Source organism: Bombus flavifrons, chromosome 17, assembly GCF_040668555.2.
Source record: "Bombus flavifrons isolate JBK064 chromosome 17, iyBomFlav1_principal, whole genome shotgun sequence".
Lineage (NCBI taxonomy): Eukaryota > Metazoa > Arthropoda > Insecta > Hymenoptera > Apidae > Bombus > Bombus flavifrons.
In genome coordinates, this window is record NC_138458.1 from 781,383 (window position 1) to 1,934,815 (window position 1,153,433).

Sequence of the window (1,153,433 nt, forward strand, 5' to 3'; positions counted from 1 at the left end):
AGCATTTGACAAAATAAACCACGAAAGCCTACTTCAATCAATCAGAAAACAATTCCCGGAGCAGATATACCGTTTAATAAAATCTTACTGAAGCAGCAGAACCTTCGTAGTAAAAATTAAGGACACATACTCTGAAGTTAAACACATCAAGGCAGGGGTTCCGCAAGGAAGCGTCTTAGGACCAATACTATACACACTATACACGGCCAACATACCAACAACTAGCAATAGCAAAATACTGGCATTCGCGGACGACACAACTGTACTAGTGAGGCACACTAACCCTTTAACAGCAGTCACATTACTATAAGAATATATCACAAAAATAGAAAAGTGGCTACAAGTTAAACAAATTATAGCAAACTCTAGTAAATGCAACCATATTACATTCACACTGCGAAAGCAGATACCACCAAACATCTTTCTTAACGGCACGCACATAATACAAACAAGGCAAGTCAAATACCTAGGGCTCCACTTAGATACACGATTCACGTGAAAACAGCGTATTAAATCAATAATAGACAAAATACAGACAGCAAGGAGACAAATGCATTGGTTAACAAGTCGAAAATCCAAACTAAGCATAGAAAACAAATTAAAAATATATAAAACGATCATAAAACCAATCTGGACGTACGGAATACCACTATAGGGAACAGCAGCAATGAGCCATATAAGCAAAATAGAGACAATCCAAGCTAAAATTCTCAGAACAATAGTAAACGCCCCATGGTACGTTAGAAACGAGGACATACGGAAAGACCTTGGAATACCAACGGTCAAGGAGGAGATTAGCAGATGCGCAAGAAGGTATAGAGAAAGAATAGGAACGCAGCCGAACCGGCTGGCAGCGGAAACGATCAACACATCAAGCATAGAAAGAAGACTAAAAAGGAAACACCCAGCAGATCTCATAAAGGATATAACTTAAACATGAAGATAGTACCCCGCTGGGAGTACCCACATGATAATCAAACAGCAAATTGTGAATGTGAAATATTAAATAAAAAAAAAAGTATTCTTTAAGTATGCCGCCTTTACCTTGTAAATGTATTAAGTTTCCTGACCTTCTCACTTCATTGTCTGCATAATACACATCTCCTATCATTTCCTTTGTCCCTTGCCAATAAAATATTTTTCTCAGTTATGAAGCATTACGTCTTGTATTGAGTCCAACAATAGTATGTATACATCTTTCCTTTCATTATTCCTGTTATCTTAATCTTCAGCATCATAAATGTTGTTGTCGTAGAATTTGTTAGTTTTGAATCCTGCTTGATCCTGTGGTAGTATATTGTTATACACTTCTAGAATGTTATACCACTATACTTGGTTAATAGCTTAAGAGTATCTCTTCCTTCTGTAGAACTTTATTCAAGAGTCGCAAGATTGCTCTCTTCATATTTTGCATTAAAGACTTAAGTGATCGTTAAGTAAATCCATAATTCAAGCTTAACAGTGTTAAAAGTTATTTTGAAACGTCCACATATTTAGAAGAACCAGAAACAGAAAGAGGTTATATTTGGACTATTTATATTTGACGGCGAATATAACACAATAACGATATTGGTTTCGGTATCTACAGGATACTATCCTACGTAAAATTGGTTATTGAAACCTTGGACGCTTAAGGTTTTAGATTTTACTTCCGTATTATACAGATTTGCACTTGGTAGCGTGCAGAGTAATATTGGTTTCAGAGCATCGCCTTCTTAAAAACATTTTTTGCATTTTTTGATAGTACTCGATGGATAGAGACGAAATATAACGATTTTGTGTTTAGGAATCCATTGGTTCAATAGCTTGCATTGGTTGTGCGTTTTTAAAGTTTGACATAACTTACATGTTAAGCTTAGTTTAACGTGATAACGATTTAAACGGTACACTTTTTTGTTTATTTAAATACATACTATGTTTAACGTAGCATAATATTGCTTTAAGACGATTATATTAGTAACGTCTATATAGACACTAAGTTCAATGTGCATTATCGAAGGTATTTTTATTAATATTTCGGAAATTACTTTCAAAGATTTTCACTTCACCGATTTCGATAATTTTTTAATATGTTATAGAAATTATCTTTTTGTATAACATTTGCCTACATATATAATTGCCGTTCGGCCATTGTTTCCCAGATATTTGGGAAGGTTGTCGATACCACTACAGTGAATTCTTCCTATAATTGTGCGTATGTGACAATACGCGTATGTGTATGCGCCCGTATTGATTACCGGCAGCCTTATGGCGGCATGTAATGACCCAAATAAAATCTAATTCTTATCATTTCTTGCGCGCGCGCGCGCGCACACACACACACACACACACACACACACACACACACACACACACACAAAAGTAATTTATAACATACCAAACCGTTTAAGGGAAATAATTAAAAATAAAGAGTATCTAATGAAATATTAAAGAATTATACTGGAGGCATTATTTTTACTTTATAACGAAGTAATAAAATGTCTCAACTTTTTGTGATATAAAATTTTGCTGATGTTTCTTGTCACAAATGTAAAAAAATCAGTCGTTTTGGCATTCATAAAATCTCTATATTATACTCTAACATACTTCAACACATTTTTCTCTATAATTGCACACTTACTCAAAATATAGAGCTCAAAGACAAAATTATACTGATGACCCAACATTTTTATAACCGCCTGTATATATGTCATTTTCACATAAAATTAAGAGGAAAGAGAGATATTCAATAGACACCTCAGTTCAAACAGAAAAAGATAGATCCAACAGAAAATCCTCACATTTATGCCCTTCACATAGAGGGGACGATATTTTCTTCTCACTTTTTAATTATATTATCAATTATTTTGATTTTTGTAAGTGAGAACTCTTACGCATCCTTGCGCATGCAAACCTTCCCTTATTCCTGTTTCTTTTAGTATAAGTTTTCTTCAGGCTTCTACTTCGACAATTACTTCATTTTTCTAATTGGCTATCAATTTTTAGGAAATTATTTGAAGAATCTACATTGCCAGAAATATATGGTAAACGCATTTTATGATATGCAAGGATTCTGATTTTTGAACGTCAAGACTTCATAAATTCTTTGCTATACTGCCACGGTAGGTCCGTTTCTTTTATCCGCTCTTAATTGTAGGATGCGCTCTATTCCATTTTAAAAAGAAGTGTTGAATTCCATTTATTCATTATCTTTCCTAATCATTATTTCCAAATTATGAATAAAAAAGATAAGTTTCATTTTCGTTTAGTTTTATATATATTTACTTCAGCATTTATGTTAATTAACTAGATCTTTTTGTGTTCAGCATGGGGCATGATGTTAATACTATGCCAAGTCTCATAAGATCAAAATTATGTAAAATCTCACAATTTTTTTTATATTGCTACATATTTCTATATGTCAAAGTGATATGTAACAAGGTATACCATGTTTGAAACCATATTAAGAGACAGTTTATCCTTTCATCTTCAAAAAGAATAAATGATATTCATTATAGAAAAGAAAAGCAGTAGAAAACCAGTTTATTCTTATTTCCTATAGTAACGTAGCAATATTTTATTATACACATAGATGTTTAACTCACGATGGAATAAAGTGAAATTGTAACGCCAACTTTTAGAATAATAATTATAACAAATTAAATAGACTGCGGAAGTTTATGCAGTGAATGTTGTGCATGTGAAGTTGCGCCGATCGGGCTTCAATAAGGATTTAGGGATATCTTTGCGTAGGGAAGCGCTCAAAGAATTGTTACAAATTGTTACTACGATGATTTTACAATAAACATCTCCTTGAGATGTATAATGTTGTATAATTAAGTGTATATCTTGGCATAAGTCATTCCTCTCTTGGACTGAGCACTACAGTTTCCCAACGTAATCTAGTTAATGTTTACTTCCCTTCTTTTCCTTCTTCTTTTTGCTTATATATTGTTAGGTCGCGTGAAATGGTCCGTGCGACGTCCTTCAGTGTCTGACCGTCAAGGCCCAAGCCCCATTCGACAGACCCTCAATAAACCTAAGGCTCCACCATAAACCGAATCTTATTAGCTTGCAGTAACCTTTAATCCTGCAACATTTATAACAGCCCTTAGGTTTATTGCACGTTCTGACAAATTACGGAGAAAGCGAATGGGTGTCTAACGAAAAAGCCGGTTTTTCCCATGCACAAGGTCACCCCCGAGCCACGTCGGTAGGAGGCTTCCTCCTCCAATCTTCACTTATTCATATTGGCTATAACCAATGGGCATCGCGGATCGTTACCCTCACTATCCTAACGAAAATTATGAACAACGAATCCACGTCCTTAGTTCAAGAGACACACCCACTCCGATTCTTCCTCCGTAATCTCATAAGAACGAACTTTACTTATTCTTCATCGTTAGAATAATCAACTAGTCTTACTCACGTCATCTCTCTAAACTTGTTCTCGGGACTACAGAACAGTCACTTCATATACTTAGTCTCCTCTATTGCCACGCCACTTAAAACAACAAACTCAACTGTAAGAGCCTTGCTCTATTGTGCATATATATCGCATCTTCATACGCGTTCTTCATACGCCGTGTTGTGAAGTACCTAGGGGTAGAGTTGGATAGTGCTAGGTGATTCTCCCCCCACTTCAAAGCAGTTTGTGATAAAGCGGAACGTTTCTTGGGTGCCATACGGAGCCTACTCCCAAACGTCGGCGGGCCCAACGATTTAGTCAGGAGACTGTATTATGACGTCTGGGAGTCGGTGGTTCTATATGGCGCACCGATATGGGCCTCCTCCCTGGGAAGAGAAACAAATAGGACGATCATGAGAAGGGCGCAAAGGATGCCTACCGTACGGTGTCACATGGGGCTCTGTGTGTGCTTACCGGTAGCATGCCGATTTACATCAAGGCATAGTTGCGGTGGAGGTAGTATGGGGTGAAGAGGTGGATCAACGAGAGCCCTGAAGAAATGGCACATGTTGGGCAAGAAGAAATGAAGGATTTGGAAACGGAAGCAGAGGACAGGTGGAGATTGGAGTGGGCGTTCCACAACCCCTACAATTGGACTAGCTCCACGTGATGCAAACTAATGTGCTTGTCAAGGTCTCCCAACGTCATAAATATCGAAAATATCGTTACACAAGATCTATACATGATCCTCGTAAATAAAGCGTCACTGATATTCCTAGTGTCGACTTCCTCCTGTCTCCTCGGTTTTTTTGCGCGATTTTCTTTTCTCTCCTCCAAAGGGGATATCGCCTTCTGTTTCGACGATAGACTCGTCTCCATCTGACTGGTCATCGATATCCCATCATGCTTAGTCTCTCGCTGGTCCCCCGGGATCATTTGAGTAGCGACCGACTTCTTATCGCGACGTCCACTGTTTACTTCCGCGTTGGAATCAATCCACTCCCTTACTCTTTTGATTTCTAGTACGCTTTCATTGTTTAGCATTTCCAACATGGAATCTTCCTTGCTCGAGACAGAGATTCTCCTCGTCATTCTCTCCATGTTGAGTGATGATGAAATTTCTAAGCTCAGCATGTTACATTCTTCCTCGCAGTGCTCTTCTCCGCCTCTTTCCGTCTCTTTCTCCTCCCTCACCATATTTTGTAAGACTGCCCTATCTATAATGAGGATAGATAGAAGCTGCGGAACGCCATAGAAGAACTTGCAACCGGGTGCGCAAACAAGCCAGACCCCGAACCGAAGTCTCAGGCTAGCACAACGTGAATCTGAACGGAGCAGAGGGAAACCGACTCCACCTGACAGTAGCAGAAATAGTAATAATTAGCGGACGAATCACAGTGAGGAAATAAAGAAAACAAACGAATGCAAACAAACAATACGACGGATTAAAAAAACAGGACAATAGACAGGAAAGAACAAAGAAGACGATAACAACAACGGAACCACGACGCGGAACAAAACACAAAGCGTGTGAGCCGGAGAGATAACCTGCGACCGTCAGTGCAGACGGTACTCATTCAAACGGATACCGAGACAGCGCATGGATAATCGGCTGGCGAGCCAACCTGCTGGGACCGAGTTATATCCTGACAGTTCCGTCTCCTCGTGGCCTCCGCTTGTAACGGCGCCGCAGCGCGATCCATGCACCTCCGGCCCAGTCCGGAGCATCCAGAACTCTGTATGGTTCGGTCACCACCGCTAGCACGACCGTGCTCTTCCGGATGGTTTGGAAGAGCAGGTCTTGCGCCTGTCTTGACCGTCCCAAGTTGGTCTGGAGGATGCGCATCTTTTAACCCCTTAACCTACAACTACGGGCATAGCCCGTAGTGTGATAATCGGACCAATCGTAAATATTACGGGTATAGCCCGTAGTGTGATAATCGGACCAATCGTAAATATTACGGGTATAGCCCGGACTAGATGATCGGAGCAGACGTAAATGTTACGGGCATAGCCCGTAGTACGATGGTAGAGCCAAATATAAATATTATATACAATATATTATATACGATATATAATATATTATATACGATATATAATATATTATATACGAGCCAAATACAAATATGAATATTTGATAAGTAATTACAACCTGATGCAGTAATTGTGGTAGATGCAAGTACTACAAAAAGTTTATTTGTATAAAAATCAGACTAATGGGGTACGGTATCTTTTGCTAGGGTTCCTCGGGGTCGCATACCCGTACTGCGACACGCCGGTGAATCCGCAGTCCCCGAGGGATTGGAACTTGAAGGGTAAGGGAGAGGAGAAGTGGGAGAAAGAAGGGAGAGCCGTGACCTCCAGGCTCCTTGGTAAGACGCTCCCTCCCGACCTCGCGGCCGGGACTGCAAACTCCTCTCTATGAAACTACGTAGTTAGTTAATTTAAAAAAATTAAAAATTTTTCTTACAAACATTCAACAAACTCGAAAGATTCATATAATAACACGTTTTTAGACTGATTTGTGAAAAGCTATAATGATTGCAATTGTTCCATAGCGGTGTTTACATATTAGTAAATTTTTTGAAGAAAATGTACGAATCAAAATATTCCCAACGAATCAATTCTGAGAAAAGATTACTTAGAAGATTCGTATATAACAATTATTTAAAGTATACGAAATGATATTGGTGAAAACAATGTGCATTTCAATTCATAAAACGACAGATAAAATTGGCCATTATATAGCAAACATGGCACATTATGTATAAGGACCTTCAATGCTTCAGTTACTTGCCTGTAAAGAATGGAAAAAATAGATCGCGCTATTGTCGCATGACTAGTGAATACATTATGGAAAATAATATCGCAGCGCAATCGCGACTCTGTGTCAGGTGGAAGATGTACTCCATTCATAACAGCTTGCTTAGTCTAAATGCATCGTCACTCTAAACCAGAGTTGCTGTGAGTCTACGCAGCAAATAGTGATAAAAAATATTGAAACTGAATCGTACGATTAATCTTATTTAATTTTCCGCCATAGGTAGTGACGCTTGCACACAAAATATGTAAATTTTCGCCAATATTGTACCTCAATCCTTGAATATTGACCACATACGATCGATAATATTGTCGACACTTGGCGTTTAGTATCATCGTCAGTGAGGATGAAAAATAAAATAAGTATATCGGGTACATAAACAAAAATCTGTATCGAAATTATTTGTTTCTCATAGCCCGATGCAACAACGTCTGTCATCTATTATGCGTGGCTAATCTTAAAGATGAAAGATATATCAAATAATACACATACATACATATATGTTTAATAGGTATATCAGGTAGGGTAGGACAACCGAGTAGGGGATGATTCTATACGCAAATATAACTTTGTCGTATGAAGTTTTTTCGTATAACAATAACGAAGAAGTTTAGGTGATTCCACTTAGTTGTATCCATTGCTAGTATGTAAGAATTGACAAAAAATATTGTCTAGCAACAAATTATGCGATAAAATTGTTCAGAAATGAACAAAATATAGAAATAATTTTGTAAGATTGTTTGCATTTTGGAAATTTGTACGCATCATGAAAGCAGTAATGAAAAGAAGTCGCAAATATCAACCTCCGTTTTCCTTTTCTTGATTCTTTTTCCTTGCATGGTCGTGAATCAGGGTTACATCACATACATATACACCGTCAGTTTATTCTTTAGTTAAGAAAAGTTTTTTTCACAATGAATATTTGCATTCACCATCATATATTTTTGCAATTAGACATTTCCATGTCCTACATATTGCTGAACAATTCTATCAGGATATCTCTTAAGTCAAATCTTCCATATGGTCATCTATTATCGACTATACATGTTACTAAATATTAAATTATTTGTCATTAAAACATTTTGCATGATAAAAATAAATTTATGACACAGTTGAATTCGGCAAACAAAAATACAACTAAAATCACATATCGATACTTACATTACAAAGAATTCTTTTTAAAATTTTTTAAATCCTTTTCTCTTACTAGCATATTCCCAAAAAATATTTCAAAGATACGCGTAACGAAATTTCACTCCTGATTTTCCATTTACTCTCACTTCTTCCCAAACAACTTTTTTTAAAACCTCCATATCCCATACCTTATCATCAAAAACACTAAATGTTTTACGAATAATAAATATCTTATCACTTGCATTATGTCACAACCAATTTCTATCGTTTTGAACTGATACAGACTTCTAAAACACGTTATAAGTGTTTTCACGAGATGTTATCAGAAAGTATTTATAGAAAAAGATTTCAAAATATATATATGTCGGAGATGAAAGAACAGCGGGATTTCCCGTCCGGAATGTTGGGAAAAACCCCAATACCCTAGTCCAGACTTTTACTATAGCTACACTTAAGTAAAAAAATAAGAATTAGTTCTAATGTTCCAATCTGGCTTTATGACGATGGGTTCGGGCTCGAAGTGACATAGCGGGTCACTGGACATAGCCACGGTCACGGGAGGGATGACGGGGGGGACACCTGACAGAGGTATGGAATGATTATATATATGGCTCTCCTTAAAAATAAAGATTGACCCGAGAAGTGGGGACAGGAATATATAAGGGCAGTTTTATTTGGATTAGGCAAGCAGTTAGTTAGTTAGTTAGTCGTTGGACGAATTGCTGATTGTGTTATCGAGAAAGTTACCCGAATCGTGTATTACGTTGGTACTCGTCATCCCGTGGACCGTGCATTCGTTATCGAATTCGTTGTCACCATCATCTCGACCATCCTATCTCCGCTATTACTCATAGCCTCTTGTAGTGTCCACATTTGTACCGATAAACATTAGCTACATCCGCGATGGTAAAGTAAGTAAAGGTTCATCGAACGCCCCCAAAATTCATTTTCAATTTCAAATTTATTAGTTTAGGATAGGTCTTCTTGCACAGCGCGATTATAATAATTAGTTTTTTAATAATTAAGTTAAACATATACACTTGAGAATATATTCGTGTTATTTGTATGTCGGAGATGAAAGGACATCGGAGCCTTCCCTTTGGAACTTCGGGAAAATCCCTTAACACCGTAATCTAGATTCCATTATAGGTGTAATTAAATAATTGTCGTCATTCGATCCGATTGTATTTGTTCGAGATTTGTGATAATGAGCTTGGGCTCGAGGCGACAACCAGTCGCCGAACGTAGCCACGGTCACGGGATGGACGTTTGCCTAACGGTGATCTGGAGTGGTTGTATGGGTTTTCAGAGAAATGTGGTTGTGGCGGCATACGACCTCGGGAGCGGGCCTAGCTACGTGTGATGTTGCCTCGGAGGTGCCGATACAATGGGACATACATTGTATTAATAATCAAACTCCAGGCAGAAACTGCCTAGCAACCTTCTCGATGCTTCCAAACGAGTATAGAAAACAAATGCAAGCGTACAGCGAGAAAGATCTCCACGAGGCTGGCATTCTTACGATTACCTTGGAGAGTGACACATCGAGCATTTTCAACAATCGTATTTCTGTGCCTAAGATCAGTTTACGCTTAGTAAAGAGTTATCCCGTTGACCGTGGATTCGTTTGAACCCAAAAACATTGTTAATAGCGTTCATTAAACTTATTATTCGTAAATCATACTATTCATTAAACTTACTATTCGTTAAACTTATTATTCATTAGACTTATTACTTGTTAGACTTATTATTCGTTCAACTTATTATTCACTAACTTTATTATTCGCTAAGCTTATTATTCACTAGACTTATTATTTGTTAAACTTTGTAGTAGACTTGTATATACGTGTAAATATAATCTCGGCTGTGTAAAACAATGGCTAATTCACGTGAAGAGTTGTTACGCGCCCAAAATTCTAACCATAACCCGACATATATGTCTAGTGTAATCGATCGGCGCAAACATGGAGAACATATCTTTAATGTTTTTAAAAAATTAATTTTACAGGAGAAGTTGATAAAACATAGCTAACAGTACTCGCTTGTGACGCGTCACTGTATCATCACTATCAAAGGATCAGCGACCACCTCGTGTATGAACGCTGCGCGATAACTTTTCTCTTCCACTATTTATCATTTTAACGGTGGTAGAAGGGGTGGGTACAGAGCGAACAGCGACATACAAGCGCTGGAAATCAAGCTGAAATAACAAGAATAGTTTTTCGTGCTCCACCACATAGAAACAGCTCTGTAACTAGAAACAATTATGTGTATCGTTATGATGTCTAACAATTATATGTATCGGTGTTATGTATCGTTGTCATATATGATGTCTAACAATAAATATTGTCTGAATTAAATTCCAGATGGAAGATGTTCCATGAAATGAATTGACAATCGCTCTGGATATTGTAAATGTGAAAGTGCGATGAAATATTCGCACGTAGCATTTATTGTATTAACTAAAGTAGTATCGTAACTTAAAACCGTCATCAATCATAAAATATCAGAAATAACTGATAACGCATAATTTTGCTTCATACTCATGCACCAATGAGTCGCACAAATCACAATTATCATGTTCTTCTTTTAACAGCAAGCTGGGTAAGTTAACTGCCATTTCTGGGACGTTATTCTTCAAAAAAACAGGCGTACAAAAGTTCGGCGGCCCAACTCTGTTTCTTCGAAATGCACACGGTCCTGTATCGTGTTCGAAATGGCGGTAATGTTTCTCATACATATTCTTGATGTTGACATTTCCATTTATATAGGGACATTTTTACTCGGATGGAAAATCAAATAAAATTGGAAGAAAGGATATTTCGATGTTGTGTTCACGACAAAAAATATTTTTGCAATGTAAAATCAAAGTATTACCATATTTCTTTGCTTTTTAAAATGCCTGTACGAATGTTCAAAAAAATAATTTGTCATTTGCATTTTACGCGCTAGATAACCAAGACATAATATCCTTACATTAAAAACATTGCTGGGTCATCGGCAACCTCGAAAGACCATGGTATTCAGAGACGTATACTGCGATTGTCCCGTCCGCGAGTTTACCAGATGAGTTCCTTTCTCTCGTTTCAAGTTAGATAAATGTGTCTATGGTGTAGCCAGGGCTACGTATTATTGTACGATGTTTGTAAATATCGACGTAGGAAACGATTCGTGCCGCGTAATCCGAAAGGAAGTACTTCATAGAAGATGAATGTACTTGTTAATGTATACATTTCTTTGTCTAGATCGTTAATCTGTAACTACGTAGAATCGTTAGCTGCGTAGCTGCTTGTTCCATCGGATCGTGTATCCCCCCCCTTTTCCCCGCCACTTTGTAAGCTACTCGGCGAAACTAAGGTACAAGGAGTCATTTAGTCGTCTTATTTCGTACCGATAACATGGATCGCGTTGCGTCAGGTTTGCAACGTATTGTAACGTATTGGCGGCGTCGGTCTTTTATTACTCCAATAATTTAATCCAATTAAATAATCACACGCGAAAGTAATAAAATTTTATCAAATAATTTTGTACGCGACGTTAGAGTTTCTGTTCGCCGATTATAATTTTAACGGTCGCGGTAATGTGATCCTATTTCATATTCTTTTGAATATTGTTTTTCGGTATTAGAGTCAGTGCATCTCTCAAGAGGACAAAGCTTCTGCAGGAGCTCAAGAATGTAAGTAGTTTTACATATTGTATTTCAATTTGTTCTCTTTAATATATTTTGTTTGAATTACTGTTAATTATACAATAAAAATGATTGATAATTTAGAAAACTTAAATGCCCTCTTTAATTGAAATAAAGTCTTAAAGTCTTAACATTAAAGTACAATAAAACTGTCTGATGCGCATGAAAAATCACTGAATATTTTGTTCTCAAACTTTTACATTAGAGTTCCAATTTACATATTTATTAGAGTTTAGTCTTTATTGTTGCTAAAATTTCAAGTTTGTTATTATGTATTACCGATTTTAATATCTTATGTTTTGTTATAGATATATCACTGCTTCAACTTCTTCATCTTCTTCAGAAGTGTTCTAACAGTGGCTCAAAAGCCAAGTATGTAAGTATTTTTACATGTCATACTTCAATTATGTCTATTCTGTATATTTTTCTTTGATCACTGTCAATAAAGAAATACGATTTGATTGAAAATTTGGGAGGATAGCATTTTCTGAGGTTATTCTTTCATTAATATAAAATAAGTGTTAAAAGTTTCATTAATATAAAATAAGTGTTAAAGTCTTAATACCGAATTATAAAACAAATGACTAACATACTACAGATTATTTTAGATTTTACACTTTCATATTAGCGTTTCAGTTTTTATACTTATCAAATTTTATTAGAATTTCAATCTTTATTATTGCTAAAGTTAATAAACCTTCGTTTCTCATTATCTCCAACTTTTCAAATAGTCAGCGATCATTCATCGTTTTCAATTCATCATTTGTTTTGTAACAGATTTTTCGCAACCTCCATTTTTACCATTGGCCTTTCAACGGTTCCTGACTGATGTTAATCTTCCTGACGACATTCGCTGGGATAGCGCAGTATCGATGGTAACGTCCTCTGTTTCTCCGCTTCGAACAGTGAGTCGCATGCATTTCTGTTCTTCTCAATTCACTCAATTATGTCGTAGGATAAAAGGTCCGAATCGGCACAGGTGTCTGCTCGTATTACGTAGAATTCGTTGCGAGCGTAGTGAACGCGGGTATCTTTTATACCCGTGAGTAGTAACGCTCTTTTTTTCAAATTTATTAGTTTAGGATAGGTCTTCTTGCACAGCGCGATTATAATAATTAGTTTTTTAATAATTAAGTTAAACATATACACTTGAGAATATATTCGTGTTATTTGTATGTCGGAGATGAAAGGACATCGGAGCCTTCTCTTTGGAACTTCGGGAAAATCCCTTAACACCGTAATCTAGATTCCATTATAGGTGTAATTAAACAATTGTCGCCATTCTATCCGATTGTATTTGTACGAGATTTGTGATAATGAGCTTAGGCTCGAGGCAACAACCAGTCGCTGAACGTAACCGCGGTCACGGGATGAACGCTTTGCCTAACAAAGGTATGAAGTAATTCTATAGCTCTCCTTAAAAGAAATATCTCTGGCGACACGCGACAGTAAACATTCCAACGGTCTCTGTCCCGTGGCTCGCCACACGCAGTCCCTATTCTTCGAGTAAGATGATTGCCAGATGTCGATGTGTCTCCACAGTACGTGATCAGCTAGCCCGAGGGCCGTTATAAACACTAAGATCTAGTTACCTAAAGTCCTTCAAACAGATAAACAGTCTTTGTCCCAACTACGGGAAGATAAGGGAGATCTATTTCTTTCAACGAACGGCGTCTCCCACTAGCAACTTTCCTTCGAGGGCGGCTAGCATCTTTTTCTAACCACCGATATGGAGATTGACCAATTAGCAGCAACGCCAATTTCCCTCACCTTCTAAACGAAAGCTATCCTCGACGAATCCAAGGATCTCGTGACCTTAGACACACCCCATCATAGTTTTCCTCTGCAGCATCATCGCGACGGAAAGTCATTCTCTCGTGAGGTCGTATTAGCGAGTTACTTAGCGTCTGTATGCTCGGCGGATATTCCACGTTTTAACAAAGTGTCCGACTTAGATTTTGTGAGCATGTTCATCCATCATCCCGTTGACCGCGGATTCGTTATTGAACCTAGGATCATTGTCATTAGTTTCTCGAATATCTAATTACCACGGTTACTTGTCCAATCCTATAATAATCGTATTTGCACTAGTCAATGTCTTCTCTATTGCATAACGACATTGTGTAATCCAAACGAAGATTCGTTTCACGCCCTTAATTCTAAATTGCAACCTTCTCCGACATATAAATATGCATGTTAATATTTCGTATGAATATTTGCAAATGGCAAATATCTACACGAATATTCCTGTATAACATAAATATACTTGATCTTTAGCAATGAATTGATCGTGACAACATTAACCCCTTAACCTACAGCTACGGGCATAGCCCATAGTACGATGATCGAACCATAACGTAAATATTACGGACACAGCCCGTAGTACGATGATCGGACCAAACGTAAATATTACGGGCATTCTCGAACGTAAATCGTAGGTTAAGGGGATAAGTCACATTCGTTTATTTCACTTCTCCTAGAATTTAAAATATCAGTTAATCAAAGCAATAATTTTGAACACTGCTTCTGCATTTTCGATTATGTGCTTTGATAAAGAGATTGTCTGAGATTATTTCTTTCTTAGTAACATATTTAGAGTCAGTTATTCCATTTGATTGAGTCTCAGTCTTTTTCGCTACCTTCTTTGCAATATTAAAATTTTGTTCTGGTTTATTAAATTAATAAAGTAGAGTTACTTAGTTACTATTAAATTAATAAAGTAGAGTTAATCAGAATTGAAGTAGTAAAATATAAAATCAAAGAACGTTAGTCCGTTAAATAAAAATTACACAAACTAATCATCGTTTCAGATCAGGATTTTCAAGTTTAATGCTTTCCGTGCCCATTGTCAGGACCTGATTCACTAGCCCAGGTGTCACCTGAAGTGGAGAAAGACATTGGGCACAATGATCACATTTAATGTAATAATTTCTCAGCCACTTATTATGTGTTAGTGTATCGTCCACGACGTATTTCCACATTGTATCTGTGTGTGTTGTTAGGCCGTGGAATTGCGTCGCTTTTTCTCATTCGTTACAACTTCAAATATTAAAAATGTCGAGACATATATCGATTCAATTTACGTCTCGATACAATCACAATTTCTGATAATATCATCCACACGATTAAGTGTAACAACGCTTTTAATATTGCCGTCAATTACAATTATAATTCCAAGTTTACTTACATTTAATTTAACGATATCATTTCCTCAGACGTGTTTTATCACGTTTTACGCAATGGTCAGTAGCATTCGCTAGTCGATTTCAGGAAAAAGGTACGTACCTTAGAGTGTGCATGTTGTGTGTTAAGCTCGGGTGTCAGAGGCATCCCGGGACGTTCTCTGTAGTGTAGGCTCTTGCGCGCGAGTGTTATGTGCGAGAACCGTGGAGGTGGACCTGTGGTCGGGTAGATGCGTTTTCGAGTGACTAATCTGTTTCAGAGAATTTCATTCGAATAATCGTTGGTAAAACTGGCACGAATGAAACATATCATCGTCCCTGGCCTTGCTCGTCGACTTTTTGAATTTCGCGGTCGTGATCGCGAGTGGTTTTCGAAACGAACGTTAATATTGCTCGAGCATGCACGTGCGAACAGACAGCGATCGCTATATGATCGTTGTTCATCCATGTGTACTTGGATCAGCTTCCGCGATTTATGTGTTTATTTCACCTTTCTACTTTATTTTTTGGTTTGCTATTTAGAAAGTCTCGAGCTTAGATGTAAGTTACAGCGGGCATTGCGCCCGAAGAAAGAAGAGGCTATGAGCCGAAGAGAACAGCTACCAATGACTCCTCATCCTCTGGATCATCCAGGGCATGGGAAGTCATACTTGTTACTACTTTGTCACTATGCTCGCTTTTAGTATTTGTAGTAGTAGTAGTAGTAATAGTAGTAGTAGTAGTTCTTTTTTTGGCCGATGAAAGGGATGGACGTAACGGGTTAAAACACAAATTAACCGGTCGAGAATGGGTGGAGACAGCTCGGAGAAACGCCGCGTCGTTTTTCGTTAATAGAAGCGAGCATACGCAATCGCAGTTACTTGGGCGATCACCCCAGTTGAAGTACATAATAGTTATATCGACAGTGAAACTATGTCGTTACCGTAATTTTAAAAAAGTTATTTTGTTTTAAAGCGTGACGGAATATTAATGAGAGTAACCGTACGTAATTACTTTCATTGCTGTAATCATTATAATATAATGGGGAAACCCAATATTTGGAAAAAGAGCGTCCAATATCACTTTTTTAAAGCATTGTCCGCTTTTAATGGAAATAAAATAATCGTTTTTTTCAATGTTATTTTATTCTATATTAAAAATGAAGTTTGTGTAGCATCGGTTTTTACAGTATTTTCATGAATATCGCGATTCTATAAACAAAAAATAATATAAATAAAAAATATAAATAAAAATAATAACTTTGAATATCTCAAAACGGCATTGCAAATAACTGTTCTATTGTCGAAAAAAATTATTCTGAATGGCAAGATCTTGGCTTAAAATTGGCCTCTTGTCTTTGGACGTGCGTGTCATAAAACGACCTAGGAAAATTCTCACAATTTTTATTCTTCCCGGTGAAACAGTATTGATGTAAAAGAAACTTATTTGGCTTATATTGGCTATTATATATTTATCCTTAAAAGAATCCCACAATTAGTAGTACAAATTTTGCAATATCTGTGAAATGTTTAAATATTGAAATTTTTATGAAATTATCTTATTGTTAGCGCAAAGTTTGCATCGAATTGAGTTTGCATTTTGAGATTTCAATACAAATATTAAACAAGCTTCTTTCTTTAATCCGTTCCATTATTCGAAACAACATCAGTCACTTACAATTGTTAATTTGGCAAATAAGAACCAGGCAACGTTCTCAATTGTGATAAGCTTAGTTAAGCTGATAAAGCTTCATTGTTTTTGACATATTATAGCATGACTGTTTTATTCTCACGTTTCCTTCAATTTTATCATCGAAATAGAAGAACGATGTTGCGGATAGTCTTTCATCAAATTGACTATCGAATTTGTTAGCAGAAGATATCGATTTCGGCGATACGCTTATATGTTTTTTTATCGATTCCACCTTCGTTTCGTAAACGTTGTTATCGGTCCCTTAAACAGACCCTAACGAGCTGAATTGCGATATTTGCTATACGTTTGCAGAAACTAGACGTAAAATGGAAACTGTGTCCGAATGCTAATACTAGTATAGTTATACCGATATAGGTACTGACAGTTGAATTTTCGATTATCGATATTATCAATATGTACGTTCTGGTATTAATCATATTTCTGATATTCTTGCTTATATTTCGAATTTTCTTGAATTATATTTTATTTCTAGTACTTATTAATTATTTTTTGTTTATAATTTACATATTATTTCCCTAAATGTTGGTATTAAATACTTTATGTTACGCCACGAAGCCATCCATAGGCCGTATTTTTAACCGTCGCTCGCTGTCCTACAGAGTCGCAGGCAGATCGTCTTATCTGCCCGGCGGATCATATACAATGTATCGACAAGCGCATAGTTGTCGCCAAGCAGCGAGCTCTGGAATCGTCGAATTTTGTCCGTTACGTTTCCACACAAAAAGGTGACACGCGTGAACATGGCATGATCAGTGGCGTGACCCGAGCATAGTGGGGGTCATATTCCAAACAAAACAAAGGAATGATCGAAAGCCAGTCAGTCCTTTCTGACGAGTCGAACGATACATATCGAGAGATCTGACGAGCAAAATAAAAATCATAAAGTCTAACAATTCATTGAAAGCTATTGTACAGTCGAATCAACTTTCTATAGTATATTACCTTATTCAGTGTAAAACAGTTTGTGGCTTGTTCATTATATTACTGTTAAATATATTAATTTATGTTAACCTGTGAATACAGTGTTACATTCATTAAACCACCTCTGTTATCCTAATCGAAACAGAGGAACGACTATTTCGCGACGTCGATTAACAGAATCGTAGCGAGAATTTACGCCTCTCGCTGACGCGTTTTCCTAGCGATCGCGTCTCTCCGCGAACGGTCGTAACACTTTATTTTCATTAATATTATTTAACCATCAAAGTAACCCACGCGGAATACTTCATAATTTGAGATTAATTACGTAACTTTGATCTCTACCACTCGAAATCGCCTACCAAGGTTCACGATACATCTTTGAATCTCTTACGCTGCGAAGAGAACAAGGTCATACCTCAGAAGTTCGATCCGAGTCAATCTAAATCGAGCAACTGGAGCAACGAATTTATATTCCGGAAACCGTATTATCGACTTCTGATCACGATCCTCGATCGCGGAGCTGTTAACAACCTCGATGAACTCGAGAACAAAAGTTACGTCTGTCTTCCTCTCTCTAAGATTTCGAGCAAGCGGAGCTCATATAAATGAATAACATCGAACTGAAGGATCGCACGACGATCCACGTACACTAGCGTGTGCGCATTGTTCATGAGAGCCGGGCCAGGGATCAGGAATGAAACGATCAAACGAACGTTGGTTTCACTTCGATATTCATACGATAATAATTTCCCCTCGTATCGACGACTGTCGCCATTGTTGATTCTCTGGATCGACCCTGCCGATTTAATGAAATTTCAGTAAAAGCACGCAATTCTTGTTTATCAATATCGCCGATCTTAAGTATTTGGATACGTTACTACGTTAATTTGAATCGAATACTCTGCACTGTTTCTGTTTTTTTAATTATTTTATTATAAACTAGTTAACTCACTCGTATCATATGTGTCTTGCATGTAAAATACTAAATATAAAGTAAAATTTATTAAAGATTTGTGATAATGGTAATGAGAAGTGGCCCAATTTGGTCAACCTACTTAGCAAAGAAGCGATTGCAGAACGGGTTAAGTAATCGTTTACAAGCCGAAATCGTTCTGTGAATATGATAACCGAGATTGTTGCCAGGTGATTGAGACGAGCTAAAACGCTGATTTCGGTACATTAAGGCGTTCGTTGGGTATACGCGAGCTCCGTGCCAGCAGCTTTCAAATCTGAATAATTTTTTATTTCTTGTTGTATCGGTAGTAAACGGTTTCGTGATATATGTGGCGTTAAGATCGTTGGCATATCGTGCAAAAGTGTATGTAGCGTCGGTGATATTTAATTTATCCGTGGTATTTAATCAGTTTACACGCGTATATAAGCGGTTGATCGCTGCAACTTCTCTCGTTCCGCTCCAGCCTTCCTGAATCCTATTTGGTGCGAGAAGAACGTGACGAGGGGCAACACGGCGTACAGCCATCTTCCACGACGATCCTTCATACTGTCGATTTTTCTTTCTTTCCTGTCTCTGCGCTGATCCTTCCTCGCCCCTCGAACAACAGCTACGACGAACGTGAACACACTTCGAACTCTTTAACAGTTACTCACAGAGATCGTGGTGTCATTCGATGTAATCAGGACTGGGATACACCCATCTCACTTTCATCCTTTTGTCCCAGCTTATCTGCGTTGCGTGTGCAAGCCAGCATCCAGAATCATAACTGATTTCCAATCAGTTTGTCTTCCACTCTTTGGATTCACTGGTCACGCGAACGGATAGTCCCGAAATACGCGTCTATCACCGATTCGCTATTAGACGCGACGTCGTTGCAAAAATCAACATCGCATCAGCATCTACAGCATCGGTAGATAAGGATTTTACGAATCTATCTGGTGTCTCTTGGTGTATCTTTTCCCTTGGTGATCGAGAAGACGTGGATTCGAGGAGGGATCGTATTATTCGTCGTGCATTATCGATTCTTTCGAATCTATTTGTAAGCTTTTATCGACAGTGGCTGTAATTTCGATTCCCCGAAGTTTTAATATCGCGCGACGATCGTCCTCCCGGGGACACACACGTATATATCTGCGATATAGACTGGTGTAGATTATTTTAGTCATTGACCTTTATGGATACAAGCTGCGATATCTTCTGTTGGAACATGTAAGCAGCTATGTATCGTGTAAAAGATACGCTATAAATATATATTCGTTATTAGTTGTTTTATCATATGAATATTTAACTCACTTTTACCACTAAAAAACAATTTGTATATACTTGCCAATATTATCCATGTTTTCAATATTCCCTCTGGTTACGGTAAATATTCGTAATTTACTTATGACCACTCGCGTAATACTCTGCTCCACGTTTAATGGAATATTTATGGTATCGTCCAACGATAGTCTCCGCTATTGTTACGATACTTGTTACGATACGCGATACCGATTCCAATTCGCTGTTCAACGAAGCAAACCGTGATTTACGCGTTCGTGCGTTTCCACCGACGTCGAGTCAAACTGTTAATTAAATTATATTTTTACGTGTATTTCGTAACTTTGTAAAAGGCACCGCTTCGCGCTTTGCCTGTGTCGGAAAGTACCCACTATTCATCGTTAAGTTTCATAATGCTAATTAAACCTAATCAACGGCAGTGTATCGTATTTCTATAACATATTCTAAAGATGGAAACAGAGTCGGTGAACCATAACGCGGAGGTCTTTCGAAGGAACAGACATAGGGGAAAGGGAGCTGAAAGGGATTCGTGGGCGAAAGTAAATTTACAATATGTAATGATTTATTCAAATCTTACTCGATTTCGATATTGACAATTGACTGACAGACAGACGGATATAAAATTCTTCGGTTGACAAAATGATGATTCTTCGATTGACAAGATGATAATTCTTCGGTTGACAGGATGATGATTCTTCGGTTGACAAAATGGTAACTAACTCTTTGAATGGTAATTATTCGGTCAACGAACGGTACATATTCTTGCTTAATTAAATTGTCTTAATATCGCTGTAGAAACATAATTAGGTAAATATAAAGACATAGTTAAGTTTTGGCAAGATTTAGCTTTTAGCAGCCTTAACCGCCTTTCACTTCAAATACCGTAAACACGGTTTCAAATAAACGTTTTAAATTACCTTGATTTGAAAGAAATTATCAATTTTACTTTCGCGCTACGGATCGTGCGGGACGTGACACCCGCCCCCCTCTTGGGGTTAAAATTTCCAGTGAAAATTTGGTTAATCGTCTCTCTCCGTTCACTTAGAGCGGATTTTTCGACGTTTGGTTGTTGGTCCATCTGTTCACTGATAGGCTATTGTCTGTTTCGATTGTGCGCTGGTTTTAGCTTGTTCAAATGTACGGTTCGCGGGGCACCTCGCACTTATATTGTAACGTTTTGATTTTCCAAAATATCTAATACTTTATACGGTCCTGTATAGTGGTCGTTAAATTTTCCGATATTTGGTTCATTCAAGAGGTACACCAGATCTCCTGTTTTAAAATTTTGTGGATTGATTCGTTTGTCGTAGTACTCCTTGGATTTTAGTTTGGACTTTATTAGATTTTCCCACGCCTTTTGCTGTACCGGATTAATTTTGTCGAGTAGGTCTTTCAGGTATTCTGCGTAAGTAGGTTCCATGTTTTCTTCGATAATCGCCTCACTCGTGGGCTCTCTGGCCAAGCGTCCGAAGACTAGCTCGTGCGGAGAGAACCTTGTTGCTTCATGTACAGAGATGTTGTAGGTAAACATGGCCAGTTCCACCCATTCATCCCTGTTTCTGATGTTTTCTAGGTATAGTTTCAAATATTCGGTCAATACATGGTGAGATCTTTTGATCCAACCATTGCTTTGTGGATGGTATGCCGACGTGATCTATTGCTTGATGCGAAATCTCTTCGCCACTTTCTTCATCAACGAAGATGTAAAGTTCGCTTCCTGGTCGGTAAGAATGGCTCTCGGTGACGCGGGAAATTAAAATTATATATTTGCCTTGTAATTATAATTACGGCAAATTCAATAAATAAATAGACATCACATTGTATATAATAAATAATTTCAATAAGTTCATATTTACAATTTATTAATAAATAAATAACACATATACTTTAAGTTTAAAAGTCTGGGTCATAATTTATTCATCCAAAAATATGTTGCACAACTCTATGGAGTTCCTCAATACATTCATTATCAATGTTTTAATGGTTTGGTCACTGATACCCATAAGCTTCAGACTTCTCTCCGTAAAGGGTGTAATTGCACCACGACTGCCCAAGACCACAGGTACCACTTCCCCCCTGCTGACATTAAATTTCGCCTTTAACTGTTCCAGGCAAGGCTTATATTTATTGATTTTCTCTTTTTCTGCTCTGGAGAAGTAATCTTTATTCTCATAGCGGACGGTGACGTCGACTATGAGAACCCTCCCCTCGTTTTTAACTACGAGGTCAGGCTTATATAGGTTATCCCCCAGTCTGAGCGAAGGTTCAACAAAAACTTCGTATTTCCTTTTCAAACTGTCAGAAAGGGTCATCTTAGCTTCGTCATGCCGCTTAATCCTCAGGCCCTTGGTGTATTGGCACAGCCCGAGTATATGTACAAGGGTCTCGGGCTGGGTTCGACATTTTTTACAGGCAACATCTATGTTTTTGTCGGCCCGTGCCAATACCGATCTAGTTCCAAAGGTATTGGTCCTGAGTTTTAGGGCATCAATATACCTTGATGGCTTGAGCAGCTTGTAGTCTGCAAGCCACACGTTGCCAGTCTTGTTCCTTGAGAAGTCAAGAACACCTTGTCCCTGACTCCTCAGTTCAGCCCATTGCTTGATATGTGCCGCTTTAAGTATTTTTCGGGCTTCCTCTATATCTTCTATAGAGGCTGGCCAATTTATTCGCAGGGAATTAGCAATTTTCTTTAATTTCGATTCGCTATGCTCATCGACCAGGCTGGAGACCGCTGGATCAACTGAATTTTTGATCTTTATTGCACTTTTAAGGGTGCCGAGTTCAATAATATGCTCGAATCTCGGCAACCCTAGCCCCCCCCCCAACTTTTAGGGGCATAGAAAAAGCCAGTGGCAGTAGAAGGCATCAGATGGAAAATGGCTCTTCCTTCCTGCCTGATTTCGCTGTCCAGCAATCTAAGGACACAGTCGCCCGGCGAATTCACGAATAGGTGATATATATATCGGGGGAATATGTATTTGGTGATCAATTCTAGCTTCTGGCACGGCTTGAGCGAGAGTTTTCTAACTCTCCTCACCGTGCTCAGAAGCTCGGGCACTATTATGCCACAATGGACGCCCTTCCAAGGCCCCATCTTGGCGCCTAAGTATCTGAAGGCCTCGCCGGGATCCACAGTTGGGATGGTGTCCTCCCCAAGTTTAATTTCTGGTTCCTGGATGAACCAGGTGTCCCTCTTGGAGACAATTTGAAATGTTTGGCTTTTCTCCCGCGAGATTGTCATACCAAGGCCATTCAAATACTCTTTGAGCATATCCATTTGGCACTACGCTTCCCCCTCGTAAGTGCCGAGCAGCACCACGTCATCAGCGAAAGCCAGGACAGGAATTTTTCTATTATCATTTATATTAATGCCACTGGTCTTCTTTTCGACCAATTCCAGCAGCGGCTCCAAACACAGGTTAAAGAGCAACGGCGACAGGGGGTCACCCTGCTTGACACCCCTGAGAAACGTGATCTCAACCCCAATATTGTTTCTTGGTTTTTTTTTGTATAAATACCATTGTACATGTTTTTGACTAACTCAATAATGGGGGCTGGCACTCACTTCCTCGCCAGGCAAGGTTCAATTGCCGTGTGGGGCACTGTATCGAAGGCTTTGGAGATATCCACAATGGTGAATATCCCGCCTCCCTTCTCTTTCTTACTGTAATCCAACGCAGCGCTCAAGAGGTCTATATTTATTTTGCAGCCGCTCTCGGCGGTGAATCCTTTCTGCCTTGGATTTAATACAATGCCCCTTCTTATCCTCCCGTCAATAATGGAGGAGAAAATACGGCCGAGAATGGGACCTATTGTTATAGGCCTCCAATTCTCGACCAGGCTGCTAGGCTTATTTGCTTTTGGGATAAAAGTTGGAATTAAATTCCATGCGGAAGGAAAATAAGGAATATAGCATAGTATATTGTATAGTTTAGCCAAGATGGTAGGCAGGCCAGGAATCAGAAGGTGTTCTTTTTGAAAGTCATCTGGTCCTGCCGCAGCTTTCTTCCTTATTTTTTTTATTTTCTTCGCCACATCCACTTCAGCAATTGGTGGGAAGATCTCACATAAGGACAGTTGGGAGGCTCTATCTCCTGAGACCAGGGCATTGGTAGGTCCTGTTGGCCCCATAAATCCTCATAGAGCCTCCTTATTTCCGCGGCTTCAGGTGCATCCCTGGCCGGCTGGAGGAAGGCCTGATCATTGTTTATTACTGCATCAGCCAACCTCCTAGGATTTTCTAGGAACAACTCCTGGCAACGCGCGTATGAGTATCTCTTCTTAGCGTTTCTTTTCTTCTTTTTATTTTGGTGACCAATCCTTATCTTTTTGACATCGTGTACACTTTTTTTCCTTGTCTTTGTTTATACTTTCGATAGCTCCATAAAGCGTCTTTATAAATTCATTAATACCACTCTCAAGGGCTTCCCTATTTCCCTTGAGGGCGACCCAAATGTTCGTCAACCGAATGTGGATCCATCTTAAAACAGATGGCACCTCTGTTTGTGTCTCAATAGCTTGCTCCAATTGGAGCTTCCACTCGTCAAAATCCCCACTGACTCGAGGCTCTTCGAAATGCGCATGCCTGGATCAACGGGATCGCACCCTCCCTCTGTCACCTGGGTGGCCTCCTGAGAGCTCATGTCCTCACCAAGTAATCACAATTTCCTCCTTTGGTATTTTATTTGGTCTATTGTTTTAGTGGTGAGGACCTCACTGATCTTTTTGTTTGGGTATCTGTGATCCTTATAAGTCTCACAGAGCTCCCTCAGGAGGGCCAACTCCTGAAACGTCCATTTTTTATCTGGGGGGTCCGCTCCCCTTTTTTTGACGTTTCTAACGGCAGGGTGCGCATGCCGCTCGTGAGTAGATAGCCCTCTTTGCGTCCCAAAGCTCCTGGGGCAGGCCTCACATTTATAAGGGCCTTCAGGTCTTTCGCTTGGGCCACTGCAATGCGGCAGATGGCATCTAGCCCCATGAAGCTTCGAGAAGCCTTTTCCACACTCACGGCATCTCCATTGGATGCGGGCTGTCACATGATGCTGCTCGAGGTGCCTACCCAGGTCCGTCAATGATTCCGTCCGGTTTGTGATATCTTATTTTCGAATCCCGAACCATTTTTCAATTCATGGCCATTCGCAAGCCAGGTCGTACCATTGTAGCCAAAGGAACGAATTTCTTGCTAGGGAATTGCTCCCTCTTTCACGGTGACAAGCCACCGTTGGGTCGGCAAGCTGATTGATGGTATTCGTCTTTCGCTCCTTCAGCGCCGCACTCCGTTTAGCCATACTCATCGCATCCGGGGGGATTATACACTTCACGCTGACGCGAGCGGAGTATGTTACCGGCGGTACCACGAGGAGGTAGGAGTGCGACTTGAGCAGGCGGGACCGAAGTCCTCCTGCCCTCGAGCAACCACAATCCATTCCGGGGCTCACGACACACCGTTATTAAGCGGCATGCCGATACGCTCTGTGGGACCTCATTATTAAAACAAGGCCCATACTTCCGAGGTACCCCCTCGTAAGGAATTCGTAAAATAGAATATTTGCTATGTAATCATAAAATTACAGCAAATTTAATAAATTATAGACGGCACTCTTTGTATATAAATATAATCTCAGAATAAGTTCATATGTACAATTTTAATAAATGAATAAATAAATAACACGTATATAATAATATAAAATATCTGGGTCTCTATTCATCTAAGAACAAATTGCACAGCTCTATGGAGCTTCTTAAAACGTTCATTACTAAAGTTTTGATAACTTGGTCACCGATACTCATAAGCTTTAGACTCCTCTCCGTAAATGGAGTTATCGCACCACGGCTGCCCAACACTACTGGCACAACTTCTCCCTTGCCAACATTAAATTTTGCCTTCAGGTGTTCGAGGTAAGGCTTGTACTTCTCTATTTTTTCCTTCTCTGCTTTGGAGAGGTAATCCTTATTCTCATAGCGGACGGTGACATCGACTATGAGAACCCTTTCCTTGTTTTTTACTACAAGGTCAGGCTTGTAAAGGTTACCTCCCAGTCTGAGCGAAGGTTCAATAAATACTTCATAATTCTTTAGATTATCCGCAAGGGTCATTTTTGCTTCGTCGTGCCGCTTAATCCTCAGGCCCTTTGTGTATTGGCACAGCCCTAGTATATGTCCAAGGGTCTCGGGCTGGGTCCGACATTTTCTACAGGCTACATCTATGTTCTTGTCGGCCCGTGCCAATACAGATCTCGTTCCAAATGTATTGGTCCTGAGTTTAAGGGCACTGATGTACCTACATGGCTTGAGCAGCTTGTAGTCCGTGAGCCATACGTTGCCAGTCTTGTTCCTTGAGAAGTCAAGAACACCTTGTCCCTGACTTCTCAGTTCGGCCCATTGTTTGATGTGGATCGCTTTTAGTCTCTTTCATGCTTTTTCGATATCCTCCAGAGAGGCTGGCCAATTAATTCGCAGGGAATTTGCGATCTTTTTCAATTTAATTTCACCATGCTCGTCAACCAGGCCAGAGACTGCTGGATCGGCCGAATTTTTGATTTTAATAGCACTCTTGAGGGTGCCGAGTTTAATGATGTGTTCGAATCTCGGCAACCCTAGCCCCCCCCCCCAACTTTTAGGGGCATAGAAAAATCCAGTGGCAGTGGATGGCGTTAAATGAAATATTGCTTTTACTTCCTGCCTGATCTCGCTGTCCAGCAATCTAAGGACGCTGTCACCCGGCGGATTCACGAGTAAATGGTATATATATCGAGGGAGTATATATTTAACTATGAGTTCTAACTTCTGGCACGGCTTGAGCGAGAGTTTTCTAACTCTTCTCAACGTGCTCAGAAGCTCAGGCACGATTATGCCACAATGAACACCCTTCCAAGGCCCCATTTTGGCGCCTAAGTATTTGAAGACCTCGCCGGGATCAACCGATGGGATGATGTCCTCCACAAGCTTAATTTTAGGTTCCTGTATGAACCAGGTATCCCTTTTGGAGACAATTTGAAAAGTTTGGCTTTTGTCTCCCGAAACTTTCATGCCAAAGCCTTTCAAATACTCATAGAGTATGTCCATTTGGCTCTGTGCCTCTCCCTCGTTAGCGACGAGCAACACCACGTCGTCAGCGAAAGCCAGGACAGGAATTTTTCTATTGACATTTACGTTTATGCCACTGGTTCTTTGTTCAACCAATTCCAACAGCGACTCCAAGCACAGGTTAAAGAGCAATGGCGACAGGGGTCACCCTGCTTGACACCCCTGAGAATCTTGATCTTGACCCCCATATTATTTTTGGATTTGATGCTTGTATGAATACCATCATACATGTTATTAATCAGTTCGATTATGGGGGCCGGCACTCCCTTCCTCGCCAGGCAAGGTTCAATAGCCGAGTGGGGCACCGTATTGAAGGCTTTGGAGATATCCACGATAGTGAATATCCCCCCCCTTCTCTTTCTTACTATGGTCCAAGGTAGCGCTCAACAGTTCGATATTTATTTTAACCGCTCTCAGCGGTGAATCCCTTCTGCCTTGGATTTAATACTATGCCCCTCCTCAACCTCCCGTCAATTATTGAGGAGAAAATACGGTCGAGAATGGGACCTATTGTTATAGGCCTCCAATTCTCGACCAGGCTGCTAGGCTTATTAGCTTTTGGATTTTCCTTCCATGCGGAAGGAAAATACGAAATATAGCACAATATATTAAATAATTTAGCCAAAATGGTAGGCAGGCCAGGCATCAGGAGGTGCTCTTTTTGTAAACCATCTGGTCCTGCCGCAGCTTTCTTCCTTATTTTTTTTATTTTCTCCGCCACATCCACTTCAGCAATCGGTGGGAAAATCTCACATAAGGACAGTTGGGAGGCTCTATCTGCTGAGACCAGGGCATTGGTAGGTCCCGTTTGGCCCCATAAATCCTCATAGAGCCTCCTTATTTCCGCGGCTTCAGGTGCATCCCTGGCCGGCTGGAGGAAGGCCTGATCATTGTTAACTATTGCTTCTGCCAACCTCCTAGGATTTTCCAGGAACAATTCCTGGCAACGTGCGTATGAGTATCGCTTTTTAGCGTTTCTCCTTTTTTTCTTGCTTTGGTGACCAATCCTTTTAGACTTTTTAATATCGTGTACAATATTTTTGTTTTTATTAAAATTATTATAGCTTCATAGAGCGTTGGAATAAATTCGTTTATACCACTCTCAAGGGCTTCCCTATTTCCCTTGAGAGCGACCCAGACGTTCATCAACCGAATGTAAACCCACCTTATAACAAGTGGTACCCCGGTTTGTGTCATTATGGCCTGCTCCAGTTGGAGCTTCCATTCGTCAAAATCTCCGCTGATTCCAGGCTCTTCGAAATGCGCATTGCCTGGATCAACGGGATCACACCCTCCCTCTGTCGCCTGAGTGGCCTCCTGAGAACTGTCCTCACCAATTAATCTCAATTTCTTTCTTTGATATTTTATCTGCTCGATAGTTTTGGTGGTGAGGACCTCACTGATCATTTTGTTTGGATGCCTGTGATCCTTACAGGTTTCACAGAGCTCCCTCAGGAGGGCCAACTCCTGAAACGTCCATTTTTTATCAGGGGATTCCGTTCCTCTTCTTTTGACGTTTCAACGGCAGGGTGCGCATGCCGCTCGTGGGTAGACAGCCCTCTTTGCGTCCCAAAGCTCATGAGGCAGGCCTCACATTTGTAAGGGCCTTCAGGTCTTTCGCTCCTACCACTGCAATGAGGCAGATAGCATCTAACCCCATGAAGCTTCGAGAAGCTTTTCCCACATTCACTGCACATCCATTGTATACGGGCTGTCACGTGATTGCTGCTCGAGGTGCCTGCTCAAGTCCGTCGGTGATAGAAAGAAGAGGTGAATGGTATCGGTATTACAAAATTCATGTCCGTGCACATAGCCAGGTCGTCAACAGTAGTCCCCTCCAGAGCGGAAGAATCCGCCACGGCGCCTCCGGGACCGAGAGACGCCGCGTCCGAGGCTATATTTTCATTATCGAAAATTGCTTCAATTGTGTGTGAAATCTTATAGTTATCCCAATCATTTGCCAATCATGACCATATTAACAAGCCAGTCGTACCATTGATCACAAAGGAACGAATTCCTTGTTGAGGAATCGCTTCCCGCTTTCACGGCGACGAATCGCCGTTAGGTCGGCAAGCCGACTGATGGTAGTTGTCTTTCGCTCCTTCTGCGCCACACTCCGTTTAGCCATACTCATCGTGCCCGGGGGGATTATACACCCCACGCTGACACGAGCGGAGTATGTTACCGGCGGTACCACGAGGAGGTAGAAGTGTGACTTGAGCTGGCGAGACCGAAGTCCCCCTGCCCCTGAGCAGCTATAACCAATCCCCGGGCTCACGACACACCGTTATTAGGCAGCATGCCGCTACCCAAGAGAGAGAGTCATTGTTACTCCCGCAGATGGTGATAGTTATGGTTTTTTCCATAAATACTTCCTTCAATTTCCTGATTGTGTATCGCAGGGTATCTCTTCCAAATTTCCTTTGCTATTGCTAAGGGACGTCAATTGTTTTCCATTTACTACGTCCAGTAGCGATCTCAACGAATTTAGTAGATTTTCTGGCGTTATTCGAATATTTCGTTCTTCCTTTACGAGTAGGGATACGATGTACTTACCGGAGTCTTGATTCAATCTCGCTCTTTCCAACATGAGTCTTTCGTAACGCGGTAGCCTTCCTATTTTCTTCGTCTTCAAGGCTCCTTTATCTATCGGAGCGCCCTGTATATCGACGAATATCACTTTATGATCATTCACTCTTGTAACTGAGTCTCGCGTTTCCGAAATTTTTAATTCCGCAAGTACCGTAGGTCTTGCGTCTTGTCCTCATTGCCGGGTTGTGTCAGAGTCCTCGGTCGAGGCATCCAATTGAAATCTTTTTAGAGGTGGATATCGATCTGGCGAATCTCCTTTCCTCTTTTCGAAACAATGCATCTGCGTTTGCATTTGTTCGTCCTTCCTTGTATCGAATATCAAACTCAGTCTGATAATTTCAATTTCTATTTCCAAATTCTCGATGTGAGATCCTTAATGGAATTCATTCATACTGGTGGTTTGTGGTCAATTGCTATAGTAAATTTCCTACCATACAGGTGTGGTTTGAAATGCATCGCGCAGTAGACGATTGCCAGACATTCCTTTTCTATGGTAGAATAGTTTTATTCTGCGGGATTTAGTAGTCTAGAGGCATACGCGATTGGGAAATCCTTTCCAATCGGTCCCTGACTCGATACTCCGTCTATTGCGTATCCCGATGCGTCTGTCGTAATCCGGGTATCATAGAATAGATTTTGTCTGTTTTAAAATTATTGATTGCATTTTCTTGATTTATGTCGTCCAGATAGATCAATAGTTTTACTCCTTGCAATCCTGATAGCTCTGAGTTCATCAAGCGTTGAAATGTTTTGGGGCGTTTTTTAATCCAAGGGACATTCTTTTGAATTGAAAGTGTCCGTACGGTGTTGAAAATGCCGTTTTGTGGGCATCCTCCTGGGCCATTCGGATTTGATGGAAACCTGATGCCAAGTCAAACGTGGAAAAATATTTCGCACTTCCTAATTGATCCGATATTCCTGTGACGTTGGGGAGCGGATAAGCATCGCCGATCGTTTTATCATTAAGCTTTCTATAATTAATAACTAATCTCCAACGTTTGTTTCCTCGCGGGTCTGGTTTCTTCGGCACAATCCATAACGGAGAATTGTACGGAGATATCGGTGGTTCTACGACATCAGTGTCCAGTAATTCTTGAACTTGACGATTTATCTCCTCTCGATGTGCAGGTGAGTGACGATACTGTTTGATATTAATTGGTATATCATGCATTGTAATTATTCGATGCTCTAGAACTTCAGTTCCTTTCTTCTCTTTGTTCTTTCAGTTTCTTCTCTTCTCTTTGTTCGAGTGTTCGAGTCGTAATAATTCAATTATTTTGTCAACTCTACTTTCTTTTGATTTTGAAATCGCATTGCATGTCATGCTAGGAAGCGAGGTGGGATTTTCAGATTCTTTAATTACCATTGTAAGTGTGGTATTTATTATTCTCATATAACTTCGTCTCTTATGGTTCCTCACAACTGCAATATCAAAATAGACACCCCTAATTGGCTCGATTTTTGGAATAAATTCCTCGTTTATCTCCGGAATTGCAATGTTGATAGTACACGGCACCGAACTTCGTTTTGGCACGATTGCCTTTTCTCTTGTGTCGAAGGGAATATAAATATTTCCCCACTTGATATGCTTTCGCTCGTAATCCAAACGAGCCTTACATCCTGTGAAAAATTCGGATCCTAAGATCCCGTCTTGATCAATCAGCAATGAGTTATCAACTACATGAAAAATAACTGGATGGCCCGCAACCTGTATTACTGTCTGCCCTAGGGTGACCAGGCTCGTTGCCGTAATTCCTCGAACTTCGATTGATTCTTGCTCGTTGATGATCGCTGAATCAGGTAAGGCAGGTTTTTTAATGATATTTATTTCTGATCCGGAGTCTAATAGCAAATTAGTTTTAGTTTTCAAGGCTGGGAAGACTATTTTTGCGGTTGGAGTGCTCGGGGTTTCGTTTATCTTTATCGAAACGATTCGTAGAGGTCTTCTTCCGAAACAGAATCCGATTCTTGCGCGTTCTTGGTTGTTTTCCGTGCCTTGGAGGGGACCACAGACGACGAACCGGCAACATCCCTGGACATGAGTTACTTCAAAATTTTAGTTCCATCAATGGGGGATAAAGTTGCCTGTCCGGTATGTGAAAAGAGGGAAATACACCTAATTTTTGTGACGCTGCAAGATCTGGACTGGCATCTTAATGTACAACAGACCCCAATTCAATGGGGCTGTATCAAATGTGATAAAAGTTTCCCTAAGCTCCATGGTGCACAGTCTCATATTCCTAACTGTAGGGGCCCCACGGAACATCGCGAGGGTCAATTCAAATGTGACGCTTGCCCCAGGAGATTCGGATCCCAAAAAGGTCTTTCGACCGATGAACGACACGCGCACCCTGCCGTGAGAAATATAAAAAGAAGGGGAACGGACCCCCTATTAATGAGGCAAGTGGTAGAGTGTGGAAAGCAGATGAGGTTGCCATCCTGAAGGAGTTGAATGTAATTTATAGAAATCACAAATACCCCAATGTTGAAATTAGCAAAATTTTAACAACTAAAACAGCGGAACAAATTAGAAATAAGAGGAAAACGCTAAATATTGCGAATGTTGAAGGGTACCTTCAGGAGGAAGCCTCTGCGACAGAGGGCGGGTGCGATCTCGTTGAACCGTCCATGGCGTCTACGCGCCAAGAAAGAAGCGTTAATAGCGAAGAAACGTTTCACGAGTGGAGGCAATGCCTCGCCAAAGAAATCGAAAGACAAGCCGAGGTGCCCCCTATTTTAAGGGATGCTTATACTCGGCTGAGAGAGATTTGCGACAAGGGGAGAGACAATAAGTCGGAATTGATTAAGCAAGTCAATAGATACATTTATACAATTTTATATGGAACTCTTAAAAATAAGAGTAGTAAAAAGAACAAGCCCTTAGAGAAACAAAAGAAGAAGAACCATAGACAGGATGGTGGAAAAAGGACTAATAAAAATAGAAGAAAAAGGTATTCCTACTCATGTTGCCAGGAGATCTTTTATGAGTGCCCCAGAAAGTTGGCTGATGCCATAATTAACGATGATTTGCCTTATCTGGAATGTAAAACAGTTATATGAAGCTCTGTGGGGAAGAACTGGGCCCATAAAATTGGAACTGCCTTCAGAACTGCAGAGAGCTTCAGAACTGTCCTTGAACAACTATTTTATGCCCGTTACCATCGAAGAGATTGAGGGTAAAATAAAAAGAATGAGAAGTAAAACAGCGGCAGGGCCAGACGGACTGTTGAAAGAAAATTTGTTAATGCCCGGCCTGCTTGTGATATTGGCTAAATTATTTAATATGTTATGGTATAGTTCTTATTTTCCGACCGCATGGAAGGAAAATAGGACAACTTTAATACCTAAACCCAATAAAGATGGAAATATGGTCGAGAACTGGCGACCAGTTACGATCGGCCCAAGTTTGGGCCGAATTTTCTCATCAATCCTCGATAGACGGCTAAGACGGGGTGTAGACCAGAGCTCGAGACAAAAAGAATATACATCCGAGAGTGGATGTAAGATAAATATTGAACTGCTTAATGCGGCTCTGAGTTATAGCAAAAGAAATCGAGGGGGAGTGTACACAATAGTGGATATTACGAAAGGCTTCGATACTATACCCCATTCTGCAATAAAACCGTCTCTGGCTAGAAAAGGCGTTCCGACTCCTATAATGGAATTAATAAACGAAATGTACAATGGATGTAAGATTACTACAAAAACTAATAATAATATAGGGGTCGAGGTAGAAATTCTCAGAGGAGTTAAGCAGGGCGATCCTTTGTCGCCACTGCTTTTTAATCTATGTCTTGAGCCGCTGCTTGAAACAGTCGAGAAAAATACCGGTGGCATCAACATCAATGAAACAAACAAAAGTCTCGGTACTGGCTTTCGCAGATGAGATCGTCTTGCTTGGGGAAGATGAAAGGGAGGCACAAAGCCAGGTGGACGAGCTTCACAGATACCTGGAGAGACTTGACATGAATATATCACCCCATAAAAGTTAAACATTCCAGGTGATAACCAAGAAGGATACCTCGTTTATTAAAGATCAGGCAATTAAAGTCGACAATGGTATAGATCCACCGGGTATAGATCCAGACCAAGCCTTGAGGTATTTGGGCGCTATGGTAGAGCCTTGGAAAGGCGTCCATTGTGGCATTATAATGCCCAAGATTCTGAGCATGATGAGGAGAGTAAGGGAGCTCTCCTTAAATCCACGCCAGAAGATAGAATTATTGACCAAATATATCTTCCCTCGATATGTATATTATCTGCTGATAAATCCCCCGAGTGAAGGCGTTTTAATGCTTATGGATAGCGAGGTCAGGCAAGAAATAAAAACGATACTGCACCTGTTACCATCTACTGCCACCGGATTTTTCTACGCTCCAAAGAACTGTGGTGGATTGGGGCTACCCAGATTCGAACATATTGTGAAGCTCGGTACCCTAAGGAGCGCTTTAAAAATCAAAAGCTCAATAGATCAAGCAGTGGCAAGTTTAATCGGAGACGACGAGGAGACAAAATTGAAGAAAATTGCTAACTCCCTGAGAATAAATTGACTAGCCAGCTTGGAAGATGTGGAGAAGGCAAAGAGAAGGTTAAAAGGAGAGCACATTACGGAGTGGGCAGGATTATAAAGTAAGGGCCAGGGTGTCGCTGACTTTGCGAAAGAGAAAGTGAGCAACGTGTGGTTTAGGGAGTACCATTTGCCACAGTCATCCCGCTTGATCGATGCCTTGCGTTTGAGAACGATCACCTTTGGCACCAGAACCACCTTAGCACGGGCAAACAAAAATATCGATGTAACGTGTAGAAGGTGCCATGCCCAACCGGAAACCTTGGGGTATGTGCTAGGGTTATGCCAGTTCACAAAGGGCCTTCGCATTAAAAGGCACGACGAAGTTAAAAACTTTCTAGCCAATAAACTAAGAGAGCGAAATGAGGTATTTGTTGAGCCAACAATAATGGTGAGGGGTAATCGTTACAAGTCGGATCTCGTAGTCAAAAACGAGCAACGGCTTTACGTGGTCGACGTTACAGACCGCTACGGGAATAGAGATTACCTCTTCAAAGCGTGCAAAGAAAAGGTTATCACTGCAAACAAGGGGAAGACACGGCGCTACACACGCTGGTGTCTTGCCCGGTGTGGGAAGAGCCTAGAAGAGCGCTACAAACGGAGATGGGAGCGGACATAGCCCCAGAAGCATTGGTGAAGGCAATCCTCGGGGCCCGTCATAGTCACTCGGCCGTTCGTGCCTTCTGCGAGCAGGTAATGCTGGTAAAGGAGCGGGCGGAAAGGGAAAGGGTGAGGACTGCCGACCCGGCGACGGTGGACAGAACGGAGGGAAGAACACGAAGGGGGGGACCAGCGACCCCTTTCGTAGGAGCAGTCAACGGAGAATAACGACACCAGGGGAGTGGTCCCCCTGGTGACACAACTTCAAGGATGTTTCCGCTAAAAGGAATACGTGGAATGTCGATCGATAAAAATTCGAAAGAGAACTCGGGGCATCCCCATAAACGTCAGGAGACCACCGTGGAGTTTTAGTCGGTAAGAGTCCGACTACTCGCTACTGTCTTACAGCGTGGGTATCCATGAGGATTTCTCCACGATAATAAAAAAAAAAAGGCTGTGCCAATACACCAAAGACCTAAGGATGAAGAGGCACGATGTGGTGAAGCTAATCTTCGCCAACAATTTGAGAAAATACAACGAGATATTTGTCGAACCTACTTTAAGAGTGGGGGGTAATCTGGTTAAACCTGACCTTGTAGTTAAAAACGGGGAAAGGGTTCTCGTAATCGACGTAACTGTCCGTTACGAGAATTAGGATTAACTCTCGAAAGCAAAAAAGGAAAAGGTCGACAAATACCCATCCTGTCTAAATTACCTTAAACAAAAGTTCAATGTTGGCGGGGGTGAAGTTTTACACGTGTTCTTGGGCAGTAGAGGCGCAATAACGCCCAATACGGGAAGAACCCTCAAGCGAATGGGTATCAATAATCGGAATATCAAAACAATAATTATAAATGTTTTGCGTAGCGCGTGCCAATTACCTCCCGCCGATCTTTAGCAGGAACTCCCCGAACGCTCCGTGCCCGGTGAGCACCTGCGTTATCCTATATATCAGCGGGAACCCACCACGATCTCTCCAGGCCACCCAGTTCAGTAAGACCGCTCTAACTGCTCAATGAGGCCGCACCGAATCCTCGGCGGCAAGCTGAATGCACCACCGTTCTCAGGTCTCGAGCCTTGCCTCCTCCCAGACGTCGCGGACCGACTGGCCGGCGGAGGTCGTATCCCCGCCCGAGCACAGGCCCCGCAGGTGATGGTATACCCGTCGGAGCGCTAGGGCCTGCAGCTTGAACGGAGGAGACGCTGCCACTGTCACAGATGAAATTCGAGCAGCCATATGATAAACCAAAATTCCGAGCGCCATATCACGTGTGACCGTCCGGTCACCATCCGTTCTCAGCCGCCTGGGTGGCATTCGGTCACTCTAGCCGTTCTCCGAAATATATGATAAGTACGAGCAAAGCCTTCTCCCACTCCAACCAATAAAAGAATATAAATGCTCCCTTCAAAATCATCCAGTCAGTCTGAAAAAAATTCTCAACTAGCCCAAGTATCAAATGTGTATCATCGCGAACCGAAAATAATATTGTACAAATTGAGTAAAAATAAAAGAACTCAATCTCCTGTTCGGAAATTGGCAAGTTTCTTGTTTTATCTTAATTTTTACGCGACAACGGCGTAGTTATCAGTTCTACGAAATGCGAATTCGGCGCGAGCGAAATTACATTCCTCGGATACACGGTAAACTCCGACGGAATCAAGCCGCCGACCGAACGTGTCGAAGCGATCGTCAAAATTCCGAAGCCCGCGAACGTTTCATACCGGGGGCCGCAAAAAATCTGCAGCCACTTAATGACCTGCTAAAAGACGCGAAAAAGGGCAACGCGCCCTTGTCGAGTGGTCGAAACACGCGGAAGACAGTTTCAACGAATCGAAACGTGCTCTCGCGGACGGCACGACGCCTAGCGCATCCGATACCTGGTGCGCCCATCAGCCTTACAATAGAAGCGTCCGACTGCGCAGTAGGAGCCGTTTTTCAACAACGTGCGAACGACGAATGGCAGCCGCTAGGGTTTGCCACGAAATCTTTAACTCCCGCGCAACGAAAATATAGCGCATATGATCGCGAACTACTCGCAATGTACACCGCCGTAAAATGCTTCCGACACGCCGTTGAAGGTAGAAACTTTGTGATCTACACCGACCACAAACCTCTTATTTACTCGTTTCGGCAAAAATTAAAAAAATGTTCGTCACGTCAATTCTGTTATTTGGACTACATCGTGCAATTCACGACGGATATCCGGTGTCACGTCCCGCGACCCGTGCGTCCCGTGGCGCGAAAGCGGAATCGATGGATTCCTTCAGATCGAGACGGCTGAAACGTCAATTTGAAAGTATTTGAGCAGTATTTGAGGTGAAAGGCAGTTAAAGTCGCTAAAAGCTATATCTTGCGAAAACCCATGTTTTTATATTTGCCTAATTATGTTTCTGTAGCGATGTTGGGTCAATTTAAATTGTAAACAAAGTCGGCAGTTGAACTAACGTTGGGGATCTTCCCAAACATTTTCAAAAGAAAGACCCCGATGTTTTTCATCTCCGACAAATATAAATAAGTGTAGCGACTCAGAGAAGTCAGTAATAATAATTACCGAATAATGATAATTACCGTTCGTCTATCGAGTAATAATAGTTATTATCGTTAGTCTATCGAATTATTATCATTTTGTTTATCGGAGAGTTAATCATCATCTTGTCAACCGAAGAATCATTATTTGTCAGCCAATTATCAATATTGAAATCGAGTAAGATTTGAATAAACCACTACATATTTTAAACTTGTTTACGAGCAACTTTAATCGTCTCCCGTGCCAGTATTCCTGCACATAGCAGGTTAGCCGAAAGTGGAGCTTATTACCAGTTGAATTTAACGTCAGTTAACGCTATCTTCTCGTTCGGCAACCAAATAGAACGTAACACCCGGCACGTGAAAGGCATAGAAAACGATGTAGCCAACGCGCTATCCCGTATCGAAGCAATTGGAAACTCGGTAGATCACCGAACGTTAGCAGCAACGCAAGAAAACGATAGCGAACTACGCGAAATTCTTAACTCTGACCTTGATGTCTTTGACTTGTATGTGTCCTTGATTTTTATTACGAAGGTTCTGCTGCTTAAGTAGGATTTTACTAATTGGTATATTTGCTCCGGGAATTGTTTCCTGATTGTTTGTAGTAGGCTTTCGTGGTTTATTTTGTCAAATGCTTTCTCTATGTCCATAAAGAGAGCTGTACAGTATTGTTTGTTTTCTAATGCTAGTATTATTTCGTTGACCAGTCTGTGCATTTGCTCTATAGTGGAGTGTTTGTTTCTGAATCCGAATTGGTGATCCGGTATTAATTTTTCCTTCTCTATTATTGGTTTTATGCGATCGTAAATTACTTTCTCTAGTATTTTAGAGAACAGAGGAAGTAATGACATTGGTCAGTATGATGTAGTTCGATGTGGGTCTTTTCCTGGTTTAGGTAACATTATGATCTATGCCAGTTTCCAAAGTTTAGGAAAGTATTGAATTCCTAGTATTGCGTTAAATATTATTGTGATTTGTCTTATCGCTTTTGGCGTAAGGTTTTTCAGGATTTTGGCATCGATTAGGTCGATTCCTGGTGCTTTATTATTTTCTGTTTTCTCAGTGGAAGGTGAGGTGGACCGGTTCGGTTGTTCTGGAGGGTTCCACGTTTCTTCGTAGTATGATTCCGAAACATCAGACCCTTGGCAGTATTGCGCGTTCTTTTGACCTTCTCGTTCTCATCCTCGTCTCGCCTGTGGTTGGTGAAGGGAAGATCAGCGTCGTGGATTCCGTGATTGGGACTTATTTTGGCAATGGAGAAGGTCCCGGCGTTGTTGGAGCCAAGGGTGACTCCAGGGAGAAGGTGGTGGTCTGAGACTTGTCCGATGTAGCGATCTGTGAGATCAGTGGACAAGTGCTGAGATCCGTTGTGGTGGCGTGAAATGCGCGTGATGTCGGTTGAGCTGTTGGACTGTCCCCGATGATCCAACTGAGTCGAGTTTTTTGCAGACGCAAGTCGGTATCGTTTGATCGATTGATCTTGATTTGTCGCATTGTGATGCTAGTGTTGGTTCCGCGCTCAATAATATTTCGATCGAGCCAGGCCTATAGAATCTCGGATAGGCTAGTTGGAGATTCCTGGGTATTTGAATCATTGAGTGATCTACGGGTTTATCTGGGACCAATGTCGTTGTTGTCGGTATGACCAAAAAAGTCAATGTACGTTTGTACGTGCCTTCCACGGAGGCTATCGTGGCCGCAATAAAGTGCTTCGAAGTCGTCGTTAGGGTATCAAGGGATCCGAATGGAACCGAATATCTCCCCTGCTTTATGCCGAGTGATTTTTCCAACTTTTCGGTTATAAAGTTCATGCTAGAGCTGGTGTCTAGCAGAGCTCTACATCAGATTGGTTGTGCCTTGTGATTAAAAATGTTCAGTTGGGCTATGACTAACAGGTCGTGGTGCAGTAGAGCAGGTAGAGACGTAATTGGTGATTCGGTCTCTTTTGAAGTCACCGTCTTATATAGTCATTTCTTCCCTAGTCGTTGAGGGTTGGACGATGAATTTGATCCGGTGGATCTGATTCGTGATGACCGAGATTCGTGTTTAGGAGAATATTTTCGACTACTTGGAGATGACGGGGATGCTGGTCGCTTGCCCTCCATGAGATGTTTCATCCGTATTAATGTATCGAAATACTGGTTCTTGATCTCGGGGAAGCGCGCGTGTCCCTCCTCGTCTAAATCTTCAAGCTCGCGTTGGATGGCTTCGAATTCAGGCCAAGCTTCGTTCAGACGTTTCTCGAGGAATAATAAATCTGACTCTGTCTGACGACCGGATTGTTCGTGCTCATCCAGTCATTTCGATACGAGCGTGAATCGACCTTTATAATAGCCTTTATAATACAAGGATGTGAGTTAGTTTGCGGTGGCCATTGTTACACACACTGGCACGTTGTGTGGGCATGCTTCGTGATGAGGGTACTTCGTTAAAAAAGGTAATACTTATGATGTGCGATCGGTGATTCCCGATGCGGAGTTGTTCCGGCTGCAGTTGTCGCTCGTTACTGTGCAGCGGAGTACTGTGTGAGTGTACTTCGCGAAAAAGGCGTTCCTTTCTGAAGGCTACACTTGTGTTGCCGTGCGATCGGTGAGTTCCGATGCAGAGTGTTCCACTTGCAAGTTGTCGCTTGTCACTGTGCAGCGGAATGCGCTTCGCAAGGAAGGTGATCCTTCCCGAAGGTAAAACGTGTTGCTGTACAATCGAAGTTGTTGGAAATCGTTATTTTGACGATTGTCCAGCTGCGGCGCTTCAAGTTGCAAGTGATCCCTTGAAATTCCTACTGTAGCAGCATGCGACAGCAAACTTTCCAACGGTTTCGACCGGACGCCGGCAGAGCTGTGGTTAGCGTAGTTGGTTACGAACGTTCCAGATCAGGTTCGAATCCCGGCACGCGTAGTTCGATTTTTTTCCACAATTCCTAACTGAGAAGAAGACAACCCGGATGAAGACAAAAATCTTATACGCCAGCAGTACCTATCATCGCCGACCTATCCACCTCAGTCGGATACCTCAGATTATATGCAGAGAAAGCAAGGAATTAGAATGAGTGGCAGGAGTTAGCCATGATCTCCTATAACACTTGTGTACACGAAGGAACGAAGTTATCTCTTAATGAATTAACTTTCGAACGTCTAGCCAAACCAGAGAACCGTCCGGTAAAATAATAATCGAAGAAAATATGGAACCGACCTATGTATGTCGATTTTTAAGGAATCTATCAAGATCAACACGACACAATTCGCAGCAAAGGAAAATCTAATGTAGCGGCTTAAGGTCATAAAGAACATCCCAGAATTTAGGCGTATGTGTTGGCCACATGGCCTGTGAAACGAAAACCATGGCCAGAAGGTCGTAAAAGAATGAACTCTGGCGCAGGGCCTTCGACAAAGAAAACCGTTTCCCTACCCCGGAAGAAAAGTTTCTCTTCCGGGGACCTCGGTACCCTATGTAAGGGTAAAGGAGAAGAAGCGCGACACACAGTTACACAGAGTTACAGAGAGACAGAGCGTCGCGAGAGATCAGTAAAGTGGAGTCGACGGTGAGTACGCGAAGAACAATACGAGTACAACCCAGGCAACGCGCGCTGTTAAAACTGTCCTCGTATAATTAATAAACTCATTGTTAAATCAATCCGCGTGGTATTTCTTTGGCACCCTGCCACTTCACTGATAAAATCGAAAATAAAATCTAAGAAATATTACGACAGACGGATTAATAAAGAAAATTTCAAAATGGTAGATTTGTTACATTTAATGAAAGAATTCAGTAGAGAGATATCTCAAACGAATATACAGGACCTCGTAAAGTTCCCAATATTTTCAAGTACCATAACATTAAAATCGAAGTGAAGGGAATGCCACGATGAGTACATATAAATAAATTAAAATTAACGCGCAGTCGCAATAGATAATGACGAGCCGACAAACGGACGGCTCAAAGACAACAAACAAGAGGAACACGTTATTAATGAAAATTTTTCCTATTATATACAGAATGGGCGTCGTTTTTTATGAACAAGAACAAGGAAAGGAATTCCAGGGTCCTTGGGATGCAGAACTTCGTACCTATCACCCGGAGATATATTCACTTACTGTTACGTCCAATTACTTCAACTCACTTATGGAGGAGTATTCACTTACTGTTACGTCCATTTACTTCAACCCGCTTATCGAAACATCTTTGACCGTATCATTTGTCAAAACTGTTACAAAAAATTACAATGTAGATGAAATGCCAAAAGCAAGAAGGATATTTTATTATCGAACCCACGATAAGAATAAATATAATGTCCGGGCTCTTCTCGCGGGGGCATTCGATTGTTGCATATTCACTACCATAATCCCCAGGTCGCAATATACATTGACGAATTTTGAACAGATGTTACGATAATAAAAGGAGCCGTGACACTTTTATAATTTGTGATTTTACAATCCGCGGGAAAATAACATACTCACTATTCTGATTTGTGACTCAACATAAATAAAAAAACAAATTTATACGTCCTCTGTACTGCGTATCTCGTTGAACATGTGGAAAATCGCTAGTAGGACATAGATTATGAAGATACATTTTACTTGTTATGATATATTAATTTTAGTTTTTCAGCTACTGTATCATATTTGGATCTAGGCTTGAGCACTTTTTCTCTACTAGTGTTACTGTTTTTAAGATGTGTTTCTCGCAGTAGGCCTATAGCATCGTGCTATATATTCAACATTACTTCATGAATATATTATAAAAATTATGTAAGAAAATTTAAATAAAAGACAAATTTGAGGTAACAAACTGATAGAACATGTTATGTAAAATATGTTCTATAACGAATAAACGATTCACTTTTTATAACATTTCATGCTTCATTCTGTTTTAAAATGTTTCGAAGTACTTATTTTTGTATTATTTTTATCCAAAATTATGTTATTCTCCCAGAACTTTATAATTTAATTCTCTCAAGTTAACTTACTGTTCGAAATTGACTTCCTTCTGCGGAAACATTTTTCACATATTTTCTGTATCAAACACTCAGATCCGATGAATATGCGGAGCAGTTTAAGGCCTGAATTTCGAAAGAGGTCCCGGTGTACTCCTGTTAGGCGTCAAGTAAGCCCTAATCGTGGGGTCTTAGTCGATATGTCCGACACTATCTCGACACTGTCCATGAGGATTTTCCCATGATAAAAGGTTCAAGGCTTGAATATTTTTAGAAAACTAATAATTTCACTGATCTTAGTTTGAATTTCAGTAATTTCAGTAAAAATAAAAGTAATTTTCAGTATTACTAACAATTCTATTCGCTGATAAAATTAACATGTTCTTCCGAAAATTGCACTTTGTTTTATTATTATAATTGTCCTCTTCTTACCACATTTTGAAATACAAAATTTTTCAATCTACATTTCAATCCAACAACGAAGGTCATCATCCAGGTTGATATCTGTTCCCGTTTCGAATATACATCAAAAGAAGTGTCTCATTTCTTAAGTTGAGATCACAATAAGCATCTTCAGTTTATACTTCTGCCTTGATGGTGGAAACAAGCGATCGAAGAGGTAGTATGCATCAAAATATAGTACAATATGCTCATATATACTACAACCTGCTACAATATACTGCAAGAGCGATATAAGCAATTGTGACCGAACACAGAAGACCAGGAACGATAGCATCGTAAGCAGCTTGTTCCTTTTTGTTCCTTATTTGGAGTTTTAGCTTTCCTCCCTTACATTAATCAGCTCTTTGTGTTCCATCTGTTTCCTCTTCTTTTTCCACCTACTAAGGGGCTTATTTCTTGGAATCCGCGGACACAGTACGTAATTGATCTTCATCGAGTAACCTTGTCAATACGCATCGTCATTTGCCACTCGCTCGTTTGAAGAGATTAGAGAGGCAACGATTCTGATTTATTTTCCTTTAAACATCATCATCTCGAAGGTATCCCTATTACAGTATGTATATATTTCATGATATGGAGTAATATCATATGATGGTAATAAAAACATACATCGAGTTCAGCAGACGTTCGTATAAATCAAATCTTTGATATCCGAATTTACTACAGTGCGACATATGATTAAGTAATTTCACAAAACGACCCGAGTTAAAAATTTGCCAGAAGTCCCATTTCAGGAATGGGTTATGCAGAACAATAAACTCCATACATTTTAGGGCAGATCATATGAGATGGTTGTCCCAATAGACCCAAATGCCAATAAGAACATCTTAAAGGATTTTCAAATTCAAGTCGAAAATACATTCATAAGCAGTTGCCATTTTCGTACAGCGATGATTGATTTTAGTCTCGTGTGCAAGCACTAAATATGTTTTCACTTGAAACCTTTTTGACTTCAAATGTCTTTAGGATTTTCTCTGCATATTATCTATCGACAGTCTTGAGTGCAGTGACGTTGGTTTGAAAATTTTGGGTGGGCTCGACACCTGTGCTTTGATGAGAAACGTAATTGTTGACAATACATTTGTTCCGTTGCAATGTACTACTGCACTGATACATTGTATCGATTGTATTTCCACCTACACCGTGACTATAGCCAGTTTTCAATGGTACGAGGAGTATTTTAACTCGTACAAGGATGACTGCAACGACATAAAAGAGGAAATTACGGAGTGCGTTGCAGCCAAAGCAGTCAAACTTTGTGCTCCTGTTTAGCAACTGGAGGTCAAATTACGCGAATTGCATTTTTCTGTACAAGAAAATGGAAATACGTGTGTAGTAAGTGTCGCATATTTATCGAAAAGTAGGTTGTTCATAAGATTTCCGATTTTTAAATATTTTTGAGGTGTTCATTAACTTTCTTCAAGAAGCTTTTGCATCTTACAACCTTTTCCACCGATTGCGATCTCACTGCGTATACTTTTGTTTGTAAGTATTACATAAGCAAATGTTTCACTTGTTCGTTTATCCAAATTGAAACTTGATATTATTTTATATTACTGTTGCTATATTACATTGCACAATCCTTGTATTAAGAGAAACATGTTAAAATTCTGGATATAGTTTCCTTACAGATAAAGCATGATTCTACATTCCAAGTATACAAATGTATTCGTTTGTGAAATAATGAAAATCTCGTCTTCACGATTAGAAAATTGATGTGCTGCATTGCATATCTGATGAAAATAATTAGGTCCATTTCCCTGAGTAACGTTGTTACAAAACTGCGTACTATTCACGCGATCATGTGATTTGAGTGCACAAACGAAAGATTGGAATCTTTTTCGAATTCTTCTTTTTATATATGTATCTGTATATAATTTTGCACGTTTTAAGCGAATCACGTGCTTCATCTTTTCCCCGTCACTATGTCAAACTTCAAAACGCAAATTTTTTTCTTTTATTTTTTGCTAATAATTACTTACGAGTCTGCCAAATTATTCAAATTCCCCATCACATAAACAAATATCACAAGTTCAAAACGTTACTGTGTTATTGTCCAATCTGCATAGAGTTTTCGACGATATGATGACCAATATCTATATATTTAGATTTGTTATAGATATCTCCAACATATGTTGATATACGAAAAATTACATTATAGTAGATTGTTGGCTGGGAACTTCTTGGATATTCTACAATTCCGTTCATCCGGGCGGATTGCATTGGAGTCGGATTCTTTTTCATCGCTAAATACAACTTGTCTTTAATGTCTTCCACATTGTATACTGTACACGTATCTTTATGAATTCTATACGTTTTTCTTTACGTTAAGATGTGAATGATATCTAACGTCGCAGTGTTGCATGTTACAAATGCTTATATCGTTGCAAAATACATTGTACGATGTATCGCAAGACCTACTATTTTAGCAAATCTTTTTTTGCCAATGCGACTGTTCTCTACTCTTTCTTGTTTTATATTTTGTAGTACTTCTAAGCAATTATGTTTCTATCTTTCCATTTCTACTAATAAATTTTGTAACTTCTATGACGGTATAAATAATTGTTTACTGTAATAGCAGAATTCTGTTGATTTCATTATTATTTAAAATTTTCCCTTGAAGAGACACTTACTTACTTCAAAAATTTAGTGAGAAATAAAAGAATGAAATGTTGGATAGACTTGTACTCTATTAGTTTGCTTTCAAAATACCTCAACAGTAATTAATAACAGATGTAATAAGATTCGTTCTATAACTTTAAATTTTCTTCCATAACTTTCATAATTTATTACAGCGATTTTCCGTATGCTTTCCGTGGCATGCATAACTTATAGAATATAAAATTTAGAAAATATAAACTTGTAAAATTTGTATAAATATTAAGTATATTCTCATTTCTCCTTGAATTCTGTATGAAATGTAGACACTGTGTGGCGTGCACTTTTCACTTGGCACGTGATCCGGCTCGAAGGACCATCCATAAATCGAAAACAGTTACAGGATTAGAGATTCCTTCAAGTTAATAAGATTAAGTTATATAGATCAAGTTAAAAATATTAAGTTAAAAAGCTTAAGCTTATAGTGAGTCCTTAGGTCTATTGGGGGTATGAATAACGGTACGCGGACCCTTGACGGCCAGACAACGAGGGACGTCGCACGGACCATCTCACGCGACGTAACAGTTCGTTTGTTCTGCAATATCCTCAAACAATTCATTACAGTTTATAAGAATTCTCTACCGTTGCACATGACTCTACATTCAAATGTGCAACCCTTCTTTTTTTTTATTGGAGATGAGGAGAAGAGAATGCAACTACGTATACGATCCCCCCGTCCTCGCCTAATCAAACACCACCTTCGTCTCCGTGGAGAGGTCGGAAATTTACACCAAGTCCCACATCAAACACACAACGACTAGGGAAGAAATAACTACATAAGACGATGACTTCGAAAGGGATCGAATCACCGGTTACGTCTCCATCTGCCCTACTGCATCACGACCTGTTAATCACAGCCCAAATCAGTATTTTTAATCATAAGGCACAACCAATCCAATGTAGAGCTCTGCTAAACACCAGCTCTAGCATGAACTTCATAACCAAAAAGTTGGCAAAATTACTCGGCATAAAGCAGGGGAGGTGTTCGGTCCTATTCGGATCCCTTGATACCCTAACGACGACTTCGAAGCACTTTATTACGACCACGATAACCTCAATGGAAGGCACGTACAAACGTACATTGACTTTCTTGGTCATACCGACAACAACGACATTGGTCCCAGATCAACTCGTAGATCGCTCAATGATCCAAATACCCAGGAATCTCCAGTTAGCCGATCCAAGATTCCATAGACCTGGCCCGATCGAAATCTTATTAAGCGCGGGACCAACACTATGCGTCACTATGCGTCGGACAAATCAAGATCAATCGATCAAACGATACCGACTTGCGTCTTTAAACTTTCAGCCACTGAATCGACATCGCGCGCATTCCACTCAACTACAACGGATTTACAAGCGGATCTCGCCCGCTTCTGGGAAATTGACGAGGGACCGCCCACCACACACCTTTCAGAAGCTGAACGACAATGTGAAGAGCACTTCCGATACCTTGTCCAACACACCAGAGAAGGATGATACATCGTCCACACATTCGTCACCCAATTCTCTGCCTCGTAGGAGTACGCACCTATTAGAGATAAGTACATCATTCCTAATACATGTATTTAAATAGACAAAATAAAATATAAAGCATAAAGCGTAACATAACAGTCACCTAGTCCAAATGAAACAAGAGAATGTAATAATCCTCTTAACAAAACTAACTCGATGCCTGCTTACAGGCATCAAAACCTCCTTCGCTTGACACATGCCATCATCACTTTATCACTATCACTCAAAGTAAGTACCTCATATACATAATACATAAAATATAAATTTATTGTCATTATATAGTAAGTAGAATCAAACATATAAAAACTAGATATAAACTAACTCTCAAGCAACAATGGTCCATTATTAAAACGGACATAGGTATCCTAACGAGATCCACTTCATAAATAATAATTCAAAGTCAATTTTTAGATATCGAAAACCTCGTTCCCTAAACACTACGCAAGCCAAGGCTTAACTCTCAAGTAAATACAAGTAAGTGAAAGCAAGTAAGTGCATCCTTCATATATGCTTACAACCAAGTAATAATTAATAAAACACATAAACATTGATAGTTACATGGAGAATTAAAAACCTCCTTCTCTAGTCGATATTAATAAACAATTACTCGTACAAACTCTATAGTCAATTACAATAAACTATCTGCTGTTAAATAGGTAAAAATACTAAACTCCATCGTACCTGCGCAATGTTTATTGCCATAATAATAATATTACTATTATAAAATTAATATAAATTTAATATAAATTAATATAAAACTCCACTTCTCAGGATATCCTGTTCTACCTCCTAAAATCGAAACCTTCTTCGCACATTACCGCACTTCGCCCAAGCCTTACCACGTAGGGCTACACGCCTATTAAGAGTAAGTACATCCTTTCCTATATGCATATAATAAATAAATAAGCAATATATACAGCGTAAATGTCTATTAGTCAAAATAGAGCAAAGATATATTATATCCTCTACATAGAAAACTAACTCGATACCTATTTACAGGCATCAAGACCTCCTTCGCATGACACAAGGCCATCATCGATTTATCATTATCTCTAAAAGTAAGTACCTCATATATCCATACTGCATACAATATAATAATTCATTATCATTATGTAATAAATAGGCAAATCAAAATAATACTAACTCGTCTTACATATCAAGTAACGATGATCCACTATTATAATAGAAATAGATATCATAATGAGATCCACTTCATAAATAGTAATCCAATCTACTTTACAGATATCAGGCCTCGTTCCCCTAACACTACCAAGCAAGAACTTAGCTCTCAAGAAAATGCAAGTAAAGCAAGTAAGTGCATCCTTCATGTATACTTTCAACTAAATAATAATTAATAATAACACATAAACATTGGCAGGTAAATGGAGAGTTAGAAAACCTCCTTCTCTAGTCAATATTAGTAAAACAGTTAATCGTATAAACTCAATAGTCAATTTCTATAAACAATATACTGATAAATAGGTAAAAATACACTAAACTCCATAGTACCTACACAATGCTTATTGCCATAATCATATAGTTAATAAATTTAATATTAAACTCCACTTCTCAGGATTATCCTTCATTCTACCTCTCAAAAACGAAACTTTCTTTACTCATCAAACGCACATTCTTCGCACAAATCTTTACCTCGTAAGGGTACGTACACCTTTCTATATACTATACTAACTAAATGGAGAAAAATAATCATCTAGAAAAGCATTATAACTAATCTTCGACTTTCGAGCACAACATAACCTAAAATTTTTCGAACTATTTGCACACCTTAATCAAAAACTTTTATAATTTTATCGCACTACTCCGCCCTACAGGCTTACACCCTATGCAAACAACTCCGCTGTCTGTCCACCTACGCAAAAATATCCTCCATCACTCAATTTAAACACTAAACACCTACGATTCCCCGAAGGGTATTAATTATAAATCTGCGGGAATTTAGCAAAAAACACACATCCCTCATGTAAAAATTGTAAATTCACACGCACTCTATATTATTACAATCATTCGCGCAGCCACGGAAAGCTCAACTTCTCCATCGTTTTAAATTATATTGTACACATCATCGACATAACCGCCTGTAACCTCAACTACCAATTTTTTAATTTTCGCCGAATATTAGTAGTTACAGGCAGCTAAATCACTCCACTAAGCGATAATCACGCATAGCTGTTCCCTTAGTGTCCACTAAAAGGGCCAAATTCTCATCGTCCGTTACTACCAAACACTATCATTTATTTACTATAACTCCACACTCGCCTATTTCTCTTGCAAAATTTACATTCCATCACGAATATTTCCCTTTATTATATTATTACTAACACACACGTCACACATTTATACCATAAGAATTCACAAATAAATGTTCGTTTGGTGACGAACTCCCGAGCCGAACTTCAAAATTCCGATACCTTGTCCAACGCACCAGAGAGGGCGATACATCGTCGCCCTGCCATTCAACGAGAAGCCTCTTTCACTTGGATCGTCGAAGTCCGTTGCAACAAACAGACTCGCCTCTCTTCATCGCCGATTCCAACGCGACGAACAATTCGAAACCGCGTATAGTACGGTGATTCAAGAATATTTGGACTTGGGTCACATGACGAAGATCACGACTGATCACCCTTCAAGCAACTGGTATTATTTACCACATCACAGAGTGATCAAGGAATCGAGCGACACCACCAAACTTGCGGTTGTGTTCGACGGATCGGCATCCAACACCACCGGAGTTTCTCTAAACGACACTCTTCATACAGGATCGAAGTTACAAAAGGATCTATTCGTCATTCTACCGAGATTCCGCTCGTACCAATATGTCCTAACGGCGATATTGAGAAGATGTATCGACAAATCCTAGTACGCCCAGGAGACAGGAAATATCAACTAATTCTATGGCGCAATTCCAACGGCGTGGTCGAAACATGCCAACTCAACACCGTGACGTTCGGGTTATCAGCAGCCCCATACCTAGTTTTACGGTGCCTAAAACAGTTGGCAGACGACGAGGGACATCGATTCCCGCGAGCATCATCGGTTTTACAGAGTGATTTCTATGTCGACGACGCTCTCACCGGGGCCGATACGAAGGAAGAAGTATTATCGGTTAAACACGAACTCACGGACCTTCTCAGATCGGCCGGCTTAAACATCCGCGAATGGGCATCCAACGACAAGAACATACTGCAAGCACTATCCGAAAAAGATACAAATCGAAGACTACAATTGGGTGAGTCATAAACTTTAAAAACATTAGGCATTTTTTGGGATTCCCATGACGATGCAATCTTTTACTCAGTCGAGACCACAGCTACCACCTCCCGTGTTACTAAACGATCAATTAGTTCTGTGATTGCCAGAATCTATGATCCACTAGAATCGCTCGCGCCAGTGATTGTTAGAGCAAAGATCTTACTTCAACGAGTCTGGGCATTGAATATCGACTGGGATGAGTCCCTTCCATCAGATTTGAATTCAGAATGGGACCGATATTGCATCCAATTACCTTACTCAATGATATTCGGTTCCCTCGTAAAACAAAAATTAAGGCAGCTATTAACATTGAATTACACGGCTTTTGTGACGCCATTGAGAGAGTGTACGGAGCATGTATGTACCTGCGTAGTACCGAATCTGACGGACATACCCAGACTATACTACTTACGGCGCAATCAACGATAGCGCCGCTAAAATCACTGACCATCCCAAGACTCGAACTAAGCAGAGCATTGCTTCTCACCTCTCTAATCTCCGGTATAAAGAAATCCCTAACGATAAATGTCTCTCGAGTCGTGTATTGGACTGATTCCACCATCGTGCTCTAGTGGATTAAGTCCTCGCCACACACGTTAAAAACCTTTGTGGCGAATCGTGTATCTGAAATACAAACCAAAACCAACATCGCCGACTGATGCCACGTGCCCACCTTCGACAACCCAGCGGATCTAATCTCCCGAGGTCGGACGCCCAAGGAATTCCTGCGCCCGACTATTTGGAAAAACGGACCCGAGTGGCTTAAGCAGAAAGAAGAAAATTGGTCGATCTGGGTCCCAACACCGCTGGGCGAAATTCCGGAACAAAAAAAGACGATTTGCCTAGTCACGAACACCATCGACCATACTCTATTAGAAAGATATTCTTTCTGGACAAAATTAATGAGAGTCGTCGCACGGTGTCTTCAATGGAGACACAAACAAAACCGAGCTGCCCATTTAACCGTAGACGAATTAACTACGGCACACAACCAATTAATAAGGATAAAACAATCCATTCACTTCTCGACTGAAATTCGGGCATCCATTTCTCGAATGAGATTCGTACGCTCCAGAAGGATCGGGTCAAGGAAGTTGGAGGGAAACTCCAACCCCTAAATCCCTTCATCGACAAGGAGGGAATATTACGAGTCGAGGGACGACTCAGTAACTCGCCGATATCTTTCCAGCAAAAACACCCTATTATTTTGCCGAAGTCGTCAGTAACGGAAATCATCATAGACCAGGAACACCGGAATAACCACCATTCAGGAACACAAGCCACATTATACGCGGTCAGACAACGTTACTGGCCTGTCGACGGTCGTAGCCGAGTATGGCGCACTATCAAAAAGTGCGTGCGATGTTGTCGAGCCAATCCACCCCCAGTAGAATACCTGATGGGAGATCATCCACAGGCACGTATTATCGAGTCGCGTCCCTTCGCTAACGTTGGGATCGATTATTGCGACCTATTCTATATCAAGGAAAGAAGGGATCACAGCAGACGAAAGGTCAAGGTTTACGTCGCCATATTCATATGTCTGGCAACCAGAGCTGCTCATATCGAGTTGGTGAGTGACCTCGCAGCCGACGCATTCCTTGCCGCTCCACGCCGATTCATCTCTCGGTGAGGACATTGCGCGACAATTCTTTCGGACAACGGCACCAACTTCGTCGGGGCTAACAAAGAATTGAAAGAACTCCGGATCCTCTTGCAGTCCGACGACCACAAGGAAAGGGTGCAGATCTTTCTAGCTGATCGGCAAATACAATGGCGTTTTAATCCTCCTAGTTCACCACACTTTGGTGGCTTATGGAAAGCCGCGGTGAAATCGTTTAAACGCCATCTCACCCGCGTCGTCGGCACGGAGCTCTTAACATTTCAACATCTCAACACTCTTGTTATTAAGATAGAAGCCATACTCAACTTCGGCCTACTTACTCCAATATCATCAGATTCTAATGATCTCCCTGTCCTCACTCCCGGCCACTTCCTAACAAGCGACACCTTAACTAATTTACGAGAACGAGATTTCAGGGCTACTCCACCAAGTCGGTTATCCAGCTGGCAGCGTATCAACCAACTCAAACAACATTTCTGGAGCCGTTGGTACTGAGAGTATCTCACCGAGTTAACCAGCCGTAATAAATGGAACAAGGGCAGTCATAACATTCGCGAAGATACCATCGTCATTCTCAGGGAGGACAACATTTCATCAATGCAGTGGCTCATAGGCCGCGTAATCAAGTCGGAGCCGATGGAATAATACGGACAGCTTCCGTGCAGACGGCAGCGAGTATCTTGGATCGCGGCGTCAAACGACTGGTCCTCCTACCCTGTCAACCCGATTCAGGCGAGTCCGCACAGCTCCGAAGAGCGAAGGATGTGGAGAAGATATGCACCTGACCCCTCACACAGAATTTTGATCGGTGCCCTCTCAACGGGGGGAGAATGTTATGTCGCGTGAGACATCTGCACTCCATCCCTCGTTGCCTGGCAGCCAACGGTCCACGTACCGTCATCCCGACCCTCAATAAACCTAAGGACCCACCATTAAACTTTAACTTCATTGTTTCAACGCATATTTTTCAGTTAATCTGTTTGTCCTGAAGGATTTTCTAATCCTAGAAATGTTTTCGGCGTATGGCTGGTCCTTAGTAGAGTCCTTAGGTTTATTATGCGCTCTTAAAAATTACGGAGAAAGCGGGTAGTGACCTAACGGAAAAAGCGGATATTTATCTAACGGAAAATCCGGTTTTTCCCTTAAACAATGACATCCACTAGCAACGTTGGTAGGAGGTATCGTTCCCCTCTCATCACTCATTAACATTGACTAGAACCAATGGATATCGCAGATCGTTACCCTCACCTTACTAACGAAAATTGTGAGCAACAAATCCGCTTTTTTCGTTCAAAAAAACACACCCACACCGAGCTTTCTTCCGTAATTGCATGAGAGCGGAACATCAGTCTACTCAACTGCTACTTCTTCTACATCAAGAAAGTCAAATTCTTCCTCTATTACATTCAACTGTAAGGGCCTTGCTCCACTACGAAAGAACATTCAATGTATATCTATCGGATCTTCATACGTCAACGAATCGTTTACGACATTTATATCATACGTAACGGCGTAAGTTCATTGTATTAAGTTGTTGGAAATATAAAATTTATAACCTATTAATCGCAGTGTTATACCACATCAATCACCCCTATTATCCCAAAAGAAATAAGGGGACGCGCTTCTTCGCGATCGCGTCTCCCTGCGACTGGTCGAAAGTACAAGGATATAATTTTTTAGTTGTATACCGTCAGTCAACAGTGACTAACACGGCCTGAACGAAAAATTCTGAAAGTATTCATAGAAATGGAAAGACACGGGGAAAATCTTCTATAAATATCAATAGAAGTAGCAAGATATCCAATTATTTACATGTAGTTATTTGTACCGTTATTTGCATTAAGACCGGTTACCAGACACAAGTATAATAAATCCAGCGCAACAACTTAGCCAGAAAGTTATCTATAACTTCGAATATATAAATTTTTTGACCCGCGTTAATTTAAGCTTTTTTCTTTCGTTTCACGAGTATTGTGTCCTAAAAGTTGTAACGATTTTGTCCTAGCACCCGACATTCTCAATAAATTTAGTTTTTATATTCCAGTGCATCGTATAAGAATACACGTTCTCTTCGTAGCCGAAACCTACCGCACACTTTATGGCTAATATAACAGCTTGGATCATCTAGTTGTAAAAGCCAACAATTTCGACAATAAACTGCTCTTTTTTTGTCACTCTATCTACTCTTGAGTACTCCGCTCACATCGCCGCATGTGTCTACTAAAATCAATTGCGCGATCTCGTACAACCAGTCTTTTCTTTTTTTGTTCTTGTTTCGTCATCTTGTATATTACATTATTCTTTATGATGTTACGTTTATGTTGTGCCATCTCAAGTCATTTGCATTATCTGGAAATAAGAGTTTATCCCATAGATACAAAAGATAACTATTACTATATTATTAGCTATACTAAAGATGTTTAAACTTTACTTTTTCACGCTCCATTGCACTGCATTGTCACGTAAATTTCCCGCTACATACAATTCGGAAATACGTACTTTATAATTTGTCCAGCTGGACATTCGGTAGTTTCTTCTAACTTTATTGCTAGTTAACATGTGGATAGCTAGCCCAAGCAGGATACTATCTTCCAGTTGCTCTATTTTATTTCTTTAGTGAGGTCAGTGCGGTGTTTTCTCTTTAGTCTTCTTTTTATGAGAGTTTTGCTCGCTTCAGCAGCCAGCTGGTTTGGATTTGTTGCCGTTCTTTCCTTGTATTTTTTTGCGTATCTGCCGATTTCTTCTTTGACCGTCGGTATTTTTAGGTCCTTGCGTATATCCTTGTTTCGGACATACCTTGGGGCGTTGACTATTGTTCTGAGTATTGTAGAGGACTGCGTAGAAGTGGTAGAATTGCTAATTAATACTCAGTAAATGCTCGCTAGATAATCGTCGATTACTCGGTAGATAGCTCGTCGATACAGAAAGATACTCGTAGATACTGATAGATACCGATAGATACTCGGATAATCTCTCGGACAATAACTCGGATAATAACTCGGGCAATAATTGCTCGCTCACGATCGCGTCCATTTATTTATACTGGTCGGGGGAGAATCGGAAAATTCGAATTCGTCTTTATTCGACGATTGTATGTAGCGGCGACATTATTTTGCCATCATTAGTTTATTTATCAAATTCGAGCAATTTCTACCTTGAAGCTGAAGCAGGCTCGATATTTGGGGAGTACGAGATGGGTATGGATTCTCGCGGTGTAGTATCATGCCTAGGGAAAGCTCAATGGATTTGATATTTTTCTTATGAAGAACTTCGGAGAAGTTGGCGGGCCCATACAGCGCAGTGGCCGAGGGTAGCCGAATTCGACTGGCTGGCTGGTACGCCAGGCTCCCGGGCGTGTTTCTGCGTCTGACGAGGAGGAGGTGAAAACCGGAGTGGAAAAGAGGATGTGGGTAGAATGTGGGCGGTCCATATGGCCAGAAGAATTAGATTCTTCGTTCGTCGCAATCGAAACTTAACTTCAATTTAATATCCTTTTTGAAATGTCATGTTTTCTGAGTCGACACGTAGATGCAATTATTATTACACCAAACTGTCATAAGTCGTAAGTAATAACGTATACAGTATGTCCATTTTAAGTGTATACGCGCTATTATTTCTATACGTATAAAAAAAATAGGGAAAAAAGTTTTATATAGAAATTGAATGATATCAAAGGGGATTCGTACTCCTGTTATTAAGTGCTCCAACCTATAAGCGGCTATCGGAATTTAAAATAGATGTATCGCTAGAAAGGTAACAACAAATACAAAGAAATTGGTTTCGACAGCTTTCTGTAGCGTTTTATTTTTTCGCCAGTAGTATACTATGTTATTTCCTAACATTTGAGATCGTATTTCAACTAAAGTATATAATTCTAAAATTTAGTTTTGGTAGAGATTAGTTTTCGTGCACATTGCTTCTATTTTCATATTCAAAACTGGCAATCCTGTTGTCTCACTTCTTGAACTCTCACGCTCAGAAAATGGTTTCCTGTCTAATTTCATACCCCGACAAAGATACGCAGGAAAGTAATCAGGAAAGTGTTTATCGGAAAGAAATTCGACATAGAGTCATCGAGTGAAGTTATCAAACCTGTGAGCTGTTTTATATATGATAATAAGTTTTTAAATAACGCGGGGGAAGGAAAGTGAGTTAGGCGCACCCCGTGTTTCGGATAGTACTATGAGCTGTGGACATCTATATCAGAAATTAAAACAGTGATTTTTGTAAAGATACAAGACCTGTATAAGTTCTATAATATAACATATTTCATGTAATATCATATGATATAACATGTGATATAACATATATATAACATATGATATTATATCATATTATATAACATGACCTGTTTGATGAGATATTCGGAGGTAAACGAAAGGTTCGTCCTTCCGAATCGGTTCTTTGTTGCTATTATTATTCTTTTTTATCTACCAATCAGTCGAAACTCGTGCTTTGTAAACAACAGTGGTGTAACCGATATCGTAACGTTCCATATCATATAAAAAAGTATTAACCTATTTATGTCGAGAAACTATTAATTTAGATTATATCCTGCGTTTAATTTGTCGTATGAAAGATAAGCATAGGACACGAAGCGGTATTGTGTTTACGTTGAAACAAACGAAAGACAAGGACGATGTAAACACAAGAGCACCGTTTCGCGTCCTTACCTGTTTTTCATACGACGAATTCAGGTTAAGATATCTGGTGAAGTAACAGTTATTTTTAATTTTTTCATAGGGAATACAAAGATAGATCGATAAATGTATTAAAAAATATATGGTTCCATTTGCAAAAATGAAGTTGAAATGGGACCCTACTACTGGATCTACAAAAAAGTAATTTGCACCGTACGTAATGTCTTTTTTCGAACTAAACAATTTTTGTTAAAACTTTTTCTAATAACATCAATATTACGTGAGATATTCTAACGATTATTGTTTCGCCATTGGTTAAATATTGAGGTTATGTTTCTATGTATAATAAATTTCTATGTATAATAAAATATCTACATATAAAATACATATAAAAATTGGAAGTATTAGACGATTTTGTAGATATCAGACTCGGTATATTATTTAAATCATATCTAGTTGTAATGACTTTTAACAGAATCTGAGAACTGAGATTTATTTTTTGTCATTCATAATTTTTGGTTAATAAATAGAAAAGATAACGAACGAATATACTGTATCACTTTTCTTAAATGAAACAATTTTGCTATTAAAATGCAGACATTATAGCAAATAATACAGTAATAGTAGATAATCAAAAAGAAGTAGGGAAAAAACTTACCATAACAGCATGGAAAAGAATTTATGAAGAATTGCATTACTGGAATAAGCTTCTTTGTGCATCACGAAGTGCATCAGTGGAGGATTCTTAAACAAATTTCGTTAAAAAATTGCTATCTATCAGATAACTACAATACGAGATTCGAAGAATAATTAATATTAACAAAAACATAATTATTTTATAAGAACATAATATTCAATTATAGAGATAGTTATACGTTAAGTTCTATTATTAGTAACCATTATCGATGACCGACTTTATTTTTGGTTCTGAATAAGCATTATCTTTGATGAAAACATTTTTTAGCGGAAGAAAATAAAATAGGAAGAACGACCTAACTTTAATATGTTTAATTAAAACCCAAACATAAATATGTGTATCATCACTCTTGCGTTAATATAAATGTATAAATGCAAGTAGTACATTAGAGACGAAAAATGTAATAAAAATAAGAAAAAAGAAAAATAAATAAGGAAACTGTGGAATAATCTATCTGGTTGCTGTATGACCCATCCTAGAGACAGAACAAAGTTATTAGATTAAAATAATTTACAGAAACTTTTTAATTCATAAAATTTGCAAGTATAAAGTATTTATCCTGAATAAATCCTTTACATAGAAAATTGCAAGTCAACCTTCGAATAATCGTATTTTATATTTTACTTAGCAACTGGCACTTCTTACCAATTGCTCAAACACTTGCTAAACACAAAAATTGTAACGTTTAAATAGGTAACTATTTCGTAGCACTTCCACACTACCGCATTTCGAATATGAAAGACTGCTGAACAATACCGTCCCTAGCAATGACAAATTCGTACTGCTTATTCATTACTGCTGTTATGCTTCTGGATTATAAGCGAATCCTGTACGCTGCGCAAATGTCTCTGCGCCGATTATACAAGGTTGTCCAAAAAGTGTCTTTCTTTTACAGACACGTTTTTTACAACAACGCATGTTTACATAAACATGGAACCTAATGTCTCAAACGTTGTGATTTTTATCGTGATAAAACAAAATGGATCATACATAATTGGATGAAATAATATAAAACGAAAGATGTGCATCCATTATTTCCTTATAAAACGAAATAAATTTTTCGGACGACCTAATATTTCAATTTTACTACAATACAATAACGACTTTACATCTTGAAAATTGTCAGTATTACGCTGCTGATTTTTATATAGATATTATATATCAAAATATATAAAATATATAAATGCAAAATATATTCAACCTATGTAATAATTGTACAATATTTTTTTGTACATTGTGTAAAGGAGAGAATTTAACGATTGTTCTCCTCTGAGGCATAAGTAATGCTAGAGATATTTGACAAAAATGGAGGATATATCTGCAATCGCCACTGAAAATTGTGTAACTGCTTCGCACATACGTTAGTATAATACATTTTTTTTTTCTTATTTAATATTTCACATTCACAATTTGCTGTTTGATTATCATGTGGGTGGCTACTCCCAGCGCGGTACTATCTTCATGTTTGTTAAGTTATATCCTTTATGAGATCTGCTGGGTGTTTCCTTTTTAGTCTTCTTTCTATGCTTGATGTGTTGATCGTTTCCGCTGCCAGCCGGTTCGGCTGCGTTGCTATTCTTTCTCTGTACCTTCTTGCGCATCTGCTAATCTCCTCCTTGACCGTTGGTATTCCAAGGTCTTTCCGTATGTCCTCGTTTCTAACGTACCATGGGGCGTTTACTATTGTTCTAAGAATTTTTGCTTGGATTGTCTCTATTTTGGTTATATGGCTCATTGCTGCTGTTCCCCATAGTGGTATTGCGTATGTCCAGATTGGTTTTATGATCGTTTTGTAAGTTTTTAATTTGTTTTCTATGCTAAGTTTGGATTTTCGACTTGTTAACCAGTGCATTTGTCTTCTTGCTGCCTGTATTTTGTATATTATTGATTTAATATGCTGTTTCCATGTGAATCGTGTATCTAGATGGAGTTAGTATAATACATGGCATAAACCGCTACAATGCTTATAGCTATATCGAAGAAGATACTCTATGCGTAACAATTCTCTAACCTCTACATGATCAAACCATGACCCTGAGATATAGTGTATACAAAGCCGTATTATACATGTACGATGTATATGTACATATCTTGCTCACTGTTAACAATACACAAGAAGGGTACTTTCACGTATCCCCACAACAATATTTTAAAAGCAATTTTTGTATCTCAATATTTCAGATAGAGGAGATAATATCAGAATTCTACAGGAAATGTTGTACGTAACGAATATAGCAGGAACAGATTTAGCAAACAAGAAAAGTTTATATAAATATACATATACGCGATGTGATCTTATTTTCGAGTTATTTATGGTTTATTTTTTATTTATTTGGTTTATTAAAGACGAATAAAAAGTTGTATATATCTGTCTATAATGTATCGAACATAATTGTTTAGAAAAAAACGGACGAATAAATGTCCTTTTTAAAGAAAAAATTAATGAATAATGAATAAGAATAAAAATAAAATTTTAGATAATTATTTATTTAAGAAGTTGCTGACAGCTTGAAGTTACATGATACGCTGTAGAAATCAACATTTTCAACACTTCTTCCTTGGCATTTTACCGTCGCTCGGTCTTAGTTTCCGAGATATTCGCAAGAAACTGTCGGTAACACTACATATATATATCTCTAACAGAGTCGCAAGCATAGCTGACACGTTCGCCGCTTTGTTCGTCGTATTGCTTGGCGATTTGTTTATTTACATTCATTAGACATTGATGTTTTTGTCTTAGGAACTCTACTTTCCGAATCCAACAATATTTAATTATTTACAACTGCGTATTCGAGACTGTAAAAATGATTGCTGATATTGGCTGAAATGTATTTAAGTTGAAATAAGAACAATAAAATATAAAGCTCGATATAAGCTGTAATTTAAAAGACTTAGATTATTCTAAACCTAACTTATACCATTAATAATAATAATTTTTATTACGCAGTTCTGCAAGCGGCTATAATTCGAAGGATCTGTGGAATACCCAAATTCGTCCAGTCTTCTTCTATATGTCGGATGAGCCATTGATGCGGCACAACACAGGTATAGTTTACAGTTTAATTTAGTTTAGTTTAGGTTTAGTTACAGTTTTGACAATTAATCACGGCGATTAGGCACTCGCGACACCAGTGACAATGGCCTCAGGTTCGATAACGAATCCGCGGTCAACGGGATGATAGATGAACGTTCTCACAAAATCTAAGTCTGACTCTTTTTGTTAGCAAAACGTGAAGTAATCGCTGATCGTAAAGACGTTACTCTTTAGTCGATGAGATCGCGAGAGAGAATGACTTTCCGTCGCAATGATGCTGCAGAGGAAAACTAGATGGGGTGTGTCTAAGGACACGAGATCATCGGATTCGTCGAGGATAGTCTTCGTTCAGAGAGTGAGGGAAATTGACGTTGCTGCTAACTGGTCAATCTCCATATCGGTGGTTAGGAAAAGATGCTAGCCGCCCTTGAGGGAAAATTGCTAGTGGGAGACGTCGTTCCTTGAAAAAATAGATCTCCCCTATCTTCCCCTAGTTGGGGCAAAGACTGTTTGTCTGTTTGAAGGACTTTAGGTAACTAGATCTTAGTGTTTATAACGGTGTTGGGCTAGCTGATCACGTACTGTGGAGACGCGTCGGTATCTGGTAACCATCATACCCGAAGAATAGGGTCTGCGTATGGCGAGCCACGGGACAGAAACCGTTGGAATGTTTACTGTCGCATCATGCACTTAGGTAGGGATAAAACGCTTGAGAAACTGTACGAGTATCACTGGTTCGAAGGAATGGCGAAATATGTTCGTAAATTCGTAGAGAACTGTCATGCTTGTCAAGTTTCAAAGGCAAATTCAGGTAAAATACAAGCTGAATTACATCCTATACCTAAGACCAGCATACCTTGGCATACAGTTCACGTGGACATAACGTGCAAACTAAGTAGTAAAAGTGATTCGAAAGAATATGTCATTGTTTCGGTCGACGTCTTCACTAAATTCGCTTATCTGCATCGTACTCGTAAAATAGATCCCCTTAGTACCGTTAAAGCACTTAAGTATGCTATATTTTTATTCGGCAGTCTTTGCCGGATAATAGCGAATCAAGAGGGGTGTCCTACGGGTAAAGAATTCCAAGATTTCTGTCAAGGTAAACACTAAACTCTACTTAATCTCAACCGGTGCGAGTAGGGCCAACGGACAGGTAGAGCGTATTATGGGTACGTTGAAAATTATGTTCACAATCTTCCGGGACGGAAAGTCATTCTCTCGTGAGGTCGTATTAGCGAATTACTTAATGTCTGTACGCTCGGTGGATATTCCACGTTTTAACAAAGAGTCCGACTTAGATTTTGTGAGCATGTTCATCCATCATCCCGTTGACCGCGGATTCGTTATTGAACCTAGGATCATTGTCATTAGTTTCTCGAGTATCTAATTACCACGGTTACTTGTCCAATCCTATAATAATCGTATTTCCACTAGTCAATGTCTTCTCTATCGCATAACGACAATGTGTAATCCAAACGAAGATTCGTTTCACGCCCCTAACCCTAATTCTAATGGAAACTCGACATATATATCTATTATAAATTTATCCACGCGTTCCTCTATCAGATAAGCTCAAAAGTCCAGAAGCACTTTTTCGGATGACAATATTATGATATCCACGTTAAACAGAAGATTTCATTACATTATCAGTCATCCCTAATAATTTCATAACTAATAATTCTCTAAATTTTCTGATATCTGTATCCTTCTTTGTTGTAATCTTGTAAACTGTTAGAGCGTTTACAATTGTAATTCCCAGAAGAAACTGAATGCCAAGTTTCCGGTACCGTTTGAATCCTTTTCTAATTGTAATGACATAAGAAAACATTTGATCCGAATATATTATAGTATACTACATTTTATTGTATGCAAGAACAACTAGTGGTTTCAATTTTCCAGATGACTGTTGGCTTGTAAAAACAGCATGAATGTTACTGTTAATGAATGTTAGGGAAAATCCACTAAATATTAAATGAAAGGATAACAAAATTAACATTCAATTTATATTGTTTCACAGCCAAAAACACAATTTTAAGAGAAAATTTAATTTTTTCCAGAGTTCGCAAGAAGACAATTTTTGTTTGTTCTATCTTCAATTTTGTTTTATATTATAATATGAAGTTATACAAACGATTCTTTCAATGTTTATTTTAATATCATGAAGAATCTGAAAATAGGGTTGAGTTTATAATTATTCGCAGCAGTATATATGGTAACTAATACAGCTGTAAAAAGATGTATAAAGGGGAGAAAAATATAACTAGCAGAAGAGTTTGGAAACGTGTCAACAAGTATCTAAGAATCAGAGTTATTTTGTTATGAAACATATGGGGACACGATAACTCAATACTAAATAAATAACACAATAATTTTTATTGAACAAAACTTGAAATATTTAAAAACTAATAGTACACATATATAATAATATAGATGTAATTCATAAAGTAACAAATATGACGAACGCTATTGGACCGCTTGTTTCTCTTCGCAATAGATTAAGACAAACGGTATAGCGCTATTCGGGATTTTTCGACTCTGTTTTTTCAATAACCCCTGGGACTCAAACGGTTATACTAGATTTCGATATATATACGACATCTCCAATTGATAAGAGCACAGTATTGGTTCGTAAATAGGTTCGTCGGCTCTTTATGTTCTTTGTTAGGGAGTGTAAAGCTAAACTTTAAAATGGAAATAGAATGTTTAATCCCAAATTCCTCCGAAACTATGGGTCTGACAACGTCTCCGGCGTTAGTTCGGATTCCACAATCATGGCACAAGTATTATAGTTTAGAAACCCTAAAATAATGGTTTTCGCAAATGAAATTAGCTGAAATGAAGATGAACTTCATTCTAAACTGTTGAGAAATAAGATTAATTATATACTAGAATGCATCTTGGTGAATGCTTTATAAATTATCATACACAAAAATACTTTGGTAACTTCTTGCTATATTTTAATAACATTAAACTGTGGTAACTGTTTTAGAATGTAAAGTTAATTTGCATATAAAATCATTTTAAGCTACCTATAGCGTCACATATACGCTAAATCGTATATGTTTCTCGATGTTTTTTTTTTTTTGTTTCAATTTGGAGTTGCTGCTACGCCTGACCGAAGAAGTCCTCGAATGCAAAGGGTTAAACTACCTACAATGTAACACGTATCCTAACTTACAAAACAACGCTGCATATACATGCAAATTTATAGTATATATAAACAAAGATTGAGCGAGCTCGGATAAAGTTTCGTACACAATCCTATGTACGAAAGTGTAAGAAATGTTTATCAGTTATAAGAAGGATTGCCGGAAGGATCGGCTAAGCGAGGAAAAGTTATCCATACTCCCATTTACTGCCACTCTCAATGCAATCATAATAATAAGCTTGCGTCACGTATATAGATATTATAAGATCATATTGCTATGGACAGCAACAGTGGCAGAGTGAGGATATAATTAAGGGAATCGTCCGCTGACTCTGGTTATAATTGTTACGTTCTATTTAGTTGCCGACGAGAAGGTAGCGTTAACTGACGTTTAATGCAACTGACAATAAGCTCCACTAACCTGCTATGTGCGGGAATACTAGCACGGGAGAGGATTAAAGTTGTTCAAAAGTAAATTAACAATATGTAATGATTTATTCAAGTCTTACTTGATTTCGATGTTGACAATTGACTGACAGACTGACGGATATAAAATTCTTCGGTTGACAAAATGATGATTCTTCGGTTGACAAGATGATAACTAAATCTTCGATAGACAAGATGATAACTAAATCTTCGATAGACAAAATAATAACTAACTCTTCGATAGACAAAACGATAACTAGCTTTTCGATAGACAATGATAATTATTCGGTTGACGAACGATTATTGTATGCTATTCGACAAACGAACGGTAATTATTGTTGTTACTGACTTCTTTGAGTTGCTACATTTATATCCGTCGCAGATGAAAAAACGTCGGGGTCTTTCTTTTGAAAATGTTTGGGAAGATCCCCAACGTTTGTTCAACTGCCGACTTTGTTTACAATTTAAATTGTCTTAATATCGTTATAGAAACATAATTAGGTGAATATAAAGACATAGTTAGATAAGTTTTCGCAAGATATAGCTTTTAGCGGCTCTAACTGCCTTTCACTTCAAATACTGTAAACACGGTTTCAAATGAACGTTTTAAATTACCTTGATTTGAAAGAAATTATCAATTTTACTTTCGCGCTACGGATCGTGCGGGTCGCGGGACGTGACAATAATTCAATTAAAAATGAGTATCATCAACGTATTGGGCTTAGGTTGTTGCAAAAGATTTTCAATACTCCATTGAAAAAATTCAGCGGAAAATTCGCAATTAAGAAACCGGTTAAAGTATATATAATAGTGTAAATAAAATCAAATAGACATGTTACTTAGATATTCAAATTGCGGATATCAAAAGAATTGAAAAGATGTAAATCGTTTGCGGCAAAAACGCAATCCAGTCATATACAGAGGTATCGGTGACTATTGTGAGTAAAAAGGAATGCCAATTATACGTGTTTATATTACCGTGATACTTTACCATATAATGTCATAAAATATTCTTCAACTTGGTCCCTTACGTCCCTTTAAAAATATGCCTGATTACCTTGGTTTCCGCGATTCAATAGAAAGAAGACATTTTCAGAAATGTTTTCGCCTCGCCAAAAGTCCGATATTACTTCGTGAAAATATTCGTCTCGTGCACTTCGGTATATGAAATAAATTTTGAAGACTACTAATCTTTCAAAACGATATGTAGCTTTATCTTACTTTTGCATTTGGTTATTTAATTGCCAATCGAATCTAAATATAAAAAGCGTAATGTCACATTTTCGGTTTGTATCTCTTCTGGCAATTGTTATTCCAATTATTTTTATTATAAATTGAACTTTTACCATAAATTGAAATTGCTGGCCATCGTCAATGTGAAATTTCTTTGTCAGGATCGAATATGTAGCTACTTTATCTCTACACCCAATCGTATGCAATTGTACGCAATAATAAGATCACAAAGCCTTTCGTTCAGTCGCTATCTCAGCTCACTTGTATCTCGAAACAAACTGCAGAACAGACGAACAAACGCACGACCGAATCTCGAATGAACGATTCTGAGACTGCTGTGTGATAGCAAGCTTTTAAGCTGCTCTCAAAAATTTTTTATTTTTTTAATATTTAATTTGTATTTAAACTCTCAAATGGATGCACAATTTCAGAGCACTTTCGAGAGCAAATGTCACAAGAAACCGTCAAACTGGCTTAATGATGCTCTAGAAAAAACCAACCACGAAGCAGAGAAGACGATGAACCTTCTGCTAAAAGGACTATGATTCTCAGTACTTAGCTCAGAACTGTCAGAAAACTACGAGTGTCGTGACAAATTATTATTTACAAGTATATGATTCACAAATTATTATTTGTGAAATTTCAAAGCGTCGGAGAGATTCGAATGCAGAGCTCGAAAAAGGGAATTTTTAAATGAATGAGAAAGAAGAGTTTGAAAATAAACTTCCAAAATTGACGGAATATTTTTCAGTAAATATTTTTCAATCGGCGAAGCAGAAACAGAAAGATATTGAAAGCGTATATCGCTGCTTGACATTGATAGTGGTGCAATTCGCAAAAAGGTAAATTTTAGAGGAGAGGCTTTTTAAAATTTACGAAGAAAATTTCAACGAGTCATTTCAATAACATTATAAGGCTGACTAAACACAAGATATACCATTATTCGCGAAAGCAGTATGACCTTCCACTTATAGTGTCGCAAACAACTGAAGATATGAAAATATTATCGTAAAACTAAGGTCAGGGCGATACGTAATAATTTTGTCCTGTGGCGCAAAACTGACGGAATTTTAAATTTACCGTTTTATGTGATAGAAAGAAAAGCATAATGTAGATTTTCTATTCAATAAAAGCAAATTCAAAAAAATCTTGATAATGTTAATACTTTCGATGAAAGTAGAACTGCGTGCGTTTAGCGGTTCCGTTCTACCGAATGGCGGACAAGACATCGTGAGTTGTGCTTCTATATCGCAAATGAAATACGGTAGATGATGCTTGCCTTAGCAGAAATGTTTGTTATATCGCGTATTGTAGTTACATTTTCTCCTAGACCTTTAGTTTTTTCAATAAACTGAGAAATGTAAGAAGAAATGTTGCGTTTGAGATGCTTTTTCGCTCTAATCATTATTTAAACATGTTTAAATGTTCATAATGCAATAACAATACATATCATTTTAATCGGGAGAGTCCACAGAATTTGTTTGTCTCAGCCGTAACTCAATAGCTGCTGCTATAAGAACATAAAATATTTCCAAATTTGAAAATTTCTAATTTCCTTCAAAATTGACTTTTTCGAAAATTGTGTTATAGGAAAAAAAAACAGTTTGCAAATTCGAGTGTAGCTCGCAAAAGTCTACAAGAATCGCCTATTGAAGGTTGCAAAATTAAATACGTGTCGAACAGTGCTATCAACCGAGCACGAAGAAATTCGATTTTCTTGAAAATGAAGCTTTATACGGAAAGATTTTATTCCACATTTATCTCTTATTCTTGCAGGTAGAATAACTTCCGTCTGCTTAATCGGTGACTAACCAAATTTATATGTTTCAAACAGATTTCCAAGATCAATTTTCTAGGAAACAAAGTCTGTTATTCTTTATGTCTTTCTTGTTTTTCTTCGTATAAAACTGTTCTTCGTTTGTTGATGTTATTTGACCGGACCTTATGTTTCACATATTCTAACATACTGTATTCATATAAAAATTCGCAGTATAATAATCGTTATTTTCGATGTTAAAATCATTATTAAATATTCGTTTAATTAATCTTAAAATTGTGATACAATTATGAAAAGCTAACAAAAGAATCATGTCTAGATTTTACAAGGATGTCATCCTTTTATATATATTATTATATATATATATATATACAGGGTGGTTGGTAATTGATGGTACAAGCGGAAGGGGGGTGATTCTACGCGAAAAAAGAAGTCGAAAATATAGAATAACAACTTTTTTTAACTTTTTCTTTTTTTTTAATTTTTCCATCGAGACAACGATCTACAGTGAGATCCGTTATAACGAGACGTGATAAAATGCATGCGTACCGAGCGAAAATTCAAAGTCGATTTTCTCGAAAACAAAGCCTCAAACGAAAAATTTTTATTCTATATTCTCGACTTCTTTTTTCGCGTACAATAACCCTCTTTCCGCTTGTACCACCAGTTACCAACCACCCTGTATATATGTATATATAATGTTGTAATATTTTTGGAAATCAGGCGATCGACTTGTGAAAACTCAAGAATCGATTGTCTAAGTCTTCCCTTTCTCCTTCTGACTCTTAACTTGCTTTTTTCTTTGTTCAATCTTCGCTTCTCCAAGTCCTGGTTTATTTTCTATCCCAAGTCCCCGTCCTCCTCTATTCATATCGTTCGACCGACTGCCAGTAAACACAGGGAAAGTCAAACCGTCGGTTGGTATTCTAAATTCTATAGAATTTACATATATATAATGTTTATTGTCTAAGAAAAATATAAATTACATATGTGTATTCACAATAAACAACGAATTTCTGTTTGAAAGTGGTTTTTGTAAAAGTGCCGTTACGCGACGGCACGACGTAGCCATACCATATTTTGTGTTGGGTTTACATTTATAATATTACAGTTTGTAATTTAATTTAAGCCGTTTAAAAGCCGTACTTTTATACGATATTGTCTTTTCTTTCTTTTTCTGTTCTGAAAACTTGGTCGCAAAACAGGACAGATCGGTGGCCTATTTTTAGTTTCCGCGGGGCTGAGTGAGCGGTGGGCGAAGGAGGGGGAGGGGCGGAGCATGCACGAAATGATCCTTGCGCAGTAATCGCGTACAGCTACCGCCTATAGGCTCGAAGCGTAGCCAATCACTGAGCAATATTAATCCGTCGTCGTCACTATCTAAGCGGTCGCCGTAGAGTTCGATAACGTTCACTTGTCATTCGTATCCGGTACGCAGTAGAGTGCGCGTTGTACAAGAATTTACTGAAAGCTTTAATTTTTCTATCTAGAAAATTAACTTATTAAGTTTCTATAAAAAGAAATTGATTTAACGTAGATGGATATTTTATACATAACCGTTTATAAACGTATTCTACATATAAAGGTAAGTCATGAAAACAAATATATTTAATCTTCTTATTTTGGGTGGCTTTTCATTTTTATTACATTTTTAGTTTCTACATACATAACATGTAGAAAACCTGTAGAAATCTTGTCGTATTGAACTACATAACTTTTGTATTTTCTCCGGTAACAGTTTCGTCCTAATGTCCATAACTATAGAACCGATAGACCCGAAGTTAGACTGTTCGCTCGTGCTAATACAGTGCCAAACGGAAATATTGGTACAGCCCGGATCATCGTGCAAAATTTTTTTTAATCTGTAAAGGAAGTAATTCTCTATTTAATCCTTTTGTAAAATATAGCCTTCAACTCTAAAGTTTAAATATACCATGAACCATGAAGTTTAAAAATGGTTATAATAAAGAAAAAACATAAAATACACGCTCCTATACAATGAGTTTTGAAAAACATTGATGGATGAACCGTTGATCTCGTAAAGTGGAAAATCATCCAGCAGAGTTTTCTTGTAACAGTTTTCTTTTTTAAATTTTCCTGGAAATACGTGTATTTTCATATTTTTTTTTTTTTTTTTTTGCTTAATTCAGTTAAGCAGCGTACAATTATTTTTTACATAATAAACGATAATGCTTAGACCTGTCACGACTTCGAAATGATTCTCATTGTTCATGCTTATGCTCGGAATAATTGGGCTTAGTAATTTCGTGGTCGATACCGTAATCTACTATATATGTATGAAAGTAGCAACTTAATTGATTTATCGATTGAAACTTTTAACAATGAATTATTTTTGGTGCTACGTAACTCCTTTTCAGGGAAGTTGGGCTTACACTAATTGGCTTCTCAATCCTCCATAGATATATATAAGGTTCAATTCTAGGATAATTCAGGGATCGATTCTGAAAATCTGAAAATCGAGTTTATTGTGAAAATACTTAAATGAAATACAGAAGTAAACAACAATTAATAGTTAACAACAATTAATAACAATAATAATTAAATAAACAACAACCAATTAATAATAGTAAACAATAAAGAACAAGTTCTGTGTAATGTCTACCTGAAAATCAAGTTTTAAATAATTATTCTTTCTTCTGTTATCTAGTCCATCTCCGATGTTGATCTCTGTCAGTACGTTTGGGAAATGCGTGTCTCTCAAAATGGCTCTCCGTAAAACAAAGAAAGCTGCTCTGTCCGTGAAACAAAAGAAGTCGTGCGTCGAGAGACGGTCGTACAAACGTATTCGCATTTGAACTTTTAGAGAGTTTACATATATATGTCGGAGATGAAAGGAAAGCCGAAGCCGTTCCTTGGAAATTTTGGGAACATCTTCTAGTAGTCTAGCCTGGATTTTATCATAGCTGTAATTGTTCGAGATTTGTGATATCAAGATTGGGTTCGAGGCGACAATTGGTCGCCGAACGTAGCCACGGTCACGGGATGTACGTTTTGCTTAACGGAGGTCTGGAGTGGTTGTATGGGTTCTCCGAGAAATGTGGTTGTAGCGGCATGTGGCCTCGGGAGCGGGCCTAGCCACTTGTGAAACAGTGGGTCATACATTGTATTATTAATCGAACTTCAGGCAGAAACTGCCTAACAACGGCGTTTGGAATTTTCTCGATGCTTCCAACGAGTCTGCCTAACAACGGCGTTTCGAACTTTCTCGATGCTTCCAACGAGTCTGCCTAACAACGACGTTTCGAACTTTCTCGATGCTTCCAACGAGTCTGCCTAACAACGGCGTTTGGAACCTTCTCGATGCTTCCAAACGGGTATAGAAAAACAAATGCAATTGTACAGCGAGAAAAATTTCGACGAGGCTGGCATTCGTCTTGCGACTGCTTTGGAGAGTGACACGTCGTGTTTCTGTGCTTAAGATCAGTCTACGCTTAGTAAGGAGTCATCCCGTTGATCGTGGATTCGTTTGAACTCAAAATTATTGTTTATAACGATTATTAACTTATTGTTTGTAAATCATATTATTCATTGAACTTACTATCCGTTAAACGTATTATTCATTAGTTTTATTATTTGTTAGACTTATTAATCGTTCAACTTATTATCCACTAACTTTATTATTTGTTAAACTTATTATTCGTTCAATTTATTTTCCACTAACTTTATTATTTGTTAAGCTTATTATTCACTAGACTTATTATTTGTTAATCTTTGTAGTAGACTCGTGTATACGTGAAAATATAATCTCAGTTGTGTTAAACAATGGATAACTCACGTGAAGAGTTGTTACGCGCCCAAAATTCCAACCCTACCCCGACATATATAATATAAATAAATAAAATTTATTACTAAATAAATAGTATACAATTTTCGGGCGATATTTTCTTCTCGCGTTTTAATTATATTTTCAATTATTTTGATTTTTCTAAGTACACTCTTACGCATCCTTGTATATGCAATCCTTCCCTTATTTCCATTTCTATTAATATTAGTTGTTTTTCAAAGCTTTTGTTTCATTCATTATATTAACTATCATTTTGTACCAAACTCAAGAATTTTCGTTGCCAGAAATTTAAGGTAAATGCATTTTATGATATTCAAGGAAACTTATTTTTGTTATTATTATTATTAACAAATCCCATTTATTCGTTATCTTTCCTATTCATTATTTACTGTTACTATCCGTTCTTGATCTTCGGTATTCGTAACCGTTACTTATTATTCTCGATTTCGGGTCCTAGCTTCCTCAAATTGACGCTTGAATCAAAACGGTAGTTGCTGCTACCAGAAATAGTCATTAAGCTATTTCAATTAGTTCGACTCTCGTTCGTTATTTTCGAAACAAGACGAACGACTGAATGGAATAGATTCAAAACTTGTCGCACCTTTCTAAAGCGCAACACTATTTTGAATTTTCAAACTGTCATATTCTTGATATTCTAATTGGTTGATATGACTGTAGGAGTAGCATTAACGATTGTATTAATGCGACTGGTAAATAAACTCCACTTTTCAGCTTAGCTGCTATGGGTAGGAGAGTACTAGCGCGGGAAGGATTAAAGTTGGAATAAATAAATCATTTCAATGTTTCGTAACTGGTAATTTATTCGATTTTATTTAGTTATATATTTATAAACAAAATTCTGATCTTAGTTCTCTATGTAGTTTATAAAACGAGGATAATTATCGTTATCGTAAACTGTTGGCGATGCAGCCCTAGATCGGTATGGCTATAGGTGAGTTTGACGAAGAAAACTAATTTCTGTTTGTTTTGTGGTTATTCCCAATTTCTTTCCAATTTTTTCTTCTTTTCTTCTAATTTCGGCAAACGTTTAAACGTTCTGCACGTTTCCTGCCGTTATAGCTACTACCTCTACGAAGGAAGACGAAAGAAAAGATAAGGAACGTAGAAACATGTTTATTATTTGGATACAGGACTATAATACGAAGAATCTCTATTTTGCGTTTCCAAGAAAGTAGAAAAGGAGAAAGAAATAAAATTCAAAACAAAATATGTCACAAGAATTGAAAACGTTGCTAAAATATTACAATCGTGTACAACACGTATCCTATTCTTTCACCTAACTCTCAATTCTCTTTCGTCAATGGTATGAATTTAAATATATTAAAACCAAGATTTCCGTCTTGGACAATTTTTCAAATCTAAAATGATTCGAAGCTTTCTTATCACGATTCGATCAAAACGATTTGCCAGCTCTTTCGACATTGTATATGTACTATATATTTCCCATTTCTTCCTATTTTTCTCGAAGATATCGTTTCTCTTATAGCAGTGCCAAGAATATGCGATTCAACAGATTATAGAGATTCACAATTTAACGTAAAATAACTAGATTTCCTCGTGCCCCTATTTTGTGCATCCAACTCGAATCACTTTTATTTCTTCTTGGATCAGTCTTCGAGACTGTTACTCGTTTTTTTTTTTTTTTTTTTTGTCGTCGTTTCCTTTTGATCGACCGTGTAACTTTCCCATACGTTTGACTTTTATCAACGTACCATGCTTTTAGAATATTACGCAATCGATGGTCGTACGGAACGAGTTTTAGACGTTTTAAGAGTTTAGAATGCATCGGTGTACAAGTGAAAAAATTATTTTTACAAGTACGAAATTTAAATGGCGCTCCTGACATCTATAGTTGTCTCGGGAAAAGATCAATCTTGTAAATATACGGATAAATATAAAAGAAAGATTTTAAAAAAATTCGAACGGCTAATATAGGCGAAGAAGTCTAGTGGAGTGAATAGAAATGACGTTTTATTTCGGACCAAAGGATTACGATATTACGATAAGTTTCTTTATATACGAGATAATGGAATTAAATCGCATCGAGACGAAGTTATTTTTGAGTTTATAATTACCGTTCGATGCCTAGATGGAATGACCTAGTATCGTATAGTTAACAAATATCATTGACATCTTTTAAAAAGGAAAATGTAATCGTGTTTGATCCTCCGTAAGAGACCGGGTTTTCTACCAGATGCATCTGATTGCAGCGCGAGGAGTCAATGAAGCGACTGCTGGAATGGAAGCAGTGAATGCTGCAATCGCCGTTGACCCGGAAGCCATCGGCCTCGGTAAGCAGAGGAGGTGCTGCTCGAGCTCGCTGCTCACGAAGCTTCTGTCGCAGAAGATCGTCACTCACGGCGAAGAGAGGACGGTCATCGGCCACATGTCCACAGTAAGAGCACCGACGGCCGCCGGATTGTTGCCAACAGTAACAGCTACTCCAGCGACGACGAAGGTAGGTAACTTGTTATCTGAGTTGTGGCTTCTCCGACACGGGCCGTTCCTGGGACCATTTTCCTTTCAGTGCGCGTATAAGCTTCTTTAGAATGTTCGATTTTACTCTGTACGTTGACTTTGTATAATTCCGTAAATTACTTTGGGACCAAGTTTTACGATTAACCAGAAAATTGTTCGACCTGTTTCATTACGAAAATTAGGTCGTATACCTGTTGAAAGATCGTTTTAACGCTTAGTTTGCTAATTGTATCGGAAAGAATATATCGAGTTAAGAATTTTTGGAAGATTTATATACAATTTTGCACAAATATGCCCAAAACGTGCCGCGTCTACTGACTGAAAGATTCTAAGTAGATAGTTGGACTGTACCAAGTACGATAGCAAACTCTAACCAGTATAACTGCCCTAACACGGTCGACGCACTTACGTGTATGTTCTGCGAAATAAACCTTAAAACGAATAAAACGCTTCTGTATTGTGTTGCACGAGTCGATAGAGTCGCGTTAGAGATATGTTAGCGAAGAACGAGCGGAGGCGCTGATTGCGCATGAAATCAACGATTTATAACTTTTCGACGTACCAGTTTTCGGATAAAGTGCCTCGAATCAATTTGAGAGTCGAATTAATATGTGTGTATCACGAATCCTGTTACACTTTCATTAAAATTACTTTAATCATCTTCTTGAAACTAACAAAAGTACGAACGCACGAACTAATCGAAATAAAAGGAGAAAAAGAGGCGCATATGTTTTAGCGACATTTCGTGATCGAGACCGAGCGGACATCGCTACTGCAACGTTCGGAATTTCTTCGTCTGAGCTCTCTTATCTTTCTCTAGCTATTCTTCTCTCTATCGCCGAGTTATCCCTCGTCAAGGAGTAGATCAAATTTGTAGATAGAGAGGAGCTTTAAGAAAGGTGAAAGGAAACCGAAAAATAGACACAAAAAGATAGAAAAAAAAGGCGTAAGAAAAGAGCGGAGTCCGCAAACATTTCTTCCGTGGGGCTCCTTCTCTTTGCTACTGTTGGGTCTGGGCTGACTGGTGAATGGAAATTTAACTAGCGAAACCGGCAGTTACGACTTAACGCTCGTACTATAGCCGCACTACTTTGCAAAATGTGGGTCAGCATGACGAGAATTATATCGCTAACACTATCGTAGAGGCGTTCGATTGTGGCCGCCGTCTAACTTCCAGCTCGTAATGCGCGTTTTTGTTGTCGAGCGATCGAGAACAAGATAGCAACAAATCCGTGAAGGATCTGCTGGCGGATTTCGAGAGGAAGTCTCGACAGATTCAAAGACAGGAATACGGTAGGCACCAGTGGAGTGTTCAGCGACTCGGCTTTGCTGTACGATATGGGCAACGATCTAGATCAGCGCGAGAAAAACGGAGACGCGCAGAACGAGAGGATCCTACAGATCGATCAAGCTGTACCTGAGCCTATCAACGACCATAGAATGTACACCGACACGACACGACGAAGAAGAAGGGGGACGTCTCCTTTAGACGCACCGAGGAATTTCTCCACTGAGGAATTCACCGGCGATTCGATCGGACAACCAATCGCGAGACAATTCGCACGGTCTTCAGAGAGGACCTCAAAATAATCTGCTTAGGGCTTCTCATAGCAGAGACTCTAGCTACTCTGTGACCTCTGGAGCTACTTCGATCTCGACTTCTATGGCTTGTCAGAGAGTTGCCAGCGCCCAGTCTTCCATGCACTCTCCTATTGGTTCGATGTCCTTAGGAAACCATGGAAATAGTTTGGTCGGCAACATACTGCAAAACGCGAGTCCGATCTACGGTTTCAAAGTCATTCGAGGTCGGCCAGTCAGGACTCCGCTAGATACTCCATGATATCGAACCACAGGTCGTCGTCCAGTCAGGATTCCAATCACTATCAAACTTCGACGTCTACGGTTAAGGTAAATCTCGTGCCTCAATCGTATCTGCCAGGTGAGCCACATCTACAGAACGAGCAGTCAGGTGCTCCTTACCACTACTCCGATCTCCAAGGTAGCTTAAACGCCGTAGACACCGCCGAGTCGATGAAGCCGATCGGTCATTCTTCCAGATTGCCTCAACTAAACAATCAAAGAGACAACGCTTCCGTATTAAACAAGAGGAACGATATAGGACGTATCGTGAATCCAATTTCCAGGCCAATGCCCAGACATATTCAAGTGGATGACATAGACGAGGCTAGGCGAATAGCAGCCGAACTCAGGAAAACCACTTGTCAGCTGTTGAGCGACAACAAAGTCGATCTCGTGGACAAGAAGAACTTTTACGAAGCCGATACTCTGAGGAGGGTAAAATCTACCGATCCTTTGCCTGATATCTCGTCGGCAGAGATTAGCACTATGAATCTGTATCCGCATGGCCTTCGCGATAAGTCAAACACTCAGTCGAGCAGCCGAGACACGTTCGAGTTGGTGCTTGGAATGCAGACGTCCCATCGAAGGTCCAGGTCTTTGGAGGGTCTTTTGGACGACGTCGGGCTTCAGAATCTAGTAGAACAGAGGAACAGAAACAACCGAGTAGCAACTGTTCCGCCCATTCAGGTTGAGGAAGAAGCGCCGCAGAACATGGGTGGCATCGATAGCGGTTCTACGTCGAACAGCTTCAACGTCGATGACCCCTGGGAGCAGGACTCCTTATGTAGGAAAAGTCTCCGGCGAGTGAGTTTAAGAAATGCCAGGTCCCTGGAGAATTTGGGCAGTCCACCAAGACCGGCCATATCTAGCTCGGACTCGAACGGACGGAACAAAAGGACTCGTGGTGCCATATACGTAAACGACAGCGTGATCTTGCGACGAGAGAACTGCTCGGAGGATACTTCGAATAGGTCACGCGTGAAACGTCGAGGCAGCAAGTAACAGAAGAGGGACGAGATGGTCGACGATCTGACGTACGAGAGTCTGCGGATGGACGCGCAGAACGAGGCTTACCGGAAAGCAACCGCCGAGGATATGGATCACTTTTTACAAGAAGGCAACCTTCCCCCGGTTCGCTCGATCTCCCTCGGTCTCGATTTCGTTGTACGTTGCACTTTGTCGCGAGTTCAATAGCACGAACAATAGATGAACGTAATAACCAAGTATCTTTCTCCCTTATCCGAGCGATAAGCATATCTTGTTAAATCAAGTAAATCGACGTTGACACAAATTCGATCGTAGCACGTCGGATATCTATTATCGATGACTAGAAACGTTTTGAAATATCGACGAGTGCCTGGGCTGAGGCTATTTAATCCATCCATTCGGTTTTTAACTGTCCATTCGCGGTAAAATGTTTCAGTTTCACCTATTTCGGCGTATTAGGCGTATTTCGAGCGACGGTACTTCTCGATACGTTACACAATACTTTATTAACGTGCTGCACGTCTGCGTCAACGTCAGCTTCTCCGTGTTTGCAACGAGAGATGAAACGGTTTGATCCTTGCATCGCCAACACTTCGATCGCTCCATTCGTTTCGCATTATCCTTCGTATGCGTTGTACCTTTTTTTTTCTTTTTTACCTGAAATATCCATTAATTTCCCGACATTTTAAACGACATTGTCCACCTTGAATATCTTATATAGTTTTCTTCTATATTACGTTAAATTTATTTTTTATTGCTTTCTATTGTTTCTTCCGATTGAACAATCGATTTAAGAACAGATTCATAGCGAATAAATAAACTATCAACTATCACGTTGAGGTTCTTGTTTAAATGGTCCTCTCTCTTAGTAGATGAGTAAAAGACATGACTTTGACAGATCCACTCATATCTCCAAGTACAATATACGAGTCCTCTTTGATATTTTTATTGAAATAATAATCCATACAAATGACAGCTTACTAATTTACATTCTCTCCTACGTCACGTCGTGATCTTTTGATATCTTTAAATACAATTCGTATAAAACGCGTAAACACGTTTCTTGGACACGAAATAATTGATTTTTACTAAATTCAACATCGTCTTTACGTGGAGTTGAATTCTTGTATAATAGTTTGGTGTCCACGACTTGGAAATCGTTTATTCTTAGTAACGCATGCACACAGTAGATTCTTATGGTATATGGTAAATTTCATGACATTGAAGTTAGTGCTGCTTGTTTCGATGAATCCGGACAATTGCTAGTAACAGGCGCTCGTGATGGTACATTGAAAGTTTGGAATTTTAATACTGGTACTTGTTTACTTGTTATCTTCTATCACATATCAAGATTAAAAACAACATTTTTAATAATTGTTAAATTCTATTGATAATATTCGCAAATATATTTCCTATAAATTTGTTTGGTTACGTAGAGTAAAATAACCAGTTTAGTTAGGCTGGAAAATCGAATTTTATGTAGTAGTTGAAATCGTCGAGTCGTAGAATTTGCATCTTCTGGCGCATATGTATATAAAAAGAATTGGAGAACAATACACACCGATGATATTCTTTGTTCAGCCATGTGGTATCCTCAGGTATTGGCCACGGCAACTTTTAATAGAGAAATAATACTTTGGAGATTAGAAACGGGTCAACCGTATCGAAAATATAAAGTTGACGAACCAATGTCAAGATAAGATCTAGAATAATACGAGCAATGTAAAAATAATATAAAAATTACACTTCTAGAAATAACGTGCTGTAATAAACAATGTTAATTAATCGATGTTATATAGATTTAGGATAAGATATCACAAAGATGAAATAACGCATAAAATAAAAAAACCTGAACAAGTTACGAAAGAATTTATTTCGAAACATGGTATTGCAATTGTACTTTTCTAAAACAGATCTGAATTATAATGATAAATGTTTATGAGCTATAATATTTTTAAATTTTCGGACGGTTAGGCCTGATGTTGGAACATTGATGTTAATGTCTCTTGATTCAGGATATGTACAAGTGTGGACTCATCACCCTGATGGTGGATTTTTACAAGCTTTCTCAGTTATTCATTCTATACGTGATTGTGCATTAGCATTGGCAAATCATCCTGAAAATCATTTTCTTGTAACAGGTAAAAAAGGAATGCATTTATTTATTTATTTATTTATTTATTACAAGATTACTTTTTGTACGTAACATGATACTTCATTGTGACAAAATATTTAATATGAAAGGAAAGATAAAGCCAGAAAATATGATTGGAAAGTAAGTCCATTTAACAAAATTTAGGACGCAATGCTGGATACATTAAAGTTTGGTATCTCGCGAATTATTATACAATAGTGATAATAAATCAAATCTAATAAAATTTACTTTTCATTAAAAAGTCGTACCAGAACAATTACTTATTAATTCTTAAGAAGATACGTATAAATAAGAAAAAATGGTAAAATTTGATTAATATAATAAAAATAATATATGCCTATGATCATTCTAAAATATAAAAAGTGAAATAGTCTTACGTTCATTGATATATTTTAAGAACACATACATATTTTAATGATAGTTGCAATGCAACATCATTTCTATATCACACGCAAGGTATGACAAGTATTCTTGCTCTAAGGCACAATATGATTTCATATCAACAACATTCAGTTTAACAAATTATACCTTTTGTTCGGTTCTCATAATGGAACAACGTAGTGGCGTCTTCCAAATTGCACTGGACGTGCGTTCTTTTTTTTTTTTTTTTTATTAACGTGGAGGAAATCCGCACGGACACCAGGTCGCTTCTGGGGAAAAGCGGCGTGGTAGTGCCGGACTCCAACCGACTAAAACCTTCACGATGACCGTCCCGGCTGCGATCGAGAGGGGCCCGGGAACCGGTGTAAGCGATACACCGCCCCCCCCCCCGCGCTCAATACGTCACCTAATGGAGCGGTGTGCGGCCACGTCACACCGCGCCTCGTCGCCGGGGCCGCCGTGCCAGGCAGTCCGGTTCCCCTACCAGGCTGCTCTGCGGCCCCGGGGGCGCTGAGCTGCCAGCGCCTAAGTTTGTACCCCACTTCGACGTCGGGCCCGCCCAGCCGAGGCAGCAGACGTCCTAAGGCGTTCACCGTCGCCTCGACAGACGGCGTCAGGCGCTCGAAGTGAACGCCGAAGGTCCAGTGGCTGTCGAGGGTCAGGCCCAGATACTTTATGCTGGTTCCGACCCCGATCTCAGTCCCTTCCAACCTCAGTCGGTAACCCGCTGGAGGCGTCCCGTGATCGGCCTTGCGGCAAAACCACATTGCCTCGGACTTCTCAGGGGACACCCTCAGTCCCAATCGCTTGATTTCGGCGACCACGCAGGCCACCGCCAGGCGGACGGTTCTACCCCATGCCGTGCCCCAGACCAGCACCAACGTGTCGTCGGCGTAGCACGCCAGTGCCGAGTTCGGCGGCATCGGCGTCCGAAGCACCGCGTCGTACGCGATGTTCCACAGCAACGGGCCCAACACCGAACCTTGCGGGACCCCGCGGTGTACAGCCCTCCCGGTCACCCCTCCGCCCCGGACGGTGTAGACGATACTCCGGTCCCGGAGGAAAGCCCGGACCACATCCCGCAGATACGCGGGTACCCGATGAAATTCGAGGGCCCGGCATATTCTGTCCCACGGGATGCTGTTGAAGGCGTTGACCACGACTGGACGTGCGTTCTAATCTACTGCTATCTATATCTGGAAACATTTTAGTTAGATCTGGTGTGCACTTTGTGATATCAAAGAATTTGTGGACTGTTTCCTCCGGTATGTATCGTTGCATTGCGAGTTGATTTTCACGTATGTGCGCTAAAATTGATAAAAATTCGAGTACTCTATGCGTTCTAATGTTTATTGACTCATTAAGTAAAACAATACTTACATTGTGCCCAATGTGGAATTGTATGCTTTGGCCTCGATTCATCATCTGATTCATCGTCGTCAGATTTACTATGCAAAACGGAAGTGGTTGGACCTTGCTGTTTAGAGCCATATTTTGGCTAAAATATTGAATGAATAATAGCTTGTGTTTTTATAACAGAAGAATACTTTGATATTGTTTGTAATGTTACCTTCGATGTCATCATCTGATCCTCCTTCTACTGTTTCGCTAGTAAAATTTTTTTCGCCTTTCCAACCGATCTTCGTGCTAACTTTTTAACAATTGCTTTCTCTGTGATCTTTCCTTTTTCCGCAAATTCAGTTTTTCTTTGCGATTTTCGAGCTGCCCGTTCAAAGGCCTCAATTCTCCTTTTTACAGACACTTTGGCCTCTGGATCGAATAAAAAATTCGATTTATACGTATTTTTTTTCATTTCATTTTTCATTTCCTGTTTCGTAACATTTACATTAGACATTTCCCCTTCAGGGGATGGCTCATCTTCTGTGAATAATTGATCAAAATCTGTGATTCTCATCGCTTCTTTCAGCTGCTGAATCATCTTCTGCAATGTTATTGACGACCGTGATGTAAATTTATATGGTTTTGTTGAAACGTCGAGTGTTGCATCTTTACTCGATCGCTTTTGTCGTTTTTTAATTTCCTGTTTCTTCTGTGAGTCTGTGTCTTCTGTGAGTAATTCATCAAACTCTTTGTTTCTCGTCGCTTCTTTCAGCTGCTGAATCTTTTCCTGCAGAGTTATTGGCGACCGTGATGTAAATTACTACAGTTTCGTTTAATTTTATTGGTGATAAAGGTTCTACAGTTGCGTAAGGTACTTCTGCGTATAAGTAGAATTAATGTCCATCGTGGAATTCATAAGAGGAGTAAATTTCTCAAGTGCATCCTTGCACATTGAAAGTTCTTCAATATCATTTCCTGTTGGTGCAATTACTGTATCAGCAATTTTCGTTTTTTTAGGTCGGCTTCCACGTTTCCTCTACAAATTTAGAATATATTTAGCAACGTTATAATAGTTAATATTATATATTATATATAATTATATTATAATAATAGTTAATATTATAATTGTAATATAATTTATATACACAATGTACATACAATTGCACAAGCAATTAAATTTTGACATATTAATTAACCGATATCAAACATTATTAGGTACTACATATAAGGGTTAGTATTGATTAGTAACATAAGATATGGAGTAAGATTAAAAGTATTAAATTTCATCATAATATGATACAAACATTTACATTACTGTCATCATCAAGAGTTAGCCTTCGTAATTTTGTAACAAGTGACATTGACTGTTGCTTTTTAATATTAATTGCAGCTTTTATTGAAGCCTTTCTTTTTGTTCGGTCAATTGTTGTTTCTACCACATCCCCAGTTTTTACATCTTTATTTACTGTTTTATCATGTACTGCTGAATCTGTTGCTGTATTATCAATATTGATAATATCATTTTCTGGGATAGTCTCTTTACGGTGATAACCTTTTTTCTTCAAAACTTTCGGCGTCTTTGTAGTTGAAGGGCCAGGGACTGATTGTGGTATTGCAGCAGTTAAACTATGTAAATAATCCAGAGTGTCTTTAAGCTGGTCGTTAATAAATTTTTCAATATCCAAGCAATAATTATGTATATTCGACATATCTTTGGTGATCATTGTTTTAATCTCCTTCTTTGATCTAGTATCCATATTTAAAATCTACGAATAAATTATATGTATTTAATATATACATTAAACTATACTTTTTAATAATACATAGCATAATTTAATATTATGTTTGAAATTATGACATATATAGCAATTAATACATACACATTGTGTTTAGTTCTATTAACTTAGAAGCACATGTAAATTAAAAAAAAAATATTTATATGAAACAATAATAAAATAATGAAGTAACGTTGAGAATAGAATCTAGTTTAATTACACATATATACCCTTTTAATAATTCTGTTCGTATCAATTTTATTAAATTTACAGTGAAGCTTACAATTACACCAATGTCAATGAATATTAACGTACATGTTTATTATTACACTGAATAAAAATGAAAGTACTGTAATGAAAAATACAATATACTTTAATGGAAGTAAAATAAGTAAATAGCAAAGTTATTAATATTATTATATAGCATTTTATTATGTTATTATTATATTTATTAATATTTACTTACTTTTTACGTTTGCATAAAAACTAAAAAATTTTAAATATAAACTTTTATAACAGAGATAAAACAAGTCACAGAAATTAGTATCTTTTAATGGCAAAATGCGTTCAAGGAAGTGTCACAAAGCGGGATTGTGCCAGTTTTCCTCCTTGAAAGTACATGTAGCGGCACATGAGTTAGAGGACAATTCAAATCATGTTGTTGTTTTTTAACTCGGAGTATCAATATCGTTAGGATACACAGAATGTAATAATTTGAATTTTCCGACTCTCCCCCGACCAGTTTATACTATACCAGTTTAAACGAACGCAATCGTAAAGAGTTCAGTTATCGATTAGTATCTGCGAGTATCTACCGAGTATCGATCAGTTACTAACGAGTTAGTATACAGCGAGCGATTATAAACTGTCTTAGCGAATCCGTTAGTACAAGCGTCTTTGCGAACATTATCTGTACTTATTTATTTAATCATTTTAAAATATACTTGACGGTTTCTACAACGGGCAATCTATACACACAAGTCCTCTAAATACATAACGACTTTTCAGTTCAATTTGAATCATTGCGTTTAGCGCCATCTATTCTCCCGGGCGCGCCATTTTTCTCTAGAATTTAAATCGCATCTGATATAATTTGATTAGTCGAACAATTATCAATTTCTATAATTGTATCTTCGTATCGTTATCACATTAAAGCATGTGTTTTTGTAGATCATATTATAATAATGTTTCCATATATGAATAAAAGCCTCACTAAAACTTTCTTATAGAGTCACGTACATTTCTCTTAATTACGCTTATATTCCTAAAAGTAAACTTTTGAAAAAAACAGCAATTTCTTTAATATTAAAATTCAAAATTTTATTATTTATTATTATTATCATTATTAACGTTGTTGTTGTTGTTGTTGTTGTTGTTGAGTCCGTGCCTTTCGGCTTTGGACGAACTTTCGGTTTTGCATCTCTTGTGTGTATTTCTCTTCTTATATGTCTACCTCCCCTCTTTTCCACTCTATTCTGTTGCACTACCTTGCTTATTCTACCTCTAAAAACGGAAAATTAGGAACTATAAATTAGCAACTAATGTCTTTAGCCTCCTTGCTGTGCCTCCTTCTTGTCGTTTGCCTTTCTCTTCTCTATTATTGCTTCCAGTTCTGCTAAACATTCTCCAGTCTCGTTTAGCGTTTTTCCTATGTCCTTTGCTCCCCCGTTATTTCACATTCCTCTATTACATGTCTTAGGTCTTCTTCTTTCCTTCTGCATAGTCCGTATCTTTTCTCCCACTCATCTTTCCAGTATTTCCTTCCTTTGATCTCGTTCCCGCATCTGAATCTTGCCAGTATTCTTCTGTCCTTCCACTTCATCCTCCCTTCTAAGTACTTTGGTAATTTTTCTTTGGCTATGTTTCTGTAGTGTATATTATACTTGGATTCCCTTATCCTTTTCCCCCTCTCCTCTGGTTCTCTCTTCCTTCTTTCTTCTATAATTTGGTCCGCTGTCATCCTTTCTTGCTGCTCTCCTGTTTCTATCTGTGTCCCTCCTTTTCTCACCTCTTCTAGTCCCTTCTTTCTCTTTCTTGCTCTTTTCCCTTCCTGACCATTCCTCCATTCTCTCTCTCTTTCCTTTATATATTCCTTTACTAATTCCTTTTTTGATGCTAGGACTTTCTCTTCGTACTTTGCTGCTCTTTTTAATGTTTTTTCTTTCATTTCTATTAATTTGCATTCTTCTATCAATTTTATTGTTATTATGAATTAATATTTGTATAATTTACATTATTATTTATAATATAAGTCTACAAGCCACTATAAAAGTCTATTAAGTTAATGTTTCTAAATCTTTGTGGAACTTGTAATAGGTTGTAATGTAATAGGTTAAAAAGAATTAGTGCAATTTGTACATTATATAACTTTAAATATTGAAGAAAATAGAGATGACAAAATGGAAAATACAAATTTAGAAATGTACACTAAATGTATAGCTCAGTTTATGAACTATTATTAATAAAAACATTTACATTTTAAGAAATTATTATACTACAGTCATATAAAATATACGATTTTGTGAATTGCCGGTACCAACAGGACGCCGACAGATCGAGGCATCAACGCGGCGCAACACCTCCCGGGTGATTCGCGGGTACCAACCGCCAACACCAGAGGTCATCGACGAGTCTGTCTATCTCGCTAGTGGTCGAATATATGGGCGCACGATACAAATACCGCACCTAGCGAGACTCCCTCTACGTTAAAGGCAGGCACTACCGGGCATAGCCTTACTGACGAGTCCACCGGTAGTCTCGGGATGAAACGCAAACTCTCTATTCATCTGGCAGCGACAACACTTCCACCACATTGGTGACCACCGACGACGAACACGCACCTTTGGAGAAAAGGAGTCAGAGAAGGAGCCAACCACCTCGTCCCCACGACGACCAGCCTTCCATCATCGATGACGAGCCAATTCCCTCTAGCTTGTATCGCGCTATACGGCTTGTCCCTACCCGACAATATTGAAAAAGGAGAAATAGATATCTCCAATGTAAGACAGCAGGCAATAAAGAATATAAATGCTAGCCCCAGATACGATAAAGATAGGTTCGACAAAATTAGAGCTAAAAGTAGTTCAGGTTTAACCTCGATGATTTGGTATTACGGAAAATCGAAGAAAGAAACTGTGGAGGATTGGTCTATTCAAAGTATAATGAAATAACAGAATCGCGTTATTTCCGTCAATATATATATTTGTGATAAATATTTCGTTATAGGGTATAACACAGTCCACAGGTACAATATATAAATTCGAATATATATTCGATGATATCTCAGAGAAACTTCGTGTTACGTCGGGCGACACTTTGCCTAGACCAGGCCACACACCGCGGGCAAGATGGTAACCAGATGTCCGCTCGTCCTCACTGCCTACCCTCAATAGTCTCAAGGACCCATCATAAATCTCAGTAATTTACTAGCTAAGGTCCTTCAGACCAAACAAATATCCCTTCTCTAAATCGCCTTCTAAAGAGTATTGTCTATTACGGTTTGACACGGGAAAGTTAGTTTCTTCTCACGCATGATGCTTCCCACCAGCAACTTTCTATCGAGGGCGGCTAAGGCCCTTCCTAGTCCACCAACCTTCTTTTGCCCAATCAGAAGCAATGTCTACTGCCCTCACTTTCCTAACCAAAATTGTCATCAACAAATCCAATGATCCCTTGCGTTAGACACACCCACGACTAGTTTTCCTAGCATCGTCACTTTACCTCACTTCTCCTACGACATTAGGAAAGTCAAGTCAACTACTTACTTAACTTGTACATACGCATCAGTGTAATCATTTCTCTACAAAGTTGTTGGAAAAAATATTAAGTTATACCTGTTGAATCAGTGTAACTACTCAATTAAACCACCTCTATTATCCTAACCGAAGTAAGGGATCGATCATTTCGTGGCGTCGATTATCTAATCGTAACGGGAATTTACGACTTCCGTTGACGTGCTTTCTCGCGATCGCGTCTCTCCGCGAGCGATCGAACACTTCGTATGTTCGCTTTTGTCCGTAATCCTTTATTGCGTATGGTAAACTCTGTCTGTCGTGACTGCGTCTGTTTATCATCCCACATCATGCTAGTTGCTTCGAAAAGACCGAAAGGAGTGGTAATTGCCGTTTTCGGTACGTCCTCCGGCGCGATCGGAATTTGATGGTAAGTGCGTACAAGATCGATCTTAGAAAAGATGCGCTTATCGTAGAGGTTCTGTGCAAAGTGTTCTATGTACGGCGGTGTGTACCTATCCGGAATGGTGCGGGCGTTCAATGCCGCACGGTCGTATTCCTCCGTCCTTCTTAGGTACGAGGGTGACTCCCACGGGCTTCGCGATGGTCGCATCACGCCTTGGTCAATCATGACTTCGATTTCCGCCTTCGCCTGCTTTAGTCGATCGGGGGCTAGGCGGCGTGGTTTTGCGTGGACGGGAGTTCCAGGAGTCGTGCAGATGTGATGCTGCAGGCCGTGCTTTACAGAGCTTCGCCGGAAGACGGGTGGTCGCGTTAGCGCAGGGAATTCCGCTAACAATTTATGATACGGGGATTCCTTGTCGATGGTTTTAATGGATGCTTCGTTAGTCGCAGCTGCGAATCCCCTCGTAGACAGCTGCGTATTCTTATCCAACAGTCGTCTATTTCGCGGGTCGACGAGTAACCCATAGTGGCTCAAAAAGTCGACGCCGATAATGGGCGTTTTAACGTCGGCAATCACAAAACGCCACTTAAAATCTCGAGGGACAAGGTGATAGTCCCATAGGTCGCGATACGGGTTCCATTCGCCACGAAGAGTCCTGCTAGCGTTCCGCTACAAAACCAAAGGAAACTAGATCCGAAATTTAAAGGTCCATTTGGAATAGCAGAGGTTTTAGAGGGAGATAGATATATTCTAAAAACGTTAGACGGCAAACGCTCTTATAAATACAGTCACGACAGGTTGAGAAAAATGCCAGATAGTCGCATTCCTGAAGATTTGGATGTTGGTAGTAGTGGCGAGGACAGTGACCCGAGCGATATGAGTACCCCGACCCCTGAGGGTCATTAGCTCTATTCTATCTAGTCGTGTACTCACACGCACTGCCAGCGGCAACGTTGCGAATCTGTAGCGGTCGTGTATTCGCACGCACTACCAGTGACAATGTAATAAAACTCTGTGCGGTCGTGCAATCTAGAAAATCAAGATTCATCTGGGTACAAAATCGCAAATAGTCCATCATGCCATTACGATCCGACTGATAAACCACAGAATGCAACTAGCACTTTGAATACAAATTATAATGCTACAAATTCTTGTTCTCTTTTATTTTTTCTGTTGTCAAACCTCAGAACGAAATTTTGTTGTTGCGCTGGACCCTTGACTTATTTGGAACATTTGGTTGAACGGTAAATAATATCAGTTACGTCGAGTTTAATGTTGGAAAAACGCAATATTTTAGTTACACCCGAGGACGTGTGATTGTCAGGATGACCGTGTCGGAGATGAAAGGATATCGGAGCCTCCCCTTTGGAATTTCGGGAAAATCCCCTAACACCGTAATCTACATTCTATCATAAGCGTAATTAAACAATTGTCGTCTTTCGATCCGATTGTATTTGTTCTAGATTTGTGATAATGAGATTGGGCTCGAGGCGACAGCCAGTCGCCGAACGTAGCCGCGGTCACGGGATGAACGCTTTGTCTAACGAAGGTATGGAGTAATTCTATAGCTCTCCTTAAAAGAAATATTTCTGGCGACAAGCGACAGTAAACATTCCAACGGTCTCTCTCCCGTGGCACGCCACACGCAAACCCTGTTCTTCGAGTAAGATGATTGCCAGATGTCGATGCGTCTCCGCAGTACATGTTCAGCTAGTCTGAGGGCCCGTTATAAATCTTAAGATTTAGCTAACTAAAGTCCTTCAAACAGACACAATCTTTGTCCCAATTACGAGAAGATAGAGGAGACCTGTTTTTCAACGAACGACGTCTCCCACCAGCAACTCTCCCTCGAGGGTGGCTAGCATCTTTTTCTAACCACCGATGATCTCGTGCCCTTAGACACACCCCAATATAGTTTTCCTCCGTGGCATCATCGACACGGAAATTCATTCTTTCTTGCGATCTCATCGACGAAAAGAGTAACGCCTTACGATCAGTGAATATCAACAAAGAATCCGACTTAGATTTCGTGAGCACGTACATCTATCATCCTGTTGACCGCGGATTCGTTACTGAACCTAGGATCATTGTCATTAGTTTCTCGAGTATCTAATTACCACGGTTACTTGTCCAATTCTATAATAATCGTATTTGCACTAGTCAATGTCTTCTCTATTGGATAACGACAATGTGTAATCCAAACGAAGGTTCGTTTCACGCCCCTAACCCTAATTCTAATGTAAATCCGACATATATGTATAGCTGTTGTGTGTAAAATAAAGTAAACTTTTTGTATTTTCCGAATCTTCTCTATACCTTAACAGATACAGTTAAATATCTGGGCATGATTCTGGACAGAAGAATGACATGGAAACAGCACATCGTAGATAAGTCTAAACAACTGAAATAAAAACTAAAAAAATTCTACTGGCTCATTGGCAGACGCTCCAACTTAAACGTGCAGAGTAAGATAATGCTATATAAAGCCATATTAAAACTGTTTGGCCCTATGGGATCCAACTATGGAGAAGAGCGCGTGATTCCAACATAGAAATTCTCCAACGATTCCAATCAAAAACTCTAAGATCCTTTATAGATGCACCTTGATATGTTAACAACGAAACAATACATCGCGACCTTAAGATACCCACAGTTAAAGAAGAAATATCCAAATTCAGTAACAGATATAGTATAAAAGTTAACAACCACCAAAACCTATTAGTTACCCAATTACTTGACACGGCGGATCAGATCCGCAGACTAAAAAGACAATACCCTTTAGATTGAAGCATTAGGATTCAACTAGAATCAAACATACTATAAACTCTTATAATCCAAGTTACAGTACCACGCCAAAATAATTTACTTATAATTCTCAATGACAATTCATTGTAAAAAGTCTACAAAAAAAAAAGAAAATTTATTTCGTAATTTTTCAATAAACAAGTGGTTAAAAACCTATAATTATCAACCTATAATCAACCAAATCTGCTACTCAGAAATACAAATATAAACAAAACCAAATACATATGTATTTACAGACATCGAAATCTTTTTTTAATAATATAAAATTCGATATCTCTGTTACGTCCCGTCTTTGGATTTTGGCGGCAGCTTCTTATCACTCACAGAGTGATCGTGAGCGCGATTGCTCGTTGATGATTTCGGAGACTTACGGAGACTTAGTAACAAAACTGCGTGGCAATTTCCGTCCCACATAGAATCAGAGCGCTTTTCTGCACGTGTGCCTCGGGTGGCGTGATGGATAGGCAAAAGCTACGATCACACCGCTGTCCGATCCGTTCCCGGTGTGCTCGACCAGGAATACGCAAATTTGGCAACCACAAGTGTCGCAATACTGTTACGGGGCGAGTTTGGTAGATTTTAAAAAGGGGTTCTTCCGATATGTCTGGTAAAATGGAGGCCGGAAAATAAGGAGGATAAAACATAGAATACCGAACGGATAGAGCACTGAAAACGAGAGATATTTAATTAAAATAGCGTCCCGATGTTCATCATCATTAATTGATCACTATAGATTTTCGGTCTGCTTTGATTTCCTTGAACTGTGGCGGATCGGTACCAACAGGACGCCGACAGATCGAGGCATCAACGCGGCGCAACACCTCCCGGGCGATCCGCGGGTACCAACCGTCAACACCAGAGGGCTACGACGACGACGAGTCCGTCCATCTCGCTAGTGGTCGAAATACGGTGTCACGATACAAATACCGCACCTAGCGAGACTCCCTCTACGTCTAAGGCAGGGACTACCGGGCATAGCCTTACTGACGAGTCCACCGGTAGTCCCGGGACGAAACGTAAAACTCTCTCTCTTTTCATCTGGCAGCGACAACACTTCCACCACATTGGTGACCCCGACGTGATCTTCAGTGAAAGAGGTGACCGTGATAGTGCTCGTGAAAAGTAAACACTGCGAATTTAAGACAGTTTGAAATGATCAATAACGCCTACTCCGGACGCACGACGATCGGCGGGGACAACGTGGACACGATAAATGCATTTCTCCGCGTGCCACCGTTCTGGCCGGACGATGTTGATTTGTGGTTCACGATGCTGGAAGTGCAGTTCGAAGCTGCCCGGATCACGGGCGATCAGGAAAAATACCAGGCCGCGGTTGCACATCTCGACAAGTCGCACGTGAGATTAATTCGCGATGTATTGAACGCCCCACCGGCGATCGGGCGTTACGAGTACGTCAAAAGGGAGCTCATCAAGAGATTGGGAGAGTCGGACGCCAAGAGACTTCGACAAGTAATCGAAAAGGAGCAAATGGGGGACAGGAAGCCGTCCCAGTTCTACCGGGACCTAAGAAGCTTAGCCACCAACTCGTTAGCAGACGATGTCATCCTTACCGGCTGGAAAGGTAGACTTCCGCCGCGCGTGCAGAGCATCCTAGCCACCGTACAGAGCAAAGACCCAGAAACACGCATCCAAATCGCTGATAGCATCTTCGAAGCCTCTCGGGAACCAGGACAGATCGTCGCGGCCAGCGCAGTCCGACTACCTACAGTAACCCACCCACCTGGCCAGAACAGCGGAATAGGCGACGCTGTGGTAGCCGCCCTCAATGCGATGAACGAGCGGCTAGCGCGGATGGATGCCCGAATAAACCGCATTCAAGCGCAAGTAGCCGAGCTAAGTAGCAATGAACATCGTCGACCACGATCACAATCGCGACAAAAATGTTTCTATAATATATTAAATATCTTTTCCATTTCTTCGATGAAATATCATAAATGCTTTCTTCGCTATCATTTCTTACTTCAATTTCAAGTTCGTTTTTTCGATGAATTCACTCGCACAGTTTATAGTGAAATCTTCGACCGAACATTTTACACGAAACTTCGACACTCAAAAGGGATACCTCACCGGAGGGTCTTCGTTTCCGCATAAATTACATTTCTCTTTTAGAAAGAGTAAATCGAAGATCCGTTATTTTTGAAAGTAATCCCATATAGCTGTCTAAATAGTAAAATATGTTAAGGACCATCATATTCTTCTATCTCCATTTTGTACAGAAATATTCATTTATCTGTCACTCGTATTCTATAATCAACAGACTTACGAGTATATATATGTCGGGTTAACACTAGAATTTAGGGCGCGTAACGATTCTTCGTTTGGATTAGCCATCGTTTTACGAAGCAGAGATTATATTTACACGTATATACAAGACTTTTACAAAGTATAATGGATATTGAGTTTAACGAATAGTAAGTTTGACGAATAATAAGTTTAACGAATAATAAGATTAACGAATAATAAGTTTAACGAATAATGAGTTTAATGAACGCTATTAACAATGTTCTTGGGTTCAAACGAATCCACGGTCAACGGGATAACTCTTTACTATGCGTAGAATAATTTTAAGCACAAAATACGATTGCTGAGACGCTCGGTATAAACTGCTCGATGTGTCACTCTACAAGGCGATCACACGAATCATAATCTGATGGAAATTTTTCTCACTGTACGATTGCATTTGTTTGTTATGTGCTTGTTGGAAGCATCGAGAAGGTTCCAATCGCCGTTGCTAGGCAGATTCTGCTTAAAGTTTGATATGTACTCGTTGGAAGCATCGAGAAAGTTTCAAACGCCGTTGCTAGGCAGTTTCTGTCTGGAGTTTAATTGTTAATACAACGTGTGTCCCATTATATTGACATCTCCCAGATGCAATCCCATGTGGCCAGGCCCGTTCTTGAGGCCGTATGCAGCCACAACCACATTTCTAGAGAGAACCATACAACCACTCCACACCTCCGTCAGGCAAAACGTTCATCCCGTGACCGTTGCTACGTTCGGCGACCAGTTGTCACCTCGAACCCAATTTCGCTATCACAAATCTCGAACAATTACAATCAAATCGAATGACAACAATTGCTTAATTACAGCTATGACAAAATCTAGGCTAAAGCATTAGAGGACTTTCCCAAAATTGCAAAGGGAAGGCTCCGGTTTTCCTTTCATTTCCGACATATACACTTTACAATTAAAAACTCATTAAGTTAGATATTGTATAAACAAAGTAGATAAATTACTCGAATATATCAACACATGGTTCAATCTTCAAATTGGATCTCTGAGAGTACTATCGTCAAAGGAATCAAAACGACTACCATTCACGCTCGTCGCCTATCATCCTCTCAAGAATTCAGCAGCAGTCAATGGCGAGCTTGCGGTTTATCGTCATGGAAAATGATCAGGAATGGGTTTTTCAATTAACAAAGCAGAAGTTTGACAAGCGAATTAAAGTGAATATAACAGCTGTGCCGATGTATTGAGTCACACTAGTGCACCGGCTTGAATTACCACATAACGGGTGGTCATGTAATACAACTCGAAAGTGGCGAACTGGATGACGGAACGACTGACTAAAACGACGGGTGTGTCACGTAAACTTGAGGGTTGGATGACAAAACAAAATAGCTGAGTCGTAACACAACTATCAATGTTGCTTTTATTAAACTTTGTTATGAATGCGGCAATCACAATGGAATACACACTGAATTAACACACATAAATCACAATTCGCTCCAACAACTTTATGTAAAACCTACTTACACTGATACATTAAGTACGCGACTGGTCTAAGGGTAGATAGGATAAACCGGTAAAGATATGTTAACTATTCTAAGGATACAGAATAAGTAAGTTTTACTGACGATACTGTGTCTGAGGAAAACTACGGGTGGGTGTGTCTAAGGACACGGGACACCGCTTCCGATTGGATAATAAGAAGGTTGGTGGACCAGGAAGGGTTTCAGCCGCCCTCGAGAGAAAGTTGCTAACGGAAGATACCAAACGTGAGGAAAACTAACTTTCCCGTGTCAACCCGTGGCAAATAACAAATGTGAAGGAAACCTGAAACAAAAGATACTTGATTGGTCTGAAGGACCTTAACTATGAAAATGCCAAGACCCACGGCAAGTCCTTAAGACTATTGAGGATACGCGCCAAGGATGCGCAGACATCTGGCTGCCACCTTGCCCGCGGTGTGTGGCCTGGTCTCTCATGTGGATTGATGTTACAGGTGAGTCGAGCATCTTTCTTTCGGAATATTTTCCATAGTACTTAGCTACATGATGTTCAATCTTTAATCGTACACAGATCTTTTCTGGGATTCTCTTTGATTCTGGTCTTTCGTTAAGAAACTCATAGAAAATTTTGTACGAGATATCTCCGATTTCCGTGTACTTAAAATTATTCGCTTCTCAACGTTATATCATTTCCACGTTTTTATAGTTTCCAATTCCACGGCTAGTAAGTTTCGATTCCAATATTTGTATATCCTTTTAATTGCGCTATCTCGTGTTTTCCCAGTTCCCAATTTTTCCATTGCTCTTATTCTTGTTATTATTTCTTCAATCACGAAGGCATTAGTTTGTAATATGAATTCGTCTCGCCTTCTTCGTTTATATGGTAAATACAAAAATAGGACGAATGTACGTTACAATCTAATAATTTCTACCATTTACACATTTTTCAACGATTCAATTTGTATACCGAATACCCAGTTTCGTCGCCCAATAATTACACAGCCATACGATGCAAATCCTCCCGATTCTCCCTCAAATTCTCATTCCCCCCAGTCTTTCTCTGTCCCGAAATTCCTGCCTACTTCTACTGTCATCCTTCCAAGGCAAGGGTACTTCAAAGAGATGGTATGCAAGGCCGCTGTAAGTAGACGCAAATATACATGCGCGCGCGCAATTACTACAATGACAATAACAATCTAGCAAAGAGGAAAAAATAACGCGACAAACGGTTCTTCTCGCCACGAACAAGATGACGATAATGAGAATAAGAAAGAACTTGACCCACGGCACAACCGAGAATATTTTAGTCTAAATAAAAGTAGCTAGGAAGTACTTTCGAAAAATAATTTATTGGTTTGGTTAACGACGCCTCCAAATCGTATTGTTAAATCGTAGATGGACAAATTTTATTCCTGTAAACTCAATTCGAAGAAAAGATAAATTGCGCGAGTAAAAGCTAAATTATTCAAATAATCATTTGCTAAATATTTTATCTAAATGATCCGTATAAAATGCCTACGATCTTATTAGTGGCAGAAAGAAACACACATAACAGCAAGTATAATCTATCCTTCTTTCATAGGGCTCCTATAGCGACAAATTTTATTCACTCTTATTCAATTCTCACTTATTCAATTCATTCAGAAGTCAAATTACTCAACAAAAGTTAATAACTTACTAAGGTTTAGGTTTCGTAAATATTTTATTAAAAAATTACGTTATAATATATTACGTCATATACTATTACGTTATATTATATTACGTTATCATGTATTACGTTATATAGTATTACGTTTGAATCTATTATGGTATATAGTATTACGCTATATATTATGTTATATATTACGTTATATTGTATTATATTATACAGTATTGCGTTATATAGTATTACGTCATATTATATTACGTTATATTGTATTACGTTTTATTGTATTACGTTGTATTGTATAACGTTTTGCTCTCCCTTCATACAGTGGGCAGAAGGCATACGTTACCATGGTCGCGGACGGATATGAACACGGGCATAGTGAGGATATCTAAAGGTGACAAAGGGAAGCAAGTGGATCAACACTGCAGTTGTCACTAACCAATCGTCAATAGCAGCGACGAGTCGAGAGTTCCGAAGAAGCAGCTAGTCACGACAGTAATCAAACTGTTGAACGAAGCGCCGCGTATTCAGCTGATAGCTTTTATGTACCACACCTCAGTTATGTTGTATTACGTCATATTATATATTACATTATAATACATTACGTTGTAAAGTATTACGATATATATTATTACGTTATAATGTATTACATCCTATACTATTACCTTATAATGTATTACGTAGTATAATAGTACGTGATATTATATTACGTTATACTGTATCACGACATATAATATTACGTTATAATTATATTACGTCAAATACCATAACGTTACAATGTATTATATTATGTAGTATTACATTATATTATACTTCACCAAATTATCTTACGTTATGTAGTATCACGTTACATAGTATTGCGTTTTAATGTATTACGCCATATAATATTACGTTATATTATATTACGTTATATTGTATTACGTTATGATGTATTACGTTATATAGTATTATGTTATATAGTATATCGTTATAATATATTACGCTATAATGTGTTACGTAATATATTATTACAGTATATGGTATTAGGTTATAATATATTACGTTATATAGAATTACGTCAAAATGTATTACGTTATATTAAATTACGTTATATTATATTTTGTCACAGTACATCATAACACGTTATATTATATTATATTATGTTATAATGTATTATGTGTTATACTATTACACTATATAATATTACATTATAATGTATTATGTCATATCTTATTACGTTATATTATATTATGTTATCATGTATTACGTTATAATGTGTTACGTTATATAGTATTTCGTTATATGCTATAATGTATTATGTTATATAGTATTACGTTATATTATATTATGTCATATCATATTGCGTAATATTATTTTATGTTATATCATTTTATTACTTATACAATGACATAATATAAGGTAATATATTATAACAATATATTATACAATATAATGTGATATAATATAACGCAATATAATATATCGTAATACAATATATATTGTAATATATTATGACGTGTTATGATATAATATAAAGCAATATAATATAGCGTAATATTACATCGTTATGTGTTATATGTTATCATGTAATATATTATTGCATTATTTGCTGATGTCGTTAATGTGGTTTTTACATGTCATAAATTAATAGCTTAAGTGTCGTAAATTAGCGTTTTAAATGTTCGAAATTAATAGCTTTAATATCGTATATTAATGATTTAAATGTTTTAAATTAGTGGCTCAAATACTACAAATTAATAGTCTAAATGTTAGAAATTAATAATTAATTGTTTGTATTCATCCACGGCGACCCGTCGTCACACAGGGGCGACGCAGTGAATTTTCACATAGTTTTTGTTACACGTAGTTAATCTTTTGTACACGAAGAACTTAGAACAGGATCTAAGGAAGCTTCTACAATTTGCCAGGGGTTCTACCTTTATCGTACGATCCTAAAAGTTCACGAATTTTGCCAAGGGAAAGAGTAATTAACGAATAATCGTAAAATTAGGGGGAGAAGTATGTCTGTCCTTGTCGCATACTATCGCGCTCCTTGTCTACGAGCGATGCTGCCATCTATCGAAGCCGGCTGGAACTGCAGGAAAGTACCAGGAGTATAGTCGCAGAGTTTCGTCGCAAACTACGAACGCAGACGGTCTACCGCACGCGTCAGACGCTCATAGCGAATCACGTCTTATCCTTTATTATCATATATCTTATCTCATTATCCCATCGTAATGTTTTGAATAAATCTTTTAGCATTTTATACAAATTCCGAACTATATTCCTCTGTAATTTACGAATTTTAGAATATTGTTAAAAAATAACCTAGATCCTACGATGTCTTCTTCGTACTTTGATTTTCGAATGATTGAAATCCCTTGCAAGTGGCAGTCGAATTACGATTATCATTATCAGTGCGTTGAATTTTTCCAACAAAATTCAGGATACAACTAGATGCAGCTATAGATGATAAACAAAATTCCTATGAATTTTATTTGGACGTTTGCACTAGCATTTATTTAAAAATGTCAGTTAAGAAAAATTGATTTTACGCGAATGGAGAATTTCTGGCAAGCTGCTCGTAAAATTTTGAATCGGTTCGACTAGTGTTCCATTATACTTGAGAATACTTGTTTTATTTAAAAAAAAAATAATTGTGCAGTATTCGTGGAAGGCAAATTCCATGCTCGATATACTTGAACGGGAATAGCCCTCAAATACATCGATAAATTGAGCTACCGATACTGATATTAAGCTTAGCATCTTAATTATATAAATGGTTCCGAAAAAAAATGTAACAATTATAAACATACGTTATTAGCATACTTCTGTAATTTCATTTCCGAAACAGACAACTTTTTTCGATTTGCTGTTTTAATTCCAGTTATTATTAGTGTTGCAATGCCACTTTATGTCATATCGATTTTACGTCGATAACAGTGAAATTTACATGAAAATAGCAAGAAAAAGCATTATATAAATCGTGAAAGTTCCATATTCACATAGGTCTTCGATAATGCGCATTTAAAACATACATCTCTATTTCGTAATTAAATCCAATAGTCCTGTGTAATACCGACGTAACTTTTCCAGCGATATATTATTCCATAAGCAATCTGATTCTTCGTCCGAAGGGATCACACGTTTCATGTGTCTTACGTACTTCTCGTACGGACATATTTCACCACAATTAGGAATCTTATAAGTGAACAATTTTTCTTCAACGCCACTCCAGTGTAACATCTATCGACAAAAATTTATAACGTTAGATCTTATATATATATATATATATATATATATATATATATATATATATATATATATAATATATAATATATATATATATATATATATATGTTACAGAAAATGTTGAATAATTTGAATAATTAATTTCATCAGTCTTGAAGGAAATCTTCGTATTGCATAATTTAATAAAACGTACTCTAACAAATTGCTTGCCGGCACGATTTCGCAATTTTTCGACTATAATTGCCGATCCAAAGAAAGGCATTTCAGGTTTAGTTAAATCGTGTGCTTTGGCAAAAGCTGCAACATTCACTTCATGCCCACTATATACGTAAAGTTTTGGAGAACTTCTAGTTTTCTTGGCATCCATGTTTTTTATAAATTCCTTTACAAGGAAACCTCCATTGAGTCGTTTCATTACTGTGTTATGAGATTGAATATCGTACTCTAATTTAACAAGTGAGTCCATTTTGCGTTGCACATCTTTAGTTGCCCATTCTGGGAGAGTAATGTTCATACTTTCCTGTAATATTAAAATTCTGCTTTTCATCGTTATTACAACAGTCGAATTATAATTACAAATGAATTTCATTGTATAATATTATTCTACGTATTTATCATTTTGCACGAAATGAAGTGAATTTATTTATTTAATCGTTTATTTACCTTTAATGAATTTTATATGAAATATATCATACGAAATTAATTGCCACTCCGTAAAAACGTAAAACATATTATGCAGTAAAATTGGATGTTTTTTTATTTTGAAATCTATTTCGCTACACAAAACGAAATGAATTTTCCAAACTACTTTTAATGTTTAATAGATGAGATTTGATAGGCTGTTAATGGACCATGACAAAGGTTGCAATTTCGAAGCACAGGCTGCCGTGGTAACGAAAAAAAAAATAAAATTGGTTGGAATTCGATTGGATTTTTTATACAGACACCTTGTATGGCTCGATACAATAGACTCCCTCCGTGTGACCATGGACTAGGTAGGAAAGCGGTTCTTGGAAAAAGTGTGCGATCACTGATCAATCGATACAACTGTATGTATTACCGACGTGCCAATTACCGTGACATGTCGGTATAATTAGCACGTCGATAATAGTTCAAGAGCGACCGCGCTTAGCAATCGCCCAAGTGCTTGCCATCTAATATCGACAGACGATTCCCAAGCAGTTTAATTTACGATTCTTCTTGCAATATGCAAGATCTTTTACAGTCTACGACATCGAATGTTATAGTTTTCTTGTCTTGGTTCGTTGGATTTCAGAATCACAATTGATTTTTTTTTTTTTGTTAGTAAGTATTAAACAGAATGCGAAAGATGAACTTCTTTTACTCTTCAGTTTTGATATATTTCTAAACATTTTGTATTTTTCACTCTCGGTTAAGCTTGAAGTGCTCGGTAGGTACTTCGCTAATATCGATTTTGTAAATATCAACGTTTTACCGATTAACAAGGCCATTATTGTAATAACTATTTACTTTCCTCTACATATTTAAAATATTCGATTCTTCAACGCTTTTCACACTTTCTAATTATTAACAAACTAGATTTAATGTTGAGAAACGTTAAGTTGGTATGATCGCTAGTTCCTACAAGCTAAGTTGGTACGACTTCTAACGACGCTCTTTTGCCTTAGGAGTCGACCACATGTTAATTATCTAAGTGTATCCGATGTGTTCAGATGGCTGTATATGGTGGTGAAATATAGAACGTAAAAATTGAATCTGTGTGAATCAATTAAATATCAACCTCAAACTCATATTTAATAACATTTAATACGTTAAATAACATCGTTGCATCGCAGTTTGCTTCAAAATCGCACTGTTTGCTAGACCAACAAAACTTTTGCTCTCAAGGCTATATTACTGGTATCATTCCGACAACTGGAGTAGGGTGGTATGCACGTATCGCGTACGCACCAGAGAGACAGATTCGCGATGTCGCAAGGATAGCGGCCGAAGATTCGCATTCCTACACCCCTCAAACATCAGCAGAGTTTTTATTTAATTATTTCCGGTTTAGCGATATTTTTTTTATGCAATGCTTTCAAAAGTTGGACCTGCATTTCTCAAATGATAAAGTTGAGAGTCTCGAAGCTTTTACGGTGTGGATTGTCACTACATATTTACGCTTAACAATGCTTCGTGTAACATGAAACAAGAATCCTAACGTTTCGCCGGTATTGCAGTTGATGATACTATACATGTATACGTGGTATGAGTGCGACAGCCTGGTGAAGCCAGCTGTGACACTAGTGAAATTGCTCGGATCTCTTTTCCTTCTCGACAAAACTCTTTTTCGGAAGGCTCAAACAGTGTTAGTATCAGTACTAAGTGTAACAATGTGAATAACAAAGCGATCAAGTTATTAGGAAAAGCGAAACGCCGAAACTAAAAGTAAAATAAAAGGATTTAAGACAAACCTGTGTTGACAAGAAATGGTGCAGCTTGTAAGTCGAAAAGATTGGATCCAAGACCATGTCTGATCCGGTGTAATTTCCAAGATACTGGAAAAGTTTTTTGTTTTTCGATATTGTTGCACGAACCGAAGATGAAACTTTAGCCTTGATATATTCCTTTAGGTAACTAAAAAAAACACAGTTTTACCTATTGTAATTAGAACTAAATAAAAGGTGCAAAAAGACATCTAGAATACGTAGCAATAGCTTCATAAAGATTGAAAACGTACCAGGAAACTAAACTATCGAATGATTTATTATTTGTTTTACGTACAAGTTACATTTCTTATTCTTACTAAAATAATAGATTAAAAAATGACTTGGCAAGTTTCAACGACCATGTAATCCGTCTATAAATAAAAGAGAAAAATTGTCCCTTTTCATCGATGCGATACTATAACCATTGAATTGAATTAAATTCCTGAATTTTTGCTTATTTATTACGATTTCCGTTTTGATTATAGCAGACTATACATGATTAGCTTGTTAGAAAAATGACACATCTAAAAATTAGTCAGATCTGAGATGTTTGTAGAAAACTTTTACAAAGAAGATACCGTTATAGAGATGTTATAATTTTTCGATAAATTATTTCCAATAATTATTTAGCAAGAATAAAAAGAATATTTTATTAGAATCCTCCAGAACGCCAAAACTATTATCTAAGTTATAAAAGAATTATTATTAAACAGCTGAGTTATTAATAATTTCGTACTTGAAAATTTCTGTTGTAAATTGATTTCCTGAAAAAATTACCTTTCCCGATAATGCCAGTTTTCTAGTAAATCGATTATGCATACACGATATATATATATATATATATATATATATAGGTAACTGCCGGCCATAAGTTTTAGAGCACATGCCGATATTTAATACAAATTGTACGCTTTACACTGCTTTTATGAAATATTTTATTATAAATCTGTTATTTCATTCGCACTGTACGTATTTTATGATGTATGATAATACATAAAGTAAAATTTATTAGAGTTTTTCAGTGAATAATTAACTAATAATTAAATAATTAATTGAACAAATAATTGAATAAATAAATAAACGTAGGAAGTAAGTGACTCGATATTGTTGGCCAGCAGTGCACGTATACAGCGTGTATGTACATATATATACGAACATATGTTTGCGAACGTATATTTATAGTGCTTTATTTTTGGTTGAACAATTGATATGATTTCGTCGACTTTATATGTCGTAAACGTTAATAGTGGTATTTTTCATAAATATTATAACAGTCAAATGCATAATCCTGTATTGTGGCAAATATAATGAATAACGATATAATAAATATTTAAATTGATTTATACACTTACGCTGGACAAAGCATTGGAAACATTAGATTGTCTAGAATCAGTGGTACGTAATGCGTTGCTATTGGAGATAACTGTAAGTGGCCCTCTTCGTTCAACGTTGGTGGATATACACCACCCAGAACTAATTGCAGAGACATTTTTGTTCGATCAATATCCGAACTGTAGGCATAAACGCTACCATATTTATGATGATCACCAAGAAATGCACGATACCGTTTTCTCAATGTCGCACCAAGACGAAATTCTCTTATTTTCCCAGCCTAAACGAGAACAAACATATATTATATCGTAGACCTTTATGCTAGGGCTAATTTTATTTCCGTCTTGTATTGGATAAGGTTTGTTTTGTATCGTGGATAATCTTTACCATTTACCCTGCGGGGGCATTCGATAAATCATTATAACAGAGTTTCACAGGTACAACACGTTGATGCTTCTGCGATAGAAAGTATCTTTGCAAGAGTTTTAAGTTTAATATAAGCTTTTAAAAATTTTAAGTTTGATATGTATTTATATATATATGTCTTAAAACTGTATATATATATGTGTGTGTATATAGTTAATATAATTATACCTTTATAATAAGGTGATAAGTGATAAGGAAGTACATAATGTATATAATATATACGACATAGGAATAAATCGCGAGACTCTTAAGAGAAGATTCCACTCGTTGAAATGATTTTCCGCAAGAAACAGAAATACTTTTTCAGTACTTTGCTGTACATTACATACGGCTGAAGTTGAATCGAAATTACAGTATCTAAATTAGTTTGCAGAAATCGTACCTTACGTAGATAAAGAAAAAACATAAAAATTAAAAATCGATTACTATATTACTATATTTCATCGAAAAAGTCACTTTATGAATTATTAGAATATAATATGTACTTACCTCGGTTAACTGACCGTAGCCAAGCGAGTCGTAAATAGGATTATAGACTAACTTTTTATATAATTCTGATTTAGTTGGTGTTCGATCGCCATGTCTAAACACCTGCAAATTTTGTAAAAAAGATTATTGAAACGAATACTAAATGTGTTAATGTAAAACATCTGTATATATCAATTTGTTTGTATATCCAAATATTTTTTTATGAAAATTATAATTCCTAATGTATTATAAGTCTTCAATCACTTTTGAAGCGCATTTCGAATCAGCCAGTATTTTGTCAACTTTCTTATTGCATATTACAGATATATTCCATATTTCTATTCACAACATTAATTAATTAAGCTACTTTCACAACACTTGGCAAGAAGTTATCGATCAGGCACTTCATGCATATAAAGTGATGAGAAAATAAGAGAGACTTCGTATAAAGTAAATAATAATAAAATAGCACAAACTTATTATGCAAGAAAAGCAAGAGGAAAAACATAATATCACACGGAAATCCTAGAAAGAAATTCCAATCAGATTCGTTAATTCTAATTTCCGAAGAAATTATTTTAGTTATTCCTAATTTTTTCCATGATTTCTACAAGTAACATCCACTTCTTCGCGTAACATTTTGTTTCTTCTCTTGCTTCTCTTTCATAATAAATGGAATTTTCTGTTATTTTGTTGTTATTTACTTTACATTAATTTAATTTAATTTGTTACTGTACGACATCTAATGCAATCGAGACATTTTGAAGTGTAAGAACGGTCCGGAAAAAGCTAGGATAGGCGTGTAGGCTTATAGAAGAAATTTGTTTACTTATTGAAGTTCTATTACAGACTAATGGTAGAGGAAATGTTTGAAGTTGGACAAATTACTGGAGGATTAGACAAAATTGCTTCCGAATTTTGCTCGAATTTTCTGACTTGCCATTTTTTCGAGAAGAAGAGGGGTGGAGAGAATAAGTAGAAGAGGTGAGTACATGTTTCGGAGAAGGAGAATGTTCTCTACGTATAGGTCTCATCGGATAGCGACAGGTTTTGAGGTGACTGCGCTTGACTTTCGAGTGTCCGACTAACGATTCGCAGGCATAATGAAGCGCGCTGACTTTTAAAGAAAGGGGAAAAAAGGCATGCTGATTTCAAACAATTTCGCGTCATTTCCTTTTTGCTTGTTTCTAAACTGTTGTCGATCACTTAAACTATTTTTAAAAACTCGATGTTATTATAATTGTATTGTTGCGCTACATCATTAACTATACACGATAATATTCCATAATTTTAAGACATGAATGTGTGGAACAAATTTTATATTACTGTGTCTGGTCGGAAACTTTTTGTCAGGGATTGTATAGTGGATCACACAATTTTTTACCGATTATACTATACGTACATTGCACACGTACGAGAAAAGACATATGCAATATTCTTTGTTGTTTCGACAAAGATATCTCCTTTCCCATTCTTTTTCTTTTTTTCTTTTTCTTTTTTTTTTTTTTTTTTAATTCAAAGTTCAGTGATTTGTATAGTTCGAACTGAGTAAGGAAGTTTCAACTTTTTGCGTTACTTTACCATAGTTATTCTCCCATTTCTCGACTTTAAACATCTTACTCCCTTTTTCAATAAAACCCCTTTTCAAGTCAATGACAATGTTCTCCTTGCCTAATATCTATTTTTGACCATGTATTTGACGAAGCACACAGATATTCTTGAACTGTTTGAAACTTTTCCGAAATTTTTACGAAGCTGATAGAGCTCACAAATTTGTTTAATCATTTCAGTTGAACACATTTTTACTGCCAAAAGGAAACTATAACATGTGTATATTTTAATAGAGCGATAAGATACGATTATTCTGAAAACATATTTTCATAATTTACGCAAAGTTGATTAGCTTATCGGCAAGATGTGTCGTTTTGAATCGTCATTTGTTTACTGATTCTTAAATTTCAGACGATATGTCATCTTTTGTTGATCAACGGCCTATAATTTACAATTAAATTGTAACAAATACTATCTATATGACAGATGTTACACTGTTTACTTTACATATTTTCCGCCAATTTTTCACGTGATCGACCGACGAGAAACAGTGTCGGCCATTATAAGTATTATACATATTTGAATTACACGCATTTTGAACGTATTGAACACGTATTTTCTTTTAATTTCGGACGATTTGTTAGGAAATACCTATTTATACAGATACATGAGAATTGTATGAAAATTGTAAGAAAACATGTAAAGAATTTACAAGAAATCTGTTTTATTGTAACATGGTAGTATAGGTTTTGCGATTGATTCTTTACCAATTGCGTTTATTCGTGACGGCTTGAATCGAATTTTATAAAATAGACGGTTCTACATTATTTTGTTGAGAAATGTTAAGTTGGTATGATCGCTGGTTGCTACAAGCTAAGTTGGTACGACTTCTAACGACGCTCTTTTGTCTTAGAAGTCGACCACGTTGTTCTATTGACTTGGAGATTCCTGTGTGGTAAGACGTGTTATAAGACTGAATTATTAGACTGAAATATATTGGAGAAAACGAATCTAAGTGAATCGTTATTTTATAAACCCAAAACCTTATTAAATAACATATTTTACTTGTAGCAATAAAAAATTATTTATTTATTACTTTTCTTTTAGTATTATCATTGATTAAGTACGCGATAGACCACACATTCGATGCTTTGGTTTGGGAGTCACCTGATTTCCTTATCATTTTCGATACTCGTGTGATGTTACTGATTCGTTACAGCGGTGATTTGCGTTGAGACTATGGAATAACAAATAACATATCGCGTATCGATAATTGCTTCAACCGTGTTATGATACAAGTGATTGGAACGGTGGTTTCCTGCATTATCCATTGCTGTATTATATTATGAACTGCATAAATCATTCTTTATCTGTAACGCTATTAACTAAATGAATATGATATTTTCCGCTCTTATTCACGAAATTTTAAACCTTTTAATTATAATTTCTTAAATGCAAAGGGCTACTTTTAATGTTCGAAACAACATAGAAATCAACTTTTCGTTTCACAATTTTCTAACGAAAACATGTCTGAAAATTTGAAACAATATTATTCTCTTATTTGAATATTATTTTCATTTTCAATATTATCTTAATTTTGTGACGTATCAAGCTGTTTTCTTTATCGAAACAACAAAAAATATTGCATATGTCTTTTCTCGGGCATTGATCAATTTATTCAATACATCAATGTACCTATAGTATAATCGGTAAGAAATTGTGTCGAACGTTATATATAAAATCTCATGTCTTTTAACGTTTATCACAAACTACATGTTGTTACATGTATATTTTGTAAATAGCACTACTTTGCGACTGATATCTTGTTACACTTAAGTAATAAATGGTATAACGTATAAATGGCACGCTATAAACTATGCAATCTATGTAAATACTCCCTTCAATTGTTGCGAATCCTATTTATGAAACAGAACTTTTTTCTATCTATTTATTATGATAAAAATTAATTATGTGTAAACATGGCGCGCATATTTAACGTCCATTCTTATTGGAGCTATTGAATTTGTTTCGTATTAAATTCAATTCTGAGAAACAAATTTAGTACGTTGACACGAAACAAATTTCGTTAGAAGATACAGCACTATAAAAGAATATCGTTTAGAAGTATATTAAACAAAATTGGACATTTTTGTATATTACCGTGTAAACTACATATATATCGATGAGTTACATTAGAAATTGGAATTTTCAGAATTTAATATTTTAAGAGTAAAATTAAAACATGCTAAAACAAATATATACACACATATGTTTCATGATTACACATTATTGGATTACAGTTATTTTATAAAACATCTCGCAACTGAATTTTAATTAATTATAAAATGTTTAGCTACTTACAACTTGCACCAACTCCACTTCATAATCTTCTTTCTTCGACTTTGTTGACTGCAGGATCAAAAAGAACCAAAATAATTGTACGCATACTTTTATACGACTCATTTTTTCTATGATACAGAGATAACTCGTAAAATGATGTTGATAACAATTAAGGAAGAATATTAGTTTGTTTTTATATAAAAAGAAAAATAGGATGGGACAGAATGCTGAGCGGAAGATACTATCTATTTGCCACGAACGCAATCAAATTTATAGTCTATTGCTCCAGGCAACCAATTGTTCAAATAAATGGAAGAGGGAGATAAATCGTCGCAATCTGATAAATTAACATGACATACTTAACCAATTATGAGAGCAAAATTACTTCCGTATCTCAAGTGGAGGCATTTCTGATTGCACTTGAAGGGAAACGTTTGAAAAATTTGATGATTACATAGATAAATGAACACATCATACATCGCAATATTAATTACGAAATCTGATCAAACAGTTTGGTAAATAGATGAACAGATATTCGTCTTTGCTCATAACACTCATACAATTAGTTTACAGGATGTCCATTAATACCGAAACTAATTTTTTGTTGATAATATAACTAATCCTACAAAATGTATTTGCTGATTCTAAAATCCCACGTTGAAACATAAATATATTTCAAATAAATAAATAATTATCGTAGAATTTATAGTTTTTAGAATTTATTGAGTTGAATATTCTGCAGAACTTTTTTCGAAACATATTTCTTGGAATTTTTCCTATATAATTTGCTTGCTAATGATATTAATGGTTTGTTAATCCAGATGTCTGTCTTTATCCGCATACAATGTGGTGTGACTCATTACTGTCTCGATGTTTCACTTAATATCGAATAATGAAATATTACCGCTAGTTTTTATGAAAACAGAAACGATTGACCAATATCTTGTCGTACCTGTCTCTTTCAAATACATTATCCTTATCGGTAAGAGAAAGAATCTATTATCATTAATATCTATCTATGACAATAATACCTATCTATAACTATTTATCACATACAGTATCGTGCATTAAATTAACGGTAAGTCAATGTGAATTTATAGACAGATAGAATACATTGTATCATGAAACCCGCGATATATTATACATAGTAGCGGTTATAAATTTATAAATTTTGTTTGGATTATGTACATGCAATATAAGCGCCATCTTTTCATTCGGTTTGTTGTCTTAAAATAATAAAAATATGTATGTTTGGCCTTCTTAATCTCGAGGTTTCGGTCGCCGAATATAAATAAAACACAAATTTTCCAATATTTCTTTCTTCTGAGCCCCTATGGTCAGTGATCGTTAGTTTAAGACGATCGGTCTAACAAATAAACAAATTAGTTCTGACGTTACTTCGACGCTGTGGTGCAAAATATCAAGATCAATGTATAGTGTGTCTTTCGTTATCTTAAATTCATTTAAATTTTCAGTGTTATCGAATGGAAGGGGGGCAAGTTGTAATATCGCGGAAGCAATGTAAGACATTTGCTAAGATAGGAATATTTATTAATAGATCGGAAACGATTTGCACGTCGATCAGGTGCGGCGTCTTGTGCATCTCGTTGCACGATATGGCTTAATCTAGTACGACAAAGCTCGTGAAAGCTCGTAAGATCATAGATGAAAATAAATAGTATACATTAACAGAACATTATGTTATATGATGTATGACACATACAATAAAGTATGAACTGTAGTTGTGTAGCGCAATACGATATAACCTTTCGCACAATCATTGAAAGAAATTTAATTACTTATTATTGCTAAATAAATAAACACAAAATAATAAGAAAGAGGAGAGGGGGAAAAAGAGAGGATATAAATAAACTATATATAAACTATAAATATAATTACTTGTAACCTAACTGGATTATATATACATAAAACATAGTAAATTAATTGCTTTTAACAACAGTAATAAGATAACAGAAATATGTATGAGTATCAACTTCTTTCCTCCTTTTTTCTTTGTCAACGCTTCGGCTAGCCAGGATTACCCAGCCACCAATATTTGTGCAGAACGGAGACTAGACCAATAATTATTTTTACTACAAGTAATTTCTTTACCATAGGATTTTCTAAATACGTGATAAATAATTGGTAAATTATCTTTATCTTGAATCAAACTTATTGAATCAATGTAGATTGTAAATAGTAAACAGTAAATAGTAAAAGATGTCACGCGATATATATCCAGGCAAGCCATCAGACATTTACGTTAAAAAAGCCTGATGCGTTGCATTACACTTACGAAGATGTTATACTAGATATTGGCTTGTAACAAAGTAATTTGGTTCCAAGTAGCAGGCGTGGAATAAACAGTTATTTCGGTAAATGTCTTTTCAAGTTGGAATTTCGAAATTCAAAACATATTTTTATATTTTAGGTAGATTCATGGATTCAATTGTCCTGCGTAATACAGACGTAACGTTTCCTTTGATATACTATTCCATAAGCAATCTGATTCTTCTTTCGAAGGGATAACATGTTGCATAAGTCTTACGTACTGCTCATATGGACATATTTCACCACATTTAGGAATCGTATAAGTGATCAACTCTTCCGTAACGCCACTCCAGTGTAATATCTGTCAACGAAATTTACGAGATTAGATTTTACATGAACCGTACACGACAAACATTATTTAAGAACAAACACTGGAACTCGAACAGCGCATGACGTTGTATAGAGGGTGACAAGGAGTAAGTGGCCAAATTTTGGTACGGTATTCCACTGTTTCTACGAATAAGAAAAGCTTGTATAAACAATAGTTGAGAAACTCTTCCTTTCCGAGATATACACACTATAGAGTAATTGTCAGAGGTAGAATTTCAAATATTGTCATCATTTCTTTCGCTAGAAGTAAATGTGTTAGGGCAAGCTTTTTTACGTTGATATTGAAGGCAGCGTGTTTTATGGTAGATCAGTGGGTATCTAAGCATGTCATAATGTCATAGTGAAGAGACAAGTACTATCAGAATGATTTATCCTGCTATCGAGTGGGCAGATATTCAGTTTGCATATGGACGAGCTAACGGGAATGCCAGAGAATTTCAGCATCTCCATCAGCAGATTTCTTCTTAGAGACGATGTTCGGTTACAAATACTTTTGCTTTGGCGCATCGTAGGCATCTTTTTCGCCTGCTACAATTAACCGAAGGCGAAATAGACATGTTCGAACAACTAAAGTTGGAGATCAGATACTTAAACGCGTCGAAGTGAATCCAAAACTCAGTAGAAAACAAAGTTTTCGTTTAACAAAGTTTACTTTTTCGTGACACAATACGGCAAATTTTGTGAGAGAATATCACAATATCCTTATCAGATTCAGCAATAATTATAATGTGAACGGTCTTTAAATGTGTTGTTAAGGTGAACATTCTGAAGATTCTTTCCTCATACGTGTTACATTCGCTTGGTTTTAGTTTCGAAGATGTTAGCAAAAGCTTCTGTTTCGGCGACGGTATTGATTGAAGTGTTTCCAATTTCGAATAACGGTAATATAACATGAAGCTTAATATGAGTTGTATCTGTCTTATTGTTTAATACCTTAACTTATTTCACAGTAGCTTCACAGCGCGACGGATGAATAATTATCTAACCCATTGATTCTTCTCTCTTGCGTGAGTTGAAAAGAATTATTGAAAATGAGACGAGTTCGTTTATAGAAAAATGAGGAGACCCTGAAGCGTCTGTCTATGACAGAATAAGCAGTAATCGTAACATAAATTGAACTAAAGCGTTTTGCGAATATCTCGGAAACTGAAACTGAACGACTGTAACACGTATAGGGAGAAACTGTTCGGTATGTTGAGCTTGACAAAATATTTTACGGTCACTGAGGTCGGTAAAGTCATCCACTTTGTAAATATTTACCTATGCATGCGAGGACAAGAACTTCTGCCACCGGATTATCAACTACGAGTGATATTTTGTCGATGATATGTACCTGTAAAAATGAATTCGTATCCCGTATTTCGAAGTACACTGTTCGCAGACACGGTCAAGACGCTACTGTCAATTTTCATAACCAACATCTATATGGATGAATGCAAATGCACACGCCATTACCAAAAGTGTTTATATCCCGGAAAGTAAGAGTTTTCAGAATTATATTTACGTGATCTTCTCTTATCCTTAGGAACGGTAGAATACGGTACCAAAGTTTCACCATCTATTTCTTTGTCACCATGTACAGTTAATTTCAACACATTTCAAGTAAACTTTTATTTTATATAGTTTAACAAAACGTACCTTAACAAATTTTTGACCAATGTTGTTTCGTAATGTTTCAACCATAATTGCAGATCCAAATCTGGGGATTTCAGGTTTACTTAAATTGTGTGCTCTGGCAAAGGCTGCGATGTTTATTTCATGCCCACTATATACGTAAATCTTCGGAGACCTTATATCTTTCTTCGTATTCATGTTTTTAATAAATTCCTTTAGAAGAAAACCTCCATTTAGTCGCTTCAGTAACGTGTTATAAGATTGAATATCATACTCCAATTTTACAAGTGGCACCATTTTCCTTTGTACATCTTTGGTTGCCCATTTGGGGAGGGTAATGTTCATACTTTTCTGTAATTCAAGAATTTTCAGCAATCCGAACCTGTTCGTTACCATTCATACGACAATAAAATTATAATTGTAAAAATGCAATGAATTCTATTGTATATTTATACTGCGTGATTAATTATTTTATACAAAATTGAATGAAATATGCCATACGAAGACAATTAACAGATTGTAAAAACGTAAAATATATTATGCAGTAAAATTGTATGTGTTGTTATGGTAAAATGTAATTTTCTACGAGAACAGCTAAGTTTAATACTTAATCTGCGAATTTTGTTACAATATGTAAGATCATTTACGATATCGAACATTATAGTCTTCATTTCTGGCTGGATGACGGAATCACTGCATAATCCCTCCCTCGAACTTTTGCATTCCTGCCTCTAGAAAATTTCGTCGAACGTTACAGACAAAGAAAGACTGAAACGCAATTCTTTTTTCCTTTCGGTTTCGTCATATTTTGATTCGTAGAAGCAGCTCTTAAATCTTTTACCATCTGTTGCCGGACGTCTTTATTTTTCACTCCAAATTGAGTATTCGAGGTACTTCAAAATTTGCTTTAAAAGTATTCAAAGTTTCTATTCCTAACGTACTCAGTTTTCTAATGTTTTTCATATTATCTAGTTATTAATAAGCTAGAATTAATATGCCGAATGGCATCGTTACATTTCGATTTACTTCAGAATCAAAGTGTTTTGTGAACTATCAAAGCTTTTGTTCTAAAAATATCAGTATATTGTTTAGGATAGAAGATATTAGTAAACTAATTCCCCGCTTGGAAATATAAATTCATTGAACTTTTATTTATCGGACTAATCAAGACCGTTGATTTATTATTATTATTATTATTATTATTATTAATGCGGAAATACTAGAAAATTAAATTGTATTCTGTAAGGGCATCTAAAATTCACCAAACCATCAAGGTAACACCAATATTACTGCAGAATAAAATGTGGAAAAACGTTTTTATGTGAGAATTACGCATTGCTGTAGTTTTCCATTATAAAGAAAAAAATAGTTTTTGTAATTAGAAAATGGAACTTTCGAATTTCCAGATATTATAATTTATTACGATTAATATTAACGTAGGATTAATATATTATTGCTAATGTATTAATATACTATAATAATTTTATAGTTCATATATAATAACATAGCCTATAGGATGAACGTTACACGGTTTTAGTTGCCTATTTTATTTACGCTTTTTATGTGTATTGTCATATCGGTGAAATTATGAATGCGTATAATTTTTGCGTCATGGTGTAAAAATATTGTGATCGTACTTTTCAGGCGATAAAATAATTAGGAAAAATGTTCATATAAACATTTATGTGACTAATAAGGCATGTGACTAAGTCATACCTGTGTCGTGAAGAAGATGTGTAGTGCATAAATTGAGTGAATCGGATCTGATGTCATGTTTAAACCAGTGTGCATTGCAAGATACTCAAAAAGTCGTTTGTTCTGCGATATTTTCTTCTGAATCAAAGGTGAATTTTTCGTTTTACGATATTCATCGCGGAACCTGAAACAAATATTTTTTATACTATAATTATAATCAAATGAAAAATTCAAGAAAACGTCTTCGATACATAATAAATAATAGCTGCATCTGAAATCTGAAAGTCACATTACAATTTGTTATTTGTTCCCCATACAAAATATCCAAATAAAACAAAAAATATATATATTCATATGATATTCATTCTAAGACTGATACAAGATGTCTAAGATGTTTAAGACTGGGTATATAAGACATAGATTACGTATGGATATATAAGAAGGGAACTTAGTTATTAAGAAGTTAAATAACAAGTAAATACGTATTGTCTATTTATTTTGTATTTAATTTCTATCGTTTGTTTAATAACATTAGATATAAATTTTAATTACAAAATATACGCACTATTAAATTTTACAACTTCCTGAATAATTTCAATTATTTTATAATTACCTAGTTTTATAAAATCAAAATTAAGTGCCAGTTTTTGGCAATAAAAGAAAATATTATAAATAAAACCAATTGGTTACTGGCATTTCAATTATCGTTTTTATGAGAAACGACTTCTTTCATAATACCTACGTTTTAAAGAATATAATATAACATTAATAATGTTAATTTTAGAAAGAAAATCATACATGAAATCTATCCCCTGCTAACAAAATTTCTTTATGGCTAATGTAGGCAAAAATTTGATATACAGCAAAGATGTAATTAAACATGAGACTTCAATTTTATTAAAAACACACATCTGTCACATTCGATGACTTTCTATTTAGAAAGATAGAAATGACCTTGCAATTTCCTCCATCCCTTCACCAACCAAAGAGTCATAATATGCATCCTTTTATGTCAGTTATATGTATAACATTTTGTCACATTGTTTTTCTGTTCGTTGTAATATTATTTCTCCATAGGTATTACAATAAATCAATGTATAATCCTACATTGCGATAGGCACAAGAACGAGGATAACGATATGTTTAAATTGATTTATATACTTACGCTGGACACCTCATTGGGAACAGTAGATTGTCTAGAATCGTCGGCAAGTAATTCGCTGCTATTGGAGATAACAGTATTCGGCCTTCCTCGCTCAGTGTAGGAGGATACAGACCGGCCAACACTAGCTGCAGAGACATTTTTGTTCGCTCAACGTCCGAACTGTAAGCGAAAACGCTACCATATTTATGACTACCACCCAGAAATGTACTATACCGTCTTCTCAACATTGCGCCAAGACGAAATTCTCTTATTTTCCCAACCTAGATGAAAACAAACAGAATAAAAGTATATTACATCGTAGGGCTTTATACTAAGGCTAATTTTACTTCGAATCCTTGCAATTTATTTAAAGAAATGCGAAGTAATGTGAGTTAATAAAAAACATAACGATTAAAGGATTTTCTGTTCTTGATCGGAGACTCTAAGTTGTATAAATATCAATAAAAAAAGCCGCCTGTTTTCGTTACGTTTAATAATATTTTGTAATCCTTTGAATCTTATCACAAATCTCTTCGATATCTAAGCTTTGCTTTAGATTAGATATGCAAGGCAAAAGAAAATAATACAGGGGAATATTAATTTTGCATTTTCTTCAAAGTATTCGTGTTCATTTCGATAGTACGATAAAAATGTGCAGGGGAATGAATTGTTCGGCAGGATTGTACGTGAAAAGTCCATTACTGTTACTATACTTTATTTTAAAGTCATTTTACATATCATTAAGATATAACGTGTACTTACCTCAGTTAATTGACCATAACCAAGCGATTCGTAAATAGGATTATAGGCTAATGTAGGATATAATTCTTCTTCATTTGGTGTTCGATCGCCATGTCTAAATACCTAAAAATTGTTAAAAAGGATTATTGAGACGAGTACTAAATGTATTAGCATGAAGTATTTTTATATGTTAATTTTCACTTTTATTAAAAACATGTAACTGTTCTCTGTATTGTGTCTGATAACAAAGAGAGAGGCAGGGGGGAGAGGACACGGAAACGCATTGGATGTAAGTGAAAGGATTGAACTGCACGAATTAAAACATTTATATTTCCTAAGGACAATACTTGTTTATACGTATCAAGCATATTTCATCCGACATAGCAAATGTTGATTCACAATATTAATTGATAATTGTAACAGGTTCAACGGGAGAATATATCCTACAAGGTGCAAGAGGAATCATCTCGGCTCGTTAATTTGTTTCGGATATAATACACATAAAAAAGCTATAAAAGATAATACCCATCGAATTGAGATACCTTCCTACTTTCCCCGAAGTCGATATAAAAATTACAATTATATTATATTGTATAGCGCAATTATTTAAACAATTTAAGATTAACATGATGTAGGTGTTTCAATAGAAACACGAGCGCAATAAATGCAAACGAGTTTCTTTGGAAGCTCATCAGAAAGAAATCGTAACGCAAAGGAAAATCATTTCAAAGTATATCAAACAGTTCAAGATTTCCTTATATTACTATGTAAATCACGTATATGTACAGTATGTCCGTTTTAAATGTGTACTTTTTATAAGTATCGGAAATGTAAAGAAACGAAAAAATGTTTCAGATGAAAGGTGAAAGACGAAACTTGTTTGACTTCATAGGGAAAACGTAATAGAATATTTTGATCTTTTTTGTGTTCTTATTTCCAAAGTAACTTTTTAAGATGAAACTACATATTTTTGTACACACCATTCGATTCACTTTTTAATTCTCTAGAAAAAAGCTATTAAAATTGTTGGGCCGAAAAGTAGGCAGTTTGAGAGCTATTTTATTTTAACTTTGATCTTATAAAACTTGTTGTATAAAAAACGAGGAAGGACAACGCAGTTGCTTTTATCTTTAAACGTTTAAATCTTTTAAACCAATCATTTTTCCACTTTAAGTACCTAAATACATTTTTGTAGGAGTTAGAAATTCATCGAATGAAGTATAAAAAATGTATAGTTCCACTTGAAAAAATGATTAAGCTTTATACTTACAAAAATAAAGCATGTGTAGACATTTAGAACAGATACACTACATGTATAATGTAAATGCATGGTTGATAAGTCACATTGAAATTGGAATTCTTAGAGTAAAAAATTTGTAAGTAAAATTTAACAGTGTTAGATTAGATATTATTTATTTTACTAAAACTTCCCGTAGTTCAATTTTATCCAAAAAATGTGTTTAAGTACTCACAATTTGAAGCGACTCCAACTCATAATTTGCTTTTGTTGACTGCACGATCAGAGTTAGGAGGAAAAATATTTCTACGTATACTTTTATACAAATCATTTTTTATATGATATAGAACCAATTCTTAAAATGATGCGTAAGGAAAATTATTAGTCTGTTTTTCTGTAATAGTTGAAGAGCAGTGGTAAACTCGCTTGAGCGAAAGATACTGCCAATTTACCACAGACGCAATAAAATTTATAACTTATAACTGCAGACAATCGACGGTCCAAATAAGTGGAAGAGAAGGGATAAGTCATCGCAATCTGACAACTTAATATCTACATGCTTAACAATCTGGAGATTAAAAATGCTTCCGTATCTCAAGTGAAGCAACGTATAATTACGCTTCGAGGGAAGAATTGGATAGTTGCAGAGGTAAATGTACATGAAATGATACTAATTGTCCACATGTGAGTATAACTTTCGGGAGCCTGTTAAATTGTTAGAATTTTCTTAGCATCACTGAGAATCAGTAGAATATAGAATCTTGTTATAAATAGAACTATACATTTGACTTTTATTTTTCCAAATGTGAATGTATTATAATCCATACAATCATATTATAATTTTCATTATTAAAAGAAATATTCATCTCGAAAGAATTAAAACTGTCGTTCGATTAACAATACGGTAGATCAATAACGATCTGTACGGATGCACATGTTACTTGCACAATAAAGATATCGAATCGATATCGATATGAAATTAGCAACGTACGTATTATAAGAAGATAATATTGGAGAAATGTTTATGTATAGTAATATAAAATGTATAGTAATGTATAGTAATATAATAATATGCATAATAATAGAAAATTTCTTCGTAGTAACGAACACAATACAAACAGAGAAGGACATTGGGTACGTAGGTGCATACAAATCAAAGAAGGTACGAGTGAACTCCACGTAGAAAAATAATTTAAAAAATAAAAAAAGCATCACGTAGCAAAATAGCTTATACCGAATAAAAATGTTATGGATATGATTATATAGGAAGTCGCCGTACTCATGGTACAAATGATGTGGAGGTGATTTTACACGAAAGAAACAAGTTGCAAACATAAAATGAATTAATTTTGCTTGAGGCTCGTCGTCGAGAAAATCAAATTTGAAAATTTGTTCGGTACATGTGAACACGGCCAATTACCGATTGGATGCGAATATACAACCAACAGAAGGTTGAAAAATAAAGAATATAAGTGAAAAATATAGAATACAATTTTTCCGTTTAAGGGCTTATTTTAAAAGTCATTATCAATTTTCGAATTTCACATCTCTTCAGAGGCAATTTCGACTTATTGTTACACGCAGAATAATCTCTCATCGATTATTCGCTCCTATCCAGTCTGGAACCAGCTAAGTTTAAGTATACTTGAAGAATCTTCAAACTCGATTGTCTCAGAAACGAAACTTGGGACGAAAAAGATTTATTCTGCATTTTCGACTTATCGTTTTATATAGAAGCGCTTACCTTATTTGTACCGCCAATACTGGGATACCCTGCGTAAAAGTGCGAACCACGCAAAGGGCTCAGCCGAATAAGCATAATAAAAGTGCTGCTATACCAAATTTAACTTGTAATACATCGATCGAAAGAGCTTCCTAGGAAAAGCGTTTCGACAAAGTTTTAACCGCTTACCTCTATATTATTTAAGTAGTTATTGACTTAAACATAGTTTACAGCTTTACTGCTCGATGTCTCATATTATATCTTATATCTATAAAAAATTTGATGAAAAATCTGAGATAGTATAGCCATGGCGTTACGCCGTTGATACAATTTATTCTTTATCGTGTGCTTGACATATCGCCTGCTAAGATACTCGGCAAAATCTTCGGTGTTCAGCGAGTAAATTCTACGATCAACGATGACAGCTATACAGATTAGTAGGAGCTAAAAAGATAAAGATTAGCCAAGACATTTAAAAATTCACCATTTAATGAAGATAAAACTATTTACAGTTGCACGTAATATTCTCATATGATATGCCCATTATAGCAATTATATAAATATAGATAGGTCAATCTTTTTTTAACTAGGAAGCACCGTCTTGAAAAAACTAAACAGATTGTGAGATGATAAATATAACAGGTAGCTTCTACTGTAAAATATAAATATCGTCTAATTAAATCTAAATTTAATAACTTCAATAAAAATGTGGCATTTTGAAAGCTGGCTAATTTTTTAAAAACAGGTTCTACAATTAAAAAGCCAGAAACGTGACACTATGGCTACAGTGTCTCAGGTTATTTTCGTAATATCTCTTTTCATCTGGATCTTTCAAATACGTTATTCTTATCAATGAGTATAATTGATTATGACAGGTATTTATGGCAATCTATCAAATACCGTGCCATAGAACACGTTAGTATCAAATGATCGTGTATTATTTATAGACTAAATATGTTATGTATCATGAAATTCGTGATATATTGCAATTACGACCACATTAAAAAAATAATCAAATCTGAAAACGCAACGATTTCAATATCTGCAAATATCAGTAGATTGCAAATCAGCAATACTACAGCTAATGAGTACACAAAACAGTATTATAAAATGATTAAATTCCATTAATTTATTACTATCTTACAAATCTTGATACGATCAGAAATTCTCAGTAACAATTATAACAATTATTAGTGACAATTATCTGTGGTTTGATTTCAAAATTTTGTGAATCTGTTTTCTACAATTATAGCTTCAGTTCGGGGCAAAAGTATATTAAATTTAATATTTTCGTTTATTTCTGAATATATTTATGTTATACATAATATGTGTGTGTGTGTGTGAAATGCGGTTTATAAAAGTTTTACAGGGAAAGTTACAAATAAAAGCTATACTCTATTTCGTGAGAAGAGTCAATTAAGGTAAACAGAGGTAAGTGACTAGGAGAAACGGAATTGTTGAAATTGGTATGATTGATACAAAAGAGTTTGTGTTAATTGTTTATATATATATATATATATATATATATATTGTCCTCGAGCCAGAGGATACACGGATAATTAGCTGCACATTCTTAGCTGGAAAATTGAGAAGACCGGTGAAGAATAGTTATTGTATGCATTTTAGTATGTATTTCTTTATTATAAAATATATTTCCGCCATTATAGCTTTACCGTTAAACTGTTGCAGTGAATTATCACACCCGACAACATAAAAAATAGAGAAAAATAACCTACGTCATACTCCGACATTACTGACATGAGATAAAACGGAATACATTGTGGCCGGGACTGCCGCGCCACGTAACATGGCAGTGATGTCTTTAAGAATGTCATCGAATTAATCTAATGAAGGACTTCAGATTATATGGGTTGGTAATTGTTCGTACTATGTAATTAACAGCTTATTTTTCTGGTTAAGTCTCGCATTAGAAACCTAACAATTATTATTGAGCTTTCATTGTACCTAATAACTATACAAGTTCGTCAAGACTGATTGCGATAAATACAATATCAATCTTGTTTAATCTAGCTTAATTCTTCAGCATATATTAACAGTAGATAAAACAACGAAGTACATTTATAATAAATTTTTGTATTTAGATCCATAGATTTATATTGAACTTAAAATCTTTCTCGAAATCTAAGTGAAATATTTAAGAAAATAATTAACGAAGAAAGTTATATTTCATAATTACATGAATTGTAGAAACATAGATAAAAATGTCATACGTTGGCAATAAGAAAAGTATATTTAATTTACATAAACATGAAAAAATCCAATTACATTTCCTTCTATCCATTAGATACAACTATATTATATCAAATTGCAGTAAGTTTCGTAATTGAATACAGGGTATGAATATTTATGTAGTTGTAACAACTTCAGATTTCTTATTTATGGAATTAAAGTAATATTATAAAATAACGCTTGCACGTACGTTAGATTTGATAGCAAGTAAAAGATTTCTCGTTTATTTAAATATATTTTAATTAGGCAAAATAAAAGGTCTAGTTACGTATCTTTTGATTATTTTTCATTTCCTTAATACATACTTACTTACTTGATTATAGAAAAAGCTGGACATGTTCGTTCATTTGTTCATGATAAACATAACCAGACTGATAACCTTCTCAAGAATTATATTAAGGTATAAAATGTAAAATTTTCCTTCAATTACGGCAAACGATAAACAATTCGGGATGGTGGTGAGTAACAAGAAAATGTCGGAAACTCAGGCCATGTTTTACCCACCTTCGCTAATGCCTGCTTTTATGGGTGCTTATCCTCCGACAAAGTTGGGTCTTTCCTTGTACGAAGGTGGAAGCATTGGTTATTTCCAGAATTACAGAAACGAAACGTTATCGAAATTCTCGGTAAGTTTGTTTCCAACCTATTTAGTTAAAGCGCATGAAACGAGCGCTATTTTGCATCTCTGACTTATTAATCTCTGCGAGACGATACCTAGTGTCATTTCTAAATGTCTAACTGTCTGTTACCGTTTTATTAGTTTAACGAATGTTTATTATAACGTGATTATATGCAATATGAACGGCGATTTATTATGTTCAGAAAGAGAAAAACTTAAAAGTGGTATGTAATAATTGCAATAAAGAATTACATTTTCAAAAGTAGAATATCTTAAGCTTCGCTTTCTTTCCCTCGTTTGTAAATATAACAATGAAAGAAATTATTCTATGTTGATATAGCAAATTCCTCTCATACATTTTATCAACCCTTAACGCTCCAAGAGTGCCTTTCAAGCACCACCGATATGCGGCGCTCTACTCCAAATGTATTTTTCGATCGTTATCGGTAATCTTTTACAAATAAAAAATAATACTCCTCAGTCAGTTATAAGCGATCGGTGAAGGCAATCAGATCTGAACCTGTTTTATTTTAAACCCATCTATTTTAATTATGTCGAGAAGAAAAATGAATCATCTTTGCGAGGAAAATATAGATAGTGACGATGACAATTTTGATTTTTGCATCTATAATGATGTAGCTGTTGACTTAGAAAGCAGTTATAGTGACAGCAGTGATAGTGATATTCTTGCTCCTGGAAGAAGAAGAAGAAAAATAAGAAAACTTTCATCGAGTGACGAAAGTGCAGACGATGGAGAACCACAGGAAGAGAATCTAACTAAGAGTATTTGTAACGTAAGATCTTCTGATTGGCAGGCAATTTTTAACAAAGATATCATTTCACAACAATTTTATTACGCCACGAGGCTTATCATAGGCCATGTCCCTAACCGTCGCTCGTGGTACTGCAGTGTCGCAGACGGATCGTCTTATAGGACCGGCGAAATATATACAATGTAGCGACAAGCGCATAGTTGTCATCAAGCAGCGAGTTCTAGAAACGTCGATTCGCCTTCGGTCCGTTATTTCATCTACACAAAGAAGGTGGTATTCGTGATCATAGGCGCGAACGGTGACGTGACCCGAGCGTAGTGGGGATAGTCTCCCAGAGAAGATAAAGAAAAAATCGAAGGGGCACTCAGTATCATTTGAGGATTGAAACGGAATGCGTCGAGAGGTTCAAACGAATAAAATACAGGTCGCTTAATCTAACCAATACATCGAGAAATATGATAAAGTCGGGTCGAATTATTGTAACAAACTAATTGTATTCATCATCAAATAATTTGTGACGTGCTCGTTATAATATTAAATATTGTCAAATGTACAAGTTTATATTAATCCTGTTAATTCAGTGTGAAATTCATTTGAGCTACCTCTGTTATCTTAATCGAAAAGATTAAGATTAATTCGCGGCGTCGATTATCGGAATCGTAGCGAGAATTTACGCCTCTCGCTGACGCGTTTTCCTCGCGAACGCGTCTCTCCGGGAACGGTTGTAACAAATTGAATTTTCGACTGGTACAAAAACTCCTGGTCCGCAGATACACAATATTATATGTACCCATTCAGTACTTTCAATTATGTTTTACTAATGCCGAAAGAGGAAAAGAAAAAGCGTCTTGTTTGTTCACGAAAATGAAGTAATGCGGCAAAAAAACAAACAGTTTTACTGTGAGACCTGTGAACGCAAACCCGGTTTGCATCCCAATGAATGTTTTAAAAAATTCCATACATTACTCAATTATAATTAATATAAACATTGTAATCAAAATTATATTACTTCTGAGATGAATAAAGATTGTTTTGAATGACTTTAATATTGTTATTTACACGTAATTGTAGCATTTAAAATCTGACACTTAAAAACTTGCAAGTCGAAGTATGATGAGAATAAGTTAGAGCTGCCGGTCGATATTCGCAATTAAAAGTCGCAGCGTTAAGGGTTAAAACGCTACATTCTATATTCTATACGTTTGATATTGTTTAAGGTATAAGTGTTATACGTATTTACGTGTATATCATTTGTAGATGCTACCATACGAGTGGGGAATGCAAAAGACTCCGTATAGTCCACGACCTGATATTGTCGCAGATACAGTGCGACGCAAAATAAATCGTGAGTTAACCGTACTTTCAAATGATATTTCAACAATCGACAATACGCGTATGAAGGAAGTTGATGACCTATTTAAAGTAATACTCTAAATTTCCTTTTTTCACTTTATTCGCATTTCATTTTCTCGAAGAAGACATTTCGCAATTAATTATATTTTCTTTTTAACCAGCTTGGTGCTTTTTTTTTATCTTCTTTATAATGTTTTTCACAATCTGTTTAACTCCTTGTTTATTTTATCATAGTTACATTTAAAAGCCAGAAATACAGTAAGATGATAGAACTTGATCGATAATGTCGTCGGTATCGTTCCTTTAATGTTTTCCGATCGAGGAAGAATTTCGAATACGGTAAAATTGCGTCTATACGAAAGTGACAGGAAACAAGCAGTTCATATAACTGAAACGCATATACTAGAAATTAATTCGTTTTCTCTACTACTTAAATAAATGAATAAATTTAAATAAATAGAGTATATAGATATAAACGGAGTTCTACCACAATTCTTCATTACAGTCTTTAATCACAGTACTTAATTCCTGACGTATTTATGAAATTGTGCGAGTCCAAAGTGTTTACTTGCAGTACTACTTACTAGTGATTTTAACTGATTGCCTTTCTATTGATTTATTTTTAATTTTAGTAATAATGACGTAAAATTATCTACAACAATGAACTCAACTGTGCTATAATCCGACATATATTCTCCAGTGTAGAGGACAAGTCTAAGTTTAGGAAAAACTTGTTTAGTTTAAATAAGATTTAGGAAAAAAGGATGAAATTAAAAATAGACAAAGATAAAAGCGAGCGAAGTAAAATCTGAAAGGAGACAGAATCCATTTGCATTTACGTGAAATTACAGGACGTGTGCGTATTTCTAAGTATACGCGAAAGCAAAGAAGAAATCTTTGAAAATAGAATAAAAGGAAAAGGACATGAAACTGGATAGAGAAAGTTTGAGAACGATTATTTTTTTTTTTTTTTTGGACTGAATGCTATTCGGAGTAATTAGTTAGAGTTTGCCGCGGGGGGGGGGGGGATTTTTTTTAGTTTTAATTTTTATAGTTTCGAAGAAATTTTGTCAATTTTTCCGTTACTTTGTTCATCCTACGCTAACTTCAAACTCTTTACTGCTTTGCCATATTCTTTTAAGCTTACGTGTTTCTATGTTTTCCGCTTTATGAAATGCGGGTACTGGTGTTTGCTCCTGGACTCCTGATTCGGTAGAACGGATCGCATTCATTATGTTGTTATTTAAGCGTTCCACAGCTGCATAAATGTCTTTTGACATTTGAGAGACATTTGACATTGATAGGTTGAAGGCAATTTATAACTTTGTTGCGAACAATTTGGTCGGTCTTCGATAACCGTTGAATGAATTGTTGCTACAACAGATGGGTGATCTGCAAAGAGTTCTAGAGAAGAGCCAACTTGGGTATATCTTCGTATATAGATGTCCTTGATTATAAAATAGTATAATAGATCAGGCACTTTACTCGTATCGGTTGGCCAGTATATTGGTTCGTTTGTATTGAGATAATTCAGTCTGTTTGATTTGACGCTTTTAAACATACTCTTGCCACTTGTGATGATTCTGCTGCCCCATTGGGCACGCTTAGCATTGAACTCCCCTCTCACGATGAATTTATTATCGAAGCTAACGAAGAAATTATCAGAATCTTCTTTGGAGATAGTATACTTGGATGGACGGTAGACTGCTGACACAGTAATTGGGCTATGCGATCTTCTATCACCACGTTCGTTGGTTGAAGATAGTTCGTTTTGTATAATACGATGGAAGTTTATACTGAATCACGGTGGATTTGATAATAATTGCAGTGCCAGCATGATCCTTGCTACTCGAATGTTGTGTGTGACATATTTTATACTCATTTATTTTCAAGTGTTCTTTTCTGGTAATACGCGTTTCAGACATCAGCATTACCTTTATTCCTTGATTATCTAAGAAGAATTCCAGCTCGTTTTTATACTCAACCGGACTGTTGCCGTTCCAATGAGCTATGCGTAAGGGTTCCATTTTGGTACGTTGTTTCTTAACTTATCTACAACCATTTTTAATACTGGCAACAAGATGCTAATTTCATATAATTTATCGTTTTTTTGGGTTATACATGCTACTTTGTATAGTGCTATCATACACTTTACTAATATAGTGCTTCACTTTGTTTTAATGTTCCTGAGCATAGGAGATTGTGACGGATTAGTTACTTTACATTATGTGTTAGGTTGGTTGTGTTCTTAATTTCAGATTTAAGAAACCTATTCTTCTACAGCTTGCAGGGTGCTCTTTTTCACAATGAGTGCGTTTTGCGGGAACATTTACTGATTTCGTGCACTGTGCCGTAGGATGAGAGTTTGCACATTGAACGAAGCGATAATTATAATCGCAATATCTCTGTACGTGCCCATATCTTTGACATCTTTTACACCGAACCACCTGCCTTTCCTTCTGAAGTAGCTCGATTTTTACTGCAGAATTCATTAATCGGTCGATGTTGTATACAGCTTGATCGTTAGGTGTTTGTTTCGAGTCGATAAAAAAATAAGGATAGTGAATTTTTTGTTGTACCGTGGCCCATGTTGCTAATATTAATTACTCCGTTACCATATTTCCGGAGTTCAAGTTTTATTTCATTTAGGTTCATTTAGGTTAGGAAAAAATCTTTCTTGCTTAAGCTGATACTTATGAAAGTTCGCTTCTAGGTCTTCAATTAACTTTGTTAAGCGGTAAAATTCTTACATCGTTGTTGTTAACTTCTAGTTTATATTTCTGTTTATCTACAACACTTGAGAGAGTATTCATTATTGCTTGTATATCGATAACATCGTCAAGTAAGATTGGTAAAGAAGAGGATCTTTTTGCGGGTCTTGTCTTGTTGACGTCTCCGACAAAATATAATAATGCGAATCTATTTGAAGTAGTAATATTCTTTTTGTTCGTTTATGATTGCGTTTATGTTACTCTATGCTTCTATCTTACGTTTCTTAGCAATGTTGATATTGTTAGTCAGTTGGGTCGAGCTATCTCTCTGCCATAGCGATGGTAAATTGTTATGATGCAGCTTCGATCAAGAATACTCGATTGATTTCCTTGAGCCATTTGCGAAGCAGCTATTTTCGAATTCGGAATAACTAGTCGAGAGGCGTTAAGTAGCTTGTGATTCAGTAATTCTACACTCTTACAATTTAACTCAATAAAATGTAAGAGAAATTTCGTCTGTATTTCTTTTCGCGTAACAAGTTGTCAGTGCGAAAACGTACACTCACAGTGATTGTAAACTTTACGGAACACGATCATACTGTCTATATGTTTCAACAGCAGAATACGAACTCCTCTTCAATAGTATATGTTCCGAACTTGTATGAGCGTACGACACTATACGAAAATCTACGTTTCTGACGCAGTTAACGATTCTGCAATGATAGAATTAAAGAGTATTTGATAAATTCTTTGAATAAACATCTGATCAAACGAAAAATAAAACGAGAAATTGTTTCATTTGAAATCCAAGTAACGAAATAATCTAAAGAAAAGGCATTTGTCCGATCAAATAAACTAATTGCATGATTTTTTCAAATAACATGTAGCCAGATGAGATAATTTATTATATTAACAGTTATCTCTAATCAAAGGATCTTGGTTTAGCATCGCTTGTAGCTACTATATCTACCTAATAATAAACATATTACTTACAGGGAGTACAGATTCATCGCAGTCAGTATAAAGATCGCACCGGTAGCTTTCATCCTTTAACTTTCTTTAAATCCGACACCTACATGTATCAGTGTGCACCAGGAATGACGACGTCATATTTCTTGAAATATCCAACGAATTATGTCAAACACAAAATGCCAATAGTTTTACCTCTCACTTATGAGAGGAGGATGCAGACACCATACATTCCAGATTTATCTCTGTCTGGGATATATAATAAATCAACTTGTATTGCTTACAAACGATAGCTTATTATACGTGTTAATGCTGCTATAAACTGCTGCAAGGTATTACTCAAAAAATAATCTAAAAGTAAATTAAAAATTGTATAAAATTAAAAGAAATGAGATATTTAGGTAAATTATTTGAAATGTAACAAAATTTGTTATTTAGGATTTTAGAAATTTTAAAATTTGTAGTACTTAGAATATATGTATATCTAGCTTAATATACCTACTATATATATTTAAAATATACGAACTTTATTTCATTTAAATATATATATATATATTTGGAACTTCGGGAAAATCCCTTAACACCTTAATCTAGATTCCATTATAGATGTAATTAAACAATTGTCGTCATTCGATCCGATTGTATTTGTTCGAGATTTGTGATAATGAGCATGGGCTCGAGGCGACAACCATTCGCCGAACGTAGCCGCGGTCACGGGATGGACGCTTTGTCTAACAAAGGTATGGAGTAATTTTATAGCTCTCCTTAAAAGAAATATTTGTGACGGCACGCGACAGTAAACATTCCAACGGTTTCTGTCCCGTGGCTCGCCACACGCAGACCCTATTCTTCGAGTAAGATGATTGCCAGATGTCGATGCGTCTTCAAAGTACATGTTCGGCTAGCCTGAGGGCCCGTTATAAATCTTAAGATTTAGTTGGCTGAAGTCCTTCGGACAGACAAACAATCTTTGTCCCAGCTACGGGAAGATAGGAGAGACCTATTTTTCAACGAACGGCGTCTCCCACTGGCAACTTTCCCTCGAGGGCGGCTAGCATCTTTTTCTAACCACCGATATGGAGATTGACCAATTAGCAGCAACGCCAATTTCCCTCACCTTCTAAACGAAGGCTATCCTCGACGAATCCAAGGATCTCGTGTAGACACACTCCATCATAGTTTTCCTCTGCAGCACCATCGCGACGGAAAGTCCTTCTCTCGTGAGGTCGTATTAGCGAGTTACTTAGCGTCTGCACGCTCGGTGGATATTCCACGTTTTAACAAAGAGTCCGACTTGGATTTTGTGAGCATGTTCATCCATCATCCCGTTGACCGCGGATTCGTTATTGAACCTAGGATCGTTGTCATTAGTTTTCGAGTATCTAATTAACACGATTACTTGTCCAATCCTATAATAATCGCATTTGCACTAGTCAATGTCTTCTCTATTGCATAACGACGCTGTGTAATCCAAACGAAGATTCGTTTCACGCCCCTAACTCTAAATTCCAACCTTCTCCGACATATATATATATACAGGGTGGTTGGTAACTGGTGGTACAAGCGGAAAGGGGATGATTCTACGCGAGAAAAGAAGTCGAAAATATAGAATAAAAATTTTTCGTTTGAGGCTTTGTTTTCGAGAAAATCGACTTTGAATGTTCGCTCGGTACGCGTGCAGTACGTTATAACGGATCTCACTGTAGATCGTTGTCTCGATGGAAAAATTAAAAAAAAAAATAAAAAAAAAATTTTTTTTCTATATTTTCGACTTCTTTTTTCGCGTAGAATCATCCCCTTTCCGCTTGTACCACCAGTTACCAACCATACATATATTCATTTTACATATATTCAGTTGCAGAACGTTATTGGTTAAACGTTGTTTTCAAATATACTCTGGTCGTGATTCTACTGCTTTAAAACAGATTTCCTTGACGATGAAATTTTTTTTACCGCCGATGAGAGTGTGTGTGACTTAACTTGATCATGAATCATTTCTTGCGAGTATTATTATTTATCAAGTATGAATTTTGAAGGACAGTTAGGTAAACCACGAGCGAAACGATAGAATGAATTAGAAGAAATGTCAAATAAATTTTTTTTAGAAGAATAATTCTTTTGGCGAAAAATAAAATAAATTTTTTAATGAGATATAGTATTGTTAACAAAAAAGAGGGTAGAATTTACCCAATATTTAAAGGAGAGTGGAAAATATTTTAATTTTAATATAAAATGATTATTTCTTGTATATATATTTGGAAAAAATATATTTTTGTAATATAAAATAGGTATGTTTTATATCCTCGAGAAAAATATCTTTTTCTAATATTAAGCAACTTCGTTGGTTTCATATGTCTAAAAAAATAATTTCTACATAATATAAAACAGGTATTCCTTGTACAGTCAGAAAATATTTTTGTAAAATGTGAAATAAGTATTTATTTCATACTTGGAAAAAATATTCTTTTGCTAAATATTGTATGTATATTTAATTATTAGAAAAAGATTGGTTCTCTTTTTGTAGCAGTTTTATTTACTGATTCCCCTATGAGGTTACAAGACAACCAAATCTACAAATTTCTACAATACTTGCCTGCTCTGTTCCGTAACAAATTCTCTCTCTCTCTCTCTCTCTCTCTCTCTCCCTCTCTCATCCTTATACATACATACCATAAATTCCTTTACAATATTATATCTATTGATAATGTGTGACATTTTTGTTATATTGTATTGGTGGGAAATAAATCGCTATTTAGAACGTGCGGTTATAATGTCGATTGTCTATCATTTCTAATTATCTTTATTAGTTAGTTGTATATACGTGCATGTATATCGCTGTAAATGCTATAAAGTATAAATTTGTTTATGTATGTCTACCTCGTCTGTTGTTATATTTTGGAGAAAATTAAATAATTTCATAAGGTAAAACGCTCCGATAAATTGATAGATATTTAAAAAAAAAGCAAATGTTAAGGTAGTCTCATAAATAGTTGATAACCGTGATTATTTACTAAAAAATTAATAATAAGTAAGATTATATATTTTGGTAATGAATTAAAAATGTAAATACCGATAGGCCATTTATTTTCCACCAATCTAATGTAATCGATACCATTATTATTCTACATATCCTTCTAAGAAATGAACTCTTCTTATCAAATAAATGACAATAAGTGTATCGACCTGTATATAATAAAATTTTCGTTTAGGATATCGAAAATTTCTATGTACGAGATACGATCTAATAATTGAAACATTAATTATATCGCTAAGGTTACAAAATCGATAATTATGCGTATTTAAAAGCGTACCCCCGACAGTGCTATAAATTTGTATTACCATGTACAATAATATAATAGTAACCATGAATAATAACATTTTTCAGTTGTAAAGCAACATGCAATTGAATATATTATGTGAAATTCATTGCAAAGCACATCTATGCGTGTCTTTTTCCTTACGAAATGGTCGATCATTCCATTCCAATGGAATTAATTTGTGAAAATGCCTTTTTGAGAAAATTATATAATTATTACTTAATTATGTAATGATATGCATGCACATGAATTTGGAGTACATTTCATTTGTCGTCGTACATTTGTTCCAATATGCATATCAAAGTTACAGAAATAATTACCATAACATGAGCATAATTAAACATTAAAATGAAAGGAGAATGTTGACGAGAATTCTGCAATTCTCGAAGCGAAACGTATAAATTCTTCGAAGGAAATGCTTCCTTGTTGAGTAAACACCATCTCTTGAAGTATCTAATGAAGTTGAAAAAGGAACGTTAGTAAGCAAGCTTGTATTATACATAGAATTTTTGCATACAAAATATTCTTTTATCGTAATAGATTTTAAAGAGAACCTATATGTACATTCATATTTCTATTTCAAGAAACATTACTTGTAACCTTAAAGTAACTTTTAGAATTATTTTATTTTCGGTTGTGTAATTGGATCAAATCGGATTTCAAGTTTACATATGTTTACAGTTCGATACATGTAGTTAAGTATAATAAACGTTTTTCGAATTTAATGTTATGTTATTCTCGGGAAAAATAGTGTAGAAAATAAAAAATTTTATATTACGATTTTGAATCTGACTATTACTTTATTTACTTAATCATTGTCTTGCGTTAGCGGCAGTAAGATTTCCTTTTTACAGAAAATAATTCCGGTATAATTTGTAACAACGAAACATTAATCATAGTGTAGATTTCAATATTAGAAATAACTTGATTCGTTTACAACTAAATTAAATATGAGAAAAAAATATGTGGCTTAGCGCGCGACAATGTTTTAAAAGAAAAGTCTAAGGCTGTTAAAGTATTACATGCAGCAATAAAGTAGTAAAATAAAAAAAAAACTCATAAATGGAATTTCCTTGCTATACTTTAGAAGAGAAATAAACTTCATATCGGTCGGAGAGAATACCATATACTTTATATTAGTATACAAAGTATACTTCTACTTTCTATGTTTCAGAAAGAAGTTAAAAAACATATTGCGCATAATGAATATAAACGTGCGATATATGATACGATAATTAGTACATAATTCAACTCTTTCAAAGGACATATTTAAGAAATTAATCAAATGTTTTTTATTGCTGTAATACTCTACGTTGTTGGTTTTACGAAATAATGCAAATCACCGATCGCTTCAAACTGGAAATTAGTAATTTATTACAATTTTCTTATTTTCCGTTAAGTAGAATAGTGTATTGACAAATTTTATTTAAAAAGAGGTACGGTTTAATGGATTTCCGCTCAATCAATGCCACGTACGTTTAAAATCAATCTTTATCAACCTGACAAATTAATAGAGACCTGTATTTTGAATAGATAGCGAAGTTTATTTGAAAGGCAAGATTATGAAATTGATCTCATAAATTATCTAAATAGATTATTAGGATTTCATATTTTACGTTCAAAAATTACTATACGAAGCAATTGCATAATTTATTGTCATATTTAAAAATAATCATGTCGATATTAATAGCATCAATGAATTTTTTGTAGTTTATTTTTTATGACTAGAATTTTGAATTAATGACTTTTATCGCTAGAATTTCTATTTGTAAGATTTTCTCAAATAGCATTTGTGTTTGCTGCTCCCTTTTCCTTCCAAAAAAGAAATTGCGATATCAAAACTAATAAATTTTACACGATTTGACTTTCGAACGGTTCAAGTACATACCAGTGCAAGTGTTATTCGATCACTTCGGCATATCTTCGACATACGTACCGTGTGGGAGAAGTTGCTTGATCAGGAAGCTATAGAACTAAGCTTCGCTCAGATAACGTAAAAGCTGACCAACAAATGAAAAGTTACGGTACATCGTATATTACAATATTCCCAAGCAGAGAACGCATATGGACCTCCACCCATGTTGAGAAACTGTTATTTATGCGTGCAACGAAAGGGACAGGTCTTCTGAACAGGGTATGATTTCTGATACGCATCTTACCTGTGAAGCTACAGCTTTAGAGATAGTGGCGCGAATTCGCCGCACGCGACTTGCAGAAGGCACGGCATCGCCTACTTCCAGCGCAAAGATATCGAAGGACGTCACAAAGCGGACAGAATTTTGGCTAAAAACGCGCGTGACAACGTATAATCAACGGATAATGAAAAATATAGTCGCTAGATGAAAGAGCATCATATGGGCAGGTGTGTGGGCAGCTATAAAGGTTGAAACAAAAGTTGACATGGCATTGAAAGTCGATGGAAATGGGGAAAATGCGAAACGCAGTGACATAGCCCCGTTGCTGCTTTCCAGCGTTATCAGCCGTAGGAGCGCTGATCGGCGGTGCAGCCGTAGTGGCGAAGGCTGTAAATGATGCGTAGACGGCACAAAAACAGCTGAAAGAAGCGTAACGTCGTAATCGTGCGATGGAATCTATTACCTTACAAGCGCGAAAGCGGTTTGAAAAGGAAGAAAGAACCAAATGCTAAAATTGAAAAAGAATATCGGGAAATAGGAACGATAAATCGTGACTATACTTCGTATAGTTGGTTCAACTGAAGAAGTGGTGTAAGGAATCGCGGTACTTTCGCCGAGTGTTTATGCGCGATGATTTACCGAGGAAATCTCGACCAAGCAAATGTAACATCGTGAATTTCGATAAAGACAACAGTCCGAGCACGCATTGAGTGGCATATGCAAAGCGAGGATCCACGGCTAAATATTCTGACAACATTGCGGAGTCCGGCCACCGGGAAAACTCATCGATTGTTTCGGGAATAACACGAGAATCACGTACAACTGTACACAATTTCAAATTGTCAAATTTCAGTGAGAGCTTATGTGGACAATTGTGCGTAAAATTTCTTCATGAATATCTGACATAAATCTAAACTACGCTCGCAACGTATCTCATTTTTCGCCAGACATTCGTGATAGCACGACGACGAACATGTCATTCACCTTTGCTTTAACGGGCAGGAGTAACGTGCTCTCGGCGAAATATTTTCCACCGATCGATCTGACGGATGGCGAGTACGAGCTTGGTCTTGTATATTTCGAGACGTGTAACACGTCGAGCGTAGCAACGATAAATTTTATTTTCGCGATAAAGACGATGAGATCGCGGTTCAGTTCGTCGGATGGTTCGCACGAATTAGAAGCGGTAAATAAATATCTGAGGCGGAGGATAACAAACATGTATCCTTGGAAGACCAGATCAATGATCAAGGACGACGACGATGAATATCCTATCGTTTTGCGAACAAATAACAACAGCATGCAAAGCTAAACTCTCAGTTCGTACAGAGTTAACTTCACGAAAGCGAACAACGTGGGATCTCGTTAGGATTTTCTGCGGATCCTATCCTATCGCCTAATACGTCGCGCGTGTCAGATAAGCCTGCAAATATCATAAATGTAAACGTGATTCAAATAGAATGCAACGTAATCACCGGTTCGTACAGTAACTACAAGTTTGTACTCGGAGGGTGCCTCCAGGACATAGGATATCGGAAACACTGCGACGAATCATTTACCACTAGCGATCGTCGTGCGAGAAACGGATGATTCGATTGTTCGAATCTCCATCCGATTAGAGTCCGATCAGAGTGCGTAAGACTTTCGGGGTGAAGAGATAACGGTGCGAATACACATACGTTGACTTAGAATACGCTTCGCTTGCGATCGATAAGAACGAAATAGTATTCTTATCTGCAGCAGCAGCAGCAGCAACAACAACAACAACAACAACACTGGCAGTAACGCAACGCAAATACCCATCTCATCGACTACCTGTAAACCTTTCGACCCCTTGATTAGAGAAAAGAAAAGGGTAAAGAACGTGCGAAACGTGAAATCCGCACAGTTGCTGGGACTAGCGGTGATCTGGCGGTAGAAAAGAAGAAGAACTAGAAATTGTATAACGAAGATAGAAGTACACGCTATAATCCGCACGCTAACGCCACGTTGAAAAACATATAGCCGGACCTCTGTGTACTAAAACGTAAAAGTTTTCTGTACGTCAAGGGGAAACTGAGTTTATTGGAAGAGGAGTTGAAGGATACCATTGGAGATGCAATTTTGGATACTAACAGCGTCGCGTTTACATTTCATGAAATTCGTTACGAATTGAACGGTGTTGAGATCCCCTCGGAAGTCTCGATATAACAATTGCACTGAAGAATTACTCGAGTCTATCCAGAGAGGGAAATAGGGCACCGAAGAACGCAGCTTGGAAGTATGTAAATTATACAAAAAGTGTTCACAAAGCAACGACAGATTTCAATTTCTGTGTACCGCTCGACGCGTTGTTGGGCTTCTGCGAAGATTACAAACGTGTCCTGATAAACGCATGCCACAAACTCGTTTTAATTCGCGCACGCGATGATACGAACGCGTTGTACTCAGCCACTGCTTTGAAATCTAAATTGAAATTACATAAAGTTCAATGGAGCGTACCGCATGTTACGTTGAAGCAAAAGTTGGCGTGTTGCGTATTCTCTACAGCAGCGAATCGATCGGCATGGGTTTTCGATTCTGGAATCTCCACGAATATCCGTTATCGCAAACAACTACGAAACATATTTGGCTGATAAAAGCAGCGGCGCAATTAGAAAAGCCGAGATACGTAATATTTGCTATGTAAACGTCCCGAAAGGACGCTGCTTCTTTTAACTTTTGTACGTCGACGAACGTTTGATTTTATTTAAATTTTGCAACGTATCCATACGACGATCCGAATCTCGACTTTGATCGACGCAAATATGCCGTACTTTACGATATGTACGCAAAGTTTCACGAATCTTATTACGGATACGAAAGACTGCTGCTCGATATCACGGACTTTCTACTTTGTCGTCCGTTCTCGGCAAACCGAATCTCTAAAGACCGTAAAGCAGCGGTTGACGCGAGAATCGATTTTAAATGTTGAGATAACGTGTCTCCAAACATCACCGCGTACTGTTTAAAATAGTCCACGATCGCATCGTCGAGTACAGTCCTTCGACGAACGTCCCTGAAGAAACCTTTTTGAGAGAAAAAGGAAACAATGAAGATGGCTATCATGATAAAAGTCATACTTGACCATAACGAACGATTAGTACGCTATATCTTCGAACCGCCGTTTCCATGGCTGTGAACTTGGACGACAAGGACAGACGTCCATAGCTCGGCTGGTATAACAGCTGGGACATCAGCAACGTTCCACATAAGAAAACCAAAACGTTATTTGTAAAACGTATAGCGCGCTAAACACGTTCATCCGAAACGCTATACAACACTTGCAACATTGTTAGAAACAAAATGCATAACGCGCAAAGACGTTTCTCTGAAAAGTTACGCGGCAGACGCTACATTCTTCGATGTTCAGACTATTTCGCTCTTCTGACTGAGATGAGGGGCGGGGGAGGACCCAGTTCTATAGTGTTTATTCCATAAAAAGTTTTCATTGCAACAATGTTCTTTATTCACCATTATATTATAGATATGTGTAAGGATCGAGACGCGTTATGTTACGTTAACTATTACTATTAAACCTCCTATTTCTGCTGCAAAAAGGAAATTCCAGGAAGAACCCACTACGTTGGAGCCGAAACGATCGTTGAATCCTCATACGGTACCTACTCTTGTAATTGTAATATTAATTCTTTAACATAGTACACAATTTTGCTGGATATTCATTTACTCGAAAACTCAGTATCATCGGTTGCATGCAAAATTGAGTCGGTTAAAGATGCAAAGAGAATAAATAAAAACATGCTGAGATAATCGATTCATTTTGACGTATTATACGTATTTCATGAAAACATGGAATTCTTGCCCAGTTACCATATATTGAATTTTCTCGTTGCTGACAGAAGCATGTGGACGAGCATAATGGAGTTCTTCGTAAATCAACTGGCTTTGGTGATCGATTACTACTGGCGACAGCTGACCTAATTAATAACGTTTCTGCGTTATCGTAACGAGTGGAGCAGAGAAGCGGTTTTATAATATGTTATGTTGGGACGGTTTAAAAGCAACTCCTCTCGTATTTACGCTGTACAATTTACATTTTTCTATTTCGACGGAATTAAATGATATGTAATAATAATAATAATCGAACTAAAATTTCGTTTATATAAATGGAGTTTGTATAAACGGAGCTCCACCGTAGCCACCTCTAACTAATTGTAGGTATAAATGAATCGATCGGACTAGGAAATGCAGAGCAACAAACTATTGCAACGTATGTTATAATCAATTCGAAAATAAGAGTAGAAATAAGCGGTCAAAGACCCGATGATTCCAATATTTGATTAGTAATACAAACATACATCGCTTCGCACACTTTTTATTATGAAGCTACACACTTTTTCTACTGTTCATTGTGAAAATATTTATTATTCTACGAAAAATAGAAACGCACAGCGTTTTATGGAAAAAGTGAGAAGGTAGCTATATGTAGATGACCCCAAAATCTTTAAAAGTCCTAATAAGAAAAAAGAAATTTGGCAATTATTTACAAAGCGGACGTCTCGCCGCTTTTCCTTACAACTTTTCCTTACGCATGTTACTTTAGTTTCCAAGATATTCGCAAAAGTTTCCATTTCTCATAATTTTCTTTTTCAATATCCTGGTTGAAGTATCTTCAGTTTCGAATAACAATAATATAATATAAAGCTTAATACGAATTGTATCTGTCTTATTAACCCATACCTTGGCTTATTGCACAGTTGGCGTTATAGTTATGTAACCCAAACTTAACCCATTGATTTTTCATGTCGGTTGAAAATGATTATCAAAATTTAGTTTGGTTGGATTATAGAAAAGTATGGACGCTATGAGCAACATATTTCAAGGTTATTCGAATCAATGAGGTTATCGGCTTTGCAAGTAATTGCCAAAAATTTATCAATACATTATGGTCCGCATTGTAGCATGCAAATTATGTAAATACAGTTCTCGTATCTTTAAATGATTTCTGATTTAACATAACTACATTGCAAATTTTAATTAATCGTTAAATTTTAGGTGGCAAATGTGAAAATAGAGGTAGAAACTCTACTATTATGTAATAAAATTTTGTTATTATAGAGATAGATAAGAGTTATTATTGCAAGATTTAAGACAACAGATCTGTTTCTATTCTTCGGAATATGTTCATTGTATTGGTGAAATAAAAGTAACGATTATACCGATAATACGTAGCGGTAATATATTTATCTATCATTGTTAATTGAATGAAACGTTTGCTGCGCCACGTTGTTCGTCTATCTACAAAATCAACTCATAGAAGTAAATATTATCAAAACTTGCCATTCGCGCGACGTGTTCCGCTGTCGCCGGATCAATGGTTTCATGTTCGTCCTGGTCGCACCGTGTCAATCTGTGCACAGTTTCGATCAAATCGTCCACTGAGATTTGATTGTCGCCGTCGAAGTCTGGAAATGAAGGTATTAACGGTGCCGTTGTTCGTATAGAGTTGTCTGACTCTATTCTACGTATCGTTCGAACAGTTCAGTAACCTAATATACATTTCTCTATACAAGACGCGGAAACGGAATGAAACGGAAATACGTTGAATTTACCTAAATCGAGTCGTCATTGCGTTATCCAATGTAGATTAACGCAACAACACCCTCTTTAGTTCTGTTTTATTCCGATGCATGGTTCGTTTCAGGCTTTTGATCCTCGTGATGAGTAGATTATGACGCAATAGAAAATAAATTTATATTGATCTTGACCTTGCACATATTTTAATTAATTTTAATTAAGTTAACGATTCTACGAGTCAATTTATAAATATTTTCTTGCTATTCGTATATATCTAATTTGAACGATTATAAAATTCTTTTGGTTTCTTTACATTTAGTAATTTAATAAATATGCAATTAACCGTTTATTCATTTTCAATCAGATTTTCATCACACGATAATTAAGTATTTGAATAATTATTTGTATCAACATTCGAAACACTTAGAACCTTAGAAATCTTAAAACATTAAAATTTTAAACATGTTTTAATTTACTTATCCACTGACATTTTTATTACGTATTTGCTCCTGCGTGTTTCTCAACTCTAAACTTAATAAATGCCCATTAGTTTTTCTTATTGCTTCTTTATTCGTCTTTCTACCTTCTTTTCCAATTCGGCTGACTTTGTTCTTCCTCTTGTCCGCCTGTATTCTCATTCCTTTCACGTAGCTACGTATGCAGCTATTCTCGACTCTCGCTCGCCCCTATTATTTCTCTGCTTTCACGAGCATTGACGCGATATCGTGTGCACCGTGAAATTAAACGATCCCGATTAACGAAATCGAGCGAACTCCTGATGCGCCTGTAATATCGGATAGGCATTTGCGATCGAAGAGGATTATAAGTCGTTTCTGTCTTCCCCTTGTTTAACTTCATGTTTTAATACGTTCTGTTTCAAATCAATTTCGTCCTCAAACTTCAAAGAAAGGAAGTTAGATATTTCACAATTTAATCCATAGCGATCAACACCTTTACCTTTCTATATGAATTCTACTGTTTACGATTCGATCAAAAATAGTTACCTACTTCGGGATGCACTTAGATTCTCGACTAACGTGGGAACAACGCATACGCAAAGGGATTGATCAAATCACAGAAAATAATAAAATATATATAAGTGAAAAATAAAATAAAGAAAATAATTTCTATTCAAAAGTGTACTAAAAAGAAGAAAATAATTTTTCGTAACCCGGCGTCATTAAGTAATTCCATGTAATAATGATACACGGGGTAACCTGTATATGTTGAGCGCACGCGGTAATCGTACACACGATAGAATATCGCTCGATTCTTGAATACGTATTATTAAAAATAAAAACCTGGTGGACTGGTTGTATTAACCTTGCAATGTATCCTCCAACATTTCTTCTGTCTTCTTGGATGAAGCTAATGACGGCAACAAAGGCGATTTTCTAATGATTACGAGGTGAAAATGCAAGAATATTTGATTCAAATCACGAGCCCGAGATTTATTTAATCAAATAGAGAGTCTTTGTAAGTGTTGAAATACTGGAAACTTTGGAACTAAACTAATACAAGTTCGCCAGTCTTTTATTTTTGACAATATTTGTTCAATGATGTGATTATTAGTGCATTCAATTATTTTCTTCTCTTTTTATATTGTATTATTATTGACATGTTACGTTGTATGGTTATGCTGTATTTGATTGAAATCTCGCTTGCAAGATTACAGCCAGGCAGACAAACAAACAGGAAAGTAAGCTAAACAAGAACCATTAAAATATTAACTCATCAGCACACTGGCAAAATTAAGTGTACATAATAAACTTGTCGTCTACAAAACAATCGTCAAACTCATTCGAGCTGCTAAAAGGCAGATCGCTAAATTAGAAGCTTTACTACGATCTATTGTGCTCAGGACCACAGTAAACGCACCGTGGTATGTGCGAAATGACGAACTCCGTGAAGATCTGAGAATCAGTTCAGTCGCGGAGGAAATTATACACTCGAGTGGCAAATACAAAACCAGATTAGACAATCATCCTAACGACCTAACTACCAAACTCTACACAGTGAATCTACCTAGAAGACTGCACAGAAGACATACTAATCATCGTCTGTCGCAGAAATAAAACGATACTTTTGCTCACAAATTTACTACGCTTGAAATTGTTGTACATATGGATGCCCTGTCAAACAAGGAAACATCTATACGTGTTACATTTACAATTACCGTTAATAAAATTTACCAAATGCCCCTATATGTTAATATACTTTCGGTTCGTCTTAACAAGCGATAATAAGTAATAACTTTCTAAACGTAACAAAGAATTGTTTAAAATTTATGCGATTCATTACCAATTAATATTTAATTTCCCTGGCAAAGTGGGGTTGCGAATAGGAAAAGTTTAAAAAGCGCTGGTACAAAGAAATACAAGATTCTATCAAACGTACATTAAGTTGTTAAATTAACGTTTTATCTTAAAAAGAATTTGAATTTTAAGTTATAAATAGTGTCTTACCAAAAATGTAGAATGCCCAAGCAGCGCGAATTTTCGAAGGACAATGTTTAGAGAAGGCAGAACATAAATCCAATATGTCTTCCAAACTTAAATGATTGTCTTTTTGTGAAGAAAATACTCGATATATCGAATCACGAAATGGGCTGCACTAAAATAAATTAGTATTACAAATTGAAAATTAAACAGTATCGAACGATATAATTTATCTGCACTACATTATTAACTATGTATTATTATTTATTATTATTAACTATACAGAAAGAGGAAATATCAATTTTACTATCTAACAGGTGGCATTCGCTTACAAGTTCTAAGAATGTCATTCATATGTCATGAAATAAATGATGTAAAACTTCAACTCTCTTCGACATAATTAGGAAATTTGCTATGTGTAACATATTTCGTTCCTAATTAATAAATTTCGAAAATTTGTTTTCTATGCACAAACTACCAATGAAACGTTATGTAAAATTGCGTACAATTATCGCGGATTAATGTTCTATCAATCCTAGTTGGCTAATTTCAGTGCGACAAAATGAAACATTGTATTTCATCAACGAGCAGGATGTGTATATTATATACACGTATACGTTGTTCTTATCGAAATGATAGGTGAAAGATGATTCATTATTATAAAAGTTTTCATAAACTGTCATTACTTCAGTCAGATCTTAAATACTAAATGTTAACACTAATATATTATAAATACAAACATTTACAGTTTTTTATTTACTACTATAGTTAGCCGAAATATGAAGTAATAGTTGACTTACTCGAATTTGTGGCAATATGGTTTCGACTTCGTCAATAGTGAAACGATGCTGAATATTTTCACAAAGTTTTCCTGGATTTACATTGTCAAGTATTTTAACAATGCTGAAAATACGAATTTAGAATTTTAGTCACGAACTACGATAAAAAGACTTTGCAGAATAATGAAACTTTGTTCTCCTTTGTTGATATCTTGTATTTACAATTAAATTTACAAATTATGTGTTCCCTTAGTTATAATTATGACAGTGAAAGCTTAGATTTTGTTTAAGGCATTAACGTAACTTTAATACATAGTACTTGGTATGTATGTAACATTATTATATATTGAAATGATATTATCGAGAAAGAGTATTGAAAAAATTATGAATCTTCACTTTCGCATTTGGTTCCATTCTGTTACTAATTTTAAATGAAATTCCTTTATGATAATGTTATGCTTTTAACTTTTCAATGCACTATGCAATAACAAAACTTATGTACTTTATACGTAATTCGAACAATATTTTTTCTTTTTTTTTTTTTTGTTACTCACTACTGTATTTCGTTCCTTTTTAAGTATGTTAATTCCACATAAGTGACAAGTGTTTCTTCAGGAAGAATATACTTGGTTGACAGATAATTCCCCATAGTAATACACGGATGTGGAAGAATTCAAACAAACTGACGCCCTGTTAATCAAACAATGTGCTGTTTGGTTATCAATGCATCGATAACGTGTTATCTCTTTCCGAGGATTTCTCTGGATACGTCACAGACGATGTTAACAATCGACTTCAAATACCGATAATACGATCCATGAACATGAAAGCAATTTTGAAAGTTCCAGACAATACATTGTTAAACAGAATTTTCTATTTGTAAGAGTGATCGTAAATTAATGATTGGAGGAATGAATCTAGTGGTTTTGGCGAATCTGAAGCGAGTGGACTTAGCCGTTCGTGAATGTGGTTGCGAGGGGAAAAAATACCTGAAGGGAGTAAAATTTCACCGAAATCGGTGGATGCGGAAACAAGTGACAGGCATGGAAAGACATAACGATCTCGATATTAGGCCGAGTCGCGAAAAAATGCGTTTTTCGTCATTTTTAACACCATTTGCAGCCCATAACAACTACCATTTTCACAGATTTCCATAAAGTTTTCAGCATGTGCGTAGTGACATAAATGTACAAAACCTAATTCATTAAGTTCGAATAACAAGATTGTAAAAAGTGATCTTTGCTATCATCTTCGCAATTCCAACCAATTGCGATTTTCTCGAAATTTACTTCGCGCATCGTCTATTTAGTAAACTAATCTTTTTAACTTCTCAAAAGAGCTGAAATCACTTGGTACGGGTTTAGAAACAAGTTATTCTGTTTCAAAGAACGTACCAATATTAATGTAAATACCTTATCCTTACACTAATAATATCTTTCTAATTGTTGATAATATCAATTTTATATTAATCATAAACTGAATGTTTCAGAACAACGAATGAAATAATTATATCGGACAATGTAAAAAAGTTGGTTAATATATGTATAGCTTGCCTTATGTAAGACGTTGAGGCCCGAAGATCTCCGCATTTTATTATTCTCCTTTCGATTAAATTTGCACGTTTGAAATGTTTCATTGTATCATAAATTTGAAGACATAAAAACAAACATTTAATATTTAGTCCTTTATGTTGTTAATCTTCAAGCTTCGAGATTGAAATTTGATTTGAAGGAAAACATTGAATGCGATGTTTAGTACGCGTCTTGTCAAAGAATTGAAAATGGATAATAATAAAATCGGAGTTAAATTCAAGTGGCGTGGTCAATATTTTTTCAATCGATGCTTTAATCGATGTTTAGCCTGTATAACTACCGTTGCGTGCTTTTCTATATCGTGACAAGCCATTAGCCTGTCTTAAAAGAAATGCATATTCATGAAATAATAAATAAGTGTAACAGATTTATATTCAACGAGCGTACGCACCGGGTACATAGAGCTTCAAGGATTCGCTTAGAATTAAGCAGCGTATACTGCAGCACGTAAATGATTAAACCGATTACACCTGGAATGCAGAGAATTTCGATAGATGGGGAAGAGGTTTAATTAGACCGTCAATGAGTGAGCTTACTGATTGGAAAACGGTCGTATCGCGCGATTTGTACGTTCGTCGAGAATGATGTACTTCAGCTCGAGGATTGGCTGCTATCGATTCGGTTAAACTTGTAAGGTACATTCAAATTGCAATAAATTCGTTTCGTGATTATCGATTCAATGGTATCACTGTATGAAACTTATGTCCGTTGATATCTTTGCGAACAACTTTAAGCTGTATTTGAAAATAATTCGAAAACGAAGAATAATCGATCGATCGACAGGATGCAAGGTCCGAAAGAATCGGAAACAAGGAAAACCGTACAAAAATCGTCATCACGCTCTTTCTCCCACACATCGAAGATACTATCGACCGCATTATCAAAATCTTAAAAAGGAGCGATATTAGAATATAGTTTTCAAACTAGACGGTGAAATCGTTCAAATGCTTATCTTCTCCAAGGTTCTATTGCCGCCTTTATCAACTCCAGGGGTATATAAGGTACCGTGTATTTGTGGCAAAGTCTACATCGGAGAAACCGGGAGGAGCGTAAACACACGTCTTAAAGAACACGAGAGGCGAACCAGATTGAAATACGGTACAGCCAGTTATAGCCGAGCATCGTTAAACTATTATTGGACACCGCATCAATTTCGACGAAACCACAATGCTGGCTAAATATTACAATATATACCAATAGTCAGTTCCAATACGTTTTTAGACCTTGGAGAATCTAGCTGCGATCCTGGCGAGACTTTGCGCCCGTAAGAAATTTCTTTTAGACACGACTTTTACCCGAACCCCACAGATCTGTTGTTTGATATCGTTAAGAAAATGTTTTCAACTCTTTCGCTACCACACACGCTAATGTGTCACACGTATGTGACGCATTAGTTACTTTCCATAGTCCAGTGTCACGTGTGTGACACATCTTATTTATTTTCATTGGAGATGATATATCGATGTTCTTCTGTATATTATAGACAACGACAAATCATTACTGGTCCGGCATTGTCGGACATTGTGTTATAGCAGTGTCATATGACCTACATATATACGACGAATTGTCAAAGCCGTTTGGAATGTTTACTTGATATTTTTTATTGTTATATATGTGTAAAAATACACGTCATATTATGTAAAATAATATTGAGTTGAAAATGTGTAACTTGGGTTGAAAACAGTGATTTTTTTCTGAAACTGCGGTAGCAAAGGGGTTAAAGATAGGAAGGATGGGAACATTGTTGTATAAGTAGTAAAGTTTGATTAGATTTTCTTATTCCTTTTTTATTACAGTTCTCCACATCGTTTCCATATATCTTTTCTGTCTTATCTACATCACACAATTGTATCCTTAAAAGCTATTCTTGCCAACATGAAAATTTACTTGAAATGACAATTTATACTTTCTTGTCATAAATTTTCTACAAATTCTTTACGAGCCTCCTTTCAAGAATTGTAAATCTCTAAAAGAAAGAAAATAACAACTCGGAAGGATATAGTCGCTAAAGAGTACAGTTAAAGGGTGCTAATATTGTCGAAGTACGTTATGGTTTAATTTTTTGTGCATTCTATTAATGTCATCATATAATAAATCTCAAATAAATGAGGACAATATTGTTACTTTACTGTTCATGTTGGCTGTCATCCAGCTGTTTCGTGCTTCATGTAATTTTCAGACAGTTTATGCACGTATATTTCATTGCGTCATACGAGTCACGTTTTATTGTTAATTATCCTCGCGTTATCTTTTCACTGAAATCCTACAAATTTCGAATTTAATTAAGTAATTATATTTTACAGAAAATATCCCATTTCGTTTCATCACTTGATTTTCCGCTTTATCATTATTCCATATATCATATCGATATATCGTAGCTTTATTTCTGAAAACGTTACGCATTCTATTTCAGTATCTATAGGCAATTGCATACAGCCTATACAGGAGCAAGCGTACCTTGTTTATCAACTTGTAAAATAGAAAAGAGTTGCATATTTTCGAAAGAGCAGTTAGCGATAATGGTATTGTTTATTTTAAATCGTTGTCAAACGTTGATAACGTCGATAAGACTGATAATGAATCATCGAGGATAATGACTTTGTTTGAATAAGAATGATGAAATTGCTGACGCCAAAGCTTTACGTGACAGTTAAGCTTAATTATAAGCTTAAAACGAAAAGTATTGAAACGGCTGAAATTAAACTTGTAAATTTAACTAATTATATTCATTTAGTTGTAAGATTTGTTTCGTCTCTTTGTGGTTTCATTCTATACTTATAATTCTCGTCGATTATATTTGTATTTCTGCTATAAATATATTACATCCTTTGTACGAAGCTGTTCACTAAACGTAATATTCAGCAATCGTAATTGCCCGGTCATTTAACGGCTTGAGGTTGCCGCTTATTTAACAGCAGAGCATAAGCTCAACCAAGCTCAGTTATCCACGATGCTATTTGTCGCATACCTAACATATCGACGTTCATAATATCACATCGGCACTACATTAGCAATATACTGGCACACTCTACGAAGAGAATAGGAGAGCAGAATCAGAATTTGGTATCGAAGAAACGAGTGTACGTTTGTTTATATTTACGAAAATGAAGATGACGATAAAACCAAGTTATTTGGTGAAATAAAAGAGATATTGAATATACATAAAAATCTGCAATGGAGAGCGATTGAATGTGAATTTCACACGTCATACATAAAGTCAATCATATCACGATGAACAAAAGTTTTATCGATATCATTATATAAAAATAAATATTGACGGATAAACTCCATTAATTTTTTCATTATTTATCATGCGGGAGACAAACAGTTATCGATTATCTGCGAATAACCATCTCTTTGCCGTCGTACGAGTATCGTACAACCGACATGTGATCGTCACATGTGATTGGCAAAATATTCATGACGAAAATGTCGCTTCTGTCGAGGGGACGCGGTATAAGACAAGGCGGCAATTGTGTCATAGTATCAAACATAAGATTCGAGCCATCGAAATATGTCAGTGACACGAAAGAGAATTTTTTAAACGGCTGATGTCGAATTACATGTTAAATTGCAGTTCTTGCACAAAAGAATCAAGAGAATCGAAGAAAATCATAGTTTTCGAAAGGGCACGTGTAAAATTTCATCGCACAAAGCAAACAAGTGTGCAAAGTTCATTGAGATTGTGAGTTTCTTCGCAATAAACGCGAAATACGAAAGTTTCTTAATCAATTCGGATATTGTTTCCAATACATGTATACATACATGCAATTATTTCCTCCCCTTTTTCGTTGTAATCTGTACTTTTACAGCTCTGTATTTTATGATTCCTCGGAGCAATGAAAAATATAGATAATTATTTATTTCGACTAAATTTAGAATGGCTTCTTTCAATATACGAAAGTAGGATGTAGATAGTATGATAGTATAATAGTATCGATATTTACTACGTAAAATCACAGGTGATGGCCAAAATGCACAGCTATTCCTTGCGATGACTATCTATACATATTGCTGTTCCAAATAATTATTAGGCAGTGATTGTGACAAAATGCTGGCGCTGATAACTAAAGGGGGTAAAAGGGTGAACCCGAAAACCGGCCAATAATTATTACACGACTCTACGAAGCGGTTATTGTCCTAAATTGGGGGTCGCTTTGCGGATAATGGCTGTGCTCGAGAGGTCATGTGAGCCTGACATTCCAGCATGTCAACAGCAACTATGCATCATCGGATGTCTGGCGCACGTAAACGCCTGTTCCCTTCCTACCTTGTTTCTCTCTCCTTCCTTTTCTCCAGCTTCTCTCTCGCCAACGGTTATGCTTTATCTTCCACCATCTATCTATTTCCCTCACTAGCTTTGCATCCCATTTTATTTCATCTTCGATCTTCTAGCCCCATTGCGGGAATCCTAAACCGAATCTCTTCTTTTCCCATCATTATCTTTCTTGCTTTCTCTCGTTCCTAACAACTCCTTCTCCGTTACTCGTCCTTCTTTGTCTCTCACTGCTTTACCTCTCTATTTTCCTTTTTTCCTTTTGGTCCTTCTTTCCACGTTATCCGTGCAATTCTATTTTTTTTTTCTTTTTTTGATATAAATAGTAAATCTTACGGATCCTGATAACGACCTGTGGTGACATTTTATAGTACCTCGTATTCATCTCCGCTACTTTCTGGTGCGATTTGACACCTTTTCAATAGCAAAGAAAAAGTTTTAAGTGGATAATAAATTCACGGAGAAAGTGGTTTGTTACAAGTTGCGCAATTAGTTTTAAATTACCTAATAACAAATAAATAATACTGGACAATAATAAATTGTATATCGTAGATATGTATACTCTCTCTAGTTACAGATCGCAGATGTATGTTTATTAGCTTTTTGTAATGCAAATACAACGCGGAATTTGCAAATTTGTTGAATTCTTTTCGAACTAATTTCGAATGCAAATATTCTTCATACGTTATAAAGACAAGTATATTATCGTAGCTAAAGGATATTCTATAGTAAACGATATCAAGGATTTCAATTTAGAATGTAACTCTGTGCAGTTACTTATGTTGGAAAAATTATGTGACCTGGCAAAAAAATATGAGACCCATAAATGTTTCAAGAATCTGTCTGCCTGCACGTTTATAATTTTATACCTCTAAATCGTTTTCTGCGGAGAAAACAGAAAAATATTAAAGAACGCGTTTGAATCGTATCTGTTGATATTGGCCAATAAATTATAAACAAGGCTACAATATTGTTCTACAATAAATGTAATTAAATTAATTACAATTAAATTTTATCATTTGTTCATTCTATTAAAAAATGTTAAGTATTGCCTTTAACGATTAGTTGTACACTAATGTATACATTTTACTAACTACGCTGTTACAAATCAGCTAAAGTGTTCCGATATTTATGTGTGTATGCGTGACTTTCTGAAGTGCAATCTTGTAAGAAAACGTTTTGGCACTTATCCTTTCTATTTTAATGATAGCTGATATTAATAATCACGAAATAATATCAAAAGTGCAACTGTATGTAACATAATCATGAATATAAACTTCAGGTCACAAAACTTTAATTTTAAAAAATTATAACGAAATTCAATAGGAAAGTTTAATATCAGATTGTTTAATATTGTACCCATATTAATGCTGTATATAAATGTTATGAATGTTATTAACCAGAAAATTCACTATCATTTCTATGAATATACCATCACTTAATCCAAGAAATTTTAGGATACCGTGCACAGTATACAGTTTAGTCACGTGCTGACACGGAAGGAAATCACGTCATGAATGAAAATGCATTAGTATTCAGCGACAACGTAATATCTATCTAAAGTAAATGTCTATACAGACAAGTGTCACAATCCTGTATTTTAAATAAATCGAGTAAACAACAACTAGTCTGAACTGCAATGACATCCGACGGAATTTGGTAATCCTTCCCAACACGATGTTTACGAAATTGGTTATTCTACTAAATTTAATATGTAACAGATAATGTAAGAGCGAATAAAGATAGAGAATTGATTGAACTTTGATTTTGTTTGGAAATGATATAAAATTTATTTTAGTACTAGAATTTTACTGATTATTCACGTGGCTTATGGGGTATTAAATAAATTGAACGTGTAAATGTGTGTTTGTAAATTAAATTTTGAAGTTCTAAAAGTTCTGGAATTTTCTGGTTCTGTTATCGATTAAACGCGTATTTGTAGGAGCCTCGCCTGATATCGTATGTAAAGATTGCGTAAGAAAGATATTTAATTTTTTTTTATCTATCTTTAATCTAAGAATAGAACTCTATTGAATGAAGAAATGTAAGTAAAACACTTCGTACACATTGCATAACATAAACAAACATGTATAGCTCCATATATTTATATCGGCGGTTTTATAAATTATGTCAAAGACACGAATTAGCATGTCAGCGAACGGTAAATAGTTTCTTTATTTTCTATCGATACAACGTACAACCACTAATTTTACAATCACTAAATGCGTACAGGATGTACATAAAAGTTGTTGGGAAACTTCGGGAACGTATAGTAATCATCGAAACAAGCAAAAAACGTCTTGATAAATATGGATTAAAAAGCATTAGTTTCTGAGTCACGAGGTCAGTTTGTTGTCAGTAAGACACATTGTCTTTACAGCATGTGCGCAATATGTCCTCCGTTCATTTAAACACACGCTTTGCCACATTTTCTCATAGAAGCACGCGCACGTTGAAACATTCCCGGCGTTTCTGTTATCTCTTGGCAACAATTTTCGATTCTTTGTATCTTTATACAGTGTTATGCACTAAACGTCTCGTAACCCCGAAAGTGGCTTTTTAATGATGTTTGCACGCTTGTTTATGAAGACATTTTTGTTCGATTCGACGATATTTTTACTAAATGCTGCCAAAGTTCGGTTATACCCAGGGTTGCCGGAAGAATTCCTCAACCTGTCAACTGCGGAGTTTGGTTTCAAAAATCCCTTACGGGGTGCGTAATTGCAATCAAGCAATGACGAGTATACACGTCGGACGCAGCGCAATTTATTATAAATTTTACGAAAAAGATAAAGCAAAACGAGGAAGGATTACTATTTTTCAATAAAAATTAACAATTCACTGTTGAGAAAGGTATTGCTATTAAAAACTCAAAAATTGCCAAGAAATAACAAAGTAATATACACGAAACAATTCGTAAAATAGTTGATATACGCGGGAAAGTTCACAAATAGGGAGCATTACAAATATAAATCACATACAAATTATACGGAGCATAACCGATAGATCAAAGATAATAATCAAATGATCAGACTATTTTTTATAAAATACATAATAGGTTTACTGGAAGTATAAGGGAAATAATACCAGTAAATGTCATTTATATTACCTTTTACTAAATTTTTGGGTTTTTATAGTAAATGGTAATTTTTTACTTCGTACGACGAGTATACGCGTCAAACGCACCGAAATATAGTTTTGGATTGACGTGTATACAGGTCGAACGCAGTTAACTGGTTGTGAGGAGAGGTTACTCCTATTGCCAGTGTCACTCTCGACGCAGTCATAAAGATAAGCTGGCGTATTGACCGAAAAGTCACATATGCAAATAAGATAATATTATATATATATATATATATGATATGACCCTAGTTATATTCATATAGTTATATATATATATTCGTTTTGTCTGTACCTATTCCTTTTCGTACTATCATACTAGTTATAGGTATAATCATCTACTTACCAGTACACTACAGATTGGTAGTGTTAGCTTTAAGGAAGCTATTTCTGTGCAGTCGATGAATTCGAATTATAAAACATGTCATTTGCCAGGCTACAATGTCAAATAATCTCTTCATTCGTTCCACTTTGAACTCATTCGTATCCTTGCGGAAGTCGTACTATAGACACACTGGTAGGTATGTGTAACGTTCCAATAGATGTATGCAGCGTGCGCAGCAAGTGCAGGATCGAGCTAGCTGCATATCTCCAGCCTAGGAATTGGAGTGGATGGCGAACGTGGGTACAATAGTTCGCATTGTATTGGATCTCTCCGAGTGATAGGCACTGCCCCTCTGTGTTCCCCGGCGTCTATCTATTTCTGTCTGTCCCGTTCACTCTGTTTCACTCTTCCACGTGGTTCCCTGCCGTCTCCTTCCCGCGCCTCGTTGCCTACTGTCGTATCTCATTTTACGAAGGCCTGGAGCGCGCGTTATTATGCGCGTTATGCCAGAGCCTCACTATTCTATCGCCATTGCGGCCAACTGCATCGCATCTGCCCGTTTTGTGCTCTTCCGGTTTCAGCTACGGCATCTGGCCCGCGCACTCTACGACCCACCAACTTTCGAAACCGTACAAACTCGTCGAACGAATCGATCTTTCCTATCCATTTCGATTATTATACGATGAAACTTCATCGTAAAACTTTCTTTGTTTCGTTCGTCGATAACTGCCTGTGAAAGAACTAAACATATTTCTCTGTCTATACATCTCCCGATAGAGAGGTTTGCGATCAGTATGAAATCTCCGATTCTCCAACAAATACTATGTTTCCTGCACAAGCGTGTAAACATTTTTGAAACATAAATGTGTCGATATTTCTGAAGCAGTTGATAAATTTGAAGTAACCTTATATTTTTAAAAATATTGAAATTTTAGTTTTAGTTTATTTCACCCATGAAATTATTTCCCAAACTATTCGTTACTCGAGAAAACATGTTCGGGTGAGACGTGTCACGGTAAGCACAAATTTTATTCAAGTAAAGATGGTTTCGAGATACGAAGGTGATCTTCGTTTCTTTTTAAATTGAACTACATGTTTCCGTTTAGCCAGATATATAGTCCATTTCGAAGCAACTTTGTTCGCATATGTCGAAGTTCATTCGTAAAACGTTCTTGAAATTGTCCCTCATCTCCTGTATTTCGTACGTAATGGGGGGATGACCTTGGGCATCTCTAAACGCGATAGTTGCTCAAATTATTTGCTGAGAAGCATCGCTAATGCAAGCTTTCGTATTGTCGCATAAGAAGAAGAAGAAAGAATTTCCTTGACCAAGATCACCGGACTCCACATCTTTACACTTTTCCTCGTGGGACTTTATAAAAGAGAAAGTTTATCGGGAAGAGATGTTTATTGTGTATTTTTGATCAACTCATTTCAATTCTTGTTTGTAGGTGAGTATGATATATGTAAGCAAAGTATGTATGTATCTTAAAAATCTGCAAATTAAGAAAGATAGAAAATATACATAGTCGTAGGATTCGTTAGTAATCCTAGAGGCACATTGACGCATCGTAGTTTAAATTCAGGGTAGGATGCTTCGCATTACAAAACACAGTTGGTGTGTTTCAGTTTCTCGTAGTTTTCAGCCTCGGAAGGTATATAAAGTAGATAGTTCTGCTCCAGTAACGATGCTTCTCAACGTTTAACGAAATACTGTGTCATAATAGATATTTTGATTCGGAAAGAAAATCAAAATTAAGGTGTGAAACTGAATCGGCTGTATTAAGAACAATTTGACTAATTGTAAGTGGTATTAGCTGGAAACTAGGTGGTATTCTATTTCATCTGTTGCTATTCACCATGTACAACTTAGCAATCTGTGTGCAGCGCGGGAGTGCTTAGTCTAGAAGTTTAATGCATTCCCACGACATATTATTCTGTAGTGCGTACTATACGTAACACGCTCTAATTTAATAAAAGATTTTAATAAGAGGCCTGCAATGTGTAATCGTTGCGCATGTAAAACTCGCGTCGGCGATGTCCGAAACCAGATATTGAATTATACGTAAGAAGAAGGTGTGCTTGAATTCTTTTACCAAGTATTGCTACAGTTGATATTATTTTGCTTCGGATTAAATCATTTGTCATCGTAAATCATCATAAATTTTTGTCTTAATTCTGAATGACGATAGATAGAAAATACGTACTATTTTATAATATAAGATAGAAACGTGTGATCAGAAACATAAGTTAGATCATTGTGAATATTATGAGTATTAGATATCGTGTAATTATGATCTTTGACTTCTAATTCCACGTGTGATAATGTAAGGACGGTTCAAGGAAGGATTTGTATCTGCGTGAAAAATCTTCAGACGTATCTCTTGGCATTTATTGCTTCCTTCTCAGGGAGATGTCTGTTGGTCGCGTGCCTCGTTGCTACAATAATAGCCGTAACGCTATGCACGCGAGTCAAAGACCAATTGGTAGAAACCAAACCTATAGGTTCTGCTGGTCTCGAGTAAACGGTTTCGAGAGCGATCGGCACATCTCGGGTTTTGTTTCGACAATTGAACCACTATCGTAGAACCTGGATGAGCTTCATGAGCACACATATACACACATATACGAGATGTGTAGGTACAAATATACATATACAGGGTGTCCCATGTAACACTTACCGCGATTTTTCAAACACTTCCGGTGATCTAACGAAAAAGTGCTTTGAACAAAAAAGTTGGTCGATACTTAGTTGGCTATAAATTGCAATATAATAGAATAGTTTCCAAAAATTGTTTTCCCGTAACTAGTTCATCTTCTTTTTCTTTCAGTGGCATTACATATTTTTGATTTTATAGCGTGGTAGCTCGTCCCGAGAAGAGTTCGATTACTTGGTGGACTGTGGGAAAATTTAAACGTGTAACAATGTTATTTAAAATATATCGAAATAGCTCATACATATACGCGCAAACGAAGAGCAGCCGTTTTCCGAGTCAGCCGAGACCAATAAAATAGACAGAACGAATGACAAAGAGCAAGAGAACAAAGCTTCACTCGAAGCTGAGTCATCTAAACATTCGAAAACGATGAGTCGTACAACTAGCAGAAATTGGAATCTTTATATTTTGAAAAGGATGAAAGTATCGCTTTACAACGCGATACTGTTATTATAACAAACGGAAGAGCTCATTTACCAATGGAAAAATTAGCGATTATGTCGAGTAAATTTCAACTTAAATACTCTTCATCAGTCTTAGGAATAACGAGATGAAATTCCTCGGCTGATCTGCTGTGACCGTTATTATTTAACATAAAGTAGACCGATGGAGTCCGCGGTTGAATCCATCAGTGGATGAAATCAAAAAGATTTCAGCGCTGTGTCGCATTTCTCCTTATTAGAAAAAGGTAAACGGAGTGTAATTTAATTTCTTGTCAACCAATCATTCATCGGCACCCAGCAATGGCTTTAGTCTCGTGCTCATTCGTACTCGTTACTTATTTTACCAATTCGAGTTGAATTCGGGAAAATTCAATTAGAACTTGTCACGAATTCGTTAATATCGATTTCACGGACTTGAAAGGTTCGATATTAACGGGACTTCACCGTACTAACTTTCTGATTTAAACATAAATTTCATTTTCTATTAAAGCGTTCACTATTACGTATTTTATACAAACTACGATAGCACGCGTTAAATTAACGTTGCATGGCCGATACTGGCTTGGCTTCTAGTCCTTCTATGTGAAATCATGTCGACAGAAATACCGAATCTTATTTGACTTGTACCATGGTGAGAGTTCGACAACAATTTAAGTGACTCGTACGACTTATACAGCGGCTTTCGATGGATTCTTCCGCCTATCTATTAGTTGTAAAGGAAAGTTAATTAGTAACGATGAAAAATATATGGTCCCTTTGTAGAAAGAAAAATCTTCCGAGGTATGAGAACTTTTATCATAGTTCGTTGGTTGCGCATTAAATGTAATTTTCTCATTAATTACTTTTTTAATCTAGGAGGAGTTAGTACAGAGAAAAGATGGAGAAAAGTTTGTCAATACTTTCTTAATTCTCTCACGAAGCTTTACTGAAGATGTTTACAATTTACTGTAAATTCATGGCTCTATTATTCGAAAGGATGTTCCTAGGTAATACGATATCTAAGATTGGAAAAAAGAAAAAATGTCAGACAAATGTTGTCAGTTAAATAAATGGAACTAACGAAACTTTAATATAAATAGATTCTAGCTGCCAGAGAATTCGGAAATATGTAGCGCTATATTGTTTTATAGGCAGTTTTTTATGTTTAGAGTATAAAATTTGTAGAGTATAAAATTGACGTAAAATTTCTGTTAAAAAACACGTACATCGTGTCAGTATAATTAAAAAGGACATATTTTTTCGAAACATCTCTGATATGATACCATAAATGTAATTGGAACAGGAGGATCAATTAATTCTTCCTCTATATCTCTTTCATGACTTTTAAAGTATGGTAACTTGTCAGATTTTTGTTCTCGTAAAGCTAGTACATGCTTTGAATATATTAAAACAGTTTAATTAAAATTATTAAAACAGTAAGAATTTATAAAAATTAATGACAGAAAATTGTCCTTACTTTATCGTAATAACTTCCTTTGCATGATATTTTTTATGATTTTAATCGAAGAAACTACTTCTAGATACTTTTATATAAAAATAAAGATTTTGATCGATAATGATCATGAATAGTATATATTTTACACATTTTTTACTCTTCTAAATATACTTTCTGACAAACGCTGCAGGTTTTATTACAATATCTGTTTTCGAACTTACGTATTTTTACGTCCACGATAAATTCGAAATTAAGAATAAAATGCAAGATAAAATTTGAATTTTAAAGAGAGTTATTATACTAGAAAATAATAAAAACTACAAAATGTGTAATTATTGGATATGTTCGTTGTAGACATTTGTATTTGTAGATATTAATATCGATAAGTGTAGTTTTTACTGGTGGCCTCGTGCGAACTATCAGTTCACTTGGGAATTAGAAAGCATGACCGACATAACTCCATGATAGTGAAATTCTATCGGTAGAAGGTATCGTGAAAAATGGAATTATCCGGAAACCATGCTAGCTGGCAAATGGAAAGGGAGTTAAGCGGCCTTCGTCCAGCAAATAATTGATGCACGTCAATTAGATTTGTCAGGGTGATCGTTGCAATGAAATTAACAGGAACACCAGCCATAGACACGTACATGTACAATGTACATACTGGTGATAGATATATACATGCAGACTGTTTTACGTACAAGGTGTATTTCGAATCAGTTGATACTGAATTCGATATGTTTGTTAGGCAAGCTTCTAATAAGCTTTTAGGATATACAATATACTTATTTCAATGTGAAGTAATACGCCACCCATTTTTTCCATATATTTTCAATATATTGAAAAGGGCCACATAATAAGTAAACTATCGCAAGGAAAGTGTCGCAAATAATTCCAAGTATTTTTAATTCTGCCTTAAAACCACCAAAATCTAACGTTAATCTAGCATAAACTGCATGAAATTATTAGCGAGTAATAGAAATTAAACTAGAAATAAATCTAACCCTGAACCAAACATCACGATGAATTCTTTTTTCTTTGTTATTTGATTATTTTATCAATAAACCTTAAATTAAATTTCTCTATTTACTTGTCACTACGTACCTTCTACTTAATTTACGTCTATATAGTTATTTTTAGGCTTGGTTTAGGTTTAGCATTAATAATATGGAAATTGAATTAAATAGTCCTTATCTATACTTCTATACCAACTTGTAAATCTTACACTAAATTTGAAGTTTTGGCACGGTTAACTATTAGAGGTAAGTATCAAATTTCATCAAACGAGTCATATGTTTCGATTGTGGAGTTAAAAAGAAAAGAACTAGTCGGTTGTCTTGATACTTATGAGAAAAAATTGTAAATATTATACGATAACTGTAATGTAAAATATACATATAATAATATAATGAATAAAATACAAATATAGATTATACGTTTTTATTTCTTAAAAAACAATTTCACTTTTTCGTTTTATAAACCAACAAGTAATAGCGATCTTTATTTTACGAGTTCGTATTCAGTGCAGAAATTTTACATATTTTTCTGTTTCGGGAATATTTCGTATTCATTCGTGCCTCCATACTCCTACATACAATTAGTAATTAAAACCTGCATCGTGTTTCGTACTATGTATATATTTAACATTGGAAATTGAAACGGCTAGATATATGTTTGTTTTCCTATTAATAATACAGTTTGGAAATTTCTTGACACGACATAGGATCCATCTCAATTACAAATAAATAAATTAGGATAGTAGTATTATAGAACCGAATACGTGATAATACAAAAATAAATATGCGTCCATTACAGAGCTATATAGGGTTGACGATAAAATGGAACGAAGACATTGAAATTCATACGTTTAGCGAGAGAACTCGTAAAAATTGTTGAGTTATTTAAATAGGTCAACGAAAATTTATGGAACACCCTGTGTAGACGTACACACATAGCCATGTAGATAGGTGGTCTCGCCGTAGAGTCGGTGGCGTGAAATTTAAATTTTTCCAATACCGGATACCACTAATTCCGTTGATCCGGTAAAACTGCTAGAAATTCCTATCGCACTTTCTCGTTAACGAAGATAACGCGATCGTTCTGACTGCTCCGCTAAGAGAACGGCCAATTATCGGTCTACTTATCGATGATAGCCTTCACATCGCGTTAATCCTCTTCTTCTTTTTACTTCTCAATCTCTTTCATTCATCAAAGAATCGAAAGACTTTGTTCTGTTACTGTTCGTTGAAAGTATAGTGCAAAGAAACCAAAAGTACTTTTGTGAAGTTGAACTCGCGTGAAATATCATCGAAGCAGGTTATTTTTTTACTTCACTTTAAAGCGCAAAGATTCGTTAAATGATACACGAATGAGCTACAGGAGGAGTCTGAATAATCAAGAGTTACGTTACAAAATATCATCTATATACATGCTATCAGAACAATTTCATCGGTTAAACAGTCTCTGATTTAGCAGTAGGAATTAGTAAAGTAATGTCATTCGTTGCTTAGTGACAAAATGAAAAAGCGTGTCACGTTCTATCCTTTTCTGTACAATAATATTAATGTTTCGCTTTATTTCGCTTTGTATTCCTGTAATTTGGAAGCGACACTTTAATATCCAAATTAGGATAAGAGTGGCGAATAGCGCGTTACAGATAAGAAATATCTTTCTCCGCCTCCGTTCTTGAAACTTCTCCAGAAAACACTGAGGAAACAGAAGAGTCTCTTAGTTTAAATACCCCTTGCCAAAAACGATGTAGAAGACGCAGCTGCGATCGAGTCGACCGTCATGAGGACCGGAGAGCGCCGTTCGCCAGAAATTTTCAAGGAATTCACTTTCTTCTATATGTAAACGCATGTGGTAAAAAATAAACTCCTGATTTAGGCCGTCATAATATTTTCGGACCTTCATGGTGGAATAGGCAACCGAGGAATCGTCACCCTCGGACACAACGTCACGAGAAGTGACTATATGTAACTTGGTCGCATTTGTTAAGAAACGGTATAGTGAGGTCGGGTTGAAGTTTCCCTCCTAGTCAATAATTAACTTTACGGGATAATCCGCGATCGGCTTCAATTCTGTTCGGCATTGCTTCCACACTGGTCTTAGCCCCGGCCCATTGACAGAGCGTCAAAATCGAGCAACCAAACTATAAGCCAACACATTGATACACTCATTTATTCGCGTCAAACACACCTCTAACAACCTACCTTTTCATCACAATATATTGCTTTATATAAATTCGAGTTGAATTATTTAAACGCTAACATTCAAGCCTATTATGCTCGTTCCGCGTCTCAGCATCCAAAAGAAATCTTCGCAACCAAGTGGCTGCCCGATTTTGTATCTGGTTCATCCATGGAAACTAAACGCCTCCTGCGGCTCTCTGATTTCGCGTCAGCTTCGTTTCTTTCTGCTTTAAACTCCTGACAGCTTGCCGACTTCGCTTCGAGTCCGTTCATGAAGTTTTAACCTCCTGTGGCTTCCTGACCTAACGCCAGGTTCACCCGCATGAGTATCTATCCTAGAGGTTATCTGACTTCGTATCAGGTTCGTTCTCGTAAACAATAATCCCCGCCCTCCTCTCACGCTGCTCCCCTCACAAACGTATGCTTGTAACGACACTACTAAAGTGCACACGTACGTCTGATGTATCCGGATTGGTAAGCAAAATATGGTCTACAATTTATTCACGGATTATGTTGGACAGGTACATTTTATATATTTAAATAGCCGATTAAATAAAACACTTCTACAAAGTATATTTATAGATAGTTGAATGTGCCTGTGTATACAGAAGTTGTGTATTTAGTACGTATTTTTCGAGTAATTAAACAAATTGATTCATAATTTAGTTGATATATTAATCAATTCTCTTCGTAAAATTTTTCCCGATGGTGTTTTGGGTATATGATCGACAAATGTTACACCGCCTCTCAGCCATTTTTGTGGTGACAGATTTTCTGCAAGGTTCATAACAAAAAAAAAAAAATTAATTTAAATACATAATTAATCGATAAATGAAAGAAACTACAACTAATATATACATAATTAATTTGATAGCTTCAGCAGTTTGTCAGATATTTATAAAACATATGTACACTGAATTTTTCTCCTTTGTATTTTATCTGTTTTACATTATTCTGTTTAAAGCTCATAGTGGTTATTTCACAAAAAAGAAAAGAACAATCTGCAAAGGTGCGTTCTATAATATTATTTGGATCATGTCACTGTCACTGTTTACAAATAGCAAGTTAGATAGAAACCACCCTTAGCAATTATCGTCGACAAACATAACGTTAATACGATCAAATCGTATTCGAAGCTTGGTGTCTTTTACGTATGTGACTAATTTCAAAATTGATTCCCTCGAAACGGCAGTCTCGGAGGAAAAAGTTGTATTGCAAAATTTATCCTACTTTTTCGCATAAAATTAGCTTAAGTGCCTAATTCAAATTGTTATCTATTAACTTATTTTATATGTATTATTTATTAGTTAATTCATTTAATTGTTACATATATAAGCATGACGATAAAACTTTAATGTAAATATGAGAATACGTTATGAAACTTGAAAATTTCATTATACAAAAATTATTACGTCCAGAATAATTGTTTTCGGTTAACTAGTTGACCGACTTTTGATCGTTATATTTTTTAAGTAATATCATTGCGTATGGATCGTAATACAACGTTTTGAAAATGCTATCGAGATTCTATTGACAAAACTATTTATCTCGTTAAAAATTTCTTTTAACGAGAAGCGGTTCTCTTAAATTGCACGTGGAACCGTAAAACCGGTAGAATTCACGGTTGTTGTTTACGGGATGTCCTTTGTGCGCTTAATGATAACGACGAATCTGTACATAAACAGTAAGAAGAAAAGCAATCTTACCATTAGCGAAATCCACGATTTCTTTCGCCGATATAGTTTTATCAGGTTGTTTGACTACCAGAGCCATTGGTATCTCTCCGCTGAGTTTGTCCGGTTTACCCACGACTGCTACATCCTTGACACTTGGATGCGACAATATTACTGCTTCGATCTCAGACGGTGAAACTTGAAAACCTTTATATTTAATAACGTCTTTTAGACGTCCTGTAATGTATAGCGATCCTTGTTCGTCAAAATATCCTAGATCGCCAGTGTGTAGCCAATTCTCCTTATCGATTGTTTCCGCAGTGGTTTTAGGGTTTTTAAAATATCCCAACATTACTTGATCACCTGCGAGACAAACTTCCCCAATTTGTCTTGCGACCAGCGTCTCGCCCGTTTCTACATTTACCACTTTGCACTTAAAGCCAGGCAGTATTGGACCTATGGAGTTATCATTGCTCGTCCTATCGCTCATGTTTGATACTATTGATAATTCCGTCATACCGTAACCATTTCGAATAGCTTTCAGTTTTGTACGTTGCTTCACTTCGTTTGCTACCTGAAAGAGATACGTATCGAATATATTTTCCTCTATGAAGGGTGCTTCTATTGAAACTTGTTGACACATTTGTCGTTAACTATCACGTTAGATTAAATTAATATATTGTCGTGAGGAGTCCAATATCCTTTCAAATTTTGTTAGTAACCGATATCTCATCCACCTCACGACCGACTTTCACGATTTTTGAATAAGCTGTGGAAATTAACGTTTCAAGCCGCTTAGTTTTCGAGATATTAGCAAAGAGCTGTCGACAAAACGTACATATATAACAAATTCTGCCTGTAATTGTGCGTCCGTAACGACGTATGTGTCAAGGTTGATTGCTCAAAGCAACCCTAATTCTTAGATTTTTTTTTTAATATATAATTTACACGCAGATAAGAATTTGATCTGGGTTTGGCGTCGTTTAAGTCCGATCGCCGCGCTGTAGATCGATCGGTAAGCAAAACTGACGAATATTCTGCCACGGACGCACAACTGACATAGACGGAATTCAATGGGTCGGTAGATTTTCGCGAATATCTCGGGAACAAGGCGAGACCGGCAGTTATATGTAGAGGAAAAACGGCGAATTATTATTATTAAAATCGGCGATGGGGTAACACGTCGATTGTTTCGCCAATTATAAATAGGAATGTCGATCTGTGTCGTTAATGTTTTTGGTTAATTCTGCACATCGAGAGAAGGAAGATGTACAAAGGGGAATTTACTTTTGTACTTTAATATCGAGCGCACAGGCTTCTGCATGTTGCGAATAATCTTCTCAATTTTAATAAGTTTGGACGAAAAACTTACATCCGGCGGAAGCGGTGCCGCACCGGAAACGATCTCTCTCACGCTGCTGAAATCGCAATTTGGCACCATTGGATGTTTCGCAAGACCAACTAAAACTGGAGGGACCAATGGTATATGCGTAATTCTGTATTTTTCTACGGAACTGAGTAACGTTTCTAACTCGAAATTTCGCATTATGTACACAGCTGCACCGCAACTTATTGCCGCATTCATCATTCCGAACGCATAACCGTGAAATAATGGCAAGAAAACTAGTATTCGGTCTCCACGTCGAATATCCATTGATGCTGGGGCACTTCGATTAAGAACAAAATGCAATTGAATCGAATATTTATTATTTCAAATAGAATGATAAGAGTTAAGAAGCACAACAATAGAGAAAATATTATATAGTTGATTTGAATAAAGAATGGTTTGTTAATCATATAAAACGAATAATATATATTTAAATTTAGCATAAATAAAAAATAAATCACGAAATATATGTGCGGTCCGAGATCAACCGGATACATTGTGTATATTAATTTAATATCTTTACCTTAGAGTTTGGATGAAAAGTAACAAATTTCGATGGGACAACATTACTCCTTTTGGAAAGCCTGTTGTACCGCTAGAGCATAAAATAGCTGCCATTCTTTCCCTGTTATTATCTATCTGCACCGGTGAAGACGTATAGAGATCCGTGATACTTTGATATTTTTCCAAAACCTTGTCCAAGGTTATTATATTTCCATCAAGAGGCTTATCATCCAATTCGATTAATTTCATATTCCAGCTTACAGTAGATGCAATTTTCGCCAAAATGTTTTCAGTGCGTTGCGATACAAACACCACCCGTGGCTGATAAATTTCCAGCATATGCCTAAATTCTCCTACGTTAAAAATTGCATTAGATATGATTAAATAACGCATATGCTGCATCGCGTAACTTAACCACTCCGAGTAACAAAGTGACAGTTTTACAAAAGATCTAGAAATATTCGAAAAGCCTTGCAAAAGCTTTTTCCGATATCCGTCCGATAACCGCAAGGAGAGGCTGAAACAACTTTCTTTGAAATAATATATTTTTCGTAGAATGTTTACTCTCAGAAGATATTCGGAGTAGTTAAATACAATTTAATCGTATACGATTAAAAATTAGTATTGTTTATATCTGTAAAAGGTGACGGAGTAACGAATATTGGGAATATAAGTGATTAGTAATTTCCGCATCTATATACACAATATTTAACAATTTAATATTAACAATTATTGTTTACACTACAGTATAAAAATTAGTGTTAGAGTAAGTACTGTTTCTAGACTTTTATTGTTAATTCTGCAAATGTAATGTAAATAAATTTAGTCTTTAATTAAAGTATCTAATTTATGATTTCTGTTTCTAGTAGTTGTAAAATTCTATAATAAACTCGAGGTAAATAATAAAGTCGAGGCTCGATTTCATTAACATATATATGGCATAATCAGTGGAGTTATCAGAAACATGCAAGTTTCTACTTTTTCTACTTTTTGCGTTCTGCCTTCGTTAAACTTTTATAATATTAAACACGCACATACTTTTAATTAAATTAATTTCTTTGTTATTATAAAATAATTCGTAAAAGCTGCTTGGAGAATATCTTACTTTCTGTATATGCTGGATTCAACGGTGCAAACGTAGCTCCGACAAATAACGCGCTACACATCGGTACCAAGTAATGTGGGTGGTTTTCAGCTGCAACGGAGATTCTGTCTTCCACGTTGATTCCATAATTTCTCAAAGCAACAGATAATATTGTGCTTTTTTCAAGAATATCCTTGCATGTGTAGTGTTTACCAGTTTGAATATCTACCTGATATAGTAACATTCAAGTATTACAATATAAAACATAGTAATCAAAATGAATCGTCGTTAAATGTATTGTCGTTTCTTGCTCTGTTTATATAAAAAAATCTATCTCGTTTAAATTGAGACTGTTGATTATTCTGACAATGTACATGCTAATACAGCCATCTGTAATCGCAATATGCGGGTCGCTTATCTAGAACGAAGCGTACCAGGTCGTTAATTGTACGTTGCAACGTCAGTGTCAAGTATTCCAGCCGTAAGAAAAGCTTATTTTCTCACGAAAATCACAAGGACTGTAATGTCTAATTCAAAATCAGTACAATCACGAGTCTACCTCAGCTTTTAATTTTGAATAAAATCTCTAATATGGACGTCAGGAAATGGTAAAACGAATGACCTGCTACTGATTTGCTTCGCTGCGTCTTATAACAATTTATATTTTGTCTCGTTTATATTCTGCGGCAATTGTTCTTGTTTCTCACAGCTCAGTCATTCTGTAACAATGAACCGTTCTAACATTCGCAGTGTTTCAGTGTAAACTGTTTGATTGTTCCGATTTAAAATGATGGACCTGTAAAGGAGCATATCCGGCATTGCTTCCTCTTTGCTTTTAATTTCGAAGGAGATGGCAGTAAAAACTAAACGGTTTGTTGAAGCTCATGGTGAGGGTGTTGTATCGAATACCCGGATGGAATATAATTAAACGATATACCCGATAAATTTCAGAGTCAAAATGAAATATACCTTTTAAGCGGCACTATAGGTTATACGCTTGGACGGTTTATAGCTTATTGTCGTAATACAGCAGGAATGTGGACGATACACGACGATGTTAGCCGAAAATTGCGTGTAATTAAAAATCCCTAGGCGGTTAAAGTACATTCAACCACAATAACATTTATAGAAATGTTAGGTAGATGATACATTTACACTGTACATGTGAATGTGTGTGTAAGCGTTAGAGGGCGTCCTGATCTGAGTTGAGAAGATTCTGGAAGAGTCGGTTGACAACAGGCGTGCGTGCAAGAGGGTTATCGAGGTCTTCAGAGTGTAATATATATGTATAGCTGTTGTGTGTGAAATAAAGTAAACTATTTGTATTTCCGAATCCTCTCTTTACCTTAACAAGAAATATAAAAATTGTATTGAAAATACAATTAGATGGCGTATTTATGAGATAATAATAATAAGGTAGCACATATATCGAGCAGTATGTGTTATGCATTTTATGTTACATGTCCCTGTTTTTATGTTTGTTGTAAAGGAACGAATATTATTATTTTTTATCGTGTGTTCGCTGAATCAAACTCTGCAACGATTGTTCGCAAGAATTTCCAAGTTTTTCTGTATTATTCCGTTTATATTTCTTTAGCTTGATCAACGTGACGTTGTTCGACCTTCTTGTAACTAAATATGTAGTGTAATACGCTGTACTGAAATTATCACATTATTGAACATTTGGCGATAATATTTCTTGAAGGATAGACAAATGAAAATTGTGGCTGGGCAAACGCGGACAACATGCGAATAAACGGATGCAGTTTAGTCTTTGTAAAAATTCCCCGTTTCTCTCCTAATCGAGGTTCTACTGTATACGTACAATTTAGCGTATTATTGCCGCGATCATATTTTATTTTTTTATTTCAAAGCTTGCGATTCCGAACATGTTTTCTCCGTAACCGTTTCAAGCGTGATAGCTAACTGACGTATACAGGTTGTGTAAAAAGGTGTCCGATACTCAAAGGGCTTATAGTACCGATCGGGAGAAATAAATATCGACATAGTTCTAAAAGTAGCCCTTTCGATGTAAAGTCAATTTTTTAGCGTTCGATATCTTGAGCGAGCCTCCTCGCAATATATCGAGTACCGTCGGTGGGAGCGAAATAACGTAATCGCGAATTTTTTAGTCAAGGACGAAGAAAATGCGTTTCGTAGGTCAAATTCGAAGGGTGCTGTATATTTGTTATTTCCATTTTAGAATAGTAAAGGGACATTGTTGGCCACACAAATAATCTTTGTTGATATTAGTAATAACTTTGCCGAGTGGAGGATAGTTCACCCAGGCTTTAGAGATAAGCTTGTAATAATAAACATACATCGTTATCGTACAAGGATCGTGCATGTCATTTCTCGCATCATCCCCACCTCCCATTCGCACTCAACAACTGGCGCTAACTGGATTTAATCCACGGATTCCAACGAAACTCTAGGAGAAAGGGAAAATACGCGCGAAAACATGACCAACGCTAGTTAGAAAATCAACACGACCCTCGCTAAAACCATCAACGCGCTTCTGATATGCAGGCGCTGGAAAACCGACCTTTGGTCCTTCAACTGCTAAGACTGCTTCGCATTCTGATTTTTCTTCATTCAACTGTGAGCATGCACGATAGTTTGGTCAACCCCAAAAAAATAATTGGAAAAAGTTTCACAGGTATCGGTTGGTCGTCGGAATGGACAAGACGACCTTAACCAAGCTTGCTGGTGCCCGAATAGTAAAAAGAACTAAATTCTCATTTTCAAGTATTACAATCGTTTTTGGTGTATCGTGTATGTGTCTCGTACATATTCCCTAATATAATGTACCTCGAGAATTTTCAACGATAATTCGTTAGAATTATGGATGAGCTCTAGTTATTGGTATTAATAGCATAATTAGTATTATAAAGTATTCGTTGCTTTTAATATATTCTATGTTCTACGACTCTTCGCTAGTAACGAGACACGTGTCTTTCTTTCGTCTTGAAGTCAAATCATCATCTAAATCAACAAGGAGACTGAATTTTAGTAGGTAAATGCGTAGTTGTAAACATTTCTCTTCTTCTAAACACTCGCATCTAAATTGAAGTGGATTTTGCAGTAAAATTATAATCAACTCAACGTTTTCATTGGCTTATTTATTACAATACATTCTTTATAATTCAAGTTGACAGTAAACAAAGTCCTGAATACAGAGATTCAGAATGTCGAAGAGCGAAAACGGGAGAAACAGAAACGTAAATGTACGTGTTCATGATATAAATTTGGAGGCTCTGAACGTTAACCCATCAGAACGCATTTATTGTTTACAGCAATGTGAAACAAGGGACATTTCAACTGGCGATCAACGTTTTCTAACATTATTTTGATCCCTGCGCCTATTATCGGCAGATGATCCTCGATCGATTCGGAACTCGATAAAGTAACCGGCAGGTGGGCGAGAAGGATCGCAAAGAGAACACTGCTGACAAATGTTGCACTTATCAACCGGTTCTTCATGATGCTTTTTGAAGGTTGATTTATCTGTTGGAAGTAATTCTTTGTTTTCTTTAGCATTAACTATATTCGAATCGATAATTACAACAGTTTTTATCCTACTAGAATGTATCTATAAAATTAGGAAGTAATATAAACAAGTTAATTTCAATTAGATTTTAGTCCTTAGAAATCTAAGTGTAATAAAATAGGAGTTCTATAAATAAAGAAAGTAGAGATTTCACAATGACTCGACTATTGAGCAAGAATAAATTCTGTGCATCTGTTCGAATTTATTTGAATAATGACAGAGTTAAAACCAATGATATTAATGACCAAATTTATACCTACCGATTGCTGAGAGAAGCGGATATTTCGCGTATACTCATATTCGTATCAACTGAAACTTGCAATTTGGAGTAACTGCGCGACTGTACACGAATCTCTATATATAGGCGGCTTTCGAACACGTTAAATCCAAACTACGCGATACAATAGCTGATAAACAATTTTTCAATTACGAACGAGAGTTATGAATTCGCGATGACCTTAATCGTTTTCTTGCAGTAAGCAGCTGCTCGCACGTTAATATTCGCACTTGCTTTAAAACGGAACAGCTTTTCGTCAACGGTTAACAGCGCTAACAGAGCTACAAATTATTGAAAACGGTAAAAATTGTAGTTTTTCACAACTTTTCTAAAACTCTAATAAATCTAAAAGATCGTTGCATCTTTCGATGCCTGTCTTTTCCTTCCGCATCGAACCAATCTCGATTAAATTTTTAGCACGCATACGTGTAACTGACATAAACCTACAGAGCGCATTGTTCAAACTTTCATTACAGAGTCGGATAAAAATTATAAAGTGCGACCTTCGCTATACTTTTTGCGATTCCAACCAATTGCAATTTGTCCACGCGTGTTTTTACACGTCATCAAGTAAATTAATTTGTCTTACTTCTCAAAGAAACTCAAGTAGCTTAGTTTCATTTTCGAAAAGTTATTCCGCTGTAAAGAGTATCCGAATATTAATGCGAGCCATTGTATGTTTGCGCAACTTGTCACATTTCCTCCGGATGAAGAAGTCGTAAATTCTGAAAATTCATGGCACTTTCTGGGATTTGATTTAACTGCAAATCTGTGTATCATTATGCGTGTAGTGAAAAATTATTCACTGACCCTGACAACATCTTTCAAGCTCGTTAAAATCGGTCGAGTGTCCCCTATTCTAAATGGTTATCAAAGAAGCTATTGCAGATATTGAGATTTATCTATAACATAAGATAAAGGGATAACATCAACATTCCTTCGACATAATATGTACTATATAGCATTCGCTATAATTGTAATTTTATCAAAGTTGGATGAAAAAATTAAAGAACGCACTTTTTTATTTGAGCTATGCTTCTACAAACGGCGGCAATGGTTTCTGAATATTTGCGCTTGAAGGGTTTGCAAAAGCACGCATGAACGCAAACACTCGTACAATTAAACGGTGTTCTGTAGAAACAATTTTTATCTTACTTGCACAATCTGATCAGCATTAGAATGTAGACAATTGAACAAATGTTGTCCCAGAGATACGTTTGGTACTTCTGGTATTGGCGGACCATGAACTATATTATTTCGTATCTCCATTCTTTTTTCAGATGAAGCTACCTGTAACGATAAAAATGCAAATGAATAACGGCAATTACTAAATTCCAGTTCCTGCTAAATGGAATTTAGATATTAGTTATTTCATTATGAAGTGATTTTATTTTAATTGCGTACTTTTACTTTTACTAGGGAGAAAAAGCCTACAATATTTTAGTTAGTTTAGCAAGAAAAAGGTAAATTGCATTATTAAGACATATTATTTATTGCACGATATATAATGTTTATACATCGCCTCAAACGATAGATGAGATTTTTCTTTAAAATTTTCCACAGCAGTTTTAAGTGCACATCTTGTTATAGATTTGACTAAGGCACGTATATACGTACATATACATGTGTATACAGGAATGGTCGACACAATTGTTTCAGATTATAACTCCATTACCGGTGCGGTTAGAGAAAAATATCAAAGGAGACAGATGAATGGTTCAAAGCGTACTACGTCCGTAAAGCCATGTTTCCTCGCAAGTGTAATGACGTATGTGCTATCAACAACTGCATTATTTTTTGAAATCTAAGTGCATACCTTTTCACATCGATAGATTCCTCTCGCCGTTCTACGTAAAAGAGTATTGGTATAATGGTAAAAAGTATCGTAAGTAAAAAAGTATTTAAAATAATCGTAGAAGCAAACGTAAAAAAGTGATTAGTTATCGGGATATTTGAAACAAATATCTTTATCGAAGACGATGCTCAAAAATTTCGTAATTGTCGTATCGATGCGTTCAAAAGATAGGATTTCGATAAATCCTCTAAATTCTGGAGAGAATCTGAAAGAACGGATAATACTGCAAGGCATTAGGTGCAACAGGTCGGAGATCGTCTTGACTCATTGTTCATTTTGACAAGAACTGACATAATTTTTCGAAACGTTTATACATTGTAATAGAGAAGCGTTTAAGCATCTTCTTCGATAAAAATATTTTTTCTTTAATATCTCGAAAACTAATAACTTTTTCATCATTATATCCTCGATACTTTTCGCAAGAAAAGCATGTATTACTATTTCAGAAAATAATGCACTTGTTGATTGCGCATGCATCATTCCACTTCTAAAAAAAGTACCTTAATTTTACAAATGTAGTACTTTTCAAATCATTCATCTTTCTCGTTTGACATTTTTTCTGTAACTGTACAGGTAACGGATTTATGGAACAATTATGTGAACCATTCTATATATTTCTTACTGTGATCATCGTTACTATCATCTTTTTGAGTCTGAATAGAGAAAACGATTTATTACGGTCGTGTTGGTATGTCTTCGACTAGGATTTTCGGAAATGTAAGGAGCATGTATATGAACATAGTTTGAAATTATCTCATATAAGTTTGAGACTACTTATTCACGAGACATTTGAATTTACAATATAATTGATTATTGAGTCAATACCAAGTGACGAAATGAAATTTTACATTACATAAATAGTGGACTACGATACCGCTTATCATTTTCCATTTTTTTCATTAACATTCATGCTTTTAGCACCAACCTAATACGAACTAAGTTTAGTCTCTCCTATTTCAAATAGAAAATAAGCGATTTAAATCTCAAATAACTTTATCGAAGATTGGAGAAGTTTGAATTGCGTTAGGAGAGAATTTATTAAAATTTGATTGCTAAAGACTTATTAACAACATGGAAGCAAGTATTTCAATAAATTAACCCTGATAAAGTAGTAACTGAACGTTGCATATTATACGCATTGTAATTACGTATTAAATAAATTAGTTCTTTAAATTGATTTATACCTTAAACAAATAGCAATTCCTAGAAAGAGTATAATCGTTGAGATTAACTGCTATTTTACTTTATTTTATTTTATTATTGGTTGTGCATCGAATCATTTCTTTTTTTTTTTTCTTCGTTTCGCGTCAGTCTCGGAAGATAGTTCTTAGATGAACTTGAAAATTCAAGATTACTCTCAAATCACGAAGAAAACTAATTTGAAGTAGAAAAAAATCTATCGTGTAAGACATAGTTGTAGAGAAATTGTTGATAAAAGATGCACTTTAACACTGTGAAGTATGGCGGATCCGAAAAAAGAAGGATTTAGTTTTATTTTTCCTTCTGAAATAGGAATTTATTAATTTTTGTAAAATTATCCACGTAGTTTTTTCTACTTGACTAATGAAAAAATAGATTTACGTGCAAATTTTCAGCAGCTACGCAGACCAACAGACGTAACAACGTCACGCAATAAGTACGTTACGACATTTCAACGGGAATGATTCATTGAAATACAGCCGTTTCTTTAATTAAAGCTAAGCTTGTTACGAAAAATATAATGTATAATTGTTCCAAATTCAGAGTATTAAATTCAAGTCGTACTAATTATCCGAAAGATATTGAAGATAAGATATCAAATAATATAATAATATTAAATAATAATAATCTCGTGTATGTCACCGTTGCCCACTGTAATAATCGATCTGCTAAATTACAGTAATCGTTTCCATCATCGAAGACAGAGAACTTCACCAAGACGGCTGATTGGTTCGACGACGGTATTAACTTGAACTTCCACAACTGATTGCACGATAGTACGATAGAACCCAACGTATATTGGAACTACGGGAGGATTTGTGAATTTTGGATAGTAATGATCGCATTTCCTAAAATCGATTATTCCAGAAGATAGTTGACAGGTTGGTCGGTTAAATATAATTCATCGTTCACTCAAACACATTCACACAAAGGATCGATATCACTAAAGAATAGTTATGTTTTGATCCTTATTTTCAACGAATTACAGGATATTTTATTTATCCCTGTGACGAAATTATTTCTACTTTATTTATTCGTGACAACTATTATCATTCCATATGATTAGATCCTAAATTTATATGTGTTGTTTATAACAGCAAATTAACAACAAATTTAAGACTTATTGAACTTTTCGCAATATATAATAGCGAACAGATTTCAAATTATGTATCGAAGGGATTATATCCGTTAAGTAAATAAGATACATCAATTGTCCATTATATAAATAAAAATTGTTTAAAGAAATACTGAAACTATCAAGCGTTGTAAGGTGAATTACTACGTATTTTACAAAACGTTGGAAATGTCGATTTCTTCATAATGTCATAAATATATATCCAGCACACGCTGTTGCAGCGAATGTTATTCAGCTAAGAGTAAAATACAAAAATGCGGCGCTTATAATATTAAGTTATCACGCAGCTGAGCAACGGCGAAAAGTCGGATAAATTGGATGGAAAGCTCGATATCACGACGGAAACGTCTCATTGACAAATTGTTTTCCTTCGGTATCGACTTGGCGTAGCCTATAGGGAACACGAGCGAAAGGCGGAAAAATATTTTTGTTTTCACGTCGTAGAAATGGAACGATACGATTTTACTTTGACACAAGCGGCAGAATCGATTCACTCTACGGAACAGAGACTAATAGAACTTAATTACTTTCATGATTAACGGTTATGAACGATTTATGATTGGGTCAAGTTATGCAGAAATCCACCAACCTTTAAAATCACAAAAAATTAGTTCAACTTAAGTATAAATTAAAAATATAATAATTAAGTATAATTAAAAATATAATAGCTAACTAAATAAAGGATAACTTAAACTCAAACGTAGTACGAATACCACCACAATTGTGATCGTTATTTAAATAGTCTCGAGACTCAAGGTCAAACTCTTTTTATCGCATATTCTACTCATCACGAGGATCAAAAGTCTCCAATCTCGATGTAACTTTTCTACATATATATGAAACTGATTTTATTTATAATACATTTACACCTCGCAGTTAGATGCAGGATAAATATTTAGTATCGATCGTCGTCCGTAGACACCACGGATACATACATATTCCAACTTCATATTGTTATGCCGCGGCAAGAGGAAAGGTCTAAGATTCCGGCGAAAAGTAAGCGCTCGAGTTATTTTTCACAAGATCATAAAGGCGTTTACCGATCAGCAGCACGGGGATAACAGCCCCGAGGCACCGCGATATAGCATTTTTTATCGCATCGCAAAAGGAACCGGTTGAATCAGCTCCTCGAACCCTTATCGATCTGTCAGTGCTAGCCGTCAATTCGAAGAATCGTCAGTTCAACAAGCGGATGTACTTAAAACACTGTGTTTTGGCTCCGCCGATGTATCGCCCTTTAGCGTAACAATACTATTTTATTAATTATAATTTTATAATTATAATATTATAATTACTTTAGGCGAAAGAAATTTAACTGTTCAGTGAAGATAATCCGTCCACCCGAATCCGACGAATAAGATGAATTGTTTAAAATAAGTATTTCAAATAAATATTACTAATCGCAAGCTCGATGATAATTGCAATGAAAATCAATGTCCTAATGATAACAGCTATTTAAATAACAAGAAATTCAAAAGTTGCATCTAACCTCTATTCTAAAGCCATGTTGATATACAGGATCCGGCTGAATAACGTGTAAAAGCAGCTACAATATGATACATTGTGGAAAAATATAGAATCAATATGTGAAATATAATATAAAAAATGTAATACAGGGCAAACTGTAAAGTAAAACTTGTTCATTCTCGGCTTAGTTTTCGAGAATATCGAGTTTAAAGATTTATCAAGTATACTTGAACGTTAATTCCAGTCTGGATAGGGCTAAATAACAGATACGAGATCAAACTACATGTGAGAATAAATAGAAATTGCGTGAAAGGAATAAAATCTTGCGTCTTGTGAACAAATTTTAGTCTACATCTTCGATTTATTTGCGCGAGTAGATCGACCTTCTGTCGCTTATTTAATCCTGTCCAGGCCAGAATTATCACTGTTCAAGCGTATTTGATAAATTTGCAAACTCGATTTTCTCGAAGATCGAGGGAGCAATGACAAAACATTATTCTGTATTTTTTTATCTTTACATGTTATTATACAATATGCATCGAAGAGTTTATAAACTATTCTGTCCGACAATGACTAGTAAGGAGTACAGAAAACTCTAAAGTAATATAAGAATTTGATACGGCCAGATTATCTCACGATGACCTTTTAATTCTTAATCATTCTTGAGACATTCCAATTCATTCGCATAGAGTATATCGCATAGAGCGTCGTTAATAACAAAATTTACGTTTCTTCAATTCCGATACCTATTATTCAGCTTCATACTGATTAACGAAATGCTGTCAGACTGAATACATAAGGTTTGACCCCCGTTAACGGTTAAGAATGTTTTAATATACATTTAATTTAACAAGGAGCTCGCACGTCAACCTTTCTCGACCTCGCCTCTTATAACTTTGCGAATCTTTATAATATCGTATAATATGAACAGGCTATCGATTATTTCTCTCCCGAATAAAGCATGAACAATCTGTAGAAAATATTAATTATACTTGCTTACAGCTAACTAATGTCAATGCTGATTTACTATGTTACAGAATCAATTTCTGCAACAGCAGTTAATCTTTAAATCGACATCTTCAGATTCAGCGAATTCCAATTTACATGATCGGTACAGGATCTACAATTCAAATTGCAGAGTTTCGATTTAAAACAAGAATGGAGGAGGAACTTGTGAATATTGATAGAAAGTGACGAAACATCTGCGTAATTAGTTAATTATCAAGATAATAGCAATTGATGATGGATACGATCAAATAACCATAAAAACATTGCTTATCTGTATTCTCACTTTCCATTATCATTCATGCGATCCGTAATCAATCCGTAAGCGATCCGTTTTCAAAGAAATTCCATAGCTTATTTGAAGTAAGGAGAACTTTTAGACTATGTTCAATACCGTAAATTGTTGTTACCTGTGTCAAAGGAATAAGTATAACGTTCGTTATTCGATATTAATTGGTAAAGTGTAAATTAATTTACTAAAATTATCAAAGTATTTTAGGAATAACCGTGTGTTAAAATTACTGAACAATTTCAAAACAGTCGCTACCATGTGGCGCAGCAGAGTGCTCCTTATCCGAACACCCATCAGCCGAATACTCGGATAGTTCAATGTTCTATTATCCGAACGTAATATTTCCTAGCAACGGATACCTTTTTCCGTTTCAAATATGTACAGGGTGTCTAGAATTTATACGACCCGACTACCATAGCCTGATTCTCCGCACTCTCGGTTTGGTGAAGGTCGACCTAGACCTTGAAAATCTGAATCAGAAGGTCAAGGTATTTTATCCTTTTATATGTTTATTTTATAAGTTAATTTGCTTGTTAATATTTGCATTATATTTGCAAGAAAAGCCACAGCAGTTGAACCTTTCTCTCGGAGAATGATATTAATGTTCCATTGGTTGCGGAATGTTTTTGTTCAGGTGTATGCTAATGATACAGTTAAATCATTCGGGCGTTATTTCGTGCCAGTTAAACATATTAGTATTCCTTGACAACATACAGGATGCTGCATTTCTCTCTGATATCCTATTGAAAATCCTTCAAATATTCCATCAGTAAAATGATGAAACGCGAGGTAGGAATCCGTTCTTGGAAGTCGGAATGCTGAGAAATCGCTGTTTAGGTTCAGTCGGAGTGGATGCGAGATTGGATTGAAGATCTGTGCACGATATATAGGAAACGCGATTCCCAAATAGTGTGGTCAGAACGGCGTGCAAATTGTTTAGCAAAAATTTGCTTATTGTCGAGTTCAACGATAAATATCTGAGGTGGTAGTCGTGATAGGTGTGTTAGAAATACTCAGCCGTTTAACGAACAATAGTTTATTAAAAACAATTTAACAGAAGAGTCGACAAATAACAATTAACAGATACGATCAACAAATAATTATTAACGGATTAACAACTAACAATTGACACCGAAAGTTCAATCGACGCGTTTGCTACGGAATGGCACTGAAGACTTTATTATTTAACGGCTCAAGACCGACTGCTCGTCCTTTTGTTCCGGATCGAACGAATTCTTCCCTTCGTTGCCCATCGATATCCCCCACTAGCGTGCGTTCATTAGATGTGCCATCGTGGTTGGCACGTGTATGCTCTTTCGAGAATTCGGCGGAAAGAGCGTGAAGATATCGATGGCACATTGGGCACGTCGGTGTTGCGCTTTGACGGCGTAGCGCTTTGTATCCGGAGCCGTCGGAAAGTTCCGTGGCCCGTGCCGCCACATATCAATGATTATGCGTAAGGCGCATGTAAAATTATTTTCTGATTTTGTACATTTATAGCCCTATCCAGATGTCACGGGAATTAGTTTTTAAGATGCGAGGAGTAAAGATAAGAGATATTGCCCGTTTTTTCTTCTTCTTCTTCTTCTTTTAATAGACAAGGACTAAAATTCTGAATGAATGAAAATATAAAAATTGTTTATTCCTTTAAATGACAGAGATATATTCACTTTTGAGAAATAAATAAATTATACATTCTACTGTGATTATTACATTTGCGTGGTTTTAAAGTCTTCGCATTGTCCTGTCTATTGCTGCTACTTTGAGTATCGCAACTTTTTGATGTTTGAATAAATATGTATATTTATATCTATGGTTTTAAGGTAGTTGGAAAATTTTGTTGTTGTGATATCTGTGACGTATATGACTATGAGTACTATTATTATTCTTTTTTATTGGATAGAATGCATTTTGTTCTTCTTGCGTGATGTTTGCGTCGTTTGGTATTACAACGTCGATTAGGTGGGTTTTCTTCTCCCTTTTATTTACAAATATGGTGTCTGGCCTGTTACATGCAATTGTTTTAACATTGTTTTACACGTAACTGACGTGTATTGTTTTGTCACGGCATAATTTGTAGCTTTCGCTTTCAAATAAGCTTTTAGGTTTTTATTTATACTTATACGCAGTGTATGTGTGTGTTAAGTTCTATTAATATTACTATTACGCGTTACATTGTCATTAGCTTGAAATTTAAAATTACATTATCTTTTCTCACAGTTTTTATTACTTCACTTATAATTACCTTTCAAACATTTCTAACAAAAGCAAACAATATTTCTATCAACGAATTACTGTAATTCTCTTTTAATATAAATTTATCGTAAAGTAGATAGCAAGTATTTAATTCCAGAGACAAACAATTTTCTGAGCAAGAAAGTGATAAAACGTAAACGGTTTCAACTATAATATTTCATTCATATTTATAATTTCTCCATTATCGTTAAATAATTTATGTATCTTTTTTGCTCCCTATCAGGCATCTACTGCACAGTCTATTCTTTCATGGAGTTTCAGCATTGGCCATTGCAGAAAATCTAATGTCCTTTGCTATGCAAAACATCTGTTTAACAGTCACTAACTTTTCCTGTAAATTACGAGCAAAGGGAGTCAAGTTTTATAGACATAGTAATCAAATCAGAACTTGAAAGCTGATTAATTTAACTCTAAAACTTTCTTTATCCAATTATGACTAGCTTAAGCTAAGAATGTTGGACTAAGTGCCACTAATATGTTAGTATCAAACGATCCATACCGTGTCCGACAAAGATGATGTCTGTTAATGGAAACTCGACTCCTTTTCATTATGAAGAGCGTAACGCAATCTTTTTTTTCTCCATTTTTGTGCCATTTGCGGCCATGTAACGAAAAATGTTTTGAAAACAGTAGTGGAAATAATAATATTTCACTCTTTCATACAGAAAGAGAGAATTGCTACGGCATGTAGAATCATATATTCAGGTACTCTAATAAGTAAGTGATTCAAACTTCTACAAGAAATAGGCAGAATGTTGTATTGCGAAAGGCGGTGTGCAATTTGAACAAGTGTTAAGATAATACACTTTTTGAATTTGTCGTAAAATCTTCCGCAATTTTATATAAAAAAAACATATGGACTATTTATGTTACTCGAGCAGTGCTTGGTTTCGCTATGAGAATAAAGTGTATTCAGAATCTTTTCATCATCGTTCGCAGTACACTCGACACACTCTTTTTATTACATGGCTCCAAATGGTAGAAAAATTGTGAATCGCGTTACGCGAAGCAGCCTGTATTTCTTACATATAATTAATTTAAATGTAAATGTACAGACTGTATTTTGATCAAAACAGAGTTTGATTTAATTTTTATAAAGTTACTCTGCTTTAAAGAGCGTTCGAATATGAATGTGATCGACCGTATATAATCCGATTATTAAACCGATAATAAGGATATATTGTGTAAGTTGGTGCTTGCTTAAATCAAATTTGTTGAATATTTATAACATATTTATAAATACGAGGGTTTTCAAAATATTTATAACATACTCGTAAACAGAAAACAAAATTTAAACTGTCGTTAACAATCTTTATATTCTATTTATTCTAAAGAGAAACGGTACGTCTAGTAACCAGGTAGAAATTGAGGTAACACGATGTGATTTGTCTGTTATTGGTGGACATAAATACTAATATACATAACCAACAGCAAAAATAACGTGTATATTAAAATTAATACCAAGCGAAGAGATAGATGCGAGATTCCTCGTCATGCAACGCGATGTGATTGGGGCTGCAGGTACATGTTATCGAGTAATTAAAGCGTGTGTCACGATAATCTTACTAGCAATGTTTCGAATATTCACGCACGGTAACAGTGACCAGAGGAATAGGTGAGAATGTGTTCTCGGAAATCACTGAACTGCCTGACTAGGAGTCGGTGTTCGGGGTTAGTTGCCGGAGGTAGGTTCGCTGCTAGGAGTAGATGGACCGGGGTATGAGAGCGCGTGCCACTCTGATTGTGGCGGCCATACTGGGACACACGAGCCACATACCGACGATTCTTGGTTTCATGCGGCGTGCCTAGACACCCTGAGAATACTTATGACTTGCTGAAGCGGTGCGGCTTCCCGTCTAACTAAGGACGCCGTTTAAAAAACCGCTTACTTTTACGTAAAAAGGTATTTACTAGCTTTAAACCCAACAATTAACGAATAATCTCGCTTTGTTCGTGAAAAGTTTGCTTCACGTAATATGCAATATCAAGTTGAAGATTCAATATCGTCAAAGATTTATATGCTGTCCTGCAGATTACATATACGTAGCAAGGAAAATGCAAGACAGGCAATTTCCCAAACGATGGATTGATCGCGGTGGAGAATTTCTATGGCCATCACGCTCATCAGATCTAAAGCTGCTAGGCTTCTTTCCGTGGTAGACGTTAAAGAACATAGTGTACCGAGGACAACACCGGAGAATACGGAACAACGAATTCATGAAGTATTACTGGTTCGTTAATAAATTGCATCTTTGTAGCAATGTCAATGGATAATGACAGCGATGCGAATGGAGACGACAGAGTGCGATAAAATGAAAAATATCGAGTATAGCAGTAGGGATATCTGTCATTTCTTCGGTGGAGTAATTTCGACGAACACCGCGAGCAAAAGGCTCAGATCGAATAATATTAAGCATCAACTTTTCGTGTGCCGAGATACGAGCACAAAGAAATATTTTCTATGCGTGCATTACAGCGGAAAAATTCAATTTTACTTTTAAAAATTCATCTCGAGACTTCTGTTCGATGCCAGGTTTTTAAAATCTGGCGCGAGTGCGCGGTTCGTGTGCATTAATTTACGCAACAAAGAGCTTTTATAACATGTTGGGGTGAGTTTAAAGGTTGGAAGAGATCGCATGCAAAAAGCTTCCGTTCTTGTTACATAAGCCGGTTTTAACTAACTTCTCGGTACACTAACTATGCCCTATGTATAAATTTCAGTTCAATCAGAGAGGCGCACACTTCTTCGCGTAGCAAACTTTCATTTCAGAAAATGTTTACAGGCGGTTAAATATAAATTTAAATACAAGAAAATCTCGCAGAGCTTCAGCCTGAATGAAATTTGCACAGACAGAAAGCAGGACTCGCAGTTCCGTTTGCTCGAAATTTTTAATTTTCTTTGCGCTAACGATTGCAGTGAATCGCGTGAAATTTACTAAATATAACTTGCCTACTTGGACACATTTTACCTTCTTTTGCGTGGAAAAATCCTGAGTATATTTCTATGTAAAATTCTACATAAAATCAAAATTCTTTCTCGTGTGACAAGAAATGCTGAATAAATATTGATCAAAGAATCATTTGTTCCAAAGTTACAGGCGGACGAGCATTATTCGCTTCTACCACAAATGTTTCAAATTGCTATCATATATTTCAATACGATACAACGTATTCGAATACTATAATATGGGTTCCTTGGAGACCGCCGTATACGTACATTCGTAAAATTCACGATTGTATTCTACTTCTCGACGGAGAAAATTTTCTATTTATTGCTTCAATCTGTGTATCGTGTACCGGTAAATTGTAAATCAGCAAATGTATAGACAAAATAAATACTCGTGTAAATATAAGCAAAAATTTAGAAATAAGTTTGAAAACTTGCAATGGAAACAAGGGATTTGTTTACTTGGTTTATGTCCGTAGAACATAAACTTTCCGTTTATTCGAGTAATTACGATACTTGTCTTTAGAACGTGATACAATCTTTTCTGAGCACTATATTTTCAACAATGTAATTTCTTCTGCTTGTAATAAATTATATACGACTATATTGTTTTCCACTCCAATACCCTGTTAACGTCGAAATCGCCACGTTCGCGGAATCGACATTATCGAATTAACGGGAAGATAATTTATAAAGATTTATAAGTTATAAATCGTTACATGAATTTACGAGAAGAGAAATTGTTCCAATCATCGTCTTTTCTTAATAAAGATTTAACTGTTGTCGGGATCTTCTTTAACGCGAAAGTTAAATTATTTTTAATGAAACGAAAATGTGTGTCGTTTCCAAGTTATTATTTGCTTATTCTATCTTACACAGTCGCTATTAACGATCTTTTCAGTCGGTATTATTCCATCATAAGCTAAAATGAGAAGAAAATTTGTCAATAAATATGATTAAAAATTTGACAATATTACAGTCGTATAATATCGTTAAATACCGTGTGTACTATGCTTTAGTTTTGGAAACAATTTAATAATGATAAAATAACATGGAAGGTACCACTAGTTCTCTTGCTGACACATTTTCAAGATTTTGCACGCTTCCTGTATCTTGAGGTAAAACGATCCATGAAAGAGAATTATATAGGACTAAGAGTCGTTAGAAATAAATTATATAGAATGTAACGTAATACGTAATAACGTAAACAGATCATAAAGTGTGTATATGTTTGTATGTAAACAACTGAGAAAATGATTAGAAATAGATAGACGGATACGTTCGTGAATACAAGTAGAAAAGTGAAAGTACATGACTCGAATATTGTTTATCTCGAGTACTTGTTCCAAATGATTTCGTGTCTTTCGTTTATGGCCTAATAAAATTAACGAAGGGTGACATCCTTCCCCAAACAACGTTTTCATGGAAGTCGCGAGGGGTGCGACAGAAGACAAGGGAATTACGATACGATAGTAATAGCATCTGACATTCACGGATGCGAAATTTGATTCTCAGAATAGCGGTATTTAGCTTGTTCTTGACGACTTCACGAGGGTTAAACTGGTAAGGAAAGCGACTTACATAGCATGTTACTGGCAAACTCTGTAATTTGCCTATCCAGGCAAACTGTGCAATTTCGTCGAGAATAATGGCTTATCTGTTGTGCTGCTTTTGCGTATGCGACGATACACTACTTAATTTGCTTCTCCGTAAAGATGACGCGTGCGATGCGATATGCGTCAGATCAATAACGTACAGTTACATTTCAATGTACTAAAAAATATTAATTAATAGTTAAGTGATATCAGTACATGCTGGAAAGAGGAGAAAGAAAGAAGTGATTTATGTGCGGATAGATTTGGGAACCTAGAACACTTAACAAGGGGCTGCAGGGAAACCGAAAGAGGTGTCAGGTTGGAAGATGTAGTGAGCGGAAGACAGGATAGAGGGATTGCGGGATAGCTGAAGAGGCTGCAAAAGGAAAGAAAAGGAGAAGGCAGAATATAAGCAGACCAAGGGGAGTCTTCGTGAGCATAAAAGGATGCAATAAGTAGGATAATTATTAGTCGGAGTAAGTCGGAGTGTGCGAGAAAGGGAGAGTGAATGATTCGAAATGCGCGGACAAGATCGCTTTGTAAATATAGATATTTGCAAACCAAGTTCAGCCGTTGGTTGCAAGGCCAAATAAATATATAAAGGACATTTGCTAAATGACGCATTAGCAATTTATCGTAATTTGAACTTCCAGCGTATAATATGATCGCGATTTCTTGTTTTGATATAATCTGTATTTTATATGCGCTGAAAAAATGTACCTATATATATCAAAATATATGCTAGTTTGATCAATAATCTCAAACAGTTTGTAATAAAAAAAAATGGAACGTTGAAATAACAGAATAATCGGGTAAAAAGATGATAAATTTTTACATACCCATCGAATGTCTAATTATACTGCCTAAATCTAAACTTTACTTTTTAGGAGAAAACCACGGCATACTGATAAGATAACCGTCCCTGTTTAGAAAACTAAATCTTGTCCTCAGCTTCGACAGCACATCTTGAATGTTTCTTAGGGACAATCGGTATTTTGATCTTACAATCGCCAGTGACGAGGAGGTCGTTTTGCGATAGATATGCCATTTTAGAAATTGCTGGAAATTCTGTCCTAAATCGAATCGTGTTTTACAAGTAAGTTGATTAATAACTCGATGAATTGTTCTTGGTCCTTTGACGACTGACATTTTTCATTTCACTGGTGTACGAGTTGGGGAAATTTGCAATTTTGTCGGGCGATCCATAGTTTGAGAAACCCTGCTGTAAGCGCACAGAGCTGCCATTACGGCCGATGTTATACGCGTACTTCTGGGACAGTATGTTTCCGGGATGAAAAATTACCGGCGACATTGAAACGTCTCTGGAAATCGGGCTCAATTGTTCCATCTTCCGGTTCGTATTAACGTAAGGCCGCGACTTAACGGAATTAACGAGATCGTGTCTAGCTCGTAAAGGGCGGCAGAACGGGGCAGAACGCGGCAGAACGCGGCAGAACGCGGCAGAACGCGGCAGAACGCGGCAGAACGCGGGGCGAAAGTGGCGGCGGTACGATGCAAACGCAGCGGCCCGCTCGAAGCACCGTCAGGATTTTGATAACATGTGACTTTATCTGGAATTCCCGGGCGCACAGGTAGCCTGTTTACTTAAGATAATAGCAAAGCGGAGTGGCTGGCTGAACGTAGATGGAAGGCTGGCGAGGGGAAGGCGAAAGGAAATTTCAGCAGGCAATGTCGAGTCTCTGGGAGGAGGGCAGACGAAGAGAAACGAGGAAAGAACGCGGCGAGTCGAATGCTCGGGGAGGGATAGGATCTCGGGCGAGCGGCGATAGAGGAGCAGAGCAGCCGAAGAAGGGAATCCCGAAGAGGAGAGGAACAGTATAGCTGGAGGGTTGCTTTGCCGCAGAGACGGAAGCGGCTAAGGATAAAAGCGGAAGAGTGAAATAGAGGGGGTGAGATTCTCTCTCAGCCGGGCTACAAGAACTTCATTTTCCGAGCCATTACGCCCCGTCCCACTGCGCTACCTTGCAAACCCCTTTACCCCCTTAAATTAATTTATATCGAAATTTTAAATGACATTCATCGGGTCGAACAATAAATAACACTACCAGCCGAGGAAACGTAGTAACGTGGAGCCACCTTCTCCAACCAGCCTTTTTCACACTTTCCACTCTCTCTTTTCCAAAAGTTCTTGGAAAAATTTTCTCAGCCATTTTTTCCGTACAGTCCGCGAGCGGATGATAAACTCTACGACTGTAATTGATGTAAACGCGATCTGACGATACAGCGAGCTATATGTAATATGCAATTATGTAATATGCTGCTATCGATATGAATATTAAATGTGAATATAACACGTGATATATCTCTGCTCGTGTTTTCTTTTCCTTTTTATTTACCTCCTTCCTCAGTTGCATTTTGCCATACTTATTCACAGTAACAACTATTTATAGCTTCTTGCACTATGCACACGCTTTCATTTATTCGCTCATTTAGCTTTCCATTGGAGTTAGCTATCCGATTTTTATTGGTTTGTCGTTGTAACGAGGATATCCACCGCATGTTTTCTTTTTAAGCTTCTTGGTCCTGTTCTGTATCTTCTTTGTAATGTTTTAGCGTGTTATTTGAATAAGAGTCTATCGTCAACTTTTGTTGATAATTGAGAAAGTGGGATCTCTAAGTATGAGTTCTGTGAAGTGTAACGTACGATTAATCGATTGAAATGTTTATAACGTAAAATAAGAGAAACAGGTAATTAACATTTATCTAGAATTATATCCTTGAAATTGAATCCTTTAGAAATCATTTGGAAAATGAACGATATTTTTCATGGCATGAAATATTATTAAGTTGTACGTTTTAGCTATAACGTTAAGTAAAATAATGGAAAGAAACGTCTGTGTTCATTCGGTCAGAAGATCGGTAACAGAAACGTATTGCAAATGCAGATACGGTTGAGTAAAATTTTAACAACCTGGCACGGTAATGGTCGCTTTTATAATAATCATCGCGATATTCCACGGAATTGGTCCTTTTCCTCGTGGATGTCGGTTTCCACTTTTAGCTTGAATGAATTCCATCTCTTTCTCTATACCGTGTTCTTCTATGTTTCAGTCAAGCAAATTTGCACGATTTGCTGTTTCAATAAACTCGAAATGGAGACCAGTAAAGTTGCACGCGATAGAAATCTTCAATGTTTCTCTCCCGGTTACTTTAAATATGTTATTTCAGATATTAATTAAAAGAGTACTTTTGCTTATTAGCCAGAAAATGTGGACGTAATTATGCGTTTATTTAAAGGCAAATCGTTGTTTCAAGCAAAGTCTGCCATTTCTATCATAATCATAATCTATCATATCATAATCGTAAATTTATACATATTTATATAGGATGTGTCATTTTGATCGATTCGCGCAAATATCTTCCAAACTGTGGCTTATTCCAAAATTCTAATCAAGATGCATTGACACCATTCAATGCACTTTTTAATTCTCTACAAAAAAAGTATTAAAGTACTTGTGTCGAAGAATGATTAGTTTCAAAGATATTTTAACTTTAATCTTGTAAAACTTATCGGACGAAAGACAAGAAAAGACCGTGTCTCGTATCCATTGAATTTTAATGAAATTCATATTGAAATACCTTTGAAATTAAGCAGCTTCAGATACAAGTCCTTAATATCCTTTTGCCGAAAATTAAGAGAACCGCACCTTAAAATTAGGTTGGCTTTGAGATCAGTTAGACTTTTGGTTTTCGAACAGAACATGTTTCTTCCCATTTTGGAGGAAACCTAATCGATCACTTTCTAAGGATCGCCCTGTATATATGTAAGCATCTTACACCATAAAGGCGGATTTCACGCGACGATACGTGTCGTATATCGCAATACGCTTTATAATAGATACCGAATATACATGTGTAGTAACGCATACCAATGGAAGCGTTCGCACGACGATTCTCGACAGATATAGTACCGCGATACTGATTTCCTGTATCCCGAGATCCTCGGCCGCTAGCTATACTCTTCCTATGAAATCGGCAGACGAAACATTGGAACAAATCGTGTCATTCACACGGCAAAGACATGGTACGGTAAAACTCGGTTTATATGAACCGGTTATGTTGATCGGTGTTAGGTTGATCCGTATAACCGGGTCGTTCACTTAATACGAGTCCGCCTATGATTTTGCGTTCGGTTAGTAGGAGTCCATGTTCGTGCAAGGGGAATCCAGGAGACATTTGCATTCAAATACATAACGTTGCAAATTTCTATCGACTGCGAAGATGAGAGTGCGTCACATAACGCGTGCCAGTACTGTTCACATCTTGCTGCGAGACATTCGTACAAGTGGATCGACGCTCAGCGGCAGTTCAGATAATAGAAACTCGGCTAAAGTTCAGTTAATCAAGCTACTAAACTACGAAAATTTCGTTTGTTCAAACAGAGTTCATATAAATGGAGTTTCATTGTATCGTATCCATCCTTCGGTATCGTTTGTTCCATAAATTCCATGATTTTACAATTTTTACAATGTGCATCTAATTTTGATAGGTGATAAGTTTTGGTGCATAGTTGAATCTGTTATTATAAAAAATTGAACAACAAAAATAGCAAACTATCGAATGCCAGCAAGAAATTACGATATATGTATGTAAAGTAATGACTCTTAATATTTTAGGCTTCCTTCTTTGCTCTGCATAATTGTCAACGTACGATTCGAAGAAGACATATTTTGCGTCTTAATATATCTTCAACGAAATTTTACCTACTTTTCTTACGCACATACGATTTTATGACCCTGCGACACTTTCAAATTGTCTTTATTCCTTCCATAAACACCTTTTACATATTCTCCCGAATTATTTTCAATTATAATGACATTCGGTGATCTCTTTAGCAATTCTAAAGTACTTATTCCTTTGCCAATCTAGTCTCTTACATGTTTTGTTGCATAAACCTGTTGCGTTATCCTGTTGAAACGTTAAATCTTCACGCGTGATTCTAGGTCTGTATCCGCTCGTAATAATGTTCTCTTTTCACTCGTTTTTCCTTTTAGCTCTTTAACGTCCGTATAACGTCCAAATAGACAAAACTTTAAACTTGTCCATTCCTCAAAGAATAGATTTTCATCCAAAACGGATGCTCGAGAGGAGAAGTTACTCTCAACTGAAAAATGATCGGAACAAATGATCGATACAAGAACAAATGAGATTATATTTCATTCTCAGATGTATCTCATACGCGTATCTTTCACTGTTTCACACGGCGATACACGTATTGTCTCGTGGGACCGTTATATGTTGTACATTAAACCAGTTACTATATGTTCGTATGTAATAGAAGGAATAATTGCTGAATTATGCGAATGGATAATCGATGTCGTGCTATATCTGTCAGAATGTACATTTTAACCTTACATTTACTGAAAAACAATATTTTCTTCTTATAATGTTGGACTTGTTGCAGATATGGATAAAATGGCAGTCACTTTAATAGCTCCGTTATTTTGGAGCTATGAGAAACCTTTATTATTAGAAAATGTTCGGTATAGAAAGGTTCTTGATATGGCGGTAATAATTGTTTTTAAATGCACCTACATCTATTTAAATTGTTGAAAATGACAACGTGAGTTCGTGCTCGCCACCCATATGCAGATGTGTTAGTTATAAGAAATAGTAACTAGAAGATAACCCAGTTACAATCGATAGATTTAATCGATAGGCTTAAGATACTTTTTTGTTTTTATCCCTAGTTTTTGTAAGCGCGTGCAATAAAGGTTTTTTTTGACTTAGAACGGTGTGATAGATTTATCCATTCAATAAAATAATAACTATTGTGATCCTATCTCTGAGTATAGAAATAACAACATAAATGCAATCATATATCATAGAGAATTGAGACCTAGTGTATTAAAAAATATATAATAAATGTTATTACTGTCACATTATAAACCTCCTTATACTAAACAATTTTTGCTAACAAAGTTTCTTTATAGCTCCAGGAACAACGGAGCTGTTCAAGTGCTAACTCTTATTGGATATTTCTTTTCTGCAAAGTACTCATTTGATATTGAAATCTTAGTTTATAATCATAGTCATAGTTCCTCGTAGCGAAACATGTTTCAAGCAAAGGTTGAATGATTACATGTTTCTCGTTGGTGAATGCGTAAAGAGTTATAGAAAGCGTACGTTTTTCGATTGAAATATTGTAATTTAAACAATTAAATGTTAAGAAATCGAAATTTTCTTATACAAATGTTGACTACGTTTAGTAGAATTGGCGCTTAAAACGATTGTGTTCTACGGTTCCATGAAATGTAAACAGTTGAGAAGTATTCAACCATCGACCTAATGTCAATATTTAGCTGCTGCAGATATTTGTCCGCGTCATTTTTACAGTATTATACATATTTAGTTAGTGTACAGTATCGCTCCGATATTAAGCACACAAGAGAAGAAAAAGTAGATGTGTTATCAGTTTATTCTGAAGTTAGAGTAATTGCAGCACGCGTCAAACGATGATGGTACACGGTGAGATTTCCTCATAAAATCTAACCGTCTGGTAATACTTTCAATAATGTTGTTAAACAATTTCGACAAATTGGAAACTTTTCATGTAAAAAACCGATTCGAAGTAAAACAGTGACGAACAATGGAAACGACATTACACTTTTGATCGCAGCTACATTGATCCGTCAGTATGCTATCGCGAAATTGAAAGGCAATATGGAATTAGTCGGGCAAGCATCGTATAGTCGAGCATACTCCAAAGGCACAAAATTCATCCACACCGTTGGTCAAAAGTTTTAAAGTTCACTGACAATGCTTTTTATCGTCATTTAAAATTTTGTGAATGTTGATTCAGATAAATCGATCGTCAACATCGACAAAGCAAAGTGTTAACGTACGGTTTGGTATACTCGGAAATTGTATTATTGGGCCATATTTTACGAATGTAACACTGGCCGGATCAAAGTATACACGTTTTCTAAGAGAAATTTTATGCGCATTATTGGAAGACTTGCCTGTTAAATATTCCTCGAAAAACGCGCATCCAACAAGATGAATGTCCTGCGCATTGTACATTAATGGGAGAAAATACATCGAATGGATTATTTCCAAATCATTGGATAGGAAGAGGCGATCCTACTAATTTTCCAGCTGAAGGACAAAGTCTGCGCATAAATGCTAAATATTGCAAAATGTAACCCGGAATATTATACAAGATTATAGGTAAAAAGATTGCATTATTCTACTATCTTTCGATATTAATTGGTTCCTCGTATCGTTCTTAACAAGGAAGTACTCGATACTTTTCGACAACTCTATTTTTGAACGTTTACAACAAATACTCAGACATTTGACCGCTACGTTCTAAGCATTTTTTCATTCGTTTTCTTAAATTTCCCATTACACTGTTCATTTATTCAGCACTCATACTCAAACAGCTCCATTCAATTCGTTCTTTCGTGTCATCTGCTAGAATACAAGTTTCTATTCACAGTCCATTTTTGAAAAAAGCCCGTAGGAAAATGTGAAAGAGGTTTAAGTCAGGTTTTAAAACCCTAACCCATTTTTCTTCACAAGTTGATGTTAAATATGTGTATCTCCGTATGGCGCGTGCATTGCAAGCCGGTGCTCCATCCTGCTGATAGTACTCGTATTTCAGATGGTTTCGCGTCTCTGATGGAACATCACGTAGCAAATCGGGTAATGTGAATTCCAGGAAATACGGATATCGTTTAGCATTTAAAGTATTGTGGGGAAAGAAATACGGATCCATAAGGCACGTATTAAGAATTCCACACCACACGTTGATGCATCTTACTTGATTGTTCGTATTTCTTGTAGGACGTGGATTTTCTGTAGCGCGTCTACTTTAGGGCAGACGTGCTCGTTGTGTCGATTAAAAATCCCACTACTAGCAAAAGTATTGATAAAGGTACATTCGTTTGTCCATGGACAAAATGTTCGCAAAATGTTTGCACAAAATGTTCACTTCGCCACTGTCTTGAGAAAAATCGGCACAACTATATTCTACGAAACTCATCTCCCGCATATAAAGTATCCTTCATGGAGCAATGATATTGGTCACGAAAGTCTTATAGTAGATACCTACGTATTCCATTCTTGCTGCAATGTGTCGATAAACATTTTTATTAAAATACCTATGCAAGCACCCTAAATTAAACAGTGAACAGCTGAAAATTTCATTCGGATGACTTTATATTTTGAGTGCAAACAAATTCATTATCGTGAAATATTTCGTAATATTGCCAATTGGTACATTATTTTCATGCGTAGAGCAATTGTCATATCCTGTATTACCAATAGACTTCGGTCGCTATATCGTATCCAAGCGCATCTTTTTTAATTTACCGACAGTACTTTGTTTCGTGACTTACTTAGATTAGACTCCAACTAGCAAAACACAATGTCGAACAAGTAACGACATTTCGCGACAATATCATTATGATAGTTGATAATTCATTTCACTCTACATATTTAGCTTATTTTCCATCGTTCTATTATATTTTATGTATTTCATATGTATCTTTTCAGTCGCTTAAGTAAATTTATTTGCATTTCCACGTTAAAACACTTTTCAATTCCTCTACTAACCTTTTTTTTTTTTTTTTTTTTTTGTTTTATCAACGTGTTCAAAGCACCTAATTTGTTTTCTTATTGTTTGAACTTTCACCTTTAATTTAGTAAAAAAAAATTGTATCGATTCGTTATTTGGTTTCATTTTTATCCCAATTTAAAAATGGAAGACATATTTTATTGTATTATTTCCGAAAAGGCAGGAACGCATCGCCGCAAGCACACAAGCAATTATGTGCCGTATATGGGAATAAAGCCTTGAAAGAAAGGCAGTGTCAAAATTGGTTTGCCAAATTTCGTTTTGGTAATTTTTCGCTGCAAAATGCTCAACGATCTGGCTGTCCAGTTGAAGTTGATGAAACCTATATCAAGGCCATTACCGATTCAAATCGTCATAACACAACGCGTGAGATTGCAGAGAAGCTCAATGTATCTCATACATGCATTAAAAAAAATTTAAGACAGCTTGGCTATGTCAAGAAACTCGATTTATGGGTCCCTCGTCGGCTTAAGGAAATTAATATGACACAACGCATCAGCATCTACGATTCGCTTCTGAAACGCAATGAAATTGATGCAAGATGAATCAGTCCAGACAACGCCAAAAGTTGAGATTCACCAAAAAAGATTATGCCGTCAGTTTGGTGGGATTATACAGGAATTCTGTACTTTGAAACCAGGAAACCAAATGATTAATTCAAACGTGTAAGTTCAACAACTCGCCAAACTGAGCGACGCAGTTCAAGAAAAACGGCCAGAATTAGCAAATCGTAAAGGTATTGTTTTCCGTTTATTTCGTTCCATACAGAACTCCTTAAATGGTAAAATTTTTAATGACGCTGATAATGTGAAATCACATTTAATTCAGTTTTTTATTAGCCAAAATCGGGAGTTTTATGAACATGGAATTATGACACTGCCTGAAAGATAGCAAAAGGTCATCGAAAAAAAACGGACAATACCTAATTGAATAAAATTATATTTTTCCTTCTTATTTAAAATACGCAAGCACTTAGTTGCCAAGCCAATATTTCCATATTATTACATCTTTTAATCATCAACTTCGCCATAAAACATAGGTTTGAAATGCACAGAATAACTCTGCTCACACAGTGGAACACGACATCTGCAATCCTTATTACTAATTGTGCAAAAACAGTATGACACAAAACATTACACATTTGCATCGTGTACTTGAATACGAGTGAAACTATAAAATAATGGATATAGATAATATATAATAATATTATAAGAACGTGTATAGCCTATTTATTGAAGTCCGTATACTAAACGGGTATATTTTATTAAATGCTCTTAAACTACAAAAAATAAGCATGTAGTATAGCTAATCTAATCGAAACACGATATGCTTAAAAGTGTTAAAGATGATGCTTGCTGTTTCAAGAAACGCAAATAAAAAATGTCATTACTTCTTGCGTAATTGCTTCATAATATATATATATGTATGTAGGAATGTTATATTATTAGTTTGAAGGTAACAGTATGATTAATACAATATCGTTTGCACTCACACGTAATCAAATGTAAAACCCCATTTCACGTATTCGTTACTCACCACTTCTACGACACAACGATCTTCACACGACGATGATAAATTCAACTCTGACTCTCTCAACTCTCGCTACAATCTTTTACACGCTCACTTTTTTCCAAACATACCTTGGCAACGCTCACAACGCTCTTTAACAACGTCACATATCTGGACAACGCTAATAAACAATCACCCCTCACGCCACGTCCCTCTCTGACGTCACATCATCCCACATATATATGTATAATCTATAAGAATGCTGGCAACATATAATACATGAGAAATAACTATTTAGGCAAATATAACTTCTCAACGATATTGGGAATAGATTTACTTCGCTGTTTATTACAACGTAATGCTAAATACAAGAATGTAAAGGTAAAGACAAACGCGAGTATGCTAGAATGTAATAGTTAATAATATAGTTAAACATCAGTATATAAATATCGTTCTCTGTATTCAGAAACGTAGAACACATTTTTCTAATATCTTGAATATAAGAACTTTTTAGTAATTATGTAGATATAGGAGATGTTGCATTATGTCTTATCTGTCTGTATGCCACATACATACTAGTAATTAAAATTAGGAGATATATATATATGTCGGGTTTACATTGGAATTAGGATTAGGGGCGTGAAACGAATCGTCGTTTGGTTTACGCATTGTCGATAAGCAATACAGAAGACATTGACTAGTGCAGATACGATTATTATAGAATTGGACAAGCAACCGTGGCAATTAGACACTCGAGAAACTAATGACAATGATCCTAGGTTCAATAACGAATCCGCGGTCGACGGGGTGATGGATGAACGTGCCCGCAAAATCTAAGTCGGACTCTTTGTTAAAACGGGGAATATCCACCGAGCGTACAGACGCTAAGTAAGTCGCTAATACGATCTCGCGAGAGAATGACTTTTCGTCGCGATGATGCTGCAGAGGAAAACTATGATGGGGTGTGTCTAAGGACACGAGATCATCGGATTTGTCGAGGATAGTCTTCGTTCAGAAAGTAAGGGAAATTAACGTTGCTGCTAATTGGTCAATCTCCATATCGGTGGTTAGAAAAGATGCTAGCCGCCCTGGAGGGAAAATTGCTAGTGGGAGACGTCGTTCCTTGAAAAAATAGATCTCCCCTATCTTCCCCTAGTTGGGGCAAAGACTGTTTGTCTGTTTGAAGGACTTTAGCCAACTAAATCTTAAGATTTATAAGGGGCCCTCAGGCTAGCCGAACATGTACTTTGAAGACGCATCGACATCTGGCAATCATCTTACTCGAAGAATAGGGTCTGCGTGTGGCGAGCCACGGGACAGAAACCGTTGGAATGTTTACTGTCGCGTGCCGTCACAAATATTTCTTTTAAGGAGAGCTATAAAATTACTCCATACCTTCGTTAGACAAAGCGTTCATCCCGTGACCGCGGCTACGTTCGGCGACTGGCTATCGCCTCGAGCCCAAGCTCATTATCACAAATCTTGAACAAATACAATCGGATCGAAAGACGACAATTGTTTAATTACGCCTATGATAGAATCTAGATTACGGTGTTAAGGGATTTTCCCGGGGTTCCAAAGGGAAGACTCCGATGTCCTTTCATCTCCGACATATATATATGGCTTTGCCATGTAACCTAATGATAATCACGCACCATCTTAGTTTTTCAGCTACAGACAAAAGTACATTTGACAGTATATGCGCAATGTTCATGATATACGGGGCCATCGTTTCTCTTGCAAATGGTAAGCTTTTGAATGTAAGATGTTTTATAGTGAACACGATTGCAGTTACATGTATGAGAAAAATTGTTCAAAGTGTTGACCTTGGCAACAAATTTCAAGCTCATTGAAATCGGGGAGGTGTACTTTCTCCTCTATAATTACCGTAGTTTGCATTATTGCGAAATTTTAATTTATTCTGTCAATTATGCCTGGTAACATAACTGCTAAGAGATGTGATAAAAAACTCGTATAGAAGGTTCTTTGTTACTGATCATTGTTGCGAAGCAGGTCAAAGCTCATTGATATATGAATTTGTTGTGAACATTATCGCTTTTTGATAATATTTCCTTTTAAATAATTGTACAAAATCGTTAAAATTAATATAATATGAGCTACAAATGTTTGGACATTGTAATATTATCTCAAACTTATTATCAGTTCAAATAAATTTCATGTCACTTAACCGGTATTTTGAAAATTGAACAATTAATTAACCGACTAGTTAAATATATTTTACACGGACAAAATAACATATTTAGTATAGGATAATGTATCTGCTTTTGAAAGTTTAAGGTTATGAAGTAGTAATATGTACTACGAAGTGTACTATATTATATTAATTTATAGCTTATGAGAATTAATAAAGTAATAGTGTACTAGTTGTATATATTTAATTATATTCTTTGTTCATTACAAAATCACTAATGATAACTGATAAGTTTGTAAAGATTTGATTTTCTGACACACATTGTTATTTTATTTTTACAATATTAAATTCTAACAACACATTCTACATCTTATTTTAATTAAATGTCATTTATATTGAAACCAGAATAATTATAATTAACGATATCGCAGTTAAAATTGATCGTTACTTGATCACGGAATCTAAGATTTCTGTTTCGCTAGCATTTAATATGTGGCACAGCTAATTCTGTTATAATTTACACAAAGTTATAAAAATTTATTAAAAACATAATTACCACAAATATTTTGTAACAGACGCACTTAATTTTGTTCTTATTCTTCTTATTATTATGTAAAACGTATGACACCCGTTAACTTGGATATAATTTGATGAATGAAAAGCTTGGAAATGTATCCACTGAGTTTACAACGAGAACTAAACAGTTCGCTCAACGAAAGACAAAGATAAGTTGACCTTCTATCTCGTTGACTCGTTACGACCACAAAACTTTTTTTTTCCGTTGTAAATATACAATGCTTTCAGCCTAAACCAAATACCTAAATGCGTATATCTTTTGTTTCGAACGATGTTGAATAGTGCTTTAGACGTAATTCTCGATGGTTTCGAGAGAATACAGTAGAAGGAAGGTAATAAATTATTTTAGATATTAATTTTTATTCACTCGTTGTTCGAGTTTCGATAAATTATACAACCAGTCACGGAAGTGTATATACCCCTTAAATATAAAATATTGTATAAATGTATCCAAAAATATAAAATACAACGTTACAATGTTACACACACCTGTTATATCTGCATAAAATCATAAAAGATAATAGGATTAATGTTATAACTCCCACACATTAATTATTAAATATTAATAATGTCTTGCTACTTACTTGCAGTTGAAAAAAATCACAGTTACAATGGAGTCTCCCTTATCCGAATTAATAGAAAGATTTTTGGCGGTGTTATGGGCCTGCCGTGTGAAAAGAGAATGGGCGTTTCGTCTCGGAACTACCGGTGGACTCGTCGGTAAGGCTATGCCCGGTAGTCTCTGCCTTAAACGAAGAGGGAGTCTCGCTAGATGCGGTATTTGTATAGTGACACCGTATATTCGACCGCTAGCGAGACAGACTGACTCGTTGTCGTCGTAGTAGCTCTCTGGTGTTGACGGTTGGTACCTCGGTTGATGCCTCGACCTGTCGGCGTCCTGCTGGTACCGATCCGCCACAGATTTACCTTAAAAAAAGTTTATAACCCATTTAAATCCCATATCTTTTTGCCTGCCAAGTCACATAACTTTTTCAACGTAAGTAACTGCATAACAGTTGCGTCTTTTTTGTACTTGGAAACACGAAACCCTTTCTTTTTTTTTTTTCTATTTTAAAGCCTTCAGCATAAGGAAGTACCTCTCGGTTATTACTTTCGTTTGCTGTTTCCATTTGTATAAAATTATCATTATTATCGGCTTTATTGCGATTAAACCGTTTCATTACAGCAGCATATTTAAGATTTTTCTACTCTTGCAGCAACTAAAGAATCTGCGAGCTTTAGATAATTTAGATAATTTTCAGTATCACATCTTCATTTTTTAATGTTTGGGACTGTGGCTTCGCCAACGTCATGTACGTTTGCTAATTCTGTTGCACTTGCACTACGTTCCAACTTTTTAATCGTGTCGTATCTTGTTCCGACAGTCAAAACTCTATTAGTTTCATACCAAATTCTCGTTATAATCAAAATTCATTTAGTCGAGTGAAAAAAAATACATTGTATATGAATACTAATAAAATATGTTGAATTCTTCGATTGAAATCTCCGACGCAGATTTCACCGATATCAGACTTGACCGACAACAGGCTTGACTGGCTAATATTATCGCGCGGAAGTAAGAGAGGTGTAATAAGTAAGATTATGTAGGTTTAATGCTATAAATAATTGATGGGCGGTCGCGGTACGGCAAGGATTAAGACTAATCCAAGGCCAATACCGAACAGGGGCTGATTAGCAATTAAATAAGTTTCGATTTGATTTCAACTAATTTACTATAGGTTTGAGCGTAATTTTAACGCAAATCGGTATCAAATTCATGAGCTGTGCTAGGTTTAGGGCAATAATTTCATCCGGTGATCGTAAAACGGCCGACCATCGATCATCGACGCCAATGAACTAAATAAAAAATAAATAAAAAACCTATCTTATTTTTCTGTACTAATACTACTAGTCAGTTAAAGCTGTTGTTGGTTCGGGAGTCGGTGGTCTGGTGTCGGTGATGTCTGTGATTCCAATGGGACCCTGCATAAACCTGTTTTTCTTTGTACCATGAGCGTAATATATTAGGTTATGGTCTTAATGTATAATAAAAATGAAGCTACTGCATTCGTATAAAATTTCATATTCATTTGTCACTATTTTCCTAATGATGATTTTTAACCATAAAGTTTCTTCCAATTAACATTCAGCGCTAATCTAATTGTTATAAGAGGATTAATTCTTGTCTGTATGCTGCACCCATAAGACAAAATCACTTTGCATTTCAGTGATTTCGGAAGAGAAAATATTATTCAGCTTCTGTGTTGTGCTATGCTGTGCTGTGCTGTACTGTAGCTGCGCTTCGTTTATTTGAAATATGTACAACGACAAAGTGTAGCGACTTACAATAATTTTGTAACCGTGTTACGCAGTTCTCGGACTTCATACTTTAGTTAACTTTGAATTAACGAACGAATATATCGAGATTCTACGAAACGAATATAACGAATCCTACGGGAAAGAGATGAAAATTTATGGAATATAATCTTGCAAAAGATATTCGACATAATCTACCTTCATATGAATTTCTACATATAAATTACGGAAAAGTGTACAGAGGGTATGGATAAATTTAAATTTTTGCTTTTAATATTGTAACAGAAATTATAATACCCTCAAGTTTATATTCGACGCGAGATCTGATATGATCTAATATGAAACATGTTCGTGGCCATAAAATGATAAAAGGCGCAACAATTTATAATGTTTTATGCAATTGAAATGTACTACGTTACGTATTCCTCAGCCGCCAAATTTATATTACAACGTTGAATGTCGGCAATGTGCGGAAAATTTAAAAGTACTGACGCCGTCCGTTTCACATAGTTGGATTATTATCGTAAAAATCGCTTTAAGTTGTATGAGAATTTCCATTCTAGCCATTTAATTCCAGCTGGTGTCTATGGCGTAAATAATACTTGGACTCTAATCTGTGCCGCGTTACGCAATATCGTCGATTAATTCATAATTATCATATGTATAGTCTATCTGATTTTCGTTCCAAAGTGCATATTATGGCGCATACCTTATCTCTCGAACATCAAATTTCTTTCACGACACCTTCAATGAAACACGAAGCCTAAATCTTTTCTTTCGCTACGTTTTCATAATTTTGCCGATATCCGCTACATTTCGTTAAATCTAGTCGAAACTTTAAGGCTCGCTGAATGTTTGCACTTTTAGGGAAATATACTTACGTTGTTATGTATGTAATGCTATAATTATGTTATAATTTTCATGATAAATTTAATTTTTATGCAATGAAATATCGTAAACAGTTTTAATGCTTGCGACGCGAAAGATAATGTAAAAGAACGATTGACTGATATTTATCGAATATCGTATTCGCGTAAAAATGTGTAAAAGTTCATGAATAAAATCTTGACATAGCTGTACAAATAATCTGCCACGGTGTATTACTAGCTCGTCGGAGGAGAAATAAAATTTCATGGTGTACCCGTGTTCCAATTCCTCGAACGCAAATAGCCGTTTATGAGGAAGTTTTCAGGAGTCCTGCAGCATTCAGGCTGTCGTCGTCGTTTGGCGGTAAATGCCAGGGCTGTATGTACATTCGGTGCCCGGAGGGCCTGCTTTGTTACAGCCCACAAACCTCTGATACCATGGCATACTTCATCCTGGACCGCGGAGTATTTCAAATACTCTTGGCATGAAGTAGTTGCACACTGGTCCGGGTGTGCAGGAAGATCGCATTCCCAGTTCCGGTCGAGCTTAGTTCCAGACGGCCGACGAGTTTCAAAACGTTCGAGGCGCTGAACGTGACATGTCGCAACCTTTACTACGCAATTTTGCTTCGAAGGACACTGTTTCTTTTTTTCTTTCTTTTTTCTTTTTTCTTTTTAATAGCTACTATATCAACATTCCGCAAGCCGTATCACGCCCATCAAACGAGATACTAAACAGAGGTATTTCTAATTTATCGCACGATGAAGCGTTTGCTTTACTTCCTACGTGAATATCGATTGCTACATACCTGTATCGGAAACCGATCGTGAGCTATCACGAATGGTGTATTCCTATATATTGATTTGTAAAACATTCAATAAAAATTTATATTGATGTACATCCTATTGATTTTAGTTAAGTTTTATGATTAGTAGTAAGTTAACGGTGGAATGATAACTAATAACCTTTAATAGAAGGAATTCGGCGTATTTTGAGAAGACATAAGTCATAGTCCACTTAATAAAAATAATATTAAATTCGTAACATATTTATGTTTCTATTTGTACTTGCGTAATAGTAAATGTTGTATAGTAAACATTGATTATGTAATGAACATTTGAGTAGTAACATTTTGAGTTTACAACAGTGAATAATTAGGAGAGAGAGAGAGAGAGAGAGAGAGAGAGAGAGAGAGCGAGAGACAGGGAGAAAGAGAGAAGTTGCATATTTTGAAACGCTCGATCTGTGCCCAAACTTTCCAACGAAATTTTTCGAGACCGAATAAATTAAGATCTCGATAGACAATGAATATCAGGTTTGAAGAGTTGAAAATACAAATCTTCTCTTCAAAAAGATTTTCTCAGCTTAGACTTGTAAAACGACATATAATTACTAAAATGTTAAAAGAAAACATACGTTACATAGTAATATGATTGGTCTAGTAGTAGTATTTTAAAGCACTTTCTTTGTATCGTAGACGGTAAGAACGTAATTACAATCGATTTAGCTTCCAGCGAAACAACAAAAGACGCGCCGTATCTTCCAATGTCCACACGTTATATCCGAGATAACTTATTTCGATCAAAGTTATTTAAGAGTTATGAATGTCTCGTTGCTAATAATTTCAGAAATATGACAGGCTCGCCTGAAAGAAATTGTAACATCTTTGAGAACAAGGATGGGAACTCTCTAAATATGACGAAGGATACAAATAGGCCTAAACATATGTACATAAACGATGGTGCTATGACCTCATCCCTTTATCCCTAAAGCGTCTTCTAAACTAAAGCAACAACGAGAAACTTTTTATCGTTGTCCCATGTTTCTTGTAAAAGCCGCCGCTCGTTATTGACTTTTTCTCCGAGTTTCTTCGTGTTTCTGTCGCCTCCAACAGATATCGCCGGTTGTTACTTGTTTAATCCTGTCTCCAGTGAAGTAACAACGAGGAATATCTTATTGTTGTTCCATGTTCCTTGAAAAAAATTGTCGCCTGTTGAGAAATGCTTCTTCGAGTTTCTTAACGACTCTTGTACTGCCCTTCGACCTCGCAACACTCGATACTTTGCCACTAATGGACACCACGTGCTACGAGGACGAAGGGCTGTACAGGAGAGTGAAGTACACTGATCGAAAGATAGCGGCGCTAGATACCAGAGCCACGATATGTCAAACTTCGATCGAGTAGCTTCACGCGGCTTCACGGCATCTCGTACTCCGAGTACACGTATCAACGTCACAGACCACAGGCAACAAGGCGCACGATGAACAGCGTAGTCATCTTAAGAAAGAAGGGTAGATATAGATACCAACTTGGTACTGTCAATGGGTATGACAGTGGAGCCTTATTTGAACGGGAAATACAATGACACTATATATACAGTCTATTATTAATTTGAAGTGTCTTTGTCACTTTTGTCACAAAATTGTTAATTTTTGACGATTACGCTGCTAAAAATCCCATCGATATAGAAATCGAACAGATTTTATTTCTCGTATCAATTTTACGTACATACTCTGGCAGGTAAGCTACTTCGCAGCTAATTTTTTCGTGATCTTTTGCGGGATATGCATATTTTCACCAAATATTATGAAGTAGTTTTGAGCAGTACTTTTTAAAACCTTAATTAAAGTCACCAAAACCTAGGTTACTAATTTCACTTCTAAAAGGTGGAAAAGAAAAAAAGAAACAAAAAGCTATCGAAATAAAGAGCACTTGTCTTTTAATAACAGATTACACTGAAAATAATTAAAAAAAAATGCAGGTACACTAACTCAGTCGAAAGTGAAGATGAACTTTGACTGAAAGTTCTGATTCACAAACGATGTATCTAGACATGGTGGGCGCTCGTTTGTTTGTTTAAAAAACACTTTTAATCTTACTAATACACACCCAGAAATGCTCCTATGAGGCTTTTAACTGGCGACGTAAAAGTTGATTTTTTGATTTTTGTCCAATGGTCAACGCACTGTGAATCACTGGAAATCCGACGCAAAGTCGGGAAGCTGTTGGTAGGAGGTTGGAGAAAATGCAGACAAACCTGAGGCAAAATTAGTCGACCACAGGATACGAACAAACCTAATAGGGAATCCGAAGGGGTTTAATTTTCGTGGACCAATGCGAAATCGGGGAACTACTGAGTAGAGTAGATTGAAACGTGCGAATGAGTCTGATACGAAATCAGGGAGCTGCGGGAAATCTTAATGAAGGTCTCGTAACTCGATTGATAAAAATCGACACAACTAGAGCGGTGAAGTCGCATTGGTAGCTCAACTGTGTTACACAGGATTATGGGCTTGAATATTATGTTTGAAGCAGGGATCGACAGTTATCCCAAAAATTTTTAAGAAGAAAATCAGTAACATTTGTTTATTATTTCAGCTGAGAATATTAACCACAAAATACAAAGCCAAGTTTTCAAAAAATCGTGATTACAAGATTTCAGTTCTTAAACGTTCTGATTAGAAATAATGATTATAAGTGACCGAGAATTTTCCTCCTTTTCCATAGCCGTTATTGACGAGGGGAATTATATTTCGATCGGATATACAATAGTATAATAGTTGGCGAAGAGGGAAATTTATTTCGATTGCTCAAAACAGTTACCGGCCAGAGAAATTGTATTTCTGTTACTCATAATTGTGTAAAGCATTGTTTTGTACTCGACCAAAACAATTCCCTGCTTCCGAACGAAAACAGTTTTCTTGTCACTTTGAAAGAAAGAGACGCGAACAGGAACCTCTGCAAAACTTGGAGAGTCTTATGTTTGTTACATTGAATTTTAATTTATAATTTTAGTAATAAATTAAAAAATCAATAAAAATAATTTTCTACCGAGGGAAAAGTTTTTTTAAAAACTTGCGTTATTGTAATTTATTAATTTGAATTTGAAATTAATTGTTGGCCATTCGAACCGAACGTGCGCTATTCATAGCGGTGAAACATAAACTTCGAAACCGAAAACCTGTTCCAAGCCAAGATAATATTTTCCTCGTTCATAACTACCATGATGGAAATACGATTTCTTCGATCGATAAATATCATGTGCAATCCGAAACAAACTTCCATTATCTACGATTATTATGAGCGACCGAAATAGATTTTCCATCACCGATAGCTATTACGTGCTATCGAAATAAATTTCCTTCGTCGATCATTGTTATCGGGAAAGAAGAAACATTTTTCGATCACCTATAATTACATAATTGTAACGAAAACCATTTTAATCGAAAGAACAATTGTCATTCTATGAGCCTTTTTCACTTTGGTCGTAACAGTTGTGATTCCGAGTTTGAATAATTATACTCGAATTTATGTGTGTGTGTGTGTGTGTGAGAGAGAGAGAGAGAGAGAGAGAGAGAGTTGGTCGAAAAGGAACTTTAGCTGGATCTCGTTATACTCACTTTTAACGGACGCAACGCAAATTGACACTGTTCGTAACGTTCTGTCTAACGAAATTTTTTGTTAATATTGAATTACCAAGTAGATATTACGCAAAGTATATTTTCGCACAAGGGACGATGTCAAATTACTCGTTAATTATTAGGTTTGAGCTAATACAGATCAATTTTCTTCTTACTCAGAGTTCAACGATCTCCGATATTTTGGCATAAAAGATATAGCATTCCATTTCTGACAATGAAGCAATAATAATATATTTCTCAAATATTATTCAAAGCCAAACATTTTTTCTATTATCAAAAAAAAAAAAAAACTAAGAGAGAAATATTTAAGATGCTCGAATCAATCGTGACTTTGTATAAATCGCTTCGAAAGCGATGACAGTTTTTCAGAAGAGACGAGGATAGGTATCTAACATATTAAAAATGATTTCATATATCTATATGTCTGTAAATTACATATCTATAATTTATATTATTATGCATAATATATAAATAATACATTTTACATAATTATATTTAAATCGCATATTTTTTAAAATTGTGTTAGAATCAATAAGGTTAAACAGCCAAAAGCGAACCAACAGCCACATTAAGTTGGACGATAAAGTTGATTTTTTATATACTAATACTAATACTAATATAGAGTTGCTGGTCTTTTATAATTAACTGCGGGTACTTTTAGCTTAGGCGGAAACTGATCTCGACTGATCGGATCGGGATCTTAGAAGTTTCTTGTCACATAGGATTATTTGGATATTCCAAGTTAAGTTCGAGAGAGGTATTAGAATTCTGAGAAGTTAGTTGAACATACATATAATCGCAAGAGTATGACTTTGTAAGGGAAGATGGTTACATATCACTTCAAAATTGTCTTACATAGCACCTACAGTAATGTATTTAGGATTACAGAAATTAAATTATACTTTATTTTAAAAGCGAAAGAAGATATAATACAATTGTATTATACACTCGAGGATACTAAACTTTTCGTTTAAGAAAGAAGCGAGGGATTGGAAGCTTGTTTGTTACGTACGTCAATGAACACGAATATTTGTTTTTCTTTTTTTTTTTGTTTCGTTGAACCAATAGAAAGGTATTTAAATAGCGATATAACTGGCGCGCAAAATTTAAGGATCGCTTTTCGATGAAAAATTATCGACATTTAAATTGTTATAACATCTACGAAATATCTACAGTTAACTCATAATTACATAAATAAATGTCTAATTTTCAAATTTCTTAATCCTGTGGGAGTCACTCTGCGTGTGTAATTAATGTGTTTGGAAGCGGGCATTATCCTCTCGTTGCCTTATCTCAAAACGTTTGATAAGTCGATGAAATATAGCGATGAAACTAAATTGGAATTCACCAAACCGTCAGACAGTGTTCCATTGAAATTATCTAAAAAAGATGTTTGCCCGAATCTCGGGAAATGACCGAATCCTGATACCTGATTTGCACGATGCACACAACATAATATTCGAAGAATTGTAATTATAATTCTTAATTTAATGCATACCGAAATAAGAGTTTATCGAATAGTCTTTTAACGATAGCGTTTGTTTGGAGGTACGGAGTTTATGATCCTTGAAACTGTTTCCAATATTGGTATTATCGATAGCGATATTCACGTAGTGACGTGTGCACACTGTGAAGGCATTGCCGCGTTTCTGTCCAACTAGTTTTAGACTTTGAACCGGAAAGCTGTTTAAATGCAAGTGCTGCTGCACTCTACCATACCTGTTGGTTCGAGTACGACAAATTGACGTTACGGCGCTGCACACCGAGAAATCAATTCCAAGTTGCAAAGTAGATCTGAGAGGAAAGTGCCTCTATATCAGTCAACAAAAATCACGATTAAGCGTTGACGATTTTGTCCAACAAAGTGTTAATATGTATCGAAACGTGGAATTTATAATTTTATGAAGTCACTATCGGCTTTAATTGAAATGTCATTGCTAGTTACACGAGTTATTCACATAAATGGCAATTATGCGTAGATCGAACGTAATAACGCTGATTAGTCTTCGATATATAAAGGTACAGAGATGAGTTGTGCGGTATCGACTGGCATACCGTATCGATCAAAAATTAGTTCTGTTCTTTTCTTTTTTCAATAATTTTATATAACATATTTTGACGTCATATTATTTATTCCAAGGTTTTCGCGTGTTAAACGTATACGTTGATATTGCCAGTGTAGAAAGTTATTTTTTTAGATATATATATATATATAACATATTTAGACGTCATATTATTTATTCCAAGGTTTTCGCGCGTTAAACGTATACGTTGATATTGCCAGTGTAGAAAGTTATTTTTTTAGAGCTGCCGCTTTGTTTTTCAAGTAAGTAAATGATCTCTTTTCGTTCTATACACTATATCTAGTTTATTAAGAGTAATTACCAGGCCGAATTTTGCATCTTTTCTTATGTTCTATGCACATTATCAATCGTCTAAAATGTTTCCACGTATTTGTCTCGTCCATTGTCGATAAATGAGCCGTCCACCAATGCAGACCACATTTCTTTCGTCTGTAAGTTGAATCTGAATGGCATTTATGCCAGTCTGAATTTAAATTTAAAAATGTTCGTTTCACCATAAATTGTAAAAAGAATATTTTTCGAACTTCGGTATAATAACTTGACATAACGTCGGTATTTTGTTTTCCTAGCAATATGTCGAAATTTTTGTTTTCGATATTCAAAAATTAAAATGTATAAATATCCCTTTTTAAATAAATTGGAGAGATCGGTCTAATGTTGTATTGCAACGGGATAATTATTTCGATACAGATAATGTCATAATCATTGTACTCTTTAAACCACTGATCTTAATAATTAATAATTTCTTGAGTTTAATCTTCCTAATATGTTTGTTATTAAATGTCCAATTGTATTTTAATATGTATATATGTATAAATCTAATTGTGTTTGAAGAAATAGACAAATCGGTAGAATTTCGTTCATTGAGTAAACACAAAGTAAATTACATCTGAGTATCTCTGAAACTCAGTTACACTATATCCTTCGAACAAATCTTTGTTGCGAAAGCAATTGCTCGCGTGTGCGCTGGTTTCGTCTTAAAGTATGTACGTCTCCCTTTTACTACTAATTGTTATTACACTGGTTTCGTTAACATCCACGAGGCATGTAACTGAAGAAGCTGCATTTCAGCTGTGGGGATAACGTATTTGCCATTAGAAGGCTTTCTAGGATATTCTCGTCAAGTAACTGATTTCTATACCTAAATTCTACGTTCCCGCGTTAAGTGTCTCCGCGTTTCATGAAACGTTTGAACGTGAATTTTCTTTCTTGGCTACGCCATTCTGTGTATTTGCGCTGTATTTTGAGATATACTATACGGTATACGAGATAATTTTATAGAGATGTGAAACGACGAGCAAGAAATTATTTCTAATAAAAGTAATTTATAGTATGATTTGTAAGAAACACTATTATAACGTTATACATGAAATTATATACGAAGGAGCCTTGCCAAACCTGCCTACATGTAGAAATCTTTGGATAAACGTATTTTACGGTATACCAGGTATATAAATATGAAACCGGAATTTTTGTATAGAAAATAGACGTTTATTGTATGAAAATGATTAAAAATATTTTATTCGAAGTATTGCCCATCGTTAGCTATACATTTTTCCCACCTGTCTGGCAATTGGTGGATGCCACGCCAAAAAGAACTGTCGCTCTTTTCAGGCAAACCAGTCATCGAGCCATTTTCGTACATTTTCGTAAGAAGTGAAGTGCTGGTCAGAAAGTGCGTGTCCCATCGACGCAAATAAATAGTAATCGGACAGAGCCAAGTCTGGTGAGTAAGCCGCGTGCGAAAGTATTTCCCAACTGAACGCTTCGGTCGTTTCCTTCACCGGTTTTGCTGTATGCGATGGTGCATTATCACGAAGCAAAATTACTTTGTGTTGCCTTTTTTGATATTCTGGTCGTTTTTCCCGCAAAGCTTGATTCAAATCGATCATTTGTTGTCGGTAGCGCTCGGTATTAACGGTCTTCCACGTTCTTCGTTCCTCGCGTCAAAATTGACACTTCTGAATTTTTTAAACCACTCAAACAAAGCACTGTGATTTACCAAGAGCATGCTCACCGTAAGCTTCGACAAGCATTCGATGCGATTCTGCAGCAGTTTTCTTCAAATGGTAAGAGAAAATCAATGCTGTCCGCAAATCGTAGTTTCCAGGCACAACATTTGACATGTTTGACGCTATTACAAACTATGCTGTTGTATGAAACTTGTATTGTTCCGAGTCGAAAATGTTTGTGAGATGTCAACAAAGACTTTTGGCATCAATGACGCAGTTTAGAGATAACTACATTATCAGCTAGGGCCGTCTATAGGCAAATTCCGGTTTCATACTTACAGACCTGATATACTCTAGGATTAACCGTTTGAAACGTTAATATAACGAAATATGAACTAAATTTTAGTTATTTATTTACCATAGATGTAAGGAGTAGACGAAAAATACCGCAAGGAGGATAGGCGCGTTTAAAGTTTAAAGGTGACAATGCGCGTGGCTATACTCTTGCGCATACATACATACATTCGTACATACATACATACATACATATATACATATATATATATCTTAAAGGGAGGTGGAATTCTTTCAGTGGTGGCGTTCGCGGAGGTCGCAGTTGTACTGTAAATCTCGAAGTTCGTCGTCGGCGCTAATTCGAAGTTTGGCGCAGTTGCTGCAGAGCTGTTCTATGGCCTCGCGAACGTATACATGCACGGCTTTCTAATATATACGCGACTATCGAATACATAGAAACGAAAGTACGAGTCGTGCATCGCACGTACCGACCCTGTGTTCCCCATAGAAGCCTGCTGGATGTAAAGCGAGCCCTAGGAGGGGGCCAGCAATATCTTTGAACAGAGTTCGGCAGAGATCGGCATACGCGTTTCCCTTCGGCTGCGAATAATTGCTCAGAATGATGGCGACGAAGGGGAAACGGTGATCTCGAGAGGGTGAGTCCAGCTATAAACACAGCTAACCTCCTCTGTAACGTTGAATTTTCCGATCAACCGCAATGACGAAGCACTTTCCTCGCATTATATATTCATCGAGTGTTTGGCTATTGATCTTGTTTACATTTTTCCTATAGTTCTCTTTATAAACGTATTATCTGTACAGTCATGGACAAAATTACGCGGATAAGTTGCACAACTGGCTGTCGTTATCTTTAATTACAAAAATGTTTTTAGTTAATTTAAACTGCTTGATTTAAATACATATTTAACTCGGTAATATGTTATCTATGAATTTTCTAATGTCGTCTTTGCTAACATTTTCACATACCATTTGTAAATTGCTACAAACTTTTGTTATATTATATCGCTTATCTTTATATCTATTAATAAATTAATAAATTGGATCTACAGGATGGCGACACCCAAGGCGAGCCACGTTAGCAGTTTTTTCAATTTTGAAGTTATGGAGAAATAAATTTCGTTTCGAACAAAAGATGTTTGGTTCCTAGATGACCGTTACATGGTGATGAATATCTTCCATCAAATGAAGATTTGAAGGTCACCTTCGTCTTTTTAACGATTAACGAAGATTTACCATCTCATTTCGAGGCATTTACGGGTGTGAAAACAGAACTTATATAGTTTGAAGACCAAAAGGAACGGGATTTAGCTGCCAACAAAATTTTACGTTTCATTTCTTTATTTCTTTGATTTCGTTAAAAAGAAGTCAAATTTAAGTATAAGTCAAATTGAGTGCTAACCGTTTGTCCTTCTGTAATGCGAGAATTCTCCTATGCGAACACTTTTGTCTCCCAATTAGTTCATATTACGGAGGTTCTACTGTAATTTGAGCAACTGAAGATTAACTTAACGAACCGATTGCCATCTAAAGTAATTGATTAATTCTTTAGCTCTGGGAAGAATAGAAACACATTTGGATAGTCTTGCAAAGAAGACAAAATTTCACCGAGTTTAAGTTTCACCGAGAGTGAGTAAATTTATGTTTAGTTAATTAACGACCTATGGAAGTACAGCCTTGCATATTTGTCTCGTTTGTGTGCTTCGTTTACAGTGAACTAATAAGCTTCTGGAGAACCTCTGTTTAGTAGGATAATCTACTTACGCTTGGTATTTCTTTGCAATCTGTAGTTTTCCATGCTAGGGTGTTACTCGAGTGTTTACGTGATTTTATTCTGTTTTAACAATTTTCATCGTTAAACACAGCTTACCAGTACTGTAATTTTTGGTTAAACAGTCTCAAGCACAAATTATCAAAAATATATCTATATTGTAGGGACGAAACGGATTGATGGTAACTTTTTTTTACAAATTTCCAGAGGTGTAGAGTCACGCTACGATGGTTTTTACACTTACTTTTTATACGCGCTGTGTATAAATTTGAACAAAGGAGTGAAAAAAGTCTGGTTGAAACATAACCTAATAAAGAAATGATTATCAGAATATGTAATGAAATTTTTTAACAGAATATTATGAAATGAGCGAATAGAATTTAATAATCGCTATTTCTAGACCTTATCTCACACGCCGTTATAGTACAGAACTAGGGGAAGCAGATTTACCACTCTATTAACTGAAAGACCGATCACCATTTTCCCTGGCATCGCTTTAGGTACTTTTATGTACGTAGAACGCTATATGTATAGCAATCTGATGGCTCAGGTTGAACATATGTGGCTCGATATATTCACGATTCATTTGGGCAATATGATTCTGTCGATAACGCGCCGCCCGTAATTCCTATTTCAAACATACATATAATTAGATAAGAATTATTTATATAACACATGGATGTCCCGATATTTTATTCGAATAACGATAATTAATCCTTTAAAGGGATTAATTACAAAATACAATTTATAATATATATATATATATATATATTAATACCGTATTTATAATATCATTCCTATTTTCAAGTGTGTTTCTTGAGATAAAGGAAAAATAATTACTACAATCGTAATAGACATTTAATACTCCACTTTACTTTATTAATCACAGTTTATTACAACGCGCGAAAATTTCTTCCTTTTTATTTTCCTCGAGATAATTTACGATTTGTTCGTGAGAACATTCGATAAATTGGTATAACGAGTTGGAATAACAGGTTGTACGCAAGGGCCCTAGACATACAAATGAATATAGTGACAAAATCACAATTTTTGGAATTGTGTTAATTTATATTGTCAGCTTGAGATTTAAAAAGATACAAAGTGAAAATAAACGACCAACGTAAAATTATTTTATGCAATTACAAAGTTTTCTTTCCCAATTTTAACATCTGTAAGCTTATTAATAATATCCTCGTAACAGAGTTTTTAGAGTATCCATTTTTATGTACGCTATTAGCAGTGCGTTAAGCTTTTATTCCGGAAGAGTACTGCGTAAATAATGTTTTCATTGCGGATTTTTAAAATTCGATTATAAAATTCAATTTTTCGGAAGCGACGACTATATTCTCAAGCTTCCTTCGCTATAATCATGCATGTGTACATAGATTTAAATTTATCGCTTATATCTTTATATATCAGCTCTTCTACACGAACAAGTAACTATTCTATCACAAACGGTTTAAAATATTCTGTCTAGGAGCTTCACCTCCTTTTAATCGTACGTTGTTCTCATTGCTATCATCGAAAAATACTTTTTTTTTTGTAATTCATCACCTTTTTATATTTAATTGGAGTAATATCCCCAAATTTCTCGAAATCGTTAGGCGTATTTTTAATGAAATTGTTTATGCTACTGTAGATATTGGATATGCGGACGATTTGCTAACAGCAATTATTTTATCTAAAATCTTTCCCCAAACACACGTTAATGAAATACCAGTTTATTAAATAATGTAGCCGCTCCTACTCGAGCAACTGGCTTTTCAGTTTCATTTATGGATAGTTTGTTTAATGCTATTTAATGTTAACGTAATTCTCTTTTAAGCCACTTGTTACATCAGCTTGCGCGGACCAACTTGTATCTGGCAAAGGTTTCGCAATAAGTATTATTACCTGTATGTATGTAAATATATTACCTGTATGTAAATATAGAAGTTAAAGTAAATGGATTTGTTTATTTCATGCAATGATGGCAAATATCCTAATACCTAATATCTAATTTGCCTACTGGTAAACGCAACTTTGCAGGCATATTCGCCTTAGAGGTAAATACATTTGATCGTACGTTATTAAGTGTCCTAGCTAATCGGATCATTGGGATGCTCCTTGCTCAGTCTTGTTTGCTAGTAAATTTAGGCGGTCTTTTAATAACTTTTTATATCTCGCAGCAAGACACGTTATTGTATTGTCAACTAATTCCATCTCGAGATTTATTCCGACATCTTCGTTTCTAACGTACTACGGAGCATTAACTGCTGTACTTGAAGCTGTACCTGAAACAGTTCGATAGGTAGATTCAATAATAGTTTCGAATAATACAATTTTATTCGTTGGATTCAGTTTTGAGCTTCTTCGCTCTACATAGCCCGTGTTTCTTCTTTTTATTTGAATCTTATTTTAATCTTTATCTCAATCCATTTTTGTCTGCGTGTGACGGTAAAGCGTCTGGATTCTTCCTTGTTCGCTTTTATTTTCCATTTAAAAAACCAAGCTTGTGGAGTTAGTAGGCATTGCCGCAGAAGCTAAGAAGCAATGTCAGCGTCATCGTGCATTGTTAAAATAGCGGTGTCATCGGCAAGAGTTGAAGGAGAAGTGGTACACTGCGATATACACGGGGAAATGAACGTAACTCGTGCATTTGCTTTTAATTGGCCAAAATAAAATAATCTCTCTTTTCTCTCTTTCTTAATTGCCTGTTACGATTATGAATATAATTTCTATGGAATTTATAAAGTAGTATCATTTATAATAATAAATAAATATAATAGTATTAAGAAAAATATAAGGTTTAGTCGATGTACAAATGACGGAATACGATTGCAAAAGGATAGGAAAACAAGAAACGGTAAAGAAGTTTAAATGGATTTCGATTAGCTACTCAAATTGACCTTGAGTTAATCGAACGTACAGCGATACATCGTTGGAAGTTGTCCGAAACAGGGACACGAGATGTAACGTTAGAGAAACGAACGGCGGACGGAAAGGCAAACAACAACAGAGACGGAAAACGAAAATGAGAAAAAGAAAAAAAACTTTCTTGCAAGACACTGTGTAGATGGCTGGGGTTAACAGGGGGACGGAAAGGAGGGATAATTGAATACAACTTGATCGAGCCGCGCGTTTCCACCCCATTAAATCGGGCTTAAGTTCGTAAGAGAGAGAAAAGGAGTTAGGGGCGGAATTGAGCAGGAAGCAAGAGGTCAGAGAAGGACGAGAGGGAAGAGAGCGCAGACGGTGGCAGGAGGAGGTAAGAAGAAAATGGAAGCAGGAGAGCGAGAAGTGGAAAGAGAGAGAGAGAGAGAGAGAGAGAGAGAGAGCGAGCGAAGAGGACTAGAGGAAAGGGGCTAGTGGTGGGCTCTGGTAGCACGACGGAAAGGCGAGAGAATGTTTACTGCTACCCCAGCTGGGGGCCAATCAGTATAGCCCCTTACACCCTTCCAGGCGAAGACTCTTAACCCCTGCCTCTCTCGCCACGGCAGTCTTCCAGGACGTTGTACAGTCGTACAATAGAAACGCGCCGGCAATAGCTAAGCCGATGTCGTTATACAGCCGGATTATTCCTCAGCCCAGTAAAGCTCCGTTATGGCGATAATCAAATTAACTCGCTTCGAATTTTAAAGACGGCGCGCGCCACCGCCCCTTTGCCGGTAGAGCCACTGCCAATTTGGCGCAGCTGGCCTCACATCGGATTACTCGGTCACCCAGTTACTGATACCCGTCTTTGTCTTTCAACCCCGCTGACAGCGGCCCATAAATTTGGACAACCTAATCTAACGTATCGAAAGACATTGGTCATTTCAAGGAAGATGGAGTGGAGGACATGTACCCCGTTTTATCGATACAGCTTATCCAAGGTGCCCAAAACGATCGATTATCTTATCGCTTGTCAGCGGCAGTTTTTAATAAACCGACCAAAACTAATTGCAAACCAAAGTTTCTAATAAACAATATTGATGGAAAACATAATGCAAGTTTACGTTACTATGTTACGTTGAATCGAATCCGTACAAATGGTGCTGGATGTTGCGCTATTTAACAAAGCTTTAAAATAGCTATTGAAACGGAGTAGCATTTTTTAAGTAAAAGTCATGTACCAATAAAACGTTTTATAATTGTTAAGAAGGATACTGTAAGAGAGTCCCATTGCATACATTTAGTTAAGTATGGATCAGTTATTTTAAAGGCGACGTAATTCCATTTTTTGAAAAAGTTGACAAAACGACAAATTCAGATACACTCTGGTGTGATTTTATTTACAAACAATTTATAGTTTACGTCTCAAAATATGTTTTAATAAGTCATTTACTTTGAAAGCGATGCAAGTCTGTATAACCCGTAGCCTGCTCAAACAGTCGACATAATATTAGCAATGAAACAAAAAGAAAATGATTGCGAATGTTTATATCTCTATATCTGATATAATATTGCACGCATCTTTAAATGCGACTCAGTAATATATTCGTAAATTGTTGTTACATTTAGAGTATCATTAAATGAATAATAGCTTTACGTTTATTTATATTCAGAAACGTGAAACTTTGTAATAAAGTTCGATGAAACCTCTGGATATTTCGAATGTCTTTCTCTAGCTCATTATTTACAGAAGGAATTACGTTGATAACAAATTACAGAATAAAAATTACAAATTACAACGAACATAAATATATATATGGAATATGGTAAAATATAAAGATATGATGCAATTATTGCCTTACATCACGAGTATTTTAAAACGCTACGCTTCCACATAAGGATCCGAAATGAAAAATAGAATGTATTCGATATTAACCTTGCAAGCACGCTGTTACAGTAGATAAATAAATACTGAAATGAAACAATAGTACGTTGTTTTTTCTGCTCTTAGATAGATAGATAGATAGATAAATTTGATGAATTGTGCAATGCGCTAATTTCGAAAGCGACGTAAGTCCATCGATGACCCCGAAAAAAAGGCGTCGGTCTAGTTAATTTGGAAAAAAATTATTTATATAATTGCCAATAACAATAACCGAGTAGACCGCGTCAGGATTTTTCAATCGATAGAAATACAAACTTGAATAACTCGAAGCGAAGGAAAATGAATTTAGACCACTTTCGAAATATACGTTCCAACATGTACAAACAAAATACGTGGTGGAAAACTGTTTGATGTTTGTACGATCATTCATATAACATAAAAACATTTATATTCGTTAGTTTTGCATGTTCGTGTATTGAAATGAAATACGGAACATTCAATAATTGGTTGTAACTGCTAATTCAATTAGGCTCCATCCAAACCATGCATTATTCCATACGACTGTGTTTAATTTCAACTTTGCATAGTTGACTTTCTAAATTAATAACAAGGATTACTTTACAAGCTGCATAGCGCACTTATATTGTTCGTACTTATGTAATATATCGTAGTGTGCGTGTGTTTGTATATTCATGATATTTGTGGTACGCGGTTTACCCAAATCTAGGTTTTACCTTCAAATACGTTGTAACTTGATTTATAACGTAACAGTGCATCAGCAAAACGTTTTATTAACAAAGACCAGATACACATACGCATGTAATATAATTTACGCGCATTCGCTTTTCTGCTGATCGGTATTGTTGTATTCTCTGCTTATACTTATTTGTATCGTTTCGTCGAGAATGGTTGAAAATCGGACGAATTTAAACTAGTTTAAAGGAGATAGCTTTGATTTTCATTGAATATTGTCAATTCCGATTTCATAGAAAACCATTACATGGTAGGAAAAACGAAGAAATCTCGTGCCTTATAATATCTAACGTTGGGCAAAGTCTGTCCCGATTCTTTTCAAAGTTAAATCCGCCCAAAGTTCTTGCCCTGTGCTCTTCCGTATAATGCTCCAAAGTGCAACGGCTTGCGTTTAGAAGCATTGTTCCCAACAACTAAAATTCGCCAGACGTGCATAGCATTACAAAATGATCGGATAGCTGGTGAAAAGTAATTGGGTCGCGATGAGTGTCTGCATCTTGAGGTAGTCGTCATATTTGAAAGAGATTCGTCGCGTAATCCGCCTAGAATCGAGTGTAATGACTTTTCCACGACAAGAAAGCCAGAACTCATGTCAAATCGATGTATTTGCCTGCCTAGACGATCCTTCCACGAAATGCATCATGAAATGTATGCTAAAAAGACTGCAACCACTCGTAATAATAGACTGCTGAATGAGATTACCAATTCTGAGCCATTACGGATAAGAGTATCGCGTTCTCTCTGTCACCTGTTTAACGTCGCGCTTCTTTTCTTTCCATATACGCTCAATTTGATTTATCGAATTGTTTCGTTTTTTGAATAGTACACGCGGAACATTAGAGGAAATGAAAATTTGTAAATTTTACTTCTTTCACATTATATCTACACACGGTGAAATAAAATATGGTCAAACTATCGATCTTTCACAAAAAGTAATTCCAAAATTTATCGCTTTGTTAAAACAAATTGATATTTCAACTGACACCGTATTATTGAATTACGAGCTTTCAGCAATTACGATATTCACTTTGAAATTTTCCTTACAATTTTAAATATTCGTTATTATCCTAATGACACTGTCCAATCGTCGGCAAAAGCACAGCATCTGATAGTTCCGTTAAAAAGATTCTGTTAAACGATACTTTACGCGAACGTGTATTCGGATATAACTGAAAAGCACAAATATCAAAATATAGCGAATTTAGAAGAATTTAATTTATTTCTATGACATTTTCTCGCATGTCGAATCGTTTCAAAGCTATAATCTAATCTATTGGCGCGGACTGCGGATCACTTTAACTAATCCCTAATTGAAATACATTCGATACCATAAGCTGCATATTATCGTAACAATACGTTAATAATATACAACCATTACGATATGTATTCCGCGCCTAGTCTTCTCTAACGAATTTCAACAAAAGTTGTATTGTTCTCGTAATATGAAACGATGGATATAAAAATATGAGCAAAATATTAGCTTTCGGTATCTGTTACTTTAGCGTGAGAGATATACTTTTGCACTTTCGCATAATAATTTGATACGAGGTGTGCAATATTAGGATACATATTGCACATCATTTAATTGAAATAATCTGATTGCATCGATCAATCGGCTCGTATCTCTTAAATACCTACGTTCCATCTGCAGCTAACAACATTGCCAAATGCGTAACATCCGGTGCGGATGTGATTATAGAACATTAATGCGGTTATTAGATAACCATATACGAACCGTAATATCGATTTGCTCATTATTCGGCTAGTATTTTGAGGAAGGGAGAACGAAGGCGAAGAAAGTTGCTGGTAATAGAAATAGCTGATCTGAAATCTGTCGTTTGCTGCAGAAGCTAGTCAGAAGCGGCACGACAATCAGTGCAAGAACGCAACTTGCATGCAAGGGAATCTGCGATTTCACGGAGATTCTATTTTGCAAGGTAGCGATCCGTATCACCAATCAAGTTCTTTCAATCCTCGACGATCCAATCGAAGCGCTCTTGTCTCTGTTCTCTCCTTTCTACCACCATCTTTCCTTCTTCCACGTGTACCGCGCTTTCTCCGATTTACCTTCGAATCACGATATCTATATCCTTCTCAATAAACGCCCTTACGCATACGTTTCAGAACGAAAGCCGTAACTTTCCTGCGAGATTAAAAGAATATTTTTACCATTTGCCCTCATTTTCCAACAGAGCGTAGCCGTTTAGCTTGTTTCAGAATCGCCACGTTTCCGTAGGAACTGGAAAGGCGTTTCGGCAACAGTTGAAGAGAAGGAAAGATAATCGATATCAAAATATTGAACCTGCTAGCAAAAATTCAGCATACGAGATACAAGTTTGTCTTCCGGAAGTAAGTAAAATTGTATATAGCGACGTTTAGAAGAAGGAAAAATACAGGGAATCTCGTTAGCTCTGGCTGGATAATGGTGAAAATTGCGAATTATTCTTATGTTTATCGGTTGAGAAGACTCGACGAGGGTAGACGGTCTTGTCGCACGAAAAAATCAGAACGACAAAATTGGTAGTAAAAATGGTCTTCCTCTAACTCGGGCGAGAGGATCGAGGACTTTGCCTTGGCCGATCTTCTAGCCAACCGAGGTGGAAGCTATGTATATCCAGAAGGGACTCGAGGTAAGGATTCGAGTATATATAAGCTCGAGGGAGTGGATTAGAAGAGGTCTGGAGGCTTTGGCGGATCGGTCGGACTCGTGTTTAAGTAGCCCACGTTGTGGGATAGTCCGACTTCTTGGTTGGGATTAGCTCAGTTACAGATAACTAAGTCGAGATTTGGAGAAGCTGAAGATACAGATGGAAGAAAGTAGGCAGAGAGATGAAGAAAACGGCGGAGGACAAAGGAAACGCAGATGGGACGATAGAAGGAGAAAATCAGGGAGAATCCTCGGAAGCCGAGAAAAGCGACAGTCCTGAAATCGGTTTACCTCTACAGAGAATTACCGGCATGTATGCGTACACGACTACAAATAACCGTAAATTGTCGGTGAGGAGTTTGATTATCTTTCCGGCCTCTCTAGCACGCGAAGTGACATCAGCCGGATATTTCTGAAGCGGATAGAAGGATATTGTGATCCCTACGGTGAAACAGCCGCTGGCTGAGCAGCCCTTTGCGCAGACCAATGTCTCGCGATATTACACGGCTCCAGTCGCTATACAGCGAGAGAAAGAGAGAGAGAGAGAGAGGGAGAGACTAGCTCGGCGAGCAGAGACAACCAAACAAGATCTCTATTCTTGCTCGGAGTTAATTGTCTTGCCAATGTAGGATTAGCAGACTGAAGAGCAGGACTTACTGGCCTTCTGTGCGATCGCTTACTCCCTTAACCGACATTACGAACTTCACCTCGATCTTCCCCTTGACCTTGTCATTTCAAACTTTCTTTCGTTCTTCTCGTCGTAACGTATCGTTATTCCTATCCACGTTATCGTTTCTTGCCCGGTATATCTTTATCTTTATTTTTATCGTTGCTTGCCTTTTTCTTCTTTCTTGCATCGTCCTCCAACGGGTCGGTTCTTCGTTTTCCACCGTCCTGATTTTTCCTTTACCAGGCAGCAATTTCGCTGTCGATCTCGATCTCTATGGATCTTTTTGATTCTGTTACGATTCTAACCACGTCAAAATCTTGATTTCGGCCATCTCGGTTACTGTTGCCTGTGATGAATGACGTCCCTAGCTCGTGCAGTATACCCTACATGGTATACCAACTATTGTACGAACAATGGAATACAACTATACCAATGACAGTCGAGTTACAAACCTACCGGATACCGTAGCTGAGAAATTCTAATTAGAATTTTAATTATTAATACGTTGTTTACACATTATCAAAGATACAATCAAGTTTACTCTTTCTTCGTCATTTGTAGTTTCCTATACAATTCGATTGAAATACTTTTTATTATGCGTATAATTCGTCTCTTTCTAATTGGATGATTTGCTATCTTATCGCGCTAAATTCAATTAAATGAGTGGAACTATTTGTAGTGATTCCTACTTTCAAACTTAATCAATTGAAAAGTTAATTAGAAAATTGATTTTGTGCAATTTAATGATCTACGAATAATGTCTACATTTATTGTATTCGTGTATTGAATTAAATAAAAGACAACAGGTATAATGCTGATCATTGTTGCCTTTCAACAGCTTTTGCACTTCAATCTGTTGGTTTTCCTTCTGCAGTGTAAGACATATGCACTTTAATATCATACGAATGTTGCAGTATGGTTACATTTAAGGCTAAAGGCTCTTTGTGGTTGACATTTGGATATCGACATTGAAACTCAGCTGGCTTATTTCAAGAACGAAGATTAACGTAGTTCGATAAGCCCCTTATCATCCAAGCGCATAACTTTCTCTATTTAAATGCTAATAGATTTGAAACGGGTCACTTTAGTTTCTAACTTGTAACAAATACTTTATCCAAAATATATAACATTCGTTCCCTTGATTTAATCCGTTGTTTCGTGTTGTACATAGCGTATATTTCAATTTAAAAATAAGGTACATATACAAAATAATGTGAATAAAAATGACAAAGTAGTACAAGTATCGGAAATTACGATAAGCCTGAATCATCGATATCAAGCTATTTAGTTAATTTAAAAATGGGGATTATATATAATAACATATAGACGGGCTTGGACGTTGTTCTTTATTTTAAATGTTTAAAACGAGCAACGAGAAACTTTAATCTTCGAGCTATCGGCAAAGTCAATTAATCATATCGAAACAAGCTGCGGTTAATCAGACGGAAATAGCAGATCGATTAGAGAACCACATAAACTGTGTATCTATTGTTCATCTTTAAGAGCAATATCGAGAATCTAGGGATCAGCTTTACTTAGCCCTGTTGCAATCTCCAGTGTGTTGTTTCGCGTACCAGCTTTAGTTAAAGCAGATTGAAGGGAAGGGCAAGAGAATGGTCGAGAGTAGGCTGTGTTGACGTTGAAAGATGGTGGTGCTCCTTCTCTCTGGCCGCTACTTTCAGCATGATATAGCACCATCCAAATGCGCTGATAGATCCAATTTACAGAACGCCTTTAACACACCATACCGACTCATACCCAAAACTTCCACCACAAATTCGTTCACAGTGTTAAAGACAATTTTTAACTTTTTAAATCTCCCGCCTGGCTTAACCCTTTGAGCAACAGCGAATGATGTAGCTATTTCTTTGTTTTGTTCAATTCAATCAAGACTACTTCTTCAGGAAGAATTAAATAACATATTTTCCACGAGGTAAAAGAAACACTTTGAACAATTTCTCTGAAACTGTTAGCTAAAATAGTACGAATAATACATCGGTAATTAAAGTTACACATATTGAATGACATTAAGGTATAATAGTTCTTAACCAACAGTGTTACACAAAATGGAACGCGTTAATCAACGACAAATATAACCATAGTACGATACTATGAAAATAATAATAATAATTTCTAACATCAGTCATATTTATTTTAAAACGTTAAATGTTAATATAAATAACTGCAATACGAAAATAAAGTATTACATTGATTAGGACGGTTAAGTGAAACAGCAGACCTGACAACCTCGCTGCCATTCGTGTTTGTTGGTAGAATTTGTTTAATGTAATTTTATTATAATATTAGTAAAAACGAAATGGACATTATGTTCGTTAGAAATGTCGTTGAAAAATTTAGTAAAATTGCTACAGACTGATTATAACGATAACGTTGTCTTGACGGAGATACCATCGTCGTGCTATTTTACCACATTTGCAACAATTTGCTTAGTGTCTACTGACAAATTGCAGAGTATATTGAAGATATACATAAAAAAAAAATTCTTTTTCTCTGCAGCCGACTATAAAAGGTAAGCAGATTACGAAATAAGTTTGAAAACTAATGCAAGTTTAGCATTTTTTCCCCAAAAGTACGATCGAGTTGCTAACCGCACTTTCTTTGGATCTTTGGACCGTAACGATGAGTACAATATAACGGAATTAAAAAGTGTGACAAGGAAGTTGAAACGGAGCGTAGAATAACGCTACGATGCTGGCGACAAATCATTTTCGAACACCCTGTACATAACATCAGCTATGCATATAAGATCCAAGCGATTAATCCGCGTAGAGCAATTAGTAGTGCAGAGGATCCGACAATCGGGCTATAGGTCTCGATTTCAGTCTCTGGAGGGCTGAACCAAACACCTCGTCAGGATGGACGTGCCTGTAGCCCGTGTGAGCCCAGCTGACCCTCGACGATTAATAGTAAACTTAATTATTGGATCTCACGCCACACCAACGCGTCGCACTTCTCCTACGCACTTGTGCTCCGCATCTATCGTCTATGCTCGTATTCCGCATGTGCGTGAAAATACGCACTGCGAGCGTCACTTAAAAGAACCTTGTAAAAATTGAACCAATCGACTTGAGTTTTCTTTACAAGTTGGAAAGATTGGTTTCCTAGATGTTGTATAGAGAGAGTACTGACAAAAATTACAATTGGTCGGAATTGGAAAAAAAATAACAAAGGTTGCTTCTTGAAACTTTTTATCCTGTAAATTAAACTGTGACTAAAGTCTAGAAAATATATTTTCTAGATTTATGGCAGTTATATGCATACTGAAAATTTCCTTTAAATCGGCCGATGCAGAAGCATTCCATACGCATATAACTGACATTTCACAAAACGTATCTCTCAAATTTTCTTCGCGCTTCCGACCAACTGCAATTTCCCAATATTTTTTTTACACGACGTCTAGTAAACTAATCCTTTTAACTGTTAAAAGAACCTCAAGCCGTTTTATTCCAAATTCTATTGTAAGTTCTATTCCAAAGGGTGTTTAATAACTCCTCTAATCGGCCAACGCTTCCAAAAGGCGTCGTTTCACGATAGATATATAGCACAAAATGTCACAGATGCGTTAGGTACCAGCAAAAGTCCACTTAAACGATCGTTTAAGAAGCTGGTGTTGTACATCTGTGTCGATTAATAGTCCCGTGTGAATTTCTCATAATCTTAATAACAGATGGTTGACATTTTTTATTTCACTGGCGTGTGGCGGTTGCAAAGATTTTCACGAGCTGACAATTTTGTACCGCGACCCATAGTTTAGAAGCCTTGCTGTAGATTATTTTTGTCGAGTATTCTACGCTTGTCCGTTGCTAATCCTCTCACAGTGTCTTTTTTAATCCTTCTTTCGTATGTATGTAAAACAAGATATCATCAACGAAGACCAATCTTCCAACTTCAGCGATTGAAATGCGGCGCCAGACGAGCACATTTTCGCCATTCTATTTAAAAACAACTTGCAAATCTTTTTACGTTCAGTTTCGTTTAGTGTTTGGCTTTCGCTATATTTCAATCAGAAATAAATTTGTCTCGTCGTGCAAACGAAAGTTACGTCTTTCTTCCAAGTCTGTTCGAATAATAAAACAATCACTTTTCTAATGTGAAATTTCATTTATTCGCGCACAGATTGTGATTAATTGGTGGATTCTTTAAATATTTATGTACTTCGTATCTTTTTCACTTCCAAGTCATACAACTTTTTCAATACAAGCAACTGCATAGAGCAGCATCCAAGGAATCTACACGCTTTAGATCATTCTCAATATCGTGTTTTTGCTTTTCAATCTTTTATTTTTAATTCTTGCTAATTTTGTCGCATTTACAACTTTTGACCACTTACGAGTTTGTTAGTTATGTCGTAGTCTGTTTCGATGATTAGAAATGCTATTAGTCTCGTAGTAAATTCTTCTAATTACAATTTACTCGATCGAATCAAGGAAAGAATAGGTACGTTGTATATCAACATTAGTGAAATGTAAGTGTTGGAATTTATTGAATCTGCTTATTCAAATCTGATTACGGTGACTGATACAGCAACAGAACCTGATTGTCGACGACCGAAGTAAAACTAAAGGAATTACGGAAGAAGGGTGTTGTTAAAGCAACGGAGTAAAAAGCTTTTATCGGTCAGATGGTTGAATCGACACTAGTAAGATACAGGGTGAGTCGCAAATCGTGTTATAAAACAAAGTCGAAAATATGGGATAAAAAGTCTCTACATGTCGCATTGTCTTCGAGGAAATCGAGTTTGGAAATATGTCAAGCATACTTAGACCTGGCCAAGTATTGACTAGGTATGAATAAGCAACCAACGCGAAGTTATTATACATGTTAAAATATGTAAAAAATGTAAAATAATATTTTTCCGTTTAAGGTCTCATTTCGAAGAAAATAAAGTTGGAACGATCTGTTACGAAAATTACGAAATGGTCTGATACACGCGCATGATATATTTTCAAATTTACTTTTGTCGGAAAAACGAGGCACCCTATGAAAAAATTTTACCACATATTTTTCTGACTTATTTCCACATGTAGTTTGAGCTGCTGCCGATTATTTGCTCTTCTTTGATCCAGCAATCAGTCAAATTTAAATATACATGTCAAATTTTCAAACTCGATTTTCTCGGAAACGAAGTCTCGGATGAAAAAATGTTATAGCATATTTTTCTTATTTTTTCACGTAGAATCACTGCAATTTCCTATATATATTTGAAACAAGGAAAGGTATCCATCGCTGAAAAATACCACGTTCGGATAATAGAAGGTCGGATATTAGGATATTCGAAGAATGGATGTTCGGAGCTTCTACCGTGCTTTTTTTCATAAAACGCTTTATTTGAAAAGTTCTTCGTAAAACTTGAATAGCTATACGATATGTACATGTGCTAGTCGCTAGCTACGAAAAGTTGTGGGTAATTCGAAACGAAGGAATTGGTTTGGGAATATTTGCAGGTTGGTGTTGTTCGTATCGGTTTGAAGGTGACCTATCAGACTGGTTGTAGGAAGCGAAGCCTCGTTTGCCTGAATGAAGCAACATTTTGCATGAAAAGTAGAATGGTATCGAGTGGAATCGTGGACAGACCGGATGAAACGATCGTGGTCGCGTATCGTGAAAGAGCGCGCGTGGGATGTACTTGACGTATTGCTCGAGTGATCGGATATCGATTAGTCTGCCGCACGGCTAGTCCACAACACCCTCCATGAGTCGTAACTTGCACTCGAATGCTATTCCACTAATTACCAAGGCGACAGGGACCACTGTGGTTGGCACTTCTGACGGTGGATCTTGACGGTTCCACGCATATGGGCCGGGGTGAACTGGCCAGATTATCGGCTAGGCGTATGCGGTTAATCACTGACCGATCGTTAAGGTACATTATCCTCCTTCATTATGCAGCGGCATTATCATTATAATCTTCCTGAATTTTCAGTTAATTTTATACTTGCGGTTCAAGCTCGAACCTCCCCTTATCCGCCACTCTCGATTATGCTACGACCAAGCCGAATCGTTTGTCCTTTATAGTTTGCGCATCGTTATCATGGATTATATGAATTATTATCACTTTATAACTAGGTCTCGCGCAAGCTTAAGAGGTTATGCCACCTTGATAGTATCGAAACTAAGGTTACCTCTATAAACTCATTATTACAAAATAATCCATCTACTTGAAATTAGTATTTCATCGTAAATGAAACACGCGATATACTTTGACAAGTTTCTGATTGTAAAAATACTGTTTATTCCCATCGAAATGACAAAAGCTGTCTTTTACGCTATTTAACACGTAAGTAAATATCCTTTGTATAAAAAACATATTTCTTACTCGAACGCTGTAAGTAAAGGTACACAAGGTGTGCATTTATTCTTGCAATCTTTTTAAAATGATTCAGTATAGTTAATATAAACAATCCCGATAAACCTTAACTCTAAGAGGCCAAATTGACAATTCCGCTATTTTTAGATTTTATGTTACAACTCACAAACTGTAAAAGAGTTACTTCTTTTAACGAGGACGATCGTTTGGTGAAAGTCTTACCGTTTGTGTATACAATTAGAGAAAAGTAATAAACAGAAATGCGTAGTAATAAAAATATTCATAATAGATTCTTATAATCAGAATTCAGTCAATAGAATAAACGTTAATAAAGTATGTACACATCTGAAACAGAAAAGGGTATCCGTTACTAAGAAATATTATGTTCGGATAACACAACATTCGCACGTAGGGTATTCGGATAATGGGTGTTCCGATAAGGAGGGCTCTACTGTAAACATTCTCATCATACAGAGACCGCATTTCGTTCTCTGTCTATTTATACTGTTAAGTGTTGCAGCCAGATAGTGATCGCGTACGTAGACTTATTGCTATTCCAAATATGATGCTGACAAGTTGTCAGCAAGACATAAACAGTAGTATTCGTTTTACGTGCATCACACTGTTGTGTTGAGTCTTATTTATAATTACATTTCAGTATTTAGGGCAAATACTTCTATCTTGTCTTTTTTCTATTTGAATGCATCTTTATTATCTTTATTTTCATATTTCAAAATGGTAATCTCATTCTACTATTTATTAGTTACAGTCGGCAAATTTATTGGAAAATGACTGCGTTTAATGCGTCTGCGAGACGAACCAGTTGTTCGAGTGTGTTCAATTGACGCCATAAACTGTGTATACGTATCTATGGTTTAAGAAAGAAATTTTGGTGTGATTTTTGCTTGTGATTTTTGCTTGTGATTATACTTTATTTTTATATTTTTATAAGCAAAATGTTTTCTAAATACGCAAACGCTGTAAACTATGGAATATTTATAAAAAATAAAAGCTATGAAATATATTTCAACCTACTAAATATTTCTGCTATTACAACTAAGAAGATTCTTGAAATATTTATTTCATTTAATCTTTTTTAGTTAAGGCGAACATGCGGTATAGTTGGGTTATTGCTGCTTTGTTAAGATAAATTTACTAGTTTGATTTCGGCATGCACAAGTCGAAGAAATTCGTTGGAAATGAGGAATTGTATTGTTGAACTCCGATAATAAGAATATACATAAGTTGTCTCTTGCGTCACATGTTTAGGCTGCGTTGCACAATTATCTTGTGAGTGCAATGCCACTTCTAATCTTTAACTTTTTCATCCGTTATAATAAAGCCAACTATAACGAAGAAGTGGGAGAACTTAATTCAAAGTTACGAAAGGTCTTGGATTAAAATATCTGCTTTATTCGTTCACGATTTGATAAATCAATTTCACAATGTTTAGATTAACTTTCCGCTTCTACACTTGGTTGGGCTTTGCAGATTTATTGGCTTCTTAGTTCCAGTTTCGCCATTCCTGTATAAAATTGTAATTACGCTCCTGTGTTTCAATTCCTTTCCGTTTCACAGAATTGTTAAACTTCTGATAAACTTTGAGAAACTTGTTCCTAATAGTATATAATAATTCTGTTCCATTGAAAAGTAATAAAGGCTAATCAACAATCGCCGACTTTAATGCACTTGAAATCGATTTCATTCAAGTCAAGGTCCACATTTTGAACAACTTTCTCCTATACATGAAACCTTCGTTTTCGAGATATCCTAACGCTAGCATGACTTAATGTTTATTTCATCCAATCTTCTAAATGTATCGTAAATTCGATTGCTACCATTTATCATTATTTTTATACAGGTCGTTTCCCTTTTGATATCTTCGTTATTTTTGCGGATGAGGAAACATATACGGGGAAAAAGTTATTTAGTTTAGAACGGCGAATATCGTGTTTCGTGTTTCGTGTTTTTTTCCTTCAAAGATATCTTGTTTCCACGTTTCAAGTTCATCGACGGCTTGTTTCATAATAACGGGATATTTCTAGCTGACAAGAAATGAATTTTAAACACGTAAATATGTTGATCTCGAAACAACATTGAGTAGACATTTCATGATAATTGCGAGGGAAATAGGAAATTTCCTTATTTTTGCCTAAAATTGTTATTATTTTACAAGAAATTCCCGATATAACCTCCGTTATTTTCAAGACATTTTCCTATACGACACACGAATGATTGATCATTTCGTTGCACGTTCGATCATAGTTGCAGAAATGATGTAGTCGCTGTGCATCTACAGAATTCTTGACGGCTTCTCCATACATTAGCACCATTTCTATTTTTTCTTATTGACCGTACACGTCGACGTGAATGAAACGAACAAGACGAAAGAGTTTTCCACTGCTTCAATTAACACGTTGACTCAATTGTGATTGCATTTCGATTCGTAGGATATTTATAATCGTTAGAAGTGTCATCAAACAAGGTTGATGATACTTAACAATACGATTTACAGGAATCTCGAAAGCAAGGTCAGTCGAATCCAACATCTCGTGTAAAATAATAAAATCTTGGTCAAAGGTAAGAAAATGTTCAATTTCTTACTTTTTAAATTACCACAAAGTCTCAAGGCAGCATGTTTGAAGTCCATTGTTCATCAACTAAAATAATACGATGATAAAAATATGCAAAGAACTATTTTCTCATACACTTTTTTGTATCTGCACAAGTAACGAAGATACACGTATGCTGATAAACAAAAACTAGGAACTATATGTGATTATAATTAGACTATCTATGGAGGACATGCATACGTATCTATGATACGTTATCTTATCTGAAACCTCTTTTCATTAAAAGCTTTATTTCTGCATTGATCTAAGTGGTTACATTTACGTACCGCATCCTATAGATATAATATATTTGGTATATGTACGTAGCGGCACATGAGTCACAGAACGATTCGAATCGAATTTTGCCTCGGACTATCAACGCGGTTTTCGATGTGCAAGATTTAAAAGTAAACAAACTCTGGACAAAACAATACCGCCGCTACGAGCAACCGTCAACCGGCATCGAATTCAAACTTTCCGCTACTTCCCCGACCACTATAAATAGACGAACCTGCTCTCTAGGAGGATAATTATCCAGTAATATTATAGCGAGTAGACGACTACGACTAATCACAAGTATTCACTTGTCTCGTCATTAAATAAATCAACACGTTTAATATCCAGCACATGTACATACATATGGAGTTCGTATTGATGATTGCGGAAGGGATGCTAGTGTCATGGATGAAGAAATGAAGCAGACAACGAACCTCCGTAGATTAAATTATAAGCAAACGAAAATTACGTCCTGATTATTAAACGGTAAATTATTTAATCGCGCACTTGTACTGGCCGTTGCATGTACTTTTATTGACACGATGAAGTATCAGGTTTTAATGAGCACCGAGCCAACGCTTCGACTTCCTAGACATTTAACTTGCACAATTTCTGGAAATTTTAACTATCGGAAAAACAGTGAAACTTTGTCGCGCTTCCTACCTTCGGTAATAAAAACGAAACTTTACGTTTAGAATTTGCACGGCGTTAACGGAACGTTTGTTCTTGAGTTCTTGTAAAAGTTTTATGCCCATTCCAGTGCAAAGTGTATATTTCCTTCTCCAATAGTTTAAACGGATTCAAACGTAATAAAGTTGTTATCCTAGTTATATGCCGCTATATATTGATTTATTAATTTATTCGCGCATTCAACTTTTAATTATCGAAAAGAAATAAATTTGGTTTGCAAAGGTGTGCCGATCGAGAGAATGGAAATTACCGCGTTCACGTAAATACGTATGCGTTAGAATATGCTGAATGAGAAGAGAAAAAATCGCAGAATCTTAAATGTTACAATAATATATAAGGCGTCTCAGCTAATTTTAATATGTGGGCACAATTCGGAGATTTCAATGTCAACGTCAGCTGTAGTATTTTGTATACAACGCTATATTTTTTGTATCAAAGCATGGGAAGATGTTGAACTCCGAGTAAAACAGTATTGTGCTTCATTAGTCCCAATACGTTAATGTCGCTACTGATTCGTTACTTAGGGAGATTTTCCAAGTGTCGATAACCAATTTTCATGAAATTCATTAGCTTTCGAAGACATTTGTTCCATATTTTATTATATCGGTGATAATTTCAGCCCTGCAAGTATGGCTGAAATTATTTTTAATATCTCGGAAACTCCTTGAAGTACAAACAAATGTTGTATATAAAAATTATTTGTTTTTTTAGTGGCAAATTTAATTAGGTAAATTGTTTTTTAAAATGACTACTTTATATAAGCATTACACCAAAAATTAATATTTTTTGCTTTTTTCTTTGCTTGATAGTAGAGGACATTTCAAGATACAACATTTCACCTATATCGTTGCAAGATATTGTATAAACTTAAGAATTTTCAAATTTGAAAAAGCTTAAAAGAAAGCTAAAGTTTAAGCTCCAAGTTTTGAATTTTCTCCTTGACGAAAGGCCTTTGATCTTATAAGACGGATACACTGTATAGAAATATCTAATCCGAACGATGAAAAGTGTTAATCGCGAGTATTGAAAATTCCTAAAAGGACGAGTATTTTATGAAGTGCTCGGTTTCATAAAGCTACCCAACGTAGCACAACCTCTTAAATCATCCTGTCGACGATGGTAGTAATTATATTTGGATCACTGGCCCGTAACAACGATTTTCCGGCAAGAGGTTTCTAATGAGAGTAGCAAGTAAGTTGGAATTTATATTGCCCAAGTAATCGGAGAAATCTTTGCTTAAATCATTTTCTGGTCAAACACATGAAAGTGTTTGATACCTTATATATCTTACATTTTGACAATTCGAGTAGTATAGTTAAAATTTAAGGTGAGATCAAAGAAATAAATGCAGTAGAATTTAAAAGCTACTATTCAAGTATAATACTTGTATCTGATCCTCGCATTCATCTCTCACTTTTCTGTTTTCACGTGTTCCATCAATGATTACGAGTAGTAGAAATTTATGCCTATTCTTTCTTATTGACATTACTCATCCTTACATTTCTCAAAAGTATCTCGCACATTTATTTATTGCAGATTTTTTGCATAAAATACATCGTCAAGTTAGTGAAATCCAAGTATCGATTATGGAATTTATTTAGTACTTAAATTACAATGTCCGGCAGTTGAAAAAATTTATTTAAACCATTCTAACAGGTTGGGGTTAGGACATAATGTCACTTTCAAGCTTTTAGTTCTTTCTTAGTCTTCTTTCTAATTCATAGTCTTAGTCTCTGTGTGACTTATCTCACTGACTTGCTACAATCTCGTGTCTTCCTGATGGTGAAAATTTAAATACTGGTCTCGATCAGTCGAAAATCACTGATCTCGATCTAAAAACCTAATTTTTAAACGTATCTTCTGCGACATACAGTTTACCCATCGGTACAACTATCCACGACTTATACATACAGAATGCCCCAGCTAAGTTTATCACTTGGAATATCTCGCTTGTCCTTGATAATATTACAGAAATGTTTCAGGAGCAAGACGAATGGTTTCGAGATGGGCATAACTTAACGTGATTAGTTTTTGCGTAAGAAAACGCGTAGAGGACATACAAACGTCTTCGACGTTACTTCAAATGGAATCGTATATTTTTTAATACATCGATCCATTCAACAGGACATTCTGTACAAAAAATGCATTAACTTGTTTACGTCGAGAAACTATTAGTTTAACAGATACGTTAACTTTACTTTGTCAAATTCAACGCATGAAGGACAAAGATAACGTAAACGTAACTATACCGTCTTGCGTATTTTCCTATCTTCCGTACATTAAAGTAATAAATAATGCGATTAAAGTGTTTATTTGTTTCTATAATCCATTTTCCGTAAGCTTCCACTTCAATCATTCAGTTGCGAAATTTTCGGCCCAAGTCATTTTAACACATTGCTTATCGACAGCCTATTAATGGTCTTTAAAACGCCAGCGTTTATCGACCGATAGTTTATAAATCGGCATTTTGTTGACTTCGGTTACGGACCGATAGACTATTAATCCGCTTTTTCTTAAATCTGCCAGAGGCAGTAATAGAAAAATTGTTAAACACATGCTCGCTCGCGTTGCCAGCAATGATGTTGCTCTACTTGTTTCTTCAAAGTTGTTACAATAATTTTGACTCTCCAAAATGAATGCCAACAACGAAAGTGAGGTACTTTTGGGTCATTAGTCAAAGCATTCGTTCAATCGTCAAGTGCTCGTTGGGCATTCGCTTAAATTACCTTTACGATATACTGATTTGGAAAGCTATAACGATACGGATATCCACATGTTCCAAAACGTGGATTTTCGTAGGCCACCCAATTTTTAGCAAAGGTTTCTGCGATGTTTTGAGAAGCGCGAAACGACGAGGTAAAGTTTATAGAACATCGTAATCTACGCCTTAAACGAGTGTCGTTTTACGTACTTCTATATCGAGAGATCGAAGCTGTACGGGAGGAGGGAGAATTGAATCTGATTGATAGCGCAACGAACTTACCTTTTGCCAAAGACAGATGCTCGTTAGCTGGAAATCGGCGTCGTGCAGTACTGTTGCGTCGATGCCTTCGTTGGTTCCTTCTCCTTTTGAAGCAGCGTTGCTGTTATCGGTCGACGTGGAATACGGTTCGAAGGAGCAAAAATTATGTGCGTGTGCGCCCGTTTCTAATATTCACTCAAAGCACTTATCACTTATGCACTTATCACTCGGCAAACGAATATTATATGTATGTGACTTGGTTGATTGTGTTTTGATCTCACCTTCTTTAATGGTAAAAAATACAGATTATTCAAAAGAATGTATTAGCAAAATCGAAAGAAATATGACTCTAAGATGATAGTCTAATTTGTAGCCTAATTTCATCCCTCGAATACAGAAGTTTTACTTGCTATATATCCCAATAGTACACAGTCTATTTAGTCAATGATTGAAATTAATATTTATATTTTTGTCTGAACAAGCCGTATTTAACGAGAGTTCATCGATGCCGATCTTCACTGTTTTATTAGCTAGTATAACTCATCATTCTTTAGTTCTGAACATCAACCACCGACTTTGATCTCTGGTTCATTCGCATGTATTTATCGTGTATGTATCGTGTTTATTTTTATTAATCTTACTTGGGCTGCTTCAAAGAACTGGCGAAAGTAACGGAATTGATATTAATGGGACATTAAAGTATGACATTTATTGTATAATTAAGAATGGATAGTAAATAAAGCACTTGAGAATATTCATGCACGTTTCCCTTCAACTGTCTCCAAATTCGTGGTACAGTCGGGCGGGTGATGACGCTAAATGCAAAATTTAATGCTTAATTTCTGAAAAAAAAGGAGAAAAAGTGAATTTAAAAATCCGTCAGGTACCCGTGTATTAATTGCAAGTTTCGGGACGTGAAACTTCTGTTTTTGCTCGGCTTTGTATTATTAAATCCAAGATGTACTCCATGAGTAGTAATGGCGTAGACGAATTAAAAAGAAACATCGGTTTAGCGTTGGAATATTTACACAACGCGCATAATTTACTACAAGAAACGCATAATAATTTAGTTTAAAGAGCAGACAACATTTCGAACGCTTGTTGCATTAATAAAACGATTCTTAAAAAGTACTAACTTACCCTTATTTATGAAACTATTCCAATGAAATAGAGAATAAAGGAAATTAAGAGAACAGACCTATGTGACGGAAGTCAGGTTATAACGCATATACAGGGTGGTTGGTAACTGGTGATACAAGCGGAAAGGGGATGATTCTACGCGAAAAAAGAAGTCGAAAATATAGAATAAAAATTTTTCGTTTAAGGCTTTGTTTTCGAGAAAGTCGACTTTGAATTTTCGCTCGGTACGCGTGCACTTTATCACGTCTCATTATAACGGATTTCACTGTAGATCGTTGTCTCGATGGAAAAATAAAAAACAAAAAAAATTAAAAAACAATTTTTTATTCTATATTTTCGACTTCTTTTTTAGCGTAGAATCACCTCCTTTCCGCTTGTACCACCAGTTACCAACCACCCTGTATAATAGCAATAATAGAAAGCAAATCATGGCATTGCCTATGTTTAATAATACAAACGTGAACAAAAACAAAAGTTTGATACCTCGGAAGCTGATGAATTTCCAAACTTACCTTTTTCCAAAGCGGAGTTTTAAATGAATAAACGTTATTCTTTTCACTCGGTCGATTGTAGCATGATTTTATTCTATCTTATTCACGATATTAGACGAATTTATGGATTATTTAATGAAAATTCAGCGGTGAATGTCGACTATGAAACGTGATAATATGCAATATGGTGAATACTGTAAATGAAAGAAGAAAGCTAAACATACATAGCTTATTTTCCGAACTAATTTCCTAGCTCGATCTAAGGATTATCGCGAACCGTGTTGAACACGTATGTAGCTACTTTCCTGAGATTAAAATCCATTTGCATCACGAAGCGGGATATTTCGCGAATAATGCCTGGCCTGTATTACGAACTTACATATTACGAATCGCGGAATAATCCGCGGGGACTGACCGATCTCTTAAAACAGAAGCAGTTTCTGAATGGGACGTTTGCTATTGTTAGGCCCGCAGACGACGAGCCTGGAAACCCCCCTTGTTCTCGGGGAAAGCAACGAAAACCTGTCAACAGCTACACTCTAGACACTCTGCAGACATGGCCAGGTATTTTCTAACCGGTGTAACAACGCCCACCGGGGTCTGGTGCAATAAATCAGCTACGAGTCGGACGCGCCGCTTGAAAATGCAGGAAACCTCCAGAGCCCGATCCTCGAGGGTTCTTAGGCGTTGAAGTGTCGCGCCTCGTTTACATTTCCGATGCCTTCCCACGCCGCTGCAATTGCTTGCATTGATGTCTCGATTGTCTAGATTTGGCCAAACTCGTGACACTGTATGAAAAAACAGTTTCTCTTTTCCACACTTCATGACACTTGTCATTTCGGAGACGGCAGAGGAGACTTCCTTTAAAAGAGACGCGCGTTCCAACCGAAAATTTATCGCAAATTTCAAACTCTTACGTAAATCTAATTGTCATCTAAGTCTGACTTTAAATTTCATTTTTGTCAAATTTGAAATGAAGAAATGCAACCTTGGTTTCCTACTCCATATTGCAACAAAAACGGATCTTTGAAATAATTAGGTTCAAAGTTGTGAAGAAACGAGCCCAGGTAGACCACTTTTTACAAAGTTACAGCAGTTCACATACTGACGATTTTCGGGTCACGATTTAATTTTATGACATCGTGTATATGTTAAATGATAAATAGTATAGTATTAAACATATTGGTTTTTAACTTGAAGGCTAAAGCCATGCAGTGGTTATACAGACAGTCGATAGCTTTTTTTTAAATTGCACCAAACGACTTGAGCTTTTTTTAGAAGCTAGAAGGATTAGTTCGTTAAATAATGCGTAAAAGAAATGTTGAGCAAATTGAAACATCTAGGAATGGCGATTACAGTAGTAAAAGTCTTTTTATCCGAGCCTGTAGTGAAAATTTAAAAAGCACGTTTTGTAGATTTATGCCAGTTGTGACAAGTGACAAGCATCGAAAGATGTAGGGATCTTAACTTTAATTTGTTTAAAAATTAATTTTTAAGCATCTTGGATTTATTACCGTTATAGGGTGGGAGACGCGAGAACCATTAGCTCATAGCAACGTTATTCGATGAAATTTTCAGCGTGTATATATTTTGATACAAGTGTTCAACATTTGTTACTTCAATTTCTATTACAAGCCCAAATAAACAAGTTGTGCAAGATGACCTTTACTATTTTATTTTCCATATTTCAAAATTTCTATTAGATATTATCTCGTAAGCTAATCCTTCCAGATTCTCAAAAAGGCTGAGGTCGTTTGGTTCGATTTTAAGAAAGTTATTCTATTCTAAATGGTGTACGAATACTTGTCTAACTATGTATAGGAATAAGTTATTCAGAGTGTTGACTTTCGCAGTATATTTCAGGGTCGTTGAGGTTGGCGAGGTCAGCCCTATTCGAATTTATACTAAATAATTACTGAATTGAGGAATTCATATATATATATATACACACACACACACACACACATATATATATATATATATATATATATATATATATATATATATATATACTGGCGGAAGCAGCAACGGAACAGTTTGCTGTTTCAGGGTTGTTTGAGCGCTCGATAACGAAAACTAAACAGAAAGGGAAGGAAGAAGGCTGTTCGGTGGCGACGTAACGCGAGAAAACTGAAGAAAGCGTCGGGCGACACGACTCACCGGAACGGGAGCGGCTGTGTTTGCAGAGTTAAGTGACACTAATTGAAAGTTCAATGTCGGCATATTGGTTATAGGCATCGAACACACAATGTCGGGTAAACAGGCGCAGGTAATTCAATCTCGGTCCAACGAGGATCTAATTCGTCCGACGCCTGACTACACAGACCAAATCCTACCTTACATTTCCTCGCGTCGTTAATCGCCTGCGATCCAAAATCATTTTTCTTTTCTTCATACAGGACAGTGAGTATAATTTTTACAGTGATTCGTTGCTTTAATTATATTGAAAATGAATATAGCGTACAAGGTGTTTGAAAAAGTCGGGACCAGATTTATACTACGTATTCGTGAACTCAAGTGGGTAACAAGAGTTGACGTTTTCTGACATGTAATTGGAGTAACACGTTTATACGAAGATGTTAATACGTTTTCAAATTTGGCCTCCCCTGTTTTATACAAAATTGAACTTGCATCACTTTCAAAATAATTAATTATGCCATTTTATTTATCAATGAAATTTCAATTGATTAAAAGAAACGAACATTTTAAGATTTCAATTATAAACTGTTTATAAATGAACAGTTCGCGTTAAAGCGTATGTAAATTTGTCGTTTTCCCCATTTTTCTGTATTTGATTCTGTATAACGAGTCTTAAAAACAACTTTCCTCGAAATCTTTGAACATTTATAATTCTTCGATAAAGCATTTTCGGACGTAATATTACACGTACTTCTTTTATCTACTTGACCTCATTAATACATAAGTTTGTCCCGATCTATCCAGACGCGTTGTACATACAATCCTCGTCAAAAAGATAACCCAGGTGTGCTATCTTTAATTTCTCAATGACGCATGTAATGTTTCTCGTCTGTAACGTATAATATCAAAACATTATGAGCTCGGAATATGCGGTTCGTTGAAAATAATTAAGTATATTATGAAGTTTAGTTAGTGTAACAAAGAACTATTCCATACTAAGGTCGATATGATAACACACTCTGCTAATATGTTTAGAAATTGCTCAGTAGTTCATGATCTATCAATGAGTAAAGATTAATGTACAATATTATATAAATTTGTAAGTATGTGGGACGCTGAAAAAGATTAAACGAGTCTGAAAAAAGCTAATTCTTGAACTAAAACAGCAACAGTTATCAGTAGCAAAAATATCGAAAGTAATAAGATGAAGATTATGGCAAAAAGAAAAGTACTGGTCGAGCGTCATCGTTATTCGATCGTAATAAGCGAGCAATTTTGCGTGTAGTTTCCAACTCGCAGTGTAACAACGAAACAGATAATGGAAAAATCTAGTGTTAGCGCCAGTATTTCAAGTGTCCGTTGAGTTCTACTATCCTGCGAAGATATTAAGAGGCTAAAATTGAAAAAGAAACGTTCGTTAACAAAGAAAAACAAAGTAGAACGTTTACGCTTTGTAAAAGAAAGAATGCATTGGAAAAAGAAACGGACAAGGGTACTATTTTCAGATGAAAAAGATTCAACTTGGATGTTCCTGATGGGTTAAAATATTATTTTCATGGCATAAAAATTTTTCGTTTGAGGCTTTGTTTTCGAGAAAATCGTCTTTGAATTTTCGCTCGGTACGCGTGCGGTACGTTATAACGGATCTCACTGTAGATCGTTGTCTCCATGGAAAAATTTGAAAAAAAAAATTAAGAAAAGAAATGTTATTCTATATTTTCGACTTCTTTTTTCGCGTAGAATCACCCCCTTTCCGCTTGTACCACCAGTTACCAACCACCCTGTATATGTTTGATAAGTAATTACTGTTAGTTACAATTTATGTTGATTATTATTTTCTTATTGTACATGTGTTATCATTTCGTTCTTAAAATAATACAATTTTTCTTGTTACACTCTAAACCTCATAAGATTTTTAATTATTTTCAACGAACCGCTAATGTTTTCACGTTAAACGTCACAGACGAAAAACTTTGCACGCGTCATTGAGAAATTAAAGATAGCATACTTGAGTTATTTTTTTGGCGAAGAATGTATAAACGGAATATGTATATCATGTAAATCGAAGGGGAAATGAGATATTTATAAAGAATTATCGCAAGCGTGTACCATATAATAACTTTGCTGTTTGATAGTCGAAACAGCTTAATAGAAGTATAAATTTTTATAAAACTAATATAATTGTACTAAACTAATATAATTGTGCTCTTGGGGATCTTTTCTATTATTTATTATAACTCTCACAAAAACCGCATTACTTATGGGATAACCCTATTTTATTCGCAGGTTTATATTCGCCATTTAAAGAGTCATCGTTTCTCGGAGTTATTAATGGAGAACAGTTAATTAAGATGCTAATTCCATTAAATTACTTCTTAGATACAGCTGTAGGGCAAATTCTCAGTGCTAATCTTAATTTTCATCTATGTGTGGAACAAGTTGTCGTGTACTCTAGCTACATTTCTGAAAACAGGCATATTCAGGAATTTTCTTGTTTCCACGGACACAATAATTTAGCTGCTACATCTTTACGCTTCTTTCTGAGTACTGCTACACCTTCGTACCTTCTTTACATTACTATTTCATTTACACTGCTTAATTTCGCAACAGTTTCAACTACTCTAAAAGTATAAATTAACACGTTTTTTTCATGTATCCTTGCAATAATCGAAGAAAAAATTGATATACAGAATACAAGACAATGTACATACAGGGTGTTTCAGTAAACGTAATACAATCGGCAACAGGGTGATTCTATGTAAAAAAATAAATTGAAACTAGCTAGACTTTGAAACTGTACCAAATATACTTAAACTTGGTTAAATATCAACTAGGTATGAGTAAACAATCATCTGGAGGTTATTAAATAAGTCAAAAATGTAAAATAATCTTTTTTTCCGTTTAAGGCTTCATTTTCAAGCAAATAAATTTCGAATATGTTTAATTAAGAACTGCTCTGATACAATTTCAAATTTATTTCTCTCGAAAGCAAAATATCTCGTAAAAACATTTTATTCTACGTTATTTACTTATTTTCGCGCGTTGTTGAACCTTCTGTCTATTATTTACTCCTGTTCAGTTCGGAATTAGCCACGTTTATATATATACTTGTCAAAGAATAAGAGATGTCAGAGAATAAGGTAAGAAATGGCCATATTTGGACCTCCTTACGAACGAAAAAATATTATTAACATTCACTTGAAATGTGATGGGAAAGTCGAAAACAACGAATGCAAAGATGAGAAGGTGACACCAGTTAAACTTACCCATATTCTACACTTAATTCTCATTTTCTCAAAATTTTGATTCAGCTACGGAATAATGCATTCATCTATAACGAGATAATAATTCTTGAGAAATTCTGCTGATAAATCAATTGAAGTTTGAAATGGAGCAAATCTAAACTACCACCAGATTGTTGCTACGTGAGAACAATAGCCAACAACTGCTCGATTTCAAACTTTAATCGATTTACCAGCGGAATTTATAAATTATTTCGCAAATAGATCAGTATCTGAAGAAAATGAAGATTATCTTTCCTATGTTCACACTCATTTTTTCAATTTTTCCATCACGTTTCGCATAAATATTAATAACATTTTTTCTTTCTTGAGCGGTGCTCTTAAATGTACTATGAGAACTTTTAATTCGCAAGAAAGTCCAACAATGGCCTCTTTTTAACATCCTCCTTTCCAAACTCGATTTTCTCGGAAACGAAGCGTCACATGAAAACTTTTATTCTATTTTCGTCTTATATTTCGTCGTAGAAACCCTCCGTACCCAATTGTACCGCAAGTTACGTATCACCCTATATATGTGAAAAAAACGGCCATTTCTTCTTCAATCATGGCAATTTTTCGTCCTTTCTGACAAACCGCTCATTTACTGCATCAATGACGTAACTGAAAAATCACGATTTTAGAGGAAACGAGTTTGAACTATCATCGTTTAAAGTTCATTTACAAAACAGTTCTAATAGGAAGTTTTTTTCCTTACCAATATAAAAGCGACAAATTTTGAGATCGTTACTATAGCAAATTGGTTAATAGCTTATAGACTAATAATTAGTAAGAGATTATTCTAGATGCGAAAATAAGTGAAAAATGTAACATTATTTTCAAAAGATGGTGTTTGAATGTGTTTAATTCAGAATAACCCTGCTGCTATTTTAAATATCATTCTCGGAAACGAAGCGTTTTGCGCAGAAATTTTGTTTTACACTTTCCATTTTCCATTTCCTGCCCAGATCGGAATTAGCCTACTTCAGATATGTTTGGCAAATTTTCGAACTCGATTTTCACGAAATTTTCTCCATGTTTTAAATAAAAAAAAATTTACTTTATATTTCTGATTTCCATTTTTATGCAGAATCACCCTTTCCTCATTTGTACCATTAATATCGAGATCCCCTATATATATTATATATATATATATATATATATATATATATATATATATATACGGACATTGATTAATGTAAATACTTAAAAGGACAAGAAAAGGTTTAAAAAATTGTAAAAGAATTACAAAAGATGTTTTAAACTTGTTTGGAATTTTAAGGATATCATTATTACGTAATACGTTATAAATATATCGCTACTTGTCCAAACTGTTATTAATAGCTCGTGCATTTATATATTTTAAACATTCTTTGTGTTGGCGTAATTCTTATATTTTAATTTATGCTTTAACATTTCAATATTCGTTGTCAATAATATTATGTTACTGATAATAATACTTTTAACTCAACGTTTTGATATCTTACTGTTCTCAACATCTGTGTTAGATCGACTTAAAAATCAAAGTGTGTATAAGCGAATCGCGAATGATAAGATCCACTTAGCTTGTCCACGTCTCTACGTGTACAGATAAATGTAAATTCATTGTACAAATAATCCACAATTCGTTAAATTCCAATTATTTAAAATTTGTCTTATGCTTTAATTCACCTTTGTTTATAAACATCTATACGCTAAGTAAATTAAAATTGTTGTAATATTATTACGTTAAACGGCAACAAATATACCTGTATCGCTATCAGACCCTGTTGTTATTATTTAATATGTGAATAGTTCGCGAAGCGTGAATAAAGGAAGACATTTTGTTGAATGCAACACATGATTCCGCTATGGCGTAATAATATTCTATCGTTCCTTATTTTGTTACTTTTACAGTCCAAGTTAATCTATTATAAATAAGTAAAGAATTATAATGCACAGAAAGACGATTAGTTGCATTTTATATGCAGTTCAACTCTCGACTTACTTTCCACTTTTCACTTGCTTCACTCTTCACAGACCGGCAAGACGTGCTCGAACGAGTCGACCAACGTTCGTTTACGTAACGACTCGAAATACGTTCATAAACGCATCGCACTTAAAAGTTGCACTGTGCCGACCAATCGGACGACGTGAAATAATTAATCTCAACAGATTCCAATGTTAATACGAGGTTATCCATTTAGAAGAGGAAACAAGATAACAACAATATGTAATATTTCCGTCAATTTTAAGTTTGCACATGGATACGACCTAATATAAATGTAGTTAATAATACTTTAAATGTAATGATAATTACATTTAATTATAACAATTTCATTTAATAATAATAATAACGACAATTTAATAAATGTAATAATAATTTACGAGTATGTTACCCAATCGCAGTTAAACAATCTGCTCATAATCGTACATGTAATATTATGTTAGATACCAATATGATTAACTATTTCACATCGCCTGATTGGTCGGCACAGCGCAGTCATTTGAAAACACGCGTTTAGGGACGTTAACCGTCAAACAAAGGAAAAGAGTTGCGTGTATCTGTCTGTTCATGTGTGCACGAACAGTAGAAAAAGAACGAGACTGAGAGTGAATCGAGAGTTAAATTGTGTATAAAATGTTTCAAACTGTCGTTTTATCTAATATAATTATCTAGTTGTATGTATTAGGCTAAGCTAGCCGTATTTAAGAATAGTTCGTGATAATAGTCAGTGAAGGGATAGTGGAATATTATTGCATCATGGCGTGATTACGTGTTACTGCCAAGAGGATTTTTTGCTTATTATTATTTGAAAACAGATGCACAGATTACAGTTACGTTCGCTATTATTTGTGTCTGAATATTGGTGTATCGAACTGTTTGGGCAGGATACGGATTACAGAAACTGACTTGAAAATCCATTTATTAACAAAGTTTCGATCGATTAAAACAAACCGATATCTTAAGATTTAAATTATTAATTGTTTATAAACGAAAACACGTTGAAGTAAATTTCTCGTTTCTTAAATTAACCAAAAAATGGATTCATCCCATTTTTTTAAATAAATTGTCCATTGACAAGAGCTGTAGGTGATATACACAACAATGGCGACCAATTTCCTTTGGATATATTTCATCTGACTTAGTATTCAAATCATTATATCTAATTTTAGCGAATCACTTTACAATATATTTAACGATGAATGCGTTTGTGGAATCTACGTAGCACTGTGATAGAAAGGATAGAATGTGTATATTGCGCTTATGCAAGTAGAAAATTAGCAAATAATTATTCTGTAACAGTAATATCACAGTATATGTAAAATGGATATATATATAGTTGTATAAAACGATTAATTGTCGGCTTCTTCTAAACCTTATTTATTTGAAACGAGATTTCTAAAAATAACTGAATTTCAATTAATTTATGAACTACGTTGTTTCCAAGTATGTTATTCGCACGCGTACAATCTTTCTTTAGTTTGCAGTGCTGCGATGTATAGAAATGGGTTTCGTATAGATACAATAGCAACTCTAAAAAAAATGGCTTGACAATTTCACCTCTAAATGGGACAGTTCGTTACAAAAACGACACGCGCGTATAGATTGGCGCACGAACGAAGGTTTTAGCCCAGTCCAGTAATTTTCTGGTCGGCTTAATCGTACCTGAAACCACTTTGGCAACGTTACTCGCACATGCGTATACAAGCGTAACGTTGGAAAGAGATGTGGGTAGTCGGAAGCCACCGTGATATAGTGGAAGAACGGAGGGAGATCCGATCAACAACAATAAGAGAATAAGAGTAGAGTGGAAGAAATATCGAAAGAGCTACGAAAATAGAGCATGCGAGAAAGAGAAAGAGCGGTTCACGTGCGTATGAGAGAGAAAGAGAGTGCAGGAAGAAATAGAAAGGGGGGAATAAAATTCCACGAGTGAAACACAGAAGCACGAGGTCAGGAAGAGGTGAAGAAAGAGAGAGGGAAATAGACCAATATAAGCTGTTAGCTTGCAGCTGTTTGTGCAAACATTATCCAGAACCACGTTCTACGTTTCGTCCCTTTGACAACAGGACTACAAACAGAGGCTAGGTATCACGTGGTTGCGGGTCATGGAGATATGTTTCCCAGTCTCTGTCCCTTTCCCTTCAATGCGAATTTACACGTGCAACTGAGTATCTTCTGAAGTGCTCAATTCGACCATATTGAAATCAGTGATTTCGGAATGACGAATATTTTCAAAAAAAAAAAAAAAAAGCTACAGCAAATTATGTAATTCTTCGATGACTCTTATTTTACATTCATCTTTCTCCCACTTTTCAACTTTGTTTCTCGACCGCTACGATATTGTCAAATTTTATAACGAGAACTATCTGGTTGCAATATTTAAAATCTTCAGAATATTTATACTTTCTGCGCGCTCGGCTGCCTAGTTTCTGGCAATGTGAAATTTGATATTGATCAGCATAGTTAGGTAATAGTTTCCTCCCTCGCTAGGAAGTAACTTCTCAATCGAGCAATAACTGTTTATCGAAGGTATTTTCTATTGAAGAGATATTAGCGCGAAGGAAAGAAAAGCAAACTGACCTTTACAATTCGTGGTTAATAAAATTTCGACCTTAATTACTTTAAGTGAAGAAAAAGACACCGAAAGAAAATATACAAGTATAGGACCACATTGAGTAGGCGGGGGACGAAAATAAATCTAAAGTTTTTACATTTTTTACCATTATGTAACGTTAATTTTTTAACGAAACGAGATAAAGGAATACTTGAGGAATACAAGGGTTTTATAAAAATTTTAACCGAAAAACGCAGAGAAGCAATCATTTTATACAAAAAATTTATTATCTTTGCAATGTTATGTTTGTATGATATATATTTTCGCAAAAAAATTTATCAGTGTTTTCGAGAAGAAAAAAAAATATAAAATGAATATAATCTTTTAGCTGTGGAATTAAAAAGACAATGATATATGTATAACGAATATTGCTATTAACGGATTGCGATGATCTTGTTTTTTTATTTGCTCCACAGTATGGGAACTATTTAAGACTTTTCTGTCGTTGCATAAATATTCATAGAATGCACGAACATATTCTGTAATCTTGAACGTAACATATTTATAGGAAATGCAAATACCCTTCATTAATTAAGGAACAGTGTGGAAATGATTTTAAATATGGAATCGCTTTGTGCATTGATCGAATCAACAGATTATATTCTACAAATCAACTACTTTAATTCTTTGTCCTTTTGGTTCGAAAAATTTGGAAGAAGAGTAGTTGAGAGGAATCAAAAACAGAATATAGAGAAGTAAATGAGTTGTGCAAATTATAATATTATAGTAAAATATGTAATAAAAAATAGCAATTATACTGTATAAATTGACAAAAGTTACTTGGAAACAAAATAGATTTCAAATCGTTTCGGTCATTCTTTAAATCAATTTTCCTATTCAATGTAAATAAATGGTTGTTAGATATTCTTTTACTGTCTCGTTATTTAATTTCTTAGAAATTAATTCTAAAATAGGTTAAATCCGAATTAATAAATTAAATCTAAACTAGATTATTATGGCAGCGAGTGAAAATTACAATAAAATTTCTCTACTAGACCGAGCTCGTATTATTAAAAAATAAATGGAAAAATCGTTCGATGTTTAGGGAGGGTTGTACAGTGTGTCACGTAAACTCTGTGCATCTGTAATATCTTTGTTATTTCAAACAATATGCGAAAACATTACGAATGAAAGTCGTAGAATTTAAAGAAATATGTAATATGATCGTGCTGGTTTCTTGACAGGTGGATGCGTACAATTGTTTATAACTGATTTCGATATAACAGCAACACTCTTCTCGGAATAAAAGCACCAAGGTATATTTATTCTAAAACTTACCGTTTCTGAGATATTTGACTTTGTTCGTTCCATTACTTTCGTTATGAAACATGTTCGAAGTGTCGACCATGTGGATCGACAAAATCGATGGCTTCCTGGCCAACTACATCACCAGACTTGACACCACTAGATTTTTTCTTCTAGGGAATACTGAAAAATATCGTATATCGCGATATTCCAACTTCGCAACATATGATGCAACGGATTATTGGCGCATGATTCTGTAATAGACTCTGCGACGATACGAGAAGTAAGGAACGAAACGGTTCAAATATTACAACGTTATATCGGCGCATATGGTCGACGCTTTGAACATGTTTCTTTCAAATTCAAATTTCTTAGAAATAGTAAGTCTCTACGTCGTACAAAACGCAATGTCTCTCTGTCTGTCTGTTTGTTAGCTTATAACTCGAGGACCAATGAGTAGATTCTTGTGCGGTTTTCTTCTCTACGTAGGTACATTCTGATCAGGTTTTAGTCTATGTTTGCTTAAAATTGGTTTTTACGGAGCAGGCCAGTGAACACAATGTAGGGGAAAAAGACTGGAAACGCAGATACAACTAAAGTATGTATGAGAGATGTGTATCTCTTGAATAATTCTATAAAAATGTCCGCATACATGTTTATTGCGGAAACCTGTAAATCTATATGTAAGAAAGACTCTGATATTGTCTTGTATAGGTACGGGGACAAAAACTGGCGCCAACGTAGTTCATATACATAAGCATTTCAAACGTGTTAGAATAGATTGTATTATCGCGAGAATATGCTTCTCTCATAACTAATATTTCGCTGATACATTGCGGGTTCGCAACAGCTCTTATCGTGGTACCTTTAATATAATAGAACGAGTACGTACAGTCCCAAAATATCCCGTACTTTATCACTCTAGAAATATCTATGTGAAAACTTGAAAACAGTCGGCGCTTTCGACTATATTAAACGTTGTCCTCAACTGAAAATCATAATGCCAATAATGTGAATTTAATTTTAGAATTAAATTTCCAGTCATATAACTTTCACGCTGCGAAAATAATCCTGCCCACAGGTGACCATAAATAATGTCCCAATTCCAAACGAAGATACAGTCAGATACCTGGGCGTGACTCTGGACAGAAGAATGTCATGGAAACGGCACATCGTAGATAAATCCGAACAACTGAAATCAAAACTAAAAAAATTCTACTGGCTCATTGGCAGACGCTCCAACTTAAACGTGCAGAGTAAAATAATGCTACATAAAGCCATATCAAGACCTGTTTGGATCTATGGGATCCAACTATGGGGGCGATAAACCAAGAAACAAAGTCTTTTAGAGATTTGCTCATTTTTCTTCATTTTATTTATTCACATATTTATTCATGTTATTATCTAGTTAATGAAGATGAGATAGGGTTGCAGCTGTACTGCATCAAATATCACCGGAGCAACGTCTGGCTGCAATTAGAGCGGTCATTGTTAGATGTAACGCTTGCATCGCTGCAAGAGGCCAGCGTTTTGAACAGTATCTTCATTAAATAGACGGTAACACGAATAAATAAGTGTAAAAACGAAGACATTTTTCTTTTCCCTTCCTCGATTTTCTCCAAAATGGAGCAAAAACGAGGAAATCTCGAACTTAGGTTTTTTTCACTTATTTGTCTACAATTACTTATTCGTGTTATCATCTACTTAATGAAGATGAGAGCGAATCATAGCTGTAGTGCATCAAGTATCAGCAGGGTAATGTGTGGCTGCAATTAGGGCGGTCATTGTTAGATGTAACGCTTGCATTACTGCAAGAGCTCCAGCATTTTGGACAGCATCTTCATTAAATAGACGATAACACCAATAAAGAAGTGTAAAACTAAAAACATTTTTGTTTCTTTTTTCACCTCGTTGTTACTCTGTTGTTTTTTTACTCGTTGTTAAAGGCTTAAATCTTACAGCTTTCGGTAGTAAACTTTTTGGCGTATTTGGAGTAACAAAGATACTTGAAGTAACAAAGTTCTCTTTGGAATAACAAAGTTCACGAGACACGTTGTATATTGTAAAATATGAAAGAGTTGGTAAACGGAAAAAGGTGAAGGTTGAAATTCTGTAGCAGTTGAAGTAAGGTCGACTTGATAGGTTTTTCGAAATGCGCGAATCGAAATTCGTTTCGTAGCGACGCGGAGAAAATTCATCCCTCGCGAAAGTTGGCTGGTTCGATTCCCCGGAGTGGATTCGCGAGTTCTCGGGAATCAATCGAAAGTTCCTTTGGTTTCGGAGGAGTAGAGCATCGTGTCCCATGGCTTGCCAAAATGCCGTTACTCGCGGCTCGTTCAAGCTGTCTCGTTTTATTTCCAATTTCTGTCCGTTCGGTGAAACGCAGCCGATCGATCGGCGAAACAGTCCTACCGGTATTTTACGAATTCGACGTTGCACGACACCTCCAGGGAAATTTCTGTATTCTTCATTTCGTCGCGAAACCATTGCGTCGAAACGTTTCACAAGCCTTCTTGAAAATTCACCCTTTCTTCCGTATATTTTACATTCTTCCCGCTCGTTTCATCGATGCAACGCAAAGAACAATTTTTTCTCCTTTTTTAAAACACGTTGCAATTACAAAGCGTGACTTCTATCTTCGATCGTATAGCTAACTCTTGAGAAATTACCTTCTATATTTCTCTCTCGTACGTAATGCCTGAATATTCAAGGCGTATTAAATAGTGAAACAGAATTCCGGATCTAGTTAAGTGGAAATAAAGCTAACAAGTAAGTAAATCGATACATGCGAATGACAGAAAGAACACAAGGAAATATAACATGAAAATGACTATGTAACCAAATCATCTAGAATGCTTTTCTACTTTGTTGTCTGTCAGGTTTACAAAACTTCAGTTTAATTTACGTTACGATTACGCTACGTTCTCTCATAGACATACTTTAATAGAACGTAATATAACAGACTTGGGTTGGACAATTCTAATGCTAGGGTGAAATAAGTTCAGGTATCAAACGATAAGACAGATGCGATTCATATTACGCTTTATAATGTATTATGGTCATTCGGAATTGGAGATATTTCAAGCGTGATATTGAAAAGTCGATTATTCGGTTACCAGAATCATATTCTATCGTCGAAAGAGAAACTTTTTATTCAATAATTACCATTAAATTTTGTATAGTTTTCATGAATCAGTATCATTAGACAATTTCAGTTTTAGTATCACCGGCATCAAAGTCACGACGTTCTTTATCTTCAACGATTCTTAGTTCTCTTGTCACTATTTGAATTGTCATAAGAATTTGAACAATCTGCTTTTGCATCTGATATGGGTTTGCCATTAGGTGTAAGATCCGTAAAAGTATCCATAATGTTAGAATGTCAGGAGTAACTTTCTTTAGATTTATTATTTCAGAAGGATCGGAGAATTCATTTTGCTTGAGCATAAGGAGATATGGTTCTTTCTTTTTATCCTTATTGATCTTATCTTTAGCCAAGTGGTTGGGAAGCCTAAAGCGCAGCTTTCGTAGTTTCGACAATTTTACAACGCGAGAGTCGTTCTATGGGTTGAAAATTTCTTGCAAAACAAAGATCGCAATATTATGCGATCCGTGCAGCGTTCGGCTAATTTTTTGCCATTTTTAGGTTTGGCGAGTTTCTTGCGTAACATGGTCCAATTATAAACATAATTGATAAACGTGATCGATGGAGAACTTCAATCTGAAAAGTTAAATGGTGTACGGGAACTTAGTGAATAGTTAAAATAGGGAAACGTCAAAGTCCAGGAATATAAAATTGATAGGTACATTTCTATGAAAATTTCCTTATGATAACGTATACTCGCTATCTATTTTTATAACAGCCCTTGAGAATCTATAAAGCTGCGACGTGTTGTTTGTAAAACGTAATTGGTTTTGAAACGGGCTACTCTTTGCATTATTTTGTTTGCAGTGTAGAGTTACCGCTAAACCCAAAGTCCTTTATTCACTCTTTCTCGTCTCATGCAAATCTCTCTGACATACCATAATGTTATTCAAGTTTCGCAACTAACTTTTCAGGTTTGTTTCAAACGTAATTCGATTTTGACTTTGAAATCGTTTGACAGTTTCACACTTTGATTTTTAGTTTAATAAATCATTTTTTACATTGTCCTGTATAATGCGGTGGTTTCTAAATTGGAAAGACGCATGAAAATATTTCATTGTATCAAAGTATTTCTCTTTATTGTACAAAACACGCGTCTTAGAGGACCATATATGATATTACGTATGTATATGGACAGTACGATTATATCTGCATTTCTCTCTGTGCTATTTTTATTAAAATAATTTTCAATTCTTTCATTGCATACTAACAAAACAAACGTACATGTAGTAAGAATAATATAAATGTCGTGTACTTATATTTACGTGAAAATATGTAAATTGCAAAATGAATTTTGCCAATAATACAATCAATTCCTGATAATTCATGCAATCTGATTTTTATTGCGACGTTAGCAGGATACGAGGCTATTTTTATAGATTTATTCTGATGTATTTATACGACGTGATATAAATCGCGATACCGTATTTGTTCCATTGATAAAAATATAACATTAAAAGGTGATGTAGATGACGTTATGGATATCACTGTTTGAACGAGTAATAACAGAACAAGTTCGTTTACGATCAGTTGAAATCGTTCAACTCTTATTACTAAAAAATAAAAACTTGCCAGACTTAATGCATTAACCTTGCGATCCTTCCTTGCGTACCTTCCATTCGGCCAACACCTATTTCTCTTGGATGGACTTTTTAGACGAAGATGTTTCTAGCGAGAGCAAAGAAGGCAATTCTTTAACGATTACGAGATAGAAATGGAATAATATTTGAATCAGATTATAAGTCTGAGATTTATCTAGTCAACTGGAGAAGCAGACAGAAAAGTAAGCAAAGCATATATATTTTTAACGATTTTTACTTTGTTGGAAAAGTGATGATCATAGGCATTAAAAAAATAAAAACGTGATATTGGAAATTATCTGATGCCGGCAACGGTAGAAAAGCCTTAAATATGCCGATGTAATGAAATGATTTCATCGCCGTAAAGACGATAATAAGGACGATTTTATAGAAATAGCATTCGGAAAAGATGTTCAATGGCTCGAAGTACAAAAAGGATGTAACTCTATATGCAGTTGCTTACACCCTTGTTCATAAATCACCGGACATTTAATCAAATTTGGATACGAACAATCTTCATTATCACGAAAAAGGCCTCCATTATGAAATAAAATTGGCATTAATCAATTGTTTATAATTTAAAGAATTTGTAGATCAAATTGTATGTCCAAAGCCTTAACAAAATATCTCATATATCTCTTTCATCCGCCGCCTGCTAATATCACCGCTTCAAATAATTGCAGCATTCCGTTGATTGTGTTTTTGATAAATATTGACAAAAGGGGACTCGGCCCCAACAAAGTCGACCTTGACATATGTTGTCAAGGACGCTCTTCTTGAAGAAGCTGATTATTTCTTGAAAAGCTATTAATAAAAAGCTACTATAGAGAATTCTGCCATTCTTCTATAATTGCGCGTCCGCCGGAATATACGCGTCGGTATTGGTCGACGACCGGGTGAAGTAACCTCTGATGCAGACGGAATTCTTATCTTTTGTTTGCAGTTTATCAAGCGAGTCACGATTATACACTATTTTAACCGACTTGGTGTAAGAAAACGCGAAGCTTCGAACGCTCGGAGCGGTCCTCTGAAATCCAGAGACGAAATCCGTCACCCCCGTTTCTAGGAAGAGATAGCGGAGTCACTCGAGGCTGCCGTAAATTATGCTCTCTCTCTCTCTCTCTTTCTCCCCCTCTTTCTCTCTTTCTCTCTTGCTGCGTCACGGGCTAGCGGGCTTCAACGGTTTCGCGACTGCGAGGCTAGCGAACGGAACCGACTGTCCTACGCGTTTACTGGCATCCTGAGTAAACGTAGCGTCTCGGGTAAATCGGAACGCGTTCATATAAATAATAGATTACATTCCCCAAGCACGATGCGATTATCTGTACGACTTTTTCCTAATTGACTCTTCGAATTTGTCATCCGATCTTCACCGCCATTTCATCGTTTTTCCGCGTTTCTACGTACACACTTACACTACGTACACTATACATGTAATCGCCGGACTCTTTTAGTTGTCCAGATATTCGCACAAGCATATCGTTATCGATACTTCCCATATCCATATGCGTCTATCTGTGACACAACGTAAACATAGCTATAAACTACAAACAGATGGTGAAAATTAGGTTACCGCGGACGCACAATTATGGGAAGAATTCACTGTGGTGGTAACGGTAGATTTTATTAATAACTTTATAAGAGATAACTGGCTTCGACTTCCTTCCAATAATCGTCATATCTGCTTTTTAACTTTGGGCAATCTTGCCCAAATAATTTCTCAAACAGATACTTACGGATATAGTCCATTTCCAAATGCAAAATGAGTAATTTCCCAATGATTTACGAACGGGGGAGTATGTTGAACATGATTACGCAACTTGGCAGCCAAGAGGATATAGGATGTATAAATATTTAAAGAATCTGTCGATTAATCGCAATCAGTATTTGAAGAAACAAAGTTTTATATGAGAAAAGTGGTTGTTCTATTGTGCGAAAATTGCGTTATCCGAACAGTTTTAGTAGTTCGGCAATGCATGAACAGAATTTATACGGAAGAGCAGGACAACACGTTGCGGATAAATCGAAAGGTGCGAGGCGCAACGTGTAGAATTCTGTCCTTTGCAACGTCTGACTTAAAAATATTCTGCAAAAGAGAGGATGAAAAGGCATCGATGGCTCGCAGACAGCGCATAGCGTGCTTCGACGATATGTTCTTTTCGTTTCAGTAGTAGTTTCTGTGATACTGACTATAGTCCTCCACTCGGTTGCATAGCCGTTCAGCGTAGCGTAAACAAGTCAATGCGCGTAGTTGCATCCTGCTCCTGCCTGCTCTATCTTCCTAGTAGTGCATCGGTTTCGCTCTGCCTGGCCAACAGGACTTGCAAGCAAACGTTGCCCGATAAACTCCTATTGATTGAAGTCTTATGCGTTTTATTTCGGACCTAGCTACTCGTTCGCCCTTCTATTTCTATTTCCGGGCCGAGTCACCGGCTGCATCGACGACGCATTACGTCTGCTGTCAGCACGTTCCTATAATTGATAGGGGATGCTACCCGCCCTCTCTCCTCCCCGCACCGTACTCTGAAAGATACCGGTTATTTACATGCGAAAAATGTGGCTGCTTTTTCCAAGAGACGAGGGAGTTTAATCACCGTTTACGCTGGAATTTAATCTTCCCCAATTCAATTTATCATGCTGTTATCGTTTAATTATCAGGCACTTTTCTCAAGTACACTTTAGTAATCTTCCTGTAATTGTAACTCTTATGTTGACTGAAAATTTTACGGTAATTTGGAATTTATCATTTTTAATACAGGTCCCGCCTTTTTGTGTCATTAATTATACGATTTATATTACTATATCTAACTTTTATCATGCTACGAAATGTTTCCACACAATGAGATTATATGGTGCAGGATGACTCGAAGAATCGGCTCCAGTTGTAATTCTGCTTCGAGCGAAACGAGACAAAAATCATGTTTTGTCGTCTATAATAACCTCTATGACCATATATTATATACGCAGACTTGGAAAATATACTAATTCCTCCAATAAAAAGTACGTACAACTTTAGATTACTAAAAATACACTATCCTAGATATTTCGTTACACGATAATATACGGAATGATTGTAAAATATGTAATTTCTTATATAATTGCATCTATCTATATTCGTATTCGTTAGATTGCTATTTACATCTATGTATTTAAACCTAATGCAAATATTTTAAATCGCTTAATAACCAGATATAGAATCAGGATAGATAGGTGATAGATTAAAGTAGCAAGTGGATAATAATGAATAATAGGTGAGCGAGGTTCACAGGAAAACAGAGGAACGTCGCAGCATTTCTCAGAAAAGGAAAATTTATTTTTCGATATATAATGTCGCAACTTTGTATTTTCTCGGTGATATTATATCGAAACAAAATATTTTATTCTGCGTAATTTTCTACTTTTACTTAGTAATTATAAACTCAAGCACATACATCCTGCATTATATCTTCGAAATTTCCAAGAAATCACTGTTCGTGCCTGAATATGTAAAGTGGAAATATTTTTGTAAAGAGCAAATTGAACGCTACAGAATATCAAGAGGCGTTATATGGTGAATTATTGCCTTTCATAACTGAATAGGAGACAAAAAGACAGTTTTTCGTCAAGATTTTGCTTCTATTTATACAGCCGCCACTACGGAAAAGTGGTTTCAATATTTTGGAATAGAATTATAACCATGGCCAGTATCGAGTCTTGATCCGAACCCGATCGAGAATCTGTAGGAAATTCTAGCAAGAAAAGTTTACGATCGCAAGAAGCCGCCTATAGAAAATATCGTTTAACCTAAAAAAAAGAATAAAATACGCGTTGGTGAATATTTGCGACGAAACTTTAAACAAATCTGTGGATAGTGTGCCGTACAGATTATTTATAGACATATTGAATGAAAAGGTAGCAAAATCAATATCGAGTTTATATTTTGTTCACAGCCAAAAAACCAATTTCAAGAGAAAATTTAATTGTTTCTGGACTTGAAGGGGATCAAATTTTTGTTTGTCGTATCCTCAGTTTTCTTTTGCATTACGATATGCAATTATATAAACGATCTTGTCAATTTTTGCTTTAATACTGTGAAAGTTCTAAAAATAGAGTCGAGTTTATAATTATTCACGGCATTGTGCAACACATTAACCTGTAAAAAACGAAAAGTATCTTGCACACTTTAATATCTTAAAATTACTAAAAAATGGAAAAATTTTCGTCGAAATTAATACGACACAGCCAATGACGAAGAGCACGAACAGGAACATGCGAAAAAATGTTAAGCTCGTTAAAAAATTCGAGATTCGTTAAAATTGACACAGCCCATTTTGCCTGTGAACCCTTCGCTTGTTATTGTTACAATTATTCCTAGAATTATACATAAATTCTAATAGAATCGCATATCTATGAAAGATGTTGCACGATTCTTTTAAAATGGAAACTAACGATTAATCGTTTCCAGCGAATTTTCCATACGTACAATATTCATCGTAATACTCTGTACTTCTGATTACCTGTAATACGTTCTACGCAATCGGTCCTTGCAGTCCTAATTGTCGAGTAGCTGACATACTAGCTTTTACGTATGTTCGTCATCTAGAACAAAAGTTAGAATCCATGAGAGGAGTTCCTGTGTTAGACCGCAGGATACCCCCGGGGTCAGGCAATGTTCTGACAGTAGTATTAAACTTGTCGAATATTGATGTCTCTTTGCAACTGTGTCAGTTCACTAAGTCCCGTTGTACTTTAGCAACGTAACATCAACTTAGCACGTAGATGAATACTTGTTCGCGCGTTTTACAAAGTAAAATAATGCTGGAATAGTTGGAAAGCTGCATCCGATTTGATACACTTTGAAGAAAGAGCGGCCGAACATTATTTCGTCCATTCTTCGTCGCTCAATTTTGGAACTGAATTTCGTACCGAATGGTAGCTTATGGCGAGACATCGATCACGGGAAATTTGGAAGTTGAGCCGGCTATTAGGTCCTAACCCCATATTCGTTAACGCGTCACTCGATGCGCTCCGATGTGTGGACTTTTATATCGATCGAATAATTAAAAAATTTGTTCTGACTCATTTGTTCATGAGTTTTTTCATGATCATCATTTTCATTTCAAAATCATGAATTTTTTGTTCTGCCTCAATCTTCTATGATCTATCATCCTGCTCTCGGTAGTCGAGCGTGTCATAAACGTGGTTGCTTACGAAGACTAATTTAACTATTGTTACGATACTTGTAGCGATAACTTGTAAGAATTTCCACGATCCCTACCCAATTGCTCGAAGCCTCGTTTGTTCAGATCTGTCTCTCTCTCTCGCTGCCCGCCAAGAATGGCTTCGGGTACACGGAAGTACATGGAACGACGTCTAACGAACACTCTGATTGGGCCTTTCTTGCGCTCGATGACCAGCCACTCAGCATACATATTTTCGAATTCTCGCCCGTGCCTTGCCAAACTCTCGATCGAGTCGAGCAGATCAGAATCGCTGCATCTTTCGAACAGAGCGCTTCTCTCGCCGTTTTGCACAGAATTCAGAATCGCTTGGTTTATCGAACGGTAAACACCTGTCATCGTTTCGAAGAGAATTTAGAATCGTACGGAGAACATCAAATTCGTTGATCGTCATCATTCGTATTTCATTGTTAGGAGTCGTCTCGTTTGCACGTTTTTTTTTCTTTTTTTTGTGAATAGTTCATCTTTCCGGAGCTACTCCGCTATTTCAATCAGTCACCTAATATTAGTTGCGCGAATGATAAGTGCAATGTCTCGAGCGAACGTTACGAATGAACACACGCACAGAGTTATAAATACATCGGAGCCTTTAGTATTGTTTGCAAAAGTCACTATTATCATTGAATGACTTTGATAGAACACGGCTAAAAGATTTTTTAGAATAAAAGACATAATATATTGCTACTTTTTCTTGATCCTTTAACAAGCAAATAAAATTGAAGAAACGAATTTTACACGTAAGGCTTAGTTTTGTTTCCAAGATTTGAAGCGTGTAATTGAATGGAAGATCGTAGCAGGTTTAAAATACCTGCTGTTGAGATATGTGTAATTTTCTGTGCTGGACTGAGTTAACTGCGTAGTAGAGATACTTGTATGTGAGTATCAGTGTGTGGAAGTATGTGTGTGTGCGAAGCGTCTCGAAAACAAAGGAATGTAAACTTAACAGTCGGTTAACAGTCGGTTAAGAGTCGGTGAAGAGTCGTGTATGGAAGAAAGTGCTGAGACGCGTGCAAGTACGTATCGATGAATATGTAAGGAATCGTCCATGAAATAAATATATTACTAGTTTAATATTAATCCTCGGTATAAATTTAGTGTTCCTACAACATTATTTCGGCTCCAAAGATCCACAGTTCTCAACACCTGCCTTCTCAAAATCATATGATACGCAATTTTATATATATTTCATTATAATAACAATCGGCCGAACGAACAACAACTTAGTATCCGATAGAACGCGTCAGTATCAGTTAAATATCAAAAGTACTCGGTTGTATCGCGATTTAAAAAAGTAAATAGTAAATCAAACTTCAGCCACGAGAAATTTAATTCCCAACGAACGGAAATTACTTAATTACTTTGGAATATCTAGAAATTTGGTGGAACCTAAAACTTTTGTGCTATTTTGTTCCGTTTGTTTAATCGCGAATGTACTTACAAGTTATAGCTGTAGATATTTGCAACTTTACATTGTATTTATTATCGTTTATTATCACGGAATCGTACCTAATTGTGCCACCGGTTAGACCAGGACCGCCCTATATGTTCGCATTCAAGAATAGCGTATATTTATTTGAAACAAAAATGTACATACATGTGTACGCGGCAGAGCGCGATTTTTTAAACTAAATACCAATACGCTTGCACTTATATTTATCGGGATATTAATAAAAAATATTTTTCTCGATATGGAATAAACATTTGGAGAGAGCTACATGGATAAATTAATTGTAAATTGTTCAATTTATTTGAACGGTGTACGTTATTTTGAAATATTTCTGTCGCCGTAGGTTAAATATATTTGTCGGTTATCGATATCGAGAAGATGAGAGAAGAGGGAAAACAATTTGAAAATAATTTGTGTCGTATATATGTAGTATTTCTCTAAAAATAATACCTTTTATCGTACACGTAATATCTTTGGTGCACGGCGATTCAATCGAGTATTCGCTGCTTCCTTCGTCTGTGCCTTTCCTTTCTTTTGTTTCTTTCTGGTGATTGTCGGGCCAATAGCGTGGCGTCGGCCGATAACGACAAAGGAGTTGGAGTATCGGCTCGCTGATGGAGCGGCCCGCTAAGAAATCTGATTGTAAAGGACGACCGAGCTAACGCTTCCATTTTTCCCGAGGCATTGCCTGTATCCCACAAAAATCTATTTCTCGCTTTTTATTATTTCTTATTCCGGCGAGTCGCGCGCCGTCACGGCTGTTTCGTTTTCGCCTCTCAAAGAAATATCACGACTATTTCAATTCTCGCTGATATTGCCGGCCGATAGACGAGCTGGAGCTTGCCCGAGGCGAACTCGAGTCATCCTTTATCTTATACGAAGCCATGTATCCATATAGCATTCCTTTCCTTTCTCTACTCACCTCTTTCCAAACCTTAGATTTTAGAACGCGTATCGTTTCTCATACGTGTACTTATCAACAAACATTTTTCCTTTCTTCCCTGTAACTGCTTGGCGCCAGACGGATTAGCAAATCTCCTACGCTTCCATGTTACTCGTACGAACCAAAATAATCCAAAATTTCTTTTTCCTTTTCTACAACTTTAAGCCATCCTTCAGACGGTTGATCAATTCCGCTTGGAAAGGATGCCGTGTATTTTCACGCTTACGAATATACGAAAGCGCGTATCCGACGACAAAATGTATCGAGCGAGAAAAATGACAGTTTCAGGCTCATTATGATGTGTTTTGTATCGGAAGAAACGCGTGGTGTGTGGTCGCGTGGTGCGGCAATTTCACAGGAAAGCCAACTCTCTTCTCTCGAAATCTTTTTCATGTCGCGTAGACGATCTGAAATGGTTTGTCGTGTTACACCTAACTGCTTCGCAAACTGTTTTTGCGTTTGGCTGAATTCTCAACCTAGTACCTAAGTAGTTCCTCCAAAGCGCGGCTTGTCGATCAAACTGCAGTCGCCACTTTGAACCAAAATGCACACATATCGTATGATGCAATACCTTCGCTGAGAAAGTGACAAATCAATTCGCTTGCATTTTTACTATATTTTCCTTGTTGCAATCCATGAGCAATACAGTGACGGATATGCACTTTGTGCATATGCCATTATTGATATTATGATATCATTGATATATGATTATTTTTTCAGGATTATCTTGCAACTCCGGCAAACAAAATGTCCTTTTCAGTAGTAACGTATCGACGATGCAGACCCCAATGGGCTGGAGAATCATTTCGTTTTATTATCAATTTTTGAAACCTTGAGAAGGTATTGGATTATTCGTTTGTTTGGCTAGTACATCGCCAATCTGGTGGAATAATGACATAATTATAAAAAATAGATTTTTTTGTATTTTATAATGAAGTTTGTATAATGCTAGGATCTAAGCAAGTTTTTTTTATCGATACTATAATAATTTTATGTTGTATAACGTTATACGTATATCGTATTTTAATATTTTGTCGGATAGAACGATATTAAAAATTCGTTTGTAAGATTGTATTTCAAAGATTACTTTGTTTAATTAATTTGCAATGACCTAAGAGATAGGTAAAGCGAGTATCCTGTCTTATTGTGTATTTTCGATTACCAAATATAAATCTACCGAAACATTATCGAGTTAAAGATATTTCTATATTTACGCATTTAGAAATTACGAAACATTCCTTGTCGTATGTCCTCTGATAACATAAATTTATAAAATTGTGTAATTTACTGTAATTTAACGTTGAACAAGAATTAAAACTTAATATCAGCCAACGATAAAAATGTGAATAACAAAATTTTATAGTTTCAAACAAATGATAAGATTAAAAGTCTGTCATTACATAGATGGATTATTTTTACATAGAGTTTTTATTTTCATGTATATTTTACTATTACGAATATGAATTCGTGCAAGTATTGTTTTCAATCAGGAGATAGTACCGACCATAGATATTCCACGTAAGCAAATAATCGGAGAGCTTCGAATACCATCGTCCTTGCGACCCTCTTACCTGAAGGTATAAAAATTCTTAATCTAAAACCAATTCAGAAGAGCGTGCTAGGGAAAGCCATGGTTTTTATAGGAACACACTCACCTTATGTAACAGAGAATTGGCAGAAGGTATTTCCTAATATCGAACCATCGTCCCTTGAAAAAGAATGTTGAAGTGACATCGCAAAGAGGGAAACAGGAAGGCAGTGAAGGCAAGAGAGACGAATGAAAAGAGACGGGAACACGAGAGAACAAAATGGCAAGAGAGCGAGAGAGAGAAAGAGAGGGGGGGGAGGAGATGAGTGTCACTTCAATCCCTCTTACTTTTCTATGGAGAAATCTACCAAAACAAAAGATTGCTAAATTCTTTCGATGAGGAAAGTAAACGATGGCTATAAGCGGACTATTAACTTCAACGAATCAAAAGGAAGATCTATCTCAGCATCATAAAGTCTTCAAATTTAACGGCAATAGCCCACTGTTGCAATTAGTCGTATAATTAAGGGGTCATACCTCGCTAATTTCGGTAATTACGCAGAAAAGCGGGCCCTAGCTGCAATTTTGTTCAATTTCGGATACGTTGTAACACGTGCTTTGTCCAAGGCGTGGCCCTTTTTAGCCCAAGTTGCGTCTTTTCCTTTTTTTAATCACAATGTGAACGACAAGTTATTTTCATTTACGTTTACTCTTACGACCTAACTCTTATTACCTCTACTAACATCGAGTCTCAGGTCCATCTGATAATAATTCCAATATCGAAGCACTTAATCGAATAAATAATTAACGAAATACATTTCTTTGCACAAACATCCTGTATCAAAATGTATTAAACCTGTCGATATGGATAAAAAGTTGGAATAAGAAAGATCTGCGCTGTGCCCAACGGCTCACCAAAATGTTCGATGCGTACAACCGAAATTTGAAATAAGGAAAGCGTCAAGAGAATCTAAGTTTTGAAAGCGATGTTATAGCGAGGCAAACTTTGGCATCCAACGCTTTTGTTTGAAACTTCTGACAAATGAAGTACCCGTGTTAAATTGAGACGTTTAAAACTAAACGATATCTATAGCAAGGGCAGTTGGAAAATTATACTAGTAAAATTAGGAAATAAATCAAAACACACACAGTGAGATTCTCAGCGTCGGATTGGTGAAGATTCGAAACAAAGGGTTCGAGCAAAATGGACGTTAACCTTGAAATTCAGGCTCAAATTTCTTTATTGCATCATATTCTATTCATCGCGAGGATCGAAAAATTCCCTGTCTCTTCGGTACAGTGTTCGCCCTAGAAAAGGGCGATTTTATTTACAATGTTCTATAATGTGAACGTGTTGCACTTGCTATCGGAGTAGGCGAATAAATATAACCAATGACGTGGTTGCCAATAATTCTTGCTCACACGTTGGCGGTGAAACGTCTTTGCTTAAATCTTTCGTTGTATGGGTATTTCTGTTAGCTCTAACGCTTTTTAAATTATTCGTCGCTCGCCGTCCTGGCTCGTGACTGATTCTTACTGGACGAACTGTTCGATGTAAGCTCATTAGTGGCCAAACACGAGCAACATCGATAATCCATTTTTCTTTACGCCAATGGATGCGGCGTCGGTCTGTTCCCCGATATGGATTAAAACGCTGCAGTATTAATTCGTGATTACCAGATTGTCAATCTAGAATGAAAATCCTATTGCCTTAGAGCTTCTTCCGCGCCTAGATGTTCCTATTATTTCCCATTAATTTTCAAAAAGTAGCATTTTGCGAGCTAATCTATATTACCTGCTGCTTTGCCAATAGCGTGCTGTATATTTTCTTGCTGCAAATGTAGACACATTATGAACAAATTTAGTCCAAGAATGATCGACACATCGACACATCGAAAACGCTTGAATTTAGATCCGTGATTCCTTTGAAACTTTTGTCCCTTGTGATAAGTAGAATAGAAGGTCAATTTTGCACGGGCTTCTTTTTACAAATCTCCACCGATCCAAAGGTATCGAATCACGCTATGATGATTTTACCCTCTGTACATATGCAATTGTTTCTGGATTGTACAACTATGCAGATTAGACTTGTCCCTTTGATCGTCGGAATAAGACTCTTTTATTCGAATATCACGATAAAACAGCTAAAATAATATCTTTTTCTTCAAACAAGAGCGGCTCAGGGAAGAAACGCAAATATAGATTAGAAGATTGGCAGTGCATTGAAGATTTTTATAGGCTATAAAGCGAATCTAATATTGATGGAAGAATGGACGGTAACAGCGGTAACTCTATGTCGGAAATTCTATGTAAAAAGAGAGGAATCTGGATTAGGTAGCGTTTAACGTGAAAACCGCTATATCGAAAAATTGAATATATAGAAAAATAGGTATTGAAAAATGTTCGAAATAGTAGTGGGAGCGACGGACACGCGATACTCTACATTTTGCGTCATATCGTGGAAGACAAAATTGCGTTTCCAGCGATAGCAGAGAGATAGATAAACGAAAGGCACCTGACCTGTGGCTAAGGTTTTATGACCTTACACCTACGGCACAAGGTATAAGAGATTTAATCGTGTCGTATTATTAAATGAAATTAGTATTAACAAAATACCTTGGTCTGCTGTGTCTCACCTTGTCGCGATCCCGTGCGACACAGCATAAACAAATTGACTTTTCACCTACGCAGTTACCTGCGTCATCGAGGTCGTAACAGGGATTAGGTTAAAGTTGAAGTCAAGGTTGAACATTCTTATTTTTTCCCCGAAACTTTTATCATTTTACGAGAAACGTTTGATGTTCGCCGTTCTTAACCAAACAACCATTTCCGCGCAAATCTTTTTGTGTCTGCAAAGGTAACGAAGATATTAAAGTGGATAAGATAAACGAAGCACCCTATATACAATGTGCTTGCTTCTTCTACGCTTTGCCGTTAAGAAATGAAACGTAGATTTGAAACGAGAGGAAAAGGAGGGAGCTACGTAACGACAAATACATAGCTCTAAATAATAAATAAATTCCCTCAGTTTTTAGAGATATACGGATTTAGAGATACGGATAAAAATCTTTATCTTTGTAACAAATGATACATAATTTATATGTGCATACATACGTATGCAGAGTAAATTCCTCGCTAGTTAACTTGAAGGGAATGTTGTTAATTATGCTATGTGATAATGGTATCGTAAGATATGAGTGGTTATCGTATCGCCGATTCATATCACCCACGTATCGAGGCGGAGACGGTTGTTTTTATGTATACATAGGTGGTAAGTCCGGGAAGGATGGATCACCGGGAGAGACGGACCTACGTATATAGTTTGGAAAATATCCGCGGGACATGCGTTCTTTGAACGAGACGTATGGCAACAAGAAGATTTAATTATAGCTGTTTTAATTAAATTTAATTAAAGACCCTCTAGGTAGTAACGAAGGAGAGCCAAGTATTTCGAATAACAAAAGTTAATAATAAAGAACGCGACGAAGACTACAATGACGAGAGAAGATGAATGGATTGAATGTGTTTTCTAATCTGAAATTTAAGATCGTGTATGATCATTGTCGCAAGAAAGAAAAAAAGACAAGTATTTAATGGATATTTCCTATAGAGAGCAAGAATGTTTTTAATATATTTTGCAATTTTGTAATACTAGTAATAATAACGGCAGATGGAAACAGAAACTCTGTTTTCTCATTAATGAAACAATTTCTTCAGTGAAAATAATGGTTGAACTTTATTCTAGATGGTCAAAAATTGTAGCCGATTCGATACTGAGTAACGTTTACATAAAACATTTTTTATCAGATCGTCGAAAGTATACCCATTTTCTTTCAAGTTTCAATTACGTCTATTTCGTTGTCACCAGAAGCTGCTACGTGTTTCTTAAATTTTGCCTGCATCGAATAATTACAGAGTTCGAAAAATATTAATTAATTACAAAAGAGAGAGTAAATTCATACTAAATATAGACAAATTTTCTTGTATTTAGTGTTTCGTGCAACTTATCTGTAATCGATTAATCTGTAATTAATAAAATTAAAATATTTCTCGAACAAAGCATTCTCACACCCAAGTGCCGTATAGTTTCGTATAGAGAATAAAAGAACGCATCAGTTGATGTATAAAAAGATAGAGGACTTTATTTAAAAATATACCGATATTCTCGTAATCTCGTGAGAAAATGACTAGAGAAAAAATTCTTCCATCTTATTACACGTACGCTTTGAAATAGTTTGTCCGTTTAAACACTCTGTACATAAAGTCCGTTTAAAATTCTGTTATTCCGTCTTCAGAGCTGCGATTGCTTAGTATATCTGGAAACTTCAAAATTTTTACTCGACGAATGCGAATCATCCCTGTATCCCGCTATGATTAAAAGATACATATAAATCTAGTAGGAACCTTTAATATCGAAAATTGGCGACTTTGAATTCTACTAATCGAAATCTACGAAGAACTTCTTGTGATGTTCGAATCTTGTGACTTTGCGATCTGCGGATAGAGATCTTTAGCTACGACATAGAATGCTTATTAAATTAATAGAAACATTTAATCAAGTAATAGCTCTCAAGAACTGTTAATTTTTCCAAATTTTTATTCTTTCGCTTGTTTCCTTACCTTTAAACTGATTTTTAATAACGGATTTTATTTCGTATATTTATTTGCAAATGATAGAACAGAAAACTATGATCATTTAACTGAAATTATTTCTTAATAAATTAATATATTAAAACTAGAGCAACTAAATCGATGCAGCTAATCGACTGGTGACGACTAACGATGCTCGCAGCTCGTGTCAACCAACGACAGTTTCAGTTCGTACTCTTTACAAGTTTATCGAGTTTTACATGATGATTTCACGATACTACGATATACTCTATATGAACGTATACAGGAATTGTTACAGATGAGGGAGTAAATGCACGAATGGAGGAAAGTATCGTAGCTTTTGATTTTATGGCAAAGTCGCAATAATGGAAAAGTAATTACAACGTGACACAGCATTTCACGGTTCAAGTAATCAAACACAATACTACACAAAACACGTTATATCGGACATATTGATCAAAGTAGTTTACGAAATTAAGCAGCGTGTTTGTTGCGTGACGAACAAACCAACAAATAGAAGATGCCAAATCGATCGCATTTTTAGATTGATTCATATACGTGTGCGTAAAGTGGTAAACGTGTAAATATTGTTATTAAATACACGTTTGTTTTCATAACTAGCGCGGTACATGCGGTATTTATTTCTATATAAATATTATTATGTTATGGGATAAAATAGCATATATATAAGAAATAACTTTCTGTTGTGTTGTCAGTGGAGTAAAGTTATCGCAAATTTCTGTTCACCACAAATGAACTAATTGGTCATGATTACGATATTAACGTACGTCGATAAACAATCAAATTATAAGCGGAATTATTTATTTTGCATCGGAGCTTCGAGATATAGTTTGTTTGACACTTTTTATGTGATAAAATGGAATAAAAATTTGATTTTGTAAGTCAAAGTCAATTTTTTAAACTGATCTCCATCCTAAACCATACATGTACTTCTTTTACATACATGCGTCTATACATATATCGTGTCTCCCGATAAAACGTGTAATCTCCAAATAGAAATTTTCCAATGTAATGTACAGATACATATATATACATATATATGTATATATATATATATAACAAACTTTTGCTATGAGATTGTTAATGCTAGTGCTTCGGCATTTGATTTTAATTATTTGATCGTTACATTTTTGTATAAAAGATTCTCTTCCGCGTTCTGTTTTTATTTCCGATTATAACGCGTCCATAGATTCGATCAGATAAAGGTTGTACTAATAATTCAACCGTTATTTAATATATTGCGAGGGGAATTCTTGTTCCTTTCTGTTAAGAAAGGTAAACAATTAAGCTTATCCATGTTATATATGATAATTATTGCTGCTTCGATACAAGTAAACATCTTGTAATATTCGCGAAAGTTGTTCAACAGTATAGACATCTACCGTAAATTAAGAATATTAAAATCAAGATGAATTCTTGAGAAAAAGATTATGTTATATCTGAAAACACATATATTTATCGGGTATTGCATCAAGCTATATTATTCCGATTTTTTCAGCTTCTATTTATATCCTACGTTTCTCTATATCTTTCCATACGTGTATGAAAAATGTATAGGATTTAGGTGTTTCGCTCTCGCATCGCAAGTGAAGTGAGAAATATACGAATTTATAGAATAGAAAGCAGCTAGTTTCCCGCTATTGTCCCACTTTTCTCTCTTCTCTGTACTCGATATTTTCTGTACTCTTCTCTGCTATACTCGCCTACTATATGTATAGTACTGCAAATAAATGCTAATACGCCATATATGGATGACTTCTATAAGTGTAAGTGTCGCGCACTTAATAAATAATTTTCTAACTGACAACATTCGTTCGTTACGGTTTCAAACGTTTAGTATTTCACGCTTTAAATACGTGCGACGATACCGTAACCGAAGAGAACCTGGCCTAACAATAAGATGACAAACTGCTCATAGTTTCTACGATCGATGTTACATGACCTCGCTTATTAGATTATTTGACAAACTGTGAGCTGCGTTCTGTAAATACGACAACGTTGGTTTCTACAAAGTCGTCGTAATAGAAAACAGATGTAAGCATTACTACTTGTTGCACTTGTAATAGCATTTGTAATTCTCTAGCTTTCAGCGCGCGTTTCTATGATACGTTGACTGCTCTGATCATTTTCTGTCGATATGCGTTGGTAATTAGAAACGAAACTTTTTCGTTCAAACTCGTTCGAGGATCGAAACGCGATCGAAATAAATTGTTAAAGTGAATGCAAGGGAGGAACGGAGGACAGGTCCGTCTGTTTGATATTCGACAGAGATACAGGCGACAGGTAGACGAGGATGAAGAAAGCAGGTGGAAATTGTGTCAGTTTTTGAAGCGTCAACTCGCGGTACGCGTATATATACGCGGACGAACGTTTGCCAACAGACGGGATAAAGTAAGAGAGGGCCGACAGTGCGTGTTTAGTTTGCGTGTGTAGAAAGCACACGATGATCGAAATCCGAAGGAGAGGATTGTGCGGGAGGAAGGTGAAAGGCAAGATTCATTGAAAGGACGTAGCGGTGCGCGTAAATCCAGCTGAGAAGCAGGTAGCCGGAGAGGAGAGCGCGATGCGCATAGAATTTGGTAGCGCGAAGGCGTGCGCGGGCCGATTAGAGGATGCTGCGCGGCTTTCGCAAGCGTACAGAGCGATCCAAGCGAGTCAGTCAGTCAGCCGCCCCGTCAACCAGCCACCTCGGTTATCACGTAAGAGTCGTGAGTGGGGCTTTTGGAAAAGGCACGCCGCTGCTGCAGGAGTGGCTTGCTGCTTTCGGTAGTGGGGATACTCGACGGCTCCAGACGGAAACAGAAATAGAAGGGTGGAAGCGGACGAGATAGAGGGACGCGGTCGGAGAGGAGAGGAGAGACGAGGAGAAAGAGAGAAACCGAATTAGATGGCAACGGGCGAGAGGAGATAGGTTGTCGGCGTTGGACGAAGAGAGAACAAACGAGGAAAGGAAGAAAGACGGGGTGAGGGGCGGCAAGAGGCGAGGGTACGCCAGAGGCGGAGGGAGAGAATAGGATAGAGAGGGTGGCAAAGCGCTGGAAGGGTGAAGAGAGCGGAGGGATGGAGACCGTGAGAGCGTGAGAGGGTAGCGATTGTGCTACAGTCGCACCGCGACACCCCCACGAGTGAAACCGCGCGCGTGCCAATCTGCCCCCTTAGCCGTACGCACGAAAAGGGCCCGCGAACAGTGCTATGCTTTTAAGGCTTTCGGCCAAGGATTTCGTCGTTTGCCTCGTTTTCGTCGCTTTCGTCGCTTCTCGAACGTTTCTTCGAACGCTTCCTCGAACCCATCTCCGAGCAGCTTTTAATCGGGTAAGTGGTTACATCATGACAGCCGGATCTTGTCTATCGAAACGCGTTTTCACACTCGCTCGATGACCGTTTCGCTGGAAAACTTGCCAACCAGATTTCTATTTGACGACAAATCGACTGCGATCGTGTACGGTTTAATTCGCTGGGAAAACCTGTTGATGAAATTTCCTCCGTCTCAAGCTGACCGCGGTTTCCTTCGTTTCACTAGCCTCGGTGCCTCCACTTTCGTTTGTTGTTTCCATGTGCGACGAAACCTGTAAAATACGCATAAACGATCGAGAAGTGCGCGTCAGTTGTGTGACCAAGATAACCTACGTTTTGTCGTTCGAAGAAACTTACGTTCTGCATTGTGTTTTCCACGTGATTTTCGCCGAGAGATCTCGATCGTTGAAAAGTACGTCTTCGAGATCCGTTTTCACGAATTCATTTACGTTGTCCTAATTCATGAATTTAAAAACGTCGACGATGCCGTTAATTGCGAAAAGTTTGTTTCAGTTTGCCCCGTCTGTTCATCCGTCAAGTGCTTCTATTTGCTTCGTAGTAATAAATTTACGATTCGATCTAGATCGACCAGTGAATGGTGATATCGTGAATTATTCCATGCTAAACCAATGAAATAAATGGAACGATTTGCTCCAGTGTGGAAATTACACGTTTGGAAATATCGTCGTTCATGTTTGTTGAGTCATAGTTATGAGATCATAGGACCTTGAACTTGCTTGAAAGTGTTTTAGAGAAGAGAAAGTGTTGATAAATAAAGTATCAAGCGATCCGATCTGACCGATACACGACACATACCTGTTGAAAATCCTTCAGGTTATTCCAACGATACGATGCTTTCGTCGCTAATATCGATTAGCTTATTATATATTATATTCTTATATGCTTCAAAGTCGGTTTGTAACAAAGACCATTGCTTTGAGAGCGGAACAAGAGAAAAGACTAACGGATACTAACCGGGAAAGATTATTGGATACCTGAATATCTGAATAGTAGATACGGGACTGACACTTTTAAAGCAATTGCTGCCGAACAATTTCGTTAATATTCGCGTTGCCTATCAGCCTATAAGCGACAACTTATTAATCTGCTTGTTATCGTGTAATTATTCTATTGGAACAATCGATTTAAAACGAAAACTAAGCTACTCGCAATTCGAAATAGTATTATTTCTGCGGAGCGTAATTTGAATTTTGTCTATGTAAATTTTGTAGAGAGGTGTCGGATAAAAGACTAATCGCTTGATCAAAAATACAGAAAATTCAAGTGGAAATAGCGAAGCGTGTGAGAGAGGTAGGTAATTCCTTTAAAGAGTAACTGCAGAGGTCTTCTAAGTGAACAGAAGAACCTTGTATGCACGAATGCCGTAGACTTCTTTTGTTCGTGGCACCCTTTGCCAATTCATTCAGTAGCGACATATATGTAGCGCTCTTTCCCGAGCCACTATGCTCGTTCCGAGCACCTGTGGACCGGCGTCCCTCGTGAACTCTTCTTTGGAGAACTGCCAATGACTTCCGGCTGACTCGTAGAACCTGTTGATGATCATGACTGCTTTCACGTTTTATGCCACTGGATTAATTTAATTCTTTCACACCTTTCATCCAAATGTCTTCTCTTTTTTCACTTTTCATCCACTTATTGCCACTACGAACATATCGCTTAGACACATACGTAAACGATAATTCTGATTTATATCATGTCGTTCCACTTACGTCGATATTCCATATAGATCTCACGAATCGGAGTTTACGCTTCCAACAATTTATACAATTTGATTCGGTTTACTGACAATAAGCTTGACTAGAAAACGTTAATTACAAGATATTACGTTTATAGTGTTATCGTGGAAAAATTGCTTCTATCTATCATTCGTCGAATCCCGAGTAAGGGATTCTCCTGTTTTCAAACTGGAATTAAAGGACGAAGAAATAAGAAACACTCGTATTCGGCTGCATCGGAGATTTTGCAAAAGAGTACAACATTGGATAAATGTGGTTTTCTTATACGTTAATACAATTTGAGGAGTTTGTGGAATACGTGGAATATAATTTTATGCATCTATAGGAAGCCTGAAATTGCAAGAACGTGGAAGATGTACATAATATGGTAAAATATGCGCAATATCCAAAGCGTAGTAGTTGTTATAATAATCATTTGCATGAAAATCCGCAGTCGATTTATTAAAATGTAAATTAACAAAGATAAGATAGCGATGTTTAAATTACAAAAGAAAACATATTTTTGATAGATTTCGTAGAGGTAATTAAACATTAAATTTACGTAGAACAAATTTATTCGGTAAGATCTACGAAATTGCAGCTCGTGTAATTAACAAAAGTAAACAATCTGCAATAAAGTTAGTTAACTTTAAGAATTAAGTACGCCTTCTCTCATTTTCAGCAGATTTATTGTATCGGAAGATGATGTAACAGAATCGATTGATGATACAAATTTCTACAAATTGTACAAAAATTTCACATATTCGAATTTCAGTTTCGCAATTATCGTCCATGTATACAAAGTGCTTCCAATTTTGTGTTTTAAAATTGTAAACTATGGGAGTATGATTTACTGTAACACGCAACAGAAATAACTAGCCACGAAGATACTTTTGTACAACATTAACCATTTATTCGCTGATATTTAGCAAAATTCTCAGCGTCCGAAATAAACCTCGTACTACGTCGATGTCAAATTTATATCAACTTACCATGACGGCATTTCTAAATAAGAATTTAAGCACTTTGAGTAATTGCGTTTACTGGCGGTAATAGAGTAAATACGATCACGCTGTCTACGATGTCCTACGTGCATACCTACGCCAAGCTACGTACAAGATTCAAATCTCAAATATGCGAATCTCCGCGTAGCAGTTGCTTCTTGGTTTCGTTTACAAAAACAATTTAAAAAAAAATGGCAGGTGATGCTTTCCAATTTCATCGGAATCTCCTATCTTCTCGAAACTTCAATATGTTAGAAGGGGGCTTGTTCGAAAAGTTGTTACTAGAAATATCATCATCGATAAATTTATCCTATTCGTTTTTGATTCGGCTAGATTTTGCAACAGTTTCGGAGTAACGCGGTTCCGGGCCTCCGATATCTCAGCTTAGATTTCGGTAACGGTATTCAATTGGCGACAATTGTCGTATACGTCACGCATAAGTTGACTCCAAGGATTCTCGATAGGGATAATAAGGATAAGAGATGTCTGATTTTTCTTTCTTGCAGTTACTGCCTAGAGTTTCCAGGAACGTAAACTGTCGCATTATGGCGCATAAATGTACCCGATGGAAAACGGCGCGAGTGTGATAGAAAATGTGAATCTATACGAGTACAGACGAACGCCGAAGTTGTCTTGCCGCTTGCTGAAAAGCAAAAATTTACTAAAAAAAAAAAGCTACCAAAATTTCGCTTAGGAGAATAAGGTGATTCGCGCTGCAAATCGTATGAGTAGCGTACAGGACAGTCTGATCCATCCAGATTAAACTTCTTCTCATCCTAGAATGTCATCCAAATGAGCGAAAATTAGAGGAAATAATAATATACTGTTTAAGCGTTAACTATTTATATCGGTATGGAATATGCCAGTGTTTCTTGGTCATCGCCACAATCCTTGTCGTTTCTTTATTTTGAAAATTAAGCGAATCGTCGCGTTCCCTTTGTTAAGTTTACAGCTTCATCGTAAAGAACTGTCTTTACACACTCGGTTTAAAGTGGTGGTTTGCCCCATGACACTTTCGGGGCATATTGATCATCTTTCGTGACAAATTTGTCGACGAGATAGTTTAATATCGTTACCGAATCGAAAACTGTGCAAGATCTAGTTGAATGAATTACGAAGAGGATGAATTTATTAATAACGTCTTAGTTTGTTAACCCTTTGCACTCCTATGTCGAGTGTGACTCGACATCGGTTTTTATCTCAGGAGTCCCTTTGTCTTTCAGTTCCACATTTTTTTTTTTTTTTTTTTTTGTGAAACGTGCGAAAGAAAACCAGGATTGCATCCTGGAAATTGTTTCAAGATATATGGTACACTTAAAAATTACAAAATACGACAACAGTGTGAATAAAATTGGTATTTAAGCGAATTTCTTTCTTTTTTATTTATTTAAATTGTCTTATTTTTTAGTTAAAGTAAATTTCAAATAAAACACTTAAAAGCTTTGGGAGCTGCTGGTAACGAAATTGAAATAAAATTCGGAGTTAAAGGGGTTAAAGGGTTAAAGTTTCTGTTTCCCGGTAAGTAGACCTATTATTTTGTCAGGATCGAAAGTTGAGAAAAATCAGGTAAATGTTTACTGTACAAAAGAAGGCACTGCATTCAAATAAAATTTTATAGAAATTCTCCCTGATTAAGCTAAATGCTGAAATAAATTTTAGTCGAATCGGTTGACTAGTTGCAGAATTATGGCCGAAAGTTTTTCGTCTATAGCTAGTGTTTCGTGTTGCGAAACTTGATGCAACATCATGCGATTAAAGAATTATTGCTGCTACGAACCTTTACACGATTTCACGAAGAAATTGGAAAGATTTTCCGATTAACCGTTTCAACGAGTAACCAAGTCGAACAGAAACGAAATAGGTGAATTGGTTGTCAGTTCTAATCGCACGGCAGTCAGGGACAATGACATTTCAATTTCTCCGATCCTTTATGTAGCATTCTTCGTTTTCGTTACCAAGTCCAACTACTTTTTGTGTCTTTAATATAATCCATATTCTCGATTCTATCTGCGAAGAAAAAGAAAAGCATTAATAAGTTTACCTCCTACATGTCTTCTTTCTTTCTTTTGTTCGCTCGGCAATTTTATTCGATTACGTGTTCAATCTCGTAATACGTCGTTCTTTTTGTCATCATTCTACTCTGTTTGTTTTATCATGTCACTGCTAGTAAAATATTTGAATCGATGCTAGATAGTTTTTATTAATTTCTTAATATCACATATCGTTACAAATATGTGTGAGGTTGAAATCTGTATGTTTGTTAATGTTTACTTTTGAAGTGGACGTTGCATGGAGAATCTACAAATCAATTTTATATCTAGTCTAATTGTCCATGTACGTAACATCGGTTCGCCAAGTTGTGTAAATGTTATGTAATTTTTCATGTCTCATCATTTTTGAAAAATATTCAGATATTTATTGCAATCTGTTTTTCTAGCATCCTTGATTTTACCGTATCAAACATCGCCTTTCTAAACTTTCGTGCAAACTCATATTTAGCGTTGGAAACAAGATACGTTTCTATGCTTTCTAAATTATTTTTGTCTTATTTGTTATTTGACTTGTAATTTATGTTTCAATTCAAATAGATTAAGAAATAATTGGTATGATTTTTAAATAAGAATTTTATGAAAAGGTTGCTTTAAATCTCGATGTTTGTACATAGGAGAAATTACGTAAATAATGAAATATAATCAGTACAATTTAATTAATGTAAATAATTTGCACGAGGTGCTTCATCTTGGCAAGAGATCACGATCAACGTTATACTCGTTTGTACATTTTGAAGAAACTCTTCAAAGATTATACGTGTAAATAAAGAACACTACAACTTTTAAATCTTATATAGTTTGCTAGGTATTCATAATAATACGAAAAGTCAAGGTTGCTTTGCACAGTTTTGCAGAGTCCGAGATTTTTTCAAATTTTCGATTTGCCGAATTTGTAAGTAGATTTCATTGGGATTTTTCAATCGATGAAAACGCAAACGTTCCAATGTCTAATAAAACGAAGGAAAATGGACTTGCGTCACTTTCAAAATAAACAGTCCGATATTGAAATAATAAATTAATTTTTAATTCACACGCGTGGAACAGACTTCGATTGAACAAACTGCTTCAAACATTAATGAATATCGATGTTGTATGCTACTTTATAATAAAGTGGCAATTCAGACTTTGAAAGAATAGCGCAACTTTTATTTCACGACCAACTCAGAAATAGCTAGACCGACGCTTTCTGACAGTTAGTTGGTCGAATAACAGTTAGCAGTTGCTTCTGTCGTGGCCGAATGCCAAGTGGAAGACAATATCTCTAATTATTTTCTTTATCCCGTGCATCTGAAGATTCACTAGAGCGAACATTTTTCTGGGCGACATTTCATTTGCCTTTCTCCGCATTCGTCCGTGGCTCGAATTAATGTTCCGCATTTCGTTCTATCCGTGAATTCTCCGTGAGAGTGCTCCAAATGACCTTGATGTAGCTAGTGACGGCAAGTTATGCACGTTCACGAGGCGTAGGTTAAATATCATTCGAGCAAATAACAAAAACAGAATGTTCTTTGCACGATTAATTCATTTAGACCGTTTACACAATCTTTTCTTCACGTCTTTTCTTCCACTTTTCTATTCACGCCAGGCTGGTAGCAACCTCAGTCAACTCCAGCAACTGAATGCTAATTATTCTGATTCTATTTTCATCGTCTACCTCGCCAACGTCAAAAAGAGCTGCCGAATAGAAATGGATGGCTATACTGCAATCATAGTGGATATGCTCTTATTTGATAAAAATTCGATGAAATTCTTTCACATTCGCAGTACGGCTATTGATAAATATTTCTAACGGAAAACAAAAATTCTTCAACCGTAGTATAACGTATGCTGTTTACTATTAGATAAAATTTATCAAGTCGTACATATTTTCCACTATTTTCTGTTTCCTCGATGAACTTTACTATATTACTTAATGTTAACACATTACGCAACTATAGCTAATTGCAAAAGAAACATTACAACGTAATTAATACTTTATATTTACAAACACAACTAAAAAAACGAAATCTAAATATAACAAAGAGTACTTTACTTTCGATATATCGTTGCACATTTTATGCATTTTTGTTTATATTTCCCATAAATGTCCAAACACCGCGAGTCTAATAATAGCAAATGATACTGTATCTCGGGAAAAGTTTCGTGTAATTTTGCATTTTTTGATTTCAATATTCTCACAGCACCTACGATCATTCTCAAGTAGATTTAAGTATCAAAAGTATTTATTGATTTATTAGAATCGATCGAAGAAAACAATTAGGTGCGAAAAGGAACATGTCATAAACAATTCAACGCGTGTTTCGTATTTGATTTTCCTAAGTCGACGACACGAGCAGATTTTTACACCGCCGATTTTATAGCTAAATCAAGCAAAACAGATATGATGTAATAATAATTATTATACATATACCCAAGAAACATTTTTATTTCACTTAAACGCGCGTGACTTTTCTTTTGAACTGATTCTCAAATTTAAAATAAGACGTATGAAACAAATGAAGGAAGAAAGTGAAGAATCGATATTATATTTCACTTAAAAAGTTGTTGGAAACATCTATTATTGACATTGTAATCATTTAAAATTTATATTATATAATAATAATAATAATCTGGAAAACAATGCCCCTAAATTTCTCAATATTGCTAAAATGCGTGGTATTTTGTTTGGGGTAAAACTTATTTGGTCAATATGACGAAACAATTATTAAAAAACGTTAAATGTTTTCAAATCAATAGCGTAAATACACAAAGTTTGTGCAACCACAAGCTTATAAAACACGCCCGGTATATAATTCGACTACATTCGCAAATTTGAAAAAACTCGATCCAATCCGTAAGTCAAGTCTAAGAATTGCAGTTGGTGCTTTCCACACCTGGTGCCTTGTTCTGCTTGAAGCTGGAGAATCGTTCCTGACGTACAGCAGAAAATATTCATGCTTGAAATATGCGGTAAAAGTCTGTACCTCTAGAAACGCTATCATTTTTAGTGCAGTTCGTTCGAAATTCCATTGCTCGTGTTTACAGCGGAATCAGACTAACATCCTTTATCAAAGGGTCCGTAAATATCCGAAAGATCCAAAATATATTCCGCTACCTATGGAAAAATCAGGACACGCGGTTTATCTGCATGGACATTAATAACTCCATATCCACTAAACGCAGATACGTCTATTACGACGAATACATCTATGCAGGTCCAAAAACCATTCTGCGACAGCAGCTAGTTACGTTGCCGGTGCTAGTAGCGTCAAATATTCTTTCGAACAAGCTAGCAACACCGTCACAGTTGAAATGTATTCGCCAATTTCACCGCTCGACAATGTACACGATTGCAAGGAATTTCGGTTCATAATCTTCTGTGCTTCTCCTATTGCAATTAATGTTATGCAAGATTCAGAACGCAAAGCTAAAATCAACACAGTTGCTCCAGAAATACACCACATACTATTAATTTTCGGTAAAAAATTGTCAGAGGCTGGATCCCTCCCCACGAGAAATAAACACATTGGAAACGAACCAGGCGATCTAACGCCAAAAATTGCAACCACAGAGGAGCAGAGCCAGCTTCCAACGCGCGACACATCGTTTGACATAGTAAAACATGTTGAAGCCATATGTAAACAAAACTGGAACGTATTATGGCAAAATTGTAATAGAAAATCAGTCTCTGATTCGAAGGTAAACAAAGAGTCCGACGGTACAGAATAAACCGCGATGACCAGGATAAGATCAGGATACACTGACTGAGACACATGTCCATACTGGAAAATAATCCTATTAAACGAGACCATCGATCACACGCATAATCATAGTGTCCCATATGTGATAAAGAAAGGAAAAGACATAATGTCGACAACAGTCTTAAGGATATCCTCTCATCGATTCAGTTCTAAAAAAAAGTTATCAAGTTTTGTAAAGAAATGGAGAATGTAATAAGCCATCGAATATAGAAATTGGTTTTAAATGAAATAAATAAATAAATAAATGGCTTGCTTACTTTATTTTCAAAGTACCAATAAATCGTGTTGCCAAGTATCAACTTTGTGTGATGACACTCTTGGTATTACTACCTGTAACAATTATAAACACCATACGAATGGAAATACGATCACGATGGAACGAAGATGTTGATCAAAGTTAAGAAGACAGTCAAGAAGAAAAAAGAGGAATGGTGCTAATTTATAGAAATTACGCGAATGCACAGCAGCGGCTGTAACTATGATCGAACGTGCAAGATCATCATTCATGCGTCGTATACGAAAACGTGTTAAAAATAATGGAGGCCATATCGAACATTTCTTGCCGAGTGATACAAATTTGGGGCAAAACTAAGAAAATGCTCAATTTCTTACTCGTTGCATATTATCGCAAATTCTACTCAAAGTTGTTTCGAGGTCGATATATCTATATCTTTAAAGTCATTTTTTATCAGATACGATAACATGATCGTAAGAATATGGCGTTATTATTAAAAAAATCGTCGACTACTTTGAAGAATCGAAGAAAGACGATTTTGGCGGATAATAACACGAATCACGATATTTGAGATTCTAAACCAAAGAACTGTAACCTCGTACAGTTTTTGATATCTGTAAAAGTAACAAAGATATTGTTTCGAACAAGGAAAACGAAATACTCTGTATATTTTTGTTGAATTATATCTTGTTTTGTTACTGCTATATATTGATAATTTAATGGTATTCGTCATCTCGTACATTCGGCGAATAGCTTATTTCTTAAAGTGGAATTTCCAGAGTAGAAATTGATACGTTAACCTCGGCTCAATGAAATAATAATGTACTAGCGCAGGTAAAGCTCGTTTTTCTATAATAGTATATTGCGGGAAGTAAGAAATATAAATATAAAATACAATAAAAATATATCAGACGAGTAGAGAGGACTATTATTTTCAATAGCAATAAATTTCACGACAAAGGATGTTAGTCACAGCAGAGATGTCAACGCTTTGTTGGTGACATTCGTCCCAGCTATTTTTCCCTTTTATTCTCTAGACTCTGAATGCATTCTTCTCGGTTTGCTGATGGGCTCCGTCCGTCGTGACGACCATTAACCATCCTGACGCAATTTTCGCCAAGCGATGGAAAAACTTTCCGCTGGAGAATACTGTAGCCGAACGTTAAAACAGTGGCGGATTTATGTATGTGTAAGGTGTATCTGTAACGACACATTCGACTTTGCAGATAGAATTTCAACTTTCCGCTTTTACATTTTCTCCTTCGTTTATTAATATTGCGATCGAATCCTCTCGCGATTAAGTAGATACGAAGGGAAAGAAATTCTGATCAGTCGAGTGCACCTTTCTCCTACCTAAGTCGACCAAACTAATTAGTTTCTAATGTTAATTTCACTTTTCATGATAAATTAAGTTACATAAATTGACAAATATTTTATACGCGCGCGTACATGGCCATTCGTACCTAAAATTATATTGCATTAGGAAATGGATCGCACTATTACATTTACGCAATCTCTTAGCAGTGTGAACAGGTGCTAAAGGTGGAGATAGAAATTTGAAAGGACATATATCACGGGCAATAATCACGCTTATAATTTTAAATTCTACGACACGCTAGAATTCTTAACACTTTGCGCTATTCTCTCCACAGCACACACATAATTAATTGTTAGGTAACATAAATATGAATATAGACGTACCACGTGAAATATTACAATCTATTTTCTCCGAAGCTGTAATACAGAGTATCCTCGAGGTAAATGTGAAAGCTTGGAAATGATGAGAAAAATCCATCAGAGATCTGCTTGTTTTTGTTTGGATTTCCGTTTTTACTCTTAGTTATTTACGCTTATTTCTTCCTGTTATCATTTGTTTAGCGAAGATACTGCCTAAAATGCTGGCTTCCTGCAACAATGCAAACGTTACGTCCGACAATGACCGCTGTAATTGCAGCTAGACATTGCTCTGGTGATATTTGATGCACCGCAACTACGATTCGGCCTCATCTTCGTTAAATAGACGATAACATGTATAGTAAAGTATACGCAAATAAGCTGGAAAACAAAAATTTCGGATTTGTCGGTTTTAGCTTCACTTTCGAGAAAATCGCGAGAAAGACATAAAAATGATTTCGTTTTTACGCTTACTCATTTACACTTATTTATTCATGTTACCGTCTATTTAATGAAGATACTGTTCAAAATGTTGGCCTCCCGCAGCAATGCAAGCGTGTTACATCTAACAATGACCGCCCTAATTTGCAGCCAGATATTGCGTTGGTGATATTTGACGCACTGCAGCTACGATTCGGTCTCGCCTTCGTTAAATAGATGATAATATGAATAAATAAGTATAAATACATAAGTGGATATAAATATAAATTTAGAGGATTAAAAAAGAAAGATTTATATTTGGAAACCTGTTAAAAGGTAGAGAACAATTTTCCTGATAAAGTATAAATAAAAAGCTGGCGAGCACGTTGTATCAATTTTACTATTCGTCCTCCATTCGACCAACGTATCTTCTCTTCTCTTGGATGAACTTATTGGATGAAGAAATTTCTAGCAAATTCTTTTATGATTACGAGGTAAAAGTGGAGGAGTGTTTGACTCAAATCATCAAGATCAGAGATTTATCTAATGAAATAGAGAATTTTTGAAAATGTCCAAATTCTGAAAACTTTCGAAGTAAACTAATACGATTAAGAAAATTATTTTCTTCCTTTTAGTATATTTTTAAATAAAAACCATCCTTTTTTAATTTTTTTTGCTCATATATCTTATCTTTTATTTTTTAGTTTCTAACTGTCATTCGACAATATATCTTTGACCATATTTTCTCGTACTGATAACAACATTCTTGGAGATATTTATGTACAAACGTTCTTTATCCCTCTTTTCATATCTTCTTTCGCTGTAGGCGTTCGGTCAAAATATCGTAAACGGACTAAATAAATGCTTAGAAATGAATAGCCAACATTTTGAACATTTAATAAAATGTTTATCTTGATCGTCTTCCACCTACCCAAAAATTACTCTTAAAGCTATTATTCTTTACTACAACTTTTTAATTATGCAGAATAGAGAAAAAGTATTTCAGATAAAAGTTGTTAGGCTTGACGACAGTTATCGAAGTAAAGAAAAACTAATATACAGTTCCATTAAAAAAAAACATTTGCGCGTGTGCCTTTTGCACACTACATTAATTTTGTAATAAATTCAGAATTTGTTGCGAAAGTCAAAAGAAGATACAGGGCACAAAATTAAAGATTCTTTTTCATACACGTTTATCACAATTTTTCAGCTATCTGCTATCTTGTTGTAACACTGTGTTTCGGTTACTTTCTTGCCATCTCTTCTTACCATCTCTTTGTATACACAGTAATACACAGTCTGTAGTGCATAATAAAAATCATTATGCGTCAAAATTAGATAACTATTTTTGTGTTCGAATTGCAGAAGCTTTAAATTTCTGGGGTGCGTTATCGTTTATTCGCCTTCGTTCGGAATGTTGAGTAAACAACGTTGAATAGACATATCTAATAGCATAGCTCAAAAATCACGATTTTATAGAAGAATACTTGTTTTTTTCTATACCAGTAACTCAAAACAAATTTCGAGTTACGTCGTTGTTGCAGCAAATGAGCGACTTGTCTTATTAATTCTTGAATCCAAACACGAGATGCTTGCAGATACGATTAAACATGCTCGAAATTCCTGCAACGTGAACTAGAACCCGCAAAATTGTTTACACTTCTGAACGAATACAATTATCGGTGATTGCACATGTATCGGTAACAGTGAAATTTAATAATAACGAAAAGTAACGTATGGTAGCGTTTAATTGTGCACGCGAGAATAATTTTATGAGAATGAAATATTTGCATACGCAAGAATACCCTCGTTTTAAAAATAATTACTGCGCTGTATGGATAATATTTTGAACGTTACTCGCATCGAAACTTATTTGAAGAATATTTTGATAATTAAGGTAGTTAATTTGAATTTTTACATTACGACAATTATTTGGTCATAATACTCGGTAGAATACTCTCTCAAATCGCAGGACTTTAGAATATTTTGATTAAAAAAAAAAAAAAAAAAAAGAGTAATGAACTGATAATTTAACCTAACATTATACGACTTTTATCTGAAACGATATGACAAATTATGAATAATTTAAGGTGACTGTATATCGATATATAGGGTGGCCCAGTTCTTTTCCACAAAACCCTACCAGCTTATTCTATAAATAACATTAAGGACAAAATGTTATACACATATAGGCTCTTAGTGCTGTATTAAAAATGTTATAACAAAAATACGAAATGATAACAGACTTTTGTTTTATCGACACAATGTAAGAACACGTTGCCGATATCTATTTGATACGTTTACACAAACTGTAACTAAGGTCGTTGATTTGGTCAACTGATACGTCAATCGTTAAGTGACCATTGCTCCCAATGATGGATCGCCACGTATCACGCCAACGAAATTTTACTTGCGAAGAACTGTGAAAGGAGAATTTTCGTCGGTGCAAAGAATTCGTCACGTATTTATTGCAATTAAGGAAAATGAACGAGAAATTAATAATATAACAGTTTTAAGATGAAATTATAACACAAACCGACGATCTATGCTTATGTGGCATCGAGCAAGGAAGCCATTTCGTATTTTTCTTATAACCTTCGAACGAAACATTTAGGAGCGTTCGTGTAACATCTTTCTTCTTATTTTTAGTTATAGAATATGCCAGTAGAGTTTTGTGGAAAAAAAACTGGGACACCCAGTATAATAAAAATATCTAATAGAAATAGAACATCTCACGATCATAGCTCATAGCAGAACATGTTGAATAAAGAAATAAGCTTAGTCAAATTGGAATGAGATCAAATATGGAATATGTGCAAAGTTGGATTCAAGTAAAATAAACGTTATCCTTTTGAAAGTTGATTCTGAATTACAGAACGTTCTTTCACTGTGAAAAGTACAAATTACCGATGAATCCCTTTACTCTCCACGACTTTCACGTACTTTTGTACAAAGCATTTAATCAGAAAAATTGTTATCTAGGACGAACTACGGACCCAATTAGTTCAGATTACAGCGTTCCCTCGCTGTTACATTTGTTTTCAGAAAATCTCTCAGTGGATAAATCCACTAACTCAGATTGACTATCGATGTTACGGGTTACATGTATGTCCACTGTCACGGAGATTGTACTATTTTAAAGACAAGTCAAAGGGTGTATTTAAATATTTATATGTATAAATAATGAAGTGATAGAAACAATAATGGAAGACAACCACCTTTTTAAATCATGCAACGACATACGTAGATGGTGTCTCCCTTACCTGAATCTCGTTTAACTGAAGTTTCCTATTATCTGAGGTGTTTTGAGCTTTACCGCAACTTCATTTTTTTTTTTTTTTTAAGTTTAACACAAAGAATATACTATTGAAGCAGTTAATCGAATTTCTAATGAATTAAATAGTCAAGTAAATTCGAATATGCGTACGATATTACACTATCAAAATGTTCTTTTCAAGTTTTATTGCGTGACCTATTGGACTCTTCCACATTATTCGAGTTTTCGGTTATTCGAGACAGGTTCGGTCCACATCAAACTCTATTCTATATGTGTGTTATAACTAGATAATTATAGATACTACAATATATAGAAATAATGAGATAGAAACGTCAGTAAATAGAATAGTAGGGCTACAAAGATGAATCGGAGGGGGCGATGAATATTTTGGCAGACTGTACTAGTTTACAAACGCAAGTTATGAAAATAACAAGAAAAAGTAGATTACATTTATGTTTTGTACTTCTTTACAACGTTACTTTTGCCTTGAAAATTACATGTCTATATTTTATTGCAGCGTCACCTAATAATTTATAGCGGTTCCGGTTGGTTCCTATTCCTTGCATCAAAATGAGGGATTATAACCAGCAAATCTTTCTTTTTCGCAAACACGAACGAAAACCTGATATAAAGGGTTTTATTCGATATTGTCTTATCTTTTCACTCGTATTTCACTCGTATATTATAAAAAAGTTGCAATTCTGAAATGACAATAATAATAATATTATGAAATATTATGTATCTTACATAGGATTCGTTGTTACTTAAAAAATGTCAATGTAAGGATAATTAAGTATAATTACACATCTCCTATCGTTTTTCTGGAGAAAAAAGCTGTACGATAATAACGCATCGACGTACAAACTAATGTACGCCTATAAAATACAAACAAAAAGATGTAGTGTTAATACGTTTTGGATTTTCTGGATTAAACGGAACCAATTTTGTAATCCACAGGATCGTGTTGGAACGACGTAGCACCCGAGGCTAAGAAATATCAGAAACGAGTAGCCGATACTCCCGGTTTGCCGAATCGATCAGTGTCGCGGAATTGTACAGTCGAGATCTGTGTTCCTTGACTTCTGGTTTCGTGCAAAGCTTCTTTTCTACTCGCTGCTCTATTCGAATTTTCGGAAAAAACGTTTCAAACGTAACCATTTCCACTGATTGAAGGATGTTGCGTTTCTTATTATTTGCCATTCTTACGATAGCTGCAGCAAAATTTGAGTTGGCTTGGGCAATGGAAGAGCGTGCTCATGGACTCTTAAAATTAAGATAATTTTTCACATACATGTATTAAATAAGTCGATTTTACTCGATTATCTTCCAAACGCGTCAGACAAACTTCTTTTCGTGCCAGAAACGGTTTTCGAAAAAGTCCGGAAAAAATTGCAAAAACTTTCATTTGCATTTTGAGAATTTAAACGCGATCATTTTTTATCAATAAACGCTAGAAAAATTCGTTTCTTATTTTCGACCATAAAAGATTATTTAAGATTTAGCAAAATGTAAGAAATTGTTTGAAGGATTAGAAAATTGCATAATTTTTGTAAATTATTATAACGAAAGAGGAATTAATAAATATTATATAATATCAATTAATATAATGGAAATAATAAATGGGATCGCATAGTCGTCTATTTTGAAAGTGATGTAGGTCCGTTTATCGCCTTGAAAAGAAACATCGGTCCAGTTAATTCTCAAAAAAACTATTTGTACGATGAGTTTACATCTGCTTAAACACACAAACTAATTGCAAGTAGAGCTTATCAGGATTTTTCAATCGATGGAAACGCAAACACCTCAGTACCTCAAAACAAAGGGAAATAGACTTACGTTTCAAACACTTTCAAAATAAACGACTCGAGTAGAATCTTTTGATAATTTCTACGCGTAGTAAATAATAAGTAAAATCATTGAATCGTAGAAGATTCGCATTGCACTATTCATATACTTTGGTACTCCTTAAATAGAATCACGACTGCGACAAGCTATCCTGAATCGAGTATTGTTTCCTACAAATGAAACATTTACACGATCCTCGACGTCCACTTGATCCTCGAGAACATCGTACAATGGAAAATTGAACGATCGAAAGATCTCCGCTGAGATAAGAGCCGCGGTTTGATTAAACTTCCAAATACCGATTTTAATTCTGCGAATCCGGGCTTTGCAACGACGCCGAAAGCGGGTCAAAATGATCCAATGGATACGCATGTGTGTAGATTGCGTTATTCTTTTACCATTATTCGTTAGAAATAGATTTTCAAGCAATGTTACACCACGGAAAAAAGAAATTGCACACTCGTAACATACTTGTACGATAACTGCTATGGTGCGTAAAAGCATCTTGTACATGTCACTTGGTTTTACTTTGGTTTTACTTTTAATTTTCATCCTCTTTCGGCTTCCGTGCTTCCATCTTCCAAGTTCTTCCATCTGACGATACTTTAATGTCATTATCTTCGTTTGCAGAAAATTCTGCATTTTGGATAGGACATAGAAGCCATTTGGAACAAAAATTTTCTCACTGAACTTTCTCGTAGGCTGCATTCTACAAAATGTTGCTCCGAAATACAATTTCCAAGCGCATTTTTGCGCACTATGCCTGCCACTCCAGAGTGGATACTTCTTTGTTCGTGCTACAGCGATGAGAAAGGAAACCGAACACGGTGTCGCGTTGGGTGAAAACGACACGTATCCGTGTTCGGTGGTTAAATTCCTGAAGAATAAGAAAGCTTGATTCGCACTAGCGACCACGATACGGTGAAATTACGCGAGGCAGCGCAGCGGTCAAAATCACTTGCACGTAATCCAATGAGAGCATCCACAGTAGGCGGTTTGGTCGAGTCAAATGAAAATCTATCGAGCGTAACGTCCATCGGGAATGGTGGCATCGCTTTGCTAGCGATCAAGACCGCGGTCAGCAACAGTCAGCAGCAGTCGAAAAGCAAAGGAAGAGCGTTTGATTGAATTTGTGCGAAATTACGGCCAACTATATGATTTCAGTCGCAAAACATTGCGATACATCTCAAGAAATGAAATTGTCAATCGGAACCCTATCTCGATTAGAAGAAACTTTGAAATTCATTTTCATTGTTTCTGATCGTTTAGTGTAAATGCCACGATGAAACCCTAGATTTTCATTGATCGTGATCTGATCGTACCTTTGACCGCTAATATAAATCATGTTTAAGACGATCGTAGTTTCTTTCTGTATGCCTGTTTCGTCTTTTCTCTCATTTCCAAATTTCTCTCATTTTATGGTTGATTTGCAAGGACGATTTCCGCTAGTAGCAAAATTACTAATTACATTTTTTCTTTCTGTTATTAACAACAGTTTTAACTTCCTATGTAATATTATCCTCCAATTAATAATGATTTTATATACCTTTACTGGATTAATAATTTATTACGTGTTTAAAGATACAAAAGTAAACTTTATCCTAGTAGTTTCAAAAATTAAAAGAAGCATGTATACATGACTATCGTATGTCCGATGTTTAGGACTCGATTCGTAAGCGATATCAAATTTTATATATCCCATACATAGGAAAGATATTGGACTCAATTTCAAGTTCATATTTCCATAAATTTTATCAAATATTTTACACGACTGTATATACACTAGCGGCTATAAATATCAGCTCACCTACTGATTACATTTATTTGGAAACTATAAGAAATTTTACTTTATTTAATATTACGTTATAAGGCACGTGTGTCGCGAATGAAATAATTGATTTGTGATAAAATAGCCTGAAAATACAAGTAGCAAACAGCATTCAATTTATACTCTTATCACATATCAAATATCAATAGGTGTCCTAAAGTGTTGGCAGCGTAGAAACATGATTTTGACATTAGTCGTGATCTCAGAATTTATTTGAAGCAGGAAGCTTTTGAAGTAGGATTGCTTTTGAAATAGAGTAGAACCTCCCTCGGTTATATGAACTAATTAGGAGACAAAACTGTTAAAAGATGTAACGAGGTTTTCACATGACGGAACGACAAGCGGTTAGCACTCAATTTAATTTCAAATGTAACGAATATAATTTGTTTCTAAAACCACTTTGCACATAGAATACAAAATCAAAAAGGCAATGTTGTTTAACCCCCCTTCTATTTAACCAAATTAAAGAAATCGAACCTATGGATTCCAAATCTTTTTAATCACATTCCTCTCGAGGTCCGTTACTGCTGTTGCCGATTTCTTCTTGACTATTCGCTTTTTGGCCGTTATTTAAAACGTTATTATTATATGCAAGATTATTGTAATTTTTATCAAATCGATATTACTCGGCTACGTTGGGCCTATCTCAGTCGTTGCATCCTGGTATTCCACGTAACATTGCAATAACTTCATCTTTTCATTTTCTTCTACTACTTCAAGCAGGAAAATTTTATCTTGTGTTTCATGTTCCATCAGGTATTTCTCACAATATTATTTCAGTCTTCCAAATTTAATTTTTTATGTATTCCAATTATTTGTATGTCTTCATTCGTAATTATGTGTGTGGTTTGCATAAATCCCACACAAGCGAATGTATAAACATTTTGTACGTTTACACACGGTGTTGTAGTAGGAAATATATTGTTCGTGTGAACGTCATGTAGCGAGTGTTCATATAACGTAATTTATACTGTGCCATTGATTTAGAGTACGCGAAAAAATTGTTTATAGTAACTCATATAGCTTAGTTAGCATATGTGTAGGAAATACACGTAAAGTAATTTATTTTATTCGTTCCACAAAATTCTGATATTTCTCATTTTTGAATTAGTGTTTAAATTATATAGTAAAAAAGGGAGATTCGCCTTTTGTTTAAATATCTAAGGTAAATTTCAATCGTGTAAAACATCATTTGGGATCGTTGGCTATATCTTCAAGTTTAAGTCATACGTATATATATATTTCATTTTGCCCGGCTTATTTTATAAACTAAAGTGCGGATTGAGAAACATGAGCAAAGACTTAATATTCTGTAGACACATTTCGTACAATTACTGACAATCTTTCATTGTCATTTAGATATAAAACAGAACCCATTTTACCCAGAATCAATATTACGTCCTTTTAAATAAAACGACCCGATAAATCGGACATGCAAAATTTGTATATGCTTATTTGTTGAAAGACGAAGATCATTTAATGCATAGCGGATGCAATGTAATGAACTGAGTGGAACAGATCGTCATATCTTGCTCGAAATATCAACGCGGGAGAAGATTGTACCAAAATCAACGAAAATGCTAAAAAAAAGGGACCGGGACTGTGAAATCATGCTCGGGGATCTACATCAAGTTTTTCAAACATATCAGTATTTTGCACTTAATTTAACGTAATATACGTTCTAACCTGTAACCTTATGTAATTACTGTTATGTGTGTTATGTGTTTGCTAATGACTCAAACGGTTTGACACAACCAAGAAAGATAAATAAATAACTAAGAAATTCGTAGGAGTAATATTTCTGTTCCATTTTCCACGCTTATATCAACACGATCGAGTATTTTCTAAAATTTATTAATTAATCAAATCTTAAATTCGTCCCAAGTGGATAGAAAAAGATAGAAAAAGTGGAAAAGAAAGGAGAATTACTACACGAGGTGGTAAAATATCATGCAGATATCATAAAGAAACGTAAAAATGAAAGTAGAATCAGTTTTTTTCCTCAAGCGAATTCTTTCTTAGCGGCTATAGTAGATGTGGCGTAGTTGAAACGTAAAAAATAAAAAGAGCATATGAATAAATGTTTCCAAATTAGCAGCAGTGCTAAATGAAGATATGCAAGACCGCTATATGCATAATCGTGTGCGGTGGACTACGAGGGACAAGTAGCCAGAAAAAGGTAGCCTTGCATTAGCGCAAAAAACAGGATAGAAGATTTTAATTTGCAAAAGAGATATATCTAAAGGAACTAAGTTGGAAGATAACTTCAATTTTCTCGATAAAGATAAATATAACGTCCATGGTTGTGATGATCTCCTGACGAGATATATTTAGATAATTTCGAGAATAACGTTTAAGAAAGTTTAAGGAAGAGGGCAACACGTCACCATCGAACAAATCCATAGATTGTCCAGCAAAATAAAAATAGACTTCAACGACAAGCGTTTGATAAAGTTTGGCACGTTGGCTTGCTAATCAAAATCGAAGAGTTTTTACCGCCATCGTTTTACTCTCTACCAAAATCGTAGCTCACGGACAGGCTATTCCAGGTCAAAGTACAACAAACCATCTCAACGCTTTATCCTATTCAATCGAGAGTTCCGCAGGATAGCGTCCTAGGGCTACTACTATATACTCTATACACGTCAGACTTTCCAACAATGCCAAATACCACAACAGAAGCCGTCGCCGGCGACACGGTTATATTGGCCTCTGAACAAGATCCCCGTGAAGCTTCAAAAAAAAAAAAAAATCGCAACACCATCTCAACGAAATGGAATTCTGGCTAAGAACATGCGGAATTAAAATCAGCGCTGCAAAATTCATTCATGTCGTTTTCACCACCAGGGAATGTACACGTCCGCCAGTAAAATTAAGCAATGAAATTCTTAGGCGTGAAAAGTGTGGTGGCTGATTGGTAAAAAGTCGTAATTAACGGCTCGTAACAAACTAATGTTATACAAAGTTATTCTAAAACTAACGCGAAAACATTAGAACGATGGCAAAATAGAAAGATAAGAGCCGCGACGAATGCGGAGCGACCAATTAATTACAGAAACTGACGTTTCTTCTGTCAAAGAGAAAATCGCGCGACACGGCAAATTGTATCAACAGCGGCTAAAAACCACTAACTTGGCCACAAGTCTGCTGGAAAAACTGAAGAGATTTCATTTTCTGCAGCTACTCTTCGGATTTAGCAATATCTGCTAAACGATGTCATCGTGCTACATCATTCGGTGTATTCATATTCGAGTCACTCTAAACCGTCGCAATCAGTGTTTGTTATCAAGTTTTACGTACCAGAATAGCGACCCGAAGTATTATACAAAGCATGTGTTGTGCAAAAACGTAGAAATATTTTACGACCATTTCCTCGATCATCTGATTATTAAAATTCATAGAGAAAATTAGAGCGCGTAAATCGGAAAATCGTTATAAATTTAAATGCAGAATTGCAAAAATATCAATTCATACGACGTCAAATATTTCAAAAGTATAATTTCTAATATGTCAGTGACAGAGGAACCTCGTAAAATATTAATGTTTACGTAAAAACTGTTATTTCAATTTATGTAGTAAAATGAAATATTTTTAAGAATATTTCGAATATTTTTTTTTTTACGTGAAAATTAACTATTTCTCCACTTTTAATCTATTATTTAACCCGTTACACTCCGTTGGCTCCGCTACGGGGACATTCGCAGTATGCTTTATAACTTCATTCGAGTGTAAAATGTTAAACAAGCGTACGTAACGAACAAAAAATTTGCACGTTTTGTTATGTAAAAGTTATGCTGCAGCGTAACACATTACGTATTTCTTTGTTTAATATTTGTTTGCTTGAAATGCGAAGCATACAAATCAAATCTACGTCGGTGTGGAAATATTTTTCTTATAAACTATACGCTGTAGCACGAAGCAGAAACGGCTGCTATTAAAATACGCTAAAATACGCATTGAATATCGTTTGATACGAGTTCGCGAGATCATCGATTATTATTTGAAAAATATAGCGTTAAGAAATATAGCTTTTGTGCCTTTTATTGGCTTGCCACTAAACACAGAAAACGTTTGAATGTCTACTACGAGAATAAAAACTGGAGCTATCCATTTAAGAATTTTAAAATCAGCTTTACGGGACGTTCCAAGACCGTCGCGAGATCAAATAGATAAAAGTGAAACATTTCTTCGCGCCATTCACATTTTGGCAGATATTTGAGCGAGTCGAACATCGAGTTGATGCTTAAGAAAATTGCGAATCACGTTGGTTTGGCACAAATACGAATAATGTCACTGCGTTATAACGCAACTATGTTATAGTCGATTGGTAGTGATCGCTTAAAAAAATGATTTAAATACTGAAAATTGAAGTTTGATCTATTTTGGAAATAGCGTTCATAGAATAAGATTGTTCGCTAGATGCTCGAAGTTGTCAGAACTACCTTCATTATTATTTCAATCACAACAGAAAGATGTTCAATTTCATTTCTTATCTTTTTTGCTCTAAGTACTTGCATAGAAAAAGCGTTTGTTATAAAGTAATAACTTGCAATTGGTAGGGGAAAAAGCGGCAAACGTAAATTATTGGAAATATTATTATGCATCGATTATTAATGTTGTTATTAGTTGTCGTTATAAACTTTTTTTATTCCTTCGAATTTGTTCGAAACTGTAAGGTGTAATTGTAATGGTATTAGATCGTAAATTTTATAAGGTTTAAACTTCATGAAGTTTTCATATAGACGATATTTTACGCACATTAAAAATTCATTACACGTGCATTTTTCACTGATATGTATTTTCTCGAATATTACGTCAAGTGGAACAAAAATTAGTAAGCCGAACTGCAGAACCATTAATTAGAAGTTTTCCAATCGGTAGAAAGAGGATGACGTAATGGTTGGGATATGGATTTTCCTGTAGTGATGGATTCGATTTAATCCTGAATGTACGAGTTGAAAATATTGATCAAACTCGCAGCAATTCTGCTTAATTTTCTATGTGTTAATACTAAATATTTCAAACAGGCTGCTGCTTGTACTCGATGAAATTATGAAAAAAGAAATTCAAATTAATTAATCTACGCTGATATGATAGTTTATTAAGGTATTCTTACGCGAACGAGTTGAAGTTTTAAATAATAAAACCCGAAGCTGCTACATTTATGACATACATACATATTTAAATATAAACTTTCGTATGCAGCCTTTCTTATACCATAGTCCATCAACTAATAATACTAATGAATCGATAATTTGAAAATTGTACGTCTTAAACTTCTCCTCTACGATTTTATGGTTTTACGATATTACGTGAAATGATATTTTTGAAACGAATATCCGGCGAATGAATGTTGCTAACAATTAAATGATTTTACGAACTTAAACGCTAATTTAAAAAAAAATGATTTATAAATTGCAAAACTTAAATTCCTTGTTTCATCGACAAACTTGTTACTGTCATGCACGAGGAATTATTAATACCAATGACTTGCAACCTACGGCTTGTAAAATTTCGTCAAGAATATTAATTGATTGGTGGAAAAGGGTTCGTGTACCGGCATAAGCACATTGATCGTTGAAGACAATTAGAAGCATAAATAAACGATGCTATTTCGCGAGGAAAGGCATGGGTAGTTGGCTTCAATTCATCGCTACTTTTGTAAGGAGGAAAATCTTCTCGTCAGATAAGAGTGGGAAGGAGTTATGAAAGAGACGAGAGGAAGAGGTGTTCCTTTCGTAGACCAACGTTGGATGATTGCCAATGAATGCTTAAACGTAAGATACCTGTTGATAATCGCCTGATGCAATGTCTACTATGTCTTACTCCATTTTACACTAGAGCCTCTTCTTCTCCATTCTACGATATTACGCCGCTATTTTATTCGATCTACCTTGCAACTTGTTACTTTAATGTTTCGAAGGAAACGTAACTTTATGACATCGTTATGCAACCGTTTTGAATATGAAAATATGCCATTCAGATATTAACAAGATTAATAGTTACTTTCTTAAAATTACTCTTTAAATCTTCTTTTAAGATTTAATTCTTATCAACTAATCTAATCCACTAATTAGTAACTACCAATTACTAGATGAATATCGTCTTCTTCGAGGATAACTGTACTATTCCTATTATCGTTTGTTGTTAAATTAAGCTAACCATTACAAATACACGATATAAAACAGTCGAGATATTCTAATAAAAATGTATCAAAAAGTTAGCAAGCAAGTTAGAATATTCAACGGAAATCTACGATCGACACAAAAATGTTTACTTGCTGCATTTTTGCTGACGTGAAATATTAATAATATTGGAATATAGCGAAAAAATCTTATTCGACACGTCAAGCTTTACTTAACGATCGTAATCTAATTTCGCTGAAAAATAAAATTCTCCATATCTCGCTAAATTACAAGTATCGACATGTAGTTTGATAGAAGGACACGATAAGCGTTTGCGATCGAATCTTTGGTAAATTGGATCGTAGTCGATCGTACCTTCTGACTAGTAGCAGATGTAAATATTTCCAATGCATTCGCGCTTGGTACCGTATTAACGCACGTTCGTTACCGCTCATTTCGTATATCGTTTTCTCTGTTATAACTGTTTAACAATGTTTTCAATGACACTTTTCTCATTGTGGACGGCAGGATATAGCGGCAACGTATGGACGGAAAAAACTTGAACGCCCTGTACTTTCTGAAAACGAGTAATGAGCGTTAATGCATAAATTCCAATTAGTTAAAGCAATCGGACAGTTCTATTTAGGCAGACGGATAATTGATCGCAAACGCTTGACCGCCTATTCGTTCGGCCTGAGCTGTTTATGTGATACTCGGTTGGCCAGCTATTTTGTATCATGGCGACATTCAAGCGCGCACTTTACAAAAACAATTATGCGACACCGCGATTGGCAGACGTTCGTTTCCATGTATACGCAACGAGAACCATTAAACGACCATTTGCCGCGCAAATAATAGCTGATGCGCCGATGCACTCGTTGTACCCTTTTTTCCTTCCCTCCCCCAACTCTCTCTCTCTCTCTCTCTATTTCTCCTTGTTCCCTGCCTCCTATTTCCATCTCTTTCCCGCTTTCCCTTTGCCGCTGTGCGCTTCTCTGGGCAGCGCCGCCGTCGAATTTCAGATTGCGCTTTAATATCGGCGGCCGCTTAATCCGCGATGACGGTTTTTCTGGGATTTCGTCGCTTTATTACAAAAAAGCTTCGCCTGGATGGACGGCAGATGTCACGTGTGCTTTTTTTTGCTGGCCACCCTGTGAACCGCTTCCACCTCGAAACCAGCCGTGTCGTAACGCCTTCGTTCGCTTCGAGTTCTCTTTAAAATGTGTTCGCGGGCCATTTCGCGTAACCGTGAAAACGACCGATTCGACGATTCGTTACTACGATTCTTAACGTTTCCCACTCGGTCTTCTTTTTCTCGCTACATTAACTTACTTTTCTATCGGAAAGTTGCAAAGTTTTGTGAAAGAAAACAATGCCAAAGAAACGACACGAAACTTCAATCGATTGGTACAAACGAATCTTTTAACATTTAAATTATAATTATTGCTCATAGATAAAAAGTTTGCGTTAAATTATCTTTACCGTTTTCAAAATAAACGGTCTTTTTTATTGTAACAAACTATGGAAATCAACTTTTATTGCCTTGGAAATAGTTGGTCCCGAGTTCAGGATACACAGCTGTATACGAACTGCCATTGTTCAAAACAGTTCTGCAACTTGCACAACTCTGTGGACGGAAAATTCGCTCCTTTGAGCATCGATTCGATTTTCGGAAATAGGTAGCAGTCACAGGGAGCGAGCTTTGGCCAATAGAATGGGCGTTCAAGCACAGTGATTTTTTTATTTACTAAAAACTGCTTCACCGACGAAGCGTTGTCGCTGGTGCAAAATCCACCCGTTTCTTTTTCACGCGTTCTCGTCATTTTGTCAGCACTTCGATCTAGTATCGCCGATTTACCGTTTGGCTCGCTCTCTGTCCGCTCTGCTATCGCAATACCCTTCATGTTGAAGAAAGCCTTGAACTGTGAACGACTCATACGTGCTTTCTTCGGTCTTGGAGGCGACTTGCATTGCACTGACTGTCGCCTGTGGACTTCGTCGATCTAATACGACAGAATGATGTTAAACAAGGGCCGTTGGCATCGTTCGAAGTTAAAAATTAATAGACGACCTTTAAAAGGTCCTCTTGTGTCTCCCAAGGAAGAAAAATTGTCCGTATCACTTTCCCGAGAAACAATGGGAAAGTTGTGAAAAATGAACGCAAACATGTATATAGCAAGTATTTTTCCATTATAAACTATGGTAGGAAAATTGAAAAAATCGAATGCAAGCAATCACTCCATCTTTTTTATCTATTCGTTGTTTGTTATTTTTTGTTATTTGAATTTTTATTAATAAATACTAAGTTCTTGTGGCTCTTTACTATTTACTTTCAGTCATTTAATTTGCGTTTATGTACATTCAGTTTTGAAATAGTCCTTTTCAATATACCGAAGTTTGAAAAGAATCGGAGATACCGGCCAAATTGGAAAGTATTACCGTAACGTTCAAGATACCTTGGATAATACGGAACTTGGGTTAAACGGAGCTCGGATAACCAACGCTACACTATATGTACACTGCAGCACTGGATTAGTTAGAAAAGGTTTATGTCTTTTAGCAACTGCAAGAAGCAAGAGATGTTTTACTACTCTTTTCTTATGTAGGTTGGACTTGAGATTGCTTCTTGGGATGATATGTTGTTTTGTTTTAATACTTTCGGCCAGGAATTCAATGAAACTGTTAACTTTTGTAAATAAATGATATTTGCTGAACTTTTAGCTTGTCGATAACTTTTTTTCTTTTTTAAGCGAACAGTCTAGGATATCTTGCTATTATTATTCAAAGTACTACTGGATTTTCCTGTGCGTTTTTTACGCACAGTGAACTACCTGCCAAGACAGCTACCGTTTAGGTTGCCTCGCCAGGTTCAAATTTCGGGAAATAACGACGCGATGAATTATTTCCTGTCTCGCCACTAATTTCGCTCGAATGAGCGGATGCTAGACCTCCGTATCAGCGTCGCTTTCCCTTAAGATGAAGATTTAAATCAAGTTGTTTTATCGATTTCCGTGTTGCGAGTAATGAATTTATCTTCCTCTAATTCTTTGATATAAGCAGACCGCGAGAGTGGAATAAAATTTGCAAGAATTAGTAGAGAAATCAGGCAGTATGCTCCGTTTCATTTAGAAGTTGGGATACCTCCGTAATTAAGTGTACGTGGTATGCACTCGCGTGTTTAGGTCTTAATTACCGGGTGCTGTTGCTTTGTATTATTCTTGGTGAGTGTATTATCCAAGAGGTAAACTGAATTGTCTTTTCGCCCTGGTAGCAGGTTTCTTCGTATGCAAACTCCAAGTGAGTTTTTAGTAGAGAGTTAATCGCAAGATCTCTTTCGACTTACTACTAATAAGTAGTTTTCGTGTCCTCGAATAGAGTTCTGATTATTCGACCTCCCTTTTTCTTCTGGAGAACACAGTTACGGTAGTTTTACTCTATGAGGTTTCCATGAACCAAATTTTTCCAGCGAATATTTGTACTTTGTCGAGTGTGTTTTGAAGCAACTGTTGCCATGTTTGGCGTACGGTGGTATTGTCTGCAGGTACGATCCATTTTACTAGATGATGGTAGTTAATTCAATAATACCTAGTAGGAAAAGAATGATATTTGAAGTTGATCCCTGCGAGACTCTGATTGACGCTTCATGACATTGCAACAGGTGTCCGTATACTTGAACTCGAATATGTTTGATTCTGGAAAGGATTAATAGATATATGGAAAAGGGCACGCTTCACCGATTGCAATCACCTTGAAGGTCAAGTCAACATACCGAACAAATTTTCCCTATACACGTTACATGTCATCTGGGGCTTTTTGCTTGGAACAATGCTATATGCATATTCTACGATAGAATACGTCCTCTTGCTTCGTTTGGGATAACGTTCTTAGTTAATAACAGTATGTTCCGTTTAACTGGAAATGCTCAAATATCTGAAAGAATACGAATGATACGAAAAAATATTTCAAGCAAAATTCGTACGACAATCGAGGGGGATATGCAATACTCTTCTCTACTTAACGTTCCGATAATCTTGAAACTTTGTTCATTTTGTGCTTTTAGTGCAGTTTTCTGTTGAACCGTACATACTGTAAGTGTTGTGTCACTGTACAAGATCAATGTATACTAAACACTGCTTAGTATTCTTAATTATTCTTTGCTATCGATTTTCTTCTTTTAAAAATATCTGTACTTCCTATTCTTATAATTGTCCCTAAAAGTTTCTTTCGTTTTATAAGAAAATAATATATGCTTTATATTATTTGATTGAATTGCCTATGATCCATTTTGTTCTCTTAAAATAAAGATTACAACGTTTGACAGATTAGGTTGCATGTTTGTGTAAAGCTGTATTATCGTGAAAGAAAGACGCTTTTCAGACGATCTAATAGTTAATTTAGTTTGACTAATTTAGCTTGTGATTTTATGATATTTACTGCAGTTTTTTTTTTTTGAAATTTTCATCTCTGGCTCAATATTGAAAGATAGAAGCGTGGTTTTTGGATATTTAACGGTATTGGGAAGTCGTCACTGTCATCTAGTTCAGAACGTACAGACCATTCGACTGAATCCACCACATTCCTACTATACAGTGATAAATCTGCAGAGCTAAATCGACTCTTTTTCGTACTAAAGTTTGCGTTATCCCGATGTGTTAAGCAGAATTATTTGAGTTTGGTCGATGATCAATTTGTTTTCTTGTTTCTCGTATCAGTTTCATTAGACACGGAAAAGAACCGTGACCGTTGAAACTTCTGACGATTACGAACGTTTTAGGTAACTGGTTTATTATATTGACTATTTCTTGTGTATCGAAGTCGTATTGATTTGAAGTGCAGTCGGTCACACGAATATTCGCACGCCCTTTAAAGCTGAATAAGCTTCTTTAAAATTGGACCAAACGATTTGATTCCTTTTGAGACGTTAAAACAATTAATTTACTAGATGACACGCAAAAAATCTTTGAAAAAATTGCAATTTGTTGAAATAGCGAAGAACGAAGTAAAGTTCGCCTTTTACGACTTTTTCATCTGTCAATTTCCAACTTGCTATATATAATCGTCAATAACGAAGTATTTCGTCTATTAAATTTAGGGCTAATAATTATTATGTTCTCATTCAAAATTTTACCAATTTTATCGATTTTCATTATTGCAAACCATTTAAAGAAACAAAGTTGATCTTTCTATCTCCAAAACGCTCTCGCAAAGAAAATATTGTACACATATGTATTCTTCAGAACGAGTATAACAATTTTTCAAATAACGCATTATTTAGAAGTTATTCAAATGCGCTATTTAGATAAAGTAAACTACCTCGCATAATATAAGACACACGAGCCAAATTGTATAAATAAAAGTATACTTATGTTTCTTACAGATTCCAGTGACTACTCAAGCTGTGATAATTGGTAAGTACTTTGTTTGAATTTAATCATGTCAATACGTATATAGCCGTAATAAAAATATATTCAAAGTATAGGTAGTTGGGGTATTTATCGATATATATGTATATATGCAGGAGGTCAAGTCCTTTTATTTTTCACTTAATATTTTATAAATTAAAAAAAAATTTTCAATTCTTTTATTACTCCCCTTTAAAAATACATAACTTAATTAATCCATGTTATTGTCTTTGTTATTTCTCATTTAAAGTTTTCGTAATTTTATTGACTAAAATCGACTTTTCTTCTCTTCAATGTTTTTTACGAAAAGATATTTCATAAAAATTTACTTAAACACGTATCTCGTGTTTTATACATTGTTATTGTACTTTCCTTTGTCGATGTGTATACTATGTTATATATTATTTCTGCTATTTGTTATCATAATTAATCTTATTTACATTCGTTCCTTTAAGTTGTAAAACTGACATAACTTCTTGAATAAGATATTGGTTTCAATCAGATTCTCGTCAGGATCATTCAACATATAGCAGTAATGTATTTGCGTTCAAATAAGATAACATGTAAAATTAAACAAAGTTATAATTTAACGAGTTATAGATTGCATTTAGATGGTATTTTATTTTGCAAAAAAACGGGGTTAAAACCATTTATTTTAATTACTAACCAAACACGTTCGCCTATATGTATTTCCAATTTCACACTTTACAAAATTTTCATATAAAATGATGAGAATTTATTTGTAAAATCCAACAAAATATTCCGTTTTATATTTTATCTTCGTGCATCCTCTTTCTCATCATATTTTATATCATATTTTATATGCACTTCATATGCAAATAGGAATTATGCGGAATTATGATTTAAAAACGTTATGCTCTTTGATTACATCACGATTAATCTAAGAACTTGTGCGTAGTTTCGAGTATTAATTAGTACCTTATACGCGAATTGTAGAACAATTTTCAGGCCAATTCGCATTTGTTAATGATATTACGTGGTAATTAGCGGCGACGACGTGAGAAGAAAGAGACGTAGCTGTTAAATTTAGCGAAACAACGACAGGTCTTTCGGAAAGTAGAAAACTCTTGAAACCCGATTTTCAAAGTTCCTTTGATCTGGTATTTGTTGCAAGAGTAATTGATGAAAATTTCTGATTAAGTAATTGAATCGATCGAGAATCAAAGTTCTTTCGTCGGTTAACAGCTAAATAGCATTTATCGCCACGAGCGATCGACAATCGGCGATCGCTGAAACAAATTGAATTGATTTTCCTGCTCACGAAATCACACATACACGCATGATGGTACGATAATCCTGCCTTTCGTTCCGTGGCAGGTTAAAAATCAAACGTTGCTTGGAGGCTTGCAAAAATGCGTTCTACTCGAAGCTTTGTAAAGTCGTTCAAAAACATTGGAAATTATATCGAAACGCGTAAATTTACATTTAACGTCCGAATAGCATCTTCTTACATCCAAAGGTAACTAAAGTCACGTAGGTTTAGATAAATGTCAAACATCTAAATTGGCAACACTGACTCAGGTTTATACGATACTAGCCGATATGTACTTATATAATCTTTTTTAAAAATAACGTGGCTGACGATTTCGTGAATTTCTATTGGCTCTGCTTGGAGGAGGACCATATTTCCTCGCTGTAACGTCACAGCGATTATAAAAAAACACGATCGCAGAGAAGCTTCTTCTTTATATTTTCGATTTCTACTCAACCCTTTACGGTCACACGGTAGTTACATAACTGAAGCTTGTTCGAAAAGTACTCTTTAAAATGGTGAAAACCACGTCAAAATTCGTCGAGTAATTGTGAAGATTGGCCCGAATACACAGACGCTTACCGGGAACCTTATTATAGATAAAAATCTCCTTCCCATCTATAACTGTGTCAAATGCAGCAAATTCCTGTACTTGTTTCTCGATATACGCTACTTCATTCATCGTTGCTTATGTATTTTCATGCAGAAATTGAACTTTTATTGGCCTACAATGTTTCCTATACAACGATCGCTGATACCGCAGATACAAATTGCAGTGGAACAAATGATGTTAGAAAAATATCAGAATCTGATTTTCTATCAGCAGTAAATGTATTAACGTAAATCCTTAAGCCAAATCAGACGATCGATTCTGGAAAATTGAGTTTATTTGAAATAAAAATAGTTATATGTTCAAATAATTAAAAAAAAAATATATTTTAAAAATAAATAAATCTCTTTCAATACCTGTTTGTAGGAAATACATTTTGTCATATGTATCAGCATAAAAAATATTAATAGATAAATAAATATATTAATGTTAAATATCGAAATTAACAATAATGCTATCCAAAACCATATTTAACGATATTTACTTGACAAATTTTTTTGCATTTTTCGCAGTCTTCAAGAAAATACGCTTGAAACTAATAGCGTGATCATCCTGCCATCATAAAAAATGGTCGTACGACCAGGGTGGCACACAGTGGCAGTTAATTTTTGCAAATACTAAAAGATAGTAGCGTCAACTACTAATCTGAACAAGATTTTTAGCCTGATATTGTGGAATACGCAACATTTACTCTGCTTCTTCGATGTTTATGCGTAGAGTTTTACCCCTCATTTATCATAATGAATTTGACAATCGTACAAACTAACCAACTAAATATTCCACTTACTTCTGGAAACCGTATCCACCTTGCAGAATTGATATTAATTAAATATATATTGTCGTGTGACAAATGAAGGCGGCGATCTTTTACCTGCGACCATTGCGCAGATACAAATAATAAAACTTTCTGTGGTTTTTCCATTGGTACATTGTCGGAGTACCCAAACGAATCGTCAACGTCAAAGTACCTAACAATTAAGATGCCTCTAACGAAAAATCCATTTTTCATGTCTTGGCCACGTTTAGCGATTTGGAATCACTGTGAAAGTGTGAATTTTCCTAAAATGAAGGTTGTATGGTATAGAGGAGGATAATTTTTGTTGTAAGCGAAGGGTTTTAATTTCAAAATCTCCTCTATCCTTTTAAACAGTTTTATCCTTGGTAAAACGAGCGATGTTCAGGCGATTTCAACGACCTGTAATTCAAGGTTGTTGGACAATAGACGGAAGAGTATAGGAATGAACGTTTTACATCGGTCGGACCATCGCATCGTGTTGATATCATATCACTCGTACATTGAATCCGGAAACACACAGACCAGTTATCCAATAATTCCAATGTTACACCGACGCAAACAGACACCACTTTGAATATCTCTTGTAGCGTCAGACGTCAAGCTCGCTTTTTGTGTCCTTATTTGTTATCGAGCGGCTTTATACGAGAGGCCGTCGAAATCGATGTTTAAACATTGCTTACATTACACCGAAGATAAAAAGTACAGTAAGCCACTTAGAAAAATAAAAGTGATCTTAAAATCTCCGAGAATGCTTCATCTGTAGAAAGATGATTATCGCCACGTCACGGTCCTCTCCATACCATACAACTTTTGCAAGGACGGTTTCTCTCCTTTAAAAATAACGGATATATTAAAGGCGATCAGTTATTATATCGCTCTGCATTGTATAACTCCGTTTCAATAAAGCTTTAAAGCATTAGATCATCCTATGAAAAATATCGTCGACTGGTCTTGTGTAAGCGCCTGTATCTTGTTTAGATAAAACGTTTATGCACTTTTTGGAAACGTTTCACGTAATATTACAGTACGCTTGTATCAAATTTAAACACATCTGTGTTTAACATAAATTTTCATATCTATAGCACTCTCAAATTGCCTTCCTTTCTTATAGGAACCTGCAGTATTCAGTGATCTATTATCCGAAAATTTGACTACCCGAACGTTTCATTATCCGAAACTGTTTCTGTTATATTAACGGAACAATACCTTTCGCTCATGCTCTTTAGCATTACATGCCCTTTTTATAATTTCATATTGCTTTCCTATTACTTTAGCACGAAGTTAATATCCTGTGTCTAATGACGTCAAAGAGAAAATGTGTTGTATGGGGCGTTGGCAGGAGAGAAAAGATACTTGACAAATTTTTAAAAGACGTGGAAGTGTTGTAAAAATTTCAAAAATCTACAACGTTAGAGGACATATAATTAATGACGCCAGAAATATTGAAATTGATATTGAAATTTGGATAAATGACATTATTAACATTTCAAGTTCTGATGCAGGAAAAAAGATGAAACGCCTTCTTATTTTGAAACGTTTATGGCATTAGAAAGAGGACTTGGACTTTAGATGGTTTCAGAGACAAACGGAATATAATTAACGCAGTCCCATGTATCAGCACGGTTCGATTTAGCAGTAAAAACGTTGCAGAGTCCATAAATAATAGAAAAAATATTACAGTTATATCGCATTTCTTGTAATTATTCTTGTATTATTGATTTTGAAACATGGAATAATAATTATAAAAAGAGACGCGAAAATTCTCGCATCCGAGCAGTTATGTTTCTCCATTAATTCGGATATTGGAAATTCCGTATAGTACGATGCGGTATGTTGAAATTAGCCACTACTTTAAAGTATCTTCTCTTCGATTATTTGCGTTATTTTATTGAAATATAACGTTTTTCCTAGTTATTTTTTTATACGTCAATTGAACGAATGTTACTTGTTACCAGTCGGTCATTTGTTCATAAATCTTTTCCGCATTTTCCGCGGTATTCAACTCTGGCAGAAACCATAATGCTTTCTCCGCCCATTTGTCTGTATTCCTTTCCTAAAATTGTGGGAATAATGTGAAAAGTCACCAAGCCCGTCTGGATTAAATCTCTTTGCACGTACAAAAATAACTGTCGCCATTTTTTCCCTTAACGAGTGCGTTGTTGTGAAAACTGTAAACGAGCTTTTTTACGTCCTCTGTGCGCATCTTTAATAACGGTCTTGTTTCTGATTTCTTCTGACACCTGCTGCTTCTACTATTTGCATACATTTGCAAACATTTCTTACTTTTGTTCTCAAACAAAATGCCTACTACCCAGCTGTATCTCTGGTGAAAGATACAGCACATCCTCTTAAGCGTAGTTTTCTTTCGTTCGATTAATTGCTTAATCGATCTTTTCCAAATTTCCAAGAAATAACAGAAAATTTTTGAGTAAGTAGGGTAACTGCACTTAATTTAGTGCCATTTTTTCCAGAAAAGCAAACGATTCTTACTCCAATGAGTAAGCGGTAAAATACGATAAAGTTAATAGATATTCGTATGTTAATGGTTGATTATGCAAACGTTTAAATTCGTAAAGAAGTTTCAAAAAACTTTATTTTCGCTATGAAAGATGATATTTATTTCAATAAAAAAGACAAATTTCTTAAACTTATATTGCGTTAATTTGTCTTCTACGCGTTGAATACACGAATGACGCATTTGAAACACCTTCTTCGTTATTCCAATAAGAACAAAGAATATCATCGGACTCATTTTTCACTATCATTGTCTCTTTCGTAGTTGCAGTCACAAAATTAGTATAATTCCGTACGATACATACGTATTTCGATAAAAAGAATAATAGTGGTACAAAGAAAAAATAAATTTCTTCGGAGCACTCGAAAATAAATATGTTTAACGTCCAAGATCATGCGAAAATAATATTTTTTAACTTGTTTGCGGCACAAAATGTTACCATTTAACTCGCTTTGCAAAAATACAGCATTCAATCATACTCGACGATATATTTCCAATTGAAGCTCATACGAATATAATTGTCTTTTTCATTTAATGAAATGTTTTACATTGTCGCCGGCTGATTTTGTCAGTTATTTCCCGAGATATTGCAGCGTTATGAAATGAAAATTTAAAGTTAAGTTATCCGTAATTATTAACACGTTTACTGCGGTTGTTTTTTCAAACGACATTCAGACTTGGCGGTACGGGGCACCAATGTTCCGTAGCAATTTTGATTCAATGGCCATATTGTATTTCTCTACGAATTTACCGGCACTATCCCCGTATTCATTTCGATGTTTATTCCGCACAGTACTTGCATATTTGAAAGATTTATAAAGTACATTACAATATAATAAAGTTTGTTTATATCAACACCGTAGAACTTTTCTCTATATTACGTTAGCTTGCTCTGCAAATACTCAATTAGTGTTTATTTTATTGAGAAATGTGGCAAAACGAGGGAAATATCAGCTCTGCAAATAGCGGAATTTCACGAAAAAAGGGGCGGCCAGAAAGAAAATTCGTCGTGGGATATATATATATATATATATATATATATCGATCGGAGTGGATGTGTTAATATATAAAAAAAACTAGGTGAACCAACGATTATGTGTATCGTTTGACTACGCGAAATAGTATTTTATTCGTTCGGTATATCGTCGATACTTGCAACGTTTCCAATATTTTTTATTGACAGTCAGGAGTCGTACGCACGTCGAAAGGAACTGCAGTAGAACCATATGAACCAATGCGACAAAAGCGTTCACGCAAGAGGATTTTCACATAACGGAACGACAAGCGGTTAGCACTCAATTTGATGTCATATTTCAGACAAAACGAAATAAGATTAATACAATTTGTTTCTAAATAATTTTATTCGTAGGATAGAAAATCAAAAAGACAATATCGTCCGATGTTTGCTTCTTCCTTTTTAACAGCATTAAGAAAGTCGAACCTATGATCCTAAATTGTTTTGACAGCTCCAAATCGCGTTTCTTTTAGGTCTCAAACTACCTAAGCCATCTTTTCTTCCCTTTCCAAAGCTTCAAACGTCTCGGAACGAGATGACGCATCTTCGCCACTGTTATCACTGGTTGCACGTTGACTACTCATTTCTTGGCCGTTGTTTCGGAGATTTTGTAAAGTAACTTTGCCGGAAGAATGTGCTCGATTATCTTATCGCAATCGCGATCGTTGCACCCTGGTATTCTTTGTAATATTGCAATGATTTGATCCACGTCGTTTCCGCTTGAGCCTAGTTTCTCATTTTCTTCTGTTGCTTCATGCGGCAAAAATTTACCCCGTGTTGTCTCTAGTGTTCCGTTTTTCATGTTCAATCAGACTTATCAAATTACTGCAGCCTCCTGAATTTAATTTTTTTATTAATTCTAAGTACGTTTTTGCTCGTAATTATGTCATAAATCCTATAGAAGCGAGTAACTGGACACTGTACATTTACATAGAGTATTGTAATAGGAAATATACTGTTTATACAGCACGTTCACGTAACACAGATTCTATTGTATTATAAATTTGCAAATAGCTCGTTATCGGACAGCATTGTATTGCAATCAAATAAGCCTTAAAATTAAAAAGCGCAAATGTTCATTAGGTAGTATATATTAATTTCTTTCTTAGCGTTCTATGTAAGAAATTCAATAGTTCTTTTTTACTGCCATTGTATCTTGAAACAATATACTTTACGTTACTTTAAAGTACTTTATAATATGTAATATGTAATAAAGTAAAGTACTTTATAATATGAAATTTTATATTTAGACGTGGATGCTTTTTAAACAATTCCTCGATTAATCAATTCGATGCTTAATATAGAGATGCGCTGTCTTTGAATGTTTGGAATAACTGAAAAAGGAACAATTTGCTTGGCATGTTCTTCCTTTTTTGTTTTATCTTATTAAGTAATTACCCTCTGATAAATATATCTGATATAATATAATTATTTTTTATTTGATGCAAAGCTTATATATTTAATAGATTTGAAATTTCCTGAATTTTACTCTCGTATTGAATAGGAGTATCGGTTGGAAAGCTTCGAAATTCGTTTCAATATGTACAATTTGTCGCCGGATGTATGCTATCGTTCCATACGAAGATCGATTTTGTTCCTATTCCACGATTCTATCCGTTATATGGAATTGCTGAACTTTACATTTGCCTTGGATTTTATTCCGTTCGATTTTCTCAGATTCTGTGAAACTTGTGATAAGAATACAAAACTCAAAATAGGAAATACGAAATACCATTGATAACTTTGAATAAACCGTACCAATGGCTTGATTATTTCCGTTGTTTTTTTCTTTAAGATATTTTTAAACTGAGCGCTGTATATAAAAAAAACCTAGACATATTATATTTATATTGCTCGGGAAAATCTTTTTCTTATACAATGTTTCAAGTGCTTGAATTAGTTTCATTTATCGATATCAATCTTTGATACAAATTGACCATTTCGGTAATTTATAAAAATGCAGTTACGAATATTTTATACACATGGCGTGGTGTGTTAATCGAATGATGTAATTACTTTCATGACTTTCTGTTAAGGTATTTGTATATTGGTTTTCTCACAATTTCATTGAAACTTTGACGATACGTTATTTAGTATATATCTACACTATACACGATAAAATGAAGATATTCACCTTCATAGTCGAAAGTTTTAACACGCAATCCTCGTAGTAAGCCGTTGCAAAAATGGCCTTTTGATTGATTACAGCAAAATCGTTCTTACAAACTTGTTAAAAAACTAATGTTCTGTAAAATGACTAGAAGAATCTTTTTTTAAAGAGAAGTTTACCTCTCATTTCATCGTTTTTAAATAACAGTAACGTAAAATATATAATATCGGTAATTTCAGCGTCCGAAGTGTCGAATATGATAACGTCAAGTTCTATCTATTTCTGAATCGAGGGCCATGTCCAATCGAAACTAGTTAGAGATATTTGTGGATTTTAGTTTTTGAATATTAAAAGTAAAAATTTGGATATATTGTTAGCAAACCAGAATACTAACGGTATTTGAAGATATTATACTAAAGTTTGGAAAATATTATTTTTACAGTTTTTTAAATATTAATGGTACGTTGTTGTACGGGGAAACTTTTGACTCTTGGACGCGACGCAGTTTTAATAGTAAAACAATTCCGAAAAAAATGAATATTCTGAATTCTGAAAATAACTGACAAAGAAGAATTAATCACTATATCTTTATCAATTTATCTAAGTTGAAAGAAACAAAAACTCAAATAATAAATAACATATAAATAACTCAAAATGTCGACAAAAACACATATTCCTTTTCGACACTAAATATAAGTTAAAATTCGACATTAATATAAAATGAGAGGATTCACCTTAATATTTAGCTAGTTTTACTTTAAAGTAAGATTTTTTAACATTTTAAAATATGGTTAAATTAAAGCAACGTTTAAATTAGTTTCCAGACTGGTCTTTGATACAGCAAAATCAGGAGCGCCAAGGAAGCAAATTGCAATATGTGTCTCAAGATTTGTTGAAAATGGACAAGACGAATTTTGATACCATACTTTTCAATAGTTTGTTAGTGTGCGCGTATAAAAAGTACAGACGACCAAGAAATTTCTTTCTAGAGAGAGCCTGTCAAACATGCGTGAAGAATATGACTTTCGAGTCTCAACGTGTTTTACTTTTCAGAGATATTGTAGCGTAGCAAATACCTTGAACTTGAACAACTGCACCCAATAAACAAGTCGCTAAAAATATTTGCCCCTGCTTAGTTTATTTTACGTAATATTTGTAGTAGTAGGTTAAAATAGGACACGCTGTATATAGAAGCAATTGACGCGACTTGGACTATACACGTACGTATTTTACATCGATAAACTGACACATTGCTCGAGTAATACAATGACAATAGTAGATCGTACGTAGGTACTTGAAGTCAGCGTTTTTTACACTTTGACATCTGATTAGAAACAAAGCTTTTCAAATTGACGTTTCGTTGAGGATATGGTTTGATAACTGTAATTGACGAATCGTTTTCGATACCCTTGACATATCATCAGCATTCTTCTTTCTTCCGTTTTGCTTCCGTTTTCTAAATTTAGAATGCCGAGATAAATTCTTAACTCTTCAAATAGCTTTCAAATAGCTTCATCTCCCATCTACAAACCCAGAAAGTACTCGATTCTACGTCAGGTACATCTAGGAAAACTCTGATTCACTGCCAGGTCCGACCGATTCTCGAACAGGATCGAGTAGCAGCTACTTACTACGCATCAAGTTCGTTTGCAGATTTTCACTTTAGTAACATTCCGATTTCACGCATGATTTCCAACCATCCTACAACGACTAATGCATTCTGGGCACCGACAAAAGACCACCTACACTTTGCAACGCTAAAACAGACTGTAAAATAAGTTGCGCGAGATCGCCGACTTATCAATTCAACTGAATATTTGGCCATAAACAGAGAAAGATACAGATGACACGGTAGAACGATTTAATACTCTAGTGCAGACAGGTATATGCAAACTTGTACCAGAAAGAGCTTCTAAGGAAAGAAGTGAACGTTTCATGAAAGAATGTCCGGAAAACTTGACACCGTTTGAAGACGCAGATTACTCACTTTAGCGAGTCATTAGAAAAGTAGGACAATCAACAAGATCAGTTCTACCGATTAGAGCGTAAAATGCAGAATGGACTAGGACGAACAAAGAAAAAGCAACAACATTTGCCAAGTATCTCGAAAGGGTCTTCCGTCCGATAAATGGTGCGGACACATCCATAGTCTAACAATTGAAAGAAGAGCCGGAGACGCTGCTTCAACTCTCGACTCGTATCAGACTGTTTACCGTTGCTGAAGTAAAATAGATAATATGCAAATCCCTAAACCCCAAGCAACCTCCTGACCTTGATTTAATAACCGGGAGAATTCTAAAGGAACCTGCAAAGAAATCCATTACTCCTCCAACTGTCATCTACAACGCGTTACTGACAGTTATTACGAGTATGAATTAGTTTCGAGAGACTTTTCGGCGTAAAAATGCGTTAATTTCGAAAAACTCATGCTTACTGAATCATACCTGAATCTGCTCTGGTAAAAAGTGGATGCCGCGATGATAAAATGATTTATCTTTGAAAGTAATTCACCCGTCAACAAATTTGTTCACTTTTTCGACACTTGGACAATGTGTTCCTTCAAACGTGTACTGTATCGACCGGGAAAGATGAAAATCCGATGGAGCTAGGTCGGGAGAGTACACAAATAATAAAGAAAATTTTGCGGTTAAAGTTACTTTAACTAATGGCATTATATAAGACGCCATAACAATAACGAAAAGCATCCTGTATCATATTTACTTAGTAAAATAATAATATGTAGGATAGTCTTCTACTTACATAGTACTGAAGAAATATTAACATTTTTAATTACGTTAACTACATACGTTATAATGGATTTTCTTTTATTTGCAAGTCACGATATTTAACGCAATAAAACAACTACGCAATTGCTTCAGGTTATAACTCCGTTACCAATACAGTTACACAAGAATGTCAAAGGAGCAAGATGAATGGCTACTACATTCGTAGGACCATATTTTCTCTAGAAGTGCAATGCTGCATGTGCAACAACAATTGCATTATTTTTTAATGGAAATGCATCTTCTTTTACATAGATGGATTCCTGTCGTCGTTCTACGTGATAAAGCATTGTGGCACAATGGTAAAAGAGTGATTAGTTGTCGAAATACTTTTCAGAAATATCTTTTATTGAAGAAGATGCACAAACGCTGCATGGCAAGTTCGTCGTTGTCGACGTTGATGTGTGTGGTCATAACAAAAACATATACGTATTCGTTAGTTAGAAGATAGACAGAATAGTGTTAAATGTATGAATGCCAAGTGTAAGTTAGAAACAATGCGATGTGTAATTCTCTTTTCATCTCATTATATCCGAACATACGTTAATGTTAAAGGCTGTTTTACAATTCCGCGGTATACTCATCTTTCAGCATGAGTTCATAGTTTATTCATAATTTATCTGTTCCGTTTTTAGAGGAAAATGTTTGCTTTTCGAGTGAAGCACTGGCGTCAGCCGTTTGGGCCCAAGAGGGTCAATAGCGAGGCACGTACACAATTTTGCAAAGCAGGAAAATGTCGTATTCAAGCTCGGAGTTGCCGGTCTGCCACATAGCGGGAAAGTTACGCGGAACAAACTCCCTCCACGAGCCCCTAGCAAACATAAACGATATTTGCATATTTTTTGGAACAAATTAGCTCCACCCATGCAGAAAGTACTCCTTAGTCTCCTCCTCCTTAGAATCGAAGGCAACCACGCAAGTTGAAGAATAAAAAAGAATCCACTGAAATTTCTGTAAAGTTTGGGCGGTTCAAGGACACATTGTTCGCAACTTCATCATTTATTTCTGCATGTAACCGGCAGGGTTATCAGAGAAGAGTAAGCTCATTGTAACTGAACCGGAAGACCTAATTTATTTAGAAAATCACTGGTGTAACGATCAAAGGGAATGAAGCAGAGTTTCCTCGAGTCTTGAAATCGAGTTTCAAGTTCAAAACCTGCTTTTCTGGTTTCTATTTTCCCAGGGCTTGAGAACATTAAATTACCAGGGGTAAGTGAATGCAAACTACTGCTTTAATGCTGTAAAAAAATTTAGCATTTTAACGCTGCAATATATGTATATGCGAAGCAATCTAAATATCTCCGTTATTTTACACATTTCTGCCGTTTTCCCGCATAGCTTTTGTTTCTGCTGCAATTTAAATTGCATTGTGTATTAGATACTACGCTTTCGAAAATATATTCAAATTCAGAAAAATAATCGAACATGTCGCCCGTCATAAAAATAAGAAAATACATGCTATTATTTCTATTATTATTATTGGTAGTCTTTCGAGCATCAATGCAGGTATTAGATATTAATCCTTCAGGTGGTCAAATATTAGTCAAGTATCATTCGTTAAAAATTTTAACGATATTACTAATCTGAGGGTAATATAATATGTCGATAACGCTTGTTATTGTAAGATACATGGAAAATGGAAAAATATCCGACGCCAAAGTTTCTAGCAGACTATTAGTATCATCATTGTGGACGCGAAAAGTGCGTTCCAAGCGGGGTAAAAAGTATTTCCTGTCGGAAGTAATATCAATCTAACGTCAATATCTGACATCGTTAATAACAATCTCTACTTTTTCGCTTCAGCAAATTAGGCATATGTTCGCGCCCTTGCTGGTGCAGAGTGATCGATGAAATTTGGATTCCTAAGCTGCAAAATATGATAATATAATGTTATAAATAAATTATCGAGGAATATACAGGTGTTGTACAAAATAATCGGGACGACTCTTATATATCATATATATGCCATGTAAACGGTGTTTTCATTATTTTGTCTAACTCCTGTGCAAACAAGGTGTATATTCAGTAAGCTACAATTCTAAAATTATCAAAAGTATCAAAGTGAAATTCGCCGCAATTCAAATATACACTTGGCACGTTTAATCTCATCGCAGATTATATACAGGCTACGTTGAGCAAACGATAAAATTATAATAAATCTACATTTTCAGAATTTCGAGTTTGACCTCTTTAAAGCCGTGTAGCATCAAAGCGAAAAGTAACGAACGTGGAGAAAGATCACACTACATTACGATCCAAATATTCAGTTATCCGTCTGCAAAATTTTTTAGTTATACAAATACTTTTACAAATGGAGTTTTACCGTGTTTGGGACGCAACTGCGCGATAGTGAGATTTACGACACGCTATTTGCTATTGAAACAAATAGAGGCGAAAGCAGAAAATTTGAAAATGCATGCAATTTGTCGAAATTACTGCGAAGCCGCAAATATTGCTATCCAGATGGTAGAAAATTAAATCTATTTCGCAAAAATAGCCAACCATCTGGCTTTGTCGTGAACCTCGTGACACTTTGAATCTTCGTCAACGTGTTGTGAGAAATGTTCGGGAATCGAACAAAGATGAATTTTATTTTTTTTAAAGGAACCATATATTTTTAACAGATTAATCGGTCTGTCATGGCATCCTTTATGAAAAGTTTAATTAACCGAGTTATTGAAATTATTAAAATTTAATTAACAAGCAGTCATACGTGTAGTATCGTGGTAGAAAATTGTTCGTCGTTTCAACATTAGTTATTGTTGAGAAACGTTAAGTTGGTATGATCGCTAGTTCCTGCAAGCTAAGTTGGTACGACTCCTAACGACGCTCTTTTGTCTTAGGAGTCGACCACGTGTTCATTATCTAAGTGTATCCGGTGTGTTCAGACGTTTTGTACGAGGTGGTGAAATATAGAAAGTAAAATTCAATCTGTGTGAATCTATTAAATATCAACCCCAAACATACATTTAATACCAGTTATTTATATTAAAGGTATTCTAAATAGCATCGTATATTATTATAATATTATTCTAGATTATCAATTTGAAGCGGGTGGCAGGTGATCCTTTAGAAGGCTTAGTTTTCGAGAAAACCAACTGTGGAAATTTGTTTGATATATGTGAATTTGGCTAGTTACCGCGTTCTCTGTAGTATTATATAGCACTATAAGTTAATAGTATTATAAATTAAAACGTCCTCAGTTGGAACTCCTCACACGTTCTACCAGCAAACTGACGTTCAGTCGCGTACGATCGTTCTGCACGTGGGTATAGCACCTACATATTCCATGTACTTTATAGTCGCATGCGAATAGAAATTGTAGCAAATTCGACGATCGATTTCGTAGTTGCGCGACTAGTCGCAAGTGGAAATTTGGACTGACGGTTTTATCATGATTGGTTTTGTTCCATTTCAATCTTCCATTGATTTATCATCTAATTTACCAAATAAATTTGTCAAATGCTTGACGGAACGACTGATCAGTTTCCAGGATCAGGCAGTTTACAGTCCTGTGTATAGACTGTGGTTTACAGAGTGTGGTTTAGTTTATCGGAAAATGATATCAAACATCACACTAACTGGTCATTAACATTTCTATTTTTATATACTAGTAAGCAGGAAATTGGACCATTTATTTGAAAACTGGAGTATGTTCATTTCCCTTTGTTTCGAAATATCAAAGTGTTTGCGCTCCCATCGATTGAAAAATCCTAACAACGTCTACTTGATTTGACTACATTCAACTAGATCGATATCTTTTTTCTAAAACTAACTGTGTTGAGTTGTGCAATTCATTAAATTTTAATCGTTTAAAATTGATGTTTTATATAGTTGAAAATAAATAGAATAAAACGAAATAAATCAAAATTATTATAATATTATCGCGTTAGATTGCAGTAAACATACTTGTATCGCTATCAGATTCTGATATCAATGCGAGGTTATACACCGTGAAAAGAAAGCAAGGTTATTTATTTAATAATCGATATTTAAACGATTTAAGTAAATAAGAATGATAATTTAATAAATGTATTACTGAATCACATTTTAACAACTATCATTTGTTTTTGATTATTCGTGCCTCGATTGTTTGGTCAGGATACAGATTATGCAAAATGAGCTTACGTCGCTTTTAAAATAAATGATTATGCGATACCATTCATCAACGAAATTTATATCGATTAAAACGAGGGAATATTTTAAATATATAAATTATGGATTGCGTATAAATAAAAAGTTTACGCTAAGGTATATGTAAACGTTTCGTTTTCTTAATTTTTTCAAGAAATGGACTTACACCAGTTTCAAAATAAGCGGCCCATTAATTAATGCACGAAAGATGAAAGTAATTTGTTCAAAAAGCAGTAATAACTATTAGAAAGTTCGTAAAAGCAATTTTGTAAGGCAAGTATTTTTTGAAAATCGGATGAAAATATAATTAAGCAAAATATTACAATATTATACACGCAATTTCATAAATGTTACGATGGCTACTTTGTACGTTAGTAATGATTGTAGTAATTAATATAAAATCAACGATGGTGTGTTTACCAGGGAAAAACGAATAGCGGAACTATTGCCACTGAAAATATTGTAACAATTTGATAGAACATGCATGAATATCTAGCGATAAGCATATTTTTGCTCTTGCTCAGCTATTCCGTCCGTTAACAGACACCAAATCGTTGAACTTTTACATCTGTTCCCGACAGTTCCTCCTCCGATTCCATTCCATTCGACTTTCTCGACTCAGTTTTCATCGTTCTCTTCCCTTCAGCCGGTCGTTGTCAGAGCGGAGAGCGAGGTAGCCGAAGAATACCGCGTGAGAGCATGCAGAGCATTTCAATAAACGACAGGAAGAATAGCACCGGCTGCATTCCTTCCCTGGATCGTCCAGAATGGTTCAGCCGGTCACGCAGTCTGAAACTTACTTACGGTTTTCTAACCATTTCTATCTACTCTCTGGCTGCTCGCAACTATTATTTCCGCTTTAAACGTAAAGCTGCAGATTCGACGAATAAACGTGTAAAGACGGCCAAGAAGAAGATAAAGCACAGATAGTGTAATTTATCGTTGTCTCTGGTCAACAGGCGGAAAGAAAAACGACGGGGAATTCGTAAATGTACAAGCAACGGAGCAAAAATATAGCCAAACGGTGAATAGTATTTACACTTGGTTTAATAACTGCCAAATTCGAGAATTTTTCCTTTCTTTCTAAAAATACGCCTTGCGCGTCAACATTATACGTATTGCTACTTAATAATAGCTACTTTTATAGTCTGATATTTTGTATGTCGTTCTTTACTCTTTAGGTACTTTTGCTTGAATATACTGACTTTTAATTTTATTTTAATCCATTCTGTTAATAGAAATTGTTCAAGTCGGTTTTTATTTATAACGTGCTGCATTTTTACACGTTTTCCCAATTTGGCTCAAAGATGTTCGATTTAAATCTAGGTAAATCTAAAATCTACGTTGTAGGCTATATTGTGCTTAGGCTTGTTGTTTTTTTTTTTTTTTTTTTTTTTTTTGAGATACAAGGTTCTCCCCAAGATCTCATTTTGTACACTTTTTGAAAGCTTTTCCTTTAAAATATTTAAATAAATGTGTTTATCCATTATGTCCTGAATAGAAGCGCCTTATACGTTCTTTAGAACTAATTCCGTATTATATTTGAATCTGCACTTTAAAATCAGTTTGAAAAAACTTTTTTTCCTTAGCAACATAATCTCTGGGAAACTTGAATTTTCTCTGCTGATTAATTTTGCTTTCCCCTTGCAATTCGGCACCGATATCCGACATATTACGACACACGACAAATACATTTTTATTCTTAATAAACGTTCTTATTAAAATCTTCGTTAATTGTTACCGCGATCTCCGAGGAAAATGTAGCATGGTCATTTTTCACTCTATCAATGATTTTCCTCTTTTCTCGCTTCGACAACTTTTCTGAACGACCAAGTCGCGCGGAGTATTTATTACATTTCACGCGTTAGAAAGTCGTTTAATTACACCTCTAACGATGAAACGACTTCTTTTCATTGCATTCCCAATAATGAAATATAAATCTCCTTTTCTAAACAAATTTATTATTATTTTTCGTCCGCAACGGTCGTTTCTTGGTTTTGCGACTGATTTCGTACTTTTTGGTGTTTTCTTTCGAGAACAAGTAACCGGATAAAAGCAGATAAATAGGCATAGGTATGTACTTTGTACTTAAGAAAGGAAAGTACAACTATAAAAATCTATAAACATTGTATTTGATGTCTTGTTTATCAAGTGTTTTACTTTGGCTGCGTATTTGTTAATTGAAGCAATTCAAACAAAAATACAAACCATAATTAATATATAGGCTAATATGTAATAATAATATAATACTGATAAGTTTATAAAATTATTTATATAATTTTTTCACGCGACTTTAGCGATTCAAGGTAAACGAAACAGCCTGCATAAATTTATGTTTACCTACTTAGGAAAAAAGTTTTTCTCGCGTTTAATACTTTTTCTGTTAGCGAGGATGAAGTAGTGGAATACAAGCCTCACAGTTTCCAACTTAAAGAAGATTTCATTCGAGATCAACGGTGCAGGCGAATAACTTTTATAGGTTAAGAATCATCTATTCACGACTGGCAATTAGCACTACCCGAGTTCGACTACTTCTTAAGTATTAAGTAGCTTATTAAGTAGATCTCTGTAAGGTGAACTTCTTAAGGAACTCGTTCGCGAAAGAAGGAAATTCATGCAAAATTATTAGAACAGTGATAGCCTTTAAAATCTCAAGTATGTTTTACTACGTTCTATGCTGCTCGGCACCTGCTAACTTTTATATGTTGATCCTTTTATTGCACGCGCTTCAAAATTGCAAGAGACAATTTATCCGAAATTTTATTCTCCAAAGAGTTGTTCAAACCTACTTTTTACTTCCTAAAAGGTATCAATTCGTAAGTGACTGACAGACTTTTAAAAAGATTTACCAACCATACATCGAAAAGATTGTCTGACGAAAGAAAGCAATAGAAAGTAATGGATGATATCACGTTGTTAATGCAAGCATATAATTCTGTACATCATTGTTGAAGTAACTACTTCAAGGATATGTATATCCGCGACCTGGAAACTGCTATTACGCAAAAATATTCTAAATAAAGAGAGGTGCATATTATTGTACCCTTAAATATACATTATATTATGGGTTGTAAGGTCTAGGAACAAAGGAACTAATAAACAGATTTCAATTTTGTAATGTCCTTTTGCTCCCTATCATTCCATTGTCTAGTAACACTAAGAGTAACTAGTGTCTAGTAACACTAACTTAATTATTTCAATATACTTTTCTATTACAAATTCATCCACTCGTTCATCAATCGGTCAACCTCAACCTCAACAATAATGAATGAACGAAAATTTACACAGAGTATAACGACTAGATTGTAGCGTTCTTTCGAGATTCGTGCGTAAGGAAAGAAAGAAGATTAAAAGGTTCAATTGTCTCTTGTAAAAGAAAGAACGTTAGACATAAATAATTTTGTTAGTTATGCCAAAGAGCGAAGAAAAATGAATATTTTAATATCTTGACTTACTTAATACGCACTTAATACGCTTGATCCCAGTTGGATGTAAAGCCTCAAGGAGAAAGTAAAAGTTTGAAATAGGAAATAACGTAAGTTGCTCTGCTAGCGTATGAAAAACAAATTTATGATATATAAATTATTTCCTTTTTTTCTGTTATCTCGTACAAAATTTGTATTAACGGAAAAATGTAAGCGAGTGAAAGGTTATTCGTCAGAATCGATTTGTTGAAATGTTTCGCGTATATATCTGCGTTTGTAATAACGAAAAAAATTACAAATACCCAACATGCTAAATTTAAACCAAGCGCTGTGTATAATACGAAAAGTTTTCCGGCGAAATATGTACAAAACTTCTCTAAAATTATATCGTTGATATATTCGAGTGAAATTTTTTAAAGTAAAATCGATGCAAAATTTAAATTAAACGTGAAAAATTGCAATATTTGAGATATTTTAATTAATACTTTTCATCGAGACAGGAATTTGAAAGTTTTACTAGATCGTTGACGCGTAGCGAGGATTTTAGGAGCGGTAAATGACAACGAAGGGCAACGTATGACTATGATAAAAAATAAATAAAGAAGAATAAAGGTTCGCGCGATGAGCGAGGATGATGAAATTTAATTAATTGGTTTTCGATACGAGCTCGACCATCCGTGTCGCATCGATGAATTTCATGTGACCGTCGCGTTGCGTTACTTGGAAAATTGTTACAACAGCTGCGACTATTACATCGTCTCTAATGCAGCAGAAAGAAAGGAAGAGCCTGTTTCGAAATCGCCAGATATCCAAGACGACACGGATTTCCGGCAGGCGATAATCGGCGATGCATTAAAATCATCGAAACGGCGCATCGGCAAATCTTGCCAATGCGTTCGCCATTCGAGTCTGTGTTGCATTTGCACTGGAATGCGATTGTGTTAAACGCAGAAGCGGGCCAACGTCGGAAAGATCGCGAGGAAACTCTTTACGCGAGAAATGCTTTTAAAAGCGGAATCCTTCGGGCGCTTGATACGTTCGCGAAGCGGGGGAAGGTACCACGAAGATAATACGACAACTCGTGGATACAATGCAATGTCGTGGCATGCACGTACGATGTTCTTTCGTTAAAAGCATCGACAATGCGCGTAGTATCGACGAGAAATGTAAGATTTTTCAAAACATCACGTTAGATCTACCTTTCTCATAGTCCATGATTTTACAATATTTTGTGCATTGTATATACATCGCTTTATTTACGAGCTAGAACAATTGCTTAATTTTCGGTTGACGTTTATCTTCTTAACATTACTATCCTTCGTTCGTTCGAAATTTCTGAAAACCTTACGATATCAAATACAACGTTCAAGCCAACTTTCGTATTGTTCGACATGCTTTGAACTTTACGCAATCCTTAGCAATTTGCCCGATATCTCCGATTGTTTCCAAACTTCGGTATATAGAAGAGGAGTGCTTAAAGAGATGAAATATACCTTAAACGTTATTACATTAAAGGTAAATCTTTAATTTTATATTAAAACTAAACCTGTCAGTATCTCCTATGGGTCTAAATAGGAAAATGTTATATAAATATAGGCCGTTTAAAGCTGTATTAAAAAGTTATGGCAAAAGTATAAAATACAAAGGGAATAGTAGCATACCTATAGAATATACTGACAACGTATGGCTGTTAAAACCTAAGACACCCTGTAAAAGTGCAAATTAAAGTAAACAGTAAACAGCTGAAAAAGAAGTTTACTCGAATGTTTGTCGCTAATAAATTCAAATAACAAAAACTAACAAATAAACGAAAGAAATGGAACTTGATGGACATCTGGATCGCCTTCAGTATCTAGTTCGTTGCCTGTACTGTTTCTTTTAACGAAATTGTACCTTTTGAAATATCGATACTAACGCTTGTTTCCAGACTAAACAAATTTCTAAATAAAAATGACAAAATTCGACGTGAGTTTTTGGAGTTGTTTGCCACGCTTTTTTCAAATGATGTTTTACTCTTTTACATAATCCCCTCCAATATATTGAAGTTTGAAAGAAATGAGAGGTACCGACCAAATTCTAAAGTATTAGCAAACTTTCCTATAACTTCATTTCTTTCAAAAGTTTAACACAAAGGGTACGAAAGTGTAAATAGTCAAGTACTATCAAGGCAATTAATCACAGTTTTAATCGATTAAACAGTAAATTTAGGTGAAATGCATGTACAATATTGCATTGCCAGAATGTTTTTTACAATTTTATTGCGCTATTTATTAACAGCCATGGATCGAATTTTCAAATATAATAAACTCTTAAAATGTCTAAAGAGAAACATACTGTCGTTTAACTATGAGTAAGTAGCAACAGAAATATCAAGGCGCACGACAGATTTATAATTCTTTTTTTTTTTTATCACCCATTAGTAAACCTTCAGAAACAGACTTATTGTAATTCATTAATTAGTTTACATGAGATCCGCGAGCTTTGTAGTTATCAGCCGCCTGTATCCTGGTGGGTTGTTGATAAAATTGCTGACTAATGAATTTGGCTGCTTTTGTAATCATTTTTGTGCAATTTCGCTTGATTTCGAATGAATTCGAATCCATTTTATATGAAATTTTGCATTGAAAATTGCTAGCACTCTCAGAGCTATAATTGAATTCCATATGATCATATGGAGATTTATATATTAGCAATTTATTGTTCAGCGAAAACAGTGACCTATGCCTCTCCAGTTCAATACCTAGTTGCTCTGTTTGTTTTTAAGTGTTGCTTCCACGTAAGCCACTTATAAGTCTTATTACTTGACTATTTAACGTGCTCCTTTGTAAGCAATGCTTCGTTATTTAATCTTATTTCTGTTTCTGTTATGTGTTTTGTCGTAAATATAGTGTACGTAGGTTTGGAAGCATTTAATTTGATTTTCGGTCCTACCTCAAATCTCCTTTATGGACATTTTTAGAGTTTTTGTTGCTTTGTCTAAGTTCTCGTGTGATGCTAGAATTGTCGTCAGCATACTTAACTACTAGTGCATCGCTGGTCGTAGCTAGATGTGCTATAAAAATTTGGTACAACGCAAGTCCCAAGACGCTGCCCTGGGGCATAACAGCTCGTATGGGGTGTAGTTTGCAAAAACTGCCATTGTAGTTCACACGGGAATATCTTTCAGGTAATAGAGATAGTGGCAGATAGTAATTGCGCGCCAGATGTTTGAGTTTATATAGTCCCTTGTGCCAAACGCGATCAAAAGCTCGGCTAATGCCTATAGAGGCAGATAAACGTAGCCTGTTTTCTTCAACACTATTTCGTTCACTATCCAATGTGATTTGCTTCATTATAGGATGTTGTTCTCGAAATTTCGCCATGTCAAATGAGATTACAGGTTTCAATCGTTTTGATAGAAGGTTTTCGAATATTTTTGATAATATTACGAGTGGAGAAATTGGCCTGTGTAAGGACGTTTCGTTTAGTGATTTTCCTGGAAAACTAGAATATGCGAATTTCCATTGAGTTGGAAAATATCAAAGTTTTATGACTGCGTTATGTATTTGAATTAATATGACAACCTCTTTATTTATAATTTATAAATTGACAAGCGTTTATTTTCACCATTCTCTGCACTTATTTAATCGATTTAAACGATAAAATTTATTTATTTATACATTTATTTACAGTATGTTCATTTATAATGTTATGTAATAACATTAAGCAACAATATTCGTTGTAAAGTTTCGTCCTTCTTTGAACACATTTTAATCAATTTGCTTCGGTCCGTTGTATTCATTTTATATATTGATGACTTTGGACGTGCAATTGTGCATCACTATCATGGAAATACACGTTCGAATGCTCACATACTTTACATACTTTCTGTCATTAATATTATTATACTAAAGCCAAAATGTTTCGCTCTGTAACTGAAAGTAGCTTCTGCTTGTTTCTCTTCTTCTTGGTCCAGTCTCATACGAACTTGAGTAATAAATAAAAAATAAAATATAATAAACCTAAACGATGTCTTTTCTTCTCACGCAGCTTGTTAATAGTTAAGCGTAGTATATTATTTATGTTCGATATCATTTACCGTGGTAAAGCTCGATTCGCGCTAACAGCTTGGCAGAACAATACATTCACGATTCTCTATCGTTAGAGTCACGGTCACTGTTATCGGTTTTCATACTACGTGTCAATCATAGTACTGTCAAGAAACAATCACGGCTTCGATAAGAATTATTTCATTCGTCAATGTAGGGAATACTGGATTAAAATCTTTTTTAATATTTGCGCTAAAGAATTGCTATCAGACAATATATTTCCATTAATTTACGCATAACGTTATAGATAGAATACATAAACAGGATATGTGTACTGTGATATTTTGCTATAATGTTTATCATGTTTTTATCCCGACTATATTTATTATTCGATATTTATATATTATCTTATTATCCTCAAATTGATGTATAAAAGATAATGTATGATAGCTAATATCAAACTGAATACACCACTTTACACTTTAAAAATTGAGAAGGCGAAAAATTTACATTCTTATTTATAAACAATTCTCACAATTTCAATATTAGAATATCCGTGTAATCAATTGAAATATCATTAATAAATGGAATTGCATAATCGGGTATTCTGAAAGTGCTGTAAGCCCATTTCCTGTAATCCGCAGGAATCCGCCCCATGTACAATTTCGTATAAAATGGAGCAACTCAAATATGAAACTCTAAATTTATCATCAACCGGACGAGAGAGACCGCAAAAATTTGAAAACATTACATTAATACCTTTGCATAAAAATGTTAGACCAATTACATGCGAAAAATATAAAGATATGATGCGATTATTCGTGTATCGTGGTTAATTCAAAACACTTTCGTGCCACGATCCAAAATGAAAAATATAATGTAATATTAATCTTACAGGCACATTGTTGCAGTACATAAATAAATATTTTTAGTAAATTAGAAGCAACAGTACTTTGTTTCCTCTGCTCTTATTTATAAACAAAAGTGGATCAAACCGTAAAACATAAATTTCATGTAATTAAAATTTAATGAATTATACAATGCGCTAATTATGGAAATAGTGCAAGTCCAGTTAATTGTCAAAAAACTGTTTGTATAATGAATTTACATCTATTTAAACACTCAGAGACGTGGACGAATTAAGTGAACAATATGCTCTTTTTATTGTATTGTGTCTTTGCTCATATTTTTTAATGTTATTAAAACCACACGTACGGTGTACCGCAAGAAAACTAGTATTTTCAGAGTGTCATTGTAAACGGAAAATATAAAAATAATAGTTCCATTAATGGATCGAATTAAATGAATTTTCCGTTTCCGCGATAACTACTATAACTGATAAAGCACTATGCTTTGTTTACTCTTGTGCGCAGAAATAATTCTGAATAATAAGAATATCAGTGAAAGATATCAAAAGTACAAGTATCTGAAGTAACGGACGAGACAAAAATGCATTTTTCATATACTGAAAGGAAAGACTTAAAATAACCTTCTGAATATCCTAGAAAATGTTTTTAGTTTGTTCGCGGAATATTATGCATAATAGGATTTTTAAATTTTCTAAATTATTATATGGCGAAGGTTACTAAATTAAAATTCCACAATTTCTGATATATAGTACACATGAACACTTTAATGTATATTGGAATGCTGAACTTCTGAATTCCTTCTTCGTGTTTCACATACCGGTTGGTCTTGCGTAGTGAACAGCTTCCTCCAAATTAGTCAATAACATCTTGCCTTTATTCATTAAGTATTTCTCGAGTAACTAAAATTATTTAATACTTACTCGTACTAGATGGCAATCTAAATTTGCGAAGAGCATGAATTAAATAAATCGATAACTATTTTCTTAAATATGAATATATAGTCGACCCTCCGGTATCAGAAGATTTGTTTTCCGAATATCCAAACGTTTCGCTGTCCAAATGTTCTATTATTGGAACAGTATTATATCTGAACTTCAACTGTTTCTGTCTCAGTCAAAAATTTCGGGATATAGGATATCGTTGATCGAAATTAAAAATAGGGCAAATGAGCAAGCTGTTATTCGTTTTCACTTTCGTGCGTCTTATTTTTAAAAGGTTTTCAATAAATATTAATGTATTTCCATAGGAGCCTAACTTTTTTAGAATATTGATGGTTCCCATCCTGCATATTGTCATATGCTTTTTCAAAGTCCATTGGTATTAGCATTGGTAATTTGTGAATGTTGGTTATTTATGAAGCTGTCGTCAATTTGCGTTTCTATATCGATTAGTTGGTCCATTGTAGAGTGAAAGGGTCTGAAGCCACTTTGGTAAGCGGTTATTATGTTGTTAGTTTCGAGCGTCCACCAAAGTCTGTGGTTTATCATCTCTCGATTGGCTTGCTTTTTAATTTTTTAACTAATCCGTGGATTCTGTTCTTCATACATCTTTCATTTAGATGGAGCCAGATTTTGGTCAGCATTTTGATCTCCAATTACTCCAATTACGTTTTCTACGAGGCTGGCTAATTTTGTCTAGTTTCACTGACTGAAAATCAAGAAACGATCGAATGAATTTCGCTCCTTTTCCTTTCCTTGTATCTTTGTTTCACTATTTACATTAATTGAGTCAGTTGTGATTGGAGTTGCTTGAATGATAAAATTGTCATTTGTGTTCAAATCCGCGTGTAAATGTGGAGTGTGTTCTTCTGTTGGGTTGGGTTGTGTATGGGTTTGGGTTTACTAATATACTGTGTGATTTACGATCGAAGTTGCAGGCTGGTGAGAGGTATTTTTGGATTTACTGGATGTATTCGTGACTTGTTTTCTTTCTGGTTTGGTAATAGCTATATCTGAAACTTTTCTACCGATACTACATTGCACGGCTACATGTCCTTCCTGTTTACGTAAGAAGTAGCCGAGCATTTGTATGCGTGTGAATATACGACCTTGACAGCTGTCATAGTATTCTGCAACGTTAAATATATTTTCTGAGCTTAGGTGCAGTTGTTTTCCGATACTCATTGGTGGTCTTAGGTAGGCCAGTTTCGAGTAAACTTTAAAGCTATTTTTAAGCAAAAAATTTGTCTATATATTCGTTGAAAGTACATGAAGGCATGTTGGATAGCATGATTTTTCTAAACCGGGAGATACACTGCCTGATTACAACACTGATACCCTTGACAGTAAGCGAGACGTGATTTGACAGCAGTTGGTAAGCTGTTTGTTTGCAATCTAGATATACTTTTTAGTTTTCCAATAGCATTGAACAACAGCATGTAGTAAATTATGATTGCTCCTTCGACACTGCTGGCTAAAGTTGCTGCTTCTTTACCAGGTTGTACGTTGCTTATGGTTACTCGAGCAGAGGACGATAGTACGGGTTTAGGCTTTTCAGGATTCGCTATGTTACTAGTGAGGCTACTTTCGAGACTCTTGTACTCAAAGGTCTCTGCCATTGTTTCCTGGCTTGGGTTCATTTGATGGTACGGTCAGTCATACCGCGAGCCCACAGGCACGATGGTCGCACCAATACTAACGCTAACACTAAAATTCACTCGTGTAAGTAGTTCGCTGCCATAATGTCGCTCGATGTGGTTTGGCACTCACGATTAATGAAATAAATATATCCGAACAGTTTGACGGCTCGATGTGAACTGTAAATTCATCAACTGATACAATAAATATTGAAAATGTAGTGTTTGAAAGTGCGTGGATTTGGCGAAATAAGAATACGCAATAATATACAATTTCCACCAAAAATACATACTAAAATATTTAAAAATATTTCTAGAATTCTCCGAAAGGAATCGGTAAATCTCGAAATAACGTATGGCACTTTGTATTTCTAATTGGAAACATGGATGTCATTCTCGCCGACTATTTTACAAAATTCGATAAACGTAGTCGGAGAATTACGAGATATTTCAAAGAATTTATAATACAGTCATATAAAAAACGAGAAAAAAATAGCTTTACTAAAATTAAAATTGAAAGATTCTGATATGAATAGTACCTGGTTTGCAATGTTGAGTAAAAGTTACCATTATTTCAACTGTTACAATCAACGGTCTGCTCTGTTTTCATCGCTCGTGTGGATACACGCTGACTCACATTTACATATTTAGCTGTCCAAGATGAAATGTATTAGGTTAAGTAAAAAGTTCTGAGCGTTTTTCGCTAGATGTCTTTAGTGAGCCATATCTCACGATGTGCACATCGCATCGAGTCATAGTATACACCGATTTCAAGGTGATATTACGCATCAAAAAGGTTCTTTGTCAGTTTTGTGTTCGGTGAAGCCAGTTGTGTGTTACAGCGTTCGAAAATGGAGATAAAAAAAGAGAAAATTCGATACATTCTTCAGTACCACTACGACCAAGGTGAAAAGGCGGAGCAGGCGGCCAAAAAAATTTGTGCTGTTTATGGACCCAGTACAGTATCGAATGCAACAGCAAAGCGGTGGTTCCAACGATTCCGTTCTGGTAATATGGACGTCGAAGATGAGGCACGCTCTGGTAGGCCAATCGTCGAAAATGTGGATAAAATCATGGAAATCGTCGAGTCGGACCGGCATGTGAGCACTTATTCCATTGCCCAGGAACTGAAGATTAGCCAGAAAACCGTTTGGAACCATTTGCATAAGGCTGGTCTCAAGAAGAAGCTCGACGTATGGGTGCCACATGAATTGACGCAAAAGAACCTTTTGGACCGAATTGATGCCTGCGATTCTTTGTTGAGACGTAACGAAATCGACCCATTTTTGAAGCGGATGGTGACTGGCGATGAAAAATGGGTCACATACGAGAACAACAGCCGAAAAAGATCGTGGTCCAATCGCGGTGGGCCGGCCCAAACGATCGCCAAGCGTGGATTAACGGCCAAGAAGGTTTTATTGTGTGTTTGGTGGGATTGGAAGGGAATCATCCATTATGAGCTGCTCCCATCGGGGCAAACACTTAATTCGGACCTCTATTGTCAACAACTGACCAGACTGAAGCAGGCGATCGACCAGAAGCGGCCAGAATTGGCCAATAGGAAAGGTGTTGTGTTCCATCAAGACAACGCCAGGCCGCACACATCTTTAACGACGCGTCAGAAGCTCCGAGAGCTTGGCTGGGAGGTTCTATCGCATCCGCCGTACAGTCCAGACCTGGCACCAAGCGATTATCACCTTTTTAAGTTTTTGCAAAATTTTCTTGATGGTACAAAACTGGCCTCAAGAGAGGCTTGTGAAAATGAGCTGGTCAAGTTTTTTACCAATAGGGACGAGGACTTCTTCAACCGCGGAATTATGAAATTGCCTTCAAAATGGACAAAAGTAATCGAACAAAACGGCGCATATTTAATCTAAATCGAATAATCTTGACTATGTTAATTTCATCGTCGAAATAAAGCGAAAAAGCGCTCAGAACTTTTTACTTCACCTAATAAAAGTTGACGAAGCTTCACATTCCGATAATCTGACCAGAGAAGCATTCCTTGTAACCAGAAAATGCCAAAGGTGGATAAATTGAGATTTTGTTAATGCGGAAGAGCAGGATAATTTAATGCTGCCTTTGCAGAATTCGGTAATCGTATTACGTGACTTTTGCAGCGTGAAGCCTACCTCGAGATTATGTAATATACACATATACATACATGTAAATATATATCCGTCTGAATATTAATGTGGCGTGGAAAGAAGACGATCTTTCGTTAGAAATCTATTGTACAATTATACGTTACTGTCAGGGAGAAGTTGCTTGCGTATTTTCAAACTACAACAAGTAGTTCGTATTCTCAAAAAATAGACAACACGATATATGTATATATATTTATAAATCGTTGCTACTTACACAAAACAACAAATACAGAGATGGTATTAGGTCCGAATATTAATGCGAGTAACTCTGATAAATTTTTAGATTCTATGGAAAACGAAGCATCATATGAAAAAATTGTATTCCATATTTTTAAATTGCTTTTACGTAGGATAACTTTATCAACGATCTTTCAACAATAGCGTAAAGTGTATCAGATCATTCTTTGACGTATAGATTTTGCATCATGTATAAAGGTGAAGTGATGTCTCAATAGTGATTCATTAATGTAATTATATATTCAACTTATTATTATTTGATCGAACAACTGTAATTCTGTATTTAACAAACATATGTTGTTAAAAATCAAATTTTCAGTTAGGCAATTTTCAATTGCAACGTTAATCACAATTCGTGTAATTCGGTCAGTTGCAAACATTTACACAGAAATTTATTCAAGGCTGTCGATAAATATTGAAATTCAGTAAGCACTCTATTAAGAAATTTAGTTATTCGTTGTTAGAGAGCATAAATGAACATTTAGCAAAAGTAAAAATTTGTTACTACGTTTAGGGAACGTAATTTCAAAACTATGTCCATTTTAAATCAATGGGGTTTTATGGGTTTTTATGGATACTTATAAATTTAAATTTTTTAACATTTAAAGTGAAAATTTGGACCTAGTGTGTGCAAAACATAACTTCGCTGTTAATTGAAATTATTATACAGAAAATAAAAATGATTATTTTTAGAATTTTTCAAATATTAGTGGTAAATTGTTGTAGATGGCACCTTTTAATACCGATCCTTGGACATTACCGGTTTTGATAGCAAAGCATTCGGCCAGTTTTATTACTAACTTATGACTTCAGGATAAATCCAGAAAATAATTGATGATAAGAGTTAATTACTAAAGCGAAATCTTTATTCGTATATTTAAGTTGAGATATAAAAATATTCAAATAGATATAAAAATTAGATAACGCAAAGTACAAATACAAAGTAAGAAGATGTTTAGACAGGAGTTTAGAACAATTGGATTTTACTCGCCTTCAGAATTGTGAACCAAATCTGTAGCTGCACTGTTAAATCGATTTTTATGACTTATAACAAATCATTAATATTTCGAAAGTCGTTGTCATAATGTCTGTCAAAGACTGGACAACATTGGATAATTTTTCATTCTTAACTGTATGTATCAGTGGTCTGGTTTTACACACGAGAATGAATGGAAAAATATATTTGAAGATTCGTCAAGTGCTAATTGTATGTTTCGAGGTGTCTGACTTCTCTTTCCGCTCGGGTTGATATTTATAAAAATTGACAACGTCACGATTTGTTCTCCATCAATACTGTTGCCTTATTTCCACAGCGTCCGCATTGGGAATGGTTTCATAACCAAGGATAAGAGTATTATTTTTTAACATCGTTTTATTAACGTAACAAGTGTTCAAACTGTTGACCGCGCTGCTGCATACACAGCTCTACTCGTCTAATCAAATTATGATCAACGATTACAAAATGTTATCCTTTTTCTTTCGCTTTATTTTTGCATGTAGGATCACCACTCCTATGCATGTCAGTTTTACTAATTCGTATAAATCAAATTTACACGAAACGCAGTGCGAAGCTAGTTCTACGAATGTCATAAATGGTAACTTTTGAAAGTTTCGAGTACTGCAGCATAAGGCAAGTTTTGATATGAGATAGGCGATTCTTTATAATAAATTCGATTTTCAATCTATATTCTTTGGAAAATCAATGTTCAAACTAGCCGTTGGCGTAGTAGAATCCAGAATAGCGGAGAACCAAAAATGGACATGGTAAGCTTGGAGACACTGTAGCTCTCATTGAAGAACAACGAAGTGGCCGAGTTTGTTGACATAATCATACCGTTGCAATACTGCTCACAAGTGCTAATTGCACGGCGAGTTGTTTCCAAGAGATCTGAGTCAATTGTACCTAGTAGCTACGTATAGCCATCTCCAAGGACGAAAGGCAAATTACGAAATAATAATTCAGCAATAGAGAAACAATGGGTGGTGAAAAGCGTATGCGGCATGAGCTGAACAAACGAGCGGCGAGAAAAACGCTGGTGGACCCGCGTTGAAACGTTATAAATTGTTCCATATGCACTGCATTAGAGTATAACGCGGCGGCTCAACCGCGTACCGGACGTACCACGTATTTATTGCGATAGGTTTTCGGGGGTAAAATGCTGCACCACCAAATTTATCGTTCCGCGTACAAAAACCACTTCCTCCTCTCCTCCTGTCGTCACTTTCCATCTTCTCTCCTTGTCCTTCTTTGACCATACGCTCTTGTTCGCGTTCTTTTTCTCTCAAACATTTCCAAGATTAGCGTTTATAGTCCGTACGCAAATACATACACAGAGTGCAAGTCGAACGTACAAGCAAGCGCGAGGAAATTCCTTGTGAAAAAATAGGAACGAAACGAAACAATTTTAATATATTTTTTTCTCGAAACTATTTTCGAACGGCTCTAGCGCCTTGTAAACTTTCCAACTGAGTAATTTGCGTCTTTATATGCATTCATTTCGCTGTATCTTACTTACTGTTTATAAGTCATACGAAATATTTTCTTCTTTACGATCTATGAAAAGTTACGTCGATTTTATAATCGATTTCGTTACCAGTTACTCGAATCATAGTATGAATTTTATCGTACACTTATTTTTTATTCGTTTCGATACAATGAACAGCCATACATATGCATAGAGATTAATACGAAATTTTAATATGTTAGAATGATTTTTCAGGAATGAAATGCATACGTGGTAATGGTTTGCATACGTGTGAATAATGGTACGGTAAACATTAAGCAGTTTTTTTTAAATATTAAAAATTTCGATAAAAATATATGCGAAAGATATGTATATACCAATATTATACTTTTATACGTTTTCGATCATTAACTCTCAAAAAATATCTCAAATCCATTTTGTTACGTAATTAGACGCGATTATTATGTCAAATCGTTTTGAAATAAATGTAAGTGACAAAAAGAAATTTGGTTCGAGAAATTATAATTATAATTATCGTAAAATTGTTCAGGTTTAAATGTAAGAATAAGTGTTTCAAACTCTGTCATGTAGTGTGGATCTTTAATAATTGGAAAGTTATCTCGAAAAACTGTGTACAAGTTCGTACGTGTCATATTTCATTAGTTGAAAAAATAGGATTGTAGTGGAATGTACCTGCGTACAACAATTTCATGCAACTAGTTAAATATCTCGCAAGCTCTTTACAGAACTTTGATTTCTTTGACAATTTGATTTCAGCATCGCATGTTGCTGGTTATTGATGGTTCAACTGTCGTTGGATCGATATTGTTCTTGGAAAGAATATAGTCATTCATCCTCACTCAGTGCACAAGAACAATGTGTTTCGTTTGAAGCACCGGTATCGCGTAGGCGTTCGTGTGCACGGCATTTTTCCAGTAACATTACTAACAATAAGAAGCTCACAAACGTTTGTAAACCAATCAAAAAGGAATTAATTTTCCCACGTCGGACATCGTTGTCAGCGAATGTCAAACAACAAGTAATTTCATTCTGGTACGAGGGACCGTATTTTTCTATAGCACAACCTGAACTTAACTCACTGCTGGCCATGCTCTGCCATCATCTTATCATATCATGGTGCTAATCATCTTTAATGTAAGTAAAAAGAGATCAAGAAATCGTATATAGTTAATTTGATCATAATCGTTTGCTATTTATCACTATTTACGCACAACCAAACGCATCTTTGCGTATAACTCAAAAATGAAGACCGTGCGTTTCGCGTTACCACTAGGTTACAGGACGTGTATATACATGTTTGCTCACTCTAATCTACTATTGTTAGCATGTACGTGACAAGCAGACAAACGAGACACAGTGTGAGATTTCCTATAAGGATAGAATCATTGAAAATTACTTTACGCCTAATGGCGGTTGGATAGCTCAAGCTATGATCCATCATGGTAACTACCATTTTCCAGTAATTATTCACAAAGGTAATCAGCTCACCGATTTCGATCACCTGGAAATATATTCTCAAAAGCAACATCCTGGACAAATTTTCTCTATACACGTGTAGTATCGGGAAAAGGGCCTAATAAACATCGAGTTAACCATGAACAATGTCGCGAGAGCCGAGGCACCGTCGGGTCCATAAATGTGTCATCGGTCTTTTCAAGTGCATAGTTTCGTAGAAAAGACCTACGTGACCCCGGCCACGAGCGTCTGCGGAACACGCGTGTGGTGGGCCTAGGAAAAGACAAAGGGATGCTAGAACGGCCAGAATGCGAGTGGAGGAGCGCAGTATGAGTTGAGAGGTCACGGAGTGTGAATCGGGAAGTCAAGGCGTGTGTGATAATGATACGTACGACGATATCGTAATCGGTTTTTGTTATTGAGTATCGCTTATTAAACTACACTAAACCCTAATTAATCATCATTACTTGTCCTTACTCTAATAAGATCCATAAGTTACTACACACGTTACTATCGCTCGACTTTACTTTTCGAGGTATTCGCAAAAGTTTCTGTTTCGACGACAATATGATTTTGATAATCGTCATTGTCCAAGTGTTCCCAATTTCGAATAACGATGATATAATACCGCACTTAACATATGAATCGAATCTCTCTTATTATTTGATGTTTAAAATTATTTCACGGTAAAGTTATAATTATGTGACGCAAACTTAGCCCATTGATTTTTCGTTCTTACGTAAATTGAAAATGTCTATCGAAAATGAGTTTCGTTGGATTATATAAAAGCGCGAATTCTATGAGCTGTCGGTCTATGTCAGAATGAAGCGTAATCGTAACGGAAATTGAACTGAGGTTTTTCGCGAATATGTCGGAAACTAAAGCCGAGCAATGGTAACACGTATAGAAAGAAGTCGTTTAGAATGTCGACCTTGACAACATATTTCGAGGTCATAAAAATCGATCTGCTCCTTCTATGCAATTACCGTAAGTCTGTATTATATACTCGTACCCATACTTGTATCCGCTAAACAATAATATTTTCTACAGAACTTGTGAAATTATCTTTGTCTCCTTTTACGCCATTTTCATCATATTTATTTTAAATCATCTTATACTTTTACTAACTGAAAGAAAAAGAGTACGATAGTTTGTAACGACACTTTTACAACTACAGTGGCATGCAAAATTAAAGGATCGTTAAATTTTCAACGAAGGATTGTTGATATTTGCACTGTTACAACTTTGTAAAAATAAGTCGTGCAACAATCTATCTGGCCTCGTTTTAAAACGCGTAAAAGTTTTCTCTTCCAGAGTTCCGTGCTCATTTTCTTTCCAAAGATATTTTTACATGGTGTAACAGGTAGGAAAGTGAGGATATTTTTCCTTTTGGAAAATTTTGCAAATTCGAACGTCTCTACAGACATTGAAAACTTTTTCTCACGATTAACATCAATATGGACTCGAAGATTGAAGCCCGCTCTTAACAATCACCTCCTAAAACTTGATGTACGATTTTTTGCCGTCGTCTTATTAAATTTTGAATGAAAAATGTGCCGCCGGCATTAGCATAATCCAAGGAACACCACGAGAAGGTTGCACGCTCGAACTCGTACCACGCGCGAGAAGAGAAATGATTATAAGTTATGCGAATTAAAGAAATTCCAGTATTGGATACCTTTTTCCATCATATACAATGCATTCTTTCCCTTGTTCGATCGAGTGAATGCTGACTATAAGAATTTACTGTGAAACAAGCAGCGTTCTAATTACCGAAATAAAGTACGACATAATTGAAAAATTTGAAAGTGGTGTAAGTGGAGCAGAATTAGCAAAGTATAAAAACTGAAAAAGCCACAATCACAGACGTTAAGAAGCAAAAACGTATTGTCGAAAATTATGTAAAGCACGTAGATTCGCCAGATACTGGCTACGAAGAGCCTTAAATATGCTGATCTAATGAAACGCTTTCATTGCTACAAAGGCGATAACAATGGCGATTTTATGGAAATGAAAACAGTAAACGAAAGTGGTAATAGGGGGGGTGTCTTGTCATGTCGAAGTAATGGTGAAAGGGCTTCGACGATTCGAATCTTAATCTGTATTTGAATAGATGAAATTTCATACCAAGAAATTCGCTGCTTTTTTATCCGAAAATTCCATTATGCGATCAGCTTTGTCTCGCTAGTAGTTCGCGTTAGATTTGTTTTTGAAATTTTCAAATTGGTCTCTAAATTCTGTCATTTGTTGCAAAGAAGCGTGCGTGTGCGTCTAATGTAGGTGTTTGACGCAAAGAAGAATCCTTGTCCGATCCTTGTTGTTGATTGCTCCATGTCTTTGCGCGTACCTTTCGAACGAAACATTTGTATTCTTACATGATTATTAAGGAGGATTGCGCGAGCATTGGTTGCAAAAAAGGTATCTTCACCGACACAATATCGTTATACGAGAAGAGTAAATAATTGCAGATGTGGCAATAAAGTGTTAAAAAGTCGATCGAGTCTTTCATTTAATCTACTCGCTTTTCACATTAATAGGTAGTACCTACCTTAAACAAAGGGAAACAGTTTCTTCCAATTTCCATCGAGTTAAGTCGTGTGCTAATCGTCTTTTTTCAGGAACGATTATACCTGATGGATACGATTGAGCACGCTTCACAGCGTCGTGCCCCTTTTCCATAGAAAATGGAACGAATTTTCTCTTCGATGCTTTTAACGGGCAAAATGCTTTCAGGACGCTCTGTTTTATATGTACATTCTCCTTCGTCTTTTTCCGCACCAACGTAGTTTCACAGATTCAGATAATCGGGATAGCTGTTATTTTACGGAAAGGTTATTTAAAATATTTTTGCGTACACTAAGCGTTGTTGAAAAAACAATTAAATGTTTGAAAAATTCGCGTGGAAGCTGTTGATAATCTCGAACATTGTTGACTGTAAGTGAAAGATATTTCCAAGAAATAGCGGAATCGTTGCAATCCAGTTAGTACATTTCTCAACAAATAGCTTTATTGTTGGATTTATTTTCGCGAAATACTTACGTGGCATGAAATGCACCGCTTATTTTGAAAGCGGTCTACTTCCATTTTCCTTTCTTTTGACATATTGAAGCGATTGCGTTTCTCTCGGCTGGAAAGTCCTGACAAGGTCTGTTTGGTTTGGTCACGTCTCTATATGTCTGAGTAGGTGTAAATTCATTATACAAATAGCTTTTTTTAAGAGTCGATCAATATCTCTTTTCGGGGTCATGATTGCACTTACGCTAATCTCGCCGTTAAAGAATTGTACGATTCGTTCAATTTTAATTGTTAAAAATTCACGTTTTAAGTTTTAATACGCGTTTATTTATAATTAAAAGCAGAACAAATGAAATACTGTTATTTAATTTCAATATCATTTATTTTTGATTTATTGCTGCCTCGACTGTTTGGACGGGCCAGAAATTATACCAATTGCAGGAAATGGATTTACACTTTTAAAATAAACGGTTAAACAATTTCATTTATTAACGAAATTTCAATTGATTAAAGCAACGGAATATTTTCAGACTTTAATTATAAATTGTTCACAAATAAAAAGTTTAAACTAAAGTATATGTATGTTTTTCGTCCTCGCAATGTTTTCAAGAAATGGACCTACACCATTTTCGAAACGAACGATGATGTAACATAAATACATACAAAGAAAGGTTGGAACCTTGCGTTTCAATGCTTTTTCCAACAAGTACAGTGTAACGAAACTTTATTTGAACGAAATTCTCAGGGTGATACGTATATTGATCAAGTCTCTCTTCTTTTGCAGTCAAGCATTCGTTAAATTGATTTTCATTCTGATAGAAAGTTCGCTGCTTAAACATCGGAATGTCTGTTTACTGAAAATAAATAAAAATATATCATTTCTGATTTGCTTTTCTGGTTTTTATGCCACGATGAAAAATACAGACAGCTGAAAAATTTGTTGGATATTACTTTAAACTCTTCGTAGCTTTAGACTCTGATTAGTACATTCTTCTCGAACGCTGCTTTTCGTAAGAAAAATTATATCAGCTGATGACGGCATTGTATCCTTTACAAACGCATAAGAACATTTTCTATAGAGACAGAACAACAAGCTTTCTTCTGGATGCTTTTAGTAGCTAAAAATGCTTTCAGGATACTCGATATACGTTCGTCTACTGGCGTTCACGCGTACATACCAACTTCTCTCCTTTTCTATATTTCTATTTTGCCGGACAATAGAAGTTGCTTGATAAAACACCAACAGCCTCTCGTAATTTTCCAAGCAGACACCTCGAATGTAGGTGCGCGAGAGAACGTGGCGGAAAATTGAAGTGTAATTTTGCGAGAAAAGAAGCAATTGCGAATAATTAAATCACCGCTGTTTTCCAACTACGCCAAGGTTTCTCGTAGCCAATTACACATTGCGAGTTATAAATAAATTTGATGACTTTGTTTAATGGCCTGAAGACAATTTTGTTAGTTGCAATGTACCTTGGATACGATAGATATAGGATTATATGTATATCAGTTGTTGAATCTGATTATCAGATTTACCAGCGTGTATTTTTTTAATCTGTATGTTTGGTTGATTCGGACAACTGTTTTATACGACGTTTGCTACACTTTGTTATCTTTGGGGCACTTCCATCCATATGTCATGCGTCCAGAGTGGTTTTATGATATTTTTATGTATCAACCTCAACTTACGTTTTAATTAGCAAACTAATAGTTTGCCGATTTTAGATGTTTCAATGATTCGCTTTGCAAAATTACTGTTATTTAGCCTGACTGGCGGACACGCCTTCTTACCTAAGGTAAAATTGACGGGAATGAATTTGTTTTCGTTCCGTTACAGTTCTCCAGCCAGTTAGCTGTATTGTCTAATCGGTCTTGTCAGTTTTTTTATGGCTGCCGATGAAGTGTCGTAGGATGCAAGAATTACGGTACATCTGCAAAGTCTATATAAGTACATCTATAAGTCTATAAATTACCACACAGTCTAACGTTTTAACAATTGAAATACATTATGGGAATATAGAGGCTAGTTTATTAAAAGTACCACTGGAAACTTACTTCGAGATTTACTGTGGAGAGATAATATAAACTTTATGGAAATAAATATAATTCTCTTTAAAATTGTGCAACTATTAAATAAAATGTAAAGAATTTAAAAAATAAGGTAATATTTATTATAATTTAATAGGTTCTTGTTAAATCACCCCTTAGTTGAACAACTTTCTACTTCAGAAAAGTCTGTGCGATATATATTGCATCGAGAGCATCTATATCATAAAGTTTAAATAAAACGGAAGAGTTTGTAAAGTTTATTAAACACGCAGGAACCTGATTAATGCCCGGCGCAACAAAATACGCTAAAAATATTCCAAATATTTTTTTTTTTTTTTGCGACAAGATCCTTGCGATCTTTCACTTTAGAATTTATTTCGACCAGCTTCTATTTTTGATTGCGAAGTTAATTAACGAATCTTGTTGCTGCGCTGATGAGTTATATTGTTGGATCTCCCTTGTTTCGTCTTTTCTCTCCTCCAAATCGGAGATCAGGATCCGGAAATTATTCGTGTTCGTATTCGACAAATAAATTGGTAGGCTTTTACTTTTGTACGCTTAATTGGCGTGTTGAATTTAAGGTTTTTGACCTCGTGCTACACATCGTGCTTGACATCTGCTACAAAGCTGCGAAATCAAAAATAGATTATGCTATTTAAGAAAGTCAAGGTGATCGTGACTTTCTATCGAAACAAGTCCTTTTGGCAATTTTGAATGTTGCAATTTGCCGATTCGAAACTGATCGACATTTGTCCGAAAATGCTTGAAAAATCGTGAACTCCATTTGGCCGAACACCTTGCAGATTTGCTGCTTGATAATGCATATCAACTTTCTTGCCGCAAAACTACGGAAAATCGTTGATGAATTTGCTCTACCGCTATTACTTGCTGTTTACGATTCTACTACTTTTGTTATCGTTCACAATGAAGGAGAATTTATCATTGGATATTGAAAAGAAATGTTTCGAATTTTGCATTTTCTAACATTGAAATCAGAGTTGATTCCGAACAATTTACAACGTTATGTTTTATAGTTGTAACTTTTTAAGTTGCAGGTATTAAATGAAAATGTAATGAAACATTTTTTAACATACGGATCGGTATATTGAATTTGCCATTGTAAATTTTGAAAATCCAAGTTCAGACTTTTTAAATTATCGAATTGACATAAAGTCCGTACATCGTAGTGTATGGGCTGACGCGTTAACGAATTTTGAATTCTTCGATCTCCCATATTTCAGAAACTAATTGCTGAACTTGAAAATTTATTGTGATCGATGTCTCGACAAAAGATATCGTTTGGCACGAAATTCAGTTCCGAAATCGTTGGATCAAAAACAGGCGAGAAACCCTCCCGTGTCTGGCCCACGTCGTGCTAGATATTTTAATACATAGTCGGTTTGAATTATTATCGAATTAGCAGCCACTAGAGCAATAAAGCTTATCGAATTTATGGTACGAGTATAAACGACAGGGCATTGAGAAAATCTTTTTGAACTGGTTGACAGGAGGATTTCAAGTGGGCGAAGCAAGGCATAGGAGAAGGGGAAGGGCCAGGGGAGGAGTGTGTGTGTGTGAAATCGATATACCGATAATATTCGAGCCAGAACCGTATGCCCGTTCTCGAAATTCAAATTCCCTGGTCGGCTGTGGCGCGGCCGATTATCGGTGACGACGAACCGGGCTATATATATATGTATATATATATATATTACATATATATCTATATATATATATATATATATATATATATCGGGTGATTAATGAGCATGCCGATAGATGCGCGCTCGACCGGCCTCTCGCACCCTTCTCCGATCGTCCATGGTCGACGGATAATTTATTAAGATTCAAAAGGCGGCAACCGAAACGCTGCGGGCTTGCTGCCAAGCCACTGTTGCTCCGGATTCTATGGTAATCCAAGTTCACCGATGGATTCCCGGATAATTATGTTCGACGTTTCGTTGATGTAGCAAAGATCCTTGAACTAATGCTGTCGTTTAACGAGTAAAGCAATGAGATAGAAATCCAGTCCTTATCGACGTCTCTGCGCACTAACGACGACAATCTTAAATCCAGTCGATGCTTTATACACGATTTCCCAAAGATGTATATTCGCTTTTATTAGTAGTATTTATTTGTTTGCAGGCTGTACACTCTATTATATATATTTAAGATTGATGCGATTAAGATTAAGATTGACCGTAACGGGTTCGATGAAATTCTTGGGACAATGTCTAATAGAAGACCGAGAGATCCGAAGACTGAAGTGCCTTGAGATTTCGGGACAATTTATTAAGTCGTTCGGTATTTTACGTGCGAAGAGTAGGTCGAGCAGCGGACGTAGACGACGAAAGAGTGTCGCTAAACGTAGAAATCTGTATTGCATAGCTTCCAGATTATTCATGTGATAACGACGATAAAGTGCCCGGATAACAGAGCAGTACTCTAAAGTACTGCTGTATAGTTTCATGTTTTTATTGCAAAATGTCGAATGAACTTTGACAATAAAAATCGTTTCGTGTCATCAAGAATATTACCAAATGTAAAAGGCACGTGATCCTTTTCATGCAAAGAACCGTTACGTGCGATACTTAGAAGAGATACTTAGAAGAATGTAACGAATCTTTAAACAGACAAATTTTTATTTATGTATTATATTTTACGTTTTACGAATTTTGAAACATTCGATAGTCGCGTGAAAATCGGAATTCAAGAGTTGCAATTAAACAGAGGCAGAAACGATTCTTTTCCTTGAAACTAGGATTTTAGATGTGAAACGTGGAAAAGAACAGCGTTAATGAAAGGAGCATCGGACGAATATTAAAGGTCCGCGATAAACTGAGACATTTCATTCAAGGATCAAATTTTTTAATTTTTGATTCTTGATGAATGAAACTTTCACCAAAATGACATCAAACGCGTTATAGTTTGGAGCATATTTGCTTACTTAATAAATGATAATTCAAAAGATATCAATAAGCAAATATAATTCAAATTATATCGTGTTTGGTCTCATTCTAATCAGATCATACAAATATATTTGCAAAAGTTTAATTTAGAAAAAGTAACGAATAAAAGAAGCTTTATTTTTTAATTGGTATCAAGTTTCGCGGTGGGTCAAGAGAACGTCTCTCCTCTTCTTCTTCTTCTTCCTAGTGAGAATGGTGACTGTGCAATTATCGAACGTTCCCTGTACCTACGCCGCGAAAAATATATCTCTTACATGTAATATAATGTGTCAACATTTGTTGAGTCGATCTTTTGTAAAATATTATCGAAATCCTTACAATACATATTGTTACGAATTACCAGAGCGAGCGAGCTGTTGCTTCCCCTAGATCTTAGTCTTTCGTAAGAAAAATTCACTGACAATAGGAGACAAAATTGAAGTCCGCGGACGAAAACCACGTTTAGTACAGTTAATCTGCATTATCTGGCGAGAATCTGGAAATATAGTTTTAGAATATGGAAATAGTTTTACATCGAAATGGATTCTCGTGGTTCTTTCTACCTTCGGACCAACTTTTTATAATAAAACCTCGAAATCGCTTTCAATATCCTTACAAAATTCCTCCATCCAGAGCCATCTTCTAAGCTTCTTTCTGTAAGAAAGATAATAATTAGATTACGGATTTTTACGCGAATACATATTTATGAAAATTGCTTTGCCTGCCAAGTATTATAGGAAACATCGTGCTATGCATATTTTATATACCTTTTCGTTTTATATGCATCCTGTTCAATTTTGTCCTTTCGAAATTCCTTTATATGCGTCAAAATATGCAATCTACCGATAACCTTCGACTAAGAATCTATGTCTTCAAAATAGATTTATAATTCTCTGTTTCTCTCGTCAGCGCGTAATATAAGTTTTGCCTCGAGTTTTTCGGACACCCCGTATATGCATATTATACAGAGCATATTTACCGCGGAATCTGTCACCCTCTTTTCTAGGATTCGATACGCAAAGTGCGAGCAGAAAGCGTAAAAATCGTCGTTGAGTCTGCGCTTAGCCGCATCAGACAGGGGATTCGATAAGGTTCAACTATTTCGATACACAAAACGCGGGACAAAACTGGTCCTGAGAGGTTCTCGATCTGTCATTTGCGTCCTGTTTGAGCAGTTTCAAGACACTTTCCGGCTTAATCGTCAGGTCGGCCGTTCAAGGGCACTCGAGTGTTAGAGTAGGTAGTTCTGGTGCTGGTACTTCTTCGTGCTCAACGGCTGGAAACAATGGATTTCGTTTCGAGGACTACTCCTGCATTACAAAAGAAGAAGAAGAATGCAAACTGGCAAAGGGGACCACACGTTTTTTTCACGCATCTGCTTCTCTCTGCGTACGTTCAATTCCCTATTTCGTATAATCAAGTGACTTTTCATTGTAAATTGCAGCGAAACCACTGCAAACCTGCTTACCAAGTTTAACTTTTATTTAACAAGTCTAAGGAGAATTATGAACGTACTGCGTCAATGAAAGAAAAATAACTTTCCCATATTTTTTTTTTTTTTATTTACTAAATGCTTACGTAGATTCTGTCAAGTAGGATATTTAACACTGGTTATGGCGGTTTATATGTCACCTACAGGTGTATCACATCGTCGTTTGATAGCCAGCGTCGCTAAATCTGAAGGGCAGTTGGCGAAAGCGGTGTCTTTTTGGCTCTTCTTTTTCCTCCAAGTTGTCCAGGAGATTCGCTGCGAGACCCGAGAATGCCGGTTTCCTTGTAGATTTGGCGGTTCGGAATATACCGCTCTGCACATAGCTTTTCGTTTTGCCATATTGTAATTTGTAAATTAAATTCAGAGACAGCGATCCATTATAAAATTTGCAAATTTTGGACAATCTCGAATACCATCGATAGAAAATGGTTCGATAGAGTTGTCATCAACGACATCGCGACTTGGCAAGGCCATTTCTCATTTTCAATATTCCAATTATGCATATCACGTACAGGGTGTCCATTTAAATCGATTTAAATCGATTTAAATCAAACATCTTTGAAACTATTCAACCGGGAAATGATCATTATTCACGTTAGGACACGTCTCGCCGAGTTTGACGACCTTGAAATCTGAACTCAACGTTCGCATGATTTCTTCTATACTTTCGGCATATGAGTGTCCAGACCTCTTTACACGATCGTGGTCAAGGTCATCATTCTAAACAGTTTTTCTCGCGTGCACGTTACCACCATTCTGCCTTAGTTTCCGAGATATCCACATGTAACTTTTGTTAAATATAGTTTCCACTACACTTCATTGTGGCATATAGATTTCACCTACCTAAATTTCACTCATTGATGCTAATCCCCACGATTTTGTATTATTTCTTTATACTACCAAACATACCTTTGTGTATAACTTAGAAACTAAGATTGCACGTTGTTATCCATTGCATTATTACTAGGTTATGCGTGGATAGGTCTACATATCTGCTGACCTTCGCCATTAGTGGGTACATGATGGACAGACAGATAAGACGTAATGCGACATTTCCTATATCGATAGAAATCGGCGAGGTCGCTTTGTAAATGATTACTTGTACATATTTTTCTCAAACGTTCAACGTCAGAAGCGTGTTTTTTTTGAAATGTCTAATCTATCGTTGACACATAACTTAACATATAAATTGTTTGTCGTATGTATGTAGCTACTGATTTAACAGATGATATTACCTTTTCTACGAAAAAAATTATAAGATCGAGGTATAGCATTTGCGCATAAATCTTGTTTGTAATTCATAAGTTGTGCATACAACTAGAAATCATAATTCATTGATAATTTGATATTCAGTGCGCGTAGAACGTGCCCGTATCGCTTTCAAGTGAAACATCTGCATATTGATGTCAAATTGCAACTGACATGTTCCATTGTAATGGATTGCGGAAAACGAACGGACACGTAATATGGAAAGCTACACTTATTATCCTGCTTTACTATTCATAGTAAATAATATATTATGAACGTACAGATACATCGGAACACATCTACACATGAACCGTTCATTTTGAAAGTGGTGCATGTCCATTTCCTGAAAAAATTGTGAAAATGTAAAACACGCGTATACTTTAATGTGAACTTTCTGTTTCTAAACAATTTGTAATTGAAATCTTAAAGCATTTGTTTGTCTTGATCCATTGAAATTTCGTTAGTAAATGAAATTGCATAATTATCGATTTTGAAAGTGATAGAAAACCATTTCCTGTAGTTACCTGGCCAAACGATCGAGGAATCAATAATCAAAAACAAATAATAGCGATTCTAATTCTAACCTCTGTATCTGACATAATATTGCATGTACGGATGTGAACAAGTTGTTTAAATGCGATTCAACAATATACTCGTAAATTGCTATTATTGGATTAACTTGATACAATTAAATGTGGTTACTATTACGTTTAGAGTATTATGAAATTAATTACTTTCATATCGAAAATCGAGAAAAATATTACAACATTGGTACTATCTTGCTTTCTTTTCTCAATTTTTCGACCTTGCGTTAACGTTAAAATCTGCTAGTAAAATCTGCGGTCTAACATAATAATATTTATTTTGGTTTTATTTTTTTTTTCAAATGTCTACTGACCCCGAGAAAAAATATCTAGTTAATTCTCAAAGTACTATAAATATATTTGGTAAAAGTCCAGCAACCTTTTTTAACAGGAAAAGGCAACCTACTATCGCCAGATTTAGAATTACGTATCCCAATCCAAAATAAAATTTGTACGAAAAATTACGATATTGCAAACTATTAATTTAAGTTTGGGTTAATTCTACTGTGTCCTGCTATCATTGTACATCATTGTATATGATTTATGTTCAAAATGTGTTGACGTATAGTATTAAGCCAGTTTGTAACTTCTTTTATTATTACATTTTATACTTTGCTTTCCGTATATTTCCCTATATTATTTATTTTACTAATCACTATCGCTAATGACTATACAAAATGGTTGACGCGATTTCAAATAAAATAAATAATAATAATAAGGCGTCCGCTGCTGGAAAATATTACATTCGAATGATAGATAGATTCGATGATACCGCTTTATGAAATTAGAAAATTCTGATTCTTTCGTAAAATATTTATTCGAAAAATTAACATTGATCGTTACAGTTTGTTATAAAACGATGATGCGGATTCGGTATTCTCCATTTAGCGCAGCAGGAAAATCGGAAAGAAAGTCAAGTGCTTTTTCGAGGTTATTCGAACCGACCGAAAGCCAGCCAAACCTCTTTTGACCCCTCTTCTGAGGAAAGCTAATCCCATCAGAAGTTTTCAGTATGTTTATAATCCACTAATCGCTCGCCTTTCCCAACACAATTTAAAACTTTCCTCCGCGGCGTTATCCAACCCGCTCTCATTTGCCTCCGCCTCTTCAATCTATCGCCCTTCACGGATCCTTCTTCTTAACCAGACTTCATTTTGCGGCTCATAGATCGCCAAATTTCACAGAATTTCTCATCCTGCATTCTGGTTCTTCCTTCGAGCAATCTCTTCCTTTTTCCTTCTTTCTTTATAACTGGAATACATTACAATGAGTTTTAATATTTGGTAAACATTACTTCTCAAACTTGTGTCAACCAGAAAACACAGAAAAATTGTTCTGTAGAAAGAGGGATGTATATAGTTCCGCGTCTATGTTTCGTAACCGTTCAACTACTAATGTGATTCGAAACTTTTCAAGCAGGAACACATTGTTTCTTCACCGGAATCCTATGTGTAATATAATTGACGTTTTGATTCTAAAGAATATGAATCACGTTAAAAAGTGACCAAGATCGATATCGTAGTAAAAATAAATTATAGGGCATCTACGCTTCGTATCTTTATTTCTTTAAAAAGTTATGACTGTACATCACATTTATTATCCAAGAAAAGTATAATACGCCAATATTTCTAATTATTATAAAACTTGCAAAAAAAAAAGAACATGATTTTTAACAGATATGAAAACGAAAGTCATATTTATTGTTGAAAAATATTAAAAGGCTGCATAAGCATAATTGACGTTTCTGGCTATACTGAAAGGTAAATACAATACTGTCCGAATATATGGCCAGCAATTACTCGTTTCTTATTTTTTACTACATTGTTACGGGATGGTCTTGGTCGGATTATTAAAATTCGTGCGGTGAAAATGATACCAAACACGACTATATTTGTCCAACAGTTTTGCTTAATTTAACTAAAGAAACTGAGAGTAAGAAATGACCTGACTGCAGTACCATATTGTACGTACGGTAGAGCGAGTACGAGTCGGATAATTTGGCCCAGTTTTTGGAAAGTTACCTTTTCGGATATACGACCACCTCCGAAAATTGTTTACAATTTTCCCTTAGAACCATCTAATACTATACTATGGCGCATTTCACAAAATTTTGAAAAACGTATGACATAGAGGTGTCTGTAATAAAATGTAATAAAAATAATAAAATTGATACAAAGTTTTATAGAATTTTATTAATATGATATATTATCGAATTCAAAAAATATCAAATTCACGTCAAATCAAATAATACAATAGCATTTTTGCTGAAAACGAAATTACATTTTCCACGCTCCAATAGTATGAAATATTTTATACAGATACTGCTGGACAACAGTAAAATCGGATTGGAAATCATTCTTCCATACAATGTGGGTGCAAAGGTGGTGTTCGCATGTAGCAATGACGTTGTGGTATTTTGGTTTTGCTCGATTCCAGGCTTCAGTTGATTCATCTGCTGATTTCCTCATTACCTACTTCCAAGACGGTTCAATATCTGAAGAAAAAGAAGAAGAAATATAAAGCTTAGGTTAGTTCGATCGCTGTCGTATTCGCATATTTGCATTCATTTTTTACTACTTTGCCATTATTTTTTGAGAAAGTGATAATGGTATATTTTGCTACTTGAGAGACACTTTTAAAGGTCCTACGTAAATGTTTCAATTCGACGCAATGCAATTCTTAACAGAATTAAAAATTAATCCTTGCCAAAAAGGAAAGTAACAAAGTTCTGTTAGGTATTTTTAAAACAAATTTTCTTATCAATTGGCACTGAAAAGTAAAACGAGGAAGAATTTTGTATGAAAAACTACAGTGTCGAATATTATTAGTTGCAACGTTTATCTTTTTTTCTTGAGAAGAATAACACTAATCTACGATTAAACCGATTTCTATGTCAATTTCGCCTCAGTGATATTAAATTATCTATCCAGTGAATGTAAACGAGGAAGAATAGCCGCGTGTAGAGGGGATATTTGCTGAGAAGCTCATACACCTGAAATGGAAGTTTACTCACCTGCAATAACGAGCCGTTCCCGGAGGGCATTGCGAGTACACGTGAAATTGATTGAAAGTAAAGATAGTTTCACTTGCTATATAAAGGGATTTAGCAAATATATAGTCATTCAAAGACTCGATAATTTAATAAATTGTGATCATATTTCGATGCGATTTCACGAAACCTCACTTGTTATTATTTACGTTTATGTTTATTTCCGTTCTATTCTTTCGCTGTTACTTCGCGAAAAAAAAACTTTATAAAGTGTGGTACATAATTGGTAGTAAAGTTGAGCACAGGCTGATTCTACGAGGAAAGACGAGACGAAAATGTAGAATAAAATTTTTTCATACGACGTACCGTTTCCGAGAAAATCAAAGTTGAATATTTATCAAGTAAACTTAAACTTGGCTAATTCCGGGCTGAACGTGGGTAAATAACCGACAGGAGGTTAAAATACATATGAAAATAAGTCAAATACGTAGAGTAAAATTTTTTTACAAGGTGCTTTCTTTTTAAGAAAAATAAATTCGAAAGTATCGTGCACGTGTACCAGGTCAATTCTTAACGAAACATGTTCAAACTTTATTTTCTTCAACACGAGGGTTTAAAAGAAAAAACTTTGTTTTACATCAGAGCAAATACCCAGGATAAAATGCTGTGTTTACTCGATTGCTCAAAGCATATATAAGCAAAATAGAAGTCAAAGTTACAAATTTGTTAATTCATTGTTACACTCGCTTGTTACATATCGATTATTACAAATCATTTCTAATGTCATTGCGTTGATACCGCCAATACAAAGACATTATCATCTGCAAACGTTCCTCTCCAATACAAATTCCTCCAATTCAATTGATTGGAACGTCAAACTCATTGCTAGTTTCAAATCCGATAAACTCGTGGTTATTTCCCCCCTTTTGAAATTTTGTAAATACAGGACAATTGTTTCTTACAATTGTTGCAATGTGTCGATACAGAAACAGATTTTTTCCATCTATAAGACAACGCGTACTAGTCAGTTTCCAGCGTTTCTTCCGTAAACGATAAATATTCGAAAAAATGGAAGAGATAAAGAACGAGTAGTTCCAAGTGAACTACATACGATAATATCTTTTTCGCAGGTGCAAAATGCATGTGCATTTTGTAGTTGCAGTATATTTTGACATGGAAACCTTCCTTCTTTTGCATGCCTCGAAACCTGTCGCCATTCTACGAAAAAAAGATATTATGGCGACATAGTCTAAACCGATTAGTTTACAAGATACTTTAGCTTTAATTTTTTATGATTTATCATATGTCAAGACGATGCTATCCTTTCCTTTTGGATCAAAAAGTGTACATATATTTCTTATTATCACTGGGGTTGCTATCGTCTTCTTGCGTGAAATGTCTCAAACTAGGACTTTTGGAAATGCGAGGTTATTTGCTTTTAGATTCTTGTCATTTGACGTTTCGAATAAACTTTCGAAAAGTGGTTTTTCGGAGCAGCAGCTATTTTACACGCGTAATTGGCACAAGACTGACTTTCCTATATTTGAAAGTTGATGTACTAATTTATATACTAGTTTCCACTAATAGACTGTTTATTGAGCTCGATCGACAAGCAGCTAACCAGATTCGGAGACCAGAGTGATGAATAGAATTTGGGCGAGTAGTTTCTTTGCTTGAACCATTAACAATCGATCCGTAGCCAAGTTCAGACATAATTAATGATTACACGTGTGATTGACATAATTAATGATTGTACGTATTTGTGAAAATTTTTATATCTGTATCCCAGTATTTGGCTGCAAGTATTTTCATTATTCTTTTGACGCAGTCTTTCTCTGGTATCCCGATATCTTTTTTCCAATTGATCTTTTGATCGAAGGTTGATACAACTATTTTCGTTCCGGTAGCTTTTGTAGTTGGTGTGTTGCTCAGTACGAGTTTCAGATTGTTTGTCATTTAGATTTACTCCGTTACAGAAGATCGTGGAATCGCGAGCAGGAGAGGTTACTCTGCATTAGTGATTTGACGTGATTGACCATATTGTCAATTACGGTTACAAACAAGGTAACCCCCAAAAGAAAGTCCCTTTCTACGTTTTATGTTGCAATTTTGCCAGGTAGAGAATAGACCTTTATCTTGAAAAATTAAAAAAAAAAGCGAGTATTTTTCGTCTTGTTCCCAGTTGGTATAGTACGGTAGCTGTTCTTTTACATCAGATCAGTTCATACATACCTTTTTTAGATCAATTTTAGATATGAGTGCGTTGGTAATAAATCTTTCAAGAAAGACGTTGATCCGTTTTAGTGGCATACACTTTGCTGCGAAGCGATTATGTTCTGTTCTTTTAAGAATTTTTATTAATTCTATAAATTTTTGTCTTTTCCTGGTTCAGGGAAAATCCTGGCTATGATTTTAGCTCCTTTGCAGATGTTAGGAAATATGCCTTTCTTTTATATTTCGTGAAATAAACGTGCGATAAATTCGAAACTTTGCTTGTAATTTTTTGAGGATTAGTAATTGTGTTGAGGATTTTGGTTGGACTAGGGCTTCAGTTTTTCCACTGTTGAAGAATGGCTTTAATCTCGTCGGACGAGATGTCACTGTTGAATGTAGTGTCTGTCATCTCGTTGATACTGAAACTGTCTTCTTGGCGTTTTATTTTCCATTGTTTGAACTCTTCGTCGTATTCATCATCGTTTCAATTTGCTGCAACCGTGTAGACTATATCACTGATGAATTATTATTAATAGAGATTAAAGATTTGGATATATTATATCGGCTACTAATCTTTCTTAACTTATCGTATATTTCTAAGAGAAGAATATTTTTATTTAGTTCAAGATTGTATTATTATTTTAATTATTTGCTTCGGACAGTAGTAGGCTTTTGGCCGAAGTTTAGGGTTATCGTTGAATATGATTGGAAGAACTAGGGTAGTAATATAATTCTGATATAATAGTCGCTACCATGTAATTCTTCGGTTACTTTCCGATCTAGAATTTCCGTGATGCTATAGCGCTTTTTTTTTCTCCGTTGTACATTGCGTTGTCATTTGGTTGTTATTTGACAAGACAATATCGTCGAGTTGTCTCGATATATCTTCTTCGCTCCTTGCATTAGTATTTTCTCAGACTCATAATTTTTACCGTAGTCATTGAAATCTGCTGGAAGAATGAAAGGCTTAGCGAGGTGGTTTATTAATTGTTTTACGTTCGATAGTAGGAAACTGAAGCTGGTTGCAAGTTATACGAGCCGTCCCACCTAACTTGAGCATCTCAAATACCTCTTATTATCGATGATACGAAAAAGTGTCAGAGGGGAAACGTTACTTGATTTCCAGAGACAAATATGCTGGTAAATTAATCGTGAAATTATTCTCAAAGCCATTTTTATTTGTATTTCTTATTTATTTATTTCAGATTCGCCGGCCAAAGTGGACTTTATCGAAGTAGCTTACTCCTTTACCTCGTTCTTTATCTTTCGATAAAATATTCTCAAAACTCACCGATGTTCTTTTAATGGGATAATATTTTGTTGTCATCATGACGTTGTAACTAAGGTCAACAAAAATCCAATGATCTATAACACCGTGTGCCTTTAAAGTGCATTTTCTTTTGTATTTGTTAGCGAGTAGAGCGATATCTCTAGTAAACACTATGCTTACTAATTGGTCAATGTCTGTCATTTACTTTCAATGTTTTAGTTTAGAGCGTTTGGCGTCTGCCTTTCTAGTTTCTTCCAAAAGGCGTCGGAATGTTTGGCAGTTTGCCTCGAGTCCGCCCGGCGTAACTTCTTTGCACGTTCTTGCAATGCGCTGCCACACACCTCGTGCGGTAGTTGGTACCGATAATACTTTAATTAGCGGAGCTCGGTATTTATAGTACGAACAATGTTTGACAACTTTTTGTGCTGTTCGCGTGAAAGAAGATATAGAAGGCCAATATTTTTCCCTTCTTTTTCCGAGTTTCAGTATCCTTGAAACTCGTGTTGGAAACTAATCGTAATTTTCTAAATATTACAACTGACTTGTTTCGTTGGCATCTGCTTCTTTTATTCGGCAAGTTGATGAACCAACACTTAGTATTTTTTTTTCTTCTAAATCTGCTTCTTCTACAAATCAGTTACTTCATCTGTAGAATTTTTACCGATTTGAAAAACTTATTTTACTATCATTCACTCTATCCATTCCGCCTATTCTTTTGTTTGCCTTGCTTTCGTCAGTGTCGCAGCGAAGGTACTGGGCATTTGTCCACTGGGTGCGATCTACGTAGTGTCTTGGTAATAGTATCACACAGTGTTTCAACCGTCGGATTTTGGCGCGTGTTGCTTCTAATGCAATGTCTTTCGTTGATGGTTTTAGGAGTTTGTTCGACTGATGGAAATGTCTGTTTTTTATTATCGTTATTATCGTCCCTCGGGCACCATGGTGCACGAGCATCTCGTTCTCAATAATTTCGATCGTGCAATTTTCATTTTCTTTCGGTTGCCTTTTGTAGCTGTGCTACAGAGGGGTGGCCCATACGCGCGTATTGGTTTAATCATTGTAGTGTATAGTGTCCTTTTATCTATTATCTTCAGTTTCCATTTCCTCCTGATTAGCCAATACGGTTGTTTCGTGGCGGATGCTATCTTCTTTGTTATGTGTTTTATGCGACAGTCCCACGTTAATCTTTTATCTAGTACAATTCCTAAATATTTCGTTTCCGTTGTCCGTGGTACGATTGTTTGGTTTATAAATACCGCTTTTTGTTCTTGCCGATTTAATGCGAAGCAAATATTTCTACTTCTGTGTGGGCTGATTGTAATTTTCTTTTGTACCATCCATCAATGTAGTAGTTTTAGTTTGTGCGTTAAATGCCCTGTTGTAGTAGAATTGTCTCCGATATCGTAGACTATGGAATCGTCTGCAAATATCAGCATTAAATTGCACATTTCTTTAGGAGAGTTTGCTGGGGTGGAACAAGTTTGCGATTTATGACGAGTTTCATCAGGTGCCCTAGTACAACGTTTTTTAAAATTTTGCAAAGTATTGGAAGTAATGAGATCCATTACGATCTCCATTGCGATGGCAGGTATTGTATTGGTATTGTATTATGTGCCTCGTTGAACAGTATTGTTTCTTGACGTTACGTTTTTCGGAATTTTCCCCAGGATCGAAACGTAACCAGTTCTTTCTACACTGAGGTTCTTTATCAGCTCGTTTCAGATTTCTTTTCAGCTCGTTCTAAATTCCTTCGGAGATCGCACTGTGTGTATCGTCTATATTATATCATTGTTTGTGTTATGGATCTGTTTGCAGATGTCCTTTGGCTAGTTTGTTGTTCCCAAGTATATTTTTATTGCTGCAGTCTGTGCATATGTTTCTTTTATTCCCCGCATGGGATAGCGTTTTATTCCTTTGCGTACTAGAATTGCTGGCCCTCTCCTGATTTATTTGAAATAGCTGAGCACCGTTTTATGCGTTTCCTGCAGTAAGCATATATCTATCTTGCGTTGGTCAGAGTATGAATTTGTTTCGAAACATTTTCAACTTTTTCTTTTTTTCATTTGGAGCACTTGGCTGCGAGAGTTATTATCGACTGTTGTCTTGGTTGAAACAATGCGCGCGTTATTCTACTTTTTGTTAAGAGCTCTGGTGCTCTAAGACCTCTGTTATCGACACTAAGCGCTAGAACTCTAACGTCCCAAAGCGAGTGACAACGAGCTTTTAAAACCACGAGAACCGCGCTGAAATAAACACAATGTAATTAGGAATAAATCGATTTATGTCTGTTTGTCGATATTTTCATTCGAGAATACTCGAATCTTATTTTGTAGAAAATTTATTCTAGAAAAATGGAAGAATATCTGCAAGTAATTTTTCCGCTACAATCGATAAATAACGCAGTTACATAAAGTTTCGTTTTAAGCTGATTATTGCGCGAATACTTTCTATTGCGAGCGAAATTGTTTCGTACTCTCAACACGGGCACAAAATCAGATTTTCGAATAATTTGTTACATTGCGTTCGAACGTGTTGCTATAGAATTTCTATGCAACGTGCAGCGCGTTTGTTATCACATTTGTTTCGCATATCAAATCGACGTTATGCTTTCAATTTCATCTGCCCGTTACCCAACAACTCGTATCTCTCTCTATCCCTTTCTCTTCCATCATCTCTCATCCCATCTTTCACGGTTTCGTTTCAGCCCTGAAACTTACAGTTTTTCAGTTTTTCAGTTTTTCAGTTTTTCAGTTTTTCAGTTCCATCGTGTCCAAAAATTGGCCAGACGACAGAGGTCACAAATTTGTGAAATCTCTCGCACCAATACTCGAAAAAGATTTCGAAACGAAAAATATCACTATGGTTTTTAAATCAAATATTAATCGTTTTATTCATATTGACATACATAAGTAGGCAGCTTCGGTATACTTTGAAATTTCAAATATCGACACTAAAAATATTATTACAAAAGGAATTTGCTCGCACTACTAAATCTTAAACGCAACGTATTCATTCCTCGTTTAAATTGCAATTTACTTACATAATTTATTCTTGTCTAAACTCGTTTATTCGTCAACTAGATAGCTTTAAGATTTGGCGGAACGTTTTTCTCGTCTAGACGACTAACAACAATTCGTTTCTCATTTTTAAACTAACGCTTGTGGAAGAAGCTTTATCTTCGACATTGGTTTGCATGTAATAACGATTAAAATAACTTGAAGCTGTGTTATTATGTTTTACGGAAGAAGGTAACTGTTACTTGTAGATGGAAATTCCTGCGCAATGTTATGATCATAACGTTACCTTTGCAAAACGTGGCCTCTTTTCGTTTAAGTAAGCAATTTAATAATATTCTCGCAATATCGATGCTCGCATAGTGTTAATCCTTTAGATATCGTAAAGGAGGATATTATTTCAGTTAATATTTATTTGAAATGGTAGCGGCGTGTCTGTAAATGGATTTTCGAGTGCAGTAGAACTTCCATTATACGGACTAATTGCAGGACAAAAGTGTTCGCATAAGAGGATTTTCACATAACAGAACGAGCGTTTAGCACTCGTCCGATTTAAGATTGCGGACAAACTGAAATAAAATAAGTACAACTTGTTCGCAGGTAACATTGAACACAATTAAGTACAATTTAAATACAATTGAATACAAAATGAAAAAGGCGCTATTGTTCAGTCCTCCTTCTTTTCAATGAAATCAAAGGAAACAAACTTATCCCACATTTTCTTGCCAGCTAAATCACATTCTCTTCGGGCTCGAAACATCTCGGAACGGTAGTACATCTTTGTCTCTGCTGTCATAGATAGTTCATCTGGACTGTTCGTTTCTTCGCCATTGTTTAAAACATTTTGCGAAGCAACTACGCGGGAAGGATGTGCTCGATTATTGTAACTTTTATCGAATCGTTGTCACTCTGTTACGCTCGGCCTATCTCGATCGTTGATCATCCTGGTATTCGATGTAATATGTCATTTCCGCTTGAATCTAATTCCTCGGTTTCTTCCATTATTTCATGCAACGAAAGTGACTTTGGTCTTTTGTTCTCTACGTTCAACCAAGCATTTCCCACCATATTATCGCAGTCTTTTAAATTTAACTTTTTATGGACTTTAATTACGCGTTCGTTCTTAATTATGTCTGTGGTTAGCAGAAAGCCTACACGCGCATCTACGTAAACACGTTGCACGTTTAATGGTAGTTGAATGATAAATATACTATTCGTATAACGAAATGTTCAAGATATCAAATAAGTGGACGTTTGCATAATAAAACGTTCAAAGAACAACACGTTGCTGTAATAGAACGTGAAAACAACAGAACGTTCATAGAATGAAACGGAGCGTTCATTTAACGGAGGTCCTACTGCAATTGATTTCGCACGATGCCAATGCTTTGTGATAGCTGACTGACAGTTGGCCGTGGTAGAAAAAGCTTTGCTCCGCGCGTAAAGTCACGAATCTCGTGGTAAAAAAAATCAGAGACAGTCCGTCTAATTTTCGGACGACGCAAACATTTCGTTTTAAAGGCCGCGCAGCTTACAGGCTAGCCGCTAGTATAAATAGGCAACTAAACTGATACGGAAATTGAGATCCGCAAACTATGCAACCGCGACTGAGGCATTGATTGCGCCGTGCTACGTTCCGCTTCGCTGCTAACGTTTCAATGAATAAAGTTAACCAATAAAGCATCGAATCGTACAACGTTTGCAAGATTGAAGGTATTCGCGCGCTGCAACGAGTTGCGTTTCGTTAAAATTAATGCCACGAATCGTTTTTACGCATCGTTGAAATTGCGGAACGATACCCACCGAAACAGCGAGTTTCATTCTTCAAAAACGAAACTGTTACTCCGCCAGGCATTGATTTCTAACGATTTCATTTGAAATTTCTACTGTCTTTCGCGTTTCATTTTTTATTTGCTTCGCGTTGGAGACACGCGCAGACACGCGATCAGCGAAATAACTTTACATAGCCTCGACAAATCAAAAGTCATTGCTCTTTTATCATTAAAGAATATAGAAAAAGCCAAATGCGAAATGTGAATCAGAAAAGAAATTTCTCTGAGAAAGGAACATTTATTTCAATAGAATTAAATAGAATTTTTTTAACTTACACTATATTATATCAACTCTTAGACTGTAAACGTGTTTACGGTGCCCTCAAGCTGTAAACGTGAGACTTTCATATCCAATGCATCTTTCAGTAGGCAATACTTGTTAAAGTGCCAAAAAATTCATATAGCATGTTCAAACGTTCTAAATTAAGACCATTTTAAAACTTTTGCCACATAACCTTTTGCAGGTGGGGCCAAAAAAGGTTTTCTACTTACTTGCAAGAAACTTAACCCGGTCGAAGTAACCCGGACATGAAATACTTTTACAGTTTAAGGTTTAATATTTCTTTTTTTTTTTTTTTGCTTCTACACATTGAATACGCGAATGACGCGTCTGAAGCACATTCCTCGCCATCCCAATGAAAACTGCGAATATATTGGACCCATGTTTCGTTATTACAGTCTTTTGAAATTGCCGCTACAAAAATAAATATAACACTCTCGGCGTGTGGATACGTACGCATTTCGACGGTAAAATAATAATTGTACCAAGAAGGAAACAAGATGAACGACACGACGTCGAAAATTCATCTCTCCTTTTACCTTTTACCTTTCGTGCTTAACGAAAAGTTTTACATTGTTGCCGATTGATTTTGTTAGTTACCTGCCGAGACATTGCATTGTTTCGCCACTCAAGATGTTCTTCTAATAATTTCTGGTATACGCAAACGAGATTTCTTAGAAATACAATATTTTCAAGTAGAAATGTAAAATATAAGCATTTCGAAAGAACGCATGATAGATATATTTATGGCCAGTTTATTTCAATTGCAATTCTTGATTAATTAATCAATTTGACATTTTTAATACGGTAGTTACATCGGTCTTGGGTTACAAAAGAATTGGAGATAAGCTTGTCATTCCTCTTAATTTCGATCTAATTGTACATCTAAACGTGTAGTTTGATAAAGGCTTTTTTTGAGTGCTCGAAGGAACGTTAACTAACGCATTCGCGGCATTTACTGCATATGATGAACGACGTGGCTATCCCGGAAACTAAACGAATGAAACATCTAAGACTGCATCTGCGACTCAAAACTCGCACGAAAGGAGCAATTGAAAATATAACAGCAAAGAGCCACGTCGCTAAACTTGAACACTGCGGTCAATTATCCTCAGAACAGCTGTCAGTGCTCCGTGAGATGCCTGCTATGTATATGAAAAATAGCAACTATCCAAGAGGAAATACAGAGAGATGCAACGAAAGGTAAGGAAAGGGTTACGCAATATCCAATCAACCAGCCCTACCGACGTACAATGATAGATTAAACGAAGGCTAAAAATCCTGCTGACACTCGTGGGATACTGTAAGATGATATCCTTCTGGAGATAGTGATCCACGTGATAATTTACAGTTGCAAGAACTTATCGACTATCCAACAAGACAAACCCTAGAGAGAAATAAGTGAATCTTGGTACAGCGATTTATGTTTTAAACGTTTCTATTACAATTTCCATTCACAAACTTGCAAAAATATGCAAAAGTTCTATTGTAGTATCGTAAATATAATAATGACTAGTTCATTAATAATAAATGGATTAAACAGAAAACAATGGTTATTTAACATGAACTAATCGTAGCAACGTATTATAATTAATTAACAGCTCTCGTCAACACAGATTCAACTCTCTCTCAACAACGCTAGCAACACTATCTCGACAACGCAATCCGCACTCTCTGGCTTCTCAACTCATACTGCCGTTAATTCGTTTATGTCCCTTAGCAACCCTTTGTCTTTCGTCTTATATCTTTCGTTTAAGCTCCATCATGCACGTGCTCAGCAACCGCTTGCTTATAATTCGCACGACAGCCCCCCGCAGGCCCCTCGTCCACGATACTACACTATAATAAATGAAAATGACTGAAAATGTATCGAAATAAATTGTGAAAATTAAATATCGAAAGAATTTATAAAGGAAGATATAAAAACACTCGTTTGTTTCAATCTTTTCGGAGCTGTTTTACCACCAGCCTAAAGCATCCAATGCACATACAGCCACTTTTTTCGAGTTTTTGCAGTTGTTCGCATCTGCTTGTTAGAATGTTATCTGAAAAATGTTTGTAGTAAGCATATTTAGATCAGTCATTAAAGTATGAGCGATAAAGGCGAATGTCACCGATAAACTCGAAAGTTTAAATTATGAATCTTTAAAATATATTTTTAATAGAAATACTTTTCATAGAAGGAAGGATTTTATAATAAACTGTGAAAGCTGTAGTACATATTTTACACATAAGTATTTAGCAGGAATTTAATATCGAACGATCCATTGTTCTGTAACTATATAATAGCGGCAATTATCGAACTATTGCAAAAGATTTCTTCTCTGTACGGTTAAAAACATTCATAAAGCATGTTGTAAAAGGAACGTGCAAAAGGAACATGGGAAAAATCGTAAGTCGAAGTACATTCAGCATGCACGTACTAGGCGTTTTTTATAATGGAATTCCTGGCATCTCTGCACCCGGTTACCAGGTTCACTCGCTACTGAAAGTTTAACGAGGTATGTCGGAATCCGTGTAGCGTTTTTGTCGCACTTTTGTAACATGAATTTTGTCGGTTCGAATGAAATTTTCAACGTTAACGGCAAACGAATAAAAGCAAAGAAGATTTAACGCTTCACTATGAATGTAATTCATCGATTGAATTTGACATTTGCATCGGGATATCGCGTCCTTTATAACATTCCTAAATATCGTTCTTGTGACAAAAAGTCACATATATAGTTATATAGTAATAGTTTATTATAGCCATGTACACGCTTATAAGCTATAGTTGTACATACGCTAGTAGCAATATGATTGACAAACGTTCCGGTATAGACACGTTACTGCACTACCTTTTGCCTTCGATCGTTTAATTTAATTCCACTTGCAAATTACATTTTTTATTTCTTAGTTTCTCACGATGTTAAATAACGTTATGTGTTATGCGTTATATGCATAAAAGTGTGTTTGGTAGTACGCGTAAATAATAATAAATGGTAGTAATCGAATTTACGATATATTAAAAAATTGCATGAAATAAAGATTCAGTTGGTTCGGTCGATGCTGGCGAATATTAATCTAACCCAACCTATAACCCATTAATTTATCTCTGTTTGTTTATATTAAAGATGATTAGCATCAATTACTTAAGTTTACGTTGGGCTATGTAAAAGTGTGATGAAAACTAAATTTAATTGAAATTTTGTAAATATGTCGGAAACGCCAAGCGACGATGACATGTATAAAAACTCGTTAAAATCGGTGAAGCGTGCTCTTTTCCATATAGTTATAATTATCTGTTTTCACGCTATAAATATGATATCAATACATCGTCAAATAGTTCCCTCAAATAGTCGAAAGAAATATTTCTTCGTGCAATTTTAATTCGTATAAAGGAGGAAAAAAGGATAATGTTACGTTTTATCGTGTCTAGATTTATAGTTACACTTATATTTATATTTTTAATTTAAATATACGTATAGTCGAATGCATATCTTTGGAAGTTGATAGAAAAATAGCAATAACGCTTAAATGGCTTTAGTGGAATTTTTCACATTCCATTGTTATACTATCTTCGCTATATATTGGAAACTTAAACAATATAAACTTTCGCGCTGCTGATACTCTAACTGTATTTTAATTACACATTCTACTGTACGTGATAAATTCTTTCGTTTTAATTGAATTTTCATTGGCTATCGTTTCTCCGCAAGTAAAATATGGAAAAGTCTGGATATGAAAGAATATCTTGAATTAGTAACTACTGATGTAAATGATGCAAAGTCAAAAGTGGAAAACATTTAAATTCTTATAAAGCATATTATTTAATCGATTTAAAAATTTCTTTATGCCTGTTTGTTATACTGCTCTTTACAGTTTCCGGAAATGGAATATGTTACATGCGTTGTCTAGTGTCTAAAATATTATTTAGACGTAAATAATGAAATTCTGTGTACTTTTATGTAAACTCGTGGATAATATTTAACAATACTATAAATAATAGATAAATAAATTTTACGTTAATCGAGTTATGGTACTTTGTATTTGTGAATTAAATGCTTCTTCCAAAAATACATTTGAAGAAATTATACAGGATCGCCCGCATAAAGTGCCTTTTTTGATTTCTTTTAATTCTAATAATACAAGAGGACTGATATTTGAGGAACGAGAGATTTAACGATTATTGGAGAACACGTGAGGACAAATGTTTGAAAGTGAACGATCACCGTTTTGAACGTTTAATGAAACGATTTAATAAAAGAATTTTACCTGACAGTACGTCTATTTTAATTACCCTTTGAAGCCTCCCGTAGTCTTCCTTTAGTCCTTTCATTCGTCATAGCTCTTTAGCACGTTCATCGCCCAGGTGTATTTTCACAGAACGCAAGCGTGTTTCCGCTAACACCTACTTTTTACCAACACCTCGAAATATAATGCGAAACAAGACGATAATGCGAAAGATGCTGTTGGATTAGTGCAGGAAGTGAGTGCGTGTGTAACTGCAAAAGTTTAATCAACATAGTTATGTTTTTCTTTCTTTCGTTAGTAACGGTCAGTTTTTGAAGAATAAATCAGAAATATAGACGTGCCTTCCTCGGATAGAAATTAATTTAATGAAATAATTATTCTAACGAGAATTATTACATCTTATAATTTATTGGATTTAACGAACAGATGCTATAGAGTAAATGAGAGAAAATTCAGTTGAGAATTTGCAAAAGATCCTACAAAAAAAATTAACCTAATTCTATGGAATCTGTACTAGCAACCTTTACTATCGCTTGCTATACTTTATTGCGGCTCATCGTAACATGCCCGTGTAATCTTTTTCGTAAATAAATGTATCACACTTTCTATCAATACATCTTTTACAACTGTTAACGAACAATCATAGCGTTGGGTATACGTAAGTAATTACATGTTGCATGTATTTTAAAATATTTTTCACGCGTCGGTCGCCAGTGGGTCACGTAAATGGGAAGCACAGTGACAGTCACCGGTGATCGTCATGGCGGTGAATGTATTAATTACGCAAAATAACGAAGAATACATTAAGTAAATGTTCAGAAGAGTTATCTAAATGAACAGGAATGAACATGACATACTATTTAAAAAGAGATGAAAGCTATGCCAGAAAAATCTCTTGTTCCTCAAGTAATCAGTTCTCTCATATCACTTTATGTGTACCACCCTACCTACATATAGTAAACTGAAATAAATAAATAATATATAACATATAGGATCACACCTAGTCACCTAGGCCGAGCCACGTTAACAACTTCTTTAATTTTGGAGACGAGGAGAAATGTTTACAGCGAGTTGTGTAGTTCCTAGGGAGCCATTACACGGTGGACAGAACTCGCGAATGTGCTTGAAAGATTTGAAGGTTACCTATGACAATATAGCTCTTTTGGGTTACGATGTAGTTCTAACGAATGAAAAATGAAAAGTCACAATGTATGCTCCTAAAACACGATATTCACGGTTTTATCGGCAGGATCTCATTCGGTGTGTGACACGGTGTGTGGATCTCATTCGCGACACGAAGCGCTATACCTTCAAAGCGTAAGTCCGACAGGCCTACGTACCATCGATATCCCTACGATTCTTTCTTTATTTTCTAATAAACGCGCGCGTAGTGGAGATATCGACGGGCAACAAAGAAAGGAATCTGCTTGGTTTGGTACCAAAAGATTCATTGTGCCCCGATCTGCGAAGCGCGAAAGGTTAAGCGAAGCAAACACAATTAGAGAAACGGGTTATTGACTCTTGATAGTTCAGTGTTAATCGTTATCCGTTGTTAATCGTTATTTGTTGTTGTTGCGTACTATCGACTAAAGAGCAACCGGTCAGGTCAAACCGATCGGTCGATATCGCGTACCTCGAATGAATTAACGTTCAAGGTGGAGGAGATGTAATAACTCGAGTGTTAGAGTTGGACGGCACTTTATTTGTATTCGTTGTATCACTTAATCGCACTAAGTTGGGACTTTGTCGTCCTGTGTCTGTAGTCTTCGTTGCTTGTAGTTGAATAAGTTGGGACTCTGTCGTTCTATGTCTGTAGTCTTCGTTGCTTGTAGTTGAACAAGTTGGGACTCTGTCGTTCTGTGTCTGCAGTCTTCGTTGCTTGTAGTTGAATAAGTTGGGACTCTGTCGTCCTGTGTCTGTAGTCTTCGTTGCTTGTAGTTCAATAAAGTGAGGACTCTGTCGTCCTATGTCTGTAGTCTCCGATGGTTGAAGCTGAACTCCACGTCCCTAATTCTCTCCTCCCGCAGTTGGCTTTCTTCTCCCCACCTTCTGGATGGTCCTTTCCTGGGTTTTTCCTGGCCTCGAGTCATTACGTTTACTGCCCTGAGAGGACCGGTAATTCGGAATTTCCTAATAAGGGAAATGGGCCTGTCCGTGCCATAAACGAACGGCCAACTAAATTCCGAACAGTTGTTAATTGTTAAGAGTTTAATAAACGTTATTGTTGAAAATCAAGAGTATTTCTTGCGGGCACCTTCACCGACGATCACCTCAGGTGACAAACATTTTTCCGTATCTCGAAAATTGAAAGAGGTATTCGCGTAAATCCATTGTTTAAGAATGTCGAAAATGCGTAGCGAAGGAATCGATTCGATGCATTTCTAATCGTCACATACGGACGAGTATTCGTGTACAAAACTTGAGCGAGATAAAGTCCACGTGCTCTGGAAACAGCTCCATACAGGAATACCAGGAAGAAAAAGGAGTTAAGTGAATGGCACAGAGGCACCCAGGAGAATGTGCGAAGCTTATTCAGAGTAGAAGCGAAATCCTTCGTCTTTCGAGAAAGCGTTGAAGATGTCGAGCACGTAGCTTGGTACCTGATCATTGCCTGAAGCTTACCATGGGAAATATATGAGAATGCTGACGCAGGATCGTCCAAAAAGTTTCACGCCAACTCGAATCCCAGTTATAAATACTTTTCGTGACTTTTTTCTTGATTTTTCAGGCACGATAGCTGCACTGTAAACGCATAAAAGAAAAAAGGAAACATAAAAGGATAGAAATTAACGTAAATCTTCTTTTCTAAGGAGATTATATTTTGTCCTTAAGTACTAAAAAAACTCGCGAATTTTTTAATCATTTTTTCTTTAAATTTGCCTAAATAATTACAACATGTATTGCAATTTTTTAAGTATATCTCTCAAAGTTTTTCAATAATCCTGATATTATTTCTTCCCTAAGCCCTGATTAAGCAATACAAGTTTCCGCGTTTAAAAGTTTCACTTGCCTAGCTGCGTATTTTACAACGGTGAGTTGGGTAATTAAGTTGCTAAAAGACTTTGTTTGATAGATCAGCAACTATTTAAAAGCTACTCGAGTGCCAAAACGACAAGTTTCACCTTTGAGACGTAAAGTTCTATTATTTATTGAGGGGTCACGTACGTACATTCGTTCTTCTTCGCAACTACGTGTAGGATCTACAGGCAGGTCGAAAGTAAAAACATGTGCACCACAAAACACGAAATGTACGATACTTAAAAAAATATTAATCAACGATGTTTACGATATTAATTAAAATGGCTAAAATTCGGCAATTTAACGAAAGATTCCAAGATGAAGTAGACATTTTACAAATCTATAAAGAAAGCATAAATGTGTAGGCGTGGCTAGGAACGTTAAGAGGAAACTGTCGAGAAGAAACGGTACGTTTGAAAGGAAAATGGCAACGAATCTCACGGGGGAAAATTAATTTCAGGATTCAGTTTGTTTGGCATTGTATTAAGTTTGAAGGGATCGTTGATATCGCAGAAGCACGTGTGCACGCGAGACATAAGCTGATTCCAAAATCATTTGTACAATTTATCTGACATCCTGACTAGTCGAAACATCGACGTAACCAGACTGAAGGGCCGTGATCGTCCGCAGATAGATCGTAGCGATTCGATTGACCGATCAACTGGAGCACACGCAGTTACGGCGTACCAACCAGGAATCAGCTATTGGAGATGAAGGGACGCGAGTAGAGAGGACGTTGTCGGGCAACGTTCCGCTCGCTACCAGTCGAAAGGGGGTAGGAAGTTGGGGAAGAGGAGGCGCGAGAGGAGGCGGCTGATGTGGAGGACGCTCGAGGGGGTAACAGGTCGGATGTCCGGCAGTCCGTCACCGACTATCCCCCAGTATCTCCGGCGTGGTCCACCGCGTCACAGCGACCGGCCTGCAGCCATATCGCCAGCTACATAACAAGTCCTGAATATGCATATATTCGACTACAGAGGACCGCTTCACTAACCCCGACACCCTTGTGTACACGGCTTTACTTACACTCGAACCGTGTCTCTTGTGTGCGTACACGCAGTTGCTCATACGTTCGCGAATCTCGGTATAGCGACGCGCGAGCTGATCCTCTTCTCTTCTCTTCTCTTCTCTTCTCATCTCTTCTCTTCCTTCTAGCGTACACACGATCCTATACGCTTCCCGACATCCTATATAATATATAGATCTCATTCTCTGTATCCGTGTTCGTCCTCTCGCATCCAGACACATATCACCCTTACCCTTCTCGGCCGCTCGATCGCTTCACCCGTCTCTGTTCGTCTCTCTAGCTACTTGATTTTCTGCTTTGCTCTGTCAACATCGTCTCTCTCGTTTCCACTCGGTCATCCACGAAGCACCATTGACGCCAGTTCACTGCCTGCCAACGCAAGAATTTATGACCGTGTATGCCGCGTCAGCTCATATATTCACGGTCGGATTTTGACATATCGCGTGCATTACGGACATTCTAATTACCTGCTCTCTCTCTCTCTCTCTCTCTCTCATACAAATACATATCTTTGGCCTACAGAGAAAAATTTCTCTCCCCCTTTGTTCCGCTTTCTACCTTTGTCAAGAAAATCACGGCGTTCTTGTATGCCAGGTGCGTACATACCTACGAAACTTGTTGATCCCTGATATATAGATTAGGTACACTTGGAATGCCCAGGCTGTCCAGTAAGAGCATTAAACAGGAAATCGATAGGTTCGTATTAAAACTTTAAAGACGCGTTTGAAATTGCGAATGATCGTCATTGGAGAATTGAAAGAAAAAAATACTTTGTTTTAAAAGGCATTCGAATAGCCATCGGAACATTCTCAATGAAAATACCGCATTTCTCAGGTGCTTCGCATTGGATTTCAGCTTCGCATCCAGCCTTTCCAATCGAGTCAGTGGCGTTCACATAACAGAGCTGCGTCGACGTATCGTCTTTGTACGCTGATCTGACTCTCTGCCGTCCCTTTGATGCAATAGCTTTGCCGTCTTTTTAAGTTTCCTAGTTTCCCCACTATGCCCTTTCTGCCACCCCTCCTACGCCCTCTTTCTCCCTCTCGCTACCACTTTCTATTTACCTGTCTAGGTGTATCACTGTTTTTCTATTCATGTAGCTACCGCTCTTTCCTCGTTTTCCTTTCTCTCCTTTATTCGACTGCTCGCCATTCGGCGCCGTTTGACACGACGATCGCGAACCATTTGAAAGTTACCAGAGAAAAGAGAAAAGAGGAGCCGTCCCTGCCTGGGCCGTATCAGAGAGGGGTCAGACTCGATAAAAAGACTGCAAGTTTAATGGACGTCGAGCCATCTCGAATGCAGACTATTCCTGGTAGCGTGTCTGCGTCTCCGTCACTCTTGCGCATCCTCGTTTTCGCCTAACGCGTTTTAAATCATATTAACCACTGAAGTATCTTGCTTTGAAAGCGAATATTAAACGATAAATTCGATTAGTGATCTTTTAATGCTGCCCGATATTAACAAAATAGCAAAGATCCTGCAATCGTAACCCCAATTTCAATCTATTATTCAGGGCGAGTCCAGAAACTGGGCCGAACGATAGCTCTGTTCCTGTTGCGGATAAAAAAAAAAAAAAAACAACTAAAGGAAAATTTTGCATTGTTTATCATTATCGTGCTGTGCGTTTTTCTTTTTTCTTTTACACAAGTATAGCGATATACTTTTTTTAATGGAACCCAATTGTTCGATTATGGACAAGAAGTGGATCAAAAATATTAGGATAAAATCACTAAGAACTCGATAATTTTCGAAATATGTAACTTTTCTTTGCACGTCGACAAGAGCTCCAGCACTTTATCACTACGTTGTAACATTTTCTCACATTTTACGCTGCGTTGTTCATTTATTCACCACTTACAATAAGTACTTAAGTAGTTTCTTTTGGTCCTTTTTGGTAAAAAAAGCTTTACGAGAAAATGTCAAGGAAATTTAAACAAGGTGAACGCGACGTGCAAGACGTCGGACTGTCTGTCCCAAACCATTTTAATGGCTTTTATTTAGCTTACTTTTCTGTTTGTCCGTCTGTCTGAGTGAAATTTTGTAAGCGAAATTTTCCTCACTTCTCGACCAGCCAGGAACCTTGTACACGTGCTTATTTTCTGTTAGAATACTAAAGATATTAATTTTTAAAGGACACAATTCCCTAGTATCTACAAAGTAAAAGTGGAAGAATGTTCGGCAGAAATCACGAATCCAAAATTGATCTAACCAAATAGAGAGTCTCTGAAACTGTTGAAATCCTAAAAACTTTGCGACTACGCTAATATGAGTCCGCCAGCTTTTTATTTTATATGATCGTCGCGTGTGCTTAACATGTACAGTTCTCGCTATATGTTGCTGTTACATTCGATTACCTTAACGATACCTCATTGGAAAAAATTATTTCCTTGTTTTCAGTAAATTCTTAAATGAAAATCATTTTCTTCAATTTTTTTAATTTATATATTTTACTTCTCCATAGGTCGATGTTCATTGATTTGAGTTCCACACATACCAATACGCATTCTTAAATAAAAATTATCTAATATTTATTTTCTTGTTCCTACATTAGTTTTACTTATTTTTCGTAATAAATGCAAAAAAGCTCTCTGTCATTCGAGAGATTTTTGTTCAGTCACCAATTTCGAACGCGTTTTTATAGATCGTCGCTGTACTGCCTTACAACTTAAATTTGTAATTGCTGCCCTATTCTTCTGTTGTACTCTTATTATCTGACTCCTTCCAAATTATATTTTTTTTTTTTTGTTTGCAACAATGGACATTGCACGTGCTTGTAAGTTTCTAAATAAATAAATAAATCTATCTTTTTCAATTATCTTTCAGAAATGAATGAAAAATCTAAAGATAAAGAACTGAACTTTGAAAATCAACCGCAAGTTTCTTTAGTAAAAAGAAATTCAGTTATGTATATATTTGTTCTGGATTATTATCATATCTATAATAGCAACGGTCTTATAATTAAAGTTACCATGCAAAGTATTAATTAAATGCACGGATACTCGATCAATTCTGAAAATCAATTTTCTAACAAATTGTCTAAAAAATTGATTTTTCTGTCGTGAAAGATACTTTATGGTTTCGATTTATCTTCGGCCATGGAATGACTCTTCCTTATCCCACTCGTACCACGAATTACGGTCCGCTCGGTATCTTCAGAAATCCTCTAATTCCTATTGATCCAATTAATGAAGACTAGTTTTACAAAATTTGCTGACCAACGAGCGTATTAATCCATGCCGTATCGGAGCTTTCCAGCGCAATTAATTAACTGTCAAAATAGGCGTCGCTTTAATTCCTGTTCAATATGGCTAATTATGCGTAATGCAACCGAATATGGATGGTTTCATGAAAATTACAATTTTATTAGTGACATTTACAATATAATCGCTTACTTGTATCCCTTACATAAGAATATATGTTTCTAACGCAAAAAAAAACATTTATTTTCGTGTAAAACATTTACTACTACTTAAAAATCTTGTACAAATAGCTGATATGGTAGATATTATCGACTGAAGCTCTATTTTTAAAAATTATTTTTAACTTAGACCTTAACAATTAAATATAATATTCCAACTATCGATTTCTAGGCAGCAGGGTCTCCTCCATTCATGTAATGTTGATATTTATAGCTGAAAATTCAAAGACAACAAACCTTGCGCTTCCAAATGTTTACCTTCTGTGTTCCTGGATTATAAACAATTTCACCTACATTGACATTTGCATTATTATTTTCTTAAATATACATATCGTTTCGTCCAAAGGAACGAAAGCGCGAGGAGTTTCGTGGATGACTTACGATGCTCGCTTTCGCAGTCGATGCGCTATTTTAGAACGGTACTTTAACAGCTAAAACGATTCGTAGCATTATTTTTAATCTTCTATGCCTGATTCTAGTTCCAACAGACGAGAGTGATGTAAACGTGAGTTTCTTGGAAGGATAATCGACGGATTTTGACGGTCCGAAGCCTCAGACTCGTCCAGGTATCGGTCACGCGCTTCCCGCTAAGGATCTACCACACTTGGAGCGCATTCACGCAGTAAACGACGCCTTGCGAGCGAATATGCCGATTGGCGATTTTCTTGAAAAGCAATCGGCGTGCGAATCTTCGCTTTGGGCCTTGTTGGACGCCCGCTCGAGTCTCACACGGCATCGGCAGTCTCGTTCGAGTCGTTCAATCGTGAACATCGATCAGAGAGTCAGTTTGCGTGCCTTCGAATCGTTAAGCGTGAAGTAAAAAACCGTTTCAATCTCTCAGCGCCCTTCAAGCGCTCGTGCAGAAAAAATCGTTTCGTCAGTCGTAACGATCGGTTGATGGGTCTTCTCAGCTGCCTTCTTTGGTTCGTCAACGTCTTCAAGCGTGCGTGGACATGGCTGCAAGTGTTGGTAGAGACAGAGTCGTTCCATCAGGCGTAACGGTCAGTGGACAGTCGTGTGCGAAATCTTCAGCTGTGAACAGTATCTCCAAGCACACGTGGAAGAAAGTATCGTCTTAATGAGCGAACGATTGGTAAACAGTCTCAGTTGCGGGTCTTTCAAATGCGAGCAGCCTCGACACGCGTTCGTGGACGAATGTATCGTTAACCGTTCGTATCGTCGTAAGATAGTTGGTCGCATTTGTTCAGTCGTTTCGTAATCTCGTCTTAATCGTCGAAGACAAGTCGAAACTTTCATCGCTTCCTCGTAAATCCGTTACTCAAGGTTAATTAATAACGTTGCAGAGCGCGATATCATCGATATCGGACACGTGTTGTTATTTCCTTAAATTGTGTCAATATTATCAGCAAACAAGTATCTTCCTACTTACTGTATATGACTTTTGAAACATTGAAAGATTATTATTACTCGACTACTTCAATATTGATTAAAACATTTCTTTAATTGTGATTAAACTCGTAAAACATTTCCTACTTATGTAAGAGACTTTAAATTGATTTGAAGTAGTATTTTACAGGGAACTGATGAAACTAATGAGTTAGATATTTATATAATTAACTCATTTGTATTTTTTCATGTTTTTACAAATATGGTAATTTTGGCAGTACGATTTCGCTCTACATCTCCACTCCGTTTGATCAGTGCTGGGTCAAATTTATAGGAAAAATATTTTAAATATGAAGTAGTATTATAAAAAAATAAAATATCTTTATTTTCACAATGTGATGTATAAAGTAAAATATTCTATCTTTGTATTGTAAATAGTGTAGCATCGTGGAATAATCGTAAGAAGGAACTCGCTAGGAGTACGAATTACGATGTAGATAGAAAGTGGAATTTGCAATGGGCCATGTGGTCCTTCGGAAAAGTAGTTGCTTGGAAAAGGCGCACGTGACCATCTCTGGTCATGGACAGCTGCGGAAAACGTGCGTGTGGTGGGAGTACGAAAACTGTGATAAGGGGATACTTGGTGGAGAAAGTTAGTTAGTCGTTGTTCATTAGTTGCGGGTTAGTTGCGAGTTGTCGATTGTAGTGAGTTGTGAGTTGTCACTCAAAAGTTGAATAATTGTATAAATTTAGTTGTTTCGGTTGTATTACATTACTACATTAAGCTCTAATTAAATAATCATCGCTTTCCTGCTTCAATCGTTATAAATAAATCTATGAAATAAAGTCAATATAGAAGTATTGTACGTATATATGGCGTTTGAAAGAATAAAAAAATACATGTGTGACGATTTCCTGCGCGCGGCGGAAAAGAAGTCGAGAATGTAAAATGACATGTTTTACGCTTTGCTTTCGCGAAAATCAATTATGAAATTCCCTTTACTTGACTTTACAGTCCATTTTTTTTTTAAAACGAAGCCAGGCAAGATTTTGCATATCTTTTTTATATTCATACATATTTGCATGTTTTGTAAATATTTTTTTATGCAATAATATGAAATAATAAAACAAAATACCTCAGCTAACGCTCATACCGCGTTGAATGTACTCGTTCTCGTCCGATCACGAAAGTTTAAGCAGCGCTGGGCACGGATAGCACTTGGACGTGTGACCGTTTGGGAACTCCGTGTGGTGTTAGCATTTTTTACTTTGGAAAAAAATATATTTTTAACACGACTGTCACCATACATTGTGTCATTCTCTCATACACGTACAAATAAATTAGCACACGTTTTCAAACTAAGAAGTCACGTTTCTTGATATGCTGAGATTTGATGGTATCAGATTGATATACGACACTGTCAGTCTAATTTTTGACTTCTGTTGCACTGGGAATCGAGTACCACCGAACAAAGTACCCGAGCACAAAGGAACCGGCTCGATCGACTGTCGTTACCTCTTGAGTGTATCCGTACTTGATACAATTTCAACGTCGATTTTCTTGAAAACGTAGCCTTGTATGAAAAATTGTCAATCCACATTTTCGATTTACTTTTGCACGAGATACTTCTACTTTCGGCTTGTACCATGATTTTTGGTACACCCCAGTTTGAAAATGCTTGTTTTTAATGTATATAAATACAAGTACGAACTTCCTGATAAGTTGAATTCGCGAATCCTTACCACCTATATACTGCAAGAATTTGAATGGCTTCGAGGACTAAGAAAACTAACACTAGTGACGTAGAGTTTTCCTAGAAGTGAGAATCACTTCAACATGAATGAAAAAGAAAAATGTACGGATTATAAGTTGGGCCAGAGTAGCGACCGGCCGAAACTAAATTTTCAAGCAATCTATTGACGTATGAAATGTTGCACTGTCTTATCCGTGTGTTCGTCACATACATAGTAATAATTAAAATCAGTAGACATACATATTCAGCCGAATATTAATCTAACCCAATCTACGGGTTTGACCCATTTATTTCTTTTTTTTTTTTCATTTATATTAAAGATGACTAGCACCAATGAGTTAAATTTAGATAAAAAATACAGTCACTTGTGTGCCAGAATTATAGAAAGAGTAGAAGGGTTGTATCTGTACATCGAATAAACAAGAAATAAAGCGGATATCCAGGAACGACTCATCAGCTATGGAATCCAAAAAACTAATTTTAACTTAAGAAAATGTTGCCTCTCCGCTTGTTTGTCTGTTCGTACTCGCATCACGTAAAAACTACTGAACAAATTTCGATCGGGTTTTCTCCGTTATATAGCGTAGTGTCTTGGAAAGAAAATTGGATATGTTTCATCTCGACCCGTTTTGTAGAAGCTGAGAAACAGCCTCGCATTTGAATTGTATCCGCTCCAATGTTTGATCGTCGAGCAACGATGGTTATTGTTTACGTCGTGTTTGTTCTGAAATCGAACCTTCTTCTAATTTAATATTTCTTACTGCGGAAAATAATTTAACTTTTAGTATAAAAAATATGTAGCTATTTCATTCATAGAAATTCATCTGCTTAAAAATTCTTCCGTATATTAGTTGTGCGTACCGAATATTTTATACACGTTAAAAAGCTATAGGAAACGTTAATTGTTAAATCAAATAAATTAAATTTAATCGAAGTTTTCTCCGGACGTTAACATATTTCGATAACATATTTCAAGTTCATTGAAATCGGTAAAGTGGGCTATTCTTTTCGAATAAAAATGCCAATAATATCGATCACGATTCACTAGCCGTTGCAGAACACGGTTACAGCGTAAATTAAGAGCATTTCAAACTTTTCCTCGTTACTCTAACTCATGATGCTACGTGTTATTCTTCGTGCATTGTCCACGTACACGCTATGCAGAAGATAACACGAGAATATTAATATCTTGTGTACTCTCTGAATGAGGTAGAGGTATCAATAATAAATGTTTACAAACATTCCATGAGGTACAACGACCGTACGGTAACACGAGAAAATTTACGAAGATGTAGCATTAAAAGGAATAGCGCGTATCTTTCAGTTTGAGCACAGTTACTGTTCGCGTAAATGTTCTCATTTCCCTGTTATTATGTAGTCATACACGCAAAAGTTGAAAATACGACGGAAAATCGACTTTAATAAAAGATAGAAAATATCAAACATCGTTAGTTTGCAGGTTCTTAGAAATAACATCATTTATGGCAAGCACTAGAACAAATTCCGATAAATCCACTAATAATGAAAGTATTTCGTATAGCAATTGTAAAACGTAGGCAACGCGTTAGTAGATAGGGGCGTTAAGATTAGGTGAGGAACACTTGCGTTTCTTTCAATGGATTTGTACAATTTATCGTTGATTTATTATTAAATACTACAAAAAATAATAATATAATATTATTGTATTAAAGGGTGCAGTTCATTATTCGTTATGGGAATATTTTATACACATTAAAAAGTTATTGGTTCAGATGGAGTAACAGATTAAAAATAGCACGAATACGCCTAGTTATCCCAGTTCTTTGAAATAATATGGTCGTTTCTCCTCGACGAAATGATGGGTAAGAGTAATGAAACGAATCGAATCACATGCCACTCGTAATTTCGATTCGAACCACATCTATATACAGACGTTTCGTTTATCGTGTCTACTTTTAATATCTTCGTTACTTCTGCAGATACAGAAAAATGTACGAGTCAAAAGTTATTTGGATTAATACATATTATCGTGATTCGTGTTTTACCTTCAGAGCCATTCTTTCTTTTTTTCTCTCGAATTTTCAAGGTCATCGACGATTTTCCGATAGCAGTAACATATTTTTATCATCGTACTATTGTAGCTAATAAAACATGGATTTTAGACATGTCATTGAAATAACCTAAAGTAAAAAATCCATGATAATTTGCAACGATATGAGAAATTAAGCATTTCCCAAGCAAGCAATGCCCATTACTTTCGAGATTCTAATAAATCGTGTTCTTAAGTTCGTTTGATGACGCTTCGTTTATAACGATTATAAACAGCATACGAATCGAAACACACTCACGGTCGACTCAAGGCGTTAATCGAGATAATCGGTCGAAAGTTCTGCCATCTTATCTGTCTTGCTAACATCGACATGTGCAGTCAACCAACTTTGCGGTGACCTTCGTCCAGCGAGTCTATGGCGACGTATTCCCCTTGTGCGGCGGTAAAGAAGTTAGTCTCAGGGAGGACAGTGGTTTGACAACAGGGCGGTCCCGCAAGCTCAAAGATCCTTCGGGATATGACTTTATGATACTTTTCTAGCAAGCAAATGAACAATGATCGATCTCTGACAAGACGAATCTTTACCAGGTGTCTGCTTCGCTGTATCATAAAGTCGCCGCGTTGCATTCTTTAACAATTTTAGTAGCTGAAAATACCCGTATCGACGAAGATTACAAATTACGAATTAAAAGAAAGATTAAAAATTCAAATATGCAAATTATCTGGTTTGTATGAAGATGCGTGTGTGTATTTTTACGTACGCAATACACAATGATGATTGTTACCTGGGTAATTACTGTTTCATTGTTGGCAGTTAATAACAAAGTAATAGGATTCTTAGAGAGAATGATTCATCGAAACTATTCGTTTGTAGTAATTATTCCATGGAAATCAATTGGTTCCAATTGATTAGCACGATCAGTTGCAACGATTCAGCTACCTAAGCGGCAAATGGGTCTATCTGCGACATATCACAATACATCAAACGTGTTTGGGGATACATTAATTCAGCGACTATGAAAATAGCTGTGTGATTGACCCGTGTAATATGGTTAATTCGCATGACGATATGGACCGTATGAAAATTCAAACGCGCACCGTCAATGGGGTTTAATGGGCCAAAACCGGAAAATAGCGATGTCATTGCATGCCAAAGTGCGCTTGCTGCGGCGATTATGTCAATACTGATATTGTATCATATGCTGCATGGTATATATTTATCAAATAGGGCAATTTTTTTAAAAGACCGACTTTATCGGAACTGTAGTCTCATTTTTCATCCGTATAACGTTAAACAAAAGTTATAAATCAAAGATTAAGAAATTGTTGGATAATTTGATAATTGAGAAACGGTCGATGACTGGTACGAAATATTAGTATAGGAATGAACATATATATATATATACATATTTCTACATGATACGAAAGAAAAATTGTTTGAAAAAGATCGAAACTATGCAACAAACTCTTTTTATTTAAGTATCCGTTTTGGGAGAAAACTAAATTTTCCAATAGTACCATGTACGAAGCGAAATGTAATTCCATGTATAAATACACGAAAAAATCAGGCCTCCGAGTGTAGTTACGTTATAATAATGAGAGACAATTTTGTTGTAATATTTCTGTATTATTATGTGAAACCGAATTAGGTACTTGACAGAAGCTGGCTTTATCTAAGGCATTTGACGAATCATTCGTTAATCAAAATAATATGTTTTCATTTCCACGAAATTATTATCAAAGATTATTTATAGATATCTATCATAGATTCTTCCAATGAAATACAATTCACAACGAATTACGTCATGCGCGTGACAATTGGCCGCAAATCAAGCAGATAATAATCTACCGTTATAATCTACTATTAGATTGGAAACTACTTCATATTCTGGTAAACATTTGTATACAGGGTGTTCATTTGAAAATGTCCAATTATCTCGAGAACTACGCATTTAAAAAAAATTTTTTTTGAAATAAAAACAATGCAACTTGTCTCTCACTTTTCAGCCTATTTCAAGGTAATTTGTAGAACAAATGGAAACCACACTTTTTTCTCATTCTTCGGGAAAAAAGAAAAAGCTTTTATAAGAAAGACCTTTTATCGGACTTTGTCTTAAAAGGATATTTGTTCAACTTTTATCTGTACAACTTTTTTGATACATAGAACATCGGAATAAATGTGTTCAGAATGTCCTCGCTTTTCCTAAAATTACCAAGATTTTGAAAACATTTTATAATGCTTCGTTATTTGTGTATTTAAAAGGTCTCGTGAAAAAGTCGAATTGTTAGTGATTGTACACTTTAATCTCTCCCGTTGCTTTGGAAATAACAAAAACTGAAATAAATGTTTATCTGAACAAATACCCTTTTAAGATGAAGTGCGATAAAGAAATGTTTTCTATACAAGCTTTTCCTCTTCTCTCGCAGAGTAAGAGGCTGTAAAGAAAAAATATGATCTCCATTTTAAAAGACCAAGTTGACCTTTGAATGACTTTAAAAAGGCTAAAAAATTAATAACGAGCAGCACGGTTGCGCTTCCTCCTCGGAACTTTTGTTTCAAACATTTTTTTCTTAAACTGCGTAGTTTTCGAGATAGTTGGACGTAAATTTTCCAAATGAACATCCTGTGTAAAATCCGGCGCATATGCATAGTACAACGTTCAGCGTCTATAGAAATTGATATGTTCGATTCAAGAAATTCTCTATCACTTCTTTTTAGATAGCCGGTAGTAATTTTGAATATTACGATGCAGTAGCAAACCTATGTAGAATATCAGTAGTAAAATATTTTGCTTGTACTAGAACTTTTCGAATATTAAATTTTCTTTCGAGTTGGTATAACATTATCAGATGTTCTAAAATATCAATACGCATTTTTAACAATTTTACGATTATTTCAACTGCTGTATGAAATTTTGTTATTCATATAACGATCTATAGACAGAACGTTAATAGCTAGTTATACTTTTTGACGAATTATTAAAATTTGTTACTAGTTGAAAAATATGCTACATTTGTTTCTAAATGCGAGGATACGATATGCACAATGGTCTTGTAAGATTAAATCGTTTCTTTAAGCGATTTATGAAAATTTGGGAAAGATGCGATCGAAGAAGGTATACACGTATATGTACTTCAAATGCAATGTACTTAATGGACGAATAGCGAAACACTGTTTCATGGGTTTACCGTGAAAGCATTTTCGAAAGCCCCATTACGAGAACCGTAGCTTGAGTTCTCTCAAAAGCACCATTAATGGACCATAGTATATCTTCATTTCATTTAGGCTAGGTTTCCAGCAAAGCTACTATTCACAATGTATTTATTTGCAACATCTGCTTTACTTTTTTTTTTTTTTTAAATTTATAACAATTCTCTTAAACTATCCATCACAAAAGCGTCCATCTTGAGCTATATTTACGTTGTTTCGTGTAGATTTTGATATAAAGCACAAATGATAACAAAGATTTTATAATGTATTTCCATATATTATTTTTGAAGTTTCATGGAATCATAATGATTGATAATTATTTAATCGTGTTGAAACTATCGCAGTGAATCTTATTACAAGTATATGTATATATGTATATTGCAGTAAGTAGCTCGCACGGCAGGGACATTAAACAGTTTACCCAATGACCAGGGTAAGAGTGGTCTCGTTACCCTGCACAATTTTCGATATTATACTGCACGACACTGGCTCGAGGAAAAATCTTCTCCCTCGCAAGCTCGTGCGACTACTTCAAAATAGCGCATTTTCTAATATTAACCTCAAGTCGAAGGACTGCAATCTTATTTTTACTGACGTCGTCTGCATACTAGGGCGTTTAAGTGCACGCAGTATTTTAAGGCTTTTGTGTTTCAAAAGATCCCCAAAAATTCTTGGATAGTCTTCCAAATTTCTGGAATGTCGTCCGGTAGCTTTTAGTTGCCACACGTCGCCATAATTTTTTAAGTAAATCTAAATGTTTGGGAAAATTACTTAAAATTACTGGTTTTGAAAATGACCCAGTATGTAGATGGGTCTTAAAAAAATTGATCAGAAAAAGAATCTACAAATATAGAAGATATTTAGAAAAGAGTTACTAAACGTGGATCGAAAATTCAATTACTTTGAAGCGACCCTGTATGTCAGAAACGAATGATTACGGTATAACATCTGCGCCTTGATATTAGTTTTTATACCCCGTACATATGCATGTGAAACCTTTCTACACAGTCCGAAATTCTTTCTCAAATTACATTAAATTTATTAAGCAATTTTTCACGCGGTAATCGTATTAACTTTGCAGAGAGCATACTGGCGGGTGCTATTCTACGTATGTAATTCACTTTACTCTTATGAGTGATATCCAGTGAATCCAAGCTACTAGTTGAATAATCTAAAAGCGATTAAACAAATTATTCCTTAACGTTATTTTCCAAATCCAATTAAATTACCATAACGTGGTGTCATTCTGATTATTTTATTTTTGATATAAGACATTGCACAAATCGTTTCTGTGTATGAAATATTTTTAAATTACTGAAATTCACACGGACCATTTAATAAGAAAAACTTATTTCGTTAATTGCATAGAAAAGAGGACACTTTGTTACTCGAATTAAATTTAGTTTCCATTTTCGCTTTGTTCTGGTAGATAGGTGGCCAGATTTTTATATAGCGACCGATCTAAACTTGGCTCAGTAATGTTAATCATCTTTAAACACATACACACACATTCACGGGCGTACGTAGTAGGCCGGATATATGGCCGCCAATCGGGGGCGTGCTTGGTCGTATATCCGGAAATGCGACTTTCCGAGAATTGGCCCACGTTATCCGACTGCTGTTCACTGTGCCGTGGGTGCATCAAGGGCAAGAGCGACAAGTAGGCAGTGCGAGCGAGACAGAATAGATAGACTGTAATAAGATACTGTAGAATTAGGTCATTTCTTATTCTCAATCACCTATTACATATGTGTGTAGCTCAATTAAAAATTGTGGGTCAAATATAGTCATGTTTGGTATCATTTTGATCGTTTGAGCCTCGATAATCTGACTAAGGCCATCTCGTCACGATATAATAAAAAGTGAAACGTATTTTATTTTTCTTATGTATTTTCTCATTATATTTTCAAATTCGAGATCATGTGTTCTATATGAGTACGAAACTACTGTACCACCAAACATATTCTGTGTATAATTCAAAAACTAAGGCCATTCGTGCATTTTTTGTTTTATTTACAGATTGTTAACAATGGTTTTAGGTTGGATTATATCCCCCCTTAAAGTTTTTAAAGCGCTACCACCGGTTTCAAAATGTAGTGCAATCGTAATACAAATTGTATCGAAGCTTTTTGCGAATATCTTAGGCGCTAAGACCGAGTGGCGGCGCAGGAAAAGATCGTTCACACTGTTGACAATATATTTCAAGATCGTTAAAATCTGCTCTTTTCTGCATAATCACAACACTAAACAAATTCAGCATGTGGCATGGTTAGATTTACATTTAGCTCTATTGTTTGGTTCAGCTAGTTTTCGCGATATTTTGTTTATTTAAATAGCCCGTTTCTATAAGTAAGTACATGCTCGCTTATCGGAAACTCCTTTATACGAACTAGTTTTTGTTTACCGTTTACCTATTATCCAAATTACATTCACTTAACTTAATTATTTTCAGGTATACGAATGTATATTCTGAAATTATACACGTCCGTGTGTCTTGTCTAAGCTGGCATGAAATTTAACAGAATCTGCATCGAAATGATTGCTTAACCTTAGTTATCCTGTGTTAATTTCTATCATAGAGTCTCATAGCAGTAACTAGTGAGGAGTAACCTCTATTATCCAAACACATGGGTTGTCGAAAATATTTTGTCTTCTACGAACTTCTACGCTATTGAAGTTTGGAAAAATTGGAGATACCGATCACGCTGTATTAAACTAAATAATAATGGAAGAAAGGAATTTCAGTTTGTAGATTTTTAATTAATCTACTGCTTTGCTCATCAAATATAGGATATTATTACAGCACATACAGCATTATAGCAATTTGACATTGTGAATTTTGGCCCGCATACTATAGTCGCGTTTTTCAATTGTGAAAATGTTCAAAATAATTGATAATAGTTTCTTAATTGTAATAGTTAATTTCAGTGCGTTAATTTTAAACGAGTCAAGGTGTAAGAAAGTTGATCTACGCTACAAATACCTTGAAGCAAAATAAAATATGAGCATTAGATAGCAACGTTTCCAAACGTTCAGACTAAAAGAATAAGGATAGATCTAATTGATATTTATGACATTCTTATAACATTTAATCGCGAAATTAATTATACGTGATCACGTCTCGAACAGAGCATACTTTCGAAGAAACTGTAGGCCATTCCGTATGTAGTTTTACCGTATGGCCGTTCTGCTGGGCAGAACCATCGATCGCAGTTTCTCCAAAAGTGCCATTAGTGGGTTAGAAAGTGCTGCAGAGCTGTGTGGAAGAAGGCTGCTTCAGGGCCATTGCGATTTTGAAAACTTGGACGATTGCAATAACAATTCAAGGAAGCTACGGTATTATACCGAATAGTCTACTTCTGAAAGTAGTAGCAATGGCTTTTCGCCGAGCGGAAATTCGGACGGGCTTCATGAAGTAAATCGGGAACTTACACTCGCGAAGAATAATGGATAATACACGAGTAACTGAGAGGCGAAGTCGTTTGATAAATGGCTTTTTCACGAGTAAACAAGATAGCGGTTGGGAAATAAACCTTCGTGTAAAACATAAGACAATTATAAAATGGAAATTGCCGTAAATACATTCCTACGTAAGAAAAGCTTTCTACAGTCAAGAAGAGAAATTGCATGTCATTGATTAAGTGGCAATAATTGGCTCATATATTTAATAACCGTCTGCAAACGAAATGAACACGTCGAAATAAAGTTTTAATACTTTGCGGTTTATGACTATACATCACGCAATAATTGTACATTAATGTTGGTAATTAACGCGAATATCATCGAAATACGATTAATGTTAAAAGATTCGATATGCAGTATCGATTAAAAGAATCCCGCTGAATTTTCTGCTTCCTGCATATGTCTTTCTCCACGGCCAGCAATCGATCATTTTCCTGGCATGATATTATTAACTTTCTATTAAGATAACGTTCACACTTGATAAATTTTTGTACAAATAATTATTTAGAGAGTCATTTGTTATTTAAAAGTTGAAATGAAAAACAAAAGTAAATTGTTTGTTATTTGGCAAGTATAAATACACTACTTAATATAGTGAAATTAATTGTTATTTACAAATAGAATTCTATTTTTTATTATTAGCGCAGGCAGAACAAAATACTGTTATTTCATTTCGATAGTTATTTGTTTACTGTAACAGTGCGTACATAAATATTTAATCTGCCGATTTTTATGCAATTGTAAGAAATTTCAAAGTGCAAAATTGTACACAATGCACGTGATACGAAAAATATATAGAATGGGCAATATATAATACTTTTTATAATACATTTAAAATTTTTTAAATTGCGCTCTCAAAAACATGCAGTGGCATATAGATCGGCAGTCTACTCATGACACACGCGCATGTCAGGCAATAGCCGTGTCGTATAGTATATACATATATGTGTGTGTTTTCAATTTTTTCAAAAGATGGACTCACGCCACTTTCAAAATAAACGGTCCATACGTATCATAACGTGGTTCGGATCGTCTACCGAGTATCCGCCAACGAAATTTAATTTCTCAATTTGCGTTACTTTCCGACAGCTATTCTCACGAGTGGATCAAGAGAGTCTTATGGCTACTATGCTTCTTCTAAGCGATATGAAATTTGGTTTTTCTTGAAACTTTTTCGTCAGTTGTTGTGGATGTAAAAGTCGAAGCGATTATATTTTGAATGGCGTTTCGTTATTTGTCCATCCAAACAATGAGGGAAAGCTTGATAGAATTGAAAAACGGAGAAGATGGTGGTATTTCTCAAGAGGAGTGTAATATGTCATTTCTTGTATGCAATCGATGCGCCAGCTGGCATTTGGCGTTTCATACGTCGTATATGAGCAAAAGCACTGGTTATGAATACATCAACGAATGTTTTGTAATGACGCACAATGCTCATACATGTATAAGAATGAAAGAGCTTTTGAGCGCACGTTGTGCAAGAGAGTGTCGCTAACGCAGTGCGAAAGAGCTCGTTCCCTTTATCCTTTAGTCTCTTTCCCCTTGCCGTTTAACGCGTTTTAAGCGTTTACATTCCCGCTTCTGGCCGACCTGCCGCGTCACATTGCTACGCTTTACTTAAATACGTGCTTTCCACCATGCAGACGCGCCTTTATTAGAATCAAATCATTGGTAATAGGATAGCGCTGTGAATGAACGCAAGCACTTTATGCTCCTTGTTACATTGCTTCATTTTTCTAGAACGTATTATAAAACTGGACTTGTTGAAGGTCAGAAAATTTGCATAATATCAATGTTCGAAAGCTGCTCCGAAAACAAAAAGTTCACAAATTTCTACACTGTGCAAATAAATTTACAATTCTAATTACATTAACACATTCGCTGTCGACGGTTCTGACGCGAGAACCTCAGCTGGTGCCGTCTACGATTTCCATAAGTCCATAGCTGATTGCCGCGAGGTTCTGCTATTAAAACGAGAGTGAATTTAAAAGTATCGCTCTTCTATACCATGTTTATAACCACTTGTCCTATCCGACGAATTTCCGTTGCGAAAAAAATTCGTTTCTTCTATACAGCCACGGCAACTGAAAACTATCTGCCTCCCGTCGCATCTTCTGTCTTCGATTCTTCTGAATCCGTGGTCAAGAAACTGAAGATGAGTTTTCCCACTCATACACTTTCTATGTGTATATAACTTTATATCCCAAGAAAAAGAAGCTCAAAGTATCGAAACACTGGAAGCTGTGCAACATATTTCGTAGCGAACTAAATCCAACAAATTAACGAACAACTTGTATTCTTTGATCAATAGGATATTAACGGTATTGTGCAATTATATTATAAAATTATATCAATTCCCATTACCTGACTGTTCATTTTCAGCAAACAATATTCTCGAAACCGTTGAATGATAACTAAGCGGCAACTGAATAAAATTTACGAAATGGTGTGGATTCACGTCAGCGGCGACTAGTAATATGGAGTACAACAATTCGTTGTGTAAAATCTGCGATCGATTGATCATATAGTCGCTGGGAAATTGTTGTCTTTTGAAACAGGAAAACTATATTCAAGAACCATAGCAAATGGCCACAAAATTATATCGAAATGTCACCAATATCGAATTTATTAATCTCTGTTAAGCTGTCCACTTAATTTTTTCTTAAACGCTAATGAACGAATAGATTCACCTGCAAATTTTTCAGAATCTACACGGAGCAACCGACGTGGCACATATACGACATCGCACAATTTCTTTGATTAAAGCTAATTTTGTAAAAAGGAAATAGTTGATTATCGAATATATGAAGAATTCTAATTTTAATGTATTTATTCTTGCTAAATAATTTTTTCACATTTGACGCATTTCATTTTATAATTGTTAATTCTAGAAATAAAATGTCGCAGCGTTATTAAATTTTTCAACGACATTACATGTTTTGTATAAAATTTTACTACGATATTTTTCACAGTGATACTGTTATGCAATTTATAAAGTACAGTCTACTTGACACTATAACATTTGTTAAATGAACTTGTATATCCGTTCTGATATTTTCTTTGTACTGATACTTTACTTTATAATTTACATTAAACAGAACGCTGCGAATAGCGGCGTAGCTGTCAGGTCTGTCACTTTAATATTCTATTTTCGTATTGCAATTATTTATATTACCACTGATTATTGTTATCATTACTTCCATAGTATCACACCATGTTTATATTTATCATTTATTAACGAACTTCAATCGACTAACACAATTGGCTAAAAACTACCTTACAATTTTTCAAAATGTGTTCGCACATATAATAAGTTGAAATAAAATGCTGTTTTGCGTTCACCGTTAGAAGAAGTGAGGTTACAACTTGATACTATTAAACTGATATTAATGATGATACTATTAAAAGTTAAAACTCTGAATGATGAATATGAACATGGTACTCTGAAAATGTTTACTTGCATCACTATGATCCGCAAACTATCGCTTTTAAATATGTACATTATCAAATTTGACGAATTTATATTAAATTTATAGGAATATTTGCCAAGAGAAGAAGTTTCATATTTTACTAGAATTGAAATATTGTAAATAATTATAACACGATACACACGCACATACTGATTCATTTAGCTGCAGTTACACTTGGTATTTACTGTAATCGTTCTGTTTTCGCATTAGAATCCTTGTCCCCTCGTACACGTAATTACACACAATTGCTGGTTACAATTTGCCAACCTGAATTCACTCTATTATCACATTTACGCAAACCCAATTTAATTACTTTTAATAACAAATGATTGGTAACGTAAGAGACACTACAATCAATGTCAGCTGTTCCTGTCGTATCTACAAATTTACGAATAAACTATGAATTGTTGTAATACACACATACAGCGTGTCTCGCGCAATTAACCGTTGCGTTGTACGTTGTAGATTTCTGCGTGGCTTGTATGTATTCTAATGCATTGATGCAGTTGCAAAGTGCATTCTACATGTAAAAATATTGAGTCAGGTGATTCAATTATTAAAATATTTCTACTCTCTTGGTCAAATAGACGAATAAGTATTCTTTTACATACATATCTCTGAGTATGAATAGTACTTTAGCTATACAGAACATTCAACATCACCCTCTTCATTACACTTTCCATCGCATAAATCTTCGTGTCATTCCCCAGCAGTAATATGTCAGCTTGCTGTTTGCACGTTTGCAGTTGACACTACAGGATGTCACAAAATATGTGAAAAGACATTTATAGGATCGATTCGAGGCATCGAAACAACGAACAAAGTTTATGTAAAAAGATATTATTTTTAAGCATCATTTTTCAAATTGTAAACATCATTTTACACTAGAAATACATGTGGCGAATAGTTGCCCTAAGTCAGTGAATTACTATCGTCCTTTGATCTGTATCTTCAGAGTTAGAAACACGAAACATGGATGAAACAGAGAGCAAACTTCATCAGCTGGTTCATCGATAGTACTTCCATGGAAAAATTCAATTATTTATAACTAGAAAAATAAAGTTTCATCAACGTTTTGTACACAAATTATTTTCCTTATAAAGATGTCCAATTTTATGCAGATTAATAGTTGATCGACATTGGCAAATAATACTTGTAATACGCTAATACGCATGAAAAACTCGTGTATTTCGTTCACTTTAAGCTCGATGAATGCCTGCAGATATGTTACATAAAGTTAAGCGCAGCTTTCAATTTCAGTTCATCTATTTTTTACTATTCTCTCGTATTATCAATGTTATGTTTTGGATCAGTTTTATTATTTATTATTATTAATAGTAGAGAATTAAAGTCAGTTCTATAACCGACTCGATATTAAGACATTTGCTATTTGATATTAAGCCATTAGTACTCTTATTTATACTCTTTTAATGAAAATGCCAATTTTTCGTACATCGAGTAAAACAGATAAAATTATATCAATAGACTGTAATGGAATTTTTAATATAAATTTTACTTATGTTTAAAATTGCGCAAAATATAATTTTCAGTAACGGATCTTTTATATTGCGATATTTACTCCTTCGAATGAAATATCACATTTAAACGCATTTTCTAGTATTGAAAACGACGAAAATATTTGTATCTATCAGCTTCACCATTAAGTCTCGAAAAAAAAAAAAAAAAAAACACTAGATAATGTACACGAATTATGTACAATGTATATTTAAAAATTTTTCAAACTACAGTAGAGCGTTTTATTATCGGAACATGATATTTCCCAGCAACGGATGTCTTATTATTTATTTTATTTAGGGTCGCATAATTAATAAAATTCATAACAAGAATATACAAAAAAAAAACAAAATGTAAAATATAATAAAACAAGTTACAAACTCGCTTAATAGTATATATCAATACATTTTGAACATAAATCACATACAGTACAACGATATACAATGACAGCAAGATGCAGTACAATTAACCTAAACTTAAATTAATAGGATATAGTGTATGTTACAACTAAGTTGATAACCTACAATGTCATAATTGCTGATACAAACTAATATCCTTGAGAAAGTGAAGAAGATTTAGTTAGGCATGTTTGAATATCATCTGGAAGATCAAACTTTGTTTTGTGTTGGGGAAAGTTACTACGATTTATGAAGATGATCTACAGACAAAAAACAGCTACAGTGTTTACACTTGTGTGGTTCATTTTCAGTTATAAGACGAGAGCGTGTCAGGTTAGTATGACCAATTCTAAATCTGGTCTTGCTCTTTCTTACTAAAAAGAAGTTCTGGACTTTTATCCAATACGTTTGTACGTATTTTATATATGTTGGATGAAAGTACATATTTTCAAAAATCGTATTCAACATTTATTTATTTATATATTTGTTTCAACCTTAATTATTTGAACATTAGGATGTGGACAGTGACCGTTGAGGCTATTCAAACGAGTAGACAAAGTTCCAATTGTGACATTTCTAGATCCCAACTGTAAGTCACGAGTTGATCATTAATAATGAATTGATAGATTCTCCCTTTCATTCGATTGAGTGAATTCTGATTGTAAGAATTTAGTATGAAACTAACAGCGTTCTAACCATCGAAACCAAACATGACATAATTAGAAAGTTGTAAAGTGTTGTAAGTGCAATAGAATTAGCAAAAACACACATTTTTACAGATATTAAGAAACAAAAACATGATATTGAAAATTATCCAAAGCACGTAGATTCCGCAGATGCTGGCAACACTAGAAAAACCTTCAATATGCTAATGTAATGAAATGGCTTCATTGCGACAAAGACGATAACAATGACGATATTATGCAAATGAAAACAGCGAACAAAGGTGGTAATAGAGAGGTGGTTTTTTACGGCGAAGCAATCGTGGCATTCGGAAAAGAACTTCGATAGTTCGAAACACAAAAAGGGTGCAACTCTATTATTACGTTGAAAAAATTGTTTGATTTAGCAGCCGAAAAATGACGAGGCCCATAAATAATCCGAATGAAACTTAATCTTAACCTGCAATTCGAATCGCTGCGTTCTTTAAACAACGCGTGCGATTATCTGTAAGAGGAAATTTTGTTCGAACCCGGACGACTACCAAGTCCCTAGTGTGTGCTTTGCAAAAGTGAAACAGATTCCTCGTTTGACTCTCGCGCTAGTACAGAGGCTTCTACTTCAGAGTGTCATCGAATTTAAAACATCGATGTGGTTGGTCGCTTGTGTAAATGTCTATTCTTCTACATCCGTTTCTATCGTTAAAATGATTCCCCTTAATTTGCCCAGTTTCTCCATTTCCAAATTTCCCTGGTCCCTGCCTTTCTTTTCCGCCGTTTTTGCTTCCCGCCCCCTCCCTTTTCCTGTTTTTTCATTGGTGGTGATCTACCTTTCTTTCTTGTCATTTGCGGTTTTTTCAAGTTCTCTTTTCCTGCTTTGCCTCTTTCCCGGTCTTCGTCCTCTTCCCCTTTTCCCTTAAAGGCTTCAATTAATGAGCATTTGCCTTTGACACTGTACCGTCCTATCCCGTTCCGTCGAGGTCGATCTTCCTCTACCTCTTGAATCTTTTATTTTGCTCATTAGTCCTTCTGCTCTCACCTAGCGCTTTCTGTTGCTTTTGGTTCTTTGATTTCTTGCGTGTCCATCAGGTGTCGAAGGGTACTGATACGATGGACCGCGATCCAGCAGCCCTGTTTTCCCTCGATAGGTGTCGCTGCTTCTTGTGACCCACACGATCGTCATCCGGTAGATCCGAGTTTTCGCTCTAACCTCAAATCCCTTTGTCTTTTACCTTCCACTAGGTGTCTTTCTACCTTCCACCTGTCCTTTCTCATTTCGCTACTCCGTGTCTCTGTCTCCCCCTGTCTAGAATTTCTCCGGTCTGTCTTTAAACCAGCTTCAGAGCTTCTCTTGTCTATTTCTAACACTTAATCGTCTTTTCATATTCACACTCTGGCAATTACGCGCTGTTCTCATTTCTCATATCACGCTACTTCCTATAAATCTATATTAATGTGGTATAAGTTATACTTTGGTGATTGCTGTTGCGTGGACGTAACTTCACTCTACCGGCCATTATCTGCCGACGTGTCATGCATAGGGTGCGAAGAAAGTAAGTTTAAAAAGGATCCTACATCAAATTCAATTCATTTCAAAATCAAAGTTTAATCTTTTTTATTATAGCATACTGTGCTCATCGGGAGAAACGACAGTCTGAAAGGCACCATGGGTCGCAAATGATCCCTTCTGCCGGTCAACGATGTTACAGTTTTAGTAATTTTCAAACTGATTTTTAATTCACGATGAATTAAATTTTTTTGCAAATTTACATATTAGGTTAAGTAAAAAGTTCTGAGCGTTTTTCGCTAGATGTCTTTAGTGAGCCATATCTCACGATGTGCACATCGCATCGAGTCATAGTATACACCGATTTCAAGGTGATATTACGCATCAAAAAGGTTCTTTGTCAGTTTTGTGTTCGGTGAAGCCAGTTGTGTGTTACAGCGTTCGAAAATGGAGATAAAAAAAGAGAAAATTCGATACATTCTTCAGTACCACTACGACCAAGGTGAAAAGGCGGAGCAGGCGGCCAAAAAAATTTGTGCTGTTTATGGACCCAGTACAGTATCGAATGCAACAGCAAAGCGGTGGTTCCAACGATTCCGTTCTGGTAATATGGACGTCGAAGATGAGGCACGCTCTGGTAGGCCAATCGTCGAAAATGTGGATAAAATCATGGAAATCGTCGAGTCGGACCGGCATGTGAGCACTTATTCCATTGCCCAGGAACTGAAGATTAGCCAGAAAACCGTTTGGAACCATTTGCATAAGGCTGGTCTCAAGAAGAAGCTCGACGTATGGGTGCCACATGAATTGACGCAAAAGAACCTTTTGGACCGAATTGATGCCTGCGATTCTTTGTTGAGACGTAACGAAATCGACCCATTTTTGAAGCGGATGGTGACTGGCGATGAAAAATGGGTCACATACGAGAACAACAGCCGAAAAAGATCGTGGTCCAATCGCGGTGGGCCGGCCCAAACGATCGCCAAGCGTGGATTAACGGCCAAGAAGGTTTTATTGTGTGTTTGGTGGGATTGGAAGGGAATCATCCATTATGAGCTGCTCCCATCGGGGCAAACACTTAATTCGGACCTCTATTGTCAACAACTGACCAGACTGAAGCAGGCGATCGACCAGAAGCGGCCAGAATTGGCCAATAGGAAAGGTGTTGTGTTCCATCAAGACAACGCCAGGCCGCACACATCTTTAACGACGCGTCAGAAGCTCCGAGAGCTTGGCTGGGAGGTTCTATCGCATCCGCCGTACAGTCCAGACCTGGCACCAAGCGATTATCACCTTTTTAAGTTTTTGCAAAATTTTCTTGATGGTACAAAACTGGCCTCAAGAGAGGCTTGTGAAAATGAGCTGGTCAAGTTTTTTACCAATAGGGACGAGGACTTCTTCAACCGCGGAATTATGAAATTGCCTTCAAAATGGACAAAAGTAATCGAACAAAACGGCGCATATTTAATCTAAATCGAATAATCTTGACTATGTTAATTTCATCGTCGAAATAAAGCGAAAAAGCGCTCAGAACTTTTTACTTCACCTAATATAATTCTTCGCTCAGGCTTCTTTTCCATCAACGATTATTCTCATAGGTATCCGTAATAGTAAAAGAAACGCATATTTATTTTTGCTCATAGGCGACAAGAAGTATACTAAATTCGACACTATTGTTTTAACTAAATTTTAAGCTACTGAACGATATCTTTCACTCCACGAAGAAAGAAGTGGAGCGGTGCCGAATCTGCAAAGCGACGTGGTCCATGGGAAGCGATTCATCCTTTTCACGATAATATAAACGTTTCATTGAAAAATTGGCGAACCGATCGACTATGAGTCGGAGTGTGAGCAATCATGCGTGGAATAGATAGAGTAGACACGTGTGCTTTAACTTGGTGTAATTTGCTATAGAGTCACGAACGTAAAAGTCGCAAATATACGCATTTGTTATCGATGTAGGCACATAATTGCTACCCGTTCTTGATTAAATGCCTCGAATTATTGCGTGCGCTTTACCGCGAGCACGAAATGAAATCCTGGCGTTTGTTGATCCAGGATGCTACTGCATTAGTAACACGGTCGAAAAAGCATAGTTGCAGCATAAGTATCATTCAACGGGAAAAATTCCGCCGAGTGACATATCTATGTAGTATCCGGGAAAAGGGCCTAATAAACATCGAGTTAACCATGAACAATGTCGCGAGAGCCGAGGCGCCGTCGGGTCCATAAATGTGTCATCGGTCTTTTCAAGTGCATAGTTTCGTAGAAAAGAACTACGTGACCCTGGCCACGAGCGTCTGCGGAACACGCGTGTGGTGGGCCTAGGAAAAGACAAAGGGATGCTAGAACGGCCAGAATGCGAGTGGAGGAGCGCAGTGTGAGTTGAAAGGTCACGGAGTGTGAATCGGGAAGTCAGGGAGTGTGTGACAATGATACGTACGACGATATCGTAATCGGTTTTTGTTATTGAGTATCGCTTATTAAACTACACTAAACCCTAATTAAAGCATCATTACTTGTCCTTACTGTAAGATCCATAAGTTACTACATCTATTTGGAGTGATTAAACGCGGCGAATGTTATAAAAATGTAAGTTCGCTCTCGTATTCGCTACATTGTCGTATGATGGATTCGATGTCACCTATTCTATGTAAATTCATTAGTAAATGCGCACGAGGAATGGCAATAATTAATCTTCTTTAGGAATGCGGGGCCGATTTAATCTTTGATATGGATTTAAATGTCGCAATATTAATTCTTGATCACGAAATTACTAATTTAGTCGCTGAAAATCATATTATCACGCAACCTTTTCTGCACGTAAAGGTCTTCCATTATTTCGGTATTCTGATATATCTGTAATTTCCTACTGCTTCGTCGATAGCGCGTTATTTTCCCACGAAAAGTAAATGCAAATAAATATTTTTATGCCAATAAAGCCAGTTAACGAATTATTAAAACTTTAACATTGTTGACCGGCAGAAGAAATCATTTGCAGCCTATGATTTTTTTAGAAGCTTTTTTCTTCACCCATCCGGTAGTGTAGAATCATACTACTAATCATTCTTTTTAGGTGTACAATCAACTCCCGAAGTGTGTCTCGCGTGTCCTATTACCCCTTGTATACTGTTAATAATGATAGCGATGATAGATCGTTAGATGATGCGAGTGACGTAATTAACGTGAATTTGAAAAAATTACTTGATTGATTCTCTTGAAATATATAAAATCGAATGTGAATATATTTTGTCAATCTACAAACAATCTATAAACAAATTAATAGCGAAGAAATGAGATTAAAATGAACGAAAAGTTTAATGGAATTTTAACCTTTTGTTCTTGCGATGAATATATTTTAAAAAATACGCGAATGGAAATGCTCGACGAAAATAAAACAAATTCGAATCTTAATATACAACCTCATGATTTTATAACCTCCGGTGAATACGATGCATCTGAAACATGTCTGAAATCCGTCGAGCGAGCAGTTCTTCAATCAAGTGGTATGAAAATTCCATTGATTGATGAAACATGCAAATTCGTTACATGCAAGGACGTGTTGTCGCATATGCATACAACGGACAAAATTTTCCAGTAGTTTGAGCAAAGAATGAATTATATTGGAAACTTTAGATTTAGAGATTATCTCGCTTTCTTAAATAATTTACATACAGTTCTTTTTTTTTTATCGAGTCCAAAAAAAGCCCCTTATAAAGAATTATGTACCATAAGGGGTACGTTAGCTTTCCCTAGCTACTATTTTTCCGGACGCATGAGATTTTACACGAAAGTTTAATTTAAGTTAGGAGAACACTTAAACGTGCAAATTACTGTGCACCTTCTAAGAAAATAACGCGTTTCAATATCTGGTTCGCAAAGTAAGGGTTTCGTGTTCAGTGGCGGGTACAGCTCCTGTTTTCTCAAATTCTTCGTTAGGCCGACTCTATGAGAATTAAAGAATTGCAAGGGACTCTTCCAGACTATTTGATTTAAATCCTGCTTTTTCAGAAAAGTGGTAGCGATCAAAGGACAAACTCTCGTGAGTTTAACCTTTATTTGCGAATCGTGGTTTATTATTGTCTTTAAAATAATATACAATATTCAAATTACATTCGTACTTAAGTGATTCACGAAAATCATGTTTTAATTAATTTAATTACACAGTATATCCATTTGTGATGGAATCAAAAAATTATTTACGCATTTTTCCTTAAATTCGTTATATTTTCTTTTAATTTCGAGAATACAGAAGTTACGATAGCCTCTGTATCTATTTTTGAATTATGCCGGAAGAGAAGAACACTAATCAGTAGAAATTTTAATGTTACGATTCCATCATTTATGATATATATGTCGGGTTATGGTTGGAATTTTGGGCGCGTAACAACTCTTCACGTGAATTAACCATTGTTTTACACAACCGAGATTATATTTACACGTATACACAAGTCTACTACAAAGATTAACAAATAATAAGTCTAGTGAATAATAAGCTTAACAAATAATAAGTTAGTGGATAATAAGTTGAACGAATAATAAGTCTAACAAATAATAAGTCTAATGAATAATAAGTTTAACGAATAGTAAGTTCAATGAATAGTATGATTTACGAACAATAAGTTTAATGAACGCTATTAGCAATATTTTTGAGTTCAATCGAATCCACGGCCAACGGGATAACTCTTTACTAAGCATAGACTGATCTTAAGTACAGAAATACGATGGTTGAAAACTCGACGTGTCACTCTCCAAAGCAGTCGCAAGAATGCCAGCCTCGTCGAGATTTTTCTCGCTGTACGATTGCATTTGTTTTTCTATACCCGTTTGGAAGCATCGAGAAGGTTTCAAACGCCGTTGCTAGGCAGACTCGTTGGAAGCATCGAGAAAGTTCCAAACGCCGTTGTTAGGCAGTTTCTGCCTGGAGTTTGATTAGTAATACAATGTATGACCCATTGTATCACACGTGGCTAGGCCCGCTCCCGAGGCCGCATGCCGCCACAACCACATTTCTCGGAAAACCCATACAACCACTCCAGACCTCCGTTAGGCAAAACGTACATCCCGTGACCGTGGCTACGTTCGGCGACCAATTGTCACCTCGAACCCAATTTCGCTATCACAAATCTCGAACAATTACAGCTATGATAAAATCCAGGCTAGAGTACTAGAGGATGTTCCCAAAATTTCCAAGGAACGGCTTCGGCTTTCCTTTCATCTCCGACATATAATATTAATGAATTCTGCAGAAAATACGTAAAATGTATTTGGAATGCTTCTTTTCCTCGAGGCTGTTAATTCTTCGCAGATGTAAGCTGATTTTACAGAAATTGTTCATGTAGTTTTGCTTCTATCGGTATATGTTATATGTAAGTCATTATTTAGTAAAAAATTGCACATTTTGTGCAAGTTTCCAATTTCAATATTTATACGAATCGAGGAAATGACAGTGTTATGATAAGAAAAATAGATATTTAAGTGATTACGAGCGTGTAATATTCCCTTTATCGATACATTGTTTCATGAGTCTTCTTTTTAAGTTCACTTTCCTTATTTTTAGATGGTTGAAAGTGTTTTGCTGTACTATTAATTTTCGTAGTAGTATTAGAGGGCTTTGGTCAGGATGCTATTACACAAATATGTAGTACGATCTCTGATAAGTAAAAGTTTTGACTTGCCAGAATGTTTGTTGGAGCACTGATACGATCATTAAGCTTATTGCTGAATGTTGTATCTTTTCCATCTTCTTAATGTTATTAATATCGATGAGAATGGAAAGTAATTGGAAAGATATATTACGGTTAGCCATAATTTTTCATCGGCGAAGCTAATCTCTTCAATTGCATTAAACTTCCTATCCGCGTTTTCTGGTTTTTGATTATACGTGTCATTGCCAGATTAGCAAAAATAAACCAATGTTTAGCTTCGCAGGGTAGGGGCCCAGCTAGGTATTTTCTACTTTTTCAATAAGTTGGTGTAATTTATTTTTGGTGTTTCTGTCTTTGAGTACTTATTTTTGATACCCACAAAGGCTTTTCTAAGAGCAGCGTATTCGTTAGTAACAATGATAAAATTTACTATTTAGTCGAACGTAGTTTGTCAAAATTCTGTTTCGGCTCCTCGTTGCTTCAACATAAGGATGATCTCTGCTTTCTGTAGCAGTTTCACCCTTAGTACCAGAGAACATCGGGTCTTCGCTATCAGGATTGTCTGCAGAGATCTCGGAAGATACAGATAAGAGTCTTTTGTTGCAACGTGCTCCGGTCGTCCGGTTGTCGCAGGTTCCGAAAAACCACGGGAGTGTTTGTGACGCTATTTGTCGTTAATATTATTGTTACTGTTATTGTTAATGACGGAGTCGGAGGCTGAAACATTGTCATGTGAAACAATAAGATAGTCGACAGCTGTATCTCGAGATTTGTTATTAGTAGTACATTGTCTTGCTACGTGATTTTTCTTTTACGAAGAGAACTTTGTCCGTAGATGTAAACGTGTATACGATATTGTATGTATTGTATACACGTTTGTATTGTATGTATGTATGTAAAAATTCTGGGATTTTTTATACGTCTTCTAGATTGACGTATATCGTGGCTTAAAACTTAACGCTCTAACAGCCGCATATTTCGCCATTACGGCCAATCGCGAACGCTTTTCACTCAATCTATTATCGCATAATTACCATCATGATTGAATTAATTATTGAATTAATTATCATCGTTACTGAATCTTTATCATGCTATTTTTATTTATTTTCTACACTTACGCGTTATAGAAATAAAGAAATCGGGATTACAATCATTTGCTGACCAATCACTTTCGCTGGATCATTAGACTCACAAACTGCCGGTCTCTTCAGTGCATTTATAGATCGTTTCGCTTGATTAAATTAAAAAGAGAAAAGAAAGAATAATTTCACGTGGACACGACGGCGGCCAACAACACAACATCACGTTTACGTGACGCTGCCGTCAAAGTGTTAAAACGTGACTGAAGCTAGGTTCCTGTATAGCTGCTGTTAAGCAAGTAAACTTGGAGGTAATTTTAATGTTTCTTTATGCAAAAAGGTTTTCGATATGTTCGTTTCAGATGCATGACGCAACATTTAAAAGTATAATTCTCAGTGAAAACCCGACTAAAGGTCTTATTGCGACATTGGTATCCCCGGAGACAATTGAAGACTGTTTAGAGAGAAGTGGATTCTCGGTTCGTTTACTGTCCAGATATATCCACACACGGTCGTTAGAAATTCGAGAAATGAAACGGCTGGCCACCAAAAGCTCCTTCAATACTACCGGCAATGATTACTGCTTCTCTGTTGGGATAGACGTTAAACATATTGGCGGATATTATCAGATTTTCTTTGCTTACCTCGAGACTCCTGTACCTAAAGGTTCAGATATACTTTCCTGAACTAGCTTTAGCGAACAGCATGATAAAGATACTAAATATTTGGAAATTTCTTTCAATATGCAACACACAGAAATGTGCACGACTGCTCGGAAGGAACTCTGACGTACAGTTGGGAAAGAATTCAGCCACCTGACATAATTTTGAAATCCTTCCGATTTAATTTTGCGTGTTATATTAGATAGTTGAAAGTAACGTTCTATAATCATATTAAGACACGTATAGTTTTCATTTCGATATGTAGAGTATCATCGAACCGATTTCGTATAGAGCTCAATTTTCGAAAAAATCGAGTTTGGAAATCGAGTATACTTGAGTAATCAGTAAGAGGTTATTCTACGTATGAAATTAAGTCGAAGATGTAGAACAAATTCTTCGTCTCGGTGATACAAAGGAAAACCAGCTGAAATTTAATTGTAGAAATTTCATATCTATAATAAAACATGGTATGGGTATGGAGATGCACAATGCCTTTATAAAACTTGAAAGTTTACATTCTATCGATGATCCGATAGAGTGATATATAGAGGGTGTACCGAAAATCATGGTACAAGCCGGAAGAGGGTGATTCCCCGTGTAAAAGCAAGTCGAAAATGACTATATTTATTGTAAATAAATCATCAATAATAATAATATTTTATTGCCGATACTACAGTAAGGTTGTTGGAAAAGTGCTCGCAACAGAGGTGTACCCAGAACACGAATGTAATTTAAAGAGTTCACATAAACACATATTCAATATGATCGTGTTCTTAAATATTTGTTGAAAATTTGAAAATTAGTTGAAAGAATGAACAACCGTTACACTGAAATTTAGTTTGTTTTTAGGAGACAGATTTGTTATTAGTTTGAGGTTTTAAACGTGCGAATTTGTTAGCCCGTAAGTATTTCACGCATAATTTTTTAACTCCACGTTATTAATCTCCTAGGTAAGACGCGCCACTATAGTGGCTTTCGCGGATGTCATCTTATATTACGACGTTTATCTTCTTATATTACTGACCGTTTCAACTAAATGGTCTTTTTCATTTGTCTTACTTCACGTAATGTTTTATAACAGTGTTAACAATATACAGATAGAATATATAGTCTTTGTTTTTGATACGCCAGTGTCTTGCTTTTGTTAAAATAAATATACCATTATTAGATGCTCTTTTTAACATGCCGATCCGTATCCTTATAATTTTTTAGAATCTTCAATCTCAAAATGTCGCTTCAAAATGGAAAACGAAGAGCAATTTGGAAAACACTATCCCGCTATGAGTGTGAAAATCGTGACGTGGGTCTGTGTGTCGTACCGTGCTTTAAAATATGTCACACACAGTTGTATTATTAATTATTAAAGTAAATTATTAAACTTAAAGTATATGCTTCATATTTTCAAGAAAAAACTTGATACCAATGTGCTTGCGCAGAGAACAGCACTATCCGTCACATATTGCAGTGGCGTATCGTTTACACGTAATTCGCGTCAAACTCTGCCGTAGAGAGAAACAGCTGCGCGCAAAATTCAGCCCTACCTAAGAGGTTAAACGTCTCCTATCACCTGCGCATAGTACAGTTGATGTAAGGTATCTTCCAAGATGTTAATTCTCAATACCGTCTGCCATTGTTTTATTTCCTGTACTGTTTATATTATGTACATTTTGTGTTTATTATTTTGTTATACCTTCAAAGAATAATTTGGAACTGGAATTTATCAAGTAACTCTTTTACGAAACTTCTGCTGCATCTTCAAATAACGGTTTACGCATCAAGTTTATTCGCGTCAGTGTTACTTAACATTTATGAAGTAATTTGTTTGAACAATTTTGTAGGCGTTACGTAATAAGAAATTAACCTAATTTTCTTATTTGATATTTTATGCTTCCATCTACTTCGTCAAAAATATCCTAAGCGCTTTAAACCAAGCAATATAAACTTTCTCAGGAAAAGAGAATATGTGTATACTTCGTCGACTTCGTCTATATACCTGAAGATGGATGCCGACTTCATCAAAATTAGGGCAGGTATAAACTTTAAAGGACATTATAAAAATGATCAATGTTGTTCCAGGAGACGACGAGGAATGAATTTTATAATGTAGAATCTGCATCGGCGATGAAAATTTACGTAGGAGAACGTTGGGCGGAACGGCGTACTATTTCTTAAATATATTATTCTTTTTTATGTGTCAAGGATGGAGATTTGACAGTTATTGCATGTGATTCTATAATTTTTTTAGTAATGTAATGCATAGACAATACGACGAGAAAGATCGATTGTTATTTTAAAAATTCAGGGAGAATAATCAAAATGTTAGTTTCCTTACTCGTAGTATAATAAATAATTTTACTGTAGAGTTTAAATTTGAAGAAAATAAAAAATAGTCTACACTGGATAATGCATACATTAATGTTACCTAATTTAAGATTCCTTTCACTTTTCTCACAGAAACCAATCGCGCAACTGTCCAGGAGGGAAATCCGAAACGTATTACAGCGTAATGTTGCAGCTGACGATTAAAAAGTTATAATCATATTACGTTTATCGTGTAACAAGTTCAGCTTGCAAGCGTACTTTCGAAAGGACGTTGATGGTGATACTAAGTCATACTTGTCATCTTGGCAAGATTGCGCGGCGTGTGGTTTGCTTTTCAGTCGTCACTTTCGCAGCACCGGTGCATTCACAATAGAAGCGACGATCTCGAGCACTGGAGATGCAGTTACTATGTTGAGAGTGTAATTATGGATGGCAGTGGAGGAAACCTAGAGGGTTATTGCAACCTAGCTAGTGCAGTTTGCTACTGTGTGTGTTAACTTACGTGTGCGGTAGCTACCACATCATTCACCGACAGTTCACGAGCTATGCATATCGCACTAGTTCGTCGTCAATTTTTGCAACTACGTTCTTATAATACTGTTCCGAACGTTGTTTTTCAATTATATGGTACGTTATACTAACAATGAGATTTATTCAAATATGTATATACAGCATTGAAATATAAGTAACATGGATGATATTGCAAGTAACCTTACATGATGTAATACGACATGTGTGGTTGCAAACATTTCTATAAAATGCTATCAAGATAATAAGTAAATATATATATATATTATGTAATTACATTAATAGTAAACCAACGGACACGTCTGTGTTCACAGTTACATATATTTACGCATAGTAAGTGCATACGTTACGCATAGTAGTAATATATTTTTGTTAATAACTTTTGAAGAAATAACAACTGCACGTCAAAACTCTATGCCAAAATCAAGATCATCGAAACTGGCTTCCCCTTTACCAATATTTACCACAAAATGTGTTGGCAAATTTAAGCAAATATAACTTAGAACTAATTGCAATTTATTTTAAATCTAATCCAAACTCAAACAAAAAATGGTATTGAAGTAATAAATGTATACAGTAAGAAGCAAGAGCGCAGAAAACTATAACTAAATAAATATGCCGTCTTTTTTTAATGTGACAAATTAATATGCATGTTATTTCATTTTAAAACAACAGGAACGTAAATTTATCAACAGGGAGGCAGTGGTGCAATTTTTAATCCGCGTTATAGGGGGTCACACTGTATATTATTTATTAAATTAATAGCGAACCAATATATAAAATTATGTATGGAAAAAATGTACATTCTCGTTAGAAACATAATTTGCTTCAGTGTTTTGTTTAGCTCTCGGAACTTTTATCATACGAAATATGAATCTTTAAAGTAGTGCAAAGTAAGTCTTAAAATATCTAGTCCCTGTAATGATTTCCTTTTAAGCCTATAATCTATTCAACAATGACAAATTACACTGAATTAAATATTGTTGCGAGAATTAGTTCAAGAACAATTAGCATTAAAATTGGAACAAATTGAGCACACAGTAAAGACATAATGAAATGGCATTTCCATGATAAAGAAACCATACGCTACTAATATATTAACGGTTTTATTCAAATTCGCAATTTACACCAAGCAATTAACAATTTTATTAAAAATGAAAGATAACCTAAAATTTTCATGTAGTAATGAGAAGTGGATAATCATTTTCGAAATTGCTGCGCAGATGAAGAGTGTAAACGAGAGAAAGAAAACAACTGAATTTTTCTGAAGTAAATGAGACAATAGATTAATCGTATAATAAAATTTGTAAAGAGGGAGAGGGAGGAACAAATTCCTCCACTCCTCATTTTTTGAAAATAAATTGTGGCATATTAAAGATATAATTGGCACGTTTAAGGAGGCTTATATTTGTTTGAATTCGTTTTAGATAAGCAGGAAGAGCCCGATTACAACGCGAATGCCATTGTCACTAACGTAGGCAACACCATTCTCTATCATAAAATTGTATTTCCAGTTCATTTTCTTGATCAGTTTGCGGCTTAAAAATAAATTAATTCTCCAAATTTATTTACATTTCTGGTTTTTCTACGTATATACATATATTTTAATTACAATTACAAGTTGACGACACAGTGTGTTACTTTTTCTGTTTAATCTGTAGGACTGTAACTTACAATTAGGAGGTTGGAAAGGGCCGTAAGAAGGAAGGAAAAACGTATTTCGTCCGGAACCTGCTGGAAGACTCATCAGTAAGGCTATTTGTCTATTTAGAGAATTTTGTTGTCTTTTATGTTGATCTTTTAGGATCCAACTTTCAGACAGTTTTCCATAGCGAGCGTTGCGATCTGTTTATATAATCGTGCTTTAGATATCAGGATAGAAAAGGTCATATCGAAAATTGTATTTATGGGAACAGGTAGACGGGACGACCGCCTGTGAGAAAGTGTCGTAGACTTTAGGTAGCAGAGTAGGGAGTGTACCTAAATCTCACTTTAGACGAGAAGACTAACTTTCAGTTCCCTGATGAGTTATGCACTGCTGAAAATTGAAGTCTATACAGGTATTTTCATTTATCGTTACGGAAGTGTTACTATTCAATCTATTTATCTTCTCTCAACTGAAATGAATTTCAAGACAATTTTGTATAGTTACTAAGGTAACAGGATGCTAAGCGAAGAAAATAGTAGTTCGAATTTATACAACTAGACATGATTCGTATGGTATTGTGTCATCATGATATATCTATGATAGCTTTATAAAAATGTAATCGTCATTTATTTAGAATAGTTGACCGTCCTGAACGACATTTGCGACACGTACGAAAGCTTTTGCTATTTTTGAGGATTCAAATATTTCATTCACTTTGGATATATTGATTCTATTTCCTGCTGAATACGAATGATTCTATTCTCAACCCCGGAAACCTACGTATTTTTAACATTATTGAATATTCTCGTAACATTCTTTTTCTGTTGTTTTCTAGACACCTTAAGAATTGATGATTTTCATTTAAGGAAAGAACATGGAAATGGAAACATTATTTTGAATTGTTTGGGGAGGAGGTCTATTTAACAGAGTCAAAACCTACAAAAATGATGAATGCGTAAAAAGAGTTTCTTTCTGCAATTCTATAAACTATGGCATAGATTAAAAGAGTACACCAGTGTTTCATTTATATATATGTCGGTGATGAAAGGACATCGGAGCCTCCCCTTTGGAATTTCGGGAAAATCCCCTAACACCGTAATCTAGATTCTATCATAGGCGTAATTAAACAATTATCGTCATTCGATCCGATTGTATTTGTTCGAGATTTGTGATAATGAGCTTGGGCTCGAGGCGACAGCCAGTCGCCGAACGTAGCCGCGGTCACGGGATGAACGCTTTGTCTAACAAAGCTATGGAGTAATTCTATAGCTCTCCTTAAAAGAAATATTTGTAGCACGCAACAGTAAACATTCCAACGGTTTCTGTCCCGTGGCTCGCCACACGCAGATCCTATTCTTCGGGTATGATGGTTACTAGATGCCGACGCGTCTCCACAGTACGTGATCAGCTAGCCCGAGGGCCGTTATAAACACTGAGATCTAGTTACCTAAAGTCCTTCAAACAGACAAACAGTCTTTGTCCCAACTACGGGAAGATAGGGGAGATCTATTTTTTTTCAACAAACGACGTCTCCCACTAGCAACTTTCCCTCGAGGGCGGCTAGCATCTTTTTCTAACCACCGATATGGAGATTGGCCAATTAGCAGCAACGCCAATTTCCCTCACCTTCTAAACGAAGGCTATCCTCGACGAATCCATGGATCTCGTGTCCTTAGACACACCCCATCATAGTTTTCCTCTGCGGCATCATCGCGACGGAAAGTCATTCTCTCGTGAGGTCGTATTAGCGAGTTACTTGGCGCCTGTACGCTTGGTGGATATTCCACGTTTTAACAAAGAGTCCGACTTAGATTTTGTGAGCATGTTCATCCATCATCCCGTTGACCGCGGATTCGTTATTGAACCTAGGATCATTGTCATTAGTTTCTCGGGTATCTAATTACCACGGTTACTTGTCCAATTCTATAATAATCGTATTTGCACTAGTCAATGTCTTCTCTATCGCATAACGACAATGTGTAATCCAAACGAAGATTCGTTTCACGCCCCTAACCCTAATTCTAATGTAAACCCGACATATAATAAAACCTCGGTGGGGTAATGCAGTAATATCAGTTATCGATACGACAACTGAACATATCCATGAACAGACAATTCGTGGTCTAAGGTAAAAGATAATGTTGAAAAGTTAAAAAATTTCTGGGCCGATCAGGATTCTGTTCTCGCTCACGTCGAGCTTTTCAATTGAACGTCTGTAATGTGTAAGACTTCGAGTACAGTACTAGAAATATTTTAATATTACAAGTTTAAGCATTAAAGTATTTATATGAGTATGAAGAATAAGTTTTCGTGTTCATTACTGAGGTGAAAGAGTACGGTAAAAGAAGCTGTCTTCGCTATAATTGTACGTATATTTTTAGCTAGTAGTTTGGAAGATAATGATTCGATAGCCGTGAAACACGTATTCGGTCTCACGGCACTCTTAAAGTCTTATTAGGTATATTTTCAGAAGCACATGTCACTCTCAGTAGATAGCCAAATTTCAACATTCGTTTCCTTTCGTTCGTGTTCTGCTCCCAAAATCATTTTAAGCAGATTTGGTAAAAGCTGACAGACCAATTCTACTCGGTTGTAACAACAACACCCGAAGGATTCATATTGCTGAAGAAGAAATTTGCCACCAAATAAGCGACTTATCGAAGAGGGGGAGGGCATGTCGCTTGGTATGTCGCTTAGCTTTGTTTTTCTCCGATCCATTAGATAGATTACTTTCGTGAGTCCGATCGGAATTACGACCTTCGAACAATTTTATATTCTGTGCCTTTTCAGCAAGTTCCTACGTAAGAAATTTTACATCGAAAAACCTTTCACCCTCAATTAGAGTCTTAGCGAAGACGAAGGACCTTCTCACTAAATAGATTGTTTTCACTATTCCAAACACAGGGTTCAAGATATTTCTCCATATGCGCATTTTCATTTAAACATCGTACATAAAAGAGGAATTATGTTGTATCTTTATTCTCCTTTATCTGGGAAACTAATTTCCAGTTTCATTCGAAAGTTTGTGCCGATTGAGCTCACATCGTGACGTGTCATTTGACACAAAATTCAGTTCCAAAATCACGTGATCAAAAATAGGTGAAAAAAGACTTGTTATGGATGTTGTAACGTTGTGGGAAACGTTTTTCGGATTGTACGATAGACGACCTGCTTTCATGTCGTGATTCTTTTTTTAAATAGCTTTCATTTTTTACGTTTGTTAACAACGACTTAATTCAAGACAGACAGTTTATAATGTAATATAATTTCCCGATCGGTGATATCTATACATCTAGTGGTGAAATTCGTTTGTTAATAGTTTGGAAATGATTTGTTCCGTCTGGAAAGCATAAAATAATGACGCGGTGTCTCGGTCGGTGAAGCTTGTAGCGCGATTGTGAAGGAAGGTTATTTTTGAATCTTTAAATCTTATTAGTATTATCTCTAATTATATTAATTATTTTATTATTATTATCTCTATTATCTTATCCTAATTATATTATCTCTAAGTATTATCTCCTTAGAACTTCCTCCCTACTTATAGGGATGTTTTAGAAACTCGATATTTCCGAAGGGTAATCTAGGAACACGTACCAGTTGCCAAGATTTTTAACCTGAAGGAATACCATGATTCTTCTGAAAAAGCGGACATTTCGCGTCAATGCAGGTAATGCTACACCTTTCAGCGCGAAGAGGTGCGCAAAGAGCGTATAGTAATCGCGATACCAGAGTACCATGCATTAGAATATCAATTTTTTGAAAGCAATCGATCAATATGTATTCCGAGCATACTAAAAAAATACTTGAACTTTCCGGGTAAAATACACACGTTCTACAACGTTCAAAACATTAGACTCCTCTCTCCAGTTTACCAAGTGTTGACATTATTCAACCCTCAAACACCAGACATCCTTAAACATCCATATGGTATACATCTTCAAACATTCGAACGTTACACATCAAACACACTTAACACGTACAGTGATACACATACAGAAGATCTGTTGGGGGAATTGACAGAGTCAATTTAACAGTAGCGGCGTGTCGGCCGTCAGTTAATGATGATGGTTATGGTAACAATGAATACGCTATATATATATATATATATATATATATATATATATATATATATATATATATATATATATCTTTCTCTTTTCCTCTCATTGTCAATCCATGGATTTATAGTAATAGGGTGCAACATTCAAGGTCCCGTGTTTCTGATATTTTTATAGTGAAATTCAGAATGAAACGGATTAATTCCGTTATGTTGAAATAATAATAATAGTTAAGCTTTCCTTAAGTAAACATTTTTATTCGAATAATTTTTTAATAAGATGCTGATATAATGCATACAATATTAGTAATTATAGTTTGTATCTTTGAGCAAATTAGCTTCGTTATAAAATTTATCATGTCCGATTGTACATTTCATAAGAAGAAGTTGGCGCAAGAGGTAGTCTGGACACGAAGAAAAAAATCAATTTACTTCTACAAGATATTTATTTGCTGTAAAATACGTACAAACTTTATGTAGGTCTCTTACTGTCTGTAATACAGTGCTGTTCATTGCCATGTTCTCTGAGCAATATCGCACGACAGGAAGATATAAATTAGACAATTTCATAGGAACAATACGGCGATGTTGCCACAAGAAGCAATAATGTGGTGCACAAGTAATTCTACCTGACCGAAATACATAATTCTACCTCTCTAAGGTTAAATTAGCATTCTATGTAGAAGTAACATGACTCGTATGTACAATGTACAGGGTGTACGAAAGTAAGTGTCAGGATCACCACAGTGTGATTCTATAGCTCCGGGACGGTGAAGATTTGTTTAAAAAAGTAGCACCAAAATTCACCATCACCATGAAATTCAACTGTATTGTACTCGTCACGGTGTTAAAATTGAAAAAGAAACGACGTTAAAGTTCCATTGGCTCTTGCACCGATGTTACTTATAATACGTTTATATTTCGCAGTCAGATAGAAGGTAAATAACGTGATATTAATCAGGAGACAGAGAATTATTTCTTAGCATATTAATGACACATATAACTCTAATTATTAGTATGTAATTATTTAAAATTGAGTCACATGTCCTCCGCACGTAACCTAATGATAGCCACGGTTTTATTTTTTTCAGTTATACACAAAAGTATTGGTACAGAGGCTTTTTTAATACAATTATCGTAAACTTGTCAATGAAAATGCACACACATTCATTATAAAAGATCGAGTCGTAGTTTTGGAAATTAATGTACATAATTAGTTGTAGAATAGATAAAAATACGCGACGTACGTTTTTCGAGAAACCGTTAGACTTAATTCATCCCTGAGAAAGACAAAGCCGTTAAACGTATAGTATCGTCCAATTTCTTTGAATCAACAAACACGTCCATTTAAAATATGTTTCGAAATATTAATCTGCTAATTCGGAAGAAAGCGTCAACTCATTACAATATTTTGAGAATCTTTTACTTTTAATGCATTATAACCATATTACGATACAGTTTACATTCGTTTAGATCCAAATTGGCCTATGTGAGATTAGCTTTTTTATTTATACGCTTACCACTGCCACGTTTCAACGGATTTCTGACTATGAGATATTTTATTTGATAGGGATTATCTAGTTTAAAATATTTAAAATGCAGTTGAACGAAATATAATACTAAATATTTATTGCTAGATCATTTGATTTTTAAATCAATTACATTTATTGCATCGTTACTAACACTGTCGTTTTTCAGATTAACGATGAAACCATAAATTTGAGCCATTCAAGGTGCCAACGCTAGCTAGTATCGGTGGTGAGTAAAAATTGAACCTTTTGCATTATATAAAGTCGTTTCATTAATATTTTTGAAATCATAAATATATTACATATTTGTAAACAGTGTTGGGCAAAATTTTCCGTACCTCTTAGATAATAAAAAACAAGTTAAAATAATATTTTGTTTGTGAATGGGAATTAAATTTCGTATTTATTAAATAAAAGTCGTTTAAACGATATCAAAAATTATTTATTTCCTATTTCTTATTTGCAAGCGAAATTTTATTTTTTATTTGGATTTGATTGGAAAACAAATGGCAACGTGTGAACTTTTAGTTTTGCCTTATCTATTCGTTTATCTAGCAAGTTGCCCGAAAGTCTATTTGATTTTGACGCGCAAAATTATAAATTGTAATTCACAGTAATGTTTTTGATTAAACCGATATGTTTGGGTAAAAATACATTTGTCCAACGACCGATAAATGATGAATGAAGAATAAAATTAATTTCATAATTTTAAGTAATGTATTTAGACTTGTTTAGATAATAAATAATCTATTTTTTTTTTATTTGAATTCTCCAATAACAAATGCCCCTTTATTTGAACAATTATTTCAATGAAAATTTATTGAATAAGGTCTAATATTATTTGGAAAATATTTATCCGAGACAAACAGTTGGTAGCACTCTGTATCATATTCTATCCCACGAAGAAATAATTTTTAATAAATCAAAAAGTATACGTCTGCGCGATAATAAAGTTTGTAATCAGTTATACAATAGACGAAATTACGCAGACTTTCTGTGATGTTCGTTTATGACATATTGCAGTTTAAATGTTGTACGTGCAGATTGGTCGCTTTACTGTTTAATGTCTGCAAAAGTTTCCGCTCGTTTATCTTTTTAGGCGACCACTTAATTTTCATTGAGTTCGTTAAATTCATTTCCAGCGAAATGCTTGATGTTCTAGCTCACACTTGGAGCACATAGTTACATGTGTGCGTATCAGCGCGCGGTATGTGCTGATATATTCAGCTGCTCTCTTCCACTGAACTTCGTTTGAATATAGTCTAGATTCATTCTGGCACGAGTGGATGGTTCGGAGATTTATAGGGGAAGGTTGCACCATTGACGAAATCCGCGGTAATACCCGTGCCGGTCCATAGATACCGGTTACATAAAAATCCCAGAGCGTAGAATTTCTCTGAATTTAGATTAATGACGCCCGATATTTTGATAAATTCCAATAGCGATCCTTGGTAGTTTAGAAATACAATTCCCTGTGCCGCAAACGGTTTCTGCCTTTCGCGTCTACACGCGCATTAGAGAATAGCCACGTAACAATATTTTTAAATTAATGTATTTAGATATTATCCTTTAAGATTATCGGTAGAAATACAGACCGAGTCAGTATAAGCTATCATCTGAAATAACCCGTTATCTATTGATTTTATTCAAAAATGTTTCAAGTGAAATTTATCGTAGAATATTTAAGGAGGTTCGTCGAACGAGTACCTTACGACTTTTCAATACCTTATATTTTTTGAAATGCTTATTAAGGCGACTATCGAATGTTTTGAACGAGAAGTAGTACATTTATTCTGCTTTTCCTGACCTTTTATGCAATGCGTTTGATAAATTCAATACTTTTATGCTTGCAGTGCAATACCTTTCTTACTTTGTATGATTCCTTTGTTTATGCTAGAATAAAAGCTTTTCTATTTAACCACAATATCATTTATTACCAGAACTGATGTAATAGGTACGATCAAAGCTTCAAAGTAACAGATAATAATAGTTGGAGCTATATATTTTTGTCAATAAATACAAACGATGTTAAAAAATGCAGAATTAATAAATTATCTGCTCGTTAATAGAGTTTGAAGAATTCTATTATTAGAAAATACGTGGAACTGTTTTATAGAATTCATGACATAGATAATCTGTGTATACTAAGAATTTATTGCACTTTTAATTCTAGCAATTGATATAACTCGGACCTTCAGTTTCTCTGATTCAAGCGTGCGCGTACTTAGCAGCTCGAATTAATCCAAAGTGGTGCTACAATTCTGAATGTTATTATTGCAAATTTCGTTTCATTAATATATAGGGTGTCCTGTTTAACTTGAGCATCTTAAATATCAGTGGAAAACAATATCTGACTGAAAGAAGCAAATGTTACATGCAAAAATTTGTCTCGTGACAGATTTTTTACATGCAACTACGTATTTTCCGACCTTCAACGACCTAAAGTGACTTTCACGTGATCTTGAGTACGAAAAATTCACACAAGTAGGACAATTGATGGAAATACTGAAATAACTATGATGAAAAGATTAACGGAGGAAAATTTACTTTACCATGTGCTCGAATTAAACGATTTTCTGACTTTTCTTGTAACTTTCCAAAGCGTTTCCAAAGCGTTTCCAAAGAAAGAAACGCGTAAGATCTGGTAAAGTCGGAACAGGCTGTTGAATATCTGCGTTACGACCAATCCGACGTTGCAGGAATTATCGGGTTTGACGATCTACTGATACATTTCGAGCCGAATATCCGTCATGTTGAAACTACGTTCGATATCTTCATGGTGTGGGAATGTTCTCTAATAGATCGACTCGCTGATAGCTCAAAAAACTTACACATTGTTCATCACTCGAAGTGGCATCGATAAAAAATGGTCGAATAATACGATCACCAAAGGTACCATATCGTATATTTACGCTTTGTGAACGCTGATGTACGGCTTGACGAAGCCATTTCGGATTTTCAGTACGCCAATAATGCATATTATGTCTATTCAGTCGTCCATGATTGATACAAACAAACTCATCGGTAGACAGCGGACTTTTATACGGATGTAATATATCGAAATATGCAAAATACATGCAAAATGTATGCAAAATATATGCAACGAAATTTGTGTTGCAATTTAAACTATAGTACGTTGCAGTAGTTTTTTTTTCAATTATCGATTATAACTTTGTGCGCGTAAAGGAAGTTTTAAAAAACCTTTTTCGTGCTTAATATCGACTTATGCGCTGCCGGTGATTGTAGTCGGGCCTCCTCTGCTATTCTACCAACATATTTCAACTTTTAACACACGTTTTGCGGTATCCGTGCCAGGCAGCAACATCTTTTCTTCGGAAATTGGAAAACGAATTTAAAGAACGCTCAGTACTTGCATAATTCGTTTCGGATAATTGTATTCAGGCCAACAAACGAGACTGCATTTTCTCATTTTTACAAAGCTCCCCTACAATCGAATTTGCGATAGACCGACCGGTTTCATCTCATCCACGAACATTCAGATATAATCGTGACCAATATTTTTCCGAACGTTTTACTATTGAGACGTTTCCAAGGCAAAATTATTTTTTCTTCTCGACGAACTCGCCTCATATTTTGGATCGTTGTTTAAAGTAATAGCAGTACGTTTATCACGCTGTGTGACATTTTTCCTGCGCACACCTGTATCTCGGTGTTGTTTCATTTGCGATTTTCTATCGCGTGCAATCTGCTTGTCACACATTTTGCAATAAGCGTCTTCTCCCTGCGCAGTAATACAATTATTTGCCAGCGCAGTAACTCAGTTAGACACCGTTACACGTTTGCAATCTTCTGACTTGGGCATCTTCTCGATGTTTAAATTCTCAATCGTGAGTGTTTCACTATTAACACTATCGAATGGCTCATGTAACTGAATTATTCAAATCTCTTGCGGTATAATACCGAACTGTAAGACAATTCGTTAGAACCAGGAGAACACGGTATAAAACAAAGATGAAGTAATTGAAGCGGCACGGGAAGTAGGAGCGACGCTGCTCGATGAAATTACCGATAGATAATTGTACCAGAGTAGAACTTGATTTATCCGAACTGATGACATTTATCAGATACGTTCCTGAGCTCTTATTATCCGAATTCAGGCTGTAAGGATTTTACCTTAGTATTTACAAATTTCAGCTTAGTTAAGTCCAGTTATATGAAAATTAACTCCGATTATGGGAATGATAAACAAGGAAGGATGGGAGAACTAGTAGACTCCTATTATCCGACGACTGATCCAGTTATCCAACACGGCCGTGTCGGATAAATGGAGTTTTACTGTAAAATAACAGATTACTTAATCTTTCTCGCTTATCCTCGCTTAATAAATTGTCAACTAAATATGTACATGTTCATCTATGTATTTATACAAGAAATATGCACTTAAGCAAAATATACGCGATATACGAAAAACGCAAAATAGCCACTATGTTTTTAGAATCTCGTAATGACGAAACAAAGAACAACCGAAAAAATCGCCCATTTTCTAGTCACTCGATCTTGGAACCGAATTTGGTACCAAATGATGGCACTCATATGTTTCAATTCATTTTTAGCAAGTTTCCTATCGTTTTTCGGAAAGGTGGTAATGACACTTTTTGTTTTTTGGAAGACACGCTTATATGTGTTGTGTGAACTTTTCAACTCATTTTTAAAAGTATTAATGCAGGTTTCGACTATGCTGTTACGAAATAAATGAAAGTCCTAAGACTGTTATACGCTTCCGGTTGCGATAGAACAATAGTGACGTAAAAAATGTTAACTTGTTAGTAACACAGAATCGTAATTTTAATAAAGCCGCTTAAAATGTGCGTAACGAGCGCACTAATATACGCCGGTTTAACAACGGATAGGTGGCGAAGGTGGGCACACCAATATCAAGACCTGCTTTTATCTTTACTCGTAACGAGAGCGTTAATGTGATGCAATATTTTGCTGTAGCAACGTTTTATCCTTCACAAATGGGCTGCGAATCAGCCGTTAAACTTATTATCTATAATCATACATCGATGATTTATGCTTGGATGTACGTTAACGCGTGAAGTTTCGATGGGGAATAAGGACCGATCAATTTCTCTAAAAGTGTCAACATTATTAAATATGCTTGTCACGATTAAATACTTAGCTGATTAGCTCTTGGTACCGATATCTCGAATGCGATGTTTAATTTTCAATGAAATTCAAACATTAGACTTCTCTTAATATCAAGTTGCCCGATAACTAAAATTAATTTTTGATTAAACTGTTCAAACCAATGATACTACCATCGTAACGTAACTATCGTAATTAAAGTTCTTGCGATCAACAGATTTCTGTCCCATCAAAGAAGCATCAAAAGCTAATTATTCTCACGGTGAAACGATATTAATATCTCCATCGAGATGGAGCAAGTATAATTTTAGTGAATATTCAATCGTATACGCGGTGATCCACCTAGCATCTTGAACACCTCAAATATTTCACTTATTGTTATTCGGAAAAGTGTCAGAAGAAAACATTATTTAATTAGAAAAATATGATGACAAGCAGGGAATTTGTCTCGAAATTATATTTTCCGGCATTACAAAATCACGAATGTTTTCTTAAATGAGATTATACACTTTTATCGTCATGATGTGGCGAGTGATCTGTAATGGAATCATTAGGGTGCATGAATTGCGTACGAAAAGTTCAGAAATGTTTGGGAATAAATGCAAACGACCAGAAGCGTGTAATGCGAATAATAAAAAATGTATGCACGTATATACACACTTATATATGTTTATATGTACTTGTATATATATATAACCAATGCTTTTTGTAGAAAATGATAATTTTTTTTTTTGCTATTTAGAAAGATATGCTTTGGCGCGATTTGGTACCTCGCGAAAAAGAGGCGATATAAATATTAATATTTTATTATAATATTATCGTAATAGTAAGGAATGAATAGTATTAATATAAATACCAATATTTCGTACGTAACTTGTCTGTACTTAAAGCGGCTGTAGTTTCGTTTTGGCATACTTTTAATCAAATTTGTGCATACTTCTTGAGGGATCGCATACCTTTGTTCTTCAACTCTTTCCCATAATTCATCGAGATTCCCGCAGGGGTTGGAGGGACTGCCGAAGCACAGTCCGCATTTTTGCGGCTGTGTCTCGCTTGCGCCAGTTCCTTTGGCCGCGTTCATCTCACGGAAGCAAACTACGGAGTAAAGGTTAATACCGTGGCTAATCCCTGCTTACACGAGTCCACCGGTCGTGTAAACAGATCTGGACACTCTTATACCGAAGACAGAGAAGGAATCGTTCGAAAATTGAGTCGTGAAAAACCAACATGGAACGCAGGAAGAGTCTCGTTCATGTGTATAGATATACATAGACATGATATACATAGTATCTGATACTATGCATGTCTTAAACAGAGACAGAGGCATTCTGTTCATCTCTGTCTATCTCGCAGATCGAAACTCTTCTTGTTTTCCATGTTGATATTTCAGGATTCGATTCTCGGACGGCTCTCCCTAACGAGTGTCGAGACCTGTTTATGCAACCGCGAGAAAGTTCTTGCCAGTGACAGAGATTGCACGGATCTCGACTCGTGGTGTCACTAGTCCCACCAATGACTTTGATTGGTTCCACGGGGACCGGAATCGGGATCCGATTCCCGACTGCTTAACGTCGGTCTCGTGGGAGCAGCGACCTGTGGCCAAATGTTGGTTAGACGATCCACAAGGATTGTCGACCGCAAACGATATGCTTCCTCCACGGGTATATCTGTATGGGTCGACGTCATCGGCTCTGGCGGAAGTTGCCAGACGCAAGAGTAACCGCTCCGAAGTCTGCCTGCTGTACGATACTTGGGACTTGCAGAGGGACCCTGTCCGACCTGGAACTGGATCCGATAAAGATAGCTGTAGTCGTGTAACTGTGGCCGTGTCTGATGAGGTTTCGTGACAGTTACGGGCACATTAACGAGCTCCTGACGTATGTAGTTCGAGCGATTCTTACGACGATCGAATCGTGCTTGACTCGACCGAGTGTTCAGCAATGCCCAAACTCGGATGGCTCAGGGAAGATGCACATTAATTGGATTTTACCGAATACAAAAAAGGTCCAATCAACATGTACTTCGGAGGTAACCGCGCACCAAATCAACTCGCGTTCTCTTCGATGACTTTCGTTGTTCAACTTTTCTTAGCTTTTCGTAATAGTTCAACGTTTCGTAGATTTTGGAGCCTACTTCTTCGCAGCAGACCTTAAACTGAAGTTTTTCAGCCCTGTGACCTCTATTTGCATTGTGCGACTCGAAACCATGAAGTTGGTTGCTTCATTCTATAATATTCAGAATTTACTGTCTCACGTATTAAGAATAATTTCTGGTTAATAATGTTAATATCACGTTATTTACTTTCTATTTGACCGCGATATGTACGCATATTGTGGATTACTATAATTGCAAATAACGTCAGTGTAAGAGCCAACGAAACCTTGACATTACTTTCTAAAAGAATGATTGAGTTGCGAGCCGTAGTTCCTTTGACAAGTTTGGTTCTTGTTACGAGTAGAATACGATGCCGGGAAAAAATTTGACAACAAAATTCAAATTCAAGATCAACTTTAAAATTCAGATGCGATAGTCATGATATATAATTTTTGAACACTGTGTACGACGATACAGGAGATTTGTAAAAGAAGCGTGTAAAGTTGACCTCGAACATGATTTTCAAGCTCAAATTTTTTATTGCAACGTATTCTACTTGTCACGAGGAACAAAATTCTGAAAAGAATCACCGGCAGCGAATGGTCTCTGCTCCCGAAAAGAAGTCAAAGTGTTAATAATTCTCGCGCTAGCTTCATTCGCAGTCTTACAGTATACAATTACGTTCGCATTTAACGAGGAGGTAGCTTACTATTTGTGGAACAACGAGAAATACAGATTACAGGAATAATCGCAAATCACTGCGTGCAGAAGATTATGTTAACCGCTCGGTGATCAAGAATTAATACTACGACATCTGGAAAGGAGAAGAACAGATTAATTATCGCTCCTGCTCGTGCTTATCCATTACTGGACTTGCATAAACTGGTCGAGTGAGAATCAATCACACGACGGTGTGACAAATAACTCGAGAGAAAAGCTTACGACTTTACAAAATTCGCCGCGTTCAAGCACTCCAACCAAATGACTGTGTTACTCGACAAAGTTTTCACCATTGAACGCTACGTAACTTGCAGCGCGACTCACACTTTTTCGAGCGTGTTATTTATGAATGAAAGCAGTTTCTCAAGTTGTAGCATTCTCGATCGACAAAATGCCAGGATTTGAACTTACAGAAATCCAGATGCGACGGATGAAAGGTTCGACCAAGGACGATCCACCATAGACGTATGGGCAGGTATCGTTGGAAATTGTATTACTGCTCCTATGTTTTTGCCAACATCGATAAAAAGTGCAACATATTTGCGATTTTTACGCTCGCGTCTCCTAATCGAATTACGTGAAATTATGCGACGGCAGAGGCGTCGCTGCATTTATTTTTTGAATGTTGACAAACTCGCTGACAAATTACGATCGTTCAGCCAGTTATTGAACGAAAAGTTTAGATAGAATACAGACCTGTTCCTAACGCGCGACCTCGTTGCTCGTGAAATTTGACGGCGTTGAATATTTTGCTTTGAGAGAAGAAATTATCTACAGTTCGATCGAACAGATTACGTTCGTTAAACAGTTACAACGTCCGATCGAATGCGGTTTTCATCCTTTAAAGTCGATACGTGATCTTAGTGAGAAACTCGTAGAGACTCGAGTTTGGGGCTGTTTAGAAAGAATGAAAGAAAGATACGGGATATATAATAGTGAATCTAAGGTACCTGCGTGCAACAGTAGATGCCATTTTCCTACATCTGAATGCAGAATGTAAACGCATTGTGAACAAACTCAATTTGAAAATTATTAAAATTTTAGTACTTTTTCGGGAGAAGGGATCGTTTGCGACCCGTGGTTCCTGTGAGACTTTTGTTCCTTGTGATGAGAGGGATATGTTGAATAAAAAAATGTTGACATAGAAAATCACACTGAAGGTCAAATTTTACGGTTTCCACATCTACTTCTTACGTTACTGCTACGAGAATCGAAACATCGGTCGAAAGCACAAGCGTGGACTTGAGTTATTGGATGGAATTTTAGTCAGCATTGGACAAACGGGAATCAAAGAAGAGCATAACTGACGCGTGGTTAGTAAAGTAACGAGTAAACTTTCGTGAACGAACCGACTGTATCGAGAGCTATCGAAGAAAAGGGCTGGACGAAGCGACGCGACATTTTAGGAAACGTGTCAGTCTTGCAATTCGCTGTCAAATATTACAGCTCGAATGACGAAGGCAATTGCAAAATAATCGTAAAGTGTGTTTCGCAACGGAATGCTAGGCACGAGCAAACCTTCTCAAACTACTTATATTTAAAGTATATAAAGTATTATAAAGTATATCTTAATGTGATAAAGATATATTTATAGAAAGTAGCTTGGAACAATCTTAATTAAATTATAAAAGAGGGACTCGATCTGTCGAACGGTTAGATTTAATAAGACTCGAGCGAGCAAATTCGTTTAGATACGTTCGAGGTGACGAATACGTTGATTGAATACTACGCTCGAATGCGACTCGAACACAGTCCTGCAACTGTCAGGCTATAAAGCATAATTGCTCCAAAAGGGAATTTAACCCGATTTCACTGACTGACAGAGTAACGTTCTGACATTCAATTAAAACTACCCAAGAAGATTGGACGTTCAGTTTCTTACATACGTATCCTAAAATTGCATACTTTTAGGTAGCGAGGCTTGCTATGATCTTATGACCTAGTACAATATGTTGGGATGGATCATGGTCAATCCTATCCGACAGCTGCATTAGACTAAGCATCGCGTTGCCACTTTATGGAAGATGCGTATGTAGCGAGTGGTATTATTCTATATAAAGTTGTCGCGCTACTTTACACGTTCTAAAGTCTCATCTTTTGCAGAAGTTGAAATGAGACTTCTTCTTGCATTTCTTGTAATTTTATATAATTGACTACAGTTATTGCTAAATTCATGAGATGGTAGCGCATTAATTGCATACACAGAATTTATGAAAACCATATTACAAAAGAATTACTTAATAAATGGGACAGAATCGCTACAATGTCAGACAGTTACACTTTCCAGACAGTTAACTGGTGCATTTCTTCTTATAGGCGGCAGTTCATGCTTTGAGATATTCATCGTTATTCATTAATATGTTTATGCTGTAATACACGAACATACGCGTTACTCTGCTACTCACGATGCATCGTGACAATTATGCATTTTTGTATAAAAAACCGTTTATGTTCATTTTATGTTCGTTTTTAAAGTCATATGCGATACGAAATAACGTTAGTGTTGTTATCTGGCTGCTCGCGAACATATGATATTCAATTTTCAAATTGATTTTATCTACACGTTAAAGCGAGCTGTGGAACAAATCAAACTTGCTCGAGCCTGCTTGAATCTCTGTATCATAATGTGAGAACATTTACACGCCTAAATCTTGGCAGTCTGACGATCGAGAATATTGCTACTGGAAGAATCGCTCTCATCCGTAAACAAGATATTTCCAAGGATTGCGTTCTAATTTCCTTAGCGGCCAACCGTCGAATATTCGTCAAACTACATAATCTTGCACACGGTGAACCTTATAAGGATGTACACCTTCTTCGCGTATTATTCTTCTCGCTGCTCGACAAACTATTCTTTGTAATACATCGATAAATAAATACGCGCACAAACACGCAATACGTGCAATAGAATGCTCGAGGTCAATTTTGTGGTCCTCTTTTTCAACAGATCTCCGCAAATCCGAAGATGTAGAATTACCTCCCAAAGCCATAAGATGACAAACACTTTCTTGACACACTGTGTAACATTGAGGTATCCAGTTTTGCCACATACAATTTTGTCATTGTCACGTTTGACTTTGTTCATTGTAAAGTCAAATTTGCACACTCCATCTGTGAAATGGTACGAAGAAATCATAGTGACTTGTATTCCTTATGATATCACGATGCCACATAATATATAATACAATACAATAATTCGCGAACAGATCACTCGTTAATTGCTTTTAAAAGAATTACCACAGAAGCTCCCTAATACGCTACCCGGGGGCCAGGGATTTATTTCGTCGATAAGTTAGGTTATTAAACTAAAGTTCTTTAGTTAAAGTTCTTTCATTGAAGACATCGGTGGACGCTGTGTTCCAGAAATCGCCAATCACACTTGGCGAAGCATAATAGTAATTTACAATAACAAATACTTAAGAATGCCTAATATTGTTAAACATAGGGTTCAATTTACAATTATATAAATATTATATCTTGAAATTGACTTCTTAATCAATTTTAACAAATTTTGTAAAATCACGTGATAAATCTTTTTATTTATCGGAATAGTTAATACACAAATAAACACTGTACATATGTCGTGGCAGAAATAAAAACAGAGTTCATATTTCTAAAACAGTCATATTTATGATAACATAAAAGCTACCATATATACAATAATATAATTTTGCATGCGAAAAACATTTCTTTCGTTTCCATAAGTCCCATGATATTCAATTTTTATTGCTGTAATCTGTGTTATTGTTTATATGTCTGTATTTATCTCTGAAAATTCTCGATATTCAAATGAATATGAACAGAACGAAATGACGAAACCACATTGTAGCAATAACAATGCGATAGAATAACAGTTTTATATTGTGAATAAAAACAGTAACATGGTGCAAAAATGAGTAAATATACGAATTAAATTTGCTTTTAATCAACAAAACTAATTACTTATTCCAATGGTTGGCTTTAGCAAACTGATTCCACTAAGCAATTAATTACCTAATGAATCGCAACAGCATAGAAATATTAGTTTGACGTCAGTAATTTCTGCACATGACCAATACATATTTGGTCAGACAAACATAACATGGCTGTGTAACTGCAAATGATAGGTTCTATTATTTCTGTTCAATATCTCGCGTATTATGTATTATTATATAATTATAATTACGTAGTAATACAAATGTGAATAAAATATTTGGAATTCTCCTTCTTCGAAGAAAGATACCAAGTTGGAAAATTGTATTTCTAATGATTTGTACCAATTTATATTTTTAACGAACGTATATACGTACGTGACATTCTACGAAACACGAATTGACTCACATTTTCGTAAAAATTCATAGATCAATGGTATACTTTAATAACATGTGACACGTAAGGTAGAAGTGTTAAAAATATTTGTAGACTACTTTGTTTTAGAATGATAAAATAAGAATTAAAATATTTAATTTTTTGATTCGTCAAATTTAAATTTACTGTTACTCGTATCGATTCATAAAGTCATAAAGGTATGTTTTGTTAATTCCACAGGATATACACTGTGATAACATATTTCAAATAATTCGTCAACAAATTATTATTACAATCAATTTTTAATTAAGTAGTAGATAACAAAAAAATATGGAATACAATCTTTTCACACAACGCTTTGTTTCAGAGAAAAATAAAATTGAAAATGTATCATACGCGTGTATTAAGCCAATTGCCAACCGAACATGTTCAAACTGTATTTTTTTCAAAACGGGACCTTGAGCTAAAAAGATTTATTTCACATATTCGACTTGTTCTTGTATGTGGTATCGGCACCTAGTCGGATGCCCACGTTATGCGGGACACCCTGTAGAACCATGGTATGTATTTGTTTCTTCGCATATTTTGTTAAGAATAATATAGCAGATCCAACAATAAGAATATTATTTTGTTCAACACACTACAATGGAGAATTATGAAAATGGAGAATATTTTAAGAAGAAGTTTTAACATCCGAATACAAGTACACGAATTAATATGCAATTTTAATAACTTTTAGATTTAAATATTCTCAGATTGGATAGTCTGAGAATTACTAACACTATTAAAATGATTATATTAGCACCGTTGAATCCGTCTTTTTATCTTTTAGAAGAATACAGAAAAAATATAAGCTCTTATTTTCAAAATATCAATCATTTGGAAATTTTAAGAAAGAAAAGAAAGAACTGTGGCACACACAAACAAACGTAAAATGAGGATTAAGTGAGCCCTAATCATGTAAATGCGAAGCTCTGTTTGACCCAACTTGGCACTGAGCGATCAATCGAACGAGCAGTGCAGTAAGAAGTGCAATAAAAAGCTGCCCATAGTCCGCGCATCTTGAGAGAAAGACACAAATTCTCCAGAAACAAGGTGTAGAGGAAAAAGAAGAAATAGCGTAGGTCAACTAAACATACACCGGTCTCAACCACCTGTAGAACAATTCTGACATTAAGCGCGCAAACAAACTTGACCATGTACGATAACACGTGGCACCACAATACCATCATATTTGGACTAACTTCTTTCCTTTGAATATTTCACCACGTTCTACACGATTCTTACATATATACATAAATATCTGATATATCGATAATTCGACAGACTTTGAAGATTTGCTCGCAATTTAGGAAGAGAGTACAGAATCCTAAACACATATATTTGATATTCACACATATGCAATAAAGTATTTGTTCCGCCTTCAGGAACAGCAAACGTGAAGATTTTCGTTGGTAAGTTTATGACACGCTTTCGCAGACAAGAAGCTATTTTTGAGCTGCAAAATTAGCATTCAGGACGATTTCTTTCAGTATTTTGTAAAGATGCTTTCCAGCATTGATGTTGTTCTCAGTCGCTGAGCGTGTCATAAACACGGTGACCTCTGAAGGGTCATTAGCGACGCGTAATCAAGAGCCACCCACAGCAATTTCCGCGACCCTTACCTAATTGATTGGAAGCCTCGTGTTTGCCCGCACATCGCTTAGCCCCTTTTCGCTAAGGACGCTCTTGAGGCGCACGGAAGTGCGTGAGTAATGCTAACGAGCATGCTGATTGGATTTTTCTTGCGTGCGCTGAAAGCCAATAAGTACGCGTACCTTTGGAACTTGCGCTGAAAGCCAATAAGCACGCGTACCTTTTGGAACTTGTGCTTGAACCTTGTTGGACGCTCATCCCACTCTAGCAAGACAGTCTCGCCAAAAGCTTCGTAAGCATTTCTCAGCAATCGGTGAAAACAGTCTCGTTTGAGTCTACGCTCGGACACACACAAGAATACGCATTTCACGGCCGCAGGAGCAAAGAGTATCATTTTGTGCGATCGAATCGATCAGTCTTCAACCGTCACAGTTTTCAACCGTGAACAAAGAATCCAAGCAACCGTGCGACATGAATCGTTTGACTCAGTATAGTTGATATAAGTATTCGTTCGTATCGTCTCAGCATTGGAAAACTTCTCGCTCGGAGGAACGCTCTTTCGTGTCGTTGACAGTTCATCAGTCGGAACACTCGCTACTCTCGCTAGTAAATCACTTGCTCAAAATCAACTATGTGTATAACAGGAAGAGTGGAGAGGAGAGAAGAACACAAACGCGCGTGTATGTGATATTTGTTGGGGCCAGAAGGCAACTCGACTCTACGCTTTCTTTAACAATTTCTTCTGACCTTGTATAGCGCACTACACGTGCCACTCCTATCTGAAGGATCACTTAATGTCCGAGGTTATTGAGAACATTGTGATAATTGAGTCTACTTAAACTGTAACAAAGTTTACCGAACCGATTATATCTGAATTTTACTCCAAGTTGCGTCAACTATCAGCTTGCTTCTTTAAAAATCAAACAACCTATCAAAGATTTCACGACTCTCTCCCGGGAATCCATCCCTTCTGCAGCGGAGGCGAAATGATTCCAGAAATCATCGTAGTTTCCTTCGAATCCGGATAATCGACGCCAGTATATAACGTCGATGGAGATCTTCGAAATGTCTGACTCGTAAGACAGCTGTGTATGATAGAGAAAGAAGCGACTTTTCCATGTCTCCAGTCCAAATCGTCAACAGAGTCTAAACATCGCAAATCGTGGCACAAATCGTGTTAGCGATAAAAAATCGTTAACGATATCAGAATATTCCTATAAAAAATACAGGACATGTATCTGTATATTTCTACAATGTAATGAGAAGAAACAAATAAAAGATCAGAATAGTTATTATTTTATTGAATGGATAAATCTATCACACCGTTCTGAGCCAAAAAAACCTTTATTGCACGCGCTTACAAAAACTAGGGATAAAAAAAAAACATCTTAAGCCTATCGATTAAATCTATCGATTTTAACTGGAATCATCCTTTAGTTACTATTTCTTATAACTAACGCATCTACATATGGATGGCGAGCATGTACTCACGTTGTCATTGTCAACAAAAAGAATACAGAATACATTTCTACAATTATAGAAGCTCTCGCTATTTGTATAAGCGGGATCTTAAACGTAATAAGAAGGTACTTAACGGAAATGTTAGCATCTGCCTGGAATTTAAAATGTCATCGTATAAAGTTAGACGTCAAATGACTAGATGGTACTGGCGGTTTAATTGTAATTCGGGGATGTAACAATACCCCCCTAACGAAGGCCTGATGAAGCTTAAGTCGATAGTTACCAAGGGTTAGCGTATCCTCGAATTTCGTGTTGTTGCAAACGTTTATTGGCAACGTGCTTGTACGAGAGCGGAACGAGCTAATGTGGCTTCTGGGAGATTTTATCTTACTTGTAGACGGTCCGAATGAACCAGCCAACTCACCGCGCTTGCTTATGCGAGCGCATGTAACACGTGCAGCATGTGCGCTACACATACCAGGATCGGTTGTACCGGTCTGGCTCGCTTTACGTTTAGTACCCAGACTAGACAGAGGAACACAATGTTGAGAAACGTCGGCATAAAACTGTACAACGAGCTACGTAAGGAGCCACGTTGCTTCTCAGCCAAGGCGAGATGGCTTTTTATACCGTTTATAATGTTCACTGTGTAAAATGTGAATTGATTTACAGCTTTCTTCATCATTTTTCTTAAAGTTACGTTTATAACAACTTAGCTACACAATATTAAAAATCGTTACGTATGTAATGTCGTTACATCATTAAATAATTATATGAAGCATTTTACTGTCCTTACATTAAATTAAGAATGTTAAACATCGAAGGAATTTCATTTTTGTATAACATACATAAAAAATAAAAAATTTACCTAATTTGTTAAAATTCAAATATTTATTTAAAACATTCAAAATATATCTTTGTATAACAAAAGCTGAATTGAGTATCTAAATTCTAGATTTAATCGCTAAACGAATTACATAATATATATTGAATACGTTAAACGGATTAGTTGGCGAAACAGTGTAGATATAACTTATTAAGATATTTGAAATTTCAGGAAATGGGAAGCAAGTATTTAACGTGTGAATTCGTAATGTACCCAAGTATTCCATTAGATACGTAGCGGCACTAGACAACAAAACTTTCCAATGGTTTCGTCGGTACAAGTATATCACCGAAACGTAAGTGCCGACAGGCCTAATGAGCCATCGATATCCCTACGGTCTTTCCACCGAATATTTGGAAGAACGGTCGCGGACACCTAACAAACGCGTGCACAGTGGGGATATTGAGGGGCGACAAAAAGGAACGAATCGGATTGTTAGAATTTAATCTCGAAATTAAGATTAATAATCTGTGGAAGACACAATGTTTATGTTGAAATAATATTATGTGATATTTATTAAACAAAAATTACAGGAAATATAAGTGAGTGTTGTGGGATGTTGACAGTTGGCTGGTTATTCTCAGACTGACTGACTTAGTGACCCATGGTCCCTGAAAAGATTTTGAACCCCACTCTCTATTCACGGAACCATTGGGCCGACATGCCCAATGTTCCATCCATATCCTTACACTTTTCCCGCCGAATTCTCGGAAGAGCATACACGAAGAGCAACGAAGGACAGAATCCGTTCGATCAATCACCTCATCTGTATGAGATTAATATCGTTGTATTCCAACACGGATCAAGAAAACAGTTGAGTTGTAACCGAGAAATGAGAATCGTCAGTTGGAATCGAGAGTTGTACGTAAAGAATCGAAAGCGAGAATTGTTAATAAATGTACTGTTGAACGCCGCCGAGTGTTTCTTTGGCACCCTACACGTGCTACACCAAATCACCTCAGATTTATAAATTAAAATTTCCAATTTCCACGTGTGAATCCTTCACCACTATTCTCTTGTTTCTCGTTACTTTGTCCCAAACATTATTCGTATCATTCATTATTCAAACGAATATAAATTTATTTAATTTCATATTTTACACTTTTAATGTTATTTAATATTGAATACTTTAGATGCATGCATTTATAATTATTGAATATGTTAGAATAATTATTAAGGTACGATGTTGAAATAAAGAGCTATATGCGGGTAGTCATCGGTGTGCATCAAGTTAATTCGTTGAAAATAATTATAATCGATTAAAATGCAATGTCCAGAAGCATGAATACAAAACCGTGCATCGTGTTCCGGTCAAGTTGTGTTCTGTTCTATGCATTTGATTTCAGGCGCATGTGCTATACAACACGGAATATTTATAACATGTATATGTAATTAAATGTCTCATCTGATTTACATATATTTATGAATTTACTAACGTACAAGTTGATAAATGTTTGTTCTAATTTTTTAAATAGCTTCCATTTACATATGATTAAATAAATTACAGACGAATGCATAATTACAAGAACAGAAAGGTGTATTATCCATTTAGTCTTTAAGACGTACATATGTCAAAAAATTAGTCGAAAGTTATATACATAAAAAATTATTAGGGAGATTTTCTCTATCGTAATACTTGCGTCCGCTTCAAGAGTATCTACTTCATCGACTTTGCTTCTGTTATCTGATATAATTACATATTCACGACATCCATAATATCCGATTTCGCTAATACTTCATGTCGAAAAGTAATAAAATGGAACGTAGATTAAAACGTGAACGTATAATAGTGCGTACTTCATTTATGGACCAGAAGAATCATTTTATATTTTGTAAATTGAATTCTTAATGATAGAAATGAATCGTCGCGCATGCATATGTTGTAGATTAGTTGGCGTATCTTACTCGAAACGACTTTGATTGCGAAATTTTAGTAATTACATGGATCAGGACCTGATCCATTTCAAGTACGTCGTTATGATTTGAAGTAATTTTACTTGTACATATAACATATTCAGTTTTCGAAATTGTTCGAAAAAATATTTTTGACACTTTATAGTTCGCCGTGGATTAACTTTGAGATAGATTTATGTTCCATTGGCCGCAGTCGGCGGTTGTCTCTCTCCTTCCAATGCCTGCGACCTGTCGTAATCGCGGGTAGCTCGGATAGAGTCGGAGTTGCCAGACCCGTCCCTACGTAGGGACGTGTTATGACATGGTAGAGAGTTATGGAGTAGCAGTGGACAAACCGTGGAGTAACGTCGATTGGCGTTGGCATAGCAACTGTAAACACATAGACGCTGGCTCTTGTGGTGTGGTTAGACTTGTGAGCCAAGTGGCTTGCTAGAGTACGGTAGAGACATGAAAGGACATGTAATGACGTCACTCGGTCCCTACTGCGTAGGGCCGCAAACAGCTCTGGATGGGACCCGGGCTGTCCGGGAGACCGCGATCTGGATTGGGATCGTACGATCTCGGAACGCCGCAGGACGTGTCTTGAGGGACAGGAAGGACACTTCTCCGAGCACGAGCCGATTTTAATCAGTGTAGACACGTCAATCCAAAATTTTATTTCGGAGCGATTGACGTGTATACTCGTCGTGTAAGATAAAAAGTTACCATTTACGGTAGGAACTCAACATTTTTATAAAAAGTAATATAAATGATATTTAGTGTTTCCTTTATACTTGCAGTAAATCTATCGTGTATTTTATACAAAAAGGTTTGATTATTTGATTATTCTCTTTGATGCGTATATCGCCTATTGTCCGAGTTGTTTTGTGCTTTATACCAGTTTGTAGAACTTCGTATCAGCTGCGTCGGCAAAAGCAAATCCACTTCGAAGATGTGTCTGAAGATGTGAAATGCCACTTTGTGTACCTTGCTTTGTAAAATACATTGAAATCAACTGAATTTCTTAAATTTGTCTTGCTTATGAATTTTATTTTTTGGCAATTTTCAACTTTTTAATAACGATACCTTTTTCATCAAATTCAATGAATTGTTAATTTTTTATCGAACAAAAATGTAATCCTTCCTCGTTTTGCTTTTGTCCTGCGTTCGACGTGCATACTCGTCATCGTTTGATTTTACCAGCGCAGCCCGCAAGGAATTTTTGAAACTAAACTTCGCACTTAACAGGTTAACATGTACGAAGAAATAGTGCACAAACCTACATTTTGTTGTTTGGAATAAAAGTTGTAGATGTTAGGAACGTTTACAACATGCGACGTTACACGGTGACGAGAAGCATAAAGAGAACGAACTACGATCGATTTAGTCCGAACCGAATTAAACACCTGTATTGCGAATCGATTGATTGTACATTATGAAGTTGTAGAGAGGTAGGGGGAAATGGAATGTGCGTTAATGCGCGGTGGATAATCGTTACATCCCTCTCCTTAAAGCGAACGTAGTCCTCCAAAATTTATAACTAATAACTAATGCAACTAATCGCTGTCGTTGAGCCTAAATCGTAATTCGTTTGATCGGCGTTCCAACGCAGAAGACCCATATACGAATTATTTCGTCGTATATCTTCTCTAATAGGAGAGGGGCGTGAGAGGTACAAAAGATTTTGAAAATACCGCGTTTAGAAAGAATTATGGCTATTACAACTGCAATGGCGATATATCCCGCAATCTGCATAGTTATCTATCCAATCTCGAGCCAGGTTTTGGCTCGGTAGTTGGTTTTCAGTCTAGCGAGAGAGCCGTTAATTTGATCCAGGTCTCTGCTGTAGTAGCCCTTTAAAGGTGTCCAGTGTAAAGCAGTTGGGAAGTTGCGGGAATAGTCTCTGGATTAGTCGCTCCTCTTCCATGTTGTAATGGTAAGTTAAGTTATGGAAGCGTGTTTCATAGGTAACGGATGAACTATTCGCTGGAATAGTCGTAGCGGCGGTGGATAAGATACGATTGTTTTCTAACACTATTATTCCGGTACTGGTGAGTTTTTCGCGTTTCCCTTTCTAATCGAATTTCACAGTAGGTAAGCACAACAAGGTATTGCGATATCAGAGTAATATCAGAGACTCGAAGTAGCGATTTGCTGCTAGCGATTGCTTACATTTATCAATCGCGTAACGTGTCATTGATATACAGGGTGGTTGGTAACTGGTGGTACAAGCGGAAAGGGGGTGATTCTACGCGAAAAAAGAAGTCGAAAATATAGAATAAAAATTCTTTTTTTTTTAATTTTTTTTAAAATCTACAGTGAGATCCGTTATAACGAGACGTGATAAAGTGCACGCGTACTGAGCGAAAATTCAAAGTCGATTTTCTCGAAAATAAAGCCTCAAACGAAAAATTTTTATTCTATATTTTCGACTTCTCTTTTCGCGTAGAATCACCCCCTTTCCGCTTGTACCACCAGTTACCAACCACCCTGTATATTTAAGACCTCGTCTGAACGCTATGTCGTAGTCATAACTACGCGATAAAGAGTTTTTCCGTTTTATGCGACATGGGATAGACGTGTTCTTTCATCCATTCGTCTGGTTCGAGCACAAGTGTGATAATTTAATGCTGGTATCTACAATCGCTTGGCAGTTATTTTCACCAAGTTCGAATATGTTTCTCAAGATCGCGTAAATGTGTTATTCAAACGAATTTAAAAGATCTGGAGAAGTGCGTTCCTGTTTTGCTAACCATAGGTTAGGAATATCTCTACATCTTCATGTATATCGTTTCCTACTAGTTGCGTCGCCATATGAATATCTCGCGTTTCTGTATCTTTCTATCTTAAATTCATACATTGTTCTTCGATCCCGTTACGAATTTTAATTAAATCTACTACGTATACGTATTATTAGGTTGTCCGAAAAGTATCTTTCTTTCGTAAACGTGTTTTTGACAACAGTGCACCTTCATACAAACGCGAAATCAAGTCTGTGAAATGTCGCGGTGTTTATTTCAACAGAACAAAATGGATCGTACGTAATTCGACAAAATAATATAAAACAAAAAACGTTGTGCGTCTATTATTTCCTCATAAAACGAAAGAAACTTTTCGGACAACCTAATATTTTCGTTTGGTTTGGATATTAGTCGCTAATGTATCTTGTTCGTTAAACAATTAATAAGCTTGAGATTATCTTCGTTAAGTGTTTGGAAGAGCGATTTCGGTACTGTACCGATAGAATTAAACAGTCCTCGTTTATGTCTACGTGGTGATCGTTTGTGCGTTTAATCTATTCGTGACTTGCTGTATTCGTTGATGTAATATAATTCTAGCTTAACGTTACAAGTGTTATCACACAATTCAGTAGTTTTATATAACACACTTCGTTTAGATGTTTTCGTGGGATATTGATGATGATGATTAGTGTCCACTCGTCGTTCTAGTGGCAATTCGTCGTATGGTTGATCGTTTTCTGCGTCTCGTCATGCTACGTTCTCGAGCTGGTAGTCGCGTTAGCTCGTTGCATTAGCAATTCTGACACCCTTCGATGTATTCGACGACGTCTTGTTCCATGTTTATTCATAACAGCTTTTCTTTGACTTTTGCAATGGTGTTGTTTCGCCCCTGTGTGATCGCATTCAGTAGATGGTTCGTCCCCGTGTGGATTTTCTGTGTAACGAATGCGTAGATCTGGCTAATGAGAGAAAATGTATCGCGATGATACTATATATCGAACCGACGTTTCGTGAACAGTGGACCCAAGTGTAACGCGTTAAGTTTGGTCACTGCCACTTTTTCATATTTCGGATAAATGCTAATAACATTTTTTTGTTCCCTGAGAGGTGCTCTTAAACGTGCTAGAAAAATTTTTCCTTCGTAAGGAGGTACAAAAATTGCCATTTTTAACATCCTGTTTTCTTTTACAAACGTATATTTATTTTATGTATTATTTCTTTACACTGTACTAACTACTTGAAATAATGCGTAATAATAGATGCCGATATTCTACTGGAATATTTTGCTAGTTTCTACAAAACTCGACTTTCGACTTGAAAGCCACCGGCTTCGATCATCTCGAAGCATCTTCGATGAAGCTAGACAAAATTCCTGAAAGCGCTCGAACAGTCGATGTTTTGCTCCTTCGCAAATTCCTTTGAGATTACCAAATATCTCAAGAAACAAAGTATATTATTCTGCTTCGTAAAAAGCGGCATAGAATCAAACTGCTATAGAATATTTGAAATATTTGCGAAGAGATATTGTTATCAAAGGAACATTCTCTTAAGATCAATTTAAGAGGCTCTATGAATTTGATGCATTATTAGAATACTATTTCTTCCATATTTAATTCTTTTAAAACACTAATTTAATTTGTGAATATAGACTACAGAGTAAATGTGTATTAAAATTTCCAAGTGACTGCATAATATAAGGAAAGAATATAAATTGAATCAAAATTTGTATTAAGAACGAGTGTTTTAGTTGCGTATTAATTTATACGTACATACATATGTATGCGATAGCATATGTGCACTTAAAAAGGTAATGTACATATGCAAATGTCTACGATAAATATTTGCAATTATTGCTCACGATAAAATCAGCAATAGATACAAATAATAATCTAGTAAGTAAACTATATGAGAACGTATCTTAAAACTATAATCGTCATTATGTAATGAGATAATGTCAGTTTTACTCGTAGTAAGATTGTCGAAGCATTGAAAAAAAAAGCGAAGTAATCGACATTTTCTCTAAATAAGTTTGTAGCATTAATCTATTTTAGTAAGTTGTATTAATCATAGGAAAATGGAAAGAAAAGGATGAAAAAGGTTGATACGAAAACGTATCCTATTTGACCTTGCTTCCAAGTTATAGCTATTTTTGTGTGCCGATGGTCCGCAACTGCTTACTTTCGCTGTTTCCTTTAAATGTGCAAGCCGTGCACGATCTATTGCCTGGCCTGCTCGTTTCCCGCATTTAAATCCATTCGACTTTTATTTTTAGTGTCACTTGAGAACAATTCTGCATATTCTGTTCGATATGCATTGCTAGGTTTAAAGCATGTACTTCGTGCACGCACACAATAAGGTTATCAACAGATTCAACCAATACCTGGGATTGTTGAAGAATTGCAAAATTCTTTGATACGACCGGAAGCTTACATACAGATCGACTACTATCTATGGAAATACTAAAATGGTTATGATTTTTAAACAAGATTAGATAGAACGAACTATTTGTATTGTTTTTGTGCTAATAAATAATCATGCGAATGGTAAATTCAATATTTTTAATGAACGATGCTGAATTAAGCAGCTCCGCGCCATTAACAAATAAGTACGTTCATGCAGCGTAATGTATTACATATGGCTATTTGTTTAATATCACGACGTAAAGTAGATGGCCGCTTTGGGCGTTCATCCAACTCCAAAACTATCATGGATTCCTAAAGGCGCTCGAAGAATCGATGGATATATATCGGATATTTCTCCAAACAATGGTCTCCCAGGAAGCCATTGATCGACCCTCCTGTTCGCATAGTTCACGAATAATCGACGCGCTTAGCACTGACAATTATTTCGAATCTAGGAAAAGTTTCTCGCAGCCTGGAAATTCCGTGAGAGTCGAGTCGCTGCTTTCCGAGAAGAAAGAAAACTTCTCATTTTCTTTCGGTCGAACTCCTTCACATACTATATAGGCCATAAACACGGAATTTTCTTGATTGAGAAATTACCAACATAATTTTATAGCTTGGAATTTTATGGCGCGATCATTGTACTCCTTTGCGTTACGTTGCAAGATTGCAACCCAACAAGAAATTCGATTTACAGAAATTTCGTTCTTCAGCTTCTTTACACGATAGTTAACACGAAGCTGTTTCTACCAAAACCAGTGAAAATGACTGGTCTTCAAAAAATACGTAATAATAGAATATTTTTATATTTCTTAATTTATTACTTTCTTACAGGAGGAATTCCATGTTATGTGGTACATTTTTGGTATTATTAATACATCTGGGACTATGATTCCTAAACGAGGGTTCGCACATTTATTAAATTGTAGAACCGGTCATTTTGACTGGTGTGGAATTTTTAGTGTTATCATCTAGCGATCTAGCGATCGGTTCGGAATTCCCAGATAACTGATATCATCATATCGAATGATACGCAGTAAAAATTTCAAACACGTGTAGGAAGTTGTACAAAACGAGGGAACTGGTTAATTGGAGTTGGATGAACAGATTGCAGGACCCTTTTACACTTTGACAAGTACCAGTCATCGGGGGCGTCTTAAGTCGTTGAAGCCGAAAATTTTCTCGATTTAAAAATTCGACCTTGCGAACATTTTGTCAAATAAGGTCGTATTTAGTTTTGCGAAGTGGCGATATCGTAACTAATAGAGGGCAAAAATATAAAAGTATGCTGAATACCATCCCATATTTCGTACTCAGGGAAACGAACAAGTAGATGAGGCAACGAAACTAACGGCTAACATTAGGGAATATAATAAAATGATGTACTACGTCGCATTCAACGATATAAAATTTGCAATCCGGATATTATTCTAAAGTCACTGATTGTTTTCGATATAATTCTTCTTTTGTATCGAACTGAATCGTTTGGGTTTTGAAATCAGGTTAGTTTGTTTGAATGTTGAAATGTCTTATTCTTGGAAAAAAAGCGAGGCGTAGATTTAGAAACAGATACAACACTCTCGGTTATTATAGTAATCAGAGAATATGGTGTAAAAGGAGAATAATAATAATAAATAAAATAAATAGTGATAAGGCGAGATGTTAAAAATTTCATATAAAAAGGGAGGAATGAGTATACCCCAGATGGATATTAAATTAAATGTACAGATGAAAGGAAACCGGAGTAGAGATAGCGCAAGTGTATTTATAGAGGATACGAGCAACTAATTAACGCTACCTCTTAATGGTACGCAGCTTCTTCAAGTCAGAATTGTAAAGTTGCCGAAATATTACCGTTAACTCGTTCAAGTTATTAATTTATACGTATATATTATCGCAAAATCAGAATGTAAACTGAACAGTTCGTACTAAGGTTTGGGTATACATATACATATAAATTAAATTTGTTACAAAACACTACTGCGAGATATAACTTTAAAGAAATGACATTGCATATTAAAAGAGAATTATTAATTTATACGGTACCAAGTATGTAGTGTAACGTGATCTGCATGAAAAATTAGAAATTATTTTCTGGAAAACTATCGGAGGCAACTTCAAAAGACCGTTTCAGACTTTTAATGATTCGCTATACTCTTTAGCCCGCTTCGTAAAATAAACGGGATAATACTGTTATCCTCGTCTTCGGAAGAAAAGGGGATGCATTTTTTGTAAATGAAGTGGACATGTAAATTTTCATGTTTTACGATAGTTTGCTCAGGAAGAAGCAATGTTTGTTTTAAAAAATGTTTGTTTTCGCTTCTACATAATTAATGTTTGGTTAATGTTGGATAATAAAAATTTTTTATGTACTTAAGAAATATATTAATCTCGTGGATGTTATTGTTGATTATGAAAATAGAAAAAATATAAAAGTAAAAGTTAATGATTTCCGAAAAGAGGTGCTAATATGAGATCCTGTTTGAAATTGAGACTGAAATCTAAAATCGTAATGTGGAAAGTCACGCCCTTTTCTTGCCCTTTTAAGGTAATTTGCACACACGAACAGAGGCAGACTCATCTCCGGTAGATGTAAAACAACGTTAATATAATATAAAACGTACTGCAGATGAATTATGAAGATTTGTATTACGTTTGCCTTTATCGTCTAGTTTTTGTTAATATTTCTTTATCCCACAATAAACTTACAATTTGTCTGTACAAACATTCGGTAAATTATTGTATCGATTTGATCGAAGTACGTAGATATCGTTCCATCGTAGTGCGCCTGGGTTTGAGTTTGTTGCTAGCAAAATTACATTATTGTAGTATCGTGTGTAGTGGTCGAGTCATCTGGACGTGCTTTCTGCAATCCTTGAGGTGAATGTAAGGAGTACAGGTTGCTAGCTAGGTTATTTGAAGCTGGAGAAACCAGGGAGTCGCAGGAGAGGTTTGGTTTTCGTGGACGAATCCGGCGCAAAATCGACGAGTCACTGGATTCAAAAGATTTCTTCTGGATCGAGATGTAGCAACGAACCTGATGCTAAATCGAGGAGTCGCAGGAAATAATAGTAAGACCTCGTATCTTTGACTGATAAAAGTCGGGACAACTGGAGCCGTAAAGTCGTATCGCGCGGATACGTTCAGCTGTATCGTACAGAATTGCAGGATTCAACGTTAGACTTTGACAATTACGCTCGAATTTATATACATGTACATGTACATTTATATACACACAAATATACATTGCAATGAAGAGAGCGTGTTGGAGGAACAAATGAGTGTGATTGTGTGTTATCTCGGTATTTTGCTGCACTGGCAATCCGGGGACTAGGAGCAGCTTCTAGAAACGCCGAACAGAATTTAGACCGACTCGCGGATTCTGAAGCGTTAACGTTGATCGAAAGGGAACTTTAACCCGATCTCGCTATATTAGCTGTTAAGGAACGCGAAGCAATACGACGCAGCAACGTAATTCTTCTGCTCCTTGTATAATATTGTATTTGAAAATCTCGAAATTCTATGATGCAGTTGGATCAAGGAATTTATCGTACGCATGGGAAACCCTCCAAGATTTTCGAGAACGGTACCTTTCAGATGTTTATCAGGCTATGTCTCGTTGTTTAGATACGTGTTTCAGAATAAAGGTGTTGCTGTTTCCGCTACAAAGCATTGAAAAAGTACAGCTGGGGGTCGGACGTTCTCCATCCGTAACGTGTTTCATGATTTATGAGTGAGATCTTTCCGGCGGTCACGCGATGCTCTTTATATCGGTCTTTGGTGTGTGTTTTGAGACAGCGGCTAGCAACAGATGTTGGGTTTTGCTAACTTGGCGGAATCCTACTTAAGGCAGCGCTTTCAAACCAAGTTAGAAATGTGATGATACTGCGACATGAGTTAGTGGTTTCTCTGGGCCACGCATGGCAGTACTACAAGTTCGAGCTAGAAAATAAGACTAGATCAGACTTTAATTTGATATTGAAACGATACGATATATTACATAAGAATAAAAGCTTTGTTTCGGATGAAAAACCTGATACAAATAACAAGTTCTTTGAAACATATCGTATCGCATCGAAAGCTTCGATTAAATTTTTATCCGACATATTGATACGTTTTGAACATATCTTTTACTTTATGTAGCTGAAATAATAACTATATGTCTAAATTGGATTATTCTTTAAAAGCAAGACAATACATCATTGATTTAAGAATAGCAAATGTTTCTGGTGACAGACGTATGCATGTAGGTGCGTATGTATGAAATTAAAATTAAATGACTTTCATCGCCTGAAACATAATATAAAAGTAGCACAAGAAGCTTTTAACGTAAAGTTGAGTTCACTGGATATTCCTGAAATGGCGCCGCTTGAGCCGTATTACATCGAATTAAATCGTGCGAGCAAAAAATTGAATTCTCTTCTGGACCGTGTTAAATCAACATAACTCTCAATCGATACTCTCAAAATTAGTTTTATTGCTTCGCTCTGTACGGTTCTGACAGAATTTCAAATCGCTATAATAAAAATTGCTTTGGACGAGCGACTGATATTTTATAGAGGCGTCGATATACATCTGGTATGAACAAAATTAACTAACGGTGCGTTTGAATCGTAGCAATCAAAGTACACGAGCAGTAATTCAATAGCGTTTCGATTGACCGCAAGAGTGTAGTGACACGAAAATTCCCGTCTAGTGGTGACAAACAGAAACGGGTGTACACGGCCGAGAGTATACAGGCAGATGGTGGCGTGCCGAAAATGAGTAAAGGCCAGTTTTCACCGGCCCAAACTAAACAGCACGTCATTAGCCACCGATAAACAACCGCGACCCGTTTAGTACATTTTCATTCAAACCGTATACGACCCTCGCGGTTTTTAGAGAGTGAAATGTACCATGCGACACGTTTTTAACGCAACAACGCCTCTATTGTTATACCTTTAAACGGTTCACATTATTCAAACTACGTAATGCGGTTTTATGCGATACACCTACGAAACGTACAGGATAGAAGAATATTTGGAATTCTTTTTTTACTCTAATGAGCTTGACAATTTATCCAACAAGGACGTTTGGCGAATCTTTTCAACGAGTAATTCTAAATATAACACGCGAATGTTTTCTCATTGGAGAGAATCTGTACGTGAAACAATTTTAAATGTAGTGGATTTGTTAATGTAAAAGTGTCGTTTTATTACCGTAGCAGAGGGTCATTAGGGTGTGTTCTGCGCAGTCTTCTGGGTAGGTTCACTGTATAGAGCCTTTTGCTAAGTCGTTATTAGGATGATTGCCAAATCTAGTTTTGTATTTGTCACACAAGCGTGTAATTTCCTCGGCGACTGAACTGATTTTCGGGTCTGTAAGGAGTTTGCCATTTCGCAGAAACCGATGCGTTTACTATGAATGTGAACACAATGGACTGTAAAGCTTCCACTTGAACGATGTATGTAATCTTCTCTCTTTTAAATAATAATCATCCATATTTACGACAATAGAAAAGCAATATGTCGTTCATCTATAAAAAAGGACAGTTAGGTCTACTTTAACAGTAAGAACTACTTAAACAGAAATTAATTTTCTAAAGGTCAGTAATAAGCATTGACTATTTGCAGGAATAAAAATGTTGTAATTTGTAGAAAAACGAAAACTACTTAATTAGTAGATTGTTCGGTTTAAATGACCACTAATGTTAAAGAAGAGACATTTAGATGTTTCTTTTTTTTCAAATTTTAGTTTTACGTATATCACAGGTAAGGCAATTAAAATTTTCTTGATCTCCGCATTCAACGTGTATTCAGCGTTGATATTCGTTTTTGGAACACTGAAAGTCGTTCTATTTTCAATAAATAGCTTCAAAGCCACATTTATTAGCCATTTTCCTCTTCTCTGCTTTGGAATTTCGGACATTTTTCCGTGGGCAAAGCTGGAGAAAAGATTAAACGAACATTTTCTAATTTAATTTCAGTTGTCGATAGAGTAAACTTACAGATGAAAACCGTTTAGTCTGCACTGGTCGATAACCGAAAACTGGGACTGATAATTACAATTAATAGACTAGATACAGTATAGTAATAAAAAAAGAACATTTACATACTGCACGAAACCTCTCCTACTGCAAAAAGCTTTTCAATGAGTTTTGTTATTTGTTCGGACAATCGCGACTAGTTTACGTTTTGATTCCATACAAAACAGAAAAAGATAGCAAAGTATGAGTCAAAAAGCTGAAGTTTATTTGGATTTCCCACAGGTTCTAAAGTGAAAAATAGTTCGTCACTACCGATATATATTACTTAATATATTATATGAGTATAAGGCAATTCAGAACGAACATGTAGGATAATACAAACGTACTTTAATTGTATATTTTAGCGATAAGTCAGTGGATATGAAATGTTTCTCCAGAATTTGAATTTCACAAGCTAGTATAACGTATGAAATTTTATCTTGTCATTTATTGTTATATATATCTATAAGTACATTAAACGAGAAGAAATTCACTGCAGGTACGTACATTAGATACGAGTTATAATGAATATTATAAATATAGCGAAAATTATAACGAATAGAAATATTAGAAATTCATTTTATTAACAGTCACGAATAATTAAATATTTGTACAAGTTTCTCGCTTAAATTTCAACTCAACACATGGAGAATATAAGCGTACGAATATTAACGTAATATTAAATTTTGTTGTATTATTAAATGATAGTTTTTATTGCGATCTTTCTTTGGAAAATAAATCGAGTGAAGTGTCAGAAAAATTGGTCGACAATAATGTTTCAAGAGATTATTTATTGAAAATAATTTACTACTCGCAGTCGGAGAAATAACATTTCAAATAAATGTAAAGAATTCGTCATTATTTATCACTTGACTGAAATAGCACAAATCAGTTCAATACGAGTTATAGAGTTTATTAAAAGCCAATAACAGCGCTTCTTAAACTTTTCCCATTTGTGACCCCATATCGCTCGAAAATATTCTACGCGACCCCAGTAATATGACGTAGAAAATAAATATACAATCAAAATATTAATCGGTGATAAATCAAACAAGTTTAGCTTTAGACAGTCTTATATCTTGTACTAAAAAGTATCGCAGACAATTATAAGTACTTTTAATTTCATTTTAGAATTAAATCTAATCCCAATCCAGGCCATCTGGATGAATTTTTGTTCAAAGGAAACCATCAAATCCACAAAATAAAAATCCACAACACATTCGAAGCCACAAGTGAGATTCACAATCACGATAGAGAAATTGAAGAGTTAGCGAGCACGAGCTATGAACTATTTCTCTTTATTCATTGTATATTTGTGTTTTCGGTTGTTTGAATTTATTATCAATAAAACTTGTGTTTATAGTTGGTTTTAAGTTCGGCTCAACTCTTGTTCTAAAGTAAAATTAACAGTACTTGGAATTGTCTGCGACGCCTTTTTGTGATACTTTACCCTTTTCTCTATATTACAGTTTTAAAAAATCGTAGATTCTCGCCAAATTGTACAGTATTTCTTATTGAGACAAATCCTTAAAAAAGAATCCTCAAAGAATGAAATTTTGGATAAGCGTTTGGTGTTACAGACTGTGCTCAACCTTTTTCACAGTAAATTGGTATTTTGAATGACGAAGACGTCATTTTACGATAGGTGTGTAATGTAAACTGTTATAAGTGTGTTTATTTGGTTTTAGTATTAGTAGTATACAAGATTTTGTTTGGTTATAGCATTCAACAATTTCTGGTTTTCTTTTTGCTCCAGAAACGGCATCGCTTTTTCCTTTCTCGCCACACAGGAACAATGCGTAATATTTTCATGGTAGTCGAACAAAGAAGAACATCATTGTACATAGAACAAGAAGATAATCCTTCTCGAGCAGTTGACATGAGATAAGAAGAGAAAATATGACTTGTGAAAAGAACTGAGAATAAAATTACGCATCTCATGTTTCGCAACACTTATGTAAAAGCGAAAAAGTTTAGCAAAACACAGGTAACAGCCGCGCGCATTTAGCGATTTCGTTATGCCAAACGTCAGGCAAGACATCCGCGAATATTGAGCATCACAGCCGTCATCGAGTGTGCTGTCAAACTGTTTTGCTTTTTTCTTGAAATCAAAACGTGATTTTCTAGCTTCTCTTGACGCTTCTGTTAACAAAAATGCCCGCTCTATCGCGTATTATAGTTAAATTGTCTCCTAGACCTTCAGTTTCTGAAATAAACTGATAATTGTAAGCAGAAAATAACGCGTTGTAGGTGCAAATTTCGCTTTGATCATTGTTTAAACACGTTTAAATGTTTATAGTGCAATAGCAATACATATCGTTTTATTCGGAAGGGTAGACAGAATTTCTTCACCTCAACAGCAACTCGATGGCTGCTGTTGTAAAAGCACAAAAGCAAGCAAAGTTGAGAATTTGTAATCTTCTTCAGAAATGATTTTTTCTCGCAAAGTACGTTTTAGCTCGCAAAAGTAAATAAGTCGCCTATTGAAAGTTGCAAAATTAGATACGTGTCGAACAGCGTAATCGTCAGAGACGACCAGACAATCTCTTAGTCGCTATATTTCTAATAATTTGTAAGCCGGTGTTGTATAGATCTGTGTAGAATTCGAGTATGTTTCTTACAACAGGGGTGTTGTCGCATGGTTGTTGCGTCGCTGATATCGCGGTTTTTCAGTCGTTAGATGTAACAGCTTTCTGATGCTGTTCTTCTGTAACAGTTCAGGCTTGTATACCTCAAATATGTCCGAGGGTATTTTGGGAATAACCACTGCAACGCTGATGTTTGCTTCTGTTTTAGATACGTCAGTATAGTTAGGCTGTTTTCGCATCCTCGTTATTGGGTTGATGGAAGGTAGTTCTGTATTCGACGGGGATGGTTTGTGCTTTTATTACATCTGACAGTTCTATGTTGATTTTGGGATATTAAACGGTCCAAGCAGATATATTGAAGTATCTCCATGTTGCAGTAGTGGATAGCTATGGTGCATCCTGTGGTAGAGTGGCAGGATACTTGAGTTTCTTGGAGTACACTATGGTAAATCGGTTATCAAACGTATCAGACGCGACGGATTTTATTATTATTATGTTTAGAACTGGTAAACGGCTATAATTTTTCATTTGTAGTTGTACAGCCTCGATAGATTCTTTTGCTCTTTCCTCGAGTTTATAACGATTTACATATAACTGATGCCTGTTCTTTTTGTCCTTAACTAAGGCCGCGTCGCTACTGTTCGCTAGTGATACGAAAATCAACAACTAATTTTTTTAAACGCCAGTTCAGGCTCCAACATTTTGTGCTTTCCTTTTTCCCGTCTTTTCTTTTCGTCATTACGTATACAATACATGTACAAATATTTGCAAATGAAGGAAATCGTTTTATTCGAATGAAAAAGAAATAATGAAATAGACTGGGAGTATTTTTGCAGCTGAAACAAGTATGCAAGATATATTTATACAGACTGTATGTTAAATTATGTATGATGTACGCACACATTACACATATATTACACGTACGTTGACAAAATATCGGTAATTTTGTTCTATACGAGTTTTTACGTGCCATAATTTGCATTACAATGCATAGCAATGGTCTTTCCAGGATTTTCCACTTCATGTCGTGACTTCATATTGTTTATCCGAAACAATTCGTTTGTTGCTCGAAAAACATCGTTCAATGTTACAACTTTAATTGCAATATATGTAAATTTGCTTCGATATTATGTCGCAACGTCTCTAAATCTTTTATAAAACTTCTGCAATTTTCTTTAAATTGTTTCTCTAATTTCTCATCAAAAAATCCATTGTTTGCCATGTTCTCAGTATTTCAGCAATTACTGCTACCTACGCAATTGGAAATACTTTTCTATTGTGTATCTTTGTCACTCTATCTGGAATGGCTCCAAAATAGACTTCAGAACGAATACTAACTCTTCATGTAACTTTTCGTTTCGTAAAATTTCTTTTTCGTCAATAATTATTCGGAAGTCCATTTCTTACAAATTTATGGAAATAAACCATTTGTTTGTAGCTAACAAACGATAAAATTTAAAAATTTACAAAAAGTGAAGTTGACCAGTTTGGCTTCTGAATGGCTCGTGTGTAAATTTTGTTTTTAAATTTTATTTTCCCACTAAAGAACGAAGGAAATGTAATAATATGTTGTTACATCTTTTGTAGCGTCTGTTAGTCCAAATATTCGGTACATTCTATTAGAGTTATTTATTTATAACAAATTGTTCATATGTGGCGATAGTGTCTTTCGCAAACAAACTTTTGCGAACTGTTATTTTCTCTTTTATTTACATATGTAACATCTAGTGTACACATCGTGTAATATAATTTTGTATCAACGCGTCCCTAAATTTTGGAATGTAGACCATAAGCATCCACTGCCGATATGCCCAGCATGTTTCAGAAATCTTATTGGCTAATTATTATAATTTCGAACAAGAACAAAGCTGTCATAGCGTAATTTTATATTTATTTATCTTTCTATTCGACTTTGCTGTCAGTTAAGTTTTCGAAATATTTCCCCTTTATGATTGATTTCCATCGTTAACTTGTGTCTTAACATTTCTGGACAAAAAAGAACCAAAGACTTTATATGTAAATATTTCGATAGCTTTTTGTCAAAGATGTATTGTTAAGAGAACGCAAACAAGCATATGCGTAACAATGTTGTTAGATACTTTCAAAGCAAGTTAAAGTCAGTGAAGTCGAAAAAAAAAAGAAGTAAGGACAAAAATCTGAAGATCGCAGCAAGGTTACGCAATAGCATCCAGTTCTAAAACTAGCATAGTTTTAACGACAGAAACTCTTTTAACAAATTACTTGAATCGCTTCTTACTTTTTATTTCTGCAAACAGTTTATGTAAGCTATGCTCATAAAAGATACTAATAATTAGTAATTTTAATAGGGGGAGAAAAGTTATTCCACTGGAATATAAAGTTCAATTTATCAATATGCATTGAATGTTTTCAACTTTGCACTTATATTAATTTGAGACAACTATAGAATGTTATTAATTAAACAAATTTAAATAAATGCAATAAGCATCAATCTTACATGATATACTAATATGTAGATTCAAATATTTCCTTTCGTGTTAGAATTTGATTAAGTAGAAAGTTGTATTTTCTAATTTTATTAGATGATCTTTGAATTCTGTTTGTGAGCCGCTTAAACGTAAAATCCATGCTTTTGTGCTCAGAGGCACAGATATATTAAGGTAAGAACTACTTTTCATAAATTATAATAAACGCATAGTACGTTTAATTATCATAAATACAAGATATGGTATATTAAAAATCAGTAATTACATAGAGATTATTTCTCAGTAGCTCTAAATTGCTTAAAGAGAAGACGAACACCTAAAGGCGATGCTAGTACTGAGAGAACATTATAATACATCAGAAGAATTTGTCTTGCGCTTCTATAATACTACATTAGTATTCCAGGGATGAACGTGCCTTATGAGAACGTAACGTTCTTCTAATAAAATACCTGATTTCACAGTGACTTTGGTTTAAATGATATTTTACGAAACGCTCCAGATTCGTCATTGTATTGATCGGAAAATAGACAAAACAAAATTATAGAATTCTATCTCGCCACCTGGAAATGATCTTAAAAACTTGTAAAATAATGCAAACTAAGCGAAAGAAAACTTTGAGTAACCTCCGCTCTATTCGGTTTTGGCTCTTCTCTTGGATGAACTTTTTGGGTGAAGAAATTTCTAATAAAGGCACGGAAAACAATTCTCTGATGATTATAAGGTAAAAATGGAAGAATATTTGACTCAAGCCGCGAGTTCGAGATTTACGTAATCAGATGGAGAGCCTCTGAAGGTGTTAACATTCTGAAAACTGTACAATTAAGCAAATATGAGCCCGCCAGGTTTTCATTCTTTAATTTCTTTAACTTAGATATTTTACTTGTCACTTTTTATTCTTTAACCGTCATTCGACAATATATATTAAACCCCATTGCAGGCTAAACAAATCTTTTCAGCTACCCATTTCCATTTCCCACAAAAAATTGTCAATTTTTGTAATTTAACGTTTCATTTTTGTTCCCAATTTTGTTCATTTTTACTTTATGCTGGCATTTTGCTGTTTCTTTCCCCATAAATTATTTCAGCAATTTAGAAAGCATATTTCAGGAATTCCAAATGTGTACATCAGAACTAAACGATATCATATCTGTGCTATTTTCTTGTGCCGGAACATTTGACTGCTTATTTGACGCAGAAAATAATTTTCTTCTTTTTTGTACATTTTTCCATAAAAATCATTATTATTAATTTCTTTAATTTGCATATTATACCTGTCACTTTCCAGTCTTTAACCGTCATCCAACGATACTTTTTATATTAACAACAATTTATAAACAATTTATATTAAACCGCATTACGAGATAAAAGGATCTTTTCAGCTAGGCATTTTCATCTTCATAAAAAAATCGTCAATTTTTTGGAATTGCATCGTATTATCGTGGTGAGTGAGCATGTGTTTCAATTTCCAAATTTCAGTTTCCTGGCGGGATGGGCAGGTGAGTGAAATTTCGCTTAGAAAATTCCACTCGGACAGATAGAGGGAAAAGTAATCTAAATAAAAAGCAGGAATAAAAAAAGTTTGAGGGAAATCAGATGCGGTCGCGTAAAATTGATCATCGTGAAAAGTTTCGCGGAGTGTATTTGACGACAGTTAATTCCCGACACTATTTTCGTTCGAGGACTATGGAAGGTCGATCGTTTCCACAGATTCCTTCCGTCGTAAACCTCGTTCTTCCTTCTATCGCGTTTCAAAGCATGAGGATCGAGAACGGTGTTTGCTGCCGTTTCAAGCGCGCCCCGCATCACTCGTTCTCGTAAGTTCAACATTCGTTGAGCGCTTTGCTTCGCGGATGGCGAATCAGTGGAGCCGATCGTTCTTCTCAGCTTCTCCTGGTAGATTGTCTTCGTCTTCTTTCGTTTCCAATGGCAGCATCCGCCTTGGATGAACGATGCTGCTTCCTTGGAATCTCCACTATGTCGTCTATCCGCGTATTCCATCAGACCGACCTCAGTCAGAACTTTCTTCGTAAACATGGAGCAATTTAAGCTATATCGAGCATGTACCACGCATTATATCGTCTGTCTTTGTCTTCCGCCACTATACTCATTCATCGTAATTTTTATTCCAATATGGCTTATTGCGTAAAAGTTTGTTATCGCAAACAAGTTGCTTGGTCGAAAACTCGAAACATCAGCAAGTATGGTGGACCTATCGAAGAGCTGTTTCCATCACCAAGAAATATGTTGTCAAGATCGTCATTTTGAACAACTTTTTCTTACACATATAATGGGCTCCGTTTTATTTTTCGAGTTATACCTACACAAACGTATGTTTGATAGTGTATATGAACCTTCTTTCTATATTTTCTACAAAATTGTACATTAACATTACATAATACATTAATCGTACATTAGTTATAACAAATTTACTGATTAAATACTTATTCGTGTAGCTTAGTATTTTTCCTTTTTTTTTTTTTTAATGTTACTGAATTATAATCGCTTATTTATACCACAATCGCTTAACTAGCCTAATCTTACCTACTCCATTCCTGGAATTCCTTGGAATTCAGTGATTGTAATTTTTGTTACTTTTTCCAATGTTTATAACACATTGACAGCTTCGCGCGACATGTATGATACCAAACATAATTTTCAGTTCTTTCTGATTCTTTAATGACAGATGATTGACATTTCTTGTTTCACTGACGTGTGACAATCGCAAAAATTTTCACGGTCCCATAATTATGTTACCATAGTTTAAGAAGTCCTGCCCTAAACATCTCAGCCCAAAAGTTATAACAGTTAAAAGTTAGCTAAATTATTAGGTTGTTCGAAAAGTTTCTTTCGTTTTATGAGGAAATAGTAGATGCACGACATTTTCTATTTTATATTATTTTACTGAATTATAATTAAGTGAATTATAATTATTAATTGTAATCCAATAAAATAATATAATAATTTTAACAACAATTTTTAATAATTAGTTTTGATAATAATTAATCAATTATAATTCGAAAAGAGTCGAATATAAAACGAAAGAAATCAAGAAATGCTATGGGATACTTACGCTATAACGAATGTTCTAACGATCTTTCATTGTAGTCCAAACACTTTTCCATTCTTCCCTTTGGGTTACGTAGCTCTTTTGTTATGTCTCTTTCTGTAATTTTTTAATTTTACAGAATAAACGTATAAACGTTGAAGGAATGTGGAGATACACCTCGAGATAACAAAATATAAAGGTTCAAGAGTGGAGATATGTACTCCGAGATAACGAGATAAAAAATAAAACGTTTGATGCCTTGAACCCTAGCAACAACGCAAGAACACACGCTGTCTTTTAAGTTCTCCAATAAAAAGAAATCGAGTGATGTTACGTCCAGTGACGTAATGATCATAAGATCGGACTTCTTACTGTACAAATTACATCCAATAAGAGAATGCTCCAGCACAGAATTCTGCATCTGTCAGCAAATATTTAAACAGGAATTATCAAAACAGTTAAATTTATTATGTAATTATCAGACCTGTAGGTATGAAACCGGAATTTGCATATAGATGGCCCTAGCTGATAATATAGTTATCTAAACTGCGTCATTGATGCCAAAAGTCTTTGTTGACATCTCACAAACATTTTCGACTCGGAACAATACAAGTTTCATACAACAGCATAGTTTGTAATAGCGTTGAACATGTCAAATTTTGTACCTGGAAACTACGATTTGCGGACAGCATTGATTTTCTCTTACCATTTGAGGAAAACTGCTGCAGAATCGCATCGAATGCTTGTCGAAACTTACGGTGAGCATGCTCTTGGTAAGTCACAGTGCTTTGTTTGAGTGGTTTAAAAAATTCAGAAGTGTCAATTTTGACGCGAGGAACGAAGAACGTGGAAGACCGTTAATACCGAGCGCTACCGACAACAAATGATCGATTTGAATCAAGCTTTGCGTGAAAAACGACCAGAATATCAAAAAAGGCAACACAAAGTAATTTTGCTTCGTGATAATGCACCATCGCATACAGCAAAACCGGTGAAGGAAACGATCGAAGCGTTCAGTTGGGAAATACTTTCGCACGCGGCTTACTCACCAGACTTGGCTCCGTTCGATTACTATTTATTTGCATCGATGGGACACGCACTTACTGACCAGCACTTCACTTCTTACGAAAATGTACGAAAGTGGCTCGATGACTGGTTTGCCTGAAAAGAGCGACAGTTTTTTTGGCGTGGCATCCACCAATTGCCAGACAGGTGGGAGAAATGTATAGCTAGCGATGGCCAATACTTCGAATAAAATATTTTTAATCATTTTCATACAATAAACGTGTATTTTCTATACAAAAATTCCGGTTTCATATTTACATACCTGGTACTCTCACAATTATACCAATCAAACCAGTAATATGTGTCTCATCAGCTTTAGCGAACAGGCACTCATAAATCATAAAGAATATTTTAATTGTGAGATGTACAAAAGAATAAATCAAATTTTTCAATGTAGCTGAAAAGTCTATTTTGAAGAAAATAGTGCAAGTTTTGGCAAGATGAGAAAACGCTGTGTCGTTAGACAAGATCGAGTCGTCAACCACTAATTTGAAGTGCAGACCGGATAAGGCGTGTTTTATCGTTCGGAATAGATAGAAATCCGACTTAACATAACATCTTCATTGTCTTCCTTGCGGATTAAAAGAGATGTCGCTTCTTGTGTTTATTTTTCCCACTTTTCCTACCTTACACCTAGTATGTAATTAATCGATTGAAATACGAAACACCTTCCATTAATTAACTATATTACAAAATTCTGCTTATGCTAAGTAGTAAATATTCATTCTGTTTGAATCTAAACTGCAATCGGAAGTAATAATGTCTAACGAATAAGCTGCCTCAAACAAGATTCATTATGATATTTTTTATCGTAGAAGCAGTATGTGGCCTGGCATTGTCACGCACCAATTTCCCGTGATGACAAATACTTGGACTTGCGGTATTTAAAAAAAGAGACCTTGAATTTCATTCGTACACTCGATACCTCAAGTGCTTTTATAAGATTATTCATGTAGGGACGATAGTCATCGACGAACGCAAAACACCCGTACGCCATAAATGGAGAAACTGACAGCATAAACTAAAATGCGCATCTAACGAACCATGGTGGAATCTCAAGTAGCTGTAAACTCGATTCTTGTACTAAAACGAATGCAATTTCTGTAAAATTTATTATTACTTGCATATTTTTATTATTAATATTTATTATTAATTACGAGTAAAAGATATTTAAGAGATTAGATTCACCGAAACTTCGCCACTTTCGCTTAAAAATATAAAAAGTACATTCCAGTGCTCTATGAACTTTACATTTTTATAAAAATTATTTAAATGCTACAGACAAAAGTTGTACCTATGTATTTGGATACCAATAAATTATAATAGTACAGAAAACATAAAATATTTCATGTACACTCTTATCCATAAGTCACCGGTCACTTAATAAGATTTGGGTGCAGATGGTCTTTCTATTACGAAAGAGTCTACATTATGAAACACAAATTGTATATAAAAAATCTTAACAAAATATCTAATATACTTTTTTAATCTCCACGTGCGAATATCACCGCTTAAAATTATGACATGTTATTTTGGATATTTTTGTTAATATACCCACTGCAATTGCCTTTCAACTTCAACTTCCAACAGCGTCATTACTGTTTTTTCCACTTTGGACATTTTTGCCTTATTCTTCCATCTGTCATAGTTCGTCCCACAATTTCTCAAATAGATGCTTATGGATGCAATCCATTCGTAAATGTTCATTCAAATTATACTAGTACTTAGTTAATTGCGCATTCGAATATTATTGTGAAGTAGCTGTATGTTACAAAATTAAACAATGAGATCAAGCCGAAAAATTGTACTTACGTTGTATTCTTCTAATAATCATTTTGCTCGAAAGGAATAATTATCCGGTGATTTATGGGCACGTTTATGGTGTGTACATGTATTATAAATTCATTATTATAAATTACAAATTACAATATTTAATAATATTAATATTAAATTATAAGTTATCAGTAATTGTTTCTTTTTAGGAATAACGTATCTTTATTTATCTGAAATTTAACGCAGTCATTTCTGCCTCTACCTGCGAATTAAACAAGACAAATATATATCTACTTACATGCAGATAGATAAGTCGGCCTGAAAGGCCAGGTCTTTATAAAGGATGGATAAGATAAGGAAAAATATAGATCAGGAAGAAACTGCCAATCGATAGACAGCAACAGAAAAGAAGTAAGAAAACTCGGAGGTAGCGGAAAAAAGCAATGAAAGTTAAGGTCAAACGTGGCGAAAGTCTGGCCCTCGCTTTCACTGATTAGATCCCAACAAGCCCTTTAAAAAAGATTAGAGGCATGAGAAGTAAGAAGCTGAAAAAATTGAAAGAAGGCTCCAAAAAAAGTGGGAAAGTATTGGTCAGAGTTTGCGCGCATCTGACCAAACGCGCGCGAAGACTGCGCAAAGAACAAAAGAGAAAAGAAAATAAATTTAACGTATGACTAAAAATTGTACCAAACAGTGCCCCGTTGTAAACCATTTGTAATTTTCAATTCGATGACTTATTCGGCCTAGATGTCACAAAATAGCTTTTGTTATTAACCATGTTGCATATTATATTAACAAGATGGGAAATTTTTAGTTATAAGATTACATAAGTTTGCGTAATCAATCAAAAGAAAGGCCACACACAGGGTTATGTTTAAATCCTCGGTAATCATTTCACCGACATCGTCTTTTACCGATAATTATTACGGTAGAGCCTTCTTTGTCCGAATTAGTCCGAATTAATAGCAAGACAAAACTGTTCGGATAATGGAATTTTCGAATTCCACGAACTTAACAGAACAATCACTTTGCTTGTATGAAATTTCCTTTGTACGAATAGAGATTAAGATTAATCGATAGTTTCTTTAAATATTTATGGATACCACGTTGCATTGTTTTCGTACTTTACACCATCGATGCTCTTTTTCGAATGTCACGAGTGCTTCGCTATGACAATTTTTCCATTTGCGTAGAATCGTCATTATTATCATGTTTATCACGGCTGAACCATTTCATTACATCAGTATGTTTAAGAATTTCCCATTTTTGTCAGCATTTGTGCATTTTCTATATCGTCTATTTGTTTTCTAATGTCTGTGATTGTGGCTTTTCCAGCATCGTATGCTTTTGCTAATTCTGTTGCACTTATACCACTTTCCAGTCTTTTAATTATATCTATTTTGTTTCGGTAGTTGGAGTAGTTTTATACTGCATTCTTATAATAAAAATTCACTTAATCGAAGGAAGGAAAAAATACATTGTTAGTGGGAAATGCGTTCGGATAATAGAGCATTGCAGATAATAGAACGTTCGGATATTAGTGTATTCGGATAATGGGTGTCCGGATAAGGGGGGACTCAACTGTACTTACCGCCATATGTTATCGCTAATTATGCATGGTTATCTATATTCGCTCCTGCTTGCCTTTCTTACTGAAATCTATTCAGTGGATTTCTCTTATGACTCCTTATTTCACTTCTTATGGCTTTTCAACCACTCAGAATTGAACATAGATAAATGTGTATTATAGAATTATATAAGTACGTGTATTATTAAAACAGTCGAATTAACACTTTTTCAGAGATGGATTGACAGTGGAAATGTTCTTGCATAATACGATTCGGGATAATATTTAGAACAAAATAAGCCGCGGTGAAACAATTTTTCTCCGATGCTTTATAAGCGAAATATAAATTATACAAAGAAAACACTACTTTCTTTTACATTTCGCTGTATATCTTGGAAATTATTTGTCGTATGTGAGAAAAGTTCGGCAGAACGGTTCAACGGTTTTAAAATTAAATTTCAGAATGAGTATTATGAGCATGGATGGCATTTAAACGTTGAAATCTATGTAATAATATAATTACTTTTTAAGTTTTGGGACGCAATGTTTAGGAATCGATGTATCTATCTGTTTGATTCGTATTATTAAAAATCTTGGAAGTAACTTTATCAATTCCAGGACAGATTTCCTGATGTACACACATCATCGAGAGATAAATTTCGCCTGTTTGGTATAAACAGTTTTTGTTTCGATAGATAAACTCTCGAAAGAATTCCCGAATTGAATTTATGAAAATTATATCTCGTGTTAGAATCAACAGATTCATTATTGAGGAGAATATTATCACCTGCATTAAAGGAAATCCTGCATCACAGCGCCAGATGATCACTGTTTTATCTAGAGATACTAACAAGGTTATTATCTACTAAATCTAAAATATTCATTCTTGAATCAATAATAACAAGATCTATGAATGATGTGGTTTTGGAAGAGATATAGGATCTATGAAGTTGAAGCTGCAACTGTTTCTGGTTGTCATGCATTCCTCCCCATTTCTTCACGTTTGTATCTCTTCAGATATCTTCTTCTTTCGAACAGGTTCACTCATAAAAAGCTAAATATCATAGGATACACTAAAGGAACAGAAACTCAATCGGATAGAAAAAGCCAAATATAAAAAAATACAAAAACTATGTATATTATAATAATATCTCTAAATATAACATCCGTTTCGGTTCAAATAGAACCGAGGAGAACAACAGAATGAAATACAAAAAACTCTACGATTATTGTTACGCAAATTGCCAAATTCCATATGTTCGAAATCGAGATCTCCTGCAATAAAATAACAATTATTTAAAAAGATATATAATATATATATAATAATAGATATATATATAATAATATATATAATTATAATATATATTATAATATTATTATATTATATATAATTAATATATAATTATATATATAATATATATAATAATATCTATAATAATATCTATAAATTATAAAAGTACGTCTAATTCATTGATGAACTCGGTCTTTGCTGAACCTGTTGCATAAACAGAAATAATAAAGAAACTAGTATTCTTGGCGATTCTGATTCTAACTATTGCCAACTTTATTTTAGTTCGTTTTACTCAGCCCTGTTTAGCATTACGTCTATTTTCGCGAACAAATTTGTAATTTTTAAGTTTAACAAAGTAGCTACTGTTTAGCTCCTTTTCAGATAATGATACGCTCGATTTTCTACTGCGCAGCATATCTTGCAAATCACGTTTCCTATCAATTGAAACAATCGAATTAATATTGATTTGTATCATTTTTAAATTGTGTAAATCTAACGTATTATGCGAACGAGCGTTATACTTTGTTGAAGTATCTGCAAATATTATGAACTGTTCGATATCAAGTTTCTTTACAATCTTTTCTCGAATCACAGCTTCGGTTAAAGAATATCGATTATTTAAAAAATTATCCAACTTATTAGTTGATAGAATTTGACCGCAAGTAATTTTTGAGTCACTTGTTTCACGAACGAATCGTATTTATTTGTTTCGCTCTTCGTTAATATTCCAAATTCTCTTTTGCCATTGCCTTTTTAACACTAGCAATAAGCGTTGAGAGCAATCTTGATATGAACAGGATGACCAAAACTTTTACACGAAACGCAACAAGGTTGATTTGTGTTATCCTCGCTTTCTTCGGTACAGGAATCTGGGTCAATACGTTCATCTGGATCGTAATTTATCGTTGAATTTAACGCTGCGACAGTCTGTTGCAGTTAGAAGCAACATGGCCTAAACGTTGGCAGGTCTTACATTGCATTTCGTTTCTCAAATCTAATTGCCGGTGAAAAGTCGAAGGCAAAATACTGAAAATCAGTCGAAGATCGGAAATTGAAGAAAATTTCAGGCTGGCTTTTGACACTAATCTCACCAAGCCCGGGCAAATAATTGGTTTTAAAAGTTGAGAAATCAATTAATTGGAGAATATAAGAATTCACGTAAAGCTAGATGAACAAAAGAAATAACGATAAATGTACAATTTTAAATTAGATCTTTAAACCAGTCATTTGGCTAGGCCTGGTAAGGCTAGTGTCAATTAAATAGTTTAGTAGTCGTTGCGCGACATTTTGAATATTCATTCGTATAATAATTAGCAAAATAACTCTCCTTCGTTGATTCCTCCGTCATAATTAATTCTCATTATTTACATCCTTCACTATACATTTCTTAATTCTCCGTATTCAAGATATTTCTAACAATAAAAATCATTGGATTGGTCAAAACTTCAGATACACCGTCGTGATAATAAAAATGTTATAGAGAAAATATCAATGGACTTCAAATTTTCAACCGTGAGAAAATTATTCTCTTACTACATTTTTCGCTTAGGAATAAATAACGTTTCTCTTTTATTATTTTTATATTAGTATTAAAAGCGAATACGCACTTAAAAAGCACTTAACCCTTCATCTGCATAGTGAGTCATTGCCGACCAGTAATTTTAAGTAATTTTTCATTTTCTCCATTCATTCTCCTTCATTTTGCTGTTGTTTAAATCTTGCTTTGTTTAACGAAATTAAGCTAATAAAACTATCGGATGATATTTTAGAAACTTATAAGAGTTCGAGAATTTTGGAGAATTTTTTAAAACATAAAAACCTGAAAATGGACTTAAGCGACTAAATATGCAGATCGCGTCAGTAGATATAAAGCAGACGAGGGATAAAGATCAAATTGGTACAAGTAGGTTGAATATACGTTCTACATTAAATTGCAATGTCTTGTTAAGTAAGAGTAACGATCCTGTTTCTTTAAGTATGAAAAATGTACTTCATCAAGGTATTTTATACGCTATATAGGCATATGATATACATACGTATTCGTCCTTGTTATTAGCGAGAAAAACCACATTTTTACCGTGCTATGATTCTGCTTTTTTATAAACATTAGTTAACTAAATTAATTATATTTCAAAAATGGCTATTTTTCATCTGTTCGTTGTATATTAGCATTCTAAATTGCATCTTCTGTAACTCGAATAATATTGAAATCAAACAATACTGGCCTGACGGAGCTGTGAATCGAAGGATTAAGGGGAATCGTCACTGCAGCGATAAATCTACAAGATCATTTACTTATAAGATACAAAGCTGGACGGAATCCAACAAAATTAAAGTAATTTCCATTCGAACAAATGTTCGGATATCATTCTCGTTCTCAATAGAAGATAAACTCCCAGAGTGAGCTTCCATAATCAAAAATCCCATGATCAAGCACCGTTAAATATCTCGAACTTCACCTAGGTACCAGGTATGTAAATATGAAACCGGAATTTTTCTATAGAAAATACACGTTTATTGTATGAAAATGATTAAAAATATTTTATTCGAAGTATTGGCCATCGCTAGCTATACATATTTCCCACCTGTCTGGCAATTGGAGGATGCCACGCCAAAAAAACTGTCGCTCTTTTCAGGCAAACCAGTCATCGAGCCATTTTCGTACATTTTCGTAAGAAGTGAAGTGCTGGTCAGAAAGTGCGTGTCCCATCGATACAAATAAATAGTAATCGGACGGAGCCAAGTCTGGTGAGTAAGCTGCGTGCGAAAGTATTTCCCAACTGAACGCTTCGATCGTTTCCTTCACCGGTTTTGCTGTATGCGATGGTGCATTATCACGAAGCAAAATTACTTTGTGTTGCCTTTTTTGATATTCTGGTCGTTTTTCACGCAAAGCTTGATTCAAATCGATCATTTGTCGTCGGTAGCGCTCGGTATTAACGGTTTCGCCAGGTTTTAACAGCTCGGTGGTCTTTTTCGGTGGTCTTCCACGTTCTTCGTTCCTCGCGTCAAAATTGACACTTCTGAATTTTTTAAACCGCTCAAAGCACTGTGATTTACCAAGAGCATGCTCACCGTAAGCTTCGACAAGCATTCGATGCGATTCTACAGCAGTTTTCTTCAAATGGTAACAGAAAATCAATGCTGTCCGCAAATCGTAGTTTCCAGGCACAAAATTTGACATGTTCGACGCTATTACAAACTATGCTGTTGTATGAAACTTGTATTGTTCTGAGACCAAAATGTTTGTGAGATGTCAACAAAGACTTTTGGCATCAATGACGCAGTTCCCTGATAACTGTATTATCAGCTAGGGCCATCTATAGGCCAATTCCGGTTTCATACTTACAGACATGATAATTACTTAAACTGGAAAAAATATATTCAGGAAAAAGTAAATAATCAAGGAAATAAAAATTACGAGAAAATCTATGCACTGGCTCGCAGCCAGACGTTCGAAACTAAGCAGAAACAACAAATTGTCTGCCAAATCGGATGTCAAAAGAATTGAAATTCTCCAATCTGTCATTTTGAGATCAATTCTAAACGCGTCATAGTTCGTGAGAAACGGTGACACGAGAAAAACATTCAAAATACCAACAGTTTCAGAGGAAATTACAGACCATGCCAATGTTCACTTAAACGGAATAAAGAATTATACAAACTCATTAACTAAAAGCTGCTACTCAGACATCCCCAAAAGACTTAGAAGAAAGCACCCGATTAATTTGCTCACGCTGCGTCAATAATACGCGTAAACATACAGAAGACTGATCCAATCTAGCGATTGTGGATAAATGTACGAAAATCAACAGGTTCGATAGAATCCAATTGAAAAATGTGATTGATTGTACTAAACGATAAGGAACATTTACAAAGGAGGTATAAAAAAAAGAGAAAGGAAAAAGAGGCCAAAGGAAAGTGGCCAAATATTTCCGATATTTCAATTCATTCCTGACGTATTTCGCGCATCATTTTTTTAGCAAAATTTTCAACATATCAACGTTATTACTTCCTCCACTCCTCTTTCTCCACGGATTTTAACCCTCTTGCTTCTTCAGAAGCAATCACGAGTGAAAATACACCTTCTGTCTCCCAATCTGTCCATCCATTTGTTCTTTCATAACTTTCCTTCTCGATTCAAAGATCGAGTCACCTTCCGATATTCAACAAAATAGGTTACACTTGGACCCTTAATTATACAGGGTGTCCAATCTAAGAGTACTCAGCATTTTTGTGGAATTTCCGATAATCTAACAAAAAAATGTTTAATACAAAAATTAATTAGCTCCGACTACAAACAGCTACAAAAAATTTCTCAAACGTTTGCTTTCTCAATGAAAATGCAGGGTCACCTCGATTTCTCCACTGTGTACTTTTAGCTCGATAAGGTTGTAGCTGATGCTAAGACGAATTCAGCCTGTTACACTGTGATCTAGGCTCAAGAATTAGAGATGTTAATATGGAAAATTATTTTATTTGAATCGAATTAATAAGTCCAACTGATAAATTTATTACACATAAACGAAATAAATGAAATCTATGGTAAATTATGTTACATCTTACGTATACACTGGAATCGTTTGTCAGTTGTTTAGATTTCTCTCCTGAGCATTCACCACCGATTTACTGTAAATAGTAAATATTGTCTAAAGTATTGTATAATTATCGTTGAATTTGTTTGTTGTTCGTTTAATGAACTTATTAGTTGAACAGTTCTCATGAATATGTAATTCGGTTCAAATAAAATAATTTTCCACGGTAACGTTTCTAATCATTGAGACATAACTATAACTTGGCGTCAGCTATAACCCCATGAAATAAAAAGCACATAACGCCATTTACGAAAACCAGCGTGACTTTGACTCTTTATTTATTGACTCTTGAAATTTACGAGGAAGATCTTTATTGCTGTTTGTAGCCAAGTCGAGGCTGATTAATTTTCATCTCAAACATCCTTTTGTTAGATTATTGATAATGCCAGAAAAATGGCGAGTACTCTGAACATGACCGAACGTGACACGAACAGCTTGTATACCTAACTATATACTTAATCTTGAAACGAAACACTACTGTACGAAACGAGCAACATCTGCGAAATTTATACTGTAAGGTTCCCCTAGATATCGCCTCGTATTTATATGCATTAAATATTCCCGACGTGGTCCATCCAGACGATACACAGCACAGTCACGCAACGTACTTGACAAATAGGACGCAGATGCTCTAGAAGAAGCGAGCAATTTTTTCTAGCGTCCATTTCTCATAATATCATTATAGATATTTAAAACGTAAATTCATTAATAGAAAATATGCTGACTAGTCTGAAATAAAAATAGATTACAAACTTATCAATGATAAGAGAAAATAACGAAATGTTAGAGTTTTAAATAATTTCTAAATAAGAAAATGTCCCTTTTACGAGTGGCTGGATTTGAATCAGACATTATACATGACAGAGCACGTTAATGAAAATGGACTTATCACGTATTAAAATTATAATGCCAAAGTAACAATTTTTATAAAATTTGTGTCTTACAAACTAACAGAATGCAAAATAGGAATACACACGAGTGACAAATATGAGTTACGTATACTAGAAATCTACAAAACATTTAAGTAATTGTTGAGAATTGTGGATCTTTGGAGCCGAGATAATGTTATAGGAACACTAAATTTACACTAACGATTCATATTAAAGTAGTAATATATTTATTTCATGGACGATTTCTTATATATTCATCGATACATACTTGCACGCGTCTCAGCACTTTCTTCCATACCCGACTCTTAACCGACTGACTAGTTTACAGTCATCTGTTTTTTCGGGACGCCGCGCACACACATACCTCCACACACCAACACTCACATACGAGCATTTCTACTACTCATTTAACCCAGTCCAGCACAGAAAATTATACATATCTCAACAGTAATAAAATAATTTTCTACGGTGACATTTAAAACTTGTCATTTTCTCCCATTCAAGACTATAAACGAGCATATTATAAAATAATTCTGTTAAATATTGTCGTTTCAGTTGAATATAGGCATTTTTAATGATACGACGAATGATCATTGAATCAATGATAAAAAGAAAATTTTCCTCTTGATCGGAAAAGATCAGCCGTGGATTTCTATTCTGTTGCGAGTGAGACCGTTTAGAATTTTGGCCTCTTCCCTAGCTACGGTAGATTGTTATTCTATTTTAATGGTTTGTGTTTTCTTCGTCATTAGCAGTCTCAATGTATGTTTTATAAGATCTGCTGTTTAAAATCTTTAAAAATTTTTAAAGATTTTTTAAACATCATATTTTTGGGTGCTGCGATGGCGATGACCATGTCACGACCGGCATACTTCAAATCCGATGGACTGACGATGGAGATAGAGATGTGGCGGCACTCGGCGACAATGTATATCGCTAAAGTGCCTAATGAACCATCAACATCCCAACGGTCCTTCCACCGAAGGTTCTAGAAGAAAGAGCACGTGGCAACGGTCGCGGACGCCTAGCAAATGCATGGACGGTGGGGATGTTGAAGGATGACAAAAGAAAGTAATCGGATCCGATCGAAAGTAAAGATTGTAAGAGCTTCAGTCTTGGAAAGTCACGCCTACAGTTCGGAAGTGGATTGTAAAGTAGATTGTCGTTAGAAAAAAATAGTTTCTTTTTTTATTTTTCACCTCAAATTTCTTTTTTTATTTTGTTATTTTACGTGACATTAACGTGGGAAACCTCTCGGAATGGCAGGATGCGTATTGTCTGCAACTGTTGAGACGATTCCTGATTCTTCACAATCGATGAGAGGATGTTTACGATTGGAGACATCGAACGACTCTTGACGACCGATCGTTGCAATGCTCAAAGAGAGCGTCCAACAAGGTGCAAGTGTAGGTGGTCTGAAAAATGTGCGTGCCGATTGCTTTTCATCGAACGCGAGAAAAATCCAATAGGTATTAGATATTAAGCATTTCCATTAGACACGTCGTATATTAGTATCGGCCTGTAGCGAATACGCTTGAGCTGAATTTAATTAAATGCTTTGCAATGAGATTTACTGCCAGACCAAATCATATTTTAAACTCACACGAAGTAGGGTCCAGTGGCTTGTTGCTCGTTGATGAAATTCGTTAGCTGTGAAATTAAATTTGACTTTACTAAACATTATCGATTTATTACTAACAAAGTTTTGAAATCTCTTAATTTGTTTAAACGGTATTCAAAGAATTTTTCCAACTATTAAAACTATCAAAGCTGTTGAAGTTGGTCTCACTTTTAGGAAAACTCTACATCTTCTCTAGTGTTTAGTTTTTGGCACAAGGATTCTCTTTAAAGCGGCTTCTTTGGCCTTTGTTATAGTACCGCGGTAAGATCGCCGACATACAGACAATGTCGACGATAAAGCGCAAATGCTGACAAGCCGAAAGGGTCGGAAAACTTCAATAGACCTCACGGCCATCAATATATTTCGGCACCGCAGCAGTTGATGTTCAGTTAGCCACCGAAGAGTCAAGAGTGAAGAGTCGTTAATCGAGAGTTGTCATATCACACTGCTGCATTAAGTTCACGTTAAATAATTATCGTTTTCTGTTTAACCCACTGTAATAAATCCATCTATCAATATATTATCATATAAAATGGAAACCATTGGAAATCCTAATTTCTAACATTTCTGAATAAAGAATTTCTATAATAAATTCATCCACTCGTTCGCTCTCTCTATTCCGAGATATATGTATAAAAACCTCAACAAAAACAATTTACGCATCATATTAATAGTTACTGACAAATGTGTAACGCAAATTTCTAACATTCGCAGCTAATAAGCTGGACCCGAGTATGTCACGTTATGATCACAGTTACCATTCGATTTCTGAACGACTTGGTACGAAAACATTGGGGAATCGTAGGAAATTATTCAGTTTATCTTACTTTTACAAGATTATTATCGGCCAAGCGAGCTGTCTCAATTTTCTCAGTCAAATTGGATTTTGTGCAGCACCAAGGCGTATCAGAAAGAGGTATTTATTTGATACCTTACTTTTTAGAATGTACCATGGTCAGCGACATTTCATGGGTAGAATTATAAAGCTAGGCAATTCTTATGACGATATTTTCGACTTTCGTGCCAATTCTCCAATTTGTTTTAAGCGCAAGCTTCAATTCCATATACATAATACCAGGTATGTAAATATGAAACCGGAATTTGCCTATAGACGGCCCTAGCTGATAATGTTGTTATCACTAAACTGCGTCATTGACGCCAAAAGTCTTTGTTGACATCTCACAAATATTTTCGACTCAAAACAATACAAGTTTCATACAACAGCGTAGTTTGTAATAGCGTCGAACATATCATACAGCATACAGCATACAGCAAAACCGGTCAAGGAAACGATCGAAGCGTTCAGTTGGGAAATATTTTCGCACGCGGCTTACTCACCAGACTTGGCTCCGTCCGATTACTATTTATTTGCATCGATGGGACACGCACTTTCTGACCAGCATTTCACTTCTTACGAAAATGTACGAAAATGGCTCGATGACTGGTTTGCCTCAAAAGAGCGACAGTTTTTTTGGCGTGGCATCCACCAATCGCCAGACAGGTGGGAGAAATGTATAGCTAGCGATGGCCAATACTTCGAATAAAATATTTTTAATCATTTTCATACAATAAACGTGTATTTTCTATACAAAAATTCATATTTACATACCTGGTATATAATATAAGCATATATAATATAGGCAATTGTCCACCTCTCTTTTCATCTTTTAATTGCATTTGCATAAGACACGTTTGATAATAAGATATATCATTGGCTTGTGTCGGTGAATAATAGTAACAATATTACTCATAGCCTCCTACGTATCCCAAGAGCGCCTTTGGCGGAAGATCGAGTGCGAGCTCTAGATGAATCCCAGGCCTCGAAACGATTAGCTAATGGTAGCAGAAATTCCTCCGGGTCGTTCTTGACCGATTGGACCGTTACGTGTCGCTAATGACCCTTGGGAAGTGATCGCGTTTACGGCACGCCGGACTATTGACAACACGGTGACCATAGAAAATAAAAAAGCAGTACTACAATTGAGGAGTTTTTCGGATCACCAACGTTTCTCGAGATATTTCGCGGAGAAGGCGTTTAAGGCACGAATAAATATTTATGTGACTAACAATTTTCTAGCCCCAACCCAGTTATATATTTGTAAAGAGTTCTTCAAACACCGTTTACGCGTGCGACAGCAAAATATAAAACTTTAGAAATTTCCTTTTAATTTTTAAATATCTAGAACGTAGACTATAAAAAACGTTACAACTTTTAATTTAACTTTTCTCTTCTATCTTATATACTTTCTGAAATATTCACGATGATATGAAAAGTAAAGATTCCTTTCGGCGAGTGGTTTAACCCCTAGGATAGTCCTTCACCTGGAAAAACATTGTTCCGTCATTAACATTGCATGAACTACGTCTGTGCAAAGTTTCAAATTTTTTTTAATTTTTGAGTCGTCGAACTTCCCTTGTTAGGTACAAAAAAGGTAAACGGAAAAAGGACATTTCTCGAGAAACGCGAAATTTTCATTACAGGCTTGGGTAAAAAAAAAATTATAAAAAGCGACTTTTACTATTTTAACAAAAAAAAAAGCTTGAATCGTTTGGTCTAATTTTAAAAAAGTTATTCTGTTTTAAAGTGTGACGGAATATTAATGAGAGTAACCGTACGTAATTACTTTCATTGCTGTAATCATTATAATGTAATGGGGAAACCCGATATTTGGAAAAAGAGCATCCAATATCACTTTTTTAAAGCATTGTCCGCTTTTAATGGAAATAAAATAATCGTCCTTTTCGGTGTCATTTTATTCCATATTAAAAATGAAGTTTGTGTAGCATCGGTTTTATAGGATTCTCGTAAATATCGCGATTCTATAAACGAAAAGAAATTCTAACTTTGAATATCTCAAAATGATATTGCAAATAACTGTTCGATTGTTGAAAGAAATCATTCTGAATGGCAAGATCTTGGCTTGAAAGTTAACATATTGTCTTTGAACGTGCGTGTCATAAAACGACCTACGACAATTCTCACAATTTTTGTTCCTCCCGTTTGTTTATCGTACTTTACGTTTCACTTTATACGTAAGGATAATAGTGCAAGGATAATAATATAGTAATCTAAAAACAGAAAGCTGATACCTGGTCGAAACAAAATTGTTTCTCAAAAATAGGATCCACTTATGACACGATGTATTTTGCATGAATTGGGACGTAAAGGTCAGTAACTGGGTCATTACATAATTTTAATGAGAAAAAGCGTCAGGTTTCAAACGTATCGATAGGATTAAACTGGAATCAATTGCAGTGTGCTAACTTAATCGATTAGCTGACGGTTAGACCGATTAGCTAACTGATTAACCGTCGAAGGCAAAATAATTAAAATTTCACAAAATAGATTCTTGGTCGATAGTTTAGTTAACCGTTGGTTGTCATAACGATTCTGTATATTTAGATATGCATATTATTATGTATACTTTCTAAATTAGCATGATCTCGACTTGTAAAAATTAGATCACAATTTTAATCTGATATCTCAATAAAGAAAATTTGAAAAACGTGAAAACTAATTTCGGAAGCAATAAAACATATTTAATCAAATAAGATTCTCTCTTCTTTCGTTGTTTTTCTCAATTAATCCTATCAATTTATATAGAGTGAAATATTCATAATATTGAAATATGGAATGCAATTCATGAGAACTTTATGATGATGATGAAATAAAATTCTCCGAAAGCATTTTTTACCGTATGTATTTCCTCGTCTTAAAATTTAAGCAATTGCGAAGAAAAATTTGATGAATCTTGATAGCGAATGTCTATGTGCTTATGTTTAACCAAAATAGTAGAATTTCTTTACAGAAATGTATGTTGGTGTTATAGAAAATTTTATTCTTGATTTTATTGTGATAAAACAAAAGGTAAAAAAAAAAAAAAAGCAGTATTTTGATTACTACTCCGCCCATTATTTAGTATCATATGTTATGCAGTCTCTCGAGATTAAACTTTCTCGCGAGGGGAATTGGTATTGTCTTGGACTATGTTTCTATAGTACAAGCGATTCCTCCACTCGCTACTATCCAGTATCATAAAACACATGCCAATTAACAACGTCATCGTAAAAATCGTATTTTTCATTTAGGGAACTGTTAGGCAGCGAAATAAATCACAGTCTTGCGTAAATATTATCGGTCGTTGTTGTCGGTCAAAGTTGTTGTCGATAAAGTCTAGCGACGCTGAATCATTGTGAAAACAACCTCGGTCAATTCTGTGTCGGTTAAACGATGCGGACTCGAAATCAGAGCAAAAACGTGAGGTTCGATTCTTCTTATCGCATAGAGAACATATTATTATTATGCTATTGTGACGTCAAATTTAAAATGCTTGACAGCCAAGCCGCTATCGCTGTTCTCGATCATCATATAATGATTATAGCTCTGGCAATGGCTCATATATGGCGCGCGACATGTTGTAGTGGTAAGAATACATGTTACGCTGTTGCTATTCTCAATGTTCCCGCGAGCGCTGGTTTCGAGTTAAGTGGATAGCCCTGTATATACAGCGTTCGACAATAACTCTGATCACCTTGAGTATCTCCGTTAGTTTCACGGATATAGAGAAACTCCCTTAACAAAGGGAGATAACGCGATTTTCAAAATCTGATCCGTGTAATTATCGACGAAAGCTCACGCGCTGTGTATGGAATTTACGTTTGGCAAGAATTGCTCATGTACGACGCGCCTTAACTTTGTTGCTTTCACGACACTTTTTTTACGGCGCGGCGTACAATGTTTGGTTATTATAAAGAGTAGGACAAGAATCAGCATTATCCGAAGACCTACTTTATTGGCAAATAATAGAATTAAATATACTACTTAATCTTCGTAGATAGATGTACCATTCCTGTAAAGTAACGATTCGACGTCATTATTGAGCGTGAGAGCATTTTTCAATGAAAATCCCATGAGGTCTGTTATTACAGGGTCAAAGTAATACAAAGCAAACGAAATAGGTCTTTTATGTTTGTACTCGTTGGCAATTTTCGCGTGTTATTGTCTCGAAATCTTTCAATATCCTTACGCGTTGCATCCAGGACTTGTCTGGAAAGTTGTCCACTAGCAACTAAGAACGATCTTATAATTTCGCCACTATGGACTAATAGTTTACGTTCAGGCATCAAATACCACGCAAAATGTTTTACATATAATTTGGCTCTGTCTTATGATCACTTGATATCGCTCTTCAAGAAATAGGAAACCTAGAAATTAAATTTTCATCGATGCTCGAGCGTCTTTATGACTTTCGGTCCATAAAACTGAGCAAATCGCGAGAAGTCGCAGCTGCCTTTAGATTCTATAATTGCAGAAATGTATATTATATTGCATGCAGCAAGAAAAGATTCTTTTTAACATATTCCAAAAAAGTTACGTACCAGCATTCAAAGTATCACAAATTGCACCTGTTTAGTCGATTATTTTAATGTGACATTTTCAGTATTTCCAACAACTTGGAACATGATCAGTTTGGCGGAAGAGAAGAATGATTATTAAAATTTAAATAAGATCAAATGGAGGAAAACTTATCGTTCGTACGCATTAGACGCCGACGAATCGAATTACGTAACAATGTTCAATTTACAAAGTAATTTTCTTTCTCATTTTTGTCCTAATTTTATAAACATCGAGCACTGTGCGGCACGACGTTTAGGATTTCGTGTATTTAAGCTTTCAGTGTTTCTTAATTTTTTACATATCCGCTGACACATACAGCATGAAGGGTGGGCACAATCTGGATAGGGTTCGGCATACAGTGCTTGTGACGTTACTAGATTCTGCTGAGTCCTTCCATACACACGCAGCATATCTACATACTTGCTCAGTAAATGAAAATTTCACTTTCGTAGTAAAATGTTTTAGCAATGTCAATCGTTATTTACATTTTTTACTATGTCTCCTACCAACACGCTCTACAAGCAATCCAAGGTGATAAAAATATACGGACTTCGGCGACCTGCCGATTCCAACGTTCCATCGATATAAACAGAAACCTATTTCTTCTACTCGGACACTTATTACGACGTAAAATTTGTTGCCTACATTTTTATTTACCCTCGAACGACATTGTATTAGGTGTCGTTGAAATGGTCCCAACACGCTCTGATATACTGGACATAAAAAAGTAGGGCAAGTAATTAGCAAAAATGCAGACGACTTTAAAATCATTGAAATCTTTTCACCCACAAAAGATTGTTACTACCACATTATGGCATCCTCCGCGCTGTTTATCTCTTTGTATAGTATATATACAGTATAGCGATAAGAACATAGGTGGTCAAATTTTGGTATCATATTTTACCGTCCTTAAGAACGAAAAAAGGTCGTATAAGCGTAGGTCTGAAATCACTACTTTTCCGAGATATAGACCTTTGCCGCTTATGGCGAATTTTTTAGAAACGTTCGATACTATCAAAGAAAGTCTCCAATAATCTCAGGCCATATATATTGGTCAACGAACGTATTTAAAAATGATATATTTATAATGGATAGAGAAACGATACTTGGAGGATAATACATCTCTCTGAATTCCGCGAATTGTTGTTCTTTCTCCTTTTTCGTTAACTTCTTTGGGCGTCTAGAACGAGGTTTAATCGCAATGTACAGATCGAAGCATACGAGAAATCAAATACGACAAGGAGCGAATGTCATAATATTCGGTACATTGGTTTCGTATTTTGTTTCATTCCTGAATATGTCTACACGTCCAGTGAGAAACATACAAAATATAAGTGAGGAGTGTTCAGACGGACGAAATTCAGTCTGAAAGAGAGGAAATTGAAGGTGAGGATGATTCGACTATCTTCTCTTGTTTATATTACATATACAAATGAAAATATATGATTGATTATTTTATCATTATCTAAAAGTTATGTTGTGCATTATTTCTTACAATAAATTCACAATTTCTTTAGAAAAAAAGTAGAAAAGAATATGTACGTGTATCGATACGTTTAGTGTTAATAGGAAAGTTCACGCACTTCCCACAAAGGATCCTCCGCGCTTCGAGCGCACACAAAAACAGAGAATGACGCGTTGCTAGCGAGTATGCCGATTGGTTATTTTCTTGCGTATTTCGGAACCCCCTTTTCGGACTTCGATAGACGCTCGGTCAAGTCTAACATGGTATCGTCAGTCTCGTTCGAGTCGTTCGCCGTTCAACTTGAAACCACGAGTCAGTCTGGTTGTTAGAAACGATTAGTTGAATCTCGTCCGCGACTTGGAATCGTTAACATCTTCAATTGATTAACATCATCAAACGTGGAGCAAAGATGTATTGCAATCACTTGGCATTCGCAAAGGAAAGTCCTGTATGAGATGTGAAGAATAAACATTTGTAAATCTCGCCTCGGCCGTTGGAGACAATTCGAAACCTTCTCGTCGAAACCAAAGATGTGACCTTCTACCTTGTGAATAAATTATTCAAGAATAATTCGGTGGGTAACATGTTACAGCGTGGTATCATCGATATGGGGCACACACGCAGGTAACACGCATATCATACAATATATAACTATATATAACTGTAATCGTCTTACTATGTCGATTTCCTTTGTAAGTATATCATGTTTTAAATATACTTTCGTGAGCCAGTGCGTTACGTCAAAACTGATACTGCCCTTGAGATTGATTAACAGCATATGGATTTTCATTTATCTATAGATGTTGATTATTAAAATCGTCAATAGCGTTTCGCATAAATTTTGCCTGGTCTGTGAAAAGGTATTGATAAACCGGTGGCAAAAGTTCTCGTACTCGCTAGATGTGATAAGGATACAACAGATTTTCTCGTAATATTTGCCGTATTCTTTCGCAAGAAACGTTTTGCCTTTCCAATGCTCTCTTGCGCTTAGTTCTGCAATTTCTGCGACGCGTTGTAAACAGAGTGTCTATATCTCGAAAAAGGAAAATTTTCGGACCTATGTTTACTCTAATGTGACCTTTTCTTCTTCCGAATGCCATATCAAGGTTGTCCAGTTATTTTTTATCGTCGTATATACATATACATATATACATATACAAGCGGGCATGAGGTGATCGCTTATGAAAAAATAAGAGGAAAGTATGCAATAACATCTTTCCACATAACGTTTCGTTTTCGAGAAAATGAAATTTGAAAATTTGCCAAGTAGACAACATTTGTGAGTAGACAATCAGTAATTCTAAAATGTCGAATAAAATCTCCGCTTAAGACTTTATTTTCGAGAGAAAAAAAAAAAAAAAACTTAACAGGTTCAGTCAAGAATTGGCCTAATATACGTGTCTGATATATTTCCAAGTGTATTTTTCTCAGAAACAGAGCGTCTCATGGAAAAATTTTATTCTACATTTTCGATTTATTTTCGCATGTAGAGTACAACGTCCTGTCGATTATTCAGTCCGCAATTAGCCATGTTCAAATATACTTGATAAATTTTAAAACTCCATTTCCTCGACAACGAAGCGTCGTATAGAAAAATGTTATTGTATATTTTCTTTGTATTTTTCATAAGGAATCGCTTCGTGCTTGTTTGTGCGTGTTATTTGGTCGCAACCTGTACGAACATACATTGCGCATGCAATATAAGTATGGATATTGTTAAATATATAAATATACGTATATATACGTACACTGTTATAAGGAAAGCAGGCTTAATAGCATAGACAGCGAAAAAGGATGAAACAACACAGAAGGAGGAGTTGCGAGGATAAGAGGGAAAGTAATGACTTAAGAATATAGTAAAGTAAGAGATTAGTGCTTTGTCACTGCGCGGTGTTCGACACCTGCCCTATCTTTTTGTAGTTTCCGCAAATTTTTCTAATCATTTATTTCCTTACCGTGGAAGCAATGAAATTGCAGCTTATGATTTAACGTATTATATTGTAACTATATAGACAGGTTTTTTTAGCAGTTGTATGCCATATATTATGTTAATATATGTATAATTATAGTGCCAGTATGATAGTTAAATATCAACATTTTGTAAATCGAGTCTTTCGAACGAACACTATTCCGGGTCACCGGCTATTTTCTTTAAGTGGAAAAATCTAATTACGTTTATAGTAAATCACTGAATTCGACAGTTACACCGGAAATATTTGCATAATCTTCCAAGGTCGGTGAAATCTCATTCTTCGTCGGGGTCACTATCGCTATCAAATATTAACACGTTTCTGTTTTTCCTTGGTCGCGGTCTAATATCCAACTCTGAACTATCTTCCGGTAAATTTCCATTTTCCAGCCGACTACTACACATTTCAAAACCACTCGGACAAATAGACAAATTGTCTGCATATAATTCTTTAAAAAATACCTCGTCGTCGCGACGCATCAGTTTTGAAATTTGTCCAATTTTGTAAGAAAAAGAAATAGACGGGACAGAAGCACTGTAGATATTGATTTGCCGATACTAATAAATAGAACAATAGAAATGAACGCGAAATAAGAAGACAAAGGAGGATGTACGGCCGGGATAAAAGAGCGGATCGCAAAGCGTATCGGCTTACTTAGCATATCTCACGTGCGAGTCGCGGGCCATAAAGCATATCGGTTTACTATAGAATCGTAGATTATATAATACGACAGAGTACTGTCGAACACGATGCAAAATTCTTTCCCATGTTTAAAGATTGGATAGGAAAGTGCACATGCAAGTATGCAGTTAACCCGCTACCAGTCAACGTCGTTCGCGCATAGAAACACTAGTTTATTTGTGACCACCAAGATGTTAAAAAGGAAAATTATAACAAAGGTGACGAAGAGACGTCTTCTTATTTTGAAATGTTGATGGTCTTATAAAGAGGACGTTATTTTGTTATAATTTAACGTAGTTCAATGTATTGAAAAATTTGATTTGGCAATAAAAGGGATGTAGAACCATAAATAATTTAACAAATATTACGTTACATTTTTGCAATTGTTTTTGTATTATTGGTTCCCAGATATACATAGAATAATAATTGCAGAAGCAGATGCTCATCATGGCGTGGCATGGTATGTAATTTGGATATGAAATACAGAAATTCATATTATACATATACGTATGTATATTAGAAATTATTAGTATTAGGATTGGATGATGGAGAAGCAAGTAATTATCGAGTAATTTTAACTTTGTCATAAAAATATGCTCACCAAGTTGCACATATAATAGTAGAACTGTATCTATATACAGGTATGCTGATATTGTATATATGCGTAATATATATATACTTTTATATATGCCACAAAACTAAAGATAGCACAAACAATGATTTTCTTCTCTTAAAGTTTAAAAAAAATTTAATTTTCTCTTGAAAAAAGCTTTTCGCTGTGAAGAAAATATACATTCAATGCTAATTTTGATTTTCCTTTATTTTACACAACTGTCAACTTATTTAAAGTTTCGTTTCGTATATCCGCGCACGCGCATTTTATTCTCTTTTCTCTCTCTAGAATCCTAGAAGGTTCTCGATCGAGTTCGGATCAGAATTCAATGCTTGCCACGGTAACAAATTTCTATTCCGAAATCTTGAAACCAGATATTTTTAGTGGCTGTTGTCTTGTTTAAAATTTGTCTTTTTGTCCTGCACTTCAGTTACCAAAAGCTATAATTCATAGAACATTTCCCGATATCCTATAGCGTTCAATCCGACCTTTACAAAAACGATTTCACTTAGCATATCCAGGCATGGTCAGTGCTTTCTTGGATATATCGAAGAAATAAAGCAAGAAATGTATTTGAGTTTCTAATTATTCGCAACGCTGTATGTTCTGCTATCATTTTTGTCTCTTTCTATCTGTGTTTCTTCCTTATTCATCTTCTGTTAAAAGGGGACCGAGTTGTAACTAAGCAAGGCGGGCGACCAGGGAAATGCTGATCCGCATTCCCGAAACGCCCGGTATTCCAGCGGTATTGCACGAAATTGCTACACTCTGTCCGCGTCATTCCGCGGCTGGCTGTTGCAGAAGCACGGTAATTCTCGTGTATCCTTCTGCATACCTCTACCCTTGCTTCTCCTGATCTTATAGTCTTTTCTGTTTTCTTATTGCTAATTCGTTGCGATTCCTCTTCGTTGATGTCGTCTTTTTAGATCAGCGAAACTTTGTTTTCCAGATACAAAATTCAAGTTAAAGATTCCATTGTATCAGCTTTCGTTAATGACGATCAATCATGTTTAATAGTATGATTTTCGTGATTCAGAGTTAACAGCGTTACAGAATGAAAGTGGGATTTATTAAAGGAAGGTGAATCGAACAATCTTTCAAATATGAGTTAAAGCGTACGATTGTAATTTTATATACAAAGGTACAAGGATATTTATTATTTGTAATCATATTGTTCTTTCTTATACATATAAATAAAAGTTCTGTTATGCAGGGACCTAGTAAACTTCTAAAGGATAAAAAATTAATTAAACATTGGATGGATCCCATAATGTTGTGTGATCTTTATTTCGTAAAAGATTGTCAACCCATAAAACTGTTACATTGTAAAATTATTAAAACTACCAAGCAATAATCTCATTTTAGGTTTATACCTCCAAATCACTTGTCCAAAAATGAAATCAATAAGCACGGGAAGGAAAAAACCTCCTTATGGTTAGGGGCAAAATGATTTTTTCTTAATTTTCCTGAAATAATAAATCTAAAGAAAGTTACTCGTGTCAAATATATTTCAATGTTATGGATACTTTTACGGATCTATCAATATTATGACGAAATGGTAAACCCATATCAGGTGCAAAACTTAAAAATTTACAGAAAACGGGACGTCTCGCTCTAGTAGATCGTTAAAATTTTTATGACGATTTAAACAGTAACAATGGAATTGTTAAAGATTGCTAAAGACGACTTGATTGTAGAACTTTTTACTAGGATGTGATACTGAAATTGAAATTGCCGAATAACACCAACCCACAAAAACTATAGAGTTATTATACTAATTAAGCTATTAAAAACATTCTAAAACAAGGAGAAAGGAAAATGTGCTCAACAGAAATAAAGCTATCTTCTTTTAAAAATAAAAATCTTCAAATTAAATGTATACAAATTTAAATCATTGAGGGCTGGTAGGTCTTTGCATAACATGGTCCAATTATTAATTGCATTTGCAAGTTGTACATATTTTGCGAATATATATTTAACATGTTCCAGTCAATATGAATAATTCGTGTATTCAAATTTTTGAAATTCTTGAATGTTTCTACGATGTACCTTTCTTGTATTTTGTTCTAATATTTCCAGTCCATTTTTAAGTTTGATTCTTTTGATTCTTTGATCCCTTCGTTTCCTTTATTTGTTAAGCTTATTTTTCACAACCCACTTACAACATATTATTTTATTATAGAAATACCATTATATGTTTAGGAAAAATAGCTGAGAATTTTGATTTTTACGACATATTAAAAAATCATCTAAATCGGTGAAGCGGTATTCCACTTGTTTCCTGTTTTGTAACAAAAATATTGTGGACGGTGTTAGAATATACGGTAACGCGTGTCCCGATCGTATTCAACTAACGCAAACGTATTTTTAAAAGTCTGAACATAATTTATGGGAATACAAAGCTTCTTTAGAACCTAAGAGAAGTATAATTATGTGTACCAACTACCACTGAGCTTAATCCGCAAGTTTCAACAAGGGAAGAAACGGAAGAATATGATACTAGAAAAAGTTTTGTCCAAAGAATTTCAAAATGTCAAAATTTTCGCGCGTACCGTTTTCCCAATAGACATGCATATCTTATATCCAGGAAATGAAGTTCGGCGCACGGGATTTCGTCAAATTTGCCTCGAGAAATTGTATGGACAGATGAATGTACATTTATAAATAATAAGATATTCAATAGGCATAACACGCGGATTACAGAAAACCCACAGTTTCGAAGAAATGCATACGAGTAACCAAATACGTTTTAGTACTAATGTCTGGTGCGGTATTTTAGATATACATGCTACCGTTGGTTTGCATTTCTTCACAAATAACATACTAAATAGCGAAGGATATTGTTAAGAGTCGAGCTTCGAGCCACGTTAGTATGCTAGGGCTCGTAACTTCTATATGCATCTATATCTGCACATAGTATAAAGTAAAGTTCTCGGTAAGTGTCTGCATGTTGAGGCTAATCTCGAGAACCGCTGGATCTATTTTGATGCCGTTTTCACCATTTTATAAAGCATTTCTCGAATAAGATTCAGGTGCGCGAAACACCAGACGTAGCGGAATAATAGCGAAATAATAGCGAAATACAGCAAGATTTTTATGGATATTCAATTATGCATTTACGCTGAAGCTAAGGCCACTTTTACATTTCTGAACAATTTTAGATATTGAACTGATATTAAAAGAACAGAAATTGTATCAAATATGGAATAATATGGAATAACCGGAGAAACACACATCTGAGATAGAATGATATTATTAGAATTGAAGTGAATCATGGCTCAGAAAAGTATCCCTAGTTAAATGTTTAGCAGAGTGTCGATCTACCCTTCGCTTTTATTGCCTCTCAATGAAGGTTCTCCATTGAAGAGACTATCTTTGATGTAATATTTACATCGATAGACTGCAATATTTCACGAGTTTTGTGCTTCGGTTCTTTTTTTCGATGTAATTTTCGTAGTTCTTAATCTTCTTTACAGCTCGTCCCATAAATGCTCAATAAGAAATGGGATTGAGGTCAGGACTTTGTGGAGGATATGTTAATGTGTTTTGCTATTATACGATAATAGAATTTTTCCCGAATGTTTCGGATCGTTGTCTTGTTGGAAGCGATCAATTCTTGGCAAATTTAATTAATTTATATCATCTTTCAAATTGCTCTTCAAAATTGTCTAATATTTCGTCTTATCTAAAAACATATCCATGAAAATAAGATTTTCAACAGTACTCGCTGGCCCACACTATCACCGATTCACCACCATATTTTATTTTGGGACTTTATATTTTTCTTTTTATCTCTCCCAAAAATCTCAAATTTATTACTACAAATTACTATTAATTCTGTTTACTGATAAACGGAATTTTTCCTTGGCACATCATGGTTTATTTTATATTTACCGTGAGTAAATTTACCATTGGATATTTATTAGACAAGAACTCATGCACTCTATCTTTATATCTCTATGGAGAGAGTTTACTGCTTGTATTCGTAACGCAACAGCGTTCTTCGCTACGTTCGTGTATTGTTTATAATCGCCGTCGATATTGTCGATACTTATCGTTGGCCTCGTTGTACTTATGAAAGAGGTGAATGAGTGCATGAAAGACGTCCTAGCAAAACATTGCTACATTTAGCCACCTTAGCCATACCATCGAGATACTCTGTTCAAAAGGGTGGTGGAATAATTTTATCTGCTGCCATCGCAGCAACATTGCGACAATTTGATCGGGCGAAGAATGCGGTTTACAACCTTATTCATAAATAAATCAAATTTCGCGAGTTTATAATAACCAAATAACAAATAATTTGATGTAGTATCTACACATTTTTCACATTACAGTAATTGATTGTATTTAAGCAGCTCGTAAGCGGTAAAAAGCTGAAAATTTGGTGATAAAACTGGACAGATCGGTAACTTATTCTTTGTTTTTGTGAGATTGAGGGTTCGAGAAAAGGGAGAGGGTGGTTTTTCGCAGCAGTCGATGACCAAAGATGATCACGTACGCTTTACTTAAGCGCCATCTTCTACATCAATAGGACATATCGCTGGGCCACATGACCCATTGGGATTTCCCATCCTTTTCAGCCTGCCAGCGCTTCACCGTGCATCAAAAGATCTATAAAAATATGTATTGTTTCATTTGAGAAAACAAAGATTCCCTTGAAATCTTGTACACAATAAGTTTCTATTCAAACTCTTTTTTATGACACTCCAACTTGGACGGGTGCTGCACCCCCCGGCCAATGCCGGAGCATTTTGGAGCTCCTCCTTTGTGATCGAAATACCGATTCCAATCACTCGGAACTCTGAAACCTTTACGAGTTGAACAATCCTTACCACGGCCGGGTCCAGGATCTGGGCCAGTCGTCCGAAAGTGCGAACATCTCTTTCCTATTTTTGTCACATAGCAACTTCTTTAATATGTCGATGTGATTTCGGTCGTCACACGACATAAAAATGTCTGGTGATCGTTTTAAGAAGAATAACACATGAATGCGAAATTTCTTATTAAATTCGAAAAAAAGGGACTGAAGTGATTCATACGTTAAAAGAAGTATAGAAGGCATAGGAGCGTGGAAACAATACTATAGCACCGGCAAACATTTACCAAAAAGGTGGTAGAATAGCTTTTTCTACTGTTATAGTAACAACGTTGCGGCAATTTGATCGGGCGAAGAATACATTGTACAGTCTTATACATAAACAGATCGAATTTCACGAGTTTATAATAAACCGCTGCTTGTAATATGTCCATGTGCCTTCGGCCGTCACACAACTTAAAAATGTCTGGTGATTGTTTTCCTAAAGAATAACGCATCAATGCGAAATTTCTCGTTAATAATTTCTCGTCCATACGCTAAAAGAGGCATAGAAGGCATAGGAGCGTGAAAACAATACCATAACGTCGTCAAACATTTACCAAACAGGTGGTGGAATAATGTTTTCTACTGCCATCGCAGTATCAGTGCGTCTATTTGAGCCGGCGAAGAATACAGTCTACAACCTTATCCATAAATAGATCAAATTTCATGACTCTGCGATAAGCCGTTGCTTGGAGCAACTTCTTTAGTATACCGATGTGCTTTCGGTCGTCACACAACATAAAAATCTCTGGTAATTGTTTTATGAAAGAACAACGCATCAACGCGAAATTTCTTGTTAAATTCGAAAAAAAGGGACTGAAGAGGTTCATACGCTAAAAGAAGCATAGAAAGCATAGGAGCGTGGAAACAATACTATGACGCCGGCAAACATCTAGCAAAAAGGTGGTTACACAACTTAAAAATGTCTGGTGATCGTTTTACTAAAGAAAAACGCATCAATGCGAAATTTCCCGTTAAAATTGAAGAAGAGGGACTGAAATGGTTTATGCGCTGAAAGAAGCATAGAAGTCATAGGAGCGTGGAAACAATACCATGACGCCAGCAAACATTTAGCAAAAAGCTGGTAGAATAATTGTTTCTACTGTCATAGCAACAACATTGCGGTAATGTGATCGGGCGAAGAATATAATCTACGGCCTTACCCATAAAAAGATCAAATTTCGCGAGTCTGCGATAAGCACCAACTTCTTTAGTATAGCGATGTGCCTTCGTCCGTCACACAACTTAAAAATGTCTGGCGATTGTTTTATTAAAGAACAACGCATCAATGCGAAATTTCTTGATAAATTCGAAAAAAGGGGACCGGAGAGGTTCATACGTTAAAAGGGGCATAGAAGGCACAAGAGCGTGGAAACAATACTATGGTGCGGGCAAACATTTAGCAAAAAGCTGGTAGAATAATTTTTTCTACTGTCATCGCAGCAACATTGCGGTAGTTTGATCGGGTGAAAAGAATACAATCTATGACCTTATTCATAAACAGACCAAATTTCGCGAGTCTGCGATAAGCCGTTGCTTGCAGCAACTTCTTTAGTATGGCGATGTGCCTTCGGCCGTCACACAACTTAAAAATGTCTCGTTACCTTGTTACTGAAGAATAACGCATCGATGCGAAATATCTCGTTAAATTCGAAAAAAGGAACTGAAGTGGTTCATACGCTAAAAGAAGCATAGAAAGCATTGCAGCGTGGGATGAATACTATGACGCCGGCAAACATTCATAAAAGCTGGAATGGTTTCAAGAGGAAAAAGAAGGTGCGAAAGATGATAATTCGCGAGAGTCGATCTTCTATCTCGCACTCCAATGAAAACATGAAACGTGTTCATAAACTTGCATTTCCAAATCGACTATTTACAGTTTTATCGTCGAGGAGCTTAGTACAAGTTCAACAATTTTGCCTTTGATCTCAAAAAATGATTTGGGAAAGCGAAAAATTTGTGCTAGTATTGTTCCACATCCGCTGCTGATGTAATACTGCGACGTTTTTGAGTATTATAACCTGCTTCAGTCTGTATGCAGATTATGGCAAGACGCGTGATATAGCCAGATAGGAGATTATTTCACATACAAGCATACGTCGAAGACGTAGAATATAGTTTTCTCATTTGTGACCTTGGTTTTGATGAGATCAAACCTGATAACTTGCCACATACATGTAAAGGCTAATTTCCGATTGTTCACTCGTCTCCATTGGTGAATTAACCAAGTTTACGTGTTGTAAAATTGAGCAAAATTGTTTAAATTCGGGTGTATCCAATTTTGTTGGCTCTCGTGATGTGTGATTGGAGGAGGTAGATTGATTACAATTAGTTGGCTGTTATTTTTGAATATATTCACGTACAACTGGTATGTGTATGTATATGTATATGTAGAGTACGCGACGCTGTCACGGTACTTAAACGGTTTCGCAGTGCGTGAAGCGATTTAACAGCAGTTTAACTTGATTTTTCTTGAGGTGTGATCGGAATTCCACCAAAAATGCACTGTTTCGGCATTTTTAATACCTCGTATACCCCCTTTCATTGTACGTTGTTTATTTGGAAGAAATTTTTGGCGAGTTATGTCGCTGGAACCGTTAGATTGATTACCGTAGTTGATATGATCGTGTGGAAATTCCTAGGTTTACAACTGGATTTTTCGATTATTCAAGTATGGGAAAGTGTTTCAAAGAGGTTAAAAGTGCATGCATATTGCGACTCCTTCAAATTACTCCAACTGAGTTTTGCTACGCATATAGTCGTAGCTCTAAAATTCTATTCCTATAAAATTGCGCTACTCTTTGTCCGTGGCATAAACATCGCCAATCGAAACTTTTGATACATTGCGTTATGACACGCGATATAACTTTTGTACGCTTGTTAACTTGATTTTCTCGAAAACCAAGCTTTATTTATTAAGTGACAATTTCGAAGAAAGCAGTCTGAAAATTTCTTGCTTATCAGAGTTCAGGCAGCGCTTCTTGTTACCTTAGAAATATTTCTGTCAGTTCCTATCAAAGATAAGAAATTCTTAACCAGTACACTCCCTGCGCCTCTGTGCGCGTTCAACGATGTTTTGCTTATACGCAACTCGGATGATAATTTCTAGCGAAATCGATTTTCGTTCTAAATGATCACAGGATGTCGCATAGATGTCACAAAATATTGTATATCGTTATAGAATGCTTTGTTCTGCTTCTTTTCAACGAGAATACGTTTCAAGGTTACTCAATTACGTGACGTGACCTGGATACAGAATATGGCAGGACACCTGTTCCATATCGAAAGGAATAACGAACCAAAGGAAACACGAGCATGTCTTAACCTTTTCGCATTTTTTCAATTATTTGAAGACGACTCGTTTATAAATACTTCCGACATGGTGAAATTAAATTAAAAAAATGCATCATTTGCTGCTTTTGAAGGTTGACCTGTTTTATAAATGGAACGTAACCTTTTTTTTTTTTTTTTTTTTTTTTTTAACGTGGAGAAATCCTCATGGACACCCGCGGCTGTGAGACAGCGGCGGGTAGTGTCGGACTCTTACCGACTAAAACTCCACGGTGGGCTGTCCTGACGCTTGGTCGAGGGACACCCGGGCTCTCTTGCGAAGTACTACCGGGGTGCCCCCTGTCGTCTATCTCCCTGTAGATCTTGAAGGAAGGCGTCCTGTTCTTGCTTGGTCCGTTAGGGGGGGTCCACGCCCCCCAACGCCTCGATCCTATTCTGACGCTCCTAAGGCGGCGGCTGCGCCGCGCCTTCGTGGCGTCTGGTGTTCCTCTGCTGCGACGTCCTCGAGGGATGGCGCGATCTTTCCCGATCTCTTTCCGCCCGCTCCTTCGCGAGCATCACTTGCTCGCAGTATGTGCGGACGGCGACGAACTCCTGGCGTCCTCTGAGCATTGCCTCGACGACCGCTTCGGGGGCTAATCTTTCGCCAATGTCGAGCCGTAGGACGCGTCGCGGTTCTGCCCACGCCGGGCAGTGCTCCAGCGTGTGTTGCGCCGTGTCCTCCGCTTCCTCGCAGTGGTGACAGATGGACGTCACCTCCCGCCGAATCCTGAGCAGGTACTCGCCGAATACTCCGTGGCCGGTGAGCACCTGCGTCGTCCTGAAGGTTAGCGGGACCCCGCCATGTTCTCTCCAGGCGTCCCAGTTCGGAAGCACGGCGCGAACGGCGCGATGTGGCCGCACGGCGTCCTCCTCCACCAGCTGAGAGCGCCATCGCTCCCAGATCTCCGACTTCGTCTCCTCCCGAATGTTTCGGACCGTCTGGCTGTTGGACGGTGGCGTCGAGCGCCCGTCCGAGCTCGGACCTCTCAGATGTTCGTACACCCTTCGGAGCGCGAGGGCCTGCAGCTCGAACGGCGGGGACGCCGCAAGCACGGTCGCCGACGCGTAGGACACCGTCCTGTATCCTCTGGCGATGCGGATGGCGATCGTCCGCTGCAGTCTTCTCACCAGGACTAGGCTGCGGCGACTCGCCACCAGGTCTTCGGCCCAGACGGGAGCTCCGTAGAGGACTCGGGACCGGACCACTCCCTCGTAGAGTCGGCGGACTCCCAGTCCTGCTCCGCCGATGTTCGGTAGAAGGCTGCACAAGGCGTTGGCCGCGGCTATCACCCTGGGGACCAGCAGCTCGAAGTGTGGTCCGAACGTCCATCCGCTGTCGATGGTGAGACCCAGGTATCTCATCTGGCGTCTCACCGGCATCTCTTCTCCGTCAATGGTCACGGAGAGGTCGGGAGGAGGGGAGGTCGGGGTCAGCCCGAGCATCCGAATGGCGCGTACCGCACATGCCACGGCGACCTCCGCGTGATTCACCGCCTCGTTCCACCATCGTCCCCAGGCCAGAACCAACGTGTCGTCGGCGTAGCAGACCAGGCCCGCGCCCGGGGGCACGGGGCATCGGAGGACCGAGTCGTAGGCCACAGTATGATCCACAGTATGGGTCCCAGGACCGAGCCCTGCGGAACGCCGCGCTCGACGCGTCTTCTCTCTTCCCCGTGTTTTCCGCTGTACAGGATCCACCGGTCGCTCAAGTACGCCCGGATCACCCCGACGAGATACGCCGGAACCTCGAAGTATCGGAGGGCCTCCACTATCCTGGTCCAGGGGATGGAGTTGAAGGCGTTCGTGACGTCTAGTGATACCGCCAACCCCACCCCTTCGCGAGTGACCGTGTCCTCGGCCATGGATCGGACTCGCCTCACCGCGTCCACCGTCGAGCGGCCTCGGCGAAATCCGTACTGGCTGTCGTGCCATCCGGGCGTCCTCTCCGTCATGTGAGCCTCCAGACGGGCGGCGATGATTCGCTCGAACAGCTTCCCCACCTCGTCGAGCAGGCATATAGGCCTGTACGCGGACGGCGAGTCCGGCGGACGATCCTCTTTCCGCAGCAGAACCAATCTCGCCGTCCGCCACGTCCGGGGGTAGACACCCTCCCTCAGGCATCTTGTGTAAAGGTGTCGCAGGCGGGGAGCCATGGTGTCGATCGTCTCCGCCCAAACTCGGCCTGGGATTCCGTCCGGACCCGGTGCCACGTCGCGGGATGCCATCCTTCTCGTGGCTTCGAAGAGCTCCTCTTCGGTGACTCTGAGCTCTTCGCTCCACTCCGTCGTCGTCGTTTGCCCCGCGTCCCTGTCTTCCGGTGGGAACAGAGTCCCGATGACTTTGTTCAGCAGCACCGGGTCCATGTTCGCAGTCAGCGGGGGCGCCGTAGGTCGCAACTTCTTAGCCGCTATCTTGTAGGGCCGCCCCCACGGATCGGATTCGACCGCTTCGACCAGCTCTGCCCAGCACCGAGCTTTCGCGATCTTGATCTCCCGCTGAAGAGTGCGTCTCGACTCTCTGTACGCCTCGTAGCAGCTGGAGATCTCCTCTTCGTCGCGCGTCAACCTGCGACGGCGGGCCCTCAGAAATCTTTTGCGGGCTCGAACGCAGCTCGCTCGCAGCTCCGCGATCTCCGGTGTCCACCAGTACACGCCGCGATCGCGTCTACCGCCCGGGACGGAGCGCGGCATCGAGGCGTCGCACGCAACGCTCATGTGTCGGCGAAGTTCTTCCGCCTCCTCGTCGACGCTTTCCAACGATGCTGTTGTCGTTGTTGTCCGTCGGGCGTCCCAACTCCAGGCGGAGACGGTGGCCGCCGCCCGCAGCAGGTCCTTGTCCCTCTCCTTGAGCCGCCATCTCGGTGGTGGGCAGGATCGATTCTCTCCTCGTCGTCGTTGTTGTTGACGGGCGTCGTCGTTGTCGGCCTGTGTGGCCTCGGGGGCCACCTCCATCAGTATGTAGAGGTGGTCGGATAGTGTTTCCACCCCCTCGGCCACTCTCCAGTCGTGGATCCGCCTGAACAGCTCCGGGGTAGTCCACGTGACGTCGACCACGGAGGACCCTCTCCACGCCACGTAGGTGCTCGCCGAGCCTCTGTTTGCCAGCACGAGCCCGAGACCCGCGGCCCAATCGGTGAGCATCCTTCCCCGAGAGTTGGTACTGGGGTTTCTCCATTGCGTGGAATGGGCGTTAAAGTCCCCGAGGACGAGCACCTGACGGGGAAGGCATCCCCTGACGCACTCGCCGACCCCGTCCAGGAAGTCCCCGTACGCGTCCAGGCCGATGTTGGGGGAGACGTAGACGGCCACCACCGCTACTCCGGCCCACTCGACCGCGACGAAGCCGCAGCCACGATCGAGCGGAACGCCGGGGGCACTCGAGGCTGACGTCCAAGTTATCGCGGTGGATCCGTCCAGGTCCGCGATCCAGTTGGGAGCGTCGGGAACGCGGTACGGCTCGGCCACCGCCGCGAGGGCGACCTCGTTCTCCCGGATGGTCTGCGAGAGCAGATCTTGCGCTCTTCTCGACCTGCCGAGGTTGCATTGGAGGAGGCGCTCGAATTACGCGGTCACCTCCATGGCCTCCTCCCGACCATCCGCCGCTGCTGCATTTGCGGCGCTTCCTGGACTCTTTTCCGCTGCTGGCTCGCGGATTGGTCTCCTCCTCTTGGTCTTCGGGGGCGCGCAGGCCGCCCCGCCCATCCTGTGGTTGGCGGGTGCCCCGAGCGACTCGCACAGAGGGCACTTGGGAGCAGAGGCCGGACAGCCTCTGGCTCGATGTCCGCTACCGCCGCACCTGTAGCACAGATGCCCGCGATCCACACCGGACACGCATGTTGCGCGCACGTGCCCCAGCTCCAGGCACTTGAAGCACTGGAGGGGCCGCTTCGGGATCGCTCTGATCCTCGCTGTCGACCAACCCAGGGCTATTTTCCCTGCCTGGGCTAGTTTGCGGGCTCCTGCCACCGGGCATTTGATCCACGCGGACCCGAGGCCGCCCCTGGTGGCGCCGATCTCTCCGACGTGCATCTCGGCGCAGCCGCATCCTGCAGCCGAGGCCAAAGCCTGCCGCAATTCGTCCTTTTTGACCGAGATGTCGATCCCGGTCACTCGAAGCTCGGCCATCCTGGTTGGTGTGGCGACTCTCACCGCCGTCGGATCCAGCGCCTCGGCCAGACGCGTCGCCAGCAGCGACGCCTTTCCCCTGTCCCTGTCCCCAGGGACCCTAATGATTATGGCGCCCGTCATTGCCTTCCTCATGTCGACGGACTCCACACCCACCTCCGAGAGCGGGACCTTCGCTCTGGCTGCCTCGAGCACGTCGGCGTACGACATCCTGGCTCCCTCGTTCAACGTTAGAGTCACCGCGGATGTTCGCGGTGCTCGAGGGAGCGTGACCGTCTTGGGTGCCTGCGGCGGTCCTCTTTTCGCTGCGGCGGCGCTCGGTTTCGGCGCGCCTGTCGTCCTTGACTGGGGTAGCCGCTGGCGTCCGCTCGTCGCCGGCGGAGCCACGGTCGCCCCGTTTCTCGCCGTCTCGACTCCAGCGGCGGCGGCGGCTGTCTTCTTCCGCTTCTTCCGTTTCCTTTTCCCCCTCGACTCCACCACTGTCCACGACTCGCCACCCTCCTGCTCCCTCGGGAGCGACGCAGTTTGGGAGGCACGGAGAGTAGCGGGGCGGTCCGCGCTTCGACGTGCGTCGGGGGTCCGTGGTCGTCGATTCCCGAGCAGCTCCTCGATGGTCTTGACGATGGAGGGTCTGAGCTCCCGGACCTCCCTCTCCAGGGCATCTAGGCGTGCCCTGTCACTCTTGTCTTCGCGCGGGGGACGGCCATACTCGGGCAGTGGGCCGGTGCATCGCGGACAATCCTGAACGCGAGCAGCCAATTTCGCCAGCTCTTGGCGAAGGGCTGCGTTTTCTTCTTCCACCGCGGACAGCCTCGTGTCTACGGCGTCGCTGTCGCGCGCCGGTCCGGTCCTTCTCCTGGAGGACTCGTGCTTCCAAGCGGCGGTGAGATAGCTCGCCGCGTCTTTCAGCGTCCTTATACACGTCCCCTTCAGGTTGGACGATATCGTCGCAACCCTCATAATTTCGGAGATGCGCATCGTCACCTCCGCGCTGACTTCCGCGGGCGAGCTCGTCCTTACCAGGATGTCCAGTTCTTCGGGCACGTCCGGGGTTGTAATGGCGACCCTCCTCTTCTTACCCCTGGACGTCGCAGAGGCCAGCGATGAACGCGACGAGATCGAGGCGACAGACTCCTCGTCGTCGGACTTTACTCGCGTCCGCGGCCCTACTGCCACCGATGACGTGGCATAGTCTACCAGGGGCGGAGCGAGAAAAGCGCACTCCGACCTGTCCGTGCTTCTGAGCGAGCTCCTCGTGCTCCTCCTCCTTGGAGATTCCTCCGTAATCTCCATCCCATTGTCCTCCTCGCCAGACGCAGAAACACGTCCGGGGGCCTGGCGGTCCACCCTCGAACGGCCGTGGTCGTGAGATGACGACGCAGCGGGGCCCACTTGACTACCCACGACTGCGCCGGTACTGGGGTCTCCCTCCCCTGCACCGTAAACGTTTTTATTAGTTTTTGTGTCTGCCATGATTGATGTTTAGATGGTTGCCGGGTCGTCAACTAATCTCCATCCTGGTGCCACTCACTCTTTCGCACCCTACCCCGGTCAAGGCCGGTGCAGGGTGACGGGGAGCCCCACGAGAAGGTGAGGTGAGTGGTCTTGGCAGATATGGGCCCACCAACTTCTCCGAAATTCTCCGCACCGGATCAGCGAACCGACGGGTACCAAAGGCACCGACCAGCCGCCACCCGACTATAGGAGAACATCAAATCCATCGGGGTTTCCCAGGGCGTGGTCCTACGCCCTGAGAACCCATACCCGCCTCGTGCTCCCCAAATGGAACGTAACCTGACGTATCAGAAATTGGTTAATGTTTCTATAAACTCTGTAACAGTTAAGCCCAAGTTTAAGTTGGTGTTTTTATTTGTACGATTCGCTGAATCCAAACGTTTACGCGTAAGCTTCCTCGCCATTGGCATCCTAGTTTAGCAGCGAAACTTATAATGTTATATCGTATGAAAGCTGGTACAAGTTCAACGTATCTATGCAGCACAAGTCTACATCCAATACTAGCAAAGTGATGGGATCAAGGAAACTCCGGATCGAAATAACGGAAATTTGATTCCTCTACTCAGCAATATCAAACATGTCTGTTTATTAGATTAACATAAACGTATAGAAGGTATTGATCTTAAAATGTTTCTTGAATATTTTGAATAAATATTTTGTGAATAAACAGTATCAGACACTTCAACATTCAGAAAGTCGAGTTTCGTCGTGTGCCATTTGGAAAAATATAATTTCACAATCGATACTCTATTCGTAATATAATATTCTACATAGTATAACACACGTACCGGAGATCAAATTCATTTCTTTCGTTTCTTTCGTCTTTAAATACTCGAATTATAGTATTTGTATTTTGTAAGAAAAATGGCATAGTGAGACCCTATAATCTGTAGAATATATTATTTCAAGCTTAACAAAAAGCGATAATGGAATTTGGGATCGTAAGATTTAGATTAATTGACAGATTCCTTAAATATTTGTGAGTTTTATATCGTTTTGACTGCCGTGTGTCATAATTCTTTCAAGAGATATGACCTCATAGAGTTATTTTGTCTTTGCACTTTGAACCCTCGAAGCGGTTTTTCGAGTGTCACAAAAAGACACTTCTCCATTATCGCTTTTGTTTGCTGTTTCCGTTTCTATGAATTTCTATTCCTCTATTCCTTCTAGTAATATACTCATTCTAGCACTGAAACTATTTCATTGCAACAGTTTATTTAGGTTTCTTCTGCTGTTGTCAGCAGCAAAGAAATCTACACGCTTTGGATAATTTTCAATATCCTGTTTTCGTTTGTGATGCCCATCACGATGGCTTTTCCAACACCATCATTTTTACTAGTTCTGTTACACTTACACCAGTTCCGAACTTTTTAATTGCGTCGTATTTGCGACAGTTTCGATAGTTAGAACGTTATTACTTTCATACTAAATTCTTATAATCAAAATATATTTGGTCGAGTGTATTTGAAACGGGAAAGGGCATCCCATACTAGAAATATTACATTCGATAATGAAGTATTCAAATCACAGGATATTAACAAAGTATCTGAATGAGAGTAGCTCTACCGCATTCCATTGTTGCAATTTTCTCTCATTAATTCCAATATGTAATTATTATATCAATTCGATAGCCATCTCGTCAGATTCGAAGTAACGATATTTCACTGAATAAATGGACCATTTATTTTGAAAATATTGTAAGACAATTTTTTGAAAATTTGAGGAAACGACAAATTTGCTTTATTTATATTTACATTAAATTTAACGTCTTTATAAGCTATTCATAATTTAAATGCCAAAATATGCGTTTATTTTAATGAATTTAATTTTCAGGGATGTAAGTCCGTTCCCTGTAATCTGAGACATAATCTGTAATCTTGTATTATTTATAATCTGCAGAAACTAGATTTATCACTAACCGGAAGACATCACATTAATATCTTTGTATAAAAATGTTAGGCCAATTACATGCAAAAAATATAAGGATATGATGAAGCTATTACATTATATTAGAATATAAGGATATGATCAAGTCATATGTCCCGTGTATCATAAGAATTTCAGAACACTTGCACACGACGATCAGAAATGAAAAATAGAAAGTACCTAATACTAATTTTACAAGATTTTTAACAAGCATATCGTTACAGTAAACAAATAAATATTGAAACGAAACAACAGTATTTCGTTTCTCCTGCTCTTATTTATAAACATACATATATTTATAAACAAACGTGGATTAAAGCGCAAGATTTTAAATAATTAAAATTTCATTAATTGTACAATTCACCAGTTTTCTAGCCTAGTTAGTACTCAGAGAAAATATTTGTATCGTGAAATCCATCTATTTGAACACACAGAGACATGGATAAACTAAGCAGATGTTATCAAGATTTTTCAATTGATGGAAACGCAAACACTTGAATATCTTAAAACGAAGGAAAGTGGACTTGCAACACTTTTAAAATAAATAGTCCTAAATGTAGAAATATGATCACAAAAACACTTATTATCAATATATCTCAGTTCAGAATGTGCAAAATACAGAAACAACAAGAAAACCTGCTATAAAAGTGATTCAATGAGATTATTGTTTGTCAAATCTCTACGTATAATCACAAGATATTTCAGAATATTTATAAGCGTTTTCTTGTATAATAAAATAACTAATATGGCAAAGATTAGAAAATCCATTTCAAGTATATGTGAACGAGCAAGGCTTTGCTTTCGAAAAACGTTAGAATTTTCGTTAGCAATTGTCGAAAGAGTTTTTGGGGAAAAGAAGTTATCAGTACGTAACGTATCATACAGTTGAAAGTTACGCGCAGAAGAAAATTTCGCAATCTTGCCAAATTATACCATCCAAGCAATTATACGTCGCTTAGGTATCACTCATCCCCTCCGATTAGCAATAAATTACACTGTGCGTGAAATAATGTTCGCAATGTCTTAGAAGCATGATGATCAGAAAAAAGAATGTAAAAAAATTGTCATTTTTAGTATCGCTCGGAGTTGTAAAATTTATTTTTAACAATTTTCCCGTCATTTTTCGGGGAAATGATACGGACATTGTTTGCTCGTTCCTTGTAAGACACTATGAAAAATCCTATTGAACTTTCCAACTTTGAAGTTTCTGTTTCAAACATTTCTCTGTATCTCACAAATTGAAAGAATTGAAAATTGAAAGATTTACGTAGCTCGCTTTCGGTGAGTCATCCTGTATAGGTATAGTTACGCTTTCTAAAGTACTACAGAATACTATAGCAACTTTGCGCGCGGGTCTCGCAAGATCAGAATCGTTAAGCAGTCAGATTCGCCTGAGTCTTCGTACGGAGAAGAACTTGGAATCGTTCCGATCGTCGAAAAGGGCACTTGTGTGCTTGAGACGAGAAAGTAGAAGCAATCGTTCGTGCTTCTACAGTTTCGCTTCATTGATCGAACTACGAGTTTGGAAGCTTCACGACATCGTTTCGACCACGTATTTCGTACCTGAGCTGGATTAATCGTTTCGTGCTGGTTCACTTTTTAAATCAATGGCGCAAAATTAATTTGACAGATGATACGTGAATGGCTGATATTTAGAATTTCGCTAGAAAAGCCACCTCATACGCGATAAATGAACGATCGAACAGCATTTCCGTGATTCGATCGTTTACTTGCAAAGTTTTCATGACACAGAACATGATTCGATGCGTTTTAGTGTCATGAGATGGTAAGGACGTGTTGGGTGTTAGTAAAGTATTCCGGTGTTTAACTTCAACAAGATTTATTTCGATGTCGAGTATGCGTTCTTTTAGATCGTAACGTGACGCACGTCGAACTCAAGCGATGACGATGCAGAAGTAATACAAACTTGATACTGAGTAGGTACAAACTTCTGTACGAATTACTTTGATTAACCGTGCGTCTGCCAGCGACTACCGTAAACTACCAAGGACGACTATGAGTGACTCTGATGGACTATTCCGAGCTTTTCCTCGTTTCCTTTTTTATAGGGTGCCGAGGTCCTCGGAAAAGTCACCTCTTTTGTCGTAATTAAAAGAACAGACTGTACATTTTAACCCTCCGTCTGCATATTGGGCCATTTTCGACCAGCAATTCAAAATAATTTTTTCGCTCTGCTTAAAACAATTAAACTGACACGTAGAAATAGAAACTGCTAGATGATACTCTAAAAATTTGGAAAAGTATTCAAAAAATCGAGGAATTTTTTAAAACAGAAATCTAAAAGAAAAAAAAAATTGCACACACTTAAACAACCTATTATTATGTACACCAGGCGACGTGAATACGTAAATAAGCTTGTAAACGGAGAGTTAAAAAAACGTTACTATTAGTCGAGTTTCCAAATATATGACTTTGAATGATTTGCACTCTCGTAGACTAATTTTTCGCGTGAAATACAATAACTTTCTCTCGAAACAGTTTCTTGTATTGTGACAAATAAGAGAATAATTAGGAGTAACAGAGTTACATAGGTTGTACAACTTTTGGAAATAAATTTCGTAACCGTTAAACACGTTACAGTTCAACAAAGAACGTTTGAATTTCAGATTGTAAGATTCCATAAATTAAAGAATTGTAGTCCAACAGATTTCAATAAAGAAGGGGAGAAGTTCCAATTAAAGATAATAGCTAGTAAGTAAACAAAGTAAGAAGTTCCAATTACAGATAATAGGAAGTAAGAAGTTTCAATTAAAGATAATGGAAAGTAAGAAGTTCCAATTAAAGATAATAGCTTCCCAATGAATCGACTAGCAATGAAATTGACTGACATACGAGATGCGAATATTACCACTGATTAATTTTAGTCAAAAGTCGAAAATTAATATTTTATTCTTGGAAGACATAAATCGTTGAATTTATTGCGATGTCGGCTATAACGTCGTAATGTTTAAAGCAACTGTGACGTGTGAAAACATGACGATGATGTTGCAAAGATATTTATATTGGTTTATATTAGTCAGGAAAATCTTTTCCTGTACTTATCGCCATAAGCATACAATTACCGAATATAGGACACCACTTATATTTGATTAAATATCGAGTAACAGGAAGAGAAAAAGTTACAAATTGTCATGCTTCTGCATTCGTCATTTATTTATACATATTCAAGAAATATATTAGTTTCATGGATATTATTATTTATTACAAAGACAGAGAAAATATAAAAGAGTAGAAAATCAATGGTTTCAAAAAAGTACTTCTGATGTGAGAGCTTGTTCAAAGTTAAGATTAAAAATTAAAATTATGATCCAAAATTAAAAAGTCATTTATTCTTTTGCCCTTGCAAGACAGCCTAGGCACATAAAGGTTGCATCAATAGCCCCGTAATATTTATGAACCCATCTCTGGCACTTGATACATTATGCACATTGTACACCAGCTTTGCCCTTAAAATACTTTCCTCGTCAGTTTCATATTATCTTGGGTTCGAAAACACAAGTTAAACTAATCCAAGAGCGGTTTGTTAATGTCTTATGTAGAAAATAATTAGTTGACAACACTAAGACTCGGAACTAATAAGCTGCGCAAATAACTTGCTTTCAATGTTACGCAAATCTGCTTAAATGAAAATGAATATAAAAATTCGCGATGAGAAAAAAACACACTTGATGGCTTATTACTGAAACGATCGCATTCACGATTTGTGTCTTGCGTTGTCATCAGCTGTGGTTGTTTTAAACATTCCCCTCACTATTACAGCATTTTGTAAAAAGATGATGGGATCTCGTATTAATAACAAAAAAAATTTCTTTCTATTGATATCTACATAGCGTAGTGTACCATAACTTAATCCATTTTTGTTGGTCCCTGTACATTTGCTGAAAATTATTTATTTTTTCCATTTCGTCTTAATCTTTTGTCCGCTACCGCGTACAGCTTACAAATTAAAATTGAACTGTGTGTGAATCTTTTTATGACCAACTGTACGTAAGTCTGAATGACGTTTGCAAAGAGAAATACCTCACATGACGTCATATTACCCCCATTGCTCAATAATACTCTTTTTGTTCAGCAATCAATTAGTGCAAAAAGATCGCACATATACGCGATGATAGAGTTTGATAAGAGCGGTTGTGTTCCGATGCGTGGTTCCTTCGATTCCTTTGATCCTCGTGATCAGTAGGATACGTTGTAATAAAAGCGAATTTGACCTTAAATTCTAAGGTCAAGATAGAATTCATCATAAAATCATTTTCGAACACCTTGTACGCATCATATAATATTTTCATAAAACTGTTTCCCCATTGATACTTTTGCCACATGTTAATTTTACGCATTTGTTAATTTAACAGATTAGTATCTAAAGCATACGCACGTATTTATCATTAACGAGATTTTCATTACTCTTTTTGTCGCAATACGCTCTTTTCGCCGTATGTCTTATGATTGTACTCCTTTTCATTTGCTGTGCCGGCAACTTATACCGTTTGCTCTGCTTTATGCGGCTTAATAGAAACAACAGATTATTTTCTTAAATCTCTTAAAACTCTTTCACTCCTTCTTAACGATTAACGCCTTAAAACGAAACGTTGTCCACCGAAGAATAGCGCTTGAGAAACGAATATATCATTTATCGAGCAACAGTCCTTGCAATTGCTTGAGGATACAAAGAACGTAAATTTCTTCCCAACTATTCCTATCCAGATTATTTCCTTTTGGTATCCGCGATTCTACTTCTTCGGTTAGCAATATCCAGAACCATTTGAGAAAATTTATACGTACGTATACACGAATACGTGTATACGTGTGGACGAGCGTGTAAATATACATGTGAAGATGCAATTCGCATTCAATTGAACGACCAAATTAAAAGTTTCCCAAGAGAAACTGTGTTCGTTTATATGCGCAATTGCCTTTTCCACAGAATGCGTATTTTAGAGTGTTTCCGGTTTAACCACGATAGTAACGGTTTTCCTTTTTTCGTTCAATGAAAACACGTTTTTTTCGAGTTTGAAAGCCATTTGAAGGAATGGTTGAACGATCAAAAGTGTAATTTCTCGTCCAATATCATAGAGGGCTGTTTATTTGGTGAGTGAACGTCGACATTTCCACGTGTACGTGTACGTGTACATAGAATCGGGGCATATGCGCATAAACGTGCCATTCTCATTTAATTCAATGACCAAATTAAAAGTTTCCTACGAGCGCTGTTCCTCGTTGATGCACGCAATTACCATCTCTATAGAATTCTAATTTTAAAGTTCTCCGTGTTCCAGTTGTTATGATTCCGTTCCTTTTTTCGCAATTTATGTTATATGGTTTCAAAAGTTAACGACAGGAATGCTTTTGTGGTAAAAGAATATTCTATGCAACATTTCTTTTCATTAAGCGTTCGTAGGTTAGAAATTGAGTAATGGTGTTATAAACGGTACCATTCATTTAGAACCATCTAGAATTTTACTAAAGTCAAGATCAATTTTGCGACTACCGTCTTTACAGATCTTTATCGATCTAGAAGAGTAGGATAACGGTGCTCAAATCATTTTCGAACGCTTTGTACACATTATACAATATATTCATAACGCTCTTCCCTTATTGATATTTTTACCACTGTAGTCTACAAATACGATGAAATTAGCGTTTTTCATTTAGATTATACTGGATATGCCATTTCAATCTTCCCACGTAATTCTTTCCCAAAGTATACGTTATCATAAAAAATGCTCCAACTAGAATTCGTTCTGTTTTGCCTAATGTCTGTCTTGTCATCAAATTTCTCTGGGTGGAGATGTTTTCGAGATCTCAAGGCGACTTGTGTTTTTTTTTTTTTTTAGGTACAAGTATACATTCTTTTATCCACTATTTGATGTATTTTCTAATCCTCGTCGAAAAGCTATTAAAGTACTTTTATCTGAAAATGATTAATTTAAAAGATACTTCGATGTTAATTTTATAGAATCGAGTGTATGAACGACAAGGGAAACGTAAACATAAAGACACCACATTATTTGTCCTTGTCCTTCATACGATAAGCCTAACAAGATAAAAGTTAAAGTATCTTTCAAGCTATATAGTGATCCTTACTTTATTTAACAGATTTATTTGTAGTTATCTAACGGGAAACTATGGTTATTTAACTAGAGTTACTTCAGAGTGTAGTAATGTAATACAAGTGCAACTAAATCGGCACAATTAATCATATATATTAATATAAACGGAGCAATAATAAATAAAATTGTGTAATGCTAAACATATATTTGTTCCTCTATATAGACGACCCTAGATTATTAAGAAAGTAAAAGAAGAGTGGGAAAATAGAAAAGGCTAACGCATTATAATGTAAAAAAAAAAAATTACAATCATAAGGCTGTCGTAGATATATTACGAGTGAAACAAAGATTGTACTATATGTATATATATCCGGCGTAATGTTTCTTGCACGCTCAATGAAATCGATGAGGCGTGCTCCTTTCTATGTTACTGCCATAAAACTTCACATAAATTATAGTTACTTCTTTATCGTTTGACTCGTACTTGTTTTTTACGTGGAAAACATCTTCATAAACAGCGTTTCTTTAAAGGAAGGACATAGGATAGTATCGGATTTTTACCTACTAAAGTCTACAAGATATACATCACACTGGTCCTCCTGCGCCACGCCTTAGGTCCGTTCTTATGACATTTCGGTACATTCGAATATTCCCAGTGAGACTACGCCTCATGTATGTATATCGAAGATAATACGATCGGTGAAGTGTATCTCTTTTTTTACAATTAGCAAAAATTGCGTTTTAAGCTTTGTTTGTGAACTGATAATTAGCTGTTGGTATCTAAATGGTAACCAAAATATTGTAGTATCGTAGAACAATCATAGTTTCCTGTTTCCCCATTATAAATAAATCCGTTAAATAAGTAAGGATCTCGGCAAAATGGTTTACATGGACGAATATTAGCAGTTTCAGTTTCAAACTCGACGACACATATTCGCCAATTTATCGTGTGACGTGTAAGTCACAAGAGAAGAAAAACTGATGATGTTGTAAACAATTGTGCATTTTGTCGCTAACGTAAAATCTGCCGATCCATGTCAAAAGCTATCTTATAATTCCCAAATGAAGAGGATTAATGTTTCCATCAGGTCGCGAACATGTCTGTACGGACATGTCTGTCTTTGACGTGTCAATTCTTCAACGTCCACACGAACGATGTGCACTGAATAATTGTATGTTATTCAGGCACAATGTATGTCCATGTATGGAGGAGTATAAAGAAATTGCACTTTTGTTTGTTTAACAACAAACAATAAATGAATAAATAAATAATTATTATGAATAAATAAATAATTATGCCTCTGGTTGAGGGTTAAATGTTTACAGTTGACTTGATGGTAGAAACATCTTTGCATAATATGATTTGCAACGATATTTACAACAAAAGAAGCGATTTTCAAACAATTTCCCTCCGGTGCTTTGTAAACAAAATTTCGATTAAACGAAAAAGCGCAACTATTTTTACATTTCGTTTTATATCTTTGTGGCGGCACTTGATAACAACTAACACCGGACGACGGCAACGCAGTGGTTAGCGCTTCATTGTTTATTCTGAATAATATACATTGCAATACTCATCTACTTGGACAATAAATGTTATAAAAAAAAAAAAAAAAAATAAAGCGCAGTGGTTAGCGCCTTTGGTTACGAACGTTCGGGACCCAGGTTCAAATCACGGCGCCTATAATCCGATTTTTCTTCCGCGACACAAAAATCAGAAGAAAAGCAGCGGTACACTATCTCGGCCTCTATACTATCATAACTACTACTACACCTCATCTTAAAAAAATCATTTATCGTACGTGAAGAAGCTTCAGTAGAATGTTGTAGATAATTAAAATATCTGTAAAATGAGACGCGATGACCCCAATTTTTTAGGTTGCAAATTAATAGAAAGTGGAAAATAGAAATCCCTTTTTCTCAAATCGCCCATAATTTTAGTTAAAATTGCCATACGATTACGAGTCCCTGTGACATGTAAAAATATCATACAATCGATTCGTGTGTTAGTTTTCGTACGATCAATTTGTTGTTTTACGACGCAGAAAATGTCAAATTTGCAATACACATACAAACTTATCTGAGTCTATCCTCCGAGCCTTTAAATTTTCTACAAGACCTATATTTTGATACGCGGGAGTAAAAGTCTTTTTCGCCTGAATGCTCATGCTAAAATACAACGATAATCGTTTCTAGTTACTTGTAAAATGCAATAATTTTCGCACGTTACGTCCTACCGTGCTGGGACTTGTTTCTGTCGGTTTCTCCAGTCGTGTCAAATTTAATTATTTTAAAAAAATATTCCTCTAGGAGGAATTTGCTTCTGAACAACTCGCCAGCGTTAAACTATTAAAAGATTGAGCGGTGCGACAGGCGTCGTTTTATAGTTTATTACGTGTATTATATGTGTATTTTTTTCGTATTGATTGGATGCTCATAAAAGATAAAAAAACGTTTATAAAGTTGTTCCATTTTCATAGCGGGCGATTAGAAGCCTTCAGTGCAGCGAACGAGCCCGCTGGGAACTTCGCGCGCCATTTCTGGCTCGACCTCGCAAAAATTGAAGCTCATGGAAAAAATCGTATTATCTCGGCAGTTATAGCACCTACAAAGGTATTTTTTTTTTAATTTAGGGTTAAAAAAGAACGATTGGTAATATTATTTTCTTATGCAACGTTATGTAGTATCGTAAATATAATATTATAATGATGATTTATTTACGATGAATGGATTGTACAAATGTTAATTAATCACAATAACGTATTATGGTCTAGACAACGCAATAGTTAATTTGTAACTCTCGTCACAACGGATCCAACGCTTTCTCTCTCTCTCTCTCTCACGCGGACCACACTCTCACGACAACGCCGGCACACTCTCACTTCTTGATTTGCACTCCCCGACTCCTCAAAATGGTACTGCTCGGCCCTTCGATCTTCTTTGTCTTCTCTCGGAGACGACCCCCCACTACGCTCGGATCACGCCACCGTCTGCGCCTATGATCGCGTATGCACCTTCCTTGTGTATGTGAAAAACGGACCGAAGGCGAATCGACGTTTCTGGAACTATACTCTGGTCGCTACATTGTATGCATTTCGCCGGTCCTATACGACAATCTGTCTGCGGCACTGCATTATACTATCCCGAGAAACTCAAACTTAAATATATGATGGACCAAGCGTATGCCCTCCCCCTTTTTGATATTACAGTTATTTGAGGATATAAAATAAAAACGAAATTGTTTGCTCTTTTTCTCGTTTGTCGTTATTATTAGTATTTAGTGTTGCACAATGATATTCTCGTGATTAGAAAACTCTTCCTATAGTGTCGACCTGTAAAAGTTACGTATTTTACACTTTATTATTTATCTTATCCTTAATTATCATGCTGTGTATAATTAATTATCAATCGTAGTGTTACGACCGTTCGCGGAGGGACGCGGTCGCGAGGAAAACGCGCCAGCGAGAGGCGTAAATTCTCGCTACGATTCTGCTAATCGTCGCCGCGAAATAGTCGTTCCCTTGTTTCGATTAAGATAACAGAGGTAGTTCAATGAATTTAACACTGTATTAACAGGTTAACATAAAATGGTATATTTGACAATATTTAACAATAATATGATGAACACGCCACAAATTGTTTAACAATGAATACAGTAAATATGTTACAGAAAGTCGACCCGACTTTACGATATCTCTCAATGAATTCGTTACACTATGCGATTTTAATTTTAATCGTCAGACTTCTCGATGTATAACGTTTGACTCTTTAGTAAGGACTGATTGCCCTTCGATCATTTCTTTGTCTCCTCTGGGAGACGACCCCCACTACGCTCGGGTCACGCCACCGTTCGCCTATGATCACGTATGCCACCTTCTTTATGTATATGACATAACGGACCGAAATCGACGTTTCTAGAACTCGCTGTTTGGTGACAACTATGCGTTCGTCGATATATTGTATATTTTCCGTCGGGCAGATAAGACGATCCGTCTGCGACACTGTAGGACCGCGAGCGACGGTTAGAAATACGGCCTATAGTAAGCCTCGTGGCGTAACATACTCCCCCCGTTGAGAGGGTACCGATCAAGTAATACGGTGTGATGCTGTGAGGTGAATCTCCTGTCAGAATTCGTTGCTGTTGCTGATTGTTTCGGAGTCATCTGGAGTCGATCTGCTCGGTAGTGGTACCATCCGCTTGATGCTCCGATCCAGGGTGCTCGTTGCCGTTCGAACGGTAATCGTCCGTATGATGCCGTCTGCGCCGGGTTGGACCTTGATGATTCTGCCCAATGGCCACTGCATTGGGGGAACGTTGTCCTCTCTGAGGATGACGATTGTGCCTTCTCGTATGCCGTGACTGCCCTTGTCCCATTTGTTTTGGATATTCAACTCGTGTGGATACTCGTTCTCTCGTTCAACTCGTTCAACTCGTTCTCGAAAACTTGTTAGCGAGTCTCTGATGAGGAAGTGACCGGAAGTAGGGACAACGGAGTTATGAAAAGACTGAATATTCGACGAGCGATGAATCTTCGCAGAGCAGCAATGAAGGCCTCGCATATGAGATCGCCGACCAGCTCGATGTGAACTGCCTTAACTACACCACATACAAGTTAGATACGAATACCTGAATTTTGCGGCGGTTACGATTCTTTCGCTCTTTGACGTAAAATGGTCTTCAATAGTCGATTCCGAGGTTGATAAATGGGCGAGATTCCATTCGGAGAGTACGAATTCTATCTGAAAAATAGCAGAGTTATAATGGTTTGACATGTTTGTTGTCTATGTCCTGTTCGCAAAGTCCTTGTAGTTTTGATCGCCGTGGTCCACGTCGTTGCCTAGAAATTTGCAGTTGTAGTTCTCGGCCCAGAAAGTGTCGTTGAATGTCCCGGTTCTGGAAATGTAGTGGACCAGCTCGGTCCAAGAGGCATCGTTGAACGGAACTCCGGTGTTGCTTGGTGCTGATTCGTCCAACGCGACGCGGAGTTTTGTAGTTGATTGGGGGGCTGGGCTCCCCCCTCAAGTCGCGTGTAGGCGATGAGTCGCGAATGTGAAGAGTATTCTGATTCAAGGCGTTTGGTAGCGTTGAATCCGATTGTTGAGATAATGATGACGCGAACTTCGTTGTCGTCAAGTCGCGTGTTGGCGATGAGCTGCGAGTGTGAAAGGTTGTCTGATTCACGGCGTTTGGTGGCGTTGAATCAGATTGTTCGGATAATGAGGACGCGAACTTGGTTGTCGTCAAGTCGCGTGTAGGTGACGAGCTGCTAGTATTATGCAATGAGCTTCGCGTGTCATACAACGGGATCGGAGCTAGATTCGATATGATATTCTCCATCGGCAGAGTATGATCACTGTTACTATTATTATTGAAATTATTCTTACGTCTCTGGAAACTGCTAGGAGTGTTGCTGCTGCATTCCGGAGGTTTTGGATTCGTCACTGTCTTCGAGGCATTCGTTGAGAAAGAATCAATTTCGATGAGATTGATTACTACCAGGTCTAAATAGGCATCAAATAAGTCTACACGTGCGACGTCGTCGAGCTCAAGTAATTCGTCATTGACAATGTTGAACCGTTTCCAAATGTCGTCGACTTGTTTTTGATAGGTTATTAAGGTGGCCTTGTTGTGCTGACCAGACTGTTCGTATTCGTCGAGTAATCTCCATGTGGACTGGAATTGGTCGCTTAGATTGCTTCGCTCCAGACGCAAGGAGGTGATTTCTGTTTCGTTTGCCATTGTTTGTGATGAAGATACTTTGTTAACGAAGGTGATACTTATGATGCACGATTTTAGTCAAGTTTGTATATCCGTATTATTTAAAGATCTTTGTGCAACGTTTCATTTGTGACATGACACGGTGCCAGCCATTGTATTCCGTATGACCATATCGGTATTATGGTAGTTTATATATTAACAATTTATTGCTCACGAAGACGCGCAAATTTCCTTCTTTAAATCAATATCAAGTTGCCTTTTCTTTCTTTTCAAGTGTTACTTCCAGGTAAGCTACTTGTCTAGATGAATTGGCAAGTATATAGTCTGAAGAAGACGTCTGAAAATCGATACTTAAACGCGTGTTTACGAAATTACGATGGTTCCTCTATGAAACATCATAAAGGAAAGAGTGACAAAATTGCAATAGTCAGTTATATTAAAATTAGTGTAGGTATAGAAATAGTGCATGCCGGTCGTTATATGAACTTAGTTACATAACTTTGGTTGAAGATTACTAGGAACGACAATAACAATCTGTATCGAGTTGGTTTGACTCTAGATCTTGTAAACTAAAACAACGTTGGTACAATAACACGGGTCACTGCCAGACTCGAATTTTCCGTTGGCCAGTAATTGCTGTCTATAATAATTCACAAAGTCTAGACAAAGAGATTAACTTTTTTATCCGTCGATGGACACGTTTACGGTCGACAAAGAAGTTTTTGCTCGCGTCGCATTTTCATCGATACGTTATTATACATAAAAATGAATTTTACTTTGGAACGAAACAATACAAGAATATAAACGTATCGAAACGAACAACGAATGTTTTCAATATTTGCCACGGAAGAGAATAAAATTCAATGTTTTATAACGTCGGAATCGATAAATCTTAAAGTATTTCAGCTGGTATCTGTTTGTTTATTCTTATGAGCTACATATCGTAAAATCTGTGTCATCTTTTTTCCCAAGTTAGAATATTCGGCTTTACTACTTTCTAATTGGGTTAACTTGCAGAGAAAGGACCCCGTAATGGAATTTAACGAGACTGTATGATACCAGTCAGAATCGAGGTAGTATAATAGATGCAGAAACTCATTTTGAGACATCCCGAAGGAATATTAATAAACGATATCGAGTGTTCGTAAACGATAAAAATTAATTTTACATTGAAAGGATTGAACTCTGTATACGTCGCTTAAGTAAAAGTCCAATATGAAACCAAGTAGTGTAGCAATCCGTGTATACCAATCATAGTAGACCAATCCATGGCACAACGTCTTAAAATTACTGAAAGAGGGTGGAAATGACATAATCCCTCGTCAGAATTTTAAAAACACTAGAAATTGTAAGAACATAATAATTCTCAGACATACAGAAGACACAATTTTTCATGCACGTTAATTTCGCAAGCAGACATTAATTTCAGAAATTACGAAACGCTTCAAATTCAAAACGGAATGAACATGGCGTTATGTCACTGAGCCATATTTCCTGCTTTCTCATCCACGATACAAAGATTTGGAACGTGAAACGTTGAATATCAGAGAGATGATTCGCTGGAAAGTGAAACATTTGCTCGGAAATTCTGCCCTGCGTATAGCAAGTGCAGCAAAATCGACCAAGAAGAGTGCTTTCGAATTTCTATACGACGAAAGTAATGACGCTAATGATGCAAAGGCAAATGTTGAATTTGAACCCATATAAATGGGGAAAGGCAAGGATAACCTAATACTCAGCAATTTCAGAACATGCTAAAGGATATTTAATGATACCAGCAATGCCGGTTTTGTTGAAACGATGCTTCTCATATGCGGGAAATATTGTTACGACGGAAAGAGGCCGTCTGTAACCAGAACATGTTAATATATTAATTTGAGGTGGTGTTGAATGTGAGTGCCCCAAGAAATACTCCCCACTTTCAACAAAAAATGTTTATTAAACAATTAACTGTCAGCAATCAACAATCGACGATTAACGATCAACAATTTAGGGTTAATATTGTAGTGTCGTGAAAATTAAAATATAAATTTTTCCCCGATTACCTACAATTTATTAATAATGAATTGAATATACAGATATTAATTGGACAGAAAACGATGTTTGTTTAACTGAAACTAAATGCGATACTCGTATCTATCTCAAATAACTTTACAGTTATTTGGCAACTCTCGTCACAACGAATCTAACATACTCTCTCTCTCTCTCACTAACAACTCTAACAACTCTAACAACTCTAACAACTCTACAACACTGACAACTCGATCAACTCTAACGACTCTACTCTTCGATGTCTCGATCAACTCTGACTCTCGCAACACACTCACTTTTCGACTCGCATACTCTGACCTCTCGGTCATCGCTCCTTGAATTTATTATTGTTTGAATAAATATTGTTATAAATATTGTTTGAATGAATTGAATATTGTTTTTCTCGTATCTCTGCACGCTCATGTTTTGCAAGAACTAGTCACATAGGACTTTAGTCACATAGGCGCTCTTCAATGTAAACTAACCACAGAAGGACGATGACACGATTTTTTCTATTTTCAACCGATCTCTAATCAAACTCTTTTCTTTTACGATACTACAATACTTAACAGTTAACAATCGACGATTGACGATCAACAATTAACAATCTTTCCTTTTTGATAATCCTCATTTGCTAATCCTCATGGACACTCTGCTGTCTAATAATCGCGTAACAGCAGAGTAGTGTCGGACTCCTACCGACTAAAACTCCACGATGACCAACTTCCATCCACGATGAAAAGCGTCCCGATGATCCGCAGCAGCAGCGCAGGTTCCATCTCCATAGTTGCCAGGGGGCCCTTCGCGGAAGTTTTCGCGTCACCGTCCTGTATGGCCTTCCCCATGGGTCAAACTCGACTGCTTCAACTAGTTCAGACCAGGCACAGTCCTTCGCGGTCTTGATCTCCTTTTGCCGCCAGCGCCGTAACGCGCGGTACGCCCGATAGCGCAAGGAGACTTCTTCCTCGTCGCGTCGTCGCCAGCGGCGGGCCCTTAGGTACCGTCTTCGGGTCCGGACGCATCTCGTCCTCAGCTCCGCGATGTCGGGGTTCCACCAGTAGCTCTGCTTCGCACCGTGCCCGGTGTGGCTCGTGGCATGGATGCGTCGCAAATTGCTGTCATGGCTCGGCGAAGGTTCTCGGCCTCCTCTTCCACGCCTGTTTCGATCATCGTCATCGAGGCCTCCCAGCTCCAAGCTATTGCCATAGCGGCCGCCCGGAGTAGATCTTCGTTCCTCTCCTTTACCATCTTGGCGGTGGGCGCGCGCGTCCTCTTCTTGGCGGGCCACGACCATCGCCCGCGATCGCCGTTCCAAGTCCACGTGTATCCACCTCCAAGAATATGTAGAGGTGGTCCGAAAGTGTCTCGACCCCCTCGGCTACTCTCCAGCCTGAAATTCGCCAGAATGCATCGGGGGAGGCCCATGTATTGTCGACGGTGGAGCCCGACAATTAACAATCTAGGGTTAATTTCCAACAGTTAACAATCGACGATTAACGATCAACAATTACAAATCTAGGGTTAATTTCCAACAGTTGGCAATCGATGATTAACGATCAACATTTAACAATCACGCTTCTCGAATGTGTTCGCTTTGCTGTTACGCTAGACCTTCCGCATTTCGTTGTTCAAAACGGAATGAATCTTTTCTTTTTTTGTCGCCCCTCAATTTCGCCATTATCCACGCGTTTGTTAGGCGACCGCGACCGTTGCCACGTACGCCTTCTTCTCGAACATTCGGTGGAAGGACCGTTGGGATATTGATAGCTCACTAGGCACTTCGCTTCGGCGATATACATTGTCGCCGAGTGCCGCCACAAAGTTTTGGTATATTAAAAAACAGACGATTGCTTGACTAAACTTTGTTAGGCCTGGTGCAGTTCTTTCTTTGTTTTCCCAATTAAGAATAACGAAGACTGACGTATAACCACAAATCACAATTATCATGTACCTCTTTTAACAGCAAACTGGGTCAATTAACTGCTATTTCTGGGGCGATATTCTTAAAAAAAAAAGCGTACAAAAGTTCGGCGAACCAACTCTATTTCTTCAGCGAAAACAACACGGTCTCATATCATGTTCGAAATGGCGGTAATGTTTCTCATACATATTCTTGACGTTGACATTTTCATCTATATAGGGAAATTTTTACTCGGATGGAAAATCAAATAAAATTGGAAGGAAGGATATTTCGATGTAGTGTACACGATAAAAAACTATTTTTGCAATGTAAAATCAAAGAATTGTCATATTTCTTTGCTTTTTAAAATGCCCGTACGAATGTTCAAAAAATAATTTGTCATCTGATCTTTGCGGGTTAGATAACCAAGACACAGTATCGTCAAATTAAAAACTCTGTTTTTTTTTTGCATGTGGAGAAATCCTCATGGACCCTCTGCTACTGCTAATAATCGGCAACAGCACAGTAGTGTCGGACTCTTACAGACTAAAATTCCACGATGACCATCCTACGCGTGTAACAGGAGTGCTTCGGAGACCTCTTACGAATTATCTTTCCGTTGCACTCCCCTCCCTCTTGATCGAGCCAGTCCTAAAAATTCCCCTAACTAGTGAGTCTGGCGTTCCGTTGAGTCGCGGTCCGTTGGGACGGTGATGAAGCGGGTCTAGGCCGCCTGACCGCCATCACCCTCCATCGTGTTATCCAACAAGGATGAGAATTTCTCTTTCTCTCCCTTTCTGCCCGCTCTTTCGCGAGCATAACTCGCTCGCAGAAGAGGCAGACAGCCTCGTATTCCTGCGACCCGCTCAGCATCGCGTCTACGATCGCCGACGGGCTCAATCTCTCGCCTATGACGTGACGTATGGTGTAGCGGGACAGCTCCCACGCCGGACAAACCTCAGCGTGTGCTGCGCCGTGTCCCTGCCCTCGCCGCAGTGGTGACAGATGTCCGTCGTCTCCCGTTCGATTTTTATCAGGTACTCGCCGAACACGCCGTGTCCTGTGAGCACCTGAGTCATCCCGTAGGTGAGCGGGTGGCCGCGGCGGCTTCTCCATGTCTCCCAATTTGGGAGGACCGCCTCCGCGCCTCGATGTTCGCCTCCCTCGTTGATCAGCTGAGATCGCCACTGGTCCCACGCGTCCCCCTCGGCGGTTCCTAAGTCGTATGGGGCCGCCTGCTGGGCCTAGTCCTGTCCCTGGTCCCACACTCTCATGTGGGTGTATCTCCTCTTGAGCATCAACGCCCGAAGCTCCCACGGGGGAGACGCGGCCAGAACGGTCGCCGACGCGTGGGACGCCGTTCGGTATCCCCTGACGATTCTGATGGCGGTTACCCTGTGCAGCCTCCTTTGGAGCAGGATGCTGCGCCAACTCGCCATCAGATCGTCCGCCCATACCGGCGCCCCGTACATCACTCGGGATCGAACGACGCCCTCGTATTGTCGGCGCACCGCGATTTCCGCCCCGCCGATGTTCGGCAGCAGGCCGCACAAGACCTTCGGAATCAGGGAGTCGAAGTGCGGGTCGAACGTCCACTGGCTGTCGATGACGAGACCCAGGTATTTTTCATCCGCGATCCCACCCCGACGATTTCGCCTGCCATACTTATGCTCAGACCGGGCGGAGGAGTGCCTCGCCTGTTCTGGTCGTAGAACCAGATGGCCTCCGACTTCGCAGGAGAGACTTGTAATATCGGGGAAATTTAGGTATAAATTTTTCCCCGACCATTTACAATTTATATACAATAAATTGACTGTGTAGATATTAATTAGACAGAAAACGATGGTTGTTTAACTGCGACTAAATACAAAAATCGCACTTCATCTCAAACAACTCTCGCAACTCAACAACGTTAACAACTCTACTCCTCGACTTCTCGACTAACGTCGGCTCTATATGAACACTCTTGAAACCCAAAATCGTCCTTCTCCTCTAGCGTTCATTTATATTTTCTTTAATCTCATCACGTTCATGCTCCGCAAGAACTAGGTGACCTTAGTCACATAGGCTTTCTTCGATGTAAACTAACAACTGAATACTACAACTGAATACAACTGAATACTACATTCGACCATACCTGACAATCTGTAACGATCTTGAACGGAATACCGAGCAGGTAGCCACGGAATTTCTTGAATGCTTACACGATGGCCAGAACATCAAGTTCGTAACTGGTGTATTTTTCTTAAGCCGGTGAGGTCTTTCCGCTCGAATAATATACGGGGTGAAAAGCATAGGCTTGGCTGTCGCGCTGCAGCAAAGTCGCACCATATCCCACGCTACAGGCATCACTATGAAACTGAGTCTCCGCTCCAGCATGATACAATTTCAGCACTGGCTTCTCACTTAACGCTGCTTTTGGCCTTCCAAACGCTTCTCGCTCGCGCGACTCGAATATGAACGGCACATCTTTTCTTAATAAATCTGATAATGATCTCGCAATGACAGAATATCGGGGCACAAACTTCCTACAATATCCCGTTAAGCCAAGGAAACTCTGAACATCTCCAGCGGACCGAGGCTCCGGAAAATTAGCGACGGTCCTGGTTTTGCATTCCGATGGTTGAATGTTACTGCCCTCGACAATGTGGTCCAAATATTCTATTCTTGTTTGTAGAAATCGACACTTACTCCAGTGTTCGAATAGTCCGTGTTCGCTAGTGACATGCAACACCGATCTTAACTTTTCTATTCCACTCGAGAGGTCAGTCGACGGCACAATCAGATCGTCCATGTACGTCAGCACAACCCCCGTCGCGATTAACTCTTTAAAAACCGCATTTATGAACTTCTGAAAAACGGCCGGTGAATTGCATAATCCAAACGGCATCTTAAGGAATTCATACTGGCCCGTGGGGACTACGAACGCCGTATATTTTCTGCTACTTTCCCCAACAGGAACATGAAAGAATCCGTTCTTAAGATCCAACGTACTGAATACCCTCGAGCCCTGCAATGAATCTAATTGGTCTTCGATCAAGGGCAGTGGGTATCTGTCTTTCACTACCTTTCGATCTAATTGTCTATAATCAACGCAAATTCAAGTCGAGCCATCTTTCTTTTTGAGCAACTTGATCGGACTGGCATAATCGGAATGTGACTGGCGTATTATTCCGTCTTCCAGCCACATTTTGATCTGTTTATCGACTTCGCCCCTGTCCCGGGAGTTAGCTTCGCCGGTTGTTTCTTCGCTGACACTTTTTTCTTTTTGTTTTTTTTTTTTACCCTTGATTTCGTGGCAGCCGCTTGCCCTCCCTTGGTCGCTGGAGTGTTTAGAACGTCCTCTCGTCGAGGACGATCTCCTTTTCCCTTCTTCCTACATTTTGGAGGCGTTCTTCCATCAGCTGAATCAACGGGGGGCCCAGAACCTCCATCTTGCGTTCGATCGCGACGAGACGCGCTGTCTCGCTGCTCTTCTGCGCAGTGGAACGCGAGGCCAGTTCCTTTCGGAGCGCCTCGTTCTCCGCTTCTAATGCCGTTATGCGTCCTTCCATTATCGCGAAGGCACCAGGGGCGGGGTCCGTTCTTCTCACCATCTCTGTTGCGCCAGCGGCAATGGGCCTCGCCACTTCTTTCAGCATCTTCACATGCGTGCCCTTGAGGTTACAGGATGTCTCGGCAACCTTGGTCACCTCAGAAGCTCGACGGATCAGCTCCGCTCCTACGTCCGCCGTAGTAGATGTTCTCATTTCTTCGGCCAGGTGAGTGGGGAGCTCGGGAGATCCGCTGGCCTTCCTTTCCTTCGCGCGGGGCGCTTCGACGGCGGGGGTCACCTCTTCCTCCGTCGTTTCCTCCATCCGTAGGTTTCGCGTGTTCAATGCGGAACAGAAGAACCCCTCCTTAAGAGGGACCGCCTTCGTCATACTTCTGGTTTTGACGTGTGTCGACTCAGCAGCCAACTCCGTTTCAGCCCCTCCTCTCATGGTTTCATCCACCTCTTCCCCGCAGTTGTGTCCTTTTTCTCCATTGAGTGCGCAAAATGGCCACTTACGCCCGCACTTGTCACTGCCACCAGTTACTGTCTCTTTCAAATGGCCCGCGCGACGCGCTTTCGACGCGCGACGCGCTTTCGACGCGCGTGCCAATATGGCTGCGTCCGTGTAGTTTTCCTGGTAACTCGTGCAGCGGCGCTGTTGTCACGCGTCCCTCCCTCATCGTTATAAGCTCATACGCGGTTTTATTTCGCCTGTCATGTCCCAGACCGAATTTCGGTAGTTCTTACACCCACTTTTTTCACAGGCACTAGCCCTTCACTCGGATTAACTTCCTTGTACGAATTGTCTAGTTTTCCCGGAGATTTCGATCGCGCCCACGGCTCCGTCCTAACTCCCTCTCCACCATCAATCACCCGCCCAGTAAGCGTGCAGTTTTCTGATTTATATAAATTTGAAGAAAACAAAGTCATCTTGTCATTTTTTCCCCTGAGCATAGAGTTTCATCTTTCCCCACATGAGGGAAACCATTCAAAATATATTTTGTTTTGACGTCAACTGTAAACCAAAACATAATGCCAAATTTATGAGGCTTATCCGGCACATATCGCGTAAACCTGCCTCGGGCTTTCGTTGGAAATAATTGTTCATCTATTGAGATATTTTCATATGACTTGTAACAAGCCTGGCTATTACTTATAAATCTGTTCTATATTTCGGATATCAGCGCAAATTTATCTGTTTGTAATCTTTCGGAGGCTTTCAATGATCTCGCTTCGTAACTCTTCGTAACTACGTAACTCATCAACTGTGATTGTCCGTCTCTTTTCAAAACTCGATGCGTCTCGGTTTCAGTGCAATCTTTTATGTGTTGCATTATGTGTCTGTCAATTATCAATTCGAAAGCACTAGTTACACAACCCGAGATAATATTTCTCTTAGCATAGCCAGTAAGCCCTGCGATATCTTTGAATATCATAAGAACGGGCGTCCTATCCCTAGATCCGCCTGCTTTCAGTTTTATCCACTGTATCCCGTCAATTGCAATTTCAATTTCACCCATTACATTTTGGGATGTGCCTGGAATACTCGTCCTTTCATCCTCGAAGTTAGAACTAGAAAAAATACGCATCCTTTTCTTGTTATGACACACTTTCAAGAAGTTTTCCTCTTCACTATCCGAAGGTTCTTCTATCTCTCCACTTTCAGTGTAATCAGGACCTTCACTGTCACCTTCGCTTTGGCCTAATTCATATTGATCTTCTTCGAAGGTATCCTCAGAACAATCTTCATTGATGTTGACAATTATGTTCAGTATCTTATTATATCTCCTGGATTTACTCATAATTGCTAGAAAAGGGGTATTGATCAGAAAAAGAAAATACTGTGCCCAAATTCAATTATCCTATTGTAAATACTTACAATAAGCGAATATGCAGAGTCTTTGAAAAACGGGTTGTTTATGAAATCAGCTAGCCCGTTAATTTGACGGGTTTCCTAAAGATAGGTATAACACATACAGATTTCAAAAATTAGAAAGCCTAGGAAAAAATAATTGTGTGTATAAATTCTTTAGATAAAATGATTAATTGGCAAAGTGGTTAAAATTAATGCTATGGTTTTTGAGATATTTCATTTCGAAGTTCGAAATCCGTCAAATTATTGTTATTTTTTTAGTGATGCGTATTTTCGTTTACCCGTCAATTTGATATCACCCAACACATCCTGACCACCTCAGTTTTATGCCTGTACTTGGATTCATTTCAATCCATATGATTTTAGTAATCCTGTATTTCTTTTTCTATTGCGAAAAAGTTCTTTATCAGAAAAAATGGAAACTCACCATGTGTTGTTTTTGCGTCGACTGTCGAGTGTTCACGTGAAATCAATGTAACATAATGATTCCAGATTGTTACAATTTTTCCAACCGCTATCTTAGATTAACAAAGGAGCTAGCTAGTTAGAGAAATAGCAGGCAAGTTCCCTACGTCAATTTAACTTTAAAAAGCGGAAATTTATATACGTATGTATCTAATAAACCTAATTCAGCACGTACTTTTTTTTATTAATTGAAATTATGCTCGGTATGAATACACGTCGCAAAGACAGCTTAAAAAATCAGAAATATACTACGTCGCACAAAATGTGAGGTATGTGTATCACACTAAAGTGGTAATTAAAAAGCAGATTATGTTTACGGCGCAAAACCTCATCTGAAACTTACTTTCCTATGTGGAATAACGAATTGCGTCGATCAACGCATAAAGAAATGTGATTCTACTTAAAAGAAACGTAGTGTTTTCAATTTTTGTGTATCCTTCCATACCTACCTACGAAAAAACTAATAATATCAAGTCACTTAGCTCTTGTTGGGAAAGTTTTTTAGAGAGTAAGTAATTTTGTAATATTGTACAATCACGATCGATGTTGCAGCTTCATTCTATATTTAGATTTTGCGACACATAATTTTTTGACAATTGTTACAGGTATAGACGCTTAAACGTTGTCTAGATATAATTACATTTAATTTTCGGTGAAAAGGTATACTAATGTCATATTATTGTTAACATTTACAGCGTACGGATAGCAAATAATACCTAAGGTTATAACGAAATGATTTTAAGTTTAAAATTCTAGAATTTGGCTCGAATTCCATTTGTGCCGGATGTGTTGGTCCACAGATAACAACTTCCGTGTTTCAACTCATGCTATTTTACGAGACTCGAATTTTTTCGGCTAACACTTTAAACGTGTAAAGAGAAAGAAGAGGAAATTTTATACGAGTTTGCGAGTTTTATAATTTCAAATACTGCGACAGTTCTCCAAAATTTATTTCAAATTATAGCCATTTGAAGTGAAACTAAAGGCAGATGCACTAGACAACAAGTAACTAAGTGTGTAGAACACTTAAATACAACTGCGAAGATATTGGTAACACTTTATAGTCAACTTCTATCTTTTAGAAATTTATATTTAACGTAGTCAACCTGCTTATTAACATGTAAGAAATAAAAGTATCGTAGCAACTGTAAGATATACAGAAATAATTTATATGTAAAAATTGTGTAGGAGAAATTTAGTTATACAACGCTCAAAAATTTATTCAAATCATTTTTCAAAATATATTCATTTTTTCATTCTTCTTACAATTAACGACATAATTTTTATGCTACAATATTGATAAATATAAAGTACGAATTGGAGCAAGAAGTAAACGCAGCGTAAAATTTTTTAATCCATTAATGTAGTCATTTTTATTTAACTATTCCATCGATACGTAAGCGAAGAATACACAAACTTTTAGAATAAAATTTCATCTAACTCAAGATGAAATATAAATAGATTCGTTAAAATAGTTTCTTATTGCATATACTTGGACAACAAGAAATGGTTTAGCGAAATGGCTCCACGATGCAAAATCGTTTGTTCTCATTTTCACTCTCAGTTACTCGGTGCACACATCTTCCATTTATATGGATGTTATATACGGAATATTCTGGCCAACTTGAAAACCTTAAGTTTCTTTGTTACTGATTGCATACAAAGCAGAGTTATTAATATAGCAAATAAAATAGTAGTAATGGATTTGGTTTGGCATGGCCAATCCAAGGAAGTCGCGTGCAGGGTGCAATTGCAGGAAGCAAAATTCACGAAGGCATCCGCGTTATCGAACTGTTCGCCACACGGAGCTTCGAAGAAGTTAAAGCCGCACGTGTTTATTAATCTCTAAATCTTTAAACTTTGTCATTAAAATAATTGTCACTAGAGTATGATGGATGTCAAGTCCATCACAATCGAGCAAGTCATTGCTCTATCAACGTCATGAATAACAACAGGGATGTTTCTTAAGATTATAATTTCTTAATCTGTACATATTGCACTATGTATGTAGCATTTTTAAAGCCTTCGCGAGTGGACGTATCTAACGAAATCCATTGATGGATATTTGAATTTCTGAACTCTGTATTTTATTCACCGGACAAAATATATTATAATAAAATCATAACAGATGAATGGATACAACGTGATTAACGCTTGAACAATGGAATACAAAATTCAAGATGCAGGCATCGCAAAGATGATAACCTAACATTTCAAATCTTTTTTATACATATCGACGAACATCTTTTTAGTGTTTTAAATTTCAAACTTTAACGATGAGGAAATATCATGATAATAGTTTGGTTGGAGCAAAGTACAAGTGCGACAACTACGCGAGTGTTCCCGAAAAGCCAATATCGTGACATCTTTTTATGTGGTTTTAGCGAGGTCCCTTTATACAACATTTTGAGGATAGGGAATATCCTATCAGAGATCCTGTCGTAGACATACATAAGCTGGAGGTAAAGTTCCCAGGTGGCCTGCTAGAGTTCCTTCTTACTTCGATTCATGCTTCGTGACGTCAGACATTAGTAATTAAATTAAAGTCTCAGCTCTACTATTGTTCCCTTCAGTACGTAAGAAAAAAAAAAAAAAAGAAAAAAACAATTAATGTAGAATCGTGGGATTTTTTAACTTTATTACATATATACGATCTCGTGTTTGCTACCTATTTCAATTGCCTAGAAGTGGAGAAATTTTATAAAACAAACGTTGCTGGTCCCTAAACAAACTATCGTAAAACGCGAAAATTTACATGTCCACTCTATTTGCTGAATAAGCGTCTCTCTTTTGCTGAAGGGTATAGTGAATCGTTAAAACCCTGAAACAGACTTTTCAAATTGCCTCCGATAGTCTTCAAGAAAATAATTTCTAACTTTCTATGCAGATTACGTTGTACTAAATTCTTAACAGGGTAGAAATTAATAACTCTCTTTTAATGTGCAATGTCATTGCGTTAAAGTCATATCTGGCAGCAGTGTTTTATAAGGAATTTCATTTATATATGTATATCATCCGTCTCCCTTTTGTATATGAAAACCTTACAACGAACTGCTGAGTTAATATTTTCATTGTGCGATAATTTATACATACGACTTAATAACCTAAATGAGTTAACAGTAACGTTTTGGGAACATCACAGTTTCGGCTTGAGGAAGTTGTATACCGGAGGATTAAGAGGTACCGTTAATTAGTAGCGCGCCCCTCTATAAATACATTTGCGCGGTCTCTACTCCGGACTTTCAACCGTACACTTAATTTAATATCCGTCTGGGGCACTATACCCATTTCTTCCTTTTTATATGAAATTTTTAACACCTCGCCTATCACTTTTATCTTCTCTTTTTACTGCATATACGCTGACTACTATAACCGAAACTTCAAATGTATGTATTTCTATATCTACACCTCGCTCCTTCTCCCTCGTTTCGACATTCGAACAAGCTGATCTTGCTCCCACGTCCAAACGGTAGTTTGCCCAGTAATTTTTCAGTTCGATTCGAAACAAGAATTATTTCGAAAGCAATTAATGACTTTTAGTCGCGTTTCTTCAAAGACAGATTTCAACAAGGCGTGTGCTCTATCTCCGACACATCCTCGACTTATCGGCATGCTGCTAGTGGACAACCGACATAGCCTGCAGACAGTCTGGATAGATCTTTTGGCGACTGTCGGCGGGCGATATATGCGGACAACAATGTCTGCCAGTGTAGACGAGGCTTTAGTAACTCGGTCCCTACACGCTTCCGAAGTTTTGGCTTTTAAATTGGGGACATGCTGTATAACGATGATAAAACATTTCCTAATTCTGAATATCCTTTCGGAGGCAATTGAAGCATATGCTTGTAGCTTGGTTTGTAAAATATTTTTACACGTCGCCAAAAAACAGGTGAATGGTAGAACATTGGGATCACTGACTGTAAGATAATCTTCAAATAGACTAGACTCTCTTCGAGCTGTTCATATTCAAATTTTATGCAACGATGCGGCGAGAAACAATCATCTTGTAGTCTTAACAAAAAAGAAAAAAGAGGAACTTAAACTCAATTATATTACTCTATTTATTCGTTGTTTTGTTAATTTAACTTATAACAATATAATATACAAGGTGTTCACGCTATTAGTTTCCAGCATTTTTTTCGTAAACGATAAGTACGAGAAAAATGTGAAAATGCCCCTCCCATCGAAATCCATCTAAATGCATCGAATCCTCCCATTACCGTGCGAAAAGAGGTATTAGGACAACATAGTTGAAAACTGATTAGCTTAAAAGATACTTTTAGCTTAATTTTGTAGAATTTACAATATTTATAATAATAACAGTACCGTGTTATGTCTTCCCTCGACTTTCATGTGATATTATAAAAGATTAAAATCAAAATATCATCACTTTTTCCCTGGACTGGAGAAGGGATTCGATGTATGCAGGAGAAGGTTTCCATTTCAAAAAATAATTGCAAAATACACATGCATTTTGTCACTTGTGAAAAAAATATTACCGTGAACATGTAGTTCGCTTTGAGCCATTCATCTTTTTCCTCTTTCATATCTTTTGCTCATACTTGTCGTTTATGGTAGGAAACGCTAGAAAATAATGGCGTAAACATACTGTATATGTATCTCGTTTTAATCGATCCACGTAAAAATCTGCTACTATATATTATTCCAGAAAGTGTTTTAAATGAAACTCATTTGGTTTCAAGGGAGACGTCTTGACCAGACCATCGTCTAGGTGGATGCATTTTCCACGTCCCAATGTGATCTCTGTTTCTTTAAATGGAACTATTTCGATGCCAATTTTATAAAATCAGGTGTACGAAAGACGAGGAAAACGTAAACATGAAAGCACCGCGTCTGTCATACGATGAGTCTTACAAGATTAAAGTTAAAATATCTTTTAAACTATGACCTTTTTTGACCTTTATTGTAGAGAATTAAAAGATGCATCGAATGGTGTATACACGAATATATAGCTCCGTTTAGAAAAGCACAGGTCTCTTCAAAATCTCACAGGCTATAAAAATAAAAATATCACAGGATGTCCCCTGAAACAAAGTAAGTTTTATTTGAAACACTTTTTCGATTAACCTGTGCAAATGACACTAATAATTGTCTATTCATTTAGAACGTCAATCCGTAGCAATACCTGAACTTGAGAAACATTGTGTTACGAACTAGAAAAATGTAAAGTAAAAAGACGAAACAGAAGAGTAGTGAAAAGGAACACCATGATCGAAAGAACGTATTGTCAACAATCCTATATTCACTAGCAGAACCTATTCCGCAGTTTGTTATTATTTGTTCGACAGCGGGTTTCTTTGCGTTGGCTGTGTCCCTTGGTACACGATCCTCTTCGATATCAGATAATCCTTAGAAAAAAATACAGACACACGTTCGTGGAAAACCGGTAGATAACGGACAACAGTGAAATTGGAAGATACGAGTAGCATTGCTCGTTTGAAAAAGGAGAGCTCCGGCTGACTTTCATCGCTGGACTAGGGCTTTTCTCTCTTTTCTTTTTTCCTTTCTTTTATTACTATCACCAACAGGGAACGTCAGCCGTGTGACGCCGATTATGTTTCGTAGATTCATAGAGTTCATCGATCGTGCAAATTTAGAAAGTAAAACTATATATATCCCGCACTGTCTATAGGAAACTATAGGAAATGGAAAAATGGTGTCAACAAACGAATTTTGTGTTTTTAATCGACGAATGTAGTTACGTACATAAATTATCATTTGTTCAAAAAATACAGGAGAGGTCCCCTTAAATATATAACATAATTAGAAAACTCGAAAGTGGTGTAAATGCCAGAGAATTAGCAAAAATACATGGTGTTTGAAAGGCATGATCGCAGACATTAAAAAAAAATGATATTGAGAATTATATTGAGAATTGGACCGCATCTTTTGAAAGTGGCATAAGTCTATTTTCCCTTGTTTTGAGCAACTGTTTGTTTTTGCATCGACTGATAAATCCTGACAAGGTCTACTTGGTTTGTCCACGTTTCCATGTGTTTAAATATATGCAATCTCACTATGCAAGTATTTTCTCTGAAAATGAATTTGCACCACTTTTAAAATTTATAAATTATGTGTTTCATTAAATGTTCATTATTTAACATTTATGCTTTACGCTTTAATTCGCTTTTGTTTATAAGTAAGAACAGGAAAAATCGAATACTGTTATTTCGTATCAATATAATTTACTTAATTACTGTAACACTATGCTTCCATGTTTAATATTACGTACATTCTACACATTTTTCATTTCGAATCGTTATGTGGAAGTGTTTTGAAATATTCATGATATATGCGAGATACGTAAGGAAATAATTGCATCATATCCTTATATTTTATCATATTGTACATATATATTTTAATTATTATACTTTGCGATCAAGGTAATTTTTTTTTGTAAATCAGTTACAGAGAAAAATCTGTAGTGGATATTAAATGACGATACGAGTGTTGTGAGTATCGCGAGCCTTGAACGTTATTCGCGTCCAAGGTGGAGGATTATAAGGTGGAGGTGTAAAGAGCAAGGTTTAGTTCACCTTATTTATTCCACTCAATACTCTGAATACAACTGTCATTTAGTTCACTGGCTATCCTGTTAAATATAATTGTCACTGACTGAATACTGTTACAAGATGTTGACTCTTAGAATACTGGTGCAAGAGTGAGTCTTAGTGACGTTTCTGTCGTAGAGAAAAGTTCGTGGTGGGTGTGTTTCAAGTCTGTTGCAAACTGATCATTGGGGAAAGACGTATGTTTAAGGATGGGCTGGCCGCCCTAATGAAGGTTCGCGCGTGGGTGATCTTGCACTTGAGGAAAACCCGCGTTTCCGGTCTTCCTGAGATGTACCATAAAATAAAGGAATTACGTGCTTTATGGGTTTTTCCCGTGGGTTCCTAAAGTACCTTGACTGTACAATAGGCCCACTGTTTATGATGGGTCCGCACTAGGGTCGCGTAAACCCTTGACGGTAGTCCTGCCTGAGGATCGTATCTGGTTCATATAAGGCGTCGCGGTAATTACCAGGCGGCCACTCCAAATCCCGAACAACGAGTTAATACTTGTGACAGTCAGATGTATTTAAAAATCGTTCTAAGTACAGAATACAATTAGTATAATAGGTCTTAATCGTCGCTCGCTCAATGCTACTCGCTATAAGGACTCTAGATAATGATTTTTAAATACATCTGACTATCACAAGTATTAACTCGTTTCGTCATTTAAAGCAACGTGTTTAATATCCAGCACAAATTGGTGACCTCGACGTGATTTCGTCGACGAATCGTTAACACGTATACGCTGCGTTTCGATGTCCGAATATTGTATTTATGGTTTGGAATAATCAGAACGGGGTTGCGATCGCCGTTTTTCGACCTCGTCTGCGCGTACCACCAAATACCGCCCGGTAGTCGCCACAGGGTCGTAGGCCTCCGTCTTTCTTCGGGACGATATGCAGGGGTGATGCCCATGGACTCTTCGATGGCTGTATCACTTCTTGCTCCATCATTAGCTCGAATTCTGCCTTCGCCTGTTTGAGGCGATCGGGAGATAGGCGTCGAGGTTTGCTTCAGACAGGAGGGTCCAGGCGTGGTCTTGATATGGTGTGCCACACCGTGTCGAGTTTTCTCCCGCCTGAAAACGGGTGGACAGGTTAAGTCCGGAAATTTGGCCAGAAGTCGGTGATACGTCGATTCACCGACGATTGTCTTTATCGACGCTGTCTTGGTCATGTCTGTGCATCCTCTTGTTGACAGGTTCGTGGTCGTGTCTATGAGGCGTTTATTCCTTCAGTCCACCAACAATCCGTAGTAACTAAAGAAGTCCACGCCGGTGATAGGCGTGTTAACGTCCGTTACTGTAAAACGCCATTTCAGTGTTCGTCGCAACGATAGGTCGAGGGACATTAGGATGGTGCCGTAAGTCGCGATGCGTAACCCGTTGGTCGCGAACAGCTCGTATGTATCCTCGTTCGCGGGTTCGCGTTCGCGTAGTTTGTTGCGCGGGCATACGCATATATCGGCACCGGTGTTCACAAGGAAGGAGATCATCGAATTCCTGTCTGTGACGAAAATGCGGCGGAATACCAAGCCGTCGTCGCACGCCGGGTTTATGGACGGCTGGTCTCGTTTCCTCTGGTTCCAGCTGCAAGGGGCTCGGCACTTTCTTGCGCGGCGTCGAAGGCTCTCTGAGGATGAATATGTGCATGAACTCGTAATATATAATCGTCGCCGCTGAATCCTATCATGCCGATCGAAGAAAGGCATCCTAGAGAGCACGTTCATACATTTACAATATATCGACGGACGTTACCACAAAAAGTTAAAAGTTAAAGTTCTTATGTGACTCCGGCTGAAGATTACAAGAAACGGTAATAAATATCTGTTCCGATTTCACTTGCCTCTAGACTCTGTAAACGAAAACAATCATTCAGTGTATGTATATGTATATGTTTAAAGGCACAATAATATGAGTCTCTCCCAGATTCGAACTTTCCGTTCACTTTTTCTACGCTCATGTGCCGCCACAGATTTTAAGTGCCGTCTCTTGTAATTTTCAGTTACAGTCATATACCAAGGTTAATTCTTTTTGTAATGTCCTTTGCTGTGGATGTGTCAACGTGTTCCCTATCACCTTCAATTGTAATGTAACGCTGCCAGAGTGCAGATCTGGATTACTTATACTTACAACCTCAACGCGAAATATCCCTAAATCCCAAAATATTAAATAATCCCTAAATATCCCTAAATATTTGCACGAGCAAACCTCCCTACAGGAACGAAAGTTACGTGAAAGAACATTAATCCTCTTTATTAATAGAGGGTTTTCGATATGTTGAGAAGCATTTCAATGAGAGCTAAGTATAATGTTTAATCTACGATTTTTCGTAAAAAACCGCCATGATGGTTTACGTCTTCGAGTGTCATAACCTTCTCTACTTGTACGAGGTAGTAAGTTGCTGCCCATTTGTCGTTCAATTTGAGGAAGTCGTACAATTATCGTTCAATTCCTTGTGCATCTCGCTGCTTAACCCCTTCCCGTACTTTATCGAGTAAGACTCGCGATTTTGGCCCAAACATGAATATCGCGAGTCTGACTCAACCTAACCCCGCATACAAATATTTCAGTTAACTTTTAATTACCAATAACTGAAAAACAGAATCGGAAGAGCGATTTTTCTCTTCTTAATGCACATCTTATTGTAGCTTCAAGAATCAGCTCTTACCTTTTGTACACCTGTAGCCGAGCACCCTGTATATTGATATGATGGTCCCATCGCGATAAAGACGATGATAACGATGATTTTATAGAAATAGGAACAGCAAACGAAAGTGGTAATATATTGTTGTCTTGTGTATTTTCGACCAATCGCGGGGAGACGCGATCGCGAGATAGTACGTCGACGAGAGTTGTAAGTTCCCGTTACGATTAAATAATCGACACCACGAGTTGATCGATCCCCTGATTTCCGTTAAGATAATAAGGGTGATTCAATTTGTTTCGACCGTTCGCGGAGAGACGCGATCGCGAGATAGCACGTCGACGAGAGTTGTAAGTTCCCGTTACGATTAAATAATCGACGCAACGAACTGATCGATTCCCTTATTTCTATTAGGATAATAAGGGTAGTTCAATAAAATTGCACTGATTTAGCACAAAGAAATTAATATTTAATCCAACAACTTATTAACTAAATAGAAATACATAGAACAAAAATATAAATGCGCGACGTATGACATGTGTTGACGGTTTGACTGCTCGAAAAAGTTCTGATCGCCCTTCGATCTTTTTCGTCTTTTCTGGAAGACGACCCCCACTACGTTCGGATCACGCCACAGTCTTTTACGCGAGGTAAAATAACGGCCACGAGTCGACGTTTCTGGAAGTCGCCCTGCTTAATAAACCATGCTCTTGCCACTACAATGTTTATTTGCCGGGCAGACGCGACGATCCGTCTGCGACATTGTAGTGCCACGATCGACGGTTAAGAATATGACCTATGGCAAGCCGCATGGCGTAACATCCTCCCCCCGTTGAGAGGGCACAGCTCAAACCTTGTATGTGGCTTAGGTAGGTGTGTGATCCACCTCCTTCGATGTCAGTGATTGTCCGGACTCATCTCGAGCTGATTGATATGGCAGGGGAACCAGTCGTTTCACGTTGCGGTCCAGGAGGCTCGATGATGTCTGCACAGTCGCTGTTCGTATTATGCCATCGGCTCCGGGATGAACTTTGACTACACGGCCCAAGGGCCAGTACATCGATGGAACGTTGTCTTCTCTGAGGAGGACGATTGTGCCTTCTTATATGTTTTGTCCACCCTTGGTCGATTTACTGCGGTTGTTCAGCTGATTGAGATACACCTTATGCCAGCGTTTCCAAAAATGTTGCTTAATTTTTTGGATATGCTGCCATCGGGAGAGCCGGTTGGATGGAGTGTCCCTGAAATCTCGCTCACGCACAGTCATTAATGACTCGCCGATGAGGAAGTGACCCGGAGTGAGGATGAGGAGATCTTTGGTATCAGTGGATATGTGTGTTAATGGTCGGGAGTTGAGAACTGCTTCGATCTCTACGATAAGTGTACTGAATTGCTCGAAAGTAAGCAGTTCATTACCGACGACGCGTCTGAAGTGATGTTTAAAGGACTTCAACGCTGCCTCCCATAACCCACCGAAATGTGGGGAATGAGGGGGTATGAAGCGCCATTCGATCTGCTTGTTGGCTAGGAACGTAGTTACCTTTTCGTTGTGGTCATCCGACCTTAGCAAATCGTGGAGCTCCTTTAACTCGTTGTTTGCGCCGATGAAGTTTGAGCCATTATCAGAACGGATGGTCGAGCAAAACCCTCGCCGAGCGATGAATCGACGAAGAGCGGCGATGAAGGATTCGCTCGTGAGATCGCCAACGAGTTCGATGTGCACCGCCTTGACTGCTAGGCATATGAAGATAGCCACATATACCTTGACCTGGCGGTGGTTACGATCTCGTTTCTCCTTAATGTAAAATGGCCACAGTAGTCGACGCCGACGTGTGTGAATGGTCGAGATTCAGTTACTCGAGCCTCCGGCAGATTACCCATTATGTAGTCTACTCCATATGCCATATGGACCATACCTCGTTTTTGAATATCCATGATGTAGTAGGAGATTTGGGCAGGATGATCGGATGCTTTTGTGTGAAAACCATCTGTGCTTGACTCAGTCGGTCCCCGATGCGCAATATTCCTGCCTTGTCTAGAAATGGATTGAGTCGTTGGAGTTTCCAGCTGACCGGCATGTTTCGATTCTTCCGGAGCGTGGATATCTCTTCTAAAAAATGAATGTGTTGGAGTAGCAGAATGAGTTTGTCATGGGAAACTTGTAGTTCTTCTGTGGTTAGTAGTGACGATCGGTTTTGTGGTTGTTTCCACCGAAGACAGCGGGCGGTGATGCGGATTAACTTTGGCCACGATGAAAATCAGTCTAAGAGACTGTTGTTGACATGAGTTGTGGCGAGACAGGTTGCTGCTTTCTGTTCACACTTTTCGTTAGGAAAAGTGAGGGTAACGATCCGTGATGTCGATTGGTTATGACCCACGATGATGCTTGAAGGGATGAGTAGAAAGCCTCCTACCCACGTGGTTCGTGGGTAACCTTGTTCATGGGAAAAACCAGCCTGTTTTATTAGACAGCTATTCGGTTTTTCCTAATAGGTGCGTACCCGCTTTCTCCGTGTTTTTAAGTGCGCCTAATAAACCCAAGGACCTCTCTAAAAACCAGATGCGCGTCGAAAATACTTCTAGGCATAAGAAATCCTTCAGGACAAACGGATTGACTGAAGACACATGTTGATACAAAAAAATGAAAGTGGAAAGTTATGGTAGGTCCTTAGGTTTATTGAGGATCGGAATGACGTTACGCAGGCCGTTGGTTATCCGGTCGTGAGGGCTGAAGTGCAGATGTTTTAGGCGACGTAACATATTGTATCGCGTATTTTTTACTGCAGTGTGGTTCGTAGCACGTAAAGTCTTTGTACACATAGGTTCGCGATTGATTGATCTCTTTTTTTTGTCTGTTCCTTGTGTCATCCCGCAGGGAGCACTTGCTTATGTAAGTCTATGGGGGCTGGCAAACCCACGTTCTCGCAGCCAGGGAGGACCGTCGGGACAAGCGTCCCGCTTACGTGAGTCCTCTATGTACACCGCAGGGAAGGTCGCCGGGAGTGTAAGGCGTTTAAGTACGGTTACACTCTCTCTACGTGGCCTTAGGTAGTAGCGCACCCACGATCCTGATGCCAAGGATGGGACCGTCGGGATAAGTTCCCGGGTACTTTGTACCTTGAGGCCCCCGTTTACGTGAGTCCCATCTGGGATTAGCAGATAGTGACGTGGCCGTACATCCACACGACAGTCCCACCAATGACTTAGGATGGTACCACGGGGGTCGAGTGTAAGCCCGGAGGAAGTAGCGACCCCTCTGTTCGTCCAATTATGGGTTTGGACTCGTGGTGGCAGTGGTTGATGGCCAAGATGCCGGCAAGAGGGCCGATTTAAGGGAGGATAGGGCTCCCCCGAATGGCCTTCGGCGGGTGAGCAGCGTCCCACCTGCTCCGGAACTTGGAGAGACGGAAGGGCGTAGAAAGCGCCCCGTTCGACTTGAGACGAGCGACAGCCCTTGCCGGGCTTAGCTAATCCAGGTAACAAGGCACTGGGTGCCTTGTGCGCTGGTGGGGCGTAACCCCAACCCCTATGGCCCTAGGGGTGCCCGGGTACTGTATAGCGCTAAATTTACGCTCAGGAAAGCACCCGTAACCAAAAATGAGAATACTTGTTCCTTGTGTCATATTACAGCGATTTCATGTAATATTCTATGTAGCTTATTAACTAAGACTTACTTCATTACGTCATATTGTAACATGTTTGAGCTCTGTTTTGTCATGACTTGTTATCCATCTTATTATATACCTTGTAAATATTTTCTTATCACGCTGTATACCGTATCAGTTTATTCTGATGTAATTCTACCGATTTGCGGTTGCTTTGGTGCTGGGTTTCCTTCAGACTCCTTTACCTACTTTGCCACGCACAGTGTCCTTATTTTCATGCTCCCCTTTATAAAATTTGTTAGTTCTCATACTTTTACCTTGTGTTTGTTCTTACCGTCTTTAGCCACTCTTTGTGTTCTAGCATGTTTTGTCTGATTTTCTCATATACAGGGCATTTTCTCAATATGTCGTTTCTATTTTTCAGTTTTCCTATATTGCGTATTCTACATGGCAGGTTTTCTTCCATCTTGCGCCTTATTCCGGTTTCTGCTGTTGTTGTCCATGCAAAAGTGTTGATGAAGAGGTACTTTTTCATATTGAATCCCTTCGTAGGATTCGAAAACGGGCATCGATGGCTCGAAGTACAAAAAGAGTGTATTTCTATACAGCAATTTATGTTGAAAGAATTATTATGACAAGTAATCTTAATCTGTATTGGAATAAATGAAATGTGAAAAATTTGAGATCAGAAAATTAACTGTTCCATTATTCGAAAATTCCATTATGCGACCGGTTTTGTCTCCTTGTTATATCGGGCAAAAGAGGTTCTACCGTATATTGAGATTACTACTTTGTTAATTTTTCGTGTAAATATTTATCCATTTTCACGAAAATTTATTTGTATAAACTCCATCTTAGTTAATAATAAATCAACGAATTTTATTATTTAAGTTTAGTCGATCAATGGGAACGTGTCAGTTTGCGTATCATTCTAAATAGAAAATATCCAATCCGCCCCTATCACTGTTCCTAGTATGGCACAAATAACTTTTATGGCGACAAAGATGCACCTGCAGAGAAAACAGCTCTGCATCGCTAACTTTCATTGTAAACAGCATTCGCGTGATATACGTAAATAGTTTGGACTTTCGCGAAGATTGTAAAGTGCAATTAGTAAGAAGCCAAGGAGCGTAGGATAATCTATGTAAAGTGTTTTCATTAACATATTCGTTACACTTATTCTCATAATACTACAAGCGAATAATATGTATAATATACATATACGAATAAGTGTATTTATGGAGGAATGTATAAAAGTATAGAAATGAATTAATTAGGGACTTAGACTAAGGAATGCAGATATTAAGACACAATACACAGAAAGAAAATGTATATTATGTAGCGGAGAAGAAGCAACTTTCGGGGTAAAGATACAAATTGGGTAGAAACAATAAACAGAAGTGGAGAAGTAAACCTGACAAGACTAAATGAAATTATATGGAGTGGAAAGAGAGAAGAACAGACTAAAAAGGGAGAAATATCAAATAACTGAAGAATAGAAAGGAAAAAGATAAAAAAATAATAAAGGGGGAAAGTAGATAAATAGGAATGGAACAGAAAAAATAATATGCAACGAGCACAAAAGTGATGAGAAAGTGCGATAATTAGACTGTGGATTTTTATGTATTTATAGAAAATTTGAAAGTGCAAAATTGCACAGAATGAAAATATAATATGGAAAAGCATATAAAATATTTAAAATCTAATGCTTTCCATAATGCTTGTTGCGTGAAACAATTTTCTACAGAGTCTGTGCTTTCTTAAATATATTTTCAAGAATATGAATTTGCATAAAAATCCCCAGTCTACTGATACTGGGATGTAGAATAAAAGTTTGAAAGTAATTTAGGACAGAATAAGAAAAGTGATAAGTAAAAGAAGAGCCAGGTTAAAAGCTAGAGAAAGATAGGAAGTTATAATTGTTAGACAGTAAAGTACTATTATTAAATAAATATACCAATGAGCAAATAAATAAGATCTGTGACGAAAAGTACAGACAAGATCTACAATTAAAATGAACTAATCAAAAATAGACTTATCAACTACTAATCGAATTTAAGCTCAAACTATTAGGGCAGGAGAACTCTTTACGTGTCGCTTACAATATTCTCTTGCCTCTGATGAGAACCTTCACCACGCTAAAAGTGCGATAAAAATTGATGCTTATAAGTTAATGATTCAACCACCCGCTTCGTTTCCTTAATTATTGCCTTTACAAGTGTGTCACTCGCATAAAAACATCATCTCGGAGGTTATAAAAGCTAAACGCCACTATAACGTCGCATTTGTTTCACCAAGGAAATTAACCTTTTCACTGCTCAAGTCGTAACAACACGTTCTGTGGAATGCGTGTTTGCCATACTGAACTCATAAATTTACGGATTCAGCATAGCGTAAAATCAGTCGATTGCAAAATTTATTTCGCATCGAGCACCTTGTCACAGGAACATAGAGGGTATTTTAACCGAACGGGATCACCTAAAAATCTGCTTTATGCATCTTTGTTCGAAGAAACTTCCCAAGGCAAAGCAAGACTATTTTGAGGGACACACGTAACGGTGGAACAAATTTTTTCTCAGTTTCATTCTTTTTAGGAGATTTCAAGCACATCGGTATCTTTTAAACGGAACCCTATATGTATATTTTTGTATCTTTTCCTTTTTTTGTATTCTGTATTTTTTGTTCTCTCTGCAAAAGTATTAAGGTACCTGTGTTGAAAGATGGAAATTTCAATAAACGTGGTATCTAAAAGACAATGAAAACATGAATACAAGAATAGATTTTAAGAAATTAACGTCAAAATATCTTTTAAACTATTTTCACATATTTTTAAACAATTTCTGATATCTTGGTTTAAAAGTATACCGATGATCCTTGTTCTTTCCACTGAACCATGTGTCCCTTGACGTAGTATAACTTTGCCTGGAAAAGTTTTCACGCTATCGTAGATATAGCAGATACTTAGGTGATTCCATGTAGCTGGAACACCCTGTATATGTATACAGACTGGGTCACGTAACTGGAAAATATGATTACTGAGCAAGTACTTATTTTAATGTGTACATTGTTTCAATCAAAAGTTGGTTTCAAGAGGGAAATAAAGAGTCAAATAAAAGATGCTCTCCAGAGGGATATAATTTGACTGACGTGATTAGTTTTTCTGTAGGAAGATGCGCAAAGGACATAGGAAAGTCAGGTTTCTGTCTTTCAATGTGATTTAAATGTCGTTTTTTGTTTAAAACATCTTTCGTAAATAAATCCTTTGAAACACTCCGCGTCAAAAAGTATTAAGGCACGATATTGAAAAAATCAACAATTTGTGAGATATTGTAAATTAAAGCGTGAGGCACTTTGCATAAAGATCTGAAATATCTCACGAATTACTAATTTTATTGACATTTTACCTTTATGCTATTTATCGACTTACCAAAGAAAGCAGCAGACGTTTCGTATAAGAAAAGTGCATTCGTTCAGTTTTGTATAAAGGAAAGTTCATATTCGCTAAGCGATCTTTATACGTATTATTGTGAATCGATTCTTTGGAACATTATGCATAATAATAAAATATCACAGTACAATATCAATAAAATATCTCATAGATTGTTCTGCTCCTTAATGTTAATGAGGAATTTTCTCTTTTGATTTTACCTGTTGTGAAACGACTGTTGCGATGCGATGTACTAGACGTTATGAACGCGTGTCGATGCAACTTGTAATTGAGAGACCCGCGCAAGGCTGTTGACTGGTCGTTTCGACTGATGAGACGATTCTATCTCCGCGAACGCTTGCAGCCGTTGACGAGTCGGAGAAGGCAGCTGGAAAGACTGTCAACTGATTTTTACGACTGATGTAACGACTCTGTCTGCACGAGCGCTTGGAGCTGTGTCTACGAACATTTGGGGATGTTGATGAGTCAGGGAATGCAGATGCGACTGCTCTCTTCGAGTGTTGAGAGACAGAAACGGTTCTTTGCTCCACGTCTGACGGAGAAAGTGTTAACGAATCGTAAACACGGACTAGACCATGCTATTCGTTTCTGAATTACCCATAATTATGTCATAAATTGCCCACGGAAATCTTCACGTTTTTGTTCCTTTGGACGAAATATTGCGTTTACAAAGCTCGTCGTATCATAAACGTTCTGTTACATCCTGCACATGAATTTTTTGAAACATTCCACGTGCATAATTTACAAAATCAATATTTACAAAATTGTATGGTGGTGCAATATTTATAATGTCTACAATAATATATTTACAAGATTAACAATTCGTGAGATATTTTATGCCAAACAATGAGACAATTGTAATACTTATTTCAAATATTTTTTGTATTTGTTTTCGTATTATTGTATATGTATGTATTTTGGAAAATTTTAAATATATATGTAAATATCTGTTCACACCGATGAAAATGAGAATTAAAGTGCGCATGCAGAAGAGCGAATAGGCCATGTGGCCAGCTTCGGTGCGTGTATGAGAGCGTAGGCACTTGTGCGATAGTGCGTGACCCATGCCGTACATGACAAGTCCAAACACACTTTTATTCCGTTTTCGTTTCAGATCAAAGCATTGTTAATATTACATATTCCTCCACAGACCTTCAAATAACTGAAACAATTACGCTTTAAATGCTATGCACCATATTTTCCATATTGTCCATATTTTCGTCCGCGCCACTTTGCTAGCAGATTCTATGAGTGAAAGTAAGAAAAGATGTCGTATAAACATAAAATGCTTTGTTAAGAAATGATAAGAATAAATTGAAATGACAACATATTGGTTTTTGTTCGAATGCAAAGAATTTGTGACACGTTCAGTGAAATGAAAGGAAATCAATTTTTGATAGATGTCAAGCGTGTGTTTGTAAGAACAGACGATACTTTTGAATGGACTAGCAAAGTTATGCGGACGAAAGTAGGGACACTCGGTCAAAGAGCGAGGGAGTGGATAAATTAGAATTGAGGTCCTCTTTTCTGCCTAATTATCATTTTTACTCCTTGCATACTATGTCGTCTACATCGACTGTCATAAATGCAATTTGTAAACTACTTATAAATCAATTAATCGAATATTTAAGAAAGAAATGAATTGTAAAAATATTTGCAAAAGGAGAAAAGAAGAAACAACGTTCTGTAAAACGAAGGTAATAGATTGTATTATTTGACCAACAAACTTTCTAACGTTTTCATATAGCAACAAACCTAACAGAAATATTCAGCAATAAACAAAAATTTTATTACTAATTTCATTTCAAATTCTATAAAAAAATGTTAAGAGAGGAAGAGGGAAACAAAGATAATGAATAGAAATATTTCTACTCAAATATATATTATATCTATTACCATAATTTATTTATCTCCGTAATTTTAGCAAATCTTGTATTCAATATAATTATAAACATAATTCGATATGCAATTACCTTATGGTCAGTATTAAAACGATATTTAAAGTACCAGAGAATATTTGAACTAATTTAAAAAGTGGAGATATACAGGATGCTGCAATATTTTCCGCTATACTTTATCAGCGTATTCTCTAGGCAAAATTAAGAAAAGAATGTCGTATAAACGTAACCGTTTAAATGCTTTATTAAAAAGCTATAACAAATATACGAACTGATAATGGACTGGTGTTTCGTCGACACAGCATAAGAAGACTTTGCGGATATCTATTTCATATGTTTCCACAAATTTTGATATTTACTTGCCAAGATGGTTGATTTGGTCAACCAACGTGTGGATGGTTAAAAACGAGATCACCAGATATCACGCCAACAGATGTTTACTTGTGCGCGACTGTGAAGAAAAAGTTTAATAAGCATAAATTCAGTTTTTCGCAGACGTAGTTCCGCATTCACAATAATGGCAAACATTTATTTGATACAACCGACATTTTTATATCTTACATTTTCTGAAATATCAAGATGATCTAGTGGTTTCGCTCGATTCCTTGATCACGCCGTGATGTGGTAGATAATACCCGTTGCTTGTGGGGTGATCAGTGATGATCTTGGTCATGTGGCCCATGTCTAAGTATTCTTGAATCACCATACTGTACGCGGTTTCACTTTGTTTGCCGCGTTGAAATCGGTGGTGAAGAGAGGCGAGTCTGTTCATCGCAATGGACTTCGACGATCCAAGTGAAGGAAGCTTCTCGCTGAATGAGAGAGCGACGATGTATCGCCCTTCTCTGGTGCGTCGGAAGTGCTCCTCACATTGTCGTTCCGTTTCCGAATGGTACGTGGTGTACGGTCCCTCGTCGATTTCCCAAAAACGAGATCCGCTTGTAGATCCGTTGTGGTGGCGCGAAATGTGCGTGATGTTGATTGAGAAGCTGGGCTTCCCCCGATGATATAGCCGAATCGCGTTTTCCGCAGATGCCAGTCGGGCTCATTCGATCGATTGATATTGGTTTATCCGACGCATAGTGATGCTAGTGTTGGTCCTGCGCTCAATAAGATTTCGATCGGGGCAGACCTATGGAACCTTGGATCGGCTAGTCGGAGATTCCTAGGTATTTGTATCGTTAAGCGATTTACGGGTTGATCTGGGACCAATGTCGTTATTGTCGATATGATCAAAAACGTCAATGTACGTTCGTACGTGGCTTCCATGGAGGTAATCGTGGCCGTGATATAGCGTTTCGAGGTCGTCGTTAAGGTGTCGGGGGATCCGATTGGGACCGAACATTTCTCTTGCTTTATTCCGAGCGATTTAGCGAACTTTTCGGTTATGAAGTTCGTGTTAAAGCCGGTGTCTAGCAAAGCTCTACATCGGGTTGGTTGTGTCTTGTTATTTAAAATGTTGATCTGCGCTGTGACTAACAGATCGTGATGCAGTGAGTCAGATGGAGACATAACTGGTGATTCGGTCCCTTTTGAAGTTGTCGATGTTCGCCGTCATTGTTTCCTCTGTCGTTGAGGACTAAATGTGGGACTGGGTGTGGAGTTCCGACGCTAATTTATAACGCTACTGGCCTGTTGACGACCGTAGCTAAGTATGACGCACTATGAAGAATTGGATTCATTGTTGCAGGACCAACCCACCACTAATAGAGTACTTGATGGGAGATTTGCCAGAGGCGCGTATTATCGAGTCGTGTCCCTTCACCAACGTCGGGATCGACTATTCTGGCCCATTCTACATCAAGGGGAGAAGGGATCGCAATCGTCGAAAGTTCAAGGTCTACGTAGCCATATTCGTATGTCTGGCAACCAAAGCGGCGCATATCGAGCTAGTCTCCGATCTCGCAACCGATGCCTTCATTGCCGCTCTACGCCGATTCATCTCTCGGCGAGGATATCGCACGACAATTCACTCGGAGAATGGCACCAACTTCGTCGGGGCCAAAATGAACTCAAGGAACTTCGGATTCTCTTGCAATCCGATGACCACAAAGAACGGGTGCAGATTTTTCTAGCCAACAACACTCAGTTTCAGAAGAAGAGTGCAGCGGGCTGTGGCAGCTAGTAGGGACAAAGCTGGCCAGTTGGTAACTGAATTCAAGGAAGCAAGGAGAAGGCTGAGAAGAGCGATCGAACGCAGCAAGGAGGAAAAGTGGTAGGAGTTTTGTGCAACTATGGATCAAGATCCGTGGAGTAGATCATATCGAGCTGTAAGAGTTAAAATGGCTCGAAATACACCGCTGGATGGTCTCAGTAAGGACAGAGTGGCGAGAATTCTAGAGGATCCTTTCATTACCAGACGAGTGGAGCAGCGAGACGAAGTGCATAGGTCTCAGATCCCGCAGACGCATGAGGAAGAGGAACAAGATCTGCGCATAACGGATTGAGTCACTACCTCTCGGAGAAGAAAATTGTGGCGCACTGCCGTGATGGTCGGTAATAGGTCCACTGTTGCGGAACCTAGTGTATGATGGGCTCTTAAAGGTGTTGGACCCGGTTAAAGATTTGGATGCGATTGCGTTTGCGGATGATTTGGCTCTGGTGATCATTATGCGTAAGTCGTAGGACATCGGCGACAGGGTCCGTGAAGCTATGAAACTGGTCACGGACTGGTGTAACGATACGAACCTTCATTATACTTATCGGGAAGCGAGTCCCGAAGATTTCGAAGATTGACGTAGGTGGTGGGGAGATCATCACCAGAAACACGGTAAGATTTTTGGGGGTGCTTTTGGACAATGCCAGGAGGTATTCCCCCCACCTGGAGCAAGTGTGTGACAAGGCGTAGAGGTTTGTGGGAGCCATTAGCAGCTTGTTGCCGAATGTTAACGGACCCACCGACACCGTGAGGAAACTATATTACGGTGTCTGGGAATCGGTGGTCTTGTACGCCGCGCCGATATGGGTATCTGCCCTCAGCATAGAGAAGAACAAGAAGATCCTGATAAATGCGCAACCGGCAGCACGTCCATACATATCAAGGCCAGGCTCTGGTGAAAGGAGTACGAGGCTAAGAAGTGCTTTAGCGAAAATCTGCTTGGCGAGGTTTGATGAAGGAATTGAAGAACCTGAAGCAAGAGGCCGAGGACAAGTGGATTTTGGAATGGACGTTCCACAATCCTTGCAATTGGACTAGAAGACTGATCAGCAATTCCGTGTACTTCATTAGGAGAAAGAGCAAGATAAATTATTATGTGATGCAAATCCTTATCGAGCACGGTATCTGCAACCATTTTCGGAACAGGATCGGCAAGGAGACGCATACCAGCTGCTGGGATTGTGGGGGCGACCTGGATGATGCAGAGCACGTGTTATTTAAGTACTCCAGATGGGTGGTGGGAGAGGACTGCACTTGAATCCGAGATGGGGATTGAAATCAAGCTGGATAACGATATTGTCGTAAGGATGGCAGCTGAGGATCGATTATGGCAGAGTTTCATCACATTCTGTACTAGAGTGATTAAGTCATATCAGCTCAAGGAGAGGAACATGGAGGTGCGGAGTGAAAGAGTGAGAAGAAGAAGAAGAGCTACGTGAAGTAGGTACAAAGGTTTAAGATACGTTTATGTAGAGGCTAATAGTACTGCTTTAGATCCGGGAAGGAGGAAGGGATGTGGAAGGAGTGGGTATGGCCAATATCTTCAAATCCCAATAATCTCCTTGTACTCACTCCCGGCCACTTCCCAATTGGTGATACACTAACGAGTTTCCGGGAGCGAGATTTCAGAGCGACTGCACCAAGCCGGTTATCATGCTGCTAGCTCATCAATCAATTCAAACAGCATTTCTAGAGCCGTTGGTACCGGTAATACTTAACCGAGTTGACCAGCTGTAACGAGTGGAGCAAAGGCAGTCATAGCATTCCAGAAGGCGCTATCGTAATCCTCTGACAAGATAACATTCCATCAATGCAGTGGTCCTTGTGCCGCGTCATTAAAACGAAGAAGCCGATGGAATCACCCGGACAGCTAATGTGCAGACAGCAACGAGTATCTTGGGTCGTGGCGTCAAACGGTTGGTCCCTCTACTTTATCAAGCCGATCCAGACGAGTCCGGACAACCGCCAAGCGCGAAACAGTTGGATAAGAGTTGGATAAGAGACGCACTCTCAACGGCGGGAAGATGTTACGACCGGTGTCTCTGTGCGTAACCCGGAATTCATCCCTGGGTCAAAGCGACACTAGCTGTGCAAATATAATTAGTCGGACCGTAATAATCCTAAGAAACTGTATCGTTATAAAATATATTCAAGACGAGACGTTCCTTATGGTTATTACTCCATCAGGTAAAAAATGGGGAAACGTGCATTTTCCCATTTTTCCCGGGATTTCCACCCACAAACCGCCAGTGGTGGGGCGACCAACACCCAGCAAGAGTTTTCCTTTGCGACAGCATCGTCACCGAACTTCATTGGTTTAACATTTACAGATCAGTCAACATCTCTAGACGGGTTCATCGTCCTCAGACCTGTCAACATCTCTTCATTAGTTTTCATCCTCACACGAGTCATCTGTTTCACTTATATTAATATGCACCGAGCGTAACTATCTGTGTCTACAAGTTGTTGGAATAAAGTGTACATTGTAACCTGTTAACTCAGTGTTGTAATCAATTCAACCACCTCTATTATCCTAAACGAATTTCGTGGCGTCCATTGTATAATCGTAACGGGAATCTACGACTCACGTTGACGCGCTACCTCGCGATCGCGTTCCTTCGCGAACGGTCGAACACCTAGAGTTTTTTCAAAGATAGTGTATCTTTTTCTGCTACGTTTTAGCCGATGAAAAGACGAATTCAACGCTCTATAAAAAAGGCGAACTTGAGTTGACCGCGGAGCTCTAAATCGAAGCAAATGTTGAGTACACATAACTGTTACTTTAGATCTTGTACAAATACGTATATTTAGTTCTTATATAGGTTTACATGCTGAATACTTGTGCTGGTAAAATATAAATATTTTCAAGTTTTCCTATGTTATATCCGATATTGAATATGTTATTATTTACGCACGTTTAATTTACTTACAGAAAAGCTGCCGGCGGTCTACGCTTCCCCTTTTAATGAAAGTGTACAGGTACGAAGCAATGAAACATTTCCCATTTTAGTTGTAGTTTTTATTGTAGTAGGTGTGTGTATTAGTCGCTTGAAAATCTCCACTTGAATTTCAATACTTTATGAAATGCAATCAGCTCAAATACTTATATATAATTTATTAAATATTATTCAAAGAAATTGATTTCTATATTTTCAATGACGCGATCGTAAGGCTGTACGTAAAATACCACACACATGATGTGGTTTGTAAAGTAGCCACATAACGCGCTGATTAAAATTCATTATAAATATTAGGTTGTCCGAAAAGTATCTTTCTTTCGCAAACGAATTTTTTACAACAGTGCACCTTCATACAAACGTGAAACCAAGTTTGTGAAATGTCGCGGTGTTAATCTCAACAGAACGAAATGGATCGTACGTAATTCGACAAAATAATATAAAACAAGAAACGTTGTGCGTCTATTATTTCCTCATAAAACGAAAGAAACTTTTCGGACAACCTAATATTTTTAAATAGTATGTATCCCAATATCGAAATCTCTGTTAGATAACCTATTTTAATTTAAATAACTAAGTATATTACTATATACTAATAATTGCGGTGAATTATGTTTCAAATTAAACAGATTCAGCGATGCATTTATAGAAATAAATGACTACGAAATGTGGAAAAAGGTAAACGTGTGACAGCAGCATTAGGAACTATGATTGCTTCAAAAGGGGAATGAAAAACGTGTCAGAAATATTCGATCAGAGAACTGTGTTATTAAAATATAGTATTTGTAGGATCATAAGTGAAGATCGATAGACTCTGGTGAAATCAGTTGTTCCAGTTTCGATATGTATCGCTTATCGACAATCAATGCATCGGTATAAACGGACATAACACTTACAATTTAATTCACTCGACTGTGGTATAATTCACTCGGCGAATATCACCTCGTATGTCAGCAACATCAAAGAGAATTATTTGAATCGATTGAATGTTATCCGACATGTAACCGCATCGACTGAACGAGTTGATTAATCGTGGAATATGGCAAACCCACTCAACGAACAGGCTATTTACGTGATATTCCGTAATTGAATTGACTAATACGGAAAACCAAGACATAATAGCATGATACACCATTTTGTAACACAACCAACACAGCTGTACTGGAGAGTGAAGCGTAAGTACATGTACAGTTATGTTTCTCAATTTCTCGATTACCGCCTACTCCGAATCAAACTTGTTTATTCCTATGAAATCACAATAGTTTATATTTTAGCATTTGAAAGCGTTATTGTTACCTTTCTGTCGACGTTTTATTATGTCCCGTGTTTTAACTAATCTCTTCTTAACACTGTATTTAAATATAGGTACCATCGTATGTTAAACTATAACGAAAGTAATTCTTTCCAAACTAATTAAGAAGCGGCTTTTTCTTTAAATTTCCTGTAACTTTGTAAATAATTCTTGTCACGTTCGAGTTAAGCTACCTTAATATGAAAATAAGTAGATGGGGTGTCCCACTAATACTGTTACAAGGCGATATCTCCGATGCCTTTAATAATTAAAATGCTAAAAGAACAAATTGTTCGCTTTGAAGAGAGCAAATATTATGGTGAACAAAAAATTTTCACCGCGTCGTATCTTTCGAGATCTCAAAGACATCGATGTTGTTTTAAATGGGATTGTTAACCTACTAATATTGGAAAACCATTAGTTTAGTAGATATTTTAACTTTTATTTTGTAAAACCTGTCGTATGAAATACGAGGGGAGACGTAGGACACCTTTTTTGTGTTTATTTCCCTTTTCTTTCATACGATGAGTTTTACAATATAAAAGTTAGTTAGGTTACACAAGTAAGTTAATAATTTTTTATACAGAATCTCGATTTGCGTCGGCCAGTGTATTAAAAGATATATAATTCCATGAGCTTTAGACGCCCAACCTACAGAAAGCCTAATAACATCAGAAAATGCGAATTTCGAAATATCTTTGTCTTACAATGAATTATTGTATGTAATTATTATTGCTGATATCAAGGAAACACTACCCGTTAGACCTAAACGCTAGATTTAATTAGATATTCATATTAAGTAATATTTACTTATTTACAACACTTACTTATAAATTATACTTATCTATAATAAGTATTAACTTATTATAAATATTTAGCCATGTCACTGCGCCACGCCAGAAAAAATTACTGAAAATTCTCAATGCGAGAATTGATTGTAAATATTAATAAATAAAAAAAAAATATCAAAGAAGCAGACTTGCGAATACAATTTCTTTCAAAACAGAAACTCCATATAAAGAATTCCTCTGAATTTTAGTTCGAAGCTTTATTAGAAATTCTTGATACGAGTCATTTAATTTACAAAGTTTTCCATCGTCTTCAACTATCCGCTAAAGGTAGAAAAATCCTGCTTTTAACGTTAATTGTTTTCACTTATACCGTATTCCCGAGTACTGCCATACCGCCACGGAATTAGTTCAAAAGACTGTATCTCATTGAGAGTTGGACAACTAGTTGGAGAAAGTCAATCCACCGCTTAACAAGGCCATCAAAAGCATTGGGGCGTTCAGTTCTACTTACCTTTACGTAGGAATCTAAAATTAGAGCTAGGACTCGGCTTATCCCATGCTGATAAGATCCAAGCTTTCCTTTCTTTTCCCGTATACGTTTGCTTTCCTTCTTCTTTCCTCCTCGCTTCTCTTTATTTATCTATTTTCTATATATTACATTTACAACTCGTTGTATTTTCATTGGTACGTATCGCACATTCGCTGCAATAATAACAGAGCTCAAAATTCACAGTTATTTGGTTATTGGTACCGAGAAAACAGTTGTTCCCTGTATTTTTTACTGGTAGGGTTCTATAAGCGTGCTTCAAAATTTCATCACGCCAGAGCATGTTGTATTACCACGAAAGTGTAACAGCTTAGAACATTCAAACTCGTTTTCCCTAAGATTGTGGCTTTTGAGTTATATCGTTGTCGCAGCGAATGAGTCATATGTACACGTAAAATTAATAATGAAATATTATCAAAGATGTAGGACGTTTATCAACGTTAATTGTATTAGTGTCCATTTTCTTATGATTCAATGCATACCACATGATAAAGAATTAGACAATGTATTCTTATTGTTTCTTATTTCTAAAGGTAAATGAGATCTTCCATTTATATTGTAATTACATATGATATGATAAATTCGCATATTATATCGTTCCTATCGTCAAAGCAATTCGATAATGTTTATTATCAAGCATTTACAAATCAACGAATTGAATAAATTTGTAATACATCTTCTGTATCGACGATGGAAATTCTACGCATACAACAAAGTTTCATTAAGAGTTGAAAATGCAACTTCTTTCATCCACAATAACGAAGATATTCAGAACATTCTAAATAAATGCAACTTGGATACATCGTACTTTTGTGTGTGTGTGTGTGTGTGTATCTCTTACACATTTCTTAAACACATGTATACTTCTTTCCTCGCTTACTTTTACTGTATTTTTAATTTGTTCAAACGTACGCGTATTGGTACATGTAAAAAATAATGAAGCGTAGCTGCAAATAGGCACATAACCAGGAAGCCTACGGCTGCAAAATCGTATATGCACGTACATATGTGTAACGATAATGGGTTTGGACTGTTGCGGTTATGAGACATTCTGAAATATGCACGCAAAGGTTATACAGTGTATGAACGTTGTATTTACTTTGAAACGCTGACAGAGATACAATATTTGAAGAGAAGATGAGAATAAATTGAGAAAAACTATACAGGGTGCTCGAAAAGGTCCAAATTTATACTACGTGTTAGTGGAATTAAGCAGGTAAAAAGAAATTGAGAATTCTCATTGACAGTTATTGTTGATACAGCCTAAAGCATCAATATCTCTATCACTCGTTAGGAATGTATCCAAAATGCGTTTACTACTATTACTGCAAGAAGAAATTTCGAATATTTGTTCTAATTATCAAAAGAATCGATACAAATTTTCGGACGCCATAACTCTTCAATAAATTATTTTCAGACACAAGTTTATATTAAAATTTTGGCCTACTCATTAACTTGTAGCAACTAAAAGTAAAAGGAGTTTTTCATTAACGTAGACTTTATGACGTTTTATTGATCTAGATATATAGTGTGTTCGATTTAAATGTACCATATACGCTATTATTTTCCTAACTTTTGTACGCGTGAAAAAGTATTTTATATAAAAGTTATTTAATTTCATGGACGAAACTTCAATATTTAGTATGGGATATTTACAGAGATTTTAAAAAGTTAATATAATCTATTAAATGGAAATTTTATTATTATCATTTTATTTTACGTTACAGGGTGATTTGAATGTATGTCTTTGTCTTTGTCGATGTGTATGTCTATGACATTTCATTTATTTAACAGGTCTAGCTTTGCTGTTTTATAGTCCTCATTTCCTTATTCACAAAACAAACTTTTTATTCAAGACACATAACAAATCTCAATTCAGCAGTTTTAATATATATAATGATATTGTAAATTATTTTAATAAGGACATTTAATAAAGAAATTTTAACAAGAGCATTTAATAATTATAAAACATTCCGGATTTGAAATAAAGTACCTGCAGGCGACAATATATTACATTCGACGTTTGAATATTTGTCTAAAAACGTCCACTTCGTTTAATTTAGAATAATGTAATGAGAATTGAATGCTAACAATGAGTATGTAACATAATTTGCAATTTATTCAATATAATGTTAAAATTTTCGATAGTACTATATTTGAAACTGTTATAATAAATACAAATCCTATCTGGCAGACATATTTTTCTAGATTTTGCATACTCTTCTATTCTAAATCCAGATCATTTACAGACTAATTCATAACCTCGTCCAACTCTGAAAACCTTTCAGACAACTTAGAGTGATTCTAAAATAACATAATAAAAACTTCCACATAACAAGCGATTAGCACACAATTTGATTTAACATTTAAGGTAAGATGAATTAAAATGAATACAATTTATTTGTAAATCACTGCTTCACGAAATTAAAGAAATCGAATCTACGGATCCAAAATTTTCTTGCCAGTTAAATGACATTTCCTCTAGGCTTCGAATCATCTAAGCTCTGCTTTCACACTTGTGAATAGCTCGAAGTAAAGTGGTACATCTTCGCTACAGCTATCACTAGTTGCACGTTGGCTATTCATTTCTTAGTCATCATTTGACAGATTTTACAAAGTAACGTCTGGAAGAATGTGCTCGATTATTGTGCGTTTTATCAAATCGCTCTGTTACGCTGGACTTATCATAAACGTTGCATCCTGGTATTCCATGTAATATTGCAATGACTTCATCTATGTCATTCGCGCTTGAGTCTAATTCCTCTTTTTCTTCTATTGTCCCATGAAGCAAAAGTTTACCTCGTGCTCTCTTCGGTGCTTTGTTTTTCACGTTCAACCAGGCATTTCTCACCGTATTATCGCGGTTCTTTAAATTTAACCTTCCACGAATTTTATTTACGTCTTCGTTCGTAATTATGTCTGTGGTTAACAGAAATTCTATAGAAGCAAGTATGCAAACACATGTACATTTACACGTAGTATTAAAATAGGAAATGTACCGTTCATACAACAAGACGTCAAAATAACAGAATGATCATATAACGGGTGTTTATACAATGGAGATTTTGCTGGAACAGCTCCTTTATTACGAATTAAATCCGCAAACGACACGCCTCGACGTTCCTTCCGAATTTTCTACTTATTATTTGCTCTTTGACGCTTCCCCGAAGAGTGTTTAATGCGGTGTCTGAGGCGGTTACACCATCTTAATAGTACTCACTGTGTACTCATACTCACATAGTACTCTGTGAGTATGTGGTATACAGAGTAGTACGCACGTAAAGTTGCTGTTTCGGTCACCCGATGATTTCCAACGACCTTAACCCCTTGCCTTACGACGTAAGTTCCAATAGCGCGTGCCATAAGCAACAATGGTCAATGAGCAACAAAAAACATGGTCGGTCGAGCCACTTCACGGTTTGACTGGGTGCTTACAGTTGTGCAAATTGCACATGCTTTTTGATATATAAATGCACTTGCAAGATATAACTAATTTTATTTTGCAAGATGTTTGATAAATAATTACAACCAATAATTGATCATTGAACAAGAAAGATTTATTATCTTGAAGTAAATAATAAATCAATAACATCGACTCTCACTAACTGTACCAACATATTGTAGGTTAAGAGGTTAATCTTCGCGCGCGTGCTATGAAGAGCACCATCCCGAATGACTTTCAGAAGCTTTTAGTCGTCGTTCGTTGTCTATTACAAAGACAAACGACTAACAAAACGACTTATGTAAGTAAAATGTACTTTTTCGACACTGGGTACACATTTAAGGAGCCAACACGCTGGGCGGAGTATATACGCGTTGTATACAAATATTTCCACATTTACCATTCTATTTTGATTTGCGTTCGGTTTGGGTTAGTTTATTCATTGCTTTAACTCGCTAACGGGACCTAACCCGAACTCTAACCCATATGCAACGAAACAATCGCTCACCAAGTGTTTGTATCTCCCTTCCCGTACAAAGCGCTAATAACGTTCTAACAAACAATCGACAGCTAAAACATTTTGGAAACCACTCAGAGGGCTAACTTTGACAACATATGTCGAAGTTGAGGTCACCGAAGATCGGTTCTCTAAACAGCAGTTTTGCCGTACTCGCTTAATGTCGCTAAAAGTGGATCAATTTTATCGACAAATTGAATTCTTAAATTTGTTACGAGTTATGCAGGAAGACGTTTCAAATACCCGCAGACATAAAATTACGGCTTTAGAAAGTTTTCAGATGTTTCTTTTCTTTTTTGAGTAGAACTTCGTAAATATTTCAGTCGAGTATTTTTCTGATTACTGGTCGTAGTATGGTTTGTTTAAAGTCTTTCAGCTGAGATTCATTCACGTGTGCGATGATTCCTAACTCCTTGTCATACTTTTACGCGTCTGAGTCGTGATGAGAATTTTGAGCCAAGCTTGAATATCACGAGTCAGGCTCGTGGTCTAATTTTATGTCAAACGTGAACATCACGAGTCCCACTCGTGGTCTTAATGTCGGGCCTGGTGTAAATCTATTGAATAGTGTCTTTCTTATAAACACGGGCGCGGCTATCTACGCGGCTTCAAGATCCGACACTATGTCTCCGCCACTTCGTCTCCTTTCCCGACTATTCATTCAGGCGCAACGTTTGGGCCCGGATTCTTCCGAGTTAAATAGTATGACAAAGGGATAAAAATCTACTTTGTGTCTTTTTGTGCAGTTTGAATAATCGTTTTTGCCGCTGGAACCTAGGCCTGCACCTTGTATATCAATAACCATGTTTTACAGAGGTAGATCTTATGGCTCGTCGATAATGAGCTGCCTTTTCCGCTTAATGGACACAAGATTCTAATCATTCCTATTTATAATTCTGACGTATGTCACTATTTTTCCAACCTATTTCTTGTTAGTATCTGTTAACAAGTTTACTGCTATATGGGATATATAGGTGACATTATGAATCTTCCTCGTGTACGGTGCCTTTTTCATCGAACCTACCCTATTTCCGAAGCTGATGTTTCCGTCATTTTGCCGCGTTTCTCAACGAAATAAACACTAATCGAGTCTTTGCAAAATAAAGTAACACTGTTACGTCGGGCGACACTCTACCTAAACCAGGCTGCACACCGCGGTCTTCAAATCCTTACTGCGTACCCTCAATAGTCTCAAGTACCTTCCATAAATCTCAGGAATTTCCTAGTCAAGGTCCTTCAGACCGAACAGATATTCTTTCGCTGAATTGTTTCCTGAAGTTTATTGTCCACCACGGGTTGACACGGAAAAGTTGCCTTTTCTCACGTATGAGGCCTCCCACTAGCAACTTTATCTCGAGGGCGGTTAGCATCCTTCCTCACCCACCACCATAGCAAATAACCAATTAACAACGAAGCCTATTTCCCTCACTCTCTTAACTGAAATCGTCATCAACAGATCCGATGGTCTCGTGCGCTAGACACACCCATCCTTAGCTTTCCTCCGCCACAGCATCATCACCGAACTTCACTGATTTTCCATCTTTCAAACGGTCAACATCCCTTTGACCGGGTTTACACCCGTAGATCAGTCACTTATTTATCTTATACATACGCACCAGCGTAACTATCTTCTTTACAAAGTTGTTGGAATAAACTGTGATTTATAACTTGTTATATCAGTGTCTTATTCAATTAAACTACCTCTATTATCCTAACCGAAATAGGGGATCGATCATTTCGTGGCGTCGAAACAAACACAATATTTTTTTTTTTTTATTTAGTTTTTTACATTCACAATTTGTCCGATTTGGACATTTTGTAGAATTTTTTAGCTGCTTAATTATCATGTGGGTGGCTACCCCAGTGGGGTACCATCTTCGTGTTTGTTAGGTTATATCCTTTATGAGATCTGTTGGGTGTTTCCTCCAAACACAATATAGCAAAAAGTCCTACTGGCCCCATTTGTCCCGTACTAAGAATGGAAGAATGCTCCTCGTTATCAACAGACCGTCGTTCTATGTTACATTTATTACTGAAGTGAAACAAACGTAGATTGAAATAAGCGCCATATACTTTATAAATCTTTCAAACATATGTCGAAATGAATACGATAGGCCCACACTGCCAAACAGGAAAGTACAATACGGCCATTCGATTAAAATTCCTACGGGACGCTGTTACCTCGTACTGCTAAATGCAAAAATGTTAAGCAAAATTCTACCGTCCTATCGATGTTTATGATTAGCTTCTCGTGAGGTAGTTAAGAACTTGGATAAACTGTGGATCTGCTTTCATTAAATTCGAATGCGATGTGTGCGGTGAATCTGAGTCACATTGTCGACTGACTTGTTTTAAATCCAAATTTCTCGTATATTACATGGCGTTCCGTTAGGAGTTGTTGAGTTGGCAGGGTCGATTAATGGTTTTAGAATTTTTGTAAAGTGGTTGTGGCTGGCTTTGTACATTTGATGTTGTCGCGAACACGGTGTTATGGATGTGAATTTGGGGAGAGAATTTCCCAAAGTGAAATTATGTAGTTTGTGGAATTGTGAATATTGAATAAGGCGTGTGTTACGAGTTCTGCCTTTTCTTCGTTCGGAAAAGCAGATTCTGCTTCGGTTTTCGAAGCAGGGATTGTCGAAGATTTGCTTTGTAGGGCTTTGTATACTTTGCACAGTGAGTTAGCTGCAAAGTTGAGAGTGTTAAGTTTTTGCTGCCATTGTGCTTGTCCTAAGTGGAGTATATGATGGTGTTTCTTGACAGTTCGTATTTTGTATGTTCGTATGTTTGATTCTGTTTTTAATGAGTCCTAGGAGTATGTCGCCTGATGTGAAGATCCGTGTGGGAATAGACTTTGGGTTTGAAAATGGCTTAGTTGTATGCTCAGTAGACGATCTTTTGTAGTTTGTTTACTTTCCTGTCTCTCTGTTCTAGAGGGAGTGTCTTTGAAGCAAAGCTTTTTTGCACGACCCACTCCATGTACGTTAAGGTTTTTGTTAGCGGGCATGTGATTATTGTTTGTATAATAGCAGTGTGGATGATTGACAAATAATAGATTATAGGTGGCTTTACAATCTGTTTGGATTGAGAAGTTAAATTGAGATGACGCGCAAGTAGTCTTGTTATTAGAACCAAGACAAATATTCGCAAAAAAACGAGGTACGAGAAGGAAAAATTCAAACTATTTTAGAGTTGAAGAAGCAAAATTTACTAGTTTTCGAAATTACGATGTATACAAAGAGTAAGATGCGAGTAATCATGGTACAAAGAAGAGCAATGATCGAAACATCAAATCTTCATCATCAAACATCAGGCATCGAACTTGTGTCTCGCATCACACCAAATTCTCGCAAAGACGAAGTTGAAACTAATTCCAGAAACATTCGTCGCGTAATATTATTCGAAACCGATAAGACTGTACCGCAAGCTTTCATCTACTATAGGACAAAGAGAATTAAACTTTGCAAAACTATATGTATAATCGAAGAGAAGATGGCAAAGAGTTAGAAGTACTTGCAAACGAAAAAGAATTCCATGTCAATGATTCAGAGGATTTGCATCATGTACCAAAAGAGGAATCGACGAAAGCGCAGTGTGAAATGAGTAGCGCGAATATCGTGATTGGGACAGATATTGGATAGAATGGAAATACTGGCATTGTATTCGTTCAAAGTCGAATAAATGGCGTCATTTACCGTGATTTAACACAAGAACAAAGTAGGAGGCATGCGACACATATTGCAGGCGTTCACCTCATTTTTCAGCAGAGCAGTATTGCGATTTATAGCGCTGAAATTGTGAAAGATTACTTTTCACCTGAACATATTCCACATTTACATAAATTAACCAACATACCTGTCCAATCTGTATACTATCGGGAACTATTGAGAACGTCTTGTTTAAATCTTTCAACGCGCAAAGTCTTAAATCATTATTTGGATATTATGAAACTGATACACAGGGTGTCCGAGTTTGATCTGTAAATCTACAAATGCGAATTATTAGTAAATTACTTGCACATGACGTACCTCTCATATAAAGGTGATATACGTTTTCTTAAATCAAAATCATATAACTTTTAATACATCAATCGATCTTGATATTCTCGATAAAAAAAATATCCTATTTACGTTGAAAAGCCATTAGTCTAGCAGATACTTTAACTTTTATTTTGTGAAAACTGTCGTAGCAAATGCAAGGGAAGACGTATGGCATTTGTATCTGTTTTTCTTGTATTTTACACGATAGACACGAATAAGAATAATAATTTTTTGTAGAGAATGTCAAGACGCATCGATTAGTGCATTGAAAATTATATGATATCGATTTAAGAAAACGTATGTCGCTTCCATTTACAAGAAAACTAATCACATCGGATTATTCAATTCTTGTCTGAACCATTCTTTATATAACGGGTAATTCGTAATTTATAGATTAAAATCGGATGAATGCCGGTATATGTACCTGCATGATGAATATGACACAAATACAAAAATTGATACAAACATATGCCCTATTTCACCTGGTTTACGAGTTTATTGGAATAAGTTTATATTGGAATAATTCTATCTACCTGTTCACGAACAGAACTCGATATCCAACGAACAGCACCTAGAAGAATGAAGAGAGTAAAACAGTCAGTGACAAAAAGTCTCCAGACTCGTCTTGTGTCCGAATGCAATACAGTTTGCTCAAGAAGAAACTCGCTGCATCTCGAAAACTAGGTCAACCAGAGTGTATGTTTAAATGAATTTTTTTATTGTTTTCATGTGCAAAACCCACCGCCAAAGCGATTCTCCGATGTATATCTATGAGAGTTAATGAAACTCGTTTGAGACTTTTTGCTCTTGCGATGATTACAATACGACGTAATAAAAATTTGATCTTGAATTTCACAATGAAGTTTCTCTTCTCACAGATGTTCACCGGTTCAAAGGTGTTCAAGCTCACCATAGTGATTTTTACATTTACTGTTCATGCACCCTGTACACAAATGAAACGTGAAAGTATCCAGTAATTCATTTTAATGGAACGGAAACAGGAAACATACTTGTCATGAATTCGATCTATTCGTCGCAATAAATGTATTCTGAACTTGTCAGTTTAGCACAAGGAGACAAATATATCTCACAGGAGAGAATTGTTTTTTAAATTCTGAAAAGAATGATAGCATCGTTGCGTGGTAAAAGTAGTCAAACAAACATACGCAAGGTGGTAAATAAAACTACTCGAATAACCTTTAAACGGTTACCCGAATAAAGTTAAATAGAAATACAAATAGATGTACAAGTTATTCAGGAATAAATAGAACAATATGTTAGAAATAATATATGTAACTGTAGAGGTTTATGTGCAGAGGACGGTTGGTCGGTGAGGTTTAATGACGAGATGGTTCGTTGTTGAAACCGTCGAGTATATTTTAGATGATTAAACAAATTAATATACAGACAATATTCGCTGAGATGCTCGTACTAACGGATTCGCTAAGACAGTGTATAAGTCGCAAAATAAGATCGCTAATGACTCGTTAATTAGATCGCTGATAATTCGTTGATAACTCGGTAGATAACTCTTGATAACTCTTAGATAACTCGTCGAGACTGAACTCTTTTCGGTTGCGTTCGTTTATTTGTACTGGTCGGGCCGAGTCGGAAAATTCAAATTCGTCTTCGTTCGACGGTTGCAGGTAGCGGCGACGTTGTTTTGCCCGGAGTTTATTTATTATTACGTTACACGTGTCCTAACGATCTTGATACTCCGAGGCAAAAACAACAACATGATTTGAATTCTCCTGTACTCATGTGCCGCTACATAACTATTATTCGAACGAAATATTCGTTTAAAGCACAATTTTATTTAAACAACTTGTATAAATATTCGAATAAAGCGCAACTCTTGCATCGAATATAAAAAGAATGGGGAAATTAAAGTTATCGAATAGAAACGTTTACATCGTTTCTTTTCGGTTGTGTAAGATCGGTTTTTATTTGTACGATGAAAGCTACGTTCTGAAGGGACATTTCACTGAATCTATAATCTGTCGGCGAAGACGAGCTATGGCGAGGAATTTCATCCAATTATTATAACTCTGCCGAGTAATAAAGTGGAGGAGTAAAGTTTTCGTTAAGCCAAGCTAAAAATGGAATGAAATCCGTAGCAATCGGAGGAGACGTTTCGAAGGAGATGCGGTTTTCTCCCTCTGCCGTCATCCTGAAAACGGGTTTTCCGGAGCGACGGAACTCTCAGTCAGGAATTACTATCGCGCATCTCATGGCAGGATGTTCGTTAGCAGGATTTCTTTTCCCTTCAGCGACCAGTTGGCCACTCGACTCGAGTGCATTCTTATTCATCCGTTTTTCAGTTATTGTCGGAGTCCTTCTCGTCGGGCGCGATTCATCATTCGTTTCAGAATTCATCGTCCTTCGAAGAACCGAGCTTCCGTTGCGATTGAAAGCGAGAAATTATATCCTCAAAAAAAACTCCTTCACTTTATTCAATCGTAAGAAATTATTCCCCATCGTCCATTTTCAATTTTGGAAACTACAAATTTAGCTTAATTATAAAGTTTGTTTTGACGTCGTGCAAATGTTACCTTAAGCTATGCATCCATATGTTTACATTCGGATATTATCGCAAACTGATATTGGTTATGTGGGTGATCCTACTGAAGTGGGAATTATTTGGCAGTAATTCTGTCCACACATTTTTTCATTTAATTTAGTAACAAGCTTCGGGTTTGGCAAAGAACATGTTGGTATTGCTACAAGGTGGACATATCAATAAATAACTATTTGTGTATTCCTTTAATACTTATCTAGAGGAATCTGAGGTTTTAATAAAAATCTCGTACGATCAATCGGATTCGAAACTTCTCACTCGAAGAAACAGACACTCCGCATGCTTTTTATCACAAAGAATTCATTTTATTCCTATCAGATTATCGCATCCAACATCAAACATCCGTAGCAATCTGTAATCACCTAGATCGTAAACTAACTGCCAGTCTTGATAGTCGTCAATTAAACTAGAAAGTGGAAACAAAAATAATTAAATTTAAAAAGTAATTGATCATACACTTTATTACTCATTCTTTAGACATCTATATAATATAAGCATAATCGACACACAGATTTATCAGGTCCTTGGATACTCGTCTCAGTCCCCTGCCATACTGTCTGACAGGTAAGTGAGTATTTAAAAAAAAGTTGAATGTCAATGTTATATCCATGTTACATTAAATGAAACTTGGTAACAATAACAAACTCGGAATACAATGCGAAATGGGGCATTGGAAGGATGATTGGCTGCAAGAGTAAGTGGTCGCTTGTTATAAAATGCAAGAGCTAAGTAGATATCACTTTTTTAGAAAATTTTATAGGCAGGGGATTGACACGTGAAAATGATGACAAAGATTGTGTATGTTTTTGTCAATAAGATGTCGATTAAGGTGGAGATAAATGTGCAATATATAAAATAATAAAATAGTAAAAATATATGTGAAAAGGGAAAATTAGAAAACAAGTTCAAATTCATTCATCGAGCACAAGTCGTGGAGTACATTTCGTACATAAGACGCAAGTGCTAATTATATCATGTATAATGTATTACATACATCATGTACAACAGGTGATTTTTAAATAGAAATAAATTAAGCTGATGGTTCTTCGTAACTTGCCTATAAAGTTACGTTTATTATTTTCCTCATTATCTTCAAACGTAATACAATTTAACGTTTTTAACAGTGTTAAAGAGTGAGTGCTACAAAAAGTTCCCATTTCTGTAGAATCACCCATATATCACAAAATTAAACAATGAAATCAAGCCGGAAAATTGTATTCGCGTTGTATTGTTCTAATAACGATTTTGGTCAAAATGAATAATTACTCGGTGATTTATGGACGCTGGTGTAAGTCCATTACCCAGCTACGTACTATTTGATAGCTTTACGACATCATTTTGCATTCCTAGAACGCAAAGCTTGTTTTTATAGTTTTTACATCGATATATCGTTTTCCACATAATATCGTTAAATTTGCAGATTTGAAATATGATCTTCTTGTAAATATGTAAAGCTCATTTATGGAAGCTCATTTTGTTAAAGTGCACGATACACAGGTTGATTGTTAACCATCTTAAGTATTTTATAGCCGACGGTTCTTACAACTCGTTTCCTCGTTGTTCTGAGCAGGGAAAGAATTACATTGTTTGTAAAAGTCTAATACAGTAAAAAAGTGTCTAATAGCGAAATATCTTTGAATAACGCACACAAATACAAGGGAAGCATACAGGGTATTGCAAATTTATGCAGATTATCGGGAAACATATTAAATTTGTCAATAAACGGTTTGTTACAGAGTTATAAATAAATATCGTGCGCATGAAATAGCTAACGACGCATTTTCCATTATAGTAGTAACTGACTGTATTATTGTGTCGTAGCATAGTTACATGGTTTTTATCGCGTGGTGACAACTCCGTGTCGTTAATAATCGTGAAACATGATAGTACCATGAAACGCAATTATCTAGTGTTTTTAATTCGTTATTTCAAAGTACTGTCCTTGCGCTTGGGCACAAACCTAATATCGAGCAACAATGAAATTAATAGCACTACTCAGTTTTTGAAAATTTTGCCGAGTTTCAATAACCGCATTATTATCCATTTCATGCATACAATATTTGTTTCTCAGTCTGTAGGAAGCGTTTATGGACAAACTCGGTATAACATTTTTTCTGCTTTTGTCTGTAGGTAAAGCCCTCGCGACTTGCTCGTTTAAGTTTGGGACATGCTGTATATTATTACTCGTTAGGGAATACCAACATTATCTTGGAATAAGTACCTACACGCGTAAAGTTTAATACAAGTCCGTAAAATATATATACAAAACATATCACGTATCTATGTATAGAAGGTGTTTTAAAACAGGCCAGCTAAATATTTTCGTTGTTTTTGATGATATAAGAAATATTTTTTATGTAATTTAAATTATGTCAACAGATGAATCAGACGGCAGAAACGTTTAGTGTCTTTTTCAAGGTCGTGCGCGTTTTTTAAGAATCGCAATAAGTACTCTGCATAAAAATCCGCAATAAAATTTTTCCATTTAAGGTGGTTTTCGAGAAAATCGAGTTTGAAAATTTATCAAGTATACTTGAACATAGCTAAATAATCGGCAGGATGTCGTTCTACGTGCAAAGACAAGTCGAAAATGTAGAATAAAATTTGTCCGTTCTGGGCTTCATTCGCAAGGAAGTAAAGTTCGAACATGTTTAGTCAAGAACCGACCTAGTACACGCGTATGATAAATTTTCACGTTTATATTTCTCGGAAACAAAGCGTCTTGAGAAAAACTTTATTCCGCGCTTCCGACTTATTTTCATAAGGAATCGCCTCGTGTCCGCTTGTAGTTGTTAATCGGTCATACCCTGTATATAAATATCCATACACATTCGTGGGATCAAAGTAGGAGTATCGCGAGCATCAAACACATAGAAATCCCCACTTAGTAGGTTTTTAGTAGGCAATTTTGGCATGTAAGAGTCTCTTACGATTTAGATTTATCATGCATGTACATATTTCCATTGGAGAACATAAACAGACCCATTTCAAGTTATACACGCAATTATCTTCGAAGCTACTCGTTATGCAAAAATATGTTCCAAGTAAAATTTTTTATTTAGGCAGCCGTATATACATCGACCTATAAAAGGTCATTCAACGTTACTTATTGTCGTTCAAAATTTAGCTTGTTCTTATCCGATATTTTTCAAAATTCTATATAACTTTGAAAAAATCTAAACAATTCTAAGTACCTTTCATTTTATGTTAAAACCAAACTTCACGTTGAATTTGCCATTTTTGTTTAGAAATTTGTTTACTGTCCAAGAAAGTGCTGGTATCGATATTTCAAAGAGTACAATATCATTTTAAGAAATGTTGCACACGATCGAAGGTATCTTTCATTTTGTATTAAAACTTAACATAAAACCAAGCTAAAATTCATGTTCGATTTTGTCATTTTTATTTGGCAACTCGGTTAACACTTTACCGACCGATAGCCGATTAATCGGTTTTTTATCGCCGACAATCGTTTCCATTATTTGAGCAATAATTTGTTATTTAGTACTAAGGTACCTTGCTCAGTTGCGTCAGTTGCGTTGTTTTGTAAGCTCCCACAGTTTTATACCAATTTGAAAAACTTACCGTTCGCGATGAACGAAAAGAATGGTATTGGAGAGTCTAAACCGAAACAGAGCCGGCGCCAAGGAGAATCTGCGCTTGAGCTGCCGACCGGACGTGCGTATGCTGTTGAACCGCTAGCGGCCAGTAAAGTGTTAACATGAAAACAAGAATCAGCACTGATATATCTCTTTATACCGATAAATTGTCAGTGTAAAGAGTGTCTAACAAGTTTTCTCTCTTTAAAGATACCGATAGCGAGCCAGATGACTACCAAGTTCCATTTTTCTATTTATTCTTTGTTATTTAAATTTATTACTAATAAACATTAAATTAAACTTCTTTCTCCACTGTCTACTATTTACTTTCAGTCGCTTGATTTGCGTTTGTATATAGATAATTTTAGGTTTAGCTTTAATATCGAATTAAAAGTACTTTGAATTGTTTGCGACACGTTTTTAAATCATATCTCACCTTTTCAGGTAGCCTTTTCCATATATCGAGGTTTAAAAAGATCCTGAGATAAGGACTAAATTGTACGGACGAAGGGGCTAGATTGTAAAATATTATCTTTTCTCTAACTAATTTCATAATTAAATTACATCTTTACAAAAATAAATATATATTTGGACATTTTCGAGTGACAAATATATACCTACACATACACTGGTACATATCGTAACAAAATCTATATTACAAGACTGGCGATTTCAAATGTTCTATCGGTCTGTCCTAATTTGGAGTTATATTTCATTGGAATAACTGCGAGACCTTTGCAGAACCCATACGGAACGTGTCGTTTGAACCCCAGCTGGTCTCCAATCAACGTAGTCTCGCTTATCAAACTTCCAGCTCGCGACATGCGGACGGAACGACCAAGTTGAGATGCCAGTCTCGTATTTGCATTTGAACTCACTGGAACACGCTTGCTGCCACAATAAGAATGCCGCTGTAATTTTCTGTAACACGGAAAATTCACTTTGTCACCGGTGTGCGTTGCGTACTAATCCCCGACTCTTACATGCGTATGTTTTGCCTTTTGCAATCTTTCCCACATCTCAATTTTTATACCATAGAAAAGAATGACGTATGTTATCAAAAATTTTACGCTATAAAAGTCGCGTTATCAAACAAATGAAACTTACACTCTTAATTAGTTCCATAATAAGCATTGAATTACTCGTGTTAATCGGGAATTTGGTATCAAGATACAAAAAAAGACTTAAAATTCTTTCTTATTGTTATTAATTCTATATCAAACATTTAATATCGTCTTGTAAAACTTTCTTTCAAAAACTGAATGTAACTTAATTATCAATTTCCTTTTCATTAGAGATATTTTCTTCTAACATACGAATACTTATTAATTTTGTCGTGTTTAAACGTTAGTTTTGTTGAGAGAAAGCACGTTTCTCTTTTCGGAAAGCTTTTAAAATATTTAATTAAACAGGTATTGCCGATCTGTTGCAGTTATTGCCTACATATCCCCAAAGTGTCACAATTTTTGCAGATTGGAGATGTACCCCTGTAAGTTTTATCGTCTTATTCTCTCGCAATCGGTAATCGCCGATCATAAAATTCCTCCGTAAGGATAATTACATTCTATCATAGATAAAATGGGATTTCATTCTCTATAGAAGTTCTAAAAAGTCGGCAGAAAATGGTTGTCGACATAGTCAATTAGAGAAGTGTCAGCGTCTGATTCCTTAGCGATTCTGATAAGGTTAATTAAACGTTTAAGAGATCGAACGCTGATACCTGTTCTCCAAGCCCATAGACTATGTACTGGATATTTACATATGTACAGGCAGAGGTTTTCTGGAAGTGGGGCCGAGGTTGGGGGTAGACGCGGAAGGGTAGGGTAAAAATTGACGAAGTCTAGGAGGCAAGGGCCAGAAAATGCCCGAAGCGGTGGCTAATGAGCTTCCTGCAGCATCGAGTCGTCGCCTCTACGGCTGCCATTCAGGATCTGTGACACCACGGTGATTCAGAATTCGAGCGAACGAGATCCGAGGGAGGGAGCAGATTCGCAAAGTCTGTGACAATCGGCAGCTAGCGTGGCTATTGTTTCAACGAACCAAGCTGCTGCCGAGAGAGACTTTCAAAACGTTTTAATAACCCGTTCTTCCCTCGGATGCTTCTCTGTTTTTCCTTCGCGTTCGTTTCCTCCTTTAGCGAGACCGTAAAGCCAACTCGTGTGGCAAGTAAGACGAGCCAGTAATTATGCGTGTTCGCTCTTGCGGCTGAAAACAACTTTCAAGCTTCTTGCCGAATGCATTCTTCTCATCAATATTAACACCATCGTCCAAATAGCTTCTTGAAAAACGATTCATGTGAACAAATTTTCTTCTTCAACGTCAAATTCAAATAGTAAACTTTCCTTATTACGCTCTACCGTATATGTGTTTGATGAATATTTTCTTTAACCGAGTATTACATACAATGGCATCGATAGCGACGCAACTTGAACAATTTCCGATTTACTTTTATCATACACTGTATTTCCATCTTTATCGTGTAAAACGGTACATTTGCAATTGCATCGGTTTTCCGTGAAAGAGCAAAGTTATTACTTGTCAACCTGGCTTTAGTTTTATCACAACATTGCTCATTGTCAGGTGTTTTTTGACGCTGCAAATGGCAGGTGTCTTCTTGTGTTCGTACAATATCTTGTATTGACTCACAAAGGTTTCTTTGTAAATTTGAAAAAGCCTCCCCTTTAAACATTACATTTTTTCAATTGTCCCACTATCATTGCCAATCGGCGATATGGACATATGAAATATAAATACAGACAAATGTTTCGTCACTTTCATAGAATCTTTAACTGTTTATTATGTGTTAAAATAATATTGCTATGCTGTGTGATGTAACTTATGAGAAGTCTATGTTGTATTTTGAAACACTTTCAGAAATTGTTGCTCGAAAATTTATAATTGAGGAATTTAATACATACAATTTTTATGTTGAAAAATGGTATCGAAATCTGTGTTGAAATATGTATAAACATTGATTTCTACGGACGAATAAATTTTTTATTCAGGGTCAGTGAAACGTGTCTACAGGAGAATGGGACGAAAGGAACATTTTTATTCTGATTGAACGATAGGTTTTTACAAAATATTAGTTAAAATATCTACGAAACTAATAGTTTTTCAACAAAAAGTATTCACATTTTTACTTTCTTCCAGCATGAAATTCAATATTTTCCAATTTTAGAAGTCAACCCAAAAGTTTTATCCTTCCAAGTTGTATGTGCTGATAATTGAGATATATGCTACATATAGTAATTATACATAAATGTATACATGTTAATTATGCATGTACACATACATTTCATTACTGGTATACAGAACGGTTTAATATAATTTAAATCATAGTGGTATTGTAGGTTTTAATAAACGAGATATTAAAATTCCTGTTACGAAACCGCATAAGCACGAGGAGATACAGCAGCAACCTTAATGAAATAATATTTCTCTGCAAGAAAAGTCCAACGAAAAAATTAAATTGTCATTTAATTTCATTAAAGCAGCTAACTGTTGGTTATAGAATTGTAAATCTAACGAATGGTACTAGAGAATACTTAACTTCGATGCAATTAATAAATCTTTTCGTGGTATTGAAAACTTGCGATTAAAAATATATTAATAATATATTAAATGAAAATAAAGAATTTATAAGAATAATCATAATACGATATTTGATGATAATATATAATGCGTATTTTCTTACGATATGCGTTTTGATATCCCAAAGCAGAATAGGAAATGTTTGATATAGATAATACGAAGCGCTCTCGCTTTATCTAAACAAACATTTCACTGAAAACGCTACTTGTTGACTTTCTTAGTGTACATATCATTAACTAAAGCGGAGAGTGCACCAAAATGATCTCATTTTCTATATCGTTACTAACATAAATTATAATGTATACAGTTTCGCTTATTACCTATAAATATTAATAGTATAAATAATATATAAATATAAATAATAACGCAATGACAAAATAATCAAATACAGTGGAACCTCCGGCATCCGAAATAATAACGGGGCATAACTGTTTGGATAAGAGAATTTTCGCATAATAGAACTCGTGTCTCTTTTCGTAATTATTATTCTATATTTCAAAACCAATAATACAAGAACGATTATAAAAAAATACCATACGATGTAAATATAATATTTTTTAAATTATTTGTGGATTCTACGCCTATTTTACTACATTGAATCATATCGTTTGTGCTTCAAACCATCCAAATTTCTTTTCTGATACTATAAACGTTTCAAAATACTTTTTTTTATTTTTTATTTAGGCTTTTTAACGTCACTTTCGCTCTAATCTTTTTGTTAGCACAAGGGCTTGAAATGTTGATAATATTTATCAAGATTACAAAACTTTTTCGTATAATGCACATACGAGATGAGTGACTAAGAGCGTGCCACCTAGATAACTCTTTCAATTTTCATTCAAGATTTTTGTCAAGTGTTCATGAGTTTTGAAGGTCACAAGTTTATATTTTGAACACCCACGATTGCAGGTCACGAACGCAATAATAAGTAAAAAATAAAAATTTGTTGCGAATGCTTTTGAAAAAGAGTCTACTCGGCTTTATTGGCAAAAGAGATACTTCGTGACATCGAGATCCTTCTAAATCCTCGCCAATTCACGGTCGGTCAATAACTGGAGCTGCTTGCCTCAATCACGTGCCTAGCACGTGAGTGTTTTGTTTACGTCTACTGACTTCTGTCGTTGAACGGAGTACGTACGTACAGTGGCGAGCAAAAGCGTAACCACACTCCTCTAGTTTTGTATAAAAGGCGATAATACGGGTAATTTTTTAATTCGTCGGAAACAAGGCGTAACAGCTTATTTTCATTAATATTAGCGATGTACGGAATATTTTACAAAAATATGGATTTTGTCAAATTAAGGTTTCTAAATTAATATTTTGTTCATTCTTCTTCATTTTTTCGTATTGCTTCGAATCAAAGTGGCATAGTGTCTATTAAATTTTTCATAATTTCTGGTCCGATATTGTACCATTCCTGTTGTGTTCTCTTCCACAATTCATGAACCCCAAAGGGCGGATTATCATACGTTGCCAGTTCTTTTCACAATGGACCACAAATTCTCGATCGGATTCATACCCGGACTTTGGCCGGCCACTTTATTACAGAAAACTTTTGATTTTCTAACCAGGTTTTTGCTACTTTTCCAATATGCCTAGGGTCCCCGTCTTGTTGAAATACTACTTTGTATTTACCAAAACCAATAGAATTAACAACAAAAGGTAAATTATTTTGCAAAATATTTGCATAATGCTGTTAGCACGTTAAAGCTTCGATTCAAAACTAAGGGACCAACACCTAATTGGTTCACCCTCAAACTTCATAGTTTGTTTTATACCATTTGTTTGATCATTATTTTCGAACAAAGTCCAGTACCAGGACCTTCAGACGGACTCAAAACTGTTAATTTTTGTTTCGTCGGACCATACAGCTCTTTTAAATCTTCTGTCGCCAATTCTTTGTACGTGTCAGCAAAATTTTTTCGTGATTTAATATTTTTATCTAAAAGAGCTGGTTTGCGTTTCTCCTTTCTTCCGCCTTTAAACCAATTTTCTTTAAAGAGCGACGAATGTTCCATTCACTAGCACTTACTCCGACTTCTAGAGCAGCGATTTTTGGCGTTTTGCAACTTTCAGACCGAATACGATGTGCAATTTCACGTGCCGCTCTATATAAGTAGTGGTTTGCCGTTTCTTCAACAAACTGATGCAATATCGTAGCTCTTTTTTATTCTCGCAACTATCGTACGACCGACACCATATTTCTCTGCAATTTGCCGCAGCGATAAACCTTTATCGCACAACGAAACCATATTCTTCTTTTTGTCTTGCTTAAGTGGCTTTACCGTGGATTAAGCGTGTTAAATAATTTGCAAAGTGAAGAACAACTAAGCAAGTGTCGAACAGCTTTTGTTGACAGCTTCAATTCTCAAACATTTATTCGCTACCCTATCGGTTGTTGACGAAACGTGCAAAACTATAAACATTGTTCCAAGTCCTTATTTTTAAAAAATATTCCGTATATCGTTGATATTAATGAAAGTAACCCTAAACGATCGATTGAAAAATTGCTCATATTATTCCTTTTTGCACAAAACTAGTTTACGCTTTTGCTCTAAAGCTATAAAAGATACGCCGCGGATGTCTCGAAGGATCTTTGTTAATAAAACCAAGAATACACTTTTCCAGAAGAATTCACAACAGATCTTTATTTTTCGCCGTTATCACGTCGGTGATCGTGAGTAGCCTTAAATGACCGTGATATTTGAATTTATCCTGAGGCTATAATCCTAGCTATCCAAAAATACATAGTTCCGTTTAAAAAAAGGCGATCACCATCGCGTAATAGCCCCCTCGGAACCAAACAATTTTTTTTCTTTGTATCCCAAAAATAGAAAAAGTTACTTAAGTGACTCGCTTTTTACGTCTTATGCTGCATATCCAACTACTGACATTCTTTGTTGGTAATTTATTGCTATCGGTATCAAACAGAGAATAGATATTTATTTTTCAAATCCATTATATCTTGACATCATAGTGCTTTGAAAATATAAGAATTGTAATGGTAATTGCTAATAAGAATTGTTGATATCCATTAAAAAAATGTTATGTCTCCTTTACAGGACGTTTCAATGTCGTCGCAAGGTCAAATAGATAAAAGCACAGTATGTTCTGCTCGATACCATACAACTTTTATCTGACACATTTTTCCGTATTGCTTATGTTTTTTTAGATATTTTGGCGTTTCTAATTAAATAGGACATGACTCTACACGTCAACTCTAAAGCCTTGCAAGTTTCAAGCGTGCATTATGGGAAGAATATCAAGAACATTAATTTACTTCAATATACTTAATAATTTCTATACGATATGCATGTGTAATTTCTATGGAAAAATTAAATTTCAATTTCATAGCAATATTATTTGTTAAAACGTTGATGACACATTTATCAAAAAGATACACGTGTGTCCGCTCATTACATTGAGCGCATGCGATGAACACATAATTACAGACCTATATCTCTCTAATGTACAATTCACGTGTCCATAATTCCATTCGAAATCATAAATTACGTAGCAATTGATTTGTGCACACAATTTTGTGGAGTCGTCCGGAAATAATGGCTTGGGTCATAAATATTAGTATAGAAATTTCCCGATGGGATAGCTGTTGGTACGACATATCGCTAGGGAATTTCTCGAGAATTAGTACTGTAATCAAAATAATGTACCAGAAAGAGACATAATTTGGTTCATTGTTTTTGAATGTACACGAGAGTACCAATCTAACTGCAAAAGCGTTATTAGAAATGTTAATTACAACTGATCGAAACTTCATTTCTTTTACGCTTGTAATTTTACCTGTTGAAATATCCGTTTTCGATATTTATTTACAAAATAGAAGTCTGATGTTGATGTATACGACACTTGCTACCAGGGAAGAAATAATTTCTGCTTCTATTATTCATTTTCTATCGTTCATTTTATAATGATTTATATTTTACATAATAACCATTATTTAAAATTCAATGAAAACCATTACTTTATTTTATTTAATTATCCTTATGAATTGTCATATTTGCTCGTATTGATTATATGAATAGCAGCAGATTAACATTTTGCTGGCTTTCGAAAATATGTGGATTCTTGCTTACCCTTAATAGAAAATATTTTGATTACAAAATTCAGTATGGTTTCATTGTCTCGAAATATTAAAATAAAAAAATTAATATACAATAAAAATGTTGGTTTCTGTTAATTGTCATACGTTATGAGGTAGTTTTGTTATTTAAGGAACTCATTATCTTCGTTTTGTTGTCAAGCTACAATTTTTAATTTTAATACAAGTTGATAAATTGTAGTAATGTAATAATATATATATATGTATAGAATGAGGCGCTCAGCTAATCGGACTTCAAATCGACGCATATAACGTTTCGGTAAGGATTGGCCCTGCTGCAAAATGCAAGCGCCTCTTCGACTCGTAGATGGCGCAGACTCTGCCGTCGCCCTCTGTCACTCTTGTATAATATCCTGTTCATTAATTATAATGCGCTGGAATGCCCATGGCCTTACACTCGGCCTTCCTGAAAGTTAGATCGCCCTCGACTATGCTTACTACTAGACCTAAAATTACACAGATAATATTCAAGGATTAATATATTACCTCTTGCAACCCTCGTATATAGTTAACCGTGTGCCTGGAATTTTCGCACTAACAGAGAGATCAATTCTGTCATCAGCAGTGAAAGCTCGTGATATCCATTTCAGCTGGTAGCTGACAAGCTGTACCTGAATACCTTGGAGTACGACCAAACTCTACCATAATAACATTGATAAATGTCCACAGGTCCCAACATTGCTACCAGATCTCCATCCACATAATCCTGTCCGAGAATTATACCACAATACCTACGTCTAAGCGACTGAATAAAACAGGTGCCAAGTATCTTCAATAATCAACTCCGGATGGCTGCTCCCGACCATCAGGCATCGTGTTTATGTAGCTGGCATACTTTGGGTCAAGAGTCCAGATTCATTGTGACATTTTGGATCAGCTCGCAATCGGACCCGCTCTCAATCGAGTCATTTCTTCTGATTGGTTCCGGAGATGAGCTTCTCACTTCTCAGCTTCCAGTTGTGACTTTATGGCCACCTTGTACATACTAGCTATTCTCCCTGAAACAACTAATCAAACAACAATGTGCCAATTCACTTATGCAGTGATATTGTAGAGCATCGCAAGTAATCTACTTTTGGATGCTATCCACCACCGCAACACTCTTTTGCCCTCGGGCATCTCCCGAATTTTCTTTCGGCTTGACGAACACTTTCTGCTTTGTCCTGTTGCCGCTGGATTTCTAGCCGCCGTGATTACATCTTCCAAATTATAGGTTGACATTTTCAATTTTCAAGGAATGAAGCGAGCATTCTGAATTTCTCACGCCGAATTTGCCTTTAATTGTCAATATTTTAAGCTTCTCGACTAAAAGGATCTATATGTGTTGTCGATATTTATTGACAAACCGTATATAAGCATTTGCGCCGAACTTTATTGTGCTGTATGATCCACAGAACCGTTTGTCGCATTTTTCACTCTTTTGACATTAGAATCCCATGTTCTTCGATCACATGCACACGTGTCAACTAGCGTAAACTATTTATTCACTGCACACCGTTCAAGGTACGCTTAATACCTTGTCCCTTGCAGAGAGCTTTAAACCGTTGCTAGTGCGGTGTACGCATTCCTCTAGCGCTCTTCCGTACGATCGCCTTTATGACAGCATCCGCAAGCTACTCTATTTCCATCTTTTTTCCTTATTTCTTTCCTTCCTGCCATATTTTAACCGTTCGAGGTAGCTTCACCTCGAGTGTCTCGCCTTGCCGCAGCCACGACAACTATTGGATTTCACCTGATCACTGTGCTTGTTACTTGCATATTCTCGCTGCATAAATCATTCTAAAACTTTCCAATCTTTAATTTTGCTGTCTGATGTACTAAATACATATTTTTGACAAGTTATTTGCATCGAGGTGCCAGAATGGTGGTACGTATGTTACCACAGAGGATTTCCTCTACGACGAAATCTAATAATTCATCTCCTGGTAAATTTGATTTTGTCTCCTTTCTACTTCCATAAAACATGTTTTTAAAAATATATTTTTGAGAACGGAACAATTTACTTGCCATCGATTGTTTAATAGGCAATCGCGAAGAGATTTCCCAAGTCAACGGAGGATTTGCTAGCTCATCGTATCGTACTATCTTTTCTGACCAATTGTTTGCAGGAAATTTACTTCACGTTGGATCAAACTCTGGTAAAAATGTATCAGTTTAAAACTGACTTGGTCGTCTGGAGCTTGGCTGCGTCATACCTAACAGGGCTTTTGTCAATTGAGCGAAACCGACACTCAAAGTTGTTGCTGTACTGGAAAAGGATGCGCCATGGTGGCCCGCTTCTGGTGTTAAATGGTGTGATTAAACTCGCGATTCCCCATTTGTATAAGCTCTCATTTTCCACTCCATTGTTACTGGATCACAAGGTCTTCCTTTTTGATCAAATTAACATACTTGCAATTCACTATGCACTACAACATCACTATGCAAGGAGTCTTTACGCACTCGCAAATTCTGATGGCGCGCACAATTATTCCACTGTTGAATCTTGAATATCTGGAAGGACGAGTGTAAAAATGTTTTTAGATCTTTTTGGGCGTTTCAGCGCGTGATAACTGACGAGTGGAATGTTGTCGATACAGCGTGTTCTTCGAAACGAATTAGGTAACTTCACAAGTGAATAAGTTAAAGTAAATAAGACAACAAGTTAACAGTGTCGTACATAAACAATGTATCTGTCAATTCTATGAGGAAATTAGATTAGTCAGATAGTTCTTTGTTAGAAATTTCTCAAGGTGATTTTGGAATAAGTTCCTCCTTGGAATAAGTCCGCGTATATCCTTTAAACCATCGAGTCCGGCCATATCCTGCAGAGACACAGTCTCTATTTTTTGGCAATGCGACGCCGGGTCATTCGCCGTTAGTAAACTGTTCCACGAATCCTATAAACAGTCATCGACACCTCATGCAGTTTCCATATACTATTCTCCAAATACCTGGTCAAGATTCGTCGGATCTACAGGACCCTCGGCCAGTCGTAAATTATGGTGAGGCTAAGTGGCAGCGCGCTACCTGCCATTATATCGTCACGAAGATGCGTTGTCGCTAATATAGTAATTCATATATTTTGGAAACATTTTTGCACCACAAATGCAAACTGACCAAAATGTTCAGCGAGCGACAGGTGTATATTTAATCATATGTAATATACGATTATAGATGTCAAACATTTCTTGATTATATGGTAAATTGCGGACCGTTAGTTGCGTACATTTAGGGTGTCTTACCAGTTTTGGTAAAATGTTTTGGGAAAATTTTCTTAAATGTTACGTACAAATACATAGAAGGTAATGTTATATTGTTGACAGGACGTAATTTGTACTTTATTTGTAGAACGTTCGTTTCTAAACATTATAGAGTTGGTGAATTATATTAATTAAAAATTGTTTATTTCTACGTTGTTCGTAATATAAATTGTGAGTAGACAGCAGATATTCATGGAAATTATCTTTTGAAGAATATAATTTAAAAGATGGAACTTGGGAAAGAACCGTTAGAATGCTACACTTTGGATAGATTATATATTTTGCGTATTATGTATGTTTTGTGCTTCTCCAAATTTCCAATAAATGCCGGTATACATATGCACAAGTGTCTTCTTGCATTTCGATCGCGAATCAGGATCGAATTTGATCAAAATGCAAAGGAGGATCTAAATCGGGAATCTTGGCTTGGCATGAAATGAATATACAGATAGAGATAGCGATATTCGGCACGTTTGTTTATGTCAAATGCGTATTGTTGAAGCTCAGCTTCACGAAAACAGTTCCAAGAACTGATAGGGATAACGTCAGTCACAATGCAAGATAAAATCCCAGGTAATAACGCAGGATAATACTGTACAGTAGAAGGAAAATTTAGCTAATGCCCGATGAACTGAACTTTTGCTAGTTGATTTCGTTTATCTGAACTTGAGCTCCTATTATAGCAACGGAAAATAGTCGGTAGTGGGGATAATTGGTGAGTTCCTGTTATATAAACTCCAATTATGTAAATTGTTTGTTCTCTGACAAGTTCAAATAAGTGAAGTTCTATTATACCATCGCGATTAATTGAAGTGGCATTATGTATCAAGAAGCGACAACATCGAGCAGTCATATCTCGAACTCTGTTTATATGAACGAACATTTAGAAGTTTAGTTGAGCTCCTATTATCTGAACTGGCGCCGAGCGTCAATCCACTTGTATCAACGTCTAACAATAAAATGTAAACGGTAGGAGTACGCGTTATGCGACACACTCTCGTGTTTCGCAGTTGATACAAGTTTCCAACATTGTTACGTAGTTAACTGAACGAAAAATCACAGGCGGTGAGCAGAAATACACGAATTCCTATTCTATGTATCAATGGCTCGATTCCATAAACCAACTTGCCCGTCGACAGGTTTATAGAAATGGAATTGTATTTGCCTTTAAAGGTGCCACAATTTCATTGCCATTAACATGTGTACTATCTCTTCAAACCCGTCATTTTGTCAGTAAATTAACCAGCGTGTTGACCAACGCTCAAAACTACTGACAGATTTTTCTTGCATGTGAGATGTCTGTGTCGATATTAAAATGTTGTAATTAAATATTATGTACCGGGTCATTTAAAAAGCAGGATCAGAAGAGGGCCAGTCTATTGAAGACAATATCCTGAAAAAATTTGAGCATTATAATAGATAATAGATCGTGTACTGCAGCATTTAACAGAATTTTAGAGTTGGTGCGTCCAAAAATTATACTTTGGTGGAAGAATTTTGTTCCGAACTCTGTCAGTGTTGAAGAACGCTTGGTTGTTACCATAGTCGCTTACCGGAAGCTCGCGGTCCCTCTAGGAATTCGCCCTTTCCGGAGCAGAGCCGAAGTGATTTCAAGAATCATTGCATTTCCTTTTCGACGCCAGTCGAGACCGTTCGCAAACCCTTAATTTATGGCACGGCTATGCGTATCAACGAATTTCAAAGTAACTTCAGATACCACAGCCATGGCGTAAACCATGTTAACCTATGTCTACAGTGTATGCGTATTCAAACGAATTCTTCTGACAAACTTAGTACATCCGTGTAATCAAGTACGTACGTATATACAGGGTGGTTGGTAACTGGTGGTACAAGCGGAAAGGGGGTGATTCTACGCGAAAAAAGAAGTCGAAAATATAGAATAAAAATTTTTCGTTTGAGGCTTTGTTTTCGAGAAAATCGACTTTGAATTTTCGCTCGGTACGCGTGCACTTTATCACGTCTCGTTATAACGGATCTCACTGTAGATCGTTGTCTCGATGGAAAAATTAAAAAAAAGAATTTTTATTCTATATTTTCGACTTCTTTTTTCGCGTAGGATCACCCTCTTTCCGCTTGTACCACCAGTTACCAACCACCCTGTAGATTTTTACGGGTGTATACATTGGAGTCTTTGGATGTTTCATTATCCACTATAACCACGATCATAGCAGTGATCGCTAACAATTGGTGTTACGTGTAGGTATGGGCCTGCAGTTAATGGACATAATAACCAATTGTAAAGAGAGAATTTGTAAGAAATTCTTGACTTTATTAAACTAACGGTTTATCATGGCGTATGAACAAGGAGAAATTATTTCTGATACGATATGATAAACGATGACGATTCTGATATTCTGATATGATAAATATACAGTGTTAGTAGTCATTAATATACAGTACTTAGAAAATTAACGTTTATTATTTACAATTATCTTTAATGATACTTTTGTTCTATAATTTTACCTACGGATATGCATCGTGACATCAAACAACTATTCTATATTTAGAAGAACTTTATATTACAAAAATAGTATCCATTGCGGGAATGTTTTAAATCTTAAGGTATTTGTAGCTTAAGTTATTTATCACGAATATTTCATGTCACTCACAATATGCGAAATAATACTTGCGAAGTGGAATTAATATCGTCGAGCCGTAATAATTGGCGACAAATTAATAACACCAAATGTTTGTAAAATACATAATTTCAATTATACGATAAATAAGTATGTGTGTATACCATTTATTAATATTGTATCAAACAACATAAACCTATTATTTGCATAGAATCAACAAGAAGGTCAGAGATATTACAACAAATTGAAAGTTTCATATCGTTTAGTTTTGCTTATGTAATTTTATTAATTACAAGTTGAATCAAAGTTAATTTTTTTAATTTCATTATAATTGTTTTTTCATTTTATATTGTATATCAGGAGAAATAATATTGTAATCTGCTTTTACAATAAGCAACAGAAGCTACGTTTGATGTTCCCTCGTAGTTAATTTAAATATCGCGTGACTAGTTTCTACAGTATACAGAGGATATGTTTGCCGCCCATTGCACCAATGCAAAGATGGAAATTTCATTTTGAAAGGAATCCATTCACAGTAAGTGTACAAACATATTTGTTCTTCGGCATCCTTGGAATCGATCAAGTGAACTTATTAATTTGGCACTTAGTCGATTAATAATAGAAAGAATTATTAAGATGGTAGGTGAAACGAACTTCTCTTTTAAAAAAGAATTATATTACAATAAAGAGAAACAAGAATAATATTACAATATTCTAGCAATATCCGAGTCAAAATCGTAATCAAAATTATCACTTTGCAAATAAATCAGATCTGAAGTCGAATAAGTTATTCCAAATACGTTGTTGTTATTACTTTAAAAATAACATAAAAAGTGATTTTGTTCTATTTTATTAAATTTAAATCGTTTCTAAATAATTTCAAAATAATAAATAATTTAGAGTATTAACTCGAGTTTTGGTACAAAGTATATGTACAAGGTGTCCCAGTGGCAATAGTACACTCAACATGAAAGTGATTCTATGTGAAAAAAATAAGTTGGGAATATTGCTCTGGTGGACGAGCAAACGAGTATGAGCTAGAATTATTAGTTCTGCCAGGAGATCACGTGGTGTCAGGTATTAAATTTATTGCACTTTTTGAGAATCTTTGTGGCTGGTGAAACACTGCTTGTTTCTTATTTGGAACATTTTTTTGCAGTCGAAGTACCCAACAAATGAATGCAGTTACATGATACACTTGTATATGTATAACTGTGAACTGGCATAATTTGAATCTAATTATTCGAAGTCTACAATATATTTGAACATATAGTCGTATATACAGTCGTATAGTAATAATAATATAACACAACATAGTTGAACATACGCACACGATACGAATTTATCGTTTGAGTGATGTCGACTTATATTAACAGTCGGAAAGCTGAGTGGCGCTACCCCTGTACAATCTTTTCCTACAAATATTATTATGAATGAAAATGGTCAATTTCGGAGAATGCTAGACTAATGTAAGGAAATATCGTTTATTACATAACACGTGAGATTTCCTATGTGTACAAATATCGCAAATATCGCATTTTACCTTATACTTGGGAAGCAGCTTTTTCTTTTCGATTTTTCATGTCGTTGTCGTTTGTTTTATTATTTAAACATCGGAGCGTGTTACGCGCTACGTGTAAAGTGGTAGTCCACACGGCCACAAGCACCACTATTCGTGTGTTAATCAAAGTTACAAGGCTTGTACTAACATTTCCTGCAACCCCTCATTTCGTATCAAATTCGTTGGCGCGTCTCAATCCAGAAGGAAATCTTTCTAACCGAGTAACTTGCCGATATCGCGTCGAGTTTGTTCGCGAGAACTAAACGCGCCTGTGGTTCCCTGATTGCGCATCTAGCTCATCTATATTTCCTCGAACATCTTAACAGCTCCCCGGCTTTGTGTCAGATTAGTCTGTGCTATTTTCCAACCTCCTAGCAGCCGCTCGATTTTGCATCGCCTGCACTGCCTTTCTCAGTGAGTGCTCGATTTCGTATCGAGTTCGTTTACGCAACCTTCCGCGGCTGCTTCTGATCTCGCGCCAGCTTCGCTCGTAAGTGACTGCGAGCTCTCTGATTACGCATCAGGTTCGGCCTGGCAAATAGTAATTCTAGCGGTTCCCTGATCTCGGATCGCCCCTTCTCGAGTTCGTCCGCACACCTGCTAACACACTGCAACCATATTCCGTAAAACACTGCTCCAAGTCTCAGCTCGCAACTCTGAGCATATTAACACATTCGCAGCCGACGGTTCTGACGCGGAGCCTCAGCTGGGTGCCGCCTACAATTTCCATAAGTTTACAGCTGATTACCGCAAGGTTCTGCTGTTAAAGTGGCAGTGAACTTGAAAGTTTCCCCTTACCTGAACATATTTATTACGACTTATTTTGACCGCCAAGCTCCCGTTGAGAAAAACACCGCTTCTTTCAGGCAGCCGTGGTAACTGCAAACTATCTGTCTCTTGTTTTATCTTCCGCACTCGATTCTTTTGGGCCTGTGGTCAAAAAGGTGTAGATGAGTTTCCCGTTTCATTTACTGGCTGTGTGTACGTAACGTTGTATTGCAATGAAAATCACGTTGGAGCTACACAAGATATTGTGTGGCAAATTAAACACAACAACTGATTAAATTATATTTTTTGATCGACTACACAGGACATTGACTATAATTGAAATGTGAAATTGTATTATAAAATTATTCCAATTCCTATTGCCTGACAATTTATTTTCAGGCAAACAATATACTCAAAACCGTTAAATGTGATAACCTAGCAGCCACCAAAACAAATTTTCGAAATGACTACACATTGATACAACGAATACACGTGAATGGTGAACAGGAACAAAATTTTAACAAAATTTGTTTTTTTTTTTTTAACTTCTAAACAGAAAGGAACAAGAAGATTTTTATGTTAATCACATTAATTATTAAGGTATATATTCCCATTATAAATAAATGGGTCATTCAAAAGTCAAAGTGAATTATTCCATTTTTCACTTCAATTTTCTAAATTTTAATGCCAGACGAGACGACTAAAGCTTAACCACTCGGAAACCAAATGAATTATGTTGATGAAAGGATAGCTGGAGGGTTTGACTTTTGCGTAACTTGAATGTGATTATTTCGTTTGTTATACTTTTACAATTAGAAAAAGTAGCCTACCACATATCCAATCAGATCCTCGTTTGTTGTTTCCAAAGACTTTCTTCTGAGCAATGTATACTATTTAACAGCAACTTGCAGTAGTAATAATGTTGGAAGTCGGAAATATGTCGCTTCGATTTAACAGAAATGGAATTTGAAACCTGATTTACGTTATTCGTTCGCTCGAAGAAGAAACAAAGTCGTTTTGCAAGTATACTTTAATGAAAATTGCGCTAATTTTGACTGAGGAGAAAATATCCAATAACAACAAGAAGAAACAACGATTTTGAATACATGGAATGCTGGAAAATCGTCAGAAAGAAAGAGAATTATTTACCTTCTACCGTCGTCTGGTTGGTCATCTGGTGATGATGATTTAAAATTTTATAGATATTGATATTTGTCACTGTTGTAGCAAATTAGCGATGTGAATATTTGAACTAACGAATTTTTTAATTAAGATTTACTTAATTTTTGTGAACAAACGACGGCATTGGGTATCAAAAATTCTAAGGGACCCCATGAACTGTTCTTTAAAACAAACATGTCGACATTTATCGATTAGTCGCAATTTTCCATACATATAAAGGCAAATTGAATTCTGATATGCTATAAGACATAAATTAATCTTTTTTGAGATTCGTAAATTGTAAACATTTTTGGACTCTAGAATTCGTTATTATTAAAATATATTTGTATATATCGATAAATTTACTATAAAATTGTAGATTCTATTCCATTTATTTATTACTTATTTCGTGCATGACGTAAGCGAATACTTGTAGGGATTTTATCGAAAATAGTTTCCTTGTAATTAATTTTTTTGTCATCTTAAGGGATTTTACATCATAATCATACCATTGTATAAGTGTCTTAAGAGGAAAATTTAAAAGGGTTCGCTTATCAAAAGAGACGACGAGCTTTGACGTTTTTACAATTGCATTTAGACGTTTTTCCGACAGGCTTGAGGGACCTTCTAAAGAAGAAGATTATCATCTCTTTATAACTGTTCCCGTACATAATTCTTTTGCAGAAATTTTTATAATTTTACAAATTATATCTCGTCCTGCTTACATGGGAGAAAATATTCCTATTTCTTGTAAAGCCAAGCGAAGATTGATTTACAAGTATCTAAGTATAACTTTTCTTGTAAAAGAATGTAATTTAATACTTCTTTAATAAAGTTCATAGTCTTCCTTTCGTATTTCGTTTCCTTCTTTCTTTCCATATGTTACCGAAGCTTGATATTTTGTTTGATTCATTTTTATTTGATAAACTCTATCATCTCTTTTATCTCTTCATTCATGCAACCTGAAATTCTTTCATTTTTACTAGGTTTTTCGCTCGCTCGCTTATTTCGTTTCTTCTGCCACTTCGTTTCTCTGATTTCCTCGTCTATTCGTGTGCCTCCTCTTCCATATATGATGCAGAGAGGTGCATTACCGTGCTCGTATCGTCTGAATCTCCATCTGCTTAGCCGTGGAATCCGCTTTACCTTCTCAGACAGAGAAGTGGTACTGTCTACCTACCGATAGATCAGAAAAAGCGAAGCAGAGCAAAGAGAAGAGAGGAATATACAGCAAGAGAGATAAAGAAGGCCGATAAGAGACAAAGAAAGAATCTGCACGAGCAGTAACTTTTACCTTTTCATGAAAAGTTGAATAGTATTAACTTCTTAGGCTTAATGTTCGTTAAATGCGAAATAAATTTTTAAGGCCGCTTTGAATTATAGTAGAGCCTCCCTTGACAATGGAATTTTCGGATAATAAAACAATCGCTTTTCTCATATGAAGAGGTGGCCGAGGACGTCGTCTATCTTTGGTCTTTTGATTTTTGAACTGAATTTATTACTAAAATATAGTACGTTCCGATCTGTATGTTCCGGACATTTATAATCGTCGAGTGATTCAGAACATTTTTCTCGAGGGTTTTGCTGACTGCTGATTTGAACTTGGATTTTCAAGATTCAAAATGTCTGATTCAATGAAATGTACGATATGTTTAAAACATCTACGTACTAACTTTTATCTTTTTTATCTCATTTACCGTTACAATATTAGCATTGAATACATGTGCCCCGTGATATTAACGGTATGTGAAGAACCGAAGACATGTCATAACGTGGCTTCAGCAACCAATAGTTCGCCACTTTTTCTCAGTCCATCCTAACGCTGACTCTGTCCTTTTTACCATCTTCATCCCCTTTTTCTTCAAATTTCAAAAACATTTGGAACCAAGTTCTTTCCATCAAACGTAAAAGAAACAGAATTCAAAACGTAATTCGACAATTATTGTACATATCAGTATAACATATATACTGGAACGAATTGACAAATATTGAGTTAGATTTTCATTGTCAATTTTGAAAATCTGAGTTTAAATTAAATATTAACAGTCAACCATATCCCTGAGAAAAAGCTTTGTGAATTATTCGACCAACATAAAGGTCCACGCACCGACTGACGCGTTAATAAGTGTAGACGTGTTTGACCCCTTATATCTCAGAAATTAACTGTCGACTCAACTTGAAAATTTGGCGTAATTGATGCCTCATCATCAGCTATTATTCGATATCAAAAATTCAATTCCTAAATCGACAGATGAAAAATGGGCGAAAAGTGCTTCGCTCTTCTTTCATTTATTCAAATACGGATTAGGATTAATCGATAGTTTGTTCAAAATATTTATGGATTCCATCTCTCTTTGACTGCTGAGTCACATAACTTTTCCAACATAAAACCCTACAGAGAGTTACATCCTTTTCGTACTTGAAACCTTCTTTCGAATGCCACGAATATGTCGACGCGAGACCTCTCCGTTGTCACTTTCATTTGCTGTTTCTATTTGTGTAATATCGTCATTGTTATCGTCTTTACCGTAATGAAACCATTTCATTACATCGGTATAATCAAGCTTTTTCTACCAGCGCTAGTGTATAAGGAATCTACGTGCTTAAGGTAACTTTCAGTATCATATTTTCGTTTTTTAACGTCTGTGATTGTAGCTTTTTCAACACTATGTACTTTTGCTAATTCTGGTGCACTTACACCGGTTTCAAGCTTTTCGATTATGTTGTATTCTTTTTCATAGTTAGAACAGTATTAGTTTCGTACTAAATTCTTTTAATCAGGATTCAGTCAATCGAATGAAGAGAACAATACATTGTATATGAACGTTAATGAAATATATACATATTTTTAACAAAAAGAGCCATCCGTTACTAGGAAATATTAAATTCGAATATTAAGGTATTCGGAAATGGGTCAGGGTAAGGAGGGCTCCTCTATACATAACACAGCGACAAAGTGACTTTTGTAATTTTTCTAAATAATACTTTTAAATAATATTGCCCAAAATTTTAATTAAGCTGATAATTTATCCAAGATTTGTATGCTGTAAGTTTTATTATAATTATACTGTAAGCTTTTGCATAGTTGTCAAGTATTCGATTATCATTAATCTATTGTTAATATTCATTATAACATCCATGATAGCAATGTATTATAGAAAGTTGGATCATTCGGTGTAAATTACCGTCTATTGGCGGTACTAATTGAAAATTTATTTATTTATTTTATGCATACAATTTCATGAGGAAAATGTATTATTTTATATCCTAAATGATTACAAAATTATGAATTTTTGTATAAATTATTTCGATGAAATTGACGAGTTCTCGCATAATAAACATTGTTTATTTTCGGAACTTACAATTAGCATTTATCATAAATAAACACTGACATCAAATACATATATCTATACCTATCTTATGGTATATCGCTAAGTAATTATTTACTTAAGAATAAGTATTTAAGTGCGTTTTTTAATTTTATTAGAGTCAGGGAAGAACGAGCATTCCGCTTGGGTGATTTAAACACACCATAAGAAATTTATAATTTGAGAACAATTACACTAATCAAATGAAAGCAATCATTAGTGATCGAAAATACTTCAGCCACAAAATTCTTTTCCACGCGTAATTAAAATAATTTTATATATAGAGCAAAGAAATTAAATTTTCCAAGAAATTAAATTACAATACTTTCACTTATTTTTAAATTTCAATAAAAAGTGTTTAATCAGGTTTTATCTGGTATATTTATATATTAAATACCTTATGTTTGCGACAGACCACCGTGTTCAATAAATTTATATTTTTATTTGTATTATTGAGGGAATCGACCAAACTATTGACCTGAGACAGAGAAGGATCTATTACAGAAATGATCCTGCCAAGTATGATCTTCCACTTATACCAAAAAGTATAAATATAATGAATACGATAAAACGAGGAAATGGTACGACTATAAAAAGTACAAGATTTTAGAGTTAGGGAGTGCTGCAAGCAAACAGTTTAAGTCCAACTTTTTTCATACTAACAATTTACGATATAGAGGAATACTTGAAACGAAACGGGCAGAAGAAACTAACTGAAGAAATGGAACTGTTATTACTCGCAGACGATGTGACAATCCTAGCAAGTAACCCAGCAAATCTTCAAGACGAAGCAAGCACATAATGCAAAGATACTACTTTGAAAACGATCTGGAAGTTAACGCCGACGAAACTAATGCTGTGCAAGAAAGCTAAGAGGAAAAAAGCGAGGACAAAAATAATATACAATGGAAATAATATACTGGATAACGAAAGAGATTCAAGAATGTACACATCTGGGAGTTCTCTTTGACCAAAAAGGATTGTTTAACGAAATGGCAAAGTTCTTCGTAACTAAGCAACAGTAGCATCGGATACGATTTGGAAATCGTTAATAATTACAAGATCTAACGAATGTCCTCCGCCAGGGAAACTATTTGACGCGATAGTTAAAACTGTGATTCACGTCATTTACGTTTCCAATTTTAATTTATAAAAATGTCATTTAACGAAAATTACAGTAAAACGCAAATGTTATTGGAGAAGGCTAAACAATGAGATGTAGTGTTGACCTATAAAAATGGTCTTATTTATTTACAGTTCTCTGAAATTCTGAAGAAAAATTTCCACAAATGATACTTTCATGCGTTCTGAAGGAGATCCCACGGAATCAGAGATAGTCTGATAGATATACGATGGTTTAAACACAAAGTAAGAAAGTATTTTTAAAGAACTACTAACTTCAAAATATATATGCAATTTAGCGTCTCAGGAAAAAGCAGTGCATGTAATATGTAAAAAGATATAATTTTTCAAGTAGAACGTAGCTAAACGTGAGATTATTCGAAAAATTTGATTATCCGATTATCCTGAATACAATTAATTCGGATAATCGAGCTTCTACTTGGATTACAAAATATTACTTAGAAGATATTACTTTCAAAATATTAAAATAAAACGAATTAATGCACAGATAAGGCTAACTTATTGCTAGGAAACTAGGCTGGCTAGCGGTAACTGAAAAGGGTTTTAAATACAAAATAGACGAAAGCACGGAATGTAGAACTTGCGATAGGAAAGAGATGGAAACTAGAAGTTATGTCGTAATTAAATGTCGTACATTACAAAGAAATCCTAGCAACGGATCCTAGCAACAGATACTGAGATAAATCTGGAACTTGATCAATTTCATTAAAAGCAACATGAAACCGAGATCCTTCTGCTTAGGCGACTAGGAATAAGACGAAAGGCGAGAAACGCAAAAGGTATACTGTTATTGTATACTAGTTAACAGAAAACTGGAGCACATACGAACAAACTAAACTAACTAAATTGCCTGAGGTACACATTAGCACTACAAGTACACGTTAAACATCGCACATACGTATATCATAAGCTAGAGTATGATCAAATCTTTGATTAAGCACCAATTATACGCTACATAAGGGAGCAGTTAATAAAAACCAAATAATGTATATTCTACTAATAAAAATTATAAAATAAGTAGAAACAAGCGTGCTATGGAGTAAAATAAATAATAATAAATAATAATATCGATCAGGGTATTTTTTACCGATTCCAATGACTTTGAAATCATCGTTCATTTTTCAAGTTATAAAACAATCTATGTTTGAAATTATATGTACTATTTAATGATTTATTTTATAAATGTTTGTCCCGTAAACAGTGTTTCAATGACGACAGGTATATTTGTTACATTTTTGAGCAATCGAGCATCGGAATAAAGTGCAATATTCCACACACCGATCGATTTTTCGAAAATTATTTCACTCAAGCGTTGCCCATCGCCTAAAGGCGACCGGATATTAATCTAGCTCAACCTATAACCCATTGATTTTTATTTTTTGTTTGCGCGATATTATAGATAGCTCGCTCTCTCATCTATAAGTTAAGTTTAGAATCGGTTATATCAAACTGCGGCTGCCGACTTTAGAATAAAATGCATTCATAACCTAAATTTAACTGGAGATTTTTTACAAGTAGTTTGGAAACCAAGGCCGAGCAGCTGTTAAATTTATTGGAAAAAATTGTTCAGAATATTGAACTCGACAACGTAGTTCAAAATCATTGAAATAGCCCAATGTCTTTATTTGCAACTACAGGTGAGGGTATATGTATGTAAATAGGGAGAAATGCAAAATTTTCGTGTCACTTCAATGTAATACGATAGTACAGATATTAATTTAAATTGGTTTTTCAAATGGATAGTATTTGAGACTATATAAGATTTTTCCGATCATATAAATAGCGGAAATGTTTTTTCCTCAATTATATTATATATTATTAATAAGATAGGTCTTAAAAATAATTGATTTTAATATTTTACAACAAATTTTTAGTATTTTGTTGATCCGCCTGCTTTTTCAATAACTTCCGCACATCTACGTGCTGTGGGCTCTGTTAATCTTACAGTGCGATTTATTAATGTTCTTTCTACGCTTCTTTCACAATGTTAAATTTGATGTTTTTTCTCTTCACTGTTTTTCACGTCATTCCATAATCCCTCAATAGGGTTTAGACCCGACGACCGAGCTGATCATTGCTCAGCGTAAACGTTGTGGGTATGTTCAGTATCATCATCTGCTTGAAAAATCCAATTCTGAGCTAAATTATCATTCGTATAAGGCAGTAAATAGTCGTCTAACATAAACATGTTGAGTCACGATCAATGCGACAAATTTGACCAGGTTCGTTTACGATCATTCCTCCAAATCATCACGAAGCTACTTCCTTCAATTTTACACACTTATCGTTAAATTATCGTTAAATTCATGCGAATTAAAAACATACGATCTTCCATCGGAATCGAAATAATTAAATTTTCATTCATCGGAATAAATAACTTTTGACCATTGTCCTCTCGACCAGTCGATATGAATTTTCTCTATTTATGGAATTTCTCTATTTATATGTTCGCCGCTGTGTATTAAACAATGAAGGATATAAATGAAATTTTATTCGTGGTCGGCTAAAAACGTAGGAGGATATGTAACTGTAAATTGTAAATACTTGAAGGAAAATTCGGCAGTAGAAACCAGTAGTAGACCAGCGGTCTGTTCCTATGTCATTTTATATCCAAGAAGTAGGAAAAACCACATTCATGTTCTCTGTCCATTCTCCTTTCTCCTGCTTTGGAATTTCAGATATTTTTCCGTGGAAGAAAGAAGAATAAAAGTGCAACGAACATTTTCTAATCTAATTTGAGTTGCAAAAGCATTGAAGCCATAGACAATAATGTAATAAAATAATAATCATAGATAGATACTGGACGATAAGCACGTGGAAACGTTTTATCGGGTTGGCAACTAAGTGATTGCGTCATTAGGTGGTAATGACAAAATCCGCAATAGATATATAGATATAGAATAGCAATAGATAATAATTATTATATAATTGGTATATAATGTACGAAGAAAATTGCAAAATTGGGCCTGGTGATTACACTTGACAGACTAGATATAGTATACATAATTATTTGCTTACCAGAGAAACAAAATATAAGCTGTAGGAAGTAACTTTTAATACTCGGAATACCAACATATACGTTTGACGTATCGGGATGTGTAAAAGCTAGAAAAAAAATTACGACTCCAAAATGTGTTACACAGAATTGTTACAGTAGCGGACAAAAGTTTAAGACGAAACAGAAGAAATAAATAATTGATTTACTTTCCATAAAAAATATAAATACAGTCTACTGTTGATATTAACTAATTAGACATTTGTTTGTACGCTTATAAAAAGAATTTCATTTTGATATTTTGCTCAGTAGCTAAGTTATAAAAAAGGAACGAAATCTGTATATTTCGTCGGTCAAAAGTTTAATTTTTGTTTAAATCCAATATTTTATCCAATATCCGTTATTTCTTATCACTTCGGTACATCTTCTTGGCATAGAATTTATTAATTTTTTACATTGATCTACCGTAATTTTACTCCAAGCTGTTTGAATTATAGAATAAAGTTCATTTAAATTTTTCGGTTTATAACCTTGTACTGTCTTTTTTATGATGCTCTACAAATTGCTCGATTGGATTAACGATTGCGACGGCAGCACGGTAATATTTTCTTCTTCAAAAAACTGTTTCACAACCCGTGCCGTGTGCTTCGGGTCATTATCATTTTGAAAAATAAAATCATCGCTCGTATTGTTGTGTGCAAAAGGCAACATTGTGTTCTTGAGTATGTCCATGTATTGAAAACGGTGCATAATTCCATTGCTACGACATATCGGACTAGGGCCGCTTCGAGAAAAACACGCCCACACCATAACGTTTCCACCACCATGTTTGAAAGTTTTTAAATCGCACTGTGTTTTCAAACTCTTGAAAACGACAACGTGAGTTCGTGCTCGCCATCCATATGCAGATGCGTTAGTTATAAGAAATAGTAACTAGAGGATGGTCCTAGTTACAATCGATAGATTTAATCGATAGGCTTAAGATGCCTTTTTGTTTTTATCCCTACTTTTTGTAAGCGCGTGCAATAAAGTTTTTTTTTGGTTCAAAACGGTGTGATAGATTTATCCATTCAATAAAATAATAACTATTCTGATCTCACCTCTGAGTATAGAAATAACAACACAAACTTTCACCAATTCGACGTCTAACATACCGTATCACGTGAGAAGAGACGCGATTGAATTTCGATTTGTCTGAAAACAATACATTTTGCCAATCTTCACTTGTCCAGTGCTTATGAGCTTTGGCAAATGCAAGTCGTCTTTTTCGTTTCCTAGAACTCAGCAGTGGTTTCTTTTGGGGTTTTCGTCCTCTTAAGTTAAAGTCTTATAACACTTACTTATAAAATATACTTATCTGTAATAAGTATTAACTTATTATAAATAATTAGCCATGTCATTGTGGCACGCCAGAAAAAATTACTGAAAATTCTCAATGCGAGAATTGATTGTAAATATTAATAAATAAATAAAAAAAAAAAGTTAAATTCTTCTAATCTTCTCCTAACAGTTCTAGCACTAATTTGTGTATCGTTATTATAGTTTATCTATACGAAAACGATTCTTTTCGCTCAATCGATGAATCCGGCGATCCATTTTCGGCGTCGTTTTCCGTGGTCCTCCGTTTTACGGTTGATCGCAATACATGCCTTCCTTTAAAAATTTACACCAAGCTTGCTGACAAGCCGTTTCTGACCTGTTCAGTATATTTGCTATTTTGGTGAATCGTCGTTTGGTGAATGATTTGGTGAATCATGTGATGAGTCGTCCGACCAAAAGTTGTCTAATGTAAACGGAGTCAGTGATCGTGGTTTAAGTCATCGTAGAATTGTCGGCAGTTATTTCGACATTTTGCACGTTTGGCGAGATAACACCATTATTTCAAATATTTCCGAGAACATATCTATTTTCTGTCGTAGGTAAGAATACTTGAAAAAAAGATATTCCTCGACAAATTGTGGGCGGTTTAATGTAATTTAACTGTTAGCAGTTATTTGAAGACGATACGATAAAATAAATCCAAGTCTAATTAAAAGATTCTATTCGGTATGAATCTTGTAGGTGTTACTGGTATCGCTTATAACATTATATCTTTAAATGAAATAATATTTTGTTCACAACGTTCGTGGAAATGATGAGCGACTTAGATCTCTGCAAATATATTTCTTGTTTATTTATTTATAACTGAGCAATTCAGTCGTCTTTGTGATTATATGGTAGTTATACTTTAGCGCGAAAAATAAAAGTACAAATAAAACTGCTATAGACAGATTAATTTCAATCGCTATATTATTTTGATAATATAGATACAAAGATGCAAGATATCATAACACAGAGTAGAACATCCAACTATTCCGTTTATCGTTAACTCCGTTCCAGTAGTTATACGCGAATATGCGAGACGACGACTATCAACATCGATCCAAGTTTGGATAGAACTGCTGTAAGAGCATCGTGTTTCATTGGAATTTCAGATATACTACACATAGGAAACGTACAATTTCGAATAAAGGAATAACAATACCATAACAATAGGGAAGTTACTGCTCGTAATCGCAATTGGTTGCCAAGCAGTACGTATGAGAACTGGCAATGTTGGGCAAATTTTTATTTACCTATTAAACAATAAATAGGAAATCAAAATAATATTTTCGCTGAGAATAAAGATTAAACTTTGTTACTTAAAAGTCGTTTAAACGATGCCAAAAATTATTTATTCCTCATCTCTTATTTGCAACTGAAATATATTTTTTTATTTAGATTTGGATTTTATTATTTAGGAAGCAAATGACAATATGCAATTTTTTTATCGCGTCCACTGTTTTAACAAATCTCCATTGATTCGAAGCTGTAGAATCACCTTCCAAAGGTACGACAAATAATTTTTTTGACATTTTGTACAATGTGCATATATCGAAGTAAATTATTTGAAAATTTAATACAGCAGAATTTCGAATATTAATTGTATTCAGAATGATTGGATACTCGAACTTACGTTTTACTATGTTTTAGTTATCTTTCTTTCAATATTTCTAAATTGCTAAATTGCATAACTTTTGCACAGTTAGTAGTTCTTTAAAAGTTCTTTCAGCTAATTAATTTATTATTATTCGCTGTGTTGTAAACGATTAAAGCGTAGTACGTATAATCTTCTAAAAATATATAAACACCACAATTACTATTTATATAAAAATTAACTGAATATTGAGTTCTTTGTTTGATTTATTCGTAGCTCTATAATTAAAACCAAGCTGTGCTAATACTTTTGTTCGTGACTATCTATACAAATCACTCAACCCTTTGCATTATCACAAAATAACTATCCTCGATACGTCATTTTTAAATAAATTTAATAAATTGATTTAAATATAGCTTTTTAGTAGTAAATTTATCGATTAAAACTTCCGATTACATACCTTCTCCTACAAACTACGTTAACTACGTTATCTCGTACACTAACTTATATTGCCTTATTCTACCTTATTCTATTTTAAACTAATTTAAACCTAAGCTGTTCGCCTCAGTGCGATTATATATGATACAAATCATACACAGACCGTTTCTAGCAGCTATCCATCTACAGCTTTATGGTATTTTATATATAGCATTCTCCGAATGTGGAGAAATTATTATCCTTTTAAAGAATGTGAATTTAATTCCCTAATAACTACAGACATATAACTATTTGAACGACAAGAAATATAATTTAATAAAAATATAAATACAGGTATTTGTCGCCATATTCGTATATTTATCTTCTGATTTAATATTTGATATCCTGTATGTTTTAAAATACATGAAACTTCAACGACAATTTATAATAAGATCCCCCATATTTCATAGTGACTTTACCTTTTAACGCGAAGAAAAATAGAATTTTAGATTTTAGAAAAATATAGCTTATGATGTAAAATGGAAATTCATAAAGATGCATACATATAAGATCAAAATAATGAAATATCTTTGACTTCGCGTATGATTTGAAGACTTTAAGCTTATTTTCTAAACTTGAGTTGAATTATCAGCAACATAACGAAGATATTTTTATGTGAATTCTTCAGTGTAGTTTACAAAATAAATGGGTAGAAACGTTGCTTAGGGGACACACCTCCAATGATCTTGACTTTGACATATGTTGTCCAAGTTACTCTCGTAAATGGGCAAGGTGACAGTCCCTTCAAAACCTTTTAGTCGTGGCTTGTTAGTTTTAAGGGGAAGGTAAAAATGCTGAATCTGTAATTATTTTATTTCACATGGATTGGGGTTAGTGTTAGGATTGGGGTTGACGAGATAAAAATGGCCAAACCAAACCGAAACTTGATTATGATTTTTCTTGAATTTATCCACATTAACGTTTCTGCCGAATATTTTTCGACTTGCTTCTGTATTTTTCCCGAAATTCTTCGGATCTTGCACGTTTCTTTCTTTGATACGGAAGAGGCTTGGATTAATTAAATTTAACCCAAATAAAAACAGAATGATAAGTGTAGGAATATTTGCGCGCAACATGTACGTATTGGCTACTTATATGTGCGCTCAGCGTCGGAAAAATACGCTCTACAAACAACGAGAGATGGCTGAATATTCTGAAGATCATTCAAGAGGGTGACCTTGATGTATGTTGTCGAGATCATTAGAGGCGAGTCCCCTAAACAGCATCTTTACTAGTAAATGCACTACTATGTTAAAAATGCAGGAAAGCAATAGTCAATGCAGGACTTGAAAGAGAAATGTTTTATTATTCCTAAAATCGAAGTGTCAAATTCTATCTGGAAGTAATTTTACACGTGGTATGAGTAACGCTTAAGAATAAGTCTGCTTACTTCAGCTCCATGGGCAAACCGTGTAATACTGCAGCGCAAGTGGCACACAGGTTACGTAATTTTATATTTCAGATAGCTACGTATGACACAGCACTGTTTCAAAGAGGAAAAGGATATTATGGAGAGGTATACATACCTTTGTGCCAAAATTTGTGATCACCTATTATTTTCACGCATCATTGAACATTGTACGTGCATGCGATGCATGTATTATTATTATTTTGAAACATAGTAGACCGATAGGATTTTTGCAATCTGAGTTGGCATTTGCAGACTATGCTGTTAATATTTATCGATAAATTGGATACAACTCCCACATGTATGAAAAGTACAAAGTACGTTTGAAATATAAATACATGTACACGCTTTGACGAAATACAAGTTATTTATTATTGCAAACGTTATAGCGAACGACGAGAAATAATTATTTAATTAACACAAAATGACAACGCCTTTAAAAAATTGATATTTTTTGAAGCTGTATTTCGTACTTTTAGGATAATGAATATTTTATGAAATGCGCTACGAGAACACTTGTCCCGTGGATTTCATGTTGGCAAAAATATTGGAACGTATCTACGATTTCTATGCAAATACGCGTTTTATCGCACGATGCAAGAAAATCCGAGCGGAGAAACGATGACATCCCGAAACAATAGGTGAAAATGCAAGATTGCTCAAAACTGCGCGGACAAAGAGCAAGGCGATGAAAAAGGGTGAAAAACAAGTAGAAAAATGAAGGAACAGAACAAAGAATATGCGAGCGAGGAAAGAAATCAGGGAACGTCCAAAAGTAAGCACGACTGATGAAAGGAGAATGACATAAGAATAAAGTTCAATGAAGAGGAAAGAAAAGGAGGAAAAATCGAGTGTTGCTATGATTGTCTGTAAAGACGAAGAAAGATAAAAAGATGCAGTACTTTTAAATGCGTTAGAAGCGCGTGGTATATATACAGTGTGTCCGTTTTATCTCTACATGGTTAAATATCAGCGAAAATATACAAAATAGGAAAAAAAAATGATCCAGATAAAAGTCGTAGCATACCGGAAGATACGTATCGTGTTGGCATTTATATGACCTTGAAATACCCTGTGAACATTACCTTCAAGTTTTTAAATATATCTCTATACTTATTCTTATATATTTTCGTATCTGAAGTCAAGACGTCTGTTACGTCGCCTAAAACATCTCAATAAACCTGTGGACCAACCATAACTTTCTCTTTAATTGTGTACATGTATCTTCATTCAATCATTCGTCCTGAAAGATTTTTGAGGCTAAAAATATTTTCGACGCACATCTGGTTTTTAGAGAGGTCACTCACGAACCACGTTGGTCGGAGGCTTCCTACTCATCACTTCTCCTACGACTCTCGGAGAGTCAAGTCGCAGACTTCTCCCGCTACATCAGGAGGGTCAAGTCAACTTACTTCTTTTACATACGACAACGTCGAAGTCTAGCATCAAAATCTAGTGTCTATCAAGTATCCTCTAGTGCTACGTCCACTAACATACGAAATTCGATTGTACGAACCTTGCTCTATTAGTCATATCTATCTCATATTCGTGCGACAAGTGGTTATCGACGATTTGTATCTACTCAACAGTGTAGTCTAAGTGTTGGAAATATATATTTTATAATTCTGTGAATCACAGTGTTATACAAACTTAATCACCCCTATTATCTTAACGGAAATCAGGGGATCGATCAACTCGTGGTGTCGATTAGTATAATCGTAACGGGAATTTACGACTCCCGTTGACGTCTCTCTTCGCGATTGCGTCTCCCCGCGATTGGTCGAATTAACAACGTCAATGCGTATGAATCTTACGCAAAACAATTTCAAGATATGAAACGACAAAGTTGTCATGCCGTGTCGTCTGCATTTTACTGCAATGTAATGTAATGCAAAATAGCGCAGCGTGACGAACCACGAGTGAGTAGAATTCGCGGAAATTACGACAACAATGTTCCAAAACGTTGAAAAATAGCTTTCGAAAGGAATAGAGAAGCGTACTTTTTCGGAAGCAAACACATTGAAGGGAAAGCCGGAGGATAAAGGGTCGCATTAACGCGAATCTCGCTCACTCGTGGATCATCATGCTGCGCTGTTTTGCATGAAATTACATTCCACACATAAACTCACAACTTTTTGACGTCACTTTTTTGATGTACAACGTGCGACCGAACAACCTCCTCACAATGTATATTGAGTTACGCTAATGCCGGCGACATGACGGATTTGTCATTTGTTTGTTTTTCAAAATGTTTTGACATCAGCCAAAAGAATACGCGATGAAAAGTATAAAGGTCAGTTTAAAAATCCAAACCTAATGTTCACAGGACTTTTCAGGGCCGTTTCAAGGTCATAGAAATACCAGCATATGCTACAACCCTTATCTGAATCATCTTTTCGTATTTTGTATATTCTTCGAGATACTTAGTTGTATATAGACAAAACGGAAAACAATAAATCAATTTCTACCGAATTTGCTATATTCACATTGCTGTAGATGCACGGTTCGTTAATATGATACATACTAATGGATGAACATTAATTAATCAGCGCGTAGTATACGATGGAATTAACTGTTACTCCATAGAATCACGATTAAGGTTAATTCCGAATACAGAGTCATCCACTTAACTCAGAACCGGCGCGCGCGAGAACGGAAAATAGCCATGCTATTCACATGTACGTTTACTACAACGATCATACATCGACACCGCCATCCACGAGCAGTCGCTAGAACTGGCGTTGTGCAGGTCATAAACGAGAACACGGAACGATTTTGATCGCTGCCGCCTGTGGTGCAAGACGATTACCTGAAAAGTAATTCTCCATAACGTTACTGTTCGCATTCTTACAAACATTATCGCCTTTTTCTACTTTCTTCGGTATCTTTTACTCTTAACCTTTTAGGTACAGCTGAATTTTGTGCGAGGTTGTTTCTCTGTACGGTAGAGCTTGGCGCGAATTACGCGTAAACGATACGGCATTGCAATGTGTGGTGGATAATGCTGTTCTCTACGCAAGCACATTGCAATGAAGTTTTTGATAATTAAATTATAATTTTTCTTAATAATGCGATGCATATACTTTAACTTTAATCATTTACTTTAATAATTAATAATACAATTGAGTATGATATATTTTAAAGCACGGTGCGACACATAGACCGCGTCACAATTTTCATACTCATAGCGCGATAGTGTCTTTGAAATTGCACTTCGTTTTCCATTTTGAAGCGACATTTTGAGGTTGAAGATTCTAAAAAATTATAAGAATACGGATCGGCATGTTAAAAAGAGCATCTAATAATGGCATATTTATTTTAACGAAAGCAACAACTGATACCTAACACTGGCGTATCAAAAACAAAGACTATATATTCTGTCTGTATATCGTTAACACTGTTGTAAAACATTGTGCGAATCAAGACAAATCAAGAAAAAGATCGTTTAGTTCAAACAGCGAGCGAATGAGTCACTATAGTGAGCCAGTATAGTGGCGCATCGTACCTGGGAGGTTAAGCATTTGAACATTTCCTTTCGTGTTGTAACCTACAGTCTGTTAACGATTACTTTCGAGTGCTAAAATGAGAAATAAGGCAACAACTGAGACACTGCATCACTATTGCATCTCATGTATCTGTTTATTTGAACTTATTGCCAGTTATTCGCTTGTTTACGTTCGCGCACACACGCCGATTGCTCCCTTTCATCTACGTTCCGGTGGGCAACCTGAACGGTTGTCTAGGGGGTGAATGCAGCGTAACCTTCAGAGTAGCAGTCCTATGCGCTTTTTGACTGCTCGACTTTATAGGAATTGACTCTGATTCCGGTCCAGTCGCTTTCATTTATTGCCTTGATGGTATCTCCCCCAATGTTAGAATGTCTGAAGTGTTCTGTATATCGTCGCTCTTCATGTACCATGGTGTATTCTTAATAATTTCGATTGTACTGTGGACAATCTTTTTTTTTTTTTTTTTAGAATCGTTGTAATAATTTTTTGAAACTCTACAAAATTTGCAATTCGGGTAGCTTGTACGACAGCTTGACGAGCATGGGTCTCTGTGTTCTGACAGCAGCGCAAATATCAATCAAAACGGTACCAGGTAAAGGAACAAAAGTAGCGATCAGACATGACTTCTCGCAGTAGCTGATCGTTGCTAGGTCAAAGCTAATTTCCAAAAACACTATAGGCCTAATCCTGTCTCATTTAACTAAAACTGCTTGCACAAGGTTAATTCAGCGTGCGAGGTACTGCCGACTCATTCAACGATAAACGCAACAGATTACGCAGCAATTTTAAAAAGTAGAAATTAATTTAAATATTGTCATGTTCGTTATAGAAATAAAATTAATTCCTTCTTATTTCAATTTCCTCATATTTTCCGTTTCCATTTATAGAGAATAAATTTCTCTTTGCGTTATTTGCAAATCGTTGCATAATTTGTCGAAACAAATCACAAGTAACACAGGGAATTGTTTCAAGCGATCGACCTGTTCCGGCAATGACACTTATCCTTGTCAGATACAGCGAGTATAAAAACTTGTGTCACCGGTTTATTAACTACGAGTAATCTTTTGTTAATGCTAGCTGCTGTAACACTGCATTAGTACACCATATTTCAAAGTATCTGTCCCTTTACAAATGAGGCAGAATTTTCATAACCAATGTCTATAGACGAATGGAAATCCATGTGCCATTAATCGGTCTCGGGAGCGACATCATTTGCATGTAACGTATGCGCTAGGATTACTAGAAACTTTCTTATTAGGCCATTATTTCCCTCCTGCGTTTAAGTGTGGAAATTGAACAAAATTTGTCGAATATTGGCTTTCTGCATTAACAGACGACGCACTCGCGTGTTTACGCGTGATGGAGCTCCGGTATATTTTAGTCAAACTGCACTCGAATATCTTGATAAGAATTGCACTAATCGATAAATCGTTAGAGGAGGGCCGATTACCTGTTCTGCACGCTTTCCTGACTTCAATTCTTTGGTGCTTTATTTATGCAGACGTCTCGAAACACTATTGGCATTACTAAAAAACCGAATTATTGCTGCGTGTGAAGAAATTCGGAATACAGCGGGAATTTTTGAACGCCTTCGACAATCTTTGAAAGGTCGATGCGAAACAGGTATTGTTGAAGAAGGAAATCATTTTCAGCAATTCCTTTAAATAAATTTTAAACATTCCTACAGTACTGCATCATGATCGAAAATTCTTAATATCTTGGAAAGGTAGAGTTTTCCGACCAATGTTTATATGACTTTTTCTTCATCATAGGTGATCCTTTATTAAATGTTTTTTATTGTACACTTACAATTACTTTTGTTTATTTTATGACAATACACTCCTCGTCAAAGAGATAGCCCATGTGAGCTATCTTTAATTTCTCAATGATGCGTGTAACGTATAATATCAAAACATGAGCTCAGGATATGCGGTTCGTTGAAAATAGTTAAAAATATTATGTGGTTTAGTGCGTAACAAAGAAAATTGTTTTATTTTAAGAACGAAATGATAGCACATGTACAATAAGAAAATAATAATCAACATAAATTGTAACTAACAATAATTACTTATCAAACGTATATACTTATTTAATAATGTGTACATTCCCCGTCTTCTCCTTGATGGTGTAATCCTTGGTTGATTGGGCTGTTAGGAGGGACCACTCCTCCTGACGCCAAGCTGCCTGGGCCGTCGTGCAAATCCGAAAGAGACCAGACCACCCCTCTTCGGCGTGACGGCACTCTCGATGGGTGTTGTCCTCTCACCCTTTCTCTCTCGGCTCTCTCCTTTGCGAGCATGACTTGTTCGCAGTAGGAGAGGACGACGATGTACTCCTGTTACTCCCTCAACATGGCAAAACAAATTTTTCTTTTTTTTTTTTTTTACGTGGAAGAAATCTTCATAGACACCTCACCACCCTGTTGGGGCGGCAGAAGGTAGTGCCGGATTCTTACCGGTTAAAACCTCCACGGGCGGAACGGTAAACCAGTGCGAGTAGAGATCGTCGGGCCCCTGGTTGCTTAGCTTAAACACCATATGCACCTTTACCAAGCACTCCCAGAAAGTATACCCCACAACACACGCAACGAGGGAGGGGCTGGTCGCTTGCCTGTTGTATATTACTTTTAAGAGAAATTTTGGTTTTTCCATCCTTTGTAAATATAGTGTATAGTTCTCCTATTCCAAGGATTCGAACTGGCGACGCGTCGTCTTCAGTTCTGGGCTTTAACGAGCGTAGCTGGCTGCCCCGCCAAAAAGTTTAAAGTTTATGATACATTTGGTTTGAAATGAATTGAGATACTTGTAGCATCGATTCACTATACACAATTCAATTTTTGAAGAGCCTAGTCTTACCGAAATGGACATATTCATCTTCAAGGTTAAAATTTTGTTGAGAATTGTGGATCTTTGAAGCCGAAATAATGTTATAGGAACACTAAATTTATACTGAGGATTAATATTAAAATAGTAATATATTTATTTCATGCACGATTTCTTATATATTCATCGATACACACTTGCACGCGTCTCAGCACTTTCTTCTATAGCCGACTGTTAACCGACTGACTAGTTTACATTCATCTGTTTTCGAGACGCTGCTTACGCACATACCTCCACACTCTGATATTCACATACAAGTATCTCTACTACGCATTTAACCCAGTCCAGCACAGAAAATTATACATATCCTAACAAATTTTTAACGCGTAATCTCTGCAGTAAGCCACTACGAAAATGACTTTTCTATTAATTGCAGAAAGACGTGAGGTGTAAGTGTTGTCCGTGATAATTGTGCTATTGATAACTGTTGCTGTTTTAGTTCTAGAATTTGCTTTTTTTCAGACTCGTTTAATCGTTTTTCGCGTCCCACACTTACAAATTTACTGTAATACTGTAATACTGTAATCTTTTCTCGTTGATAGATCATAGAACTACTGAGCAATTTCTAAACATATTAACACAGTGTGCTATCATTTCGACCTCAGTTTGGAATAGTTCTTCTTGGTTGTATAAATATATCTACGTCATTGTGACTTATTTCCAGCAAGCCACATATCCTGAGTTCATAATGTTTTGATATTATACGTTACACGCATCATTGAGAAATTAAAGATAGCTCACATGGGCTATCTCTTTAACGAGGAGTGTATTTTAAGATAACGTGCAGATTTCTATACATTTATCGATAATTGCTAGAGGAAAAGCTAATATCGTAGTTGTATCAAACCATGCGTCGATTATGAGGCGTAAGTAGATCTAAATGACGGTTCCTTTTGTATGATAAAAAACAAATTTTAGCAAGTCAGTTCTTGTGGATTTTTATCCTGTGTTGATGTACTTTGGAATATCTTTTAATTTCCTCTTCTACTATTGGGATTTTTAGTATCCTTTTTATATCGTTGTTTCTTTCATACGACGGCGCGTTGAATATAGTTCTTAAAATAATCGATTGTAGATTTCCTATTTTCTAGATTAATTTAATTAAATTTTAATTTAATTTTTAATTTAATTAACTTTTTACACGAAGGAGGGCGTGAAAAGAGCACAGAGTGTCAAGTAAAGATTATATTTAATAGACTGTACACAGTGGGTAACAAAATATAGTTTAGAAAAATAAAATCATTCGTAATGGTCAACTGGTGCAACCTACGTTGCAGGGTGTTTATTTTTCTATCGTCATATGTCTGCTGGAATATTTTTAGAATTATTTTTTTGTAATATCTGTGTGGAATCAACATTGATTAGTTGAAATTTCTCCTAATTTTGTACATACGGGGTTTCTGACGACAGCTTTAAAATAGCGAGATAGACGAAAATTTCATTAGGAAAACAAAATGATTTCGCGAGATAATAGTATATTTACCCTGAAGGTGAGACATTGCAAATGTTCTAAGATTAACTTCGTTTTTTTAAATCGTGCTACATATTTTTCCTCTACGTCATTCATTACGCTCTTTCTATTTTTTATAAAAGACATTAAACGTCTGAAAACAATTAGTTTAAAAGTTACTCTAAGTTTAATTTTAGTAAGTCATACAATAATTTTATCTTGCTGTTTACAACTGTATTGAGATATAAATATCAAGTTTATGTGTTTTCCTCAAAGAAACAAATTACTAAAACAAAAAAAAAAAAAAAAGAAATACGTATTTAATTATAATCACCATTCTTATATTTATACCTTCGTACAATTAGGCGAACGAACAAAATTCTTTGCATTTCCATTTCACTCTGATTAGAGAATGGGTTCAGCGTTGAGTTATATACTGCATAATGCGACTGTTAGTTTCCAAACAAATTTTATAAAATTATGTTGCAATGTTTTTTAAACTTGGTATAATTTGAAAGATGAGATGGAATTTCATGCATGTGTATGTTCTTTCAAATCAGCAGCATATTCTCAGGTTTCAACGAAAGTCATTGCTCCAATTGAGTTTTATCCAAATCTTATCGAATAATTGCGTCTCGATGTGCTGTGAAGCAAAGTACTAACTGACCTGTAAATTTAGTTGTTTAACCCCGATTGCCTAACTACATTAACCTAGTTAGTAGCAGTAAAATAAACAGTAGATAAGGTCACGAGAATCACGATAAACTGTGTGATGCTGGAAAATACAATAACAGGATGCGATGATCTGATATCAACATGGTAATTGTCTAAATGGGTATCGAAGCGCAATGCATTTTGGTGTTTCACGGCAACATTTACAAGCTGACATGATTACGTTTGTTAAATAAGAAATTTAATCGTTAGATAAGATTCGTGGCATGGTCGAGGACGAGAATTACTTTTTTTAAGTAAATGTAGGATTTCTATCATCGAACTGAAAATACTCGGATGATGTTAAAAAAAAGTCAGTTTTTATTTAAATGAGACACAGTTATCAATAAATCTCAATGAAATTTCTCAGAAAATGTAATGATTAAGAAATATTAGTTTTTAGTTGTTTTTGTTTACGAATAACTATTATGAATTTTTTTTTTTTTTTTTTTTTTTTTTGGCTACTAGTAACCACTCTCGACGACGAAAATTTCATTCTGATTACTGGTAATTAATATAAATGACTACAATATTTTCTGTTCACCCGAAACCATTATCGATGGCCCGAGTTTCATTTTGGTCATCGATAACTATTAGAAAAATTTGTTTGGTTGCCAGCAGCTAACATCGACGACAAAAATTTTGTCAGGTAACATTGGAATATTGTAAATTATTAATTAACATTATTACCAGATAATTAGTATTCATAGATAATATAAAAGAAAGCTTCATTATAAAACTTATTTATTAAGCAAAAGAGCGGTATGAAAATATGCAAGAAATAATTTTAGTTATAAGAAAAAGTTTTATAATTAATTTTTTTATGTTGTCAACGAATGTGTACTAATTACCAATAATGTTAATAGCAATTGCCAATGTAACCAAAAATATTTCTAAATTTTAAATGTAAAGAAACGTACAGCATTCGATTAAAAAAACTGAAAGCTGACTTTGTTTCTTGAAAAAATTTCAAGCGTAAAAAAAAAGATATGCACTCGAGATAATATATTGATTGTAAAAAACTGTAAAGCTTGTCCTCCTTTCATTTTTTTCTAATACCATTTACAAGAAAAACGCAGGCTTAAAATTGTGTGAATACCCTGCATATTGAAGTATGGAACACATAATTTATGCCATAAAGTCACATATCTTCTGACATTTGTTTTCTACTGTCACGTGTTTGTTAATTTCTGTAATGTTTTTTATTAGCCTCAAAGGTCCATGTTAAAAGTTCTCATGATACTACAAAACAAATATACTGCGAAATCATATGCCAATATACAACCTCGTGGCTGTCACGAGCTAAGCAATATGCGATAAACTTTTCTGGTTTGAACGCTTAATAAAAATTCCTGACTTAATTCGATATTTTTATAACTATTTTGGCACTCGTATGGTATAGAAAATTTCTATAACCACATCTAAACTTGACTTTGTTAATTATATAGGAAATATTTTAATAATCTTTCAGCGATTTTAATAACCTTGAAATACGTTGTCACGATCATTATTCTGAAATAGTTTTCTCTGTACGTGTCACCGCCACTCGGTCTTAGTTTCCGAGATATTCACAAAAACTTCGACTTAAACTTAGTTTCCATTATACTTCATTCTGCTATACATGTGGGCACATTTTTTCATAGTCGAATCTAAACTTAACTCGTTGATGCTAATCATTTGTGATACAAGTAAAAGAAGGATAAATGAATGAGTTGTAGGTTGGGTGTTATTAGTATCCAACCGCCGTGGACATGACTTAATTTTTATTAGGTCGAACAGAAAGTTCGTGTCATTTTTATCGCCAAACTGAGAGATGTATTTTCTCCTTTATGTGTACTGTTTTTAATCAGTTTGCGCACCATTTCTTTTAATGACTTTTCGCCGTCTTTGTTGTAACTTTGTTATTCCATCGGTGTAAAATTGCTTAGTCTTCCAAGAACAAGAAACGCGCCAATTCGTTTTTTGCAGTCTTCCAAAGAAGGCAGGTTCTTATTAGTTTTCTAACGAGGGGAATAAGCGATAGTCTGGGCGTGTTAGATCGACAGGATATGGTAAACAGGATAGAAAACATCGCATCCAAGTTGCAGCAATTTTCGTCGTGTGACGATTGACACGAGTGGTTTTGCATGATAATCTTGGCGAATCATGCTCGAAGTTGTACCAGGCCAACAAAAACCAAGTATGTACTACCAAAAGTGTTTGCTTTACATTCTATAGTTGGCTGTTAACTAATCAACAATATCGGGTTAGACCAATTAAATTCAGGTGAACAGCCATTGTTTAACTGTCTGTTTAACCTAATATTTCATGCGATTCTGTAAGTGTATCGTAAATTCGACTATTACCATTTATTATCATTTGTACATATATACTACCATTGTAGTAAATATACTTTTGCGTATAACTCAAAAGCTAAGACCGTGTGTGGTTATTATCAGGTTACGTATGTGAACTGCTGACTCTGATTATTAGTATGCACGCGACGAACGGACAAGTAAGACATAGCGCAAAATTATTTCACGCTAGCTTAACGTTAGTCGGGTGCTACTACTGTAATTCAATCCACAACTCATTCATTTTCCTTTTATATTTATACAATATTAAAAATACTTATCCCCCTGATAAATGAGCCAAGTTTAGGTTGGACTATATAAAAATGCACCCGCTCTCGAGCGAAGAACTAAGTCGAATGAGAAACTAAAGTTGAGTGGCGGTAACATGTATAGAGAAAAGTTGTTCGGAATGATAACACTGACAAGATATTCAAGGTCGTTGAAATGGGCGAGGTATGCTTTTCTCTGTACAGCTACCTCGATTTTTTTTATGGAAGAAAAAATGTTTTAGTAAGTTTCTTACCAAATTGTCCAAAAAATTGTACTATGTTTAATAGGAAAAAGTAAGAGTAACGATAGTAACAAGATATTTGGTTTGACACTTTATACAAAAGGTAAGAAACCAGGAGGATATCGTACAAACGATTGAATATAAGATTTATTTCTTTAATTTTAAGTGATATTAGCTAGATTAGTGATTAGTATTTACTCGGTACTTTATTTTATCAACCAATTATACTATTCTGTAAATGTTTTCTTAGCGTAGAAAGTTTCTATTGCTTCAGTAAGTTCTCTATTCTTAAATCTGAATCTTGTATGAAATGAAAGTTTCTATACATACAGAAAGGAAACGAGTTTAAAAACAAAATTTTACGTATCGCTGGTTTGGATTTCTCAGTGGAATAAAAGTTGAGGGATTTGCGCCTATTAAATCCATCCCTTAAGTGCAAATTTGTCCATGACGTTCAGTTGTTTTTTAATGGAATTGTACGACAAATATATCTGTTCTATAAAATTGTTGTTTTATAAAAGCCACTAACAAATATGCCGATTTAACTCGCAACAATTGATATTATCGTTCATGATCTTTAAGATTAAACATAAAAGTACACTTTGCTGCATAATCGCTATTTATTACGTACTGACTATTCTGAACAAGTAAGGAAAGCAAATATTTTGAAAAAAAAGATGTAGACTTTTGTTCATGATAATCATCTCTGGCAGGTATGTACAAAAATACAATTTCTTGAAAATACTAACCACTTCTGTTACACAGACATTCCTTTAGGCTTGTTCTTAACTATTATATAAGTCTGATCTTAACTATTAAGCCTGGTAGGGAAGTTTTAGCAATGAATTCATTTTCCTTTTCTTTCTTTTTTCTCTATCTCTGTCTGCCTATCTGTCTTTCTGTCTGTCTGTCTGTCTGTCTGTCTGTCTGTCTCTCTCTCTCTCTCTCTCTCTCTCTTGCCCTCTCACATTTTTTTCTTCTTCTTCCCTTATCATTATGGTGCCAAAGTTATAAAAAAATGAAAATAATCAATCAGTAGTGTTTATCTGAACTATCTTGTGTTTATTTAATGTTGGTCATTATATAATTAATTAACTTGGCAACCGAGCGTAAAATTTTACAGAATTGCGCACAAAGATTGTTGAAATGTTTGAAGAAATACAAATATATAGAATACCAATAGTTATATATAGTATAGTAGAGATACGGAAACATAACATTTTCTTAACGTTTTATAAGAAGAACGAACTAGAAGCCGGTTGAAGAACAAGGTAATCGATAGATTCGTTATTAAGTGGCTTTATTAAATGTGAGCACGCCGTCTCGGGTACATAAGCCTGGGAAGCTCCGTTTACCAACTACAGCTCACGGTACAGCGAATGTCAGCCGGTGATGGGTGGGCGCGAATTAGCACGATTAAGATGCTATCGCATCCGAGCGGACAGGAGAACGATGCGAAGCCGAAGAGGGAGGAGGTCGGGTTGTTCAACCTCAAAGTAACTAGCAAGTGGAACGGCTGTAGCGCAGCTCCGTATGGGATATCTATAGGGGTATTCGGTGAGTTCGTGTTGCCCGGGATTACTGAAATACAGGAACGGCAAGCGAAGCTGGCTCCGGCTTTGGCTACGGCTTCAGCTTCGGCTTCGCCGGTCAGCTCTGATGCTGAGTTACGTTCTACTCTATATCCCTCGGACCTATTACACACGCAGTACGTTCACATAAATATACCGCGAAATTCTGCTGCATCCAATATCAATCTTGCTTACGAGAATTCGTCAAACCTACGCCTTTCTATCCTCTTTCAGTAGTCGCTACTGCATCTTTGTTATCTAGCCAAAGAATCCACTCATTTCTAGATAAATCTGTTATCAAGAATGACAACTGCATCTTATGGGATGATATTTTTTCACGAAGAAAAGAATAGCATTATATATCGGAAGAATTATCATACCTACAGCAAAATATTATGATAAATCTTCAGTGGGAATTCTTCTACTAAATTGGACTATCACGGCAAATTTGTATTCAGGCCAACCAAGCCGTTTAAATGTAGTTTTACTTTAGAATCACCTTAATGATAAAAAGTTCTTTCTTATTGTTTGAATTCCTTCGATATTTCTCCTTCGTGAGGAAGAGGACGATTTGTTACTTAATTAGAGTAGTTTGCGAACTAAAACTCTACTAAATTTCTCGAATATGACATCGACCAATTGGTAGACTAATGACAAGGCGTCATTAAGATAAAGGAAAAGTGCATTGATAATTTCTTTGCATATCTCTTTTACAATAAAGTTCCTTTAAACTTCCTCGCGTACTTGCTAATCTTAATTCAAAGTATTTATAACGTCTGGTAACATAATTTATGTTGGAACAATTATTTTAGTAGTTATTGTATATATCGCCACATATGCAACAATTTGCGAATATATTTAAACATTTACAACTTTTGACAAGTAAAACGTGTATATTAAATTAAAGTTTTCAAAACGATACGATCATATCCACGATAAAGAGATTCGACGAATTTCAAGATCGTATCATAATAATTAGAAATGCTGATTCAATGCTTTTTATTAACATACACGCAGAAAAATATTAGAATACATAGAGACAAATGGCATATATAGACATATAATGGATCTTCACAGCAAATATGATAATATAATAATGATAAAGTCACTCAAGCTCGACTATGAGACATTGTCTTGTCTGTTTCTTTATTATATGTAATTGCGTGCAGTTATTTATTGCAATTTATTGCAAATATCATATGTTATTAAGTTGTTTTTCCCCTTGATATGAATAATGTTTTAAACAGTTAAGTTTCACACGTGATATTGTATTTCACTTATAAAATGATCGAATACTTTCGTAAACCGCTAAAAGTAATAGAATCAACTATACGTTAAACTAGACGTGGCGTAATACGTTAAAGCAAATATAATTTTAATGCAGTAAATGTAATACGATATGTAATATGTATAAGCTGTGTGTGGATAATGTTGTTTAAAAAATTGAATTCTTAAGAATAGTTTATTGTTCACGTTACACACAAAGTATATTTTTCTACCACGAATAAGAATCTCTCGAATTAATGCGAAAGACTAGAAGCGTCTTAGAATCCTACTATTTGTCTTTCTTCTTATAACGTAGGAAGCTTAACATCCATCAACTGGATAACAATTGGAAACAAAAGTATAATTCGATCGACAATCCTTATAATTATTATAATTGAACATTTTTACACGAGATATGGAATTTTAATGTTCGAATTATATTAACATTCAGAGTTAGAGATACAACTCTTCCAAACCTAGTGACCTCTTGATCTTACACTAAACTCTTTTACGCGTTCTATTGCTGTTAAAAGAGATTTATCCGCTTCTTTCGGATTCCTAATACACGGGAGAACAGTACCGACTGCTTGAAGTTTCCTTCTTATATCTTAGGCTAGAATCGGTAAAAATGAAAATTTTCAGGATGAGTTTACAGTACAAACGGAATTTAATAGGAGGAGAGAAATTAATTTTGCGAAATACAATAATAAGATCTGGTACTTTGCAAGGATAGAAATGTTGTGATTCATAAGAAACGAAAATTTCCGTTCGGTACAGGTCAATTATTTAATTAGTACATTTCTCGGCTTAAATGATTAATAATGTTGAAAAGGAGACATTTAGATGTTAGAACAAGTAATTCTATCCAAGTTGTATTTTTAAATATAGCACCAGTGAAATAATTAATATTTCCTTAGTCTGTGCATTCGACGTGTGGCCAGTCTCAGCGGCTTATCTCTTTGTCGTTTTGTTGTCAAAAAGTAGCTTTAAAACCGCATTCATTTTCTCCTCTGTCGAGTTTTTATTTTCTTTACGTTCCTTTTTCCTGCTTTGAAAATTCATACATTTTCCTGCGGGAGAAAAGTAGAAGAAAGATTAAACAGATCAAAGTTTCTTAAGGTAATGGACGACAAACATGTGAAAACATTTCAGATTATAATGTATTTAATATACAAAGAAAATTGCAAAACTGAGGCTGGTAATTGCACTTGATAGACTAGATATAGTATACATCATAGAAAAAGAACCACTTAATTACCTGAAAAACAAAATACCAGGTTTAGAAAATAAGTTTTAACTCTCGTTAAAATATCAACGCATAACGTGTCAGTGCAGCGACGGCAATGGAATAAACAGTTGAAAACGAATACATATAGCATAAATACATAAATACATAAATTGAAAATGAATAAACATTGTAAACGATAGAGGTATTGTTACATTCATTTATTTATTCAAAGAAAAGTGCTGATATCTGATGAAAAAAGCCAGAACTAACTTTGGTCAGTTTGTATGTCAATCGATACTGCATCGGTGCATATACATATGTATGTCAGGATCGACGCTACATTTCCAACTTTGAAGCAGCTTCTTGACTTGCATCGGATTCTTTTATGTATATTTCAATGCCTTAACAGCTCCTTCACTACGCGCTGATACCCGCAAATTTTCATTCCAGCAGCATCTTGATCTCGCGTCCGTTACGTTCACAAAGTTTCATTCTCTTGCAACTCTTTGATAACGCATAAAATTCGTTCTCGTGATCGGTATTCCTAACAGGAATAACCATATTGCTTCAAAAAATATTTGTATGCTGGGCCATATCGCCGTGCTGTTCATTGTCCTAGCCAGAAGCGCCTCAGTTATTCTTTAAGAGAAGCTTATACATATTATATCATTGTTTAATAATAATACAATAATATGGACATCGATATTTCTGCGCAATGTGTTATGCAACCTTTTGCATGAATTGCTATTAGGATTGCTATTAGGATATATTTTGTGATAATCGATATAGTACTATAACTTTGATAGATGTATAAAAATCGATAGATAGATGTACACGAGGCTGTTGTAATACACAATAGATGTAACAAAATGTGTCGCTGAACGGTGTTTTCATCTTCTATTAAAGTGTTGACTATGACTGCAATAACAAGATATTGGCAGAAAAGTTTCGACGTAGTTTGTTACTAAACGAGCAACGTTAAAGTAATAATGTTAATAAGATAGTAACATTTAAAATATCGCCACTTTAACTCTTTGAGCTATAAAATTATAGACTATACGTGCATTAAATATGTATTATATATATATACGAGTACATATAAACGAACATATGTACAGGGTGTCACGTTTCAATTTTCCTGCACTACTCATTATTCGAAAAAATGTTTCACATAAAACTTGTTTTATTTGTGGGAAGGGGGCATTTTATAACAAGCAAAAATTTCGTCTAGTTGCAGGTACCTCCGAGACTTCAAAGTGATTTTTATTTGTTAAATGGAGGTGAATATTTTTATTCTGAAAGGCGTCTTCAAGATTTGATCTACCGGAATAACAATTACGTTGATTCGGATATAAACGTGAATCGAAATCACACTATTGATGTGATTTATCGTTGTTCTTACAAGGGGAAGATAATTCGCTGATACGTAGACAGATATCTTGAATTTGTGCTACAGTTGCCTGGAAGGAATCAGTGTTATTACAAACAGCATTAGGTGCGTTTCCATTCGGTAACGAATTAATCTACGATCGCTCATTATACGCCTAATGAAATTGTCGATATGCTTGTGATTCTGGGAGAATGCGAGGAATTTGGGAGAATTGGTTCTGTCACTTTCAAGGAAATGGAGCTATCATTTAGGGATTGAGTAAATAATTGTAAGTGGTGGACATTCATGGTCGCCTTTTGAATACAGAAAATGAAGAATAGTTTCTGAACGTTCAACGAAATAACGAAGCAAATCTTTAACGGCAATAAATGATCTTCAACGACTCTGGAATACCAACATGTTATATGAATTCGTCACGGAATGGACCACGAATATGTAGTCTGAACAAAAATATGTAGTTTTATTTAAAAAAGCAGAGATCAACTTAAAATCTGCAAGACACGTACACCCAGATAAGACTCGCGACCATTACAAGATACCCTGTTCGAAACCAAATGAGTTTTATTTTATATTTTTTCAAATATTTTTTTGCATATCTATATATTACACTTAATTCGGAATGCGCGCGGGAACTTGGGAAATGGCACATGTACGTCTTCTTCTGCTACAATCATATCCCAACAATACAAGCGCTTTTTGATCGCCACCACCTGTGGCGCAAGATGCTAAGCTGGAAGTAATTCTGTGCAATGTTACTATTTGCATTCTGACAAACATCATGGCGTTTCTTCTATGTTGTAATTTAACACGTTCAAGCCGGCACGATTTTTTATGCGCACTTTCTTCAATAACATTTGCATTTTACTCCAATTTTCGTTAAATTACGTTTTTATAAATTAAAATTGGAAACATAAATGGCGTAAATGATCGATGGGTTACGCCGACGGATAGAAGTGCAGATTGTGGTCCACCGGTGAGTCACGGCGGTTTGAACGTATTAAAATTTATTACCGATCATTTGTCATGAATTGACCGCTACTATCTGATTTCAAATTCTTGGAGCGTAAGAACGGAACACAAAGAAGCAAATGATCTACAAAATTTGCTATTACCGGTAACTCGTGCGATAGGATCGACGTGCTTGGGCCTCGTTAGGGAGAAACAATTACATGCCACTTATCACAATAACTGGTCGTTGCTGGATCAAAGCTAATTTTCAGAAACCCCGTAAGGAACTGTGATATTTGTATCAATCGTCAGCTCGGTATCGTAATCCTGTTTAATTTAACTAAAACTATCCGGTTAATTCGGCATATGGCGCATCGACCACATTTGTTCAACACCGAACAGATAACGGCATGCAAAAAGTTTAAAAAGTAAAAGTTAATCTAAATATAATCAGTGGATGAATTCGTATAGTGGAACAGTATTCGTTCCAAGCGAACGATCATTTGCAAAAGCTGATACTTTAATTAGAAGAAAAGAAACAGAATGTGTCACTCAATAATTCAGGCTTTCAAGTGTTCAAATTTGTGATTAATAATCCGATGATTGCATGAACCATCGATCCATTGACCTAATCTTGTCTAATTTAACTAAAACTGCTTGCACAAGATTGTACGAGGTACCGCTGACACTTGTCCAACGACGAACAGATCACGATACGTAACAAGTTCAAAAAGTAGCAATTACATTGCGAGGATCTCAACAATCTACTGAAAACATTTTTACGACGATAAAGTAAAAAATATGGAAACTTTATTTTTCTCATTTTTATTCGTGTGTCATTTCCGAAACAGATCATAAGTAACACCGGAAACTGTTTCGTGCGAGCAGTTTTATGTAGAAGTGGGGGTAGCTCGTGTCCATTTAAAGAGACAAGATCGCTCAACACGTTCACTGCGGCAGTTTTTTCAAGGACTTGGCTACTTGTACTCATTTCGTTTCATTTCGATACATGTTACGTATTGTAGTTTCGTATTTGAAAGATTTATCAAGTGTATTAAACTGTAACGAAATATATGACGTTTATTTCGATTCAATAATAGATGTAGTATAGAGTGACCATCCGTTGATAACGAGGAGCATGTTCAATTGTTGGCAGTACGAGACGATTAAACCCCGCAGGGTTTTTCTCTAATTTATGTTACTTTACTCTGCAAAGACTCAATTAGTGTTTATTTCGTTGAGAATTATTAGCTTCGCAAATGGGGCAAGTGCGATGGAAAAGTGGTCGCCCAGGAGGAAGGTTCGTTACAAGACCTATGTGCTCCATACCGCAATCAACTTGTTAAAAGGACAAATTCGTGCTTACTAGGTGTGCGGGTACGCGAAATTACGTTATCGGACGGGCTTGGAAAAATTCGGGCGGTCTGATACTTTACGGGTAGTCTGGTGCTTTTCAGATAGCCCGATAGTTTTGGTCCAATTTGGAAATCTCCCCTTCTCTCTCTCTCTCTCTCTCTCTCACTCTCTTCTCCTTCTTCTTCTTCTGTCACGTCGCGTCGGTCCGAAGTTGTCGGGCTCGAGGTCGAACACACCTAGCAAGCACGAATTTATCCCTTTAAACGAATCTGTCCTTTTTACTATTGCTCCAATTATGATAGAACATAGTGCAAGGTCGTCACTAATGCAATGTGTCGTACACGAAAGTGTCTTGAAAATAATAGACGTCATATGGAATATTTCTTGTAAAATAATAAAAGTCTGGAGCAAAAATAAGATGGTCAATTTTTTACTTTCCTTCAAATCATCATAAAATTTCTACTCGAGATTGTTTCAAAAATGAAACTTTTTATTAGCTACGATTACGCGACGATAAACGTATGACATTAATATTGGAAACTCGAAAAAATGACCTTGAAGAGAAACTCATCATTGCAAACTAAAGGACCTTTCCCTCGTATACCTTTTTATATCTGCGAAAGTAACGAAGATATTGAAGTGAACAAGATGAACGAAACACCCTAGATGCCACGAAACCATAAAAATCGAAGTGTCCACATACTTTTGAGTCACGGTATATGAGATCTATATTACGAACATATAGATTCACACGACTTTATGCCGTGTGTATGTATTTACGGACGTACGTACATAGCATATACGTAATCCCTCCGATAGCTGCACCCGTCGAATGGATCGAATCCGCGCCATCATGACACAGTCGTCAAAATTACATTTCGACGTATTAATAAATTGCCATATTCAAAAACATAGTTGTATTCTCATTATATGGAAATTATATTAGATTAATGAGCGTATTCGTGACAACGTTCTGTAAAGATTGGCTAAGCAAATACTCGAATCAATAGTAATTAATGTTAATTGCCATTGCAAAAGTAATTATTTAGAATGTTTATGAAATACATAGGTCAATAAAACGGATAGTGTCAGAAAATTAAGAAAATAGCATTTTTCTTTTATATATTTGTGTAATATAAATTTGAGTCAAGTTTCCGATCGTATTACGATTTCATAGAACCATCCACTAAAAGTAACTAATTTTTCTGAATAATTTTTCCGAGCAATGCTGTATCCCAGTAAAACTATGGCAAATCTTTCGTATTCCTACTCTCCTCGTACACTCTCCGCCAAAAGAATTTTTACCAAGGAGAATTCTTGTATATTAAATGTCTGTGTAAAGTGGAACAGATAAATGGGATCATCTAAATATCTTTCAAATCTTTCCAAGGAAAATCTCTAGTTCACAGGGAGACGGTAAGAACCGCGAAACTTCGAATGAATTGACTGTATGTGCGATGCTTTCGGTCGACGACAAAACGATGAAAAAGGATTTGAATGCATAGTCCTTTGTTTTCGAGAAACTAATCGAGAAATTATGTTCTTGGTACGTGATAAATAAAAATGATCAAAAATTTACTAAAATTAATTGTAAAAGTTTAATGTCGACAGAAAACACGATATTAATGTTACAGGAATTTATAAAGTACGGAAACGCTTATTAATTTCTCGAAAACAAAAAAACCACGCACTCAAACCACCAGCTAAACCTACATTAGAGATCCAGGAAGAAATTTTTAACAAGGACCTACTTACCAGGAACCTTGATTGTCGAGACCAAGTTGTACTAAACACACATAAAGTTGGTCACATCAGATTCACAGTTGCATATCTAATCTGAAAATCTAACCCACCAATCTGCGACATCTACGATTGTCAAATTAGTGTCAAGCACACTCTCCTAAATTGCTCTCGCAGCAAATGCTAAACCAACTCCTTTCTGAAAAGCATATCGTTATTTAGCAAAATCTAGCAAGTAAATCTCTCTCTGCCTACATTGTCGTCTCTAATAATCACATAATAGGTGTAGTTGATGTGACGCTAAAACGTATATACAAAAAAAATTGGAAAGAATTTTTTTTCTTGATGTGATTATTTTACAAGACTTCAAGATTATCTGTATTTATTTAAATGGGACCGTATATATTTTCTAGAAATTAATCCACGTCTTTTTTCTTTTTAGACGTGTGATGTACGTATAAAATCTTATACGATATAATAGACAATATAATATAATTTGTTACATTTGATTTGTTATATTTGAGATTTCTTATATTCTAGATCCTAAAAGAAAAAGAATATGAAACGCGAGAAGGAAAAATTACGTCCATTGTAAAATATAACGGAGAACTAGATTAAATTTGGCGAAGCACGAATTCGACTCGACTGGTATTGGATTTGCTTCATCGATATCATGGGCCACTGGACGTACATTATCCAATTTATGCAACCATCTTCAAACGACATAATAGAGATACAATAGGTATAAAACATAATTTTGTTCTTACCTAAAACAATGACCCATAACACCATGCTCATAATACGAGTATATGTACTCTAACAAACGCTAGCCATAAGTGAGACATAATATTTATGGGATTATGTGAAGCGAAGAATCCAATCTCATTCTATTTAGAAAATATTCGAGAAGTGGATAAAAATTGCAAATACTAAATTAACAAATAGATTCATAAATTTAATTTCATGAAGGTTTAAGAGAATCATAAAATCGAAAGTATTACAAACGGAAAAAGAGAGACGAGAAATCTGCACATATTTCCGCTAATATGTGCATATTTATCTGCATATATATAACATTATAATAAAAGGAACTTCATCTTCTTTCACGAACCGTATATCAAAGATTTTCGAAAATATGTTCAAATTTGTTATTTTGTGAAAATTAATTAGTAAATAAATGTGTACAAAATGTTTGCTCGCTACGACTAAGCGAATTTAAAATATTGTACGTAGAAAAATATTTAATCCTTTTAGAATTTGAAGAAAATTTGACTTTACCAGCACATTTGTATACTTGTTGCAAACAGAAATATGCACTAGTATTCCCTAACAGCGAATTAAAATATACATAAGTTGAAACCAGTTTGGTACTCAATTTCGATTATTCGTTGCTTTTGGAAAGTTGAACGACCGCGATAGCGGAAAAAAAGCCAATAATCAGAATTTATTAAACCTGCTAGTGCCGTTTTAGCATTTAACAAGTAGAGATTCATACACTCAGTCCCCTTTTCACCCTCTTTTCGCACACCATAGAATACTCGACGTCTGCGAAAGTACGCACAAATGAATCTTCCACACAATCGAAAATATTCGTTATTCGACAAGTTGAACGGTTAAGCGATAAGTATTTACTTGAAATCTTTTACATTTTTGCTTCTTCCGTTCTATTTATTCTCTTCTTACTTTTCCTTTCTGTTCTCTATTTTAACTTTCATTCTGTTTCTATGTTTCAAATCTCACTCTCTCTCTTTCAGCTTCTTTCATACACTTGACACCGTATAACTTTTACTTTCCGCCTTATTCTTATGTTCAGGGTAATTGCACCAAACGTGACATACCTGGATTTTAAAACACGACGCTGAAACACCAGAAGATTAATAGATATTCGTATGTTAGTTATACAAAAGTTTAAACATGTGGATGTAACGGTAGAAAACACAAAAATAATCGAATGCGGTGAGTTGAGGAAATTTGCAAAGAAATGTCAAAAGTCTTACTCTGAACAAAAAGTGTTTATTTAAATAAAAGGACATGCAAACAGATATCTTCCAGTTTTTAAACTTACATTAATATATTATTATTTTATTATCTTTGTGGTCCCAAAGAAAACAGCGAGTACATTGAATCCATTTTTCGCTATTATTGTCTCTTTTGTAATTACCACCACAAAATAAATATAATTTACATCGACATCAGTAGCAGCATCATTGATATGTTCCATAACGCGTATACTTAACGTGTTCCACGTTCGACGCGTACATATTTCGACAGATGAATAATAATTATACTAAAAAGAAGATAAATTTAACAACGAATTTATTTTGAAAACAACCAATTCAAAAACAAACATGTTTAACGATAAATCATGGAAAAGTAATATTTTTTAATATTTTTATACGCTTATCCTAAAAAATGTTTATATTCTTCTAAACACAACAAACAACTGCATTCAACGGTAGATTTCCAAGTGAAACTCATTCGAATATACTAATCTTTCGCTTTGATATTTTACGCTGTTGCCAATTGATTTTGTTAGTTACTTGCGTAGCATGATGCCTATTCGATGTTCAGGTTATACATCTCCAATCTCTTCGCTTGTTTGCATACTTGTTACTTTTCCGATATTTAGATTTGACACCTTCGCTTTGTCCGGTGAATTTCGTACCTTCTTTTGAATATTTATGAGCCTGAACACACACACACACACACATGGTGTTTTTTATTCCCACAACTTAATGTAACTTGTAGACTTTCGTTAGATACATGAAATAACACGGTTTAGTTACTGCTGAATAGGCTTATTCTTTTGGCGTGTTCAACGCAGCGAAAATGACACAAATCATGGCTCTTGCTTTGGTACGAACAAAATTAATATAAAAACATTTTCAAAAGATAACCGAAATAAAAAGGAATTAGATTGAATGGATTTTGTGATTTATGAGAAGTATTGCGATTGAACACATCTCAACGCTTCCCAACACCTGCAAAATATCTGCTTATCAAGTGTTTCAGGTTATTTCAATTATATAAGTAGATACGTTATCGAAATTAGTGACCAACGATCGAATTCTTGCAATCACTATGTTGAATTAACGAAGAGTATTTGAGAAGCCGAATCACGTTAGAATAGATCTTTTCTATGAATTATAGAAAATATGGGGAATTTATGTAAGGAGTGACGTTGATAATGTTACAGGTGAAGAATTGCATTCACAACTGAAAGGAAAAGCCAGATCTATATTTTTATTATATAATTACTATAAAAATGAATCTTACGAATTGATTTATTCTCAAAAGTAGCGCGTCTGTATAAAATGATTACTGTTGATGGTAATAAATCTTTTGTTACGAGCCGAGGCTGCGAGCAACGCGAGAAACCGGCGAGGGTATTTTATGCAAATGTGTTAGCAAGTGGATGAACGAGCCTGACGCGACGTCAAGAAGCTGCTGGGATTACGGTTTGCGAGGAGAAACTAAATGCCAATTCAGGGGGCCTCTGAAATGGAGTCACGCGGGAACGAGTCTCGCTCAAAGAAACTTGGTCAACGAACCCGATGCGAAATTGGGGGTCACTAGGAAAAATGTCACAGACGAACTCGGTGCGAAATCGCGCAGTTAACTAGGAAGTTGGTGCGATTGCCAGATGATTCCATTAATTCACTGATAACATGACGTCACAGTACCCCACTGCCACTCTACAGCTACGTGCCTAATGTCACGTGATATGAATTTCGTCCCATGTCTTGGAGCGTTGCGTCTGCAAAGTTGTCCCTCCACCGCCTACAGTGTGAATCACGACGTCACTGGCCCACCAACTGTACTACTTCTCTTGCTATTAGAAGGATTTGTTCCCTTAATTCCCTCAATCTGGAAACGCTGGTGCTATTACACAAATGAATCCGACACGAAGCCGGCGAGCTGTTGGCAGGTTGCAGATAATGGAGACGAACTTGATGCGAATTCAGAAAGTTGTAGGTAATCGACAGACTCGAACGCTGTCCTATGTGCACGTGCAACTACGTTTGTGAAGGAACGCTATCTTGAATATTAGGTCCGAAATAATTAGACTCGAATTTATACGAAAATACAAATCAATCAAATCGACAAAATACAAATGAAAAAATTGCAATCAACAGGTCAATACAAGTGTATATGTGTCACGGATAAATGAACATAACATGCTCGACTTTGATGCGGTCAAATGCCAATGCAGATTGTAAGAGTAGCTTCGAAGTAATGGCCAAGAGAATTTGTACCGACTCGAGGATTCTACTTCACTGACTTTATCGTCCACTATACGCGTTTACAGATGGAAAAAATAATAAAGTTTCTGAGAAACAATACCCGGAAATTTCTCGGTCATCCAGCTCCATCCAATTCTCGGATATTCAGCTCGACCACGGCTGCTTCTCGCATTGTTTGCGTAAGGGATGTTTCAATAAAAGGAATTTCAGGAGTGCGATGGAGAATGATATTCTTCGTCCATAACAGAATGTACAAGCTCAATTATCCGAACTAACTGCATTTTTAATTATAATTACATTCTATATAAAACATTATAATTTTTTACACATTACACGCATTACATATATATATCTTAATGTCATAAACTGCTTAGTCTAGTCAGTATTTCGTGTCTCTCGTGAATTTATAAAACGGTACAATTTACATGTTGATTACGATATTGGCGTACAGCATAAAGATCAACCGACAATGATATGTTGACAATACGGACAATACACTAACTTGTATCTCACAGTCATCTACGATATTTGATTAGTAGCGAAACAACGTGGGAGTGCAAAAGATGTAAAGTTGCATTACATGTACCAGTATGCTTCGAAATGTACCATACGATTTAAGATTATTAAATTTTTGTAAACCTTATCAAGGCGTTAATAATTTAAAATATGTGCTTATTTAGAAATTGTAATAAAAATGTTACTGATTTATTATTCACTTCGAGATGATAAATCTTTCTCGTTCAATCATCAATTGGTGGTAATTATTTATCAAACACCTTGCAACATAAAATTAGTTGTACTTACGCATCAAAAGACACGTGCGATTTGCACAACTTTGAACGCTCAGCCAAACCGTGAAATGGCTCGACGTTCGTTGTTGGTTATAGGACGCGCTATTGCAACTAAAGGGCCTATTTGAATAAAACCATATCAAAAACACTTCAAGTCTTATACATAATTTTTTATTTTTCTAAATGGTATTTTTTTATATTTATGACTTGAAGTGGGTTACCCTGTATATGTGTATACCAAGTCATCCATTTAATTTAAAAGCGCGCACGAGAACTTGGAAAATGGCAACATTTGGTCACATATACACCTACTACTACAATCATATGTACGCCATTTATGAGCTGTTGCTAGAATCAAAGTTGTGCAAGATGTAAAAGAGCACAAAGCGATCTTGGTCGCCGCTCTCTGTGGCGCAAGCTGCTGCTTATCTGCAAAATAATTATGCACAACGTTGTTATTCTCATTCTTACAAACACCGTGGCTCTTTTCGTACTTTATGCAGCATTTTCCGTAAATTACATTGTAACTTGAAATTTGCTAACGCTCGCTTTCTACAAATTGACGAATATGTCGAGTGCGAGGATGAGAAACAAGGCAGCAAATAAGATACAAGACGCCTCGTAGAATTCACGCTTATACAGTTTTGTCGAGGATCGTTCAGTTAGCTCAGGCGATAGCGTTTTATGTGCCTAGACCTCGGTATCGTAGCGCGGCCATAAATAGCGATCGCAACGGTACGAGGTAAACGAGCGAAATGGGCAGCAACGTATTATTCCTTACGGTAGCTGATCGTTACTCGATCGAAGCAAATCTCCAAAAACGCTATAAAAAGTCTCGGGAGACTGTATCAACCGTCGGTCCATTAACCTAATCCTGCTTAATTTAACTGAGACTATTCGCACAAGGTTAATTCGATGTGCGAGGTATCGCCGACGCTTCTCTAACGACGAACAGCTCGCGAAAACTAGTACGAAACAGGTTTGAAAAATAGAAATTAATTTTCCTTGGTTATAGTCGCTAGGAAGACGAATAGAACGAAGCATAATTAAGTGTCCTTTAGTTATCTTTGAAAATGAAACGAATGTTTCTGGATTGTGACTGCGTTATTTATTTTCAATATTCCTTTCAAAATACATTTTTTCGAAAACACGCTGCTGGAATGAATCGGGTAATTTTGGCTACAAACTGTTTTAACGTGTTATTGCATTTTTTTTTTTTTTTTGGAACAGCAGACGCATACTGATAGACAATATCTTTCGATGTTTCCCGCGGGAAAATATTTAACGTGTTCAAGTCTGATGAACGTGTGGAACAAGCAACGTGACCGTTTCGATTAATCCAACGAGGATTAATTAATTATCTCGAAATCAGTTGGATCGGTAAAGTATCGAATGCACATCGTAGAACAGAGAACTTCAACCATAATACTGAAAGATAAATAGCCTATAGAATAGAATTCGCTTATAGACGAAGCGGAATAATAAATTTTACGCTAGCCTCTTTACAGCAATACAATAATTAACTAACATTCTCTAAAATAATTTATTTTCTTCCAGACAATTCTTTCTACAGCTATCATACACTTTACGATATGATAAAACTTCAAGTTCAATTATTACTTGACTACCTTATTCTCGCTCAAACTTTCACCATTGTAAATCAGTCGAATGCAACGTGGTCCATAAAAGTCTTTTGTGCTCTTTATGACATTAATTAGCACCACGCTAGATTTCTATATTTCTCTCTGCCCCGCTTGCAGCTTTCGTACTGATTGTTGAAATGACAATTACCGTAGAGTACATTGAACACGTTTATGATATTTTTTACAACAATATGTCGGAATATTACATTTTGCACATACTAGGAGCAAATCATGCATTTCATAATCGATGAATACGTGACAGGAAACAAATACAAATAATATAGAAATAAACGCAAATTGACTAACATTTAGCGAAAAGTGTTATCACAGGATTTTAAATTTTTGATAGAAAGTAAATGTTTCGAATTGAGTGGTTCACTTCAATGACACGCGATTTGAAAAAAGAAGATTTTTCTAAAATATGACAAAAACACGTTTTTATCTTGAAATTGCGCGAGCTCTAGCTCTTCAATTTTGACGATTACCGATAAACTGACATAGATATGTAAAGGAAAACACATGTGAGTTTGATGATATGTTCCCTTGTTAGAGGAACACGAAACTTCGCTTACCTTATGGACCTGATTGTTAACAAAGTGGATATGTAGTACACCGGAGATCCTCCTCTGTCCGACAGATTGCCTGTGTATCATGTTTTAAGGATTTATGATACGTCTGTCGCTGTGACTATCGAGTATATGTACTTACAAGGGCAAAGCACTAGCAGCTGACACGACCTACAGAGATACAGTCTCTGCATTCATAAAATGATCCTTAGCAGAATATCTGGCAAAGAATCGAAGTTATTGAAAAAATCTTAAAATTATACGTTTATAATAGCAACTTGTTGCTCTTGGTCATCTACACTCCCCTTTTTACTCTATCTCTTTGAGTTTTGTAGTAGATTTTGAATAATTTTTCGACTCTGATGCAAGATACATGAAATCGCCAACACTGAGTTTTCTTCTTTCATGTTAGAATTGTTCGTATGTCGAGGGTTTTCCACGTTTTATATTAGAATGTTAAAAAAAAAAAAAAAAAAACGATGCGATAAATGCAATAGCAAATACAAGACGTCTAATAATGGTTGATTTAAACATTTTGATGGTTGAATTCAACTGAAAGAAGGAAGTTTAGAAAGTGTGCTATCTTCTTGTGGCACCAATTTTCGAGTATTTTGTTATATAGTTAAATAACAATGCATTCACTTAGTGTAGAAAGTTTTATTTTTTTTATTTCTGAGATGGCAGATATTGTTTCTCACATCTAAAAGTACAGTCTCGTCTAATTCGATTTTATTATCAAAATCTGTGCTATTTTATGAAACAAGTTTTTGATCTTACGAATAATGTCGATTTAGAGAATTTTTCCAGGCCGGGAGAAAAAATTTTTAAATACATATTTAACCAGTTATAATTAATAGTAAGTGCAAATACTATCTTATTTTATTGTGTAAATATTGTTTTGAGTATCACTGGATGCACCTTCGTAAATGGAAAAATGTAAAATGTATGTTAAAGTTTGAATACTGTACCGAAGAATGTATTTGTAAGCTGTAAATATCTATACACTTTTACTTGTGTATGCGTGGCTACGCTCTGCAGTTATGGGCATTAAGTACTTCCTAACCTCAGCACGTATTTTTATGTTTTTTGAGCTTAATTTTTAGCGATTTTGTTCTACTATAGCGCTTGTTGCTTTCATGTGAAGCACGCGCTGCAGTAAATCAGTATTTCCTCTATTTCCAAAAGGCTTTCAGGAGATCATATTCGCATTCACTTAAACAATGTAGTGTAAAAAGTTTCGTATCTCTCTTATCTCGTTTGAAATGCTATTTATATAAAGATAGATGTTACGAGTACGAGACCAAAAGATATTCGAGTCAACGAATTATTTAACAAATTTGACATGCATAGATGTGTCAATGTGTAATTGAAATCGGTGTTATTTTATATTTAAAAACTTTTCAATCAAATTTATAGCAACACGTGATTAAGTACTTTGCATAATCGTTTCTATGCAAACGGCAAGTTGGACTTTCTGTACTTTATAACATCAACTGAAACTTTGGAACCAGTACACATTTTTCTTAAGAATAATTGTTAATATATTAGAAAATTTCGAGTAACAAGTTCCTGTAGTTTTGTAATGATCTGTGTTAGTGTATAGTTAATGAGTTTATTCTTATGCCGAGATACAAATTGTCTTCTCTTGAATCTCCTCCGGGGAAAGGTACCTTCTTCAACGAATTGAAAGAACGTTCGCGACGTACATTACCCACTATGACATGAAAGTTATGTTTTGATAAATTAATTAAGCAATTATAATTGTGACATAACCAGTACATTGCTGAGGAATGGAAAGTGGATTTGAGGTTACTGACAGTTCACATATAATTATGTTGTAGTTACTACAATGAACGTCAGGAATGTCTAACAAGTCTGGCTCGTTTTAATTATTAAGCAAGCAACAACTGACACTAGACAAAATTTTCAGAATTATCAAATTATTAAATTTATCCTATGCATTATTAAACACACGACGTACAATACACAAACAGACACGGACAGGCGTAGCTGCTCGTGCATTTCGTACGACGCTAAGAAGAAAAGGAGAAAGGCGACATGAGAGAGAGATAATTAAAACCAAGAATCACAATGGTTGCTGCTCGCTTGGCGTTATGCTACTCACACGCGCGATCTCATATACTCGCTATATTATCGCGCGACAGAGATTTACAATATCTATTCGCGAATTCAATTTGCGAACGCTCACATTCACACTACCCGAAATCCATAGTCGAGGTTTGTGAAAGCTCGTCGCAAGACCGCAGATTCCGGGCTATTGCCTTACTACGGAAATCTGTCAGAAGTGTGCGAGACTTATCCGAAACGCGAGCAACTCGAAGCGGGAGGAGTTGCACGGTCTTACTTGCGAATCTGAATTCGCATCCCTCACTGGCTGGCTTAGACTTGGCTTTCTCGAAAATTGCAAGTCTCGTCGAGCTTCGTCCACGGTGTAGCAGCACCCACCAAGTCGCCGAATTTCCACACTCGTAACCGACGCGGCGAGGACAGAATGGACGACATTCGAGGCACACGTGCAAAAATGTGCTTATTTCAGTCTATAGGAGGTGAAATCGCAACGCTGCCCTGCAATGCCTTCAAAGTGGCGGAGGTATGGTCCTGATTACGACCATCCCATGTGAGATCGGAGGTTTCCGCCACGAGTCAGTCGGCCGTCAAAATATAGAGACTGCACGTGATATAGCTGTTCGAGGCGATAACGGGGAATAAAAATATTGCACAGGCAGAAAATATTCGAGCAAACTGGCATCTTTTGCTTGTCGGACGAGTGCCTTGCCAATTAAGCCAGACTGTCGGCGAGTATTTCTTGCAAACTCTTCAGGTTCACAATGGCTGCCGCCCATAGTACTATGGGTATGAGATTCTATCTCCGCGTGGAAATGTTTCTGCATTTTTCGAAGGAAATTAAATCGTCCAGGGAACGATCCTTTTCTGTCTGTCTGTTGAAAGCGTACTTAGCCTGTCCTTTCACGATCGTTATTCATAGTATTTTGTACTAATATCGCATATTAAGTTTGCCTCAAGAAGACTGCACTGTACTTACTTTAATTTGTGCTTCCACTTTATTGCAATATGTACGAGTTAGTGTTGTAAGTAATGCAAATAGGCAAGTAATCGCTATCGTGCGAATTCATCGCATACTTTCCAGTCGGTAGTGGGTGCCTCGTTTGAGGAGCAAAGTGAATCTTTCAGTTTTTACAGCTTGATCGTCTGAAATTTGATTCTGGTAAGACTTTGGCATAAAACTCACCCGCATTCCATATGAGATGAAAGAATTTAGAATATGTTACTCGGATAACCAATCCGACGAACGTACATTCAAATATTATTTGGTTTCGTACCATGATCTTTTTTTAATAGACAATGCTAGGGTCATGCAGAAAGTAACAGCTGTTTTGCAATAACAACAATAGAAACGTATTTTAGAAAATTTTCTCTATTTGTAACTTTAGCGTATATCCAAAGTTACTTTTCAATACAACCACCAACCCGATTTGAACGCCAGTCGTAATGTTATACGAGTTTTTGTATACCTTTGTGATACACTTCTGCCGCCAGTTCACACAACCTTCGTCTCACGCACTCCTTTAATTTATCGTTTCTTGTGAAGCAATAAATACGATAGATAATAAATTTATCGTTTCTTGTGGGCACAAGAAACTCCAAGTTTTGCAAAAGGGAAGGTAACCTGGCTTCTATCATTTGCAGTAAAATCGGAGACACGTTCTTTAGCTCCTTCGATTCAGAATCGAATTCTTTCATAACTTTATTACCGTGAACTGCTGTAATCCGGTGGTGAATTCCTTTTAGAAGAATGTTTTCAGCGTTCGAAAAGCGTAAAACCGTCATCCTCGGGATTTTCAATTTGCATCTCCATTTCAATGCAATGCGCGTGATGCAACAACAATATTAAATATTCTGATATATAGCATTTTCTATAAGTAAGATTGTACTTTTTGGATGACCCTCGTATTTTAATCTCTTATTTTGGTTGAATTTTGTACGGAGCTGTTTCTCTGTATGCCAGAGTTTGACACGAATTACGCGTAAACGATACGGCACTGCAATGTGTGGCTCTACGCGAGCACATTGCAATGAAGTTTTTGATAATTAAATTATAATTTTTCTTAAAAATATGACGCATGAACCTTAACTTTAATAATTTACTTTAATATTTAATAATACATTTGAGTGTGACATATTTTAAAGCAGGCAACGACATATTGACCCTCCTCGTTTTCCATTTTGAAGCGACATTTTGAGATTGAAGATTCTAAAAAATTATAAGGATACGGATCGGCATGTTAAAAAGGGCGCATCTAATAATGGTATATTTATTTTAACGAAAACCAACAATTGATACCTGACACTGGCGTATCAAAAACAAAGGCTATATATTCTGTCTGTATATTGTTAACTGTTAAAAAACGTTGTGAGGGCAAAAAAAAAAAAAGCGTGAAACAAGACAAATGAAAAAGATCATTTAGTTGAAACGGCGAGCTAATGAGTCGGTACAGTGAGCCACTATAGTGACGCGTCGTACCTACGAGATTAATAAGATCTTTTTGTAACGTTCTGACAAGTTGGTGCAATTTATTAATAATTCCGTCTCCTAATAGAAGATATACATCTTTCTTTAAACGTACCAACTGACGTTTTTATATCGGTATTCCTTAACAATAATGGCCTGTAAACTTTAAAATTGGTAGTAGCTTAGTACGGAAGATCAGAGGTATGCGATATATTTATCTGAATCAAGTTCATTAAATAGTATGGCAAAATACGTCAAATATTTAGAAACTGAAAGTCGTTTCTCTGAATGTGCCACGGTGCAACGCTGAGATACACAGGGGCGCATTCACGCTTTGCAGCACAAAAACATATCCGAACAAACGGCACAACGCGATGCGTCGCACGGTCCCGCCTAGTCGTACGGCTCAGAAGGAATTGGTTTTTGGAGTTTGGCATCAAACAGCTGGGTGCGTCGCAATCACGGTTGTATACACAGCTCTGACAACTTTCGTGGTGGGGGCAAAGCTCTCAGCGAGCGGCAAATGTTTCTTAATTTGTTCGCTAAGCTGTAAGAGGTTTCGATCTATGAGTCAGGTTCCCAAAGGACGGCGTTAAGTGTCGAAGTAAAAGTTACTCGATGAAAATATACGTATTATTTGCACTAACCTAATGATTGCAGCGCTCTATAGTTAGTAGCTGACTTGTGCAGCACTTTCGATAATGGTATACAATTAGATTTTTTTGAAGCTGTAATATGTCGAAGAGGGCTATTTAAAAAGGTAACAGTTCTAAGTACTTTTAACCCCTTCCCGTGCCATTTAGTTCGACGAAACAGACCAGACTGATGCTCGTAAACAGGAACTAACATTCAGTCACGATCGTAACGGGCAAAAAAACAGTCCGCGTGCTCGGCTTGTTATGTTTACGTTTGGCCCAAGTATCCGGTCGCGAGTCAGGCTCGCGATATTGGGCCAAAATCTTCATCGCGAGTCTGACTCGCTAAAGTACGGGAAGAGGTTAATCTGGCTTTAGAGCTAAACTTAAATCTTAAAACTAACTGTACGGATATTAATTAGGCGAAAAGAAATAAATAGACAACAGTTAGGAAAGAAATTTAATTTAACGTCTACTGATAATAAATTCAAATACCAGGTATGTAAATATGAAACCGGAATTTTTGTATAGAAAATACACGTTTATTGTATGAAAATGATTAAAAATATTTTATTCAAAGTATTGGCCATCGCTAGCTATACATTTTTCCCACCTGTCTGGCAATTGGTGGATGCCACGCCAAAAAATCTGTCGCTCTTTTGAGGCAAACCAGTCATCGAGCCATTTTCGTAAGAAGTGAAGTGCTGGTCAGAAAGTGCGTGTCCCATCGACGCAAATAAATAGTAATCGGACGGAGCCAAGTCTGGTGAGTAAGCCGCGTGCGAAAATATTTCCCAACTGAACGCTTCGATCGTTTCCTTGACCGGTTTTGCTGTATGCGATGGTGCATTATCACGAAGCAAAATTACTTTGTGTTGCCTTTTTTGATATTCTGGTCGTTTTTCACGCAAAGCTTGATTCAAATCGATCATTTGTCGTCGATAGCGCTCGGTATTAACGGTTTCGCCAGGTTTTAACAGCTCGGTGGTCTTTTTCGGTGGTCTTCCACGTTCTTCGTTCCTCGCGTCAAAATTGCCACTTCTGAATTTTTTAAACCACTCGAAGCACTGTGATTTACCAAGAGCATGCTCACCGTAAGTTTCGACAAGCATTCGATGCGATTCTGCAGCAGTTTTCTTCAAATGGTAAGAGAAAATCAATGCTGTCCGCAAATCGTAGTTTCCAGACACAAAATTTGACATGTTCAACGCTATTACAAACTATGCTGTTGTATGAAACTTGTATTGTTCTGAGTAGAAAATGTTTGTGAGATGTCGACAAACACTTTTGGCATCAATGACGCAGTTTAGTGATAACTACATTATCAGTTAGGGCCATCTATAGGCAAATTCCGGTTTCATATTTACATACCTGGTAATCTACGATAATAAATGAAAAGTGGCTATCAATACCTGGCTCATGGCTTGTTATTCTTTTCAGTCGTTCTATCATAACTGTACATGTCACTCGTGGTTTTAAACGTGTCGTGGAATCCTACTTTATGGGATTTTTCTAAATTGCCCTTAATAAATTCTGTACTATTATCAACCTGTAATGTAGGATCAAAATTAGTAGGACTCACAATCAACCGCAATCGGGAAATTGCAACCCAATGGGGCCATTGCAGTTGGTGAAAAGAAACATATCTCGCGTGAAAGGGAGGCTTGCGAGTTCCTAACTATGGTTTCGGAACTTCCCCTACGCGCCAATGTGGACCACCGTGAAAGTTTCAGTCGCTAAGCATCCAGCAGTAAGTACTCCGCATTCTCCTTGGAGAATAAGAAATCGAATAAGACCTGCGTATATTATACGTCGGATGATTTCTATAGTCAAATTTTTTGGACAAAGATATCAAAAACGACGACAGAAAGTATCTATTTAACTACGTAAAAATGCTTTAAAAGGTCTCTTCGTTTTCGAGTATGATGGAATGAATTTTAGAGTCATTTTAGAGCTTAGTCAGAGTCCACGCAATAAAAATGAGCAACAAGATAAAAAATTATCGAATGAATTCTGTGGTAAGGTCCTGAAGAATCGCTTATTCAAAGTTTGTGGAATAACTAAAGCTCTTGGTATCTCGACGCTGTCTCCTTTAATAATTGATCAAAGGCGAATTCAAGTGAAAATTTCTCAAGAATGTTTGAAATATTTCGAGAAAAGAAATCAGATTTTACGCTCCGTTTTATAACTAAGAGCAAAGCTTAACTTCATCGTTATGTGCCAGAAACGAAAGAACAATCCAAACAATAGAGAAATCGCGATCCTCTCCATCAAAGAAAGCAATGTCTGTGAAATCTGTTGGGGAAGTAATGACATCAGTTGTATGAGACGCTAAAGAAATATTGCTGGCAGACTATCTCCCATGATTACATGCTACGTAAATCTTATCGGCCAACAAATGAAAAGATTCTTGCAGAAAACGACCATGTTTAGTGGAAAACAGCTCATCTTGCGCAAAAATAACGCACGTTCTCTACTTCCAATTCTATGGTAAAAATTAACGAAATGAAATGCGGCTTATTTATCAGTACGTGTTAAACTTCAAACCAGAAATGTAGAGTCCGTCTATAACAGTGACGACATATTCTTTCTGAACGCCCTGTAGCATGAAGTTTTGAAAGAATTATCGATGTACATATGTGTGCAAAGTAAAACTGCAAAATACTTTATACGCCATGTACACTACAACTACGTTATTTTATAATTTAAATATATTTAAGTATATTTGATTCGATCAATAATCATATAGTAGTAGAAACTATACAGGCTGATAAATATTCAAAGGGTTTATAGTGCTCAGCGAGAAGAATAAAAAGTATCTAATAAACATAAGTGCTGAAAGTATGAAATGATTGTGAGTCTTCTCGCAACACATTGAATTTACACACTCCATACTAAATAGTTACGACTATACTAGATATAACTATATCGTCGTATAAATCTTTCTAATTAATGTTCGATATGTCCTCCTTTCATTATTACACACATCTCACGTCTGAGGATCATAGATCGACACGATCTTCGTGCCACGTATTATACAAGGTGCATTTTCTGTTCGTTGTCGTATATCTGGCTCATTATTTATGGGCGATGAGTAGACCAAAGTTTTCAAAGTATCTTCACAAAAAAGATCCAGAGGATTCAAGTCAGGCGATCAAGGAGGTCATTCTACTGCACTTTCTCGTCCCGTCCACCTCTCACCGAAACTTTGATTTAGATGTTGCCGTATTAAATAATGATAAATTGAAAAGTAGTCTATTTCCAAGATGAAAATTGGTGCGGAAGATCAAAGGCACATTCCGTGTTACCAGCATACATTACGTGTTAAAGTAATTGTTGCATAATGAAAGTTTAGTCCATATGTTCGACTTACTTTCGCATGTAGAGTAATCTCCTGTTCGTTATCTATCCTTGTCGAAGCAGAAATTAGACAAACAATTACGGGCACCACGTTGCCTTTTCAAAAGAAAATTTATGGCATCAAAGTGTTATTTTGTTCGCTGCATGTATCGATCGTACATCTAATTTGCCAAAATGTGAATGTATGTATTTCAATGGTGATTTTTCCATCATATAGCTACTATTTACGTTCATAACTGTAATACATTTTAAAATATTTCACTCGTTACTTTCACCCGTTATTTTTTACCCAGATCTACTAAAAAACATGGAAACAGTAACAGACGTAATAAGTGCGTAATAGTTATATTAAGAAAGAGTTAAAATATAAATATTTAAAGATATTAATAAATACAAAATACATCAATTTCAGATACATCAATTTTCGTACAAAATGCTTCATACGATACTTGCGCACTATTACTTTCCAAATAATTTTAAGAGGCAATGCTATCATAATAAATAAATAAATTGTATATTATATATAGGTTTAGGTGTTTCAAAAAAAGAAACGGCTCTGTCGCGACAACTACTGAGTAGTTTCGTTTCTCTTATGATAAGATTACATTGATTATTCCCCTGATAGCGAGGAAAATTTTGTTTCTTGAAAGAAAAATAACGGCCAAACAATGCAACATCGGTATGTCGGGCACCCACTTCTAATGGTAATTAGTGCGCTACATCGTTTGGTCACTCGGATTGTGATAGGGTGTGAATAGTTCTCCCGACTCGTTACGTCGAGGTGAGGGCGAATAGAGAGATAAGAGTATTTCTCGAGTTTGTAATAACAAGATTGTCGACGAAACAATTACCTATAGAGTGTTAATTTAATCAATACACACTTGTGCGACGAACATACAACAATTACGTTTAAATAAATAACGACGGTGATAGTGAGCAATTTGATCGGTATCAAAATATCTCAGAAAAACGTCGCAAACAATTACAAGTACTTTTAACTGTATCTTAAAACTAAGCCTAAAAAGCTCAACCTTACTATATGAATGCTATTGAGTGAAAAAAGAGGGTAAGCGGTAAACAAATGAAAAAAAGTTTAATCTAATATTCATTCGTCGAATTGACAAATAACGAAAAATATTTTTTTTTTTTTATTTAATTTAATTGATTACATTCACAATTCGTCCAGTTTGGACATTTGGTAGAATTTTTTAACTGTTAGATTATCATGTGGGTGGCTACCCCTAGTGGGATACCATCTTCGTGTTTGTTAGGTTGTGTCCTTTGTGAGGTCTGCTGGGTGTTTCCTTTTCAGTCTATCCATGTTTGAGGCGCTGATCGTTTCCACAGCTAGCCAGTTTGAGTGTGTTCCTATTCTTTCTGTATATTTTCCTGCGTGTCTGCTAATTTCCTCTTTGACCGTTGGTATTTCCAGGTCCTTCCGCATATCCTCGTTTTTAACGTACCATGGGGCGTTTACTATTGTTCTAAGAATTTTAGCTTGTACTGTCTCTATTTTGTTTACATGGCTCATTGCTGCTGTCCCCCATAGTGGTATTCCGTACGTCCAGATTGGTTTTATGATCGTTTTGTATATTTTTAATTTATTTTCTACGCTTAATTTGGATTTTCGACTTGTCAGCCAATGCATTTGTCTCCTTGTTGTCTGTATTTTGTCTATTATTGATTTAGTATGCTGTTTCCATGTGAGTTGTGTTTCTAGGTGGAGTCCTAGGTACTTGACTTGCCTTGTTTGCGGTATGTGCGTGCCGTTCAGTAGGATGTTTGGTGGTGTCTGTTTTCGCAGTGTGAATGTAATACGGTTGCATTTATCGGGGTTTGCCTTTATTTGTTTATCTTGCAGCCACTTTTCTATTTTTGTGATATGTTCTTGTAGTAATTTGTTTCTGGGTTAGTGTGCCTGACTAGTACAACTGTGTCGTCCGCGAATGTCAGTATTTTGCTATTGGTAGTTGTTGGTATGTTGGCCGTGTATAGTGTGTATAGTGTTGGTTCTAAGACGCCAAGTTCCGTTTGGCGGAACGCCTGCCTTGATGTCTTTGACTTCAGAGTACGACGAAAAATATTTGAATTAGAATTAGATCGGAGTTAGGTGATCAGTGGACGAATCGGAATATAAAACTGACGAAATTTAATGCGATTTATGTTAAATTGAGATTAGATTTAGATTTTAGGTTTTAAAGCAACGTTTAAAGTAAAACCTCTTTATTTAGCTGTACGCGTGACGTGAAATGTGGATTTATGTATACCGAATGGATGGTTTGGGAAGCCTATCTGTTGGTCTAATATTGATCACCTTTACTCGTTAACGGAGTGTAGTTACTCTTTTACACTGACAAATACAGGAATATATACCAAAAATGCAATTCCCGAAACTACTTGCGATCTATTATCGGCATGGTGTCTAACAAGTTCAATAGCTTTCGTTTTCTATCCTTCTGTTACTCTCTTTTCTCCCATTTATTTCACCGCCACAAGAATATTCTCACTCATATACATATGTATACGTGTTACACATTCGTACACATCAAATAGAATGTTAATTAAATTGCGCGTGAAAGCTATCAATTAATGTTGTAAAATTAATTTCTCATCAGCAATATAATAACTTTTAATTAGGAGTTTACGACTAAATCCATCAATTCTGACTTTCTAATACGATTAATTTCTTTTAATAATTTTGGTATACTTTTATTTCATTCTATTTAAATAATATACTCGTAGTATACATCTATCCTGTAAAATCTCAGGTGCTAGAAATTAAATACCAACGAAATATGCAAATTTTACGAGCTACGATCTTCATCTTGCACTTGGATTCTCATAGAATGAAATTTGTCGAGGAGAATAACAATAAAACAGAAATCAAAAATTCTTTTCGTTATGCTTTCCCCTGCACGAATAACTGTATTCATTATTTGCAGGTCACGAAATCATATTCTTTAATCATGGAAAAATATTCGGAGAAAATCTCAATGATTATTTGTTTCTGACATAATTTAATTAGGGGAGTAACATTTAGGTTTAATAAAACGGTCGAGGAAACTTTAAACAGACTGGGAGACGTTGGCATCGAAGTCTATAGTCTCTTAACTTCCTACTCAACTAACTCGATCTTGTCCAGCTCTTAATATCCCGAAAAAGAAATCGAATCACTTTAGAAGAGATATTTCACTTGAAGTGAGTTGGCCATCCCATTACAACTCACAATCAGGTCAATGTCTCGCGGCGATGTTCGCAAGCAGCTACTTCCACAAGTCCATTTCCAAGTCTGACCTCGAGCATCGAAGTAGTTGGAGGAAAAACGAGAGAAGGGAAGCAACTTCCTTGTCCGGATGAATCATTTCGAAGAAAAGGTTACAGCGAGGGTGGCTCATTCCCCGGCAGAGAAAAACTAGACCACTTGTTATGCGCCGGGCATCACTACCATGACACTCCTTGCATAATTATTACTGTACCGATTCTACGAGAAACTTTCTTATCTGTTCCTGACTAGAATATTAGCTTCTAGCCAGCGACGTGGTTCGCAGATTTTTGCTTTATATGCTAGTTGAAGTAGAATCAATTTCTGCGACTAGCCAAAGATCTCACTCCGTCATCAAACAGATTATCACGATCGTAATGTCCAACGAAAATTCCAAATTTTCATAAGTATTGTTCCAATCACTTTTATTTGATTTCACAAAACCATAATCTCCTTGGTAACTATCCAATTTGCTTTAACGTTATACTCGATCCAAGATTGAAAGACATAATACGCTGTTTACAATTTCTAGCAATGAACTATGATAAAACTGTTACAGTTTGTGAAGTGTTATCAAACTGCTATGAAAATTTGCTCATTTAAAAAGGAAACGATGTTTTTGTTAGAATTTAACAAGGTTTGTAAAAGGTTAAAGTTTTACAGGATATTAGCCAAACTGTGTAGAAAATATGTACATTGTTTCCAGATAAAGTATATATAAGTTTGTTTTAAAAGTGGAGCAAGTTCATTTTTTTTAAACATTCAAACAACGAAAAATCGACATTTATAAACAGTTTATAATTTATATCTCAAAATATTTGTGTGTTTCAATCAATTGAAACTTCACTAATACATAGAATTGCATAGTCATTTATTTTGAAAGTGGTTCAAGTCCATTTCCTGTAATCTGTACCCTGGCCAAACAGTCGAGGCACGAATAACGATCAAAAACAAATTACAGCGAAAATAATCTTAATCTCTGTATCCGACATAACATTGCATGGACGGATGAGAACAAATTGTACAAATGCGATTCGGTAAATTATTGTTACGTCTATTAAATTTTAAATGACCAGTATTAAATTCAAGCGGGTAATTATCGATATCTTATTGACCTCACCGATTTCGATAATTTTGGAACATGTTGGGGGGATGATCCTGAACAAATTTTCGTTCATGTACAATATATAATCGCAGCTTGGCCTTAGTTTGCGAGAGATATCTGCAAAAGACTGCAAATGACGCCAAACCCAAACCTGTATAAACTGTGAACAAAGGAAAAAGTTAGGTTTGGGAGGCGGCCGACAACCAATACCAACGCACACGCTACCACGGACGCACAATTACAGACGGACTTTATTATAGTGAAAACGACAGTTTTTTGCGAATATCTCGAAAACTAAGGCAGAGCCGTGATTGTTCAAAATGTTGATTTCCACTACATATATATATATATTAAAAAATCATCGAAATCGGTGAGGCGGTCGATAATTACCTTAAATTGTTATAATTAAATATAATTAATCGTATCGAAGTGCAAACCTAAGATTGAAGAATCTTGCTTTCTTTCCTTATGGATAACTCGGATTATCATTAGAATTTGATGGTGATACAGATATGTGTACTGCAATCTAACATAATAATTTCAGTAATTTTAATTTATTTAGTTTTATTTCATTTATTTTCAAGATGTAGATATTTATACGCGAAAGTGGATTAAAGCATAAAGTACAAAATTTAACTGATCAACATTTAATAAATTGAACAGTTCGCTAAATGCCATAGAGACGTAAAGACGTTTCAGGATTTTTCAGTCGATGGAAATGTAAACACTTCAACGTTTGAAAGCAAAGGAAAATGGACTTGCATCAATGTCAAAATAAACGGCCGATGTAACAATATTTTTCTGTCAAATGCCGGAAAATTTCAAACGTTTCTTCTTTCTTCTGCGTTATTTCTTCGGTTGAAAAATGTGTAAGGATATACGCACACAACATTAAACATTCTTATTTCGAATTATTTACAATAAAGTGCTATGGAAGAAGAAACGTGTTATTTAAAACGAAATAAATCTCGAATAAGGATTTCTTTTGCAAGAATAGTTTTGGGATTCTAATTGCATTCAAAGGTGGGCAGAGCAAAGTTGGATAGTTGAAACATACCGTGTCGTACTTTCTTCAGAATTTACAGTAGTGGAAAAGCAAAGTAACAAGATTTCACTGCTACTAACTCGAATTATCACCGGTAATGCCCTGGTTGCAGCTTGACGAACTTTGCGAGATTCCTTCCGACAGAGGTAACTGAAAAGTTGCCGAGAAAGATTCAAAGCCTGTTAAAGAATACCCGGACAACATTCTCCACGCTACCCAAAGATGTCAGCAACAGGAACATCGTTCTCGACGGTGACAAGAATTAAGTTTTGTCTTCGTGTTGTGGCACGTGGCTTTCCACTACGATGAACAATGAACGGAATAGTGAGAAAGTTTCTCCGTCTTTTATGTTAGAGCCGAGCGTAGCCCAGAAAATAATTAGCATCAATTGCTTTAGTAAAGCTGCACGCCTTCTTCAAAGCATCTTTACACGTGACTGCACCGTCGTTTCTCTTTACTTTTCTGTTTCTTTTCAAACCTCTGTCGTACGTTACAAACATACGCTATTCCCGCCAAGATGACTTACACAAATAGGAGAGCCTGAGGCTAAATAGCATATTCCTTTTTGTATGAACTGTTTATTTCGAAAGTGGTGCAAGTCCCTTTTGCTTTCTTTTGAGATATCGAAATGTTTGCGTTTACATCGAGTGAGATATCCTGACAGGTTGTTGTACTTGATTTTTCCACACCTCTGTGTGTTTAAATCGCTTAATGCCCAAAAGTTGCTTTCGTTTTATAAGCAAATAATAGATGCACAACATTTATATTTATATTTGTTCTATTACTATAAAATGGATCACATATAATCCAATAAAGGGATATAAAACAAACTAATGCCTATACAAAACAAAGAAAAGCTGCGGCATAGATTTGAAGTAACTCTTGGTATTTTTTATGTGTATCTCAAATACACCGCGATCTCTGAAAGAATTTTTACGAGGTTAACGAGATATTAATTGGATGCTTTCTGTAGGCTGAGGAGAGGTACATCGTTACTCCCGGTTCTAACGTTTTCCCAATGGCTCGAATATTAATAAACAATTGAAAAACATTTAATAAAAATTGCGCTAGGAAAAAGTTATTACCTTATAAATGAATAAATGCAGTAACTTTGAAAATGATTATTTGACGGAAATGGCATTTACGTTGATGCGAGTCTGAGATACGTGTGTCTTTTATTTTTATTTCATGTCTCCATATTGAGAGCCGAAATTTGCAGGTGTTGCCGCAAAAGGTTCAAAGTTTATGATACATTTAGTTTGAAATGAATTAAGATACTCGTAGCACCGATTCACTACACACGATTCAATTTTTGGAGAACCTAGTTTTACCGAAATGGACATATTCATCTTCAAGGTTGAAATTTTTAACGCGTAATCTCTGCAGTGAGCCGCTGCGAAAATGACTTTTCGATTAATTGCAGAAAGATGGTTTTTACAAAGTTGTTGAAAAACAAATATGTCTCGCTGTTTTGGAATAAAAGTAACGCGAAGTATGCAATATTGGTAATTTCGGCGTGCAAAATGCCGTGTATTGTAATGTGAAGTTGGCGATTCTGTCTGTTTCTGAATCGTTTGATAGTGTGCGTGCGTAGTACAGACAACCAATCTTCCTAGAGGGTAAATCTCAGACGTGCGCGAGGAATATGAATTTCGAGTCTCGGCGTGTTTTACCTTTGACGGATATTGTCACACTACAAATACCTTAAGTGGATTGTCTCGTAGAAACAGAAACTGAAAGCGGCTCGTCTCGCCACCTCGCGCGCTTCCAGAAAAAAAGTGAGAAAGGAGTATAAAATCGAAAGCGGCTGCTGTCTCTGGAAGTAAGTTCCCAACCAAAATTGACTTTTTTTTTTTTAAATTCGCGGTAATTCATCGAGACGGTTCATATTTTTCAAACGAAATTTCTCAAAAAACTTTGTCAAAGTATCGGAAATCGGCGACCTCACAGTTTACGTTTTCTATTTTCTATTTTCTATTTCTGTAACTTATGAAGTCGAATTTGTTTCCTAAAAGATCGTATAGATGTATGAAAGCTAATAGAAAATATAGTAGATATACCTATAATATATGTGAACTTCATAATTACTAATTTAAATATAAAGAACGAACCAACCGTGATCGCCGGATTGATACAAAAAGTATTTAACCGGCGAGGCAAAACTTTGGACTATTTGTTTCCGAATAATAGCGATACCCTTGCCTTAAGAATCAAAATTTTAATTTTAAATTAAATTTTCAGCTCAACATGAACGAAACACGTCCCACTTTAAAAGTTATTTAGTTATCTATAACTTTCAAACTAAACATTTTCCCCTGTGTCCGATCTGCTCCGAGATACAAATCGACAAATGAAGAGATAGGCCAAATTTTACGATTATGTTGCCACCAATTGTTCATTATTGAACATAATTTGTTACATTCAACACGTCCTCGTCACTAACCCTTTGGCTACTGGAGAAAGAAACTTTTTGTTAGGCGTGCATTTCTGAGAAAGTACATTGAAATAATTATAAGATTGAGTTCTATTGCATCAAACCAATATTATTTGTTCATTCGTATTCTCATTTACTCGAAATCACTTATTTCCACAGAATCGGAACATGAATCATTTGTTGTTTCATGTTTGCGTGTACCGTTCTGACCTTTTTACTGTGCCAATTTTCTATTTTAAGAATGTAAGGAAAACTTATTGTAAATGTTCGATCACTCGCGGAGAGACGCGATCGCGAAGAAGCACGTCAACGGGAGTCGTAAATTCCCGTTACGATTAGATAATCGACGCCACGAATTGATCGATCCCCTATTTCGTTTAGGATAATAGGGGTGGTTAATTGAATAGTTACACTGATTCAACAGGTATAACTTTATATTTATTTCAACAACTTCGTAAAGAAATGATTGCACTGATGCGAATGTACAAGTTATAGTTGATTGATCTTGACCCGGTTACAAGATGTTGACGGTTTGAAGAAGAGAAAAAGAGTGTGCTTCGACGATGAAGCTGTGACGGAGGAAAACTAAGGATGGGTGTGTCTAGCGCACGGGATCATCGGATTTGTTGGCGACGATTTTGGCTAATAGAGTGAGGGAAATAGGCTTCGTTGTTAATTGGTTATTTGCTATGGTGGTGGGTGAGGAAGGATGCTCACCGCCCTCAAGATAAAGTCGTTGGTGGGAGGCCTCACACGTGAGAAACAGAAACTTTCCCGTGTCAACCCGTGGCGAGCAATAAACTTCGGGAAACAATGCAACGGAAGAATCTTTGTTAGTTTCGAAGGACCTCGACTAGGAAATTGCTGAGATTTATGGAGGGTACTTGAGAATATTGAGGGTACGCAGTAAGGACGAGCGGACATCTGGTGACCATCTTGCCCGCGGTGTGTGGCCTGATATAGGTAGAGTGTCGCCCGGCGTAACAGTAAAATAAACATATTTAGATAATATATGACTAACGGAATATGTTATTGCTGAATTGGCATTGGAATTATGGTCGATGAAAGTTTTCGACGATAAAATAGCTGTGTTATGAGATGTCGTGTTCCAGGCCTAATTTGACTGGACTGGTATTTAGCAGACCCGTAGCTTAAGCTGGGGCCACTTTACATCGGTCCAATAGCAATCCAGTCCGACACTGGGTCGTAACTCGAATAACGTATACAACGTTTTTATTCCAGTGTCGTCATTCCTGTAAGTAAACCGGTAAAATGACTGAATCGAAAGATGACTTTTTCGATCCAGTCTTTAGTATCGAGGACACAACATTGCACTGTTATTGGGGTCGTCTAGATGTCTAGACGACTCAACGTTCAATGCTTGATTCAATGCCTGAAACGTACGTGTATTGTTTTACTAATTTTTCTTTTTTTGCGTGAATCCATGACAACTATAGTTTACCACTGTCAACTACTTAATAAAACTGGAATAACGTAGATATCGATCGATTGCCAGTCGACTCACTGAAATATAATTTCTTGATGCAGTGGCTGTGGACTGGTGTAAACCCAGCAGCAAACACTAGAATAGGAGAAGGATGAGAAATCCTATTTGCCGAAATCGATCTGTGATGGTGAAGTAGGAAATGTCATTACATTTATTATTTGATTTTAAGTTTTCGATTAACTTTGAGGAAGAAATGTTTAATTATAACTATTGTTTCTTACTATTTGTAAATTTTATAGAATTCAAACTACCCGCCAACCGACATTTTTACTTTTGTTTTGTTTTACTGGCAGTCATTTGCTGAATAGAATAGATCACGAGAGGAGAACAGTAATTTAGGATCGAGAATCGATATTCCAGGTAAAATTGGTCAAATTTGTCGTAGATTTGTTATTAACTGTTATTGTATTTAATTTCATTATTCCCAAAATAAACTCGATTTTCCAGAATCGATCGTCCGATTTACCCTCAGGATTTACGTTATTATCACTAAACCTACTGTTTTTTTTAATAACGTTTATTTACAACCAAGATACATATTAATACATTTGGGTATTCACAATAAACTATGAATTTGATAATCTGTGTTAGGCAAAAGTACCGATACGCTACGGTACGACATAGCCATACTATATTATGTGTCGGCGCTTTACATTTCTTGTGTTAAAATCTAATCTTTGGATTTAAGCCGCTGGGGAGCGGAGCTTTTATGTAATTTTATCACTAAACCTACGGACACTTCGTGTATACCTATTTCTACCGTGTGCGGTCGAAATGACCGGCGATTAAAAAAGTAATAGTTTTTATGATTTAACGTAGATAATGGTTAATTTATAACTGAATGTATATAAAATGATGAACTTTCAGAAAATTTCGTCCAAATTTACTTCTGTTTAGTTTCAATTACAGACTTAAATAAAATTACACGCTTATTTATATAGAGGTATATCTTATTCATGTTCGCTGCACTTTTTACAAATTATCTTGTCATCAAATATATTCTTTCTCGCATCTCGAACAGATTTTCGTAGTTTTGTAACCTTTACGATATTTAACTTGACAAGTTTTTCGTAGTAATGAATCTGAACTTGATAGTTTTGTTGCATGGTTTTTTCCAATTGCAATTCTTTATACTCAGCGACGAGCTCTGTAACTAATTGGAATAAAAATTTCTGTCTTGAAATATTTTCACCTGTTGTTTCTTTATACAAAATCCAGGCATTTATTCCAGTTAGATGCAAAATGTTGAAAAATACCTGGAGGGGCCACCTGCGAGATTTTGATTTCACGCTGTATTTCCTTGACATCTGGTCCACTATATCCACACCAAATTTTGTATCATTATAAAATCTAATCGTTTCCAGTATACGTTTGTTGCTTGTTCCAATTTCTATTACTTTATGCATGGAACTTGGCACAAACACTTTTTTTTTTGTTGGTTTGCATTTGTATACTGTAAAGAAAATTTGATTTGAAATATAAAGTTTGTGTGTTCGATTTTTTTTCTATCTTTGGCAATTCTCGTTTATTTTCACTGTTTGTTCCAACAATTGTAGTTTTTCTTTGCAAGTAGCTTTGTGGCCAGTGATACACTCGTAAAAAAATTATCCGTCGTTACGTTCCTTCCACATCCTGTGAATGGTTCCATCAGCTTCAGAACAACGAATTTCCCAAGTGGAATTGAATTTTCTCTTCTCTCATCCTTTCCCAAATAGGGAAATCCATTTATTATACACTTACTATTGACGTCACATGCCAACCAGAATTTTATGCCGAATTTGTCTGGTTTGTTTGGCATATACTGGCTAAATCTACACCTAGTCTTCGACGGAAACAACTGCTCATCAACAGTAATGTATGCACCAGGTTTATAACAATTTTGTGAATTCTCTATAAATCGGTTCCATACTGTAGATACCATTGCAAATTTATTGCTTCGTAAATGTTGGCTTCTTTCGCTCGTCTTATCAAAGCGTATAAACCTCATAATTTCAGCAAAGTCATTTCTGTTCACTTTTCTTGAAAAAAATGTCCCCAAATTTTATTCCACAAATATGACACATCTAAATTTTTTGCCTGATATGCACCGCGGATATATAGCAGAGCAATAAATTCATCTAGTTCTGTTGCATCTAGCTCCCTCTTAGTCCCCAATGCTCTAAATGCTTCTTCTTCCGTATATTTTATTATATGATCCTTTATACGGTGACCAATGATAAGATAAAATACCGTTTTTACTTGTTCTTTCGTTATATGCCGCTTAGCATATCCTGTCGGACCTGACATATCCCTAAAAATATTCTGAACTGATGTCCTGCCAGGTTTAGGACTTGCATCTATTTCTTTCCAAACTTTTCCACCGGTCCCAATTTCGATACGTGGGTTCTCTACACCAAACTCACTCTTTGCTCTAAACGATAATTTCTTTCTCTTTTGCCCTGGACGTGAACGCTTATTTATAATATTCTCCTCTTCTCTATTGCTGTCTAATTCTGATTCGGTTGTAAATAGTTTTTCATGTGTTTCCATGCTATTTTCAGTTCCTAAAGTTTCTTTTTCATCGCACACTGAATAGTCTTCTTCTATGTCCGTTATTTTTTTAATAATTGTTTTTTGGAAAGTCTTGACGTCTTTACGGTAAATATTTATCACAGAATAACGCTATATACGAAATACAAAATTATTGTCAAATTTGATATGCTTTACTTTTCCTTTTATAACAACTTCACACAAAACACTCTGAGATGCTTTCTGTCTGAATTTTAGGGATAACAAGTTTAGATATCGACTGCTTGACTAACAAACTGAGATGTATTTTAGTCAAAAGGACGATAGCAAGTAAGAATATAGTCTGTGATGGCGATATTTGTATGAAAATATTAACGAGTATTGGTCGTTCTCCACCAACGGTTACTCGAAGGTGGAGTTGGGAAAATCCCGCTTTCCCCGTGTTTTATCGCAATGAGCAGTAACCGTAAGAAAGTTCTCGGCGTTTAAAATGTCTGTAACAATGGACCGTAAAAAATGCTAAATTTTATGGCGTTTCCTTAGGACTATTATGGACTTGAGTTGATATGTCTCGACAGTTGGTGGCCATCTTATCAAGGGATGGATTATGATTTATGATAAGATTACGAACGTAACAGTTGTTATTATTTATTATTATTGATTTTGTTTGTCATCTGACGTTCAAATAGCTTTTCTTTGTACCGATTGCATTTATTTTAAGAGTAACTAAAATATTTCGTCGGCCGGTCAAATTGGCCGTCCGTGGTAGGCAAATCAGAATACAATTTTTTCTTAAAAAAGAAAAAAGTAAATTAAAAGTAAATACCGACAAAATATTGTATGCATATTTTAGGAAAAGTCAGAAATTATGAAGCGATATGATAACGTTTAAACATGGTTAAATTTGTGTAGAAGTTTGAAAACGGCCAATTTGACCGGCACTGGTAGGTGTAGTGTTATATGTACACTTTTTCAGCCGCGTGAAACATTATGAAAACTGTGCCGCATACGTCACACGAATATACATATTTCATTATAATTTTAGAAATACACGCCAATGTGCTCTCTCGTTGGTAATATTGCAATTTTTGCCAGATATATAGGGTGAGTCGTGAAACACAAGGCTCCTGAAATGTTCGTTACGTGTCATCACATTAAAATCTTCTAAAGAAGAAATTACGCTACTTAAAGAATCGCACAATATATGAGAAGAACCTTCTTCTCAAGGTCATTTCTATAGGATTTCAAGGTCACCGGCTTATTTCAAACCGCACTATCTATTTTTAACTTTGTTACATTATTCATTGACCTAGTATATCGTGACCTTAAAATAAACTTCAACTTGGAAGTTTAGGTTTCGATTAAGGAGTACCTCAATGTGACTTTTCTGACAAATGACATCTTATCATGAGACATCAAACATTACAAATTTTCGAGTTGAGCCAATAATTAGTTTTTGGGATGTCAAAAATCCGAAAATCCATTAACGCGACAGAAGATGTTTACGTTTGGGAAATTGTTGGCAGGGATTTTTCTGGCTGCTAACAATTCACAACGAACTTATACTTGAATTCTCAACATGCACAATGGCGGATTCAATATATGTAGTAACTTATGGATCTTAGAGTAAGGACAAGTAATGATGCTTTAATTAGAGTTTAGTGTAGTTTAATAAGCGATACTCAATAACAAAAACCGGTTACAATATCGTCGTACGTATTATTATCACACACGCCCTGACTTCCCGATTCACACTCCATGACCTCTCAACTCACACTGCGCTTCTCCACTCGCATTCTGGCCGTTCTCGCATCCCTTTGTCTTTTCCTAGGCCCACCACACGCGTGTTCCGCAGACGCTCGGGGCCAGGGTCACGTAGGTCTTTTCTACGAAGCTATGCACTTGAAAAGACCGATGACACATTTATGGACCCGACGGCGCCTCGGCTCTCGCGACATTGTTCATGGTTAACTCGATGTTTATTAGGCCCTTTCCCCCGATATTACATATATGGTATGTCAAAAAAATGTTCTAATTCCCATAGAATTTTGATCCAGTATTCGTAACGTAAAAAGTTAAATTGTAGCATTTGTTTAAAAGTACCATAAATATTACTTAAATACTATGCCGTGTCGCCCACTATTTCCTCGTGGAATATTAAAGTGAGAACATTTAATTAAATTTGTAGTAAATCACCAAGTTCGACAGTTACAGTAGAAACATTTACATAATCCTTTCCTTGGTGTTGGTGCAATATCCCATACAGATTTTTCGACAAATTTACATTTTCCAGCTAATCATCATTTTTGAAATTTGTCCAATTTTGTAAGAAGAAAAAGAAATAGACAAGACAGAAGCACTGTAGATACTGATTTGATTTTCTAATAAATAGAACAGTAGGAATGAACGCGAAATAAGAAGCCAGAGGAGGAGCTACGGCCGGAATAAGAGAGCGGATCGCATAGTGTATCGGTTTACTATCGAATCATAGGCTAAATAACACGATAGAGTATGGTCGATTTAGATCGATTTAGAAATTGAATAAGGAGATGCAAACGCATATATGCAAACACGAGTAGACTCGTTACCACTCAACGATATTTGTCAACGAAACACCAGTTTATCGATTTAGTGATCGATCCGGAATTTTTCAGATAACTGACACCATCGTATTGAATGATACGCTGTAAAAATTCAAATTGTGCAAAGTTGTACAAAACGAGGAAACTGATTATTCGGGTTCGGTAAACAGATTATAAGACCCTTTTACACTTTGACAATTACCAGTCATGACCATGAGACAAAATTATTTTGATTCTGAACACATAAAAAAAAAAAAAAAAAAAAATAAAATAAAATAAAATTCATTGTATTATTCCTTTGGTTTTCAAATTTCTTTACATCGTTGCAGAAAGAAAACGCAACATGAAGTAGGATATTAATTTTTTTTTAGCACTTATTTTTTAATTATGATGATTATTCATAGTTTTAATAACGATCAAAATAATAATTTTGGTAATAATTATTTATTATGGTTCTAATAATAATTCCTTTTATTTAATAATTTTCATTTTATTATAGTGGAAAGCATCAGCACATTTTCATACTTGTCGATAACGTTAAAACCGAACGAAAATCAATCGCAGAATATTACTGCATATGCGAAAGTGCTGCTCGAACTGTTGGCTGTTGCAATCACGTTATAACAGTTGCATGATTCCTTGGATATTGTCAATGTCGTGAGATTAATATACTCAATCCTGATATATGTAATGTACCACCATCATTTCCACAGATTAAAGTCGTGAAAAATAAACATTGTAGATGTTTCCTAAATATATCTTCCAGCATATTGAATCAACCGTTGCAAAGTTTATCAATCTAAGCCGAAATTTATTATTCGCAGTCGGCAAAATCTCTGGAGACAATTTTTTAAATCAGACTCACATAAAAGTTCATCGGAAGATTTTCGCTTCTTTGACCTCCCGTATCTCGAAAACTAATTGTCGGCTCAACTTGGTAATTGACGGTGACTAATGTCTTATCACAAGGCAATTCTTGAACTCATTTAACAAACTTGACTAATAGACTTTGTAAGCAATATTAAAAATAATTTATAGAGTTACGTTTTTCTTATACTTAAAGTTTCATTCGAAGAATCTAATTTTTTAATTTAATAATTGAAAAATGTGAAGGTACGAAAGAAAGAAACTTGTTGGAGAATTTCAGGCGTTCTCGAAAGCGTAGTATTTGAGACACAGTTGGCCGCATTTCGATTTCACGTCTACTTTTAATACCTACTTGTGGCACATGAATCGCGACTATCGGCGATTAAAGTGGCTTTAAAACGCTGCTACCTTTACTACCCTTGCGTACCGATCCATATGTTACTTCGTATGAAATATTCTCATGGCAACGGTCCATTTCATTGAGGTCACCTGCCAGAATGATGGAGGTGTCTTGATAGAGGAAACGTGTTGCGGAAGTATGCTGTGAATACAAAAGCGCACAGTAGTATGTACCTTTTCGCGCGTCCCGTATCAATCAGTGTACTCCAGCAGAACAAAGACACGTTTTGCCAGTCAAATACCACCGGTCGCTCGAACGTCTGAGAAATTTCTCGAAACGAAGCAAAGAAACCTTATGCATTAAACAGCATTATGCATGCATTCTTCCGTTTTTGTCACGCGTTCAGTACGCTAATCTCGGTTCCTCGGGCTTGAATAATTTTGGAACTACCAGTGATTTATTTGTTTCGTCGTTCGATTCACTTTCCTTATAAATCCTATCTCATATTTGTCATGTTTACACGAATATTTTCTATGTAGTTTTTGCTCGTCGAGCTACTTGTTCCCTTATTTTCAATAAATTTGCGTTTCTTTGTTCCTAAGCAAATGTGATTGATTTTCTCGTAAATTATGCTCACACCTTTTTCTTGTACGACCAAAATAAAATAGTAGACACACAACAAAGATGGCCTACTGTTTTAACTGGAAATATTTATAATTATTTGAAGGATCCATTGATGGAAATATCTTTAACATTCGAAAAGTCCTAATAACCAGACCGCTGTACAACTGGTTTCGTGGATACTATGAATACAAATTCTGATATTTATATCGGGCAAATATGTGAATGCAATAGTTTATTCTTTGTGACTTTAGCAGTTTGTTTGAAGAAATTTAAACTCTCTAGAATAAATCCTCATAGAATTTGCGAATGGAAGAAATGAATATTTCCTCCAATACATTGATGTACCCGCGTAATTAATTCACAAATACAGACACGAATCTCATAAGTGCCTAGTCATAGCTGAATATGTATAGAAACAATTACGCCTATACGCATATACAGATATGAACTTCACTTAATGTAGTCAATAATGTTATCAATTTAATAGTAAGTTCAAACTGATTAATATATACGGCTATAAATTAATTGGACTAATATTTACAAGCCAATTTCGATAATTTTTTAACATGTTGTCAAGGTCATCATTCTGAATAGCGGTGTGAAGGTTTTAATCGGTGGTTCCCGATAATTGAAAAGTTATTAGCAAAAATTTTACTCAAAAGTAATTAGTGATGGTACATGAAGCTTATCTTAGTCTCGCTGTCATAAGAGGAACTATCCATCGCATCATTATTCTTCACAACTATAATCTACCCTTATTTTTCTATTGCTTATGTAATATCAAAAGAAAATGGGGGGGGGGCATACGCTTGATAGTATAAGTACTGGATAGTATAAGTTGTAAATTTAAGGTATAAACTAAGAATCGCAAGAGTGCTGGGGAAGAGGGAAAGAGAGAGAGTGTGTAAGGAAGAGTGTATGCCTTGGTGACGTCAAAGCTAAATGAGTAAAAGAGTGGAAGAAGAGTGCGAAGGTTGAGGGTCAGCATTTTTTAACCTGGGAAGCCAGAAGCCAGAAGCTGTGAGCCGAGTGTGAGAATAACACGTACGAAGATATTGTAGTCAGCTACTACATTGGGTATTGCTTGTTAAAATAGAACTAAACTTCACTTCAAATAGAACATCCTTTCTTGTCCTTACTCTAGACCATTTAAGATACTACACTTATCTACTGCCTACCCTCTAACTCTTAACTATTATATGTACAACACCTATTGCATAAATCTTTACCTTCTTAGCTGGATACCCTAGATAGATACTCCTTCTTCTCCAACTTTCTCAGCTAATCTAGAGTCCCATCTTTTCCTTCCTCGTTGACTATCTCGTCTATAGTAATCCCTCTTTCTAATTCTCCACACTCTCTTGTCACGTGCTCTAGATTTCCGTATTTGCGCTCACAGAGCTCGCATTCCCTTCTTTTTCCAGTATCTTTTCACCTCTTCATCGATCCGCGCCTCCAAGAAAAGTTCACTCAAAAGTATATGGTTTTCCTGGCTTCATTTATATTTAACAGAGCGTAAATCGAATGCTCATATTTATTCCTTTCATCGATGTGGCTATTGATATTTTTTTATGACTCCCACAGAACTGGCTTTCTACGACAGAAAGCACGACTCATGACGTTGTTATAGAATTATGTATGTGTTTATGTGTCGTGAAGTGAAAGCGTGAGCGTGGGATGGTCTTCACCTCTCATACCCTAAAGATTTAAGCTCTAATTTTAATTTCTACAGAAATGAGGCGTGAAGTTAGGGTTTTTAATGGGTAGGAGTGACGCACTGATCCTGCGCCATTAAATCATCAAAAACAATTCAGATTATCACAATCAGAGGTAGTTTGTTTCTTGATAATAACTTTTTAATAAACGGCGACCGCCAACCTTCACAACACTACTCGGTTTAATAATTTTGACAACGCGTTGGAACATTATCTCGAATCGAATGCCTCCCTCTTTGTAAATGTATATGTTTACCATTAATTGAAATAACTGAAGCGTTCTTAACAAATACCGCCAAAAGTATATCGGGATAAAGGAAGAAAAAACAGATACGCCAATTGCCCATCAGCTAGCTAATGTTAAGGCAACAATCGTTATGAGACAACACACTATCACATGATAGTACCATAATGCATATACACACGTATAGACTTCTTGGTATTATTGGTATTATAAAATATTGGTAAAATTGACATTATATATTAGCGACGACGTATTTCTGTTGGCGCTATTCAACCTTAAAATAATTTATTATATCAGTTTTTCCCGAAAGTTTCTTTCTTTTTATACCAAATTAGTAGGTGCACATATTTTGTTTTATATTATTTTATTGAATTATGTATGATCTACTTTGTAGTAACAGAACAAAGTGGGTCATATACAATTCAATAAAATAATATAGAAGGAAAAATGCTGTGCATCTATCATTTCCTCATAAAACGAAAGAAACTTTTCGAACAACCTAATATTCGAACTACGTACGGCCAGTGAGCAGAGAGCGAGCACGTGCCTAACAATGTCACGTAACCATCGGGTATCGAGGATGATTGTTTGGAATGAGAAGATTTAACGATGGAAGGGAGTCATTGCATTCAAACAATTGAAACATTGTTCCTAGAAAAGTTGGACATGAAGAGGGAAAGGCAAGGGTAGCTTCTGCTAAGAGGACTGTGAGGAGTGGTACAGCATTTATCCCAGAATTTCGTAAAAGATCGCATGCCTGACTGATTCAGCCGAGCAGACTTTTATATCCATCTATAAATGTTAGAATTTAATCTCGAAATTAAGATTAATAATCTGTGGAAGGCACGATGTTTGTGTTGAAATAATATTATGTGATATTTATTAAACAAAAATTACAGGAAATATAAGTAAGTGTTGTGGAACGTTGACGGTTGGCTAGTTATTCTCAAACTTCGCGGGGTGGGATGCGGCAGCGGGGGGTTGAGATCCGACGACGAAATGTCGTCATGCTCTTCCTATTCGACCGTCGCGGGCACACTCGGCAAGCGGTCGTACCGCAGGATTGCCGAGTCCACAGAAAGCACCGCCTCCGCCGCCAACGGTCGCGGCAGAGGCGCGGGACGCGCCCACGGGGGATCCGGACTCCGCGCTACTTCCGGCTCCCGGTAAAAGGAAGAAGAGGGGCGTGAGGCGCGGAACGGATACCGACACCGATACCGACGCCGGGACTGTCACCGTGGTCGCCGCCGCCTCTACAATCCGCGGCGGTGCCGACGGCGGCGACGACATGCGGAGGGACGAAATGAGGACCGGACCGGTCGAAAAGCAAGCGACCGTGAAAGAAGCGGAACCGACCCACGATCAGGAAGAGGAGGACGTCGCATACCTGCGAAGGAAGGTGCGCTTTCTGGAGGGAGAGGTCAGTCGTCTCCAAGCGACGGTGGAACGGCTGACCAAGGATCGCACGGAGAGGGCAGCCAAAGTTGATAACAACGACGGCGAAGGACAAGAGGTGGGGATCACCTCTACGAGGAGGACAAAAGAAAATGCTCCCCGGGCCCCAACGGGAACGGTTATGGGTTCCCCTCCCCCACCTCCTCTACACCACTGGTCAGCGTCGCGCCGTCTCCGCTGTCCCGACGGGTCGGGGAGTAATACACGTAAAACACACACCAAGGGAACGGATAGATTTGGTGGTCCAAGACCTCGAGATCCACTAGAGGATTTCAAGATCCTGTTCCTCCGCAAGTTGGAGGAATGTCGGCGAAAAATAATGCCAGGGGTTGGGGGGGGGGCAATTCTCCGGCTACGGACGCTGGCGTCGCCGCAAGAATCGTACAAGCACGATTGCGGTCGGCGAGAGACACCTCGCGGTCTACCATGGAGTCGTCGGCCGACGAGGCAGGATTCACCACTGTGGTAGGAGAAAGAAGAGGGAGAGCGAGGCGAAAGAACAGGAAGCCCACGGTGCAACTTCTTCCAACGGTACATGCGCCGACCGAGGACGCAAGAACCAAGGGACGGGTATCGTCGTCTCTTCCGTCGTCGACATTGCGAATAGGGGCCTTCGCGCCCTGAACGGCGACCGGAAGCGGCGAAACGAGGGCAAGGACTTTCGCGGAGGTGGCCGCTCGGCCTCCGGTGCGCCCCCGCACGGGAAGGGAATCCACGCGAGCAGCAGGCAGCGGCAATGGACTCGGAGCTATCGGGGCAGGACAGAAACGCAATGCTAGCAGGCGGGACGCGCACAGCGAGAAAGTGCCGGGCCTTCCCCGACCCCCACGGTGTGCCGTGGTATCGCTCACCCTGAGGGACGGCTCGGGCTTCACGTACAGGGATGCGATGTCAGTGGTGAAGAGAGAAGTCAAGCTCTCCTAACTCGACATCACGGAATTAAGACCGAGGAGGGCGATCACAGGGGCGCGGCTATTCGAAATCCCAGGCCAGGACGCTGGGAGCAAAGCATCGCGACTGGTCGAGCGGATGGCGGCCACGCTGAAGGATTTGCCCGCCAAGATAATCGTGCCGCGAAGGACGGCTGAACTAAGAGTGACCGGACTGGAGGACTCGGTCACCACGGAGGAGATGGCAGCCGTCGTTGCTGAGGCTGGGGGCTGCCACGCCGACGAGGTCAACGTGAGAGTTATACGCTCCGCTCCTCGGGGCCTCGGGTCGGTATGGCTACGCTGCCCGCTGACAGCGGCCAGGAGAATCAGCAGAGCAAGAGATGCCGGACCAGGAGGTAGGATCAACATAGGTTGGTCAGCGGCGAGGCTTTCCCCTCTCCCTGCGCGCCGACTCCAATGCTGCAGGTGCATGGAGTCGGGTCACGTGCGCCGGGACTGCACATCGACGGCCGACCGGTCGGAGCACTGCTACCGGTGCGGGGCGGAAGGATATCGCGCCAGGGACTGCTCGGCGCGAGTACCCACGTGTCCGGTGTGCGCGGACCTGGGACTGCCCGCGTCGCACCGTATGGGATCACCGGCATGCAAACCGCCTGCCCGTAAGAGGAGGGCCGCACAGGAAACAAAGACCGTTCCAGGCGACGGTGGGGATGCGGTGACGAGGAAGGAAACAATACCGCCGTCAACTGACCCCACGGAGGACAGAAGAGCGGATGGAGAAGTCGGACACAACGACTGCGCGGGGAACGGCCCGGAGGAGGCTATGGAGACGGAGCCTTCCCCGACGTGAGCGGAGGAAGAGGATGAGGACAATTGCTCCTGCAGTGCAATCTTAATCGCTCCCGCCGCGCTCAGGACTTAATGTTTCAGAGCCTGACGGAGCGGCGGTTTGCTCTGGCGGCAGTGGCCGAGCCGTACAGCATTCCCGACGCGTCACACGGCGCTAGGGATCTGATCGGCTCGGTCGCCATATTCTGGACTGGGATTGCCGACGTCAGGGTTCGGGCTCGGCGAGCTTTGCTCAACAGATGGTGCGCCAGCCTCGACACGAGAGCGGGTGCGCCGGGGATAAGGGTCTTCGGGGCCGTCCTTCCAAACTGGGACGTTTGGTTGGACGGCGGCGGGCCTCCCCTGACCTACAGGGTGACGCAGGTGCTCACCGGACACGGTTGCTTCGGTGAGAATCTGCACCGAATCGGGAAGGAGGCGACCGCGCGCTGTCACCACTGCGATGCGAGCGTGGATTCGGCGCAGCACACGCTGGAATACTGCCCGGCGTGGGCGCGGCCGCGCCACGACCTCATCGTGGAAATCAGATGGGATCTTTCGCCACCGACGATCTTCGAGGCATTGTAGGTAAGCGAGAGAAGGAGGAGGGCCGTGACCTCCTTCTGTGAGCAAGTCATGCTTCGAAAAGAGGCCGTGGAGAGGGTGAGGGTGCGGTACTCTCACCCTGAGAGGATTGACTGGCGAGGGCGCGGCAAAGGCCATAGTGAGGCCAAAGGCTTCGGTGAGACGCACTAGGTCCGCCGCGTCCCCCGGTGGGGTGCAAACTTAGGCGCTGGCAGCTCAGCGCTCCGGAGCCGCAAAGCAGCCCGGTAGAGGAACCGGACTGCCTGGCACGGCGGTTCCGGCGACGAGGCGCGGTGTGACGTGGCCGCACATCACTCCATTAGCGCGTATTGCTTACACCGGTTCCCGGGCCCCTCTCACGTTAATAAAAAAAAATAAAAATAAAAAAAGAAAAAGTTATTCTCAGACTGACTGACTTAGCGACCCATGGCCCCTGAAAAGATTTTGTACCTCACTCTCTATGTGGTAACGAGTGTGATCTGTGTAGATGTCTGTGTGGCGGCACGTGCCACGGAACCTTCCAGCAGCTTCGCGATACAAAGTGCTCCGCCGTCAAAGCGCGACACCGACGTGCCCAATGTGCCATCCATATCCTTACGCTTCTTCCGCCGAATTCTCGGAAGAGCATGCACGCGCCCGCTGTCGCGGTACATCTAACGAACGCACGCTAATGGGGATATCGCTGGGCAACAAAGGGAAGAATCCGTTCGATCAATCACCTCATCTGTATGCGATTAATATCGTTGTATTCCAACAATAAAAATGTCTAACGTATACAAATTTCTATTCTTTTGTGAACATCTGCAAAACCATATACTGGGTGCTCTCGTGTCTTTTGAAAGTCTTTTTTTTTTCGAATTTTCAAGGTCATCGACGATTTTCCAATAACAATGGAATATATTTATCATCGTATAGCCGTTGCTGATTCAACAAGACACTTTCGTATACGACATATGCATGGTAACCTTGCACGTTCGATCATGGAACAATGATAGTAATTCCTACTGACTTCTCCATAGATTAGCACCATTTCAATCTTTTCTTCGTGATTGTACATGTCGAAATTAATGAAATAAATAACGCAGTAGAATCATCGATTGCTTGAATTAACATCATGACTCGATTATGATTGCGTTTCGATTCGATAGGGTAACACCTAGTGTGTCATCAAACGAAATTGGCACTTGAGAACACAGTTTATTGGAATCCGGAATGTAATGGAAGTGACATTGAACATTTCTTGTAAAATAATAAAAAATTTTGGCAACAATCGTAAAATGTTCAATTCCTTACTTCCATCCAAATCATCAAGAAATTTCTGCTCAAGGTCATCTCAAGCTCAACATAGCTACATGTTTAAAATCCATTTTTCTATCAGCTACAATAGCATGAAGATACAAATATACCACCATTATTGAAAAATTGTCGATTACGTTGAAAACTCGAAAAAATGAGCTTGAAGGAAAGAAAACATGAATCGCGATTTCGCTGTTCGAAACCAAAGAACTTTTTTCTCGTACATACTTTTTTCTTTGTATTTGCAAAAGTTACGAAGATATTATAATGGACAAGATAAATGAAACACCCTGTATATTTAAATTGATATTACTATACTGTAAAATAAAATATTCCTAAAATTGTAATGAATATTCAAAGAGCACGTGGTAAGAAACATTTATACCTATTTATACATTCGCCACTACACATGATATTCTGTACTTTATTTAGGTGGGGCGTCTCTCGTACTCGGAAAATCATTAATTCTCTACACTCGAAAATCCTATAGAATAGGTTTTAATAGAATGGCATTATAGATTTATCCGAGTAGGTAGATTTCTGACGTTCTTTTTTAAAGTTACTTTTTCACATTATTAACACTCGCTATCAACGCTGCGCTGCTATGCTGCCGTGTTAAGTAGAAAGGGCGTACCTACAATTTCCACTTCAATCAAGCCGTTGCTGTCAGGTAACACAAAAATAGATTACCTTTACGTATATTAAGTAAGAAAGCTGCACCTGTATTCAAACTAAGTATATAACAATTTACATTTCGAACTATGGACAATTGACATCTGATTGTTAAATGGGTGACTTTACAGGAGTGGGAATTTTTTGTGAATCTCATTTTTTAAGATAGGCAATGACTTCAATGAATGAGGCAATTCATAGGCAAATTATGAGGAACTATCAATTTAATTTATTTATAACCAAAAATTACCTTTTCTCAGTCACCTGTTACATCATAACTACAAAATTTACTTTACGACGCACGATTAGCGAATAATTGGTTATTTACTGATTGTCCCTATCTATACAGTTCGCCTACAGATGTAGAAAAATTTAGGGGGTAATTCTTGAAGTCGAAATAAGACGAAAATCAAAAATCAAAAATTGTGCTTCCGGTTTTGTTTTTTAGTTACAGACAATTAAAAATTAGCCGAAATATCCTTGTACGCGAGCAATCCTCCTTATACGAAGGAAAGTAGGTCAACTCAAGCAGCGAAGTGCATAGAGATCCTCAAATCGAACGCGGGCAGCAGCTTATCTCGCACAAGTCGTAGAGAAGAAGGCTATGATATTCAGAGACGTAAACGATCCCGCACGACGTTTTGCAAGAAAAATGGTAGATTGAAGGTAAAACCCACTCACTCGTGGAAATCCATAAGAGCATATCGAAAACCGCCCTATGAAATTTCCGAGTAGAGAGGATTAATGTTTCCTCTAATCCCTTGCCTCCATAATTCATAAGTGAAAAATCATATTGTCAATGTTCATAGAAAGTTTGCACACGCACTGCGATTGTCCACAGAACATAAAATAAATTACGGTAGGTATTCGATGTGTCCTCCGTTTTCTCGTAAACAGAGTTTGATTCTGATTTGATTTCGCCGTATTATGCGAAAGTTTCCCATCGCAGTTTGGGCAACTTCCGCTGCAGAGAAAAGACGATGTTGCACTTCTATTGCCATAAACATCGGTGACGCGTACACTAACTTCTTCTCGCGTCCGCAAACGTAAAGAGCGAGGGGATTTAAATTTGGAGATCGAGCAACCTTCGGCCACCTACTGCCAAAACAGCTGGCCGAGTGTTCTTGCACTGCGTTGGTAGAATGTGGTGGTACACTATCCTGCATAAACCACACATTAAACCACCTATGCGCGTGTTTAAAAATTCCAAGTACGTTGATCCATTTATCCAGGATGGCAAGATAAATGGGCCAATGGTTCTGTTATTTAAAATTCCGGCTCAGACATTTACCCAGAATTGAATTTGCGAATTTGCTTCTCTTAAAGCGTGTTGATTTTCACCTGCCCGGAAATGTTCACATTTATTAAACGATGCCTCGTCAGTGAATATCTTCGCGGGAAAATTGGAGTTGTGTTGAATTTTCCGAGACATCCATTTTTTGAAACTTTTTCTTTCTTGAAAATCTTGTATTCTTAACTCCTGAACTTTCTGAAAGCTACCCTGATGCAGATTTTCTTGCTTCGATACAGACCTAACGGTGCTGTTACTGACACTTTCTTGCGCACCAGTAATCCTCGTACTTAGCCTGGGATTTTCTTGAATACAGTGCAGTATCCTATCTTTCAGATCTGGATCGCTTCTCTCAATTCGTCCGCCAGATTTCGAAGGTTTCAATGTACCTGTATTCCGCAATCGTTGGTCTATTCTACAAAATACCCTTGCGCTGGGTATAATCCTATTAGGATATTTTACGTTGTATAAACGTTGCGCTTTTGTAGCGTTACCTTCTGCCGCGCCGTAACAAGAGTGCATGTCCGAAAGTTCTCCAAATGTATATACATTTTGTAATAAATATGGTAATATAAATAGTAAACGACGTATGGTACTGCTACACTGCGTTCAACGCCCAGTATGCGCACAGCACGCGCACTATGTGCACTGCACACACAATACAGCCGAGTGTCCTAATATCCTGAATCTACATTGAAGCTACGTATAACTGTAACTCAATATTTCCAGTACTCTGAATGTTTCTCGTTGACTGTCGGGTTGAATCTGTTCTTCCAAAACTGTTCTAGACACTTGCCTCAAAATGGCTTAGACGTGGCAATGTGGCGATGGAGAGTTCATTCAGAAAGAAAAATTCGCGATACTCTTGCCAATGCTTTCACCTTCTTAGTATGACTGGCAATTAACCAGGAACAGTCGGAATATTTGAAAAGTTCCTTTTGAAAGCAAAGATATGGTGTTGAGGAAGCGAAAAGGCTGTGCACCAGATGTGTTTAAGGAAAATTCATACCTATTTTGTACAATCTTCAAGCTTTACACAGCTAGAGATTTATTCACATCACAATTTATCACATAATTATTTCTCTCTCTGTCTGTTCCTTTTCCTCCCTCTCCCTTTCGCTGTTACAGTGAAAACTAAAGATCCCGCTTAGACTCCCTTTATTTGTTGCAACAGCGAGCAGAGCAGCGCGATTGCACCGATGTTGTGTATATGTTATGTGCAATTGTCAGGATGTAATCATTTTTCCAGTTTTCAACGTCGAAATAATTATCTAATGTAGTAAGTTGTAAATTAGCGAGTAGTTTGGATAGGCACTGCCTGGCGCTGCAAAACGATTATAACAAAACATGTGCAAAAGAAAAGATATGGTGGACACGCTGCTAGTAACAAATTAGGACGTGAACAAACAAAGGCTATTATTTAAGGCTTGGAGAATGTAGAAAAAAGATAGAGATATTTCCGAAACCCATCTACTAAACAGAAAGTGCACTTTTTCAATGTCAATGTCTCGGTATCGTGCGCCGTTCGGCTTTAAGGCAGAAATACAGAGCAAAAGCATTGGTAACGAAAGTTGGAAATTTTTCTCCCGGAACAAAGCCTTCGACCACTAACTTCGTAAAGTTTCGACCAGTTAAAATTCTATTTTAAACGGTTTTAACTATCGATTTGAAGCGATTAAAACTGTCTTGCAAGGATAGTATCATTTTGCTCTTTGACCTGTTCGATCCCAAAATTTAAATCCCCTTACCTTCTACCTTTGAGGGCGCGAGAAGAAGTTAGTGTACGCGTCACCGATGTTTACGGCAGTAGAAGCGCGACACTCTCTTTTCTCTGCAGCGAAAATAGCATAGACTGCGATGGGAAATTTTCGCATAATACGGCAAAATCAAATCAGGATCAAACTCCGTTTACGAAAAAACGGAGGACATATCGAACACCTACCGTAATTTATTGTATGTTCTGTGGACAATTCGGTGCGTGTGTAAACTTTCTATGAACATTGACAATACGATTTTTCATTTATGAATTATAGAGGCAAAGGATCAGAGGAAACATTAATCCTCTCTACTCTGAAATTTCATAGGGCGGTTTTCGATATGCTCTTATGGATTTCCACGAGTAAGTAGGTTTAATGTTCAATCCACCATTTTTCTTGTAAAACGTCGCGCGGGATCGTTTACGTCTCTGAATATCATGACCTTCTTCTCTACGACTTGTACGAGGTAAGCTGCTGTCCATGTTCGATTTGAGGATCCCTATGCACCTCGCTGCTTAGGTTGACCTACTTTTGTTCGTGTAACGAGGTTTGCTCGCGCACAGGGATATTTCGTCTAATTTTTAATTGTCAACAACCAAAAGTTAAAGCTGAAAGCGCTATGTTTTTATTCTTGATTTTCATCTCATTTTCGCCTCGGGAAGTAAATATTTTTACATTTGTATCCCGTATAATGAAAAAATCTACATATATACGTGTATATATATATATATATATATATATATATATATATATATATATATATATCTAGAATATTAAGGAAAAAATCACACGATGTAAGTCAAAAGGAATCAAGCGAAGTTAGCGTACTGTAATTGTAGATTTGTTGATAATCACCTGTTGCACCCAATCAACTTCTCGGGTCTCTGGTCCGTATCATATTCCAAGTTTATTATTTTTACTGAGTTTTGCTTAATGGGACGTAAATATAACGTTGGCATTCATTTTTCTTGCTAATAGCAGAATTCGATAATAAGTCGCTTGATAATTTGTAACATTTAACATCAAAATTCTCAGTCTCCGGGTCTCAGTTAGCTGTCAGACAATATGACAGGGGATTGAGAAAAGTATGCAAGGGCCCGACAAATGTGTGTGTCGATTGTATTTATGTTACATATATACTTGAAAGAATGTCTCGTATTGTTTAGGTAAAGTTATAATTTAGTTCTGAGCAATAGGAATTGAAGTGTACAATCTATTTATTTCAGTTTGCAATAAAGAACGCAAGATAGACCACTAGTTTGTTTATATAAAGAAGAAATATTCGTTCAAAGAATGCAATGATTTTTATTTTTAAGTTTAACTGACAATTGTCAATATGATAGCGGACCACTGAAAGGTCATCTCGGAAACAATTGGAGGTAAAAAAATATTTCGTTAATAAAAATTGAATAATATTTAGCACAGAAACGAAAGAAAACGCTAAAATTAATAAAAAGAAAAGTTTTAAATTGCTTGAAAAAATTACGTCGGTCATGTTTATTTGAAAAAATACTGCAACAATGAATTGCATTTTTTTATCACGAATACAACGATATGTACGTAATGTGGTTTCCTCATCGGTCAATGCAATTATTCTATTTAAATTCCGACATTTTATTCTTTTTTAATTATGCCGCCTGACTTTAGTGTCGCCAGCAATCAACGGTACGAGTAGCTGATTTTGATAGGTGATTTGACCGTGCTACTGGTCATCGATGCTATCGTTCGAGAATGTTGAGAAAACTAATTTATACATTCATATTTTTACTAATTCGACTACAAGCCATTACATGTATTTTCGTACACTACAAGTATTTTTAATTTTATCGTTCATTTCATTTTTCCAAATTACAAACGTATTTGTATTAGGTCGCATGGGAAGCTTTCCGATTTACATTTCGATTCGATACACATTTATTAAATTATATAGGTACCATTTTGTTCCACGACCATACTCCATCTTTCGCGCAACTTGAATATTCCATACTTCCAAAACCTCTCAGGTATTTCGGCAAAGAACTTTCCAATCTTTTGTCGACCAAATTCCTTAAAAATCGGAAGGAACTTTCCGAGCGGCCCAATATATATTATATATAGGCGTATATACATTCGCAATCTTGCAGTTACTCTGTACAAATTTCTACAACAGTGGTATTCATTGACGAAATTTTCAAAACACAAAGACTTCTTGCACCATCCACAATCAATTATTGCTACATCGCCACAGTCACTGTGTCTGGTTCTGTTTCAAAGGAATAATAGTATCCAGTAGGCTTTCTGAACGCTGCCAGTTTTTCCTCTATGTAACCACTTCCGTTCCACGAGTGTACACCCCCTTAATAAAATTCCGAAACCTTAACGCTGAGAACAAATTACGATAAGAGATTGTAATTTTATTGTATATTATTCGTAGCATAGAAATTCCAATCTCCATGATACACCGTTCTAAATGCCAAAGTATTTAACACTTTTATCGTGGACCACAGCTTCGTTTATCGCTTTTTTGCAATCACCACTCCAAGAATCCAGAAACGAAACTGTGTCAGTACTGGCATTGGAAAAGCCATGTCTTTTAAGAAAGTAGACGTTATATGGAATAATTGCGAGATCGCGAATGCATATACACACCTATTTATACAAACACCTATGTAATTTATGGAAAATTTAGATGAACAAACAAATTAAGAATGCGTGTAATATACAAAAATACATAAAATGGTATGGTTTGTCGTCAAATTAGTAAAAATATGAATTTATAAAATCCTCGATAATTAGTTCTAATAAACACACTGGAACGGTAGAGTCGGCGGCCACTGCTATTGTCGAATCACCTATCGACATCGTCTGTCGGTATCGTTGATCGTTAGCGACGCTAATATCAACCGGGGTAAAAAAAAGTAAAATAAAATGTCGAAATAAAAATAGAATATTTGCATTACTCGATTGGGAAACCATATTAAATATACATCGTTGTATTCGTAATAAAAAATGCAATTTATTTTGTCGTATTCACTGTTGCCATATTTTTCAAATAAACATGAACGACGTAATTTTTTCAAATAATTCTGCAAATTTTTTATGAACTTCGACACTTACTCCCAATACGCTAAAAGTCATGCAATTTTTGTCCACGAAATTTTTTCCTATTTCTAACCGTTTCCGAGATAACCTTTTAGGCTACTTTAGCAGGTGGTTTCACTACCTAAATTTGAGTTGCCGCAGCTAAAGACAGACACGCGTGTAAGTTTATGGACTGTTCCTCGCGCCTGTAAAGTTTTATCAGAATCAGACCGTTCGCGACCATTCGTAGTTTTTTAAAAAATACCGACAAAATCACATGGCTATTTATTCGTCCGACCTCTTTTGTAGCAAAAACAGCATGTCCTCTGCCATACCTGAAGTTTGTTATAATTCGTAAATTGAATAAAAAGATATGTGGACAAAATCTCTGCCGAATAATTCCCACTTCTGTAGAGTCACTCAAATACTAAAAGTAATTTTTCTCAAAACCATCTTTTGACCAGATACGCCTATCCGAATTAACACAGCAATATGTATGCCATACTGTATTACCAAAAAAAGCTCTGTCGATTTGAAGGACTGCTGATAGATGTTGCCAGCTTTTGAATAGTACGTTATTTCTTTTAGTTTCAAAGTGTATAGGTATCGAGTACTAATGCAAGCGTGAAAGTCGAATGACTGAAAAATCAAGAACCACTTGTCACGGCTTAGTAAGAGTTCGACAGAACACTCACGAAACTTCAATTTCCAAAAAGACACTTTTTCTTTCAGCTTTTTCCAGAGAAAAAAAATCTGACCATGAAGATGATACATTTAGCGTCTGGATAGTAATCGACTATTCTAGAAATGATGGAGAAGCAGAAAGTTTGTGCTACTATGATGTGAGAAATAATCAGAAAAACAACATCTGTTACAAAATGCGGTAAGGAAAGGTAGATACTTTCCCAGCTAAAAATAATGATGATCTCTGAAACTTATTAGATAGAAATGGTCTTGGAAAAACATGTCTTCTACGTCATTCTTTTCCTGAAAATATTCAGCTTATATGTTAACCATTTTTCAGCATGACTAAAAGCAAGGGAAATATTTATGTATTCGATTTTTACTGAAACGCTCTATGCAAATTTAATATTTTACGATATTAAATTACTGCCACATTTTGCATAACGTGGAAGAAAACGTACGAAGTATACTTATTACCAGACCGTGGATTTCTATGCATTTGTGAGAAATGTAAAAATGTAAAAATGCACAGAATATGCATAAATATATCTGTGGTTGGGTACAAGAGGCATCAATATTTTATTTTTTTTCAAAAATTAAAGTTAAACCCGGTATTGAATTTGTAAACAATTTTATATCCTATATCCAAAATGGAAACTTTTTATTCTATGTAGAGATGACTATAGTGGTAATTTGTACATATCAATGTCAAAATTTTCATAAAATAAACTTTGTCCAAAAAATACCAAAGTCAACATAGAAAACACAAATAGCATAAGCTTTAATTCTCTCCTTTTTTGAACTCGAAAAGAAATTTGAAACAACAGAAATTTATGTACCAAAAATTGAATATGAATTCTTTAACATATCTTTGAGTGCTAATATCTGATACTTCTTACACCTAGCCACAGATATAAAATATCCAAAGTATAATATTTATTAGACTACTTAATAAATAAAACGATATTCCACTAAAACTGCTTGTTTAATTATGCCGATAAAGATATGAATTTTCATGTATGTTCGCAGTCTACTTATTATCATTGTATATGTTACATAAATCATGTCAACTTAGTAGCAGACAACATAAGACAATATCTTAGAAATTAGAAATCTTAATTAATAAAAGTTTGAAAAGAGCTATTCATAATCTATGAAAAAAAGCGAATTAACGATGTATGAAAATTACAGCAGAAAGATCGCGGTATTCGATACAATTTAAAAATTCTTTATAGCATAAGTTCCTTCGTGGAATGAACGCGAATAGAATCGACAGGCGGGAGTATGGAGCGGTTAAATGAAAAGAAAATTTTTTTATTAGTTTGCTTTACTGTATGTGTGTTTTTGCCACACGAAACATCTGTCAGTAGCAGTAGAAATAATGGAAGCCAGTTGTTTCAGAATTTCCTAATGAACTAGGGAACCCGATAGCTTTGAAAACAGGGAAAAAGCTTCTTACAAGCTTTCTGAAATTACCAAAAGCTATAAAAAAGAGAATAAGAAAGGAACACGTTGTAATGTGATTTCTATCTTTAATTAACTTGATATTAACTTAATATTATATTAACTAAATATTATATACTAATTCTTTAATTATTTCAATTTTACTCCTATAGCTAAAACAAGACTAAATAAAATTTACTGTTCCAATTATTATACGCATACATATACATAAAGTAAATTTATATAAAATTCAAATACTAACTTTAATTAAGAACTAGTGTCATGCGTGAAAGGCTATTTTTATGTAAGTTCCTCCATACACGCTGAAATAAATTGTTTTAATTGTCACAAGTGCTTCTAGGTGTGCTCAATTAAAAAATTGACCATGAAGTTTAAGGTAAAGGTACATGTATTTCGCAACATATCATTTTAACAAATTGGGCATGCCCAATTTCATCTCGGCAATTATATGTCACTTATCAAAATGAATATGCTGACATCCCTTTGCAAATCGCTTGAAAAATCACACGCTTGAAAATTTTTAGCAATGAACCGGTGTCTAAGAAAAGTCGTCGCGCTGGAACAAAACTATATTAGTACTTTAAAAATATATGTACGAATCATAGCATGATTGAAATTCGCAGTGTCAGAAATATATTGTCTAATCATGGTGGAAGTTTAAAATCTAAAATATACATTGTGTACCCTAATCTTTTATTATCATTTATTATATATACTGAATAAAGAACGCAGTAGAGAGAAATGCACATAGGAGTGTTTTCTAATTTGGCGAAAAATATACATATTGAAACATAATCTAGAGAAATTATCAATTTTTCTTATACTATAATAACTTCACATTATTAAAATGTTTGTGGTTAGGTTTAGCAATTGCTTATACCTTGATTTTAGTAGTTTTCGGTATTTCTTGTTTAATTACTGTTTAATCGTCAATTGCAAGGCCGGCTACACACGAGTGACGGAATCTCACTGCGATCTCGTAACAGTGTGTAATTCGGCAAGTTTTTATTTTCAAATGTTCAATGCACAGGAGCGTGCGATCCCGCTACGATGTAACTGACAAGAGATTGTCACAATGTTCGTGTGCGTCACTTACCGATTCGCAAAAAGCTGATACACGTCGATAAGGAAACATTGCTTGGCATACACAAATTGTGAATATACCCGATTCTTTCGATATCGAATCATTTATTGAAGAAATTCGTGAGCATCGCAAAATATGGGATACCATCGCGATACACTGTACTCCGACGTACCGCACGAACAAAATTACGAAGAGTGCAATAGCATTTTACGTCCACAATGAAAAATAATTTGACGTTTAATGGTTTATGGAAAACTACATTTATTCAGTGGAACGCCAAATGCACATTCTACGGAACGACCGCTTCGAATTAAGCGATAAGTGAAAATACGACCTTTATGTGCTGCATTTACGCTACAACCTTACCAGAAAGTAGATAATCGTTTTTTGCCAAACTTTCTCTTTCCGTACGTTCCTCGATATTGGGCAAAATTTTCTTTCCCTATTAAATAATAAATAACAAATAAAAATGATACTTTAGCTGTGAATAAGAATTAAAAATAAATGTCGTTTAAACGATGCCAAAAGTAACGTATTTATAATCTCTTATTTGCAAATGAAATTTTATTTTTTACTTTGATTTAATTGGAAAACAAATGAATAGTTTTCTGTTTTATCTTATCTGTTTCATTTTGTACAATGAAAAGATCGTGAAATTAATATGGTTATTTTTCAATAGACAGATCGTTAAAATTACAATAGAAGTTGATTATCCGAAGAATGGATTAATTATCGAAATCTGATAGACACGTATCATCTGTATTAATGTTTATATTTTGAAACACGTTATCCTGTTTACTTCAAATTCACACAATTGCATTTTAGCAGTATTTACGTATTATTTACGAATGTACATCATGAATATGGCAAGGAAAAGAGTTATGTCGAAGTTAGAAGAGAAATGAAATATTATCGATCGTTTGAAAAGAGGTGAAGGTGCGAGAAGTTTAGCGAAGGAACATAATACTGGAACATCCGCGATTTCCGGAATTCAAAATCGAGAATCACGATTTTTAGATTTTTGAAGTAGACAATAATCGTTCCCGAAAGAGTTTGCAATTTGCAACTAACGTCAAACTAGATCTGACAATATGCATGTATAAATGGATTTCACAGAAACGAATTAAACACAAAATTAGATGGCAATACAAAATTTGAAAACTGTACTGGTTGGCTGCATACGTTTCAAGTCTAAATGTGGGATACCTGAATTGGAAATTGTTGAGGAAAAATTATCCGTTGATAATTCCGCAACTAAGCAATTTGTTGAAGTGTTTGCTAATGGTGGAGAAAAGTTGTGATTTGGATCACATTTTTAATTGTGGTGAAACCGGTATTTTTTTATAAAACGTTACCGCGTAGAACGCCTACATCAAAATTTGAACGTACAGTATCAGGACATAAAATTAGTAAACGTTGTATCACCGGTATGATGTGCAAATATGCAAATGCAAAAAGATCAAGATCAATGCTTTTAGTCTTACATAATGCACCGGCACATCCTTCCGTGACTGAACTTTTGGAAGTTGAGGGAGAAAATGTAGGAATTCTTTTCCTACCACCTAATGTAACATTTTTTATTCAGCCAATGACACGAGAGTCTTACAATTTTATACATAAATCAGTTTGAAAGATTGTGTCTACATGTTCGGCGAAGCACGGGAAAATATACCATCAACTACTCTCCGGCGAGCTTAGAATAAGTTGTATAACGATATAAATGACAATGTAACCCCATATGGCATAAAATACATGGCAAATTTGGCACGCAATATATTTGGATTTGAAAATTATGATCAGAATGATATTTGATACACTGTATACATATATGTAAATTCTATAGAATTCAAACTACCCGCCAACTGACATTTTTACTTTTGCTTTGTTTCACCGGCAGTCGTTTGTTGAATAGAATAGATCACGAGAGAAGGACGGTAATTTAGGACTTAGAAAATCGATTTTCGATTTTCCAGGTAAAATTGGTAAAATTTGTAGTAGATTTGTTATTAACTGTTATTGTATTTAATTTCATTATTCCCAAAATAAACTCGATTTTCCAGAATCGATCGCCTGATTTACCCTAAGGATTTACGATATTACATATGAAGGATTTTTTTATTTATTTAAAATGGATTAAACAGGAAACGATGGTTATTTAACGTGAACTAAATACAATAATGTGCTATAACTGAAACAAATAAGTAGTTAATTTACAACTCTCGTCACCACGGTTCTAACGCACTCTTTCACACGGACCACGCTCTTCGACAACGCTGACGACACTCTGACTTCTCAACTTCCACTCATGAGCCCGACAACGCCGCCAACACTAAAGAACTCTCTGGCAACACTAAAGCTCTCGCTGGCAACACTAAAGCCCGACAACGCCGCCAACACTAAAGAACTCTCTGGCAACACTAAAGCTCTCGCTGGCAACACTAAAGCCCAACAACGCCGGCAACTCTCTAGCAACACTCAAGCCCGCTGGCAACACTGAAGAACTCTGGTCACACTAAAGCCCTCGCTGGCAACACTAAAGCTCCTCAACTCACTAACAGCTACCTTTTATACCCTGGCTCCGGTATACCTGTCCCGCACATGCCCCATGATCAAGTAGATCCTCTTAATTACACAGGGTTTTCCCGATATTACACTATATACCTGGCATGCACATGTTCCATGGTCAAATAGACCTTAATTACTCAGGGTTTTCCTCCGATACTACACATATACATAGTATGTAATGTAAATAAGAACAATCCCAAAAGAATAATAAATTACGAGTCATCGTGAAATTGTTTGACTTGACAAGACCCTGCGCTGTCCCACTGCATTGCAAAGCTAAAAGTGCATTAGATATTGTATTAAGGTGGGGAGAAACGCAAAAGAAAATAGATGCATGTAAGAAGCACTGAAAGCGAATTCACGATAGTCCCGTTTACAGCGCGTTTTGTAAACTCGAAAATGACGAACTCGCGTGGTCTTACTTTGACATTCGCCCACTGTGACAATTGCGCAAAAAATGCCCGAGTACCCTCAGCGTCGGAGCCACGAAGAAGGTCAAAAGCCGCTATTCTGTTCGCTAGCGAGGGAGACGACACAGCTTTCGACACACTCGAGTGATGACAGTAATGACAGTGATGACAGGACTCAGGCAATCGCAATCGCGAAACGTCGGCACCGCTGGTCCACATAGTATGCGGATGAGAGCTTAATTTATGGCGCCCTTAAGTATCGATGCTTTCTTTTTCACATAGCTGAAGGTGAAGAAGAACAGGCATTTGCCCCGGGCGTTCGGACTTTGCATTTTCTTACGCGGGGTTGAAATATTTACCATGGAAGATTTAATCTTTTCTTTAATTTAAGATTATTGCAAGATTACATTTATCATTTGCTTTTGCATATGATAAATGTAATATATCAATATATACAATAATATACTAAAAAATTGTTTATGTTCAGTCTGCCCTCCTATTGTTTCATATAATCGACTTTCTACTGTACTCGTTTTTCGAACAAACTTTCGGAAGGTCTACTTGATCTACAAACAAATATTATTAAAAATTGCTATTTGCTATTGCTAATTTATAATAATCTCTCGAACTGAAATGTTACACGTATGCGAAAATAAATTTGTTCATTTTGCTCAGATAAAAATAATAAATAAAAAATAAAATTGCATTTCGAAATAGGAATTAATTTCATTATTTTAAATAATATTTTTAGACCTGCCCAAATACCAAGCAATTTGTTTCTACTTTTTATTAGAACTCTCAAATAACGAATGACTGTATTCAAATAATTATTTAAATGAAAATGTATTCAATAATGCCCAACATTGACACGACTAAATCTATACTTTCTCCGATTCCTTTGCCTAAATTCGCTCGCATCTGATCATCGTCAACGTTGCTCAGCGGACCCAATTATGAACAAGTGTTAGGTTTCTACTCTTTCTCTCTCACTCCTTATTCATCCTCCTCCACACAAAAACGTAAAAAGGCATGGAAAATTGCCAAGCGCGCGCCTCCCCTTATCTTACTGCCGCTCAGACAGTTTATCCGGACGCACCTGTACGTTTCCTATCGTTATCAGCCAGTATTAATATCTGTTTTAGTTCAGTCAGTTTTATTCGTGATTTAACTTATTGTTAACACTTAGCCAACCGAATAGGGAGACTCCCCTCTGCAAAATACATCGCTGCGTGACCCTTTCGACCTTTGCACGCGTTTCCTTCTCCTTTTTCTTTTTGTTCTTTTCTTTTTATTATCAGTTATTATTTACCTGGAATTGTTTCCAATTAATTGCGCTACATGTTCCGCTTTTATAAAGTACAGTATATAATAAAATAAAACCACATTATAAAAAAATATTAACACTAGAACTACCACACCAGTCAAATTGACTGGTTTTACAATTTTATTTTAAAATTCCTACTTCATATTATATTTTTTCCCGCAATGATGTAATAACTTTCACAACGATAACTAAAAGAATAATATAATGAATTTTATTTTATTTTTTATGTATTCAAAATCAAAATAATTTTGTATCAAGGTTGCTTATATCAGCACCACTCAAGATGACTGCTACTTGTCAAAGTGTAAAAGAGTCTTGCAATCTGTTTATCGAACTCCAATTAACCAGTTTCCTCGTTTTGTACAACTTCCCACACGTTTTTAAAATTTTTACTGCGTATCATTCGATATGATGATATCAGTTACCAGGAAAATTCCGGATCGATCGCTCGACCGCTAGATGTTAACACTAGAAATGTCACATCAGTCAAAATGACTGGTTATACAATTTTATAAACGTGTCAACCCTCGTTTAGGGATCATGGCCCCAGATGAATTAATAATACCAAAAATGTACCACATAACATGGAATTCCTTCTGTAAGAAAGTAATAAATCAATAAATACAAAAATATTCTATTATTACATATTTTTTAGAGACCAATCATTTTCGCTGGTTTTGGTAGAAATAGCTTCGTGTTAACTATCGGTAGTTCTAGTGTTAAAATGCATTATGAATTTTTAATTTCACGTTCAAATCGTGTCATTTATCTTTAGTCATCTTGAATGTTTTTAATTTTACCTATATTTTTTTATACTTTTAATATATACTTTTAACTTGATGTTTTGTATAAATAATATGTGAAATCGTTAAATAAAATCATTACCGTAAGATATAATTGACCACTTAAATAATTTTTAAACTTCTTTGTTTTTCAAGTAGTGAATATTAGTCCTCGATACTTGCGGAGAAATGCGCGGTGAAGAACGTATAGTTCACTGTGTTAAAAGCCTAATTTGTTAATAAGTCAAGTGTGCCACTGGATCAACCGAAACGAACTCCTACCTATACACAGCTATGAGTCAACGACCGCTTATCGCTAATACACAACAACGGTATATTTGGAGATTTCATTCCAGGAAAAAGTTGATCTCTTCGAATATCTAGATCATTATTCTTATCTGTACATAGTATAAAATAAAGTAAGCATCTGTATATTCGAACTAGTCTGGAGAGGCGCTGAATGGACTTTTCTGCGATTTTCACCAGTTTAAAAGGTGTTTCTCGAGTAAATTTTAGATGTGTGAGACAGTAGCCTATGACAAAAGAAAGCAGAAGTCGAAGGTATAAACTTTCTTTTCTTGGCGTGAAGCATCCAAAGCTTCACGACTTGCATGTGTGATAATAATCGGTGTTGTTTCGCGGACTACAGAACGTTTACCGAACCAATAAAAATCCACAAAATCGTCAGCTATGTTATTCAAAAGATCACATAAGTGCCAGATTCTTTTATGTGCATACATAGTTGAACATATAATTTGAATCTATTATTCCAAATAATATGACGCAGAGATACTATTTATGATAATAATACTACGATTTAGTCATTTTGGGTTTTAGTGCTACCACCGTTAACTGGCGTCGCCTCCATAGAAATATGTAAATAGCTACGTTCATTAACGTGGCAAATCACAGCGCCATCGCATCAGCCGTCTACAGAGTCGCACCACGATACCGCCGCGATGTCACTTGCAATTGTCGTAGACGGACGATGCCGCCTGCAATTGACGAACAGTCGGTCGTAGTGGTACCACAATACGATAGTGTCCATAGCGTTACCAGATGCAGGCAATTCGCGACGTCACATTACCCCCATTGCCATTCTACTCTCTTCGTCGCGTCTACACGTCGCTCTGGACAAATGGTGGTCGGGGGACAACTAACTTTGCTGGTAGCGATGCGACGAGGAGAGACGAAAGACGAAATTCATGTCACGTGACACAAACGACTTAGGACAGAGTAGTAGTGGGGGTATGAATAGGGAATCGTCTAGTAACTTTGATTGATTTTTCACAACTAGTCAGGATTCAATTTGCGGACGGTTTGGCTTGTGCTTCGGTATATGAGTGTCGAGACTTGTTTATATGATCGTGATCCCTACGCATAGGGATTTGTAACGTCATTATATGTCCTTAGTTGTCTCTACGGTACTCTAGTAAACGTAACTATACCTACATATGTATACTATACATACGACTCGTGCACACCACACTGGGATTGATAGCAACACGTCCCTACGTGGGGACCGTAACACCCCATATATACTGTCAATATATGTCAGTTGCACGTCACACGGCGACATAAAATAGCATCGAAGTGAAAGGAGCGGCAAAGCTGGAGAAGGCTAGTGCGTCAGTCGCACGATAATGCAACGTAGAAAAGATCAACGTAGAAAAAGAAAGGTTCATAGGCCTAATCAGAAGCGACCGTTTCATGCGAAAATAAACATTAATCTGATTCCGGGCACTTGAAAGGATCGCACAGCGTGGCCACACAGTAGGATCGTTTTCACCTTCGTACTGGTAAGACGACACTAATGCAACGACGAAACTTTTTTATTCTAAATCTTTTGTTAATAAAAATGTCATTAACATATCGATGATGTTTTCCTGGATTAAAATGAGATTAAACACAATGTCATAAAGTTTTTTTATATCAATTCCTTTCCAGAAAGAAATATCAAAGGAATAAATAAATATTACACGTTATAGCGCGTTATATCTGCCATTTAAATTTTGTCGTGTAAATGTAACATAATTGGCTGTGAATAATTTGTCGAAACTTTGTCTTCAGTTGTGACATTAAAGATTACAGCTCGGAAAAGTAAAGCAATTAGTATAGAAGAGCGAAAGATAATTATCAATTTGCCTAATCGAGTTAGCCAAAGTTTATTTGAAATATCACGTGTTATGAAAAGATCAAGATCTACGATGCACGGAATCGTTAATAGATACGAATTACGGAAACGCAATGAGAAACAGTGGATTATTATACCCAAGCACGGGTACGAGAAATTACTGAGTAGCCTTCATATTATTCGATTAATTAAAAAGATCCGAAGATGAGTGCAACAAAGATGGTTGAAGAGTTTAATAATAATTTTAGCATTAATGTATCCACCACTACTATGTGCAATTTCTTGCAGAGCTAAGAGTATTATACTACACTAATGAAAGCAGAATGTTGCGTAAATGAAACGAATAAGAAGGAGAGATTGGAATTTGCAAAAGTAATTGAAACAGGGCAATTTCTACAGATGAGAATAAATTTAATATGTTTGACTCTAATGGATGCTTTGTAGCGTGGAGAAAGAAAAATACATACGATTTCCTATCTGTTTGGGACTATGTTTAGAAGACTATCTGTAATTGTACAATCAAATTTGTAATCGTTCGATTGTATTGTAATCAGGCAATCAAAATACTGATTTATAATTGCCAAGACTAATGACAAATACTACTTTTAAACATTCTTGATATTTTAATAACTGATGCTTAAATTAATAGTACATTTGACTCAAAACCGGTACGAATGCTTATTACGCGTTTTATTTTGTTAAATAAAACAACTTCGTTCTTTAAAACTTCTTTCTCGTAAACAACTTCGTTCTCGTAAAACTTCTTTCGTTTCGACATTATTTTTTACTGTTTAGTATTACTATTTATATTTATATTTAGTATTTACTAACTGTTTAGTATTTTGCTATATACAGAATGTTTTACAATAATTATACTTTGATAAAAATATGAAAATTTGTAACAAAATTGTATCGTCAAAGTTATTATTTTATTTAAAGAAATTGGCAGGGTACGATTTAGGAGACCAGTATGGCATAGATATCTCATATACTGTGTTCTACAGAGATATAGATATCTTTAAAACTAATAATATTCTAATTATTCACAACAGACCATTTGAACTAATTAACGTATACTCCCATCTGCACGACAAAACGTATTGAGAACGCTAATAATAAGGAATTGAACCCACAAACTGAAATCATATAATACCGTTAAATTTGGTCCTTTTTATTCCGGATCTCAATGAACTTGAACAATTCTATCAATGCGTGTTATTCATGAACATACATATAGAATTATCGTACACGAAATTCATAGAGAAATTAATAACTTTACTTCGTAGTTCAATACGTGTGCTTGCAAATAATGAATAATTGCTTTATATAAAACTGAAGCACAAACACATATATTGTTTGGTTTTAATTTTATAAAATTTTGATTGAGATATCAACGAAATAAGCGAAACCTTATTGGCGGAACTAAGAAAAAATCCAACTGCTGTGCATGTTTCGGTTGTACTTCCGAAAACTATCACACCTAACTCGACTGAAATTTTGCAAATAGCTTCATCTTAAATAAAAACAATGTTTGCGAGAAGGATTTTTGTCGACTCAAATATGAAGATCCAAAATTTTGCAAACGACGTTTACCATTTCAGCGTCACTGCCTGTAATTTTGAAAACTGCTATGCTTTGATTCGATTGAAATTCTAAAGATAGGTTCCTTTTAGGTAGAAACAACTTTCGCGAGAAGAAATTTTGTTGACTCGAAAATTAAAGACCGAGATATTTCCAGTAGAATCATAGATCCTTGGTAATATATATATATCGTAGTTTATAGACTGAATATGGTTTAGATCTTGTTAAAGCAACTTTTATCAGTAGGATCGGTCCTATTTCGGATGGTTGACTTCTTTTTATTTCGAAATTTATTTTATATATTTCAATTGTACTTCGGGTTAATTTGTATTGTTCGAGAAATACGGTGAAGCGTGCAGGAGATGAGTATCGCTTGGAAATATTCCCCAACAACAAACGCGACGGAGCTCACTTTTGTAATTAACGAAGAAAGCATGGCGATAAGATCTTAATTTTCAAGTCATCAAAAATCCTTCTCGCAAACATCGTTTTTATATAAAACGAAGCTATTTGCGAAATTTTGATCAAATCGGGCGTGATAGGTTTTCGAAAATTTCGCTCATGTTCCTACATAAATTGCATAGTGCAGAATATGGAAGTGACAAATAGATAAATGTAATGACAAATCAAACGAGAAATATTTCGAATTGAATAAGTCAGACGTATGCATACACATATAAACCTTCGTCGCGAAAAATGAAAATCTGTCGTTTGCCAAGAATTACCAAGAAACAAATAAAGAAAATAGCGAGCTTATGTTGCCTCCGCTTGAAGCTTAAACCCTTTTAACTGTAGCTAAGTTACATAAACTTGCGTTATACACATGCTACATCCAGGGGAAGGCAGAATGTACACGTTCGAGTAACTTGTTCTTGTGCCGCTTGACTGAATAACTGCGAGCTAGCTGTCAGAAACAGGTATCGACGTCAGACGATAGAAACCCAGTAAGAGTACCTATGGAGTAGTTGAGCGAAAATATTTGTGTTTTTCTTTAGTTCCATAAAATTTATCAAACGACCTGCATTCGTCCGACCGTAGTCGATACATTGCTTATAGACGACTGGCGACGGAACTTATATCCTGCTGTTCACGGTTCGAAGGATCACTCCCGCCTATCCCGAAGGATCTGTCTCATGTATCTGACAGATACGACTTCGGTTGTCACTGTCGTTTCTTGTTTTATGGAAGAATTACACAGCCTGAAATATATCTCATAGTTATTAAATAGCTTACTTTTATATGTAATTATATATCTGATGCTTCTTTTGATATATATTTATTACCTATAAACCTTGCCTAAATATATGTAGTATCGGGGAAAAGGGCCTAATAAACATCGAGTTAACCATGAACAATGTCGCGAGAGCCGAGGCGCCGTCGGGTCCATAAATGTGTCATCGGTCTTTTCAAGTGCATAGCTTCGTAGAAAAGACCTACGTGACCCTGGCCACGAGCGTCAGCGGAACACGCGTGTGGTGGGCCTAGGAAAAGACAAAGGGATGCTAGAACGGCCAGAATGCGAGTGGAGAAGCGCAGTGTGAGTTGAGAGGTCACGGAGTGTGAATCGGGAAGTCAGGGCGTGTGTGATAATAATACGTACGACGATATTGTAATCGGTTTTTGTTATTGAGTATCGCTTATTAAACTACACTAAACCCAAATTAAATCATCACTACTTGTCCTTACTCTAAGATCCATAAGTTACTACATACATTTTTTATCTATTATTGCTAATAATCTTGCAATGATGTGTGATATCTTCTCTCACAATAAGGTATTATTAACTTAACTAACTATTATTAAATATTAACAGCATATGTAGTTATTTCTGTCTTTTAGAATGTAAGTGTAACTTTTTTTCACTACGCTCATCTTTTATTTCAGTCCTTGTATTTGTATTCAGTCGACATTTTAGAGATAAAATAAAAACAAACGTGAAAAGATACAAAAGCTTCATAAATATGTTTAAATTATCAGACTTTCAATAAGAAAATAAATAATTTTTAAGTTATTATAATTATTTATGTTAAAACTTTTTTTATATCCTAAAGATTATAAATATCATTTCGGTTAAGCTAACTTCCACGCAGACGGTGTCGCGTCTATCCCGATTAAAAATGAATCATCTATCCTAAAGTATCGGAAGAGACGTCACACCTTCCTATTTCTGCATCCTATGCAGATATCGGAAGCAATTTATTTGGCCAGAGGAACACTTTACGTATTCCTTATTAAATATCCGTTATCTTAGTAGATTATTTTTTCCTAAATTATGAAAAACTATGAACGTTTAATTACTATGATAGTCGAAATAAACACGGAGAACAATTATGGAAGTAAATTGTATTATCTGGAAAAACTGCAGTCTTAAAAAAATAAAAATCAGGGCCCGAACAGTATTAAGTCACTCATGCCAAAATCCGGCCCAAGAGACCACATAGTTACATCGTTCAACAACAACGTTCAAAAGGAAAAAATATTTCATACCTTCCAATATAATATTTCATGGTTAATACATAACCTTAATAATAATAATCTTCTATGGTTAATATTTTCTGATTTAATCAAATCATAATTATTTTAATAATATTGTAGTATCGTGGACGAGGGGCCTGTCGTGCGAATTATAAACAAGCATGATGGGGCTTAAACAAAAGATATGAGGCTAAGAAAAAAGACAAAGGGTTGCTAAGGGACAGAAACGAATTAACAGCAGTATGAGTTGAGAAGCCAGAGAATGCGAATTGCGTTGTCGAGATAGTGTTGTTAGCGTTGTTGAGAGAGAGTTGAATCTGCGTTGACGAGAGTTGTTAATTCATTATAATACGTTGTTACGATTAGTTCATGTTAAATAACCATTGTTTTCTGTTTAATCCATTTATTATTAATAAACTAATTATTTATATTTACGATACTGCAATATTTATATGAAAATATTCTGTGGCGTAAGCAATTTTATGTCTTTCTATATGGAATAACGAGATGCAACAACCAATACATTAAGAATTGTGATTGTATTTCAATAGACATAATTGACCTTTGTATGCCCTCTGCGCATGACCTTCATATGTCCATCTGTAAAAAAGTTAATAACACTAAATCGTATCTCTATAGTGACAATATGTGATAATAATATATAAATAATAATATAATAATTCATATCTCTATTTCGCGTGCTTCCTCATTAATATCACGCTATTTACATTTTTTTTTTTTACTGTGAAATGTAAACATATCTTAAATAATATCAATGTAAGAGCTAGTGGGACCTCAACATCATTTTTCAAAAGAACGTAATTCATAGTTCTTTTGGCAAGTTTGTCCCTCGCGAAATTTTATGAAATTTCTCCTTCGATATTCAATGTCCAAGGCAATCTTGTACGGACTTTCTTTGCAAATCTCCACCAATCCAGAGATGTACAAAACCTACTGTCTTTCCCAAAAAAATTCAGACACCTTATATATTGGATTTCATGCAAATTATATTGCAACCTTAATAACCTTAATAATAATAATCTTCTATGGTTGATATTTTCTGCTTTAATCTAATTTCTGAACTCGTCGATAACGTATCACGGAATCAACGTAACATTTTTTTAAATATTTCATTTTCTATGTAATATTTGTATTTTTCTTATCGACTTTTGCAGAAGTTATGTTGTTTCATTTTTGTACGAAATTAATAACACGACACCATTAACGTACATAGTTATCGACACATTAATTATATCGGGAAATTGCATTGCAAAAAGTTGGTATAAAATATATTCTAGAACGCTACTGATTACTTATTTATTTATTTACCTTGCGGATATTGAACCCCTTCACACGGATAGAAATCACAGCTTTCGATGCAAGGTGTTAAGCAATATATGCAGTCAATTCTAAACACCGAAATAAACGCTAAATTTAATACGTGAAAATGTTGGTTGAGAATTACAATTAGTTTTCAATTTCGAAGCAATTAAATCCTCTGATAGAAATTTGTGTAAGTAAACAAGTCACAAAAACGTTCAGAACCGTATTACAATTTCGCTTGCCTAACAGAGTCCGCGCTTGGCTAAATCGCTACGCGTCCTACTACACTTGCATTTCTGCCGAAATTTACAAAAGTTACTTGTTAGATCAGTGAGACCGGCAAGCCTTTCCCCTTTATTTTACTCGCAGTTATTGTTTCTCACTTCGACTTCCAACACACTTCTGAAACTAAATTCACGCTGACAAACATAAAAATCACGTCTACACTGACAGACAATTGTCGGCAAACATGCGTCGTCTGGGGAAAAGCCTCGAAAAATGCATGTCCGCGGACGAGTATTTTACTTTCCATTGGAATTGCTATTGAAGGGAAGAAAGGCGAAAGTAGAAAATGTGAAAATACATGGAAATTTTACGTCGTAAAGAATTTTTTGGAAATCAAACAAAGGTCAATTTAATTTTTCTTGGCAGAACTATACACTTTTTAACGCATTCCTTATAAAAAGTTATTAACCTATGTATATATGTTGGAAAACCACTACTATCAAGGAAACAAATTTTTCGGTGCGGTTGAAAAACATAAACATATGTGTAGTATTTTATGGTAGGCAATTTTTTCCTTATTATAATAGCCATTTAATATTTATATTAATTATTTGTATTTATATGATTTCGAACTTCAAACCTATGTATTTATTGTTTGAAAGTTCTGATTCAAGAGCTTATTAAAATATAAATAAATAAATATCAAAAAATATCAAGCATATGCCACAATTAACAGCAATCCTTTAAATTTAATTTCTTATGAATTTGTACCATTTATTCGCCAGTAGAGCGGTCAATTCTGAATAAAAATTCTAGTAAAGGATTAAACTCTTTACATGCGAAATATATTTGGATAATGTAACAGTTGGATAACAAAATATTCGGATAATCGAGGTTCTGCTGTATTTTAAACAGTTTCAAGTTTAAGGTACATTAGTTAAAGGTGTTATTAATTTTCGTTGTACTTCCGAAAGACACCAGTGGCTGATCGAGACGAATCTTGTTGGGTATTATGAAGTGAAATAGTTGATTCGAAAAATGCAGATCCCTATATACGGGATAGTCCAATTATTTCAAGGCATAACACCGTTACCAGAGCAGTAAGTATGAATGGTTATGGATAGAGTACAATATTCGCAGTACCATGTTCTTTTTAGAATTGTTTGCAATGGCGCATATAGAATCAACAATTGCATTATTTTTTTATATGGAAATTTACATTTCTTTTTACATAGATAGATTCCCCTCGTCATTTTGTGTAAAAATATATTGGACGACAATGGTAAAAAAATGTAGAGATATTACGAAAGAATGTCTTTATTGAAGATACTGAAACACTGTAAATCTCCCATTACACTGTAAACTTTCCAGACAACGTTTCTCAACTGTTTTCATAACTGAGTTAAGGTAATCTCTGGTTATTGTTGTACATCGTAGTATTAACCGTTCCTTTACATTCTCTACAGAATTTATAGGATTTGAATCAATCCTATCTTTTAAATAACGAATACGTATCTGCTTTTGTTACGACCACGTACATCGATATCGACAAGTAGAAAATTGCCATGAAACGTTTGAATAACTTCTCCTTCACATCTTCAATAAACACTTTTTTTTAATATTTCGATAACTCGTAAATCTTTTACCAGTACTTTTTGTACGTAAAATGACGAAAGAACACTGTCATGCATTTCCGCAAAAAAAGTAATGCAATTGTTGATTGCACATGCATCATTGCACTTTTAAAATAAAACATGGTCCTACAAATGTAATACTGTTTCATGCATTCATTTTTCTCCACTGACATTTTCGGTAACTAATCTGGTAATGGAGTTATAACTTGAAACAATTGCGTGGTCCCTTGCATAATAGACCTTTATTGCTACTAAACGCAATGTTCAATAATTCCGTCACTGTCGGAACAGGTCATAAGTTTTCAAATAGCTACGCTTTTCGAGCTATTCTTTTTTTTGTTCTTTTAATTTTAATTTGGACTTTACAATTTGCCCAGCAGGACATTTGATAAATTTTTCTAACTTTATTGCTAAATAACATGTAGGTGGCTACCCCCTGCGGGATACCATCTTCCAGTTTGTCTATTTTATTTTTAGTCTTCTTTGCGGGTATGTCGACAGCTTTGGGCCGATTCGCTAAAGGAAAAAGCCAGGCGCAATTATTGACGAATCGCCATAATAACAAATATAAAGTTTCTATATTTTTCATTTTATTATATGAGATTGTTTTAACTAGACTGTCCAGATTCTTACGATCAAAATGGCATCGAACATGACTATATTTAAATTACAGTAGAGCCTTTCTTGTCTGAACTAATAGGCAGACAACACTATTGGGATAATGAAATTTTCGGATAATAAAACAATCACTTTTCTCATATGAAATTCTTAGAGAGATTCTTTACAAATTTTTTAGATGTTTACAGATCCAACATTATTTTGGATGCTAAGTGGTATAATTTTTTCGATATGGATAATTGCATAGAGTTACATTCTTTTTGTACTTTGAACCATTCAAGTGCTTTACGAATGCTTCGGCTTCAAAAGGTACCTGCTCAGCTAGTACTTTGTTTATCTTTTCCATTTTTGTAAAATCGTTATTATTACCGTCTTTATCGCGACCAGACCATCTTATTGCATCGGCATTCGATAAATGAAGCTCTTCTGCGATTTCTACATTAATAACTTTTATATATATCATATAATACTTGTGTAACTTACTTTCTGTTTGTTTACCTGTCTGGTTGAACTATTGTAAGTAAAATTTCACTCACACCCCAATCAGCTAAGAAACTGAAATTTGAAGCGCGTACGCATTTTCGACGATAATATAATCCAATTTCAAGAAATTTACCATTTTGTCTTATTGGAAATATGTAACTGTCTAGTTAGCTGAGGTGGAATTTGAAAAAATCATTTCATCCCACAATAAGGTTCGATGTATGTTGTCGGATGACAGTCGAAAATACGTGAAAAGTAAAGTATATAAGTTTCAAAAATGAACAAATATGGTTTCCATTGAAAAATGCACTAAAAGGAGAAAAATAATCTTCTTCGCCAGATATTAAGTAATTGAGTGTGATAATAATATACAAGGAAACCTGTATATGTTGAGCATACGCGGTAATCGCATAATAGGATACCACGCATTGTTGGACTTGTATTATTAAAAATAAAATCCTGGCGGACTCATCGCATCAACGTTGCGACGCATTTTCCATTCGGCCAGCGGCGAACGAATAAATGGATGAACTTTTTGGATGAAGAAATTCCTGATGAAGACAAGGTAGGCAATTCTCTACCGATTACGAGGTAAAAATGGAAGAACGTTTGATTCAAGTCATGAATCCGATATTTATTTAATCAAATAAAGAGTCTTTGAAAGTGTTCAAATTTTGACACTAATATAAGCACGCCACGATTTTATTTTTACTAATATGAGTTCCACGATTGAATGGTATTCTATTAGACGTATGATCATCGCGTATACTCAACATGTACAGATTTTTCGGTACATTATTATTATTACGTTCAATTAATTAATGATACCCGATTATGAAGATTATTTTCTTCTTCTTAATACATTTCAAAATTTAAAAAGTAAAATTCTTTTCTAATTGTTTAAATTTATACATTTTATTTTAAACATGTTGTATACCTTGATCTGCTTGTCGTTCAACAAGTGTTGAAAGCGCCTCCCAGTATATACAGAATGAACTTGTACGAGTAGTTTTGTGTTAAATTAAACAGAATCAGGTCGATGAACTGATGGTTCATATAATTATCGTACGGTATCGTACGATCTACTTGAACCTTGTTAATTTTGTAGTATTTCAAAAAATTATTAAAATGATTCTCCACGAAATTCTCTAAACATGAATTTCATGAGCCATCGGCTATATTTTATTTGTTTCCTTGTTTCTCATTCTTGCACTTGACGTGTTCGTAGTAAAATGACAACATAGAGTAAAACACGTTGGAAACGAAAAATATCGAAGCAAGTAGAGGAAGAACTACGACATTTGTAAGAATGCGAATAATAACATTACTCAGAATTACTTTTCAGGTAAGCATCTTGCGTTACAAAATCGGCCTGTTCTCGCGTATTACCTACACAGTGTATCTCGTTTTAATCGATCCATGCAAGTATCTGTGAAACTGCGCATTATTCGAAAGAATGTTTCAAGTGGAACTTGTTGCATTTCGGAGAGACGTTTTATCGTGACCGGCAGATTTGTCTAGATGGAGGCCTTTTCGAGATTTCGATACAAGCTTTAACTCTTTAGAGAAAAGATGTCGAGGTGCTTGTGTCTGAAAACGCTTAATTCAAAAAATATTTAAATGTCAACTTCATCTTCGGTGTGAACTGTGATTTATACGTGTCAATTCAGTGTGTACATTCAATTGTGATTATTGAATTCATAATAAAGTTTGATAAAAAGAAAGTTAATAGTTGTGTTACGGCTCAATCTTCTTGTTTTTATCATCTAAGTCACAAGTTTACGTGACAGATCCGTGGTGACTAGAGTTGCAAATTAACTATTTTGTTGTCTAAATTATAGTACGTTACTGTATACAGTTCGCGTTAAACAACCATCGTTTCCTGTTTAATCAACACCTGTTTAATCCGTTTATTGTAAATAAATTAATTGTAGTAAAGATCCTACAATACAATAAGTTTTATAAAATGAATGTTAAAAAATTTTTTAAATTAATCATTTTTCGACCCAAGTGCCTCAGTACTTTTTCTTAGAGAATTAAAAAATTAAAAAATGCATAAAATGGTATATAAAAAATGTATAGTTCCATTTAAAAAAGCAAAGATGTGACCATTAAAAAATATTTCCCTGGAAACAAAGTAAGCTTTTTTGAAACATTTTTTCGAATAATGCATAGTTTAGAAGGTATGTGCGTTGGTCGATTAGAATGAAACAGCTTGTACAACCCTAGTTCAGGTGGTGGACATCGACGTAATAGTAAGTACATGTGATCAATGTTACCAGTTTCTAGGTTCTAGCGTGCGAGGCAATAAAAAATAAGTTGAGATCTACATTTTCGGAACGAATGATTTTTCGAAGCTAAGATTTTACATTTCAGATAAGATTTCTATTATCTTGTTCAATGATGACCACCACATTCAATCCCGATCTATCACTGGTGCCATTCGAAATAATATTCTTAGTTTTGTAACCAAGAATGAATTAGCTAATAATTATATTTCCTGAATTTTTTTATAAAACGTTATTAAATTAGATATACGCATGTATGTGTAAGAGAAACCAATAAGTTTAATCATCTTTAATCTTTTTTACCGCACTGGCAAAGGTTCTTTTATTATACTCCTCCCATTATAATCATCAAGTTTTCATAAATAATGCCTGATACTATCGCTGAAAATAACCGAAATGATTTTACATTAAACTTTATACTATATATCGGGCGGACGTTTAATTTAAAACAAAGTTATCTGCAAATTCAAAATACTAAAATGCTTCCGTGGAAATTTCAAAGATTTCTCAGGTTACGAAACCCACAATTTATTTTAAATATATAATTTTCTATTTGCAAATATAGCAAATTCAATGCTTTTAATAATACATATTTTATAATTTCCTTGTTTAGGAAATAGTCATTGTTTGGAAAACGGAATGAATCGGTAAAAAGAAATACTGCAAATGAAGCACATTTTTATCTCTGTTTTACGCCGTATGAAACGATGCAATTGTACCCACTACAGTAAATTTCATCTCTTCTAAACCATTTTATACCAAAGTTTCAATGAGCAATATTCGTAAATTTAACAGGTTTGTTAATTGATAAGAGACATTTATTGAGAACGATTTAGTGAAGCGAATATCCTGGAATGCCTTGTACTGTAAACTTTCTGTAATTCCACTGCACTCTGTACGTATAAATAACCTCATTTCATATACGATACGTGACTCTCTCACATGTCACAAATGTTTAAACGTAGGATATGAACCAAAAATATTGCTCACCTGAATTATATAGATTACTTTAGGTATATAAAAAACACTTAAAGTATAAAAGTTGTATGGTATCGGAATACAGTTCCGAAAGGTCTGGGTGGCCGGTCGACACGAAATTTGAAAGAGTTGGCAGAGAGAAGGGAGGGGATGGATGCCGAATAGTAAAATTTTAATTAATAAAAGATGCTCAATACTCTACATTCAATTCTGCCTATACATGTGTTACTGATACATCCATGTGCGACGCAGAACTCGTCGTTTATGGTCATCGAATAACCGGTCATACAATAGCGATATTGGCCTCATTGTCAGTATATATATATAAGAATTTATTATAACTTTGAGTAGGAATTAATGTTCCCTTAAATTCTTTGTCTCCATAAATAATTAATAAATAATATCATACATAAACAACAAATTTCACACACTCATTGGGATCATCCCGTCCGCGGGTGATTACAGAAAAATCACACACGCATTGCGAGTGTCCAGTCTGTTCACAGAAAAATTGGAACGAAAACAGCAGTCGTTTTATATTACGGCAAATGTCCGATATAACCTCTGTTTTCTTGCAAACAAAGTACACAATCAGCACGATACATACAACGATACATGCATACAGCACTGTATGCACTAACACGCAAAAAATATTACGTGGTAGTACTAGTAACTCAATATTAGGTTTATGGTAGTGTAAGTAATAATATGTCACTCGTTGATACATTTTAGAATTACAGTAAAAGTTCGTTTATCCGAACCAGTCGGGCAATAAAATAATTCAAATAACCGACTTCGGAAAATAGAGGCTCACTTGCTACCCCCACCATCCGCTGCTATGAGTTTCGATAATATAGGTTGACGTTCGGATAATTGAGGTTGAACAACAATTTCGACGCAAATTGTGTTAAATTGTATGTCAGCTTAGACAAAACACAGGGCGTTCGTATAACTGAAAGTACGTTCCAGCGTAGTTCGGATAATATAGACTCAATTACGAGTTTATGCAGGGTGTCCTAGTATTGATGGCGCAACCATGGAGGAAGTGATTGTACACGAGAAAATACGTCGAAAATATTGAATCTTTTATTATTAACATCTTTTTCATTTGGAGCTTCGTTTTCTATGGGTAATAATAAAGCATGTAATTCTTAAGATTTACATGCTTACATCCCATTCCCTTCTTACATGTCTACCTCCCCTCTTTTCCGCTCTATTCTATTGCACTACCTTGCTTTTTCTACCTCTAAAAACTAAGCATTAGGAACTATAAATTATCAATTAATGACTAAAACCTACTGCCACTTTTGTCCTTAGCCTCCTTGTTGTGCCTCCTTCTTGTCGTTTGCCCTTCCCTTCTCTATTATTGCTTTCAGTTCTGCTAAACCTTCTCCAGTCTCGTTCAGCGTTTTTCCTATGTCTTTTGGTCCTCCCGTTATTTCATATTCTTCTATTACATGTCTTAGGTCTTCTTCTTTCCTTCTGCATAGTCTGCATCTTTTTCCCCCTTCTTCTTTCCAGTATTCCCTTGCTTTGGTCTCGTTTCCGCATCTGAATCTTGCCAGTATTCTTCTGTCCTTCCACTTCATCCTCCCTTCTAAGTACTTTGGTAATTTCTCTTTGGCTATGTTTCTGTAGTGTATGTTGTACTTGGATTCCCTTATCCTTTTCCCCCTCTCTTCTGTTTCTCTCTTTCTTCTTTCTTCTATAATTTAGTCCGCTTGCTCCTCTTTTGTTTCTATCTGTGTCCCTCCTTTTCTCACCTCTTCTAGTCCCTCCTTTCTCTTTCTTGCTCTTTTCCCTTCCTGACCATTCCCCCATTCTCTCTCTCTCTCTCTTTCCTTTATGCACTCCTTTACTAATTCCTTTTTTGATTCTAGGGCTTTCTCTTCGTACCTCGCTGCTCTTTTTAGTGCTTTTTCTTTCATTTCTATTAATTTGCATTCCTCTACCAGTATGTAGTTTGGTGTTGTCATATCTAAGCCTAAGATTTACTTTATTAATGCAAAAAATTGTTGAAAATGCTGCGTACTGCATACACTCTGTTCTTAGTTCTTCGAACGCCAAAATGATCCTCGCTTTTAATTGCGAAAGACTTGCGTTGCCTTCGGAATAAATTTCTCCTTTAATATGATCCCATAAATAATACTCAAAGGGTGAAAAATGCTAAAATGATCGCGGAGCTCAAGTTACCGTACCATCACGGCCAATGCGACATTCGTATAGTTCATTTAACGGATTTTGACTTGTGAATGCGGCGGAGCTCTATCGCGTTGAAAAACGAAATTTATACCAGACATATGCCTTCTAAAAAAAACACGTAGATCTTCGCGCAAGAAGTTTAAATACTCTGCTTCGTTTAAAGTACTTGGGAATAAACGAGGTTCTACAATTTCATTCTCGATTATCCCTGCTCAGATGTTTACGCTCCATGTTTCTTGAAAATGTGTTTCCGCGATGATGTGCGGATTTGTAGTCGACCACCAACGTGTATTGTGCACGTTGAAAATTTTGCTTCGTCTGTTCATAAAACACACGACAAGAAATGTGAATCAGTATAATTTTGCTCAAGCATTGAATGACAAAAAGTTTCCGTTAGATCAAAATCACGAGACATTAGTTCTTGCGCTCTCGGTGTATTATCAGGATGCATCTTACTATCTTTTAAAATGCGACAGACTGTCGATTTACCAATACCATGTTGTGCAGACAGGTTTCTTGTACTGATCCGAGGATTATGTATTACGCTTTTCGTAATCGTTTCTTCTGCGAATACGTTTCCGACGTAATTCGTGATTGTACTGAAATGAGATCATTCCAGAAGACTGTGCTCTATCCTTTGAATCACGCCTCTATCTTGATAACGTCGAGTCGGATATTCTTCACGGTGCAAACAAGCGACAGCAGACGCGTTACCATCTAACGCAAGAGCATATCCACGTGTTCTCGATTACTGTATCTCATCGTTATGACGGATTAATAGTGTTGAGGTTATTCGATGTGTAATCAGAGAAAACTAGTGGATAAATTGTAAGGCAGAAAATATATTTAAATATAAGTGTAATTATAAGTAAGAATACAATTTGAGCTGGTCCAGATCCGCACGCTAGCTGTGTTACCCAATAACTGAAAACCCCGAAGCCAACGTCGCTTGTCTACTGTTTATGGTCTGACTTCGTCGCAGTCTTTTGTCTACGCGCTGTCGATGGCTTCAGTGCTTGAGAAACTAAAAAGACCAAATGTAGAGTTTTCTTATAAGTAGTGACCACTTCAACAAATAGAAACTAACAGTCGAAATCAAAAGATAATAACAGGCTATAACGTGTACAATAACAAGTGTACATAATATCGTGTTAATATGTTTCTACATAAATGGATAAAGTAAAGTCAAGTGCATGCGCAATCGGAGGACATTCAAAGTCAATTTTCTTTAAAACAATCCCCAATGAAAGAGATTCATTCCATACTTTCAACTTATTTTCTCGTGTGCAATCGCCCTTTCCACGGTTGTACCATCAATACTGGGACACCTTGTATAACTGACGGTAAATAAAAATTGATGCGTATAGACAAGGCTCGAATAAATGAACTTCTACTGTACTTACGTTTCAGAAAAAGAGAATTACTAAGAATTTTTAAGAGAATTACTAGAACTTCTGTAAAAGAGCGGAATGCTATTACGGATGATGGTTGCAATTTGAACAAACGTCAAAATAACGTTTACTGTAAACTTGGCACAGAGTTTGCAAAAATATCATGTGATATGCTTATTGAATTTACCGTAAAGATCTATTTATGTTGCCCAAGGTGAGCTTGCTTTCGCAAAATTTTGTTATCATTATTTGTACACCATTAAAGCTTGGTTCGGAAAATTTATTGTTACATGCCGCGAAATGGCAAGCAAATAGTGTCAGGTTACGCGGGACAATCTGTATATATGCACAATTGATTTTCGTTAGAATATTATGTTGTGTATTAAGTCCGCTTTTTCTGCCAATTTCTTTTACGAAGTATATTTGATCAATGAGCTTTTGCCGTCTTTCTGCTAACTTATATTCGGTTGTTTCACAAATTTCGTTTTATAAGGAAATAATAGATGCACATTTTTTGTTCTATATAAGTATAATCTATATAGTAGAACAAAATACATAATTCAATGAAATAATATAAAACAATAAACGTTGTGCATCTATTACTTTCTTATGAAACGAAAGAACCTTTTGGGACAACTTAATATATTTCTTTGCTTTGTAAATTTCCATTTTGTGTTAAAAGAATTCAGATTACGCGAAAATCTCCGTTTAAAAACCATTTAATCCACTTTCAAATGCCACGTTCACTAATAGCAGCATCACCATAAACGCTACAAATGTTCCTTTTCCAACTTCTTCCGCATCTTTTTGCTTCTCTTGCTATCAAGACTGAAAGAAATGATTGAGACTGATTGAAGGCACAGGCAAGAGTTGTACATCCAGTCACTCTAGTAACATTCAAACCTCTGCAAACATTACACTCTTATAACATTACACTCTTCGAGGAAGGCGATATGCAATTTGAACGACGTTGAAATAAAGTGTACTGTACTCCTAGTATTGGATTAATTAAAACAGAGTATTCGTTTATGAGTATTATCGTCATTTGTAGTACACTCGACAGCATTAAATTACGGTTGAAAAGACTTTTTGTTACGTGTCCGGAAATTGCAGGAAATACGATACAACGTTGTACGCTCAGTATAGAAACGGAATCATAATGTAAGATATTTTATTTTAAGTGGGTGAAGTTTATTCTTAGAAATTTAGGTTAGAAAATTGTAATAAGCTCAAATAGTTAAGAGCATACACGGATATTAGTGTCGAGAGTATGAATATGTAGCCGATTAGATGATAAAACGTATCTATCTATGACAGCGGTTTCAAGCGTTAAGCGATATAGTTTCTGTGGCGTGGTGGCAGCATCGCTGACTCCTTATCACCAGTGCGTTCAATGCATAAAGCGTAAAGTTCGTATCTCATGCATACATTCATAGAGGTAGTGGAAAGTGCTGTGGCAGGAGGACCGAGGCGAAAGTCATAACTTACGGTGCTCCATCGTTCGTGTCGTTCTCTCCTCTATCCTCTCTTTTTCGCCTGCGAAGTATCGAAATACCCGCGAAATCACCGAAGGGTGACTGAGGCACGTATGACGGCCAGCCGTGGCTTTTGATATGCCGTTGAAACGAGCACGAACCGCTCAAAATTCCATTTCCCCGAGAGAATTCATTCTCTCCCTTGAGTTCATTGAAAAATAGCCCACTTACCACGCTTCGCGGCCTCTTGTTACCATAAATCAATCGCGTCTTTCCGATTCTTTACTCCCCGTCTTTCGCCCTCTCCCATTCTTTGCATCTATTTCTCTTGCGATTTTTCTATTTTTCTAAAAGCTAATGTCTGCTAGAATACAAAATCGTAAATGTCAAAATATGCCTAGCGACTCCATTCGTATCCTAACTACGTTTGATTTAAAAGAGCCTTCTTTACCCGAACTAATGGAGAGACAAATCTGCTCGGATAATGGAATTTAACAAGGTATTAATATAGAATCATCACTTTTCCGATATGACATTTCATTTATTCAAATACGGATTGAGATTAACCGACGGATTTCTTAAATATTTATGGATCTCGTATCCTTTCGGCTGTCGAGTCACATAATTTTTTCAACATAAGTAACTAAAACGTACAGTTGCATTCTTTTTGTATGACAAGGCACCTTTCCATTGTTACTTTCGTTTGCTGTTTCCAGTTTTGTGAAATCGTTCTTATTATATATATCAAGGTGTATTTAAGGTTTCTCTACTGTTGCCAGCATCTCTGCAATCTACGTGCTTTAGATAATTTTCAATATCATGTTTCTGCTTTTTGATGTGTATAACTCTGCCTTTAACAGCATCGTGTACTTTTGCTAATTCTGTTGTACTTGCCTCACTTTCCAGTTTTCTAATTACGTCGTATTTTGTTTCCATAGCTAGAACGCTATTAGTTTCATACTAAATTCTTATAATTGGAGTTCACTCGATCGAATAAAGGAAACAATACATTGTATGTACACTATTACACCAAAATTGCAGTAATAAAATATGTACTTATTTGAAATGGGAAAAGACATCCATTACTGGGAAACATTATGTTCGGATCATAGAACCCGGATAAATACTTGCTGTATTTGTACTTAACAAGTTAATTCGTTTCTCATTAGATAGTTGATAAACATTCTATGCTAGTTTGTATGCATACTTCTAATTAATTTATATACCCGCGCGTTGTATTTTAATTTATCGGAATTCTTTAACTCTTTAACTTTATAAAAATTTACACAGGCAAAGTTTAAACATGTTACGAACTAAAATAGTCTCTCTAAGAAGTATAATCAAATTTCCGTGGCACTCTCGGCCGGCAAAATCAATAATTTGTGAGATATTTTAGAACTTTGTATCTCATTCTTTAAGTTGAAATATTTCGGGAATCTTTGCCCGTTTTTTGATATTGTGCCTCGATACTTTTTGACGTAGAATGTTCAGAAGAATTGCTATATGTAAAATGTCAAATTATCTTCCCCTTGGAATCCTTTCTTTTTTTATACGTGGGAAATCCTCACAGACACCCGCCGCTACTGGGAAGTCGGACTTTACCGACTAAACCCCACGGTGGTCCGCCTGATGCTCAACAGGGATGCCCTGGGACCTCTTCCGAATTACTGCCGGAGCACTCCTGAGTCTTCTCCCATTCTGGGGGAGTCGTTCCTAGGTTAGTTTGAGCATTGGGAGGGCCACCCCTCTCAACGCTATCCCCTGGGCCGTCGTGCAAGTCTGAGGAGATCCCAGATCCTCCTCGGTGTGTCAGTCCCTATGACCACCTAGGCCGGCGTAGGGCCGCCCTTCGAAGCAGAACCCTACAACGGTGGGATGTTCACACCGTCTCCCGCTCTCTCCGATCCTTTACGAGCATTATTCCCTCGCAGTGGGAGCGAACTGCGAGGAACTTTTGTTGCCCCCTCAGCATTGCTTTCACAACTGACGAGGGGCCTGAACTCTCGTTAATCGCTAGTCGCAGAATACGACAGGGGGGGGGGGGGGGCTCACACGCCGGACGAAACTCCAGCGTGTGCTGGGCCGTGTCCTCGCAGTCTCCGCGATGGTGACAAGTGTTCGTTTCCCAAATACTCCATGTCCTGCGAGCACCTGTGTCATCCGGAAGGATAGCGGGAACCCTCCGCGGTCCCTCCAAGCCACCTAATTTAGGAAGGCCGATCTAACGGCTCGGTGGCTACGGATTTGATCTTCGGCGAGTAGGTCGGAGCGCCACCGCTCCCACACCTCTTGCCTAGCTTTCCCCCCGAACGTCTGGGGCGAGAGTCTCGGCCTGAGCCCAGCCCCCCCCCCCGGTTTTCGTACACCCGTCGGAGCGCCAAAGCCTGGAGCTCGAACGGAGGAGACTCCGCCAGGACAGTCGCCGACGCATACGATATCGTCCGGTATCCCCTTACGATTATGATGGCGGTCATCCTACGTAGCCTCCTTAGCAAACAAGTCTTTTTTTTATGTGGAGGAAATCTTCATAGACATCTCACCTCACGCCCTGCAAGCAGGGAACAGGGCGGTCAAGGTAGTGCCGGATTCTTACCGGCTAAAACCTCCACGGGCGAGACGGTAGACCAGTGCCAGTGATATCGTCGGCCCTGGTATGCTTACCAAGCACTCGCAGAAAGTACAACACAACATGCAAGGGATCCTGCTTGCTTGTCGTGTATTACTTTTAAGGGAGATTTTGGTTTTTTATCCTTTGCAAATATATCCAGAGCGAGGATTCGAACTCGCGACGCATCATCTTCCGATCGGGGCCTTAACGGGCGTTTTTTTTTTTAGAGTTTATTTACCAAGATACAATTTTTAATACATATTGGGTATTCACAATAAACTATGAATTTCGATAAGGTGTGTTAGGCAAAAGTACCGATACGCGACGGTACGACGTAGCCAAACTATATTATGTGTCGGCGTTTTACATTTTTTGTGATTTTAAATCTATTCTTTGGATTTAAGCCGCTGGGGAGCGGAGCTTTTATGTAATTTTGTTTTTGGTTGACTTTTTGTCCTGAAACTTGGTCGCAAAACAGGACTCTTCGGGTCGCAAAACAGGACTCTTCGCACAAAACAGGACTCTTCGGCCTTAACGGGCGTAGCTAGCTGCCCCGCCACCGTTTGCAACCTATTTAACTTTCACCTAAAACATTTTCACTAAAATCATTACACAGTAACCAAAGTGGTCCCAGTTACATGCTCCACCCTGTATATGAAAAACCATCATTACAAGTCTAATTGTAATAAAATTAGTAGTTAAATTGTAATAATTATAGAAATATAAATCAAACCTTAAAAAGTAATCTTATTTCTTCTTTCTTCTAATAAAACTTTTACTTCTTATAGTCGAATCCGATGGAACCACGAATTCTGGATATAAAAGTATTAACAATAATATACGTATGTATATTTATATGTATGATCCGTACAAAGCTAAATCCCGATCAAAGCTGAATCACCATCGCAGTATATTTTGTTGTTTACTTGCTTTTCGACCCAAGTTTTGACAACGATAATGTTAAAATCACTGAATGAAGGTCTTATGACCATAAAACCAGAGTGAAAATTTAATAATGCAGATTCACAAAGTGTTCTATTTACTATCTAATTTTTTACCACTTTACAAGTATCGAATATAACATAACAACGAATTCGAATATCACAGTAACCGCGAGTTTTAAATAAATAGAGTAGAAAAGAAATACCTTCATGTTTAGAACTCGCTATTTTATTTTACGTCGCACCACTGCGTGGAAAGTAACGCAATTCGAAGAAGTACCAGGTATGTAAATATGAAACCGGAATTCTTGTATAGAAAATACACGTTTATTGTATGAAAATGATTAAAAATATTTTATCCGAAGTATTGGCCATCGCTAGCTATACATTTTTTCCACCTGTCTGGCAATTGGTGGATGCCACGCCAAAAAAACTGTCGCTCTTTTGAGGCAAACCAGTCATCGAGCCATTTTCGTACATTTTCGTAAGAAGTGAAATGCTGGTCAGAAAGTGCGTGTCCCATCGACGCAAATAAATAGTAATCGGATGGAGCCAAGTCTGGTGAGTAAGCCGCGTGCGAAAATATTTCCCAACTGAACGCTTCGATCGTTTCCTTGACCGGTTTTGCTGTATGCGATGGTGCATTATCACGAAGCAAAATTGCTTTGTGTTGCCTTTTTTGATATTCTGGTCGTTTTTCACGCAAAGCTTGATTCGAATCGATCATTTGTTGTCGGTAGCGCTCGGTATTAACGGTTTCGCCAGGTTTTAACAGCTCGGTGGTCTTTTTCGGTGGTCTTCCACGTTCTTCGTTCATCGCGTCAAAATTGCCACTTCTGAATATTTTAAACCACTCGAAGCACTGTGATTTACCAAGAGCATGCTCACCGTAAGTTTCGACAAGCATTCGATGCGATTCTGCAGCAGTTTTCTTCAAATGGTAACAGAAAATCAATGCTGTCCGCAAATCGTAGTTTCCAGACACAAAATTTGACATGTTCAACGCTATTACAAACTATGCTGTTGTATGAAACTTGTATTGTTCTGAGTCGAAAATGTTTGTGAGATGTCAACAAAGACTTTTGGCATCAATGACGCAGTTTAGTGATAACTACATTATCAGCTAGGGCCATCTATAGGCAAATTCCGGTTTCATAGTTACATACCTGGTATGTTTTGCGCAAGAAGCGAAAAGCTGCTTTTGAACGTAATCAAATGAAATATATGAACAAGATGAATAATGCTCATAAAATAGGCTCAAGTTCTTACGTCTTTATTTCTTAACCCTGGTAAATCACTCTTCTAGTCAGCACATAACTTAGTAGTCATAGGGCGTATTTGCAAGATACAGTTTAGTGGCACACAAACGAGAAAAAGCGACGTAATTAGTCTCTTTCTTATTGTGAAGATAAATAAATAATATTTCTATAATTTGTCGAGGAGTGTGTCTGCAACATTTTCATAGTGATAACTCGTAAAACGCATTTTTTGAAGTCAGGTTTACCCGGTAAATCTTATGATTTACCAACCAATATCGATATAAGTCCAAAATGCTATGAAATCAATATTTCTTTCGTACTTTTAGTGAAATTAATTGGCAAATCTTAACGTTTTCTGCTAAGCTGCAGCCAATATCAGAAGTTTTATGTAGAGACATGGAATCGCATGTATTATTGCAATAAAACGAGTTCTCTAATATGAGATCCTAGCTATCTTTGGTACAGAACTCTCGAATGTCCTGTAGCGAAGCTGTTTTGTCGCGTAATAATCCGTTTACCAGTTGTTTGCTCCGTACATAGTCGTTTAAATCAATTACGTGTCTTGGTAGAGTATATTGTGCAATACGTTGTAGAAAGTTTTCTTCAGATGATTCAATAAAGTTACAAATAGTTTCAAGATGTTAAGTAAATAATCATTTTCATAAATACTGCCGTATAGTGCATGCAAGTTCAAGATTTACTGCTTTTTTAATTATTAAATAACGAAGTCTTAAGCTTGAAGCTATTTAATAGCCATCATGTTATTGTTTTCGAATACAGAACACTTGCAAGTTTCCATTATGTGACAATTGCAACATTATGATGTAATATTATATCCAATTTTGTTTGAACACGTTCACACCGGTGCTGCTATTTGTGTTTCCCGCCATGACGCGGCGCTCGTATTCAGGTTTATAATAAGTTTATATTATTAAATTATGTTTTTAAATAAATCCTACTTTTTTTCAATTAATATACGTTAAATTTCTATTATTTAAATTTTCAACTATATAGCAATTTTTTCTAGTTGCTAAACCAACTAAGTTTTTGGTGATACGCACCGTCCGATGGAATATTCAAGTGTGAGCCACCGGTGGTGCACGCCGGCGTGAACGTGTTAAGTGTATTTCGTTAAAAAGCACAAACAATGGGCAAAAATAAAATGATATTAGCGGTTTTAAGCGGTTAGAGAACATGCTGTGGGTTATAGATTTTGTTATGCCCATGAATTCCCGAACGTCATGTAAGCTCATCAACACTAGCTGTCTTGATATGAATAGTGGATATTTTGGTTTGCTGAGATCGGATATACAGCAAATGCTCTTTGAATTGTTTATTTGTAATAGCCTTCGTCAATCACAGAAGGAACTGCGGGAAAGAGATGGTCCAAAACAAAAGATTATTTCAAAAAGTTCACTAAAAGAGGACGCGTAAAAAGAACACGACTGATGAGTGTGAAGGAAAACTCTTTTCTGAATGATTAAAGTGATTATGAAGAATATTGTGATGCAGAATGTTTTATTTGCACAGGTTTCTACTCTTCAGATGCACGTAATAAAGCCCACCAAAATTGCAATGCTCAAAAAGTAGATTTCATATGCCCAACGTGCGAAGAAGAAAGAAAAAAAAAAAAAAACAGACATACGGATTTCATATTAGGAAGCCAATTTTTAATTTGTGCTTTTTTATCATCTTTACCATTTTTATTTTGTTATGAAAAAACTCAATATTTTCCAGTAGGTTTCAAGAAAAGACATATTATACTTTTAAAACGTGTAGTGATTTTTAATAAAGGTGTTCTCATTCGAGAGGTATTAATTTTTTAAAAATCTCATATTGGACAATTTTATTATACCTCGTTACATTACACAAATATTATTTTTACCCATACGTGCGCAATATTAACACGACATATGTATACTTATGTACGTGTTGCTCGCCCGCTCGAAAGAATCTACTCGAAAGCAATCTCACGCGTGAGCAAATTTAAAAACAATGTATTGTTTTGGATCACGATCGTATAATTTCAGATTTTAGTACTGACTAGGGATAATTGTCCGAATGCTAAATAGTGACAGGGCAACATGAAAGATAAGGAGGTTGTCGTTCTGCCAGAAAGACAGAGATGAATAAAGTCTCGTTGTCTCTGCCTGAGACATTCATAGCACGTCACACACGCGCAGAACAAGAAGCTTTTTGTCCTCCATGTTGATTTCTGACGACTCAATTTTCGACTCGGTTTTTCTCTATGTTTCGGTGTATATGTGTCGAGACCTGTTTATATGATCGTGGTTACTTTTCAATCCGTACTGTCTCGAACAGTAATTCATAGAATCTTTCCTTTATACTCATTTTATTTCAATATTAGCAGAAGAGAGCAGCGATAACGTGTAAGTTGAAACAAAAGGATTTGTAATACGTGTATGCGTGTGCAAACTTGCTGCTCAACTCGTTGATCCTCGTTCATCGACTTGTCAGTCAACGTCTGAACAAATAAAAACGCGATAATTACGACCATACATGAAACTTGTAATATTTACCGCGGGTCGTTGTCCGTGGTAAATGTTTAGATTTGCCGAACAATTTCGGTAAGGACATAAAATAAATATTAATTTCATAATATTTTGCACATGTACCAGTTCTGTATCGCACCCAGTCATTACACACTCGTTCATTTCTTCATCCATTCTTCATCAACAACCTTTCGAGAATGGCCGTTTCTAATATTCTAAAGCTGCCATATGCCTTTTTCTGTTTCTCTTTCTACGCTTTCCTCAACTTATTCACTCGGACCAGCAATAATCTCCAAGCAGCCGTTACTACGTGTCGAAAACTAGCCGTTATTTCTTCTGATTCCATCTATCTGCCATGAGGTTTAGTATTTGCCATCGAGTCCCTTACTTTTCCCTTATTTTGAAGCTACGTTCCGTACCTGCGAGTGACCTTCAGTTTGGCGGCGATCAGTTTTCATTTTGTTTACCAGTTTTTTCTACAAATTAGCAACGATGATCGCTGCCCTTGCCTCGTCATCGAAAATTCTGACCGACAAATCCTCCCGCACGGAGGACTTGCTTATGTAAGTCTATGGGGGCTGGCAAACCCAAGTTCCCGCAGCCAGGGAGGACCGTCGGGACAAGCGACCCGCTTACGTGAGTCCTCTATGTACACCGCAGGGAAGGTCGCTGGGAGTGTAAGGTGTTTAAGTACGGTTATACTCTCTCTACGTGAACTTGGGTAGTAGCGCACCCACGATCCTGATGCCAAGGATGGGACCGTCGGGATAAGTTCCCGGGTACTTTGTAACTTGAGGCCCCCGTTTACGTGAGTCCCATCTGGGATTATCAGGTCGCCGGCTGGTAGTGACGTGGCCGTACATCCACACGATAGTCCCACCACAATGACTTAGGATGGTACCACGGGAGTCGAGTGTAAGCCCGGAGGGAGTAGCGACCCCTCTGTTCGACCAATTATAGGTTTGGACTCGTGGTGGCAGTGGTTGATGGCCAAGATGCTGGCAAGTGAGCCGATTTAAGGGGTATTGGCTCCCCCGAATGGCCTTCGGCGGGTGAGCAGCGTCCCACCTGCTCCGGAACCGTCATGGAGAGACGGATGGGCTTAGAAAGCGCCCCGTTCGACCTGAGATGAGCGACAGTCCCTGAGCTAATCCAGGTAGCAAGGTACTGGGTGTCTTGTGCGCTGGTTGGGCGTAACCCCAACCCCTATGGCCCTAGGGGTGCCCGGGTACTGTATAGCGCTAAATTTACGCTCAGGAAAGCACCCGTAACCAAAGATGAGAATACTTGACAAATCCGCTTGCCCCATGTTCTAGACACGCCAATCTCAAGTTTTCATCTTTTCATATCTTGCACTCAGCTCTCCACACAAGACGCACAGCAGAACCACACCGTTCCGTGTACACTTAACATTCACCCGCATATTCAGTTTTTGAAGGTGTTTTTTGTGAAATGTATAGCTATGTTTAAACTTTGAAACCCCGTGTTAGATTTTATCTAAATATACTTCCATCGTAATCGAAGTAAGGAATTGAGTATTTACACATCAGTTAAAAAAGAATTGTTTAAAGTGACATAAATCTTGAATATTTCATATTAATATTATAATAGTCTTGAAACGCTGTTCCAAACTTGTTATTCTCCAAACGCTGTTACCCGAATTATCTCTGTGGCCAGTGTTCTTGTGACTATTGTTTGGGAATTGACTGAAAATACTGATGACATACATGTGTTGTCGTCGGTCATTGCGGCCAGATATTGTATATACATATGCTATGTCATCTGTCTCGTATGTGTTAAATTTGAGACATTGAAATATCTGGTAAACTAATGGTTTTTCGATATTAATATATTAATGCCTTTGTGTAAAGAATGTCCAGCTGAATCAACTACTGTTGAAAATACATATACGATACCATTTGAAAAACCTAATGTCACCTTAATATCTCAGAAAATATAAGGAATTAAAAAACCAACTTTTAGTCGCCTGATGATCAAGTTTCTCAAATACATTCGAATATAACGAGCTGCTTCAGGCGATCACTCTTATTGACTCAAAAATTTACAATTTTATTAACAAATATTTTCGCCTACGCCTTTACTATAAAGGATCTATCATTTTTTTTGTAATTATATATAACTTTTATTATTGTTTACTATCATTATTAAAAATAATGGTAATATTTAAGTCCACCAAACAGTCTTTATGTACATAGATGAAGAATGTTCTAATACGTGCCTATACGTATGTTAAACTTACTTCAAATATGGAAATATTATTTTTAATCATTTTAAAGCACACGTTTGTTTTATAAACTAGGATACTGTATGTACTGTGTTTCCTCTCGTCATTCTGCAATCCCACAAATTTCCGTTAAATTTGTAAAAAAGTTATAAAAAGTTTTCATCATAGGTATACATAGTTTTCATAAATATTTGTTTCGAGAAACGAACGATCTGGGTCGATCAAAGGAGGATGGTAGGAAATAGTAGTACACTGTCATGTAAAGAAAAAAACACAATGTAACAACTCTTCGTTATGTGTAAAATATTATATTTTGCTTTACTAGGTAGGTCACAGTACAATTACAAACATATTTCTTCGAATAGATGCACCGCTATTTGTTATCATAGTTTATTGCTTTCTAAAAATGTTCAAAAATATTTTTGTCAATTATTTTTGTCGTACAATATAAACATCAACTTTTATCTATAAAATAGCATTTGAATTTTTGAGTTTCATCCCATTTGTTACAAAGTTACGATCGTTTGAATTTAAGGATTATCAAATTTTTGCTTTGATCACTTCATACTTCAATTGCCCTTTTTACAACTTTTCCATCATATTACCGATAAAAGATTGTGCTTTAATAATTTCTTGGAACCTGTAGAATGATGTTCTATAAATATTTTTGGTGCTTGAGTTACATAAAAATTGATCATTCCCTACCACCCTCCTTTATTACTGCAACCATTAAGAAAGAAAAAAAAAACTGTCAAAACGACCATTGATTCTGATTGACGATAACTTCTTTCACAGGAACGAATTAAGAATATAATGGACTGATTCGAATTAATCATTGAAAATTGAGGGTAGCGTGGACTGATTAAGATTTGGCATTGAATAATGGAGTAGCTCTTGAAACTTTGGAAGGTAACATCAGTCAACAACCCATTACTTCAACTATTCATTTATTCGCTTGTCAATCTTTTGAAAAAAGTCTCGTTATAAAGGTCTATATGCATCGTTATCTCTTAATTGCATTTTACGCTTGATTGCTCATACACGAGTGCTCGTTGCAGCTCCAAATTTTACTGTACTTTTCAGTAACGTCGATAGTACGAAACGCTGCTGTTCCTTTAATCGGTGATTACTAATTTAATTTTGATTTCGCATTTTAAGCCTAGCAGTACATGGTTTTTATTTTCTACCATGTAGGAAATATGCATTGTATGTATGTTGGTATTACATATTAAAAATTTATGTGCAGAGTTCTGGCAATATCCGTTTTTTAAAATGAACGTAATACATACAAATTATTATTTCTCGCCGATTTTTAATACATTTAAAATTGGAAAGCTTTTTAAAATCAAGCTGATGTTGTAAAACTTATCGATTTGTTCAGTTTAACCAGACATTGGATTTTAGAATTATTTGTAATAAAACTGATAACGAATTTAATTTAAATTGATCGAGTAGTATAATTTTCTGAAATTTACATTACTTTGAGTTGTACTATTTCATATAAGGTAATATGGTGAGTTATGTTCGTGTGGTATCTCGAAATGATAGTTTTTATGTTATCTACTTATAGAGGGTATTAATATAAAATAATTTGTTACAATATTTTCTTGATTTACTACTTTTGCAGCAAAAGAATGCCTTCTCATAAAAATATAATATAAAATAAAGTTATTAAAAAATTAATATATATAAAATTACAGCGAAAAATTAAAAAATTGTTTTATTCAAAATAATAGTTCTTTTATGCATTATTTAGGAAAAAGTCATGAATAAAAATTAATTTTTATTTAAATAACAACGAGTTATCAATAAATTTCATCAAAGAAATTTCGCAAAAAATAAAGTGGTTAAAAGATATTAATTTTTAATCGACCTTATTATAAATAACCAATATGAATGACTGAATAAAATTTCTTTTGCCTACCAGTAATCATTACCCATGACCAGAATTTTATTTTGATTACCGACAATGAAATTGGTTATTCGGTTATCGATGGCGACAATTTTTTCTGGTTATGCTTGACCATCATCGGTTGTTACTGATATTAGTGATAACTAATACTCTTAATTACACTTAACCCCTTAACCTACGATTTACGCTCGAGAATTTTGGGCCGAAAACGTAAACAAGATCATCGTACTACCGGCTATGCCCGTAGTTGTAGGTTAAGGGGTTAATATAAAAATACTTCGTTAAACATGTTATACAGGGTGGCTGATAACTGGTGGTACAAGCGGAAAGGGGGTGATTCTACGCGAAAAAAGAAGTCGAAAATATAGAATAAAAATTTTTCGTTCGAGGCTTTGTTTTCGAGAAAATCGACTTTGAATTTTCGCTCGGTACGCGCGCACTTTATCACGTCTCGTTATAACGGATCTCACTGTAGATCGTTGTCTCGATGGAAAAATTAAAAAAAAAAGAATTTTTATTCTATATTTTCGACTTCTTTTTTCGCGTAGAATCACCCCCTTTCCGCTTGTACCACCAGTTACCAACCACCCTGTATAATTTCCATGGAACTTATTTGCACAGACAAAACACCTCCTTGCCGTTGATGTATTTATTTGATAAAATAAGCTAATTAGTTTCTGAACAATTAATAATTAATAAAAATAAATAATTTATTCGCCTATATGTGATCAAACCCCAAGCAGTCGTAGTAACATTTCGTTATCTCTATAAACGGTTCAAACCTCTATAAACCTTAAGTCATGTTTTCGTGTCTAATCAGTAATCGATTTGGATGTGAGTGTCTCTGAAACCGAACCAAGATGGCCTTCGAATCTTCCAAGATCGCTTTCTCATCTTTCACTCTTTTTTTCGTAAGTCATTCCGTTATAAATTTTCCTGGTTGAACGATTGCTGTTCCTCTAGCTCGCTGATCGATCCAATTCACGAATCATTCCTTTCGTAAATCTTTTCCTATTAGAGATATCTGTTATAAGTTCCTATTTCCTTTCCTTCCTGCTGTCATTACCCCGTTGTTTTCCTCTCTTCGTTTGTATCTAATTTCCGCCTTGGGAAAACCAATCATGTTCACTCCTTTCGGGGTGGAACCTATGTTCATTATAATCTTACTAGTATAGTGACCTTATTTCTTTGGTAGATGGATTTATTTACAGTGATTGAAAAAGAAACTATGACTATTTAATCAGAGCTATTTCTTAATGTAGCAATGTAATACAAGTAAAACAACTAAATTTGTACAACTACTCAACTTCTGAGTGACAATTCACGACTCACAACAATCGACAACTCGCAACTCACTCGCAACTAACTGCATTGTACAATAGTTCGTACTCCTAGCGAGTTTTTTCTTATAATTTTTCCACGATACTACTGTGGGAAAGTATAGTGCTAGTAGGTTTGGTAATGGTATGATTTGTTTCAATATCGTTCATGTCAACACAAAATCAAGTATGATGCTCCGACAGTCTATATGCACGCAGTCGCCATTCGTCGCTCACTACTCTCGTCACAACGGTTCCAACGCTCTTTTTCACGCTGACCGTCCTCCTTGACAACGCTGACAACATTTACCCCTCAACTGCCTAACAGCTACCTCTTATACTATGGCTCCGGTATACTCGGCATGCCCATGTTCCACAGACGTGGATGACCCATGGTGAAGTAGACCTTCTGAATTATCCAGGGTTTTCCCGGATACTGTACTACACTAGCGTAATTGCTTTGTTTTATTGTAATTGTATATTCTTCTCCAAGCAATGTTCGTTTCGAACATCTTAGGCATATCCTCGATATGGTCTGCTTTGTCTTCTTCATTCGTTTCATTATCTAATACTTTTTCTTTAACCCTGCCTGTATCACCTGCATTTTTTAATTACTTTCTCTAATCATCTTTACCTCTGCCTTTATCGATTAGCTTTTTTTTACTATCGATTATTGCGTATTTCCCGTGACTCAGCCGATGGAGCTTCTTCGATTCTTCATGGCGTCGCTTCGTTTCTCCTTGTTTCTCCTTAGAGTCCTGTCCGGATATTTTTTCCTCCTCCAATTGCCTATCCTCTCATTATTTCTTTGCTAATCGGCCGTTTTCGCGTCGTGTACTTTCGCTATTCCAACTTCCACTTGTCTCTTGACGCCTTCCTACTTCGTTTTTCCTGTTTTCTATCTTTTTCTCCTTTGTTTTCTTTAGTCTCTTCGATAATTTGTATTTTCCTCTACTTGAGGTCTTTTCGGGTTCTCTCTTCTCCAGCAGCATTTTTCGCAGGAGATCTATCTTCCTTTAGCTCCTTCAGCAGGTTTTCGATCAAGACGTCATATTTATTTCTTATTAACGCTTTTATTTCGTCTATTATTTTTTCATTCGACTCATTCCTTCTTCCTGCAACGACACTTTCCACTTTTAAACTTTCAAACATTTCTATATAACGAACGCGTGTTCCTCTCGTCTCGCTTTCTTATCTGCACTATCTGTTTTCTAGCTACTCATGATCGCTATTTTTCCCCACATTATCTAAATCTAAAACCTTAATTTAGACTTATCACTAATCATATCACTAGATACGGGAGAATTCTTTTTTCCGCGTTCTTCGTCCAAGTTTCACTTTGCTCTTCCCTCGCACGTCCGCTCGAGACAGCGTCCCAAACGACTCTCTCACAAACAATCGTCGAATCACGTTAAAAACTGACTTTTCGGTTTTCGAGTTTACGATCCATCGTTAAGAGTTTGAGAACTACGTGCGAAAATCTGAAAATTCTAATTGTAGTACAAACTAATCAATAATATGAAATCAACGGAAAAGGTACTACTCAAAAATACCTGTGGCGTATAATTGCACCATAGACCGTTCCAATAAAAGCCTATTCAATATACAGTGACTATATTAATATTCGACACCTTACAATATAACGTGCCCGAGATATTGTATTTCTGTATATGTTTGTTTATAATAGCGCTGAAGAATTGACTGTATTTTTTAATGTGTTAAATCGAACATTGTAGTTCGATATTTATACACATACTCTTTTTAAATAACAGATAAGAAATATGTGCATTAAATGAATCGAGAAGAGAGGACTGCAAAAAGATCACCTACAAAAACGCACTTTAGCACACTAAGAAACGCAATGAATTCTTTTACTATTATAAACATTATTACAAACATGTACATGTGTGGTAATATCTCGATCACTATGATATCCGGCGTGCCTCTCTATTTTATAGTTATCGAAGTGTCTGTCAAAAGATCACTCTGCAAGCAAACGGATGACGAACGCTTGGATTTAGTTCGGCTTGCGAACAGCAGAAGCATCTGAGAATAGCGTCCATGAAATGTTCGCCACAACGTACCGGTGTGAACGACTCTTTTAACTTGTCATCGTGAACAGTTGTACTGAATGGTAAAGGCAAAATCAGAATATAAAATTGCAGGATGGACAATAATAGTTATGGAAGAATTGTCCTTGAAAAAAATTCCTCTAGTGACAAATGTAGGAAAGACGAAACGGTATCTACTGTATAATATTGCAGTATCGTAAATATAATAATGATTAGTTCATTAATAATAATAAATGGATTAAACAGAAAACAATGGTTATTTAACATGAACTAATCGTAGCAACGTATTATAATTAATTAACAACTCTCGTCAACACAGATTCAACTCTTTCAACGACGCTAACAACACTATCTCTTAGCAACCCTTTGTCTTTTGTCCGATATCTTTTGTTTAAGCCCCATCATGCACACGCTCAGCAACCGCTCGTTTACAATTCTCACGACCCCCCCCCTAGGCCCCTCGTCCACGATACTACAATATGTATAAATAAATATTTGATGACTTTCTATATAGGATGCTCCTTTGAGTAATGTCATTTAGATATCTCTTGAATTTATGAAGAGGCAAAGAATATGATATTTTATTCGTAATTTGTTGGAAATTTGTTATCGTAGGATCCTGCAAGACAATTTTGTTCCCAGAGTCACAATTTTTATAAGTTTACAAAGCTATGGCTGCTTTTTTACATACGTTTACATATCATTTTCTATCGCACCGAAAAAATACGATAAAATTCGCTCAGATGTACGCGTACAATAAATCATAACATACGATAACTCACTCACTCGTATGGCAAATCCATTTAACTACCCTCATTGCAGCTTTTTTACATTGACAATTTAATTTACCGCATGATATTTAAAAAAGTATGTGTATAAAATGAACAAAGTAAATGTTTCTTAACAACTATAACGTTCGATTTAACACATTTAAAAACACAATCAATTCTTTCGCGAAATTATAAACAAATATATACGGAAATATAATATCTCGGACATGTTATGTCATAAGGTACGATGCACCACTATTGTGGCTTTCGCGGATGTCATTTTATATTACGACGCACCACTATAGTGGCTCACTGTAATGACATATTAGCTTACCGTTTCAACTAAATGATCTTTTTCATTTGTCTTGCTTCACGCTTCTTTTGCCCTCTCAACGTTTTATAACAGTGTTAACAATATACAGATAGAATATACAGCCTTTGTTTTTGATACGCCAGTGTCAGGTACCAATTGTTGCTTTTCGTTAAAATGAGTATACCATTATTAGATGCTCTTTTTAACATGCGAACCCATATCTTTACACTCTTTTAGAATCTCGAACGTCAAAATGTCGCTTTAAAATAGAAAACGAAGAGTAATTTGAAAAACAATTGTGACGTGGGTCTATGTGTCGTACCGCGTTTTAAAATATATCACACTCTATTGTATTATCAATTATTAAAGTGAATTATTAAAGTTAAAGTATATGCATCATATCTTTCAGAAAAATTATAACTTAATTATCAAAAACTTCGTTGCAATATGCTTGTGTAGGGAACAGCATTATCCGTCACACGTTACAGTTCTGTATCGTTTACGCGTAATTCGCGCCAAACTCTGCCGTACGGAGAAACAGCTCCTCATAAAATTCAACCTGAGGTTTAACTTGAGAGGTTAATTTAGTCACTGTATATTGATAGGCTTTCATTGGAACGGTTTATAGTGCAATTATACGCCACAGATATTGGAGCTACCAAGTCTTCCTTGATTTGCCATTGTGTCAAGTACGTCCGATTTCTTTTTAGCCATCTTGATTCTGTTCTATAGTAATCGTTTAGCTTGTTACTTGAATGGGCGTCTATCTACAACTTATATTATGCTTGTATACTTTTGTTCCATCATTCTCTTATCTCTTTGATCTTGTCTTATTTTTATTTAGGTCCGCACAAAAATCTCTTGCTTTTTACGTTCTAGTCACATTTGGCGCTGAGTGGAAGCGAGCAAGTTTCCACTGGGTATGGAGTCTGATAATGTTGTACCACTTGGCCATTTTGTAATTTTATGTAATAAAAATATAGCCACACAGTTAAAAAGTTTAACTATACCAAATGCGTATAGGTGGAAGAAAAAATTAGATTTGCCTTAATTTTTTAGGCTTCCAAATTCTTTCTCATTTTGAGTAATTTATTGGGAACGGTACATCGACACACTGATGGATTAGCAGTGGTCATCTGTAGTGTAAACATGTTCATTTACATTCACTGGGTCTTTGCCGCAGCCAATCTCCACAGACGTAGACACATTTAGCTATAGTCTTTGAAGCTGAAGATCATTTCAAAGTGACGTTATCATACATATCTGGACGTATTTTATAATCAGCTACACGATGCCAATAGAAAAGATGAAAAGAATGTAATTCGTTGTATGCAGTGAAACGTTGATAACCTGCTAAACTGTGCAAAAGCAATCTTTTTTTTTCTATTTGGAAGAATTTTACAATCAATTCTCATTGAGAATTATAAGTAAATTATTCTGGCGTAGTACTATAACGTGTATAATAGGTGATTATCGCATGTTTGATTCTACCTGAATCTAATGCTTAAATCTAAAATGCAATCTTGGCAAAGAGTTATATCGCATATTTGTCCCGCGATATCCTTCAAATTATGTATAAAGTATTTTTTTACATATTTTTCGATGAAACGCTGAATCGATTTGTTTTATTCTCCTAGCTCCTGACAATATCATTTACATATACCACTTCGTTATACAGGGTGATCGGCTACAATTGTAAGAAGATTTAAGGGATGATTCTTGAAACCAAAGTAAGATGAAAATAACCTACCTCGTACAAATCATAGGGAAGAAGATTATGACGTTTAAAGACGTAAACCATCCTATGCGTCTTTTAAGAGAAATCGTAAATTAAACATTATACCTGCCTAGTCATTAAACTCCGCGTCATGGAATTTTCGAGTAGAGAGGATTAAAGTTTCCTCTGATTCTTTGCCTCCATAAATAATTACTAAATAATAGCACATACGGACAATGTTTATACAAATTTCACACACGCATCGCGATTATCTCGTCCATAGCAAAATCACCGCGAGTGTCCATACTGTTCACAGAAAAATCAATCGTTTTATATTACAATACATGTTGAACATGGCCTCTGTTCTCTTGCAAACAAAGTATACAATAAGCACGATACAACAATACGCAGTGTGTACACTACACACTACACACCCAAATCACTCGCGTTGGAACTAGATAAAAAAGATCTAAAAAATAACGAGGAATAGAAAAATAGGAGAAATAAAAAAGTTGAAAGCTAAAAATGAAAAGGTCCAAAGAAATCAACAGCGGAATAAGTTAAACTTATACTAAATCTGCAACTAACTCCAACTTTATGTTTATACAGTTCTCCTAACGTTTCCCTTTAATCGTCGAAAAGATTCTATCCTTCCAGAATTCTAGCCTTTTGCCAAATTTCTAAAATCGCTAAAACATGTTACGCAACAAGGTGGTAGTTCGCCAACGCTTTTGTTCTCTTTGCAAAACGAAATTAACCAGAAGCAGTTACGATAACCGAGGTGTTTCTTTTAGAAGCACGGTTGGGTTTACCTACTGAGAAAACGAACAGGCTGCTCACCAGATGTGTTTAAAGGTGGTTAGAACTACATGAAATTTTTTATATTGCAATTTGTAGCCGGCTAGAAGCTGATCCATCTTTGTTTGAATCTTCTCTTTTTCTTTTCTTTTTTTTTTTTTTGTCAAATTACCGGAAATCCCTGAAAAATCGTGGCAACAGCCATAGCATACGCTCTGTGAAATCTCAACTTCTGCAATCACTTTGCTGTTAAGCTACATCACAAGTAAAGAAATACAGTAGTAGCTGCTTGAATTGAGACGCTGCTGATACGTCGCAGGTTGCTAGATGCAGCAAGGGGATTGCAGTGGTGATCCAGTGGAGAATCTATGGAACGACGGTTTCTTGTTTTCAGCCAAATGGCTTCGTTTTATCGCACGCGATAAAGAGTTTGCATCCCCAAAAAGGACCAAATTCTGCAAAAGATGATACCTACAGCAAAATACTGACTATGCTAGTCAGGCACAATGATCCAGAAACAACAGTCACATTACTACAAGAGCATATAACAAAAATAGAAAAATGGTTGCAAGATAAACAAATGAGAGCGAACCCCAGTAAATGCAACCATACTATATTTACACTATGAAAACGGAAATCACGAAATATCCTATTGAATGGCACGCACATAACACAAATAAAGCAAATTAACTACATAGGGCTTCGCTTAGACCCACAACGTACATGGAAGCAACATATTAAAACCATTATAGACGAAATACGGAAAAAAGAAGAAGATGTACTGGCTAACTAGTCGAAATTCTAAACTCAACGTAGAAAATAAATTAAAAATTTACAAAACGATAATAAAACCAATTTAGACGTGCAGAATACCAGTATGGAGGGCAGCAGCAATAAGCCACATAAATAAAAATAAAAAATATTCAGAACAATAGTTAACGCCCCATGGTATGTCTGAAACGAGGATTTACGCAATGACTTAAAAATATCAGTAGTCAAGGAAGAAATCGGCAGATACGCAAAAAAATGCAAAGAAAGAAGGCTGCTGAAACGAACAAAGAAGAAAACATGCCACCGATCTCGCTGAAGAAATAAAATACACAAATTGGAAGACGGTATCCTGCTGGGGCTAGCCATCCACATGTTATTTAGTAATAAAACTGGAAAAATTTAACAAATATCCAGCTGGACAGATTGTAAAGTACAAATTGAAAGTAAAAAAAAAAAAGAGATGATACCTGAAGTTTTCTTGCGCGTACTTATAAAAATCACAAATCTTGGTATATGTTTACCACTCGAAATTTCTTGCACGGTTTTTGCAAATAATCTCCAAATTTGTGGAAAACAGATTTTTTTTTGCATATGACAACGATCCTAGTAATCGGGTCGTAAAAATTTTAGAATGAGAATTGTAGGCATTAAAAATATCTATCAAACGAGACGTCACACGTTAAGATTGATTGATTCGTTGAGCCACAAGGGAAGAAGGATTTTATTTTAGCCATATGCTCCTTCTCTATCTTTCCAATCTGTATAACAGACCACAATAAGTACATCTATATACAAACATATTTGATAAATCTTTCATTAATATATTTAACTAAAATGTTTTTCACAATTGCAAAATATTTTCTTCTTATAAGAAACAAATTGCATACGATTCTTAAGTTGTCAGGCATTTTTAATCAAAAGTAATACTGGTAGCTTACCTTTGTTTTATTGATACTCTTTTACAGGTATCGCGTTCAATTCTTATTTACTCACTTTATAAGAAAAGGTCTATAATAATCTTGTATCTATAACAAAGTTCCACTTCGTTGTTCTGCTGTTCAAGTATTCGACATATAAAACATATAAATTTTTCGATACGACAATGTAAATAAAACAAATACAAATCGAGTTTTGTCTACTTTCAGATTATCAAGTAGTGTGCCAAACTGTCATCGCAAAAGTGGTTAATTCTCATGGCAGCACGGAAACTCGCAGCCCTCTTCACCGCAGTTCTGCATCTTTGCTTATGTGAGTGAGTTTTATTTTCTCCGAATAACTGATTACTGATTTTTCTACAGTATATTCAAAATCACACATTGCCAGCTTATACCTGTAAATGTCAAGTCGCATTTGCAATTTAACAGAAAGCACTGATAGTTTGAAAATAAACTCCATGTAGACGCACGAAAGAAACGAGAATAGCTGTATGGAATAAATTAAAATTTCGCGTTACACAATTGCGTCGATTACTGTCGATAAATTTTCAGGAGAAAAGTTTAATTTTATTACTCGAATGATATCTAGAAAGAAATTACAATAATTAAAAAGAATAGTGATTAGAATTCAATTTCATCGTTGTTATTAACAATAATCAGAATAAATATATTTTTACCACTGTAGCACATAATTAGACTTTTAAAGCAGTCAATATGTTTACTGCCACTATTGGACAGTAGAATAATTACGGGAGAGGTAGCGTCAAAAGTTGAATAATAAATACTATTTGTAAATATTGCAATAGAAAATTTGTACAAGGATAGGTACCGTTGGTTGAACATTTTATGCATTTTTATTGAAATCACCTAAAGTTTTAATGTATACTAATGGGGTCAGAAGAGAGGTCCGCCCGACAGTCGTTAAGCAATTTATTCTGACCTTGAATAATGCACGATCCGTGCCGTCTATGCCCGAAGGACCACCTAATTACGACGTATTGGGAACGTTATACTAATTGTGTCTTCAAGATGAGACTGGCTGAACTTTACAACGTGGTGAAATTTAACAAAGCGACTGAAATTCGGTCCTTTTGCTTTTAAATCTGACTGATAGCTTTTCGGCTTCTGACTCCGACTCGAAGAATCAAAATTGTTACGCTGGTCACATTCGTCCCACCCAAGAGTCATCCTCCTGATCTAAAATCTTCAAAATTGCTAATTAGCTGAACATCTCCGCGAGACTTCGCGGCTCTCTCCCAGGAATCCGTTCTTCCGCAATGGAGGTGAAGTGATTTCGGGTATCATCGAATGTGGCCTCTTCCCATTACTGCGAGGGATCCTCTCCAAGTCTCAGCAATTGATACCAGTATTTGACATCAGCGCTTGACACCGATCGAGATTTTTGCGAATACTTAAAGCCAATTCATCGGCAAGTTAGACCAACCTGGTACCTTCCATTTGTTCTATTTATACGGAACTGTTTCTCCGTTTGAAAAATCCATTCTGTACAAATACATGCAACCATTTCCATGAAAGTCAGGTTCAAGGCCCATTTAGCCGAGATTAGCACAGGATTGCCTCGCGAGCAATTTTTCGAAAGGATCCATCAGGGGCTGTTCTCTCCCCTATCCTAGTAAAGAGTGGGGATACGACAAGAAGCGACAATGTTATCCCTAATTGGTTGTTACAATGACTACAGGACAAGCGGGATATTTGAAATGAGTAAACTCGACGTGTCTCTTTACTTCGCTTTACTCTCTAGTAATTAACAATGCCTTTGTTAATTACTCTCTGTCTATATGTTACCAATAATGGTTTCTAAATTATTTAAATCAAACTTATAGGATTAAAAAGTTAGGAGATAAGAAATATAATGTAATTATGGCTTCGTAAGTGACATATTCCAAATATATCATCAAGGTATATTTCATAAATAAGTTACACAAGCATTTATTACAAATAAATATGTTACAAGTAACTTACAGAGATATTTGATATATTCTCAAGTCTAAACAATTTTGCAACTATATTGCCGATTACCAGATCTCACCGCAAGGAAGTTATTGTGAGTGGAGATTCGTAGCGAATTTTCACGGAAGTGACCAGTCGTTACTGAAACTTGCCGAATGGACATTTAAATTGGTTGCATCGTTTCGTCTCTACCTAGAAGTTGTTTCTTTGTCAGGAGGGTTGCCTTTTGTTATATATCCCTACTCTTCGTATCGATCGTCACATTACTGTTTTTAATTTCTGCTTGTCAGTTTTCAGTTGTCAAAATTTATTCGTATGACGAATAACAGAAAAGCGATAAAAAAAATCAGTAAATACAGGATTAACATTAAATGCTTAATATTATAACGTTGAAAAAGTAGACGTATTTGGTTATTAATATTTGACAGAAATGCAACATTTAACGATCTTATTTACGTTTTCCAACATTTCAAAAACATTTTTGTTTGTTTTTCAATTATTATTCAAACAGCTGAAAACTAGCTTGCACGCGCAATCAATCACCAAACATTCTAATTAAAAAAATTTTTATCGTAAATAATAAATAATTTGGGAGGAATGTATAATAATACCTTGCCAGTGTATTCTACGCATGAAAATGAGAAAAAGGTATCATAGAAACGTAGGCTCAAAAATGCTTTGTTAAAAAATAATAACAAAAGTTCAAAATAACGTTATCCGGCGTGTATGAGACTCGATAGGACTAGAAAACTTGAGCTTTTTTCACAAATTAAAAGGACTAGTTTACTAGATGAAAAAGTACTTTTTTTTTTTTTTTTTTTTTTGTTTAACGTGGAGGAAATCCGCGCGGACACCAGGTCGCTTCTGGGGAAAAGCGGCGTGGTAGTGCCGGACTCCAACCGACTAAAACCTCCACGATGACCGTCACGGCTGCGATCGAGAGGGGCCCGGGAACCGGTGTAAGCGATACACCGGGCCCCCCTCCGCGCTCAATACGTCACATAGTGAAGCGGTGTGCGGCCACGTCACACCGCGCCTCGTCGCCGGGGCCGCCGTGCCAGGCAGTCCGGTTCCCCTACCGGGCTGCTCTGCGGCCCCGGGGGCGCTGAGCTGCCAGCGCCTAAGTTTGTACCCCGCCGGGGGACGCGGCGGACCTAGTGCTTCTCACCGAAGCGCGTCCATGACCCCTGCCGCGCCCTCGCCGGTCGTTCCTTTCAGGGTGAGAGTACCGCACCCTCACCCTCTCCGCAGCCTCTTTTCGACGCATGACCTGTTCACAGAAGGAGGTCACGGCCCTCCTCCTTCTCTCGTTTGTCAACAGTGCTTCGAAAATCACCGGAGGCGAAAGATCCCCGCCGATTTCCACGATGAGGTCGTGGCGCGGCCGCGCCCACGCCGGGCAGTATTCCAGCGTGTGCTGCGCCGAATCCACACTCGCATCGCAGTGGTGGCAGCGCGCGGTCGCCTCCTTCCCGATTCGGTGCAGATACTCACCGAAGCAACCGTGTCCGGTGAGCACCTGCGTCACCCTGTAGGTCAGGGGAGGCCCGCCGCCGTCCAACCAAACGTCCCAGTTTGGAAGGACGGCCCCGAGGACTCTTATCCCCGGCGCACCCGCTCTCGTGTCGAGGCTGGCGCGCCATCTGTCGAGCAAAGTTCGCCGAGCCCGAACCCTGACGTCGGCGCCCCCCGGGCCCGCCCCGTCCGACAGACCCCGAGTGTGGAGATAAATCTCACGGCACCTCAGGGCCTGCAATTCGAACGGGGGAAATCCGGCGAGCACCGCTGCCGCCGCCGCCGAAATGGTGCGGAAGCCCCTCGCTATCCTGATGGCCACTGTCCTGTGCAGTCTCCTGACTACTAGGAGACTGCGACGATTGGTCATCAGGTCCTCCGCCCAGACCGGAGCCCCGTAGAGGAGCCTCGATCGCACCACGCCGGCGTACAGCCGGCGCACCCCGACGCCGGGCCCGCCCAGCCGAGGCAGCAGACGTCCTAAGGCGTTCGCCGTCGCCTCGACGGACGGCGCCAGGCGCTCGAAGTGAACGCCGAAGGTCCAGTGGCTGTCGAGGGTCAGGCCCAGATACTTCATGCTGGTCCCGACCCCGATCTCAGTCCCTTCCAACCTCAGGCGGTAACCCGCTGGGGGCGTCCCGTGATCGGCCTTGCGGCAAAACCACATTGCCTCGGACTTCTCAGGGGACACCCTCAGTCCCAATCGCTTGATTTCGGCGACCACGCAGGCCACCGCCAGCTCCGCCAGGCGGACGGTTCTACCCCATGCCGTGCCCCAGACCAGCACCAACGTGTCGTCGGCGTAGCACGTCAGCGCCGAGTTCGGAGGCATCGGCGTCCGAAGCACCGCGTCGTACGCGATGTTCCACAGCAACGGGCCCAACACCGAACCTTGCGGGACCCCGCGGTGTACAGCCCTCCCGGTCACCCCCCCTCCCCGGACGGTGTAGACGATACTCCGGTTCCGGAGGAAAGCCCGGACCACATCCCGCAGATACGCGGGTACGCGATGAAATTCGAGGGCCCGGCATATTCTGTCCCACGGGATGCTGTTGAAGGCGTTGACCACGTCCAGCGATACGGCCAACGCCACGTAACCACGCCGCTCGGCCCCCTCGACAAGGGAGCGGACACGGGCGATAGCGTCGGTCGTAGACCGCCCCCTCCGGAAACCGAACTGGCCATCGTGCAACCCGGGCACGCTCCGGGACAAATGCGACTCCAGGCGGGCAGCTATCACTCTCTCCAGCAGCTTGCCCGCCTCGTCCAAAAGGCACACCGGCCGGAAGGCGGAAGGCGAGTCCGGAGAGCGCCCCGGCTTCGGCAGTAGGACCATCCGCCCCTCCTTCCACGAAGTAGGGAATTCACCTCGAGACAGGCATCCGTCGAACAGACGCATTAGTCTCGGGGCCAAGACCCCGGCGACGTCCCTCCACAGACGGGCCGGGACTCCATCAGGACCCGGAGCTTTCCGCGCTCCGATCCTCTCGACGGCCCTGGCCAGTTCTTCCTCGGTGACCCTCGATTCCGGGCTCCAACTCCCCGCAGTGACCCGTGGTTCCTCTTCCAGCGGCTGGGATTCCTGCTCCTCCTCTTTGGTAAAGGTGCCCACTCCCTCATTCGCTGCTCCCGGAAACAGGGTGCCGACGACCTCCTCCAGGAACCGAGGGTCCATGCTCTCCGTTAAGGGAGGCGCCCATGGACGGAGTTTGTTCAATACCATCTTGTAAGGACGCCCCCAGGGATCAGAGTCGAGGCTGGCCAGAAGCTCGTTCCAGGCCCGCCTCTTCGCCTCCTTGATGGCTCGTTGGAGGGGCCTCCGCGCTTCGCGGTAGGCCTCGTACAGGCGAGCCACTGTGCCTTCGTCCTCCCGCCGTCTACGGCGCGATCTGGTGTATTGGCGCCGAGCGTGGATACACGCCTCGCGGAGACGAGCGATCTCCTCGGACCACCAGTACACAGCGCCGGCGCGGCGCGGCGTTCCAGACCGCGGCATACACGAATCACAGATCGCGTGCATGTCGCGTCTCAGCCGGGTCGCTCCTGCTTCCGCGTCCTCCTCGGTCGGGGATTCTTCTAACCAAGCCACGGCTATAGCGGCCGCCGCCATGAAGTCCTCGTCGCGCCGCGTCACCGCCCATCGCGGGAATTTTCTTCTCCTTCCCGGTGGGCCGGTAGGCCCGCGCGCATCCGACGAACGGTAGCCCGTCGCGCCGCCAACCGCCACCTCCATCACGATGTAGAGATGGTCCGAGAGGGTCTCCTCCGGGGAGACCTCCCAACCGGAAACGCGGCGGGATGCGGCGGGGTTTGCCCATGTGAGGTCCACTATGGACTCGCCCCGCCACGCCACGCACGTGCTGGACGACCCCCGGTTCATAAGTCGGAGGTCGAGTGCGGCCGCCCAATCCTGTACATCGCGCCCCCTTCTGTTGGTCCGGCGGGAGCCCCACGCCGTTGAGTGGGCGTTGAAGTCCCCGAGGACCAGTGACGGGCAGGCGCCTAAACGTCTCGTGCAAGCCGCGAGTCCGTCCAGAAAGGAGGCGTATTCTGCCTGGCTGATGTTGGGCGACACGTAGATGGCTACCACGGCCAGGTCGCCCCATTTCACGGCCACGAAGCCCCGTCCGCGCTCAATTACCGAGCAGGAAGGGCTTCCCGCAATTCCAGTCCAGAATATGGCGACCGAGCCAGTCAGATCTCCAGCGCCTCGCGACGCGTCGGGAATGCAGTATGGCTCAGCCACTGCCGCCAGAGCAATCCGCCGCTCCGTCAAGCTCTGAAACATTAAGTCCTGAGCACGGCGGGAGCGGTTAAGATTGCACTGCAGGAGCAGTTGTCCTCCTCCTCTTCTTCCGCTCACGTTGGGGAAGGCTCCGTCTCCATAGCCTCCTCCGGGCCGTTCCCCTCGCAGTCGTTGTATCTGACTTCGCCATCCTCTCTTCCGTCCTTCGTGGGGTCAGTTGGCGGCGGTATTCTTTCTTTCCTCGTCGCCGCATCCCCACCGTCGCCTGGAACGGTCCTTGCTTCCTGTGCGGCCCTCCTCCTACGGGCAGGCGGCTTGCATGCCGGTGATCCCATGCGGTGCGACGCGGGCAGTCCCAGGTCCGCGCACACCGGACACGTGGGTACTCGCGCCGAGCAGTCCCTGGCGCGATGTCCTTCCGCCCCGCACCGGTAGCAGCGCTCTGACCGGTCGGCCGTCGATGTGCAGTCCCGGCGCACGTGACCCGACTCCATGCACCTGAAGCATTGGAGTCGGCGCGCAGGGAGAGGGGAAACCCTCGCCGCTGACCAACCTATGTTGATCCTACCTCCTGGTCCAGCATCTCTTCCTCTGCTGATTCTCCTGGCCGCTGTTAGCGGGCAGCGTAGCCATACCGACCCGAGGCCCCGAGGGGCGGAACGTATAACACCCACGTTGACCTCGTCGGCGCGGCAGCCCCCGGCCTCAGCAACGGCGGCTGCCACCTCCTCTGCGGTGACCGAGTCCTCCAGTCCGGTCACTCTTAGTTCGGCCGTCCTTCGCGGGACGGTTACCTTGGCGGGCAAATCTTTCAGCGTGGCCGCCATCCGCTCGGCCAGTCGTGATGCTTTACTTCCAGCGTCCTGGCCTGGGATTTCGAACAGCAGCGCCCCCGTGATCGTCCTCCTCGGTCTTAACTCCGTGATGTCGAGTTCGGAGAGCTTGACTTCTCTCTTCACCACTGACATCGCGTCCTTGTATGTGAAGCCCGAGCCGTCCCTCACGGTGAGCGATACCGCGGCACACCGTGGGGGTCGGGGAAGGTCCGGCACTTTCTCGCTGTGCGCGTCCCGCCCGCTAGCGTTGCGTTTCCCTCCTGCCCCGATAGCTCCGAGTCCATTGCCGCTGCCTGCTGCTCGCATGGATTCCCTTCCCGTGCGGGGGCGCACCGGTGGCCGAGCGGCCGCCTCCGCGAAAGTCCTTGTCCTCGTTTCGCTGCTTCTGGTCGCCGTCCAGGGCGCCAAGGCTCCTATTCGCGATGTCGACGTCGGAAGAGACGATAATACCCTTCTCTTGGTTCTTGCGTCCTCGGTCGGCGCATGGACCGTTGAAAGAGGTTGCACCGTGGGCTTCCTGTTCTTCCGCCTCGCTCTACCTCTTCTTCCTCTTACCTCAGTAGTGAATCCTGCCTCGTCGGCCGACGACTCCATAGTCGACCGCGAGGCGTCCCTCGCCGACCGCGATCGTGCTTGTACGATTCCTGTGGCGACTCCAGTATCCGTGGCCGGGGAAATTGCCGCCGCTGGCAGTACTTTTTGCCGACATTCCTCCAACTTGCGGAGGATCAGGATCTTGAAATCTTCTAGTGGGTCTCGAGGTCCTGAGCCACCGAATCTATCCGTTCCCTCGGTAAGCGTTTTTCGTGCGTCACGTGTACTCCCCGACCCGTCGGGACAGCGGAGACGGCACGACGCTGACCAGGGGTGTTGGGGAGGTGGGGGAGGGGGACCCATGGCCATTCCCGCTGCGGCCCGAGGAGCATTCTCTTTCGTCCTCCTCGTAGAGGTGATCCCCACCTCTTGTCCTTTGCCGTCGGTGTTACCAACTTTGGCTGTCCTCTCCGCGCGATCCCTGGTCAGCCGTTCCACCGTTTCTTGGAGACGACTGACCTCTTCCTCCAGAAAACGCACCCTCCTTCGCAGGTATGCGACGTCCTCCTCTTCCCGATCGTGGGTCGGTTCCGCTTCTTTCCCGGTCGCTTGTTTGCCGACCGGCCCGGTCCTCGCTTCGTCCCTCCGCATGCCGTCGCCGCCGTCGGCACCGCCGCGGATGGTAGAGGCGGCGGCGGCGGCGACCACGGTGACAGCCTCGGCGTCGGTATCGGTATCGATATCCGTCCTGCGCCTCACGCCCCTCTTCTTCCTTTTACCGGGAGCCGGAAGCAGCGCGGAGTCGGGATCCCCCGCGGGCGCGTCCCCCCGCCGTGTGCGACGTCCCGCGCCTCCGCCGCGGCCGTTGGCGGCTGAGGCGATGTTTTCTGTAGACTCGGCAATCTTGCGGTACGACCGCTTGCCGAGTGTGCCCGCGACGGTCGAATAGGAAGAGCATGACGACATTTCGTCGTCGGATCTCAACCCCCCGCCGCCCCCGCGGTGCCGCCGCATCCCAGTCCGCGAAGGTCCTGGGCCGATAGCCAAAACGTCGGGTTCCTCCAACCCTCTCCGGGACTCCCCAGTTCGCGAGTCCCCTTCGCCAGACGCATGAGCGCGTCCAGGGGCCTGGCGGCTCACCCCCGGACGGCCACGGTTGCTCGATGACGACGCAGCGGGGCCCGCTTTACAACCCGCGGCTGCGCCGGTACTGGGGTATCCCTCCCCTGCACCGTAAACGATTTTTAGGTTCGTTTTCTTATCCATTGTTTAATTGTAATTGTATAAGATTGCCGAGGTCGTCAACAAGGGTTTCCATCCTGGTGCCACTCACTCTTTCGCACCCTGTCCCGGTCAAGGCCGGTGCAGGGTGACGGGGAGCCCCACGAGAAGGTGAGGTGAGTGGTCTTGGCGGATACGGGCCCACCAACTTCTCCGAGGTTCTCCGCACCGGATCGGCAAACTGGCGGGGGCCAAAGGCGCCGACCAGTCACCGTCCGGCTATAGGAGAACATCAGATTCATCGGGGTTTCCCAGGGCGTGGTCCTACGCCCTGAAAACCCGCAGCCACCTCGTGCTCCCCAGATGAAAAAGTACTAGAGTTTGTACAACTTTTTTATCAGAGCCTGTAATGAAAATTTCAACTATACGTACTGTAGATTTATGTGAGTTATATACATGCTGAAAATTTGATCGAAATCTGTTGATGCAGAAACAAGCGGCATGCGTCGAAAGGCGTAAAAATCTTTAGATTTATTACAGTTATAGGCCAAAAATCGTGGCAAACTGCGATTTTCGTCATTTTTAACCGTTTGTAGCTCGTAGCAACGTTAACCGATTTTGATGAAATTTTCAGCGTGTACATGAATGACATACATTTACCAAACATACTTTTTACGTATATAACTCTACCTCTGTACAAATGTGTTTGTCAACGCTTACATTAGCGCGCTTACATTAAAGATAAAATGAACTTGTCGAATAGTTCCATTCCGAACAACTTCTTCCTACATGTATAACGGGTGTCCGGTCTTGGTTTTTCGTTTATACATAAAACTACGTTAGTATGATATATGTACTTTCTTTGTATATTTTATACATGCAATCTTTGTTTTAAATCGTCCGTTTATACCGCCACCTTCGAAATATCCTAATCCTGCCTACCTCTTTTCATTTGGAATTCAGTGGCAGAAATTTTTATACGCAACTATGAAGATATTGAAGAAAGTTGCGTTAAAATTCATGAGGAGGTAACACATCGACAGATTCACGCGACATACAGTCGGAGACAAAAGTAAGTGGACAGGCAGTGGAAGTCGATATGAATAAAAAGTTTAATCGCATTAGTACTAGTGTTATATTCTTTAGTTTTATTTATTATACGCTCTTATACTACATTGATTATTTGGCAAACTATTGAAATTAATATTCACAATTTTTTGTAAACTAGCTATATTTAACGAAACTTCATTGATATATATTTTCATTATTCGCCATTTGTCTTTGACCACCGGCTGTATATGATACCAAACGTGCTTCTACGTATAATTCGAAAACTAAGGCAGAGCATTTTATTTCGTTAATGATAAAATCATCGGTATTGCAGGTATTTAGTACCGGTTGTGCGACACATAGCACAGACGAGCTATACGTATAGACAAATTACCTTATGGACCTCTGTGGCTCGACGTGACTACCATACCGACGTAGAAATTCGATATTGATTTTAGCGTCCTCTACTCGTAAACGACAGTCACTTGATAAAGTACTTGTTAAAGAAGTATTAGCAAGAGCCAAACAGCATTCATGTGTAAATGCACGTGTACCTATAGAGAGTAGAGACGTTTGATTCGTACGATTGAGGCAATTGCAGACTCGATGCCGTGACGATTTGTGTCGTGCGAATATTTCTTGGGCACTTTAGTAATATGTGTATGTGTATATTGAACTACAAGCACATATATATAAAGAAATAGGCGATCGAGAATATATTAAATTGAGTAGTATCAAACATTTTTATTATTAAACAAAATAATTTCAAAGTTATAAAACATCTTTAAAAGATTCTTTCACAAAAATACATCATAGACGTACATATTTTAAAAAATAAAGTTTACTGGTAACATGCTCGTAATTTGCAGTTTATCTCACGTAATAATAGTTTACGTTGGGCTCATTTATCTAGAAAAAATTTTTCAGTGATTGTTATAACACGTGTATTTCCTTTTATTTTTCTGATGAGATCCATTGCATCTAAAACTAGAGTAAATCAACTAACTGCTGTAAAGTAAAACGAGAAAAGGGGAAAGAATTCGCAAATTAATTATAAACAAATTAACTGATTGATTTTAATGAAACTAATTGCGAAGATAGAACTGCGAGGAAGTTAGTTTCATAATTATTTTACGACACTTAACTTGCTTACCTGTTTGCCTGTATCTCGCTACTATCCCGACAAATATCCTTAGATTTTCAGTTATTTCACAGATTTTTATCATTCTAAAGTGACCCGCCATGGAATTTACTGTTCTTAGCACAGTAAGCGTATAACTATGTTTTCGTATTCTGTTGGTAACGTTGTAAGTGACACGAAAATGGTAACGGGGTTCTAGAGCGCCAGAAATTTAAGCCAAAAAGTTACATTGCACGATTGTTCTATTCATCATATGTAATAATTTCGTCAATTATATATCTATTATAAATAAATTTGTTTCACGAAGTAAACTTTTTCCGACACTTTGCAATGCAAACAACGAGTATACCATTAAACAATTACGTAATAATCAAATAAAGTTCACACCTCATAGTATTATAGAAAAGTAGCCAAATGCTAATTCTTCGCCCATATTAATTTAAAGTTTCCATTTCATTGTAACGAAGCATCTTGCGCAACTTAATCGTAAAATACGTTTGATAAAAAAAACATAATTAAAAATGATACGGGGAAACAGCCCCCACTGTTTTCTTATTGATCTTCAGAAAACAAAAAAGGAACTGTGGCACCGAAAAAATATTGTTATCTCATTCCAACTACTATGATCAAACAAAGAAATTGTTCAATGCATCGGATGGCAGAAATTTGGTCATGCAAAAAATTACTGCAATAAAATTCCAGTGTGAGTGATATGCCAAAAATTACTTCAACGCAATAAGAGACACGAGAACAAATGCAAAAGTAGTGTCGTACGGAAAGTTCTACAAAATACAAAATAATATGTCTACTGGACTGGTAGTTTTTCGCAATTGGTACGTTAATAATTTTTTATAAAAAATCGTGAGCTGCACTGAATAATGTATTAAAAAGTATATGATTCTATTTTCTATAAAAACAAGGTTGACTTTCACACGGCCTTTATGCTCCCGGCTACAGAAAAATTGGCCCAAAATATGCCCAACCTTGAAGCTATCCAACTTTTATCTGAAACATTTTCCGATCAAATTTAATAATAACAAAAGTGTTTCAGCTTCAACTCTTAAATGCCTCAGCATGTGCGTCAATTAAATAACTAAAATTTGTCAATACCGAAATAATTGTCAACATTTGAAAATTCATGAAAGAGGAGCCGCGAGCAGAAATTAAATTTGTATCACGGTCGTCGTGGTAATGCGATTGCAGATTTACGAAATCATATGATGAAATTCGTGAAATCAAATGGTCTTATTTCATCGTCGATGTACTTGCAGAATTTGATGGAAATAATCTTTATATTGCGGTAGAATGGCGTCGTAACGATCCTGCAACAGCAATGCATCGTCGTAGTTGGGCGTAGAGGAGTTTGTAAAATCCACTTAAATCCAGCATGATTTAGTTGGGCACACGACCTCTGAGCTGAATAACGACATAGCCTTTTGAGTAAGTAACAGAACCTCAGGCTTTTTAGACCGATAGGAACGGTTAAAAGGCTATTCGCCACACGGAGCCACTGCCACTTAGTTATGGTACCACATGGATAAATATAGTTTGTTGTTGCGGTATTTATGACGGCCACATCGCCCTTCTCGTAAACGTATTTCTCTATATTATGAGAAATCACATTTAAGGATTTATCCAGTGAACTTTCAACGAAACGTAATTACCGATGCGCTAGCTCTGTTTGAAATAAGCAGGAAAAGCTATTCAACACTAATCACGTTAAGATTGATACTTGATAATTTCGTTCTAAAAGAAGGTAAAAACACTTTTGCATCAAACTTGCTACAAAATCGATGCAATTTGCAGTAATTCGCAGAGTAACAGTGCGTAAAGATATTGTTACACAATAGATACAGAACTCGCTTTTTATGTTTCGTGTTTTGTTTCGATGTCGACCAGTCGCCGGTGACCAAAAGCCAAGTCCAAACTCGACGACGAAGCTCGGCGACTCGAAGTTGCCAATATCGTAAATATTGTCGAACAGAATGAATGTCGAGGAAAGTGTTGTACTCGCAAAGTTGCTTTTAAAGAAAAGGGAAGAAAATACCGAGTGCATTTCTTATTAAAGGGAAACCGTACAAAAAGAATGTTTGCCATGCTTCCTAACGACATTAGCAAACTAAGAAAATAAATTCTTTAGCTTCACGAGAATGTCGATTAAATCGTTCGATGAGATGTTGAGCGTAATAAAACTATCGATAAGGAAGATGGCTGCGAATATGAGATAGGGTTTGCAGTTTTCTTGGCGATAACGGAAATAGCTAAGAAGGAAATGCAACAGGCCCACTGAAAAAAGATATGAAATATAGCACAGAACAGCTACGTACGCATCGTAAAGACGCCCAACTATATGCAAAATTCTGTTCCGTCTGCAAGAAAGTTGCTCGTTGTGTAAACAATGTGAATACAACTATTTGATTCAACGCACTTCGTTGGTCGCCCAGATGTCGCAGTTTCTGAACCTACTGATCGCCACGCACTTACCCTTATACTGCCCTTGCAGTAGAAACTCCTCTTGCAAAGGTATGTCCGAAATAAAAAATTTCTTTGCTGGTAGTTAGTCGATCGTTTGGGGCATAACGTAGTATGATATTTCTTGACATTCGTTAGCTTTTCATTTAGCTACACAGCTGTGAAGAGGTCAGCCACGAAATTCACGAAAACTATAATTATTGTTTGTTTAATGTAACTAATTTGCGATGGAATGAATCTAGCAGAAGCGAACTTGAATTGTTAGTATTGCATATTAGTACTTTTGATATTTTTTAAATCTATATATGTATATATGTTTATATAATACTTGCTGAACATTTCCCATTTGTGTTGTTTATGTAGCAATTTATGCAGCTTAATGTGGTGCTTTCTCGTTGCATTGCAAAGGGCGCTGCCTTACCTTCGATAAAAAGGAAATTAGCTTTTCTCTTGTGACTTTATTTTTTAAACAAGGAAAAAAATGAATAAAAATAAATATGAATTAGTACAAGTTGTAAAATTGTAATTAATTCGTGAAATAAGATGGAGAAAAAGAGTAAAAATGTCAACTTTTAAATGGTTCAGATAAGTTAGAAGAATAAGTTGAAATTAGATAATATTTGTGTTGAAGTGGTCACTACTTATAAGAAAACTCTACATCTGGTCTTTTTAATTTTCTCAAGCACCGAAACCATCGACAGAACGTAGACAAAAGACTGCGACGAAGTCAGACCATAAACAGTAGACAGGCGACGTTGGCTTCGGGGTTTTCAGTTATTGGGTAACACAGCTAGCGTGCGGATCTGGACCAGCTCAAATTGTATTCTTACTTATAATTATACTTATATTTAAATATATTTTCTGCCTTACAATTTATCCACGAGTTTTCTCTGTTTACACATCGAATAACCTCAACAATTTGTTAAAACGAATAAAAATAGGTTTGTCGATTAGTTTTGAAATAATATAAATAAAGATTTTATAACCGTGTTAAAATTCGTATGATTTCAAATAAACATCCGATTTTGCATTATATCCCCCAATAATTAGCTTATAAATACGGTTAACAAATAAGCCTTATTGATTATTCCGCATCAACGAAACTACAAATATACGTCCAAACCGAATAAAATGAAAAAATAACCAATAAATATATGATTTTATTCGGAAAATGTTTTTTACCGTGTTTGAGAAAATACTCCACTGCTCGTTGGCGGCCAACAATACATTTTAACCATTTTTCTTGTATTCTCCTATCCTGCGTAGAGCTGCAAAAAAAAAAAACACAGACACTTACAAATTGTAAACGCATACAGGCAGTTAAAAAAGTATCCGTGTGCCGTATCTATACCATTACAATTGTACAATGTTGTAGAATTTCAACAGAAAAAACAATAAATAGTTTTTGCATCATTTAAACACTCGAGAAAATAATATTTACTAATGGTTTCTAAACAGAAAGCAATCGCTTAAAAAGATTTGAACGTTAAAAAACTCTTATTTTACTGTGATATATTCTTAAACAATCACTCAAGCGAAGACTGTCCAAAACCAAAAATATACAAAATAACTGTAAAAAATTAACTGCCATCATAAACGTGATGTTTTATGCTCCAGGTGTAATCTGTAAATAAATGCACGGTGTGTGTGTGTGTAAATCAAAACTCTCACATATGCATCACGTGTTTATGTGCTAATATTAATTTCGTATACGTATAATACTTAATATTATATATATATGTATATTTCATATACAGGGTAGTACAAGTAGTACAAACGGGCATGGGTAGATTCCTTATGAAAAGATAAACCAAAAATATACAAAAATGATTTTTCTTCGTAGCTTCGTTTTCGAAAAAATTAACTTTGATAGTATTATGAAAGATACTGATTAATTAATGCTGTCATTGACGGGCGTCGAACTGAAAAAACTATCTTTTCTCATTTCATGCTTTTAGTATCGACATATCATTATAAATATTCCAATAGATATTTAATAATAGAAAATGTTTTTCTAGCACATTTTTTAGCGTGAAAACTATAGCTCCCATGTGATCGTGGGATCTGTTCTTTAGATAAATCCTTAATCTAAGCTATGGTTCCCAAAAAAATATTCCTTATTTTCAACGTTCTTATCATTATTATACTTTACATATATTTATTTATCCTTGTTTATTTGCAAAATTTATTCTCAGAATTATAACTATTTCATTTACTTATATAGATACTATAATAACATATTGTGACATTGGCAAAATAGGTAAAAATAAATTCCTGGCCGTGTTTCAAAAGAAAAATACTTGAAAATAATAACAATACCTGCTCCTAAAATATTTGAAACCATTGGCAACTAGTACCAACTCTTCCTTTACATGTCATTGATGTAGATAAATTCGCTTGTGGTTATGGAAGATGTATGAATTCCCTGCACAATGGCTCACAGAGGGGCATTTGATTGGAAAGGCCTGAACGCTACAGTTCCCAAAGCGGCCGCGAATGTGTTAATGCGGAAATTACAGAAATTATCGTTTATCTTGTCGTAAACAGAACGTTACTCGCCGAATCACGGAAGCGTGAACTAATGTCAATGAATTTTGAGCCCATATGTGTTCAGGTATCTGTATAGTTTTTTTTTCCTAACTGTTACGAATATACGATATACATATGTCGGGGTAGGGTTGGAATTTTGGGCGCGTAACAACTCTTCACGTGAGTTATCCATTGTTTAACACAACTGAGATTATATTTTCACGTATACACAAGTATACTACAAAGATTAACAAATAATAAGTCTAGTGAATAATAAGCTTAACAAATAATAAAGTTAGTGGAAAATAAATTGAACGAATAATAAGTTTAACAAATAATAAAACTAATGAATAATACGTTTAACGGATAGTAAGTTCAATGAATAATATGATTTACAAACAATAAGTTAATAATCGTTATAAACAATAATTTTGAGTTCAAACGAATCCACGATCAACGGGATGACTCCTTACTAAGCGTAGACTGATCTTAAGCACAGAAACACGACGTGTCACTCTCCAAAGCAGTCGCAAGACGAATGCCAGCCTCGTCGAGATTTTTCTCGCTGTACAATTGCATTTGTTTTTCTATACCCGTTTGGAAGCATCGAGAAGGTTCCAAACGCCGTTGTTAGGCAGACTCGTTGGAAGCATCGAGAAAGTTCCAAACGCCGTTGTTAGGCAGCTTCTGCCTGGAGTTTGATTAGTAATACAATGTATGACCCATTGTATCCGCACCTCCGAGGCAGCATTACACGTGGCTAGGCCCGCTCCCGAGGCCGCATGCCGCCACAACCACATTTCTCGGAAAACCCATACAACCACTCCAGACCTCCGTTAGGCAAAACGTCCATCCCGTGACCGTGGCTACGTTCGGCGACCAATTGACACCTCGAAGCCAATCTCGCTATCGCAAATCTCGATAAGCAACACATTCACACCCCATAATATCAATAACAGCAACCTCAATTGTCATACCGACGAGGATCCACTAGTACCTCAACCGACAAACACTACATCATACCTAAAACAACAGAACAAGAAATTAGAAACATAATCGAAAAAACAAAAAACAATAAAGCACCAGGAATCGACCTAATCAATGGTAAAATCCTAAAAAACCTACCTCCAAAAGCGGTACGACTAATCACAATAATTTACAATGCAATATTAAAAATCCAATACTATCCTAAACTATGGAAACTAGCACAGAACAAAATGCTACCTAAGCCAGGCAAAGACCCACACCAAACAGCATCATACAGACCAATTTCACTACTTCCTGTACTATCCAAAATACTAGAAAAAATAATTTACGCCCGCTTAAAACAAATAACAGATAAGGAAAAACTGATACCAGATCACCAATTTGGATTCAGAAACAAACACTCTACGATAGAGCAAATGCACACACTCACTAACGAAGTAATAACAGCACTAGAAAGCAAAGAATACTGTACAGCACTCTTTATGGACATAGAGAAGGCATTCGATAAAATAAACCACGAAAGCAACAAACAATCAGGAAACAATTTCCGAAACAAATATACCATTTATTAAAATCGTACTTAAGCAGCGGAACTTTCATAGTAAAAATTAAAGATTCATGCTCTGAAGTTAAATATATCAAGGCAGGGGTTCCGCAAGGAAGCGTCCTAGGACCAATGCTATACACATTATACACGGCCAACATACCAACAACCACCAATAGCAAAATATTGACATTTGCGGATGACACAGCTGTACTAGTTAGGCACACGAACCCTGTAACAGCAGTCACATTACTACAAGAACATATCACAAAAATAGAAAAGTGGCTTCAAGATAAACAAATTAAAGCAAACCCCGATAAATGCAACCACATTACATTCATACTGCGAAAACAGATACCACCAAACATTACACTAAACGGCACGCAAATAACACAAACAAGGCAAGTCAAATACCTAGGACTCCACCTAGATACACGATTTACATGGAAACAACATATTAAATCAATAATATACAAAATACAGACAGCAAGGAGACAAATGCAATGGTTAACAAGTCGAAAATCCAAACTAAGCATAGAAAACAAACTAAAAATATACAAAACAATTATAAAACCAGTCTGGACGTACGGAATACCACTATGGGGAACAGCAGCAATGAGCCATATAAACAAAATAGAAATAATCCAAGCTAAAATCCTCAGAACAATAGTAAACGCACCATGATACGTCAGAAACGAAGATATACGGAAAGACCTTGGAATACCAACGGTCAAGGAGGAGATTAGCAGATACGCAAGAAGGTACAGAGAAAGAGTAGCAACGCACCCGAATCGGCTAGCAGCGGAAACGATCAACACATCAAACATAGAAAGAAGACTAAAAAGGAAACACCCAACAGATCTCACAAAGGACACAACCTAACAAACACGAAGATGGTACCCCGCTGGAGGTAACCACCCACATGCTATATTATTACAACACCAAGATATAACATTTTACCAAATGTCCTACTGGACAAATTGTAAAATTCAAATAAATAAATAGAAAAAAAACAAATCTCGAACAATTACAGCTATGATAAAATCCAGGCTAGAGTACTAGAGGATGTTCCCAAAATTTCCAAGGAACGGCTTCGGCTTTCCTTTCATCTCCGACATATATATATGATGAGCACAGGGATTAAGGTTGTAGGCGTCAAACGAATCTTCACGGGAATTAGCCATTGATGCGGTACAACACAGGTGTAGTTTATTACAATAATGGGATTGTTACAGTTCTGACAATTAATCACGGCGATTAGGCACTCGCGACACTAATGACAATGGCCTCAGGTTCGATAACGAATCCGCGGTCAACGGGATGATAGATGAATGTTCTCACAAAATCTAAGTCTGACTCTTTGTTAGCAAAACGTGAAATAATCACTGATCGTAAAGACGTTACTCTTTAGTCGATGAGATCGCGAGAGAGAATGACTTTCCGTCCCGATGATTACTTGTTTCTGTTGCTCAAATATGAGCTATCGTGTTCACGATTGGAGTTGGATCATATGCTTCTAGTTCAGGTTCCATTATCATTTTCTGACCAATCATCGACACCATCGACGATATTGTCGAAACTAACTGTATCATCCTCCGAATCGCTCGAAAGTATTCGACGATTGTAGAGATGTAGGAGTGTTTTGGCCGAAAAGGAAAGCTTGTGATGGGTATGTTTAGAACATGAGAAAACCCGCTTGCCCCGTGTTTTGTCATAATGAGCAATAATCCTAAGGAGCGTCTCGATTTCAAGAAAGCCAATAAGTTTATTGCTGGTCCGAGCAAGTGTGTTTACATAGCTGGCCACCTTGGCCGAAGGATGAATTATAATATGCTTAGGTCACAGGATGTAACACCTTATACTTTATTTCTTAATATTTATTTTTTACACCTTATACTATTATGACTTTATTTAGTCATAACTGATATTGTAACTTGTTAATTAATTTTAACATTACTAAATTGGTGTATTTCGTTATATACTGTACTTTACAAAAACAGAAAAAGTGGCGCAATTAATTGGGAAACGATAACTGATAATAACAAAAAAAAAAAGAATAAAGGAAATGCGCTACTAAATTCGGTCACGCAGCGATGTTCTTAATAGAGGGGAGATCTCCCTATTCGGTTGGTTTAGTGTTAGCAATAATATTTTATAATACTGTCATGGATCAATGTTTTCAGTAAACACGGTGGACCTGTGTTGGACCTACATTGTAAACTATAATCGCTTTAACTAGTTCCACCATCTTTTGATATACGATGAAGGTTCATAGGAGTTGTATAATACGGAGAACCATTAATACGGTGTATCTCTCTACACTTATCACCACAAAGATTTTCATTCAAGACAGTCTCCGAATATTCGTCTTACTATCCTTTCCTAAATGTAGATCCTCTGACCTGACCTGCACTATTTCAGCGTCTAAGATACAGTCATGCAAAGTCGCCTTATCAATGAGTCCACTAGCAGGCCCGGGTGGAATATACTCTCTCCATACCTTTCTGTCCTTTTCCTTCCTTCCTTGCTTCCTTACAACATCACGCTGTATTGTTCTGACAAGAGAAGGACCACAATTGGTCGATTTCGATTTTGTTGAGCAGATTTTAATTCTACGAGTTGTTAATATACGTGTCTTTAATGCTATGCGTAAAATATTCGATGTAGTGATAACTGTCGCCACAATTTTGTTGGCTATTTCCGATGGTGCGACAAAAGAAAAATGTTCCAAATAAAAGTGGATCAGTGTTCGGCAAGCTACAAACTGCTGCATAGAAGGTTTCCTGAGAGTTATTTTTCGATAAGATGTCACGATCGTCTCGACGTTTTTAAATGACACAACTCGCAAAAGCTCGTTAAAATCAAAGTTAGTCAATTGGAGTGCTCCCCTTGTAAGTGTCAAATATTTCTTGTTTCTAGTAGAATAGAATATGGTGATTTCAATAATCTACCTGTTAAATGATTCCATGTTTGATGTATCTATAAAATACTCTGAAGGTGTATGGTGTCATACAGGGTATTTCACCTAACTTGACTATCTTAAACATCTCTGTTATTTCTTATGATAGAAAGAAATATCAGAGGGAGGGAATACTCGTTTGGAAGGGACAAATGAGGGCAAAAATATTTTCTCAAGGTCACATTTTTCGAAAGATTTCAAGGTCATTTTTAAATGGCGCTGCATATTTTTATTACAACACTCTTGTAGCTCATAGAAAAACAAATTCAAGCATGTGCATGATCACACGTTGACCTTCTCGTAACCTGCAACGAGAAAATCATGTTTGTATAGAGAAAAGGCAAAAGTAAGATTTGTATGTTTCAATGAAAAATATTTATTTCACATGTTCAAAATGTGCACCATTAACTTCAGTACACTTTTGGACCCTACATTTTCAAATACTTCTATAGTAGTTGATGTACATCCATGTAGAACCCTTTGTCGTATGTTTTCCGGTGTAATGCAAGAAATACAAATGCATTATTTTTCTTATTTCTATTTACCAATCATTGTGCGATTACCGAAACAGACTACAAGCAATGGTGTTTCGTGCTATCAGTTTTATAAAGCATTGGAGTAACTCATGTCTATTTTTTTTTTTTTTTCAAACTCGTTTCCTTTGAAAACGAAGCTTTAAACAAAAAATGTTGTGCTTTTCCTCGGTCTATTTTTACATGTAGAATCATTATCCGTTCTACCACGATTTTAGACGCACCTCGTGTGTTAACTTTGAAGATATTTTAAATATTCAGTTTTATTCTCTTTCGGGATACCATTTTTGTTTCACCGCGTGGCCAGATGCATTGTCTGTTCTTTCAGATGCATCATCGTGTTTCACACTTGCCACACTATCATCCACACATTTACACGACTCGCACCGGTCACTACGCAACATCCTGTATATATTGTAACATGTCTGGATTAATAAGGCCTAAGTTGACTTTTTTAAAAATGAAACTTATTTAATGTGCTTTGGAATTGTATGCATATCATTAGCTCAATACATTTTTATATTGTAGTATAAATTAATTGAAATGATCCCCAATTTTTGGTGGCAGAAGTTATTTATTTTTTAGTTTATTATTTAAAATTATTTTTTTCGAATATTCTACATTAGTAGAATGCCATTTCTCTGTCAATCTATGATATTCTTCAGTTCATTAACGATGTATTTATTTGGAGGTTTTATAAATTCTAGAATCAAGTTTATCCCATGAATTGCCTATAGAAGGTAGATCTGGAAATTGGGATGGAAAACGCGCAACATACATGAAATGTAATAAAATTTGACAATTTATGGGACGTATCGTATGTATACTTACTAGTAAATGGTTAAAGCGATAAAACGTGTGTCGAAAAGCTTCTGCTGAAATTCGGGAGTAGTTAATTCGTCACAAACTAATAAATCTTCTCGTGAGATTTACCTACTATTACAAATTGGACAATTTACGATTAACGATATAGCAAGGCACAGTGCAGTTTGGAAACCGGCCCCAAAGTGGGATACCGCAAAGAATAATTGGCAAAGTTGATCGCGTTATAAATTGAAAGTCTATCGTGAAAATGTTGGCATATTATGCCAGCGACTCATACTAGTCACTGTATAGTAACAACACACCTACACGATGAGTCTTTCAGTCTTGTGGAAACCAATGGAATGACGAACACTGTAATATTTTTGGTATATGTACATTTATTGGAATAAATACCATAGCAACAGAAATATCGAGAAATTGGGTGTTTTAACGCGTTAATGACTCGAAATATTGAACACCTATTGAACCATTGAACACCTATCAATAGAGGCAACACAACGTGTAAATAAATTTGAAGATACAAACGAGATACGATAAAAGAGACAAATCTAATCAATTGCATACCTAGCCTTCGTGCTCCCAATACGAAAATTTTATTACAAAATAATTAATTACAAAACACGAAAAATAACAAATATGTTAGCGACGACTTCGTGTCGATATAATGGCAGATAGTTGGCCGCTATTTCGGCTTGCAATAATGTATGACTGGGCCGAAGGCAGGCTGCTTGAGCGAATTTTTGCAAAGCTGATAGCCGAGCTGTTTGGAGGATGCGTGAAACAGTTTGACGAAGGATAAATTCATAGAGAGATAGACTGAACGTTGCAATGTCAAAGAATAAAAAATAGAGAATCGAGACTTTGTTTAAAGGATCTGGCCACGGAATGAGCAAGGCGGTGATTGTTAGCTTTCGTTAAGTGGATCGTGAAGGACCGCGCGACGCTTTAGAGGCGCAAAGTATTAACAAAATTCACTTTTAGCGTATATATGTAATAACATGAATGCTTAGAGTAAGTCGGACGATCGATTCTGGAAAATCGAGCTTATTTTGGGAATAATGAAATTAAATACGATAACAGTTAATAGCAAATCTACTACAAATTTTACCAATTTTACCTGGAAAATCGAGAATCGATTTTTTAAGTCCTAAATTACCGTTCTTCTCTCGTGATCTATTCTATTTAGAAAATGACTGCCGGTAAAACAAAACAAAAGTAACAATGTCGGTTGACGGGTAGTTTGAATTCTATACAATTTCCATATACATATATTGCGAGATAAAGCGTGAAATTCTTTCGCAACACAAAATGACTAGAAACTTTTGAACACGTCAAATTACCAGTTTTGTAATTAAGTATACCTAGTGTAGTAACGATAGAGTGTCGTTCATATATAGAACTTTGTGACTCGATGTACGAGGTTGGAAAGTAAAGGGGCAGTGTGCGTTTCTGTTCATACACTCACTCTATTAGCTGCCAGGTATGGAGACAGCGCATAATGTAACTTTTGCAAGGACGATGACGGCAGTAACTCGAGACGCAGCAAGCGCCGATGTGGATCAAAGTACGTACACGCCACTAATAATAATTAACCTGTTAACTGCGGAGTTTAGTTTCAAAAATCCTTTACGGGGTGCGCCGGTAAAGCGAAGCAATGACGAGTAACACGTCGACCGCAGGGTAAATGTTCCTATTATAAATTTTACGAAGAGAGTAAAGCAAAACGGGCAAGGATTACATTTTTATTCGATAAAAAAGATCGACAATTCGTTGTTGGAAAAAGCTATCGTTATTGAAAATTTCAAAATTACCAAAAGATAATTAGAGAAATAGCCGGTGCATTTGGGAAAATAATCAACTCAATTTAGAAAAAGTAGTACACGTTGAACGGAGCATAGCCGATATAGCAAAGAAAATAATCCAAATAATCAAACTTCCTTTTCTTTTCTCAAACTCTTATTTTTATAAAATACAAATAATGTATATATTTACTGGATGTATAAAGGGAACATACCACTAAATGTCACTTATATTACTTTTTACTAGAAATTTTGAATTTTTATATTAATAGTATTTTTTTGTTTTACACGACGAATATGCACGCCAGCCGCACCGAAATAAAGTTTTGCATTGATTCAGAGAAAGAGACAATGCTTTGCCACTGCTGTCATAATTGTGATTTGCTATCACAGAAAAAAAAAAAAAAAAAAAAATAAATGGCAGTAAAGGAAGAGAAATTTGGGCGTTGTAGTTTCGTATATTATCGTTGTACGCATATAAGTGAGTGAAAATTTGTTTTCTAGAGTTAAAAGGCACGACATAATAACAATGAACAATAAGTGCTTGTTTATGCACATAATTACCCAAAAATAACAGTGGTTGTAGCTAGATTAATCTAGGAATTATATATATGTACTCATAAAATATTATACACAATTAGTTACCATTACGACAATTGTGAGAAAATGTGAAGTTGTGACATTTGTGACAAAATCACTGTCCAAGTACTTGTTTGATATCTTACACCTATATCAAGTACATTCACTCATTTGCTAATTTAGATGATTTATTTATATCTTTGTATAATATATATGTAGGAATGTTATATTATAAGTTTATAGAAAACAGTATTATGATAAATACAATATCATTGAACTCGCACGAAATCGAATATAATACCGCGTTTCGCGTATTCGTTTTTCACTAATTCTACGACACAACGACACAACGAACTTCACACGACCATGATAAATTCAACTCTGACAGCATTTTCCATGCTCATTTTTCCCTTAACATACCTTGGAAACGCTCACAACAATCCTTGACAACATTAACATGTCTTGACAACGCTAATAAACAATTACCCCTCACGCCACGTCCTTCCCTGACGTCACACTATCCCACAACTTCGGCCATTCTGACAAACACATCTGCCCTCAGATGTGCCCAATATTACTAATTTCACTTGCGCTCCTGATTTCTTGCTATTCTGCATCGATTATCAACCTCAGTGGATGACGATTATCCTTCGTTGTCTTCAAAATCGTCATCTTCTTCAGTATCCTCGTCAAATTCTAATGGTTTAACCCATGGCTTCGTATGATCAGCTGCGGAGCTTGTTTTCTACGGTCCCTCTTGCTCACCCACTTCGATGACTTCGTAACGGTCCTTGCCCTTTACCGATGTTACTTTGTATGGACCCAAAAACTTTGGTAGTAACTTTGTACCTGTTCCGAACTGAGTACGTTTAATTGCTACTAAATCGCCAATTTTATATTTCGTGGCAGTTTTACGACGTTTATTGTATGTTCTTCCGTTTTCTTCCTGGATTTTTGCAATATTTTCCTTGGCCTCTAATCTCATCTTCGTGCGATCTTCTTCAAAAATATTCACCAGTTCTTCATCTATCATTCGCTTTAATTCTTGGTCTTCCTTAAGTCTTATTTGTTCTCCGATTAGTAGTTCCATTGGTGTCTTCTTAATACTCCGGTTATGGCTCGCATTTATAATTTGTTGCACTCTGCCCACGTGTTTCCACCATTCCGCTGCATTGCTTATAGAAAGTTTCGTTAGAACAGGTATGATTGTTTCGTTCATTCTTTCCACCTGACCATTTCCGCGCGGTATACCCGTAGTAATTAGTATGTGCTTGATGTTTTCCTCTTGACAATACTCTTTAAATGCTTTCGAAGTAAACGTTGAACCACGGTCTGACACTAAGCGTCTTGGATTTCCAAAAATTAATGCCTGCAACTTTCGTTTACTTAACGCCCCTTCCGTCGTAGTAGTTTTGGTTGGCTATGATCAGGTAAACTTGGTGAACGCATCGATAATCGTAAAAATATGGTTATAAGATTTTTTCGTCGACTGCATCGGTCCTAGGTGATCGATATGATATGTATCTAATGGTTCAGCTCTTTTTTCTATGGGATATAACACTCCCTCACCTTTCCCTTTCTTCTTTTCTGCCAACACGCACCGTATACAGTTGTTAATTACTCTTTTAACTTTCTCTTCCATGTTGGGAAACCAATAATCTCCTTTGAGCATTATCATCGTTTTGGCATTGCTAAAATGTCCTTGTTCATGTACTAATTTGATAATGTCCCACTGCATCGATTTCGGCACAACTATTGTCTCATCACCCTCAGTCTCGCGATATAAAACTCCATTTTTCGTTAACGTAAAGTTATTTTTCTTCTTATCGCGTACTGCCACAACTATTTTCTTTATCTCCTGATCTTCTTCTTGAGCTTTGCGAACTCGATCGTTCAAACCGCTTCGGTCTTCCTGTACTAATAACACTTCTACTGTATTCCGACTAAGCGCGTCCACTTGACGCATCGTCGTACCTGGTCTATGCTCGATTATATAATCAAATTGTTCGATTAAAAGTGCCCAATGCGCCACTCGCAAACATACATCTTTCTTTTTTAATGTCCAAACAAACGCGTTACAGTCTGTCACTATTTTAAATGGTATATTTAGTAAATAAACACGAAATTTCTTTAATGCTTTAACTACCACTAATATTTCTAACTCGTAGCTCTTGTATTTTTCTTCCGTGGAGGACGTCTTCCAGCTGGCATAGTATACGGGATGAAATTTACCGTCATCGGCACTTTTCCGTAACATTATTGCCCCTAATCCTTCTTTACAAGCATCAGCATGAAGTTCGGTTTCAGCTCCTACTTGATACAATCTAAGTATCGGGCTTTCAATTAAGGCTTTTTTTAATCTTTCAAATGCCTCCTTCTCTGACGGTCCAAATTTAAATCCAACGTTGTTTTTTTAATAATTCCGATAATTAATGGTCGCGCAATCACGGCATACGATTCTATGAATTTACGGAAATATCCCGTTAAACCCAAACAACTCTGTACCCGCTTGGTCGTCTTAGATTCTGGAAATCTCGACACTGCCAACGTCTTCTGCTACGGAGGTCGAATTTATCCATTTTCAATGATGTATCCGAGATAATTCACTTGTTTGACTAAAAAACTACATTTTCGCCAGTTAATTACTAGTCCATATTCACTCCCGGTTTTTAATACTTGTCTCAGTTTTTCAATTGCCTCACTCTCGGTCTCTGCAGAAACTATAAGATCGTCTAGATACGCTAACACAATTCCGTCGTTGATTAAAGGTCGAAACACTGCACGAACACGTCGCTGAAACACAGCAGGTGAATTGCACAAACCGAACGGTACTTTTCAAAATTCATAATGTCCATCAGGAACCACGAAAGCTGTGTATTTAACACTATTCTCGTCAATTGGTCAAGTATTAAATTTTTTTGAAAATTCCTTTATTAGTCCTCTTTTTTTTTTGTATAAATTACTTTCTGTTCTTCTGACCACATACACATGCTTGCCGTTTCTTCGAACGTCTTGAACCATTGATTGATATCTTCATTGCTTTCGCCCGTAAAAACTTCTAAGGCGTCTTGGACATCTTGAAAACTTAATGTTGTACGCCTACGTGTCCTTCTACAACATTTGTCACAATTCTGATGTACATCTCGCGCGCTCCTTCTGCGTTCACTTTCACCTTCTTCATCGTCTTCCGTTTCACATCTACTTCCAAGGCCGCCTGTAGTCGCTCACGTAATTCAGCTTTTCTTCCTCTCGTCTCTAGCCCTATACTAGCTAGACGTTCTCTTAATTCCTATGTCTTAAGCCTCTCGAGATTCTCTCCTACATCTCGATCACGCTTAGTTTTTGTTATGGTCCCCGAGCCTCGTTTCTCCGCGCACCTTTCACCGTTCGCTTGCTCTTTGAGATTTGATTGACCAGCACTACACGCTCGATTTAGCCTGGCCACCAACACTGACCTTGCACCAGATATCGGTAGATTCATCTAAGCAAGCTTGTTTCTTAATTCTTCCATGGTTAGATTTTCCTCACTTGAAAATTGTTCCTCTTCACAATTTGCCATCTTAGACTTTACAATAATGTCTTTGAATACACACGATATTATTCGCAACGGATAACGATCTTTTATCACACCGCTTCCCGAAATTTAAGATTGGCACGGTTTAAAAAATCCTCGGCACGAGCCCCCGATTTGTAGGAATTATATTATAAGTTTATAGAAAACAGTATGATAAACACAATACTAATTCTACGACACAACGACACAACGAATTTCACACGGCCACGATAAATTCAACTCTGACAGCATTTTCCATGCTCATTTTTCCCTTAACATACCTTGGCAATGCTCACAACACTCCTTGACAACATTAACATATCTTGACAACGCTAATAAACAATTACTCCTCACGCCACGTCCTTCCCTGACGTCACACTAGCCCACATATATGTATATATTTATGTAATATTTTATTAAATTTAAATTATACCCAGATACGTCGAAACAGAAATTACACCGAGCAAACCCCATTGACCAATATGGAAGAGATAAATTTACAAATGTATGTAAATGGTACAAGAATTTAACTAAGTAGTAAATTGACAAAATCGTCAAGGTTAATATTAAATAAACGACATAGAATCTCGTACAGGTGAAATGATAAGCTTACGGTACCTACGAGTAGAGACATAACTCACTATATGTAGATAATTTGGTTAATGCAAAATGGTACCTAAGCCGAAGCAATACCCTTGCAGATCGCCTAGATTTGTCGGATCGACCAACTGGTTCCTTTGAGCGTGAAGGCGGTTCAACTTTTCTTTGCGGTCGGAAAAATGGAAAGGAGCATTTAGAAATTATCTTCTCGCGGCGAATATCGATAAGCCAGAACAAGAAAGAACAACTTTTCAACATACAGACTTGTTCCAGGAAATTTACCATAACACTCTTAACACTGATATACAGATACAGATGCAGATACAGATGTGGACATGTACAAAATTGCAGTGGAAGAGTAGTACTATTCTCCTAAGCAAAGTCAGGTATACGAGAGATACTTGTGCAAATTAACGAAACAAGAACCAGGGGAGAGATTTGACAAGTTTCTTATAAGATTTCGCCACCAGAACCAAGTGTAAAGTTTGCAAAGAAAAAAAGACACTTGTGCTTGTATGAGAAGAAATTATACTTATTACGATTTTCAGATTACGGAAACTTTGTGACAACTGGCAAAATTCCGTAAATTCCAATACTAGAAAGCAAAGTTTGGTTCGACACTGAGAAAAGACAAAGTACGGGCAAAGGAAATTGTATCACGCGCGGCAAACTCACCCATCGCCAATAAAATTCTTTCTGTAAACATAAATTTTTTCCAGAGGATGAACGAAGGGACTTGTCTATATATACAAGCTCGGTACAACCTTTCCAACAGACACTTTGTTACAGCACTTCGTTCTTATAAACATTAATTTCGCGATATTTGTGATTGGTCAGATAATGTTAAAAAGTTGAATAATTCTTGATCAAAGTAATACTAGAAAAGCTGTGGTGAGTGCACTGTTTATCGTGTGAAATTAAAGCGAACACATGTGGTTGCGGAAACAAAGAACTGATAATTGCTAAATACACATTAAATATAACTTGATACCGACTAGACTAATTTAAGAATCTACAATAAAAAAAGTGTACGCAATGTGTTATTTTACTACAATTTTGTGCTTTTTACGCGGATATCTTATATAATCTGTCGCAACTACGATTCACATACTTTTCTCATCCTTGCAACTATTCATAATCTATGCGCGCTTTTCGTTCTATTTGCCACGCATGTTCCCGTCTAATAATTCACACGCTAGATTATATTCTATCATTCTTACAGAACTTTGCTTCCATCCAGATTTGAATTAAATTACGATAGATCAGTTTAGGCTATGTGTTAGGATGGAGATTACGTTAAACTATAGGTTAGAGTTATATCTAATAATTCAGTTTATCATTTATCTTTGTATTATCGCTATTTATTTTTACTTTGATTAAAATATCGATTATATAGAGAGTTGACGCGAAAAAATAAGAAAATAATTTTCGGACGTGTTTAGCTAAGAATTGGCCTAATTTATTAGCCAAATTTATTTTTCTCGGAAGCAAACTACGCTTCCGATTCATTTTCACGCGTAGAGTAATCTTCCGCCGATTATTTTATTTACTCCTGACCAGTTCGGAATTGGCAACGTTCTTGTTCATATTTTTCCATAAGAAATTATCTTATGCCCGCGTGTACATGTTACTCCAGCGCAAGCTTTATATGTTAGTTTTTATTGTTGGTTTATGATACGAAATAAATAAAATCAATAATTAGATTATATTTACCGAAGCAGATTCCCGAAGACTATAATTTTGTGGCACGAAAGATCCTGAAAAAATGATATGACACATATTATTGAAAATACGTTTACGTACATACAGCGGCTCACGACGGTATCCGAACGCTCCTCGAAACAGAAGAACTTTTTTATAGCTGGACCGAACGACTCGAACTTTCTTGACGGGCTAAAAGGATTAGTTGACTAAATGACGAGCAAGAAGAAAGAGGCCACTTTTTACTACGTTTTTATCCGGGCCTGTAATAAAAGTTTAAACAACGCATTTTAAAGAGTCGAAATATTATAGATCGATGTAGAAGCAAGCAACAGGCATCGAAAGACGGATAAAAGTGTAGATTTCTGACTGTTTTTTAACGGGTTTTACTTCTAGCCACGACGAAATTTTCAGCACATAGCTGACATAACTGCTAAAAATGTGTTGTTGAAATTCTCGTCACAAGCTCAGCCAAAAGAATCATAAAGAGTGATCTCAATTTTTTTCTTTCCAATTGCAATCGATTGCATTGTTCCCTTCGTCTGGACAATTAATCCTTCCAACTCGTCAAAAAAACTCAAGTCGCTTGGCCCGGCTTTAGAAAAATTAGTCTGCTGTGAAAGGCAGTCGAATGCTTTGGTGAGCCACTATATATATGTAGAGTTTTCACTTCGAAATAAGCAGACTACGAATCAGGTACAGTCGATACAGGTATGCTGTATGGCTTGGCTTTGTTCTCGAACGGGACAAGAGAGAATATGCAGAAAGAACGAGAAGCTGGAGATAACGGCGAATCATAAAGTGGTGGGACAACCGGCGTTATTGTTCGAAAAAGGATAGAACAGGACACAGGACCTGTTGTCCTGGTATCTAAGCGATGGATGAAACGCGCTGCACTTTACCAATTCCGTGCTACAGTCGCTCTTATTTTTTTATAATTGCTTTGGTATGAGTGCGTCGCTCGTTTGCCACAACAATGACATGACTGAAGAATGACGATTTTAGGGAAACCGAGTTTGAATATTTTGTATTGTATCAAACGTAAACAAAAGACAACGGTACAATTGCCCTCGTATACTTATTTTTAAAAACTCACTTATGAGGCTTTACCAGCAAAAAGTACAAACAAGATCCACTTTTTCTACATCAATAACTCAAAAACTTCAAATTCTGTGTTATGCCATTGTCGCAGCGTATCATTATTGCTAGTATATTGTTATCAAGTTATAAATAATACGCGGAATATTTAGTTAAAAATGTTTAAAACGTTCCCTAAACTGCCGATGTGAATGCAAATATAAAACGATAAAAGATACGGATAATTAAGACTACCAAATTTAAAGAAAAATTCCATGTTTATCGCAGTCAGGTAGTATACATTTACATCAAATAATTAGATGATGAGTATGTGCCGTTTGTGTTTGTCGTAAAAATAGCGATATGTTCTTTGACGAGGTCACATGAATATTTTTTCGGAAAAACAAATGTTTTTACCTGAATCGGGGTTCAAAATTCCTACAATTCTGAGGTTGGTCTCAGTCTCTCGACAACTACTGATCGGGCAGTACGAGACAGTTAAAACAGCGCGGAAAGTTCAAGTTACGAAGTATTGTGTTTTCTTTAATCATGGCAGAAAGCCGAAAGAAGAGAAGAACTTTTCTCTCGGTGCAACACAAGAACGCGATTGTTGAAGAATTGAACAAAGGGATATCGGTGAAATATTTAGCTCGTCAGTATGGAGTTTCGCGAGATGTCATACATAGTATTTGTCGCGAGAACGAACACTTAACAGGTCTTGGAAAGCGAGGAGGCCATTCATCAAAACATAAAAGTCGAAGAAGATCTTCGAACGAAGTAGTGGAAGATCGTTTGTATAGGTGGATCCAGAATCAACAAGCAGTAGGGAAAGAATTAACTGACCCATTAATACAAGAGAAAGCAATCGAACTGTGTGGTGAACAGGAAGGAAGTTCGCTTACTGGAGACAAGGGATGGTTAGCCGAATTTAAGATCCGATATAAAGTCGGCCCAGTGCGGGTTCGTAGAACAGAAACAACTACAAGAGAGGAAACCGAAGAAAGACTCACGGATGTTTCCAACGAAAATTACAACGAAGAGGAGATTGATGAATATGGCATTTATGATGAAGATCCTGTAAGAAGGCTTGACGAAGATGAAAGTATCCGAGAAAATGAGCAAGAAGAAGATATAAACGACGAGACAAGAGAAGAAGAAGATATAAACGACGAGACAAGAGAAGAAGAAGACGAAAACGAAGCAGCAGAAGCGGACAAATCACAATTAAGTTTGATAGCAAGAAGGAGGACAGATTTAAATATGCTCAGAGAAATTATAAAGAAATACGCATATAATAATCAAGCGGTGTTAATAATGGGAGAAGCAATAATAAACATTTTGCACAATAACATAATATAGACGAAGGAAAGCCTTCCTTCAATAATCGTAACTTAAAAAGACTATTTTCTGTCAAGCAAAAGTAGAGGAAGATGGAAAGTAAATTTACTCAAACAATAATTGAAAGACTCAATCTTCGTTTATCTAGCTTCAATCGACAATCCTTATTTGGATATCACTGTATGTTTCATTATGACTCGGATCAGAGTCGGTTAACTTGGCTGATCGTTACCCAAAATCGAAATATCGTAAAATGTTTTCCAAATGTTTTCCATCTTGTTCTAAACAGTAGTATGATCCATTTTCAAATTCAACTGTTTTTAAAATAAAGCAGTGTCGTAAAAAAGCACATTGTCATTGATTTTACCTTATCGCTAATAATGACCAGAAAAATTAAAGGAACTTACATCCTGTTGCATAATTTTCCTTCCGCTACTTTGGAAATAACAAAAACTGAAATAAACTTTTAATCGAATAAATGTCTTTTCAAGGTTTACTAAAAAAAATGTTTCCTATAAAAGTTTCTTCTTTCTTCCAGTAGAATAAGAATCTCTAAGGAAAAGGTACGCTTTCCATCTAAAGACAGCAAAGCTGATCTTCGAATGACTTGGAAAACAGCTGAAAAATAAGAAACGAGTGACATATAACGTACTTTTCGAGATATGTAACTGATCGTGAAATCCTCAAATGACACCCTGTATAAATATATATAGTAATATCATATGTATAGTAACATCGCTGAAGTGAGAAAGCATTATACATATTCTATTCTTCTTCTACTAAACGTCGTCGCTGTTCGTTCGACCATAAAGATTTATGGCTCATCGCTTTCATGGACTCCATTCGTTCTCGAATCTCCCACTCTGCCAGCGATTTCAAATAACGAGGAGGGGATGGCGAGTTTGCTTATTTCGAGGCCAAACTGATCCCTGAAACCAAAGCCAAACCGTGGTTATGTGTATGTACAGGGTGTTGGGAAAGTGGGTGTCACGGACATCGCAGTGAGATTCCACATGCTCGGTTGCTCTTAAAATTTGAAGGTAAAACTTTTTTGTTTCTGCCATATTTTACTCGTCACGAGAATCAAACTTGCCAATGGAGCCATGGGTTGAGACCCGATGGTTCTCTTGAAAAAAGCTGTTAAAGTTCCACTAGCTCTTACCACCACGTTGTTTACACGTTTACATTTTAAAGTCATATAGAATGTAAATAATGAGATATTAACGAGGAAACAATGCGTAAAGTAGTCCGACCTGAATAGAATAAAGCATCTAACATCATAATTTCAAATTATTACAAAATAATTAATTACACTCGGGTTTTCCCCTTCTGACGAATAGAATACGTTGCAATAAACAAAGCTGATCTTGAATATTAAAGTTTAGGTCATTTATAAACCTTTTTTTATAAACCTCCACTAATTCCAAGGCGCAGAAAAGTATATTTGTATTGAAATATATTTTTTACATCTTATACATTGTACATATGTTGTACATAGGACAGGGTGTCCTATATAACGTTATCACCTAAAATATCTCGCTTGCGTTCGATAGCATTAAACGATATTTCAAGTACAGGTTGAATGGTTTCGAAAGGCACATAATTTGGCATGATTAGTGTTTCCGCAGGTGAACGCGTTTTGGACAAAGTCGATCCGGCTGCACATTTTGTACAAAAAGGGATTGATCTATTTGTGTCGAAAGACTATTAGTTTAGCAGATATTTCAACATTAATTTGTCAAATTTAACGTATGAAAGAAACGGTATTCTTGTGTTTACGTTGTCTTTCATAAATAGGTTAATGCTCTTTTTTTTTATAGAGAATCCTGGGATGCTTCGATCAATGCATTAAAAAATATGACCCCGTTTAAAAAAATAAAGTTGACCTTGAAGTCACGAAAACGCCTTCACGTATAAGAAAAGTGCATGTTCCATATGAAGTGCCGCTCAAAAAACTATGCAACTTTTGTATAAAAACATCTTTTCTACTACGCGTGCTTTAAAAGTTATTCGGAATGTGCAAGTTGAGTGGACCACCCTGTATACAATTAGGATATTATACATATTGGAAGCGAAGGAAGACTTAATCTTCAACAAAATAATAAACAAAAAAATAAAGTTTCTAAATTTTTTTAGTTTACTGTTACAATGATAATGATACCAAACATGGCTGTATTTAAATTGATTTCTATTTTCTAAAACTAGTTTGTCTAAGTATGAATTTTGTTAAATGTATCGCTATGTCTCTCTGTTTCTCATCCTCGTACTCGACACATTCGCAGCAAAGCGATTCAAAGTCGAGTAATACCGGTAAATTTGCAGAAAATCATCGTTGATAAATTTTAAGTTAGACGTAAAAGAAAATGTCGAATACGTTAAGAACAAATAATCCCAAACGAGATAGAGGAAGGATCGTAACGTTTGTAAAAATGCAAATAATTGCATTGTAATTCGTAAGTAACAATTTAGCTGAGCACGTTAAACTTCGTCATGTAGCGAAATGTAGCTTACAGGAAAAAGTTTATTTTTCACCGTAGCTTCGTGAGGTTGCAGGAAGATAAAATTGACATTTTTTTATTATTATTATTTAATTCGTACTTTACAATTTGTCTAGCTGGACATTCGGTAAATTTTTCTAGTTCTCATGAGTGGCGTTATATTTAAGCTTCTCTGGCGACAACCACAATCGCTCCGTGTTCTCGCCTACCATCCACATACGATGGCGACGGAAACTTTTTGCAACTTGGTTTCGTGTTACGATAAGTATAATATATACGGTACATATATATATCACGAACTGTAGATATTTCAAAGATAACATGTCTGTGATAGATCGTAGTGCGTTGGCTTTTCTTCGACGAGGAATTACCAAAGGACGAATATTATGTGACATTTGAATCTCGAGCGAGTTGCTGCTTTCATACCACCGAACGAGATGGTGGTAGCGCATATACATAGTAGGTTAAAGAAAACAAGGTCTGGCGGCGGCGGAGTGAGAGCGGGACGAATGAACAGCAGGAGCGAGGAGTGGAGTGCGGACGAGGAAGTCTGCCCTGAGGGTCGTAGAGCAACGTGCGAAAGTATAAACAGAGCAAGAGCGATAGAGTTTGACATTCCCTCCTCTTTCTGTAATTTTTTTCGCTGTACGCGCCCATTGTGAAAGTAAACAAAGCTATGACGATTAATATTCGTATATATCATAACTTCGTATTTAGAATAAAAATAAGAATGATTTGCTTTATACTCCTACTCTTTAGTAGAGAATTAGCCTACATCAAAAGCAAAACAGAATTGACTGTGAGCCAGTATGGTGTCAACCGTTTCCGAAAACTCTTTCACATTTTGTTAACGAACGATTATTTGATGTTTTTCTTGAAATTGTTGAGGAATACGACGGTACCTTTTACGATGAGATACATTTAATACTTCACGATTATCGCGTTTCATTTGATAGAAAAACACTCGACACGACTAGTCTCAACGATTCTAAGGGCAAGTGAATGGAAGCATAGCAAGTTCTCAACGCAAAAGCCGAACGTTTGCCGAGCGTTCGAGCGTCTAGCAAAAAAATTTCACAAAAACTTGCTACCCATAAAGAGAACTATATACCCTGTGGTATATTTGACATTTTTATCTTAACAATAATTAACAGAATTGTACACGAAAGAATCTTTTACGTATCTAAATGTTCTTTATTTCTTTATTTGTGGTAACGTAAAGGGAAGTTCTGAAACTTTCTCACGCCACAGTATATAACTGCACTGCCGTCCGTACGTGATTGTAGTACCCTGCGTGTATGTTGCACTGTTGCTATTCTCATTTAGTCTGGCGCGTGTGGGTTCCGAGCTACATGCACATTCCATGTCTGCTAGACGGAATCATGACACAACTGTTGTCAGTTTGAACGAATAAATCCACCTTTAGGTGGATGATCCTGTAGATATAAAAACCAAAGAGAGCAGCTACGAATTTTGAATTCTCCAGAAAAACAATCCACATTTTAATACTTAAAAATTAATTTTGTTCAATTCTCATGAAAGTGAAAAGACTTTTGAGATTTGGATAAATTATCTCAGTCTTTATCTTTCATTTAACACGTAATGCTAATACAAGCAAAGTCGGCGGATTGTAGTTTGCATTTACGCCAGCTGGTCTGGCGGTTTTTCCTTGATTCTGAATAATAACGATTATAACGATGGTTGTAAATAATGTAATCAGGAGAGAAACAGTATCGATCGCTCCAAGTTCTTCGTTTTATCTTAGGATGGAGTCGGTAAAAATTAAAATTAACAAAATGATGGTTGGTAGTGCAAATGAAGCGTAATGAAAGGAGGGAGATTAATTTCGTCAAATTCAGCAATGGGAACTAATCGTTTGTAAAAATACAAAAATATTGTAACTCGTAGGAAACGAAAAATTGCCGTCCAGTACCGATCAATTATTTAACTAGTAGATTTTTTGCTCTAAATGACTAACAATGTTGAAAAAAGATGTTAGAATACACAGTCTTATTCAAATTTAATTTTTACATTTATCACGGGTGAAATAATTAATATTTTCTTGATCTGTGCATTCGACGTGTAACCTGTCTTCGCATTCGTCGTTTTTGAAATATTGGAAGCCTTAGCGGCTTGTCTTCGGGTCATTTTATTTTCGAGAAGTAGCTTCAAAGCCGTATTTTTCTCTGCGTTGGAATTTCAGACATTTTGCCGCGGGAGAAGGTAGAAAAACATCTTCTAATTTAATTTCAGTTGCCAAGAGATTGAACTTGCAGATAAAAGAAATTTACTGTCTGCACCGATCGACAGCTGATTGATCGCTACTTAACGACGAACATGTCGAAATGTTTTCTGGATTGCAATGTATATAATATACAAAGAAAATTGCAAAACTGAGGCTGCTAATTACACTTAATAGACTAGATATAGTATACATGATAGAAAAAAATCACCTCCTTACCTGGAAAACAAAATATCAGCTCTAGGAAATAACGTTCAACACCCGGAATATCAATGTATACGCTTAACGTGCCAAAACAGCGAAAACAACGGAATGAACGATATGGTTCCGAAATATGTTATACGAAATTATTATATTAATTTGTTTATTTAAACAAAAGTGCTACCATCTGATGAAAAAAATCGGAAATAATTTTGTATAGTATGGTAGAATGATAATTAACAAATGAAATGCTGAGAAACGTGTAGAAATAATGATGACTAAAAAAAAAAAAGTCGAAGAAGGACTGTAAAGAACTGTGAAGAAAGTAAACGAGATAAACAGGAAAAAGAGGTTGACTGGCAGCAATCTTTTCTAATGGCAGTAAATATTGCATTTGTAAGTCGCACAGAAGAAGTATAAGTAGGTGTGGTGGAGAACAAACCAAGTATTAAAAGCTAAACGATCACAACTGACTTTGAAACACCGAGCTCTGTAACACTGCACGGGAACATTTTGAGTATTCGAGTTGGTGAAAACTTGCTAAAAAGTGCGTGTAAAATGCTAATATAAAATATATCTACGTTGTACTAAGATAACGATACCGAATTTAAGATTCAATTAATGTAAACAATCGGCTGTCTAGGAATTTTATATTCACGTTTTATCAATTTTTCCTGAATTGAATTCTCATAGAAAATTTATGGGATGAGTTACATGAGAGGGTTCGTGAAACATCAATTAAGCAATGACTTTTAGAATCCTGTTACTTTTTATCAAGAGAGAGATTTATTTTCTATGAAAGTATTTTCATTTATTAGACACTCTATTTACCGATGAATTTACTTTTGACAACTATGGACAACTAAATACGCAACGTGCGTTATTTTACTGGAAACCCGAAATCGTTTAAACCAGTCAATCATAAAGTATAGATGATGGTGGTGACAACATTATCGGATGTTTATATTCTAAACGTTGCAAGTTCTTGTACGTTCGAAAATATGCAGAAACCGATCAATTTCCAGAGCTGCTAAAAGAAGTTGTCCAACTTCAGAAATAGCGAATGTATATTCGAATAACGAATATCCGATGCACAATGCATCAATAGTCTGTCACGTAATGGATCAAAAGTTTTCGTAACGTTGAATCGATCGTGATGCAGATACTCGGTATCTCTGTACGTTCGATAATTCTGCGCCTCTAATCTCTTCTGTGTGGGATTTAATTAAAGTAACGATCCATGCAGATATTTCCATGGTAGCGGAAAATAGGAAAGAACTGTATGTATTAATATTAATGAGCAATTTATGAGGAAGGCCAAGGTATCGTTCAAAAAATGTATTAAAGTAAATTTTTTGAACGCTTTTTAAAATTAATTTCTCTTCGTAAATCTCTCTATTGTACTTATTTTATTGTTCGCATATTCCAAGCATTTCCGAATATTTCATACTCGATGTGACGTAAAAGTCACGAGTATTATAGTGTGCCAGATCCAGTTTCACTTTAATTGTTACACTATGATGATAAAAATGTTTGGTGCCGTCGAAAATCGATGACTTTGGAATTTTGAAACATGATTATCATAATATTAGTTCCTTCGAGACAAGTGAGATATTCAAAGTATTCGAGTGAGGTTACATAATTAATTTGTTCGTTGAATTAAAATAAAACTTTAGTTAAATTGTTAACTGAAATAGATGTATTATTGTACACGTAAAAAGCTCTACTGCTAACGAAGGAGAAAGCATCTTTGTTGGTGTTCTTATCAGATCGACGCACGCTATTGATTTTAGCTTAAGTGGGAAATCCAACTAGGAGATAGAAGTTAGATCCAAGACGCGAACTGGTCTCGTAATGCCAGTTTTTTTCTCCCTAAATCCCGTCAATCCACGTCACTGTACGTGAGACGGTAAATGAAAGACTGAACTCTCCTAGAGGAATTTTTGTTACCTCTGAAATCAAGATTTCTTGTTTTTTTCCCCATAGTATTTTATCTCTTTCTTTCAATGTATAATACAGAAACATAACGGATAGACGTTAAATATTAAATTACAACAGATAAATACTATTCAATTATATAATTAAACCATTTGCATTTTGTTTATCTTCGAAAGCTATTTACTTTGAAGACGAAACAACAAACCATAATCTACAATTGGAGAAGGATCTTCTAAGTATGCCTTTCAATATGCGGAAAAATTAGTAATTACGAGGAATTTGAATATGAATATCTAAAAAATTCCGATTGACAACGTTTGAATCTGGATACTCGACTATACAATGTACAGGATGTTCTACGTCAAGTATATCTCCGACACAGGAGAAGATAAAAGAAAACTTTGCTAGGCGAAACTGAATGTCGCCTCTATCTTTAATTCTCTAAAATACTTATATTACGTTACTTGTGTCTGAAAATGATTTTTGAAAAACATTTCAACTTTAATATTATGTAGCTTATTGTATGAAAAACAAGGACAACATAAACAAAAGTAAAGAAAATTAATTTTCAACCCAAGTGCTGTAATACTTTTTCGTAGGAAACAAAAAGGTTGATATACATAAAAAAAATTTGTAATTACACTTAAAACATACATTAGCTTATTTATCATTCTGAACGATTTAATTTCGTTCATTGAAACTTTGTTATCTTCTCCTGCCTCGGAGCTACACGTTGTCTCTGTTTCGTGCGACTTCTTATATACAGGGTGAGGCACCCAAAACAGGACACCTGAATATCTCGAATGTCATTGGTGATAAAAAAAAAGAAAGAATCTAAAGCGGCATGTCGAATTTTGTTCCGATTAAGCGCGAGGCAAGCTCTCGTTATACGCTCTTTCATCTCTTCTATGAGATCTCTTCTATCGGTATCTCATCGTACACTTGCTGCTTTAATTTTCTCCATAAATAAAAATCCCCTATTAATCCGAACCGAATTCGACATGCCGTGATATTCCTCTCATAACGCTTTAGATCATGCATCGACGCTGAAGCTCGCCATTTTCGACATTTAAAGCAGCAGTGTACTGATACATTAACAAATCACCATTGCATAAAATAAAGTATTCGATCGCTCACGTAAAGTAAATTATTCCCTACTAAATGGTACATAAAAAACATATCATTTCGTATCGTTATCATATCATTAAGTGGATTTTCACATGACCTATACATGTTTACCTAAAGAAATGTTTACATGAAATTATGTGCTACCCGACACCATGCAAATTTATCGTGACACATTTTTTTCTGTCGCCAATAACGATCGAGATATTCAAGTGGCCTGCTTCACGTATCTCAGCCTGTGTGTGACTAACGCCACCCTCATATTGCGTGCCGGAAAGAAGAAGAAGAAGACAGGAGCATAATGAGTGGGGAGTTTTCTTCTCGTCTTGAGAGTTGGCAAAACGCGTACGCGCCTGCGCAAATGTCCTCGGAGTGTTGAAATAAAAAGGTCGTATTACTGATCAAAATAAAGGTGGCACCATTTGGGAACTTAATCCTGTATATATATAGGGTGGATTGTAATCCGTGGTAGTAGCAAGATGAAGGATATGCTATAGCTGAAAATGAGATGAAAATCAATAGCAGAATTACGTTAAAAGCTTCGTTTACAAGAAAGATGCATTTGAAAATCAATCGAATACGCGTGTATACCTTGATTGATAGCTCGGGTTATGGATTGCGCTACTGTAAGTAAAATGTTATTCATTAACAGAGCTTCGCTTAAAGGTCAATGCTATGCAACTCCGTTCAACGAGAAGAGTCCGCAGACTTTTAATTATTTCACTATTTCCCGGATAGAATTCTTGAAATTCTTGATTCTCTGCAATGAATAGAATTGAATAAAATTGTTGTGTTAACTAGTTATATATGTACGTAAAACAAGTAATACAATAAATGATACTGTGTTTGATATTGTATTTCATATATGAGCGAATATACCTTGTTTAAAGACAGTCCTTTTCCGAATGATGGAAACAACGCAGATTTATCTCCGTGTTTCGTGGTACACTTGACAGTGTTATCGTCCGTGTCATAAGCCCGAGAGGTCGAAGGAAGCTTTGGCAATGAGTCAGGTAAATCAGCCCCTCGACTCAACATCCGCTAGTCAATAACTCATGTTCCTTGCATCTGTTAGACGTCTAACACGTGATCGTCCTATTTACCTCTACTGACCTTTCTCGTTGAATAAAGTATAGTTATCGGCATCGATTAAAGTTTATAGCAGTTTATGACAAAGCAATAATAATAAAAGTGTATGATCTTCGGTCGTTGTACGATGATAGCCGGGACACAGCTGGAGCCGGTGCTAGGCTTCCAGCATGCGTTTCATCGGCGACGTAGAGTTCAGCAGGCGAGATACCGTCGAACAATACATTGTATTTGTGTATTATGTATATATATATATATATATATTACAGCCGATGGTAGGGAATTGAGCTGGCAGCTGCCAGTGAAAAGAGCGTTAGATGAGTTCACCTTACCGACCGTCACCGACGTCATCGTCGTCATCGTCGGTGGTCGATAGTTTCGTAAACGTTGCACTGGATGCGAGCACTGTAAATCTTGTACCTATGCTACGTGCGACATATGAAAGCATCTGAAGTTCAGACTACCTAACACCTCAAGACAACTATCGGACAACGTTTAAGAGATCAGCGGAGAGTCATACGAAAAGACCATCTTTTATCACGAGGGACAATAGACAGGATATACAAAGAAATACATCACGAACTACAACCCACATTTATCAAATCAATCAACACACGACAACCCAAACCAAACACATCCTGGCAATGCTTTTACCACTCAACTCCAAATTAATTAAAGAATGAAATGGACAAACGAGAACGACGAAACAATAATTTGATCATATTACATAATAGCACTTCTCCACGTCTTTCTCGTATTAGTGAGCAGAGAATAACAAATCAAAGACGAACAATCATAACGAGAAAATTCATTAGCAAAGATGAAATAGAGAAAAGTCAAACATGAAGTAATTAATGAACCTAGGATAACAACAAACATTGAAGATAGGGATAAGATATAAATTAATAATATCACGGGCTAACACAGCCAGCAACAAACATATTCATGCACTACACACTAACGTATGTTCGTTAGTACGTGTGTCTGACCCCTTAGACTCACACACCAAACGGTCACGAACATCATGCGGACAGTTTACACAAACAAGTAATACAGACGCGATAACGCAGTTAGGTAATCGAGAGCTAACTGTAGCAGATACGATTATTAACGATAATTGAATAGATTATTAGCCAGATATTAATCAAAGAAGAGGTACTTTTTTCACACAATTAAATTATTTATAGCCAAACAAAAATCATCCATAGCTACATGCTATCGCTATATCCAAACAATAATTTGCTGCTCTGCGTACACAGCAGCCATGCAGGACGGGGCGAAAATCACACATAAATCAAACGACGAATCACAGACTGAATATACCCGTGTGACAAAAACGGTTATGAAACAGAATAGAAGACTTTAGAGTGAAAATGGATGGAACAACAGAATACATAAATAGTAATGGCAGTTTGGCTCTGTAGAAACTTGTAAATTTAATAAAACAGCAATACAAAATACACTTGCAACATCAGCTTTAGAGAAAAAATCATTGCCACTGTATTTTCGACCAATCGCGGGGAGACGCAATCGCGAGGAGAGACGTCAACGGGAGTCGTAAATTCCCGTTACGATTATAGTAATCGACACCACGAGTTGATCGATCCCCTGATTTCGGTTAAGATAATAAGGGTGATTCAGTTAGTATAACACTGTGATTCACAGAATTATAAATTATATAGGGTCGCCCGACGTAACAGTCACGTTTTGGGTACATTGAGGCAAAAGCTTAATACACTCGTGATCAGGTAAAAACGACCCTTGGAACGATTCAAAACAAACAATTTAACAACAATGGAAAGTTATTCTACGACACTAACACCAGAAAGCTTACATGCATTGGCTTAATATATGGTATAATCTGATAGAACACAGTGACAGCAGCTGGATCGAAGAAAATCAAGAGCTTGAAGCCATCAACAGAGATTATGCTATACGAATATGGCAACTGCAAAATCTCGCAACTGATAATATGCACAACTACTGTTATAATATGTTAATCAGCACTTATGCACTTTTACTAACCTACGTTAACAGGTTCATACAGACACCAGATACACTATCATACTACATCATAGAAAAAATCACATACATGTCACCCAGTGACCAAGCAGATATACAGAATCCAGCCAAAATATGATTTATAAAAACATAATTTTGTGCATCAGCAAACTCATCTACGGACACACACACACGACCAAAAGACTGTCGCAAAGACAGTCATGCATGCAAAAAAAAATAACTACCTACCGTTGCGGTAGCCTCAAACGAGCAATTATAAAAAAAAAAACAAATGTATATCGATTGCAAGAAAGCATACGATTCGATACCACATTTTATATTTTAACACTGTAAAATACACCTTACAACAGCACAATCTTTTAGAAAATACTACGCGTAACTGGGAAACCGTTCTTAATCTTCGCAACAACAACATACTCGTAGGGACAGATGCTATTAATGCCAAGATGCCATATTAAAAGAGGCATATATGTATATGTGTGATATATGTGTATATATGGTATTAAACTTTGAGGCAGCACTCTTAATGAAATATACAGGGTGGCTCACTAACTCTGTTACAAAAAGATATCACCGTTACTTTTAATGATACGCAAAAATGACAAAGGCGCCCACAGTATCACAAGTGCAAATTTACTAAGCGCATTTGGGCGCCAAGTAAAATCTTTACGAGCGCATACAAAATTTAGGATTCAAAAGATGAAGGTTTGAAACTATTTTACTTGAAACGGTGCGAAGCGCGTATACAGCGACTCTCGATCGATTATATACCTCCGTGGACCCATTGTCTCGGCGACGAAACTTGATCTTGAAGTCCAAACGCGATCACAATTGATGTCTGCCGTTGCAGAAGTACGCGGAGTACCACCGACGAGAGTATTAAAATTGCTCCAACTACGGTCGACGACTCGAGGATGACAGAAAAACAGGAACCAACCACGCAACAACCACGTTGAAAGGAAATGCAAGAAATATCTTATTTTAAAGATATGCACCATAACGAGCGATACAAAGAACTTCTATTTAGAGATCCCCGATCTGTATAAGTGTTTACTTTTTTATAAAAGAGTTTACTGCGGGCGTTGGACAATTTACTCCCTGAAACATTTTACACAGCCCACAAATATACTGCTATCGACAATATGGCTCGCATGTCAACAAAACGAAGTTGCGGGTCAGGTTGAAGTGGGGATTTGTTGTTTATTGATCCTTAATATGTTAACGTATAACGTATGTATATGTATACAGACAAGATTCGGCGATTAAAACACGATTTACAGCTTCTTTCTTACTTCGACGAGAGAAGAGACTAAACAGTAAGATTTAGAAATTCGCAACCATAATGCCATACATCCGTGTTGGAAAATCCAAGCAGCTGAATTGAGCTGACTGAATTGTTGTTGAATTGAATTGCGTGAACGTGGCATTGTGACTTTGATGAATCTTCACAGGTTCATGTAACAGCCAAAAATATCCGATACTTGTTATATTTACCGGGTATTGGTCCACATTTATAGGATGAAAACAGTTCTTACCGTTAAAGATAATGGAATTGCGTCAATGGGCAAGTTTCCTGTTCTTAAACAGCGAACATGACTGTGTAAACATATCTTGAAAAATTCCATATTGAAAATTATAAATATTTCTTAATTTTTGTTATAAATACTAATCGATTTTTGCACAAGTTTATTTCATAAACGGGTAAAAGGCGAAGGAATTCCGGAATACTTGGGAAAGTGATGGATGAAAGCAGATGAAAGAGAGTGTCAAGCTTCAAGTTAAGGAACGAGGTGAAAGCAAGAAAGTACTGAGGGATAAAGAGGAAAGGAAATAGAGTGTGTGGAGGAGAAAAAGAAACATGGGAGCAGATGTGGGAAAGATGGGGTTAGGAAAGAGGAGAGAGACTAGCGAAAGGTAGGTGATGAAATGCTGGACTTGGAGGGAGGTTAAAAATGGTGAACAAGAGAGGCGGAGAATGTAAGGGGTGGGATGATGATAGCGGGAAAAATCGAAAATGATATGGGAATAAATAAAAACCGAGAGGAAAAAATATCGGAACGGAAGTTTAAAACAAACAGACCAAAGGAACGTGTAGGAACAGGTAGAACAGGCAGTGACAGATACGTTAAATCCGAGTCAGATAGAGTAGGAGAGGAGAGAGGGCATGACAAGGCGAGAAGCGGCAGTGATAAGAGCGCAATGTACAATTGGCGTAAACGTAAAATGTATTCGTTGTAAATATTGTAATTAGTGCAAACGCTATAAATGTGCATAAGGAGCGAACGCGACCAATGTGTTTACGCGGGTATAAAGACACAACACCGACTGCTTTCATTCAGACAACGACCTCGCTACTGGATCATCCATACAATTATCATCGTATAAAAGAAAGCTGTGAAATGCAATGCAGCATCAGTCAATCCATTATAAAAAATCTGCTTGCGCGTTACTCTGTCCGATCGCCTCCCCGTCTTCGAAATTATGAAATTCAATTTAAATCAATAATTTTGCGATAAATCATCGACAGACACCATCGACCTTGCACCACGCAACTTTGTGCTAAGCTAATGGTGAAAGTTCAAGTCATGTTAAAGTTGGATTCATTCGCACGAGTTTGGTTAGTTGGCTTACGGCTGACCATGTGTCGGCTGATCGACGGTTCACGTGTCCGTCCCGTGACACGGGCAATACAGATAATGTATAAATAACATAAATAGTATAATATATAAAAGATGTAATTGAGGGCAATGCTTAAGTTGTACAAAGCGGAGGCCCTTTGTAAATCTAAAAATTTATTCGTCTAAATCACACACACACACACACCGAAACACAGATAAATCGGAACTTTGATCTTTTGCAGATTAACCCTTTCGTTTCGAGCGCCGCTTATAGGCCGCGACCATGTGACGACTCCTGGGTCCGGCACATTTTGACATTGTTGAAACAACATCAAAACGTTTTACGTAATATATTTCAAACATCCAAACGGTCGTACACTGTTTCATGCTAAAAAATCTATTAAATCCATTAACAGTGAAACGACATTTCATATACGGTTCTTACAAGAATTAGGAATATATCGGCCTAAGGTATAATTGTCAATCTGTTAAAAATTATAAATTGTAGATTAGGATTTTGATTGAAAATGTACTTTCAGGAATAGCTTAGGCCCTTTCAAAATGTATGCAAGAAATAAAAAAAGTATTACGTTTGAAAATGAACTAACCGATTCCGAAGAAAATGAAAATAATTTCAACCTGCCTAAAATACGGCGAAGAAATATATGCAGCACATCAGAATCGGAATCGGAGTCAATCGGAGATGATGCCAAGAACACCGATTGCAATATAACATGGACATCTAAAAATTTCAAGCCAAAATTTCATCCATTTTCCTCAAGAAATTCGGTGATAGGAAAGGAAATACGCAGATCCTCACCAATTATAGATTACTTTGAGTTATTCATTTCTGAAGAGCTCGTACAGTACATCGTAGACGAAGGAAATTACTATCGAGCTCAGAAGAATAATAACAACTTGGATACCCAGGAAAATACGACAGTAGACGAACTGTACTGTTTTTTTGCGTTGTCCTTATTGATGACACATAACAAGAAACTAACAATACAAGAGTATTGAATTAATGATAAATAATTACGAAGCGGTATTTTTGGTGAAATAATAAATACACGCGAACTTGAGCGCACTGATGATCGTCTAGGTAAAATAAGAGATGTAATCAATATGCTACGAAAATCATTCAGTGACGCATTTCATCCGTATCAAGGACTTTGTATTGACGAAAGCTTGATGTTGTACACAGGCCGCTTGTCTTTCAAGCAGTACATTCCGTCGAAGAGGAATCGGTTTAACATAAAGTCGTATATGATCTGTCATTATAAAACAGGTTACGTGCAAGACCTTATAGTTTATGGCGAAAGCTCAACAATAAGAAAGTGCAATCACGGGGATTAGAAAATCGGGAGCAATAGTCTTGTCACTTTTGAAGCCATACTTAGGAAAAGGTCACACGGTTTATCCAGACAAGTTTGAAGAGCGTTTGAAAAAAGTAGAGGCATGTTTTCGTACATCAAATAGTTCGTTAGTGATGAAGTGGCTAGACAAAAAAGAAGTTTATGGAGGACAACAGGGTGTGCAGAAGTCTGTCTATGTTATAGATTGTAATAAGTCAATGAGCATAATAGACGAGGTTGATATGGTTTTAAATACTGTTAATTCAACGCGTAAATCGCTAAAATTGTACCGCAAATTTTTCTTCCACCTCATAGACATTTGCGTGTGGAATGCATATTGCGTTTATAGGTACAATCGAGAAGAAACCATTTCCATGGCAAAATTTCAGTTAGGATTAATAAAACAAATAATCGCAAAGTACCTGCACAATGTAGTTCGGCGTCAAAGCAGACCCGCTGACAATCCAATGAGGTTAACAGAGAGGCATTTTCCCTCATTCTATAAGCCGAAAAGTAAAAACCGAAAACGAAGATGTGTCGTTTGTAGTAAGCATGATAAAAGATCCGAATTACGATACGAGTGTAAAGATTGCAATGTTGGCTTATGTTTAGATCCTTGTTTCAAAATATATTATACTTACTAATCTTTACATATTAATATATTAACTAATTTGCGTTTCATAATTATATTAAACATTTTATCGTAAAGTCTTGTAAATATATAAATGGCTATATTACCTGTAATCTTTTAAGCCTTTTTACATTAAGGATGTAAATTATGCTTATTGTAATATCGGAATATATTAAAGGTGTAATTTTGTCCGATTAATTATAATTTATTAATAATGGATTGAAAATACAGATATTAGTTAGACAGAAAAACGATGTTTGATTAACAGGAAAACTAAATGCAACGCTCGTATTTACATCAAATAACTTGACAACTATTTGGTAACTCTCTCTCTCTCTCTCTCACTAGCAACTCTAACACTCGACAACACTCGCAACTCAATTCTAACGACTCTATGCTTCGACGTCTCGATCAACTCTGACCCTCGCCAATGCATTCCTGCTCGGTCGTGCTCGCTCTTGCTCTCGTCCTCTCACACACACACACACTTTTCGGCTCACATACTCTGGCCTCTCGATTGCCACTCCTTGAAATATGAAACCGTACTTCTGTTTTGACGCTGCTTATCTTTTCTCGCGTCACTGTTACTAGGCGCTCTTGGATGTAAACAAACCACAAAAAGACGAAGTACACGGTGTTTTCTAATTTCAGCCGATCTCCAATCAAAGCTATTCTACGATATTACATTATCATATTGGAGCAAAGATTGTTTTATTCGGGACAGTTGTTATTTAAGACTTAGGAAAACGTATAAACGGCAACCACGCACACTGTGCGTATTTCTGGTGCGCGTTTCCGTTCAGTGACAGAACTTTGGCGGATTGGACTGCCGAAGCGAAAAGATTAAGGGAAGTAGTCATTGTAAAATTTGCTCGGACAAAGCGTTTTCCTGCGAACAGACAAAATTTTACGAGTTAATTTGGATGTCGTTCCGGATGAAAAATGTCTAATAAGCATAACTGCTTTGTAGCGGCCCATGGCCGTAGAGAAAGTTCCAAGTTTGAAGCACATGTATTGGTCACATAGCCATGATCCGAGTCGTCGTAAGAGACGTCGTAAGAGAATAAATCCTGGCACTTGCTAAAAAACCCATGGGCCTTCGAAAGGAAAATTTATTCTTTTATCGCCTACGGGTTTTTCCATCCCCAACTCGGAAGAAAACTCTCTCTACCGAGGACCCTATAAAAAGGGAAACGAGAAAAAGCTGGAGTGAGTCGATAGTTGATCTTAGTCCGTCACAGTCAATAGGCGATAGTAGTTCACGGTAGTCGCTGGTAGTTGCACCATTAGTCCATCGGACAGATAGTCATAGTAAATTCGTATCACTTCTGAATCATCATCGTTCGAGCTCGATGTGCGTCCGTTACAATCTAAAACGACGCACCCTCGACATCAAAATAAACATTGTTAAAGCTCTACATCGGAGTAATTTGATATCACTCATCACCCACCTCAGTTTTATGCCTGTACTTGGATTCATTTCAATCCAGTTGATTCTAGCAATCCTGTATTTTTTTTCTATTACGAAAAAGTCCTTTATCAGATAAAATGGAAACTCGCCATGTGTTGTTTTTGCGTCGACTGTCGAGTGTTCACGTGAGATCAATATAACATAATGATTAAAGATTGTTACAATTTTTCCAACCGCTACCTTAGATTAACAAAGGAGCTAGCTAGTTAGAGAAATAGCAGGCAAGTTCCCTACGTCAATTTAACTTTACAAGGCGGAAATTTATATACGTATGTATCTAATAAACCTAATTCAGCATGTACCTTTTTTTATTAATAGAAATTATGCTCGGTATAAATACATGTCGCAAAGACAGCTTAAAAAATCAGAAATATACTACGTCGCACAAAATGTGAGGTATGTGTATCACACTAAAGTGGTAATCAAAAAGCAGATTATGTTTACGGCGCAAAACACTCACCTGAAATGCACATTGTGCAAATTCAAGTGGTAATGAAAACCAATCGCGTTGTTCGTGTCAAGTAGTCCCGTCGATGGGATGATTTCGCAGCGAGCCTTCTACGGTGAGATGTTCCTGGAAATATATCTCGAGACGAGGCCTAATACAATGCAAGTTGAATCTCACGAGATCTACTACGAGCCTCGTGATTGCTACTCATATTCGGTATCCGTTCTGACATCGAAATGAAATAGCCTTACAAAGATTTGTCTTCGAAAGGAAAATTGCTGTTGCGGTAGCTATGTGCATTGCAGAGGAAGAGATTCCGTGTAAAAAGAAAAAATGGTCAGGAATTGGCTGATCGCAGAAGATACATTTTCGCACGTAGCATTATTAAAATAATTGTAGCAAAACGAACCAAAAGAATTTTTAAATTATGTACGGATGGATGAAGAAAAATTTAATATTACTTTCATTTTAATTCAACCATACGTTCAGAAAAAAGACACTGTAATGCGAGAAGATATATTTGCTGAAGAGCGCTTAATAACTGCACTCAGCTATTTAGCTATCGTCTTCTTTCTTGATTTCGTATTGTCGGCGGCGATCAGTTTAGTCAACTAAAATTTTTTAATTTTCATACCCCGTTCTCAATACCATTCGAACGTCTTTGAATTATCGTGACAAGAAAAGTTTTTATATGTGTATTCTGGGTTTTTCCGACAAACTGAGAAGACTTAATCTCTAGCACTAGTGTCTAAATTTTATTTAGTCGTGACATACTTTAAAAGATGTACAGATATCTTGTATATAAATTTTATTATTTATTTAAAAGAAGTAATTGTACATAACATTAATAAAAAAATATATATAGTTTCGTACTTATTGAAGAACTAGTTTTCCGAATGTTTGTGACAGGTAAAAGTCAGACAAGATGTTTTCATTCGTAAAGTGGGAATTATAAACTATCAAGGTATTTTGTTACTACCAATTGAACTCAAGAATAGGATATGATTAAATTTCTTCTGCTGCATGAGATTAAAGCCATAAAAGCTGATCGAAAGTTGCTGTATTTAAATCATATAGTGCCTTTTGTTCATATGTCGGCGAGATATTATCTGGTCTCGTGATCGCTTTTGGTCATCCGTCTCCAGGGAATACGGTGAGTTTGTTTTGTTTGTGTCATCAGTCTTCACTGTCATTATATCATCCCTATTTCCGTGACCTGATTTCGGGCACTTGAGCGCGGACGCGCACATTTCGCCTTCGGATCGTGAGATGAAACGTTAATGCAATTCGAAACTCGTGGCTCAACCGATGAAGCAAACCGTAGAAGCAGGAAACGATTGCTTCTAGCTGATTGTGAGGCGATTTTCAATTGTACAAGTGCTCTAACGATTCAAATTTGATCCTTGGCCTTCTTCGTTCGAAGACAAACGATTCTCATTATCGATCAGTTTAAACGGCTCTGAACGCACGCCCTTCAGATGCGTATCCGCTTGTCGCAACGTAGCAATACGATTATAAAGTCGTCGGGTTCTTAGAAACAGGTTAAGGAACGACGATCATTTATAACCACGAGAAATCCATCGACGTGGAATCTTTTGGATACTTTAAATTAACACACTTTCTTCCTTTCCTTAAATTCAGTCCGCTGTATTATGTTATTTCCGGCGAACCGTTAATCGGACACTATCTTGTAGATGTTTAATTTTCTCCTTCTTCGAAATATTGTTTGCCCTAACTTTAATTATTTTTTCTACAATTAGTCTGTAATAAATCTTGAACGAGTATACACGCATTTCTTCTACAAATCTGTACGCCTATCCTGGCTTTCTCGTACTGTACTTACGTTTCAACCGTTTGAATCCCAAGCAGCGCGATCGTGCTGTTTAAGACTGACGGTATTTTGTATTTCAGTGTTATCTTCTCAATAACTTTTATTGAACAAAACTTGAAATATTTATAAACTAACAGTACGCATATATATGTCGGGTTGGCGCTAGTTTTAGGGGCGCGTTGCGTATCTTCGTTAGGACAAGCCATCGTTGTTGTACAATGGAGGTTATATTTACAATTATAAGTACAAATGTTGATTTAACGGAGTTTGACAATTAAACGTGGTGATTAGACACTCTTGATGTCAAAGACAATGTTCTTAGGTTCAATAACGAATCCACGGTCAACGCGAAAACTCTGTACAATTGAATATGTTTTGAAACACAAAGTGACCTTAGCTGTGACGCACGGTATCTTTCTGACTGACTGACAAGACGATGTGTGTAAACTCTCCAAGGTGATCACAAGAATAAAAGACTGATACGATAACATTTGTCAATTGCATATTGACCGGGGATATGTAAAAACGTTCATCGCGTGACCGTGGGTACGTTCGGCGACCAGTTGTGTCACCTCGAGCCCAAGCCCACTGTCACAAATCTCGGGCAAACATAATCAGATAGTATCACAACTACTATTTCCAAGTTCTATTATTTAAGTACAGCTATAATAAATAGTTTAGACCAAAGTATTGGGGATCTTCCCAAAATTCCAAAAGAAAGGCCCGATGTCTCTACATCTCCGACATATAATAATATAGGTGTATTTCATAAAGTAACAAATTTGACGACCGCTATTGCGTCACTTGGTTCTCTTCGCAATCGCTAAGAGAAGCGCCACCGTGCTGTTCGGGATTTTTCGATCCTATTTTTTCAATGACTCCTGGGACTCAAACGATTAAGGAGACTCGATTGCAGCAAGTTACACTTTGAGGCGGTAGAATAAAAGTTCGTGTGAATGATCTCTCGTACTGCAACGCCATTTGCACGCGTATCCACGTTCCGTATAGAAACTGAGGATACGACCAGTCGCGAGGAACAGGGTCTCAATTCATCCCGCGACTACAATGAGTTCACCTCTTGCGCGTTGGTAGCGGCCTCCTGTATTTTGATGCATCATATTCCAAAGACCAAAAAAAGGAAATCATCTCGTTGGTGGATGTGACAAGCATATAAAAATAGAGAACTATACAATGGATTTAGCTTAGGAGCTGATTCGTCGTTTCAACATATGTACAGGTTGTACAAACACTTTACAAGAATACATTCTAGTGATTTCGAATTTTTGTTACGGTTAATTTGGTAACAAAAAAGTTAGATCGGCAATAACGTTACCTTTTTGTGTACCGGCAGCTCATACACTAGCCTTCAGTATCTTTCTAAAACTTCTAAACGATTAATATGCAAAATTGTGCCAGAAGTTTGTGATGCTACTGTGAAAGTATTGAAAGACCATATTCAGGTAAGTATATTTTATTATACGAAAAATTGCAAAATGAAATCTTTCGCGTTATAATCTGATAATACCTTTAATATATCTCTTTATATCCCCTTTCTAGCAAATAGAGGCCGTATATACATGCATATATTCTGAAAGAAACATTTAAGGCAAATGTTGACTATAATCTTCGAAGATTTGTTCATTTCACCTTTGTTGAAGGTTGTATTTGTTGAACGAGTCAAATGAGCGTTTGATACGTAAATACGGTGGCTTTGAAAGGTGAAAGGTTTAGGAGAAAGATTCGATGGATGATAAGCCGGACTAGGGTGAAATGTATAATTAATATTTCTGTAATAAACCTCTATTTGCTGTTGAAAATATATCAATGAAGCTATCAAATGTCCCAAATGAAAATTCTCATCTCGCATAATGTTACAGTAATGCGGAGTTTGTGAACATCTCGAAAGCTTTATCGAGGCGCTAATCGTCTGTCGCCTTTCTTCTCTTGATGCTGGTGGGGATTTTATTTCCATAGTTTGTGCTGTAGCTTCCGGCTTTCCATATCCTCGTTTGGTGTTGTTTCATTTACCTGTGTCTAAGCAAGGATATTGTTGCTGTCTTTTTATCGTAAAACAAGAAATTAAACTAAAAATATAAAAATTTAGCGTACGTTTTGTTGCAGATTCTGAAAGCACAAGAAGAATGGCTAAAAGTAGCTAGAGATTTTGACACTGAGTATAACTTTCCACATTGTATCGGGGATCCTAGTGGCAAGCACGTGATTCTACAGTGTCCCATAAAAAATAGCAGCGAGTACATAAACTACAGAAGTTTCTTCGGCATTGTGATTTCTCCTATAGTTGACGCTAATTATGACTTCATGTTCGTGCACATGGACTATCAAGGAAGAATTTCTGTTATCCAAACTGTGGGAGTTGCATACGCTAAGACAAGAAAACTGCTTGAATCTCCTCGTTTACTGGTTTAAGTGGAAGAGAAAAGAAACTGCCATTTTTCTTCTTGGAGGTGAAGCCTCTGCTATGTCCGAAAATCTTACGAAAGTTTATCCTAGTTGCCATACCAAGGGAACAATACAAAGAATTTTTAACTACGGACTTCGTAGAGCCCGCAGGGTAGTTGAAAATGTATTCGGCGTAGCCTCGTCAATCTACCGCGTGCTGAGGAAACCTCTGCTACTGTTAAAGAAGAAGCATCGCGTGTTGTGCTAACAGTTATTCTGTTACACAATTTCCTGCGACGAAGACCTAATTCAACCGCACTGTACATGTGACAGGGAACGTTTGATTCTGAAGAAGCAGGTATTGTGACGCCTGGAAATTGGAGAGCAGCAAATAATGAAACAGGTTCACTGTTTCTCTTCAGAAGAATTATACGACAAACAAGAACTAGATTGCTAGATACGAGAGAGGAACTAGCGGATTATTTTTCGAAGGAAGAGGAACTATAATTGTATGAAGAATATATAACAAATATACAACACAACTAAATTATAGTGGTTATAATATAACTAACAATGAGCTTAATTTTACTTAAATATTATCCTTATTTGTTTAACTTACCGCACACTGTGTTCTTCTTGGATTATTTTTGTACAACAGAGATTCTAGGTTTCTAAAGCTAAATCGCAAACTGGTATATGTCTAATCTGTCCCTAGAAATAAAAACAAGAATAAACCTAAAAATATACAACGTATCTGATTTTGTAACCATCGATAGATGATTCTCGTAGACTTTTGTGAGCGAAACCAACTCTTTGCAAAAAGCTAATAAACATTTGAGATTTTGCATACCTTTTCAGAAAGGCAAAAGCTACATTTTCACAAAGTTTCAACTTTGCATTCTCAACTGTACACGAATTATTGACAATCGAAAGTAGTGCGATTTTGTGCGAATATCGACATCTTTGTAGATTGTTTGCAAAGTCCGTACAAGAAATCTCGAATGGCAAACATGTAATATTTGTTCCTGAACATGATTTCTATACTTATAGAAAATTTAATATCAAAGTTGGCCTTTTCTGAGAATAACTTGACTGGATTACATCGCATCAGCCTTCAGTCATGGACAGGCCTTTGATGCAACGACGAAAAACCGGCAAAAGACCGATCGGTTCGTTCTCTATCTTTGGATCATATTTTGAAACGTAACGATGCAATGATTACCCGTCCGATACGCAGATACGCAACGAATGAATACGCTCGAAAAAGTTCTGATTGTCGAAACTGTAAGACTGTCGGAACGGTTCCGCGCTCTTCTGACTAACAAGAAATAAGATAATAATAAGAAATGCGCACTGTTTGAAAATTCAAACAATTGTTTCTAGTTTTGTTCTACTCGACCGAGACTCTAGCAAGACACCTCAATTCCGAAAATGTGTTTAGTGATTGATTTTCACCGAAAGCAAGAAAATTTAATTAGCGTGCCTTTTAAATATCACTCATGCTCTTCCATGCGCCCGAAGCAGATACACAGCGATATCTGAATACGAGGTTTTCGAGCGACCAGGTTCTCGACCGATCAAACCATCACACGTCGTTTAATGACCCCTTAACCTACAGTATCGTGTGAGAGACGTGGTACGTCGACCGGGCCAAACATAAACAACACGTGTGAGAGACGTGGTACGTCGATGTTGTCGATTTATTATTTACTTCAAGGTAATAAATATTTCTTGTTCAATGGTCAATTGGTAGTAATTATTTATGAAGTATCTTGCAAAATAAAATTAGATGTACATTGCACGTGCATTTGTATATCAAAAGATATGTGCGACCGACCATGTTGTTGCTTATGGCACGCGCTATTACAACTTAAATCGTAAGGCAAGAGGTTAATGAAACGCTCGGTTATTAAAAACGTTATGGACATGGGTAATAAATGTATTATTACGATTTTTGGGAGAAATGAATACCGAATGCCGTGAAAAAATTTAAAATATAATTATGCAATTGATGCGTTGCATAGCCAAGACAGCTTTCCAGAGAATATCGTGAAATTCTTCTCTGCTCCGTTTATTGCCGGACCAGACTTTCCTTTCTCGGATGACTACGTTGTCGTCAACCGGCGCAGATTACGCTTTCCGCCTTTCCGCGTCTTTGTGTACAGTGTATCCATATTTCCTGCAGCGCTAAAGCTCGACTTGAAAATCTACAAAAAACCCTCACGTTTTTGTTCTTCTCGATAGCGATTTCGTAAATGGGCGCAAATGCTGGGCGAATGAGAAAAACGTGCGATGGGTAATGGATGAGTGTGTGTGGTAGTTGTGCGAGAGAGCATCAATCCAGAACAAGTTCAGCATTGTGAGATAACAATATATAATTACGACTGTAAATATCCTCAAGTTAACTGGATTCCTTCTAAAAGGCAGAAGTTTTATCCTCTTAGCCCTTTGCGCTCGAGGACTTTTTCAGTCGGGCGAAGTAGCAACTCGAGATGATTTAGCGCATATGTGACGCGTGTCTTGCTGGTAGCATAAAATGATTTTATGCTCAAATTGACTTACAAAAACACTATAGTCTAATAATTTATCTACATTTACATCTTTGAAGATGTGATTTTGTAACATTAATTTCTGTATTTCTCTGTATGATAATTTATAGAGCATTCGCCAAGATGCATTCTTGAATACAATTCATCTCATTTCTCAACAGTTCAAAACCAAGCTTCGTTTCAGCTAATTTCACTTCTGAAAACCATTTTTTTTTTTTTAGGGCTTCTAAACTATAATACTTTTGCCATGATCGTCGAATCCGAATTAACGTCGGAGATGTTGTCAGAATCATAGCTTCGGAGGCTTCTTGAGATTAAATATTTTACCTCCATTTTAAATTCTAACACTTTACACTTCCTAACAAAGAACATAAAGAGGTAAGGAACCTATTTACGTACCAATACTGCGCTCTAATCAATTGCAGATGTCGAAATCAGCATAAACGGGGGTTATCGCCTGAATCGTAAAGAGTTAGTTTTACCATTTCGGACAGAAGATGCGTGAAATGGCTGCAAGTGGTTGCAAGTCAAATTGCAAGACAAATAAAAATGTAAATGCTAATATTGAGTCTTCGACGGGAGCCTAATTGCTTAAAGAAGATATTCTTGATGCAAAACGAAATATTACGATTGGCCATTCTACACAGTGAATAATTCTTTGGAAAAGCAGAGGAAATGAAACGCGCTCAAAGGAAAAACGAGGTTATTCCGCATTAAATTTATTAAATGGCACCTCATCATTAGATGACATCCTCGCGGGAAATTAAAATTGCTTTGGATTTTCCGACTCATCCATTGGCAAACATTCTTTCTTCTAGAACTTTCTTAAATGCGGTGCAGTATTCCATCTCCCAGATCCGGATCGCCGTGCTGAATTCGACTGCCAGATTCCGCAGATTTTAACGTACCTGTATCCCGCGATCGTTGGTCTATTTTGCAAAATATCTTTGCACTGGATACATTCCTATTAGGATATTTTTCGCTGTATAAACGTTGCGCTTTTGTGCTATTGTCACTCGCCGCACCGTAACAAAGTTCATGTCCAAAAGTCCGCCAAATGTATACGACATTTTGTAGCAAATATGGCGATATAAGTAATAAACGACGTATAGTACTGCTACGCTATATACAACGCTCACTACGCGCACTGCACGCACAGTACGCCCAAGTAACACTCTAACGTAATATTTTCAGTTCTCTGAAAGTTTCTCGTTCTTCCAAAATTGTTCTAGCCTTTTGCTTCAAAATGGCTAAAACACGATAATGTAGCGACGGAGAGTTCATTTCAAAAGAAAAATTTACGATAAATTTATTTAATTTATTTGCCAATGCCTTCGCCTTCTTTGTATAACTCGAAATTATCCAGGAATATAATCATAATATTTGAGAAGGTGCTTTTGAAAGGAAGGGATGGTATTGGGGAAGCGAACAGGTTGTGCACCAACGTATTTAAAAAGAACACAAACCCATTTTGTACAATCTTCAAATTTTACGTAGCTGCAGATTTATTCGTATTTCGTATTTACCAGATGGTCATTGGAAAAGTGGACTCTCTGTTTGTCAAATCGGTTTCGGAAATATCTCATTCCTTCAAGCCTTAAATAATAGCCAACAAAAGAATTCAAATATTGGGATATTGTCCTCGGTTTTTTACGACCGTAACGTGTTCTAAGCGCGGAAAGAAAAAGATTAGATGAATGCTCTAACAAAACTCTACAAAAAGCTATAAAAGAAGCACAACTATCGCATCTATTTATTTTGAAGCAACCATTGTGACTATATTCATGGAACAATATAAAATATTAATTTGATATTTTGTAGGAACTGTTAAAAAAATCGACTTTAAGTTTTTTGGCAAATATTCCTACAAAATGTATGTCATACCATTTTTTTTCTATTAATTATTAAAAAGGCATTAAAAGGGTAAAGATATTTGATTGTTTTCCTTGAAACCAAGTAAATTATATGTGATGGCGATCACGACGATGATGGTGATGTGGGGCGAGCAACTTGTCTTTGCGTTGTCAATCCATCAACATCTCTTCACTGTCTATATCTACTTTATATCTGTTTATCTGCACAATGTCTTATCTGTCTATGTGCACAAGTTCTTGGAATAAAATGTAAGTTGTAACCTGTTAACTCAGTGTTATAATCCATTCAATTACCTTTATTACCCTAAACGAAATAGGGTGTATTTTCGGCCTATCGCGGGGAGACGCGGTTGCGAGAATGCGCGTCAACGGGAGTCGTAAATTCCCGTTACGATTGCAAGAATCGACACCACGAATAGATCGATCCCCTTATTTCGGCTAGGATAATAGGGGTGATTGAATAAGTATAACACTGTGATTAACAGAGCTATAAACGTTATATATTTTCAACACTTTTACACTGATATGCAGTAACGTAGACGATATCCTAAGATATGACGTAGTCAAGGAACGAGTAAGAGAGACAACCGAAGTAGCCTCGTAATCGACAGGATGAATGTTGTAGGAACACTGTAGTTCGTTTTCGTGGGATTACAGAAGAAAGCTCGGTGTGGGTGTTTCCCTTTTTATTAAGGACGTGGATTCGTTGTTCACACCTTTCGTGAGTAGAGTGAGGGCAACGACCTACGATGTCCATTGGTTTAAGTCAATGTTAAAGAATGACCAGAGGGGATGGAGCCTCCTACCAATGTTGCTAGTTGATGTCTTGTTTAACGGAAAACTTGGATTTCCCGGTGATTAAACATTCGTTTTTTGCTAAGTCACTACCTGCTTTCTCCGGGCTTCCTGATAGCGTGTAGTAAATCCAAGGGCCTTTCTAAACTGGCTATAAACAGAAAGCATCTCTAGGATATGGAGCTTATTCCGTAAATTGACGACATATGTCAAAACAATAGCGTTAAAAGCTGTCGTTTTACGGGCTCCTTGGATTTATTGAGGGTCGAAGGACGGTGCGTAGACCGTTGGCGGTCAAGCAGCGCCGGATGGCGTGCAGATGCCTTGCGCGACGTAACATAGGGGATTGATCATTTCGTGGCGATTTTCGATCGTTCAATTATCGTATAATCGTTTTTACGACTCCCGTTGACGCGCTTCCTCGCGATAGCGTCTCTCTGCGAACGGTCGAACACATTTATTTCCATCATCAAAAGCAAGTCAATCATTCAGGCTTATTTCAGATGACCTGCTCAACCTTGTACAATTAATATTCGTGTAGGTCAATAAAATCTTGCCGGGAATGGAGTATTCTAGGAATACCTGCAGAAAATTGGAAGAGAGGTGACAAACACCTGTCACCACTGCGAAGAGGGCGAGGACACGGTCCAGCACACACTGGAGTTTTGTATTCCTCGACTAGCGATTGGCGAGAGTTTGGGCCCCTCGTCAGTTGTGGAAGCGATGCTGAGGGGGCAACAGGAGTTTCTCGCAGTCCGCTCCTACTGCGAAGAAGTAATGCTCGCAAAGGAGCGGGCAGAGCGGGAGAGGGTGAGAACCTGTCACCCTTGTAGAGTTCTGCGCCGAAGGGCGGCCTTGCGCCGCTCTAGGTGCTCATAGGGGTCGTCACACCGAGAAAGTTCTGGGATCTCCTCGGACTTGCACGGCGGCCCGGGGGATAACGTTGAGAGGGATGGTCCCTCTCAATGCCCAAACTAGACTCGAGGAATGGCTCCCTCAGAATGGGAGAGGGCGCAGGAGTGTTCCGGCAGCAATTCGAAAGAGACCCCGGGGCACCCCTGTTGAGCATCAGGTGGAACACTGTGGGGTTTTACTCGGTAAGTCCGACACTACCCCGCCGCTTCTTGGAGGAGCGAGGGAGTGTCCGTGAGGATTTCCCCACGTATAAAAAAAGAAAAGGTCTATAAACTCTAAGAAAAGCACTGCAAAGATGTTAATAAACATTTTAGCTTGTGTTATGCAATTGTTGAAATTAATCTTCTATTAAAAAATAAACGCAGGAAAAGGTCAGGAAATGGTATGAGCCATAATTTTTTAATCGATTTGCGCTAGTGAACACTCTGCCACCATTCGACACTCGAGTCAAACCAGAAAATCAGAAATGGATTTCGCATAAGTTGCAGAACGTATGCATTTCCGAAATACGATAGCTTAAATGGTTGTTTCATTATTTCCCAGATAACTCGCAATTTTTAACGATACGTAGATTTTATAAAATTAAAAATATTTGAGAGAATGGTACAAGGAGATATGTGAAACGCATGAAAAATGTACCGAAGAAGATAGTGAAGACTTTGATGATCATTTGCGGGAAATATATTGTAAAAAGGTAAATGAAATTCATGTGGAATTAATAAAAAAAAAAAAACGACATTTGTGTTGGTAAGTAAATGGAAACAAATCCTATTGTACGGTGACATAAAACTTTGAAAATAATATAATATGAAACTTTACCTGTCCTTTCTATTAGGTCGACCGTTTATTTCTGAATGTTTGTTTCTTCTTCTTCAGGCATTTAGATTATTTCTGTAAAAGAATTGTTCGAGGAATTTTTATACTTTAGATCCGGTGATTTTTATAAACTTAAAATAATGAAATTAATTAATTACTGAAAAGAATGGATAAAATCGCGTAGAAACTGTTTCGATTGAAGATACGATATTATGAGACGACTACATACGGCTAAAATTTCCTAAAACCTTGAATTTCAAGGTGAAATATTTTTTACATGCGTCGTATTCTACTACTCGTCACGAGAGCCTAACTTGTAAATATAACATTTGCACCTGCAAAACTAGCAACAAACAAACCGTACCCTTCGACGCCATTCAATTTTCGTTTGGAATCTTTTACATTTACATTATACGTCACAACAAATTTTGCAACAGTTTGAAATCATCAAGTTCAGCATTTTATTCCATCTAGAATGGGCTATCTCACGTACTAAGAAATAATTTCCTGTTTTCTCGTTAATATCACGCTATTTACTTCCTGTCTGATCATGGAATGTAAACATACCGTAAATAATATGAATGTAAGAACCAATGGAACTTTAACATCGTATCCATGAAAACGGTTCATTTGTGATCTATGGTTTCGTTGAAAAAGATTAATCTGGGCAGTCAAAGGTAACATCAGAAGATACAGAATCATCTGTCAAGGTCATCATATATAATTTGTGAATATTCTGTACATAAAATGTTTAATTACTAGATTAATTCAATATGGATAATTAATAATAAATTATTAAATAGGCAACACCTGTTCCGAACTATAATACAACGTATGGACCGTTTATTTTGAAAGTGGTGCAAGTCCATTTTTCGTTGTTTCGAGAAAATTAAAGGTTAGCATTTTAGTCAATTCAAAAATATAAATTAATTATGCCAAGCCTTGCAATGTTTCTACCAATTTATCGATATGTAATTTGATTATATAAATTTCTTTTAGGCGAATTTAACTAAAGTAATATATATGTACGGGCTGTAAATGGACTTGCACCATTTTCATAATTAGTCAATTGTAAAAGTCATTTCGATGATGAAAAATGAAATATCACTTAAAATATATTTTGCATTAATCCAATTTCGTTTATAAATAGTAACAAGAAATAAAATAGGAGTAATATTCTTTATTTTGAACGTTAATTATATTTATATATCGTTAAACTTAACATAAGATACTGATATTATTTATTTATGCTCTTTATGTGGCAACGTTTTGAAATATTCATGGTACAAAGGAATGCTCCATATCCTTGCATTTTTCGTTTCATTTCGTGTAAAATAATTTTTTTATTTTGTCTACATTGTTTTATAACATCATAATAATCTTGTGCTGTGTACAAGAAATTGTTTCTTCGTAATGCCATTTCTGCAATACCAAGATCTGCATCGTTTGGAAGATACGAATGCCCGGAGAGTAAAAATTTACGATCAATTACATCGATGTTATTTTCCAAAGACTGGACAACATTATCGCGAACATGATAACATGACTTTGAGTCGTTACATTTTGCAAATGTCTCAAACAGCAAGTAGCTATTTCCTGCGATCCCCTGGAACCAGTGGTTTCGTCCCACACATACATATTAATTTTATTGTCGTGGAAATTATGAAATCCCTTGTTTAAATAATTATTACAATATATATTTCGCTTACAATAAGCGATTGAAACAGATCATTTTGGATAGGCTAAGATTTTTTGTAAATCAAAAGAAAAGGCAAAGTATTTATCTTCTTGTAATGCTTTGTTTGCTAATTCAGCATTTTTCAAATGAACAACACCTATATCGCTACGCAATTTCTTTTGCCCACTTTTACATTGAACAAAACATTGGCATTTTTTCAGATATTAAATAATAACTAGTTATAAATAAAAAAATTTACATTACATTAATCACAAATTATGTGATATTTCATTTTTTTACCAAAATGGACTTGCACCACTTTCGAAATAAACGGTTCATATTGTAATCCACGAACGGATTCACAGTATCTCGCTCGTAGAACATCAAAATTATGTTCACTACTACTAGGGATAAGTAAAGGTGGCTAATTATTATTACAAGTAGGGTCATACGTATCCTGTATATTATAATATAAAATTGCAAACGATTCTGATGCTAAAATAGAAGCTATTAATGGAAGAACTTACATTTGTGGCGGCACTCGACCACGGAAATTTCCAAGGGCTTCGCGGCACAAAGCGCTATACCTTCAAAGCGTAAGGCCAACAGGCCTAATGTACCATCGATATCCCTACGGTTCCTTTGCCGAATATTCGATAAAATGCATACGCGGCAATCTGTTCAGTTTTGAACCAAAAAGGTTCATTCTGCCCCGAGCCGCGAAGTGCGAAAGGTTAAGAGAAGCAAACACAATTAGAGAAACGAGTCGTCTACTCTTGAAAGTTCAGTTTTAATCGTTACTTGTTATTAATCGTTGTTAATCGTTAATCGTGGTTAAACGTTATTTGTTGTTAATTGTTAAGAGTCTAATAAACGTTATTGTTGAAGATCTTGGTTGTTAAACATATTCGAGTGTTCCATCAGTACCTATCACGTCCTATCCACCTCACATTATTAAATCATTACATTAATTTGGCTACATGTATAAAGTTATTATTTAAAGCTAATAAATTTCTTTTTCAGGTCAGATAACTCCAGAGCCATTGCCAGAATTTTTAGCTCCTTTGGAGAATCACACAGTGATCCAGGGCCGTGACGTCTTCTTCACTTGCGTCGTTAATAATTTACATTCATACAAGGTATGCTGTTCGATAATTTCTTGATGTTTTGTTTGCTAAATACTATAATTAGATAATTCAACGTACATATATAAGACATTTAGGAATCTCACTTATCAATTTTTCATGTTAAAGCTAATATCAAGACTTAATAAGATTCATAAGTGTAATATAATATGACCCTGAAGTGACCCTAGACTGAGAAATTTAGACTTGCTCGAGGAAAGTGTCGACACAAGAAATTATATTCTTTGTGTTGAGGTTCGCGACTTTAAGCAGACTGTAATATGAGTCGATTTCGGGAGTACGAGTTGGCTAATTATTTGCGAGGTGTTTTGCTTTAAAGTTTAAATAACTTGACACACTTAAATGACTTAATAACTTGAAAGCTTAAATAACACAAGAATAAGGTGCACCAAATCCCATTTCTACTAGGTGGTTGAGCCCTCAGCAAGAAGAATCAGTTAACTTCTTAATACAGTGACGAGCAAAAGTGTAAACACACTCCGCTGATTTTATGCGAAAGGCGATACTACGACTAATTTTTCAAGTGATCGGTAAAGACTAGGTAACAGTGACTACAAGCTGCGTCTGATTAACGAAATGTAATAGTTCATTTTCATTAACATTAATAATGTACAGAATATTTTATAATAATTGCGTTTTGAAACAATGTTTACAGTTTTGCACGTTTCGTCAGAAACGTTTACGATAGCATGTAAATGTCAGGGAAACGAAACTGTCGATAAGCACTGATTGTCCACTGTTTCGCAATCAACTGTTCCACGCCATTGTTAGATTACTTTCCAGTTTGATATGCTTAATCCAAGATGAAGCCACTTAGTGAAGATAAGAAGAACAGTATTATTTGTTCGTGTGATAAAGGTTTGTCGTTGCGGCAAATTGCAATAAGAAAAACGTATGTTAGTGCACCAATTTCTTTACAAAACGGTAGACCACGACTTATTTCGGATAAAGCAGCACGTGAAATTGCACACTGTATTCGGTCGGATAGTTAACAAGACACCAAAAATTGCTGCTCAAGAAATCGAAATAAGTGCTAGAGATTGGACCATTCGTCGCTCTTTAAAGAGAATTGGTTTACGAGGGAAGGAAAAAGAAAGTAAACCAGCTCTTTCAAACAAAAATATTAAATTACGAAAACAATTTGTTGACACCTACAAAGAATGGACGACCGAAGATTGGAAAAGTGTTATATGAGGTGACGAAACAAAAATTAACAGATTCGAATCCGACAGAAGGTTCTGGTATCGGTCTTCATCCAAGAATAATGATCATCAAGTGGTATAAAACAAACTATGAAGTTTGGAGGTGGCTCAATTATGTGTTGGGGTTGGTTTACTCACAGAGGTGTTGGTCCCTTAGTTCGAATCGAAGGTATAATGCGAAAAGAGCATTATTTGACCATTCTACAAAGTAATTTACCTTCTGTAGTTAATTCTATTGGATATGGAATGAACGTGAAGTAGTATTTCAACAAGACGGGGATCCTAAGCATACTGCAAAAATAGCTAAAACCTGGCTAGAAAATCAAAATTTTTCTGTGATGAAGTGGCCAGCACAAAGTCCGGATATGAATCCGATCGAAAATTTGTGGTCTATTTTGAAAAGAAGGCTGGCAAAATATAATAATGCGCCTTCAGATGTTCATGAATTATGGGAAAGAACACAACAGAAATGGTACAATATTGAACCACAAATAATTAAAAATTTAATTGACAGTATGCCTCGTAGATTAAAAGCATTAAAAAAAAGTAAAGAAAAGTGGAGGAAATACTAGGTTGGAACCTTAATTCGACGAGTATAATTAAAGTGCAAAACTGTGAACATGGCTTGAGATGTCCATTTTTGTAAAATATTCTGTACATTATTAATGTTGATGAAAATGAACTATTGCATTTCGTTAATCAGACGCAGCTTGTAGTTACTGTTACCTAATCTTTACCGATCACTTGAAAAATTAGTCGTATTATCGCCTTTTACATAAAATCAGCGGAGTGTGTTTACACTTTTGCTCGTCAGGCAAGTCAAATACCTAGGACTCCGCCTACAAACACAACTCACATGGAAACAGCATACTAAATCAATAATAGACAAAATACAGACAACAAGGAGACAAATGCATTGGCTGACAAGTCGAAAATCCAAATTAAGCGTAGAAAATAAATTAAAAATATACAAAACGATCATAAAACCAATCTGGACGTACGGAATACCACTATGGGGGACAGTAGCAATGAGCGATATAAGCAAAATAGAGACAGTACAAGCTAAAATTCTTAGAACAATAGTAAACGCCCCATGGTACGTTAGAAACGAGGATATACGGAAGGACCTGGGAATACCAACGGTCAAAGAGGAATTTAGCAGACACGCAGGGAAATATACAGAAAGAACAGGAACACACCCAAACTGGCTAACTGTGGAAACGATCAACGCCTCAAACATGGATAGAAGACTGAAAAGGAAACACCCAGCAGACCTCACAAAGGACACAATCTAACAAACACGAAGATGGTATCCCACTAGGTTAGGGGTAGCCACCCACATGATAATCTAACAGCTAAAAAGTCCTACCAAATGTCCAAACTGGACAAATTGTGAATGTAATCGATTAAATAAAAAAAGAAAAAAAAAACTTTTGCTCGTCACTGTACATATCACTCGATACACGTCACTCAAGTTAGGAAAAGGATGCTACCGTCGCTTGTGTCGCACGCTCAAGAAGACCACCCGCTCAGAAACAGTAATAGGATAGGGTAGACATCCTGCATACCACAGGCATCGAAACAATAACCAAATAGTAACGGAATAGACGCCTCTGAGATACACCAGACGACGATCCTTCCAGAGAGACTAAAACCACAGTATAAAAACCGTCCAAAATAAGCGCTCGAGTCAGTCTGTTGAAACATTTTCACCCAGTCTCTTGTAACACTTTGAACCGTCACTCTGTTGGATTTGCATAATAAATTCTATTATCATATGTAAAGTTCAATTTCTTCACCTTATTCGTGAAAGGTACGAACTACGACGCGAGATCACCGGCGATCTATCGGTTTCGTGATTTATCGTGTCTCCAACGTGACACTCGCATACAAATTGCGATTAAGCGCGTCTATGATGCTTCAATTGCCATTTAAGTGAAGAAACTCCGAATTCTCGGTTAATGCTGCATAATTAGTTCTCTTGGCTACGAACAAGACTAAACGAAACTAGATGGTAAAAATGCATGGTAAAAGTATAAAACTGAAAGATAGCAGAGAAGTTATCTCCGCGTCATTAACCTAACTTGAAACTGCCTATTCCTAACGTCTTAACGCTCTGAATTAAATTAAATGTTCCAAGCAATGATGCAAGTGTCGACCATTCCTAACGAAAGAAATATGCAAAGCCACTCTGATTGGTTTCTCGTGGCGAACATTGTTCGTTTAGCTTTTGCCATAAAAGGAAATCGAATATAGTAGGATCAACGAACACGAGTTTGCACATTTATCGCGTAGTAATTGTGTTACAACGCGGGAAGCGCTATGGAGCAGCCATCGTGTCGATATCACATTCAAAATACCCGACGATGTATTTCGCAAAAATGTAACGTACAAAGTAAAATTCTACACATTCATATTTCTGTTGATAAAACCTGCGTTCCCACGTCCGAATTCACGAAAAAGGTTATGCACTGGTATTCTGGATGGATGAATTCGTTTTGATGATTAGTTGTGACGTAAAGGAATCAAAAATACGCAATATCCTACACGAACATATTTTAGAAAAATCTTTCCCCACAGCTGTACATGTTGTTAATAAAGTGGAACACCTTTGGAGAATCGGTCAAATAATAAACAAATACGAAAGTTATCTATCTACTAGGACGTATCTTTCAAGTTATAAAGAATTTAATTTACTTTAAAAATCCCTGCCTGGGTGCTAACAGCCTTGCGCCGTCGTGCAGATTCTGCGCAAGTGACATCAATTCCGCATCACAGTGTCACTTAAGTAACAAAGCCTCTAGACGGAAGTTTTCAAGGTTACGTACTCGTATCATTTTAGATGCGCCATTGATTATGTCGAAATGCATGTGTAACGCAGTATATAGAGAAATGCGTATTGGTACGGAGTATTAGGTTGTCCGAAAAATTTCTTTCGTTTTATAAGGAAATAACAGGCGGGCAACATTTTTTGTTTTATATTATCTTATGAATTATGATCCATTTTGTTCCTGTTAAAGTAATAATATAATGTTTTATTAAATATAAAATTCATGTGTAACAGAATAACTTGAAGTATTCTCTTATACATCTCAAACAGGAGTGTATTCTTTTTATTGCACATTTCCTTTTGTCTTCCTCTTTATCATTTCTCGCGCGTACAATACATGTACACACATCTATTTACTAACAGTTCCAATAGCACAAATCCTTATAAAACGGAAGATCCATCCATGCAATTTGTTGTTTCATTGAAATTTGCATCGTACATGTTGCGTGATATCCTATGTTCCATGATATTCAGCACTATATGACGACTATTCAAAACCGCAGGTAAATCATTGCATTACGATTGATCTCCCTACTCGCAAATATCCGCAGGGATTAGCTGTACAGCTTAGTGACACTGTGAAATGCTGACAAATATTTGTTTCTCACTGACAATCGATATTAATAATCATTCGAGTCATCGTAGTGATCGGGGATGCATTTGTTTTGCTGTCTCGCTGAATGATAAATTGCAAATTATGAATGTTAAATAAAATAAATCTATATAAGTATAACGATTTGAACATCGTCAAGTGAAACCCGTCTAACAGCTGGCGCACGCCATTCAAGTAGATGCGAGTCAAAGTGCAAGGAACAAAAAATCAAGGCACAACCAAAGATGAAAGATATGTGATAGATACTCGGTACATGGACGGACACTCAGCCAGAAGATACTGCCACAGTAACTTGAGAGTTACCGATGGAAACAAAAAGGAACAATTAACCTGTAAAAGTAAGGAGTGGAGATATGATAAACATAATTAATTAGTAACCAAAGACGAAATAGTTCGAGGACCCGAAGTTAACAAACAGGTACGTGTGCTGCAAAATTCAAGTTTAGAAGAGGAGAACAAAACAGATATTCCAATACCTAAACTGACATGTTGTGGAGCCCCTAACGTCAACTAACGATTAATAGAAACTTAAAATTAATTAGTAGGATTCCGAAGATGTCTACGAAAGCAATTGCGCGGAAAGCAAGCTAGAATACAGAACAAAATCCAACTGCTTACCGATTAGTAGTCAAAAAGTAAATAGGCGGATTACACTTTTCGACCAAAACGGGAAAGGAAATTTAAAATAGGTGTAGCAGGATTACAACCAACATGTCAATCAGACGTATAATCCAAATATAATCGAACAAGGAGCATATGAAAACAGATGTACAATAGAACACAAATTAAGCAACATTGACAATCGCTCAAGAAAGAGTACGTCAATACCAATGTCCTTAATAGAAGAACGAGCCAACGATAATAACAATAATAAATACAACACAACGTGCTGGATTAAATGCTACGGGTACACTAAAACTTCAAGCAGAATCAAAATCAACTGAGCTAAATGCTCGCACTTAATAAAATACGTAAAATCCACTTTGAAAGTTCAGAAATCCTGCAAACAAACTTTGTCAAATATCTCGGTTTTCGCCTGGACAATAAGATAGATCGAAAGAAACATGTCCAATAGAAGGTGAAACAAATAAAAGCTATCAGAAAATCTATAAATTGGTCTATAGCAGCAACTTTCAAATTGAATGCAAGCTACAAATCTATAAAACTGTCATCAAATCCAGCTGAAGTCAAGAAAATAGAAAGTCCGCGATTTATTGTTCTAACTATTGAACTTAAGAAACCATGATATTCGAAAAATAGTGAAAATTTCAACCGTGGGGGGAGAAATGGTAAAACACTCTGAAGCAAACCATTACGGGATAAAGATCCACACGAACAAACTTGCTAAAAACTGTCGCTCAGGATTCTCTAGAAAGTTCAAAAGGAAACTCCTTTCAGCTAACTTACTTACACCTAATATTTCATACAGCACTCTATCGCCACAACACGTTATCTAAACTACCTCTTTTAAATAATTAATTAATAATTCATTCATTTTCGTTAATTTTTTTAAAACGTGTAATTGTATGTAATAATTAGGTACATGTAGTAAACGAACATATAAAAAGAAATTGAGAATAAATAAAATTTTGTACACAAGTTTGAGAAGTAATGCATTCAACTTTCAAATCCTTAAATAGAAGCAAATATTCCGATTAATATGATTGCATCTATCATTACGTTCGATTTTTTTTAAATTTAAACATTGAATGTCGATGTCATTACCTGTATTTATTAAAACTATTGATAAACAAGGTGAGTTTAAGATAAAAAAAGAAAAAAAATATACTAAGCTTTAAATAGGCTGTAAAGTTAATACGTTTCATTTAAAAAATTTCGTTACGAATAACCATTATTGTTTGACAAAAATTTAAGTTTGGTTACCTATAACCAATATAAATGATCGGAATCTTTTTTTGCTTAGCGATGACAAAGATTTGTTCTCGTTACATCCGACTTTTATCAACTGTTACTAACATTCATGGTAATTACTACATTATCATCGACAACATAAAAAAATTCAATTACAAAACATATATTTTCTTAAGCAAAAGAACAGTATGAAAATACGTGAAACAAAGAATAGAATAAAAGATGTTGTAGTACAATGTTAATATAAGTGTTATTAAAGATATTGTACTATAATATCTTTATTTTATTCTCTGTTTTAGGCATTTTCATACCGCCTTTTTGCTTAATAAGATATGTAGGTATTATAATTAAGCTTTCCGTATGTTTTCAATAAATACTAATCGTCGGTAATGTTAATAACAATCGACGATATTCGAGCAAGCAGAAAAAATTTTTGTCGCCGATATCGGTTAGCGGTAGCCAAAAGAATTTTTCCCATCGATAATCGTTATCGGTAACCAAAATAAAATTCCGGTCATTTATATTGGTTACTAGTAACCAAAATTAAATTTCCATCATCGATAATGGTTATCGGTAACAAAAAATTCCAAACATTCATATTTGTTACTGATAATCAAAATTAAATTTTTGTCACTGATAATGGTCGCTGGTAGCCAAACAAATTTTAGTCGTCACCTAATGGTTTTTCTTAATCCGAACAATTAAAAACTAATATTTTTAAATCATTCAATTTCCTGAGAAATTTCTTTGAAATTTATTGATAACTGTCAAATCCTTCACACATTCTGTATGTATAAATGCATCAAAAACTAAATGTGGCGTCAGCGCCACTATTACATGTAGTGCATTATATAATGTGAAATATAGTTTTACTTTTTCACGACAACAATTTAAATATTTTCCACAGGTAGCTTGGATGAAATCCGATTCTCGAGCAATCTTGGCGATACACACACATTTAATAGCGCATAATCCACGGCTCTCAGTTACACATAATGGGCACAATACGTGGAAGTTACATGTGTCAAATGTTCAAAAAAATGATTCCGGTGCTTATATGTGCCAAATAAACACCGAACCTATGCAAAGTCAGGTGAGTCAAAATTTAAGCACTTGAAATAATTCCAGTCCATGCGATGTATTTTAATCTTTAGTATATTTGGTATAAATTAAATGATTATTTGATGTAATATGATGATATAAATATGATAAACTGTTTAGAGTATATTTGTAATTTATACAGTCGAGTATTTGGCAGTAGAGTACAAGGTAGTAATACGAATACAATACAAAATAATAATATAATTTTGACATCTTTTACATTACAATCTACTTATTTCCAGCCATTTCCAGCAGCATATACATGCACAAGTTTCAAATTTTGATCTGATAATAATACAGGATTTACGAGCGTTTTAATATGCTAGTTGTAAATATTAATAAAACCACGAAAAAGTTATAAATGTGAACCATTTGGAATAACATCAATTCAGCATTCGCGCGTTACCAATGGATTGCAAAATCTAAAATTACCACAATTTGGCTACGTTTTGCTTACAACGAGAAAAGAAAAACGTTAATGTTTGGTGCAACATTTTGAATGTAACAATTTAATCGAATCATATTTTTATGAACAAAGCTTAACAACAGATAGATATCTAATTTTCTTTGCAAACAATTTTTAAAAGATCAGATGACTCCCTCATGATATTTGAAAAAAGTGTGTATATGTGTATTTCCAGCAAGATAAATGTGCTACAATAGCGCGAGAATACCTTACAGGATTTACAAGGTATAACTTTTTTTTTTATTATTCAATTTGTACTTTACAATTTGTCCACCTGGATATTTGGTAAAGCAAGGTATAATGTTGACATAGTTAGGAAATACCTGAGGTGTAGATCGTGATAGTGATAGGAAAATTTGATAGGAAATTTTGGGCGTTTGACGAGTCTTCGCTCGAATTTGTCATCGCGGTTATAGCTGATATTTATTGATACCAATGTGGTTATTATAAGAGGCTACAAGTAATAGCGGCGATCGAATGGTCGAGATGTTGATGACAACGAATTTAGGTTCGATAACGAATCCACGGTCAACGGGATGACGAATGCGATGTGATACACGTATGACTCAACGTACAAGTAAAAATTATCTGAATGAACTGCTCTGAATAGACTCTTCTTCAGTCCAAGTGGAACTGCCCTTATATAGTCCTCTCCCCACCTCACGTGTCATTCTTTATTTTTAAGGAGAGCTATTGTTCGATCACTCGCGGAGAGACGCGATCGCGAGGAAACACGTCAACGGGAGTCGTAAATTCCCGTTACGATTAGATAATCGACGCCACGAAATGATCGATCCTCTATTTCGGTTAGGATAATAGAGGTGGTTTAATTGAGTAGTTACACTGATTCAACAGGTATAACTTTATGTTTATTTCAACAACTTTGTAGAGAAATGATTACACTGATGCGAATGTACAAGTTAAGTAAGTAGTTGAGTTGACCCTCCTAGTGTCGTAGGAGAAGTCGTTGACTTGACTTTCCTAATGTCGTAGGAGAAGTGAGTTAAAGTGACGATGCTGTATCGGAGGAAAGCTAGTCGTGGGTGTGTCTAACGCAAGGGATCATCGGATTTGTTGGTGACAATTTTGGTTAGGAAGGGCAGTAGACATTGCTTCTGATTGGGTAAAAGAAGGTTGGTGGACTAGGAAGGGCCTTAGCCGCCCTGGATAGAAAGTTGCTGGTGGGAAGCATCATACGTGAGAAAAAACTGACTTTCCCGTGTCAAACTGTAGTCGACAATACTCTTTAGAAGGCGATTTAGAAAAGGGATATTTGTTTGGTCTGAAGGACCTTAGCTAGTAAATTATTGAGATTTATGATGGGTCCTTGAGACTATTGAGGGTAGGCAGTGAGGACGAGCGGAGATCTGGTTACCATCTTGCCCGCGGTGTGTGGCCTGGTCTAGGTAGAGTGTCGCCCGACGTAACAGCTATATAATTATTCCATACCTCTGTTAAGTACGCGTCCCTCCCGTGACCGTGGCTACGTTTAGTGACTCGTTATGTCAGTGACTCGTTTTTTTTTTAGTTTTATTACTTAAGTGTAGCTATGGTAAAAGTCTGGACTAGGGTATTAGGGTTTTTCCCAATATTTCAAAAGGGGGACCCCAACGTCCTATCATCTCCGACATATATTTATTATGATATACTGAATATGTACACTTTGTATAGAACTCGCGATTACAAGTTCGACTACTGGTCGATGCGTTTTGATGCGCGATACAAGTTCGGATGATGATTGCTTAAGATGCCGAGGAACTTGGATCAATTATTGACTCGGACCGATGCGTAACGATTCCGACGACTGTAACGACTCTTGTGTAACGGCTGACTTTCCGTCGCGATAATGCTACAAAGGAAAACTATGATAGGGTGTGTCTAAGGATGCGAGATCATCGGACTCGTTGAGGAAAGCCTTGGTTCGGAAAGTGAGGGAAATGGATGTCGTTGTTAATTGGCTAGTTTTGTGTTGGTGGTTGGAAAAGGATGCTAACTTCTCGTATCTATGTATCTTCTCGGATGTATCTTCTCGTAGTAGGTGATAGACTTAGGGGCTGTTAAGAGAAAGACTATTTGTCCCTTTTGAGAATCTCAGCTAAACAAATCCTGAGATTTATAGCGGGGTCTTAAGCTAGTGTGGCGACACTCAACTGACTAGCGACCAGTCAGGCACAACTGATCGGTTGGTATCGCGAGCCTTGAACGTTATTAGCGTCCAAGGTGGAGGATTATAAGAAATGTAGAGAGCAAGGTTTAGTTCACCTTATTTATTCCACTCAATACTCTGAATACAACTGTCCTTTAATTCACTGGGTTCCACTTAATACTCTGAATACAACTGTCTTTAGTTCACTGGCTATCCTGTTAAATATAATGGTCACTGACTGAATACTGTTACATGTTGACTCTTAGAATACTGGTGCAAGAATGACTCTTGGTGATGTTGCTGTCGTAGAGGAAAGTTCGTGGTGGGTGTGTCTCAAGTCTGTTCCTAACTGATCATTGGGTAAAGACGTATGTTTGAGGATGGGCTGGCCGCCCTAATGAATGTTCGAGCGCGGGTGACCTTACACTTGGAGAAAACCCGCGTTTCCGATCTTCCTGAGATGTACCATAAAATAAAGAAGTTGCGTGCCTTATGGGTTTTTCCCGTGGGGTCCTAAAGTACTTTGACTGTACAATAGGCCCACTGTTTATGATGGATCTGCACTAGGGTAGTGTAGACCCTAGACGGTCGTCCTGCCCGAGGAAAAAAAATTTAGAAAAGATATATATAATCGAGGAATCTCAGGATAGCACACTTAGGCAGCAGATTTTTCTGTATGCAAAAGTAAGTCAAAGGAAGAGGATGAAGTTTTCTTGTATAAGGCTTTGTTTCTGCTTCAGCTAGCTTGCAATGAAATACGTTCGGTGTGACAGAGTATCGACAACTATTTCAAACTTTAGCTTTAAATAAAAAAAAATTTACGCGCAAAAATAAGCTGGAGAAAAGAAAAATGTTTTTTTTTTTGTTTGACGTCTTAACCTGTCTGGCGGTATGGAATTATTCTGGAAAAGCTTGTATATATACAGGGTATATAAAAAATACACTTATTTGTACGGACCACCATGATTCGCGAGGACCAACTTGTCAACTTTTCAAAATAAGCTACGAGTCTCAATTGGACCGTTTTCTGGAGAAATGACGTTGAAATTCCATTGGGTCTTACATCGAGATTATTCGCAACAAGTTTACGTTTCGCAGTCAGGTAGAAAGTAAGTAACGTGACATTAACGAGAAAACAACAAGTTTTCGTTAGCAGGTGGGATAGTCCACGATAAACAGAATGGAGCAATCAGCGTGATTTCGCGTTATTACAGAATTATCTACTACGTGAAAAAAGACTTTCAAACAAAGATTGGACGACGTCGAAGAAGACGCGATCTGATTTTATTAGCTTTCTTTTAGAATAAATAGAAAATAAAACTTGTAAATAACAATTAATCTCATTATTTTAAATAATATATTTAAATTTGTTGAAATTGTAAATAATCTATTTCTGTCTTTTAACATTTAAACAATTATTTAAATGAAAATTTATTTAATAGTGCAGTATTGAGCGCAACACATTTTTGGAACAACAAACAATTCGAGATAGTCGGTAATAGAGATAGATGGCAAAATAATTGGATTTATTGATAAAATGAGGATTAAATTGATTAAAAAAGGTAAATTGATTAAAATGTATACAAATCCTACATGTACAGGAATAATATCTTGCACATCATGGTGCCCAAATATACACTTTCCCAGTAAAGTTCCATTTGATCCTCGTGCTAAGTAGCATACGGTGCCAGCAAACGTCAATTTTTACAAAATTTTGCATGAATCAATCGATCCAGAGGCTCCGATCCTCCGAAATCACGCTAGTGGACACATACGTGCTGACACTTTTAATACATGCTGTACATAAAAATATATGTATCGAAACTGTTGTTATTTCTATACTCAGAGGTAAGATCAGAATAGTTATTATTTTATTGAATGGATAAATCTATCACACCGTTCTGAGCCAAAATAACCTTTATTGCACGCGCTTACGAAAACTAGGGATAAAAACAAAAAGGCATCTTAAGCCTACCGATTAAATCTATCGATTGTAACTAGCATCATCCTCTAGTTACTATTTCTTATAACTAACCCCATCTGCATATGGATGGCGAGCACGAACTCGCGTTGTCATTTTCAACAGAAACTTCAATACAAAGTACGCAGATATATAAGTGTATAAATACATTACGGTTGAAAACTACTGTATCTGTTATACTTGATCGTTAACACCTGTCTTTTTTCGCCTGTCTAACTTACTATCCTCAAGACATTATAAGATTATACATCTTGTTCGACTTATAAAATGGAATTTCTTGGAATTTAGAGCTCCCTTTACATTCACTTGTTATTGTACGAGTATTTTGCTCGTTCACCAACCGTTCACTCATTTTATTTTGCAATCGTGACAATTTGATGCTGCTTCTCCACTCTGTATGACGTGTTACCTACAAACACCAATATGTATATAATCTGATGCATTAATTACTATACGATACACCATGAAGACGTTAATACACGCAAAACGAAATAGATAAACAGTATCCGCTAAAATTATAGCTAGAAGCTTTCGCTTTGTATGCAACGGGCACCGCGAATTTTTGTTATAGTCGACTTCTCCAAAAGTCAAAAGCTTGTCTTGTTATTGACACGTACCGTAAACACTCGACTAATTGCGTATTTCCTAAAGCTATATCTCCCCTCTTTACAACTTTTTTACGAGATTGGTTTGAAATCAGACCAATTGATAAACCATTTCAATTTTCAATCTCCTATATTCAAAATTTATTATAATCAATTCTATTTTAGTTTTTGCTATCAAAGGAATATAAATTGGAAGTTGAAATTGAAAACATAGTTCTAATTAAATATTATTATCTGCTTTTATTCTTAATCGTTACGAATTATTTATATATTATTACCAATTATGAATTGTTTGTTATACATTGCTCATTGCATCCACCCTATTACCCCTACACTTCCGTACCATCAACAGGACTGTTACGTCGCCTAAAACATCTGCGCTGCATCTCTCGCGACCGGGCAGCCGATGGCCTGCGTAACGTCATTTCGACCCTCAACAAACCTGAGGACCAACCATAACTTTCTCTTTCATTGTGTACATGTATCTTCGTTCAATCCGTCGTCCTGAAAGATTTTAGAGACTAAAAATATTTTCGACGCACATCTGGTTTTTAGAGAGGTCACTCACGAACCACGTTGGTCGGAGGCTTCCTACTCATCACTTCTCCTACGACCATAGGAGAGTCAAGTCGAATACTTCTCCTACATACTACAACGTCGAAGTCTAGCATCAAAATCTATTGTCTATCAAGTATCCTCTAGTGCTACGTCCACTAATATACGAAATTCGATTGTACGAACCTTGCTCTATTAGTCATATCTATCTCATATTCGTGCGACAAGTGGTTATCGACGATTTGTATCTACTCAACAGTGTAGTCTAAGTGTTGGAAATATATATTTTATAATTCTGTGAATCACAGTGTTATATAAACTTAATCACCCCTATTATCTTAACGGAAATCAGGGGATCGATCAACTCGTGGTGTCGATTAATATAATCGTAACGGGAATTTACGACTCCCGTTGACGTCTCTCCTCGCGATTGCGTCTCCCCGCGATTGGCCGAATTAACATGGTCCTTCGAGCCGGATTTTGCGCCATTAAAAAGTGCATTGACCAGTGACTATACAGTGTCGCGTGAAATCCACATTCCAACGACTTAGGCAACTAACCAAAGGAGCTGCCCTCGGAAAGGAACTCCTTCCTCGCTCAGCACATACGCGAGCCCACACCGCACTGGAACGAGTAGCTACCGATTCCTAGATCAACGTCCATTTGATTAAGGTAAACTCGTTCCTGCCATTAAACTCAAATATGGCCCACGCTGAACCGATCAGCACACTGCGGCGGAGACGAAGCATCTTAGTCCGCCGACTCGCGACCACGAAGCGTCAACTCGACGAATATGAAGCGTCTGGACGGGTAGAAAAGAACTCCCTCATAGCATGCCGTAACTTCTTCGACGAGAATTGGAGGAAGATAATCGAGGTTCAGGACGAGCTGGAAGCGTTAGATGAGGGGGAAATTGCTCATGCAGACTCTTTATTGCGAGAGCATCTTAAGATTGAAGTACGGATCCTGGACCTCTTTGACCTACTACCAGCAACAACCCCTTCGACATTAAAAGCACGCGATTCATGCGTGAAACACCAGCCGACGGAGAATATCGCATCGACTCGAACGCCGATCCCGTCGCACGACATGCGGAGCTCATCGCGTGACACTCACAACGTGTCCCCCATACGCGACCTGACGACGACCACGTTCACATCGTCAACATCACAACAATCTGATTCAACGACACAAAACGCCTTGAATCAGCAAACCGCTCAAGATACTCTGGACCAGAAGGAACTCAATCCCGTCCAGGACAACAGCGGCCATACTCCGTCGGCAGAAAACAACGCGTCGAATCCAACGTCGATATCGTCGCCTGACACGCGGATCTCATCGCCTAATCCGCGCGGCACATTGCGTGAAACTCGCACCTCATCGCCTACACGCGTCCTGAAGACAACACTTCACGATTCTCTGGATCAACAGAGAGAGAAAACCTCACCAGGCGACAAGATGTCGCAAACATTCTTTCCGAAGCTGTTACAGGATGGGCGATGCCCTGCAACTGTAATTCAAAACGACGAGAGTAGCGGGTCAAATCCCGTCAAGGATACCGAAGCCAATCTAGAAGCGAAACCTACAGACGACTCTCCGAAATTCACGATGATAGAATTATCTGGGAACAGACGTTCCTTTATCAACACTTCGACGGTTAATAACCTGTCCTGCATACCGTCACACGCAACATTTGGCATAAACATCGTATCGGAGACTCTCATTCATTCTCCGGGACATTCCGTGAAGAGTCCTCACTCTCCATGGCCGACAGGGGCCACAGCTGCGAATAACCCAAAGCGAAATAATATCTACGTTATTGCTACCGTGAATAATTACGTAATTGATATTGATAATTTTCAGAACACTCCTTCGGATCCCAATACCCGGCCACAGATCGCTGCCTCGAACAAGTCTCTGATTTTGCCTTTTGCGGATAATTGGTCCACGCCGGTCCAACCACCACGCATCATCAAGACGGCGCGACACGAATGGGTCAGCGGGGGGAGTCCTGTTCCCCAACCAACCATAGATCTTCTTCACGTTTCCACAACGCATCTACATGCGAATTTCACTTTCCGTTGTGAAATCGGAGAGATATATAACGCCACCTCCTGGGACGAGGTGTTCCACGACACTTCATGGGCCGAGCTGTTTCACGACACGTCCTGGTTCGTGAACTTCAACAGAAATTATCTAGGCAATGCCGAGGACCACGACGATCCAGAACGCAAGGAAGACAACATATCCTCAACGCAACGGCCTCTCGGCCGTATCATCGAATACATTCGGGCGAAGACGACCTCATCCAGACAATCACAATCCACACGACAACAAGCCTCGCGGATCGAGGTGCCACGCAGCACGTCCTACGCTCGAGCTGACCCCATCCAGCAGACCACGGACAATCAGCAATCAACAAAGCGTTGGGCGGCAGCTCCAAGTAACTCTACCTACCAGAACTTTTGATCGGTACCCTCTCAACGGGGGGAGGATGTTACGTCGCCTAAAACATCTGCGCTGCATCTCTCGCGACCGGGCAGCCGATGGCCTGCGTAACGTCATTTCGACCCTCAACAAACCTGAGGACCAACCATAACTTTCTCTTTCATTGTGTACATGTATCTTCGTTCAATCCGTCGTCCTGAAAGATTTTAGAGACTAAAAATATTTTCGACGCACATCTGGTTTTTAGAGAGGTCACTCACGAACCACGTTGGTCGGAGGCTTCCTACTCATCACTTCTCCTACGACCATAGGAGAGTCAAGTCGAATACTTCTCCTACATACTACAACGTCGAAGTCTAGCATCAAAATCTATTGTCTATCAAGTATCCTCTAGTGCTACGTCCACTAATATACGAAATTCGATTGTACGAACCTTGCTCTATTAGTCATATCTATCTCATATTCGTGCGACAAGTGGTTATCGACGATTTGTATCTACTCAACAGTGTAGTCTAAGTGTTGGAAATATATATTTTATAATTCTGTGAATCACAGTGTTATATAAACTTAATCACCCCTATTATCTTAACGGAAATCAGGGGATCGATCAACTCGTGGTGTCGATTAATATAATCGTAACGGGAATTTACGACTCCCGTTGACGTATCTCCTCGCGATTGCGTCTCCCCGCGATTGGCCGAATTAACAAGGACCATATTGCTATCTTCGAATAATTTTCCACAAACGCAAAATCTCCCACATACCTAACCTGCCTGTTAACGTGATAGTTATATCAACCTTTCAATTTCAAAGCTAATTAATTCACGGACATCTTCGATCTTTAACAAGCGTGTATCCTACCAATGATTAGCTACTCTTCATTAATTCATTAATTCATTGATTCAATCTGTAACGTTTCGAGTATGTACATCGCATGTCGTATCATTGTATCGGTATTGTATCTGTTGATTCGAGAGATAGCTGGTTACTCAGGTGGCTAAATTGATCTCGCCATAGACGAAACTTATTTGTGTATCCATCTATGTATATGTCGGAGATGAAAGGAAAGCCGAAGCCGTTCCTTGGAAATTTTGGGAACATCCTCTAGTACTCTAGCCTGGATTTTATCATAGCTGTAATTGTTCGAGATTTGTGATATCAAGATTGGGTTCGAGGTGACAATTGGTCGCCGAACGTAGCCACGGTCACGGGATGTACGTTTTGCCTAACGGAGGTCTGGAGTGGTTGTATGGGTTATCCGAGAAATGTGGTTGTGGCAGCATGCGGCCTCGGGAGCGGGCCTAGCCACGTGTGATACAGTGGGTCATACATTGTATTACTAATCAAACTCCAGGCAGAAACCGCCTAACAACGGCGTTTGGAACTTTCTCGATGCTTCCAACGAGTCTGCCTAGCAACGGCGTTTGAAACCTTCTCGATGCTTCCAAACGGGCATAGAAAAACAAATGTAATCGTACAGCGAGAAAAATCTCGACGAGGCTGGCATTCTTGCGACTGCTTTGGAGAGTGACACGTCGTGTTTTCAACCATCGTATTTCCGTGCTTAAGATCAGTCTACGCTTAGTAAAGAGTTATCCCGTTGGCCGTGGATTCGTTTGAACTCAAAAATATTGTTAATAGCGTTCATTAAACTTATTGTTCGTAAATCATACTATTCATTGAACTTACTATTCGTTAAACTTATTATTCATTAGACTTATTATTTGTTAGACTTATTATTCGTTCAACTTATTATCCGCTAACTTTATTATTTGTTAAGCTTATTATTCACTAGACTTATTATTTGTTAATCTTTGTAGTAGACTTGTGTATACGTGTAAATATAATCTCGGTTGTGTAAGACAATGGTTAATTCACGTGAAGAGTTGTTACGCGCCCAAAATTCCAACCTTAACCCGACATATATATAAAAGATATACATAAGCAAACAGATAAGGCAATCGAGAATCTGGATTCAATAGCCGGCAAATATTTATAAAAAAAGAGACACCGCCGATTTTGACATTTTTTAAATATCTTGTTAATGTTATCAGTTTGAGTAAGATTTTATTTGAGGATTGCCGTTCATTGAAAAGTTAATATCAAAAAAAGTTCAATGAGTCATTTGCATTTAAGAGAGTGTACATAGTCAGATTCTTAGTAAACACTTATCCAACAGCCGATCGTTTAGTCATTTTCGATTCGATTATTCGTGTTCGTTCTTACGTGTTCGATAACGTTTTGCAGAAAAAGATACGATTCAATGTTTGTAATATGTCGTGTATACAATTTTAATAATTACATTCGATAATTGCACAAAAATCGGGACTCAAACGTTACAATTATGGAACGACTCTATTCCTCAAAATTGACAACGCGAGTGAAAGAGAAAGAGAGCCTCGTTAAAGGCTGGCGATAAGTTGAAAAATTCAATTAAAAAATCAGACTTTCTTATTTGCGATTTTTGATCAATGAAATTTTCGCCAATATATTTCTTACGTTTTACTGGTTAAAATGACTCCAAACACGATAAAATTTCGAACATATTTGCTTACTTAATAATTGATAATTAAATATTATTCATATTATATCATGTTTGATCTTATTTTAGTCGGGAAAATCCTGCAAATACGTCAGCAGAAATTTAATTTTGAAAAGTCTAAAATAAGGCAAGTTTCAGTTTTGAATGATTACTTGGATACATTGTCTCAGCGATAACTGATAATATTGGATCATGTTACACTGCTCGATCGCAATGGGCCGCCAAACTTCCGCGATACCTCAGGGAAATCTCCCCTTCTCAAAGTGGACACGACGGCTGTGTAATTACGTAGAGGACTTTTTCGTGCAATTATCGAATGTTTGTACTAACCGTTTAATTTTTTGTTCCAAAATTCTTGTTCTTTATATTAGATGAATAATCCAAAAATCTCACTGTGAAGTACCTGTGTTATTATTGATTGGTGTTTTATAATTATATTAAACAGCGAATACTGAGTAACGAAGTATTTTTCGGTTAAGGATTTCTTTCGTTATTCATAATTAATAATTATTGTACATAGCAATTTCGACAAAATAACGAAGATGAAGAGTCGAATTCGAGTACGATAAGAAATCACACGAAATTTATCTTTTCTCCAATTGATTGCGTCTCCTAATTTAATGGTGTTTTAGAAACGGGCCGCTTATCTTGAAAATGGTAAATCCATTTTCCTTTGTTTCGGAATATTGAAACATTACGTTCGATTGGACTATTTTACTACGTTTTGCGACCTTGAGTGACCTTAAATGACCGCGATGTTTAAATCCATCTTCACAAGGGCAACAATGGGACAAATAGGTATTCAAAACTACACGGCTACACTTAAAACAAACGAAGCCTATTAAAGTGTTCTTTGAAACTCGTAAACGCGTCCATCTGAGAAAAACTTTTTCCATCGCGTAATAGCCTCCTCGAAACCAAACAACTTTTGTTTCAAACATTTCCCTGCATCTCAAAAAATTGAAAGAATTATTCAGGTGGCTTGCTGTTGAAGACTCAGCCTGTATATCCCCAAAATTCCATATAGCTTTGATTGTTAGGCAAACTGATATTATGATCTGACACGAGTCAACCTCATCAAGGGGCGAAAGGAAGGGGGTGTCAATATACTAAACACGGAAGTATTCGCCTCTATATGTACCTCTATTCGCTATTTTGAACATAAACAAAAAAAATAACAGTACGGAGTGGATGAGAAAAGCGTTAAGAATTTTGATCCAGCATTTTTTAATCTCTTTATTGTGACATGAAAACTACGGAAAAAATAATTTAAAAAAGCGACCAGATCTCAATGACCTACGAAAAAGATAAAATTCATCCGGACAGAAAGAAGAAAGGAAACTATTTAATGTTTCATAAGAGTCGAGGAAAAGGCATGGTTATTGATCTTGTGAGACAGGAACGTCATAAATGCTAGTATAGGTAATGTTGCAGAAGTTGTTAAGAATCTTTATCTTAGTTTGATATGAAAAATATCGAATAATTTGGATTTCGAATTACATACAAAATAAGATGCAGGGGAGAGTCGCACAGTGCTTTGTGCTAGAGTTGGTAAATATGAAAATATACAAAGTGACTTTATAGCACAAATGGAACTTGATAAAAGTAGGAAAATTAATTTTATGAAATTCAATAATACGAATTGATAATCTGCAAGAATAGTAACGTCGGAATTTGTAGGAAACGAAAAATTGTCGTCCAGTACCGATCAATTATTTAATTATTTGATCTTTTGCTCTAAATGGTTAATAATGTTTTAAAAAAGTCCTCTAGATGTCAGTATACATATTCTTATTCAAATTTGATTTTTACGTATATCGTATGGAAAATACTTAATATTTTCTTGATCTGCGCATTCGACGTGTGCCCAGACTTCGCATTCGTCGTTTTTGAAACATTGAAAGTTTCAGTGACCTGTTTTTGGGCCATTTTATTTTTGAGGAGTAGCTTCAAAGCCCCATTCATGCTCTCCTCTGACCATTTCCCTCTTTTCTGTTTTGGACTTTCAGACATTTTTCTATGGGAAAAGGTAGAAGAAAAATTAAACGAACACCTTCTAATTTAGTCTCAGTTGCCAAAATATTGAACTTACAGATAAAAGAAATTCGGTCTATGACCAAATCGTCGGTATTTTTTTTTTCTATTTATTTATTTGAATTTTATAATTTGTCCAGTAGGACATTTGGTAAAATGTTGTATCTTGGCGTTGTAATAATATAGCATGTGGGTGGTTACCTCCAGCGGGGTACCATCTTCGTGTTTGTTAGGTTGTGTCCTTTGTGAGATCTGTTGGGTGTTTCCTTTTTAGTCTTCTTTCTATGTTTGATGTGTTGATCGTTTCCGCTGCTAGCCGATTCGGGTGCGTTGCTACTCTTTCTCTGTACCTTCTTGCGTATCTGCTAATCTCCTCTTTGACCGTTGGTATTCCAAGGTCTTTCCGTATATCTTCGTTTCTGACGTACCATGGTGCGTTTACTATTGTTCTGAGGATTTTAGCTTGGATTATCTCTATTTTGTTTATATGGCTCATTGCTGCTGTTCCCCATAGTGGTATTCCGTACGTCCAGACTGGTTTTATAATTGTTTTGTATATTTTTAGTTTGTTTTCTATGCTTAGTTTGGATTTTCGACTTGTTAACCATTGCATTTGTCTCCTTGCTGTCTGTATTTTGTATATTATTGATTTAATATGTTGTTTCCATGTAAATCGTGTATCTAGGTGGAGTCCTAGGTATTTGACTTGCCTTGTTTGTGTTATTTGCGTGCCGTTTAGTGTAATGTTTGGTGGTATCTGTTTTCGCAGTGTGAATGTAATGTGGTTGCATTTATCGGGGTTTGCTTTAATTTGTTTATCTTGAAGCCACTTTTCTATTTTTGTGATATGTTCTTGTAGTAATGTGACTGCTGTTACAGGGTTCGTGTGCCTAACTAGTACAGCTGTGTCATCCGCAAATGTCAATATTTTGCTATTGGGGGTTGTTGGTATGTTGGCCGTGTATAATGTGTATAGCATTGGTCCTAGGACGCTTCCTTGCGGAACCCCTGCCTTGATATATTTAACTTCAGAGCATGAATCTTTAATTTTTACTATGAAGGTTCTGCTGCTTAAGTACGATTTTAATAAATGGTATATTTGTTTCGGAAATTGTTTCCTGATTGTTTGTAGAAGGCTTTCGTGATTTATTTTATCGAATGCCTTCTCTGTGTCCATAAAGAGTGCTGTACAGTATTCTTTGCTTTCTAGTGCTGTTATTACTTCGTTAGTGAGTCTGTGCATTTGCTCTATCGTCGGTATTGGACGACAAATACGTTGAAACGTTTTAGATTATAATGTATATAATATACAAAGAAAATTATAAAACTGGGGTAAATAACTGGTAATTACACTTAATAAATTAGATATAGTATACATTAAAAAAATTTACTTACGTGAAAAACAACATATCAACTCTAGAAAATAATTTTTAATTTTCGGAATATCAATGTATATGTTTGACATATCAGATCAATATGGCTCCGAAATATGTTACACGGAATTGTTCATTTTCATTTGTTTGTTATTTAGAGATTAACAGAAATGTTAAGTGGGCTGTTGTTTTGCCCGCACTGTATTTCTTACATGCAATGCCTGTTACACGTTTTATCTTTAAAATAACAAACTCATTATTTACTCGAGATTTATTCCTAGCGCACAAATATTTGTCAATAGAGCGATGCAAAGTTTTACTGTATCTCGGATCATCACAAGTTAAACTCGAAAAACGGAAGCGCCAAAATCTTGAAGATTCGATTTCACCTGCTCAAAGTGACTTTTGCAGGCAAAAGAAATTGTTCCTCGAATACTTTAATATTTTTTACCAAATTTCATCAAAAATAGAATTTTATAATGCTAATAGAAGATAACTATGTTTGGTACTCCCACAAAACAATATCACGACATTCACTAAAATTACGAATATTGTACAGTATATTTACTATAAAGCTAATTAAAATAGCTTATAATCCAACATATAAGAATGCTACTTGTAAAGTATCTTTGTTAGTAACAGTTTAAAGTAGAGAGATATTCCTAAAAAATCATATATTTTATGCATATATGTACATAGTATATACAATGTATATAACTATTTTTCTGAATTTATAAAATAACAATAGTCTCTAATGTCTAGAATAAAATAACAATAGTCTAAAGTATCTTCTAATACGTAAAAATCTCGAGAAGATTTAATTAAAAATTTTTATTATTTGTTTGAAAATAATTTATTATTTGCACTGAAATGTTACGTCTCGAATGCACTGTACTTTGTTACGCGATTCGTTCCTGCACAATTTTTTCAGGAAGCTATCTACATAAACAATACATGATAAAACCAAAATTGGGTACATTAGTTCTACCAGTATTTTAATTCAAATTAATAATTTATTGAAGAACATTTATTAACACGTTGACTGCCACGACACCCGCATTCGGGTGTCAGCAAAGTTTCTGGTCACGCCACGTAACCCATATTCGGGTGTCGCTTATTTGACTACTTGCGAAGGATCGTCGTAGGTATTTGAAAAGATATTCCATAATAATAAATTGTTAATTAATAATTAATTGTAATAATAGATGAATTGTTATAGAATAAAAATTCGAAAATGATAAAACTTTAAAGCATTCTATACATAGTTGAGGTTGGTCGGGACAATTTGGACAATAAGTTGTTGTTTTCTTCAAATTCTTTTGTGCCTTTGTTCGGGGTCCATTCCACGTCTTTTATTTGCACAACATAGTTTGCATGCGCGTCTAACGCTTCTTCCGAAATCATTTTTCCGAACGGTGATATTATGGTGACTCCGTCGAAGACAAGGATTTTTTGTATTTTCAGACAACCTTAATAATTTTGCGACTAATAGTTGTCTAAATATTCTAATATCTATATTTTTTCTTGTTGCAATTTTGTAAACCGTCAAAGCGTTTACAACAGAAATTCCCAGGAGGAATTGAACGCCAAGATTTCTGTACCATTTGATTCCTTTTCTAATTGTGGTGGCGTAAGAAACCATTTGGTCGGAATAATCTATACCACACTTTCCTTCGTTATATTCGACAACAGCTAGTGGTTTTAATGTTGCGAACAAACGAAACGAAAGATCATTCTTGAGACCACCACTTGAGCGACTCGCATTACTAAAATATCGATGGGAGCACCTAGCAGAGAACGCTTGGTACTGCTGTACGCGTGGCCTGACGGATATTTCTTTGAAAACGCGCGTGGCAGTGAATGTGTTAATAAACAATTAAACTACATGTTGTGAGGAAATATCCCCTTTAAGAATATTTACTAATAGCTCTAGAGTTGATAATATTAGCCTGAGTAAGGTCTGTATGTACGTGTAACTGATAGTACTCGCGTACACCTGTGCGTGTAAAACGTTTCAAGTTAATAAAGAGAACATGATACACGTGGAATAGGTATGAATAAAAATTACAAGAAGCCGGAGAATATTCTAAAACATATGCCATGATAAAATATAAATTGTAAATAGTTATAGATCATGTTATTATATATTAAAATTATACTTAACATGCAGATATTAGCGCAAATATAACGCTGCGTTAATTAAATCCAACAATATTGAGATAAGAACAAACTGAACAATACCAAGAAATAATTTAGAAAAACACTGTTAGATCAATTTCAAATTGGGTTTTCTTTACTCGAAGTCAAACTTAACTCTTATTTGTCTTTTGCATAAACTCTTTTCGAGATATGAAACTTTAGAATTGATATGCTGCTGGTATTAATAGCACACGCAGAATAAGATTTTCCAAATTGAACCCAGACGATTTAGACAGAAAAATGTAATACTTTTGTAGCGGAAGTGTTGTCGCTGCCAGATGAAAAGAGAGAGAGAGTTTTACGTTTCGTCCCAGGACTACCGGTTGACTCGTCAGTAAGGCTATGCCCGGTAGTCCCTGCCTTAGACGTAGAGGGAGTCTCGCTAGGTGCGGTATTTGTATCGTGACACCGTATTTCGACCACTAGCGAGATGGACAGACTCATCGTCGTCGTAGCTCTCTGGTGTTGACGGTTGGTACCCGCGGATCACCCGGGAGGTGTAGCGCCGCATTAATACCTCGACCTGTCGGCGTCCTGTTGGTACCGATCCGCCACACTTTCAGTACTCATAACAATTATTTATGCATTCCGCATTTAAACCTACCGAATATTTATATAACAAAGCAATGTAATTAATATAATTAGTAGCATATATTTCATTATACAAGTTCTGCCAATGCATATTATGTATCTCCATAGTGTTCAGATATACGAATCATAGCTAAACGTAGCTAATATGGTCGGGAGTTCCCCATCAACCCGTAAAACTGCTCGCTCAAAACAGGCTCCGGCGTAATCTATGATCCGCATCTATGTAATTCAGCACGGTATCGAATTATCAGAATAAAAAATTTTCTTTTATTTTTTACCACATTATTACGAGATGTCCCTAGTCGAATTCTTGAGATTCGTCCGGTCAAAATGATACCAAACGTGACTATATTTGACCAACAATTTTTAATGAAATTAACCCCTTAACCTACGATTTACGTTCGAGAATTTTGGGCTGAAAACGTAAACAAGCTATTATATATTATATTATATATTACATTTGGCCCGATCATCGTACTACGGGCTATGCCCGTAGTTGTAGGTTGAGGGGTTAAAGAGATAGGTAATGAGTGACTGGGACTAAGAGAGGGTAAAATAACTTGGCTTCGCGGTACGTTATTAAACTTTACCTATTCTGTCTCACTCGCACTGCCTGCTTTTCTCTTTTACCTTCGATACACACACGATAGTAGAATATAGCAGAGTGAGCACGAGTCGTATAACTTGGCTCAAATTTTAGAGAGCTATCTCTCCGGGTATATAGCTTCTTCATGTGCTCGGTCGTTGGCCATACATATATCTGAACACTACATATTTCATAGCAAATGTAAACAACAAATCATTGTGTAGTGTTATTGTTTGGGCGCCGCACTGCGACTTATCGGCTAGTTGGATTGTAAACTTTGGATTCGCGCACGAGACAAAGAGAGTTAGCTACGGTGAAAACGTTATCTATTTTCGTTGAATAGACTTGATATTTGGCCTTTTTGTGCTAGACGACAAACTGTGGATGACAGATTGCTTGACGATAGATGATTGATTGACATGTCTCCGTAAAGTTTGCTTTTTTCAAGACTCGCGAAAATTCGAGGATGGACGTGCTGCTGGGAATAATACGCAGATTGGAGCATTTGCAAATTCTTCGATCATTAGATTCACAGCAGTAGCTGGCGGAAAAAGATGCTAATTGGTTAGGGAAATTTTGCTGAAGGTGAAAGCTAGCCGCTTCTGTCTGCCGGTCATCCTGAGATAACGATTGACCGAGGTTGGTTCGTGCGATTACTTGCAAATAATAGAGTTACGGAGCACGTGGGTCTTCAAGACATACTTATTCTATAACTCGTTAGTCATTTGAAGCTCAGCTACGGAAGGCACCCGTTGCCAACGTGAAATGGAATTTAACAGACCCGACGGATTTATGATTATATTATTCCGCTGCAACAGTCTTTTTATATCGAAAGCAAGTTAAAGATTTGGAAGAAAAAGTTGCCTTCAAAATCTTGCCTGACGAGTTTCTTCCAAATGCAAAAGTTTTTTATTGTCCCAAAAGTAAAACGAATGAATCTCAATTATAAGAGCCATGGCACTGACAGCTTCACTTGTAATTAATCTAATTATAAAATGTTGACATAATGCAGTGGCCAATAATAATATTTAAATGTTACCGTAAATACGATTTTGTATGATAACGTTGGTATAACGACTAATACAATTTTAATGAAAATTTTAATTGTCTATTTTTAGAACGGTTACATGGAAGTGGTAATACCACCGGATATAATGGACGATAAGTCTGCCGAGGGTATGGTAACTCACGAAGGTGGTGAAATAAGGTTGAAATGTGTTGCAACTGGCTCACCGCAGCCTACTGTCACGTGGAAACGAGAAGATGGCCGGAACATTATTCTTCGCGAAGATGGACAGAAACAATGTAAGATATTTCGGATAAATTAATCATTTTAGTGTTCGAAATTATAAATTAAAGGCGTACGTTTATAAAGTACTTGAAAGTAATGTAATAATTTGCTTAGTACTTGACATATTAATAAATAAGATTAAGTTCTCAAAACACTTTTAAAAAATGTATTATACCAACTACCAAATTTCTAGAAAACGTGCTATGCATGTGACGCGAGTGTCGACATTCCAATTATATTCTCTTACTTTTACCTCAAAAATATTTGATATACTACTACCAAACAAATATTAGATCGAAGAGGAAATCATATATGAAAGATGTCACTTTTTTTAATAAAAAGTTCGTTCTCGTCAAAATTTCTGGTAATTTATTACATACCTGTGTACAAAGTGGATTACTTTGTAACACAACTGGAAAGTAACTTTCTTTGGTAATGATTTACGTATTAAATTACGTAAAAAGTTAAAAAAAAAAGATTATATTTTAAATCATATTCTAAGAATAACTGTATTTTAAACGTGATTTCAAAAGAATTTTGACTTTAAAAATTCGTCAAAAGTACATACGTACTACCTCGACACGATCTAGGCTAATTATGTGTACGAATGTTTATACATCTTGACAGTAGCGGTATTCGAAGAGCGCGTCAAATCTTTTTATAGTATTTGCCTTTTGATGTATTAAAAATATCATTAGAGAAGTTCTTCTTATTATCGCAAATATGTATAGTTCTGCTCATTGCATCGACAAGTGAACGGATTTTAAGCTTCCTATTCTTTTACATTTTCAATATTTCCACAGTTATTTGTTCTCAGTAGAAGAAATATTAATTGCTGCCACTTTTCAGAGAAATTATTTAGAAGTGTATCCGGTTTATCTCGAACCGCTCAAATATATCGGGAAAAAAATGAATGACACAAAAATCGAATGACATCGAAGGGGATACACTATTATCTATATTCTTGTGTATGTACCTTGTGTGTATTGTCTTAACATGTATTTGACCTTGAAATCTCTTGCGTGTTAAAATATTTCAATGGATATCTCCATTTTTTTGTTACATAATCATGCAGCTGACGTTCAGACATCTCTAAAATACTAGAAACTTGTGTCTTTCGCACCATCCGCTATCGTGATATAAACTTTCAAATTCGACAGAGCTATACAAAGTACGCGAAAAGTGACTGACCAGAAAAAACTGAATGTTTTGACAACATTAAGAAACTCTGCAGCCTTGTATTTCAGCAATATCATACCAGCAATAAAAAATTTTGAGAAGTATCTTTATGTATTCCTGTGGCGTACATTGGATAACGCTAATCCCGGCGACACGTTAAATTTTGAAGTCCATATGACTGATTCTACAGAAGCGAGAATTATTTGACAGCGATTTCGCTTGCACAGTTATTCACTTATTTTGTGAATTGTAAGAGACCTCAAGTATGTCAGAGGACATAGTGATATCGCTACAAAAGCGACTAGACAAATAGAGAGCTACATGTAATTTTATCGTATTTTTTTAACCCTTTCGCTTCGGCAGTCCAGTCCGCCGAAGTACTGTCACTGAACGGAAACGCGCGCCAGAAATACGCACAGCGTGCGTGGTTACTGTATATACGTTTTCCTAAGTCTTAAATAATAATAGTTCTTGTAAGAACCGTATATGAAATATCGTTTCACTGTCAATGGATTTAATAGATTTTTTAGCATGAAACAGTATACGATTTTGATGTTGTTTCGACAATGAATAACTTAAAGAAGTGATTAATCCAATATGTCAATAAAATCAAGGGAAAATGTTCTGCCGATAACGAAAAAATATATTATTGACTACAGATAGCATTTGTATATGCATCATTTTTGTCAAATTTTGTCTTCGAAACACAACTTTGGACAATACGAGAACTAGATATTGAGTTTATAATGTTTTTAATGTTCCTATTTTATCTACTTTTGCTAAAGTACATTAAACATATTTCAATACTAAACTATAGATCTTTAAACTTAAAAATGACTTTTGCTTATTCCCATGTCACAAACAATTGGCCTTAATAATTATTCATAAGCACATCAGCATATTCAATCCATGCAAATTTACATAAAATGTTACTACTTCCTGCCTTTCGTTATATGTATCTTGATAAATTGTATCTTACTAAATCTTAATAAATATGTGTCTTAATAAAAAGAAGTTACTTTTTACGTAGACTAAACCTAGTTCTATTATTAAGTGCGTAAGCAGATAAGATGGAGATTAAATAGAGGCAAAGCTAAAAAAATAACGACTATATATTTTCATGTTTCAGCGTTAAAAACTTATGTGGGTGAAACGCTAGAATTGACTGGAGTTCTTCGACAAGAAATGGGCACTTATCTTTGCATAGCCAGCAACAATGTGCCTCCGACAGTCAGCAAACGTTACTCTGTACAAGTACACTGTATGTATTATTAAGCGCTTATCATAAAGTTATTATACAAATATATCTGCAATTATCATTCTTATATATTATACAAGGTGAATCAGAACACGTGGAAAATATGGCAGAGGTTGATTCCGAATACCGAAATAAGAAGAAAAGTTCATATAACATAATATGCCTAATATGACCTTACGTTCCGCTTATAGCTTATTTTGCGATGCTAAACATTACACAGATGAACGATTTCTTGGAAAATAGATAAATCGTGCCGGCCTTATTTCCGGACCAATACGCTCTTCGGATTCCATTCGATTATTAAATACGGGGACGTTTAAAATCTCTTGCTTATAAAACGTTAGTTGACGTGACGATCAAAGTTTTCGACAAATCCGTGTAAGCTGTTCGAACAAGGTGGACGATCTATGACGCGACGCATTCGCGTTCCCGTAGAAACTGGAACTGGTCGATTCGAGCAATTTCTCTAAAGATAGGTAAGAAAGTACTGTAACACAAAGCAAGTACTCGAAAACGTTTATACGAACTTTCCTTCTTATTTTAATGCGCTGAATCAGCTCCTGCTTGCCTGGAAACCGTACTTTCCACATGTCTCGAACTCTATCATATTGCACACACAACTTTCAAGCATAGTTAGCAATTCTTGGATTTTCCATGTTTATTTCATTGAAAAGTTCATATAATATCCTTTTAATTAATCATGACGAACACGTTGCACCTCTGAAAATTTTCGCCTATAGTTGTAGTATAGTAGCTAAGTACAAAATAGGGACATCGTAGTTTTAAGGACATCGGTGCCGACTGGCTTGTGCTGCTCAATTTTGGAACAATATGTAGTAGATATCAAGACCTAATGACAAGAAGTTACATGTAATTGTTTAAAATAAGGATAGCAAGTGATTTATGATTGCATTGCCTTAAGATATGGAAACATTGTCTCTAAAAGAGTCGGCCACGAAATGGAGAAAACAAGGATATTTTCTGATAACAAGAAGTATATATGAAAAATAGCATGAGGCTTACGTCCGAATTTCGAGAAGGAACGCATGCCTAAGTGATTGCGAGCAGTATATTGTAGCTATCCACAAAAATGTCAAACGTACACATTAATAATACGCTTGTGTGTAAGACGCTACATACAAAGTGACCTATTAGATGGTATTATTTGTAGTTATTACTTTATTTGTAGTTACGTAAAAGAATTCAGCACGAAGTTGCGTTATACGAAGAAGCACACACAACGATGGGAAGAATCTCTTTCAAAGTCATTTTTTAAGAAAGTTAAAGATATTTTCTATAGGTCAAGGTTCTTTCTGTATTTTTCTACAGCGTACAAAAAAATTCAATAATTTTAACAACATACCCTTTCAATTATTTAATATATGCGTTTGAATGCTAAGCGATAACAGAAAATACATGCTTTTGCACTTACGTGACGATTCCTAAAGTTAGTTGCTCAAAAAGATTGCGGTTTGTCTCACTGTGTTACTGAAATCGCTCAGTAATGTTTCATACGTGCTTTCTGTTTCAACATTATACCGAATTTTTACTGTTTGTGGACGACTTCAAGGCTTACAAAATCATAACATTTAAATCCGATATTCTAAATGCACAATCGGACTTTAACAGGTTTGATAATTGGCGTGTGGAATTTATCATTGACAAGTGTCATATCGTATGCTTCTCTAGAAACAGAAACTCTTCCAATTTCTCCTACACACTAGTTAGGCAGAGCACAGGTTTCCACAAAAGTTTCTTTCGTTTTATAAAGAAATGTAGAGGATAGTTAGTACGTGAGGTTTAACCCTTTCGCTTCGGCAGTCCAGTCCGCTCAAGTGCTCTGCCTGTACGGAGGCGCGCGCCACAAATGCGCACAATGGCGTGATTGCTGTGTAAATGTTTTCCTAAGTCTTAAATAACAACTGTGTTGAATAAAACACTAATAAAACAATCTTTGCTCCAATATGATAAGTATAATTTACATCTTTAATATAAGAAGGTTTCTGCCGGTAACGAAAAAATATATGTCGGGTTATGGTTGGAATTTTGGGCGCGTAACAACTCTTCACGTGAATTAACCATTGTTTTACACAACCGAGATTATATTTACACGTATACACAAGTCTACTACAAAGATTAACAAATAATAAGTCTAGTGAATAATAAGCTTAACAAATAATAAAGTTAGCGGATAATAAGTTGAACGAATAATAAGTCTAACAAATAATAAGTCTAATGAATAATAAGTTTAACGAATAGTAAGTTCAATGAATAGTATGATTTATGAACAATAAGTTTAATGAACGCTATTAACAATATTTTTGAGTTCAAACGAATCCACGGCCAACGGGATAACTCTTTACTAAGCGTAGACTGATCTTAAGCACGGAAATACGATGGTTGAAAACACGACGTGTCACTCTCCAAAGCAGTCGCAAGAATGCCAGCCTCGTCGAGATTTTTCTCGCTGTACGATTGCATTTGTTTTTTATACTCGTTTGGAAGCATCGAGAAGGTCCCAAACGCCGTTGCTAGGCAGACTCGTTGGAAGCATCGAGAAAGTTCCAAACGCCGTTATTAGGCAGCTTCTGCCTGGAGTTTGATTAGTAATACAATGTATGACCCATAGTATCCGCACCTCCGAGGCAGCATCACACGTGGCTAGGCCCGCTCCCGAGGCCGCATGTCACCACAACCACATTTCTCGGAAAACCCATACAACCACTCCAGACCTCCGTTAGGCAAAACGTCCATCCCGTGACCGTGGCTACGTTCGGCGACCAATTGTCACCTCGAAGCCAATCTCCCTATCACAAATCTCGAACAATTACACCTATGATAAAATCCAGGCTAGAGTACTAGAGGATGTTCCTAAAATTTCCAAGGAACGGCTTCGGCTTTCCTTTCATCTCCGACATATATTATTGACTACACATGGCACTGGTGTATGCCTGATACATGGGGTACCGATCGTCGCGTGATCGCCACCTATAAGCGGCATCCGTACCCACAGGTCATCTAGCCGGCGCCACCTATAAGCGGCACCCGAAGCGAAAGGGTTAAAGGACGAGATTGCTCGTTGTTGAAACCGTCGAATATATTTAAGATAATAAATTAATGTACAGCCTGTATACGTGAGTCGTTAGTACAAAGTATAAATCGCAAAATAAAATCGCGGATAAATATTCGTTAATGCTCGTCGCGTAACTCGGTAGATACTCGAAGATACTCGGAGATACTCGGAGATACTGTTAGATATTCGGTATGTACTCGGAGATACTTTGTGTCGCTCGCGATCGCGTCGTCCTTTGACCCCTGCGCCGCTACAGAAATAATAGATGCACAACATTTTTTCTTTTATATTGTATTATTGAATTATGTATGATCAATTTTGTAGTAATATAACAACAATAATAATATGAAATAAAAAATGTTATGCATCTGTTATTTCCTTATAAAACGAAAGAAACTTTTGGGACAACTTGATATATCATCGGTTTCCTTTTCATATGTTGCAACTAATCCGAAATCCCTATGCTTTTCTCTACTTATATTACTTCCTCATTCGGCCTGTACTCAAACACGCATCTATCATTTGGGCTCGTCCTACTGTCAAACACAGACTACAGTTAAAGAGAATACAGCATAAACTGCAGAGAATTCAGTTCCGTTTTATCGCATACAGGATATGGCGTCCTAAGTCGAGCCTGGACCCTGATGCGGACCTTGGGCATTACCTCACTTGAAGTCCGAAAAACTCCTGCAAACCTCTGTTTTCTTTCGCAAGATTATCCGCGAACAAATCATCAGTTCCATCCTTTTTTTAACTTGTCAATTTTAAAGCAACAACACGTCCCTCTAGAACACCAAATGGTCTTCAGGCTATCGTCCTACTCGTTTCTCTTCGATGTTGTGGAGCCCTTGTCCATATGAATATGCACTCTTGCTAACTCTTATAACGACAAAATTGATTCTTTCGCGGAAAATGTAAGTACGCAGAAAACGTCGCTCTATAATGTACTACTTGAAAACGATGTGTGGCTGCCCTGCGTTAAATTTGTCTGTTTCATTAAAGCTTAGCTTTCGTTCATTTCCTTTCATTATTGTGCTGTTTTCTTTCTCCTTATTGTTACTTGTTTATTCTGTACCTTTTTCTTACTGCCTTATATGCGTCTACGACTTTATATGCAATATTCTCCGTGTCAAAGTGGATATTTAATCAGTTTAATAAAATACATTAAATGATTAATGCATATATAGTTGCAATTTTTTCTTTCAGGTTCTCTGAATTTTTCTCCTTTAAAATCTGTTTTGTGATCTCTAAAAAACAAACTGTACAATACTAATAGACACACTGTACTTGGAAGAAACTTGGACACAGAATGAGTCACTCAATATACAAATATCTCTGTTACTCGTCTAGCATACTAACTAAACATTAGTTACCGTTCATTAATTAATTATAATTTAAGCACAAGTCGTGATAATAGGTTCTTGAATATGTCCGATAACAAGGATATAATTTATATCGATGAAATTGACATTAACGTTGAAATATAACTACGCTAATAGTAATTTTTTACAACAAAACTTATTTTCCAAGTACCAATTTGATGGTACTAATTACTTTCTTTTTACTTTCACTGGTTAGATCGTCTGTCTTCTTTAGTTACGCGAAAATTGTGATGATAATAACGATTATTCCAAAGATATACTAATTTGTTCATTTTATATGTCGTTAGGTGAAAACTACATTTGTAATAATACGTTCTACATTGTTTATTTCGATTTACGGTATAAGAGGGATTTTAAAATACGATGTATATAATTTCATTAACTTTTTCTACCTTTTCCTCTGCGTGGTTGATCGATTTGATAAGTGAGCTTGTGATAAGTGACTTTCAAGGTTGTCAGTGTTTATTTAAACAGTATTTTTTATCTCATTGCTTTCTATCTAACGTCAAGACGAATTTGTCCGCTTTGTATATCATAACCTTGAAATGACCTTAGACTAAAAAATGTTGATTCTACCAATGGAAGCATCAGTACGTGAAATTTATTTGAATTAGAGTAAACATTCAAAGTAGTGGCAATAACGTAGGCATTTAGCATTCTATAAAGCTTCGAACTATTTTGTTGATACAATAAGCTACATAATATCTGATTACTTTTTCTTTCATGTTCTTCGAAATGTGTGGTTTTGTGCGCTAAACATCGTCTCAGTTTTTATTAACTAACCAGGGTATTGATTCGTTACATTCAATCCACTGGTTTCAGTATTTATGGTTTAGAAATTCTGTTGCTGCGTGTAGAGAATTTTCGAAACAGCGGTCACGCTGATATCACATTTGACAAACGAATTTCCTACAAAAATCTAACGTATATCGTTCCGTTCCATCTAATGAAAATTTAGTAATAAAAATTCAATTGTCATAATATGACGAAGAATTTCGCACTCAACGTTGACACTTCAGAGTCTCTGCTTGTATCCTTGCCATCACTACTGGAAACTGTCTTCGCTAATGTACATTTCTTTGATTTATATCATATTATATAGGATATTTGAGGTTTTTATAAATAAAGCTCGAGGGTATGTACAGAAAATTAAAATGATAAAATTGACGTCTCTGAGTTAGTAGAGGTATACAAAAATATATTATAGGATCATTATTCAGAAATGTTAGAAATTAGGTTTTCCAGTGATTTCTTTTCTATATAATAAATTTATTGATAGATTGATTTATTTACAGCAGATTAAACATGAAACGATGGTTATTTAACGTAAACGTAACATAGTAATGTGATATAACTATGACAACTACATTGATAATTCACAACTCACAACCAATAGTTTACAGCTCATAACAACTTGACAACTTTCTCTCGACCCAACTCTCTCAACTCAACTCTCGACTCGCAACTAGACTCTCAATTAACGACTTCCCATTAATCCGTCTTTCTCCCTTAAGCATCCCATTGTCGTCTTCTCATACCCCCACCACGTAAGCCTTCTGCCGCGTAATTATTTGACTAAAGGACCGACGACACATTGATGGGCTGCTTGACCCATTGAAATGTCCCGATCCTTTCGGTCCGTCGGCACTTTGGCTTTCTCGCAACATTGTTTATAGTTCAGCCGATATTTCTTAGACGATCTTTCCACGATACTGCAATATGTATATGTAATTATTTAGGGGCAACATTTTTACACAAACTGTGTTCTGTTCACCGATGTACTAAATCTGTTAATCGCTAGATTAATAGCGATTGAGAAAGTGGACTACTAGTCTCGAAACGATTAACTAACCGCAAAAGGCGTACAAAATATACAGCTAAAACGGTGTCGTGAAGCTTCCAAAAGGACTGGACCGTTGGAACGAAACTACAGAAGAACGAAAAAAAAGATTCATAAATCTGACACAAGTGTCCAAGCATCAAACGGTTTTGATCTTTTCTGTACGAGGGTTGAAACGATTGTGGATTCCCTTCAAATGACGAGAAACGCGAGCGTCTCGGAAACTCGAGCGATTCTGACTAACTTCTTCGTGCCAAAACTAGAGCTGTCCAGCCTCGTTAACGGTTGATGCGATTCCAACGGTGTCCGAAACGACTCTGCCAGCAAAGCTTGCATTTAGCTGATACGAAAAATATTCATACTAATTGGTTTTCACAGAACGTAGAAAAGTCCAATCGGTATGTTCGTTAGGCATCCTTGGCGCGAAGCTCGTGGTGGGAAGAATAAGCGAGCGATACCTGGACGAGCTTGAAACTTGGACACGATTAAGTATAAAGCTCGTGCATCATTTTTGACTCTTTGGAAGTAATCGCGTTTATGACGCGCTCGGCTGTTGAGAACATGATGGACACAGAAAAACAAAACGTTGTTACAATTAATTATACAAATTACTAGTAACTAAACAAATCCTTAAACTAGAACCTGTTTTATTATATGTACCTTGTTCTTAGAAATGAGCATTTCAATAAGTACACATATTCGGAATGCAAGTGTGGGAACGAAGCCTTAAAATCTCAACTGTAGTCAAAGTCTTTGCCTTGTCTTTGACTGCCACACGTGTTTTCAAAGAAATCTCCGTCAGGCCACGCGTACAGCAGTACCAAGCGTTCTCTGTTAGGTGCTTCCATCGATATTTTAGTAATGCGAATCGCTCAAGTGGTGGTCTCAAGAATGATCTTTCGTTTCGTTTGTTCGCAACATTAAAACCACTAGCTGTTGTCGAATATAACGAAGGAAAGTGTGGTATAGATTATTCCGACCAAATGGTTTCTTATGCCACTACAATTAGAAAAGGAATCAAATGGTACAGAAAACTTGGCGTTCAATTCCTCCTGGGAATTTCTGTTGTAAACGCTTTGACGGTTTACAAAACTGCAACAAGGAAAAATATAAACATTAGAATATTTAGACAATTATTAGTCGCAAAATTATTAGGGTTGTCTGAAAATACAAAGAATCCTTGTCTTCGACGGAGTCAGCACAATATCGCCGTTCGGAAAAATAATTCCGGAAGAAGCGTTAGACGCGCATGCAAAGTATGTTGTGCAAATAAAAGACGTGGAATGGACCGAACAAAGGCACAAAAGAATTTGAAGAAAACAACAACTTCTTGTCCAAATTGTCCCGACCAACCTCAACTATGTATAGAATGCTTTAAAGTTTTACATTCTAAATAATTTTTTCAATAAACCATTCTCGTATTTTTATTTTATAACAATTCAACAGTGTTATTATTATAGAATATTTTTCAAATACCTACGACGATCCTTAGCAAGTAGTCAAATAAGCGACACCCGAATATGGGTTACGTGGCCTGACCAGAAACTTTGCTGACACCCGAATACGGGTGTCGTGGCGGTCAACGTGTCAAGGACGTGTCTACGCCTCTTATGCGCCGCCTCTTTCGAACCCTCCTTGGGGGTGGCTTGTCTCCGGCAGTCCGGGTCCTTATCCGAACTATGTCCTAGATCGCAGCGGGCCGTAGCCATCGGAGGGAGCAGATTACTCTCAGGAGTAGTCAGCTATGGTCGGCGAACACCTGCGGTCACCTGCGATCGGGACCGGATCCCGATCTCGCTCCGCGGCCTCCTTCTCCTAAAAAAGAGCAGTATTTGCTGACAGAAAGAGACCATTGTATTTCATGGCCTCTCGCTCTGCAGCATCGCGCTAGCTACGCTTGGCAGCTAACACCTGTGCACGAGCAGAGGATCAAAATACATACAAGTTTAGTTCGTACTCTTATTTGTACCTAAAGTCATTGAACCGAAGAAGTTGGACCATGTAATATTATGTCATCAACGGATACTTACTCATACATAATACAGATATTATTCAAACATACATGTAGTATCGTGAGTGAGAGGCCTGGGAGTTGGCGGGTGAACCGCGTGAAGTGTCGCGAGAGCCGAGGCGTTAGGCGTTTGTTTTTTCTATCGCGTAGTTTTGGAAAGAGTAGGCCTACGTGATCTTGCCCACGAGCGGTTGCCAAGCGACGGAAAAGAGGGGGAATCAACAGTCAGTTGTTGGCGAGTGGCGTTACCGAGAGAGTGTGGATGGCAGTTTGTAAAAAGTCGAGTCGTTATCTAATTATTTAATTGTGCTGTTTTCTGTATGTTTGGTGTGAATAGTTCAGGTTGAACTACAATCGTCTTTTCTGTCAAATCAACATCTGTATCATCCATTCCTTGTAAATATATTATATCACGATATTACATTTTTTGGGGGCTCAGCCGGGATTGGACAAGACAGAAAACGAAACGGTTTAACAGAGCTATTCGCGCTAGTTGTGAGTTTACCGGTACGCGGTGCGGTAAAAGACGATATCGTTGACCATTTAAGTTGGTGTAGTGTGAAAAAATGGCTAACGTCGGGGACGAACGATTGTCGGGTGAAGAAGGTTCGACGCTGGAGGAGCTGAGAAGTAAGCTCGCGCGAATGAACCTCCCTATATCGGGCGCGAGGTCAGTGCTGATTGCGAGGCTGAATCGGGCGTGTAGGGCTGGACAATCGTATCCTAAGGGAGCGACGGGCGGTGAAGAGCCAACCGGTCAACGAGATTTAGAAAATGTACAGAGAGCTGAGCGTGATTGTAACGAAGACGAAAATGTTGAGAAAATGAATACGAAGGAGTTGAAAGAGCGCCTTGCTAGTTTGGGTTTAAAAACGACGGGAAGAAAAGCAGAATTACGCGCACGACTACAAGCGGCCATAGACGGTAACGATGTTTCGTCGGAAGAAGAAAGCGACGACGAAAGTGAGGACGAAGATGACAAAAAATACGCAAGAAGACACAAGAGAGGTACGCGAAGGGTGTATCAGGACCGTGATGAATATTGTCGAAGGGCATGTGTTGGTTCGACACTGAGTTTCAGAGACGTCGAAGATGCATTAGAGTCGTTTAGTGGCAACAAAGGTGAAAATGTCGAACGATGGTTCGAGTCGTTCGAGGAAGTCGCTGATACGTGCATGTGGTCGGATGGACAGAAGACAGTCTACGCGAGGAAGCTGCTGAAGGGATCAGCGAAAATATTCGCGAGCTTCGAGTGTCACGCCAGGACTTGGCATGAGTTGAAGAGGGGGCTAGTGAAAGAATTTTCGAGGAAAGTTAACAGTAGGCAGGTACATCAGAAACTTGAAGAAACAAAAAAGGAGAGTGATGAAGCATGTTTGGCTTACATGTACCGCATGCTCGAAATAGCCAGCCATGTGGACATAGAGGAGGAAGCAAAGGTGGAATACATAGTGGATGGAATAATAGACGACGAGAGAAATAAGGCTATATTATACGGCGCTACGTCAATCAAAGAATTGAGGAAGAGGTTAGTGATGTACGAAGAGCAGAAGAGTCGCAGAGTAAAGTCGATCGTGAAGCCGGCTAAAACCGAGAAGAAAGGGAAGCTCAGTCAATCTGCAGATGTAATGAAGAAAAGAAGATGCTTCATTTGTGGTAGTGAGGATCATCTAAGTGTTAAGTGTCCGGAGAGAGGAAAAGGTGTTAGGTGTTTCGAGTGCGGCGGATTTGGACATGTTGCAGCGAGGTGTACGGCGCGACCGAAAGAGACCTGCGTAGTGTCAAGATCCGAGAAGGGGAAGTATATGAAGGAAGTGATGATAGATGATTGTAGGTTTGTGGCATTAGTGGATACGGGTAGTGATCTCACATTCATTCGATCAGACGAGTATGCGAGGTTAGGGTCACCACCGCTAGGTAAATGTAAACTTAAGTTCGACGGTCTTAGTTCCGCTGGCAATGAGACCTGGGGTGAATTCACCAAGGTAATGTTGGTTGATGGGTATAAACTGCCAATCACTTTACACGTTGTTTCGAACAAAATATTGACGAAGCACGGCATGTTGTTGGGCACTGATTTTCTGGATCAGGTAGAATTACGGGTTAAGCGAGGCGAAGTGACTTTCTTGCGGCTTGACGAACAGACTAACAAAGACGTGCCGGATATATTTAGAATCAACGCGATAGAACAGACTGATGAAATAGACCTAACACACGTGCAGGAACCGCATTATCGGGAAGCAATTCGCGATATCATTAAGGGGTATAAGCCGGAGAAAAAGCGGGACGTTGGGATAACGGCAAAAATCGTGTTAAAGAGTGACAAACCTGTGGTTCGAAGGCCGCGAAGATTGGCACCTTCGGAGAAAAAAGAGGTGGACGAGTTGATGGAATTATGGAAGCAGGAGGAGGAGAAGGCTCAAGTTAAACGGAAGAAAGAAGCTGTTGAGAAAGAAGAACGGGAGAAACGTGAAAAAGAGCGACGAGACAGGCGTGATGGCAGTAACACTAAAGACGATCAAGACGGCGATCTTGGTAGTCCCACGTCTCATAAAGGTCGCAGTAGTAGTACCGGAAGTAGTAGAAGAGACAAAAGGCGGTCTAAATCTAGATCTAAGGAACGAGAGAGGGATCGTCAGAGAAGCGACAGAGATCGTGATAGAGATAGAGATCGAGAAAGAGATAGAGAAAGAGAAAGAGACCGTGACCGCGAAAGAGAGCGTGAAAGAGAACGTGAAAGAGATAGAGAAAGGGAAAGGGACAGGGAACGAGAAAGAGAACGTGAAAGAGAAGAAGCAAGGAAAACTGAAAGAGAAATTATGCGTGAAAGGGAGGAAGAGGAAGAGGCGAAGGAGAGGAAAAAGAACGAAAGAAGAGCGAGAGAAAAAGAAGCAGCTTATCAAGAGCGTTTGAGAGCATGGGAGACGCGGGAACGTCGCAAACAAAAGGAATATGAGAAAGAAGCGGAGAAACGCAGAGCAAAACGGGAAGCGAGAGAAAGGGAAGCAAAACGCATCAGATGACAGCGAGATAGAAGGCAACATCTGAGGGCAGATGTTATTGCAGGATGGCCGAGTGTAGTATCGTGAGTGAGAGGCCTGGGAGTTGGCGGGTGAACCGCGTGAAGTGTCGCGAGAGCCGAGGCGTTAGGCGTTTGTTTTTTCTATCGCGTAGTTTTGGAAAGAGTAGGCCTACGTGATCTTGCCCACGAGCGGTTGCCAAGCGACGGAAAAGAGGGGGAATCAACAGTCAGTTGTTGGCGAGTGGCGTTACCGAGAGAGTGTGGATGGCAGTTTGTAAAAAGTCGAGTCGTTATCTAATTATTTAATTGTGCTGTTTTCTGTATGTTTGGTGTGAATAGTTCAGGTTGAACTACAATCGTCTTTTCTGTCAAATCAACATCTGTATCATCCATTCCTTGTAAATATATTATATCACGATATTACATACATTTGCATCTTTTTTTTTGTAGTAGCCTTTTTGTAGTAGCTTTTTGCTGTAGAAACAGAAAAATGAAGAGGCTTTAATATGGAACATTTTTTATCCAGACTCTGTCTTAAAAAGGTATTTCATAAAATAAAAATATATTTCAGTTTTGCTATTCCTTGAATACTACAGACTTTAAATGCACTCGTAAAAGGAAGTCGACGAATCAGGAGATGTCGACAGCCATTCAACGAAGACCAAAACATATAAAGAACCTAAGACAAAGAATATTAAATGATTAGAGAAGCATTATGTTAGAATTGGAAGATAAGCTTTACATCGATACACGCAACTATGAGCTTATGCGGTTAGTTAGGCAGTACGAAAGGTATGAACAAAAAGAAAGAAAAAAGAACAGCGAAGAATACATAGACACTGCACTATATTATACCAGGCTATATCTGTAGATTATTATGCAGCTATAGTCGAGAGATAGGCGGCGAGCAAGTTCACACCATCAAATCAAGTCAATCGAAGAAAAGTCGAGGGACATGCTAAATCAAGGTAACAAGATAGCACGGTACAATCTATGCATTTACGCACAGACGTCGGTGGAGTATTTGAATTGCCAACGTATTATAAAAAAAACCTTGAGAAAAGTAAGAATTGAATTTGGAAACAGATTGTATTATTGCCTGGTGCAAAATTTCGAAAATATCCTATGAAGATTGTTCAAACGTATTGTAATTCTTCGCGTAATAAAATAAAAGTGCAAAAAGTGTCATTGTTACTGATTTTACCTTATTATCTAATAATGAAACATTGAAGGAGTTTGGTTTTTTATGTTACTTAATTTTTCATCTTCTATTTTGAGAGCAACAAAACTGAAAAGCATTTTTTAAACGAAGTCTGATAAAAAAATATTCCACATAAAAGTCTTTTCTTCGTTCCCGCGGAATAAGAATCTGCAAAGAAAAAATATGATTTCCATCTAAAAAATGAAAATCTTGAAGACACCTGACAAATAGCAAATAAATAGGATAGTTGTATCCCCCCTCCGAAACTGTGAAAATTTTCAAATAAACACTCCGTATAAACTAATAGGAAAGCGTCCTAATAAAGTATTGTAATAAACTTTAATAATATATAATATTGCATTGTCTTGGTTGAATCATTTTAGGAAATTTGTTATCACCAAATTTCAGATGTTTATGCATCTATTAAAAATTGAAAGACGCAAAAGTGTATAGAATTCACATTATCTGTAAATTAATAACATAATAAATATATAAAATATCCAAAGTGATAATATCTAGTGACTAGCGAGTGAAACAAGTCTCTATTGAGGTTGCATTTTGTTTGCACGTATTTATAAAAATAGGAATTTGAGCAAAGGAATTTGCAATTTATATTACGCTACGTACAATTGCATTTAGATAATAAAATATATCCAAGTGATATTTCTTCCTCGTATTCCCGTCGCTTCTATATATGTGGGTATAATTACAAAACTATTTTTGTTTCAGTTCCACCTGTTATAAAAGTAACAAATCAACTAGTAGCAGCACCGGTCGAGAGTGACGTTGTTCTTCAATGCCAGGTAGAAGCTTCGCCACAAGCGTTAAATACTTGGCACCAAAATACTGGTAATGAACATTTATCACGATTAAATATTTCAAATACATAAACAGCTTTTGATATTAATGATCGCCGACGAATTATTATTTGCAAAAAGACATATTGATCTTACTTATCCATTTCGATAACTATTGTGTAATGCGTTCTTGTATACGTATAATATGTACCTTGTTTCAATATTGAAAGTACTTGGAGAACGATTTATTTCAAACTAAATCGATTCTTTTCTTGTAATATAATATCAGAGACTAAAAAGAAATCTAAAAGATTATCTTATGCCCAATTTTCTAACGAAAATGTTTTTGGAAATTGAAAAAAGGTATTTGAAATTAATTTTGTGACTTATCAATTTATGACGATTTATTTGAAACTTGATACTGGAATCAACTACCTACGAATGTACCAAATCTTACGCTATCAACTTTTTGATCAATGTTATGAATGATACATCTATCGACCGCATCACCATGATTATTTCGGTTTTCTAAGTAAATCAGTTACGACACGATAGCAATTTCTAAACAAAACTCGTAAAAATTTAATATATAAGTAGGCTAAAAATATACGACGATAAAAAGTAAAAATAAAAGTTAAATTAAATTAAATTAAAAAGAATTAAAAGAATACAGTACTTTTTCAAAATTATAAGTATTAGGTTGTCCGAAATGTGTCTTTCTTTTACAGACACGTCCTTTACAACGAAGCATCTTTATACAAACATGAAACCTAATCTGTCAAACGTTGTGATTTCTATCTTAATAAGACAAAAATGGATCATACGTAATTCGATAAAATAATATAAAACGGAAAATGTTGTGCATTTTGACCCCCCTCTCCCCCCAAAAAATATGTATAATAGCCAAAGCGTTGCAAAATAGAAATATATTATTCATCACCTACAGTTCTTGTAAATATCTGAAAGAAACAAAGTCAGGAACCAACATTAAAACTTGCGCCTCAATGCATACGTGTAAAAAGATTCTACGAAAAGTTTAAAAATTTTAATTTGCGGCCGCAAAGCGATTAACTGGATTGCGAATACACTTGTTTATTTTGAAATCAGTGCCTATCTGGAGGACACTACATATGCACGTATTCTCCTTTTTTTAACAGAAATAGTTATTTCATATACATATATCTTGTCACTGTTATCTAAATAAAACCTTTTCAGAAATCTAAAAATGATATTGTTTGAGATTTAGTTACGAATATATAACAATTTCGTGTACGACACATTTGTCAATTAACGACAAATTGAAGACAGTCAAATTTCAGAAATAATTCTGATAAGTGAACGAGATTTTATTTAAACTATTTCGTCAACTTTGCAGGAGGGAGCGGCATTTAACAACTTATTTCCAAATAAATTACACTCTAAAGGAGTTATATAAAGTAGATCGCTTCTCACCCGGTCAAGTTGAACAACGCTCCAAGAAACAGATTATATTCAAATTTTTCGTCAATTTGGATACTCCACTACTTAAAATGATCTTCAAATTTACCGGACGAAAACCAAGTAAAAAGGGACCAAAAACTGATCGGAAACGGACAGAAGCGGGAAGAAAGCAACCTACTTCGTATAACTCTTTTTGAACGTAATTCATTTAAAAATGAGTCATTAAACAATAATAGTGAAAAATGAGTCTAATGTATTCGCCGTTTTCATCGAAGCCAAGAAGAGTCCGTACAATCTGCTATATACTTTTCTCTTCGAAATCAACATTTCGATGAAACAGCACACATACATATGTATATCATAATGAGTAATTTACTATTAAAACCAGAATCTGTTTTTAACAAAACGTTTCTATTTTTTTACAAAGTCAAAGAGATTTAATTTTAAATCAATCAAACGATATTCATATGGAAAATCTTTTGCATTTTTTGCAGTTAAAGAACAAAGATCGTTTAAAGAAGAAATAATAGCGTGTACGTTAAAATCAAACATGTTGTAGAAAAACAAATTATTGCAAGCTGGGGATTCGTCTTATGCGCGTACCTTATCACTGCTGTCAACCGTCAGTTACAGCTCGAGAGCTTAACAAGTGGAGATGTTTTCGCTGTTACAGCGAATTTATTTCGCGCCATAAAGATACAAAGATAGAATACACGAGTCATATGTTGCTGCATAAATAGATGCGATATGGGAATATGGGAATACAAAGAAGACGCTGAATAGAAGAATATTCTGTTCTTGTCTGGTTAGACATGCGCACCGAATGTGCTTGCGTTATTAGACAAGGACATAAAGAGCCTCTATGCAGGTCTCGTTCTATTCCTATATCGTTTTTTCAGCTCGCTCACGTGCTCTATCTTTACATCTCTATGATGCTGACTTTGCCATTTTGACGATTGAGTTGGATGTTGAATGTAATCACAGACAAGTTATTCGTAATATAAGCCCCATGTTCGCTGTAGCAAGTCGCAGAGGGCATAAGAAACACTCTCGTCTTTTTCCAGGTCCAGACACAGAGGATCCGGGTTCCACAAAGTTCCATTTAATGTCACGTCCATCCTTATTAGTCGATAGTCGCAGACACGTACCGCGATCGTTCCATGCTGTTGATCGGCCCGCCTGCTGTTGGAGCGAACCTCTAAAACTTGAAACAAACGAAGATATCAATATCAAATAACATTTTACAGCGTGTCGGCATTGCCAGCCATACGCTTTTTATCGCATTCCTGGCCTGATTCCGATCGATTTTTGCCGAAGCGATGCGATGTTAGATTGTCCCTACACATTTAGAATTCGAGTCGTGTCTGGTATTGTACATTATTCGGGAGGATCTCGCAAGCTTCTACGATGCAAGCTTTTCGGTATATGCCGACCTGTGTGTAGATCTCCTTCATATAATTCCTTCTGAGTACAATTTACTTAGAAATGTATTAAATATCTCTCACCTCAGTTTGTACAAGCTGATAAAAGAAGGTGTCCGACACTTGAAAGGCTTATAGCACTTACCACGAGGAACAGATATGTACTACAATAAATAGATAAGTAGATAAGTGTTAAAAGCAATCCCTTCCGTGTAAAATCGACTTGTATTGTCCATTAGCGTTCCATATTTTGATCATATTTCGAACATGCAGGAATCAGAAGTATTATTTCAAGGTTATAAACGCAAGGTTATTACTGATATCAGCAAACATTACTTCACACACGCAAACGTAGCACGAATCTTTAGTATTCATCCAGTAAGATAAATGTTACTTTCGTGATGTTAATAATTCCATTATTATTTATTAGTTCCACTGATTGTTGTCACGCGGAAATGACGAGCATTACGTTATAATGGTAATATTAGGTTACTCGTACGCAAAATATATCTCAATTTCCTTCTCCCAAACTGTTTAAGAAGCTTTTCCAACGTCTCAAAATTTATGTGACCGCGATCTGTTTCTGCCGCTTATACGAGAGAATGTTTTGGGAATGGTAGAAGAGAATCCAGAAACGAGAACTCAAAGGCTGTCAATGATTGTGGCATCGGTAAACCATTTATAAACAGTTACTTTACCCGTACTGTCTTCAACGTATACAAATTTTGAAGTTTTGTCTCGACTGTCTGAAACGATTGACATTTTGTCAATGGTTATTGACAAAATATACCGTAAATCCGAATTGACTTCTCGTCGTACTCTTTGCTGACGAATGAGATTACAAATTTTCATAATAGTCGTGAATCAAGTCGTCGAGAGAAATTCTTTTTGAATGTACGGATCGGAATTTTAGGATCAGACTGTCTTCCGAACAGAATGTTCCGAGCAAAAGTTATTGCAACCTTTCAACGAATGACTTGGTTGGAATCTTAAATAATGTGCCGCATCAAAAGTGATTCTACGTGTAATTTCAGCATGGGGCTCAATCACGCTAATCAATTAACGGAGTTTCCTTTCAAGAATCTCTTACGGGGTGAGCAGGTAAAATCAAGCAATGACGAGTATACACGTCGACCGTAGGGTAAATGCTTGTACTATGAATTTTACCGAAAAAGCAAAGCAAAACGAGGAAGGAATATATTTTTATTCGATAAGAAATTAACAATTCATTGTTGAAAAAAGGTATTCTTATTAAAAACCTAAAAGTTGTCAAAAGGCAATAAAGTAAACAAAAATAAACAAAATAAAATAAACAAGTACACAGAACAATTCGGGGAATAGCCGATGCATTGGGAAAAATATCCAACTTAACTTACGAAGACCAATACATTGTACGGAGCATAACCGACATACCAAAAAGAATAATCAAATAATCAATCTTTTTTTAAAAACTATTTTCTTTCTTTTATAAAATAGACAATAGGTTTACTGGAAGTATAAAGGAAGCATACCACTAAATGCCATTTATATCACTTCTTACTAAAATATTGCGTTTTTACACTAAATGGCATTTTGTATTTCACACGACGAGTATACGCGTCAACCGCACCGAAATAAAGTTTTACGTTGACGTGTATACGTGTCGAACGCAGTTAACTGACCAACGCGAAGCAGTATGTAAATCAAACCTTCGGAGAGAGGCGGATAAGACGAGGAGGTCCAGCAGGATAGCTTGCTCGATCGTTTGACTTGAATTCTCTGAATTTTCTGCTGGTCGCTTAAAAGCTTTGGTCTGGTCATCGCCGATAAATAATGCGTTGAACTTACGACAACGAGTAGGAAATGCGTGTTGGACAGTAGAACGGGAGCGATATCTGAAAATGTACGTCAATATATGATATGAAGATATGAAGATTTGTATTACAAATGTGTCTATGAAGCGTGTAAATTCAATGTGCTGTGAAGAGTCGTGATACGAAACGCTAGTAAATAATAAAAATTGATTTCATATACAGGCAGGATTACTTTTAAAATCAATGTTCGTTACACGATTATCCACTCGATAAGCGCTATAAGCCCTTTAAGTATCGCATCTTTCTTTTTTCTTCACTTATCTGAAATGTTCCTTAGAGCGATCTTGTAAGGAAGAAAATATTCAGCTAATTGAGTTTGCGGTCCCCTTGGTCTTGAACTCGGATCTTTCATTCGACGGCTGCTTTCCCAATTGAACTTTTTTTTTTTAGAGTTTATTTACCAAGATACAATTTTTAATACATATTGGGTATTCACAATAAACTATGAATTTCGATAAGGTGTGTTAGGCAAAAGTACCGATACGCGACGGTACGACGTAGCCATACTATATTATGTGTCGGCGTTTTACATTTTTTGTAATTTTAAATCTATTCTTTGGATTTAAGCCACTGGGGAGCGGAGCTTTTATGTAATTTTGTTTTTGGTTGATTTTTTTGTCCTGAAACTTGGTCGCAAAACAGGACTGAAACTTGGTCGCAAAACAGGACAGCTGCTTTCCCAATGGAACTAACCAGGCCATCGACGAATATTCTTTCCCTGATTCAAACCTAGCCAACCGAATAGAGAGATCTGCCCACTTTAAAGTAAATCGCTGCATGACCGATCGAGGAGATGTCCCCACTTTAAAGTAAATCACTACATGACCGATCGGGAAGATCTCCCATTCTGACCTCAGTAACGCGTTTTCTTTTTATTATTATTATTATTATTATCAGTTATTGTTTACTTGGAATTGTTCCCAATTAATTGCGGACGTTCTCTCCTTTTACAAAGTACAGTACATAATAAAATACAACAATTTAGTAATGTTGGCTTGTCCGAGCGCGGTGAGAAACGTAATATAGTTGGCTGTGGCGCGCGCATTTGGCTAAGAGGGCTGGGCTGTTTACAATCTCGAATTTGACGTTAATTGCCTAATGAATTGCATGTACGTGTTATGTGTGGGTGAGAGGAACAATAACACCGACTTTTTATCACACTATATTAACACGAATCTGGTACATACGTATGTCACACGAGACAAAAATAAAGTCATCTTTCCTAATCCGCGGAACTCACCTGTCTGTCTTCGCAATCGTTTTAATAATTTAGCAAGAGCGACGCAAGCTGTCGCTATGATCGCGAGCGCGCAATATTAGGCGTTCGAACATAACTGTATGTACAATAACAATTGCATAGTAACAACGTACCCGCAACTAAATCTCAATGAATATAATGATATCTTTTTTAAGGAGATATTTATTCAGAGCAAGATAATTACACTTTCTCTGTTAAAGAGAATGGAGAAAATATGTGCATATGTAGTAAGTGTATTCTCCAAATAGGTACTTATTGCACAGTAAACAAGCGATATTCGAGTTTCATAGGATCCATCGGTGAAAGATCAAAACACCGATTAGTTACTCGCAATCCAGTTAATCACATGCAACCGGAAATTATAAAAATTTTTAACATTTCACAGAATCTTTTTGAAAGCGTGTATTGCAGATGAGACCGGCTGCTCCAATGAGAATAATTCCAAATTTCTCTTTGACCGCTTTAAATATTTAATGCGGCTATACACGACGAAAAATAAATTTTCATACTGCAGCTCTTTGACTAACAATTGTATACTTAAAAATCTGAAAAGTATCATCATATTTCTCTTAATTGTAGTTAGTCTATAACAGTGGTTTTTAAGTTTCTTATACCTGAGGACTAGCGAAAACAGAAGAATTATTTCAGAAACCACAGTGTAGAGATGAAAACCTTTATTTGTATAATAGTATTTTAATTATTTACTTTCAAATAAAATGTTATGCAATGAGAACTTCTTAAAATAGAGAAACCAAGCAATTAAAAAAGTTTTAGAGGATATTTAATTGGAATAGAACTAATACGAAAGCTACTGTTACTTTTTTACAAGAATATTTGATAACCGTGGTTAGAGTGCTGTTTCTGAAGAACGAGGTGGTACATTGACATTTATTCTGCTTCCTTGTTTCGTTCTTACCAACGATAGGACTGAGAGAGTCTTCTCGCATAAATAGCTAGAAAATAAAACTAGCAATTCAACAGAGTTCTATGAGGTAGATATTTTTCTTCCGGCGATACCTGAAAATTCTGACAATGTTGCATTCTATGTATGGGCATTAAAGTAACGTCAGAAGACAGCTCGAACAAATTTTTTTAAGTGCGCAATAATTACGTGCATATGAAGAAACTTAAGTGCACGTGAGAAATATCTTTGATGAAAGGCTTATTAATCCAGAGGTTACCTTTACGAGGATCCACATTTTGAGGCTAATAATGGCAAAAGCTTTTAACTTATGCCCTTAAATGTTAACTTATTATATTAAATATGAATTTCGTGTTGACATCTACAGTAGTCAAAATGTTGAAATAGCGATAACATTGCCTGTATCTCCTTCTTGTATGCGGCCATCCAAACAGCCAGCTTCTTTCTGATTTCTTACTATAAAAATACTTGCGCAAAGACATTGAAGAAGGATATTATGTTCACTGAAAGGATTAGATACGTTCGACATATATACAAGCGCAGCTCACCATCCAGCAAAGGTTCTATTAAAACAGATTATCGCTCTCTTTGAAATTATTCTACTTGCTTCCTCAGTCGAGAGAAGCGCGAAGGAGCCTCCACTTTCGATAGCCACCTCAGCGCCCTTTCGCGTGCAGAAAGAGACGTTTGTGTCTCGAATCCACGGTGTCACAGAGTGTCGCAACATCCTGAATCCCTTGCTCTACGATTTAAGTCCTGATGGCGCGTGCTATAAACGAGATCGGTCACACGTCGAGCCATTTCACGGTTCGGCTAAGCGTTCGAAGTTATGACAATCGCACACGTCTTATGGCATGTAAAAACACATGTAAGGTGCAACTGGTTTAATTCTGTAAGTTGTTTGACAAATAATTGCAAGCGAGAACAAGACGGGCTTATTATCTCGAAGTAAATAATAAATTAATAACATTTTATTTTATTTTAAATTACTAACGTTTCGAAAAAATGTACGGAAAATTAATAATCTTCAGTCGTACGGTATCTTTTGAAGCATATTGATACGTGCAATGCAAAATTACATCTTTGCACTGCCACGTTGTTTCGCTACGTTTCTCGTGTCTCGTACAAACTTTACGCGCTCTTGATGGCTTTGATTTCGATGGTGCTGGGTCAATGTGCTTGGAAAGATGACCCCAACGTTGCGCGTGTAGTCTCTGTAGCAAATCTCCGTTCATATTCTTGCAACGGTACATTTTGCGTAATGATTCGACTGTACCGATTCTATATTCAGCGTAACTATATTTTTTTCTACTATTCATTTTATTGAAGAAAATGTAGGAGTTAAAAAGTGAAAATATCAAACGCGCAAAAGAAAAGTTTTCGGTATCCTTCCGCATATTTTCTGATAACAGGGAAGCACACTAGCATTTGGTCTTGCCGATCAATTCCAATAATTCCTTTGTTGTATTCGATGACACGTTTTGGTTTTAAGGAAGGAATGAATTGATCTTTGCCTTGTTCAGTCATTTTTGCTGTTCCGTGTTTCGTAGAAATGATATAAACGTCTCGTTTGTATTTCCATTTTAATGCCAGTGTTCCATTACAGCTCCTCATTCTACTTTCCCCGTTTTTTTAATTTTGCTTTAACGAAATCGTTTGGCATATTCTTTCTGTTCAGACGTATTGTCACAACAGCATTAGTTCTACCGTTACGTAAAGTTAGAAATAGTTTTGACGAAGAGTACCAATTATATAAGTATAACGTATGTCCTTTGTGTAACACTGACTGTGATACCTCATCGACGACTGTCATTGGATGCACTGTCATTAGAATTTTTTTTATCACTACCTGTGTATATTTTAAAGTCGTAACAATACATAATTTAGAAAATTTAATGCTGAATTTCGCCCTTTTCGACGGATTAAGTTGCTTATAAGCGTCTCTTATATTTCATCAGCGATTCAGTGATAGCAATATCTTCTTCCATTATATACGCTTCTTTAAATTTTTTATTAAAAGAATTCGTCACAGATTTTATTCTGTGTAATTTATCTGTATGGTGAAATGTAATGTTTTCTAAAAATGCAAAAATCTGGTAATTTGCAGAAATCTTTTAAATCACATCGTGTTACGCCGGGCGACACTCTGCCTAGACCTGGCCACACACCGCGGGCAAGATGGTCACCAGATGTCCGCTCGTCCTTACTGCGTACCCTCAATATTCTCAAGTACCCTCCATAAATCTCAGCAATTTCCTAGTCGAGGTCCTTCGAAACTAACAAAGATTCTTCCGTTGCATTGTTTCCCGAAGTTTATTGCTCGCCACGGGTTGACACGGGAAAGTTTCTGTTTCTCACGTGTGAGGCCTCCCACCAACGACTTTATCTTGAGGGCGGTGAGCATCCTTCCTCACCCACCACCATAGCAAATAACCAATTAACAACGAAGCCTATTTCCCTCACTCTATTAGCCAAAATCGTCACCAACAAATCCGATGATCCCGTGCGCTAGACACACCCATCCTTAGTTTTCCTCCGTCACAGCTTCATCGTCGAAGCACACTCTTTTTCGCTTCTTCAAACCGTCAACATCTTGTAACCGGGTCAAGATCAATCAACTATAACTTGTACATTCGCATCAGTGCAATCATTTCTTTACGAAGTTGTTGAAATAAATATAAAGTTATACCTGTGAATCAGTGTAACTATTCAATTAACCACCCCTATTATCCTAAACGAAATAGGGGATCGATCAATTCGTGGCGTCGATTATCTAATCGTAACGGGAATTTACGACTCCCGTTGACGTGCTTCTTCGCGATCGCGTCTCTCCGCGAGTGATCGAACATTTTGGTCCTTCGAGCCGGATAACGTGTCTGTGAAAAGTGCACGCCAGTGACACCCACTACCATACAGTGCCACGTCAATCCAACATAACCAGCAGCGGAAGCGTTACCACTCCAGCGAAGTCAGTAACGCCAAGGGCCGTCACCTTTGAAGAGGCATAATTCGGTGGTTGAAACGCAACCAGGCAGCCTCCCGCCGCAACTGGACAATCGTCAACGTAACGAGATCCAACAACTTCGTTCTCACTACAAAACGCGTCACGTTAGACAAGTATCACCTTCGTCAACAGAAGTAAGTTCTAACCAGTTCAATCTCTATCATATAATAAATAATGGCAACCGGAAATGAACTTGCCGCCTTGCGCCGACGCCGAGGCCAGTGCGTCAGCCACTTTACACGCTTATCAAAAAAGCTGGACGAAATCGAACAATCCAGCTGTCCGCAAGAGCACGAGTTAGTCCAAATGAAAAATCGTCTGGAAACATATGAGACGGAATTCCGCGCCATTCAAAACGAGCTTACAAGTATAGATGAAAAAGAGATCGCGCGCGGCCTTGAAATAGCAGACGAGTACGAAAGATTAGAGCTCCGAGTAATTCACCAATTAAACAATCTACGACTAGTTACGCCGTCGCAATCGACAAACGGCGAATCAGCCGCTGTTCGCGAGGCTGCATCAATTAAATTACCGGAGATTCATGTGCCTATTTTCGACGGTACCGTCGAGAATTGGCATTCATTTTACGACTCCTTCTTGTCCATCATAGATCGAAACGAGCGACTTACACCCGTGCAAAAGTTTCATTATCTCCAATCCTCCCTGACCGGAGGGGCCGCGCGAAGCATACAATCGCTAGACATCACGGAATTAAATTATTCAATTGCTATCGACATTCTTAAGGAAAAATTCGACTGCCACCGTCAAGTCTGCATGCGCCACTGGGACTTGATTTTTGACTATCCGCAAATAACTAAAGAAACACCCGAAGCCATAGATGATTTTCTCGAGACGGTCAAGGTAAACCTCCAAGCCTTAAAGAAGCTCGGCGAACCAGTCGTATCAAACGTCGTTCTTCTCAAGATATTCACATTGAAACTACCAGCAGCCATCATACGCAAATGGCACCGCACATTGCCAGACAAGAAAATGCCGTCCTACACGCACTTGGTAGAATTTCTGAAAACGCGTACGAACGGTGACAGAACAAATTCAGCATCAACCGTGATGAAACGGGGGTCCGATCGACGTAACCGTCAGCAACCGAACTCCCCGCGAGTTCACGCATTCGCGACTACACATAAGCCGTCGATGTGTCCGAATTGCCGAGGACCACACGCAATATGGAATTGTGAAACCTTCAAGGCGCAATCGCCCAAGGAACGTCTTGAAACGGCCAAAAGGACGTCTCTCTGTACTAATTGTCTAGGCAAGGGTCACACCCTTACTCAATGTACCGCCGGTTCATGTCGCATCTGCAGACAGCGACACCATACATATCTGCACCGAGACCATGATCATCGCAAAGTCCAAACACGTGTAGACCGAACATCGAGCGGTCGATCGTCGAGCGGTCGATCATCGAGCGGTCGATCGTCGAACGGTCGATCGTCGAGCGGTCGATCGTCGAGCAGCCGGGCATCCAACGGTCGATCCTCGCCCAGTTCACCGACCCCGCGTTCGTCACATCGTTCGAGACGCGCATCTACGTCTCCCCGAACGTTCCCCCGAACGTCTCCCCGAACATCTCCGCGAACATCTCCGAAACGCGAATCTCGGCTATCGCGAACGACGGGATCGGAACCAAATATATCACCCGGTTCTAAACAACAAAAAAGGCAATGACTTCATCAGACGACTTTGCTAGGGACCGAACCACAGAAAACAGACTCATTGACCTCGCTTCCCTCCGAACCATTGCAGCACGATTTGTTAGTCACAGCGCAGGTCAACATCTTGAATAATAAAATTCAACCATTCCGTTGTCGGGCTTTGCTAGACACCGGTTCTAGCATGAACTTTATTACAGAAAAGCTCGCTAATTCGTTAAAACTCAATCAACGGAAATGTTCGGTCCCAATCGGAACACTCAACACGTTATCGACGACCGCGAAACGCTACATCACGGCCACGATCACCTCCATTGACGGTAGATACGAACGTACCTTGACGTTCCTAATCATACCGACAATATCGCCTTGGATCCCAGATCAACCCATAAATCGCTCAACGATACAGATACCTCGGAATCTCCAACTAGCCGATCCAAGATTCCACATACCCGCTCCGATCGAAATATTGTTGAGCGCCGGGCCAACACTAGCATCACTCTGTGTCGGCCAGCTTGATATCAGTCAAGCAAACGGACCCGACTTGCGTCTGCAAAAAACGCAATTCGGATGGGTCATCGGGGGGAGCCCAACCTCGCAATCACCAGCACACGCATTTCACGCCTCCACGACGGCTTTACAGGCGGATCTCGCCCGGTTCTGGGAAATCGACGAAGGACCTCCCACTGTACACATTTCGGAAGTGGAACGACAGTGCGAGGAACACTTCCGAAACCACGTTCAGCGCAACAACGAAGGGCGATACATTGTCGCTCTCCCGTTTAACGAAACAACCCCTTCGCTTGGATCCTCTAAAGCCATGGCGATGAAGCGACTCACCTCCCTATGCCGTCGGTTCCAACGGGACAAACAATTCGAAGCCGACTATCACGCCGTCATACAAGAGTACCTAGAATTAGGACACATGACTAAGATCACCACGGACCACTACACGGACGATGGATATTTTCTGCCACATCACGGCGTGATCAAAGAGTCCAGCCAAACTACGAAACTCCGAGTTGTGTTTGACGGATCTGCACCAACCACCACCGGAGTTTCATTGAACGACGTACTTCATACGGGACCGAAATTACAAGACGACTTATTTTTCATTCTTCTAAGATTTCGCTCTCATCAATACGTCATTACAGGAGATGTCGAAAAAATGTACCGACAATTTCTTGTGCGTCCAGAGGATCGGAAATTCCAACAAATTTTGTGGCGCAACTCTGATGGAAGGGTTGACACTTATCAACTCAACACAGTGACATTCGGGCTGTCAGCGGCCCCTTATCTAGCCATTCGATGCCTCAGACAACTGGCGGACGACGAGGGACATCGGTACCCTCGAGCGGCGACAGTCTTAAAGCGAGACTTCTACGTCGACGATCTTCTCACGGGAGTTGATACAAGGGGCGAGGCACGATCATTGAGAACAGAGCTCACAGAATTGCTCAAACTAGCCGGCTTAAACATTCGAAAATGGGCATCGAACGACCGGGAACTGCTACGAGGACTTTCCGAGCAGGACATAAACGATAAGCTGCTGCTAGGCGAATCGCAAACGTTCAAAACTCTGGGTGTTATCTGGAATTCCTTTGACGATTCGATCCTGTATTCCGTCAAAATCAACCCTACCGCCTCTCGAGTCACGAAAAGAACAATCAGCTCCGAAATCGCCAAGATCTACGACCCTCTTGGATTACTGGCACCAGTGATCGTTCGAGCTAAGATGCTGCTCCAAAGACTTTGGACATTAAAAATTGACTGGGACGAATCCCTACCGGCCGACTTACATACAGAGTGGAACAGATTTTATACACAGCTACCATTGTTAAACAACGTAAGGTTCCCACGTAAAACCATAATCAAGGCCGCAGCGGAAATTGAGTTACACGGGTTCTGTGACGCCAGCGAAAGGGCGTATGGAGCATGCATTTACCTTCGCACCATCACTCCGGATGGTCATGTCTGGACACGACTTCTCACTGCAAAGTCAAAGGTGGCTCCGCTCAAGTCACAAACCATTCCAAGGCTGGAACTGAGTGGAGCACTTCTTCTCACATCACTGGCCACCACAGTCCTTCAAGCTTTACCAAACAACATTTCTAGGACTGTTTATTGGACTGACTCCACAATCGTTCTGCATTGGATTAATACATCACCCCATACGCTGAAAACCTTTGTCGCTAATCGAGTGACTGAAATTCAACAGAAGACTCACACCTCAGATTGGCGTCATATTCCCACTACCGACAACCCTGCAGATCTCATATCTCGAGGCCAATTGCCCGAAGACTTCCTACGACCAACCATTTGGCAACATGGACCGGTATGGCTCCAACATCCTGAAGAATACTGGCCGACGTGGAACCCAGTACCATTGACCGAAATTCCGGAGCAGAAGAAGGCAACCTGTCTGTCCGTGACTCCGGCTGACCACAGTCTACTGGAGCGATTTTCGTCTTGGCCCAAGCTGATGAGAATTACCGCTCGTTGTCTTAGATGGCGACAGAAACAGGATCGACGGGGACCTCTGACCACGCATGATTTAACCAATGCGCATAACAAACTGATCAAATTACTACAGTTCTGTTATTTTTCAGATGAAATCCATATTCTCGGAACAGACCGAAATTCTGCAATGAAGGGGAAATTACGACGACTCAACCCGTTTCTGGACAAGGACGGGATATTGCGAGTCGGAGGTCGACTCGGTCACTCACCAATGCCCTTCAGTCAGAAGCATCCAATCATTCTACCGAAGTCCTCAGTTACAGCGCTCATAATCGAGCATGAACACCTCCTGAATCTCCACTCCGGAACTCAAGCCACCTTATATGCTCTAAGAAGAACTTATTGGCCTATCGACGGCCGTAGTCAAGTTTGGAGCACGCTGAAGAAGTGCGTCCGTTGCTGCCGAGCTAACCCACCTCCAGTGGACTACGTGATGGGTGACCTTCCAGCTGCACGGATAACGGAATCTCGGCCATTTACCAACGTCGGAATCGACTATTGCGGACCTTTCTACATCAAAGAACGAAAGGATCGCAACCGACGTAAAATCAAGACATATGTAGCAATCTTCGTATGTCTGGCAGTTAAAGCAGTCCACATCGAGCTGGTCAGCGACCTCACTAGCGAGGCCTTCATTGCTGCTCTGCGAAGATTCATCGCTCGCCGAGGATTCTGCGCAACAATTTACTCCGACAACGGTACCAACTTCGTTGGCGCCAACAACGAACTACGAGAGCTTCGAAACCTCCTGCAGGCCGACGATCATAAGGTAAAGGTTCAGTCCTTTTTGGCCGACCGACGGATCGAATGGCGCTTCATTCCTCCCAACTCACCTCACTTCGGCGGGTTGTGGGAGGCTGCAGTGAAATCCTTCAAACGACATCTCAGACGTGTCGCAGGTAACGAGCTCTTAACCTTCGAAAATTTCAACACACTAATCATTGAAATCGAGTCCATCCTGAACTCCCGTCCGCTGACTCCAATTTCATCCGACCCAAACGATCTCCTTGTCCTTACCCCTGGTCACTTCCTCATCGGAGATTCATTAACCAGCATTCGAGAACGAGATTTCAGGGACACTCCAACCAATCGTCTCTCCAGCTGGCAACATATTCAAAAACTCAAGCAGCATTTCTGGCGCCGCTGGCATCGGGAGTATCTGAACGAACTGAACATCCGAAACAAATGGAACAAGGGCAATCACGACATACGAGAAGGCACCATCGTCCTTCTCAGAGAAGATAACGTTCCACCGATGCACTGGCCCTTAGGCCGTGTAGTCAAGATCCATCCCGGAGCCGATGGTATCATTCGAACAGCGACGGTGCAGACATCATCGAGCCTCCTGGATCGCGGCGTCAAAAGACTGGTCCCCCTGCCATGTCAATCAGCCCGAGTTGAGTCCGGACAATCACCGACATCGAAGGAGGTGGATCACACACCCACCTGACCCACATCTAAGGTTGATCGGTGCCCTCTCAACGGGGGGAGGATGTTACGCCGGGCGACACTCTGCCTAGACCTGGCCACACACCGCGGGCAAGATGGTCACCAGATGTCCGCTCGTCCTTACTGCGTACCCTCAATATTCTCAAGTACCCTCCATAAATCTCAGCAATTTCCTAGTCGAGGTCCTTCGAAACTAACAAAGATTCTTCCGTTGCATTGTTTCCCGAAGTTTATTGCTCGCCACGGGTTGACACGGGAAAGTTTCTGTTTCTCACGTGTGAGGCCTCCCACCAACGACTTTATCTTGAGGGCGGTGAGCATCCTTCCTCACCCACCACCATAGCAAATAACCAATTAACAACGAAGCCTATTTCCCTCACTCTATTAGCCAAAATCGTCACCAACAAATCCGATGATCCCGTGCGCTAGACACACCCATCCTTAGTTTTCCTCCGTCACAGCTTCATCGTCGAAGCACACTCTTTTTCGCTTCTTCAAACCGTCAACATCTTGTAACCGGGTCAAGATCAATCAACTATAACTTGTACATTCGCATCAGTGCAATCATTTCTTTACGAAGTTGTTGAAATAAATATAAAGTTATACCTGTGAATCAGTGTAACTATTCAATTAACCACCCCTATTATCCTAAACGAAATAGGGGATCGATCAATTCGTGGCGTCGATTATCTAATCGTAACGGGAATTTACGACTCCCGTTGACGTGCTTCTTCGCGATCGCGTCTCTCCGCGAGTGATCGAACACATCGTTTCTCTGAATATTGGCGTTCCTATAACTTTAGTTTCTATAACTCTTAGACCAATTTATTTAGATTGTGATTTTCTTATCTGAGCCATTATAATACATTTTTATTTCATTAGAATCTACAGGAAACCAAGTTTCGTCGATTCGTCTCTGTTACGATATTTTCCCAGACCATATTATCAAATATTATATTAAAAATATTCAATTCTGTTTTGTTTGCACCAAATTGATATAAAATTATTTTTTTCCTTCCAAATCCATTACTCCGGTAGCTGATAATTAATGCGGTCTTGATCGTCGGTATCGTCTTCCATAACCAGTCGCTTACAACGTTTTCGTGCAGGAAATAAAATATCGCTGCTGTGGCTGTCACTCTTAAAAATATCCAAAAAATCATTATTTGCAATGTCAGCACAATTCTCGCTGTCCTCGTCAACGCCAAAGTTCCTGTTTGAAGACATTTTTCAGAGATATTTTTCTACTGTGTTCAGAAAATTTATTTGAACGCGCAAATGTGGCCAAGAATTAAAACAACGAGTCTGACCAGTGTTGTTTACGTTTGACCCAATTTTCTTACCACGAGTCTCACACGATATTTGCCTCGCTCTGAATCCTGGGTTTAAAAATATTCATTAAGAACACTGGATATTTCCGAACTAGTGGTCTGTGCAGATAAATCAAGGCAATAAAGAGGCTGTTCCCTAAAGTGTTCATCTTCAGAATATCTCATGAAGCAAAGTAAAATAGCATGTTCACGTACGTCGGTTGATTTATCAAGTTGAATCACAAAATATGTCGATCTTTTTATTTCTTTAGCAATTTGCTTGTCGATATACTTGGCCATATCAATAATTCTCTGGATGATGTTATTCGAAAGTGCTATAGCGTCAAGTTTTTGTGCAATTCGAGGACCCAAAATTTTTGGACCGACGTCTAGAGTGCAAGACTCTATCAACTTGCAACAGTAAGCTGTTTCTTCGCTTTCGAGATTTGAAAAGCAACTAGTCATCTTCTTCGTTTGAATTTTCTGACTTTTCATCTGGTTGTGTAATTTTTCAAAAGAATGCAGTGGTTTTCAATAAGCTCGCTATGCCTGACATGATGACGAGTAAGTTTGCAACGTTTGTCGTAGCTTCTAGCTTCGTTCGATAAGATTTCAGAATATGCTACGCACATGCAACTTGGCGATACTTGTTTTCTTCTTTCACGTGTTTTGAAGTGATACATTTTCTTTCCACTATTTTTTCTAACTATTTTTCCACTATTTTTTGCTGTTTTCTCTCGCTAATTCGATTCTACTTTTTTTAATTCTGCTCCATTTTCAATCTGTTTAGCTGTTTTCTCATTCCCATTGCCATTCCTTTTTCCCTTTTTCCCTTTTTCCCTTTTTCCTATTCGCAGTCAGATTATTACGTCGCAGCTCTATGTTTCAACTGATTGAAACCAACCGAAATAATAAATTTCGCTCCTAAAACGCACTGTTTTTCTTCTCTTGACTCGAAAACTAGGGATGTACCTTCTTGCTAGCGATTCACATGTTTTGAATTCTAGATCTTGACAAAATTCAATAGCTTGTTACTATTATAAAATTGTACATGCGTTATTGAGATATTGGAAGCAACAAAAGTATAGCCTCGTACCTTAAAATTTGTAAATCTATACACGGTCTGTAGAAAGATAAGAAAAATATGTGGAATAACATTTTTGCATTCTCGGCTTAGTTTTCGAGAAAATTGAGTTTGACAATTTATCAAGTATATACTTGAACATGGTTAATTCCAGACTGCACAGTACTAAATGATCGACAGGAGATCATTCTACGTACAAAGCGTTTTGTGAAAAAATGTTATTCCACATTTTTGATTATTTTGCTATTCTACATTTTCACACGTGGAATGATCTCCTGTCGATTATTTAGTGCTGCCCAGTCTGGAATAAGCCATGTTCAAGTATACTTGATAAATGTTCAAACTCGATTTTCTCGGAAGCCAAGCCAAAAAATGAAAGAACGTTATTTTACGTCTGTTTCTTACTTTTCCACGAGAAATCGCGTTATGCTCATTGTTGTGTGCTGTTCAGCCGGATCCTGTACGTAGCTAGATCACATACATATGTAGTAAAGCTGGGTTAAAAACACGTACAAGCGTACGAAAATCGCAAATCAACTGAATCTCTCGTCTTTATGCTGCTGTCACGTTGAAGACACAGGGAGAGACGAAATTGAGAAATCGTTTCCTCGCGTCGTTCGAACGATTTCGCCCAGATTTAAACGTTTCACGAGCAAGGTAAGAAACATTCAGACTTTAGATATGGTGGCAGAGTTTATTATGTGAAATCAACAGAGTGACGGTTAAGAATGTTAGAACAGAGTGTGGAGAGTTGATTTCGGGAAGGTTTATGTACTATGGGTTTGGCTCTTATGGAGGGGGTGTCACGATGGTGTCGCCAGGGTGTAGGTCAGAGGTAGCCATACTGTTACTGTCTTCTGACCCTGGGACACGGTTTACGTTGCTGTTTCGATGACCTGCACGATGTTCGTTAGGCCCCTATTGGGTTTTCTATTGCTAATTTATGGCTCCGTGACACTGCTAATGATTTCAGCACACCGTTTATTGAATACGCAAATTTATTTTCGCGAAACAGTCGAAGATTATGTGTTATTATTCCATTTACTATTTTGCTAAACGCATTACACGTAAGCAGTATTGCACATATCTCTATCGTTCTGTGTAATTTTATAAAAAGCGTATGTTCTGTTTGTATAAATAAGCATGTATGAAAAACAGTGTAATATTGTCGTTTCTTACGCAGGTGAAAAGCTGCTGCCCAGTGAAAAATATAAAATGTCAGAATACGCGTTGAACGATTACTCTTGGCAGATGAATCTTACTGTCAATTCTCTGGAAAAAAGGGACTTTGGAGAATACGTTTGCTCGTCCGTAAACGCTCTTGGAAAAGCTGATGGTATCGTTCATTTACAAGGTAAATTTTCACAGAATATGACATACATAAATATAGCGAAACAAGTTAAAAGTTGATGGTTTCTGTGTTTTAAAGGACAAAGGCCGTAAAGTATTTTAATCTATTAGTAAAATGTATTAATTTATCTATGGAAAGACTTGCAAATATTTGGATTACAGGATTAGTATAAGTTTTAATCGGTCGATTGAAAAAATCTATAGGATCCATAGGATTAAAAGTAATATACGATAGGATTGTAGGAAATAAAGAAGAATTCGAAATCAAGATATTTTTTTCAAGTTCAGCTCTTTATCCCAAAAGATTATACGTGTTAAATATTACCATAGTTTAGATATAGGCGATAAATAATGTATCTACATATTTCTATAAAATACCAAGTTAAATACCGTTTTTAGTAAATTCTTAAAATATAATAAGAATCAGATACCGTAAATGTCACGTAGAAGACACAGGAAATCACGAAATTAACAGATCACCGGTGGTCTCCTCGCGTCGTAGTTGCGCAAGCAAGGTAAACAATTCGGACCTTAGATATGATAGTAAAATTTATCGTACGAATTCAACAGAGTAACGGTTCACAGTGTTATGACAAAAGAGAGTTAAGTGCTGGTTTGGGAGGGTTTTTATACCAAAGTTCAGTCCCTCTGGAGGGGTTATCGCCGGGTGTCTATCAGACGTGGCTATCCTGTTTCTGTTTGGTTACTGTCTCGATGGCTGTGGCACGCAGAATGTTTTGTCTATTCTATTACTGTTTCTGAGCCTGTGGCATAAGCGTCGATGTGTTACATCTCTGACAAAAGATTAATTTAAAGTTATTGTGCTTTAACACATAGAATACAATTTTAGCAAAATTTGTTGTCTTATTTTTCTTCGAATATAAAACGACGAGACCTACATAAGCAGAAGTTTCAAGTAATTAACATAGTATCAGCATTAGAAACAAGAAGCATCTCGACTTAAAAATTCCATATCGTTAGATCGATTGTGACAATTCCATGATTCGATGATCAATTGATAGTGAACATTGATTCTTGCCTCTTCAGAGATCTAATTAACTAGCATATTTTGGGGAAAAAGTTTGAACAATTATACATACAATTATACAAACGAAGCGTCGAAACGTCACGAAATTTCCTCTGTCTGTTCCTAAACCGTTAAAGAGCGTTCAACCGTTCAATACTTAAGTTAATGTTTAACACGTTGACTGCCACGACACCCGCATTCGGGTGTCAGCAAAGTTTCTGGTCACGCCACGTAACCCATATTCGGGTGTCGCTTATTTGACTACTTGCGAAGGATCGTCGTAGGTATTTGAAAAGATATTCCATAATAATAAATTGTTAATTAATCATTAATTGTAATAATAGATGAATTGTTATAAAATAAAAATACGAAAATGGTAAAACTTTAAAGCATTCTATACATAGTTGAGGTTGGTCGGGACAATTTGGACAAAAAGTTGTTGTTTTCTTCAAATTCTTTTGTGCCTTTGTTCGGTCCATTCCGCGTCTTTTATTTGCACAACATAGTTTGCATGCGCGTCTAACGCTTCTTCCGGAATCATTTTTCCGAACGGCGATATTATGCTGACTCCGTCGAAGACAAGGATTTTTTGTATTTTCAGACAACCTTAATAATTTTGCGACTAATAATTGTCTAAATATTCTAATGTTTATATTTTTCCTTGTTGCAATTTTGTGAACCGTCAAAGCGTTTACAACAGAAATTCTCAGAAGGAATTGAACGCCAAGTTTTCTGTACCATTTGATTCCTTTTCTAATTGTGGTGGCATAGGAAACCATTTGGTCGGAATAATCTATACCACACTTTCCTTCGTTATATTCGACAACAGCTAGTGGTTTTAAAAGATCATTCTTGAGACCACCACTTGAGCGATTCGCATTACTAAAATATCGATGGGAGCACCTAGCAGAGAACTCTTGGTACTGCTGTACGCGTGGCCTGACGGAGATTTCTTTGAAAACACGCGTGGCAGTCAACGTGTTAAGGTTCACAAGGCGTCTCTAGACGATGAATCAATAAATGTACACATATTGTATATTGTCAATACAATGTCGAGAAGCTTATATATTGACAATAATATTGACAATAATATTAATCGTCCGAACGCTCATTTACTTATTATTAATAAACTTCTCGGATTTATGAGGAACAATGAATACTTATCTTCAGTAGCAATGAATACAGAAAATCTGAAAAATATTATTCAAATCGCAAATATCATTGTTAACCATATGCCAACTAAAAAAGCCATCAACTTTTAATTTATTACCGTGGTTCAGAAACTGTCTCGTGTATACGAAAATCTATCATAAAATTATCTAGAAAAAATTATCACGTTTCGCTTCATCGAACTGTGTAGGCGTTATGCAACACTATCGTACATTTGCATTACGTCCTCGTGACTGTTTGTGCACATTAGTTTACAAGCAGCGTATACAAATTTTTCCACAAACATTTCCCTATAAATCACATCTTACTTCTATTCAGAATAACAATATGAATATTAGTTGTAGGTGACTTTTCTATAATACGCAAACTTTCATGTCCATATTGTAAGTGTCATATAAAATATTACAAAATTTCATTAGCTCTGTAATGAGACATAACTGTCGTAATTATATTAGTAAAATTTCAAACTGTTCGTATGTACATAGAGAGAATAAAACATTTATTGCAAACGTATATTTAGTAAACAATTAGTATACAGAACGAATAAGCATCTTAAGCATATAAGTGTTAAATGTAGTTATATGCCATTAAATGTAGGGGTTTGTTAATATAAAGGATAATTGATCGTTCAAATACTTTTGTGTTTTCTTCGAAACATATTGCACTTGTAATTCCTTTTTATATTTTCAGATTTCTTTCAAACGCTCGACACAATTATAATAGTAGAGTTTCGTAACTAGAAGGTGGATGTTCGTGTAAAATTTATGTTAAAATATGCAATGTTTATGCAAAATATATACAAAAGCTGGGTAAAATATATGCAAAATTTATTAACAATACTAATGTGATAAAACACTGTACAACATTTTATATTTTAGATTAGGAATGTGATTTTTTTTAATTAAAGCACATATTCTAGAAAAACTTTATAAGTTTGATATGAAAATATCCAATGCAATGAAAAATGATTGGATGTAATCCGAAAAAATACAGTTGAACATATAATAGAAAACATTATCATAAACAAAATATGGTATATGATGCGTAGGAATCATTCCATAGTTGTCATTTATGATTTAGAGTAATTTACATTACAATATGTAACAGTAACTCCTTTTATAGTTTTAACTAATCAGTTGGTACTTCTTATCGGACAAAATTAATTTATAAGCCGTGAATGTTCTCTCAACGTATCTGATTTCTTACCGATATTGTCCTTCTATTTCGTTTCGATCTTCAACAAGTGAACCACTGAAGATGTTATTAAATTTGTATTTATTGTTATTAAATTAGTACAATATTTTGAATGCCACATTTTTCTGGAGAACATGTTTATATTTTGTCGTACAAGATATTTTCGATAAAATCTACAATAAATTTCACTGATTAATTTAATGATAAAGTTTTTAAGTCTTAAAGTCTCCAAGTAACGATTTTAACGAAAAATGTTTCAAATAAAAGTTGGGTGGTTTCGTGAGGGACATAATTTGACGCGATTTGTTCCTTTGTAGAAAGGTGTATAGAGGACGTATGAAGGTCAAGTTTGTTTTCAAAAAATATGTATTAAGGTACAATATCGAGAAAATCTACAGTTCGACAGATATTTTCAATTTGAAAGTGAGATGTCTCAGATTCCTATATGAAGTAGACAATCGCACATTGCACTTTATGCTTTGCTGGACAGAATGTTTCGAAGAATCGGTCTATCAAAGAAAAGAACACAAGTTTCGTCTGAAAAAAAAGTGTAGCTGTACAGTTTCGTATAAAAAAAAGAATACAGTTTATGTTTTTTAAGCGATTTGTGTATTTGTTATTATGGGTCAATCGTATGGATGACACAAGATCTTTTGTTTCTATCGAATGTTAAAAACTCTTTTCTAAGTACATAATCCACATGTACGTACAGAATGTTAATTTTAAATCGGCCATCTAAATTAGTTTAACATTTCTTTTTTAATTTTCGCTACGATTAAGGCAAGAAAGAATGACTAAGAAGGTTTTTAATGGTTTCAAGGTATGTATCTAATGACGATAAAAACATCATGTGGAGATCATCTTGACAGTACTTACATCATCAAAGTTTTTACTTAACTTTATTCTTTTTTGACTTAGTTATTTGCGGATCTATTATTCTGTCCATGAAATGAAGATTTTGTCTAATCTTGAAATTTACTTTCCGTTATTTAAAATTTTCTTTTGTTTACATTTCTAGAACTTTTTCTAATTATGAAATCTTTACTTTTCGCTTCGAAAAATTAAAATCCTTCTCGTTTTTAAAATTACTAAGCAACAATTGATAATCGTCGCACAAAGCGACTATTGATAATTATACCGAGTACGATACATGTCACCGATTTCGATGGTAAATGGATTCAAATATATTGTGAAAGTCAACGTTGTGAGTAATTTTTTCCTGTACATACATATAACCATCACTCGTTAACTTTCGAGATATTCGCAAACAACTTTGCTTGAATCAAAGTTCTAGCGTAGGCAGCTGTATATTTACAGCAAAGAGCAAAATTAAACCAATACAGTGCTCTTTGTAGAAAATGATAATTTATTTATAAATCACGATGGGGAATGAAAAGAACAGGTATATTAATTTACATCTGCTTTTCGTTAATAAACGTATAAAAATTTTATTACGTCCCATTTAGTTCGCTAGATATATAGATACGCCTCTGATTGCATTTTGGAGCGTGCGAAAAAGAAATAGAAATAAAAACTTTAAACAAATACAATATTTTGTACATGACCCTCTTGCACTTAAAACGGCCGCTATTTGTCTTGGCATTCTGTCAACCAAATTTGTGCTTACTTCTTGAGAGATTGCATACCTTTATTCTTCGCCTCTTTCCTTTCTAATTCTCGGGATTTATGGTGTTTGATCCTTGAGTGGTGACTTATCCAAGTTGTACCGACTGATAGGATACGGTGACAGGATAATCTGTCTGTTACGACAGTCTCGCCAATGATTTTCTTTGCTAGCACGGAGGCCGTGATCAGCCCCGAAAGTAAAGTCCCCCATCTTGGTGGTTTGGTGTTGGATACGCGGCGATACTGGTTTATTGCCAACTGTTGGTCTGATGGGCCGACGAGGTTGCCAGAGGCAGACTTTGTGCCTCCCCAAGGATCGTCAGCGGATGAGCAGCGTACCACCTAAACCGGTACCGTCCTAGAGAGATGGTAGGGCCCAGAAAAGGCACCCAGCCCGACCTATGATGGGCGAAGGTTGAGCAACTGAAGCCGACACAAGGTGTCTGCCCTACATTGGTTGATCGTATCTCAGTCCCACGCACATGGGGACCATGTCAGTTGAGAGATGTTATTGTCGATATTTCAGGATTCTCGACATTATAAGTGTGCCAAACGACCATGTTCAACCGATATATTGTCAATATAATATTGTCAGTATTATTGAACATTCATCATATTATGGAAGAGATTGACGTATTGTCAATATTTCGAATATTTACGAGATTGTTTCATGAAAAATATTTTTACTCCTCGTGTTTTATGTCTTCGGATATAAGTCTTGTTTGGCTTTTGCCTTGATTATATTCAAATAGTGGCTGCACAAGTTTTCTTTTGGTCAGACATCTTGACTAGACATCTTTGAAATCTAATTGAAAATTGAATGTATTGTCGATAATACCGAACGTATAAGAAAAATACAGTTTGTCAATAAATATTGACGATACCGTATGGACAATATGTTGTGTATTGGTCGTCTAGAGAACCATAAAATATTGATAATATACATTGATCGTCTGAACACTTAATGCTAGATACAGGCACGTTAAATCATTCTCCAATAAAAAATTCATCGAGATTACTTGATGGGAAATCATATTCATTTTCTAGTTGTTTTTTAGTATTGTCCACAGATTTTCAATCAGATTCAAGTCTAAACCTTCAGCTGACAAGCAGTCCAAAACTGGAAATGGTTACAATTGCAACTATTTTTGCTTTATTCTTAGAACCTGCATCGTGTTAGAAAGCGATATTCCTTTTGTCAGTTTTTATATTCTGTGCCCTTTCTTGTCGTTTCATATTTAAAATTTCCTTTATACGTGTATTGAATTATTCTGTCACTAATACGTCTCAATGATCCTACGCTATATTCTGTGGAACTCGATATTGCTATATTCTGTATTCTCGAGGGCTGTGGGCTGTAGCATAACGGATCCGCCACCGAATTTCACTTTCTTTTACACGTCGCTTCTGTAAAGATTCATGTTTGCTGATACAAGATCGCTTACGTTTATCTCGACAAAATTCTATTAACTGTAGATCTGTCTGACTACGTATTAGAACGTTTCCAGTCATCTACTGCTCATATAGTATCGTATAAATAAGTTATCATTTTCAACAAAAGCTCTGCATTGATTCGATTCTGCTCCTTGCTGTATATAACCAAATCTGAACTTAGCTCATTGTCAATAATCGTTTTTAATATCAAGTAGAAAAATTATAGAAATTACATGTTGCGTTAAATTGGTGCATATCAGTTGCTTTATCTACATATCCGATAGTTTTAGTACTAATATATATGTCGCAGATGAAAGAACATCAGGGCCTTTCCTTTGGAATTTTTGGGAAAATCCTCAATACTTTAGTCTAGACTTTTTATTATAGCTGTACTTAAATAATAAAACTTAGAAGTAGTTGTTTATGATTTAATCCGATTAAGTTTGCCCGAGATTTATAACAGTAGGCTTGGGCTCGAAGTGACACATCTGATCGCTAAACGTAGCCACGATCACGGAATGGACGTTTTTACCTAACAGAGGTATGGCGGAGTTGTATAGCTCTCTTTAAAAATAGAGTTGACCCAAGGGGTACAGAGAGGTGCATAGAAAAGTACATGAGAGGAGTTCCACTTGGACTGTGGACAAGTAAGTTCAGTTCGACTTAGACTTTGGAAGAAAGCGCACATGCTATCCCGTTGACCATGTATTCGTTATTGAACCTAAGATTATTGTCATTAGCATCTCGAGTAGCTAATCGCCACGGTTACTTGTCAAATTCTGTAATAATCATATTTGTACCATTAACTATCGTCCATTTTGTATAAGAACAATGGCTAATCCAAATGAAGATTCGTTAAACGCCCCTAACCCCAATGATAACTCGATATATACAGGGTGATTGGTAACTGGTGGTACAAGCGGAAAGGAGGCGATTCTATGCGAAAAAAGAAGTCGAAAATATAGAATAAAAATTTTTTCCTTAATTTTTTTTTTTTTAATTTTTCCATCGAAACAACGATCTACAGTGAGATCCGTTATAACGAGACGTGATAAAGTGCACGCGTACCGAGCGAAAATTCAAAGTCGATTTTCTCCAAAAGAAAGACTCAAACGAAAAATTTTTATTCTTTATTTTCGACTTCCTTTTTCGCGTAGAATCACTCCCTTTCCGCTTGTACCACCAGTTACCAACTACCTTCGTTAAACGCCCCTAACCCCAATGATAACTCGATATATACAGGGTGATTGGTAACTGGTGGTACAAGCGGAAAGGAGGCGATTCTATGCGAAAAAAGAAGTCGAAAATATAGAATAAAAATTTTTTCCTTAATTTTTTTTTTTTAATTTTTCCATCGAAACAACGATCTACAGTGAGATCCGTTATAACGAGACGTGATAAAGTGCACGCGTACCGAGCGAAAATTCAAAGTCGATTTTCTCCAAAAGAAAGACTCAAACGAAAAATTTTTATTCTTTATTTTCGACTTCCTTTTTCGCGTAGAATCACTCCCTTTCCGCTTGTACCACCAGTTACCAACTACCCTGTATATCAATATTGCTGAAGGAGAGTCTTTGAAAAAAGAAAGTTGACTTGTCACGTAGAGAGATTCTTAATGAATGTGTGAAGGAGTTTTTGTGCAACTCCTTGGGGTAGGAAAGAATAGGAGAGATCGAAGGGCTGGTTTGATCTCCGTCTTGTTCAGAGGTTGCAGCAGGTATTTTCGGTTCGAGGTTGTTCGTCTTTGAACAACGATTGTAAAAGTGACTCTGACTAAGCGGTGGCTCGACACGGCAGAACATACGGTGCGCTGACTCAAAAAATGTACAGAATAGAACATATCATATCATGTCGTATGATATATAGTACATGTGCACAAATAAGTAGCAATAGTAAATAATTTTTAACGAATCAACTGATATTTGAAATGTTGGACTTTGTTCTGATCTTCACCTGGTAAAAACTGTAGTAATTATACGTAGCTGCTTTCATTGAAAAACGAAGGCAGTTTAAAACGAATTGTTATATAATACACACAATACTAAACGTAAAATAGGGAAAGTTATTCAGGATCTTACCATAATAATGTGCTTCAAGATTGTGCATCATTACGCCACAAAACCCTCACTATATAGTTACCCTACCTTCCATCTCTCCGACTTGTTCATTAGTTGTTGAAACTTTCATTCACTTCGTTTTGTTTTATTATTATTCAAACTTCTCAAAATGTGTAGCCGCATTGTGCGACTCGCTCAATTGGTCGGGATCAGATCACGGGGACAGGGATAATATTTGCTCCGGGTATGACGATGAAGACTGATGATATAAACCAAGCACTGTCACCATATCCTGTCAAAGATGGGAGATCAAAAATAGCCTTAAGGCCAGATAAAATATGTCACACCTACATAGTCACGTAAACATATGGAATTCGTACCGCGATAAAAACGCGTACAAATAGAAATGAGTTGCGAAGGAAACTTGCTTTTCAGCAAGATTTCAGTACATCAGAAATTTCCTATATTTGAAGACATAAAGACCAAATTTTAAATCCATATTTTTGACAATCAGCCGATTCTTTAGACCGTTTCCCTGTTTTACGTGATGTTTTTCGCTTTTTAATACATGTTACGACCGTTCGCGGAGAGACGCGGTCGCTAGGAAAACGCGTCAGCGAGAGGCGTAAATTCTCGCTACGATTCTGTTAATCGACGCCGCGAAATAGTCGTTCCTCTGTTTCGATTAGGATAACAGAGGTGGTTTAATGAATGTAACACTGTATTCACAGGTTAACATAAATTAATATATTTAACAGTAATATGATGAACAAGCCATAAACTGTTTTACACTGAATAAGGTAATATACTATAGAAAGTTGATCCGACTGTACAATAGCTTTCAATGAATTCGTTAGACTTTATGATTTTTATTTTGCTCGTCAGATCTCTCGATATGTATCGTTCGACTCGTCAGAAGGGACTGACCGCCTTTCGATCATTCCTTTGTTTTGTTTGGAAGATGACCCCCACTATGCTCGGGTCACGCCACTGATCACGCCATGATCACGCGTGTCACCTTTTTGTGTGGAAACGTAACGGACAAAATTCGACGTTTCCAGAGCTCGCTGCTTGGCGACAACTATGCGCTTGTCGATACATTGTATATGATCCGCCGGGCAGATAAGACGATCTGCCTGCGACTCTGTAGGACAGCGAGCGACGGTTAAGAATACGGCCTATGGAAGGCCTCGTGGCGTAACAATACTCATACCTATCGCTGTACCTAAACAATTGCAACTTCTTTCGCACAGCGATGACATTTCGTTGCTTCGAAGCTGTCCGTATTACTCGTTATAAATAGGATTCGCACTAGACCTCGTCTCATAACGCCATTTCACTTCGAAGGTAGAACGGATACTGAGGTTCTGCCTCATTCATGTCATGAGGTTCATGCCTGAGGCATGCCTCAGAGAAACTCTTATCGTGTACGGCCCGCACGTCATCAACCCGTAATTATCTTCAAATTCGATCAGCTCACTGCCATCTTCGCTTTCTAGCAGCTCTATTCCATCTAAATAATCAGCCGCTCGTCGTTAGCTTGACGCACAACGTATTGCAGGATCATTACGTATTATCGTCTTGATGGGATCAACAATGACTCTATACCACTCATGAACTGAATAGCATCTTTAATATTCAATTCGTCGTAACGAGTATTGTTGGCCAATAATATATAGGGTGGTTGGTAACTGGTGGTACAAGCGGAAAGAGGGTGATTTTACGCGAAAAAAGGAGTCGAAAATATAGAATAAAACTTTTTCGTTTGAGGCTTTGTTTTCAAGAAAATCGACTTTGAATTTTAGCTCGGTACGCGTGCGGTACGTTATAACGGATCTCAATGTAGATCGTTGTCTCGATGGAAAAATTAAAAAAAAAAAGATTTTTATACTATATTTTCGACTTCTTTTTTGGCGTAGAATCACCCCCTTTCTGCTTGTACCACTAGTTACCAACCACCCTATATATCGTATAAATTAACGCTTCCAGTGCTACTCAAAGTAGTCAATAGGTGTAAGTATTTGTAACAAGTGTAGAAATTATAGTTTCTTCGATGTATTTACACATTTAATAGCAAAAGATCAAGATTCGTCTAAAATATCGCATATTATAGAAAGACAGAGATATAAAGAAGCATTAATAGAGACATATCATAAAAGACGTTGTAAAGTAAAGCGTGAAATGAACAACGATACAAAACCAACGAACGTAATTGTAGTTTTGTTTAATTAATTAAGAACAATTCGAAAACACTAGAAACCATTTGAAAAATATTACATTCGCAAGTATTGTATGTAATTCTTTGCGAAGTTAAAAATATGACGATCAAACAGCTCAGAGAAAATATTAAGAAGAGATTGGAATTTTGGGAAGATCCCCAATACTTTGATCTGGTCTATTCATTGTAGCTGTGCTTAAATGGTAGAACTTAGAAGCAGTTGTTGTGATACGATCTGATTATGTTTGCCCAAGGTTTGTGACAGTGGGCTTGGGGTCAAGGTGACACAACTGGTCACCGAACGTAGCCACGGTCATGGGACGAACGTTTTTACTTAACAGTAGAAATACCAATATCGACGGACACACGCTGTATTAACAAACAAGTCCCGGGGCAGGAGCAATGACGGCTCTACGCGGATCTGCCTAGTAACGGCGCCTGGAATTTTGTTGATAACCCCGGTCAATACGCAATTGACAAATGTGATCGTGTCAGTCTTTTATTCTTATGATCTGCTTGGAAAGTTTACTCGCAACGTCAGGTCAGTCAGTCTGAAAGATACCGTGCGTCACAGCTAACGTCACTTTGAGTTTCAAAACATATTCAGTTGTACAAAGAGCTTCAAGATAGACAAATTAAAGCAAACCCCGATAAATGCAACCACATTACATTCACACTGCGAAAACAGATACCACCAAACATTACACTAAACGGCACGCAAATAACACAAACAAGGCAAGTCAAATACCTAGGATTCCACCTAGATACACGATTTACATGGAAACAACATATTAAATCAATAATATACAAAATACAGACAGCAAGGAGACAAATGCAATGGTTAACAAGTCGAAAATCCAAACTAAGCATAGAAAACAAACTAAAAATATACAAAACAATTATAAAACCAGTCTGGACGTACGGAATACCACTATGGGGAACAGCAGCAATGAGCCATATAAACAAAATAGAGATAATCCAAGCTAAAATCCTCAGAACAATAGTAAACGCACCATGGTACGTCAGAAACGAAGATATACGGAAAGACCTTGGAATACCAACGGTCAATGAGGAGATTAGCAGATACGCAAGAAGGTACAGAGAAAGAGTAGCAACGCACCCGAATCGGCTGGCAGCGGAAACGATCAACACATCAAACATAGAAAGAAGACTAAAAAGGAAACACCCAACAGATCTCACAAAGGACACAACCTAGCAAACACGAAGATGGTACCCCGCTGGAGGTAACCACCCACATGCTATATTATTACAACGCCAAGATACAACATTTTACCAAATGTCCTAATGGACAAATTGTAAAATTCAAATAAATAAATAGAAAAAAAAAATTGTACAAAGAGTTATCCCGTTGACCGTGGATTCGTTTGAATCTGAGAACATTGTCTTTACTTTAAAAGTGTCTAATAAACACGTTAAATTGTTAAACCCTGTTAAGTCAACACTTGTACACATAATTGTAAATATAAACCTCAATGAACAACTACGATGGCTTGTCCTACTGAAGATACGCAACGCGCCCTTAGAACTAGCGCCAACCCGACAAATCCGACATATTTATAAATAATATTATACAGTGAAACTTTTGAGGTAAGATAACTTTTGCAGGCAAAAGTAAATTGAACATATTTAGAGACGATCTTGGATCATTAAAAAAAAAATGGAAGATCTTAGAACTCACGGCGAGTTTATGAAGAAAGAAATAGAATCTCAGAATTTACAGAGTACAGTAAGAATACAGTAATACTGTGATATTCCATTGTAATTGCATTATTGCAAATCATGGACGAATTATACAGAATCATCCACTTAACTCGGAACCTGTGCGTGCGCGAGATCATGGGAAATGGCAACGCTGGTCACACGTACGCTTATTACTACAATCATAGGCGTCTGAGTCGGAAGAGAGGGAGACAGAATCTTCCAAAACAAGTAGAAAATTTTACGCCGTGAAGTGTCGAAAAAAGTTAAGCTCGTATGTGGCGAGTACCTGTCCAAAACTGTCCAACTTTCTGCAAGGCCACTCCAGGCCATAATCTTACGTACTTGTGTAGCCCTAGTAAGCACGAATTTGTCATTTTAAGTGGATACGAGATATCTTCGCTCGAAATAACTTCCAGCGTAACCTATGATCTGGGTCAACGATGACGCAACTATCGATGAGATATCAAATTAAGAAAAATGAGTGTTACGTCGGGCGGCCATCTACCTAGACCAGGCCATACACCGCGGGCCAGACGGACACCAGATGTCCGCTCATCCTTACGGCGTACCCTCAATAGTCTTAAGGATCCGTCATAAATCCCAGCAATTTGCTAGCTAGGGTCCTTCAGACCGAACAAATGTCTTTTTTTTATCGCTTTTTAACGACTATTGTCTACTACGGCTTGACAAGGGAAAGTTAGTTTTTCTCAGGTACGATGCTTCCCACCAGCAACTTTCTATCGAGGGCGGCTAAGGCCCTTCCTAGTCCACCGACCTTCTTTTATCCAATCAAAACCAATGTATACTGCCCTCACTTTCCTGACCAAAAATGTCATGAACAAATCCGATTCCGTGCGCTAGACACACCCATCGCTAGCTTTCCTCCGACACAGCATCGTCACCCAACTCTACTTCTTCTACTCGCTAGAAAAGTCAACTACTTCTCCTGCGACATCAGGAGGGTCAAGTCAACTTACTTCTTCTACATACTACAACGTCGAAATCTAACGTCTATTAAGTATCCTCTAGTGCTGCGTCCACTAATATACGAAATTCAACTATAAGAGCCTTGCTCTATTGTGCATATCTATCTTATCTTCGTGCGACAAGTTGTTATCTACGGTTTATATCTACTCAACAGTGTAACTTAAGTGTTGGAAATATATAATTTATGATTCTGTGAATCACAGTGTTATACTAACTGAATCACCCCTATTATCTTAACCGAAATCAGGGGATCGATCAACTCGTGGTGTCGATTATTAAAATCGTAACGGGAATTTACGACTCCCGTTTACGTCTCCCCGCGATTGGTCGAAATTACAATGAGGTTTCTATATTTCTTACTTTACTGTTATAAAATTGTTTTACAATCTGCACCGCTACAATTGGTATTGTTGTATTTAATACTGCTTCATTCAACATTGTTTGAGGCTTCTGTGAAAGAGTCTGGAAGTAAATGGATTCCAATGTTTCGCTAGCATTGCAGTTGGCTCCATTAGGATTGCGCGCTAATACTGGTGTGCACCTGGAAAAGTGCACTTTCACGTCAGTTTGGTTTTTCCGGATCGATGGTCAGCATGACGAAGACTTTCAGTTGTGAGTTTCGGGTGCGTGATGAAGATCAGCTGATCAATTAAAGAATGGGAGAGAGTATGTATGATAGGGAGAATGTACCCATATAGGACTGACATGAAGTATCTCTATTGATATTGCTTGGATGCATCGTAATTTCCGTCGTTTCTCTGTATTTCCTTGGGAAACACCCATGTTCTTTGCTAAAACGAGCATCTTGTCAAAGCATCTTGTCACTAATTTCACCAATATAAGACTTCACACATGAGTAGGATATTTTGTAAACCCCCAATATCTCTAGTTGTGGCAGTGGATCTTTAAGAGAGGCGAGTATTCGTGAGATGTTGGTATGTGTTAGCTAAACTGTTTTGATACTGCTCTTGTGGAGGATTCTTCTGATGCGATCGATTATATCTTAGAAAGTCGTGTGATAGCAATGTTCGACGGTATGTCGATCATCTTGTGAATTTGTATTCTTGTGTTTGAAAGGACAAATACCGCCACTCGACACTAACTTCAACCGGACGACGGTAGCACAGTGGTTAGCGCCTTAGGTTTCGAATGTGTTCGGGACCCGGGTTCGAATCCCGGCGCCCGTAGTCCTATTTTTCTTCCACGCATCTAAATTAGAAGAAAAGTAGCAGTACCCCAGCAGCGACATCTACAGCCAGCAGTTACAAGTATCACGGACAACACATACACCTCAGGACTATTGATGATATTGGTGAAATAGTTATTTCTAGTAAGGTTGAAGTCATTAGAGGTTATCGCGGTTCTCATATGGTCTAGTTCTGATTCCAAAAGACCCTGTTTGCAAATATTAATCATCTGGTTGACAAATAAGAAAATGACCGAGTCCTTCTGGGTTGGTTGGTAGCGGGATGATGCATGAAGGTACTTGTCAGTATCGGTGAGTTTCCTGCAAACTCGGTGACCGAGAGGATTGCCTGGTTCCTTGGCCAAAAGTACATCCAGAAAAGGTAGTAGGTGGAGGTTAAATTCTATTCCCATAATAAACTTGACATTTGGATGGTGCAAGTTAAGGAAGTCGTGAAAATTCACCAGACTTTCATATGGAGCCAAGTCACAAAGTTATCATTTACATATCTGGACCGGTTGGACGATTCGAGGGGAGCTTCCTTGAAAATCCATTCCTCGAGAGATTCTCCTCGGGAGAGAAAATAGGTAGAAGCGGGACAGTGCTGTATGAGGGAAGCAGATTGTTCGGAATATGGTCCTTGGTGATGACGATGGTATTGGAGACTGGCAAGTCGAGGAACAGCGTTGTGAATTATCAACTAGGAGGTAGCAATCAGTCAGGCTGCAACTGGTCGATTGACGTCGCGAGCCTTGAACGCTATTAACGCTGAAGCTGAAAGTAGATTAAAGATGTCTATTAAGGTTGTGTTTATGCACAGAAGAGTATGAACTATACGTAATGGAGTTAGGCGAGTTCGCGCGATGACTGTCCAGCTTACATTCTAACTGTCCGTCTATCTGTCACGGGGTGTGCTTTTGTCAATGTTTCCTGTGAAGTGGGAATTTATTCTATCCAATCCTGTAAATGTCGAACTGTCGTGTGCGTCTCTCATGTGGTGCATCTTGCGCGTACATGCTGGAGGGCGCGTAACGCAACGTCCTGGTCTAGTGTCACGTTCTCATTGGGTGTTGAGGTTTATGATATTAAGGAGCACTTAGGGTGTCATTTAACCTCTTGACGGGGTCCGCATTGTAAATCTTACAACCTTGCGAGGTGAGAATTTCCAACTTTCCAAAAGAGCAGAAGTATTGTTCGTGTCGTAAACTGAGGATCACCCAAAACCCCGAACAAAGAGAGACTGTCTGTTGAAACTGACCAGGATATCGTTAGGTTGGGTGCTAATGTTGCGGACTTTCTCTATGTGTGTTTAATATAGGCAGGGGACTTGCCTGTTAGGGGCAGGATTAGGTTAATGGACTAGTAGTTGATGCAATCATCGAAGCTCCTTGTGTCAGAGCTCGTTATCCCTTTTGCTCGTTTACCTGGCCCTGTTGTGTTCGGTGTGTGCTTTCGTATCAGCTTCCTGGATTGCAAACTCTATCGAATTTTAAGGGATTGTTACAATAATTCTCAACAAAATTGTCTATATATGAATTTCGTACGACTTCTTGCTGTATCTCACTTGCTTCCTTGTTCCTCATTCTTGCATCCAATAATCTGTAAAAGGTGATCATTGACAAATTTGAAATTATAACGCAAAAGAAGATATTCAAATCGTTAAGAATGAAAAATACCGAACAAAGTTGCAAAAAAAAAGAAGGAAACGGAAATTAACATTCTACAAAATTACTTTTCTACCTGTGTTCTCGTTTATAATCTGTACACCTCCAGTCCTATCAACAGCTCATAGATGAATAATGTCGATGTATGATTATGGTAGCAAACGCATATGTAACTAAAGTTGTCACTTTCCAAGTTCTCGTGCGTTCGGGTTTCGAGTTACGTGAATGATTCTGTATTTCATTGATGCTATCTACGATGATGGACGGTCATATGTATATTTGAGAAAATACATCTTCACTCTAGTACAAAGAAAACGTGATCATACGAGATATTAATCTCATGCCTGGTGCTTATTATGCAAAAATGCGGATCTTACATAATGTTTGATTATGCAATATGGTAATATGAATTACAATACCTTTCAAACGTAATCAGCCGTGCCGTAATTATCAAATGTCAGTGTCATCGAATATGTACAAGATTATTAACCCTTTGTATTTATAATAAATAGTCAAAATTATACACTATGTTAAAAAATGATTTGTCACGATTACCATAATGTTATTCTACGTCTTTGGAGCAATAGAGATCTATGAAAAAAAGGTCACCGCAAAATTGGCTTTAGCCTCGAAATTCCAGGCGAAATTTCTCTACTCACCGTGCAGATAAAAAGTCTCAAAGGAAGCATGCGTCGAAACTCAACCATTCTCTTGGAAAAACGTGTTAAAATTTCATTAGTTTTCCGACTCATTTTATTTGTAACGTGCATACAGTCAAATGTAGAGAAAATAGTACTCATCGTCGCACGTAGATACCCCAGATACGCCGTTATACAGAGTGTAGCTGAACTGGTGGTACAAGCCGAGAAGAGGAGAATCCAAATGAAAAAATAAATCGAAAATATAGAGTGATATATGTTCGTACAAATGATACATTTTCGAAAAAATCGAGTTTGAAATTCAAGTATGCTTGAATAAATAATCAATAGCAGGTTGTTCTACGCGTGAAATTAAGTAAAAAACGTAGAATAAATTTTGTTCACAAGACGCTTCGTTTCTGAGAAAACTTGGTCATAGGCGTGTACTAGGCCAATATTTTGCTAAACATGTTCGCGCTCTACTTTTTTGAAGATAAAGCGAAGCAATTTTAATCCATATTTTTCACAGTAATCTCTTACTGATTGTTTGCTCGTTCCTAGTTGATGATTAGCTAAATTCGAGTACACTTGACAAAGTTTCAAACTCAATTTCTCCGCATGCAGACGTTGAGAATTTTCTGTTTTGAGAAAAATATATATTACATGTCCTGTTTATATTAATAGGATATAGTTAATTTGTCAGACCGCTCACACGTTACTGGCAATAACTAGAATCATCCAAGTACGAGCAATAATTTATTTGGTAACCTACTGATTTCATAATCTGATAAAGACACAGACATTTGTTTTTTTATGTTAACTTGTATTAATTTCCTACTCTTAAGTTATATACTCGTCTGTGTAGACAAAATTCAATGTACAATACCGAAAGCTTTTTATTGATATCTCGGAAACGAATAAATACCCGAAGCTAAAATTTTCCACCCTTGCGCTTATTTTAAAAAATGGTTGATATACCGACAGTCGTTGAAAAAGAAACTGACTTGTGTTGGAATGATTCGATAACAAGCATTTCTAATCGATTCGACGTTCATTTAAGACAATCTTATTATATTTTAATACTTATTGTATTTCATACGCATAATTGTGTCGTTTTAAGATTCAAGGTCGTTGAGAAGTAGCCTTATGGTAACCAACACGTCTTACCGATTCGATTATTACTAAATTGTAGGTAATAGAAATGGAAAAAGAATTTGGGGTGGTATTTCGGATCACCTTAACATTTCAAAAAATCTAAATTGTAAAAGAGATAAAATCCATTTGTTTGATTTATAACGGATATAATGCATATAAGTCGTCTTTTTATTAATAAATAAATTATTTCATCAGATCGTTTGCGATAACTATGGAAAACTACTCTACTGCTGCAGCCACTTCTGTTGACAAATATGAGAAACCCTGTACGTTTTATTCGACAAAACATTTCCTCAATGCACCAACACTCGGCCACTAAGCTGCCCCGAAAGTCAGCAAAATGAGTGAGCGGCTGAGGCCCAGCAGAAAATTCTGTGTCCACTGATCTCCGATTCACTGACCTATCGAACCATGACTTGCAATCCAAGAGAAAGCAACTCTTCTCCGTGTATTATAATAACTCACCGCTTGGAAACCGTCCAACTTTGTTACATTGATGATGAAAATGAAGTAAACGAAAGTATGGCATCCGACCCGTACCTACATCGGATGACGAAGCTCGACTGAAATTACCAAAAATTTATATATTTTTGACTGTTATCACAAAGTTAAATAATTTTCAAGCAGCTAGTTCTCTTACACGCTACAAAGTCACTATGTTCCGGACTATTACTATTCAAGCGCCCAGAAGCGTGTAGCAACTCATCTGGCCTGAAGTGATTTCTGACCTGAGAGTTCTCGATTTGTTATTTTTACGCACAAAAAGATTAGGTCGTAAATTTCGACTGCGGAAATCAAACACTATAGATACCTATTTATGGAAGTATGCCATAAAGTAAAATTATACCTTTGAAACCATATTAAGTTAACATGTTCACGCCGGCACTGCTATTTGTATTTCTCGCCATCGGAAGTGGGTAATATTAAGATGAAATAAAATAAATCCTACTTTATTTTAATTAATATACGTTAAATTTCCATTATTTAAACTTTCAACTATGTGGCAATTTTTTCTAGTTACTACATTTTTGGTGGTATGCACCGTCCGAAGGAACATTCAAGTGTGAGCCATCGGTGGTGCACGCCGGCGTGAACGCGTTAAATGCGGTTAACGAATTTATATGTAATATGTAAATGCTGTAGACACACACATTTATACAACAGATCTAACCGTCATATATGTTAATTAATTGTTCTTTTGGTCTAGAACTACATCTTGTTGCGAAAACAACTCCCAGTCCTTTTGTGAAAATCACCGATCAGAAACCATCGAGAAAGAAACCTATACTAAAAGGGAGAAAGAAGAACAGCAACAGCAACGGCAGAAGAATTCACATGGGCAGTTTCGACGATTTCGATTCCTCTGGAAACGACGACGATTTCAGTACTACGCAAATCATGGGCGGTAGCACACTTCAGGAAGGCCACAGAACAGAAAGGCCATTGATATCACCATCGCTACCCCCACCTTGGGTGAATATAAACACAGCCAATTGCAGGCATCATTTAGTACCGATCACGCTATTCTTTCCGTTATTCATCTTAACTATGATATTTGTTCTTTAAAATATACATTCTTACGAAAAAAAAGTTTAACAACGAAATTCACGCAGATAAGATTGGAAACGATTCGGGAATACTACAGAGAATAATAAATATATTTGATTCGTTGTTCGTAGCACGAGACTATGAAAACGTGCTTGTATTAAAATAAAAAATGTGGTATTGCTTTTTACGATTGGTACATGCGACGGAGATAAAGCAATTTATATAATAAGTATAAAATTTTATTCATGTTACGTGACAACAATAATCCGACTTCGAACGATAGTACAATTTATGTTTATCCGAACATTATAGCAAAAGAAACATAAGAACTGAATGAGTAAGTTCTATGACAAATTTTATTATTGATTCTAAAGGAAAACTAATATTTTTAATATGACAATTTTATACTGAAAGGCACAAGAATTGAAACAATTACCTAGAATTCTGTATTGAAATTTTAAAAATTTTCTTCTTAACGATCCAAAAAATAACAATCATTAATTAAAAAAAAACTGTAAATTATTCGTGCTGTATCTTAATCTTGAACTGTATCTTAATCTGGAATACCGATAAACATTTCTAACGCATAAAACGCAAAACGTTATGTAATGAATAATGAATATATATATACTAGGTAAACATATAATGGGACAAGTTACAAAGTACGTGTGCAATAATTACAAGGATGTTATAAATATACTCCTTTTCTGCTATAACAATCCTTTTCCAACCTTTAACAATTTGCGCATTCTGTTTAATAAATAGTATTTTTACAATGAATCTATTTAATACGAAGTTATTTTTTTTATTATTTATTGCTTTTTGTATTTCTTGAAATCACACCCAAAAAAGAAGAACCGTAATATTGAGGTATAATCTTAATATTTGCTATATATTGTCTCGCAGATAATAATTTGTTGCTAATGCGCGCGATATTTACAACAATACTAGTCAAATTTTTTCCATCGATTTTCTTTACAATAAATTGAATCCTTATTGAGGAACTTTAATGTCTTTCATACGGACATCGAAATAATTATCCCTACCCTTTAATATGTAATAACAAGTACTTCATAATATACCATAAGGTTTTTTTCTTATTACTCTTACTTTATGATCCTCTTATTTTACTGGAATTATTTTACAAGAGTAACTATGTTTAGTGTTATGTATTAGTTATATCATTCTAGTTTTGTTCCGAAAATTTTACCAGCATATTGTACAAGCAAAATTAAGACGAAAATGTTATATAAGCGAACGCTTAAATACTTTCTCAAAAGGTTATAACAAAAATACGAAACGATAATGGACTGGTGTTTCATCGACACAGCATAAGAACAGATTACCGATATCTATTTAACACGATTGCGCAAAGTCTAATTCACTTGCTAAGGTCAAGTTAATTTGGTCAATCAGTTAAATAACAATTACCCTAAGGGATAACTCGCACATCACCATAAATCACACCAATGAATTTTTACATGTGCACACTGTGAACAAAAAGTTCACTAAGTACGAGTTGATACGCGTCAGGAGTTAATGCAAAAGATTCGTGACGTATTTGTTGCAACTAAAGAAAATGAAGAAATAATCGGTACCGTAATAGATTCTATTTTCCGCAGATGCATTAAAATGATTCTTAATAACGTGGTGTCGAACAAAAAAGCAGCCTTTGGCAATTTCGTAGTTTTGTTATAGCTTTCTTAAACCATTTAAGAGCCCTATGCTTACATAACATTTTCTTCTTAATTTTACTTATGGAATATGCTGGTGAAGCTTTAAAATTGGAACTATGTTAAGATCATATGAATCGAGTTGAACAAGGTAAACTAAATTTAATTAGTCTAAAGTGGGTTAATTGTAAATCAATTTTAACATAGTTCCATGTTTATTACTGGTTTTTACAGATAACTACAGTGAATATCGCAAATAAATAACATTATAATATAATTAATATTACAGATAGCGCGAATAATTACAGATATTTGATAAATCTCACGTTACTGACGTATGTCAGGTTATGACATATTATGTTGGGGCAACTACAAGTATTTGAACAAAAATAAATGAAAAATTCACCGATACACTTTGAAATATTCCTCTAACAGCCATTAATATAAGATAACAAATTTATAAACGATATTATTTAAATCGTATTAACGTATTGAAACTTTGTCATGTTTGAGAATGTACCAATGCAAGAAGCAAGACGTATTTTGATATGTTAATTTAACTTAAAGCTTGCAGATGTTCCCGATCGTTTCAGGAAAAGTTAATTAAATGGTACTGACAATTGCTTTGTAAAGCTGATTACTCATCAACGTTTACAATGAAATTGATCTTTAGAAGAGGACAAGTCAATGGAAATTAAATTCTTATGGAGACGAAAAGAATATAGGTCTTCCTTGCGTTCGACGTAACAAAGACGAATATATACATATATGTATATTTAGATCTAACGAGATATAGTTATTGTGGCGCGACCAACATGAAAGCGTTTCTCTGAACAATGTACTGTAAATATATGAGTAGTGTTCATGAATTTCAATTTACACATCTGCTAGACTTCAACTGCGTGTAGATCAACAAATTATATTATATTATACACGAATTTCACATAATCGTTAACAAAGTCTTCATATCAAAATAAACATTATTGATATACAAACTAAGAACGTTCAAAACATGAAACAACCAGCTTTAGCGTACTCGATGTGTCTACTAAGCTTTATGTTTGTGTTTAAAGAATCTTTTAAATACATTATTTTTCTATATTATACTAATAATTGCTTTGCGCTAAATTAAAAAGTACATTCGGCTCATAAGAAAGAAACTACATGTATATGTACCATGAACCTCGTTTGTTTTGAATCTTCGGTTGTTATTTATTAGACAGAATGACAAATTTCATTACAGTTTGCTCTACTACTATCATGTATAGAAGTTGAACAAAAAAATTGCACATAACATCTCGACTTTATATGAAGACTTTTGAAAAATATTCTTACTGCGTAACAAATTTTTATATTTTTATTATTTGAACATAAGATACGTGGTCTTTATCGTAGTTTGTACAACGTATAAATTCTATTATGATCCAATGCAATACAGAACGCGTATCATATATTCAAAGATGTATGTATAATTATAATTTTTAAAGTATCTGCCTAAATGTAAAAAGTTATAATGGTTTTGCAACGTGACTAATATCTCGAGCTTCGTGTCGAAACAAAGAGATGCAAAAGTAAACGACTCCATGGGAATTATCCAATATTTATTTCAATACGTAATTCCTTCGAAATTACAAATTCGTAATTTAAAAATTCAATTAATATAACTTCCGAAAGTATTTTGCATTATTTTCATCGCTTTATATAATTAAGTTATTAAAAGTTCTCAGTTGCTGTAAATTAATTATTAAAATCATATAAAAATTCGTGTTGAGTTATGAACCACGGGCACTAATTGCAAAGAAAATACAGGAATATCAATCTATTACGTACCAAAGATATTTTAACACAAGTTTAACGATAAGGAGTGCAATGTGTGTAGGTGTGTGTACTTATGGAATCACTAAATGTCAAAACAATGAAAGATTTTCATATGCGTAAATGTCAAATGAAGCTTATTTTATTCTTAATGCTATGTCGAAAATGCCAGTTCACGTGCAATCTTACCTTACGCTGGTGTACAGATTCGAGTGGACAGCAAGGAACGTTCAGTGCCATATCACGATATTACTCGGTAAGCAGGGCTCGTAACGAAGAATATTCAAAATCCACACGACGCGCGTGTATCATTCCAAATCTCATCATGTGCATACAGGTGCGACAACTCTATGACATTTAGCGTTGTAAAGTACCAAGACAATCTGCCCATTCACTGAAACCCACAGCGACTAATCAAACACCACCTCAAAGGACATTTGGATAGGAAGGGTAAATGTATTCTTTCTCTTTTGCATATAAATCTGCCTAATAATTTTCGTAAATGAGTAAATATGCACATGAAAAAATGCATGTACAAACTGCACCCACTGTGATTAGCATATTATGATTATCAACGAGACAAGAAGTATTTCGCACGAAAACAATTCGAAATGGCTACATCCGAACCAACTCGGATTACACTATAAGAATAGTTGTGCTGTACAGTGAATCAACTAACGAATCTTCTTGTGTATTTCACTCATACCAATACTTCTCATTCTGAGGCTTACCAAACAACTGAAATTCAATATCCACACATCGATCACACGTACGTATTCATCGAAGATACCTGATTCTCTCTAATGCAAATAAATGTTCAAGAATAAAGATTGCAATCGAGAAGAGATTGCAACGTTAAGTACAATTTTTCGTAAGAATTCTTATATCTCAAATATTTATCCCGTTCGCTATTGAATCGCTATGGTTGTGTCGCTTAAGGCCACTATACGCGTTGAGACATGTGGAGAACTCTACATCAGTTTCAGTTTACCTACACAGTACCGATTCCTCTCAGTTTGTGCTACGATGCCAACATTGGAACACGTGTTTTAAAATGTCTGATTATTTTCCAATTCCAGTATCATTATCAATAATACAAAGTAGGTTGATTATAGGAAATAAAAAGTGAAAAACTAAAAGACTGACTTACATAACTGCAACGACACAACCCAGGCTGAAAGGGAATATAAGGCAGGACACGTACAATTGTCATTGTACGGTTCCAAGCAACAATTTACAACAAAATGACTAAAAAGAAATGGGCGAGAAGACGGTTAACTGAGAGAAACAGATTTTCCAATTCCAAAGACCAATTCCAAAAGACGTTAAAAACGAATGGAGCGAGTAATTATAGAGATTATTTGCGTACTTATATTTCTACTCTTCGACATCTGTTGGATAATAAGATCTATTAAATGAACTATTGGCCCAAGGATTGAGGAACAAAATACAACGATGAGAATCTACTACAAATTAAATTTGGTATTGGTGTCACCCTGTACATATTGCAACTAGCGTTCCGATCGGACCTCGCTCATCAACTAAGGATTCTGATTGCTGCATCGATGCAGTAATCCTTCGATTATTTCCACGTCTTAATATCCATGTCTTAATTAATGATAAATTTGTATGATCATTTCATAGCATAGCTATATTCCACACCTAGCATATATCCAAATATTAATGTAATTCAAAAAGAGAGGTAGCCTCAACTCCATTGATCTTGACCATGAGACGTTTTGTAGAGGAAAAGCTTCTGGATGATATACACTTTGTCCAAGGCGTGACAAGATCGTGGTTCAAAAGTTAGGTTAGGTCTTTCGGGTTTGCGGGCCTTGGCTCCCCAGCTATCCGTGAAATCTAATCTAACCTAATCTAACCACTATTACTATCACCCATACTTTGCCGCTATTAGAATCACAATCCCATACAAACGTATATGCAATTTCATCTCTAACCATTTCTATTGAAGTAAATGGAATCTAACAAGTTTCATTTTCTTTTCGTCATAACTTTCGAACGATGATCGTTCCACGCCACGAACAAAGTACGTGTTACTCAAGGCTTACAACCTGTCCGAAATTCAATAAATTTGGAATTGGAACCCCTTCTTCTGCGTAATTACCAAAAGAGAAAACACTTTGATTCCACATTGCTGCTATATATATCGCACATGTGTTATCTGCGTAAAATGAAACGAGATGTCGCGTGCGTAAGTGGTAAGTATTGTGTGTGTCTGAAACCTTTCGTTTGGCCTGCTTACCAGTTAACATCGGGATACGTCGCGTCAACATTGCTTCCCTTTTGTCCGAATGTATAAAGATTGTATGGATGCATGGATTGAACTAGTACAAGAATTTCTACTACATAACATGAACTTAAATTTTTTATATATCGAAAAAGAAGCCTCAATCGATATTTTTGCAGACGAAATTTCTTCATTGTTTTGATATCTAAGGTCAATCCTGTAAGTAGAGTGCATATACTTTTTAACAGCCGCATAAAACATCCAGTTTTATCTGTACAATATATCTATTTCTATATGAAAATACTACAATTTATTTTTAATTATTTATTAATTTATTATTTTTAATTAATTAATTAATTAATTTTTATTAAGAGGAGGCTCTCGTTATATTGGATTTCGTAACAAAATAAATATGACAAAGCATGATATTTAACATTAATTAGACACAAAAACCCTAAATAAAAAATATATTCATTGAAGATACCTTACAGTTACAAAATAATTTCTATAAAAATTATATTTTTAAGGATACATGGCTATGTGATATCCAAATTACTATCTATACATGACAATTGTGCCACATAAACTACACTGTAATTTAACTATGTCACATAATGCAAACTTTTCGATTAATTCAATTGCCAATTACTGTAATCATGAGTGTAATTGAATTACAATGTAACTGAATTACAGCTGAAAAGTCTGAAGATATGAGATAAATATTTACATAATCTATGTATGCGACTTATCTTCCGTTTTTCGTTCGTACGTGACTCAATCTTATGTTTATATTTTTCAGTTACATTATTCAATTATTTTGTGTAATTATATTTCAATTACAACTATGAATTGCGCTGTAATTTAATTAAATTAGAGATCTGAATTACGAATTACAATGTAATCGAATACAATGCAATTGAATTACTTTGTGATTATAACTCATGGAGCAATTTAAATAATTGTAATACTGCACAGTTCTGCTATATAAATTTTACATAAGGAAACCATTATATTGATAACAACGAGAATGACAAATCGTACAGCGCAATTCTAAATCTGTAATTGGTAAATAAAATACGTGTAAAATTCGTATTACACGATTCTTCCTTTAGATTACACAAACGTGTCATTCTGGTATAACTTAACTAACACGTCTTACGCTTGAATGAAGCATTTGGGCAATTTTTCATTTATGTATGTACGTATTTAACAGCCGTATATTGCAATAATATTGTTGCAAAACTTATGCATAGGTTACTTTATAACACCACGTTTCAAGTGGCATAGATTGAAATTGAAACCACTGATTTACTTTTGCATCTCTTACACTTTTATCTGCATTTTGGTTTACATACATTTTGCGAGTTATGCATATTGTTACTAAAATGCAAATACAAGTTTAAATAGATCCTAGTAAATAATAATACTAATAAAAATAACGATATTAAGTATAATCATCGAGTTGATTATTACTGTATCTTGTACGGTAATAATAATTAAAGGAATTGGTACTACGATTTTACTTATACGTATAATTTCATCTTATCAATAATGTTCTCTGATATTCTTAAAACAACAAACGTTTTTAAGTTCTTAGAAAATATTGTAAACATACACTATGCAACTATTTTAGAAGTTATATAAGATTATCTTCAAACCGTAAATAATACGCACCTATTATGAAAATTATTTATATACATTAAAAGCAATATGTGTAATTTATATATGAACATAACAAGTTTAAATGTAGAAAATATTTTTCACCAGAAATACTATCCCGAAAAGATCAAAGCTTATATTGTTCACTTTTGTCTTTCTTTTTTAACAAAGAAATTAAATATAATATTCACTTCCTCTAATTTCTTTTTTATTCTACCTATTTTTTCATAAACCTCAATAGATTAATTAAACGAAATTTACATATAAAACTATATCAGTAAAAATAAGCATGACAGTTTCAAACTTAGTTGCATAATGTATAATATATGTACCAAATTGCGTATAAAATAACTCTTTGAATGAAAATATCTCAGATCTATGTTATACTTTTTATACGTTATCTACGATGTCATCTTGTAAAATGTTCTTCATTTTAAAACAAATAATCCTTTCCAGTATATTGTAATTACACGTATAGAATACGAATACAAATATTATATGTATTAATTTACTTTTTAAATTTTCACTTTCAATCCATCCAACATTAGTCATGCATTACGCATCTTATGCTTATATTTATATAGCGAAAGCATCATTGAACGTTACATGCTACTCGCCTATTTCGAAGATTTAATGATACGTTAGAAGACGATATTTTTCAATGCTGCTCGTAACATTGAACTTTAAAGAAGAACCTTTAAACAATTATTAAAACTTTGATTAGATAAAGGTCAATCACTGTTATTTTTAACTTGCCCCTTTTTTTGAAAATTTACTGGAGAGGATTAGGTGTTTTATTCTTAAAAACTTATTTGTAGATATACATACATAGACTTAATTATAAATTTATTTCAGTCGTTTAGTAAAAAAGTTCATTAGTTAAAGGAAATTATAATACGTAGCAGTTTGCAAAATGAAATGCACGACAATAAGTATAGTATAGTGAAGTTTCATATGATTGAAACTAAAACTTAAAAACCTTCTGGGATATAATATAAACGTTACATAGAAAACAATAATCTTTTATTGTTTGATCATTTATCATCTGTTATCAGTATAATAATCTTCCACTTTTCCAGTTCTGTACGATATCATTTGCTTTTTCTCTATCAATCTTTTCGGACCCACTGAAAAATGTAAAAGTAGGTTAATTATACCCGTAGGAAAGAGTATACCTCATCGATTTCAATGAGCATGAAATACGTTGTCAAGGTCGCCATTCTGAATAACCTTTTTTTATTCGCGTAACCGCCGCTCAGCTTTTGTTTCCAAGATATTTTATTATTATTATATTATTTCAATTTCCAAGATATTTATAAAAAGGTTTGCTTAAATTTAACTTCACGATGGTCGTATTTTTATATGTAGTTTAATCTAAGGCTAATTCATTGTTGATAATCATTTTTAATGTAAATAAGACTATAAAATAGGTAAATTTAATTCCGACCAGACGAGCATGTAGGAATCGACATTTTCGAAAATCTCGCAAACTAAGGCCATGTATGCATAGCTTTTTTTTTTTAACGTGGAGGAAATCCGCACGGATAGCAGGCCGCTTCTGTGGATAGCGGAGTGGTAGTGTCGGACTCCAACCGAGTAAAACCTCCGACGATGACCGTCCCTGATGCGGTCGAGAGAGGCCCGGGAACCGTTACGAGCGACACACCGGGCCATGTATGCATAGCCTAAACTTAATCCAATCCTAACGCAACTTTAGAAATACGATATTCAACGTCGAAAATATTTTTGCCCGTATCTTGGGAACAAAGGCCGAGCGGCGGTTACATGTACAATATAAGAGAAAGTGTTCAGAATATTGACCTTGGCAACATATTTCGAGCTCGTTAAAATCGGTGAGGCGTGCCCTTTTCTATATAATTACCAATATTAGTATAAATACAGTTTAACATTTTACACATTAAGGATGTTGAACAATTTCAACACTAAATATTTTAATATGTTTTACGAAATAAAAATAAATCTATTTTTCTCTATTATTTTCTACATATATTAAAAATATATATGTACGTCAAATTTGTTCCTCTTTCATTTACTTTGTCGCTGAAAATAAAAAATATTATTTCTGATACTGAATTGTAATGCATCTTTACCGTATAATACTTGATAATTATAAAAAAGTAATCAGTAAATTCTGAAAGTAATATACAAGTTGTTATTTGCAACTGAAACAAATTCTGCGCATGTTTAATATAGTTAAAGTTGGAAAATACATATTCGAAGGCAAAATTAAACGGTGTCAAGTGACATGCAAGCTATACCAATTAATTTATGTAAATAATATCTTTGATTGTCGAAAAGATTCAGAGAATAGTACTACTTCGTTTAACAGCAAAATATGTTTCTCAAGGTCACATCTCTTAAGATTTCAAAACCACGATTATACCTTTTAATAACACAGAGAATGCGTATTACATACATTTTGAAACATTTTTTTCTATCTTCCATGTTTTTCGAGATATTTGCCTAAGGCAGAAACACGTTTCAGACGAGAATTGTAGTATGTAGAGTAACATACTCGTACGTATATACTGAATATACTGGAAGGATAGATGTTAGGATTTATTTAACTTCCACTTCGAAATAACTGAAATCCTTAGTGAAGATTAATTTGAGATTTTTAAATGAAAAGCCAGCTTTCTCGTTATATGTCATTAGCTGATATTATAGCTGGTATCAAAACATTACTTATATACTTTTACTTAAATTAATATTAATATTCGCACACAGCACTGTGTCTGTATTTGTTGCTTTGTATAGGAGGCGGTGATGTAAATATCGTGTTGCTTCTTGCAGTTTGAAAATATATAAACAATTTCTTCCTACCAAAAAGAGGTAATAATCGGATATTATTATCGTACCTGGGTGCAATACTTCTCTTCATTGCAAAAACTGTGCAATTTCTTTATATGTTTTGATACACTTTGTCTTTTATCAAAAGTAGTTCGTGATACGTAATGCTTGGAAATACTACTTCATACTGAGATAGAATTATATTCAAGCAGTTTATATAAAAAATGTGCAATTCGAACAGTTTATAAGAATTGCAACGTTGCAAATCGCAAACAAGCGACCGAATATTAACGCTAAAACTATCAAATTTGTCGAAATGATGGTTTTCAAATCTTTTTTGCATAGTTACTGAAAACATACAGGTATTTTTACCAAAATTATTGGTGATTTTCATTTAGATAGAGACATAATTATGTCGATCCATTTATCTTATTTGCTCATTCGTTGTTGAATTATACTGATTTATACAGTAAGTGGTTATACATCAGATTATTTTTGTATTTTTTATTAAATAACGAAATGGAACATTCATAAGCACATGTGTTACATATGCACATTGCAGAGTGGTAATTTTAATGTCAATGCGACATGAAAAGTGACAATTTTTTGTTTAGAATTTATCGTATAATTAAATATTATTGCTAAGAAGAAATTGTTACGAACAAGCAACACGATATTTAGATTATCTCCTCTTATAAAAAGCAACAAATACAAGTGCTGTATTTGGATATTAATGGTAATACTGACAAGACAACATTCCGAACCCGCAAATTCAGAAAATTATGAAATTTTTTAGATATATCAGTATTATACGTTATGCAACTTTTTTTTTTTGCTACCCAAATTCACTCTAAAGATTTGAGATTGACCCCTGAAAATACGACTATCTCCGATTTTGCGTTATAACTCGCGAACTATGTGAGATAGAAAAGGAGTTTTTAGGGAAAAATTACTCCGTTAAATTAGGGCTATTGTTGTAATGCAAAATTGGAAAACAGCCGGCATCTCCGGGGTCAATGCCTCCCGCTTGGAGCAAATTTGGGAGGGAAAAAAATTGCGTAACAGATACCTATATATTCTCTGCGTGTTCTTTGTGGACGTGTTCTTTTGCGAGTAACTATATTTACACAAACCACTTTTAAAATATGTATAAACTTTCAGATTGATATAGCGTTAAAGATTATTATCTGCATCTAAAAAATAGATTTTTTTTTATTTATTTATTGTTGCACAAACTTACAGCCACTAGCGATCGCTATTGTTTACATCGGTGAAATTTTACTTATGGTATAATTTAACTTAAAAATTGCGTTACAGATAACGAACTGAGCAGACTGATTGTACAAAGTTTGTCAAATAATAGTATTTACATTGTAATTTTCTTGTCATGGTTTATTTCCCCATTTTTATTATATATCATGTACTATTTTTATTTCTTCTAAAAATGGATTTTATTGTCATTCAGACAATCTTCAATAATTAACGGTAAATTAATCTCTTCTCTCGAGTTTCTAGTTACGGAACATTCTAATAGTTAGTTTTGCATTGCAACTACTGCAGATGGGTTCTTCCGTTTTTGTAATCAGGTACTGGTAGGTGAGTTTGGTATACTTTATCTTAATCTCATTAGGATGATTTGAATTTTTCTCGCCACTGAAAGAACCAGATTAGTCGAGTAGATAGATATTATCTCGAGTAGATAGTTATTTGATGGTGCTTAGTACAATTATTGGTCATCCAACTTTGGCTTTACTTATCTAACATCTTTGTTTTAAGAATCTTCCGTGCCTTGTTGATTGGGGTTTCCAGATTTGTAAGATCAACTATTACCTTCCCATTACTTGCTAAGGATTACCAGATGCCAATTCTATTATTGTACATTAATTTTTAAAAGTAAATTACACTCTGAATTCCCCTCGTATGATACTATATTGGACTACTTTGTTTATACAGTTCAAATCGTAGGTTGTTTAGTATACTTGGATCAGTTATATCAATTACGCTATATAACGATTCTGTGGTCGATTTCTATATCTTCTAATGCAATTAAAATAATGTATACATTGCACGTTTTCATTGATATTAAACTAGGAAAGTTTACTTTCCTTGTGTTATCTGTTATTACTGTACCTTCAATTGCATTACCTCTCTCTACTTTGATAGAAATGTGCATATGTGTATGTAGAAATCAAGTAATCTTCAACCAAGCGACTGGTTAAATCGATTATTTAAGAAAATGTGTTGAGCGAACTTTATTTTATACTTGAGAAATGTATTTTCAGTTCCTTAAGAAAGTCTCCTATCCTATCTACAATTGGAAAATATTGTTTCTTCGTTTTGTCGTAACTATCCTGCATTTTGTTATTTCGAATAAGTTGCCATAATGCACTGACGAAGGATGCTATCAATTTACAAACATAGTAGAATGCTAGTTTCATTCTTCGAATTTCTAGGGCTAATAATTTATCTTTTGCTTGAAGACTTGCCGAGAGATTGGTTGAAAATATTCCCACTGCTGTGCAGCAGCCCGTGTACAATTTAGTGGATAGAATTTAGTAATTTAGATACTGCACTCGCTTAATGTTAGATTCGATGGTGTATTTATAATTTAATAATGTTACATTGCCAGCTCTCCAATTATTGACGGCGAGTATCTTTAAAGAATTAGATTTTTCTATGCAGACATTTTCATTTATTTACTTTTCATTTCTTTATTTATCTCACTTTATTTATTTATTAATGAGGCGCTCGTTGGTATAGAAGTTTATGAACATTATGAACTTGAATTTGTTACTCGATTCCATTCGTAAACTTTGTCACCAGAAGTTTCAAGTGTTTCCTAGATAACTCGAATATTTTTCCCGCCATAAAATAAATAGAAATCGTCAACAATACAGGTTTGACTAACTCTCCCATAGGCGGTAGAACTTCGTTTATGTGAACCTGTCGGTGGATAAGTCGATTCACATAACCTAGTCCTTCGTATAAAACGAATCTCGCGTACTTCTTCCCAGCATTTACGAGTTTTCGTTCAGTTAATAGAAATTCGTATTCATATAAGGGGATTCCACTAAACATTTGCTCTTAAACACCTAATAATGTTGCAAACTGGTATCGACTACAATTAGAGTTGCCATCCGTCGTGGTATTTTTTAATTTTCTACAGCGACCCAGGTTTGCCGATGCTTGTCGCCCAAACCGCCAGTCTTCACCGATCATCCGTGTATCGTGTCATGTGTGCGATCATCTGGCTGGAGTCAGACGCACCTATACTAATGTACATACCGTAAAACAATGCGTTTGTTTTTCTAGGAGTGATCTTCAAGTTTCGTGTTTGCATCAGACGCGTTAAAAGCAGTTTAAGTAAAAACACAGTGCTATCTATAATTTATAGAAGTATAATAAAGTTACAATATACATATAATTTGTGGAAGTTTCTATCTTTAGAAGTTTCTATCTTAGATTTCGTGGTTAACCTAAAAAATAATCACAAGTGTTCTTCGGAAAAGTCTGTTTTAATGCTCTGTATCCTAGATTATTGGCTTTTTAAACGGCAACTCTAACTGTGAAGCACGAGAGTGTGTCACATAGCGCGTGCCTCCACTTTTTTTTCTACATTTTATTTAGTTTACACCTTATAGTTGAACGTTGATATAAATGGATTGACGTTACGCGGTAGTTCAGACAACGGGAACTCGGCCAAAGTTCAGATAACCAGTAAATTTCCTTCATGTAAATAGAGTTCATACACAAATTCCACTGGATCTGACAATGTTATTTGTTGCTAATAGAAACAAACTAACGCGTAGAACGGTACCCTGCGGCGTTTGAAATTTCAATAGAAAGCGGAAAGATACCACTGATATTAACTTGAATGAACCCTATATTTTAGGAAATTGCATATAAATTTGAACATTTTTCTTTAGTATTAATTTACATATATTTCAAACGTAATAAGGTGACCTACTGTCGAACTACCTTATCCGAAACCACTTTGATCAAGTGGTAATATTTTGTGTATTTCTGAGCGAGCCTTGAGTATTTTGTTAATAGTTTTCTCCATTAGTTTACATGCATTACAAGTTAAAACTTTTGGACGTAGCTTTTCGCAAAAGCCTGGGAATTGGAATAATTATTATTCTAACCACTGTTGGAAATAAACTTTTTATTTTTAGGAATTCTATCGAGATCTGGACTTGAATCCTTACGTTGCTTGCAATTAATGTTACTTCTAGTTCTTTAATGATTTACATGATTTCCCTATTTATGTTTCTATATTCTGATTCATCGTCATTTTTTGAGAGCCAAATGTTTACCAGGGCTGCAAATTTTGGGTTTTTATATCTTAAACATTCTTCGGTGTGGAACGCATCAAATGGATTCCCTGTAAACGCCGCGTTTACTGATTTTTAATGCTTCTTCGCATCTACATTCCACTATGGAACTTTCTTTTGGCTTTTATTTTAATTATGGATATAGAATTATTGGGAGATTGTTGAATCAGTTGAACAAAGTTGTTTAGAACTTGGTCGAATTTTTTAGCTAGTTTTCCCTATATTTGTTATATTGTTTTCTATTTCTTCTTAATATTTAATGCAATCCGCTTTTTCAAAGTTCCAACGATCGGAATCTGTTGATCGCAGTGTCGTTTGGACACTAGAGAGAATTATCACATAATATAAACTGTGATAAGATAGAGGCCACTGTCATAGAGCTCATCTACTACTTCCCATTCAAAGTTTCCTACTACTGACACAGATGCAATTACACTCTCTTCTGCTGACGCTTGATTAAAACGCGCGTTTCCTAGGTGCGTTTCCGAATTATTTAGAATTTCTTCGATGATCTAGCACTAGAGATTTATAATGGAAACTTTATATAGCAAACTCCTGAACTCTACTACGTTTCTCCAGTATCCTTTCTGTCACTGGGATTAGACAACATATTCTTTGTTCATTTTTTATTTTAATAGATCAGTAGAATATTCGCTGACTATCGAATGAGATTATTGAATTTGTTCTTTAAAGAACCTATGTCTTGGATTGTCTTTAACTTTATCACTTCGTTCTTCACTTTTGTTATTCTTCGTTGTTTTCTAGTGAGGATTATGAATCAGTGCTTCTGTCCAAATCAGATATTTCATCTGCTACTATATCTGGCAAGAAGATTGATTCTTTAATGGACGAGATTAGTCTCTTATTTCTAGTCAGCAGGACCTTTTGGTCTCCGATGATAATAGGAAGACGATAAGAAATATGTGATATTTTGTTTGAAATATGGAAAATAGGAAAACTGATCTTTATTCTTTGTGTTAGTTCCAACTTCATGGATTGTGTTCACATGTTTTCGTCGAAAGAGTATTGCTCTTTTTGCTTGCATATGAAACAAATACAAGGTAGCAAGTGTTTTCATACTCAATTTGTAATTCAATTTATCGTCTAGATGAATTGACTTGTCTCCGGAAGCTTAAGAAGTGTGAACATCATAGTTCATTAAAAGACATCAGTTTAATCCTGAGTTCCTCTCAATAGTTTTCTCCAAAATTTTTTCGACGGTGTCATACGGAATAATAAGGCACACGTTTGACAGTATTACTCTTTTTGCTCTAGATATAAGTGGTTATTATTTTCAATTTGTCAAACAAATTGTTAGCGATTTCTCTGTACATATTTCACACATTTCTTCAACATATTCTTTGGCCGTTAATCCTTCTTCTTGTTACTTTAGCGTAACCCGTTTTCTGTTCTTGCATTCTATCTAAATTCCTCGAAGGTTGAATATCAGTAGGTGAGGAAATATTGTTATACCTACTGTACTCAGCGTGATAGGGAGGCAAAGGAAACACTTCTAATTGGCAAAAATTAAACGAGCAATTAGATTGTATCTTTATCTTCAAATTAATTTGTGCATCGCAGAAACGTTACTAACAACAGTTAGTTTGGTGCAACCAGCCTCGTGCTGAACACGAATTGAACACGTAGAATTGTTAAAGTATGTTATACAAAATGGTTTGAGGTAAACGGCCTCGATATTTTTTAATATTTAAATATTTATTGGTTTAAGATTAGGAACAGTGAAATAATACTGTAACACGCATACGCACACATATACATGGTGTATACATGTACATATGGGTACACTTTGGGTTACTTTATTAATTAGCTAGCGCTGATTGCTAGCGACATGATTTCGAAAATTCACATCCCGAAAATGATTGTTGCATAGAATGTAAGTAATTGTGAAAACATTTCGATATTAGCGACACTAGTACGTAATGAAAAATGTAGGTTCTTATTTAAAAATTTGAAGTTAAATTTCGGTGAATTTTTTAATCCGACCGCAAAGTCGAGCGCCACAACTTCAGAAATATTCAAAATTAAAATGCAACACGCAAAATAGAAAAATAAGTATATATGTATACATATAGTGTATTTACATATGTATATTTATATGCATTATGTAGCATTGGTTATGTGCATAAAAGTGCATAAAAATCATTGTACGTATAAAATTCCTGAGATATGTAAAATGATGCAATCGACTTTATATCTTACGTGGCTTGTTAATTACACTAAAAAGAACGAGACGATTTAATAATATCTACAATCAGTCACGAAAGTTCACATACACCTACAAAATTTTGCATATCTGACTTAGCAAAGAAACTAAGACGAAACTGTCTATGTGTGACATCTCAGAGACATTGAGGAAACCTTTCTTAGCTATGTACCTTAACCTAGGTTAATCTTCGTTCCTGGACACCATCCCTTTAAAACTCTTTTAGAATTTTCTGATAGCGCTCGATGAACAGAGGCAAGATACAATGATTTCGACTTTGGCATCTATTGGCTCGAAAATTATTATCAACATATGGATAAGTTTGGCAAACATAATCTTGGAGGAAGATTAAGGGCAGCCGTGAAAGTATACATATATACATATATCCTAACCAATACTATAGCGATAACGTTTGTAGTGTTAACAAATACCAACGCTTTGCAGATCTCTACTGGGTAAGGCAGATTAAATCACACTGTAGACTGAGACGGTGTTTTATTTTTGTCAAGGTTATTGCGGTCTAACCGCCTGTTTTTACTATCTCGTTACAGATATACACGTCACAACAAAGTAATTAAAAGAGTCAAAATCTATAAAGGCCATCACACGTCGACAAATTGATTGGAACCAAAAACGTATTTTGTCATAAAATTATTTATGTCTACATATTAACATGTACGATTGTTATTGATGTATTTCTAAAGAAATTAAAACAATTGAAATATTTAATTCACAAAAAATTTGGGGCAAAATTATGTGAAAAATTACGAAACCTTCCATTTTTTCAAAACTTTTTCACCAAGGGGATACTAACATGCTTACATAGGAGTGTCTGAAAGCTATTAATATTAATAATATAATATTAATAATATTAAGTTTACAGTTTCTATGATTTCATATAAATATAACAGGAATACGTAATTTTTGTAACACAGTATTTTATATTTTTATTTAGAGTGAATGGATTGTGTTACATTTTAACATAATTCGTAAAGTTAGTGCCTTTACTGTAATAATAATAACAATAATAATAATAACTTTCATATTTAAGAGTTGTAAACAGACTTTTGTGACTGACTATATGTTTGTGATACTCTCTTTTGTGTTGCAACAAAACATCGGAAAAGCGGTAGCACTTTTTCTTATAATCAAAAACATATGTTTTATTTAAACTTGTTATACTTAATGATATGTTAAACTTAAATGGATTTTCTTGAACATTCCGTATATAAATTAACTCTTACCGTGTAAACGTTTTTGCAATTACCATGAACAGAGGTCATCTATGTCCGGCATGTCTTTCGGTGGATAAAAGGTCTCCGAAAAAATTAAAAAAAAAATTATAGCATCTACAAACTTTGTATAGTAAATTGAGATGCTTAAAGTTGCCTACCCTTCAACTTAGAGAGGTTATCAGAGGTCCGTTACCTGCTTGTTTCGGTTAAATATTCAGATATGACATTTGAACAGTTAATGCTTTACCTCATTTACATCATAAACACTAAGTAGTATTCAAGCCACGATTACAAGTAAACTAGATATTCCTCATTCCCATTTATAAAAAGAGATCTCACTAAATCTGTTGACCTGTTATTCAATTCTTTCTTTTCTCTACAACAATACGATATATAAAGATATCAGGTGTCCCATCTGAGAACGATATTGCTCTATACAACATTTAATTTTGTCTTGTGATGTTTTTTCCATCTTGAACCATCTTGTTTAAATGAGGCAACATATTCATGGGACATTCCAATATTATACCATAGAGTATTAATAAATTTAAAAAATGATTTTCCCTGTGGGTTTTTAAGGACAAGGTAAATTGCTTGGTGCATTCCCTATATAGATACGTATATATGCAAGGAAGTGTGCGTCAAATATCCTCTTATCATAATGGTATCATATAAGTGTGGTGAATTTATCGACGTTAAGTATAATATACATACATGTACACGGCAACGATACATATGAATCATATAGGACCATGTTTTGTGTATGTACATATAGTTATAAAAGCACATATAACAATATGTAACATGTAATGTACATAACATGAAAGCAAATATGACATTGTTGACGAAATTTGAAACTGAAAAGATGATTAGAGTATGAATATAATAGATTATACAATAATAATATTAAATGAGACCTCGTTTTATATAAAATATTAATAAATGGTCTTATAGAGAATGTAACATATTAAGATTAAAAAAGGATGTTTAGACACTTGTTAGATATTTATCACATGTAGTATTACAAGTAAGTTAACGTGTACTCGTTCATTGCATCTCTCACAACGAAAATTCAAACATCAATGATTTCTCTTAAGTGCTTAAAGCTTCCACAGACCTGATACGAATCTTCTGACTTTCTTTATTAAATTAGTTATCTAGTTAAATAATTCTGTAAATTTTAGGACTTTTGATCATTTTTGGTCAATTAAACGCCTTCGCTGAATTATACCGATCGCTATAAGCTGTTTCAAATATTGTAAATTCGGAAGAGCTGAATGTAAAAGTAATCTGTACATGTTTTTTTCTTTAAATTCACTTTAAGATATCCCAATTAAATTAAAGTATACTCAATAATCTTGACGATCAATTGTAATTACTGACCAAAAATTGCCTAATTATTTTGTAAGTCATACAAATCTCCAACAAATTAGCGAAAAAAGATTATTTGCCTTATGTACAAAATATATGTATTTTACATCTTTATGTTGTGTATTACTGCGTAAAAAGAAACAAACTACTGCATTTGTTTAAATACTTTAATTCAAATTTTAATTTATATCAGACATATCGAAATAACGCGTTTTGTTAACATATAATAATACAATAAGTAATTGCATAAATGTTTTGCAGATACTGCGGCATAAATTACTATATGTTTTGTTAAAAATTGTAAGATATGTTCCAATAGCTTTAAATATTCTATAAATACAACTACATGTAAAAATTATATCCAACCTATAAACATGTATTATTAAAAATATTATTGTACGCTGTGACTATCTCCGTATAACAGATGACAGATACGTACATACATATAAACGCAAAGCGAACAAGTTAGACAATTTCACGAAATCGCTAAACTACATAAATTTGAAAGCAATTGTACACAATTTGCAAAAAACATTTTTGCTCCCTCTCTCTCACTTTTTGTGCATCTTTTATAGATTTCAGTTACTAATCTGTTCGTTTCCATTGTATATAAAATGTAACCGACGGTCTGAGGTTATAAAGTTATACACAGCAATAATAATAATATATGCGCTGCTAAATAGAAAGAAGTCTCGCGGCAGGAACGCAGGTCCGATTATTCGGGTTATTTCTGACAGGTTCGACACAATCTTAGAGATAAGCATGCGTGTTGGCTGAGTCGCATATGCAAACAAAACATTATAACAACGCGCGAAGGTGAGCGATAGAGAGCAACTTCCCTTGCCCTTGTGCCGTTCCGCGAGATTTCTTTCCAGCAGTGTACTATATGTCTGTGTCGTTAATCAATAAATGGTCATTTATCTTTTATAAATTAAAAATATGAATAACTTGCCTTTATCAATGCAACAATAATAATAATAATAATAATAATAATAATTAAAAATGGTAATTAATATACAATTGAATAACGTGACAACTATCAATAGGACAAATTGCGATAGAGAACGAGCATTACGAGCGTACGAGCATACGAGTGTACGATAATATTAACTTCAGACAATAAAATGTTATTATCGATGTTACTTTATGAGTTGTCTTGTACCCCATTTACGTATACTCTCATTGTTCAGTATTTAATTAATAATATTGTTTGGCATAAATCTTGACTCGCCACGTAACAATCCGAAAGCAATATTGCACTATCATCTTCAATTATCGAATACGACTTCTGGTAAAATCATATTGTTTCGACCAAAATAATTGTGTTAGATGAAAAGTAATAATGCTAAAAGATTCAATTCAGTCTTGAATGATAGAACCAATTTGCCTGGATAGATTGGTATATAGAAATAGTCGATATAAGAAATTATTACGTTTTAAATTATGTTTGCAGTTGTACGAAAACTTCTTCATTTGGCACAAATTCGTTACATATTTTCAGATTCTGTAAACATTTTTACAAAAGAAAGAAAATTTTTAATTTAGACAGATCAGAAAAATATCCGCCGGACATGTACGTATATATGTACATACGAGTAAGCATACTTATATATAATGTTTTGCCACCATACCAATCACTCGCCAACTTCAATTTCTCAGTGCCGTAGTTATATGTAAGTGATTTTTAATAATCTATATATGTATAGTATAATGTTCCTCGTATCTGTGATTGGGATCAAGAATTTGCAATAACTTAGCGTAAGAAAAGTTATCACTACGTTTTCGAGCAGGAAATAAACGAGTGAGATTTTTCCGAAGAAAGTAGCTCCAAACGCGATGATACGAGACAGACGAGCAATAGTAGCATGGCGACGAAATATCATACATACTCTCTCAGCATATTTTCTTCGACCTGTACGAATTAAAAACAGTTCTAACATCTTTTCTGAGCGGTTCCTTCTCCAGAAATGTCTATAGAATTGAATACAGTATAAAGAATTTGTCTTAGATAAAAAACTTTTCACAAAAATAATGCATAGAAATTGCGCGCATGGACTCTTTTTAAGCTTTGATGACAATTTACAATCACTTGGAACTATAACATTTAACAATTTTTTATATCGATACCAGAAAAATTATCTCTATTTAAAACTAAATCAATCTGCTAACGTTTTGCGCACTTTTAAATATTGGCCATCAACCAAATCGCATGTTTTTATAAAAATTCTCGTTATTTAAAACTAGGAATAGGATACTTTACAAGGATCACTCAGTGGATTCTATAGGTTTGAAAAAGGTTTTGATTTATTAGACAATGAATTTTTTCAGTTATAGGTAAAAATTTTCAGTTAAATTATATTTTATTTAGCAATATTTGTACAAAAAGTAATGACTTTTATTTCGCAGTTACTGGATAACTTCGTTTAGCAGCTTTTACACGTAATAAGTTATTCTGTTTCTCTATTTCAAGAGCATGTTTTAATTTATCAATATGACTCAAATAATCGATTTCATTTATAATGGCACTTAGTTCGATTTTTTCAACATGTGGTATTACTTTATGCGCATTATTCAACATATGCTTAAATATTTTAACTTGTTTGGGTGTCAGAATAGATATAGCAGTACCGGATTTACCTGCACGCCCTGTTCTTCCTGCTCTGTGAATATAACCGTTAATATGTTTAGGAAGATCATAAGATATGACTAATTGTACATTTGGAATATCTACACCTCTTGCTAATGCATCTGAACATACAAGTCTGAAAGTATAATAAAATTATATCAGAATTTTTAGAAAATATTGATCTTAATTTTCAACGAAATTATAAACAAAACGTACATTTGAATTTTTCCACTTGTAAATTTCGTAAGTATATCCTCACGTTCTTTTGATACAAGTTGTGCAGAAAGTTCTCCAACTACTATATTCTTTTTAGATAAGAGTGATTGGAGTAAAATAGTTAATCTATGAGCAGTTCCTCCAGAATTTGTAAATACTAATGCTTTACAAGTGATACCATTCCTGATTAATAACTGATATAAAGCTACTGGTTTATATTCTGCTTCACATTCTATTGCTTCTTCTTTTAATTCTTCTGGGCTTGTATAACGCCCTATAAAATTAACCGCTTCTTTATCTAAATTTACATCATCGTCCTTGCCTGTCACCAAAACAGACGTAAATAATATTGGGTGAAAGAGTCCAAGCCGATTAAGTTTTTCAGGATCTTGTGATAATGTTGCACTGAATAATAATTTTTGAGCTGGAATTTTACTATTTAAAAATGAATACATTACTATAAATTTAATATCAGATAATATAACTTTATAGTAATACATATGATCTCGGTAAATGATTATTATATAAAAAATTGTAATTAAAAACTAACCTAGAACGTAAGTTGGAAAGTGTTAATCGTGGTGTTTGATAATGAGGCTCGGGAAGATACTCCAACCAGTCAGCAGCTGTATCTGCTTCATCAATTACAAGAAATCTGATATCGTCCAATGAAAATCCTGATGTTTTTAATATATGGTCTATTAACCGTCCAGGTGTAGCAACCACTATATCCACTAGAGAGATATATTCCCCTCTATCATCTGAAATATAAAAATTATAGAAAATATTTTGTATTTTATAAATAATATAAATAAAACCTTCTTCTTAAAATTTATAAACACATACTCTCTTTTCGAATATTTCTTTGTTCTTCATGAAATGCTGATGCGCCAGAAAGTAAACCAACTCTTAAATTTGTATGCGAAGTATATGTAACCATCACTTTGTAAATTTGCATAGCTAATTCTTGTACGGGTGCAACAACTAAACAACGCACCTTTGGAACTAATCGAAACTGTAATATTTGGACAATTGGTAGGACATACGCTAGAGTTTTACCTAAAGAGAAAATAATTTCTTAAATTATTTCTTTTCAAAACAGAAAATAATTTTTTAAATACAGAGCTTTAATCTATTCATTGTATGCAATGTTTAATTAAATAAAGAAAACTGATTTGAAATAATATTCATTAATAACATTAATTATAATTAGAATTTAACATTATTTACTAACAAAACACAATAAAGTATCAAAACTAGAATGTAAATATTTCAGTTTGCTATAAATAACTTGTACATTCGTACCACTGCCTGTAGGAGCAGATACACATGTATCCCTCAACCACCATTTTTGTTGCCTATCTTTATTACACTTCAATAGCCAAGATACCATACTAGCTTGAACAGGAAATAATTTATTAATGCCATTAGCTCTTAAAGCTTCAATAAGCTTAGAATCTAAAATTGAATTCATGTCTTCTAAGGTTGGACCACTATTTAAATCAATAGATATGACTTCTGGATTAGCCAACCATTCTGGTAGAATTCTCTTAACTTCACGCTTCCTTCGCTTATTTTTTACACCCAGAATTATGAAATCACTATTCTGTCCTGATATTTTTTCTTGTGTTTCATTTGGATCTAATGATTTATTAGGTATTTCATTATCCTGATTATCTGTATTTTCACTTTGCAATGTTTTATCCGCAGTTTTAATTGTTTCATTAGAACTTCCTTCGCTATATTTCCTCTTCTTTTTATTCTTTCTATGCTCTGAAACATGTACTTCTGTCTTTCTTTTAACGTCACTTGATATACTATTTTCATTCAAATTAATATTTTCTATTGGACATTTATTAAGATTTTCTGCTTTTTTCTTTTTCTTTTTATAATTCAGTTCTTGTGCATTTTGAGAACTATTTTCTTGTATTTGATGATTAGTTTTAATAGCTTTTTCTACTTTACGTTCTTCTATTCTTTTTAATAATTCAGACAAATGATTCCTTTCATTTTTCGTTTCTTCTTTTTCACCCTCATATCTATCAACAAATAGTATATGTATATTAATAATATTCTACGGGAAGAACTAAAAACTCGAATACGATTAATATAATAGAATATTTATTTATATAGTTTAATTGACTAAATTTATTATTCAGTGATTAAGTTTATTAATACGTATGTATTATATTTTTTGACATTTTGACATACCTGTTTATCACAAATAAACTCATTTAGTTTTCGATTTTACTCACGTGTTATACACCTTTTATAGGTTATATTCTAGCGTGTACTACCTATTCCACGATTGTATACACGACCGTGACCTATATTAACCTATGTGTACTAACGCGACTTTAGACTTTAAAACCGACTGTGAATGTGGATGCTGTCACAATCACGATTACGATCATCTTGTGGTATTATTTAAATAGATATTTATTTACTTATGCACATAATGTATATAAATAAGTATATATACATCTTCAAAAAGGCAAATTAAAAAAAGAAAGGATTATTTTAAATTTGTATTTCATTAAACTTTAACTATGTATATTTACTATGTGTAAGAATAAACTTAATATTTCATTATTATTACATGAGTACATTTATATAATGTTTAGAAACAATTGAAATATATATTAACGATTGAAATATATATTAAAATTACATATTACTAATATTAAAATCGTTTGCTTAAATTAGCCAAACTACTTCTCAAGAACGTAATTGAAAGTAATTTGTAATTTCAAATTTGTTACAAGCTTACATACGTTGCTTAGGTAACATAACCAACAAAAATTACACATGTATATAGTACCAGATAATAGTAATTGATAAACGACTATATTTAACAAATTTCAAATAGATATCGTTTTTATAAGTTAAATCACATAATTTTTAACCGTGTTACTGTCTACAAAAAATTATTAATCAATTTTATTAAACATCTCAATAATCTTTTGTAACTAATAAAAAGACATACAAAAGACATTCGTACAGTAATTAATTTCAACAAAAATATTGTAAAACATCGTTTATTAACAAAATTGTAACAAATAGAAAATATGTGCATATTCTCACAAGTTTGCAGAATAATTTTCATAAAAAGAAGATAGGATATCTCCATCCTTTGTGAAAATATTAATGCATAATAAGTATTTGTACAGTTATAGTTTAATGAAAAAAGCTAATAAGACTTACATATATCTAGAAGAAGAAATCTCTAACTTTAATTATTTTAATGCTTATTGGGATTCCCTTTTGATTTTATCATGGCTTGAAACCTTTGTGTCATTGAATTTATCAAATTAATAAATAATCTGCTTGAAATATTTTTGTAAAAGTGATCTCTAAATCATTTCTTGGTAACTACATATTTTGCGTTTCAGGTGATCTCATATATTTTCTGTGTTTTCAAGCATTTCTGGACATATACAAAATCCATGTTTGCACATTAGTAGCATTCTGTTTTGGATCGTGATCTTGCATTCAATCTAAATTAAGAAACGATTTAAAGATAGCTCTTTTAGAAGAATGGGAAAATATTTCAAGTAGAGTATTTATCAATTTTATAAATTCAGTGCCACAATGGTTTCAACTGTATGTGCATATACATATATGTATTTATATAACTAAAGGCAAAGATTAACAAAAATGCTACTACTAACTTTCTTATTGATAAAAATGGTAAAGAAAAAAAGTGTATACATATATATAAACTTATCTTGTAGAACATAAGGATAAAAAAAATGATCTGCTTGATCTTCCAGTTCATTATATTATATGTCTGTAGTTATTTTCTATAAGATAATAACAACAAAATCTGAGCTATATAATATATATATATATATAAGCTATATATCTAGTTAACTGTATGATAAAGTGACTTGGGTTTGTTGTCTAAGAATAATAGAATATTATATAAAAATGAACAATAAATTTGAATGAATAGATACACTGCAATGAACAAATGTTATCAGAGATAGAACCGAAGTACAACAATTACATGAAGGAAGAAAGTACTTGAAATCTAGTAATTTATGACAAAACAGGATTGATTTTCACAAAATTTCATACGAAAGTTACTACGTGCTACATATTATATAATATGTGCAGTATATACCAATATACTACATATTATACTAATATACTATACTAATATATTATGTAACATATATATTAGTATGATGTTTAAAATTATGGAACTTTAGTAAGTTGAGTTGAGCATATTAATAAAGTTGCATGTAATAATTGTGTAACTAGAAATATGCAAAAATTTGTAAACCCTTTTGTAATATCGCAAGGTAAGCGATAAGATATACTACTATTGGGCATCAAGGAGGACTACTAATTAATTTCAAAATAATATTTTGAATTACTCTTCTTTTTCTTCGATTATGTATTATATTAAAACAAAAATATAATATTCTTTCTAAAAAATACAAAGAGACATGAAAGTAATCTGGAATAGCTTTAAAACTTCTGAATGAAATATGTTTCCTTCATATTACTATATTTTACATAAAAAACATTCCTACATTTTTTATATTTACTATAAGTTAATAGTTATTCTAAATATACATATAGCTTAGGTGGTAAAGTATACATATATATGAGAATAGTACATAGTGTGTGACTGGTGTGCTATAACATTATTGAAATAATTACAAAAGTATCTATAATATAAGCATATAGATTGCAATAGTATTGAAGAGATTTATAGTTACCCATAAATTATACTTACTTAAAAAATTAAAGAAATTAAATTATTAATATTCAAAAATCTGAAATTAAATAATATTGTATATTTTTCATATTTCGTTTTAATTTAAACAGTGCGCTTTATTTAAAACTAACGTAAAGAATACGTTGGTTTACTACACGCACATAGTTTTAGATATCAAAGTAACGACAATATTTTATATTTTCCCAACAGTAATTACAAAATTAGATTTGTAAGATTTATAACATTACGATTGATAGTATCATTACGCGTGACCAACATAATACGATTTCGATTTGTTATAAACTTTATATGTATATGTGCACTTATATTAACATTCGGTCATAGGTATGTTGATTCATGCGACAGATATAAATGGTGTATCGTGTATATCATATGACTAATGTGTTTGGATATTTAATTAAAATGTACATTGTCATAAGATACAATTAAAAGTTGTACTTCTTTTAATTTTATTGCATTGAATTTTGTTTTCTACATAAATAAATATGGAATATTTATAATATATTTATTATTTATATAATGGTCGTTTATATATGAGAAATTTATTATTTTACAAATATTATATAAAAATGCAAGTTAAGAAAAATTATTTCTGACATTAATGAGTAAAACAACATTATTAAAAAGTTAGCAGTGCGATTTGATAAGCAATTAATTCTTAACAAAAATCTGTTAAGTTTCATTGGAGATAAACCTAATAGTTGTTAAGATATCTTGCTTTATTTTTCAATAATTTGCTGTTCATAATATCGATTTCACCGAAAACTATGGATAGACAACTATTTGGTAATTATTAGGTTTTTGCTAATAAAACTAGACTTTGACATTTTTAAAAGTATAAAACGCAATACAAAATGCGACATATAATTTAAAATTTATTCAAAATATGGAAGTCAGGTAGACAACTTCACATATATATATATATATATATATATATATATATATATGTATATGTAAGTTACATCGGTAAAGTAAGATAAATAGAAAGAAAGATAATTTCTAAACGGGTAAATAACGTCATTATGTTTCTTAGTTTTGTAATCATTACAGGTTTTTTCTAACAAGTCAAGGAATCTCGTTTCGTCACCGTTCAAAGAACTTAATGGATACGTATATATGATATTCATAATACACATACAATGCGATGAATCACCTGACCTTGTTTCTTGAGAATCTTTTGGTGAACGGGAGACCTAGTCGCGGTTATGACGATAGTCTCTCTTTTCGTTACTCTGCAGCATACTTTACATGACACGTCATCGACTTTACGTTGCTCCCCCACCAATTATCTCTTCTACTGATTCTCTTGTGACATTATAATGTGAAATTGTTTCTTTCAGATACTGTAACCATTTAGTGTGCGCGACTGCATGTAACTACATCAAGACGCTTCTTATTTGTCGATAACTATTATATACGTTTAATCGATTTGTAAAACCGGTGATAGTGATACGAAAATTGTGTTTAGTGTTCTAGAGAAATAACGCACAGTTATATAGCCTTTTTAATTCTTATAATCTAAAATTAACATTGACTAAAGGTGAGTAAATAATTCAATTAGATAATGAAATGTCAAAGTGAAGCGGGAAACTTCGTAATATTGATATTGATTTTTAACGTATTTTCTTTCATTAATAATACAGGAACGGTACTTCTTTGAATTAGAAAAAATACTTGTCAATTATATCATATACATATAATCCGTATACAACTAATATACCAATAGTAGAGTAGTATAATATTATAATATATATTATAATAGAGTAGTAATAGTAAAGTAGTAATAGAGTAGTAATACTCTGTTTGTTAAGTGAAATATATTGCTTTTTTCTGCCTTTTTTATTTTGTTTTAAATTGTTGTACTTAACAAATTCAACGGGTGCAGTTAATTAGGAATTCTGTATGTGTAATATACAAATACGCGTGAAACAAATTAAATAGGAACAGTTAGCACTTTATTTCATAGTCAATTAGTTATTTACAATACATTAATTTTCCTGTCTCTCTTTGTCTGTCACTTTCTCAAAGTTTCATTCAAACAATATGAAAATAATGTTATTTCTACATTAAATATGATATAAGAAAATTAAATTTAGACAATGCACATTTGTTTAACTTACATAATAAAGCTTGTGTCTATAAAAAATTCTTCGTTTTATACTGTATGTATTGGTAAAACACAGCAATTTTAATATACATAGAAATATATTATACGGAAATATTACTAGTAAAATATAACGTTAAACAATTTAATCAAAGATTGAGTATTTAAGGCTATGTATTGCAAATAAATATATAGAAGGCATAGAGACTATATATATATATATGTAAATAAAATATAGACTATTAAAATTGATACATTCTTAACAATTCCAATTACTTTATTCTGTGTATCTGTATATAAATACATTATATTTTTGCATAAACTAGATACCTGAATCTCATTCTCAAGCAATTGTATATCTGGATAACAATTGTGATTTCAATATTCATGATGTATATTTTTTAGATTAATATATCTTTCATTAATTGTAGAACAACAGAGGCTACATTACAAGGATTTATTGATTCTTGCAACATTTACACATAGTTTTTCAACGCTTAACGTTATATTGTATATAGCACAATTTTCGTATGAATTGCGCATTAAGTCATCGTTAAATCTCATTTCCTATAGTAGACGCATACGTTCTCCGTTTGTTGCTCCCACCATTCCTGCAAAGAATATCCGTGACGAGCGACGGTTCGTTTCAGTTGGTTACGAGAACCGAACGGAACTGGTATCAGAAGAGCGAATAGAACCTGTAACCGCTTCAAAAGAAGGTAAGAGCCACACCCCAAATACTTGTTTATACATAGACACCGATCAATACAATCTTTGGAATTTCACTACGATAGCTTCTTGGTATTCTTCTTCGCGTATATATCAAACAAGGTTAACTGCAGGTCTTCAAAGATATTTATATCAACCACTCAAGTCATTATTCACCTCAATTTCGCAATGCCGTATACTTATGTATATACTTTTCATCAACAGGCACTTCCTGATAATATGTTTTCTCACATTTTAAAATTATGTACAGTTAGGTGGGAGGATAAATAAGATACGCGAATGGAAAAATAGGACTGTCAAGATAAAAAACTAACTTATTGTGAAACAATATTAAGCATTTCGACTTCATTTCAGATTAATCAAGATTATTATTAACTAAGATTATATTACAATAAACTTTAAAATTGTTACCTTTTTTTAAACACTAACGTTGCTACATTTACATTACAAGGCTTTGATGATGTTGTTGTTAGAATTATAATGAAAATGTTATTAATATAGAATGATTTTATGTTTTTAAAGTGATATCTTTGAACGCAACTATGTTTTGTATATTACGTTTGAGCAAATTCCTATTTTTAAGGCATTGAAAGGAAATATGTATGATAATTAAAACGTAATATTATTATAGTATACCTAAAGTTTACCATTTTGTTGTCAATATCGCGTCATTAGTAGATTCATTTATTTCTCATGACATTACACCCTCGAATTCTATACGATATTTTAATATTAATTGCGTCTGCAACTGTATTTTATTTTTAATCGCATCCTACATGTTAAACATTGAACAATAAATAATGAAACAAATGTGTAATGTTAATCTTTAGGATAGGAGTATGAGTTTGATTAATTAATGCTTTCGATAAAGTGTTTATGAATTGTTATATAATAAATTTTGTTTTCAGGTAGTAATTTATTTTAATGATAAGTTGATCTTAATTGTGCAAATTTTCCGTGAAATAAGAATTCTAAAATGTAACTATAGTATAAATATTATACATATACTATTATTTAATATGATTTTAATATGAATTTGTATTTTTTAGCTGATTCGAATAATGTCGGCCACTCAGTACTATCATGTGCAGGTAATTACTAATTACTTTCTACTTTATGTATACGGTACACGCACAATATGAAAGCCCAAACCTACTTCGTTTTAGAGGAGAAATCTTCTAATGTCGTTATTAAATTAATATTAATATTTCGTAGCTACGCCTTTTGAAACGATAACAATAATGACATATCATATCAGTTAATTTCAAAATAAAGTTTTGAAGTTCCATTATAGGCATAGTTAAATTTTGTTTGAATGTTTAAACCTGTTTGTGCGATCTTATCTTCCTACAAATTCTCAATCGAATTTAAGTGCAGAGATGGGTACTTTAGAACATTTATCCACATTTTTTAAAGCCATTATTTAACCACTGTCTCAAGTGTGTTTTATCTAAAATAATAATTAAATAAAATTAAATACTCTGATAGATTTTTACATTAAATTACAATAAATCAGCAATTCTTTGAATAGGGGAGATCTCTCAAACCATAAAATTTTCTTTACCATGTTTCTATCGTTCAAGTTTGTTATTTTGTATATACCACCATTACATAATACTTTCTATTACGTTCAAACAAGTTAAAATAGTTAGATATCATTAATTACAATTAACTTCACCATTTTAAAAGAGTGTGTATTTTGCACGGCAATTAGGATCTAAATTACATACTAAATTGAGCATTTATGGGGACAACTAAAACATAGTAGAATTCAGGTTCTCAGACACGGTAGAATTACAGTAGAGCATTGTTTAACCTGAATACGATTATACATATCATATTTATATCATATCATACATAACTTGTGATCCATTTATAAATAATCGTGCTGAATCCGTCCCGTGTCCAAACAGTGACCGGGCGTTTATTCATTAATATTTGTATACTACCAGCCGGGATATACCCGAGACGAACATGCTAGTCAGACATAGAAGTCAAACTTACGCAAGTATATAACAAACTGCCGTTTCCAACCAAAGACTTAGCTATAGCAGCGATACGTTTGTAGGAAGAAGAGCAAGAAGAAACAAAGCAACAAAGAAAGAAAAGGCGATTCATTGTACATCCGTTATGGCAAACGGATAAGAAGATTTATTAAGATAAAATCATATTTATAGCGTAATACATGGACGAGACATGTTCAGATACGTTTATACAAGCCCATGCTATGGGCTGGCCCCTCCGGTCAGATCGGCGAATAGGAGAAATATAGGAGATTACCAAATGTGAATGGAACACGTCTACGCTGCGGATGATGACTAACACGATACGGATACATATTTAAAAGTATGGTAACCAATTGGGGTCCGGCGCAAGACTGCGGCTGAGACACGAAACGGATACAGCACGGTTATGTATAAATGAACTTTTAAAGGTTAGTTCAGACGACGTGATTCCTTGACCGATTCGAAAGCGGCGTTCATACTGTTTCATATCTACACCGAAAATCCAGCTCTTACGCTTTTGTTCTTTGCGATGTCATGCAAATTTATCTCGTGATCTATCAATTTTATCATTTTGGCATCTGGTTCATTTCAAATCAAAATTTGGTCTTTTCCTTCTCTTTCACACGTTAGAAATGCTTGCTGTGATCGTAGTAGCTTTATGAGCTTTGTATTCTTTATTTCTTTCTTCCTTTATTCTTCATCTGTTTTCTATACTTTCCGACCGATTCAGTTTTATTACCGGGCCATTTCATACATATCAATGAAGCCGAATGTCGAAAACAACCGAATCGGTAATTTCTACATGGTATGTTCTACTACAAATGACAAATTGATTCGGCAAATAAATTATATATATATTTTATATTATATATATATTATATTATATATATTATAATAACAGCTATTACACACTGCATGCACTGAATATATTAATTCGTAAGTTTGGAAGCTGAACGTGCGGAGGAAATACAGAAACAAGTGAATACTGTTTTTGGCTATTACTGATTCCGCGAAATTGTCGAATCGGTCAAAAGACCGCATCGTTTGAACTGGTTGTAATTAATCGGAGCCTATACAGGGTGACCCAGTATTGATGGTACAACCTGAAGGAAGTGATTGCACATGCAAAATAAGACGCATGCACTTGAGTATGCCGTGGTTAAACGGACCATAATACAAATCATATGCCGTAGGTTTATGAATAATAATAAAGCATGTAATTCTTAAGATTTACTTTATTAATGCAAAAATCGTTGAAAATTTTAGCCACCGTACTGTATACACAGGTGTGCTATCCAAATTAAATTTTCGTGCACGTTTTTTAATGTAATCTCCGTTTCTAGTTGTGATCCTCGCTTTTAATTGTGAAGACTCGTTGTCTTCGGAATAAACTTTTGTACTTTATACTTTAATATGTACGTTTCTACATAAATGGATAAATTATATTTAATATCACATAAATTATACATAAATTATATGTAATATCTATATACACAGAATAATATCGTCTCATTAAGTATAGATGAATCCAATTATTGGTTTTGCTTCTGCGACGAATAGAAGATGCAGAATGAATGCGAAATAGCGACGAATTATGAATTTCGGTCAATGTTCCGTGATTTATTCTAGGTTAGGTCCCGTTTAGTCAGTAGGTCTTGATTTGTCCGCGTTGCCTCATTCTCAACGAAGCCGGTTAATCGAAGACACAATGACAGAACGTAATAAAAATACTTGCTTTATTATTTGAAGGTTAATCAATTCGGATTGCAAAAGACGTGATGACAAAATCTTACTAATAGTGTATACGGTACATATCATGTTAAAACTATTATATTATAAAATAAAATCGTATTTCTCCTGTAAAACAAAGGGGCTAAAAAAATGTTTATTTGTCGTGCTTTCTGTTTATTTGTAATATTCATATGCAAAATATTCGTTAAACATTTTTTAGATATTTACTATTACATATTGCTTTGAAATAAATAGTGAAAAGTTTTATATATCTATGTAATATATATTTCGCATTTTATTTTATTCGTTTAGTGCACACCAACTGTCTATTCTGCTGATCCCTTCGACCCAGAAGAAGATGCAGCTCTTCTACGAACTGCCATGAAGGGTTTCGGCACTGATGAACAGACCATAATCGATGTCCTTGCTCATCGTGGAATTGTACAACGACTTGAAATAGCTGATAAATTTAAAACCATGTATGGAAAGGATCTGATTTCTGAGTTGAAATCAGAACTTGGTGGTAATTTTGAAAAGGCAATTATAGCACTGATGACACCGTTACCAGAATATTTCGCTAAAGAACTTCATAATGCGATGTCTGGAATTGGCACGGACGAAGGTGCTCTTATCGAGGTGCTGGCATCTCTTAGCAACTATGGCATCAAAACCATATCTGCTGTTTATAAAGAAGGTAAGCCTGTTTTTGTTCGAATGATTTTTTAAATAAATACAAATATTTAGTAGAAATATGAACAACATTGTTGCAAATAATTCAATAGTTACTAAAATGAAATACTATAATATTCTTTTTAAGGAAGATTCATCATTCATTCTCTTTAAAAAATTCATGCTCACACTATAACATATTTGACCTAAGACAAAGAAAGAAAAATGTTAGAAAGTGACCATTTTTGACATCACCTGGAATTGGAAAATTCATGTAGGACTTTTAAGAGTTTCTCCCGAGGAACGAAAAGTATCCTTATCATTTTTCTGAAAAAGCAATGGGGAAGTTATTAGAAATGAATCTAAACATGTGATAGCGATCGAACTCACCTATTCCTTATATTTAGTCTTCTTTTTTCTCGGATGTTAAACCGTTTCCAAAATAATTAATGAAAAAATCAGCTGACAAGTTGGAAATTAGTTAAAGTTTGGAATCCAGCAAAACCAAAGTACCAGAAAATCATTGCTACATGTATACGACAGCCAATAACGCGTTCGCTCTTTCTCGTTTTGTATTCGGAGACGAACATGTGTACCAATTGCAAGTTCAATAACTTAATGATATTCCAAGTAATTATCGGAATATAAGTAGCGGAAAAAATCAGAGTAAAGAGATATTATTGTTATAGTTTCAGTAATCAGAACAGTTACAATTCTTTTAAGTCGCAGCTGTGAACTCTGTCATTATAAGGTCAATATATCTTCTTACAGTCGGAGAAATGTTTATGCCAAGCATCTCATGTTACAGTTAGAATTGGATTCACAACAAGAAATACGTTCTGTTGCATTGGTTATAAAAAGTATGAAATTTATATGGAATTAAATAATGTCATTTTGCTGAAAAATTATATTCTCGATATTTCATTAGTTTAAAATATTTTGTATACATATTGATAGACAAAAGTAAAGTTGGATTGGAAGCCATTCTTGTACTCACATGTGAATGAGAAGTCGGCGTTCGCGTTGTTGACTGTCCAATCGATTTACCTGCTAATTTCCTTACTAATTACTGTGAAGACGGTTCGGTATCCGAAGAAGGAGATGAAATATAACTCGGATGAGTTCGATCATTAGCATATTCCCATGTTTGGATTCATTTTCCACATTATTTTTTTCAGAAAAATGATAAGGATACTTTTTGTACACTGGCAAACACTCTTAAATATTCTACATAAATCTTTCAACTCCAGACGATGCCAAAAAATGGCCACTTTTTAACATCTTCCAGTTTCTTCTTCTTTGATATGTTTCTCATGCTATTAAGTATATCTTTTACATAAGATATGCTTTGACACAATACATGTTTTAAATATTAATTGGAATGAATAGTATTAGCAATTTGTCCGGATGATTTAAAATCATTAAAAGAAAATACGATTGGATACATTTTCTATTTGAAACATTTTTAAAATAGAATGTCTTTATTACTCTACGATCTTCTATGTGCTTAAAAATGTTTGAGTTACTGTAAGCATTGTTAATTTTAATAAGAGTGTGAACATTCTCATGCTTGGTTACGTCAACTCGACTTGACTTAATTGACAATGTATAAATTTGGTAAAAAGTTAACCTCAGCACTTCATTACTGTGCTACGTGTTTCTCTATCAGGAAAATCAAATTATAATTTTATCTTACGGTCACAATATATCGTATTTTTTAAATATACAGGTTGAATCAAAACACGTGGGAAGTACGGCATTATTATACAGCAGTTCATATAAACATATTTGCTTTCGAATTGCAGCTTATTTTATGATGCTAAACATTAGATAGATCAACGAGTTCCTGGCAAATAGATAAGTCATCCTGTCCTTGTCTGTTGGTTAGCCTACTCTCCAGACTTGAATTAGGAGCATTTAAAATCTCTAACTTATAAAACATCAGTTGTTGTTTGAACAATCTATATTGTGAAGGCAGGTAAGCAACTGTTACAGCACAAAGTAAGCTGTTACTCGAAAATAACGTCATATCGGATGTACGTCTATATGAACTTTTCTTCTTACTTTAATGTTCAGAATTAGCCTTTGTCGTACTTCCCTGTATATTACTTTTCTATCGAATAAAGGATTTTCAAAAGATTTAACGCATTTATGTAACAGTTAGGTATATGATGAGCTTCTATTTCAGTATGTATTTCTGGATCTGTTTCAATAAATCGGTAATCTCTTTAATAAACACGAGTTATAATATACTTAACTTTGTTACATATATTCATGCAGTGGTTCATGAAAGTATTTGTGCATTTACCATAAAAATCTTTTATGTATATATTGTACATATTATATAAAACATTTTGGAATTTCATTAACGTTATAATGAGAGGCGACTGTTATAATTATACTGACAAAATTTCTTTCTAATTTGAAAATATATGTAGAAAATATTTAATACAAACCTGTACGTATTAAAAAATATATAGTTGAATAATGACTTTAAGCACATGATAAGTGTTAAAAATGGACCGATTGATTACTTCTGCGTACATTTGCAAAATCGTTAAAAATTTTTCTAATAAAATCATGACAGATGGGTGTCGTTACAGTTTCGTAATATATTCACAAAAGATGTCGATAAGTGTAAGAATACTTTCATAAACTACTGCATTTTTTAACTGTCACGAAATCACATTTTTTGTATGAAGGTATAAGATTCTAAAACATTTTGCATTGCATGTTTTTTATTTGAAAATAATTACTTGTTTAAAATTGGCATGTTACAATTTTTGATAGAAGTAGTACACTGATATAATTTCTTTCTCATTAAAGCCTTTGTAAATTCATTTAATTCTTAATTATAATATGTATTCTTTAACGTAATGTTTTCTTTTTCATAAACGTCTTTATAAAAAATGTAACATATCTTAACGTTACATCGTAATATAAATTTTATATATATTTGCAGTGTATGGAACGGATTTAGAGGAAGATTTGAAAAGCGATACTTCTGGCTATTTTAAGAGGCTGTTAGTTTCACTATCATGCGTAAGTAAATTTTGTAATATAGTAATTAAATTTATATGATTTTTTAAACTTACGAGACTACTCTTTTATTATTTTTATATTCGTTTAAATTGTAAATTTATCTGAATTATGATATTAATCGAAGATCAACATTTGGGACTGTTATTTTGAAAGGAAACGATATGTTTAAACATTTTGTGATACCACGAAACATTTCCAAAAGCACAGACAACATTAGTCAGTCATATTCATGTTTCTAGGGTAATTGATACATGTGATGTCTTATACAATAATTGATAACATACTCAAACTGATAACAGAACGATAAATAAGAAATATGAAACGAAATTTTTCTTTCGAATCTCCGTTCTCGAAAAAAGTAAACTTCTTTTTTCACTTGATAACAAATACATTGAATGGATCTTAACTCGTGATAAATGATAATTATTGGATTTTTAACGCGGCAACTTTTACGTTTTTTACATTGAACGGTTTCGTAACAACTTAACACGTTGATCAGCATAATGGATTACAACCAGATATCCATCGTACCAGGTAGAGAAAATGCTCTAATATGAAGGTTTTTCTGAGATTTCAGGATTATCTCGATTTTCTTTAATTGCTTGTCCTACTTTTCTGTTCTAGCGATATAGGGGGTGTTTAGATGATTTCATTAATAGAAAGTCATCGAACAATAAATAAAAGAAGTTGAATGTGGAGAACGAGGTAGTCAGGAAACTGATTCTTATCGATTTCGGAAGATCTTTTTAACTTTAACTTGAACAACTTTACATGCATGCGCCGAGTACTTTTCCATTTCTTACTAAGTACAATTATGTCCAACAACTAATATAGGAAGAGTATTACAAGATATGAAATAAGGACTTTGTGTAGCATGTGCCACTATGAATCCGGAAGTGATAACTAGTGCACGGGCTTTGGCAGTTCGATGATTTCAAAGTTATATTAATGCAAACGAGTGCTACTTTGAACGTTTTTTATTTATTGTCTGATGACCTTCTAATAAGAATTGCTGAAATCAGCTAAACGCTCTCTATTCTGCCCGAATAAAGAAGTACGGCAAGCAATTTAAAGGTGGAGGTGATCTTGACATCTCCGAAAAACCTCCATCTACGCAAAAATTATTACTGCCATATCATGGCTCCTCCCGTATTGTACGACTTTTGTAAACAAAGTTTCACCATATCTCTAAAAAGGACGAAAATATTGATCACAGTTATCGCCTCGCTTCTTATATGACGCTGGTGACGACCGTGTTAATGACATAAGAGGGTTTTCATTTTACTGTACTCTTGTGGTGTATGTTTCACTGTTACAATCTGAATTCTGAATTCTGTTTCTGTGTTTGGGTTATGACGTGAAATATATAGATGCTGCTACATTGACCGGAAAATAAAATGTAAACATTGCAAATCGATGCACAAGGATAGGTGTTTCAATACTGAATGAAATTTGAAAACGGTGAAACTGATGTTTGGAACAAGTGTACAAAATAATGGAATTATAATGAAAATGAATTGAAGATTTACTAATTTACTCGAGTTACTTGTTAAATTTTGTTGTCATAATTTGTACCTTCTACTTTTATCCATTTGTATTGTATATTGACAAATTCATGTTTTAAGTTCACCAATTAAGGTCATACAAGTCCAAGGACGGAAAGCGCTCTATCGAAAAAAACGAAAACTTGTGGCTTCAGAGTAATAGCACGACGTCAAACAAATATCAATCTATCTTTCTATATTTAACGCGTGATGAAGATAGAAGTTGATAGTTCACACGCTATTGTCAACGTATTTTAAAAGGATTGAAAGTAAATGACTAAGAGCCATTCTATTCTCATTAGATTCTTACTTACATAGTGTTAAAAAATTATACGTTATGGCTTTGACAAATGATTCTCATTCTACACCTGCGGATCGGTGCAGATCTCTTAAAAAGAGATACCGCAAAATTGACAACCTTGAATTTCACCGTACTTGTTACGAGACAGAAAAATCTCGAAGAAATCACGAGTCTCGGATAAGCTGTACTTTCGGAAAATAGCATTAGAGTTCCATTATCTCTTACTTTGACGTTAATTACAAACAGACGCTGTTTACATATCGCAGTCAGATAGAAAGTAAATAGTGTCATATTAATGAGGAAACAGAAAGACGAGGAATTATTCCTTAGCACATGAGATAAATATTCCTGTTCCAAATATTATAGAACGAAGCATCTATTTTCAAAGTCTCAAGACTCGATGTCATTGATTTCTTTGCAAATCAATACGTAAAGCAGATACGAAGGAGATTTATTACTTTTGTTTTGTTGCAAAAGTACTTTTTACTGAAATATCCCTTCAACTTAATACTTCTCTCATCCAAGTTATTTGTGTTATATCTCTATTAAAATATCTGCTGAACTAACAGTTTTTGGTATGGACTGTTATTAAATATTCAGATGGAACAATGAATTGTTCGATTAACACAATAAGAATTTTGATACCATCCAAAGGAAAACGTAGTTGATCTTCGCCTGGTCTCTGCCTGTACACCTGCAAGAAAATAATATCAAACCGTATCATCCTCTGCAATACCATCTGATTCTCGTTTGAAATGTTTTATCGTACAGTAAGTAATTCTGCAATAGTTTGAAATCATAGAGTTAGGTCTTTGTTCTATCGAGAGTGGATTATCTCATGCGCTAAGGAATAATTTTCAGTTTCCTCGTTAATATAACAGTGTTTAATTCTTATCTGACTGCAAAATTTAAACGTATTATAAGTAACACCAATGGAACTTTAACGTCATTCTTTAAAAGAACAGTTCATTTGCGGCCCGTAGTTCCTTCGAGACTTTTGTTCCTGTGACGAATACTATACGATTCAATATAAAACATTTAACTTTGAGATTCAATGTCAAAGTCATTTGAAAACAATGAGTCAGTCATGTGTCTAATGGATATGTTTGGATAATAATTTATCGGATATCTTCATAAAAAATTGGTGATAAATGTCGAGTTCGATTAGCACAGTGTAGACATAACGTGTGATCTACGGAATGAGAAGTAATTGATTTGAACCGCATAAGAAAAAGCGTAGTTGATACGTTTTATAGGAGTAAGTAACGTAACAATCAATAAAAAAAGTACAATAGATCAGATTTTTTAGTGAGACCTTCGAATCTCTTATGTATGTTTTAAATATAAAAGTTCTGCGAATTAACGTGTATGTTCTCTCGTTGGACTCGGAAGTTCAAGCTGTAACAGCTCTAGAAACGGTGTTTTAAAGGAACATTCAAATAAATTCAAACATTTTTGTTTACTAAATATTCACTTTAGTCACACGTACGAGATGACTAACGAGAGATTAAAAACAACTTTTAACTTTATTATACTTCGTGATGCAACTCGATTAAAACGAGACACACAGCAAGTCACTTTCAATCTTGCATCCTTATTTTGTATTTTAGTTACTCATTAATAGACACATTTAATGTCATGTACATGATCGAGACGTATTCAGTGGTCTAATGATCACATAAAAGCGGCATTGTCTTTTCATAATCTATCTTTGCCACTACTTCAAACCGTTGTTACGTTCTCTCAGAACGTTTCGAAAATTCCAAGAAGAGGCGATACACGTACATTATCTCGCACAGTATTTTAATATTTAAACGCGATAATTTGTGAACTAATTATTCGCATAAGATATTTTATGTACAGTGCACAGTTGATATCACAATCTATGAAATTAACAAACGCACAAATATAGAAGTACTATTCTTATTATTATTCTTATTTAGAATAAAAATATATTTAGTAAAATATGTATAAATTATTTTATAGGCCAATAGAGATGAAAATCCTGAAGTTGACGAACAAGCTGCAATGCAGGATGCCGAAAGATTACTTGCAGCTGGTGAAGAACAATGGGGAACAGACGAAAGTACTTTCAATGCTATTCTCATTACGAAAAGTTTCCCTCAGCTACGAAAAATTTTTGAGGAATATGAACGCCTTGCTGGTCACAGCTTAGAAGAAGCTATTAAGACAGAATTTTCCGGATCAGTCGAAGACGGCTATCTTGCAGTTGGTAAGAAATACATATTACTTTTCATAAAGAAGTAAAATCGCACAATTTTTATTTGGTATAATACAAGAAAATGTCATTAACTTTTTTTATCAGTAAGTAGCATGCAATTAGTTTTATGTACTTTATCCACTCCTGGTGCAAATGTTATGCATATTATTTATGCTTACATTTTTTATATTTTCAGGAATACTCTAAAACATGCAGCTTGTCATCTAATTGTAGTCTGTCCAACAAAACGAGACAGAAGTAGACATAAAGAAAACGCGATTGCTGCAGCTACAGCTACAGCCATTGGCTGCCGATAAGTGATACTCGATTGGCAGTCATTAGCTGTAACCACAGTAATTACGTTCTGTTTATGCCGACCTCTTCGCCTCATTGGACAAACTTTAGATAACTATACATATATATCTAATCTAATATATACCATATTATCTAATATAATTATATATATATATATAATTACATATGCACATATATGTAATGAGATTGTGACGAGCTTATCATGTAGAGTCTGGGAAAAATCAAGGGAAACATATCTTGTTGTTTTCTAAATAAGTATCAATACTCCGGTACCACATTTATGCAAATGCATATATATACTTATACACAAATTAAATAGGCAGGACTCCTATTATTACATCACTAAATATCTGGATAATTATGGATATTTCATTCACCTCACCGATTTCGATGATTTTTTAATATGTGCTAATATAAGAACAACTTTTTCCTGTACATGTAACCGCTATTCAGTCTTCATTTCCAAGATATTCGCAAAAATCTGCCGGTACCACTACAGCGAATTCTGTCTATAACTGTTCGTCTGTAACAGTGTATTGGTTACCAGCCGCCTCACAGAGTGATATACTGACGCATAAAATAAAATTGTAGTCGCTGTGGTGGTGATATGTATAGAAAAAAGTTGTTCAAAATGTTGATTTTTACGATACAACACCGACCTTGCCGGAGCCGGTTTCAAAATTTACTTTAAAATTGTACATTCATTGTTATTTCTTCTGTTCGTCTAACTTTATGTAAATTCTTATATTGACCCTTTGCACTCGGAGCTATCTCGAACGTTACCTACCAGCAACTCGGCGCCACTTTGTTGCGAAAACGTGGACCCAGGAATCGTCAAAATAATATAAATAGTATAGCTTTGGAGCCAAGTAATGTATTGTAATATTTGATTCATGTGAATTCGTAGACATCGAGGATCATATTTTTTGCCAAAAAGTCAAAATCTTATTTCTTATAATTTTCTGCAGTATGATAAATTTTGAAGCAATTCCCAATATGCATTGCAGGCTAGTTTATACACGTTTAAGTTGTTTTACGCCTTTCGCCTGCTGTTTTCCTATCAGAACAAACGATACAGTCCCGTTTTCTTTCTTCCACATTGGGAATATGTTAGTTTGTTGTCTAGTCTATTGTCCGACGAAGATGTGGATGGACGTGTTGTGTTCTAGATTTCCGAAAGTCATCTCTCAACCGATTTATATGACTTTTGACAAACTTGTAACGTGTTTTCTTTCTTCTGAGGTAAATTACGAAATTACAAAATGATATTTGCCACAAGAATATCATTTTTCTGATTTTCTGACTCTATCGGTGCAAGAACCTATCTGCTGTAACCCTCGACGCTTCAAGACCAACTGAGATCAACTTCGAAAATCTTTCTCTCTAGTTTTAGGCTTGTTTATTTACATCCTCAAATTTCACCATACAGTGCGAGATATACTTTTATACCAATCTTTTTCTACAAGTCGTCCTTATCGCTCTTCTCAAGCGGAGCAGAGAAGCGCTGGGATCGTTGTGAACGTATTTCTCACTTTCTCTTCCGATGTAAAATCTATTGATATTATATTTTTATCTTGGTAATTCCATATTTTGATGTGCTTTCTTGTTCCACTTTAATAGAAAACTTTGGGGAAATATGCATTTCTCAAAAAGTTGCGGTGGAATAAGTTTAGGTGGGACACCCGAGTACAAAAGGTAATAAAAATTGAGAAATTAATTAATCAGGTAGTATAAGAATTTACATAAAGTTAGATGAACAAAAGAAATGACGATAAATGTACAATTTTAAATTAAATTTTGAAACCGGGCTTGGTAAGTTGGCGTTAAACCGACCGCTGTAAGGCAATTCTTGGCTCTTAACTTCTTTCGAGTTGTCAAAAATTCTTCTTGTAAACATCGCTTTTATGCTAAATCCATGCTATATAGATTATTTTCAAAACTTCGGCCATATCGGACGTGGTAGGTTTTCGGAAACTTTGCCGTAAACGAGAAATAAAGTCAGCCTCCCATAATAATTGCGTATAATCCAATATAGGATCCTTTACCAAAGATTAATTGTTTATTCGTGTGATTTGTTTGTGTGAATGCTGAAATTAAAATTGTCCGATTGAATATTAGAATTAGATTATATAAGGTGTTCGAAGTTCAAACAGTTAATCTTGATCAGTATGTTTCATGAGTAGAAATAAGAAAAAGATGTTATATAAGTGCAGTTCCCCGATTCGAATACAAGCTTAATATCATACGAAGTTTGAGTTTATCACTCTCCGAATATTACGTTTATCTTGTTTTAGTTCAGTGAATGATCATTAATCCTTTGTACCAGTTCTTGTCGTAAATTATCTCTCGCACGACTCTCCACACAATCTCTTTCGTTGTTGCCCACAGATATGAGTCTAATGATGCAGGGCCAGGTGATCTTGCGGGTCAAACAATGTGTTCCATATTTTTCTTATAGCTCTTTTTATAAAGCGTTTGTGGATCTTTGTTAGTATGTATAATGTTTTTTCTCTTATTATTTTTTTCTGCATTCTATTAGAATGTAAAAAGTATGTAGAACATACCTGTGAAATTTAATTTTGAGTGGTTTGGATTGTTTAAGAGAAATAGTATTAATTATTGCTTCAAAGAGAAAAGACCTGGAAGAGAATAAATCAATGAATGAGTGGATATACATGTGAATGTTTGGATTCATTATTAATATCATACTATATAATAACAATACATAATAATAAATGAATGACAGAAGTAGTTAAGAGAGGAGTCGTTAGAAAGAAACAAAGTGTCTAGACAAATAGGATTTTTGAAAGGAGTTGAAACTAAAATCGCATTAAGAGAATTCTCGGAATAAATTGGCAGTAACATCTAGTCCCTGCTTTAGGCGTGTCACTAGAGTTGCTACGAAGTTTTTAAAATAGCGAATGAGAAATTCTTCTTCTTTCCTTTTAAATTCGTATTAATTGGACAAGTCCTTTGTTCTATTCATCTCGTTGGATGAATCCAATATTTCCTACTTACTTTCATTTTTTTACTAACTCTTTTCTGTGTAAACCAAATGGGTAATCTTTTATTTCAGCATTTGCTTGCGACAGCCTTTGCTAAAAGATATGTATTGTTTTGCAGGCAAGAAGTTGTTACTAACTGAAAAACGAATAAATGATATTTATTTACGACATTAGTCAGATACTGTATCGCATTAGCATCGAGTATCTTATTGTCAGACGCATATCGCTATGTGAAGAAGCTCTTGAGCTGAGATTACGTTTAATCGAGTCTCGCTGGATCATGCGATTATATCCTAGTGACTTGACCGGAAATCGGCCGATAATCTATATTATTCCAGCCTTTTTTCGACAATGAAAGTGGTAGACTGTAGTAACAATGAATTCGTTCAAAACAATATATGTACACTTCAGTCAGCACTGTTATCTAAGCACTGAACACTGAAATGCTAGATTGAAAAAGTAGATCTACGACTCAGTCGTTTCAGTGGATTACTTGTCGCGATGACAACACTGTCTAGATTAGGGTTAGGTTGGGGTTAGGTTCCAGTTACAATGCAGTGTTAGGCCGAATAACTACATTCGCATGATATTGAATCAGTGTAAACCCAGCTTTAAAGAGACTCTTCCGATCGTCCTTTGTTATACGCTATAATACGCGACATCCAATGCGGATATTTACTTTTAAAACCCCCTAAATATGTCTCATAGATTGCGACAATTTTCTTCAAATCCGAACTAATCTTCACAGCACATTCATTGCACCAAAGATTTGTAGTTTCGTTGCGATCACATAATTCCAAGTATAATTCTTTGTAATAATTTTTTCATTGCCTTTCGTGAAAATTCATTTTGTGGGTATTACGAAAGTGCAATGCAAAATACAGGCTAACAAATTAATTTTGAATTTGTTTATTTTAGTCAGGTGTGCACGAGATAAAACTGCATATTTTGCGGAGAGATTATACAAAGCAATGCGTGGATTAGGTACAGATGACTCGACATTGATACGCATAATCGTAGCTCGATCGGAAATCGATTTAGGAGATATTAAGGATACTTATCAAAAAATGTATGGGCAATCGCTTGCAGGTGATATCGATGTAAGTCAGAGATACTTCATATTTTTATCTAAATACTTGGTGTTTTTGTAAAAATGTTTCTGTAATATTTACCTTTTCTTTGTTTTTTTTTTTTTTTTGACAATAAAACTTGTTTAAAATACATATTACGAAATACATACAATGTCATTTAATGACACGCATATCAAGTATCCCATAAAAATTTTTTAAGCTATAGCAACTAAAAGAATCGTATTGATAGTATTATGAAAATTAAGGATTTCTTTGCAGAAACATTTATACTTGGACTCACTCTCATCAAAGTAATAATGCACAAAATACACGTTTTAATTTTACACACACGCGTGTCTTAATTTTTCATAAATCACTTCATTCTTTAACAAGTACCTTGCCTGTACCTTGGCTGCCCATAATTTTCCATAAATTTCAGGATGACTGTTCAGGAGACTACAAGAGACTCTTGCTTGCTCTACTTGGATGAAAGCATTTCATGTTCAACAATTCTTTTTATTTTTAAATCTTACTTTAACGCCAGGAATATATCTTCGCAACATTCCGCGAAGCTGTATAGATGTCTTAACTTTAATTTGTAGTAAATTACATCAATAATTAGCAGTGATTACGGTACTACATGGCTGGTTTTTGTTTGACTTTATGATGTCGTATATGAGTTTGCTCGTAAAATTAGTTCGTTCGCATCGAAATACACTATACTAATCTCTGTGAGACCTATCGAGTGAATATAAATAAATATTGTCTGTTATAATTGTTAAAAATTACATACCGAAATTCCTTAATTAATAAAGTAATTCATATGCCAGTTAACTAATTTTACTAATTTCAAACTGCTTTCATAATGTGCATGCGTACGTGTACATTGAATCTGTATATAAATATAATATTATTTTGCACTTATTACATTGCTTTAATCCTTCCTACATTCTGTTTGCATTTACAGAGTGACTGCAGCGAAGAGTTTAAGCGGCTTCTGATCGCACTTTTAAATTAAAGAAAATCATGGAGAGGAATGTGTTTATTAATTTTATTTAAGAAAAAAAAGTATAGGCATCTCTAACATAAATGTTAATAATATGCATCTCACATAACTGTAATATATGTTTCGTTTGCAATAAATTTGCACGTTCGCAAACGACTTTTTATTTATCGTGAACTGTAAGACGAAAACACCAGTATCTTTTTTTTCCAGAGTGATTGCACTGCTGAGTGGAAAAGGCTTCTGATTGCGATGTTGAATTAAAAATAGATTTATTCGATAAAAGTCGTTGAAACAATACCCGTATATTACGATACAAAACAACAAACTACATATTAATTATATAAGATTGACAAGTAATTTGGAGTTTAAGGAATAAATTACCAATGATATTAAAAAGTTGAGGAATTTAATGCAGCCGAAATTTTCAACGGATATTAATGTTATAGCGCACAGATTGTAAAATAGAATTATTGAATAATATTTAGTAATTATGTTTGATTGGTAATAATGAAATAATAAGATAAACGAAAAAATGGTAATCGAGCAGCTGAAATGTGAGTGATACAAAATAATTTTTATAACGTTCAATGTATCTTATTTATTAAATGTTTTTCCTATTGTATAGAACCAATACTTATTTCTCAATACTCTACAACAGAGTATTCGATGACAGTTGTCGCATTTGAGGAGTATAAAAAATAAAACGAAAATAAAGAATAATAGAATTGCGTTTCAATTTCTGTTCATTACTTATTAATATTTAAAATCAATTAAAATATTCATTACCCGGTATGAATGAATGTAAAGGATTTCAAACGACTAATCAGGAACGACAAATCAATTGCTCAACTCTTACAAATTCTCTTAAAGAAGAAGATTATGCAGAAATTATTTACATAGCAAACGATCATCGATTTCAATAACATTGAAATATGTTGTCAAGAGCAACATTCTGAACAATAGTTTCCATTTTAGTACCATGTTTAGTACCATGTTTCTTCTTTCACAGTCCGTTTCCCTGTCAATAAATTTTGAATTACTAAGCATTATTAATTATAAGCAGCAACTATTTTGTCCTTCATTTTTATTTTTTGACTTTGAAACATATTCCTTCGGTTTTCTAGCAATTGTTCCCAAACATATAGTGCCTATAATACAAAGATGAACAAAATCCCTATAATATAATACAACAGTTGCAATTAAGAATAATTTATTTACATAGTACTCTCTACATTAAAAATGTTTAAAGTTTGAGAGAATAATATTCATATAAAAAGTTGATTAATTATCTAATACACAGAACTAGATACGAGAGAGATAATCTACAGGGTGTAGAAAGTATTCGTGTACCAATGAATTTCAAACGCGACTACGTGAAATTGTTGTTTACTAACTTTTTCTACATTTTTCTAGAAACAATGAATATGTTGTACATATTTTGAGAAACCTCTAGAATAGACACAATCCAGAAAATATTAGTTACTTGTATAACTTATGGAATGAGCAAGAAAAAGCAAAATATCAGCAGAAATATACAAGCAATAAGTATTCCTACAGTTCTTATTTCAAACTGCTTACCGGAGAATGCATAAACACATGACATTATTGCTTCGTAATCATGATTGATGTTGGGAACGTTATCGGCATGAGTAGCATTAACAATTTCAATGTATTCAGAATTATCGAATGGGACGTAAATGTGAAAGACAAATTATTGCTAATGTGCATAATAACGTACAGCGTAAAAGTTTAGCAGAAATTTCACGGATAGTAAGCAGACCTCGATCTACTATACAAAGCATAATTGATACGTATGGACTAGGAAAAAGACTGGAAAATAACTCAGGAAGTGGAAAAACTAATCAGTATACTGGCCGAATTATTATTAGAATGATAAGATAAAATCGAAAAGTAAGTGCGATAGAAATAGTTGGGCACCTTAAAAATAATTTCGATATCGATATATTTGTTAGTACTGTGCGTAGTTTTGTACGAAATCGAGGATTTCACGATCGCGTGGCCCGCATAGAATATTTTGTAAGAGATACAACGGAAAGAAATGATTACAATTCGCAAATAATAATATCCGTACGCCAATGAAGTACTGCAACGAAGTGATTTTCACGGACAAAAATAAATTTATTATTTTCGCGTCCGATGGACACTGTACTATTTGGGCGAAAAAAATGAAAAACTAGAACCAGGAACTTACGGACTGTAGTGAAACATGGTGGAAGTTCCCGTAATTATTTTAGGTTGCATGAGTGCAACTGATGTTAATTCGTTACAATTATTAATTAATTAATTAATTAATTAATTATGTTGACACTTTAAAATGCAATCTTTTCTAGTGAAAAAAAAAAATGGATATGAAAGGTAATTTCGTTTTCATGTATGATAACGATGCAAAGCGTACTGCATACTATATCAGAATGTGGATACCGGCATATTTAAAATCTCCAATTATCAACTCCATAAAAAATGGAAATTTCCTCACAAGAAAGCTAAAGGATGCTCTTTCGAAGAAGTGGAACGAGATCCAGCCACACGTAACATCAAATTTTGCTAATTTAATACCTAAAAGAATTGCAGTAATTATAAAGTCGGAAGGATATCCTAGGAAATATTAATTGTTTGTTTACATTGATTTTTCATTATTAAATTTACTTAAATTGCGTTTCTTTACGAATAGTTAAAAATTTAAGAATTGTACGAATAAATATTGCGTACATATTTTTGCCACTGTTTGTTTTTTCTCGTAAATTTCGCAAGTTATACAAGCAACTAATACTTCTTTGCATTGTATCTGTTCTAGATATTTTCTACAATATTTACTAATTCGTAGTTTATAAAAAACTAGTTAATACACAACAATTTCACGAAGTATTGTTTCAAATTGATTGTTTTATGAATAATGTCTACGCTCACTGTAAATATCTCTGCCGGAATTCAATAGATACGAAAATGTCTGAGATGCAGTTGTATTGCTCAAGATAATCTCTCTGTTTGGTGACTACTTGCTCTCCGATCTTAGTGATTTTTGAACATGTGGAAAGCTCAACATTTTAAACAACTTTTTGCTATACATATAACCGGTGGCTAATCTTGATTTCCGAGAGATTCGCAAAAGGACGCTACAGTGGCACTACTACAGTGCATTCTACCTGTGTCACTATTGATTACCCAAGTCTAACCCTTACCTTCAGATGTATATATTTTGTAGTAAATGTGTCTGGTAGAAACGCGCATTACACATACAAAATGCACCCAAGCAACACTTTAACACGTTGACTGCGACGATACCCGTATTCGGGTGTCAGCAAAGTTTCTGATCGGGCCACGTAACCCATATTCGGGTGTCGCTTATTTGACTACTTGCTGAGGATCGTCGTAGGTATTTGAAAAATATTCCATAATAATAAAACTGTTGAATTATAATAAAATAAAAATACGAAAATGGTTTATTAAAAAAATTATTTAGAATGTAAAACTTTAAAGCATTCTATACATAGTTGAGGTTGGTCGGGACAATTTGGACAAGAAGTTGTTGTTTTCTTCAAATTCTTTTGTGCCTTTGTTCGGTCCATTCCACGTCTTTTATTTGCACAACATAGTTTGCATGCGCGTCTAACGCTTCTTCCGGAATCATTTTTCCGAACGGCGATATTATGCTGACTCCGTCGAAGACAAGGATTTTTTGTATTTTCAGACAACCCTAATAATTTTGCGACTAATAATTGTCTAAATATTCTAATGTTTATATTTTTCCTTGTTGCAATTTTGTGAACCGTCATAGCGTTTACAACAGAAATTCCCAGAAGGAATTGAACGCCAAGTTTTCTGTACCATTTGATTCCTTTTCTAATTGTGGTGGCATAAGAAACCATTTGGTCGGAATAATCTATACCACACTTTCCTTCGTTATATTCGACAACAGCTAGTGGTTTTAATGTTGCGAACAAACGAAACGAAAGATCATTCTTGAGACCACCACTTGAGCGACTCGCATTACTAAAATATCGATGGGAGCACCTAGCAGAGAACGCTTGGTACTGCTGTACGCGTGGCCTGACGGAGATTTCTTTGAAAACACGCCTGGCAGTCAACGTGTTAACTTAGTATTTCCGGAAAGTTCTTCTTCGACTGTCGGAGTGATTCTGTTCTAGTGTCTTCCTTCAAAATAGCTAAAACATGGCAATGTAGCGATGGAGAGTTCATTCTGAAAAGAAAAATTTACGATACTCATCGTCAATGCTTTCACCTTCTTTGTATAACTCGGAATTATCCAACAGTCATAATATTTGAAAAGTTTCTTTTGAAAGTAAAGGTATGGTATGGAGGAAGTGAATAGATAAGCAACCAAATGTGTTTAAAAAAAGCGCAAGCCTATTTTGTATAATCTTCAAACTCTACGTAGTTAGAGATTGTTTCATATTTCCTACTTACCAGATGATTCTTGGAAAGGTGGATTTTCTATTTACCAGATGAGTTTCGGAGATATATCGTTCCTTCAAGTCTTAAATAATCGCCAATAAAGCAATAAAAATATTAGAATATTGACTTTAGTTTTTATGATTGTAACTTGTTTTAAGAGCGGAAAAAAGATTAGCACAACTATCGCATTTATTATTTATTTTGAAGCAACCATTGTGACTATATTCGTAGAATAATATAAAATATTAATTTGACATTTTGTGATGAAAAGTGAATATTTACCGGAAAACTTAAAGTCAGCTTTTCAACAGTTTCTTCAAGGTGTATACGTATACCCGTAAATCGGCGAATTCTTTGTATTCTTTGTTATTCTTTAAATCTTGTGTTGTATCTGTCGTGTTCATTGTGTACTTCGTTTGCAAGAAAACAGAGACTATATCGAACATTTACTATAATATAAAACGATTGCTATTTTGGGTAGGATTTTTCTGTGGACAGTTTGGACACTCGCGTGTATGATTCTTCTCTGTACATCCGCGGATGGGACGATGATGAAATTTGTATAAACATCGTTTATGTGCACTATTATTTATTAATTATTTGTGGAAGCAAGGGCATGGAGAAAACATTAATCCTCTCTATTCGCAAAATTTCATGAAGCGGTTTTTGATATGCTGTGATGGATTTTAACGACTAGGCAGGTTTAATCTACGATTTTTCTTACGAAACGCCGCACACGATGGTTTACGTCTTCAAATGGTATGATCTTCTTCTCTACGATTTGTACGAGTTAAGCAGTTGAATGTATCGTTCGATTTGAGAATCCCTGTGCATCCCGCTGCTTAGGCTGATCTACGTTTGCGCGTGTAAAGAGGCTTGCTCGCGTACAAGCATATTTCAGCTAATTTTTAATTATCAATAACTAACAAACTAACTAACAAATAAATAAATAACTAACAAACAAAGACAAAAGCACAATTTCTTATTCTTGATTTTCATCTTATTCTTCAAGGATCACCCCTTAAATTTTGTACACCTGTAACCGAACACCCTGTATAATACAAAGTGGTTATCTGTTGATAACGAGGAGCATTGCAGCATTCTTATGGGACAAATAAGCCCCGTAGGATTTGTCACGATATTATGTTACATTGCACTGCAAAGACTCAATTAGTGTTTCTTCCGTTGCAAAATGTGAAAAAACGACGGAAGTATCAGCTTCCCAAATAGCTAAAATTCAATGAAAAAGAAATCACTTAGGAGGAAAGTTCGTTACCTTGGCCTACCGTGGCCTATACCTCTTTCTTTTTTACGCGAGGAGGAGAAAATGCGCAACAAATGTCAACAGTGTTCAACAATACAACAATACAAAATGTCAACAGTGTTCCTCCTCTTGAACCCATATTGGTCTTCATGGCTTTCCAACCTAACCCCAACCGTATTTTTTCGCGAGAAGGGGAAAATGCATTACGCATACCCAGTGACCCGCGTCACCGGGTTATATGGGACTCGGCAGATGGTAGCGCCATACCCCTCCTCTTCCAAGCCTTCGTAGAGCGGAGGGTCTCGTCGCCACCGCTAAATAAGTATTATTTCGACGAAACTCCAGTCGACGCATCAACTCCTTTTAATTCCACACTGCCCACAATCTTATCAGTGATTGCTCCTTGCGGTCACATTCCTCTTCTTTTTTTTTTGGCTTTCGATTTTTGTCTATTTCCTAGGCTTGCTCAGACTTCATTACTATCCTGCAAAAAACCCAGAACTGCCCCCAGATATGGTAGTTGGCCCAGACTAGTGCGATTATGTTATTCGCTGTAAAAAATATCTCCCGTCATGTTCTCTAGCGTGATGCGCTGAACTGCTCATCTAGGGCACCTTAATAAAACATGTTCGGCGTCATCTGGGCTCGCGTCACAATCCCAACACTTATCGTCAGTTTCTTTATTGATCCTGACCCTGTAGTTAATGAAGATACTATGCCCAGTCAACATCTGCACGGTGAAGTGGTCGATACTTCTCTTCCTCTTCCGAAAGGTGGCAGCATCATCGATCAGCCTCCTTGTCCAGTTATTGGTGTTATACTTGGACCATTCCTTTCTCCACTCCTCCAAAGCTTCCTCTTCATGCAGCTTGAGCTGATCGAATATCACCTCCGGATTCTGGAAGTCAGGTTGGACTAATTTCTCGACCTCGAAAACTCTACCACGCCACCGTGCCCTGATATGAATGGGAATGGTCCCCGTCAACACGCACAGCACCGTATGCGAGACTGTCCTGTAGGACGTCGAGGTACTTGTTAAGGTACTTCTCTGAGCCTTGCAGACTTCTTTCACGACCTTAGTCTTACTCAGCGCATCCACCCACACTGGGGAGGCGTATAGCACGACCGGCTTCCATACCTGGTAGTACAGCTTCCTGCAGGCATTAGAGAGCCCGTTTACGCAGGTCAGGAGCCCTCTGATGGCCCGTACAATAGCACCCGCTCTAGCACGAACTACCTCTATATGATCGTAAAAATTTCTTTATATATCGCCCTTTCGCGTGTGATCAATGTCTTCGCTGCAAGAGTTAAGTTGAAAATCCTGGGGACTCATTCTTGTCAATAATAAAATTTCCGTTTTCCCTTGCTATCTGTAGATCCGAATTGTCACGCCAATTGATGATCGTCCTCATGTGGAGGTTCAGATTGCCCACCATGATAGCAAGGTCGTACGTAAATACAATGGTTTTCAAATTGACGTGATTATCAAATCTGGCCAACAGGTCATCGTAGACTAAGTTCCACAATAACGGGTCTACCATTGAGCCCTGAGGAACTCCCCCAGGACCACAGAACGTTTATGCTTCTTAAAGAGGCTACCACTGACGCTCATAATGTTTGGGAAACTCCTTCTAGTACCTCTCTGAAACGTGGAGCCCTTATCGACCCTAATAGGAGCAAGGTGGTTCCTATCCAGAACCTCCGACAGCATCCTTCCCCTTCTGTCAGTCTTGGTGCCATCCCATGCCTTAGATTTAGCATTAAAGTCTCCTGAGATAATAACTTCCTTGCATCTCCTCACGGCTGCCCCAATGGATATGTCGAGTCTCTCCGCATATTCGTCAAAGATTGGGGTTAGGATGACGTTGGGCGAGCTGTAACCACTCATGCAGTACGCTTGCCCTATCTTGACTCCGACATATCCCTCCTCTTCAGCCAATGTATCTTCGCTGGGGTGAAGGCCATTAAATCTTGTTGTCCAGATAGATGCATCCCCCTTCGTATCGTTATACCAGAAGGGGAGCTGTCGATTAGGTTCTGAGATGATCACAACGTCGACCCGACGCTCCCAAGCAAACTGCTGCATCAGGTCTTGCGCGAGCTTACTCCTATTGAGATTTATTTACAGAATTTTCAGGGTGCCATACGTGGAATCAGTTTCCTATACGTGGGGCACGCGAACGACCCCATAACGTGTCTAGTCCGTGTCTCGGACCCTTTACTACACATCGTACACCTAGGATCATTATTGCAGTTTGCAATCGTATGATCCATAGCGCCGCATTTACGGCATCGCTCTTTGCCAGGACTGATCGTGCACTTATTCGACATGTGCCCAATCTCGTGGTACCTAAAGCATCTAACTACCTTAGGCAGGATCCGCATTGTGACTATAATGAGGCCAGTTCTTATTTTCATTTTTATTTTATTTTCGCTGGCACCTTTGATTATCAACCCGTTAACAATGTCCAAATCTTTAACTGACTTAGTAAGGAAAGACGCAAAATTCATTTGGGGTTGCTCGGGATTTGGAGTGGCCGCCTGGTAATTACCGCGGCGCTTTATGTGAACCAGATGCGATCCTCGGGCAAGACGACCGTCAAGGGTCTACGCTACCCTAGTGCGGACCGATCATAAACAGTGGGCCTATTGTACAGTTAAGGTTCTTTAGAACCCCACGGAAGAAACCCATAAGGTACGTAACTTCTTTATTTTATGGTACATCTTAGGAAGACTGGAAACGCGGGTTTTCCCCAAGTGTAAGGTCACCCGCGCGCGAATCTTCTTGAAGGCGGCCAGTCCATCCTCAAACATACGTCTTTACCCAATGATCAGTTAGGAACAGACTTCAGACACGCCCACCACGAACTTTCCTCTACGACAGCAACATCATCAAGAGTCTCTCTTGCACCAGTATTCTAAGAGTCAACATATAACAGTATTCAGTCAGTGACCATTATATTTAACATTATATTTAACACTCTAAGACTAAGTTTGAGCTAGATCAGCTGCAAGTTTTCCTTACGAGCAAGTCTTTGTGAAGATTACGAAAATGATAAAATAATGTTTCTAAAAGAAGTTTTATTATTTTTTTTTTTACAAAAATTGTAATTTTCCAAAGAAGAATTTTACAAAAAGCGGATATGTAACTGAACTTCGCTGATGATATTTTGTCCCAAATTGGTCGAATACGAGAAACAAACAGTACGCGCGTGAATGCACTCGTAAGCTAACTTATTTGAATGTTTTTCTTTTTTTTTTTAATATTTCACATTCACAATTTGTCCAGTTTGGACATTTGGTAGGATTCTTTAGTTGTTTCATGTTGTTTATGTTGATTATCATGTGGGTGGCTACCCCCATCGGGGTACCATCTTCGTGTTGTTAGGTTATATTATTTATGAGATCTGCTGGGTGTTTCCTTCTTAGTCTTCTTTCTATGCTTGATGTGTTGATCGTTTCCGCTGCCAGCCGGTTCGGCTGCGTTGCTATTCTTCTGTACCTTCTGTACCTTCTTGCGCATCTGCTAATCTCCTCCTTGACCGTTGGTATTCCAAGGTCTTTCCGTATGTCCTCGTTTCTAACGTACCATGGGGCGTTTACTATTGTTCTAAGAATTTTAGCTTGGATTATCTCTATTTTGTTTATATGGCTCATTGCTGCTGTTCCCCATAGTGGTATTCCGTACGTCCAGACTGGTTTTATAATTGTTTTGTATATTTTTAGTTTATTTTCTATGCTTAGTTTGGATTTTCGACTTGTTAGCCAATGCATTTGTCTCCTTGCTGTCTGTATTTTGTCTATTATTGATTTAATACGCTGTTTCCATGTGATCCGTGTATCTAAGTGGAGTCCTAGGTATTTGACTTGCCTTGCTTGTATTATGTGCGTGCCGTTCAGTAATATGTTTGGCGGCATCTGTTTTCGCAGTGTGAATGTAATGTGGTTGCATTTATTGGGGTTTGCTTTAATTTGTTTAACTTGTAGCCACTTTTCTATTTTTGTGATATGTTCTTGTAGTAATGTGACTGCTGTTATAGGGTTAGCGTGCCTGACTAGTACAGCTGTGTCGTCCGCAAATGTCAGTATTTTGCTATTGGTAGTCGTTGGTATGTTGGTCCAAAGACGCTTCCTTGCGGAACCCCTGCCATGATGTCTCTAACTTCAAAGTATGTGTCCTTAATTTTTACTACGAAGGTTCTGCTGCTTAAGTAAGATTTTATTAAATGGTATATCTGCTCCGGGAATTATTCTCTGATTGATTGAAGTAGGCTTTCGTGGTTTATTTTGTCAAATGCTTTCTCGATGTCCATAAAGAGGGCTGTGCAGTATTGTTTGTTTTCTAATGCTAGTATTATTTCATTAGTGAGCCTGTGCATTTGCTCTATCGTGGAGTGTTTGTTTCTGAATCCAAATTGGTGATCCGGTATTAATTTTTCCTTCTCTATTATTGGTTTTAAGCGGGCGTAAATTATTTTTTCTAGTATTTCAGAAAACACGAGAAGTAGTGATATTGGTCTGTAAGATGCTGTTTGGTGTGGGTCTTTGCCTGGTTTAGGTAACATTATGATCTGTGCTAGTTTCCATAGTTTAGGATAGTATTGGATTCTTGATATTGCATTGTAAATTATTGTAATTAGTCATATCGCTTTTGGAGGAAGGATTTTCAAGATTTTACCATTGATTAGGTCGATCCCTGGTGCTTTATTGTTTTTTGTTTTCTCGATTATGTTTCTAATTTCTTGTGCTGTTATTTTAGGTATGAAGTAGTGTTTGTCAATTGAGGTACTAGTGGTTAATGCATCCTCGTCGGTATGACAATTGAGGTTGCTGTTATTGATATTATGTGGTGTAAATGTGTTGTTTAGATGGTTGGAAAATTCTTCAGCTCGTTCTTCGTTGCTTCTTGCCCATGTGTTATCTCCTCTTCTGATTGCTGGGACCAGTTTTATTGTCTTCTTTATTTTTTTTTGTGGCTTTCCATAGGGAGTAGTTGTAGTTCTCGTGTGCAGATAGTGACTCAATGAACTTTGTGAACTCGTTGTTGTTGTGTTCTTTTATTTTGTTTTTATTTCCTTTGCAAGTTTGTTTAGGTTTTTTTGTTTTCTTTTGTTCTATGTTTTTGTCATTTTGCTTTCGCTTTTCTTTTTTCTCCAATTTTTTCGAGGATGTCTAGTGGAATTGTTTTTGTTTGTCTGTAGGTTGATTCAGGTATAGTGGTTGCCCATGCTGCTTCTTGAATAGTTTCTGTAAATGTTGTTACTGCTTGATCGATGTGTTCAGGTGTTTTCAATGGGATGTTGCAGTTGATTTTGCTCTCAATTATTTCTTTAAATGTTTGCCATTTGGTGGTTTTATTGCATAGTGTCTCTGAATTGTTATAAAGTATTGGGTTGTTTCTGTATGTAATAATTATGGGTGTATGATCGGAGGTAAGCTCGAGGCTGGGTGCTATATTTAGTTTATTTGCATTTAGTCCCTTTGTAACTGCAAAATCAAGTAGGTCAGGTATTTTACTCAGGTCTGTCGGCTAGTATGTCGGTCTTCCCGTGGATAATATATTGAGGTTATTGTTTCTGATGTAGTTTTCCAAGGTTCTACCTCGAGATGTAGTGATTATTGATCCCCATAGTGTGTGCTTTGAGTTGTAGTCTCGAGCTGCGATATACTTGTCACCGAAGTGTTGAAAGTACTCTTCCCATATTTGTGATGTAATTTTGTGTCACGGTGGCACATATACTGCTGACAACTGCAAATGGTTGCTGCTAGTTTGTACAGTAACGGTGGTTGCTTGGATATATTCCTTACTAACTTGGCTGTGTAAATGGTGTTTAATGTCGTTTCTTATTATTACTGCGGCCCCTCCGTGTGCTTTTCCTGAGGGATGCTTGGTATCATATATGGTGTAGTACGGTATTTTTATATAACTTTTTATGGTGAAGTGTGTTCTTGAAACAAGTAGTATATCGATATTATTGTTATACAGGAATGTTTTAGTTTCTAGGCCCCTTTGTTGTAGGCCGTTAGAGTTCCAGGCTGCTATTTTAAGCGTCTCCATTTTTATTTTTTGCTTAGCATGTTTGTAAGTAGTTATAGCATGACTGTGATTTGTTGCGTTTGCTGTCTGAGGACTGTGTTTTGTTCGCTTATCATTTTTGTTAGCATTTCCGTGTTTTTGATGGATTGCTTTAACAGTTCTTTGATTTCTGTAGCGTCATTGATGTTATCGTTCTGGTTTTGGTTATCTAATGGTGTTGACTGTTGGGCTACTTGCGCGTAGCTTCGGCTACCAAAGGTGCTGGTATTATTATGGTTGATGTTCATTACATGCTGTACGTTTGTTGATGTCTCGGTTACTGTGCTATCCTGTTGTGTGTGGTAGTTATTATATGTCCTGTTACGAAGCGGCGGAAAAAGTTTGTTTTGAAGTTGTTTTCTGACTATACAGCCTTTGTAGCTAGCTGGGTGATTTCCACCGCAATTGTAACATTTTACATCATTTATTTTTCCCGTGTGCGGGCAGTTCATTGTTAGGTGCTTTCCTGCGCATTTGACACACGCCGGGTTTCTGTTACAGTAATTTTTTGTGTGTCCATATTGTTAACACCGCATACATTGTGGTATGTCTTTTTTGTGTCTGGGTGGCTCGACTGTAATTATCGCGTTTAAAATTTGTTTAATTTCGAAAATTTCTTTGTTGTTATTTTTAGGTTCAAGCTCTATTAAAAACAGCGGTAATGGTTGGTTAGTATCAAATCTGGTTATATTATTGATCGTTCTTACCTGATGTCCGATTTTGGCTAATTCCTCGCATATGTTATTTGTATTTGTCTTAGGGTGTAAACCTCTGATTACTGCTTTGTAGCTTTTATCAGTTTTGGGTTGGTAAGTATGATACCCAGCGTTTTTTTCTTTTAGCGCTTTTGTCACTTTCCTATAAATTTCTGGGGTATTAGTTTGTACTTTTACCTAATCCAATTTAAGTTGTTTGATGGTGTAATTTCCTGTTCCTGCCGTGATGTTTAGCAGATCAATGAGGGGGTCTATTATTTTAGCATCTATGTAGATTGGTGGTGGTTTGGGAATGTGTGTTATTGGTTTTTCAGCTGGGTCTGAATCCACCTCTTCTGGCAGTGAGCTGAAGGAGTTTTGTAGAGGAATTTCCTGTAGCCATTGTTGCCTTTCTGTTTCTATAGCCCTCCTAGCATTTGTGTTTGAAGTTATTTTTCGTTTTTTGCTGGGAGTTACATTTTTCCAGCTTTCGTTCTGATGTGGTAGATCGTTGTTGATATTATTCTTTTCGTCATTATTTTGTGTAATTTCCATTTCTATTTCATTAATAACTGAGCAATCCTGAACTTCGCTTGTTGGTTTATTTGGATTTGTTTTATCTATAGCTCTGTTTATAGAATATGTTTCGCCTTTATTTAGAATTTTTATTGGTGATATTTTTTGCATGTTTTCCATCATTTAGCGATTGGTTCTATTATATGTCACTTTGTTTTCCCACTTGTCGCACTTACGGAAGCACTGATTCACACGACCGTATAGCTCGACTGCTCGGGTAGAACTGATTTTTTTTTTTTAATGTTACATCGAATAATTTGAATTTGCTAAATCCCCAACAACTATTAATCTCTTAGGTACGATGCGCCACCATAGTGGCTTTCGTGAATGTCATATTACTATTGAAGTAATTACTTCAAGAAAAACTCTACAACTTTATTCATGTATATCCGTGACTTGGAGACCGCTATTACGCAGAAAATAGAATTTAGCGAAACAAAAATATTCTAAATAAGGAGAGGTTCATATTATTGTGTCCTTGAATATAAATTATGTTTTGGGTTACAAGATCTAGGAACAAAGGAACTAATAAATAGATTTCTATTTATGTTTCTTGTAGCCTTTGGCTAGAGCTATAAGGTTAACTTTTTTGGTAACGTCCTTTTGTTACAAATAATACATGAACGTGCTCCTTATCGATTCTATTGTATTGTACCAGTATGAGAGTGAGGGTCTGGATCAGCATGAAGTTATACGTCATACTTATACCTATACCTTTATTTATATAAATATATTTTTCTATTACAAATTCCCCCACTCGTTCTTCAATCAGTTAATCTCAACAATTACGACGCGCCACTATAGTGGCTCACTCTACCTGCTCATTCGCTCACCGTTTGAAATAAATAAATTTTTTCATTTGTCTTGCTTCTCACTTTTGTTTATCCTCACAACGTTTTATAACAGTATTAACAATATACAGACGGAATATATAGTCTTTGTTTTTGATACGCCAGTATCAGGTATCGATTGTTGCTTTTCGTTAAAATAAATATACCATTATTAGATGCTCTTTTTAACATGACGATCCGTATTCTTATAATTTTTTAGAATCTTCAACTTCAAACATGTCGTTTTAAAATAGAAAACTAAGAACAATTTAAAATCTACCCCAATTTTTTCTCCAGGTTCCTTCCTTTATTCTGGTGGATCAGTTCTTCAAATAGTTCATACTTCGTTTTTCCTTGCAGGTTTGCTAGCACCTTACAATTTTTTGATCTGTTTCTTTCCATTACGTTTCTTTTGACTTTTTCTTCCCTATGACTGTACCTTGTTCTTTTTTTGTCTCCCCATTTGTTAATGTTGCTCTATATGTCTACATCCATGATGTCTAAATGTCCCGGGTGCGGCGCAGGTTCTTTATCTATTCACATGTATTGCATTGTATCGTATCCCTGTTTTGTATCTCCTGCTAATTATTTCATATCTATTTTTAATTGTTATATCTCCATATGCCTGCTGTATGCACTGTCTTGATGCATATCTGTCACTCCTGTTTCCGTCTGGGTTTTGTCTTGCATGTAATTGTTCGTTCCGGGTCATACTACGCTCGTGTATGTCTGTTGTTTCAGATCGTAGTCCGTCTTTGCATGTGATATTCTGTCATCGGCATATTTAAGTTTATCCAGTTACTTTATCATATTGATCCTTTTTAGGTTTGCCTAGTCTGCATTATCATATCACCTTTTTCTTCTGGGTTCGGTTCTCTATTAAAAGCTGGCATATTCTGTGTTACCTGGCTTTTGGCTGTGTGATGAAAATATATTGCAAATACTGTTTTAAATATTCGTTGTTCTACAATTCAAATAAAAACTACCTTAAATAGACAGTAAAATTCTACCAAATAAAGGATTTTAATTTTGATAATGCTTTTATTCCACGAGGAATATGCATATCCAACAGCCTGTACTGTTGAGTTAAGTGAGATTGGGTTAGACGGTATGCTCCATACTCACCATAAAAACCTTTCTTCCTTTCCTAGCCTTCGCAAGGTACATAACGACCAACCCCGGAACCACCATAGGTATTACTTAAGGGTTGGTCTCCTTATTTGTTCGTACTTTAGTAATTAACGTGTGGGAAAAACAGTATTTCCCCCTTTTTACTATCATCCTTTCTTAGAATGTTGTCAAATTTTCCTCTAGTAGATCTACTCGTCGGCCATCTTACTTATCTATTTAAACCAGCCAATCGCTTCTACTCGTGTCATATATGTCCAGTCTTCATCTGTGAATTTTGATTATTTTAAGTCAGTATGTCAATAGACACGAAGAATAATAATTCTTCGTTTTTTAATTACTTCCTGCCTTTTATTCTTAAAAATGCGTTCAAATTTTCCTCAAGTTGAACTTCCTGCTGGCTATCTACCTTTTCTACTTGATCGGCCAATCAGCGCACTTATTCCGCGAACCAATTAGTCGCCTACCTTGAATTTCCGCAGGACGGCTCCGCCATCTCTATCGCACCGTGCGCATGCTCGTGATCAATCTCTCCAAAATAGCCGCTTATTGCTCGTGTTAATACGTATTCGTCATCACATCACATCAGATACATCCTGAACGTCGTCGTTTCTACACGTCCCTACATCATCAGTCATCACCTGTGAGTTTTTATTATTTTAATTATATTATTATTTTTATTATTTTAAGTCGGTATGTTTACTCTTTCTCATTGTCTCATTATTTCCTGTTTTATTTTTTGGGTTTGTCTGGCTTTTGCAATTTTCACGCATACTTCCACGATTCTTCATACTTCATAATCTTATCAACAATATTTTGGGGTGTAAGAGTTTCTCCTACCCGATTTTTCAATGTTGCTTTTTCCGCAGCTCACTTAGGACTTAAATATCTGGTCCCTTATTGCAATCTCAACATCCGCCACTAATATCTTTATTCATACGTTTGCGTTATTTTAATAATCTAAAACATAAAATAAAATATTTTAACTTTGCATTAAATATTATTTCAAATATTTCTTGACGACGAAAATAGATTAGGGAAAGAGATGATATTAAAATGAAAGAAACCGTAATATTGAAAACAAATTTAGTTTCCTCTTTTAGTATGGCCATTTGCATGTAACAGAGTGAATGGTTCAAAGTTTTCGTCACTTAGGCTACTCCTTCGCTGGCACAGAATCTATCCAGCGAAGCTAAGCGATCTTTCAACTGCGATAGACGACGAAATTGTTCCGTATATTTGCACTTTGTGATGTTTTGAATTCGTGCGACGTTATAGTCTCAGTTTTCCAACGATTCTAATTGTACAATGTTACTATCATTGTCAACACTAAACTCACTCGGTTTTCCCATGAATGAAAAGAAATCGTCTAATTCTACTATATCTTACACTTCGCATTGCGAAAGTAAAGAGGATTGATTTCATACACCTTTTAAAGTTTTCAACACTATTTCTTTGATACGATTACGTCTATCTTTCATCTTGGTTACAATCCATCGTAATTTCCATCTTGGATGACTAACAATCGCAATTATGTAATCAGATGTCCTCTAAGTTTTCAGTTTCCAAAAAATCGTAAAAATGAGAAAAAAACGCGTAGTAAATTGTATAGTAGAAAATATATTTTAATACAGAAGTGCAAGCACAAGTAGGAATATAATTTGAGCTGGTCCCGATCCACACGCTAGAAGTGTTACCCTATAACTGAAAACCCCGAAGCCATCGTCGCTTGTCTACTGTTTATGGTATGTCTTCGTCCCAGTCTATTGTCTATACACTGCGGATGGCTTCAGTGCTTGAGAAAGCTAAAAAGATCAGATGTAGAGTTTCCTTAGAAGTGGTGACCACTTCAACATGTATAATTGTTTACGCCACCGGTATCTTGAAAACTATGTTCTATCTATCTAAAATCTATGGAAAAATGTCACCCATATAAGTTTTGTCCTCTTGCAATTTATCCAAAGCGCATGCGATTGACCCAAATATTCATTCTTATCTATATATCTTCGATAAGCACCAGTTTACTCACACCGACACTCGAAATGCATCCCCATACAATCACAGAACCTCCTCCTCCTCCGTGTTTTAAGGTAGGTTTTAAATCTTTGGATTTCAAAACTTCATTCACTATTCGCCATACTATACTCTTTTTCCATCTGAATCAAAAATGCATTATTTACTCTCGTCGGGGAATATAACGTCATTCCACCAATTTTGAAGTCTCTTCATGAATTCTTTAGCGAAAGTCAATCCTTTTTCCTCCGTTTATTTCGTTTATATACGACTTTCTTCTTGCTATTCGACCATTAAATCTTGTATTGTTTCTACACTGACTTGTTTCCTAGTTTCACGGTCAATCTCTTCTTCAACTTTCCATATTATTATTCTTTCCTCCTTTTCATTAATAATTCGAGGTAGTTTTTTCTTAAATTTGATACAGCCTTTATATTTTTTTTAATAATATTCACAACTGTGATCTTCTCCATTATTAACAATTGTGCAATTTCACGATAATTTTTACCTTTTTCTCTATGATAAATAACAAGATGTCTTTTATCGAAACTACTATTCTGTCCTTTTCATGGAACGTTAGAATTCAGACACCAATACTTCGCAATATAGCTTTGTACTGAGATAGAATTATATTCTAGCAGTTTGTATGCGAAACAAATCTATTTTGCACTTGGAATGGTTTTTAAGAACTACTAAATTACAGAGCATACCATAGTGTACAAACATTAATGTGACGTGAAAATGTGACAACTTTTTGTTTAAAATGTGTTATACGATGAAATGTTATTGTTAGAGTGGAATTGTTTATATATTTTCAATCTACAATAAATGGTTTATCTTATAGTAAAATAGACAATATAATATCTAAATTATTCTCTTACAAACAGCAATTACAAATAAATACGTAAATTAAAGAGCAACGATAGTTATCACTGATAAATAATCTGGCAGACATGAAACATTTACTTGGACAAATTCTCTGTGTTCATTGCTTCGGCTACGCTATTTTACAATTTGACTTTTTGAAATTTGAATAAACGTGGCGTACACGATACTCCAATGAATTATCAATGTGTACGTACCAATCGAATATTTTACACTATGTATGTATAAAAAAAAAGACAGTATGAGAAGTTCATCATCGGATGCGATAATGTTCAAGTAGTACACAGAAAAATTTATATTACATTGGGAGAAAATAGTCTAACAAGGTTATACTTTCCACATAATAGAAAATTTCGAAGATGACCGAAAAATATTCCGCCATTGAGAGGGAAATATCGGAGAAAGAAAGTTCAATTAAAATTAGCAATTCTGTTTTTCAGAGATTAACATCAGGTAGATAGTTGATATTATACGTATAAATAATTTATTTAATTTCTAAGAATTTCATTTCATACTTCGGTTTGTGTGTATGTGGAAGAGAGATGTACGCGCGTGTGAACTCTCTTTATATGTCATAATAACATCATGTTATTATTATCATATTATTTTTAGAGTAAGGTTAATTTTTATACTTTTCTAGTATAATTGTTCGTTGTTATTAGAGATCAAATGTGTACATTTATAGCAATATACACACATAGTTTGCTATATACACATTTAAGGAAACAAACTATTTGTTAGTTTAATTATAAATTATAATATGTTAGATATAGTATAATTATATTATTATTATTTAAAAATTTATAGTGCAAGCTATAAATTATAATATAGTTAATATATCAATATATTATTTTTGTTTGTTTTCTTCTATTCGTGTACAAATAAAGAAATAAATCACATATTTGTATATGTTATGTATAAACAATTCAAGTATATTGTATGCGGAATTTGAAATATATGAGAGGAAAGTCATTATAATCATAAAATAGCTAGAATGAAATTTTGAAGAAATTACTCTAACTAATTACAGTATTGTTTTATCAATCGAACGTCATCTTGTATCATTCAATTGATCGGTCGTCACTCTCACGCTCAGTAGTATGTATATTCTAATCTGAACTTGAATTACAATGAGTGACAGTAGTAATATGATGAAACTTTTTTATCTTTAACCTTTCTTCACTTGAACTTTTACTAACGAATTTATGGAATTTTTCTGGTTAAAATGAGAATATGTGGTAAAATTAGAATATATTTTAGATCACATTCATGTACACATTTAATAGGCGAAAGAAAATAGGCGAATGTAATTAAATCAGCGAATATGTCGCAGATTTTATCGTGGTTTGGTCTTGTTTTAATCATAAAAATCTCATTACATTGGTAAAAGTCTCACTAAAAAAGGAAAAGAAAATTAAAAATATAAAGGCTTCATTGTTATTTTAGCACTGTTTTACCGAGATATATTTTGGATTAAGCCGACTTTCTAATTTTTGTTTCTTCACTCGCGGTTTGTTTCCCTACGTTCAGCCAGATGGTAAACCGTAATACGATAATTCGTCACTGAGAGGGATCAATTAATGAGACAGTAGTGTATTTAACAAATGAATATGTTCAATAAAACAAATAAATTTCAAGGTATTGTCAATGAAGAAATCTGTACAACTGATGAAAAATGCTGGCTCGATAAATTAGTTGCTGTTGATAAGGATCATACCAGAGAAGCTGGTTTACATATAAATGAAATTGAAAGACTTTTAAACGACATTGATACATATACACGCACAAAATCTCGACGCGGTTGTCCCGTTGATTCTGTTAAAGTAAGTATTTCATACAGCTGAATCAAAGGTTTTAAAACTTGTAAAAAAATGCAGTAATCCATTAAATAATATTATTAATCATTAATAATAAAATAATAATGTATAACTCCGATGTAAGAAAATGGATTACTTTTTACTTCTACAAAATAAATAGGGCTACTCTGAGTAACCTTCTTTACGTATAATTCGAGTCAATTATACCAAGAAAAGATTTACTTTCTACGTAGCACAATATAAAAAATACTTTACGTTTAGTAAAAAAAATATTGATTCTTCAAACACGTTTTAAAAAATGGCTGTTTCTTCATTGGGAAAATCACTAAATAATTACTCACAAAGCGGTCCATCTCACAGATTTCAACGAAGTATGTTGTCAAGGTAAAAATTCCGAACAACTTTCAATAGCGTTATCGTCGTTCGGATTTAGCTTTCGAGACATAAATTTCTGTCGCACCTAATGAAATAGGCTGCGAATTCGATGCATGAGGGATCGTGATTCGTTAGGTTGGGAAATTATGGCAGTGTTCTTGTCTTTTCCTTTCTTCCCTTTCCTTCAAACATATTGCTTTACCCTTACAATTTATCCATTAACTTCATAATTTACAACGCCATTATTAATAAATTGGTATATGCGTAATGACAAACAAATTTTCCACGCAAATCCATATTTCTCGCATTAACAGTAAAATTTCCTGTATGATAATTATTCAATTTTATTTATATTTGTTAAACGGTTATAATAATGTAACAGTTCTATTTAACAATCGATAACAATCGATCGTATATGTAACTGTGTATATCAGAAGGTAAAATTTTTATAGCTAAATCTTATAATTTTCTCGTTACGTGACTCTCGCGTATCACAGAATGTAGATGCTGATACGAGTTTCGATCAAACATTCCTCATTCGAAATCAAATGTTTCATTCACGGAGGGAAAAGGCATATCTAATATTATCGTTAATGTTCATACTTGACATGTACATCAATACGGCAACATCATGCGTTACCATGGTATTTTCTAAAAGAACTTTTTATTTTAATGAATTTCCTTATGTACAATTTCAAGTCAATTACATACGTACAAATTTCTACAAATTATATTATATAACATAAATTCTGTTATAATTTGTGGAGGATTGGTCGAGGTTATATAATGTGAACGAGGGGTATGTAATGTGTAACGAGAGCAAGAGATTGCTGCCACAAGCCGTCAAATATATTTCGAATAAGTTAAATAATTAAATAAATAAATAAAGTACAAACTGTCGTAAGACGCTCCTTTACTGTATTCGCAACAATAGTATATGTTCGCTTGGGGAAAACCCGAATCGTACATAATGATGGCTAATATGTATCACTCGGTATATGCGTCCGTATATTTATACTGATCGGGGGGAATCGTAAAGTTTGAATTTGTCTAAGATCGACGATTGCCCATAACGGTGACTTTGTTTTTGTCTGTCGATATGATTCGAGCGTCAAGGCTGTGTCCGTGTTCCGAGGCACAACAACAACATGAGACGCTCTCGATCCGCCTCCTCCTATGACTCATTTGCCGCTACAAATTTATTATTTCATTATAATATAAAATTGATGTTATATCAATTTTTATAAAGAGCACAAAAGACCGGCTGACGTGCAGCGATGACGATAGAACGCGAAACATCGCTAGTACGAAATTCAATCTAGTATCGAATGCGATTCCAAATTCTCTCCGCGAGAATCCGATGAGGAATATTCCAGAATGCTTTAGTATTATCGAATTATACAAAAGGCCTTGTAGTAGTAGAGGAGAGGAGAGGAGAGTAGTTCAATCTGTTTTCGAGCGAAAAATCTTCCTTTCAAACGAGTGATCCGCGTCGTTAATACGATGAATTATCTAATAAACATCATGGACTGTTCTCGATTATGGAGTTTCCAATACACCGAAGGTGTAGTCCAAAAGCATTTAGATCAATGGCAGAAAAACAGAAAAATTGTTCAGAACGTAACACTCTTCAACTCGATACTAGGTTTACAACAGCGGAAACCATAACACAGTAGATCCTCGATTATCCTAACTAATTCTGTTTAGAATGTTCGAAAGTAAGAAAAAGTGTTGTTACAGTCAGGGCGACTTGCACGACAATATAATAATATCGGTACAGTAATAAGCTCAGAAGCACAGTTTCCACGCTTATGTACAACGCAAGCTTAGGCGTCGGGTGGACGTGAAGTGTGGCAAAGAAATACTCGGCGTTTTATTTAACAATGCGTTTGTTAATTCGACTTAATTCGTTACCACTCTCGACTCGCGACTCGTGCGGATGACTATTTATTCACAACTTTTGTTGACAACTGTCGCAATCGCCACTATTCATTTACGACTCTCGTGTCACGTCGGAGACACAACAAATCACGAGATCGATAGGTCGCCGGTGATCTTGTCACGTAAAAATAATGGGAAAATAGTAATAAAAAAATGTTGGGTTCTTGAACCAGAGTTCGAGATACCTTTGTTCTATAATAGGATTACAAGTGTGCGATTATATCGTTACCGAAAGGCTGAAGCTTCGAACAAGACCCAAACCTTCTAGATGTTCGTTTATCTTATGTCTACATGCCGATGCCACGTGCAAGGCGCATCAGGTTTCCTGAGTCGGTTGGAGATATTTGTCGACGTTACAATGTCCTCGCGTCGCAGTTCGAACGTTTCACGAGTAAGATGAAGAAATTGAACTTTGTATATGATAATAGGATTTTCAATAGGCAAGTCCAACCGAGTGACGGTCCAAAGTGTGACACTCGCTTACGACTCATCTCTTAATTCGCTTTCTTTCCTTTTGTCATCTCTCGATATCCCCACTACGTATGTGTTCGTTAGACGTCTGCGAACGTGGTCACGTATGCCTTCTTCCGAGTATTTGGCGGAAGGACCGTAGGGATATCGATGTCCCATTGGGCCTGTCGGCACTTACGCCGCCCATACGTGTTCCATAGAATTTAAGTCAGGTGATTGCGAAGAAGTTACTAACTCTCCATCGCTACATTGCTACATTTTAGATATTTCGAAGCAAGAGGCTACAGCAGTTGAAAGAACAGAATTATTCCGACAGTCGACGAGGAACTTTCAGAGAGCTGAAAAAATTAAAGTAAAGTGTCACTTGGACGTATCGTTACTTGGGTGTGCAGTGCGCGTAATGAGCGTTGTATGCTCATTACGTAGTAGTAGTATTTATATCGTAGCCATTGTTTACAAAATGTATACATTTTTGCTACGATGCGACGGCGGCAATAGCACAAAAGCGCTATTACGTTCATACGGCGAAAGATATAGACAATAGGACTATGCCCAGGGTAAAGATATTTTGCAAAATAGATAAACGATTGCGGGATACTGATACGTTAAAACCTGCTGAATCTGGCGAACGATCCAGATCTGGGAGATAGGATACTGCACCGTATTCGCCCGAGACAATCGCGATGCGTGCGTGATCGTTCTGTGAACAATCGTGAACGGGACAATAGCAGTTTACGTCTCTGAATACCATGGTATGTTTTTTGCGACTTGTAAAAAATAAGTTGCCGCCCATGTGTTATTCGGATCGAGGATCACTGTGCGCCCTTTTGCTTATGCTGATCTCCTTTCGTTCGTGTAGGGGTATTTTTTCCGATTTTTCATTGTCAAAAACTAAGAAACACGATTTTTTTATTCTTAATTTTCGTCTTACTTCGGCTACAAGAATCACCCCTTAAATTTCCTGGCATCTGTAATGGAACACCCTGTACAAAGTGTTATTATATTTCTCGGTATAAGATAATTTCTAACAGCTTCATCAATAGCACGCTATGTAAGCTCTGCCTGACTGCAAGAAGTAAATATACATAATACAAATAAAATCAGTTACACATATGTATACAGGATGTCTGTTTCATCTCAGTCAAGTGAAATATCTTTTAAGGAAATGATGATACGAAAAAAGTGCCGTAACAAAAGTTGTTTGGTATAGAGGAGGATGATATGTGGCGAAGATATTTTTTTCATGCCTAATATGGTGGCAGAGATTTCGAAGTCAATTTAATTTTTTTAACGGAATATTTTATTTTTGTACAGATAACACTATAGTGCATATCGATACGAGTTCACGAGCTGGTAATGAAGTCGTTTGCTTTCACGGAAGGTCCTAAAATTGCGAAAAAGCTGAGATTTGGATTACCCGTTCCTCACTGTCGTATTAGCCCGCTAAGGCTATTTTGCAATGTAATGTGACTGGGCCCAAACACACACACCTACTAAAGGAATCCTGTTTTCCTCAAGAAGTGGTATCTATAAATGGAAGTTTCCAATAATTCAAAATTGAGCACATTGGTAGATATAAACGTATAGTACATTATCTATGTCATTTAGCTATTTGCTAGCTTTGTCCGATAATAACTTCTCCTGAGTAGGAGAATTTCTTTAATAGCTGCGTCTGTTTCGATTCGGCTGCATACAAGCTTTAATAGACACAGCGCACCGGTGCGGTAGTGAGGAACAGGTGACCCGAATCCTAGTTTTTCGCAATTTTACGATCTTCCATGAAAGGAAACGATTTTGTTAGCAGCTTGTTGATATTCCCTTATACGTGACATTTGATATTATAATTTTAATGAAATTGTATGAGAGGCCCAGGATAAAAAGGGGCAATGTCATGTTGTAGCACTTTTCAGACAACGAAAATTTATTTTTCAATATGTAATGTCACAATTTTATATTTTCTCATAAATATTCTATCAAAATAAGACATTTCGTTCTTCATTTCATTCTGCATCGTTTCCCAGTTTTACTTGTAATTTTAGGTAATGTGTAACACAGGAAACAGTAATAAATGAAAAATACGTTGTACACGATAATTGAATTCGAATTAACGCGACATAGCTAGTGATAAAGAGCACACACAGAAATATATAAAAAGATGTTAAATTCAAAATTCGTTGAAATTGACATACCTTGTTTTTCTCGTCGACCTTTTATATAATAAGAAATATCATATATTCATGTATATTATATACTAATTAAAGGTGTCAGATTGTTTAAAAGCAAATAAGGGAAATACGTTAACTTGTGAAATGGAAGTAGAAAGCTTTAAAAAGTGCATCGATAAATCATTGCATGCTGCTGTTGATAGAAATATGAAAGGTGTACGCAGAAGCAAGAAAGGAAGTTACTTAGAAGCATTTGAAAGGAAATATCAGTTTTGATTCTCTAAAATAAATATAAAAACTTGATTGAAAATATAAAAACACATCGTACGTACAATATTATTAAGTTTACCAAGAAATTTTTTATGAAATTGAAGTATATTATAAAACAAATAACAATAGGCAAATATTTGCTAACAGCACATATGTATATTATAAGTAAATTATTTATATATTTCAGATCGACACCGAAGTTAAATAAGATGGTTCCTATTTTCTGTTGAGAGAAATTTTTCGTTGATAAGAGATTAATATATATGACAAACAAATTCAATTCTAGGACCGAAAAGTGCGTGCATAGAACTTTGAAGTTTAATATGTACCAAATACATAAGTGGTAAAAGAAGTTATTCAGCTTTACCTAGTTTTTCTTTCTTTCTTTTATCTGTTGGTAGACACAAGATTTGGCAAATAAACTTTTTTTTGAAATAATAATTATGTATATAAATGGTATTTCAAATACATATTTCAATATTAACTTCAATATTAACAAATTATTATGAAATGAGTGTTTCATTGAAATATAAGATAAAAGTATTTCAAATAATAATATTTCCATCAATTTCTATTTCAAATCATACTGTGTCAAATAGTAATACTGCTATTTTTACTTAAGCAATACTGTTTCGACCGTTCGCGGAGAGACGCGATCGCGAGAAAGCACGTCAACGAAAGTCGTAAATTCCCGTTAGGATTAAATAATCGACGCCACGAACTGATCGATCCCCTTATTTCTGTTAGGTTAATATGGGGTGCTTCAATTGAGTTTACGCTGATTTGACAGGTATAAATTAATGTTTATTCAAACAACTACTTGACTAGAGAGATATAAATTGATAAGATATAATTAAGTTTCAATTGATAGACAAAGTGTGGAGTACGCGACGTAAGCTTAGATAATGACGGTTCGAAATATGTATTAAAACTGATTTTCTGTGAAGATGATGCTGCGGAGGAAACTTGAGTGGGTCTAAGGACACGAAAAGAGCTGATTTGTTAAGGACAAGTTTTCGTTGGTAGAGTGAGGGAATAGATTTTGTTGTTAATTGGTCATTTGACAAGTTGGTGGATGAGGAAGGGTGCTAAGGCCCCCGAGAGAAAGTTGCTAGTGGGAAGCATCATACGTGAGAAAAGCCAACTTTCCTGTAAAGTAAAAGGATATTTGTTTATCAAAGGATATTTGTTGTTTAGAAAATTCCTGAGATTTAGGGAGGGTACGCAGTAAGGATGTATAGACATCTGGCTGCCGTCTTGCCCGCTGTGTGTGGCCTGGTCAATGCAGAGAGTCACCAGACGTAACATCCTCCCCCGAGGACAGGGTACCGATCAAAGTTAGCGAGGTGTGGTGTTGTTTGAATTCTCATCCTGTTTCGTCCCGGTCGTTTGTTATTCGGATTTCTCGAGATCGGGTTGATTTGGCAGCCTTTTGACGCTCCGATCCAACATGCTCTTTGCCGTCTGAGCTATAGCTGTCCGGATGATACCATCGGCACCTGGATGGACCTTGATAACTCGACCCAGAGGCCACTGCATAGAGGGCACGTTGTCCTCTCTGAGAATGACGATTGTGCCTTCCTGGATGCTGTGTCCACCTTTGCTTCATTTATTGCGACCGGTCGTCTCATTCAGGTATTCTTTATGCCAGCGGTTCCAAAAATGCTGTTTGATTTGTTGAATGTGCTGTTATCTAGAAAGCCGGTTGGATGGAGTGTTCCTGAAATCTCAAAGTTTGTGCCGTTATCGGAATACGAAGATGGTCACGTATACCTTGATTTGACGGCGATTACGATTTCGTTTCTTCTTGATGTGGAATGGCCCACAATAATCGACACCGACGTTTGTGAATGGACGAGGTTCCGTTATTCCGGCAAATCACCCATTATGTAATCTACTCGTGGTCGTTGAGCGTGACAGCAATGGACGCAGCCTTTTATGGTACGCCAGACTTGACTTCGGCCGCAGACGGGCCAGTATTGTTGTTTTACTGCATATAACGTGGCCTGCGTGTCAGAGTGCACGTGGACCTTGTGTTCATGTTCGATAATGCGTTCTGTGACTGATGATTTAGGTAGTATTATGGGATGTTTTTGGGCGAAGGTCATCGACGACTGACTAAGTCGGCCACCGAATCGCAATATTCCTTCCTTGTCTATGAACAGGTTGAGTCGCGTGAGTTTCCCTTTTATTGCCGTGTTTCGATCCTTTCGGAGCGTACGCATTTCCTCGGAAGAATGGATGTTCTGTAATAATTTTATTAGTTTATCGTGTGTTAGGTTCAATTCGGTTACGGTTAAGGGCGTCGTTCGGTTCTATTTTTGTTTCCAACGGAGGCAACGAGCGATGATTCGTATCAACTTGGGCCACGATGAGTATCTTTGTAACAAGCTATAATCGGCGGGAGTTACGGACGGACAAATGACCCTCTTCTGTTCCGGTAATTCGATTTGTGGTATTGATATCTATGTCGACCAGCAGTCTTCAGACCAGTGGAAACACTCAGGACCGTGCTTCCAAATGGTCGGGTGTAGATACTCTTCGGGTATTCTTAGATCCGCGGGGTTGTCGTTGGTGGGAACATGACACCAATCACGGATACTGGTTTTTGTTTGGATTTCGGAAACTCTGTTAGCGACAAATGTTTTGAGCATCTCCACGCGATGTGTTTATCCAGTGCAGTACGATGGTGGAATCGGTTTATCTATTGGATAGTTCGAGTAATGTTGTGCAATAGGGCCTGCTGTACTGTCCATATCAGGGACGTGAGGAGGAGTGCTCCGCTTAACTCGAACCGAGGAATGGTTTGGGATTTGAGCGGGACGACTTTTGATTTCGTGGCGTAGCGATAAATTGAGGGAAACTGTAACGGTACCGTATGTCGCGATCCGCGTTTCGTTGGCCGCGAACAGTTCCTAGTCGGTTTCGTTCGTGTATCTTTAACGAAAATGCGGCGTGTTTTTAATCCGTCGGCCTTCGCCGCGTTTACGGACGGCTGGTCGCGTTTCCCTGTTTCCACTTACACGGGAATCGACATCTTCTCGCACGTTCGCGGAATACTTCATGATAATAACAGAGGACGGAATCATGCGTCCTTTGTCGCGACCTGGAACGGCTCGGACTTCTTGATCGCCAGTGTCGACGCGGAGGGTGGTTAATGTTCATCGCACGCACCTCGGCTCTTAATTGGTTCACCTGGTCGTTAAATGTATTAAAAAGCGCGAGCCAGGGAGCTTCAGACCGGCTAAGATGAAGCACGCCATCACGTGGTCTTCGATTCTTAAATCTGCGTTGGAAATTTTTTCGCACAAGTCGTATATCTTCCCGCAGTATTTTCCGACGTCCACATCGGGGGTTTTTTCTATGGTACCCAGTTCCCGTATGCATAGGACAGTGTCCATCGACGTGGACCTCCCATGGACGTCTTCTAGCGCCTTCCAACAATCCCTCGCTGTCTTCAAGGATTTAATTTCTCCGATAAATTCGGGGCGAATATGTCGGAAAAGATACGCAGGTGCCATGTTATCCTTCCTCATGCATTCTGGGTCCAGCCTTTGCGCTGCCGTAAATCCTGGTTCTATTGCCTCCCAGCAACCCAGGAAAACTAGCGAGGCTTCCGTCATTGTCTTCCAATACTCGTAATTGTCCTTTCTTAGGACCGGCTTCATATCGCTGTCCACATCACTTACTTTGTCGTGATCGGTCATGGCGTGGTCTCTTCTCGGATTATCTTATAAAACACAAAACTCAAAAATAATACCGTTTTTCCCCGCAGTTTACTGCCCTGGGCCCATAACCTGTTATTTAATAAGGTTTTGGGTTTATAAAATAACGATTCACTTAGATTCGTTTTCTCCAATATATTTCAGTCTAATAATTCAGTCTTATAACACGTCTTACCACACAGGAATCTCCAAGTCAATAGAACAACGTGGTCGACTTCTAAGACAAAAGAGCGTCGTTAGAAGTCGTACCAACTTAGCTTGTAGCAACCAGCGATCATACCAACTTAACATTTCTCAACAAAAAATTGGTAGTTGAGGTTGCAGGCGGTTATGTCGATGATGTGTACAATATAATTTAAAACGATGGAGAAGTTGAGCTTTCCGTGGCTGCGGGAGTGATTGGAATAATATAGAGTGCGTGTGAATTTACAATTTTTACATGAGGGATGTATGTTTTTTGCTGAATTACCGCGGATTTATAATTAATACCTTTCGGGGAATCGTAGGTGTTTAGTGTTTAAATTAAGTGATGGAGGATATTTTTTGCGTAGGTGGACAGACAGCGGAATTGTTTGCATAGGGTGTAAGCCTGTAGGGCGGAGCAGTGCGATAAAATTATAAAAGTTTTTGATTAAGGTGTGTAAATAGTTCGAAAAATTTTAGGTTATGTTGTGCTTGAAAGTCGAAGAGTCGTTACCTGTAAAGAAGGAAATGAGGTTGACGATTGGTTATAATGCTTTTCCAGATGATTATTTTATTTTTTTCCATTTAGTTAGTATAGTATATAGAAAGGTGTACGTACCCTTACGAGGTAAAGATTTGTGCGAAGAATGTGCGTTTGATGAGTAAAGAAGGTTTCGTTTTTGAGAGGTAGAATGAAGGATAATCCTGAGAAGTGGAGTTTAATATTAAATTTATTAACTATACGATTATGGCAATAAACATTGTGTAGGTACTATGGAGTTTAGTGTATTTTTACCTATTTATCACTATATTGTTTATTGCAATTGACTATTGAGTTTATACGATTAATTGTTTTACTAATATTGACTAGAGAAAGAGGTTTTCTAACTCTCCATTTACCTGCCAATGTTTATGTGTTATTATTAATTATTGTCACGTCCCGCGCTGCGCACGCGCCGTAACGTAGACTAAAACTACCAATAGCGTGAGTGAGCGTTTCAATTTGAGATTCAAATAAAATTTGACAATTTGTATAGAAATCAAATTCGAGCCTCTCAATCTATCAATGTTTATGTGTTTTATTAATTGTTTAATCGTTTAATAATTAATTGTTTTACCCGGAGTTTATTTGTTCTTACATTACTTGTAATCTAACGATCTTGATACTTCGAGGCAAAACAACAACATTATTTGAAATATCTTCTGACTCATGTGCCGCCACAGATCTAAGTGTAAGAGCTTCGTTCTTCGTCTCAGCTCCGGTGATAGCATCGTCGACGTAGAAATCCTGCTGCAGTACTTGCGCTGCACGCGGAAATAGATGTCCCTCGTCTTCTGCCAGTTGCTTGAGGCACCGAATGGCTAGATACGGGGCTGCGGATAAACCAAACGTTGTTGAGTTGTAGTGTTTCGGTTTCTCCACTTGCGCTGTGCCATAATATTTGATATGTTCGGTCCTCTGGTCATATGAGGAATTGCCGGTACATCTTTTCAATATCGCTAGTGAGTACGTATTAATAAGAGCGGAATCTAATGAGCATGCAAAACAAATCTTTCTACAGCTTGGGCTCTGTATAAAGTGTATCATTTAAGGAGAGTCCGGTGGTGTTCGTTGCCGATCCGTCGAATACGACACGGAGTTTGGTTGTTTGGCTCGAAGTCTTGATCACGCCGTGATGCGGTAGATAGTACCCGCTGTCGTCGGCGGGGTCCGTGATGATTCTCGTCATGTGTCTCAGCTCCAGGTATTCTTGTAATACTGCTCAATATTCGACTTCAAAGTGTTTGTCGCGTTGGAATCGGCGATTGAGGGACGCGAGTCGTTTCATCGCCAATGCTTTGGAGGACCCAAGCGACTGAAGATGACCGTTGAATGGGAGAGCGACGATATACCGTAGGATTAACCCCGCGACCTGTTCTAAGGGAGCTCTCCTCTCCCTCTTCCTTCTTTCTACCCTCATTCAACCTTCAGAATCCTCGCTATAGTCTTGTTCAATCCTTACCTTCTTGCTTTCCTTCCCACACGCCTCGGCGTAAGTGGCCTCTCCTTTTCGGGCTCTCTTAAGTTTCTCCACTCTCATTGTTTCAGCCAGCGATACCACTTTCCTTTTAGGGTATCCGCCTTTAGTCATCATCGCTTCTTTCATTGTTTCTGTACTGTGTACCCTTCTTTCTATCTCGACAGGCTCTCTTCTTCTCCTCCTCTTTCTAGCCTTCTGCTCTCCACATTGTTCCAACGAAGATAGGATATCTTTAATCAAATTTCCTATCTCCCTAATCCCCTCATCCTTATCTCTATCCAACTTTAATTTCTTAACTAAAACATTTGTCATCTGCACCGCTCCTGCCAGGGCTTGTGTGAACCCTTTCAGCTCAGCCCTGGAAATCATGACGTCCTCATCGTCGACGTCGCTCTCTCTAATTCCAAAGGAACCCGCGGATTCCTCAACCACTCCTACTTCTGCCCTGCCACTAGTCGTAGGGCTCCTCTGGAGTCTCCTACTCGGTTTGAAGGGGCAGAAATCTTCTCCTTCCTCCCCCCCCCATCTTTCCTTGGAATAACCGAGTTTGTCACATTATCACTTAGCTTAATGTCAGAAACCATTTCTCTCCTCCCACTTACACCTTTTTTGTCTTGATTTTCTCCTTCTCTTTCTCCTTCTCTCCAGTAGCTCTTACCGTACGAGGGGGTGCCTGGGGATCTACCTCCCCCGCTGTTCTGCCAGTAGCCAGATGACCGTCGGGTCGAGCCTGGACAGCCACTCGTTTTCCCGACGAGGCCTGGGGGCTCGGAAACCCCCTGTGCCGTAAGGTTATTCCCTTTATTCGACATATCCATATATTAATTGATTTAAGATAAGTCCGTGTACATCGCCAAAGTCGTCATCGTCCAAAGTCAGAAAAACCGTCCAAATGTATTCTATCGTAACCATAAAACTCGCCAAGTCGTCAACGAAAGTCATCCAAAAATAAATATTAATAGACACATAAATAAATAAATAAATAATTACATATAGTCTAAGCGCTATCGTTCTATTTAAGACCCAATGATGCGTACGTAATCGCTACATATATAATAATACCGGTAAAATTAAATGAATAAATAATAATAATAATAAATAAATAAATAATAAATTCTGTACAATCGATAATAATAAATAAGTAAATAAAACATACCGTATTAAATAATAAATAATGTGATGTGAATAAATAAATAAATAACTAAATAATAACTGAATAAATAATATAAATAATAAATAAATAAATAAATAACTAAAAATGAATAAATAAATAAATATTCGTGAAAACAAAATAATAATAAATTAATAAATAAATACAACTAACAGAATGCACGTTACAATTGCATTCTCCCTCCTACTCGTCACCACGCAACTCGTATAAAGCCTCGTTACGTAGCACACCCTTCCTTATTTATTCACAAAGAAGTTCGGCTCGAGTAAAATAAAATAAATAAAATAATATATAATAGAACTCTGGGCGACCCGATTTTATTCCTTCATAATAGGAACTTACGCCGAGCCGACCGTACCTACTCTCGAGCGATGCCCGTAAGGTGACGACGCCACGCATCGATGCGGCGAACTACCTCACCTGCGCATCGGTCCACGCACAACGCATGTGTCCTAACGTTACTTATCACGCAAATGGCGTCAATTCACAAAGTGACGTGCCATCGCGAGTGTTATAATACCTCCACAAGAATTTAAAAAACAAATCTTACTCGCATAACCGCCCGAACCTGCAATCTCTACGGCGGATAGGGAAGCGTTCCCAGGAAGTGCACGTGTGTGTTCGTATTTAGTGAATATTAATTATTACTAAAATCCCATTATCGCTTATGCATTACCCACAACGCGTGAATATTTTACATTACACGTTACTCAGTGTGCTGTTAGTTTCATAATGACAAAGCGAAATACCCTCCGTAACCCGAGCAAATGGTGAGAAAAATGATGACAGCAGAGTCGGAGGCGACATGGTGCGTATATTCTAATACTCTTCTAGACTTTTTTATTTCAGTTAACATAAATAGAGTAAGAATAGTACTTACAGGTCTCCACATAACCTCCAACAGCCACTGCATTGCGTGACACGTCCCACTTCTCCATCAGAGTTATAAAATACTGCACTACCTCACGTCCGCCAGCAACTCTCCATTTAATAATCATTCAAATCACCACTGATGTCACTTATAATAAACCTTCTGTGTAAGCATTTACAGTGTGTACCCGGCTTTCATTGCTTGTCGGATAGGTATGTGTTTACCTTTTCCTTAAGATCGTCTGACTTTAATAGATCATGGAGTTCTTTCAATTCATTGTTTGCGCCGATAAAATTTGTGCCGTTATCGGAGTGGATGGTCGAGCAAAGCCCTTGCAGAGCGATGAATCTGCGAAGAGCGGCGATGAAGGTTTCGCTCGTGAGATCTTCAACCAGCTCAATGTTACCACGCGTCTCCGTCTACACGAGGCTACATAACCTGTACAGTGTGAGTTGCTTTTAATTACTTATGATGTATCTGCTTTTTGTGATTGAAAGAACGACATTTTTCTTTTTATTTTTTGCTTTGTTCTCCTGATTATTATTAAGCGTTTGTAATACGCTTTACGATATTCCGCTCAAGAGGTTAGTGGCTTTGAAGACTTGCATAGCAACTAAATAATTACAATTATATCTTTCCTTTTTATTAAATTTTATTTGAATAGATATATTGATAAATAATATAATACAATCTCTCTTTGCTGTTAAGACTTGTTTCGGAGAATATTAAATGAATAATCACGATAACATCAATAAAATTTTTCATTAGTGATGGGATCAACCAAGCGTAAAGATGTAAGAGAAAAAGTATAAATGTATTTTTTATTTTTAAAATTTTCATTTCATACTTATACTATTCCTACTGGAATCTTCTTTAGCGGTCATATTCCTTTCCGCTTACCATAGTTTGTGTAATTGCTACGGGGCAACTCAGCACCAATCTGCGCCGTGCGCATGCAGTATGGTTGCCTTTTACTTGTGTCGACACGTGCTCCAGGTTATTTTATAAAAATACTGTGATAAATAGCTGAATCGTTAGTCTATTAAATAAAATATCTCGTTAATAGCGTCTTTCGAGTATTCGCCATGTGTGATATTTCGCCGCGTGTCTCTAGTTACCGCCAGTTAGTTGCAATGGATATTTTATCCGCGTCTCCAACCCTGCACGTGGTTTTATATCCGATAATCTTCAGCGATATTTACTTAACTGTAATCATTTGTATAGTGTGTCCTCCGGTGTCGTTTATTGTGTGAATGGTTTCGCCTCGTTTTATCATGGCAGTGAGAAAATCACGGAAATATTACCATGTGTCGCCATATCTGCACGAGGCTACACATAACCTATCGTTTGTGAGTAATTTTTTAATTATTTTATATCGCCATATTTCTCTTTGCTTATACTGTTCTATCATCATCGCACGGGGTTTATCGTGCTTAATATTCACCGACAGTGGAAAAACTCTTGTGGCGACATTGGTTTGTCCGGAGTTTGTTTATTATTATATTTCGTACTTCGTAACGGTGTTAATACTCCGAGGCAAAACAACAACATTAGTCATTCTCGATTCGAATCGTCCTATGCCGCTCAGATTTTACATTTTTGAGTTTTTGAAGGTTCATACTATTCTACTATGTTTTCTATGGCGTCTCTATTTTTCAAATCTGCAACATTTGATACATCTGTTTTATTCCTTTGGTATCGCATTCTATGCGAAAGGTGACCGATTTTCGGAATCGCCTTCAACTCCTTTAGTAGACCGTTGTACACCAGATTCCAGAACAGCGGTACAAGTATCGATCCCTGAGGGAAACCCGCATACACATTTCACCTTAACGTTCCTCTTGTCATCTTTATTATAATCTTTCTTTCCTCGAAGTAATTCTCGCGGAGAGTCACCAATTCCTGGGCATCCCTCTAGATTCTGCTTCTTCCAAGATCTTATTCCAGCTGAGAGTGTTGAACGCGTTCTTCATGTCAACCGCCGCCAACACAAAAATCCTATTTCTTCTCTTGGACCAGTCAGCAAGATCCATCACTCGGCGCAGAGCGTCCACCGTACTCACTCTTCTCCTGAACCCATCGTGACTGGTCATCGTGAAATGGGTCCAGTCCTACGCTTTCTTCGATCAGGTTCTTAAACGTGTGTTCCCAGACTTTATTAAGTGCTGGAAGTACGCTGATCGGTCGGAAAGACAATGTCAATGTCACGTAAACTTAAGGCTTAGATGATAAAAACAAGAAGGTTGAGCCGTAACATAATTATTAACTTTCTTTTTATCAAACATTATTATGAATTCAGTATTCACAATTGAATATACACTGAAATTACACGTATAAATCACAGTTCACTCCCCAACTTTATATACAACCTACTTACACTGATGCATATGTATTAATTAAGTACGCTACTGGTCCATGGATAAAAACTCGGTAAACAGATGTTGATTACTCTAAAGATAGAGAATAAGTAAGTTTAGTGGCAATGTTGTGGCTGATGAAAGCTAGTGATGGATGTGTCTAAGGACACGAGATGAGTTGATTCGTTAATGACAATTTTGGCTAGGACAGTGAAGGCGATAGGCATTGCTTTTGATTGGGTAATAAGGAGGTGGCAAATAATAAATGTAAAGGACACTTGAAATAAAAGATCCTTGTTTGGTCTGAAGAACCTTAACTATGAAAATGCCCAGATTTATGGTGGGTTTTGACTATTTGACAGACTATTGAGGGTATCCAGTAAAGATGTGTAGACATCTTGCTCGCGATGTGTGGCCTGGTCTTTGATGTGGATTGATGTCACATCAACGTGGGATCTCTACCCGGTTTACTCCTCGTCGTTTCTTTCCTTGAGTCAGCAATTTCGTCATTTCACCAATAATTCGCGCTCCTCTTCCCTGTCGGCGGATAAATCTTCTTTAATTCAGAGGCACATATCGTTTCCAGAATAGTCTGTAAGCGATTACCATGCGCCTCCTCGTCGTTCATAATATCTGTAAATAATTTGTCATAATTTCCGTCAAACGTCAAAATGAATTTATCCATGTCAGCGTCCCTCGTCGAATATTTAAAAATATAATATAACATACATAACTCAATAACTTCTATAATTTCCAATAATGTCTAATATTAAGTTCTTCAATTAAAACTTGCAGAAAGAATAAATACATAATACCTGAAGAATCATCTACTAGATGAATCCAACCGGCAATAACATCCATAACATGGCAAAAATTCATAATTATTATAAGAAATACTAAATATATAGCATATAAAATACATCTAAACTTTAACTGGGAACATAACCTATACCATCCATCCATATCTCTTATGATTACATTATAATTAAATAATAATTATCTATCACTTCATCTTAGCCACAAAGGTTTACATACTAAATTAATAATTTAACACTATTAACATCCATATTTATATTTAATATTTTTATTTTCATATTTATAATTGCGACACTTCATATCCTAAATGGATTTTTATACAAGTAATAAAAACACTTGTAACATAATGCACTTGTAACTTAACTATCCAATTAAGTCATAACTCTACATCTGAATTAATATTTCCTCTTCATTCTTCGTCCTAAAATCCTTCACAGTTACCACTCTGCCAATTATTATGTCTAAAACTCAGTCATTATCAATGCTTAAATGCCTATTACAAATATCCTTATAACTAATTTAACCTACTAAATATAATAACTTTAGCCAAAATTTAGAATCAGCAAATACTGCATACCATGTTTGTAAAATTAACACTCTCTATCTAATGACAATGTAAAATATACAGTAGTTACTATCACTTAAGTTACAACGGTCCAAGAATGTCAACGTTACCACTAGTTACTACATCCAACACTCCTAATTAAGAGTCTCAGCTTAATTAGTTAAATGTAATAAAACTCCATTGCAAATATACACCAATCTTATGATATTACTGACTCAGCAATCCATTCTATTAATTCTTGTATACAAGTATCTCCTACTTCCAGACTATAATTAATCAATTATAATACCATTATAACTCAGCCATGGGCTTACATATATAATTTAACATAATTTAATACGCCTATTTATTCATCATCTGTTCTTATAGCCACAGAAAGCTCATTGATCAAATAATTTACTTATATACACTTGGTATTATAACCAACTATAACCTCAAATTCGAACTTTCACATTTCCACAAATTATTAGTGATTATAAGAGTCTATTAACATCATCCACATCACAAGGTTGAGTCTTTATCTCCTTGCAGTCGAATAAACAGTCCAATAAACGTTCTATCGTGAATTTTCACTCTCGATAACTCCTCAAGCTATCGTAACGTCATGATATTTATTGTTATAATACGATGTTAACCCCTTCTCGTGCCATTTAGTTCGACGAAACTGGGGCCCAAGCGGTAGACATCGACGCGCGCTAAACAAACCAGACTGATGATCGTAAACAGTCGCAATACGAACCGAAATGTAGATGCCCGCGTATACCTGTGGTATAATCAATTCTCCTGTTTTCGACTGTAAATTGTTTTTTGCATAACATAGGTATTGAACGGAGCCATATCTGATATATAAAAGAAAAGCTTTCGGTGTCCTTTCATGACTTTTCTCATTATTGGCAAACAGGCTAACATCTGATCTTGATGATCAACTGCACCCATACCTTTGTTATATTCCACGATACATTTCGGCTTCATTACTTTCTGTAATTGTTTGTTTGATTGCTCGACCATCTCTATAGTTTTGTGTTTTGTGGGGAGCATATAAACGTCGCGCTTGTCCTTCCATCGCAGAACTATCAAATTATTGCAAGATCCCCACACAAATTCTCCTTTCTTCAAAATATGCTTTTCCAAGTCTTGTGGCATTTTTTCTGTTCTTGCGTACGGTTCTGATAACGTTTATCTTTTGCTGGTGTAATTTTAGAAACAGGTTGGGTGAAGAGTACCAGTTATCCATGAATAAAGTATATCCTTTGTTTATTATTGACTTTGACAACTCTCTCTCTCTCTCTCACAACGTTCTCCGACGCACTATCGTTTCGATTAACTCTGTCCTGGCCGGTATGTATTTTAAATCCATGACAGAAACCGGTACTTGCCTCGCGCAATTTGTAAATTTTTATTCCAAACCATTATAGCGAACCAAAACACGTCCGCGAACCTCAAACCTGCCCCTCCTTTTCTGAATGTCTCTTGAATCTTTGGCATTCCTTTTTCGTCGTTTTTTCACGATCTCGCATACATTGGTATAATTGTTGTGTAAAAAGATAAATAACGCGGGACTTGAATAAAAATTATCGGCATAGAGTGTATGACCTTTCTCTACGGTTTCAAAAGTGACAAAACCATTTCCCCGATTTTCCAATTCTCGTGTTTTCACTTTCTGTAATCGTTGACATTCCGGCATAAACTATAAGGTCTTGTACATAACATTGTTTTACAATCACAAAGCATATACGATTTTATGCCGAAGCGGTTCCTTTTCATTGGAATCTATTCTTTGAAAGACAAGCGACTTTTATATAATAATAATCTTTCATCAATGCGAGGCTTTTGAAAAGGGTGGTCATTGGACGATTTTCGCAGCATATTAGTTATGTCTCTTATCTTACTTAGGCGACCATCAGTGCGCCCAAGTTCACGTGAAAATGTATCATCCGTAGTAACGAAAGATAACGATTGTTGCGAATTATTGACTAAAGAGCAACCGGTCAAGTCAAACCGATCGGTCGATATCGCGTACCTCGAATAAATTAACGCTCAAGGTGGAGGAGGTTTAATATATTATTATTTATTTATTTATTTATACTTAGTCCATACCTTTCAACTTTGGACGACTTTCGGTTTACATCTCTTATATAATTCCATTACATCACTTATATATCTCTTACACTAGCACTTCTATAACTATATACAACTGCTTATATTTACCTATTGCACCTTACTTGATCTATCTCTATGTACTAACTTATAACTAACAGTTATAACTAAGTGCTGTTTCCGTCTTTGGCTTTTATTTCCTTGCTGTGCTCCCTTCCTGCCGTTCCTCCCCCTCTTCTGCTACTCTTCTCTTCTCTATTATCGCTTTCAATTCTGCCAGTCCTTCTCCAGTCTCATTTAGTGTTTCTACCATGTTCCTTGCTCCTCCTGTTATCTCACATTCCTCTAATATGTGTTTCAAGTACTCCTCTCCTTTTTTTGCATAATCTGCATCCTCTTTCTCCCTCCTCTTTCCAGTGTTCCCTTGCTCTGGTTTCGTTACCACATCTAAATGTTGCTAACATACTTCTGTCCTTCTATTTCATCTTTCCTTCTAGATACTTTGTTAGCTCTTCTTTTGCTATGTTTCTGTAATATTTATTGTACTTAGATTCCCTTATCCTTTTCGCCCTCTCCTCTGTTTCTCTCTTCCCTCTTTCTTCTATGATTTGGTTTGCCTTTCTTGTCCATCTCCTGCCTCCACTTGTGTCCTTCCCTCCCTCGCCTCCTCTAACCTCTTCTTTCTTTTTCTTGCTCTTTTCCCTTCTTGACCCTTTCCCCAATTCCTTTCTCTCTCCTTTATACACTCCTTTACTAATTCCTTCTCCGATTTTAAGGCTTTCTCCTCATACCTTACTGCTCTTTTCAGTGTCTTTTCTCTTATTTCCTCTATCGTGCACTCCTCTCTCAAAATTTAATTCGTCGTTGTTGTGTCTAAGCCTAGAATCCATTTCACATATTTACTTTTTATTCTGTCTAATCCCTCTTCTATGTTTCATCCCCACAGGAGGTTTAATATATCGAGTGTTAGAGTAATCCAACGCTGTGTTGAATTTGTTGTATAAACGTAACGTGTGATGTGATGCACGGCGGTGGTAAGATCTTGTTGAGACTGAAGCACTTTTCTGTATAATAGAATGCCTGTTGATGCACTGTCTTCCTACGTTGCTGATTCTCCCTACCAGCCGTTGGGTTTGTCTCTTCATCGTGCCCTTCCGGTTGGTCCTTTCCAGGGTTTTTTTTTACCTGACCTCGGATTCGTTAGGTTTACAGCTCGGGGAGGACATGCAATTCGGAATTTCCTAAAGTAACTTTAATAATACTTTAATAATACTTTTTTTTATTTCTTGTATGCATTCTGAAGGGGCTTAAATTGTACGTAAATAAATTTTTAAACAAAGTCTAACCTTTTTTTCCGGGAGGAGGGGAAAATGCTGTTACGCATACCCAGACTGGACTATATGGGACTCGGCGGATGGAGTCGCCCATTAAACCCACCACCCCCCCTCCCTTTATCCGCTCCTCTTATGGTACAAGAACCAACTCCGGAACCACCTTTCGGCATTACTTCACGGTTGGCCTTAGTGTGTACCCCTCATTAGTTTACAGTCTTCGCAATTAAGTCTACTAGCTTGTCTTTTTCTCCTCTCAACAATCATGTCCTGCACTCGTCTTTCTTGCATGATTTTCCTGGAAAATTTTTGGAACCTAATACAATTGTGCTCTTTGTTGGTTACTGCTTCTATCAAATTTTCCACCGTAAGTAACATGCCAACGTAGCTTTCAAATTCAGTCCTCTCGTCAATCCAACTACGGCAGTGGAACGACGTATGGTCCGCATCTTCGCAATCCCAACATCTCGAGTGATGCTCCTTATTAATCGTCTTTCGATACACATTAAAAATCCCGTATCCGGTCAAAATTTGCATGGTCCAATGATCGATGTATCTTTTGTACTTTTTAAAAGCATAAGCGCCAGAAATTAATTTTCTCGTCCAATTGTCACTTCTATAAAATCTCCATTCCTCTCTCCACTTGTCGTCAATGCGTTCTTCCACCACCCTCATTCTCTTCACGAAAATTAAGGCATCTCCTGCTCTGGGACGGGTCTCATACTGTTCCTACTGATAAGTCTTTTTAAGTTTATGCTTTTCGGCTCGGAGCTCCGCTTTATAGTAGATCGGGACCACTGTCACTCGGGGCACTCCCGCCAATACACACACAGCTGCATGGGACACAGTTCTATACGCCGTCGATAATCTAACCAGTGCTGCTCATTGTGCCCTCTTCAAAATGTTCTTATTCTTTTTCCGCAACAGCGCTTTAACCCATGCCGGAGATGCATAAAGCACAGTTGTCCAACTGCACCGCAAGGTATCTTATTTCCTGCTTCGTCCTCAATAGGTACCCTACCATGTCAATTTCCATATCTTTGGGGATGTGTTTTTCTGTGAGCAGAATCACATCCGTCTTGTCATGCGAGATTGTCAGCCCGTTGTCAGCGCACCACCGCTTAACCATAATCATTGTTCTGCCTAATCTATCCCCAATCTCCCCCTGACTGGCTACATCAAGTACCAACGCTCAGTCGTCGGCAAAGGCGACCGCACTCATACGTGGAATATCCTGGAGCTCCTTCAGGAGTCCGTCGTAAACCAGATTCCATAACAACGGCCCCAAAATGGATCCTTGTGGGACACCCGCAAAAACATTCCTCTTTACCGTTCCACCAATGTTCCGGACTACTACCTTCCTGTCTTCAAGGTAGTTGCCAAGAAGAGTTAATAGTTTCCTGGGTATCCCACTCGCTTCGGCCTCCACCAGTATCTTACTCCATCCGAGAGTGTTGAACGCGTTCTTGATATCCACCGCTGCCAGTACACATATCCGGTTTCTTCTTTTACAATTCTCCGCTAATTGCACAACCCTGCATAGTGCGTCGACCGTACTCTTATTCCTGCGAAACCCGTACTGATCCTTATGGAAGGGATCTAGCCCCAACCTTTCCTCAATCAGGTTCTTGAATGTGTGCTCCCAGACCTTACCAAGTGCTGGAAGCACACTGATCGGTCGGAAAAACGATGTACGTATAGGGTCTCTATCTGGCTTTGGAGTGAGAATTACTCCTTTTCCTTTTTAAAAAATAAATATATAAATATATAAATAATTATCAGTAAATAAATAAATAAATAAATATATTATCGTTCAACCTTCTAAAAACAAGTTGCACATGTCTATAAAGCTACGCACCACATTCATTATATTTGTTTTTGTTTCGCTTTTGGGCAACCGAGTCCCTTGAAATTTTCGTTGGTCTTAGGAGTTATGGTCCCTCTGCTTCCTAGTACCACCGGTAAAATGGCTCCTTCATTGACGTCATACTTATTCTTTAACATATTCAGGCATGGGAAGTATTTGTCGATTTTTTCTTTTGCAGCTTTTTGGAGATAATCTCTGTTCTCGTAGCGGACATTCACGTCGACTACGAGAATCCGTTCCTCGTGTTTCACCACGAGGTCCGGTTTGTATCGATTATTTCCAAATTTGGTTGTAGGTTCGACAAACACTTCATTTTGGACCTGCAACTTTATTGCGAGGAGAGTTTTTACCTCGTCATTCCTCTTGATTCTTAGTCCCTTTGTGTGTCGACGCCGGTCTAAAATGTGCCCTAGGGTTTCGGGCTGGGCGTGACCGCGTCCGCGACGCGGTTTAGCCAGCCCTCCATCGCGTCCCAGCCGTGATTTTGTCGTTCGCTTACCTTAACCATTCTGAGTTTGCTGTCTCTGGTGATTTATTGCTCGCTGACGGCGGCTAATCGTCCTTCCTCAGGGCGAATCTCATGCATGCTGTCGGCAATCCGGGTTACCGCTTCGGGATTCTTATCCTACGCGGCGGGCAGGACATGCTGCCTTCCCAGACGGTAAGGATGAAGTCATCCGACGTTGAGGAGGTGGTGAGGTTTCTTAAGTCCCACTAAAATTGGGAAGGCGTTCTGTCGCCTATTTGCTCATTTGCTATTAACTTACGCACTCTCTTGGCGTCCGACTAATCTTTTAATGAGCTCGTTCTTAAGGAACTCGTACTGCCCGATTTCCGGCGGGGCGACCAGTATGTCTCGTATTAGCCGCACATACGGCTTGTCGATGTTTGAGATGGCGGCTTGGAATTTTGCTTCGTCGCTCGTAATTCGGACAGATTTGAACTGCGCTTCAAGCATCGTAAACCACAACGCAACATCGTCCGCCCAGAACGGTGGTACGCGGAGCAGGGTGTTTACCGAGTCTACGTCGCCAAATCCGGTCATCGTACTTTCAGCTTTGTCGGTACTGGCCATCGCGACTCTCTTATATTCGCGGTATTTAAAGTTATGCGTACGCTGTTGTTCTTCACTAATAAAATCTAATTGTCCATTCGTGATGGCACTGTAAATTATGTTTCTTGTCTTCAGATCATTTTTATCCCCATCTGCATTACCCATCTCAGTCTTCACTCTGGTTATAAGAGTATCGCATTCTTCACACCTCTGGAATCATAATTCTTTTCTACCACATACCGGTAATAATCACCCTCAAATACCGGTATCGTAATTTCCTTTCTCCCTATTTTATTGGTTTCTTGTCCCTTCTCAAGCGCTCTTACGTGCTCAAAGTATTTGTATATCCTTTGAACGTTTCTTTCCTTACTGAGACTCACGCGAACCAACTCGCAAAACTACTAACCATGCTCTGCTACCATGTTAAAGTATAGAGAGAATTTGGAGAGAACAAAAAAGTTTAAAATTTATTTACAAATTATCTAAGTTTAGCCCTACATGTAAGTTACTCTCTGAAGGACTCGACAACATATTCGCTTGCTTGTTTGTTTCTGTCTAATCGCTTCTAATCGCTTTTAATCGCTTTTAATCGCTTTTGATCGCTTTTGATCGCTTTTGTCTCAACTGAGACCTGGACGTCCTTCGACGCTCACATACACTCTAGGGAGGGGATGCATACATGTGTCTGTTAGCTCTTCGCTCCCTCACTTAAAAACGTACAATATAAATATGTACTATCTATTTAACATGTGGCTATGTCCTCAATCAGTTCTTCCCTAGTAGCGATGGGATCAATATTTCTTATTCCTAGTGTCTCTCTATTCACTAGAGGTAGGATCTCAAACTCCTTCCTCATCACGGCTTTTAATTTTTCCGCGACCTCGTCCGCCGACACCTTGTTATTAATTTTTATCAGAATGTGCCTTGTTTCCTTCAGGCCATCTTTGGCACCCGCTATTTCTCTGTAGACTTCGATCCAGTTTGCGTTCTGCTCAACCTTAACCAGGATCGCTTCACTTCTTTCCCTAGTTTGCCATTCTCCTCGCTGTTCCCTACCTCCTTTCCTTCCTTTCCATCGCCTGTTCACGACGGTCTATTCAGTCTCGCTATCAACATCCTTCATTTTCAGGTCGCATGCCTCCGCGCACGACAGCTCATCCTGTCTCGGCGTTTTTCTATAAGCTCCTCTCCTCTCCTCGAGTGGAAATATCCCTTTCTTTTTGGCGGACTGCCACACCTCCGTCCGGATGGCTACCGAAACACCACTATCGTGTACCACCTCCCGCTCCTTAGAGGTCATTTTGGTGGCCATGGTTTTCTTGTCGTAACGTCCTCTGTTCGTTTCGACGTTACAGTCGATCCAACGTCTAACGTTTCTAATTTCTCTTGCATTGTCCGCTTTCAATTCATAACGTTGGGTCCCCCTTACTCGTGCCGCTAATCCTTTACTTGATCCTTTCCATATTGAGAAGGAGGAGCTCTAGGCTCTTCAGAAGTCCCGCGATATCCATTACTCCAGACGTCCATCCTCCTCTTTCATCCGTAGAGGACACTTCATCCATCACTCCGTCGCTATTGGTTCTTCCACCGATTTCTCTCCTTTTCAATACTATCTTCCCCTCCGCCCTTAGCCTCCTCAGTCTTCTTTTCTTATTTGTATCTGGAGTCAGATAGTTACTCTGGTCCGTATACGCCGCTTGAGAGTCAGCATCCATTTCGCTATCTTGTCCGGCTACCTCTCTTCTTACCGGACCTTTCTCTCCTTGCTTTTGGTCCCCAGCCGCTTTTACCGATCGAGAGGCGGCCCTGGGACCGACCTTCTTCTAGTCGTTCTTCCCCCAGTCGTGTGATGATCACCGGGGCGAGCCTGGGGAGGCACCACCCGCAACACCGACGGAGCTTTGGGGCTCCGAAACCCCTTGAACCGTAATTTTTTTCTTTCTCGTTAGCCTATCCATGTTAATTAACAAAGTAGAGTAGTCTGGGGATATAGCCAAGTTCGACATAAATTCATTCCTCCTTTCTCGTTTCTATTTCCGTTGCCAAGGTAGTCATAATTGTATACCAGATCTGTATACATACTTCGAGAACTACGTGTCGACACGTGTTTAGATGGTTGAATAATGTTCGCAGATGTTCGCGATGTTACTTGTCGTCTTTTGAAACTATTAGGAAATTGCCGATGTATGTGTAGGCGAAATCGAGACCTCTCGTGGTTTCGTCCACGAATCGCTGGCACGTTTGCGCAACGTTCCGAAGCCCGAACATTGTATTAATTGCTTCGAAAAGTCCAAAGGGTGTTATGATTATGCCTTTGTTGATGTTGATAATCCGGCGCGAACGGAATTTGGTGGTAAGCTCGGACAAGGCCAATGTTAGAAAAATTGCGGTTATCGTGCAAGTGTTGCGCAAGGTCTTCAATGTGCGGCAATGAATACTTGTCGGCTATAGTGCGGGCGTTTCACGCACGGTAGTTGCCGCAAGGTCGTAGGCCTTCGTCTCTCTTTGGTACGACATGCAGAGGCGATGCTCATGAACTCCTCGATGGTCGCATCACTCCTTGCTCCATCATCATTTTAAACTCTAAGCGATAATGTTTTTGTCTGGAGTTCGTTTACTTTTAAGTTTAGTGAATCGAAACAGCGTTGATACTAAGTATAAGTATAAGAATAAGTACAGGTATAAATATAGTGCATGCTGATCTAGATGCTCTCTCTAATAGTGTTACATTACAATTGAAGGTCATAGGGAGGACGTTGATATATTTGCAACAAAGGACATTAGCAAAAAAGATTCACCTTGGTATGTAATTTTAGCTGAAATTTACAACAGAGAAATCTACTCAGTAACACTTTTTTTCTAGACCTTATAATCCAAACAACACTTATGTTCAGGAGCAAGATAATATGGACCTCCCCCCTTTTTTTTACATTACTAAACTGTATTTAATTACTTCAACATACTTTAATTTTGCTACACTGTCTTTCAAATTATTTTGCAAAATTTTTAAATATTTCATTTTATCTAAGATCCCATTGATGAACATAAGGTTTCTCACATAATTATCTGTCATACATCCCCATACCATCACAGATCCACCATTACGTTTAGCAGTTGGCTGTAAATTTATTATTTCTAATTCTGTATTTTATTTTTGCCAAACTCTTTTACGTAGATTTTTGACATTTTTAACAGTAGGTATGTTCCCCTGGGTTCCGTCTTGTCACCGGTTGGAAGGTTTATAGGTGTCGACCGGGTTGATGGCTGCAGGCTGTTCATGAGACCTATTAATCGTGAGTCAGTGGTTTGATATTCGTGTAGCAGAGATTCTACACGCGTATTTTCTCCCCCATCTAGGTCTTCCAATTCTTCTTGAACAGAGTTTATCTTGCTCCACACATCGTCAATCGTTTTGCAGTAAGACATTAGGAGGTTTATGTCTGGCTGGCCGGACTGTTCGTATGCGTCGATTTGACGACCCGTAAGTGTAAATCGGCCGATTGGGGAGCGTCGCCTGTGCGGCGCGAGGTTGCGTGTATGCTTCGCGAGGAACGCATTCCTTCCCGACAGCCACACGTTTGGTTGTGTGATTAAAGTTGTTGGAATTGATTGCCTTTATTTCGCCCCGGTCATTGGTTATTCGGATTTCTCGAGATCGTAGAATTGGCAATGGAACAGGCCTTTTGACGCTCCGATTCAAGATGCTCTTTGCCGTCTGATCTATAGCTGTTCGGATGATACCATCGGCACCTGGATGGACCTTGATAACTCGAACCAGAGCCCACTGCATTGAGGGCACGTTGTCCTCTCTGAGAATGACGATTGTGCCTTCCTGGATGCTGTGTCCACCTTTGCTTCATTTAATGCGATCGCTCAACTCATTCTGATATTCTTTATGCCAGCGATTCCAAAAATGCTGTTTGATTTGTTGAATGTGTTGTCATCTAGAAAGCCGGTTGGATGGAGTGTTCCTGAAATCTCGCTCAGGCAAACTGTAGTTTGCCTGATTAGTAAATCACCAATGAGAAAATGGCCGGGAGTGAGGACTAAGAGATCGTTTAGATCCGTGGATATTGGTGTTAGCGGTCATGAATTGAGGATTGATTCTATTTCGATGATGAGGTTGTTAAATTGTTCAAAGGTATCTCGTTGCCGACGACGCGTCTAAAGTGGTGTTTGAATGATTTCACCGTTGCTTCTCAAAGCCCACCGTACTAATTCATTTGTAGTAATTGCGTCAAGTAGGTATGTTTCCCTCGGCTCCGTCTTGTTAGCCCCCCCCCCACACACACCGATGATTTGGCATTAAAATCGCCGGTCACCATCAGCGCCGGAGCACTTTTCCTCCCATCCTTTAGTACCCCCTTTAATTCCCTTACGTAGGCATCGAAATCGTGCCTACTCATATTAGGGGAACAGTACCCACTGACGCAATATACCTCATCCACGCTAACTCCTACAATCCCCCTTTTACAAATTAGGGTGCCACTCATCGCGTGTCTACCATTAAACAGGCTGGCCCAAATGGATGCATGCCCACCCTCGTCATTAAACCTGTAAGGCAACTGCCTATAGGGCTCGGAGATGACCACTATGTCCACCCTATATTCACAAACGTACTGCATCATCAGGTCTTGCGCTAACCTGCATCTATTTAGCTTAATTTGTAGGACCCTTATTGAGTCCCCGTCTATTAGCTCTAAAACCTAGATGTATCATCGGGCACGCCAACGATCCTGTTATATGACTAGTGCTCATAACCTCATACTCTGAGCACATCGTGCATTTAGGCTCCTTATCATAATCCATCATTATATGGTCCGCTCTGCTACACCTCCTTACCAGGGCACACCGCAGTACACTTGGCTGCCATATGTCCCAGCATATGGCACCTATAGCAACGCTGTATGTCCGCAAGTACCTTTGCCGAGGCTATGGTCAGACCCGTTTTGAGCCTCCTATCTGTTTCTTCGCGCGGCACTCCATTAACCGGGAGAACCACGACAGCCACCTGTGTACCCCACGGTGCCATTCTCAGGGATTTAACCTCAATATTGTTGTTACTTATCTCCCACTGTGTCACTGTCTTCCACCAGCTCCTCCTTGCTGGTGAGGGGATCGATATTCCTAATCTGTATCTGTCGACAAGAGCAGCTACCTCCGTATTGTCACTCAAAGCGATTCTTAACTTGACCGCCGCCTCGATCACCGCCACCGACCTGTCAAATTCTATCAGTGTATGGCCGGCTCCCGTTTTACGCACCTCCGTAGCTCCTTCCAAGGTGCTCCTAGCCACCATTATTTTTCTATAGACTTGAAGCCATTCACAGCCTTCTTCAATTTTAATTAGAATGGCTTCTTTCCTTCTCCTATTCCTTGGTACGCCTTTCTCTTCGGTAACCACATGCCGGTTGTTACCCGGACGTAGCATAGGGGTAACCTGTTCTAAGGGAGCTCTCCTCTCCCTCTTCCTTCTTTCTACCCTCATTCAACCTTCAGAATCCTCGCTATAGTCTTGTTCAATCCCTACCTTCTTGCTTTCCTTCCCACACGCCTCGGCGTAAGTGGCCTCTCCTTTTCGGGGTCTCTTAAGTTTCTCCACTCTCATTGTTTCAGCCGGCGATACCACTTTCCTTTTAGGGTATCCGCCTTTAGTCATCATCGCTTCTTTCATTGTTTCTGTACTGTGTACCCTTCTTTCTATCTCGAAAGGCTCTCTTCTTCTCCTCCTCTTTCTAGCCTTCTGCTCTCCACATTGTTCCAACGAAGATTTCCTATCTCCCTAATCCCCTCATCCTTATCTCTATCCAACTTTAATTTCTTAACTAAAACATTTGTCATCTGCACCGCTCCTGCCAGGGCTTGTGTGAACCCTTTCAGCTCAGCCCTGGAAATCATGACGTCCTCATTGTCGACGCCACTCGTCTGCGTGTCGTCTCTCGCGCTTCACTGGCCATAGCCGATCTCACGAATTTAGCGCTGACATTTTTCTCCACCACCTTCCTGGCCAGCATTTTAGCGTAGGCTATTCCTTTCTCTGTGACCGGCGTACTGTGGTCGCTCTCTTTAATTCCAAAGGAACCCGCGGATTCCTCAACCACTCCTACTTCTGCCCTGCCACTAGTCGTAGGGCTCCTCTGGAGTCTCCTACTCGGTTTGAAGGGGCAGAAATCTTCTCCTTCCCCCCCCCCATCTTTCCTTGGAATAACCGAGTTTGTCACATTATCACTTAGCTTAATGTCAGAAACCATCCTCTGTTTCTCTCCTCCCACTTACACCTTTTTTGTCTTGATTTTCTCCTTCTCTTTCTCCTTCTCTCCAGTAGCTCTTACCGTACGAGGGGGTGCCTGGGGATCTACCTCCCCCGCCGTTCTGCCAGTAGCCAGATGACCGTCGGGTCGAGCCTGGACAGCCACTCGTTTTCCCGACGAGGCCTGGGGGCTCGGAAACCCCCTGTGCCGTAAGGTTATTCCCTTTATTCGACATATCCATATATTAATTGATTTAAGATAAGTCCGTGTACATCGCCAAAGTCGTCATCGTCTAAAGTCAGAAAAACTGTCCAAATGTATTCTATCGTAACCATAAAACTCGCCAAGTCGTCAACGAATGTCATCCAAAAATAAATATTAATAGACACATAACTAAATAAATAAGTTTATTTTCATTAGAAAACAATACTCTATCCCAATACAACTGTGAAGGGATTGGTTGACGATAGATAAGGTAAAATAACTAAGAATAAGTTAAATAATTAAATAAATGAATAAAATATAAACTGTCGTAAGACGCTCCTTTACTGTATTCGCAACGATAGTATATGATCGCTTACGAAAAACCCGAGTCGTAGGTATTGATCGCAAATATGTGTCACTCGGTATAACACTGTCTCGCCCGCGATCGCGTCCGTATATTTATACTGATCGGGGAGGAGTCGGAAAATTTGAATTTGTCTAAGATCGGCGGTAGCCCATAAAGGTGACTTTGTTTTGTCTATCGATATGTTTCGAGCGTCAAGACTGTGTCCGTGTTCCGAGACACAACAACAACATGAGACGCTCTCGATCCGCCTCCTCCTATGACTCATGTGCCGCTACACAACTTATCCTTATTAAGAAATGCTGTAGCATATTTTAAACGTAGAATTTTATTTTTCTTGCTAATGAATGGTTTTCTTCTTGCAACTGGCTCATGTAAATTATTGTTTCGTAACAGTCGTCGACACAGTTCTGGATGTACTTCGTCATCGAACTGTGCCCGTACTATTCATACTAATTGCGGTCCAGAAATGAAAGGACCAGTTTTCATTTTCATACGTAAACAACACACGCGAGGAACGTGGTACGTGATTCGGGCCAAACATAAACAAACACGTGTACTTACATAAAAATGTCTTCAAAACGAATGTTAAGCGTTGTGCAAGTCGAATCGCGTACCTCGAATGAATAAACGCTCAAGGTGGAGGAGGTTTAATAGATCGAGTATTAGAGTAATTTAGAACTGTATTTGCACTTGTTGTATAAAAGTAACGTTTGATGTTATGAACACGGCGGTGGTATGATCTTGTTGGCAGTGAAGTATGTCACCCGCACGGTATGGAGTCTGCTGATGAACTGTCTTCCTACGTTGCTGATTCCCCCTACCAGTCGTTGGGTTTCGTTTCTCCATCGAGCCCTTCTGACTGGTCCTTTCCTGAGTATTTTACTTGACCTCGGAGTCATTATGTTTACAGCTCGAGGAGGCCATGTAATTCGGATTTTCCTGAAGATGAGAATGGACCTGTCCGTGCCATAAACGAACAGCCACTCAACATTCCGAACAATAGTGGACGCTTATCCTACAAACGATTTAATCCATTGGAAGGGGCAAGATTCGGTATACAATTTTATAAATTACGTGAATGAAAATCGGGTTATTGCTATGACTTTAAAATATACATTGGTAGTGATAAAATAAATTCCAGTAACAGTGCATCTGAAAGCTCTGCCAGAGAGCTACCACATTCAGTATTACATAAAGGACATTATGTTTATGTTATGTTAAAGGACTTTATGTTTAGACAGCTGGTACTCTTCGCCAAAACTGTTCAAGAGAAGTAACATGCTAAAAGGGATTCCTGTCAAGTAAAATTAAAAAAGGATGAATATAGAATGAGAAGCTGCAATGGAATACTGGCATCGAAATGGAAAGATAAACGAGACATTTATATCCTTTCTTCAAAATACGAAACAACAGAAATGACTGAGCCAGATAAAAATCGATTCAATTGTTCTTTGAAACCAAAATGTGTCATTGAGTATAATAAAGGAATGATTGCAATTGATCAGCAAGATCAAATATTAGCGTGCTTCCCTGTGATGAGGAAATGTATGAAAGGATACAATTCTGCCCGAGCAGTCGATCTAAATAGACATGAGAAACTGTGATTCAATGAAAGTGCGACAAGTAGTGAATTTAGGTGATCAAAATGTCAACGAACACTACCAAATGGTAAAAGCTCCAAAATGCAACATCATGCACCGCCAATCAAAATAACAAACAAAGCTGAAATATACTACGTAAACAACCCTACAAATACGCTAAGTCGAAAACAACCATTTAACAAAGAATAGGAAAGATCAACTATAAAAGAAATGGAAGGCTCGCCAACGAAATTTTACTAGCAATAGAAAAGAAACAATACTGTACAATGTCCTTCTCATGGACATCCAGAAACCATTTGGCAAAGTGAACAATGAAAGTCTTTTACAAACAATCAAAAAACATTTCCCGGAACAAATCCACCACTTACTCAAATCATGCCTAAGCAACAGAACCTTTGTAGCAAAAATAAAAGACGCATATTCTTAAGTTAGAGACATCAAGGTAGGGGTACCGCAAGGAAGCGTCTTAGGACCAATACTGTACATACCATACACGGTCAACATACCAACAACTACCAACAACAAAATACTGACATTCGCAGACGACACTGCTGTGCTAGTCAAGCAAACTAATCCAGAAACAGCAATCACATTATTACAAGAGCATATCATAAAAATAGAAAAATGGCTACAAGATAAACCATATTACATTTACACTACGAAAACTGAAACCACCAAATATTCAATTGAATGGCACACACATAACACAAACATGGCAAGTTGAATACTTAAGATTCATAATAATAGGACACACAACTTACATGGAAGCAACATACTAAATCAATTATAGACAGAATACGGATAAAAAGAAGACAGATGTACTGGGTAATTAGGCTAAGTAGTCGAAACTCTAAACGCAACATGGAAAATAGCCCCATGGTATCAACCACATGGTATGTCAGAAACGAGGATATATGCAAAGATCTAAAAATACCAGCGGTCTAAGAAGAAATCGGGAGATACGCAAAATAATACAAAGAACGAATGGCAACACATCTAAACCAGCTGGCTGCTGAAAAGAGCAAAACCCTCATAAAAGGAAGACTAAAGAGAAAACACCCCACTAACATCTCTAAAGGAATCAAAAATAGACAAACTCTGGACAAATTATAGAGTACAAATTACATAAAAAAAAAAGAATACCGAAAGGTTTTCCTTTAGCTCTTTGATATTGTTACGTCCCGTGACTCTCTATATAAAGCAGACTCCATCTCTCGGGTAAGACTGCCACATGATGTCTAAACACCCTTATTACGGTTCCTCAATAATCTTGGCCCTTAAAACCACACAAGTGTCTTCTAAGTTGAAGCATTCCTTGGGATTATTATTTATTCCGGGAAAACAAAGGAAAGCGAGTTTTTCGCATATACGACCTTTGATGTGGGCGGCCAGCACTCATCTTTACCCCCAGCCTCTTTCCGTGCTTTAGACACACCCATCACTAGTTTCCTTTTGCAACAGTACCAAACTTCACTTGTTTTTCGTTGCATTGATCAGTCAACATCTGAACTTGATATGAACACTTCGTTGAGAACACGTCTACACGCATCACGCGTAAATACTTAAGTGATCAAAGTTGTTGGAATAAAGTGTATATTTAACCTATTAACTTAGTGTTATAATCATATCAGCTAGCTCTGTTGCTGCAACCAAAATAGGGAATCGGCTTATTCGTAGCGTCGATCATCGTATCATAGCGAGAATTTACGACTCGTTGAATAGATATTGCTCTGTTTAACTCGTACATTTTATTCAACAAAATAAATAACAAACTAGCAAAAAAAAAAAAAAAAAAAAAACAGACTTACGCTGAATATAGGACTGAAATAGTCGAATCATTACTAAAAAATATACCGTTACCAGATTATATACGAACAGAACGATTATCGAACGGAGATTTACCTAAGAAACTGCACGCAAAACATTAGAGTCAATTTCCCAAGCATATAGACCCTACAATATTGAAATCAAGGCCACCAAGAGTCTGTAAAGTTTGCATAAAACATGAAAAACGTAGCGAAACAATGTGCGAGAGCAAAATATGTAATGTTGTATTACATGTACCAATATGCTTCGAAATATACCACACGATTGAAAATTATTAAGTATTTGTAAATTTCATCAAGATTTATCAAAACTTTATCAAATTTTATCACTTTGAGATAATATATCTTTCTCGTTTAATGATCAATTGATAATGTGGAGGATTAGTCGTGAATCGGTATCGCGAAAAAATGAGGGCAAAATATTACTGTCGCAGTCCGTCAAGTATATTTGAAATAAATAAATATGCGTACAGTGAGTCCTTGATACAATACAAAACTCGGAATAAATACTCGTTATTGTTCGTCGCGTAGATACTCGGAGATGGTCGTTAATACTCATTGATACTCGATATGAACTGTTCGATACTGTGTCGCACGCGATCGGGCAACAGCAGAGTAGTGTCGGACTCCTACCGACTAAAACTCCACGATGACCATCCTACGCGTATGACATGAGTGCTCCAGGAACCTCTTACGAATTATCTTCTGCTGCACCCCCTTCCCGCGTCCTCTTGTTCGAGCCAGTCCTAATAATTCCCTGACTGTTGAATTTGGCGTTAGGGGAGGCCATTGCCCCTAGCGCTATCCCCCCTTCTAGTCGTGGACCGTTGGGACGGCGATGAAGCGGCTCTAGCCCGCCGGACTGCCATCTCCCTCCATCGTCTTATCCTACAAGGGTGAGAGTTTTTCTTTCTCTCCCTTTCTGCTCGCTCCTTCGCGAGCATAACTCGCTCGCAGAAGAGGCGGACGGCCTCGTATTCCTGTGGCCCTCTCAACATCGCTTCTACAATCGCCGCGGGGGTCAATCTTTCTCCTATGATGTGCCGCAGGGTGTAGCGGGGCAGCTCCCACGCCGGACAGAGCTCCAGCGTGTGCCGCGCTGTGTCCCTACCCTCTTCGCAGTGATGACAGATGTCCGTCGTCTCCCGTCCGATTTTCCTCAGAGAAAGCAGTGTGTGATCCAGTGAGCACCTGGGACATCCTGTAGGAACATTACTTGTAATCTAACGGTCTTGATAGTCCGAGACAAAACAACAACATGATTTGAAGTGCCTTCAAACTTAAACATCTACTGCACCCCCTACCAGTGATAACGTTTTTATTGTGTTATATTTTAAACATATCTCCACGGGTGGTTTCCTTTGGTCGTTGTTATTTTAAAAGTTGCCGATACACTCTGCATCTGACAATTTACGACTCTTAGCCGAAACCTGCCTGAAACCAATCGGGAAAACGGACTCTTCGGCCAGACCGTGTAACGTACCTATTCCTGGTGTTTTCTTCCGCTGTTCGATTGTTGTTGTTCGCACCGCTTTCGTCGCGGGCGTTCGTCTGTCCTACCGGAATCAGTACGTCACGAGATTCAGATGTTTTTTCCTCTAGGTCGTCCGGAACTATAAACGCAGGTTTTAATCGGTCTATGGGAAACGCTACGTCGCGATTATTTATTTTAATAATATAATTCTTTCCATCCGTTTTTCCAACTTTACATGCTTGGACCTGGAACGGCTCCGACTTCTTGATCGCCAGTGTCGACGCGGAGGGTGGTTAATGTTCATCGCACGCACCTCGGCTCTTAATTGGTTCACCTGGTCGTTAAATGTATTAAAAAGCGCGAGCCAGGGAGCTTCAGACGGTTCCGCGTGCGCTGGGTGGTCTGTTATCATTGCTACCTACAAATTATGTTCAGTGTCTCTTTTGAACTCCTCCGCGATGAGGTCCGCTGATCGCATCAGTCTGTCTAGGTCGGAATCGTCGATGGCGGCGAGTATGCGCTTGATGCGGACGGGGAACCGATTTCTCCACAACGATCGGACAATCTCATCTGGTGTGGAGGAGCTGGCGAGCTTTCTCAGATGGTGGTACAATTGGGACGGTTTCCTATCGCTCATTTCTTCATTCTCCTCCAACTTTTTACGCGATCGCTATCCGAGTCCGTAAGGATGTGAATAAGTTCGTTTTTTAATTTCTCATACCGTTTGTCCGGTGGCTGGCGGGTCCGTCATAACGCACTCTATCTGCTGGAGGAGCTGGCCGTCGAGGCTCTTTGCAAGGGTCGCGAACCTCACCTTATCGGACGCAACGTCCGCCGCGTCTAGTTGCGTTTCCAACAATGCAAACCATAAAGTAATGTTGGAGGGTTGCAGCGGAGGCATTGTAACCGCGACACTACCCGTAGCCTTAACATCGTCTTTCGTAATCGCCATGTTAGTGTTTTCTATCATGTCGGATTCATCAATGTGGAGGATTAGTGGTGAATCGGTATCGCGAAGTAATAGGGGCGAAATATTGCTGTCGCAGTCCGTCAAGTATATTTGAAATAAATAAATATGCGTACAGTGAGTCGTTGATACAATACAAAACTCGGAATAAATACTCTTTATTATTCGTCGCGTAGATACTCGGAGATGCTGGTTAATACTCGTTGATAATCGATATGAACCGTTCGATACTGTGTCGCACGCGATCACGTCTGTTTATCTATACTGATCGGGGGAGAGTCGGAAAATTCAAATTCGTTTTCATTCGACGGTTGCATATAGCGGTGACATTGTTTTGCCCGGAGGTTATTTGTTCTTACGTTACTTGTAATCTAACGGTCTTGATACTCCGAGGCAAAACAACAGCATGATTTTAATAGCATGATTTTAAATGTCCTCTGACTCATGTGCCGCTACAGTAATAATCATTTACGAAACATCTTGGTTACGGCACACGCTGTTGCAACGTAAATCGTAAGGCAGGGGGTCAAATTTCTTCACAATATAATAAACAGTACTTCTACTTCACTATAAATTCTCGTACAGATTTACTTGGTTCAGATTTTCTTCGACTCATTTTGTCCTTCTATCAATAATGAGAGTTATAAACGAAATCTTCAGCAGTACCTTTCTTCGAGTAACTTTCAGTGTACTAAACAACCTTTGCTTACATTTCGCAACCTTAGGGGACGCTTAGTTACAAAAGTTCCACAATGTTCGAATACTTTTCTGAGGTACTTATGTTTGTAATAAACCTATTATAAAAACCTATTACACGTCGTTGAATTGTTTTCAAATTTTACTTGTCTTACTTTAAGACCTATCCGATATTACATATGGCAAATTATTTGAAGTACTTTAGTTTAATATACATATTTCATTCGTTAAATGTTAAAAATGTAAGCGTTGAAATATTCGCGCGCGCGCGCGCGCGCGTGTGTGTGTGAGTGTGTGTAGATATTTACGCGGAAGAGACTTTATGGAGGTCGAGGACAGGTGGCCTACAAAATAATATGATCTACACAATCATACGTATACTCACATATACAGTTTCGTTTTTTCCACAAAGTTTTCTTTCGTTTTTCCTTATCATCATTTTGTTCCTATATCAATTTTTACATTTTCTTTTTGTTCCTGTCGTTGACGATTGTTTAAGATTTAATATGTATCAAAAGAGGTATAAACTACAAAAATATAATCAAAATGCGATCAGATAGAAATAAACAGCGAGAGACAGCGACTTTAGTATTTCATATTTAGTTTTTTGTTTTCCTGTGAACGATATTTTTTCGGTCAAAGATGATTCCACTTCTTGAGAGAAACATTTAATTTTGTATTATCTCGGTATCAACACTCGGTTGGTATACCATTTGATTTACGACTAAATCATTCACTCATTACAATTCATCAGAATTTAGATTGTTAAGTGACAAAGGAAAACGGAAAAGTACCGAGGAGATTCGTTCAAGTCACTCGTCTCATGCCATTTTCGCTGCAAAGAAAAGTGAATGATTCAGAAGCTATATAGCATAGTAGTATTTTCAAATAGTATTTGCTCCTGAAAATATTTCAATTTCTGATATTTCGTCCCAAGTTGTATCAAATTTTGCCCAGCTCTGCAGACAAGTGGTGTGCTTGCGATACTTTACGTAGTTATGAATATTACATAAGTAAGGTAGTAGATCGTGAATATAATTTTATAGATCTTGAAAGTGACACTCATACGCAAATTACAGGATGAGTCATTTAACTGTACCATCTCAATTTACTTGAAAATTGTCTACTACATAAAACAATTTCTTGTATAAAACAATGTTTCAGGCAAAAGTTGTTTGATACCGAGAAAGAGTGTACGACGTGATAATTAATTTATTGATATTTTCCTTTTTGCTGATGACCTTGTATTTTTCTATTGTAATATGTAATATTTGATTTTGCAATTCGAAAAGATACTAAATGCTAAGTAAAGAGCTACTAAGATATATGGGGCAAAAACTAACAATTACCGAGATATTCTCGCCGCATGCTATTTATAGATAGCTGTTATACGACTGTCCCGTTGGCTGAAGAACTTTTGCAGAAAAACCATTCATTTGTGGTACCGTACATGTGTACAATTATTCAAGGAAAAATGACAAAGTGAAGCCCGATGCTATCTTTTTTATAATAATGCAAAAAGAGAGTGTTGATTTATCCGATCTAATAACATTGTACTGTAGCTGTTCCTGAAAAACCGTTACATGGTACAGAAAAATCATTCTACAATTAATTATACCAATGCGTGGTATATACATCAAAGATGGGATAACAAACGGATTAATACTTTACAATTTAGAAAAAAAATTGATCACCTTTTGACCAATAATCACAATATTGAAGAAATGGCTATTGAAAAGCAAATACCTTAAAAAAAGATTCACATATTCTTCATTCGTATAATGAGTCTGGAACAAAATCAAGAAAAAGATGCGAGGAATATTATAAATGCTTATTAAAAAAAAGGTGAAGATTGTGCCACGAAGAAAAGTAAAAGAGTAACGATGTATGGCAATCGTTGTGAGAGCCAGCCAGCATTCTGTTTGAAACGCTTCAAAAATTGCATAGATATACATAAACAATACTGTCTGATGGAACATTCAACCATGAGCCGCTGGGAGACTCGAACGTGAGCCATAACGACACAATGAAATTTAGTAATATTGAAATGCTGGATATCATTCTCGTTTATGATGCATACGAGGAAAAAGTTATAACAAAATATTTATACGTGGAAAAATATCATAGCAAACATGTACCATCACGCCGTGTGTTTCAGAAGCTTTGTAAAATGCTAGAAGAAACTTGGAATTTCCATTCGAAGCGTAAATGTTTGCACATTGCAAGAACTGAAGATAAAATTAATATCATACTTGCCGCTGTTAATTAGGATCATTATATTAATACGCGGCAAAAATACCTCAAACTATAAGAATTAGCCAAACAAGTGTTGTAAGAATTCTCTATTCATAAAAATCTTTTCGTGATCGTATACAATTGTACGAAGAATTGCAAGGGACAAAGTTTCAAAACCGTATAAAAGTTTGTGAGAAGCTTTTAAATAAAACAAATACAAATGATACATTTCTACAAAATATCTTGTCTACTGATGAGGCTACATTCACAAATTTTGGTCAAGCTATTATAAAAAATATGCATTATAATTATATACGATAACAAGAAAATCCACATTGGCTTCGTCAAATCGATCACCAACGACGATTTTAGTGCGGTATGATTGACAATAAAATAATTGGATCTTATTTTATTGAGAGATCATTGATTAGACACAAATATTCCATTCTCATATCCCAAAAACTATCGTCACATTACAAACAGATTTATGACTACAAACACTGACAACGTGGTATCAACAAGGCGATTGTCCTGTATATTACGCACGACAAGCGCATCAAGCGTTGCGGCGTTGTTTCCCTAATCGATGGTTTGGACGTGCACCAGAAATTCCATGGCCAGTTCAGTCTCCGAATCTGGCGCTACTCGACTACTTTCTTTGAACATTTAAAAAACGAAGTTTATCAAGAGCCAGCCGACACCCGAAGACACGATGAATCGAATTATTAGAACATATAAAGACGTAACTCCGGAAACGCTCGAATATGCGTCACTCGCTCTCATTAATCGTTTACGTATTTGCATCGTACTTGCATGGATAGCACTTTGAATATTACTTAAATTGAAAATAAATTAAAGAACATCTAGGAAATTTTTAGTTTGCGACCTCATATACTTCAGTAATCTTTTACTCGGTGTTCGATACATTTTGAAATTTCAAGGTCAAATATTACATGTTATGATAGAAAAGTTCAAGGCAACTTTCATATCTCGATAAAGAAAAGAAATATAAAAAAGTGGTTATTACGTGATACATTACGCTCGATGCCAAATCGATATCAAATGATGTTCGAAATATTCTTTTATACAACAAATAGTTTTCCAGCGAATTTAGGTGGCACAATTAAATGAATATTATTGAGGTTAGTCCTTTAATTACTACTTTGTAGCTTTTTCTACCTTGAGTTAGAATGTATGATAGCCAGCGTTTTTCTCCAGAGATGGTATTAAACGTATTAGTTTATTAAAGAGACGAGTGGTAAAATTGTAATAGCCAGGTATATTAAAATCACGTTAAATGTAAGTACAGAGATCGCAAATTGTCGCTCTCTCAATGCTACCGTATGACTCGCTATACTGATTCGCTATACTGGTTCGTTATAATGCTCGCTACACTGATTCGCTATACTGCTTGTAATGACGCTCGCTATAAAGACTGATCCTTCTAGAGAGGATGTTCGTATATTTATATCGATCGATTTCAAAAAGTTCAAATGTGATTCCGGTTGCCGATTACTCATAACGGCGATAATATTTTTCTCTGGAGTTCGTTTATTCTTGAATCCTCATGGATACTCCGCTGTTGCAATAATTGCGTAACAGCAGAGTAGTGTCGGACTACCGACTAAAACTCTACGATGACCATCCTACGTGTATGACAGGGGTGCTCCAGGAACCTCTTATGAATTAACTTCAGTTGCACCCCCTTCCCGCGTTCTCTTGTTCTAGCCAGTCCTAATACTTCCTGATTATTTATTAGCGTTAGGGGGGCCATTGCCACTAGCGCTGTCTCTCCTTATTGATATTCAAGGGAGGCTTGTCTTGTGTGCTTCGACCATCCAACGCCCCAGAGGGGCCCAACTTCAAAGGCGAAAAACCCACCCACCCATCCTAGACCGCTCCGTGACCGCTGCTGCTTAACTTTCGTGATCGGCCGGGAACGAGTGTTTCCAGCGCTTTTTTTTAAAGTAACGTTTATTAGACCAAGATACATGTTAATACATTTGGGTATTCACAATAAACTATGAATTTTGATAAGATGTGTTAGGCAAAAGTACCGATACGCGACGGTACAACGTAGCCATACTATGTTATGTGTCGGCGTTTTACATTTTTTGTGTTTTAATATATTCTTTGGATTTAAGCCGCTGGGGAGCGGAGCTTTTATGTGATTTTGTTTTTAGTTGTTTTTTTTTGTCCTGAAAACTTGGTCGCAAAACAGGACGCTTCGGTAGTCTACTTTTTGGGTGCTGTGTAACTTTAGAGAAGGGCGGGATGAGAGGGAGGGGGAGGAGGATGGTAAATAGGTTTATTTGCAAAATTTACTATATTTACAATGTTCACACCTGTGTTATACGGAGGCAGAATTGAGTTCTGTCGGTTTAATGGTTTTCTTTCTTATTTTATTATGGATTCGGTATCCACCAATATTTTTTTGTGTTTTTTCTGTGCTTGTCTTTAATGTCTTTCAGAGGGAGGGCCATGTTGTATCTCCACCTAGTGTCTGCATTTAAGTTTTCTTCGTAGAGTATAGTTTTGATCCCTATTTTTCTTTTTATGTGATAGATTATTGGGATATTATTTTGGTCTTGGAGGTAGTTTTTTTCGGCTAGGTATAGGAAAGCTTCTGGGGGGATGTAGCCTGTTGTCAGTGTGTTTTTGTAATATGCGTCGTTTGGAAACTGAAGATTAAGCTGTTTTCTTTTATCTTTGCAGCTTGCGCGAAGTGGTTTCTTATTAGTTTTAAGATGTGACAGTCTATGCGGTGAATGTTGGTTAAGTCGTAGATTCTTGTGTTTTTTACATATTTTTTTAAATCGCTGTGTTCGGATCTGTAAGTACTCAAGCAAGCTCTGATGCATTTTCTTTCAAATATGCGAATTTTTTCCATTTGGGGGGCTGATATGTTGTACCAAATTGGGCAGCCGTAGGTTATGATCGATCTGATTGGTGCTTGGTAGCACTTTTCCAGAATGCTTTATTGGCCTTAGCAAGTTGAATTTCGGTGTGCTGCTTGAAGTTTATTTTGTAGTGTTTTGTGTGGTATGAGTGCCACTTTGTTTGCTTTTTCTCTTAGCTGGAATTTTTTGCAGTATTCTCTGTAGAGGATTGACCTAGTTAAGGTATAACGAAATAACAAAGTCGAGTTGTTTCCGTCGTAATCCGTCAATATATATTTGCAATAAATAATTCGTTAAAGACGATAACGTAGTCAGCAGGTACAATTTATATGATTCGTATAAATACACGATAACCTCGGAGAAACGACGTACGTCGCCTCGATGCTCGCTTATGTGTCCGTAATCCTTTACTCGGTATACTCAACTCTGTCTCAGCGCGACTGCGTCTGTTTATTTATATTGGTCGGGAGGACAACCGGAAAATTTGAACTCGGCTGCGTTTGACGGTTGTATGTAGTACTTTCCACAATACTTGTGACCTAACGGTCTTGTTACTTCGAAGCAAAACAACAACAGGATTTGAATTGTCCTGCTCGCGTGCCGCTACATTACCCCCCTTCCAGTGATAACGTTTAAGTTAAATTTTTTAAAAGTGTTTACGAAGATTCTCTGTCGTCGCTATTTTATTGCCGATACCGATAGGACACATAATCGAGACCTGCCCGAAACCAGTCTGGAAAACGGACTCTACGTCCATACCGCGTAACATACCTATCCCTTGTGCTTTCTTCAGCCGTTCGATCGCTGTTTGCGCTGTTTTCATCGTGCGCATTCGCCGGAATAAGTATGTCTCGAGGTTCGGTGGTCTTCTTTTCCTGGTCGTCTGGGACTACGAACGCCGGTTTTAAACGATCTATGGAAACCGTTACGTCACAATCGTTTATTTTGATCATAAAGTCCTTCTCGCCTCTTTTTACAACCTTGAACGGTCCGTCGAACTGGGGCTATAAAGGACATCCTATCGCGTCATGACGCAAGAAAACGTATGGCGACGATTCTAGTTCTTTAAAAACAAAGATTTTTCTTCCACCATGACGCGTAGCCGGATGCGGCCTGACCTTTCCCATCTGTTCTTTAAGCCGGTTCGCATACCGTGTTGGCCTCCTGTTTGGTCGCAACAAAGAAATCGGCCGGCAATCGTATGCCTGTGCCGTAGATCATTTCGGCCGCCGTTGCGTTCAAATCCTCCTTTATCGCGGTACGAATGCCTAATAATACTATCGGTAATGCTTCGACCCAGTTGCTCGTGTCGTGGCACTTTATCGCCGCTTTCAATTATCTGCGTAACCGCTCTACCATCCCGTTGGACGCAGGATGATAGGCGGTCGTGCGCAAATGTTTGACGCCGAGCAACCGGCGATTCAAATTGGCGTCCTTGGTCGGTCGTGATTCTTAGGGGTACGCCAAAACGTGCTATCCAATTAGTAAGGAGGGCCGAAGCAACGGTTGTCGCTTCCATATCGGCTATGGGAATAGCTTCGGGCCAACGCGAGAAACGATCGATACACGTTAGACAGTATCGATACCCTTGTGAATAAGGCATAATTTGGGCAATTCGTTTTGCCTTTGTTTCTTTGCCTTTTTTTATTTTTTCTGATATGTTTTTGCGTAGTTCTACGAGTTTGGGGCACCCCTTGTATGACGCTGGGTGTCCGTAGTTTTTGCAGATTACGCAGAATATTTTGTCCTTAGTGACTGCGTCTTCTTTTTTTATTTTACAGTCGCCTGGGCCATGGGGCTCTGTGCATTTTACACAGCGATAGTTTAGGTTGCAGTTTTGTGCAGTGTGCCCTAGTCGCTGGCATTTATGACATTGAATTGTGTCATCCTTTCGTTTTATTATCTTTTCCCATTTTATCTTAAAATAGTTAAAATGGTTTATTTTTAGTAGATTGCTTACATTGCTGTGGGGGGTAGTTGAATTATATAAATTGGGAGCAGTATGTTGTTCTCCCTTGATCTTTTTGTCGTGAACCGTGAGACTTTCGTAAATTGTACTTTGTCTATTTGTAGTGATTGTAGGTCTGCGAGTATTCCTGTTTCGGTGTAGCTGTTGTCTAGTCCTTTTAGTAAGTATGTGTGGTGTTTTTCTGTTTTGGGTGTGTAGGTGTAGTAGGTTGTGTTTGCTGCTCTGAGTGTTTCTTTGGCTTTGTGGAAGTCGGGTATGTTTCGGAGGTATAGCGCATGTTTACCTGTGTGTATCCTTTTAATGTGGAAATTTTTGATATTTGACACTTTTTCCATGAGAGCTATTGTGTCTTTTGAGTCTTGGGTTGTGATAACGATGGGTGGAGGTTTGATTTCCCTTGTAGTGGTAGGGGCGTTCGTACGTTCATCCGCGGTGTGTCTGCTGGGATGTCCGTTCGGTGTCCGGCCCCCCTTTGGCGATGATGTTGGCGCTGGGCCTCCAGGGTTGTTCGATGAGGCCTGTCGCCTCTCCGGTGATGGGTGTTTTGGCGATGTGGTGGGATTGTGTTTACCCATTTTGCCTCTTAATGAGTCGTTTTTTTTTTATTTGCTCTAAGATTGAGCACGGCGTTGAATAGTTTGTTGGTTCCTGTTGGGGTTGAGATTCTGGTTCGGTTTGTAATATGTCGAATCTATTGCTGGTTGTAATTGCTGGAGGTGGGGTTGCTCTTATGGGCCTCATGGTTGTGAATTCCGCAGCTTTTTCTTCCTGTGTGCGGAGAATTTCCTCGTTTGCGTTTACGAGTCTTTTTGTCCTGGCAATCAGGTTTGGTTGTGGATTGAGTTTTCGCGTCTTTTGCGCGGAAAGTCCTACGCTATTGTTGATTTCTGTGCGTTTATTTTTCTTTTTATTGTTTGTTTTTTTGTTACTCTAGGGCGGATTCCGTTTTCTTGCTTTTTGCTTCATTCTCGGTGGCTCCTATTTTTTTATATACCTTAATTTTGTTGATCTTTTTTCTTTTATAATTTTGTTTTTTTTTATTTTTGTTTTATGGCGATGATGTCACTGCAATGTTTTTCACTGTTTGATACTTTTTCACTTTCTATCACTTTTTCCTTTTCCTATTTGAGAGTGTTAGTTTGCTTTGACGCGCGCACTGTTAGGACCTAAACCTGATGTCCCTTTCTGGGCTGTGAGGTCCGTCCTGTTCGGAGGTTTACGGTCAACTCCGACGAGAACGAGTGCACTCAGCGCGGTATGAGCGTTGGCTGAAATCAATAGTTTTCTTATTTGTTTTCCATGGTCAAAAAATAGAATGTTTAAAGGAACATAGGTGTGTGCCAAAATGAGAATGATACGATGCATGAAAATGGTCGCGTAATACTAAAACATTGCAATTTTTATTGAATTCGTCGCTAAATTCATTCCGGTTTCCGTAGGTTGCGTAGGCTGCAGTGATGAATAAGTTTTCCTTATTGCTTATTTTTATTTTTATGATCGTTGTTTCTAGGATTTTGAAACTTGTTATTTTGTCATTTAGAATTGTTTTGTGTTTTATAGGGTTTTTTATGAGGATTGCTGTTCCTCCTCCTTGGCTGGCGTTCGGTCTGTCTTGTCTCATCATGGAGTAGTTTTTGAAGTGTACTTTGTGTCTTTTATTTAGTTTTGTTTCTGAGATGAGTACGATGTCGGGGGTTTCTTTATTTATTAGGGTTAGCATACTGTATCTTTTTTGGTTTGAAATTAGAGAGTTGGCATTTATTGCAATTATTTTCAGATGTTTTAAGTTTAATTTATATGTTTTTTGCTGTAATTATTGTTTTAGTGGATTTTGGTTATTCGTCCTCTGTACTATTGAAAGTGCTGAAGATGACGTCGAACCTTTCTTCGTGCGTTGATAGTGTTTTTTTTATTTCATTTAATTGCATTTCTTGTTCTTTTAACGCTTGGAGAATACTTTTTTTGAAGTCTTCAATAACGTTTATAAGGTTTAGTTGGCGGGTGTTATTGGTTGTGATTGAGCTTTGGCTTGAGCGCGGATCTAAGTTTGTTATTTGTGGTATGTTTTCGATTGTCTGATTTAATTTTGTTTGTTGTTTCACTATGTCAGAGAACTTTAGTTCTGAGACGTATTTGCGGCTTATTTGGGCAATTCGTTTTATCTCTGTTTCTTTGACTTTTTTGATTTTATGGGCTAGCTTTTTGCGCAGCTCTATGAGTTTGGGACACCCCTTGTATGATGCGGGGTGTCCGTAGTTTTTGCAGTTAACGCAGTATATTTTTTCTTTGGTTACTGCTTCTTTTTTTTTATTTTGCACTCGCCTGGACCATGGGGCTCAGTGCATTTTACACAGCGGTAGTTCAGGTTACAGTTTTGCTCTGTGTGACCTAGTCGCTGGCATTTGTGGCATAGTGTTATGTCATCATTTTTTTTTTTTATTATTTTTTCCCATTTTGTCTTGAAGTAGTTAAAATGGTTTATTTTTAGTAGATTGCTTATATTTCTGTGGGGGATAATTGTATTATGTAAATTGGGAGCAAAATATTGTTCTCCCTTGATCTTTTTGTCGTAAACCGTGAGACTTTTGTAAATTGGACGTCGTCTATTTGTAAGGCTTGTAGGTCTGTGACTATTTCTGCTTCAGTGTAACTATTGTCTAAGCCTTTTAACAAGTATGTGTGGTGTTTTTCTGTTTTGGGTGTATAGGTATAGAAGGTTGTGTTTGCTGCGAGGAGTGTTTTTTTAGCTTTGTGGAAATCGGGTAGGTTTCGGAGGTAAAGTGCATGTTTACCTGTGTGTATTCTTTTAATGTGGTTGTTTTTGATGTTTGGCACTTTTTCTATGAGTGTTATTGTGTCCTTTGGGTCTTGTATTGTTATGATGATGGGTGGCGGTTTGATTTCCCTTGTAGTGGTAGGGGCGTTCGTACGCTCCTCCGCGGTGTGTCTGGTGGGTTGTCCGTCCAGTGTCCGGCCCCCTCCGTGGCTATGATAGTGGCGCTGGGCCTCCAGGGTTGTTCGATGAGGTTTGTCGCCCCTCCGGTGATGAATGTTTTGGCGATATGGTGGGACTGTGTTTACCCATTTTGCCTCGTAATGTATCGTTTTCTTTTTATTTGCTCTAACGTTGAGCTCGGCGTTGAGTAGTTTGCTGGTCCCTGTTGAGGTTGAGGTTCTGGTTCTGTTTGTAGTATATAGAATCTATTACTTGTTACAATCGCTGGAGGTGAGGTAGCTCTTATGGGCCTCATGATTTTGATTTCTATAGCCTTTTCTCCTTGGGTAGAGTGAAAGTTTTCGTCTGTGTTTTCTAGTTCTTTGGTCCTGGCAACCAGGTTTGGTTGTGGGTTCTGTTTCCGCTTCTTTTGCGCGGAAAGTCAAACTATTGTTGATTTCTTCGGCTGTTTTTTGCGTGTTTATTTTTCTTTTGATGGCTTTTTTTATCGAGTTTAAGGTGGGTTCCGTTTCCTTGCTTTTGGCTTCATTATCGATGATTCCTATTTTTTTATTTATTTTATTTTGTTTTATTTTATTTTTTTTTTATTTTTATTTATAGCGATGATGTCACTGCAATATTTTCCACTTTTTGTCACTTTTTGTCACTTTTTCCTTCTCTTTTAGTGAATGATCGTCTACTTTAACGCGCACACTGTCAGGACCTAAGCTTGATGAGTGTTTCCAGCGCAGCTAACGGGCGTTGACTTATTCTTCAACCTAGCAAATCAAAACAGCGTTGACACTCTAAGCTATAACAATACGAGTCGCTCCCGATTCTAATCGTCCGACGACTCATGTACCGCTGCACTACCTTAATGCTTGCGTCACTTTTCTAAGAATTTCTTGAGTATTTGTTTGTACCTTTACTTGTTCCAATTTTAATTGATTTATACTGAAGTATTTTTCCGTCAGTGTTCTTTAATAGTTCAATAAGGGGATCTATTATTTGGTCATCAATATAGATTGGTGGTGGTTTAACGATATCAGATGTTACTTTTTCTTTCGAATCCATATCTACATATTCGATCAGTGAGCTGAAAAAATTTCGAAGAGGGATGTCTTGTAGTCACTGTTGTTTTTCTGTATCTGAGATTTTCATAGCGCTTGTGTCTGGTATTATTTTTCGCTTTTTATGAGTTGTTACTATCTTCCAGTTTTCATCTTGATAGGATAGTTCGTCGTTATAGCTGTTCTCTTCTTGCTTTTGCAATGTTTCCATTTCTTGTGTGGCTGAGCTTTCCTGTTCTTTGTTAACTGGTTGTGTTTGGCTTAGCATATTTGTAGCTTTGTTTATATAGCACATTTAAAAACCTTTGTTGGTTATTTTGATTGGCAGTTTTTGTTTTTGCATTTTAGAGCTTTAACCATTTGACAGAGTTGGTTGTCGTTTTGTCCACCCAAATTCACTGCTTGTCGCACTTTCGATGACGTACAGTTTCTCAGTTTGTTTAGTTCGGTTGCTTGGACAGGACTGTCAAAATGGTAACAAACAATAAAGACCGAAATAGTACTTCGATGATATTCTTTTTGGATAAACGTTATTGTAAAACATGTCCACGACATATTTGCAACACTCACATAATGTGACAGGAAAATATTTCAAACTAAAGTTATTCAATGTTGTCAAGTCGGCAACAAATTCTAACGAAGAAGATTACCAAAAAATATTTTCTTCGATGAAAATGAAGGTCGCCTTGATTTTTTTTAAATAACACTATGTATTTTTGACTTTATAATCTTGTAACTGATGACAAGACGAATTCATCACAATAGCCATGACATGATCTTGAATTTATGAATGTCGAGTAAATGAAGGGGGATTATCGTAAACTTTGACATCGGTTCGACGTATCGCAAGATATGTTGATATTTTCTGTAAGTCTCTGAATAATCACAACATTCCCGGTTCAAAGTAATCATAAATAAATATATCTTTCATGCTGCTAAAATTGTTGTTCGCTTGCCGAATAATTACCTCGAGATATCTAGACAGAGCGCAATTCTATACAAACACGTTTACCTGAAATTCAAAGTACAGACAAACATTGTATGTATAAGCAAACATATTGTATTCAAGTTAGTAACAACTGTTCTCGAAAAATGTTTTCAAATAATGAGAAGCACGTACTCCTGGTACTTAAGTAAATATCAAAGAAGCACATGTGTACATCTGCAACTCTGTACGCTACAAGATATCCGGAAAGCGCCAGCCGTGTTGAAAAATGTTTTGTAACATTGAAACGGTTAAGACATGTTGTTTACACACACTAAGAAACATAGATTACTACAGACATATAAATTGAACAAACGATGCCTGTGTGATCATGGGCTGTATAGGGCCCCCTTTCACGTCGTGACGTAAGAAAACATACGGTGAAGTTTCTGATTCTTTAAAGATGAAAATTTTCTTTTCGCCGTGACGCGTGACCGGGTGTGGCCTGACCTCCTCCATCCGTTCTTTTAACCGGTTCACGTATTCCGAATTGGCCCGCTGCTTTGTTGGTAAGAAAAATTCCACCGGCAATCGTATGCCGGTGCCACAAACCATTTCGGCCGCCGTTGTGTTAAGGTCCTCCTTTATCGCGGTTCTGATGCCTAGCAAAACGATCGGCAGAATTTCGACCCAGTTGCTCGTGTCATGACACTTGATCGTCTCTTTCAGTTGTCTGTGTAGGCGCTCTACCATCCCGTTAGCCGCGGGATGATAGGCCGTCGTAAGTGCTTGACGCCGAGCGACCGGCATAACTCCTCAAACAGTCGCGATTCAAATTGTCGTTCTTGGTCGGTCGTGATTTTTAAAGGTACGCCGAAACGAGCTATCCGAGTCGAAAGGAGGGCCGAGGCAACAGTTGGCGCTTCCATGTCAGCGATGGGAATGACTTCGATAGCCTTGCGAATATCGCATTATGATATTATCTACGTGATATGCTCGATTCGCCCTGCTAATGTTCTAAACGTTCCGACTGGTAAAGATACGTGCCTGGTGACTTTATTTCGTTGGCACGATATGCATTGTCGCGCCCACGTTCGACAATCTTTGTTTACGGACGATCAGACACAGCGCGTTGTGACCAGTTTTTGCGTGGCGCGTATCCCCGGATGGGAAAGTCCATGCAGCGACTGAAATACGGTGCGTCGTAACGATTTCAGCACGTATGGTCGCAGCAGTATTTCGATCGAGAGATCGCAGTATATTCCGACATCGTGATCGGGAAATCGTACCTTTTTTAATTGCAACGCGCTAGAGCCAGACTTAATGATTTCGCTCAACTTGGTATTGTAGTCTTGCGCTGCGGCTAGCGTTTGATGATCTACTGATTTCCCTTTTATGTGCCGGATATCGGTCGTAAATTGTCCAACGTAGTCGAGGTGACGGAATTGCCTTGGTGAACACTTGTCGAGATTCTGATCAAACGCGTATGCTAAGGGTTTGTGATCCGTATAGATCGCGAAATTTCTTCCTTCGACAGCGTGTCTGAATCGTTTCACAGCGGTATACATTGCAAGTAACTCTCGATCGTACGCGCTGTACTTTCGTTGCGCGGGGGGATAGTGATTTCGTCATGAAACCTAGGGGCTACCAAGAATCGTTGACGCGCTGTTGAAGTACCGCTCCTATGGCGTAATCGGATGCATCGACTGCGAGGCTGACGGGCGCGCCAGGAATCGGATGCGCTAACATTGTCGCGTTAGCTAAGGTGCGTTTCGACTCGCAGAAGCTATTTTCAGCTTGTTCGGACCACTCGATAGATGCGTTGCACTTCGTTGTGCCTTTCAACAAGTCGCTGAGTGGTTGAAGGATTTTCGCTGCTCCCGGTATAAAACGTCCGTAAAAGTTGATCATACCGAGGTACTTTCGTAGATCTTTAACGGTCGCAAGTAATAGTACATTAATTATTGCATCAACGCGTTCAGCCAATAGTGTAACCGAGGAATTGTATTTCGTTCACGCCGAATTCACATTTCGCGAGATTTATCACGACCCGGTACTCGTCAAGGCGTTTGAACAAAACCAGTAAGTGTTCGCGGTGTCGTTTTTCGCTTTCGGACGCAATTAAAAAGTCGTCTATGTACGCGTAGACGAAATTGAGGCCTCTTGTGATTTCGTCTACGAATCGTTGGCATGTTTGAGCGGTGTTTCGAAGCCCAAACATCATATTGGTCGCTTCGAACAGCACGAATGGTATTGTGATCGCTTTCTTCAGTATGTCGTCCGGCGCGATCGCAATTTAATGGTAAGACCGAACGCGATCTATTTTGGAAAATATGCGCTTACCATGGAGAATCTGCGCGAAGTCCTCGATGTGCGATGGTGAGTACCTGTCCGGGGTGGTGCGGGCGTTCAATGCCCGATAGTCGCCACACGGTCGAATCCGTCCGTCCTTTTTCGGTACGATATGTAAGGGCGATACCCACGGGCTTCTCGATGGCTGCATCACACTTTGTTCGATCATTACTTCGAATTCTGCCTTCGCCTGGTTGAGTCGGCCCAGGGCGAGGCGACGTGGTTTGGTGTGGACAATTAGTTTGAGCGTGCAAGGGTTCGGCTTTGGGGGCCGACCGCGCCATTCCTGGAGTATAAAACTCATACTGGATTCGCTGAATAGATGTTCGATAATTATTATCCACTTTCAAACGGCCATTGCCCGGGGAACGGCGCGCAGGTGGTCGGCGCGCGACTTGGAAAAACCCTGCCCTCTCCTTACGGGTCATTGGACAAGTTGAACCTACCCTTTCGGGCAGCAGCCCGCTTAGCCGTCGCCGCGCGATGCACGCATCGCGCTGCGCCGTTTCCAGCGGGGGCCACGAGGAGGCGAAGCTGCCAGCATAATGTTCGGTCCCAGCAGGTTGGCTTTCCAGCCGATTATTCCCTGCACCGTCACAGTATTCATTTGTATGAGTACTGCCTGCGTCGACGGTCGCAGGGTATCCTTCCTAGTTCTTCCTTGCCGTTTTCCTTTCCCGCGATCCTTTCTCTGTCTGTTTCAGATCCTTTTTTTTTTGTTTCTCTATCTAGAGTCCGATGACGTTGGTCTCTGTGCTGCTCAGCGTTGCGGGTTCTTCTTCCTCTTCTTCTTCTTCCTCTCTGCTCTGTTCGGGTGGTCTCCGTGCCAGCCTTAGACTCCGTCTTGGAGGCCAGTCTGTCGGTTCACCCAGCTGTGCTGCTCTTCTCCCTGAGTGTCGTCCTTGTGGCGGGGTGCCCTTTGTCTCTCGCTGAATTCTCCTTTTCTTCTCTTCCTTTTTCTGCAGAACGCTCCTTGTGAACTGGCGGAAGTGGGGGTATACATTCCTCGTTATAAACTCCCACTTTTCTTCTGGCTAGTGCAACTCTAGTTCATTTATTGCGTTCCGCAGCTTTTGACGGTCTTCTTCGAAGAAAGGACAATCCTCGAGGATGTGATGAGGGGTTTCCTCTTCGCCGCAGTCGCACGTGTCTACCTCGCTCAGACAGAACGTCTTGAGTCTGCTGTTGAAGTCCCCGTGGCCGCTAATGATCTGTGTCATATAGTGGTCGGGTCTTACCCAGCTGTTCTCAAGCCTGTCCTTGATGCTGTCGAAGTACTCGAAGGTCGTTCTTCCCTTCCCCGTGGTCTGCCAGCGCTCTTGCCACTTCTCTATTGCTTGCCTGGCGATTTCCTTTTCGCTGCGGGCATCGTCTTGGCCTTTTTTCCACCGGTACGTTCTTGCTCGGGCTTCGATGAGGAGGTCGATCGGAATGGCTCCGGCGATGACCTGGAGTGCCTCTGTTGATGTCGTCCTGTAGGCCTTTGTCACTCGGAGGAGTGCCATCCTCTGCGATCTTATGAGCCTGCTCTTTGCTTTGCCTTTCAGCAGGTCGCTCCAGCCGGCTGCGGCGTATGTGGTTATCGGTTCGAACAGCCCTTTGTACAGAGTACGCATGGCCGCGTGTCCGAGTCCCCACTTCGCCTTGGCCACTCTCGCGAGGCTGTTGAGTAATTTCTGGCACTTTTCTGTAGTCTCGTGTACATGCCTGTCTATCTTCAGTCCGCCTTTATTTATTAATTTCAGTACTTGATCGCCTTTTTCATTCTTATTGTTTTGCCATTGATCTTGATGATCGGCGGTCTCTCCGCGTCCAGCTTGCCTTTGACGAGTAGCACCTTCGTTTTCTCCGCCGACAACGAGAATTTCTTCCTGGCACACCAAGTAGAAACCCGCGTGACTACATTTTGTCCTTTTTCTTGTAGTTCAGTCCTCGCGTCGTCCGCATACGCGACTGGTTCACACTCTGTCGCGTTTGTCATAAATTAAGCCAGCAGGTCGTCGAAAATTAGGTTCCACAAGTTGGACCCAGTACCGACCCCTGCCGGCATCCCTTCGTAACGGGCTTGCTAACAGTGTCGTTTTTTCCAGCGATTCGCACGGCTCTGTCCGTAAAGTAGCTCCTCGTTAATCGATATTGATTGTCGGGGCAGCCTCTTCTCCTCAGCTCGTGCAGTACGTTGGACCACCACACGTTATCGAAGGCTCCAGATATGTCGAGTGCGATTGCGAGAACATATTTTTTCTCGCTCGTTCGCTCGACTATTTCGCGGAATTTTGTGATTGCGTCCACCGTAGATTTACCTGGACGAAAGCCGTACTGCCTGTCTGAAGTTAAGGCGTGCTCGTGGAGTATAGTTGCCATTCTAGTAGCCATCAGCCTTTCCAGTAATTTACCCACCATAGATAGTAGGCAAATCGGTCTGTAAGACTTTGGGCTACTTTTATCCCGTTCTGGTCCCTTCGGGATAGCGATGACGTTCCCCAGTTTCCAAATTTTCGGGAAGATTCCCCAGGTGAGGCAGCCGTTCATGAGCCTAAGGAGTTCCTGGTGGATTCCACCCCAGGCGCGTTGAATTACTTCAGCCTCGACTAGATCGGGTCCAGGACATTTCCCCTTCGTTAGTCGCTTTACGGCGCCGCTTAGTTCCTCGAAGCGAAACTCTGGGGCGTCTTCGACATTCGGTGGGGGGGGGGGGGTTGTACTTTCGCGTCTGATCACTGTCTGCTCCGGCGTGTCCGTTTCTTCCTCATCGTCTGGTAGTAAGGCGGACAGCATCACCGCCGCGGTCGTTCGCCAGTTGGAGGTTTCCCCTTGTGGCGTCCGCAGAGTCGACACTGTTTCTTCCCTTCTTAACTTACCCGTAACCGTTCGGTAGGCAATGCCCCAAGGCTCTTTATTGCCCTCCTTCGATACAAAATCTTTCCAGCTTTGTATCTTGGCTTTAGTGATTGCTTTCACATACTTTTTTTCTAATTTCTCTGTACCGCAGCTTCTCCTGTTCCCTCGTTGCGGGGTCCCTAGCCCCCTGGTATTTCCTCCTTGCCCGGTAGACTTCCCTCTTTGCTCGTGTGAGCTCAGGCGTCCACCACGGCACCGATCTGTGGTACCATTTCTTCCTCGGAATGGCAGCATCGCAGGCTCTTATGAGGACTTCCTGCATCTGCTCGGCCATTCGTTCAACCTCGTCCGCCTGCAGGAGGGTTGTCTCTCGGAGTGTCTCCTTCTCTTCCATGACCACTCTTTGAAAAACCTCCCAGTTGGCCTTCCGAGTGTTGTATCTTCTCTCCTGAAGTTGCGGCGGAGTGCTCCTTTCCTTAAAATCAAGACGCGTCTCCAGTATTCTGTGATCACTGGAGGTTCCGTCCTCGTGTACTCTCCATTCCTTCACGAGCGGTATTACTTCCGGACTCGCCATAGTTACGTCTATATTCGATCGCCCTCGAGTCGTTTCGAACGTGTAAGCCTGCCCCGGTTGGTTGAGGATGTGGAGGTTATATTGTGCAATAATGGCCTCCAGGGCCTCACCTCTGTCATCGATGGCCCTACTGCACCACAGCGGGGATTTTGCATTGGAGTCTAGGCCAATGATGGCTTTCTTCCCTCTAAGCCTCTTCAGTACCTTGTCTAGTTGCTCGAGGCCGACCTCGATATTCTCGGTCGGCGGAAAGTACTGGCTAACGAAGTATATCTCCGTCTCTCCATCGTTTACCTGTACACATACGCAGTGCGTTGTGCATAGTACGGCGACTTCGAGCGGCGTTAAATCCTTCGACTTGACTCCTACTGCCGCCATTGGTGGATCACATTTCGATCCCCGACAGGCGATCGAGATTCCTGTTCCGAGTCCGGGTATTTTCCCGTCGACGCTGTATGGCTCTTGCATTAGCAAGATTTCGTCGCCATCAGCTTCCATCTGCGTCCTGATTTCGTGGGGGTCGGTTTTGGAACGCTGCATATTATGCTGCAGGATCCTTATACCCCTTCTTCTCCCATGTCCTCTTCCATTCTTGCTCGGGGCTTTACTCATACCTGGTACGAGATATGCTTATTTCCAACGCCTTCTTGTACATGGGGCAGTCTATGTTGGAGGCCGCATGATCGCCTTTTTTCCCTGCCTTCTTGCAGTTGACGCAGCCGGCGTTCTTGTTTTTGTTCGTGCACTCTTTAATGCTATGTCCGCTTTCTGCGCAGTGTGCGCAGATTTCGTAGCCTAAGCGGCAGTGTTTTGCCACGTGCCCGTAACCTTGGCACTTGTAGCAGCGACTGACGGCTATGTAGTCACGAACCCGGCAAGCATTCCACGAGATGAATATCTTGCCAGTCAGTAACTTGTCTCTTACCTGGGGGGCTACTTCCAGTATCCAGTTGGTTTCCTGGGAGTCCTTGCGGCCTGTTCTGAAGCAGAATCTAATGGCTGCGACGTCTTCTTCAGTCAGTCTCTCCTGGTTCTGCTTCTTGATGCAGCCCAGTAATTCCTTCTCCGGCATTTCCCGTGGTACGTCGTATAATATTACACGGGGCAATCTCCTCTGCGGCGTGCTGGTTTTTAGGCCAGCCTCCTTTAACTTGGCGCTCTCCGTGAACGCTTTTAGGCCTTCGGGCTTCGCCGTTTCCACGACTAGGCCGTTCCCGCTGATCTTCTTCACTGCGGTGATCTGGATACCCTTCTTACGCGGGTTCACCAGCGTGAAGACTGCTTCCCGTGCTTCCTCGCTCGTTTTTATCTCGGATTCCGACGACTCCGGTCGGATTATCACCGCATTCTTAGGTGGTTTGACCGCGATTTGTCACACCTTATTGCTCTTCATCTTTACCTTCTCCGCATAGGAGGGCTGCTTTGGCTCCATCCTTGTTTTGACTGCCGTTTCAAGTCGCTTGCTAGTTTGTAGTGTCTTGTTGACGGCACTTAGTATCGCCGTTTCTTTCTTTCCCGAGCCCGTGCTCTGTTCTAACTTTCCGGTGAGGTAACTGTTGTGGAGTAGGAGTTCCTCCACTATTCCCCTCATATCTTGAAAATACCGCATGATAGTTGCGGTTTGCTCCTTGTTAACCTTCTTGTTGGGGTCTAAACATAAAGTTAACATGCTCTTTTCTATTTCCCCTGCCTGTGCTTTCGAATCAGGCACAGAGCGGAGTTGGTCTGCTGCTGCTGGCGATTGCTGCTGCTTGGCCTCTTCCTCTTTTTCCTTCTCCTCTGTTTTCTTTTTCTTCTCCTGCTCCAGGCTTTTCCCCTCCACCTTTTGTGTTTTTAACCGTTTGGAGCACCACTCTTGCTTTTGTAGCTGGTGGAGATTGACCCTTCGCAGCCATTCTGATGTCCTTTTCTTTTCCTTTCCCCTCTTTTATCCCTTTTTCCCCTCACGGAACGTCGGCGCTTTTGCTACCGTCAATAAGGGCAAATTGTACTTTGCCCTCACCGTCGGCAAGTTAATTTCTCGTTATATAGAGCCGTCGATAACTTGCCGTCGTCCGTAAGTCCCACCGTCGGTAAGTTATCCCACCGTCGGTAACTTATCCCACCGTCGGTAACTTGTCCCACCGTCGGTAACTTGTTCCACCGTTGGTAACTTATCCCACCATCTGTAACGTAGTTCTCGCACCTACCACGCTAGCACTACACTGTAGTTCACTGGCCTCCCGAGGGACGTCTCGGCGGCGCTACCGTCGCGCGTCACTAAGATGGCTGCCAAGATGGCTGCCTTTCCCCTCGTCGCAACACCAACTCTTTTAACTCTAATAACAGTTTTAATTCATCGATTTCCACCGAACTTTCTCGCACACCTACTCCTTACCACTAGCGCTTCATTTTCTCTCTATTCTTTCAACTGCACTCTTCAATTTTTCCACATATTTCGGTCACAGACAGCGACGTGCACGCGTGCGTCCCACTTGCCGCCATATTGGATAGTCAGTCGGTTTGGTGTGGACAATTAGTCTGAGCGTATAAGGGCTCGGCTTGGGAGGCCGACCGCGCCATTCCTGGAGTATAAAACTCATACTGGCTTCGCTGTACAGGTGTTCGGTAATTATTATCCACTTTCAAACTGCCATTGCCCGGGGAACGGCGCGCAGGTGGTCGGCGCGCGGCTTGGAAAAACCCTGCCCTCTCCTTACGGGTCATTGGACAAGTTGAACCTACCCTTTCGGGCAGCAGCTCGCTTAGCCGTCGCCGCGCGATGCACGCATCGCGCTGCGCCGTTTCCAGCGGGGGCCACGAGGAGGCGGAGCTGCCAGCGTGTAGCTCGGTCCCAGCAGGTTGGCTGTCTAGCCGAATATTTCCCTGCACCATCACAACATTCATTTGCATGAGTGCCGCCTGCACGGACGGTCGCAGGGAGTCTTCTCCAGTTCTTGCTTATCGCTATTTGTATTCCATGGTTCCTTTTTTTCCCTATTCTATCGTCTCTGTTCTTTGTGTTTGCTCTCCATCCTGGTATTGCTTCTTCTGCAGCTAGATATTGTCTTGTTCGTTGTTGTTGTTGTTGTTATCGTTGTTGTCTTCTTCTACGTCGGTTTCTCTGTTGCTCAACGTAGCGGGTTCCTCTTCTTCTTCTTCTTCTTCTCCCGCGTTCTCTTCGGCTGGTTGTCGTGCCAGCCTCCGACTTCGTCTTGGAGGCCGGTATGTTGACTCGCCAGGTTGTGTTGTCCTCCCTGAAGGTCGTCCTTGTAGCGGAATGTCCTCCGTCTCTCTTTGGACTCTCCTTCTCTTCCGTTCTTTTGTTTGCAGGACGCTCCTTGCGAACTGGCGGAAGTGCGGGTATATATCCTTGGATACAAGTTCCCACTTGTGCTCCGGCCATTGCAGGCCCTGTTCTCCTATTGCGTCTCGCAGTCTCTGCCTGTCTTCGGTGAAGATCGGACAGTCCTCCAGGATGTGATGAAGGGTTTCTATCCCCCCGCAGTCACACGCGTCCACCTTGCTTAATCTAAATGTCTTCAGTTTGCCGTTGAAATCCCCGTGACCACTTATGAACTGTGTCGTGTAGTGGTCCGGCCTCAGCCAGCGGCTCTCGATCCTATCCTTGATATTGTCAATATATTCAAATGTGGTCCTTCCTTTTGGTGTGGTCTGCTAACGCTCTTGCCATTTTTCGATGGTTTCCCTGACGATGGCTCTGTGACTAGTTGCCTCGTCGACTCCTCGTTTCATCCTATGGGCTCTTGCTCTGAGCTCGATTAGCAGGTCGATGGGTATCGCGCCTGCGATGACCTGTAGTGCCTCCGTCGATGTGGTCCTATAGGCCTTCGTCACTTGGAGGAGTGCCATTCTTTGCGACCTTATCAACATGCCTGTTGTTTTCTTATTTAACAGGTCGCTCCAGCCGGCTGCGGCGTAGGTGGTTATCGGCTCGAACAGCCCTTTGTATAAAATACTCATGGCCGCGTGTCCGAGTCCCCAATTCGTCTTAGCCACTCTTGCGAGGCTGTTAAATAGTCTTTGGCACTTCTGCTTTGTTTCGTACACGTGCCGGTTGATCTTCAGGCCTCTTTCAAAGTGCACTCCCAGGTACTTGATCGCCTGTCCCATCTTGATGCTCTTGCCCTCGATCTTGATGATCGGTGGTCTTTCGGAGTCCAACTTGCCTTTGACGAGAAGCAACTCGGTTTTCTCCGAGGACAGAGAGAGTTTCTTCCTGGCGCACCAGGTAGAAACGCGCGTGACTACTTCTTGCCCGCTCTTCTGTAGCTCCGTTCTTGCATTTCCGGCGACTAGGATGATTAGGTCGTCCGCGTACGCGATGGGTTCACACTCTACTTCGTTTGTCGTTAGTTCTGCCAGCAGGTCGTCGAATACTAGATTCCAGAAACTCGGGCCCAGTACTGATCCCTGCGGGCATCCTTTCGTGACGGGCTTGCTGATTATTTCGTTCTTGCCGATGATTTGCACGGCTCTTTCCGAGAAGTAGCTCCTTGTCAGCCGATACAGGTTGTTGGGGCAGCCTCTTCTCTTCAGCTCGTGCATTACGTTCGGCCACCAAACGTTATCAAATGCTCCTGTTATGTCGAGTGCTATTGCGAGGACATATTTCCTGTCGCTCATCTGCTCGACTTTTTCTCGCAATTTCGTGATTGCGTCCACCGTCGATCTTCCTGGGCGAAAGCCGTATTGTCGATCCGAGGACATCTCGTGATCGTTGAACATGGTCGCCATTCTTGTAGCCATCATCCTTTCGAGCAACTTGCCCACCATAGATAGTAGGCAAATCGGTCTGTAGGATTTCGGACTACTTCTGTCTCGATCTGGTCCTTTTGGGATGGTGATGATGTTTCCCACTTTCCAGATTCTTGGGAAGACCCCCCAGGTGAGGCAGCCGTTCATGAGCCTGAGGAGCTCTTGGTGGATTCCCCCCCAGGCGCGTTGTATTATCTCCGCTTCGATCAAGTCAGGGCCGGGGCATTTGCCCCTCCGGAGTCGCATCACTGCGCACCCGAGTTCATGAAACTGGAACTCCGGTGTATCTTCTTCGCTTGGTGGGGTTGCCGTGCTCCTCCTGATCTCTGTCTGCTCCAGGGTGTCCGTGTCTTCTTGGTCATCGGGTAGGAGGGCGGACAGCATTGCCGCCGCTGTCGTTCGCCAGTTGGAGGTGTCTCCTTGTGGCGTCCGCAGGGTTGACACTGCCACTTCTCCCCTAAGTTTCCCCGTGACTGTCCTATACGCGATTCCTCAGGGCTCTTTATTGCCTTCTTTTGAGACAAAGTTCTGCCAGCTCTGGATCTTGGCTTTAGTTATCTTCCTTGTGTATTCTCTTCTGATTTGCCTGTACCGCAGCTTTTCTTCTTCCCTCGTTGCGGGGTCCTTGGCCCCCTGATACCTTCTCCGTGCTCGGTAGGTGTCCCTCTTTGCTCTGGTGAGCTCGGGCGTCCACCATGGTACCGACCTATAGTGCCATTTCTTCTTGGGAATGGCCGCATCGCAGGCTCTTATAAAGACAGCCTGCATTTGCTCAGCCATTCGTTCCACGTCTTCGGCTTGCTGGAGGGTGGCCTCTCGGAGTGTCTGTCCCTCCTCTGTGATGACTCTTTGGAACGTCTCCCAGTCTGCTTTCCGTGTATCGTATCTCCTCTCCTGGGGCTGCGGCTCGGTACTTCTTGGCCCGAGAACCAGGCGTGTCTCTAGCACCCTGTGATCGCTAGTGGTTCCGTCTTCTTGGACTTTCCATTCCTGCACTAGCGATATTGCCTCCGGGCTCGCCAGGGTTATATCGATGTTTGAGCGACCTCGAGTTGTCTCGAAGGTGTATGCCAGTCCTGGTTGGTTAAGGACGTAGAGGCCGAATTGGGCTATGACAGCCTCTAGGGCTTCTCCTCTGTCGTCTGTGCACCTGCTGTTCCATAGCGGTGACTTCGCATTGGAGTCTAGGCCGATGATGGTCCTCCTGCCTCTGAGACTCCTCAGCACCTTCTCTAGCTGTCCTATGCCAACCTCGATGTCCTCGGTCGGTGGTAGGTACTGACTTACCACGTAAAGTTCGAATTCCCCGTCGCTTATCTGCACGCATGCACAGTGTGTTGTGCAGAGTCCGGCGACTTCAAGTGGCGTTAGGTGTTCCGATTTAACACCCACTGCTGCCATTGGCGGGTCGTCTTTCGATCCTCGACATATGACCGCTACTCCTGTACCGAGCCCGGGTATCTTGCCATTGATGCTGTACGGCTCTTGCATCAGCAAGATTTCATCGCCCACAGCTTTCATTTGTTCTCTGATCTCGTAGGGAACTGTTTTGGATCGCTGCATGTTGTGTTGCAGGATCCGTATTCTCCTTTCCCTACCATGTCCTGGCCTGTTTCCGTTTGTGCTTTTACTCATAATCTGTTCTGGCGATTAACGCTTCCAGGGCTTTCTTATATATGGGGCAGTCTGCGTTGGAGGCAGCGTGATCGCCCTTCTTCCCAGCCTTCCTGCAGTTCACGCAGTTGGCGTTCTTGTCTCTGCTAGTGCACTCTTTTGTGCTGTGCCCACTTTCTGCGCAGTGCGCGCAGATTTCGTAATTGATGCGACAATATTTCGCAATGTGTCCGTAGCCTTGGCATTTGTAGCAGCGGCTTACGGCGATAAAGTCGCGGACGCGGCATGCGTTCCACGATATATAGATCTTTCCTCTTAGTAGCTTTTCTCTTACCTGGGGGGGTGCTTCTATCACCCAGTTGATCTCCTCAGAGTCCTTGCGGCCCGTCTTGAAGCAGAATCTTATGGCCGCTACGTCATCCTCCTCGAGTCTGTCGGTTTGGTGTGGACAGGAGGTCCGGGCTTCGTGCTGATATAGTGTTGCCGTATTGCACTTCTTCGGAACACTGGCGGTCTCGTGAGATCGGGGAATTCCGCCAGCAGTCTGTGGTACGGTGAATCTCCGGTGATTGTTTTTATTGATGCCACGTCAGCCGTGGCGGCGAATCCTTTCGTCGATAGTCGGGTTGTTATGTCGAAGTACCGTTTGTTGCGAGGGGCAACGAGCAACCCATAATGGCTCAGAAAATCAACACTGATGCCTTTGCACATCGGCCACTACAAAACGGCATTTGAAAGCTCGGTGTAGCGATAAATTGAGGGAAACTGTAACGATACCGTATGCCGCGATCCGCGTTCCGTTGGCCGCGAACAGTTCGTAGTCGGTTTTGTTCGTGTGTCCGTGGATCTAACTGCGCGGATAAACACAAGTGTCAGCACCAGTGTCGATACTTTCTCGCACGTTCGCGGAATACTTCATGATAATAATAAAGGCTGCAATCATGCGTCCTTTCTCGCGACCTGGAACGGCTCCGACTTCTTGATCGCCAGTGTGGACGCGGAGGGTGGTTAATGTTCATCGCACGCACCTCGGCCCTTAATTGGTTCACCTGGTCGTTAAATGTATTAAAAAGCGCGAGCCAGGGAGTTTCAGACGGTTCCGCGTGCGCCGGGTGGTCTGTTATCGTTGCTACCTGCGAAGTATATTCCGTACCTCTTTTGAACTCCTCCGCGATGAGGTCCGCTGATCGCATCAGTCTGTCTAGGTCGGAATCGTCGACGGCGGCGAGTATGCGCCTGATGCGGACGGGGAGTCGATTTCTCCACAACGATCGGACAAACTCATCTGGTGTGGAGGAGCTGGCGAACTTTTTCAGATGGTGGTACAACTGGGACGGTTTCCTATCGCTCATTTCTTCATTCTCCACCAACTTTTTACGCGATCGCTATCCGAGTCCGTAAGGATGTGAATAAGTTCGTATTTTAATTTCTCATACCGTTTGTCCGGTGGCTGGCGGGCCCGTCATAACGCTCTCTATCTGCTGGAGGAGCTGGCCGTCGAGGCTCTTTGCAAGGGTCGCGAACCTCACCTTATCGGACGCAACGTCCGTCGCGTCTAGTTGCGTTTCCAACAATGCAAACCATAAAGTAATGTTGGAGGGTTGCAGCGGAGGCATTGTAATCGCGACACTACCCGTAGCCTTAACATCGTCTTTCGTAATCGCCATGTTAGTGTTTTCTATCATGTCGGATTCATGTGGAGGATTAGTGGTGAATCGGTATCGCGAAGTAATGGGGGCGAAATATTGCTGTCGCAGTCCGTCAAGTATATTTGAAATAAATAAATATGCGTACAGTGAGTCGTTGATACAATACAAATCTCGGAATAAATACTCTTTATTATTCGTCGCGTAGATACTCGGAGATGCTGGTTAATACTCGTTGATAATCGATATGAACCGTTCGATACTGTGTCGCACGCGATCACATCTGTTTATCTATACTGATCGGGGGAGAGTCGGAAAATTCAAATTCGTCTTCATTCGACGGTTGCATGTAGCGGTGACATTGTTTTGCCCGGAGGTTATTTGTTCTTACGTTACTTGTAATCTAACGGTCTTGATACTCTGAGGCAAAACAACAGCTTGATTTTAACAGCATGATTTTAAATGTCCTCTGACTCATGTGCCGCTACAGATATGATGTTGCACACCATGCCTTATCGAACTTCGTCGGAAGGGACGGTCGTGTTAGAGCAGGGAATTCCGTTAGTAGTCTGTGGTACGATGATTCTTCGTCGATGATTTTGATGAACCCTATGTCGGCCGTGGCGGCAAATTCCCGAGTAGACAGTTGCGTTGTCGTATCTAGTAGCCGTTTGTTTCACGCGTCGACGAGTAACCCGTAATGGCTCAGGAAGTCGACACCGATGATGGGCGTTTTCACGTTGGCTACTACGAAACGCCACTTGAAGGCTCGACGCAGGGACAGATTGAGGGACAAGGTGATGGTCCCATAAGTCGCAATCCGGATTGTATTCGCCGCGGACAGTGCGTAATCGCTTTTATTCGCGGGTCTACGTACCTTGTCGCGCGGATAGACGCACGTGTCCGCACCGGTGTCTATTAAGTATGCGATGTTTGTTCGCCGGTCCGGAATAAAAATGCGGCAGGTTCCCAAGCCGTCGGCGTTCGCCGCGTTTACGGACGGCTGATCCCGTTTCCCTGTTTCCACTTACATGGGGATTGACACGTTCGCGCCCGTTCGCGGTACCTCGCGTGGTAGTAACAAAGACCGTCTTTCCCCAGCGAGTCTCTGGATCTCGAACGACGGCGGTATCTCTCGGGTGAGCGCGATCGTGTTCGTCGACGGCTATCGAAGCTTAGAACGTCGATTCTCGCGTGTAACTGCTTCATTTCCTCGCGAAATGTGCTGATGACGATGGCAGTGGAATCGACCGCTCCGATGTTTTGGACTTGTGGACTGCTAACGGCTGATATGCCGAACACGCGCTGGCTATTTCGAGTACAGACCTCCTCCACTTTATCCGCGGCCTGGGTTAGTTTTTCAATCTTAGTGTCGTCGATCACCGCCACATAATTTGCTGCGACGCGAAAGGACTAGCGAGCTTCTTTAAATCGTGGTAGAATTGGGACGACTTCCTGTCACCCATAACTTCGTTTTCCACCAACCTTTTTACCCTTTCGCTGTCGGACTCGACCAGGCTTCGTATTAACTCATCTTTTAGTCGGTCGTATTGTCCGGTGGCCGGGGGATCCAATGGTATGTCCTCTATCCGTTCTAAATACTCTGGTTCTAGACACCCGACAAGGGCGGTGGATTTCTCTTCGTCACCGATGAGGTCCGCCGCCGCGTGCTGTCTCTCGAATAAAGAGACTCAGAACGCGATCTTCTGCGGTTTCAGTAAAGGCACGCGGATTGTTTGATTGGTCGTAACCGTTGTGTTCTTGCTCGACATCGCTAGCGCGCTCAGACTGACAATAAACTAAATTTCGCTAACTTGGATCACGTCGGGGTCACGAATGTGGAGGATTAGTCGAGGATAAATATCGTGAAATAACGAGAGCGAGATATTGCTGTCGCAATCCGTCAAATATATTTCGAATAAATAAATAAATTAATTTACAGCCTATACGGAGTCGTTGGTACAAAATATAAATCGCGGAATAAATACTCGTTAATGTTCGTCACGTAACTTGATAAATACTCGGAGATACTCTGTAGATACTATTCGATACTGTTCGATACTCTTCGGTACTCTGTCGCTCGCGATCGCATCCGTTTATTTATACTGGTCGGGGGAGAGTCGGAAAATTCAAATTCGTCTTCATTCGACGGTTGCATGTAGCGGCGACATTATTGTTTTGGCCGGAGTTTGTTTATTAATGCATTTCTGCCGGGGCAATGTCCTGAGACAAAACAATAGCACAAGTCGCTCTCGACTCGCTCATCCTTTGACTCTTGTGCCGCTACAATTTTGGATAGGTCTCTAAATTCAGCATTTAAAGCACAAGACATCGACACCTTCCCACAAAATTCAATTTTTAATAAGCAGACCTAATGTGTTTAATACAGCCTACACTAACAATACCTATTCATCAGCCATAACTTTTCTTTTGCGCGCGAGGAGGGGAAAATGCAATTACGCATACCCAGTAGCCCGCTCCATACTCACTGAAAACCCCTCCTCTTCCCTTTATGCGATTAGGCCATGAGACAACCCTGACATTACTATGCAGCATTACTTCAAGGTTATCTCTATTCAGTACCAGTTTCAATCCTCTTCGTAGTCATCTCCGTCATTTATTCCACACTAAGTTGTTCACTATAAGAGTGATTGTGAATTTCTAATATTTTTTTTTATTCATATGCTCTCTTTTTCTCTGTCCTGCCGCCTGCTCATGATTATTGTTTTCCAAATTTGATATGCTTTACTTTTCTTGTTGGATGTTCTCCACCAACGGTTACTCAAGGATGGAGTTGGGAAAACCCCGCTTTTCCCGTGTTTTATCGCAATGCAATGAGCAATAACCCCAAGAAAGTTCTCGACTTTTAAAATGTTTGTAACAATGGACCGTAAAAAATGCTAAATGTTATGGCGGTTCCTTAGGATTATTATGAGCTTCAGTTGATATGTCTTGACAGCTGGTAGCCATCTTGATCGAGGGGTGTATTATGTTTTATGACAAGATTATGGGTGTAACAGCTGTTATTTATAATTCTCCATGAACACGATTATTTCAAATAAAAATTTATTAATGCATATAAATATATCCTATATTATATTGCATAAAAATTTAATTCTAGGAATATGCCTATTACAATCCATATTGACTTTAATAACCAAAACTATAACCAAGTACCTAATTACAACTTATTAATGTTCCATTACAATAACTTAATACAACTAACATTAACTAACTAATAACTCCTTAATAACTAGGTTAGCTTAATAATAACTTGGCTCAATCTATCCCCCTATTAACAGAGGCAACCCTATATTAAAATAACATTAACTATATGCGGCTAACCAAAAGCATCATAACTCTTGCCCTTGTTCTATAAAGTTAAAACTCACAATTCCGTACTAAATTATATAAATACCCCAGTGAAACATATTTAAAATTATTTATAATAATTCTAACAGAACTTGCAAGAGAACTAATGGTCCGTGTTTACTTTAAGAAAGAAGTACCAAGTTACTGGACCAAAAACGGAATGCATACTTCTCACAAGAACAAATTCCTTGAACTTGTGATTAGTAAATCTTATATATAAAACAATTACTATATTGTAAACCTATATTATAAATTAATAAATTAATAAATTAAACTAATAAATTAAAGCTGATTATACAACTTATCTTCTTAATTACACAACATTAATATAACTTAATATAGCTTAATTCTAAACTAATTGAGGTGATAGGGCGTGATAGTGATTAAAGGAACACTCGAATTCATTTAAAAATAAATATTTATTAACAATAATATTCGATGAGTACACTTGGCGTAAACTCGCGGATTCAGTCTTGCTACCAACTACCAACTATCAATTCGGACAGGCGACTCGCGACTCTCTTTCCATCACGATGATGCTGCATAGGAAAACTATGATAGGGTGTGTCTAGGGATACGAGATCATCGCATTCGTTGAGAAAAGCGTTGGTTCGGAAAGTGAGGGAAATGGACGTCGGTGTTAATTAGCTAAATTTTGAGTCGTTGGTTGGAAAAGGATGCTAACCACCCTTGAGAGAAAGCTGCTAGCAGGAAGCGTGGCACGTGAGGAAAGCAAACTTCCAGCATCTTCTCGTAGTGGGTGGTAGGTATAGGGACTGTTGACACAAAGACTATTTGTTCCTTTGGAGGACCTTAGCTAAATAAATCCCGAGATTTATAGCAGGTCCTTAGGTTAGCTGAAAATATTCTGAAGGAATGTATCGACATCTGGCAATCATCTTGTCCGAAGGATAGGGTCTTTGTGTAGCGAGTCACGGTACAGAAACCGTTCGAGCGTTTGCTGTCGAGTGCCGCTACATAATAATAATTAAAAGTAAATTAATAGTAACTTAACAATAACTTACTCTAAACAGTAATAACTCTAATTACAATGGCTTCAGGTTAGCTGAACAGGTACTGTGGAGATGCGTCGACATCTGGTAACCATCTTACCCGAAGAATAGGATCTGCGTGTGGCGAGCCACGGGACAGAAACCGTTGGAATGTTTACCGTCGAGTGCCGCTACAATTATTTCTTTTTAAGGAGAGCTACACTATTGCTTCACACCTTTGTTAGACGAAACGTTCATGCCTTGACCGCGGCTACGTTCGGCGACTAGTTGTCGCCTCGAGCCCAAGCTCACTATCACAAGTCTCGAACAAATACAATCGGATTGAATGATGGCAATTGCTTAATTACGGCTATGGTAGAATCTAGGTTACAGTGTTAAGGAATTTTTCCAAAGTTCCAAAAGCAAGGCTCCGGTGTCCTTTCATCTCCGACACGGTCATCCTGACTATCACACGTCCTCGGGTGTAACTAAAATAAAATCCCCAACATTATACCATAACCCAACGTTATTTACAATTTAACTAAATGTCTAAATAAACCAAGGGTCCAGTTGAACAACAAAATATTGTTCGGAGGTTTGACAACAAAAGAAATAAAAGTGAACAAACATTAGTAACATTATTATTAGTATTCAAAGTGCTAGTTACATCCTGTGAGTTATCAGTCGGATCGTAATGATATGATGGACCATTCTCGTATTTCTACATAAATGAACCTCGTTTTTCTAGATTGCATTCGTTCCACGGTCTCACTGGGCTTTATTACATTGTCGCCCCGAAACGCAAGTGAACTGCATCACAAGGTCTCATTGAGCTTTATTACATTGTCGCATCGAAACGCATGCGAATTCACTCCGCCAGGTGTTATGGCCATAGTGCTACTGATCTTTCAAGATCGGAGTACTCATATCGCCGTGGTCACTGTTCCTGCCATCACTACAGACATCCAATTCAGCAGGAATACAACTGTAGTATCGAGGAAATTTAGGTATAATTTTTTCCCCGACTATTTACAATTTATTTACAATAAATTGACTGTACAGGCATTAATTAGACAGAAAACGATGGTTGTTTAACTGGAACTAAATACAAAAATCGTACTTTATCTCAAAGATCTCTCGCAGCTCAACAACGCTAAGAACTCTATCTCTCAACAACGCTAACAACTCTACTCCTCGATTTCTCGACTAACTCTGACTCTCAATTTGCACACTCTGACCTCTCGGTCAACGCTCTTTGAACCCAAAATCGTCCTTCTCCTCTAGCGTTTTTTTCTTTTTTCTTTGATCTCACCACGCCCATGCTCCGCAAGAACTAGGTGACCTGCCTGGTGACAAAGACGTCATCCAGGATTCCCTCCACTCTGTCTCTTCCAAGGGGCTCCATTGGCGCCGACCGCATCATTTTCTTCCTCACTACACGATACGGCCTGTCCCATGGATCCTGATCTAAGGTGGCGCAGAACCCCTTCGGCATCATTCTTGCGGGCCGCCGCCACTCGCTGGGCTCTTCTTCTAGCTCTTAGAGTTTCGCTCCTTAACGTAGCGAGCTGATCGCTCCACCAATAGTTGGCACTCCTCTTCGCACTCGCCGGGTATCTCCTCTTCAAGTCCACGGCACACGTATGCTCCAGACTCTTCTGTAGTCGTTCGCCGCATGCCGTCTCGTTAAATTTAAAACCATTTCCGTTATAGACTCCATAAAAATTTATTTAAAAATCCCTCTACATCCATCTCTTTCGTCAAGTATTTAAAAGCGCCACCCTCCACCCGCTTAATATTATCCCTAAACTTATGCTCAATATAAAAATGGTCAGAGGCTGAGTACCAATCTAGGACCCTACTCCCCCTCCAACTCAGCCTCATTCGTCTATTAACACTAAGTATATCCGGGAAACTAGTCCCTCCATTTCTCAGGAAGGAGTAGTTTCCCGTCGTCCTAATAGGTATAAGTTCATTTTTCGTTATAACGTCCAGCAGGCATGTTCTCCTACGTTCTGTCCTAGAGCCCCCCCCCCACACACCGAGGATTTCGCATTGATCCGGATTGCCGGCACATGCCCCAACATGTGGCACTTATAACAACGCTGAACATTAGTTAACTGCCTAACGGAAGCTATCGTTAGTCCAGTTCTCAGCCTCCTCTCTCTCTCGTCACTAGGCACTGCACTCGCCGGAAGGACCACTACCGCCTCTTTCGTGCCGCATGGTGCCGCTTTTATAGATTTGACTTCTACATCCACGCTCTCCTCGATTCCCCACTGCGACCTTATCTCTTCCACCAGCTCTTCCTTGCTGGCCCCGTCACGTAGACCTGCGAACATCTCTTCCATCTCGTCCGCCTGGGCTACAAACTGGTACATCGTCCCCACGTTTGTTACCACGTTGGAATACGAAGTGGGTCCTTCCGTGAAGAACGTCCTTGGCGATGTCTCAATTGCTTTCCTGATGAGATCCGCCTCCGAGTACATTCTGCTTACACTCACTCCTTGACCGTCCCAAAATGCGATCTTGTATGCCGAAAACTGGTCCAACGGCGTGTAATCCTTCGCAAGCACACTGTCTATGTTACCGTTCAGGACGTGCTGCTCCTTGTTGTGAGCGGCAGCGGCCGCAGCAAGCCATCCAATCTTATTCGATTTGCTGGATGGACCGCTGAGCACGTTGTAAAGGGACGAAGTCGGGTAATCATTGTATTTGGTAGACCCAACGTTTACGTCCTTGCGCACCTTGCCGGCCAAAGAGAAGAACAGGCAATACGGGCAGACATGAGCACGCGGAAGCGTGGAAGCGTTTTCGCATAGTTTAAGTGTACATCACTTCCACGCCGGACAGAACTCCAGCGTGTGCTGTGGCGTGTCTTCCTCTTCCTCGCAGTGATGGCACTTGCTAGTTACCCCCCGCCGAGTCCTTTGCAAGAGCTCCCCGAACGCTCCGTGCCCGATGAGCACCTACGTCATCCTGTACATCAGTGGAAGCCCGCCACTATCTCTCCAGGCCTCCCAGCGTCCTGTTGATACCGATCCGCCACACGTTTTCTTCTCTTAGAGCTGTCCGCCAATTCACCTACCCGGCGCAGCGCGTCCACAGTACTCTTCCTCCTAAATGCCCACTAGTCCGTTCCTGGTTATCAGAGTATGTAGGTTCCCCTTTCCTGGGCCTCTTAGCGGTTATCACCTTCCTCCCTTCGCCGGGGGACTCCATCTTTCTCTTGGAGTAATCATCCGCTACCCTTTCGTACTTATTCTCTCTGCTCTCGTTTACAGCGCGTATTACCCCTGCTTCCCTGTATTCCGTCTAACCTCTTGGAGTTTCGCTTGCTCCATCTTCGTCCTCCTCCTTATTTTCGTCTCACCAATATACTGGTCCATCGACAACGCTATAGCCCTGATCGCGTTACCTATCTCCTTAATCCCCTTGTTCTTCTCCTTATCGAGGTTCAACTTCTTAACCAGTGCATTCATCATCTGCACCGCTCCCAACAAGGCTTGCGTGAATCCCCTTATCTCACCAATCGTAAGCATTATCTCCTCTCCCTCGACATGACAGTTCTGAGCGTGGTTATCCTCCCTCGCACTAGCCTCTACCTCGCTACTCGCAGGCAACGGCTTGCTATGGCAATGTCATAAGATATGTCTTACGCGTCTTATCGACCGTTCTCCTCACCAAATACTTTCCTCCTTTAGCATTTCTCGTTGCAATTGGCGTGCTCTGATCGTTATCCCAGACGCCGAACGTTATGTCACTACCTTCCAATTCAACGCCAGCCTCCGCTTCTTTTTTTCCACTTACAATCAGACTTCTCTGTAGCTTCTTGTTCGGTTTAAGCGGACTAAACCGTCACAGGTTTATTCTATAATACTCTGCAAGGTATTCTCCTGACTTCCTGCTACGCTTGCCCGAGCTCCCAATAAATTAGCTAAATTAAATAAGCTCCCTGTTGATCTGGAGCCATTTTTCTCCTTCCCGGACTTTCACCAACAGGGCCTCCGGTCCATTTGGCGTTCTTATCATCTTATTCGTCCGACCTTTGTTAGTCGGCCTCCTTTCCTCGTTGCTGCTCCTTTTTCTCTCAAGCGTCCTATCTCTCCTACTCGCCTGTTATGTACACTCCCCTCTAGAGTCGCTAATTTCTCTGACCTAGGGTCCTCGTCGCCCGTTTCTCCCTTCCTACATACCTCCGCGTAGGAGACTTTCCCCTCTTCGCGCTTTTCTTTCGGTCCGATTTCCTATCATCGGGCGGTGACGTAGTTTTCCTCTTATTGCTTCGATCGGCAGGCATCTTGCTTCCCCACTGGCCACTTCCTTTCCTACTCTCCTCCATTGGCGGGGAACTTTTCGTGGACACGTTAACTTCTCCGGGTATTCCATCCTGTTGGCTGTTTTTTCCTCTAGGTCATCCGGAACTATAAACGCTGGTTTTAGTCGGTCTGTGGAAACCGTTACGTCGTGATTATTTATTTTAATAATATAATTTTTTAAGTGATTTAAGTAATTTCATAAGTGATTGTGCGAGTGCATCCCCCTTGCAGTTTGACACGTTGATGCCGGCGTGATACGCGTGTCTGTCCCGTGGGGCGGCGTTCCCCATTGGCAGGTCACACGTGTCTGTCCCGAGCGGCGACGATGGTTCACACACGTATTTCACATAATAGGTAGTACAAAATAGGTTTATATTATTTTATCTCAACATAATAAGCAGACATACAATAGTAAAAACAGAACAGTTCAATGTTATAAACTTAACATAACTACATAACTTCCTTTCTTCATGCAATTTTTTAAAACAAGTTAGGCTGAGTGCCGACTGGCCCTTACAACGATCACAATATGTTGTTACCATTTTGGTTCTTTTCGGGGCATACTCTCTACCTTTTATTCTAGAAATGCGTTTACAACTTTCTTTACACCGCCGTTTCGTTTTGCTCGCGGGCCCTTGGTACGATTGCAGAAAATGTGATAGTTTTTTGGGCAGTACTTCATTTTCACTTGACATTTCTTCGCGAAATTTTAAAATTTTAATACTTTTAGTACACCATTTTCTGTGTATATACCACGAATTTACGAGGCTAGCCCCACATATTAATTCCATTACAATTTTATTATACCATTTTATAGTTCTGCGTAGACAACTATAATAGGATGACATCTGATCGAATAGCTCAACCCCCTTTTTAGCATCATTATAAACAAAATAGTGTCTGGCTTACTATTTTTCCCCTGAACAATAACACACCTATACTTTTTGGAAGTAGCTAGCATACATACTGGCCTTTTGTCAGTCCACTTTCCTTACGCGCGCCTCTGTTCTCCGATGGACATTCATGACTATTCTTTTTTCCTGTAAGGAATTGAAAATTTTTTTTGTTAAAATTTAATCTTGGAATTAAGATTAATAATCTGTGGAAGACACAATGTTTGTGTTGAAATAATATAATGTGATGTTTATTAAGCAATTATTACAGTGAATATAAGTAAGTGTTGTGGAATGTAGACAGTCGGCTGGTTATTCACAGACTGGCTTGCTTAGTGACCCATGGCCCTTGAAAAGGTTTAGAACCCCACTCTGTATGCAGTAATGAGTGTGACCTGTGTGGGTGTCTGTGTGGCGTCACATGTGCTACAGAACCTTCTAGTAGCTTCTCGACGTGTCCATCGAGAATGTTCCATCCATATCCTTACGCTTCTTCTGCCGAATTCTCGAAAGAACATGCACGTGCTAACCGCCATGGTACATCTCACGAACGCGCACTAGTGGGGATAGCGTTGGACAACGAAGGGAAGAGTCCATACGATCAACCACCTTATCTGCATGCGATTGATATCGTTGTATTCCAACATTTTTGATTCCCGCTATGAACGTTTCTTATAGAAAAAAAGTTCATAGAATTGCGTGCAATGGTCAGAATTCGCGTCAGACCTCTACTGTTTGAGAAAAATCGAAAAGAGTGCAAAATTAGGGCCAAAGCTGGTACCGTCAGCTTTACTTAACATTCATAGATATGTACCAATTGATATTGACAAACTATTGTATATCAATGTGTTAGTTGAAATCCACGGAATTTATTGAACCCAACAGGAATCGTATAGCTTTCGTAATTTTGCTATTAATTGAGGTCAAAGTTGAAAAATTGTAGTCGTGTCGACAGGTTAATGTGACACAGCGCCGCTCCACGAAGCAGACTAGTAGTGTGTGCTCGACCTTTTGGCCGATTGCGCCATTCCTGGATTATAAAACTCGTACTGGATTCGCACATAGATGCTCGCGTTCGTTCTCGTCTATTTTCAAACGCTCCTTGCTCCGGAGACGGCGCGCATAGATGGTCGGCGCGCGACTTGGAAAACCCGGACCACTCCTTTCGGGTCATTGAACAAGTTGTACCTGCCCTTTCGGGCGACAGCTCGCTTAGCCGGCGCCGCGGGATGCACGCATCGCGCCGCGCTGTTACCAGCGGGGGCCACGAGGAGGCGGAGCTGCCAGCGTACAACTCGGTCCCAGCAGGTTGGCTTTCCAGCCGATTGTCCCTGCACCGTCTCAGCTCTCATTTGTATGGGTACCGCCTGCGGTGACGGTCGCAGGTTTCCTCTCCGACTCGTACTTATCTTATTTTTTTTTCCGTATTTTTCTTTTCTTTGTCTGTTGCTTCTGGTTCTTTCATATCTGTAGTCCTATCTTGAGTCCTATGTTGTTTGTTGTTCCGAGTTTTCTTCGTAGTGTTTCTTCTGTTAGTTGTTGTCGTCTTCGTCGTTATTGTTGTTGTTGCTGTTCTCTCTGTTGTCCGGTGTTGTAGATCTTCTTCTTCTCTGTTCTGCTTGGGTGCCCGTCGAGCCAGCTTGTCTGCTCATCCGGTTGTGTTGATCTTCTCTCTGAAGGCCGTCCCTGTTGCGATGTACCCCCCATCTCTCGTAGGATTCTCCTTCCCCTGCTGCTCCTTTGGCTGTAGAACACTCCTTCTGAACTGACGGAAGTGGGGGTATACATCCTTTCTCCTAGTTTTCCTATACCGCAGCTTCTCTTCTTCCCTCGTTACGGGGTCCTTAGCCCCCTGGTATCTTCTTCTTACCCGGTAAGTGTTCCTCTTTGCTCGTGTGAGCTCGAGCGTCCACCATGGTACTGACCTATAGTGCCATTTCTTCTTTGGGATGGCCGCATCGCAGGCTCTTATCAGGGCTGCCTGCATTTGTTCGGCCATTCGTTCGACGTCCTCAGCCTGCTGGAGGATTGTCTCTCGGAGTGCTTCTTTCTCCTCCGTGACAATTCTTTGGAACACCTCTCAATTGGCAATTTTTGTATTGCACCTTTTTTCCTGAAGCTGCGGCGTGGTACTTCTTTCCTCGAAACCCAGGCGCATCTCCAGTATCCTGTGGTCACTGGAGGTTCCGTCCTCGTGAATTCTCCATTCTTTCACGAACTGTATTGCCTCTGGACTCGCCAAGGTTACGTCTATGTTCGATCGCCCTCGAGTTGTCTCGAATGTATGAGCCTACCCTAGTTGCTTAAGGACGTGGAGGCCGTATTGTGCTATAACGGCCACTAGAGCTTCTCCTCTGTCGTCAATGCTCTTATTGCATCACAACGATGATTTTCATTTGAGTCTAGGCCAATGATGGTTTTCTTGCCTCTGAGACTCCTCAGTACTTTGTCCAGTTGTTCGATGCCGACTCCGATGTTTTCAGTCGGTGGAAAGTAGTGGCTTACCACGTAAAGTTCCGTTTCTCCGTCGCTTATCTCCACACATACGCAGTGCGTTGTGCAGAGTCCGGCGACTTCGAGTGGCGTTATATGTTCTGATTCGTTGCCGGTTGTTGATATTGTCGGGTCGTATTTCGATCCTCGACAGGCGATCGCGACTCCTGTTCCGAGTTCAGGTATCTTTCCGTCGATGATGTATAGCTCTTGCATCAGCAAGATTTCGTCGCCATCAGCTCCCATCTGCGTCCTGATTTTGTAGGGAACGTTTTTGTATCGCTGTATGTTATGCTGCAGGATCCTTATTACCCTTTTTCTCCCATGTCCTCTTCTGTTTTCATTTGTTCCGTTACTCATAGTTTGTTCTCGTAACTGTCGCTTCCAACGCCTTTTCGTACATTAGGCTGTTTACGTTGGAGGCCGTATTATCACCTTTCTTCCCTGCCTTCCTGCAGTTTACGCAGCTGGCATTTTTGTCTTTGCTTGTGCACGCTCTCGTGCTGTGCCTACTTTCTGTGCAGTGCGCGCAGATTTCATAATTAACGAGGCAATATTTTGCCACGTGCCCATAGGTTTCCCCTTTAAAAGTTTTTCTATTACCTGACGGGGTACTTCCATTACCCATTTGGTCTCCCCGGAGTCCTTGCGGCCCGTCCTGAAGCAGAATTTGATGGCCGCAACGTCCTCTTCTTTGAGTCTGTTCTGGTTTTGCATCTTCATGCAGGCCAATATCTCCTTTTCTGGGATTTCCCTCGGGGCGTCATACAGAATCATCCGGGGCAGCCTTCTCTGTGGTGTGCTTGTTTTTAGGCCAGCCTCTTTTAGTATCGCGCTCTCGGTGAACGCTTTCAGGCCTTCCGGCTTCGTCGTTTCCACGACTAGTCCGTTACCACCGATTTTCCTTACTGCAGTAACCTGTATTTCCTTCTTTCGGGGATTCACAAGCGTAATCGCCGCTTCCCGCGCTTCCTCACTCGTCTTAATTTCACTGTCTTCCTGTTCTGGGCGGATAATTACCACGTTCTTCGGTGGTTTAACTGCTATCTGCCCGACCTTGCTGCTGGTCATCTTTACTTTCTCCGCGTACGAGGGCTGCTTTGGTTCAGCCTTCGCGGTTTTCTTAACCGCTGTTTCGAGTCGCTTGCTGACTTGTAGCGACTTATTTACGGCGCTTAAGATTTCCGTGTTCTTGTTCAGAGCTGATCCGGTGCTTTACTCCAGCCTCCCGGTCAGGTAACTATTATGGAACAGGAGCTCCTCCACGATTCCCCGCATGTCTTTGAAATGTCGCAAAATTGTTGCAGCCAGATCCTTGTTTACCTTCTTGCTCGGGTCAAGACAGAACGCTAGGACATTTCTCTCTATGCCCCCTGCTTGCTTATGTCAGGTATCGGTCTGATTATATCAGGCGCTGGCCGGGATTCCTATTTTGTTTCCTTCTCTTCTTCCTCAATCCTTTTTCTCTTTTTTATTTTTGGGCTCTGTTTTTTCGGCGTTGAGCCCTCCGGCTTTTTCGTCCTCAGAGATGGCAGGACTACTCGCGCCTTCGTGGCTGGTGGTGTCTATCACCGTGACGACATTTCTGGGTTACTTGGTACACGGTTCGGCGCGGTAACGTTTTTCGCTCGCGACACTATTGGCGGCGTTCAAATTTTACCCGCACTCGCGTCGACCCGCTGCTTACGGACTCCAAGTTCGGCGGCGAATTGCTTTACGATCGCAGAAGCTAAGTCCACCGGCGTATTGCTTTACGGACGCAGACTATAAGTCCTCCGGCGCATTACTTTGCCCAGTTAATCTTTCCGAATTCGTTACAGTATGGGCGATGTCCTGTAACTGTAATTCAAAACGAAGAGAGTAACGGGTTAAATCCCGTCAAGGACACCGAAGCCAATCTAGAATCGAAACCTACGACAGACTCTCCGAAATCCACGATGATAGAATTATCTAGGAAAAGGTGTTCCTCGATCAACACTTCGACGGTTAATAACCTGCCTTGCATCACGTAACACGTAACACCTGACATAAACATCGTATCGGACATTCTCATTCATTCTCCGGGACATTACGTGAAGATTCCTCCCTCTCCATGGCCGAGAGGGGCCACATCTGCGAGTGACCCGAATCGACATAATATCTACGTCATTGCCACCGTAACTAATTACTTAACTGATATCGATAGTTTTCAGAACACTCCTTCGGATCCCAACACTTGTCCACTGAGCCCACAGATCACTGCATCGGACAAGTCTCTGATTATGCCTTTTGCGGATAATTGGACCACGCCGGTCCAACCACCAAGCATCATCAAGAAGGCGCGATACGGATGGGTTAGCGGGGGGAGCCCTGTCCCCCAATCAACCATAGACCTCCTTCACGCCTCCACAACGCATCTACATGCGAATTTCACTTGCCGTTGTGAAATCGACGAGATGTATAACAGCTCCTGGGCCGAGATGTTCCATGATACTTGATCAATGGACAATTGTCAATGGACAAGACGATATAGGAGTAGAAGGCTTTATTAAACGGGTAAAAGAAGCTCGAGCCGAATGTCGAGAAAAACGCACATTATTACACCTAATTTTAGCACAAAGAATCATCGGAGAAACAGAACGCAGTATCCGCCACATTGAAATCGAAAATTATGAAGACCCGTTTGAAAACCTAAAAAATTTGTATCCGTGAGTATTACATCTAATGGAGCTCGTGATAAACTGCAACGTACGCGACAAAATTTTAACGGATCAGTACACAGTTATGTAAAGAGGTTCCGACACAACCTCAACGAACTGACATACGCACTCCAACACGAAATTCGCGATTCAATATGTCGAGCAGTTGCTATAGATCTTGAAAAGGAACGAGCCACCAAAATCTTTACCGTAAATTTGAAACCCGAAATAGAAACACGCACATCATCTACAAGACCGAAGAATCTCTAAGAAGCACAAGATACAGCTTTCGAGGCAGAGTTACTTATAAGGGAAATCGAACGCAACAAAAACATAGTAAGAGGAAGAACAATGAATCAACCAATTGCGAGAGCCAACGCCCAATTTCAAGGAACACCCAATGCAAGAAGAAATACCACGCTCGGCAACACTGCACGACCAAAACCAATAAATCCACCTACGGAAAGAAGAGCTATAACGGAACGACCACAGCCCAAATGTTTCAAATGTAATCAAACGGGACATTTAGCCAACGCATGTACCCAACAACGAAATTTTCCACCAGCCAGCCAAAGAAACTTACCGTCTCCGAGAAATTACCTTTTAAGGACGAACTAAGAGAACATGAATCCCGAGGAAGAAATAGAAGAGAATCAACAATACGAATTAACACCATCACTGGAAAACTCCTCACAATTACCATCGGATCAAAACATGGACTAAGGCGATATTTAGTAGACACTGGTGGCGGCATAAACATAGTCAAACGCTCAAAAATCATTTCCACTCTATTAAAAGACGACAAGAAAACATTCTTTATGGGTGTTAGGTAGATGATACATTTACACTGTACATGTGAATGTGTGTGTAAGCGTCAGAGGACGTTCAGGTCTTAGTTGCGACGAAAGACTGTTGGTACCTGTTAGAAGAATCTAGAATAGTCTGTTGACAACAAGCGTGCGTATAAGATAGTTATCGAGGTCTTCAGAGTGTAATATATATGTATAGCTGTTGTGTGTGAATAAATTAAATTATTTATTATTCCGAATCCTCTGTATAGCTCAACAATGGGCAATGGCAAATACGAGACAATACGAGGAATACGTTTATCTTAGAATCTGTGACAAAAGAAACAAATTCTACTTAGTACCTGACGACATGCCACTAATTGAAGACGAAATCATAGGGTTATCAATGCTAGAAAATTATCAATACAAAATTACAAATGACCAAATCCAACTCAACGATCACGTGTTCTTATTTCAGCCACCATAACTAATTTCTCCAGGACAAACCAGAGTCGGTTACATTGCTTTGGTTACCTTGGGGATCTATGTTTCTGTTTATAGCTTTTGGTTCAAATTGTGCTTTCAATGTTGTTTCATTATCCGTTATACTTTGTTGGGGTTAGTAGTTATTGATTGATCTATTGCGAAGTGGTGGAAACAGTTTACGTTGTAATTGTTTCCTGATTTCACATCCTTTATAGCTGGCTGAGTGGTTTCCTTTACAATTATAACATCTAGCTTCTTCTATTTTTCCTGTGTATGGGCAGTGTGTTGTTAAATGATTTTTTGCACATTTAACACATGCCGGGCTTCTGTTACAATAATTTTTTGTGTGACCGTATTGTTGGCACCGCATACATTGTAGTATATCTTCTTTTGTAGCGTGGTTGTCCCACTGTTACTATTGTGTTTAGAATTTTTTTGATTTCACAAATTTCCTTATTATTGGTTCTGGGTTCTAGTTCAATTAAGAATAATGGTAATGGTTGCTTTGTATCGCATCTTGTCATATTGTTAATTGTTCTTGTTTTATGCCCAATTTTTGCTAATTCGGCACTTAATTTTTCTGTGTTAATTTTTGGGTGTAATCCTCTTATAACTATTTTGTAGCTCCTTTCCGTTTTGAGCTGGTACGTGTGGTATATAGCATTTTTTTCCTTTAATTCTTTTATCACTTTCCTATAATTTTCTGGGGAGTTTGTTTGAATTTTTACTTGTTCTAATTTTGTTTGTTTTATTGTGTAATTATCCTTCCCAACTATATTGTTTAGTCGATCAATAAGCGGGTCTATTATCTGGGCCTCAACAAATATTGGTGGTGGTTTTGTAATGTGTGTTGGTTGAGTCGTGGTTTTGCTTGTTGGGTCATCGTCTATTTCTTCTGTTAGCGAGCTGAAGGAGTTTCTTAATGGTAATTCTTGCAGCCATCGCTGCTTTTCTGAATCTAGATTTCCTGTTACTTTTCGTCCTTTATTGTAACTCGCCACCTTCCAGCTTTCATCTTGTTGAGTTGTTTCTTTATTGGTTTCCATATCGACTTCAATTATAACTGAGCATGAAGCGTACAGTTTTACGACCAAATGTATTTTACGCCTGCGCTTAGTAAAAACAACCTCAAGATGTAAATCATTCTCAAGACGTAAGAAGTTTTGTATTTTGCCCGATGGAAGGTTGTCGATTTTTGCTAATAGATTTTTCGATCTAAAGCAATGAATCTGTTTTCGTTTGCTACTAAGTATTTTCATGCAAACGCACAAATTTCACGTTGATAGAAAAAAAGAAAACAGAACGTACGATTTCTTTTTTTATTTACTACAGGTTTCTATTAATTTCTACGTGTATGTTTCAACTCTTATAAATTTGTTTATAATTTTGTAATGATAACAGTTTCTCTAATACTTTTGTAGATTGAGTTTCTTATTCTATCTAAAGTATATCAATTCAGTAATGAATTGAAAAGACACCTTTCAACGAGTATAGAACCAGGCGTTATGTACACCTAAGCCCTAAAAGGAACGTAAGCGTGAAATATCACCGTTCACCTCCTGTACATTTCCTGTAAAATCGGTTACTTGTACGCATATAAGTAGCTGTGTTATGTATTCTCTAGTTGTACATACCAGAGAGAACGGAATTTGTATGTGTATGTATGCGTGTATGTGCGCGATGAATTTTTTCAAGAACCCGATAAAAATTTTTTTTTCCATGAAGAATCAAGACAAAGAAGAAAAGTACACTTTTAACCAATTAGCGTCCATAAAACAATCTTGAAGAAACACTAAGATTTTGGAGGACCAAAATCAATCTAAGGAGGGAGTTATGTAACGTCAATTCACATCAGAGACCAGGCCACACATCGCGGGCAGGATGGCACCCAGATGTCTGCAAATCCTTGGCGCGTACCCTCAATAGTCTTAAGTACCTACCAGGGGTCTTGGAATTTTCATAATTAAGGTCCTTCAGACCAAGCGAGTATGTCTTGTCTTAGGTGTCCTTTTACGTTTATTGTTTACTACGAGTTAACATGGAAAGTTGGTTTTCCTCACGTCTGGTATGTTCCGTTAGCAACTTTCTCACGAGGGCGGCCAAAACCCTTCCTGGTCCACCAACCGTCTTCTTATCCAATCGGAGACGGTGTCTACTGCCCTCACTTCCTTAACCAAAATTATCATCAACAAATCCGATAGTCCCGTATCCTTAGACACACCCACCCCTAGCTTTCCTCAGACACAGTATCGCCAGTAAAACTTCATTTATTCTGTATCCTTAGAATAGTGAACATATCTTTACCAGTCTCTATCCTTATAACAGTCGCGTACTTAACGTATCAGTGTAACTAGGTTTTAGATAACGTGGTTGGAGTGAATCGTGATTTATGTTAATTCAGCGTGTATTCCATTGTGATTGCTGAATTCGTAATAAAGTTTAACTAAAACAAAATTAATAGTTGTGTTACGACTCGGCTATCTTATTTCATTATCCAACCCTCAAGTTTACGTGACACCGGCGTCAACGTTAATCGTTCATGGCTACACGGACCGCCGTTCGTTAGGTCATAACCCTGCTATACAACTCCCTAAGTGTATAAAGTGTTCACCCACTTCATTTACTATCACATTCATCAACCTAGATATAAATATCTGCAGCGGCACAGGAGTCAAAGGACGATGCAAATCGACAGCGGCTCATGTTGTTGTTTGGCCTCGGGACATTGACATAGCCTTGACGCATGAAAAGTAATGACAAATAAACTCCGGGCAAAACAACGTCGCCGCTACATGCAACCGTCGAATATAAGACGAATTTGAATTTTCCGACTCTCCCCCGACCAGTATAAATAAACCGACGCAACCAGAAAGAGGGAAGTATCTTCGAGTATCTACGAGCATCCTTCTGTACCAGCGAGCGATCCAAGTGTTATCACGAGTTATCTACCGAGTTACGCGACGAGAATTTAACGAGTATTTATCTGCGATTTTATTTTGTGACTTATACTTTGTACTAACGACTCAACGAATATATTCTGATCATTAATTTATTGTTTTAAATAAATTCGACGGTCACGACAACATCCCGCAGGGGGGACTTGCTTATGTGAGTCTATGGGGGCTGGCAAACCCACGTTCGCGAAACCAGGGAGGACCGTCGGGACAAGCGTCCTACTTACGTGATTCCTCCATGTACACCGCAGGGGAGTTCGCCGGGAGTGTAAGGCGTTTAAGTACGGTTACACTCTCTCTACGTGGTCTTGGGTAGTAGCGTACCCACAATAATGATGCCAAGGATGGAACCGTCGGGATAAATTCGCGGGTACAAAAATACCTTGAGGCCCCCACTTACGTGAGTCCCATCTGGAACTACCGAGCACGGTTAGCAGGTCGCCGACCGGCAGTGACGTGGTCGTACATCCACGCAATAGTCCTGCCAATGACTAAAGCTGGTACCACGGGGGTCGAGTAAAAGCCGGGAGGGAGCCCTCAGCTCGCCAATTATGGGTTTGGACTCGTGGTGGCAGTAGTTGATGGCCAAAATACTGACAAGAGGGCCGATTTAAGGGGCACTTGGCTCCCCCGAATGGCCTTTGGCGGGCGAGCAGCGTCCCACCTGCTCCGGAAACGTCCTGGAGAGACGGTAGGGCTTAGAAAGTGCCCCGTTCGACCTGAGACGAGCGACAGCCCCTGCCAGGCTTAGCTAATCCAGGTAGCAAGGTACTGGCTGCCTTGTGCGCTCGTTGGGCGTAATCCCAACCCCTATGACCCTAGGGGTGCCCGGGTACTATATGGCGATAAATTTGCGCTAAGAAAAGCACCCGTTACTAAAGATGAGAATACTTGTCACGAAAACAAACGACAACCTCCAATAAATCACACGATCAAACATCCATATATACCTGTCCTCTACAAATCTAGTTAATTATTTCTATAAAAGCAGAATACCTGTCCAATAAATAATCAGAACTTCATCCTTGCAAGGCTCGAGCAATCTATACAGTGTCTACCATATTCTTAGTTCGTGTTTTCTTAATTAAATGCTATTTCGTCTGTTATTTAAATCTTAATTCCAATTATTTGACTATTTCTAGCCATCTATCTAATAAATACTACTCGCCAACGCGCGATCATTTATTAAATGCAATTATATTTAATTTTTTGGGGGGTTGGCACAGCAGCCCATTCAAACATTATATTTTCCGCTTGACATTCCTTGCTAATAAGACATAGTTGCTCAGTTCATCAATATTTCTTTTGCTGTTTTCAATTTATAATACAAAATACACCAAATAACCGATAAGTCATTCTGTTTCTATTCAGCTTATCCTATTATTATTTATAAAAAATAACCCCTTGTTCACGACTTTACCTCCTTTCTCAACTACTTAGCAAACGATATGCTTAATTTATTGTTTAATTAACTTCTTATATACTTATAATTGTAGCGATAAGTACTTGCTACCGATACTATAGTTAATTTAATACGTTAAATTTTCTGTTATAGGGCGACATATCCAGTGACTTATCTACACCTAGATTACTGGCCTTTCCTAAAATTGGCGAGCAAATCTATTCAAGTATGTAACAAATTTATTATCTAATTTCTACCTTGTGTTTAAACATTGTCAACATAATTTTACTGTACCATAACTACAAGTTCTTTTCAAATAATAGCAATTACTGTCTTTATTTTACTTTAGGTCCAGACCACCGTTCCCAACCAGGACCATCAAAATTCGCCTTCCTCACTGCCGTAGACCAATTTAACATTTACTAAACTAGAATCTATCACTATTTAACTTCGCACTAACTATCGCCAATATTATACAAATATTCAGCTTGTATACATATTTTATGAATAATATTAAATAAATTATTTATTTGTAAAATACCCCTTGACTCTATTTATCTACACTATCCTTTTGTCTTAGGACCGACATACACCATGACATACGGCTCATAGTTATTCCTTTGTATTGTTACCGAACTGTTGGTGCGCATTACCTCTGTAGTATCGTGGACGGAAAGGCCTAAAAGATATCAAGTAAACCATAAACAATGTCGCGAGAGTCGAAGCGTCGTCGGGTCCATCAATGTGTCGTCGGTCCTTTAATTGAATAGTTTCGTAGAAAAGGCCTACGTAACCCTGGCCACGAGTGTTTGCGGAACACGTGCGTGGTGGGCCTAAGAAAAGACAAAGGGATGCTAGAACAGTCAGTGTCGGTGGAAAAGCCAGAGAGTGTGAATCGAGGAGTCAGAGAGTGCGAGTTGCGTTGTCGGGATACTGTTGCTAGCGTTGTCGTGAGAGTGTGGTCTGCGTGGATCCGTTGTGACGAGAGTTGCGAGTTAACTATTGAGTTATCTAGATATAGCAGATTCGGATAACTCTCTCGATAACTCAATCAGAAATTCGCCCAACGACTAACTAACTAACTAACTCGTAATCCAAATGAAACTGCCCTTATTTAGTCCTTCTCCCACTCCTTGGGTCGATCTATGTTTTTGAGGAGTGCTGCACAACTATTTCCTACTTCCGTTATTACACGTCCCTCCCGTGACCGAGGGTACGTTCCGTGACTCATTATGTCACCTCGAGGCCAAACACATCCTCATAAACCTTAAGTCCCCGCATAACTATTTCTTCGTTTATTGTTTCAATGTTGTTGTCGTAAACATCTGGATTGGGGTACTGGGGTTTTCCGAACATTCTAAAAAAAGGTCCCGATATCCTTTCATCTCCGACATATATATTCCTGATACTACACTTTCAATTCCTATTTTAGATTATTCTGATTTTAATTTCCTTTTAATTCAATCAAAATTAAACTTAACTTAATATTAATTTAAATTCACCTAACTTTACTCTAGAATCCACTATTACTCACTCAAACAATACATTCAAACATTTTATCGATTTTTAGTCATGCTACGCCTTACAATTAATGCCACGACTTCTCGATTCCGTTACACCCCTTATATTATTCTTAGTCAACAATATACCAAAATCATTGTACATACCAATGACACCCTGATTATTACTGCTTTCTCTCAATTCAATTAGCAACTCGAATATTACGCCACTTATTTCGCTTCCCTATACAACTTATGAGCAGAATCGCACTCGCTAACTGATTGACATTTCCAATATTTACTTTTATTTAATTCCACACACGTTTTCACACACATTTACCCAAAACCGTCTACTATAATAGCTAGTCTTATGCTCTCGAGCGTGAACTCGCGGCAAATACGTCCGCACGTAACAGAGTCTCGAGCCGAACTGAACCTCTTTTTTTGTACACGGAGAAATCCTCATGCTGCAGTATCAGCAGAGTAGCGTTGGACTCTTACCGACTAAAATTCCACAATGGACTGCCAGCGCGAGTGATCGGAATGCTCTGGCATCTCTTGCGAATTACTGCCGGTGCACTCCTCGTGCCTCCTGAAAATGAGCCTACCCTAAAATTTCCTAACTAATTACGAGCATAACTTGCCCGCAGAAGGCACGGACAGCCTCGTGTTCCTGCGGCCCGCTCAGCTTCGCCTCTACGATCGCCGAGGGGGCCAATCTCTCGCCTATGACGAGACACAAGGTGTAGCACGGCAGCTCCCATTCCGGACAAAACTCCAACTTGTGTTGCGCCGTGCCACTGCCCTCCCCGCAGTGGTGACAGATGTTCGCCGCCTCGCGTCCGACCTTCGTTAGGTACTCGCCGAACAAGCCGTGTCCCGCAAGCATCTGAGTTAACCCGTAGGTCAGCAGGAGACCGCGGCGGCTGCTCCATGCCTCCCAACTTGGGAGGACAGCCGAAGTACATGATCGGTCCAAGCACCGAGCTCTGCGGAACGCCGCGCTCAACGGGTCGCCGTACCCCCTTCCTTGCTGGCGCACCCTACCCACCTGTCATCGAGGTAGGCGCGGATCAGTCGAACAAGGAAGCGGGCACCTCGAAGTGTTCCAGGTCTGCCACTATCTTGTCCCACGGTATGGAGTTGAACGCGTTGACGATGTCCAGAGTGCGTCGACGCCTGACCGCGTCGATCATCGAGCGGCCTCTCCGAAAGCCGTACAGGCTTTCGTGCCAACCTGGCACCCGTCCCGACATGTGTCCCTCCATACACCCCTTCGCGATCTTGATCTCCTTTTGTAGCGAGCGCCTTAGCTCACGGTACGCCCGATGGTACAGAGAGACTGTCCCCTCGTCGCGATATCGAGAGTCCACAAGTACACGGCTCTGCTTCGTCCGGTGCCCACAGTGGTTCGCGTCATGGATGCGTTGCATATTGCCGTCATGTCTCGGCGGAGATTCTCGGCGTCCTCCTCCACGCCTAGTTCCGTCGTCGTTGTCGAGGCCTCCCAGCTCCAGGCAGTCGTTGTGGCGGCCGTCCGAAGTAGATAATCGTCTCTCTCCTTGATCTTCCATCTTGGTGGTGGCCGTGCACATTCCCCTCTCGCAGGGCTGCGGCCATCACCCACCGATCCAGATCTAGGTGTGTCCTTCTCCTCCATAAATATGTAGAGGTGGTCTGAGAGTGTCTCAACCCCCTCGCCCACTCTCCAGCCTGAAACCCGCCTCAAGCCGAACTGAAACTAAGCCTAACCTAACCTCAACCTTCTTTGCGCGAGGAAGGGAAAATGCCTCACGCATACCCAGTGACCCGCAAAGATAAGCATTATTTCGGCGAGACACGAGGCGTAAGCACTATATATTACGACAAAACTCCCGTACTACTCTTCACTGAACGTTCTTCACAGTAGGATTATCATTTCTCCCTCTTATCCGTTCCAGTAAAATCTCCTCAGCTTGTCTAGACCTCATCGCAGTCCCACAAAAATTTGGAAATTGCTTCCAGATATTATCGTTGACTGTGACTAACGTGATGATGTTATTGACAGTGACAATGTCACCCGTCCTGTTCTCCAGTGTGCTGGACTGCCCATTTGGGGCACCACAGGTGTTTACCACACATGTTCGGCGTCGTGCGGGCCTACATTACAGTCCCAGCACTTACTGCCTGCTTCATTATTTATTCTAACTCTATAGGTGTTTAAAATCCCATGCTCAGTCAAGATCTGCATGGTGATATGGTCGATATTTCTCTATTTTCGACCAATCGCAAGGAGAGACGTCAACGGGAGTCGTATGGTAAATTCCCGTTACGATTATAATAATCGACACCACGAGTTGATCGATCCCCTGATTTCCGTTAAGATAATAGGAGTAATTCAGTTAGTATCACACTGTGGTTCACAGAGTTACAAGGTTTTTATTTCCAACACTTAAGTTACACTGTTGAGTAGATATAATTTCTAGATGACACTTTGTCGCACGAAGATAAGATAGATGCACAGTAGAGCAAGGCTCTTATAGTTGAATTTAGTATGGTAGATGACGTAGCATTAGAAGATACTTAATAGACGTTAGATTTAGATGTTATACTTCGACGTTGTAAGTTGACCCTTCTAACGGTGTAGAAACAGTAGTTGACTTTTCCAGCGGTGTAGAAGAAGTAAAGTTGGGTGACGATGCTGTGTCGGAGGAAAGCTAGCAATGGGTGTGTCTAGCGCACGGGACCATCGGATTTGTTCATGACAGTATACATTGATTCTGATTGGCTAAACGAAGGTTGGTGGATTAGGAAGGTCTTAGCTGTCCTCGATAGAAAGTTGCTAGTAGGAAGCATCGTACGTGAGAAAAACTAACTTTTTCTTGTCAAGCCGTAGTAGACAATAGTCGTTAAAAAGTGATAAAAAGGAATATTTGTTCGATCTGAAGGACCTTAGGTAGCAAATTACTCGGATTTATGACAGGTCCTTAAGACTATTGAGGGTACGTCGTAAGGATGAGCGGACATCTGGTGTCCGTCTGGCCCGCGATGTATGGCCTGGTCTAGGTAGAGGGCCGTCCGACGTAACAATTCCTGTTCCTGTTCAGGAAGGTGGCTGCTTCCACGATCAGCCTCCTCATCCAGTTGTTGATGTTACAACTGAACCATTCCGTTCTCCACTTCTCCACAGCTTCCTCTCCATAGAGCTGAAGCTGATTTAAGAACATCTCTTGACCTCGTACATTCTCCCATGTCACCGCGCCCTGATATGAATGAGCATAGTCCCCGTCAACATGCACAGCGCCGCATGCAAAAGTGTCCCGTAGGCCGTTGAGGTACGTGTCAAGGCACCTCTCTGAGCCTTACAGAGTTCATACACTATCTTGATCTTGCTTAGTGCATCCACCCAAACTTTTTTTTTGTACGTGGAGAAATCCTCATGGACACTCCGCTGATGCAATAATCGCGTAACAGCAGGATATTGTCGGACTCCTACCGACTAAAACTCCACGATGACCATCCTACGCGTATGACAGGAGTGCTCCAGGAACCTCTTATGAATTAACTTCCGTTGCACCCCCTTCACGCGTCCTCTTGTTCGAGCCAGTCATAATACCTCCTGACTATTGAATTGGCGTTAGGGGGGGGGGGGGGAATCACTGCCCCTAGCGCTGTCGCTCCTTCTAGTCGTAGTCCGTTGGGACGGCGATGGAACGGCTCTAGGTCGTCTGACTGCAATCCTTTTCCATCGTCTTATACTGCAAGGGTAAGAGTTTTTCTTTCTCTCCCTTTCTGCTCGCTCCTTCACGAGCATAACTCGCTCGCAGAAGAGGCGGACGGCCTCGTATTCCTGTGATCCTCTCAACATCGCTTCTACAATCGCTGAAGGGGTCAATCTTTCTCTTCTGTTCTGCAAATGTCTGTTGTCTCTCGTCTGATTTTCCTCAGGAACTCGCCGAACACGCAGAGTCCAGTGAGCACCTGGGTCATTCTGAATGTGAGCGGAAGGCCGCGGCGGCTTCTCTATGCCTCCCAGTTTGAGAGGACCGCCTCCGCGCCTCGATGTTCACCTCCCTCGTTGATCAGCCGGGATCGTCACAGGTCCCACGTGTCCTCCTCGGCGGTTCCTAGGTTGTTTGGAGCCGCCTGCTCGGTCAGATCTTCTCCCGGATGCCATACCCTCCGGCGGGCGTATCTCCGTTTGAGCGTCAGCGCCCGGAGCTCCCACTGGGGGGGGGGGGGGGCTAGGGCGGTCGCCGACGCGCGGAACACCGTCCGGTATCCCCTAATGATTCTGATGGCGGTTACTCTGTGCAGCCTCCTCAGGAACAGGATGCTGCGACGACTCGTCAACCCATACCGGGGCCCTGTATATCACTCGGAACCGAACGACTCCCTCGTAAAATCGACGCACCGCAGCTCCCGCCCCGCCGATGTTCGGTAACAGGCCGCACAAGGCATTGGCAGCCGCCGACACCTTTGGAATCAGGAAGTCGAAGTGCGGCTTGAACGTCCACTGCCTGTTGATGACGAGAGCCAGATATTTCATCTGCGAACCCACCCGGACGGTTTCGCCTGCCGTGTTTATGTATAGGCCGCGCGGTCCCTCGCCCCTTCTTGTCGTAGAACCAGATGGCGCATCCACCCAAACTGGGGAGGCGTATAGTACGACCTACTTCCATACCTTTTTTTTTGCGTGCAGGGGGGAAAATGCAATTACGCATACCCAGCTGCCCGTGTCACCAGGTTATGTGGGACTCGGCAGGTGGTATCGCCATACCCACTAATAGCCCTCCTCATAATCCCTGTATTGTGGTACTCGAGGTACCACGCCGGTACGATCATTCCACATTACGTCGGGTTGGCCTCTACACACACGTACCATCTTTATCCTTCTTCTCTTCTCACATCGTTGCTGTCCTCCTTCTTTCCATTCTTAACGAGGCCTCCACTTCTCTTTCTTTCTGAAGCCGGCATTGCATCGCCTCTGTGCAAAAATTATAAAATTTATTCCACAGTCCATCCTTAGCAGCCAATCTCTCCAGAACCCGGTTCTCCAGTCTGAACTCATCACCAAGTTCGGCCTCCAGCTCCGCCCTCTCCACCGCCCATCTGGGGCATCGGAAGTGGACATGTTCGGCGTCATCCAAACCGGCTCCACAATCCCAACAACTGGTATGTGTCACCTTACCGATTCTGTGTCGATACCAATTAAAGATACCATGACCGGTAAGGATCTGCATCGTGTGGTAATTAATCCTTCTTGTCTTCTTGTGAAACACCAACGGGTCATCGACCAGCCTCCTGGTCCAGTTGTAGGGATTGTGGAATGTCCACTCCAGTCTCTACTTCTCCTCCGCTTGTGTCTTCAACTCCTCCATTTCTTCACCCGATCTGCTGGCCATTCCTTCGGGATTCACGCTGAACCTTCTCCTCACGTCGTACTACTTCCGCTGTATCCATGTCTTGATGTATATTGGCATGTTGCCAGTAAGCACACACAGTGCCCCATGTGCGACCGTACGGTAGGCAGTAGACGTACGGATCAGCGCCACCCTGTGTGCCCTTCTGACAATCGCATTGTTACGTTCTCTACTCAGGGAGGAGGCCCATGTCGGCGCGCCATACAGAACCACAGACTCCCATACGCCATAATAAAGCTTCCTTACTGCATCGCTAGGCCCGCTTACATTAGGGAGCAAGCTCCGTATGGCGCCCAAAAACCGTTCCGCCTTGTCACAAACTACTTCAAGGTGGGGGGGGGGGGAGAATCCCCTAGCACCATCCAACATTACCCCTAGGTACTTCACAACACGGCTAGTGGAAATCTCCCCCTCAGCCCCCACGTCAAAGTTAAAAATCGTCGGTATCCTCTTCCTTGTTAAGAGGATAACCTCCGTTTTCTCCCTGGCCAGGTGCATTCCAGCCTCGCGACACCACCTGGTGGCCAAGGCTATGACTGCCTTTGTCTTCTCATCGATGCCGTGGGATCAGGACCTCGGCATCATCCTTGCGGGCCGCCACCGCTCGCTAAGCTCTTCTAATTCTCAGGGTTTCGCTCCTTAGTGTATCGAGCTCATCATTCCACCAGTAGTTAGCGTTCCTCTTCGCACTCGCCGGGTATCTCTTCTTCAAGTCCACGGCACACGTATGCCCAGACTCTTCTGCAGTCGTTCGCCGCATGCCATCTTGTCAAATTTAAACAGCTGTCGTTCTAATAAAATAGACCTGATGATGCATAAATAAAATAAATAACACATAACAAATAATAATAATAAGTAATGAATAAATAAATAATAAATAATGATAAATAACAATGTAATAAATAAATAAATAAAAATAACAAATAACAAATAATAAATAAATAAATACTAAATGATAAATAACAACGAAATAAATAAATACAATAAATAAATAAATAAACACGCATATTACAATTGCTTTGTGCGTTCTTCTTATCGCCACGTAACTCATATAAAACCCGCAAGTTACGCAGCACGCCTTAACTTAATTATCCGCAAAAAGGGAAGCTTGGCTCGAGTGAAAATATAAAACGAAATAAATACAAAACTCGAACTCTGGTCGACCCGACTTTATTCGTTCATAATAGGAACTTACGTCGAGGCGATCATACATTCTCTCATACGTTACCCGTAAGGTTGCGACGCCACACATCGCCGCCGCGAACCACCTTACATGCGCGTCGCGCCACGCCAGCGCATGCGTCCTAGCGCTTCCAGCCACACCAAATGGCACCGAACACCTACCCACGTGCGCGTCTTTACAAAAAACTATTCCGCACTTTAAAAATACAGTGAAGTGCCGTGCGACGAGTGCTATCTTGCTTCCAGGAATAATTCAATTCATTATTATTACTTACTCATACGCTCAATTAACTATCTCTACGGTAAATAAGAAACGCGTGCCCGTAAAGTGTGACGTGTGTGTTCGTATACTCAATAATAGATTAATAATTTCCTAGTGTCATACTTAATACTTAATTTCCAATACGCGTGACTATCTTGCTTTCGTTACTCATTTCTCACGGTGATATTAAATCATGCAGAGGCACAGCCATCCGTAGCCCGAATAAATGGTGCGAAAAATGGTAGCGGCAGAGTCAAACGTGTCACAGTGCGTATGGTCTAAATACTCTTATATAGACCTTCTTATTTGTCGTTCACATAGAATAAAATAAAGATAGTACTTACAATATTCCGCTTAACCTCTTACAGCCACTGCTACACATGACGTGTCTCACATCTCCTTCATTGTTGGCAAACACCACACCATCACACGTCCAACAGTAGCTCACCATTGATTTATAATATTTATATTATCACTAATTCGATTCTCGTACCTCCAGTATGCAGTAAGTACCCGGCTTCCTCATCGCTGATATTATACCTCACGTTAGTTCATACAAGCTCCAACGTAATGCTTGTCATAATGATCACTATCACACCCATTCATTAACACAATTCCGCCGTAGACTTACGTATGCAATTTAATTACGCCGACACGCCAATTTATACATCGACTGCTCTTGTAGCCACGGAAAGCTCGTTTTATCAAGCAATTCACAACTTGACTTTTGTTTACGCTAGATACATAACCGCCTATAACCTCTATCACTTTACTGTCCACTAAAGAGTCAATTGATAGTCAATTAAAATATTTATCACGAATTGTCCCTCCTCAACTGTCGTAACGACATCATATTTTTCTTATTTGCGTTATTACAACCCTCCACTCTCATTTCCGCTGTTTTTAACACATTCCAATAAAAGTTAATATACATTATGTTACTAATTACGCACTCACACGTCACACTTAATTCTCAATAATTACTAAATTCGGGAGCGCGCCAAAACACGTTCGCAGACCTCAACGTCTCGAGCCAACTCCACCTAACCTTTCTTTTTTTTCTTTTTCCTTTTTTTTGCGCGAGGAGGGGAAAATGCTGTTACGCATGCCCAGTGACCCGTATCACTGGGTTATGTGGGACTCGGGCAGATGTCAACGCCATACCCACTAAAAACCCCTCCTCCTTCTTCACCTTCTTCTTGGTCAGACAACCCCGGCAAGGCCTTATGACATTCATCAGGGTTGTCCTTGTCATACCCGGTTATATATTCTTCTTCGAGCCGTTACTGCTCACGTCCTTTCCTTAGCCACTTCAAAATAGTTGGCTGTCCTCCTTCTTCTATACATGGCTGCCTTGTGGCTGTGTTATCCATGCTACGCGTGGTTGTAGCACACATCCTCTCCCTGGCCGCTTCCATGGCCATCTCTGTCTCCCTCCTGCGAGCCATGACGGTCTTACAAAATTTTCTGTATTTATCTCAGTTCTCGTCCTTGGCGGTCACCGTGGCCATGAGGTTGCCCGCGTCTATCTTCTCGCCTAGTCGATTCTGCAGCTCGATCATTCCATCCGTCCACTTCGGGCAGGTGAAGAGGACGTGCTCAGCGTCGTCGTTGGGACCTCCACAGTCAAGACATTTACTGTCTGTGTCCTTCCCGATTCTCCTGCTGTATGCTCCAGAGATCCCATGCCCAGTTAGTAGCTGCATGGTGTAATGGTCTATGTCCCTCCTCTTCTTGGCAAATAGGAGTGCGTTCGGTATCAACCTCCTTGTGGAGTTATCCTTCTTATACTCCCCCCACTCCCTTTGCCATTCGTCAAACGCTTTCCTTTGTATGGTCTCCAGCTCCTTCGTAATCGTACTGTCGTCTCCTACGCCGATCCTGATCTTATGGATCCTAGTTCTCAAATATTTTTCCCTCATCATTTTCACTTTTATGTGTATCGGCAGGTTACCCACCACACATAACGCTGCGTGGGAGACTGTACGGTACGCCGTCGAAGTTATACACAAGGCTGTTCTCTGCGCCCTTTTTAGCATTCTCTTGTTTCTATTGATATCCGCCGCTACCGCCCACACCGGTGCACCATATGTCACGATAGACTCCCATACGTTGTAGTAGAGCCTACGAGCCAAGCTGGGCGGCCCGTTGATGTTCGGTAGGATGCTCCTAAGGGCTCTCGTCAGCCTATCTGCTCTACCACAAACCGTCTCGATGTGTATATCGAATTTCCTATGGGTGTCGATCGTGACATCGAGGTATTTGATGTGCTCGCCAGTTACGATGTCCGAGGAACCCAAATTCAGACCGATGACTCTCGGCACCCTTATCCCGGTGATCAGCATTACCTCCGTCTTTTCTGTCGCCAGCTTGAGACCGATACTCTTGCACCAGTCGTTGACTATCTTCAGCATGGCGTTGACTTTGGCGGACGCCCCTTCGTTCTTCCCGACGGCACACGTAATGGCCAGGTCGTCCGCGAAGGCTGTTGCCCTGACCATTACCATGTTGTCGAGCCTCTCGAGTAATCGATCGTAAACCAAGTTCCGCAGGAGTGGTCCGAGAACAGATCCCTGTGGAACTCCCGCCGCCACTTCGTGCTCTACTGTGCCATACCGATTGCTTAGAACGATCCTCCTTCCAGAGAGGTAGTTGCCGATTAATCTTCTTATCTTCCATGGCAACTTCCTCCTGTCGAACTCCTTTACGATACTCTCCCAACTGAGCGAGTTGAAGGCATTGTTGATGTCCAGTGCGATCATCGCGCAGATTACCCTCCTCTGTTTGCAGGTGTCGGCAAACTTCATCATCTGCGTGATGCCATCCACCGTACTCCTCTTTTTCCTAAAGCCGTACTGCCTTCTATGAAACGGATCCTCTCCGATGCATCTTTCTATGACCTTTTTGAAGCATTTCTCCCAGATCTTACTCATGACTGGGAGTACGCTTATCGGTCGATATGCGTTAGGAAGTCTAGGATCCTTATCCGGCTTCCTTAACAATATTACCCTGGCCGTCTTCCAGCACTCGGGGATCCGTCCTGTTTCGGTGATACCGCTCATCACACTGGCCACGAACTCGCTCCTGCGGCTCCCTATGAGCCTCGCGATCTCACCCGGGACGCCGTCCACTCCTGCGGCCTTCTTCGTATTAATTCTCCTGGCGATGTCTTCGACCTCTCCTGCGTCAATGATGATGTTGATACCTCCTTCCTCGTCAGCCTCGCTTTTTTCCTGATCCTCATAGCGCGACTGTCCACGCCCTATGGTGTGGTCTTTTTGTGACCGTTTCCACCATATCGATCGGCATGTCATTGGCTGGCCCCTTGCTCTTGCATCTCTTCATGACCGTGCAATAGGGTTTGCCCCAAGGGTCATCCGCTAGAATCTTACAAAAATCTGCCCATGCTCTGGCTTTGCTGCGGGCAATCTCCATCTTTAATTGCCTTCTAATCCTCTTGTATGTGTTGACGAGGAGATAGGTATTGCCGGAATCTTTCTTTCTCTCTCTCGTCACCTTCCTTAACGCCTTGTGGGTCTGAGCTCTAAGTTCCGCGATTTCCGCGTTCCACCAATAGTTCGCGTACTTCCTATTGGTCGCCCCGCTCACCTTCTTTAACATCCCCTCGCACGTTCTCTCGATGCACTTCTGCAAGAGCTCGGCCCTGTCCGTACCGCTGTCCTTTCCTTGGTCTATCACCTTCACAGTGTTATCAAACCCGTTTAAAAATTCCTCTGGCGCTAGGTCCTTCGTTACATATCTGAAAAACTTTGACGCCCTTCTCGTTGTCCTCGACTTAAAGTTATGGGATATGTATAGGTGGTCAGAGGCCGAAAACTTGTCCAAGACCACGCTTTTCACGTGCATCTCATTGATCTTATTAGATACACTTATTATGTCAGGACAGCTCGTCCTCCCGTTCTTGCAGAAGGTATACTTTTCCTTGAGTCTCAGTGGAAACACTCCATGACCACAGAGCGTCTTCATCAAGACTCTCCCCCTTTTGTCAGTGGTCGTTCCTCCCCAACTGGTCGACTTGGCGTTGAAGTCGCCTGCTACGACAACCTTGTCGCGTCTCCTGGCACCGTCCTTCATTATCGATGCCAATGTGTCTATGTAAGACACATATTCCTGTTTGCTCGAGTTAGGCGAGCAATATCCGCTGATGTAGAAGACGTCTCCAACGCATATGCCTACTATTCCCTTGTCCTTGACCACCGTATTCAATCGCGTATTGGTGCATGAGGTCCTGCGCCAGCTTGCAGGTGTTGAGATTTATCTGCAGAATCTTCATTTCCTTCTCAACAGCCTTCTATATTCTGGGTAAGCCAGCGATCCGGTCACGTGATCAACCCTGATACCCTTGACCTCGCTGCATATGGTGCAGCACGGCGCGTTAGTGCAGGCAGCTATCGTGTGCTCCTTGTTCCCGCACTTCCTACATAGTTCTTTCCCGGGACTTATCGCCGTGCATTTATTCGCTATATGACCAAACGTATGGCATCTATAGCATTTCACTACGTTTGGTAGCGCCTTTATCGTGGCTATCGTCAAGCCGGTTCTGATCTTACGGCTTGACCCATCCTTGTTTAGATACACCTTCGGCAGCCTCACAATTGCCGACTGGGTGCCCCACGGTGCCATTCTTAAGTTTTTTACCTCCACCTCTCTGCTGTCTTTGATGCCATGTTGAACCTCTATCTCCCTGGCTAGTTCCTCCTTGGTCATGTGGGGGTCTACTTTTCTTACCTCTGCTGAGGTCTTGTCCCGCATTAGCTGCGCTCTCAGTTTCCCTCCTAAGGCTGTGTTAAAATCCGCCGCCGTCTTACTAACATCGCATCCTATCTTCATTTCGATCAGGATGTCACCTTGTTTTGTTTTCTTGATCGCGTTACTATCTCTAAGGCCATCCTTCGCCCCTATCATCTCTTTGTAGGCCTGGATCCATTCCTTATCCTGTCCTACTTTGATAAGGATGGCATCGGGCCTATTACGTACCCTCCTCGGCCTCTTCATCTTCTTAGGCTTAGTCTTCGGTGCCTTATCCTCTTTGGCATCTCTGTCCATCTCTGTCTCGTCCCTTCTTCTTTCCCTCTTCCCTCGAACGACGGTCCAGTCATCTCTACCGTCACTGTCCGTGAGGTATTCTTTAGCTTTCGCCGGACCCTGGACAGCACAAACTTCAGCGTAGGAAACTTCCCTATTCGCTGGTCTCCTCCTTTTGTTATCGTCCTTCGACTCGATGGGCGATATCTCCTTCCTGTTACCTTTCTTCTCCTCCTTCTTATCGGGGGCAGTCGTCGTTCTAATTGCTCTTATCGTCCTAGCCACCTTTTTCCTCCTAACTTCGTTCAGTTTATCCGCCTTATCTTTGACGGCTTCTCTCCTTTTTTTAATATTGGCGTCCTTCTTCGACACGAGGTACAGCCTATCGGCCAAACCGTGTATCTCCAGGAAGACTTCCCCGATGATCTCCGTCATCGCCTGTCATTCACTAAACTTTATGACGATCTTATCGTCCTCTTCTTCGTTATTCTCGGGCCCAGCTCTATTCACAGTGGCCCTTTTCCTTGTCTGCTCCCTAGCTCCTGCCACTTCGCTGCCGCTATCCGACACCTCTGCCTGTGTGTCCATCTCAGAGGTGCTGGCAGCCCCCTCCTTCACACCCTTCGGCGGGCTCCTGGCCAAACTTCTCTTTGGCCTGAACGCCATTTCCTCCTCTGGCGTTTTCTTCAAGTACTTGACGATCCTATCGCCTTTCAAGGTTTCCTCCTTGACGATTCGGACCGCCTTTCCTAGGAGGTGTTACTCCTTTTGCTGCTTGCGAAGGGGTCACAACTTCTTCGATGATTTCTGTTATATCCTCGTCGAACTCCAGGAATCTCCTCGTGGGGGTTTCTTTTCCCCTCTCCTCTTTGACAAAGCCTATTGCTTCTTGATCCCCGTTCGCGGTTACCGCACGAGAGGAGGCCCTGGGATCGACCATCCCCTCGCCGTTCGTCCAGTCGCTGGATGACCGTCGGGTCGAGCCTACCTAACCTCAACCTATCCTCAACCTAACCATCGTCTCTTGCAGACGACTGACCTCGTTTTCGTGGTAACGCACCATTTGTCGCACGTGTGCGTTCCCTGTCTCTAGGTCGACAATCCTTGGCAGCGACAGTGCTCTACTGCAGCTTACACCTTACGGGACACCAGCCTTAACCTCCTGATGTACGTTACTTTGAGGTTTCTGGAGATGGATGCAAACCGCCCCTCCTCTTCCATTTAGCTAGCGCCATAAGTGAGTCGACCGTCTTTCTTTTTCCCCGGACTGCCGCATCGGTGACAGCGACAGGATCACCGCCAGCGGCTCCCACTTCCGCCAGACATCTTCCTGCCCAACCTCGAGAGGCCATCCAATATATTGGACATAGACCTAAAATATGTCGTAGGGTTACAGGCTGGGCATAGCATCGTCTGCAAACTGTATTTCTTTTCTTACCTGCTCGCATTAGGAGTACTTTGGTACCAAACGTGTTACTTTACAACCTGATAGCGTCAATATATCAGGATGGTTTTAGTAACTGGTTTCCTTTAAGCCACACCCAGTTACTTCTTAGCCTTGACATTTGAGTTCACACCATTATTTAATATAATTTCTCCTCAGTCGTTCCATTGCGTTTTCAATATCATCAATTGTATCTGGCCAGTTTATTCTCAATGAATTGGCAATAGTCTTGACTTTTTTTTTACCGTATCTTTCATCAATAAGTTTAAATATTGCAGGATCCAAGGAGCTTTAGTTCTCATTGCGCTTTTTTAATGGCCCGAGATTCACTGTATGCTCAACACGCGATAGGGCCAAACCCCCGTTAGCTTTAGGAGTAAAATGCAGCTGACGTACTACGAACGACTACAGTCGCTCCGCGTAAAATGCCACGTATTATACATACGACGAGCGATTGGAGCTATTGCACATCAAGTATCTTACTCTGGACATGTAGTGTTAGTATTTTGTTTTACATTATTTCTCACAGACAAAACACTTCAATACTATATATCAGCAAACCAAATGCCAAGTCTATCTCGAGACACTTGTCCGAATGTTCGTAGCGAATCAAGTTAGTGCTTACTGAAGAAAGATAATTAAATTTACTTTTTTCCCAGCAACAGACAAAAAGGTATTGAGGTGTTCGTGGAACGAGTAGGGTGCCAAAGAAATACACAACGTTTTGTTTAACAGTATATTCATCAACTCGCTTAATGATTTCGTTACAAGTCTCGACTCGTGACTTACGCGGACAATTTATTCGCGATTCTCGATGTCGACTCTTTACATACGACTCTCGACTTCGACTGCTCAATCACGCTTCTCGGTCACAACTGATCTCTTAAACCATTTCGTTTCTTTTTGTCACCTCTCAATATCGCCACTACGCGCGCGTTCGTTAGCGGTCATTCTTGTAAGTATTTGGCGGAAGGACCGTAGGGATATCGATGGCTCATTAGGCCTGTCGACACTTATGCTTCGTCGCGGCTTTGCTTATGTTTCGTCGGTCTCTCGCAAACAGTCTGTCAACGGTGGTATATAATGTAGCGACGAAACCGTTGGAAAGTTCCTTGCTCTCGAGTGCCGCCACAATATGTTTTGTTGTTTTTCAAATTTGTTTACCTTTATTTAGCTTGAATATTTCTGAACAGATTTTATACCACCCATAAAATGGTGATAAATAATAGATAAAGACGTATTAACACAAATCGGAATGATTCGGAGCTGTCGGTAGATGACCAGATAAATTCAAATTTGGCACGAGAAAGATGTAATACAAATAATACAATATTTCGAAAAATCACATTGAACATGTCTGAATCCGAATAAGACACTTGAACTGAATCCAGGAAACATACCAGAGAAATTACATGGACTAACGAATTATTCCGGCCAAATATTCATAAATTCAATTGCGAGCATTCGGGAATAAAAATATCAATTATTTATTCGGCATCAGTTTTACGTTTTTTTCAATTGTTCTCTTCCGAAAATTTTATAAATTTCATTGTTGGCACGACAAACGATTATCGGAGCAGAGTTGATGAGGATGCTAATGCGATAAATTCCCGAAACACTTCTCTTTCAGAAATTTGTTGCTTTCTCGCCATCAAATTATTAATGTTGCGAAATAAAAAATTGTCATATTGTGACTGATAAAAATTGTCATATTGTGATGAACTGTTGAAGAGCAACAATTTCGGAGGAGTTATAAGTAGAGATCGATTTATATATTTGCTAAAAATTTTACATTTATATACGAATAATGTGATTGCAGATAGTGACAAATTATATAAAATACGAGAAATCTACGATATGCTCAGACAAAGTTTTCAGAAGGTATTTTATGAGAGTTTACTGCTTTATAAAGAGAGATTATCATTAAAACAATACATTTCCTCTAAAGGAAACAGATTTGGGGTAAATTTATTTATTTTATATGATACCCAGTCTGGATTTGTACAGGATTTTATTATTTATAGTAGAGCATTGTGTATTGTAAGTTGCGTACAAGAAATTAACAACTAATCAGGGACTATAGTCATGGAACTATTGGAACCTTACTTTGGTAAGGGCCATTATTGAGATATGTATAATTTTCTGTGCTGGACTGGGTTAAATGCGTAGTAGAGATACTTGTATGTGTGGGGAGCACGAGGCGGCTACCGGTTTTCAGGGCGTAGGACCACGCCCTGGGAAACCCCGATGAATCTGATATTCTCCTACAGCCGGACGGTGACTGGTCGGCGCCTTTGGCCCCCGCCAGTTTGCCGATTCGGTGCGGAGAACCTCGGAGAAGTTGGTGGGCCCGTATCCGCCAAGACCACTCACCTCACCTTCTTGTGGGGCTCCCCGTCACCCTGCACCGGCCTTGACCGGGGCAGGGTGCGAAAGTGTGAGTGGCACCAGGATGGAAACCCTTGTTGGCGACCTCGGCAATTTTGTACAACAATGGATAGAAAAACGAACCTAAGAATCGTTTACGGTGCAGGGGAGGGATACCCCAGTACCGGCGCAGCCGCGGGTTGTAAAGCTGGCCCCGCTGCGTCGTCATCGAGCAACCGTGGCCGTCCGGGGGTGAGCCGCCAGGCCCCTGGACACGCTCATGCGTCTGGCGAAGGGGACACGCGAACTGGGGAGTCTCGGAGAGGGTTGGAGGAACCCGACGTTTTGACTATCGGCCCGGGACCTTCGCGGGCTGGGATGCGGCGGCGCCGCGGGGGCGGCGGGGGGTTGAGATCCGACGACGAAATGTCGTCATGCTCTTCCTATTCGACCGTCGCGGGCACACTCGGCAAGCGGTCGTACCGCAGGATTGCCGAGTCTACAGAAAACACCGCCTCCGCCGCCAACGGCCGCGGTGGTGGCGTGGGACGTCGCACACGGCGGGGGGACGGATACCGACACCGATACCGACGCCGAGGCTGCCACCGCGGCCGCCGCCGCCGCCGCCGCCGCCTCTACCATCCGCGGCGGTGCCGACGGCGGCGACGACATGCGGAGGGACGAAGTGAGGACCGGACCGGTCGACAAACAAGCGACCGTGAAAGAAGCGGAACCGACCCACGATCGGGAAGAGGAGGACATCGCATACCTGCGAAGGAGGGTGCGTTTTCTAGAGGGAGAGGTCAGTCGTCTCCAAGAAACGGTGGAACGGCTGACCAGGGATCGCGCGCAGAGGACAGCCAAAGTTGGTAACAACGACGGCAAAGGACAAGAGGTGGGGATCACCCCTACGAGGAGGACGAAAGAAAATGCTCCTCGGGCCCCAGCGGGAATGGCCATGGGTCCCCCTCCCCCACCTCCCCCGCACCGCTAGTCAGCGTCGCGCCGTCTCCGCTGTCCCGACTGGTCGGGGAGTAATACACGTGATGCACGTAAAACGCTTACCGAGGAAACGGATAGATTCGGTGGTTCTGGACCTCGAGACCCACTAGAAGATTTCAAGATCCTGTTCCTCCGCAAGTTGGAGGAATGTCGGCAAAAAATAATGCCAGGGGTGGCAATTCCCCCGGCTACGGATGCTGGAGTCGCCACAGGAATCGTACAAGCACGATTGCGGTCGGCGAGAGACACCTCGCGGTCGACCATGGAGTTGTCGGCCGACGAGGCAGGATTCACCACTGTGGTAGGAGGAAGAAGAGGAAGAGCGAGGCGGAAGAACAGGAAGCCCACGGTGCAACCTCTTCCAACGGTCCACGCGCCGACAGAGGACGCAAGAAACAAGGGAAGGGTATCGTCGTCTCTTCCGTCGTCGACATTGCGAATAGGGGCCTTGGCGCCCTGGACGGCGACCGGAAGCAGCGAAACGAGGGCAAAGACTTTCGCGGAGGCGGCCGCTCGGCCACCGGTGCGCCCCCGCACGGGAAGGGAATCCATGCGAGCAGCAGGCAGCGGCAATGGACTCGGAGCTATCGGGGCAGGAAAGAAACGCAACACTAGCGGGCGGGACGCGCACAGCGAGAAAGTGCCGGGCCTTCCCCGACCCCCACGGTGTGCCGCGGTATCGCTCACCGTGAGGGATGCTTCACGTACAGGGATGCGATGTCAGTGGTGAAGAGAGAAGTCAAGCTCTCCGAACTCGACATCACGGAGTTAAGACCGAGGAGGGCGATCACGGGGGCGCTGCTGTTCGAAATCCCAGGCCAGGACGCTGGAAGTAAAGCATCCCGACTGGCCGAGCGGATGGCGGCCACGCTGAAGGATTTGCCCGCCAAGGTAACCTTCCCGCGAAGGACGGCCGAACTAAGAGTGACCGGACTGGAGGACTCGGTCACCGCAGAGGAGGTGGCAGCCGCCGTTGCTGAGGCCGGGGGCTGCCACGCCGACGAAGTCAACGTGGGTGTTATACGTTCCGCCCCTCGGGGCCTCGGGTCGGTATGGCTACGCTGCCCGCTGACAGCGGCCAGGAGAATCAGCAGAGGAAGAGATGCCGGACCAGGAGGTAGGATCAACATAGGTTGGTCAGCGGCGAGTGTTTTCCCTCTCCCTGCGCGCCGACTCCAATGCTTCAGGTGCATGGAGTCGGGTCACGTGCGCCGGGACTGCACATCGACGGCCGACCGGTCGGAGCGCTGCTACCGGTGCGGGGCGCAAGGACATCGCGCCAGGGACTGCTCGGCACGAGTACCCACGTGTCCGGTGTGCGCGGACCTGGGACTGCCCGCGTCGCACCGTATGGGATCACCGGCATGCAAACCGCCTGCCCGTAAGAGGAGGCCGCACAGGAAGCAAGGACCGTTCCAGGCGACGGTGGGGATACGGTGACGAGGAAAGAAACAATACCGCCGTCAACTGACCCCACGAAGGACGGAAGTGAGGATGGAGAAGTCAGACACAACGACTGCGAGGGGAACGGCCCGGAGGAGGCTATGTAGACGGAGCCTTCCCCGACGTGAGCGGAAGAAGAGGAGGAGGACAACTGCTCCTGCAGTGGAATCTTAACCGCTCCCGCCGTGCTCAGGACTTAATGTTTCAGAGCCTGACGGAGCGGCGGATAGCTCTGGCGGCAGTGGCCGAGCCGTACTGCATTCCCGAAGCGTCGCGAGGCGTTGGAGATCTGACCGGCTCGGTCGCCATATTCTGGACTGGGATTGCGGGAAGCCCTTCCTGCTCGTTAATTGAGCGGGGACGGGGCTTCGTGGCCGTGAAATGGGGCGACCTGGCCGTGGTAGCCGTCTACGTGTCACCTAACATCAGCCGGGCAGAATACGCCTCCTTTCTGGACGGACTCGCGGCTTGCACGAGACGTTTGGGCGCCTGCCCGTCACTAGTCCTCGGGGACTTCAACGCCCACTCAACGGCGTGGGGCTCCCGCCGGACTAACAGAAAGGGGCGCGACGTACAGGATTGGCTGGCCGCACTCGACCTCCGGCTTATGAACCCGGGGTCGTCCAGCACGTGCGTGGCGTGGCGGGGCGAGTCCATAGTGGACCTCACATGGGCAAACCCCGCCGCATCCCGCCGCGTTTCCGGTTGGGAGATCTCCCCGGAGGAGACCCTCTCGGACTATCTCTACATCTTGATGGAGGTGGCGGTTGGCGGCGCAATGGGCTACCGTTCGTCGGGTGCGCGCGGGCCTATCGGCCCACCGGGAAGGAGAAGAAAATTCCCGCGGTGGGCGGTGACCCGCCGCGACGAGGACTTCATGGCGGCGGCCGCTATAGCCGTGGCTTGGTTGAAGAATCCCCGACCGACGAGGACGCGGAAGCGGGAGCGACCAGGCTGAGACGCGACATGCACGCGATCTGTGATTCGTGTATGCCACGGTCTGGAACGTCGCGCCGCGCCGGCGTTGTGTACTGGTGGTCCGTGGGGATCGCTCGTCTCCGCGATGCGTGTATCTACGCTCGGCGCCAGTACACCAGATCCCGCCGTAGACGGCGGGAGGGCGAAGGCACAGTGGCTCGCCTGTACGAGGCCTACCGCGAAGCGCGGAGGCCCCTCCAACGAGCCATCAAGGAGGCGAAGAGGCGGGCCTGGGACGAGCTTCTGGCCAGCCTCGACTCTGATCCCTGGGAGCGCCCTTACAAGATGGTATTGAACAAACTCCGTCCATGGGCGCCTCCCTTAACGGAGAGCATGGACCCTCGGTGCCTGGAGGAGGTCGTCGGCACCCTGTTTCCGGGAGCAGCGAACGAGGGAGTTGGCACCTTTACCGAAGAGGAGGAGCAGGAGTCTCCACCGCTGGAAGAGGAACCACGGGTCACTGCGGGGAGTTGGAGCCCGGAATCGAGGGTCACCGAGGAAGAACTGGCCGGGGCCGTCGAGAGGATCGGAGCGCGGAAAGCTCCGGGTCCTGATGGAGTCCCGGCCCGCCTGTGGAGGGACGTCGCCGGGGTCTTGGCCCCGAGACTAATGCGTCTGTTCGACGGATGCCTGTCTCGAGGTGAATTCCCCACTTCGTGGAAGGAGGGGCGGATGGTCCTGCTGCCGTAGCCGGGGCGCTCTCCGGACTCGCCATCCGCCTTCCGGCCAGTGTGCCTTTTGGACGAGGCGGGCAAGCTGCTGGAGAGAGTGGTAGCTGCCCGCCTGGAGTCTCATTTGTCCCGGAGCGTGCCCGGGTTACACGATGGCCAGTTCGATTTTCGGAGGGGGCGGCCTACGACCGACGCTGTCGCCCGTGTCCGCTCCCTTGTTGAGGGGGCCGAGCGGCGTGGTTACGTTGCGTTGGCCGTATCGCTGGACGTGGTCAACGCCTTCAACAGCATCCCGTGGGACAGAATATGCCGGGCCCTCGAATTTCATCGGGTACCCGCGTATCTGCGGGATATGGTCCGGGCTTTCCTCCGGGACCGGAGTATCGTCTACACCGTCCGGGGCGGAGGGGTGACCGGGAGGGCTGTACACAGCGGGGTCCCGCAAGGTTCGGTGTTGGGCCCGTTGCTGAGGAACATCGCGTACGACGCGGTGCTTCGGACGCCGATGCCTCCGAACTCGGCACTGGCGTGCTACGCCGACGACACGTTGGTGCTGGTCTGGGGCACGGCATGGGGTAGAACCGTCCGCCTGGCGGACCTGGCGGTGGCCTGCGTGGTCGCCGAAATCAAGCGATTGGGACTGAGGGTGTCCCCTGAGAAGTCCGAGGCAATGTGGTTTTGCCGCAAGGCCGATCACGGGACGCCTCCAGCGGGTTACCGCCTGAGGTTGGAAGGGACTGAGATCGGGGTCGGAACCAGCATGAAGTATCTGGGCCTGACCCTCGACAGCCACTGGACCTTCGGCGTTCACTTCGAGCGCCTGACGCCGTCCGTTGAGGCGACGGCGAACGCCTTAGGACGTCTGCTGCCTCGGCTGGGCGGGCCCGACGTCGGAGTGCGCCGGCTGTACACCGGCGTGGTGCGATCGAGGCTCCTCTACGGGGCTCCGGTCTGGGCGGAGGACCTGATGACCAATCGTCGCAGTCTCCTAGTGATCAAGAGACTGCACAGGGCGGTGGCCATCAGGGTAGTGAGGGGCTTCCGCACCATTTCGGCGGCGGCAGCGGCGGTGCTCGCCGGGTTTCCCCCGTTCGAATTGCAGGCCCTGAGGTGCCGTGAGATTTATCTCCACACTCGGGGTCTGTCGGACGGGGCGGGCACGGTGGGCGCCGACGTCAGGGTTCGGGCTCGGCGAGCTTTGCTCGACAGATGGCGCGCAGCCTCGACACGAGAGCGGGTGCGCCGGGGATAAGGGTCCTCGGGGCCGTACTTCCAAACTGGGACGTTTGGTTGGACGGCGGTGGGCCTCCCCTGACCTACAGGGTGACGCAGGTGTTCACTGGACACGGTTGCTTCGGTGAGTATCTGCACCGAATCGGGAAGGAGGCGACCGCGCGCTGCCACCACTGCGATGCGATCGTGGATTCGGCGCAGCACACGCTGGAATACTGTCCGGCGTGGGCGCGGCCGCGCCACGACCTCATCGTGGAAATCGGTTGGGATCTTTCGCCTCCGGCGATCTTCGAGGCATTGTTGATAAGCGAGAGAAGGAGGAGGGCCGTGACCTCCTTCTGTGAACAAGTCATGCTTCGAAAAGAGGCTGCGGAGAGGGTGAGGGTGCGGTACTCTCACCCTGAGAGGACCGACCGGCGAGGGCGCGGCAGGGGCCATGGACGCGCTTCGGTGAGACGCACTAGGTCCGCCGCGTCCCCCGGTGGGGCACAAACTTAGGCGCTGGCAGCTCAGCGCCCCCGGGGCCTGGTAGGGGAACCGGACTGCCTGGCACGGCGGCCCCGGCGACGAGGCGCGGTGTGACGTGGCCGCACAGCGCTCCATTAAGTGACGTATTGAGCGCGGGGGGGGGCGGTGTATCGCTTACACCGGTTCCCGGGCCCCTCTCGATCGCAGCCGGGACGGTCATCGTGGAGGTTTTAGCGACCTGGTGTCCGTGCGGATTTCCTCCACGTTAAAAAAAAAGAAAAAAAAAAAGAAAAAGAAAAAGAGATACTTGTATGTGTAGTCAAGTGGGCCCCGCTGCGTCGTCATCTCATGACCACGGCCGTTCGAGGGTGGACCGCCAGGCCCTCGGACGTGTCCATACGCCTGGCGAGGCAGCAGAAGAGAAGGGAAAAAACCAAAAAGAAGGTAGGGTGAGTGGGATGGAAATGGAAATAGATAAGTCCCACACCCGGAAGGAGAGGAGCCCCAGGAGGTCAGGGGAAGATACAAAAGACACCTTCCTCGCACCAACCTCGGCAGAAAAGCTAGGAAAACTGAGTAAAAAGAAGGCTCACAGAATAAGGACGGAGGATGAGGAATCCAATACCTCAATAGTATCGAGGTCGTCGGTAGCTTCATCTCCACCTGTGAGGGGCAAAAAAAGCGATGGCCCCCTCATCAGTATCCCCGAAGGTCTCTGAGAAGCTCATGCAGGAGATCGGCACGAGCTCCCCGGCAGATGTCAGTGCAGAACATGCCAGACAGGTGGCGATTGTCATGAAGGTGGCAATCAACTCTACCCACCTGAAAGGCACATACATAAGAGATTTGAAGAACGCGACAGCCTTCTTCTCTGCGGCATGGAAAGACAAAACCAGAAAAAGGTCCAGGGAAAGATACGTGGAAAGGGAAAAGGAAACCAAAGATGAAAATACAGACGCGCGAGTAACTCTTCTGGAGGAAGAGAACTCGACCCTTCGCCGCGAGCTGGCTGAAGAGCGAGCGGCTCATGCTCGCGAATGCACAGGGCGTAGTGACCGAGACCGCAAGTCTAGACCGCAGAGATTGAAGGATCGAGGCTCTGGAGAAGAAACTGGAGGTGCTGGCCCCCCAGATCGCGAAGGATATTCTAGACCAACTAAGGGGGCAAAAGACTAACTCCCCCCCCCCCCCCAAGGAAAGCAGGGAGGAGTAAACCTATGACAGCGACGTCGGTCAGAACAACGATGGCCCCTCCAGTAAGACAAGAGAAGGATGACTGGACAGTGGTGACCTCTAAAAAGACAAGGAAGAAGAAGAAGAAGAACGTTACTACCGCCACCACAAATGAGAGAGTAAAGCTTATGCCGAAACAGAGCGCCAGCTTGCAGATGCCAAATTACACTCGAGAAGAGGGCAAGAGAATGCAAGCGCAAGGACAGAGCGCAGCCATAAAAGTGTTACCCCGCACTCCATGAGCGTCGGGGTTAGGTTGGAGTTAGGTTGGGCTTAGGTTCCATTCCCAAACGCCCACTGCAGTGTTATAGGTGCCTAGAGTTGGGACACGTAAGAGCAACATGCACGTCGCCAGTGGACAGAGGCAACCTATGCCACCGATGCGGCAAGAGCGGTCATAAGGCCAGAGAATGTACGGCAGCCAAGCCAAACTGCCCACTGTGCGAAGCGCTAGGCGCCCCAGCAGGGCACCGAATGGGGGGAATAGCATGTGTTCCCCCAAGAATCAGAAAGAGGAGACCCCCGGGTCGGGAAATCAATAAAAACTATAGAAGGAGTCCGATTAATGTAATGAGGAACGACCCGGGGGAGGTCATGGAGACGGGTTAAATTCAACCCCAAAATAATCCAGTGAAACCTGGGGCATGCGAGGAGAGCTCAGGACCTGCTCTACCAGACTATCCGGGAGAGCGGGGTAGCTCTCGTAGTTATCGCCGAACCGTATAACATGCCCAACGCCACCAACTGGGCGCAAGACACGAGCGGAAGAGCAGCTATAACCTGGACTCCAGGGCTGGGCCCCCACGGCGTTCTACTCGACCGAGGCAATGGATACGTGGTGGTCGAATGGGCAGGGATGGCGGTCGTGGGAATATACGTCTCCCCCAATTGCGGATTGGAGGCATTCGGGGACTTCCTGGATGAGGTGGGTAGTGAAGAGGGAGGTGGCTGTCCGACTGGGCGGCTGGCAATGGACTTGCACTAGCAAACCAAGGAGCAGTAAAAACATGTGTTGCATGGAGGGGTGCGTCGGTCGTCGACCTCACTTGGGCCACGCCAGCACTATACCGAAAGATACGGAACTGGCATGTGGCGGGAGTGGAGACGTTATCCGACCATCTCTACGTGTACATGGAGTTGAAACTAGAAAAGGACAACGATAACAGATCGGGAGCAAGGCAGGCCGGCTCTATGCCGCCCAGATGGCGCTTAAAAGACAGAGATAAAGAAGCATTAAAAGTGACAGCCACCGGCGCAGCCTGGAGCTGGGATGCTCGTGATGTCACTAGGATACGGACAGTGGATGATGAGGCAAATGACCTCGAAGAAGAAATGAAGAGAGTGTGTGACGCAGTGATGCCACACGTCTCCATAGGCAAGAACACAAGAAGGACGATGTACTGGTGGAATCCAAAGATAGCTGAGCTTAGGGAACACTGCATCCAGGCTCGCAGAAGATTTGCAAGAGACCAACGTCGTAGGTGGACGAGAAACGCGGAGCAGATCTCCCGAACGTATGCAGCCTATAGAGGAGCAAGAAAAGTGCTACAACGGGAGATCAAAGCGGCAAAGGATCGGTCCTGGAAGCAACTGATTGAGGCAGTCGAATCAGATCCATGGGGGAGGCCGTACAAAATCATACTAGCGAAACTGAGACCGCACCCCCCCCCCCACAGACTGAGAGTATGGACCCGGAAATCCTGGACAAGGTAGTTGGAGCCTTGTTCCCCAAACATGAGGCACACCCTCAGGAACTAAATAGCTTCCCTTCTCTCTCACACTCGGACAGCGAGGAGGAAGAAGAGTGAGGCCCTCCCGAGTGGAGGGAGGAAGAGGAAGAGATCACAAACGAGAAACTTACGAGGGCAGTAAAGAAGATGGCCTCCCGGGATGTTGCACCGGGTCCAGATGGTATTCCAGGCCAAATCTGGGCCGAAACTATAGATCTGATGGCCCTCCGCCTGCGACACCTCTTCAAGCGGTGTCTGAGGGAAGGAGCATATCCTCGGGGTTGGAGAGTTGCGAGACTGGTGCTGCTCAAGAAGGAAGGAAGGCCGCCGGACTCCCCATCGGGATATAGACCAATATGTCTCCTAGACGAGGTGGGCAAATTATTCGAAAGAATCATCGCCGCCCGTCTGGAGACACATATGAAGCAGAGGGAGTTCGGCTGGCACGACGGACAGTATGGATTCCGCCAGGGTCGCTCGACCATCGATGCGATAACGCATGCCAGGAAAACTACGCAGGAGATGGTGTCCGGTCAGGGAGTGGCAATGGCAGTCTCCCTAGATATCTCCAACGCATTTAACACGATTGCCTGGTATAGGATCATGGAGGCTCTGCGTCACTATCAAGTACCGAAGTGGAAGTGATCAAGACCTACCTCAGCGACCGCTGGGTAGAGTTCGGCAGCCAGAGAGGGATAGAGAGGAGACCGGTCGAGAGGGGGGTCCCGCAAGGATCAGTGCCGGGACCGATCCTCTGGATAACAGCGTAAGACCGGGTGCTGCGCTGCCCGAGACCACTGGGTACGGAAGTGGTCTGCTACGCAGATGACACTCTAGTCCTTGCCGGGGGTCGGTGGTGGAATGAGACTGCCAACCTGACCGAGGATGCAGTGGCATGCGTAATAAGAGAGATCAATCGATTGGAGCTATGTGTGTCGCCTACCAAGTCCGAAGTGCTGGGGTTCTACGACAACCGACATAGAGGCCCCCGCCACCAGGATTGGCTATAAGTATAGGTAAAGGAAAGGTGATGGTGGGACAAAGAATGAATTACCTGGGTCTCACCATCGACGGCCAATGGACCTTCGAGCCGCATTTCAAGCTACTCGCGCCGAAGGTGATCACAGCGGCCAACGCGCTGTGCGGCCTGCTGCCAAACCTGGAAGGCGCGGGACTAGGAGTACGGCGCCTCTATGAAGGCGTGGTGCGTTCCCGGGTCCTGTATGGAGCCCCTGTATGGGCAAGGGAGCTGAGTGCGAGCTGGCGCAGCTTGGCCCTGGTGAGGGGGCTCCATAGGATGACAGCTATAAGGATCATCAGAGGATACAGGACGGTGTCGTACACATCAGCGACCGTCCTGGCTGCATCCCCCCCCCCCCTTCGAGCTGCAGGCCCTCGCACTCAAAGAGAGATATGAGTGCAAGAGAATAATGCAACAGGAGGGACCCGAGGAGACACCCAGATACGTCGACTTGGGGGAGATAAAACTGAACATATGGAGACGCTGGCACGCATGGCTAGAAGAAGAAACCCGAACCATACCACACCGGGCAGTATGCGCCGTGCTTCCCAACTGGGAGGAGTGGAGGAATAAAAATGGAACCCCACTAACGTTCAGGATGACCCAAATACTAACTGGACACGGGGTGTTTGGGGGAATTCCTGCAAAGCATAGGAAAAGAAACAACGTCCATATGCCATCACTGCGGGACGGGGGAGGAGACGCAGCACACACTAACAGCTTGTCCGCCGTGGTAGGAACCAAGGAGGGTATTGAGGATGGAGGTGGGTGAAGATCTGGCCCCAGAGACATTGATTAGAGCGGTCCTTGGGGGTCGCCAGGGTCACTCTGCCGTCCGTGCCTTTTGCGAGCAGGTAATGCTGGCAAAGGAGCGGGCGGAAAGAGAAAGGGTGAGAACTGGCCACCCGGCGAGGACTGACAGAGAAGAGAGGAGAACGCGAAGGGGAAGACCTCAAGTGGAAGTACTCAACCAGGAGTAAGGGCGCCAGGGGAGTGGCCCCCCTGGTGATCCAACAATAAGGGCGTTTCTAGAGAAGAACAAGACGGGGGATGTCGATCGATAGAAATTCGTAAGAGAACTCGGGACATCCCCACAAACGTCAGGAGGCCACCGTGGAGTTTTAGTCGGTAAGAGTCCGACACTACTCAGCTGTTGCTCTGCAACAGCGAGTGTCCATGAGGATTTCTCCACGTAAAAAAAAAAAAAGAGATACTTGTATGTGGGTGTCAGTGTGTGAAGATATGTGTATGCGCGGCGTCTCGAAAACAGATAAATGTAAACTGTTCAGTCGGTTAACAGTCGGGTATGGAAGAAAGTGTTGAGACGCGTGCAAGTGTGTATCGATGAATATCTTAGAAATCGTCCATAATATAAATATATAACTATTCTAATATTAATTCCAAGTGTAAATTTAGTGTTCCTATAATATTATTTCGGCTATCAAGATCCACAATTCTCAACAGCCATACATCGTGCTTGAATAATTGCTACACAAGCCCAGCGCTTTTTATCCTTTTATATAAAAATGGAACTAATGCTTGTGGAATTGTAAGGAAAAGGCGAAAGGGCACGCCAATTATTCAGGAAAAATTAAAAACGGGTTAAGCGAGTTTCCGCTTCTCAAATCTTTTATCAGCAATGAAATGGTATAAGATGAGGGAAGTGTATATGTTGTTCTCTTTTCACAATGAAGAATTTGTTGACACGAAGCGCCATTATCGCACGCAAGAAATGATAAACAAAACGAAAGTGTGTTGCCGATTATAATCAATTGATGGGAACTGTGGACAAACCGGACATATTTATCAGCACCATTTACTCACAACGAAAAGATATCAAGTGAAACAAAAAATATTTTTTTTATTTAATAGAACGCTTATTGCTTATATGAATGAAGAACTGGGAAACAAATATCAATGGCAAGATTTCACCTGGAGTTAATTCGGCTACTTTTACATTATTATCTACAAAGAAATACAATAACATTAAGGTGGTATTAACGTGTTAGTTTATTAAAGAGACGAGTGGTAAAAATGTAATAGCCACTGTATTTTAAAATCTCTTTAAATATAAGTACAGAGATAATGTATGTCGGTCGTAACCGTCGCTCACTTGATTCTACCGTATGACTCGCTATGCTGCTCGCTATATTCTTCGATATACTGATTCACTCTAAAGACTCTCGTAATAATGATTCCTACAGAGGGTGCTCGTCTATTTATAACGATCAGTGGACTTACAGAAGGTCGTATATGGTTCCGGTTGACGATTACTCATAACGGCGATAATGTATTTGTCCGGAGTTCGTTTATTTTTGAACCTCGCAAATCAAGACAGCGTTAACATTCTAAGGCACAACAATACGAGTCACTCCGGATTCGAATCGTCCTATGACTCATGTGCCGCTACAACATTTCGAACGAATCAGGACAAACTAATTCACTTCGCCATACTGGAAAGAACTTGCCGCACGATACAAATATGAAAATACAAAACGAAAGAATCCATTGCGAAAGCGTGTAGTATCATATGATCAACAAATAACAGGAGGAACGAATCGCGATACCAGTGTCAAATTTGCGATGTTGGCTTATGTGTAATACCAGGTTTCGAAAAATATCACACGCAATACTATTATTAAAAGCTATTATTATATACATGATATTTCGGCCAATCGCGGGGAGACGCAATCGCGAGGAGAGACGTCAACGGGAGTCGTAAATTCCCGTTACGATTATACTAATCGACACCACGAGTTGATCGATCCCCTGATTTCCGTTAAGATAATAGGGGTGATTAAGTTTATATAACACTGTGATTCACAGAATTATAAAATATATATTTCCAACACTTAGACTACACTGTTGAGTAGATACAAATCGTCGATAACCACTTGTCGCACGAATATGAGATAGACACGAATAATAGAGCAAGGTTCGTACAATCGAATTTCGTATGTTAGTGGACGTAGCACTAGAGGATACTTGATAGACACTAGATTTTGATGCTAGACTTCGACATTGTAGTATGTAGAAGAAGTAGGTTGATTTGACCTAGCGATGTTGACGAAATAAGTTGATTTGACCTTCCTGATGTAGCAGGAGAAGTCTGCGACTTGACTCTCCCAGAGTCGTAGGAGAAGTATGCGACTTGACTCTCCTGTGGTCGTAGGAGAAGTAATGAGTAGGAAGCCTCCGACCAACGTGGTTCGTGAGTGACCTCTCTAAAAACCAGATGTGCGTCGAAAATATTTTTAGCCTCAAAAATCTTTCAGGACGACGGATTGAATGAAGATACATGTACACAATGAAAGAGAAAGTTATGGTTGGTCCTCAGGTTTATTGAGGGTCGAAATGACGTTACGCAGGCCATCGGCTGCCCGGTCGCGAGAGCTGCAGCGCAGATGTTTTAGGCGACGTAACAATACAATTATATCATATTATATTATATCATATTGTTACATTCTGTAATGTTATTTATTTCCAAATTGTAATTAAAAGTGAACGTGTTAAGGGAAATTGTTTCATCGAAAAACACCGTCAAAGCAACTCCGGTTGCAGAGAGGCGTAAACGCGATCGCTGACAAACTTTCTCGCGCACAGTGCACAGTTTTGTCGCGGCGGCTCTACTTTACTTATTGTTTACTACTATCTTTTACTTGTGTCTTATGTCATTGCCTAGTAGTTTAACGCATTGCGGACGAGTGTCGGCAAATAGCTGCCCGAATTTGTTCACAGTTGCGGACGCTTATTATGAAGTGGCTAGCGTACGTCTATTTTTCTGAGTGATAATCTTATGCGTAATGAATAATTTTAAGGCATAAGTATGTAAGTAATTTTATGTAGAGCACAAGGAACTGCATCGCTTGGTGCTGTTAAAAATATAGGTTTCCATTTCTAAAAAAAGGTGCAGTTGCATTTTTCTGATGCACCGATGCATAAAAGTGCATAAAATTAGTTGCATATTATGCACCGCCTGATACCATTTAACGTTCATGTTGAGGTTGACTAATAGAAGAACGAGTGGGTGAATTTGTAATAGAAAAATATATTTAAATAAATAAAGGTATAGGTATAAGTATGACGTATAACTTCATGCTGATTCAGACCCTCACTCTCATACCGTTACAATACAATAGAATCGATAAGGAGCACGTTCATGTATTATTTGTAACAAAAGGACATTACCAAAAAAGTTAACCTTATAGCTCTAGCCAAAGGCTACAAGAAACATAAATAGAAATCTATTTATTAGTTCCTTTGTTCCTAGATCTTGTAACCCAAAATATAATTTATATTCAAGGACACAATAATATGGACCTCCCCTTATTTAGAATATTTTTGTTTCACTAAATTCTATTTTTTGCGTATTAGCGGTCTCCAGGTCACGGATATACAAAAATAAAGATGTAGAGTTTTTCTTGAAGTAATTACTTCAACATTTCAATTACGACATCTTCTTCTATCCCTAACCGTTTAGGAGATACAGCCTGTTCCAGTTGCGCGGAACACCCTGTATATAGAGCAAGGAAAAACCTAACTGATCAGTAGATCGATTTTCTGCTTCGGCTACAAGGATAGCTTCCTTGTCCTTTTAATAATGCCTATAATTTCAAGGACAATAATGCCACAGTGCATGCCTTCCTGGAGGCCCATTTTGGCTCACAGATATTTAAATATGTCGGGGTGGCGTTGTGGATAGAGTTGTGGGTGTTTGATGAATCCTCATTGGAATTAACCATCGTTATTGTATAACAAAAGTACGGTTTATTAACAGAAGTATGGATACCACAGACTTGACAATCAACCACGGCGATTAGGCGCTCGCGACACTAGTGACAATGGCCTTAGGTTCGATAACGAATCCGCAGTCAACGGGATGATAGATGTACGTACTCACAAAATCTAAATCGGACTCTCTGTTAATAAAACGCGTAATATTCACTGATCGTAAGGCTGATCGTTACTCTTTTCGTCGATGAGATCGCAAGAGAGAATGACTTTCCGTCCCGATGATGCCACAGAGGAAAACTATGATCGGGTATGTCTAAGGACACGAGATCATCGGATTCGTCGAGGATAGCCTTCGTTCAGAAAGTGAGGGAAATTGGCGTTGCTGTTAATTTGTCAATTTCCATGTTGGTGGCTAGAAAAGGATGTTAGCCGTCCTTGAGGGAAGGTTGCTAGCGGGAAGCGTCGTTCGTTGAAAAAAATATCTTCCCGTAGTTGGGACAAAGACTGTTTGTCTGTTTGAAGGACTTTAAGCAATTAGATCTTAGTGTTTATAACGGGTCCTCAGGCTAGCTGAATATGTACTGTGGAGATGCATCGACATCTGGTAATCATCTTGCCCGAAGAATAGGGTCTGTGTGTGGCGAGCCACGGGACAGAAACCGTTGGAATGTTTACTGTCGCGTGCCGCTACAAATATTTCTTTTAAGGAGAGCTATAGAATTACTCCATACCTTTGTTAGAGAAAGCGTTCATCCCGTGACCGCGGCTACGTTCGGCGACTGGCTGTCACCTCGAGACCAAGCTCATTATCACAAGTCTCGAACAATTACAATCGAATTGAATAATTACAATTGTTTAATTACAGCTATGGTAGACTCTAGATTACAATGTTGCAGGATTATCCAAAATTTCAAAGGCTCCGGTGTTCTTTCATCTCCGACAAATATGTATTTTGGTTGGATAAAAGGTATAGTGTTATTGTTACGATCCTACTTTACCTCCGGTGTTTGTAACGCTGTTTGTAATTTTATTATTTGACTCTTAGCTTTCTCAATCGCTGTTTGAATAAAAACAGTAGTTGTTGCCACCAGAAATAGTCATTAAACTATTTCAATTAATTCGATTCACATTCGTTTCTCTTAAATAAGGCGAACGACTGAATGGAATTGATTCAAAAACTTGTCGCATCCTTCTAAAGTGCGGGACTATTTTGAATTTCGAAACTGTTGTATCCTGGTTACTATTCTAATTCATTTGTATAACCATGTGGGTAGGGTTAATTAGCGTATCAATTCGACTGAAAATAGTTCTGCCCGAACAGTCGAGCTATACGGTCGTGTGAATCGGTGCTTCCGTAAGTGCGACAAGTGGGAAAACAAAGTGACATATAATAGAACCAATCGCTAAATGATGGAAAACATGCAAAAAATATCACCAATAAAAATTCTAAATAAAGGCGAAACATATTCTATAAACAGAGCTATAGATAAAACAAATCCAAATAAACCAACAAGCGAAGTTCAGGATTGCTCAGTTATTAATGAAATAGAAATGGAAATTACACAAAATAATGACGAAAAGAATAATATCAACAACGATCTACCACATCAGAACGAAAGCTGGAAGAATGTAACTTCCAGCAAAAAACGAAAAATAACTTCAAACACAAATGCTAGGAGGGCTATAGAAACAGAAAGGCAACAATGGCTACAGGAAATTCCTCTACAAAACTCCTTCAGCTCACTGCCAGAAGAGGTGGATTCAAACCCAGCTGAAAAACCAATAACACACGTTCCTAAACCACCACCAATCTACATAGATGCTAAAATAATAGACCCCCTCATTGATCTGCTAAACATCACGGCAGGAAAAGGAAATTACACCATCAAACAACTTAAATTGGAATAGGTAAAAGTACAAACTAATACCCCAGAAATTTATAGGAAAGTGACAAAAGCGCTAAAAGAAAAAAACGCTGGGTATCATACTTACCAACCCAAAACTGATAAAAGCTACAAAGCAGTAATCAGAGGTTTACACCCTAAGACAAATACAAATAACATATGCGAGGAATTAGCCAAAATCGGACATCAGGTAAGAACGATCAATAATATAACCAGATTTGATACTAACCAACCATTACCGCTGTTTTTAATAGAGCTTGAACCTAAAATTAACAACAAAGAAATTTTCGAAATTAAACAAATTTTAAACACAATAATTACAGTCGAGCCACCCAGACACAAAAAGGACATACCACAATGTATGCGGTGTCAACAATATGGACACACAAAAAATTACTGCAACAGAAACCCGGCGTGTGTCAAATGCGCAGGAAAGCACCTAACAATGAACTGCCCGCACACGGGAAAAATAAATGATGTAAAATTTTACAATTGCGGTGGAAATCACGCAGCTAGCTACAAAGGCTGTTTAGTCAGAAAACAACTTCAAAGTAAACTTTTTCCGCCGCTACGTAACAGGACATACAATAACTACCACACACAACAGGATAGCACAGTAACCGAGACATCAACAAACGTACAGCATGTAATGAACATCAACCACAATAATACCAACACCTTTGGTAGCCGAAGCTACGCGCAAGTAGCCAAACAGTCAACACCATTAGATAATCAAAACCAGAACAATAACATCGACGACGCTACAGAATTCAAAGAACTGTTAAAGCAATCCATCAAAAACACGGAAATGCTAACAAAAATGATAAGCGAACAAAACCCAGTCCTTAGACAGCAAACGCAACAAATCACACTTATGCTACAACTACTTACAAACATGCTAAGCAAAAAATAAAAATGGACACGCTTAAAATAGTAGCCTGGAACTCTAACGGCTTACAACAAAGGGCCCTAGAAACTAAAACATTCCTGTATAACAATACTTGTTTCAGAAATACACTTCACTCCAAAAAGTTACATGAAAATACCGTACTACATCATACATAATACCAAGCATCCCTCAGGAAAAGCACACGGAGGGACCGCAGTAGTAATAAGAAACGACATTAAACATCACTTACACAGCCAAGTTAGTAAGGAACATATACAAGCAACCACCGTTACTGTACAAACTAGCAGCAACCATTTACAGTTTTCAGCAGTATATGTACTACCGCGACACAAAATTACATCACAAATGTTGGAAGAGTACTTTCAACACTTCGGTGACAAGTATATCGCAGCTGGAGACTACAACTCAAAGCACACACTATGGGGATCAAGAATCACTACATCTCGAGGTAGAACCTTGGAAAACTGCATCGGAAACAATAACCTCAATATATTATCCACGGGAAGACCGACATACTGGCCGACAGATCCGAGCAAAATACCTGACCTACTTGATTTTGCAGTTACAAAGGGACTAAATGCAAATAAACTAAATATAGCGCCCAGCCTCGAGAGTACCTCCGATCATACACCCAGAATTATTACATACAGAAACAAACCAATACTTTATAACAATTCAGAGACACTATGCAATAAAACCACGAAATGGCAAACATTTAAAGAAATAATTGAGAGCAAAATCAACTGCAAGATCCCATTGAAAACACCTGAACACATCGATCAAGCAGTAACAACATTTACAGAAACTATTCAAGAAGCAGTACGGGCAACCACCATACCTGAATCAAATAATAGACAAACGAAAACAATTCCATTAGACATCCTCGAAAAAATTGGAGAAAAAAGAAAAGCGAAAGCAAAATGGCAAAAACATAGAACAAAAGAAAACAAAAAAACCTAAACAAACTTGCAAAGGAAATAAAAACAAAATAAAAGAACACAACAACAACGAGTTCACAAAGTTCATTGAGTCACTATCTGCACACGAGAACTACAACTACTCCCTATGGAAAGCCACAAAAAAAAAAAATAAAGAAGACAATAAAACTGGTCCCAGCAATCAGAAGAGGAGATAACACATGGGCAAGATGCAACGAAGAACGAGCTGAAGAATTTTCTAACCATCTAAACAACACATTTACACCACATAATATCAATAACAGCAACCTCAATTGTCATACCGACGAGGACGCATTAACCACTAGTACCTCAATTGACAAACACTACATCATACCTAAAATAACAGCACAAGAAATTAGAAACATAATCGAGAAAACAAGAAACAATAAAGCACCAGGAATCGACCTAATCAATGGTAAAATCTTGAAAAACCTTCCTCCAAAAGCGATATGACTAATTACAATAATTTACAATGCAATATCAAGAATCCAATACTATCCTAAACTATGGAAACTAGCACAGATCATAATGTTACCTAAACCAGGCAAAGACCCACACCAAACAGCATCTTACAGACCAATATCACTACTTCTCGTGTTTTCTGAAATACTAGAGAAAATAATTTACGCCCGCTTAAAACCAATAATAGAGAAGGAAAAATTAATACCAGATCACCAATTTGGATTCAGAAACAAACACTCCACGATAGAGCAAATGCACAGACTCACAAATGAAATAATGCTAGCATTAGAAAACAAACAATATTGCACAGCCCTCTTTATGGACATCGAGAAAGCATTTGACGAAATTAACCACGAAAGACTACTTCAATCAATCAGAAAACAATTCCCGGAGCAGATACACCATTTAATTAAATCTTACCTAAGCAGCAGAACCTTCGTAGCAAAAATTCATAAAAAGACATCAAGGCAGGGGTTCCGCAAGGAAGCGTCTTAGGACCAATTCTATACACACTATACACGGCTAACATACTAACAACTACCAATAGCAAAATACTGACATTTGCGGATGACACAGCTGTACTAGTCAGGCACACCAACCCGGTAACAGCAGTCACATTACTACAAGAACATATCACAAAAATAGAAAAGTGGCTTCAAGATAAACAAATTAAAGCAAACCCCGATAAATGCAACCACATTACATTCACATTGCGAAAACGGATACCACCAAACATTATACTTAACGGCACGCACATAACACAAACAAGGCAAGTCAAATACCTAGGACTCCACCTAGATACACGATTTAAATGGAAACAGCATATTAAATCAATAATATACAAAATACAGTCAGCAAGGAGACAAATGCACTGGTTAGCAAGTCGAAAATCCAAACTAAGCATAGAAAACAAATTAAAAATTTACAAAACGATCATGAAACCAATCTGTACGTACGGAATACCACTATGGGGAACAGCAGCAATGTGCCATATAACCAAAATAGAGACAATCCAAGCAAAAATTCTTAGAACAATAGTAAACGCCCCATGGTACGTTAGAAACGAGGACATACGGAAAGACCTTGGAATACCAACGATCAAGGAAGAGATTAGCAGATGCGCAAGAAGGTACAGAGAAAGAATAGCAACGCACCCGAACCGGCTGGCAGCGGAAACGATCAACACAAGCATAGAAAGAAGACTAAAAAGGAAACACCCAGCAGATCTTATAAAGGATATATCTTAACAAACACGAAGATGGTACCCCATCGGGAGTAGCCACGCACGTGATAATCAATCAGCTAAAAAATTCTAGCAAATGTCCAAATTAGACAAATTGTGAATGTGAAATATTAAATAAAAAAAGAAAAAGAAATTCAACTGAAAAATAAACTTCCACGTTTTGGCTTACCCGCTATGTGCAGGGATACTAGCATAGGAAGGATTAAAGTTTTCTTGAAATAAATAATATCTTCGATATATCCTTAATTGGTGATTTATTAGATTTATTTAGTTATAAGTTTATGAACAAGATTCTGATATAAATTCTTTATGTAAGTTATAAAACAGGAATAATAAGAATTTTCATAAACTACTGACAACGGAGTTTTAAGCTGACAGCGGAAAACAAATTTCTATTTTCTTTATGGTTAATCCTAATTCTTTTGACTTCTCTCTCTTCACCTTTTAATTTCGGCGGCGTATAAACCAACATTCTACACGTTTCTTACTGTTGTGGTCTTCGTTTGTAGGATTCCTCCTTGCTTTGGCATTTAACACGAACAAAGATTGTTTGTGAGAATAATACTCTCTGTGGCAACCAATGTTACTTCGCAAGTATTGCCCAAAATGTGAACAGATATTTCTGCTAACAGTGGAAGGATAAATGCGAAAACCCGTCGACGTCTTCAATTATTGAAGGCACCATAAACAACGCGGTTTTTCAACCGTGTCAGATCACAGGTTAGCGCAGCGTACTGTCGTTTGGTTGTTTAATAATCTTAAAGAATGCTCGATTAAATATACAATAATAATTTTTTATTGTTGACAATAAAAGTCAACGGAAAGTTTTATTTGAGTGGCAAACGTGCTACAAGCCCGAGATTGTTGAAGAAGAGAATGTTACAGTGACTGAATGAATGTTACAATCACCATATTTAAATGTACTGTCGATTGCACTTTACTAAATGATATAATTGTTTGAAGACTGATTGTATCATTCGTTAACAATTGTTTCTCAGTCAATTCTTTGCTGAACTAAAAGCGACTGTATCTCAATTGGAAATTGGCTGACTTTTAAACTCAAAGTTGACTTCTGACTGACAACTAAACTGAACTCTAAGTGGCTACGCTTTTTATAACTATGAATAATTATATTTTAAAACTGTAATGAGATAATTTCACGTGAAAGTTTGTTCCCATGATAACGCAGAGTTTTGACACGTAATTATCTTTGCGGATGTTGCAGCCTTTGTTTCCGCTGGTGTCCTTCTGAAAGTATTAGGGTTTCTTCTCTCCTCTGGTATTGTGGGGTATGGGGGTTATTGGGGGGTTTCCCTTTTAGAAATCCTTGCTGCTGCATTCTTGGTGCAATATTAGTTTCTGCTAATGATAAGTCGTATTCTGCTTGACACATGGTTTGCTGATGCCTATACTTGATCCTTTAGCGCGTGACAGTTGCTTGTCTCTGCTAATGCTACGTGAGAAGAACGTGGTCTCTTCTGCTTATCGTACTGGGTATTGTGATGGGGAGAGCGCGCGCGAGGCTGTGCGTATCAGCGGACATCTCATTGTTCCGCGGATCTAAACACGCATTTCTCCGTGCTGTTTAATATAATAAAGTATTTCTTGAAATGTTTGTGTATCAAATGTTTTCCTGATCATGCGTGCAGAGGTATCGACATCTTTGAGTTTCGATCAGGTTGTGCAAGTACATTATTTTATTTTAGTTTCGTCTCTTTTTCGACTTTGGTCGGAATATATATCTTCATGTGACTTTCCAGCGTAAGAAGAGAAAGAATTGAAAGAGGTTTAATAAAAAAAGGGAACAAAAACGAAGAGCGAACATGTTTAAGGAATTTCTGTCTGCTTGGGCCAATGACGTAGAACTTTCATCGACGTCGCGCCTCGATGATCCTCCTATCATCGACCCAACGTAGTCCGAAGAGGATACCACGAAGCTCTTGTCGTACTCGTCATAAAATTAAAGTGCTTGCATGCGTCATATCTTTTGTTTTCGTGTAAGTTTTCTATTTCTAATTCTATTTGCCTAGAGTTGTGGCTCGCGCTATTCGCGAATCCTGACCGATTCCTTTTCTGCTTCACGTTACGGCTTGTGTGATGCGCGAGACGTGACAGTTATTATCATCAGTTTCTGTCTCCGGGTCTTTCAGGAACTAGATGCATTTCTTTGCGATGTTTGGAAAGTTAGGCTCTTTTGAGGAAGTTGCGGAAATACTTTTCAATACCATAGTAATTTGTCGCTATGCTTCAACTTTATCTTTGCCAAAGAGGATCACGTCGTCCGTAAATGCGAGAATTGGAATATTTCCTTCCTCTCTGACATTGATACCTTCTGTATTTTCTGAAGTCTTTTCCAACTGCGGTTCTAAGCATAAATTAAATAAAAGTAGAGTTAATGGGTTTCTCTGTTTTACTCTAAGAATATTTGTTTTGACTTCATGACTGTATTTAGCACGGATGACTATCCAACAGATGCTATACATTTTAAGAATAAGTTCAATTATTGGTATTGGAATACTTTTCTTTTTCTGCAGACCCTACATGGGTTTTCGACATTTAGCGCAGGATGCGATACCCTGTCAAAGGCTTTGGAAATATCTACCGCTGTAAATATTCCTCCGTTTCTTTCTCTTTACTTTCTTTTTTTTTAGTTAGGGCAGTATTTAATAATTCGATATTATGTGTACATCCATTTTCAGATGTAAATCCCTTTCGCCTAAGGTTTTGCAAAATAAAATTTCTTAGTCTGGAGTCAATAATTGAGGGGATAGTTTGGCTAAAGCCTATAGTAATGGGTCGACGTTATTGAGATCTTTATTTCTTCTGAAGATGAGAGTTGTGCGATGCTACTTCCATTTTGCAAAAAATTGGAAATAATAGTGTAGTATCGGGGGGAAATCCCGATGTGCTCTAGGTAAAAAGCAATAAAAGTGCTGAAAGATGGGAGGTCCCAATGAGCCATGTAACCGTGGTCCTTTACGACACGGGGTAATTAAAAAAGGTGTACTTGACCATCGGTCATATCTGTTGCGTGTTAGGCATACTAAAACCATGGTATAAAAGGCAGCCGTTGGTCAGTTGCGAGCAGCGTTGCGAGAGGAGTTGAAGCGAGTGTTGTAGCAAGAGTCGAGAAGAGTTGTACGGAATGTTGTAAGAAGAGTTGTACTACGACTCATATATATCATAATATATATATCATATATAAATCATAAATAACAATAATAAAATCATCCATCTAAAAATATATTGCACATCTCTATGGAGCTTTTTACAACATTCATAATTATCGTTTTTATTTCGCTATTGTTCTAGCCCAATTCGTATAGAATTTCTTTTGTCTTCGTAGTAATTGTCCCTCTGCTTCCCAGCACCACCCTCCTCGAAGCCATACTGAATTCTTAGTTCGTTAAGACACGCTTGATATTTGTCACCCGTCTCCTTTTTCACTTTCTGGAGATAATCTCTGTTCTCGTAGCGGACAGTTACGTCGATCACGAGAATCCGTTCCTTATTTTTTACTACAAAGTCCGGTTTATACAGATTATCTCCAACTTTCACTTTTTTTTCGTGGAGGAAACCTTCATAGGCATCCCGCGCCCACAGAACCCCGCTCAACCAACCTTCGTGCTTCATTCTCTCTGTTGTCCCTGTAGGTGATCCACCTGTCGCTCAGATAGGCCCGTATGACACGGACAAGGTAGGGGGGGGCACCTCGAAGCGTTACAGCGCCTCCACTATCACATCCCAGGGAATGGCGTTGAAGGCGTTTGTTACGCCCAGCGAAATCGCCAACGCCATCTCGTTCTGCGACACCATGGCCTCCGCCATGGCCCTTACACGATTCACCGCATCGACGGTTGAGCGGCCTCGTCGAAAGCCGTACTGGCTGTCGTGCCATCCGGGCACCCGCTCCGATATATGGGCCACCAGACGGGTGGCGATTAATCTTTCAAGGAGTTTGCCCACCCCGTCCAGAAGGCACACCGGTCTGTACGCCGCAAGTGAGTCCATGGGGCGACCCTCTTTCTTCAGCAGGACCAGATTCGTTGTCCGCCATGCCCGGGAGTATACACCCTCCCTCAAGCGTCTGGTAAAGAGATGTCGCAGACGGGAAGCTTTCTGTCTGGACGGGTCCCAGATCTGCGCCAGACGCGACGCCAGCGTGGACGCCTTCTTCCGGCCTTTATCACCGGGGACCTTCAAGATGATAGCGCCGATCATAGCCTTACACATCTTAACCGCCTCGATGCTAACTTCTGCCAGAAGGATTTTCCCTCTTGCCGACGCCAGCAGTATGACGTCTTCGCCCCCTCACCCAGGGTCAGAGTCACCACAGATGATCCCCGTCGATACGGCAGCCTGGGTTTCGGGGCGCCCTTCGTCCTCCTTCCAGCCTGAGCGTTTGTCGCGAATGAAGTCGTGTAGACTTGGCTCCCCACTGTCCTTTCTGTGACTTTTTTTCACCTCTTCCTTCTTCTTTCCCTTTCTCGTTGGCTCGACCACCTTCGACTCTCCACCCTGCCGCTCCCTCGGGAGCGATGGTAATTGGGTGGCGCTGTTGGTGCGATCCGAGGCCATCGAATCCTGTCTGGCTCGCGCCTCACGACTGTGTCGCTTACCTCCGAAGCGCTATTCAATGGCCCTTATGATGGAGGGTCCCAGCTCCTCGACCTTCTTCTCCAGGGCAGTGAGACGCGCGTTGTCGCTCTGCCCGTTTCTCGGAGGACACCCCGACTCGGAAGCCGAGGCGCCGCACCGAGAACACTCCTGGGGCGCGCTCACCACCATTCTCGCAAGCTCTTTCTGCAGGGCATCGTTTTCCTCCTCGAACAACGACGACCTCGCATCCGCCTAGGTAACGCAGGCGGGTCCAATCCTCCTGGTCAACTCCATCATCCCAGTGGCAAGAGAGGTTGCCGGATCTTGATATAGGTTCCCTTAAGGTTCGTCGATGTAATCGCCACCCTGATTATCTCCTCGACGCTCCTGATCATTTCAGCCCCGATATCAGCAGCCGTGGCAATCCGCATCTCACGCACGAGATCCTCGGGCATATCCGGGGTAGTGCAAATCATCTTCCGTTTCTTGCCCCTGGACCGCCCAGGTGCTATAGAGAGGTTCGCCCTCAACGAGACTATCGAATCCTCGTCGTCGGACCTCGTGCGGGCCCTCCAGTATCCTTCTAAAGAAGATGCATCCGGGACTATGGAGGAGGCCACAAAGGTACCCTCCTGTCCGTCTGTCGATCTCAATAACCTCATCTCCTCGCCAGGCGCAGGAACCGATCCGGGGGCCTGACGGTCCTCCCCCGAATGACCGTGGTCGTGAGATGACGACGTAGCGGGGGCCACTTGACTATCCACATCTGCGCCGGTACTGGGGTATCCCCCCTGCGCCATAAATTATATTCCTTTTACGTTTGCTATCCATATTATCTATTTATATAAGTTTCGCCGAGGTCGTCACCATCAGTTCCAGTCCTAGTGCCACTCACTCTTCCGCACCCTACCCCGGTCAATGCCGTGGGCCTACGCCCTGAGAAAATCGAATCTGTGTGAATCGATTAATTATCAAAACCAAACCTACATCAATTAACAGGTATGCCACCAACGAACTAATACATCGCGACCTCAAGATACCAACAGTCAAAGAGGAAATAGCAAAATATAGCGACAGATATAGCAAAAGAGTCAACAAACATCGAAACCCCCCAATTACTGGACTGCTTGATACGTCGGACCAGATTCGCAGGCTGAAGAGACACTATCCGCTAGACCTAAACGCTAGATTCAATTAGTTATCCAAATTAAGTAATATTTACTTATTTATGATACTTACTTATAAATTATACTTATCTATAATAAGTATTAACTTATTATAAATTATTAGCCAAGTCACTGCACCACGCCAGAAAAAATTACTGAAAATTCTCAATGCAAGAATTGATTGTAAATTTTAATAAATAAAAAAAAAGAAACAAAAAATATTTCATTTGTTATTTCAACTTTTATTAAATTTTTCGTTATCATTCGGAAACTTCACTGAATTATTTGAAAAAGTATAAAGTCCTTCAATAGTATAATCTTATAGTATAATAGTATAATCTAGCTTAGAAAGATAGATAATCTTTTTCGATTTTCAAAGCTATGAAGAGCAAATAAGTACTTAAAAGCACGCAAAATATAGTTCAAAGTAAACATAATGCATATATTCCTAGAGGATTTTAATTTTTTTAATTCTTTAACTGAAGATTTACTCTGCTGCTAGATCTAATTTATAAAATTGATGATTTATGAATGTTAAAGTAATAATATATAACGTTTTATTAAATATAAAATTTATGTGTAACAGAATAACAAAGTATTAACGTACACCGCTCTATTCTCTTATGCATCTCAAACTGGAATGAATTCGTTTTATTGCATATTCATTCATTCAACACATACGCAATACGCTCGTCTCATGGCGTTTTCCTTTTGTCTTTCTCTCTTTCATTTTTCGCTCGTACAATACAGATGTACATACATCTATTTTTTAACAATAAAGTTAGAAATACGCAACGTGTTGAAGAAGATAAAAATGAGAAATAAGAAACGCGCGATTTTATATATTTTTTGGATACATGGATTCCATTATAAAATTAATATTTATCTTTGCACGTGTAAATCATTCAATGTTCTCCATATTGAAAATGTGTTAGAAATATGGATTGATGTTAAGATGTGTAGATGTACTATGCTACACGCATTATACCTAGGCATATAATTACTAGCGTACATGTCTAGGCACAAGTACTGTTGCTCTTCTCTAAATAGATTCTATTCTGGAAATCAACTTCCTCTCAAGCAATACGCTTAGTTAGTCTATATCACCGTGCAAAAGCGGACGCTCCTTGTTTTAAATAACGAAGTAGTTTATCGCGTCGTGTGTTGCACAATTTTTAAGTTACTTTTTCGACTAAATGTATATTTGTTTCAATTATTTTTAAATAGCTACATTTGTAATACTAATACTTTTTAAGCCCCACATAATTTAATATTAGCTCTTTTTTTCAGAATTTAATGAATCACTTCGTACTTTTAATTTACAACAGAATATATGTGAACTAAACTTCTATTTAAATTTTATGTTATATAAAACTTATTATAAAAGTACATAACAGTTATAAGTGAATAAAATTCATTAAATGAAAGAAGATATTTAAAAATTTTTTGTTCGAATTCTTACGATTAAAAAGTTATTTGTGGTAAGTTTTGAGATCGCAAACTTTTTTCCTCCTTCATTTCTTTTTTTCAATAGGATGATGCATTTAATTGCACGGCTAATCACAATACCATGTGTTTCATTAAATTTTGTGCATTTTTATATTCAAAATACACTTCTTTTATATTCATATCCCATTTCTAACGACTTCATATTAATAAATTTTTGTATAATTAAATTATATTTTTCGCTCATCTATTTTTTAGACTATATATTTTAATCGCTCAATTAACAATATTATACGTGAATATGTAACTCAATCAAACTGTGATGAAAATGAAAAAATATCTATTATTTTTATGGAAAATTTGTTTTACTTTCAATATTAAATTTTTTTTCTTTGGTCATAGTATGTATTAAATATATCATACTAATTCGAAATATTATTGGAATTTCTATATTTTCAAATTATTATTTAATAACGAGAGATTATAATTTAATGATTTAAATCTCTGTTACTATAAATAAAAAATGTTAGTACATAAAATAATATTAAAATAATTAAGAACATATGAATCATTTTTACCACAACGTATGTAATATATGCATTTTTGTAAACGAGATTGTTACAAGTATTAACAATGGAATCTCAGACTACTTGTGCGATTTGCGGGAAAAATGCAATTCATAAATGTAGTGCCTGTGGAAATGTTTATTACTGCAGTAAACAACATCAGAAAGAGGATTGGAGAAATCACGCAAAAGCTTGTAAAAGTTTTAAGGTTAGTAGTTTTCGTACTAATCTTATATTTTCTGGCCTATGAATTCAATTATATAATTATATTATATTAAGTTTAGTCTTAGTTCTTAGGAGAAAAAGCAAGATTACTTTAATGTAATCAAATTTATTATGCCTTGTAAAATTGTTCCGTATGCGTTATAAAGTTTGTACACGATGTTTGAAAATTATTTGTCACAATATCCATCGAACAATTAGTACATGGTTTTTTATTTAAGTATGGTTTTCATCGCCTAAAGTCAATGCGTTATTTTGGTTAAGGTTAGAACCTTATTTATAAGGTTAGAACCTTAACCGGAATTTGAAAGAAATTCGAGTCCCAGTGCTGCCTGAGGTAGTTGTTAGGTAAAGCTCAAAATTCAAGACTACTCTCAATTTTGGAACCAAACTATCGTAATTTGGTGCATAAGAAATCCTTGCGAAAAATCTGATGTATTTTAACACAGTAACACGTGGCGGAATTAAGAGAAGAGGCTCATAGTTCTTCTTTTTCTTCTGAAACAGGAAAACTATATTCAAGAACCATACCAAAATTGGTACCAAATTATATCAAAATATGATGGTGTATTTATTAATTTCTGTAAAACTGTCCTGTGAATGTAGTAACCATTTTTTAAATGCTAATGAAAAGATAGGTTTACGTGCAAATTTTTTAGAAGCTACGCAGTGCAGCTGATGTGGCAACATCGCAAGATATGTTTAGACGTTTGAATAGCGTGCGACGATTCATTGAAATGTACCATTTTCTTATTGAAGCTAATTATATACGAAGGATAGTTTGGTGTAAATATAATGTACAATTGTTTCAAATTTATATTAAGTTTGAGTCGTATTAATTATCCGAAATTTGAAGATAAGACATTAAATAATTAAATACTTCTGATTTTAATTTATTTATTACTCTTGTACGATTTTCTCAAGTTAACCACTTTTCTTTTATAATTATTAATTCTGGAACTGTAATGTCAGAGTTTTACTCAATTTTTAACGACATTACATATTTTAAACAAATTTTTATTATCATATTTTTAACAATGCTACTGTTATAAAATTTACAAAGTATATATACGAGTATATATCATTCAAAGGGTCCACGGAAAGAGGCGAATGTTAAACGTAACGAATTTTGAGTTTCACATTTTTTCATATGCTGAATTAAAATTTTCTGTGTTTTATAGTACCTAGTTATAAGAAATTTAAGTATACATCGTACTTTCTACTTTTTCATAGTTTAATATGTTTTAAATTACTTAAAATTACAAGTGAAAGTTGAAAATGATGCAGGCGAAAATGAAAAATATTTTTTATCCTAATATAATATCTATGAGGAAATATGTAGTTGTAACATTGTACAGTGCCGAATGGAAGTATTGGCACAGTCTGGATGATTGATAAAATTTTTTGTAAATCTGTAAAGAATGTGCTTCTTTATTTAATTTTTTTGTAAAATATAATTTTCAACTCTAAAGCTTAATATGCTAGTATACCTTGTATACTTGCACACTTTAGCATGCCATGAATCATAAATTTTAGAAATACTTATAATAAAGAAAAGTCATATAATACACATAAGGGTCAGTCTTGATACTGACTTCGGGAAAGAAAAAAAGTATCTCAATTCGATGAGTATATTTTTTTTTCTTTTTGTATGTTGACCGATTTCTCCGAAACAGCATGACCAATCGAGATGAGATTTTTTGCATATTATAGGGCATGTTCTCCAGTTACAAACATTTTACGCTTTTTTTATTTTTTGTAAACTACATCTTTTTTTGAAAAAACCCAGTTTTTGTGTATGTTCATCGATTATTCAGGATTGGATTGCGTAATCGGAATGAAACCTTTTGCATTGTCAAAGATAGTTGCCTGCCGATCGGTCCCGCATGCAAAGTTTCTCAAATTTGTACAATGTTAACTATTGCCATTGCAAAGAATTACTTGTTCACTAGTTTCATTTACGTGTGTTTAATGATTGCTCTGTTGATTGTTGAACTGATATGGAGATGACTTCAATACAGCAGTCTGGGAGAGAACTTTGAAATCTCGTTTCTCAATATAGGCTTCAACTCCTGCTTTCGTCGCAGGAAACATTTTTCTGCAGATACATTTTCGGGCATAAGTTTCTATCTATCACTGTTTACTATATAATATTCGGAAAATCGGGACAAGACAGCCTATTATATGCTATTTTTCATTCATTAATAAAAGATAAGAATTGACATAAATAACAATTAGGTAGAAATAAATTACCGCCTTATTAATGACAGCAGAAATTATTTTACGTTAGCTCTGTAATATTGAATTTCGCTTCACGAAAAGATGTCACACAAAAGACTTTTTGTCACAAACGCTCTGTGAGAAAAAAATATCGCCGACTTCGAAAAGCGCTGAAAAGTATCAAATAATTTTTATCTTAAATGTATTTTATTTATACACATATGCAACAACTCATTCACTGATTAAACAGAATACTGAATATATTGCAGCCTTCTCGAAGGCGACGTAAAATTAAAAATATTACTAATGCATAGTCCAGTTCCATTTCTAATTGTATAACATCAGTAAGGTTCGCGGTTATCAAGCGGTTCGTTGAGGATAGTTAAAAATATTATGAGGTTTAATGTGTAACAAAAAAAATTGTTTTGTTTTAAGAACGAAATGATAGCACATGTACAATAAGAAAATAATAATCAACATAAATTTTAACTAACAATAATTAATTATCAAACATATATACTTACTTAATAATGGGTACATCCCCCTTTATTTTCTATTACTTCTATTGTACGATTTGCTATCGATTTATATAGTTTCTGGATATAACTTTGATTTAACGTATCCCATTCGCGTACAGCTGCATTTTTTAATTCTTGTACGTGTTGATACTGTTTTCCATTCGCGTATACGCCGTGAACAAGTTCTGCCCAGCAATTTTCAATAATATTAAGGTCCGGGGAGCGTGCTGGCCACGGCAAAATAGATATACTATTTTCAATAAAACATAATTGGACCAATCTTGATGTGTGTACAGATGCATTATCTCGTTGAAAGATGTAATCAGGTCCAGAAATGCGTTCTGCATGATTATTTATTTGTTCTTCGATTAAATTTATAACTCGATACTTGTCTTGGCAAAATAACCGATGCCGGCCCAAACCATTACGCTGCCTCTTCCCATTTGTCGTCGAATTGCTGACATTGTCTCTTTTCTTATGTCGTGAAAATAATATTGGAACCCATCAGGACCATTCAAGTTGAATATTTTTCGTCTGAAAACAGTACCCTTTTCCATTTCTTTTTCCAATGCATTCATTCTTTTGCAAAGCGTAAACGTTCTACTTTATGTGTCGTCGTTAACAAAGGTTTCTTTTTCAATTTTAGCCTCTTGATATCTGTGCAGGATAGTAGAACTCGACGAACACTTGAAACACTGGCACTAACATTGGATTTTTCCGTTATTTGCTTCGTTGTTAAGTGCGAGTTGAAAGCTACATGCAAAATTGCTCGCTTATCACGATCGGATAACGATGACAGCCGACCAGTACTTTCCTTTTTGCCGTGATCTTCAACATTTTTTAAGAAATTGTGTATTACTTTTTATACGTGGGGAAATCCTCCTGGACACCCCCCCCCGCCACTCTTCTGGGAAGCGGTGGGGTAGTATCGGACTTTACTGACTAAAACTCCACGGTGGACCGCCTGACGCTTATCTGGGATGCCCCGGGACCTCTTTTGAATTACTGCGGGAGCACTCCTGCGTCTTCTCCTGTCTGAGGGAGTCATTCCTTGGTTAGTTCGGGTATTGGGAGGGGCCACCCCTCTCAACGCTATTCCCTGGGCCGTCGTGCAAGTCTGAGGAGGTCCAGATCCTCCTCGACGTGTCTGCCCCTATGATTACCTAGGGCGGCGCAGGGTCGTCCTTCGGTGCAGGAACCTGTAAGGGTGGGATGTTCTCACCCTCTCCCGCTCTGTTCGTTTCTTTATGAGCTTTACGCCTTCGCAATATGAGCGACAGCGAGGAACTCTTGTTGCCTCCTCAGCATCGCTTTCACAACTGACGAGGGGTCTAATCTCTCTCCAAAAAAAATCTGGTAAGTGTCGCTGAAAGGTGACAGTGCCTTACCATTTATATGTGTTCCATCCTTGTCTAGGGAAGTGATAAACGTCTCTCCTTTCATACTACACTTGCTACTGATAACTGTTGCTGTTTTAGTTCAAGAATTTGCTTTTTTGCAGACTCGTTTAATTTTTTTCCGCGTCACACGTATTTACAAATTTATATAATATTGTACTGTAATATTTACTCGTTGATAGATTATGAACCACTGAGCATGTTCTAAACATATTAACAGAGTGTGCTATCATTTCGTTCTTAAAATAAAACAATTTTTTTGTTACACACTAAACCTCATAATATTTTTAATTATTTTCAACGAACCGTATATTCTGAGCTCATAATATTTTGATATTATACGTTACAGACGAAAAACTTGACATGCGTCATTGAGAAATTAAAGATAGCACACCTGCGCTACCTTTTTGACGAGGAGTGTAGTAACAAGCTTGCTATACATACAAGTCCATTAACCTGTACACTATTAATACATTGAACGTAGTTTGTATTCTCACAGATACAAGTGACGTTTTTCAATTTGGCCACTATCAAAACATGTTCTTGATGACTTTGTATCAAAATATCTCGCAATTTAATACAATTAAATGTAAATTTGCTGAAATTTGAATTATATACGTATAGAGTTGAAATCTTTCACTACACTGAAAGCATTCTATTGAAAATGTTTCAATATACATATTTAATATGCTATTTAGTATGCTATTTAGTAAATGATCGTCACTGTTGTTGCATATGTGTGCGAATAAGATATAAATGGAATAAAAATTATTTCAATTATTAAATTATTAAATAGAAATAGAAATTATAACTGACACAATGAAAATAATTTTTTACTTTTAAGCGCATTTCCAAGTCGGTAATATTTTTTTGGAAAAAATTTTCGATCAGCGGAGCAAAAGTAAAAAGAAAAATAAGTTAATAAACTGCGTGAATTCCACTGACGTGTCTATTCTATTGAAACATTTCCACTGTTGGCACACCTGTCATGTCGCGGCAAGTTCCTCCATTCAAACTGATCGATATATTTTGAAGTCGACAAGAATATTTTGCACAAAGAAAGAATAATGTGAATAACAGGAAATAAAACAAATGAAAAAACAACTGTTAAAAGAAAGACTGCATTAAATTTATATGAACAAAAAAACTTTTTTGGAAGTAGGAGAAATTATTAAAAGAAGTCGTTTTACCGTAAAAAATGCGATTAAATGATTCCTTGGTAAAAAAGATATGTGACAAATGCCACACGAAGCGAACGTCCACGGAAGTGTCACGGCCGGCATACTTCAAATCCGATGGACTGACGATGGAGATAAAGATGTGGCGGCACTCAGCGACAATGTATATCGTTGAAGTGCCTAATGAACCATCAACATCCCAACGGTCCTTCCACCGAAGGTTCTAGAAGAAAGAGCACGTGGCAACGGTCGCGAACGCCTAGCAAATGCATGGACGGTGGGGATGTTGAGGGATGACAAAAGAAAGTAATCGGATCCGATCGAAAGTCAAATTGTAAGAGCTTCAGTCTTAGAAAGTCACGCCTAGAGTTCGGAAGTGGATTGTAAAGTGGATTGTTGTTAGAAAAATAAAGTTTCTTTTTTTATTTTTCACTTCAAATTTCTTTTTTTTTATTTTCTTTTTGTTATTTTACGTGACAGAAGCTTAGAGACCGAGAAAAAGAAAGATAATCGATATAATAAAAAGAGAACCTAAGTCTATATCCTCGAAAGTAGTTAGATTAGTAAACAGTGAGTCTAGCGCGGAAATACACCCCATAACAGTAACAAAAAAAAAAAAAAAAAAAAAAAGATTGGAATTCACTATTAGTTATGTACACGAAAATACTGCGTTCTAAAATAAAGTACTGTTTTGAGGCGAAAGCAAATTTAATGGTTTTCAGTGTTATTTGGCAAAAACCGAATATTGAATTGGGTGAAAGAAAGATTGTCCAAACTGTCAAACCCCAAGGAGGTAAAGTAATAATAATCTCCTATAAACGAGCTAATTTTTATTGAAAATACCATGGACAAGTAAGGTTATTTAAATATTTTAAAGCAAAATTTAAAAGAGTATACTTCAATCTAGATTGAGCAGTTTGGACAGCTTCTTGGACTGAACAAGAATAGATAATTGCAGTAACTTAAATTTCATGTGAAAATAAGTAAAAAATGTAGAATAAAAATTTTTCCTAAGATGCTTCCTTCTTTGGAGAAAAATAAATTAGAAAATTGTTGACAATAGTAGAACTTAATCGCCGAAATAAATGTATAGGAACAGTTAGATTACACTTAGAATTGATATCAAAACAGTTTCACATTTATTTAATATGTGGTTTACAAGATCTTCGTCGATATACATTTGCACGCGTCTCAGCACTCTCTTTGTCTCACCATCTTCTATACCGCACTACTAACGGAATAGAGACGCTGTGCGCGCACATACTTCCCCAAACTCATACTCATATATGTGTGTCACTACTATGCGGCTAATCTAGTCTAGCACACAAAATTACACATATCTCAATAAAATTATATCATGTGCCTGTATCAGACGTGCTAGTAATTAAATACGTTCAAACTCCATTTTCTTGAAAGTGGGGCGCGGAACCGGAAAATATTGTTTAACGTTTTTTAATTATTTTCACGCATATAATAATCTCGTGTTGATTGTTTACCTAATCGGCGCTTGCAATTAACCAAGTTAAGTGTACTGAAGTATACTTGACAAAGTTTGAAATTCAATTTTCTCAGGAACGAAGCATCGTATGAAAAAATTATACTTTATATTTTCGACTTATTTTTTCGTATAGAATCAACCCTTGTCCCGTCGTATTGCGATTTCCGACCCACCCTGTAGACGACCGGCAACTAATTGTGTCATGTGCGCTGTTACGGCCACACAATTGTAGGCAAAATTCACTGATAGTTTTTTACGAATATGATAGACCGATATTTACATATACAGGAAAAAGTTATGCAAAATGTGGATCTTTATAATAGATTAAAAAATCATCAAAATTTATCTTTTCTTTCGTACCTCGGAATTCAAACTCGCGATGCGGTAAAAATAAAAAGGAGTGAAAAATATTACATAATTATTATATTATATTATGACCCAAATATTTAATCAATTATTTGTATATAATTTGTTGTTTATAAAGATATTTAGTAAAAAAATGTTCTGTCTCGAATCAAATTCAAATAACCGATCGTCCGGCTTAGATAACTTTACCTAACTTTGCGAGTCTTGTAATTCGCCATTCGCTAATATGCCTCTAGAGACAAATGTACTATATTGGGGTGAAGATACTCGTCGGATGACGCCTGATAATTACTAGAGGTGTTTTATAAATGAATGTTTTAAAAATAAATTTTATAGGGGAACTGACACGGAATTGGCACAAGAGTGCTTAAAAGCTTATGAAAAACCTTGTGTAAAAAACCGTTCTAAATCTCTATTTAAAAAATCTCCTTAGTGTAATTAAAAAGACCTGAATTGTTAGACATGTTCGTCTCTTTATATCAGATAACAAGTGTGGATGTTTATTTAATTAACAAATCAATTAGCGATCTTACCTTTCTGGATGTGACTCACGAATAACTGCCCACAAAGGAGAGTGAATTAGGTTCAAGGAGGAATTCCGTTCTTTAATTGCCGATATATGCGTGTACTAGGCATGAACACAACACCTCAGAACGAAGCAGACGAATAAGAGTCCATTACAATACCATTTTGAGTAAAGGAATAAATAACCCCAACCTAACCCCAATCATTCAATAAATGTACGAGATACCCAATAAAATGAATCGCGCACTAGAGAATAAGTAATGCTGGTCAGCACTTCTAAAGTCTTCGATAGTGTATGATATGTAAGATTGTGTTACAAACCATTAGGGCATGTTTCCATAAGAAAATATAGATGGGCATAAACGTAGAAGTTTTCTAAGAAAGTGTCTTAAGAGTAATTTTATATATACTATACACAGTCAGTATCTCGACATTCATAGACATCCAAGTATTTGTGTTTGCTGATAATACTAGCTTTACTAGATACACATTCAGTTTCGTACATAACAAATGTGATATTCCAACAGTGTATGAAAATGGGGGTAATAAAAGGCTCAACGTTATCCAAAGTAAATGTAACTACATCGTAGAGATACGAGAGACGGAGCTTTACAAAACTCGGACTATTAGAAGATTATACAAGGAATATGAAATTGATCTATGAAATAGTATTATAAACATGTATACGGACTATAATCATAGCGTAATAGCATCTCAGTGAACATTGTCATTCACGTACTACCAATCTTAATTACTACACCACTTTGGGTAAATTGCAAAGAAAAAATCGAAATTAATTACGTACCTTGTTTTACAGTTAGCAGAAGATTCCTTATTGGGTCGTCATTGTATAGCCACACGAAATATCAAAGTTGGAGAAATTGTTTTGAAAGATGATGAACCTCTGATAGCAGGTCCTATGTATAATTGCGCTCCTGTGTGCCTTCGCTGTTACACGGTCTTGAACGAAACCATTGCAGTAGCTTGTGAAAAATGTGGTTGGCCTCTTTGTCAAGATTGCAAGGACCATGGATTAGAGTGTAATTTTTCTTCTTCTCGCAGAGATCATAAGGTAATTACACTACTTCATTGTTAAGATAACATAACTATTTTTATTTTTATAAGCTAAACACGAATCTGCAAACCGTTTCTTCCAATACTCACACTTTTTGAAACCATCGGTTTTTTTAAAAACGTCAACATTCTGAACAACTTCTTCCTATATATAACAGCAGCTCGACTTTTATCGTATACAGCATTTAAAAATATTGTAGGATCTTTACTACAATTAGTTTATTTAAAATAAATGGATTAAACAGATGTTAGTTAAACAGGAAACGATGGTTGTTTAACGTGAACTAATCACAATAACGTATTATAATTAAAACAACTAAATAGTCGATTTGCAACTCTCGTCACTACAGTTCCATCGCTCTCTGTCACGCGGACAATTCTCGATTCACGCTCTCTGGCTTCTCAATGAACACTGACTGTTAATTCGTCTTTGTCCCTTAGCATCCCTTTGTCTTTCGTCTTAGCCCCACTATACACGTGTTCCGCAACCGCTCATGATCAGGGTCACGCAAGCCTTTTCCGCGAAACTATTCGATTGAAGGACAGACGATACATTGTTGGGCCCGTCGGCACTTCGGCTTTCACGCGACATTGTTTATAGTTCGCCCGATATCTCTTGGGCCTTTCGTCCACTATACTACAATATGTGATTTGAAAAGTGATTTTTGTGGAGGCCTTGATGAAAAAATAGATGGAAAGGATAACATTTTTATGAATCAGGCATCCGGAATATGTTTGACACGCTAATACCAAATTAATGTTGAATTTATACCGATACGTGATTCTCACAAACCTCGTAATTTGATTAATTGGTGATGATGTTCCTCCGACTTCTATTACGAGTAACAGATTTACGTCTCGCACGCTTGTTTCCATCGGCACTTGCGTATACAGATCACGATAAAATCATTGCGACTTCCTCCCGCTTTGAATAATGCATTGCACATCGTTTATCGATACACTGAGAGATCTAACAGCTACCAAATCCTTGAATATCTGGACAGAAATAATACATTTGTTCCTGTACAATTTCAAATTGGCGATCGACCTTTTGTTATCGCTGAAACATGCAATCCCGCAAAAAGTAAATTCCATTAATTAAAAAATATTAGAGTCCGAGATCGTTTGAAGGTCGTACTATTGTACGTGGGTGAATATACAGTGATGTTAGCTATAACATACAACAAGAAAAATTATTTATGTATACGTAGAAAAACATGGGTTACCTGGAAAAGAAGATATGAAAGGATATTTATTAAAAAAATGTTCTTCCATCTAAATCGTTACTTGAAATGATTTAAATTACGTAAGGAATATGTCTCGAATTATGCATAGACAGAGAAAATATTTAGATGGCCTGTTTTAAGTGAAACATATCGCATATCTACTGGTTAATTTTTCATAAGTTTTCAATCCAAGCGTAGCAATTGTCTGCAGTAACAAACCTAATCCAATTTGAATTTAAATTCATCTAATTGTAATATAAAATCAAAGTAAAATCTTAGTAAAATCGACATTATGATCAATGCGTTTACATGAAAATCAATAAGTATTAACAAAAAATATTAAAAAAACAGTAATGATTTTTAATATACAATTCAAATAAGTATAGAAGGGGTCATTACTTGTGCAGAACATTTTGGAATAATCCAGAATCGGGAATGTTGCAGAATTAATCGTTAAAAGAATGCATTTTGTTGTTTTTTAAGATGCGAACGTTACTCCTGTTTTAAAAAAGATATTTTCTAGCTTACAATTAATGTATTTTATACTGTTTCAATCCTACATAAATGGACGATACAGCACTGCAATGCGTGACGGTTAATGCTGCTCCCTACGCAAGCACATTGGAACGAAGTGTTTGATAACTAAATTATAACTTTTCTTTAAGATATGATGCATATACTGTAACTTTAATAATTTACTTTAATAATTAATACTACAATTGAGTGTAATATATTTTAAAGCACGATACGACACATAGACCATGTCACAATTTTCACACTCATAATGCGATAGTGTCTAGGCAAGGCATCTGCACGCCATCCGGCGCTGCTTGACCGCCAACGGTCTACGCACCGTCCTTCGACCCTCAATAAATCCAAGGAGCCCGTAAAACGCCAGCTTTTTAACGCTATTGTTTTGACATGTGTCGTCAATTTACGGAATAAGTTCCATATCTTAGAGATGCTTTCTGTTTATAGCCAGTTTAGAAAGGCCCTTGGATTTACTACACGCTATCAGGAAGCCCGGAGAAAGCAGGTAGTGACTTAGCAAAAAACGAATGTTTAATCACCGGGAAATCCAGGTTTTCCGTTAAACAAGACATCAACTAGTAACATTGGTAGGAGGCTCCATCCCCTCTAGTCATTCTTTAACATTGACTTAAACCAATGGACATCGTAGATCGTTGCCCTCACTCTACTCACGAAAAGTGTGAACAACGAATCCACGTCCTTAATAAAAGGGAACACCCACACCGAGCTTTCTTCTGTAATCCTACGAGAACGAACTACAGTTTTCCTACAACATTCATCCTGTCGATTACGAGGCTACTTCGATTGCCTCTCTTACTCGTTCCTTGGCTACTTCATATCTTAGGATATCGTCTACGTTACTGCATATCAATGTATAAGTGTTAAAAATATATAAAGTTTATAGCTCTGTTAATCACAGTGTTATACTTATTCAATCACCCCTATTATCCTAGCCGAAATAAGGGGATCGATCTATTCGCGGTGTCGATTCGTGCAATCGTAATGGGAATTTACGACTCCCGTTGACGCGCATTCTCGCAACCGCGTCTCCCCGCGATAGGCCGAAAATACATTGCTCTTAGTTTTCTATTTTGAAGCGACATTTTGAGGTTGAAGATTCTAAAAAATTATAAGGATACGGATCGGCATGTTAAAAAGAGCAACTAATAATGATATGTTTATTTTAATGAAAAGCAACAATTGATACTCGACACAGGTGTACCAAAAACAAAGACTATATATTCTGTCTGTACATCGTTAATTCTGTTATAAAACGTTATGAGGGCAAAAGCGTATGAAACAAGACAAGTGAAATAGATCATTTAGTTCAAACGGTGAGCGAATGAGTCAGTAGAGTGAGCCACTATAGTGGCGCGTCGTACCGAAAAGGTTGATTTAACACTTCGCACTCAAGGACTTTTTCGGTCGGGCGTAGCAGCAACTCTGGACGATTTAGCGTATACGAGACGCGTGTCTTACAGTTAGCGTAAAATGATTTTATGTACAAATCAACTTACAAAAACATTATGTGGCGGCATTCGACAACAAATACCGCCACTCGACACTAAGTTCTACCGGACGACGGTAGCGCAGTGGTTAGCGCCTTAGGTTACGAACGTGTTCGGGACCCGGGTTCGAATTCCGGCGCCCGTAGTCCTATTTTTCTTCCACGCATCTAAATTACAAGAAAAATGGCAGTACCCCAGCAGCGACATCTACAGCCAGCAGCAGCTACAATCATCACGGACAAAACACATACACCTCAATTATATTTTAATAATTTATCTATATTTACATCTTTGAAAATACGATTTCGTAATATTTTTGAATATACGAAATTCTTCTTGAATATAGTTGATCTCATTTTTCAACAGTTCAAAATCCAGCATCTTCATTTGAGCTAATTTCACTTCCGAAAACCACTTTTTTAGGGTTTCTAAACTGTAATACTTTTGCCATGATCGTCAAATCCGAAGTAAGGTTGGAGATGTTGACAATATCATAGTTTCGGAGTTGGGATTAAATATTTTATCTCCATTTAAAAGTCTAACACTTTACACTTCCTAACAAAGAACAAAAAAAGCTACGGAACCAATTTACGAACCAATATTGGTAGTGACTGAGAGTTGCCTTTCGAGTGCAAAGGTTTAACCATATTCGTCCAAAAGCACAAGATTCATAATTTTAGAGACATTCCAGAAAATATGTTTTTAGTAAACAACTTTAAGAGCTGTTTCCTGTCTCTACAGGTAAATCGATCGTCGATAAAAAATTTGTGTGGAATATTTTTGATTGCATAATAAATATGCAAAGTTTCATCAAAATCGGCGTGTCATTCTCGGGTGATGCTTCTTGTTAGATTATTGTTATTTCTTACGTTAGAAGAAACTCTATAGCTATTTTATATATCGGTAGATGTATGAATGAGATCTGTTAACAATATATACTGATATAATAATGTAATGTTTCAGGTATCTATAACTGAATTCGGCCACCCACATCCAAGTTATCAATGTATAACTGTCATAAGAGCGTTAGCATCGAAGGATGTTAATTTGGAATCTTATAAGAAATTACTATCGCTCGAAAGTCATAGCGATCGAATAAATTCCCATGAGCTGTCAAACACTGTTTGCTTTATTAAAAGATTTTTCAAAACAGATGATATATCGGAGGAGGAAATGACAAAAATCGTCGGCATCTTGCAGGTAGAAATTCAATCAATATTTTACAATTGCGTTATAAATATTAAGACGAATGGAAATGTCACATATTCAATAAATATTCTCGAAAAGTATGTTTCCGTAACGTATAATATTCCCAGATACAGTTAATACAAAAAGTATTTGTACAGAACTTAACTTTAACAAAATTATAGTAGAACATTTAGTATACGTTTGTAATACATTTCATAGAGCGTTTAGTAACTAAATTTTAACAAATAGAAATTATATATGTGAGGTGTATAGGTGTCCGTGATAATTGTAGCTGCTGGCTGTAGATGTCGCTGCTGGGGTACTCCTGTATTTTCTTCTCATTTTTAGATGCGTGGAAGAAAAATCGGTCGGGATTTGAACCCAGGTACCTGAATAGGTTCGTAACCTAAGGCGCTAACCACTGCGTCGCCGTTGTCCGGTTCTAGTTAGTGTCGAGCGGTGGTATTTTGCTGTCGAGTGCCGCCACATATGTATTTTTAGAAGCCTCCAAACTAATTTTCAGAAAATAAGTTTTTTCACAATATAATTTTCTATCTCTGTTATTCAACTATTAATAAATATCTAGGAAAATATCTACGCGTAATAAATATTTCTACAGTTACCACTTCATAGCATAAAAGACAATCTGCATCAAAGTGCAGAGAAAATAGGTTTGAAAGACAAACAATGTTCGGAAACACTTAAAATTCCTCCACAATTCCCAGGTATAAACATTATTGAAAATATATAGGACCACTTAAAACGCATTCAGACCGGCTCGGGCAACCAAGGTGAACAGACGTGTGTAAGCAATCGTGTGCTCCAGTGAAGTGATTCAGAGAAGTATTACGAATAGTGATAGTGAGGGGAAGTCAAACAATGCAGCAGCAGATACCAATAATCAAGATTGCAACCAAAGGAGAAAACTATTATATAAACGGGTCGGTAGATTTACCAGGCTTAAAGCAACAGCAGTAAAATAACAACAATCAAAACGATATGGCTACAGAAAAAATAGAAGAGCAGCGGAGACAGAAGGAAAGATGTTACCAGGACGAAAACTGGAAGCTAGTGAAATCTAGATACAGAAAAGCAGCGATGGCTGCAAGAATTACCATTAAGAAACTCCTTTAGCTCACTAACGGAAGAAATAGACGATGACCCAACAAACAAAACCACAACTCAATCAACGCACATTACAAAACCACCACCAATATTTGTTGAGGCCCAGATAATAGACCCGCTTATTGATCGACTAAACAATATAGTTGGGAAGGAAAATTATACAATAAAACAAACAAAATTAGAGCAAGTACAAATTCAAACAAACACCCCAGGAAATTATAGGAAAGTGATAAAAGAATTAAAGGGAAAAAATGCTATATACCACACGTACCAGCTCAAAACGGAAAGGAGCTACAAAATAGTTATAAGAGGATTACATCCAAAAATTAACACAAAAAAATTAAGTGACGAATTAGCAAAAATTGGCCATCAAACAAGAGCAATAAACAATATGACAAGATGCGATACAAAGCAACCATTACCATTAATCTTGGAATTAATGGAACCACCACGCTACAAAAAAGATACACCACAATGCATGCGGTGCCAACAATACGGTCACACAAAAAGTTATTGTAACAGAAGCCCGGCGTGTGTTAAATGTGCAAAAAATCACTTAACAATACACTGCCCATACACAGAAAAATAGGAGAAGTTAGATGTTATAATTGTAACGGAAACCACCCAGCCAGCTATAAAGGATGTGAAATCAGAAAACAATTACAACGTAAACTGTTTCCACCACTTCGCAATAGATCAATCAATAACTACTAACCCCAACAAAGTATAACGGATAATGAAACAACATTGAAAGCACAATATGAACCAAAAGCTATAAACAGAAACATAGATCCCCAAGGTAACCGAAGCTGCGCGCAAGTAACCCAAAACATTAGACAAGCAACGCTCACAAACAATCAGAATCAAAGCAACAAAATCGAAGACGATACAGAAATCAAAGAAATGCTCAAACAATCCATTAAAGGTACGGAGATATTAAGAAAAATGGTAAGTGAGCTAAACACATTACTAAGGCAACAAGTACAACAAACGACAGTCATGTTACAACTACTCACAAACTTGCTAAGTAAAAAATAGAGATGGACATGTTGAAAATAGCAGCCTGGAACTCCAATGGCTTGCAACAGCGAGCCCACGTAACTAAAACATTTTTGTATAAAAATAATATTGATATACTACTTGTCTCAGAAACACATTTCACTCTAAAAAGTTACATGAAAATACCGTACTACACCATCTACGACACCAAACACCCCTCAGGTAAAGCACATGGAGGAACTGTAGTAATAATAAAAAATGACATCAAACATCACCTACATAATCAAACAAATCAAGAACACTTACAAGCAACCACTGTCACAATACAAACCAATGACAATTACTTCCAGATATCAGCAGTATATGTACCTGCGAGACACAAAATGACACATAAAAAATGGGAAGAGTACTTCCAATCCTTAGGCGACAAATATATAGCAGCAGGAGACTTTAATGCAAAGCACACATTATGGGGTTCGAGAATTAACACGCCGAGAGGTAGAACATTAGAAAAATAAAAAAAGCAGCAACCTCAACGTACTATCTACAGGAAAACCAACGTACTGGCCGACAGACCTCAATAAAACACCTGACCTGTTGGATTTTGCAGTAACAAAAGGACTAAACGTAAGCAAATTAAAAATAACAACCGGCCTTGAGCTTAAGTCCGACCATACACCAATTATATTAGAATATACAAGCAAACCACTACTTTATAACAAGTCAGAGTCACTTTGCAATAAAACCACCAATTGGCAAACTTCTAAAGAGCTAATCGAAAACAAAATCAACTGCAATATCCCATTGAAAACGCCTGAACACATTGAGCAGGCAGTAGCAACTATGACAGAAATAATACAAGAAACAGCGTGGGCAACCACCACCCATGAATCAAATAGCAGGCAATCAAAAATTATTCCACGGGACATCCTAGATAAAATCAGGGAAAAAAGAAAAGCGAAAGCAAAATGGCAAAAACAGAGAACACGAGAAAACAAGAAAAACCTAAATAAACTTACAAAGGAATTAAAGACTAAAATAAGGGAACATCATAATAACGAATTCTCAAAATTCATTGAATCACTATCCGCGCATGAGAATACCAACTACTCCCTATGGAAAGTCACTAACAAAGTTAAGAAAACAATAAAATCAATCCCAACAATCAGAAAAATGGACAACACATGGGCCAGAAGCAACGAAGAGCAGGCAGAAGAATTTTCGAAGCACTTACAAAATATATTTTCACCGTACGAAATTAATAACAGCATCCCCAAATGGCAAACAAATGAAGAAGTGGAAAATACCAGCAACACAACTGATAAACGCTGCACCACACTCAGCACAACAGCGCAAGAGGTTACAAACTTAATCAAGGCAACAAAGACAAGTAAAGCACCAGGATTTGACTTGATCAATGGAAAAATCTTAAAAAACCTTCCCCCAAAGGCAATAAGACTAGCAACGATAATATTCAACGCAATTTTAAGAATACAGTACTTTCCTGCACTGTGGAAAATAGCACAGATCGTAATGTTACCCAAACCAAACAAAAACCCACATCCAACTGCATCCTACAGGCCAATATCATTACTATCTGCGTTTTCCAAATTACTAGAAAAAATAATATATAACCGCCTAAAACCAACAATAGAAAAAGAAAAGCTAATACCGGACCATCAATTTGGATTCAGGAATAAACACTCCACAATAGAACAAATGCACAGACTCGTCAATGAAATCTTTCAGGCGCTGGAAACAAAACAATATTGCACGGCACTCTTTATGGACATCGCAAAAGCATTTCTTCTTCAAACATTCAAAAAGAACAACCAATAGAACCCTTGTAGTAAAAATAAATGATGCATATTCTGAAATTAAGGATATCAAGGCAGGAGTACCGCAAGGAAGCGTCCTAGGACCAATACTATACACACTATATACGGCAGACATACCAACAACGGTCAACAGTAAAATACTAACGTTCGCGGACGATACGGCCATATTAGTGAGGCACGCAAATCCAGAAACGGCTGCCGCACTGCTACAAGAACACATTACAAAAATAGGAAAGTGGCTGCAAAACAAACAAATAAAAGCGAACACCAGTAAGTGCAATCACATAACATTTACACTTAGAAAAGGAAAAACACCAGATATCCAACTGAACGGCGCCCGCATAACACAAACAAAGCAAGTCAAATATCTAGGAATACATTTAGACACACACCTTACATGGAAGCATCACATAAAATCAATAATAAACAGAATACGTGAAAAAAGGAAGCAGATGTACTGGTTAACCAATAGAAAATCTAAATTAAGCATAATGAATAAACTAAATATATACAAAACAATAATCAAACCAATCTGGACATATGGAGTCCCACTATGGGGAACGGCAGCAATAAGTCACATAAATAAAATAGAAACAGAGCAAGCAAAAATTTTAAGGACAATAGTTAACGCTCCATGGTACGTCAGAAATGAAGACTTACGAAAAGATTTAAAAATTCCAACAGTCAAAGAGGAAATCGCTAGATATGCAAAAAAGTATAAAGAAAGACTTGTAACACACCCGAACCAGATAGTTGCTGAAACTAATAAAACCATAATAGGAAGAACCGAAGAAACTGAAGAAGAAGAAGCATTCCGTAGACCTCACAATAAAAATAAAATAATCAACTTGGAAGATGGAACCCCGCTGGGGGTAACCATCCACATGTTATATATTTTATAATATTTTACCAAATTTCCTACTGGACAAATTGTAAAATTTAAATTAAATAAATGAAAAAAAACACTTATACTCAAATATATTTCTGTTACACATACATCCACGCGTTCCTCGAATAGATAACCTCAACACTTCTAACTGCAGGGGTACCAGCTTCTATAAGATCTGTTAAACTGTTGTTCACTTGCGGTTAATGATAGAAATTTGTTCGTTAGCTTCAATGATTTTCAACTGCAAATTGCTGCTCTTGTTTGTGCCATTTGTGATATAGACTTGCCAACGGCAAGTTTCCTATCATAGACACGCTCTCACTGGGAAATCAAATATACGACACTATGAACTAATCGCTTTGCGTAAACACTTCTTATCGCTACTACTTCCCGTTTCTCTGACGAGACTGAGGAATTGGTGACTCATATACAGAATTAAGCAGTTCATCGCTTCATAATGACTTTGATTACTACGTTGTACTCGATGGATATTTGCACTGCATTAGATCACGTCTCAGTGTCACGGCCAGGTTTGTGTCCGTTACTCCCCGGTTTGAGGCGAATTCGCAGCAAAAGTACAAAATGCGGCTTGACTTCTCGTCTACGCATCGTGTTTAATCTGACAGATCCTTGAATTAATGCTTGAAAGCTTAAGCTTTCAGACGTAAAGACCTGTTTCGGATATTGGACCTGTATCGGACCTTTTAATTATCTTGATCAAATACAAACACATCGTACATTGTATCGGTTTAGAAATAAATCTGAATAAGTATGAATGACAAACACTTAAATTGCAGGTTAATGGACATGAAGTTCCGCTTACTGAGCCACCATACGTAGCAGTTTACGAACTGACATCGTTACTTGAGCATAACTGTAAAGCAAATTGCTCGAAAAGTTTCACTGATACTGGAGGGCTGATTATTCATGCTGCAGTACCTATTGCAAAAGGTGACTATATTATATATATATTCTATAAAGTATAGTAATATAGAGGGTGTTCGGCTACAGGTGTAAAAGAATTTAAGGGGTGATTTTTGAAGAAAAGTAAAGATGGAAATCAAGAATAAAGAAATTGCGTTTACGACTTTGTTTTTTAGTTATTATCAGTTAAAATTACCTAAAATGCCCCTGTGCGCATGCAAACCTCCTCACATGGACGAGAATAGGTCAGCTGCAGGCTGCACAGCGATTCTCAAATCGAACAATACGTGTGCAACAGCTTACCCGGTACAAGTCGTAGAGAAGAAGATCATGACATTCGAAGACGTAAACTATCCCGCGCAACATTTTATGAGAAAAATCGTAGATTAAAAGTATTATACCAGTCTACTAATTAAAATCCATAACAACATAAAACTCATGAAATTTTCAAATAGAAAAGATTAATGTCTTCTCTAATCCTGTGTGTTTATAAATAATTAATAAATAGTAACACATATAAACAATGTTTATCGTTGTTGTTACATGTTACACAGAAAATCCACACACGTACCACAAGTGTTCAGACTGTACATAGAAAAATTGTAACGAAAATAGCAATCGTTTTATATTACAGTACGTGTTCAATATATGCTCCATTTTCTTGGAAACGAAATACACACTTATTGTGTCCAATGGTTTCTATTCGATATGATAATGTATTGATAGATGGATTTATTACAGTGGATTAAACAACAAACGATGATTATTTAACGCGCACTTAATGCAGTAGTATGATATGACAACTATCGATTAACGACTCTTGACTCTGGACTTTCCGGTGAACTGAACATCAATGGCTGCGGTGCTGAAATATATTGATGGCCGTTAGACCTATTGAAGTTTTCCGACCCTTTCGGCTTGTCGGTATTTGCGCTTTATCATCGACATTGTCCGTATGTCGGCGATCTTTCCGCGGCACTATAATAGAGACCAGAGAAGCCGCTGTAAATAGGATCGTTGTGCCAAAAACTAAACACTAGAGAAGATGTAGAGTTTTTCTAGAAGTGAGATTCACTTGAACAATTTGTATTATGCACATTACTCCATAAAACGACTTTTTTATTCTTGATTTTCACCTTATTTTAGCTTTAATAATCACCCCCTAAATTTTTTTACATCTGTAGTCGAACACCCTGTATATAACTTGTTGTTCAGAAGAAGGCACTTGGAACGAATGTAGCTTTCATTTTTGTTGTTTTGGATAGCCCCAATCATAAAAATAGATATGCGTGTCGGTTGAAAACTTTGCATCTACAAGTAAGACCATACGGCATCGTGTGATGGTGAGCGAGTTAGCAGAGTAATACTCTTGCTGCTCTGCAGTCTCAAAATTCATTTTCTGAGCAACAAATAGTACGGCATATTCCAGTCTTTTGTGCAAAACGGTGCTGGCATATCCTATGACTAAAAATAAGGGAAAAAATGTTGTGTTAATGCATTTCTAAAAAGTTAAAACACAAAAGCAAAACAATCGACTAATTTTTCGGTCAATAAAAGATATAGATTGACGATATTTATATCGGTTTTATTTGTTCCAGTCGAAATGCAAAAAAAGGAAACTCGTTATATTACAAACTTCTCATTGATTCCTTTATATTGATTCCTGGCGTGCATTAAATCTTGTTACATAAATTTCTTCGTTTACAATTGCCTGCAATTAAATATCTGGTTGAACCAAAGAATTACTCGACGTTGTTGAGGTGCGACATTGTTGGTACTCGTTGCCTATTATATTTAAACGAAAATTTCGCTAATTTCATATCATCATTACAACTTTTTAATAAAAAGTTTATAAGCCTATGTTTATATGATTCTTTTATTCTTAATAATAGAATATGCTGGCAATGTTTTACGATGAGTTACTAGAATACTCTATATTACACGTGTGCATATGAGTGTTGAACATTTCGGCTCTGCTTAACAAGTGAAGTGTTATTGAACGTTTCGCCTGTCATTCGGACAAATGTATACGCTGAGGCAAAACGGCTGACGTCTACATAAACATTTTGTAGTGTACAGTTAAATTGTTTATCATTTATCCAGTATTTCTATATATTAACCTTTTTTACCGTTCTGATATTTACAAATAGTTTGATATCACATATTTACAAATGATATATATATACATATCGGAGATGAAAGGACATCGGAGCCTTCCCTTTGGAACTTCGGGAAAATCCCCTAACACCGTAACCTAGATTCTATCATAGGCGTAATTAAACAATTGTCGTCTTTCGATCCGATTGTATTTGTTCGAGATTTCCTCTGCAGCATCATCGCGACGGAAAGTCATTCTCTCGTGAGGTCGTATTAGTGAGTTACTTAGTGTCTGTATGCTCGGTGGATATTCCACGTTTTAACAAAGAGTCCGACTCAGATTTTGTGAGCATGTTCATCTATCATCCCGTTGACCGCGGATTCGTTATTGAACCTAGGATCATTGTCATTGGTTTCTCGAGTGTCTGGTTACCACGGTTACTTGTCCAATTCTATAATAGTCGTATTTGAACTAGTCAATGTCTTCCCTATTGCATAACGACAATGTGTAATCCAAACGAGGATTCGTTTCACGCCCCTAACCCTAATTCTAATGTAAACCCGACATACATATACATATAGAAGCATCATTATGACTAAGAACACGCAAAGCAATTTTTAAAGAAGTAATAGGCTCTTCTAACTGTTTCTTAACTGTACACACAGGGTAGTTTTCACGAAAGTCGGTGACGAGAGTCGACAAAAAGACGTTGAGAATACCAAATCAATTTTATAGAAATTAATCACAGTACTATTACAAAATAGATTTCAATTAGAAACTGTTGATTACATATACGAATAATCAAGTCCATGTTGATTGAAAATATTACAATGTCGATTGAAGAAAATTACAACAAAATAATTTTCCAATATTTATGTAAATATCCATGCTTCTGTCTTCCTCTCTTTCTAAGTAAGACAATAAGTAATTTAAAATATTAGCTTTTGTTACAGCCATTCTTCAAAACATAAACGAATCATCAACTATGTGGACATCTTTATATGTTACAATAGAAATTTGCTAATAATTGGATTGAGTGTTTTTATGCAAATTCATCTTCTTGAGAATATAGGTAGAGAGGAATCTCGGTAGAAAATTCTTTTATCACATTATACGCACTTTGTGTAATTTTACACTCTAAAATTTCCTATGAATACGTAATATGGACATCTACTGACAATATTTAATATACGGGATGAAGGTAACCGGAACCACTTCGATCACTGTGTATGTCATGATTTTCGTGACAAATTTTTCAGATATAAGTTGAATGGTTTCAAGATGCGCAGAAGGTCAAGTTTTGTTTCTTGTCAACTGCTCAAATTCAAATTACTATTTTTAGAGTTATCGCAGTGGCTTCAGTTATGCTACTTATAAACTAATGGTTTTTTATATGAATAGGTTAATTCTTTTTTATATAGAATTACGAGTTGGATAGACTAACATAATAAAAGGTATATGATTTCATTTAAGAAGACAGATCTGTCCTTCATATGTATTTTACGCATTCTCCTACAAAGACACTAATCGCGTCAAATTGTGTCCTCCTTGAAACCATTCAACTTTTATCTGAAATACTTTTCACTAAAATAGTGAAGATGCAGTGATCGAAGTGGTTGCAGCTGTATGCTTTGTTCGTGTATGTGTATACATACATTCATGCTAAAGAACTGTTTCTTGTGTGTACTTGTACCTCCCATGGATGAAAATAATTCAACGGTGTAAAGGATAAAAGCGCTTACGATGGTAGAATTGAAAATCTTTGTGCGAGATTAAGAAATTCTGTGTCTTTTTCTGTAAGCAATTCAGCTATCGAGTACAAGGCGATGTGACTAATTCGTCAAAAATCGCGACGAATAAATTGTCTGTTCTTAGCCTAATTCTTGTAGATAAATACAACTGTATGAATTTGTATAAAATATTTTAGGAGACCACATTTCCATATGTTATACGGATCCATTGTGGGGTACTGCAAACAGAAGACACCATCTTCTCAAAACAAAATTTTTTGAATGTACTTGTGATCGATGCAAGGATCCCACAGAATTTGGAACAATGTTTAACGCTTTAAGGTGCAATCGAATGTAAGTTATATTAAAAATTAAGTCTTATAGAAATTATTATGAAAACGAAGAATGGATTACTATAGATAAAAATATTTTCCCACTTTACAATATTGTGCAGAACTGATGCAAGTCCAGTAGAGTCTTCTTTATGCGAATTTATAAGCAGGCATACTGTTCAGATAATGGAATTTTCTGATAACACAACAATCACTATTCTTGTGCGAAATTTCATTTATTTCAAATGCAAATTAAGATTAATCGATAGCTTCTCTAAATATCGAATATCCATATCTTTTTGGCTGCTAAGTCACGTAATTCTTTCAACGTAAGTAATTACATAGCAGCGGAAGACTTCAATGCAAAGCACACGCTATAGGGCTCAAGAATTAACACACCTCGAGGTAGAACACTAAGAATTAAAGAGGTAGAACTAATAATCTCAACATATTATCCACAGGAAGACCAACACACTGGCAGACAGATCTAAACAAAATTGCTGACTTGCATAATTTTGCAGGTATAAAAGGAGTAAATGCAAACAAATTAAAAGTAACACCCAGCCTGGAGCTTAGCTCCCATCATACACCGATAATAGAATATACAAGCAAACCAATACTTGATAACAAATCAGAGTCGCTTTGCAATAAGAGAACCAAATGGCAAACATTTAAAGAACTAATCAAGAGCGAAATCTACTGCAATATTCCATTAAAAACACCCGAACGCATCGAACAGGCAGTAACAACATTGACAGAAATCATGCAAGAAGCAGCATGGGCAACTATTATTTATAAACCAAACAAAACCAAACATCCTGGACAAAATCAGAGAAAAAAGGAAAGCGAAAGCAAAATGGCAAAAGCATAGAATACGTGAAAACAAAAAAACATCTAAACAAACTCGCAAAGGAAGTAAAAAGTAAAATAAAAGATCATAATAGCAACGAATTCTCAAAATCCATAAAAACACTCTCTGTGCACGCGAATGCCAACTACTCTCTATGAAAAGCGACGAACAAAATAAAGAAGCCAATAAAACTAATCCCGACAATCAGAAAAGCAGGCAACACATGGGTCAGAAGCAACGAAGAGCAAGCTGCAGAATTCTTCAACCACCTTTGTAACACATTTACTCCATATAATACTAACAACAGTAAAACCAAATGTCATTGAGACAAAGATGCGCAAAGTACTCGTACCCCAACTAACAAGCCATACCTAATACAACAGTACAAGAAGTTAGAATCATAATCGAGAAAACAAAATACAATAAAGCACCAGGAATCGACCTAATCAATAATAAAATCTTGAAAAACCTTCCCCCAAAAGCAATACGTTTAATCACAATATTCAATGCAATTTTAAGAATTCTAGAAGCTAGCACAGATCATAATGTTAGCTAAGCCAGGCAAAGACACACACCAAACTGCATCTTACAGACCAATATCACTACTTCCTGCGTTTTCTAAAATACTAGAGAAAATAATATACGCCCGCATAAAACCAATAATAGAGAAGGAAAAATTAATACCAGATCACCAAATCGGATTCAGAAACAAACACTCCACTATAGAGCAAATGCACAGGCTCATTAACGAAATAATACCAGCATTAGAAAACAAACAATACTGTACAGCCCTCTTTATGGACATAGAGAAAGCATTTGACAAAATAAACTACGAAAGCCTACTACAAACAATCAGGAAACAATTCCCGGAGCAAATATACTAATTAATAAAATCTTACTTAAGCAGCAGAACCTTCGTAGTAAAAATTAAGGACACATACTCTGAAGTCAAAGACATTAAGGCAAGGGTTCCGAAAGGAAGCGTCTTAGGACCAATACTATACACACTATACACGGCCAACATATCAACAACTACCAATAGCAAAATACCGACATTCGCGGACGACACAGCTGTACTAGACAATGCACACTAACCCAGAAACAGCAGTCAAATTACTACAAGAACATATCACAAAAATAGAAAAGAGGCTGCAAGATAAACAAATAAAAGCAAACCCCGATAAATGCAACCATATTACATCCACACTGCGAAAACAGACACCACCAAACATCCTACTAAACGGCACGCACATACCGCAAACAAGGCAAGTCAAATACCTAGGACTCCACCTAGAAACACAACTCACATGGAAACAGCATACTAAATCAATAATAGACAAAATACAGACAACAAGGAGACAAATGCATTGGCTGACACGTCGAAAATCCAAATTAAGCGTAGAAAATAAATTAAAAATATACAAAACGATCATAAAACCAATCTGGACGTACGGAATACCACTATGGGGGACAGCAGCAATGAGCCATATAAACAAAATAGAGACAGTACAAGCTAAAATTCTTAGAACAATAGTAAACGCCCTATGTTACGTTAGAAACGAGGATATACGGAAGGACCTGGGAATACCAACGGTCAAAGAGGAAATTAGCAGACACGCAGGAAAATATAAAGAAAGGATAGGAACACACCCAAACCGGCTAGCTGTGGAGACAATCAACGCCTCAAACATGGATAGAAGACTGAAAAGGAAACACCCAGCAGACCTCACAAAGGACACAACCTAACAAACACGAAGATGGTGTCCCACTGGGGGTAGCCACCCACATGATAATCAAACAGCTAAAAAATTCTACCAAATTTCCAAACTGGACAAATTATGAATGTAAAGAATTAAATAAAAAAAAAGCTATAGACGGCCGGCATACCACGGCTGTACTAGTCAGGCACACTGATCCAGAAACAGCAGCCACATTATTACAAGAGCACATCACAAAAATAGAAAAGTGGCTACAAGATAAACAAACAAAAGCAAACCCCAGTAAATGCCATCATATTTGATTTACACTAAGAAAACGGAAACCACCAAATATCCAATTGAATAGCACGCACATAACACAAACAAGGCAAATTAACACGTTGAAGTCGGCGCCGATATTCAGGGTTTTCTCTGTGAAGCGGCGCCCGAATGCACGGTCTGCTTCGTGGGGAGGCGCAGCGTCAGATTAAACTGTTCAACACGATCGCAATTTTTTAACTTTGACCTCAATTTATAGCAAAATTACAAGAGCTATACCATACTACACTATATAATGAATTCCGTGGACCAACTAATACATTGATATACAATAGTTTGGCAATATCAATTTGCAGATATTTGTAAATATTAAGTAAAGCTGACGGGACCAGCTTTGACCCTAATTTTGGAGTTCGCTTTTCAATTTTTCTCAAAAAGTAAAGGTCTGACGCGAATTCTGACCATCGCAATGTATACTAAACAGTGAAAATAAACCAACTAAACGCAAGATTACTCTGCATCGTTAGTCTACCTCCACCTTGAGCGGTAATATCGTTCAAGGACTGCGATCTCAAGATAACAGTTGCACCTGATTCATCGCCCTCTAGTTGATAGGTCGCAACAAGTTCTGTGCCAAATTCTTACAATTAGAAGTCACTCAATTGAATTAAGGGAAGAATACATTGTATACGAACACCAATACAATATGTACATACCTGAAACGGAAAAAGACATTTATTACTGAGAAGTACTATGTTGGGATAGCAGAACGTTCGAATAATACTGTATTCGGATAATGGATGTTCAGATAAAGAAGGCTCTACTGCAGTAGAATTTAGGAAAAAAAGCACAATTTTGTAATTGTTCCTGTATTCGCGGAGATGTAGATGTTGTTTCATAGAGGATGTTTCAAACTATTACATTATATTTCGAATATAAATCTTTTAACATTTAACCAACCAGCGCGCGTCACAGCGAGCTATACGTTTCCACCGCGCATTTTTCCAAGTATCGAGGACCAATTTTCAGTACTTAAAAAACAAAAAAGTCTAAAAATTATCTAAGTAGTTAATTATATTTTGTGGTAATGATTTTATTTAACGATTTCACATATTGTTTATACAAAACATTGTGTTTAAAAGTATAAAAAAATATAGGTAATATTAAAAACGTTCAAGACGACTAAAGATAAATAACACAACTTGAACATGAAATTAAAAATTCATGATGCAATTTAATATTTTTTTACAGTGTGGTATCGTTCGATTGTAACTTTATTTAGTCGTAACGGATACTGTAACATTTTAAATAATTTTAACACTACTAAATTGGTGTATTAGGTTATATACCGTACTTTACAAAAGCAGAAAAAGTGGCGCAATTAATTGGGAACAATTCCAGGTAAACAATAACTGATAATAATAACAAAAAGAAAAATAAAAACGCGTTGCTAATGTCAAAAAGGGAGATCTCCCTATTCCGGTTGTCCAAGTGTTAAAAAGCTTGTATCATACAACTTCATGGTTACGGGAAATGCTTACAGAATTATTTATCTCAATGTTTAACTTGTGATGCATATATCAATACTTTATCCTTATTTGACGTAAGAACAAATGTTTATATTTGTAAGATGTATCCGATGTATGTCAGATATATCCGGAAAATATTTTGCATCACACACTTCTTGACCGACGTCTGTGTTTTGCTATTTCAATTTGTTATATCCCAGTTAATATTTTTATTACTATGATATCTTATTCTATCTGCCAACAAAACAAATATCACTAACAAACGAGCAAGATCGCTTTGATATAACTGATCAAAATGCAACATATGAGTTAAGAGAATGCGAAGATTAGATATTCGGGTCAGATCATTGTTTCCCTTTTAAGAGGAGTCAAAACAAAATAAACAGTTTAATTTTATTCTTCAATACGTAGCATGTAATATCAATGAATTGCTATTCGTCAGTAAACAAATATTTTAAGTTAAATTTCATTGGTAATAAGCAGAGAATCTATTATATTGATTTATTATATTTCTGTAAATAGAAACTTTTAAAAGTGCATTTTTCTATCACTGAATTTAAATCTTTTAAGTGGCGCTGTACATATATTCTTTTTGTTCATTCATTCTCTTTATGCATTGAAATTGCATAAAAAGTCGAATTCACAATACACAGTAGCGTCCAGAAGGGAGATAAAGTCAACTCTGATAGACCTACGACTGAATCTCTAAGAGAACCTCAGTTCAGAAGAAGACTTTGAACGAAAAACGATGCAATTCTCGTTATAATCGATAAAGGTAAAGATTTTACTGAGCTTCACAATGAGCTATCACTTTAAAGATTGGTAAAAATACTGGAAAATATAGAGAAAGGATAGGAACACTTCTCATCGAGATGAAGAAGAATAACTGTCTTGAATGAGGATATAAGAGTACCGGGCGAAGACACTGTGGTTGAAGCAATTTCGAGCGTTAGAAATAGACACGATCATAAGAGAGAAATTATTACTTAGAATATTGAAGATTGACAGAGAAAAAGTGGTAGTTTAGAACGTGGAAAATCGATTCTCTATTTTCAGGTAGACCTTGTACAAAGCTTTGTTATTGTTAGAATTTAATCTTGGAATTAAGATTAATAAACTGTGGAAGACACAATGTTTGTGTTGAAACAATACTACATGATTTTTATTAAACAAAGTTATAGTAAAATACAAGTAAACGTTATGAATGTTGACAGTTGGCTAGTTATTCTCAGACTGGCTTGCTTAGTGACCCATGGCCCTTGAAAAGGTTTAGAACCCCACTCTGTATGCAGTAATGAGTGTGACCCGTGTGGGTGTCTGTGTGGCGTCACATGTGCTACAGAACCTTCTAGTAGCTTCTCGACGTGCCCATCGAGAATGTTCCATCCATATCCTTACGCTTCTTCCGCCGAATTCTCGAAAGAGCATGCACGTGCTAGCCGCCATGGTACATCTCATGAACGCGCACTAGTGGGGATAGCGTTGGGCAACGAAGGGAAGAATCCATACGATCAACCACCTTATCTGCATGCGATTGATATCGTTGTATTCCAACAGTTATTTATTACTATTTATTGTTATCAATTATCATTAATTGTTGTTCATCCCTGTATTTTATTTAAGTATTGTTACAATAAACTCGATTTTCAGACTTAAGAATCGATCCCTGAATTATCCGAGAATTGAACATTATATATATAATTATATTATATTACCTATATAATATATGCTTTACATCAAAATCCTGATGTAAAGTCAAATCTTTTTACTCGTTCGATATTTTAAATGAATTTCTTTATTGTGCCATCATGTAACACAGTACTACATTCAATGTATATCTGTACATTAATTTAAGGTTACCAACACAAGATTAGTATTTATAACATACATATACCGTAATTTAAGTTCTCCCTGTGCTTTTCCAATAAATTTATGAATTAGAAATTTTCGGAATGGTACTTAGTAGAAAAATCGGTTATTCCCATCTACCTGTAAATGTCTTCTATCGATGTACTAGATAACTTAATATTTTTTTCTGGTCCTGCGACGACCGTTCTATAGAATTTTTCCGTATTTTCGCCAACTTCCGACATGAGGATCCAACAAATCTTTTATTCTTTCATCAGATTCTCACCTAAACGAAAGTATCTTCCTAATGGATTGATAACCCCCATTCTATCTAATGCAGAAGTCGCAGACGAATTTTGGTTTAAATATAAAACACAAAAAGCCAAATAATAAGCTAAGTTCGAGCTGTGCGTGACTTTTGTATCTTTTCTCGATAAAAGTCAATATAGTGAGACTTCTAGTATCTGAAGACCTATTATCTGAATATTTTATTATTCAGACATTCCACCACCCAAACGTGTCATTAATTATACAATATTTCTACTTATGTCCTTCTATAATTTCATATCTTTCTATTACATTAATGTTGAGGTAGAACGCGTTAGTATTTCGCCAATAATGATATCAAGGAGGAAACATGTCGTATTAAGTATTTAAAAAAAATAGAAAATATATACTTTAGACACCAGAAAAAGCTGTGAAAGTATTGCAGAAATTGTAAAGATCTACAGTTGATAACGTCAGAAAGCAGATACATGTATGTAGTATCGTAAATATAATATTATAACGATGATTTATTTACGATGAATGGATTGTACAGATGTTAATTAATCACAATAACGCATTATGGTCTAGACAACGCAATAGTTAATTTGTAACTCTCGTCACAACGGATCCAACGCTCTCTTTCTCTCACGCGGAACACACTCTCACGACACGCGCTCTTTGCGCTCTCCGACTCCTCAAAATGGTACTGCCCGCCCTTCCATCTCTTTTGTTTTCTCTCGGAGACGACCCCCCACTACGCTCGGGTCACGCCACCGTTCGCGCCTATGATCGCGTATGCCCTTCCTTGTGTATGTGAAAAAGACGGACCGAAGGCGAATCGACGTTTCTGGAACTATATGCTGGTCGCTACATCGTATGTATTTCGCCGGTCCTATAGGACAATCTGTCTGCGGCATTGCATTATACTATCCCGAGAAACTCGAACTTAAATATATGATGGACCAAGCGTATGCCCCCCCCCCTTTTTTTGATATTACATGTAATTGAAAACTACTGAGGTGTTTCAAGGAATAGAAAAACTATAAAGGATTTGAAAAATAGGTAGCTAAACTCTGCTGTATAATAATTGTGTCTATAAATCAGCAATAAGGAAACGCCAGTATTTAAGTCTAGCTACGTTATTATGCGAAGAAGTTTTAAAATTTGGATAAATATTGATTCCAACATTTTAAGTTCGCATGCTGAAAAAGGAAGTCCACAAGAAAATGATCTTCCGACATAAGGAAGTCTTCTTATTTCGAAACGTTTATGACATTAATGGACCTAAGTGTCTTGAGACAGCGGTTTCCAACCTTTATGCTACTACCTCTCCCCTAAAAAAAATTTCTTTCCGCGCCTCTTCCTACCTTTTACTTTTTTAATAGATATAATAATATGTCGGGTTATGGTTGGAATTTTGGGCGCATAACAACTCCTCGCGTGAATTAACCATTGTTTTACACAGTCGAGATTATATTTACACGTATACACAAGTCTACTACAAAAATTAACAAATAATAAGTCTAGTGAATAATAAGCTTAACGAATAATAAAATTAGTGGATGATAAGTTGAACGAATAATAAGTCTAACAAATAATAAATCTAATGAATAATAAGTTTAACGAATAGTAAGTTTAATGAATAGAATGATTTACGAATAATAAGTTTAATGAACGCTATTAACAATATTTTTTTGAGTTCAAACGAATCCACGGTCAACGGGATAACTCTTTACTAAGCGTAAACTAACCTTAGGCACAGAAATACGATTGTTGAAAACTCGACGTGTCACTCTCCAAGGCAATCGCAAGAATGCCAGCCTCGCGGAGATTTTTCTCGCTGTACGCGTGCATTTGTTTTCTATACTCGTTTGGAAGCATCGAGAAGGTTCCAAATGCCGTTGCTAGGCAGACTCGTTGGAAGCATCGAGAAAGTTCCAAACGCTGTTGTTAGGCAGTTTCTGCCTGGAGTTTGATTATTAATACAATGTATGTCCCATTGTATCAGCACCTCCGAGGCAATATCACACGTGGCTAGGCCCGCTGCCGAGGCCGCATGCCGCCACAATCACATTTCTCGGAAAACCCATACAACCACTCCAGACTTCCGTTAGGCAAAACGTCCATCCCGTGACCGTGGCTACGTTCGGCGACCAATTGTCACCTCGAACCCAATCTCGCTATCACAAATCTCGAACAATTACAGCTATGATAAAATCCAGGCTAGAGTACTAAAGGATGTTCCCAAAATTTCCAAGGAACGGCTTCGGCTTTCCTTTCACCTCCGACAAATATAAACACGTTTTAAATAATAGAAAAAACTGAAAACTACAATTAACAGAATAATGACAAGATTTTGCTATAACATATACGTGCTTTACGATATGAAGTTTTATTTATTCGTAGATATTATGGCATGAAAATGAATATTTTATTAAGAAATATTGGTGCCTGCCGTAGCAATACTCCGCGCCTTCCACATTGGAAACCACTGTCTTCAGGTATAAATAGGATGATTCAACGCAGCTCAAGCTATTAACAAATTTATTTGATATAACAGTAAAAAAGATATAGAATCCATAAATGATTTAAAAAATATTACGTTTATATTATATTGTATTTTTTGTAATTGTTCTTGAATTATTCTTTTTGAAAAATGGAACGATAACGATAATAAAACACCATGTTCCCATTCAAGCAGTCGTCACTCAATTAATTTCCTCCATAAATTCGGATAATAGAAATTCTACTGTCCAAAAGAGCTTGTAATTCTAGCTTCTTCATTTAGATTGTTATGAAATAATTTTTGTTGGTATTAATAAATATTATAACGACAATCTTGAAGAAACGCTCCCAGAGATTATGGCATCTGTTATTGATAAAAAAAAACTGTTGGCATCAGTGGCGTAAGAGTGGAAATAATGTTCATGTGGCGCACTGTTAACAATAGAAATCCAAAAGTTAAGATCTTTAAATAGAGATTTATTCAATGAAAATAATATCAATAATAATAGTAAAACAATAAATACAATAGTACTAATATAATAAACTAAAATGACAAGTATTTGAATGATAGTGATATAATATTGAAAGTTTCAACACGGAAGTTTATAATATTCTGAAACGTTTTCAATATGTACGATAATTGAGATGCTTAAAATCTATCTTATTAATTAAACTAACTGCACATGTGCAAGCTAGACCGACGGGCTTTGTAGATAAAACTTAAACTCAGTAAACCCAGTAAGTTTTATTGAGTAACGCCGCTACTAAGAAGCTCCGCTCCTCGCTAGATCATTAGACGTAGAACGAACCTTAAATCAACATTAGGTTTAGTCCAGAGCGTGTCCTTAATCCAATTGTTCCTTCACTAGCTAATTTAATCAAGTTGATCTTGAGAGCTCTATACAGATAGATAAAACCGGATCAGGTAAATTCTAAGATTTCGGTGATTAAGTTCTTCGCGAGCTCATTAAACTTGAAGCGAACCAACCGATTGTGAGTCTCTTGGTTTCTCAAAGATCTAATCTCTAAGTCGGTTCTTGAAGCCATTAATCGAGGAACTGAATCGAATTACCAGCCCTCCATTTAGCGCTTGATAGTCGTGATTATGTCGTGCACTCACGTGGATGCGCAGTGTCTGGCCTCGACTATATTTTGTTGCTAATTTTTTATAAAAAAAAATATAAAAAAGCGAACACTAGCTTATATCAATAATAATCCTGATTGAAACTTAAAGAAAAATACATAATTTAAACTAAAATACAATTTTTTATAAATAAAAATAACGCTAGCTTATATCAATAATAATCCTGATTGAAACATAAAGAAAAATACATAATTTAAACTAAAATACAATTTTTTATAAATAAAAATAAAAATAACATAAAGTAGTCATTTTTACGTTGATGGTCCAGGAGTGAGGGTGTTATAGTACTTCTAAACTAACTCCAAACTGTGGCTTATGTGCTGATGTACAATGTCAGATACTTGTAAATAAAAAAAGTTAATTTTATAACTAAAGAGTTGCTTTCAGAATCCATGATAATTACACATTCTCTTGAAAAGTACTATGAGCTCTTAAAGTCTTAAACTCTTTCTCTTTAACACAAAAATACCACGAAAAGTTGGGGAACATTATTTTTCAAATTATTTGTATGCAAGAATGATTTGATCTGTTTGCTTCTTTCCAGGAATTGTCCAGGATACATATTACCAAAAACATTTTTTGAACAGGAACAGGATTATATATGCAAAATTTGTGAATCAATTGTTCCTTATGTGGAAATTGAAAAAATGTTAGAAGATATTGGTATATACCTTTCAACTATCAAGAAAAATGACATTATTGCATGTAAAGAATTTATAAGTCGTTACGAAAGTACCCTCCACCCAAATCATTTTTACAATATTGATGTAACGATTGCTCTGGCTCAATTGATTGGACAACAAACTGGAGGATTAGCAGCAGTTAAAAAAGATCTTCTCATCGAGAAAATAGAATTATGCAAAAAACTGGATAAATTGCTCAAGACACTCGTTCCTGGTAATGTATTTTATTTAAGAAATGATAACTAACGACAATTATTCCATATTACCTTTACTCATTTCTGACGAATTCAACGAGTCCTATGTTTTAAAATTAGCTGATTAACTTTACCACAGATACGCAAAATACTCAAATACAAATACATGATGGCAGGATTTCAAGGAATTCCTGGGAACGTTTTGTTATTTAATTTGTTTACTCGATTAATATTTTCTGATGCCACCGTTGTTATTGTTATAGGCATGTGATGGAGGGATCAGGGTATATTTTAACAAATTATAATGTATTTAATACAATCGTATACCTGTCCGTCCAACACTTTCACAGAAACCCTCGTACTTCATTACTTTTTCTTCTGGGTACGTATTGCGCATTGCCTGGGGCAGTTGAGAATTTCCCTCTTTCTGAAAATATGCAAATATTCATAGAAACTGCACATCCTAGAAAGGATGCGAAATAGTACCAAATTCTTGTTGGTTAGGCGTCAGGGATCTTTGGGGGATGAGGGTAATTGTACAATTTCCAATTCGTCGTTCTCCACTCTCTCCTCCTCGGGTACCGCGATGATGAGCTCCCGCATAACCTAGGGTTACTTTCGAGCTAACTTTTTTAACTTCCTGGCTAGGCCGAAGTTTAACTGAGTACATCATGTCATTTCCCCTCATTTTTAGCTATTCCTTCTCCCAGCACTACGAAACTCTTCTAGGTGTAGTGTACTTCTCTATTTCAAAGTTTTCAAAATATGCCTTTTCTTGATCACATCTTTCCCACCCATCTCAATCTCCCGTGTCCACCAGTATATAATGTTTTAGCCTTCAGCTTTGTTCTCTTTCTTCCCATGGTTTAACTACATGTCTTGACCGTAGCTTCTTTTTTTGGTCACCTTATAGAATTTTCGAGTACAAAGTATTAATGTTTCCTTTAATTCTTTCCCTCCATAAATAATTAATAAATAATTGCACGTCATTGAGTTCATCTACGCCCTTTTTTCCCAGTGGCTCTCGGACTTCACATTGGGTTCTCCTAGTTTGAACTTCCCGGAATTTACGTCAGGGTCGACCGCAAATGACTTCATTCTAGTGACACCCTACTTATATATTCATCCTCATCCGCAATCAATAATCCTGTGGCTCCCTGGCCTTTTTTTCACGAGGAGGGAAAAATGCATGCATACCCAGTGACTCGCGTCACTGAGTTAAGGGGGACTCAGCAGGTGGAACGCCATACCCACTAAAAACCCCTCGTCTGACCGTTCTTCTTAACGTACAGGTACCAACCTCGGAAGCGCCTTTTGGCATTCTTCAGGATTGGCCCTAGCGTGTACCCCTCATTCGTTACATTTTTTTCAATTATTTCCATTTCTATTGGCTCTTGTTCGTCTTCTTTCTATATCCATCTTCTGCTTTCGTCTCCCCATAATAATCCTTTTGTAGAATGCCTGGAACTTAGTCCAGTTGTCATCTTGATTACCTCTTCAATAATATTTTCCGTCGTCAATGGCGAGCCGACATAGCTCCCCAATTTGGTCCTGCCGAAGATCCACCTAGGGCAGTGTAACAACGCATGCTCCGTGTCGCAACCCCAGCATCTGGAATGAACCTCTTTGCTGGTCGTCCTACGGTACACGTTGAATATCCCGTGTCCGGTCAATAGTTGCAACGTCCAAAGATCAATATTTTTTTTGCACTTCTTGAACGTACAAGTGTCCCCTCTTAATTTCTTCGTCCAATTGTCATTTTTATAAGAGCTCCATTCTTCTTTCCACTTGTCGTCTATACGTTCTTTCACTGCCCTCATTCTTTCCACGAAATTTGAGGTAATTCCTGCTCTAGACCGGCTCTCACAATGTTCTTATTGGTAATTCTCCTTTACTACATACATCTCGGCCCGGAGTTCCGCTTTGTAGTAAATCAGCACTGAGCCGGCCAATACGCACGGCGCTGCATGCGATACAGTGCTGTAGGCCATAGACGATCTTATGAATGTGGCCCTCTTCAAGATGTTTCAGTTTTTCCTGATCAACAGCGCTTTTGCCCATACCGGGGACGCATAAAGCACCGCTGACTCCCATACTCCATAGTAAAGCTTCCTGACTGAGCCAGTGGGCCCGTTAACGTTAGCTAGCAACGTCCTCAGCGTCCCCATAAATGAATCGGCCTTGCCACAGACTTTCTCAAAGTGAGCCCCAAACCTCCTGCAGTTATGCAACTGCACCCCAAGATATCTGATCTCTTTCTTGGTTCTCACTGGATGACCCTCAATCTGGATGTCCATGACATTGGGATTACGTTTCCCGGTGAGCAGGATTACCTCCGTCTTTTCGTGTGCTATCACTAATCTATTGTCGGCACATCACCGTGTCACCACATTCATTGCCTTATCCAAGCTCACCCCAATCTCCTCCTGGCTAGCCATGTCAAGTATCAGTTCCAGGTCGTCAGCACAGGCGACAGCATTCAAACGAGGGATATCCTGAAGCTCCTTCAGGAGGCCGTCGTATACAAGATTCCATAACAGGGAACCTAATATGGAACCCTGTGGGACACACGCGTAAACTTTCCTCTTCACAGTCCCTCCGCTGTTACGCACTACAATCTTCCTGTCTTCTAGGTAGCTGCCTAGAAGACATAAAAGTTTCCGGGGCATCCCTCTCGCTTCAGCCTCCAGCAGAATCTTATTCCACTAAGAGTATTGAACGCGTTCGTGATGTCCACCACTGCGAGCACACATATCCGTTTTTTTCTTCTGGAGCTGTCCGCCAATTCAACCGTACGGCGCAACGCGTCCACCGTACTCTTCCTCCTGCGAAATCCAAACTGGTTTATATGGAAGGGATCGAGCCCCAGCCTTTCCTCGATCAAATTCTTGAAGGTGTGTTCCCAGACTTTACTGAGTACTGGCAACATACTGATTGGCCGGTACGACGATAGTAGTGTGTGTAGATAGTTCGCGGATGACTCATCCTCCATGGTTCCCTTATTGTTTCTTTTTACTCCCAACACTTTCTTTTTCAATAACGTCTTCTCATCCTTTTTCAATCTCTTTCTGGTTCTGTTCGTATCGGGGGTCAGGTAGCTACTTTGATCCATCTCACTATCCTGACCCAACTTCTCCTTTACTATCGGGCTCCTTTCTAGTCTTCGCCCCGGTTTGAAGGGGTCCGCCTCCTTAGTGCTATCCTTCATTCCGACTGGTCTAATCGAAGCCTCCTCTAATCTCCTCTCCGTGTCGCTCTCCAATAGCGCTTGATCCCTGGTCGCTTTTACCACGTGAGAGGTGGCCCTGGGACTGACCATCCTCTCGTTGTTCTTCACCCACTCGTTTGATGACCATCAGAGCGAGCCTGAAGAAGCACCACCAGCAACACCGACGGAGCCTGGGAGCTCCGAAATTCCCTGAGCCGTAACTTTCTTCCTTCTCGTGTGGCTCCCTGACCTAGAATCAGGTACGTTCTCATATCTGCTAGCACACCGCAGCATTATTCCATAAAATGTCCTCGCTGGTCTCTCGCGTTGCTCGGAGCCTTGGCTCGTAAGAATTAAAAATAGTAATGTTATGTATAAATGTTTTCTTAGATGGGACTCTATATTTCTCTATATATCAGTTGACTTGATGCTCCCTCCTCCATACAAAAGTGTTAATGTAGTATTTTTATTTATAAATGCTTAGTTTAAGAAGTATTTCAATTTTAATTTTGTCAAATTCAGTGTGAAAAACGAAGAAAATATAAACACGGTGCTATTTTATGCCCTACCTTGTCTGTCATACGTAAACTACACTTGTATACTATATTGTACACCAAGTAATTTTGGGCCTAAATGCTTTAATCCTGTTTTATACAGGAAAAAGATATATAAAAATGAAATATATATATGTCGGGTTCACATTATGATTAGGGTTAGGGGCGTGAAACGAATCTTCATTTGAATTACACATTGTTATTATGCAATAAAGAAGACATTGACTAGTGCAAATACGATTATTACGAGACTTGACAAGTAACCGTGGTACTTAGATACTCGGGAAGCTAATGACTATATATATATATGATCCTAGGTTCAATAACGAATCCGCGGTCAACGGGATAACAGGATGCGCTTTCTTCCAAAGTCCAAGTCGTACTCGACTTGCTTGGCTACGGTACAAGTATTACTAAACTAACTCTTTGTTAAAACGTGGAATATCCACCGAGCGTAAAGCCGCTAAGTAACTCGCTAATACGATCTCACGAGAGAATGACTTTCCGTCACGATGATGCTGCAGAGGTAAACTATGATGGGGTGTGTCCAAGGACACGAGATCATCGGATCCGTCGAGGAAAGCCTTCGTTCGGAAAGTGAGGGAAAGTGACGTTGTTGTTAATTGGTCAATTTCCATGTTGGTGGTTAGAGAAGGATGCTAGTCGCCCTTGGGGGAAAAGCGTCAGAAAGCGTCGTTCGTGAGCAAAATAGATTTCCCCCATCTTCCCATAGTTGGAACAAAGACTGTTTGTCTGTTTGTAGGACGTTAGTTAACTAAATCTTAAGATTTATAACGGGTCCTCAGGCTAGCTGAACATGTACTGTGGAGATGCATCGACATCTGGTAATCATCTTGCCCGAAGAATATGGTCTGCGTGTGGCAAGCCACGGGACAGAAACCGTTGGAATGTTTACTGTCGCGTGCCGCTACAACTACTTCTTTTAAGGAGAGCTATAGAATTACTCCATACCTTTGTAAGGAAAAACGTTCATCCTTTGACCGCCGCTACGTTCGGTGACTGGTTGTCGCCTAGAGCTCAAGCTCACTATCATAAATCTCGAACAAATACAATCGGATCGAATGACGACAATTGCTTAATTACGGCTATAGTAGAATCTAGATTAAAGTGTTGAGGGACTTTCCAAAATTCCAAAGGGAAAGATCCGGTATCCTTTCATCTCCGACATATATGTCGGGTTATGGTTGGAATTTTGGGCGCGTAACAACTCTTCGCGTGAATTAACCATTGTTTTATACAACCGAGATTATATTTACACGTATACACAAGTCTACTACAAAGATTAACAACTAATAAGTCTAGTGAATAATAAGCTTAACAAATAATAAAGTTAGTGGATAATAAGTTGAACGAATAATAAGTCTAACAAATAATAAGTCTAATGAATAATAAGTTTAACGAATAGTAAGTTCAATGAATAGTATGATTTATGAACAATAAGTTTAATGAACGCTATTAACAATATTTTTGAGTTCAAACGAGTCCACGGCCAACGGGATGACTCTTTACTAAGCGTAGACTGATCTTAAGCACAGAAACACGACGTGTTACTCTCCAAAGCAGTCGCAAGAATGCCAGCCTCGTCGAGATTTTTCTCGCTGTACGATTGCATTTGTTTTTCTATGCCCGTTTGGAAGCATCGAAAAGGTTTCAAACGCCGTTGCTCGGCAGACTCGTTGAAAGTGTCACGTAAAATTACACAAAAGAACAACAAAAAGAATAAAAAAAAGAAACTTTATTTTTCTTGTAGCACTTGGTTTTACAATCTACCTCCGAGCTCTAAGCGTGACCTTTTTAGACTGAAGCTCTTATGATTCTTTGACCCTCGATCGGATCCGACCACTTTCCTCTGTCATCCCTCAACACCCCCACCATCCATGCATTTGCTAGGCGTCCGCGGCCGTTGCCACGTGCTCTTTCTTCTAGAACCTTCGGTGGAAGGACCGTTGGGATGTTGATGGTTCATTAGGCACTTCAGCGATATACATTGTCGCCGAGTGCCGCCACATCTTTATCTCCGATTTTAAAGTGAGCCGGTCGTGACATACCCCCCTGGTTAGATTGATCTTGGTCCTCTAAGATCTTAGTAGAATGGAATTATTTAAATGTAGATCGAAGGATATGTTTACGCCCTTTTTTTTCAGGGATCACTATGAATTGGTTTTCTTCATGTAATGGTACAAAAGTTATTTCGTTAATCTTAAATATAGCAATTTTACAATATTTGTTAGTGTTCGGGAAGCTAATAATTTCAGAAGCGTAATCATGTTGTAGTTTTCGATCGTGAATTGGTTGGGTTTGTTTACAAAGCGTAATTCCTATCCCGTGAATTTAAGGCATCTAATTAAGGGTATTATTACTAGTGCTAGGGTCAGCATTATCCTGAAAAAAGTACGCTTTCAGTCGGTTACCATGTATCTTTTTCTTAGCATTGTCGATAGAAATAATGTAATAAGGAGTTTTCACATCGTTAATCCTGTAAGGTCCTAACCATTCAATGTCCAACTTATCTCTTTTATGGTCGTTGTGAATTAAAACAAAGTCTCCTTTTCTAAACACGGTCTGAGTTTTAACAATCTTTCTTTCTTGGTCTCGCTTGTATCGTTGCTTATTCTGAATAAGCGTTTTGTGAGCTGTTTCCCAATATTTATTCAACTGTTTTTGCCAAAGTGAGTACATATCATCATAGGTAAGTGTGGGGAATTTGGATATTGCGGAAGGTAAGTTAGCTTTTCGCCCAAAGGTCAATTCAAAGGGAGAGAATCCTGTTCCTTCATGTTTCGCGGTGTTGTACCCTAAACAAATGAAATTAAGTACTTCGTCCCATTCTTTGTCATTGTCGTGTAATGCAGTACGAATTAAATCTTTAACTGAGGCATGCGTTCTTTCGAGAGATCCGTTACTCTGTGGGTGAAATGAAGTTGTTTTGATGTGTTTGATTTTAAAAGCTTCTTCAAATTTCGTCATTAAATCGCTAACAAAATTTTGTCCCTGGTCTGTTAGGATCGTTTTTGGTGCCGAAAATATGTAAATATAGTGTTCAATGAGCGCATTAATTATGGATTCAGTTCGTTGCGTTTTAAGGGGAACTAGTATCAGATATTTCGTAAGTTCATCGTGAATTGAAAGTATGTATTGGTTTCCGCGTTTGGTTTTCGTCATCGGTCCTATGATGTCCATAGCGATTTTGTCGTTAGGGTTAAGTGGCGTGTCTGAGATTTGTGGGGATTCTTTGGGCCTGATACGTGTTAGTTTCTCTTTTTGACATGTGTCGCATGTTTTCACAAAGTTTTCTACTCTTTCTAAAAGTCCGGAAATTTTGAATTTATCCTTGATCCGTTGATACGTTTTTTGTATCCCTAAATGTCCTACGGTGTCGTTATGGTTTTCCTTTATTGCTTGTAGTATTTCGTTTTCATCTAGTTTTAAGATGGGATTAGGTGCATAAGTAATTTTCTTGTACGTGTCGTTAAAATATATTAGCATGAGTTTAATCTGCGTTTTCTCTAATTCAGTGAAATCGTTATTTCCTATGCCGATTTTTGTTGTATCTTTAAGAATTTTGTAAAGTCTTCTGATCCAAAGTGTCTCGTCGTATTCTCCTAAGTCGTTTCGAGTTAACTGGTAAAATGTTTGGTCATTCGGTTTAATTTCTAAGAGTTTCGGATTTTCGTTGTTGTCTTTCCATGCGTTGAATGAATTAGTGTGATCAATTACTAGGTCGAGGTTAACTACTTCGTCGCGAGTTACCGCGTGAACTCTGGATAAAGCATCTGCAGCTGTGTTATCTTTACCTTTTGTATATTCGATTTCATAGTCATATTCTTCGAGTTTAAGTCTCCAACGAATCAGTCTGCTAGAAGGGTCTTTGCAATTGTGTAACCACTTAAGAGCTTGGTGGTCGGTTCGAATAATGAAGCGTCGTCCTAACAAGTATTGTCTTAATCTTTTCACGGCCCATACGATGGCTAAAAGCTCTTTTTCTGTCGTGGTATAGTTTCGTTCGGGTGGATTCAGTGTTCTTGAAATGTAACAACAAGGATGACCGTCCTGTGACAGTATTGCTCCTAGTCCTTCGTTACTTGCGTCGGTAGTTAGGGTAAAGATTTTGTTAAAGTCTGGATAAGCTAATATTGGGAAATTACAGAGTTTGTCTTTTAAAGTATCAAAGCTAGTCTGGTGTTTGTCAGTCCAATGAAATGGTGTGTCCTTTTTTGTTAAGTCTGTAAGGCTTTTCGCGATTTTGGAAAAGTTTCGAATGAATTTGCGGTAATAACCTGCTAAACCTAAGAATGATTTCACGTCCGTGGCATTGCGGGGTAATCGAAAGTTTTTTACAGCGTCTAATTTCTTGGGGTTTGGTTTAACTCCTTCGGATGAAACTACATGGCCTAAGTATTCTAGTTCCGGTTTTACGAATTCACATTTGTCCGGTTGCAATTTAAGTCCTAATTCTCTGAGTCTCTGAAATACTATCGCGAGGTTTTCGTTATGTTCTTGAATCGTTTTTCCGAATATCACTATGTCGTCCAAATAAACAAAGCAGTATTTTCCTACAAGTCCAGTCAAGGCTCTGTCCATTAATCTTTGAAAGGTAGCGGGTGCGTTTTTAAGTCCGAATGGCATTCGATTGAACTGAAAATGCCCTTGCGGTGTCGAAAAAGCGGTGTATTTTTTAGATTTCTCGTTCTGTTTTTGAATACTGTCCCATATTGCTCGCAACATTGGGTCAGTTGAGGTTGAAGTTTGAGATTCGTTTGCCTTAGACATTATTGCGCTGATTTCACTTTTATTGTCACTTCGCTTGGTTCGTGATAGTTACTTTGTTGTTGCGGATGACCGTAGTCCCAAATAATTCTATCTTCCGTAGATGATGAATGTCTTTTGGTTTCCGAACAAACACTTTTCACTATCCTGGCAGGATCGCCAAAATGTCACGTAAAATTACACAAAAGAACAACAAAAAGAATAAAAAAAAGAAACTTTATTTTTCTTGTAGCACTTGGTTTTACAATCTACCTCCGAGCTCTAAGCGTGACCTTTTTAGACTGAAGCTCTTATGATTCTTTGACCCTCGATCGGATCCGACCACTTTCCTCTGTCATCCCTCAACACCCCCACCATCCATGCATTTGCTAGGCGTCCGCGGCCGTTGCCACGTGCTCTTTCTTCTAGAACCTTCGGTGGAAGGACCGTTGGGATGTTGATGGTTCATTAGGCACTTCAGCGATATACATTGTCGCCGAGTGCCGCCACATCTTTATCTCCGATTTTAAAGTGAGCCGGTCGTGACAAAAGCATCGAGAAAGTTCCAAACGCCGTTGTTAGGCGGTTTCTGCCTGGAGTTTGATTAGTAATACAATGTATGACCCACTGTATCACACGTGGCTAGGCCCGCTCCCGAGGCCGCAACCACATTTCTCGGAAAACCCATACAACCACTCCAGACCTCCGTTAGGCAAAACGTACATCCCGTGACCGTGGCTACGTTCGGCGACCAAATGTCACCTCGAACCCAATCTCGCTATCACAAATCTCGAACAATTACAGCTATGATAGAATCCAGGCTAGAGTACTAGAGGATGTTCCCAAAATTTCCAAGGAACGGCTTCGACTTTCCTTTCATCTCCGACATATATATAGTTCCATCATTAAAAAATAGCGGTGACTTCGAAATCTCATAAAAATGCTCATTTAGCTAGAATAACATTGTCTTAAGAATCTTTTTCATAGGATCATTAATAGCGGAGATATCCAAGTGCTCTTATTTAAATGCCGTATCTTGTACAGAATACAATTATATTTAAAAATGGCGATCACTTGCAAAAGTTTGCATTAACAGCAAAATTTGGAAATTTTCGATCATCACCAATTTCGAACCGCTAATAACCGATTTCCATGACCATGAAATGTTTTTCAAGGTCGACATTTTAGACTACTTCATTATACATATGTACAACCGTCGCTCAGCTTTAGCTTCCAAGATATTATGTCATATACTACTTCCGACAGGATGTGTTTCGCAGTACACACACACAGTTCTAGTATAGTTTACTTGCATGTTTTCGTATCTATATTATAACAAGTTATTAAATTCGTTGTTTGCTTGTGGTTTAATTCGTCGCATTTTATGTAACCTTATCAAACTATTTCATGGGGAGTTGAAACAGGAAGATCTATTCTAGGCCGTCTATGACAGAATCAAATAAAGAAATCTAATAGCTTGTTACTTTGCGAAGAATGAAAGAAAGGAAGACAAAAGGAAAACGCCATGAAACGAGCGCATTGCGTGTGTGTTAAATGAATGAATGTGCAATAAAACAAATTCATTCCTGTTTCAGATGTATAAGAGAAAAGAGCGGTGTATATTAATACTTCAAGCTATTTTGTTACATACAAAATTGTTATTATGTTACATATAATTTTTATATTTAATAAAACGTTACAAATTATTATTTTAACAGCTACAACTATTGGATATGCCGGTAACGCAAGAGTAAAATATGTTTAGATTCGTATTAAGCTTTATGTGCTACTGTTAATATTGGGGATATTTCAGTCACAATATTGACAATAAGTGAATATTCGATTATCAAAATTATACTGCCGTCTAAACGGAAACTCAACTAAGTAGCCAATATAATGTCATTTGCAAGTTCCATACCGTGGAATGATCGCTATGATTTCCTGCCACATACGTTGTATATTTTCTGTATATGCATTACTGTTTTGATTACTATCTGGAATGTAGAGTGTCACAGATCAATAACATACATGTGTAAACAGCAAAATATCACATATAGTATCGAATACGTTTTTGCGAGTAACTTGAAAACTAAAGCCGTACTGAAAATATATATGTATGTCGGAGATGAAAGGACATCGGGGCCTTTCTTTTGGAATTTTTGGGAAGACTGCCAATACTTCAATCTAGACCTTTCATTATAGCGGTACTTGAATAATAAAACTTAGAAGTAGTTGTTTATGATTTAATCCGATTTGTGTGCCCGAGAATTATGACAATAGGCTTGGGCTCGAAGTGACACAACGGGTCGCTGAACGTAACCACGGTCACGGGATGAACGTTTTTATCTAACAGAGGTATGGAGTAATTGTATATCTCTCCTTAAAAATATAATTGACCCGAGGGGTACAGAGAGGTACGGAGAGGAGTATATAGATGCAGTTCGACTTGGACTTTGGAAGAAAGCACATTGGCTAACTCGTTGACCGTGGATTCGTTATTGAGCCTAAGATCATTACCATTGGCATCTCGAGTATATAATTACCACGGTTACTTGTCAAATTCTGTAATAATCATATTTGTACTAGTAAATATCTTTTCTATTGCATAACAACCATGTCTAATCCAAATGAAGATTCGTTACACATCCCTAACCCTAATGAAAACTCGACATGTATATAGGGAAAAATTGCTCAGAACATTGACCTTGATGACATATTTCAAGGTCAGTGAAATCGACAAGTTCGTCCGCATTGTAAATAATTACCAATAATCCTTATATAGAAGATATGTTAATATTATAATATTACTACTAATATTTCTTCCTTTGCAATTTGATATGATAGGTACAAATATCACTGCATATCACTTATAGGGATACATGATAGGTATATATAAGCGAAAACAATAAACATGCAATTAATAAACTTTTACAAATTTATCAGAAAGCAAAGCTGCAACGAAAAAACATTATCTTTGATTTTAATTCTATTTTTATTTCAAATATAATTGTAGTATGCTTTCTTAAAAATTGTCAATTGCATAAAACAATAAAAATCGGCAATTTCAAAAATTGATACAGTTACCTAGGTATGTATGTGCGAAATGAGCACGATCCTACCTGCAATCAGATCAATTAGTACGCTTACTTACGTCATACTCTACTTTACGATTTCACTGTATCCCATCCACTTGGTACGGATAATAATAGTACGCATAATTTGAGTTCTTTGTTTCAGCTGAAAATCGAATTCGAGGTCTGATTCTTTTCGAATTACATGCAGCCCACGCAGACCTTAGTAGGAGACATACAGAAATGGAGATTTTAGTGCCATTATTGGTAAGATGAAATATCAAATTTAACACATACTTAAATAATAATATATATAACACAAACACAAGAAATTACCATCTTTGATAAAATTACAATACAGATGCCTGGTTAGAAATTTCAATTGGGTATTTTTAATTTATTCATTGATATGAACAATGGAAAAACGCAATGAGCTTGAAAGAGATAAAGACCATCTTGAAAAAGGGAAGACAAAAGTCAAGAGCTTTAAAAAATTAATAATTTATGAGGACGTATTGTAATTTAAATGTAACCTCTTTATTATGATGTGTGCATTATGATATGGTATGTGTGGTTTATCATCGAAATGTTGATTTCGATGAAAAGCATGCAAATTGTACTCTTATGCCGATGAGGTGTAATTGCCAAAAAAGTCGTAAAACTCCCTTTTTCCAACAGTTTTATCTGGGCCTGTAGTGAAAATTTAAATAATACGTTTACTGTCACGTACATGCTGAATATTTCACCAAAATCGATTGATACAGAAAAAAGTGATAGGCATAGAAAAATGTAAGAATCATTAGATTTGTTACAATTACAGGTCAAAAATTGTGAACATTTTTCACAATTTTTTTCATTGTTTCTAACTCGTAGCAACATTAATCAATTTCGATGGAAATGTAGTCGCGATTACGATTAGCTTCTGCAAAATCGGATTTTATCGACAAAATTTAAAGACTTAACACTATGTTTCCGGACCTAGGACATGTGCTACTTAGGAAGAACTTGTATTCGTTACTTTCATGGTTAGGATCTTCGCTGCGTCTTTAACTGTGTGGGTAGAGAAACACTTAAATAAAGACCCATGATTCCGACAGTTTATGAATTTAATTTAAATATTCTAGGAAGAAATAATAGTTACAAAACATTTAGTAGGATTTTACAGGAGAATAGTTGATTGTATAACATTTCTGTATATAATTTTAATATACATAAATGGTGTTAATGAATTCACGAGACACTTTTGAAGGATCGATTCGAGACATTGAAACAAATACGAAGGGTGATATACTGAAATGTTGGCTTGAGGCTTATGTTTCAAGCCATAAGCAATCGAATGTTGTACTAGTGTATTACTTGTTCAGTATTATATAACAGTAGTGTATTACTTATTTAATATTTACAGTTACATGACTTGTTACAATAGTTACATGACTTGTGTCAGTAACCGATTTTATTGTAACTTTTCAGACGGGTAGGGCACCTCTAATTACTAAATGTGCAGTTCAAATTTTCGGCAGGAATTGATATTTAGGGGTGGAAAACATCCGTTGTACATTACTGACGTAAACAACACTTAAAGCCCTCCTGTGCTTTCAAAAATTTTCTATGTCCTTATTTATGTTTAAATAGTCTTAATAAACTCTCAAGATTAGAAATGTTATGGAACTATGTTCTTGGTAAAATAAATTCCTCTAATTTTAAAAATTCTTTGTAGAAATGACTCACACAAGGTATGACTTTGTAAACACAAAAATACCGCTATACATCCTTCCTTGTCTTTCATACGTTAAATTTTACAAATTAAAGCAAAAGTACCTATTAAATTATGTAACAGTTATTCGACATAAATAGGTTAATATCTTTTTATGGGGAATAATAAGATAGATCGATTAATGTATTAAAAGATATATGGTTGACCTTAAAACCTGTCCCGCTACTGGATCTGCGAAACAATAATTTCAGTTAAACGAAACATTCTGTATACGTATACACAATTTTCTTCCCTACATCTTGTACAGGATAAGCTGATGCCCATGTATCGTTCGATTCGAGAATTCCTGTACAGTCCGCTACTTAGGTTGACCTACTTGTTGAGAAACGTTAAGTTGGTATGATCGCTAGTTCCTACAAGCTAAGTTGGTACGACTCGTAACGACGATCTTTTGTCTTAGGAGTCGACCACGTGTTAATTATCTGAGAGTATCCGGTGTGTTCAGACGTTTTGTACGAGGTGGTGAAATATTGAAAGTAAAATTCAATCTGTGTGAATCTATTATATATCAACCTCAAAACTATATTTAATAACACTACTTTCGTTCATGTAAAGAAGTTTGTTCGCGCACAGGGACGTTTCAGCTAGTTTCTAACTGACAATAACTAAAAAACAAAGAAAGTACAGTAGGATAATCTTTATATTTTTACTTCCAAATTTTGTTGTCGCACCATCTAAAATTACTACATTTGAGAAAATAACATCTATAAAATTTAAGTTAATGTTTTGATATTCTTTACTTCACGTTAATTTTCGGCATATTCGTGTCCCCTCATTCTATATATATTTCATATATATTTCAATAAGTAATTTGTAAACATTTTTTTTAATAAAATAAATATTTACGGGTATTTTGACAGAAACGTAAAAGTACACTTACTTAAATAATACAAGTGTGTATTTGTTGAATATTGATGTTATTGAGGAGGAAGTCCGACGAAATTGTGTTCAAATAATTCGTAAAACAATTGTTAAGCAACGAAAAATAAAACACTAACTCTTGTCCGTAAACTGGCGATCATACCACCAACATGGCTAATGAGAGAAAGCAAACTGACATTCCAGTACGAAATCTTGTTACAAAATTATATTCAGAAGGTAAATCCTTCTTAAAGTGTGGAGAGTGGTTGGTAGAACTCACTCTAAATATACAAAAATTCATAAAGAAATTTTGGTACGATGTAACAATACGCAATACAACAAAGCGAAGAAAAAAATATTATTAGACGCGGATGAACGTTTCATTCATAGATAAATAAAAATAAGTCCGAGAACAAATGTGCGAAATGTATGGAAACAAATCTCCATTGAAACATGTTTAGTTTTGTAGCGGACTGTATGAAGGTTGGAGTCTATGCTGAGAAGGACACGTAGGTCTGTGCGAGAAGAGCAAAATCATTCACGATCTTGGTCGAATCGAATGAATTTTATTCGGAACACAACGCCATTGGTAACACGCTGTGATGAGTGTGACTATTTACATATGATATAATGATATTGTTCGCATAACTTATAATGTATGTATAATGTAAGGCAATGCGCATAAAGAACGCAATTACCGATCACGGGAAGATACAAATGGTAGAAAGGGACTTCGGTAATCGTAATACTTTTCTTGTCTTAACTTCGGTCGTTCTTGTTTCTATTCTTTTCGGTAATATTCTATAATTAAGTAATTATAGTTTTAAGGCGAGCGGTAAGGGACTGGAACATTTATAACTATCCATGATGTCATCATCGACGACAAATCAATGTCTAAGAAAAGAAAGGATATTAAGAAAAGAGGAGTATGGTCGCAGAAAAGTACAGAAAAAAACTATAGTAATTATTTACCATAAAAAAAATTTAAAAAAAATTTTTATTCTATATTTTCGACTTCTTTTTTCGCGTAGAATCACTCTCTTTCCGCTTATACTATCAGTTACCAACCACCCTGTATATTACCGTCGCTCGGTCTTAAGTTTAGAGACATTCACAAAAAAAATCAATTAAAATTTAATTTTGATTACAATAATCTCGGTTTTTCTTAAAGTTCTTCATCGTCTATGTCGCTTCATTCTTATTCCTCTTTTTCGGCATACTTTTCATTTCTCTCGTTTCTGAATGTCACATTTCATTCCAGATCGTATTAAAGTTTATTCTATAGTTACATCAGACGTAATCCCCGACCAAAATTTATTTAACCGCCGAGCCGTGAAAAATCTTTCGCTTAAAAACTTTTCAACATGGAGTATGTCCGTGTTTCTTGCTACTGCATACATGTCTTGCAAATATAATTGGCAAGGCTTTATATAAAGGTAGTAACCACTGACATGAAAATATGGGTTCATTTTTCTTAAAGCGCCAAAATGTAATTTCCAGTTACCGTTTCATTCAGCCTCATTGAAGTGCTTTATTATTGTAATCATATCGAAATATTGTATCCATAATTTAGTTGTCATTTCATTTTCAAGTTTTAAGATAACATGAAAATTTTGAGACAACATTCTGAAAATCTGTATCTGTGATGTTATCTTGTGTACCGTCTGTTGCGAGTTATCAACTAAAGAGCGACTAACGCTCAAGGTGGAGGAAGCTTAATAAACCGAGTGTTAGTGTAATTTGGCACTTTATTTGCACTTGTTGTATAAAAGTAAAGTTTGATGTTCTGAACACGACGGTTGTAAAGTCTTGTTGAGAGTGAAGTATTTCACCCATACGGTACGACGCTCTGTTGACTGTTCTAGTATGTCGCTGATTCCCCCCATCAGCCGTTGGATCTCGTCCATCCATCGTGCCTTCCCGACCGGGGGTTTTCCCTGGGGTTTTCTTGACCTCTGAATCATCAGATTTACAGCTCGGGGAGGACAGGTAATTCGAAATTTCCCAAAGAAGGGATAGGTGCTATCCGAGCCATAAACGGGCGGCCACTCAAAATCTCGAACACCGTTTCAAAGATCATATAAAGTTTTCTAAAACCTTGATCTCATCGTCTGTGATTTGAAAAGAAGCTAAAATAATTTCTGATAAGGCTAAGTATGTGGCCTATTACTGCTCTTATAAACATGGATATGTAGCGGCACATGAGTCATAGGACGATTCGAATCGGGAGTAACTCATATTGTTGTGCCTTAGAGTATCAACGCTGTTTTGATTTGCGAGGTTTAAGAATAAACAAACTCCGGACAAAAACATTATTGCCGTTATGAATAATTGTCAATCGGAACCACATATGATCTTCTGTAAATCCACCGGACAATATAAATAGACGGACATCCTCTCTAGGGAAAGGAGTCTTTAGAGCGAATCAGTATATCGAAGAATATAGCGTGCAGCATAGCGAGTCATACGATAGAATCAAGTGAGCGACGGTTACAACCGACATACACTATCTCTGTACTTGTACTTAAAATGATTTTAATATAATTAACTATTACATTTTTACCACTCATCTCTTTAATAAACTAACTCGTTAATACGACCTCAAATACTTAAAATTTTATCCAAGTTGACTGCCGTTCGTTGCAAAGTTCGTTACAAAAAGTTGTATAGTATTCAATTGTTCGAGGATATTTGTCTACTTATTCGACTATTTCGTAACGAATGTAATAGGTGTAGAATATTGTACTTATTAATCATTTTGAAGATACTGCCGTCGCACAGCAACTTTCTATAAAAAATTTGGAGTACAACAACTTGTAAGTACTATTTTTATAAGCAAAATAATTGATAAATAATTGATCATTTTTAAGATCATGGATTCGCACGTGAAAAATTACGTTATCTGCGATAAGTTGTTGACTCGTGGACTCTGAGAACTACTAGTCAAAAATAATCAATAAGGAATTTTTTATAATATTACTAATCAGTAGATTCAACACTATTAGTTTTTGTTGAATATATAGTATATTTGTATTGTACGTGTGAGAGAGAGAGAGAGAGAGAGAGAGAACGTAGAGCGAAAATACAAACAAGTATGTATCCCCTCGCCAGAGGCCTAGGGCACGAGATTTCACACTGCACTTCTCTCTTTTTTCTCAACGGAGTCCTAGGCCATCATGCAACGCTATCATACATACTATGGATGGGATACATACTTGTGTATCGTTTCTCTCTACTCTACACGCACAATACAAATGTACCATATATACAACATATTTAATCTACAAAATACATTTTTTGTATTATCTTTGGTCGCCCTTGTTTCTATTCCTTTCGGTAATATACGCGTGTTCTAATGCGTTATAGTTCTATAGTTCTAACGCGAGCGGTAAGGAGCTGAAGCATTTTTTACATAATACGATAATTATACAATATTAACAGACAATTATATAAACTGTGAACAAAAATTTCTGTCATCATTTATTTGCACTTTACATTAACAAATATTTGAAGGTTTGTTTTTTTTTTTTGCAGCAGGAGTCAAAGAAGTATTTAGTTGATGGCTATCAATTACTGAAGTATGAACCAAAAATTCTACCGGAAGGAAAAATAGCTCAACATGCAGAACAAAATTTACACGAAATAAATAAGCTCTTAAAACGATTCAATGTAATATAAACTTTATCAGTACGTAGTTTGCTCAGTAAGTTCTACGTTTGGGAGTAAATATTAAATGAAAAACAAAACTGTATATATACATAGCCTTCGTAAGCAAACAAACATATTGAAATAAATTTGTTAAAAAATTTTTAATAAGTATAATTACAAGCGGTAGTTATCATGTATTAGCATTCTTTGATTGAGAGGATCATTTTAAGCGCATGTTAGAAAAATTAACACATGGAATCAATGATATAATTTATATTAACGTTCTCTTAATTTGGTAGGTAATTTTAGAAACTTCTAACGAATCAACAATTTTAGTTCTTCTGGAAGGGATACGGCGATAGAATAAATTCTCCAGACGCTTTGTATTTTGCTGGTAGTGAGAAATACTGAAAAAATACCGAATGTACAACAGAGAGGGATACAGTAGGAGTACAATACAGTATAGGGCGGGAATAATAGAAAAAGATTAAAAGTTTACGTATCAGGGAATATCACCCTTGCAACGACAAACCTTCTTTCTTTTCGGTTCCCTGTGAAAAAAGATTTTGCTACTGACGAACCTTTTCTGACGAAAGCGAGATCGAACATGATACAATTTGACTCATATTTATTTATCTAATTAATAATTCGTTCTTTCTATCATTGTTTCTGGTAAATTCAAAAGTAATTTCAATAAATAAATAAATTCAACAATATTATTATTATACAATAATAATTTACTATTTTGTGTACAATTTATATAATTCATATTTAATTTATTATTTATTATTAATAATTTACTAATACTATTAATGAAATAGTAAAATAATATACATATATGTATAACTGATTTGCTTTATACATATATATCATATATGTATCACATATATACATATGTATGAGAGAGAAAATTTCCTCTGTGATATTATATAGATATATATAGACTATAACTACTTTGCACGTATCTACAAATTTTATATTATTCTTTATGTAGGTCCCAAATTTATGTGGTAAATAACCAAGTAATGCAAGTAAATCATGGTTGGCGATACAAAAGAATTATAACAAAAAATTGTTAATTTTGAACTCACAAACATAGACCAGACAATATCCAGACTTTGTTATACTACATTAGAAAATAGAAGAGCATAAAGAAAGCAAATAAGATTCAGAAATGAAAGAAATAAAAGAAAACAAAAGAAACATCTAGAGGCACAGTGAAATATAAAAAATATATTTACCATCGTGATTATTATATGTAAATATAAAATAATTGTTAGGAATTCAAGTGTCCTGCGACATTTATGCGTGTTTGATGAATGGGTATATGGATGTCGCTGGCGTGCTGTTTGTAACATAGCGTTGATACGCTTCTTGTTCTCTTTCCTTATTTATGGTTTTCCATTGCTCTATTCGGTTCGGCATGCATATTCTCGGAAGTCGGCCCTTGTGCGTGTGTTGTAACGAATAGATAATGTAATCGACGTGCGCGTTTCCAAGCTTTAACAATGATTTTCATAACTAATATCAGATAGTAAAAATAACAATGAAAAGGAAGTAGAAGAAAATTTGAATCAAAATATTCCCAGTTAAATAAAGAAAATGTTCTTTTATATTTTTCAACAAAAAGTTAAATCTAATACAAGATTTCATTAAAAATTAATAAAATTTCAAATTAGGATCAAAATGAAAAAATTAATTCAGAGATCAAACATTAAAATAACAATTTTTTAAACTAATTATCTTTATTTACTTATACTTACTAGCTTTAATACCACCATGAGTAACTTTTAACAGAGATCAAAAATCTCAATATGAAATACAAATTTTAAATATAATTTAATGTCTTCTTTTAATTTCTTCTTTGTTAAATTTTGTATTATTAATTTTTTATTAATGTATTAACTCTTTGCACTCCTATATCGAGTGTGACTCAACATCAGTTTTTATTTCAGAAGCTACTTTGTCGAGTCCCATTCGACATTCTTTCAGTTCCACCTTTTTTTGTGAAATGTGTAAAAGAAAACAAGGATTGCATCCTGGAAATTGTTTCAAGACACATCATACACTTAAAAATTACAAAATACAACAATAGTGTGAATAAAATTGGTATTTAAGTGAATTTGTTTCTTCCTTTATTTATTTAAATTGCCTTATTTTTTAGTTAAAGTAAATTTCAAATAAAACACTTAAAAGTGTTAGGAGCTGCTGGTAACAAAATTGAAATAAAATTTGGAGTGCAAAGGGTTAAACATATTTTCTAATATAATAAAGATATCATGCCTTAATTCTTAAAAAGAGTCATATCATAACTTTCTTGTAACTAGTGTTACAGCAATACAATGATATTATTAATAAGATCTTAATGTAAAGAAAATTATGTAATACTATCATATTGTAGAGTAAAATACCTAAGATAAAAGATACAAAATAAATATTTAATATTATACAACACTTCTCACTTCATCTAAGTAATTATGGTACACAAAAAGACAATAAATATAACTAGTTAATCTAAATACGGTATAAATTCGTTTTACATGTATTGTATTCACTATTGCATATTTTAACTCACTGCATTATAATTTTTTTATCGTGTCAGTATCTTTTAATTTCGCAGGAAATCTATGGTGAAGTACATACATACATATGTATATATATATATATATATATATATATATATATATATATATTACATAGAATATTAACTAGGTTATGTTTAGATCACCACATGGTTTATACCTAAAATAGGTTGTGGTTAGTTGTGCTAAATGATTTCATATTATTTAAATCTACATAACAAAATCCGACACAGTCATGTCCTACAATTCTTCTACTGAAACGAATTGTGTTTGTAGTGAAGATATTAAAAAAGATGAGGAATCTAATTTTGATTTGGTTTTAAAAGAAAAGTGGATGGAAGCCCAGAAGAATGGAGTGTTTCGTTATATATTAAACATTCAAGATTCGAAAATATTGGAAGGCAAATATCACTTTTTAGTCCAGGTAATGTTATTAAATAATTAATTATAATAAATATTTGTTTAATTTATTTTCAAATATTTTTCAATTGTCACAATTTTGTTTAAGTAATATAGTAATTTACAGGATAAAATATTTTACATGTTTTTATTGCTCACTTGTCATATGTGTAAATCTATGCTTTAATTTTACCATCTCTTGCATAAATATTCGTGAGATAATTTTCTAGTTCAAATTTTAATAATTACAAATATGTTTTGTGTATTAACGTCATTAATACAAAAGTACATGTGAATCTTGTTACGTATGCTTATCTCTTTGTTTTAATACTCACAAGTACAGTTTGTTGATAACTTATAAAATAAAAATAAACAGATAAAAGAAAAATATTTACAAAATCAGTGACAATTTACAAAAATAAAAATGAAATAAATATTATGTAACTGTAATTATATCTAATAATATAATATGGATAATATTGTTTATTCTAGGAATATTTATAAGAGTAAAATTATATAAATTAATTTTATAGTGCAAAATCATATATAAAATAACAGTTAAAGAAGTAGTAATGAATATATCATATTTGTTATTATATTGCCAATACAATATCAGAATTGTTTATTTATTAATCAATGTATTATACTTTTAGGAATATATATCTATTAATGAACTAAAATTATTTAATGTTTTATGATTTATAATTATGAGAATCATAATGTCTCTCTTCCCGATTGTATTTCAAAGAACTTATAATCCTTTAACACATTGGCATCAGAGCATTTAGAAACTCATGATATATATATATATATATATATATATATATATATATATATATATCATTCAGGTTCTAGCAAAGGAATCCAAATGACATATATGTGAGTCATGGTGCTAATGTGTTAAGTTACTCTAGTATGACTTAATTAATATAACTCTATTTAACACAATGAAAGGAAAAAAATAATTCTATTGATTCATATATATGTAAATTCATTAACAAATAACATGGGAAGTGCAAGACATTTGTATTACTGATTTAGTTAAAATTCTGCATATGGGAAGATCCTCACTCTGCAAAAGAGTATATTCCATTATAAGAGCAAAGATCAAATATACAAGATATATACAATATATATAATCAAAGATATATACAATCATAAATATAACATTGTCTTTTTCTGCATAGTAAATAAATTTGCAATACTGTAGTATTCAGTACTTTAATGCCCATAGGGTGCATTGTTAGAAAATTTAATATTTGAAAAAAATCATATTGCGTGCCATGGTACATTCATTGGAGTATGCAATTGCTGATTAATCAGTTAGCTGTTGCGCCTTCTTTGAAAACTTTGAAAATTGTGTAGTTAAAATGTGTCACAAAAAGTAAGCGATGAAGTATAATGGCCAAATACAGAGTATGTGTGGCTGTTATAATATAGAATTAAGTTATAATGAAATGACTGTTTTATTTTTTAATTTTATTACTGACATGAATTGTTATAACACAAAATATTGCCTTTTTTTGACATGATGAGTATACCTGTCAAAAACAGCTAACTGGTTAAACATGCATCGCTGCTATAAATGTTGCCTATTACTAAATTGTTGTGACTAGCATCTCGTTAACATCTTTTTGCAAAAAAGATTAACATGTATGCATTGCCAGAGTGTTAGTTGGCAAAATGAGTTGGTATTGATTTGGACAATAATGTGGTTACCTATGGCATGCCGGACCTACACAGTTTTGTCTATCTTCTCAGCACTGGACATTTATGGTGGCTGAGACTTTGTTGGAAGACTTCTGTACTCATAAGCTTGTACCTGTACCTGTATCTGTTTGCCAATAATGTACTTTATCTCCCAATGGGATGGTGCACCTTCATTTGTACATTTAGTCATTAACCAGATCTTGGAATACTTGTGTCTTGTGAATATGACTTCCAGTAATTTAATCCATAGAAATTGTGGTTAAAAATTTGCAAAATATCTAAACATCATAAGGAATTGAAAATTAGTAAAATGGCAGCTTTTATCTAAAGCTACTTTTATCTAAAAGGTATAGCCAGTGAACGGAGTCGGAAGAGTTCTTCAACCAAATTTATGTAATGATGTGCCATATAATAGTTTACCGAAAAAAACATCTTATATCAAATTTCAACTCCTTTTCTCATCTAAAAAATAATTGATCTTATACTGAGCTCGAATTCACTCAACTACTTTGTGAGTCACATTATTGAACGATACTCCAAATTAACACAGATTCTAAAATTTCATACTATATTTATTATATATAGAAGATATTTAAAAAAATTAAAAAAAATAAAAAAAAATTTTTATTGTGTTTTTTCGACTTCTTTTTTCGCGAAGAATCACCCCCTTTCCGCTTGTACCACCAGTTACCAACCACCCTGTATATATATGTAACTGTATGAATAGAATAGATCACGAGAGAAGAAATGTAATTTAGGACTTAGAAAATCGATTTTCCAGGTAAAATTTGTAGTGGATTTATTATTAACTGTTCTTGCATTGAATTTAATTATTCTCAAAATAAACTCGATTTTCCAGAATCGATCGTCTGATTTACCCTAAGCATTTACATTATTACATATATATATATATATATATATAATCTGTAATTCTATAAATTTGTCATCTTTTACGAAAAGAAAATTGTCAAAAAGTTCATAATGTTTGTAATATGCCACAATTTTCTACAGAAATTTTTTGTATGATGTTTCTCTTTGTTAACCTATTGAATAGTTCATCACTAGAGAAATGCGGTTTGGGAATCTCCTTAACCATGTAAATAAACCCCTTTGAATTATAAATGCATTGAAATTCATCTGTTGTTTAGAGAGAGATACATACTTCCAGAAACTGCTAAGCCAATAAATTGTTTAAGGTGCTATATACAAGGTGTTAAAAAAACTGGACAATATTCTATGTAAATCTAGACATTAAATCCAAAAATCAAAAAACAGATTCACAAAAGAAAAAATACGTTATAAGGAGAAGATGGAGATAAAATAGTAATATATATTAGATTAATTCTTATATATACTGATATTTTCTATTCATTAGACACAGGCATTAAATGTCTAAAATATTTAATAATTCAAATTTTTATAAAGGTTTTATATGAACAATCCAATTATATATTGTCCTCTGATAAAACATATCATACAAACTTGTTTTAATCATATAAAAATTTTCTTTATTATTTATAATCTTATAATAAATATTTATTTTGCTTAATATTTAATACTGACAATTTTTATTAATTTTAGCTAAATATTGATCGCGGTTATAAAAGAAGATCTCCAGAAAATATTATTTCGATGAACCAACCTTTCAATGAGAAAGATTTTAACTTTACAAAACTTGTGTCGGAAGAACAAATAATGAATTTAAATAATACAGACAAAGATGATATAATTGCAATTAATGCTAGTCCGATTGAATACTGTCATTCTCTGCTATTGCCACAAAGATGTAAACAATTACCTCAACTTGTAACAAAGCATAGCTTATTGAAAGCTATTGAGTTGTTTTCCTTGAGTTTGTCTTCGTAAGTATATTCCACCTTTGAAGCAAAAGTAACAGAAATTAAACCTTTAATTAATTTATAAATACATATGTTGATTGTTAAAAAGTGCAATGTCAAAGGAAAGTTAATAAAACATACACAGTACTCTCATAAATTTCATTTTTCTTAATAATATTTATTAAGCATTCAGTTAATAAAAGGAGATTATTGTAGTAATGCATTATGAATAAAGAAGTAATTATTTTATGATTCTATTTTATTTTTGAAACTCTAATTGTTATATTATAAAGCTTAATAATCAGTGATGCAATTCCAATTTAATAGGAAAAATAAAAATTTTTAAATTTTGGTATGATTTATTAACATTTTCTGACATTTAAAAATATTTACATTATAACTATTTACAATATCACATTGTTGTTTATAGTTTTTAAGTATTTTCAATTAACCTTATTGTATCATTAAGCCCTTAACCTGCAACGTCGTGTTAGAGACGTGGTACGTCCAAGCCAAACATAAGCAACACGTGCACTTTGTACGTGAAACTTTGTACATTCGTTGGGATACATGCAACAAACACTTTTTTTTCTTGTCCGCATTCGGAGGTGCAGTATATTTTCTTGAAAAATATTAGAAAGGTACCCCTAAAAATAAGTTCAAAAAGAATGTTAAGCGTTGTTGAGTTCATTGAAAGTTCTGCTAACATCGCAAAAAGTGATTTGATAAATATTTTAAATAGTGATAGTGACAGTAGTGATATTTCACTTTCTGTACGAGAATGTTGTAAGCGACTGGTTATCGAAGATGATATCGACGACGAAGACCACAATAATCATCAACAACCAGAGCTATGGATTTGGAAAGAAGAAACTAATGAACCAAAAATTATGAAACTATACAGAGATTTCTGGTATAAAAGTAGGAACTTTGAGTCAGTTAGGTGGAAACAAAAAAGAAGTAGATGTTTTTAATATAATATTTGATAATATATTTTGGGAAAATATTGTTTTGGAAATGAATCGATATGCAAATCAAATAATGAACAATGAAAATAAAAGATTAAAACTAGATGAAACTTGGTTTCCTGTAGACTGTGGTGAAATCAAAATATATTTTTCACTGTGTATAATAATGGGTAAAGTTAAGAAACCAACAATATAAATAAATTGATCTAAGAGAGCAGTTATAGAAACTCCAATTTTCAGAAAAATTATGTCATTCAAAAGATTTCTGCAAATAACTAGATGTTTGCACTTTGCAGATAACAATTCAGCTAACAATACAGATAAATTATGTAAAATAAAACCTGAGATAAATTTTTTGAATCAAAGATTTAAAGAAGTATATACAACGCAAGAGGACATTGCAACCGATGAATCATTGATGTATTATAAGGGACACTTATCCTACAAACAATTTAATCCATTGGAAGGGACAAGATTCGGTATAAAATATTATAAATTATGTGAGTCAAAATCGGGTTATTGCTATGATTTTAAAATATACATTGATAGTGATAAAATAAATTCTAGTAACATCCAAAAGTGTTGTCAAAGAACTATCACAGTCAATATTACATAAAGGATTGTTTAAATCCTTAATTAACAGTAAAACTAATGTTGTTGGAATAGTGCCCCAACAGACATAAAATGCCAAAGGATTTTTCTAAAGTAAAATTAAAAAAGGGTGAATATAGAATGAGGAACCGCAATGGAATACTGGCATTGAAATGGGAAGATAAACGAGACATTTATATTTTTTCTTCAAAACACAAAACAGCAGAAATGATTGAACCAGACAAAAGTCGATTCAATTGTACTTTGAAACTAAAATGTGTCACTGAGTATAATAAAGGAATGATTGGACCAAATGTTAGCATGCTTCCCTGTAATGAAATGTATGAAAGGATACCACCGAAAAGTTTTCTTTTACCTCCTTGATATTGCTTTGTTCAGCTCGTACATTTTATTCAACAAAATAAATACTAGGGAAAAACGGACTTACGCTGAATATAGAATTGAAATAGCCGAATTATTACTAAAAAATATACCGTTACCAGAGTATAAACGAAGAGGACGATTATCGAAGGGAGATTTACCAAAGAGACTGTACGCGAAATATTGGAGTTATTTTTCAAAGCATATAGACCCAACAATATCGAAATCAAGGCCAGCAAGAGTCTGTAAAATTTACACAAAACATAAAAAACGTAGCGAAACAACGTGGGAGGGCAAAATATGTAAAGTTCCACTACATGTACCAATATGCTTCGAAATATATCACACGATTGAAGGTTATTAAATTTTTGTAAATTTTATCAAGACATTAATTACTTAAAATATGTGTTTATTTAGAAATTGTAATAAAAATTTTATTGAAATAATATTTATTATTCACTTCAAGATAATAAATCTTTCTTTTTATTTATTTATTTATTATTGCTTAGTCTGTGCCTTTCGGCTTTGGACGAGCTTTCGGTTTTACATCTCGTCTACATATTACGCTTCTTATATATCTACCTTCCCTCTTATCCACTCTATTGTACTCCCTTAATTATTCCCTCTCTCTAAAATTATGGCAACTTTTGGGCTTTTGCCTCCTTGCTATGCTTCCTTATTGTCGTTCCTCCCCGTTTTGTATTGCCCTTCTCTTCTCCATTATTGTTTTCAGTTCTGTTAGTCCTTTTCCAGTCCCGTTTAATATTTTTTCTGTGTCCTTTGGTCTTCCCGTTATTTCGCATTCTTCTATTACATATCTCAGGATCTTCTTCTTTCCTTCTACATAGCCTGCATCTTTTTTCTCCCTCTTTCCAGTATTCTCTTGCTTTGGTCTCGTTTCCACATCTAAATTTTGCTAATATTTTTCTGTCCTTCCACTTCATCCTCCCTTTTAAGTATTTTGATTCCTTTATCCTTCCTCCACCACTCTTCTACTTCTCTCTTTCTCCTTTCTTCTATAATTTGGTCTACTGTCATCCTTTCTTGCTCTTCTCTTGCTTCCATCTGTGTCCCTCCATTTCTCATCTCTTCTAGTCCCTTCTTTCTCTTTCTTGCTCTTTTCCCTTCTTGGCCATTTTCCCAGTTTCTCTCTCTTTCCTTTATGCACTCCTTGCTAGTTCCTTTTTTGACTCTATGTCTTTCCCTTAATATCTTGCTGCTTTTCTTAATGCTTTTTCTTTGATTCCTGTTAGCTTGCATTCTTCTATCAATGTATAGTTCGGTGTTGTCATATCTAAACCTAAGATCCATTTCACATATCTTCTTTGTATTCTATCCAGCCTTTCTTCCATGTTCCAGCCCCATACCTCTGCTCCAATCAGCGCCACGCTTTCTACCAGTGCTCCAAACATCTTCATTTTCCTCTTGTAGTCCTGTTTGAAAATTCTTTCTCCCACGCTCCATGTTTTCTTCATTGCTATTGTTGTTCTCTTTTTCCTGTCTTGTATGTGTTTCTCATCACTGCCGTTTTTCTGTAGTAATGTACCCTAGGTATCTTATCTCATCCACTTCTTCTAATTCTCGCTCTCCCCATTTTCATTTTCTTTGTCTCCTCTTGTTCTTTCTTTTCTCGAAAACTACTATCTTGGTCTTTTCCGTGCTCAGCTCCTATTCGGTTTCCTTTAAAAATTTTTCGAATCTCTTTAGTATTTCCTTTAGATCCTCTTCTCTGTTCGCCATCAGCACAATATCGTTTGCATATGTCAATGACCATATCTTCTCCTTTCTCCTACCACGATGCCCCCGATTTGTCCTTTCCTTTATTCTTCTTTCAGCCCCGCCACGTAGATGTTGAATAACGTCGGGCTCAACCGGCATCCTTGTCTGACTCTCCTCACTGTCCAAAATTCTTTTGCGTTGTTATCCTTGATTCTCACCACATTCTGTTTCTGCGTACATCTCTTTTATCCTTCGAATTAGTTTTTCGTTAATCCCCATTTTTCTCATTTTCTCCTCCAATTTCTCTCTGTTTAACCAGTCGAATGCCGCTTTTAAGTCCGCAAAGCAGGCATATAGTTTCCCTTTTTCTCTACTCAACTGTTTTCTAAATCCGAATTGACTCTCTTCCAGTGTGGTTTCAATCTCTGCCTTCAGCCGTTCGTCCAGTATCTCTGCGTAGATCTTGTATGCTGTGTCCATTAATGTTACTCCTCTGTAACTTTTCGCTACTCTCTTGTCCCCCTTCTTGTATATCAGACATATTACTCCTTTTTTCCAATCTTCTGGCATCCCCTCCCCATTCCATATTTTCCTTAAAAAATCCCATAACGCTTCCCCTACTTCCTTCGGTGCATACTTCCATACTTAATTTTCTAACCCGTCTTCCCCCCATTGCTTTCTTCTGTTATTTGATATGGGTTTGTGGTTGATAATTAATCGATTCACACAGATTCGATTTACTTCAATATATTTCTCCACCTCGTACAATACGTCTTAATACACAGAATACACTTGGTCAATTAACACGTGGTCGACTTCTAAGACAAAAGAGCGTCGTTAGAAGTCATACCAACTTAGCTTGTAGTAACTAGCGATCATACCAATCTAGATTTTCTCAACACTCCCCTTTGATCGTAGTTTCTACAAGCTCCATAGCTTTGGTGAAATACTGAGTCTTAACCCTATTTAAACCTTTGGTGAGGATGTCGGCGACATTCTCAGGACTAGGTATATATGTATAATCTAATATCCCCTTCGACACGCAGTTCTTAACATAAAAGTAACGCACTTGAACATGTTTGGAGCTTTCGACAACTACTTCATCCTTTGACCGTGGAATAGCCCCGATATTATCACAGAAAATCTTGCAAGGGCGAGGGCAATACTACAATTGACCCAACTCCCTTAACAATAAGGAAATCCATACAGTTTCCCTTGCTGCTTCCTGCATCGCCACGAACTCTGCTTCGCACGTCGATTGAGCTATGATTGGTTGTTTCTTAGACAACCAGGATATTGCACCACCAGCGAGTATAAACACATACAGTGACTTGCATTGAGTTCTCCCACTGATGTCGCTGTGAACGATCTCTAAGGGGCGCCGGCACATGTGGTGAGCTGTCCTCGGAAATGGCATTTTGGTCATCTTCCCCTTCACGCAGACTCCGCATGGTTCCTCGTGCTTCCTCGAGTCCTCTTTCACACTGCTTATAGGAATCTTCCTCATCGCATTTTCATGTAGGTGACCTAACCTCTCATGCCATGGTACGATGCTTTTGTAAGCCTTTGCTTCGATAACCTCAATGTCTTCGTCCTCTTCCCCAGGTCTTTCCTGATTGTTCTCCATAGAAACGTTTGCTACATGCCCTTCCGCTGGTATCGTCTCTAGGTAGTACACGTTGTCCCCTACCTTCGAATTAAATACTACATTCCCATCATCATGTGTACCGATCGCCTCATCCCTCGTACACACTGTGGTGACACCCTTCACTGCCAAATGCCTGATCGAGATTAGATTTACGTCTATTTCAGGCACCCACAGGGCATTCGACAAGGATAGGATCCACCCGCCACAGGCCTTAGTCATTTTTACGACAATCGTACCTTTTCCCTTGACCTCCAGGTATCCCTTTTTTCCTATGCCCAATTTCCTTATCCTTACTCTCTTCTTTGGTATTCCCTCGTTTATCTTCTTCTTAATTTCTCTTCACATTTCCTCTACTGTTCTTCCCCTGCTTGTCCAGTCTTTACACTCCTCTAAATATCTTCCCACACTTTCGTTTGTCCATTCCCTTCTCTCCTTCTCTTCTTCTTTTCTTTCCTCATCTCTTTGTATCTCTGGCCCCTCTATTTCTATTTCCAACGGCATGTGGTCCGACTCTGTTCTTTTTTCTACTTCATGTCAATTACTTCTTCTGTCGCCTCCTGATTGCCAATCACATAGCCTATTACTGAGTTTCCTCTCCCCAATATAGGTCCACTGCTCTCCTTCTTTACCTCTGCCATTGATTGATTGCCAGCCTCTCTCTTCCAGATACTTTAGCAGTGTTCTTCCTTCCGTATTTATTGTCTTGTCTTTTGATCTCCTGCTTTTTTCTTTTCCTAGTTCCTCGTTTATCAGTCCTCCATCTTCTCCCGTTCTTGCATTCCAATCTCCTCCTATGATCGTCACTTCCTCTTCCCTTCCATCTACTCTTTCCTCTATTTCTTTCCATGTCCCTTTTGTATCTTGCTTATAAACCACCATTATTCTATATGTCTTGTCATTGTATATTATTTTTCTTTCAACTATATTATCACTTATTTCTTTATATTCTATTTCTCTTAGTTCTTTATTTATATCCGTTATTATTCCCCCCTTTGCACTTCCTTTTTTCCTTACTCTCATTGCTGCCCTGCATTTCCAGTCGAATTCTTTGGGCAGTCTATGTTTTAATTTTTCCCCATTTGCCTTCCTCTATCCATGTTTCCGTGAGTCCGATCACGTCGAATGTCTTCAGATATTCCCACACCTCCCTGTTTTTACTTATTAGCCCTGCTACATTCCAGAAGCACATTTTCGTTCCCTTCTTCCCCTTTTTCCTCTTTTTTCATTTTTCTCCCCCTCTCTTTCGTTCTTCCTCCAGCCTCTTTTCACTTTCGTTCCACCTGTACCATTTGTTTTCTATTTTTAGTTTCTTGTATCCTATCTTTACATATTCGCCCTTTTCCCTTCTTTCTCTGGCTACCCTTCTTATGTGTTGCTGTACCTCCCTTTCTTTTCTTGTCAGATCATTGTCTATATATACACCATTTTCCAATTTGCTTTTCTCCTTCGTTATCCGTATCTTTTCCTCCATCGATTTCATCGTCGCCACTATTATTGTGTTCTTGCCCCCCCCCCACCTTTATCATATGTGCTCTTTCTACTTCTGCCCCTATCTCCATTTTTTCGTTTATGAACTCCTTTACTGTCTCTTCGTTGCTTCCTTCGTTCCAGTCCATTCCTTTAATTACTATGTTCCTTCTTCTTTTCTCTCTCTCTCTCTCTCTGCTCTGTCCTTCTCCTCCTCGATTCTTCTAATTCTGCCCAATGGTTCCTTCTTTTCCCTTTCCCACTCTTCTCTCTCACTTCTTTCCCTTTCCTCTTTCATTTCCCTTTTCATCTCCTCCACTTGTTTTTCGAATACTCCTTTTATTTCCTTTATCATTGCCTCAAATCCTCTTTCCATTTTCTCTGCTTTTTCCATCATTACTTCCATTCCTTTCTCCCTGGCTGGTGTCTCTTTTTCTGTCGAGCTGTATTTGTCCAGTGTATTTTTGAAGACCGCCTTATTTCCCGCTTTACCAGTGCTCCTTGGTCTTCCCCTGTTTGTCGCCACCTGTCGTTTCCCTACCTTACTTTGTTTTGCCGCACTTCTGACCTCCTAACCTCTTCTTTTCTAGTTTTTTTTATTTGTATCTTTCTCTGGAGCCTTTTCTTTTGCTTTTCTTTTGCTCTCTCCTCGTATGCTCACTCTTTATTTTCTCTTCTTCATGCCAGTTTGTGCTTCCTTTTCCTTTTTCCCTTCACACTTCACTTTTTCCACAGAGGTTTCCGTCCGCGTGTTACCCTCGCCACGAATCGAACCGAAAGTCCCATAAATCTTTCTTGTTCAATGATCAATTGGTAATAGCTATTTATCAAACATCTTGCAACATAATGTTAGTTATGTAGCGGTACATGAGTCAGAGGACAATTCATATTATGTTGTTGTTTCGGAGTATCAAGATCGTTAGGACACAAGTAATGTGAGAACAAATAATCTCCGGGAAGACGATTGAATCTTCCGACTCTCCCCCCCCTCCGTCGACCAGTATAAATAAAGCGACGCAACCAAAAAGAGTTTAGTATCTACGAGTATTTACGAGCATCTTTCTGTATGTAACGAGCGATCCAAGTGTTATCACGAGATATCTACCGAGTTACGCGACGAGCATTTATCGAGTATTTATCCGCGATTTTATTTTGCGATTTATACTTTGTAACGACTCAGCGAATATAGGCTGTACATTAATTTATTATTTTAAATAAATTCGACGGTTACGACAACAAACGATAACCTCCAATAAATCTCACGGTCAAACATCCATATATACCTGTCCTCTACAGTTGTACTGATCAGAAGAACGGTGCGATTTGCACAACTTTGAACGCTCACGCAGACCGTGAAATGGCTCGACGTCTGACCGACGGATTAACTATCTTGGATTTGTGCAACATGCAACAATAAATGTCTTAGCCGTTTGAGTCTCAGGGGTCGAAAAATCGCGAATAGCGCGCTAACGCTTGTCTTAATCGATTGCGAAGAAAAACAAGCGGCGCAATAACGCTCGTCATATTTGTTATTTTTATGATATAGTTTATAAATATCTCAAGTTTTGTTCAATAAAAATTATTGAGAAGATAACAATAAAATACAGAATACCGTCAGTCGTCCGTAGCGTTCAAATGTACTGGGACTTTTCGACACAAAATCTAAACAACGCGATCGCGCTGCTTGGGACTCCAACGGTTAAGTTTGTGATTTTATTGTTCAATGGAATCTAATTGTGGAATTCTGATCAAAGAAATAATATTACATATTTCAAAATCTAATCCATATTATATTTATACTTATAATGAAATAATATTTTTAATCTACTATTTTAAATAACCAAGAGCTTAAATATACTTGATTTTTCGATATAAGATCTACAGAGAATAAAAAGAATAATTGGAGTAAATAAATAACTAAAGCTTAACAATTTGATAATATGTTGTTTGCAGATATATCAGGGTGGCTTTTAACAGTCTCTGTGCTTTTGCATCTGTGAACCATCTTCATTGGCATTTATACTACTTGAGATGGAGGATGTTACTGGAATATATTGTAACTACATTTTTATTCTGTTATTCCTTATATATATATATATATATATATATATATATCTCACTAATCCAGTCGAGTTACATTGAATTAAATTAAATCCATTTCATTAAAAAAAATTCTAATTATTGTTCTATCGCTTAATGTGGTCCTATTGACAATTGAGAATGAGAATCTGTTCGAGCTAAGAGATTATTTTCAACAATACACAATCAGAAGTGGTATAATTGTAAAAATCACTCTCTTCTCTTACTTATTTGCTTATATTTATCTGGGAACTGAGTGGAGATAGAGGAAAATATTACGAATGAATGTTGTAGGTGATTGAATAAGCTATAAAATGAGTTGTGTTTTGTTAAGATAGCACCACCAACTGAACTGCAATTTGGATTAAAAAATTATCATTATCACACAAGAATATCCGCATGAAAAATTAATAACTTACTGTATTAACAAATTATAACATGTGTTACAAAGTTTTATTCTTTTTAAAAAAACAAATGAAAACTTTAAAATTCATAATTTTGTAATAAACTTATTTTCAGGGTGGTAAGGAGGTGTTCAAGTATACTTATACTTAATTATAATTATGTATATTATACACTTGATTGAATGCTGAATGAGAGGGCCACTCTTTATTGATATTCTTGGTGTTTTTATATATGTAGTGTATTGGGTAGTTGCTATGTCAAGGAATCAATCGATTGGAATAGGGCAGCCATCACGATAATCATAAGTATCAGGCTATTATTATAGACTATAGGTGCTTAATAAGAAAGTTATGTTGCTATGACAGAGGGGACACATGGTAATCTGTTAATTCCAATTGTATTGATTTCTTTGTGACTTAAACATTCATAAACAATTGAAACATTTAATAAGACTCACAGTAGGGAAATTTTATTTCGATTCCTTAGTACTTGCCTTATAAATAAATGGGATAACTCTAGAAATAACTACTTAATAGGAATGGCATTTCTTGAATTAAAAAGCATTTATTATTTCTTTATTAAAATATCATAAATCAACAATTTCACATATCGTTTTTTTTATTTTTTTTTATAACTCACGAAACCAATTTTATTTACTAAATATTTTAATAATGATAATAATGCACACGGTGAGCAAGCTAAATTATACAGTTGTATGTACAAAGAAAATTTAAAAGAAAAGTTTTTAGTATTTATATGAACAAAATGATGAGTCAATAATCGTAGCTTTTGCATAAATCATTATTCGCTGTCATAAACAATAAGAAACATGAAAAATAAACATAATATGTACAATTATCGTGGTTAGAGGAAATGTAAGAAATTTTTTGGCAATACAGTAGGACTACGTTTGTCCAAATGACCTGAGGAACAAGATCATTTGGATAATAAAAGTTCACTCGCTACCTCCACTAGCTACTCTTATTATAGTATAATAGGATAGTGGATACCGGAAGGTAGTGAAAACTATTTAACTCTTATTACTATTTATTTGTATAATGGCTGCATGACATTCGTTTTGTATCAGTTACTACAAAATAAATGTATAAATAAAATTTCAAATAAATGAAGAGGGTAATGAAATCGATTTATAATGCTCAGGTCTGCCACGATATCTTAGCTTGATGTATTTGCTCGGAGCGAAGTTTTGACTTGACTTTCAACGAGCTCTTATCGAATTTTTAATAGAACGCTGGATAAGTAATGATGCTGCACTATACATAAGAAATAAAATTATTTATATAAATTATAATAAATGCTATGAATATGAAGCTAATGCAGAACAAGTGGAGAAAACAATAAATTATAATTTAATAAATTTATATATGCTTGTGGTTTCCCTCCATGTCAAGTTGAATTGAAGCAGCAAATTTGAAACCTGCAGTATATATCTAACGTTTTGAGTAATACTCATTAAAAATATCCTCACACTAACCAGATCAGGAACTAAAACATGTACGCAAAAGCATACAAAATTGGCTAAAAACTCTAACATTTCCAGTTTTGGATTGTTCTGTACAAAACTTCGATCTCAGACCCACAGAAAATCTATGGGAATTATTAAAAAGACGAATGTGTGATTCGTATGTTCCACCGCTATCATCGCTCGGTCATCGAATTGCATAATAGAATTAATTGAAGCAACGCAAGCGAAAATGAGGAAGAACAAGAGGACTAAAGTTGTAGGATGCAGAATACTGGGAAACGAAAAAGGCACTGACAACATGTCTTGGGAAGACCAAAAAAGTAAAACAAGTATGACATACGAAGAATATAAAAGTATAAAGAGCAGGAAAAGAAGAGTATAAAATATTATGTAAAGAAAAAGAAAAACAAAAAATATACGAAAAGATGGAAGAGGTAAGGAGTTGTAAAACGAAGGCAGAAATATGGGCATATGTTAATAGGAAGAGAAAGAAGAAAAGCAAGACAAGCGCTCGTATAAAGATGGAAGAGTGGAAATAACATTTCAATGACCTATTACAAGATAAACAAGGGATGTGCAGGAGAAGTAGAAGAAAGGGAAATAGAGGATTAAATAGGAAGAATAAACAAGAGGAAAGCAGTAAGCAGCGACAAAATAAAAAATGAAGCATGAATACATAGTGCAGGAGAAGTCAGAAGAAAACTAAAAGAAATAGTAAGAAGAATCTGGAATGAAGAAGACCTCTCGACAGATTGGAAAAAGGGAGAAATAACAACCATAAATATAAATGGTAGTAAACATGAAGTAGACAACTACAGAGGGCTATTACTATTGAACACTGCATATAAGGTTTACGCAATAATGTTAGAAGAAAAACCAATGAAAAAAGCAGAGAGAAAGAAAATACTCTCAGAAACATAACCAAGATTCAGAATAGGTCGATGCACGATAGATAACATATGTGTATATTAAAATGTATATGTAAATTCTATAGAATTCAAATTACTCGCCAACTGACATTTTTACTTTTGCTTTGTTTTATTGGCAGTCATTTTGATGAATAGATTAGAGCAGGAAAGAAGAATGGTAATTTAGGACTTGGAAAATCGATTATTGATTTTCCAGAATCGATCGTCTGATTTATCCTAAGGTTTTACGTTATTACAAATCGATTTTCTCTACGCCATGCCGTTGAAGATTATTCTCCGTATAACCATAAACGAAAACACAAAAGGTGGAAGAACAGAATGTGTAGAATCTATAAGAAAACCGAAAGATGAAGTGAATTATGTTTTTCCGCTGGAATATCAATCAAGAAGTTATCATCTTGGATTATTCAGTTCATCAATTGTTAAGAACGCCTCAAAAAGTCTAACCAAGGTATGTCAGTATAGAAATATATCACACTCACGATGGATGATGAAACTGCGGCGTCATACATCGATACGAACTTAAACTTTGTATTTCAAAATACTTACTTAGAAGAATCAGAAATCATCTCCAAAAAGGAAAATAAAGACTGAAAGTAAGTCTAGTTTTGACATGGAAGGACTTTTGAAAATTCTTAAAAAAAAAAAAAAAAAAAGAAAAAAGGTGTTTATGACGTTGGAGCCAATGCAAGTTCTATTAACCAAAAGATTATTTATCGAATAAAAGCAGATCTAACCGAACATAAGAGTATTTTCAAAACTATCAGTGGCAATGACTTCACGAGTGTCCGGGTGAAACCTCTAATGAAGATAAATAAAATAGAAGAAATAATGGATGTTTTCGTGGTACGCAATGATAAGTTCACATACCACCTTGTCCTAGGGTTGAACGCCATAAAAAGTTCAAATTAATACAAGATAAGAATTTCAGAAATGCTCAAAAAGTTAAAAAAAATTGTTATAAAAGAAGATCGCGAAGATCACGAAGAAGAAGAAGAAAAAAGAAGAAAGAAAGAATGATCAGATGAGAAGAGAGATAAACTTCACTGAGTACATGGAGAACGATCAATTTTTTTACAACCTTGAACATTTAAACAGTCCAGAGAAAAAAGAAGTGCTTTGTCTTATAGAGAAATACAGAGAGGTATTCATCAAATAGAAATTTGATGTGGGAACTGTGAAACTCCAAGAGACTTCTATTAAGTTAATCGAAAACAAGTATATATAAAAAAAAAAACAATATAGGTGTTCGATTCCGGATTTTGCATAAACTACATTGATGATATCTTGATTTTTTCCAAAACATTCGACCAGCATATCAGGCATATAGAGCTGTTGATGAGGGCTATTAAGAAATAAGGCTTTCACTTGAAACTGGTCAAATATAATTTTGCAAAAAGTTCAGTGAAATATATTGGCCACATCATCGAGAAAGGCGGTGTGCGACCAGGAAAAGATAACCTCAGAGCAATACGCGAATTTGAACGTCCAAAGGACAAAAGAAATGTAAGACAATTGATAGGAAAACTTAATTTTTATTATAGGTGCGTAGAAGATGCTTACAAACTCTTGGAACCCGCTTGCAATGTCACAAGGCAAGGAGTAAGATATTTTACTGCATGATAGAATACAGAAACAATAGGAATAAATATTTGCGGATTATTGCCAAATCCTAGTGGAGAGTATTAATATTATTTTACAAGCAAATAAGTTATAGTCGAAATACTAATAAATATATTAAAACTGAAATATTACATTGTTGAAAACGAAGTGTTAAACTGAGTCAATCAATTCTTTTTGTTACAAATAAATGAAAACGTTCATATTACGAAAAAATTTCTTACGCATCCTCTAAGCATGATAATTGTATATGTTATGTTCATTTTCATATTCGTTACTGTTTATGATAATAAATGGTTATTTGCACAAAAGCTGAAAGTATGGATTCACTTGAGCTGTGACTTAGCTTAGTTCTTTAGTGCATGTTATACTTACTAGCGCAAAATTGATTTCGGAAATTCAAAAAATGCAAAAAATGCCATACTTGTTAAGTAATTACCGAAGAATCGAAATAAAATTTCTCTGTTCTGGAATTATTCCACATGATTTAAAAAATAAAACGTTTCTCTAGGACCAATTGGCTCTAAGATAAATCTAAGAAAGAATCGTCAATACTAAACTATTAAACAATAAAAGATGCAACATGTGCCATTTTAAAGTTTATTACTTGTATTATATGTGGATTGTTTTTCGTACTGATTGGAAGAACGTTTGCAGAGTTGTTCGGAGTGGACAGTCCGAGGATTTCCGCGTCGCGGGTGTCACATAGAAAACACAGAAAATCGCTAAATTAATAGATTATCGGTTGTCTCCTCACGTCGCAGTTCGAACTTTTCGCAAGTAAAATCAAAAATTCAGATTTCAGATATGATAGTAAAATTTATTATATGACTCCAACAGAGTAACGGTTCACAGTGTTATAACAAAAGCGTATTGAGTGCTGATTTGAGAAGGTTTATATACTAAGGTTTGATTCCTTTGAAGGGGTTATCGTCGGGTGCCTAATAGACGTGGTTGTCCTGTTACTGTCTGGTTATTGTTTCGATGCAGGATATTTTGTCAGATGTGGTTATCCTATTACTATCTATCTATTACTATACTATCCTATGTGCTATATATTCAACATTCAACACGCTTCCTTACATTTATATTTGTTGCAGTAGTAATATATTGTAGTGTCCTGTACTATTATGATTAGTTTATTTATAATAAATGGATTAAACAGGTGTTGATTAAATAGGAAACGATGGTTGTTTAACGCCTTAACTTACGATTTACGTTCGAGAATTTTGGGCCGAAAACGTAAACAAGATATTATATATTATATTATATATTATATTTGGCCCGATCATCGTACTACAAGCTATGCCCGTAATATTTACGTTTGGCCCGATCATCGTACTACGAGCTATGCCCGTAATATTTACGTTTGGCCCGATCATCGTACTACGAGCTATGCCCGTAATATTTACGTTTGGCCCGATCATCGTACTACGAGCTATGCCCGTAATATTTACGTTTGGCCCGATCATCGTACTACGAGCTATGCCCACAGTTGTAGGTTAAGGGGTTGACTTCAACTAATCACAATAACGTATTATAATTAAGACAACTAGATAATTAATTAATCTCGACAACGCTAGTGTCACGTAAACTTGTGACTTAGATTATAAAAGAAGAAGGTTGAGCCGTAGCCCAACTCTTGACATTCTTTTATCAAACTTTATTATAAATTCAGTGATTACAATAGTCTTACATGGGTAGTATAATATACTGAATCAGAGAAAGGCTGAACAAGGACTGCCTGAGCTTACTGAAGACTCGGCTTATATATGTTTTGGTTTGGGGATGTTGAGGGGCTCGGTGTAGATTATGATGATAAAGTGGTGCCGTATGCAAAAGGGTCCGAAGGTAGGGGAGGAAATCTTATCTCTGACGTAGTTTAAGATGTGGTCAATGTCACACACGCGTCTCAGCACTCTTTTTGTAGCACCATCTTTTTTACCACTATGCGTACGGAACAGTGCATTCTTCTGTTTTACAAGACGCTGCGCACGCACATACTCTCACAATAACTGATATTCATAAATGTGTAACTACTACGCGGATAATCCAGTGTAGCACACAAAATTACCTATATCTCAAAAGATAGTAAAATTTAATGTATCAGTACAACAGAGTAACGGTTCAGAGTGATATAACAGAGTGTCGATGAGGAATCTGGCTCTTTCTCTGTTTCTTCGTTGCAATATGATTGACAATAATCTTCCGGTAGTGGTGCAGTTGACTCTAGGTCGTTTTTTCTGGATTCTTCGTTGTTTGGTTTACTCAAGGTGGGACCTTTCCTTGGTTGGTGAATAGAAAATTTTGGGAGCAGCAAATCTCGGCTGTGGGTCCGATTCGTTAATACTTGAAACATTTATTTTCATGCGGTCACCTGATGGTTGATTAGATGACTGAATAAAAGTTCGTGGTCGTGGATCGGTAGTATTTCGTTTCGATACTGGCGTAGTGTTGTCAGATTAGTTCATTAGGCGGTTGGTAACACGATTTACTTCTCGTAACCATTGTCCTCGGTCGACTGATAGTCGTTGGGCGAGGTTCAGGTTCCTCAGATCGCTGGCTATTACCAGCTGTCCTATTTCGTATCGTAAATTGAGCAAATATGTCTTAAGTGTTTCGCATTCTTCAATATCCATACGCGTGGTCCAGTTGGCGTGCGGTTTTCGTTTTGAACTGCTTAATTTAATTCATTGAGCTGTTGTCGGAACCTGGAGTTGAAAGATTATACGCTTTCTGCTACTCCTTGTTTTAAATTTTTCAATTTGTCCCAGTAATTACTAATAGCGGTTAGTGCTGATACGTGTTGTCTTAAACATGATTATAAGTCTTCAAGCGAGTTGATCTTTAGGTATCGTATGTTTCTTTTCGCGTCGTCGGTTATGCTTTCGATGAGTATAAGGTGTAACAATAGTTCTCCGTCACTTGCCTTGCACACTTTGTCATGGCTCTTACTTTGCGGATTGATAGGACAAAGTCTTCCACAATTACGTCGTCCCGACGCCGTAGTGTCTCAACAGTACGTATGGCCTTTTCTGCTTGGACGCCTTGTTCTTCGTCGCAGTCGTTTCTTGGTCTAATTGTGACGTGACTAGTTTTACTTCGTAATCTTTGTAAAGCGTCTGATCCGTCAGTTTCGTCATCTATTACCTTATCGGTAGTGGTTTCTAAATGGATGGTCATCTGTGACTGGTCCGTCCGATGTCGTATTTCAGTTCCATGGTTTTTGCAAGATTACTATTTCTTTAGAGCGGTTTCTATCGCTAGTTTCCGTAAATTGTTTTATACTTTTAATGTTTTCATCGGTACTATTTCCTAAGCTTCTAAACTCGTGAGTTAGGCTTTGAAATTTTTCAATCAAGGTAGCAATTAGTTCGCGTTGCTTTTCGGTACTCTTGTTAGTTGGATTTATGTTGAGAGGTATGACACTGTCAGCAGGAGAAGAATCACTACCTTCAGAACGTATTTCGGCTCTACTGTTTCCATATTGTGCCAAAACCAATTTACCATTCTTTTGACCAATTAGGTGTTCGTGGTCCTTCGCTGTAGAATCCGTGGAGTTCCCGTTGAAGTTTCCTATTGCAATTGCACATTGTTTTGGTAACTATAATATTTGGAAGGATGTATTTTTTTGAAATTCGGGATTACTTAAAACGAAAATGATGTAATATCTGTTTCCCTTTTGAACGTTTTTTAAAGACGAAAGATAGGAACCAAATCTTTTGTGTCTTTTTTCATTTAGCGATATTGTTAAAATTATTTTTATTGTTGCAAAATCATGTTATCTTGATTAATAAATTATTTCTATATAAAATATTGATCGTTAAACTTTGAAGTAAATTGAACTAAATAAGAACATGATCTCAACATAACATATGAATAAGAATAAAATAAATAATAAGAAGTAAGAGAAATAACAATTTTTACATTTGCTGTAAGCTCAGTGCCAAGATATGAGCCAATGTGTCTCCGGTTGGGCATGACACCTTCTGCACTTTACATCCATATTTTTCTTTGCCCGTGCCAAGGTAGTTTTGATGCCAAAGGTGTTCGTACGGAATCTGAAGGCATCGATGAAGCGGGATGGTTTTAATAGGTTGTATTCCTTCAACCACACATTGCCAAGTTTTTCTTTAGCGAAGTCAGCTATTCCTTGACCTTAACTTCTTAGTTCGGCCCATTGTTGAATGTGTTTGCCTTTAAGTCTTTTACTGTCCTTCTCAATGTCCTCGAAGGTGGCCGGCCAATTAATCCTCAGGGAGTTCGCAATCTTTTTTAACTTATTCTCTGTGTCCTCGCCGATCAAACTTGCTGCCCCTGGGTCTATCAATCTTTTTATTTTAGCTCCTTATTTTAGCTCCTTAGGGTACCGAGTTTTACAATGTGTTCAAACCTCGGTAACCCTGGACCTCCATCATTTTTAGGAGCGTAGAAGAATCCGGTGGCGGTAGATGGTACTAGGTGTAAAATTAATTTGATCTCCTGCCTGACCTCGCTATCCATAAGTTTCAGGACACCGTCCCCTGGTGGATTTATCAGCAGATGGTAAATGAAGCGAGGGAAAATATATTTAGTTAATAATTCAATCTTCTGGCATGGTTTTAAGGAGAGCTTGCGGACTCTCCTCACCATGCTCAGAATTTCAGGCACAACTATGCCACAGTGGACGCCTTTCCAAGGCCCAATTTTTGCGCCCAGATACCTGAATGTTTCTTCCGGGTTTATTTCTGGTATTTTCTTATTGCCAATTTGTACTTTCGGATCTTTGACGAACCAGGTGTCCTTCTTGGTTACCACCTGGAATGTTTGGCTTTTATCGACTGATATTCTCATACCCAGGCTCTCCAGGTATCTGTGGAGCTCGTCCATTTCACACTGTGCTTCCCTCTCATCTTCACCAAGCAAGACGATGTCATCAGCAAAGGCCAGCACAGGAATCTTATGTCTTTCATTTATATTTATGCCACCGGTGTTCATATTGATTATTTCTATCGGCGGCTCAAGGCACAGATTAAATAGCAGCGGTGACAACGGATCACCCTGCTTAACCCCCCTGAGGATTTCAACCTCGACCCCTATATTATCCTTCTTTTTAATAATCGTTTTACAATTTTGATACATTTCAATAATTATGTCAATTATAGGGGTCGGTACGCCCTTTCTCGCCAGGCAAAGTCTTATTGCCGAATGGGGTATGGTGTCGAAGGCTTTCGAGATGTCCACAATTGTGAACACCCCGCCTTGATGTCTTTTACAATGATCTAAAGCCGCGTTCATTAATTCTATGTTAATTTTGCATCCGCTTTCTGATGTAAACCCCTTCTGTCTTATATTCTGGATGATATCACTCCTGAGCCGTCCGTTGAGGATCGACGAGAACATTCGACTTAAGATTGAGCCAATTGTTATTGGTCGCTAATTTTCAACAATGCTAGTATCTTTATTGGGCTTTGGAATTAATGTAGTCCTATTCTCCTTCTATGAGGTCAGAAAGTAGGAATTATACCATAGCATGTTGAAAAATTTGGTGAGTATAATGGGCAGGCCAGGTATTAGTAGATTTTCTTTCAATAGCCCATCTGGCCCTGCCGCAGACTACTTTCTCATTTTGTTTATTATATCCTCGACTTCCCCGACACTAATCGGCCCGAAGTAGTACCCAGCGGCAATTCCGGGGCACTCTTTTCTAATATTTTCGGGTTCATGGGGCCAGTTCTACCCCATAGATCATTGTAAAGCCTTCTCACATCCCCTGCATCTGGCGGTTGTTTGGCTGGTTCCAAGTGAGTCAGATCATTATTTACAGTGGCATCGGCCAACTTCCTTGGACATTCTTTATATATCTCTTGACAACGTGCGAATGAGTACTTTTTCTTATAATTCCTTGTTGCCTTCTTTGATTTATATTTATTTGTCATATTGGCTTTTTCCATTTGGCTGCTTTGGGGCTTTTCTCTTTTATCTTTTAGAGCTCCATAGAGATGCTCAATTAAAAATTTATCCAAATTTTCTTTCAGTGCTTCCTTGTCTCTTTTACCATTATCCCAAAATTCGCTTAACCGAGCGTACATCTTCCTTAATATTGGAGGCACCTCAGCTTGCTTTTCGATTTCTTTTATAAGGTATTGCTGCCACTCGTGAACCATTTCTTCGTTATTAATTAGGCTTTCTTGTCTTGCAGACGCCATGAATCATTCGACGAGATCGCACCCGCCCTCTGTCTCTGGGGCACCCTCCTGAAGGTCCCCTTCTATATCGACCGTTTTTAATGTCTTTCGCTTACTTCGAATTTGATCAGCAGTTTTTATCGTCAAAATTTTGCTGATCTCTATGTTGGGGAACTTATGATCTCTATAAATTGCATCTAGTTCCCTCAGGAGGGCGACCTCATCTTCTTTCCAGGCTCTGCCACTTGTTGTAGGGGGGTCCGTTTCCCTTCTTTTCATATTTCTAACGACAGGGTGCGCGTGTCGTTCGTGGGTCGATACACCCCTTTGGAATCCAAAACTCATGTTGCCAGCGCGACACCTAAAGCGACCTTCACTAACTTGCCTGATGCCACATTTAGGGATGTGACATCTCGCCCTATGGAGCTTTTGGAAGCACCTTCCACATTTCCGATAACCTCAGTTAATGAGGGTTTCTAAATGATGTTCATTGAGGTGCCTGTCCAGGTCAGTTAATGTAGAAGGGGGTGCAACGGAAGTTAATTCATAAGAGGTTCCTGGAGTACTCCTGTCATACGCGTAGGATGGTCATCGTGGAGTTTTAGGCGGTAGGAGTCCGACACTACTCTGCTGTTACGCGATTATTGCAACAGCGGAGTGTCCATGAGGATTTCTCCACGTACAAAAACAAAAGGTCAGTTAATGTGATGAAAAAGAGATGCACTTCCCTCTTTTCACAGACCGGACAAGCAACCTCATTCCCCATTAACGGGACCAAAATTGTGTCCGGAGACATGTTTACGTTGTCATCCGTGGTCCCCTCCGGACCGCCAAAAAGCGCTGCGTCCGAAGCTTCAATATTTTCATCGAAATTTACAAAATTACTTTTGTGATCTATATAATCGAAACCAAATTTTTGCAACTCATAAACTTTTTCATAGCCAGTCGTTACTATTATACACCATAGGAACGAATTCCTTTATAAAGATGTTAATTTCATAATTCACGGTAGAAAACCGTTGATTGACAAACCGATTATTATTTTGTATCTTTCGCTCCTTCTGCGCCGCACTCCGTTTAGCCATGAACGCCGCGTCCGGGGGACAATTCCCCACGCCGACGCGGCGTAAATGTTACCGGCGGTACCACGGGGAGGTAGGAGTGCGACTTGAGCAGACGAGGCTGAGGTCCCTCTGCCCCGAGCAACTATGAACCTTCCAAGGATCCATAGCACAACCATTTAACTGCGGCATGCTAGCTAGAACCTGTGGGGGCTATCCAAATAGCCTCCATACTTCCGAAGATTAGCCCCTTCGTAAGGCGTCCAGCCAACAAATCAGTATAATAAAACCAAAACGTGTCTAAAGGAAAAGCCACTGTCGTCATGAGATCAAACCGTCGGAGAACCGACTATGTACAATTTTTACGCCAAATGCCTGCGCCTCCACACCCCGTTTAGCCGTGTACACCACAATCGGTAGGACGAATCCCCCGGGAAAGTGATAATATACACGTTACCGGAGGTACCACGAGGTGGTAGGGGTGTGACTTGGGTAGGCGCTCCGAAGGTGCTCCTGCCCCACGAGCAACCATAATTCTTGATCTCGTAATCAACCAGGTTGATTTTTAATGTCACTGGTATCATTACTGACGTTAGCATGTGCGACCTTAAGAGAGTCATAGTTACTCCCGCCACGGAGTTGGCCCCGCAACTTTTAACACGTTCGTCGCCCAGCGTGATTCGGCTATGTTTCCTGCGGGGCCCAAATCCGACCGCCGATACGCATAACATAAATAGAGCGATAAGCGGGAATTCACTGTTTATCGCCTTCGATTCATCGTAAAGAAAAGATTATTTAGTTCTGAAATGGAGAAAACGAAAAGCTTTCCAGCTAGAGTATTCCGAGGATCAAACAGTAGCGTATGTGAAAAATAAAATCGAAATAGCTGAAATGGAAAATAAATCTGATCATGGAGAAAGAAGAACTAACGCATTTGCTGCAAAAAGGCAGGATGCTTCAAATATGGGAAAGCAGAGCATTTTGTGAGAGAGTGTCAAAGTGGCGTCCAAGCGGGAGGCAATAACTGTTATTGGCACGGATCAACACGGGCTCGTGGTAGAGGAAGAGAAAACAGAGGTTGTACGAGCAAGAGACGCGGAAACTCCCATCGTCAACAAGTAGCCGGCACGAGCGAGCAGAGCAACTCAAGGAGAGACGCATAAATAGTGTCACAGGCTCATGGTAATGGGATGGTCCTGTGTCCTAAATGTCCACCACGGCCATAGAGGCAGCGACCAGATGGTGTGTCAGGCCCAGAAGACAGTGGTAGGATAGGCACTTCTGATCTGCACTCGACGGCAGCCCTTCCATAGAGCTCAGGACCTTATGATATATACCTACCCAGAATCAGCACTTCACACATTCTGTTAATTTCGTGATTTCTTGTGTTTCCTACGTGACAAAATTGGCAATCCCTGCCAGAGTCCACTCAACTCATCAAGAGGAAACTTCAACCGGAACTTCACGGATTCCACAGCAAAGGACCACAGTCACCTCCTTGATCAAAAGAAGGATCAACAAAGAACAATGGTCAATTGGTTTTGGCACACTATGGAAACAGTAGAGCCGAAATACGTTCTGAAGGTAGTGATTCTTCTTCTGCTGACAGTGTCATACCTCTCAACATAAATCCAACTAACAAGAGTACCGAAAAGTAACGCGAACTAATTGCTACCTTGATTGAAAAATTTCAAAGCCTAACTCACGAGTTTAGAAGCTTAGGAAATAGTACCGATGAAAACATTAAAAGTATAAAACAATTTACGGAAACTAGCGATAGAAACCGCTCTAAAGAAATAGTAATCTTGCAAAAACCATGGAACTGAAATACGACATCGGACGGACCAGTCACAGATGACCATCCATTTAGAAACCACTACCGATAAGGTAATAGATGACGAAACTGACGGATCAGACGCTTTACAAAGATTACGAAGTAAAACTAGTCACGTCACAATTAGACCAAGAAACGACTGCGACGAAGAACAAGGCGTCCAAGCAGAAAAGGCCATACGTACTGTTGAGACACTACGGCGTCGGGACGACGTAATTGTGGAAGACTTTGTCCTATCAATCCGCAAAGTAAGAGCCATGACAAAGTGTGCAAGGCAAGTGACGGAGAACTGTTGTTACACCTTATACTCATCGAAAGCATAACCGACGACGCGAAAAGAAACATACGATACCTAAAGATCAACTCGCTTGAAGACTTATAATCCTGTTTAAGACAACACGTATCAGCACTAACCGCTATTAGTAATTACTGGGACAAATTGAAAAATTTAAAACAAGGAGTAGCAGAAAGTGTATAATCTTTCAACTCCAGGTTCCGACAACAGCTCAATGAATTAAATTAAGCAGTTCAAAATGAAAACCGCACGCCAACTGGACGACGCGTAGCTATGGATATTGAAGAATGCGAAACACTTAAGACATATTTGCTCAATTTACAATACGAAATAGGACAGATACGAAATAGACAGTTACGAGAAGTAAATCGTGTTACCAACCGCCCAAAGAACTAATCTGACAACACTACGCGAGTATCGAAACGAAATGCTACCGATCCACTACCACGAACTTTTACTCAGTCATTTAACCAACCATCAGGTGACCGCATGAAAATAAATGTTCCAAGTGTTAACGAATCGGACACGCAGCCGAGATTTGCTACTCCCAAAATTTTCTATTCACCAACTAAGGAAAGGTCCCACCTCGAGTAAACCAAACAACGAAGAATCCAGAAAAAACGATCTAGAGTCAACTGCACCACTACCGGAAGATTATTGTCAATCGTATTGCAACGAAAAAACAGAGAAAGAGCCAGATTCCTCATCGACTCTCTGTTATAACACTCTGAACACAGTTACACACATATGAGTGTGTGTTAGTGTGGGGTATGTGCATGCGCAGCGTCTCGTAGAACAGAAGAATGTCAATGTTTCGCACGCATAGTAAAGAGTGAGACTAGAAGAGTGCTGAAACACGTGCAATGGTTATCTATGAATATCTTGTCAATCACATATTAAATAAATGCAAAACTATTTTATTATCATCTCTACGTGTAATGTAAACGTTCCTACATATTTATTTCGGCGATTACGATCCACAATTCTCAACAATAACTACGAATGCTGAACTATGAAGATTGGTCAAGCATGAGCACGTACGTGACGCAGGTTAGTCTCTGTCATTCGATTGCGACAGCAAGTGTACGCGTCCGAACACTCACGGATTCGCGAGCAGTTTGAAGGGGGAAAGGTATAGGCCAGAAAGTTTATCACAATGTGAACTGTGTTGGCTTATTGGATGCGTGGCTATTAACCCTTTGCGTTAGATACATCTATCACTAATTTTCCTCAGCGACAACACCATCATCACCGAAGGATAGTAGTTTCCCAATCTTCAATCGGTCAACGTCGTAACTTGCTAGTGACTCTTTCCGTGTACACTAAACAGTGCAACTAAATCAACTAAACACAACATTATTCTGCATCTTAACTTGCTAGCTTCTCTCCGCGCACAGAGTGCAAATAAATCAACTAAACGTACTACTACTCGGTATCTTTAATTTACCTTCGCCTTGAGCTTTAATATCGTTAACGGTTCGCGATATCAACCGATTAGTTGCAACCTGACTTATCGCCAGTTAGTTGAGAATTCGCATCAAAAACATCAAGAGGAAGAATAAAAATGAATAACGTAATGATGAAGAAAATAAGGAGTATTATTGCCTTGTATGCGATAATTTGTATAATTTCAGCAAAATAAATAAAAAGTACGCCATGGGGTATGGGACGATTGTAACATTCTCTTCGATTTCTATGTTTTTATTAATAGCTTGGATATTACTTCTCATAAAGCGAAATTGCTGTCACTCGATAATGTCATATAACTATGTAAGGTTGCGGTATAAAAGTTTTTGTTGCAAATATAATAGCTTTTGCGTAATCGCAATTCAAAGTCAAATTGTTACTTTCGCCAGTCTTCTGCGTCGCTGAAATATTATTGGTAGACTTGAAATTCTGGAGGTTTGGTTCTAATATTTGGAAAATGGAAATCGGCTGACTTCTTCGTGGCTGCTGATTATACCAGGAGAGAAAATACAAGAGATGTTGAAGTAATATCATGATTCTTCAGCAACGGAACATTTTGGTTTAAATAAGACTTTAGTTAAAGTTTGACAACAGCTTTACTACGTTTGTTTAACTATCGCGATAAGGGAGCTGAGCCCCTGAAAATGTATAAATTGTTTAAAAGCTTCTGACTCGTTATTTGCAGCATTCTCTGTGAAAAATAGAAAATATGTAATGGTTATTAATGATATAAAAATTATTTGTGGGTCCAAATTTGTCATCCCAAGTAAAAGAAATTTGTAGCTGCACCTCCTATTGTAAATGGTGTAGAAGAAGATAGTCATATGCTCAAGTATTTATTTTGGATGTATAGAAACATGCTAACATGTAATTAGGAAAATCTCTCAGAGAGTAAAGTGATTTTCAATTGTAATAATTTTAACAATACTATTTCATAATTTGTTTCGTTACAATCTTCTTTTAAACTTTCTTACTACAATCATTTTTATTACTCATCCAGTATATTTTTTGACATATGTTGATAATATTAACAGAAAAATGCAAATTAATCTAATTAATATCATTAACGAGAACAATATAAAGCAATCATTTTATCTTTCAGTTTTTCTCAATTACATTTTAATGGTGAAGATGTTAAATTGATATATCGTTACGTTATTGATATATAACGTCACGTGTTAGTGTAACTAATTGTAATGTCCATCAGATATTAAACCTTCTTCAAATAGATGCCGGAAAATCTAAATAACAATAGTCATATGTTACTGATGGATAAAAGGCTAAATTCTTTGCTTACTTATTGCAACTTTTGTAATTTTCTTTTCAATATAATTTCGTTAACACTGATATTTGTTATTGTATAACATTATTACCTACACTAATACTATTTTTCAGGATCTTGAAGAATATGCAGGGCCTATACAAATATTAGGAAACTACCCAGCAAAAGGATTTTGTATAAAGTATTCCAATGTCCAGAATATGGATGACTTTGTTAATTGGGCATTTTTGATAATAGATTATTTGCAAAATAAACAAATAGCACACAATATATATATTACGAGAGGGAAATCAAATATTAAAGAAAATAAAGAAGAGTACAGAGACGTAAGAATTTACATTTGGGCCAGGAAATCTACTCAAGGTGCAAAAGATATTCATGCGTTTAATCTGGCAGCTTGCGAACTTTTTGGACACTTGTCAATAAAATGTGAGTAATTGTTAGTATATATACATATACATTCCTAATCATATTCTTATCAGTTTCCTAGTATATTCATAAAAAATATTGTTCATTCATATTATATTTTATACTTAGTAGCCACAATCTATAATTTTTTATAAATGATACCTAAGTTAATCTATAACTTGTGTCGAGATGAAAATAAATTAACAAAATGGTATCCCGAATAAAAATACAGAACTTTCCCGAGATTTTAGATTACGATAGCAAGTACGTTATTATTTTCTTCACGTACCTGTATCTGGCGCGAAGCCTTACCAAGTACGGTTTTCATAAGCACAAAGTTGAGGTACGCTCAAACAACGCGCTATAGTTATTCTGTTGTGACCACAGCTACCTGTATGCGGATCCAATTGCAGGATCTGCAAACATTACAGGAGACCGCTGTCAGAGGAGATGTGCTGCTCACACGCTGATGTTCCACAGTTGTAGAAAAACCCGAAAACGTGGTAGAAATTCATTTCCTATGGAAATTTCACTTGAAACATTCATGTGGCAATATTGAAATAAATCGATCGTAAATTATAATATACTTCAAAGAAAAGACTGAATTGTGAAACTGCAAAAAAGCTACTTCACCTCCGATGTTTCCTAAATACGTAATCGACGGTCTCGCTTAGTTTCCGAGATATTCGCAAAAAATGATCGGTAGTGAACTCAATCCATAGTTGTGTGTCCGTGGTAGCGTATTGCGCGTTAGTATCGATGGGCCGTAAAAAATGTTTATTATTGTTGAGGTTATTTGATGTATAAACAGAGAAACTCGTGGATGAATTTTAAGGTAGAAGAAAATATATTTTAATGCAGAAGTGTAATTATAAGTAAAAATACAATTTGAGCTGGTCCAGATCCGCACGCTAGCTGTGTTACCCTATAATTGAAAACCTCGAGGCCAACGTCGCCTGTCTGCTGTTTATGGTCTGCCTTCGTCGCAGTCTTTTGTTTACGCGCTGTCGATGGCTTCAGTGCTTGAGAAACCAAAAAGACCAGATGTAGAGTTTTCTTATAAGTAGTGACCACTTCAACAGAAATAAAGGAAATACGAGCAGGGGACGTGGAAACTTCCATCGTCAATCAACAACCGGCACGAGCGAGCATGGCAACTCAGGGGCAGGCACATGGATAGCAACGGCGCACGCAGCACACAACAGCGAGACGAATGAGATAAGTGAGAACGAAATAATGTGGCTATTAGATAGCGGTTGTACCGATCATATAATTAATAATGCAAAGTATTTTGAGAAATGTATCGACCTTAAAGAACCAGTAAATATATATTTAGGCGATAATAGACCGGTAAAAGCAATAAAAGTTGGAAACGTTGTAAGCTACTTTAGAGCATTTGGAAAGCGAACTAAAATAAATATGAGAAAAGTTTTTCATGTGAAGGAAATGTCCGCAAATTTGATCAGTTTAGGTAAACTAACAGATAATAAGAATATGGTTATTACAAAAGGAAATATTGCGAAAATAATAGATGTAAACAATAGACTTACGGCTGTAGCGTTCAAAGAGAATGGGACATATAGAATGAAAAGTATATTGAAAGGGAAGGAACACTTAGTAAACAGTGCCAAATGTAGTGGTATGAGTAAAAAAGAAAGAGAAAGAGATAGGGAACGTGAGAGAGATAGGGCAGATTATGTCACACATATAAAACAACATATTGAAGTAGGTGAAAAAATGGGACCAGATGGATTACCACCAGACAATAAAACCAAACTTGATTTGTATTCTGACGAAGATGAAGAAGGAGAACATATTGAATATTATTCAGATGGAGATGATGATTACGAGCCACCAGCATATATTGTGAAAAAGCTTCCAAAACCACCTAAGCCATCAGAAAGCGGAGAGGAACAAGAAAGATCAGCAGTGTGATTCATACAAAGTATTGTAAAGTAGATATCCCTTGTACATTTGAGGAGGGACTTGTTGTGAAAATAGTGAAGATGGTAAGAATGAAAAAAATTATAAGAAGAGGAAAAAGAATAGAAAATTGGAGAAGGGTAATGACAAAGATAGAAGCAGGAAAGGTGAAGTATCTGTGAGGAACAAGGGCGAAAAATTTAACAAAAGTAGAACGAAGCGAGGAAAAGAAAGAGATAAACAAAAACTAAAACAAAAAAAATAGGACATTGCAAATAAAAGAGAAAAGAGAGCGATGTTGCAAAGAATATGATATGTAGAATGAATGAATAGAGTTTGTAAATTATCGAGAGCGATTTATGGGTTAAAAGAAAGTCCGAGGGGTTGGTATGAGTGTCTTAATAGGTATGTGACGAGAATAGGTTTTAAGCAGAATAATGTAGAATTGTGCTTATCTACTCATGGAGAGGGAGCAAATGCTGTTTATTTGTTAATATATGTAGACGATTTGTTAATTTGTAGTAAAAACAAAAGGAAGATACAAAGTGTAAAGAAGTTATTAACTGATAGATTTGAAATGAAAGATTTAGGTGAAGTGAAAGAATATCTTGGAATAAATATAGAGTATGATTATTTCAAAAATGAAATGAGATTAAGTCAAAGGAAATACATTGAATTATTAGGAAACAAATATAAATTACAAAACAGCAAACTGTACTGTACACCTATGGAAACCAACTTAAAAATTGAAAAAGCTGAGATAAATAGAGAACATATTGGATAAAAGAATTTAATTGGCGCATTGCTGTATATTAGTGTAAATACTAGACCCGATATAAGTTATAGTGTGATAGTATTATCTGAGTAGATATCAAGATTGTTGTAGCGAGACACATTTTAAATATGCTTTGCGCATACTGAAATATTTGTACCGGACTAGAGATTTAAGGTTACATTATAAAAGGAACGAAAAGTGTGAAACGATAGATTGTTATGTGGACGCTGATTGGACAGGAGATCATTTAGATAGGAAATCGACTTCTGGATATGTAATTAGATTGTATGGAAATGTAATTGGATGGAAGTCTAAAAAACAAAGGTGTGTGGCTAAAGCCTCAACGTATGCAGAGTATGTAGCTCTATCGGAAGCGGTGAGTGAATTAATGTCCATTAGAGGAATTATGAAAATCTTGAATGTAAATCTAGACGATATCCCTGTAAAAATTTATGAGGATAACTCTGAAGTGATAAGTATAGCAAAGTACGGAAATTTTACAAAAAATTCGAAACACATTAAAGTCCATTACCACTACATTCACGAATGCTTAAAGGAAAATAAGATAAATATAATTAAAGTAAGTACAGACGAACATACTGCGGATATTTTTACGAAGGCACTGTGTAGAGAGAAATTCGAAAGGTTTAGGTCATGGATGAATGTAAACTAAGAGGAATGTAAATAAAGCAATAAGTGTTAAAGTTTCTGTTAAGTAATTCGATAAGACATGTAAATACGATTAAGTGTACAGTATAAATGTAAGGAGGCGTGTTAGGAAGGTGATACATTTACACTGTATATGTGAATGTGTGTGTAAGCGTTAGAGGGTGTCCTGGTCTGAGTTGAGACAAAGGACCGTTGGCAGTCTTTAAGAAGCATCTGGAAGAGTCGGTTGACAACAAGCGTGCGTGCGAGTAGGATAACGAGGTCTTCAGAGTATAAGATATGTGTATAACTGTTGTGTGCTGAATAAAGTAAATTATTTGTATTTCCGAATCCTCTCTATATCTTAACAACGGAAACTAGCACAGATCATAATGTTACCTAAACCTGCAAAGACCCACACCAAACAGCATCTTAGAGACCAATATCACTACTTCCCGTGTTTTCCAAAATACTAGAAAAAATTATTTACGCCCGCTTAAAACCAATAATAGAGAAGGAAAAATTAATACCAGATCACTAATTTGGATTTAGAAACAAACACTCCACGATAGAGCAAATGCACAACTCACTAATGAAATAATACTAGCATTAGAAAACAAACAATACTGCACAGCCCTCTTTATGGACATCGAGAAAGCATTTGACAAATGAAACCACGAAAGTCTACTTCAATCAATCAAAAAACAATTCCCGGAGCAGATATACCATTTATTAAAATCTTACTTAAGCAGCAGAACCTTCGTAGTGAAAATTAAGGACACATACTCTAAAGTTAAAGACATCAAGGCAGGCGTTCCGCAAGGAAGTGTCTTAGGACCAATACTATACACACTGTACACGGCCAACATACCAACAACTACCAATAGCAAAATACTGACATTTGCTGATGACACAGCTGTACTAGTCAGACACACTAACCCTATAACAGCAGTCACATTACTACAAGAACATATCACAAAAATAGAAAAGTGGCTTCAAGTTAAACAAATTAAAGCAAACCCCGATAAATGCAACCACATTACATTCACATTGCGAAAACGGATACCACCAAACATTATACTTAATGGCACGCACATAACACAAACAAGGCAAGTCAAATACATAGGACCCCACTTAGACACACGATTCACGTGGAAACAGCATATTAAATCAATAATATACAAAATACAGACAGGAAGGAGACAAATGCATTGGTTAACAAGTCGAGAATCCAAATTAAGCATAGAAAACTAATTAAAAATTTACAAAACGATCATAAAACCAATCTGGACGTACGGAATACCACTATGGGGAACAACAGCAATGAGCCATATAACCAAAATCCAATCCAAGCTAAAATTCTCAGAACAATAGTAAACGCCCCATGGTACGTTAGAAACGAGGATATACGGAAAGACTTTGGAATACCAACGGTCAAGGAGGAGATTAGCAGATTCGCAAGAAGGTACAGAGAAAGAATAGCAACGCACCCGAACCGGCTGGCAGCGGAAACGATCAGCACAAGCATAGAAAGAAGACTAAAAAGGAAACACCCAGCAGATCTCATAAAGGATATATCTTAACAAACACGAAGATGGTACCCCACTGAGGGTAGCCACTCATGTGATAATCAAACAGCTAAAAAATTCTACTAAATGTTCAAATTGGACAAATTGTGAATGTGAAATATTAAATAAATAAAAAAAAAACCTTCAAAGTCAGAAGTGCGAAAAAGTTGCCAAGTGGGTTATTGCAAAAAGAAAAACAAATAGAAGTAATAATTATTGTATATATTACAAAAAGATCGTATGCGGAAAATGCACAAACAACATTCAGTATATTTGCAAAATATGTGCTCAATAGATATGATTACCCTGTACCGTTAATGTTATTATTATTTTTTTAGTGATAATTTAAAAAGAGACTTTTTATTTATTAATAATTTATTTAAATGTGAAGCCTAATATTGTTCCTTCCAGACTTAATTTGAATAAATCGATTTTTTTTTTAGAGAAAAATACGTATTTTCGTTTACCCGTCAATTTGAGATTCCTCGTCCCGTCCGGACCCGTAGAGATGGGTATACTACATACAGATTTCAAAAATTAGAAAGCCTAGGAAAAAATAATTTTGTGTATAAATTCTTTAGATGAAATGATTAATTTACGATGCAAAATGGTTAAAATTGGTACTGTGGTTTTTGAGATATTTCATTTCGAAGTTCGAAATCCGTCAAATTGACGGGTCCCGTAAACCTAGTGTTAAAATCGCGAAGCACGCGATAAAATGTCACACATCCTAATACCATAACATGAGTGATGGACTGCGTTTGAAATTAAAATACAATGAAATTAAAATTGAAAGTACATACATAGCTAAGTATTGAGACACATTTTCTCGTCGAATGACCCTTAAATTTTTTATGGATCATCTCGGATCACCAGTTTTCTCCCTTCGCCGATTAAATTCTTAATTCTACCGACCCACTCGTTCGCCACGATTTATTTATATTGCTTTATCTGCACGATAGTTACATGTCCAAACTCCTTCGCCGAGAATTAATTGTCGTCGCCGGTTAGCCGGTTCTGATGTTTCCCTTTTTCTTTTCTTTTCTTTCTTTTTCGCTTTCTTGCGACGATAACGGTTGACAAACAGTTCGACAACGATTATCATCATCGATTCGCTATCATCCGTATCGTGGCACGTATTCAATGATAAAAATTAAATTTATTTTCGAAATTGGATACGTTTGTATTTATTTTGATTAAATAAATATGTCGGGTTTACATTATGATTTAGGGTTAGGGGCGCGAAACGAATCTTCGTTTGGATTACACAGTGTCGTTATGCGATAGAGTCTTCTCTAAGACATTGACTAGTGCAAATACGATTATTACAGGATTGGACAAGTAACCATTGTAATTAGACACTCGAGAAACTAAGTCAACGGGATGATGTACGTGCTCACGAAATCTAAGTCGGACGCGTAATATTCACTGGTCGTAAGGGGTTATTCTTTTCGTCGATGAGATCTAATGACAATGATCCTAGGTTCAATAACGAATCCGCGGTCAACGGGATGATAGATGAACATGCTCGCAAAATCTAAGTCGGACTCTTTGTTAAAACGTAGAATATCCACCGAGCGTACAGACGCTAAGTAACTCGCTAATACGGCCTCACGAGAGAATGACTTTCCGTCCCGATGATGCCACAGAGGAAAACTATAGTGGGATGTGTCTAAGGACACGAGGTCATCGGATCCGTCGAAGGTAGCCTTCGTTCAGAAGGTGAGGGACATTGGCGTTGCTGCTAGTTGGTTAATCTTCATATCGGCGGCTATGCTAGCCGCCCTCGAGGAAAAGTTACTGGTGGGAGACGCCGTCCGTTGGACAATAGGTCTCCTCTATCTTCTCGTAGTTGGGACAAAGACTGTTTGTCCGTTCGAAGGACCTTAGTTAACTAAATACAAAGATTTATAAGGGGCCCTCAGGCTAGCTGAACATGTACTGCGGAGGTGCATCGACATCTGGCAATCATCTTACTCGAAGAATAGAGTCTGCATATGGCGAGCTACGGGACAGAGACCGTTGGAAAGTTTACTGTCGAGTGTTGCAACTATTTCCTTTTTAAGGAGAGCTATAGAGTTACTCCATGCTTTTGTTAGACAAAGCGTTCATCCCGTGACCGCGGCTACGTTCGGCGACTGATCGTCGCCTTGAGCCCAAGCTCACTGTCACAAATCTCGCGCAAATACAATTGGGCAGAATGACGGCAAATTGTTTAATTACAATTGCAGACCTTAATTACAATCTTTTATGGGTTTTCCGAAGTTTCAGAGGGGAGGCCCCGGAGTCCTCTCATCTCAGACAAATATATCCAATAAAAGTTACTTCTTCCGTCACACTTATCACTTATTGGGAAATGAAAGCATCGCTGTCCATGGTATCGCTACCGATGCGTGTCTCTAGTCCTGATGCGTATGAGAAATTCTGCCCTAAGATTCCTACTCGATGAACAATGCTGTAAATTCGTTTATAAATAGACACGTAATAACGAAAATTTGTTTCTTTACGTGAATGTTATGGTATGACCTACCCTTCAATGTCAAAAAACATGATGTAATGATAGTTCTTAATTTACATAGTAAGTGAATGTAATAGTCATTGTTAGTTATTACTTTCACGAGTGGAAGAATAATTTGCTGTTATTTGCTTGCTGAAAAATTTGATTCGCCACATTTATGGTTCTAATGTGCGTTAATAAACAGTCAGACAATAATCACTTACTTTACATTTTTCTTTGAAACGTAAACGTTCTGTAGATTACGATGGAACTTTTATACTAGTTTTTGAGAGAATAATTGGGTTATAACGTATGATGATATCGATACATTTTATCGCCATTAGAAATACGAAGGTTTGTAATTATCTGTAAAAGTATTGTTTAACTTTTTTAATATTCAGTATGACGAAATAGCAAACTGTCTATATCATTAATTACATAATTATTGCATGAAATTTCATTAAAACTTCACAAAGGTGGTTGATATAAAGCGCCGTTGTAATTTCGACCAATCGCGGGGAGACGCAATCGCGAGGAGAGACGTCAACGGGAGTCGTAAATTCCCGTTACGAGTATACTAATCGACACCACGAGTTGATCGATCCCCTGATTTCCGTTAAGATAATAGGGGTGATTAAGTTTATATAACACTGTGATTCACAGAATTATAAAATATATATTTCCAACACTTAGACTACACTATTGAGTAGATACAAATCGTCGATAACAGCTTGTCGCACGAAGATGAGATAGATATGACTAGTAGAGCAAGGCTCGTACTGTCGAATTTCGTATATTAGTGGACGTAGCACTAGAGGATACTTGATAGACACTAGATTTTGATGCTAGACTTCGACGTTGTAGTATGTAGAAGAAGTAAGTTGACTTGACCTAGCGATGTTGACGAAATAAGTTGACTTGACCCTCCTGATGTAGCAGGAGAAGTCTGCGACTTGACCCTCCTAGAGTCGTAGGAGAAGTATTCGACTTGACTCTCCTATAGTCGTAGGAGAAGTGATGAGTAGGAAGCCTCCGACCAACGTGGTTCGTGAGTGACCTTGTGCATGGGAAAACCCAGCCTGTTCTATTAGACAGATGTTCGGTTTTTCCTAATGGGCGCGTACCCGCTTTTTCCGTGTTTTTAATTGCGCCTAATAAACCCAAGGACTTCTCTAAAAACCAGATGTGCGTCGAAAATATTTTTAGCCTTAAGAAATCTTTCAAGATAACGGATCGCCTGAAGATACATGTGTACACAATGAAAGAGAAAGTTATGGTTGGTCCTCAGGTTTATTGAGGGTCGAAATGACGTTACGCAGGCCATCGGCTGCCCGGTCGCGAGAGCTGCAGCGCCGATGTTTTAGGCGACGTAACAGCCGTATTTGTTTATTTTTGTCGCTTTTGTTATTAATTTGTAAATGGATGATTAGACATGTTTATTAATTGAATATTGGTTATTAATTGGAATATCTCTTTGTAACTTTAAACCAGGATAAATAATTATCACTTTTCTTTATGTATGTTACAGCCAAAGAGGCATACGAGAACGTTACGGAGGAATATGTAACACGCGCTTTGCGAGAGGCAACTGAAGAAACTTTCTCTTCCGTCGCTGCTGAAATTAAAGCGTTAGTAGAGTCCCAATAAATGCAGCTGCAGTACAAAAACAGACAGTGTAATACTTTCCAAATCTATAACTAGGCAAAAACATACAAATTTGAAAATGGAGAAAACAACGCGGAGCTAAAATAGTGTCCCCGGTAACACTATGCTTAAACCATTTTATATTTGCGAACTATATTCGATTATTTTTAAATTAGCAAAGAGAAATTGTTTCCAAATCCAATTTCGCCGTTTAAGACATGCATACGTATATACATATACATATACATGTATATGGATAAACATTCGTGATCTCTGGCATAGTAACATAACATTCCTATTGAACGTAGCAACCGCGATTCGCACGGTGCCAATTCAGACCACTCGTGTTCTGGTATAGGTAAATTAAAACAAAATTGATGTAATATTACAACTTTACTGTGTACATCTTTTCATTAGTATAAACAACTATTACTATAATAATGTTGAAGAAAATATTAGGTTGGCATGATCACTAGTTCCTACATGCAAAGTTGGTACGACTTCTAACGACGCTCTTTTGTTTTGGCGTCCGCCACGTGATAATTATCTGAGTGTATCCGATGTGTTCATATGGCTGTACATGGTGGTGAAATACAGAACGTAAAAACTGAATCTGTGTGAATCAATAAATATCAAACTCCAAAACCTATTTAATAACAAACAATATAACAAATTAAGTAATATGCTGTAGACTGTAAAAAATAATAATAAAATGTGTGTTTATATTAACACGTTGAATGCTATGGTGGTTCTCAGGTAAAATAGAAAGAAACTTAAGAAAAAAAAGAAACTTTATTCTTTTCCTGGTTTACAATACACTTCCGAGCTCTAGGCATGACTGTTGAAGACTGACTTGGATGATTTTAGGGGAAGTATTTAGATTATTTTACTCGTGGGAGTGGGAAAAGGCTTCGATCATATATGTCGGAGATGAAAGGACATCGGAGCCTTCCCTTTGGAACCTCGGGAAAATCCCTTAACACCGTAATCTAGATTCTATCATAGGCGTAATTAAACAATTGTCGTCTTTCGATCCGATTGTATTTGTTCGAGATTTGTGATAATGAGCTTGGGCTCGAGGCGACAGCCAGTCGCCGAACGTAGCCGCGGTCACGGGATGAGCGCTTTGTCTAACAAAGGTATGGAGCAATTCTATAGCTCTCCTTAAAAGAAATATTTCTGGCGACACGCGACAGTAAACATTCCAACGGTCTCTGTCCCGTGGCTCGCCACACGCAGTCCCTATTCTTCGAGTAAGATGATTGCCAGATGTCGATGTCTCTCCACAGTACGTGATCAGCTAGCCCGAGGGCCGTTATAAACACTAATATCTAGTTACCTAAAGTCCTTCGAACAGATAAACAGTCTTTGTCTCAACTACGGGAAGATAGGGGAGATCTATTTCTTTCAACGAACGGCGTCTCCCACTAGCAACTTTCCCTCGAGGGCGGCTAGCATCTTTTCTAACCACCGATATGGAAATTGACCAATTGGCAGCAACGTCAATTTCCCTTACTTTCTGAACGAGGGCTATCCTCGACGAATCCGATGATCTCGTGTCCTTAGACACACCCCATCGTAGATTTCCTCTGCAGTCCGACTTAGATTTTGTGAGCACGTTCATCCATCATGCCGTCGACCGCGGATTCGTTATTGAACCTAGGATCATTGTCATTAGTTCCTCGAGTATCTAATTACCACTGTTACTTGTCCAATTCTATAATAATCGTACCTGCACTAGTCAATGTCTCCTCTATTGCTTATCGCCAATGTGTAATCCAAACGAAGATTCGTTTCACGCCCCTAACTCTAATTCCAATGTAAACCCGACATATATATATATATATATATTTCTGAGAACGGGTAGAGTGACGGATACTACCCCGGTGGTCACTCATGCTAAGGCCCGTGGAATTTCGCTATCTTATCGCTTTGTTTAGTCGGATTTCATCTGTGACATTCCCCCCTTCTTAAATTGAACTTGGTCCCTCAAGTTTTCTTCAGAAAACTTGTGTGGAATCGGACTCGGCGTGGCTTGAAAATCATAGCTGATTCCTCTTCTTCTTCGAGGTGGTATGAGTTGGTCGGGATATAGATGTCGGATGTTGGGACCGGGCGCATGTCGCATTGTGGCTGTTAATTACGGTTTCATTTCGGCAGCAAAATAAATTGATACATAAACTATCCGGTATACATTTTTTGATGCATTTCAATACTCCTATCTTGTTTAATCCGTATATACCTAGCATGCTTGATGCTATGTACCCTAATATCTGTAGCGTGGTTAGCCCCCAATACTGTATACTTTTGATTCTGTTGAAGTGGTCACCACTTATAAGAAAACTCTACATCTGGTCTTTTTAGTTTCTCAAGCACTGAAGCCATCGACAGCGCGTAGACAAAAGACTGCGACGAAGTCAGACCATAAACAGAAGACAAGCGATGTTGGCTTCGGGGTTTTTTCAGTTATTGGGTAACACAGCTAGCGTGCGGATCTGGACCAGCTCAAATTGTATTCTTACTTATAATTACACTTATATTTAAATACATTTTCTGCCTTACAATTTATCCACTAGTTTTCTCTGATTACACATCGAATAACCTCAACAGATTCTATGTTCGAAATTAAGAGTTTTTATCTCGTCACCTATTTTATCGATCGTAGTCTTATAGCCTTGTAAATTATCTATTACCTTTGATGCTCGCTCGAGTTTGTCTAACAGATGAGTGAAGCTATTGTTTGTTTTGAGCGCTAGGGTTTTAGTTTTGATTTCGTATTTGACTTCGTTTTTTATCTCGCCTATACGCATGTGTTCATCTTTGTACAATATATCGCAGGAAGTGTTGGCTTTTATGATGGAGGGCTTGTCAAGTTTTTGCAAGGTGTGTTTCGTTTGGCAAATTGTGTCTATTTCTATCGGGTTTGCCGGTATCGCAATGTAGCTGTTGCTAGTCTGAGCGGTATAAAGCTAATGTCTTCAATCCTAAACACAGTTATTTGGCAATGTTCGATATGAGGTTTGAAGTTTATTATTTCGCTGTCATGAATTGGTAGTGTTTGTTTGCATATAGTTGTTCCGGCTCGATTCTTACAAAGTTTGTCGAGATATTCGATATCAGTGTTCATAAATGAAAGTCCTGAAGTTAAATATATCTGATGTTGGACTACTGGAGCCAAAAATACTCCATTTCTCTTACTCGGGATAGGATATACCTGTAATATATTCCATTCCGTGTTAGAGACTAAAGGTACTATGATTTTAATATCACTGATGTCGAGTATAAACTGAAACTGTTCGGTTTTGGCAGAGATCGCAGTGTTGCACATCTGGTTGCCTATCGCTTTGGCGTAGTTTTCTATAAATTCATCGGGGTCGAGTATTTGTGGGTTAATTATCTCGTCTAACTGAAAGTGTAAAGTTTGCATCGCGGTATCGAGTTTCATAATCATTTTAAGCATAAATCTATCGATATTTTCCTGCTGTTGTTGTTTGAATACATCGTTATATGATTTCTCTAGGTGGTTTAGGTTTTCCGAGTTTACAATTTTTCTAATAAGTGCTGTTTGATTAGCTATTGCAGTCTTGATTTTATTGTTGTCATCGAATAGTTTGTCCATGTTTTCGTTTATGAGTGTAAGATCGTCATCGTCGAGAGTTCCGAATAGACTTTTCGATACGGAACCTATGATGTTGAGTGAACCTCGTTTGCTTCGGGTGTCTATTAACGTTTTCAAGTGTTTTGCGAGTTGTTTCAGATTGTTGGTACGGTTTTGTAATCCGTCTAACTCTTCAGCGTATTCTTTGCTGGTTGCGCGTGAGTTTATTGTTGATTTATATAATTCTATCGTGCTTATTTGTTCGTATATGTCGCTAGTGTCTAATCCTACAATAATATTGGCAGTATCGCTATACCTACAAATATCCTTTTCTTATGCTTTCTATGAATACAGAGTTACCTTCTAATGGTGTAATATTTATTTGCGCGGATACTATTCCGGCAAAGAGGAGGGTCGACCTGGAAAGTAAGATTTTAAGCGATTACCGTGTATTTTCTTTATAATATTATCAATTATGATTTCATAATAAGGGGTTTTGACAGAGTGGATTCTGTATGGTCCTAACCATTCGGTGCCTAATTTGTCTCTTTTGTGATCATTATGGATTAATACAAAATCTCCTTCTTTAAATACCGTTTGAGTGTATCGAAACTGTTCTGTTGTTTGTGCGTCTAGTGGAAGTCAGTGTCTTTTTTGTTTAGGTCCGTCAGGGGTTTGGCTATTTTAGAGAAGTTACGTATAAATTTCCGGTAGTATCTCACGAGTCCTAAGAATGATTTGACTTCGGTAAGGTTTTTGGGAATTCTAAAATTTTCGACTGCTTTTATTTTCTTCGGATTAGGTTTTACTCCTTCTGATGTTACTATGTGTCCTAAATATTCGAGTTCTGGTTTTAGAAATTCACATTTGTCTGGTTGGATTTGAGGTGGTAGTCGTGATAGGTGTGTTAGAAATACTCAGCTGTTTAACGAACAATAGTTTATTAAAAACAATTTAACAGAAGAGTCAACAAATAACAATTAACAGATACGATCAACAAATAACTATTAACGGTTAACAACTAACAATTTACACCGAAAGCTCAATCGACGCGTTTGCTACGGAATGGCACTGAAGACTTTATTATTTAACGGCTCAAGACCGACTGCTTGTCCTTTTGTTCCGGATCGAACGAATTATTCCCTTCGTTGCCCATCAATATCCCCCACTAGCGTGCGTTCATTAGATGTGCCGCCGTGGTTGGCACGTGTATGCTCTTCCGAGAATTCGGCGGAAAGAGCGTGAAGATATCGATGGCACATTGGGCACGTCGGTGTTGCGCTTTGACGGCGTAGCGCTTTGTATCCGGAGCCGTCAGAAATTTCCGTGGCCCGTGCCGCTACAGATTTTTAGTCCTAATTCTCTTAGTCTTTGTAATACTATGACTAAGTTTTCATTATGTTTTTGAATAGTGCTACCAAATATAATAATGTCGTCTAAATATACAAAGCAATGTTTATTAATTAATCCGCGCAATGCCGTATCCATCATTCTTTGAAATGTTGCTGGTGCGTTTTTGCGTCCAAAAGGCATTCTGTTAAATTGGAAATATCCTTGAGGTGTTGAGAGAGCAGTGTATTTCTTTGAGTTTTCGTCCATAGGGACTTGATGAAAACCGGATGATAGGTCAAGTGCTGAGAAGAATTTCGCTTCTCCTAGTTGGCTTAATATATCTTCTATGTCGGGTAATGCACAGGCGTCTTGGTCAGTCAGTTCGTTTAGTTTTCTGAAGTCAATAACTATTCTCCACTTCTGTTTTCCTGATGCATCTAATTTCTTGGGAACCACCCATACTGGTGAATTGAAAGGAGAGTCTGATTCTTCTATAATGTTTTTATTTAGCATTTCTGTCATTTGTTTCTCGATTTCGTTTTTGTGGCACTCTGGCAGTCTGTATGGTTTGGTGTTTATGATTTTGTCTTGTTTCTAAATTGAATTGAATACGTCAATCTAATGTATTAATATTTTCTCTATGGGTTCGCGGAGTTCGCGTTCAATATGATTTGTTCTCACTATGGTTTTAAGTTTAGCAATTTGATCTAATTCTTTACTGTTATCAGTGTCGTTAGAAATTTCATGATTTGTCTCACCAGAATTGAAGAAGCATGCTCGCGTTGGTTTGCCTTCGACGTAGATGGTTCGAACTCTCTTTTCGCCTGGTTGTATCGTTTCTGGTTTCTGAAAGTATAAAATCTTATTATCAAGTTTTAATCTATCGTTGGAGATTTCATATTGGTACTTCTCTAAACAAGGTAGTCCTATTATTCCATCTTCTATTAGGGGAAAGTCTTCCGGTACTATATAAAATTTATGTTCTTTGCCAAACATTATAGATCTAATAAATTCGTTAGTGGTATATTTGTCTTGTCCCATGTAGAACATTCAAGGTTCATCGGTTTTGAAGGTTTGAGAGTCTACTTTGTCTTTTTTCAATAGGTTGATTCCTGTTCCTGTGTCGATGAAGTGTGTTACATGTCCAGTTCTTGTGTTAAACCGTATTGCGAGAAGTTCGCCTGTTGTGGTGTTAACTCTTGGAATTTTTCTCGGTCTTCCGTCGTTTCGTCGTAAGTTTATGTTTCTATGTTGCGTGTCTCGAGATTGTGGACTGCTGGTGATCTCGGATGTCGGCTGGGTGTTTGAAAATTTCTACATTGATTGGAGACATATCCGATTTGATTGCATTTGAAACATTTCAGTTGAGTTCTTTAGGTAAGTGGCGTTCGTTCAGCTTGCTGGAAGTTTCTTGGCATTGGACTAGGTGTTGGAGTTGGTTTTCTAATGGTTGGGTTGGGATTATTGGTCCTTGGTCGTCGATGCTCGGAGAATCGTTGTCGTTCCATTGGTCTTGGTCGTCGACTGCGATCTTCCCTGAAGTATCGCTCGATGTCGGCGGCTTTCTTTTCAGCTTCTACGATGTTGTATGGCGGATTGGCGAGTAATACCTGTCCTATTTCGGTTTTTAGGCCTCGAATGAAATCGGTTACGGGGTCCCTTAGAATTCTATCATTCGTTGCTCGTCTAGTAATTTCATCGGAGTATTCGTTTGTTATACTATATTGTAACTTATTGAACGCTCTGCGGAATCTGATGATATAGCTTTGAACGTTTTCGTCGTAGCGTTGTCTTATTTCGCGTAGCTGGTCTTGTTGTTCCCTAACGGAGGCTTAGGTGGCTACGTTTCGTCGTAGGGCATCGTACAGATGTCCGTATTCGCCGATCGGTATATTGCTGATTTACCATTGCGGCTTTACCCGTAATTTTATCGACCTTGATCATTTTGAGTAAAAGTGGTTGTTCGCTACACATGGCTCACATCTCACGTACTTCGCGTATGAACTCTTCTACTCCGATATTGTCTTCGCCGTTTAACCGTGGAATACATGCTATCGCGTCTTTGGCTCGTAAGCTCGGAGAAGCGAATTGCGGTAAACGGTCTTCATACGAGGGATGGTTGTCTGCTTCTGGTCGAATCGGGGCAGATGGTGGGGGAGTTCTGTCTTTCGCGGCAATAGATTCGTCCATGGTAATAAAAGAGCCTAATTCTGTGGTAGCGTCGTGTCCTAATTTTATTTTAGAGATATTTCTGCCTAGTAGTTCTATCTCTGCTGTACGTCTCTTGTTCTTACTGTCGGCTATCCGTTGTGTTTCTTCTATACGTCGCGTAAGAAGTTCGATTTGCTTGGTGAAATTCTCGTTTTGTTTTTGCATCGCGTCGAGTATGGCACGAGTCGAATTATCCGTAGCTCCGGTTGTAGAAGCGATATTAATAGTTTCGATTTTGTCTTTTCGTGATGTGGACATGATTCTAATCGAGCTTATCGGGTCTGAACTATTGTTGCTATTTGAGCTCGAAACGCTTGTGAAACTTGTTTTTCTCGTACGGTAACGTAAAAATGAATCCAGATTTCCAGCTTACCGTAGTAGCCATTAGTAGTAGGCCGTTGAGGAGTCTCTGGGATGTTTCCTCTCTGGTGGATACTAGATTCCGAATCTTATTCGTAGGCTTGCTCTGCGCTGACCGTAGTCCTCTCGTCTAGTTTCACCGTAGTGGGACGTTGAAAGTTGCTGTAGGGCTTCGTAGTAGCAAAAATTCGCAGGGGTCCGCTGATCCTCCAATCTTCAATGATGCGCGTACGCCGAAATCGTGATTTCGTTTACACTGAAGCTGATGGATTCTGGCACGGATCGCCAAAATGTCACGTAAACTTGAGGGTTGGATGGTAAAATAAAATAGCTGAGTCGTAACACAACTATTAATTTTGTTTTAATTAAACTTTATTATGAATTCAGCAATCACACCGGAATACACACTGAATTAACATAAATCACAATTCACTCCAACCACGTTATGTAAAACTTAGTTACACTGATACGTTAAGTACGCGACTGTTATAAGGGTAGAGACCGGCAAAGATATGTTGACTACTCTACAAAATAAGATAAGAGACAGAATAAGTGAAGTTTTACTGACGATACTGTGTCTGAGGAAAGCTAGGGGTGGGTGTGTCTAAGGACACGGGACTATCGGATTTGTTGATGACAATTTTGGTTAAGGAAGTGAGGACAGTAGACTCCGTCTCCGAATGGATAATAGGTTGGTGGACCAGGAAGGGTTTTAGCCGCCCTCGTGAGGAAGTTGCTAACGGAACATATCAGACGTGAGGAAAACTAACTTTCCGTGTTAACCCGTAGTAAACAATGGCCATGTAACCCCTTCGCCATCCATTATTTGCGCAAGCCAATGCGCTGCCGAACCCTCTAGGGCATGGTTTAAAGCAGAATATAACGCGCTGTCTTGCAGAGGGTTGTTCTTCATAAGCAGACTAACAGCTGAGCACCATGAGGCTGGATATGCGCTCGCGATTTCGGGGTTAAAGCGCGGTAGTGACATTTTTTTTTGTTCCGCACTCCTTTTTCTTTGTTGGCGACCGAGTTAAATCATGTACGATGGCCCTATGGTCCCATATCGTCATAACTTGTTCGGATCCCACTTCTGATGTATCGTCGTCGTAATACTGGTCAGGGTCGTTATCGTAGTAAGGGTTTGGAGTATGTAATGAACCTTCACTGGAACTATCCATCTTCTTACACAGTTGAAGTGATTTTCCTTTTTCTTTGCCTAGCTGTTTGTCTATGATGTGGTTTATCACGTAAACCGCATCGATCACTCCTCTTCCTTTTCTGAATCCAAATTGGCTCTCTTCCAATTTGCCTTCTATCTCTGCCTTCAGACGTTCGTCCAATATCCCTGCGTAGATCTTGTATGCAGTATCCATCAGCGTTACACCCCTCTGTAGCTCTTCACTACTCTCTTGTCCCCCTTCTCATATATCGGGCATATCACCCCTTTTTCCCCTTTTTCACCCCATAACGTCTCCCCCAGTTCCTTCGGTGCATACTTCCACACCTCATTTTCTAACCCGTCTTCCCCCGTTGCTTTCTTTTCCTTCAAATTCCTTAGCTGGCAAATCACCTCTTCCTTCCTTATATTATCTTCTCTCTCCTTCGTTGTTTTCTCTTCCTCTCTATGTCCTCTCCGTTTTTCTGCTCTCTTTGTGCTCTGTCTCTTCCAAAATTTCCATGAAATGATTTTTCCACTCTTCTTCGCTTATATCCTCATCTATACCTTCCCAATTTCTTCTGTATCTATTAATGTATTTCCACACTTCTTGTTCTGTTTTGATCGTCTTGATTTTCTCCATTTCTTCTTCTTCGTGTCTTTCCTTTCTTTGTTACGCCACTGTTTGAATGCCTTTTTTCCTCTATGAGCGCTTCTCTGCTGAATTTTCCTTTCCTAAACTTTGTCATCCTCCTTCTCATCTCTCTTTTCCTTTCTTTCCACTCCCTGTCGTACCACGCTTTCTCTTCACTTTCTTCTTTGGTACTGCTTCGTTTATCTTTTTGGCAGAAGCGTAGTTGCTGCCCGATGAAAAGAGAATGAGCGTTTCGTCCCGGGACTACCGGTGGACTCGTCAGTAAGGCTATACTCGGTAGTCCCTGCCTCAGACGTAGAGGGAGTCTCGCTTGGTGCGGTATTTGTATCATGCGCCCGTATATTCGACCGCTAGCGAAATAGGCAGACTCGTTGTCGTCGTAGTGGCCCTCTGGTGTTGGCGGTTGATACCCGGATCGCCCGGGAGATGTTACGACCGCGTTGATGCCTCGACCTGTCGGCGTCCTGTTGGTACCGATCCGCCACATCCTTTTTTTTATTTCTGTCCACATTTCCTCCACTGTTCTTCCATTGCATGCCCAGTCTTTACATTCCTCCAAGTATTTGTCCCTACTTTCGTTTGTCCATTCCCTTTTATCCTTCTCTTCTTCCTCTTTTTCCTCCTTTGCCTGTAGTTCCGCCCCCCCCCCCCTCCTATTTCTATCTCTAACGGCATGTGGTCTGACTCTGTCCTTTTCCTACTTTCATGCCAATTATCTCTTCTTTCGCCTCCTGGTTGCCAATCGCGTAATCTATCACAGAATTTCCTCTCTCCCCAATGTATGTCCACTCCCCCCTTCCTTATCTCCTCCATTGACTATCGTCCAGCCTCTTTCCTCAAGGTACTTTAACAAAATTCTTCCTTCCATGTTTATTGTCTTGTCCTTTGATCGTCTGTTTTTTTCTTTCTCTAATTCCTCGTTTATCGGCCCTTCCTTTTCTCCCGTTCTTGCATTGCAGTCTCCGCCAATGATGATCATTTCCTCATCTCTTCCGTCTGCTCTTTTCTCTATTTCTTTCCATGTCCCTTTTGCGTCTTGATTATAAACTTCCATTATCCTATACGTCTTATCATTGTATTCTATTTTTCTTTCCACTATATTGTCACTTATTTCTTTGTATTCTATCTCTCCCAGTTCCTTATTATTTATTTTTATTTATTTTTTTTTTTATTTATTTATACTTACTCCATACCTTTCGGCTTTGGACGACTTTCGGTTTACATCTCTTATATAATTCCATTACATCACTTATATATCTCTTTCACTAGCTCTTCTATAACTATATACAACTGCTTAAACTTAACTATTGCATCTTACTTGATCTATCTCTATGTACTAACTTATAACTAACAGTTATAACTAAGTGCTCTTTCCGTCTTTGGCTTTTATTTCCTTGCTGTGCTCTCTTCCTGTCGTTCCTCCCCCTCTTCTGCTACTCTTCTCTTCTCTATTATCGCTTTCAATTCTGCCAGTCCTTCTCCAGTCTCATTTAGTGCTTCTACCATGTTCCTTGCTCCTCCTGTTATCTCACATTCCTCTAATATGTGTCTCAAGTCCTCCTCTCCTTTTTTACATAATCTGCATCCTCTTTCTCCCTCCTCTTTCCAGTGTTCCCTTGCCCTGGTTTCGTTACCACATCTAAATCTTGCTACCATACTTCTGTCCTTCCATTTCATCTTTCCTTCTAGATACTTTGGTAGCCCTTCTTTTGCTATGTTTCTGTAATATCTGTTGTACTTAGCTTCCCTTATCCTTTTCTCCCTCTCCTCTGTTTCTCTCTTCCCACTTTCTTCTATGATTTGGTTAGCTGTCTTCCTTTCTTGTCTATCTCCTGCCTCCACTTGTGTCCTCCCCTCTCTCGCCTCATCTAACCTCATCTTTCTTTTCCTTGCTCATTTCCCTTCTTGGCCCTTTCCCCAATTCTTTTCTCTCTCCTTTATACACTCCTTTACTAATTCCTTCTTCGATTCTAAGGCTTTCTCCTCATACCTTACTGCTCTTTTCAATGCCTTTTCTCTTATTTCCTCTATCTTGCACTCCTCTCTCAGAATGTAATTCGGCATTGTTGTGTCTAAGCCTAGAATCCACGTATCTCCCTTTTATCCTGTCCAGTCTCTCCTCTACGTTCCATCCCCACACCTCCGCTCCAAACAGCGCTACACTCTCTACCAGTGCTCCAAACATCCTCATTCTCCTCTTGTAGTCCCTTTTAAATATCCTTCATCCTACGCTCCATGTCTTAATCATCGCAATTGGTGCCCTCTTTTTTCTGTCTTGTATATGCTTCTTATCGCTCCCATTTTTCTGCAGTATGTACCCTAAATACCTTATTTCGTCCACTTCTTCTAGTTCTTGCTCACCCCATCTCCATTTCCTTTGTCTCCTATTGTTCCTTCTCTTTTCAAACAATACTTCTTTTGTCTTTTCCGTGCTCAATTAAAGTTCCACTTCCTTTAGGAATGTTTTAAATCTCTTCAGTATTTCCTTTTAACTCCTCTTCTCTGTCCGCCATCAATACAATATCATCTGCATATGATAGTGACCATACCTTTCTGTCCCCTACCACTATGTCTCCTACTTGACCTTTCCTTATTTCCTCTTCCAGCCCTGCCACATAGATGTTAAATAGTATCGGGCTCAACGGGCACCCTTGTCTTACTCCCCTCACTGTCCAAAACTCTTTCGTTTTATAGTTCCTGGTCCTCACTCCGTTCCTTGTTTCCTCGTATATCTCCTCTATCCTTCTGGTTAACTTCTCGTTAACCCCCATTCTCCTCATTATCTCCTCCATCTCTTTCCTGCTAACCCTATCCAACGCTGCCTTTAAATCCGCGAAGCATGCATATAGCTTCCCTCTTTCTCCGCTCAATTGTTTGTCTATTATGTGGTTCAATACATACACTGCGTCTATCACTCCTCTTCCTTTCCTAAACTCGAATTGGCTCTCTCCCAGCTTGTCTTCGATCTCCACCTTCAGCCGCTCGTCCAGTATTCCTGCATAAATCTTATATGCTGTATCCATTAACATGACCCCTCTGTAGCTCTCCACTGCTCCCTTGTCTCCCCTCTTGTAAATCGGACATATTATGCCTTTTCTCCAGTCTTCAGGTATCCCCTCTCCATTCCATATTTTCCTTAACATCTCCCATAACGCCTCTCCCACTTCCTTCGGCGCATACTTCCATACCTCGTTTTCCAAACCATCTCCCCCCGTTGCTTTTTTCTCCTTCAAGTTTCTTGTTTGGAATATCACCTCTTCTTTCTCTATATTATCTTCTCTCTCCTCCTTTAATTCCTCTTCCACTCTCCGCCCTTCTGTTCTTCTGTCCTCTTTGTTTTCTGTCTCTTCTAACATTTCCATAAAATAATTTTTCCACTCTTCTTCCCTTATATCTTCGTTCCTCTTCTATATTTATTTATATATTTCCATGCTTCTTGCCCTGTTTTGATCTTGTTGCTTTTCTCCATTTCTTCCTCTTCCTGCTTCTCCTTTTTTTGTTTACACCACTGTTTAAATGCCATCTTCTCCTCTATGAACTCTTCTCTGCTGCATTTTCCTTTCCTAAATTTTGTCATCTTCCTTCTTATCTCCCTTTTCCTCTCTTTCCACTCCTTGTCGTACCGCACCTTTTCTCCTATGCTCCATTTCCTTATCCTTACTCTCTTCTTTGGTATTGCCTCGTTTATCTTCTTCTTAATTTCTGTTCACATTTCCTCTACTGTTCTTCCCCTGCTTGCCCAGTCTTTACACTCCTCTAAATATCTTCCCATACTTTCGTTTGTCCATTCCCTTCTCTCCTTCTCTTCTTCTTTTCTTTCCTCATCTCTTTGTATCTCTGGCCCCTCTATTTCTATTTCCAACGGCATGTGGTCTGACTCTACTCTTTTTCCTGCCTTCATGTCTATTATTTCTTCTATCGCCTCCTAATTGCCAATCACGTAGTCTATTACCGAGTTTCCCCCCCCCCCCACATAGGTCCACTCATCTCCTTCTTTGTCTCGACCATTAATTATCGTCCAGCCTCTTTCGTCCAGATACTTTAATAGAATTCTTCCTTCCGTATTTATTGTCTTGTCTTTTGATCTCCTGCTTTTTTCTTTTCCTAGTTCCTCGTTTATCAGTCCTCCCTCTTCTCCCGTTCTTGCATTCCAATCTCCTCCAATGATCGTCACTTCCTCTTCCCTTCCATCTACTCTTTCCTCTATTCTTTTCCATGTCCCTTTTGTGTCTCAATTATAAACCACCACTATTCTATAGGTCCTCTCCTTGTACCTTATTTTTCTTTCTGCGATGTCGTCACTTTCCCTCAGATTTTTATGTATGTCTGTTATTATACCCCCTTTAGCCCTTCCCTTTTTCCATTCTCTCCTCGCTGCCCTGCATTTCCAGTCGTATTCCTTGGGTAGTCTATGTATTACTCTTTCCCATTTGCTTTCCTCTATCCATGTTTCCGTGAGACCGATTACGTCAAATGTCCTCAAATATTCCCATACCTCTTTATCCTTGTTCATTATCCCTGCGACGTTCCAGAAGCACATTTTCATCCCCTTTATATACTCCCCCCCTTTCTTTCTCCTTATCTCAGCCTCTCACCTCTCTCCTTCCTTCTTCTTCTAGTTTCTCCTCGCTTTCATTCGACCTGTACCATCTGTCTTATGTTTTCAGCTTCTTGTAACCTATTTTTACGTATCCCCCCCCCTCCCTTCTTACTCTAGCAATTCCTCTCAACCTTTGTTGTATTTCTCTTTCTTTCTTCGTTAGGTCATTATCTATGTATATCCTCTTCCCCAATTTACCTTTCTCTCTCGTTACCTTCATCTTCTCCTCCCACTATCTCAACGTCGCAATTATTATTGTGTTCTTTTCTCCCACCCTTACCTTCTGTGTCCTTTCTACTTCTACCTCTATTCTCATATTTTCCTTTATGAATTCTGTCACTGCCTCTTTGTTGCTTTCCTCTCCCCATTTCGCGCCTTTTATTACAATGCTCCTCCTCAAACCTCCTGATTCTGTTCTTTAACTCTTTCTTTTCTCTTTTCCATCTTTCCCACTCACTATCCCATCTTTTTCTTTCTGTCTCTCTCTCCTTCTTCCATCTCTCTCTCTCTCCTCATCTCCCTCCTTTTTCCATCTTTTCCTCTCTTCATCCCTCTCCTTCTTCCACCTTTACCTCTCCTCTTCTCGTTCCTTTTCCCATCTCTCTCTCTCCTCTTTCCTATCCCTCCTTATCTCCTCTACTAGCTCTGCTATCACCTCCAACCCCCTCTCTATTTTCTCCATCCTCTCGGCCCATGCTTCTTTGCCTCCCTCTCCCTTTACTGCATCTTTCTCTGTCACGCTATACCTTTCCAGCGTGTTTCTGCGTTCCTCCTTCTCTCCCGCCTTGTCCGTTATCCTCGGCCTGCTTCTTGTCGCCACCTGTCTTCTTCCTATCCAACTACCTTCTATACTTTCGTCCACCTAACCTCTTCTTTCCTAATTTTGTGTCCCACACTTTCTCCTATCTTCTTTATCACTTTTTTTTGCCCTCTTCGTGCTTTCACCCTTTTCTTTCCATTCTTCTTGTCCCTTTATCCTCCTCCTCCTTTTTTCCCCTTCATCTTTCACTTTTTCACAGCGCTCACTAACCACGTGTTACCTTCGCCCAAAACCAAACCGGAAGTCCCCAGTTCCTTATTTATACCCGTTATTATTACCCCATTTGCTCTTCCTTTTTTTCTTATTCTTAATGCTGCCCTACACTTCCAGTCGAATTTTTTGGATAGTCTATATTTTAGTTTTTCCCGGGTGTCTTCCTCTATCCAAATTTCGGTGAACCCGATCTCGTCGAAAGTCTTCAGGTATTCCCACGCCTCCTTGTCCTTGCTTATTAGCCCTGCTACATTCCAGAACACACATTTTTAACCCTTTTGTAATCCCGCTCCCCTTTTTCCCCTCGTTATTCACTTTTCTCCCCCTCTCTTTCTTTCCTCCTCTAGCCTCTCCTCGTTTTCGTTCCACCTGTACCATCTGTTTTCTATCTTTAGCTTTTTATATCCGATCCTTACATATTCACCCTTTTCCCTTCTTCCTCTGGCTATCCTTCTTATTTGCTGCTGTACCTCTCTTTCTTTTCTCGTCAGATCGTCATTGTTTCGACCGTTCGCGAAGAGACGCGATCGCGAGATCTCACGTCAACGAGAGTTGTAAGTTCCCGTTACGATTAAATAATCGACGCCACGAACTGATCGATCCCCTTATTTCTATTATGATAATAATGGTAGTTCAATAAAATTGCACAGATTTAACACAAATAAATTAATGTTTAATTCAACAACTTATTAACTAGAGAACCTAGAGAAATCATATAACGATGTATTCAAACAACAACAGCAGGAAAATATCGATAGATTTATGCTTAAAATGATTATGAAACTCGATACCGCGATGCAAACTTTACACTTTCAGTTAGACGAGATAATTAACCCACAAATACTCGACCCCGATGAATTTATAGAAAACTACGCCAAAGCGATAGGCAACCAGATGTGCAACACTGCGATCTCTGCCAAAACCGAACAGTTTCAGTTTATACTCGACATCAGTGATATTAAAATCATAGTACCTTTAGTCTCTAACACGGAATGGAATATATTACAGGTATATCCTATCCCGAGTAAGAGAAATGGAGTATTTTTGGCTCCAGTAGTCCAACATCAGATATATTTAACTTCAGGACTTTCATTTATGAACACTGATATCGAATATCTCGACAAACTTTGTAAGAATCGAGCCGGAACAACTATATGCAAACAAACACTACCAATTCATGACAGCGAAATAATAAACTTCAAACCTCATATCGAACATTGCCAAATAACTGTGTTTAGGATTGAAGACATTAGCTTTATACCGCTCAGACTAGCAACAGCTACATTGCGATACCGGCAAACCCGATAGAAATAGACACAATTTGCCAAACGAAACACACCTTGCAAAAACTTGACAAGCCCTCCATCATAAAAGCCAACACTTCCTGCGATATATTGTACAAAGATGAACACATGCGTATAGGCGAGATAAAAAACGAAGTCAAATACGAAATCAAAACTAAAACCCTAGCGCTCAAAACAAACAATAGCTTCACTCATCTGTTAGACAAACTCGAGCGAGCATCAAAGGTAATAGATAATTTACAAGGCTATAAGACTACGATCGATAAAATAGGTGACGAGATAAAAACTCTTAATTTCGAACATAGAATCTGTTGAGGTTATTCGATGTGTAATCAGAGAAAACTAGTGGATAAATTGTAAGGCAGAAAATGTATTTAAATATAAGTGTAATTATAAGTAAGAATACAATTTGAGCTGGTCCAGATCCGCACGCTAGCTGTGTTACCCAATAACTGAAAAAACCCCGAAGCCAACATCGCTTGTCTTCTGTTTATGGTCTGACTTCGTCGCAGTCTTTTGTCTACGCGCTGTCGATGGCTTCAGTGCTTGAGAAACTAAAAAGACCAGATGTAGAGTTTTCTTATAAGTGGTGACCACTTCAACACCCTCCCTAAAACTCTACATCTCCACAAACAATTATCTCAAATTTACAAATTATCTCTTAATATTTTTCTAACTCTTAAATAAAATATCGTCGTAAATATCTGAAAATTAATTTGTCAATGCCTTCACAAGTACATTTGCCAGACGCCTTTCTCTTTTTCATTCAAATTAATTTATTACAAAAAAAATACTAGAAGACTAAACAGATCATGTAGAGTTTTTCTTTTTTTTTTTTTTTTAGAAGTGACAACCACTTCGACACCCTCCCTAAAAACTCTACATGTCTACAAACAATTACCTCTTAATATCCTTTTTATTTTTCAAACCTAACTTTTGTCTTAAATATTCAAATCTTGGTTTTGGCAACGCCTTTGTACATATATCTGCCAGTTGCTCTTCGCTTGTTACATACGTTACATCAATTTCGCCTCTATTGTATAAATCTCGCAAGAAATGATATCTTACGTCAGTATGCTTACTTCTTTGATGGAATTCTGGATTCTTAATTAATTTCACGGCACTAGTATTGTCTACACATAGCATATACTTAAGGATCTCTATTTTACATTCAAGAAATATTTTCTTTAGCCACATAATTTCTTTCGCTCCTGAGGCTGCACTGTCATACTCAGCTTCGGTCGTAGATAGAGCTATACATTGTTGTCGCTTACATTGCCATGTGATGGCCGCATTCGCATACTTACATACAACGCCTGATGTCGACTTTCTTGTTTCTTTGTCGCCTGCATAGTCAGCATCGCTAAAGGTTTCGAGACTGCCTGCTTTTGTATATAAGAGTCCCATGTCCGCGGTCCCTTTTATGTAGCGCAAAATTCGTTTGACTAATTTCCACTGATACTGGTTTGGATTCTCTAAATGTCTCGCCGCTATATTTATTGCAAAACTAATATCTGGCCTACTTACGGTTTGTAAAAACATTAAGTTCCCTACGGCTTCTCTGTATGGTGCGTTACAATCATTATTGCCTATGTTACTTTCGTTCCAATTAGTCTCGATGGGTGTAGAAACACTGTTTGCCTCATTCATATTAAATTTTTCTACAAGAATCCACGTCTTATTTTCATGGTGCGATTTTATTTCATCGTTCATAGCCGTTTCCCATAACTTTTTCTTTTCGGAACTCATCGCTTCGTTAAAATCCACCGGTAATTTTTCCGCTACGTACGTTACTGGGCTACCATAAAAATCGGTTCGTTTGATCTTAGCTCTATCTCTCAATTGTCTCACATTGTCGCTAGTTCCAGGAGGTTGTTTTTCATGTTCACTCTCTGCACTTTCATACGTATGTCACGTAAAATTACACAAAAGAACAACAAAAAAGAATAAAAAAAAGAAACTTTATTTTTCTTCTAGCACTTGGTTTTACAATCTACCTCCGAGCTCTAAGCGTGACCTTTTAAGACTGAAGCTCTTATGATTTTTTGACTTTCGATCGGATCCGATCACTTTCTTTTGTCATCCCTCAACATCCCCACCGTCCATGCATTTGCTAGGCGTCCGCGGACGTTGCCACGTGCTCTTTCTTCTAGAACCTTCGGTGGAAGGACCGTTGGGATGTTGATGGTTCATTAGGCACTTCAGCGATATACATTGTCGCCGAGTGCCGCCACATCTTTATCTCCGATTTTAAAGTGAGCCGGTCGTGACACGTACATGCTCTATCGCTCTGCGCACACACATCTTCGCGCTCGACAATTTTCGGTAAACTTAAATTAATAATAGATTTGGTTTCGAATATAGCATCGATCGGCCTGCCTCTACTATTGTTCTATTTTCCCTTTCTGCGACACCATTCTGTTCAGGAGTGTATGGGACGTTAATTGTGTGCCTAATTCCCTGACTTCTTAAAAATTCTTTAACTTCTTTATTTTTGAATTCTTTCCCTCCATCACTATGAATTTCTTTAATCTTATCGTTGAATTGATTCTCAACTTCTAGGCAAAAAGTTTTTAATTTTTCGATTACTTCTGACTTATGTCGTAAGAAGTAAATCTTTGTGAATTTTGAAAAATCATCCTTAAATGTAAGAAAATACAGTTTCTTGCCTAATGACTCGACTTCCATAGGTCCACATACATCCGTATAAATAATTTCGCGAGGTTTAGTCGCACGATTGATTTTCTCATGAAAACTCGATCTATGCTGTTTCCCGTACGCGCAACCTTCACAGAAAAAGCTACTATCCTCCACGACTTTCATATTCGAATTTTTTAAAAACTTTTTAACATGTCTGATGTTTTGATGACATAGCCGTTCGTGCCATAACTGCAATGTGTCCCCGTTTGACTCTGCTCTATTGCTAAAATTACAAACTGACGGTATGATAACTCGCATATCTATTTTATACAAATTTCCGATAACAGAACCTTTTGCTATTATTTTCTGGTTTTGTAAAAACATACGATTGGTCCCTTCCTTTAAAACACAGAAATCTATGCCCCTTCTCGCAACAGATCTAATGGAAAATAGGTTTCTTTTCATACTTGGTACGTACAGAACATCGTTCATTGTACATGTTACCCATTTGCCGTCCACAAAAGTCTCTACTTTGATTTTTCCTTTGCCGCACGCATCCATGAACGTACCATCGCCGATCTCTATCTTCACCGTGTTATCGAATTCTTCAAAGACGCTGAACCATTCCCGTCGTCCTGTCATATGATCCGTAGCTCCTGAGTCGATTATCCAAACATCAGGGTTTGCTGCTTGTATCGCTGAGGTGCTTCCTAATAGACCAATTCCGCTGTGATCACGATTTTGATTTCTAGGTTCCTGGCTGTTTCTACTGTTGCTTCTTTTATTATTTTTAAAACAATTTTTACTGGTGTGGCCTTTCCTTTTGCATATAAAGCATCTAAAGCAATCCTTCTTTAGATGGCCAACTTTTCCACAATTGAAGCAGCTCGGTCCTTGTTTCTCGTATTCACATTTGCTTGACTGTTTCTGCTGTTCCCTTTTATAATTGTTACTCTTTGTTATCAGCGCCACCGATGTTTCTTGGTCGTCTTTCTTCCATCTGGTTTCTTCTGTCATCAGCCTGGTACTAAGCCTGTCTAGGGTCTTCTTTCCTTCTTCCACCGAATCCCACGCACTGTGAAAATGGTCAAATTTGTTTGGTAACACCGATAAAATGCGTGTTATCAGCATTTTCTCGCCAATTTCACTCCCAAGGGCTTTCATCTTCGCCGCTATCAATTCCAACTTTGATAGGTTGTAGGCGACATTTTCAGATTCTTCCCATTTAAAATCGAAGAACTGCTTCTGGACCATATTTAGATACTCATCTGACTTCACGTCATATACTGTATTCAACTTTTTCCACATTTCATGTGCTGTTGTGCAACATAAAAGAAGATCCAACGGTTTCTTTCCTACTGAAGTCACGATTAATTTTCTCGCTAACCGATCTGCTTTCAAAAATCTTTCACGAGCGATTTCTTTCACCGCGCTGTTACCTGGATGACACAGATTCCCTTCACACACATTGATCAGGTCGTCATCTTCCTCCAAAAGTGTACGCATAACAAAACGCCACTGGAGCCAGTTTTCTTTGCCGCGTAACATCTCCATCTTCGCACTTGCTGATTCCATTTTAGCACTATCCCTTACTTTACTAAGCACAACACTTTAATAATTTATTCACTTTACGTTGCTGCCTTGCAATTTACAGCTCTGGGCCCATAACCTGTTGAGGTTATTCGATGTGTAATCAGAGAAAACTAGTGGATAAATTGTAAGGCAGAAAATGTATTTAAATATAAGTGTAATTATAAGTAAGAATACAATTTGAGCTGGTCCAGATCCGCACGCTAGCTGTGTTACTCAATAACTGAAAAAACCCCGAAGCCAACATCGCTTGTCTTCTGTTTATGGTCTGACTTCGTCGCAGTCTTTTGTCTACGCGCTGTCGATGGCTTCAGTGCTTGAGAAACTAAAAAGACCAGATGTAGAGTTTTCTTATAAGTGGTGACCACTTCAACAGAATCAAAAGTATACAGTATTGGGGGTTAACCACGCTACAGATATTAGGGTACATAGCATCAAGCATGCTAGGTATATACGGATTAAACAAGATAGGAGTATTGAAATGCATCAAAAAATGTATACCGGATAGTTTATGTATCAATTTATTTTGCTGCCGAAATGAAACCGTAATTAACAGCCACAATGCGACATGCGCCCGGTCCCAACATCCGACATCTATATCCCGACCAACTCATACCACCTCGAAGAAGAAGAGGAATCAGCTATGATTTTCAAGCCACGCCGAGTCCGATTCCACACAAGTTTTCTGAAGAAAACTTGAGGGACCAAGTTCAATCTAAGATGTCACAGATGAAATCCGACTAAACAAAGCGATAAGATAGCGAAATTCCACGAGCCTTAGCATGAGTGACCACCGGGGTAGTATCCGTCACTCTACCCGTTCTCAGAAATATATATATGTCGGAGATGTAGGGATGGCGGGCCTTTCTTTTGGAATTTTGGGAAGATTCCCAATACTTTTGGTTAAACTGTTTGTTTAAGCTGTTCAATATAGTATTATAACAGTGGACTTGAGGTTGAGGTGACACTGCCGGTCACCGAACGTAGCCACGGTCTCGGGATGAACGTAGAAGTACTAATGTTGAGGGACACACGTTGTATTAACAAACAAGTCCCGAGGCGGGAGCAATAACGGCTCTACGCGAGCCTAGTAACGGTGCCTGGAATTTTGTTGATAACCCTGATCAATATGCAATTGACAAGTGTGATCGTGTCAGTCTTTTATTTGTATGATCACCTTGGAGAGTTGATACACAACGTCAAACGATTAGTCAAAAAGATACCGAACGTCATAGCAAACGTCATTTCAAGAAAGCTTATAACTAAATGTTCAAAAAGTTGTCCCGTTGACCGTGGATTCGTTAAACCCGAGAACATTGTTTATTTAAGAGTGACTTTACGTTATACAGTTAAACCTTGTTTAATCAACTCCTGTACATATTACTGTAAATATAAACCTTTGAACAACTATAATGGCTAGTCCTAATGAAGAAACGCAAGGCGCCCCAAGAACCAGCACCAACCCAACAAACCCGATTAACCCGACATATATGTCGGAGAAGGACCCACGCTAGGGCCGGGGGCGTTTGGTGAGCCTCCTTCGGAGTCGGCCATCATGACCTTATCCCGCGTACTTGAACTCGTATTCCGTGAGCAAGCACTCCAGACGCGACAATCAAAGACGGTGACTACACTCGCGATAATCGAATTGGTATCCCTATGTCCCTAACGAATCCGCGACCAACGGGATGCACTTACTCGGATCAGAAGGCGCGACTACCTTCGTAGGCGAGCTCTCCAGAATGAATGAATCTCGTCTCAATCATGCCACCGAGGGCAGCTCTGATGCGGGTGTCTCCCAGCACACGAAATCATCGGGCTCGTCCAGGATAGCCCTCGTTCTCGAAGTGAGGGAAGTTGACGTCGCTGTCTATTGGTCAACTTGAGACAAAGACTACTTGTCCGTTAGAAGCATCTTAATTACCAAAAAAACCCAGGTTTTATAGCCGGTCCTAGGCTAACTGGACTTGTGCTGTGTACGTGCCTCAATATCTAATATTACTTGTCCGAAGGAACCGTTAGCGTGTTTTACTGCCGGGTACCTCTATGGGTATCCTTTTAATGAGGGTCATACTATCGCTCCATGCCTTTTTTTCTAAATCGCACGCCCGTCCCGTTGGCCGCGGCTACGTTCGGCGATGGATGGTCGCCTTGGGTCTAGGCTTTACTATCGCAAACCAAATACGACTAGATCGAGTAACAGTACTTTATTTAATTACTTTCGTTACATGTTCATAGCTTTTTCCGAGGTTCTGGCGAGGGTTCCGGCGAGGGTTCCGGTGTCCTTTTCGTCTCCGACATATATATGTCGGAGTGGCGTTGCGGTTAGGATTGTGGGTGTTTGGTGAGTCTTCATTGAAATTAGCCATCGTTGCGATATAATAAAGACACAGTTTATTAGCACAGGCATGGATGATACAAGTTTAACAATCGACTATGGTGATTAGGCACCCGCGATACTAGTAACAATGGTCTCGGGTTCGATAACGAATCCGCGGTCAACGGGATGATGAACGAACGTGCTCGCGAGGTCTAAGTCTGAATAATAATTCGTAAAGACGTTACTCCTTTAGTCGATGAGATCGCGTGAAAGAATGCCTTTCCCGTCCCGATGATGCCACAGAGGAAAACTATATCGGGGTGTGTCTAAGGGCACGAGATCATCGGATTCGTCGAGGATAGCCCTCGTTCAGAAAGTAAGGGAAATTGGCGTTGCTGCTAATTGGTCAATTTCCATATCGGTGGTTAGAAAAGATGCTAGCCGCCCTCGAGGGAAAGTTGCTAGTGGGAGACGCCGTTCGTTGAAAGAAATAGATCTCCCCTATCTTCCCGTAGTTGAGACAAAGACTGTTTATCTGTTCGAAGGACTTTAGGTAACTAGATATTAGTGTTTATAACGGCCCTCGGGCTAGCTGATCACGTACTGTGGAGAGACATCGACATCTGGCAATCATCTTTCTCGAAGAATAGGAACTGCGTGTGGCCACGGGACAGAGACCGTTGGAATGTTTACTGTCGCGTGTCGCCAGAAATATTTCTTTTAAGGAGAGCTATAGAATTGCTCCATACCTTTGTTAGACAAAGCGCTCATCCCGTGACCGCGGCTACGTTCGGCGACTGGCTGTCGCCTCGAGCCCAAGCTCATTATCACAAATCTCGAACAAATACAATCGGATCGAAAGACGACAATTGTTTAATTACGCCTATGATAGAATCTAGATTACGGTGTTAAGGGATTTTCCCGAGGTTCCAAAGGGAAGGCTCCGATGTCCTTTCATCTCCGACACGGCCATCCTCGTGTGTAACTAAAATATTGCATTTTTTTTTTTTTTTTTTAACATTAGACTCGACGTAACTGATGTTATTTACCATTCAATTAAGTGTTCTAAATAAGTCAAGGGTCCATTTCAACAACGAAATTTTGTTCGGAGGTTTGACAAGCAAGGAAATGAAAGAGAACTAAAATTAGTAGCGTTATAATTTGTGTTCAAAGTGCTAGTTGCATTCTGTGAGTTATCAGTCAGACCGTAACGACACGACAGATCATTTTCGATTTCGTACACGGGTGAATCTCAGTTTTTTGGATCGTGTTACTACATTGGGCGTATTACGAAGGCGCAGAGCATCTCACTGGACATATTACGAAGGCGCAGGGTACCACACTGGGTGTATTACTAAGGCGCAGAGGGTCACAGTGGACGCATTACGAACGCGCAGAGAGTCACAGTGGACGTATTACGAACGCGCAGAGCACCACACTGGGTGTACGACCACAACGTGGTATTAATGATCCTCTGAGGTCTGTATACTTGCATCGTTATTATCACCGTCGTTGTCATCATCGTAGACGTCTAACTCAGCAGGAACGCTGCTATCTCGCATTTTTCTCAGTCTGTCATGTCTGTCTTTGTATGATCGTTTGCCGTCTAAGGTTTCTAAGGTATACCTATCTCTTTCCAAAATCTCTGCTATCCTGAATGGACCCCTGAATTTCGGATCTAACTTCGTTTGGTTTCTTTCCTCGTTTTTGCGTAATACAAAATCACCAAGGTTAAACCTAACTACTTGAGCTTTATTTTTGTCGAACCTATCCTTATCGTATTTGGCACTTGCTTCTATATTCTTTATCGCCTGTTGTCTTACATGGGAGATATCTACTTCTCTTTCTTTGATGTTGTCGGGTACGGACAAGCCGTGGGGTCTCGCTGTTTTACCGATTAGTAGTTCCAATGGGCTCGACTTAGTCACGCGGTTGGGGGTACAATTTAAAGCCAGTTGTGTTTCCCCGATCGCGTCTTGCCAAGACCGCCCGGTCGTTTCTATTGTTGTGAACATATTTTTTTTAGCGTACCCATAATACGCTCTACCTGTCCATTAGCTCTACTAGCACCGGTTACCATTAAGTGGAGTTTAATATGTCTATCTTGACAAAAGTCTTGAAATTCTTTGCCCTTAAAACATCTTCCCTGGTCCGCTATTATCCAGCGAGGACTCCCGAATAAAAATATAGTATACTTAAGTGTTTTAACGATACTAAGGGAATCTATTTTACGAGTATGATGCAGATATACGAATTTAATGAAGATGTCGACCAAAACAATGACATATTCTTTCGAATCACTTTTACCGCTTAGTTTGTCCGTTATGTCCACGTGAACTGTATGCCAGGGTATGCTGGTCTTAGGTATAGGATGTAATTCAGCTTGTATTTTACCTGAACTAGCCTTCGAAACTCGACAAGCATGACAGTTCTCAACGAATTTACGAACATATTTCGCCATTCCTTCGAACCAGTAATACTCGTACAGTTTCTCAAGCGTTTTATCCCAACCTAAGTGCATAATGGACTGGTGCACATGGTTAATAACGGACCACCTAAAACCTCTTGAGACAATGGGCAAGCAGAGAGTTCTGCCTTTTCTCTGTATCTTACGATGCGGGGTACCGGACCGTAATTCATACGTATTCGCGATATTTTCCATGCGCTCCTCGTTTTGCAATTTATTGACGATCTCAGAAATTTGGGGGTCATGGCGTTGTCCCGCTAATAGCCAATCTTCGGAGATTTCGGTCGGATTGATTTCCTTCTCTACGACTTTGTTGATCGTACGGTGATCCAAGTCTACGGGGTTTCGCGAGAAGAAATCTACGTGGGCCTCTTGTTTACCTTCTTGATACATAATGTCAAAAGTAAAAGTTGGTAAGCAAGCCTACCACCTGTAAAGCCTGCCATTTAAATTCACCCCATTTCTAGATGACTTCAAGGAATTACAATCAGTAACGACAAGAAATTCTCGATCATGTAAATAGTGGCGAAAATGTTTAACAGCGTTTAACGACTGCTAACGTCTCTAGTCCAAATGAATGATGCCTAGATTTCGCGGGGCTAGTTCTTTTGCTGTAATATTCCACTACCCTGTTTCTACCTTCGACCTTATACATTAAAGTAACTCCATATACATCCAAACTAGCGTCAGTACGTAATCCTATCGGATAATTAGGATCAAATATCGTTAACATCCAAGCATCAGTCAGGACGGAAATTACCTTTTGCCTCATCTTTTCGCGTTTATCTATCCAAGTTATGTTTTTGTTACCGGAAGTACGTGCATACAAGGGTTTCGTTACCTGTGAAGATTTAGGGCCGAATTTTCGGAAATAAAAGGCTAAACCTATGAACTGTCCATGCTGTGTGACTGTCGTTGGTTCAAGTAAAGAACTCAAGGTTTGCATTTTACCCGGATTGAGGCGAACCTCTCCGTTACGAAGTACATGTCCCAAATAGAGTACCGATATGTTTAGGAAAGAGCATTTAGAAAAATTAGAAGAAAATCCGGCACTTGCGGCTTCTAGAGCTTGATCTATGAAGCAGGCAATAATCAGAACATCCTCAAAATAAACAACAACGTACGAATGGCACGTTGGCTGCCATACGTGTTTTCAAAGGATTCTCAAGAATGATCTTTCGTTTCGTTGGTTCGCAACATTAAAATCACCAGCCGCTGTCGAATACAATGAAGAAAGTGTGGTGCAGATCACTCCGACCAAATGGTCTCTTATGTCACCACAATTAGAAAAAGGATCTACTTCTGGGGATTTCTGTGGTAAACGCTTTGATGGTTTACAAATTGCAGCAAGGAAGAAATTAGAATATTTAGAAAAGTATCAGTTGCAAAATTATTAGGGTTGTCTAAAAATGCAAACACATCCCTGTTTCGACGGAGTCAGCGTAATATCGCCGTTCGGAAAAACGATTATAAAAATAAAAGGACGTCGAATGGACAGAACAAAGGCACAAAAGAATTTGAAGAAAACAACAACTTATTGTCCAAATCGTCCAATGCTGTATATTTTCTAGAATTAGGATGAATAGGGATTTGGTGAAATCCGCTGACCATGTCAGACTAGTAAAATATCTCGCATTTGCAATCTCGCGACTTGATCCGCAATAAGGGGTAAAGGATACCGATCCGCGACCGTATTTTTATTTAGTTCTCGAAAATCTACCAATAATCTGTCTGAACCATCGTTCGTCTTCACGAGTAACATAGGCCTCGCGAACGGTGAATTACTAGGCCTAATGATATTTGGCTCCAATTAATTCGCTTATTCTCTCGCGTGTTATTCTGCGCTCTTCCTCGCTAAGTCTATAAAGACTTCTTTGTACTGTTATATTAGGATCAATTAATTGTATTTCTAACTGGTCTGTATTTACGCGAGTACGTAAGAAACCCGTGGCGGGTGAATCTTTGAATTTTCGAGAAGAAAGATTAATCGACTTTTATCACTATCACGTACATCATTGCCAACTTCATTAACATCGATCTTGTTTTTCGGCGGTATTGTTACAGGCATTAATTATTTTTGTTTTACACATAGCGAGGCTATTTTGTGTAATATTACGTCAAAACCTCGGCTTAAGATTTACGATCATTCACGATATCATATTTTAAATAACTATCAGCGAGGACATGAAAAATTTATCTCTAACCACTAACACCTGCAACGGACAAGATTTGAGATGTGCGTTTAGTACAAATATTTCTTATTCCTCGCATTACTACTGTATCAATCGTTCTTTTGCCAGAAAAACTCAAGACTACGGATTCTTTAATTAGTGAACGCTCGCCTCCAAAATCGGGGTAAAATGGAAACGACTCACCCGGATGACTTGATCCACCAGTTGGTGCTCCCATTACGTAGAAGTCGATTCGACGCTCGTTATTGAAATTATATTCAGGGCACTGCTTTGTAAGGATTTTCCTCCATAATCAAATTGGCAGCTGCGCATCATGCAGCGGAGTCGAAGCCCGCGGTTTCAGGGTTAAAACGCGGCGGCGAAAAATTGTTAGGTTCCACACTCGATTTTTGCACTAGCGACACAATTAACTCGCGCACGATGGTCGTAAGCTCTTGCACTGTTATAACTGGCACTGATCCCACTTCTGATGTCGGGTTTACATTAGAATTAGGGTTAGGGGCGTGAAACGAATCTTCGTTTGGATTACGCATTGTCGATATGCAATAGAGAAGACATTGACTAGTGCAGGTACGATTATTATAGAATTGGACAAGTAACCGTGGTAATTAGATACTCGAGAAACTAATGACAATGATCCTAGGTTCAATAACGAATCCGCGGCCGACGGGATGATGGATGAACGTGCTCATAAAATCTAAGTCGGACTCTTTGTTAAAACGTGGAATATCCACCGAGCGTATAGACGTTAAGTAACTCGCTAATACGACCTCACGAGAGAATGACTTTTCGTCGCGATGATACTGCAGAGGAAAACTACGATGGGGTGTGTCTAAGGACACGAGATCATCGGATTCGTCGAGGATAGCCCTCGTTCAGAAAGTAAGGGAAATTGACGTTGCTGCCAATTGGTCAATTTCCATATCGGTGGTTAGAAAAGATGCTAGCCGCCCTCGAGGGAAAGTTGCTAGTGGGAGACGCCGTTCGTTGAAAGAAATAGATCTCCCCTATCTTCCCGTAGTTGAGACAAAGACTGTTTATCTGTTCGAAGGACTTTAGGTAACTAGATATTAGTGTTTATAACGGCCCTCGGGCTAGCTGATCACGTACTGTGGAGAGACATCGACATCTGGCAATCATCTTTCTCGAAGAATAGGAACTGCGTGTGGCCACGGGACAGAGACCGTTGGAATGTTTACTGTCGCGTGTCGCCAGAAATATTTCTTTTAAGGAGAGCTATAGAATTGCTCCATACCTTTGTTAGACAAAGCGCTCATCCCGTGACCGCGGCTACGTTCGGCGACTGGCTGTCGCCTCGAGCCCAAGCTCATTATCACAAATCTCGAACAAATACAATCGGATCGAAAGACGACAATTGTTTAATTACGCCTATGATAGAATCTAGATTACGGTGTTAAGGGATTTTCCCGAGGTTCCAAAGGGAAGGCTCCGATGTCCTTTCATCTCCGACATATATGATCGAAGCCTTTTCCCACTCCCACGAGTAAAATAATCTAAATACTTCCCCTAAAATCATCCAAGTCAGTCTTCAACAGTCATGCCTAGAGCTCGGAAGTGTATTGTAAACCAGGAAAAGAATAAAGTTTCTTTTTTTTTCTTAAGTTTCTTTCTATTTTACCTGAGAACCACCATAGCATTCAACGTGTTAATATAAACACACATTTTATTATTATTTTTTACAGTCTACAGCATATTACTTAATTTGTTATATTGTTTGTTATTAAATAGGTTTTGGAGTTTGATATTTATTGATTCACACAGATTCAGTTTTTACGTTCTGTATTTCACCACCATGTACAGCCATATGAACACATCGGATACACTCAGATAATTATCACGTGGCGGACGCCAAAACAAAAGAGCGTCGTTAGAAGTCGTACCAACTTTGCATGTAGGAACTAGTGATCATGCCAACCTAATATTTTCTTCAACATTATTATAGTAATAGTTGTTTATACTAATGAAAAGATGTACACAGTAAAGTTGTAATATTACATCAATTTTGTTTTAATTTACCTATACCAGAACACGAGTGGTCTGAATTGGCACCGTGCGAATCGCGGTTGCTACGTTCAATAGGAATGTTATGTTACTATGCCAGAGATCACGAATGTTTATCCATATACATGTATATGTATATGTATATACGTATGCATGTCTTAAACGGCGAAATTGGATTTGGAAACAATTTCTCTTTGCTAATTTAAAAATAATCGAATATAGTTCGCAAATATAAAATGGTTTAAGCATAGTGTTACCGGGGACACTATTTTAGCTCCGCGTTGTTTTCTCCATTTTCAAATTTGTATGTTTTTGCCTAGTTATAGATTTGGAAAGTATTACACTGTCTGTTTTTGTACTGCAGCTGCATTTATTGGGACTCTACTAACGCTTTAATTTCAGCAGCGACGGAAGAGAAAGTTTCTTCAGTTGCCTCTCGCAAAGCGCGTGTTACATATTCCTCCGTAACGTTCTCGTATGCCTCTTTGGCTGTAACATACATAAAGAAAAGTGATAATTATTTATCCTGGTTTAAAGTTACAAAGAGATATTCCAATTAATAACCAATATTCAATTAATAAACATGTCTAATCATCCATTTACAAATTAATAACAAAAGCGACAAAAATAAACAAATACGGCTGTTACGTCGCCTAAAACATCGGCGCTGCAGCTCTCGCGACCGGGCAGCCGATGGCCTGCGTAACGTCATTTCGACCCTCAATAAACCTGAGGACCAACCATAACTTTCTCTTTCATTGTGTACACATGTATCTTCAGGCGATCCGTTATCTTGAAAGATTTCTTAAGGCTAAAAATATTTTCGACGCACATCTGGTTTTTAGAGAAGTCCTTGGGTTTATTAGGCGCAATTAAAAACACGGAAAAAGCGGGTACGCGCCCATTAGGAAAAACCGAACATCTGTCTAATAGAACAGGCTGGGTTTTCCCATGCACAAGGTCACTCACGAACCACGTTGGTCGGAGGCTTCCTACTCATCACTTCTCCTACGACTATAGGAGAGTCAAGTCGAATACTTCTCCTACGACTCTAGGAGGGTCAAGTCGCAGACTTCTCCTGCTACATCAGGAGGGTCAAGTCAACTTATTTCGTCAACATCGCTAGGTCAAGTCAACTTACTTCTTCTACATACTACAACGTCGAAGTCTAGCATCAAAATCTAGTGTCTATCAAGTATCCTCTAGTGCTACGTCCACTAATATACGAAATTCGACAGTACGAGCCTTGCTCTACTAGTCATATCTATCTCATCTTCGTGCGACAAGCTGTTATCGACGATTTGTATCTACTCAATAGTGTAGTCTAAGTGTTGGAAATATATATTTTATAATTCTGTGAATCACAGTGTTATATAAACTTAATCACCCCTATTATCTTAACGGAAATCAGGGGATCGATCAACTCGTGGTGTCGATTAGTATACTCGTAACGGGAATTTACGACTCCCGTTGACGTCTCTCCTCGCGATTGCGTCTCCCCGCGATTGGTCGAAATTACAACGGCGCTTTATATCAACCACCTTTGTGAAGTTTTAATGAAATTTCATGCAATAATTATGTAATTAATGATATAGACAGTTTGCTATTTCGTCATACTGAATATTAAAAAAGTTAAACAATACTTTTACAGATAATTACAAACCTTCGTATTTCTAATGGCGATAAAATGTATCGATATCATCATACGTTATAACCCAATTATTCTCTCAAAAACTAGTATAAAAGTTCCATCGTAATCTACAGAACGTTTACGTTTCAAAGAAAAATGTAAAGTAAGTGATTATTGTCTGACTGTTTATTAACGCACATTAGAACCATAAATGTGGCGAATCAAATTTTTCAGCAAGCAAATAACAGCAAATTATTCTTCCACTCGTGAAAGTAATAACTAACAATGACTATTACATTCACTTACTATGTAAATTAAGAACTATCATTACATCATGTTTTTTGACATTGAAGGGTAGGTCATACCATAACATTCACGTAAAGAAACAAATTTTCGTTATTACGTGTCTATTTATAAACGAATTTACAGCATTGTTCATCGAGTAGGAATCTTAGGGCAGAATTTCTCATACGCATCAGGACTAGAGACACGCATCGGTAGCGATACCATGGACAGCGATGCTTTCATTTCCCAATAAGTGATAAGTGTGACGGAAGAAGTAACTTTTATTGGATATATTTGTCTGAGATGAGAGGACTCCGGGGCCTCCCCTCTGAAACTTCGGAAAACCCATAAAAGATTGTAATTAAGGTCTGCAATTGTAATTAAACAATTTGCCGTCATTCTGCCCAATTGTATTTGCGCGAGATTTGTGACAGTGAGCTTGGGCTCAAGGCGACGATCAGTCGCCGAACGTAGCCGCGGTCACGGGATGAACGCTTTGTCTAACAAAAGCATGGAGTAACTCTATAGCTCTCCTTAAAAAGGAAATAGTTGCAACACTCGACAGTAAACTTTCCAACGGTCTCTGTCCCGTAGCTCGCCATATGCAGACTCTATTCTTCGAGTAAGATGATTGCCAGATGTCGATGCACCTCCGCAGTACATGTTCAGCTAGCCTGAGGGCCCCTTATAAATCTTTGTATTTAGTTAACTAAGGTCCTTCGAACGGACAAACAGTCTTTGTCCCAACTACGAGAAGATAGAGGAGACCTATTGTCCAACGGACGGCGTCTCCCACCAGTAACTTTTCCTCGAGGGCGGCTAGCATAGCCGCCGATATGAAGATTAACCAACTAGCAGCAACGCCAATGTCCCTCACCTTCTGAACGAAGGCTACCTTCGACGGATCCGATGACCTCGTGTCCTTAGACACATCCCACTATAGTTTTCCTCTGTGGCATCATCGGGACGGAAAGTCATTCTCTCGTGAGGCCGTATTAGCGAGTTACTTAGCGTCTGTACGCTCGGTGGATATTCTACGTTTTAACAAAGAGTCCGACTTAGATTTTGCGAGCATGTTCATCTATCATCCCGTTGACCGCGGATTCGTTATTGAACCTAGGATCATTGTCATTAGATCTCATCGACGAAAAGAATAACCCCTTACGACCAGTGAATATTACGCGTCCGACTTAGATTTCGTGAGCACGTACATCATCCCGTTGACTTAGTTTCTCGAGTGTCTAATTACAATGGTTACTTGTCCAATCCTGTAATAATCGTATTTGCACTAGTCAATGTCTTAGAGAAGACTCTATCGCATAACGACACTGTGTAATCCAAACGAAGATTCGTTTCGCGCCCCTAACCCTAAATCATAATGTAAACCCGACATATTTATTTAATCAAAATAAATACAAACGTATCCAATTTCGAAAATAAATTTAATTTTTATCATTGAATACGTGCCACGATACGGATGATAGCGAATCGATGATGATAATCGTTGTCGAACTGTTTGTCAACCGTTATCGTCGCAAGAAAGCGAAAAAGAAAGAAAAGAAAAGAAAAAGGGAAACATCAGAACCGGCTAACCGGCGACGACAATTAATTCTCGGCGAAGGAGTTTGGACATGTAACTATCGTGCAGATAAAGCAATATAAATAAATCGTGGCGAACGAGTGGGTCGGTAGAATTAAGAATTTAATCGGCGAAGGGAGAAAACTGGTGATCCGAGATGATCCATAAAAAATTTAAGGGTCATTCGACGAGAAAATGTGTCTCAATACTTAGCTATGTATGTACTTTCAATTTTAATTTCATTGTATTTTAATTTCAAACGCAGTCCATCACTCATGTTATGGTATTAGGATGTGTGACATTTTATCGCGTGCTTCGCGATTTTAACACTAGGTTTACGGGACCCGTCAATTTGACGGATTTCGAACTTCGAAATGAAATATCTCAAAAACCACAGTACCAATTTTAACCATTTTGCATCGTAAATTAATCATTTCATCTAAAGAATTTATACACAAAATTATTTTTTCCTAGGCTTTCTAATTTTTGAAATCTGTATGTAGTATACCCATCTCTACGGGTCCGGACGGGACGAGGAATCTCAAATTGACGGGTAAACGAAAATACGTATTTTTCTCTAAAAAAAAAATCGATTTATTCAAATTAAGTCTGGAAGGAACAATATTAGGCTTCACATTTAAATAAATTATTAATAAATAAAAAGTCTCTTTTTAAATTATCACTAAAAAAATAATAATAACATTAACGGTACAGGGTAATCATATCTATTGAGCACATATTTTGCAAATATACTGAATGTTGTTTGTGCATTTTCCGCATACGATCTTTTTGTAATATATACAATAATTATTACTTCTATTTGTTTTTCTTTTTGCAATAACCCACTTGGCAACTTTTTCGCACTTCTGACTTTGAAGGTTTTTTTTTTATTTATTTAATATTTCACATTCACAATTTGTCCAATTTGAACATTTAGTAGAATTTTTTAGCTGTTTGATTATCACATGAGTGGCTACCCTCAGTGGGGTACCATCTTCGTGTTTGTTAAGATATATCCTTTATGAGATCTGCTGGGTGTTTCCTTTTTAGTCTTCTTTCTATGCTTGTGCTGATCGTTTCCGCTGCCAGCCGGTTCGGGTGCGTTGCTATTCTTTCTCTGTACCTTCTTGCGAATCTGCTAATCTCCTCCTTGACCGTTGGTATTCCAAAGTCTTTCCGTATATCCTCGTTTCTAACGTACCATGGGGCGTTTACTATTGTTCTGAGAATTTTAGCTTGGATTGGATTTTGGTTATATGGCTCATTGCTGTTGTTCCCCATAGTGGTATTCCGTACGTTCAGATTGGTTTTATGATCGTTTTGTAAATTTTTAATTAGTTTTCTATGCTTAATTTGGATTCTCGACTTGTTAACCAATGCATTTGTCTCCTTCCTGTCTGTATTTTGTATATTATTGATTTAATATGCTGTTTCCACGTGAATCGTGTGTCTAAGTGGGGTCCTATGTATTTGACTTGCCTTGTTTGTGTTATGTGCGTGCCATTAAGTATAATGTTTGGTGGTATCCGTTTTCGCAATGTGAATGTAATGTGGTTGCATTTATCGGGGTTTGCTTTAATTTGTTTAACTTGAAGCCACTTTTCTATTTTTGTGATATGTTCTTGTAGTAATGTGACTGCTGTTATAGGGTTAGTGTGTCTGACTAGTACAGCTGTGTCATCAGCAAATGTCAGTATTTTGCTATTGGTAGTTGTTGGTATGTTGGCCGTGTACAGTGTGTATAGTATTGGTCCTAAGACACTTCCTTGCGGAACGCCTGCCTTGATGTCTTTAACTTTAGAGTATGTGTCCTTAATTTTCACTACGAAGGTTCTGCTGCTTAAGTAAGATTTTAATAAATGGTATATCTGCTCCGGGAATTGTTTTTTGATTGATTGAAGTAGACTTTCGTGGTTTCATTTGTCAAATGCTTTCTCGATGTCCATAAAGAGGGCTGTGCAGTATTGTTTGTTTTCTAATGCTAGTATTATTTCATTAGTGAGTTGTGCATTTGCTCTATCGTGGAGTGTTTGTTTCTAAATCCAAATTAGTGATCTGGTATTAATTTTTCCTTCTCTATTATTGGTTTTAAGCGGGCGTAAATAATTTTTTCTAGTATTTTGGAAAACACGGGAAGTAGTGATATTGGTCTCTAAGATGCTGTTTGGTGTGGGTCTTTGCAGGTTTAGGTAACATTATGATCTGTGCTAGTTTCCGTTGTTAAGATATAGAGAGGATTCGGAAATACAAATAATTTACTTTATTCAGCACACAACAGTTATACACATATCTTATACTCTGAAGACCTCGTTATCCTACTCGCACGCACGCTTGTTGTCAACCGACTCTTCCAGATGCTTCTTAAAGACTGCCAACGGTCCTTTGTCTCAACTCAGACCAGGACACCCTCTAACGCTTACACACACATTCACATATACAGTGTAAATGTATCACCTTCCTAACACGCCTCCTTACATTTATACTGTACACTTAATCGTATTTACATGTCTTATCGAATTACTTAACAGAAACTTTAACACTTATTGCTTTATTTACATTCCTCTTAGTTTACATTCATCCATGACCTAAACCTTTCGAATTTCTCTCTACACAGTGCCTTCGTAAAAATATCCGCAGTATGTTCGTCTGTACTTACTTTAATTATATTTATCTTATTTTCCTTTAAGCATTCGTGAATGTAGTGGTAATGGACTTTAATGTGTTTCGAATTTTTTGTAAAATTTCCGTACTTTGCTATACTTATCACTTCAGAGTTATCCTCATAAATTTTTACAGGGATATCGTCTAGATTTACATTCAAGATTTTCATAATTCCTCTAATGGACATTAATTCACTCACCGCTTCCGATAGAGCTACATACTCTGCATACGTTGAGGCTTTAGCCACACACCTTTGTTTTTTAGACTTCCATCCAATTACATTTCCATACAATCTAATTACATATCCAGAAGTCGATTTCCTATCTAAATGATCTCCTGTCCAATCAGCGTCCACATAACAATCTATCGTTTCACACTTTTCGTTCCTTTTATAATGTAACCTTAAATCTCTAGTCCGGTACAAATATTTCAGTATGCGCAAAGCATATTTAAAATGTGTCTCGCTACAACAATCTTGATATCTACTCAGATAATACTATCACACTATAACTTATATCGGGTCTAGTATTTACACTAATATACAGCAATGCGCCAATTAAATTCTTTTATCCAATATGTTCTCTATTTATCTCAGCTTTTTCAATTTTTAAGTTGGTTTCCATAGGTGTACAGTACAGTTTGCTGTTTTGTAATTTATATTTGTTTCCTAATAATTCAATGTATTTCCTTTGACTTAATCTCATTTCATTTTTGAAATAATCATACTCTATATTTATTCCAAGATATTCTTTCACTTCACCTAAATCTTTCATTTCAAATCTATCAGTTAATAACTTCTTTACACTTTGTATCTTCCTTTTGTTTTTACTACAAATTAACAAATCGTCTACATATATTAACAAATAAACAGCATTTGCTCCCTCTCCATGAGTAGATAAGCACAATTCTACATTATTCTGCTTAAAACCTATTCTCGTCACATACCTATTAAGACACTCATACCAACCCCTCGGACTTTCTTTTAACCCATAAATCGCTCTCGATAATTTACAAACTCTATTCATTCATTCTACATATCATATTCTTTGCAACATCGCTCTCTTTTCTCTTTTATTTGCAATGTCCTATTTTTTTTGTTTTAGTTTTTGTTTATCTCTTTCTTTTCCTCGCTTCGTTCTACTTTTGTTAAATTTTTCGCCCTTGTTCCTCACAGATACTTCACCTTTCCTGCTTCTATCTTTGTCATTACCCTTCTCCAATTTTCTATTCTTTTTCCTCTTCTTATAATTTTTTTCATTCTTACCATCTTCACTATTTTCACAACAAGTCCCTCCTCAAATGTACAAGGGATATCTACTTTACAATACTTTGTATGAATCACACTGCTGATCTTTCTTGTTCCTCTCCGCTTTCTGATGGCTTAGGTGGTTTTGGAAGCTTTTTCACAATATATGCTGGTGGCTCGTAATCATCATCTCCATCTGAATAATATTCAATATGTTCTCCTTCTTCATCTTCGTCAGAATACAAATCAAGTTTGGTTTTATTGTCTGGTGGTAATCCATCTGGTCCCATTTTTTCACCTACTTCAATATGTTGTTTTATATGTGTGACATAATCTGCCCTATCTCTCTCACGTTCCCTATCTCTTTCTCTTTCTTTTTTACTCATACCACTACATTTGGCACTGTTTACTAAGTGTTCCTTCCCTTTCAATATACTTTTCATTCTATATGTCCCATTCTCTTTGAACGCTACAGCCGTAAGTCTATTGTTTACATCTATTATTTTCGCAATATTTCCTTTTGTAATAACCATATTCTTATTATCTGTTAGTTTACCTAAACTGATCAAATTTGCGGACATTTCCTTCACATGAAAAACTTTTCTCATATTTATTTTAGTTCGCTTTCCAAATGCTCTAAAGTAGCTTACAACGTTTCCAACTTTTATTGCTTTTACCGGTCTATTATCGCCTAAATATATATTTACTGGTTCTTTAAGGTCGATACATTTCTCAAAATACTTTGCATTATTAATTATATGATCGGTACAACCGCTATCTAATAGCCACATTATTTCGTTCTCACTTATCTCATTCGTCTCGCTGTTGTGTGCTGCGTGCGCCGTTGCTATCCATGTGCCTGCCCCTGAGTTGCCATGCTCGCTCGTGCCGGTTGTTGATTGACGATGGAAGTTTCCACGTCCCCTGCTCGTATTTCCTTTATTTCTGTTGAAGTGGTCACTACTTATAAGAAAACTCTACATCTGGTCTTTTTAGTTTCTCAAGCACTGAAGCCATCGACAGCGCGTAAACAAAAGACTGCGACGAAGGCAGACCAAAAACAGCAGACAGGCGACGTTGGCCTCGAGGTTTTCAATTATAGGGTAACACAGCTAGCGTGCGGATCTGGACCAGCTCAAATTGTATTCTTACTTATAATTACACTTATATTTAAATACATTTTCTGCCTTACAATTTATCCACTAGTTTTCTCTGATTACACATCGAATAACCTCAACAGTTTCCTTGTCCTCTGCTGCGACCACGTGTTGGCCCATGCCAATAGCTGTTACTGCTTCCCGCTTGGACGCCATTTTGACACTCTCTCGCAAAGTGTCCTTCTCTTCCACATCTGAAGCATCCTTCCTTTTTTGCAGAAAAGGCTTTGGTTTGCATTTCTCCTCGATTGGACTTATTTCTCTTCTCCGCCATTTCAATTTTATTTTTCACATACGCTACCGTTTGATTTTCTTCTTTCAATGCACCCATTATGTCCGCTATGTAGCTGTATTCTTCGGGTAACGTATTCAGCATGTAAGTTAGTTTTTCCCTCTCACTCACTTGTGAGTGAGGTGTGCCCGCACCTTTTAATTCATTTATTAATTTTTCGAAATCGCTGAAAAACGATGCTGAATCATCGTAGTTATCCAGTCTTATCTTTTCCAATCTCCTTCTGCATACGATCTGTAGTGCCGTCGACTCTTTCAAGTATATTTCATCGAACTTTTTTACTATTTCATTCGCCGTTTTTTCTTCCCTAATATATTCCAATTGTCTATTTGTTATTGCACTGTAAATTATATTTATCGCTTTCAGATCCTTTTTGTCCCAGTCTGGATTATCCGTTTCGGTCTTCACTCTCGTTATAACAATATCACATTCCTTATATTTCAAAAACATTGTTATTCTCTGCTTCCACATACCGTAATCCTCACCATCGAATATAGGTATCATGATTTCCGATCTCTCCATTTTAATTGATTCCTTATATCTTACTCGAGCGTTCCCACGTGCTCGAAGTATATCTTTTCTCTTCTTTCTTTGAACGTTTCTTCCCTTATTGAAACTCACTCGAACTAACTCGCAAGATTGAAAAACACGCACTCAATAACTTGCAAAACTATAAACCACGCTCTGCTAACATGTTAAGATATTGGAGGGATTCGGAAATACAAATAATTTACTTTATTCAGCACACGACAGTTATACACATATCTTATACTCTGAAGACCTCGTTATCCTACTCGCACGCACGCTTGTTGTCAACCGACTCTTCCAGATGCTTCTTAACGACTGCCAACGGTCCTTTGTCTCAACTCAGACCAGGACACCCTCTAACGCTTACACACACATTCACATGTACAGTGTAAATGTATCATCTTCCTAACATCCATAGTTTAGGATAGTATTGGATTCTTAATATTGCATTGTAAATTATTGTGATTAGTCGTATCGCTTTTGGAGGAAGGTTTTGACTAGTGGTTAACACATCCTCGTCGGTATGATAATTGAGGTTGCTGTTATTGATAATATGTGGTGTAAATGTGTTGCTTAGGTGGTTGAAAATTCTTCAGCTTGTTCTTCCTTGCTTCTTGCCCATGTGTTATCTGCTTTTCTGTTTGCTGGGACTAGTTTTATTGGCTTCTTTACTTTTTTTATGGCTTTCCATAGGGAGTAGTTGGAGTTCTCGTGTGCAGATAGTGACTCAATGAACTTTGTGAACTCGTTGTTGTTGTGTTCTTTTATTTTGTTTTTATTTCCTTTGCAAGTTTGTTTAGGTTTTTTTGTTTTCTTTTGTTCTATGTTTTTGCCATTTTGCTTTCGCTTTTCTTTTTTCTCCAATTTTTTCGAGGATGTCTAATGGAATTGTTTTTGTTTGTCTATTATTTGATTCAGGTATGGTGGTTGCCCGTACTGCTTCTTGAATAGTTTCTGTAAATGTTGTTACTGCTTGATCGATGTGTTCAGGTGTTTTCAATGGGATGTTGCAGTTGATTTTGCTCTCAATTATTTCTTTAAATGTTTGCCATTTTGTGGTTTTATTGCATAGTGTCTCTGAATTGTTATAAATTATTGGTTTGTTTCTGTATGTAATAATTCTGGGTGTATGATCGGAGGTACTCTCGAGGCTGGGCGCTATATTTAGTTTATTTGCATTTAGTCCCTTTGCAACTGCAAAATCAAGTAGGTCAGGTATTTTGCTCGGATCTGTCGGCCAGTATGTCGGTCTTCCCGTGGATAATATATTGAGGTTATTGTTTCTGATGTAGTTTTTCAAGGTTCTACCTCGAGATGTAGTGATTCTTGATCCCCATAGTGTGTGCTTTGAGTTGTAGTCTCCAGCTGCGATATACTTGTCACCGACGTGTTGAAAGTACTCTTCCCACATTTGTGATGTAATTTTGTGTCGCGGTGGTACATATACTGCTGACAACTGTAAATGGTTGCTGCTAGTTTGTACAGTAACGGTGGTTGCTTGTATATGTACCTTACTAACTTGGCTGTGTAAATGATGTTTAATGTCGCTTCTTATTACTACTGCGTTACCTCCGTGTGCTTTTCCTGAGGGATGCTTGGTATTATATATAGTGTAGTACGGTATCTTTATGTAACTTTTTGTAGTGAAGTGTGTTTCTGATACTAGTAGTATGTCGATATTATTGTTGTACAGGAATGTTTTAGTTTTTAAGGCCCTTTGTTGTAGGCCGGTAGAGTTCCAGGCTGCTATTTTAAGCATGTCCATTTTTATTTTTTTTTTTTTTTTGCTCAGCATGTTTGTAAGTAGTTGTAGCATGACTGTGATTTGTTGTGCTTACTGTCTGAGAACTGCGTTTTGTTCGCTTATCATTTTTGTTAGCATTTCGGTGCTTTTGATGGATTGTTTTAGTAGTTCTTTGATTTCTGGAGCGTCTTCGGTGTTGTTGCTTTGATTCTGGTTGTTTATGGGTGTTGCTTGTCTAATGTTTTGGGTTACTTGAGCGTAACGTCGGTTTCCTTGGGGATCTGTGTTACTGTTTATAGCTTTTTGTTCATTTTGTGTTTTCAATGTTGCTTCGTTATCCGTTATACTTTGTTGTGGTTGGTAATTATCGACTGATCTATTGTGAAGTGGTGGAAACAGTTTACGTTGTAGTTGTTTCCTGATTACGCATTCTTTATAGCTGGCTGGTTGGTTTCCATTGCAGTTGTAACATTTAACTCCGTTTATTTTCCCTATGTAGGGATAGTGTGTTGTTAGATGGTTTTTAGCACATTTAGCACATGCCGGGCTTCTGTTACAATAATTTTTAGCGTGTCCGTATTGTTGACACCGCATGCATTGTGTGGTATATCGTTTTTGTATCGTGATGGTTCCACTGTTACTATCGTATTTAGAATTCGTTTGATTTTGTAGATTTCCTTGTTGTTGGTGCTAGGTTCCAGCTCTATTGTGAATAAAGGTAGTGGTTGCTTCGCATCGTATCTTGTCATGTTGTTTATTGCTCTTGTTTGGTGGTCAATTTTTGCTAATTCGTCACTTAGTTTTTTTGTGTTAGTTTTTGGATGTAGTCCTCTTATAACTACTTTGTAGCTCCTTTCCGTTTTGAGTTGGTACGTATGGTATATAGCATTTTTTTCTTTTAATTCTTTTATCACTTTCCTATATCTTTCTGGGGTGTTTGTTTGTATTTTTACTTGTTCTAGTTTTGTTTGTTTTATTATGTAGTTTTCCTCCCCAACTATATCGTTTAGTCTATCTATAAGCGAGTCTATTATCTGGGCCTCGACAAATATTGGTGTTGGTTTTGTGGTGTGCGTTGATTTAGTTGTGTTCTTGGTTGCTGGGTCGTCGTCTATTTCTTCCGTCAGTGAGGTGAAGGAGTTTCTTAGTGGTAATTCTTGCAGCCATCGCTGCTTTTCTGTATCTGAATTTCTTGTTATTTTTCGTTTTTTGTCATAACTCGCCACCTTCCAGCTTCCATCCTGTTGGGTTATTTCTTTATTGGTTTCGATATCAACTTCGTTTGTAACTGAGAATTCCTGTTCTTGGTTTACTGGTTGGCTTGGTTTTGATATGTTTGTTGTTTTATTTATGTAGTATTGTTCGTCTTTGTTAATTATTTTTATTGGTGAGATGTGCTTTTGCATTTTGGTTTTGTTTATAGTCTTCTTAGTAGAAGACACGGGTTTCCACCATTTAGCTATGGGCGTTGCCGTTCGTAACTTTCTCTTCCCCACTTGCCGCACTTTTTCTGAAGCACTGTTTTGCACGTCCGTTTAGTTCGGCTGCTCGGGCAGAACTGCCTCGTTTTGTTTATTTCGTTTTTCCAGCTTGTATGTTTTGCGTTAAGGTCGCCTGCTATTGTATAGTAGTTCTCAGGTTTGTTGAGCTGTAAGAGTTCGAAGAGTTTATTGAATTCGTCGCTAAATTCTTTCCGGTTTCCGTAGGTTGCGTAGGCTGCAGTGATGAATAAGTTTTCCTTATTGCTTATTTTTATTTTTATGATCGTTGTTTCTAGGATTTTGAAACTTGTTATTTTGTCATTTAGAATTGTTTTGTGTTTTATAGGGTTTTTTTTACGAGGATTGCTGTTCCTCCTCCTTGGCTGGCGTTCGATCTGTCTTGTCTTATCATGGAGTAGTTTTTGAAGTGTACTTTGTGTCTTTTATTTAGTTTTGTTTCTGAGATGAGTACGATGTCGGGGGTTTCTTTATTTATTAGGGTTAGCATACTGTATCTTTTTTCATTTGAAATTAGGGAGTTGGCATTTATTGCAATTATTTTCAGATCTTTTAAGTTTAATTTATATGTTTTTTGCTGTAATTGTTGGTTTAGTGGATTTTGATTATTCGTCATCTAAACTATTGAAAGTGCTAAAGATGGCGTCGAACCTTTCTTCGTGCGTTGATAGTTTTCTTTGTTTCATTTAATTGCATTTGTTGTTCTTTTAACGCTTGGAGTATGCTTTTTTTAAAGTCTTCAATAACGTGCATGTTTATCAATAATGTTTAGTTGGGGAGTGTTATCGGTTGTAATTGAACTTTGGTTTGAGCGCGGATCTAAGTTTGTTATTTGTGGTGTGTTTTCGATTATTTGATTTAATTTTGTTTGCTGTTTCACTACGTCAGAGAACTTTAGTTCTGGGACGTATTTACGGCTAATTTGGGCAATTCGTTTTGTCTTTGTTTCTTTGCCCTTTTTGATTTTTTCGGCTAGATTTTTGCGTAGTTCTACGAGTTTGGGGCACCCCTTGTATGAGGCGGTGTGTCCATAGTTTTTGCAGATTACGCAGAATATTTTGTCCTTAGTGACTGCGTCTTCTTTTTTTATTTTGCAGTCGCCTGGGCCATGGGGCTCTGTGCATTTTACACAGCGATAGTTTAGGTTGCAGTTTTGTGCAGTGTGCCCTAGTCGCTGGCATTTATGACATTGAATTGTGTCATCCTTTCATTTTATTATCTTTTCCATTTTATCTTAAAATAGTTAAAATGGTTTATTTTTAGTAGATTGCTTACATTGCTGTGAGGGGATAGTTGAATTATATAAATTGGGAGCAGTATGTTGTTCTCCCTTGATCTTTTTGTCGTGAACCGTGAGACTTTCGTAAATTGTACGTCGTCTATTTGTAGTGATTGTAGGTCTGTCAGTATTTCTGTTTCGGTGTAGCTGTTGTCTAGTCCTTTTAGTAAGTATGTGTGGTGTTTTTCTGTTTTGGGTGTGTAGGTGTAGTATGTTGTGTTTGCTGCTCTGAGTGTTTCTTTGGCTTTGTGAAAGTCGGCTATGTTTCGTAGGTATAGTGCATGTTTACCTGTGTGTACCCTTTTGATGTGGAAATTTTTAATGTTTGTTACTTCTTCCATGAGGGCTACAGTATCTTTTGGGTCCTGGTTTGTGATGACTATGGGTGGGGGTTTGATTTCCTTTGTAGCGGTAGGGGCGTTCGTATGTTCATCTGCGGTGTGTTTGCTGGGGTGTCCGATTGGTGTCCGGATCCCCTTTGGCGATGCTGTTGGCGCTGGGCCTCCGGGCATGTTCGTTGAGGCCTGTCGCCTCTCCGGTGATGGGAGTCTTGACGACGTGGTGGGTCTGTGTTGACCCATTTTGACTCTTAATGAGTCGTTTTTTTTTCTTATTTGCTCTAAGGTTGAGCACGGTGTTGGGTAATTTGTTGCCTCTTGTTGGGGCTGAGATTCTGGTTCGATTTGCAATAGATCGAATCTATTGCTGGTTGCGATCGCTGG

General features: G+C 37.3%; 13 protein-coding genes, 13 long non-coding RNA genes, 1 other non-coding gene and 1 pseudogene across 53 annotated transcripts; 15 read left to right on the top strand and 13 right to left on the bottom strand.

The window, feature by feature from the left end:
• Positions 1-11,669: 11,669 nt before the first annotated feature.
• LOC138188609 (uncharacterized) lies at positions 11,670-15,807 on the top strand. Of its 2 annotated transcripts, XR_011175573.1 has the most exons (5): positions 11,670-12,018; positions 12,339-12,406; positions 12,808-12,935; positions 14,841-14,951; positions 15,735-15,807. It is a non-coding gene; the product is annotated as an uncharacterized LOC138188609 (long non-coding RNA). The 2 variants fall into 2 exon arrangements; XR_011175572.1 differs by lacking the exons at positions 14,841-14,951; positions 15,735-15,807 and having other exon boundaries at positions 12,808-13,199.
• Positions 15,808-47,198: 31,391 nt separating this feature from the next.
• LOC138188639 (uncharacterized) lies at positions 47,199-49,229 on the top strand. Of its 5 annotated transcripts, none has more exons than XR_011175588.1 (5): positions 47,199-47,235; positions 47,419-47,471; positions 47,779-47,872; positions 48,007-48,065; positions 48,250-48,574. It is a non-coding gene; the product is annotated as an uncharacterized LOC138188639 (long non-coding RNA). The 5 variants fall into 5 exon arrangements; XR_011175591.1 differs by lacking the exon at positions 47,199-47,235 and adding an exon at positions 49,148-49,229 and having other exon boundaries at positions 47,243-47,471; positions 48,250-48,309; XR_011175590.1 differs by lacking the exon at positions 47,199-47,235 and adding an exon at positions 48,581-48,738 and having other exon boundaries at positions 47,243-47,471; positions 48,250-48,309.
• A 31,514-nt stretch (positions 49,230-80,743) lies between these two features.
• Positions 80,744-81,989, bottom strand: LOC138188852 (uncharacterized). Its single transcript, XM_069130995.1, has 2 exons — positions 81,198-81,989; positions 80,744-80,923 (listed from the first exon to the last, which is right to left on the bottom strand). Exons 1-2 carry the CDS (start codon positions 81,642-81,644, stop codon positions 80,744-80,746), a joined length of 627 nt encoding a protein of 208 aa, XP_068987096.1. The 5' UTR covers positions 81,645-81,989.
• A 7,767-nt stretch (positions 81,990-89,756) lies between these two features.
• Positions 89,757-90,743, top strand: LOC138188853 (uncharacterized). Its single transcript, XM_069130996.1, has 2 exons — positions 89,757-90,449; positions 90,735-90,743. The coding sequence occupies exons 1-2, from the start codon at positions 89,757-89,759 to the stop codon at positions 90,741-90,743; spliced, it is 702 nt and encodes a 233-aa protein (XP_068987097.1).
• Positions 90,744-96,478: 5,735 nt separating this feature from the next.
• On the bottom strand, positions 96,479-106,051 carry LOC138188669 (venom acid phosphatase Acph-1-like). Of its 2 annotated transcripts, XM_069130654.1 has the most exons (7): positions 105,827-106,051; positions 101,936-102,037; positions 101,041-101,300; positions 99,674-99,836; positions 97,432-97,758; positions 97,025-97,232; positions 96,479-96,896 (listed from the first exon to the last, which is right to left on the bottom strand). In XM_069130654.1, the coding sequence occupies exons 1-6, from the start codon at positions 105,926-105,928 to the stop codon at positions 97,029-97,031; spliced, it is 1,158 nt and encodes a 385-aa protein (XP_068986755.1). In that variant the 5' UTR covers positions 105,929-106,051; the 3' UTR covers positions 96,479-96,896; positions 97,025-97,028. The 2 variants fall into 2 exon arrangements, with proteins under 2 accessions (XP_068986755.1, XP_068986754.1); XM_069130653.1 differs by having other exon boundaries at positions 96,479-97,232.
• A 2,136-nt stretch (positions 106,052-108,187) lies between these two features.
• On the bottom strand, positions 108,188-115,357 carry LOC138188728 (venom acid phosphatase Acph-1-like). The gene is made up of 6 exons (XM_069130764.1): positions 115,133-115,357; positions 113,682-113,783; positions 112,941-113,200; positions 111,797-111,959; positions 110,105-110,431; positions 108,188-108,437 (listed from the first exon to the last, which is right to left on the bottom strand). The coding sequence occupies exons 1-6, from the start codon at positions 115,226-115,228 to the stop codon at positions 108,243-108,245; spliced, it is 1,143 nt and encodes a 380-aa protein (XP_068986865.1). The 5' UTR covers positions 115,229-115,357; the 3' UTR covers positions 108,188-108,242.
• A 7,412-nt stretch (positions 115,358-122,769) lies between these two features.
• On the top strand, positions 122,770-127,533 carry LOC138188610 (uncharacterized). Its single transcript, XR_011175574.1, has 3 exons — positions 122,770-123,646; positions 125,322-125,758; positions 127,157-127,533. It is a non-coding gene; the product is annotated as an uncharacterized LOC138188610 (long non-coding RNA).
• A 1,393-nt stretch (positions 127,534-128,926) lies between these two features.
• LOC138188624 (calcium and integrin-binding family member 3) lies at positions 128,927-140,207 on the bottom strand. The gene is made up of 5 exons (XM_069130577.1): positions 140,075-140,207; positions 139,542-139,644; positions 138,769-138,916; positions 136,067-136,191; positions 128,927-129,065 (listed from the first exon to the last, which is right to left on the bottom strand). The coding sequence occupies exons 1-5, from the start codon at positions 140,167-140,169 to the stop codon at positions 128,949-128,951; spliced, it is 588 nt and encodes a 195-aa protein (XP_068986678.1). The 5' UTR covers positions 140,170-140,207; the 3' UTR covers positions 128,927-128,948.
• Positions 140,208-157,205: 16,998 nt separating this feature from the next.
• On the bottom strand, positions 157,206-236,218 carry LOC138188602 (luciferin 4-monooxygenase). Of its 4 annotated transcripts, none has more exons than XM_069130546.1 (8): positions 236,121-236,218; positions 227,107-227,369; positions 166,250-166,384; positions 161,289-161,496; positions 160,203-160,536; positions 159,665-159,959; positions 158,326-158,866; positions 157,206-157,393 (listed from the first exon to the last, which is right to left on the bottom strand). In XM_069130546.1, exons 3-8 carry the CDS (start codon positions 166,361-166,363, stop codon positions 157,275-157,277), a joined length of 1,611 nt encoding a protein of 536 aa, XP_068986647.1. In that variant the 5' UTR covers positions 166,364-166,384; positions 227,107-227,369; positions 236,121-236,218; the 3' UTR covers positions 157,206-157,274. The 4 variants fall into 4 exon arrangements, with proteins under 4 accessions (XP_068986647.1, XP_068986648.1, XP_068986650.1 ...); XM_069130547.1 differs by lacking the exon at positions 236,121-236,218 and adding an exon at positions 235,882-235,896; XM_069130549.1 differs by lacking the exons at positions 227,107-227,369; positions 236,121-236,218 and adding an exon at positions 235,882-235,890.
• LOC138188730 (uncharacterized) lies at positions 175,762-177,258 on the top strand. Its single transcript, XR_011175637.1, has 4 exons — positions 175,762-175,831; positions 175,905-176,207; positions 176,337-176,913; positions 177,026-177,258. It is a non-coding gene; the product is annotated as an uncharacterized LOC138188730 (long non-coding RNA).
• Positions 236,219-261,230: 25,012 nt separating the features above from the next.
• Positions 261,231-821,957, top strand: DIP-lambda (Dpr-interacting protein lambda). Its single transcript, XM_069130556.1, has 12 exons — positions 261,231-261,785; positions 291,080-291,110; positions 395,191-395,250; positions 515,893-515,939; positions 676,372-676,474; positions 740,191-740,306; positions 747,737-747,922; positions 766,575-766,761; positions 769,056-769,187; positions 782,443-782,562; positions 801,625-801,795; positions 821,077-821,957. The coding sequence occupies exons 5-12, from the start codon at positions 676,420-676,422 to the stop codon at positions 821,433-821,435; spliced, it is 1,326 nt and encodes a 441-aa protein (XP_068986657.1). The 5' UTR covers positions 261,231-261,785; positions 291,080-291,110; positions 395,191-395,250; positions 515,893-515,939; positions 676,372-676,419; the 3' UTR covers positions 821,436-821,957.
• Positions 360,684-360,803, top strand: LOC138188931 (uncharacterized; annotated as a pseudogene).
• LOC138188616 (uncharacterized) lies at positions 484,914-485,185 on the bottom strand. The gene is made up of 2 exons (XR_011175582.1): positions 485,080-485,185; positions 484,914-485,033 (listed from the first exon to the last, which is right to left on the bottom strand). It is a non-coding gene; the product is annotated as an uncharacterized LOC138188616 (long non-coding RNA).
• Positions 526,637-528,719, bottom strand: LOC138188718 (uncharacterized). The gene is made up of 3 exons (XR_011175627.1): positions 527,757-528,719; positions 527,079-527,659; positions 526,637-526,969 (listed from the first exon to the last, which is right to left on the bottom strand). It is a non-coding gene; the product is annotated as an uncharacterized LOC138188718 (long non-coding RNA).
• On the bottom strand, positions 668,705-711,117 carry LOC138188611 (uncharacterized). 2 transcript variants are annotated; one of them, XR_011175576.1, is made up of 4 exons: positions 709,079-711,117; positions 706,269-706,312; positions 688,441-688,852; positions 668,705-669,896 (listed from the first exon to the last, which is right to left on the bottom strand). It is a non-coding gene; the product is annotated as an uncharacterized LOC138188611 (long non-coding RNA). The 2 variants fall into 2 exon arrangements; XR_011175575.1 differs by lacking the exon at positions 668,705-669,896 and having other exon boundaries at positions 686,774-688,852.
• Positions 704,347-706,615, top strand: LOC138188612 (uncharacterized). Its single transcript, XR_011175577.1, has 3 exons — positions 704,347-704,460; positions 704,515-705,446; positions 706,277-706,615. It is a non-coding gene; the product is annotated as an uncharacterized LOC138188612 (long non-coding RNA).
• LOC138188607 (jerky protein homolog-like) lies at positions 707,814-709,073 on the top strand (the record flags this gene model as incomplete). Its single annotated transcript, XM_069130570.1, has 1 exon — positions 707,814-709,073. A coding segment is annotated over one exon (879 nt), but the record flags the coding sequence as incomplete, so codon positions are not given.
• LOC138188670 (uncharacterized) lies at positions 711,282-712,539 on the top strand. The gene is made up of 2 exons (XR_011175609.1): positions 711,282-711,434; positions 711,504-712,539. It is a non-coding gene; the product is annotated as an uncharacterized LOC138188670 (long non-coding RNA).
• On the top strand, positions 730,262-732,133 carry LOC138188843 (uncharacterized; the record flags this gene model as incomplete). The annotated part of the gene is made up of 2 exons (XM_069130986.1): positions 730,262-730,565; positions 730,597-732,133. Coding segments are annotated over 2 exons (516 nt in total), but the record flags the coding sequence as incomplete, so codon positions are not given.
• On the bottom strand, positions 820,040-825,264 carry LOC138188619 (uncharacterized). The gene is made up of 3 exons (XR_011175585.1): positions 825,095-825,264; positions 820,335-820,432; positions 820,040-820,270 (listed from the first exon to the last, which is right to left on the bottom strand). It is a non-coding gene; the product is annotated as an uncharacterized LOC138188619 (long non-coding RNA).
• Positions 825,265-843,128: 17,864 nt separating this feature from the next.
• Dbp73D (putative ATP-dependent RNA helicase Dbp73D) lies at positions 843,129-845,987 on the bottom strand. The gene is made up of 6 exons (XM_069130545.1): positions 845,841-845,987; positions 844,935-845,668; positions 844,476-844,688; positions 844,180-844,390; positions 843,630-844,064; positions 843,129-843,549 (listed from the first exon to the last, which is right to left on the bottom strand). Exons 1-6 carry the CDS (start codon positions 845,861-845,863, stop codon positions 843,183-843,185), a joined length of 1,983 nt encoding a protein of 660 aa, XP_068986646.1. The 5' UTR covers positions 845,864-845,987; the 3' UTR covers positions 843,129-843,182.
• A 3,725-nt stretch (positions 845,988-849,712) lies between these two features.
• LOC138188606 (annexin B9) lies at positions 849,713-868,858 on the top strand. 7 transcript variants are annotated; one of them, XR_011175570.1, is made up of 9 exons: positions 849,714-849,919; positions 851,057-851,202; positions 852,262-852,303; positions 855,262-855,643; positions 858,581-858,660; positions 862,492-862,738; positions 866,965-867,146; positions 867,556-867,749; positions 868,333-868,858. XR_011175570.1 is itself a non-coding variant. In XM_069130568.1 (8 exons), exons 3-8 carry the CDS (start codon positions 852,274-852,276, stop codon positions 868,381-868,383), a joined length of 972 nt encoding a protein of 323 aa, XP_068986669.1. In that variant the 5' UTR covers positions 849,713-849,919; positions 851,057-851,202; positions 852,262-852,273; the 3' UTR covers positions 868,384-868,858. The 7 variants fall into 7 exon arrangements, 5 of the variants coding, with proteins under 5 accessions (XP_068986669.1, XP_068986668.1, XP_068986666.1 ...); XR_011175569.1 differs by lacking the exon at positions 868,333-868,858 and adding an exon at positions 868,084-868,275; XM_069130568.1 differs by lacking the exon at positions 867,556-867,749 and having other exon boundaries at positions 849,713-849,919.
• A 14,761-nt stretch (positions 868,859-883,619) lies between these two features.
• On the top strand, positions 883,620-971,243 carry LOC138188608 (uncharacterized). Its single transcript, XR_011175571.1, has 3 exons — positions 883,620-883,768; positions 970,859-970,931; positions 971,055-971,243. It is a non-coding gene; the product is annotated as an uncharacterized LOC138188608 (long non-coding RNA).
• A 42,192-nt stretch (positions 971,244-1,013,435) lies between these two features.
• Positions 1,013,436-1,109,943, top strand: LOC138188605 (GDP-D-glucose phosphorylase 1). 7 transcript variants are annotated; one of them, XM_069130558.1, is made up of 7 exons: positions 1,013,444-1,013,496; positions 1,070,561-1,070,697; positions 1,070,799-1,070,946; positions 1,074,213-1,074,493; positions 1,083,197-1,083,299; positions 1,099,982-1,100,297; positions 1,109,216-1,109,943. In XM_069130558.1, the coding sequence occupies exons 3-7, from the start codon at positions 1,070,857-1,070,859 to the stop codon at positions 1,109,332-1,109,334; spliced, it is 909 nt and encodes a 302-aa protein (XP_068986659.1). In that variant the 5' UTR covers positions 1,013,444-1,013,496; positions 1,070,561-1,070,697; positions 1,070,799-1,070,856; the 3' UTR covers positions 1,109,335-1,109,943. The 7 variants fall into 7 exon arrangements, with proteins under 7 accessions (XP_068986660.1, XP_068986658.1, XP_068986659.1 ...); XM_069130559.1 differs by lacking the exon at positions 1,070,561-1,070,697 and having other exon boundaries at positions 1,013,436-1,013,496; positions 1,070,849-1,070,946; XM_069130557.1 differs by having other exon boundaries at positions 1,013,443-1,013,496; positions 1,070,561-1,070,946.
• LOC138188603 (SET domain-containing protein SmydA-8) lies at positions 1,014,774-1,068,225 on the top strand. Of its 5 annotated transcripts, XM_069130550.1 has the most exons (10): positions 1,014,774-1,014,861; positions 1,014,954-1,015,144; positions 1,015,724-1,015,883; positions 1,024,417-1,024,671; positions 1,028,902-1,029,138; positions 1,034,775-1,034,928; positions 1,038,927-1,039,083; positions 1,049,725-1,050,077; positions 1,061,824-1,061,924; positions 1,067,827-1,068,225. In XM_069130550.1, exons 3-10 carry the CDS (start codon positions 1,015,743-1,015,745, stop codon positions 1,067,968-1,067,970), a joined length of 1,542 nt encoding a protein of 513 aa, XP_068986651.1. In that variant the 5' UTR covers positions 1,014,774-1,014,861; positions 1,014,954-1,015,144; positions 1,015,724-1,015,742; the 3' UTR covers positions 1,067,971-1,068,225. The 5 variants fall into 5 exon arrangements, with proteins under 5 accessions (XP_068986651.1, XP_068986652.1, XP_068986653.1 ...); XM_069130551.1 differs by lacking the exons at positions 1,014,774-1,014,861; positions 1,014,954-1,015,144; positions 1,015,724-1,015,883 and adding an exon at positions 1,023,579-1,024,174; XM_069130552.1 differs by lacking the exons at positions 1,014,774-1,014,861; positions 1,014,954-1,015,144; positions 1,015,724-1,015,883 and adding an exon at positions 1,023,579-1,024,168.
• Positions 1,019,980-1,020,085, bottom strand: LOC138188937 (U6atac minor spliceosomal RNA). Its single transcript, XR_011175763.1, has one exon. It is a non-coding gene; the product is annotated as a U6atac minor spliceosomal RNA (small nuclear RNA).
• Positions 1,083,227-1,083,666, bottom strand: LOC138188618 (uncharacterized). The gene is made up of 2 exons (XR_011175584.1): positions 1,083,537-1,083,666; positions 1,083,227-1,083,480 (listed from the first exon to the last, which is right to left on the bottom strand). It is a non-coding gene; the product is annotated as an uncharacterized LOC138188618 (long non-coding RNA).
• LOC138188617 (uncharacterized) lies at positions 1,100,107-1,101,034 on the bottom strand. Its single transcript, XR_011175583.1, has 2 exons — positions 1,100,864-1,101,034; positions 1,100,107-1,100,794 (listed from the first exon to the last, which is right to left on the bottom strand). It is a non-coding gene; the product is annotated as an uncharacterized LOC138188617 (long non-coding RNA).
• Positions 1,109,944-1,153,433: the final 43,490 nt, after the last annotated feature.

What these genes read in the sequence shown, in the direction of transcription:
- LOC138188603 (XM_069130550.1), top strand. Translation starts at nt 1,015,743, where the DNA reads ATGGAATCTCAGACTACTTGTGCGATTTGCGGGAAAAATGCAATTCAT. An exon ending in CTTCTCGCAGAGATCATAAG is followed by an intron (nt 1,024,672 to 1,028,901) that starts GTAATTACACTA and finishes GTAATGTTTCAG; the next exon opens with GTATCTATAACTGAATTCGG. An exon ending in TGCAGTACCTATTGCAAAAG is followed by an intron (nt 1,034,929 to 1,038,926) that starts GTGACTATATTA and finishes AAAATATTTTAG; the next exon opens with GAGACCACATTTCCATATGT.
- LOC138188624 (XM_069130577.1), bottom strand. Translation starts at nt 140,169, where the DNA reads ATGGGGAATTATCTGTCAACCAAGTATATTCTTCCTGAAGAAACACTT. An exon ending in AAAAGGAACGAAATACAGTA is followed by an intron (nt 139,645 to 140,074) that starts GTGAGTAACAAA and finishes TCGTATTTTCAG; the next exon opens with CATTGTTAAAATACTTGACA. An exon ending in TTGGGCATTCTACATTTTTG is followed by an intron (nt 136,192 to 138,768) that starts GTAAGACACTAT and finishes CTTCATTTCCAG; the next exon opens with ACTTCGACGGCGACAATCAA.
- LOC138188852 (XM_069130995.1), bottom strand. Translation starts at nt 81,644, where the DNA reads ATGGATACTAGATCAAAGAAGGAGATTAAAACAATGATCACCAAAGAT. An exon ending in CTCTTGATGATGACAGTAAT is followed by an intron (nt 80,924 to 81,197) that starts GTAAATGTTTGT and finishes CTAAATTTGTAG; the next exon opens with AGGAAACGTGGAAGCCGACC.
- LOC138188853 (XM_069130996.1), top strand. Translation starts at nt 89,757, where the DNA reads ATGATCAATAACGCCTACTCCGGACGCACGACGATCGGCGGGGACAAC.
- LOC138188728 (XM_069130764.1), bottom strand. Translation starts at nt 115,228, where the DNA reads ATGATTTGTATAAAAGTATACGTAGAAATATTTTTCCTCCTAACTCTG. An exon ending in TTCCCAATGAGGTGTCCAGC is followed by an intron (nt 111,960 to 112,940) that starts GTAAGTATATAA and finishes TATTTGTTTCAG; the next exon opens with GTTCCGCGATGAATATCGTA. An exon ending in TTGGTCAAAAATTTGTTAAG is followed by an intron (nt 108,438 to 110,104) that starts GTACGTTTTGTT and finishes TTTCGTTGACAG; the next exon opens with ATATTACACTGGAGTGGCGT.
- LOC138188606 (XM_069130568.1), top strand. Translation starts at nt 852,274, where the DNA reads ATGTCGGCCACTCAGTACTATCATGTGCAG. An exon ending in TGTTAGTTTCACTATCATGC is followed by an intron (nt 858,661 to 862,491) that starts GTAAGTAAATTT and finishes ATTATTTTATAG; the next exon opens with GCCAATAGAGATGAAAATCC. An exon ending in CGCTTGCAGGTGATATCGAT is followed by an intron (nt 867,147 to 868,332) that starts GTAAGTCAGAGA and finishes TTTTTTTTCCAG; the next exon opens with AGTGATTGCACTGCTGAGTG.
- Dbp73D (XM_069130545.1), bottom strand. Translation starts at nt 845,863, where the DNA reads ATGAGTTTATTTGTGATAAACAG. An exon ending in AGTTTATTTGTGATAAACAG is followed by an intron (nt 845,669 to 845,840) that starts GTATGTCAAAAT and finishes ATTTGTTGATAG; the next exon opens with ATATGAGGGTGAAAAAGAAG. An exon ending in AAGAAATATTCGAAAAGAGA is followed by an intron (nt 844,391 to 844,475) that starts GTATGTGTTTAT and finishes TTTATATTTCAG; the next exon opens with ATGATAGAGGGGAATATATC.
- LOC138188669 (XM_069130654.1), bottom strand. Translation starts at nt 105,928, where the DNA reads ATGAGTCGTATAAAAGTATGCGTACAATTATTTTGGTTCTTTTTGATC. An exon ending in AAGTGGAGTTGGTGCAAGTT is followed by an intron (nt 102,038 to 105,826) that starts GTAAGTAGCTAA and finishes CAAAATTTGCAG; the next exon opens with GTGTTTAGACATGGCGATCG. An exon ending in TTTCCAATGCTTTGTCCAGC is followed by an intron (nt 99,837 to 101,040) that starts GTAAGTGTATAA and finishes TGTTTTTTTTAG; the next exon opens with TTACCTAAAGGAATATATCA.
- LOC138188602 (XM_069130546.1), bottom strand. Translation starts at nt 166,363, where the DNA reads ATGGAGATACGAAATAATATAGTTCATGGTCCGCCAATACCAGAAGTA. An exon ending in GAATCCAGCATATACAGAAA is followed by an intron (nt 160,537 to 161,288) that starts GTAAGATATTCT and finishes TTTTTAACGTAG; the next exon opens with GAGAATTTAGGCATATGCTG. An exon ending in AATCGTGGATTTCGCTAATG is followed by an intron (nt 157,394 to 158,325) that starts GTAAGATTGCTT and finishes TGAACCTTGCAG; the next exon opens with AAAATCTGTCACCACAAAAA.
- LOC138188605 (XM_069130557.1), top strand. Translation starts at nt 1,070,758, where the DNA reads ATGTCCTACAATTCTTCTACTGAAACGAATTGTGTTTGTAGTGAAGAT. An exon ending in TTTTCCTTGAGTTTGTCTTC is followed by an intron (nt 1,074,494 to 1,083,196) that starts GTAAGTATATTC and finishes TGTTGTTTGCAG; the next exon opens with ATATATCAGGGTGGCTTTTA. An exon ending in GGATGTTACTGGAATATATT is followed by an intron (nt 1,083,300 to 1,099,981) that starts GTAACTACATTT and finishes ACTATTTTTCAG; the next exon opens with GATCTTGAAGAATATGCAGG.
- DIP-lambda (XM_069130556.1), top strand. Translation starts at nt 676,420, where the DNA reads ATGGCAGCACGGAAACTCGCAGCCCTCTTCACCGCAGTTCTGCATCTT. An exon ending in CCGAACCTATGCAAAGTCAG is followed by an intron (nt 747,923 to 766,574) that starts GTGAGTCAAAAT and finishes GTCTATTTTTAG; the next exon opens with AACGGTTACATGGAAGTGGT. An exon ending in TACTTGGCACCAAAATACTG is followed by an intron (nt 782,563 to 801,624) that starts GTAATGAACATT and finishes TTTCTTACGCAG; the next exon opens with GTGAAAAGCTGCTGCCCAGT.